This window comes from Rhyacophila brunnea, unplaced genomic scaffold (assembly GCF_057557595.1).
Source record: "Rhyacophila brunnea isolate RB1 unplaced genomic scaffold, BYU_Rbru_1.0 scaffold_6, whole genome shotgun sequence".
NCBI classification, from domain to species: domain Eukaryota; kingdom Metazoa; phylum Arthropoda; class Insecta; order Trichoptera; family Rhyacophilidae; genus Rhyacophila; species Rhyacophila brunnea.
Window position 1 is genome coordinate 46,228,868 of NW_028233276.1, and position 1,033,576 is coordinate 47,262,443.

Consider the following 1,033,576-nt stretch of genomic DNA (forward strand, 5'->3'; position numbering starts at 1 on the left):
TCAGAATAATGTAGAATAAATAAATAATAAGTGACAAACCAGCGCCTCTAGCGAGTATTGAATTAATATCGATTCACTCGACAATAATTTGCCGAGCTTATCGTATGAACTGCATTCCAAGGGCATCGGAGCAGTCTGCTTTTATTCACACGAATCTATAGGCTTATAAGGCAAAGCTTATATATTTAGTGTCGAGGACTGTCGCCTTGGTGCTTTATTCAAATAATTATTAATAATGCGATAAGTAATTTAAAAAAAATCCATTTTTTCAGTCACGTCATATAAACATTGAATATTTTTAAAATTAATTAATAATTTTATCTCGTGATTATTTATCATTTATTTTAATTCAGTCATAGAACTTTTTTTTTCGACCATGTCCGATCCTAATAGGATCATATGGGCCTCCACAGAGTAGAGGTTTGTCATATAAGTATATATGTTTTTGTTTAGTTGTTTGTCATATTGGGCTGTTGATAATATTTAGCGATGATATATTTTTAGGCGTATGTTACGTGTTGGTATAGGAAAATACATAATTTATATTCATTGCTCAATTCTATATCGTCAGTGAACTATTGAAATTTCATCGATTTAGTGTGACGTTGACATTAGTGTGTACCTATTCATCCGTAGTAATATCGTATTATCGTCATATTTCCCGTGTGTATACCTGACAAGTGTGCTCTTTTTCTTTGATCTCCACAGCCTACCTCTTTCCAAAAGTCACCCTTCGCCACTGGTTTGTATTAATAGATTTTTTTGTTTTTACGAGAAATGGATGCTAGCTACTTACTCCACCCATGAGGTAACTCTGACTCCCAAACACACACTGAAAAACAATATGTGTATTATTTGCCAGACCCAGGATTTGAACCTGCTACCCACGACATTATAAGCCGATGCGTTAGTCGCTCAGCCATCGTAGCTAAGTAGGTACGCGAAAACCTTTGTTGTTTTGTATTGATACCACAATAACAGTGTTACCTGACAAAAAGTTATAAATAAAATATATATGAATAGACTAATAACAATACGTATTGAAAGAACAATAATTTGTGGTTCAGAAAATTGAAATGCTAACAATACTCCCACAATATTTATTTATATAATGACGTTTACACCACTACCGGATCGCCCTACATCCAAAATGTGAACCGGATAATACCGGAATTAAGGGCCAAATTGTATGAATCAAATTAGAATGACCTTGCTTGATTCCAATTGGATACATTTTAAATCAAGCAAGACTTGACAACGCCGTCAACGTTGCCGTGTGTATTGGCTCGTCAAATAGGTATCGATTCTTTGATACTTTGGCATCATTACTTTTCTTCCGATACCAGGGAACACAAAATTAATGGGAACCGGTGTGTGGTATAACAGGGTAGGTGCGGGGGAATGGGACAACTGGACGCCAGGACAATTGGACGCCGCACTGTCGTAGACACGTATACAGAACGTAGACGAGGAATTTTAATCAGTTTCTATCTACTACTCAGTAGTTTTAATTCATTTTACTCTTAACATTTATATATTTTTTATTGCGGATTAAGAATTACCATGCCTAAGGCTTTATATAGAATAAAAAAACTCTTTTTTCGTTGGAACTTAAACATATGCACGATTAAATCATTATTTACGCGTGCATATTTAAATTCTCACTGTTAAATCATAATAATTTAAATATAAATAATATTAATTTTTTTTTTAAAGTACCTATAAGTACTTAACGTATATTTAATTCCGAATTGCGTGGCGTCCAGTTGTCCGGCGTCAAATCGTCCTAGACCCTAGGTGCGGATCTTGAGCGTGGATAAACGTAAGATCAAACAGATGTTAAATAAAATGTTATTTTCAATTAGTTACACCTGTCTCACAATATGCATTGAAGTTTGCTATGTAAGCATAACGTGTATTCAATATTTCGATGATGACGATCAGGATGACAATGGCATGATACTCACAGAAAAGCACCGTATTCTTGCCCGGTGGGTGGGTTTCTTTGATCAACATTTAAATACCCCCCATAATGATGCCGGCAACACTAACATTAATACTCATGACCAGGAATCAGTACAAAGTGGCATGGATGATAACGAAGAACCACCGACATTAAATGAGGTAAAAGGTGCCATGTCAAGGTTAAAAACAAACAAATCGCCTGGAATAGATAACCTCCAGAGTGAATTAATAAAATGTGAGGGGGAAAGCCTGCTCAAACATTTACATAGCCTAATCCACCAAGTATGGACTTCAGAAAAGATGCCAGAGGAGTGGAAGGATGGGCTGATTTGTCCCCTGCACAAGAAAGGAGACCAACTAGAATGTAGTAACTACAGAGGGGTGACACTCTGTTAATAAACTGTTGTCGATTCTGATATTCCAGCGGCTGGAACCCATTGTAGAAGGAATACTCGGGCACTACCAAGGAGGCTTTCGACGAGGGAGATCATGTGTTACTCAAATATTCACTCTAAGGCAGATTCTAGAAAAGACCACTGAATTCAATATTAACACGTATCACCTGTTCATCGATTTTAAGGCAGCTTATGATAGCATTAATCGATACCGGCTATACGAAGCAATGCGAGAATTTGAAATTCCGACGAAAATAATTAAACTTGTAGAGATGATAATGACACCAGTACAATGCCGGGTAAAGCTTCAAGCGGAAATATCCGAACCATTTGTATCACTGAATGGCCTAAGGCAAGGTGACGCTCTGGCATGCCTTCTTTTCAATATTGCGCTAGAAAAGGCGATACGGGATGCAAAGATTGATGCCCGTGGCAGCGGCACGATATTTACTAAGCCTGTGCAGCTGCTGGCGTATGCCGATGATATCGACATCATTGCCATATCAGAATTGGCACTGAAAAAGGCATTCACAGCAGAAGAAGCCTCTGCCAAAAGAATGGGTTTACAAATAAACGAGGCAAAAACTAAATACATGCCTGTCTATGTCACACCACGAGAAGTCGCACCAAAGTTAGATATTGGTGCATACAAGTTTGATACGGTCGACAGTTTCATATACCTTAGATCTCTTGTAACTCGACATAATGATATTACAGAAGAAATCAACAAGAGAATCATGTCTGCGAATAAATGCTACTTTGGTCTGTTAAGACATTTTAAGTCCCGCTTACTATCTCGTCGAACTAAAAGCACTCTTTACAAAACACTTGTAAAGCCAGTGCTCACCTACGCATCGGAAACCTGGACATTAACTCTGCAAAATGAACGAGCCCTGAACATCTTTGAAAGAAAAATTCTCCGCCGTATATATGGACCGATCAGGGATGGCACCAATTGGAGGAGAAGATATAATGCTGAGCTCTACGGACTGTACGAAGATTGCAGCGCAGTTCAATCAATTAAGATTGGGAGACTGCGATGGCTAGGTCATGTGCACCGTATGAATGACAATGAACCCGCAAAGAGAGTGATGTCCAGCAATCCAATAGGACGTAGAAGAAGAGGGAGGCCAAAGATTCGCTGGTTAGATGGAGCTGCCAGTGACTGCCGTATTCTGGGGGTACCAAATTGGAAAGCGGCCACACTGGATAGGGACAGGTGAAGGGAGCTGTTGGAGGAGGCCAGGACCCACACCGGGTTGTCGCGCCCCTGATGATAATGATGATTAGTTTTTCAAAATCAATTAAATCCTGCCTAAACCAAACCATAATAGTTTTGGTAAACTTTGGGCGATCCGACAAAATTGTGCACACTTTTTCAATCATACTTATTTGTTTTAGTTGAATTAAGAATACGTCATATTACAGATGGTGTTGGTTAGTTTTAGAATACTGATAACTGCTCTCGGTTTTTTCATTGACGCTCATTTAATATTGGTGTATTGCATACACTATTGCACGTGGTTCATTTTTGTAGGACACTCGCACATTCAAAACCCTGCGTCGAAATTTACTGTATTGGTATTATAGCCTATCGGAATTCTATTTATCATCTGTTCTGTGGTGATACACCATTCCAAACAATATCTGAACAGAAAAATGGGTGCATTTACCAAAAATAAGGTTATAGATATCTGACAAAAATTTGTCAAAATCGCCCATATTGTGATGTTCACTTAGGTACATACAATATGTACATATTTACAATACGAACATTTGGCATTGGAATACAAAAACATTGTGTAGTGTAGAGGCAGGTAGGGTTCATTTTCTCATCACTTTCATTTGTATTTATCCATTTTATTACAAAAGAATAAAAAAATGAGATTATTCTACCAGAGTACATCTTTAAGACAGACTAAAATTTAGTACCTAGTCATTTAATTTTTCATACACTTTATCCATTTAAAAATGGGTATCATGTCAATATAGAAAACTATAATAAATAATACACAGATTTAAAAAATAAAAAAGGATTTATTTTGTTTACAACCTACAAGATTAATGGTAAAAGAATCAAAAACGGAAAATGAACTGAAAACATCATAACCAAATGATTCAAAGATGTACATTCGTTATACCTGAAGAAGAGTGATTTGTGAAGTTTCCATGTTTCCATGTTTCATTGTTCATATAAATTCTTTCCTAAGAAAACAAACTTTTTTTATAGACATTATGTTGTTAATTTTAACTGCTCCCTGAGGATGTTCCTAGGCAAAAGTTTTTGCTTATGAGAAGTCAGCTATTCGCTCAATATATTACGTCCATGCTCTAGATTTACCAGATGCGGGATTCAAACCTGCAATCCACAGATTTAGACACAGGTTGTCTACCACGATTCCATCACGGGTGTTTTAGATTTACTAAGATGTCCACAGTGCACGATCAATTGCAGCACATTATTTTGTCTATGCAAATAATGATAAGTAGGTACATGATTTATGAAGCATACAATATCATAACACAAGACTAGTGAATTGCAACTAAGCCACCAGTCATCGCCATTGATTTACCATAATATAGGATACGTTGTTAGCTAAATTCACATAGGTATAAAGGTTACACAATTTCTGACAGTCCGTAAGGTAATCGGAACCGTTCATTGGTCAGCCTAATGTTACTAGGCAGTATGCAGCGGATGAAGTGTTGGCTGATTAGTATGGAGCGGTTTTAAGCAAAATAGATTTTATATTGCTATGATGCAGATGAGCACAAACTGAATGTGGACAATTTTCATTAATGGCGAGTATCTGCATGAGAAAAACTAAAAAATGAAACCTCATTGGTCCATTAATTAATATTAACTTATAAAATTCACCTTACAGGAAATATATATATATTTTTAAATATTACCAATGCACTTGAATTCTCATACAAATAATAACAAGCACCATCCTGATACAAATAATAACAAGCACCACCCTGATACAAATTTCCCTCAATCAGCCACAGACAGAACATCGAAAAGTGTCAATAGCTTTAAATACCTAAGGGTCATCACTTTTCACAGAGAGTTTGTTATATGAACGGGTATCGCTAAAGCAACATTCAACTCCCTATGGAATGTCTGGGAAGAATAATTTTACTTAGTAAGAACCAAATGCTGCCTGTTCAAGTCACAATAATGGCACCTGACGAAGGCTCAGAGCAACGGTATGCTAAGATTCGAGAATAATTAATGCATGGTGGTATGCTATATCAGAAATGAGGAGATAAGAGAATAGACCGTCCAATAATTTCAACAAATGATCCAGGAAGACGCAGCATAGTATCTATATCAGCTATCAAAATTCATAACGTAATAGGGGTCTAGAGAAAACATGTTTTGAAATTTATGAAAGAAGCCCTTCGATTTTTGTATTTAAATTATTAAATAAAAAAAGAATTTTTCAATATTTGCAAGGTTTTATGGCACTCACTTATTATCAATATGCTGGCATTTAATTAATATTGTAAGGGAATTAATGGATTCCCACATTAAAACATACTATATACGAGTGGTGAAAGGTGGATGTAGGCTGTTAAGAACCGATTAAACAGTGCACACTAAACTTTGTCAGTCATACGTATTTATTTTCATTGAACTAAGACCACAAATTGTAGATAGTGCTGGTTAGTTTTTAAAATACAATTAAACCCTGTCTAAACCAAGACGTAATAGATAATAGTAAAAAAATATTCATTGATCTATTATGGTTTGGTTTATGCAGGGCTTAATAAATTTTAAAAAACTAACCAACACCATCTGTAATATGTATTCTTAATTCAACGAAAACAAATAAGAGTGACTGAAAAAGTGTATACAAACTATTTTTGGCGGATGGGCCATAGCATACCTATTATGGTTTGGTTAGGCAGGGTTTAATTGAAATTTAAAAACTAATCAGCACCATCTACAAACTGTATTCTTAGTTTAATGAAAACAAATAAATATGACTGAAGAAACTTTAGTGCACACTATTTATTGAATCTTAACAGCCTACCTCCACCCTTCGCCAATTGCTATATACATATTTGATTAGGAACCTGGGTATAATTAATATTTCAATAATTATAAACGAATAATAGGTATATGTCATTAGTAATATTATTTAATTCAAGAAGAAATTTCCAAAGAACTGGGTACTTAGCTACCGTGGATAAATTATAAAGATATATGCCACCTTATAATCATTATTTAAATATATTTAAATAAAACTAATACAATATAAATGAAGATATACCTTTAGATAATTAAAATAGCATGTACAACATTTTTATTAAGCATATAAAAACAATATTCGCTGGTTGGATCGAGCTGCCAGTGACTGCCGTATTCCGGGGGTACCGAATTGGAAAGCGGCCACACTGGATAGGGACAGGCGGAAGGAGCTGTTGGAGGAGGCCAAGACCCACACCGGGTTGTCGTGCCCCTGATGATGATATAAAAACAATATACTTAGATGCATTTGCATATCAATGTGGTGTGGCTATAATCCAACAAGAATTCCACAATCCAAGTTCAAAACCTAGTTAACAAGGTTTTGACATATTTTTTTTGTTGTTTTGTGTGATAGATTTGCAAACAGTGGCAAGACGTAGCTGCTAAGTTTTTGAATGTTTAATATATCGAATTTAAAAATATACAGGCATGTGCATTAGGAAATGTGTATTTAAAAATAAAATAAAATGCTTTTATGAAAAAATATCCATTGTTAGGGTTTAATTTTGTACAGATAGTATACGCCACATGAGGACATACATATTGGACAAAGGACACAGAAAGAATATATTATATAAAGATATAACTAGGTTGTATATTAAATTTAACGCGCAAATTTAATATTATGCAAAACTGCATAAATTGTATTCAGTCTTTTAAACATGTAATATCAATGAAACTTGACAATCAGGCCGGTGCCATTCAATGCATTACACATTATGCGATTCACCGTAATCAGTTTATAATTATGACATAATGAAATTCAATGTTGACAAAATTACTGATAATGAGAAAAGAAGTTTTAGAGTGCAATGTAAGAAACAGAAACCCAACACACCTCAGTAAGCAGGTAATTATTCCTAAGTTACGGTATGTTGTTAGGATTTTACTTGATTATAAACATTTCGAATGAATAAGTGCATGGCACAATGATACATTAGTTTGCAACGAATGCTGCCGGCCTAATTGACAAGTACTTGTACTCTTGACAATAAAAAGGAGATTAATTCAATTACTTACTTACATACAAATATCAAAATACAGTATTTTTATACATTACAACAACTTACTGTAATCAAATTACAAGAAACAACGCAATCTCCACCGACCGTCTGTCCTGATTGTCATAAAAATGTGATTTTAAATCAGCTTGTAAGGTCTGGACCAGTGGTTCTCAAGTGAAAATTAACTGTGGCCGCACAATTTACATTGACAGTTCTATGGAAATTTCTGGTGGCCACACCAAATTTCACTTGTGTTGTGATTGAAAAAATTAAAGCTAAATTTGATTTACTAAAACAATTTATTTATAGACAAGTCCAATTAATAAAAGACATTTGAATATTTTAGAACATATCTATTTATTTAAAAATAATGCAAATGGAAATTCCTCAATACTCCTTTTTTCCAATGAGAGCCGCATGGCTGCTTTTAAGTTTACATCTGTCAACTGGCTTGAATATTTGTTTTTATGAAGTGCATTACACTGCATGATCTTTCACAGTATACAGTAGTAGAAAAACTGATAATATTAATTAAGCAATTGTTGCCAATTCTTTGAATTGACTTGATTATTGGTCAACGTATAACTTCGACCAAAATTTTTCAACCGTGGTATTATTAAAATGGTTTTTAAGTACTTGGTCATGACTCATTTTCAATAATGCATATTTAACGTTAGCCTAGTTAATTAAATTAAATACTGATAATGATGTTGGTGGCCGCACATGAAAACCACTGGTTTAGACCGAGTTACAAAATGTTGTATTCTTGCCAGACCCGATTCGCTCCAGATACAGTGCCACTAGAGCAGAATCAGTTATGTTGATACCTGTTCGGGACTTCATAATTGTCGCTTGGACAATATTCATAGTTTAAACAGAGAGAAATAATATAAGTAAAGCACAAATTCAGTCAATACAATCAGTAATTTGTCACCTGTTCAAACACAATTTCCGATAGTTCACAGTGACATCTTAAATAAAGAATTACTGTATGGTTTGGCCACCAAGCTACACAAGCAACACAAATGTATGTATAATCCAATCGGAACAATTATCGAACGATCCAATAGGTATCTGAATCATGTAATAATTATTTATGATTGACGATTGCTCATGACAGTCGGTGTGAATCTGCAGGTCGTTGAATGTTCATGTAATTTATCCATTACATTTATATAGAAGAGTCCCAAAATGGCGGAGGAGACGGAATTTGTAAAAGACCAGAGACACCATCCATTGAAGAGTTCATTATAGGTAAGCCATCATCTTCTGCATCCAAGGCCTCACGTAATCTTTGCTTAAATATTTCACTATCAGGATTGTTTTCTTGATTACGACACTTGTCTAATTTCTTTTCTAGCACCTTAATTCTATCTTTAGGCAGTGATTCCACTGCTTTCACCATCGATCGAATCTTTCTGACTGCTTCAATGAGCGCTGCCAGTCTCTCTCTTCCTGCATCCTTGAATAAGGTTTCCGTGACATAGCTATCGAGATTTTCTTGCTCCTTACTCGCAGCATGCAATACAGCAGCTAATGCTATTTGCGCCGGAGCATAAAGAAGACAAGCATCTGTCAAGAAAGTTTTTTCCAAAAACTCATCAATTCCAAGTCGCAATCTTTCGGGGTTAGACAAAGAACAACGAGTTTTTATATCAATTAAAAATCCTTCAATCGGTCTAAACGGATTGTGAACCGTTAAATGATAATTCAGTTGCTGCATTAACAGCAACTCATTGTTTAATATTATATCAGAAGCCTTTTCCCTATCTCCTTTTATGTTCGCTACAAACTGACTCATGGACACGTTAAACTCCTCAACTTTGCAGGAAAGATAAACACAAGTTGCAAGTATCTCCTTGGGATGATAATCCATGGCGGAGTTGTGAAGATAGAATCTTTTGAAATAATGGAACGCTGTACCGATAACGCATTTCGGCATCGGCGGATTAAATCGCTTGCAAAACTCTTTTAAATGAAGTTCATATTGTTTGAAGAGCAGTCTTTCTTCTTCGGCTGACAGAAATACTAGATATTTTGTATTCTCATCCAAGTGGGATCCGTGTTTGTTTACATATTCAACATTGTGCTTCTCTCGCAGTTTCACTAAATCCAACTCGTCTTCATAAGTCCAAAACTTTTTTTGAGAACTGACAGGAAACATGACAACCCGTGATACGATCTTATGAAACAAAATAACTTTATGATACTATTTCTTGTTGGTAAACTATTTGTTTAATATAATTATTACGAGAAGCTGATTTAACGAACTTTTCTTTTATAAATAACCTGTCATCTGTCAAATCAAACGTGCATTCAAAAAAGCTGTCTTGGTCATAGATAACTGAGATTTCTCTTCAGTGTTGCCATCTTTTTGTCACCAAATAGTACAATGCGAAATCTTACGGTGATAGGCGGCGGGTCGGTACTTTTATATTATTATTTATATCATCATCATCAGCCTGAATCTATCCACTGCTGGATGAAGGCCTCTTCAAGCTGCTTCCACTTCTCTCGGTTCAGTGCATTGCGTTGCCACGTACTTCCTCAGAACTTTATCATTTCATCGATCTAGTGGCCTCTAGGTCTACCTTGCGAACGTTTTGTACTTCTTGGATACCACTGGATGACTAGATTTGTCCAACGATTGTCTCTTCTTCGAGCTATGTGTCCAGCCCGTCTCCATTTAAGGCTTTTAATAAACTCTATTACATCACAAACCCTGTCTGCTTCCTTATCTACTTTATTATTATTTATTTACTTTACTTACATTATTATTTATATACGAGCCTGAAAAAATCTGTTTTGTTTTTTACCTTAAAAAGACTTTTTTACTTTGACTAATATGCTGCCAGAGAAATCTGACAATTAAAAAGTGTTGTCTATCTATAAGATTAGTCTATGATTTATAATTATTTATTTATTATAGTCTATGGTTATTATAATCTATGGTCAACATATTTTGACGGCTCCCGGGACCCGGTCCGTATCAAATATTAAAATTTTCACTACTTATATCATTTTTTCTTTTCTATAATGTTTCCTAATTCGTCAGCAGCAATCCTCCGTCAATTTCACGGTAAGAACTCAAATTTTTGCCTTGCTGCGGCCGAGGTTTGCTTCCAATCTATAAGATGGACAAGGAAGCCTCGTTGGATTCCTATGGCGAGAAGCAAGATATTCAGAATTCCAGTAAGACCAGTCCTTCCAAAAGGCGAAGTAGAAGAACTACTCAGACTTAACAATAATTATAGAACGCAGATGAAAGCTATAAGGATTTTCCTTTCCAATGAGTATTATATGAGCAACCTGTCTCTTACAAATACGAATTCTGAAGAGAGCACAGAAGCAGAAGCCGCGGATTTTGAAAGGTGCATGTTAGAAAACGACGCATGGAATGAACGTGTTGCCGTCGTAAGACAGAATCGTATTGCGGAAGCAATCGAAAAAAAGCAAAAGTCTATGCTTTATATCATGGAGAAAGCAGAAAAATTAAAAGATATGCAAACACAAAAGGCCAAAAAAGCTATTAAACAATTAGAGGTTCGTTATTTACCACTTTTAATTATTTGTTCATTGCACTTGTTATTTCATTCATTAGGTACAAGTCGGTTATAACATATTTTGAAAATAGCCGATATACTGGATAATTTGTTAGATTGAGTTAGTTTTTGGGTAAATGTGCCACAAATGCCGTCATGAGATTTTATAACTTTCTTTTTAGAACAAACCAAACCTAACATTATGATACACCCCTGTTACAGGCGGGCTTCTCCCGGTGTAAAATAATCATTTAGTAGCTTAAGTCGAAACGTAACCCTGACCTCTAGAAACGGCTTCATAAAACATCTAATCTGATTCCTTGCTCAACCACGTAAGTATTTTTTTTTTTATTTAAAAAGTAAAAATGACGATGGATGAAAGAGATAATTTTAAGACTAAATATAAGGAATTAAATATAATAAATTTTGCCGCGCATTGTGCGTGAAATCCTCGCGCGCCGGCGCCAGGGTCAGGCTCGTGATTCGCCGAATCAAAGATCACGCGATAAAATTTGGCCAATCACGAGAGTCCTTTTTTTTGCTGGATGGCGTCGGTACGAGGAATTTAAAAAGAAAGAAAAAAGGATGTTAGTAAGCGTCCCCTTTCCGATAGGTACGGGCCTGACGACTACAACTGTAAAAATCCCAAATATAATTTGTAAAACTAAAAATTAAGAAAATATAAGAAGACCACGTTACGAGCACGAAGGACTGTGTTTTATTTACACTCCAACCGTTTGAATTTCTTTTTTTTTGTGAATCCGGGGTTCGATGGACTCCTGAGCTAGCCGCTGGAACCCCGGGGATCTCAAATGGCGCCTGGCAACATGGGGCGTGAAGAATCGCATTAATTCTTCCGAACCCGCGAAATCAAATTTACGCCCGCGAACGCTAAATAAAAGTTGACGATCCAGGAGCCGGAACAACCAAGAAATGGTTAACTAAGAAGCGGACTCCGACGTAACCCTTATCGAAGAAGAAGTGCTGTCTCCAACATCAAACCGGGAGAGCCCTCTGGTGTTCGAAGACAGTCCACATACGGTGCTGACCGCGCCTAGCGTCGTGCTGGAGACCGTAGCACCGGCGCGTCTCCAGTACGACGAATGGCTGCACAAATCCCACCTATGGAGACCAGACGCATCATCGACGGTATCCAGCGAGGAGGGCTCGTAGAGGCCACTGCCCACTCACGACGAAAAACGGCGAGTAAAATGCCGATTTTCCTAGGGTATCACTAACATGTCGTGTACCCTAGTCGACCACGGGATATTCGGTGAGGAGAGAAAAAGGAAACGGGAGGCCAGGGAGCCTCAAAAGAGGGCTGAGAAGGCGCGCAAGCTGAGAGGAATCAAAGAAGCTGTGCGGGCGCAGGCTCGACCACGAGGAGATGAAGCAGGACCAGTCGTCAACCCTCGAGTCAAGGGTGAACGCCGAGTTCCTGTTGGAAGTGAAATGTGTAGATTATACGAATAAAACATCCGGAAATTCTTCTAATTACGGATATAAAGTTAATTAAGGACAAACTTTCTGAGCCTTGTAATCTTAAGTTTATTAGTACGAAAAATGTACATTCTAGTTTTAAAAATAACGCTTCGCAAAGTGACGCCAATTCTTTCCGTTCAAATAAAGTAAATATGAATGAATTCGAAAACATTAACATTGAAAATCGCAAACAATTTTATAAACGGGAAAGAGGATATTCTACAGTAGCGCGAAACCTGTTTCAAAGTTACGCCGTGTTAATAATTTGAATCCAAAGAGAAACGAGGAAAATAGTATACGACCGTCACTATTATTTCTTTACAAATTACCAATCGTAAATTTAACACAGCGAAAACGGAACGGGAATAATAAGGCATCACTCGACGAAAATTGTTATGTTAAATTTTAATAATAAGTTAAAATTAGGTATAAAAGGATGAAAGTAGAGATTGTATGCTTGTGAAAAAATAAAAAAAAAATGAGTCAATAAGCCGTAAATTTCTCAACGGGGTTTCAATAATGAAAAAAAAAAATAATAATAATAAAACGTGAGAGGCACCGCAAATCGGCGCGGCACGCCTTGGAATAGGATGTCGGGCGCGTAAAACGAAACAACAAATTTTTTTTAAATAAAATGGGTTTCACTAAAAATAAAGTTAATTACACAGTTTTAAGTGTACTGATTCAGAAATAAATATAATGAGAGGGTGGAATATTTCAATTTTTAATATCAATGTGATTTATACAGTCAATACAATGTTGCAAAATATTTATGGGCATTAGGGTAAAATATTAAAAGTGATAGTAAGTACCATAAGTACAATGGGAAGATTTTATATAAAATTAGTAGCTATTTAATGTATGGGGTAGGAGTAATTAATAAAGTAAACTCGAATAAATTTAAAGTACAGGAAGTCTAATGAACGAATAAATTACTAAAGAAAGAGAAAGAATAAATACAGATGAAGACAATTTGGAAGCACAAAGGGAGCCACCTCTCGAAGTAAGCGCATCCAAAGGCAGCGTAGCCGAAAATTCATGATACCAAAGCTTGATGGTGTGGAGAGTGCGCACTCTCCTTTCTCGCGCAGGTTCATGGAGAGACTAGGGACGTGACGCCTGAAAGATATCGTGAAACAACAAGAGGTACTTCCGAAGTGTAACCATCTATAAAAAAAAAAGAAAGGGAAAAGGATACTTATTGTAAACATCCATCCTATTACCTGTGGGAGAGCCGTGCCGCCGTCAACGAGCCTGGCCGTTGTACCGCTATACGATGCCTTGCCCGCAGTAATAGGAACAGATGGAGACACAGTACCTGTCCATCTATGAGGTGATACTCCAGAGACCAGCAGATCAGTGGAAAACTTTCCACAGGAAGATATCCGCTGCTCGGAACGAGCCTGGCTCAATAGTAACGCCACTACCACGCCCTGGTTGCAAAGGCAGACGACGCCAAACGAGGTACGCTCCTATTGCACCAGAAGAAGAAAAACATAACACGAAATAATAATTCCGAACGAGGGCCAAACGTCTACAAATGTAGCCCCTAGGAATACAAAAGAAAGATTGGAAAGCGCGAGAGTCAAAGACTGCAGCTTCGCGACCCCTCCGCTGACTAATAAAAACGAATAAAATAACAAGAAAACCTAATTAAAACAAAGTAACACAAAATAAATGTACTACACTGAAATTAAATCAAACTCTGACCTATTCAAAAGTATCGCGAAAGCATTGCTTTGAGCTGAAAATAATAATCCAAAATAAATATAGAAAATAATAAAAATAGAGCTAAAGTATAGAGTTTTATGTTAGAATAGTTAGATTGTAGTTGAATTCTTTTATAAACTGTTTATCATGCCATGTACTTAACGGATGAACAAGGAATTGGATGGGTGGCCGATGAGATCAGGGCGTACCTTTCGACTTTAATCCAGATGGGGCGAATGATACACCCCTGTTACAGGCGGGCTTCTCCCGGTGTAAAATAATCATTTAGTAGCTTAAGTCGAAACGTAACCCTGACCTCTAGAAACGGCTTCATAAAACATCTAATCTGATTCCTTGCTCAACCACGTAAGTATTTTTTTTTTTATTTAAAAAGTAAAAATGACGATGGATGAAAGAGATAATTTTAAGACTAAATATAAGGAATTAAATATAATAAATTTTGCCGCGCATTGTGCGTGAAATCCTCGCGCGCCGGCGCCAGGGTCAGGCTCGTGATTCGCCGAATCAAAGATCACGCGATAAAATTTGGCCAATCACGAGAGTCCTTTTTTTTGCTGGATGGCGTCGGTACGAGGAATTTAAAAAGAAAGAAAAAAGGATGTTAGTAAGCGTCCCCTTTCCGATAGGTACGGGCCTGACGACTACAACTGTAAAAATCCCAAATATAATTTGTAAAACTAAAAATTAAGAAAATATAAGAAGACCACGTTACGAGCACGAAAGACCGAGTTTTATTTATACTCCGACCGTTGAAATTTATTTTTTTTGTGAATCCGGGGTTCGATGGACTCCTGAGCTAGCCGCTGGAACCCCGGGGATCTCAATTACCTAATTTAATTTTAGTTTGTGATATTGATGCATCAAAATGTATGAAAATTTCAAATTTTAACTTTACGATTATTGGATCGAAAAGCCTATGCGCCGACAGAAAAAGGTATTTATTATGATTGTCTACATGAAAATCACTGTTTTCGTAAAAAGAAAGTTATAAAATCTCATGACGGCATCTGCGGCACAATTACCAGTTTAGGTTAGGTTTTCATTCTTAAATTCATGAATTTTGCCCAAAATCGGCTATGACAATTAGCGCCGTTCCCACCTGGCTTCCCCATAACCGACTTGTATCATTCATTCTTCTTTTTGGTACCGTCTTGTATCAAAGGTTGGCAATCAACTTGCTATAGATATCTACACCTCATGTCGTATCAGATCCTCAAAACGTTGAACATTCATGGCCTCTACCATCACCATTATGAGTAAATCATACTTCTCATTGTGGAACATAACAAGGCTGAAGTATGCAGCTTTTCTACGCTTCATAGTAGGTAGCTATAAGTTATCTTGCTTTATTGGTTTGTCTGTAAACCTCGTCATTGGTAATGTGATCTTGGTATGGTAAGGATATCTTGATGGTATGCCGATACAGCCCAATTTAGAAAGCTTCCAATCTTCTTTTTGTCCGTTGCTTTACACCCAAGCTTCGACTCTGTAGATCAGTACGGGTCTAATGTATCAACTGATCGACAGCCGAGAGCTATGTCTTGATTGCAGAAGAGATGTTGTATTTTCTTAAAAGTGGTTCTTGCCATCTTAATCTCATAGTCTGAGCTCTAGTTTTCATGTAAACATCACTCTTTCAATAGCAGTAAATAATTAGTTCAATGGGTTTGTACTATTCACTAACAGGAATTCATATACACATTTTGTATTATACCACTTGATAACCATGCGAAGAATTTTTCAAGTGATTGAATTGGTAACCATAGAATAATTTATATTCTATGCCTTGGTAGCATTGAATCACGTCATCGTCCGGATGTATGCCACAAGCCCGTTTACTCACTCTACAAAGCTGGCCATAGAAAATGAGCATGTATACACGCTGTACTTTACACTCACTACACTAGCCTCGGTCGGTTGTTTTAAATAAATTATTAATATATTGTGCACAATATACTGCCATCTCTCGTAATCATGGTGACATTCTTAACCGATATACAAGTCTTTATGATATACTTTTAATATATTTCTAAATAATGATGTTACTAAGGTTTTATTTTTCATAAAAATTTATGACCTGTCAGGTACAACCATTCTAATACATCCAAGCATTTAAAGGGAATGTTTTTAATGGACAGATGACAGTTAGTACCTATATTGTGTACTATATATTAATTTATTTAAAACAACCAACCTGGGCTAGTATAAAAGTACAGTGTCTATACACGCTCATTTTATAAGGCCGGGCTTGCATATAAGGTTTTATAGAACGTGTAAACGCGCTAGTGACATCAGTCTGGTTAAGATAATGCATTAGTGACGAAATGATCTAAAATCCTCTGTGGCAGCCAAAACATACAGTCAAATGGACAGTATAATATGGTTTTTAAATCTTTATTTTTGTCTACCAAATTTTAGAACTAAAAAATTTAGAACTAAAAAATAATAGGAAAAGTTTCCTAAATTCAAGAAAATAGAAGATACCCACCATAAGTGTTTCATGTCTGCTTTGCTTGTTTTTTTTAGGAAGACAGCAAGACGTTTATAACCATGGACAACATAGATAAAGCCATTGAACATGCCATGTCCAATTTCGTTGACTATAATTACGCAATAGACCAGGAAGGAAATATCATCGCTGGAAGAGATACTGGACCACCAGTGGTGAATAAATCAACACAGGAACAACAGACATAGTTATGCACTGCTTTATCGTTAGATTTTATATAGAAACATTAATATATTATACATAGATGACACATTTAATATACAGTCGAACTTGGTTATTATGTACAAGGAAGATGGGACCAACTGAATTTGCTCGTTATAAGCATTACTCGTTATATCGTTGTATAACATTTTTCACACCACGTTTAGAACATAAAAAATCTGAAAACCATCGTAAAAATCCCCGAAACAATTAACAATTAGGTAGGTACTTAGACACTTAACTAGTGTCATAAACGTAATCCGATCCCGGTGGCATCGGTCTAGTTAACTTCCAGGTCGGATTTTATTGCTTAGGGTCGAATATGTTGTTTTTAAACGATCAACACATTAACAGTTTTGCTCGGTATACCCGAGAAGTAGCTCGTTATAAAAGTGAATAAATGAATGGAGAAAATCATAAACTAAAATGTCATTATGTCTCTTATATTAATTTCATTACATCCAAGATCGTAACCAAGTTCGACCGTATTCCAATAATTCCTGACGCGCTGTTGCACCAATCTTGATCAGAATGCATCTGTGACATCCAAGGCTTACCTTACCATCTTGTATAATATCACAATTAAAAAGTCAGCGGCCTCGCACACTCAAACTCATTGACTTGTGTATGTTGGTTTGTTGAGATTCACAAGGTGCATGGAATAATGTACACAACATTGTCTGTTAGTAAAACAGTTCTTTCCAGTTACACCTGAATTGGAAAGAACTCACCAGGAATGCCACTGTCAGTGTAGTTCAAATAGTTTTCGTCACCATTCTATCGGAACGCAGACTTCACCGTGACCAGGTGTGTATGTCGTATTTGCCACAATTGAAATACTCTGTATCACTTTATTTCTAATTAATAGACACACCAAATATTTATGCGTGTTTCTTATTATTCCTAAGAATACTATGTATATTCCTCTAATGACATTTTTGTGTAATGAAGTCTAGTGTGTTTAAATATTAAAATTTGACATTTGAGTTCTTTCACAGTTGACTGTGTGTATTGGTCAGGTATACAAATTTGTTGGCATTTCTAAATTCGAATTGTTTAGTCATGTTGAATGTTTGTGTGCAGGGCGAAGAGCTTAGGTATTAAACAAATAGATTGTTGTTACAGACCTACAAATTTATCTGTAGAATGGCCAAAAATGGAACTACGAACTACCATAGGACGCCATTTTGAAAATTTCATTCGAATGTCAGATTTTGTCCAGTTACCGAGTCTTGATTGGGTAGTTTTCGACAGTGGCTCCCCCATCCCATTCTTCAGATAAGTTTGTAGGTCTGTAATCTTAAAAGTGTCATCTACATGTAATATATTAAGAAATAGAAACAATTGAAAGAATTATATTGTCATATATTAAAAGTCATAACAATTTTAATAAATATGATTAATACATTATTCACCGAATTTCACTGAACATTCGCTCCCAGTCTGGAATTGCTGTCAATTTATTTTGTATACAACCGATGTTAATCATTGTGCCACTCCTCTCTTCCGAATTCACAGAGATCGACATGACATCTTGTTGAAAACACGGTTGCGTGCCGAGGGACAGATCGTAAAATGTGTTGCCCATTTGCAATTTTATTTTTCCCGATTTGTATATCACTATTTTTCCTACTTGTCCTTCTTCCAAATTTCTTGCAGTGAAAAATTTACTCTCCTGGAAATTAAATAACGGAAAACAATTGGTTTTATTTCAGCCATTTTATAAAAAACCTCCTTAATATTATACAGTAATACCCCAAAGTTACGCGATAGGTGGGTCTGGCGAAAAACACTTTGGGGTACAACTTTGCATATAAATACATATAAATTTTGTTTAATTGGGACCAAGGACTAACAAAAACACTTGTTTAGGAAAAAAAATATTTAATAAAATTGCAGTTCTTTTTACATATGAATATGTATTATTTTTATTAGAACTAATTTGACTTCTCAAATAAACCATTTAGTCACTTAACATGATACATAATTGAATGGAGTGACTATGTGGTAACATTATAGCAAATGTCATGGGAAGGTGCAAGAAGTCAGGCGAGTGACAGCGATTCTTGGAGGCACCACTGTATTAGCTTTTCGAAGTCAAGATCTCCAATTTTCCGACCATGTCCGATCCTAATAAGATCATATGGGCCTCCACAGAGTGGAGGTTTGTATTAACACATTTTGAGCGGGAAGGGTATTTCTACCCGCGAGCCGTACCGGTGTTCGTCGGCAGGACGGGTAGAAATACCTTTTACACCGGCTCCACTTGAAGTGCGGGAAAGGTATTTCTACCCGATTATTGCATACGAATATTTTATGTCAACGGTTTGAAAATGTTTCAAACTACACACACATCTACAAAAAAAAAAAAATTTACCGCTGATTCATTTACTTACACACACTCTTGCGCAGCCCATATGAGAGCTTCTGCGTAATAAGGAAATTTGTTTAGAGTCAGTAAATCAGCGAACTATATTTCTGTAGACGATAAGAATGCTAAAACTATATGCGTCTTCTTTTTACACTTGTTTATGTTTTAATGGGTGAGCAGGTAGACAACATTTTGTGAAATATCGATGTATTCTTTAAACATGGTTTGTTTGCTGTACTGTGAATGCGATTATATGTATATTTTTATGATGTGTGATAAATACATAGGCCTCCTTTTCATACTATAATATTATCCTTTGTGAGCGAGTGAAAAGACGACAATTTGTGATCGACGGAATGCATTTTTCGCACTTGTTGTAAGTGATATTGTGTGATGCGATAACGCTGGTATGCGAGCGGAGCAATAAATTATAACATGAGTGGAAACCAATGTTATTTAAATGTCTGTAATCTACTACGATCTATATTGGATATCAGTATTGAATTTACAGTCTTGAAATACGGCGCGATAGAACGGGTGTGTTTTTACAAGTGAAATATATTTAAGTAATCGATATTTTATTTAATCTTTAAAAAATGGCTTCAGACAATTATGAAAGCGATGACGAAATATTTTCCGATAATTTGTCTGCCTATTCTGGTGAAGATTTACCAGAATTAGGCAGCGACAGCGATAGTGAAGAGTTCCCTCGCACGAGAAGGGTACCAGTGATACCGTTACAAATCGGTGATTCTGAAGACAGTGGAGGAAGAGGAAGTCATGGAATGGTCTGAAATAGACAACCCACCGCATATTGAACCATTTTTAGGCAACGTTGGTGTTTGCGTAGCACCAAACAATTCTGAAAATGTGATGGATATAGTCAGTTTATTTATTGGAGATGATTTACTTAGCATGATGGTAGAAGAAAGCAATCGATACCGCACACAAAATGAATCCCGAATCAAGAAAATGAAGAAATCTATCAAATGGAAGCCTGTAAATCTTTGTGAGATGAAAAAATTCCTCGGACTAATTTTGCTTATGAGACAAGTTCGAAAAGACACAAGAGATGGTCTACTGATCCGAGTATAGAAACACCAATATATTCTAAAACAATGAGTCGTGTTTGTTTTAGACAAATTTGGCAATCGTGGCACTTTTCAAATAACGATATCATTACGGATTCCAGCGATCGCCTTGAAAAGATTTTTTAGAAAGAAAAGAAAGAAGTTTTCTTCGGTTTATAAGCCTCAAAGGGAACTTTCTTTAGATGAAGGTATTATACCGTGGCGGGGAAGACTTGTATTTAAAGTCTATAATGCATCGAAGATAATAAAATACGGTATCCTAGTGCGCATGGTCAGTGAAGCCACTACGGGATACATCTGTAATCTGATCATTTACAGTGGGCAAGAAAGACCACTATTAGACACCATCCAATTGCTTCTTGGTCCGTATTTAAATTTGTAGCATCATGTCTATGGACAATTATTATAATAGTGTAAAAACCAGTGAAGCACTTTTAGAAAATAAAATTAGGACGTGTGGAACAATGCGAATAAACCGAGGCCTGCTAGAATGTTTTAAACATATCAATCTTAGTGCAGGACAGAATATTTTCCGTTGGCGAAAGGATGTATTGTTACAACTCTGGAAATCAAAGAGAGATGTTCGAATGATTTCAACAATACATCCATCTACCATTTTAGAGAGTCACAACATCAATTGGAATACGAGACTACACATTTGGAAACCGTTATGTGTTATAGAATATAATAAATATATGAAAGGGGTTGACCGTGCGGATCAGTATCTCTCTTACTACTCGATCATACGAAGAACAAAAAAATGGACAAAGAGAGTTGTGAGTTTGTGGGAATTTATAGTGAATGGAATATTTTTTACGAAACCTTCCTGTAAATATATGATTAGCACCATGTACTTATGTTATTTTAAACAATTTGTTCTAAAAAGAAACACAGCACTGAGGAGCAATATATGGTGAGTGTGAATTCCAAATTTCATTAAAAAATAACTGATAGTTATAAGATAGAGCGATTTTTGTAAAATTCGATTTTATTTCAATTTCCGCTGGTTTTCGCCCGCTGTGTGTACCTGTGACTTTGTACTGAGGCCCGCGCAAAATGTGTTAACAGATTTTGTTTTTACGAGTAATGGATGTCAGCCACTTGGTCAACCTATTACCTCTGACTCATACATAAATTGAAAAGCAATATGTGTACTTGCCAGACCCACGATTCGAACCTGAGACCCACAACGCTTAAGTGAATCTCCAATTACATATATATACGACTATATTATGTCAAATAGCTTACTCAAGCATCAATCGGAGATCAAAGATCTTGGCATATTGTTTGACTCACTTTTTTTTGTAACAATGGAAAAGATGATGATTTGGAAATGGCCACCAGACAAACAAGATGCATTTTGAAATTGGACGATGTTTTCAACCGTTATACTGACTGCAAAAAACTAGTTTTAAAAAACAAGGAATAAAATTGCATATTCAGTTAATTTTTGGTCAAGCTGGACAAGACGATTTTTGGAAATAGGTGACTCTTTGTATTATTTTTTCTCTACTAACTCAATTTACTTCTTTTCTTTCTAAATGTCATATTGTGAACATCTTGAATTTTTTTGTTATGTACTTAATGTTTTTGTTTTTTTTTTTAATAAGTAACAACCATAAGCAAAGAATAACATTATGTTACATTACTAACTATATAAAGAAGCTCATTACCTCAGTAGCTTGCTGTTGCTGGGTTGGTTCTGTTGTAGAGTTGGATGCATTTGGAGCGACGGTTTCTTTGTTTTGGGAGTCAACATCTGCCCCTCGTCCAGGCAAGTTATCAGGAAACTAAAATAATATTTAATTTCAATGGGGAACATGCTCTAAAAAATAAGTCAAAAATGAAAATTTAGATACCTATTTATGTATCAGCATATGGCAACAGATTATGTAGGATTGATATTTGATCAATTGTAATGAATCACACGCTTTACTAATTCATCACCCCAGCACATCTCTTCAAACCTGTTCAGGCATATAAGCCACAGTACTGAACGAGAAATGGCTTTCAAAATTGTACAGGTTGTAGGGATGTCATAATAAAAAAAGTGTCAGATTTGGAAGAAAAGTATTGAAGGGTTGAAGAAAATATTAATTCAATTTTCCTGAGACCATTTTACCGAATTCAATCATTTTTAACAAATAGGAAGGATGTTTACATGTTAATTTAGACAGGAAGGTAAAATATGTGAATAAGTGACATGGGGTCAAAAACTACCAAAAATCGTGTTACGCCATTGCTAGACAACCATTTAACTATTTTTTTTAAATCTAACATGATCAGCGCATCTATTCTATACAGAATAAGTTAGTTACTGTTATTATGCATTATAAACAAATCGTCTCTGTTCTGGCAGAACACACTAACTGGAGAATACTAGTTTTGAGTAATTTGACTTTGAAGTTGTTAAAATGTTTGAAATGGTCTTTCATGTAAGTTTATTAAGTAATCTTAAAAAGGATGACTGAAATAAAGACTGTTTATTTATTAAGAAGGTTTCCAGACGATAAAGTTTGAAATAAGGAACATTTTGGTAACTAACTCAATATGTCATTTTTTCGAATTAGTATCTTCTGCCAGAACAGTGACGAAATATACCTGTAATAATATTAAAGTTGATTTAGAATTCTGAAGAAGATCAGCTGCATCCGGTGGTGAAGAGAATTCCTTTTTTATTTTATGATATTTAACCGTTTCCGGGGGTTCTTCCTTAACTGAAATATTTGTGAAAAACAAATCTATAGATATTTCTAACAATTCTCAAATCAAACCATCCCAATTAAATACAACTTTTTATTTGTAATGCAATCCCACAAGCTTATCCGAATACAATTATTCAAGAGTATGATGTAGCAACCTTGTGTCCAGAAAGTAATTCATTTTTACTCCGGGACATGATAAGGTATGCATTGCGATATCACTTGGACATTTACAAGCATAATTAGTATTGATCAAGTCACACATCTTACTCGGACAGTCGTTGATTTCGGATTTAACTAGGGTTTCCTCTTTGATCTTCTCGGATATGTCTATGGGTTCCTCTTTCTTCACTGATAGTGCACCTAAAATATCATACATTACACGCACAAATGAAATCGGTCCAGCTAAATAAAACAGTAACAACACAGCTTCTAAACTTCAAGATAGTATTTTTCATCAATCAAGGCTTATATTATGTCACATACAGCTATTATAGACATAATATTATCTGGTCCTGTGGCAACTGAACTTTTTAGACGACAGTAGACAATACGCAAAAGTTATAATTTCACACAATTAAATTAACAATTACAGCAAAGAGGAGATGTTTGATGATTTCAGATATTTTTAATATTCAAAATGAATTAGAAATATATTTTGGTGATCATTTTTAAATTTAGAAAAGATGACCAAAGCACACACGTTGAAAGCACAAAATCAAGCTCTATAATTAGCCGGTATTCGATTGTCAAATACAGTAGTACGCCGCGTACAAGTATACCAATGCAGATGAGACAGGTTTATTTTGGAAATTTCTCCTTCGTAAAAAGTACGTTCATCGCGAAGAAAGTAATGTACCAAGGAGGAAAGTATCCAAGGACCGAATCACAATTATGCCCTGCTCCAATGCAACCGGAACACAAACTTTTAAACTTTCAAACAAAAAATAGGAAAAGCCAGGAATCCTGCCATTCAAGAATATCTGCCTCACTGAACAACTGGTTGTGTCAAGTGATGTACTGTTTAATTAATTTATAAATATGTATAATTTAGTAAATACTCGATTTTGATTATAAATAAAACCGTAATTTGGTAGTACAAATTTGCCAAAAAAACTATTTTTACGAAATACCTGTTTTAATTTTTACCATATTTTGTATGTATGCACTATAATCTGCCGTTTTCACTAATTGGACACTTGTCTGGTTTTTGGTGTGGCGGATTACTGAAAGAGTACTGTATGTATATCTATGCTGTCGCCTACAAACTGCTGCCATACGAATGAATGAATGAATAAAAAAATATCAGAAATAATCAAATATGTAATTTTCATTATTAATTCTTAATTTGAAATGTATCTTTGGGCGTTGTCTACACTCGCCCACTGTCTAAACTTTTGTCAAAAAGTATACATGACCACCAATCAACGAGATACAACCAGTCCTGTTTGAGACTATGAACCCGTCAACACAACATTCAGTAGTCTGAGATTGAATGTAAGTTACGAGGGTGGGTCAATAAGTCCTTAGAAAAGCCGACAGGTGGCGCGACTAGTACTGTAAGCGGTTTGTTTTCATGCAGCGGCATTACCGATTCAGTATGCTGCAAAGTTTCAATCAGATTGGTCGGGTTGTTGTGTGTTTCTCGTACATTTAAAAAAAAATTTGCTTGTGGAAAATGGAAAAATGGAAAATGGAGAAAATTGAGTTTAGAGCTGTTATTAAACATTTTAATATAAAAGGGTTAACAGCAAAGGAAATAAAAAATGAGTTGGATTTAGTTCACGGCATATCTGCTCCTTCACTTGCAACTATTTATAACTGGTTAAATGAATTTAAACGTGGTCGTACATCAACAAAGGATGAACCACGCTCAGGACGTCCTGTAGAGGTGACTACACCAGAAATGATCAATAAAATCCACGATATGGTGTTAAGTGACCGAAGATTAAAGTTGAGTAAGATAATTGAGGTTACAGGGATCTCAAAAGGTAGCGTCATTTCTATTTTACATGACAAATTGGGCATGAAAAATATTTCTGCAAGATGGGTGCCGCGTTTGCTCACAGTCGACAATAAACGCAATAGGGTGGTGGCCTCTAAAGCCCTGTTGTCGCTCATGCAACGCAATCCGGATGAATTTTTTCGTCGCTTTGTGACTGTAGATGAAACATGGATACACCACTATACTCCCGAGACGAAAGAACAGTCAAAGCAGTAGATTGCGAAGACAAACCATGTCCAAAGAAGGCGAAAACCGTAAAATCAGCTGGTAAGGTTATGGCTACTGTATTTTTGGATGCACGTGAAATTATTTTCGTTGACTATTTGGAAAAAGGAAAAACAATAACAGGGGATTATTATGCATCTTTATTGGACCAGCTAAAAAACGAAATTGAAGAAAAACGGCCTCATTTAAACAGGAAAAAAATCCTCTTTCATCAGGACAATGCCCGTGTTCACACATGTTTACGATCAATGGCTAAAATTGAAGAATTGAAGTTCGAATTGGTCGACCACCCACCGTATTCGCCAGATTTAGCCCCCAGTGACTTTTTCCTTTTCCCAAACTTAAAAAAATGGCTAAGTGGACAACGTTTTTTTTCAAATGAAGAAGTCATCGATCGGACAAATGCTTATTTTGAGGACCTTCCAAAAACTTATTTATCTGGCGGTTTAAAAAAAATTGAGAAACGTCTAACCAAGTGTATTGAGCTCCAAGGAGATTATGTTGAGAAATAAAAAAAAAATACAAAAATAAAAACTGTTTTAATGCTTTTTTCTAAGGAATTATTGACCCACCCTCGTACATAGCCAAAAATATCAACATCTGCAACTGAAAATTGTAGAACCTGTTAAACATTGTTCTGACCATTCCAATAGAGTTCTATCGAATAAATGGCAAGTGAATCAATAAGTGATATCTTCTTTTATTTGCCAATTGCAAAACGTTCTTATCAAATTTAAGAAGCTTTCCTTATTTTGAGAGGAATATTATTATTATGTTTTTCCATTTAGTTAAGTGTACTATTTCATTATCGTTTAAAAATCATTTACAATAATTAAAATATGCTTACGAGTTGTATTTATAGGCAGTCTAGTAGGGTTGAAATTTCCATCATTTAATGGATCTTCGTCCTGCTCATCATGCATAAGCTCTGCAATTTGTAACTCTTCCAATTCTTTATCTATCTGCAAAGATATAACATAAAATACTGTTACAATCAGTGAGCTGGCCAAGGTTTTCTTATATAGCAGTGGTGATGACTCAATACTAAACGGTTATACCTTGCCTCGTAAAGAATGAGCATTTATTAACCAGTATAATTAAATAATGAAAATCGATTTATTTGTGCGTGGTATTTAAATTAGACACAGCACAAGCAGGCAAGAGGCATTTATATTACAATCTCTATGAAATCTTTGGATTATTTCAGTTGCTACACGTTTAAAATTAATGAAAACCAGGCCTTCTAGAGAAAATGTTAGCTATAGTTTGGTAGATCAAAATGAATTTATTGAAATTCTAATGTATTTAAGTTTTGTACTTTTCCATTTGAGTCGTTTGTTGCGACCCGGGTTTCGCCTTTTGGCATCTTCAGGCACTGTGTACACTCACCAAAAGGCAAATACACTCTGACACACGTGTACACAGTGCCTGAAGATGCCGAAAGGTGAAACCCGGGTCGCAAAAAACGAATCAAATGGAATAGTACAAAACTTAAATCCATTAGAATTCAAATCAAATATAAAGAAGAATAGAAATCAAATACCTACCTTCGGTCGATAGTATTAATATGAATTTATTGATTTAAATATTTTTCAAATGAACTTCCTTACCTTCCATTCGCTTTTGTGACGAATCGTTGGTTTTACTAATCCAGCACTATCGTTAGAATTTCTACTACTACCATATGATGTTCTTGAAGGACCATGTCTAGCCGGAGTAGCAATACCTTAAAGTCAAAGAAGAATCCAAATATTACAAAACAATTAGTACAAGCATTACAGTCTACATTACTAAATATTTATTACACCTAGTATAATATAATCATGCAAGAACAAGAAAGAGTTAAGTATCAGTTCAGCAGCACTCAGTGTACCAATATAACAACTTAAATATATGACACCTTCTGTCTTTGCACAAGATATGAGGAAAGCTCATTGCAAATGACAGCAATGAAACATCTGTGTTATTTAAAATACAAAACAAAGGAACAACCTTCTGAGAAAACTCCTTCGGCTTTGACAATGCGTGAGTCTCGTAATGCAGCTCCTCCTCTACCGCCTCTAGGTCCTGAGTTTCCACCTCTGCCTCGCTTTCGGGACTCATCTCGAGAGCTGCTCACTTCACTAGTACCAACACTAGAAACAACATAGATTAAAAATTGAAAAAAAAATACAGGACTGCTAAGTATGAGCATAAATAGAATATATAGAACAATCAGAATTTCTATTTAGATTTTGATGAATTTTAGGATGCCTTCATGAATGGTAATGATTTGTCAAAGAATCCTATTCGGTTTGTATTAAGTAATTTAATACATAAAACCCTTGTCTAATTTCTTCTTCGTGGGCATCAATTGAAATAACCGACCTATTAAGTAATAAGTTATGTTTATAAATCAAACTCACTTTTTATTTCGATTCCTAACCACGTTTAAATTAGGGGTAAAAACTTTCTTTGGAACTGTTTTGTTGGCACCGAGAGTCAAGTCTCGCGGAGGTTTGAAAGACGACAGTCTTGCGGCATTTGGTATACCGGGTTCCGTTTTTATAGACACGTTAGATGCATTGCCATTACTATTTATTGAATTATTTTCGTGATTACTCATGTTTTAGTGGTCCTTTATTAGGTTGGGAAAAGATTGACGGTAAACGTCAAAAATTGACGCTCGTCGCTTGCTGTCATGTACAATGCTGTGTTGCTACCATCAAAATAAAAAAAAAATAGCAACCATTCTCCATCATGGTAGGTAAATAAAATCAAAATCTATTTTTAATGATTTTTATTTGTTATGATTGAATACATTATTTAAATTGTATTTTCAATGTTTATTTTGATGTCATTGATTTATAATAGATGAATAATCTGAGGTCTGCTTGTTCAGTTTCCATTATTTAGTATTTTCACTTCTAGCAATAATATCAGAAAACAATAAAGATTTTAAACTACCCGCAAAAATTCATGTCAACGACTCGTTCCTTTCAAATCAAAACAAAAGCTGCACACCTGAAATAGTAAAGTTGACCGTTATTTTTACAATTAGACCAAAACCAACTTTAGTTATCGTGTAAACTGTAAACGAATTGACAAACCTCAACTCAACGCCACTAAATAGAAAGGATTCGAACCAGAAAAGTAATTATTAGCGACATAAAAATGGGAGACACTGTTTTTAATATTTTTGGAAGTCACATTTTGAATCCAATTACTCGTCCATCTCATACTTTAGTACCGAATAGAGTTAAGGAAAATGGTAAATCATTTCTATATCTTGCGTTTAATCATGTAATTTTTGACAAATAGTTATTATTCTATTGAAATATTGTAATGTGACTAAATTTGATATTTTGTCTTTCCAGTATTCGCTGGAAAAAATGCCTTGTCGAACACTTTGACTCCTGCAAGAAAGGGCATATCTATTGCTACACCAAGTAATACTGACCCAAAGAAGAAAACATTTCTCCAGAACATGGGCACATCCATTCAAAGTCGCCGTACCGGTGACTTAAAAAAACCTGCTCTGCAGTCAAACAAAAAATTGCTTCAAGTGTATGAGGATATGGCACCTCCAAAAAAATCCATACCTACCCAAGACGAAGTTAATAATGTTGAATACACAAGGAAACCTTTCATAGAAGGTAATACTTCAAATGTATACAAATTCTTAGAAAGCTACTCATATTTTTGATTATGACTGGCAATAAGACTTATAAAATTTTATCAGCCTTAAGAGATCCCTGTTCTTTGTGAGATCAAAAGGCTATTTCTGCCTCCCTGGTGTGTTAAATCATTTGGGAACTATAATCAATTCACTACATTTATACTGCTACAGGAGCATCCAACAAAAAAATGATGTTAGTGGTTACATGTCTATTGTACATATCACGGTTTACTGTCAGCTGTGTATTATAGCGCCTGTACACGTGCATGGAATTACTGTCGGCAATAGTGCTTATTTTAAACAGTCATGACAATAACTGTTTACACGTAAAAGTGCTGACTGGCTCTCCAATCTCATTCTTCAAGAGTAAGCGAGGCGCGGTGTTGTCGTTTTACAGTACTATCTGTCAGGCCGTATTGAAATTCGGTTAAGCTCAAAATGAGTAGTTGGTTTTTTTACCGGCAGGTTCGCCACTATCGCTCTACTGCGCAGATGCAGATCGAAAATAATCTTACTTGCGCGTTGAAATTCGGAACCTTCCAAACTTGTTTGATTCATGCACGCAACCTTACCAACTGCAGGATAATACATGTTTCCCCATACATTGTCTTACTGTGCACAGTAAATCTATGCACCTGTAAATGGGGTATTATAGTGCTTGTACACGTGCATGGATTTACTTGCACCAATAGTGTGTATATCGCGATAATAACTGTTTACACGTAAAAGTGCTGACTGTCTCTCCAATCTCATTCTTCAAGCGTAAGCGAGACGCTATGTTATCATCGTATGGTGCTATTTGACAGATTCAGACAGGTTCGGACAAGTTCGTAGATAATCGGTAGACGTCAAAATATTCTGTGCGGTGTAGTTCGTATTTCTTCCGGCTGTGTTCTACTGTGTATATGCAAGTACCAATAATTATTACGTGATAATTCAGAAGCTTCTGAACTATTTTGATACATGCATGCAATCTTACAATTTACACAATAATACCTGTTTACACATGCAATTTCTTGTTATGGCCACGATATGTAAACGGGGTATTATCACATATTTCATAAATACAACTTGATACTTACGAGCACCGACTTGCATTACTTTTGACTCATTCGGAATTTTATATAAATATAATTAATGATCTGATAGTATTTCTAATTTACTCATCTACATAATATTACTGCTTAAAGTTGGTAAGTCGATAATTTATGTATTTAGAGTTAACAACGGATTATATCTTCCTTGAACTTGCTAATAATTTTTAATTATTTAATTTTTTTATTCAACGAATAATAAATTTGTGTTAATTAAGTATGGTACCTTTAGCATAGTGGTCTATGTGCGTGGGCGTGAAACCCGAGAGATGCAGGTTCGATTCCCTTACTTTTTTCTATTGGTCTTAATATATCTTCTCAGAAGTGTTTTCAAAAATGATGTATATTCAATAATTAGAATGTTACATTCTTAAATCTTGTGAATTATTTGTTGAATAAAAAAATTTGGTAATCAATGAAATATATTTTAAATCTTGTTAATTGCAACAATCAGTATAATACGAGGGTGGGTCAATAAGTCCTTATAAAAGCCGACAGGTGGCGCGACTAGTACTGTAAGCGGTTTGTTTTCATGCAGCGGCACTACCGATTCAGTATGCTGCGAAGTTTCAATCAGATTGGTCGGCTTGTTGTGTGTTTCTCGTACATTTAAAAAAAAATTTTGCTTGTGGAAAATGGAAAAATGGAAAATGGAGAAAATTGAGTTTAGAGCTGTTATTAAACATTTTAATATAAAAGGGTTAACAGCAAAGGAAATAAAAAATGAGTTGGATTTAGTTCACGGCATATCTGCTCCTTCACTTGCAACTATTTATAACTGGTTAAATGAATTTAAACGTGGTCGTACATCAACAAAGGATGAACCACGCTCAGGACGTCCTGTAGAGGTGACTACACCAGAAATGATCAATAAAATCCACGATAGTGTGTTAAGTGACCAAAGATTAAAGTTGAGTGAGATAATTGAGGTTACAGGGATCTCAAAAGGTAGCGTCATTTCTATTTTACATGACAAATTGGGCATGAAAAAAATTTCTGCAAGATGGGTGCCGCGTTTGCTCACAGTCGACAATAAACGCAATATGGTGGTGGCCTCTAAAGCCCTGTTGTCGCTCATGCAACGCAATCCGGATGAATTTTTTCGTCGCTTTGTGACTGTAGATGAAACATGGATACACCACTATACTCCCGAGACGAAAGAACAGTCAAAGCAGTGGATTGTGAAAGGCGAACCATGTCCAAAGAAGGCGAAAACCGTAAAATCAGCTGGTAAGGTTATGGCTACTGTATTTTGGGATGCACGTGGAATTATTTTCGTTGACTATTTGGAAAAAGGAAAAACAAAAACAGGGGATTATTATGCATCTTTATTGGACCAGCTAAAAAACAAAATTGAAGAAAAACGGCCTCATTTAACACTCCCGTTGCCATGAAGAACTCGCACTTTATTTAGGCCCTTAAATCATGGATACCCCATTTATTATTATATACAAAAAAATCTACTTTTAGCTATTTGTAGATAAAATGCTTATGCGTAAAAATAAAAATGCACAAGTAGTTTAATTGAATGTTTTCTATATAAAATTAATCATTTTCCAAAGTCTGATCGATATTTTGATAAGACAGTGATAGGGCTATGTAAAAAGATATACGTTAGAGAAACCCACATAATAATTTTGTAAAGTGAGACACTATTATAAAATGTTATTTGTTAGAACAGCGAGACCAATTTATGTGTTTGTTCAATTTAATTATATGACTGATGGCTCGTATAAATCCTCCCATAATATAACGAACCTTGAAATTTAAAATGTTCCGTGCATCTGACGATAAATGCCAAACTAACCCTTAATGTAATGTTATTAGTGTTTATTTTATCATGTTAACTTTGCTTCATATGACGTTTATTCCTAAACACTTACCTTAAATTCCCGGTATCTCGGGCATGTCATAAAAACCTTTTTACCCAGATTTAGAAGAATACCAACCCTTATTACAAGGTCTGTAAAGTTTACATCAGTTTGTGGAACATGTGCATTTGAAAATATACCTACCTCGAGTGACCTGCACAAAAACGCACAGCAAGCGGTCGGTTTTCCTTTGTGCATATGAGTACTTGCATATTCTACCTCTATAATAAATTATATTGTAGTTATAAATTACTAATAATAACTTATGCCCGAAAAGAATATTATTTAGTCAGGACATGCATTTCAAATACAACTAGATATTCTTTTGTTTATGAAGTATGTAGGTATACAATAGTCGCAGAAAGTATTTTTAGTATTTTCAATAGTATAGTATACACGACATTCTCGTGGTACGAACCACTATGCTTTCTTTCAGTTGGTTACGTCTAATGAATAAGTGCTTACTGATATTTATTTTTATCTTTTTTATTTAAAAAAAAATAATATTAGTGAGTAGGTACATGTCTAAATAATTAATTATATTGAAACTGTTGCATTTACATGTAGTTATTATACTATAACATTAACTCCATGTTATTATGTCCCTGAAATCAGTGAATTTATTTAGGTAGGACTAATACATTTAAGATTACCTACTAATTATTAATTTTGCTTTTAATGTCATAAGTACCAAATAATATTATTTTATTATAAAAATGTTATCATACTCAATCTGATGTAGGTATAAACATAATATAATATTATTTCTCTGCACCCCATGTCTGTAAAATCAATTCATTTTATGTTGGTATACCATTTTGGACATAGTCCGTACATAATGGTATTGACTAAATTTAATGTAAATTGCAAAAAATACCTCTATCACATGTATAAAATGTTTTTATGTATTTTGTATATATTATGTAGGTAATGTTATTCTTAATATTTTGCATTTCAGAAAGTGAGTATTTTTCTTAGAAATATAATAGTAGGTAGTTTTATTATTTCGATTGTTTTATATTATAATATAAAGTTATGAGTCACCATTTAAATTTTAATTAGATAATATTATGTAGATATATTCATTTGTAGTTTGTATAATATGTTATGCTTAGAAAATTAAGTTAAAACGTAGTACAATGAAATAGTCGTAATGGGAAAACCACAGATTTAAAAAAACCCGCAATTTAACTGTACCTCCACGGTGGTGTGGAATTCAGTACAATTTTTGAAGTAAGGGGTCTTTCACACCGTTATCTTCCACCTAAGTAAATCTAATGATTGTTTTATTATATGTAGGTAAGTATAATGTTTAGTATCTACAAAAATACACAAGTATTAAATTACGGTTCCTATCAAATACATCAGTGATTTCCAAACTTAATGTTATTACGCCTCCTTTTTAAAAAAAAAATGAAACTTGGCGCCTCCCCCCTTTATTTCATTAAATAATTCAGACACCTTTTTAAATAGTCAAAAATGTAGGCACTAATACAAAAATAAAGAAAACTTAAATATATAAATAATAAACAAGGTTTTACTACTTATATTACTACTTATACTTATTTAAATTAATTTATTTTTCATGCGATGGATGTTTAAAAAAGATTTTGCGAAAAGCGAGCCCCTAGGCCAGGATATTTGTCGGGCCCACCTACCTATCTCTGAGGTTAAGGGCAGTGTGGTACTATAATGTAGTGTTTCCTAAATTATACACATACACGGGAGTTATCATTACATATATCACTCATGATATAGGTATCACATCAAACGTACAACTACCTACATATTTAATATATCATAGTTTTGAAATCAAATGATTTTTTTACTATTAGAGTAAATTTGTGAAATAAATAATGGGGAAAGTGCATTAGCAAACTATCATAACGCTCAGTAAATAGATTTTTGTTTGCTTCAATATATCTGGCGCAAAATCATTTAAAAGTGGAAACATGACGATTTTTTTTTTAAATTTTGATTTCCAAAGCTCCAATTTTTTATGTATGCCTTCACTTTGTCTTTTTAAATCAGTCAATGCATTAGTGGTCCTTGCATTGATTTATTCACTTTTTTTTAATTTTAACTAAATAGACAAATTTAACAACAGTTATCATTCGTTAACAAATTTGCCTCAAATTTCAATATTATGATTTGATCCTTGTATATCATTTTTTCACGAGATAGCCAGCACACTCAACAATAGTATAGAAGTGAGGTATTAAAAAATTAGTCTACATATTATCTTCAGACAGTTTAACAAACAACGTTTTTTAGGACTGTTTTTATGTAGTTTATAACTAGCGGCTGTTTTATAAACTTTATTTGCAAACTGCAATCATGACGTGGCTTTATTTGTGTAAAACTTTTCGTGCCTACCTTCGCAACACTGCGCACCTACCAGTTTGGCAATATATAATATGTATGAAAGTACATTTTTATGGAGATACAATATATTTATTTTAACATAGACTAGAAAACCTCTTGTTATGAAATTCTCGAAAGGTGGGTATATTATAGACTTACTACATGCGTATAGGTACACATAGCGTAGTGATTTAATTTTTATTATGTGTAATTATTTCAGCATAATAAACATAACATTAAATAATTTTAGTGGAAACTATAAGATTGAATTATTTTTGTTTTTAATTATTCTTATATAAATATTTAACGTGTTTTGAAATTATATTATAGGTGAGATACCCGGCTTCGCACAGGGTCGCTTAGTGGATACATTTACCTTAGATATTTAAAAAATAATAATGAAATTATCTTTTTAATATAAAAATATCTGTGTAATACAATATGAAAGTAATTCTAATAGGAGTAAAGGTCAAACAAAAGAACTGTAAATTAAAATCGAATCCAAAATATGCAAACGTTATTAATAGTATTAATATGTAGTAAAAAATTCAAAATTGGATGGAACAAACAAACAACAAACTTTGTATTTTATATAATACTAACCATCCCAGGTGTGCGAACAACAACTGAGAAAAATTTCATCGCAATCTGATGAATGTTATAAGAACGCATACGAATAGAAGAAGAAGAAGAAGAAGATAATTGTACTAATTTAGAAACCTTCGCGGGTGTTGGCACAATTACTGACGAAAGTTTTATTAAAATCGGATGAATGGAATAGGTACGCATACGAATAGAAGAAGAGGAAAAATATTGTTGTACTAATTCAGAAACCTTTGTAGGTGTGGGCACAACAATTGACGAAAGTTTCATTCCAATCGGACGAATGGTATAGGAATCATACGAATAAAAGGATATAGAATAAAGACGATGAAGAAGAAGAAGATGGTTGTACTAATTCAGAAACCTTTGCGTGTGTTAGCACAACAACTGACGAAGGTTTCATCGCAATCCGATGAATGGTATAGGAACCATATGAATAAAAGAAGATATAATGAAGAAGAAGAGATAGTTTTTCTAATTCAGAAACCTTTGCGGGTGTGCACACAACAACTCACCAAAATTTAATCGCAATCGGATGAATGGTATAGGAACTATATAAAATAAATGAAGATAGAATGAAGAAGAAAAAGAAAATGGTTGTTCTAATTAAGAAACCTTTTCAGGTGTTAACACAACAACTAACGAAGGTTTTATCGCAATCGGATGAATGGTATAGGAACCATATGAATAAAAGAAGATATGATGAAGAAGAAGAAGATGATTTTTCTAGTTCAGAGATCTTCGCGGGCATGCGCACAACAACTGATCAAAATTTCATCGCATTCGGATGAATGGTATAAGAACGCATATGAATAGAAGAGGAAGAAAATAGTTGTACTAAATCATAAACCTTTGCAGGTGTTACCACAACAACTGACGAAGGTTTCATCGCAATCCGATGAATGGTATGGGAACCATGCGAATAAAAGAAGATATAACGAAGAAGATGGTTTTTCTAATTCAGTAATCTTCGCGGGCATGCGCACAACAACTGATCAAAATTTCATCGCAATCGGATGAATGGTATAAGAACGCATACGAATAGAAGAAGATAGAATAGAAAAAAAGGTTGAAGAAAATTGTTGTACTAATTCAGAAACATTCGCAGGTGTCGGCACAACAACTGACGCAAGTTTCATTGCAATCGGACGAATGGTATAGGAATCATAAGAATAAAAGAATATAGAATGAAGACGACGAAGAAGAAGAAGATGGTTGTACTGATTCAGAAACCTTTGCGGGTGTTGCCACAACAACTGGCGAAGGTTTCATCGCAATCCGATGAATGGTATAGTAACCATATGAATAAAAGAAGATATAATGAAGAAGAAGAAGATAGTTTTTCTAATTCAGAAACCTTTGTGGGTGTGCACACATCTTCTTCTTCTTCGATGACGCTACAGCTCAAGTCGAGCCCTGGCCTCCTCCACCGCTATCCTCCAGCCGGAACGGTCCTCCGCACGTCTTTTCCAGTTCCTGATTTTTAGTATCTGGTTGGCATCTTTTGTAACATTATCACGCCATCGTGTGCGTGGCTTTCCCACTGGCCTTTTTCCTCCTGGGTTTCCTTCGAGGATCTTCTTCGGTATCCGTGACTCAGGCATGCGCTGGACATGGCCTGCCCAGTTTAGCCTCTGGAGTTTTATGAAGTTGGAGAGTTTTGAATCTTGGTATAAGCGGTATAGTTCCGTGTTGTACCTAATTCTCCACTCCCCATCATCATTCATGGGTCCGTATATCCGCCTAAGGATTTTTCTCTCAAAGCAATCCACCATTTCAGCTGCTTTTACATTTAGCGTCTATGACTCGCACCCGTAGTGCACACATCAATTCACCAAAATTTCGTCGCAATCGGATGAATGGTATAGGAACGCATATGTCAGACAGACTTTCATTTGTATGTATAAGATATAGTCTATAATCTGCGCGCAAGTGCAAGCAATAAGTTGACAAAGTTTTATCGCAATCGGATGAACGGTATGGCAGCGCATAAAAAAACGAACAAACAAACTAACAAATATTCATTTTTATATTATAGATTATAATCAGGGAATCGATATTGCAAAATTATAAGTATTTTTTTTATATACTAGGGAAATTATCTAAAAGTAGGTAAGATATATCTAAAGTCTTAGAGGTATAGACTTAATACGTGCGTATAAGTTCAAGTAGCGTAGTTATTTATATTTATTAATGTGTATTATTTCAGCATAAGAAACATGATATTAAAATATATTTAGTGGAAACTATACGATCAATCGGAGTATTTTTCTTGATTAATTGTTCTTATGTAAGTATATTATTTTAATGTGTTTTAAAATACGATTTTTAAAAATACTTAATAACATGATACAATAAGATCACAGTGTTTTAAAATTATATAGGGAATCGATATTGCAAAATTATAACTATTATTTTATGTGGTGAACGTGATAACGCAAGTCCACACAGATGTTATCCTACCTAATAACATCCCTCGTTCGCTTCGGATGAATTAGCCACCCCCACTCTCCGTGAAATGGCAGCGTATGTTGGTTGTTCCATTTAAAACAGACCGAGACACGCCGTGGCTTAGATATGACGTACTTTTATCGATGTCCGATATTATACACGATTATAAGATAATTGCATGTAATATACACAGAATAAAATGTTAAACGATGACTAAACAGTATTTAAAAACATACTTTACCTTTTGAAGCAATCAATTAGCTTTTAAAATGCCTTAAAATGCCAAATTTCTATCGGGACACTGAGTGGACGGCATGGGAACGGGCGTAATTTTTTTATCATGGTAAGGGAAAGGTTAAACAGGAAAAAATCCTCTTTCATCAGGACAATGCCCGTGTTCACACATGTTTACGATCAATGGCTAAAATTGAAGAATTGAAGTTCGAATTGGTCGACCACCCACCGTATTTGCCAGATTTAGCCCCCAGTGACTTTTTCCTTTTCCCAAACTTAAAAAAATGGCTAAGTGGACAAGGTTTTTTTTCAAATGAAGAAGACATCGATCGGACAAATGCTTATTTTGAGGACCTTCCGAAAACTTATTTTTCTGACGGTTTAAAAAAAATGAGAAACGTCTAACCAAGTGTATTGAGCTCCAAGGAGATTATGTTGAGAAATAAAAAAAAAATACAAAAATAAAAACTGTTTTAATGCTTTTTTCTAAGGAATTATTGACCCACCCTCGTATTATTAACATGAAACTACTCAGAAAGATGGCAAAGCTTTCGCTCTATTTTTTTTCTATCTCGTCATACATTCCTTCATCTGAACTACAAAGCAATGTGGGTCTTGGCTGTCCTCAGACAACGTTTTTATTCCCCTTTGTTTGCAGGAAGCTCCGTTCACTCTCTTCTGTATCTCTGTTTACACAGGCCAACCCTCAGTCTGTCTCCCGAATCTCCTTTTCCCTTCCAGTCTATTGAAAAGGAGCCTCTTGGGTAGTTGGGTGTTTTCCATCCTTGAGACAGCCTGCTCAACTGAGTTGCTCCACTTTCACTAGTGAGACTTCAGACGGATCACTGTACATGCGTATAGTTCGTAGTTGTACCTTCGTCACCACATGCTCTTATAACCTTTCTTTCAAAGATACCCAGCTTCCTCTCATATTTTCACTCTGACTGTCGTCGTAGTTAATCGTTCTGAAAATGAGAACTTGACTAACTGGTTTTCTGGCATAGGTATATTCTCTAGAAACAGCGGTTAATCTATATTCTATGGCAATAATAAATTCTTAAATTCTCAGAGAAAGAGAGAAGACAAACAAATCTGCACAGTAAGGAGCGCATCATGTAGCGATATGCAGAAGACGCTCATATTACATTAATCCTTGTATGATTTTAATTATTATTAATGTCTTTACAGATGATGGAAGTTTCTCTGACGACGAGTTTACTTTATCCGATGATCATCTAGATAAACTCGTTTTTGGTTTGCCTGAAAAATTTGATTCATTACCGTCAATGGAAAAGCAATGCATGAGCGATGAAGATGCTAAGTCCATCAGTTTTGATGGTAAGTTTACTTATAACATTATCTATGTGCAGAAGAAAAAAGGCGGTAAATTCAAAAAATTAGAAAGTGCGTTGAATATGCCAAATATATAACAATAATTTTTTATAATTTAATAATATGCATAAATGAGAAATATGATAAGTCGAATAATAAGTAAATTTCACTTACAAAGTGGTCGAAAACTCAATGTTTTGGCTCTCCTGAAATGAAGTGATTTTAAACTTATCTACTGTTTCCTTTTGCACACAGATAATATTCAATAAAATTCAACGAGGAATCGGCTGCTATTATATCATAGATGTCTCTTGAACATCAAGTCATAAGAAACTTACCAATCCATAACAGTTTCTTAACTACATAGTTCTTGTGACATTTTTTTTATCTTTTAACACAGAAATATCTATGGCAGCAATTGGGAGTTGTGAACCAAAATTTGATTTGAAATTATGCAACTTCAAATTTTAATATTAAATCGGTAGAGTACTCATCTCTGAAACTGTGGGTTTGATTCCACACCTGGCAATTTGGTTTTTCCCAAAGTATGTTTCATCCCGAGTGAGGACCCAATAGGTTGGAAGAATGGTTAACAACCAATCATTCCTCATAACATATCTGTTTATATAACCTCCATTGTTGTGGCTTGTACACTCAACTACTGTATTTTTTTTTTACTCATCTTTTACATGCAGTCAAACTTGGTTATTACGAGGAAAATAGGACCGAGCGAATTTGCTCGTTATAAGCAGTACTCGTGATATCAGAGAATAGATATTTTTAAATGAGCGGTCACATAACCAAAAAAAGTCAAAAATAAAAAATCTGAAAACCATCGTAAAAATCCACGAAACAAGCATGGCTTTCATAAACAACAAAATAAGTTGTTTATTGTAATGAACGCTGGTAGGTACCTATGTACTTAACAAACCTTGGATTTTTCAACCATATGCGTGGATACTTTTTCATTATTGTCGGCAAAAACAACAATTAGGTAGGTACTTGGACACTTAACTAGTGTCTAGTATAAATGTAAATGATCGAGATCGTAATAACCGAGTCCGACTGTACAATGTTTTGTATTTTGATCTGTTACAGATTTCCTCACTGATGATATTTTCACATCATTCGGTATTGAAGAAATAAAAATCCATGATGACGATTTACCAGACCTGCTTTAATTCTGAATCGGGTTATTATATATTTCTATTATCCATCATATGTTTCTTGTAATGCTCACTTCAATCTATCCAGTGCTTATATTTATAATTTGTATTTTTATTATTTCTTAAAATAAAGTATCATTCTTTCCATTGTATTGTTATATTATTTATTCTGATTTCCTGATTGTGTTATTAAATACAGAGCTTGGAGCAGGAGCACTGGAGCAATGGGATTTTACCCGGAGCAGGAGCAAGCCGGAGCATCGAAAATTTGTAGTGCTCCACTGCTCCTGTGTTTTTTTTTTGTTATTAAATTTTCGTCCTAAAATCCAATGAAAATAATATATTTTGTTTGCAGCACTGGAATTATTTTAAATATGGCAACACTACCGAGTGATAAATAAGCTCATTTTTTTGACAGAAAAGGCAAATAATGAGACCATCTGCTGTCGTTGTTTAATAGAATTAATAATGAAAATGACGATTATTTTAAAACTACTTATTTTTTTAACATTAAATTTGTATACATTCTTTTTTCGACCATGTCCGATCCTAATAGGATCATATGGGCCTCCACAGTGTGGAGGATTGTATTTACAGATTTTTATTTTCACGAGAAATGGATGTCAGCCACTCGCTCAACCTATTAGGTCCATACTCTGACTCATACACAAATTGAAAAACAATATGTGTACTTACCAAACCTAGGATTCGAACATGGGACCCTCGACACTACGCTAGCCTACTATTGGTTTGTGACACAGACCAATTCAAATAACTTCAATAATCAGCGGGAAACGAGCACTACATGTACACATGCTTACTACTACGATTGCGTTTGGTTTAGAAACAAACTTTCTGTTGGGATATTTTTATATTCAGCTATATATCTTATAAATAGTGATTTTACATGGCACTTATACACCGTAATGCTTTATTTTACGTTTTTGTTATGTTCCATATCCACAAAATGCAAAATGTTTTTCGTTTTTGTGGATATGGAACAAACCAAGATAATATTTTTTCGAATTTTTGTATTACAACGCGCGTAATATTTCATTGTTACTGTGTTTTCGTCAATAATAATAGACACATTATAGGTCATTATATTTATCATTAATTGCGATAAGAAAAAATGTTACAATAAGAATATTAAAATACTTAATCTTGGTAAGTGATTGAAAAAGGACATAATGTAAATTATATTACAATATCATCGAAAAAATAATAAATATATAGAGAAATAAGGCAATTGAACGTTTCCAGAAAAAAAAAATTATATAATTTTTGTTGCATACAATGCATATAATGCTTTGAAGAAATCCTTATCATTTTGTGACTAATTAATGTCAACGATTTTTTTTGTTTCTTGTTGGAACATATTTTTTTTAAATAGGAATTTGAGGTAAAATATTGCAATTACTATTTTGTATAGGAAGAGGAACCCATTTTTTTTCTAGAGCTACTGGGAGGGATAATTATAGTATGACAAATCAAATTTATTTCAATGAAGTCATCATTAAAATCCATCTTCCATTTCACATTTGACAGAAGATATTGTTTTTCGTATTTTAAATGCTTTAATTTTGTGAATTGAATATTGGTAAAAGCATAAGAGGCTGCAATGGCTTGGGAGGTAGTCGAAAAAATCAGCCTCTAACATCTGTAAAACTTAAAAAAAAAACATTTTTTTTCGATGAAATTTTCAATATACCTTAGTACCTACCGAATCAATGAAAATGGAGAATAAACCTCCATATTTCTTAGGAAACGTTCAATTATGCTATGAGCAGTATCTACCTCTTGTAATGTTCCATGCCCAGGTTCAGAAAACTTTTGTTCAATTACGTTAATATTTGAAAATACCTATATCAAGGAGAGCAGTTGAAATAACGGAATTTTTATTTTGAGGTACCTACACATTTTTATCCGGCCACAAAATTATTAAGTACCTATATGATTTATGGTTGGAATGTCACGAATGATCTGCGGCAGTATTTCCAGATCTGTCATTCAGGAATTCGTGCCAAATACAATCGTATACAATTTTATTTATATTGCAATAAGCTGTAGTTAAGACTTTAAAATTAAACATTTGCCTTCAGAAGAGAAAAAAACATTTTCCAAATCAAATGTTATCAGAAATTCTACGGAGAGATGGAGAAAAATCCATTATTTACTTTAAAATATCTATTTATAATAATACAAGACGAATCACAAACAAATTAAAGCCAGTCAAACGTTATGCATGACGTAACTAAATGTAACTATGACTAAAAAAACTCACTAAATTACGTATTGTTTTGTTCTTTGTCCACATTCTTCCAGATAAAATGCGCAATGCCATTGGTCGAAAAGGATATGGAACAAACCAATACAACTTATAATATAGCGTAGCGAATTAATACTATTGGTTTGTTCTATATCCGGATATGGAACAAACCAATGCAATCTTTTGTATTATTTTTATGGATTTGGAACAAAAATATACTTAAAACTAGTTTATTTCAATATTTTTCGGTCTTTTGTCACTGGATATGTAACATAACAATACTCAATGATCGTTTTACGTAAAAAAGTTTTTTTTGATAAAAGTGGTCTATGTCACAAACCAATACTAAGGTAGCGACTATAGACTGGCGCTTAAGCCACGCGGCCATTGTGGGTTTTAAATAGGTATACATAATAATATAATACTTATTAAAACTTTGGAGCCGGAGCAAGTATTAGGTCCCGGAGCGGAGCAACTCAAAAAAGGGTCTGATTAAATAAAACATTCATTAGTATTTTATGTGATGATTGTTATAATTTTATTATTCAAGTTACTAGTACAGCTGATCACAATATTTCAATACTTTTCTTTGAATACGATAGCAGGTATCGATACATTTTTATTTGGTATGATTATCCTGGTAATTAGCTCACTTCACTAAACCGACTGGTTTTTCTTTTCAATATTACTACCAGTGGGATTTAAGCAGTTCTAACTGCTACATACATATCAGGAATTTATTAAATATACCAAACCAGGTCATAATCTTTAGAGTTTTCAAGAGATTCATTATCTCAATAAGTTGATTGTATCACGAGCTGTATGGCATACTTCACCATAATATTGTTTGAAACAAATATCGTCCAGAACAAAATCATCTACCTTATTCGTGCCTGAAAAAATCAGTAACCATGTTTCTACAGCATTATCCCTTCACAGTAACTGCATTGCCATTTTCGTTTTCAAAAAGATACGGTCCATTACACCTCCAGACCATAAACTGTTAATTTTTATGGATGTAAATGTGTTTCAAGAATAGCATGTGGGCATTCATTAGGTACTCCAAATGCAACAATAAATTGTGCTTATTTACAAAGCCATTTAACCGAAAATGAGCTTCAACGCTGAAATGATTTTTTCATAAAATAATGGGTCTGTTTCAAGTTGCTCTAAAGCCCAATCAGCAAAATTTCGACGCACCAAATGGTCATTCGGTTTGAGTTCTTGTGTTAACTGTATTTTATACGCCTTCAAAAAATGCAAATCTTTCTGAAGAATATTCCATGTTGCTAGAACGGTGTCGTATTTTTATCAAAAAAGATTCTTCTATTGGTTATTATATATTCTCAGAAGTGTTTTCAAAATGATCTATGTTCAATAAAAGAATGTTACATTCTTAAATCTTGTGAATTATTCGTTGAATAAAAAAATAATTAGGTAGGTACTATTTAGTTTAATGGTACAGAACATCAAAATCCAATTGACTTAAGAAAAAGCAGGCCAGATTGTGACTCTTTTCAGGCATCCATAGCACATGACTAAACTAGATCCACACCATTTCTTCACATTCAATCTGACGAGAGGCTGCATGATCTGGAGTATCTGCCACAAACATCTATGGTTAATGCTCAGTATACACCATAGACTAATATACTTTGTATACACTGTTGCTTCATTAGATACGATAGGTATGTACCGATATTTTTCGAAAAACTAGCTCTTCTGTGCAAGAATAAAATTATCTAATGTCGATACGTCTTCTTCCAATACCAATACAATATGTATCAATACTTTTATTCGATACTTTATCTGTAGATAGGCATCCCTAGGTTACTGATACGAATTTGTAATACCTATCTCCATTCTATAATAGAATATTATTTAATTTTTTTGAAATTCATATTTTGATTATAAATCTTTTCAAACCAGTAAAAAAAATCGGTGATTCTTAAAATTATTTTTACCGTTTTTTTAGAGTTTTGATAGCCATAAAAAAATGATATTAAATGTTGTCGATGACAGTTTTACACCACGAATTTGTCTATATTGTTTATGGTATAAAGGTCCGCTCTGTGTATGTCTCTCGACTTTTGGCATGTTTGTTTGTCAATTTTTGTTTATTTGCTACGTTTTGTAGTATTTTTCTTTGCATTTTTATTTTTTGTAATATGGTTCCGCCATGACTATGGAAAGAAGAATAAAATTAAAAACCCTAAACAGCCACATTACATGCAAAATATGCCGGGGATACTTTATAGACGCCACAACTGTTACAGAATGTCTACATACGTGTGAGTGTTTGACTTAAATATCTTATTTTACAGGCTTAAACTGAGTTATTTAATATGAAAATTTAAACGAAGCTGAAGTCGCAATTGTTATTTTACCCAAAAATGTACCATTGTCTCTCATGTGGCTTATTTTATCAAAGATAAACACAGTTCTACATCAATGTCTCTTGACATGCTGTCTATATAAAGCGGCCGATATGCAAATAAGACGTCTGCTACAAAAACTATAAGAGTATTTCACTGTTATTTATACTATTTTATAATATAACTTTGGTTTTGACGTTGTACCAACTCTGGGTATGGATATTTTCTTTGTTCTCTACAAGTTGACACTAGACATCGAGATAGCTAAAAGTACGTATCTCTATTTACATTTTTGTATAATTTCGTGACAACCGTTATCAACGATTGAAAATTAAATAAATATTGTATCATTGGTTTCAGTAAAGTAGTGGAAAAAACGCACGCCTATTAACCGGTGGGTTGCAGGTTTTAATCCCACGGCTAGATAATATCCATTCATAATTTCATCCAGTCCGTTGGAATCAATATAGGTCTGCTAAGATTACCCCCACTAATAATAATTTACCTTTGCGCAATATACCAATGTTGATGGTACCTTGCGTGCAGGTGGTCAATGGTGCTGTAGTTGTCCACACTTGTGTGCTATAATTTAGAATTTCGCTTTCAACTTTCAATTCCGCTTCTCAACACTGAGTAATCTATCACATGCCTTCGATTGAACGCGTTGAATGTGATACACCCCTGTTACAGGCGGGCTTCTCCCGGTGTAAAATAATCACTTAGTAGTCATAAGTCAAAACGTAACCCTGACCTCTAGAAACGGCTTCATAAAACATATAATCTGATTCCTTGCTCAACTACGTAATTTTTTTTATTCATAAGTAAAGGCCTTCGTCCGGCGTGTGAAAATCATATACTGGGCGGAGGTGTAATTAAGATAAATTTAATTTGACTTAAAAAAGTATAAATGATGATGGATGAGAGAGATAATTTTAAGACTAAATATAAGTATTCATATAAAATAAATTTTGCCGCGCTTGCCGGCAAAGTTCAAATTTCCACGCGCTTGCGTCGGGGTGGTCCTCGTGATTCGTCAAATCAAAAGCATCACGTGATAAAATTTGGCCAATCACGAGAGTCCTTTTTGCTGGACGGCGTGGGTACGCGAAATTTGAAAAAGAGAAAGAAAGTTAGTGAGCGTCTGGTTTTCAAATCGTACGGACCTGACGACTACAACTGTAAAAATCCCAAATATAATTTGTAAAACTAAAAATTAAGAAAATATAAGAAGACCACGTTACGAGCACGAAAGGCCGTGTTTTATTTACACTCCAATCGTTTAACTCGTTTTTTTTGTGAATCCGGGGTTCGATGGACACCTGAGCTAGCCGCTGTAACCCCGGGTATCTCAATGGCGCCCAACGTGGGGCTCGAAGAATCGCACGGACAGTACTGTATGTGTCAACTAATTTGAGGCAAGTCTTTGCGCATATTAAATGCAGGTGTGGACATAGCTATTGATTGAATACAATATTCAACCTTACGGATATAGGATTTAGGTATTGAGTGAGTGACACAACTTTTACTTTTACAATGTTTATCAAAAAAGGAAGCGTCATGTGAAGTAAGACCCGTCAATTGCGTGGCGCAGACGTCGGTTCAATATTGCCACAAATTTTCAGGATGACCTTTTTTCTATTATTCCCCAACTTTCCACAACCTAATAAAAATATACCTGAACATCTATTCTATACACAAGGCTGCTATTGGCGGCTATCGAGGGTAGTTTATCATATTTATGTATTGAGGCAGTTAATTATCACAATAAGTTAATCGTCTGAACTGTCAAAAAGTGGTATATTTTAAAAGCACCACTTGGCTGTATCAACTTTTAGAGTGAGATAGATAGTTTTGACAGTTTAGATGTCTAAACTATTAATTATAATACCTCAATACATAAATATGATAAACTACCCTTGATAGTCGCCGATAGCAGCCTTGTGTATAGAATAGATGCAAGATTAGAATGTAATTGACGAAGTCGCAAATTTATTAAAGAAACTTAAACCTTAGTGATTGGCATGTGGGCAGATTCAAATCACAGCGTTCCTAGATTATCTATCATTCTATCATGCCCGAAGCTGTGGTTTTTTGATTCACTTATGAGGAGAAATGAGCTTAAGCTGATATTGAGACTAAGAACAGGCCATTCTATGAGTAAAAAAATTTGATGTTCTCATGGGGCGAGGCAATTGGCAGCTTTGCAATGAATCTGATATTCAGAAAGACATTGTACACAACGGTATAATGCCCCAATTTTTAGTTGTAGCCCACAGCAGGGCTGTGATTTGCAGATGCTTTTAAGAATATCAAGGAACTGAAATTTGCCATATTAGGTGTAAAGATGGAAGAGCTCGATAAAACTGATTAAACTGACTAAAAATAATTATCTCTCTGACATTGCAAAATAATAGTTGTGTAGGGAACTCTTTCTCTTCGACCATATCCGCCTCTTAGTTGGAGCATATGGACGCCACCAGGCGCCTCCAAGAATCCCTGTCGCTCGCCAGTCTTCTTGCATCATTCCATGTCAAACCAGCATCCCGTAGCTCCGCCGTATACACTCTATATATAGTATTTAGCGGCCTTCCAGGACGCCGGAATCCAGTTGGCTTGAATAATAGGCAAGCCAGGTTGAAATTCTCTTGTCCGCAGCACGTGGCCGAGCCAGGTCTAACGTCGCCTCTTCACTCTCAGCGTGATGTGCTCTCTTGTTGCTCCTAAAGTCATACCCCACCGCACACCCAGAATCCGTTGCAAACATCTGTTTTTGAAGCTCAGTATACGGTTGCTCTGAGTCTTCGTAAGGTGCCATGATTCGCTATCATAAAGCAGCACTGTCAGAATGCAAGCGTCGAATAGGTGGCATTTGGTTTTTACCGAGTACAATCGTAAGTCCCAGGTATTCCGCATCGAGTTGAATGTTGCTCCAGAAATTTTAATAATCCGAGTTGAATGAGTTTCACCACTGATTTTTTTTATGCATTCCTAAATTATGCAGCAACTATACATTTATCTACATATCAGCCGAAAATCATTATTTAACTCCGGCAGCAGATGACACTAGAAGTATAGATAAAGTGGTGACCTGCAGCATGTACCACATGGTTTTTTAATTGTCTCAAACCAAAAATTTTAGTATAGCACTACTTTTCCTGAGAGAGGCTCAATTGTCCCACCGCAGTCGATTTCTCCTTTATAGAGATTGTCTTCTTTCTGTTTCCAGTTTGCAAGAGCTGCCTAGTGAAACATTTGGAGGAGAACAACACGTGCCCGACATGCAACATTGTGATCCACCAGTCGCACCCACTACAGTATATCAGCTTCGATCGCACCATGCAAGACATTGTTTACAAATTGGTGCCTAACCTACAAGATAGTAAGATACATCTTTGTTTTAAAATAAAAATCTAAATATTATTTTTATAATTTCATTTGGTATAAGTCGGTTATGGGGAAGCCTTTCATTTTTATAGTCTACACGTGCATAGATTTTCTGGCATCAATAGTATGTAAAGTAAACTATCACGATAATAACTTTTTACATGTAAAAGTACTGATTGTCTCGCCAATATTATGGTTTGACCTCAAGCAATTAAGAGTCGCCAACAACTATTCTGTGGTTTGACCTCAGAATGACCCTTTATTTATTATTATAGTCTCATTAGTAAAGTTATATTATTATATGAGGGCAATATTCGTTGCACGACATTATGACAATGGTTGATGGTGTGTTTTATTTCATTATCTTGTATCATAGATGAGATGAAGCGAGAACGAAAGTTCTACGCCGATCGTGGGCTGGCGTGTCCAAAAGACGTCCTGGTGGAAGGAGGCGGCACCAATGGGCGGACCGTCCCTCAGGTGGATGACGCATCCGCAGACAATATGGATTACCACCGTAGAGATGAACAGGTTACTAATCTATTTCATTAAAATTCTTTATTCTAACACTATAATATGTTTGTTGTAAATCAACATGATCATTCATAGCCATTGACAACATATTGCCATAATGCAAGTCAAAATATGTAGTTTTGACATAATTTCTTTTGATGATTTTCTCTATATTGGACCAGCATAGATAATATTTTTTGGTGAATATTATTTTTTTTAAATATTCAGGAGAGACCAAAAACAGTGTTACTACATGGGTTTGCTTACATGTAATTCGAATATGGTTGTTTGCTGTATGGTTGATACACAATTCTCTTTAAAGCAAGTTGGGTCATACGCAGTAATTGTATTAAGCCGATAACTAGAAAAGATTATGCGTTTAATTCCCAGTAGAATCAATTTCGTCACATATTTTTAATTAATGCCAATATTGCTATGTGCAGGTAAATGTGTGTCTCGAATGCACTTCGGCCAATCTGAAGACTCTGAAGAGAAGGTTCATCAGATGTTCGGCCCAAGCCACCATCACACACCTTAAGAAGTTTATCGCAAAGAAAGTGCTGAACGACATCGATAAATATAGAGATGTAAGTAGAATCCGGTTAACAATTGGTGATCGAGCCATTCCGTATCATACTTAAATCAATGAGGTGCACATTTTTTTCACTTCTACACATTCACACATACTAAACTCATCTCCGATACTATAGTCTGGCAATTCCACTCTGCAAAACATGTGTGTTTAATTTTTTTATATGCAAAATTATAATATAACCCAAAAACAATATGTAATAACAAATATTCATGAAAGTCTCGAGCAATATATAATTTCATATGTACACATGTAAATCTTTACTGAGTTAAAGTTGATCCTGGGATCTTTCCACAACTTTCATCCTATCTTATAAGTCAATAATATGGACAATACATTTTTTCCCAAATTCGCTTCTCAGCATCGGTGATGTTTCCTCCAAGCCCCATTTCCTTTAGTTTCTCTTTAGACTTTCTTTGGCACCCGTATCTGTCTCTAATCCTCTTCTATTGTTTTTTTTTTGCAGATTGATATACTGTGCAATAACGAGTTATTAGGAAAGGACCACACGCTGAAATTTGTGTACGTCACGAGGTGGCGGTTTCGTGAACCACCGCTTCGGCTGCAGTACCGGCCTCGGATTGATCTCTAGATTTTTATAAGCGAGTTGAAACGACTGAGCAATATTATAATCACTTCTGTGCGGCATGCGGCTTTAGCAAATTTTTATTTATCACTCGTGATGACGGCTGGATAGTGCAATAAATAAACAATCTAATTTGTTTTGATCTCCATAGAAATGACAATAGAATTTATATATTTTCTATGGAGCTCATCTAAGTTAAACCAATACTAAATAATAATAACTCAGAAACTTCATAACATCTGCACCTACAATGTTAGCTTTATGCATACATGGCTTATGTTTTGCAATATTATGTAATTATTAAAGTTGTAAGCAATCTTTTTTTATTTCCAACATTTTTACTTAAATGTATTTATTTCAAATATTAGATGATTTTACAGATTTATGTTATAGCAACTATAGATATTCGTTGTTCATTTAAGATAATAATGTGTAGTGGCAGTGGTGTCCATGAGGATTGACTGAAGCATAAAAAACAGGGTTAAAATACACTAAAAAACACTGGTATACCCACTTTTTTCTAGAAAAAACAATGATGATAAGGTCTTCCACTCATGAGAGAATACTCAAAAAAGACGAAACTGAAACTAAAATTCCAGCCAGTATCTAACTAATGTATTTCAATGGCGGCTCGCTTATGACAAGACTGGAATCTCTCAGTTTCAAAACATTCGTTACTAAACTGAAAAAGACGCGACATGCTAGTCTCTCAGGTTCCAGTCTCCCATAAAACAGTGGTTTCAATATCAGTAGATTCAATGAAAAATCACATTTTCTCACCAAAATTGGTAGCACTCATCTGAATTGAACGAGCAATAACAAGTCAAGTCGTCAAAAGTTAAAGATGGGCGAACCGATTTTTAATTTAAAATATGTGGCAGATGTTGAGAAATACTCCTGCCTGTATAATTTCAGCTGCCAGAATATTCCCGTAAAGATATTACGGAAAAATCTTAGAATGAAATAGGAAATTCAATGGGTTTGAGGTTATGAGATTATTATTGCAAGTGGGTTTCAGTAGTGTGCGAAGCATCAGTCATTGGCCGGGTTATGAGTTCCATCAGCAACCAGTTCGGCGGATTTTAGTTTCTCCATCAGTGAAAGGCCTTAGTATTAGGATTGGTCAGCATTATGCATTTCTAGATAAAGCAATGTTTTTAGTAAATAATTCCAAACATAACGTTAAAGCTGTAAATATGTTTTTTTTTTCCTTAAAAATAACTATATTATAAATATCACAATTGGCATTAATGACTCACTACGGATTTGTCGCTAAGCAATTGTTCCAATAATACATATGATTAAGTGGCGAAGGGTGGAGGTAGGCTGTAGAGATTCAACATAAATAAAATACACTAGACTTTGTCAGTCTTGTTTTGACTAAACTAAGAATATAAATTTGCAGTTAGAATTGATAAGTTTTTAAAATTTAATTAAACCCTGCTTAGGCCAAATCATAAGAGTAGAGACCCAACAAAAATTATCAACACCTTCAGTTATACTCTTTTTATTGAGCTAAGAATACAATTTCCAGATAGCATTGAAAATTCGATTAAACCGTGCCTAAACTAAACCTTCATTGATAAAAAATATTCTTCTATCTATAAAATATTTAAAGTTATGTAGGTATGATTGAATGGCATAGTTATAATCTAATATCTATTATGGTGTGCTTTAGGTAGCTTTTAATTGATTTTTAAAAACTAACCAACCCTGTCTGCAATTTGTATTCTTCAATGAAAAGAAATAAGTATGACTGACAAAATTTAATGTGCACTGTTTATGTCAGATCTTAACAGCCTACCTCCACCCTTCACCACTGGTAGATACTATGATCTTATTTGAGATCGGGTCAATGATTACTGCATTACTGGTCTACATGACAGAAAAGACGTACAGAAAAAAACTAACTATTGCATCTAGAGGGAAAATAACAATAATAATGTTCCCCCGAAGTCAATGCAAAGTATGTTATTATTTTATGCAACATATGTCACCACTGGACGATGACAGTATGTAATCTATGAATCCGTCCAGTCAATTAGCAGTGACTGTAATGACAATTTATCGTTGCAAATATAAATTTATACAATCACTATATTATTTATAGGGTCAGATGCTTAGATGTCACTGTTAAATTAATCTAACTAACGAGAGTTGCACTGCTACTATTTAATGGTGTCGTTAATTATTAAACGGTCGATTTAAGCCATCTAATTTTAAGTGGCAGTTGAATATTACTTAGCATCTGACCCATAGAACTTGGCGGATTGTTAACAATTAGATGATTATTGCATAACATGCTGTAAAAATTATATTATCCCTAAGGATTTAGTTTGTAATCAATAACTGTTTTTAAAATATATTATAATAATCTTACAACATATTATTTGCTACCAAAGATTTGCAATTTTATATTTGATTTAATTTTTGATGCCGTTTTTCTTACATAATATTTTCATGTTTTGTAGGTGTTTGATGGATTGTAAAAATATATTGCACTCTCCTGCCATTACACAAAGTTAGGTTAATCAAGCCGTAAGCCATATGGAAGTGGTCACCATTATTGGGTATATTAAAATGCATTTAGAATAATTTTGTAACTGAATGTGTCAGTTTTGACTGTGGTGATTGGTGTGTTAGTTATCTTCTAAAGATGAAATTTTCACTGTACGTACTCTTATGAACCGGCCAGTAATACCTTTCAATTCAAAAAATCCCATTTACATGTTTAATAATCCAGAAATCATAATTTCATTTTTGTAAAATATTGAAGAAATGTATCTGAATCTCCTATCTGTAAATTTTTGGCGGATAGCCATTGTATAAAATGAATTGTGAAACTATAAACATACTACATAAACGTGAAGTTCGATATTTTTCGATAGGAAATATGACGTAATTGGAGTGACACTGAACGAGAGAAAGTGTTGCAATAGGCTTCATGGAAGAGCAGTCGGCAATAGTATCGGTAACAATAATGTGTAATTCATGCACACTAGAAGAAATCGCAAGACCCTAGTGGGGGATGAATTCTGATATGAGGTTTCTAGTTTCAAAGTCAGCAACCTCCATTTTTACTTTTTTGATTCTGAATATGTAGGTGCTTTTCAATTGTATGTATATTCATAAAATATCGAATACAACTCTGTTGGAGCCTATGGGGAATTAAACCGGTGGTTGATTGCAGTCATTTATAAATATTCTTCAGTCACCTTTTTTTACCACGTTTTTCTTAGCTCGTATTCTTGTTTGTCCGGTGGTTGTTTATCCAGTACAAATCTGGCAATCGATTTTTAACTAACTTCCCGACTAGCTAGACATTTGAAACTTTTAGAATATATCAGAACACGATGCCAATGCATTCTTTTAATACTTTTAGCCATCTTTAAGTAGAATTGAATTCATTTTCAGTTAATTCTGCTTTGTTTGAAAAGTTATTTCGGAAGAAATCCGTATTCCAATCCACTATTATTGGTTGCTAAGGGGGTGGTCCTAGTAACAAAATTATTAACATATACGTGCGTTACTATGGAAATCAAAATGACATTTCAGTATTCTATATTTGTTTGTCTGTTGCAAAATAGCAAAAAAACGATTTGTTGACAATTGCCTTATTTGTCCTAAATTATTAATACATAAAATTGTCAAGTTTATATGATTCAACAGAAAATTTAAAAACGTGGTATATAAAAAGTTCTTTTTATTTTGTAATAAATTATTATAATTCATGGCTAACTTTAAACATGATCTTTAATTAATTTTAATGTAAAGGACATTTTATTTTGCTATTTATTTTTCTAATTGCTTACTACATAATATGTTAGCAAAAAGATTATATTTTATTTGCAGTCCTATATGTGCTTGACGGTTTTTTGTACTAAAAAGGGCTGAATATGGGGTTTTTTATGAGGTCAGAATATGGACTGAAAATAATAGCCTCATACAGTGTGTTGATTTATGACAGCAAAACATACTCATTTTAGTATAAACTTAAAAAATGTGGCATTATGATTTTGTGATAACGCGGGGGGGAGGATCAAAACACCGAAAATCGTGTGATGAATTATCATAAGGAAGTGTGCTGAAATTGACATTATGAAACGTCAGTTTCATTAGCATACAACGAAAGTAGGCACCTTGAATTCTAATTCATGGGTGGCCAACCTTTTCAGCAGCCGGGACACATTCTAAAAATGAGAATTCCTACCGGGCCGCACGACCGATTTTTTTATTATACCAAACAAAACACAAGGGCCACAAGTTGACACCCAGCGGGTTGGCCACCCATGTTCTAATTGATTTAAGTTTTGTACTATTCCATTTGAGTATTTTAATTGTATGAACAATGATTTCGAGCAAATGAAATGAAATAATGCAAAATTTCACAAAATATGTCTATATGTGTAATATGCTAACAATTTCATGTAGGTATGTTTAAATTTTCTTATTCAATTTTAGGGTTTTCAAGTAGCAAGTGGTCAATTAAGCTCAATCAATCGTTATTATGCAATCTATGGATTAAAAATTATTTGTAATTCACACATTGTGAAATGGTTTATTGAATGAAGTGTTTATTCTTTATTGATGGTATTACTGACATTCAATAATAAATGTACAAGTGCAAGTGACTGGAGTGCAAGTTGATGGATGGTTATGAAAGTAAATACAAAATGTTTTATGAGATGATTGATAGCCTCCTGTCATACTTTTAATGTGATTGACAAGGAAAAAAACTACAATGCAAGATTTGGTATGCTTCTTTTTAGTTTAAAAATATTAAAGAAAGTATTTTATTATGTACCAACGTATGATGATTTGTTGTGATGAATTTATATGAATTTTCTCATCTGAAATATAATACTAATTTTTATTTTATATATAATATTACCAAATTAGGTATTGATGATAATGTCTTGCATAATCATATTATTATATTATGCATTCAGTCAATATGTAATACGAAATATTTTAAGATTTATATAATTTTTATTTTCATGGCAATACTGTCGTACAAAGTTTTTTTTAATACTTACAATATATTGTCTGCTGGAAAATGGAATCATTATTCAACAGCACTCAGTCAGTTATAATAACATATTATTATCATTAGGGGTTGTAATCACTGGACATAATTTTTCAATTTCGGAATTTAGTAGTACCTACCTATTTCTAATCCCGGGATTGATGGGAAAATAATCTGAAAGATTTTTTCTTCCAATAGCCAATTATTAAAAAAAAAAACATTTTACAGTTAGATGATACCTACCTTTATTTTATGTTTTATGAGCTGCCAATATTTTCAATAAATAACAATGTTAACATAAAAATAACAAATAACAAATAAAACATGTGTGTATAAAAGGTTTAATGAGAATCTAGCATTTTTGTTTGTTTACTAATGAGGCTATTGGTTTCAAAGTCATTAAACTCCATTTTTTTTTTAAATATTTTTCTTGATTCTTATTCTGTACTTTTCTATCATGTAAATTAATAAAATATTAAATCCAGCTCTGCTATTTAGTTACTTATATAGAATTAAATCGGAGGTTGGTTCCAAAGTTGTTTATATTCATCAGCCATATTTTTTTTTATTTTACGCTTTTTTATTAATTTTAATGATTTCATTGTTGTTTTTATTTAATTAAACGCAATTTTTTTGTAGTACTTATTCCTCTTTTAATTTCATTTTTAAATTTCCCTCTGAGGCGGACGAAACCGGTCCTAATCTATTGATTAAAAGTGGAATAAGTACTACAAAAAAATTGCGTTTAATTAAATAAAAACAATACAATGCAGTTCTACCATGAATTGACAGTTAACAAAATAAAAGAAATTAATGATTTCAATGACATTTTATTTGCTTTTTCTAATTGTTAACTAATTAGAAAATATTCTATTTGCAATCCTAAATATGCTTGACGGTTTTTGATTCTGATTATCTCAAGATGGCGGAATATGTAGGTTAGGTTACTGACAACAGCGTCAAATATAGGTTAATTCATATTAATTCTGAAATCCTGTGACTCCAAGATTTTGTATCCCAGTATTTCAGGATGAAGAAATAAGAGTGGGCTTACGTGATTGCACATCCTAATTATCATGGTTATCTTTTCATATTTTATTTTTTGCACCCACATAATAGTACTGCGGATCTGAAAACGCTAGTTGTGGAGAAACATCCGGCCAGAATCGTCAGCACATTTTATAGACTTCTAGTTTTATCATTTCTGAGTGATCTATAATCAGCAAATTGCTATTCTTAAAAGTCGCTAAAGTTTTTGACAATCTCTCAATTATTATTCACATGCTGTACCATTGACTGCATGTCCATGATCTCTGTATGTTAAATTTAATGCTGAGTAGAATACAAATCATTAAATAGTATTAATTTAACTGCATTATTTCCACTTTTGTGTATTTTTTGGTTCATAAACATTATAAACAGCAAATAAGTTACCTATACGTGGGGAATTATGTCTGTTCAATTGGCTTGCTTGAAAGGTGTCTGTTAGAATTCTAAATATATAGTTTATCTTCCTTTAAATCGTAGGCTGCCACATGTGTGTGTTTATAATAATTCTATTCTCCACATCTTCCCATTGTCAATTGATGACACTTAGAAATTGGCTAAATACTGATAGTCTATTTAACCATCCATGGATTGAAAGTTACAACATCGCATGCATGGAACAATTTTTTTTGTGGTTTCTTAATTTTCACGCGTTTGTTGTAACTTGCGCAACGTGCACATGGGCGGTAGAACGATTGTGGCGACCCTGGTGGAAAACTATATGAACTACACAAAACATGCACGTAACAACAACAAATGCACCTTGCTGATACTTGAAAAATAAGATTGGCTCCACTATCAGTATTGTCGCTATAGTTTAATTTACATGGTATTCTGGAAGTAAATCCATCCACGTGTATGGATCTGAAGAAACAAATCCAGACGTGTGGCAAGCTTATATATAGTTATAGTCAGGCCATAGTACGTAATTGTCAATTTCGTAGTTTTAGTTACTGCTATGCTTTTAATGAGATGCGGTAAATGATTATTATTTCATATTGAAAAAAAAACAATTATATATTACTTAATGTGAACAAAGTATGTATTTAATTGAAAATTTTCATTTACCATAATGTGCCATATTGCATTCGAAGCATGCAATATGGTACATTGTAAATGAAGCACAACTAGCACTATGATTGGAGCTCTGAATTTTACATTGCGGCCTGGCTATAGAGGGCCTTCCTGATAACTATTGAAAGATTACCATTTCTCGCATAATTTAAATACTAGACATGTTTCTATGTGCTGTATAGCTTCCTTGTGTTTCACTTGAAATCTTAAAAATATCAAGGTGTGCAAAAGATGATTTATTTAAAATTATTACCACATAAATATTTGAAATGCAAGGCTATAGAAGACAATGGCATGCAAGGATATAGAAATATTTAAATTAAATATTGATAACAACTATTGATTTTTTATATTACAGTAAAAACTCTATTAATCAAACTTTGAGTATCAAATACACACAATTGAACAATATTCGGTTACTTGGGATTTTAGTCTTTATATTACCATGTCTGAAAACAGTAATTCAAAGCATTCGGGAAACCATTTAAAATAAAGTGTGTTCAAGTACACGTCATATACTATGGCAGCTCGTTCTACAGTTTTTCGCCATAATATTATTTTGTGTGAAAAATATTGGGTGAATATGCATCATAAATTCAACAAATGACAAGAACTACCATTAAGAAAAAATACATCATTTCAAATAAGAAATGAATTTTAAATTCGTCAGAACCAAAGATGTTAAAGAATATTTAGAAAATGGTTAGAGGCTCAATCTCTATAGAACAAAAAAGGACTGCTAACTTTTCATATAAACTCTGAAATGGGGAAGTATTTCTAGCACACAAAAGTAACATGTCTAATAATTAGAACATGTGACAGAAAAACCACATCTGGAACCATCGTCTTTGATCAGAATGAATTTTTATTTTTCTAATGTAAGTGTGATTTTGAAATTAATAAAACTGATAATTTTTTTAAAAATTTGAACTGATCCCATGAAAATTATAATTATTAATATTCGTATGGAATTAAATAATTCATCATAATATGGCTTATTGCTTTAAGGCTAACATACCATGAACAAACTCAGATGTAAACCGAGTATAGTGTATTTGGATTATTCAGGGCTTAGTCAGAAAATATAATATATAAATGTATTTGAATATAGCCGTGTATCAAACCGATGTATTATTAATGACACTTATAATTATTCTCGAATAATATATTTATTATTTTTTTATTGTAAAAAGCACTAGAATTAATTAAATGTGTTATTTTACTTTGATATCTAACTAAGAATAATTTTTTTATATAACATTCAAGAAATCAATTCTACCCCAAGTTTGAGACTAATTATCTTATACAGTAAAACTTTTGATTGCGATTAACTTGGTCTGTGATATTGCGAAGCAAGAAAAAAATTTTAATAAATTTTAATTTGATATACGAGCGATGTCTACGAGCAAAATTTTGGTCTACTAAATTGACTATATGAGTGCTTTGGATTACAAACACGTAACCAAAGCATTATACTCGCAATCCAAGGTTTTACTATACAGTGGTTCCCAAACCGTGGTATGCAATTGAACTTTTATCTCATCATGATCTAATCAACTAGACTCAACGACTTGAATCAATTATCCTGAGTAATCGTCAACCTTAAATAACAATTTTACACAATAATTCAGATACCAATTCGATTGTTTGTACGCTCGTTTTGATTGCATAATAAAAATAAATTGTTACTAGTGTGAAAAATAATAAGTAAACCAAAAAATATTTATTGTTCGACTTGGCTAGACTAAACATATTTTCTTACTTAAAATGTCACTGCAAACTATTGGAGACTGCGTTTTTTTTGTTTTAATATTGTCACGTGGCCGTAGTCAATGAAAAAATTTAAAATGATATTTCTTGATCGGGCCTGGCGGTCTGTGTGAATCATCAAGTACGCTCATATAATATGTGCTTCAGAAATACTATAATTTATAAAATAGGAGAAGTAATATGAAAAAAATACTGATGTTACATAATATATAGTGAACATAATATGAAGCGCCTAGTTTCAAAAGCCCCTAAAACGGTTTTTGAAAATTTTTGAGTTAGATATGTATTTAGATGGATATTTTTGTTACCTATATGGTGGCCAAAGATTGAACTTTAAAAAACGCCAGAAACCGTCAATACGTATGATCAAAAATTAGGGTAAATTTCAAAACCTGCTAAAATGGTTGGGTGTGCTTTTCAAATACCCCTAAAATGGAAAGCCAAAATACTCTTTAGAATGTAACGAATTAAAAAATAAATACATAAAGTTCACAGATTTAATAGAAATAAGTTTTTCTCATTTTTCTCAAAACTACCTAAAGTCGTTTTTCTCATTTTTATCAGAACTACCTAAAATCGTTTTAGGGGCTTTTGAAACTAGGCGCTTCATATGTGCATAAGCTTAATGAAAATCATGTCTCTAATCTGATTCTGAAAAGAAAATTTTCAATCGACTGTTAAATTTACATTTGACTTAAATTGACTCGTTATTAACTGGGAAACGCTGGTCAAAGCTTGAATGATGTAAGGTTGCGAAACACCGGCTTTATTTATCGATTTGGAAAGTCATTCTCTCCTATGATTTTACAGTTTTTACAATATGATTTTTGCTGTTGCTGCGAATACGAAATCTATCTGAAATAGTTATAACTTCTTACGATAATAATAGATTACATTATTGAATTTTGTTTGAATAATCTAAAACTAGAAATTATATTTTAATGATCTATGCAGTTTTTCATAATCTCATTTCATTGCAGTTTTATTAATTGCCGTCTTGGTAAAAAAAATCTACCCTCTCTGACATCAAGTGCAATGAAAATGTGACGCATCCCCACCATGGGGGCCCAGTTCGACTATACTTGGGTTAAATATTCACTGATAGTTATAAAATCAATGCGCGTCATTGTACAACATAATATAAACAATATACTGTTCATTGTAAATCGTTTTATTTATTTTAGCTTATAATTTCCGTATTTTATAAATTTATATATTATATTTTAAATTCAGTTGTTTTCTCAAATTTTCAACTCAAAATTTCGTTCAACCTCCATATTTTCATGTTGATAAAAATTAACCATCATACAATATTTTATTTACATTATAAATGACATGATGACATTCGTTTCCAGGTTTCAATAATTTGTTTATGAACAAACCAATCAATGAAGTAACAAGACCTTTCTATAAAGCTTGACCTTTTTTTTTTTTTTTTTTTTGTGATTTTACCGAGGCTTTGACTGCGACTCGCTGTCATATCGCCTCTTCTCTTCTAGAAGGGGATCCTTCGATCAGGTCCTCACTCCAATTCTGTTAAATGGCTTTATAATTATTTTGTCTAGCTCTTCCGTCTTTCTTTCTTTCTTCTTTAGACGCCAATTTCATTGTTAGAAACATCTTTCCACCGGCTGTGGTTTCTCAATATTATATTTTTTATTAGCATTAATATTATAATTTCAAAAGAAGGAAGAGTATTTTATAAATTATTAAATGAAGATAGCGTTAAAATATGTTTATAAATTTCACAATGAATGATTATGTATTTATACTTAATTTATATCCTTGTAATATTTAAATATATTTAAATTAATGTTTGATTGATAAGTGTGTTTTTTAGCTTCTTTGATAAAGCAGACATATTATTTGTATATGTATATTATGTATCTTGTATGGACTATAATTTATTACATATTATAAAATATAATAGTATAATTTTATTTAATTATAGCTTTATCAATGAGACTAAGTTTGTGCTGCCATTAAAAAAAAACTGGTTTACCATGGCATAATTAGACCCCATTATGCAAAAAGATAAAACGCAATGTATCAATAATAATGAGCTATGCCGAACAACTGGGTAGTAAAACAATTAAACTTAATAAAAATTTGAAATGGCCAAAATAATTAAAGTTTTGAATTTAGCGTCAATTGTACATGTACGTCATAAAGACAAAACTTTAATTGCCATCACTTGACATTCACAACATGCAAATATTATTTAATACAGAACTAACATCCATTCACATCAACAAACTTATGTTTTGAGTTTATAGTTAGAGGTGAATTTAATATTTAAGACGGTCAATAACACCAACATAATATTTGTTGCTTTATATGTATATGTGCAGTCTGGCTACCCATTGGCCGATATAAATAGTCAGTATTATCAGTTATTTTAATTAAATTTTATTGTATTTAATCTTTTAGTTTAAACTATTATTTTTGAGCCGGTCTACACAAAACTGTCTTATAAATTTGTACTGAGTCTATAATCCAATTACAATGCTAAAGTGGGAGAGAAAACAACCAATATAATATTGACATCTTACGACTGAATGGAGATGATTTTTTTAAGGGAGATCACTTAGGATTTAAAAGGTTGTTAATTGATATGTTATTAAGGTTTATCAATTAACACATTCTTTTAAAATCTCAATTGTTCCCCTCTTCCCACTATTTTCCCATCCAAAATTCCACCCACTACTCAATTGTAATTTGGATATCCACCAATTGTCTTTTTCTTACATTATAGAGGTCTTTTAAAGTAGAATATCTACATTAAATTTATTGGCCAGACTTACGTCAAAATATTATAGGTATCGCACAAATATGTATCCGTTTTTGTTAACGTCATAATATACATAATGATATTTTTTGGTACGGTTTCAAAACTGCTTCTCAGAAAACTTGCCACCCTAAGATTGCATGCTCTGCCTCTAGACCACTGGCATAGGTTATAGTTAGGTATCATGAGATAAAATAAGTATTTAAGTATTTATAACAATAAAACTAAATACGTATTCTATAATATTATAAATGATGTTTTCATGATGTGAATGTATTTTTTTTCTCCCTCTAAAATCACTGACTAAATAAACTAATTATTGTTGTATTACATAATTTCGTCACTGTTCTGGCAGAAGACACTAATTCGAAAAAATGACATATTGAGTTAGTTATACCAAAATGTCCCTTATTTCAAACTTTACCGTCTGGAAAACTTCTTTTCTTCTTTTCCTTCTTATAAACAGTCTTTATTTTAAAGTCATCCTTTTTACGATTGCTTAATAAACTCACATGATGGACCATTTCAAACATTTTAACAACTTCAAAGTCAAATTACTCAAAACTAGTATTCTCCAGTTAGTGTGTTCTGCCAGAACAGAGACGATTTTTGCATGTGGTGATTTATTTTCAATTGCTATCAAAAACAAACTGAATCCGATGAAAAGACAAAACTTTTATTTACGTCAGTCTGTCGACACGTCACACCATCTATATATACATCGCCATTCAATTAATTACTACTTATATTTTGTGAACGGTGTGTTCTTATATCAATCAAGTTATTAATAGAATGCTTGTCAATTAAGCATAGACTATTTTTGAAGAATTTTATTTCAAATGAACCACAATAATATTGTTTTAGTGTTCCTTTTTGTTGCTGTTATGTAATTGTATGTTTATTTATCTGTACTATTTTTAGGATAATATAAGATTGTATAAATGTGTAGCTGCAATGATTTATTTTTTATCAAGCAATCTCTGCTCTCGGTGTATACCCTAAATAAACGTTAAGTAAATTATAATAATATCTACCGACTGAAAAAACTCTTAACTAATGTAAATTTATTCGTAAATTTAAAAGACATGTCGCTGTCTTTTATTTTGGTATGATGTATTATTTAAAAAAAAAAAAACAAATACCTACCTAGATACGTCTCTAATGAAAAATGAAGGTATTATACTTGAAAAAATTATAGTATTTTTAATTGTGTCGCAAAATTGTAATAATAATTCTTCTAAACAGGATCATAATGAAATATTTGTCATTTGAGTTGTTATATTAAATGTGTATATATTCTTTGTTAATAAATTTATTTAAAAAAGATTGATATTTTCAATTTTAAGAAGTCAAGGATGAAAATAAAATAATATGAACCTATGTAAATACTGGTCAATTTCATTGACATAGATATTTTTAGAAGAAATGGTTCTTGGGCTTTCGCTCAACTGATTGGGTCCATACACTAAATCCAAACTCACATCGAAATATAAAGATTTGACTTTGCTAGAATGGGGATTTGGACCCAGTGACGAATGCCGCCCCATTTTTTATACAGTATTTTTATCATCCATTCATGAGTCCAATATCTACGATTCTAAGAAATGTGTTGTATGGATACATTACTAACAAAATATCAGACTGTAATTATTCGCAAATCTGCACGTGTCGTTTCTAGTCACCATGGACGTCGAAGGGCAACGGAAGTAAACTAGATATCACGAACCCGACAAAACCAGTGAGCTGAATTTTTTAATGGAAAGGTTTTTTCGTTATTACTAAGTGTCGGTAGCTATTTCTATATATTCCAAATGATTCTCCTCGATTTGCCGCACTTCGAGTAACTGCCGCCCCCAAGCGACGCTCAATCTGCCTACCCCCACGGGACGTCACTGTTTGGACCCAAGATACATGGATCTATGGAGCTGCGCAATCTGCCACTGGTTCACTGCCAATTGTATTTGTCAAATTTCCTCTATAATAATAATTAGGGCTGTCATAACATCAAAAGAAAAAATATAGATACTTGGTATCGCTATCGATCAATTGAAAGTATCGATACATGCAATTACCTATCTAACTTTTTGATATTACGAAAAATACAATATTTTCTTGAAAAACAATAATCGTGATACAATACCAAGTTTACATAGTTGTACAAGATTAATATCTAACAAAATTTGAGGCTAAAAATTTTTATTAGATGCAAAAATTTTGAAAATTGCGTTGCTTTAATCTCATCCAATTTTACGGTACCTTTTTATGACCATGTTCGATCCTCATAGGATCATATGGACCTCCACAGAGTAGAGGATTGTATTAACAGATTTTGTTTTTTACGAGAAATGGATGTCAGCTACTTGCTCAACCTATTAGGTCCATACTCTGACTCATACACATTGAAAAACAATATGTGTACTTGCCAAGCCCAGGATTCGAACCTGGGACCCACGACACCATAGGCCATTATGAAATAATAAAAAAATGTTCATGTTACCGATCACACAGCGGGGTTGAATGTTCTTCATAGATGGAGTAAAATCAACTGTCAACTTATTAACTTCATAATAGTGTATTTTTATTGATAGATATATTACAATAAATTTGTGATGTGTGTTAATCTCACTTAGCTGGTTGACCCGCCACTCAGGGCCCCTCCTATACCCGGACCCCCAGGCTAGAGCCCTGTCAGCCCCCCTTGCGGGGGGCCATGATCGTGGGTGTAGATAATAATTTAGCCAATTATATTATCACAAACTAGATTTTGTTGCTACGTCATATTTATTAGTAATATCAAATTATTAATTTATTATAAAAAAAAAATACCGGAGAGATTTTTAGATAGGTAGGTATTTATTTATTTAAATTTTGTGATTGTTTTAAAGTCGATGATCCTTGAACAGAGGCGTGCCGATGAAAAAATATCAATCGAATATTATGGCGATAACTTTCACAAAATCTAAAAATATGTGTTGGATCATAATCGGGCTAGGCATCATTGCTCTTGAAGTTGAGATCATTATCATTGGCTCTACAGTCCAGTCACCAGTGTAGATCTTTTCCGCTTCTCGAATCATTGCTTTTCACAGTGTTTTTTACAAGAAATAGTTGTTAGCGATTCACTCAAAATTTGAAAAAAAAACGTGTATTTTTCAATTCCGAGATTCAACCCATGACCGCCAGCTTTTTTTTTTTTTTGTGATTTTACCGAGGCTTTGACTGCGACTCGCTGTCATATCGCCTCTTCTCTTCTAGAAGGGGATCCTTCGATCAGGTCCTCACTCCTATTCTGTTAAATGGCTTTATAATTATTTTGTCTAGCTCTTCCGTCTTTCTTTCTTTCTTCTTTAGACGCCAGTGTTTTATGCACCAGAATCGCTCTCCTCCGTATCCATCCCTTCTGTATTTTCGATACAGACCGCCAGCTTTAAAAGCGAATAATTTGGCACAACATAGCCACCGTAGGTGCTTTTAGGTAGGTATGTATATGATACTTACATAAAATACCTAGGAACTTTTATATAATGATTTTGACTATACATCTATTGTTTATCATTGTTTTTACTCTTAGAAAAAAGTTGTCTTGAATGAATATAATATGAATGTATGTATGTATACATGTAGACTTCATAGAGTACATACCTACGCCGAGAGATGGAAGTGAATTAGTAGGTATGGAATTACGTCTAGTCTAATTCGCAACATGTCTTATGGATGAACGGATTCAGGAAATCCGTAAAGCGAAACTACACGTCAATGCGGAAATGCATAGAAATAAAACTAGGTAAGACGTAAGTAGTTTTTCCTCTTTCTTCTCAACTGAGCCGAGAAATAGGAAACACGAAGATCGTTGCTATGGAACTGTATAAACTCGTACGTAAATATGATTTATTATTCGTCTACCTAGCGTCTTACTATTTTGTATAATAGTGTTTTTTAATACTGTGATTACAGTACCTACCTATATGTTATTATTAATGTTATTATAATTAATAATGGCTGTGACTGGGGATTGCAACACCGGTACTCGTCGATACAGAAATACCAGTGTTTTTAAATTTAAAAAAAATGTTTTTCTCGGTATTTCAAAAACAGAGATATATTTAAATTACTGAATCACCCGACAAACTTGAAATGGTCACTAAACATTCACCATATTATATTTATTTTGGACGGAAAAACTCTTGACTTTGGTAATAAAAACGTCTCTCGACTTTTGTTTCATTACGGAATTTTCTTTCATTTTTGACAGAATAGGTAGTTGACGTATGTAAAAGTGTTTTAAGTAATACCGTTATTCATATTTTCATTCGATATTGCAATTACGACTAATATAATACAATTTATTCATCCTATACATAGATAATAACAATGATGTTGGAAGTTTTTTCGCTACACTATAGGATTAGTTCCCCGAATATCCGTTTTGTCGAAATCGACCTTTTAATGCAAAACGATTGTTTGTATCTAAATGAACCAAAACTATCATTTTCTTTAAATTACTTTGTAATGAATACAGCATTCATATGCTGTAAAAACAACAATTTAAATACCTCCATGTACCTATTTAAATATAGGTTAATGCAATTTGTTTTTCGTCTCCTGAACATTTGACATTTGGTCTATTCGACAAACCAATCCTACAACGACGTATAGGGTCCAAAATCGTACGGAGCCCACTTTGAATTGTGACGTATCCGTAACTATAGCTATACCTTACCGAGAGCTTAAGTACCTACCTACATAGGTACATCGGTAGACAACCGGAAATATTATGTGCCAACAACGCCGCTAAAACATTGTCCCAAATTTAAAAAAATGTTGTTAATTGAAGACACCATAATCTATAACCTCTCCAATGATAGCACTATATCACTAAAAACAGGAGCTCCTCCAAGCCTTATCGATGTGAAGGTATATTTAGCGTAATGTATGTATACCTACATAATATATTATGAAAACAAAATGTAAACCAAAAATTTTTTCCATTATTAAATAATAAAAGTGGAATAAGTTCTAAAAAAAGCGTTTTATTAAATTAATCAATAATTCAATGCAGTTCCACCATGAATTGACAGTTAACACAATAAAATAAATTTTCTTTCAGTTAATTGTAATGTAAGACTGGTGGCATAAATGAACGATGGTTATAAGTACATACCTAATTATATATCACGCCCACGATGGCCGAGCGGCTTACGCATCGGCTTATAATGTTGTGGTAATGGCCCCCACAAAGGGTGCTGACTGGACTCTAGCCTGGAGGCCGGGGCTCATGGAGGGTCCGGCGAGGCGGGATGATAATATATGTGATATTTTTAAACACAAATTTGCAATATTATTCAAAAAAATCCTTACAATACATCAATAGCCGACAAATCCATAATTAAAATATATGTAGGTATTTAAAAATACACTCAATATCTACCCTTAACCCTACCTCGAACACTGTTTGAAAAACGCTACTGAGTGATAGGTAAGGGGGTTTGCTAAAAGCCCGGGGGGCCATGGTCGTGTGTGCCAGGTTTGAGTTCTAGGTCTGGCAAATACACATATTGTTTTTCAATTTGTATTTCGAGTCAGTGTATGGACCTAATAGGTTGAGCAAGTGGCCAACATACATTTATCGTAAAAACAAAAATCTGTTAACACAAACATCCACTCTGTGGAGGCCCATATTGTCAGGGCTAGAAATGGATCGGAGCGCCGTTCCGGTTCGTGAAATCTGTAAAATTATCGTCCATCTCGTGGAAAAATAATTTTACCGTCTGAGCTAGATAGGTAATATTATTATAACTAAAAAATTAACACGTACAATTTGAAAACTACGAGTCAGTATGTTAATATCTTCAGAAAATTGTCGAGCACTCCGGTTCGTTAACTTTTCCATTTCGAGCGCTGCATATTATTATGATCATTGATTAGACATGGTCAAAAAAAGAAATGAATAATATACGGATGTAGTAATGATTTAATTAATTTATCATTATTTGGGTAGGTAGGTATCACGTAAATAATCATTTTAACATTAGTTATGAAATGATATTATGTGTATGCTATGAAAATGAAGCAATCACTAGTAATATGAAATATAATAATACAATATTATGTAGGTATTGTATCTACATATCTAATAATATGGCAATAAACGGCTTTCTCGAAATTCATTTCTGGTTGTCGATTGTAAATAAAAGAATTACTATTGCTTAGCATTTTGCGGAAACGTAATCATTTGTGCAACGGATCTTGGAAAAGCATGAATGTTTTTTTTTCTCTTACGAAATCACCTCAAGCAGCAGCTGTTGCAAAACATATTTTTGTACGAGGCGGCACTGCTCATAATAGTGCCGAATCTATACATAATCAAATTTTATTGTTGTTTCAAGAAATCAGTAGCGTATTCCCATATTATGCATAATAAATAATTTTTAAATTCTTGTTTACGTGATGCACAAGGCACATTGTATAGACGAACTTGGTTATTACGATCACGGAAATAGCGAGATCTCGGATGTAATGAGGTTGTATTTGTTTTTGTATTCGATCTTACTTCAATTGATATATTGTTTATTTTGTTTTTTATATATTTTTTATTGTAAATATTATTATTATTATTACATATTTTGTGTTTTGTTAATATTTTAAAATAATTTGTTTAGTGCCCCTGATGTAGTATGAAATATTAATGTCCAACCTCATTAATTTTAAATTAATTTGTTATTGGGAAGGTATTATTGGACGGATAATTTATGTACCTATTGTTATATTATTTCTGTCGCTTTGGATTTTGTTTGATAAATATTGTTTAAAAAAAATGTATTCAGTTGAAAATGTCCCTCTGAGGCGAACGAAACCGGTCCTAATTTATGGATTAAAAGTGGAATAAGTACTACAAAAAAATGCGTTTTATTAAATTAAACAACAATAATGAGGAAACATTCGTTGACATTTTAGTTTATGATTTTCTCCAAATATTTATTCACTTTTATAACGAGCTACTTCTCGGGTATACCGAGCAAAATTGTTAATGTGTCGATCGTTTAAAAACAACATTTTCAACCCTAAGCAATATAATTCGACCGGGCAGTAAGTTAACTAGACCGCGGATGCCGCCGGGATCGGATTTTCAGATTTTTTATGTTATATGCTTAAATACAACGTGGCACGAAAAATGTTATATAACGATATAACGAGTAATGCTTATAACGAGCAAATTCAGTCGGTCCCATCTTCCTCGTAATAACCAAGTTCGACTTTACTTACTTAATAAGGTGCTGAGAATCAAGCAATTACAATAAATTAGTATTCTTCTTCGTCAGGACCTCACGAGAGGATCGTGAGCCGAATGATTTGACTGTCGACTTTCGAATAGTCTTCTCAATGGGTTGTTCCGACTCTTATTGGCATTCTACTGTGACCACTACAAAATTCGTGGCACTAATAAATTGGTGCAACTATCTGGGGCATCGAATGTTTTTTATTTGAATATTTCGATGTGACATATCGAAAGGACAAGACAACGCAGACGACACAAAAGGACACGTACAATCCTAATAATTATGACCGTTATGCCACGCTAATTACTTGTGGATGCGACAGCTTGCAATAACTCATTGGTGAACAGTGAACACCCTTAGTTATACCTGCAGACTAGGTATTTATCGCTTTCTCGAAGAACGGAGTGTCTGGGTATGAGGAATATCCTGAAAAAAATGGTAGTTGGCGGGTAAGTCATTAGCACTTGTTGAAATTTGTTAACCCAGCCACTCACACTTCAAAATGGACCCCTCAAACCATTTTTCTGTGTGCATGCCTGAACATAAAGAACAAACATTAAGTTTATTTGGAATAGTCATACCTAGTGTTTCATTTGAGAACCTTTCGATTTTTTAAATATCTTTATCCCACCCTACCCCACTGCCCAAGTTTCCTAAACCACGTGTTTTAATATTTATATATTAGACGGATACTTACCAAAAATTTCGTAACATATTAATACATTTTCCCATAATCGGTTAGGAATTGAACTGACTAATCGCTTCCCTCACACTTTTACGCCCAATTTACTTGTTTTCAAGTTAAACATAGTGGCGATATAATATTCTTTATTCACATAACTCAAAACTATTGCGTGTAAACATAATATTGATGAAAATTGTCTGGTGTGTCGGAGCGCCTCACCGGTACTGACAGGATGACCATAACAATATGGAGGTAGAGTTTATTTTCCAGCCCCATTGTCCTGAAAGTAAAGCAGACCTAGATATCTAGGAGCAGGGATATTTGAGTGGTTCACAAGTCAAGTGAACCAAGTTCATTCTAGTTCTTCTGGTTAGTTTTGAGTAAGCAAGGTTCAAACATAACATTTGAGTATTTCTAATTCTGTAAAGAGTATGATTGCGATTCTGAAGTGTTATGTTGGGTACATATTTTAAGTTATTCTATAAGTGCAATCATACTCTTACATAATTATTAGAAATACTCAAATGTTATGTTTGAACCTAGTTTAATCAAAACTAACCAGAAATAAGTTAGCTCACTTAGCTTGTGAACGGGTCTAGGACAAATCGGCGCCGGGACAACTGGGCGCCACGCAATCAAATGATATTCGAAAATAAATAGGCGTTTGTGAATTATAGGTACATAAAAAATATATATTTAATATTATTATTTATATTTAAATTATATAATTATTTAAATATGTACACGTAAATAATGATTTAATTGTGCATATGTTTAAGTTCCAACGAGAAGAGAGTTCTTTTGTTTTTATAGCCTCGGGCGTGATAATTCTCAATCCGCAATAAAAAACATTATGTTAAGAGCAAAACTATTAAAACTACTAAGCAGTTGATAGGTAGAAACTATTCATCTACTTTTTGTAAAAAGCGTCTATATATTTCATTCGACAGTGTCCAGTAGGCCTATGTTATAACTTGTGATATGAAGTCACCCGACGACATGACGTAATTGTGACGTAAGCCAATACACGCTCTAGGCAAGCCACCCAACGCACACTGCTCACCATAGATATTATTATGCCTACACACCTATTTGTGTATGGGGACAATGGATAACGCCAGTATTTTAGTAGCGTTATTTTCTCGAATGCTATCATCACTCCAGTAGTACGTCACAATGATGTCATATGACGTCATGTTGACCGGGCGACTTCAACTCGCAAGTTCTAACATAAGGCCACTGGCGCCCAATTGTCCCATTCCCCTTGTGAACCACTCATTTACGAGTCCGTTTTAATTATTCACATGCTACGTACATTGGTAATGTACTAACGTATCAATGTCTCGATCTACAAAATATAATCCATAGGTATAATGACGATTATTGAAATAATATTGCAACTTATTATGTAGATTTACCGAAGAATTGATCAAACACGCACAACAACTTTACAAATTAGACGTTTTTTGTTTTCATTTTATCTGCATATTATCGCATATTATTACCATTACGACTCCATCGTTATTGTATTGTTTATCAATCGTAAAACGTACACTCTCTTCCACTATAAATTCCTAAGAGAGTGTAAAAGAGTTTTGTGGCAATGCCGGTCAAAAATTCAAATTTTAAATGTTATTCATGAGACCAGAATTATTTCAATTAGATACTCTACCTACTCACTTTCACTTGAATAAATTCGAACAACTAGACGTTTCACCCAAATAAGTATTGAGAAATAGTCAACAATTCAGATTTTTTTACTAACATGCTGCGCACATCGCGGTATAAATAGAATTTAGATAAATAAATCCACTTTCGATTGACTCTAGTATTTATTAGGAACAGTGATGTAAATAATGATACATTTTCTTTTTTATTCTTGGCTCTTACCTCTATTTAAAATATATGTACATAGCATCATGGCCCCCACACCCTGAAGCGGGTCTCAAGGCCAGGATCTTTGGTAGGTCCCCCTACCTATCACTAAGATTAAATAATGCAGTATGGCGCTCTACGGTAACTTTTTCCAAATGGTGTTCGAGGTAAAATTAAGAGTATTATTTAGTAAGTATATTTTTTATCAATTTTTAGTATTTTTTAATATATCCACTTGAATTATTGAATTGTCGAGTATCGACCCATATCAAAAATTGCATCGCATAACTATATGTTTTGAAACCATAATCAACATTAACATTTAAAGTAAAAAAAAGTAAAAAAAAAAAGTTTTTGAAGTTATAATTCTTTTGGGGCGTTTGGTAGAGAGTGAAATAGAATTGAGAGTTACGAAAGTGACCGACAGTATGAAGTTAGCTGCGAATCAGTCAGCTGTTTACAAACGCAAGTTTGATAGTAGAATTGTTCCGTTGCCTAGGCAGCCAGCCTAGGCAGAAATAATTATATAATTTAGTAATATAAGTTAAAGTGTATAGAAATAAACCAACGGCGCTCCAAAAAGCTCAAGAAAAATCTAGAGTGTGTAATTTAACAAGATAATTAAGACCTAGTCGAAGAATCTAGGCTATCACAAGTTTTGTTTTTGTTTTGTTACGCCAAAGAAGTACCTATAACTTCTAACGCGCGTATATAAGTACACACACCGACTTTTTATTATTAGGGTCAATTTATTATGTGTGTTTATCTCACTTATCTGGTTGATCGACCACGCCGAGCCCCTTCTGAATCCGAGCCCTCAGGCTAGAGCCCTGTCGGCCCCCCGTAGGGGGCCATGCCTAGCATTAATAAGTGGAGCAATTTCCTTTAATGTTATTTAACATTTTTACTGCGCTTATATGCCTGTCCAACGCCCATCGACAAACGCTTTATATTATATTTATGTATTTTTTCAACTTTTCCATCATTTCTTTGTATTTCCGCTATTTTTAAATGTTATTATTTTTGGGGGACACCCGGAGGCAGCCACCTTTCACGCGGCCCTGAAGATAGCACGCTGCGAATTCAAATCAAAGTATAAAATAACTCAAAGTTTTCCAATAAGTATATTTTTCTATAATAATTTTGTTTGTTTAATCAGAAATGTAAAAATCCCCATTTCTTTAAATGTTTGATTTTATTTTGCCTTATATACCATTGCACATTGCTTAAAAAATCGAAACGGTCAAAAAGATTAGACGGTGCTTTTAATATCTGTACATACATGTATATTTTGGGTGCCTTGCGAAAATAAGAGTTCATTTTCCGGTTACGGTTCGGTGATTGAAAATTAAGGGTCTTGATTAAAAAAATATTTAAGGTGTTCTTAGGATTTCAGGGTTAGCTTCCGGTGCCATATTCAACTGTTAAAATACAAGCGACGTATTTAATGACGTGCCGAGCAAATGTGTAACAACCAATTCTCGTAATCAATGCCGTCACTTCGGACTTCTATATGCTCCGAAAATGGTGATGAATGATGATAATATCTCTTGTGATACTTGGTGGTTTTTAAACATTTTCGTCAAATGGTAGGTATATATGGGTAAGGGCGATTTTCTTTGATACAGCTGATGACGCAATCGATTCGTCGGAAAATTGAAAGGAGCCTTCGAAACAGTTCAAACCAGGCATACAATTATTAAAGTAAGTATACCAACAACTTATAAATATGCATATTTCACATAAATTGAGTGAAACATAATATTACTATAGTATAACAAAATCACTGCAACTAAGACGAAAAAGGCCGATAACATAACAACTAAATAAATATGAAATAATGTGTTGAAATAATTATTTTATTTTACAGCTATCATCAAACCTTTATTGAAACAGTCCCTGAAGCCTTCAATTTGACTTGAAAAAAAGTGGAGGGGATAAGTTTGTGGGAAAACTAGTAATTATTAATATTTGCTTGGTGGAATAATAAATTAATAACCTCTATCTAGATTCTAGAGGTACTCGTATAATGATGTAATATATAATATTATATAATATATTATTATGCGACCAAATTGCAGTCTCTTAGCAAAGCATGATCTGCCTACATCCATAAAACGTCATAGATTTTAATATTGTTGAATACTAGTTGAGCGTTTGTTCTGTGAAATCGAAATCGATAATATCAAAATCAAACACAATTTTGTGAGAAATAGTTACCTACGCATTTTTAGATTTTAGTATAATGTAATAATTATATGACAAGTTTGACCTATTCCTCGTAAAAATTCTCTTAATACATCCAACACTCTGTGGATGATAATATGTACCAATGTCCAATATGATCAGCTGAGGAGTGAACAACTACACAACTACACAAATAATAATATTATAAGCTATACCTACTCTGTTTGCTAATCAGCTAAATACCTACCAGCCAACTATTATGTTATTGTCCACGGATAGGTACTGAAAATTTGATATATACCTATCATAGATAATAAAAAATAATATACGTAAAAAAACTTATGCACTAATCTGTATTCGTTGGTGATGGCAAAAACTTACTACGATGCAAGGTGGAATTTATGTGATATTCAATAATAATATTGTTAGGTATATAATATTTCATTGTCCATTGGTAACCGGTTATTATTATTCATACAGGTTATGTGACCAAAATATGTTTGTCAAGATCTCAGCGAGGCAAAAACTATAATTTCGAATGTTTTATAACGACTTTAGAATAAAATTTAATGTCGAAAGACCAATTCATTATTATCTAGATATGTAAGTTTTTTTTTTAATGCGACACGATTAAAAAAACAAGTATGTTGTTATTTCATAATTTTCTACTTACAAATTAAAAAATAATAATATTAAAAAGCTTGGTAGGATCTTTATTGAATATTATGTATCGACGGTGTTTTGGCCATTTAGTAAAAACTGTTTTTATCAGAAATATTCTATTATGAGGTATAACAAAAAATATAATTAATACGATTTTAATTATTGAAGTATTTATTATTTACTAAAACACATGTATTTTAAACCAGTTTTACATAAAAAATGTTTCAAATTATAAAATGAGGGTTACATCAATTGGATGGTTCAGTTATTGTCAATATCTCATTTTTATAGGAGATTCCTTATGGGTTACATCATTTGACTTTATTTATCATAAACATAACATTTTGTTAAATATATTTTTAAATTACAAATAAAACAAATTTATAATTATTAAAATATTTTTTAAATTGTTAAAAAGCAAGACAAATTCAAAAGAAATATAATTATGATATCTTAATAAAACAATAAGTTATATAGGTAGGTACCTTATAATTAAAAAGTAATGCTGTGTTTTACAAAAAGTTTTAAATAAGAATTATGTTATAAAAAATAATGTATTATAGTTAAATATCCATAGAATATTACGTTATAAATTATTAGGTGGCTCATCTTCTTCGTCTGTTTCATTCAGTGTATCCCCAAACTGAACTGTGATGCCCCATTGTCATGGTCTCATGGTCTCTGGATGGAATTATTTCATTTTGTACAAGTTTAGACAGATCTTTAAATTTGGCGGTTGAAATAGAAATTGGTGTTTCGTATAGTCATCGCAATACGTACGGTTGGCTCAGATATTCGTCGGGAAGACCTTCCTCTAGCAAAAATGTAAAGGTACTTTTCTCCGCATTAGGGTTCAATGAATAAGAAAAAAGCGTGTGGTCATAGTCTTTGGAGAACCAGGCCTTTTTAATGTTTTTAACATTATTTTTTGATCTGCTTTGTTTAATTTGGGGAGAATTGCATTCTGGAGACTTTTATAGTCTTTATAGTCTCCATGGGTCATTGTAATTACGTTGTATGGTTTGGGGTTGATTCTAGAATTACTTAATGGTGTTGGCCATTCAGATGAGGCCCAAATAACTTTATTCTTTAAATTATTTTCAATTGTTGCATAAACGGAGTCAACAGGCATATAAGTCTGTCCAGGTTCAAGGTATGTTATGCTGATATTTACAATAGTTTTTGCTGTTCTTAAAAACCAAATGATACAGGCCAAAATTTGGTGATTTTTATTCTGCCCGGGGCATGAATCACAGTACAGCGACACCGTGCTCACTGAACCCCTTTCATCCACTATATTCAAATAGTCATTTAAAATTGTACAAATTTCATTGGCTCCCTTATGCCCATCCTGTTCCCCCCATAAAAAAACAATAACCATTTCTGGTCGCACTTTCATAGAAAGTTTCATTAAAGATTGTGTATTTTCGTGAATAATAAAGTAACATGTTGTTTCCATGGGGTGTGTTTAAGACTTTTTGGAGATCAAAACACATAAAAAAATGGATTTTCCTTGGCTAAATCTTGTTCCTTTCAGTGTATAGATTTGGAAAACTCGGCTTCAGATTTGTGTCTTTTGTAGAAATCATTTTCTACATTTGTCATATTCTCTTCAGCAATATTCTTTAGTTTTTCACATGTATTCATTGATATACTACTGGATGAATCATATGCTTCTTAAAATGACGCCCGATTTTCAGCGACTCGGCCTTTGTTAAAACTTACTGAGTAAGCCCAACTAGCTTGCATCTTACTCTAACTAATAGTCAGCGCATGACGACTTGCTCTGTCTGCTTTGCTTTAGGTTCACTATTCCAAGAACGCAAATTTAGTTTTACAGCCAGGGCAATACGGGTGAAATTCGGGAATCCATGTTATCGGTCTTAACGCATTATACCTACAAGGAAATATTATAAGACAATATTCGTAATATCTTTTGTGGTACATTTTTAAAATGACACTTGTATGGGAAATGCTCATCTAGTAGTATATCAATGCATGTATTACACTATTATTTTGTCGTTTTTTGGATGGTGGATACCTAAATTGAACTTTGTACGAAATACATCTTTGAACACTTTCTCAGAACATATTATAAAATTGCGTATCTTACATTCGTCTTTGTATAACCTGTAAACAAATGATGTATTCTTCAATTCTGCATTTAAATATTTTCGTGTAGTGCTTGCTCTACAGTAGTGCGAAGGAACTGCTGGTAATTTTGTATAAACATTTCAATGTCGTGCAAAACTTGCAAAGATGTTTTGTTTTTTGGAGTGTGTTTTCCACGACTATATCGTTTGGCTGTATGAAGTTCTGTTTTGTTTTGAATTGTGTAGAAAACCTTATTTTGGGATATATTAAGGCTTCAGCTGGGGCCAGGGCTCGAAATGGACCGGAGCGCACCGGAGCGCCGTTCCAGTTCATAAAATCCCCAAAATTATCGCACCGTCTCGTGGATATATTAATGTGACTGTCTGAGCTAGATATGTCATATAATAAAAAATCTTACTCACTTATTTTTATAAAATTCATATTCAATTAGATAACAATGTTAATATTTTCGTCAAATTATCGAGCGCTCCGGTTCGTAAAATTTTCCATTTCGGGCGCTGGCTGGGGCACGGTCTAAAACGATCGTGACGACGCGACGCGAAGATTGTGCAAACGACGCTTGCAGAACAAAACATAATTTGTCATAAAAATTCAACATGCGTCCATTTAATGTTATATGTATTGTTCTATTAGTAATAATAATAATATATTCATTGACATTTTTTCTTTTTCAAGTAAATGGTAACGTTTTTTAGTCATCTTTACACGATTTGAGAATTAATTTCCCCGACGCCATCACAAAACAAATTGACGTGCTCACAGCTCGACTATCGCTCTCCGATTGACAGCGAGTCCGAAATTTCGTCGCACCTATAGTTGAAAATTATTTGCCTTTTCACTGAAGTATGCTCTTAAGAGTATTTAATAAAAAAATTCTGGCAAACTTTTCGGGTAACGTTATTAACCGGAACAAAATAATATTCTCTTTTTATACACCTTATACTTTTAATACACCTCCGATCACTTGACAAACCGCACGTGGCGAATAAACTTTCCGAATGAACGAACAGGGCAAATGGTGTATAACCAACATAGAATAGTGGCTTACATCAATTATTGTCTTATGAGAAAAATGTCTTTGCAGTGGGTTACACTATTCAGTTACATCAAGTGGCCGGGTCATATTTTTTATACCTAAAACGAATGTAAAATGATGTTTCCCTTCCAAAAAGTGGTATTTTTTTTTTTTTTATTTAACATTTGGCCCGGATCTGCTCGTCTTTAAAATGAGATCCAATCATTAACTCATTTTCGTATAATTTAAGGGTTACATCAATTGGCCAAAACACCGTCGGTATGATGAATATAAATACTCGCGAAATGAGCCGGAGAATAATAAATTTATGTTGGCCCGCTAAAGGGTTAACCACTGGGAAATGCCAATAGAAATGGCGTATTTCAAAAGAATACCATCTTATTCTTAGGTCAATAATTATTATAAAACAATCTTTATTCGTAGGATGTTTATCAGTTTATCACATTTGAATGGTCAAAGACATAGCTTTTAATCAGTATCTTTAGAATTATCTTCAAATGTTGTAATCTTGCCCATTTTTTAATAATAAAATGCTTAATTCTTGTCAAATTTGGGATCACAGAGATTATAAATATACATTTTTATCCTAAATATTTCACTATAATAATAAATTTCAACATAAATTTTATTAATGGTTTTATAAATGCGTTTAAAAATTAATAAATCTAAAAAATCTCAACACCACTGCACACGGATGTACTGAAATATGACTATATTCTAAGATCGAGATGTTTAAAAGAATAGGTACTATTTTATATAATAAAAATACTTTATGCAGTCATCAAATGTTAAAAATAAATATAAAGGATAATAAGGCTTCAAAATTATATAAATAGATTACCCTCAATTTTGACCTTCGTTGGGCATGTGGGCCCTTAAGGCGAAGTCTTCACTGAGCCCTTTTTAAAGAGGCACCTAGCGGAAAAATACGAAGCTTGCAATTTGAGACATTTTTTTGATAATTTACAATTTCAACTATATTAATGAATAAATATGTATCTGAAAACATTAAAAAGAAAAATATTTTTTATTTTAAGTCAAAGATAAACTTAAATTTGTTGAATCGGACCGCACCCTATTATTAGATATATTTTATGGTCATATTTATAATTAAAATTTAGTTTATAAAGTTTTCTAAGCATCACCTAAGAGATTTTTGACTAATTCATAGTTTTAATATTTTTTATATCTATTTTAAAAACCATCGATTTTTATAAAAAATATAAATGTGTATAACTTGAAATCCTTTGTATTTATATCAAATTTTATTTATGTATGGTCCTAATATTGATATAATAATAATAATATAGTACGTCAGAAATTTTTCCACTGATTGTTCTGTTATATCATGTTCATGTTATGTTTTGTCGGTTACAACCAATGATGATGATTGATGGGTAACTTTTCTAATAAATTAAAGTACATAGATCAATCAAAAAAGCAATAATCCTAATGATATTTTGTTTTAGGTGCTTTTATTTAAATATTGTTTTGTACACGGCATAATGATAATCAACAGCACACTTCCAATATTACGTTGTTTTTAGTAAATAATAATTTCTTTCTTTAGTAAGTGTCAAGACTCAAGAGTCAAGAGGGAGAAAATACGGTCGTTTGCCATTGCAAAATATTGTTCGAATTTCAAATAATAGAAGTTTTTGGCGCGCCGACCGGCACGGACAGCAATACAAATAAGATAAGCAATACAGCTGCGTTCACATTATGACGTAAGGCGCGCGTAATCAAAAGTGACGTACATTCCTGAACATGTAACGACCTTGGAGGTGCGCAATGCGCATGCGCCAACAGATCAGAGGAAAAAGAAAATGGTCGTCGCGTTGACGCGAGGCGTTATTATTTATTTGTGTGCATTTTTTTCAATTCTGTCAAACTGGGTTCCAAAGGCTTTGACAGATTGCTGAATCAGGCTGATAACAATTTTATCGACAATGCCACGGAAAACATAGAAGCCTTCCGCAAGGATCACAAGGATAATAGGTATGTACAAAAGTTAAAAGTCATTATCTTTTATTTTGGTTATGTTGTGTGCGGAAGGATTCGATTGAATTGTTTTATCTCGAGAATGGTTTGTTTACGAAACTGTTTGTTTTATTATGAGCTAAATGTCAAAATGCAGTGTGTCTGAGATTGTTAGTTTGTGTTGATCTCGGTTTACCGCTGTAACTGTTGTGAGTGAATTACAGTAGTAATATTTTGTGGATCGAGTCGAGTCGAGCGGGAAGAATCGTACGGCAGAGTTTGTGTAATAGCGGAAAGTGAAAGTGTTGATATGCGCCGCGATCGAGTCTCGTCTTACATAAACACGAGTGAGGTCTTCGACCATTTGTACTTTCATTACAAATTCTAGCGTATTGCTTTTCCCGGCGGTGAGCAACTATCGTCGCTTCCTCATCCACAAGGCGGCGGAGTCTTTCAGGCAGTTCGGGCTCGCGTCCTTCTCCATTGGCCGCGGCGACCTTAGGCGGACTGTCATTTGCTATGAGCACCAGATAATCAGGTAATCAAATCGACATTTACAATAATTCTTCCCATTAACTGCTTCTGAAGCCTGTTTTGGTACAAGTCGGTTTTGAGGAGCCAGGCGGGAACCGCGCTAATTGTCATAGCCAATTTTGGCAAAATTCATGAATTACAAGAATAAAAACCTAACCTAACCTAATCAAACTTAACCTAACCTAAACTAACCCAACCTAACAAATAACCCAGTATATCGGCTATTTTCAAAATTTGTTTGCCGCTGGCTTCCCCATAACTGACTTGTACGCTTTTTTTTTAACATTATTATCACCATAAAATTAATCTAGATCACCCAAACTACCGGGTACCTACTGTATCTCTACCCGTTTTTTAATAAGGCATAATATGACTAAGCCTTTGACTTTGAGTACTATCTATCAAATAACTTATTTATGAAAATGGGATAATTGTAGTGAAGAATGAAGGGGCACTACTGATATGCCCATGGCCCCCACAAGTGAGGTAACTGACAGATCTCTAGCCTAGGGACCTGTACATAGGAGGGGCCCGGCGTGGAGGGTCGACCAGCTAAGTGAGATTAACACACATTGCAAATTTACTCTAATAGTAACAAAAAGACGCCTACGGCACGGCACTACTTTGCTTCAAGACTATTAAATAATATGTGGTCGCGTGAGGTGATATGATGATTGATGTACCTACTTCAATGATAATTCCCGTGTAGAATTTGGGAAACACTGCTGTAGAGCATCACACTGCCCTTGACCTTAGCGATAGGTAGGTGGGCCTGCCAAAGATCCTGGCCAGGAGGACCGCTTCAGGAGTGGGGTCCATGGATATGCATATAATTAAAAAAATGATAGGTACCTATTATGAGCAAGGATTCAACCGTGTAACCGTTTGGTATAAAACGTTATGATCATTATATTCATGACTTAATTGCATTACTACTGTCCAACAAGATCTTCTTGGCTACGTGTTAAAACTGTGAACTAACAAGCTCCTCCTATTTTCGATTATAGCGCCTTCCGGTTAGCGACGAGTTATCCACGTGTTAAAACTGTGAACTAAACAAGCTCCTCCTATTTAGTCGACGACAGCGACTTCTGGCTTGTGCCTAAATCTTGTTGGACAGTATATGAACTCCTCTGTATAAAATGTTTGTTATTATTTTCATAGCAACATATGTAATTTGAATGTTATGGCCGGACTTTCAAACACTAAAAGTATAAATAAACACGTTCACAATGTTTTTCTCGGCTGAGAATCAGACCTTACTTATAGAATATTAAAAATTTTAAGTTTTAAAATAATAAATAAATATAATAAAAAGTTATAAAATTACACTAAGTTAGTAGTATGTACATACCAGAACCTTCCGTCTCTCCACATTGGATTACGTACGTATAGGCAAGACGGAACTCAGTGTCAGCATTAGTGAGATTGCTGACGCTGCAAGCCGAGAGCATTTTATCATGTTTCACTGAAAACCTAGATAATTATTATTGTCCGCTTAATTGGTGGGCCCTAATAAATGGCATGGTTGGTCGTGCAGCTCTGATCTAAATATGCGTTGAAATGAAATATAAAGAATGTGACTAAGTCAGTAGAGGTGGGAAAACTGGTCGATTTTGAAGACTTAGCATACTTCTACCAGTATAAAAAAATACTTAGTATTGAAACTTGTTCCAAAATACTTACTAGTATTTGGAATACAATATAGAGTGCGTATGCAACATAAGTCTCATACTCAACTGGAACTAACACCAACTCCATAATATTAGTATTTGAAATCGGCTTCAATAGAATTGCTAAAAATACTAATTTTAAACATGTTTTGAGCGGTCATAACAAGCTTGTGCATTATCTCACTACTGTGCTGCGACACTAAATTTATGACCTATTGTTCATACATTCGAAAGCATAGACTAATAAATTAAAATAATACAAGTGCTATCTCGCTCGCGCGCATTTAATGTCAATAGTAGATATAAAGTCTACCAACTGGCGAGAGACTCGCGATAATATCATCACAAGTTTATTGGGTCACACATACTGAGTATGGGTAGTTTCATCCGAGACTTGAGTACACAAACTGGTGACAGTATTTCCAACTCACCTCTACAAGTCAGTTAGATTTAAACCTGTGACTCACTGATCAAAAGCACACCTCCCTACCAGTATTCCAAATGTATTATTATGGAATAAATTAGCTGTAAAATATCACAGACTTGCATGGCAGAAAGTAGTAAGGTTAATAATATATTCCATAAAATTTTATTATTTATTTTAAATTTAAATTTAAGTATCAATAAAATTAAAATCAAATCTACTAAATAGACAAAAGTATCTAAAAATTTCCAATAAATAAATCATCCATAATCTGTTCAAGAAAATAATAACTGTTTGTTGTTCTCCGATGTAGCAAAAGTGCATCGATCGAAGAAGGAGCGATGGGTGTGGAACATCAAGACAGTCGTCGCCAGCAGCAATCCGGTAATTTAATTTCCAGCTTTACTTTCATCTATCATATTGTGAATATTTGCTATAATATTCAAATTGCTAAAAAAGAATATTGGCAGTCTCTATAAAAATTAGATTGCGCATTATTCGTTACCCATTTCATAATGAAAGATATAGCCAGCATTACTTGCCAAATAATGTCTGTCTGAAATGACCAGTTGAGCAATATTATATCTTACCGATCATTATTATTATTTCAAATGAACAGCATTCTAGCCTTGATGTTGTACCTGATTATTCTTTCCATTAATTGCATGTACTCACCTTTCTAAAAGCTAAAATATCAGCTGATTCGGCTGCAATATCACTTTTATCATTAAATCTGCATTTTACTTGTGATTTATTTAAGTATTTCACAAGTTGTAAAGTAGTATGGTAATGTGTCCTTATGGAAATTGGCTATAACATGAAAAAATATCTTAACTCATTTAGTGCTAACACCGCGACTGGCGCGTTTGGAGTTGTTGGCCATTAGATATAATTAACGTGTTATTTAAATGTGGTAATTAAAAGGTTAGCAGTGATTGTGCTACAGTAAGCTAAAACAAAATAAATAGTATCCACATACTTGATTTGTCCCAGAGAGAGAGATATAATATAAAATATATTGTTTTATTGCAATTCATTACATATGTAATAGATTGTAATTAATCCTTTCCTCGCGGACGGCATACCCATTTGTGCCCTCAGTATTTGGCCGTTCGATATAATTAGCATGTTATTTAAATGCGGTAATTAAATTAATTAAACAGTCATTAAATGCTCCGCGGTCAACAAGTTAATAAGTGACATAATTTGGAACATACCACAACCACCGTAATCTGCGTTGTGTACTGTACAAATATTTTTTTTTCTATTTAATAAAGAATGCTACATTCTTAAGTCTGTGTATTATTCGTTGAATAAACATACAGTCGAACTTGGTTATTACGATCACGGAAATAGCGAGATCTCGGATGTAATGAGGAAACATTCGTTGACAATTTTAGTTCATGATTTTCTCCATACATTTATTCACTTTTATAACGAGCTACTTCTCGGGTATACCGAGCAAAACTGTTAATGTGTCGATCGTTTAAAAACAACATTTTCGACCCTATGCAATAAAATCCGACCGGGAAGTTAACTAGACTAGGGATCGGATTACGTTTATGACACTAGTTAAGTGTCTAAGTACCTAATTGATGTTTTCGCTGACAACATTGAAAAAGTATCCACGCATGTGGTTGAAATTGCATGTAAAAAATCCAAGCTTTGTGAAGTCAGTAGGTACCTACCAGCGCCGGCGGCTCAGCACTTCATTACAATAAACAACTTCTTTTGTAGTTTATGAATGCTATGCTTATTTCGGAGATTTTTATGGTTTTCAGATTTTTTATGTTCTTGTTGTTGCTTAAATAGAACGAGGCGCGAATAATGTTATATAACGATATAACGAGTAATGCTTATAATGAGCAAATTCGATGAGCATTTTCCTCATAATAACCAGGTTCGACTGTAGTTTAATAAACATAATTACAAGATAAAAAGAAATTTTTATATACCACTAATTTTTTTGTTGAATCGTATAAACTTGACAATTCTATTTATTAATAAATACTTTTTTTTGTACTTGATAGAAATACTAAATAAATATAGAATACTGAAATGTCATTTTGACATTTCATATTGATTTCCATAGTATATTAATAATTTAGTTGCTAGGACCCCCTTGGCAACCAATAATAGTGTTTTACTTTTTATGATTTTTTTCCGAAATAACTTTCCATACAAAACAGAATTAACTGAAAATGAATTCAATTCTGCTTAAAGATGGCTAAAAGTATTAAAAGAATGCATTGTCGCCGTGTTCTAATATATTCTAAAAGTTTCAAATGTCTAGCTAGTCGGAAAGTTAGTTAAAAATCTTCAATCGTCCAATACAAATCTTGGACAAACAAAAAAAAATGTGTACCGGACACAGGAAAAAATTTGTACTGGACAAACAAGAATATGAGCTAATAAAAACGTGGTAAAAAGTAGGCAGGATTATCAGATAATCCTATTCTATAATTACTGAAATGTTTAATAACATTTGTGTCTTATTTAAAATCCAATTGAAAATGCCATAAGGCGAAACTGTAACAATGTATAAAAGGGTTATAAAAAGATATCACAAGCATGATAATAATATGTTATTTCTTATTAGTAGAAATAACTGTAAAGAAAATTAAAAAAATACTTTTTCTATTTAAAATAATCAATGTATTTATATACTTTGCTCATATAAACAAAGTGAGTGTTTAAAAAAGTCTTTAATTAAATTAATTACTAACAGGTTAGTGTTGAAATTTGTGTTTTATTACGTTATCATATTTATGTTTAATGAAATAACATATGCCTATTTTTGCAGCACCGTTATTGCTCTACTTAAGTTTGATTTATCAAAAGTTGTCACGGTCATGGAGCAGCCTTAAATAAGACATGATATGAATCGCCGTTACATTATTCAATGCGTACTCCGAAGCAAATTGAACTTAGAATAATTAATACGCGCAAGGATCAGTCGCTTATGTAATTTTTTACAGCAGGCCTAGCATACATAATGCCGTGTCCTAGATTCACGGCTGCCGATCACTCTGTCAAATTGCCAAGGAAACATTTCCTGACAATCGTAAAGCATTCTGATTCCGACGGTTTATGTAATCCATTTGCGATGGACTGCTTTTTGGGTTATGCAACGGTGTGGTAATTTTAAGTGTTACACCGTTTCGAGATGGAGGGAGTGAGAGTGAAAGTATTCTTTGGTTGCAGGAGAAGGGCCGGGCCCCTACCTGCCCCCTGCTCTCAGAAGGCTGCATCACTCGCAAGAGACCCAGCCAGTAAGGTACACATGCTTTGGCTCTATCTGACATTTATTGTTTTCTTGTTTTGTTTTGTTTTGTGCACAATCGTTTTACATCATAATTTATTAGGTACTCTAAAACATTTGGAAATATCCATTGAAGTGAATTTAATATTCAATCTTGTGAATTTGTGTAATAAAGATAAATATTTAAAAATATATTATGTGATTTGATAATAATATTATTGTTTGTTATCTAATCTGTGAGACATCAGGAAATAATTTTGTTCTTCCTTTAAGTGTGATAATCAGTGTTTATTTGGAAATACTTATATTCAAGTTTGTTACTGTTTGTGATTATGTGTTTATTTTGATTAGGGATTATACTGTTAATAAGGTAATAATTACTTAGGAATATATTATTTAGCTGTACTAAAAATACAATACATTCACTTTGGAAAATTAATGATAACATAGTAAATGATTAAAATTTTTATATACTTGACTATAGCAAATTTGACTAATTTATAGGCACTTTAATAATTAATATATTTTCTGTATGATCCATTATTTTCACTACAATTATTTCATAGGTACTTTTATTATTTGTCCTTGACCTAAATATGGCCACAACACCACTAAGCAGTTACACGTCAGACGTATAATGTCGTGGGTCCCGGGTTCAAATCCCATTCAAAATTCACATGTTGTTTTTCAATGTGTGTTTGAAGTCAGAGTATAGACCTAATACAACCTCCAGTCCGAAGGCACATATTATGATCTTAGGATTGAACATGCTAAAAAAATGTATAAAGTAAAAATTTTTGCAGGTTTAAAATAGGTTTTAATAATTTTTTTTTAAATTCCTCTCACTAATCAATATGATAAATATGCTTAGACTTTACTTCTGTTGAAATAGGACGATCATAATAATTATACTCCCATTTATGACACAGAACAGATCATTACATGTAATGGAATTTCTGATCTTTGAAAGTCAAACCAATTTATGTGACCATATTTTTTTTTATTATTAATTTTTAACAATTTGCCATTGAGTTTTTCTGTCATGAGGGCTGTGGAGGCAAACTCCCCTCTTTTAGAAAATGCATTTTATTAAATTTGTCTTTGAAAGTGCATATTTAGGTACTCACTTTCAATTGAATTTTTGACTCTTTCGAACGTTACGTGCCTGACAAATTGAAGTAGCAGATGGCTTTAGATTCGATTTTTTTAAAACTTATAACTTTGCCTTTGTAACTTAACTCGAATGTGTATTGCTTAGTTTAGTAGTGTGAAGTGAGTTATAATTGACCTTTTCTTGAGCATAATAAAGTGTCACCTTATTTGTGTCAATTGGTATTTCAATTTGTGTCAATACTTGCTGACTCATTTACATTTCTATACCAACCAATGTTACCAACCTTATTTTCATCATTATTACATTTATAGCCAACAATGGACTGACGAGCAATTTTCTTCGTCTAATGAATCTTACATAACTTAAGACAGATTAAATTTGACAATTAAAAATTAGTAAAATTTTTTTTTTCATAATTCCTACTCAATAACCCTGTATTAATGAAGTTAATTTAAGAAAAACATTATTAAATATAATGAGACAGGTACTTACATATGTTTTTTAACATGGAACATGTTTTACTCATGATCTCCGACGCAAAAGCGTTACGAAAAATGGACGTAGAAAAACCATAGAGGCGCAGCCCGCCCGCACCCCGATTACTTACGCGCGCCAATTATTTTCATTTTACATTCAGTACGTACATTCTGTACGACGTATTGTTCGTTTGTTATTATTACTTTAGTTTTATTATTGTAATTATATAATTTTCAGAAAAGTAAAATTGTTTGAATCCTTTGGATTCGGTTACTTTGACAAATAAATTTTCTTTCGAATTTGGACAACAGCATTCAGAGAATCTGTAGGCAAAGCATGTTCCATGTTTAATAATTTTAGCCGTCATTGTTTAGGAGTAAATCGCTGGGTTTTTTTTTATTAAAAATTATAAACATTTCAAAAAATAGATTCTTAAATTAATAATGTAATTACGGGTGCACCTGTGCGGCACAAGTTGGCAATCCCTGAACAACAGGATTTATAACTTTTTAATTATGCCGGCAATTCAAATACTAAAATTCCGTATTATCTGGTTGGCTGTAAACAAATTTATGTTGATTCTATAATTTTGTATTACAATACACAATTGTTGATTGCTGTTTCCTGTTTTTTCACTTCAATTGTATGTGCCAACTGAAATTACTTTGTAGTGTGAACAGCTGTCAACATTTTTAATTTGTGTACATGTAGGTAATTAATTGCTGTAAATTTTTGTTTTAACTTTTTGAAGATTTATGAAGGAGTTGAAATAATAATTGGAAATTTTTAAATACATCGTAAATATTTATCGTGTTTAATATTAACATATACCTATACATGTTTCGGTTTACAAATTGCTGTTAATGACCGACGATAATTATTTTGATAAGAGGAAGTTTATCAAAATTTGTTGTTTTTGTGTCATTAAAATTGTATTAAGAATCATAATCATGTCGCAATAACCATTATTTTGATTGCACTTATATGAATTAAGTATTTCCTACATAAGAGTTAGCTAAGTGCTTTTACGATCCAGTCTTCCAATGTTCATCCAACTAACATTGTTGAATTTTGGATCAAGTAATTTGATTTCGGTAAAATAAACTTTATCCTCCAGCCTGTTTTGCCCAGTACAGACTAAAGTATATCTATCTACCCGCAAACAAATGAAACTTACTAAAACTGTTAACAAACATTTGTTATATATTATGTTATGTTAAATACCGAAAATGTTTGGTGGATGGAAAACATGTGCAAATGTAGACAAACAATCCAAGACATATGAACATGTTTACTGGAAATTTATTACTCTCATCAAGTAGCAATGTGTGGTCTTATGTAACGTGAACTTGATAACAATGTTTTCAGTGAGTTGAGTTTCAAAAAATGTTCGTGTGTGCGCATTTGTGTAGTGGGAGTTAAAATTTTCCCACAAACGTGTTCACATGTCTTATTTGTTTGTCTGTGCATTTGCACATATTTTCCATCCACGGTGGAATGAATACAAAAAAACATGGGCATTTGTATAGTTTTTATACATTGTTTATTTGTTTGCAGGAAGGTGTGTGTCAGACTGTATGTACTAGGCTTAAAATTCATTATATTGTTCATTTTGTGTTTGGAGTTTCACCTGAAAGTGTCAAATGTACCAAATTAAATAGTTCCTTCGTGTTGCTGTGGAAACATGTCTGACTTTATTTAATAATTACACTTTTAATATACTTTCATTGCTGCCTTTCTTGAATAATGCCATTTTCTTTCCACTAGCTGATTTAATAAATGCGGCAAAATATATTAGGATGACGTGCATAACTGCATTCATATTAGCTGAATAATTATTTCACAGTCAATTTCTAAATTTAACATATCGATTAATACAGCATACTGATTGCGTAACCGATTTATTTGCAGAGAGCCACCTGCGAAGCCGCGACGCCCCGATCGAGCTGTATACGTTCCGAAAGCGAGAAGAACCGCCGCCGTTCCGGTCTCCCCTTCTCTTCCCCCTCAGAGAGCTGTCCCTCTTTCTCCTCAACGATCCCCTGCAGCGCCCTTCACGCAGACCACTGTCGTTTCCCCCGAGCGCCGGAGAGTTCCTGACAGGAATTTCTGCAATGTTTACAGACCGCCGGCAGCGCGAGTCGCCCAGAACACTTCCGTGACCGCTGACCAGACTCCCCGTCTACCCTCGGAAGATTTCAGAAGAAACCCCGTACCTGTCAACGGAGAGCAATATCCTCAGGACTCCTGTCAACTATCTTCCGGAGGTTACGGCTTTCAGCCGGAGGATTCGCCTGAAGATGCTTTTGACTGCGGTACTTATTTTGCTGCAGATACTGGGCATCCTGATAATATTGCCTACCATCCTGCGGAACGTCTGAACTCATACTCGCCTGACCCTTCGCTCGAAATGAAATCCGCATCGGGAAAGAGGAGGTCGGTGGACCGCGAGATTCCGGCTTCCCCTGTGATCGCCGAACGCTGGCCCAGTGAAAAAGAGGAAGACGGCGACAGGAGGGAGCTGGAGAGAGCCACCGAAGAGATCAACAGGAGCAACCGGCGACTCATCAAGCAGAGTTTTGTCTCTGACGTGTTACATATATCTGATCCCCCGCCACCCGAAAACGTCAGAGAGTCACCCGAAGATGTACGAATCGCACCGCTGGAATTTTGGGAAAGCGACATTCCTCTGACTAGCAACGGCATCTGTCCGACAGAGGAAGCCAATTTTGGCGACGAAGACTTGGAGGAGTGGGAGTCGTTGGTCGATGCGAGCGGAGACCGCTTGGAAGGGACTCTCCTGGCAGAGTTGACAGCCACGGTTGGCCGGGTCCGAGTCCGCCGGTCTGTCCCATCCCCCTCCCCCTCCCTCTCCTCGGTCTCCCCCGACGCCCCCGACCGTTCCTTCTCCCACGTTCTGGAAGTGTACAACTTTCCATCCGAGTTCACGACCAATGACCTGCTCTCCGTTTTCGCGGACTTCAAGGACACCGGATTCGAGATCAAATGGGTGGATGACAATCATGCTTTAGCGGTGTTCGGCAGCTCTAAAATTGGTGAGTCGATTCTGTCGTTTCTATTTGAAAATTGATGTTAACCTTCAGATTTGGTGACATTGAGTTTTCTGTTTAAACAACACACGGTATTGCAATAAATTATGCACTCTGGTAAAAGGAAATTCTATCAATGCCGAATGAACGATAAATATGCATGTTTTTGAATCTTCAATAGATTACGATTCAAAATAATGTTTTGAGGAAATCCACAGAATTATTATTATTTTGCTTTGGTTCTTAAACAAATATAATATACAGTCGAACTTGGTTATTACGATCACGGAAATAGCGAGATCTCGGATGTAATGAGGAAACATTTGTTGACATTTTAGTTTATGATTTTCGCCATACATTTATTCACTTTTATAACGAGCAACTTCTCGGGTATACCGAGCAAAACTGTTAATGTGTCGATCATTTTAAAACATTTTCGACCCTATGCAATAAAATCCGACCGGGCAGTTAAATAGACTGTTGCCGCCGGGATCGGATTACGCTTATGACACTAGTTAAGTGTCTAAGCACCTAATTGGTGTTTTCGCCGACAACATTGAAAAAGTATCCACGCATATGGTTGAAATTGCGTGTGAAAAATCCAAGCTTTGTGAAGTCATTAGGTACCTACCAGCACCAGCGGCTCAGCACTTCATTACAATAAACAACTTCTTTGTAGTTTATGAATGCCATGCTTGTTTCGGGGATTTTTACGATGGTTTTCAGATTTTTTTCTGTTCTATGCTTAAATAGAACGTGCCTCGAAAAATGTTATAAAACGATATAACGAGTAATGCTTATAACAAGCAAATTCAGTCGGTCCCATCTTCCTCGTAATAACCAAGTTTGACTGTATATTACCAGTTTGACCATGTCTATTATGTATTTAATTTTGTGTTTAATGTAATAGACACAAATGGGTTCCAACCAATCTCATTAACAGACTTTCATATTGACGGCGTCATCAAGAGATCTAAAGATCTAATATGATAAAATGTTTGTGTAATTAATTTTTTTTTTCATGAAGATTACCTTGTCATGTTAAAATAACTTATTTACATGTAAAAGTCGTTAATTAAAATACCATTTTGATTTTTCTCACATTTATCAGATAGTTTGGAGACATCTTATTTTGTTGATTGAAATAAATTAAGCTAAAGTTATTATAAATTTAAATGGCCAGCTGTATGTATTTTGCTTTGCTTGTGTTATTGAGCAGCTGAGGATTGAAGTTATACAAGTGATGTATAATGGCCCAAACACATAACCATCACGCAGTAGCGAAGGGTGGAGGTAGGCTGTTAAGATCCGCCATAAATAGTGCACATTAAACTTTGTTAGTCATACGTATCTGTTTTTATTGAACTAAGATTACAATTTACAGATGATGTTGGTTAGTTTTTAAAAATCAAATAAACCCTTTCTAACCAAACCATAATACGAGGGTGGGTCAATAATTCCTTAGAAAAAAGCATTAAAACAGTTTTTTTTTTTGTATTTTTTTTTTATTTCTCAACATAATCTCCTTGGAGCTCAATACACTTGGTTAGACGTTTCTCAATTTTTTTTAAACCGTCAGAAAAATAAGTTTTCGGAAGGTCCTCAAAATAAGCATTTGTCCGATCGATGACTTCTTCATTTGAAAAAAAACGTTGTCCACTTAGCCATTTTTTTAAGTTTGGGAAAAGGAAAAAGTCACTGGGGGTTAAATCTGGCGAATACGGTGGGTGGTCGACCAATTCGAACTTCAATTCTTCAATTTTAGCCATTGATCGTAAACATGTGTGAACACGGGCATTGTCCTGATGAAAGAGGATTTTTTTCCTGTTTAAATGAGGCCGTTTTTCTTCAATTTTGTTTTTTAGCTGGTCCAATAAAGATGCATAATAATCCCCTGTTATTGTTTTTCCTTTTTCCAAATAGTCAACGAAAATAATTCCACGTGCATCCCAAAATACAGTAGCCATAACCTTACCAGCTGATTTTACGGTTTTCGCCTTCTTTGGACATGGTTCGCCTTTCGCAATCCACTGCTTTGACTGTTCTTTCGTCTCGGGAGTATAGTGGTGTATCCATGTTTCATCTACAGTCACAAAGCGACGAAAAAATTCATCCGGATTGCGTTGCATGAGCGACAACAGGGCTTTAGAGGCCACCACCCTATTGCGTTTATTGTCGACTGTGAGCAAACGCGGCACCCATCTTGCAGAAATTTTTTTCATGCCCAATTTGTCATGTAAAATAGAAATGACGGTACCTTTTGAGATCCCTGTAACCTCAATTATCTCACTCAACTTTAATCTTCGGTCACTTAACACCATATCGTGGATTTTATTGATCATTTCTGGTGTAGTCACCTCTACAGGACGTCCTGAGCGTGGTTCATCCTTTGTTGATGTACGACCACGTTTAAATTCATTTAACCAGTTATAAATAGTTGCAAGTGAAGGAGCAGATGTGCCGTGAACTAAATCCAACTCATTTTTTATTTCCTTTGCTGTTAACCCTTTTATATTAAAATGTTTAATAACAGCTCTAAACTCAATTTTCTCCAAGCAAAAAAAAACAAGCAAATTTTTTTTTTAAATGTACGAGAAACACACAACAACCCGACCAATCTGATTGAAACTTCGCAGCATACTGAATCGGTAGTGCCGCTGCATGGAAACAAACCGCTTACAGTACTAGTCGCGCCACCTGTCGGCTTTTCTAAGGACTTATTGACCCACCCTCGTAGCTTTGGTATAATTTGGACGATACAACAAAATTGTGCACATTTTTTCATTCATACTTGTTAGTTATTGTTGGATTAAGAATATTACACATATAGTTAGTTCATTTTTTTAAATTCATTAAGCTGTGTCTAAACCAAACTATAATAGATAAGAAATATTGTTCTATCTATAAAATTTCCAAAGTTATGTATGATTTAATTGCATAATTTTAGATATTTTATAGATAGACGAGTATTTTTTATTATGTATGGCTTGGTTTTTGCAAGGTTAAATTGAATTTTAAAAACTAACCAACACCATCTGTAAATTGTAGTTTTGACAAAGCTTAGTGTGCACTATTTATGGCGTATCTTAACACCCTACCTCCACCCTTCGCCACTGCCGTCACGTCACACTGAGTTAGAGATAGAGGTAGGAATTCCATTTTTTTATCTCAATGTTTCGGGTCATACAGATGGAACTCTCTTGTATGAAAAGTTATACGCATTTTATTTCTAATACTGGATTATGCTCCGTGAGTAATGGATCATTTTATTAATTGGATCTCATTTACAGAATGTTATAATTGCATTTTTAACTTTGAGGTTGATTTACGTGATCTTTACCCTTGAATTCTTTTAATCTTCAGCTACGCAGTTGATTATTATTCTTACATTTTAACTTTGTAAACATTTTTTAAAATTCAATTTTTAGCTGAGGAAGTCCTCAATATAACCCATCCGATTGTTCGAACCCGACCTCTATGGGAAGCCACCTCCGAATCCAGGCAAAAGGCAAAAAAATGTGCAGAGTTTTTGCAGCCATACAGGTACCTATATATAAAAATCATTTTAATAGAGGTAATCAGTGTGTGGCACCAAGTATTTTTCACATTTATAATAATATGTCATTATATAATTCATAATAAATAGTTCCTGTCTGAATTTGAATGTGAAGGACCGTACAATATCATAAGATAGCCTTTACGAGCTGCAGTAGTGTATCAAATATATGACGTGTTCCTGTTGTTTTTGTTTTTTGAAAAATTTTGACGTTTTCATTATATATTCCATGACTAAATTCAATGGAAGATTTTGATATTTTATAGCAACATAGTATCTAATTTCGGCTTTGTGTGTTATGTCTGTGAATATGCTAAAAGCTATCACTGTGACCGTGAATGATGATTGTCTCTGAATTATATTTTTCAAACTGCCTATAAGATCGGTCGCTTACTTTGAACAGCACTAATCTAATGAATAAAACAAAATGTGATTCATTTGAAGAGATTCAGGTATTTAAATGAATAGTTTTTAGATATATTTTAAAATTTTCAGTTTCAAACTGGTCTTTTAAATGAATAATCCGATAAGTTGCTCGATATAAAAGTGAATAAATGTATGGAGAAAATCATAAACTAGAATGTCAACGAATGTTTCCTCATTACACTCGAGTTTTCACTATTTCCGTGATTGTAATAACCGAGTTCGACTGTGCTTAGAAATTGAAACGCTGTGATTTTTTGGCAATCTCACCGGACCATTTTCAATCGGTGGAGTACTTTTTTTTGGAGATTTACAGATATTTTTTCGATTTTTTACAAGCCTTGTGTTGAATTTTTTCATTCGTTTGGAAATATAATAGTAGAATTACATAAACATGACTAAAGAACTCTATGCTATTAAAATTTGTCTCGTCACGAATATAATGATAAGATACTATGATTAGTTTAGAATTGGGACTGTACAAATAAATATTTGATATGCCATACTGATTATGAATCTTTTTGCGAGTAAATGATAGCCGATGTAACATTGAATTTCTCAAGTTGTTCAGTAGCAAAAAGCGGTTTTGGAAACTAATCTCAAAATGCTCATTCAGTGTTTTTTACTGCTATTTATATGAATTCCAGCAGCTGTTTCAATTTTCGGTTTTCTCCTAATGCATTTATGTAGATTAATATGATAATATTCCAGTTGTGACTGTTGTTTACATTTAGGTGCATATACCTATAATCGTGCTTGATTAGTTTTGTCAATTTCCTATTAGAAAAAGTTGACCGAACTGGTTTACAGTGGATATTTATTTTACACTAATTATAAAAGCTGTTCAATATAATATATTATTATGTATTTACATTAGTAAGTACACATTTTTATTCTGTTGATTGACTGGATTTTGAATTTATTGAAGGTTAAGATGCGCATGAAAAGTCAATAATGCTTTTAAATTATAATTTTAGTAAGTGGTCATTTAATTAGATTATTATTTGATTATTTTATGCCAGAGGCTCCCGACCTTTTCTAAGCTGCGCTGTTCGCACCCCTCTGCAAAAACGACAAAGTGAATAAGTAAAAAAATAAATCTTTGAACCGCATACTTACAGTACAACAAATAAAACAAGTTTTCGAAAAAAATCTTTAATGGGGACTAAGAAATCAGAAAGTTAAAAGTTTCTATCATAAGAAATATTTTAATTCATTGAATCGATATCTTATAATAAGTTAAATTGAAATTTAAGTAAAAAAATAAATCTTTGAACCGCATACTTACAGTACAACAAATAAAACAAGTTTTCGAAAAAAATCTTTAATGGGGACTAAGAAATCAGAAAGTTAAAAGTTTCTATCATAAGAAATATTTTAATTCATTGAATCGATATCTTATAATAAGTTAAATTGAAATTAAGATACATTTTAAACGTAAAACAATGAAAATACATTGTAAAAAGGTCATCATCATAGATAAGGGCATTTTATTTGGTCATTACATCAGTGTCAACTAAATATGATATAAACATGTGCCATTTATATTTTATTCTTATATTAGTAAGTAGGTAATATGGGGCTCCGGGTTTGATTACTATAAATTTATGTGGTCTTTTCAAAGCCTGGCTTATTTAAATTTAAATTTATATGATTGTTTCACTTCTACTACTACACTACTGTCATTGGGCCTTATGGCCTGTTGTAGTGTTTAAAAGAATATAATGTATAATAGTTTTTTGAATAAACTGATGAATTTGAATACAGATGCGACTGTCTGATTTAAACATGCTGCTTCCAATCGACATCGGGTTTGTTCTTCACTTATGCTCCCGATTTTTCATAGTCAACAGGATTATTGTGTCCATTAATTGTTAACTTGTGATTGCAGAGCTCGACCTGAAACGTGTGCGGCGCTTGCTCGCCGACTGGTGACAGGTGCTCTGGGCTTAAAACTCGCCACAGCGCCGCAGGAGAGGCTCGAGGAGAGACGTTTACTGACACAAGCTAGAGGTAATTATTTCACTCCATGTATTCTAATGTATAAAACACCAGAGTTGAGATTTATAGCCATCCACCAAGCTGAGTTTTAGATTTGTTGTGGGTTGGTTATTTATTGATTAAATCCGTGTATGGCGTGAATATTTTGATAAGTCCAAAAATATCAATTCTCAGGGCAGTTATTTGTACGTTTGGCTTTCTGTGGTAAATCAGGTTATATGTTTTTGGATGTTTTTAAATTTTAGTGAAATGTTTGTCAATTCTCAACATACAGTCGAACTCGGTTATTACGATCTCAGACATAGCGAGATCTCAGATGTAAAGAGGAAATATTCGTTGACATTTTAGTTTATGACTTTCTCCATACTTCTACATTCACTTTTATAACAAGCTACTTATCAGATATACCGGGCAAAAATATTGTCAAAAATTTTCTTAAAACTGTTAATGTGTCAATCGTTTAGAACCATTAAAATCCGACCGTAGACCGATACCGCCGGCTTCACCATCCTACTTCACCTACCATCAGATACATATTACAGTGTTAAAGTACCTATCTAATTGGTGTTTTCGCCGACAACATTGAAAAGGTATCCACGCATATGGTTGAAATTTCATGTAAAAAATCCAAACTGAATCAATGTTCATTACAATAAACAACTTTTGTAATTTATGAATGCCATTCTTGTTTCGGGGAAAAATTCTAATTGTGTATTTTTGTTTGAATTGCGACTTTTTGTGTTATGTGACCGCTCATTTACAATTACCTATTCTCTGATATAACGAGTAGTGCTTATAACGAGCAAATTCAGTAGGTCCCATCTTCCTCGTAAAAGTTCGACTGTATTATAGAAATATGTAAAATCAGACGATTACCGCCTTTTTTTCTTCAATATTTCGACGTCAACTTTTGTTGTTTAATTTGTGTTGAGTTATAAATTATCCTCTGAAATTTGGATAAATAAGTAAACGTGTATTAAAAAATTATTTATATTCATGTAAAAATATCTGTCTTTCGAATGAATCATAATTATTTTTGTTTATTCACATGTTTGTTATGAAAACAAGTGTTTTGAAAACTTAAAACATGTTTCAATTTCAGAGAAAAAGCGTCAGGCTGCCTTGCATAGGGAAGCGGCATGGGACGGTTCATTGGCCGACTGTTGACATTGCTGCAGTTCATAGGATATCTCTCTAATCTCACGTTGATATTTATGCAACGGAAAATATGCCATTTTATGAGCATGCCGTCTATAGTATGAGTTTGATTAACAAGTTCTACCATTGGTGGAATTTTACAAGTTGTTTTCAGGGTAGTACAGTATCATAGTTAAAATTTTACTTGCCTATTGGAAAAGCTTGTCAATTGTGATCGTAGATGGATGGCATGTATCGTTTATATTGAAAGTGATATTATAGATGTGCTTCGATCTTTTTAGTGTGTTACTTTTTTAACATTTTCGTTTTGTGCTGATTTAGTTTGTTTTCACTATTAATTTTTAAGTAGAATCACGTTGCGTTATTTGCATTAATATATAACGAAAGATTGGCATTTAAAAAAACAAAAACCTAAAAGACTTTTCTATTTAGTTTATTCTAGTTTGCCAATGTTAAAATTTAATTTACGATTACCGAAGATATATAATACCTATACATTCAAATTTTTGGAACAGTATAAAAAAAACAATTTCGTATAATATACGGTTTCATAAAGTTACTTTTTGTGTATGCATACCATTTGTAATAAAAACGTTGTTATGTTTATTAGAAATAATACTTTTATCTTATATTTGAAATCAGCAGAGGCCTTCCTAATGATTTAATATTTCTAAATGTGTATTATGATGGCCATACCTTAATGCAGAGTGGTTGAACGATCTTTATTGTCCATAATATGGATTTCAGTGATTTTCAACCGTTTTTTTTGGCAGAGCCTTTGGAGGACTTTGCAACCCTACCCGCATGACATATTAAGAGAATCCTGGGATTCCTAAGCAAAGTGCCACCCATAAAAAGACTCAAATTACTACCTTCTGTTTGGTCTTAAATTTGACGTAATTTCAGTATCTTCTGCATTTATTGACTTCTATGAGGCTGTTTTTAATAGATACATGCATATTAATTCTGTATTATGATATTATGCACATCTTCAAATACTTATAAGTGAAAATTTTATTAATTCTGTAAATTCACTACCAAAAGTTGTATTATTCGCATTACATACCTGGACGTACATTATAATTAACTAATACTTTTCCAAAAAACTATTTAGAAAAACTTCTTTTCGGTACATAAGTTATCGTAACACTGGAAATATAAATCAATACTTTACTGTAATTGTTACATTTGCGTACATATTTTAAACCCTTTCAAAGACACAAAACAAACAGTTCATAGTAGGTGGCAACGGTCATTACTGGCAAAGCTTGGATTTTTGCTACAAAATTTCCTTTTCTAAGGTTGACTTTTTATTGATACTCAATATTCGATATCAAGCAAACGTTTCAAAATTTTCCATTATCTAAAAATTGGTAGCTTAAATTTTTATCCTATGGCAAAAAGTTTATGTGAATTCTAGCGGAGCCCCAAGGTTCCGCAGAAACCGGTTGGGAATCACTGATCTGTACTATAATAAAAGAATAATTCATAGTTTTAGGGTCAATAGAATTAAGTTCTTCGAGCATTATAATGTAAATTTAAATGGTTACCATTATTTTTATACATATTGATAAGTTAAAAATTAAATTAAAAGATATGCTTTTCAACTTTTAAGTATATTACAATGTGTACTGATATATTTATGCGTACTAACTAAATATTCTATGCTCAACGTTATACTAAACCTAAACAATCTTTACAGATCATCAATGTCACTATTTTCCTTATGGGTAAATATTTGGCAATACAATCTAGCAATATATTTTATATATTTTTCTGATTATTCATCAGTTATGGATCTTCCAACAAACCCCAATCGAAACAATCATTATTCTCTGCTTATATCGTCACCGTTCAGGCAAAAGTCACCAACCCTAAAAACATAGTTTTGAGATATAGCAATTTGAAAGTTTGAAAATGCAGGAAAAATCAGATTTTAATGTTTTTAAGGTTTTATCTACATTAAATTATTTTCTCATGTCTTCTTAATAATTTCTTTAAGGTACTTTTACTTTTTGATGCTAATTAAAACATCTGGAAGGTTTTAAAGGAGGCAAGGTAGCTCAAATTATGGTTTGCTTGTTAATAATCTGAACAATGTTAGCCAAAAGAAGCATCAGTAAAACTCACCATCCATAGTATAGTGACTTTTGCTTGTATATTTATCACGAAGGATTTTTTTTTTATAGAGTCAATAATGTCTATTCACCTATAATGACTTTTGCTTGTTAAGATTTTATCGAAAGTCATTTAGTGAAAAACAAATAATTCGGATTTAAGCAAAATTTTACTAACTAATGTACCGAGGTGAGTTTTGCATCCTAAAGAACATAATTTTACGCTTCGGGTGACATACTCAACTCAAAACTGCCATTTTCAGGGTTGGTGACTTTTGCCTGAACGGTGACGATATGAGATATTTCTTGGTCATAGCCAAAGAGTTGAACCTCTGTTTGCTTATTGTGTTTCTAAATTTAGCAAATGGGTGTATTTTTTTATAACGAGCATTCGAAAATTATAAATTTAGTGAAGTAACAGCTACATTATTTTGATGAAATCCCATTTTGTAGATTAATATTATTAAATCTGTGATATTATGGAGAGTTGTATCTCTTCCAAATACATTATTTTGTCATATTTTTGCAAGCAATTTAGGCAGTAAGAAATAATTTTTTTTTGTATCTTCTATCTATGTATAGAAAAAATTGCAAATTCTCCACAGTTCTTCATCGATTAGTCATGCATATATTTTGATGGTTTTGATGTGTTTGAATTCATTGTAAAAATTATTATTCTTGTTATAGTAATATTATTATGAATTCTCCAATCTTAAAAAAGCCGTCTAATTAGATGAATTCTATAGGAAAATTTGCAATTTATGTTCAAATATATTCATTTGTTAGAGTTGTGATGAAATTTATTAAAATTTCTATGAACGGGCAGCTGTATAAATTACTATATTATTAACCACAGTATAATTACTCTGAAAAAGTTTATTAATTATTTCATCAGATTTACTTGCTCAGTACTTACTTTTTGTATCAGGACAATAACAAATGTTTAACTTTATATCTAATCCATTTTGTTAATGCCGGACGCTATTAGGAAATACAGAGATTTTATTTTATAAATATGTACAAATATACTAAAATATTTGTTGGAAACTATAGTGCGAGTTGTTCCTTCGCAAAGGGTGTGTACATAGTATCTTGCAGCTCTGTGAAGGAATTCTCGATATTTACAAAGACTGGTGTCATGTCAATTTAAACAAAATATAACTTGTCCTTAATTTGGGCCAATCGAATGTCATATTAAGTGCAATATTAATTATTGAATATGTATTTTAAGTAGACAGCAAGACTTCCATTAAAATGTGGTACAAAATTCCGAGTTGTTCACGAATTGTGAACGTTCACCATTAAACATTAATATTGAAAATTGTTATTTTAGGTCAATTTATTTATGCAAGTTTACATTATGTATTCCTATCGCTATCTTATTACCGATATGTAGGTATGTTAAGAAAGTTTTTTCTAAAAAAAATATTTATGTCTTAAGTGTTATTTGCACATCCGATAGTAACATTAAAAAAATAGTGTGAATTCTACGACAGTAATGTTTTATGAAACTATCAATTAAACACTGATGTTAAAAATGCTCTTATTCTTTTTATTAAAACAATCTAGTTAGAAATACATATTTACATATTACTCTATAGCAGTGATGGCAAACCTTTTTCCGCACGTGAGTAAAAATTACATTTGAAAGTTTGTGTCGCAAATATTTAATCTGAGTTATGAAAGTCCTTACAAATTTTATTTAGTTTAACCTTTTTATGTATCTATATTATTAAAATTGAAATAACTTTAGTTTCGTCATTGTGCGAAGCTTGGAAATCTATAAAATATTTTTTTATTATTCAACCTAACGCTTCTTATTCTTGGCATTATTTTGAAATTAGCATGCGACTCTTGGGCTCTAAATCACTGTTATATTGCATTCTTAGAGATTTTTACAACAGATTTATTTTGCCCCACTAAACTTAAATGCAGTACATATTATATCCATTCTCATCGTCAAAAATGGACCTTTGTATGAATGAAGTTTTTTTATCATTAAATCGAAAAAAAAGAAGCTTCTTTTACAGTAAATTCTTATCTCAACTGTATTCTCGGAGACGCTGCATTTAAACTTAGCGGGACAATATTCTTTATTTTCCTTTCCCATCAGAATTATCAAACTACAAATCAATTTAATAAAATAAATTTCTAGTAGGTACATGATCAGGTGTTATAAAAAGCAATAAGATTTATGCTTACATTTTTGCATGTTGGCAATTTTACTGATTATGTTTTTTTATGATACAAACTGCAAATGTTAAAATTATAGAAGATATACCAACATAAATCGTCCAGTGTAAGAATTTGGAACTAAGTCTCATGACCGTATAAAAAATATTGAATGATAAATGCCAATTATTGGCATGCAGCTCCCACTCAGCGGACAACTTATACTGGTAGATTTATTACTATCATATTTTAGTAATATTTTCATCAATGTTGGTGTTTCAACTCTATAAAAGCATAATTATTCAAATGTAGAATATTATGATGCTGTCATAGGATAAAGTACGTATGTCAATGTACCTAAATTGTAAATTATTGTTATTTGGCTTCTAAATCAAAGAAATCTCTCAGTGATCTCGTAAAAAAAATCCTGGTTGATAGATGTCTCTTTCTTTCTTGTTAGGTTTTCTCAAAAATAGGTACTTTATTCTATGCATAGCAAGTTGCTTTTTGTTTTACGGTGTAATGAATAATTTCACTTTGGCGTATTGTTAAAATAATTAATTTTATTGTCAATTTGAAATGTTTGTCCATTAGAAGCTAACCAATTAAATTTATTAATTAATTGTGAGCTTGTAATGTCGATGATCACGTTTCATTGCTACTATTTATTTTGTATGTAAGTCTAATATAAGCCTTGGGGCTTTAAATCGAAATTATTATTGTGAAAATAAAAAATAAAATATACTATAATGTTGACTTTTCTTTTTTACTCACCTAAATATCCATTTTGCAAAAGGAAAAGGGAGTTAGTTGTCTTGTATAATATTTTTAGGAGAAATAAAGATTTTTTTTCACAACTTTGTATGCAAACTAGGCGAATCCTAAATAATTGAGCTTCAATATAGGGACCATACCGAAATAGGATTTGATATAAAATTGTAAGTTTATTGTAAGTAGTTAACTACACTACTACTGTTGCAATGGGAATTTAAAAATGACTAAAAATAATTCTAATCATATTTTGCCATAGTTCATAAAATATGAAATTATTGGCACCAATCAAAAGAATTGAGCGGTGTCGATTCAGCTCATTAAATTTATCCTTTACGGATCAGTGACAAAGGGGGGTGGTACGCTGTGGAGATCCTGCATACATAGTGCACACTAAACTTTGTTAGTCATGCTTATTTGTTTTCAATGAAATACTAATATAAATTGCAGATGGTGCTGGTTAGCTTTTAAAATTCAATTAAACCCTACCTCACCAAACCATCGCAGTGGAGGTAGACTGAGAAGATCTGAAAAAAATAGTGTACATTTAGGCCAGCGCCACATTACGCGATATTCGCGCATCTTCCGCGACGGAACGTCTATATCGCCACCTCCTACGTAGAGTATTGTAACTTCAAAAATACAAAAGCTTGGTGTAAGTCGACCTTTTGAATGTTTTGCACCAAATTTGGGATGTCAATTGTAAATTATAAATAGATTTGTTTTGCATTAAAGGATATCTAATATTTTCTGTGGTTAATCAGAAAATGCAGTTACAATATTATAGTGCGGAAAAGAATTTGATCCAAATATTGTATAAACCACATACAATAGTTTATGGCGGAACCTCTTACATGCATTTTGTTGTATGTGATACTTATCATAATTTACGTCGTCATGGTTTTGGTGAAATATATTGTATATGTTAGATACAATCCTTCACCTAGGATTTTTTGCGTATTTAAAATCATAATTCGGTAATAACAATAATTAAAAGTTATGGTATGGTTCGTCAGATAGGTAGGTTGGAAAAAATACTCTATATACAATTGCTTTTATTGTCATTTAATAAAACATTAAATAAATTTAAGACTTTCATGACATGATAAAAATTAAACATACAGAAAAAAACAGAGAAGAAATTATTTCAATCAAAAATCCAATTCAAGGAAGTATGTAAATATTGAAATAAAATCAAAAGCAAAAAAGAAAAATTAAAATCACTTAAAACCAACGTTTTTGGTTAAATATTATATCAAATATCAAAGGAAAATCAGACAAGAGAATAACAATGGGTGATTAAGTGGAAGGGTGCACTTCAGGTTAAAATATAAGTGAAACTGAAAAAGAAATCATTCTGCAACTATATTTTTAGTTTGGAATTAATTTTCAATTATATGATGCGAAAAAAGAAGCATGCGCAATTTAAAACATACAACCGAAAAGAGATTTTTCACACTGACATATTAATAAAATTATTAAGCTGATTTTATTTTCATCCTACAAAAACACAATTTGCTATAGGTGTTCGTATTTACAAATAATAAAATCAATCTTCCTCAGAAACTGCTGGTGGAATTTCAGTGGTAGGTATTAACAGGTATAAAATTACTGAAAAACTCAAGATAACGCTCAGGAATGATTCCATTGCTGCACATATGCAGTAAATCATCTGTCTTAGCTTTTGGAATTGGCAATATTTGTGAATAAAGAACCTTTACCGAAAATGAAGTTTCTCGTTGCGTGTGCTATGTGTTACTTTTCACGACCATGGTCGAGTAGACAGTGCTGGACAAGTCGCACTTGTAATTAATCTTAAACGGATCATTGTGATTTACATTAATTTGTATTAGTCCATATATGATAATTTAATGGAGCTCTGAAATCAAACATACTACGTGATTGATCTCTACCACATCCTCAGGTTTCCCTTCTTGTTTTGTCCATCCAACTAAACAGTACCATTCTGGAGGTGCAAAAATTTGTTTGTTTGTCGAACATCTTTCAATCAGGGCTTGAACGCAGTCCTCTTCATTTTGCGTACGTCCCCTTTCCAAAAATGTGTGCTTTACATTAACATTGTATTTATGGACCAAATACAGTCATGTTAAAGTCATAAACAATGCGATTTCTGTTCAGGCCTATATTGTTAGAGCAAATCCTGAATTCTTTTGCTTATAGACCACAATAAGTAAGCAACTTGAGTCCTCATTTGCACCTCGTTTGCCTTCAGCTTCCTGCTATATGTATCATGTAGCTACCTTTTGTGTAAATTGAAAAACTGTGAAATTTCAAACTGATAATTTAGGTTTATAATAAAATGTACTTACTCAAATTTCCGTGAAGGGTATTCAAAATTTTTTGGAAGTCAAAATTCGCAGATACAATTTTGCCGTGTAATGATTGAACATCATTTTTATCAAATAATCTTAACTGACGAGCAAGGTTCTTGCCATAAACTGGGAGTTGCTCCGTGGATGCTACTCGGACTTGTAAGTTTTTGAAAATGTGACATTGGTCACACTGGTCCTTTTTAGGAACATAGTGACACAACACAATTTAAAATTTTCATTGATTTTAAATAATAATTGATACTGCCTTTCTGTTTGAGCTTTATGTGTGTATATTATGGGCTCATACCATTCATTATATAGTTTAAATAAATGGGTAAAATCCAGGTCGCCATCTAAGTAAAGTTTGCTTGATCGCTGTCGAACATAATCTGATTCGACCGGTTGGATGGACTTAACATGGTCGGAAACACTGGTATTCATATCTTCAGTTAATACAACATTGCAATTTTTGTGTTAACTTCGTTGATCAGGTGTTAAAACGGCGGTTTCATTATCCACCTTGTCCAAAGCTGTGAATACGAATTGGTCACAAATAGAGAATGTAGCTAGAAACTTTTTTTGCAGACCTTAACCAGCTCCATGTTATTTTCATTTTGATATTTCGTCAGATGATATTTAATGGTAAAACTTCGCCGCGACTGAGTTTCAGTAAAAACTCTGCGTTGCTTTTCATTTATCGCTAATTTAGCAACATATTACCACTTTTATTTCGATCACCCGAAACCTTAACCATTATAATTGAGGTTTTTAAAAAAAAAATGATTATAAAGCATTATAAATCTCATAGTTTATGATAACTTTTCACAAAAATAGCTCTATATTTTATAATATATCCAATTACTTTTACTGTTAATCTTTTTGAGAGAATGTAGTCTGTTTGTATCAGCAACGCTGGCACTAGTCTCATCATCGTCACAAATAATGTCTAAAAGTTCCATTATCATATTTTAATCAGCACTTGAAGGCAGTGATGACTCTGTAAAAAGCAAAACAACTAAATAAACATGAATTTATAGAAGTTTTCACGCGTATAATGTTGCAACTAAAATTGTATGTCGCCGTATAATATGATAAGTACTACATACAATTTATTTTACTAAAATAAGCACGACGTAAATTATTATAAGTGATAGATACAATATTTTTTTTCAGTTTTTTCCGACGTAAAATATGGCAAATATTACATACAATAATAGTTACAAGTAAAGAAACGACGTAGACAATGGTAAGTATAACTTACGATACTTTTTGTTGTCGTACGAGAAAAAGATTAAAAATATTAACTTACCTTGAATCCTAAAGTCACAGTTTCCCTGGGTAGAATTTATTTCGTCCATTGTTGTTTTACTATTATTATCCGTTTCTATAATATTATACGCTGTACTATTAATTGTCCCAACTGGCCTAATCACACATTTTTGTGCACGCATAGATTTTCTATCAATTTTTGTATTCTTGACACTAAAGTCTTGTAGGGGCGGATATATTGCGCAATATTTATTGACATTGTCTAGATCTCTTCATTATGATATTTAATATTTACCAAACCATACAAAAATACAATATAACCGAAAGTTCACAGTGGTAGCGGTGTGTCACCTCCCGTCCGAAGTGAAGTATCGTAATTAGCAGTAACAATACACCCGCGCGGCAAGATCTCCGCGCGTTTCCCGCGTATAGTATTGCTAAATACGTTACCATACTTCACGTCGGAAAAATTTCAAGAAATTTGAGATACAATAATTTGCAATGCTTGAAAATCGCACTTTTAATACGAATTTTGAAATTCTGTAAATTGCATCATATGTAATACATACTATGGATACGAAAAATGAAAAAAAGTGAAAAACGTCATTTTGTTAGTTACAATAGTATACGTAGGAGGTGTCGATATATTTTATTACATGTAATTTGCCGTCATCGGGCACATAACGCGGAAAATCGGTTGTCCGTTAGCGGGATGCTCAACTTCGTCGTCTGCTCCGCCCTCCGCGCACCGATCTTCCGTCAGCGTCAGATCGGCAACGTCGCATTGTACGTTACTTAATGCAACGCAGCACATTGCATGCACTTGCGCAAGTAAATAAGCATTGGCAGTCGACTGATAATCTGCCACGGAATATTGAATGTGGCTGCAATGTTTGTTAACGGATTTACCGCAATGTAATTTCAGCGAAGGAACTTAATTATTTAAAAATCATACTTATTTATTTTCATTAAATTAAGAATACAAATTGCGAATGGTGTTAGTTTATTTAAAACTCATGTTATGCCTAAACTTAACCTATTTTTTGACTATTGTCTATAATGGCTTGGTTTACACAGGACTTAATTGAATTTTAAAAACTTACCAACACTATCTGCAATTTATATTCTTCAATGTAAACAAAAGTATGACTGACTAAGTTGACAACAGCCTACCTCCACTCTTCATAGTATCAAAATCCTTATTTGCGTTTATCTCAAAACTATGTTATTGTATATATAGGCCCCTGTGATCCTAAACCCTGAATTACTATCTACTGTATTCTTCCCGTGACCTCACAGAATGGATCATTTATCTCAACGAGCGTTTCTTTATGGAGTTAGGTCCTTGGTTTCTGGACCCAAACACGACTCAAGGCTGTGGGACTGGCATTTTGTCCTCTACTCCACTTAGACGCTATTAATATGCACCTGATGGTAATTGAATAGGTTCTAGTAAAGAAATGCATCTTTTTCAGAGTAGATGTATAACTATGGGGCTGTGAAAATATCTTTTTGCTCCCAAGCAGCAATTTATTATGAACGTTGGGTGGTCTTTCATTCAGAGCCAGGGCTTGATTTACTATGTTGCTATAGTCTAGGGCAGTGGTTTCCAAACTTTATGTTACAATGCCTTCCTTAAAAAAAAAAAAAAATTTGGCGCCTCCCTCCCCCCCATTAAAATATAGTAAAAAGTGTACTAATAATAATTTTTTTTTTTTTAAATAAACAAGGTTTTACAATGTACTTACATTATATTCATTTTTAAAATAATTTGTTTTTCATGCAATGAATGTGCTTGTTTATTAACAAAATCAATTTCAATAGTAGTCAATCTAAATTCATCATCGTTCATTGACAAATGGACTATATCGTCTCTGTTCTGGCAGAACACACTAACTGGGGAATACTAGTTTTGAGTAATTTGACTTTGAAGTTGTTAAAATGTTTGAAATGGTCTATCATGTGGGTTTATTAAGTAATCGTAAAAAGGATGACTTTAAAATAAAGACTGTTTATTTATTAAGAAGGTTTCCAGACGGTAAAGTTTGAAATAAGGAACATTTTGGTATAACTAACTCAATATGTCATTTTTTCGAATTAGTATCTTCTGCCAGAACAGTGACGATATCATGGGCCCCACATCCTGAAGTGGGCCCCCAGGCCAGGATCTTTGGCGGGCTCACCTACCTATTGCTGAGGTTAAGGGCAGTGTGGCAATTATACACGGGAGTTATCATTTAAGTATATATTATCATTCTTCATATAGGTATCACATTAAATTGCAATGCACAACCACATATTTAAAATATTTAATAGCACTGAAACAAAGCATCGCAGGCAATTTTTTTTATTATTAATAAAATAATGTGAAAAGTACATTAACAAACTAACCAAGAACTCAGTAAATAGATTTTTGTTTGCTCCAATATATCTGGCGCAGAAATCATTTAAAAATGGAAATATGGCGAACTTATGTTTTTTGTAATTTTGATTTCCAAAGCTCCAATTTTTTATGAATGCCTTCACGTGAATGCATTAGTGGTCCTTGCATTGATTTATTCACTCTTTTTTTTTTAAATTTCAACCAAATAGACAAGCTTAACAACAAAATTATCGTTCCTAAATTGCAAACTTCAAACCTGTGGCTACATTAATTATTATTGTGTTAAGCTGTTCACGCCTCCCTTTCCAACACTCCACCTCCCAGTTTGGAAATCGCTGATCTAGGGTTCGCAAAGATCCGTGGTTCCAAAATAAATTAAAGAAAAAAATCCATGAAAACCCCCAAGGCAGACGAAAAAAGTTAAGTTGTTTTTTTTGGGGCCTCGATAATATGTCCCCTTCAAACCAAAGTCCGACCCTGTTCAGAGTCTATCCCGAGAGGTTGGTAATGGGAGAGAAGAGTATGTTTCGTAAATGCCAAGCATCCAGTATCTGGATTCAAATACACTAATTTATTGATGGGTATTTGAAAATATTGTAATGACTATACACTTCCTCACTCAACTAAGATCGCGCAGTGCCTACAACATTGGGCCGCATGGTGTGTCATATACCTACCTACATCACATAAATCAATTTTGTTGAGTATCCCATGCATGGCCCCCATATCCTGGAGCGGGCCCCCAGGCCAAGATGTCGGGCGGGCCCCTTTACCTATCGCTAAGGTTAACAGTCATGTAATGCTCTACAATAGTGATTCCCAAATGGTATTCTGCGGAACTGCAGGGTACTGTGTAAAATAAAGGGTTTTCCGAGATTTTTTTTGCATTTTTAAATAAATCAACTTGAACTGTCGGCAGTCGGCACGGTATCATAATATTATGAAGCAATGATCGCAACCTCCTTTTGTGATAGCTAAGTAACATGCGGCCTTTCGCCGTATTGGATCAATAGTCGTTTTTATTAACCAGGAAACACACTAAAAATAATTATAAAATAAAATTCCATTCGAGAAATAGCGCCGCTGGCGACAGTGACGGCCCTAGACAAAAAGCCGCCCATAGGCATCGACAAAATGCCGCCCCATTTTTCTTATACAGTACTTTTTATCATTATTTCATGACTCCAATATCTAAGAAATGTGTTGTATGGATACATTAATAACAACATATTATATACCACTAAAACAGACAAAATAAAATCTATACATAATTTTCCCCCATTTTTTCGACGTTGGTAATACAGTGGCTTCTTACATGTCATTTTTGTGATACATTAATTTGCTATGTCTTGATGAATTTTTAAGGGAGGTCCGTGACGCTTTTCATCTTCGCAAAACTTGGCGACATTTGTAATGATATTTTTAGCCTGGGATCGCATAGATTTAGGCATTATTAAATCGATTTATGGTCATCAAGGACGTCGAAGGGCAATGGAAGTAAACTAGACATCGCGAACCCGACAAAAATTACGATCCTGTTAAACCTTTTATGTTAATTAATATATTTTGTTTCTAACCAGTGAGCTGATTTTTGGAAAGATATTTTCGTTATTACTAAGTTTAGGTAGCTATTTCTATAAATATACCATCTCTTCGATTTGCCACCCTTCGAGTAACTGCCGCCCCCAAGCGACGCTCAATCTGCCTACCCCCACGGGACGTCACTGGCTGGCGACTATTTTACTATTAGCGCGACTTGGTAGCCCAGGCTAGAGCCCCGTCAGCCCCCCCCCCCCCAGCCATGATCCCATGTACCTAAGTTACTTTACCCTTTTACGCTTGGATCATTGGCAGACACAAGGTAGCACGTCATCGTCATGTAAGTAGGTAGGTAATTGAAAATATTACATCGAATTTTTGATCCATTTGAGATGTTTTCCAATTGATAGTACCTACAGTATTATTACCTACTCAGTAACAACATGCGATACGTACCTACTGGAATAGATTGTGTTTTATTTTTATACGACTTTTAAGTTTGGCTTGACGTAATTTATTATGACGTTAAAACAATCCTAGAAAAGTCAAATCAAAGTTTGTAATTGCAAGTTTTACTGCCGTCAATCTACCTGTCCAAGTATCTATCCACTTACCCATAGAATCTCCTCCGTTCTGTTTGCTTTACATTTGATACGGACAGTGCGTCATATTAAATCTGCCAGCGTTGATAAATCGGAGACATTAATAATAGTAATTAAAAATATTATTAATGTTATATACATTTGACATATAATTCAATACTTTTTATACTGTGATGACTGATGAGTTTAGTTCTAAATTCGCACACCTGACGATTTATGATGGTAGGTATTATAGTTATTATAATAATATCGAGGGTATACCTACTGACAGAACGCAGTCAGTTTTTGATGTTTTTCTGTTTTAAATGCCAAAATGTATACAATTTTACGCACTACGTCCTGGTAAAAGTCCGCATTGAGTCTTAGGGTGTATAGTGTATAGTTTAGATTAAATTAAGTAAATGATTATAGGTAGGTACATTATCATAATAACAGCTTATCAAAAGTGTATTGAATTTTACTAAAATGAATCTTTTGTGTAAGGAAAAACGGCTATTTTCGTGGTGCCTACGCTATATAATAATAATATTTGTAGAACATCGACTGTCATGATGAGGGATTCCAATCCCGGGATCCCGATCAATTTTCGATACCTATGAATCCCGGGATTGGTAAACATAATCCCGAAACTTTCGGGATTGATTTTTTTTATCAATTTTTATAGAAAATAAAATAAAAACGAAAATATAACAGAAAAAATACTTTTAATAACATATAACCATATTAGAAATAAATTGAGTTTGAATGAAGTTTGATTTATTACCCATGTGTTGCAAATTCATTATATTTTTTCACATAAATTAATAAAAATGAGAAAAATTGGAAAAAAAACAATGCTTCACACTTTTAATCCTTACAGCGCGAACGCCACAGCTGTTGTGTCCTGATTAGGTGTCCATTAGATATAATTAGCATGTTATTTAAATGCGGTAATTAAAGGTAGCGGAAAGGCCATAGTATAAATTATACTAGATTAATTTTTGACCGATTTTATCAACGTTATTTGTACATTTATAAAAAAATAATATTAACCATTGAAAAAAATTTCAATCCCGGGACCAGTCCCGGGATCCCGAGGTTGACAAATTGTAATCCCGAAATCCCGGGATCAAGATTTTGGCTCGGGATTGGATTCCCTAGTCATGATTAATGACGCAGGCAAAAGTGGGAAATCAACCGGATTCAAATTAATGAGATTTTACAATCTAGCGATATACACAATATTATGTAGGTATTTAATAAAAAAATACGTATGTTTAGAGCTCTACGTCAACCGTAATTTTACGATATACCTACGAATAATATTAGAATCAGTTTTACTCGTGCTCCCGACCGAAGCATATCGTCACTGTAAAGGCCAATTATTGTCGTAACCCTCACTTTTCACCGAAGTGACATTTTGATGGCAATGGACTTATTGCATTCTCTTACACGAACTGGCCAAGTATCGTAAACCCCAAAAAAATATTTCATATCAAAATAATTCAAAACTACTTTTAAGGCATTTGTAATTTGATAAAAAAATATTCCATCCAAATGCCGTAACCCTCTAAACGTAAGCCACTGGTGTGTCAATAAAAGAAAATTCTCCATTCGTAATAAAATTATATAATAAAATAATAAATAAATAGTAAGTACTTATATAAAATAATAAGTAAATCTAATGCTCTCAGTTTTTTTCACCACCATTTGATATTTGAGGGTTACGACAATTGGCCTCTACAGTGACAATATTGTGTTCCCCGAAATGTGGACGTATTTTTCACAAGGATTGCTCACATACCTTACGCTCAACCTCTCAAAAATAGGCTCTGTATTATTATTGCGCGTATAAAATAAAAACTAAAAATACTATCGACGCACTATCCATTTCCCGCCCTATTACCAGCGGGAAGTTGCGGCTGCCAGCTTTTCCAATTTGCGCGCGGAAAGTGCTCTTCGCGGGAAAGGTGATTAAAAGCAGTAAAAACACCAGCGCAATAAAAAGTGCAAGACGTACAAACTTATTTACCTCAGTAAAACATCGGCAGGCAGTTAATAGGTACTGACTAAAGATGTCGAATCTTCTAGAATCGAAATCGAAATAGAATAGAGAAAAAAAAATCGTTTTTTTCGGTTAGGTACATGTTCAAACACGCGCGTTAACAAAGTTCTTACTCCCTACTTCAGTTATCGTTTATCAATTTATGGCTATGGCCGTATGTTGTAGCTCAATCACTGGGAAATGCCAATAGAAATGGCGTATTTCAAAAAAGTACTACCTTATTCTTAGGTCAATATTTATTATAAAACAATCATTATTCGTAGGATGTTTTATCACATTTTAATGGTCAAAAACGTAGCTTATAATTAGTATCTTTAGAATTATGTTCAAATGTGGTAATCGTGCCCATTTTAATAAAATGCCTAATTCTTATCAAATTTGGGATCACAGAGATTATAAATATAATTTTTTATCGTAAGTATGTCACTATAATAATGTCAACATAAATTTTACTAATGGTTTTTATAAATGCGTTTAAAAATTAATAAATGTAAAAAATCTTAACACCACTGCAAATGGATGGACTGAAATATGACTATATTCTAAAACATTAGATCGAGAGATTTAAAAGAATACTATTTTATGTAATAAAAATACTTAATGAAATGAAGTCATCAAATAGAGTATCTACAACGTTTAAGGAATGTCCAGGTTTATGCTCTGAAAATACCATTAAATCTCCATTTGACCTACGTGGCGCATGTGGGCCGTTAAGAAATTCTATTCAGTACCTATGATTTTCTTGAAAATTCTATTTAGTTTTTTTAAATTTCGGTTGTGGTCGGCAGCTAAGTTAGGAACAAATTCTCGATTTCTCTGTTGATGATTTGTCGAGAAATTTCGGAAAATTAATTTCTCGAGATTCAAGATTGCTGATTATGTCTCGAAAATTCTCGATGCGAGATTTCTCGATCGCAACCTCTAATAATTAGAGGTTGCTAAGGCAAGTCCCATTTTATAAAATGGTTACTAAAATTATTATTGACCAACATTTTCTTCGTAGGAATGGTTTCCGACTCCTGTCTTCTGTTAAATCTAAAAAAACGGTAAATTACAATTATATATTTGGATAGGCAAGTTAACGCCTTCGAATCTATCATTTTTATTACGTCAATGATGGTTTTATTCGTCGGGAATTATTACTAATGATTTAGGAACCGGAAAATTTTGTAAACGCTACCTATAAACGTTCGAAGCGATTATTAGTTTATGATATAATATTAGGGGAAACTAGTCTAACTACACTTGTGCCTAGCTCTGTGTTTCCATGTTATACATGTTATGTAATCAAGTTAGGTATTTTTTGGTCTTATGGAGACATCGTCAAGGGATCGAAAAACTGGATCTATTAGTATTGAATCGAAAGCAATGGATATACGTTAGAGGCGGATTGAATAATTGTGGAAATGAGTATTGTCTTATATGATGATGGCTAAAACGGAAAAAAAATAAACTAATAGATTGTTATGATTATGACTTAATACTTGAAAAATAAAAGTTTCGGAAATATGAGTAGGTATATAATAATAGAAAAAACTATAAATATTCATAATATGTAGTAGGTCCTTATTTAATATTTTAGCTCAGTATATAATACAATACGTGTGGGTCTTCATCTGAATGCGGCTAAGACCAAATCCATGTGCAGTGCTGCATGCATCGACGCCGACACTCCTCTGCGAGTTTCCGGTCTGCCCGCCAAGCTGGTGTCAAGGTTCAAATACTTGGGTGCCACGGTTGCCGATGATGGTGGTATTTCTAGTGAGCTTGGAATCCGCATGGGTGTAGCGGGCTCTGCGTTCAACCAACTTGGAGTCGCATGGAGGTCAAGGCTGTATTCTGTGAGGACCAAATTTCGTTTGTTTAACGCGTGCGCGCTATCTGTGCTCCTGTATGGCTGTGAGACATGGCATCTTACTAAGCTTCAAGAGTCTCGGCTTTTGAGCTTTGAGTCTCCGCCGAATCTTAGGGGTACATTGGTACGACCGCGTTACAAACACCCGAGTTCGTGAGCAGACACAACAGCCTTTGGTGATTGAAGTTATCACGAAGAGACGCTTTACGTGGCTGGGACACGTATTCCGGATGCCGCCAAAGAGTGCGGCACTTCGTACCCTTGTGGCACAGCATCAAGGGCTCCGTCGCCGTGGCCGGCTCTCCCTCACCCTGCAGCGGTGCTACAACAGCGACCTACGTGCTGCAGGTCTGACATGGCGGAAAGCGCAAGAGTTGGCGATGGACCGAGGGAAGTGGCGCCAACTTGTGCTTGCCCTATGCCCCAATGTTGAGACGTGACAGGGTGGAAGAAGAATACAATAAATAAGCAGTAACGTCCCTAGCCAAAGCACCGACTAATAGCACTTGTACACGTATATGGATTTACTTGCAGGAACGGTGTGTATTTTAAACTGTCGCGATAATAACTGTTTACATGTAAAAGTCCTGACTGTCTCGCCAATCTCATTCTTCAAGAGTAAGCGAGACGCGATTTTGTCATTTTATAGTACTATTTGACAAGCCGTGAAAATCGGTTAACCGCAAAATGAGTCTGCGCGGTGTAGTTCGTTTTTTTACCGGCAGGTTCACTACCACGTTCTACTGCGAAGGCGCAGATATAGAACACATTCCAGCTGTCGCGTGAAAATTCAGAACCTTCCGAACTTTTTTGATTCATGCATGCAATCTTGCAACTTGCATGATAATAGATATTGTTTACACGTGGATTTTATTGTTATGGCCGCGATAATACGTACTATCAGTAGTAGGGATTCCAATCCCGGGATCCCGAGCTATTTTCGATACCTATGAATCCCGGAATTGATAAACATAATCCCGGGATTTCGGGATTGATTTTTTTTTATCAATTTTTATGGAAAATAAAATAAAACCGAAAATATAACAAAAAAAATACTTGTAATAAAAAATAACTACGTTATAAATAAACTGAGTTTGAATGAAGTTTGATTTATACCCATGTGTAGGTTGCCGATTCATTTTATTTTTTCACGTGAATTATTAAAAATGGAAAGATTGGAAAAAACAATGCTTTGCACTTTTAACAAAATAATTCTACCATGATATCATACGTTTTACGGCAGTTTCATATTTGTCTGACTAATTAGATTTATGAAGCGGAAAGGTCATACGTACGCCATGATTATTTGCTTTAATATTTTAAATCTCGCTAATCCATTCATTAAGTCTTTACTATCAGAAACAGCAATCTCCTATTAAATTCACATTATTATTTAAAATACAATATTATTTACTCCGTTAAACTTGTGTATTTCCAAGATTGAACGTATACAATATTAACAATAAATGTCTTAAATTGTATAAATTATACTAGATTTATTTTTGATCGATTTTATCAATGATATTTGTAAATATAAAAATTTTATATTAACAATGGAAAAAATGCCAATCCCGGGATTGTCAAATTGTAATCTCGAAATCCCGGGATCAGAATTTTGGCTCGGGATTGGATTCCCTAACCAGTAGTAAACCCATGCACGTGTAAACGGGGTATTAGAATGCGGTCGCCATTATTTTTTTTTTGTTCCAAATTTCCTGCAAATTTGTTATGTACCTAATTACCTATTTTATTATTTATTTTCGGCTATATGAAATTGAAATACACACCATTTACTGATAATTCGAGCATTTCCTCAAAACCTACTCTCAAACAGTCATGGTTTTGTCGTGAAAAATTTCCCTGTGCGATAAATAGCCATTACAATATTTACTAATATGGGAATAGGAATTACAATATAACAATAGTTGTGTCGCTACAATTCAAAATCAGCCAAGTCCACCTTTAGGTTTTTTGACTTTTTTGTGAATAGCTGAAGAACACTGCTTTCTAACATTTCTGCATGATCAAAATGTGGAATTTATTAATTTTAAATATTCTATACTTAAAAGCTGTTTTTCTCCTATTCATATATTATGGACTTGGCCGATTTTGAAATTTGTCGGGATTTTTATGCTTCGTTTATTTTTAAAACTAAGATTTTGATACTTTGTAATGAATCTGCTAACCTAAAACTACTACTGCTCACAAAAGTTATAATATTTGTATTAGTTCCTTAATTCACCACCTTTTATAATCTGCCACCCCTATACAACGCATGGCCTGTCTACCCCATGGAACGTCACTGTAAAGAAATAATAGATCTAGTCGCCCAATTCCAATGCCTACAATAAAATAATAGAATATGATTTCTGCTATTATTTCCTAAAATTAGAAATTTCCGTCATAATAATATACCATAAACTTAAATTATCTAAATCGTGATATTGCATCGACAGGCTTATTGCTAATAGATATTATCTCTTATTTATGGCAGATAATTATTATTCCAGCCAGTTATATATTCTCAAGAATCAATATTTTTGTGCAATCATAATTAATGTTATAAGTACAGAAGTTATTTATAATTGAGATAAATCAATCATTGAAGCTCATATATTTTGTAGAGCCTGACACGTTTATTTCAAGTAGATTGAGTGTAATACTATGTCGGTATTGATTTAAATTTGATGTGATTTCTGATTAAGGATTGGGGTCGAGCTTACAACCATTCTTACAACCAATGCTTTTCAACTAACCATACCTACTATCATTTGGATCGGATATGACGAAATACATAGGTGCATAATATTATGATAAGTAACACTGAGGAACAGCGCTCCCATGATGCGTGTCCGGAAATTTGTACGTATGCAGTTCGCCTTATCACACAACACCGTGAAATATTGTATCGGAAATATGTGGTAGTATATTAAAGACCATCCAACCTCTTTGGGTCGTATAGTACTGTGATAAAATCCATGTCTACATAAAATACGGTTCTTGTCGATTTACAGGAAGCCAACGGCAAACAATTTTTTAACTGGATTATTTGTTAGGTTAGGTTTTCATTCTTGAATTCATGAATTTTGCAAAAATCGACTATGAAAATTGCCGCAGTTCCTGCCTGGCTTCCTGTAAACGTAAACTAACTTGTACCTAAAACACAAAATATGTAATAAAACTACCGAAATACAAGGGAAAGACAGCAGTAAATAGGAATATAATTGAATTAAAAATACTGAACAACGCGTATTTTTGTATTGTATCTTGGTGCTATTTTCATCTCTTTCCGCTAAGAAAGCTCACGGCGAACTGTGGTACGGTGAAATGTAATACGTACAATTTACATGTAACCCCCACGATGGGGGTTGGGTGAGTTGTAGATGCGACAGATTTCAATAACTAGTAGGTGAGCACACCTAGTTATGATTGCAGACTAGGCGTTCATAGTAAGACTCGAGGTACGGAAAGCTTGGGTGTGGTGACTGTATCCGGGAAAGGGAATATCTCCTTATCGACTTATTCCTCTTTTTATTCTTTCGCGTTATGGCCAGCATGCACCTTTCCATGCCACGTTGTGCTATTCTAAGTTTCTGGAGCTCTCGTTTACTTAGGGTCTATGTTTCACACGCATATGTGATTGCCGGAAGCACACGCTGGTTAAACACTTTGCGCTTTAGGCGCAGTGGAAGGTCACTTTTGAAGACATTATTCAGGCGGCACAACACTATATAAAACACTATATCAATAAGCCATACGGTATAAAGCTCCACAGTACAGTCTAATAATAACAGTACGTTATATTTAATTGTATCGTGAACATATAAAATTTTTGTTTTATGGAAGACCACACAGTGAAATCCGTGATTCACAGCAAACTTTGAACTCGTCTGAAACACTTTGTCGATGTTTATTGATGATACATCACATACGTGCCAATTTAATAAAGGTATTTAAATCGGAAATCAGTTATATCAGAGTCGGTTTGCCGGCTGATGATTTTTTTATTACTGTCGATGCACACTGCTACAAAATAATTTTTGTCTGGACAATATTTTTATATTATTTATTAATTCTATCATCAACAATATTTATACTTAGGTCTAGATAATATATTTTAGAATTCAGAGGTAGTCAACCTGGTCCATACCGCTCACTAGTAGGCGTTCCAGCATTCATGGCGGGCGGTAGGGGTTTTAAAAACTATTTCATTATGTTTTCATAAAATTCTCCGTGACAATTTAAATTTCAGAAAACATACTATTTGTATCGCCCTCGTATAAGTGAAACTAAATGACGCTGTTAAGAAGAACTGTTGGATGATGAAGAAAGTAAACATACATTCGATAGTGGTGGATATGAAAACCTATGGCAAAATAAAAAATGCTTGTCTTATATCCAACTATGTGGAAATGATTTTCAGTTTACTGATACCTTTTCCTACCTCATATCTAGGAATCAGGCTTTAGTGGTGTTATTCATATTATTATGATCAAAGAAAGAAACCGCCTGAATATTTACCATTCGTTTGTTCCTCACAAAAATTGAGCGAGATATCCAGTATTTAGTTTCGCAGAATCAGCCCCAGTTAATTAATTAAATGTAATAATTTCATCAGACGTCATGCTTCTATGTATGCAAAGTATAAATAAAAACATAGATTTAACTACAGTAAGTTGTTTTATAAAGATTTATTCTACAAAACTTAGCGAAAGTCTGACATAAAGAATTTGGTAAGTAAGCATTATTTTATGCTTTAACTTGCTGTAACCCTGATTTATACATTTTATAAAGTAAAGTTACTTTCCTACTTTATAAATCACCATTACTGTGGAACCGGTGGGCAGTTAGAAAATTTTACTACTAACAGAGATACAAAAGTGGGTGGTAGGCATAAAAAGTTGACTACCCCTGTTTTAGATCAATATGACAGGCGGAAGTTGGGGAAAGTAGGTAATTTTGTGGGGAGATAAAATATAGTAATATTAGTAAATGGTATATTTTGTGAATATTATGATATTTGATGGATTCGTTATATGAAATCTATGAAAATTAAAAATATCACAGGCAGGGACGCACTAATCAGAGGGTGTTGAGGGTGCGCTGCACCCAGACGGCAGAATTCAGGAGGCCGCAAAATACACATAAAATCAATTTTATAATAGGTATACCTACATCTAGATAATATTTATTATTAAAAATAGACATTTTCAATACAGCTACGTAAACTGAATCTAATGTTGCAGATTGCAGATATATGCATATATATTGCAGTGTGTTACATACTGTCGAAGGGTGCCATTTAGCAAAGGGTGGCAAATCGAAGAAGAAATATATTTAAACACAGGTTTATTTCAAGATCTCCAATCTATGACTAATGACATGTAACACAAATGTCTCTCGAAATCTTACTACAAAGTTTTAGTGACCTATCTAATATCGACAATTTAAACTGGCAGGATATGTATGGTTAATGCAATAGTTGGCGCGATACCAGTGGTTATATGGGTTCAAATCCCGTCGTGCTTCGTATTTTTTTCAAATATGATTTTTTCTAGTGGGTATATGTGTGAGATGTTTTCAAGTTATGTATGTTAAATATATGGAATGTTACATAATCAAAATCTTGTGAATTATTCGTTGAATATAAGAAATAGTTTATTAAAACAAAGTATTATATATCTTTTATAGTGTTAACTGTCAATTCATAGTGGAACTGCATTGTTTTATTTGATTAATTATTTGTAATTAAATTTTTGTACTTACCGGTTTCGTCCCCTTGAAGAGGACGAAATCGGTACAAAAATTTAATTGAAAAGTGGAATAAGTACTAAAAAAATGTGTTTTATTTAATTACAAATAGTTAGTTAATCAAATAATAGTATTATATATATATATTTATTTATTAAGGAAACAAACAGTTACCTACATATTGATTACCTACAAAAATTTAAAATATAATAATGAAAAGTTATTGCAACCAGCAAAGTTTCCATGCCTAACATGATAGAGTGTAAGAATAACAATATAAAGAAATTTCATAAGAAAATTACATGAGAAAAATGAGGAAGAATAATGAACAATTAAATTATATACAAAAAAGTGACATAATATATATATATATATATATATCTATTTATACAAAATTTTGGAGATAGCGCGCTTAAATCAAACAGGTGAATTATTAAAAGGATCAACGGTGGAGAAATACAAATTATAATTTAAACAAGAGCGCCAAATAAAAGAGTTTTGTGCATAATTAGAATCGCTACGACTGAATTATTATGCAATGGTTTAGAAAATGTGTGTAAACTAAATATATTAATTACCAATAACGATATCTTACATAAAAAATGATTACAAACGAATGTTACGGAATATTTGTTTTACAAATTCTGAAGTGTCCAGTAATTAATGTTTAAAGTGCATCTGTGCGACGTAAAGAATTGAGAAGCGATCAGAAATTGGTTGATGCACGATACAGGCGCGATGTCCTACACGACTCACGACGCCGCTCTAATCATTGTAATTGAGTGAGAGTGAGTATCCCTCGATTCGACTTCGACTTGCTTTATGAATGACTAATTATAATTCTATCTTCCGCAGCACCGGGTGTAAGCCATGCTTAATGCCGCGCCGCAGGAAAAATAAATTCACCTCCCGTAATTACATACATTATCTGTTTATTAATGCACATAGTGGTATGGACCTGGTGTCGAATTATGTGCCAGCGCTATGGGTAAGATGAGATAATTAATGTTTTTAATATTTTAATTATTAGGAACTGAAAAACGTAGTTAAGCTGTTGAGTGAGTGTTAAAAAAGATTTGCGGTAATGGACCAATCCTTTTCTATGGGGTACGGACGGCGGACCATTATTTTTTTAATATAATAAATAATGGATCTACCAAGAATCCACAGTTATCAAGATGTAGATATTCTGTCTAACTCTTGAGGATACGTCAAGGTTTGGAAATGAACCGGAGATGACTGGAATGCAGCTCCGTCCCGTAGAAAAAAACGTGAAAGTAAAAGTGAAACAATCAAACACCCATGTTTTGAGAAAATCAAAAATTACGTAAATTATTGTGACCTCACCGGGATTGAACCGGGAGGCCCAGGATGAAAGGTTAGTGTCTTACGCATTGGACTACGAGGGCCGTGTAATATGTTTTTGATTACGGGAAAGTATTTAAGCCAGTTGAAAACAGATAGGGAAGGTTTAATAATTGAACGGTTGAAAGTTTATAGGATCTAAGGGCAAAAAATGTGGAACTGAGATATAACAAAAAAAAAGGAATAAAGCTATACATACATAATAATATATGAAAACTTACATTTTTATTTTTACAAAGTTACAGAAGAACATCAGTATAATATAATATAAATAAAAAAACAAAGGAAGAATAAAATATTTAATACAATATTAAAACGTTCTATATACAGGGGGTATGCAGGGGGACATTGACCCCGCCCATATTTCAATGTATTTGTCTGACAAAAATGGTATATGTAGAGTTAGGAACTTCCTTCAGAATATTATTGGGCTTGGCATATAGATTGTATTGACGTAAAAAACTTTTTTTTTTGCACTTAGACCCTATAGACTTTCAACATAATATGGTGACGTATAATATTTCTAAAATATTACATTCGAAATAAATTATTATAAATACCCAAGCTTAATTCGGAGTCTATACAATAAACTGTTGCAGTCAGAGTACGTACGAAATGTGTTACAATTGCTACAGGTGAATGTTTTATTGCTGTGTTATTACTTTTCAATAATCGTTGGCAGCCCCGCCTGGGAATCGACCCGGACGCCATTTGTTATGTTGGAGGCTCCGCGGCGGATAAGCCCACAACCTGAAAGCAGTGGCGCACTAAACAGAAAAAAATAATGCCTGTGTCATTCACATGCGATATAAGTAAGAACTTAATAATGATAATTAAAGTTTAAATTGACCATCTGAAATATGTTAATTTTTTTTCTCTCGACCATGTCCGATCCTAATAGGATCATATGGGCCTCCACAGAGTTAGAGGTTTGTATTAACAGATTTTTTTTTTGTTTTTTACGAGAAATGTATGTCAGCCACTTGCTCAACCTATTAGGACCATACCCTGACTCACACACAAATTGAAAAACAATATGTGTACTTGCCAGACCCAGGATTCGAACCTGAGACCCACGGCATGATAGTCCAACGCTTAAGCCACGCGGCCACCGTGGGTGTAATGTGTTAAAATAATAAGACATAATTAGTTAAGAAAAACAATACAAATTAATAGTTTATAGGTAGAAAATTGTGGAAACTGTGTTTGAACAGATGTATACATACTAGAAACAACAATCACTTTTGAAAAAAATACGACACCCGATGGTATTGAACCCACATTGGTATCGCGCCAATATGCTTTAACCAATTAAGCTACAGGCCTCTTACTTAAGTATAATAATTTTAACTAGTAGGTCCTACATGAAATGCTTATCGAATTACGTCATTTTTGACTACCGGTTTTTGTGTTTTAAAATTAATTAGTAATTAGTAATTATTATATTCAGCGCTCGAAATGGAAAATTTTACGAACCGGAGCGCTCGATAATTTTATAAATATATTAAGGTTGTTATCTGATTGTATATGTATTTTATAAAAATAAGTCTGTTGGCTTTTTTATTATATGACATATCTAGCTCAGGCGGTCAAATTAATATTTCCACGAGACGGAGGGATAATTTTGGAGATTTTATGAACCGGCAAGGCGCTCCGGTGCGTTCCGGTCCATTTCGAGCCCTGATTATATTCAATACATAGAATGTCACATTCTCAAACCTCGTGAATTATTCGTTGAATAAAAAGAAATGGTTTATTAGAAACTTTGTTTTTAGGACTACAGTAGGTACTTAATCACACCGTTCATTTACCTCAGAATAGTATAGTTTTTCGAACATTGTGCTGCCCTGATACTTTATGTTATTACGTGTCAAACTTTGGTCTCAAATACAAACATAAGAAAATAGCACCATTCATAATATGTGTTCATTGAATATTACAGCAATATCATCCAATTTTGAAGTGCATAAAATAGCTACTAGGACCTATTAAGCAAAATATTCTAGGGGCGGCAGGTTATATGAAAGTATGGTGAAGCAGGCTGGTATGGTGAGAAAGTATGGTGAGGCGGGCTGGTAATCAAGTTGCGGCAAAATTTCCACGTTAACATTATATTATATGGGTACGTTATAATGACCAAAGTAAATCCTCCGTGACGCCCTGAATTTTTTTAATCGCTTTGCTATTTCTCGTAAGTTGTCGGCTATTGTTGGCCTGCTTCATTCAGTTGTATGAGAAAACCGATTCTTTGCCCCTCTTTTAATTTAATACCTCTATGTAAATATTATTACTACTATGTGGTTAGAATCAGAACATTATAATTGCTTAGTTTTTTTTTCGATATTTGTACCCTAATTTTTGATATTTTTAAGAAACCTATGAATATTGGCAATGATGCCCCGTAGGGGTAGGCAGGTCATGTGTTGTTTAGAGGCTTAAAATTATAAAGGGCGGCAAATAAAAGAACGGATACGATCATTACAGCGTTTGAAACCAGTGCCGATTTTCCATGAAGCGGACGATGCGGTCGCTTCATTGGAAAGTGCCGACATCTAAGTTTAAAGAATCACATGGAGTCTCCAAACTTATCAGTGCCTTATGCTAAATGCTTTAAGGTGACGCATCAGTGAAACGCCAAATAATTTTTAACTGTAGGCGCGACGAAATTTTGGACTCGCTCGCCATTCACTGAGAGAATGTCGAGCCAGAAGCACGTCACTTTGCTGCGTGATGGCGACGGGCCAATTAATTCTAACATCGTGTAAAGATGACTAAAAACGTTACCCATTTACTTTAAAAAGAAAACATGTCAATGAGTATATTATTACTGTTACTAATAGAACAATAAACAGAACATAAAATGGACGTATGTTGGATTTATATGACAAATAATATTTCGTTTGACAGGCGTCATTTGCACCCGCGACCCGCAATCCGCGCATCGCCTAGCAACGATCTTTTTAGACCGTGCCTCAACTAATGCACGGCCTTAATACACAGATTTGTGTTACCACTTGTATGGGTTTTTTGACCTAACAATTTTGCATGCAATTTGGGACTCAAAATAAAAAGGGACGGCATTCTAAGAGCGCGATGCAGAACCATCTCGATATACTTGGTAATAAACACCACCCAGAGTTGCTCGACTTAGGCGTATCTTTACCGTATTTGAAATGGTTTTATTCTAGGCCACTGCTTTTTTTCGTAGATTTACTACTTGCTATATGATGTATATGTATGGATACTGTAGACGACTCAATCTAAGTTGTCGATATTGCCTTCCTAAAGATAGGCGCGTATCGCAGAGACTTACGTACTATAAGTTGACCTAAGGGTGTCACTTTGCGTAGGGACCTCATGCCACTGATGGTTGGATAAATAGACAAATATAAAATAAAACTTTATATTTTCAATAAGTATAAAATGTATCTTTTGAAAAATTTATAAGATGTTAGTTATGAAAAATAGTGTCTCGAAGCCCTGGGATTATTTGTGTTTCAATCGAGTTTGCTCTTCATAATACGAAAACATGTTTTACTACGTAAAATAAAGATTTTTTTCCCCATAGCTTGTCACCGTTCGGCACGCCAATGCCCAAAACTAACACCTGTTATCCTTAATTCGCGGGATAAATCTTGTTTTGAAGTAACAACGAACCAACATTTATTATTTATTGAAGAATTCAATTTTTCATCTTCCTGCTGGGTCACTCGCACTTTGTTACTCCAACACATAATTGTTTTTGTCATTCTTTTGATTTATTTACAAAATATAAAAATACTAAGTGATTTAAGCTAGTAGGTACCTACAAACATTTGAAGTAGGTATATACTGTCCACCTCATCCACCTAGTCGTCATAACATCGTATGATACTAGGTTTATGAACCGAGTATGAGGTGTATTACTTACATGAAAATATAAGCAATATAGTTGTTTATATTCACTTATTGTCTCAGAATTGCTAAATAACTACATAATAAATACTTGGGAAAAGAAATCATCAAGTAACAGTATTGTTGATAGGAGTAGTCAATGTATGACATCATACCTTAAGGCTTAAGGGCAAGTCTGATGATTTGTGACGAAGGTCGAAGGGGATTTGTGTGTAGCAACGTCACTTCTAAAGATACTATTATTTAGGGTCCCATCTGCGCTTCACGCCAGTTTGGTTCTGCGAGAAATTTCCAGAAGACTCCACACTAGGCGATTATTTAAAATCTACCCTATTTAAAAATATAAATTTCAATAACCTACTGAAGACATTTCAATTAAAAAAAAAAACTAGCAACATTATAAATATTTATTCTCCAAGCAACAGTCATCTGTCTCAACCAAGGCCTGAACAAAAACGATGCATGAGTGCGAGTGAGAAAGTATTCGGCACCCTTACAATCTCTGCGACACGTGCTAGAGTAAGATAAAAGGTCTACATATGTGTGAGCTGGTTTCCAAAAGTATCGCCGGTAAATCGTGGCGAAACGTTTCACATAGCCTCGATAGCCTGCGAGCTCGTGTTGCTAAAATTGCTATTTTTTGTGTTGAACATAAAGTCAGTGGTAAATATTTTTAGTTAATTAAGTAGAAATGATAGTTCTGTGTGTTGTCTTAAAATGTGGTAGCCGTACTGATAAGCAAGAAGATGGTATTACATTTCATAGGTAAGTTGATACATGTTCGTGATAATTTATTTGCATATTATTATATATTTTAATATCAGTGACCTAGTGTTTCTTTAAAATAACTTAAACTATGGATATCTTTATCTAATGGTTGCATTTTGACCGCTTAAAAATACTATAACGTAAAAAAATAGAAAATTATATTTTAATTCTGAGCGTCTAGTGCGAGCACTTTGGGCGAGCACTAGCTAAATGGTCTATGGTCTCGAACATTTGTAGACGAATGCGTTCGCTCGCCCACAAACCAAACGCAAGGCACGCGGCTTCATTTAGCAATGCAACGGGTGGCGTCTAGATGTATCTATAGTCTATGGTCTCAACATATTATTGAATATGGTATTCAGATGCACAGAGATAATAATATGCTATATCCAAGTATATCGAATCTTCTACTACCACATGCAAACAACGATTGGTCTAATGCAAAGTTTATTTGTATAAACTTTGATGAAATTCGCCCTTGAGATTGGATGACTGTCTACGTCATTATATGTAACGGGCAATACTTTCACAAAAATACCTAACTATTTTGGTGCATTGACTGTGCATTTTGCGTACAGTAGGTAAACTCCGGGTGTTCACTAAATTGTACCAGTAAACTACTGAAGATGAAACAAAAATCATATAAGTCCCGTAAATATTTATCGTCAAGGACCTTTTTCAGTTACCTACCATAGCCAACCTTCATTCAACAGGCACCCTTCGCCATTGCTGTCAATTGAGATTTGTTGTCTGAGATAGACGTCGTTGTTAACCCGCTCAGTTTGTGGGCAAAGTAGTTTATCATTATTTTTCTCTTCGAGACATTAATCATATTATATCATCATCATCATCAGCCTGAATCTATCCACTGCTGGGTGAAGGTCTCTCCAAGCTGATTGCACTTCTCTCGGTCCTGTGCGTTGCGATGCCACGTACTTACGCAGAACTTTATCATTTCATTGATCCAGCGGCCTCTAGGTCTACCTTGCGGACGTTTTGTACCTCTTGGATACCGCTGGATGACTAAAAGGACTGAAAACTGCCCTGCCTATTTGTGATAATTTTAAAATATATATTTTGAAGATGACGTTAAAGACAGCCTTCTTATATATATGGAGCCTAAACATTATGAAATGGATGACAACAAAGGATTACTAGGACTACTGAACTATGCAAAGATAGAAAGCATGATAGAGCAGATGGATCTTACATTAAACTGAATTTTTCCTCAGCCGTTTTATAAGGAAATCAATGGTTCAATTGAGAAGGAAATTAAAAAAAATCCTTACAATTATTTAAAAATAGAATGACTATACTTATTTCATTATTATTATGTTTATCATTCTGCTATTATTAATAAATTAACTACATATAAGGTAGGTACCTCTCAAAACTGATACTGAAATCATGTGGAGTGGATTTAAAGTGTAGAGGAAATGTGAAAATGGCTGAGTTTTATTTATCGATTCTAAAATTGAACTAGATTGAGTCGTGTTCTTTGATATTCACTATAAAATGTTGCAAGCACGATTGAATTTGTGCTATGTAGGGAAATATAAATAGGGAAATACTTCATAAATAGGTAACTATTCAATAATATACATCGAACAGCATGTTTTATTACCTATAATATCGTAGCGAGCAAATCAAAATAAAGCTCCTGTCATATTCAAAATAAATATAGAATGTAAAACACAGCGGTTCTCAATTTAATTAAAGAAAATACGCCCATTTACTTATAATATTGAATATAAAAAAACACAAGTAGGATTTTCTAATGTATTTTTTTTACAATATATTGGAAATCGTTTAATAATTATTATAAAGTGATAATTATTTTACATACATAATTTTGAAACCACTTCTGAGAAAATATATTATAACCAATAGAAAAAATCTTTTGAAAAAAGTAAGACACCCCACAGGAATCGAACCTGCACCTTTCGGGTATCGCGCCCACGCACATAGACCACGATGCTAAAGGAGTCATATTTAATTGCGACAAATTTTAACTAATGGCTTTTAATACTCTCTGACTCGTTTTCCAAATTGAGCTACTATTGGCGATCGGCTTTTGTATTTTAAATCAGAGTAGGTATTACTTTAACCTTACCTTACCTACGCTAAAAACGCGCCGACGCTAAAGGCTATTTATTTTACATATAATGAACATAACAAATTATAAATTTAAAGCTTTCATGACATGACATAAAATAAGTGTTAACAATTTTTAAAATAAAAATACAGAGAAATGTGAGTTAATAATACAATAAGTAATAAAATAAGAAATAAAATAATAAAAATAAAAGTAGATGGAAGCACACAGAGTGAACCTTGATAGACCCTATCTTAAAAACTTATAAAACAACGTCCACCTAAGTTCACCCTCACGAAAGTGGAATATATCAATATCCGTAGCGATATCATTGCGTGTCACACAGTGTCGAAAACCCCAAGACCATAAACGCGTAAAAACGTGACAGAAGTAATTCAATTACGAATTATCGGTTCGCCCAATGCCGCGTAAATTATCGAATTCATTAATAATCAAACTCATTACCCAATCATTCTATTCAACAAACTACAGAGTGACAAAAAGTACCTATAGTGTAACCGGGAAAATAGTAGTGCTAGTGAGTGAGAACCAGACCATGGAGCCAGCCTAATCATCATTAAAGGTCATTACCTGAAACCCTTGGTATACCCCCCTCCCCTAGCATCCGAATCATCCCATCCTATTAATTTTTGTCATTAAGTCTTATTGTCATAAACGTCATCCAGTAAATGGGGGTAAAGCAAATGGCTAACTAACTCTTTATTGTAGAGTGTTAATATTATATGCCTTAATTGTATTTAATATGCTCACGAAGCACAAGTGACAGAATGTCCATTTGCTTTCGAAAATGTAGGTCACGGATTCGAATCCATCATTTGACAAATTTATATGCTGTTCTATCAATGCGTGTTTGAATTCGAATCATTGATTTATTATGTTGAGCGAGGGACTAACAACCATTTTACGATTTTTTTAATAAACATCTTCGGGAGGCGGCCTAGAACCACATCGGATGGTTGAGACGATGAAAAAAGTCTTTCTTCTTCTTACTGTGCCATCCCTTAGCGAAAGTCGGCCACCATCAGGACGATCTTAATTTTGTCGTCTGCTACCCGGAACAGTTCAGTGGAGCTGCACTCGTACCAATCACGAAGGATATTAAGCAACGAAATATGGCGCCGTCCTCTGCTACGCTTACCAATGATCTTCCCTTGAATGGCAAGTTGGGGAATACTGTACTTTTGTCCTCTCATAATGTGGCCGAGGAAAGATAGGATTCAAGGAAATATCAATGGGAAGCGTAGCAGAGGACAGCGCCGCATTTCGTTGCTTAAGAACCTACGTGATTAGTACGAGTGCAGCTCCACCGAACTGTTCAGGGTTGCAGACGACAAAGATAAGATCGCCTTGATGGTGGCCGACCTCCGCTAGGGGATGGCACAATAAGAAGAAGAATGTAGCCGAGGTACTGTAGTTTCCTTTTTTGTTTTGATATTACGTAGAACTTATTGGTCCTTGTCTAAAGTAAATTTGTAAAATCTTTATTCTGGAATAATGAAAAAAAACTCGATGTAAGTTAAATTTATAGAATAGAGAAATAACCCAAAACCCGATAAAAATACGAAATACGTGTTGAGGATCACTGATAGAGCTAAAATAAAACATTGGTTCGTGAACATTGGTAGAATAATTCTTAAAGTAAACAACTGAAAGCAAAAAGAAATGAAAAGTTAAATGTCTTAATGTTGGTATTGTTTATAGGTGAGGTCTGATCAGAGCGGCTCGAGTTCAAAACGAAAGGTAAATAAAGAGCCATGCATGGACCATGGCAAACCATAAATATTGAGACAGTTTTTGCAGTGACGTATCGTAAAAAAACTGTAAATAAATACCCACAATTAAGTGGATACACGAAATAAAAGTTTCCAAATCCCACTTAATTTAAACAATTTTTTTTCGGCGATAATGTTATGTATAGGTATAAATATGTTTTAAAAATAACACCATTATTTTTCTACATTTCAGTGTGATCATTTAATTTACACGATTATAGGGCGGATACGATAGAGTTATTTCATGTCACGTGACATTACACCGATTTAAGTTTTACCTGAGATAATATAATGTAGTTATTAGATATTTAAACAGTCAATAATTAGGATTGCAGATGCTTGTGGAATGCGGAATGGCATGATGTATAAATGCCATAAAAATGGGATGTGCGATCGCTTGGAATTGATAAATATTTTTTTTGGAAAAAAGAAGATATTCTGTTTTTATTTATCCAATTCTCCCAGACATAGGAAGTTTATCATTTTTTTCAGTCATATATTTTAAATATATCAGTATAAAGACATTTGTACGCATGGCCGTCCATTTAATGCAGAGTGTTCTCCGCCACCACCATATCTTGAACGCAACAATTTTCTTCCCATCGGATTCTGTCAAAGTCCAGGTTTCAACACCGTATAGCAAAATAGGAAATATTAACCTTACAATAAAACCCTTTTTAGTGGATTCTGCGATGCTTTTCCCATGTCTTGGTGAAACGATTCACAGCGTTTTTGGACATCACAATTCTTCATCTATCGATGACGATAAGTGTTCAGTTTGATCAACAATCATTAACTTCGTCTTGTATTCCACTAATTACTGGAAAAGCTTGGCATTAAAGAACGTCTCTCTAAGAAGAGATTCGAGTAGTATGGAGAGAAGAGTGATCTCTGGTGTCATTGAAGGAAGGAGGTTGCGAGGGCGTGCGCCATTCACATGGAGCGATACTACCAAGAAAGTGGCTGAATTAATATTAACTGTAGCAACAAGATCAGCTCAGAACTACTCTAGCTAGAGCTAGATGGAAGGAGATTGTTGGTAATGCTTGTTAATGGATTGTTAATAATTTCAGTGGTGATCACCATCCTCAGTAATGACACAATGGAATATAAAAAAAGTATATAAATAGCAACCATCGTTATTTAATAGAAAATGGGATAAATAATATTGACAAAAAATACAATCATCTATTATAGAACATACATAATTTTAAAAACACTTCTGAGAAAATATGTTATAACCAATAGAAAAAATCTTTTTTTTTTTAAGTAATACACCCAGCAGGAATCGAACCTGCATCTCTCGGGTATCGCGCCTTCGTACATTGACCACAAAGCTGAAGGAATCATACTTGATTACGACAATTTTTAACTAATGGGTTTTAATACTCACTGAAGCGCTTTCTAAATTGAGATAGGTATATTGGCGATCAGCTTTTGTATTTTAAACCAAAGTAGGTATTACTTTAATTACTAACCGACGTCACGGATCACTGCAAGATTTTTCGATGTACGTGGGCGTGATACCCGAGAGATGCAGGTTCGTTTCCTGCGAGGTGTCTTACTTTTTTCAAAAAGATTTTTTCTGTTGGTTATGTTATAATATATTTTCTCAGAAGTGTTTTCAAAATTATGTATGCTCAATAATTAGAATGTTACATTCTTAAATCTTGTGAATTATTCATTGAATAAAAAAATAAAAATCTATGATAGTATTACGTATCGCATCTACAGATATGCCAGTGTAAAATTTCAATTAAGTATTAGCAATTCTTAGATATCTACTGCACTGTACCAGGAAAGATCATGACGTAAAACATATCTTGGATTGGGAGTAAGTTGACAAAGTCACCGGTACAGGATCATGTGCATGCTTCCACCTCACGACAATTTAGTTTCAATATTGCCGAACGATTTAGATGTCTCTATTAAATATCAACCAACTGCAGACTTTACGACTCTTGTGGTCCTCTTATATAGCCCGATCGAATCCAATCATTCATAAATTTAATTTGCATTCGCTGTATTTTAAAAGTTGATCCGATACAGTTTTATAAACATAGTCATATTATACTGCATGCAGCAAATATTAATTTGGCAATTCTACCCGGAACAGTTCAGTGGTGCTGCACTCATATCAATCACGGAGTTTCTTAAGTAACGAAATGCGGCGTCGTCCTCTGCTACGCTTAGCGTTGATCTTTCCTTGGAAGACATGTTGGGGAATGCTGTACTTTTGTCTTCTCATAATTTGGCCGAGGTCCTGTGGTTTTCTGGTTTTAACACTACCTACGCAGAACTTTTCGGTCCTTTTCCATAATATATTCATAATAATAATATTATTAAGTATTATTTTTTTCCCACTTTTACCGCATTTTATTATTTAAGATAGTTATCGCTCTCCCAATTGGCATTACCAGTGGCAGGTTAGTTCTGCAGCTTGGGAGAATAAACAACTGATGCACTCTATTTCTAAGATAGTTATCAGGGACTCACAGGCCAACACTGCCTAGAATGGCAGAGTTCTCATTTATACCATAGATAATTCGAAAAAAAATACGTGGCCAAATAAATATCTCTTCTAAATTGCAGACTGCAGTATGTAAGCATACCTAAGAGAAAGTCAGTTGGATAAAGCCAGACGTAGATTTTTGAATACACTTCATGGTATCCTAAACACCTAATAAGCAGTGACGTCCCGTAAGGGTAGGCAGATTGAGCGTCGCTTGGGGGCGGCAGTTACTCGAAGGGCGGAAAATCGAAGAAAATCATTTGGAATATATAGAAATAGCTACATAAACTTAGTAATAACGAAAATATCTTTCCATTAAAAAATTAGCTCACTGGTTTTGTCGGGTTTGCGATATCTAGTTTACTTCCGTTGCCCTTCGACGTCCTTTGTGACCAAAAACGACACATGCAGATTTGCGAATAATTAGTCTGATATTTTTTTAGTAATGTATCCTTAGTCCTTACAACACATTTCTTAGATATTGGACTCATGCAAGGATGATAAAAAATGAGGCGGCATTTTGGCGTAGTCTAGGGGCAGCATTTTATCTAGGGACGTCTCTGCTAATAAGTGGACATATTATGTAAAATAATGCAGTTGAATAATACATATTTCATATTTTTTAACCTGTGTGTTCGGATAAGATAGATTGAGTGAATAACCAACAGTTAATTCTCATAAAACTTCTTTACATTACAGTGAAACTCCGATTCTACGTTTTTCATGGGACCCTAAAAAACGATAAATGCGGGATAAATAAAAAAAAACTTATTTATTACATAATAATAATAATATGTACATTATTACATATATGTACATAATTATTTTAAACTGTGAATGGCCTTAACACGCTTCGTCTTTGAGCGGAAATTGTAAATATTTTCTATATTCAGCGTCTAAATATACTTATGTACCTACTTTTATTTTCTGCCTTTTATAAAATTATGTTCACAGTAGGTAGTAGATCGTTTACCGGATTATTCGAATGTGCTCTGGTAACCAATGCAACATCAAGGAAGCAGCGGGCAGTCAGCCTAGTTTTTATTGAAGCCAATAAGTCAACCCTTGAATTATGGCAATCTTCAAATGGCAATTACATTTTTTTGCGGCGGCAATTTGCGGTGCAATAAATTACGAAAAAATGGCGATCAATCCACAATTTATATCTTTTTTAATCGATCCTGACATATCTTCATTGAGATGGTTATGATTCCTGGGAATTGAGATGAATACATATTCAATTATTATTTGAGATAAGATACATTAGCTTGTAGGAAACATAGTACCGTATAAACAAAAAGTTATGTAGAGATTCAATTATGAAAATGTTTACCTATAACTTTGTATTAAATAAAAAACATGTGGACTTTGACTATCGGTACGGTATTCAGTGGTAATAATAATTCACTATACTAAAGTACAAAGTACTGCGTCCTGCACGTACAAAACCTCTAAATATTGATATACAATTTAATGTAGTTTGAACAGTCCACATCCTAAAATTTAGGATGTGTGTGTCTGTGTGTACCATATTATTTCTGCTTCACATCCGCCATTTCCACTAATGGTCGATCCCAGATACACAAATTAACAAGTATACTTGCTGCTGGTAGAAGGTTAGCCCGATCGACAACCATTAACTTGGTATTATTCCTGTTCTATATTTGCGACTCTCTTCCTCTAACCGGTGTAGCCGCTCTGTGAGTTCTCTTTCATCAACAGCGATTTGCGTGGTATCATCTGCCAATCTCAACTTTTTTATTATGAAGGAAGCAATTTTAAAATATTTACATAAAAACATGGAGTTTCTTCAAACAAAACAGACATGGCTGCTTTCTGCAGAATGAAGATCATTGAATTTACATATTTTGTAGAAAGCAGCCAGTCATTTAAATACCAATATTTCTTAAATAATTAATTTTATAAAAATCATAGGTATATATTATAATGTATCATTCAAAAACAAAAAATAGTACATTTAAATTGTGTATAATTAAATAATCTGATGTAACATAAAAGTGCTTATATCACAGTTTGTGGTTTGTGTGGACTGTCTGCTTTCTGCATAACTACGCTCAAATAATCGTGCTTTAATCACAACACCACGAAACCATGCCTACTTACGCTTGATAGAGTGAAAATTTTCCCGCAAATATTATGTCCATACATACATACTTGGAAACGAGACAGAATAAAACATAATATATTATATTAACAGTTTTTATAAATTGTTTATTGGCATGTTATATAATTATGTAGGTCTTCAGTAACGAAGAGTGGAGGTAGGCTGTTAAGATCCGCCACAAATAGTGCACATAAAATTTTGTTAGTCATACGTATTCGGTTTTATTGTACTAAGACTACAATTATTTACAGATAGTGTTGGTTACTTTTTAAAAATCGATTAAACCCTGCCTTAACCAAACCATAACAGTTTTGGTGTATTTTGGGCGATACGACAAAGTTGTGCACACTTTTTCATTCATATAATTATATTTGTTTTCGTTAGATTAAGAATACATATTATTACACATACATATTGTTGGTTCATTTTTTTTAATTCGTTAAGCCCTGCCTAGAGCAAACTATAATAGATTAAAAGTTTTATTCTACCTATAAATTATCCAAAGTAATATATGGTTTTTGGATTTATATTTGATGAAATATTGTTCGCAGAGTAAAGCTAGGCTGGAGTGCTTTTGGCCGCCTGAATAATGTCTTCAAAAGTGACCTTCCACTGTGTCTAAAGTGCAAAGTGTTCAACCAGTGTGTGCTTCCCGTGATTACATATGCGTGTGAAACATGGACCCTAAGTAAAAGAGAGATCCAGAAACTTAGAGTAGCACAACGTGGTATGGAGAGATGCATGCTGGGCATAACGCGAAAGGAAAAGAAGAGGAATGAGTGGATAAGGAAGCAGACAAGGGTTTGCGATGTAAGTTTATTAAAAGCCTAAAATGGAGATGGGCTGGACACATAGTTCGAAGAAGAGACAATCGTTGGACAAATCTAGTCATCCAGTGGTATCCAAGAAGTACAAAACGTCCGCAAAGTAGACCTAGAGGCCGCTGGATCGATGAAATGATAAAGTTCTGCGGAAGTAGGTACGTGGCAACGCAATGCACAGGACCGAGAGAAGTGGAAGCAGCTTGAAGAGGCCTTCATCCAGCAGTGGATAGATTCAGGCTGATGATGATGATTTGGTTTAATTTTAAATTTTAGATATTTTATTATTATTATTATTATTATTTGGGGTTTAATTGAATTTTAAAAACAAACCAACACCATAATAATATGTAAATTGTAGTCTTATTTCAATGAAAACAAATACGTATGACTGACAAAGTTTAATGTGCACTATTTATGGCGGATCTTAAGAGCCTACCTCCACTCTTCGCCACTGAGGTCTACCAACATCCTTATCGTTTGAGGAGCTAAAAATCTACGAAGCCCACAGCGATTATCACGTGAGTTTCTCGACACATGTGAAAAATTCCAACGTCACTTTTGAAAAGTATATCTAAGGCATTGAATCCCCGTACACGATTTTACCCAAAGTGTTTCTCATTTTATTTCTCCGGTCAAATCAGAGATATGTAAATTTTCAAATACCACCGATACGTCTTGGCGTTCAGTAGGACGGAAAATATTTCAGACTTCAGACGACCGGGTACATAAACGTCTAAATAACTCAGAAATAGCCATTATTTTTACGGTTCAAGAAAATCAATTTCATTTGATACTTGACAGAGATAAATATAAAAAGGCAGAGAACTTATTCATAGGTCTAAATAATTACAAGATAAAAGGAACTTTTCATATACAACGTTTTTAAATTTTCTGTTGAACCATATAAACTTGACTTGACTAGCTTATACGATCAAACAAATTTGTACTTGACATGTCATATCGATTTCCATAGTAACGTACGTATATATTAATAATTTAGTTGCTAGGACCCCAGACCCCTAGCAACCAATAATGGTGTCGACATAACTTTTCATACAAAGCAGAATTAACTGAAAATAATTTCAATTCTACTTAAAGATGGCTAAAGGTATTAAAAAAATGCATTGGCATCGTGTTCTGATATATTATAAAAGTTTAAAATGTTTAGCTAGTCGGGAATTAGTTAAAAATTTATTGCAAGATTTTTACTGGACAAACAAGAATACGAGCTAATAAAAACGTTGTAAAAATACACTTACTTAAATGTAATATGTAAACGATGCAAGTTTTAGTATCGATGTGCAATTTATACTTGTCATAGTTTTACCCAGAAAACCGTTTAATAGGTAATTCGACATTCCAATTAAGTACTTAACGGCCCACATGCCCAACGTATAATGGAGATTTTATGGTATTTTCAAAGCATTAGCCTGTACATTCCTTAAACGTTGTATATAATCTATTTATATAATTTTGAAGCCATATTATCCTTTATATTTATTTTAAACATTTGATGATTGAAAAATCACAAACAATTCTAAACAACAGTATCTCGTACCAAGCGACATAAATGTCTCTATTTCGTATATAGCCACTATTTTTAAAATGCGTCAATGGACAGATTTTTTCTATGTCCACTATTATTCAAGAACACTAAAAACGTTTTGAAATCCCAATATAATCCCGAAATAAATAATATTAATTACCAGGAGAACATAAAAGTAAGAAGGTATTTATACTTGGGTATGTATAATATGATAGGGTAGTAAATTTTCATATTCCGAATTCTGAACATTCATCAATGAACGGAACAGCGAGCGCTGCGTTTGAAAGGCGCGGGAGCGACTAGTGATCGATGTGGGATAATTTTGGAGATCGCGATACCTCCTGCACTTTCTGCCAGCCTGGGGGTTATTTTTGCGATTTTATAGAGGCTCGGCAATCTGTCAAAATATTTGGAAAATTATAGCTTCCATTATGTTATGGGCCCCTGCGATTACACAAATATTAATTATATTAGACACCTACAAGATTAAAATGACTGACTAATTTGACTGTTGAAATGATTTTTTCACATTGTCGCGTTATTTTCTACCAAGTGTAGCATACACCAGACCGTATCTTTGACTCACATTGACTACTGACTAGATAATTACTTTTTAATTACCACATTTTAATAGCATGTTAATTATATCGAATGGCCACCTTAATCGTTACAGCGCTGGGCGCGTCTTTAGCGTTTTGCTTTTATAAATGCGTTTAAAAATAAATAAATCTAAAAAATCTTAACACCACTGCACATGGATGTATGAATCGAGAGGTTTAAAAGAATACTATTTTATGTAATAAAAATACTTCAGCCATCAAATGTTTAAAATAAATATAAAGGATAATAAGGCTTAAAAATTATATAAACATATTATATTCAACGTTTAAGAAATATCCAGGCTTATGCTCTGAAAATACCATAAAAGCTCCATTTTGACCTACGTGGCGCACGTGGGCCGTTAAGGAATTTATAATTGCGTTTAGTTATTTAATATCGCCGATCAATATGCTGACACGGATTGATTTGTTTATCCCCATAGATACATTGTAACTGTATGAACACCATTTGGGTAGTGGAGATCGTGAAAGACAGACGAATTTAACAAAAAACGGAAAGAAGCTGATTTTATAGTGGATAATATAATGCAAACAGGACGTGAAGATTCGCAAGTTACTATTGAATAAAACTATGAATTATTTAGCGACTTGAGATTTCTTTTATTTAAGAGGGCAAGGAAATATTCTTGTGAAAGCAACCCCGAGAGAGGGAGGGATGAAAGATGAATGATATGATAAAACGGAGGTTATTTATGTGGCGGGGTTGAAATATAACGTAACGCGATGTAGCCTTGCGGTAAAGTAACGCAATATTTGATAGTAAGAGGCTTTTTATCATGGAGGAATCGGAAAGCCTAACAATTTGTCATGCGATACAATGTGTTATTATATTGACGTATTGTTTTGTGTGGTGCATAGATTTATTGAATGTTTTCCATGTTTTTTTTATTTGTAGATATATTATTCAATGGATAACGAAACGCCTGCTTCGGGAGCTTCTGACTATCACAAGTGAACGTTTTTGTCTGTGTTTCGATATGCACATGATTATAAAATCATCATTTATTTTATAAAACAACATTCTTTTTTAAATCGTTTACTTATGACAATTAGAGACCACAAGACCCAATATTATATTGTAGGTACCTATTGTAATATGCAAGGCAATTGAATCCTGAATCGGGAATCATTAGAATATGTGAGTCGTCGTATATGACATCCGTATGCCGATTAAAACAAAACAAAAAAATAACAAAACAAAGTATTATTGCAGAATGGAAGAAAATAATCTGTGTTTAAAAAATTTAGCAAACAGCTATTTCGACCTTTTTTTCTTAAACAGATGACTGTACAACTATTTTCGTCAACAATAATAATTTATTACAAATCAAAAGTAAAAAATACCGTTAAAAATAAAAAAACGTGATATTGGCTTTTGTGATACATAATAATTATTATTGTCTTCAATTATTTTAAACCGCTAATAAATAAATTGACATGGGATATACGGCAAATATTATCCTAAACTGTAAAAATATGTATTTTTGTGTATGAAGTGTCTAAATATTGTAAATTTACAACATACCATTGTTTGAATTATTTACCAACTCAACATTCATAATTATTATATAACTTTACTCATAAATAAAAGTTGCAACATTCAGTCTTTACCCAACCGTCCCAAGCCACAGCCAAAAAAAATCACAGCTGAAAATTACAAACCTCCAGCATTTAGAACAGCCGATCGTCGCCGCGCAAAATAAATTATGTTGCATCGGCGGGCAAAATTTCCGTCCCACGCCAAATTAATGCGTTACATTTGCGCGCGTAACTTCGTCCTATGCCAAAAATACACTCTTATCTGTTTTCCCAAACGCGCCTAAAGAAGTATAACTTCTAAAAGCCTTTATGGGCTGATTTGAGTTACTCCATCTCCACCTGCCATGTAAGTATATGATGCCGCAATTTGTGCACGGCCGCCTTCCATGACGCTATAAACGTGTCAGAATGAAAAGAATTTAGTATCACACTCCCTTGTCCCGAAACGATGCTGCACGGAACTAATGTAGCAACCATGCACTTTAGTGCTTAAATTAAGAAATGTAGAAAATAAAAAGAATCTTGACTTGCTCTGCCGTCATTTATCTTTAATGACATGAAGTGTCCTCTGTACCAGTGTACTGAAACTCTGGCAAAACAGAGGAGTCAGGAGTTGAAAGTGATGAAGCTAAAAAGTGGTCGGAATTATTCCGTCCTCCATATGACGCAGTAAATTTTGCAGACTGCCAGAACTACGAGATAGCTGTTTTTGTGGGAGTAGGTACTTGAAAACGCAACGCATAATACCAAGCAGTAGCGAAGGGTGGAGGTAAGCTGTTAAGATCCGCCATAAATAGTACACATTAAATTTTGTCAGTCATACGTATTTATTTTTATTGAACTAAGACTACAATAATTTACAGATGGTGTTGGATAGTTTTTGAAATCAATTAAACCCTGCCTATACCAAACCATACGATACGACAAAATTGTACACACTTTTTCATTCATACTTATTTGTTTTCGTTGTAGGTATTAAGAATAGATAATATTAGTAAATTATTTATAGTATATTACATATTAATTGTTAGTTCATTTTTTTTAATTCATTAAGCCCTGCTTACACCAAACTATAATAGATAACACATATTATTCTATCTATAAAATATCAAAGGTAATGTATGACTTAATTGCATAATTTTCGATATTTTATAAATATATGAGTATTTTTTGACTATTGTCTAGTATGGAATGGTTTTTAGAGGAACTAACCAACACCATCTGTAAATTTTAGTCTTATTTCAATGACAACTAATACGTCTGACTGAAAAAGTTTAACGTGCACTATTTATGGCGGATCTTAATAGCCTAGCTCCACCCTTCGCCAATGGTGCCAAGAGGAATAAAATCAGCTTATACAGGCCTTCACTTAGCTGTGGATTAAGCCAGGTTGATAATGACTGTAATAATGACGTGGCATTAAGTTAGGTTAGATTAAAAGAACGCACTAAATTATCACCAGTAACTTTCAAAAATACAGAGCCAATATTCTTACGAAGTACGTAATTGTATATTTGTACCTATATACATTTTCTTTGAGTATTATTTCAGGCAGGAGCATCTTCACATTGCGGCTGTCTCGTGTTTAAAAATGCATGTTTATGGTGACGCAGGGGGACATAGTTTGTCTTTTCTCCCGGTCTTCCTTCTTTCTACGACTCTATGTTTTATTTAAATGTCTGCTTTTGACTTTTTTACATAGCCAGTGGAGTTTTATTGTCTCTTTTTAAGTTTATGTGCGACTCGCTCTCAAACAGAATGACGATATTCACTTACGGCTCATTAAATAAGCATACGCAACGTGCTTAACTAAAATACAGTATGTGAGCTTTATGGGTATACATTCTGATATAAAATAAGATATTTGATCATATAAAATAAAACACAATATACATAATTTGAAAACACATCTGATGTATTCCTACGAGAAACAATACGATGCCCGATGACACTCGAGCCTTATCCACTGGATTCGCGCCAATGTGCTTTATAAATTATTGATCCACGTAATCTATGATCCACATCTAACTACGATAAAATTAACTAGTAGTTTATACATCTTAAATTGCTGCGTAAATTTTTGGCAATCGCCTTTTGTGTTTTAAATCATGGTAATTTTAATTATAACGTAAAATACAAAGTTTATTAAAACTCGATAATATGTTACTTATAAGGGTGATAACACTATAAAAGATGCCAACCAGCTGCTAAAAATAAGGAACTAAAAAAGACGTACGGAGGACCGTTCCGGCTGGAGGACGGGGGTGGAGGAACATGTACCTAACCGATTTTTTTTAGCGGTACATGTTCAAACACGCGCGTTAACATCATTTTACTCCCTAATTCAATTATAGTTTGTCGATTTATGGCTACGGCCGTATGTTGTAGCTTAACCACTGGGGAATGCCAAAAGAAATGGCGTATTTAAAAAAAACACCACCTTATTCTTACGTCAATAATTATTATAAAGCAATCATTATTCGTAGGATGTTTATCACACTTGAATAGTCAAAGACATAGCTTATAATTATTATCTTTAGAATTATCTTCAAATGGGTTAATCTTCCCATTTTTTGAATAATAAAATGCCTAATTCTTGTCAAATTTGGGATCACAGAGATTATCAATATAATTTTTTATCGTAAATATTTCACTATAATAATGTCGACATAAATTATACTGATGGTTTTATAAATCCTTTTAAAAATTAATAAATCTAAAAAATCTTAACACTATTGCATATTTATGTACTGAAATATAACTATATTCAAAAACATTAGAGCGAGAGGTTTAAAAGAATACTATTTTATGTAATAAAAATACTTTATGCAGTCATCAAATGTTTAAAATAAATATAAAGGATAATAAGGCTTCAAAATTATATAAATAGATTATCTACAGCGTTTAAGGTATGTCCAGGATCATGCTTTGAAAATAGAAAAAGAGCTCCATTTTGACCCACGCTGAGCACGTCCGCCCTTAAATAATATTTAAATGAATTAAGGGAATATGTGCTTCACGCGTTAAGCGGAATAAGGGAGCAAATAAAAATATGCTACGTAATTAAGTAGGTACCTATGTCAAAATCCTTAAATGTAGATAGGTTGGTAATTCAGTGGTACCCGAAGAATAGAAGACGGCCAAAAAACGACTCCAAGGTACGTTGGATAGGCAAAATATTAAAGTTCGGCGAAATTACGTAGCAGCGAAAGTGCTTGATGAGACCTTAATTTTTAGCAGTGAATTGAATCAAGCACTTGAAAGCTTTGATTATATTTGGTATATTTACCACATAGAGCCTGAAGATGTCGAAAGACGAAATTTAGGTCGTTAAAATAAATTCCTATAAAATGGTATCAAAGTCCATTACAATTATTTATTAGTACTAATTATTATAGTCGACTGTTCCGAAGATGGGTTTATAACCCGAAACATCTATTAATGTTGAATTAATAAAAATATCTTTGCTTCAAAATCAATTACAATTTAAATTAAACTTTCATAAAGTAGAAAATTAAGTTTTTGTTATTTATACGATATTTTAATTATTTATGTTGACGACTTCCTGTGTCGGGATATAATCTCAACTTCAGAACTATCCATTATATTTTATCTTGAATATTTATTTGGACCATTTTAAACAAATGTCAATGAGTATAAATAACTAAAATGTCATTGAAGTAAAAAAAAAACTTTAAAATAAAGATGTGCCACATACAAATCAATTAAATCAATACAAATAGGTACCCAACTCAGTCGATACTCAATGCAATACAAAAATATTAGTAAATAATACAAGATAGTTTGATGTAGGTATATATTAAAATTTTTAATTGAATAATATGAATATTTATCATTGTTATAAGATTATAAGTATGTATCTACATAATATATGCTATTTATGCAAGTAATACCACTGCAGTTATGCAGTTGTTAGTAAAGTGCGGCATATATTGTAGAGACTGGCTATGTCTCTCCACGAACTCGCGATCTATTCTCAGTGCATTAAATATGCAACTTTATTGCACCAATTCCGAGATGCATTGCTGGATTCGTAATCTATGTGCACTTACTTTAGGATCGTAACTAAACACTGCACGGCTTTAATACATTTTGTCGACTTGTTTAAAACATTGTTAAGTATTGTTATTATTTTTTTTATTCTGCGATATTGTAGAATGTAATCTTTAATTATTGAAAGTAATAAATATACATAACTAAATAAGTTTAAACAGTAACAATATACCTAGGTACATGCCAAATACTTATGTAAATATCACTGTACGCGTAAGCGAGTATTCCTTCATATATACGTACTTACCTAATACATATTATGTTGTATTAATAATAATATAGAAATAACTTTTCTAAATGAACTAGAAAAATTACAAGATAAAAAGAACTTTTTATAACAACGTTTTTAAATTTTCTGTTGAATCATATAAACTTGACTTGACTAGCTTAAACAATCATAAAAATTTATACTTAGAAATAATACTGAAATGTTATATTGATTTCCATAGTAACGCATGTATATATATATATATATAATAATAATTTAGTTGCTAAGACTCCAGACCCCTAGCAACCAATAATGGTGTCGAAATAACTTTTCATACAAAACAGAATTAATTGAAAATGAATTCAAAACTACTTAAAGATGGCTAAAAGTAATAAAAAAATGCATTGGCATCATGTTCTGATATATTCTAAAAGTTTCAAATGTCTAGCTAGTCGGAAAGTTAGTTAAAAATCGATTGCAAGATTTGTATCGGACAAAGAACCACCGGAAAAATAAGAATACGAGCTAAGAAAAACGTTGTAAAAATTATCTACACCGAGAGAAATCGATGTTCCTTTAAAAAAATCGATTTAATCTCAGAAAAAGTTGGTAATATAAAAATTTATTTAGATATTAAATAAGTTTAAAGATAAAACATCTCGGAAAAAATAGCTAATATGAAAATGTATTTAGAGTAATAAGTTTAAACATACAATTACAAGATAAAAAGAATTTTTTATATACCACGTTTTTAAATTTTCTGTTGAATCATATGAACTTGACGTTTCTATATTGTATTCAGGGCTCGAAATAGACCGGAACGCACCGGAGCGCCGTTCCTGCTCGTGAAATTCTAAAAGATACCGTTCCGGCTCGTGGCTTCTTTGAAAATTGCGTTCCGTTTCATGTAATTCAGATAATGTTGCATGTAGGTACGAGTATATAGTTTTTAAAGTTGTAAGAACTGATTCGTGGGAAAAAAATTCGCCTGTGGCGCTTACAAGATATAGACAAGTATATTATTTATTAATGATTAGTCCTACAAGGTCTATAATATAATATAAGCTATTCGGACTTCAGATGTGTTTACAAAAAGGGCTATAGGGGCTACAGGTCCAGGACCTTAAATTAGTAGGTCTCCGGAACCTGAAAAATAATTTGAAATCACAAAAGAACCTTGCAGCGAAAGAATACACAAATATACGAGCTTTTAGAATTTTGAAGATAAGAGCCCAATTCTAAGAAAATTGACGAAAAATAAGTGATTTTGCAAAAATAAGTAGGTACCCATTTAAAAAAAACTAGATTTTAATGTTGTATTGGGTGGGGGGTAATGTGTATTAGTGCAGAGCCCCTTCAAGTATAAATGAAACCTGGATAATTAGGCATATCACCCTTATGATATCCGAAAAATATTTAACATAATTTGATATTTTTGAATGATTATTCAGCGCTCCGGTTCGTCAGATTTTCTATTTCGAGCACTGATTGTATTAATAAATACTTTTTTTTGTACTTGATAGAAATACTGAATAAATATAGAATACTGAAATGTCATTTTGACATTTCATATTGATTTCCATAGTAACGCACGTATATATGAATAATTTAGTTGCTAGGACCCCCTTAGCAACCAATAATAGTGTTTTACTAATAAATTTTTTTTTTCCGAAACATACAAAACAGAATTAACTGAAAATTAATTCAATTCTGCTTAAAGATGGCCAAAAGTATTAAAATAATGCATTATTGCCGTGTTCTTATATATTCAAAAAGTTTCAAATGTCTAGCTAGTCGGGAAGTTAGTTAAAAATCTTCAATCGTCTAATACAAATCTTGGACAAAAAAATTTGTACTGGACACACAAGAAAAAATCTGTACCGGACAAACAAGAATACGAGCTAATAAAAACGTGGTAATAAAATACCGACTACGTACTGTACTATTAAATTCATCATCGCATAGATGAGTAATATCATTTTGTGTGGTAATGTAATGTAATTCAATTTATTTTATTGTTATGCAAACGCTTGTATGATAGATAGTACAACATTTTTAATTTAGGGGTAGACTGTAAATGTGCCTACCTAAGTAAAGTGACAGTTACATAGGATAGGTAGTACCTATGTATAACGTAAAAATAAAGTCGTCGGCTCTATATACATACAAAATAATCAAAGGGGATAGGATACATATATTATATCTATATTTTTGATTGCCTAACAAGATTTCATATAAATTAAAAGAGGGAAAAAAAGAATTGTGAAAATGGTATACACCCTTCTGTGAAGATTCATCTCTTATTTATGCAAGAGTTGTATTTCGTGTTTGGAATATTTGTAATGAGTTAACTTGTAATGAGATTTAATTTTGAAATCGTTTTTATTTTCTTTGTATAAAGTAAAAGTTTATTAATATAGATAAGTACTAATTATTATATACGATTACAATAATCAAAATAATATGTGGATTATTACCCTTTGTAAGAAGCTTTGAATTTAAAAAAAAACCTACACAAAGGATCAGGGGCACATGTTTGAGCAGGGGTTAAGACACTACCTACTTGAAAGAGAGTACCATGTAAAAATCGCGCGGGAAACTATTTTGCAATTCAAATTTCGAAATTCCTCGGGGGTGTGTTCGACTATTAACACAATCTTTTCGTTTCCTTTTGATAAAGTCCCGCGGGGGAGAAGGATAGAGCAAATACGTTTGAAAGAGAGGGGGCGCGAGTTCGATAATTTACTTTTCTTTTTTTATGATTGCGGCTTTCAAGATTCTGCATGACGTACGTGTATTTTACTAGATACCTATTAGGAAAGGGTACAAAAAAGTCAAAATATTATTACCATAATGATGGGTACGCGTGATTTTTTTCAGATATTTAAAAATCGGTAAATATAATTTTAAAATTAAACCCTGATGGCTAAAACTATTAAACATGGAACATGCTTTGCCTACTGATTCTCTGAATGCTGGTTGTCGAAATTCGGAAGAAAATAAATTAAATTGCGGGGCGCGGGTTTACACGTCAATCCCGAAGCGCCGTTCGCGGCTGACTTGAGTCTCTCGCGGCCGCGCTACTTTTGTGACTTTATTTTTTGTTACGCCTGTGCGATTTTTCGTAACGAATCCGCCCAGGAAGTCAAGACAAAAGCATATATCCATGCTAAAATCAAGTGAAGTCCTGAAGTGGAGAATTAATTAATAAGTTAAACACTTGTAATAGATCTTGATACTCTTGAGAGTATGGCACAATGCGGCCCTTGTAGTACAGTGCGTAAGGCGGTAGCTTTTCATCCGGGGGTTCCTGGTTTAACCCGATGAGGTCACAATATATATATTATGTTATTTTCTCAAAGCCTAGGTGTTTATGATTGTTTCACCTCTATTACTAACTATACTATTGTCACTGGGCCTCATTGAATGTTGTAGTGCTAAACAGAATTATGTTTGTTCCTTATTATCTTTTCCTTATTGGGATGAAGTCGTCTATGGAAGGTTGGTGATACAGTTATTGTAGTAGGCATATTTCTCTATTTTATATCCGAAAGTCGAGATAATCCTTTCCCCCCCCCAACATTGCCTCACTTATCAAAGTTATCAAAAAAATGGTATACAAACGCAAAGAGATTCGACATTAGAAATAGATGGTAAATCCATTTTAGTCAATAATTTATTCATCTTCTATCACTACATTCCATGACAGAACTTGGCCTTCACAAGTCTCATATACTGACTGCTGTCTCTCACCAATCTTCTCCAAATTCCCAACCTATACGCCAAGTTCCAATCTTCATACTAAATTAAGCTCTTTCACGGACTGCCTCTAAGGAGTTGGAGTACCCATCTGGTTACAATTGTTGGTGTCATGATGTCTCGATTTTTTCAATATGACCCGTCTTTGTGATTTACAGAAACTATCAATGGTTTGCTGTTTAATTAGGTTGTCAAGAGGTAATATTTTACAAGATAAATATGAATGTGGACACTAAGGTACCGATTGTTAGTAAGCCTCGCAAGGTCTCCCTCTCATCTAGGCTCACTTGAGAATCTTATACATTCTCGACTTAGTGTACGCCATTTAGACTAGCATTTGAATGTTTTTAAATATAGTTATAGCATAATATGCTTATAAATGGTTATGTAGTTATGATGAAGAGAATTTATATTTAAATTATATATTTTGTTGTTGTTCCTTGAATTATATTTATTTAAAAGTTTCTGTAGATCTTCTCTATTTTAAAGGATTAGGTAACCAATGCAAAACACCGATATCTAATATATTATAAAATATATCGCGACACAAGCGAGAACGGGAAAATGCCGCGGTTTTGAATTTTTAAAGATTTATTCAAATTCGGAACATGCGGACTCTAACAGCGAGCCCCTCTCATGAAAGAAATATGAACTAGCAGACGCGGAAAGAAAATAATGAGCGTTCCGAAAGTCCTCTCAGTATTTTTTTAGCAAAAGTAGATGCTTATTATAATTTTAATAAATTTTGATATAATTGTTAGTTCATTATTTTATTAATAATATAATTAACAGTTTGCAGGAATAATTTGCTTGTCTGAGTAAATTATAAACATCGAAGCAATCTTTATAGTAAGTAAGTATAAAGAGACAGATCCAAAATATTATGTAAAAGTAAAACTGAGAAAGGCTACTAAAATTAATGATCAAATAATTAGCTGCAAACCTTTTCGAGATTTTGATTTATATTAGACAGGTCAATGATTTGAGTTAGGTACCCCATCTCTACCCGTCATGTATATGCAGCCGCGATTTGTGCACGACCACCTTCCATGACACTATAAACGTGTTTTTAGTGTCACACTTCTTTGTTCTGAAAAGAAGCTGCACGGGAATGAGTATATCAATAGTAGATAAATGCCTTCGAAATAAAATAAAATAACTTCATATTATGGACCAACCGAAAAAGTTATTTATACAATTCACCGTCATTATTTAGGTCGGCCATTGCTATCACGGCTAGTCGCTGCAATATATCGCAACTGATGGTGGCTAGGCATATCCACCTCTCGTAGATACTTTACCGCATCATATTACTTCCGCCTCTACACCTTGCTTTATCCTGATTCTCTCTTCATACATAGACAGCATACACTACGAGTGTGGTACGATTGTGGCAATCCACCCATCAGCCATTGCAACGTGCTGCAGTAACTAGCCGTCGTGTGGGCGGGTGACCTAAGAATGATCAGATAAAAAATCACAAAAAATCGCAAATAACAGTAACATAAGCCGTATCGCCTATCAACTGTATGCAGATAAAAGATATGCGTCGTAGAGCAATCGATTGAATGAAATCAATGGAAAACCTTTCGTAAAATTTTAGAATCAAGTGGTCAGCTGATTTACATAACGGTCACGAGACATGAGGATTCATGAGGATTGTGACCATTATATGAAAGTAAATATATTATTGTTTGCCATAGCTATCAATTAGCTTAATGGAGATGTTCATGTATCATGGTATTGACAGTTTCTTATAAATATACCTACACACTTTGCGTTCGCTACAGGAATTATTTTTATATTTATTTTTATTATGCAGTGTTCCATAATAGTCGCGATCTTCAGGTATGAGGAAGGCAATAAATAATAAATACCTATTAATTATTGTGGTGGTACAGGAGTGGTATGTGCAAACTCAATTATAGATACTTACCCCTTTATAAACAGCCCCTGTGATAGTAGTGAGTTAGGGAAAGATATTTTTATGGCCGTCGAGGAATTTTTATGTATGGCTTAATTCGATTTAATATTCAGCAAAGATATTAGTTGGGTCTAATAGAATACATACCAAGATACGATTTTATTTAAAATATTTCAAACTGTTAGTACCTACCCGATATTTGGAAAAATGGAAGAGGGGAATATAATATGAAAAAAGAGAAATGTGGCTTGTGGCTGAGAATTTTGACAGATCTGAATGTCATTAACTACTGTTATATTGCTTATGGCTTGTGTTATATTTACACTGACAGGCACAGGGAACTCAGAAATAATGTGAACAGAAATAGCTAACGGGTAAGGAGTGGCAGGTAACCGATCTCGAGTAAGGAAGAATCCGGGATAAACTTAAACACGTGTCAAAAACACGTCATACGTCGAATACTGACAACTGCTCTCGGTTTATGCATTGACGCTCGTTTAATATTGGTGTATTACATACACTATTGCACGTGCATAATGCGTGCTTCATTTTCGTAGGACACTCACAGATTCAAAACTCTGCATCAACATGTAGCGTATATAAGAATATAGCCTATCGGAATTATATTTATTATCTATTCTGTGGACAGGCATAATGCCTTCACGTTCATGTTCACGCGCGTGTTTTTAAAACGGTACATGTTCGAACACGCGCGTTACCATGATCTTACTCGTTACTTCATTTATCGTTTGTCAATTTATGGCTACGGCCGTATTTTGTAGCTCAACCACTGGGAAATACCAATAGAAATGGCATATTTAAGAAAAAAAACTACATTATTCTTAGGTCAATAATAATTATGAAGCAAACATTATTAATTGTAGGATGTTTATCACATTTGAATGGTCAAAGTAATCAGTAACTTTAGAATTATCTTCAAATGTGTTAATCGTGCCCATTTTTGAATATTAAAATGCCTAATTCTTGTCAAATTTGAGATCAAAAAGATTATAAAATATAATATTTTATCGTAAATATGTCACTATATAATGTTACATTAATTTTACTAATGCTTTTTTAAATGCGTTTAAAAATTAATAAATATAAAAAATCTTAACATCACTGCACATGGATGTATTGAAATATGACTATATTTTAAAATATTAGAGGCTTAAAAGGATAGTATTTTATGTAATAAAAATACTTTATGCAGTTATCAAATGTATAAAATAAATTTAAAGGATAATAAGGCTTCAAAATTATATAAATAGATTATCTACAACGTTTAAGGAATGTCCAGGGTTATGCTCTGAAAATTCCATAAAAGCTCCATTTTGACCAACGCTGAGCATGTGGGCCGTTAAGGTAATATTATAAGAGGAGAAGAAACCAGTCTTGATATTAATATTAAACTGTGAGAATTAAATACTTAATTTTAATTGATATAATATTTTTTCACTAATAATTTACTATAAAGACAATTCATTTTATAATAAATATATTGTACGGTAAATGTCAAATGGTATTATATTCTTGTAGAGCAAATGTAGATTGCATTATTTGACACTGGACGCCTCTTGTCGCAGCGTCGCTGGCGACGGCGCCGAGGTAAGGGAAATTATTTTCTCAGTGACGTACTCAAGATATAAATGTAATGGGACATGTATAATAATTAAGAGCACCTTATTCAAATTCAATTTGTTTGTTGGATATTTTAATTAAGTACTTTCTATATTACTGTTTCAAAGCAAAACTAAATACAGTCTTAAATGGATTATGTTATATTTTATCTGATTTGTGCAAAAGTGACATCAAAAATACGCGCATTAGCAGTTTGTGTGTTTATTCCTATCATATATGTTAAATATTCTTACAAAATAAATGAAGCTTTCTCTGATTTCTCAATACAAATCGTTGAAGGCAATTTTAGTTAGACGAAAGTACAACCTTTAGAGACAAAAAACAATAGATTTCCATCTTTTCAGAGTTTGTATAAATAGTTAGTGATCACAGTCTTTTTTGTGTCAATTTTTTTTCTTAAACATCTTTTACATTTTTCATGTCGACGTAGAAGAACCATTTTTTTTTTATTTAAAAAAAATGTAACGTGTAACCCATCGTCAAGAATGTCACTGCGTTGACGCGAGCGTCGACTGGCCGGTGGTTAGTACTGTGTACTAGTTGAACACAGAGTGCCGCGACGCTTTAATGAAACGACGCCTTTCTTAATGTTGATTTATTGCAACTCATAATGTTGAGGGATGAAATTCCAAAGGATGAGGGTGGTTGGGAAATATGACCAACTTTAAATATGGACGCCCGGAAACTTAACCACATAACTATCCGCATACGTCCATAGTATAGATTATTTCCTTTAACATCATCATCCGCCAGGATCCTCCCTATCTCCCACCATTCTTCTCGGTACCTAGTTCTTCATTGCTTTGTTCATTCACCGAACTTTCTTGTGGACGTTTAGTGACCCGGTATTTGTCCACTCGCCGAGCCTTATATCCTGCCATTTTATCTGCTTAGCAACCTCTACCATTTCACGTACTCTTGTCTTTTTCCTTAACCATTGGTTTCTTCATGCATACGTGAGCATTGGTAGCACATATTGGTTGAACACTTCACGCTTAAGGCACAATGGGAGGTAATTTTTGAAGATATGTACTATTAGGTGCTTATAATATCCATTGGTTCTTCGAGTTATCTCGTCATACACACCACCGTCAATTAACATGTGTTATCCGAGAGACGTAGTTGTTGGCCCGTTCGATTTGAACAAACTAGATAATATATTATTATCGTTGAATAATATTTTTTTGAAAAACAAAATGTACCTACATCGTTTCTGAGTATCTTATAACTAATAAACTAATTTTGGAATAAACATGTTAAAGTGAGTACTTACATACCAGTGGCGAAGGGTGGAGGTAGGCTGTTAATATCCTCCATAAATAGTGCGCACTAAACTTTGTCAGTCATACGCATTTGTTTTCATTGAAATAAAATTACAATTTACAGATGGTGTTGGTTAGTTTTAAAAATTCAAATAAACCCTGGGAAAACCAAGCCATATTATAATATTAAGTCGATAAAACGCTGAAATATAATGTAATTTTCATTCTAACATCTAACATTATTTTTAATATTTGTTGTAAATATAAATAAGTACCCATGAATAGACAATAAATTAATTGATTATGCACATCTTTAAGTTTTAGCGAGGCAAGAATTATTTTCTTTTAATAAACATCATAAGGCATAATAATTATTCTCAATATATATTAAAAATGTGTCAAGCGCGAAATGTATAAGGTACAACTACTGAGAAGATAGAAGCATATTAAACTGACTTGCTTATTTACTCCAACAAATCGTAACGTACGTCTATTCCTTAGCGCATTTAATTCAACTGTGCGGCGTCCAATCCTCCCGGAGGCCAATTGGGTCGGCGTCCAATTGGGCCGGCGTCCGATCGTACCGGCGGCCAATTACCGGAGGCCAATCGGCGGAGGCCAGTTCGCGGTGCCAAATCGTCCTAGACCCTCTGCTTCCTTATCCACTCATTCCTCTTTTTATCCTTTTGCGTTATGCCCAGCATGCACCTCTCCATACCACGTTGTGCTACTCTAAGTTTGTGAGTGCTTTTAGCCACCTGAATAATGTCTTCAAAAGTGACCTTCCACTTTGACTAAAGCGCAAAGTGTTCAACCAGTGTGTGCTTCCCGTGATCACATATGCGTGTGAAACATGGACCCTGAGTTATAGATATACTTAATAATATTTTTATCTGTAATAAAAATCAACCAACATTATGTGTAATAAATGTATTATAGATCCAACGAAAATGAATAAGTATGCATGAAAAATGTGAACAATTTTGCCGTATCACCAAAAGTATACCACAAACATTATGGTTTGGTTAGGCAAGGTTTAATTGATTTTTAAATGCTAACCTACACCATCTGTAAATTGTGGACTTAGTTCAATAAAACCAATACGTATAAGTAACTAAGTTTGATGTGCACTATTTATAGCGGATTTATACATTGCTGAAATAGGTAGGTAGGTAGGTACATTAATATGTTTTCTTATATTATGTTTTCAAACTGATCGCCTCCCCTTTTTATTGTTTGCTAGTGATGATATTTAAATGTAAATATGTATGCAATTAAGTACGGAAAAGAGGTAAGAACTGAAAATGGATTACCTACCTACATCTACATGGTTACAAATCGTCAGCAATCACAGAGAAAGTAAAAAAAAAACAGATAGACACCAAATAAATCCACAGTGTACGCTATAGCAGGGCTTCAAAGGGTGCCCGATCCACGTGCGAAGAGGCTCGCTCTCCACGTGTCACGTGCCACGCGTCACGTGGGCAGCACAGCCTCCTCCGCCGGTGGAAGGCTCCTCCGCGATCGCGACGTCACGTCCGGCCGGCACATTTTGGAGACGGGGCACGATCCGGAGGCTCGCGCCCAAAAAATACTTGACTGAAATATTGATTTTGCGAACATACTTCATACTACAGCATTGACATAGTTTTGATATTTTGATTTCATTCGAGAACCGGAGATGCTGAGGACAAGTTTTTTTTATACTTATTGTATTATTGATGGAGTAGGCTCATATATATATATATATATATATATATATATATGTATATATATATGTTTGCGAAGGGTAAACTATGTTGAGTCCATATTGCCAACTTTACAGAATTGAAAAATTTCCAGTTTTTGACGCATTAAAGATTTCTTTTTGTTAGTGAAAAGGTTTACATCCAAGATTTCTGAATGCCCAAAACGGATTTACGTTTGTTTACCTACTTTTAACATTTTCTTTATTGATTATGAGTTAATGTTATTTATCAAATTTTATAGCATGAAAAATTAAATTTTGACATGGAACAACTCAATTTCACAAAATGTAGACTAGTACTTATCAGTATTATTATTATTTCTTTCGACCATGTCCGATCCTAATAAGATCATAATAATGGGCCTCGACAGAATGGAGGTTTGTATTAACACATTTTGTTTTTACGAGAATTGCATGTCGGCCACTTTGCTAAACCTATTAGCTCCATACTCTTAGTCATACACAAATTGAAAAACAATATGTGTACTTGCCAGACCCAGGATTTGAACCTGGGACACACGACGCTATAGGCCGACGCTTAAGCGACCCGGCCATCGTGGGTGTGTTATACTTACCTCTTGCTTAAAAATATATAATTTTACAACGTTTTTATTAGTTCGTATTCTTGTTTGTCCGTTGGTTGTTTGTCCAGTACAAATATTGCAATCGATTTTTAACTAACTTCCCGACTAGCTAGACATTTGAAACTTTTACAATATATCAGAACACGATGCCAATGCATTTTTTTTAATACTTTTAGCCATCTGTAAGCAGAATTGAATTGGTTTTCAGTTAATTCTGTTTTGTATGGAAAATTAATTCAGAAAAATCCGTAAAAAATAAAAGACTATTATTGGTTGCTAAGGGTGTGGTCCTAGCAACTAAATTATTAATTTATACGTGCGTTACTATGGAAATCAAAATGAAATGTCAAAATGACATTTCAGTATTCTATATTTGTTTGTTTTTTATTTACTTCATATCAAGTAGGTACAAGTTTGAGCATATTGAGCATAATAATTCAACAGAAAAATTAAAAACGTTAAGGTACTACGAGGTAGGTAGGCCATGCGCTGATTTGGGGCGGCAAATTTCAAGGAGCGACATTTTATGCAAGAAATATGAAAATTAAAGTTTTAGTAGTAGCTTTTGTGGAAGACTTCACGATTTTCATTATATTTCTTTGTTGAAGATGACATACAAGAAACAATAAAATATGATAGTTATTGTTGTGTTCAATGGAATTATTATCATACAGATACAATTATAGACTGAAAACTGATAGGGGTGATTTTTTAACGTAGCTTTAATGCGGAATTTTGTTTGGAGACGTTACAACTTGGTAGGTATGCAATATGCATCGAAAGAACTATTCTTGAGTGGTATAAATAGATGTAGGTATGTATATTTAAAGAAAATTTTAAGCATATATATAAAATTAAGCAAGATTTTTTTCCGGAACTGAGCGTGAAATTGTAGTGTTTAGTCGAATGTCAGTTTTTTTATTGCCATAAAAAATTACTGTGTTGTCATTTTTACCGCTAAATTAATCGGGATTTTTTTTTTTGAAAAATTCTTCTGTCGTATAACTAAGCTGTGTTTTCGAAACGAATTTTTACACTGGCGGCAGCCTGGAATCGTGGAAATTGTTGGAAATTGTGGAAATGTGGAATTGTATCGCGCTTGGGTTCAGATCACGTAGCGGGCGGGGGCTGGGTTGGCAGGCGGGCGGGTTGCACGAGGGGTGGCGATGGAACGTTTTAAGGGGTCACCACTTCGCAGGGTTCACAGCGGCAGGGCTGAAGATTTATAAACATTCATATTACAATAAGATTAATTCATTACGGCTTCGGCCATATAGGTAGGTGCTTCGCTAGTGCTGAGCTAGGAGCTATGCTTGTCTACTAAAAACACTACTGCCACATTGCACGCTACGTGCTTAGGTACAAATTCATTTGACATTTGGGAGCGCTCAAGTCAACAACGATATGTCACTCTCAAACATAACCATAAAGCTACTTCTCACAAAGAATTTAAGTTTAAAATTTCGAAATTCTCAAATTCGATATTGTTGGGTGCATAATGTCAATTCATCCAATGCGTCACTATTCATAACCTCAAAATATACGGTGTTTGACGTTTGTCATACTGAAAAAACATCTGCCATCTTGCAAAATCACTAGGTGACACAATAATGATAACCAACACGTTTATTCACCTTGAGACTCACTACGTGACTAATAATCACTCAAGAGAGCAGTTTGGCCAATGCGATAGTATAGTGTGCGTCCTATTGCTAGGATATGTCACCTAGCACGTAGCCACTAAGCAAGGCACCTTCTTATGTGGCCTTAGCCTAACGATTTATTGAGTCCTGATATGTGTTGTCGAGACAGTGACGAGGGGTGGAGGTAGGCTGTTAAGATTCGATATAAATAGTGCACATTAAACTTTATCAGTCATACCTATTTGTTTTCATTGTCCTAAGAATACAATAATTTACAAATTGTACTGGTTAGTTTTTAAAATTCAATTAAACTCTACCTAAACCTAACCACAATAGTTTAGGTATGGGCATTTTTTCGGCCATACTTATTTGTTTTCGTTGAAGAATACAACTTATTACAGACGAAGTTGGTTATTTTTTTCAAATTCATTAAGCCCTGCCTATATCAAACCATAATCAAAAAATAATATTCTTCTATCTATAAAATATGTAAAATGATGTATGTTTTAATTGCATAATTTTAGATAATTTATCGATAAGCGAATATTTTCTACTATGGCTTGGATTAGGCAGGTTTAATTGAATTCAAAAAATGAACAAACACGGTCTATATATTGTAGTTTTAGTTTAAGAGCGTACATAAGTGAAACGGATGTGGAACGAAATTTCAGCCGCGTTGCCATTCGGAGAGCGAAAATCGACCTGTTTGCACGTCAATTTGTTTTGTGATGGTGTCGGAGGAATATATTCTCAAATATGTGTAAAGATGACTAAAAAACGTTCCGCATGCACTTGAAAAAGAAAACATGTCAATGAATATACTTATTACGAATATAATAATAAACATAACATAAAAAGGACGCATGTTGAATTTTTATGACAAATTATATTTCGTTCGGCTCGCGTCATTTGTACAATCCGGACATCGCCTAATCACGATATTTTTAGACAATGCCTCAGCTGAGGTATAAGCCTTAATGAAAACAAACATTTGACTGACAAAATTTAGCGTACACTATTTATGTCGGATTTTAATATACTATATATATGCACGATAAATTTTAACATATTTATTTTTGTCATTTTAATTAGTCGGTTTCGGTGTCTAAGTCATTTTTTTTCGTGTGGTTTTGGTGGATTTTGGAACGTATAAATAATTACATATTGTGTGATATCAAACAATATAAATCATAATTTACCTACATTTTTATCAGATTTTGATCATACGTGGGTCATAGAGCACAAGAGAAGTTAATATTATAAAGTCAGTAATAACAACAAACACTTTCAATACGTGTTCGATTTATAGAATGTAGTGATGAAATACCGCAAGGCGAGTGAGGCCCTGGAAGACGACAGAGGCTGAAGCGGCAGGGTGGCATCCAGAGCACGGGCGCACCGGGGTGTTCGGCGCGGGGGCGCAGACGTGCCCAGCATCCGAGAGGCGGCCAAATATTATTAGCACTCGCCCGTCGCCTGAGCCGGCTGCTGTGAAACTAAACTCGGCCCATGCTTTATGGTTACTATGTCAAGTCTAATGATACCGAATTGTGAAACCGCCGGTTTACTATCGCACGTATCTCTCTGGGATGCTTCACCTGTCACTGTCTTTTCGAATTCTTAAAAGATTCAATGGGCTGGCATTTATTTGCCAGAAAGAATGTTAATATTACGAAGTATAAAACGCTTAGATTATAGTACTATAGATTTATTTCATATCCGTTGCCTCATTACTGAGAATGGTAATCACTGAAACTACACGCGTTGCCAATAATCTCCTGACATATGGTTCGATCTTGTGCTGATCCTGTTGCTTCAATCATTGTTAATTCCGTCGCTTTGTTGACGTTATCTGATTGGCCTATGCACTCGTGACCTCGTATTTTCTATGCCAACTGTGACGTGACCGAAGAATTAGAAAATGCGTCTCTTGTAGGTGACCGAAAGTTTGCTGCCAAGTTCTTCCAGTATACATGGACACATTTGGGAATCTGGCCATCCATGGAATACGGAAGAATTTCAATGAGCACCACATTTCGAAGGGTTACATGTAAATTGTACGTATTACATATCACCGTAGCACAGTTCGCCGTGAGCTTTCTTATCCGAAAGGGATGACCGTATTCTACACAGTCATCTCTATAGCACCGTGATAAAAAAATTACGCGTTGTTCGTGGAGCATTGGAGACAATAGTGTTCAAATTTTGTTAGATCCTAACCTAACCTAGCCTAACTTTACCTAACCTAACCTAACCTAAATTTACCTAACCTAACAAATAATCCAGTATATCGGCTGTGGTAGATGGCTATTTTGAGGAGCTCGATGATTCTCACTATAAACAGGGTAACGAAGCTATTGAAAATCGCTGGGAAAAGTGTATCGACCTAAAAGAAGACTACGTGGAGAAATACAAATATTTTTCTCCAAATTTTTTGTGTTTTCTTTGTTAGGTCGGGTACTTCTGGGACTATCCTCGTATCTACCTCTTCAAGTTTTCATAGTACAGAGATAAACAATGTGTGAACTGACCATTTTCTAAACGAAATATTGTTGTAAGTTTTACAGTGCCTTATAGATATTATTTCGGAATTTTGTAATTCAATTAAATAATTTCGCTTCAATATTGCCATTAACCACACCTGGTTTCCAGTATCGACTGATTATACTTACCAGGCAATTTGAAAAAATCTACCTACATTATGGGGTACTCAATGGTTGGTTTATCTATCTTCGAAAAATGTACAAATTTAAACAATTGAAATATTAATGGCACACCTGCTGCGATTATGTAGGTACAACTATGCTATGGATGTGAATATTGAAATTTAGTTGAATATTAATTGATTAACCAAATCGTCGTTGAAACTAGAAAATTGTGTAACTCCGTTTTAATCGAAAATTGACTTTGAATGCCATCTAGTGGCCGTTGATAATATCTATCCGTCTTGCAAATTTTGTAATTCCAGAAAAATTGTATCATTGTTAAATCATGGATGATTTCACTCCAAAACCATACATTTGTATAGGAAACCATAATGTTTTTTGTCTCTCCTGTAAAGTAGTGTTTTTGGAGTTACACAATTTTCTAGTTTCAACCACGAAATGTTCTTAGGTATTCTTATTTGTCAACACTGACGCTAAGTGAAAACAACCAACCCTCATCTATTAAAATCTTCTTTATCATTATTTTACATTTAATTTACAGTGAATCGTAATCTTATGATATATTATATAATTTGAATATTAATACTTTCGACCGAAGGTACTTGATGGAATTTGAATTTAAATTCTAATGGATTCAAGCTCTGTACTATTCCATGTAAGTCGTTTTCTGCGACCCGGGTTTCGCCTTTCGGCATCTTCAGGCGTCGTGTACACTCACCGAAGGCAAACACACACTGACAACGAACACCCTTAACTCTACCTTATATAGTAAATCAATACAATAAAGTAGGTAAAAACTCCATTACCTACCTATTTAGTCAGAGGTTACAACAAAAAATACAATAAACAAATTATGAATAGCCGAAGTGTCAGTAAAAAACCTAATTAGTAAAATTCCTATCTTATTAATAACAATACACTGGATAGCATATTATTATAATAAATCGTCAAACCTAATAATAGGTCAAAATTCTTTATAACAATATATTTTGAAAACATCCCATGAACTACTAGTTAAATTCATCGTAATTAAGTAGGATAGTCGTAGTTTAATTGTTTAATTACACTGGCTCGAATCCAGCGGTTACAATATGTTCAAGTCCCGTCGGGTGTTGCATTTTTTCTAAAATATTTTTTTTTCTGGTGGGTGCACGAGATGTTTTCAAATTATGTTTGTTCAATATTACATTCACAAATCTTGTGATTTATTTGTTGAATATAAATATATGTTTAATTTATCAGTGTGTTTTATTTTTTATTTACGTAGAAAAGGACTGAGAAAAGTGGCGCGACCCTGTGCTCGCCATATGCCCCAACACTGAAGCGGGGTTGGGTGAAGTAAGAAAGTAAGTTATTTTCCTGTTGATTGAATGATTTAAAATTTATCTCAGCTTAGAATCGTTTAACTTTCTGACTTTCAATGGGTACTAGAATAGGGTTTTCTCAGTTTAAAAAAATAGAATAGTTAGTCAGACCTTGGTAGTAATTACTCGTATAATATAAACTGTAATATACATATAATTCAAATACATATCCTACCAATAAACGTTAGGTTATATTATTATTATTATTATTGATCTGTAATGGTGGTTGAATTCGGCTCTCAGTGGTCAAAAATGTTGTCTATGGCTGCTCAAATTAATACCCTTTAAAAGTGTTGCCATATATAGGCATGCGATGTAATCACTCAAAATAAAAATGTACATTCGAACAATGCGTGTGTCTTTGGATCGATGCCTCACATTGTTTTAATTGTTTGTACAATTTTATTGTCATCGACAGGTGCTTACTAAATGTTTTAAACTTTATAAGCTGTAGCTATTAGTGTAAATCGAAAATAAATTTATTAATTTGTTATATGTACCTACTTCTATTGGCTGCTTACTACCCTAATCTTGAACAGTGGCGATTTTTTGATGTAAGTGTCGCAACCGATTTGTCATAAAATGTAAATGGGGGCCTACAAAAAATTATAAAACTATACCAAAATAATATGCTTAGGTACCTAAATTAAAAGCTTGTAATGTCGTGGGTTCTAGGTTCGAATCCTGGGTCTGGCAAATACACATATTGATTTTCAATTTGTGTTTGGCGCCAGAGTATGGACCTAATAGGTTGAACAAGTGGCTAACACCTATTTATCGTAAAAAGAATGTTAATACAACCTCCACTCTGTGGAGGCTCATACGATCCTCTAAGGATCGAACATGGTGAAGTAGTAGTATTGATTTAGATTTCACAGAACGAAAACTTAACTATCATTCAATAATATTAAAATCAGTGACGCCCAGTGAGAGTAAAAATATCATGCGTTGCTAAGAGACAGTAAATGATGCAGAAATTACAAATATTATATACCTACCTACATCTTTGATAGTAGACGTTATGTTAATTTAATTTATCGTATGGGGGCTCAAAATAAGTCAGTGCGTCTGGCCTCTACGTGCATGTAGTTTTTTGAAATATCTATTAAGTAATTGAAGAGTTTTTTTTCGACCGTGTCCGATCCTTATAAGATCATATGGGTCTCCACATAGTAGATGTTTTTACGAGAAATAGATGTCAGCCACTCGCTCAAATTATTAGGTCCATACTCTGGCTCATACAAATTGAAAAACAATATTTGTAGGTACTTGCCAGACCCAGGATTCGAACCTGGGACCCACGAAGTTATAAGCTGATGCTTAATCAGCGCGGCCATCGTAAGCTGTCGAAGAAGGGTGAAGTGGTGGACATAGATAAGGATGATAGTAACTATGTTTTTATGATTTCCTTTGAAGAGTTTTCTTAAAAATGTAGAATTTCCTATATGGCATGATAAATGAAAAATTATGTTAAATATATCATTTTCTTCGTATATTTTAGAACTTGCCTTGGGAAAATTGGAAAATTATATTTTTAGAAAAATTTAATAATTATATTTATATCAAGCTAAAGAGAAACTATAATATCTGTATATATCTATAATATAAAAATCAATATTTGTTTGTTTATTTGTTTGTTCGTATTTTATGCGCTGCCATACCGCTCATCCGACTGCGATAAAATTTTGTCAACTTATTGCTTGCACTTGCGCAAAGAGTATAGGCTATATCTTATATATATAAATGAATGTCTGTCTGTCTGTTTGTCTGTCTGTCCCGTATGCGTTCCTATACCATTTATCTGATTGCGATGAAATTTTGGTAAGTGGTTGTATGCATACCCGCAAAGGTTTCTAAATTAGAAAAACCATATTCTTCTTCTTCATTATATCTTCTTTAATCGTATGGTTCCTATACCATTCATCCGATTGCGATGAAACCTTCGTCAATTGTTGTGGTAACACCTGCAAAGGTTTCTGAATTAGTACAACCATCTTCTTCTTCTATTCGTATACGTTCCTATTCCATTCATCAGATTGCAATAAAATTTTCGTCAGTAATTGTGCCAACATCCGCGAAGGTTTCTGAATTAGTAAAACCATCTTCTTCTTCTTCTTCTATTCGTATGCGTTTCTATACCATTCATCCGATTGCAATGAAATTTTGATCAAGTGTTGTGCTCACGCCCGCAAAGGTTTGTGAATTGATACAACTATTTTCTTCATCCTTTTCTTCTATTCTATCTTCTTCTATTCTATCTTCTTCTATTCGTATGCGTTCTTATACCATTCATCCGATTTCGATGAAACTTTTGTCAGTTGTTGTGCGCGCACCTGCAAAGGTTTCTAAATTAGTATTATATAAAATACAAAGTTTGTTGTTTGTTTGTTCCATCCAATTGTGATTTTTTTTTTACTACATATTAATAACATTAATAACGTTTTCATATTTTGGATTCGATTTTAATTTAGTGTTCTTTTGTTTGACCTTTACTCCTATTAGAATTATTTTCATATTGCCATATTGTATTACACAGATATTTTAATATTAAAAAAATAATTACTTCTTATTATTTTTTAAATATCTAAGATAAATATAACCACGAAGCGACATTGTGCGAAGCCGGGTACTTCAGCTAGTAATATATAAATACTCTATCAGTTTCCATTAAAACATTTGTCATATTATTCAACATAAATTATTATGATGATTTCGATTAGATGGAGAATATTTTGTAATTTGAATTTAATATTCTAACCAGAAAATGAATTTTATTTATGTACAATTGACAATTTGTTATCAACTCCTTGCACCATCAACTGTTCAAATTAAAAATATATGAAAATTGAAATAATTTAATTGATTATATTTTACAATAATTAGTAGGTACCTACCTACGTGTGTGTATCACAGGCACAACATAAATTATTGTGATGATTTCGATTAGATGGAGAATATTTTGTAATTTGAATTTAATATTCTAACCAGAAAATGAATTTTATTTATGTACAATTGACAATTTGTTATCAACTCCTTGCACCATCAACTGTTCAAATTAAAAATATATGAAAATTGAAATAATTTAATTGATTATATTTTACAATAATTAGTAGGTACCCACGTGTGTGTATCACAGGCACATGCATTAAATCTCTCTCTTTCCATGTGCGTGCGGAAAAAATCTGGGCGATTTTATTCCACCTCCCAAGCTGATTGGCAATGATCAAGGTTTCACCGGTGCCTCACTAGTGAAAACTATGCACTTCTTGATAACATGTTGTTATGTTGGTGACTGTGGTTTTTATTTCGTAGCTATGACTTGGGGTTTTCGAAAAGCCTGCTACATTTTAGCTAGACATATAAACGAACATAATAATGATCTTATTAGGATCGGACATGGTCGATGGAGGGGGGGGGAGATATGTTGTCATCTACAGCTACACCCTGCTACCATGTAAGTGAATTAAACCCATGTTTTTTTGACATTTTGAAACATACTTTTTAAATATTAGGTATGTAGTTACATAAACCGAAACCCACAATAGTCTTGTTTGTATTGTATTCAAGAAACAGTGTGTTGTGATCATTTTCTTTTAATTATTTGCCAAATAAACCTTTTTTGGAATCGATTAGCGGCACATCGACCCAAACGACAATTATCGACAATCGATTTCCGACGTTCGGTCGTTCTTCGCTAATATTTTTTTCCCCGCTGAAAACTGTTATTATAATCTTTTTGCGGCGACATTTAGCGGAGGGCGGAATTCGCGCGCGTTCGCGAAGACGTTCGAATTATAAAATTCCATCGCTCGGGCAGACAATGATCGATAATGCTCGCGCGGCCCGCCATCTTCGGACAATTGTCATAATAAAATCCAACAAAAGAATTGGCGAAGAGGCATTCATTTATTTATTTATTTATTTTCGCAGTCGGTGCGTGCGCGGCGATTCATTATATCCAAGATCGAACTAATAATTGGCCCGTAAACATGTCAAGGTGTAGCCAGTTGTGTATGTAAGTACTGGATAACGCAGGGCTAAGCCTTCATTATCTCCCCATCCATTCTCATCTCCTGATACTTTCCAATACATTGAGAAATTAAAACAAAAATATTTTTTAATTTTTTTGGAAATTTTAAAAATAGCAATTGGGTGTCCCAGTTCAAAAAAGTGGTTTGGGTCTTGAAATATTGCATGCAAATAAAATACAACATATTATAGAATATTTAATTACCTATATTTTATATGTTGTATTTTTTTTTAAATTTTAATATCTTCATGCAATATTTCAAGACCCAAATGAAATATCTCTGTTGTTCAAAAACGGGCTTAGGGATATTTTGAACTTGGACACCCAATTCGTAAAAATTAATCACAATAGTTTTACCGAAATTTTAGAATTATAGACGTTGAGCAAAATCTTTTGTATATATATTAGTATATGGAACCCAAATATGTGAAGCCGAATGAAGTGTTACTAATATTAATAATTAGATTAGCAGCAAGGCCTGAACAAAAACGATGCATGAGTGCGAGTGAGAAAGTATTCGGCACCCTTATAATCTCTGCGACACGCGCTAGAGTAAGATAAAAGGTCTACATATTTTTAAGTTGGTTTCCAAAAATATCGCCGGCAAATCTTGCTGAATCGCTTCACGTAGTGTGTTGTTTGTGTTGCTAAATTTGCTATTTTTTGTGTTAAACATAAAATCAGTGGTAAATATTTTTAGTTAATTAAGTAGAAAAGGTGGTTCTGCATGTTGTATTAATATAGGGTAGCCGTACTGATAAGCAAGAAGATGGTATTACGTTTCATAGGTAAGTTGATACATGTTCGTGACAATTTATTTGTATATTATTATTTATTTTAATATCAGTGACCTAGTGTTACTTTAAAATAACCTAAATTATGGATATATTTACCTAATTAGTTGCATTTTGACCGCTTAAAAATACTATATAACGTAAAAAAACAGAAAATTATATTTTAATTCTGAGCGTCTAGTGCGAGCACTTTTGGCGAGCACTAGCGAAATGGTCTATGGTCTCGAACATTTATAGGCGAATGCGTTTGCTCGCCCACAAACCAAACGCACGGCACGTAGTTTCATTTAGCAATGCAACGGGTGGCGTCTATATGTATCTATAGTCTATGATTAGCAGCATGTTTTTTCGAATTGAAAATTTATTTGTAAGAAATAGACTTCAGACTTTTGTCAAAAACCACAAGCATTACTACAAAATTTTAGACATAGTGCATTAGATCATTAAATTATATAAATCATCATTATCATCATCAGCTCGTATCTATTCACTGCTGACTGAAGACGTCTCCAAGTTGATTCCACTTCTTTTGGTCCTGTGCGTTGCGTTGCCACGTTGTTTTTTCGATTCACCACGATACTACTAGATGACTAGGTTTGTCCAACGATTGTTCCTTCTTCGAGCTATATGTCCAGCCCATTATTAACATTTGAGGCCTTTAGCGAACTCTATTTCACCGCAAACCCTTGTCTGTTTCCTTATCCACTAATTCCTCGTTTTGTCCTTTCGCGTTATGCCCACCATGGATCTCTCCATACCACGTTGTGTCACTCTAAGTTTCTGGATCTCTCTTTTACTTAAATAAGAGTATATATCGTGGGTAGTACAGGGGTTGGCTACTATCAGGGCGAACTTTGCTGTATCTACTCGAAACAGTTCGGCTGACCTGCAATTGTATCTATAGCGGAAGTTCTTAAGCGAATTAAGTCACTTTCTTTCCTTAGATAATGAGTTGAGAATTGCTGTAATTTTGTCCTCTCATATTGTTGCCGAGATAATGTAATTGTCTGGTTTTAATACTACGTAGAACTTCTTGGTCCAAGGAATTTTGAGAATGCAGCAACAGCTTGGAAGCCTAAACTCTATGCGATATCTCTAGGTTTAACGTTGATACTTACATGCAATAGAAAAAATTGGGAGTCATATCAGTAAATCATACATAGTCTCAGATCTAGGTTGAAGGCTTGGTTGATAAGTATGCATTTTATGTTGAGAAAGATACCTACTACATAATATTATATTATGGAAAAACGAATCCTGAGATCCGAATTTGATATTAATGGTGAATCATTTGTAATAAATATTTAGATTAACAATCGCGTAAAATAGTAGACTGTATTCAGATAACTATAGATCATGTAAAAGTAATAACACTAGATGTATTCTCTAGAGCTGCACTGCCATATGACGGGTGTGTATCCCAAAATATGTGCAACACTGTGTGTTACCATGTCCGATCCTAATAAGATCATATAGACCTCCACAGAGAGACGGTTTTTTATTAACAGATTTTGTTTTTACGAGAAATGGGTCAGCCACTTGCTCAACCTATTAGGTCCATACCCTGACTCACACACCAATGGGAAAACAATATGTGTACTTGCCAGACCCAGGATTCGAACCTGAGACCCACGGCGTGATAGTCCAAAGCTTAAGCCGCGTGGCCACCGTGGGCAACACTAACAACTCAACAATTCTAGAATGTCAGAATATTAAACACTGATTTTCTTTACTATGTCATTATTTACTCTCTGAATATACATTAGAAAGAAAAATATTACTAAATAACGTATTTGTTTTATAAATGATTATTTCTACGTTCTTCTCGCAATGTTGATTAAATTATTCTTAGGTAAATAAATCGAAATATTATATCATATATATACCTAGAAGTCATTCGTGTAAATTATGGTAATTTGTAATCAACGGAATATACAATATGAATTAATCTTCAGCCCTGGATAAAAGTGATTTCTGACGTATGCATCTTCTTGATTCCTGTCGAATCGGAGAGCCATTGATCGGTGCTATTTTTTCCGAAGTGCGCGCACTTTTTACAATCAAACCCATGCATTGCGCATCGACATTGTATGCTTTGCAGGTATAATCACCCTGTACCTACACAACTTTCTATCAATGATATATTTTTTAATTAAAATCTGTATAGGTAGGTAAGTCATATTAAATAAAATAAAAATTACAAATTGTGTTTGTCCCCAATTTATATATGTGTTTGAATTCAATATAGCTGTTATTGAACATAGATAATTTTGAAAACACTTCTGAGAAAACATGTTATAACCAATAGAAAAAATCTTTTTGAAAAAAGTAAGACACCTGCAGGAATCGAACCTTCATCTCTCGGGATCGCGCCCCCGATGCTAAAGAAGTCGTAATTAAGTATTTAATAACTAATGTCTTTTTTAATACTCACTGAAGCGCTTTCTAAATTGAGCTGCATTGGCGATTAGCTTTTGTATTTTTAAGTAAGTATGACTCCTTTAGCATTGTGGTCAATGTGCGTAGGCGCGATACCCGAGATATGCAGGTTCGATTTCTGCGGGGTGTCTTACTTTTTTCAAAAATATTTTTTTCTATTTGTTATAATATATTTACTCAGAAATGTTTTCAAAATTATGTATATTCCAGAAATTACATAAAAGGAAGTGCTGTATGTATGTTCAATTATAATTACAATGTTACATTCTTAAATATTGTGAATTATTCGTTGAATAAAAAAAATAGTTAATAGTTATTGTTTTCGTTCTGGGATTCTTCTCTGTCTCTATGCTTCATATCAAAAATGTACTGAGGAAAGTTAACAACACATCCTTGTAAGATATATTCTTAGACATCGAATAAGATAATAATATGGTGACACATAAATTGATAATAATGGATAAAATATCAGATCGGTAACAAATGCACGAATGACATGAACATGAACAAGTTATGAACGTCCTGAATTTTAATTTGTTATGTCTACAATGTTTAATTTTATTAAATAAATGTTTTTATTAAAAACAAACATATTAAGTAGGTACATACATTAATTCAAGACGTTTACATAATATTTCGATTAAAAACAACAGGTAAATAAATTATGATAGAAATATTAACCAAAGAATACTCATAGAAAACAATCAATAATACTCTAGTTTCGATAAAAGTTTTGTACAATTTTGACTTCATCTCTGAATAAACACAAAGATAGTAATCATGTTGACGGAATTTATAAAAAAATCGTTAGTTATAGAAAATTATAGGAATTATCCACAAGACGGATTATTCGATAGCAAAGTGGAGAGAGCAGTATCCTGGCAATCGAAAGTTTTGTGTTTGGATCCCAATTGTATCTATATTTCTGAAACTGTTGCAAGGTACTTATGTGTTTTAAATTAAAATAATGGTACGTACTGAAATCATGACGTGTCTGTTCAGGATAGACTAAGAAAATAATTGCTTATGTATATATCCATACCTTGGTGATATCGCGGCATCGGCCGTTATACAAATAAAATAATCAATATCGGAGATATCCCTTGTTCTCAATAATAATCAATAGATTCCAGTATCTAGTATGGAGCGCAGGTAGTCCAGGGAACAAATTGGCCAACTCTCCAACTGAGCGACGGTAAATCAGTCAACTTTCTCACGATACCGACAACATCTATTAGCTGGCAGGGACGGGCGGTATTAAAAACTACATTTCTATTTTATTTAATTGTTAAATATTAAACATGGCTTCCCAGTATGATTTGAATATTAACGCTTAGTTTCAAAAGCCCCTAAAACGATTTCAGGAAGGTTTTCAGAAAAATGAGAAAAATTCATATCTAATAGATATCTGTGAACCTTATGTACATATTTATTTTTTAATTTGTTACATTCTAAAGAGTATTTTTGACTTTCCATTTTAAGGGTATTTAAAAAGCACACCTAACCATTTTAGCGGGTTTTGAAATTTTACCTAATTTTTGATCATAAGGATTGACGGTTTTTGGAGTTTTTTAAACTTAAATCTTTGGCCATCACATAAGTAATAAAAATATCCATCTAAATACATACCTAATTCAAAAAATTTCAAAAACCGTTTTAGGGGGATTTGAAACTAAGCGCTTCAATAATGGTTAAGGATTAATCTCTGTCTCAATAATAAAAAAAAAAGGTTAATATCAAAGATAGCGGTAACTTTCTTTGATACAAATGATGCAATCGATTCAACATAAGTTTTAAAAGGGGCATCGAAACAGTTTAAACCAGTCATAAAATGATTAAATTATTTTATCAAAATTATACTATTATTAGTTTAATAATGTTAATTCTTCTTCTTCTTCGATGGCGCTACAGCTCAAGTCAAGCCCTGGCCTCCTCCACCGCCGTCCTCTAGCCGGAACGGTCCTCCGCACGTCTTTTCCAGTTCCTGATTTTTAGCAGCTGGTTGGCATCTTTTGTAATGTTAACACCCCATCGTGTTCGTGGCTTTCCCACTGGCCTTTTCCTCCCTGGGTTACCTTCGAGGATCTTCTTCGGTATCCGCAGCTCAGGCATGCGCTGGATATGGCCTGCCCAGTTTAGCCTCTGGAGTTATATGAAGGTGGAGAGTTTTGAATCTTGGTATAAGCGGTATAGTTCCGTGTTGTACCTAATTCTCCACTCCCCACCATCATTCATGGGTCCGTATATCCGCCTCAGGATCTTTCTCTCAAAGAAGTCCACCATTTCAACTGCTTTCATAATAATGTTAATTACTAAATAAATTCTTAAAATTTTCATGCTTTGTAAAAATGTAAAATATAAAAAAATAGTTGGTGTTTATGGTTTTAACTTAATTGTTCAACGTGGGGGGAGAATCAAAATCAATCAATGTGTCAGGCATTCACGTCCATAAACTCTTTTTCTAGTGCGTATTAATTACATATCGCTGCCTGATTTCCAGGTTGTTCTATGTCACTTTCAGTAAAATTCTTAGGAAAGCAATTTGAAAGTTCAATTTGAAATAATTGCTCAACCAATATACATAATGCTTACGGGCCCTTTTAATTAACTTTGTAATTAACGTGCTAATTTGCATTTGAAAAGTAATTAGCAAAAACACAATTTTGTGCGGCCCGTAAGCATTGGGTTAAAAACTGTGATTTGCATAATATATAAGAATAACTTATTGTCGACATTATCGACAAATCCGTTCATAATTTTTGTATTCTTACAAATAGTTTAAACAGAGTTCTGGAAATAGAACAAAATAGCATTAAGAAGTCATTTTGCTTAAAAATGTGATATAAAACAACTTGGAAATCAGGCAGCGATGTAACGAATTTAATTATTGTTACCGATTCTATTTTCGACAGCTTTTATATGAATTCTATTGTACTGTTTTCTCTTGCCCCGTTTCAACTATGTTATTATATTCTGTCAAAATTATTTTCACACTTATGAGGTATAAGTATCGCTACATTTCAAAATCAGCCAAGTCCACCTTTAGGTATTTTTGATTTTGAAGATTGATTCTGAAGAACTACTGCTTTCTAACATTTCTGCATTATCAAAATGGGGAATTTATTAATTTTAAATATTCTATACTCGAAAAAATATAAACTTTCACACTTGTGACTGTGTTTTTGAGAAAACAAAAAGCTGTTTTTCTCCTATTCATCTATTATGGACTTAGCTGATTTTTAAATCTAGCGACACATATGCTAATAACACAATTTTCCGCGAATATTTTGAGCCTTGTTCGTTATTTATCAACGTGGTATAATATATCTGTGTTAAAAATTCCTTTGCTTAAATAAAACCATTGTGATCAAATAGTAACTCCCGTTTTTAAATACAAATCCCTAACCTCCGACAAGAAATTTCATTTAATCCTCTGTCGTCCATTCAAATGTAACCTGAAGGCATAAGGGTTACAGTACTTGTAATGCAACCGATACAATTCAAAGCTATATTTCTATATTATGCACGTAAGCTTTTGCAATCGGAAACGGATATTCCGCCATCGACGGCACTGTGCGTTTTTCCGCAAAGCTCTCTCGACCGGCCAACTAATGAGAGGTCTGCCGGCCAGTCGCGGTTACTGCGCCGCCATGTTAAATTTATAAATCATATCATAAAATCGGCATTTATCATTACACGCTTATTAAACTATACGAGGGAATCCGCGCAATTGTGACGGCCACCAGATTTATGTCATTCCAGTCCATTTCATGGGAACTGCAGTTTTCTGCTTTCCGGATCAACTACCGGGTGATTAGGTTATTGTGATTTAGTTTTTGGGGATATTCGGCATAATATATTCTGAATATTTCTTATTTTTTAAAGTGCCAACGAACTCAATAAATTCATAGTATTTAAAAAATGTCTGTTGCTCACATATAATATCATTGCTTATGGATGAATGAAATAATAAAACAATTCGGGCAATCCTTGCGTTGTATTCACGAAAAATATTGTATTTTTTACCAGTTAACGTACACGTTAATACATGAATAATCGTTTATTGAGTAAACTTAGCATATATGCCGCAAGAGTGGATTGAGAAAAGTGGTTGTTAGCGATAAGCGGGATTTCAGTTCGTCATTCTAAATTTTGAAGGCGGACGATCTGGCACTACTCTACGGTGGGAATTATTAGCGCTCGAAATGGAAAATTTTACGAACCGGAGCGCTCGATAATTTTACGAAAATATCAACTCTATTATACTATACTACATTAATTGTAAATGTGATTTATAAAATAAGTGTGCTATTTTTTTATTATATGAAATATCTTGCTCAGACGGTCAAATTAATATTTCCACGAGACGGAGCGATAATTTTGTGGATTTTATGAACCGGAACGGCGTTCCGATGCGTTCCGGTCCATTTCGAGCCCTGGAATTATATTTTTTAACACAATAATATGGTAGTCAATAAAATATCTTTAAATTACACAGCTTCAGTGAATAACAAATTAAAATACACAGATATGTGAGAACAGTAAACATCCATTTTACTCGCTTTCACACAAGTGGGATATATCGGTAGACGACAGCAGAAGCCATTTCATTTTTTTGGCTTTAATATTTTTTTATGAAAACACACTTATATAAGTGTCTTCTATTTATTGTGAAACTAGAATGTAAAGTAATTAAAAACCATAAGTTCAGTGGGTTTTGTATTATTTTAATGGCACCTATATGGAATTATATATACTTATATATTATATTAATTGCAGTTGTTGGATCATTTTATTGTGATCACAGTGTATTATTGACTAGAGAGTGACCGGTTTTACTTATGCTTTGATTGATTGAGTGTGTATTAGGTACGTCACTGAGCAAACTTCAATTCGATCTATATCTCCCGAGCAAAAGAAAAAATATATCGCGAGGAAACTTCTTATTATTCTTTTGTTTTTGTCTTGTAAAGATTGATGACAGACGTGTATAAAAACAAGACTAGTGTGATTGTTAGAAAGAATGAAATACAGGTAAAAATAAATATTATTATTATCAATGATATTCTTCTTTGGGTTCCGTTTTGATGCTGCTGTTTTTCAGAAAAGCAACCTCATGGTATTAATTTACTTATTAACGCACATGAAAGTGTTTTCTTCTTGGTGTTATAATAACAAGAATATTCCGTGGATAATTTCTGCAGGTGGTGTGTTGTTTCAAATGAATTAATTATGTATTAGTTGGTAACAGTGGTCAATACGGACAAATTTGAATAAATGGAATACACAGTTCTTTCTGACAGAAACAATTCGTTATGTTATAATGCATAAAGAGTTTACATCAACTGGTAGAAAAGGTTAATGAGGTCAGTAATTATTATGGTTTAAAAATGAATCTCAAGAAAACAAAACTATTACTAGTATCAAAAACAGCGACACCAGACACCAACACAAATTTTGTCATTAACAGCGAACCAATCGAACGTGTGACCCATTATAAATATTTAAGTACATGTGTCAATGAGAAATGGGACCAGTCTCAGGAAATAAAAACTAGAATTGAGATTGCAAGGAGCGCCTTTCTCAAAATGAGACGCCTCCTTAGCAATTGAGATCTTAACCTAGGTCTGCGACTGCGTATGTTACGTTGTTACGTGCTCTCAATTCTTTTCTATGGTATAGAAGTATGGTCGCTAAACCAAGAGATGTCACGGAGACTTGAAGCTTTCGAGATGTGGCTGTATAGATGCATCCTCAAAATTCCTTGGACTGACCGGGTGACAAATGTTGAAGTTCTCAATCGAATGGGGAAGGACCGAGAAGTTCTACGTAGTATCAAAACCAGGAAACTACAGTACCTCAGCCACATTATGAAAGGACAAAAATACAGCATTCCCCAACTTGTCATTCAAGGAAAGATCAATGGGAAGCGTAGCAGAGGACGGCGCCGCATTTCGTGGCTTAAGAACCTCCGTGATTGGTACGAGTGCAGCTCCCCTGAACTGTTCCGGGTAGCAGACGACAAAGATAAGATCGCCTTGATGGTGGCCGACCTCCACTAGGGGATGGCACAATAAGAAGAAGATAATGCATAAATAAATAAACAACACATATATAATTTCTGGATAAGTAATGAAATGGTGAGTAGGTAGGTACATTTCCACTGCCTTAGTAAATGCTAACTCTATATTTAATCTTGTCGAATTTAGGTTTTGTCTACTTATATATCCCTAGTTGTTAAGAAACTTGTAACTGTTTTTGTGGCGTGAATAGAGGCGATGTTCGTTTATCACTGACAACATTACGAAATTTAAAATCCTGCTAGTTTTCATTAGTTATAAGATCACACTAATGAAAGTTACAATTTATTACATATTTTATTTCAACGAATATATTAGTAAGTGCTTCATAAAATAATATGTTATTCCCAATAATTTTTGTTATAAATACATTTTGCAATTTTAAAATAAATGTATAATGTTTATTTTATCATTATTTCTATACCCCGAGTGATTATTATCAAAAGGACGAGGTGAGTTTAAAATATGAATTGTGTATAGAAGCTTCTGGATCGTACTTTGTAATACATTAATTACGATCAGGGTTGATTTGATGACCTGAAAATTCATAGTTAATTGACCCAAAAATACATTACACATAGATCTCCTTCTACTTCGTTGGGACCTCATGAATGAAGATTGTGACCTGGATAATTTGATCATTCGACTTTTTTCTCCACGGCTTGGTTCCATCTCTATCAGCATTCAACAGCACGTAGCACAAGTATCTATGGAAAACTGGTAGCAATTTTGATTTGATTCATCGACCTAACCAAAATATCATGAGTTTTTCCAGATTGTCATATTTTCAGCGGGCTATATGATCAACAGAGTCTGGTAATCCGAGAAAAGTATGTCATATATTTGTAGTTCTCAGATTATGGAATCAGTGAATCTTTTAACCATCCATAAGAGCTAAAACTCTCTCTTCCTCCAGCACCATATTTCAAATAGATACGTCTAGCATCTGCAACTAATTATTTTCCCCTTGCCATAAAGAAACATACAATTTTTTAAATCATTTCCTCGTGTCAAGCCTATCAGGCACTGTATTAAACTGTACTTAAATATGTTTTGATTTTTTTTTGTTTTTAAGTATTATGATTTTCTATATTCTCTTCTTCTCTCTTGTGAGGGTAATTTGTTATAATATAAATCTCATGTTGTGTACGTCTTGAATTTAGATTTGTTATGTCCAAAATGTTTTGTTATTTTAAATAAATAAATAAACAAGTGTTGGCAAGTAAATGAATGGATCTTATTGTAGAATATTGAGAATGTCAATGTTTGATCGCTTTTCTTAGTTTGGTAGTTCTCACTGTTAGTGCATGATAAACATGGCGAGATGTTTTGGTAAATACCTGTTTTATGAATATTATGAAAATGTCCCTTTGAGGTGGATGAAACCGGTCAAAATTTATTAAATAATGAAAATGGATTAAATACAACAAAAATTTGTTTTATTAAATTAATCAATAATCAGACGCTATTATTATTTATTTTGTTAATATGTCATCGGCATTTAAATTTAAAAAATATATATTTATAACTAATCATAATTCTAGTGTACTTGCAGGCATCATTTTTTGGAAAATATAAAATTATCACATAAGATAATGGAGAAAGAGGGTAGAAGCTTGAGAAAGAAATCATCGTGAAAGGTTGCGATCTTCAACAATGATTCTTTCATGTTACTATTCATCATAAATGAGACCATTTAAATCTAACATGTACCTACATAATTATGCGATAAAACATGCAGTTAATTTTTCATATTTATTTTCTTAAATAAATCTATTTAATATGATAGATTTAATATAAAATTGTAATTTCTCATGATTTATCACCGAAGCAAATTGATCTCGGGTAATTTATCATCACAGCTTATTTAAATGTAGATAACCTGGGGGGTTATTACTCGATATCTTTGGACAGCTTATCATATAATATTAATTCTCTGCTTCATATAATCATCTGGGATTATTGCAACCAATATAAATAATAATGTCTTATATTATATTTTCTGTAAAAATATAATATTAACAAACTATAAATTGATTTTCAGAGGATAATTGTGTAAGTATGTCATATTCCAATGCCATGTCATGAAACATACCAACGTCTCACGACTTATATGGGAGTGACTAAAGAGTAAAGATATTAGGTGATTAGATGAACCAAAATACGAGTACCTCTCTATGATCAAACCAAATGGATGACGCAGAATTTTGCTGGACAGACTGGACCACTAGAGATATGGCCGTATTCCTAATTTGCTAATTGGAAGTCTGTCACGAAAGACAGAGCATAATAAAAATCTGTACTTGTTCATGCCAAAATCTAATAAATTTATTCATTAATTGAGTTAGCATTTACTCGGTAGAATTCCATTTTACAAGAAATGAAAATATAATTAATATTAAATTCTACAGGTTTTTAAAAAGGTTTGTCGATAGCTATTTCGGTTGTAACACCTTTATCAAGACTATTCAGATAGGCCGTGTGCCTTTGCTTAAATACTATACGTATAGATAGAGACAGAATACATTTTCTTATTCGTTCAAACAATATTATGACTTTGTATACTTAATATTAATTGTAATATTATTAATACTTTGAAAACTTTGTTTAAGTGGGTTTTTAATTGATATCAAACTTTTCAAAATTTATCGATATTACAGTGTTCGAGTGCTTTGGTTATTTATTGACATTATTAATCAATTAAATATTATTAGTATAATTGTGTTAATCATGTGTTCAACATGTCGTGTAGTCAACATATTTATCATATTTTCATTTGATTCATTCATCTTTTAATTTCCAGTTTGAGTAGACAGTATTTTTGTAATGTATTTTCATTCTGACTCTTTTTTCATATCTTTCAAATGGGGGTTATTTGAATGGCTAATAATAAATTCTTTAAATTAGTATGCATATAATTTTACTTACAATCCGAATCTACATAATATCATATAAGGGATATGGTAAATAATGTAGATAGTTTTAAATATTGTTATTCTTGTTTCGATAGGTCTCCAGGTCAATTATTGGAGCCTTGTCCTCCTCCAACCTTTTCCTCCTCCCGGTAAAATCCTCTGTGGCACCTCTTCAGTCTTTGACGTTAATAATTTTAGAAGTCAAAAAATAGAGCAATGTTTAAAAAAAATCTTTTTTAAATTAAAGTTTTCTAATAACTCAAAAATTGATAGAGGCTTAATTTGATTATATTTTTTTTAATTGAATACTGTGAAATAAATAAAAAAAAAACTTCTTTCGTATAGGGAGTATAATATCTATAGAATTAAATTCTTATACAAAAATGGACTGCAACAGTATTTCTCAAACATATAACATGCTTGCTCCAATTTAGATACCCTACCTACCTGTCATACACAATTAAATTTTTTGAAGAATAGTCCGATTATATTGTTTTTTTTTTGTCAGTCGTTGTCTCGTTGCTGAGTGATAGTGATCTTCTTAAGCTGTTCCTATTTTATAAACGATACATCTCTCAGTATACGGTTATTTATTTTTTTCATCTTTAACCGTTTATACTACTAATCATGACCAATTTTTCCAAGTTATCACCACTTTTTTGAGTCACAAACCAGAATAATTAAAGAATTCTTTTCAAATAATAATCATTTATCTGGGAAGAACATTTAAAATTTAAATTATAATTATTAAATATACTCATATAATATTTTAATTTCTAAAATAAACATTCAAATAATATTATACATACTTAATATATAAATATACACTTGTTTATTATAATGTGCACAACTATCACCATTCCAAAAATTTAATTTGATGTGATGAATGCAATACAATTGCATTTTATAAATAGGTAAGTACCTGCTTGCTACATATAAAAGATTGCGGCGATCCACCATGTATATTGGATACATATAATATTCTAAAAAAAATTTGCTTTGTATTTATTATTATTATATATTATTTCTGCCCAAATTTTAATCTATTCTGACACACAAATATTTATATTTGACATTAAACATTTTAATAATTCCCTGTGCTTATTTAAATACATTCTCATATATTATTTGAATACTTACCGTTGAGCATTTTTTACTTGCTGCTGATTTTAAATTACTCCCAAAGCTTAATAAAATACTTTTATTGAGATACTTCCTGTTTTTGAATATTTATACTTACCGAATAATTAGAAGCCCCTTTTAATGTTTTGATTGATATAAAAAAAGTCTTATTTAAGTATTTGAAAGATAAATAATTACAAGATAAAAAGATTTTTTATATACAACGTTTTTAAATTTTCTGTTGAATTATTATGCTCAATATGCTCAAACTTGTACTTGATAATATGAAGTAAATAAAAAACAAACAAACACATAAACAAATTGACATTTCATTTTATTTCCATAGTAACGCACATAATAATACGCAGTTAATAATTTAGTTGCTAGGACCACCCCCTTAGCAACCAATAATAGTCTTTTACTTTTTACGTATTTTTCTGAAATAACTTTCCATACAAAACAGAATTAACTGAAAATGATTTCAATTCTGGTTAAATATGGCTAAAAGTATTAAAAGAATGCATTGCCATCGTGTTCTGATATATTCTGAAAGTTTCAAATGTCTAGCTAGTCGGGAAGTTAGTTAAAAATCGATTGCAAGATTTGTACTGGACAAACAACCACCGGACAAACAAGAATACAAGCTAATAGAAACGATGTAAAATAGTCTAGTAGAGAAAGGAAAAATTCGACTGGCATTGCGGTCACTTTTCAATGGTGTTAGTGTATTTTGAAAGTAACGAACCAACATATAAATAAATGAGTCATCTGCACTGCCAGAATAATTTGACACCATTCTAATTGGTGTGCGATATGTTAGTACGGCGATATAAAGAGTGCTATTTTTGTCACTTAAGGGTGAGAGCAACGTGATTCGAAAAAAAATGCGAATTCATTATTGTATTAACTAAAACTGTATTGATTATTTAGAATGAAAAATGTATTAAATTGAAATTTCAAAAATACGCCCTTGACTGATAAACGAAGTATCCAAAGAAACAGATCTACCCCAAAACCTTTGAGATATTTCAAGTACAGTTTGGGAAACACTGGAATGCAGGGTAACTAATGATACACAGTAGCTTTATCGTGTTATCGATTTCATCTGATTAACGTACTTAGTTTATACGAGTTCAATACAATAATATCGATAATATTCCAGTTTGCATTGTTAGTGCACAATTATTTGTACAAACTTGTCAATCTGCGACAGGAGATCTCATTGTTCATCGGATGGGAGATTGTATTGTGTTGTGGAGGTATATAGTACCACCAAAGACCATTTTTAGGGATTCGTAAAATTTAATAAATAAGACATAGCCACTGGGAATAGGTTTTCTTTTTTGAATATGTTATGTTTATAAGTATCCTAATATTTTGATTTGATATTTAAAGCAACATTCTTTTTCCCGCGTCTATATCGACTGTGTCAGAAATAATTAATTAAATTAACTGTAATAAACTATTTCTTTTATTCAACCAGTATATAAATATATATATATACTTATTTTATTTATTTATTTATTTATAAAAAAGAGTATTACGGCATTACAGCTTTTGGCCAATGCGCCATAATACATAATACATACAAATATATAAAAATACATATCTTAATTACAAATAACAACTAATATGACAAGAAAGTGGAAAAGACAGCATGTGTAAATATTAAAGAAATATGATAATATATACAATTATAAATTTATCCTATTTAAAACATCGACAAACATTATATAATTATAAAAAACAAATCAACCTTTATGGTGCCATCAAATAAGCTAATTGCATTATAATAGTATACATAATTTGAATGTATGTATATTCAGTATATAGAATGTTACATTCTGAAATCTTGTATCTTGTTGAATAAAATAAATAGTTTATTAAAATTATTAGCAAGTCTAAGTATTAAATATTACCCAAAGCAAAATTTAAATAAAAATTAAAGAATGGAGTAATACGCGGCGTCAGTTAGTAATTAAGGAATTAATTGATACATATCTTAATTTAATATACTAAAACCGATAGCCAACCTTATAACACAATTCGATAAGCATTTCATGTAACAAATACAAGTTAAAATCGTCGTAATTATCTAAGGCATACGTAGTTTAATTGGTAAAACATACTGGCGCGAATCCAGCAGATACAGGTTCAAGTCCCGTCGGGTGTCGTATTTTTTTCAACAAAACGATTTTTTCTAGTGTGTATATGCATGAGATGTTTTTCAAATTTTGGTACTGTTCGGTTATCAGGAATACAGCGGAAAACACATTTTGAAAATAGCCGATAAATTGGATTATTTGGCCGTATATGAATACGGCCGTAGAGTCAATTAAAAAAATATGTAAAAATGACTTTACTAACCAATCTACTTTAAGGGGGTACATGCTCAGCGTAAGTCAAAATGGAACTTTTATTGCATTTTCAAAGCATGATCCTGGACATTCCTTAAACGTTATAGATAATATATGTATATAATTTTGAAGCCTTATTATCCTTTATAGTTATTTTAAACATTTGATTACTGCATAAAGTATTTTTATTACATAACATAGTATTCTTTTAAACCTCTCGATCTAATGTTTTAGAATATAGTCATATTTCAGTACATGCATGTGCAGTGTTGTTAAGATTTTTTACGTTTATTAATTTTTAAACGCATTTATAAACCATTAGTATAATTTATGTCGACATTGTTATAGTGAAATATTTACGATAAAAAATTATATTGATAATCTTTGTGATCCCAAATTTGACAAGAATTAGGCATTTTATTATTCAAAAAATGGGCAAGATTAACACATTTGAAGATAATTCAAAAGATACTTATTATAAGCTATGTCTTTGACCATTCAAGTGTGATAAACATCGTACGAATAATGATTGCTTTATAATAATTATTGACCTAAGAATAAGGTAATGTTTTTTTGAAATACGCCATTTCTTTTGGCATTCCCCAGTGGTTAAACTACAACATACGGCCCTTAAGAGGCTGATATTTTTTTGTATTTATTCCACTTTTTAAAAAGTGGAATAAATACTAAAAAAAAGTGTTTTATTTAATTCCAAATAATGAATCAAATAATAAATGCATGGCGTTTAGTTTTTTCGCGTGCGAGTTTAATGCAATGTAGATTAGGGATCAGTGATAATAATACTTATGTATTGGTGGCTCTCGTGGTGCAGTGAGTAAGGCGTTGGCTTTCCACCCGAGAGTTCTGAGTTCGATTCCCGGTGAGGACACAGTATTTATGTGATTTTCTCAAAGTTTGGGTGTTTGTTATTGTTCAAAATTACTAACAACCACCTTGTACGAAAAAGCAAGAACATGGTTATTAATAATTCTAAAAAAAAATAAAAATATTTATGTTTTAATAGCTAGAAGAACGTGAAACTAACCAGTGTATATACACTGACCATTAAACGTCCGAGTAGTTAACATTCTAACTACTCGTAGAAAGCTAGCTTTTTCACTGGCATATGTATCTGGGCTTTAACAGTATAATACGAGGGTGGGTCAATAAGTCCTTAGAAAAGCCGACAGGTGGCGCGACTAGTACTGTAAGCGGTTTGTTTTCATGCAGCGGCACTACCGATTCAGTATGCTGCGAAGTTTCAATCAGATTGGTCGGGTTGTTGTGTGTTTCTCATACATTTAAAAAAAAAATTAATTATGGAAAATGGAAAAATGGAAAATGGAGAAAATTGAGTTTAGAGCTGTTATTAAACATTTTAATATAAAAGGGTTAACAGCAAAGGAAATAAAAAATGAGTTGGATTTAGTTCACGGCATATCTGCTCCTTCACTTGCAACTATTTATAACTGGTTAAATGAATTTAAACGTGGTCGTACATCAACAAAGGATGAACCACGCTCAGGACGTCCTGTAGAGGTGACTACACCAGAAATGATCAATAAAATCCACGATATGGTGTTAAGTGACCAAAGATTAAAGTTGAGTGAGATAATTGAGGTTACAGGGATCTCAAAAGGTAGCGTCATTTCTATTTTACATGACAAATTGGGCATGAAAAATATTTCTGCAAGATGGGTGCCGCGTTTGCTCACAGTCGACAATAAACGCAATAGGGTGGTGGCCTCTAAAGCCCTGTTGTCGCTCATGCAACGCAATCCGGATAAATTTTTTCGTCGCTTTGTGATTGTAGATGAAACATGGATACACCACTATACTCCCGAGACGAAAGAACAGTCAAAGCAGTGGATTGCGAAGGCAAACCATGTCCAAAGAAGGCGAAAACCGTAAAATCAGCTGGTAAGGTTATGGCTACTGTATTTTGGGATGCACGTGAAATTATTTTCGTTGACTATTTGGAAAAAGGAAAAACAATAACAGGGGATTATTATGCATCTTTATTGGACCAGCTAAAAAACAAAATTGAAGAAAAACGGCCTCACTTAAACAGGAAAAAAATCCTCTTTCATCAGGACAATGCCCGTGTTCACACATGTTTACGATCAATGGCTAAAATTGAAGAATTGAAGTTCGAATTGGTCGACCACCCACCGTATTTGCCAGATTTAGCCCCCAGTGACTTTTTCCTTTTCCCAAACTTAAAAAAATGGCTGTGGACAACGTTTTTTTTCAAATGAAGAAGTCATCGATCGGACAAATGCTTATTTTGAGGACCTTCCGAAAACTTATTTTTCTGACGGTTTAAAAAAAATTGAGAAACGTCTTACCAAGTGTATTGAGCTCCAAGAAGATTATGTTGAGAAATAAAAAAAAATACAAAAATAAAAACTGTTTTAATGCTTTTTTCTAAGGAATTATTGACCCACCCTCGTATCAGAACATCTACACTAGTTTGCGTCATTTTTATTGATCCTTGGTCATGTTCAGCAACATCTGCTATATGAAATGTAAAGCGTATTGATCACTCGCTGAGTGAGAGAAATTTACACAAATCTGTTTTGACAAAATATGTAAAAAAAAAATGGGTTTTAAATTGCAATTATGTAGATACATTTTAACAAACATATTTTTGCTATAGATATATTCGTCGAAGAATTTTATTGTGTTCGACGAATTGTGGATGAAGAATGTTCCGGACACCACAAAAGATATTGTAATTATTCTTGCATACAAATAAAAATATTCTATGTCTATACTCTATACAATTAAAAAAATTAAGTCAATTTATTGTATGCATGGACATTGCTTTGTTTATTTGCAATATTACTTATGTTACTATGTATGTTCAATTAAGTCACGCGCCTACAGGCAGAGATGCCTTTCCTATCAGTGGCGTACGCAGCAGGGGGTAGAGATGCTTTCCTGATACCTTATTTGGCTACACTGACGCCTTTTTTGGTTGTTGCCATGTTGACAAAACTTTTTATTTCAATAAATTAATATTGAATACCTATGGGAATACTTATTCATAAATACACCTGTTACATGTACCTGACTGCATTACATTGTATGGAGAAATGTTGCATCTTTAGGAAACATACAAAATGTAATGACGCGGTTTTGGTTTCGACCCACGTAGTCCAATGCGTAAGACACTGACGTCTAAAACCAGGGAGTCTGGTTTAGATTCACGGTGAGGTTGCAATAAATTCTGTCATTATCTCGTGCCTGGGTGTTTTGTGGTTTTTTCGCTGATCTAATATTATAATTAGGAATTGTAGCCTGCTGTAGTGCTAAAGAATCTATAGCTAGTCTTTTTTATTTAGGTCAACCAACGGGATCAATCAAAGAAGAATACGATATGATTAATATAATATGTAAAATAAAGTAAGAGGTACGTGATGGTCTCAATCGGACACATAGAACCACATTAAATCAAACAGTAAATACCAAGGCCTGAACAAAAACGATGCATAAGTGCGAGTGAGAAAGTATTCGGCACTCTTATAATCTACACGCGCTAGAGTAAGATAAAAGGTTTACAGATGTGTAGAAGATTTTGTTGTCGGCGTAGCCGCCAAATCGTAGTTTTTTGCTTAACTAAGCGTCGATAACCTGCGAGCGCGTGTTGCTAAAATTGGTATTTTTTGTGTTAAACATAAAGTCAGTGGTAAATATTTTTAGTTAATTAAGTAGAAAAGATGGTTCTGTGTGATGTTTTAAAATGTGGTAGCCGTACTGATAAACAAGACGATGGTATTACGTTTCATAGGTAAGTTGATACATGTTCGTGATAATTTATTTGTATATTATTATATATTTTAATATCAAGTGACCGTGTTTCTTTAAAATAACTTAAATTATGGATATTTTTACCTCATGGTTGCATTTTGACCGCTTAAAAATACTATATAACGTAAAAAAATAGAAAAATATATTTTAAATCTGAGCGTCTAGTGCAGGCACTAGCGAAATGGTCTATGGTCTCGAACCTTTTTATACGAATGCGTTCGTTCGCCCACAAACCAAACGCACGGCACGCAGCTTCATTTAGCAATGCAATGGGTGGCGTCTAGATGTATCTATAGTCTAAGGTAAATACAGTTATGAAAAAGATAGAGGAGAAAGCTATTAAAAATTGATTAAAAGAGAAAAACATACTTACGTAAAGTATAATAAAATATACTAAACAACATAAATATGAAGAGAAGATAGGTAATAAAAATACACTAGTCCAGTTTTAATAAGTGGTAAATTTTGGAGCAACTTAAGTTAAAAGAGGCAAGAGAACAAAACAATTACTTCATCATTATGATGATTCATAGTTCTGCAGGATCGAGCTACCGGACAAAAGTACCTGAGATTGGTTTAATAATTTTTGAATGTGTAGAAGGGAAAAGATCTTTACTGTCATATCCCGTCAAGTCGAGAACGAGATAATGCATTCCTCTTCTCAGTATGCTGGTTGCTGGTCATCGTTTGTCATTTGGGACTTGGGAGTGAAAAAATAACACCTCGGAATTGCCGGATATATATTTTTTTTCGTGATCGACCATTACTATAATTATTATTATGTCAACTCGAAAATGGTTCCGGCTTCTCTAGACCCCCAGAGGACATCCCGCAATTGGTGGCAATTCGAGGGTGTGACATTACCTACTTTAACATTTTAGTTACCCATCTTGAAAAATATGTAGTGTGGTGTTTATTTATGTATATTAATATTTATATATAATTAAAATCATTGTCAGATAATCCATTGAAATACATACTTACATATTATATACATTTATGAATCTGAATTTAAAAAAAAACAGACATCATACTATGGTATCGTGAGAGATGATGATTTTTCCTCAATATTAATTAAAATATAGCGATGTAATATCTACACACTTCTTCATCAGCAAAATTGTGTGAATTAAGTAGGTACATACGAGTAGTAAAGTCTTTTTTTTTAATAATTCGTGCAAAACACTCACTATTACCATCATTGAAGGTACAATCTGGTATGCTATAGATCTTATAGCTCGTATTTAAAAAAAAACTTTTTTAAATTGTGAGGATACGCATACAATAATTTAAACTCACTGCAATAAATACTTTTCTGATTTACAGGTCGGAAGAAACCTTATGTTATGTTTAATAATATATTTTTATTAAATTAAAATATATTACTGTTAAGGGAACAAATTTTGTTCCCTTAACAGGCACGTCACTGCATCGGAGACAGCAAAATACCTATCGAAAGAATAAATATCGCCGACCGACCAAAAGAAAGAGATATGCTTGATTATGGTGCGGTGAAGAGGAACTGGTCCTCATATGAGGAGATCATAATCTCCAGGAGATATTGTTGCAGCGAAAGGCAGTGGGGGAAATTGCACCGCGCCATTTTCATTTTTTTTCTCCAGTAGAGGTCTTCCTTTCACGTAAAGTTTTACGATATCACACATTAAACCTCATCTACGACCAAAATAAGTTAACACACAATATATCGGGAAGAGAATTCTGTTACGTCATTGAAAGAATGATATATTTTATTATTACTGAGGCTTGAAGATAATATAGTAGAAAATTTTTTCAAAACAAAACTATAACCTTATATTAGTAGGTAACGAATTAAAAAGAATCGGTGTGTGTAGTTATGTACGCGCGTTAGAAGTTATACTTCTTTGGCGTAAAAAAACAAAAACGAAACTTGTGATAACCTAGATTCTTCGACTAGCTGTTGATTATCTTCTTAAATTACACACACAAGAAAAAGGGCCGCTTATTGGAGCGCCGTTGGTATATTTCTATACATCTTAACGTATTAATACTACATTATGTAATTATTTCTCGTTGTTTTTATTTTTTAATGTAACAACTGTCACTCTGACGTTTAATCGTTTTTTTACGTAAGGAATTGCAAAAATAAATTCGTTGCCTAGGCAACCGAACAATTCTACTATCAAATTGCGTTTGTATACACCTGACTGATTTGCAGCTAACTTCATATTGTCGCGCACTTTCGTAACGGTGTGCGCACGCTGCTCTCAATTCCACTCTCTACCAAACGCCCCAAAAGAAGTATACCTTCAAAAATATGAAAGAGAAACATATCACCGCATAGATGAAGGTTGTCTTTTTGTCTAGAGTATGTACTTTTATAATATTTTTAAACCGTCAGCTTTCTTTGAATATGGTATCGAATTAGTGTTAATGTCTTCAATAAATATTTTTTATCTTGAAATTTGTAGGAATACATAGTTGAAAGCATATATTTTCAAATAAGTTGAGAATGTCCTATTGAAGTGGGTATAATCAGTCAATTATTAATATAATATACAGTCAACACAACTAAAGTGATGTAATATGCTGTGATTTAAAACGAGAACTCAATGTTTAAGATTAACAGGTTAACTAATATTTTTTTTTCGGGATTATTGTACCTACTGCTCGGTTATCAATATACTGTGCATTGAGAAACAGACCGCCACCAAAATTTAGTAAGTACGAAAATGTATAAGTACAATGAAACCAATGTATTGGCATCTTGTGTACAGAATTTGATATCTATATGCATAAGGGAGAGTACCTACCACTGGGGAACGGTGGAGGTAGGCTGTGAAGATCCAACATAAATAGTGCACACTAAACTTTGTCAGTCATACGCAATTGTTTTCATTGAACTAATACTACAATATGAAGATAGCGTTGGTTAATTTTTAAAATTCAATAACACCCTGCGAAACCAAGCCATAATAGATAATAGTCAAAAAATACTCGTCTATCTATAAAATATCGAAAATTATGCCATTAAACCATACATAGGTGTTTTGAGATATTTTGTAGATAGAAAAATATTTTTTATCGATTATGATTTGGTGTGGCAGGGCTTAATGAATTAAAAAAAAACTAACCAATACCATCTGTAATAAAAATATTCTTAATCCGACAATAACTAATATATAGGTATGAATGAAAAAATGTGCACAATTTTGTCGTATCGCACAAAGTATATCAAAACTATTATGGTTTGGTTTGGGAAAGATTTAATTGGTTTTTAAAAACTAATCAAGACCATTTGTAAATTATAGTTTAAGTTCAATAAAAACAAATACGTATGACTAACAAATTTAATATGCACTATTTACGACGGATCTTTGCTACTGGACTACCTACATGAAAAACTGTATTATTTATAAATTAATATACCTACCTTAATCGAGTATTGGTAATTCATATAATAGAAATACTCAAAATATAATATTTTACGGAATTATTGTGATAACCTGTTAAACAGCATCAGAATTACTAAGTGAAACGTAACCTGTTTTCGGGAATGTCGATACAAATTCGGGAAAACGAACATTTTTTTATCTGAAGCATCTCGCAAGGGATCATGTTTCCTGTCAACTTTGACAGTTTCAGTCGGCCATTATCGAGTCGTGCAATATGTGTCGCGAAGAATGTGGAGTTAACATTAAAATGTCACGAAAAACGAGAAAATGTAAATGTCAAATAATGTGTGTAATATTATTCTATACCATAATATGTGAGTGAGTAAACACAGCAAATTAAAAATACTCATTGTGGGGAAATACATTTTTGGGTATATTTAAAAAAAAACTAGTATAGGTACCTATAATTAAACGGAATAAGGAACTAACTATTTTTTTATTCAACGAATAATTCACAAGATTTAAGAATGTAAGATTATTAAACATAATTATTGAACAGACATAATTTAATACATTACATAACATAATTACAACAAAAAATTTTGGAGTGATCCGTGATGTCGGTTAGTAATTAATGTAATACCTACTTTGATTAAAAACAAAAGCCGATCGCCAATAGTAGCTCAATTTGGAAAGCACTTCAGTGATTATTAAATGCCATTATGTAGTTAAAATTTGTCACAATTAAGTATGACTCTTTTAGCATAGTGGCATGGGCGCGATACCCGAGAGAGCAGGTTCGATTCCTGCAGGGTGTCTTACTTTTTATAAAAAGATTTTTCTATTTGTTATAATATATTTTCTCAGAAGTGTTTTCAAAATTATGTATGGAATAAGAAACATTTATATTTAATTAAGTAACGATTCCACCATCAGATTTTGTAGGTCAGAATAACTGTGGTGATGTCAGGAAATATTATATAAGATAAACAAAATAATGACCAAATCGGAAAATTAGAGAGTAGGTACCCAAGATCATTTCGCAGTCATCGATTCATGTTGCTCTTTTTAATGGAAGGACATCGTCACACAATGAAAAATAATATGAACAATTTAACCATATATTTTTCAGAATATTTATATTCTGGCACGTTTACATAATAAATTCTTTCTATTGGATATAATGAATATAATACAATAAGAACAATCTATCCTAGAGTATTGCATATGTTAGAATTCAGTGTCCTAAAATGCAAAAAGATCCTTAAAACGATGAGGACTCCATATGTGAGTGTGCCAAGGTGTAAAATACCTGTCACATTCTGGTGTGCTTTCGTATAGGGCTCAAGTTCAATGTAGAAAACATGCTGAAGGTGACTAACAAAGTGGTTTCCGCTGTATTTTTTTGGGGAAAGGTAGTGATGGTTAGAAAGCTCAAAAATATCGAACTCCCCCGCACTGCCCATGTAATTATTGAAGTAGTGTATTTAACTTTTTTCTGACCATGTCCGATCCTAAGAGGATCATATGGGCATCCACAGAGCAGAGGTTTGCATTATCAGATTTGGTTTTTACGAGAAACGGATGTCAGCCACTTGCTCGATCTATTAGATCCATACTCTGACTCATACACAAATTGAAAAACACTTTTGTGTATTTGCCAGACCCAGGATTCGAAGCTGAGACCCACGACACTATAGGCCGACTCTTAAACCGCGCGGCCATCGTGGATACTTCAATAATTTATTCAACTTACTTACTTCAATAAAATATTTTGGCCGGGTGGTGTTGCTCTCTAACTAAGTCTCTAGCGGGGTAAACTGAACAACCCACGCATACATTCTACCTCGCCGCTTCTTGTTGGGTCTGCAGTATCAGAACAAATCATTTAGCTGAGTGGTCGCACCCATCGAAAAATTGACACGTAGGTACACCGTCGCCCCGACGTGCCGCATCTTGTGAATATATCGCAAAATAGTTTCGAAAACGCTAAGTATCAAGAATTATTGTCAGTGCATGGCGTTGAAGTAAACAAAGATAGATAGGTAGTTAAAAAGTCGCGATTGTAGATAGTTAGTTGGTAGAGAAAACACAACACTTGGGTTCGAATCCCGGGAGGATTAGTAATTTAGGACAATGTAAAGCCTCTAAGTTACGAAGCCATGTTTGGCGGTGTAAAAAAATAAATATAGCTAGGTGAAGCTGCGAGAAGGCGTCGCTTTGACAAGTAATAGCGTGCTTGAGCGATGTGCCGAGCGGTTTCGTGTTTCCTTTCATTTCTGAGGCCTCATCTCATTTCTGGCTCGCGCGCATGAAAAAGTGGCGCTGCCATATTAGGCAGACGGCATGGCGGCTACTTTTTTGGATCGGAACCTTTAAACCAGGACTGAATTGGTTAAAATTTACAAAAATAAATTGTAAAAAGAGTTGAGAAAATAAAATGACAATATTTTTTGTTATACCCAGTCAATTTTATTTGTTACGTAACTTTATCCACCAAAATACCTGTCTATTTTCTCTTTCTAGATCAGGGCTTGAAATATACTGAAGCGCACCGGAGCTCAGCTCCGGTTCGTAAAATGTAAATTAATAAATAGTAAATAAATTCACTAGAATAATAAATACAGTGAAACCCCGATTCTACGATTTTTAAGGGACCCTAAAAACGACGAAATAAACTCAACTGAGCAACTCGTTTTTCTCCTGGATTTTTTTTGACGCCTTGAGTTATTTTAAGGTTCTTAGCTGGAGTTATAGTTTTCTTCATTATTTTAGTTGAGACTTTAGACATTTATACGGGACATTATAATATTTGCAAACAAAGCATCATAAAAAATATCATAAACAATAATTCTACAAAAACGAAATGGAAAATATTCAACAAAAACGGCCAATCAGGATAATATTTGTGATGGCACCATAATATTTAGACGATAGATTGAGGAAAACGAGAAAACAGGGAACGGTTAATGCGGGATTATTTAACATTGTTCTTATGGGTATTTGGCGGGACTTTCAAAAATGAACGATCCATGCGGGAAAACGATTTATGCGAGAACGGTAGATCGGGGTTCCACTGTAATATGAACCTAATATGTATATATATCTTTTTTAAACTATATTTATATAAGTTTATACGTGACTTTTCAGAATCATGGTAAAACAATAATATTAATTATGACTTTATAAACTCTAATTTTCGCTTGCAACAATCTCAAAATTTGCATCCCCTAATTTTGCATGCCACAATATAAAATCAGCGCTCGAAATGGAAACATTTACAAACCGGAGCGCTCGAAAATTTTCTGAGAATATAAACATGGTTATCAAATTTTATGGGTATTTATTAAACACAGCTGTGCTAGATTTTTTGTTATATGGCATATATAGCTCAGACGGTCAACATATGTTAACCACGAGACGGAGCGATAACTTTACAGATTCCACGAACCGGAACGGCGCTCCGGTGCGCTCCGGTCCATTTCGAGCCCTGTATAAAATACTATTATTACATCTGACCATTTGTGCTTGATATGTACCTATAATGTCAATAAATCTACAGAATATACATAAAATTACATAAATATATTAATATTTTCGGAAAATTATCGACCGCTCACATTTGTAAACTTGTCCGCAGTGGTTGATGTATGTAATCATCACTTTTCTCGTCAATATTATCTATCTATGATTATTAATAGTGACAAAATAATAATGAAACCAAAAAACTTCAGATAGAAATCAATACTTGTCTTTGATTGCAACGTTTGAAATGGAAAAGTTTCGATCCGAAGAGCTCGACAATTTTCTGAAGATATTTACATAGTTATACAATTTTATGCGTAGTTTATAAAAATAAGTGTGTTAGAACCAATGACATTAATATGGACGAAGCATCTAGAAAATAAAATGACACTCACTTTGTGTCGGGTCTGCCGGATGGCGAAATTCATATTTTAATATCAGTATCCTACGCTCAAATGAACATTCTGCTTGCAAGCGGTCTGGCGACACCACTGGGTCTGCCCATACAAAATTTCTGACTGTCAGGTTTCGACTCCACCGTTATTATTGTGTTACAAAATGCCAATGTGCCTAGTTAAAAATTGTAAAAAAAATCTACTAAACACTCCAAGAAAGATAGGATATCACTTTTCATGTGTTAATATTATTTATTATTTATAAAATGCCATTTTAAGATAATGTTTATTCAATGCAATTGAATGACAGGAACCATTGGACAGTCGCCTGTGATGCGCTGGGATCACTTGCGTCTAATCTCCGAGAAGTCATAAGTAACCGAGAATCTGTTTCTAACGCAATGAGTCATGACACTAATACGCCATTACAATAAAGGTTATATTACTATAAATTCTCAAAGCTTGTATCGCATAATGGAAATGGATTCGTCATACGGTCACGTGACATCTACCTATACATCTGTGAATGACTTTCATGCACAATTTCTCGTGCGCGCCGGTATGAAGTGAGTTGTCCATTTAATATGTCATTGGTTAGAACGCATAGGACCGAAAGAAGTGTAATCAGCTTGGAAAAGACTACATCCACAAGTGGATAGATTCAGGCGGACGATGATGATGATGATGACGTACTAACGATTAGTAAATAGAATGGGTTTCTATTCACCTGCCCTAGCATTTTCACTAATTGTTATTAGTATTCGGCCTTTTTACACGTGCCGGTACTAGTGCGAGTACTAATATTGAGTACTATTTCCGTATAAACAACCCTTAAGGAAGTACTTACGAGTCTAAAAAATAATTTATAAAAATTTGTCGCTGGCTTCATAAAATTTAATTGAATAATTTATGACCGAAGTAGTACAGTCGAACTTGGTTATTACTATCACGGAAATAGCGAGATCTCGGATGTACCTAATGAGGAAACATTCGTTGACATTTTAGTTTATGATTTTCTCCATACATTTATTCACTTTTATAACCGAGAAAATACGAGGGTGGGTCAATAATTCCTTAGAAAAAAGCATTAAAACAGTTTTTATTTTTGTATTTTTTTTTTATTTCTCAACATAATCTCCTTGGAGCTCAATACACTTGGTTAGACGTTTCTCAATTTTTTTTAAACCGTCAGAAAAATAAGTTTTCGGAAGGTCCTCAAAATAAGCATTTGTCCGATCGATGACTTCTTCATTTGAAAAAAAACGTTGTCCACTTAGCCATTTTTTTAAGTTTGGGAAAAGGAAAAAGTCACTGGGGGCTAAATCTGGCGAATACGGTGGGTGGTTGACCAATTCGAACTTCAATTCTTCAATTTTAGCCATTGATCGTAAACATGTGTGAACACGGGCATTGTCCTGATGAAAGAGGATTTTTTTCCTGTTTAAATGAGGCCGTTTTTCTTCAATTTTGTTTTTTAGCTGGTCCAATAAAGATGCATAATAATCCCCTGTATTTGTTTTTCCTTTTTCCAAATAGTCAACGAAAATAATTCCACGTGCATCCCAAAATACTGTAGCCATAACCTTACCAGCTGATTTTACGGTTTTCGCCTTTCGCAATCCACTGCTTTGACTGTTCTTTCGTCTTGGGAGTATAGTGGTGTATCCACGTTTCATCTACAGTCACAAAGCGACGAAAAAATTCATCCGGATTGCGTTGCATGAGCGACAACAGGGCTTTAGAGGCCACCACCCTATTGCGTTTATTGTCGACTGTGAGCAAACGCGGCACCCATCTTGCAGAAATTTTTTTCATGCCCAATTTGTCATGTAAAATAGAAATGACGCTACCTTTTGAGATCCCTGTAACCTCAATTATCTCACTCAACTTTAATCTTTGGTCACTTAACACCATATCGTGGATTTTATTGATAATTTCTGGTGTAGTCACCTCTACAGGACGTCCTGAGCGTGGTTCATCCTTTGTTGATGTACGACCACGTTTAAATTCATTTAACCAGTTATAAATAGTTGCAAGTGAAGGAGCAGATATGCCGTGAACTAAATCCAACTCATTTTTTATTTCCTTTGCTGTTAACCCTTTTATATTAAAATGTTTAATAACAGCTCTAAACTCAATTTTCTCCATTTTCCATTTTTCCATTTTCCACAAGCAATTTTTTTTTTAAATGTACGAGAAACACACAACAACCCGACCAATCTGATTGAAACTTCGCAGCATACTGAATCGGTAGTGCCGCTGCATGAAAACAAACCGCTTACAGTACTAGTCGCACCACCTGTCGGCTTTTCTAAGGACTTATTGACCCACCCTCGTACCTTATATTAAATTACCTAAGCTTAGGTATATACCAATAAATACCTAAGCAATAAAATCCGACCGGGCAGTTACGGTTAGGATTACGTTTATGACACTAGTTAAGTGTCTAAATACCTGGTGTTTTCGCCGACAACATTGAAAAAGTATCCACGCATATGGTTGAAATTGCATGTAAAAATCTAAGCTCTGTGAAGTCAGTAGGTAGATACCTACCAGCGCCGGCGGCTCAGCACTTTATTACAATAAACAACTTCTTTTGTAGTTTATGAATGCCATGCTTATTTCGGGGATTTTCGCGATGGTTTTCAATTTTTTTATGTTCTATTTTTAAATAAAACGTGGCACGAAAATTGTTATATAACGATATAACGAATAATGCTTATAACGAGCAAATTCAGTCGGTCTCATCTTCCTCGTAATAACCAAGTTAGATTGTATTAAATTAATTGTAGTTCGGCTCTGGATTTTCCAGGACCGGCATCCGATCACCCGCACATTTTTTTTCTCTAGTAACGTCGCACCGACGCGCCTCTTAAATAATAATAATGACTATAAACAAGATGCTCTTCAGGATTTTTCAAAACGGAACAAAAAAGAAAAGTCAAGCTTCCTACTAGGACGGTTCTCTTTCGATTTCTTTCAACCCGTTTTGCACTTATCTAAATGCTTTCCTATGTATGTCCTCTCCGCCGGTCGTCAGTTGTTCCTAACAAGTGTATTAAGGCTTCATTTTTTTCACCTCTAGAAGCCTTCGAGACAGTAATGAGTGAGAATCGAATTTATAAATCTTTAATGTTTAGAAAATCCAATGGAAAGGAATACATTTTAGAATACTTATCTGTTTTTTTGTTAGATAGGTATCCGCCTTTAGAATTTCCAGAATACACGTAAACTTCAAGAGGCAGAGTATATGCTTCATAACTTTGCATTCCAGCTCTAGGATGAAAATGAAACAGTATATTATTCTAAAAATACTTTTTTTACACAATACGTTGGCCCAGTATTGAACAGTAACAAGTCAAAAATTCAACATTTCACGATATTGGTATCAAAATATTCGTAAAAATGAACTCTTGCCAGTTTTGTACAGAAAAAAATCGAAAAAAATAATTTAGATACCTTGAGTGCCAAAAATACCATATGAAATTTTACAAACTTTCAAACAAAACCAGTTTTGTACAGATCCATTTCGAATTGTTTCCATTTAAAACTGGCGATTGACCATACGTTTCAATTTCGAATAGATACATTCAGAAATGTTTACTTGTCAAATCTTGTGTATTGTAAAATATTCAAATATCGTCTCTGTTCTGCAGAACACACTAACTGGAGAACACTAGTTTTGAGTAATTTGACTTTGAAGTTGTTAAAATGTTTGAAATGGTCTAGCATGTGAGTTTATTCAGTAATCGTAAAAAGGATGACTTTGAAATAAAGACTGTTTATTTATTAAGAAAGTTTCCAGACGGTAAAGTTTGAAATGAGGAACATTTTGGTATAACTAACTCAATATGTAATTTTTTCGAATTAGTGTCTTCTGCCAGAATAGTGACGATATATAATGTTGGGCTATCAATATATTATCTATTTATTTATTACTACATATTATATTAAAACAAGTAAATATCATTAATTTGATATAATTTTATGCGAGGTAATCAGGCAAAGAGGCGTATCAGTGTAGTAAAAAGTGCAAAATAGATGCAAAGTTATAAAACGTATACTTTTTCGTGTCTCTAGTATAAATAATTTCTAGTGTAAAATTTTCTATGAAGATTCAAACCTGCATGCCGTATTACGAGATAGTGGTGAGTTTAGTGACGTGGAGGCCCGACGCACTAACTGATTTTAAGGACACCACGACGAAATCTATCTCTTTACTCGAACCACAAAATTAAAATAATTATTATTAAAGATGACGGTGATCAGCGTGATTACATAATAATATTACTTAGTGTTTATTTTTGTATAGATATGTTACGCCGAATGCACGAAATTGACTATTACATGAATTGGGAAAAATTTTGGCTAATTCATGTAATAGTCAAGCCCGTTACCTTATTCATGAATTAGGTAAATTATCTGCCGAGTACGTGAATTCGCCAGGGTATGGAATTCTTAAACTGTCAACATGACAGTAGAAAAAGTAAATTTAATACGGATGGTTTTATTAGTTATAATTGGACATAATATAATATTATTATTATTAGGTTAGGTTAGGTTAGGTTAGGTTTTTTTTAAATTCTGAATTCAGCTGAATGTCCATTTTGAGGTTAGCTAATAAGTGTCAACAAACTATCAAATCATACTATCACAAACATACAATCGACCATTGCACGATTGATACCCAAGCACGAATCAAATCGCGAAAATACCTTTTAATAAAATTCTTCCGTTATCATAATATATTATAGTTCTAGATTTTTTTGCGCATAGTAAATGGATATGAACGTCATTGTAGTTTTTGATTGGTATATTTTTATATTGTAATCAATGACATTTTGACACATTTGGTTAGTTTGATTAGTTGAAAAAAATATCACCGGAGCGCGACCATCTATTTTGACCATAGATAATATACGTAAATTTTGACCAATGCATGAGCATTTGACACATTTAGTTTAGTTGCAAAAAACACCACCGTAGCGCTACTATCTAATTTGTCCAAGGCATGAACTAGGCAGAAAAATTACTGCCGAATTCACGCACTTGGCAGATATTTTGTCTAATTCATGAATAAGGCAACGGGCTTGCATTTTTCACGATTTAGGCAAAATTTCGCCCATTTCATGTAATAGTCAATTTCGCACATTCGGCGTAACATACAAGTATCTACATACTTATCTATTTGTGATTATGTTATTGTGAAGATGTTGTTATATGCTTTGGGTAATGTTTTATACTTAAACTTGCTAATAACTTAATAAACTATTTTTTTATTCAACAAACAAGACACACGATTTGGGAATGTAACATTCTATATATTGGATATACATAATTTTAAAACATCTCATACATTATACACACTAGAAAAAATCGTGTTATAGAAAAAAGCAAACTGGCGCCAATCCAGCAGACACAGGTTCAAGCCTCGTTGGGTGTTGTATTATTTCTGTAATATTTTATATTCAATTTGTGATAAATACGCACAGTTTGTAGATTTTGATATAATTTAATATTTCCATGATTAGTTTGAACTGTTTCAAGGCACCATTTTAAATCATCTGACGAATCAATTGCGTCTACTTTTCAATTGCAATACTTAATAGATAATTATATCATATTACCATAATAAATTTGCATTATTTTTAGTAATCCATGAAGAACTTGGTTGCTAAGGACGGTAATAAAAAAATATTAATCAATAGGAGGAATAAGGGATGCAGAAGAAGAATTTTCAATGGTGGTAGGTACAACATATTATAATTATATTAACAGCAACAGTTTTAACAGTTACGGTCTCTCGATGCTGACGCTGTAATGCCACGTGTCGGAAATATATGGCCGTATATTAAAGACCGTCCAACCTCTTTGAGTCGTATAGCACTGACATAAGATTCATGTCTAAATAAAACACGGTTCTTGTCGGTTTATATGATACAGGAAGCCAGCAGCAAACAAATTTTGAAAATAGCTGATATACTGGATTATTTGTTAGTTTAGGTTAGGTTAGATTTTCATTATTGAATTCATGTAGTTTGTCAAAATCAGCGATGAAAATTGAATTAATGTTCATATTGTATCTAATAAAATTTCTGATACGGCGAACTGTGCCACGGTGAAATGTTTTAAGTACAATTTACATGTAACCGTCATACCATGGCATGGTAATGTACGAGTACCTAAGATTTATTTGATAAAATATTCTCACACCGGTGAAAATGGCCGGCTTTGTTATGGGGAGGTACCAACATTGAGAAGTAAAAATAATGCTGATGGTATGTATCTTCAGCTGGAGACTGAAAAGTTTCACGACAGTTTTTGTCAGATGGCATTCTGGCATACCTTCAGATCCATTGTTAAAATATTCTATTATCACTTGAGATGCATTTTTGCAAAAATATAATTTATATCATCGACAGGAAATATTTATGGGTATGCAGTCTTGCCAGAGTGTTATTTTTAATAGCCGCGAATTCTTTGGATGATAGGAATCCTAAATAATATTAATTTTATATTCTATGTTAAAATTTTAAGCATACATTAAGTTTTATAAACTGAACATTTTTCCTATTTCGGCTTGAGATTTTCATGATACGTTCATCATTAGCACTAAAACTTAATGTTAGAAGCCTAGAAACCCTTCAACTCACCCTTTTCTGCCATAATTTGACACCTTGTGCAATCTATTAAAATCGGGTGTATGGTGTATTATATTATATTGTATGCAACAAGTTCATTCTATTGCTGTAACCCTGTAGCCTAAAGCAGTGTTTCCCAAACTTTCGACATCTGTGTACCCCTTCTATAATTTTCGTAACAAATTGCATAAGTATACTTTATAAACAATCAAAATATATGTTTTTTTCCCTTTTTTACTAACTACATAAATAAAATAATAATAAAAAAAAATAAAATTCATTCATAATAAAATATAAATAAAATTAATAAAAGTTATATTATAAATAACATTCATTATAATCAATGAGAATGATGAAATTGTTTATGTTGAGACGACAGATCATCGTAATTTGGTTACCTGGTAATTGACTTTAATCTGAGATGCGGTTCCACATTCAAAAGCCTGTTCCCTTTTTTTGACTTAATGTCTACAAATGCTGAAAAAGCAACTTCACATAGATATGAAGTTGGAAAAGGCAAGATGTATTTTAGGTTTTCTCTGTTAAAACTAGATACACGTGTTGCATTTGCAACCAGAATGATGTTAAAGTACACTCCTTATATTATTTATTTTTCAAGAATCCATCTGAAGCTAATTCCAACAATAATTGCCCTTCTTCCGCATGCAATCAACCTTCTAGCATGGATGTTGTATTGATGTCGTATTAATGCTTGCTGCACTAGGCGCAGCCAAAGCCCGGTGCAGCGCGTGCCCTCACCAAACTCTTCCCGTACCCCAGGGGCACGCGTAGGTACCACGAAACACTGGTGTATTATATTATATTATTATCTGCGGCAAGTTCATTCTATCGCTGTAGCCCTGTAGCCTAAAGGATCATCATCATCATAATTTATGGCACTAGGTACAACCCATGATAGGTCTTGGCTTCCTTCAAAAACTTCATCCATCCTGGACGATCCAATGCTGACTCTCTAGTTACTTTGACCGAGCATTTTTAAATCTCCCGTGGCACAATCTAACCATCTCAATTTTGGCCGACCAGGTCTTCTCTTGCGATTGGGAGTTGCACACATAGGCCGCCTCGCTGGTATATCCTCCGGCATTCTATGCACGTGGCCGATCCAGCGCAGTCTCTGAATTTTCATATGCTATGTAATCTTTTCGCCCTCATGAACTGTGTACAGCTCCTCATTACACATTGACTTCCAAATGCCACTATCTTGAACAGCCCCAATAATTCTTTTCAAAACTCTCAAAGATATCCATACTTCTCTTATCCTGTTTGCTGAGTATTTTCTCGCTCTGTCAAAAAACTTTAAGGAGGACACAACATAAACTATATACAAATTAAATAAACAATTTCCTTTATTCATCGAATAATTTACAAAATTTGAGAATGTAACCTTCTTTATTCATTTTGTTTTCAAATTATGTATTTATGTTCTTATGTACTTAAATTATTAATTGTTGAATAAAAGAAATATTTAATTATTAGTAAGTGCGAGGACGTTATAACTCATAACATAACTAAAGTTTGGAGTTATCCAGGTGAATGTTAGTAATAATAGAAATTAATTGATACCATGATTTAAAACACGAAAATGGATTGCTAAAAGTTATGCAATTTTATAAGCATTTCATGTAAAAACTTATAGTCAATTTATTCGTTATTAGATAGGATGCCCATAGCTTATTTATGAATAAAGATTTATTTCCGTCAAGTGTCGTATTAAAAAAAAAGATCTTTTTCTTGTCGGTAATAAATAATACATCTATGGACTTTTCAAATTAGGTATGTATGTTAAAAAATAAATATTTTTTTCATAATAAGTAATGATGGAACTGGGGTGAACTGTGTAGCAGTATTTATTTGGAAGAAAAGCGTCTTCAGTGGGCAATTATTGATTTTTTATTAAATTTATAGCGTCATATTATGTTAGACATAGATGGTCTCTTTTGAATTAAGCTCAACTTAAGTAACAATAAAAATCAAAATAAGAAACTTGAACACTTAAGTGTTTAGAAGTTCTTCTTTCTTGAACATTCTCAGTACAACTTTAAAGGAGGTGTCATATTTTTTAACCCACGGTATACATTAAAAAGGATGTGGAGACGTGGAACCTGGTAAAAGGAAGGTGTTTGAGAGTATTGCATTTTTTTGCCTTTATGTGTAAATATCAATTAGCATAGTCGGCTAATATAAAAACTGTCTCAAAGGAATAATATGTCGTCCTTGAGCTGTCAAGCACAAATTGCTATATATCCAAAAAAATTAGGTTGATTTAAAATTGTTATGTGTTTCTAGTGGGGAGTTCGTCACCATTGAATGTTTATAATGGCTCAAATATGACTACATACATTCGAAGTTGACAGGTTTTATTCAATTGAGGCATGTTCAATCGAATGTTTCTCTTATTAATATATTTTCATTTTTGTGGTAGATATGTAGGTATGCAGGTATATATAATATATATTTTGACAACACTGTCACATCTAAGGTCTCAACAGTTCAACGGCGATGGCGTATAATTGTTTCAAACCAAACACCATCAAAGCAAACAATTCCAATACACCAGAAAATCGCCTATGGTCAGCGTTTGAAACAGAAAAACCTTATGAACCGAAATGCTCGTTAATTTTCCAAAAATATTAACTTATTTACATAAATTGTATGGTTGCATATAACATATAAAAAATGGTTGTTATATTTTTTAAATAACTACCTAGCGTAGACGGTAAAATGGAATAACAGTCTTTAAACATGTATGTACTTAATACCTATGTTACTTTTAGCGCCGCATGTGAGAAATGGGGTTTGCGACCTGTTATATTTTAACATGGAATATGGTTTACTCATGATCTCCGACGCAAAAGCGTTACAAAAAAATAGATGTAGAATTACTATAGACGCGCAGCCCGCCCGCGGCCCGCGCCCCGCCCCGATTACTTACGGGCGCCGATTATTTTCATTTTACGTTTAGTAGCCTGCGCGACGTATCGTTCGTCTGTTATCATTACTTCTTTAGTTTTATTATTGTAATTATTACACAATTTTCAGAAAAGTAAAATTGTTTGAATCCTTTGAATTCGGTTACTTTGACAGATAAATTTTCTTTCAAATTTGGACAACCAGCATTCAGAGAATCAGTAGGCAAAAGGCATGTTCCACGTTTAATTATTTTAGCCGTCAGGGTTTAAGTAACCATCATCTGTTTTTAAAATTCTTCTTTTAAAATGATATATATAGTAAGTAAATTGAATTATTTTTTAATCATTTATGAACTATAACGCAATATATTTTTTTTTCACGAGCCGGAGCTACATTCCGGTGCTCTCTAATTCATTTCAAGCACTGGCTATAGTACGACTTTATAATTATTTACGTGTATATCGCTTAATATAATATGATTGTTTAATGTGGTACATATTGTTTTACCCCATCTTTACTATTTTTGCTTATTCAATGAGTGAGTAAGACTATTATTTTTATATTTATTTCACTACATTTTTATATTAAATTTTAACACGAATTACTGAGAAGTAATCGCTAAATATATTGAAGACATTAATAAAAAATACGAATTTATTGACAGACATCAAAAACATCTGCCCTTAATAAAACAGCACCCACCAGTCCACCAAAATGTCAATATTTTGTTGACGTGATGCAATACGTGAGTGACACTTATTGTTGCTTGAACACATCCGCCCTGTGGTTTCTGAAAATCGATGTTTTATTGATGTCACATCATGCTAGGCGACCTTCACCGCTTTCCGATGTTTTTGCCTTCTTATTTTATTATTATTTTTGAGAAACGATGCCCCGACGAAGATGAAGTCTCGAAGCACGTATCGAGAAAAAATAGACGATCGCCCGGTCATCGAAGGGTTGACCATTAATTCAAATAATATTTGAGGAATAATGATTGACTTTAATTATATATGAATATTTATGAGGCTTTTCAAAATTATGTATTTATTGAAAAAAAATATTTTGGCCAAAAGCAAGGACGTCAAAATTAAAATTTGGATTACTTTTGACGCCATCTATACATAAAAATAATAAATTCCAAGAAATGAAAATATAATTAATATTAAATTCTACAGGTTTTTAAAAGGTTTGTCGATAGCTATTTCAGTTGTAACACCATCATCAAGACTATTCAGATAGGCCGTTTGCCTTTGCTTAAATACTATACGTGTATAGATAGAGACAGAATACATTTTCTTATTCGTTCCAGCAATATTATGAATTTGTACACTTATTATTAATTGTAATATTATTAATACTTTGTAGACCCTAAGTGGGTTTTTTTAATGGATATCAAAATTTACAAAATTTATCAAAATTACAGTGTTCGATTACTTTGGTTATTTATTGACATTATTAATCAATTAAAATATTATTAGTATAATTGTCTTAATCGTGTGTTTAAATTATATTTAATAGTGGCGACGAATGCATTACCAAATTTTCATTAATTATGTGATTACTTTTGGATAATTCGCGATTAATTTCCAACTGTTCGAGTAAATTTACTCGAACACGTATAGTATTTAAGCAAAGGCAAACGGCCTATCTGAATAGTCTTGATAATGGTGTTACAACCGAAATAGCTATCGACAAACCTTTTAAAAACCTGTAGAATTTAATATTAATTATATTTTTATTTCTTGTAAAATGGAATTCTACCAAGTAAATGCTAACTCAATTAATAATAAATTCCTTTCGTTAAGTATTTTGAAACATTTTAGATAGCGTCGTTACTGTCACATATATTTGCAAGGACCGTTGGGTCATAAAACGATTGAAACGAAGATATTTTTTAATATTTCATTTACCCTGACTCCTGGAGAATTTTCTGTTACACAAAATTGATATACTTATTATATATTCGATTTCATATTATAAACCTAGTATAAACGAGAATCACAATATATTCGGATTCAAACTTAAAATAAGATAACTCTTAACTAATGGGTCGCATCTACAAGTGAGTATGTTAGGTTAAAAGCAAAAGGGTTTCTCTCCATCACCTAAACATTGAGATATGCGCATAAAAATAAGTTAGGTTTTTTGGTAAGTACATTATAAATTCTATTATATTATATTAATAGATTATGCTAAGCTACTTTGACCATTCTGAAATTAAAATAACTTAGTATTATTTTAACATGTCAGAGAATGGTTGTTGGAAATTTCAAAATAGAGAAAAACCATTTTGATTTTAACCTACTCAAGTTACATGTAACGAAAAACTGCATATAATAAATTGATGTTGAGACTAATATGCTCAGTTCAGTTGTAAATGATTAAAATTGATGGTCACCCGAAGCTGCGCAAGCAAAAGCTGGATTGTACGTGAGTAGCTTTTTGAAGCTTTTTACTCATCACAAGATAATAATTATTATTATTATTTTAAAAGCTATTTAAAGTCAGCCGATTGTAACTGGATATTCGATAAAGCTCACTGCTGTGTTTTGTCAGAGATTTTATGATACGTGTATAAGGTAAATGAGCACCTAGTTACATTTGTTGTACTACTTGTGAAAACAGGAATACGTGCTGAAGCTGTTCGGAAACAAAAATAGGGTGACATACGTCCGATTGTTGAATACGTGACGCGTGCCACCATATGCGTCGATCAAAAGATCTTGGAAATATTTTCGATTAACAGGACCTAACCAGGTTTGGCTTTTGGTAAACCGACACGATGAACACAGAATGATTAATATTCTTAACGTAGTACACTGTGAATGGAAACAAAACCTTCTTGTTAGGTCTTTACAGTGGCGGGTTTACGGATATGGAGACCCATCTTGGTCGATAATAAAAACATACGTCATTGAATAATTTGTACAAGCAGACATTGTCCACCCGAAAATGATGTGAAACTAATAAACTTTTTCACACTATATTTTAATAGTTACAGATCGAAATATATAATATATTATTATATTATTATGCCACTACATACCAACTCGCACTCTTTGGCGGCATCTGGAACACATGTCCCAGCCACGTAAAACGCCTCTTTGTAATTACCTCAATGACCGAAGCCTGCTGTATCTTCTCATGAACTCGGGTGTTTGTAACGCGGTCGTACCAATGTACCGCTAAGATTCGGCGGAGCGGATTCTCAAAGCTTAAAGCTTGTGGCACAGCCTCATGGGTTCCATCGTCGTGGCTGGTCCTCCGTCACCCTGCAGCGATGTTACAAAAGTGACCTACGCGCTCCAGGTCTAGAATGGCGGGAGGCGCAAGAGTTGGCGATGGATCGATGGAAGTGGCACGAACTTGTGCTTGCCCTATCCCCCAATGCTGGGTCGTGACAGGGTGAAAGAAGAAGAAGACACACTAACTGATTATAATATCCTCATGTTAAAAAATAATTAAAATCATAAATTCTAACTACCAACGTAGGTACCTCGTAAGAATATCAATGTTTTTATAGAATCTTAACCTGTAACTAAAAATATTTATTAAATGTGTAAAAGTGATGCCATATAATAATATTTTTATCTGGTTATTTTTTGTATAAAAGTATGAGTTCTTTGATACTTGTTGCGGAGATTTTGTTAAGCTTTGAATTTTAATATTTCTATCTTATTCAATAATATGTGTATGCAAAAACTTTTAAGATTAAGGTATAATTTAATAATCGAATGACTAGTTTGAACTGTTTCGAGCCCCCTTTTAAATATTCTGATGAATCGATTGCGTCATATGTATGCTAACGCCGCAGGTTGCTTCTCTACACAAGTAGTATTACCATATTACCAACATGATATACATATGCCAAAAGGCAAAATTTGGTTTGCAAAAAAATTTCATCAAGTGCGCTAAGTCAATAGTATTAATTCTCAAAATATTAACAAAATATTTTTAAGTGGTTTTATTTTAATTTTATAATAAATTATTAGATATTGTGAAGACGTTGTTTTTCACTTTTCTAAAATTTATTTCACAATAATGACAGTTCGTTTATTTATTTTACACCCCCTGAGTTCAGTATTGTAATGAATAAGCACAATAGGTACTATATTCAATTTATTCAATATGGAGAGGTTTGAAGTAAGAAAACATGTTTTTGCAATTAGTTGACTTCCTGCTGTGATCAGAACAGAAATATTTAAACGATTTTTTATTGTCGCTCTCAAATATCCTCATAAAAATATAATTCTTCGCCATATCCACCCCTTGGTTGTCGCATATGGACAAGAGACGGTGCCCCCAAGAATCCCTGTCGATTTGCCAGTTTTCTTGCATCATTCCAGGTCATACCAGTATCCCGCAGGGGCGAAGACTCCATACTAGGCGATTATTTAAAGCCTACCTTCTTAAGAAAAATATTTTTTAAATAATATAATCACATAATAATATATTATTCAATATGCCCAACGACATCTATCGTATAATTGTCATAATAATTTTACGATCTTTTCCACTATTTCAATAAGCACCATTTATGCCATGTCTCGAACATTTAAAAAAATAAGTGTCATCTCGTTTCGCTTCACATATTGTATGGATTACGTTCGCGTGAATCGAAAACTTTTTTTATATGAAGTTTGTTTCTCATAATTTCAAGACGTCTGCGGCGGCCCATATAAATTGGTAAGCTATTTAAGGAGTGCTTATATTTTACGTAAGTGCACATTTATTCAAAATAATTTATAAGATAATTTAAAAAAATAATTTCTAGGGATTCAATCACATATAAATATTGGTTGTTGTTAAAAATAATAAATAGTTTATCTCGTGATTTTTATTTGTCAGTTAGTTTATTCATAGACTAAGTCAATTTATTCAGCCAATTTATTATGTCAGTTGAAATCTGATATTGTATCTAAGTCTGTGTTTTAAATATAGAAGTATTTTAAAATGTCTAGTTTACGGGTTAAATTATAAATTGTTATGGAACAGATTCACAACAACGGATATTTTCAATATGTTTTGAGCGTATCTTGCGTTTATATTTAGGAAAATACATAATTAAAATTAATTGCTTAATTTTATACCATCAGTGAGCTTTTGAAATTTCATCGGTTTTTGTGTACCTACCTATGCATCAGTGTTATGTCGGATTATCTTCTTATTTCCCGTAAATACATCTAACAAGTGCGCTTTCTCCATAGCCTACCTGTTTCCAAAAGTCACCTTTCGCCACTGGTATCCCGTAGCTCCACCGCATACACTCCATAGATAGTATTTAGCGGCCTTCCAGGACCCCGGAATCCGGTTGGCTTAATTAAAGAATAGGCAAGCCATGTTAAGGTTTTCTTCTGGCATCCTCAATACGTGGCCGAGCTCGATCAAACGTCGCCTCTTCGCTCTCAGCATGATGAGAGGCTGTTTGGTGCCAGCGAGTAGTAATAAAGACATATTATCTACGTGAAAAAATATCATGCATAATAATACATACTTAATACTAATCACCAGTAATATTTTAGAATTGACATTCATGATTGGTTCACGATTCTCAATCAAGAAGCAATATTATATTCATCTACATTTTTCTTTTCTAGATATTAAATATACCCAAGATTTTTAGACACTAATTTAAATACATAATTTGGTAAGTACTTATATTTAGATCAATTTGTAAATAAAATGGTAAAAACATAGGACCGAGTGGGATTCGAACACATCTTTCTATTAGTGACATGTAGTCTTGTCATTAATAGGTACATTGGACGCTAAAGACGCGCCCAGTGCGTAACGATTAGGTGACCATTCGATATAATTAGCATGCTATTTAAATGTGGTAATTAAATAGTAATTATTCAGCAGTCAATGTGTTTTAAACTCTAGAGTCAGGTATCATTCCTGTAGATCAGGGGTAGTCAACCAGGTCCCTACCGCCCACTAGTGGGTGTTCCAGCTTTCATGGTGAGCGGTAGGGGTTTTAAAAACATTTTCATTATGTTTTCATAAAATTCCCCGTGACAGTTTAAATACGCAGAATAGCTCGCGCATTTCCCCTTGCTTTATAAATTTTATAAAGTAAAGTTACTTCCCTACTTTATAAATCACCATTACTGTGGAACCGGTGGGCGGTTAGAAAATTTTACTACTAACAGAGATACGGTATAAAAAGGTTGACAACCCCTGCTGTAGATGTTTCCGAATACTTACGATAACTAAGAATATTTTAAATTTCGACAACATTAATAGCTACAGCCTTTATATTGAATCAAGGTATATAGGTAATAATCATGGTTACATGTAAACTGTACGTATTACCTTTCACCGTAGTACAGTTAACCGTGAGCCTTCATGTCGGAAAGAGATGAAAAAATTATTTGTTCGTGGAGCATTTTCATAGCCAATGTAGGCAAAATTCATGAATTCAAGAATGAAAACCTAACCTAACCAATAATCCAGTATATCGGCTATTTTCAAAATTCGTTTGCCGCTGGCTTCTTGTAAACCGACAAGAACCGTGTTTTATTTGGACATGAATTATATTATCACAGTACTATACGATCCAAAGAGGTTGGACGGTCTTTAATATACGACCATATTATATTTCCGATACAGCATTTCACGGCGAAGTGTGATACGGTGAACTGCATACGCACAAATTTTCGGACACGAATAATCATCACTAAAGATGATTTTATTCACGGATCAAAAATATTTCCTAGTATGTTTCAAAGGTTTCCCAATTTTTGATTATAGATCTTCAAATTTATTGAAATATCATTGTAATATGCCTATAAGCCTATTTTCTACTTTGATTGTTATTACTGGAGTTATGGATTTACCTTTAAATGATGAGTTTATACCCATATGAGTCACATGTACTATATATTTATTATATGGATAGTAAGTATTTTATTATGAAAATATTACCTTATATTATGTATGTACGTGTACCTATGTACATTTTATTAAGTGCTTGGATGAAAATCATGCATCAGAAAAGCACATAAAATCCTTTGAAAAAGTTGCCTTATTCATTTCCCCCAGATTTACGATCGAAGCTTATTCAATAAGGCACTTTGTATAAATGATCCCAGTACCTACCTATACGACGAATCACGAAAGCTGAGTTATAAGAAAAGAGAAATATTTTTATACCTATTGTAATTTATCGAATTGTTGAATATTTATCCACAATATATCCGTAAATAAATTGATATCCGTCGATTTTATAATTACGCCAATCAGTTTTGACATACTTCAATATAATAGCTCTTAAGATAAATTTACTTAAACTGGAGATCCAGTGACGGGTTTCAGATGTGGAGGCCCGAGGCACTGACTGATTTAAATAAAATAAAAACCGTACATTCCAACTACCAACGTAAGTATCTAGCAAAGTTATCAAAATAAGTAGGTACCTAACTTTTTTCTAGAAACACACCCTCCTTGTAACAAAAACAAATATTATTTAAGATGTCGTTGATGACACATAATTATATTGATGGTGTGTTTTGATGTTAGTTGCAGAACTTTTGTTTTGTTTTGCGGAATATTTGTGAGAAATACCCGAACAATCTTTTTTGATTTTGGTATAGGTATTTTAATAAATTTATGATTGGTTTGAACTATTTCGAAGCCCCCTGCATCTAGAAAAATCGCCGCCGTGCAGACGTCTAAAAAATCAATCGTACGTTTGTTCCCGTTCAATATGTCATGCTTGCAAATAATTAATAATAACTATAATATCTGAAATATTTTAAATACTGCCAAAAAATGCTTCTAGCTTTGTGATTTAAATACACTTTATTATGTATATATACTGAGAATACTGTACCCACCAATGACGAACGGCGGAGGTAGGCTGTTAAGATCCGACATAAATAGTGCACAGTAAACTTTGTCAGCCAAACGTATTTGCTTTCATTGAACTAAGACTGCAATATGTAGATAGTGTTTGTTAGTTTTTAAAATTCATTTAAACCCTGCCTAATTCAAGCCATAGTAGATAACAGTAAAAAATATTCGTTTATGTATAAAATATCTAAAATTATGATATTAAACCATACATACTTTTAGATATTTTATAGATGGAAGAATATTTTTTATCGATTACGATTTGATGTAGCTGGGCTTAATGAATTATTAAAAAAAACCAAACACTACCATCTGTAAAATGTATTATTAATTCAACGAAAACAGATAATTATTATAACACTAGAAAAATATATTTTTGTTGTAATCGAATTTATTATAATTTGAGCCTGACCACAATAAGTATAGCTAAAACTACATGCAATACTCTTTTACATCATTAAATATCCACTGTTAACAGTACTATCGCTCAGTGTTCATGAAAAAAGTTTTCTTTTGTGGAAATACAAAACGTATTGTCTCATTCAGTTTATTCCTCGGAATAATAAAAATACCTGCTTGGGAGTTTTCACAATTAAAGCGTTATAGAAAAATAATAATATGTCCTCTCTACACAGGAATGGAATATTATATTTTATATTTATTTATTGAAATTCTTTGCGATACATAAAAAATAATAGGAGACGCGACATGGAATGTATCCAAAGATAGGCATTTATTCTTTAAAAATATATCAGAAAATACATTTTATTGACAACAACCCATTCATTGAATTAATTTAATGTTTATTACGTTCATAATAACTTGGAGATACGTATAAATTAGGAAGGTAATTAGGTATTACAGTGCTTGTGTCCATATTATTATAGTCCAGGGCCTAGGCATTTGACAGTTTTTATATTTTATTCTTCTTTCAAATTTTTACTTTGCCACCACGATTTTTTCCGCTTGTGCCCTATCATAACTTTTTTCTTGTGTTCTTTATGATAACATTTATTACAATAAGCCAAAAAAATCCTATAATCTTTTATATTCTAATACATTTTTTGGTTAGGTTAGTGGTTCAGGCGTAGGAGATTTTAATGTACATACTGTACCTACTCCCACAGTGCCTACAATTTCATTAAATATCCATGTATAGACACGTCGTGTTGTCCCAGATAGATGTAGTTTTTCACTTGTTCGAGCTGAGTGCCATTGATGAGGATCACTTTTGGCAGCCTGAATAATGCTTTCAAAAATGACCTCCCACTGTACCTAAAGCGCAGAGTGCTCAACCAGTGTGTGCCTCCCGTAATCACATATGCGTGTGAAACATGGACCCTAAGTAGAAGAGAGATCCAGAAATTTAGAGTATTACAACGTGGTGTGTAGAGGTGGATTCTGGGCATAACGCAAAAGGAGAATAAGCGGAATGATTGGATAAGAAAACAGACAACGGCTTGTGATGTAGGTAATAGAGTTTGCTAAAAACCTTAATTGAAAATGGGCTAGATACATAGCTCAAAGAAGGGACAATCGCTGGAAAAAATTAGTCATCTAGTGGTACCCAAGAGGTACAAAACGTCCGTAAGGTGGACCTAGAGGTCACTAGTCGATGAAATTGGTATTTATGCGGAAGTACGTGGCAACGCAACGCACAGGACCGAGAGAAGTGGAATCCATTTGGAAAGGCCTTCATCCAGCAGTGGATAGATTCAGGCTGAAGATGAATCAAGTAATTCAACCAATCATAAAGTTTTGTAAATCTTAATAGAAAAAAATCATAATTTTTTCCTGACAGTGTCATATTATAAAATACGGAGTTATACAACAGCTTAGAAGAAAGAAATATTTGAATACTTCCTAATTGGAAATCAAATGCTCATCGACGTAATCAGTTATTTATAATACAATCTTGGTGCCATCTTCTATCGAACGTTGGCACCAATTTGATATACATCTCTATATTCTTATCCAGTCGTATCAGATCACCAACGGCTTACATTAAGCCACTAATTGAGGTTGCGTAGATTACTGATTGCATAATAAAGTAAACAAGGCTTTAACTAAATCTAAGCATACTGTTATGTATTAAATTTTGTAATTGTGATTTTTGACGTCACAATTACAAAACAAATGGATCTCTAATAAAATAGTTAAAGCAAATATGAGTATGAGACATGAAACCGGGTCGTGAAGTTACCTGATCTTTTCCAAGCCGAACTCCGCTATTCATTCAGAAATCTCGCAACTGATAACTGGAATTTGGATTTAAAAAAAGGGATTCGCACGGCTGAAGGCTCGTGGAATTCGGGGTTAGGAATAATTTTTTTTTTTTTTTTTTCTTTATTTGGAAGCAATTGAGCTCTTCTCTGAATGGAAGGCTATTCTGCTTTACAATGGTTTACAAAAGTATACATACATTTTTTTTTTTTAACGACAGGCATAAATAGTTACATTGTTAATGATACAGAATTACATTTTTGTTACACTATACACTAGACATTTACGTTACATTTTTGGAGAAATTCATGTACAATTTTCATAACTGAAATATTTGGTTTTGCCAGGAACGAATTAATCGTAAAAGGAGGGTATAACCTGCACTTCCCCAACTTATTCAATAACACTTCTCTCTCCTGGTCATAGGCATCACATTGCCAGACAATGTGGTTAAGATCTTGAGTGGGATGTCCACACTGACACTGAGGGCTATCTACCACTTTAATTTTGTACAATGATTCGTTGAGACTGTAATGCCCTGACCTGCTTCTAGCTATTGTCACTATTACATCTCGCTTTATTTTACAATGTTTACTAAACCAAGTTTTAGGAGATCTACTATAAAAGTTTTGATAGTAGTGTGTTCCCTTTTCTTTCCCAAGATTTTCTAAATATTTACCGTTATTTTCGCTCATTGTTTGTTTAAACTGGGCTTTAAAATCTGTGTATGGAATTCTTATATTTTCTGATGGGTATTTTACAGATTTTTTTGCCAATTGATCCGCAATTTCATTGCCATTAATTCCTTTATGTGCTGGAATCCAGTATATCTGTATATTTGTACCGTGTTCGTTACTATTGCTAAATTTGGAAATGTTGGTTCTAATATTAAGAATGTAGTCATTAGTTTTGATGCTGAAATTTGGATTTTCGAGCGAGTGAATCAGACTTAAGGAGTCAGTGAAAATGTTGATATTTTTATTTTTGTAATTAAGTGCAATTTTAGTGGCTTCGTATAAGGCTAAGCACTCTGCTGTATAGATGGAAGTGAATCTGTGGACACTTTTGGCAACCGACGTGTTGGATTGGGGGAAGAACACTGCTACACCTACTGAAGGTGAATCGGGAATTTTGCTTCCATCCGTAAAAATTTGGACTACATTTTGATTGCTAAATTTGGACTTGAATAATAAGTCGGGAGAGTCGGAGTGCGATAGCTCCATTCCTATTTTTGTATTAGTTAAAACGTTATATATAATATCCTCATATGTATAATTAAAAAAGTTGTAGAAGTCTCTTTTTAAAATCAGATGATCAATACAATTTACAGCTTGGATACTTTCTTTTAAAATTTGAAATCTCTTCGGAGTACGATCTCGCGTTATAGTTGTTTGTAGAAATCTGTTGACATTGTATCTCGTATTAGAAGTACGGTTTGACATACATTTTACCAAGAAGTTTTTACATAGAAATTTAGATCTTTCTTCTAGTAATGTTATCTTGGCTTCGGCAAGTAGTATGTTAGTAGGTGTACTTTTTCTTAGGCCAAGAGCCAATCTGATAGCTTGGTTCTGTAGTCGTTCTAACTGTAGCTTTGCTCCTTTATTTTTTGGGAAGTAAATATAGCTTCCATAGTCCATTATGGATCTGATGTAGCTTTTATAGAAAGTTATTAGAGTGGAAGGGTGTGATCCCCACCAAGTACCTCTGAGGAACTTTATAATGTTGGTGGCTCTATTGACTTTCTGGGCAATGTAATTGACATGTTTATCAAAAGAAAGCTTGAAGTCAAAATAAATACCTAGAAATTTGGCTGATTCAGTTGATTTAATCATCATATCATTCAATTTAATTTGAAATTCTCCCGGCAGTATTTTGTTTTTGTTGAAATGTACGAATACCGTTTTCTCCGGAGATAGATCCAAACCCAGTTTGAATAGATTATTTCTAATTGTTTCTAGTGCACATTCCATTATATTTTTATCCTGATTGGGGTCTTTAGTTTTAAGGAACAAAGATATATCGTCTGCAAATTGGGAGACTGTTATAGCTTTCGGTATATTGCGAACAATGTGGCTAACGTATATAATGTAAAACAGCGGACTTAAAATTTCTCCTTGAGGAACGCCTTTATACAGTGTTCTCGGGAGATCTATGTTTGAATTAGTATAGATTAATCTCTCGTAGACAAGAAAAAAACAGAATTTAACGAGTTTAAAGGGGCACCCTATTTGTGCCAATATTTCAACGAGAATATCTGATTGAACGTTATTGAAGGCTCCAATCACGTCCAAAAAAATACCTAGCGTATGTTTTTTTTCATTAAAAGATTCTTCAATATACATTGCAACATTTGTTAGGTTATCCGCACAGGAAAAACCTTTCCTGAATCCGGTTTGTGTATCTGGGATAATTTTTTCTCTTTCCAGCCACCAGCGAAATCTATTTGCGACCATGATTTCTAAGATTTTGCAGACACATGAGGTCAGTGCAATAGGTCTTAAGCTATCCGAATTAGGTTTATTAATAAAATGTATAAATATGCTTTTCCATTCGTCAGGGAATTCCATGCTATGAAACATGAGGTTAAAAATGTCAAGGAATATATGTTTTATTGGAGTGGGAAGCATATTAATGACTCCATACGTTATCCCGTCCGTTCCAGGTGCGGAATTATGTTGACGAGAATTTAATGCTATGCTGAATTCTATGAAACTAAAGTGAGTGTCGAATAGCGTGTTATTTTTGGTAACAGGGAAAATTTTAGGGTTACTTGGAACCCACGGTGGGCATAGTCTTTCAAGAGCAGCTTCAATTTTCTCTTTATTTTGCATATTTTGTTCAATACTATCGGGTCTAATTTTTATCCATTTGTTTTTAAAAATTTTTGCTTTTTCCCATGTATACTTAAGGTCTGTGCTAAAATTGATGGTCTCTGCAAATTTTCGAAAGCAGTCACTCTTTTTCTTTTTAAAAGTTTTTTTATCTATGGCAGCATTCTTTTTGTATTCAATTAAGTCTTTAAAATCTAAGGTAAATTCCCATTTTTTTAAGGCAGCTTTTCTTTTTCTCTTTACCTTATCACACTCTGAATCCCACCATTCTACTGGATTGCTATGGCAAAATTGGGGATTATTCCCTTTTTTTGGGGTGCAATCTATGATTGCTTGTGTGATTTTTTTAATGAGGAATTTATACTGCGAGACTGAACTTAAACTGAGAAAAGAATCTGTTTTGAATTCATTAATATTTTCAGCCATTGTATTTTTAAATTTAACCCAATTGGTTTTTTTGGTCTGCAACTTGAAAGTCTTTTTGAAATAAATTGATTTTTGTACAGATAAATTAATACGCACTGGATAGTGATCCGATCCCCGGGGGTCTTCATCTATATTTAATACAATCTGTTGTAGAAGATTAGGAGAAGAAAAAACTAAATCAATATTTGATTTTGTACCTCGTCGCAGATCAATACGAGTTTTAGTATTATTGTTTATTAAAATTAAGTCGTAATCAGCTAAAGTATAGATGATTCTAGAACCATTTATATCATTTCTATTGCAATTCCACGCGACATTGTGGGCATTGAAGTCTCCCACCAATATGGTTTTATCATCTAATAGAGTATTACTAAAAACTTGGTCCCATTCCTGAAGCGACAGATTTGTATTATTTCCGCTATTGCTCGGGGGCCTATAAACTGCAATGATATTAATTTTATCTTTAAGGTTAGTCAGTGTAATGCCCAAAACTTCAGTGGATATGTTCGGAATGATGAGGTTGTTAATAGCTTTGTAAGCTATAGTATTTCTAATAATGAAAATTATACCTCCTCCTCTGGCGTACGTCCTGTCTCGCCGAAGCACCATAAAACCTGGGAAGCTAATAACTATGTGAGGAATGGTGTCGTTTAACCATGTTTCCACGCCTATAAAAATATCAATTTCATCTAGCATCACTCTAAGCTCCTCTAGTCTATTAAGAATGCTTCTTGTATTCCAGAAAACAATACGTATATCAGATTGAATAAATTGGTTAACTTTGTTGCTGGAATTATGCATTATGTTATTGTTCCTCTTGTCCTTCCAACGAACTAATATCTTCACTGGAAACTTTTAATTGTGGATTATTGAGTCTTTTCTTGATCTTTGTTATGCGACTTTTAATGCTGCGTTCTTTTAAATGACTATAGATTTCTGTTAGCATGTTATTAAGAGCTTCTATATCAGTAGTAAATTCATTAGCAATCATTTCGGTATTGGGATTTCCATGTGTTTTCACAAGGAAACTGAGCAATGTTTCATAATCGATTGGAAATCTATGACGATTACTTTCAACATGTTCCTTGGCAGGTAACAAAAGTTCATTTGTATCTTCAGTGGATACTTTTTTTCTTTCTTTTTTTGATTTTTTTGGTGTCTGTTGGAGTGCAGGAATGCGTGAGATTGCATTATTTTTCACTGTATCTTCAAATTCAAATTCTACGCTGCTGATATCAGTTGGACTGGTCAACGGCCTTTTTGAACCGATTGGCGTATCCTTGTTGATAATAGAGTTGTCCGACTCTATATCTGCGGCTAGTTCATCCTCCTGGAGTGTATTTTTTCTCTCTAACGAAAGAGAGGTTAACACTTTTGGTACATTGAGAGAGTCAGGCAATTGTACAGTGTGAGGTTCATTATTTCCAGTTGTTTTACAATATTTGGCCAGATGGCCCTCTTCTTTGCATATAAAGCATGTCAATTTTTTGGTGGAGAAGTAAATCCAGTACAGGGTATTATCACAATTTATTTGCATTGACTCTGGCAGTTTAATAGTGTCTTCTGGGTTTACATAAACCTGTCTCCGGAAACTTAAAATATGTGCATAGCCCGGTTCGTTAATACCAGCTCTGATGCTTGTAATACGTGAAGTAGTTTTTATGTTTAATTCGTTGAGTTTTGATTCCAGAACGCTGTGTGGGATTATAGGACACACGTTTGATATTATTATCCTCTTTGATTTGGTGATCAGCGGCCTGATTTCTAGTACGTGGTTTCCAATTTTAACTGTTTCTTTATTTACTGTTAATTTATCTGCTTGTTCTTCACTACTCAAGTATATACATATTCTTCCCTGGGAAATCCTAGATACATATCTTATATGACATGGACCTACCTTATTCCCGATTGACAGTGTATATTCTCGTATAGAGATGCCCTCGATAGCATCTAAAACGATGGCTTGCTCCTTCTTCGGAAATTGCATTTTTTGAGCAACTGATGCATAAGACATTGTTTGTTGGGTTTCTTTTTGGTGATCCATTGCTGGCAACGTTGTATTTTTGATTTTTAATAAGCGCCCCTGTAGTCAGAGACACTTAAATGTAAACAACTTTGTAACAATAATTTATTGTTACGCCGCGCGCACAACTGGTTATTATTAATTTGTAAACACTCGCTATCTCGTTTGGTGACGTGCGACGGTCGCCGAGCACACGGAACAACTGTAGGAATAATATAATAAATTTCTGGGCGCCACATCATCTTACTACCGTAAAAGATAATATTAAACAGTATGGAATATGGGAACAAATAAAATAAAAGAGCGATTTATACTTGACAAAAACTATATTGTCGCAAAGACAAGAATTTAAAATACATTAAATGGATATTAAACAGCTTGATCCTGAAATTTAAAATACTAACTTTAAATACAAGCGGCTAGGTTTGAAAAGAAATAAAGCAAGAATGGTGGATCAATTAAATAGTTTTAAAATACCCAATAATTGGAACGATCAGAGACTCTTGACATCACGGCTTCATCGTGCTCCGTTGGGTGACGTCCATGATTACTATTGGGTAGACCCAACCGGAGCACGACTGTTCTGAGGCAGACAAAATCAAAAAGCCTACTGTCACGCCACGCGACCTGACATTGTCTCCGGAAATTCCAAAAGCGCCAAATTTGTCGACACGACTCGCGAAGATAGTTCATCCAAAGACAAGTCGGTGTGACCAGTCGAATTAATGAATATTGTAGGTGATGTTTATTTTAAACATAACAATACGTGTGAGTGAAAAGTATTGGAAGTCATAACGTACGTGTGTATCTTCAGATATTTCATTAATAATTATTGATAGTGGCGTCAAAATGGTCGTTATCTAGTCGTCATAACATTTCTAAGTTGACGCTGCTAATTTATTGAAGACCCGTCGAATGGGACGAATATACAAATAATTAACCTACGAATATGTAGAGGTTAAATTTTATTGTTTTATATGTACAAGTAACATTCTGGAATCGTATCGCAATGTTGGCAGACACTAACAAAAATTAGTAAAATTCTAATAATAATATTCTAAAGCTACGCGAAGTTACCTCGAGTCATGATAGTAGCAATACGATTGTTTATATTATAATAATCATCGACATTGCCACCCTAATTCAGTTTTCATTTTTTTTTTTGCTTGCATGAGAGTAGTCGCATGTGAAGTATAATCCGCAGAGGGTCTCGCCTCTACCGCAGCCGGCCATTAAGTAAGACGATCCTCTTCTTGACCCTCCAAATCGGCACTTACGAACATGACCGATACGCCACTGGAATAAAAAAAGGTGGCTCGCATTCTGTTTTCATCGTAGATTTTAAAGACGTTAACGAAATCTTTTCTATATAGATACTTTGTACGGAAACAAAATATATGAAAATTATTAGCAAGTTCAAGTACGTTACAACAAAACATCTTGGAGTGATCCGTGACGTCGGTTATTAATTAAGGTAATTTAATATTTACTTTGATTTAAAATAATAGTAACGCAATTTACGAAGCGCTTCAGAAAGTATTGTAAGAACCATTAGTTAAAATCCGTCGCAATTAGATAAGATACCTATAGCATAGTGGTCAGTGCACGTGGGCGCGATTCTCGAGAGACGCAGGTTCGAATCCTGCTGGGTTGTTGGTTATATATTTCTCAGAAGTGTTTTCAAATTATGTATGTTCAATAAAAAGAATGTTATATTCTTCAATATTGTGAATTATTTATTGAATAAAAAAATAGTTAATTGTATTATTTATCAGTATATAACGTGTCGTTATTTAGAGTTAGAATCATTTAAAAAAGCGCCGGTGAGTAACGCTTGCAGTTTTCCGTTAGTGTCATAAGAGAAAAAAAATTGCATTGAGAAGTTGTGTGATCTTGGACATACATATTCCGGTCAAATTCTGTAGTCAACATGTCACCCTCCATTATTTCAATATCAGGCAAAACCAAAAGACAATTTAATCAAAAAAAAAATATACACATACACAAGTACATGTCCGAATGTTTTTCTGTTACAGTCAATGTGAATGAATGATTTACAACAATGCTGGAAATTTCTAACTAGAAGTATTGGAATTAACTATTTTTTTATTCAACGAATAATTCACAAGATATTTAAGAATGTAAAATTCTAATTATAGAAAGACCAATAGTTAAAATGTGTCGTAATTAAGACTCCTTTAGCACAGTGGACTATGTGCGTAGGCGCGATACCCGAGAGATGCAGGTTCGATTCCTTACTTACTCCAGTCTTACTTTTTTCGAAAAAGATTTTTTCTATTGGTTATAATATATTTCAAAATCATGTATATTATATAAGTATTGGGCTGAACATATTAATTCCATTGACCCGCGCAATCCTATGTGGATATTAATGCCGCATAACGAAATGGTTTATTAATACATTTACGAGAATCGTATGTTAGCCATTTGCTCAGCCTATTACACATTATGTGAATTTGGCAGACCCGAATTCAAGCCCGAGACCTGCGACTTGATAAGCGGAAACGATGCCTATCGTACTTCGTGTGCATACAATTTACAGTTTTTACCTAAGCATAAGGCGCACAAGTGGTGAATGGAATACCTAACCTTCAAGAGTTGCTGCGAACACAAAAATGTAGTTTGGGAGGGGCTGTCCATTTTTGATTTTTAATGGGGTAAAGAAAATCTAGCAAGTGTGAGGTGCCACTGACTTTCACATCTTCAACCACGGAAAACCGCACACTTCCCAGATACTTCGCACTTTAAGCCTAGCGATAAACAACTGGCCGGAGGGTGTAATTTTATTGAGGGTGTTTGCCTACGAGTTATTGCGAGCTGTCGCATCCACAAGTGGTAATCGGATGCGCGTAGCCCAAAGGTTATAATTGTTACGATTAATAGCGTCCGTTTGTGTCATCCGCGATGTTTTGTCTTTTAGACATGTCGCATCGCAATATTAAAGCAAATATTGTATGCCCCAGATAGTTGCACCGATTTATGAGTACCACGGATCATCCAGTAGCCATAGGCTTTGCGTATCGTAGAATACCGAGAGTATGTGGAGTGGAGCCAGTCTGTTGAGAATGCTCTTTGACAGTAAGTTATCCGGGTTATGATCCTGATCCTCAGGTACTGACGAAAATGAAGAAGAAATAATATTTCATTTATCTAAATTTTTTGTAGTTATTTTTTCCGTTTATGGGGGAGGGAGACTTGACCCGAAAACCCCTCCCGTGTGTGCGCTCCTGTTCTTGAGTGATTATGGCATAATAATTAAAAAAAAAAAAAAAAACTATTTCTTTCCTAAGCGGATCATTATATTGGTGACCACGAAGTAGTGGTAATATAAACAGACTATTTTTGACTATTAAGTATTCTTTGATATTCACTAAAAATAAACAATTAAAAAATCGAAATTAAAAAAAAATGGCAAGAATGATTTGGTCTATGCATGTTTTTTGGCTTTATTTCGATAAAAAGAACTTTTTATATACGTTTTTAAATTTTCTGTTGAATTATTATGGTCAATATGCTCAAACTTGTACTTGATATGAAGTAAATAAAAAACAAACAAATATAGAATACTGAAATGTCATTTTGACATTTCATTTTGATTTCCATAGTAACGCAGGTATAAATTAATAATTTAGTTGCTAGGACCACATCCTTAGCAACCAATAATAGTCTTTTATTTTTTACCAATTTTTCTGAAATAACTTTCCATACAAAAAAGGATTAACTGAAAATGAATTCAATTCTGCTTAAAGATGGCTAAAAGTATTAAAAGAATGCATTGACATCGTGTTCTGGTATATTCTGAAAGTTTCAAATGTCTAGCTAGTCGGGAAGTTAGTTAAAAATCGATTGCAAGATTTGTACTGGACAAACAGCCAACGGACAAACAAGAATACGAGCTCATAAAAACGTTGTAAAATAGATAGTATCCGTATTAACTAGTCAAACAACAAAGAATTAACCGTAAGTATCTGTATACTGTATAACCGTATAAGGCAGTATGCACAATATTAAATTACCGTTGGTCACGTGTGACTTTTTCTGTATATTGACAGTAACAAAATAAATATTTGTACAGTATCGAAAAAACGTTTGCGATTCTTCATTTTTTGTTATGCGGTCTCACGGGATTATTGAGATTTGATTCGAACTAATTACTAGGGGAAACAGTTTGGTCAGCAAAAATGGCAATACAACGAATCGCACAAAACATTATTTGGTGATGCAATATCAAAAAATGAAATTGTTTTTTGTTACCCTGGCCGTTCCATCATTAATCATACGCATGAGGTAATTTTATTTCATTATTGGTTTTCTAAGCATGAATAGTATGTATTTCTGAATATTAATAATAGGTATTTATTTGTTTATAAGGATATAAATACATAAACAAAAATATTTTGTTAACTAACTTTAGTTAGTTATACTGGCCAACTGCATAACCAAAGAATGGAAACTCTGCCGATCTTGGTGGTGTTGGCTTGCATGTCTCTGATAATCTTAGGGCATCCGTTATTTATTCCCCCAAGGTGCAGAACTAACCTGCCAATTGGGAGGACAATAACTATGCTTAATCAAATCGCTACGGATTTTGATATATTCCACTTACGTGAGGTGAATTTAGGTGGACGCTGTTTTATAAGTTTTTAAGATAGGGTCTATCAACCTAGTTCACTCTGTTTGGTTCCATGTACTTTTATTTTTCTTATTTTATTTCTTATTGTATTATTTACTCACATTGTCCTGTATTTTTATTTGAAAGATTGCCAACACTTACTTTATGTCATATCGTGAGTATTTTGAATTTATAATTTGTATGTTCATTATAATATGTAATAATTACAAGATAAAAAGAACTTTTTATATACTTACCACGTTTTTGAATTTTCTGTTGAATCATATTATAAACTTGATAATTCTATGTATTAATAATTTTTTTTATTGTACTTGATAGTCAATTTGACATTTCATATTTATTTCCATAGTAACGCACGTATATATTAATAATTTAGTTGCTAGGACCACCCCTTTAGCAACCAATAATAGTCTTTTACTTTTTACGAATTTTTCTGAAATAACTTTCCACACAAAACAGAATTAACTGAAAATGAATTCAATTCTGCTTAAAGATGGCTAAAAATATTTAAAAAAAAAATGCATTGGCGCTGTGTTCTGATATATTATAAAAGTTTCAAATGTCTAGCTAGTCGGGAAGTTAGTTAAAAATCGATTGTAAGATTTGTACTGAACAAACAAGAACACGAGCTAATAAAAACATTGTAAAATACTTTATGCAGTCATCAAATGTTTAAAATAAATATAAAGGATAATAAGGCTTCAAAATTATATAAATAGATTATCTACAGCGTTTAATGAATGTCTAGGCTTATGCTCTGAAAATACCAATAATAGTGAGTAGTAAATATTACTTTAAATGATTTTTTTTCGAAACATGCAACACAGAATTAACTGAAAATGAATTTACTTCTGCTTAAAGATGACCAAAAGTATTAAAAAAATGCATTTATATCTATATATATAATAACATACAAAATCAACTCTTCACGCCAGAGTGACAAAATGTACTTTCCAATTTAATTGAAGTATTATTTTTAAAACTTTTTATAAAGTGTACCTATTTCAATTCGGTATTCAGCGGACACAATAATATGTATAGATATGTATGTGTATATATATATCTATTCTCTAAGTATAATATAATTTATCACATTATCCAGGATAAATTAAATGTATATTGGTCTAAATCAAATACCGCCGGTGTTGCAGGCTGTCAAATATCGAAGCAAATAATCACACCGAACAAACTGTTTCCCCCGAAAATAAATGTTTGCTCGGTGAGGAAAGTATTTTCTTTTTTTCCCAACATTGACATTGATAAGAAAAGCCTCAGGAAGTGAATAATATAATATGGTAACATCACTTAGCGTTGGCCTATTGCGTCGTGGGTGCCAGGTTCGAATCATACACATATTGTTTTTTTCAATTTGTGTATGAGTCAGAGTATGGTCCTAATAGGTTGAGCAAGTGGCTGACATTTCTCATAAAAAAAGTGCAGTGTTAAAAAAGTATAAGAATAAGAAGCACAAATAGATTCTAACATGGTCTACTAAGAAGAATTACATCAAATCGAACATCCTAGATTAGCTGATTATTTGGTTGTTTAATTTGTAAAGTACGTTTCAACTGCATGCTTTGAAAAAATGGATGAAAAGGTTCATAATATCAGCAAGATATGGGTTGGTTCCATTACACTATTATAAAGGGTTTATTGTATAACCCAGGCGCGCACACAAGGGGGAGGGGTTTCGGGTCCGGATCCCCCCCCAGGGACGGAAAAAATACAAATAATTTAGATGAATAGAATTATACTTCATCTTCCTGTTCGTCATGATCTCATGATTGAGGATCATGTCTCGGATGATTTGAGCTTTTCAACAGGTTAGCTCCACTCCTCTTATCATTCTTCGACAAGTAAGGCTGTGGTATATTTTTAATAATACGAGACATTGCCAAAAAAATCGCGCCGTGGAAACAGCGCTACCAACGTAATGGGTGTTTAATTATGAATCTGTTATTCTCATTTCCACGGCAATGTTCGATACAAAACAGAGTTTAAAATAATAATCAGCTTTCGCTAGACAACACTGTTGCCCTTTAAAATGGCGGGGGCTGAAAAACAACGTGTGGGAACCAGACTCCCACATATTAAAATGAGAGCAACTAAAACAAACACATAACCATAGGTACTTTATTAATGTATATGTAACTTTTAAGTATGGGGAAAATGTCGAGAAGTGTCACGTAAATTAAAAAAAATGGTTTAGCTTAATATGGTGATATAAATTTGGACCCGGGGGATGTTATTCATTGGAAATAAAAAAGGCGAGATGAAAAAATATACTTACCTACTATTTTTAACATTTCGAAATCATATAATATATTTTGTATGTTAATGACATTGTATACACAAGTAAAACGTTAATCACAGAAACAGGGGATTAATAAAGAATTTTACAATAATTAAACGTCTTTTAATGATTATTACTAAACAAATAACTTCTCTGAGACCCGTACACAAAAATGTATAGTTCCTACTACCTATGTGAATCAAAGTTATTGCAAGTGAGTGCCTTTGGCATATTTTTTTGTTGTTGTTTAACTTTTGTTTTTCCACAATATGATCATGATTTCAGAACCGTGAAGAACAGTTACCGTTCGTGGCATCCAATGTTTGCTTTAATATTCTGATACCTAAAAGTCAAAACAGCGCCGATCATACTGAAAATTCTGGGTCTACTATTTAAAGCAACGAGAAGCTGTCCATAGTAGGCGGGGAAATTGTCAGTAGAGACTTGCTAGATTTTGTTACCTACCTGCCACTATAAAAATCACTAATAAATCATTATGGATATTTTTTTTTGACATTGTCATGGTATAAGCTGATCTGTTCCTCGGCGTCCAGTGACGCAGGACATGCACTGTCACAATGATTGATTCCAGGGAACTCAGAAATAATGGGAACTGAAATAGGTACCTAATGGGTAAGGAGTAGCAGGTAACCGATCTCGAGTAAGGAAGAGTCCGGGATAAACTTAAACACGTGTCAATACGTCATACATACGTCGAATACTGACAACTGCTCTCGGTTTATGCATTGACGCTCATTTAATATTGGTGTATTACACACACTATTGCACGTGCATAATGCGTGTTTCATTTTCGTAGGACACTCACACATTCAAAACCCTGCATCAAAATGTAGCGTACTGAATATCGGAATTTTATTTATTATCTCTTCTGCGATATATTCGTATGCTACGATGGCTGTTTTCTTAAAGCAATAAAAATTTTTACGCGGCGCACTGCTCTACCCTTACCGAAAACAATATCACACTGAGTAGAAATTGTTAATTAGTTTGATTGCAAGATTTGGGAAACTGTGTGGTGAATACTAGACCCATGCATCCCACTAATTCATATTGTTTTTATTGCGCCATGTAATTTGAATACAACTGTTTTTGTGAACATAATAACAAATCAGGAAAATATATTTTTGTATTCCTTATCTTTTATTGTGTATTTAATACAAAACACATTTGTATCAAAACAAAGTTTAAATCATTTGTAAATTTTTTGGTGCAAAAAAAAACTATCTAAGTGTACAAAAGATTCTATCCATCACGGGAAGGTTGGGTGGATCGAGACGCCTAGCAGAGCAAATAAATAAATATGTCTTCTTCGAGACCCAGGGGACGTAATGAAGAACGCACCCCATCCCTTCAGAAACTAAATGTCCACATTTCATTATTGACAACTTCCACGATTGGAATAATACTGGGTTCAATGCATACGTATATAGTACCTACCTATAAACATTAATTTATTACCTAATATAAATGAAATATTATCGTTTGTTTTTTAATAAATTTTATTTTGATAATAATATGTGTAAGTATATAAATATAATATGATGTAGATACCTAACTAAATACTGACCGTACATTTTGGTTAGTCTATCTACATATATACAAATATCCACTATAGGTATTACCGTAACCGGCTTACGGTGGTCTTGTAGAGTATATTCTTCACAACTTTGCACTCCGGCTCTAGAATGAAAAAGATGTAATATTATATTTTTAAAATATTTTTTTACACATATAATTTTCTTATTACCTACTACATTTATATTAATACAAGTGAATACCATTTGATCTATTTTTATGCGAGGTAATCAGACAAAGAGGTAGGTATATCAGTGTAGGAAAAAGTGCAGAAAAGTGCTAAGTATATAATATTGAAGTTACTTTAAAGGGGGACATGCTCAGCATAGGTCAAAATGGAGCTTTTATTCTATTTTCAAAGTGTGATCCTGGACATTCCTTAAACGTTGTAGGTAATCTATTTATATAATTTTGAAGCCTTATTATCCTTTATATATATTTTAAACATTTGATTTGAAACAATTTGACGGCCGTAGCCATAAATTGACAAACTAAAACTGAAGTAGGGAGTAAGAACATGTTAACGCGCGTGTTTGAACATGTACCTACTTAACCGAAAAAAAAAAAATTTTTTTTACGGTAAAACGGTAAACGGTTGAAATATGACTATATTCTAAAATATTAGAGCGAGAGGTTTAAAAGAATACTATTTTATGTACTTAATAAAAATACTTTATGCAGTCATCAAATGTTTAAAATAAATATAACGGATTAAAAAGCTTCAAAATTATATAAATAGATTATCTACAACGTTTAAGGTATGTCCAGGATCATGCTTTGAAAATAGAAAAAAGCTCCATTTTGACCCACGCTGAGCACGTCCGCCCTTAAGAGTACCCACGGAAGAGAGGAGCACTTAGAGGCATTGTTGATGGAGAATAGAGTTCTACTAAGAAATTCTAGTATGTTAATGTTAATTCTTTTTGTGTATTCATCCTATATATTTGAAAAATAGCAACGCTCGTAATGGACTGGAGCATAGGTAGCGGAACGCCGATCTGGTTTATGAAATCTCTGTATTTCTCGTTGAAAAATTAAATGGTGCGTCCCGGTTTGTGAATAATTGTTAAAAAGTAATTAAATTCACTTACTTCATATAGGTATACACAAAGTTTAATAATATAGGTACTTGTCGGACTCATGGTAAAAAATAATATTAATTTTAATATTTTATAAAAGACTATTATTCCATTTGACCGTCTGCGCTAGGAAGTTATATAATGGAAAAATCTGAACAACTTATTTGTATATTATAATATAAGTACTTATATAAGGTTTTATAGATATTTTAAAATTTTCCGAAAATTATCGAGCGCTCCGGTTCGTATAATTTTCCATTTAGAGCGCTGATAAATAAGCAGTCTTCACATATAGAAAGATGATGATGATGATGACAGTTTAAATATTTAGCTTTTCAGTGAAGAAGATACCTGCATGTTTCTTTGGACGAATAAATATGAATAGAATGCAGTTAAAATTCGCGATCGCAGGGCAGACTTAGCACTAATTAAACAACACTCCCTGCATACTAACGAGAACAATTCAACGCCACTCTGCCGCGAATTAATTATGAAGAGGACGGCATATTAAAATTATTATTATAATACAACAAAAAAATGTAAGTACCCAAAATACAATTAGTTTATAGGTATTAATTTTAATATTATATAAGCAGGCATTTCTTTATATTCCAAGTGCCGAGCACATGAAAAAAATCGCTATTTAATAAAACAAACATTTTTTTTAGTTTACTACGAAGAGTCACGCAACTTCTCCAATCAAGTGAGCTACAGAACATATAATAAATATAATACCGATAGGCTATATTCAATACGCCGCATGTTGAAGCAGGCTTTTGAATGTGTTAGTGTCCTACGAAAATGAAGCACGCATTATGCACGTGCAATAGCGTGTGTAATACACCAACATTAAATGAGCGTAAATGCATAAACCGAGAGCAGTTTTCAGTATTCGACGTAAAACGTATTCTTGACACGTGTGTAAGTTTAACACGGATTCTTCCTTACTCGAGTTGGTTGCTTGCGATCGCCTTACCCGTTATGTATTTCAGTTCCTATTATTTCTGAGTTCCCTGGTCTCAGCATTTCCCCAGTGGCGGTTTTCCTCTTTTTTAAAACATCATAAAATCGATAAAATTTATTTTGTAGATCTTTAGTTTATTTTGAAATCAATCAATGTAGGTACCTATATACGTTAACTCGCCAATGTATCCACCAGTAGTTATTTACTTTCATACAAATCTGTCCATTACCGACTGTCTACAATAATTATTATGTGTATGTATTAAAATAAAATTTGTCTAACTATTATCCATCAATTTTTTATGTGGTCAGCCACATTTTCATTTGCCGTACGGCTTTCCTGATACCAGTAGTTGATCTACAGTATGATGCAGTCATAATATGAATAGTCGTAATTAGATGGTTATATTTTATGGATTAAATAATATGGAAGACAGCACAGTATACGACCAAAAGGGGTGGCGATGTGCCATTTAGTAGAGGAAAAATAATCTGTACCTACAAGTCAGTTATGAGGAAGCCAGGCGGGAACCGCGCTAATTGTCATAGCCGATTTTGAGCAAAATTCATGAATTCAAGAATGAAAACTTAACCTAACCTAAACTAACCCAACCTAACAAATAATCCAGTATATCGGCTATTTTTAAAATGTGTTTGCCTCTGGCTTCCCCATAACCAACATGGACCAAGTAAACCATTCTTGAATAATTGCAAGATATTCAGGTTGATAAAGATTTAAAAATTGTTTCTTTGAAATTAGTTACCTATAATAATCATCAAAATTGGGGGCGTTCCAAGCCCTGTCTTCAATTTTTTGAGTGCGAATCTAAAAATAATTATTGATTATGATCAGTGTTGCTAACTGTCGTTGACAAAAACATGCCAGACGGGGTATGAAAACAAGCTATTTGGCAGGAAACAAACGCTAGATTTTGTGAAAATACATCTGCAAGTAAATTTACTTATTCTACCAAGAACGAAGTCAATTTGCTTTCACGTATCGAAAAAATATTGATACGTGCAAAAACCACACATTTTAACATAAATTTTCAAAGTTGACAACAAATTTCTATATTGCGTCAAGTTTCATTTCATGTTTGAAGACGGGATCTTCTTTTTTGTAGGACAGACATAGAGGATTAAAGAACATACCTTTTAGATCAATAATTATTGAATTACTATTTTATATAGGTACGCGGAGATTTGGAATATTATACAAAAACATTACATAATGCATGAAATTGTTTCATCGTGTTTTATTTCTTACTAAAATAGGTACCGACCTACCTGCATTAAGTATGCGATAGTCAGACATTTGATGCGCATGTGAATACATATTAAACTAAATATCTAGCGTTTTTCAAGACATTTGGAGGCATCAAAAAACGCTAGTAAAAACGCTAGTTGAAAGCTAGATGCCATCGAAAAATGCTATATCTGGCAAGAAAAGCGCTAAACTGGCAACGCTGATTATGTTGATTGATCACGTCACCATTAAGTACTGTTAGTGTCATTGTATGTTACAAAATGAATTACAAACCAAGCATTTATAGTAACATTACAACTTTTTGATTTATTTTACATTACAAAGTAAAATAATACATATTCTTTATAAATAGCATTAGAGTAATTGATTATACCCAGTTATTGCCTTACAATAGCAATTAACCTTTTTCGCGAGCGATTATCGAAAAAAATACACCCTTCTACGGGATGTTTTAACCGGGAATGACTTTAAGGCTTATAGCCAATAACTCGACATGGACAGGTTAAAGTAATGATCGATTTGTAATCCTGACAGAAGAATAACATTCTGATGAGGTGTTTAACACCTATTTCGTTGACTCCCATCGTGCGCTATCTTCACATCGTTACAATAGAACAGGCGTATTCAACTTAATATTACGATACATTGAATTACCAGCGGGCACACAAAAAATAGTATGGGAGGGTCTATTTCGAAAAATAAAACTATACGTAATATTATTTTTTAAGGCGGTTAACGAAATCTAGAGAAGGTGCCGTTTACTTCCGTTTACTGATAGCTTCTTTTCGCTTCACCTGTGGACACCCCCACTACTTTTTAGAGTACATTACCCATACCCAGACACTCCAAAGTCTGGCGATAAATACTCACGAGTTATAGTAACCTATCGTATGTACACGTACTCGTCGAATGGACGTGGACTAACAGTTATAACTATGTATTAAGATCGTTAGTGTCCGTTTGTGTCGCCCGCGTTGTGCTGTCTTTTAGACATGCTGCGTCAAAATATAAAAGCAAACATTAGATGCCCAGGTGGTATCATTAATTCATGAGTGATAACGCATATTGATTCTTGCGTTTCGTAGAATGCTGAAAAAAGTGAGGTTAACTCGTTGAGAAGGCTGTTTGACAGCCAAGCTCATTCAAATAGTCCTGACGAAGAAGAAGAAGAAGTAATATTGCAATCACGTAAATAATTTGTAATTTTTTCGTTTCTGAGGGGGGGGGGGGCACAAACCCCCCTCCCCTTGTGTGCGCACCTGATTATAAAAAAAAGAAATCGGATATTTGGACAATAGGTTTACAAATACATAACTAATCTGTAGTAAATACCTGTATCATAGTTAGGGATTGCAATACTGAATGAATATATCAATACCGGTATTAATATCGGTATTCATCAAAACATATTATATAAAAAAGAAGTAGGTATATATCAATAAATATAACTAATACAATCTATTTAAAGCACTATTTTATAGCAATCGAGTAGTTACCAGTATGTTGACCTTTATAAATATAACCATAATATTGTAGAACTGATATTTTTTACAAATACTACAAGTCTGGATACAGGAAAATATCTCTCAAATTCAACGTTTGTTCGATGTACTATCAACGTTGGATCAATAGTTATAGAGTAATTGGAAATATTTGCGAAGAATATTTTGTTTTTAATATTATTTAACTTTTGATGGTTTCAGTCAATATGTTTGCGTTTTGGCAGCATATGCGACTTATACACTGACAAGATAAAAATAACTTTTTACATACAACGTTTTTAAATTTTCTGTTGAATCATATAAACTTGACTTGACTAGCTTAAACGATCAATAAAAATTGTATTTGATAGAAATAATACTGAAATGTCATTTTGACACTCATATTGATTTCCATAGTAACGCACGTATAGATTAATAATTTAGTTGTTAGGACCCTAGCAACCAATAAAAGTGGATTGTATTACGGATTTCTTGCGAAATAACTTTTCATACAAAACAGAATTAAGTAAAAATTAATTTAATACTACTTAAAAATGGCTATGTTGATATGTTCTATAAGTTTCAAAGGTCTAGCTAGTCGGGAAGTTAGTTAAAAATCGATTGCAAGATTTTTATCGGACAAATAAGAATACGACCTAATAAAAACGTAATAAAATAAAATTCATTTTTGATGAACATAACATGTATGTTTTCTTAATACAAAAATACAGGTATTTTGAAAACCGGTATTTTGGTATCGATAAATAAAAGAATACCGGTTTTAAAATACCAGTATTGCAATCCCTAATCATAGTCATAGATGAGGGTAGTTTAAAGTGAACAGAATAGTAATACAAAATACTGTGGTTGTAAATAAATAAAAGGTTTTATTCATTCAAACGTAACTTGACTACATCTGTCGGGTAGTTTTTCATATCAATTCTATACGTCAAATAAATAATTAGAAATAAATTAAAATTCTTTGATACGCACTGTTACTTTCTTCATAAGGGAAGGCCATACTTACTTTATGTCTTGTGAGGTCTGGTTTAATCTATATGATGCCTTATTCTTTAAAAGGAGAAAGATGATCGCCTTTGTGGACATGGAAAGGTAATATTTGTTTTTGGTTATGGCAACTTTTTCTAATTAATTTGTATTAAATAATAAATGATCATTTTATTGAAGATGCTATTGAAGAATGCGGAACATAAAGACAGCGCGACGGACCGGTTCAAGGCATAAATATCATGGAATGAATATTATAATATCGTAAATAAATCATATTTTTCTTAGTAAATTTTACAATATAATAATATGAAAGGTTTGTAATTTCGAAATTACGAACTCTGCATCTAAAATTCTATATATTTTTATGGTATTTTTTTATTTTTTATTTTATTTTATTTTATTTAAGGAAACAAACAGTTACATATTGATTACAAAAATTTAAAATATAATAATGAAAAGTTATTGCAACCAGCAAAGTTTCCATGTATACATTATAATATAGTTAAGCCTGACAAGATAGAGAGTAAGAATAACATAAATATAAAGAAATTACATGACAAGAATGAGGAAGAATAATGAATAATTAAATTATATACAAAAAAGTAACATAAAAATATAAATATATATATCTATTTATACAAAATTTTTGAGATAGCCCGTTTAAATGAAACAAGTAAATTATTAAAAGGATCGACGGTGGAGAAATACATAATATAATCGTTTAATGTATAGATACAATAACGCACATTAAATGCACAAAAAACATGACATTACCTATATTTGTTTCAAAAACTAAAATACTAAATAGATAATATACAATATATATATAAATCATTTCCCCCACATCCTGAATAGGGCCCTCAGGCCAGGATCTTTGGCAGCCTATCACTAATGTTAAAGACAGTGTGATGCTCGTTTTCCAAAATGGTGTTCGAGGCAAAAATTAGGGTATTCACTGTTATCTTAGCGATTTTTTGTATTTTTGAATACATTCACTTCACTTGAATTATGGAATTGTCTAGTATTGACACACAATAATAAAAAATTGCATTCCACAATTACACATTTTAAAATATTAATACTTTCCGACAAAAATAGTGCCACAGGCAACCTTTTTTACTATTAGAGCAAAAAAACTGGTCGACCTGTCACGCTGCCCCTCCTCCTAAGCCCGGGCCACTAGTCTAGAACCCTGTCAGCCCCCCTCTCTTATGGGATCCATGATATAAATATTCTTTCACTTTCCCTTTAAATTAAATGTTAACTCTATAAATACCATAAAATCATGTACCTATATAATTAAAATAAATTAAATTAAAACAAATGTTGTTTTTAGGTAAGGTTAGGTTGGGTTAAAATTACTAATTTAAAATTGTTATTTTGTATTCAGTACTGAATAGACACAACATTTAGGAATGCTATATAATTTCTTGTCATTATTTATTATATTTGATTTTTCTTGATACGTAGATATATTTCGTAAGTTTTTCAATAGTATTTATTTTATTATATTAGTCAAATTCAAATTTACTTATTTTTACATACAATGAAATGTTGGAATATAAGGATGTCATAATAAAATAAAAGGTCCGAATGCTTATTTTGCTCTCTTATCTCATTTAAATTAATATATTATTTATTTATATACGAAGTTACGGTTATAAACAGATTCTCATTTCGTTAGATGACTAAAAATATATAACCCATTGATTTTTAAGTAAACATCGTAGGTCTATCAGCGCTCGAAATGAAAAAGTTTACGAACCGGAGCGCTCGACAGTTTTCTGAAGATATTTAAGTACATAGTTATTAAATTTTATGTGTATTTCACAAAAATAAGTGTGTTTCCTATTATATGGCCTGGCTCATACGGTGAAGTTACTTTTTCCACGAGACGGAGCGATAATTTTACCGATTTCACGAACAGGAACGGCGCTCCGGTGCGTTCCGGTCCATTTCGAGCCCTGAGGTCTATCATTGAACAATGAATAGATAACATACTTTTAACATCGAAAATTTCATTCATAATAATAAATGAATGAATTATTATTGATTGAAATAGGTTTATGTGAAGACATTATTAAATAATAAGTTTGAAATTATCTTATATTATACCCAATTTAAACGTAATGCTTCATTGAAGATTGTGATTTTTTTCCCAGATACCTAGGTATACCTATTAGTTTTAAAGTCAAATGTTGTCAATAAATAAATTGGCGTTGTTAGCAAATCTAATAACAACGCAAGTCACACATTATTGGAGTTAAAAATTAGATCAATTTGTCAATTGCTCCCCTTTGTCTCAGTTTAAAAAAAATGGGGGAGAATATTCAAAATAAATAAACGGCATTTGATGTTTTAAATTTACACCTCCTTTGGGAATACAATAGGTAAGGTGGAAAAAAATGTATTTAATTTCAAGTTAAGTGTAAGTATAGTGTAGGTATATAATCTGTTTCATAATTGACATTTAGATACCTAGTATATAATATAACTTAAGGAAGTGCAATGGCACATTTTGTGACGTAGATACACGACGCACTGACTGATTTTGAGGTTCCCTACAATAAAAAAAAATACAAATTTCAACTCAACGAAATCTACTATGAAAGGAATATATTCCTATATAATATTTGAAATTTCTCCTTTAATTTGCAATGCATAATCTACCTACTCTCAAGGAATATCACCGATTTAAACATTGTTGATAATTGAACGTTTGTTCTGTGAAATCTAAATCAATATTATTAAAAAATAAAATCAACAATTTTTGGTTTTAATTATTTCGAGGCCCCTTTTAAATTTTCTGACAAATCGGTTGCGTCGTTTGCGTCAAAGGAAATCGCCACTGCCTAAGTGTCAAGCTTGTTGAAAATAATCCTGTGTACATTATATTATTAAGCTCCTTCTTCTCTGGTCTGGAGGTAGGTACAGCCCGGTGCGAATCTTGGTCACAGGTAGAGTTGGGTTTCGGGATTTTTTTGAGATTTTCCATCCCGGATCTCGGGAATTGAAATTTTTAACATTTCGAGAAATCCTGAATCTCGAGAATCGTTTCTCAGGATTCGGGATTTCTTTATTATGAAATATTAATTAAATAAACGATTTTCCAATACGAAAAAAGTGGACAGAAAACACAAAACGCTCAAAGACTGATCGGAGCATTTAACACAATTAAGCCAACGTCGAATCAAAATGAGCGCAATTTTTGCAACATCAGGGAATTTTGTGTCTCAAAAGCGTACCCGATTGTCAGCCGCAGCGATTGACAGTTTGTTTTCCTACTTCTATTTTGTTTGTCTTCTTACATAAATAAAAAAAATTTTTTTTTTGCAATTTGTCCATTTTTACACTGATTTTAGGATTAGATTTTCTCGGGAAATACCCAACTCTAGTCACAGGCTATTCAAAACTTTCCAATAATTTGTCAAGCTTCCTCTCCGGACGATCAATCCTAGCGCTCGTAACTCTCTATATAGGTCATCAAGCCTTCGAAATCATGGTCTTCCTGCACTCCGTTTATCTTCTTAACCATTAAACGTGTGACGCTGTATTGGTGCTTCTTCTTCCATACATGCCACGTGACCAGCCCACCCTAGGTGTTGGGTTTTGATAAAATTGACTTTTTAAAATAATATTTCTTGATCATGCATGTGTTTACAATCGACGTTTTCTTCCGGTATAAGATCTTGAAATCCGGAAATAGGTTCCTCTCAGGTGCAAAGCCCTAAATTCAATAAAGGACTGCTTAGAGTTCAAAAATCGATCGCCAGATAGCGCGAGTGGAGCTTTTACGACTGCTTCTCTCAGCGAATCATTTTGGCCACACACTGAAATATTATGGTATTTTTTATGACCGCTTAACGAGTTATATTTAATTGTACGTATTACACTTCATCACAGTTCATTGTGATAATGTCGTATTGGAAAGAGATGACCGTATAGCATTCTAAAAATTAGCAAGGAGGGCTTGGCAAGACCATGGCCCCCTACATCCTGAACCTGGCCCCCAGGCTTTGGCAGGCTCCCCTACCTATCGCTAAAGATAAAGGCAGTGTGACGTTCTACAGCAGCGTTTTCTAAATGGTGTACGCGGTAAAATTAATGTGTATATTTAGTGTTTTTGTATATTTTAATACGTCCATTTTAATTATGGAGTTTTTAATCGATACACAATTGAAAGTTTTATCGTACAACTACGTAATTTGAAACAATAACATTATTGCAGAAAAATAGCGCCGCAGGCGACTATTTTATATTAAAGCAAATTTGTGATGTGTGTTTATCTCACTTATCTGGCCGACTTGCCTCGCCGGGCCCCTAGGCTAGAGCCCTGTCAGTCCCTTCCCCCCCTTGTGGGTGCGATGGGCAAGACGCAACCCAGTTGGATAATTAATAGGTGTAGACTGTCAATGCCAAATGCAGTCAGATCTGGGCACTTGCCGGAGCCGTCGGAATAATGATAGCGCTTGCATAATTAAATTAATCTCCTTCAATATTGTAAACGGTATGCCGTCTGTGTTGATTTAAAAAATAAAAACATTTCGCTCTGTCAAATTGTCATTTAATCGCATTGGATTGGTGGATCCGCGTGTGTATGTTAGTTACACTAATACAGTAATTCGTATTCTGATCTCGATTTTGCTTGCATGTCGCCTGTGATTATGAAAGCTGCCGCCGAGGGGCGCTGTCGGCTAATGCCTGCCGATAAATAATAATAATATCGATCGGATTATTTCGCTACCGACAATGGTTTGCGTCATGGCTAAAGGCCATATCGAATATCGGCGCGATCTGGCCTTGACGCTATGAAAATATAGACATGTTTTCGGGTAAATTCATCCCTGTTTTATCTCGTATAACGGCCGTTTATGAGTGACAGAATAAAGTGCCCAATGATAAAAAAACATGATCACACAAAATCAGGTCAATAAAACTCGATGTGATCAATGATCATTTTCACTTGTGGTGGGTGTAAATAAAATTATTGATTTCGTTTATTAGTAGTCTACTCTTTTGGCTCATTGGGTCGATTGCGCCGCATCGAAATATACGTAGTCAGTGTATACGGCGGAGCTACGGGATGCTGGTTTGACCTGGAAAAAAGCAAGAAGATTGGCGAGCGACAGGGATTCTTGAAGGCGCCGCGTGGTGTCCATATGCTCCAACTAAGGGGCGGATATGGCCGAAGAAGAAGAAGAAAAATATTATTTTCGTAACGGTGGCGTTGGCTACTCGAAGCAACTACCCTATTTATCCATCGACGTAATTATTTGCAAGAAAAAAATACATGCCTTAAGGGTTGCATTATTGATTTGTTTTGCAGCGGTTAGTTGCAATATCAAATACAAATATATGTGACTGAAATTATAATATAATAATTACAAGATAAAAAGAATTTTTTATATACTTACCACGTTTTTAAATTTTCTGTTGAATCATATAAACTTGACAATTCTATGTATTAATAATTTAGGACCAATAAGGCAATATTGTCAATAAATCATTTTTTTGCTATTTTGCAACAAACAAACAAATACAGAATACTGAAATATCATTTTGATTTCCATAGTAACGCACGTATCCACCCCCTTAGCAATAATAGTGGATTGGATTACGGATTTCTTCCAAAATAACTTTTCATACAAAACAGAATTAACTGAAAATGAATTCAAATCTACTTAAAGATGGCTAAAAGTATTAAAAGAATGCATTGGCATCGTGTTCTGATATATTCGAAAAGTTTCAAATATCTAGCTAGTCGGGAAGTTAGTTAAGAATCGATTACAATATTTGTACTGGATAAACAACCACCGGACAAACAAGAATATGAGCTAGAAAAACGTTGTAAAATAGATCGACTGGACTGATGATTTTACTAAACTACTCGACTAAATTTGTCTGTTCAGACACGTTTATTTACCAAATCACTCGCTACTCGACTAAATCACTCGAACAGTCCGAACAAGCCTTTAGTTACAATATCAAACACAAATATATATGTGACTGAAATTATCCTTCTATCATATAACCTACTTGTACATCCTAGTATAAGTGCATTTACAGTATATGACATATACATTGTATATTCAAAATCAACCAAATTTACTCTTATTATTTCAACTTTACACATTGGAGTAAGCAACAAATTTCACATTCAGCGAATACTCTTAATGTTTCGGATAAAACGTGTACCTATAAGATATAAAAAAACACAAATTGGGTACCTATCGAATGCCTTTTTGTACTTATATTAATTTTAATATGTGTCTGATGGTAGTTATACTCGTTACGCAATTAGCAAAAGGCATGTTTTTCAGAGGAGCGTTGTCGTAAAATAAATTTCATTTGATGTAAACTAGAGTGGAAGTGCAATTTTAATCGGACCACAATCAAGTCAACATCTCATGAGATCTTTTAGATACTCTGCGAGGAATTGATAACACTCGACTAACAAGAAAGCGAAAGGATTGCATACAATACCTACATGTAATATTTCAGAATATAAAAAAAATCAAATAATATTAATTAAGATACTCGTAAATATGAGGTAATTATGTAATAAATATACATGCTATTTAGATATGTAATGTATCCAAAAAATCTTAAAAAACGTTAAAATTTACATTTAACAATGGACATTATATAACCATGGCCCCCACAAAGGGAGGGGCTGATAGGGCTCTAGCCTGGGGGCCCGGGCTTAGGGGGGGGGGAGGGGTTGGGCGGTTTAGCGACCAGCAAAAATGATATGAACAGAAAACAAAAAGAAACTTTATAAAATATTTAACACACGTTTACACGTTTTAAAAAGTACGTTTCGACATATTAATTATAAATACACGGATTCGCGAACTTCAACGCACTAATTCAATGTTTGTTTCGTAATCTTGAAAAGTAAATCGACGACACCCATTTTACATTTTATATCTGGAAAGCATCCGTGTGGAATTTATAAAAAGTGAAGGTTTCAGATCGGTAGGTCCATTAACAAAAAAGTTTTTTTTCAGAACGATGTATAAAGTAGGTATCCATGTTTGGAATACTGGGCTGCCCCAAATTTTAATAGAATGTAGTCACCGCTTTAATACCTGTGTATTTTAAGTTTCAACGTATACAGAAAATATTTGAAAAGGGTTTTTTGACCGAGACAGAAAAGCGTTGATAATTTTAGCTGATAGTGTAGTCTATTGGCGACTGTAGTAGAGAAGATAGATAATAATTTATGTAATTGACTTGAATTGAATTGAATTGAGTAAATCTAAAATTATTGTAACATGCTTGTGGGTTTTTTGACAGATGCGGGCGTTAATAAAACAAATGAATTCGCAGTGAAAATTGATTTGCAGTTAATTTAAAATTTAATCGTTAGTCCTAAGTTCCTAATAGTATTGTTTGGTTTTTCTTTGATTTATTGATTTCGTCTAGTAGAGAAGGAATTTCATTCTCGTTGAGTACATTAATTATATACTATCACTTACTATCTGCATAAATTTATTAATATTGGTATTATCAGTGGCACGTTTAGTGACGCAGATGCCTGATGCACTGATTAATTTTGAGGACCACTACGATTAAAAAAAAGAGCAAACGAATTTTAAATTTCCAAGTAAATTCATATAATAATTGAATGATTTACTGTTCCTATTTTGTTATTAGATCGTTTGGACTATTTGGAGGCCCACTTTTAAATGTTATGATAAATCGATTACGTCATTTGCATCAAAGAAAATTATCGCAGGGTATCATAGTAAATAACAGAAATATATTTTAATATTGTTGACTTCAGTTTCGGTTTGAAACTCTCTTGGAATCTTCTCAATAAAGGCGTGCCCCACGTCTCTGGCAAGGTAAGCTGAGCATCCAAAGCGCCTTGGATTCCTTTGAAGCGTTATTAATATGGTAATTCGGCCAAGACTTTATTGGAAACAATTCCACTTTGATTGCTCACTTTTTGTTTCATTAATTTATTCCAATTAGTTTGTTTGCATATCAATACCTTTCTTAATTAATCCAAACGTGAAGAGAAATATTAATAATTGTTATGACTGTCTTGTAAATCATTGTATTTATTTATTGCGTTATTCTCTTACTGTTTTTTTTTTATCCTGTATTACATTTTGTTTTAGCATGTTTTTTCGTTCATAATATTTTACAACTGCCGTATTGTCTCGAATATAAAACGAATTGAAACAGATTTTCAAAAAGCTAACCTTGTAAAATATAAAATTTTAAGATAAAATACGATAGGACATTATCATTCCTTCAAATTAAATTTTTAAAATATCTATAATGTAAAGTTGTATCTTATAAACCACATACATTCAAAAGAACTTTTTTCTGGAGATAGAAAAACCGTAAAATTCGATATTTAAAAATGAAAACTACAAGATGAAAAGAACTTTTTATATACAACATTTTTAAATTTTCTGTTGAATTATTATGATCAATATGCTCAAACTTGTACTTGAGTAAATAAAAAACAAACAAACAAATATAGAATACCGAAATGTCATTTGGACATTTCATTTTGATTTCCATAGTAACGCACGTATATATTAATAATTTAGTTGCTAGGACCACCCCCTTTAGCAACCAATAATAGTCTTTTACTTTTTACGGATTTTTCTGAAATAACTTCCCATACAAAACAGACTTAACTGAAAATGAATTCAATTCTGCTTAAATATGGCTAAAAGTATTAAAAGAATGCATTGGCATCGTGTTTTGATATATTATAAATGTTTCAAATGTCTAGCTAGTCGAGAAGTTAGTTAAAATCGATTGCAAGATTTGTACTGGACAAACAACCACCGGACAAACAAGAATACGAGCAAATAAAAATGTTGTAATAATAAAATAATTTCTTCATAAAAATAGCAACAATTTCATAAAGTTTGCAAATTTTTCATTGTATGTAAACGATGCAGGCTTTTTAATTTAATATAAAGTCTACTTTTTTTTTTTTTTTTTACAAAAAGGCGATTGATGAGTTTCACAAGATAATAATTATTGTTGTATAGTCAAATCTGATTAGGTACCTACATATTATTATTTTATGATAAATTGCAATTTATCCACGTTCTTTTTAATACATTATTTATATAATCAGCTTGAATTTATCCACTGCTGGATGAAACTGAGTACCTGCATTTTTCTTGCGCGTTGCATCAACGTGTAATTCGGCAGAATTTCCTAACTAGTTCATCCAGAAGGTTTACCTTTCCGACGTTTTCTACCTCCCTGGTATCTCAGAATGACTTTAGCGAGTACCTATATATTTTTAACACCGACGGTGGCCGCGCGGCTTAAACGTTGGACTATCACGCCGTGGGTCACAGGCTCGAATTCTGTGTCTGGCAATTACACATATTGTTTTTCAATTTGTGTGTGAGTTAGGGTATGGAAATAATAGGTTGAGCAAGTGGCTGACATCCATTTCTCGTAAAAACAAAATCTATTAGTACAAACCTCTACTCTGTGGAGGCACATATGATCCTATTAGGATCGAACATGGTCGGGGGAAAAAAAATATTTTTAGAGCTATGTGTCTTGCCTATTGAAGGTTTTTAAAAAATTATATCAGTGTTTGTTGTCAAGGTTGTGACATTTTTATACAATTCTGGTCTTAGAAGAAATACCACAACCTGTATGCTATCAGGGGACTCCGGGCTGTTTCCCTGTGAGCTTACAGTATACCTACTCATGTGTATTGAAATCCGGGTGTTTGTGATTGTTTAATTTACCTATATTTATTAATAACTAGTAACTACACTACTGTATCACTGCATTACTGTTATTACTCATTAGGCTTATAATAGTGTGTCTATTATTCTGTTGTGTATTTTTTTATATTAAGTTATTTATTAAATATATTGATTCTAACCGAGATTCGAGCCAATATTATAGTATAATCAAACTGAGCTTCTAAATTTGAATAAAAATAGTTAGTTTCAGTGTTATCACACAAGTAAAGATAATTCCGAATTCATCACATGTAATAAAGATGTAAAGGTGTAACTATCATTAATGACACTTTCAGCTCAAATTCGGAGATAATGACGTAAACGCACATAATGACATTTTCAAAATTTTATTCAAATTTTATTCAAGGAGCGTGCGAGTCATCAGGCAAACCTGTGACGCCTCCTGAAAAAATATGGCTTCGAGAAAAATAAGCACACACTAGTAGTAGCGTATTCGCCGTATATCTATCTACCTATATATTATGTTACGAAAAACTTGCTCCTGTATAAGCAGTGTGATATGCCAAGCTAGATCGAGTAAACTGGGCTTATCTAAAAACGAAATTATTCTATTGTTTTCATTCGCCATTCAGTAGGATTGATATTATATACATATATTTATATATTTTGAGACTTCCACGGTTGTTTGGTATCGAAGTTGATTTTTGGATTGCCACCGCGTGTTTTTCTTCCTTCTTTCATCGACTTTTAGAACTCATTGCAGAGGCTCTCTTTATAATGACATTTGTAACGATCCCGACACGTTGTGGAAAGAAAGAGAAATATCACGCAGCAGTAGCGAAGGGTGGAGGTAGGCTCTTAAGATCCGCCATAAATAGTGCCCATCAAACTGTGTTAGTCATACGTATTTGTTTTTATTGATCTAAGACTACAATTTACAGATGGTATTGGATAGTTTTTAAAATCAATTAAACCCTGCCTAAACCAAACCATAACAGTTTTGGTATATTTTGGGCGATGCGACAAAATTGTGCACACTTTTTCATTCGTACTTATTTGCTTTCGTTGGATTAAGAATACATATTAGATACATATTGTTGCTTCACTTTTTTTAAAATTCATTAAGCCCTTCCTAACCAAACTTTAATAGATAAAAAATTATCTATAAAATATCCAAAGTTATGTATGATTTAATTGCATAATTTTAGATATTTTATAAATATACGAGTATTTTTTGACTTTTATCTATTATGGCTTGGTTTTCGCAGGGTTTCGTCGAATTTTAAAAACTAACCAAGACCATCTGTAAATTGTAGTCTTATTTCAATGAAAACAAATACGTATGACTGACAAAATTTTGTGTCCACTATTTATGTCAGATCTTAACAGCCTACCTCTACTCTTCTCCACTGACTCTCAGTGACAACTCAAAACGCTATTTAGATAATTAAACTAATAATTATTAACAAAAAAAAATTAATTAACCCCGCAAATGAATTTACAGAGGGCTCAAAAGTATGACAAACGAAAGTATCTGCTGTCAATAAAAAATACAGTTGATATTTTAAAATTCATCGAACTAACCTACCTGAGCACATTTTTTTTTTATCAGAGACCTCCGTAGTTTTCAGATGTTTCAATTAATGTAGCGAGGAAGATTGTTAAAACTATTTAATATTTTGCAAAATGACATTAAACGTTTTACTTATTACGTAGGTATTGTACCTAAATCAGGCTCTGTTCAGATATCCATGGCCCCCACATCCTGAAACGGGCCCTCAGACTAGGATCTTTGGCGGGCCCCCGACCTATCGCTAAGGTTAAAAGCAGTGCGACGCACTACATTAATGTTTTTCAAATTGTGCTTCAGGTCAAATTAAGGGTAGGTACGTTTTCAGTGTATTATTAGATTTTTTTCTATTTTTAATACATCTACTTTAATCATGGAGTTGACTTTTTTTTACTATTAAAACAAATTCGTGGTGTGTGTCTATCTCACTTATCTGGTTAACCCGCCACGCTGGGCCTCTCCAGAGCCCAGGCCCCTAGGCTAGAGCCCTTTCAGCCCCCCTTTTGGGGGCCATTGAGATATCTGTAATGTATCAGGGTCGTGGTCCCCATAAGGGGGGCTGACAGGGCTCCAGCCTGGGGGCCCGGCGTGTCGAGTCAACCAGATACGTGAGAGAACACACATATCACAAATTTTCTTTAATAGAAAAAAGTCGCCTGCGGCGCTATTTTCCTTCAAAAATGTTATTATTTAAAATTATGTGGTTATGTGTATTGATTACTCAACAACTCCATAATTCAAATAAATGTATTAAAATATATTAAAAAACACTAAATATACACATTAATTTTACCGCGTACACTATTTGGAAAACGCTACCGTAGAGCGTCACACTGTATTTATCCTTAGCGATAGGTAGGGTGGCCCGCCAAAGATCCTAGCGGGGACTCGCTTCAGGATGTGGGGCCCATGATCAGGGTAGTAACAATCGTCAACCAAAAAAAATATCGAAGAAGAAATATGAGGATATCATTCATGTCATTTTTTCTTCTTAAAATATTAAATATTGATAGTGTACACCAATATACCCCAAAATTTTAATTCCTACTGGCCAGCTACAGCTGTCGAAGTGTAAGTAGGTATGCTCTGGTATAATAATACGGCCTACGACGGCCTGATTGAGATTCAGCTGGCGTAGGCCTACTGTCGCTAGTGTAGGTGGCGCTCGTCAGTGGCGCTCGCGTATAAACACCGTCTGTCTGCTGCGAGAGTCGCGGATCGATGCAGTTTCAAGAAAAAAAACATGCGTTTAATATGTGAAAAAACGTTGGAATCTCTGTAAATAAAACCCATAAAAAACGGTGGCTGTTTACCACTTGTATAAAGCCGCCTCATCCAGTGCTGAGATTTTAAAGTTTTAGCAACATTACATTTTTTATAACCCCTATACCAGTGATGAAGGGTGGAGATAGACTGTTAAGATCCGCCATAAATAGTGCACACTAAACTTTGTCATACGTATATGTTTTCATTGAAATAAGACTACAATTATTTACAGATGGTTTTGGTTAGTTTTTAAAATTAATAAAACCCTGCGAAAACCAAACCGTAACAGATGATATTAAAAAAATACTCGTCCATCTATAAAATATCTAAAATTATGCAATAAAATTATAAACAACTTTATATATACTATTTATAGAATAATATTTTTTATCTATTATAGTTTAGCTTAAGCAGGGCTTAAGGCCGTACATCAGTTGAGGCACAGTCTAAAAATATCGTTGCTAGGCGATGCGCGGATTGCGGGTCGCGGGTGCAAATGACGCCTGTCAAACGAAATATTATTTGTCATATAAATCCAACATACGTCCATTTTATGTTCTGTTTATTGTTCTATTAGTAACAATAATAATATATTCATTGACATGTTTTCTTTTTAAAGTAAATGGGTAACGTTTTTAGTCATCTTTACACGATTTAAGAATTAATTGGCCCGTCGTCATCACGAAGCAGAGTGACGTGTTTCTAGCTCGACGTTCTCTCACTGAATGCGAGCGAGTCCAAAATTTCGTCGCGCCTACAGTTGAAAATTATTTGCAGTTTCACTGATGCGTCACCTTAATGATTTTACAACGTTTTTCTTAGCTCGTATTCTTATTTGTCCGGTGGATCTTTGTCCGGTACAAATCTTGCTGTCGATTTTTAACTAACTTCCCGACTAGCTAGACATTTGAAACTTTTAGAATATATCAGAACACGATGCCAATGCATTTTTTAAATACTATAAGCCATCTTTAAGTAGAATTGAATTCATTTTCAGTTAATTCTGTTTTGTATGAAAAGTTATTTCGACACCATTATTGGTTGCTAGGGGTCTGGGGTCCTAGCAATTAAGTTATTAATATATACGTGCGTTACTATGGAAATCAATATGACATGTCAAGTACAATTTTTCAATATGGTTCAACAGAATTTAAAAACATTGTATATAAAAAGTTCTTTTTATCTTGTAATTATTTAAAAAAATGAACCAACAACATGAGTAATATGTATTCTTAATCCAACGAAAACAAATAAGTATGAATGAAAAAGTGTGCATAATTTTGTCGTACCTATCGCCCAAAATATACCAAAACTATTATGGTTTGGTTAGGAAGGATTTAATTGATTTTTAAAAACTAACCAACACCATCTGTAAATTATAATTGTAGTCTTAGTTCAATAAAAATAAATATGTGTGACTAATTAAGTGTAATGTGTACTATTTACGTCGGATATTAACAGCCTATCTCCACTCTTCGCCATTGCCCTATACAAGATTTAAGAATGTATCAATTATTGTTTGAAATATTTAGAATAGATATTGGTGCCGAACAGGATTTGAATCCTCATTGGCCGGAATTCAATGGATGCGGGTTCGAGTCCTGTTCGGTGCTACTTTTTTTATATAGGTACGTTTACAACATACAATGAAAGTGCAATAAGAGAAAAATTATGTGAAAGATTTATTTCCCAACTCACAAGGTAAATCTGTTGTGCCGTCTTATGTTGGTAGTAATAATAGCTCTCTTTAGGCTGAGCTGGGAATAAATTAATCTTGCCACGTACTCGTACCTACTACAATGAATTCTCCGTGCATCATTTATTGAAAAATCACTAACCTTAAAATGATATTTGATTTTAGATTCAGTATATACCATATTTATCATCATCAGCCGGAGTTGATCCACTCTTCTCGATCCTAAGTTCTTCACTGCCACGAAAATCCACTGAACTTTATAAGTTCATGTGGACGTTTAGTTTAACCGAGCGACATTCCAGCGTATTGTCATTTCATCTATTTAGCGACCTCTATCACTTCATCAGTTTCTTATGTGATCTTTACATACACATATCTACACAAATTTTAGAAAAATAACAGTTTTGGTTTAATAAATTATCTTGCAGCACGCGAATAAAAAGCGGTGAAAACTTTGATGTGCAGAAATATATTTTCCCGCGCAGCAAGTTACAACAATGCTGAGAACATTGAACGTAATATCACTCTGTTTGTCGACTACGCTAGGCGTGACAAATATACATATTAGCAGATATTTTGAGAAAACCGTAAACGTAAGTCGTGAAGAGGAGTTGGTGGTGTGGCCTGTCGACGTCAATGCTGCATGGTGTCTGTCGAACTTTGAGCCTGACCATAAACTAATATTATTAGTTGTCATATTAGAAAGTAAGCTCTAACATTCCTAATTGAAGTGACAGCTTTTCTTAATGCCCAAGAGTCTCTTAATTCAGAAAATTCTTAAAAAAACATAGTTTTCAATACTTATATGACTGACCGGGTGACAAATGTTGAAGATCTCAATCGAATGCGGCTTAAGAACCTCCGTGATTGGTACGAGTGCAGCTCCACTGAACTGTTCCGGGTGGCAGACGACAAAGCTAAGATCGCCTTGATGGTGGCCGACCTCCGCTAGGGGATGGCACAATAAGAAGAAGAATAGTTAAAAGAATATTTTTTATCGATTATAGTTTGGTTTAGGCAGGGTTTAATGAATTTAACAAAACTAACCAACACCATCTGTAATATGTATGTTTAATTCAAAGAAAAACAAATAAGTATGACTTGAAAGGTTTGCACTATTTTTGTCGGATCGGCCATATTACCTATACCAAAACTATTATGATTTGGTGTAGGCATGTTTAATTGATTTTTTTATACTAACCAGCACCATCTGCAATTTGTATTATTAGATAAATGAAAACAAATAATTATGACTGACAAAGTTTAGTGTGCACTATTTATGTCGGATCGTTACAGCCTACCTCCATCCTTCGCCACTTATACTGACGAGTAACAGCAGAGATTGAGTGGTAGCCGTATGCGACACTCCAGAAATGGAAATGCCATAATAAAAGATAACATAAGATTTTGTTGGGAAACCTGCAAAGGTGTAGCTTTTTGACTTAGTATAGTTGAGGTGGATATTGTACCTACTTGAGCTGGCTTTGGAGGACCGGACGTGATGTGATGCGTGAAGGTAGCTGCGAATGGGCTGTTCTGTATTCAAAAGGCATATCCGGGTTTGACGGCGGGGAGGTAGAGCGAGGGGCGAACGCGGAAGTTGAAGGGTCGCGTTGAGTGGGGAGACTTTTCATCGGAAAAGAAGATTTGTATCAAATATACGGAAAAGTCAGGATAATTTTCGATATTCACCTTTTCTATTTGTATTTAAACAGTGTATTAATAATTATTACACCCACTATGAGAGAGATAATCCATTATTATAGACATGAACCAATACACTAGATACTGAATGAGCCGATTCAAATTCAATTGAATTTATATTACTGTTTTTGTGTAAACTGTCAATTCATGGTGGAAATGCATTGTATTATTAATTTAATTTAATATAACGCAAATTTTTATATTACTTTTTCCACTTTAATTAAAAATTTATTTAATTTTCCACTTTTAATTCACTACATTTTGTTGACATACCTATAAGCATATAATATATAGGTTATATATACATAATATGCATATATTCGTGGTTGCATAATGTTATACCTATTCGGTATTCTGCCATCTTTTAGACATAGAAATAAATAAAAAAACGTAAATGTACAACACAGAGTAGTTAAGTTACACAATTTAACAATGATCAGGACCGGGTTCGTGCGATTAAAATAAAATTGTCTACTTACTTACTTAATCAGGCGCTATGGGCGCTATTCAGGTTCATGGTAGACTGCACAATCATTCTCCAGGAATCTCTACCCCGCGCTCTCTCTCTTCAGTCGGTGACACTCAGCCTCTCTATGTGCCTTTTGACGTTATCCGCCCATATCCTCCTCTGAGGGCGGCTACGTCTATTTATACCAATGATGTTCAATGATTTATACACATATTAACATGGAACATGAATAACTATAGACGCGCAGCCCGCCCGCGGCCCGCGCCCCGCTCCGATTACTTACGCGCGCCGATTATTTTCATTTTACGTTCGGTACATTCTGTGCGACGTATTGTTCGTCTGTTGTTACGAGGGTGGGTCAATAAGTCCTTAGAAAAGCCGACAAGTGGCGCGACTAGTACTGTAAGCGGTTTGTTTTCATGCAGCGGCACTACCGATTCAGTATGCTGCGAAGTTTCAATCAGATTGGTCGGGTTGTTGTGTGTTTCTCGTACATTTAAAAAAAAAAATTGCTTGTGGAAAATGGAAAAATGGAAAATGGAGAAAATTGAGTTTAGAGCTGTTATTAAACATTTTAATATAAAAGGGTTAACAGCAAAGGAAATAAAAAATAAGTTGGATTTAGTTCACGGCATATCTGCTCCTTCACTTGCAACTATTTATAACTGGTTAAATGAATTTAAACGTGGTCGTACATCAACAAAGGATGAACCACGCTCAGGACGTCCTGTAGAGGTGACTACACCAGAAATGATCAATAAAATCCACTATATGGTGTTAAGTGACCGAAGATTAAAGTTGAGTGAGATAATTGAGGTTACAGGGATCTCAAAAGGTAGCGTCATTTCTATTTTACATGACAAATTGGGCATGAAAAATATTTCTGCAAGATGGGTGCCGCGTTTGCTCACAGTCGACAATAAACGCAATAGGGTGGTGGCCTCTAAAGCCCTGTTGTCGCTCATGCAACGCAATCCGGATGATTTTTTTCGTCGCTTTGTGACTGTAGATGAAACATGGATACACCACTATACTCCCGAGACGAAAGAACAGTCAAAGCAGTGGATTGCGAAGACAAACCATGTCCAAAAAGGCGAAAACCGTAAAATCAGCTGGTAAGATTATGGCTACTGTATTTTGGGATGCACGTGAAATTATTTTCGTTGACTATTTGGAAAAAGGAAAAACAATAACAGGGGATTATTATGCATTTTTATTGGACCAGCTAAAAAACGAAATTGAAGAAAAATGGCCTCATTTAAACAGGAAAAAAATCCTCTTTCACCAGGACAATGCCCGTGTTCACACATGTTTACGATCAATGGCTAAAATTGAAGAATTGAAGTTCGAATTGGTCGACCACCCACCGTATTCGCCAGATTTAGCCCCCAGTGACTTTTTCCTTTTCCCAAACTTAAAAAAATGGCTAAGTGGACAACGTTTTTTTTCAAATGAAGAAGTCATCGATCGGACAAATGCTTATTTTGAGGACCTTCCGAAAACTTATTTTTCTGACGGTTTAAAAAAAATTGAGAAACGTCTAACCAAGTGTATTGAGCTCCAAGGAGATTATGTTGAGAAATAAAAAAAAAAATACAAAAATAAAAACTGTTTTAATGCTTTTTTCTAAGGAATTATTGACCCACCCTCGTATTATGTACTTTTTTAGTTTTATTATTGTAATTACCTAATTTTCAGAAAAGTAACATTGCTTGAATCCTTTGGATTCGGTTACTTTGACAAATAATTTTTCTTTCGAATTTGAACAACCAGCATTCGGAGAATCAGTTGGCAAAGCATGTTTCATGTTTAATAATTTTAGCCGTCAGGGCTTAAGTAACCATCATCTGAAGGGCCCAGGGGGGCGGAGCTCCCCCCCGCCAGGCGCAATCATCTTTTTTAAGTCATTAACTGTTGACTAGAGGCCTGTCAATATTTTTGTAAAGCAGTGTTGTAATACTATTTATAGAAACTAAACTTACTCTATTTTGACAAAAATGTGTATTGATCTTAGACTATAGATATATCTAGACGCCACCCGTTGGATTGCTAAATGAAGCTGCGTGCCGTGCGTTTGGTTTGTGGACGAGCGAACGCATTCGTACACAAATGATTGAGACCATAGCTCGCCGTAAGTGCTCGCACTAGACGCTCAGAATTAAAATATAATTTTCTATTTTTTTTTTACGTTATATAGTATCTTTAAGTGGTCAAAATGCAACCATTAGGTAAAGATATCCATAATTTAAGTTATTATAAAGAAACACTAGGTCACTGATATTAAAATATATAATAATATACAAATAAATTATCACGAACATGTATCAACTACCTATGAAACGTAATACCATCTTCTTGCTTATCAGTACGGCTACCACATTTTAATACAACACACAGAACCATCTTTTCTACTTAATCAACTAAAAATATTTACCACTGACTTTATGTTTAACACAAATCAATTTTAGCAACACGCGCTCGCATGTTATCGACGCTTAATTAAGCAATACTTAAACTAAGATTTGATCGCGACACCACAGCAAAGCATCTCACACATCTGTAAACCTTTTATCTTACTCTAGCGCGTGTCGCAGAGATTATAAGGGTGCCGAATACTTTCTCACTCGCAATTATGCATCGTTTTTGTTCAGGCCTTGGTATTGATAGTTTATTAATAATTTATCATCTATTTGTTAACATTGGGTACACATAGGCTTCGAATAATCAATCTGTAAATTTAATGTTCAGAGACAAATTCGGAAAAGGGTTCAACGTCTCCACCGAGCGTCTTTAAATTTCAATCGAAAATCCCATGGTACCTATTGTTTTCTATCTTCGCTTTTCTTTGTGCACTGCTAAAGAGATTTTCTCGCGCTGATAAGGAAGGAAACGCAACTTAAAATGCGATAAAACGTTTTGGCTTGCGTTGCGTTTTCCTTACACATTGATTGACTGTCGTTTGATGACATTTGGCATCCTAGGTGTTAAATTCAACTAGTATATTCATACGTCATGTACCTACCATTTTATTTTTCACTTAAGGTCTTTGGTTAGATGCAAAAAAGTCGAGTTATGTTACATTGAACTAGTTATTACGCCAAAAGCCATGCATACATAAGTATATCAAAATAAAATGACAGTTGCAAAAATCTTTATCTGCAAAGAAATGTCCATTGCCATTTTTAAAAAATCCATTTCGCGATAAATATTAGGAACAAAAAAAATAATTCGTAAGTTAATTTATAAAACCAACTTTGAAAAAATATACTAATACAATGTGTTCTCGTTCTATAGTTTTTAATTGACATGGCAATCAATTACCTATGGGTATGAAACGTGGACCCTAAGTAAAAGAGAAATCTAGATACTTAGAGTAGCACAGCGTGGTAGGTAGAGGTGCATGCTGGTCATAACCCGAAAGGACAAAAAGCGGAATGATTGAATAAGAAAACAGACAAGGGTATGCGATCTAATAGAGTTCACTAAAAAACTCAAATGAAAATAGGCTGGACACATTCGCTGTCGCTGGACAAATCGAGTTATCCACTGGTACCCAAGAAGTACAAAACGCCCGTAAGGTAGACAGCTGGATCGATGAAATTGTTTTCTGCGGAAGTACGTGGCAACGCAACTCACAGGACAGAGAGAAGTGGAATCAGCTTGGAGAGGCTTTTATCCAGCAGTGGATAGATTCAGGCTGGTAATGAATCGTGTATACCTACATATTATACGTACCTACATAATAACGAAGCATAAACCATCACATATCAATGCGCAAGTTCGTAAACTACAGAAAACATAAACGTACCTCAGTGGTGAAGGGTGGAGGTAGGCTGTTAAGATTTGCCATAAATAGTGCACATTAAACTTTTTCACTCATACATAGTTGTTTTCATTGAAATAAGACTACTTATTTACAGATGGTATTGGTTATTAAAATGATTATTAAAAATTATGCAATTAAATCATACATCACTTTGGATATTTTATAGATTGAATAATATTTTTATGTATTATAGTTTGGCTTAGGCAGGGCTTTAAAACAATAAATCAACAATACCTATGTTTAAAATGTATTCCTAATCCAACGAAAACAAATACCTAAGTATGAATGGATAAGTGTGCACAATTTTATCGTATCGCTCAAAGTACCTATACCAAAATTATTATGGTTTAGTTTATACAGGGTTTAATTGATTTTTAAAAACTAACCAACACCATCTGTAAATTTTAGTCTTAGTTCAATGAAAATAAATACGTATGTCTAACAAAGCTTAATGTGCACTATTTATGACAGATCTTTACAGCTTACCTCCACCCTTCGCTACTGATCTAGGTAGATCAGTAAGGCAAGTAATTCAACCACGCATCAAGTTATGTATATCTTAATAGAAAACATTCATAAATATTTCCTCTAGTGATAATTCAAACGTTTTAGCTGATATGTACGTACCTCGGTAGCAGTGGCGATGGGTGACTTTTGGAAGGAGATCGAGGCTGTGGAGATCTGATAAAAAGAACACATTTGTCAACGAGAAATAAGAAGATAATACGATATTACTACTAATGAATAGGTACACACTAATGATAACGACACACTAATTAAATGAAACTTCAAAAACTCACTGACGACATAAAATTAAGCGATCAGTTTAAATTGCGTATTTTTTCAAAATATTTATACACATCAAAAATCATTAGATAAAAGTTCTTTTTATTTTTAAAAACAGTCTTATTCGATTAAACACCATAAAATCATAGATATAAAAATATAAAAATACTTTTAGCCGAGACATGGGACCGCTATATTCCGACTGCGAGTGGGAGTGAGAACGCATCAGCTGGTGCGACCTCACTCTCGTTTGACCTAAAACAGTAATTTTAGGCTCTGCGATCGGAGCTTACCTTAGTTCATACAATTCGATAGACTGGGCGACGCTACGTGACGTAAAGTCCATATGAAAAAAATTGAGAATTATTTGAAACATAATCCAATCTTTATTTACGTCAAGACAGATGGCGCGCTATGGTATATTTTTTAAAACCTCTGCAGATTGTTTTGTAATTATCTGTGTAATACATTTCTACACATACGGCATCTCTCGTTGGCAAAATAAATTATTTTATAGAATATAATAATCAAGTGATTATATAAATAAGTCAATAAGCAATTAAAAAATATTTTTCTTAAGAAGGAGTCTTCGCCACTGCTCGGTAGGTATACATATTTTCCAGCAGTGCAGTTGTTTTATCAGAATAGATTTTCCGCACGATCTTGTCTCCCACTACGCAGGTAGGTACAAGATATCGACACCATGTTACGTGTTTACTATTCCTTTGAGTGTTTTCTTTTTTTTTTCTTTTATGGCAATTTAGATTCGCGATCGCGTTCTCTATAGAGTCATTTAAATTTATTGACAAACAAGATTTTCCATTTTCCGCCTCGGCGGATAGATTGAAAGCGCGGGAAGGGATGCTTTTGAATGATGCTGTGACAACGCCATAACATTGGCAATGATTGTTTGGTCGCGAGCACATATATTATATGGGTGATTTACACTTGGATGACATCACACAGTATACACTATAGGTACATACTTAGTATATTTTTGAGATTCGATAATCTTCTATGATCGTAAACAGTAGTGATTTAATCCATATGATGGTCCGAGGCGCTGACTTATTTGAGCCCCCTTCAAACACAATATAAACGGTGATCAATGCACAATATAAACTATATAAATATATAAATTCAATATGTTTTGTAAGTAAGTATATAATTTCCAAATTCAGTTTTATTTGATGTAACTATATGCGTAAGTATACGTTTATGTTTAGAGTATTTCTTATGAAATTTAGATCTCTATGCAATGAGCCGTTTAAAATAGAGTAACGCAGTTTCGTTGCAGAAACGTCCAGAAAACCTTTCAAAAAAAACTGTTCAAGACGTTGCATCTTCCTGGTGAAGCGAGGGCTTCCTGCGCTTTTATGAAATCTTGAATATTTAAATAATATGTAGTAGGTTGCAATTTACCTCTGGGAAATGAAAAACTGTTTTTTTTTTTAATACATACTAAGAAAACAATATGGTATGGCGTAGATCATGGCCCCCACAAAGGGGGGGCTGACAGGGCTCTAGTCTGGGGCCCGAGCTCAGGAAGGGCCCGGCGTAACGAGTCGACCAGACAAGTGATATAAACACACATCACAAAAAATACTCTCTAATATTAAAAAAAGGCGCCCACGGCGTTATTTTTCTTTAATAATGTTATTATTTAATAAAATTAAGTGGTTGTACGATACAAATTTGAATTGCGTATCGATTTTCGCCAACTCCATAACTGAAATGGATGTATTCAAAATATGCAAAAAAAAACACTAAATATACACGTTAATTTTACCGCGAACACCATTTGGAAAACGCTATTGTGTCTTTATCTTTCGCGATAGGTAGGGGGGACCGACAAAGATCCTAGGCTGGGGGCCTGCTTCAGGATGTGGGGGCCATGGCGTATTTACTTATAGCAGTGATTGGTGAAATTAAAAAAATCACGATTCTTAATTTCTGCATTGACGTAATAAAAAAGAATTAAATTGTAAACAGTGACAAATAACAATGATTCATGCCTGTCAGATTCAGTAACTGCAGTCATATAAGTTAGGATAAGTAAGGATTGCAGTAGGTATTGTATGCTCAGAAGTTGAATCACATGCGACATTTCTTTTTCAACGAGAAATTTCCAAATTATTTAACAATAAATATAATTTACCTCTACAGGTGCACATAATAATTAAAAGTTAAGTACTGCATGCAACGATTCCACTAATCCGTATTCAATTAAAATGTGTCCAATAAAATGTGCACAGTTATTCCACAAAGTGCGTAACTACGTATCACAAACACGGTCGTTATGCAGATTCGGGCGATTCCACAAGCCGTTCCAAACAATTGCAAACGCCGTTACCGCAACGTGTCGCATTTAATAGCGTTGAAACTATTCGATTGTCGTACAATTCCACACATTAAATTTACCGGAACTTTTGTCTATTGATATACGAATCAAACCATGATATAATATTATGTACCTACCTAATACTTATACCCACTTTCTTATAAGGCCGGTTCGGATTAGTCGAGCGAAGAGTAATTCAGTAATTGAATGTGTACAGACAAAATTTAGTCGAGTAATTTAGTAAATTTTTTTAGTCGCGATAATCCATTTTCTTCTAATTATTTTTCAGTCGAGAAGCGACCCCCACCACCTCTCACTAAATACTAAACAATCCACTAGACAAGACATAATATGTGAGAACAGTAATTAATTAATAAATAGATTCCACACAGATGAATGTTTTATTTTTGGCCTGGGTGTTCTGTTTGTCACTATTCTGTTTTGTCATGGAACCGTGTAATATGTATTCTTAATCCAACGAAAACAAATAAGTATGCATGAAAAAGTGTGCACAATTTTGTCGTATCGCCCAAAATATACCAAAACTAGTATGGTTTGGTTTAGGCAGGGTTTAATTTATTTAAAAAAACTCGTTTGTAAAAAATTATTTGTCAAAGTAACCGAATCTAAAGTATTCAAACAATTGCACTTTTCTGAAAATTAAAATTTATGAACTTATATAGTATCTAATGTTGGTGCGTAAGTATTTGCTACACATAATCGTTGGAAGTAATGGTCAATATGGGTTTATGATAGCTGAAATAATAAGCTATGTCAATTTTAGAATGAATTTTGTTGATGTGGCGAGCGAAGATCAAATCGATGCACGACCCACCACGAGTAGTTGAGATAGCTGGATTCGTTATCAGCAGAAGTCAACACGTTTCCTCCATGAAGGTGATGAAATGTTGGTTTTCTTTTTTCACTTTTTTACTGCACTGATACGCCTCTTCGACCGATTACCTCGCATTAAATGATATTCACTTGTATTAATATATGTAGTAATAAATAAATAAGAAAGTAGGTACATAGGTACCTAATATATTTAATAAAAAAGACTACAAAAATAAACGACTTATCTCTGCTTAAGTATTAAAGAAAAATTATAGAACGGCTTGAAATTTGTTAATACTTATATAATTATGAAAATAAATTGCGGGGCGCGCGGCTCCCGGCCGTTTGGAGTCTCTAGCGGCCGCGCTACAATTGTGACCGTTACGCCTGTGCGATTTTTCCTAACGAATCCGCCTGGGACGTCAAGGCAAAAGCATGTATCCATGCTAATATCCAAAACCATCTGTAAATTGTAGACTTTGTGCAATGAAAACAAATACGTATGACAGACAAAGTTTATTATGGACTATTTATGTCGGGTCTTAACGGGCTACCCCCACCCTTCGCCACTGGTAGGCACATATCTAATTAACATAATTGATGATACTATTTGTGTGACCTATTTTTTTTTTAAGATATTACTGCCGATAGTCGTTTTTTAGAGTTGTTTTAAAATCAGAAATATTATAAAGCAACGAAAAAATTGAATTCCCAATGATTTAGAACATTAATAATAATCAGGGAACATAAAAATATAAATAACATTATATTATGTTCTAAGCTTTCTTGATAAAAATCTCAGAATATGTTGGGTCAGCTTCGCTGCAACTTCGACCCGCATAAATAATTAATTACTACGCTGTTTGTGTAGAGATCAATTATTATCGATAGCAAGTTTTAATGAAAACATCAAACTTGGCATTTTGCATATTGCACACATGGCATAATCGACCAACGCATAGTGTTAATCATGATAATATTCTAATTTATAGTTAACCACGTAAGTATCTACCTACTTGCATAATAATAATGTTATGCATCTAAGCAAGAGGGATGCACCAGAACGCGTGAGTGAGGAAAATCGATTGCAGGGACGAATCGTATTTTGAAAGAAAAAAAAAATGATATTATATATAATATCATATTATATCATATGATATTATATAAAAAATAGGATATATATATATATAAATATAATATGAAATATGAAAAATAGAAAACCGTAGAGTAGGATTATCTAGTTGAGACGGCTGTGAAGTCGTTTGATATGGGTAAATTAATCAAAGAAATAAGGAACAAAAAGTATCTACATACGTACAATTCTTCAGTGTTGAAAAATATATAATAAACAAACATGTTTCAATAGTTTTAATAGTTTTTTTTCTGTATCTAAACGACACGTACATTAAATATTGCTATTATTTGAAGATATTTTGGAGGCTATTTATGTCTCTTGCTTTGTATCTTGGTCTATTGCGACTGGGTTTTGCATTTCTGTTTTATTAATCTTCACCGAACTACAGGGGTATTGTCCAATAATATTTACAAATTTGTAGAATGTACCTATTCCATACATTTTGCATTATGTTTTCATTGGATTTTCTATTGTACAGTGCCCAGATCTTCGTATTCCAGTTATCCTGGCGTTCTGTCAGCGGTCGGTACTAAATGTTACTATGACTGCATATCAAAAATAAACTGTCTATTTTATCTGAAGAAAAAAACCAAACTTGTTTTCGTGAGATTTCAACCGATGAGTTTGAGAACAATAGGTCATGGCCCCCATATCCTGAAGCGGGCCCCCAGGCTAGAATGTTTGGCGGGCCCCCCTACCTATCGCTAAGGGTTAAGTCAGTGTAGCGCGCTGAAGTAGCGTTTTACAAATTTAATGGTGTATTTTTAGCATTTTTTAATATTTTTAATATGTACTTACATCCATTTGAATTATGGAGTTGTTGAGTATCGGCACACAGTAAAAAATCGTATTATACCTACAACCGAATAGTCTTAATTATTAATATCATCCCAGGAAAATAGCGTCGCAGGCGACTTTTTTTACCATTAGAGCTAATTTGTGATCTGTGTTTATCTCGGTATGGTCGGCTCGTCACGCCGGGCCCTTCCTGAGCCCGGGCCCCCAGGCTAGAGCCCTGTCAGCCCCCCCCCCCTTGTGGGGGCCATGCAATAGGTACTTATATGATTACAAGTCTTGGTCAAAGGTAAGATAAAATTATAATCTTAAATGTGTGGTGAAATTAACTCTTAGTGCATCCCATTACAAAGCTAATTTATTTTCAAATGGAGAACACACCAAAGTCAATAAAGAAGAGCGATAACACAATAATTAATTATTTACGAAAGGCCTTTCAAGAGCTTAACTGTTTATGAAAATTGAAATGTTAATTCTTAGTGCATGCTTCGTAATTAATCATACAATGAATAGTCAATAGGGCAATGTGCGTACGCTAAAGGTTGCAAATGTGTAGCTACCCAGGTCTGGCTCTACATTGCAACATGTAAGTACCTATGTTACCTACCTGCCCACCTACCTATTACCTACGTTCAGTACAATTGCAGTATGCAGTGGCGGACTTAGGGACGTGGCGAAAAATAAATAAAAAAAAAACTATAGGTACTTAGGTTCTATTTTTTATATATATCTAGATACCTACCAACTTAAAATCTGTTGTTCGTAAATAAGTAGGGTATTATAATCAATATTATAATACCTACTACCTACAGCTCTACGAACATTTCTATTTTTTTCCTACCTACCTATCTAAATAGAAGTATAAAATATTTTTAATAAACCAAATATATAAGTAGGTAGGTGGGTCATGGGCCCCACATCGTGAAGCGGGCCCCCAGGTTAAGATCTTTTGCGGGCCCCCCTACCTATCGCTAAGGGTAATGGCAGTTTGACGCTATACAGAAGCGTTTTCCAAATGGTGTACTCGGTAAAATTAATGTGTATATTTAGTGATTTAAATAAAAAATAAAAAATTTAAATTTAAATTATGGAGTTGTTGAGTATTGATACAGAGTTAAAAATTGCATCGTTCAACCAAATATTATTATCATTCAAGTAAAATAGCGTCGCAGGCGACTTTTTTACTATTAGCAAATTTGTGAACTTTGTTTATCTCACTTATCTGGCCGACTCGCCATGCCGGGCCCTTCCTGAGCCCGAGCCCCCAGGCTAGAGCCCTGTCAGCCCCCCTTTGTGGGGGCCATGAGGTGGGTAGATAATTAGTGCCTACCTATAGTTTTTTCTTTTACCAATAAATCAATGATTGTAATTTTACTAATAGTTTATTATAATGTACTTAGGTACATAAAAAAATCGAAATTCCATTCCTTGTACCTATGCTATGTACCACATAGCATAGGTACAAGGAATGGAATTTCGATTTTTTTTGGAAGTAGGTAAAAGCTATAAAATCAGTTTTACATTTTGATTTTAAATAGAAAAAATGGCAGGGAAAACTAAGTAGGCACCTTTGTTTTGTGGTCAGAGTATTTTTTCGGATGGAAAAGTAGACAGGCAGGTATAGTAAAATAATAAAAATAGTAATCATTACCATAGTGCTGTACTTAGTTCTATTAATTCACAAGATTGTGTTTAAAAATTGGAAATTTCGTGGAAAAGCATCTCACGGTACCGTCTAGCGATCATCTGACGTCTGAACACTTTTCCCAGCGAAGCCTTCAACTTCTCAAGGCCACGCCTTTCGGCCAATTACAGAGCGTAGATAACGCCTTCGCATAAATTAAACCAATCGCCAGCCTTCGAATCGTACCCGTACGCCTACATGTGAAAGCATATCCGTCTCTTTCGCTACCGAGTGAAAGTGAGGAGACAGAGCATTTGTTTTTCCTTTTGTGCACGTTCTTTATTTGAATTTGGATAATTTGTTCTTTTTTCAAACTTACAATGTTCCATACAATTAAAAATATTCCGAGACTGGAATGGAATTTGAAATAGGTATTATTATAATTTTAATGAAAAAAGGCTGGGTATTTTAATAAAAAAAATATAGATACATACTTAAGTTCTTATGCAGGTAAGAACTAATTATTATTTAACAATACTGTTGATGTTATTGGAAATTATCATGCATAATAAAAAGAAAATAATAATATACTTACCTATCTAGGTACTTACCTAAGTCTAGGTACCTACCTACGTAGGAACTTCCATAACAGTTTATAGGTATAGGAGTTTACAAGTGACAGCTAGAGACAAGGTAGGTAAGTTTTAAAACATCAGCGCCAAAGCTTTCAGTTTTAGCCAGGGCTGCAGTCAGGAAAAAGAATATCTACCTACCTTTAGATTTTTTAAATCGAATATTGAAAAAACAATGTTCATTATTAATTTGAATAAGTAACTACTTATATTATTATGATTATTAAATGAATAGTTTATCGCATGTCAGGATTAGGAGCATACTTATGGCCCCCACATCTTGAAGCGGGCCCCCAGGCCAGGATCTTTGGCGGGCCCACCTACCTATTGCTATGATTAAGGGCAGTGTTATGCTCTACAGCAGTGTTTCCTAAATTCGATACAGGAATTATGATTTAAATATGTATATCAATCATCATAATATACCACATCAAATTGCAATAGGTACCTACATAACCACATAGATATTTAGAATATTAAATGGTCCTGACGTAATGTAGCCCCGCAGGCGACTTTTTTTTAGTATTAGAGTAAGTTTGTGACGTGTGTGTTAATCTCAATTAGCTGGTCTCCCTCCTATGCCCGGGCCCCCAGGCTAGAGGCCTATCACCCCCCCCCCCCCCTTGTGGGGGGCATGAGCGTACTACTGATGCATCTACGTTATATCAACTCAAGCAAATGGTCATACAATTGATGTTAGTGATGAGTTTTCAAGCTTTATGTGAATTAATGTAGGTACCTAAGTACCTAAGTAATGTACCCCCCACATTTAATCTTACAAAATATAGTTCCGACACTGCTAGATAGCATGGAGTATTGATATATGTACTTAGGTATGTAGGTAGGTACCTACTTACCGAATACCCGTGGCTATATGCAGCAACTTGCTGCACCATTCGGCAATAGCTGCTTCAAATGAGAGCTTTTTTACAGTTTTTCACGAATCACGAATTCTCTAAAAATATCATCAAATACCCATTAAAAATTCTCGAGTTGTTGATCAAATAAGTCGAGGGGTCAGGTAAAATATTTAATTAAGTACCTACTTGCTATGCGTGTGCCGACCTACTCTTCATCATCGTATACCTCCGTTCAACAGGTCACCATCAATGTAAGTGGGATACTAAAATAAGTCATGTTTGAAAAAGAAAACACTTTCGAAAATAATGGAATAAATAAGGAATGTGAAAATATGTTGATTCCACAATATGCATTTGCTTATGTCGCCCATAAAAAATGGTCTGAATAAAAAGTTACACTAAATCCGGTCGTTCCGGTTCCACTAATCTCCCCAACTGCTGCGAAGTCGCCGACGTTTTTCACAAATAACGGATTTGTGGAACTAATGGTATTGCCTATTTGCGTTTTTTTAAGCAGAAAAGTCAATTCCAGTATCTATCTGGGAACATAGATTTAAAAGTTAATCCGTAATGTATCAAGTTTACGCTCCTAAAGATTAATTCAATGTGGTATTTAGGCACTTGGTGGAAATTCATTATACAAAAATATATCGATTCTTTTTTGGAAACTATGTAACATAGCTATCTTGCTACATACATAATATATTAGAAGTATTATATAATTAAATGACTATTTTTGATTCAAGTGCTAAATAATATAACACAAGATTTGTTAGACAAGAGTGTTAATTCCATGAAATTGAAAATATATAGTTTTCTCAGATACCTATGTTATTACTAGATACTTTTAAGAAAAAAATCCTAGAAAAAAAGGTTGTAGGTACCTACTGATATTGTTGGTTTACAATACACACATTGTTCATTATCCGGGTGAGTGATCTTAGTCTAAGCTTTATTTAACGACCTGTCAGTGGGTCATGTGAAAGACGGCATATTATATAAAAATCTGTAATTTCAGAAGGCTTTAAGGGGAATTTGTATGGGCGAAAAGCAGAGAGTGAAGTTAAGATTAACTAAGAAGTTCTAATAAGAATAATAATAAACACGTCACTCGATTTTTTCAATTTCCTCAATTCGCCGATTTCAGCAGCGTAGAGTTACGCATTGCTAAAGCCTACTTAGACACTTAAGTATGGCTATGCATTTGACCCTTAAGAGCGTAGGTACTTCAGTGAAACGGCAAATAATTTTCAACAGTGGGTGCGACAAAATTTCTCACTCGTCGCCTGGACTCACCAATCCGAGCCAGAGACCGACGGTCGAAGTGTGCGCACGTCGATTTGTTTTGTCATGTCGGATGAAAATATTCTTAAATCGTGTAAAGATGACTAAAAAACTTTACGTATGTACTTAAAAAAGAAAACATGTCAATGAATATACTAGTATTATTATTATTATTAATATAGCGATAAACATAACATTAAATGGACGCATGTTGGATTTTTATGACAAATTGTATTTCGTTCGGCACGCGTCATTTGCACAATCCGCGCATTTTTAGACCATGCCTCAACTACTGAAGTCGACGTTAACGGCCTACATGCCCAACGTAGTTCAAAATGGAGTTTTATGGTATTTTCAGAGCATAAGCCTGGACATTCCTTTAACGTTGTAGATAATCTATTTATATAATTTTGAAGCCTTGTTATCCTTTATATTTATTTCTAGGTAAAGTAGGTATCTAACTGCCCATCAAAAAGTTGAAAACATAGCGTGTAGGTTATTCGAGTTTGCGCGGTGGTGTTCAAAATAATATAATTATTATTCAGGCGGCCGAGAGCGAGAGAGATTCGAGCGCTCGTCGCCGTGTGCCCGAGAGCGAACGCTACCAACCGTAGGTAGAGAATATCGCATAGCGAGGGATGTCTGACTCTTTCGACATCACAATCTCCAAGACCTACTCAATGACCGTTCGGCTGGCACGGTCCGCACACGTGTTTTTTAGATACGGCCCGACCGCATGCCCGATTTAATTAAACATTATTGCCAAAAATAACGATACCCTTTACACGTATCGAAAAGGTTAAAGGCAACAGCCATAAAAAAATAGACGAAAAGATTCGTCCCTAATTCAAATACGCGCCATGACTCGGGATGTGCGGTTCGCGGTTTTGACAGAGCGCGCGCGCCGATGAATTCGTTTGAAATTTGAATTCGTCAGAAGAAAATTGTCGTTGGAAATAGACGTGTTTGTTTGTATGGTTGTTTGTTTGTAAAAAAATATATATATGACAGTGTGGTGTTAACAGTTAAGTTTGTGTTCTGGCAGTTTTGGAATGATTGTGTGCTTTATCAGGATTCAGGAAAGTTTAAAAAACTTTTCTCATATAAAAGAATTTTTGCTGGAAATATATAACTTCCTTTATTATTATTAGTACTATATATTATTAATACTATAAGTACTATATATTATTAGTACTACAAATAATATACTAACTATATATTATTTGCTGCTAATTTATCCAAATACTAAAACTTTCCCGATATTATTCTTGATGGAAAATTAATTTAAATAATAATTATTGTAGTTTTTCTACTATTATTTTAGGAGATACTGTTTAAGCGACCGGGGTTTTATCTTTTGGTATTTTCAGGCCCTATGTATGCATATACTGTGTATACCTATGTGAAATATACAACTGACTAAGTTTGAAAATTCTGACCAGTAGGTTTATAGCTAATAACGTAATTAATAATATAATTTCGTGGCCATTCAGAGTTTTCCGATAAGACATCATTAGCAATTCGCCCATCCGTGGGATTCTTGGCTGGGATCAATCACATAGGTACTTACTGTAAAAATGCGATTTATCCAGGCGTTTTCCTTTCCCTTTACTCTTTCTAACGCTGTTAAACATTTCCGTTTTTTTCAAGGGCAGTGTCTTATCCTTTTTGTGACGATTCTCAGTGTGTAGCGGATTTGTTGTCTTTGAATCGAACATATCGCACCGTGAGTGTAAAACCAAGGCATCTGCAAAATACATATTTTGGATACATTAGGGTTTGTCTTCGTTTTATTAGGACAAAATAGAGTTTCTAAAAAAAAAAAACCATAATATTTGGTTTATATCTACATTATATTGCATGTTCTTTCAGTTACTTCACTTTTAAATTATCAAGTTCACGATTTTTGCAGTTGTTTTGCATTTAATCTCGAAATTGAAAAATTTGCAGATGCCTTGGTTTTACACTCACGGTGTGATTATTATTATAATACAGTGCCTACCTAATCATCTAAAATTTGCCATAGTAGTTGATTGAATAAAAACACATTTAAAGTCAATAGTTATCAATTTAAAAATTATCCACTGGTGATGTCGTAAATTCACAATTTAATTATTAATATTTTTTTAATTAAAAAAGTAGGTAGGTATTGAATGTAGTTCTTAGTAGGTGGGAGGCGTGGCGGGTCGATCAGATATATGAGCTAAACACACATCACAAATTTGCTCTAATAGTAAAATAATCGTCTGTGGGGCTATTTCAGGATAGGGATGTTACCATTTAAAAAATGAGGTTGTAAGATGCAATATAAGTATTTTGTGTTAGTAATAGTTTTCTTATAGTGTAACATATTAATTAACACAATGCTTACGGGCCCTTTTAATTAATTTTGTAATTAACGTGTTAATTTGCATTTGAAAAGTAATTAGCAAAATCACAATTTTGTGCGGCCCGTAAGCTATAGGTTAATAATAATCTGATATGCAAAAATCTAAAATTATCAAATCTTATAGGTATCTAGAGTAAATTACAATAAATATGAATGAATTATTATTTTTGCAAACGCTAGGACGTCATTAATGATAGGTAGACAGTAGCGAAGGGTAGAGGTAGGCTGTTAAGATCCGCCATAAATAGTGCACATTAAACTTTGTTAGTCATACGTGTTTTATACCTACCTAACTACTCAAATTGTAACTTTTCACAACTTATTACTACTACTAAAGAAAGAATCTAGCAAACTTTTTGTACATAGTAAATTGAATTGATAACTAAGCATTTTTAGGAAAATTATTAATTTCTGTTTACTGAACATTAAATACCTACATTGTTTGTAAATAAAATTCCAAATGGCGGTCCGCTATTAATGCTTTTGATTGAATTACGTAATTAGGCACAAACGTAGTTATTTCTGGTTTTATGCAATTGTTTATCTAAATATTTTAAATACTGGATCATTGTAAAAAAACTTCTCTCTCTCTATCTCTTACGCTCGTAACACTAATACATTTTAGAGCACAACTTAAAACGTGCTTTAAAAAAGTTTGCAATATAAAATTACTTTGAAGTTAATTTAATTAAAGATATAATAACCTATTTTCTGCTCCATTTAAAAATATATTATTTAGACTGCAATTCAGAAAAAAGAGGGTATTTATCGATTTTTCTATAAATACAGTATTTTTAGTAGGCAGGTAGGTATCTACTTTCAAATTTATTACAAAAAACGTGCATTTGATATTCAAGTTGTTTTTTATTTTTAAAACTCAATCAAATATTATCTAGGTATATTATAGGGAAGGTACGCATATCGTGTTATATTTTTTGTTAATATAGAGATCTGCAATTATTACAACTTAACAGCTGATTGACAGAATAACTTACCCAATTGTATTGAATATAAATAATTACAAGATAAAAAGAACTTTTTGTATAAAACGTTTTTAAATTGTCTGTTGAATCATATAAACTTGACAATTCTTCTTTCGACCATGTCCGATCCTAATAAGATCATATGGGCCTCCACAGAGTAGAGGTTTGTATTGACAGATTTTGTTTTTTACGAGAAATGGATGTCAGCCACTTGCTCAACCTATCAGGTCCATACCCTGACACACACAAATTGAAAAACAATATGTGTACTTGCCAGACCCAGGATTCGAACCTGGGACCCACGGCGTTATAGTTCAACGCTTAAGCCGCGCGGCCACCGTAGGCGTGACAATTCTATGTATTAATAAATACTTTTTTTTGTTCTTGATAGAAATACTGAATAAATATAGAATACTGAAATGTCATTTTGACATTTCATATTGATTTCCATAGTAACGCACGTATATATTAATAATTTAGTATTTTAGGACTGGACACACAAGAATACGAGGTGAAATGAATACCTGGCACGATCGATCGTTCTGAATAAAAGGCTATGTTGGTATATCATAAATTTAATAATATTACATTTATAAAGATTTGATAGTTTCCTATAAATTTATTTTATTTGATTTTACAGAAGGCAAATAAATAGCTGTCGTTAATACCTACATGTAACAAAATTACCAGAACACAAACTAACATCCACCAAATAATTAATTGATAGGACTGAATTTTATTTAATTTTCATTTTAATTTCATTGAAATGAATGAATAGGTGCGGAATCTTCACGTTAAAAGGACCGTTTCTTATCATCATAAATATATAATTTGGAAATAAAAATATGCATGTGAGTCAACCCTAACATTGGCGGGTGCGTTTTAAAAAAATCCAGTGAATTAAACTTAGAGTGAAAAAAAAAACAAATATAAATAAGTTAAAAAGTGAATAGAATATCAAATGAAATTTGAATGTTACTAAAACATAAGTGTTCTAGCAAAACTGAACAAATTTAATTATTTTAATAAATTAAATTTACAAGTGAGCATCAACAATGTCAGTGTAATATAATTGAATCGTTGGTATCAAATTTAATTAGTGAAGTTTTTGTGGTCTCCGCGATGGAGCACCCTGGAGGCTTCGCGCCTTCCCCTTGGGCGGCCGTGCTAGGGCACCATGTCGGCGCTGGTGTGATGCAGCATGACTATGGTCATGGCCATCCTGGTGCAGGGATGCCGATGGATCTTCATGTTCCTCAACCATTTCCATACTATCGGTAAGTTTTATTTATAGAGTTTCATTTTGAAATCCCAACTATTTAGGTAGGTATACTTATACTATATAGGTATAGCTGTATTCATAATACATACCTATTCATCGTATAGAAGCGTAAAACCGTTTATACAATGTTATATTAAAAATAATTATTTTCATTATTACCTACTGATCAAGGAAATTTATACTACTACCTAGGACTAATATATTGTTAAAATTAAAACAGTAAGATTTTTATAATGATAGTATTATTAATTCTATAGTATCTATGAGTATTGCTCATTTTTAAGCAGCCGTGGGTGCGCATTTGAATCCTACCAATGACAAAATTCTTGTGTTGTTTGTTCAACATGTGTTTGATCCAGAGCCCGAACTCAATAAGTTCGTTACCCGTTACTTTTTTGGTGTAGTTCTAATAAGTTACGATTCTAGAGTGTGGAGAAATATGCGATAAACTTATGTAAATAATATGTTATTTTCAATATTCACGTCTGTAGGTATCATAATATGCATTGATATATGTCATGTAAACGCAAAGAGCATTCCATAGTAGGTAGGTATTTAATGAAATTCAAAGGGACTAAGGAACTTTGTATTTCTTGTGTTTAATGGCTTGCCTCTCATTAAATTAAGAACCAGACTGCCGTCAAAATCTTGGTCTTTGGCGAATCTGTTCTGTGGGTGAATGCCTAACTGCCATTTTTCATAAAATTAACCATTTGACCAGTCCGTTTGGTCCTCATACTGAATCAATATTATTTCAATATGTAGGATTCGAGCCCGTGGCCCACGGTTTCATTTACGTGCGTCCTACCACTAGTCTACTATAAGGATTATGCATTAAACCACATATAATTTTATTATACACGTATATAGCTATACCTATACTAATTATTTATGCTAATAACTTGTAATAGGTAGGTAGGTACCTCACCTAATATTATAATATTTTTTTCGGCAATTAATAGGATAATACAGTTGTACCTACACTTTTAAATATACATATATAATAGAGTTTTAACTAATAAAGGGAGCACATTCAACTATAAACATATAAGTACATAGTAATAATAGTAGGTACCTACTTTCAGAATATTTTTCTTATGGTTTAGGACGATTAAGTAATTGGTAACCTAACCTTTTCTGTAGTAGCACCACTGAATAAATTGTAAAAAATACAAACGAAGATCTACTATTCACACTCTTGTTTTAGTTATATACATATTTGCTAATAATACTAACTTTTGGAATTTTACGTTATTGTTTATTTAAATAATATTTTTAGAGCTTTTATCACATTGAAGCACTAGAAAATAAATCTCAGACCATACCGGTGAACTTTGCTACAAATAAACTTATAATACGAATTAACTTGCAGTTAATCATTAGTATAGACTCATAATTTGTTCACCTTCATAGAAAAATATTATTCTTCAACATTGTAGGTGTTTTTGACGGATTACTTGGTATTGATAAATTAAAATAATACCTATTTGTGAAATAAAAAAATCTCTAAATCTAACAAATAAGTAGGACCTATAATAGCTGTTGACTTATCACACTATCTGATCATACTGTTTTAAGAGATAACAGATACCTACCCTACTACCTACAGTGATATGGAGTGTAACACAATATAATATTCTCATAATACAGAGATTTTTAACATTTTTTGTTTGGCAGAACCCTTGAAGCAAACAGTGATATTAATTGGAAACTTGCCATCCTTCAACAGGTGCAAAGTGTTATTACATAAGTACCTACTATTTTTTATCGCATATTATGTGAAAATTATTAGCTATGTACTATAATTTATTATTTCTGCGTGGCTTGCTTAACTGGGCAGGTACCTAGTATATATTTATGTACCTGCATGTAAATAAAATCTTTAAACTTCTGATATATACCTACGTTCACAAATATACTATAACCAAGACCTGGACAAAACCTAATTATAAGTGCGAGTGAAAAAGGTTGAATACTGAACAAGTACTGTCACGTCGCTAAAATAATATTATGTTTTCAAGTGTGATAATACTGATAATATTAATAATATTATAATAGGAGAATTTAGTAAAATAATCGGTACAGTTCGGTTATGAGGAATACAGCGGAAAACACATTTTGAAAATACCCGATATACTGGATTATTTGTTAGTTTTGGTTAGTTTAGGTTATGTTAGGTTGGGTTAGGTTTTTTTTTTAAATTTGTTTATTGAATTACTTGCTTTTTCGTATAAGGGTTGTTACTTAAGTATTACATTGTCCATATTTCATTTACATAATTTACAGTTAAGCACAATAATGTAAACATAAAGAAAATATAAAGAATATTAAAATATGTGAAAGGTTAGGTAAGGTTAAGTTAGGTTAACCTAACAAATAATCCAATAGGTATATCAGGTATTTTCAAAATGTGTTTGCCGCTGTATTCCTCATAACCGAACAGTACCGAATATTCGACTTAATGACGCTAAAAATGAATCCCATAAATATTGGTTTAACTTATCTGCTTAGGGTAAACCAGGAGTAAGTACGTGCTATTGAAATAGATTTTTATGTGAAATAATATAAAGTTAGTGGTCAACATTTTTAATTTAGTAGAAAATATGGTTAACTATGTTGTGTTTAAATGTGGTAGCCATAGTGAGAAGCAAGGTGATTAATCATAATGTTTCATTTTCATATATGTAAGATAATAGAATAAAACTGAGGTTTCACTGTACGTCATAATATACAAAGAAAATGGTTACATATAGACCGCCAATACGTTCTCTATTTACTCTTTAGTAGTATATTGATATGAAAATATATCCTCTATTGCTGCATTCAAAATGTAGTTTTCACGGAATCTATTCTAAGCGGTTATATTATTTTCATCCCTTCATTAATTTATCTCCTCTTTAGAAAGCGCAATCTCTGCGAATTAAAAAATGATCCGGTAACTCACTGCCTCACTTCCAGTACGGTTAGTAAATAATAATCAACCGATATTTTGTTGACAGTTAACAGAACAGTGACAAAACAGAACAGCCAGGGGAAAAATGAAACAATAATTTTTGTGGAATCTATTTAGGTTAGGTTAGGTTAGGTCATTATTTCGTTGTACCTAGTCACCCAATCATTTTAAACATATTGTACAACATAATGAAATGTTGTACGGCAACACTGTATATAATTTGATTTATTATGGCGTATTGAAAATCTGTGCTATTAAAAATCTATCAACATAATAGAGATAGGAAAATTTCAATATTAAATTTATATTTTTCCTGAAAGGTCATAGTTATATTTATCGTTGTTCTGTTTTGTCACTGTTCTGTTTTGTCATGGAACCAGGCCTGGTTGGAAATCATGGCCATAATAATATTATATACAAGTTTAATTTATAAATAATGTGAAATGTTTTTGTACACAATATAATTATAATACCTAAGTTAGTGAATTTTTATATTGGTATAGAAAAGTGCATTGGTCAATAAATTAATAACGTTCCGTCCGTCGAGCATCGTGTAATAAATTAGATGGCACTATGATTTTTAAAATCTTCATTTTGTAATACATACACGAGCATAAAATGAAACTACCATAGTTACTAATTTATTAAAATCTATCATAGACATTGATACTGATTGAGTGATTACAGTCTATTTTAGGTAGGTAAGTTCTTAGGTACTTGTTCTATGTATTTAATTTTTTTTTTTAAAAGACAGATACCGATGCGGTATTGGGTATGAGAGAACAAAACTGCTGTCAGTTTTTGAGGCCTCCTCATTTGGCACGGGAATATTTAATTGAAAGCTTAAATTATAAAATATACCTAATAATTAAAAAAATACATTAATAAATATTTAATTAAATAATTAAAACAAAAATTAATGTGATTTAACTTATTGTGAGATTATAATTAGACTTATCGATTCAATGAGCAAATATAACTTTTCTCTTAGTATCAAAATATTTAACGTTCTGAGTTTTTACTCTCCATTGGTACTTACCTACAGGTATCTAGATATTCAATGGCGAAGGGTGGATGTCGGCTGTTTATATACGCCAAAATTAGTGCACACTAAATTTTTTCAGTCATACCTACTTGTTTTAATTGAAACTATAATTTACAGATTTTCTTGGTTAGTTTTTAAAATTCGATTAAACCGTGCAAAAACGAAGCCATAATAGATAATAGTCAAAAATGCTGGTCTATCTATAAAATATCTAAAATTATGCAATGGAATCATACATCATAAGTATAGTGTATAGTTTGGTTAAGCCACGTTGACACGGTGTAAGTACGAACAAGTACACTTGGACCGAGTGCCATCCGAGTGCACTCGTATGAGACATCTTCATACTAATTATTCCTATACAAGCTACTTGGACCGCGTCCTACTCATACAAGTTAACTTGGATAGGAATAAATAGTATGAAGTTGTCACTTGGATGGCACTCGATCCAAGTGTACTTGGATCGTACTTGGACCATGTCAACGCGGCTTTAGGCAGGGCTTAATGAAAAAATAACCATCAATATGTGTAATATGTATTCTTAATCCAACGAAAACACATAAATGTATGAATGAAAAAGTGTGCACAATTTTGTCGTATCGCTCAAAATAATATACCTACCAAAACTATTATAGTTCGGGTTAGGTAAGTTTTAATTATTGATTTTTAAAAACTAACCAATACTATCTTTAAATTATTGTGGTCTTACTCAGTAAAAACAATTACGTATGACTAACAAAGTTTAATGTGAACCATTTATGACGGATCTTAACAGTCTACCTCCACCCTTCTCTATTGCTACAAGTTTTCAGAAGAATAAATTTAATATCTATGAAAATTTCTTATGCTAATAAGTAATAACGCACCCTGCATAATTGCAACATTTCGATAGCGAGCAGCACTGTCATTTCCGGGTAGCAGTTACCCGCCTTCCGCTTTTCATAAGTCACGCGAAGGGGTGACGGGATGTTTAGCGCCATTTCCGGAAGTGCTTAGGCTCTTTGATGAAAGCGCAACCTGTTGGGCTTTGAATGAAGCCTTTCAAATAGATTTGTATGCATATTAAACGCACGGCAGTTACCGATACCAAGATTTGTATTTAAAGTGGTATGAATTCATTTATAGCTAAACGTAACTAGAGCCTAGAAGGAATCATAATAATATGCATTACAAACACCTGTCCAGACACGGAAAAAACACATTTTATTTAGGTAAATGGAATATTACTTCTTTTTATTCTTCGTCAAAACATTACGACTGAGGATCGTGACCTGGATGATTTGGCTGTCGAAAAGCTACCAGAACGGGTTGGCCCAAGGCCTGAACAAAAACGATGCATAAGTGCGAGTGAGAAAGTATTCGGCACCCTTATAATCTCTGCGACACGCGCTAGAGTAAGATAAAAGGCTTACAGATATGTGAGATGATTTGGTGTGGTGTCGCCGCCAAATCTTAGTTTGTTGCTTAACTAAGCGTCGATAACCTGCGAGCGCGTGTTGCTAAAATTGATATTTTTTGTGTTTAACATAAAGTCAGTGGTAAATATTTTTAGTTAATTAAGTAGAAAAGATGGTTCTGTGTGTTGTATTAAAATGTGGTTGCCGTACTGATAAGCAAGAAGATGGTATTACGTTTCATAGGTAGTTGATACATGTTCGTGATAATTTATTTGTATATTATTATATATTTTAATATCAGTGACCTATGTTTCTTTAAAATAACTTAAATTATGGATATCTTTACCTAATGGTTGCATTTTGACCTCTTAAAAATACTATATAACGTAAAAAAATAGAAAATTATATTATAATTCTGAGCGTCTAGTGCGAGCACTAGCGAAATGGTCTATGGTCTTAATCATTTGTGTACGAATGCGTTCGTTCGCCCACAAACCAAACGCACGGCAGCTTCATTTAGCAATGCAACGGGTGGCGTCTAGATGTATCTATAGTCTAAGGGTTGGCCCCACTCTTCTCAGCATTGTACCTACACCAATAAAAGCCGGTGACCACTGGAAGACCCGTGGCACTCATAAATTGATGTAACTATTTTTTATGTTTGTTTAAATGTTTCGATGCGGCATGTCTAAAAGATAACATAGCGCGAAAGATACAAACGGACATCATCATAATAATTATTATGACCGTTAAGCCATACGCATTCGATAACTACTTGTGGATGCGACAACTCGCAATATCTCATAAGTTAACAGCATTAGTTATACCTGTAGACCAGGTATTTATTGCAAGATTCAACGTGCTGAATGTCTGGGTATGACGAATGTACCTGGAAAAATGTGGCATCCCATAGTTGAAGATATGTGTAGTAGGCGGTACAGTCATTGGGACCTGCTAGATTTTCTTAACAGCACCCTCTCTCACCGTCTTAAAATTATTAAAAAAATATTATGGATACATTTTTAAAATTGACCCTTGCAAATCATTTTTCTGTATGCGCGCCTGATTCACAATGTCCATCTACCGGACGAAATCTGTCTTTTTTAAATTTTGGATTAAGTAATGAATATTTTATTTTATTTCATAATAATTATTTACCTACCGCCAATAATGGTTAATGATTGGTATAATATTTCGCTGCTGGAAGATAATGTCATAGGTAGTATTATTACAAAAATACATTGACATATTATGTACTTACTGTTATATGTAGAAGGTAGAATAGTATATTATTAATAGAATGAATAAAAACGTGACTTAAATAGTATCTGTAGATATTATTTGTAACTACTGACTAAACCCATTTTAGTTTCTATATAAGTAAAGCATCAGTTGAAAATGTCCCTTTGAGACGGACGAAACCGGTCCTAATTTATTGATTAGAAGTGGAATAAGTACTACAAAAAAAATCGTTTTATTAAATCAAACAACAATATAAAGCATCAGTACGTAGGTATCCGTCGGAAAATATTGACTATTGACCTGTACCAAAGACGTTGGAGAAATTATTTTCTACTATTCGGAACCTAAATACACCTAACAGCTAAGGATATTTTTTTAATAAATTGTAAGTTTGCAAAATTATTTAGATACACTCATTCAGACGATTCCATACATTACGAAATGTGCAGCTATTATCAAGTTTATACACCCCGAAGCTTTTATTTGTTACGAATGCATTTTATTCTTTTATCGATTTTATACAACCTACATACACGACAAGCGACTTGTACTGGACTACTATCATAAAATAATCTTCCTTTACTTTGTCTCTATTTACTAACATACATAATTTTGAAAACACTTCTGAGAAAATATATTATAACCAATAGAAAAAATCTTTTTGAAAAAAGTTAGACACCCCGCAGGAATCGAACCTGCATCTCTCGGGTATCTCGACCATGTACATAGACCACTATGCTAACGGAATCATACTAAATTGTCTAATGGCTATTAATACTTACTTAAAGTAGGTATTACTTTAATTACTAACCGACGTCAAGGATCACTCCAAGATTTTTTATTGTAACTTACTTGAACTTGCTAATATTTTTTAATTAATAATTTAATTATTAACGAATAACTCGCAAGATTTAAGAATGTAGCTTTATAATTATTGAACATACATAATACTTTACGTGAATTAACAATTGTCACATTAAAATTATCTATGTACCTAACATGAAAATGGATTATCAAATGTTCGAAAAGAAAGTTATTGTTAATTATATAATACATTAATATATAGTATACATACCTACTAGATACTAGAATATAACAAGTAAAACATACAAGTTTGATCTAAAATATTCTATCAATGGTAAGATAGGAGAAAAAAGTTGTCTACTGTAAAATATTATCAGTTATATAACTTAGGTTTTTTCTGCAGTCTATTTATCATTCGTGGTGGTAAATTTTCCGTTAAATTATCATTATGGTGTATACTTACCTATTGGTCAAAAGAAATGTAACGTTTAATAATAAATGCTTTTTATCAGGAGTAATGAGTACACGTAGATAAATTTTATTTACCTACCTAGTACCTACCTAGTACCTACCTAGTATCTACCTAGTATCTACCTAACAAAATATCATATAACATTACACGTCCGCGTAAAAACTCACAACCGATCTCGTTTGACGGACGTAAAATGTTGTAGACCTCATTAAAACAACAAGAATGCTGATAAAACCTTTTACATTTCGTCTGCAACTGGTTTTTTTGTTGAATCCTAATTCATTTGCACAGAGTCGATAAATGTACCAACAGATATTCAAGCCAATAAATTCTCTCATGATGTAAATCAAGTAGAAATACATCTAATTATTGAATCGTCTTCAGTGTTTTTATTCATGGCTGAGGATCGTGAATCGCGACCGCTGTATAATTCTGCAAAACTCCCACAAAACGCCATCATTGGTAAAAATTCTGCTTTAGGTACCACAAAAAGAAAGTCTCTAGTTACATCATGAAAAAAACTGTTTCTAATAATTTTCCAAATATTTTTATTTGTAGGGAATTAATCGCACAGCGCGTTTGTCAAAATTCACACTTACAAAAAATGCTCAAAAATTTTAAAAATAATTTTCACATAAACTAAATAAGTAATACCAAACAAAAGTAACATATCACATTTTTTTAATATAAGTAAACTTAGTTTTGACAACTAATCAAAATAAAAAATGGAGGAAATTCACCCAGTAAAATAATCATTAGTTATGGCTAATTTCACTATAGTCGGCTGTGGTCACGACATATTTCAGATCTGTCAAATAAAATATGTCATTATTGTAGAAATATTTGGTCGAGTATGAGAATATGAATTTATAATTATTATTAAAGGTATCTTATTTTAACATTTAAAATTATTTACCTTTGTGTAAAAAATAGATATGAAATAATAAACAATGCGATCCACTATAATGTTTTATTGCTGAAAATCTTTTCAACAATGTGTTTGACTTATAGGTTAACCTACACCTTAGATTGATTGTGATATTAGAATATATCGGTTTTTGCCTAATTAACCTTAAAATGACGAAAAAAGACACAAAATGCAATTATATAATAGGTATGATTTATATATATATACCTAATAATTAAAACTTTTCATCAAATTGATCATTTATGTTGTATAGATTTTTTTCTTATACTATTAGGTAGGTATACTCACATGTTAAGATATTCTTTTAATTAATTTAACCGCAAAGTAGATTTTAGTGTTTCAATAATCTATTGACAAGTAAGAACTATTTATTTCCATAGTGAAATCTACAATTTGAAGTATGTTGTCGATCATTTTGTGGAAACCATCCATACTCGATATGAATTTAATATTTTTCAATATTGTCGTCACTTTCAGTGAACACAGTCTATTTTATTGTGTGAATATAAAATATATGAAATATATAATAAAAAATATATGTGCTAAAACTGATTTAGCTGCGGTACCATAAAATTAGTTGAAAGAATTATTGAACGTGATGCCGAAATTAGGTGTTACATATAATTACAAAGTATTAGGATAGCATGATATGAGAAAAGGTGTTATAATTTACGGTAAATTAACATGAAATGAACAAAGAAAAATGTTAGATAAGTACCTTACTATTATTGATACTTTCTTACTACTTACTTACTATTATATAGAAAATTAATATAAATACGTATCTAGACAAAGTTTAGGAATGCAGAATTGTTTATTGAAAATATCTTAAATACATCGTCAGTTACGTAGGTATTGAAGTTATAAGTAAATGACACTCAATTCGATAACTTCTAAAAATTAATCATACATAAAGTTTATTAAATTTTTATGAAAATTCCAACTATGTTGTTTGAGTATTACATAATATATTAATTAAATATACTCACTTATTTTTTTTAGCAATGTACCTACCCATTGGTTTTATTTCGAAGAAGTTATCGATTAAAATGATACGCGGAAAGATATAATATAGTATAGGTGTATTATATTATATTAACTACAAGGACCATACTAATGTATAGTTATAATAAGTATGCAAATAAGTTAGCTTGTGCGTTATATTCTGTTACTTGGAATACGATTGCGGGCCCAAGTAAAGTTTATATAGATAAAAATTGGTAAAAATCTAAAAAAGTATTAGTCTTTCAGGTTTGCTGTATGTTTATGAGTCAAAAATACACGGAGCGATGGTCAGTTAGCAGCGGTAGCTTGCATCAATACGGTTTGAATGCATTTTTTGCTGCATCACTCCAGTCATCATTTTACCTCTGATCGAATTGTTATGTTTTTTGTCGACTGATACTGCAGAAGGTTCGATATATTTTGTATTTGAGGACCGTCCGCCCTAGAGTAGATGAACGGTAGCTGAATCTCATTTCAAACAACCCTCTGATGTCTATTTGATACATTGAAAAAAATAAAATGAAAAATGTATTCAAAATTCTCATCGTATATTATAAGTACTGTAGACTAAAAGGTTGAATCATATGTACTAATGAAGATTTTTGGTAAAGGCTAAACCCTCTAAAATTGTTCATTGAATCTAATGATACTATTACGTTTTCAAATAATACTATTAAGATATAGTTTATGAAAAGCGATAATGAACCGAACGCTAATAGGTAGGTATAAATTATTATCGTAGATGAACACAAGGGGCCGGATGTACCCTTAACGGAGATATTTGCATATCCGGAAATTTGTAAATAATATCGTCTCTGTTCTGGCAGAACACACTAACTACTGGAGAATACTAGTTTTTAGTAATTTGACTTTGAAATTGTTTGAAATGGTCTATCATGTGAGTTTATTAAGTAATCGTAAAAAGGATGACTTTAAAACAAAGACTGTTTATTTATTAAGAAGGTTTCCAGACGGTAAAGTTTGAAATAAGGAACATTTTGGTCAGCGCTCGAAATGGAAAAATTTACGAACCGGAGCGCTCGACAGTTTTCTGAAGATTTTTACATAGTAAAGTTATCAAAGTTTATGTGTTTTTTTCATAAAATAAGTGTGTTAGATTTTCAATTATATGGTCTATACAGCTCAGACGGTCAAATTGTTTATTCCACGAGACGTAGTGATAATTTTACCGATTTCACGAACAGGAACGGCGCTCCGGTGCGTTCCGGTCCATTTCGAGCCCTGATTTTGGTATAATTAACTCAATAATATGTCATTTTTTCGAATTAGTGTCTTCTGCCAGAACAGTGACGATATGCACTTGGCCGTATCACTGTATAGTATTGAGATCAAATAATAATTTATGTCCAAATAACACTTATAAATAGGTACCTAATAAAAACATAGCAAAAATAGCAAAATAAATTACAAGATAAAAAGAACTTTTTATATACAACGTTTTTAAATTTTCTGTTGAGTCATAATATAAACTTGACTTGACTTGACTAGCTTCAACGATCAACAAAATTTGTACTTAATAGAAATAATACTGAAATGTCATCTTGACATGACATATTGATTTCCACAGTAACGCACGTATATATTCATAATTTAGTTGCTAGGATCCCAGACCGGGTCGGGAGACCAGCAACCGATAATGGTGTCGAAATAACTTTTCATACAAAATAGAATTAACTGAAAATGAATTCAATTCTACTTAAAGATTGCTAAAAGTACTAAAAAATGCATTGGCATCATGTTCTGATATATTATAAAAGTTTCAAATGTCTAGCTAGTTAGGAAGTTAGTTAAAAATCGATAGCAAGATTTGTACCGGACAAAGAACCACCGGACAAATAAGAATTGGAGCTAAGAAAAACATTGTAATAAGATAGATAGTTAAGTAAATTAGAAATACAATATCATAATATATATTTACATACAATTATGAATGATTCAAAAGTAAGTTAGCAAGTAGGTGCTCGTAAGTATAAAATATATATATTATCAATACTATTGACCGAAGGTAGGTACTTGATGAAATTTGAATTTAAATCCGTTAGAATATCAATTATATGATTACATTTACGTGTAATCAAATATTGGGGGTACAAAAAATATTAGAACACGGCGTTTTTTTTAAATACCTACTTTGATTTTGATCAATATTATAAATTCGTGGCAATCTGATTTTTTAGTTCCTGGGAGCCTCGTTTAGTCCTATGGTGAAATCACTGAAATCAGACCTGTCGAAATACATAAAATCATGTACCATTTTTTATTAGGGAATTATATTATATAGGTATTGGATCGAAAGTGTTAAATATATGCTGACAACCTAAACGCTGACCGCGTCTCTCTCTTGATCGACAAATGTGTGAATCGATTGTCGGCTATTATACTCACAATAATTTGAGGATTATAAATATACAGATAATTTAAAATCTTGTACCTACATATAGATATACGATACAGCTTCTAAGGTTGAGATACAAAGTGACTTAGATTAGATATCCATATTATGACTAATTGACAATAGACACTATTAATTTGTTTTCTTCACTTGGGCAGATTGGTACCTTATCTATTTTACAGGTAAAACATTTGTAGAGTTGATACAAAATAAAATTATCTTACATTAAAAGCAGCGCTTGAAATGGGAAATTTTACGAACCGGAGCGCTTCATAAATTTATGAAAATATTAACCTATCTAATTTTAAGTGTATTTTATAAAAATAAGTGTGTTTTTGTAAGTAATGGCCTATTTAGCCGAGACGGGCAAATTATTTTTTTCCACTAGACGGAGCAATAATTTTGGGGATCTTATGAATCGGAACGGCGCTCCGGTGAGCTCCGATCCATTTAGAGCCATGATTAAAAGTACCAATCAGATATACTTAAGGAAAAATAATTTGAACACTCAATATATTATGATATATCGATAATTATTAAAAATAATCATAATTAGGACATAGCTTGTACCTAATCAGTATCTTTAGAATTATATTAACACGTGTTAATCCTGCCCACTTTCTAAATAACAAAATATCCGTCAGATATGGTTCCTTCCACAGAGATTGCAAATAGGTATAATTTACTACCGTAAATATATTACTATATAATTCCCTAATTGTCTTATGCATGCGTTGAAAAAATAATAATTTAAAAAGTAAACAAAACCATGGCACACGGATGTACTGAAATATTATGACTATATTCTAAACCAGTGATCTCCAAACTCAATAAGGATGTGAGCTAATTTCAAAAATTGAAATTGTCTGGTGAGCTACTTATACATATTCCTTCTTTATAATTTTTTATCATCGTCCTTTATCGTACCTTAGGTACATAATATTATTATAATACTTAAAATAAATTAGTACATCGAATTTCCAATAAAATATAAAATGCCTTCTTTAATTATTTATTTATAAACAAAATAATAATTGAAAAATATATATAATATATAAGTAAAAATAATTAGCGAAAAGAATGGCATTTATTTTCCTCCCACAATTTTTGCAATAATTCTCGGTGAGTACCTTGCCGCTCCCATCCGAATGCAATTATCTTTGAATTTGTTTCTATATTCACTTTTAACCACCATGATAGTGGAAAACGTTGATTCATATAAATAGGTAGAACAAAACAATACCTTCGTTTTGAGCGCAATTCGAACTGAAATTGGATACTTTTCTGTTGGGACGAAAGACCATACAGATTCTACAGTTGAGGCAACCAACTTTTTAAACATTCCATTGAAACTTAGTTCGAGAAATATTTCATTTCGGAATCCAATAATAAAATTTGAGAAACAAATTTATAAATATGATAAAATATCCTGAGCTACCGAAAACGCCGTCGCAAGCTACCGGTAGCTCGCGAGCGACCGTTTGACGATCACTATTCTAAACCATTAGATCGAGAGGTTTAAATGATTACTATTTTTTATATATAAGTAGTCATCGAATGTTTAGCATAACTATAAAGAAATAATAGAGCTTTAAAATTATATAAATGGATTGTCTATGCCCAGGCTTGTAATCAGGTGGGCCCTCAACCACAACCCTTCACGCTGTCTTAAAAAAACAATAATCAATTATTATGAATATTTTTTTGAACTGACCCCACCATATATTTTTCTATGTGTGCGTCTGTATAAATTAAATTTAAAATACACATTATCAATAAAACATGAAGAGTATATTTATGTTTTAATATCTTGACAGGGCTAATTTAGTAATTCCTTTAAAGGACAATCGCTTGTATTCTTACAGAAGTGAATTTGCAAAGCAAAAAAATCGAGGCAAGGCATTCGATGGAAAGCGATTTTTAGTTTATTCACTCCACAAACAATATAAGCGGCTCACTTGACAGAGGGGGTAACAGTTTTTTGACATTTCGACCGCCCGACGTTTAGGAAAAGATTTTTTTTATTATTCATTTAATTCTATCTTTGAAAGCAGCGTTTCGCGACGTTTCCAACACGAAGTCGTTACCCACCTATTTACCTACTATATCCTTCTGAAATCAGGCATTTATTTCTACAGCTTATGTGCCGATCAGCCAATTCGTTAATTAAATACCTACTCTTGTTTTATATATCGTAAAATCTATTTTTAATTATATCTTTATAAAACTGAGGCCCAGCTATTTTACAACGTTTTTATTAGGTCGTATTCTTATTTGTCCGGTACAAATCTTGCAATCGATTTTTAATTAACTTCCGACTAGCTAGACAGTTGAAACTTTTGGAATATATCAGAACACGATGCCAATGCATTTTTTAATACTTTTAGCCATCTTTAAGTAGAATTAAATTCATTTTCAGTTAATTGTATGAAAAGTTATTTCGGAAGATATTCGTAATCCAATCCACTATTATTGGTTGCTAGGAAATTATTAATATATACGTGCATTACTATGGAAATCAATATGAGTGTCAAAATGATATTTCAGTATTATTTCTATCAAATACAATTTTTTTTGATCGTTTAAGCTAGTCAAGTCAAGTTTATATGATTCAACAGGAAATTTAAAAACGTTGTACGAGTATATAAAAAGTTCTTTTTATCTTGTAATTATTTTCCATCTTTTCAAAGAGCTGCCAAAGGACCATTGGCCAACATGTCATCGTTTTTTGGGTTCCTATAATTATAAGTATAATTCCGAAATTTCATATTAATGTAAGTTAAACAAACAGATTTTTTGTCACCTTTTCGCCAAATTGGATGAGAGAGAGTTGGCCATGGCGACAGAACGATCGAGGTGGCGCCACAAGTGTACAGAGTGTCACATTCTCTCCAGAACACACTCTTTTCTATAATGAATACTAGAGTATATGTAATATTCTTTATTGAATATCTACATAGTATGTAGTTATAACTACTGCCTGTGAAGATTTTTTCTAGTATTTATATAATATATGAGGTGTTTTCAAATTATATAATATGTTCAATATAAAGAATGTTACATTCCCAAATCTTGTGAATTATTCGTTGAATAAAATAAATAGTACTAGGTTCTATAGCTGCCCAGCTGGACATGTTGCTCTTCGAGTCGACAACCGTTGAACAAATGCCATTATGCTACCATCCTACAGCCTTACAGAGTCGCTCTGAAACTCGTTGGATAGAAGAACTAATAAATTCGGTGGATATACGTGGGAGCTAAGTACTAGATACCGAGAAGAGTGGAGGGAGCCAGTGGAAGTCTTCATCCAGCAGTGGATCCACACCGGCTAATGATGATGATAATATGTACCTACATTACAATGAAATCGATATGCCAAATCCATAGAATGCTGAGCATTACATTTACCAGCGAGACAGGTCATGCACGCATCCTTTGGGGCATACAAGAGAAGACCTGGAAGGTCAAAACTGAGATGGCTAGACTGATGATATGGGGAGTTTATGGAGGTTTGACCAAAAAATTTGAAATTGGTGGCACTGGATTGGCAAGGATTAGAGGAAACTAAAACTAAAAATAATTACAAGATAAAAAGAACTTTTTATATACAACATTTTAAAATTTTGTTTTGAATCATATAAACTTGACTTGACGAGCGTAAACGATCAAAAACATTGTACTTGATAGAAATACTGAATAATGAAATGTCATTCCATATTGATTTACATAGTAACGCACTTTTATATCATTTAATAATTTAGTTGCCAGGACCCCCTAGCAACCAATAATGGTATCGAAATTACTTTTCATAAAAAACAGAATTAACTAAAAATTAATTCAATTCTACTTAAAGATTGCTAAAAGTACTAAAAAATGCATTGGCATCATGTTCTGATATATTCTAAAAGTTTCAAATGTCTAGCTAGTCGGGAAGTTAGTTAAAAATCGATTGCAAGATTTATACCGGACAAACAACCACCGGAAAAATAAGAATACGACCTAAAAAAAACGTTGTAAAAAATAAAAGTGTAGGTAAAACAATGGTTTACGGTTAAATTATTTCTTTTGGTATACTAATTTGTATTAAGATTTCTTGTATAAAAATATCTTGTATAAAAGATTATTTGCCGTTTCACTGAAGTATGATCTTAAGTATTTACTACATCTATGGTAAAAACTTTTAATGGTTAGTAATTTAAGATAGGTACCGAAACTTCTCTAAAAGTCCACTCGACAAATAATGCGCGATCATAAAAAGAAACTGGAAAGAATTCTCCATACAGGTAAGATGACGTGGAGATAAATCATAGGGTGATTGATGCCACATCTCATATTGGCGAATAAAATTAGCACTGAGCGATTTTTTCGATCGTCCCCGTGAGCGATGTTTCGACTTATCTGATGAATTGAAGACTCTCTTAAAGTGGGCATAAGAGGGCTCCCATTTTAAATTACGACTGTTTTCAAAATTAATTTCAAGACTCAGGGTTATTCGGTAGCTTAATGATATAAAAATAACTCAAAAAATTATAAAAATAATGCAATATTGTTAATTGAACATATATTTTCTAACAAACCTATATATTATCAGAAAACATCCTAAAACAAAATGTGTACATACCAGCGCTTGAAATAGAAAATTTTACGAACCAGAGCGCTCGATAATTTTCCAAAAATTGTAATATAGTTTTCTAATCTGATATGTATATTATATTAAGATAAAAGAACTTTTTATATAGGTATCACGTTTTTAAATTTTCTGTTGAATCATATAAACTTGACAATTATATGTAAGTATTAATAATTTAGGATAAATAACGCAATTGTCAACAAATCATTTTTTTGCTATTTTGCAACAAACAAACAAATTAATATAGAATATTGAAATGTCATTTTGATTTCCATAGTAACGCACGTATATATTAATAATTTAGTTGCTAGAACCACGATGGTGCTGGTTAGTTTTTAAAATTAAATTAAACCCTGACTGAATCAAACCATTATAATTTAGGTATGTTATGGGCGATTCGACAAAAATAGTGCACACTTTTTTAGTTATAAGTACTTATTTGTTTTCGTTGAATTAAGAATATATTTTACAGATGGTTTTGGTTAGGTTTTTAAAATTCATTAAGCCTTGCCTACAAAACCATAATCGACAAAAAATATTGTTATATGTATAAAATATCTAAAATTATGCATGGTTTAATGGCATATTTTTATATTTTTTATAAATAAACGAATATTTTTTTACTATTAGGTATCTACTATGGCTTGGATAAAGCAGGGTTTAATTGAATTTAAAAAAATAATGAACACTATTTACACAATATTGTAGACTTAGTGCAATGAAAACGAATACGTCTGACAAAGTGTGCACTATTTATGTCGGATCTTAATAGCCTACCTCTACCCTTCGCTACTGCCCAATACATATTCATTCGCCCAGGGTCCATTTAAGTATAAATCCAGTACTGTATACAGCACATGTGCCTCGTATTTTACAGTAAAATATTTGATTAAAATTATAAATATTTTTTTTGTAGTTTTATTATTTTATGTTTTTTTCTTGCGACACGCTGAGTAACATAGGGCGCGAGGCCCGATTGGGTCCACTCTGTCCAATCTCTTTAATACCGGGCCTGAGTCTTTTCACAGTAAATTATTTTGCCATGGGTCCAGGTTTCATAGTCTCACTTGCTGGCGGGATTACCAGCGTGCTGCGTACAAATTGTGAACAAGCCAAGCCGCTCGGTAAGCCGATAAGCATGGTAAAAAGTGGTCATTTCAAATGATACGCGTATTCGATCAGCAGATGACATTGTCATTCGCAAAAAGTAGTTGATATAGCTTATCATTTATACAATTTAAAAGTACGCTGACTCTATTAAAACATTTTATAATTGATCGCTATGATGAAAGACGTAACACTATAATGATAGGTACCTACTGTATTATTTATTTAAAGGGGAAAATAGTGATAAGTGACATCCAGTAGGTACCTACCTAATAAAATAACGAATCAAATAATTACAAGATAAAAAGAACTTTTTATATACCACGTTTATTAAATTTTCTGTTGAATCATAATATAAACATGACAATTCTATGTATTAATAATTTAGGACAAATAAGGCAATTGTCAATAAATCATTTTTTAGCTATTTTGCAACAAACAAACAAATATAAAATACTGAAATGTCATTTTGATTTCCATAGTAACGCACGTAGATATTAATAATTTAGTTGCTAGGACCACCCCCTTAGCAACCAATAATAGTGGATTGGATTACGGATTTTTTCCGAAATAACTTTTCATACAAAACAGGATTAACTGAAAATGAATTCAATTCTACTTAAAGATGGCTAAAAGTATTAAAAAATGCATTGGCATCGTGTTCTGATATATTCTAAAAGTTTCAAATGTTTAGCTAGTCGGGAAGCTAGTTAAAAATTGATTGCAATATTTGTACTGGATAAACACCCACCGGACAAACAAGAATACGAGCTAAGAAAAACGTGGTAAAATAAATACGGAAAACCTACTTAATCACAAATGCTAATTAATCAATACGTAATAGGTATCACGTTATATTTTTTAATTCAAAGTTAAACTTACATAGCTTGAAAATACCTCAGATACCCACTAGAAAAAATCACATTTGAAAAAAAATATGATGCTCGACGGGATTTCTTTTCCTAATATGATTTTTTATAGTGGGTATATGAGGTGTTTTCAAGTTATATACGTTCAATATATGAAATGTTACATTCTCAAAATATTGTCAATTATTCGTTGAATAAAAGAAATGGTTTATCAAAGATTCTATTGTGATAAATTATTATAAGAATAAGATTTCAAAGTTTTAATATTTTTTTATTTAACTGAAAAAATATTGATTTTTCAAGAGAATGAAAATATTCATTTCTTTGAAATTATTTTTATTTACCTATATCTAAACGATCTTATTTATTTATTTAGTTATTATAATAATACGATTTATAGGACAGGGTCCTTTATCTGTCTTCACCCTATTTGTAATATACCCACTGTCTCCATACTTACTATCAGTTTTTTACCCTATTTCTAATGTTGCATTCGAAATTGTATTGTTATAATACCAAAGTTTAAAGTGCTTTCAATGTTATAAGGTAAGTATCTTATTGTTTTACGTCCATATAATATTATATCACACAATCAGTAGGTAGAGGGAAAGTGGCGATGATGTTTGTTTTTACAAAGTGACCAGCTATGTTGTGCGAACTATTCTAACATTCAACACGGAACTCAGAAATAGTAGGAACTTAAATACCTAACGGGTAAGGAGTGCAGGTAACCGATGTTGAGTAAGGAATAACCCGGGATAAACTTAAACACATGTCAAGAATACTTCACACGTCGAATAGGTACTGACAACTGCTCTCGGTTTATACATTGACGCTCATTTAATATTGGTGTATAACACACACCATTGCACTGCATAATGCGTGTTTCATTTCGTAGGACACTCACCCATTCAAAACCCTGCATCAAAATGTAGTGTATTGAATATTGTATATCGGAATTCTATTTATTATCTGTTCTGTGGAACTCAATAAAAAAGTTATAAAATATGATATGTCATTCAGGCAGCTAATTATCCCGGGAAGTTAACTCTCAGGCGAGATATGTTTTAACACGGCCTGTCAAATGTCGTAACATACCTAGTTAAGGCGTCTTACTTCATTCTAATCGGATGCATTTGGAATTAAATAAGACGCAGTGCGATGCTGATTGAATTGCTCCGAGTGATACCCGTGTTATTTTGGAGCAATACAAATAACAGAAACGTGTTACCATGTTAACTATTTATAACGGCCCTGCAAGTTTATTTTGTAGTATAGTGTCTCGTTAGAAAACTAACAAGAAAAAAATCTTAAAAATATAATGTATTATGCTGCAGGCTAGAAAATATATTATTTCTAATGAAAATTCTTGCGTAGGAAATGTTGGCATTATTCAAACTAAAGTCGCATTAAGGCGGCCAACGAAAGCAAGCGATTTGAATCGATCGCAACAATAATATCACGATTATAATAATAAATTCGATTTTATTATTCATTCCGCGGGGAGTCAAACGGACGCCGCGCGCCTCGCAATCATTTTCTCCGCCAGCCACCGCGCGTCCTCAATTAGGACGCAGTTTTTCTCTTAAATGGAAACAATAAAAGAAACTCTCTGCCATTCTGCGGAACGTATTATAATAGGAATTACTCTAGGAGTAATATATTTATTGTATTTTATCGTTTGAACATATAGAATGTTGTACTCCAGCGGTTTCCAATCAGACACTATTCGAGATATGACTGGTGGTACTTGGCAGTGTTGAAGGTGGAGATTGGCTATGGAGATCCAACATAAATAACGCACACTAAGCTTTGTCGGTCATACCTATGTGTTTTCATTGAACTTAGAATACGAATTGTGAACGATACTAATTATTTTTTTTAAATGCAATTAAACACTGCCTTAACCGCCCACATGCCCAAAATTGAGATTTTTTGGTATTTTCAGAGCATAAGCCTAGACATTCCTTAAACGCTGTAGATAATCTATTTATATAATTTTGAAGCCTTATTATCCTTTATATTTATTTTAAACATTATTGATGACTGCATAAAGTATTTTACAATGTTTTTATTAGCTCGTATTCTTGTTTGTTCAGTACAAATCTTGCAATCGATTTTTAACTAACTTTCCGACTAGCTAGACATTTGAAACTTTTATAATATATCAGAACACGGCGCCAATGCATTTTTTTAAATATTTTTAGCCATCTTTAAGCAGAATTGAATTCATTTTCAGTTAATTCTGTTTTGTGTGGAAAGTTATTTCAGAAAAATCCGTAAAAAGTAAAAAACTATTATTGGTTGCTAAAGGGGGTGGTCCTAGCAACTAAATTATTAATATATACGTGCATTACTATGGAAATCAAAATGAAATGTCAAAATGACATTTCAGTATTCTATATTTGTTTGTTTGTTTGTTTTTTTATTTACTTCGTATCAAGTACAAGTTTGAGCATATTGAGCATAATAATTCAACAGTAAATTCAAAAACTTGTATATAATAAGTTCTTTTTATCTTGTAATTATTTATTATATAAAATAGTATTCTTAGCATATAAATATATAATTACAAAAATGTCAAAAACGCATATTTTGCAGTGAAGTCAGTGTGTGTTTGCCTTTTGGTGAGTGTACACAGTGCCTGAAGATGCCGAAAGGCGAAACCCGTGTCGCAAAAAACGACTCGAATGGAATAGTAAAAAACTTAAATCTATTAGAATTTAAATTCAAATTCCATCAAGTACCTTCGGCCAATAGTATTAATATTATATACTATTAGTTATATAGTTAAATAAGATATTATATAGTTAATTAAATATTTATACAATTATATTACTATCGTTGGTACTTTTTAAAGAAACAATACGTTCATCTACTATAAATATCCCTGCCTATATTTTTCATTCCCGTGCGATATCCGTATACATAATTATTATGAATCCTGACTTCTCGTAAAGCTTTCCCACGAGTCTAGTTGAGTTTCATTAGTCAAGACTGAATTGACGCACTTGTAAAATGAGCCCATTAAATAAACAACAACATTGCATTATTAATTACTAAAACAAACAATGATGGCTATTTGAGAAAGATAGATCTTTGTCCAATATATTTATCAGGAATCGATTACATTGTGGCTAATGAAGATGACGTGCGTAGTATTTTCTAAGAAAGGTAAAAGAATTAATTACTTTAAATATTTATTTACTTAAAATCATAGTAGGGGCGGGGAAGTAGGTAGGTACTCGAGATTTGCGACTAAATACAAAACAAAGAAATATTTTTATGATTGAATAACATGAGTATTTGTAACAACCATAACTTAGTTTACCATATGCTATTTACTTCACAGTGTCATGCCCCAGCATTATGGCATATGACTTCCGTGAAACTCATAAAGTTCGGTATATGTATGTAGCAGCGAATAATTAGGGACCGAGAAGAGTGGAAAGAGTTCATCCAGCAGTGGATCGACCTGGGCTGAAACAGGTGAAATAATTATAAAAAAAACATAAATAAACCTTATGGTGCTTTCAAATGGTTCAAACGCACAATATACCTACGGCATCATGTAATATAGTCAGTGGCGAAGAGAGGAGGTATGCTGTTAAGATGCGACATAAATAGTGCGAATTAGACTTTGTCAGTCATTCGTATTTGTTTATGTTGAACTAAGACTACAATAATTTACAGATGGTCTTGGTTAGTTTTTAAAAATCAATTAAAACTTACCTCACCCAAAACTAGCTTTGGTATGTTATGGGCGATTCGATAAAATAGTGCACACTTTTTAATTCGTTAAGTTATGCCTAAACCATGGGTGGCCAACACGCGGCCCCCAGGTTGCATGTGGCCCGTGGAGCAGTGAGAAAATAAAAGTAATATTAAAAAATACTGCCGCTAGTTTTGCTAATTTCGCAAATTGAGATTCGATATTGGCTCAAGATTTTAAAGAGGACCGTGTGCTTTTTGCTGCATTTGCAATGCCATTCTCCGTGGACGTGAATTTATTACCGAGGAATTTATAAATCGAACATTGTGAAAGAAGAAATTCTATCAGGTTGGTTTGGAAGAGTTTTACAAAACATATTTGGACAAGGAGAAATGTCCTGCGTTTTACAAACATGCTCTAATGATGACTTCCCTATTAATTGGAAACATTTACACGTGTGAACAGCTTTTTAGCCGGATGAAGCATGTCGAATCCCGAATGAGAACACGATTCACTGATGTGCATTTGGAAAACTGTTTGCGTATAGGAACAACCTCACTCGATATCGATGCACTTAAATAGTTCTGCCACACAAAATCAAACTTCTCACTAAAATTTATTATTTTGTTTATTTTTTATTATTAAAAAAAGGTCTAATCTAATAAATATGTTTGATCGTCATTTTATTAATATATATTTCTTTTTTGTTTTGTATAATAAAAATAATCGGTTGTGCGGCCCGGTAGGAAATCTCAATTTTAGAATCTGGCCCGGCTGCTGAAAAGGTTGGCCACCCATGGCCTAAACCAAACCATAGTAGAAAAAATATTATTATATCTATAAAATATCCAACATTATGTATAGTTTAATGGGAGAATTTTAGATAATTTATGTATAGATGATTATTTTTTTAATATTATCTATTATAGCTTGATTTTCGCAGGGTTTAATTGAATTTTAAAAACTAACCAACACCATCTGTAAATAAGTAGTCTTATTTCAGTAAAAACAACTATCTATGTATGACTGACAAAGTTTATTGTGGACTATTTATGTCGGATCTTTACAGCCTACCTCCACTGTGTAATACCACGCCTGTCCTGCGATTACTTATATTATACCAATCATTATTTGACTTTATACCAGCCCATTGAAAAAAAAGATTTGCACCTCATTGGTTACAAGAATATGGCAATGTCGCCAATGAATATTGAAGTAGTAAGTAGGTAGGCAATGAGAATGAGTTTGTTGTTTGAGTATATAACTTCAGGGTATGTTTGCTCCATCTCGTCTGAATGTACTCGCAGCTTGTAGTACGTACGGCAAGTATTCCGGACTCTTTCATATGACAAGACATCGATGTACCTACAGGTACATGAGTACTTTTACTTGTACGTACTATCAAGGTTGTCACCGGATATTGCATATTAATTTTAATTACTGAACGTCTTATCCGCTTATTTGTCAAGTTATAGGTAGTTAATTGATACTATAATAATTATTAGATTAATGGGTTTCATAAAATTATTAGTATCCGAACAGCACACAATAACATAAAAATAAGAACTAAGAGCGGAATGCAGAAACATTTGTCATAACTAAAATTTCCTTAGCAGAAAACACTATGCAGTAACATTGTCCTTAGTTAAGATCATTTCTATTGAAAATAATACCATATTTAAAAATTCTCTTTCCTATAGTTTAGGTAAATTATTTTATAATTGTTAAACGATGACAAAAATATGACAACTGCATTTTATAAATGCAATAACTATAAATACATAGTAATGTTATTAATTATAATACTCTTATGTTTCCGTTATAAGTCATTATACGTGATTCCACAGGCACCGCAAGATATTTTTTTAAGATGGTAACACTAGCGTCAAGTGTCATTCTATCATCTGGCATCTTGTTTTCCTGCGGGCTGGCGTATAAAAGTAAAATAATATTCTGCAAGTACATGCCAAACGAATTAACACTATCAATATCCATATTGAGATACATTGTTAAATGAATTTGAGTGTATGGACTGTTTTATAGACATGCGAATTTATTTTGACAGCAGCTCTCAGTGGTAAATGGTAATACAGAAGGGGGCGTATTCATAACAAAAGTAGTCTATGGTTAAGGATTCCTTAACTCTATACTCAGGATTGTCTATAGTTAAGTCATGCTTTTCGGCGACTTATCCTTAGGATCTAAATCTTAGATTGTGCTTGCCGCTCTAATAAACTATTGTCGTGTGCTATATATCATTATGTAACTCATCGCCCCCGCATCCTGAAGTGGGCCTCAAGGTTAGGATCTTTGTCGGGCCCCCCTACTTATCGCCAAGGTTAAAGGCAGTGTGACGCTCTACCTACAGTATCATTTTCCTAATGGCGTTCATGGTAAAATTAAGTGTAGTTTATTAGAAATGAAAATATAAATAATATTAAATTCTACAAGTTTTTTAAAAAAGGTTTTATCGATAGCTATTTCGGTTGAAACACCATTATCAAGACTATTCAGATAGGCCGTTTGCCTTTGCTTAAATACTATACGTATGGATAGAGACAGAATACATTTTCTTATTCGTTCCAACAATATTATGACTGTGTAACATTAATAAGTACTTTTAAAACCCTAAGTTGGTTTTTAATGGATATCAAAATTTACAAAAATTATCGAAAGTACAATCGCCACGCTCGAGATCGCTTGCCTGCTTCTCCACACCATTTGGTATTTCAGTTCCCATTATTTCCCTGATCTCCACCCATTCTTTAAAGGTTATTTGTCTTCCCGATTTCACCACATCCTCAAGTTTTAATCTATAATCTCCACGGGTTTGCCAGCGACGTATCTTCATTTGCCTATCTGTTCAAATCTCGATAGCCAATGTTTTATTATTTTATATTAATTAAATTGGGTAGTATTTTTGTCGTTGCCTTTTATTTAATTTAATGTCGGTGTCAACCCTGCCAATTCGAAGGCAATGGACAGTTTGCAAGCAAGGCACGCAGTTTTGCTCCAATTAGCAGATGAGAAAAGATTTGCCGATATCTTTTCTTGTACATACTTAAATTAAGTATTACTTTCGTACGTTACTTATTTTAAAGAGAGCGTTGTGTCCTGCCCGCAGCCACTATAAATAGTCAAAGCCTAATTGCGTATTTTAGTACTCAAGCTTTAAGCTCTAATGTAGCTTTATGGGCCATTGTGTTCAGTGGGAGGGTATCTAATACTAAGATTGTCGTGTTATTAGTATTTGATTAGGCTAGACGCTCATTGTTAGGAGTTTATCAATCTGAAGACAATTAGCTGACATCATTTTATTTATGTTATAATGAAGTATCCCATACAAATTATTGATTATATTATCTTATTATTCTTAATTTAAATTTACCATGGCAATTACCTATAATTGACAAGTGCTCGATGTGCGATAGTAGTAGTGTCCGTAAACGTTTTCGTTTGTCAATGTGTGTCACTTTTGTTAATACATAGTTGGGAAAAGACTTTCATTATGAAAAAAAATCTTGACTAAGATCTATTCTACACATTAGACTTATTAGATAATGCAATGATAATAATCTATCATTAGGTACTATAAATAGTTTAGGTACCTATAATAAAATTAAGGTCGATTTATTTTAAACTTAGGTTAACAAATATAAATTACCATGTATGCTCCAATGTGGAGTAAGTCTATGTGCCTGATTAAAGTGGAATTTGTCTTTATGGTTGCCAGCCATTCGTATGGATACACAGCATGCGAATTTGATCCAAGCACGGGATTCGAAACGCAGATACGAAAACTAAATTAGTGGTCGTCTATGTTGCGGCCAGCATGCCTCATCCCGGCTCTCACATCAAAACTCGTCTTGCCTAAAACCTGTCGAATACGTTGATGTGACGTCATCGTTATTCAACACAAACAACAAAACACACGTTGTCAAATGGAGCTCTGCAGATTGGTCGAATGCGACTGTTTCGTTTGAAAAAACATCTCTACTTCTCGGGCTCCGAGTCGAAGAGTCGAACACACATACAAACACCTACGAATTGGTCATTCCTATACCGGCTCACCGATAACCACATTCAAATATCTATACGTTACGAAGGCTACGCGCGACTGTCGCTCGGTAGATGTGCTCAGTCTTCACAAGCAACACTGGATCTCAGTTATCGGAAGGTTTGTTCGGCACACGAGACGAGTTTTGATGTAAGAGCTGGTATACTGTTTGTATGAAATGTCTGCGCGTGAATGTAACTGATTACATATATCAAACAGTCCACACGTAGTCGTCATGACTGAGGACCGCCCATACCCCACCCATTACCTTACCGTGCATCGTAGCTTTCGAGCGAAATCCATGCCTAGATACTCCTCGCTTTAATTCTAACAATGGAAACCTGGTCCGCAGTTATGTATAACTTCTGCCGATATGCTTTCCTACGAGAAGTCTGAAAAAGCCATTGGTGTTATCAATGGAGAAAGTTCACTAGAAGCGGCGTGGCGAGGTATGGGATTTGCAAGAGGTCTAAGAAGCATTGCTTAATATACACAAAACAGATGTTCTCGGATTGTCCATCTTATTGGCGAAGTAATAAAATAATTTTATTTCATTATCGTTTTTATTTAACTAAGTTTGTAGTGGCATAAAGAAATTGCGCCCCCTTTGCTCGCAAGGCCGTCTATAATAAGGCTACGGCACTAAATTCCAAGTTCCGATGGTAATACGAGTTATTGCTTAGGTTCGAATGTAATGAGGCAGTCTACGTGTTTGCAGTAAATGAAAATTATAGATTGCATATTTCATTTATATAAGCAATACTAATTTTCTACAACAACAAAAAATCCATATTGCATTCAATGTATAAAAATTAACTAGCACTACGATCAAAATTCACAGTTTAGTATCGCGGCCTGACTATAGAGCAGGGATGGCGAACCTATGGCACGCGAGATGTTTTTTCATGGCACGCGAATGTTTCATTTTGAAGGGAAAAGAGATTACTATTTTATATATATTTAAAAAGTGTTTTTTTTATAAAAAAATTTAAAAATAAATATATTAGTTCAGGTACTTGTATAATATAATATTAAAAAATAATGACGACATAACCATGCGTATTTTCTTAGGGTTTTTCCCATCGCCCATTCCCAGCGCAAACGGAAACGACGAAATTCATGCATAAAAATGAAAAGTCGCATTGTATAAAAAATAGCAGACAAATCCTTTTCAAGAATAATCATTACGTTTAATGTGAATATACAATTTCATAGGTCTGTCCTTAGGATCTTGTAATAAAAAATATAAATATTCAATCAACAAACCTTATAAAATTAATTATTGTGAGTCATTCAAATATAATAACTGCTTGTTATTTTGCCTCAAACATAATCTCTAAAAATGAAAAACCGGTCAGTGATGGAGAATATAATATGAATGAAGAGTGGTTTAAATGCTTCCACGATCTCTTTGAGAAATTGGAAAATAAGTAAAAAAATATTAGGTACAGTTCGGTTATGAGGAATACAGCGGAAAACACATTTTGAAAATACTCGATATACTGGATTATTTGTTAGTTTAACCAAACCCACTTTTTAATAGTATTCTTCAAAACTATTTTTTTTAGAAAACTTTTAAAACCTTTTTTTTCCGCCATGAAAAACTATTGGCACGTCAGACAGTCGAAGAATATTATTTTGGGAAATTTTGGCACGCGTACGTAAAAAGGTTCGCCACCCCTGCTATAGAGAATAGGAGGCCTTTAGGATTTTGGCATTCGGAATTTCGGCCTTCGAGATTACGACCCAAGCCTACCTATTTATTATGAGCATCAGAGTAAATCTAATATTTAAAATATTATTTCGTTCATCTATTAGCAAGGAAAACTTTTCACAATCGCATACATAAATGGAGCGTTACATGTAGAAACGTAGACAATTTATTGCTTCGTTAAGGTACCTACATACCCAGTCTTGTACTTTTAGATTAAATCTCTTGTTGTGTGTAACATTTTTCTGAATTTTATGTGGGATTTGGTCTTCAGAAATGCTTTGCCAACGGAGCGGTATTATAAATTTGAAGAAGGCAAAATTCCACTCGATGAGATTAATGGACACATTCTTATTTTTCAAAAACCGTACTGGTGATATCCTGATGATAGATATATGTATATAACTATCCTGATAAAGTAAATCACTATTTATATATGACGTTATCTCTATATCAGACGAAGCATAAGAAATCGACGCATATGTACCCATACCTTACTACTATATTACCGAATCCTACCAAATGGTAAAAGAGAGATATATTATGTCATATATTAAAAAAATCCGGCTTAATCTCTCTACCATTGGCAAAAGGTGGAGATAAGCTGTTAAGATCCGACGTGAATAATGCACACTAAACTTTGTCAGTCAAAATAGGTATTTGTTTTTATTGCACTAAGACTACAATGTGTAGTTAGTGTTTATTAGGTTTTAAAATTCAAATAAACCCTGGCTATTCCAAGCCATATTAGATAAATAGTAAAAAAAAAAAAATTTATCTATAAAGTATCTAAAATGATTCCATTAAACCATACATATTTTAAAATATTTTATAAATAGGTATAAGAATATTTTTTATCGATTATGGTTTGGTATGGATAAGGCGAAATGAATTAAAAAACTATCTATCTGTAATACCTATTTATTCTTAATTCAATGAAAAGAGTTAATAAGTATGACTGAAAAGGTGTGCACTATTTTTGTTTGATCATCCATTGGATACGTAAACTATTATGTTATGGTTTAGGCAGGCTATAATTGAATTTTAAAAACTAACCGACCCCATCTGCTATTGTATTCTTACTTCAATGAAAACAAATAAATTTGATTGATAAAGTTTAGTGTGCACTCTTTATGCGGAATCTTAACAGCCTATCTCTACCCTTCGCCACTGCGAGTCTCTACCATGTCTCACTTCGGCGAGAGAATGGTCCCATTATCTTCGATGGTCAATGCAGTGATTTATGTGTAGATCACTGTCTTAGCACCGCTTCAAGATGACGACGAGTTATGTATCTTATTTAGAATAGATATTTTAACTAAGTATCTTGAAATGCTGCATTTTAATCACGATTTATTTGCTTACCATCATCACATCAATGAAGGAGTGATTTCAAAGCTGTCAATTTTTCCGATGTGTGGGACCTCTTAAATAATTATATACCAATTTTAACTATAAAATGTATATGGGAAGTTCAGTTTCAATCGAAATAATTGAGTTGTTATAATATTATGCAAAACTCTAGTTTCCATGGTACTTTAATATATATACTTATTATTTTTACTGTACGTATGCGTATCTATTATGCAAACGGGAATCACACTGTAATCGATTTGAGAAAATATTGTGTCATTATAATAATTATGTCCATGCAGCCTTTGACTAGAATCATCACATTTGATTTTCTCAAAATATGTACAATAACTACTGAGAATTATAATAAATTATAACGTATTTATAATTATTTTGATTATCAAATGATCATTTTCTGACTGCCTTTCTACAAGGCATGCTTATTTTTCAATCTCAAGGTCACTTCTGCTCTTGAGACATTTTTGCCTGTTGTCGCGAGAAACAGTTTCAAATCCTGGTGTCCTAAAGAATTTGAATTAACATGCACCTGTCAATTACCTACGTGGTCGCAGCCATGATTTATTCTGGATCGGAACCGTTTTCACGTGTCAAGCATATCAGTCACCATTAGCAAGGGGTGTACGACTAGTCAATGCGCTCACAAAGACATATAAATTTTCAGTGACGTGATATGTATTTGGTATTCGAAATTTAATTTTTCTGTAAGTATAAAAATTGTACTTATGTGTTATAATTATTATTATATATATATTATATTATTCTCTCTTGTGAGGGTAACATTTGTTATAATGTAAATCTCACGTTGTGAACGTTTTAAATTTGGATTTATTATGTCCACAATGTTTTGTTTTCTTAAATAAATAAATAAATAAATAAATACCACGTTCACTAACCTATCAATATTTGAGATTTTTTTCTTATGTTTGTAAAACTTCAATATGTTCTTATGGATATCACAATACAGAATCAGGTTTGTATTATTTTAATCAATAAAAAACGTGAGTGGGTACATTTAACTTCAGATTGGTAAGTTTGTAGTGTGCTAACAAATACAGTAGGTATATTTTCCTGCGTACGCAAGTCAGCAAACAGTGCTAGCAAAAAAATGATTCCTGATTCTATTAGACAAGTGAAGCATTTGTATAGAAAACAGGAGTTGTTTATTTTTATGTAGTTGGGAGATGATGGAGCAGATCGCAATCAGTTGACGCTGGGGAAACAGATGATGGTTGATAGGGAGTCAAGCACCGGTATGGCCATTTATGCGATTTTTTTCTAACCTGGGCGTGGCACGCTTTTTGCGTTTTAATTATATTGTGGAATGGCAAAAGTATAAAGCCTCTTATAATAAACGATCTTGTAGGTAAATACGTATATATATTGAATCTTGTCAAGTATTATTCCACCATGCCCATCAATGCCTATACAATATTATATCAGTGGCGAAGGGTGGAAGTAGCCTGTTAAGATCCACCATAAATATTGCACACTAAACTTTGTCAGTCATGCGTATTTATTTTCATTGAAATGAGACTACAATTTACACATGGTGTTAGTTAGTTCTTAAAATTCAATGAAACCCTGCGAAAACTAAGCCATAATAGATCATAGTCAAAAAATAATCGTCCATATATAAAATATCTAAAATTATGCAAATATAATTTTGAATATTTTATAGATATAATAATGTATTTTTATCTATTATAGAACGGCTTAGGCAGGGTTTAATGAGTTTAAAAAATTAACCAACAATATGTGTAATATGTATACTTAATCCAACGAAAACAAATAAGTATGACCAAAGTATACCAACACTATTATGGTTTGGTTTAGGCAGGTTTTAATTGATTTTAAAAACTAACCAACTTGTAAATAATTGTAGTCTTAGCGATAGCGCTCATATAACGCGTCGAGCGGGCGAAGTCGGTGAATGCAGTGTTTATTCATAACCATAATCACACGTCTCTTCCCGCGCATTACCCTTCACCTATGTAATAAGCGGCCCAAGCAGCACAAAATAATTATTTTTACAGTGTCTCTCATAACAAAGCAATAAAAATATTATATTATTTCGGGGCTTGTCATTAATATTTACGACGACATTATTCAACCAGCGATAAACTGAACACGCAATAAAATTAAACAATAACTTCTCTGTAATTAAATAATTGCTTTTCGCCCGTCGATCGACGAGGCCTCAAGCAGCGTAATTTTGGTAGCCGTGTTCAATGAATGGACTTCTTTGTATTTTCATTAAATCATATCGCCGAGAAGCGAAAAACGGTGACTCATGCGGCACGCGGGGCGCAAGGCATCGTGAAGTCCAGTGGGCGCTGGCGTATTTGATTACGTTGTATTTTTGATGATTTACGCGCCACTTGTAGAAATTTTGCGCGAGCGCCGCACTCGCTGCGTCAATGGGCTTTATGCCTTAGGCGTAAAACCCACTTAACGCAGCAAGTGTTGGCTCTCGCGCAAAATTTCACAAGTGGCGCGTAAATCAACGAAAATACAACGTAATCAAATACGCCAGCGCCCACTGGATTTGACGACGCATTATACGCGCCCGCCGCATGAATCATCGTTTTTTCGCGAATCACCGCTTCTCGGTGATACGAATGAAAGAAAATACAATGGAGTCCATTCATTGAACACAGCGAGCAAAATCACGCTCTGGACGGCTTCGTCGATAGACGGGCGAGAAGCAATTATTTAATAACAGAGATCTCATTGTTTAATTTTATTGCATGTCCTATATTTCGCTGGTTGAATAATGTCGTCGTAAATATTAATTACAAGCCCCGAAATAATATAATATTTTTATTGCTTTGTTATGAGAGGCGCTGTAATAATAATTATTTTGTGCTGCTTGAGCCGCTTATTACATAGGTGAAGGGTAATGCGCGGGTGGGAGGGGGCCTACTCAGTAGTGAGCGCGTCGAGCGCTTTCTTGGTGGGCTTTATGCCTTAGTTCAATAAAAACAAATACGTATGACTAACAAAGTTTAATGTGCACTATGTATGGCGCATCTTAATAGCCTAGCTCCACCCTTCGCTACTGGTATACATACATACATCCACATACCTACATACATACATACGCACATACATACAACCATGGCCCCCACATCCCGAAGTAGGCCCCCATTCCACAATGTTTTCCGCCCCCCTACCTATCGCTAAGGTTAAGAGCATGTTCTAAAGCAGCGTTTCCCAAATGATATTCTGTGAACCCAAAGGTTTTGCAAGGTAAAATTAAGAGTATTCCATGTATTCAGTGTTATTTTTAGTGATTTGTTGTATTTATATGTTAATCCACTTGAGTTATTGAGTTGTCGACACTGCTTTTATGATCGCTAAGTAACATACGACCCCTCGCCGTGTTGGATATAATAATATAGTCATTTTTATTAGAGCCAGGAAATATACTGAAAATAATTACACGTGAAATTTAAATATATCAATTATTATAATATTGCATTGAATTGCATCGCACAGACATATTTTAAATTTTGAATATTGTTTTAGGAAAATTGCGACTTTTTTTACTATTAGAGCAAATTTGTGATCTGTTTTATCTCACTTCGCTGGTCGAGACGCCTCTCCGGGCCCTTCCCAAGCCCGGGCCCCCAGGCTAGAGCCCTGTCACCTCTCTCTTTGTGGGGGCCATGCATACAACGACTCAAATGGAATAGTATAAAACTGAAATTCATTAGAATTTAAATTCAAATGCCATCAAGTACCTTCGGTCGATAGTATTAATATAATAGTAGGTATTCTGCTTCAATGTTTTCGTTATAGAAAATAATCTTTTATACAAAATGTATGCAAAACTTAAAAGCCTAAGAGTAAGGAGAGATTAGTAATATAAATTTCAAGACATCCAAAAACAGCTGACTATAATGCCTATGATTGTCTTCGTTGCAATCAGCTACCTATCCAGACAATCAACAAAGATCAGCTGTGGTACGATCTCAATTATTATTCTTGCGTATGCGAGGTAGCTAGGCAGTGGTCACTCGTGTCCATAGTCAATCGCCAGTGGACTGAATGGCCGAATTAACATTCCTGTGGCTTTATAAACTGCCGTTTAACAAGCTCAAATTGGATTGACGGAATTATGTTCGCATTGTCCCGCTGAGTGGACTAAGGTACTTCGAGAGCAGTAACTTAGTTACTTCTTTGGCCGCTTGCATTATCCCTGTACCTTGACTTGGCGCACTTAGGTACCTACTACCTAGGTATTGGATTTCCACTGTACCTATAGTCTTTCTTTGTTTGGACCTGGGTGTACCGCAGATAGAAATGCAAAGTCAGTCGCTATAGATAGACCAAGATTTATAAGCCTAATTTTGTTTGTGACTTAATAACGGTCAGACCATAAAATGCTTAAAATACAAAGTCTCCTGAATATTCCAAATTATTACCAATATTGAATGCATATTGCGGTTATGTGAGAAGCTTTAAGAGCGTACTTCAATGAAACGGCAAATAATTTTCAACAGTAGGTGCGACGAAATTTCTAACTCTGAGACCGACAGTCGAGGTGAGCGCACGTCGATTTGCTTTGTCATGGCGTCGGATAAAAATATTCTTAAATCGTGTAAAGATGACTAAAAAACTTTACGTATGTATTAAAAAAAACATGTCAATGAATATACTATGATTATTATTAGTAATATAACAATAAACATAACATTAAATGGACGCATGTTGGATTTTTATGACAAATTATATTTCATTCGGCACGCGACATTTGCACAATCCGCGCATCGCCTAGCCACGATCTTTTAAGACCATGCCTCAACTGAAGTATAGCCATAATGCATACATACTGCATATTGAAAATACCATACCTAATATTTAACATGTAGGTACTTAAGTTTATTCCACGATATTCAAACTCATGAATTATACCTTGTTTCTACCACACCCACAAGGTAAAAATGAAGGGCGGAGATAGGCTGTTAAAATCCGATATAAATAGTGCACACTAAACTTTGTCAGTCAAACGTATCTGTTTTCATTGAACTTAGACTAAAATGTGTAGATAGTAGGTATTTGTTACTTTTTTTAAAATCAAATTAAGCCCTGTCTAATCAATGCCATAGTAGATAATAATCATAAAATATTCGTTTATCTATAAAATATCTAAAATTATGGCATTAAGCCATACATAATTTTAGATAATTTAAAGATAGGTGAATATTTTTTATGGATTATGGTTTAGTTTAGGCAGGGCTTAGTGAATTAAAAAAATCTAACCAATATTACCTGTAATATGTAACTATTCTTAATTCAAAGAAATCAAATAAGTATGACTGAAAAAGTTTAGTGACCACAGCCTACTTCTACCCCTTGCCACTGCCAGAAGGTAATATACTTTCCACTATTTCTGTTTCCAAGGGTGTACATTACAACTTTCTTGTGCGGATAATTGGGTGTTCTTTACTCACATTTGGATGTCACACATATAGCAATAATTATGTAGAAGAATTATTAACAAAAATGATTGATTTTACACGTTTAGATATTACACGAAAACCAATAATAGTAGTGGAGGCAATGAAACAATAACATAAATACCTAGGCTTGTAAAATCATAAATATAATGTAGCCTCACATGGAATCGAAGCCAGAATCCCCGTATTAGGTGTCAGTTCCTTTGTTTTTATACGAAGTGACCACCTATGGGTCTATTCTATACTTATCGAACACTAAATTGATAAATAGTATCAAACTTAGGGTAGGTTTGTATCAAAATATTAGCACTTATTGTAACAATTACACGAAGCTGGTTTTTATTGTTGCAATAAGTGCGATATTTTAACAGCAGCAAGATAGGTGCTGTTAAAATATAGCACTTATTGCAACAATAAAAACTAACTTCGTGTAATTGTTACAATAAGTGCTAATATTTTGATACAAACCTACCCTAAGTTTGATAATATTTATCACTTTATCGGTCGATAAGCATAGAATAGACCCACTAATCTGCTTAATAAAAACCACCACTGATTATTATTATTCGCTTGGTGTATTTTATTCTATTATACTATTCCGTTCTGTTATAAATAGTTTACCTTTCTCTAACAGGTAAGTTAACTATAATATTTTTATTGATATTATTTAAAGACTAGGTACTATTAATCTAGGTAAACATTATTCATATTGCATTAACAAACTATGCACCTACGATAGAGTGCATTCAGACTGGTGATTATTCGGATGCAGTCCTAAACATAGAAATATGTTCAATTGTGTGACATAACGCTCGCCAACGCATCACCGTCTGCTAGTGCGACATAATCATTCAGATCGCAAATTTGAAAGAGACTATTTGTTTTAACTAGTTACATATTAGACAATAGAGAACTAGACATGGGCACTACTTCATGCAAGTACTAATGTAATAGAACAGCGGTGACAAACTTTTTTATGCATAGGTGCAAAAACATAAAACACTCCTTCACTTGAATGCAGAAATATTTTAGGAGAGTTATTTAAGACAGTTTGTTTCAAATATTTATTATAAATACAAATAATAAATAATGTTTAATTAACTATTTTTTTATTCAACGAATAGAATAATTCACAAGATTTAAGATTGTAACATTTTAATTATTGAACATACATAATTTTGAAAACACTTCTGAGAAAATATATTATAACCAAAAAATCGAATCTGCATCTCTCGGGTTTCGCGTAAATGCACATGAACCACTATGCTAAATATCTACTTTGGTTTTAAAATACAAAAGCCGATTGCCAACAGTAGCTCAATTTGGAAAGCGCTTCAGAGAGTATTAAGAGCCATTAGCTAAAATTTGTCGCAATTAAGTATGGCGCCTTTGAGAGATAGATGCGAGTTCAATTCCAGTCTTACTTTTTCAAAAAAGGTTTTTTCTATACGTTATAATATATTTTCTCAGAAGTGTTTTCAAAATTATGTATGTTCAATAAATAATATTATATTGATGCAAGCTGTTTCAAAGAACTCTCCCTCATGTAAAATATTGAAATGGCATGCCACATTGGAAGGAAAGATAGAAATAGCACTATGTATTACATTTTTTACACTCTTCCTCAAAGAAATCTGTCATTTTAAAAAGTAATTTTTTTCATGTATAACGAAGTCACAAGCTTGCTATATTGAATTCGAATTGGAATTTGTTTTTCAGGCCGATCTCATTCATATATATCTAATTATTTCGGGTGTGTAATGTGGCACGCATGTCATTGGTTCAGCACCGCTGTAATAGTACTATTATCTTAAAATACTCTTGTCAGCAACGTTACCGGTATTGTCTGTTGTCACTTTAAGAGGGATTGTCAATTTAGATTTTTTGTGGCGTATAGTTTAAATTGAGGGTAGGTATTAGGTATAGGTAAGTATATTATAATATATATGAGGGCATTAGTAAATTTGTATAAATAAACATGTCAATTTATTTGAAAGTTTTCTTTTTAATTGAATATGTCGGTCAGGATGATACTGGCCCTATGTTAAAATTGCCAATTAATTGTAGAAAAATCAATTATTACAATATTACGATATTATACGATATTACAATATCGAAGTGTTGATTAACTAAAAAATCCAGCATTTGCTATATAAATGTTGTTAATAAAATTATTACTAGATAGAATATATGGAACGCCATATTATGTGGGGTTCTTCGAGAATTTTGAGAGTTGACTTATTGGTCGATCGCCCATCATAGGAGTTAAGTCGTGAACATGTCAAAAGACGTGTACGTTCAGTTGTGAACTATAATATGAATTTATCAGGGTTTTGAAAGGGAAGCATTTTTAACCACTATTTTAACCAGTTTACGCGATAGACTCCTCCGACTTAGCCGATTCGTATTGCATCACTTACTTCCTGCTGCAGTAGTGAGAAGAAAAATAAAATGTAAATCCTCGTGCTTTAAGCTGTAACTACAATTTTAGTCTTATAGTCGCGCAGTAGGAAAATAGTGTGACGATGAGTGCAATCAAAAAGACAATCAGAACATATCATTTTCACGACGAATTTGAAATTTAGTATTTTTATGTGATTTTGAAAGATTTAGTGTTGTTTCTTAATCTGTAAAGCCTCGGTGTCCTCATCCATAATAATATGTGTGGTATCTGCCAAAAGTTGTTAAGTCGATAATTGAGGTATTTAGAGTTAACAACGGATTATGTGTGTATATAAATATGTATGCAAGAAAAAAATTCAAGGTCCGATATATAGAACATGCACATGAAGCACAAAGAAATTAGCATTATGGCTAATTTTAGAGGGCATGCACAAACTTCAAATTGTAATTACTCCACAACATGATTTCGAGACTTACCAACTTTTGGCACCCCATGATATTATAGGTATAACACCTAAGTTTGATTAATTTGCAGAGTCAATGTGAGAGTGTGGTAGATCATTTCCAGCTTTGATACTGGATAGTGGATCACAGACTACTTGAAGTTGGACATGCCTTATCAAAGTTTAGTATTACAGTGCTTGATGGTATTTAAGAAGTGTTTTTAGCATGCCGCACGCAGCTTAATTAATAATTTTTAGTATGGACTGTTAGTGAATCTGAAATTATTTCGAATTGCACTAGAAATTAAAAACATATTGAGACCCCGGGCCGTGGATTTAACAAGGCTTATTCTAGATCATATTATGCATACTGGAAATGATTTCCCACGACTTCCTAGTTATTCAAATATTATAATCATTGCATAACAAATACATAGAGATAGCTTGGTCTATTATATTATTGAAGCAGATAGATCTTTGCAAACATATTTTTAGATACTCAAGTGGTAAATTATATTGTAATTTTCCGGAAATTTCTCTTGCATTACCCCCGGATGATAATTAAAATAAATAAGAATAAGTGTATAAAACACCACCCATATTATAAAGGAATCAAAACGTCAGAAAATGAAAAAATAAGAGTATGATTATGATCACAAATTATGTTGAATATAGTATAAAACACATGTGATATTTTATGTAAAACCAGCATTATTCTTACATGATACCTATTTTTTTTTTTAATTTAATATTTAAGGTAGGTGATAAAGTTTTTCCCTACTTTATTGTATTGATTTGTTATATAAGTTAGAGTTAATTGTATTCGTTGACAGTGTATATTTACCACATAACAGATAATAAATAAAATACCGATAGGCTATATTCAATACGCTGCATGTTGATGCAGGGTTTTTGAATGTGTGAGTGTCCTACGAAAATGAAGCACGCATTATGCACGTGCAATAGTGTGTGTAATACACCAACTGCATACAATGAGCGTAAATGCATAAACCTAGCACAGTTTTCAGTATTCGACGTACAACGTATTCTTGACACGTGTGTAAGTTTAACCAGGATTCTTCCTTACTAGAGTCGGTTACCTGCTATCGCCTTACCCGTTAGGTATTTCAGTTCCCATTATTTCTGAGTTTCCTGTGGTATTTACCTTTTGGTAAGTGTACATAGTGCCTGAAGATGCCGAAAGACAAAACCCGGGTCGCAAAAAACTACTTAAATGGAATAGTACACAACTTAAATCCATTAAAATTTAAATTCAAATTCCATAAAGTACCTTCCTTAGGTCAATAGTATTAATATTATAAAATATCTATTTTTAAGCGATCGCTCTTTGCTCTGTCGATTGACTTGTCAATAAATTTAATGCATTATAAATATTATAGTCTATAACGTAAATGGTCTTTAGCAGTTTAGCATATTAATGATAATTAAATTTGTAATTATTTATGTTTATACTTCCTGATCCCATAGTAGGAAAATTTAGGACCTCCCAAGACATCACAATTTACTATATTACCACAAAACTAACAGTCGAAACCGCATAACGACTAAACAGTCAAGTACTTGATTTCTCTAATAAACTTATTACGAAATGCCGCAAGTTAATTGGAAAGAAAATAATATTGTGATGTATGTTGTAGATAGCTAATGAATCAGGTAACAAAATAAATAGATTGTATGACATTAATACGTCAGTGATATGTACAATATTTTATTATATTATAATTATTATGCATAGATGAAATTTTAAGTAAATATAACCATTTCACATACATGTTGTAAGTATGCTTGCATTCAAGGCAGATAAATTTTAGAATGTCCACTCCTGATGTCGTGGATCGCGAGTTTGAATCCTGCATATGGTGAATTCAATAATGCGTAATATTCAATAATGCATTAATGTTCAATAACATTGAATTAATATTGCATGCATAGAATTCAATAATGCGTACGCAATTAATGCACATCATAGATTTAAGTTATAACTTGAATGAATGGATAACAATATTTGGTTATAAATAATCTGTCGAGAAACATCCTCGGGAGGCAGCATAGATCCATACGATAAACCCGCAGAAATGTAGAAACTAGTCGGCGCGGTATGCCTGCGCGGGGTATAGAGGAGAAAAACATGCATAAAACGCAACCACAGGCGTTATTAATGGACGGTGGGTCTAAAAGAAGTGATTCGGTAATTAAAGGGTAACATAGTATATATAACTTAATCAAAATAATTCATCCATTGAGGATGTCGTATTGAAGCCGATGAAACTGGTCTTGATTGCTGTTTATCTTTGTCGTATTTATCGACTAAAGATTAATTGAAAAAAACATTTCGCGATTGCGACCGAGAAATAAATACTTATTAGACTAAATAAATTCTTATATAATGATTTTTGCATATAAAAGTTTCATCAATTACATAAGTTTAATAATATTTTGTATGAAACTCGACCAACGACCAAAGTGTAAGAACATAAATTGGTCGTTAATCGAGGAATGATATTATATATTAGATAATATTGTGTTTTATTTAAAGCATAAATAATATACTTAATTTAGTTATAATTACGATCCGTCAAGTCCGTTTAAATTGGTTTTGACTTTACAATGCCAATTGATTACCCTATAGAAAAAATAGGATTATAATCATATGTAGGTACCTACCTAATATTTTTTGAAAAAGGAATATAGCTGGAATAAATATTGTTCTATTGAAATAAATAACTGAAATGAAAAAAATGGTTCTAAAGTTTTTGATATGTATAATAATGAATGATATATAATTATAATAAAATAAAACTTTATAATATAAATATTATAGTGTATGTAATTAATTAAAATAATACAATAATGATCAGAATCGAATTCGTCCGTGTAGAAAGAAAATTGTCAATAACCATACAAATAATATGTTTGTAAAAACATCGTGAGAAAATGTTTAATATTACAATTTTTGGTTTGTTTCGTTAGTACCTATATACACTCTACCTACATAAACAGTATTGACCTGTCTATTAAAAAAATAACTACTTCACCTATTAATTAAAAAAATATTAAGTAAGAGTAGGTACACAAAAGCTTTACTTCTTAATAAAATAATATATTATTCTATTCGATAAGTTTATTGAAACGATTCACAGCCTTGCTGATTTTGTTTATATATAAAAAAGACCAAAGCGTTGAATATCGACTAAACATTTTTTTTAATACTTGCTACATTTTTGCATTTTTTTCACCGATCGTTCGGGTCACGCCGCCGTGGCTGCATCTGACTGACCCGCCGTGGGGTCAGCCTATTAAGACGGCAATATTACCAACATCATCATGATGATGATGACGGTCGGCTAAAGGTCACAATTAAGGAAGCAACATTGACCTCTCCTGTAATGGATCTCTAGGTCGAACTTCGCTTCGGCTCCGCTTGGCTCTGGCGATCTTTTTTTAAATATAGGCACTAAAAATGCTCTTACATAAAAGGTATCTTATTAAAATATTAGCATTAAAAATAAGTCTCGCAGATACTAATCTAAATCCAAATAATTACAAGATAAAAAGAACTTTTTATATACAACGTTTTTAAATTTTCTGTTGAATCATATAAACGTGACTTGACTAGCTTAGAAAAAAAAATTGTACTTGATAGAAATAATACTGATATGTCATTTTGACGCACATATATATTAATAATTTAGTTGATAGGACCCCAGACCCCTAGCAACCAATAATGGTGTCGAAATAACTTTTCATACAAAACAGAATCTGAGAAAGATGGCTAAAAGTATTAAAAAATAATGCTATGGCATCGTGTTCTGATATATTCTAAAAGTTTCAAATGTCTAGCTAGTCGGGAAGTTAGTTAAAAATCGATTGCAAAATTTGTACCAGACAAAGAATCACCGGACAAAGAACCACCGGACAAATAAGAATACGAGCTAAGAAAAACGTTGTAAAATATCAATCTTTACTAATAATAGATTGAGGTTAATATTAAAATATTTTATTTTTAATCGGTAAGATTATTTTGACTATTTCTACAAAAACACAAAATACATGTTTAACGGTAGCCGGACAAAACAGAACATGACAAAACAGAAGAGTAACAAAAAAGATCAGCCAGGGAAAAATAAAACATTCGTTTTTGTGGAATCTATATAATATATAATAAATTAAAATGTCGAATACTGACAACTGCTCTCGGTTTATGCATTGAAGCTCATTTAATATTGGTGTATTACACACACTACTGCACGTCTATAATGCGTGGTTCATTTTCGTAGGACACTCACACATTCAAAATCCTGCGTCAAAATTTACTGTATTGGTATATAGCCTATCGGAATTGTATTTATTATCTGTTCTGTGTTTTCCACATTTAATAATATATGGTGCTGACTTATAGACTGAATCTAAAAATTACAAGATACAAAGAACTTTTTATATACTTACAACGTTTTTAAATTTTCTGTTCAATTATTATGCTCAATATGCTCAAACTTGTACTTGATATGAAGTATATAAAAAAACAAACAAAAATAGAATACTGAAATGTCATTTTGATTTCCATAGTAACGCACGTATATATTAATACTTTAGTTGCTAGGACCACCCACTTAGCAACCAATAATAGTGGATTGGATTACGGATTTCTTCCGAAATAACTTTTCATACAAAACAGACTGACTGAAAATGAATTCAATTCTATTTAAAGATGGCTAAAAGTATTAAAAAAACTGCATTGGCATCGTGTTCTGATATATTCTAAAAGTTTCAAATGTCTAGCTGGTCGGGAAGTTAGTTAAAAATCGATTGCAAGATTTGTACCGGATAAACAACCACCGGACAAATAGGAATACGAGCTAATAAAAACGTTGTAAAAAGGATATGACGGCGATAAATACGTATGCTGATCTCACAAAGTTTCAATAAAATTCTATGGAATATTGTTATTACCTGGTGATGGCGATAGTTCTTCAATAAAATCATGGTTTTAATATTATTATTATATCTACTATCTCGTATGTGTGTACGTAAAAAGGAATGATGCAGTTTAAAATGGTATTAAAGCCCCATAATATATGAGCATAAACGCAAATGAACGGATATAGCAGAATATTAAATTCAATGAAGCTTTCTGTTACATACTCTTATTATATATAATGATATCTATAACAAGAGAGTTATATAAGTAGAAAGTTTTCTTCGTTGTTAAACAAATATAACTAGTATTAAGAAATAACATACTAATAAGACTTAATTATGTTAACTGTTATAACATTATTTTTTTTTGTATTAATTATATAGGTGATTTTATTTTCTGCACGACCGGTTTCATCTTTCGTTTTGATACATTTATTTGAAAGTATTACTTTGGTGAGTAAATATGTATACCTAATATAATATATATACTATAATAATAATATTATTGTCTTTTATGTATCGTTTATTATAGGGTGCCGGTTTTCAAAAATTTCAAAAATAATAATGATTGGATTAAACGACCTTATAGTATGACAATATTTATAATTTTAACCAGCCTCAGAAACATACATAAAAATCTACACTTGTTTTTTTCTATGACATTTTTTATGATATTGAACTTTCATATTATGTTTCAATGCTAGTTTTAAATTGTGTAAGTGCAATAAAAATAATGTTTCATTCCTAACTCTATATTATATTATTATATTATTCATTAAATAAAATTTTAAATTTACAGCATTTCATAAGAATTGCACAACGGTTCAACATTCATTATTTCGAACGTTTAAAAAAAAAGTTGAAGAATTAAGGCAGAAAAAAGACATAATTTAATTTAAATTATAATGTAAATAAGTACATTATGTTTATATAAGAGAACCTATAAAAATAGTAACATAAATATATTGATTAGATTCAATTATTGCAGGAATAACATTTTTATTTAAGTGAAAAAAATTATACAATCATAACAGTTTTATTAAAAGAATTTTCGGAGCTTTTAATTTGTTTCAAAATATGTTCGCCATTTTTGCTTGATAAAAAATTTCTAAAGTCATTACAATAATTGTAATCTCGCTGACAGTTTCAAATTCTATTCATAAAAGGTGGTAAGCCAGGCTTTCTACAAATATTAAGCAAGCCTTTTTAACTATACGTACATTTTACAACGTTTTTCTTAGGTCGTATTCTTATTTGTCCGGTGGTTGTTTGTCCGGTACAAATCTTGCAATTGATTTTAAACTAACTTCCCGACTAGCTAGACATTAGAAACTTTTAGAATATATCAGAACACGATGCCAATGCAGTTTTTTTAATACTTTTAGCCATCTTTAAGTAGAATTGAATTCATTTTTAGTTAATTCTGTTTTGTATGAAAAGTTATTTCGATACCATTATTGGTTGTTAGGGGGTCCTAGCAACTAAATTAATAAATGATATAAAAGTGCGTTACTATGGAAATCAATATGGAATGACATTTCATTATTCAGTATTTCTATCAAGCACAAATTTTTTTGATCGTTTAAGCTAGTCAGTCAAGCTTATTTGATTCAACAGAAAATTTAAAAACGTTGTATATAAAAAGTTCTTTTTATCTTGTAATTATTTGTACATAAGTACAACTTTTGTTAAGTTGGAATTTTCAGAGGTAATGCGGGACTCGGAATTTGTCTGTTGAGCTCGGGACAATTCCGTTCAAATAGGGACGTTTGGTAACCCTGGTACCAACCTACCATGAATACAACATATTTTACGACAAGTGTTTTACTCGCATAAGAACCTTATAATATAAACAAAATATAAGTGAGTAGTACGTACCTAACAATATTTAAAGTTTATGTTAATATAAAATTTCTCTCAAACTCTAGAGAACATTGTTAAGTTTTCATGATTCATTGACGGAAACAATAATTTTTTTAAAGCGATCTTTTAATAGATATGATCTCATCCGTCGAAATTGATTTCAATCCGAATAATCATATCATTGATAATTGCATATAATTAATCACAATCAATAACCATTCGGTGAAATAATAGTACGTAGAAGCAATCTCAGATATTGCCGGTCTGGTTCCGCCTCCACTGCCAGATCAGGTAACAAATCACAACCATAATCGGAGCAAGTGCCTTATGGAAAAATTAAAATGACCATCTTCTCCTCGTCGAAGTGGTGAAGTTATCTCCCACGAGGTAAGAAGGATGATTGCATCAGATAATCTCCTTTCCACACCTTTTCTTATTTAACCCACAGTCTGCTTTGAGCACAGATACCGACGAATTACTGGTGATTGAAACTCAAAGGTATTGCATTATGGCATGTATTTTACCACGTTTTTATTAGCTCGTATTCTTGTTTGTCCGGTACAGATTTTTTCTTGCGTGTCCAGTATAAATTTTTTTCTTGTTTGTTCAAGATTTGTATTGGACGATTAAAGATTTTTAACTAACTTCCCGACTAGCTAGACATTTTAAACTTTAAGAATAAATCAGAACACTACGTCAATGCACTATTTTAATACTTTTAGCCATTTTTAAGCAGAATTGAATTCATTTTCAGTTAATTCTGTTTTGTATGGAAAGTTATTATTGTTGGTTGCTAGCAACTAAATTATTAATGTATATGTGCGTTACTATGGAAATCAATATAAAATGTCAAAATGACATTTCTGTATTCTATATTTATTCAGTATTTTTATCAAGTACAATAAAAAGTTTTTATTAATACATAGAATTATTGTCTAGTTTATATGATTTAACAGAAAATTTAAAAACGTGGTATATAAAAAGCTCTTTTTATCTTGTAATTATTTGAAGTGAGTGTTAATAGATAATTTTGAAAAGTTTTTAAATTTTAACTGTTAGACTTTTTACTCATTGGTAAGTATTTATTTCGAAGCGTCGGTATACGGACGCCAGTTTTAATATGGAAGATAAAATAATAATGTTTGAGCAAGTAATAATATTAAAAAATCGGTTATAAAACTAAATAATCATCATTTAAATTACGTGTGTCAGTAGATAAAACATAATATATTATACATTATTATTATGTTAGTTTGACAAGTAAACAACTTTATATAGGACGTAAAGCATTTTAGGGTTACCATCATTCGGTACAAATAATTATAAATGTGATTTAATTAATGTGATTTATTTAAATGTGATTAGTAAATATTTTCTCATATTATTTTAATACTTACCAATGAGCATTTTTTTACTTGCTGTTGGTATTAAATTGTTCCCAACGGTTAATAAAATACTTTTAATAAGATACTTCCTGTTTTACATATTTATACTTACCGAATCATTAGAAGCCTTACATTATGGTATTATCAATATACACAATTCTCTGGTAATTATTTTCCAATAATTAAATTGTGTTATTATTGCGTGAACTATTTTCATTCATTTTCCTTTTCGATATTTGGACTCACTACGTAGTTTATTATAATTAACTATGTACCAGGGTGTCACTAATATTTTCTTATTTTTTCTCAATTTCTCAAGCACGATGCAGAGATATTTTTACGAGATAATTATAGTACCTACAGTGTAATATTTTGTGTATGAATTTCGAGCGTTTATATAGGACATAGGCTATTGAAATAGACGGGAATTTCAACACTGTAAATAATGATGGTGGGCTATGTTTAAAACTTTATCACCAAAGGCCACTAAAAACCCTGCCTTGCATTATGACTTCTGACACTTTTAGTAGGTGACATTGGTATATCTGTGCTGAATTTATACGTCAACAAACATATTTTAAAATCTAATAGTAAGTACACACGCAAGTTCTTGCTCGATGGTTTTACGCTCATTCCAACATGTCTCAACGTGTGTACCATCTGGCTCGATGGTTTTTTGATCGATATCGAACAAATTGCGATATTCAAAAAATATTGAAGGTCCGTAATTCTTGCTCGATGTAATTTTAGTGAAGGAGTGAGGAAGCACCGGCAATGCTCGTGTGGCCTCGCTCTCACAAGTCGTGGCGGTGCGACGGTGGCCTCACAGCGTCTTGTGTCGAGTTGCTCGACTGTGTGGACGCAACGACGAGCATGCTTCCAAGTCAACATGCTCGATCGAGCAAAACAGTCGAGCAAGAACGTACGTGGGTATTAGGCTTAAGTAAGGTTCGCTGTCGTCGAAGTTCAAACAATTTTCATGTAAACAAAACAGCATAATTTTTCTTCGACGCACTTTTCCCATTGCTTTTACTGTTCTCTGGTGTATATATTTTGTAGATCTATATATCGGTATATTGGTAGTATACCTATTGGTCTCGAATCGATGAAAAAACTTTTTTGGATTACAATTGAACAACACCAAACACTGCGCGCAGAAACATCCGTTATAGTACGTTTTTAGACGATACTCAACAATTCTATGATAGGCACTCAGCATAAAGACAGCTTTTTCATAATATAATATTTTTCGTGAAGGATATTGTGCACCTGTACCATGTCGTATTTGATTTGCGCAACCGTTTCCTTCTTCAAATAAAAGTGTTTTATGACGGCGTTGGAACTCGTCACTTCATATGCGAAAATGTACGATTCATATGGCTATCATTGAATGTATGTAATTATTTGATATTTTTTAGAAAATTTCTCATCCAGGTTTGGTCGAAGTAACACTGCGTAGGAATCATATAAACTCTAGTAGATACGCCATTCACCAGTGACGTCAATAAACAAAATGCCGACCCATTTTTTATACAGTATTTTTTATCATCCGTGCACGTGTCGTTTTTGGTCACCATGGACATCGAAGGGCAACGGAAGTAAACTAGACATCGCGAACTCGACAAAAAAAGTACAGTTCTGTTAAACCTTTTACGTTAATTAATACATTTTGTTTCTAACCGGTGAGCTGATTTTTTTAATGTAAAGATATTTTCATTATTACTAAGTTTAGGTAGCTATTTCTATATATATACCAAATGATTCTCCACGATTTGTCGCACTTCGAGTAACTGCCACCTCCAAGCGACGCTCAATCTGCTTACCCCCACGTGACGTCACTGCCATTCACACCCTGGATCTTGTGAAGTTCTCGACATAGTACGATATCTCCTATTTGTATGGGATGGTGATGGGAGAATGATAGAAAATAAATGTTTTCTTTATTAGTTAGTTTTTTTTATGAAATAACTAAATTGATTTATTGATATCTCGAGCACACAGCTGGTTAAAACCCCTCTCCCACTTCGCCCCTGTCGACACCTGTCGGCAGAGAACAAAACTGAAATAATGATATACAATCACAAACATTTTATGTGCTTATTTCGATTGTATCTACCTTTTATTTTATTTTATAATATCATTGCCTTCAATGGTCGGGTCTGAGCGCTCACATGATTTTTTTCTCTTTCGATTTGGGGTCAATGTTTTTAAATTTGAAATAAATAATTTTTATTGTTAACATAATTCAATTACGCAAATGGAGCACACTGTTCATATATTTTATGTCGATTAGTTAGTGTGACATGTTTTTATTGACTTTATCTACCTACTTACCGTAAGAAATTTCTTTCATCACCATTTTGATTTGTCCAGTTTCAGATATAATTTATTATGAGACATATAATAAATAATACATCATTGTAATAGACTTCATAAAAAAATTAAGACTGTTTTAGCCCTTTGCTTTACAAGAATTATTTAGGAACGTTAAAATTAAATGATTACTTAGGATACATCGATTTTTTATTTATGTGTTATTTTATTAGGACTCCTACCATTAGGTATGTTAACTGTATTTTTAGTGGAAAGATATTGATCATAATATTATGATATGTGATTGTAATATTTTGAAATTAAATACCTCAAATATTAAAAAAAAAAACTTGTACCTACTCAAAATTGTAAAGCATTTTAATAGGAAATAGTCAAATATAGAACGCAAAATCTTGCGATTTCTCCGAAATTACGAATCAATTACATACTTCATTGCTGAAATTGCCGAATTTTTAAAACTGTGGTAATAATAATATGAAAAAGTGTTATAGTCTCAGACAACTGATGTACCAAATATGCTTTTATTCTCAATTTGTATTACGATGACGTTAACGTCAATACTCTTTTATGACATTATATTGTCGCTAAATATTGATTTATATAAAATGAGAAGTGATAAGGTAGCATAATAATGACATAAACGCCTTTCCAACAAAGCCTACAGGTTATTTAGGCTAAACTCGCAGAGACCTAACATTATTAATGTTCGCTGTTCACACTACACCTGGCTCTTAAGGGGGGACATGCTCAGCGTAAGTCAAAATGGAGGTTTTGTTCTATTTTCAAAGCATGATCCTGGACATACCTTAAATTCCCTCTATTTATATAATTTTTAAGCATTATTATCCTTTATATTTATTTTAAACGTTTGATGACTGCATAAAGTATTTTTATTACATAAAATAGTATTCTTTTAAACCTCTCGCTATAATGTTTTAGAATATAGTCATATTTCAGTACATAAATGTGCAGTGGTGTTAAGATTTTTTACATTTATTAATTTTTAAACGCATTTATAAAACCATCAGTATAATTTATGTCGACATTATTATAGTGAAATATTTACGAAAATATATTGATAATCTCTGTGATCCCAAATTTGACAAGAATTACGCATTTTATTATTCAAAAAATGGGCAAAATTAACACATTTGAAGATAATTCTAAAGATACTGATTATAAGCTATGTCTTTGACCATTCAAGTGTGATAAACATCTTACGAATGATGATTGCTTTATAATAATTATTTAACTAAGAATAAGGTAGTGTTTTTTTGAAATACGCCATTTCTTTTGGCATTCCCCAGTAGTTGAGCTACAACATACGGCCGTAGCCATACATTGACAAACTATAATTGAAGTAGGGAGTAAAACTATGTTAACGCGCGTGTGTGAACATGTACCTAACCGATTTTTTTTTAAACGGTCATGCTTTGAAAATAGAAAAAAGCTCCATTTTGACCCACGCTGAGCACGTTCGCCCTTAAGTAAAGTCTAATAAATTCTAATGTATTTAAGTTTTGTACTATTCCAAAATGTGGACAGTAAAATTAATTCTTTTTTTCGAAATGTTGATTGATTATTATTTAGTTACTAACCCTACTTACAGTGGAGTCATGTACTTGTTATCGGAGCTTTTTTTGATGCTCGGGATGCTAAAGGGGTGGTATATTTATAAAGGAATGCTAATATTATAACTGTTTTGAATATAGGTATTCTGTGAAAATGACATTTTTAACACAGCAGTAGTGGATAGTTTCATAGCAATACTTAATACTAAAGAGAGAAGAAATTATTGTCCGTCTATAAATCTATATGTAACCGTTTTCATGATGAAGTTTTTACTTACTTTTTGTAATAATTTTTTATACCTATAAGTTAGAATTAACTGTATTCGTTGTCAGTGTGTATTTAAGTACCTTTTGGTGAGTGCACATATTACCTGAAGATGCCTAACGGCGAAACCTGGGTCGCAAAAAACTACTCAAATGGAATAGTACAAAACTTAAATCCATTAGAATTTAAAGTCAAATTCCATCAAGTACCCTCCCCTCGGCCGATAGTATTGAAATCTAATAATTTTACATGCTTTTACAGTAAGTATAATATTATTAACATTCGTTAGCATAACTTTAAAGTCGTTTACTTTTAATTGACATGCGTATTGATTGCAGTTAGGTACTAGGGTTACACCAATCGTAAATCTAATGACAGCCGCAAAACCCGTAATAGCAAAATAGAATCTCCGGTAAATCACCAATCGGCCTACATTTCGCCAGCCATCCGGTGGATCTTCCTCGTCTTGGCGGGTAATTTATCCGGTAATTCTATTTTATGCAATTCTCTTAACTGCGCTCATTTAAAATAATAACCGGCTCGCGATTGGACGGATTGAGACAGATCGGCGCAGGCGCACTCATCACTAAGTTTTGTAATAGTAAGTTTAATGTACGCGCAAACCGAGGCTTGCGTGAATTATGCCAATTTGTCGGATTATCCGAGTTAAATGAAAAATATTAAAGTGAAAGTGTCATTTTTTTTATCCCCAAGGACAAGTTTTTACCGCCCAAATTATTGCCGTGGCTATAAATGAGACTATATTTTCACCTATATGTTATTTGAGTGGCAAAGAGCCAAACCAGCCTATACGACGAATATGTCGAAATGAGAATATGGGACTCAAAGTTTATGGGTCAAATCAAATGTTGTAATACTTTAGCCATCTTTAAGCAGAATTGAATTCATTTTCAGTTAATTCGGAATTTGTATGGAAAGTTATTTCAGAAAAATCCATAAAAAGTAAAAGACTGTTATTGGTTGCTAAGGGGGTGGTCCTAGCAAGTAAAATATTAATATATACGTGCGTTACTATGGAAATCAAAATGAAATGACATTTCAGTATTTTATATTTGTTTGTTTTTTATTTACTTCATATCAAGTACAAGTTTGAGCATATTGAACATTGAACATGAATTCAACAGAAAATTTAAAAACGTTTTATATAAAAATTTCTTTTTATTTTGTAATTATTTTATTCATTTAACAGATATATTCTTAAACTAATACAATACAATTTAAAAAAAAAATAGGTCTGTTATTATGATTAGATAATTGATGATGAAAATTATAAGCATGTTTGGCTTTAAGGACATATAAAATATAATCAAAATTGTGTGGATTAGGCACAAGTATTTGCATATTTGGCGTACTCCAAAGTAGAAATCCAATAATTATTTATCATTTTCACATCTCAAACTACATATTTTCATTATTAACATTTTTTTTACCATGTTCCATCTTAAGAATATCATATAGGCCTTCACAGGGTAGAGGTTGTATTGACAGCTTGTTGTTGTTTTTACGAGAAATGGATGCTATCCAATAGCCACTAGCTCAACCTATTAGGTCCAAGCCGACATTAAAAAATAGCATGTGAATTTGCCAGACCCGGGGTTTGAACCCGGGACCCACGACAGTATTATAAGCTGACACAGTAACCGTTCAGCCATTGTGGGCATAAAACTCAATTACTTAATATACATGATAACAATCTAATCAATTTTCAGTGTCATCTTCATAGATGTCAAGGTCATGATCAATATTATGCAGACACGTGCGTTTTCTCATCAAATTAAAATATATATACTCGTAGTGTAGTAGGTACACTTCAATGCGGACATATATGCACAAAATTCTTCTTTCACGGCACAGAGTTTGGCAGACTGTAGGTATAGTGTATGCATAGGTACACAGTAGTATAATTTATGTTTATATCTCTCTTCTTGGTCGTGCACTCATGGCTGAGGATCGTGACCACATTTAAATTTCGCCATCCTTTGAGTCCGCCATTCATGTTTATATATTAAGGGTTTATTAGGACACCTTTACCGAGCGGTTTGTGACTTAACTTTCCAAATATACACATCTATTCTAAATACAAGGCTGCTATCGGCGGCTATCAGCGGCTATCGTGGGTAGTTTATTATATTTATGTATTGAGGTGGTTAATTGTTACAATAAGTTAATCGTTTGCGCATCTATTCTATACGAAAGGCTGCTATCGGCGGCCATCGAGTGTAGTTTATCATATTTATGCATTGAGATATTATAATTGTTACAATAAGCTAGCCGTCTAAACAAACTGTCAAAACTGTCTATCTCACTCTAAAAGTTAACACTGCAAAGAGAGGTCTTGTTAAAACATAGCGCTTTTATACAGCTCAGACGGTTAGCTTATTGTAACAATTAACCGCCCCAATATATAAATATAACAAACTACCCTCGACAGCCGCCGATAGTCGCCGATAGTAGTCTTGTGTATAGAATAGTTGCGCTGAACTGTCAAAAAGTGCTATGTTTTAACAGCACCTCTTTTGGCTAGGTTCCCACCACCACCCATCATGTATGTACAGCCGTGGATATGCACGGCCGCATTCCATGACGCTATAAACGTGTCTGAAAGAAGATATTTTAAGTGCTCATTCCGCCCCGAAACGGAGCCGCACGAGACTGATGCTACAACCATGCACCGTAGTGCTTAAAGAAGGAAGCTAAGAAAGGGATTTTTTTTTGGACTGGCTCTGCTGTCCGCTGACGTTAAGCGCCCTATGTATCCGCATACTGAGTGTCACGAGTGAAATGGATGGTGTTAACTTTTAGAGCTAGATAGACAGTTTGTAACAATTCAATTAAATTTTTTTTTAACATATTGTGGACATTACAAATTATAAGTTTAAGACATTCACAACATGACATTTAGAAACAAAGAAATATAAAACAGTATTACATAAAAAAGAGATAGATCAGTATAGAGATAGATAGTAAGTTATTAAAGAGTAGAAATGTGTACATACAAAAAATATAAATTAGATAGGTACAAGGAAATACACCGGATGAGTTAAGCAGACCCTATTTTAAGAATTTGTAAAACATCGTCCACCTATACTCATCCTCATGTAGGTGGAATTTATCAACACCCGAAGCAATTTCGTTGAACATAGTTATCGCCCTCCCAATTGGCATTACCAGTGGCAGGTTGGTTCTGCACCTTGGGAGAATAAACAACTGATGCTCTCTATTTCTAAGATAGTTATCAGGGACACACAGGTCAAATGGAATGGCAGAGTTCTCATTTATACCTCGTATAAGTCGAAAAAAATACGTAGCTAAATAAAGATTTCTTCTAAATTGCAGACTGCAGTATGTAAGCATGCCTAAGAGAAAGTCAGTTGGATAAAGCCACGGATAGTATCCATACAACCTCAAGTAAAGGAGTCTCAAGATTTTTTTCTGAACCCTCTCCACCATAAGGCCATACTTCAACTGATGTGATGCCCAAACAATAGACCCACTCTCAAACCTGCTTCGAACTAAAGAATTAAATAAAAGTTTTAAAACCGTAACATCCGAAAAGACCCGGGAAGTCCGCATGACGAAGCCCAACATTTTAAGATTATAACAATTATAATACTTCAATACATAATTATGATAAACTACATTCGATAGCCGCTGATAGCAGTCTTGTGTATATAATAGATGCCAAAAAGTTGTAATTCTGTCAAAAATAATAATATTTTTGTGTTAAAATTTATCGGCGCAAAGCTCTCGCGGCATTCAGCCCATACCATAAAGCTCCATAATAATAATATCGTATTATAATTTCGTACGTTGCGTTCGTATTAAGTAACTCACACACTGCCGATACTGGTCGTACTATGTTTAAAAGCAATAATCTTCACTCGATCGGTGTCGGACAGAAAAAAATAATACCACCGACTCCTAAACTATGATTATCTCCAATAAACTCCGACGCGTTTGTAACGTTCTCAAATCTTTCACAGCTCCGTACTACATTTAAGACGCACCGGCATTTTTGACCGTCAAATATGCCGGGTCGTGAATTATGCCATGGATAAACTAACGATTGATTTCTGTTATAAGGACGGTCGGGTACTTATGAATAGTTTATTGGTGAGAAGATTGTGGATTTTTTATTGTTATTATTACGGTTTTGTTTGGTGGATGTATACATTAATGTTTTGATGAAAATTGTGTGGGCCTTTTAGGTTATAGCTTCAATCCAGTTTAGGATACATACAATTTTTGTGAAATGGATACTGATTTATAATATTTGATTTTGTGTTTATATTTTAATTGATTAGCAGTCAGCTAGACAACAATAGCTTAATGTGGATATTTGTTGTGGGGATACTGTTGAAAAAATACATATTACCCTAATATTTGCTACATAGTATCTAAGGAATCCAATCCCGAGCCGAAATTCTGATCCCGGGATTTCGGGATTACAATTTGACTTTAATGTTAATATTTTATACGTTCAATCTTGGAAATACATAAGTTTAATGGAGTAAATAAAATTGTAATAAAAATAATAATGTGAATTTAATATGAGATTGCTGTTTCTGATAGTAAAGACTTAATGAAAGGGTTAGCGAGATTTAAAATAGTAAATGAAATAATCATGGTGTACTTATGGCCTTTCCGCTTCATAAATCTAATTAGTCAGCCAAATATGAAACTGCCGTAATACGTATGAGATCATGGTGGAAATACTTTGTTAATACTTTGGACGCTGAAGACGCATCTGGCGCGTAATGACCAGGCGGCCGATCGATGTAATTAACGTGCATTTTAAAGGTGGTAATTAAAACTCATTATCTAGTCAGCAGCGAATGAGTTAATAGTGCGAAGCATTGCTTTTTCCAATCTTTCTCATTTTTATTAATTTATGTGAAAAAATAAAATGAATCGGCAACTTACACATGGGTATTTAAATCAAACTTCATTCAAACTCAGTTTATTTCTAATGTATTTATTTGTTATTAAAAGTATTTTTTTTGTTATATTTACGTTTTTATTTTATTTTCCATAAATTTTGATAGAAAAATCAATCCCGAAAGTTTCGGGATTATGTTTGTCAATCCCGGGATTCATAGGTATCGAAAATAGCTCGAGATCCCGGGATTGGAATCCCTAATAGTATCTACTTAAGGTTTTTCTAACTAGTTGAATCATTGCAAGCAGCTGATGAAGTAATATGGTCTTAATATGGTATATGGTATTGGGGACGACTGATAGCTCTGCGACAATGTAGACAAAATTACCTAACATTCATATTATACCAATAATATGAACAATAACAACAATTCGTGAAGAAGAAGATGTATGGCCAAGTAAAATATATGATACAATTGTGCAATAAGTAGGTAGGAAGGTTCAACAAAATATTGTATTAATATTTCATGGGGATGCTACGTATCTACAGCATCTATGGACCGCACATCACTGGTAGACAGATACTGCACTAATTACACGTATTTTAAGGGGTTGTAAAATAAGGTAGGTACACAAATATTACGACATTTGAAATTAGTGGGCTATTCAAGTTTACAGACATGGGTATATGGACATGGTAAATCTGCGAGGTCGAATTAAAGTACCCTACTTAAAAAGATGCGTACTTACTAAAATTGAACAATTTATAAAAAAAATATTAGTAGGTGTCTATTATTTCGACTAATATTTACAACATAGGTACTTACATAGTATAGCTCCTTTATAATGATGAGAAAAAAAAACCTTGTCGCCGCGACAGTACGCAACATGCACCTCAATTTGATTCGCGCTAAAGCGACATATTGATCATTAGTTCAAAAATTAAAAAAAGTTATTAATAATCCTAACTTTTAAGAACAACAATAAATTGATGATTGGTATCCTGTTGTCTTTATATTATAATGAAATCAATTTATATTTCTAATACATTGATTCAAGTAGAAAGTTTTAGTTAAGTACCTATAGTTATAGTATGTATAGTAGTTAGTAGTTATTATGTAGATGTATTCGCTGGCCATTATGATAAATTGAATCAAAGTTTCGAAATAGTTTTTTTATCCGACTCATTTGGACCTTTCTCGAAACACATTAACATCTCTCATAAAAAACAAATGGTTTAATAATGAGATCTAGATTGACATGCCGGCACATTACGAATACGTCTTATTTAAAATACACGATACAAACTGATTAAAATATATATATAGAAAAAAAACTCTTCGACTTTATTCCACTTCAAAATTTATGTTAATATGTGATTTATTCATTTTATTCATTGTCATCGAATGTCTGTTAAATAATGACGGATAAAAAAGCAAATTAGAAAATAAATTGATTTGTTTAAGGATGTCATTATGTTACTAATTTGAAATCGTTTGTTTCACTGTGGTGATACATCTAATTATAAAAAAAAAACATTCAAAAGACGTTGAAGACAAAATATTCTTAGGGGTCGTCCATATACTTATGACGTCATACCATAGAGGGGTCTTACATAATGCGTCGTCACGAAACCATTATAATACAAATTCATTTTTTTAAATAAATTATTCAACGATTTTGTTTTTTAATGAACGGGGGGAGGAAGTGAAAACCTAACTAAACCATGAAGGATTTCTTTTTGTAGACGAGACTTTATAAATAAAAGTGAAACACGATTTGAAAACACATCAGTGAAATAATATATAACCACTAAATAAAATCTTTTTGAAAACCGCTAGTTCATTTCGTCACAATTAGATAGGACACACATAGCTTAGTGTTTAGGGAATTAGGGCACATGGGGGCGAATCCTATGGGTCGTGGGTATGATTTTTTAGGAGTTAAAATATATAATATGTTCAATAAAAAATGTTGTATTCGTAAATGTTGTGAATTGTTTGTGGAATAAAAAAAATGGTTATTGAAATAAAAAATGTTACTAAGCAACTTGCTTGACCATGTTTGTATGACTAAAAAAATATCAAGTTATTTATCAAACTATATTTTAATGCTAAAATATTTATAATTACGATGTAATAATAAAAACGAATTTTTCACGAACGCACACTTGAAATAAGTAGGTACCTGCTCAGAACGCTTGTTTTAATTAAAAAATATTTAATTTTGATTCTGATAAAATGATACTTAATTAAAATACTCTGAAATATTAATTATAAAAAAAACATTATTATTAAATACATGCTTTGTATTTGACTGATATAAATCGCTAGTACCAAGCATTACGCTTCCCCTAAATGCGATTGGTAATACCTTCATATCTTTTGTTTTGACCATGTTAGATTCTAATAAGATCATAAATATGGGCCTCCACAGAATGAAGGTTTGTTTTGTTTTTATCAGAAATGGATGATAGCTACTTGCTCAACCTATTAGGACTCCAAACACAAATTGAAACACAATATGTGTAGATACTTGCTATACCCAGGATTCGAACCTGGGACCCACTATATTATAAGCCGACGCGTAAGCTGCTCGGCCATGGTGGGCGTCGATAATACCTACTAATATAATTATTATTATCGCAATGCATGCTGGAGAGGCGAAAACAGCATAGTACATACATTTCCAATAACTCATAGCAATTTGCAATTAAATCGAATTAAAAACGGGGTGACAATATATACCTACCTGTGTGAATGAACTTAAATAAATAATACATCGCTAACATATTCAGTATTTTTTTTTAATTTGTTTTGTAACTCTAAATACCTACTCTGGATTACGTTATCAATATTTCTGTGAGCCTGTGCTCCTATTGAGTTTTTAATCGTGAGAAACGCCAACTAATTATAATAAATCGTGCTCTGTAGCACTGAGATTTTTTTCTCGACAGATCGTTGTATCAAATTTGACAGGCAAAATAAAATAAGTAGGCACATATAGCTTAAAATTACCTTTAGTCATTTTGAGTTATTGAAATTGTCTGTGTATTTTGATGCACACAGCGTTTATGAAAGGCTCTAGTTTTATATTAAAATTTTAGATACCTACCTAGCAATCACATTACATGAATATTTGGTTGGAAATTCGTGAAGAGATAATAATTAGCAGTATGGGAAAGAGTTAGTGAACACCTTTATCCAGAAGTGAATTATTCCTGGATAATTATGACGAATGTATACTAATAACATCAACTGTTTTAGCTTCGCTATTCAACTTATTTATAAAACTGTTGTTTTCAATAATCTTATTTTTAATTATGGTAACTCAACGCGGTACAGGGAGAAATAAATGCATGTTGGGCATAACCCGCGAGGATCGAAAAATAAAATGACGTGTAAAATACCTTAAAGCGGAGTCTGTGATATGCAAGGTATTTTAAAAGAGTTGACGCTGACTGATATAAACAGATTTTATCGCAAGTACCTACATATTGTCTACGAAAGACTACGAGAAGCGGTCAATGAGGCAAGTGACACAGTGATTCAATATTTATTTTCTTACATACTGTGAACATAACAAATTATAAATTTAAGACATTCACAACATGACATTTAAAAACTAAGATACAGTGTAAAGAAGAAATAAATATATGTATGCAGTATCACAAAAACGGTATGCATGAAAAGTATAGTAAAAGGTACAAAAATTATTTAAAAAAATATATAAATTATAAAGCATCAAAGCACACTGAATGAGCTAAGTGGACCCTATTTTAAGAATTTATAAAACAACGTCCACCTATACTCATCTCACATAGGTGGAATATATCAACATCCGAAGTGATTTGGTTGAACATAGTTATTGCCTTCTCAATTGGCATCACCAATGCCAGGTTAGTTCTGCTCCTTGGGAGAGCAATCAACTGATGCTCCCAATTTCTAAGATAGTTATCAGGGTCACACAAGTCAATACTACCAAGAATGGCAGAGTTCACATTACCACGAATAGGTCGAAAAAAATCGTGGCCAAATATATTGACATCTTCCAGTATTCAAACTACAGTATGTAAGAGTACCCAAGAGTTAGCCAGTTGGATAAAGCCACGGATAGTATTTATATAACCTCAAATAAAGGAAATTTCTTTTGAACTCGCTCCACCATAAGGTCATACTTCAACCGACACGGAACCCAAACATTCGACCCACTCTCAAGACTCTTTTTCGTGGCCCGCGGGCCGCATCTAGTAGGTATAGTCCACGCACTTTACAGAGTCACTGTTGTACGCTAAAATTGCTTCGCATCTGGATTGGTATTATTTGTGTGTATGCATTAAGGCCTGTAATAAAACCCTACTTAGAACCGCCAGCAATTATTACTTTATCACCAATTGGTTAGACGTACAGTGCAGGGGTGTAAAGGGCGGAGTTTTTTTTGTTAATAAGAGTCGCTGGTCATAAACAGGTCATAAACTCATTTTTTGGAGTCGTCTACAGTGTGTTCATATAGTGACTGTTATCTGGTTATCTATATAGCTGGGCGCGTCTTTAGTGTCCAATGTATGAAATTATGTTCTTCCTATTATTTATTTTACTTTGACAGCATTATACTTATAGTTGAAAATGCCATTTGTAATAATTGTTCTCAGAAGTCCTAATGATTATATGTATAATTAAATGACATTGCAAACAAAATTATGTGTTTACGGTATTATAATTGTCTTTAATTGTTTAGTTCTCTATACATTTATAACTAATCTGTTAAATAACGATAATGATATCGTTAAGGCTAATTCATCAATTCCAAAACATTGTATATTCCCAATCCCAACTAAATAAATAATAATACACGATGTTTTCATTGAATTGTAACTATCAGTATAAGTAAATAATATAAAGGTACCTACATTCTAATGTACGCATTTTTATTCCATATTTTATTTAAACAATAAGTCATAAAAATATGCTTATTTTTCCGTAATTCTTCATGCACACCCTGTCAATACTACTAAAGAACACCAACACAACTGCAAATCGTTTTTAGCGTACAACAGTGTCCCTGTAGAACGAAAGACCTCTACCCGAAATGATTTTTAGTGGACCATATTTTTTGAAGTTATACTTCTTTTGGCGCGTTTGGGAAATCAGATCAGAGTGTATTTTTGGCGTGTGACATGTCACACATAATTTATTTTTTAACACGAAAAAACGCAATCGATTAGATTCGAACCACCGATTGTTCGGTTGTTAGCCGAACGCACTACCTTTACACCACAGTATGATACTGAAATCGTGACGATAATACAGTATAATATTATAGTTTAGAATTGTTCCGTTGCCTAGGCAGCGAATTTATTATTGTCGGCCAGTTGCAATTCCTTACGTAAACAAACGATTAAACGTCAGAGTGACAGTTGGTACTTTAAAAATAAAAACAACGAAAAACCATTATATAATTTAGTAATATAAGTTAAAGTGTATGGAGATACACCAATGGCGTTCCAATAAGCGGTCCTTCTTCTTGAGTGTGTAATTTAACAAGATAATTAAGAGGTAGTCTAAGAATCAAGTTTATCACAAGTTTTGTTTTTGTTTTGTTACGCCAAAGAAGTATAACTTCTAACGCGCGTACATAAGTAAGTACACACACCGATTTATTTTATAATAATATGACGAATGAATACGATGTTATTGTTTTGTAAAATAGAGTCTTTAAGATGATGATGATGATGATGATGTTTTCAATAATATTGAATCGAACGCATGAATTTAGTTATGCTCTGTTATATATATTTAAACACCTTTTAAATGGACTATATAACATGGTATCTTGGTAATCTGGCAGTTAATATGTGGTATTATTTCTTTTAATAAACTAATGACTAGTTTCACTCTCCCCATATCTAATGGGTTTTTTTAGATGGCGCTAGATGTGTATGAGATTATTGTTGTTTTATTTTTTTTGAATAAATTAAAATGAAATCAACTTCTGATACAGATGTTAAACGCTATTTACATTTTGCTTCTAACGATGTGAAGATTTATTCAAAAAACCTTTTACTCCGACAACAGTGTGTAAGATAGGTACCTAATTCAACCTTTTTCAATCATATAAAATGCAAAACTTTTTATTCAATAATATACAAATTAATATTATAAGTAATATTTTTCATTTTAGAATATATTATGACAGTATGTGTTATTTACAATAAATAATATATATTTCAAAATCTATCGACTGTAGAAAGGAAAAGGGACGTAATCCACACAATTAAAATTTAGAGGAGGCGCAAAAATGTTTTGTTATGATTTTCGGTCAAACTAAAAATACAAAAAATATATCATAGCCATGAAGTGCATGATAATTAATTATTTGATTTTTATATTCTTTATCTGATATTAATTATTGAGTTACTTAATTAAAGAAAAACTAACAAATATTATGCTTAAGTCGTTTTTCCCACTTCACTTCCTTCCTTTTTTTTTTAAATTGTTAGCTAAATTTAGATAATAAATCAGCATTTGCAGCTTACATCCTTTGAACACAACGTGTATTTAGTCGTGTACAACATACCTCTACGTGTACAACATTATTATCCGATAAAACCTATTTTGAAATACTGAGGGTTACATCCTTTTTCCATTCTACAGTCGATATGTTATTGATTTAAATCGTACATTTCTAGTGATATTAATGTTTATATTAATTACACAATATGTGAAAATGTCTGTTAAAAAAAAGAAATAAAATGTCAAAACTGAAACATAAATGTAGTTCATTGCTAGTAATAGTAATTGGTGAATGATTTCAGATATTATGAGGAGTTTAATATTATAATCTACTAAAAATTACTTTTCAATGTGTTTAAATTAATCGATATGCAATACGATTAAATATAAATATTTGTTAAATTCCAATGTAAAAAAAACTATTTAGTTTAGATATTACCTATGACCAGGTTTTCATGAGGGCTCATGGAGACGCTTTTACAAACGAAAATCGTACTTTGCCCACTATCAGGTTGGGCAGACTTGGCATACAACATTATCTATTGACTGAAACACACTCCACGCTAATCAGTCGATAATCCATTGGCAGTATTTATACCAATACAATAAATGAATAGCCCTGAATGCTTTACAAACTGTCATAAATTAAACGCATCAAATCTATGCGAATGTCTTATATGATAAATTAATGCTGATGCTATCTAAACGCAATGTTATTTGACTTCTGTCATCAAGGTTATTTTATTAATCATAATATTAATATATTTTTAATTCAGATAAAATAATGTTTTTAATTAAAAAGAAATTTAATCATTTAAAGAAACCTCATATATGTATACTAAACATCGTAGAATGGTAATAAGAAAGTTCATTTATCAAAGTATAAGACCCCAATGCACAAGTCAGTGTGTAATTCATCTTCTCAGCATAAAAAAAATACCTCCTTGCATTTTCCGTTTGCCTGGTATAATTTTTTCTTAACACTCTCCAAGTCGCGATATTAGGAGATCATGAAACATAGATTAGCGAATGCCTAACGACTTACAAGTGTTAACGTGAAATATGCACGATGTTAAATACTTGTTTTATGATTACCTGATACTTTGAGGTGATGTAATTATAGCCCTCTATGGGAAAATAAATTTATATGTACGAGAAAGATTTTTACCATATAAATAAGTATTTTTAGCATATAAATAAAGTAACCTGTTTCAAAATATACAACATCTACGACTTTACGTTAAAGTGCTTGTAAGCTATTATAAAAGAGATAGCATTCGCATACCCATATGCCAGTTAATAATTGTTAGTAACAAAATAATCGAATATTTTGATTAAAATACTACTTTAAAAATAACAATATTGCTTCTATATATCCAAGGTTTGCAACGAAATAGCTGTAGGTAGCAACGTCTTTTTTATGTTATTCCAGTCGCATCAATATTGACCTAATTTATTGTAGTTGAGAGAGTTGAGTTTAGTTTTTTTTGTGAGTGTCCATCGAAATATGATGATTTATTGTAAAAAAACTTGTTTTACGTTTTTAGTATTAAAGTTATTTTTATCTCAGAGCAAACCTACTAAATAAAACTGATAGAGACGGATTGCATTGTTTTGTTAGATTCCAGTTTTTATTAAATTTAAGTGATTGAACATCTAAATAATAATAGATCATCACCCGTTTCATAATAAATTTTGTTTTCATAGTTTATCTTGACAATATTTGAGCATTTATAGAATATCTGAAAGGGGACTTAAAATTTTATTGAACACGTCGTACACGTTCTTGTGTTTTTGACAGATACTATGGGAGATAGCATTATAAAATTGGTACAGATTAAATTGAATGTGAATTAATTTGAAACTCATTTAATCATCAGTTGTTAGAGCTTGTTCCTTTTCAGTTTCAGTTTCATATAATATTTATCGTAACAATAAGTTTTTATAGTATCTGGTTGGGTCAACATGGTGGCCGTCATTCCTCATTTCCCCACCTACCTCATATCCTTATTTATTATTGTCACAGGACCAGGCAACCAGAAATTACGGGTCATGAGACGACCGTGATTGCGAATAAAATTGAGTTATCTCGAGTGACATCAAGAAAGCGGTCGGTTGCGGGCTTGTTATAGCTTAGCTGTCGTTAACCACAGAGTCGTTCAAAACGAATATGTTTGACGTTCATTGCTCTTAATCTGATACGATTTGAGCGAACTTCGTGTCTATTATCCATCCTGAATTTTTCATCATCATTCATCCCAAAACCAAGTGAGACCGTGAGAGTGACATTCCGAGCCGTTCGTTTACCAGCGCGTGTGTGCGTGAACTCCAAACTGGCTCCAACGCGTGCCAGCCCTCTCAACATAAAAGGTTAATATCTGGCATCATATGTAACCCACCCTCCTCTAGATTCATAATCCACCAGCATCCTCAAATTACAGTCTGGGTCCGATGCCATTCGGGCTCAATAGGACACGCGGACATGGTGGCAACCGAGGCGAATTTTACGGCCCTTACTAAATTCGCCAGAGCGTACGGGGAGCGGGACACTCCCGACTCCCCTTGCGACTCGTCAAATTAAAGTCATTTTGATAGTTGCCATATAAATTAACATCATGCATTCGCACTTCGGTGCAAGGTTGCATCACCAGTCCTGTGCGGCTCTGCTCGGTACAAAATGATGGGCTTAAATTCTTTGATCTGGCACATGTAAGGGTTATGTTAGGCGGCCGCGCATCGACGTGGCTGCACATATATAACGGGTGCGGAGGTGGGAGTTTTATACACCAGTCCACTGCAAAAGCGCCATCAGTATCTGAAAATAAATTATTGATCTATTGTAAATATAGATGTAGTAACGATATCTTGGATGGTTTTTATTCTCTTTTTTTATTCTGAACGATAAATTCGTTAAGCAATAAGCAGTAAACTGGAGTCGTTCAAAGCAGCGTTTAAGTAATTGTAAAAAATAAAATTAAAACGAAATAATCACCCCTTCACAAGGGCAGAGTAGGACGAGGTGTGAGAAACAATAAATTAGGGTGGCAGGAAATAAAGAAACGAAAGCTCCCGAGGAGGTTAAAAAACGCGAGAGCAAAAAATTTGAATTGCAAATTACGCACCCCTGTCAAAAGTGGCGTGCAGTAAGACACTGCAGTAGGTAATTTAAATAATTATCGATAAACAAAACGATATATTTTATTATTTCGTGTAAGTTTTTATCAATAGCTTATTTTTGGCTTACAATGTATAGTGCATCCAGAATTAACAGGCTTTATAAAATAATTTAATTCTAAATTCTTCCATTGTTATGAAATACAAGGACGAATAAAATTATGACCTTTTAGATAACAGATTAATTTAATTTAAAATAATAGATTTAATACAAAAAACCAACGTTGATGGATGTTTTTCTCATAAAAAATGAATAATTACGAACAACTGTGTAAACTTAAATTAGTGAATACCGTCCCTGTAATTTATAGTATGATATCGATAGCTAGTTCGTCTATAATAGTGACAAGAATAACTAAGGTGAGGATTATTTTATTGACTCTCTAAAATCAGATATGGATTCTGGAGATTTTATAACATATATTTTATACGAGAATTAGATATTATCACTTTTGTTCAGTTTATTAAGTAAGTGTATGTTCTAAAAATACACATTGAAAAACAACGTGTGAATTTACCAGTAAGTACGTACAATAAAAAGTATGTAATAAAATAAATATCCTTTGAGTAAAATGGTGTAACTTTTTAAATTCCGTATTTGTAATTTTTCTATAAAAATCCAACAATGACAATTTTTAATTAATTCGTTCCGAAGGTAAGAAATTAAAAAATTGCCTGAGTCGAACAAAACTTAAATTAGAGCAATTTTTGAAATAATGCTTTAGTTTCGATTTAATGTGAAATTAAATAGTACTACACACATACACTTAATGAAACAAAACGTAAAAGACGTCATTAATACATTCAAAAAATATATTATATATGATAATTTTTATTTTTGTACTTACGTAGGTATTAAAAAAAACCGAAAAATTATTGATCAAAAAGTTTGCAGACCCTTGATTGTAGATGGATGGATATTACAAGTGCCGTCAAGCTAAGTTGGATGCGGAAAGAATAAGGTTAGATGTATTGGAGGAAAATGTGTGACGATTTCTACGGAAAATATTATAGGAATGAGCCAGTCGTTTCACGAATTTAGAGGCGGATATTCTGTCCACAATTTCACTGTGGTTGCAAAATACTTTAGCTTAAAACTATGCATTTGTCATAATTATTAATGTGCACGTATGCATATGGTGTTGTGTTCACTGCGAGCTGTTAAGAAATTAGTATAAAATTGCACGCCACTGTATTTTTGAGGAAATTGTAGAAAAATGGGGTGAACATCTCGTTTTTCTGCTTGCCTTGTACGAAGTAATTTTTGTTGTGAGACGAAATTAACGAATAAAAATAGCATCAGGTTTTCGTAATAAATTTACACGGTGGGGTATTTTTTTCGACTCTTGATCGTAGTACCTGTTAGGAGTGTTAGGTTAGGTTAGGTTAGGTTAGGTACTAATCATTATTTCCCCTCGTACAGTACCTTTACTAATAGGTAATCGTATGGACCCTCTTGACTCCACAGAATCGTTTCGATACTGCTGAAGATGAGAATACGCGAACGATTGTCCTCTATTTACTATCTACCGGCGTCATATTATGCAATTCTTTGAAAACACTTTCCTTTTTTCTCCATTACTCGCGAAGTCTCCATACAGCTAGCACATAACAGATACACTTAGAACCAGTTAATCTCTTTGCCAAAATATTTATTACTCCCGAATGAAATAATACTATTACAAAGTGGAACAACGAGACGAGGACAATTATTACTCTTTAGAATGCAACGAACCTGAGTTTGTAATCCTATGTGTAGTAGGCGTTTAATCCTTTCTCAAGACTTGTAAAAAGTGATGGTGATTTGACGAAATTTACGGTTAGGTATTATTAAAATATTAAGAGTGTCATTCAAATGTCCTCGCAATCATTTGCAATCAAATGTCAACGATAGATTACAAAGCGTACGTGAAAAATAATATTTAAAAACATTATTATGATGGATTGGTTGTATTTAATTGCTTTTAAAAAAAAAAATTATTTGTAGCCTCCCAAATTTGTGATAACGCTGAGAAACGCTGGACTAGAGTGTGCGTGATTCTTATTTTGATTTAATCCATTATAGTCAAGTTTTAAATTGTAGTCAAGTTTTAATCCACGATGGCCGGGTGGTTTAAGCGTCGGCCTGGGTCCTAGGTTCGAATCCTGAATCTGGCAAGTTCACATATTGTTTTTCAACTTGTATACTCGTATGAGTCAGAGTATGGACCTAATAGGTTGATCAAGTAAGTAGCAGACATCCATTTCTGGTAAACTAATTTTTCTCGTAATTTTTTTTTTACTGATGGTTTTATAAATGCGTTTAAAAATTAATAAATGCAAAAAATAGCACATTTATGTACTGACTATATTCTAAAACATTAGAGCGAGAGGTTTAAATGAATACTATTTTATGTAATAAAAATACTTTATGGAGTCATCAAATGTTTAAAATAAATATAACGGATAATAAGGCTTCAAAATTATATAAATAGATTATCTACAACGTTTAAGGTATGTCCAGGATCATGCTTTGAAAATAGAAAAAAAGCTCCATTTTGACCCACGTCCGCCCTTAATACAAACGTCCACTCTGTGTAGGCCCATATTATGATCTTATTAGATCGGACATGATCAAAGAAGTCAAGTTTTCATGAGAAGATAGATACCTTCATGCTCACCGTAAGATAGCGCAGTGGTTGATTTCTCTTTCATCGACATTATTATGTTGATTGTAGACAATGCGATCGGTATTCGTCACATGAGTAAGTACGAAGGAGCTGGAAATATTAAGGCTATACTTCAGCTGGGGCACGGTCTAAAACGATCGTGACTGCGCGACGTGAAGATTGTGCAAACGACGCGTGCAGAACAAAACGTAATTTGTCATAAAAATTCAACATGCGTCCAGTTAGTGTTATGTTTATTGTTCTATTTGTAATAATAATAATAATTTATTCATTGACATGTTTCTTTTTCAAGTAAATGGGTAACGTTTTTTCGACGCCATCACAAAACAAATTGACGTGTTCACAGCTCGAATTTCGCTCTTCGATTGGCTGCCAGTCCGAATTTTCGTCGCATTTATAGTTGAAAATTATTTACCGTTTCATTGAAGTATGCTCTTAATACTTATATAATATACCCTTGGTCTATTTATTATGACTGTTACGGAATCGATATTCAGGTTATCTTCCATCTTTCACGATATCAGATAGGGATCTTTTATTCATCCTGGTAGATACTTTTATCCATATTTTCTACGTGTACCTAAATAACAGAAATGCCGTATGAATTTTCTTCAATATAAAACAACTTTTAATGGCCGACCATAGGTAATACCTACATCATAATATATAACTCATTTCCTCGTAAAAAAGTTAAACTTTTATCATTTTCATCCATTTAAACGGTTTCTTAAGATATCGCTGGTTGAAGAGATAACCAGATATTTGACTCTTTATAGTATATAAATACAATTTTATGACACAACACAGAAAATAAACATTTTCATTGACTCAAAATAAAACCCTCCTAATCGATAAGCAATAAAATAGTCAAACGCACTAATTAAAAACTTGTATTAGGTGCTAGTTAAGATTTAAATTATTTAATTTGGATCACCCAATCATATAGGTATTTTAATATCTTACTAGTTAAAATTTAACATTTTATTTATTTATATAAAACTTCAAGTTGTTCAGAAGTCATTAATACGCGGGGTATCGGAGGTACAAATTAATTCAAAGGTGTTGGACGAAGATAAAAATGCAGTTTTACTCTTTTATGTGAAGACGTCGAATCGGCTAAGTGTGTTTTAATTGTCTTCGGGAGTATTTCAATTCAAAATTAAATTTTTAGTTTTTATTTACTCGCCACTAGTCGGCGCCTAATTAAGTGGCTCGCAATCAGAACGATTGCTGTCCCATTATTATGTCCATCGTTAAAAATGATTAATTGACTAAAACGCTGTATTTGTACACCGATATAAGATTATGTTCACTGCTGTGTAATGATGGAGATGGTAGATATAAGTATCTAGCATAGCATACTATAGGAGAAGCATATCGTTACGCAAGTTGTCACGTCAATCATACAATACGCAGATCGGTCTTGTAGCATGGTGAGGGAGGTACAGCCACAATGAACGCTCTCGCCATTGAGTGATACCATTTATTTTATCATCAGAGACTGACATTTTTTCTTTTATAATGTTAACTCTCAATTCATGGTGGAACGGCATTGTATTATTTGATTAATTATTTGAATAAATAGAATTCCGATAGGCTATATATACCAATACAGTAAATTTTGACACAGAGCTTTGAATGTGTGAGTGTCCTACGAAAATGAACCACGCATTATAGACGTGCAATAGTGTGTGTAATTCACCATTATTAAATGATCAATGCATAAACCGAGAGCAGTTGTCAGTATTCGACGTATGACGTATTCTTGACACTCGTTTAAATAATTTATCCCGTATTCTTCCTGACTCGAGATCGGTTGCCTGCTTCTCCTTACCCGTTATGTATTTCAGTTCCCATTATTTCTGAGTTCCCTGGTTAGTTCTCAAAAAGGTTATTCCTAAGTATTCCCTATTTTTTATTAAAATATACCCAACTTAATGCAATTCGTTCGTATGTTCCATCCTTGAGACATGACCTTTCCAGTAGAGTTGCCTCATCTTGACATATAAGACGACAGGGAAATCATTGTATAGTCCGTGATATTACCTTTTCGCCACGTGCCACCCACCTCGAATACGAGTCTGAAGACCATTTTCAGTAGGTATTCCAAGATTTTATTGGTTGAGTAATTAGGTATCTAAGACTGGCAACACATACACTCTAGTCTCGTCTACAACACGTTTTTTGTCAATCACAAAACACAATATGTAACTTAATGTAATGTCGCACATAGCGTCGGTGTAATACTCGTAGTTTTGATGGAAAAATATCAGCTTGTTGCATTTAACAAATTTCACTCGATATGGGCCGCAGGTAGAATAGGAAAATGTTGAATCAGTGCATGTGCAGATGATGCTTTTTATTCGTTTCGTGTAGCCGCGTAACGTCATTGTCGCGACAAGAGAGTAGCAACATTGACGAGTATTTTGATTTATGATTAGGTCCCAGTCGAAACGATTTTATTTGTGGGACCGGGTTAACGATTGTTCATTAATAGAGTTATAGCGAGTAAAAAGTTGAATTTTTTATATATTTTAATATAAACACACTTGACTCAATAAAATAATATTATTGTTTAAATAAATAGTTTTCTTGACCATCAGACTGTAATTGATGATAAACAAAGCACAAAGTTAAACAAATTTGAAATATCTTGAGCACAGTTTCGAGAAATAAATTGTCTGTATGGTTTCCGAAAAATATATTATTATTAATTACCTAATTGAAAAACAAACATTTAAATTATAAACACAATGAGATATTTCGTAGTGTAAGTACATCAGTGATGCCAACCGTACTATAATTATAGTACAATACTATAATTTTAATTCCGCGAAAAATGTAAAATACTATAGTTTTACGCCAAATATACCAAAACACTATAATTTTAAAAGATTAAAGACGAATTTTTTTTTTCAGAAATATCTACTATAATTTTTATGCTTTTGTACTATAATCAGCAGAAAAAAAGATGGCAACACTGGTGTACATACAATTAATAAATGTTAATTTTATTTTGTTGAAAATAGTCTTTTTCAAATTGAAATTGAAATTTATTTATTTTTATACACTTACAGTGAACATTACAAATTATAAATTTAAGACGTTCACAACACGACATTTATAAAAGAAATAGTATTAAAACAGTGTAAAGAAGAAAGATATTATATATTATGCAGTATTACAAAGACATTATAAAAACTATTGATTGTAGTGGAAAGTTAGAACAATAATAACGATTGGATGTTTGTTATGTCAATAAATTAGTTAAGTTTTCTTGAATGTCGATTTTATAATTATTATTTGAAAATTAATATTATTCTCTTGGAGTAGGTATATGCAATTAAATGATAGTGATATTTTGAATGATGAAATTAAGCGCCTACCTGAAATATATTCCTTATGTAGTAGAACAATGACGGTATTTTGCTCGAAATCGTGGCAGGTGTCTTAAATCTAAGATCGCATTCGCTCAGGGTATGGATGAATGATAGCTGTTTTATAAAGTTATTTTATACCAATATTTTTGTTCACAATAAGAAAAGAAACAAATAGATTTTTTATTAGTTTTGGTAATTGTCGTTGAGGAGCTAAAACAAATATGGAGGTAATGATTTTGAGAACATTACTGATACTCAGGAGAATGTGCCATGTGAGGATCTAACATTAAGAATTCGTGGTAACTTTAGGAGCTAAACCTAAATAGTCTGTAGACTTTGTAGGATAGATGTAGGTATATAATTATTATTTATAATATTATTATGATGTCATTTTTTCTAAACCTAGAAATCAAATTATATAATCACTAGTTTTTTATTATTCGCTTGTCAACACGTACGTACTATATTACATATTATTATTTTATACTGTTTAATTGTATAACTTTCATTCTACGGAACCCCATATTATACTCCATTCTATTACAAACATGTTTAACTTAAATGTGTTTATTATTTTTTTATATTACGTTTAACCTATTTCGTTCCTTATTAGTTAGGGGTGATATTATTTGATGCATTCATAGCATTCATTTATAAAAAGCATATTGTACTGAAAACCCAACAAAATATGGTATGAAAATAAGCTTTAAGCTTAATAGACTTGTCTACTTTGATATAATTTATGTATTAAATGTAGTATTATAAGACCAATCTACGCATTTTATTGTTAATATGTGCACAAGATGTCAAATGTTTTGATTAGGATGCTAGTTACGATGCTGGGTTGCGATTGGGTGAATTAAGTTGGTATATGAAAGAGATCTCAGCTCGAACAGGTGAAAAGCTATATCTATCTGGGACAACACGTGTCTATATATGGATGTATATTTGATGATATTGTTCGCAGAGTAAAGCTAGGCTGGAGTGCTTTTGGCCGCCTGAATAATGTCTTCAAAAGTAACCTTCCACTGTGCCTAAAGCGCTTAACCTAAAGTGTTCAACCAGTGTGTGCTTTCCGTGATCACATATGCGTATGAAAGTAAGTAAAGTAAAAGAGAGATCCATAAACTTAGAGTAGCACATCGTGGTATGGAGAGGTGCATGCTGGGCATAATGCGAAAGGACAAAAAGAGGAATGAATGAATAAAGAAGCAGACAAGGGTTTGCGATGTAATAGAGTTTATTAAAAGCCTTAAATGGAGGTGGGCTGGACACATAGCTCGAAGAAGAGACAATCGTTGAACAAATCTAGTCATCCAGCGGTATCCAAGAAGTACAAAATGTCCGCAAGGTAGACCTAGAGGCCGCTGGATCGATGAAATGATAAAGTTCTGCGGAAGTACGTGACAACGCAATGCACAGGACCGAGAGAAGAGGAAGCAGCTTGAAGAGGCCTTCATCCAGCAGTGGATAGATTCATGCTGATGATGAAAGGGATTTCTATCACGGTAAAATTATTTAATGTCGCCTCGATAAAGAGTGCTTAACTTTAACCATGGATTGACGATTTATAAGGTAGCCAGAGCCTGAATCCAGATTGAGTTCGCGTGACGCCCAGTCATCTCTTGTGAGATATCAATTCAGATAGCCGCCCTTATCACTTGTTGCTTTACGTACAGAAACGTTGTAATCATTAAAATATTACTACCGTTGGTTTATTTTATTGCATTTTATTTATCCAGAACTACTTTTTTATTTTTTTAAGTGAAACTTATTTAGCCATTGCAGAGTAAAATTGCCCGAAGGAAATAATTATGAGACAGAAATTCATCATAAAGTATCAAGTGAGCACGATTTGCGAGGGGCTATAAAATAATTCAAAAAATGGGCAAGATTAACACATTTGAAGATACGTCAGATTATAAGCTATGTAATACGTACATTATGTACATAATTTATACTGATGGTTTTATAAATGCGTTTAAAAATTAATAAATGTAAAAAATCTTAACACCACTGCACATTTATGTAGGTACTGAAATATAACTATATTCTAAAACATTAGAGCGAGAGGTTTAAAAGAATACTATTTTATGTGATAAAAATACTTTATGCAGTCATCAAATGTTTTAAATAAATATAAAGGCTAATAAGGCTTCACAATTATATAAATAGATTATCTACAACGTTTAAGGAATGTCCAGGATCATGCTTTGAAAATAGAATAAAAGCTCCATTTTGACCTACGCTGAGCATGTCCCCCCTCATGAAAAAAATAAAACTAAATTTTAAATATAGAACATTCGAAAGAAGTGAAATATTTTTTTCCGGGATTGCTCTGGCAGATTATAATTAATTCGTTATAACTCTAATCGTCATATACTTACAAAGTTTGTAAAACTTTCTTTAACTATGTTTAAAAAACGCACACACACATATACATTGTCACCTCAATATACTACAACTAGATAATTCTGATTTGGTCATTGTTGGGAAAATGAAATATAAATTTTACTTGATTAACATAAATCTAGGAAAATTGTGCTTGTCTAATAATTGGGAACAATTAAATAGTGTTAAATTGTATGAAAAAATATTGTAGATATATTATTTTATTTATTTAATGCATTTATGGTTTTAAAGTTGTCTAATATTTTCAAACAGAAAGTTAATACAGTTTCCATTAACTTCTGACTTACCTAGTTTTATCATTTTGTAGAGAATGAAATGTAGAATCATATTCAATAACGATCTCAAAAACAGTAAAAATCAAGTTATCTAGTTGTAGTATTGAGGTGACGATATAATATGTTACATATTATATGTATACATATTATGGTTATATATTAATTTATCATGCTCAGAATTGCATATTAGAATTAAATTTACCGTTAAATAATCGGATCAATAAAACAAAAATAGGGTCTTATGTCAATAAGATACGAGTGCTCAATAGCCAGAAGACCAGGGCATGTTCGTTGACATCGAGATGGCAGCTTCATCGGTGATCTTGTATGATGTGAGCTAATAATTCCGCATGAAATATAATGCTCTTACTGGGAGCGGTAGTACAAAAGGTTTGGAAAACTCAGGTTTAGTTTATATTAAATACCCGGTAAAACAAGACAGAATATAAAAACAAAATAAGTTCAAAAATCATTGTTAAATATTGTCAAATTTGTCTACTTACAGTTCGTCACAAATGCTAGAATTAGAATTTATTATTATCATGCTTAAATGCATTAATACATAATAAAATATAATGATATATAAATATCTGTTGGTAATATCGAAAAAACTTGTTGACTTTACAGCATATTGGAATTGGATATTCGTTAATTTATTTTATGTAATGTATGTATTTAAACCTATAAATTTCAATACAAATTAGAGTATTTATAGACAGCGCCAGATTGATACACCGAGGGGCCTTGAGCAATTTTGTCGTTCCCATTTATATATACTCGTAGATAATAAAATAAATATGAAAAATGTATTTGGAATTTATCAGGAATGCGTCATATAGTCACAAACCTAGTAGTTCTCGATCGTTATTTGGTTTTGCCAATTAAATGTCTAAGTAATATAAAGCACTGGCTTATTTTGCTGATCACCTAATTCAACACTGTGTACCGGTATTCATAGTATTAAATTCTCGTTGAAATCCAATAAATTTAAAGAATATTGTAAAATTATTAAAATTACGATAAGTTTGCATATTGAAAGTGTCATCCAATAAAATTATACTTACTCAAACTCTGTATAAATAATGGTCAATTTGCTTGGCGAAGTCATAACAAAGATTATTATATGATAAACAGTTTTAATATCAATAAATACGCAAATTCAATGACTTTGCAACATTGTTGCAGCAAAATCCATTTCCATATAAAATCATGCCAATTATGCAGCTATATAAACAACGCGTCAACATTCAAATTGCGTTAAAATAACGATTACTTAGAACGATTAGTTTTAATATCAGTCGTTTATGCCAAAACTATTTATTTGAATAAATGTAAAATTGAGTATTTGATGGCATCAAATTCATATAATATATCAAAAGTTATCAGTTTATCACTCTAGATTGTCAATTTTCGTTTCATAATTAGGTACCTACATGATGTTTTATGATAACTATTAATAGTTTTTTTGTCAATTATTTTAATTATCTGATTACAACTTTACTGTTTGTGTTCGGATGGAAAAATCCCGAGCTTTTAGCATGGACACGACGATACTAAGATAATATAATGTAACTCAGTAAGTAGATAATAAAAGATCAGTTTTCCAAATGATTGCATACGCCCTATATATTATTCATTATAAAACATTAGATCGAGAGGTTTAAAAGAATACTATTGTATGTTATTAATTCATCAAATGTTTAAAATAAATATAAAGGATAATAAGGCTTGAAAACTATCTACAAAGATTATCTACAGCGTTTAAGGAATGTCCAGGAAAATCTCCATTTTGACCTACGTTGGGCATGTGGGCCGTTAAGCCATGAAATGAAATATTATTTTTACCCTTAAATAGCTAAAAATGAAAAACAGTCTCTCAACCTATTGTCTGAGATGGTCTTATCAGTTCTTTGGACGCATGACTCGGATAGGAGGGATGTGTATCAACTTGCAAAAGCTGGTCATAATCAGCAGCATAAATAATTGTAAAAAAAAGAGAAAGAACACTCATAAGCTGGAACAATCAAATCAAAAATATGATAGGATCGTCATTGGTCGGAAATCTGATCAGCTGTGTCCAGGAATAACTGGAAAAGAATGTGTGAATTGCTCATGGAGACCAGTAATAAGCAGAACTGCTAGAACCAGGATTTTTTAATGAATCGGTTTCACTGTAAAAAATAATGGTGTTTGGTTTCATTAAATAAAAAATCAGAATTCCGGTTTTGGGGTTCAGTTTCGCTAAGCAGATGAAATAGCAATTGGCTAGACATGTTGGCGTGTGGACAACCACTGGACAATTGCCGTCATCCAGATCCGCTTTATATACGAACTCATAAAGTTCAGTAGATGTAGGTACGTGGGAGCGAAGAACTGGGGAACGAGAAGAATGGAAGGAGCTAGGGGACACATTCTTCTAGCTGTGGATGTACCCCGGCTGATGATGATGATACTATAACATATCATAACTGGTTAGGGATATTTTGTTTTATTTTTAAAACCCAAAAAGTAGGTACCTACAAATCTATATTTTTAATATATATTTATTTAGCTGATGATGTAATTAGACACCACAATTTGTAGGTATTAAACCATTTCATTAAAAAATACATAAGAATGTAGGTATATATTCGTACTAAACATAAGTGAACGACCTCCAAAAACTATAGAATAAGAATATTACAAAATTGAAACTAAAACCTAATCACCACGAGATTTTTAATGGTTCTGGTATATGGTTCTTAAAATTTTGAATCAATGGTTCCAGTTCTAAAGTTTTCAGGGTTCTAGTGTATGGCATTAAAGTTGTAATAAGGCAATACCGAGAGGAAGTATTATAATTAATAAACAATGCTTTTCATCTAACAAAGTGTGCTACAAATAATGGCAATTGGCATTTCAAACCAGCGATGGGTCTAGGACGATTTGGCGCCGGGATATCTGGACGCCACGGAAAAATAAAATATTTAATATTATTATTTATATTTAAATGATTATATTACGATATAATAGTTGATGAGAATGTAAATATGCAGACGTAAATAATGATTTAATCGTGCATATGTTTAATTTCCAACGAAAAAGAGCTTTTTTATTTTATATAAAGCCTTAGGCATGGTAATTCTCAATCCGCAATAAAGAATACATTATGTTAAGAGTAAAATGAATTAAAACTACTAAGTAGTAGATAGATACTGATTAAAATACCTCGTATACATGTCTACGACAGTGCGGCGTCCAATTGTCCGGAGACCAGTTGTCCCATTCCCCCAGCGATCATATTAGCTACTCACAACACTATTCAAAATTCAACCAATTGCATTAAAGTTTTCTAAATTGTAATGAGGATATTAATTACTTTTACTTATACGTTGATTTAGTTTCGTGTAACAGTTAATAGGTAAGTAGGTAAATTATTATACCCACTAACTATTGCTGTGTCAATATCTACTTGTTATTTATTTTTTCTCGACAGTTTTAGAGTAAATTAACAAATTGGCATTACACAAGTTTTAATTGAAGAATCGTGTTTTCTGTAATGGATTCGGCGCGTAATGTTTGCAGATATTTAAGTTACTCAAGCTTGTTTTGGGCTTGATAATCAAGTAACGTGTTGACATTTTACTAATTTAATAAATTACAGCGTTTATAACTCACCAGCAAATTTATTTTTAAATATCTCCACACTTAGGCGTCTATTTTGACGTAATCAATCGCTCATTTACAACACAGACTTATTATATTATAAATATAAAGGTACCAGTGGCATGTGGTCCATGGATGTTGTAGAAGAGGAGCATTCCCAAAAATAATAATTGATAATCTTTTATAATTGCATGCATTTATTGTGCAATTGTATATTAAATTTGACATAAATTTACTTCTATATTATTTTTAGTTAATATCTATTATGTAAATATTTACATAATATCGCGGAGCTACGACTCCGCAATAACATTCATCATAATATTACTGTATATGAGACCCGCCAATATTCAATTACCCTAATATAATCATCATCATTATCATCAGCCTGAATCTATCCACTGCTGGATGAAGGCCTCTTCAAGCTGCTTCCACTTCTGTCGGTCCTGTGCATTGCGTTGCCACGTACTTCCACAGAACTTTATCATTTCATTGATCCAGCGGTCTCTAGGTCTACCTTGCGGACGTTTTGTACTTCTTGGATACCACTGGATGACTAGATTTGTCCAACGATTGTCTCTTCTTTGAGCTATGTGTCAAGCCCATCTCCATTTAAGGCTTTTAATAAACTCACCCTAATATAATAAATGTGTAAAAACTAGTAAGTATAACTGCATCACTATAAGTAAAAGTCAGCGTATCTACCTATTATAATTTACCAAGATTTTGTACTATTCTATAAGAATCACTTTTTCTTTATCTATCTACACTATAGGTTTCACACAGTGCCTGAAGATGCCAAAAGGCGAAACCCAGGTCGCGAAAAATGACTCAAATGGAATAGTACAAAACTTAAATCCATTAGCATTTAAATTAAAATTCCATCAAGTACCTTCGGTGGTGTTGGCTTGTGTATCACTGATCATTACCTTAGGAATCGTTTGTTCTCCCAAGGTGCAGAACTAACTTGCCATTAGTAATGTCAATTGGGAGGGCAATAACCGTGTTTAATGAAATCGCTTCGGATATTGATATATTCCACTTACGTGAGGTGAATTTAGGTGGACGTTGTTTTATATGTTTTTAAGATAGAGTCTATCAAAGTTCAATCTGTGTGCTTCCATCTACTTCTATTTTTGTTATTTTATTTCATTTCTTTTCTTATCTTATTTTTTATGTTATTATTAACTAACATTTCTCTGTATTTTTATTTAAAAAATTGTTAACACTTATTTTATGTCATGTCTTGAACGCTTTAAATTTATAATTTGTTATGTTTATTAAGTAAAATAAATAAATTCGAAATTTGAATTTGAATTTGATAGTATAAATATTATGTTGTTAAAATGTTTTGTAGATAGAAGAGAGAAAATTTATATTGTAAATAATATAATGTTATATACATATCTGATTAATTTATTGCAAGAAAATTGTTCGAATTTTTCGAAAATTTGCTCCCTTCCTCAAAATGACAAGTAGTTAATATGAATTCTTGAATATAACCAAAACACTTGTCGGGAAGATCGCTCGCGCACTTTATGTCGCCGAAACGTCGATAGACGATAATAAAAGTGCGAAGATTGCCGCGATAACGTTGCGAAAAAGTCTTCTTTATCACTTGAAAATGCTAAGTTGAAATATCGCCGTCCGGGAACTATTAGCGACAGCTGTCGCTCGCAGCTTTTAAAGTCAACTTTCGAAGCTCCAAGGTAAAAAGCTCTGATCGATAAAGGCACATCTACATGCATTTCGGGTAGTAAAATAATATAATTGAGTTATTCTCCTCTAAAGCTACATAATATAATCAATAATTTCTCTAGGTAATTAATTAAAAAAATATATTAAATTAGTATTTAAATTATTATATGTATATCGCAACATTGAATGGTCGTTAACCACAGAAAAGAAAATTTCTGAGTTCCCTGTCGTTAACATTTATCAACCATATCATCATCAGCCTGAACCTATCCACTGCTGGTTACAGGCCTCTTTAAGCTGCTTCTACTTCTCTCGGTCCTGTGCGTTGCGTTGCCACGTACTTCTACAGAACTTTATTATTTCGTCGATTCAGCGGCCTCTAGGTCTACCTTGCGGAAGTTTTATACCTCTTGGATACCACTGGAACACTAAATTTCTATAACGATTGTCTCTTCTTCGAGCTATGTGTCCAGCCCATCTCCATTTGAGGGTTAACAGTAACAGTAATGAACAGGTCAGCAGTGATCACTGCTGATCTGTTAATTAATATTTAATTACCACATTTAAATGTCATGTTAATTATATCAAATGGCCAACTAACGCAAACGCGCCAGTCGCAGTGTCAGCACTAAATGAGAGAACTCTATTACATCGCGAACCCGTGTCTGCTTCCTTATCCACTTCTTCCTCTTTTTATCTTTTCGCGTTGTGCCCAGCATGCACCTCTCCATACCACGTTGTGCTACTCTAAGTTTCTGTTTCTCTCTTTTACTTAGGGTCCATGTTTCACACGCATATGTGATTACGGGAAGCACACACTGGTTGAACACTTTGCGCATATACTTAATATTTATTATTTAAAAAAATATATATGGTTATATTTACTTATATTGTAATACATATAATGTATGTAAGGTATGTATTTCTCTATATAAATATTCATTTGCTGTCTTTAGTATCCATATCAGGCACTTTTTTGAACCTTTCTTATATGAAAATGATTTTTTATCTAGTTCCCTCATTTAGTCGACTAATACACTATGGCTGATTTTATCGAAAAGCAGTTACAAATTCAATTCGAAAAAAAAATATTTGATAGTTGGAAATATTATGAAAAAACTATTATATTAAAAACCAATATTGTTAAAAGTAAGTTATGTTATAATACATAAAGCTATGCCATTAGATATTCCCCGTCAACCCCTGAATTTCCGCGCGAAAATGTCGGGCAGTTCCGGACACGTGGCGCCCTCTCATTCACGTTTATGGGATAAACATGTAGATTTAAATTTCACCTCCTTCCTTTATTTTTAAGCTGGCAACTGATGAATACTTTGTTTCCGCTTGCCAAAATCATATTACATGTGTTTTATGTGTACGTCAGAAAGTTATATTCAATGTAAAAGCCCCCTTTTCATGAAGCTTGGAGACGACTACAAATTATTCGGTAATGGTAAATGGACCAATTAATAATATTATAAACATACATCTCAGATATATACCCACTAGAAAAAATCATATTTGAAAAAAAATCTCGACGGTATTTGAACCCACTGGTATCGCGTCAACTGTGCATTAACCAATTATGCTACGAGTCTCTTATCTAATTACGACAATTTAAACTAGTAGGTCTTACATGAAATACTTATCAAATCGCGTTATTATTGACTATCGGTTTCTGTATATGAAATCAAGGAATATTAATTATCTTAATTATTAAAGAAATGGTTTATTAATAATATTATACTTTTGGTTCCAGTCCCGTCACCTCATTAGTGCATTCATATCGTTTAGACTAAAATGATGAATTGGGGCTTCCGATCTATTCCAACTGCAAAACTCCATAACCCTCAATAACACCATTTCGTTATATTTCCGACATTTTAGGTAACTCCAATGTGTGTGTCGTTAGTTTGAGCCCACGGCTGGTCAATAATAGTGCTTGTTTTATTTTCAACGTATGTATATTTGATGCAGTGCAAGTACCTACTCAATGGGTTTAACGAATGGCTACCTAATATTAATTCCACGTGGATAGCCATATGCTAATTTAACTTAATTAAAACAATTTATTAATTATTATCTCGAAAATTGTTTTATTGTTGAAAGTGTTCTGCGACCCACTCAATATATGTCAAGCGACCCAATTCATATGTTAAGAACACCTTTGCTACTTCTTAACACGGGTGTCGTCCAAAGGCAAAATGCCGCCCCTATGCAGACTTAGAATGTGGTCCAATTTGATTTTTAGTCTCAAATTGTATGCAAATTTTCTAGCTTCTTATATTATTATTACCTATCTATTTTCTTCAAAATGTACAAAGGTGTGCATCATCCACTGATGATTAAAACATTTCATAGAAATTTTTTCTCAAACATCGGTATTTTGAGGTACGTAGCCTGACAGGCGTAGAGGCCAACCCTTGTAAAAAATTGCCTGAATGATAAGCCATTGGTTGCGCTTTTTGCAGTGGACTGTAATTTGAAGATGCTGGTGAACGGATCTAGGAGGGGGGTCTAAACAGGATGCAAGACACTGACTTTTTATGTTGAGAAGGCTGGGGCGCACTTGAGCTGGTTCGCTGTTCACGCACTCACGCACTGGTAAACGGACGGTTCGAAATGTCAGTCTTACGGTTTTACTTGGGTTTTGGGATAAATAATGATGACAAATTTAGGATGGATGATAGATGCGACGTTCATTCAAACCGTATCAGATTTGGCGCAACGAAGGTTGAGCAGATGCATTTTATGTAGATGAGTCACTATGTGGTTAACGCGATCTCGTTTGTATCGTATCAGATAGAGCGCGATAGAGTCTTAGCTTTAACACATAGACGTATCGGCTGTCTTGATGTAACTGAATGTAATTACAATCACGGTCAACTCATGACCCGTAACTGCGGACTTGCAACAAGATCTGGCGATTTGTGGTAGGTCGGAAAAGCGACCATAATTGGCCCAACCAGTGTTATAAAACAAACATAGGATAGGTTGTGAGGGTCTTTTATGCTTCCAATATTTTTTTTAAACTGAGATGTCAGCAATTTCAAACGAAGCAACAGCACCGTCTACTTTATGAAAACTTGCTACTGCCCTCATGTGTAGTAATATTTGTATTCGTTCTAACATTTGCCACACTTTATCATGTGCCACACTTAAACAACGCATGGCCTGCCTATTCCCTCGGGACGTCACTGCTTACTACTGTATAACATCTTTCCTTAATGTTTATTATGTGATGCTGTCTGATGTTTAGTTTTCATTCAGGATGTATAGCTGTGTGTGTAAAGCTATGAAGAAGTATTATTACACATGTATATGTAGATAGGTAGGTACCTGGTGAAAACAATCACTAGGCGAGGTGCTTTTACGCACATGCCGCGGGTAGATGATCCCTAAATGTATGTTCACGGTTTTTATATTATGGAAAAACATATTATCATGTTTATCTTACATGTGAAATAAAAAAAAATCCTTATATAACTCTACGATATTATAATATTTGAGTACAGATTTAAAATTGAAAACGTTATAGAAAAAAGCGGACGTTGATAAATAAAACTGAAGACAAATGATTAGAAAAACTGCACGTATTTTTACTTCTGAATTTATTTTTGCTTTACAGTATTATATTTAACAGTTCAATAATTTTTTTGATGCCAATATTCAAACAACAGTTACTTCCGTAAATTCCTGAGAACAAGTCCCCTGATTGGTCGTTTTAGCTAACTGCGTAACTAATGTAAAAATTTTATTTACTAATACCCACTCTCACCCTGAAACGATGCTACGAAAGCGATCTATGGCGCTTCAGGAATCACATGGCGGGAGACGCAACACGTGGTGGTAGAACGAGGGAAGTGGCGCGATCTTGTGCTTACTCTATGCCATAATGCTGGGAAGTAACAAAAATATACAAATCTGTGACGATGTATTTTGAAACCGGATAGTTACGACTGGTAATTAATATGAACATGAACATAATGAATAGTCGCTAGTAGGTAATTTGTCAACTTTGAGCTTTGAGAATCGATGTACTACGTCGAATCTAAGGGATACACTGGTATGGCCACATTACAAGCACTCGAGTTCGTGGGCTGACATATCAGTCTTTTTAATCATTAAGATATACTTCGCGTGACTTGGACGTGTGTTCCGGATGCCGCCAGAGTGTACGACACTCTATACCTTAAATATAAAGGATCCTCCTTCACTCTCCAGTGGTGCTACACGCTGACATGACAAAGAGAACCGGCGCGACATTATGTTTGATATATACCTAGATACTCCAAAACTGGAGCGTAACATGGTGCAGTAGTAGTAGTACCTAGTATCTACATAATATAGTAAAACTGAGGAACTCAGAAATAATGGGAACTGAAATACCTAACGGGTAAGGAGTAGCAGGTAAGCGATCTCGAGTAAGGAAGAATTTGGGATAAACTTAAACACATGTTAAGAATACGTCTTACGTCGAATACTGACAACTGCTCTTGGTTTATGCATTGCCGCTCTTTTAAAATTTGTGTATTACACACACTATTGCACGCGCATAATGCGTGTTTCATTTTCGTAGGGCACACACATTCAACACCTATTGCCTATATAAAAATATAGCCTATCGGAATTCTATTTAGTATCTGTTCTGTGATTAAAACTGTAAATTAATCTAGGAAGAAGTAGGGAAAAAAACCTGAAGAAGGGTTGGGATATGATGTGAAGGCTTGTAAATGTTATGTGATGTATTGTATTTCAAACATTTTATTTACAGCAAATTATAATCTCAGGAGTAAGGATTGCAATAACGGTATATCAAAACCGGTATTCCAGTATTTATCAATACCGAAATACCGGTTTTAAAAATACAAAATACCGGAATTTTCGGTATTAAGAAAGCACACTCGTTAACGTTTTTGAAAATGAATTTAATGTTATTTTTCCATTACTTTGTATTGTTTTACTTATAAAATTGAGTGTTATATAAGTTATGTGTTGCTAAAATGCAAAAATAATAAAATAAAATTCATCAAATATATATATATAAAATGGTTGCGATGAATTAACATAATATTATTTCGGAACAGAAAACATCCGTGATAAAATGTTCAATCATATTGTATAAGCGTTGAATTTAAGAAGCTTTTCCTGAAGCCAGACTTATTTGCACTAGTCTTAATAAACTAGCCTTTAGGAGGGCTTTAGTTAAAATTACCAATATATTCAAATTATTTGTAAAAATCACCAGTTCTACAATATTATGATCAATACATATTTTTAAATGTCAACTTAATAAATGGAGGTATGTAGGTTTTTGCTACACCTACAATAATGTTTGACAGATATTTTAATAGCTATTATGTACTGATAAATAATTCTGATTTTTTATATATTGTAACGAATACCGGTATTAATATCGGTATTCAAGAATAAATACCGAAAAACCGGTATTAATATTTTCATTCGGTATTGCAATCCCTATTCAGGAGTGTGCTTTGTTTGAGCTGTGACTTGACTTCACTTGATGCGATTGTTATCTTGTCCAAGTAGAACACGGTAGTTGTACATTTTAAAGACACTTAACTGTCACAGTCGGAGGTTGTAAGGTTCTTCGCGCCATATTTGCGAACGTCCTCCGCGCCGCCTGCATGCGGATGACGTCATTAGCGCCCTGGGCGTCATTCCCGGCCGAACCTGAAAGTCGTTTCGGAAAGATCGTCTGATCTCTTCAGATGATAGCGCGAGGATAATGTGCGATTTCGTTGCAGCATTGCGATGAACATGAGAGCGTGATTCAAGGATCTGATTGAAAATAATAATTATACTATATACGAGTATTATGCCGTCACCACGTTTCTAACTTGTTGTAAGGGAAAAAAATAATTGACATAATAAATAAATTCGACTCTCGGACTAGAAGATATCGGGATAACTGGACGGCGGACATCTGGGGCCGCACAGATTTGAGATTACGCAATATTATTGATAAAATGTAATAAAATATTAGGTATGTAATTATATTCATCGTTTGGTCAATATATTAAAGAATTTCGAATTAAACTATCAGAATATCAACCGATTAAAACATTGTTGCACAATATCACTGCAGTTGAGTGCAATATTGGAATATAAAAGTACAACATCGACCTGAAACTTTGAAACAACCATAAACTTTGCTTCGTTATAGGTTGATACTTTATATTAATTGGACGTGTTTGTTTACTTTATATTTCAAATCGTAGAATGTAGTGATGCCTAGAAGTCCTACGCCTAGTTGTCCCGTCATCTAGTTATCTAGTTTATGCCGCCAAATCACCCCTTTCTCCGGAACGTAGTTGTACATCTCGATTAACTACAAAAAATCACTTGTGGCTATATTGTCATATAAATCAATCATGCTTTAATTATCATGGAATATCATAATTTGAATATTAGAAATGGAACGCTGGTTTGACGATAATTCATTTTTTTTTTAATTATGGCTTTAAGCACCCTCTATGACTATATGGTATTGTATCTTAAGCTTATATTGTCATTTAGCTACACTATATAACGATCAAAAATGTTTAAAAGAATGGTTTTAACATATTTATTTATCTAAGATCTAATGCTTAACTGATTTCTGTAATGTGACTGTTATTTGAGGATTTTATTAAATCAATTTTAATAAACACGTCAATCTTTCTAAACCTTTGCAATGTCCAAGGTTCATCACTTACTCATACATGATAATAAGATAATAGAAAATAAGATATTTTGCAACTAGCTGTAATTAATATAATATGTAAAAATCAAACGTTGATAATAAAAAAAATGTTAAAATAATATAATTATATAAATAGGTATGTGTTGGATGTATATTTCAAATATTATTGAATGTCTGTAAGAAAAAAAATCATTCATTTATCCCAATACAAGATTTACTTATGCACTAAAATTTCCTTGCGTATAAAAAATAAGTCGTTCTGTTTCATTGCAGTGACAAGGGAAAGCTTTTATAACTTCCCCATTTTTTGTGTTACTGCAGCAGCTTTTGAGCTTTTCACATTTACCAAGGAATAATTTTCAAGTATCGGAACTAAACCAAAGTGATATACAACCTTTAAATGCCTGTGATGCCATTAATTTTTGAAATTATTGTTTTATTTGCGTACGTATTATTTAATATCGATTACGTGCAAGTAACTTAAATTTTAATCTTTTAATTCAATACTGACTTTCTTTTCTTATCACATATTATTTAATTGCATTTTATATACCTACTCCTTTTATATTTTTGCTTGTACATAATACTTTTATATATTTGCTTATACATAATACTTAAACCGACCACATTATAATCATAGTAAGTAGGTACACATTATTTCCCAGTATTTAATTTCAAGTTTCCTTGGCAACCGATTTGGGAGTTACTAGAAAATTAGAAAAAAATAGCTCATCAATGTGTTTGGTTTAATACTTTTGAAAATATTACAAACGTTATGCACTGAATAATGTAGAAAGGGCAGTGTAAAATATAAAAAATAGATTGAAAGTTATGTCAAATTAAGCTCGCACTATCAAAGTTTAGCACGACTTTTATAGAAAACAGGACATGCTTCCAAGAGCTTAACGGACTGCAAACGCATAATTTTGAACTTACCACAAAAAGCTTCATCGCAGAGATTACGATCATTGAAAGGAGTCACCGATATTTATTCATTTTATTCAATATTTTTACGTACATATTTTACAATAGGTATCGATGACTCCTGCAATCAGATTATTGGTAGTTATTTCTGTCATATTAAAATTATTTGATCACTTAAATAAATTTATATTACACTTACCGTGGAACATAAGCAAAAGCACTCGCTTAATCCAAATAAAGATAGATTTGGTCATATAAAGCTTGGAAACTGTTTACTTACAAAAATTTGTTTGCCTTTTGTTTCAAGCTTATTTTTAAACTTTTATACATACAAAATGCTTTTATTTTAATTTTAATCATTCAATACTTACAGTAATCATTTTTTTTTATTTTCTTGATAGTAGGTATTACTATATTTTATCCACCGACTTAAATACTTTCTATCTAGATGTCTGCTCTACCATATGTATTCCAATGTAACAAATGTATAGCTTTAGTGTTCAAACTCAAAATGAATATCATCATATTTATAAAAAAATTGCCTCTACCTGGTGTTTTTTCAAAATAATTTATAAAATTAATATATCACTTATAAAAATTGCTTTATGATACCTGTCCTGCTCATATTATGGTAAGTTTTATCAAATAATATGAGTACTAAAATTTACGTTTGAGCTTATGTTATCTAATGTTATAATAATTATTCTATATTGTGTTGTATGGTAGTAAAAAGATGTAGGTATATAGCGAGAAAAGATTTTTCGTAAAATTTAAAGAGTAGAGTAGTTGTGAAATGGATAACCTGTGGGAAGTGGGAATCAACAATTAGGGGTAAAAATTTAATCAAATTATTTGTTATTACAACGTTTTTATAAGCTCGTATTCTTGTTTTTCCGGTGGTTGTTTGTCCAGTACAAATCTTGCAATCGATTTTTTCCTAACTTCCCGACTAGCTAGACATTTGAAACTTTTAGAATATATCAACACACAATGCCAATGCATTCTTTTAATACTTTTAGCCATATTTAAGCAAAATTGAATTCATTTTCAGTTAATTCTGTTTTGCATGGAAAGTTATTTCAGAAAAATCCGTAAAAAGTAAAAGACTATTATTGGTTGCTAAGGGGGTGGTCCTAGCAACTAAATTATTAATGTATACGTGCGTTACTATGAAAATCAAAATGAAATGTCAAAATGACATTTCAGTATTCTATATTTGTTTGTTTTTTATTTAATTCATATCAAGTACAAGTTTGAGCATATTGAGCATAATAATTCAACAGAAAATTTAAAAACGTTGTATATAAAAAGTTCTTTTTATCTTTTATTTATTTTTATTAATATTATACCATTAATTATAAAGCATATCTTCTTCATTAATGCAACGGTGGATTTTTTAATTACTATCACAATTATTATTTTAAATTTAACTTACAAGTTACTAATAATAACTTGGGTGACAATTAATAAGTATTAAGTATCTTCAGACTAAAATTGGAGTCTGCTTCGCATAGTAACCACGTACAAGTACTTATATTGACTGGTAAAAAAAGATAAGCAGTGATCCATATCTAATATTTTAACATAAAAAGTACAGTGCAACGTGAAATGTGTAAGTTGTATCGAAAATGCATTATTATAAAGCGAAATTGGAAGCATGGAACAATTTCCCCCCGGCTGTGCACTTAGTTTTATCATATTTTTAGTCAGGCATCTGAAGCGATATTTGCATAATATTGCTTTCAATCCTATACTTACGCGGCGGCCAGCCAAAATATTAAGTAACATTATAATATGGTAAACGAATTTATTCAGCAAATTGCAAAGAAGAAGCTTCACGTATATGGAAAATGATCACATCTGTTTTTCGCGAAAGTATACATTGTGCGCTTTGGATTAAATCTGAGGTGATTATGTGGATTTTTGTTATTTTTGTGAGATACGTATACAACCAGAAACCTTTTTTGTACTAATTTTTATTCAAATGTAACCCTCAGTTTTTTTCAAAATAGGTTTTATTAGATAATACTGTTGTACACGATTAAATAGATGCATGTCGTGTATAAAGAATGTAAGCTGCAATCGCCAACTTATAATCTAAATTTAACTGTCAATTAAAAAAGGAATTGAAGTGGGAAAAACGAATTAACCATATTTTTTGTTGTTTTTTCTTTAATTAACTTAATAATTACTATCAATTTTTTTCCAACCATGTCCGATCCTAATAGGATCATATGGGCCTCCACAGAGTAGAGGTTTGTATTAACAGATTTTGTTTTTTACGAGAAATGGATGTCAGCCACTTGCTCAACCTATTAGGTCCATACCCTGACTCAAATACAAATTGAAAAACAATATGTGTACTTGCTAGACCCAGGATTCGAACCTGGGACCCACGGCTTGATAGTCCAACGCTTAAACCGCGCGGCCACCGTGGGTGTAAAACCAAACTAGGAATATAAAATCCAAATTATTAAATATCATGTAATTTAAGGTTATGTCATAGACTATAGATACATCTAGATGCCACCCGTTGCATTGCTAAATGAAACCGCGTGCCGTGCGTTTGGTTTGTGGGCGAGCAAATGCATTCGTCTACAAATGTTCGAGACCATAGACCATTTTGCTAGTGCTCGCACTAGACGCTCAGAATTAAAATATATTTCTCTATTTTTTTACGTTATATAGTATTTTTAAGCGGTCAAAATGCAACCATTAGGTAAAGATATCCATAATTTAAGTTATTTTAAAGAAACACTAAGTCACTGATATTAAAATATATAATAACATACAAATAAATTATCACGAACATGTATCAACTTACCTATGAAACGTAATACCATCATTCTTTTTGCTTATCAGTATGGCTACCATATTTTAATACAACACACAGAACCATCTTTTCTACTTAATTAACTAAAAATATTTACCACTGACTTAATGTTTAACACAAAAAATAACAATTTTAGCAACACGGTTATCGACGCTTAGTTAGCAATAAGCTAAAATTTGCCGGCTACACCGAAGCAAACCATCTACCAGATCTGTAAACCTTTTATCTTACTATAGCGCGTGTCGCAGAGATTATAAGGGTACCGAATACTTTCTCACTCGCACTTATGCATCGTTTTTTTCAGGCCTTGAGTTATGTCTAATTTGTATTTTAACTTTGACTGAAAACCGTAACAAAAACGTTTGTATGCTTCCTGTAAAATTTGATTTGTGTAGATTACGCCTTTTTTCCTTTTTACTGTTGAATTATGAAATTAGTGGGGTTACAGTTTTATTGCAACAGGTACTGTCACCACACTATAATTCATTAATATCATAAGAAACGTATCTAATCTATGATTGTGATAGGGAAAATTAGTTCTTTGCACAATATCTCTAAATTATAATCAATAATTATATAAGTATGATAGAATTTTAATACTTCTTAGTAAAAAAAGGTTTTAATAAAAACAATATAGTCATTTTGAAAACACGGTAAAATATCTTTTCTATTTAGAACATCCGTCCTATATCGAGTTTCCTTGGTGTACGTTAAATTTAATAATATTATAATGTTATCACGCCATTATTTCTGGGGGCTATGACGTTTGAGCATTGGTCACCATGTAATTAGTTATTGTTTTTTCTAGTATGATTGCAACTGTTCAATTGTTTTATGGCTTTGTTAAGATCTAGATCTTAATAAACCATATATGGGCCTGCCAATCCATGTGATCCAATTTATTGACGAAACAAACAATTACAGTTATAGTATAAGTTCATAAACAAAACTTACTAAAACCAATTTAATTTCCTCGTGTTATAGAAAATTAGTACCATAATATCCTAATATGAGACTATTTTATAATATTTCCGTAAATACTTACGGTTAGATTTGGGTATTTCCCGAGAAATGCTCGATCTCGAGATTCGGGATTTCCCGAAATGATGAAATTTTTAATTCTCGAGATTCGGGATTGCCAGACAAGTATTCTCGAGAATTCTCGAGATATCGGGATATTTAAAAGAAACCTGTAAAAATTCTAAAATCAGTGTAAAAACAGACAAATTCCAACAAAATATGATTTTTTTTTTATTTATGTAAGAAGATAAACAAAATAGAAGTAGGAAAACAAAAATAATTCAAAACATTACTTATTAAAATATAATTTCAAAAAACACAGACTGTCAACCGTTGCGTCTGACAATCGCATACGCTTTTGAGACACAAAACTCCCTGATGTTGCAAAAAATGCGCTCATTTTGAGTCGACGTTGGCTTAATTGTGTTAAATGCACCGATCAGTTTTTGAACGTTTTGTGTTTTCTGTCCACTTATTTCATATAAATAATCGTTTTTTCAATTAATATTTGATAGTAAAGAAATCCCGAATCCCGAGAAAAGATTCTCGAGATCCGGGATTTCCCGAAATGTTAAAAATTTCAATTCTCGAGATTCGGGATGAAAAATCTCGAAAAATTCTCGAGAATTCCGGAAACCTAATTCTACTTACGGTACAGTAGACATTAAAAAGTACACTTGCACACAGACATACATTGTACAATAGAAGACTAATGAAAATGGTTTATATTTATATACTTATTGTACCTACATAATTGATATTCTAGGTACGTATATTAGTAACAACTAGTAAGAACATTTTACAGCTACCTAAATAAACAAGAAAAGAAGGACATAGAAAAAACAGGAATAAAACAATAAAAAAAATATTTCTAAGATACCTTTATTTATTTTATGATTGTCGCATTATCCGAGAATAAATAAATAATTAACTGGTGTAATTTAATTAATTGTATGTTAATATTAATTATTAAAAGATGTAAAGGAGACCCTTACACATCCACATTCAAATTATAACTTGCTTAGTAACTCAGTATTATATGTTGTGATTACGATAATAACGTATGTATTGAAGATAATGGTTTAATTTGCTATTTAATTAATTAATTTCCACCAAGCAGTATCAGTGTTGATCGATATGAGATATGAAATAATTTATCCAATAGATTGTTACATTCATTCTAATATATTGCTCGGTAAGTTAGAATATAACTGGTTAATATATATTGTGTTATACATATATATTATATATGTAGTTACAGGTGTGCTCATGTTATCTTTGTTGCAGTGAAGTATATTATACGGCAAGCAAAGATGATTACAGGGTACGGAAGGTAATGTCGATAGGGTTCGAATTCGGGTCCACTGATCGGTAGTTGCTTTTTGAGTCGCCAGGATAACCGTTGAGCTGCCTATATTTTTCAACCTGTGACAGTAATATGCTACGCGGAGCATATATTATATTATCTACCTCTGTATGAAATAAAAAAATATAAATGCATTGAAAATGTCCGTGCATATTAGGACTCATATCAATACACAGTTTCAGCTCAGCGCGATTATATAAGTAACAACATAGCAAGTGGGTGCGCATGTTGACATAAAAAGAAGTTGGTCGATTTGTAATAATATAATGTCATGTAAAAAATATCTTGAGATAAATTAATGCATGAAAGTGATATAATAAGGGTAGAGGTTTTGTAGCGATAAGAAAGTCAAGAGGTCGAGAAGGCCTGGTTTTTAGATCAATATAAATATTTAATTGTTATTTAAATTTAAATATTAAAATGATTTATGACAATGCGGAAGTAGTGTGTTTGCTTTTTAGGGGAGTATAATAAAATATAAAAAAATAATATATCATGATCAGTTATCGCTTTTATGCTAAGGTAGATAATAGAATAAACGCTGCTCATACTGAGTCAGCTAGCAAATACAAACTAGAGTCTAGCTAGACGAAACCTTAACTTGTTAATTGTATTACATAATAATATTATATCACCATGTTCGATCCTAAAGGGATCATATCTCCACATAGTGGAGGTTATAATAAAAGATTCTTTGTTTTATACGAGAAATGGATGTTATCCACTCGCCCAACTTATTAGATCTGTTTGCCCCCATATGCAAAAAGGCAGATATTTGTATTTTGCATTCATATTTTGAGATAATGAGATATTCACGTTTTTTCAACTTTTCTTACGAAAATTTTCAATAATGTGGATGAGTCTTTTGATGTATGGTAGGTATAATTAAAAACAAGTATATTTTAATCGATGCTGTGATTTTGATTATGAATATCTTTATTCTGCCTTCTTATAATAATCACCGTTTTCGCGAAAAACAAAATGTCGATTTTTATACTGAAATAAATTGTACCTATTCAGTTTCTGACTTTATGTCAAATGGTTCAGAATTTCACGTAGAGAATAATCCGTACACTAACTCAATTTGTGATTTTTGTCGAAAAGCTGCCTTTTTCCTTTTGGGGGCAGTAATACGGAGGTGGATCGAAATTTGTCAGACCCAGGATTCGGATCCATCACATTATAGGTCGATATGTTACCTCTCGGCTATAATTTGCGTAAGGGTAATAGCTCATTGAATATACATTAACGATAAAAGTTACTGTAAAATAATATGTAACAGTAAGATTAAATCCTTTAATGAACGCAAATTTTGTAACAGTGCAAAAATATGAATATGTAAAAGATGTTCAATAAAAAAACAGTACCTACTACTAGGTATCTACTATAAATCAAAAGGTCAACTTACACTGCTAATGCGTTATCATCTATAAAAGTGCTACTTAATAATATAATTATAATCAATATGAAATTTATATACCAAAGAAACCGGTCTTAATTATATTACAATAATTATATTTTAATAATCTTAATTCTTTAAGGCCCACACAGTACAAGTTTTAATGAAATTACTATAGAAACCAAAATAATCACAAAATAATTGCGAACGATAATGATATGCCTATACGATACCGTGTGTACAAAAAAAATCTTCTACACAAATTAAAAAATATATAAAAATTTATTGTCATTAGAATACATTATGTTTTCAGTATAATAATAATATTATGTCTTAATGATTTTTTTTATTTACTTGTTTGCGCAATGATCTTGTATATAAATAAAAATAATTACATATAAGTAATACAAATCTATAAAAAGTTACATTTATGAAGTCTCTCTGAAAGGTATTGTAAATACTATTCTTGAGCTAGTGGCTCAATTGGTAAAGCACTAACCTGGAATACGATAGATATTAGTTTGAATCCTATATTCTAATAGATATGTTGCTAACGGTATTTAAAATTCTGTAAAAAAAAATTTTTATATCTGATTGGTTCACCGGGTCATTGATCGAGTGACTTGAATGAATGGGTGTATGTTTTCTTAATATTGAAGGATGAATTCAAGTTCGATTGCCATTTGGATAGAGGGGCACCTATGAGGTCTATACTGCCCTTCTAAGGAAGAAGACAGTAACTGACCCTCACACAATTTCGAGATAAATGACATAATATGTTTTTTTTAACTTTAGTACCGTGAATTGATAAAAAACGGTGATAATTTTTATTAGTAGGATGCTAAAATACAAATAAAGTAATAATAAACAAGTAGTAACTGCAATAAATAGGTGAAATTACTGGCTTTTTGCTAAGAAATTTGTATTATTTCAGCAGATGTCCAGTTTTTCACTAAGAATTTTAACGGTATTTTAGTGATAATACTGATTTTAAAGTGAACAGAATATATAGCTTTCAAAATTACCTAACGGATGGCATTCATAGCTCAATTTCACAAATTTTGCGAGTTACTGCCTTCTTCCTAGAAAGGGAAGTATAGAGGACGTAGGTTTGTAAACTGTTATAGATTGTTAATTAAAATGAAAATAGGTACCTATATTATATATTATTTATAGTCAATAAGATATATAATTATGGAAATTATGTACTTTACATTGTATTATAATTTAACCAATACAATGCCTTTCGATCAAAAGCTGAAATTCAACACCCCAAAATCATGTGACTTGTATAGATTTAATAGACCGCCCGTTAAATTAATATCATATAATATTAAAATGTTTGATCGAATATTTTTCACTGCATTGGCAGTGTGTCATTGTAAAACCAAATACCTAATAATGATTAAATCATTATACCCTTATAGAATAAGAAATACTCAAATATTATGTTTGAACCTAGCTTACTCAAAAACAACCAGAACGAACTTGGTTTATTATGCCTGTGAACCACTCATGTATTAATCATTTAAATGCACCCCGACCTAACGTAAACACTACCATACTGGAAGGCCTTACAGACACTGAATATTGACATTTTTTCATATTTGGATATTTCATCTCAGCTGGTCCCCTTATGTAGTTTATAATAAAATATACAATATTTACTGTGTACAACATGTAACAAACTTAAAAGGGTACCTATATCAAGAAGTCTACGATATTAGTATCGTAATATTAACAAAATACTTTGTTTCAAATCTATTATAATGGAGTTCTACCACATAAATACCAGTTTGCTTAATACTTAATGAAGGAGTAATAATAATTAATATTAAAAGTAATTAGGTATGTAAAATTATTATAATGTGAAATCACGTGGTTGGAAATGCAATTAATCATATTGAAAGTAAATGGTGATTATATTAAACTTAATGCCCGAATATTAATAAATTCAGACTGTCCAGACAACCTGTATTGGTATTATTATTGAAAAATAATATAATGCACTTGGGAGAATACGGAATTAATTGCTGTCATATTAAGTCGACATTGTATGTCAATAAAATTTGTTGTTTTTATTTTATTGGTAATACACAAACGAGTTTGTACTTAACGAAAGGTGCAGTAGGTGCATAATATCTTGAATTTATTAATTAAAGTACAAAATAATGATTACTTTTACGAAGCCATGTTCTTTATTTTTAATAGTAGGTTCGTATGTTTAATGTAGGTACGACATAACTTTTAACTGTGATATAATATATTGTTTAAAACTTTATTTTATTTACAGATTGTCATTATTTTTTTTGTCTGTTTTCAGGTATCGGGAAGACGCTCTGTGCTGGTCTGATCGGTGAGTACCTACCTACTTATATTTCCTTTGAAAAATATAATAAGACCTTCTTCACAACTGACTATCTTCTTCTTTTCGTGATATACGCTATCAGAGGTTGGGCACCATCAGGACAATTTTTGCTTTATCGTTTGATACTAATTGGGAAAGTTTAATTGATCAACTACTCTTAAATCATAACATTCGGTGTCTTCTTCTTAGTTAGTTTTCCTTGGATAATGATTTGGGGAATGCTGCATTTTAATGATCTCATAATTAGGCTTATGCACTGTAGTTGTATGATTTGATACAGAAGTTCTCGGTTATTTTCCATTCATTTAATGACGTCAACATTTCTCATCTTGTCATTGGAAGCAATCTCATATGTATATAGTCACAACTCTTCTTCTGGTTTTTGCCATAGAAAAAGATTCAGAGAAAATATAACAACACACGATCCACGTTTATTTTATTTAGTTATTTAACTGGTCCCAATTCTTAATGACCGATATTTCTAAATTTACAATGTGTCAGACGTTTAATTGATTCTCTGTTAATACATACTACTGTTATGTAATAATTTTATTTTAATAAATTTAATATAGGATGTAAGAGCTAAAATCTATAGGCCAGTAGGTTCAAGTAATAGAAATTCTGTGATTGTATTTCAATCTCGGGTTTCTAGAACTAGAGAAAATAATTAAATAAGGGCCAAAATGTTTTTACTCACGCAATTTGAGTTAATGCTAACGAAAAACTCATATTTAGTAAATAATTTTAAAGATTTAAAAAGTTATTCTTTTTAGTGTCTGATGACTCTTTTTAAATGCTTTAGTAATGCTCTCCAGCGATCCCTACATTTCGCCATCTGCACAGTTGAAGATATCGACAGCCCTGCTGCGTTCTTCATTCAGTCAGACGATGGTATACTGTAAGCGATCCCCTTCGCATCGACCCTCGATATTTTCACTAATAATATTCATTTTGAAATAATTAATGATTTCTCTTCTAGTTATATAGCCAAAGAAATATTAGGAGATAAATGTACCGATAGGTCATGCAGGTCTTATTTATTCAGAAAAAAAATATCTTAATAGCATAAGTCGGTTTTGAAAAAAAAAGAAGTTTACCTTAAAATAAATAATTGTGCCGAATATAGGTCAATTAGATAATACTGTAATATAGTATATAATATTATCGTTATTGTAGTAACTATCTAATTATTCTATTTTGCTGTTACATATTATACGTATACAAAAATGGTTTTATTCTATAACTATTAGAAAATGGTAGAATCATAGCGCTTATAGAATTTTTTAGTGTTAATTATTAACCCTTAATCAAGTGATGGTAATATCTTTACCGCCGCAGAATAGATGCAGGGTTTTGAATATGTGAGTATCCTACGAAAATGAAACACGTTGTATGCACGTGCAATATCGTGCAGTATAAATGAACGTCAATGCATAAACCGAGAGCATTTGTCACTATTCGATGTATGACGTATTCTTGACACGTGTTTAAGTTTATCCCAGATTATTCCTTACTCGATATCGGTCACCTGCTACTCCTTACCCGTTAGGTTTTTCAGTTCCCATTATTTCTAAGTTCTCTGCTTACCACATATAATTTGGCTGTTTATGACGGGCAATCAGGCTATAGTTCTTTTTATACCTACTAAAATTACCATATTTATCTACATACATAATTCACATGTGTAAATAAATGATATATTTCATTCAAATGAATTATAATTATTGCTGTAGTAGGTTGTTCTGGCATGGTTAAGGGTTTAGTCATTATAGATACCTAATTACAAAATTCTTATCATTGAAATTCTGGTAGGTACCTAACTCCTAACTAAGATATTATTCTTCTGTCGATGGATTTATGCAGTTTGCCTTTGAATGGAGATTGAAGTAAGCTCCAATACTTAACAAAAGTGATCAATTAAACTTAACCCATTGCTCGCTACTTTACTTAATAACATAGTAAAAAGTATCACACACAAACCGAGACGGTTGAAAAACAATTCGTATTGGGTCCAATTTCGGTTAATAGCTCTTCAAAATTGCGACGCGCCGTCTAGTCTGGCGCTGATGGACATTTTTCGAAAAAGCATTACCGAAAAATGGCGCAAAAAATATATTTATAATATAAAAAGAATCGACCCTGCCATCCATCAAGGCATCTCATGACTCTAAACCTATAATTACTATTACCGGCATCCTTCACGTGGAGGTACATATAATACGATATTTCAGGGTAATCCAACCAAGAATATTGAATTTTAAATTTTAAATTATCTATTTTTTATTTTTACACTTTAATCAGACCAAAAGTTTCCAAGATTTCTGTAGGTACCAGTGGCGAAGGGTGGAGATAGGCTGTTTAGATCTGACAAAAATAGTTCACAATACACTTTGTCAGTCATAGGTATTTGTTTTCATTGAACAAAGTCTACAATTTTCAGATGGTGTTTATTTTTTTTTAAATTCAAGGCATAATAGATACTAGTCAAAAAATAGTCGTCAATCTATAAAATATCTAAAATTATGCCATTAAACCATACATAATTTTGGATATTTTAAAGATATAGTATTTTTGAATTGTAATATGTACATATTCTTAATTCAACGAAAACCAATAAGTATGAATGACAAAGTGTGCATTTTTTTTTGTCGAATCGTCCATAAGATACCAAAACTATTATGGTTTGGTTTAGGCAAGAATAAATTGATTTTCAGAAACTAACCAACACACCAATTAGACAATGCGGTTGCTTCATTAGAAAGAATCGACGTCATAGTTTAAAAAAATAATCAAAGTTTAACAATCCTGACAGTATAACAATTAATTATTGTATTGTTATATCAATTCCCATTGTAATACATATATTATAATGGCATTTTATAGCATAGGTAAGATTTTCACAAGGGTGCCTCCAAACCTGTTAGCGCCACAGACCTCTATCCACCTAAAACTACCACTGTTTAAGAGTAGGTTTCGTGGAAATTCTTTAATTCTCAGAAGATGTGTATGTTAATTTAAAGATTTGTAGTGTATTCGTCTGTTAAAGATAGCTGAAAATAAAATATGTAAGTAAGTACATAACAAATTTACAGAAAAGGCTGTTTAAGGGGCGGCACTTTACCTAGGGACGTCACTGCTCAAATATATTTCTCTTTTTCACATAAAGTTCGTTTTTTTGGTTGAAACGAGGTTAAGATGGTTGTAATCTATTTATATTGTTGTACATATACAGAAACACATAATATTTAAAATAGTCAGTATTTATAATTCAAACCCATCTACTTATAGTTTTTAAAAAATGTGTACTTTCAATTAAAACGAATTTTACATTAAAAATATTTAATAAAAAAATGTTATTGAAAATTAATTACATAAGTATTTAATTTTAGTTAAATTTACATTACATTAAGTCACATTTAAACTTTTGTAACCCCAAGAGCGAGTTAAACTTGAATACCCCTGAGATGCTAAGGTTAATAACCGTTCGAAAAACAATTCTTTTGAGCATTTGAATGACGATATCAATGAAATTGATTAATAAAAAAATATGCCTTCATTACATAAATTAACATTTGTTTTGGATATTACCCACTGTAGTTAACCAATAACTTCACATTATTTGTATTAACTGTAATTCTTAGTGGAAAGATGAGGTGCTAATTAAAATAAAAAATATTTTTTAATAATAATAAATACCCAAGGTATAATAATATAACATTCATACCATAGCCGAGTTCGATCTTGCGGTAGGAAAAAAATACACAACGTTTTTTCAATGTGTATTTGAACCAGTGCAAGGTTGCAGCGAATGGTTTATGTTTATAATCTACAATAAAAAAATCGATATGTGTACTTATGTATAAGATTTAATATTCAGACATATATCATATTAAGACAGCGGTTATAATTGTTTCAGAAGTACCCCATGATGAATTAATAAAAAATCAAATTTTAATATATTTTTTGAATTATTTATCAACTCAAAATTAACAAAATTCATTTATTTATTGATATATAATTTTACTCATAAATGATACTTACATAAATATAGCCTCAAATCTTGATACCCAATCTTTACAATGAAAAATAAACATACACTCCAATATAAATAGTGTTTTATGGATATAAATTAACAGTGTAGAAATATTGGTTATGTTTACAACACGTGCTGTTTACTTGGTTGTATTGAACGACTAACTAAATGAAACTATGCGCATGCGTATGTACCCTCGAGACCGAAATGAATATAATCATAATAATACATTGTGTTGCATCGGCGCGCGCAACTTCCGTCAAACGCCAAACGTGTTACATCGGTGCGCGCAACTTCGTCACACGCCAAAAATACAGTCTGATCAGTTTTCCCAAACGTGCCAATAGGAGTAAAACTTCAAAAATCGCTTATTACCTCCAGTCTATTGACGCCCATCTGAACCGTTTATCGCATGATGATTTAAGTACTTTTTATAATACTTATTCCACATAATTTACAAACGACCAGGAACGGTTTCGTTCGTTCAATAGTGCATTCTCAACTGTCCGTATTGCATTATGTGATAAGTACGTGTTTTACGTAATATTTGTTTACTTTAAATAACTTATATTTTTGTGTAACTTAAATACATTACTGTAACTTTGGCTCACACTGTTTTTGTATGGGTATTAAGTAGTAGGTATATAGGAGACATAATCATGTGAGTTACGTATTATTTGATTTTGAACTTTATTGTATCTTTGCTCAAAAGAGCTTATATTTATCATCTACACCTACACTCTACACATTGACATATTATCTGAATAAAAATAATTACACAGCTTTGAGGGGGTTTTAGGTATATAGTATATGTTATTATATTATTTTAATAATCGATTGTTTAAAAAATAAAAAAATATATGTCTCAATTTGAACATTACAGAGAGTGCCTGCCATGCTTTTAAAAAATGGAGAGATGCCCTTTTGTTTCTAACCTTACCTGGTTTCACAATGTTCTTCTTATATTTAAAAGTGTGGAAATAACTTATTGCATAGCAGTACTACAATTTTATTGCATTTACATAATATATAACATTTGATAATTCAAAATGAAGTTATTTCTTTAGAATTTTTAATAATTCGAGCCAATTCAGATTGTTGATTGGAAAAAATGTTATATAATAACAATTCCTTGTGAAAATGTCACTTATAACCTCCACTCTTCGGATGCACTTAATTTACCTATTTTAATGATTTTTTGGAGTGGCGTGAACGTATAGCAAGTAGATATTGTTGTATGCCTACTTGTTTCATAATTTCATAAATAATCTTCGTCATGTTATAAACAATATTAATTAATTAAGCAATTAATTGGTCGATATTATTACAATACTAATAAAGCATTTTGATACAATTTATTTCTGTAACTTTCCCGTCCTTTCCACGTACCTACTGTACAGTAGACCACCCCTCTGCTACCTTCATCCCCTCAAATTGATAAAGCCACAAGTGTGAGTTATGTCTCCCGACAACAAAAACTTGTATCGGATATGATGTTGTATGTTAAGGGTTTCACACTTACATCACAACTTAATTTATTATATTATTTTAATTAATACATTATATGGATATGCAGGAAGTAAATTTTACCAGATTTGGAATTTGAGCCCGTCATCTGACCTCTGCTTCCCACTGAGCGCAGTTAGGAGTCATACATATGATGTCCCATCCTAGAGGGCGGGTTTAATAAAAAGAAATGATTTGTGACAAAGGGGATAGTGTTGTATAGAAGCAAAATCAACAAATCCAAAATTCAGATGGCATAGAGTTAGTACACGAAAACTTTCCCAAATGTTTAGGAACAAATAGGACGGCTATAGTCTGAAAAAAAATGTTATAATATTTTATGTTGGGGTTCAGAAATATTATTTGGGATTTAAGCTCGATTAAGGTACTCGTATCTATGTGCACCAATAAATTTCTCATGAGCTCTTCCGAAAAAGCTTATACGCGAGCACAACCTATTTATTACCTAGCTAAAAATACCAATTTTGTAGCGGGGCGTAGTCAGCACTCGAAATTGAAAATTTTACGAACCGGAAAGCTTTTTAAATTTTTTTAAATAATAACAAAGTTATCTAATTTATTTATGTGTGTTTTATAAAAATAAGTGTATTAAATTTTTTATATCGCCATTCTAGATCAAACGGTAAAATTATTTTTTTCCACGGGACGGAATGATGCTCCAGTGCACTCCGGTCCATTTCGAATTCTGGGTGTAGTGCACCGGGTCAGTCACCTGGGATTTTTTGCCATGTCAGAACACGCTCCGACACTTCTTCAAACTGTAATGTTACGTACTAAAGAAATTCACATGAATTCGTGACGAGATGACAATTTTTATTTTTAACTTGTAAACAAACGAGACATATTTAAACCCAGTAAACTTAGCATAAAATCAAAGTCAGTCAAAGTACTCAGCAATAAAATATTGTAAACTTGGAAAATATATTTTTAAATAGCGGTAGGGAGGGGGGTGTAATTGGGATATCGAATAACGAGCAACCCTACAGTATTTTATTTAGCAGTGTTATTACGAGCGAATATAAAACATCAATTTACCAAGATATATGGAACAGAACTGCAGCCGAAATTCCCTGTGTCACTAGAATCGATGGGGACTTTTATTTTGCCAGTAAGGAGACAATCCTAGCTTCCTACTCCACACAACAACCGTAAGTCCAATATCGACTCGCCTAACATGGTAACCACTTAATAAATAATACGAATTAGATTACACTAGTGATATGCCTCTCCGTCTGGTCAACCCCATTTAGCCGGAGATTAGATTCGACCGAAATCGTTCCCGCATTAAAAGTTAACCCGGGCTTAGTTAGGCCTGGCTTCCACAAAATAATAATCGAATAAAACCCGCTTTGTGAGGCGGGCTTAAGCGGGGGATCGAGTTTTGTTTACGGGCGGTCACCTCGTTTCGCTTTAAGCCCGGCTAATTTTGAAATTTGAATATTTTTGGAATTTTGGTCAACATAGAATTCAGTGTGACGTTAGTACTCGTATTTACCCCCAGATGGAAATGGTAAGTTAGAATGCGTAATGCATTTATATATCAAACAACGTTAATAAATTTGTGTATTATTATGCTATTTTCTTTATCTAACCTCATCACTACATCTGAAATCCTGAAAATAGAGTATAACAATTTCATTGTTTTATGATAAGCAACAAATGTAGTAACAGTCTAGTTAAGATAGTGCGTTCTAAAATATTGAATAGCCATATACAATGTATCCTGTACACCATGGGCCCCACATTGTGAAGCGGGCCCCCAGGCTAGGATATTTTGCGGGCCCCCCTACCTATCGCTAAGGATAAAGGCAGTGTGACGCGTAGTATTTCCAAATGGTGTACGCGGTAAAATTAATGTGTATGTTTAGTGTTTTATTGTATATTTTAATACATCCATTTGAATTACGGAGATATCGAGTATTGATACACAATTAAAAATTGTATCGTACAATCACATAGCTTTAAATAATAATATTACCAAAAGAAAAATAGCGCTGCAGGCGACTTTTTTTACTATTAAAGCAAATTTTTGATGTGTGTTTATCTCACTTAAATTTAAAATTTAAACTTAAGATTTAAAAGGGTGCTTCGAAGTAGCTCAAATTAATCATACAAATATTAAAATATGTACCTATATCAAATTTAAAAAAATACGTCAATATATATATATATGTTACGCCGAATGTGCGAAATTGAATATTACATGAAATGGGCAAAATTTTGCCTAAATCATGAAAAATGCAAGCCCGTTGCCTTATTCATGAATTAGACAAAATATCTGGAGAGTGCGTGAATTCGGCAGTAATTTTTCTGCCTAGTTCATGTATTGGACAAATTAGATAGTAGCGCTACGGTGGTATTTTTTGCAACTAAACTAAATGTATCAAATGCTCATGCATTGGTCAAAATGTACATATTTTATCTATGGTCAAAATAGATGATCGCGCTCTGGTGGTGTTTTTTGCAACTAATCAAACTAAACAAATCGTCGGTGTTTTGTAAAAAGGGCGAATTAACCTAAATGCTACTTTACAGGAGGAGGGTTTTTAACTTTTGATGTTTATTTGTTTTTTACCTGTAGTTGATTATAAATATTTATCATGTTTATAATAAAGCTTAGAAAAAATACTGTCATTATAATAGGTATTATTATATAATATTTTAAAAGGCCTAATATGTTTAATTGATTATCGTTTTTAAGTACTTTCCTGTCGAGATAAAAATTCGCCGTTTTTACACAACAAAGCTAATGGGGTACATATTGTATTTTCATTAAAATCTCGATTTCGCCAAAATGGTTGATTCGCCCTTTTTACAAAACACCGACGAAATGTGTCAAATGTCATTGATTATAATATAAAAATATACCAATCAATAACTACAATGACCTTCATATCCATTTACTATGCGCAAAAAAAATCTAGAACTATAATATGATAACGGAAGAATTTTATTGAAAAGTATTTTCGCGATTTGATTCGTGCTTGGGTATCAAACGTGCAATGGTCGATTGAATGTTTGTGATAGTTTGTTGACACTTGATAGCTAACCTCAATATGGACATTCAGTTGAATAATTTAATTCAGAATTACAAAACCTAACCTAACCTAATAATAATAATATTATATTATGTCCAATTATAACTAATATAACCATCCGTATTAAATTTACTTTTTCTACTGTCATGTTGACAGTTCAAGAATTCCATACCCTGGCGAATTCATGTACTCAGCAAAAAATTGACCTAATTCATGAATAAGGCAACAGACTTGACTATTACATGAATTAGCTAAAATTTTGCCCATTTCATGTAATAGTCAATTTCGCACATTCGATGTAACATATATATATATACGCCAAATACAAATAAATTGAGTATTGATTGAATATACATACATAATTTGGAAACATCTCATGCATATGCATACTAGAATAAATAATTTTGTAGAAGAAAATACGACACCGGACAGGACTTGAATCTGTATCTGCTGGATTCACACCAGTATTAAACTACGGACATCTTATTGAATTACGACAATTTTAACTAGTGAGTACCTAGTTGTTACATGAATATCGAATTGTGTTATAATGAGATGTTTTCAAATTATGTATATTCAGTATATATAATGTTACATTCTCAAATCTTGTGTCTTATTCGTTGAATAAAAGAAATATGTAGTTTATTTAATATTAAAAGTAGGACGGAAAGCAATAACACAATTCCTGCAACTAACATCAATGGGGTCTATAAAAAACTACTGAAACAGATAACTTGTACACAAAAAATAAACCACTCATAGTAGGTATTATGTGTCACTAGTGTCATCTTTAATTATAATTATGTTTAGCTACAAAATGTAATTCTAGGAAAGAGATTCATAAATTGATATAACAGGTGCCATGGTAGTTGAAATTTATGATTTTATCTTTTATCGTGGGAATTAAAACCAGGCAATGCTTGGAGCTTCTACGTCCTTATACTATAAATTTATCTAGTTTCGCGTATACGTAGTGGCAGATTTGTCATATATGACTTTCAAACCTAGTGCATGACTAATTGCATGGAAAAAGTGCTGAACCTTATTTGAGCAGAGTGGTATCTTCAGAGCTGTCAAAAACACGCAGTCGGAGATGGAAATGCAACAAGCTAACTAACTGGTAAACGATTAGGACAAGAGTCCACGCGTCATGCAGTTTATCAAAAAGGGCTACATTATATGTAATATATATGGCATGGAATCATCATCAATGGTAAAAAACTGACATCTGGAGAGCCAGAAGGCAAACGAAGAGTTGGTTGATCTCGTATAGTTTTGGACATACTTGCATGGAGCCGAATCGTAAAATTGTAGTACCAGGAATTTGGAAGAAAAAATGTTATGCACATTTCAGCTATCAATTTATAATACTTATTGAAATTATAATAAAAATAAAACAATACGAAATAATAGCAATCCGCAAGTCTGACGTTTGATGTTTATGAAAAAAACTGAATTCGCTACTTTTTTTTTCGACCACGTCCGATCCTAATAAGATCATATGGACCTCCACAGATTGGAGGTTTGTATTAACAGATTTAGTTTTTACGAGAAAACTGTTTTGAAATATTTTGAGAATTTATAAAATATACAGAGTCTTGTGTCACTTTCCATTTTATGCATAGATATACTGTTACCTATGCAGCATTTTGTAATCTTTAACACATTTTTAATTTTTTTAAGACATCTTACCTTTCCTTTTTCACGCATGGTTATTTTATAATTATCAGTGTAGTGAGATTCGACAAGCGTCCGTGATCCTGATTATTGTTAATTGACACATGATATATTTACGTTTTATCTATTCAAAGACTTTGTCCTGAAACCATTATTTTTCATTAAGTACTTATAGTGATATTTTAATAAACTGTCACGGTGTATTTATATGTGAGAAAGAGATAATTTAGTACTTAAATTTTATTTTATATATTGCTAGTTAAAATATTAAAAATTTATCAAGATCGAAGCAATGCTAGCAGAAAAGTATTAAACATTTTGATGTTGAAGTATTAAGAAGCCCGAATTAAACGGGTTAATGCCGAAATTCAACATTTGGGTCGGCAGGGATATGATTTATCGCAGGTGCTCCTAAATCGTGGATTAAATTATGGGTTTGCCTTAAATTCTGATTAAGAATTTGATGGTTGACGATAGCATCTGTGTAGGTATGCAAGGAGAGATACGGTGTAATATTATTATCGATGTTCGATACATACGAAAAGGCTGTGTCTAAACACAAAGTATTTAATATTTATTAGCTATGTTATTATTATGCCTAATACAGACCAAAATACATAATATACAATTTATACAATGGCTATGCACACATGCACGTGCAAAATAATCTACGGTAGCACGTATTGCTATCAAAATGAATATAGTTTGGACAGTTCATATTAAAAAATGAGCTTTCAGCAAAACAACATAATGCAAGATCGTGCGTCAAAACTTCAAATGAATCAATACAAAAATACTACAATAAAAACATCTATTTTTCAGTAAATTTGTCCGTGTTTTCCATCCGCCGTGGGGATATAAAAATAAATATGGAAATTTATTTCAAATTGTGAACACTGTTTTTAAACAGTTTTAACTAGGCAGTATCCAACTAAATGTGGATCTAATGAATATTTTGAAAATAGTCATATTAGATAATTAGGGCAAAAATTTAGATATATGTATCATACAATTCGATTGCACAAATGAAATAAAAACATGTTTAAAAAAATATTATTATGATCGTGTTAATAGTCTCTAAGAGAAAGAAGCATAATTTATCTTCACAGTTAAGCTAATAGAATAAGTTAAATGCACATTTTTATACATTTCCAATGTAAAATAATGGCAAATACCCAATCGTCATAGATTAGGTATATGTTTACTCATTAATTTAGTGTATTCATTGAATATGATATAAGATTAATATTGAATTTATTAGAAGTAAAAAATTGATGGTATAAGATATGTGGGGATTTTGTTTTTGAAAAATTTGACTGTCTCCAAAATTTCATAAAATCACATATTATGTACCAAATTTACGGTTTCTGTACATACCTACTACTGGGATATTTGCAAAAATCCGTTAGCGGTTTAAATAACAATATCATACGTCTGTACATTATGAAAACTGAATATAGTTAATGATATGTATGAGGAAGGTAAGAAAAAAAGATGTCCAATTTGTATACATCTTCATTTTGATATATATACATATATAAGTAGGTAAGCATTTTCAGTATAATATAATAAAATAATATTTAGGTACAGTTATTAAGTAAGTATATGAAAGAAATAATAAATTACCTTTTGGAGGCATTTAAACAGATGATATGGGCCTACACAGAGTAGTGGTTATAACTAGGGAATCCAATCCCGGGATCCCGAGCTATTTTCGATACCTATGAATCCCGGGATTGATAAACATAATCCCGGGATTTTGGGATTGATTTTTTTATCAATTTTTATGGAAAATAAAATAAAAGCGAAAATAAAACAGAAAAAATACTTTTAATAAAAAATAACTACATTAGAAATATACTGAGTTTGAATGAAGTTTGATTTATACCCATGTGTAGGTTGCCGATTCATTTTATTTTGTTCACATGAATTATTAGAAATGAGAAAGATTGGGAAAAAAACAATGCTTAGCACTTTTAACAAAGTAATTCTACTATGATATCATACGTTTTACGGCAGTTTTATATTTGGCTGTCTAATTAGATTTATGATGCGGAAAGGCCATAAGTACGCCATGATTATATGCTTTACTATTTTAAATCTCGCTAATCCATTCATTATGTCTTTACTATCAGAAACAGCAATCTCATATTAAATTCACATTATTATTTATATTACAATATTATTTACTCCATTAAACTTGTGTATTTCCAAGATTGAACGTATACAATATTAACAATAAATATCTTAAATAGTATAAATTATACTAGATTTATTTTTGATCGATTTTATCAATGTTATTTGTAAATATAAAAATGTTATATTAACAATGGAAAAAAATGACAATTCCGGGACCAGTCCCGGGATCCCGGGATTGTCAAATTGTAATCCCGAAATCCCGGGATCAGAATTTTGGCTTTGGTAGTTATTTTTTATTAAAAGTATTTTTTCTGTTTTATTTTTGCTTTTATTTTATTTTCCATAAAAATTGATAAAAAAATCAATCTCAAAATCCCGGGATTATGTTTATCAATCCCGGGATTCATAGGTATCGAAAATAGCTCGGGATCCCGGGATTGGAATCCCTAGTTATAACTATAAGGAGACTTTTATGAGTAATGTAATGATTGTTGGACGAATATGATATGTTCTGGATTACGCATACTTTGAAAGAGCAATACGTAACTTCGTCAAACCGCAACCTACAGCTTCAAATTCAGTCGTTTTTCCACTACACTACCGTTGGTAGAGAGTCGGATAATCGTATGATTAAGTAATTACAATAAATCCCTTACAGGTATTGTGAAGAAAAGTAATGTTTCTTGTAAACTATAATTTAATAATCACAATATAATGAACAGGTAGCGGTTTTTTTTTATAAAATAAATACAATGCAGAAATTGTTTTGATTACTATAATATTGTCCGTTAGTGCTGATGCTGGGGCGCAATTGAAGAAGTGGCAAAAGCCCGGCAATCACGGTGTGGCCCTAGGCACCTTGGTAAAATTTATCAACACTTTCATGACGCGTGTTAATTTGTGTGGCTTATGCGTTACATTAAATTGTTGAACAATATTAGTACGATATTAAGAGCATACTTCAGTGAAACGGCAAACAATTTTCAACTATAGGTGCGACAAAATTTTGGACTCGCTGGCAATCGGAGAGCGAATGTGGAGCTATGAACATGTCAATTTGTTTCGTGATGGCGACGAGGGTATTAATTCTAAAATCGTGTAAAGATGACTAAAAAACGTTACCCATTTACTTTAAAAAGAAAACATGTCAATGAATATAATTATTATTATTGTTACTAATAGAACAATAAACAGAATATTAAATGGACGCTGTTGAATTTTTATGATAAATTATGTTTTGTTATGCAGGCGTCGTTTGCACAATCTTAGCGTCGCGTAGTCACGATCGTTTTAGACCGTGCCCCAGCTGTCTGGGTATAGTCTTAAAATAAAATAATATTGAGTGTAGCCCTAAAGTATAAGTAAGCCATAAGCCAAAGTATAAGTAAGTATAGCTTTAAAATAATGTCGAGTGAAAGTACAGTTTGAACTATCCAAGGCACTACAAATTATAAATGGTCTTCGAAAAAATGATGCCCTGGCATATAATATATTGTTCAACATTCAAGTTGTTAAAGCGGTAGTTGCAAACATCTGAAAGACACTGGCCCATGATAGGGGGAGATGGAAGAAGTTCTTGGACGACGCTAGGACCCGCCCACGGTTATTCAGCCACTTTTGATGATAATTATTAAAATAAAGGATTATATTTAAATTTCCCAGTAGAAAATAATATTTGAAGTAAACACCATTGAAAGATAGCATAAAATACACACTAGGTATGAGTATAATTAAAGACGGCAAAATTTTTATCTATTTGATATTTTGTCCAGCGTATTATACGATGAATGCGTCGAAATAATTGTTGTGATTTTATTGCCATTTATAAAACACATGTAACTTAATACCATATTAAAGCGTTGGTACGGCATGGATCGCAGGTAGAATAGCTAAATGTTGCATTTCCGCATGTTACCTAATATGCTGCTTCTTTATTCGTATCGGCTAGCCGCATCACGTTACTGTTCCGGCATGATCCTGCCTATGCACGTAGAAGAGAGTGGCAAAATTGCCGGCAATTTTGATTTATGACCATGTTCCATTCGAGACGATTTTATATATGCGACCGGGCTTAGTCTTAGCAAAAGTACGTGCACTTGCTAATAATTTAAATAACTATTTGAGAAGCACTAATTAAGTAAGACGCTAAATCCCTTTAGACAATCGATTCCCTGGGTCGCACTCGAGTGAAGAAAGAGAGTTCAGGATATACATGGCTGTATAACGATTATGCAGTCGGTCATGGACCTGAATGTTTTATATCGCAGCTTAAGTAAGTAAGCAGATGGCTCAATTGGTAAAGTACATTGGCTGGAATTCGATGGATGCGGGTTCGAGTCCCGCCCGGTGTCGTAGTTTTTTAAAGTTTTTTTCTAGTAAATATGTCTCTGAAGTATTTTCAAATTATGTTTATTCAATAAAAAAAGTGTTACGATATTAAATCATGTCAACATTTTTTATTATTAAAGTATTTTGCTTTGTACGATGGCCGCGCGGTTGAAGCGTCGGCCTATAGCGACGTGGGTTCCAGGTTCGAATCGTGGGTCTCGTAAGAACAAAAGTTTTTCAATGTGTGTATGAGTCAGAGTATGTACCTAATAGGTTGAGCAAGTGGCTGACATCCATTTCTCGTAAAAACAAAATCTGTTAATACAAACCTCTACTCTGTGGAGGCTCATATATGGTCTTATTAGGATCGGACATGGTTAAATTTAAAGTAAGCTAATTTGTAATATTAAATATTAACCGGGTATTAAGAGGTTAACCGCGCACTTCACCTGCCGTGGTTGGCGTGTAGGTACACACTTACCTGGATTTACTTGATCGCGGTAAAAATGGTGATTGAGTAATGCGCTAAGTCCGATCAAATTGAAGAGGGCGTTGTCAGAGGCTTTGCTCCTCGGGCGCTTTTCAAAAAAGTCATTATTTGCTCGAGAAAAATAGTGTCTGGCGAGAAAGCTGATAATTATGTACATATACCACATAATCTACTCGATACGTGCTTATGTAGGTATATAGATCAATTTTTGCTATCTTATTTATGTCAATATATAGTACAGTAGTAAAGGCGGAGGTAAACGTTTACGTTAAAATAAATGTATATACATTATACATATGTCCCCCACATCCTGAAGCGGGCCCCCAGGCTAGAATCTGAGGCGGCCCCCCTACCTATCGCTAAAGATAAAGGCTGTGTGACGCCTTACAGTAGCGTTTTCCAAATGGTGTACGCGGTAAAATTAATGTGTATATTTAGTGTGTTTAACACATCCATTTGAATTATGGAGTTGTCGAGTATTATAGACAATTAAAAATTATATTGTACAGCAACATAATTTTAAATAATACATTTTTTTTAAACTAGTAATGCAAATTTGTGATGTGTGTTTATCTCACTCGCCTCGCCGATCCCCCAGGCTAGGGCCCTGTCAGCCTCCCCCCCCTTATGGGGGCCATGTTTATACATTAAGACACCGATCAACATTACAAAAAATACAATGGAATTTATTGACATACATAAATAATTGTACAGGATACACCTTTTTAACATTAAAAGTAGACGATATGGTAAAATTAAAATACTTACATAAAAAAGATGTGCGTAAAATAATATATCCTCCAGTCTCATGGATATCTTAAAGTTTAAACGTAGATACCTAAAACAGCAACTGAATCATTCCGCTGTATCAAGTACCTACTCACCTACAGGTGTACTGTACACAGTGTGGCACTTACCCGTTTTGTAAGCCAAAGATTATATTTGCTAAAGAAAAATTAATAAAATTAATATTTTAGAAAATCGAGTATTTATTGAAATGAAATTATACATATTTTTATTTTAGAAAAAAATAAACAAAAAATCTAATAAAACAATGAATTATTAAAAAAATCTCTTAGATATTATACTCCAGTGAACTTGAGTAGGTATTGTCATAAAAAGTTTAAATTAAGAAAAATTTCATCTGAATAGAAATATTTAATTGTATTTTCAATATTTTTATAAGCGGTAAAATGAATGAGAATGAAAAAAATTCTTCTATGAAATTATATTGTAAACATACAATGTAAGGCAAAAAATATGTCTGGGATTAGTACTAATTTTCATACAAACTCCAAAACGAGATAACAGGTTGGTTCCTACTTGCATACAACAGTGGCCCTTCTAGTATTTCTTCTAGTGTAGTAATCTAGTAGTAGCAATAGTAAATTATATTAAATTGCACGCTTTGTATTCTATCATTAGACGTTTTTAGCATAACTGAGTGCAGTTATGCAGAAAATAGCCAGTCTACACAATATAACACAAACTGAGAAATAGGCACTTTTGCATAAGGTGTGATTATTTAAATTTTAATACTACACACTCCATATTATACAAGATTGTAGCTTCTTAAATGATACATAGTATCTACATAATATTATATTATTATCTATGAGTGTGTATACTTTTAATTAGGAGGTAAATGAAACATTTGTTTTAGTACCTATAGGTGTGACGTGTGACTATTTTCTCCAAATTTAAAGTGACATATTCTGCGATCAGTGAAATTTTCTTTATTGAATTATAGAACATTTTTTATGAATAAAGCCGTGTTAAGTAAGAAGGTTAGAAAACAACATCTCATATTATGTTAAACACGATAACTCTTTTTTGCAGGATTTTTTACCGGCAACTTTCTGTATAAACACATTTAATTATAATCATAGCATTGTATTTTGCCTTTTTGAAAAATTAATTAGAATTATTCTGTGGTTCAGGCGGCTGAATGAGTTGTACATATAATTAGGTAGTAGGTTTGTTTGGTTGGTGATTTATTTGATGGATTCTGCTGTATATAGAAAGTTCGGCTAAATATTTTAAAACCACTATCAATTTTGGTGGTATTAGTCTGATTAATCTGCATCGGGTTAATCTGAATTTGAAAATAAGTCGTTAGCCACTACTAATGAAACAAAAAAAAATATATAAAAAAACACGTTTAAGTATACATTTTAGACAGAACCGTTATTGGGATCCGATCATCTTTATCGGGTTTGAAACAATCAAAATGCGAAGCGTGCGTCTCACGAGAAGCTTTTTCGGAAAAAAATCTTTAATTTGTAATTACTGTCTGTAAAATCATCTACAGTAATCTCCTCATAAGTTCTCTCACAGGTTGGATAACATTTTGGCAGTCTGCATATTTGCGAGTATTATAAACAAACGAATTGAAATGATATACCTACATTATTTAAAAAAAATATGTATTGACATTATTACCTATTATTGTACTACGAGGGTCTAAATTATTGACATTAACTTGATTGGGCTCTTTATTGACAAAACTGGCGTCGATATAATTATATGTAATGTATTTCAATACTTGGAGAACTACATGGGATTGGTGTTATGTTATCCACTTCCTCTTTTGAAGTACTATCAATCAGATTTCCTGAAAAAATGCATTATATTCATACAAGTACTCGTTTTATTTGTAAACTTCGTCGAAATGGTTAACATTTAGTATTTAATTAGAACGATTGTTGTTTCTGTCAAACTACATAACCTCAAAAATAATAATCGTATTTCAGTACAAGTATTTTATATTTAAATTGACTTACCATAGTTATTTGTATTCTTCAATGCCATTTCAACCATTAGTTTTCCTTTTCCATGCATATTTACTACTTTTAACAAGCTTACTTTCAAAAACAAAGAACAGCAATGCCACAGTACGACAAAACAATGACAGGAATATGACAACCTGCGAAATGAGACTGACATCATAACCATACATATTTTAATATGAAATAATAGTGAGTGCCATACAGATATAATATATTGCATATCTCACTTTTGCACTGGCGTCAGTAACTTTTTTATTAGATTTTTTGAGTGCTATAGTGAGACATGTGTGTTATCCCAGTTTAACATTTAACATACTGTGATTTTGTATTCAATATCATAGTGGTATATTTCTCATACAGAGACATTTTACTAATAAGACCAAATATCTCAGTACAGCAGTCAACACTGTTACGAATTTTATAAGCAAATAAAAAATACATTCTTCTAGATGTCCCACTACAGTTCTCAGGAGATGATAGTTTCGACGATTGTATATGTTAAATATTAATTAAATTTAGATAATACGTTTGTCGATTGTACCTACATGGCAGCGAAAAACCAGGGACCGAGAAAAGTGGAGGAACTAGGGTAGACCTTCTGGATGAATTCGATCGAGTTTGGCCACCGCCATCTTTAGATTAATAAAGCCTGAGCATAACTTTTTGCACAAGCAACGAGTGGTCCACTGCCATACTATTTATTGATAACGTACTAGCAAGCAGAGTTTGGTATTCTATAATGACTAAAGAGTATAAATAAGTTATTAGTTATTGTCGTTTAGAATCGACTATCACATTAATAAACGTCCTGGTGTATTATGATATTATTATACACAGAAGAAGTTTACATACTTTAATCGTTACTTCCAATTATTAATAACACATAACCACTAAATCAGATGAACTCCAAGGTCTCCAAGATACGTTAAAATAATCTGAAAGAAATCTGAAACTAAGAATACTCCAACAAAAAAATGAACACGACAGACGCGTCAGTATGAGCACTCTATAGACAATGACAGGCAATTAGAGCTCATCCATTGACAATAGGACGGGCGAAAAGTAGGACCAGTCATGTAATCTATCGGCTTCCTTCTTTAGTGGGCAATGGTCTGGCTTATGATGATTATATTATTTCAACTCGGTATCGTGAGATTCCATCTTTTTCTTCATATTTCGGGCTTGGTTTTTCTCTCAAAGACCTATTGCAGGTACAAAGGAGTTCTTAAGTGTCGATTCATATCGCCTCTTAATGGAGGCTAAACGGGAAATTATGCACGATTAATTATGACGTGTAGCGGTCGGACACTAAGCCTGCAATTAAAATTAAACGATCTATCGAAAAATCGATTAAAACGATCGCTGATGGCCTCGGGAGCGCTCGGCTAACTTCGGCGATCGATTTATTAAATTATTTTTACGATCACATCATCTGTTCATATTAAGAAAGGCTTCACACTTGAGTCAATGACTTTTTGATTAGACTAGGTCAGTGATTCCCAAATTGTGGTACGCACAAAGATTTGAATAAATACGCGTTTGATTTTTTTTATCAGCGATTCTCGCAGTATTTCCAAACGTAAATATGAAGCTTGTATTTTCAAAGTGAACTTATTCCACTTCAACAAATATTTGGCAAAAACCAAAAAACTGTTCACGCCGTTGATGTTCCATAATATGTTTTTTTTGTATTGGAATAAGTTATTTTTGTAACTAACACCGATTTTGAAATTGATTTTTCTACTGAATTGAATGCTATTAGGTTCTTCTTTACAAAAAATACGTGTTCAAAATTTTATCCTTTAAATTCTGGCATTCATAACTTATTTTCGTCAAGTAGTGAAGTAAGTTTACTTTGAAAATACACCCCTTGTATAATTATGACTATTCAAAGTAGGGTACGCTGGTAAAATATATATCTCTAAAGGGGTACTACTATATTATTAGTTCAGGGAACACTCAACATTGCGAGAAACGTCCCAGGACTTTGCTAAGATAAGTAATTTTATATGTTACATAATATACTCGTATTTAAGACACAATGAATAGCTATACATACAACTGTATTGTCAGCCTATTCACCCATTTTAAACTGCTGCAGTTCAGTTGGCCAGGATATTTCCACAGTATGCCAAAAACACATCAGTTATGAAAATACTGAAAATACACCCTTATCACCTGGGTATTTGGTCAAAGGTGGGTACACTACGACTTAACCGGATCTATGTGGTGAAGGAGGTGCGTTGGAGTTTCTTGGCGTGCAAAAATGGTTTGAGACTTGTCACACAACTTTATGTACGAGGTTTAATAGTCGGTTAAAAGCTAAGAATTAAGTATAGGTGCCAGCTAGCAGGTATTAGAAGGACTCAAACCCCCAGGCCGTGGGTGCTTTGAGTGTCATACGGCCGTCTTAAAGCCTCACTCCTCCGAAACCCCCTCCCACAAGTCGCAACATAATTTAATAAATGATGTACTGGGCGCCAGCTCCTAGATCTAATAAGGAAGGAATTTGGGTACTAGGAGCGAAATAAAAGTAATGGTTAAATTCAAATAAAGAAGATATATTATCGCCAGAGTTGGACATTGGATTTTACAGGTTAGAAAAAGAACTTTACGCAACGGATCAAACTGACTGGCAAGAAACAAAGAAAACCTGGCAATCTTGCGATAGGTCTAATAAATAGTAGGACAAAACATGGAACGATACAGCTTACTATTGTCCGATGGCTAATGTCGATGGAATCTCTCCTATTTAGTTACGCGTACGCCATTTCTTCTTGCGGCGGACCGTGATTGCCAACGGCCCCCCATGACGTCCGTCCTCCACCGTGGTCACTGACGTAAGCCCCTCACACCAGCCTCTCTTCGTCTTAATTGATTATTGATTGTCCATTTCCGCACAAATTCGCTTGTCACCCACAAAACAATAACAAACATCCGTCGCCAGCCGCCATCTTGCTAGCTCCTGCTTCTCGGTGTTGCCAGCGTAAAGACTTTGCTTGGCTTAGTGTGTCGTGTTAAAATAACATGACAGACTGCTGGAAAGAATTGGTGAGACCAACTGATAACATGTTGTTTTTGATACAAAACAAGAACCCAAATGGTTTGAAAAATGGCTAAACATCAATCTGTCACAATCTGGAGATATTACTCTAAAGCGTCAATTACATTGAGCTACTTTACGAGCTGTTTGTTGTCGAATTTACAATCTGAGAGTAAAATCGCCCAGTGTAACCATCGAACAAGCTAATAAGCAGATTGTAAACACTCTACCGAGAAAAGTTGAAAACCGGTCAACTTACATGCTCCCGGGAAAAAACGAACTACGTTCTGTCAAAATAGTCGCTGGCTTGTGGCTTTTCAGCGAATGGAAAGTTTTGTGTGTCATCATCATAATCGCAGTAGCTGAATCGCCCGCTATTAAATTCGCCAACAAACAGCTCGTAAAGTAGCTCAATGTAATTGACGCTAAACTTTGTGATGGCTTATATGCTTCGTTTAGAACCGAAAATGGTTATTTACATTTTTAATAATAATTATTTTTTTATTTGATATTTGATAGATTTTGTATCATGTGGTTGTTTGTCACATTATACTTTTTTATTTTTCACATTTGTGAATAATCTTTTGTCAATAATATCATCCACATCATTATCATCATCAGCCTGAATCTATCCACGGCTGTATGAAGGCCTCTCCAAGCTGATTCCACTTCTCTCAAGTACTTTTGCAGAACTTAACCATTCCATCGATCTAGCGGATTCTAGGTCTACCTTGAAGACGTTTTTTACATTTTGGGTACTACTGGGTGACTAGATTTGTCCAGCGATTGTCCCTTCTTCGATTTATGTTCCAGCCCATTTCCATCTGAGGTTTTTAGTGAACTTTATTAAATCGAAAACCTTTGTCTGTTTCCTTATCTACTTATTCCTCTATTTATCCTTTCGCGTTATGCCCAGCATGCACATCTCCATACCACGTTGTGCTACTCTGCTGGATCTCTCTTTTACTTAGGGTCCATGTTTCACACGCTTATGTGATTACGGGAAGCACACACTGGTTGAACACTTTGCGCTTTAGGTACAGTGTGAGGTTACTTTTGAAGACATTATTCAGGCGGCCAATTTTGGCCAGTAATACAATAGTGTGTAATAAAAAAAATATTTTTAGAGTCCCATAACCGAATGAAATTTATGAGCCCTGTTGAACTGATTCCCAAAGCTTTACGTGCTAGGTATTGCAATGGGGTAGTTAAACCGCTAAATTTCATAAAGTCATCAAGTCTAAATTTATCTACTAAATACCTACTACTCAAATATCAGATTTAATGTTTCGAAGCTTCATAAAGACTTCGGTTACAAAAATGCATTTTTTAAGGGAGCAATTTAATGTAATTTATAGTCTGAAGAATGATTCGGTTAAAATAAATTTAAAATAAAACGATCGCGAAGTAAAACTCATAAAAACTGATTTACAAGAGATATAATCAAAGTGGCGAAATTCTCCAACTTTTCTTTGAAACGGTACCTCGGAGAAGAATCCACAGGCTCTCAAAATATTCGTTGATTCGATTACCTTTGCGTGCGCATACAATATTATTATAGATAATATTATAGTTGGTGTTTGAAAAATTTCGATAATATCAATCGCAATAATTTTATTTATTAATAATCTCCATCTTCGGTAACGCTAAGATTTAATTCAAGCCTCTTCTTCTACATATTCCTCCAGCAAACCCGGTTTTCTGAGCTGTTTCACCAATGTTTAACAGTAAGCCAAATTCTTCAAACTAAAAAGCAATTCTTCTAATTATTAGTGAATTCCATGGCTTCATGACTTCTAATCTAATTCCTTCTAGGGTACCTGCTTTGGTACCTTTATTCAAATTCAAACGAATTTATTTACATATGGTGATCTTTACAAATTTAAAATTCAGGACGTTCACAATATGGAATTTACATACTAAAACTATGCAATAGATACCTATAATAGAAGTACACCGAATGAGCTAAGTATACCCGAATTCAAGAATTTATAAAACAATGCCCACCTACATGATACTAATCATCACGTAGGTGAAATATATCGAAGTCCGAAGCGACTTGGTTGATCAGAATTATTACCTTCCCAATTGGAATTGCCAATGGCAGGTTAGTTCTGCACCTTGAGGAAACAAACAGCTGATATTCTCAATTTCTAAAAGAGTTATCAGAGGTACACAGGTCAATACTACCAATAAGACGAGTGCTCTCATTTAAACCGCGTATGAGTTGGAAAAAATACGTGACCAAATATAGCTAGCTTCTAGCGTTTTAACTACAGTATGTAAGCATACCTAAGATAAAGTTAATTGGATAAAACCACGAATAGTATCTATAGAGCCTTCAGTAAAGGGGTCTCAAAAATGTCTTAATTTGAATAAGATATAGATGAATGTAGGCACTTCAAAATGAGGTCTACCTATATTACATTACGAGTGTATATTGCAAAACTCCGTTCACGTTTTTGAGTACTTTTAATTTTTTCTGATAACGTCCCTTTAAATTAATATGTCGACACATAAAAAAATACGTAGGTACAATGTATATTTTTGTAGTTGAAAAAAGAATTATATCTATATTTGAATTAGGCTGCATATTACAAATTTACATTCACATTATGTTAACCTACTATTGTGTCTATGTTACTTATAAGATTGTGTGTGTAAAGCAATGTCCATTTATTAGTTTATGCCATAACTACTACTGTTTGATAGTGACAATAAAAATGAAAAATAATGAGAACAACTTTATAAGAACTACTTATTCATGAGAATTTTAATTTTAATTGAAACGTAACAAATTCTAATTTCATAAAGTACACTCAGTAACCTATTATGTCTTCATACCCTTTCGTTAAAAATACCATGTATAACAGACAAGAAGCTGTCTTCAAAGTTGTGTTAGGAATATCCCTAGAATAAATTCTCATGATCTTGTTTATGAATGGTGTGCACTAAGTTTAATAGGTGAAGAGATCCTCTTCCTCACCGGATGACCGCAAATTGCTTAAAAATATAAAAAAAATCCCTTTGTGACATATTATAATATCATCACTGTTCTGGCAGAAGACACTAATTCGAAAAAATGACATATTGAGTTAGTTATACCAAAATGTTCCTTATTTCAAACTTTACCGTCTGGAAACCTTCTTAATAAATAAACAGTCTTTATTTTAAAGTCATCCTTTTTACGATTACTTAATAAACTCACATGATAGACCATTTCAAACATTTTAACAACTTCAAAGTCAAATTACTCAAAACTAGTATTCTCCAGTTAGTGTGTTCTGCCAGAACAGAGACGATATATACCTAAACTGATTCTATGACACTTGGTGAAACTCCTGTCAGAGTATAGGTGATTGACAAAGTTTTAGAAGTTGTGAGGCCGGATCGAAGCCGGAGCATCGATAGGATACAAAAAGCGGACACCGCACGAGTCAAAGGAGGCCTTTCTTATTACTTATAGCATTCCCCGCTGCAAAGCATTCCCTCTTAGTTCCAAAATAGGTTTTGCAGCAAGCCCTGCGAGAGCTATGCCCATTGTTAGGCTTTGAAGGAATTTTGACGTGTGCCACTTACTACTTGCGGCGGGGAGCTTTTTATTCCCCACACTGCCTAGACTAAAAGCTCGCGAAAGCTTTAAATATAAGGTATATATTCTATATACTCTAAACATTCATATAATCTTGAACCTGCTTATCGATTTAATCATTATTTTTATAGAAAATTCAATGTATACGATGTTTTTAGAATGCAATGCATTTTTACTGAAATTCGTAGCTTAGAATCACCTCAAAAATATACCATACCAGACATAATATCATACATAAATCAAATATTCATTATTACGCCAAAATTTCGAATTAAGTCATAATAAAGACAGTAGCCATAGGTGTATTTCTATGGTTTTATCACTGTTATACACTATTAACTGGATATCTTTGATCAGTGTTGGAAAACCCGCGGCTTTGTACGCTATCAAGTGTAGCCTTTTAAATGAATCTACATTTTGCAGAAGTATTTAATTTAATAATATTAATACTATCGACCAAAGGTACTTGATGAAATTTGAATTAAAATTATTTTGGATTTAATTTATGTTTCTTCTTCTTTCAATATTACTAGGTACTTTCATTTTAAAATGAAGCAAATATTCAAATTCTTTCCTCTTTTAGAAAGCATCGACTTTGCGTAGACGAGGTTTTTCCCTGACCATATCCGATCCTAATAAGATTATATGGGCCTCCACAGAGTGGAGGTTTTGTAATAACAGATTTTTGTTTTACGAGAAATGGATGTCAGCCACTTGCTCAACCTATTAGGTCCATACTCTAACTCTACACAAATTAAAAACACAATATGTGTATTTTCCAGACCCAGGATTCGAACCTGAAACCCACGACGCTATAGGCCGATGCTTAAACCGCGCGGCTATCGTCGCGTAGACGAGGTTATTTAACATTCAAATTAACAAATTTGTTCTGTTACATATTTTTATTACTACAAATTATATAATAAAATAGTAAAATATCTACCAAAATAGTATTCAATATAACGTTTATAACATAATATACATTTTAAATGGACCTATTGTAATTAAGGTTCTTCAATGTGGCCATCTATGTAAGGTAACAAATAATTCACCTAACATGAATAGGTTCCCTACCCCTGTCTTAGATACATACATTGACTATAGGATAGAGTGTATATAGATGAGTTGTTATGCAGGACTAAATTATGATATCGACTTACTTACTTCAATTATATCGCATCGCTTTCTCTTGCTCTCTGTCCCTATTTTGTAACAAAACTAATGAACCTCACGCTTATGTGTATCAATTAGTGATTTAAGAATCAGATAATAATTGTGCTACTTCAACTTCTTCTTCTTATTGTGCTATCCCCTAGCAGAGGTCAGCCACCATCAAGGCGATCGTAGATTTATCGTCTGCTAACCGGAACAGTTCAGTGCAGCTGCACTTGTACCAATCACGGAGGTTCTTAAGCCAAGAATTGCGGCGCTGTCCTCTGCTACGTTTACCATTGATCTTTTCTTGAATGACAAGTCGGGAATGCTGTACTTTTGTTCTCTCATAATGTGGCCGAGGTACTGTAGTTTCCTGGTTTTGATACTACGCAGAACTTCTCAGTCCTTCCCCATTCGATTGAGAACTTTAACATTTGTCAACCGGTCAGTCCAAGAAATTTTGAGTATGCGTCTATACAGCCACATCTCGACAGCTTCAAGTCTCCGTGACTAAGAAGCGTGCTAAGAAGCAAAAATAGATGACAGATGAGATTTTGTCTTTAACAGCCCACATGCTCAGCGTAGGTACGTCAAAACGGAGCTTTTATGCTATTTTCAAAGCATGATCCTGGACATTACATAATTTTAAAGCCTTATTATCCTTTATATTTATTTTAAACATTTGATGACTGCGCATAAAGTATTTTTATTACATAAAATAGTATTCTTTTAAACCTCTCGCTCTAATGTTTTAGAATATAGTCATATTTCAGTACGTCCATGTGAAGTGGTGTTAAGATTTTTTATATTTATTAATTTTTTAAAGCATTTTTAAAACCATTTGTAAAATTTATGTCGACATTATTAAAGTGAAATATTTACAATAAAAAATTATATTGATAATCTCTGTGATCCCAAAATTGACAAGAATTAGGCATTTTATTATTCAAAAAATGTAGAATTCATAACACTATCGAAAGAAAAATTCATACAGCTAAAGAAGAATTAATGTCTGACTAATAATTATGCACCTACAGTTATTTTAGGTTATGATATGTTTATCTCCTTTCAACCGGCAGCTTTGGTAATGGTACGAATCAATCATTGCTATACCTTCAATTTATTTAATTTTCTATTTTTTTCTCTCAACTATTTTCATTTCATCCTTAACTCCATTTTACAAAATATAAACATCTCTGCAATTTCCTGTCATTTGTCATCGAAAAACGCCACAATCTCTTGATAGAAATGTGTCTAGAATGTTTGGATTCTTATGAAGAATTTTTACTGCCTCTGATAAAAAAATAATCGAATTAATTTACCATTATATTTATCCACAACTGATAGAAAAATGAAGCAGTGCAGGTGACTATTTAAAATGCAAGTCGATTCATCCGACAGCATCAATGAATGTGACTTACATTATGTTGTAGGTATTACATAGAAAAGCAACAATATTTATACTGTAGAACGTATTAGAGGTACGCTATTTTGCTTTACTTACTGTAAACTGGATTTATAAATAAAACAGCGCTTATTTATTAATAAAACATAAGTTTCTTTTAAATCAAAGAGAGTTTTATTTAATAGAAATCAACGCAGAAGTACACAGTTACGGCTTATTTAATTAAATACCTACTTAATTTCATTGACAAATCATTTCGAGTTATCTGTATTATATTTGTATTAGCGTCAGAAATGTTATAGGTATGTGCGCTTTTGTTTTGAATCTGGCGACTGGGTAAATTCACTTTGCATCCGAGAACCCGTGGGTTGAATGACAAACTAACTCATAAGAGTGACGGCCATTTTAGAGCCCGGATTTATATGCTAGTGCATATTTTGTTAGGGTGTATGCACAGTTATGGGAGTCGCACAGAAATCCGTTTCGAAAGACGCAGAATACAAAAATAAAATTTTATTATGCATATAAATGCATATTTGAGACGTTAGAGCATATTTGAGATATTAGTGCATATTTAATTAATTCATGCATATTTTAGGGCTTTTGCATTTATAATTTTATCGAAACATAACTGAATCAGGTTATCACCTCTGTGGACGTTAAGAGATCATTTTCCGCATATATACAAAATACTGACAGATATGCGGAAAATTTAAAACTTATTTTTTCGGACAAAAAACCAGCAAATAGTATTTAGGAATAGTTAAGTGTGTCGTTTTTGTTTTTTAAGTTGTGCTTAGTTTCCATAGTTTACATTTACATTTTGCATTATTTGTACCTACCTACTTGTAAACAAACTATTTTGAAAATTGTAATTGATTAACTTTATATTGATTATTTGTGTTTTTTTTTATTGTATTATATTGCTTAAGATTATTAATTTGTTATTCGATTTTTTATCGGATTTTTATTGGATGAAGTGGGTATTTCCAATATTTTTCCATAAAAATGTAAAATTTTAACTGCATATTTCTTTGGGCTTAGTGCATATTTCAATGATTTTAAGTGCATATGTGCATGCATATAAACATGTTTTTTGTTGCATATAAATACGCTCCCTACATTATGTGAGTAGTCGGAGTTTTGGAGCGAAAATGTTAATATAACCTTTTCTCATCATCTCAGCTAATCTAAATCTACTGCTAGCAGCTGGATGAAGATTTTTCCTCAATCTCTTCAACTTTTCTATATATATCATCTCTCTTTGCTACCTACTTCCTGTAGGCTTGATTATCTCATCAATTCAGTAGGCCTTAGTACTTCTAATATTATTTAGACCAGCGCTTGAAATGGAAAAGTTTACGAACCGGAGCGCTCGACAAATTTTCGGAAGATATTTACATAGTCATCAAATCGTATGTGTATTTTATGAAAATAAGTGTGTCAGATTTTCTATTCTATGACCTATCTAACTCAGATGCTCAACATATTTTTTCCACGAGACGGAGCGATAATTTTACAAATTTCACGAGCCGGAACAGCGCTCCGGTGCGTTCCGTTCCATTTCGAGCCCTGATTTAGACAAATACAGCGGCAAACACATTTTGAAATCAGTCGATATACTGGATTATTTGTTAGTTTAACCTAACCAAACCTAACCTAACCTAACCCAACCTAACCTAAACTAAACTAACCCAAACCAACAAATAGTCCAATATATCGGATATTTTCAAAATGTGTTTTCCGCTGTATTCCTTATAACCGAACTGTACTATTAATTGTTCATCGATGATCTAGTTTTCGAGTGATGTCGTGTGCTTATCCACACTTTAAACTATTGATGCATTGTATTATATATGCACATCATTTGTCTTCTTTCTTAGAAATGCATTTACATTTATTTCTTTTAAATCAGAAAACAAAACAATCTGAATTTGTCAAAAGTACAATAATTCTTATAGTGCCAAATACTGTTTGAATATTGTCGCAATATATATTACACATTTTATAAAGTTAATGTGGTATATTGTGACATAGTAACGCCAAAATAACAGTAATTACGATTATAGAACCAATAATTTTATAGTATTCAAAGATATTGTTAGTTTATCACATTGTGATTTTATTTCTTTGTACAATAATGAATCTCACGATTTGAGGCAATTTTCTTGTAAGTTTTATGTTACAAAATTTTCTTATTTAAATTATTTGTATGAATCAACGTAAATTTATTTTAATAAATTTGTATTGAGTTTACGGTATTGGCTGTTTTACTAATTAATTTAATTTTGAAAACGTATCTGTTACTCATAGTAATTTATAAACGCATGATAACATTGTCCCGTCGCTTAAAAATGCATTTTGTTACACTCTGTTTTTAAAATATCTATTAGATCTAGTGCAAGAGTTAAGAAAATGGTTAGCAATCATTACTCATAAAATGAGTCTTATTAAAACTTCCGTCCTGTGGATGCTCATAATGCTCTGCCAAGACTGAAATGTTAACTTGCTTAAATTTTTTTTTGTTTTTAATAATATATACATTGGTTTTTTTAACAATACTAAAGTCAGGACTATGTTTCTACAGTAACTTAAATTTCTTTGTCCAGCTGATCCGAAAAGTCACGAGCCAGGCTGTACTGGTGAGCCGCAAGTTGGAAGTGCGGCGGATTGATTTGTTGAAGAGCTTTCATTCATTACTTGCTCGCTCAGTGCGCACGCATTATGCGAAAGCTCAAGTCACCGCCGAGCTTACGTCAAGTGACCACAATAAAGCTTCTACTGTGATTTGTTTTGTAAAAAAATAAGTTTAAAAAATTGACGGTCAAAATTTAAGATCGTTATCACTCTGGAATACTAGATGCGTTTTAGACACTGGAAGATTTTAGGCGCCGTCAGAATTGGAGGTCCCCTTGCAGTTTTTGACAATGTGTCAACACCATTGAGTATTAAAATACAGCAATATATTATGCTAAGTCTTATTCGCTCATTGTAACAGTACTGACTATGTACTACTATCATGGCCCCCACATCCTAAAGCGGGCCCCCAGGCCAGAATGTTTGGCGCCCCCCCTACCTATCGCTAAGGGTAAAGTCATTGTGACGAGCTGCAGTAGCGTTATCCAAATGGTGTATTTTTAGCTATTTTTATGTGTACGAGTACATCCATTTGAATGATGGAATTGTCGAGAATCGGCACACAGTAAAAAATTGCATCATACAACCAATTAGTTTAAATTATTAACATCATTTCAAAATAGCGCCCCAGGTTACTTTTTTTACTATTTGAGCAAATTTGTAATCTGTGTTTATCTCACTTATCTGGTCGGCTCGCCACGCCGGGCCCTTCCTTAGCCCGGGCCCCCAGGCTAGAGCCCTGTCAGCCCCCCCTTTGTGGGGACCATGACTACTATACCTACATTCAAATTTATTTCACAAAAAATAGTTAATAGGACACATTATAAATTTAAAGATATAATATTTGGCAGTTAGAAGAGTAAAAACATTCTAAATCATAAAAAAAAGTAAGTAAACAGTAGAAAACAGTAGACCATATAAAATAATATTCACTTAAACTCATGTAATACAAACGGAATCTTATATCAATATCCGAACCGATTTGATTGAACACAGTTATTGAGATACCAATTGGCATAGCTAATGGTAGATTGGTTCTGCATCCTTATCTCTGATTTATAAGATGATTATCAGGGACACGAAAGTCAATACTACTAATAATAACAAAGCTCTCGTTTAAACTACGGATAAATTGAAAAAATATCTAGTCAAATAAAAAGTTCTTCTGACTTCTATCTACTGATAGAAAATATACATGGCGCTTCAAATTAGCATAGAGTGTAGAGTACAATATAGGTTTTGCTTGATCCCAAACGGATCAAATTAAAATTATTAGAGCAAACAACACAGTTTGCATGAATTTACTGTAAATAACAACACCGTGTGTCTTAGTCCTTAAACTTTAGTACTCAGTAAGTACCTATATACCTAAGCATACTATTTAAAAGGAAGTCAGTTAGATACAGTCACGGATACTATCCATACAATCTCAAGTATAGAAGTCAAAAGTTTTTTTGTGAATGTATTATAAGTTTAGTTAAAAAATGTCATAAATACATAAGTAGGTAAATATTTATTTAGTGCCATTCATACTTAATATATATAAACTTACTTTAGATTAATTGAAACCTTAATTACCATACTATCATCAAGTATAAATATTAAAGTGATCCTGAAACAAAGGATACTAAGGTTAATGATAAAATTATCTGCAATTCAGTTTTTATGTGTGCAACATGTTTTTGAACAATATATTATTTTGTATATTTAGATGATTAATCACAAAATATATAGTAAACAATAGCGTCAAAATAGGCTAGTGTGTTTCAACGATGTTGAGGCATAAAATATTGTTTTTGTGCAACTATCAAGTCAATTGTAGTAGGTACATATAAAAAGTTTATAATGAATATTTATATGCCTATATTATAATATTATATAATTATCACACGAACTATAAACTTAACGATAGATTAAGATTAAGTCGTCCGAAGGACCTCGTGGGTATTTTAAAGCGCTGCATTTCTGTATCGATCTGCGACAGCAAACATCGAGTGCATGTCCCTCGCAAAAGCGGTCAAGATATTCAATTATTTTCGAAAAAATGGCAAAAATGTGCATACAATGTGGCCGGCGCTGGACTCGAACCCGTGGTACTGCATCACCAGGAGCAGTACCTACCCACTAAACCAGTTCACTCGACAGTCACGCGGCTCCTTCACTTTTTGATTGAAGCCTCGTTTTCTATACATAACAATAGCCGTGGAAATCGAATAAAGATATATTTATATAACGTATCTAGTATATTATTTGTTATATGCATATCCGTTTCAGTGATGAGTACTTGGTGATTAGTATCTTTATCGAAGATTGGTTGATAGAATTTTTTAATCCAAGATAGATTGAAACTAAAATAATAAATATAGTATAAGATAAAAAATATAAATATATAACAAACCCCCAATACTTGAATAAAATTGCACTCCTAGATATTTTATTATTTTTCATTTAATGTATGGACCTATATTAATAATATGTTACATAATACGATATCAAGATAAACAAGATTATATAATAATTGTATGTGTCATAATTTAGAATGTGTCAGTATATTTATTATATATATTTCTATCTACGTATATATTTTACTTAGATTGATATTAATCAAACAATCATTGTTTTTGTTTGACTTAAAAATGGTTGTACATTTGTAATAATTGATATTATAATACTTATTTCATTTCATTGAATTGTTTTAATATAATAATATTACCTACAATTATCCGGAATAATTAAAATCATCGGTGATGTGTAGGTACAATCTTATATTCAGATAACGGTTCATATAATAAATAATCTCTCTTCATATTCTTCTTGGTCGTGCACTCATGGCTGAGGATCGTGACCACATTTAAATTTCGCCATCCTTTGGGCGACCAAGACTTTCCATCCTTCTCGATCTTCCGCTTCTCTCAGGGCAGAATGGATGGTGCCCCCTGTCAGCTCTTTCACTTGGTCGCTCCATCGCGCAGACGCTCTTCCTCTGCTTCGCCTTCCCTGGAGGCTACCCAAAACTACCAGTCTCTCCAGGTTGTCCGGTCTGCGCCTGACAATATGTCCAAAAAACTGCAGAATTCTTCTCAGGCATATCGTCAAGAGCCGTTCCTTTATCTTCAGTCTCTGGATGATTGACTGGTTCGTCCTGTGCTCCGTCCAAGAAATGCGAAGCGTTCGGCGCCAACACTATGATAGAATAGAATAGAATATTAATAGTGTTTAATATAATAGAGATGATGAAGAAACCCGTCTTCTACCAAAAAACTTCTAGTTTACAAATATTCATACTGTGAAGAGTCGAGAGTTCATTATTCGTTCCATAGAAACACGATAGGGATTTTAATATGGGAAATGATTTAAAACAAGTAAATACTTAAACACAACTCAACGCTTCTTAGAGTATATAGAAGGATATCAATGTGGGTTTCGAAACTCGCGATTAACATTGTTACCAAGATTTGAGTTACCCCATCTCCACCTGCCATGTATATACAGCCGCGTTTTGTACACGACCGCCTTCCATGATACTATAAACGTGTAAGAATGAAAAGATTTTAGTGCCACACTTCCTTGTCCCGAAACGATGCTGCACGGGACTGATGTAGCAACCATGCATCTTTGTGCTTGAAGAAAGAGTTTTAGAAAATAAGAATCTTGACTTGCTCTGCCGTCATTTGTCTTTAATTGTATGAAATGTCCTCTGTACAAGTGTACTAAAACTCTGCCGAAACAGAGGAGTGAGGAGTTGAAAGTGATGAATATAAGGAGAGATCGGAATTATTTTGTCCTTCATATGACGCAGCAAATTTTTCAAATGCCGCAAAGTTGGCCTTGGTTGATATCAAGTCGGCGTGTCCAATCAGGTCCGTGTGTAGACGGACCCTGGCAAACAGCTCCGCTCGGTTGGATCCCATCAGCGGGCAGTCCCAAGTGACCAATGATTTGAGTTGCCTCATCTCCACCCGCCATGTATATGCAGCCGCGGTTTGTGCACGGCCGCCTTTCATGACGATATAAACGTGTCAGTTGTGTAGCGTACGATAGATCCCAAAAAAAATGTAACATGTGTACAGATATATGTATTAATTCATAGGCTTTCTCAATTTTTAAGCCATTATAATTTATGTGTGTTGAGCTGGAAAAAGATTAAGAGTCAGGAGTTGAAAGTGATGAATCTAAGGAGGGGTTGGAATTATTCTGTCCTCCATATGACGCAGCAAATTTTTCAAATACCTTAAATTTGGTCTTGGTTGATATCAAGTCGGCGTGGCCAATCGGTCCATATGTGGACGGACCCTGGCAAACAGCTCCGTTCAGTCAGATCCCATCAGCGGGCATTCCCAAGTGACCAGTTGTGTAGTGTACGACAGATGCCAAAAAAGTAACGCATCTACAGCTATATGTATTAATTCATAGACTTTCTCAACAAGCTTGAATATATGGTAAGTCTCTTTTAGGGTTGGTTTTGATCTTGCTACTGCTTTTATAATATTATTTAGCTTTAGTTAATTTTAAATTGCTAATATTTATATCTATAAGTACCTCCTAGCTTACTGTGTACTTTCATTAATTTATTTCCTCTCCGTGCGCAGCCGCAGCCTCGTTTGCAATAATTTATGGTTTATTTTTGTGTCCGCCATGACAAGTTTGCGAGCTCGCTTCACTCGTCACTCGTTCACGGAGAGAGAGAGAGAGAGAGAAAACAAATAATGAATAATATAAATAATGAATGAAATTAAGTGACAGAGCTAGATTTGTTCAGCGAGCTTGATTATGGAATAATCTATTTTTTTTAAATTGGTTCTACAGTTCCGGTGTGTATCTTGGCCGTCTCACAAAGAAATTATTTAACACAGGAAACAACTGCTCGATTACTCTATAAAGGGTATAATCTAGCCAGAATGTGAATTATATAATCACACATATTTATAAAAAAAACATCTATAGTATTTTTTATTATTTAAGGCTGTCTTCTACTGAAAAAAATATTCGTAATCCTCTCTCGATCCAAATTTACGATTACATAATTTACTAATATTATGAATCATAGGGATACATAGTTAGTTTCTGACGTAATGACACTTGCTGTACTAAATCCAAGATAATCGTATTTTTTTAATCTATGTATTGTTGGCAAGAAAAATATTGATCGGAAAGCGTTATTTTTATAGTAAAAGTATAGAGTTTTTAGTCATGTTTTTGTATTTTTTCTATTGTAGCTTTAAATATTAGGTAGATAAACTAAATAGTCGGTGTAAAAATCATTAGATTACCATTTTTATTTTATACATATTTTTACAAACTTATCTAATAATATAATCAAACACAAAATATAATTCAACCGAAATACTTATATTAATAAACTATTTCTTTTATTCAACAAATAAGACACAAGATTTTAGAATGTAACATTCTATATACTGAATATACGTAATTTGAAAACATCTCATTCATATACACACTAGAAGAAATCGTTTTGTAGAAAAAAGCATACTGGCGCGAATCCAGCAGATACAGGTTCAAGTTCCGTCGGGCGTCGTATTTTTTTAGTGTGTATATGCATGAGATGATTTCAACTTATATATTATATTCAACCTAAATATATTTATTTTATTAAAGTACACTGAAAATTCTAGGAATTCCCGTGTTTCACTCTCGGTAATAAATATTAACAAAAATTATATTAACAAATTAAGTTAAAATTTGTCGTAATTAAGTATGACTGCTTTGGCATTGTGATCAATGTGCGTGGGCGCGATACCCGAGAGATTCAGGTTCGATTCCTGCGGGGTGTCTTACTTTTTTCAAAACGATTTTTTCTATTGGTATATATTTTCTCTGAAGTGTTTTCAAAATTATGTATGTTCAAAAATAGGAATAATTAATTCTTCCCTTTAAAAATCATATTATATTACAACTGAATGTAAGTATACAGTTCTTTAATTATATTTAATTTTCTGCGATCGACCAAAATTCATCCCTTATCGATTTTGAAAAGACAACGAATTACTTATGTGGATTTTATTATAATTATTATTATCAGCAGGCACTGTTTGTAAAATTGAATTCTACAAAGTAAATGCTAACTCAATTAATAAAATAGGTTTGTTTCGTCAAGCTTATATTATGAACGATCCGTCTCTGATCAGCGGCACAGCGGAACGTGACAAATGACAGATTGAGTAATGTATCCAGCCGATTGGACGGATAATGGCTACGATTTATGACGTCATGATGAGAGCCTTCGTTGACTCGCGCCAGGTTTCGATACATCTTATTAAAAGCTCTGCCGATATTATCCAACGTCAATCATTTTGATTAATTTTAACGGTGGCTCTTTTAATATATCTTGTGTACGTCTTCAAGCTTTCACGACCCTGTTAAATATGGAAGAAGTTATGAATTAATAGATCTATTGACGTTTTTACTAAATGTAATAAATTATTGAATATCTGAAGTAAGTTAAATCTGAACCAAGTATCATCAAATAAAATTAAATCAAATTATAAATGTAGAGATATTCTATTAAATTCATATTGAATATGGTTAACTTTACAAATAATAAATTTAAGACGTTCACAACATGATACGAAAATAATTTGAAATACCTAGTATTTAAAAGTATTAAAAAACGAAGACATATAAGTAGTATTAGATAAACAGTATAAAAAGAGTAAGTAAATACAAATAATTACAAGATAAAAAGAACTTTTTATATACAACGTTTTTAAATTCTGTTGAACCATATAAACTTGACTAGCTTAAACGATCAAAAAAAATTGTACTTGACATGCCATATTCATTTCCATAGTAACGCACGTATATATTAATAATTTAGTTGCTAGGACCCCAGACCCCTAGCAACCGATAATGGTGTCGAAATAATTTTTCATACAAAACAGAATTAGCTGAAAATGAATTCAATTCTACTTAAAGGTGGCTAAAAGTATTTAAAAAAATGCATTGGCATCGGCATGATATATATTATAAAACTTTCAAATGTCTAGCTAGTCGGAAAGTTACTTAAAAATCGATTGCAAGATTTGTACCGGACAAATAAGAATACGAGCTAAGAAAAATGTTGTAAAATGATTATAATATGGAGTGGAGTTATGCTGAATGAGCTAAGCAGACATTATTATTTTTGGGAATTTATTAAACAATGTCCACAAAAATTCATCCTCACGTAAGTGGAATATAAAAATATATATGACATTGGCAATAAAAGTTCGAACGTTTTTAAAATCACCCATGAAAGGGCATTCAAATATTTTGTTGATTTGTATAAAAGGATAAAATAGTTTTATTCTTAAAATTGGATTGCGCTTTATTGTCTATGTAATTAAAAAACGTTGTTATTATTTTCAAAGTTAGGAATATAATTTGAATATTTTGTCCCTGACTTGTATATTTTTAAACACTAAACATCAATATCTTTCTTGAAATAGAATATGTACGTAATGCATATTTTGAGATATTTCATTTCCTGAATGTAAATGTACATTTTCATATTTTTTTCTTTGAATTTGATTCACTCTACTGTAGTTGATTAGTAATACACATCATTTCAATACTTAGCTTCTGATTCATTAGGTTTTTCTTTTCCTTTTCGGCCATATCCGCCCCTTAGTTGGAGCATATGGATACCACAAGGCACCTCCAAGAATCCTTGTCGCTCGCCAGTCTTCTTGCATCGTTCCATTTCAAACCAGCATCCCGTAGCTCCGCCGTATACACTCTATATCGTCTCTGTTCTGGCAGAACACACTAACTGGAGAATACTAGTTTTGAGTAATTTGACTTTGAAGTTGTTAAAATGTTTGAAATGGTCTATCATGTGAGTTTATTAAGTAATCATAAGAAGGATGACTTTAAAATAAAGACTGTTTATTTATTAAGAAGGTTTCCAGACGATAAAGTTTGAAATAAGGAACATTTTGGTATAACTAACTCAATATGTCATTTTTTCGAATTAGTGTCTTCTGCCAGAACAGTGACGATATATAGTATTTAGCGGCCTTCCAGGACGCCGGAATACGGTTGGCTTGAAAAACAGGCAAGCCAGGTTGAAATTCTCTTCTGGCATCCACAGTACGGGGCCGAGCCAGGTCTAACGTCCTTACTTACTCTTAGCTCGATGAGAGGCTGCTTGGTGCATTCTCTTATCTCCTCGTTGCTCCTAAAGTCATACCACACCGAGTATCCGTTGCAAATATCTGTTTTCGAAGCTCAGTATACGGTTGCTCTTAGCCTTCGTAAGGTGCCATAATTCGCTGCCGTAAAGCAGCACTGTCAGAATACAAGCGTCGAATAGGCGGCATTTAGTTTTGACCGAGTACAATCGTGAGTCCTAGATACTCCGCATTGAGTTGAATGTTGCTCCAGCCATTCCAATTCGGATCTCTCTCTCTGCAAAATGACACCTCCCGTGATGTGTACCTCCAGGTATTCAGAGGTTTATTCCTATATATTCTTTCTTATGCTACTGAGATGTGTAGCCGTCATATTATGAGCAGCAATCATCGTCCCTCAATTAAAATCTTTTTAAATAGGTTTTCAGTAATAATATAATAGTTTAGTAAGTAGATACTGATGATTTCCAAGATTTGACAATGAAATGCTATCTATATTAATTCTAAGTCAAATTTGTGTGACTCGATCTTATATTATCGTTTAATCGTGGAGTAGTATATTATTTTGAATATCATATTATTGAAGCTTTATATTATAATGTATACAACTTTACTGTGGAAGTCAAATTTTCAAAGCTAATGATCTTTCAATGTAGGCAATAGATGTCGGTAGGTAGGATTGGATAGGCGGGTAGTGGATAGGTAATAGATGCAGGGAATCAATACCTGTCCAGTGTTCAGTTAGCACTCAGCCGGGAAATGCACCTTTCCAGGCGTGCCTTGAATATATAATCGTTATTTCTGAGTTTCTCGATCTGTATGTGTGTGTAAGAACGTACTTACTTTTTTTCTCTATGACTACAGATGGTCGAGATAATATTTTTTGTTTTGTAAAAAGTTTTTGATAATTCTACAATAATCAAGACATCCACAACAGCTGTTTCTGGCTCCAAGCTATATTTAAAATAATCTATTAATACATCGCGCTAAAATATTAACACGTTAATTTTTAGATGCAAACATCATAGCAGAATTTTAAAACGCTTTAGTTCATGAGAGTTTTAGTGCCGACCGCTTATTGTTAGTACCTAATGATTTTCAGTGATTCCCAGCATTTTGATTTGAGGAACATTTGAAATATTTAACTCTCATAAATCCCTAAATCGGCTGTCACATCAAAACTCGTCTCGCCTCGTCAATGTGACGTCATCGTTATTCACAAAACACATGTTGCCAAATGGAGCTCCGCAGATTGCTCGAATGCGACTGTTTAGTTTGAAAAAACATCTGCTGTTGCAATCGCTAAGTCACATGGTTCTCGGGCTGCGAGTCGAAGACGCCAGGATGCATACAAACACCTACGAATTGGTCATTCTTATACACTATACTGGCTTGCTGATCACCGCATCCAAATATCTATACGTTTCGAAGGTTACGTGCGACTGTCACTAGGTAGATGTGCGCGGTATTCATATGCGACACCGGATCGACGTTATTGCATGGATTGATTTATGTCTGTGCAGCAAACGGGCGAGTTTAGATGTGAGAGACGGCTAACTGTCTGAAATATGTTACTACATATTCTATATTGTGACCAGAGTTTAAAAAATGGAAAAAATGTTTAATTCCCGTTCGGCTTACTGCTCACAAACAGCATTTTTGAAGATTATAAGTTAAATATTATTATACTTATTCAAGTTTATATTATATTATATTATTTTATCACAATAAGTCATTAAAAATCATCTTCTCCACTAGTATTAAAATAAATGGAACTAGTACTCGCTGCATATTGTGTTTTATTTAAATTAATAATATACTAAAGTGATTTTGAACCAGGAATCATTGGCAGAATTACTAAATTACATATATTATTAATTCTGTATTTTCATTTATTTATGTGTGCTAACTTCTTGGCATTATATTATAATCGTATGTTAATTTTATATAATTCTATACAGATCGATTAACTCATGCCAAAGTATTTTTGATCAAGACTTTAATTGCCATTAACTATCTGTATTGCTTGATGTATGTATCTACTATTAAAGGTTATAATTATTATTTTGGATATTATAAAACTTTTTAGTGTTAACAACTTCACATAATATCTAAATAAAATAGCATGGCAAAATTTAAAAAAAAATACGGTACTGTTCAGTTAAAGCGGAAGCATTTTGAAAATAGCCGATAAACTGGATTATTTGTTAGGTTAACCTAACCAAACCTAACCTAACCTAACCAAACCTAACCCAACCTAACCTAACCTAAACTAACCCAAACTAACAAATAATCCAGTTTATCGGCTATTTTCAAAATGCGTTTTCCGCTGTATCCGCTTTAACCGAACAGTACCAAAAATACTTCAATATTGTATTATTAAGTTATATGACATTTTTGATTACAAGTTTATTTTTTGTACTATATTACAATAAAAGTGCCAAGTTGCACCCTTTTTTCAGGCTTTTGGGAATTCGTATGAAATGTCAACCTTTCCCAGAACGCTGGTTGAAAATTACTGATGTAGATACTTAGGTATATGATGTTATATTTTGTAAGAAAATTAATGATATATTAGTCTCAAAGAAAGGCAATGGCCGTATATAATTCGCCGAAGTTTTCCGCATAACTGTCATCCATAAATGAATCACTCCAATAATAACTCGACTTGTCTTGTTTTGTCTGGTCAATAACTTAACTCAAGTTGTCTCTTTTTTGAAGAGTCATTGAACGGCGTTGGACGGTGAAAAGGAGATTATAAGAATATCACACTGAATAGAATAAATTATTTCAACATGTGAACTGAGAAACTTGTTCGGTAATGAAATATTGCATATATTTTCCACATAATAGAAATCTTCGTCATAAAAATTAATATATAACATGTTGCCTTTTCTTAAAACTGTATCTACTCATTCTTATTTTATCAATTCACTGGGTAGCAAGGCGTACTGTGATAAAACTATGATAGTGTCATTAAATTAATCCAGTCATTGAGAATATAAATTCATTTTAAAGATGGATTTTTTAAGTTACCCCAACTCCACCCCTCATGTATAATATGAAGCCGAAATTTGTGCATGGCCGTCTTCCATGATGCTATAAACGTGCCAGAATGACAAAATTTTAGTGCCACAGTTCCTCGTCCCGAAACAAAGCTGCATATGTAACAACCATGCACCTCGGTGCTTAAACAAAGAGTTTAGAAAATAAAAAATAATCTTGGACTTGCTCTGCCGTCATTTATCTATCATAGATGCAGTCTTCAATAACTCACTTACGAAATGTATTTTTTATGGTGTACCGCTGCGATTTTGTTAATAAAACCACAGTATCACAAAACTTGTAAAACTAAAAGTTTTGTTTACATGAATATAGTCTGAAATCAGCTGTAAGCTCAACCACCTAAGTGTTGTAAAATACGCCTAATCAATTTGGTTGATTAGTTTATTCATGAAAGTAAAATACTCGCAGGACACCAAAGAGGACATTTTCAACTGTGGTCATATTAGTGGACAAAACTTATCCTGTTGTTTTTTTAATGACCGTTATATATTGTGTTTTATTTTAATTAATACAATGTCTTTCCACAAAATAGTTGAATTGACAGTCAGCGCTAATAAAGTAAAAAAAAAAATACGTTTTCTATGAGAACCATTTGAAGTTTCAAATATTTAAAATATATAAATTGGAAGGTACTTGTTTTTATGGAAATATACAATCTCAGACTTTTCAACAAAATTTCACATATTTTTTTTTAAATATAAGAAACATGAGCTATGTTATGTTTCTGACTTACGGCAGTATTTTATTAGGACATCTAGCATTTTTAAAAACATTGTTTTAGTTGTTTAGAAAGATTTTGCTGTCGTAACTTAGTTACAACAGTATTTTACTTTCGATGGAACAGTATACGGAAAGTAATAATATATTGTGTAAAAGTAAAATGTTTTTTCACTGATATTGTTTGAATTTGATAAATAAAATTTTTCAGACTTACGACAATATTTTACTGGGATAGATGTCGGTCTCTCTTCAGAATGTATGGCCATATTGTATCAGTCTTCGCTATTCATAAGTATATTCTGTCTCTTATAATCCCAAAACTACGTGTATTTTAATGCAATCATGATTATCAAAACTAATAAATCATACTTACAACTAGGTAGTGAGATTCTAATGGATTTAAGTTTTGTACTATTCCATTTGAGTCGTTTTTTTTGCGACCCAGGTTTCGCCTTTCGGCATCTTCATGCACTATGTGCACTCACCAAAAGGTACACAATTATAATACAATTAATTCTAATTTATATACCTAATAAATTAATACAATAAAGTAGGTAAAAACTGTATCACCCACCTATTAAGTCAATAAATTATGAATAGTTGAAGTGTTAGTAAAAAACTCCTATCACTAATAATACAATCAATAGGCGTATATATCGTCAAACTCTAATAATAAATCATTAAATAATAAATGACGCCCACGGTAGCCGCACGGCTTAAGCGTTCGTCCCAGGTTCGAATCCTGGGTTGGGCAAGTACACATATTGTTTTTCAATTTGTGTGTGAGTCAGGGTATGGATCTAATACGTTGAGCAAGTGGCTGACATCTATTTCTCGTAAAAAACAAAATCTGTTAAGTATTACAATCCTCTACTCTGTGGAGGCCCATATGATCCTATGAAGATCGGACATGGTCAAATAATAAAAAAAAATATAATAAATAAAATATTTAAATTCAATTTCCATCAAGTACTTTCGGTCGATAGTATTAATAGTTAGTTAGATTTAAGGTAACGAGGTTTCGATGAACTACTTTGAATAAATTGGTGTATAGTGTATTTATTAAGAATAAAATACTCTCTTATTATAATTCGTTAATGATAAAGGTATTATGTTAAATGCACTTTAACTGCAAGGGTATTTAAAAATTTATTGAATACAATACAAATGAGTCGAACTTTCTCCCATATCCCTGCATTCGTACAAACGTCTTTATTCAATCTCGCTGATGCATTTCTTCGAGATGCGCTGTGTAATGTCAAAATTGGATCACCTGTGCGCAGGTTTACGAGCGCCACGGGACTCCCGATTGCCCATAAACCCGCGACGGGGGAATCCCAATGAAGATTTACTGAATGCATATTTTGACGTTCACCGCGGTGCAAGGAAACCGCAATTATTTGGCTAAGTGTTGCCAGTACATCTAAATGGATTTGAGGGAAAATCATATAGATCGGGTATCCCTATAAAGACATACCTCGATGTATATTTACTTATTAAAATTATTCACTTATCATCATTTTTAGCTTTTCATCGCAGTTCTAGTCCAGGTTTCGTTAAATAGAAATATAAATAGTTTCCGAGTTCGAGGGTCCTCCATTTATAAACAATAATCCAGCCGATCATAGCCTCAGACGTCCAACTCTTCTTGGATCTTGACACCAGTGACGGCCCGTGGGGGTATGCAGATTGAGCATTGCTTGAGGGCGGCGATTAATCGAAGGGCGGCAAATCGGGGAGAATAATTTGTTATAAGTAATAATATATACAAATATCTAAGTACCGAAACTTAGTAATAACGAAAATATCTTTCTATTAAAAAAATCAGCTCACTGGTTTGAAACAAAATGTATTATTTAACATAAAAGATTTAACAATACTTAAATTATTCTGTAGGGGTCCGCGATGTCTAGTTTACTTCCGTTGCTCTTCGACGACCTTGGTGACCAGAAGCGACACGCGTACGATTGATAAAAAATACTGTTTAAAAAATGGGGCGGCATTTTGACGGTGCCAAGTCGCGGCATTTTGTCTAGGGACGTGACTGCTTGACACTTATTTGAACGGCTCACCGTTATCAATACGCATTGTGCCAATGTGCCACGCCGATACCATATAATCGGTTTGACTCCTGAGTCCTGACTACTACACCAGTTAATTTTTGACTAGACACGATGGATTTTCTGCCAAGTTCTATCTGCTTAGACTTATGACCCGACCTACGCGTCGATGTAGCGAAGAAATACAAGATACAAACCACAACCTCTGGGAATATCCTAAAATGTATATGGAAAGAGAAGAGCTGCTTAAGTCGGTTCAACCAGCTATTGGGCCCATCAAGTCGTCCGACCAAGTCCCCACAAAGACTAATTTTGTTGCATTTAGAAAAATTGCGGCGTTATACTGTCAACGTGAAGATCTCTTTACATGGATTTTTCGGCAGTTTTGTAATAGCTTTTGTTATTTAGCATTTTTTATTTTTTCCCCTCTATATGCTCCTCTCTCATGAAAGTCACTGTAATATCAGTCAAACCACACTTGAATGCGTGACCATCTCAGTCTTGGGTATCCGGTCCTGAGACATTCTCATACGTAAAAAACTGCTGGTGCTTCACATCCAAGCATAGGGCTTCGTGATACGCTCAAATAAAACCGATTGTATCACAGGCAGGTTGGTTTGGAGGGGTCTATGTTTTTGTGTTGCCCACTGAAGTAGTCCAACGGATATGGACAAGAGATAAAATTTACATTTATTAACTTGAATCAACGTGGTGTTTGCTTAGTTATACGCAATGTATGAATCTAATGGGTTGAATACATACTACCTAACCTAACCTAACCTTACCTAATTAATAACCTTGAATCAATTTTATCAACCTACATGTACTCTTGCTCGTGAATATAAATGGACTTACGGAATAAAGATGAACCATGAGCTGGACAACCCAATTAAATGGCAGACCATTGGTAGATTCTGAAGGTGGTAATCACCAGTTTTCTTTGAAGGAGATGATGCAATCGATTCGTCGACACTAAAACAATTATTAAGTTATACCAAAATCTTTAATGTTATTCTGATGCGATCAGTCAGAACGTCACTAATCGTGTCAATAGTGCCTCCTTAAGCTTTTATTATATAATTTAAACATTCTGTCTAAAGTATCAAGCTTTCATAGTTGGTTAGTGTGTATGTCTTTGGTTCGGACCCACCTAGAGCCAATAAGTAGTGGTGGAAAATAACTCATGGTCCGTCTATGATACAGATCAAATAATTGATTAATCTAATTTATTTTATTATAATTTACATAATCTACATCTCTTAATTGCGGTACACTAATGTCCTCTTATGGTATGATGCATATCAGTAATACACGAACAGTTTGATCGTAAGTAAAAACGCCACGTGGGGGTTATTTGTTGCGCATCTACCCTTCGATGCGAAGAAGGGATGATTGCGCTATTGTCACGTCAATGGAATCAGATTATTTGAAAGGCAAGATATTAGAAATTCAGTAAGTACAATAAAACATCACTATAATTTTGTATTATAACGTAGGTAAATCACATATTATCATATATGATATTTTATTACGTTTTCGAATAGAAACTATTTTATACGAATCTAATATTAGTGATAAATTAATATAAATCGTAAACTTCTAAAGCGTATTTCAAAATAGGTGATGAATTAAATTTTATCCAAACTACTAGGTTATGTTAGGTAATCTATTATGTAGGTATTATTAATTATATATTTAATGTGCTAATATCTACATGGTGAAAAGCAATTCTCATAAATAAAACAGTATTTACATAAACGATTCAAATGCAAATTAATCACGATCGTGACCAATTTCATCCACTTAGAGAAATGTATATCAAACTGTAGTTCGCGTATTCCTGGTGTCATGTGAAAAATTTTGAAGTGGCTTTAGGCTACTTTTGTGAAATTAAGAATACAAGAAAAACATTTTATCATAATAGAAAAACATTCGGTTAGCAGCTTTGAGATGTGAAAAAGCTCCCACAGATGATTTCCAAAGCACAATCAGATCATAAACATTAAACAGAAAGGTCTAGAATCTGAATTTTAAGTTAAAATTTTCGATGGGCATCTCAAAAATTATTTATAGTCGAGTGTGGAGGAAAATTTTTCATATAAGAAGGATGTGGCTGTAAAATATATTTGTATCTAAAAGGGTACTCACATATTATTTAATATTTGGAAAACACTGGCTTAAATGAATATTGTAATTACTGATAAATACCTACTCAAATATACGTCTTAGTGACATCAATTTAACAATAAAAAAATGTGCGAAAAATATTTTAGTTATAATGACTATTAGTAAGTTATATTTAATATTGTGTATTGAGTGCATTACATATATAAGATATATTATTATTAGTCATTTATGTATTAAAACTGTAATATTTCTATATCATTCAATACATAATAATTTCTCATGACGTTACTTATACTGTTTAAATAATACTTTGTTTGTTTGTAAATGTCATATTGTGAACGTCTTGAATTACTAATTTGTATAGGTAAATATATGTAAAAATAAATAAAATTTGAATTTGAATCAGCATGTTGCCGTTCGGTGGAAATAGCCCCTCTGCAATTGAGTGATCATAGCACCCACCTAAAAGTTTTCCAAATGGAGTCATGTTTTGATTCTATGAGGGTTGAAGCAGAAATACACTTGGCCGGAGTCAACATTGCGTTCTGATAACGCGTTCGTGAAACACGTCCCCAACGGAAAGTTTTCTTCTGTCAGACTGACAAAAGAACAACTGTCAAATCGCAAAGTTTGCGCGCGGAAAAAGTTTTTAAATTTAGAGCGGTCGGGTTTCTTCAAAAGTAACTATCAGTGACGTTTATATTTTTCATAAGAATATAGCAGTGTATCTTTACTATTTTATTACCACGTTTTTCTTAGCTCGTATTCTTGTTTGTCCGGTGGTTGTTTATCCAGTACAAATCTTTCAATCGATTTTTAACTAACTTTCCGACTAGCTAGGCATTTGAAACTTTTATAATATATCAGAACACGATGCTAATGCATTCTTTTAATACGTTTAGCCATCTTTAAGTAGAATTGAATTCATTATCAGTTAATTCTAATTCTAGTATGAAAAGTTATTTCGGAAGAAATCCATAATCCAATCCACTATTATTGGTTGCTAAGGGGGTGGTCCTAGCAACTAAATTATTAATATATACGTGCGTTACTATGTAAATCAAAATGACATTTCAGTATTCTTTATTTGTTTGTTTGTTGCAAAATAGCAAAAAAATGATTTGTTGATAATTACCTTATTTGTCCTAAATTATTAATACATAGAATTGTCAAGTTTATATGATTCAACAGAAAATTTAAAAACGTGGTATATAAAAAGTTCTTTTTATCTTGTAATTATTTAGTACTTATCATATACATAGGTACGTATAATATTTTATTGCAATTAAAACGATTTTCAAAAATATTTCATTCAATGGTGGTTGCAAGCTTTTGCAAAGCGAATTCTTATGTTTAATAATTGTTATTTATTTAATAATCTAGACTTATATACATTAATCATATTATTATAGTATCGAAAACTTCAGTTAATGGCTATATTTGAATAAGATATTGATGCTTAAAATCAGTTCTTTAACCTGATCCGTGTCACGGACGAATTAACTCGCCAAAGCAAGTATGTCGCGTTAGGCCACGGACGAATATATTCGTGGGTTCTTGTAAATGTCATAACTTCCGAATAAACATTCTGTGTATATTTTCTAAACAATATTTATCATTTTAGTGTGAAAATATTCACGATAAACTTGATAAACATGTTGTGTTGCTAAGTTTTCACAAATATTTATCATTCCGTTCCTATTTCATATTTTTTAAAGGATTTATTTTATTCCGAAAATAGCTGGCCCACAAGTGTCCACCTAGTAAAATTGGCTAGCAGTGATAACGTTAAATTAACTGTCTGTAAAAAATTGTGTTCATTCAATCAACCTTTAGGAAAAGCAATGCTTCACATTATCCCGCGATTTAATGGAAATAAGAGAAATAAACGTCGTGTGTGTTAACATCATTATTCTTATTAAAACCTCAGTTATAGCTAACTTAGCTTCGACATCTCTGTATTAACCATTCGATATTGTTATTCAAACAAGTTTAGAATAGCGTTATTGATTCTTATTAATATGACGTGTCAATTTTTATTTATTGACACCATCGATTGTTATTTTAATATATGAATTGGTTCATCCAAAAAAATGTGAAATTAAGAGCTATAAGATACAATAATGAAATGTTCAATCTTTAAGACAGTGAGTTTGTCACTAACTACCTACATCAAAAATCACTAAATGTGTGTATTTTACAATTTACAATTTTACTTATAATATATTCAGCATATTATTATAATAAGATATAGGTACGTAAAATGGGAGATATTTTTACATACTTTCTAATAAATTCTCTAATAAGCTTTTGTTTCGGATCAAAAAACGTTTAAAAAACCATTTTTGAGTTTTTGCTGCAAACCCATACCTCTGTTTCACAGACTGGCAATTTAGTACTTGGTAGAATGAAAACATTGCGTAGGTAAGTACATATTTATTGTGTTTAGCGATGTTTGACATGAAGATATGTTTTTATGCCATAGCGAGTTTTCAAAAATGACTTCCCCGAGTAGAAAATTATTAAGACGTCAAAGTATGACATGTCTCTTGCAACATTTTCTTATTATGGACATGACCATAATGATGTGCAGTGTATGTAAAGCAGGAATCGTCTACTGACGCAAATATAACCATACCATAAGTTTCTTAGCAGCAATATTATAATTTCAAATAATATAACTTTGACGTTAAAAAGCATTTCTAAATTAATGTATTTTTTTTTCTCATATCTTTTATCATTATACTGTATAATAATTTTCTGTAATTTAACCGCGTTTAAATTTGAAATTAAGATGCGTGGTTTTTTTAATTTAATTTGGGTATGTCTCTACCTACTAAATAGTTACTGTGGTTTGCAATCCAGGACAAAATTTCTAATGTCGGTATTGGCATTCACGAATATAATACGAAATCCTGGTCCAAAATAAGCATAATCAAATATTTCACGTCTAGTTTAGTATAAAAACTACCTATCTAAAAGGGTAGATAAAAATGCACGGATAGTCACTCTGTCAAATATACATTTCCATCTGTGATTCATAAAAGTATTTAACATTGAAATAATGATTATAATATTAAATCTATTTTCTTTTTAAGTGTCATTGTTTTACATCCCTGGTGTAGAGTTCACAACTCATTATGTCAACTGTCAATTGAACGAAGACCAAAGTGTCGATAATAATTTAAATCTACGTATTATACTTTGTGGTGTTATTGTTTTACATCCCTGGTGTAGCGAGTTCACAGCTCATTATGTCAACTGTCAATTTGACGAAGACTAAAGTGTCAACTACTATAATGTGGCTCATAACTTACACTATTACTTAGCTTTTTTTTTTTTAATATTCAACTAAAATATTCTTTAAATAATATCTTTTGGATCTATACTTATTTTATTTTTGTATTAATTGGTATATTAATTTCTAGCCAATGCTCAATGATTTCCGGAGGTTTGCCACCATCAGAGAATTTTTGATTTATCGTCTGCTAGTCGCAACAATTTGACGGAGCTGCATTAGTACTGTATTAAAATACAATATTATCATAATAATTTTTTCTATATTATTTTCTCAAAAGTGTTTTCGTTCAATTATTAAAATGTTATATTCTTAAAACATTCTTGTGAATTATTCGTTGAATAAAAAAAATAGGTTTTTAAAAATTATTAGCAAGTTGGAGTAAGTTACAACAAAAAATCTTGGAGTAATCCGTGACGTCGGTTAGTAATTAAAGTAATACCTACTTTGATTTAAAATACAATAGTCGATCGCCAATAGTACATCAATTTGGAAAGCATTTAGTTAAAATTTGTCGCAATTAAGTATGACTAGTTTAGCTTAGTGATCTATGTGCGTGGGCGCGTTACCCGAGAGATGCAGGTTCGATTCCTGCGGGGTGTCTTAAATTTTTCAAAAGATTTTTATCTATTGGTTATAACATATTTTCTCAGAAGTTTTTTTTAAATTATGTATGTCCAATAATTGGAATGTTACATTCTTTAATCTTGTGAATTATTCATTGAATAAAAAAATAATTAAGAATTAAAAATGATTAGCAAGTTCAAGGAAACTACAACATTAAAATATTTTGGAGTGATCCGTGACGTCGGTTAGTAATTAAAGGAATACCTACTTTGATTTAAAATACAAAAGCCGATCGCCAATAGTAGCTCAATTTGGAAAGAGCTTCAGTGAATATTAAAACCCATTAATTAAAATGTGTCGTTATTAAGTATAGTACCTTTAGCATGGTGGTATATGTGCGTGGGCGCGAAACCCGAGAGATGTAGGTTCGATTTCTGCGGGGTGTCTTACCTTTTTCAAAGAGATTTTTTCTATCGATTATAATATTATAATATTTTCTCTGAAGTATTTTCAAAATTATGTATGTTCAATAATTATAATGTTTCCTATATTCTTAAATCTTCTGAATTATTCATTGGATAAAAAAGTAATTAAAGTATTGATATGAACAATGTTGTCAAATAATAACGAAATAGTTATCGAAATATATTTTTTTAAATGCAGAAAATAGGTAAGTATTTATTTTACAACTGTAAATTTTGTATCGTTATTTGTTGAGTTTAAAATAAACATATCTTCGTAGTTATGTCACAAGTAGTTAAGTATACAGCGTCCATAGGTTCCCAAATTTTGACTGACAATAACTTGTCACTTGACGCATATTAGCTGCGTCTCCGCGTATCATTACGGATTCGTCATACTTCGGCAGTTGACAAAAGTTCGAACGTAACAAAACAGGTGTGTTAGTGCTGACAATACCGCCTCACCTGAGGACCATTATCAGGCTTTGTGTATGGAAAGGTCGCCGACCCCACGCGTGTATCATTCAAAGAGCGGTCAGCTCTGAGGTACGGACCTCTTTCGAGTCCTTTGTCGCAGCCACCAGAGGTCCGGGGCAATTCAAGAAACACTACTACTGTCTGACAATGGCGGGAACAGTACGGACTCATAACCTCCTAATTTAATACAACTTATCTATTCATGTGTTACGTTCACACTGTACATTGTACAGTGGCGAAGGGTAGAGGTAGGCTGTTAAAATCCTATATAAATATTGCACACTAAACTTTGACAGTCAAACGTATTTGTTTTCATTGACCTAAGACTATAGTGTATATATAATGGTGTTTGTTAGTTTTTTTTAAAAATTTTATTAAACCCTGTCTGAAACAATCCATATTAGATAATACTCAAAAAATGTTCATTTATCTATAAAATATAAAAATATGCCATTAAACCATACATAATTTTAGATATTTCATATATAGAACAATATTTTTATCGATTATGGTTTGGTTTAGGCAGGACATAATGAATTTAAAAAAAACTAACCAACACCATCTGTAATATGTATTTTTATTTCAACGAAAAAACAAATATTAAGTAAAACTGAAAAAGTTTGCACTATTTTTGTTGGATCGCCCATAGAATACCTAAACAATTATGGTTTAGAACCAACACTATCTGCAAGTTGTACTCTTTCCGACCATGTCCGATCCTAATAGGATCATCATATGGGCCTCCACAAAGTAGATGTTTGTATTAACAGATTTTGTTTTTACAATAAATTGATGTCAGCCACTTGCGGCCACCGTGGGCACCGTTGTACTCTTAGTACAATAAAAACAAATAAGTATGACTGACGTTTAGTGTGCACTATTTATGTCGAATCTTAACAGCCTATCACAACCCTTCGTCATTGACATTGTCGTTTCGTATGCGATTAGAAATAATAATTTATTTATTAATCGACCATTACAGAGGAATAAACAACATAGGTACCATTTCAGCTAGACAGCCTGATAGTTCGGAGTGTCATAAGCACTGTAATGACATCGAAGCGTGGTACGGTACATATAAAAAAAGATCTCAAATTATAGACATTAAAATTTTTTTAGAATATTTTTTTCTTCTTTTTGTGCCATTCTCCAGTCGACCACCTTCGGGGCGATTTTAGCTTTGTCATCTGCTACACGGAACAGTTCAGTGGAGTTGGACACGTACCAATCACGCTTACCGTTGATCTTTCCTTGGAAAACAAGTTGGGGGATGCTGTATTTTTGTCCTGTCATAGTGTGGCCAAGGTACTATAGTTTTCTGGTTTTAATACACTCTTTACAGATCTTCTCGGTCCTTCCCATTCGACTGAGTCCAAGGAATTTTGAGGATGCGTCTATACAGCCACATTTCGAAAGCTTCAACTCTCTGTGACATCTCTTGTTTTAGCGTCTATACTTCCATACCATGGGAAAAGAATTGAAAGAATATAACAACGTACCATACACAGTTTCAGACCTAGGTTAAGGTCTCGATTACTAAAGAGGCGTTTCATTTTGAGAAAGGCAATCCTTGCGACCCCAATTCTAGTTTTTATTTTCTGAGCCTGGTCCCGTTTCTCATTGACCCATGTTCTTAAATATTTATAATGGCTCACAAGCTCAATAATTGGGTTGCTATTAATGACAATACAATGGTATCTGGCATCGCTATTTTGGATACTAATAATAATTTTGTTTTCATGAGGTTCATTTTTTTTAATTAAATAACAATAAACCTATGAATTATTAAAAGAATCTCTCAAATATATTTAGAGAACTTATTAAACTACATTTTATAATAAAAAATACTGAATTTAAAGCCTTCAAAGAATGCACATTGTGACAGTTTTTTTAATTGGAAATAATATATTTTAGAATTCTAAAAAAAAAAAAAAAATTTATTGATCAATATAAAATTATTTTTTTGTAATATTTTGTTAGATGTTGCTAGTATCGCTATATTCTCTTTTAAATGACAATCATTGTATTTTACCAATCAAAGAAACTATTTAAAACTGTTTTTATTCCAAGAATACTTTGTATAAAGTTACGTAGTTCTACCGACTCTGTCGCAAAGCATTATTTATCAACAAATAAAATAAAACATTTTTTGCTTTCACTGATAAGTTTCCATTTATCTCGGGAGCTTACCGTTGATGATGGCCAGTTAGCCCCCTGTGGGGTGTACAATCAGTTTCTCCATTTTTATTGATGACAAATCGAATATTTACGATTTACGATACGGTTTAAGAATCACTGATCGATCGGATCATTTGTTTAAAAACTGTGGAATATAAAATATAAAGATATAGGTATAATAATAATTTTGTTTTTAACTCCAGAAAGTCATGTGAAAAATAATGATGATGGTCATACGGTCTATCTTTTTTTTAAGCACACACGTAATAATTATTTTGATAAGATTGCGTATTAGTGAACTGTATATAACGGGCGTGTAATTGCGACTATGGGGAAATTGGGGTAGATTAAATGTAAGATGATGATGACCAGCTATGATCTGGTACTGATCTTGCTTCACAGGGGATCAGCGCATCTATTCTATACACAAGACTGCTATCAGCCACTATCAGCGGCTATCGAGTGTAGTTTATCATATTTATGTATTGAAGTATTATCATTGTTACAGTAAGTTAGTTGTAATTATTACAATAAGTACTAAATTTTAACAGCACCTCTATTGGATGTGTTCACTTTTAGAGTGAGACAGTTTTGACAGTATAGACGACTAACTTACTGTAACAATTATAATATCTCAATACATAGATATGATAAACTACCCTCCATAGCCACTGAAAGCGGCCAATAGCAGTTTTGTGTATAGAATAAATGAGCAGGATCCCGTATTAGAGGTCATAACTTGTCTTTGTTTTGTGTGACACTTAATGAGGTGTTGCTTAGTTAACGATCTGTTTAATACTCTCTGATTTGTATTGATCTCTTCTGTGTGCCCAAGATAGTTGAGAAGGTTTACAGGACAATATTTAGCTAAATAAACTCGTTTGTAGTTTGTTTGTATATTCATGTATATAGGAAATATGATATCCAAAAATAAGATTGTGCATTGATTGACACAAAAAGTCTTAGAACATTTTTTTTCAACTGGGAGTTGAGAAAACGTAGTTAACTATCAAATATGATTTTGAAATTTAATCGATTGCTTGTACCTTTAAAATAATATTCATAATTTGTTGTGAGAAAAAAACTACGTAAAATCTGTCATTATTTCTTTGTCTAAAATTATCGTAATTTTTATCATAATATGCATAATACCTATATAATGTGACGTAAAACGTTTAAAAAATATTTTTTTTTATTGACATTGCTAACATTGTTAAATTATTACATATTTTGATATTATAAACATTTTTATTTTATGTAATTACAAGAAATGAAAATATAAATAATATTAAATTTTACAGGTTTTTTATATTGATGTTATTGATTATATTGATGTTACACAGTCATAATATTGTTGGAATGAATAAGAAAATGTATTCTGTCTCTATTTATACGTATATTATTTAAGCAAAGGCAAACGGCCTATCTGAATAGTCTTGCTAATGGTGTTACAACCGAAATAGCTATCGATAATACCTTTTTTTTTAAACTGTAGAATTTAATATTATTTATACTTTCATTTCTTGTAAAATGAAATTCTATCAAATAAATGCTAACTCAATTAATTAATTGAAGTAATTATTTATTACATATAATGATGTTATCAAAAAGGTTGAATATCGATGAAATAATATATTAACGCGCGTGAAAATTTTAAACTCTTCAATGCATTAGGTTGCGTTCTTTAGATCAGTAACGGCCGTTTACCAAAACGATCTTTATCCACGCTCCAAACTGTTTAAATTTTCCGCCGTCAAAGCAACACTATTATTTGAAAACAGGTAACTAACTACCTACCTGCTTACGTACACTAACACCTAGGACGGTCAACAGTTCCTGGTATATCTGTATCAGCTGATACTTTCCGGCATCCGCTACGCTTTAAGTATTTTAATAAAATGTTTATAAATTAAATTTAATTATTCATAATGCATATAAATTCTTATGGATTTAAGTTTTGTACTATTCAATTATAGTTGTTTTTTCAACCCGTGCACATGCACACTGACCAATACACAGTGGCGAAGGGTGGAGATAGGCCGTTAAGATCCGCCATAAATAGCGCACACTAAACGTTGTCATTCATACTTATTTGTGTTCACCGAAATAAGACTACAATAATTAACAGAGTTGGTTAGTTTTTTAAATTCAATTAAACTCTGCGATAACCAAGCCATAATAGAAAATAGCCAAAAAATACTCGTATATCTATAAAATATCTAAAATTATGGAATTAAATCATACATAACTTTGGATATTTTATATAAAGAATAATGTTATAGTTTGGTCTAGGCAGGGCTTATGAATTTAAAAAAATGAACCATCGATATGTCTAATATGTATTCTTAATCCAACGAATACAAATAAGTATGGATGAAAAAGTGTGCACAATTTTGTCGTATCGCCCGAAATATACCAAAACTATTATTATTTGACTTAGGCTGGGTTTAACAAGTTATCAAAAGTTAACTGACACCATCTATAAATTGTAGTCTTAGTTCAATAAAAAACAAATACGGATGAATAACAAAGTTTAATACAGTATAACCCCTATTTTACGTTTTTTAAGGGACTGAAAAAAACCTAATTGGAGGGAAAATGTAAAAGGGGAGTATTGAAAAAAAAGAACATTTAAATTTAATGTTTCTAAAAAAATAACGTTTTATTAAAAAAACATCATTCAATTTAAGTTTTTATTCAAAAAAAAATATTTTTTATCAAAAAAATTATGTATATTAGTTTCTTGCATTTTTGTTTTTTGTTATGTAATTCTCTTTTAAGACTATATAAACATATAAAAGTGTCATCTTGAATATCAGCAAAGCTTGTAAAGTAGGTTTTTAAACCCTCGATGAACCTCATTGCTTCTTCTTTTGTTGGAATATCAACCTCTTCTTCATCAGACAGTTCTTTAGCAGACAAGTCTGCTGGTGTTAAATGACTGTCAACAATCTCCAAACACCTTACGCCGTTCGAATGTCACGACCCAATCATTGTCAAGCGCGCGTAACTCGCATATTTTGAATATTTCCGACGTAAATCACGGGAAAGAAAAACGTAAATGCGGGTATTAAATGTACTGAAATACATTGGGACTGAAAAAATTACACGCAATTGCCAGGAAAACGTGAATTCCGGCCACGTAAAACCGAGGTTATACTGTATGTACTTGTTATGGGGGATCCTAACAGCCTACCTCCACCCTTCGCTACTGCCAATACATATACATTTACATGTCTACTGACAATAAATAACAATTAGAAGTTAATCCTCGCTTATACATCAATAAAATGGAATAAAAGAAATAAAAAAACCTTATTTGATTCGATGCTTAAAATCACTTGTAAACTTGCCATAATGCGAAAAATTTATATGTCAATATTAATTATGATCCATTGATGACGTATCATTATCAGCTACGTTCCATATTGCAGAAACATTATGGTATGTATTTCATAACTATTCGAATGTCGATTTCAATCGGATCATTACAATGTAAAAGATGGACAGAACGAGATAAAAATAATTTGTCTGACGTGTAAAAATCGTGATCATATTTCTCACCACCTAATGATGATAATAATATTGTTTCCAGGCGTTACTAACAAACAACCGGCAATTTTGTTAAACACAGAGGCGAATCTCAAAAAAACTGCATAAAAAATATGTTAGCTATTCTATATTCTATCTCGAAATTAGTTAATACGGAAACCATGTTGTGAACCGTGTCCGGAAATTCGTACGTATGCAGTTCGCCATATCACACTTTACCGTGAAATGTTGTATCGGAAATTTATGGTCGGTGTTTACAGGAAGCTAGTGGCAAATAATTTTTTAAAATAGCCGATATAGTGAATTATTTGTTAGGTTAGGTTACGATCTATTAAAATTAGAGCATTATTGTCTGCATTGTTACATGAACAACGCGCTTAGACTATAGATACATCTAGACGCCACCCATTGCATTGCTAAATGAAGCTGCGTGCCGTGCGTTTGGTTTGTGGCGAGCGAACGCATTCGTATTCAAATGTTCGAGACCATAGACCATTTCGCTAGTGCTCGCCCAAAGTGCTCGCACTAGACGCTCAGAATTAAAATATATTTTTCTATTTTTTTTTACGTAATATAGTATTTTTAAGCGGTCAAAATGCAACCATTAGGTAAAAATATCCATAATTTAAGTTATTTTAAAGAAACACGGTTTCTTGATATTAAAATATATAATAATATACAAATAAATTATCACGAACATGTATCAACTTACCTATGAAACGTAATACCATATTCTTGCTTATCAGTACGGCTACCACATTTTAATACAACACACAGAACCATCTTTTCTATTTAATTAACTACCTAAAAATGTTTACCACTGACTTTATGTTTAACACAAAAAATAGCAATTTTCGCAACACGGTTATCGACGCTTAGTTAAGCAATAAGGTAAGATTCGGCGGCTACACCATAGCAAACCATCTCCCACATTTGTAAACCTTTTATCTTACTCTAGCGCGTGTTGCAGAAATTATAAGGGTGCCGAATACTTTCTCACTCGTACTTATGCATCGTTTTTGTTCAGTCCTTGACAACGCGTAATTTTTTCATCTCGGTGTTATAGAGATGACCGTATAGAATACGGTCATCAACCGTTGTGAACTTATCGTTTTTCTTATATTTTTCGCTTGTTCTATTCAACATTTAGAAGGATCAAAAGAAAACAGTGATTGTATAACTCCATAAATATATAATTTACAAAGTAGGTACATTTAAAAAATGGTCATAATTATGTGCTAATGGATGGCTCGCACATATCTGCGTCCATACCACTATAGCCCGCTGTGTTCCCTGGTATCATCATTAATCACTTCTTCGCAGTTTTTCTCCAGCCTCTTCACCGAAATTGCTTATACTCGTCTTTCGTTACAAAATTCAATCACAAACAATTTTAAATCTGTCAACGCTTTTTCGACCAGAGAATTTCTCTTCAAGAGCCTGTTTGTTTGGTCGAACTGAATCTATTTGCTCGACATCCTCAGTTGTCACTTTTTTATGACCTATAATATTGGTTTAGCCAAATTTTCTATTTATTTCATGGTTTTGATAAACCAACCGCTTTCACTGCCCCAAATATTGTTCTTATTTTTTTCATTCAAAATTATATCTGTAAGCCGTTATAAAGTAGATCAACACAATTCATTCCCATTAAACTGTTATAGTATAATTTTAAATAGGTACTATCTTAAAGAAATATAACTTCTTTAAAGATGTATCCATACATGCACCTCATAAGCGCGGCAAACTGCGGTAACTTGCGATATTCACTGTAAATTACCGCCATTTCCGAAAGATCTGCGTGTGTCCATTCTAACGAGTGTAAGTCTTGGCCCATACATGCACCGCAAATTGCCACATAACATTCTTGTTTAATGTGGATCAACGCAACTCACTTCCGTCAGACTTTTGTAGCATACCTACTACTTAAAGAAATATAACTGCGTATCCGCACAACTACCGCAACCTACCTACCTAATAAGCGCAGCAAATTGCGGTAACCCTACGATATCCACTGCAAATTAATTATTGCCATTTCCCTTAGATGCGCGTATATGCATCCTTATGGGTATAGGTATTCATCAGTCACTATCTTACTCTTCACTTACGGTTCACACATATACCGCAAGTTGCCATATAAACATGGCCGGTTGCGGCAGACTGCGGTAACTTACGGTTACTGTTATTTTGATTGAAGTTTGTGGTATATGGAAAGTTCTGGTGCATGTGCGGCACGGCCGAATAACCATAATTACGCCATAAAAAGTTCAGATTATTAATGTTTTTTTGGATATTTCAAATAGTAAAGTATTCAAACTGCATTCATATTATAGTAATTATATTTTTTAGCAGTGACATTTAATTTTCAATGCGTTTGTATTAAATGAAATAGAATATAAAATATTCATATTTTCAATGCGGTCCTGTAAACAGTAATTGACAGCTAATTTCAATTCGGATTGCAGGAGTTATAATAATTATTGATGTGATTCCGAAGAATCACGGTATCGACAGTAAGTAGATACCTACCTATATAATTTGTGTACATCAAACCTTATGGCTTTTTTCTATTAAAAGCAAATCGGCACCTCCTACATTATTTGCCAACATACATATAGCACGAAAATTTTAATTGTTCTGAAATTTGTATACTTCTAAATATTCCTAATGCAACTTATCCTTCTCCTTCTTCTTCCACGGTGCTAAATCCCGGGGTGGGATTTGGCCTCCTCCACAACCGCTCTCCACTCACTCCGGTCTCTCGCCACACTTCTCCAGTTACCGGGTCTTCCTATATGAAGCCAGCCCACTTCTACGGCGTTAGCCCATCTCATCTCCTTCTTGGACGGCCTCTGGGTCTCTTCCGTTGGAGTAGCCACTTCGTCATGATCCTTGGCGCTCTAACTTCAGGCATTCTCTCCACATGTCCCGCTCATCATAGTCTTCTGGACTTACAGTATCTTATGATTGTTTGCTGTTCAATCAGCTCTTCCAACTCGTAGTTAATTTTTATTCTGTAGTTCCCATTTTCCAACGTGGGTCCAAAGATTTTGCGGAGTATTTTGCGCTCGAAGACAGCTAATTTGTTTTCCTCGTTTTGAGTTAAGCACCAAGTCTCACAGCCATAAGTGACCACTGGCCTTATAATTGTTTTATAAATTAGAAGTTTACTTCTTCGGCCTAGAATTTTCGACACCACCAGTCGCTTGCAGGCATGCCAGTATTTATTCCCGGAGATAAGGCGGATTTTCATCTCCTCTGCTGTCTTATTTTGGGTATTTAGGCTGGATCCGAGATACATGAACTTGTCCACTCCTTCATATGCATGCTGTCCTATGTCTATATTAATGCAACTTATCCACTGATATATTATCAATCAATCAATTTATCAAATAAATTCAATATAAATATTTAAAAAAACTAAATAGTATAACATTCATTACGTCGATTGGGATGTAGGATACTGATTGCGTCCATATAATATTATAATACATATATTAATAAACGTATCGTTATTTGTGATACATACATACCACCCAGGTTTCAATAAAAAACCTTAAAAACTGACAAAGTTGTTATAAATTTAAGTTAACTTATTTTTTTTAGAATCTAAATAAAATAAATAATTCATGATCACTAGGATTATAATCTTCTTAGTCCCGTACATACGTTACCTTAATATAATTTTGAAGAACTCAATTAATTCAATGATTCAGTAGGTCTAACATAATATTTTAAAGTTTACCAAGGAACTTAAGTGTGATACCTATCGGTGAAAATGTACACAATGGCGGGTCCTAGCTTTCCCAGTCAACTCCACTTTGGTCCACCCGGAGCAGCCTTCACACCGATCACATTGCATCCGGCTGGTTTTAACAACAACGATTACTGGATGTGAGATAATATATTATTATACTTTTGTAGAAATACCCTTTCATTTTTATAGCAATACCATTATATTTTTGTAGAAATAACATTATCTAGTTAATTATTTTATCAACTTTATTTAACTAAGTCATGTATGCTTCTAGTATTATTGTACGTAATATAACTTTGAATATTTACTTCTTATATATAATATAACAATCATTATGTATTAAAACTTGTTATTAAATAAACGCCATAAACTTAAGTAGTATAAACAATTTTTTAAATCGAACAAAATAATGAAAAATAGAGACCTACCCATTGTACCTACTTTAATCAATAATATTGTTTTGTAGTTTTTGATAATACATAATAATATGTGGGTAAAATAATTAAAAATAATTAATAAAAATAATAATAAGAGTATTTTTTTATCAACTATATCGTAGTTCGTTGTGTCTTTATCAGATTTTTTTTATTGTTGATTAATTAATCATTTAAATCATGAAAAAATAATAAAATTAATTATTTCGTGGTTTGTAAGGATAATAATATATTAGATTAGTTTTCCTTTTATTGAAAGAGCAAAATATTTTTATTATTATACAATTATTGTTTCAAAATAATAATGCTTCCTGTAATTTATTTTATATTTTAATAAAAATAAGTAACTAGATTTCTTCTCGATTGTTTCAGGAAGCCTTCAGTTGACGAGGTCGGAAATCCTACGTCAGTTAATGCGCGGTGAGTCATAATTTTTTTTATATCTAAAATTTTTATTAACTATATAGGTATTTCAATAAATTCGTAAATATTAATATTATTTTTCTGTCGTTATTCTTAATATTTGAAAAAAAAATAGTTGAAAGTACTCGTATTTAAAGAATTTTAAAGGTATACAATAATACTACTTTGGAGCCATTTTTCTCACTAGGTACCGAGGGTTATAACCTTTACTTTATTGCCTTAGAATCTTCGGTAATTCTCGGCGATTTTTTTCTGCACTTCGCAGCTCAGTTGACTATTGGTAGATAGACATATTTATGGCGTCCTTCACCTAATTACTCTGGTGAGATGGTATCCTTGCTATATTATTATACAACATACCATTGGCGTAGGGTGGAGGTAGGCAGTTAAAAATCCGACATAAGTATTGCTCACTAAACGTTGTCAGTTAAAAGTATTTTTGTTTTCATTGAACTAAGACTACAACTTATAGGTAGGTACATAATATTTGTTAGTTTTTTAAAATTCGATTAAACCCTGCCTATTCAATCCATTGTAGATAATAGTCAAAAAATATTCGTTTATCTGTAAAATATCTAAAATTAAGCCATTGAATCAAACATAATTTTAGATATTTAATAGATAGAAGAATATTTTTTATTGATTACGGTTTCCTTTAGGCAGGGCTTGAAAAATTTTAAAAAACTAACACCATCTGTAATATATAATTTTAATTAAACTAAAATAAATAAGTGTGTCTGAAAAAGTGTGCACTATTTTTTCAGATCGCCCATGGCATATCAAAACTATTATGGTTCGGTTTAGGCATGGTTTAATTAATTTTAAAAACTACCCAGCACCATTTGCAAATTGTATTCTTAGTTCAATGAAATAAATAAATATTAATGACGAAGTTTAGTGTTCACTATTTATGTCGAATTTTAACAGCCTATCTCCACCCTTCGCTACTGCAATATACGTATATTAATTGGTATACAATATGTTATGTTAAATATTATATGAATATACATAACTGCAGAGAGTTGTAATACGTATAAAATAATAGAAATGGTATGTTAAAAATATGATCACGGTTCTCAATATTTCATGGAATGATTGTTGAAATTATGCAAAAATCACAAAATCTATTTCGGTGGTTATCAAAATATGAGTGCAAAAATAAAAATTATTGTAAAAAAAATTAGAGTGAACAAGAAAAGCCTAAATAGTACCCCTAGGGCCTAGATTGAGGTTGTCGTTGACCCAAACATACCACTAGTCATATTATAATATATACTCAATAGTAAATATCCTTATTTATAAAAGAATACAAGATTAAAAAGTATTTGCATTAATTTTTTAGTTGACATTTAAAAAAGGAATAATGGTATGTCTTTTTGTTAAGGTGTTTCACAGGGACACATACTATTTTCACACAAAGATTTTTCACACTTTTTTCTATCGCGAACCATCAAAAGGTCGTAGAAACAGGCGACCTGCTGCGAATAAAGTTCGATTTTATTTTATAGCCTCCTGGTAGATTCGACGGGAAAGGTGAATTGGAAAAAGGGGATAAACGTAAAGCAAAATAAAAGTGCAGGTATTAGGCGCTCAGAAGGGCAACGCGGTCGGTTAGATCTCTCAGCTAATATGATTAGGGATGATTTTCGGCCAATATTTATATTTAGGGTTGTAAGAAGACGTCTCGCAATATTGCCGCAAGGGTGGAAACTGTTAGCATATTGGTGCAAACTGAACATTTATTTTATGTATAGTATTCTAGCTAGCAATGAGTAACGCAGAAAATAATTGGAAATACTCGTATAATGATAGTTTTTACTGTAAGATACAATTTAATGACATCAACAACTATGAGTAAAAACGGTAATTTATAAAATCGAATTGCTATTGCAATTTTTTTATTATTGATTGACTTCCATCGAGGCCTTTTGATCTTCCAAGCAAGTCTTCGTAGCCAAGGATCAGGTCACCACTTTTCGGTATTTAGTTACAAGCAACATCTGGGTCAGTGGAAAATTAATGTCACTCTTTATTTAGTCCATCACCAGGAAATATTTTTTTGTCGCTCTTTCTGATCGTCGGCATGACTAAAAAAAAAAATTTCAAGCTGTCTTTCTGCTTCCGGGATATGTGGTAATCAATCTAGGATGCTCAATACAGGTAAGCTGAAAACAGTCTGTATTATTCTAGTTCAATGGTAAATCAATCGTATCACTTCATTCTCAAAATATAGCAACGTACTAAAACAATATTTTGTACTAAACAATTCAAACAGTAGATTTATTTTCAACCCTAATAATTAACCAACGTACGAGTATCATAGCATATCTACAGTAGATACGGCGACAACAAGTATTGCGCGGCAATTTGAGCTATCATTATTTAAAAAACAACAGAATAAATTTGATACTTTCAGGTGATTTTGAACATACTTTTTTTTATGTAGAACCTGATATTTCTCATATCTTCAAAGTCCCCCACTTAATTTATATCAATATAATTATTATCTACGATTATAGATCCGGTATTTGTATACTAGTTGAATTTATCAGTAGTTATATACGTTTAATTTGATTACTTACTTACGAAATAACAAAACAATTAGCTATTGGAAATTATTCAGTATATTTAGAAAATTCACGTTTTTAAATTATGTCTACGTTAAATAATCGATACTATCGACTATGTACAACTATGCACAACCTTATATAATTTGCCATATTCTTGCTTTAATATATTAATTCAATTTATATCTTTTAATAGGGGTTGATTTTAACTGATAATTTAAACAGCGCTCGAAATGGAAAATTTTACGAACCCGAGCACTCGACAAATTTCTAATGATATTTACATAAAATTAGCCGTATTAGATTTTCTATTATAATATATGGCATATCTTGCTCAGACGGTCAATATATTTTTTTCCACGAGACGGAGCAATTATTTTACCGATTTCACGAACCGGAACGATGCTCAGGTGCGCTCTGGTCCGTTTCGAGCTCTGAATTCAAACAAACTCAATATAAATTTTCCCAAAAATTTACTTGTATTTTACCACATCATAAAACCAAAAATTACACTAACATTTGGAGGCACTTTAATAATGATAAAACTTACGCAAAATTATTATTGCACTTTCATTTTCCCTTCATTTCACCGTGATGACCTGCTTCTAATTGAGGATTACTTGACGCTAGAGAGGACGACCAATTCACCGCAATATGGTGAGGGGAACGTTTGACCACTATCGTGTCGTTAAAATATTACCTGGAAAAGCTTCCAAACTAATGACGACTTAATATTTTAAGACAATAGATCATTTGAAACAAATCGCATCAAAGCTGAGGATTTATTAACTGGACACTGTTGCATTTACTTGCATTTTCAATATTTTTAAATTAAATACTGTGAAATTTGAAACTGAAAATATATTTAACTGTTTGTTATATTAGAATTGAAATTCAATTTAAATTTATTTTATTGCGATCACAACATGACATACTGCTACTCAACATATTAAGCTGAAGATAATTTTATGTCTTTCAGTATTGTTGGTACAAATATAAATCCAGGTAGGTAGGTATACGTTATTATTGATTAGTATAATGAACGTCGGTGTGAAGAAAAAAGTACCTACTTACAGATTTAACAAAAAGGCTATATTGCGATTAGCATGAACTATTTGTATTCATGTTATAATACTTGATGATGACTACGAGGCCAAGAATATTAATTATTTTAGAACTGAATTTCGGCCCCTTAGAGTCAAAGAAACGTATTTCATTTTTCTCTACTTTACAGGAGACCCCAAACAGAAGTAAAATTTCATTACACAGACATTAACAAGAACGTGTTTGTAGAAGATATATATTGACTTATCATTTATCCATTGAATTTTTTGATAAGTTTCTTTGTCACTTAACATAACATGTCATTTAATGTCCAGTGCCATACGTAACTCAAATTTTTTAAAAATTAAGATAGGTTTCTTTGACTCTATATATATATATATATAAAACATTTTATACTAATATGGCGATATTCTGACCGTGTAAGTAGTACATATTCCTATAATGTATATTAGAATATTAATCTGTCATGGGTACAAGTAATGCATATATTGAAAATCCGGCGTTATACTTACAATTCCAGTCCCACGTACAATACTAATACAATTAGTTTTTTTTAATTAAAAAAATATAATATTTATATTATAGTATCTACATAATTTATATTATTTTTTACATAACAATCGGCCATGACGCCCAATTATTATAGTAGTGTAGTAATAGAAGCGAAACAATCACATAAATACTCAGACTTTAAATATATTATGATGTCATCGGAAATCGTACCTGGAGCCCCCAGATAAGAGCCCAGTGCCTTCCACACTAGACCAAGAGGGAATATGTCAAACAAACTCATATTTTTTGTTACAATGGAAATTTCTATCGCTTTTATGTACCTACGCCATGAGTGTATATTAAGTGCAAACGACTCTGGATGCGGCGTGGAAGACCTGACAGTGAGATGGGATGCCTCCACCAAAAGCAGGCACACATATTTGTTCTTTCAAAATTTTCAATGGCCATTGGAGAGAACCTGTTTCTCTCCTGATCACTACACCAGTCAATTTTTGACTGAGCATGGTGGATTTGTTACCAAGCTCTTTGAGCTTGATCGTGTCATCCGATCAACATGTCCGTGTGGCAGAGTACTACATTATGCAAATTTTACTACACTAGATATATGAGAATGTCCGAAAATGTTCTCCAAATGGAAAGATACTCAAGTCGAAAGGTTGTTGCGTTAAAAAAATGTGGCGTCTTATTGTGGGCGTGACGGTCTCTTCACATAGTTTTGTATGTCCATAATATATTTTAAGGTTTTTTTGTTTTATATATTTATTAATTACAATCATTTATTTTTTTTAGTATACCATGCTCTTCTTTCACATGGGTACTATATATTAGAAATTATCTGTACACTCATTCAAAGCACACTTAAGTGTGTGGTGACCTTAGTCTTAGGTATCTGTTCCTGAGACATTCTTAGGTGTAAAAAAAAAACTACTGATATTTCATATCTAAACGTAGGGCCTTGTGATATGCTCGATTAAAACCGAGTATGGTGCGGGGCGGTTGGTTTGGAGGAGCTATTTTTGTGTTGTACGCCATAAAGCCACCAAAGTTATGCCCTTCCCATACTCAGTATTTTTCTGGCTCATTAAACGCGAGAATTTATTATATTAAACACGAAAATAATTGTAAAAAATCGTTATGGAAAGATATCAAATTCACTTTTTCATTTCGTACCAAACGTTTATTCTTGCTTTTTCATATCGCGCATTACTACCCCAGTTTTTTTTTATCATGTGATCGTAAACCGTGACGTCGCTCTTTGAACGCTCTTTCTTATTATATTTTATCACAAATAAAGGTTCACGATCTCATGAAAAAAATCTTTATGAAGCCTTATATTATATTCTCATGTGTGCGTATATTATTTTCTAATATATACGACGCACACGTACAGCGAAAGAACACGTCCTACGTGCGAAATAAATTTTCCAACTAGCGCCGTAGCAAAAATATCTACTAAGAGGAGGGTCGTATGATGTATTTACCTTCAATTTATCGTGAAAATACTTTTTTGTTTCTAATGGTTTATTCTCAATACTTTTGCCACCCAATATTTACTGGTGCCTTCTTATTATCTTACCGATTTAGTCTGACGTAGAGATTCTTACATTTTCTATGAGACAATTTTATATTGAATTTATTAGCAACGAACACTGAATACCTACTACACATTTATTTAATGTTAAGGCTTTGTCCACATGGCGCGTTTTCATTTGTGCGCGATCAAGGTACATGTGACCTCATTGAGCTGTCCACAAGCACTCGCGCCATGACGACTGTCACACGCGGTCGGGGTACAGGTGACCTCATTGAAGTGTTCGCGTGCACTCGCGGCAAATCGCAGCGAGACACGCGCCGTGTGGAAAATGTCTTGGTTAGATTTTTTGAAAATAGTTTAAAAACAGAATATAAATAAATTATAATGGATATTATGAATTGATTTATTTATCTATATCATATTCTTGTAAAACTCATAAATTCCATTTGGTAAAAAATAGATTTTTAAGAAATTGTGTAAAACATATTGCAACCATAACTCATATAATTATTTCAAAATTCGATACACAAAAGCTTCTTAATTTATATCAACTAAATGAAAAATTGCATCCCTCGTAAATTTCACGAATTGTTGTCATTTTTAGAGTTTTTCTTTAAAATTATTATTTTTAAATTTCGAACATCTTATAAACAATTTTATTCAACGATCTTCAATATTTGAGAACTTAACATAGGTACATCAGGAACATACTAACAACATACATAACATACTAATAACGGTTTATATTGTCTTCTGTAAAAGATGTTGTCTTGCGTTTGTGAGATTTACAAGATAGACTAACGATAGGTAAGTATTAATTAAAATTACAACATGAGAAACCATTGACATCTTTAAATGGGGTGAATTTATTGTTCCGTAATCATAACTGCCGAATTCGATTGGCTTGAAGAAAGGTCCAGTCAGTTTGACATTTTCTTGAGGTAGCCGTGGCATATTATGCAAATCAATTAAAAAGACAAATAAAAATAATTAATAATGGTTAGCCACAGTCTATAATTAATAGTAGCCTAGGAAAATCATTAATTTTCACACGAGGGCATTAATTTTTTGAAAATACGAAAAACAGTGTTTTAGTGAAGTGTTCAACCATCAGTCCATTGACCGGTGGCAATCCATAGAAATTTTCCGCCGGTCCAAAAATAGTTATCGACAATTTTAAAAATAAGAAGAAAATACACCTCTAAGTAACAAAACCCTATTGTCCGCATTTTTGACTAACTATTCATCCGACAAAAAATATTCGGCCATGCCGGTGTTAAAAACGAATGGATGTCAATGTAGCGCTTCATATCTTCGAAGCAATACTGCAGTCACTATTATCAACTACTCTAGCGGCAGATTTCGTACTAAATAATAATAAGTAAAAAATAAATGTGCTTTTTCAAAATTCCAGAAGATCTACTTTTTAAAAAAAATATTTACATTTAAATTAACAATAGAATTTTCAGGATATATTTTTTAATTCGCTATCCGACTATTTTGTCTTTTATAAAATATGATTTAAAAATTAAAAAATAATACATAAAATACTCGATATGTTAATAGATTTTTTTATTTCTGTTGAAAAATTGGGGAAAAATGGTATACAATATAATGTATTCATCATCATTTATAGCGCTACAACCCTTGGTGGGTCTTGGCTTTCTTCAAAAACTTCCTCCATCCTGGACGATCCAGTGCCGACACTCTCCAATTGTATCATGCACCTAAATAAATTGTCACGTGGCGTGAATTGTGTGGATTTACATTTATTTTAGAGCAGTATTTATTTAGGCTTATTTAATGTTTTTGTTCGATTTTTTTTAACGCAGGTGACATAATTGATTCGTCAGGAGATATAAAATGGGGCCTCGAAACACTTCACATTAGTTATATTATAATATATTATACCAAAATTTTAAAAGGATACGTATTTATTACAGATTGAGTATAAAATATTACATAAAGATACAAAGCATAACCATATCCCTGCAAATAACATCAACGAGGCCCATTATACAACCACTAAAAGTTGTATAAACCGCTTATATAATTATGTCTTATCATTGTTATCTTCAACAACTATTTTAAAGAAAGGCATTGCTAAAAATGGGGTTGAAGAAAGGGGGCTCAAAATCAATCTATACGTCTGGTCTCTAAGTCTTTAGGTTCAATTATTGCATGTAATAGAAATATTGAAAAGATGTTTGTATAAAAAAAATGTACGATGACGTTGAAAATGTCTATTACTATTATTCTACTATTTTCTACTAACTATTTACTATAGTGAGCTTTTAGCTGATGTATCGCTGCACTAATTCCACGTGCATCAGTATTTAGGAAATAAAGCTCAAAGCACGCTCCTCAGCGAGCGACGAGAAATTCCCGTAGTGGCATTTCATTTTATTCCATCACGTCCGACTTAAATACGTGTCCGTCTGTTAGAACGCTCTATTACCACCTAGACGCGAACAGTTTATACTCGGAATGAACTAATTCGAAAAAAGTTGTTCATGACTTAAAAATAATTATCTCTACAATCGATACGCGAGGGAAGAATGAAGACTTAAATTTATAAAATGCGATATACCTACTTAGTTATGCATATTAATAATAAATTTGTACATATTTTAAAAAAAACAGTGGGAAGTCAAATATTATAAATGCTATTAATTTTTATTATTCAAAACTGCTTAAAAATGTTGGATTTTTTTATTGAAGAAAAAATATAATTTTGAAAAAATCCTAGAAAAAAGGTTGAACTAAGTGGTAGACATAAGAAAGAATTTTCTTGCATCATATAAGGATCGATAGTTAGATATTATTATAGTATTATAATTCTGAGGTTTTTAAAAATTAGATTTTTTCTATTATAAATCGTATTTTGAACTTTCTAATGGATCATTCAAACATAATATAAGTATTATGATAACATACTTTGGTATCTTTTAATAAAATTCATTTTAATAAACATACAAGATGACGGTACCGAATGGAATTTAAGCTAACACCCTTCGCAAGGCGGTGAGCTTTATAATATTCAAATTTGTATAAGTTCATAAAGAATAATATTATCTTAATAATGTATATATTTATTATCTTTTAAAAATCTGACAACGATGATGTCAAATCTCTACTATGAAATAAAATGGAAGAAACTAAATAAATTTCAATAATCCAAAAATATAGAATAGCTGATATTTACTATTCAAAATAAATTACACATATTTATCAATACGGTGACGAATTGTCCATTGTGAATGGTCCATGAGCCATACACCCCTACCCCACACTATGAATACCGCCTTTAATGCCCGGGAACCCCCAGAGAGCTAAACTTTTCCCTGATTCTGGGCTATACCGAACAGCTGATTGGTGCCGGTCGATAAAGTTACCTTCTATTTGTTTTTGTTACAAATCCAATAATATCTTACTTAACTATGGCATGATAGTGATATCATTATAATATAAACCTAAACGATTGTATTGTTATAAAGAATATTTAAGTTAATTCTACATATTGTTAAATTTTAAAATTTATTTTATACTAGCAATTACCCATGACTATTACCCATATTTTTGCAAATTTATAAATAATTAGTGCATTTTTTAAAGGAAGTTTCTTAGTGTGAGTTATCGATAATGGAAAGGTAAATCTGCTAACAATATAGTCTATAAACTGCACAAGACAAGTGTCATGAATATTATTGGTCGAATATAACCGAATAAACGAACAGATGAACCGACGCTACTATTTCATTATTTTAATAGATGGTATGCGGTAAATGTATTAAAAGTCTAGTAAGTGTCGGTTATACTATGTACCTATGTGAAATAAATTAAATTGAAATTAGTAACTATTCTCTACCTGAATATAAAATCAATAAACATAATATTGTGACAAGCAATTATAATAAAATAATTTGATTTGTTTATAGGTAATGTTAATTTGAGCTGATGATTATATAACATAACGGCATTATAAAGGATTTGCAAATGGTAATAATAATATGTTAATATGTTATTTTGTATGAGTTTATTAATGTTTTTAAATAGCTGCGAAAGTATAATACTCACTGAAATATCATAAAATTAAACAACCACCAGAATAATAATAGCTTATTTTCATATAAATAAAAAAATATAATAAAACTTGAATATATGTAATTAGTGAACACTTACAAAAGAAACAACGCTATTTAAGGCAATTATTGTAATTTATTAAAAATATTGATTTGTATTACAAATAATCTTTGTGAAATGGAATTTTACAAAATAAATGCTGACTTAATTAAGACGTTATATCTGTATACCAGAGGTAAACTACGGTAAATCCAAAATGACAACTTCACAGGAGAGACGAATTTGTGATTTTTGGAACTTTCACTTGTGGCATTCGTGAATGTAAAAAGATAAAATTTATCTATTTATCAAAACCTTTTTGTTTGTTTACTGCTGTAGTTCGATTATAAGCTTCATCAAAAGAATTGTATGTTTTCTTACTGTTGTTTACCTCTATAGTTATGGAGTTACAATGACATTATTACTTTTTAACTTTTATAATAAGAGTAATATGAGTTACAGCTGTTTACCACGTATGCAGGATAAGTAATGAAGCAATAATATATCAATAACTCCATTTCACGAGTTTTGGAGTTACAATAGTTTACCTCTGGTATACAGATATTAGTTTAAATGAAAGTCAATATAGGTACTATAGTAGTTATTTCTTATTATAATTTTATAAATACTGGAGCAAAGATTTTCCGTTTAGCAGGACATTAGTAATCATCCGGTATATATTTAATTAGAATGTACTGGTATGTGGCTAAAGATGGATATGACCTTTATACAAATAGGTATGTAGAATAAATTAATAATATATTATATTATATAGTGTGTAATATACTAATTATTTTTTTTATAGTTATCAGAACTACTTCCGATTAAAAATACGTTTATCACACGACTGTACTGATCGTCAATAAATTATGTTAATTACGTACTAACAACATAATATATTAGTATTAGTATAAAGTAAATGTTGAGATATCTTTTTAATACTCAATATTAATCGTTGTGACAAATTGTGGCTTATATGTTGTACATGACCTTTTCTACAACTAGGTTTTATACTATATTCATGAAAAATAACACAGATAGTATCAGGTAAATGAAATTCAGTTGCACTCTTAATTTATTTAAGACATCTTGCAGAAGCTTTCAGTGTTTTATTGAATTGAGTTAAGAGTAGGCTCACAATATAACTGTTTTATTATTACGAGCTTTTATGTTTTTTATCTGAGTACGGGAAAACAAAACTACAAAAATAGTTTTATTGACACATACATTATGTGATTGCAGTCATTTAAATTCCGTAGACTGATCACTTGGAATAGCTTTTTGTCGAGTTTGTAATTTATACAACTACTTGTTTAAGTATATTTAAGAATAATGACTTTGACTGAATGTTAATAATTTCTATATAATGGCAATTTGAGTACCTGCCCACTGAAACTGTATATTTGATTTACATGTAATAGTCTAATTACAATAAAAAAATAATAATTAGGCAGTAGTGAACATGTGAATACAACCCGTGGATATGTATTTATTCATTGTAAGAAATACAATAAATAAGCAGACGCTTTATCAAACTGTAAACGAACAAATTCACAAATAGATAAGTAATATTTTTCTAAAAAAAATCAAGATACCTTTCTGTCATTATCACGTTTGCAAACATTGAATAAAACGTACCAACGCACGAGGCGTGATCTCCCGCCATCGACCCCGTCGCCGCCTACCCTGATCTTTCAGCCCCTGCAGCCTTCCGCCCACTTTGAGAGGCTTTCACGTTCCGCCCTAAGCCTCAAATTGCCGCCCACTTTCCCGACGATCGCTTTGTCTCTTTTCAGCCGTACACGCCCACTGCCTAGCGATTCCTTCGAAGCCTTAATAAGGCTGTACTATGTACGTGACTATGCGAAATCCATATAAAGGAGTGTATTAGAACGACTCTACAATTGATATACAGATATAATATAAACGTACATTTGACAGATTTTCATATATTTATTATGTCTATTCAATCTTATGGTGTTGACATTGAAAGAAAAATCTTTGTTAATCAAAAACAAACGATATTTAAAAAAATATTAAATATGCTGTTGTATTAAATTTGTTGATAATTTAATGTTTAAGACTTATTCAAAATTGTTATAACTCTTATTATTTTGTATACCAAGTCATTTTCCATGTTACTTAATTAACTGACATTGTCTCTAAAGTATTAGGAAAATTCTTCTTTCAACCATGTCCCATCTTAATAGGATCATATGGGCCTCCACAGAGTAGAGGTTTGTATTAACTGATTTTGTTTTTACGAGAAATGGATGTCAGCCACTTGCTCAACATATTAGGTCCATACTCTGACTCATACACAAATTGAAAAACAATATATTGTGTACTTGCCAGCCCAGGATTCGAACCTGGGACCTAATAGGCAATAGGCCAACGCTTAAGACGCGCCCATCGAATTACTAGCAATTTTATTAAAACTGATTTAATGGAATGTGTTTTTGACTTGGAATGCAATCAATATATTAAAATAGTCATCTACAAGCTCAAAAGATTTAAATGCAATGCGAATGGTATAAAAATGATTAAGCTTTGTGAAGGATGTTTTCCCAATGAACTGTGTCACGGCTCACTTGCATTATTAGCAGCTGACGAAACCTTTCCGACGTGAAAACTTTGCGTATCCAACAAGTGAAATAATCAGTATGATTCTTATTCAACGCAGAAGGCCGTCTGCTACGCCGTAGGCCGCTGCGACGTCCATTCAAACGTGTTCGAGCGATCCGCCAGCGCTGCGGATACGTCAAAACGTACCTCTACGTGCCGGCCGTAGCACCAGCGTAGCAAAACCGTAGACCCAGCACGTAACACCGAGGGCATTACACGTCTTCGGAATTACTGCTCGTCTCAAGGCTCGTAGACCATCCCTCGTAGACCGTGGCGAAACGGGTACTGAATCGACAATCGCGGAACCGTTCCTCCTGCGAACGTGAACTTGAAAATGTGGGTGAATGCCGAATTCGGTTTGATTCTTTGGCGGATGTGTGACGTGATCAAGCGAAATAATATTGAAAATACTTTTTCTCATTTGGTTTCCATTTGATTTAATATGTTTTCAACTCCATTAAAAAACAGTCACTATGAAAGTTGAAAGTAATTAATTCTACATATTCTAGAAATAAGATAAATCATACTTCTATAACTTACATGCTACAGTTTTAGTTTTAAAATATTTTATAGTGTAATAAAATAATAAGCTTTCAAAGTCACTGAGTAGAAAAATGAAGTTTACTTTCATAAACACATGATTTGCCATTGTTTATAGAATCAAACCGACGATATATTTTGGGTCATTCTATAAAATGATCTTTTGGGTAGATACATAATATATTATTTATTAAAAAGGTATATACATATTTTGAGACGCTTTGTGTAGTAATTGGCAATAAAAATAAGGGGTATGCATATGGACTTAAATTATATAATAACGTTATAATAGTATGTACTAGAATTCGTTTAAGGTTAATGATATTGCATATTATATATATCTTACTATTACTCGTCTTTATCATTTACCAGGATTGATCTGGTATGAAGGCCTCCCCTAGCGCCTTCTACTCTACTCAGTTCCTAGTTTTTCATGCCATGTACTCACCTACGTAGCGGAATTTTAGGGCGGATTTTTAGTTATTTAATTCTCCTTGAATACCACTGTATGATTACATTTGTCCAGCGGCCATTCACTTACCAAGTCACATGTTCAGGCAATTGCCATTTTACCACCTTGGCAACTCATATTATGTTTTTATACTGCATTACTCGATGCTACGTTGCGTTTAAATATTTTAATTGATATAACTATATTGGTACAAGTTTTACAATACATTCATACATTGATACTAGTAGCACACATTGACTGAAAACTTTACGTGTGAGGCATAATGAGAGGTAACTTATGAAGATTCGTATAAAAGCAAGTATTCACATTTTGAAAGAGATCACACAGTCGTGATCAGCGGCGATTTTATTTTACGCAGATTCATTAGAAGAAAAGGGGGCCTCGAAACTGTTCAAAACATACATACAATTATTAAATTAAACCAAAACATGCGTATTTTTCACAAATTTCGTCACTGTCATTCATTTTCATTAATAATTCTTTTATTTACATCATATGGTTAATTATATGAAATACACGTCATTCTACATTAAAATTTTAGTAAGTACGCACATACTTTGGGAACGCAGATTCATTAGAAAATTTAAAAGGGGCCTCGAAACTGTTCAAAAGAGTCATACAATTATTAAATTAAACCAAAATATACGTATTTTTCACAAATTTCATCACTGACATTCATCTTAATTAATAATTATTTTTATTTACATATGATTTTAAGAAATACACGTCATACTAGGTATATTGAAATTTTAGTAGTACTTTAGGACTTGGAATTTATGATTAATTTTGTAACGTAGGGCGCCTCAAAATTATTCACTGCCTCGGGCATCGACGTCCCTAACCCCACCGCTGGACGTGACGACTGTTTGTGTATCTAATCGTGTAAGTATTGACTGCGGTATAACCTGCGTACAAAAACAGACGAGAAATCATTCTGAACTTGAAAATAGCCTAATCACAGTGTCGCACTCTGCCGTTCACGCGTTTCGGCCCAAGTACGTACGTGTGACGCGTACTGACCGCGTACCGCCCGACTTTTTCACACGTACCGCCCGCGATATGACGGCCCGGGCGCGTGACGTCATCCGGCGATCGCCCCGATCCGCTGGCCGGTGGTCGACGTCATCGCCGTGAATCATATGGACACGGGCCGAATGTAAATGGACGGCATCATGTAGTAAGTTTTACTAAGTAGTCGGTTCTAATGCAGCCTCAGGAATTTGGGTCAGCCTAAAACTTGTATGGGCCAAACGATTTCAAAACAATCAAGTAACAATATTCCATACTTATCGACAGGCAGGGTGCCTTCTTAAACGCAGGGGAGGGCAAACTTTTTGGATGGAGGGCCAAATTCAAGAATTCAAAATGAGCGGCGGGCCGCAAGTAAAATACCATTTTTAGATATTACACTATTTATTATCACGAAAAATAAACATTACAAAAAAATTAATGAGAAGAATGAAACTGTTGTACATTTTTTTTAAATTCAGGTGTTAATTTTGTAGTTGATATTCTCAAAACTGCGTGTAAATGGGCATCGGAGATATTTGATCGTAAAGAATTTTTATTGAGGTTCATGATCGAAAATGTTTGCTCACGTATATAGGTTGATACAAAAATAACATTTTTCTTGCATAATCTTTAAGTTGGTCGAATTTGTCTGAATTAAGGGCATTGCAAAATTGGAGATTCATCACGACGATGCAATTCTCTTAAATCAGTGTCACACTGCAGCTCAATAATCTCAAGTTGTAGCTCTGTCGGTACACTATCAATATCTATTGAAAATGGATCGCGTACTATTGCTAAACAAATTTTAATCTATTTTCAATATTTTTAAAAAACATTATAAAAAAGTTATTCGTAATCAGAAATACAATTAATGATGGCGGGCCGCAAAAAAATACCCGGCGGGCCACAGTTTGCCCCCCCTGTCTTAAAGGATAATATAGCGTCTATTCAATAATTCTAAACTATCCTTAAAGCCAATTATTCGAAATACGTTTTTTTACATCAATCGATTCTCTATCAAAATTCCAACATTTCTGTATAAACCTAAATGCATAGGATTATATTGAATTTAAGAAACAACTATTTCCATGCCACTTCTAAGTATCCTAAGTGACAATATTTGCAAATATATTGAATTTTTCATAAATTTAAAATTGGAAAAAAATCCCCAAAATTAATTGTAATTTGAAACACAAAAAATCTTCTTTTAATATTTCGATATAAACTTTGAATTAAAATCGAATTAAGTCGTAATTTTTAAATTTCGCTTCACTGCACATTTTATTGTTTGGCGTTTAGGATAGTTTATAATTGAATAGACGATAAGTTTAATTTTGTTTAGATCAATAACTGGGGTTACTGCCAAAAGTTGGTAAGTCTCGAAGTCATGTTACGGAGTAATTGCAATTTAAAAGTTTGACATCCCCTCTTAAATCAGGCATAATGCTAATGTATTTGTGCTTATTGTGCATGTTTTATATATCGTATGACCTTGAGTTTTTCAGCATACATATTAATTATATAGACACATAATCCGTTGTTAACTCTAAATACCTAAATTATCGACTTACAAACTTTTGGCAGCCTAGGCCATTTTCCGAATAGGATTCTGAAAAGCTTATTTAACTTGCTTTTTCCTCCACCACCCGCCACGTCTCCACACCCGTTATGCAGGCGTATACCGTGGCGTAACGAACGATAGGCGCTGTTCAAATTTGTGCCGAAAGTGTCCCAGGAGCAACTTTCCAAGACCTTGGTTTGCGTGCACTAGAGTGAGCTTATTTAACTAGAAATTAATGTTAATCAGTCCATGCTCCGGAACTAAATACACATTGAAAAAGAACATGTGAATTTGGAAAATGCAGGATTCGAACCAGCGACTCAATGATTTTTAAGCGGTCACTATATTTATGTCCAGCGTGGGCACTAAAGCAAACGAGAAAGGTATAAATAAACTTTTTTTAAAATATATATATATATATATATATATATTATCATCAGCATCACCATCAGCCTGAATCTATCCACTGCTGGATGAAGGCCTCTTCAAGCCGATTCCACCTATATTGGTCCTGTGCGTTGCGTTGCCACGTACTTCCGCAGGGCTTAATCATTTCAAGATCCAGCGGCCTCTAGGTGTACCTTGCGTACGTTTTTTACCTCATGAGTACCACTGGATGGCTATATTTGTCCAACGATTTTCCTTTCTTCGAGCTATGTATCCAGCCTATAATGGGCTGGAATATCGCAATATTTAATATAAAATACCGTCATACAGTAATATTCAAAGAGCACTAAACGCCTAAAGGGATGCGCTAAAACCCGCTAGATAGACGAACATATAAAGTTCGGTGTATGTACATGACAGCAAAGAACTACGGACCGGGAAAAATGGTGGGAGCTAGGAGAGGTTTTCATCCACTTTAACAGTACAACAGGCCGATGACAGTAGCATAGTAATATAGGTAAAACAATCGCAATATCCAGGTATTGAGCAAATAATATAAATGTTTTTAAAATGTAAATATTGGGAGTTGACCGCGAAGCCCCCGAATGAGAAGCCAATACCTAACGCAACCTACTGATGCGACTAAATTAAATACATACTACAATATAGTATATACTTTTTAATAGACATATTATTTTACCAATTATCAGGACCAGTTTAGTCCGCTGTGAATGATATTTCAATAAGTTTTTATACAAATAGTATATACCAAACAGCTTTTAAAACGTGGCCTTATTTGTATTTTTGAATTCTTTTAGTTCTCCCGGTTATTTCGTAATAAATACTGCTTTCTAACACACAAAACATTGAATTCTTAATCGATGTAGCATCTGAAGAATAAACGTGTTCTTATTAACAATTCTTCCCATAGATACCTATATTTACTTATTTTATTCGTTCATAAATATATTGATTGTAAAATTAACCCGACTTAACCCCACGTAGGGGTAATTTTCACGAGTTATAGCTTGTATTTTTTATCTACCATAGAGAGTAGAGGCCATCGAACTATGGATGTATAGTTTTATGTATTCTCAAAATTTGACTGATAGGGGACAAATTTTTACGCCCTCAATGGAAAAATACCGACAAATTATGTAGAGTATAAAAGTCAGAAAACGACATTACCTCGGGGCAATATTAGAGACCAAAGGTACAGCAATCTCTAACTCATTATTCAAGGATAGTTAACTGTGACTTAGTAGAGAACAGCACCATAGTTCATGAATTAAGAGCCTCTATGATTGATTATTTGAACTATTCTGGGTAGCAGACAATAAATTTTAATCAAAGATTACCGTGTTGGTGGTCGATTACAAATAAAGCTCAATGGCACGAGCAGAAGTAGAAGTATTTAAGCTTTTTTACTAATCTCTTAACTTTAATATTAAGATTTAATATGTGTGGAAGTCTCCTCGTATTAATTAATGGTAAAATTCGAAATATCAGACAACATTAGGCATATCGCTCACCGGATGTTTGTCAGTGGTCATTACATCTTCTGTACGTGCGAATTGTACAGGTATCGTAAATAGAGTATGCATGAAATGATCGACCGCCCTTCACTTGGCCAGTCGTAAACTTCGTCCCATTACCGACGATGCAAGACCAATGCACGAGGGTTCAAATAATGACGTCTCCTTTCAGAGATCGTAAACGCTAGGCAAAATAACAGTGGTTAGTGGTTTGATAATCTATAGGATTTGATGTACCAGAATCAAATTACTATGCTATTGCTGAATAAGATTTTTTTGTCCACGTGTTAAAACTGTGAACTAATAACGTCTCCAGTAACAGCTAATCGTACTTCCGTTTTCAAATGGGGAATGCCCCCAAATTTATCATTTCATTTTACGCTCCCGTGGTGTACGGATCTATCAATTTATGTAATTTGACACTTTGTATAATAAAAACATGGCTAAAACGATCATGAATGATGTTAGAATTATTATTAGTAAACTTTTGGTTTATTGAAAAGAAGGAAAGTAGTCGCATCTAAAAAGAGACCAGATACATTATTTAAACACGCGTTGCCGCCATGACAGGTACGTAACTGAGAAGTCTTCTATATGCGACTACAGCGACTTGTCTACACTACAGCGACTATCGCCAATTTATTGTTTTCGCACAGTATGCTATTTATTTAATTTATTTATTTTTATTAAAGAAAACCAACGGTTATAATATAGAATATAAATTTGTATAAAAATTGATTAAAGAAAATATGTTGCAACCAGTAAAGCTTCCAAATATGAATTATAATAATATATTGAAGTCTAATAAGATAGCGATAACATCAATGATACTATATATTGATCAAAGCTCATCTACCCCTGCTCTTAAGGGCAGTAAGTAACTGAGGCCAGCCGATGCAGGGGATCAAAATTATATTACCAGAAGGCGTCGATAAAATAAATTTTATGACGTCGGACCGAGTGGTCAATAGTGGTCGCATTAAATATTCACCACGTCTTGACTACTTGCCCAAGTTGATGCTTACTTACTTGCCACAAGTGCTGGCCACATTCGTATGTTTTATTGGTCTGAGAGACAAGACGAACATTCACTCTTGTTTAGTTTTATGTAACTTCTTATCGGATGACTTGGGAAAGTTTTTGGGGGCGGGGGATGTTTGATTGTGTAGAAAATGTAGAGATACTCTTGTGGTTCATTATTTCGTATTGTTCGGAATTCAATACAGTTGTATACGTATTTGTTTTCTTATGCATATTGTTTATACCAGAGGTAGTCAACCTTTTTACACCTACCGCCCACTTTTGTATCTCTGTTAGTAGTACAATTTTCTAACCGCCCACCGGTTCCACGGTAATGGTGATTTATAAAGTAGGGAAGTAACTTTACTTTATAAAATTTATAAAGCAGAGTTGCAGCCAGGCAAGTTAAAGCATATAATAATAATTACTTACCAAATACTTTATGTCAGACTTTAGCTAAGTTTGGTAGAATAAATCTTTAAAAAACATTTGATTGCAGTTAAATCTATCTTCTTATTTATACTTTGCATACATAAAAGCATGAAATCCGATGAAATCACATTTAAATAATTTAATTAATAGCATATCTAATGAAAATGTTTTTAAAACACCTACCACCCACCATGAAAGCTGGAACGCCCACTAGTGGGCGGTAGGGACCAGCTTGACTACCCCTGGTTTATACATACATTTATTAAGATTTACCTATAATAAAAAATATTGATATCAATACGTTTAGGTAAAGCTATTTTATTCGGTTGCCCTGTTTAATGATGTACCTAGTTGTAATAATTGCCCTCAAAATTTTATTTTACCTTTAAAATACCTACTGTTAATTTCATCGTAAATTAAACACACATGTGAATACGTGGCATATGAAAATGTAGAGACTGCGATGGATTGGCCACGTGATACCCGTAAGGCGGGCTATGTACGCAACCCCCGAGAATAGACCGGAACGGCCAAAATTGAGATGGTTGGACTGCGCCACATGAGATTTAAGAATGCTCGGTCAAAGTAACTGGAGAGTATCGGCACTGGATCGACCAGATGGACGAAGTTTTTGAAAGAGGCCAAGACCCACCAACGGTTGTAGTGCCATACATGACGATGATGATACTATAAGAGTATTTTATTTACCCTGTTTGATCCTAAGAATGTCATAAGAGCTTTAACAGAATAGAGGTTGTATTAAAAAGTTTTTGATTTTACGATAAATTGATGTTAGCTACTTATCTACTCAACTTATTAGGTCCATATTCTGGGACCAAATACACATTGAAAAACAATATATTGTGATATTTTCACCAGACCCAGGATGCAAACCTGAGACCCACGACATTACAGGCCGACACGCTACCTGCTCGTGAAATTTAAAAAAATAATGATATATTAAAAAAAAATATCTGAGGTCGTGTTTCCACCGTTTTGGACTAACTGTGCTCTCAGATCTCTTTGACTTCGCAAGGGGCCAAGGCGCTTCTTTGAAGAACCATGATTTGGACTTGTCATGTCCAACTAGTAGCTCGCAGGTGCTTCGAAGCTTGAGAAACTGATATATGAAGGCACCCATGAACAAAACTGATTAAATTCATAATAGTTTCCTTAAATCTTTTCATATACTTAACTCTCTACTCAAAAATTTCACCAGAACATTACAGTGGCGAAGGGTAACTTTTGGAAAGAGGTAGGCTGTGGAGTAACCACGCTTGTCAGATATATTTACGGGAAATAAGTAGATAACCCAATTACTACTGATGAATAGGTACACTAAATCGATGAAATTTCAAAAGCTCAATTAGTTTGATATAATTAGTTTATAAATAAGCAATTAGTTTGAATTATGTATTTTCCTAAACATACCTACGCTCAAAATATATTACCTATCATCTTTGAAAATATCCGTTGTTGTGTATAATATGTTCCATAACAATTTATAATTTAACCCGTAAAACTAGACATTTTAAAATACTTCTATAAAAACACAGACTTGGGTATAAATAACTGATAAATAAAAATCGCGAGATAAATTATTTTATATTTTTAACAATCAATATTTATTTATATGTGATTGAATCCCATAGAAATTATTTTTTAAATTATCTTATTAATAATTGTTTTGAATAAATGTACCCTAGCGATGTAAGCGCAAACTAAACAGCTTATTATTTCGGAATAAAAAGGCAGACAGTAATTGGCGCCATGAGACTGAAGTCATACAAAACAGATCTGGAAAAGGGGTCAAATTAATTCATAATATAGTTGAATCCAGGCGGCGCTAGTATGTGTATATGGTTATAAACCTTATTAAATAACATAAAACTTCTAAATTCTGACGATAGATGAGTCTCAATTGGATGGATTTTTCTGTGTACTTATTTATTTTTTAAATTAAATTAGTTGCTTGAAGATCTATTTTTCTTAGAAGGTAGGCTTTAAATAATCGCCTACTATGAAGCCTTCGCCACTGGTATATTAATTACTAGAATAAGGCACTATGTAAGCACATATAGAAGAAAAAGAATGTTAAATAATTTTAATAATAAAACGTATGTAGAATAAAAATATGTATGTGCTATAAACAATTGCATTGATATAATATTGAATAAAAAAACGTATTGTTTTACGCAAATATTCACGTCACGTATCAAACGTGTTTTATTTGAAAAGTTTTCCTATTTACCGGTACTTACTCAATAGGTAGTGAAGTAGTTCAGAAAATGCCGAACAAATTGAACTTTCACAAGAAAAGCCTATAAAAGTTACCCTGATTTATGCAGCATAGAATACTGCCTGAATTTGGCAGATATATTTTATATTATTTTGAAAATTTTCATATTACATATTTGGGTATTTTTATGTATATTATTATGGGCTTGATTTTCGCTATTTTGTCCCTATTCATCACTGCTGAGGGTGTGATTTCCACTGACCGGAACAGTTTCATTACCCTCTAAGATCTAATAATATTATCTTCCTGCACTCCATAATTTTTGAGACAACTGATAGAGAGTCGTTCAGAAAAGTAATTGTTGATAGTCTATATATAACCATGAAAAATAATTTATATACATAATAATACGGTGGCCGCGCGGCTTAAGCGTTGGACTATCACGCCGTGGGTCCCAGGTTCGAATCCTGGGTCTGGCAAGTACACATATTGTTTTTCAATTTGTGCGTGAGTCAGGGTATGGACCTAATAGGTTGAGCAAGTGGCTGACATCCATTTCTCGTAAAAAAAAAAACAAAATCTGTTAATACAAACCTCTACTCTGTGGAGGCCCATATGATCCTATTAGGATCGGACATGGTCGGAAGGTATAATACCATATCCAATCCGAATATGATCATATGGGCCTATACAGAGTGGAGGTTTGTATTAACAGATTTTTGTTTTTACGAAAAATTGATGTTAGCCACTTGCTCAACCTATTAGGTCTGATACCCTGACTCCAAACACAAAATGAAAAACAAAATTTGTATTTGCTAGACCTAGGATTCGAACCTGAGACCCACGACATTATAAGTCGACGCTGAAGCCGCTCGACTCTCGTGAGCGCATCCATAATTAATTTGACAACAATTAACTACTCATCTTTCTTATTTTTTCCTTTTCATGTAGAAAGTTAAATACTGAAAATATATTATTTTAGTCTAATTATTTATTTTAATCTAATTTTATTTATTTACTTTATGTTTGCTACGTTATTTTGGATTAAATAGAAATACATAACAATTCACTGGTATAATTAATTTTTATTAGCTGTTAATTCTAAATATTCAAAATTATTATCTAATATATTGTGGTGAAACCAAATGACCAATTCACAATTATTATTGTTTTGTAATGTACCCAAATACTAAATCCGAATTCATTTTATTATGAATTCAATGTATAAGGTAATATTATTTTGAATAAGCTTATCAATCTATCCATGCGTGAAACTGATCGATACCATCGTAGTCTTCACACCAGTAATGGAGACTCGATATTAACCGATTGTTTAAAGTTTTTCTTGACTTGAAAGCCATCGAACAACAATTCTCGCAACTGTCATTTTCTCTTCAATATAATATAGAAGTAATTAATAAATAATATTCAAACATTGTAAATTACAAATTTAAGGCGTTCACAACATGACATCACAAAACAATTAATATAAACATGTTTACTACTGGCGCCAGCTATTCCAAGAAATAGAAAATATAATAATATACGTAATACATATTGTTATCGTTTATAAAAAAAAAGTCAAGCGAATAGAGTAGAGTCTTTTGCTCTCGCTTGCTTGCTTTACGGTAATGGCTTATTATCTAAATATAAGAACTGAACATATTAATAGACGAACTATTAGAATGATAGTAAATTTGTGTAATATAATTATGTATTGAAAAGTTTGATTTATACAAATCAATGTGAACTTACCTTTTTGTGGGTCGAATGGGGATACTAAACTGGATCATGCTCAAAAGCTCAGAGCATTTACAGTTTAAAGCTTTATAAAAAGTTCAGCAGCTGTTGATCAAAATAGCGTTTAATCGTATATTATGTTTAAAATATTTCCTTATCTCAACTGGTATAGATTTTTCAGATATAAACTACAATAAATTTCACATTATAAATCAAGCGAGCTTTGCACTTATAAGTTAAGTATCTCAAATATTTTCCATGTCACACGAAGCCGGTAAATAAACATTCATTAAGCCACGGCTTGTTTGACGGACCATCTCACACATCCAGTCAGGGCCTGTGTAAATTTCCTCGTCTGAGGCGAGGCAGGCAAGCGAGGAGGCTTCGAAGGAGGCTTCTGGTACGTGTCTTCCGCTTGGCATGTTCCTCACGTAAAGGCTACCCACCCTCGGAGGCTGGTGAGCGAGAGAGAGGCATGATACCTCCTTGGGTTAAATACACCCCATACCCCGAACAGTAAATATGGTGACCAAACCAGACATACTTCTTACAATAAACTTTTTGTTTTTGTTCGTGTTATTATCAGATGTATTCATTTTATTTATTTTGCTTGCCTACTTCATTCACAAAATTAAAACTTAATAATCAATTAGAGTTGGTTTTGTACACTTAATACTATATTTTCTAGATATATATTTTTTAATTAATTTTACTATTCCTTTTATTCAACGAATAATTCACAAGATTTTCAGAATGTACCATTCTAATTATTGAACAAACCTAATTTTCAAAATACTCATGAGAAAATATAGCCAATAGAAAAAATCTTTTTTAGAAAAGTAGCTAATACACACAGCAGGAATAGAACCTGCGTCGCTTGGGTATCGCATCGCGTCTTGTGCATTACCACTATGATAAGGCATTACTGCCATGCCTAATTGCGACAAATTTTAGCTATTGGCCTTTTTAATACCTGCTCATAAGCGCTCTCCAAATTGAGTTATGGTAGGCGATCGGTTTTTGTATTTCTAAATAGAAGTATTTATTACTTTAATTATTACTAACCGACGTCACGGATCATTCCAATATTTTCTGCTTGCAACTTGCTAATAATTTTAATTAAGTATTTCTTTTATTCAACGAACAATAATTCACATGATTTTAAGAATGTACCATTCTAATTATTGAACGTAGATAATTTTGAAAACACTCATGAGAAAATATAGCCAATTGGAATGTATATTACTTATTCTCTGGATTGAGCTCAGAGTAGTATAATAGGTAACAAATGGTACTAGACTAGTTAACATAATATTACAAATACCTACCGCTATTTTTATTATTTAATTGGGTTGATTGCCATTAATTACTTATCTATTTCTCTAAGAGAATATTGTGGGGGTTTCACCTCAACAAACTTGACAAAAACAATATTCCCGAAAAACGGCACCGAAAAGGTAGTTTCCCAGCACCCCCGAAGCCTCCGACGTGACCGGAGCCTTTCCAAGATGGCCGCGGGCGGGTTTATGTGTGCCATCCGCCATTCGCGTCGGCTGCGAAGGCGATCTGAATACAAAATTAGGCATCCGGCTTTCAGGAGCGTTTATTATTTGGCGCGGGGGTCTCCCGCGCGTTTTTTCTCTCCACCCCGAAATGAGCTTTCGTTATTTTTATCTCGACGGATGAACCCGGGGAATACCTCGATACACATCGCGGTTTTAGATGATTTGTTTTTTTTCCTAATAACTACTGAACTTTGACTAGTTTTTGTAATCGTTTGAGTAACCTTAATATTTATTGCGTTAAAAAGCCATTGACCTTATATTTAAAAGCCGTAATCATAATGTTTTTTTTACAATAGATAGGTACTATCAAAATTTTCATATAAAAGCTCATTCCGTGCGTACAACGCAACAGGTGCGTTGCCCATTAGGTGGCCATTAGATATAATTAGCATGTTATTTAAATGTAATAATTAAATATTATTTAAAAGGTCCGCAGCGAATGAGTTTTAATTATATCAGATAATCTTGTCAGAAAACAATTTTTTCTTTGATCTATTTATATTTCTATACTATACTATATATACTATGTATATTGGTGAACTAAAAGCATGTTTTACAAGACACGCATAAAGTCAATGCTCATTGACGTCTCAGAAATATTTAAATAGAGGAACCTTGAATATTTTTGAAACATGTATATTTTTTGTTTTGTTTTATTTATGAGTGAATCGTGGATGAAAAAAATGAACTCTACTGTTATTACAAAGATTACAGCACTATTCAATCGATTAGTATTGGAAAACTGCGCTGACTGCATCACATGCACCATATGGGCTACAACAAACCAGCAAAAAGAGCAATGTCAAGTGTCGACCAATCCACTAAGGTATATAGGAGTCAATGACTTCGCGCCTTGTCAGCATTATTTCGATAGTGTAAGAATAAACAAGTCATTTAAACTATCGCACAATCGTCGTATCTACAGTCAGTATATTCTACACCCGTGACATTATTTGATGGGATCGAAACGTTCGAAGTGCAATAATGCAGAGCCCAGAATAATTTTCAATTGCAAATTTCATCCATAATGACTCGCAATTTACAGAATATTCAAAAAATACAAATTGACAGTGTGAGACTGATATTCCGAAGCGTCCGTTTACCAATGCGTGAGTGCGTGTACACCGAACCAGCTTCAGGGCGCGCCAGCCCTCGCAACAAAGAAGGTCAGTGTCTGGCATCATCTTAAACCGCACCCCTCAGATCCGTAATCCACCAACCAGTATCTTCTAATTGCAGTACACTGCTAAAAGCGCCACCATACAATATACTAATTAATAAACATCTCCGAGAATTTGGTGGTAAAAAATAAAGACCGAAACTATAATCGTCATTGATAGATTAACACTCGAAAGAGACGATCCTCGGCTGACCTGTACCGGCCTCTCTAGATTACAATGATAGTCTAAGAATCTTGGTATTTTATTTATAGATTACTAGATGGACGAAACAAATTAAAAAAGCTATGAATTTTATATTATATAAATAATGCTCTTCTGAGAATGCTGGAGCTGAGCTGTAGAGAAGGCTACATGTCTCACCCTGGTCATGATTCTCAATTATAAATTCATATTAAAAAGCAAAAACATTATAATATGTGTACCACTACTGTCAAAAATATTTCAAGCCAGTGTCGTTTTCCTCTTTTCCGCTGTAGAATGTTATATCTCCCCATAGAGCCAGTAGCGGGCACTCAGCAAAAGCGTCGCTAACGGCGCTCGCACATTTCGTTAAACGGCGCCTAACGGCCGTCGGTAGCGCCGTTATATAATGCGTTAGCGGCGAACAAATTAGCGCTCTGCTAGCAGGGAGACACAGATCTCGTGAGATACATTTCGTGTGGTGAATTTTTCGTCACGGGGTTAAAAGATCTTTATAATATTACTTGTTGAGTTTCTTAGAAAAGTATAATAATTTATGTGTATGTCATGATAATACAGTGTATTACATTTGGGCAGTATAATGTTCTAAGTCAGAGTTCTATAAAAATGATTTTGTACTATCGCCTTCTTTTAGGGCTTATATTTCATCAGTATTGATTAAAAAAAATAAACGTCTCAAAGATATAGATAATATTATATAACTAATAGAAAAAATCTACGGCAACCAGCAGGATTCAAACCCACAACTATGTGTCCTGACCACTAAGCTATGTGTATCCAACCTAATTTTAACTAAGTTAACTAGTGTTTTTACAATAATTCTCACTGAAATGCTTTCCAAATTTCGTTATTTTTTGGCAGTCGGCCTTTGTATTTTTAATCAAAGTATTTAATAATTACCTTGATTACTAACCGGTATCAGGATCTCTCTTTATCATAACGTACTTGCACTTACCAAAATTTTAATAAACAATTTTTTATTCAACGATTAATTCACAGGATTTAATAATGTAACAAAATACGACAACAAGCGGTATTCGAATCAGCACCCCCTGGGATTCGCACACATGTGCTCTGACCATTATGCTATATGTGTCTTATCTAATTCCAACGAATTTAACTAGTGACCATTATACTACCATTCAAATACAAACAACTGGTAACCATTATTCTTAAAAATATTCTAGTCTTCGGACGCCCATTTGCTTTGTATTGTTTGTGGTTATATGTTCCTTGGCACGTGATTTTTTCCTCAAAAGCTCTGCAAACCATTCCCAGTATATTTATTTTAAATATATCCAGTTTAAAGGCACATAACTCCGATTCAGGATCCACTATATAGATAGTCAGACCGTGACACGAAACTGTAAATTTCGATCATAGTTCTAGTTATTGCTCAAACTATAGGTATAGTAAACTAAACTGTGTATCGAAAATTATAAAAATGATTTAAATTGTAAAACGGTAATTGATTTTAAAGAAATGTGCAAACAAAAATCTTTATTTGAAAATCATAAACGACTATGTTGGTATCTCACAATTCAGTTCTCCAACCTGTCTATTAATGCCGTGTTAAGTAAAAAAACAGTGTTTTTGTTTTTAGTTAAATGAGAACCCATGTTTTAAACTACCTTTTCTTTTATATTATGTAAAATAATTGGATAGTTTTGACATAATCTCTAAATATACACTGTTTATTTATAAACTATGTCAAAACAATCGAATAATTTTATATAATATAGAAGAAAGGGTAGTTTAAAACTTGGTTTCTCATTTCAGCTAAACCAAACACAGTGTCTTTTTATTTAGCAGGGCAGTATAATAGTCAGCCTTGATTCCGACCATAACAGAATTATTATTTACATTCAATAAAATATGCTTTTGAAGAATAATAGCTTTAATATGCACATTGTTGATGGGATGAGACAAAATGCCAAGCTACTGTTTCCTTCGCAGAATGCAGTTGAGATCATTTATGGCATCGTTGAGACGTTCATTGCTCGCGGCTTTTCTGCGGCTATCTCAGAGTTCGAATCTCGAGTGGCCAGCATTCAAAACAAATACGATGCTCCATATCTCTGATCTGATATCGTGTATTGAATATCGACTACCGACACGCTTACACTGAGAAAACTGGTAGCAGAAAAAATGTTGCCCAGTTTTATGCACTTTATTGAGTCCATAAGAAGTGCTTACGGGGTGTTTATCGCTTTTATAATAATTTTGTTGCAAATCAAGCGAATATTATAATAAACAATCTTTTTATTACAAAATTTGTTTTCAGAACGTCTTGTCTATTTTATAATAGTGTGTATAATAAAAAAAATAGTAATTCAAAATTTAGTGATTTAATAGCAATCAGCACCCATAGCACCCATAGCACCTGCGATTACCGACCTCATAAAGTTGTGGGTCTCAAGCTCGAATTCAGGATTTGGAAAATATTCACATGTCGTTTTTAAAGCGTGTTTGGGCCATGAGAATGAACCTAATAGGTGGAGCAAATAGGTAACATCCAGTTCTTGTAAAAAAATAATTTAAGAAATCCTTTGGATTGTAGTCAATTAAAAATACATAAAAATATACTTGACATATACTATACATAAAAAAATACATAGAAATATAATTGTTGAAATTAAAATTTATTTATTATTACATTACAAATTACAAATTCAGGACGTTCGCAACATGACATGGGAAAAAACAAAGAAATAGTAAAGCGTAGGTGGAATATGTCAATATCCGAAGCGATATGGTTGTATAGAGATATTTTTCTCCCAATTAGCATCACCGATGGCAGGTTAGTTCTGGACCTCGGGAGATCAAACAACTGATTCTCCCGATTTCTAAGGTTACACTTGACTTCTATTACACATTATGTCTATTAGGGATACACATGTTAATACTACCAAGAAGAGCATAGTTCTCATTCACACTGCTTATATAAACTAATAATAGTAAACTAGCTACTACTATAATAATATGATTTCTATTAAATCCTTTCTTTAGGGTTATTTAAATTAAATGTCTACTTTAACTATATGAAAAACGCTAGCAGCATACAGTTGTAGAATATGAAAATAACACTTTATTCAGCACCTTAGAAACGACGCATTATGCGTTTAATTTTAAATTCGTGCGGTGTTTTTCAAAGCTACAACGACGTGGTTTCGGGTTTATGTCAAGAGTATTTCAAATCTATTTTAATATTACTTAGAATTTACGCATCGCTATAAATATGGTCTTATATTACCACTACTGCTATTTTGTTATATTATTATTAATTCATTGTAAATTTTAATCAATATAATATATTTAAATTTTACCTATAACAACATGGCAACACTGATATTATTTACAGTGATATTATTATCTGCACTGCAGATCGGTGATGCCGCCATGTTCTTAAGTCGTTTTATAGCAAATATACTTACACTTTATCGGTGGTTTATATTTGTAATGATTTAAATAAAATTGTGACGATAAAATACGTTATACGCAATAAAAAAAAATACATATTTTAATAAAATACATATTTCACAATATAATGTGAAATGTTATATTGTTAAGTTGATATCAGTACTTATGCAATATAAAATATATCTATATAAGTAATTTTATTGCATATTTTTATAGGTACTGGGATTTTTATAAAGTTTTTGTATGACAGCAATAATTGATAATGATAATATAGTATGTTCAATTGGTATACAAAATTGAATATTATACTTACATAAATATATATTAATCTAGGATGCATTAGTACTATGTAAATTTTTTTTTTTTTTTTTTTAAATATTATTCGGTGCGGACTGGATAATCTGTGGTAGTTTTTGATAGCCTCCAGGTAAGGCGAAGCAGAGGAAGGGCTTGCTGGGTGTCTAGCCCTTATTCTGCCCTGAGAGTTGCAGATGACTAAATTTCAGGGTGATCATGATCCTCAGCCATGAGGGAACTATTAAAAAATAGAAGAAAGATGCCTTACCAGCATTGAAACATAGCGGCTTAAACATGACGGTGGTCTGTTTTGAAGTATCGTTTTAAACGATACGATACCATATTTTTTTTGTAAAAAAACAGGTGTGGTACGGACTGGGTATATTAATGGATTTATTTGGCTGTTCATTTAAATATTTTTAATGATTATGAATCATTGTATAACACTAACAAATATTTTTTATTTTGGAACAGCATAAAAGTCTGATGTTTGCGATAAACGTGTCTACAACGTGAAATGCTAGTATAAACGTTATTTTTCCTTCACGTCAGTGGAATATAACGGCGTTTGAAGCGAATAAGTAAACATATAAATACCTCCCACAATTTTATTAGGAACTAACCTGCCACTGGCAATGCCAATTGGGAGGGCAATAACTCTGTTCAACCAAATCGCTTCGGATGTTGATATATATATTCCACCTACGTTAGGATGAGTATTGGTTGACGTTGTTTTATAAATTCTTAAAATAGGGTCAACTTAGCTCATTCGGTGTGCTTTCATGACTTATAATTTATATTTTATATATTTTTTATAATGTTTGTACCTTTTACTTTACTTTTCATACTGTTTTTGTGATACTGCATATATTTATTTCTTCTTTACACCGTATCTTTATTTTAAATGTAATGTCGTGAACGTCTTAAATTTATAATTTGTAATGTTCACGGTATGTAAAAAATAAATAAATTTAAATTTGAATTAAATGGTATGTTAGTTCTACACTTTAAAAAGTAAACTCTCCGACCATGTCCGATCCTAATAGGATCATATGGGCCTCCACAGAGTACAGGTTCGTATTAACAGATTACGAGAAGTTGCTTGCTCAACCTATTAGGTCCATACGCTGACTCACACACAAATTGAAAAACAATATGTGTACTTGCCAGACCCAGGATTCGAACCTGGGACCCACGGTTGATAGTCCAACGCTTAAGCCGCGCGGCCACCGTGGGCGTAAACAACTAATGATAATTGGTGATTAATTATCAGGGACCCAGACACTAGCAACCAGAACGGCGGAAATCTCATTTTCGTAAAAAAAAAAAAAAATACATAAAGGATGCTAAATGCAGTTTCTATTTTATGAGCGACAATTTGAAGATACGAGTATATTAAGTTTTTAGATGGCATCATAAGATCCTACAAGAAGTCTTCCTAAAAAGGTAACAATCTATTTAACATTTTGTCTCCCGATCTTCAAATGAACGACTTTACTAATTGTATTTGAAGACAGATATGGCACCATCAGTAAAAAAATATTTCTAGCTGTAGGTTGACTATGGGAAAATTAATTAAAATATTTTATTAAATAACTACTTATATATTTTTTTCAGTTCAATATGACATTGTTCTATACCTACCTACAGTTCATATCATTTTTAATTAACTATGATTAAATAATTACAAGATAAAAATAAATTTTTATATTACTTACCACGTTTTTAAATTTTCTATTGAATTATATAAACTTGACAGTTCTATGTATTAATAATTTAGGACAAATAAGGCAATTGTTAACAAATCATTTTTTTTTTTGCTATTTTGCAACAAACAAACAAATAAAACACTGAAATGTCATTTTCATTTCCATAATAACGCACGTATATATTAATAATTTAGCTGCTAGGACCACCCCCTTAGCAACCATTAATAGTGGATTGGATTACGGATTTCTTCCGAAATAACTATTCATACAAAACAGAATTAATTGAAAATGAATTCAATTCTACTTAAAGATGGCTAAAAGTATTAAAAGAATGCATTGGCGTCGTGTTCTGATATATTCTAAAAGTTTCAAATGTCTAGCTAGTCGGGAAGTTAGTTCGAATCGATTGCAAGATTTGTACTGGATAAACAACCACCGGACAAACAAGAATACGAGCTAAGAAGAACCTGGTAAAATACTATTGAGAGTATATATTATTAAAAAAATTCCTGTCTGACAATAATAATTGTCTGTTGTATAATAAAATGGACGGTAAAACACTGACTACCAATACAACTGTTAATTCGTAGCAATGACTCAATATGTTCTAAATGAGTTACGACTATTTTAATTTAACCAAGATATACAAACAGTGCTAAAATTAATGCAAATTGATTTATTAATTTTTACGTGGTAGAACTCCATTATAATGATTTTGAAAAAAAAATGATTTACTTTTTTGTATTTAAATTATCTTACTACAAGTTTTTTGTTTATTTGATTGTCTTACTGTAAGAATTCTGACATGCATGAACAACGGTGTAAACTTTTAAAAAGAGCATCTCTCGCGTAATTGATAAGTAGCATTTTTGAAGTATCTGATGACTTCATTTCGGGGTTATGTCACGTGAATTTTTTTATTTAAAAAATACGAATATAATTATTTTACGTTTTATAATATGATATTTCAAATTTACATAAATACCCAAATGGACACTGCTAATTAATTTATTTACTTAAAAAAAAAAGACACGTTGAGCACATAACATATTATTAATTCAAGACGTTCACAACATGATATTTAGAATAAAAAGCACAAGTAAATCAACTAGAGAATAAATTCTTCGTCTTCGACCATGTCCGATCCTAATAGGATCATATGGGCCTCCACAGAGTAGAGGTTTGTATTAACAGATTTTTTTTTTACGAGAAATGGATGTCAGCCATTTGCTCAACCTATTAGGTCCATACCCCTGACCCACACACATATTGAAAAACAATATGTGTACTTGCCAAACCCAGGAATCGAACCTGGGACCCACGGCATGATGCAGTCCAACGCTTATGCCGCGCGGCCACCGTGGGCGAATAAACAAGGTAGAGAAAAGACAAAAAATAATTTGATAAAAAAGAAATAAAATAAAAAACAACAATAATTTTAAAAAAATACAAATTAAACAATAAAATAGAATTTAAAAAACAGAATACTTAATGCACCGCTAAAAATGTTAACATCTCTAGGGAGTGCATTGACCAACCGCATAACCCTCGCTATTATATTGGTGCCTAGTGAGCCTGACATGAGGAAACCGCTTTCATCCAAAGTTCTTTCAGTTACAAATCATTATTGTATCTATACAATTAAAACAGTCTTTGTCTATTTACACGTACCGTACCTTTAAAATCAATAATAATTGATCATACTTTAATTTTAACAAATATATGCGTTGTCACAGTAAGGCCTCGTGGTACAATACGAAGGTGCGTGGTGGTCCCAATTTGGTACCGCCCGTCCACTAGTGTCGTATCTCGTTCTCTTCCTTTGGCGCGTCGAGCCTTTTACCATGTTCATTTGTGTGCCGGTATTCATTTTTTTCAAATTTATTATTCAACTAGAACTTGATAAAATAAATTGTATCATAATAATATTTTTACGGTTACTATCTACCTAGTATTTTTGATATTTTTATTTAAAAATTATTGACAACAAATTATATAATACCAAAATAATAATGAGTGTTCAATGATGTAGCCGTCACGAAAGACAAACGTTGTATCCTCAGTTATCTTCACATTACATCATTAAGGCTATACCTCAGTTGAGGCATGGTCTAAAAATATCGTGGCTAGGCTATGCGCGAATTGCGGGTCGCGGGTGCAAATGACGCATGCCAACCGAAATATAATTTGTCATATAAATCCAACATGCGTCCATTTAATGTTCTGTTTATTGTAACAATAATAATATATTCATTGACATGATTTCTTTTTAAAGTAAATGGGTAACGTTTTTTGTTATCTTTACACGATTAAAGAATTAATACCCCTGTTGCCATCATGAAACAAATTGACGTATTCACACCTTGACGTTCGCTCTCAGACTGCCAGCGAGTCCAAAATTTCGTCGCGCATAGAGTTGAAAATTATTTGCCGTTTCACTGAAGTATCGCCTTAAGGACAGTGGCGGCCGATGACTTTCGAGGTGGTGGGGTTTAGCCATTAATTATTAAATATACATACCTACATACTTTCTCATATTATACATTATGTACCAAACTACCTAATACTGTGATTTTATTGATGAGGAAAAGAGTCATTTTTCAGAATAAGTAATATGATTATCTGATTCGTTACTTTATCACATTTAAAAAGTGTGCTTAAAAATAATAACTTAGTTAATAATAATGATTATTATAGACTTAACATTATCAGTTTTGAACAATGATATACAGCGAGCGTTTTTACTCACCTAGGGGTTATTTGATTCGTTCCCCAGTATGCATATACTAACGCTAATTCATTCACATCCTTTGTGTAACGAGATTTGTACCGCGGCGATGGGATGGAACTGAGTGACCCCAGTTATCGAAAAATAACCGCCATAGATTTCCTAATTTTTACATAGGTATCACTTTAATTAATTATTTTAATATCGCGTAATCATCATTATGTTATTACATAGTTTACAATGTGGAGCCGCCCCTGATTAAGGATATTAGTATCAAATCCACTTGTCTCCACTTTTTAATGTATTTGTTAGATCGTTAACTATCAAATCAAATTCATTCTTCTAAAATGGTAAAAAACTTCGTTGCAACGTCCATAATAACCAAACTGATTAAATAGCAAAATATGGCATTCTGTTAATTTATAGTTACGTGTTTAATTAGATCATAATATTTTAACATGGTACGTATTTCTAATAGGTATCTTGATCAAATCAATTATATTATGTGAAACTATTTGTATAACAGCCGGTCTTTAGTGAATATATCGAAACAAAAGTTTACACAGGTAACTAACTTTACAACTAAAAGATACTTTACTGTACTGCATTTTCACAAATATATTATTATACTTACTATAATTTAAATAAACACTTAATTGGTAAAACTATGTTAAATAATAGGTGCATAATGAATTCTCCTAGTAATTCTCTATTATTGAAGAGTAGATCGTTCTTGTAGTATCGCCGCAAATTATGTATGAGCTTTAAGTTTAGCACTCTATGTCGTTTCATTCAATACAATGTGTCTGAGCAACAGTGATATGAAGATATTTTTCTGAAGTATATTCAAGTCTAAGTAATTATATTTTAACCACAGAACACACAATAAATATAATTCCGATAGGCAATATTCAATACACTACATTTTGATGCAGGGTTCTGAATGTGTGTGTCCTACGAAAATGAAACACGCATTATGCACCTGCAATAGTGTATGTAATGCACCAATATTGAAAGAGCGTCAATGCATAAACCGAGAGCAGTTGTCAGTATTCGACTTATGACGTATTCTTGACACGTGTTTAAGTTTATCCCGGATTATTCTTTACTGGAGATCGGTTACCAGCTACTTCTTACCCGTTAGGTATTTCAGTTCCAATTATTTCTGAGTTTCCTGATGTTAACAAAACTTCTTATGTACCTACATTTTTAAAAGTTTTATAATATTATAATTAGCTGGAGTTTTAGAAATCGAGAGAGTGTGTATCCAAATGCTTTATACATAGGTATATAGGTACATAATAAGTGGTTTTACTTATTTAGTAGGTACGTAAGTAATAGTGTAATATTGTGTAGCAGAACAGTGGCATTGGAGGCTTAACAAAGACCTTTGGTTTACGCATAATATGTCTCTATGTAATCCCAATGATAGAAATTTGACCCGAGTACACTAACCCTTTCAATGCCGATACATTTTTATAATTTATAATTTTTGAAGTAATAAAATAATTAATAGCACTCTTATTGTAATTGTGATTAATGTAAAATGCAATCTTTGTAGAAATATAATGTCACTATTACTAAAAGAATGTTATTATATATACCTACATATTATATCACGTAATTTGCATTTCGAGATTGGTCTTAATAGAATTTTTTATTATTCACTATTCAATTTTACATCAAAATATAATTATTTTACCTACATATTTAGTGCCCACGGTGGCCGCGCGGCTTAAGCATTGGACTATCACGCCGTGGGTCCCAGGTTCTAGTTCTAGGTCTGGCAAGTGCACATATTGTTTTTCAATTTGTGCGTGAGTCAGGGTGTGAACCTAATAGGTTGAGCAAGTGGCTGACATCCATTTCTCGTAAAAAACAAAATCTGTTAATACAAACCTCTACTCTGTGGAGGCCCATATGATCCTATTAGGATCGGACATGGTCAGAAACCTACATATTACATCAAATTGTCATATTTTTTTAAAATAATTAATAACCATGTCTTTGTTTTTCGCACAAGGTGGTTGTTAGTAATTTTGAACAATCACAAACACCCAAGCTTTGACAAAATCACATAAATAATTGTGTCCTCGACGGGATCGAACCCAGAGCTCCCGGATGGAAGGCCAGCGCCTTACGTACTGCACCACGAGAGCCGCGCATATTTAATGTTACTATTATATTCGAAATAATTTTATTAGACAAATGGTTTTTAATAATATTAGATTTTTTACTATATAAAAAAATACATACTCATTAGAAAAAAAAATGGGCCAAGTAGGACTTGAACTCACGTCTTTCACTTTCCGGGTGAGTACCTCTTAGCAATCGATCAATCCATGATTAATTCAATCAAATTATTTCTTATAACTACATTTTCACTGACTAATTAATTAAATTAAATTTGAAATAGAGACATACAAAGAAATTATTGGATAAGGTGCAATTGTTTCATTAGTATGTATTCTTACATGAAAATGGATAGAATGCACGCATTTTGTATGATGATAGTAAATATTTTGGTAGTTACCCAATAGTAGTACCCACTTATCTCCTTTTATCACAATAAACAGATTGAACAAATTTGTTTGTGTTAATAAAGATTATAAGTCCATGAGTGAATCTAATGGTTGAAGGTATGTACAGAAAACAAAAGTTTCAGTTACCTACATGGGTTTAGTTTGGGAAGATAAAAATAATAATATAATATATTATTATGTTTCAACGATCTATAATAATTTTCAAAATATCATTTTTAATGTTGATTATACTTAGGTACCGGACAAAAATCCCCCGGTCATTAGCCCCCATCAATAACCCCCTGTATAAAAATTCCCTGAACATTAACCCCCAGAATGAAAATAAAAACAGTCTTTAAATATACATACTTTCATTGATACAACAAAATAATAATACAAAGTATAGCATAGTACAAAAGATTATTTGATAAGATAAATGTTTTAAAATGAATTTGATAAAATGAAAATAATGTAAATTGAAAAGTATACATACTAACATCTAAAATATGCACATTAAAGAGATAGGGAGAGGTAGAAGTTTATATTACTACAATATTTACATCTTCTACAGAAAATGTAGTTATTTTAATATTATTATTTAAAATACACTCAATTTATCAAAATCACATGAGACAAAAATTCATCTGCGTTACAAAACAGGGTAACAGAATTTAATAAACTTCTAATCCGAATTTGTCTCATCCTATATACTTATTTACTACTGACATTTAAAAGGGGGGATTTTTATTTTCCGTATTTTTTATATAGGGGTTATTTGCATGGGGGCTTATTATTTAGAGGATTTTTATCCAGGGGGTAATTGACAAATTTAATACCATATTATTATCTCAAATCTCCAGAACTATGCATGCAATATGCATCACCTATCTAGTTATGGTTAAGATATTTAACTGTCACTATAAGTGTTATCGTTATAGAATAAACATAGACCTTCATCTTTGGCCTGCTGTAAAATTCCCGCCACGTAACCCCTCTTGAAAGGCGGCCAGTAATGTCCCGTCATTGTGAAACTGTCCGTGAAATATGGCTACGTATATTTCTGGTGTCACACAGTTGCCTTTCAATTTCCACGCCGCGAATGGGACTCGATAATGCTATCCATGACAATAAGCCGGGACACTTTTTCAACTGTCACGACACTTGTATAATAATATTATGTTTTCATAATTTTGTGTCCAACACTGAACGTATACTAACTACTTACTGTGTTTTGCTGTGTTTGAGCTTTATGATGATATTATAAACTCGAAGGCAAAGATACATACAAAGAGATTTTATTAGAGTGAGACCAAATTTTATCAGTTTTCTGCTTTAAGAAGCGACACGAGAAAAACACAAAAAATTACAAGTTTTCATAACAAAGATCATAAGAATAATCCGATATATTATTTTTCGACTATATTGTATGTTTTAGTATTTTCAGATGTTGTTTTTTAATTCAATGCAAAAAAACTATGAAGGTTTACCTTGAAATATTGAAGAAATAAAAGCGGTTGTCAGATGACTCCATGCATACTGGATAAGACCCTGAAAAGCCGCTATCTAAGGCCGACCGCTAAAGTGAAGTATTTATTACATATTTGTATTGAGGTATTATAATTGTTACTATAAGTTAGCCGTCTAAACAGTCAAAACTATCTATCTCGCTCTAAATCACATCTAATCACAGCCAAGAGAGGTGCTGTTAAAATATAGCCCGTATTGCAACAATTACAACCAACTTATTGTAATTAGTTACAATACGTGCTAATACTTTAATACAAACCTACCCTATTTAGCCGACGTATTTATCACTTTAGCGGTCGATAAGTATAGAATGGACCCACAGGTACTGTAATTTGTTTAGTACTAAAAAATGGCACCAAAAGTAGAAAAGATTATTATAATTACACGAGCATAATGTAATAAGACGTGGTCATGGTTTTTATTTAGATTTTCAAGAAAACCATGTCACAGTGATAACATAGTTGAGATGTATGAAAGATCTCATGCAGTATTATGTGGATGCATTTTCGCTTTCCCATTCTGTCGTTTTTATGCTTATATTATGTTCAACAAGTATATTTAAGCTATGTCGCTACAATAAATTTAAAAAATCCATTATAGATGTTAACGATTTAGATCTCAAAGAATGTCTTATTTTTTGCGCAATACAGTACCTATATAGTAAGTCAAATAAAGCATTGATATGCTTTATTTCAATTTTGTTGATAGAAATGTATGGGTACAACACTACCAGTATTTTAATATAAATCGTGATATGAGACATTCCGGGAGTATTACAATGTCTTCAGAAGCGATCATTTCTTCACACTCTACGTACGGAATAGGGTGGCCATTAATTATTTGATTATCATCATATATCTGAATATCGTCATCATCAGCCCGGGTCAATCTATTTGAAAGCGTCGCAAAGCTGATTCTATTCTACTCAGTTCATGGAATTGCGTTGTGGCGTAGTTCTACAAAACTTATGTAACAATAATCATTATTATCCAGCGTTCTCTATTAGCCCGAACACATTACAATCACGTTACGTGCTGTCACGTGCGGTAACAGAAAGCTTGGGCGACGGGAAAAAGTGTTCAATGTCGTTTTTATTGGTATTTAAAATGTTATCAGACTGATGCTCCCATCCCGTAGTACATTTTGAGCCAAAAATGAATATTGTCAGTTAGAAAATTTTGCGGGTAAATGGCCAGAACAATAATGAGGTCACCTCACGTATATAATGCTACATCACCAACCGCACGAGTCAGTGAACTTTTTTTTTTTTTGTTTTCTGCATAAGTCTACTTTTCGAATGTTTTATACCTCGGGTGTACTATTCTATGACAGAATTTTGTTAAAAAAACATTCTCATCTTCAAGATGTTCTACTCATTTCCATTATTAAAGGTTTTTATCAAACTTCATTCACGCTTGTTTATTTCTCTATTATACTGTTTAGTTTTTTTTTTTTGTACTTGCGCGTCATGTTGGGCATCCACTTTTCTATATGAAGTTATTTTACTCTGAGTTTCATTTGATAATATTCATTAATTATTTCTTGGGAATATAAAAATCATTTTAATATTGTATTTTTCACCAGCATTATTATAGTCTTATATCACTAGCCTGCAACTGGGCCCAGCCTTTTTCTAGTAATTTAGCGTAGGTACACAATCTGTTGGTAACTCTGAAGCACGGAGCAATGGGATTTTGCTCGGAGCTTAGATTTTTATACTGATCCAGTTTTTTTGATTATTTGGTGCTTTAGAAGTCTATTTATAACGAATGACGACAAAGATTATTATTTATACCGCCTGAGTGAAGCTTAAGTGGATATTTAAATAAAATGCATTCTTTAACTCCAACAAGTCGATATAAACATTTTAGTAGACAGCGAATAATAGAGCGAACTGAAGTACCTATTTTAATATCGGTGTGGAACACTGCAATTAAAAAAACGATCTGCTTCAATCCTCTGTTTTTTGAGCTTTTTTTAAAAAAAAAGCTCCACGTCTCTGACATGTCTAACTTACAATATTCTTTAAATACCGATAAAATAGAAAATTGTCACCCTAATTTCCACCTGAATGGGTGCAACATTTGATGTGATGTAGAATATCAGAGAATCAAGGTATTTATATTGTATTATACACACACCTAGATGTATATATTATAAAAAGGCACTTTTTCTTTTAATATGAGCAAATCGATACTCAAAATGAGTTGGTAGAGTGAAATGAATGTTTTTTCCTTAAAAAAACTGATGTAGCGTGAAATTTAGAAACGTTTATTACTAACGAAATACCAGAGCGCGCCCTAAAGATGATTATTTCTTACCAGTTGTTACCTTTTTTACGAAATATATTAAAGCCTATTTTTTTTTAAATATAATATGAGGTATTTACTTATATACAAAATGATGGGTTAATATACTAAGTGATGAAGTAGGAAACATAATAGTTTTGTTTCCATTTCAAAAACAACTTTGTGATAGATTTTCATAAATAACTGATTTAAATATTATGTAGGTATGAATATTTTTCATTGCATGTCTTAGAAACGGCAATCAATATTACTGGTATATTTCAATGATCGATGATATTATAATCATATTAATAAGGAAACACGATTAAAAATTTTCAAAAGAAAAAAAATTATAACGGCCACGTCAATGAAATTAATACGTTTAATCTATAGATATAGAAAATGGATGTAAATAATAACAAGATAAAAAGAACTTTTTATATACCACGTTTTTAAATTTTCTGTTGAATCATATAAACTTGACATTTCTATGTATTAATAATTTATGACAAATAAGGCAATTGTCAACCAATCATTTTTTTGCTATTTTGCAACAAACAAACAAATATAGAATACTGAAATGTCATGTTGATTTCCATCGTAACGCACGTATATATTAATAATTTAGTTGCTAGGTCCCCAGACCCCTAGCAATCAATAATAGTGGATTGGATTATGGATTTCTTCCGAAATAACTTTTCATACAAAACAGAATTAACTGAAAATGAATTCAAATCTACTTAAAGATGGCTAAAGGTATTAAAAGAATGCATTGGCATCGTGTTCTGATGTATTCTTAAAGTTTCAAATGTCTAGCTAGTCGGGAAGTTAGTTAAAAATCGATTGCAAGATTTGTACTGGATAAACAACCACCGGACAAATAAGACTACGACATAATAAAAACGTTGTAAAATACGCTGTGCCCGCAGAGAAAAAAACATGACCTCTAATATGACAAATTTTTTCTGGTTTTGTTACAGAGTATATCGGCGGACAACACATAATATATCTACGTCAAATAAATTAATGTAGTACATATCGTAGTATATTCTTGGGTTTCCACCGTGTCTCCTTCTTTACTCGACGTTTCGGGCTCGTTGCAGATGCCATTAGCAGTGATGATATGTTTTATGATGAAAACGTAGTGTAGGTATATGAATGTAAACGTTGCTCTAAGAATGTCAAAATGAATCCGATTAGCTAAGAGCAAACGTTGCTCAGAGTAATCTGTCAATCGTTACGACTAGGGATACCGGCTCGAATATTAGATTTTGCTGATAGGGCCGGAAGCCATAACGTTTTTAGCCGTAATCCATCATCCCTAAAGTAAAGAGTAAAGAAGGAAGAAGGAGACACGGTGGAAACCCAAGAATATACTACGATAAAAAAGAACCGTGAAAGCCTCAAACATTATATAATATAGTACATAGTTAAACATATTTTTAATTAACATATTTTTTATTCAAATGAATCATAGGCAAGGTTTAAGAAATTAACAACCCTCAAATACATCATTTTTCATAACACCTCATAAATATGACTAGGTACTTATTTGAAAATATTTTTTTGAATACTTTCACCGAACGATACATGAGAATTGAAAGTTTATTAGAAAGGTTATGAGTTCAAATCCAATTTGATGTAAATATTTTTCAATATGTATATTTCTGAGATGAGCGATATCTACATGTTTATTTAAATTTATAAGTATGTTGGTACGTTTCAATTATCGATTAATTTTAGCATTCGAATCATTTAGATTTTTTGTTGATCGTTGGTTCATTGCTGTCGAGTGCCTGATAACCCGTTTACAATACACATTTTTTTTTAAATATGTATTTGTATCCCAGAGCATGGACCCAATAGGTTGAGTGAAAGGCCAACAGTCATTTCTGAAACTTCTTCGGGAGACGGCTAAGATCTAAACTGGATTTCAGATTCAATTGTAATGATGCTTTTAATAGTACCAGTTTTAGTAGTTTCCAGTACGAGATATTTAATTATTTACATTTAAGAATATTTATATCTAAATCTTAATTATTATTTCGCCTGTACCTATACGATACCTATAATATTGAATTCATTTATGTTCATAATAAAATTAAAACTTTCTTATTAAATTTCAGTTTAATCCATAGTATATTGTAATGTAAAATTTAATTTTACGGTGCATATTAAATTACTTTGAAATGAATATAATTAAGTTTTCAATTTATATTCCAAATACTTACTATCCAAAAAGTCTAAAACATTACTTTTGTTGTATAGTATAATATCACACTTTTTTGAGAGCCCTGTTTATTCATGTAAATGTCGTCTTACACTTACGCATGGCAAAATGTTTTTTTTTATTGAAAGAGATGCGAGCCTCAAACAAAATAGTTCTTCGGAACCAATTCGGCATCCATTATTGTACAATATCACTATAAAGATTCTCAAACATTCTATTTTTTCTATCAGTATTAATTAATTAAATATTTACCTTACAATAAATACATAAAATCTAAAAACATTCAAAAGAAAAATATTTTTTATGGTGGCGCTTTTGCAGTAGACTGTAAAGTGAAGGTACTGGTTGGTGGATTACGGATCTGGGGGGGAAGTTTTCACAGGATGCCAGACACTAATCTTTTATGTTGAGAGGGCTGGCGCGCACTTGAGCCGGTTCGGTGTTTACGCAATCACGCACTGGATAACGGACGGTACACTTTTGATGGATGATATATTATGAGATTGATGAATGACGATGATAAGTTCAGGATGAATGATAATATTATAGACGCGACGTTCACTCAAACCGTAACAGATTTAGAGCAACGAAGGTCAAACATATAAGTTTTGTATGAGTCACGCTGTAGTTTGCGACGGTAAAGCTATAATAAGCTTGCACACGTCCGCTTTCTGTATATCACTTGAGTTAACTCAATGTTATTCGCAATCACGGTCGTCTTATGACCCTGGTTTTGCGACAATAATAAGGATTCGAGAGTATTTAGGAAGAAAGGATGAATGCGACCACAATTGGCTCAATCAATTGCAATAAGTTACAAAATGTGAATTCGTTAAAGAATCTCCTCTTACTATTACAAGTTATTTTGTGGCCATGTTTATTATAAAAATATAGTTTATTAAGTTTCTCTAACATACAGAAAAGACTTTTGATAAATTGATGGTTTTAAGGATTTTTACATTTATTTCTAAAAGCAATATCGATTTTTATAATACAGTGTATTAACAATACTAAAAAAAATAAGATAAATAGCCACCACAGAACTTATAAAAGTTAGGTTAGGTACTCACTAACGCTCACTATCCGAATCAACACATTTATTACCTCCTCCCATCTGGTATTACTAATGGCTCCAAATTTCTTAGGTGCCTATCAGACATACATACAGTTCCCATTGAGTTGGATTCGCAAAAATCTTAAACAAATAAAGACTAGCTAGACCTCGAGAAAACAATAGTCTAATAGAGCCACGGATATTTAATATCCATATAGCCTCAAGTCAATGACATTAATATGAACGAATCATCTGGGAATAAAAATGACACTCACTTTTTTGTGAACGAATGGCATAATCTGTTCTAACGCCATTACAATAAAGGTAATATTGCTATAAATTCCCGATGCACGATATTGCATAATGAAAATTACGTGACGTCTACCTATACATGTGCGAATGTCGCTGTGCTTGAATTTAATTGCTAGCTACTGTATTGAGTGCGTTGTCCATTAATAATGTCATTGCCTCAAGTAAACAAGTATCATTATTTATAAATGTATTGTGAGCACTAACAACAGTAAGTCTGTACTTCAACTGATACGGAGCCCAAACAATCGACCCACTGTAAATGATTTAGTTTTAATATGATAATAGTGATTGAAACAGTTTCTTAATCCCTGAGAATAATCGCAGTCGGTATATTTTCTTTGATGGCTGAAGACAGTGTTGACTTTTGACAAACATTCAGTTCTCGTGTTGACTCGCTCAGTACAAAATGTGACACCGCTTACGAAATATTCCTATCCGTGTTTGCATACTGCCAGACCAGAGCTAGTTTATTGTTGATTTTTGATATTACAACTACTGCTGAAAATGTCAAGATTGGTGTGGAATATCTTGAGCAATATCATCATATCCATGGCAATCTAAAAGCATTAATACGTAATGTATTGTAAACATTGGGCAATTTACGTATTTTGATAAAAAAAAATTAACTAAGTAAACGCTGTTTAATTGCGATTTACTTGGCGCCATATTTGTCAACGAATTTTTATAATAATAAAATATGTCATTCCCATTTATAAAAAATCTACTATCAAAGATGTTTTATCAATTATTTATTGCATTTATTTTAATAACGTTATTTTATAAAACAAACGAGAGTTCATAATATTACATTTCGTAAAATATTGTATGGAAATTAAGTTTAATGGACAATGAATGTGTGTTGGCTTGTAGATTCGTTTTTATTTCTATTTTTGGGTGGCATACTTTATTATAGTATATTTTTAGTGTTCTACATATTGTAAGCAATAATATCGTTAATTACTTTTTTTAATCAACGAATAATTGACAAGATTTAAGAATGTAACATTCTTATTATTGAACATACTCGTACATTATTTTTGAAAACACATCTTCTTGAAAAAAGTAAGCCACTCCGAAGAAATCGAACCTGCATCTCTCGCGTTTCACGCACACCACACCACAATGATAAAGGTGCCATACTTAATTACGATAAAATTTAACTAATGGCTCTTATAATACTCTCTGAAGCGTTTTCTAAATTGAGCTACTATTGGCTATCGGCTGTATTTTAAATCAATGTAGGTATTACTCTAATTACTAACCGACGTCATGGAGCACTCTGTTGTGTGTAGGTGTTGTAGCTTCCTTGAACTTGCTAATAATTTTAATTATTTCTTTTTTTATTCAACGAATATTTCATAAGATTTGAAGAAGATTGATTTATTAGAATAATGTAACATTCTAATTATTGAATATATATAATTTTTGGTATATGTGCGTGGGCGCGAAACCCGAGAGATGCAGGTTCGATTCCTGTGGGGTGTCTTACTTTCTTCAAAATGATTTTTTCTATTGATTTTAATATTATATTTTCTCAGAAGTGCTTTCAAAAATTATGTATGTTCAATAATATTGTTATTTAATTTCTTGCCGTTCTCCACGTTATATTTCATAATGAGCTTATCGTTGATTTTATACATTTTCGTCAATCTACTGAATTTTAAAAATTGTCACACAATTGAACACACATTTTATAACAGATTTTATATAATTGTAAGTTTATCTTTGAAGCAAAAATATATAATACCTACCTAAACCAATATAAATTATATAAAGTTATTTTGTGTAGATATCAATATGTAAATTAAATTATTCACTAGATATCTCTGGTCTACAGTAGAATTGCATCTCGTCTTTAATTTCATTTTTTTTTTTAACATATTGTGGACATTACAAATTATAAGTTTAAGACGTTCACAACATGACATTTAGAAACAAAGATATATAAATATAACAGTATTACATAAAAAAAAAGAGATAGACCAGTAGATAAATTAGGTACAAGGAAGTACACTGGATGAGTTAAGCAGACCCTATTTTAAGAATTTATAAAACAACGTCCACCTAAACTCATTCTCACGTAGGTGGAATATATCAACACCCGAAGCAATTTCGTTGAACATAGTTATCGCCCTCCCAATTGGCATTACCAGTGGCAGGTTGGTTCTGCACCTTGGGAGAATAAACAACTGATGGTCTCTATTTCTAAGATTAATAGTAATTGATGTGTCAAAATTACTTGTATAATAGCTGGATATTGTTTTACATCATATAAATAACCACATATTATAAAAGCAATTTTTATATTGAGCTTTTCAATTTGAAAAAGCTTTTGAAAAGAGTTACAAGCACATATTGTTGATAATGTCATATATTATTGTTTCATATTGCATTGGAGTAGGAGTATTTTGTATCTTGATTGGCCACCGCAAATTAAATCCTCTCCGCATTGTTGTTGTCCGGCGCCTGTTTGTAAAATAAATTTTAAAACAATCGAGTCAATGCAGCGAACAAGAAACGCATATTGTTCGGCGTTAATTACCTTTTGTGAAATTGCGAACAGGTAATATGTAATAATTCGCATCGAACAATCGACAAGAGAGACTGAGAATTTTATACCTAGATACATTATGTTCACAAAGGTCCAGTATCTATTATATTATAATATGCTTCGAACTGTATTTCTAATAAAGTTTTGTTAATTATATCACCCAGTGTACTATTCAATCATCGTCATTTATGATACTTTAACGGGTTGTTTTTCATCCTCAACGATATTTTATAACTATATCCGTTCCTTGAGAATTAACTTAATTTTATCATAGCTTTATAGTACATCATGCTGTCTCTTTACGTGTCCTAACTCATTTGGGCGTACATTGTAGCCGAACAAACGAGAAGCAACCTTCAGAGTTGTATTCAGACCGTCCGAGAAAAAACTTCTCTAGGCACTGTTTGTGAATGGAGTGGACTATAGCAGTAGTCCCCAACCTTTTTATCGCCGCGGACCGATCAACGTTTCATAATATTACCGCGGCCCGCTGAGGGGTGACGTTGATTGTTTTGATTTAATTGTTTTAATTTAATTGTATTTAAACATGCCTTCAAACTAAAATACAGTTACTAAATATGAATATAAACTGATTAAAATTTAAACTTACTAGAACGCTAAATCAATGAGAACTCTGAGCTTGTTTCTTTACAACGAGATGGTTCCATCTGGGGGTAATAGTAGACAATGACACCCGAAGTGTGTTGCTTATGTCCAGTTTATTGCGTTGTTTTGTTTTGGTTGCTGTTACTGCAGACTACCCAATGCCATTATTAATGGACAATGCACTTAGTACTGTAGCTAGCAAGTAAATTCGCGCATAGCGACATTCGCACATGTATAGGTAGACGTCATGCAATTTTCATTATGCGATATCACGCATCGGGAATTTATAGAAATAGCACCTTTATTGTAATGTCGTTAGAACAGTGTTTCTAGTGTCAATGTTCATTTGAGCGAACCCAGAGCGAACCCAGAAGAGCAGACCCGATAAAAAGTATCGGGAATTTATAGCAGTATCACTTTTATTGTAATGGCGTTAGAACAGATTATGCCATTCGGCAGACCCGATGAAAAAGTGAGTGTCATTTTTTCCAGATGCTTCGTCCATATTAATGTCATTGAGAAAACCCCGCTTCACACAGATAGGATGTCGGAAACGGCAATGAGGATTTAAGTAAATAAAATAGTAATAATTATTTGTTCATTGGGCGGCCCGGTACCATTTGATCCACGGACCGGGGGTTGGGGACCACTGCACTATAATATGTAGGATTCTTGTTTTTATTTCTAATTTACATCAGTTTGGTCAAGCTTAGTTGACAATTATATATTTAAATACACTCATATATTCTTTTTAACACAAAAATTATAGTAATGTAGTGAAATAGTAGTGTAGTTAGTAATATATGTAAAACAATTACAAACACCCGGAATTTTAAAAAATCACATTAATATATTGTGACCTCACCGGGATAGAACTCAGAGCCCCGGATGAAAGGTCAGCGCGTTACGCACGAGACTACTAGCAGAAATCTCTCACCGTATGACGCGTCTAATTAATATAAAAGCTAAACTCTTCCTTCTCGTGGACTCAACTCGTTTTGGGGTACTGTACTATTATACCAACTTAACCAGATTTCATATTAACCAATTTTTTGACAATTCATCTGATACTATGTATGAAATGACTTCTTAATAGATACTGCATATGAATGATGAGACAATTATTCGATTAGATATGTAATGTCTAGTAATCAATGTCTTAAACACTCTGTGAATAGGACCTTGGTGCTGGAGAGCTCTGGGATGGCCATTTGTTCATTTATCATATTATTATTATTGCTTCGGTGAGGATTAATAAGCCAACAACTTTAGTTCAATATTTGTGCTTCAAATGGATTACAGTTTACCACAAAGTATAAAAAGTTGTACGTATACAGTTCATCGTGGGACACTTATTCGTGCGCCGCAGTACGTGAAACATGAGTTCGTATAACATTTTATCAAATGACGAGTTCTTCGTTGAACATTTCACCGTGGAATACATTTGTACGTACAAAATGCGGCGATAGTTTGCAAAGAGTACTGATCCAATTAGATTAACCCTAACCTAACCTAGTAAAGACATCTCATAAAATTCACCACATGTTGTAGCATACGTACAAAATGTATTCCACGGTGAAATATTCAACGAAGAACTCGTTATTTGATACGAAAAAGTTGCTAACCTATGACTTAAAACCATTCGAAAGTATTTTTTACAGTAAATATATGAGAAAAATGATATAATTAAGTATCAACATTTATTTAAGTAGGTATAAAAGTTTATGTAAAACACCAGGTTTTAAAAAATATATTATTAATATTTACCGAGGCTACCTACTTGATGGAATTTGGAATTAAATTATAAGTATCTGAAGATGCCGAAAGACATAACCCGGCCCGCAAAAACGACTTAAATAGAATAATACAAAACTTCAAACCATTAGAATATAATATATACCTACTCGTATATCAGTTTTTCTTGTTTTAGAAGTAATAGATCTGGTCGTGAAATTGTAAGAAACCTACCCACCTATATATTATAATATGAATTCAATGCAATTTTGAAGAGGAAAGATTAAAAATTCATAGTTGTATTTCCTAAACCACCTTAGGTAAAAGTTGATTTAAAATTAATCATGAGTAAGCATGACCTCGTCGTGTCATTTGATTCATACTCACTGTCTGCCTTATTAGTGAGAGAAAGAGAATAATATGTGAATACCTGCGTGGCGTAATCCCCTTACCATCGCGCAGTAGACTTTTTGCACAGCAGAAAAATAGTTTGCCGATGAGTGCAATAAAGATGGTGAAACTATATTTTTAATGTGGTAGATAATGGATAGTGGATCATACTACTCGAAGTTGCACATGCCTGTAATAGATCATTAAAAATTGTGTAAATTTGTACATGTAATATAAGCCGGCTCGCACATCACAACTCGCCTCGTGTGCCTGACCGCCATAAATCAAAACTTCCGAGAACGGGCAGCAGCTGTTCCATGATACAACCTCGCACATCTGCCTAGCGATATCGACATTCGCCGAACGCGGCGACAGTCTGGAGAAAAATGTCCGATCGTGCGGTTGTGCGCATGCGCGGAGTCGATATTGGCCGATGTCGACATGCAGGCTCTGGCCAACGCAACTCGACGCATGTGGCAGCGTCGCAGCGTCGCAGTTGCATCGGCCAATCTGCGAAGCTCCATTTGATAACGTTTGTTTCTTGTTTTACGATGACATCACATCGACGAATTTGTCGTAAGACGCATGCGGCGAGTTCTGATGTGCGAGCCCTCTAAAGTATGTTTTGTTAAATTTTGAATGTATGTGTGACTTATTTGTTTTTAAAATTAAGCTCATTAACTAATACATTAAAAATCATAACCTTCGGTTATAATTTTACGTCCTAACCCTTCAACAAAACTTATGTTAATCATCACAAGAATTAAATTTATATCATAATACCAGCTCAGTCACTGGCTTGTCTCAATCTTACTGGTCAAGTCTCTGTGTAACTTACTAGACACAGCTAGCGGTTATGCTATCTAGCTGTCTCGAACACAATGCGAATAATACCTTCGCATATAACGGGTTAAATGTGAGATGAAGTTTACACCTAGATGTGATGGTCAAAATATACCTGAAAATGTTAATAAGTAGTTAAATAAATAAATGCATTTGAATTTTGGAGCATAATAATAATATTCGTGTGCTCACAAGTTATTCTTTAAAAATAAACGTAATATTAAAACATACATAATTTGAAAACATTCTGAGAAATATAATCAACCAATAGAAAAAATCTTTTTGATGAAAAACCCTGCAGGATTCGAATCTACGTCTCTCAGGAATCGCGCCCATGTGCACTGACCACTGTTCTGTAGGTATCGTATCTAATTGCGACGAATTCCAACTGATGGTTCTTACAATACTCTCTGAAGCGCTTACTACAGATTTTTTCTAATGGTTATATATTTTTCAGAAGTGTTTTCAAATTATGTATGTCCAATAAAAGAATGTACCGTGTGAAATACGGCATTTCTAAAAAAAAATGTTTTTTTCGGCAAGGTATATGTTCAAACACGCGCGTTAACATGATCTTACTCCCTAGTTCATTTAATTTTTGTAAATTTATGGCTACGGCCGTATGTTGTAGCTTAACCACTGGGAAATGCCAATAGAAATGGCGTATTTTAAAAAAATATTACCTTATTCTTAGGTCAATAATTATTATAAAACAATCATTATTCTAAGGATGTTTAACACATTTGAATGGTCAAAGACATAGCTTTTAATCAGTATCTTTAGAATTATCTTCAAATGTGTTAATTGTGTCCGTTTTTTGAATAATAAAAAGCCTAATTCTTGTCAAATTTGGGATCACAGAGATTATAAATATAATTTTTTATCGTAAATATTTCACTATAATAATGTCGACATAAATTTTACTAATGGTTTTATAAATGCGTTTAAAAATTAATAAATCTAAAAATCTTAACACCACTGCACATGGATGTAATGAAATATGACTTTATTCAAAAACATTAGATCGAGAGGTTTAAAAGAATACTATTTTATGTAATAAAAATACTTTATGAAATCATTAAAATGTTTAAAATAAATATAAAGGATAATAACGCTTCAAAATTATATAAATAGATTATCTACAACGTTTAAGGAATGTCCAGGCTTATGCTCTGAAAATACAAAAAAATCTCCATTTTGAACTACGTTGGGCATGTGGGCCCTTAATATGACCTATATTTATTCAACATTTTCATTCAGGCGATTATGTTATTTTGTAAGTCATTTGAAAACTTATCGATGAACCTGTGCTTGATAAATTGAAAACTGCAGTATTATGTAATTCCAATGTTGAATTTTAAACGAAAGAACATAATATTTATTTTAGGATTTAAAAATTATCTTTGCTTGCTTTATTCCATAATGTTGCAAGTAATACAAAAATTGATTAAAATATAACAGAGAGATTATTTAGATTCTGCATATCAACGCAGCTCTTATGTTGAGACACGTAATATTTTAGTATAACGAAAGATAAATTTAATCGCAAGCAAGTACAACCCCTTCTGACAGCTTCCCTATTGCATTCATGTTTCTCTTGTCCTCGCTTCAATTCATATTAAGAACAAACAAATTTAATTCTTGTGCTATTAATAATAGCGTACGATTTTCGAGATATATTAAGTGTTTGGTGTATTTACAGTTACTAAGTTCGTGTGCAAAGAAGCTGTAAGTTGTGTATTCAATTCTCGCACCTGGCGAATTAATTTGATTCGGATGTTAGTTAGTTCTTCATTTGAAGTTATTTAACATTAAAAAGGCACAAAGTAAAACATTTATATAAAAATATTAATTATTAGGTACTATTTGATATTAAAAAAAACTCTTGTAACCCATGGCAGAAATGCAGTGACGTCCCGAGACAAAATGCCGCCCCTGGGAAGCGAAAAAAGGCCGCCCCATTTTTATACAGTATTTTTCATTATCCTTTCATGACTAAAATTACTACGAGATGTGTTGTATAGATACATTACCGACAAAATAAACAATACATACTAAATTTAAATGCTATCTTTGCTTCAATAGGTACATACTTGCCTAATTCAAAGTTTATCCAAATATTTTTGCCAGTAACTCGCGAATTTTGAAATTTGCCAGGTGTATTTTTAAATGTATCTGAAACCGTGGACTCACAATATTTTTATTGAAGCAGATATAGGATTTAGTAGTATATATTTTGTGGTTAATGCAGTGGTCTCCAACCTTTATGTTACTACGCCTCCCTTTAAAAAAAATCTAATCTTGGCGCCTCCCCCCCTTTATTTAATTAAATAATACAGACACTTTTTTAACACACAAGTTTTTACTACTTACTTATATCAAATTCATTTTTAATTAATTTTTTTTCATGCGACGAATAAGCTTGTTTATTACCACAATCAATTTTAAAAGAAGTCAACCAAATTCATCATCGTTCATTGACAAAAATTAATGGATTCTATCATGAGCTCCACATAGTGAATAGGGCCCACAGGCCAGGATCTTTCACCCATATATTAAAAATATTTAATAGCTCTGAAACAAAGCAGCGCCGCAGGCGACTTTTTTACTATTAATAAAATTATATGAAAAATGCATTAGCAAACTAACCAAGAACTCAGGAAATAGATTTTTGTTTGCTTCAATATATCTGGCGTAGAAATCATTTAAAAGTGGAGACATGTATTATTGTTATATTATATTAAAGAAATCACGTCAAAAACAATTTAAAAAAAAATATCACACGCTGCCTACACGCTTCAGTTGACACTTTAGCTACGAGTGACATTTAAATTTGAGGTTATTGTTTTCATGCAACCAGCGGTCGTTTTGTGCATTACCGAAACAGAGCGTTTGCAAAAGCGCCATTTTTTAATTTCTCCGCTCCAAATATTTTTTTAATAGGATTTAAATATATGTATTATATATTAAAATAAACATTCATGCACTGAATTTTTACTGTTACGTTAATATATGAACTTTTATTTATTTGTAGATATTATGGTATAAAAAATTATTTATTCAAAAATTTTGGCGCCTCCCCTGGCAATAGATCGCGCCTCCCAGGTTGGAAACCGCTGGGTTAATGTATACAACACATTTATTAGATACATTATTCATGAAAGGATAATGAAAAATACTGTATTAAAAATGGGGCGACATTTTGGCGCTGCCTAGAGGCGGAATTTTGTCTAGGGACGTCACTGCTCGAAATAAAAGTTATTTAGTCGTTACCCAATTAACTCTTACTACTAAAGGTATCTCAAAGACATCAATTCCAAGCGTCAAATAAATTCGTATTATTTCCGAATATACTAGTTATCTACCTTACCTTAAAATACTTTAAACCATACATATTATTTAACTGCTAAGTACGCACAGTTATCTTTATATAGTTGATTTTGTCGCAGCATAATAATATCCCGTTTCTTAGTTTCATTAATTAATTTTCTGTCTGCATATTAAATTTACGTTCGCCTCACAAAATACAATTAATCATTGTGCTCACAGAGCGCCTCTTTGGCTTTCTGTTTGTTTTAAATTATCCACTCACAATATTTTATAAACAAACAAAATAACACTCCTGAATGAACATGTCTTTTAAATTATTTTTTGTTGTCTTGCAATAAAATGATTACCACTTCACAAAAAATATAATTTTTTTCTAGATTTATTTTGTTGAGTTGTGCTTGACGGTAGTAATGATTAATTAATTAAAATAAAATACAGCAGTTTCATCTGTTGGGAATTCTCTATTGAACGGATATTAACTTATGTGAAATAAATATTATATATTATGATCAAGATTTAGGCGTAAAACCCACTTAACGCAGCAAGTGTGGCTCTCGCGCAAAATTTCACAAGTGGCGCGTAAATCAACGAAAATACAACGTAATCAAATACGCCAGCGCTCACTGGATTTGACGACGCATTATGCGCGCCCGCCCCATGAGTCATCGTTTTTTGGCTTCTTGGCGATACGAATGAACGAAAATACAATGCAGTCCATTCATTGAACTCGGCGAGCAAAATCACGCTCTGGAAGCGTCGTCGATCGACGGGCGAGAAGCCATTATTTAATAACAGAGAACTCATTGTTTAATTTTATTGCGTGTCCGATTTTAAAAACAAGCCCCGAGAAATTTAATAATATTTTTATTGCTTTGTTATGACTGTTATGAGAGACGCTGATAATAATAATTATTTTGTGCTGCTTGAGCCCCTTATTACATAGGTGAAGGGTAATGCGCGGGTGGGAGGGGGCCTACTCAGTAGTGAGCGCGTCGAGCGCTTTTTTGGTGGGCTTTATGCCTTACTCCTTCTCATAATGGGGGGAAAGTAGAAGCGATAGAGTATCAGAGGTATAGACAGAATGACATTTTCTTGGCTGTGCAACCTTGCTCAATGTTAAAAGCGTGCTCGATTCTCTTCAAAGGTGAGAAGGCCGTTGTTAGACATCACCTTGCCCCGCCTTAAAACCTTCACGCTGAAAAAAGTATCAATGAGGAAGCGGACAATACGATAAATAACACTGGATGTGGTGTCAAAGACCTGGCAGGAAATATGGGATGCCTCCATCAAGGGCAGGCTAACATATTAATTTATTGTTTCCAAATGTCCAATGGCGATTGGTGATGACCGGTTTGGCTCCTGACTACTACTCCAGTCTATTATTGACTAGCCAGGGTGGATTCGTTGCCAAGTTGTTTCAGCATGTCCATGTGGTGGAGAACTACTGGATGAAAACCACATTCTCTGAGAATATCCGAGAATATGCTCCGAAAGGGAAGAGATTCTCAAGTTAATTCAACCAGCTGTTGGGCCCATTGAGCCGTCCGACCTGATCACTACAATGGCCAATTTTGTTGCGATTAAAAAAATTGCAGAGTTTTATTGTCTCTTTAAAACAGAATGCTTTTGCCAAAACAAATTTTTAATCAATTGTACGTTTTCCTTTTATTGTCCGATTATTAACACAATATAGAATTACGGACTAGATTGGAGAGACTATATCAAACGTATTTTTATAATATCGTTTCCATATGGTTCTGCTTTGCAATGTTTTGTTCAAGCCTTGTCATTATTCCATGGCCCCCACACTCTAAAACGGGCCCCCCGGCCAGGATCTTTGGCGGCCCCCCCCCCTATCTATCACTAAGTTTAATGGCATGTGTGACGCACAACAGAAGCGTTTTCAAAGTTGTGTTAGAGGTAAAAGTAAGGGCCTTCGGTTTATTTTTAGGGATTTTTGTAGTTTTAATACATCGACTTTTTTTACCTACTATTAGAGCAAATGTGTGATGGGTGTTTATCTTAAATATCTGATTGACCCGTCACGCCGGTCTTCCCCCTGAGCCCGGGCCCTTAGGCTAGAGCCCTGTTAGCCCCCCCCCCCCTTGTGAGGGCCATGCATTATTCTCTCTTTGATGCGTATTTTGCCATTGATCCACTTTTTTTTAACCAAAACTGCTTAAAATCACGCAAAATCATCACTGTCTCATAAGATTAAAATGCATTATTATTATGCAAATGATAGCCTCAGTTATAATTATGTATAAGATGATTTTGTATTAGATTTTTTTAACGTGGGAGCCAATACTTTGATTTTTACCTCTAGATCTAACTAAAGTATACCGCAAATGAAATCTCTTTTAAAAATAATAATCAATATTTTTTTAGATAAAAAATAGATAGGTACTTATCTCTATGTAACCCGGAAATAAAGCGATAAACCATAAGTATAGAAATTAATACCGATAATTATTATTGTCCAACGGCTTATTTATACCATAAACAATAATTGTTTTGAAAAAATACGTATGGTGGGTGTAGGTATTAATTTCGTTGAAAATAATTGAAGTGACGAGTAGATGGGTATTAATAATTATTATAAGCGATGGGAAGGTATCGGCCGCGACCTCCGGACCTCTCGCATGCTAGGGAGAATCATACCCAGGCTACTGCGTCAAATCATAATTATATTAATAAATAATATATTTTACGTATCATTATATATTTGTAACATTTACATAATACATTATAACAAAATACATATTTTTTTATTCAAGACTGAATATACCTACACATGATTTTAGAATATAACTCTCTTCTTCGAAAATACCTTGGAGAACTATAAAAAAGTACGACGCTACGCTAGAAAACACCTTGGACTGTGTGAAATTAGGGTTTGGCTCGAAATCCCGAAGGCCGAAATCCCGAATGCTGAAATCCCGAATGACCGAAATCCAAAATGGCCGAAATCCCGAATACCGAAATCCCGACCGCTGGGTCCAAAAATGGGTTTTTCCACAGAAAAATAGCTTTTTGTCACTCTTGTAAAATTGTTAAGTAAAGCAAAGTGTCGATTGAGCAATGATTACTGTTTGTATTTTTATATTTTTCGGGATTTCGGCCTTCGGGATTCCGGCCATTCGGATTTTTGGCTATTCGGGATTTTGGCCATTCGGGATTTCAGCGTTCGGTATTTCGGTATTTGGGATTTCGGCCTTCAGGATTTCGTCCGGCAGCCGTGAAATTAGTCCTTACCCAAATCTGGAACCTATGATTATTTGACAATTTAATGGTGATTAGGGTGATTGCAATGCATCCGCGACTGAATTTGATAACATTCATTTAATACATAATAACAATGTATAAAGATTTATTTTAAATAAAAAAAATAGTTTTATAAAAACTGCATAAATTATAATGTGCATTTTTGGAAGCCAGATATTTATGAATACATCGTATTTATCAATCAAATTTAGTTTTATAACTTCTTTAAGCGACAAATCAGTTTATAAAAAAATCAAAGATTTACCTGTCATGTTTCTAGTTTTAAAAAACATATATTTCTATAAAATATGAGTAAACTTGAAATCCTTTTTATTTATATCGATTTCAGCTTCTTAATAAAATTATGACTGAAATAAATAAAAAATCAAGTTGAAAGATTTTTTTTGTTTATAAAAACAGAAATTTTATAAATTATAAAAAGGATACGTTAACCCCATGAAATTATCTAAAATCGTTTTGTTACTTTTTGAATGACCTATCAAATTTCAGAGTATCAAACTATATTATAATGTTTAAAATCTTCATAGAATACGAGGAACCAATAAAAACTAAACTTCATAAGAATGCATTTTATTTAGGTAGTTTTTGAAGTTATACTTCTTTTGGCGCATTTGGGAAATGAAATCAAAGTGTATTTTTGGCGTGTGACAGGTAACACAAAATTTATTTTTTCACACGAAAAAAAACGCACTCGATTGGATTCGAACCACCGATTGTTCGGTTATCAGCCAAACGCACTACCTTTACGCCACAGTATTATACTGCAATCGTGACGATTATACAGTATAATATTATAGTTTAGAATTATTCCGTTGCCTAGGTAGCGAATTTATTATTGTCGGCCATTTGCAATTCCTTACGTAAAAAACGATTAAAATAACATAAAATTCACATTTGGTACTTTAAAAATAAAAACAACGAGAAACCATTATATAATTTAGTAATATAAGTTAAAGTGTATAGAAATAAACCAACGGCGTTCTAATAAGCGGTCCTTTTTCTTGAGTGTGTAATTTAACAAGATAATTAAGAGCTAGTCAAAGAATCTAGTATATCACAAGTTTTGTTTTTGTTTTTTTACGCCAAAGAAGTATAACTTCTAACGCGCGTGCATAAACCGATTTTTTTTTCATAAAAAAGTCTTTTTTTAAGTTATTTTTTTTTAAATTTTATTATATTCTTCACTGGTACATACAATACATATTTTGTACACTGTTTATAATATATACTAATAATTGTATCGTCTCATCTATTAGTAATTGTTTAAGAAATAAAATATCTCAACACTCAAATGATTTGGTTGATTACAATATAAAATTAGTCTTGAAACTGTTAGTTTTAAAGACTACATTTTTTTCGTATCAGTAACGATAGTTTTTTTTAGCTTATCGAAGGGTTTTTCAGCATATTATTTATAATCTCCGATTATTTCCAATTTCGCTTGTGACTAAAGATAACGAATTCAATCTACGTAAATTCGACTCTGCAATATTAAGATATTTTGATAGATTGTTTATTAGTCAATATTGATTGTTAACTTTATAAACTAAATTATTACCAAACAATTGAAATAGTTTTTTTAAAAACATCACAAAAATTGCCATTTTTTTCTATTTATATTATACCTGCTGATAAAAAGCATTATACCGTATCGAGAATCCATTGCAACACACCGACGATTGTAGACTAATTATTGCAGATTACACAGTGAAAATAATGAAAATTTCATTATTGAACATAGAGTGAACGTAATGAAAGAAAAAAACTAATCGTAATATTTTAGCAAATGAAGGAATGTATTTCTAATAAAACTTACATAGTGAGTTTTGTAATACTGCAATTCATAATGAACAATTCGAGTTTAATTTAACGGTGACTTTTTATGACAATAGAATATAAAAAAAATATTTCATAGATTTAAGACTTAGTAATTATTTTTTAAACTTCAGTGACATAATAATATAGTTAAGTTTTGTTTTATTAAAAGAATGTGATTTGACCAACGATTGACTTATTGCAAATTGCCGTAAAAATAGTTATGCAACTTAAAATTACGACTATATTGTCAACAATAATGAAATACATTGCAATAATTATGTTAGGATAGTTTTATTCGAAGTATTTGGCAAATATGTGGACATACCAATAATATCATCATGGTGTGTTTTTGTGGAATTATCCAAAGAGTTTGAGTCATTAATACCACATAGGCGTTACTAAATATAATAAATATTAAATTAGTTACAAGTCGTCTTTCCTCATCGAGACTCGACCATAATACATTATAATATAGAAGTAGGGATCACGCACACTCTAGTGCACGCCAACCAAGGTCTTGGGAAGTTGCTCTTGGGACACTTTCGGCACAAATTTGAAAAGCGCTTAACGTTTGTTACGCCACGGTATACGCCTACATAACGGGTGTGGAGACGTGGCGGGTGGTAGAGGAAAAAGCAAGTTACAAGTAGTGTAAGAAATTATTAAAATCAATGTGCAAATCCATCTGCAGTGCTGCATGCATCGACGCCGACACTCCTCTGCGGGTTTCCGGTCTGCCCGTCGTGCTGATGTCCAGGTTCATACTTAGGTGCCACGGTTGCCGATGATGGTGGTATTTCTAGTGAGCTTGGAATCCGCATGGGTGTGGCGGGCTCTGCGTTCAACCAACTTGGAGTCGCATGGAGGTCAAGGCTGTATTCTGTGAGGACCAAATTTTGTTTGTTTAACGCGTGCGTGCTACCTGTGCTCATGTATGGCTGTGAGACATGGCATCTTACTAAGCTTAAAGAGTCTCAGCTTTTGAGCTTTGAGAATCGATGTCTCCGCCGAATCTTAGGGGTACATTGGTACGACCGCGTTACAAACACCCGAGTTCGTGAGCAGACACGACAGCCTTCGGTGATTGAAGTTATCACGAAGAGACGCTTTACGTGGGCAAAGAGTGCGTTACTTCGTACTTCCGTCGCCGTGGCCGGCCCACCCTCACCCTGCAGCGGTACTACAAGAGCGACCTACGTGCTGCAGGTCTGACATGGCGGGAGGCGCAAGAGTTGGCGATGGACCGAGGGAAGTGGCGCCAACTTGTGCTTGCCCTATGCCCCAATGTTGGGACGTGACAGGGTGGAAGAAGAAGAAGAAATTATTTGTAAAATAAATTATTACTTGTATGTTTTCAATTAGTTTAACCAATTTTATCGCCGCAGTCGTATGTGGCTTATGGAAATAATTACCAACACTGTTTACCTCTTCAAAAGCGTCCTGAGAAATATACGCGTAGTACTCGCGAGATTTTGCTGACACTTGAGTTTATTTAACTGGTGAGTTGGGAAGCCTGGGCGATAATAGTAAAGTATCTGAGATGTATTGGGTGGCTGATCTGTGAGTATTTTATTTACTAAGCGCGACCACACATAATCAGATAGATTTATCAATCACATCATTACTTACCGGCTTAATAGTTAATCGGACGTTCTAGTAAATTTTATAAACACGATTTATTATTATTAAATTCAAATAAAATATAATTAATAATCAATTTAAGACGTCATATCCGATAAACCAGGTAGGTAGTTAATTAGTTAAAAAAACTACAAGTAATAAGTACCCACATTTTTTTTTAAATATGTTAATTATATGAAAAAAAAACGGTTATTTATTACGATTTCAAATTTTATCATTAGTATCACAGAACATCAGTGAGTGTAGATCTAGTTCAACGAATATTGACCGCAATGGGCAATTAAATAAGAAACAAAAACTATGTTTTATTTTTCCACGTTTTTCTTAGCTCGTATTCTTGTTTGTCCAGTACAAATCTTGCAATCGATTTTTAACTAACTTCCCGACTAGCTAAACATTTGAAACTTTTAAAATATATCAGAACACGATGCCAATGCATTCTTTTATTACTTTTAGCCATCTTTAAGTAGAATTGAATTCATTTTCAGTTAATTCTGTTTTGTATGAAAAGTTATTTCGGAAGAAATCCGTAATCCAATCCACTGTTATTGATTGCTAAGGGGGTGGTCCTGGCAACTAAATTATTAATATATACGTGGGTTACTATGGAAATCAACATGACATTTCAGTATTCTACATTTGTTTGTTTGTTGCAAAATAGCAAAAAAATGATTTGTTGGCCTTATTTGTCCTAAATTATTAATACATAGAATTGTCAAGTTTATATGATTCAACAGAAAATTTAAAAACGTGGTACCTATATGAAAAGTTCATTTTATCTTGTAAATATTTTCAATACAATATTTTCACTAAATAAATTTGTGTTCACAAAATGATATAATGAATGATACAGTTTGTCGCTGAAAGGCAATACCATGCAATTAAGGGTTAATTTAAATTTAGGCACTCCATAAACACTATATTTCTATTGAATAAACCCGATATAACTTAACAATATTATAATATATTTTTGTTCAGTATCTGAAACCTTTTCGAACCGTTAATCCGTGGGGTAATTTGTACCGGATCAATGTAAACATTAGAGGCCCAATTATAGAAAAATGTCCGGCGGAGAGACGGGGGGTCCGCGATACCCTGACAAATGATGCACTGCCGGCCTCATGCTGCGAGGACATGCGTCCGAGAGGAGGCTCGCATCACACGAGTGTGTGCTCACTTGCATTGCTTCGCATTATTAAGATGCAGGTATTCCTGGCGCAACGGAAAGAATTGATGCATTTATTCATGAAAAATATTACCTGTACATTTTGCTTCGGTACCAGAGATTGGAGAATCGCGATTTTATAATAATATAAAAAAATCACCATTATTATTGACAATAAATATTATTATCATTTGAAATTCCCAGTTACAAAAATACCAAAATAAAACATTTCTAAGTTAAGAGAAATTTATGCTTATAGAACGAACAGGAAAATACGATTACGATCATCAAATATAACGTATGTTAAATTATTATAATAAAATAATGTCAATGGAAATTGCAAACTAATGAATAACCACATTGGCCATTGGTAATGCCAATTGGGAGGGCAATAACTCTGTTCAACCAAATCGCTTCAGATGTTGATACATTCCACCCACGTGAGGATGAGTATTAGGTGAACGTCGTTTTATAAATTCTTAAAATAGGATCCACTTAGCACATTTGTGCTTCCATGCTTTATAATTAAAAAATACTTGGTAAAATATAGTTTTTATTCACAGGTGCCACTGTGAAGTACCAACATTAAAGGGTTACTACCAAGCATTTAGGCCTTTAAGGGTAAAGTAGGTACTAGGTCTAATTATTATTTATATGTTATGTATTATATATTATGATAGCCCTCAATTCGATTTGATTGTTTTTAAATCAATAATCGCACCTCACCTCATCGGTTCACCTTTGCTTTCTCACAACTTTACCCACTCATGATATAATTGTATTATTATCTCCGATAAAGCCAGCCCAATCGGCAACGGATACATTCCACTCAGTCGAAGGGAATGGGACAATTGGACGCCAGGATAATTGGACACCGCACTGTCGTAGACACGTTAACAGAACGTAGCTGAGGAATTTTAATCAGTTTCTATCTAATAATTAGTAGTTTTAATTCACTTTACTCTTAACAAAATGTTTTTTATTGCGGATCGAGAATTACTATGCTTTATATAAAAATAAAAAACTCTTTTTTCGTTAGAACTTAAACATATTATGCACGATTAAATCATTATTTACGAGTGCATATTTAAATTCTCACAAACAATAAATCATAATATACTTAATAATTTAAATATAAATAATATCTAATATTAAATATTTTTTAAAAGTAGCTATAAACGTTTATTTATTTTCGAATTGCATGGCGTCCAGTTGTCCCGGCGCCGAATCGTCCTAGATACCAGTCGAACTATGTTTTCTACGATTTTTTTTGTAATACTGTGATTTTTTTCAAAATTATTTTAATTAGAATAATATTTATTATTTAGTATCGCTTATCTATGTTTGTAGTCAATTAAAATATATTATTCATTAAAATGTTAGACGATATTAATGAGAATATTAGGTATTTTAAATGATAAATATTCTAATGAGCCACAGGTGTATTCCTAATTAAAGATTAAGATCCATATTTCAATGTTACCTGACAAATCTATTAGATAATTTTGGCATTTGTATATGTATCTTCTCTTTTTGCTGTGTTGTTTTTTTTTAATAATATTTTTGTTGATACGTTTCATTACTAATTCTGACATGTAATTTGTATGTAATGATGACAGTTGAACGTTTTCATCGCTTACAAAATGTCGGTGGCATTATTAATTGAATCCGCTTCGGCGATAGATCATTACTCATTAGTCATTAACCGTGGATAATTAATTAGTTTTTATGGCTGTTAACTGACTTCTCTTTGGTAACATTGTGAATAGTTCTGTTGTTGATGGATTTCAAACCATGACGTTTAAATACTCTTAGGCCCGTTTCAGATGGGACACTGGTGTCGCGCTCGATATAATATAAGAGGCCTTTGTATTCGAATAAAGGCCCTTTGCATTATGTTTATGAACGCCTCAGAGCTAATGAGTAAACGCGTGTCCGATACACTTTTCCGTCGGCCGCTACATTCTCAAGCCGCTGATATGCTTGTTTTTATTACCGCAGCCAGATTTATGTTCTAATTTATAACGCAAAATTATGCATTGACTCATTAGCTCTAGGGCGTTTATAAAAACAATAGAAAGGCCCCTTTATTCGAATACAAAGGCCTTCTATATTATATTGAGCGCGACACCGGTGTCCCGTCTGAAACGGGCCTTAATTAATTTTATGAAACATTTTCTTTACGTGAAGACTCGCAATCAGTAGCAAAAAAATAATACCCCGATAACTGAGAACGTAATTTCTGTAAAAAAAAAAACATTACTAGATAGGTACATATACCAATCTCTTGAGATTTCAATGTGATTTATATAAAAAAAATACGTACCATATAAAATTCATATTTTTTTTATTATTAGCTTTGGTGGAATGACTTTGAGCTAATAATATGTGTCCGAGCAGCTAACGCGTCGGCTTTGAATCCCGGGTCTATCAAATACACATGCTCGTTTTCAGTGTGTTTTTGAAGCAGAGTATGGATCTAATTCTAATAGATTGAGCAAGTGACTGACATCTATTTCTCGGAAAAACAAAAATCTGTTAATACAGCCTCCACTATGAGGAGGTGCCTACATTATGATCTTATTAAGATTAGACATGGTAAAAAATATCAGTGCAGCGCTGGAAATGAAAAATTTTACGAACTGGAGTACTCGATATTATTATCTAATTATATGAGCATTCTATAAAAATATGCGTTAGAATTTTGTATTATGACATTATATCTCGCTCAAACGGTGAAATTAACATGTCCACGAGATTTCTGAACCGGAACGGCGCTCTTATGCGCTCTTGTCCATTTCGAGCCCTGAATCAGTGTAAAATATATTATTTTAATAACAGCCTGAATCTATATACTAAAATATATGAAAGCTTCTCCAAGCTGATTACATTCCTCTGAGTCCACGTACTTCCTCAGATTTGAACTATTTTAACATAGCTTGTTTTCGTGCTTGTTTAAATGTCGCATTTTCTGCAAAAGTAAACACCCACGATGGCTCGGCGGCTTAAGCGTCGGCCAATACCGTCGTGGGTCCCCCGTACGAATCCTGGTTCTGGAAAGTAAACGTTATATTGTTTTCCAATTTGTGTGAGGCAGAGTAATGGACCTAATAGGTTGAGCTAGTGGCTGACATTCATTTCTCGTAAAAACAAAATTTGTTAATAGAAACCTCCACTCCGTGGAGGCCCATAATTTGATCTTATTAGAATCAGACATGGTCGGAAAAAATCTGACAATTGAGTTATGTACATTGAACATTAAATTAAATATAATAATTAGGTACAAGATAAAAAGAACTTTTTATATACTTACTACGTTTTTAAATTTTCTGTTGAATCATATAAACTTGACAATTCTATGTATTAATAAATAATTTTTTTGTACTTGATAGAAATAGGTACTGAATAAATATTATAGAATACTGAAATGTCATTTTGACATTTCATATTGATTTCCATAGTAACGCACGTATATATTAATAATTTAGATGCTAGAACTACACCTTAGCAACCAATAATAGTATTTTACTTTTTACGGATTTCTTCCGAAATAACTTTTCATACAAAACAGAATTAACTGAAAATGAATTCAATTCTACTTAAAGATGGCTAAAATTATTAAAAGAATGCATTCGCATCGTGTTCTGATATATTCTAAAAGTTTCAAATGTCTAGCTAGTCGGGAAGTTAGTTAAAAATCGATCGCAAGTTTTGTAAACTGGTGGATAAACAACCACCGGACAAACAAGAATACGAGCTAAGAAAAACGTGGTAAAATAAGCCAGAGTAATGAAGGAATCGTATAATAACCACAATAATTATCATCATATGAAGCAAATATTTTTAATATCTGTATATAGTTAACTTATTTATTATTTTTTTATTAATTCACTTAACTTATTTATTAATTTAACCCATCTCGTAATATTCCTCCTATTTAGAACTCAGTTGACAAAATATTAATATACCTTTTAGGATTTTGAATGAAAGTGAAAAGAGGTTAAACTGTCTTTCTATATAAATATTAGGTACTTACACGATAATTCTCATAGCCATATCATATTTCAATAATTGTAATATTGAAATGTCAATTTTATACGCCGATAAATCATATCTCGAATATAATAAGAATAAGCTTTCCCCGTTATTTCATAAACAAACATTATTCCTAGTCAAAATATTATTACCGTGAGGTCCGTATTACTTTGTTCACATTAATAAAGCTATCAATAATTAATATTATTCATGGGTTAAAAATATTATTATACCCATTCATCTATCAATGTGACTTAAATGTTTATTCAAAACGTTATTTTGTTATAATAATTCAATGAGAAAGTGTTTCGGTTTTGATCTATAGCTGTTTTATGTATCATTAGTATTATTATTATAAATAATTACAAGATAAAAGGATCTTTTTATATGCAACATTTTTAAATTTTCTGTTGAATCATATAAACTAGACTAGCTCAAACGATCAAAAAAATTTGTACTTAATAGAAATAATACTGAAATGTCATTTTGACATTCATATTGATTTCCATAGTAACACACGTATATATTAATTATTTAGTTGCTAGGACCCCAGACCCCTAGCAACCAATAATATAGTGGATTGGATTACGGATTTCTTCCGAAATAACTTTTCATACAAAACAGAATTAACTGAAAATATATTCAATTCTACTTAAAAAAAGTTTCAAATGTCTAGCTAGTCGGGAAATTTGTTAAAAATCGATTGCAAGATTTGTGCCGGACAAATAAGAATACGAGCTAAGAAAAACGTTGTAGTAATAAAATAATATTATATTTCTAAGTACCTAACACTATCGTTTGGTAATATAGAAATAACTTATTAAGATAGTACTTATATACATATATAACAATGTGATGATAGTTACTATGTATTGGTTTTAATTAAATATAAATAACAAATGTGGAAAGCAAACATAATTCAATTATTAGATTTTAACTTACCAATATTGTTTTGTTTTATCAAGCCTATTGGCTACGTACGACTGTAATCGGGTAAAATAAATACCGCCTATTCGACGCATACATTCTGACAGTGCTGCTTTACGGTAGTGAATCATGATATCTTGAAGGCTTAGACTGCTTAGAGTAACCGTATACTGAGCATTGAGAACAAATGTTTGCGAAGGATACTGGGTGTGATTTTAGGAGTAACGAGGAAATAAGAGAATGAAGCAAGCAGTCTCTAATTACGCTGGGAGTAAAGAGGTGATGCTTAACCTGGCTTGCCTGTTTTCAAGCCTGCCGGATTCCGGCATCCTAGAAAGCTGCTAAATACTATCTATAGAGTTACACGACCGAGATACGGGATGCTGGCATAACCTGAAATGACGCAAGAAGGCTGGCGAGCGACAGGGATTCTTAGAGGCACTGTGTGGTATCCATATGCTCCAGTCAAGATGTGGATATGGCCAAAGAAGAAGAATAGTGATTAGCTATACTAAAATGGGTATAAATCAGATAACTGATCAAACGAGGATAAACGGTATTAAAACTTTTATTTAATTCTTTAGTTCGAAGCAGACTTGAGAGTGGGTCTATTGTTTGGGCACCGCAACAGTTGAAGTATGGCCTTATGGTGGAGAGGATTCAGAAGAAATTCTTGAGACGCCTTTACTTGAGGTTGTATGGATACTATTCGTGGCTTTATCCAACTGACTTTCTCTTAGGCATGCTTACATAGTGCAGTCTGCAATTTAGAAGAAATCTTTATTTAGCTACGTATTTTTTTCGACTTATTCGAGATATAAATGAGAACTCTGCCATTCTGGGCAGCGTTGACCTGTGTGTCCCTGATAACTATCTTAGAAATAGAGACCATCAGTTGTTTATTCTCCCAAGGTGCAGAACCAACCTGCCACTGGTAATGCCAATTGGGAAGGCGATAACTATGTTCAACGAATTGCTTCGGGTGTTGATATATTCCACATACGTGAGAATAAGTATAGGTGGCCGTTGTTTTATAAATTCTTAAAATAGGGTCTGCTTAACTCATCCGGTGTACTTCCTTGTTTTTTTTATGTACACATTTTTTCTACTGTTTAATAACTTACTATATAATATGTCTATTCTGATCTATCTCTTTTTTAGTAATAATGTTTTATATTTCATTGTTTCTAAATGTCATGTTGTGCACGTCTTAAACTTATAATTTGTAATGTCCGAAATATGTTAAAAAATAAATAAATTGAAATTGAAATAATATGCCTTTTACCCAAGAGAAAAGAAAATAATAATGAAGTTCTACATAAGTACGTGACAAGTTAAAATATAAGTCTATGATGAATGGAATCATCTTGAAGTGGCTTTCATTCATGGGTGGATTGATTCATTCTGATGATGATATTAAAATAACAATACTCTGCGAATTATAAAGGAATGTACAAAATATTATTCATAATTTATATAATAATTGAGAATATTCATCGTATTTCTCATGCAGATTTACGACAACGGCTCGGTTGTTTAACCTCTGAACTCGGAATATAGGAGATATCTTTATCTTTTTGCGGATACAAAACTCTGTTTGCAGTTACAGGTAACGATACGTTTTGAAGTCGTGCAGTTTCGAAACAGGTTTCATAGTATTATTTTACTAAGTACTAGCAACGTACTCTAATTTGAATATATTTATTAGTTTTGCAAAGTTAAGATCTCTTCATGAAAATATTGATAAACGTATTATTTTAATAAAAATAACCATTAAAGTACTGGTATTCCGTTCAGTAATTATTACATTTTTGACACGATGTACCATTTATTACATTATATACGATATAAGGAATGAACTTGATAACTGTATTTTGAAGACATAAAATAATTAGTAAAATAAGAAGACAAAATTTTGGATAGTTTGCATGAAAATCATTTCATAGAGAAAATATTGCGAAAAATTCTATGTAGTGTACTTAACTAGAGTGCGAAAATTATAAGTTGAAGTGTCATGGTCGCCGTCGTGGCGCTGTTATATATATATATATATATATATCTCGAAATGGCCACGCTTCACGTTAAACTTGCCGCAGTCTACCTATAGTACTTTTTTAGCCTCAGTTAGTATGGGTGAGATTATAGTGGTACCAACACATATTTGTATAATTATGCTATAACTGGTAAATGAATACACCTTGGCAGAAATTAAGTATGTTTATATATTATTGAAGAATATATTTAACCTAAATTCAGTACTTAATATTTATTGAAATGCACAAACAAAAGTAACATTTTTTCTGGTCTTTAATGGTGTTAACTGTTTATTTTTGGTAGAAAGACATTTTATTAGTTGAAATAAATCGTAATATGTAGTATTTATTCCACTTAGTTTAATAATAATCAGGCCCGGTACCATCCGTTTCAATTTATCATCATTAACTAACTGATGACATAAACGATAAAATTTATAATTATTTAATATTTTTTGTTTATTTTATTTATTTATACGAAAAAACAGTATAATGTTATGATTTAAGATTGAATGACTAATATGCCACAATCTACTGTAAAGTAGGTAGGTACCTACACAGTATGCAATAATTATTAATAGTAGAGAGCTTACAATATACAAAGAAACTACTAATGCAATTACATATGAAACAATAGGATAATAAAGTAATGCATAGTATCAAGAAAATTCTGGTACCTATTAAAAATAATCAAGAATTTAAAAAAATAATCGCAGCCATAAAAATTATATAAATCCAGAAACCTGAATCCGGATAGAACAACTAAGTTATCAAGTTTAATGAATATACATGACAGTGTATATCCATCAAACACTGTTAGACCGAGAAGACTGAAAGGAACTAACACAAGCCTTCATCCAGCTATGTATAGATACCAACTGATGATGATTAAATAAACCTTAAACTTTTTTGTACTATGTTAGACCATATACGCCTGAATCTGATTGAACGTGTACAAGATAAAGACTATTAAAACCGATCGGTACTCTAAAGCTCATGATATTTTCCGCGATTTATTATTATGTAGGTATACGTCCTAGTACTTTTTATTATTTGTATTTATTAATCAAATGTTTAAAAAGTCCTATGTAACAAAATTCAAAACTTGACGCCACACTTTAAAAGTGCATAAACATGCAAGCGATCAATTATATTAAAAATATAAATGTGTTGCATTGACATTTTGTTTTATTTTATTTATTTTTGCAATGAGATAAAAATACAGATTTAAACAGATTGCAATGTCACATACCCAATGATAATTTCTTCACTTAACATGCGCTCGAAAAGTAAATTGCGGCCATTAATAATATTTTTATATTAATATAAATTAATGAGATGTATAAAATCAAACATTATACTAATCTTCTGATAACCATTTGCTAAATCACTGTGCATGTTGCTGGTAAGAGGTAGAAAGCCAGTAGAATAATATCACAAACACATGTGGCCTAGATCCAAATACACAATAAATGTTTAAAAATATAACAGTAACATTATTTTCAAAAAGTTTAGTAAGAAAAGTAAGAAAATTTATCCATCGTTACTATACACCCTATATTATTTAGATTATTTAGTAAACCACGTATTTCAATAATTAGTACCTAAAATCATTTAGTTATTAGCCTTAGACTATAGATACTTCTTATTAACCCTATTATATTACTTATATTATATTTAAACTCAAACGAAAAAAGGTGGCTTAGTGTAGCAAATTAAGTTAATTTTAGATTAGAATCATCAAAATTTTTAGGTTTTATTTTGGCATTTTATATAAATACCTACTTATAACAATTTAACACAATCAATAGTAATTATTATTCATGATGATTGAGTGATTCTAATACTACGTGGAAATTATTACGATTCTTGACTTGAATAACATTGTCCACTGTACAGTAGTGACTAAGAGTGGAGATAGGCTGTGTAAATCCTACTTAAATAGTACACATTAAACTTTATCAGTTATACTAATTTGTTTTCATGGAACTATGAATACAATTGAAGATTATATAATTTTTTTTTTAAATTCAATTATTAAACCCTACCTAGAGTAGTTATAATAAGTTAATGTAATTTTTTATTAGGTGTCACTACTGTTTTACTACGTTTGCACTATAATTGCCATTATCTTCATGGTCCTCACGGTTTGTTGCTCTTTTGTAGTGATATATTAAAGAATAACTACATATGTTGATATATTTTTAAGTAAGTATTTAATCAAATTACTGAGTTATGAATTAACCACCTGGTCACAATATTACCTGCGATAAATATTTCATTATTCAACATTTATGTTATTTATCATTCACACTGTCAAGTCGGTCCTTTTCAAGTCTCGTGCATATGTTGGTACTATGCAAATGTATCGAAACTGTCATTCTGGAGTTTAACGCTTCGACGGCTTCCACTAGACAAGACAGTCGGTACTCCTATTGAGCAAGAGGTAAGCAATCGCCAGCATCTCCTCCGGTATAACATTGTAGATTTGTCAGGAGTCAAGTTGTGGAATTGGAAGCTGCTTACTTTGAAACTGCCCGTATTCAAATTGAGTTTTTAAAATAGGCGGTGTATTTTGCATGAATCGCCCTGTGACTGACCGCACAGCCATTGGCGTGCGAATATGTATGTAGAGCTAAGTGAATAAAAGGGGTTATATGCAAGGCCGACTACCATAGAGATATTAAATAAAAAGAGGGGCAAAAAATCGGCTTTCTCATACAACTGAATGAAGCAGGCCAACAATAGCCGAGAAATAGCGACGCGATAAAAAAATGCAGGGCATCACGGAGGATTTACTTTGGTCATTATAACGTACCCATATAATATTATGTTAACGTGGAAATTTTGCCGCAACTTGATTATCAGCCCGCCTAACCATACTTATTCACCATACTAGCCTGCTTCACCATACATTCATATAACCTGCCGCCCCTAGCCAACTACATTTAGACCGTTGCACTGAATTTCGAATTATCATAGTAGTGTAAGTTATTTTTTTTTTAGAATTATGAATAACTATGTCTTTGATTTTTCGTACAAGGTGGTTGTTAGTAATTTTGAACGATCACAAACACCCAGGCTATGAGAAAAACACATAAATATTGTGTCCTCATCGGGAATCGAATCCGAAAAATTAAATAAATATTCAAAATCATAAATGGTAAACCATATGAACTGAATACATGCCTTAAAAATGTATTTAATAATTTCACGTGAAATTTAACTGTGGCCGCACAATTATTAACATTGGCAGTTCTATGGAAACGTCTAGCGGCCGCACGAAATTTCACTTTTGTTGTGATTGAAAGAAATAAAGCTAAATTTTATTGACTAAAAAATGGATCAATTTATTTATAGAAAAGTCCATTTATTAAAAGACGTTTAAACATTTTAGTACATATCTATATATTTAAAAATAATGCAAATGGAAATTCCTCAATACTCCTTTTTTCCAATGCGAGCCGCGTGGCTGCTTCTAAGTTTGCATCTGTCAACTGGCTCCGATATTTGTTTTTTATGAAGTGCATTACACTTTATAATTTTTCACAGTGTTCAATAGTAGAATAATTACAAGATAAAAAGAACTTTTTATATACCACGTTTTTAAATTTTCTGTTGAATCATATAAACTTGACAATTCTATGTACGAGTATTAATAAAAACTTTTTATTGTACTTGAAAGAAATACTGAATAAATATTATAGAATACAGAGATGTCATTTTGACATTTCATATTGATTTCCATAGTAACGCACGTATATATGAATAATTTAGTTACTAGGACCAATAATAGTGAGTAGTAAATATTACTTTTAACGATTTTTTTCCGAAACATACAAAACAGAATTAACTGAAAATGAATTCAATTCTGCTTAAAGATGGCCAAAAGTATTAAAAGAATGCATTGTCGTCGTGTTCTGATATGTTCTAAAAGTTTCAAATGTCTGCTAGTCGGGAAGTTAGTTAAAAATCTGGACAAACAAGAAAAAAATTGTACTGCACAAGAAAAAATCTGTACCGGACAAACAAGAATACGAACTAATAAAAACGTGGTAAAAATCAACAATATTAATAAAGCAATTGTTGCCAATTCTTTGAATTGACTTAATTCTTGTTCAACGTATAACTTCGAACAAATTTTTTCAACCGTGGTATTATTAAAATGGTTTTTAAGTAGCTACTTGTTCATAACTCACGCATATTTAACGTTAGCCCAGTTAATTAAATTAAATACTGAAAATGATGTTGGTGGTCGCAGCAAAATCCTCTGGTGGCCGCACATGAGAACCACTGTTCTATATTCACCTCAAATAAGTGTAAATATATCAATATATATATAAATAAATATAAAAATAATTATTTTTCATCTCCAGATTTATTTCTATTATAATACGTAGTCGTTCTTCTTCATCATATTTGGTCATTATACGTTTACATGAAATGTGTCTATCTATAATAATCGCGTAACTGAGTGTGCATCAATAAAAAATACAGTTTAATAAAAATAAATAGTCCGCCATATTTTGTAATACTTGCCTCAACAAAACCACATCAGTTATTTTTATTTGAATAAATATATGTTCAATTTTATAACAGTTAATTCCACCCTACTGTGCCGTACGCCAATGCTGAGGAGGGTATCTACGCGAATATAACTTGCATTGGCCAGCGAATGGAGTGATATTTGAATGGGGCGCAGTTTGTCTATCCATCGAAGGACTGCCACTCGACAGCTGATAACTCGCGTCTCGGAACCGACTTTATATTTGCATTTTATAGGCACGGAGATATTTTTATTTCATTTATACTGCCAACATTGAATTTCATAATATGGAAACTATCTCAAAATAAATCTACCGAGTCAGATTCGTGGAGAGAACTAGGTGCTAATCGTTCGGAAAACTTTGACTCATCGGTCTAAACACTCTAAACTCTGCCATGGTAGTTTTATTTTTAATTTACGTAACTAGAGATTAGCATGAGTGGAAACAGCTAGGAGGGGTCCACAGGATTTGTCACAATATGAAAATAAAAATAATTACAGGATAAAAAGAACTTTTTATATACCACGTTATAAATTTATGTTGAATCATATAAACTTGACAATTATATGTATTAATAATTTTGGACAAATAAGGCAATTGTCAACAGATCATTTTTTGCTATTTTGCAACAAATAAACAAATAAATATAGAATACTGAAATATCATTTTGATTTCCACAGTAACGCACGTATATATTAATAATTTAGTTGCTACGACAACCCCCTTAGCAACCAATAATAGTGAATTGGATTACGGATTTCATCCGAAATAACTTTTTATACAAAACAGATTTAACTGAAAATGAATTCAATTCTACTTAAAGATGGCTAAAAGTATTAAAAGAATGCATTGGCACCGTGTTATGATATATTCTGAAAGTTTCTAATGTCTAGCTAGTCGGGAAGTTAGTTGAAAATCGATTGCAAGATTTGTACTGGATAAACAACCACCGGACAAACAAGAATACGAGCTAAGAAAATCGTGGTAATAAGAAACTGTGTTTACATTTAATATACGAATAAACATTATTGTATACATTTGTGATTTTGTTCATTATATTATTATCGTCAATTTACAGGCCTTGTCATAACCCTCAAATATCAAATTATTCAGGAAGTGAAAAAAACTGTGGGTATTTGATTTACTTATTATTTTATATACTATTTATTTATTATTTTATTACATACTGAGAATTTTCTTTTATTGACTCACCATTGGCTTACGCTTAGGGGTTACAGCATTTGGCTGGAATATTTTTTGTCAAGTTACAAATGGCTTAACAATAGTTTTGAATTATTTTGATATGAAATATTTTTTTGAGATTTATGATATTTGACCAGTTCATGTAAGAGTATGCAATAAGTCCATTGCCATCAAAATGTCACTTTGGTGAAAAGTGAGGGTTACAACAATTGTCCTGTACAGTGACGTTATATTATTTAATTCATACAATTACATAGTACATTAGTTGTCAATAACGTATATTTTCACTATTAGACAGTAGATACCTATATTTAAATAATATATCATACAATATAAATATGTAAAACTTATCATTATATCAATTGGTAAATTGAACAATAAAAAAATCTGAATTTCCGAATAAATTAAAATGGCATAAAATATATTAAATTCGTACAGATATAAAATATTATTATTCTCTATAAGTATAACAAAAACATACCCATTAATAATATTTTCTAGGGTTGAATCTAAAAAGTTGAAACATGTGTTTTCCTCCCTCGCCCTGATAAAGTGCAATCATCCCCTTTATTCTTAAAACTTGGGGTGGGCTTTCTTTCTCTAGTTTAGAATTCACAAAAATGAGAGTATTATGTAATAATGGGAAATCGTGATAGCATATTTATAAAATATTTTTGCAGATTTCTAGCAACACTGGGGTGTCCATATCTTATAAATAAATAGGGGAGGTGAAAATATTTCCATTAAAATGAACTCTATTTTTATGCGTATGTGTAAGTACCTACGTAGATAAGTAAGTACTTAGTTTAAAAAAAATTTATTTATATACCTACATATTTATATGTATATTACATGTCAAATTTATCTAAGTCTAATAAGTGGGTACTTTTTTTTATTTTCTCTTTTCAGACATTAATATACCTATACATATATTATTATACTATATGTATAAACGTTAAACTACATTTTTTTTCTCTCGATGTCATTTCGGCCATTCGGGATTTCAGCATTCGGGATTTCGGCCCTCGGGATTCCGGCCTTCGGGATTCCGGCCTTCGGGATTTCGACCCAAACCCCACACGTTGGGAATTATTTGTCTCATTAATTCTTCTTCGTGCTCTTCAGTATTCTCAGACTAGTCCTATACTTCAACTAGCTTGAATGAATACTCTTTTATTCCATTGATCTAGCAGATATTACGTGATAATCCAACTAGTTATATCCCACCTGGGTTGGTTACCTGGTTAGTTGTACCTGGTCACTTTGGTTAGTTGTATTTTCAACACCCATTTGTTTGAAATTTAATATGTAAGAAAAGTATTGATGCACTATTATGTCTTATTCTTCAGGCTCCGGTACCCTGTTCAGTTTTATATTTGAGAGGAATCCAAGATTTGAACCATTCATACAGAAATTTTACACGATTCGCTCCCACCTGTCAGTACTAACTACTATTAATATTCTCATTTATTTTATACAGCTTCAATTTGGAATTTCTATGGATATTCTTGGACTTGGACCACTGACCAAAGTGAGGTGTTTTTTCGATTCGCTGCTGTCAAACGTAGCCGTATTGCGATATTAGATCTCAGGTAGTTAAAGCTTTTTTTTTATTTATTAAGGAAAACAAACAGTTACATATTGATTACCAAAATTTAAAATATAATAATAAAAATTTATTGCAACCAGCAAAGTTTCCATATATACATTATAATATAGTTAAGCCTAACAAGATAGAGAGTACAAATAGCTATCTACTGTTTCAAAGTTTTGTGCACGAATCGAAGAAGACTGTAGGTATAACATAACACAATGTTTAGGATTTTGACTCATTTATTTAGACCATTGTATTTAATAAAAAGTAGGTATATATCCAGGGCTTGAAATGGACCGGAACGCACCAGAGCGCTGTTCCGGGTCGTAAAATCGGCAACATTGTCGTTCCGTCTCATGGAAAAAATAATTTTACCATTTGAGATAGAATGACCATAATATAACAAAGAATCACACACTTATTTTTTATAAAACACATAAAATTATATAACTATGTTAATATTTTCAGCGCTCCGGTTCGTAAAATTCTCCATTTCTAGTGCTGTAAATATCGATAATATTAAATGGTATGCAATTTTTAAATATTCTTTATCGTAAATACACAAATATGAGATTATAGAAAAATAATTTGTAAGTATGTTTACATATTTTCACATTGAAAATAAAACTTAGAATTGAATTATTCGTTTAAATCCTAGTGCTCGTGTTTTCTATAGGTGTAGTCTGCTCGATTTTTTCTGGAGTTTTGTTCTCGATCATAATTATTGGTTTTCCATGTCTTCCAGAGGGATCTCTCTAAATTAGTCATCTTCTGTATCTTCTGGTAATCATAATTAATACCGCACTAAAATGTGTATAGGAGAATCTTTGTAAGACTCAAGTGTCACCACCACGTCAAACTCCTGGAAATAAAAAGTAATAGTTAAGTATTCAACGGGCTTACTATTTCTCTTGACTAAATATTTTTAATGATTATCCACAATACATACATCAAAAAAATACAACTTTAAAATACAACAAAAATACTATGATATGTGTGACTCGCAAGACAGCACTTATATGCAGTTTATTTATATGGGCCCTATTCAGAAATCTCATAAGTCCTGAGTATCGAAAAAGTATAAAAAAAATGGGGGAAAAAGAGTGTGTTGTACTTTTCTATTCGAGAAATTCATTTAAAATGCATTGAATATGTCTATTCGAAACAAATTATGAAATACTGCGGTGCATTATCGGAAACGAAATAAAGAGATATTTTGGCTTTCACCCCGTGAATGTATGAAGAAAATTAAATATTTAGATAGAATAGAAGTTTTTCCAAGTAAATTATTCTTCTTCGGTGAATTGCATATAACATACCTAACCTATTAATGTAACATTCTTTCTTTTTTTCTTTCGACCATGTCCGATCCTAATAGGATCATATGGGCCTCCACAGAGTAGAGGTTTGTATTAACAGATTTTATTTTTTACGAGAAATGGATGTCAGCCACTTTGTTCAACCTATTAGTTCCATACCCTGACAGACACAAATTGAAAAACAATATGTGTACTTGCCAGACCCAGGATTCCAACCTGGGACCCACGGCGTTATAGTCCAACGCTTAAGCCACGCGGCCACCATGGGTAGTTACCATACTTTTGTATATTACAACTAGTGGGGCTCCGTTTGTATATTATTATATAACATTATTGTAACCTCCCACACCAGGTAACACATACCTATTATTATTGCGACCGTATTGCAGCTGTGTACCGAATTTCAAATCTCTGATTATACAGAAAAAAGGTAAAAAATGAGCGTAACATAAAAACTTTGTAGATTTTAGCTTTATTATAAAGTAGATCTGTGTACATATTATTATTGTTAGGTAAAACAAATAAATTACCATTTTTACACCTAAGCAGAGCTAACTCATAGGTATACGCTGAATAGAATATATTAGCATACTATTAACGGGAAATGGTTACTAATCATTCATCCTATCAACCAGTTCCTTGCTTGGATACAAACATGCATTGAAAAAACGACATGTTTTTTGGCAGACGCTGGATCAAACCAGCACCCATGGCTTCAAAACCTGTTACTAAAATTAGTTTATGATCTAAATAAGCGATTTCTTCGTCTTTAAGACCTTTGCCATTCTAAACTGAACGGAAACACCTTTGGACAGACCTGGATGGAGGATGCCAAAACCACACATGGGTGTAGCTCCAGGAAGAAGAAGAATCAGAAGAATCCATATAATTAAACTTTATTTGCTGTTTAACAAAATTACTCTTTGTAATGTCATATTATTTATCTTCAATATCATAGGGAGTCGGTACCTACTCTTATGTAATGTGTTTTTGAATAAGCCTGTAAATGCGCCCGCTTAGTAATTTGTCCAGGTACGTAAACCTAAGTGTAATTAAATAAACAAGGTTAAACCTACACTCGACAATAAAAGTGAAAAAAAATCTCCCCCTTTATGAAATAATAAAAATGAAATAATTTCAGTAAATCTTTTGATCCCGGTCAGTGTTGAAGTGGGTTGGCCAGTTATGATGACATTAGGGATGACGTCCACTCGGGATTAAGTGAGTTCTGTTCGGCCACATCGGTCTGCGCCTAGCTTAATCAAAGGGCTTACACTTTTAATGCTCTGGAAAATGAGATACGATTTAGACGGTGATATACATATTATTCTATGCACTTAATTTACATACTCGTACATACCTACATATTACAATCATTACATGAAAGTAGTTTATTGTTTATAACATAACTTTTACAATAAAAATAAAATATACATTATAATATATTAGTAATATAATGTGTATACGTATAGTGCGAAAATATCTTCTTAGCTACGTGTTAAACTGTGAACTAATATACTCCATCCATTTTTAACTGCACTTCCATTATAAACTAACAAGCTCCTCCCATTTAGTAAACAACAGCGCCTAGAAGCGTAGCCAAGAAGATGTTTTCGCACAGTAGAATATATTTATATAAATACCTAGATATTACTACTAAAAAAATCCTACAGTGCATCACTAAATATGTAATTTTTTTCGAGGAGCACATCGATGGACTTTTAGGTAGGATATTGATTTAAGTTGTATACGTCTTTCTTCCTTGGAGTTCTCTCTACGTAGAATAAAAGCAATGGGATTAGGGTTTTATTACTCATCTGGTTCAAACAGTGTACCTATACTCAAAACTAGATAGTCAATAAATATTGTCCCGCATAATATAAAAGAATCTATTAATTGGTTGTCAAAACAACGGGAAGCTATTATTTTTATTACAACATTTTTATTAGGTAGTATTCTTATAATGTCCGGTGGTTGTTTATCCAGTACAAATCTTGTAATCGATTTTTAACTTACTTCCCGACTAGCTAAACATTTGAAACTTTTAGAATATATCAGAACACGATGCCAATGCATTTTTTTTTAAATACTTTTAGCCATCTTTAAGTAGAATTGAATTCATTTTCAGATAATTCTGTTTTGCATAAAAAGTTATTTCGGATGAAATCCGTAATCCAATCCACTATTATTGATTGCTAGGGGTCTGGGGTCCTAGCAACTAAATTATTAATATGTACGAGCGTTACTATGGAAATCAATATGAAATGTCAAAATGACATTTCAGTATTATTTCTATTAAGTAAAATTTTTTATCGTTTAAGCTAGTCAAGTCAAGTTTATATGATTCAACAGAAAATTTAAAAACGTTGTATATAAACAGTTCTTTTTATCGTGTAATTATTTTATATTTATTATGTGACTTATTGAATTTAATTCCATCTATACTATAAAACACAAAGTTTGTCCAGAATTCAAAAACGGCAGGCTCTGGAATGCTGAAATTTTACTGAATATTCTTTGGTCAAAATTTAGATCAACGCAAGAAAAATAAGACTAATGTGTGGTTTAATTCACAAATTATGAATATTTCATACATTGTTATTTACATATGAAGAAACAATGTAATTTTTTTAAGAATTATTAATAACCATGTCCTTGCTTTTTCGTACAAGGTGGTTAGTAATTTTGAATAATCACAAACACCCAGGCTTTGAGAAAAACACATAAATACTAGTGTCCTCACCGGGAATCGAAACCAGAACTCTCGGGCGGAAGGCCAACGCCTTACCCACTGCACCACGAGAGCCGCCAAAACAATGTAATTGAATTATATTATATAGATTTGAGTTTATGGACTACCTACTTACAGACCTACAAACTTGTATGTAGAATGGCCAAAAATTGAACTACGAACTACCATAGGACGCCATTTCGAATGTCCGATTTTGTCAGTTACGAGTCTTGATTGGGTAGTTTTTGACAGTGGCTCCCCCATCTATTCTTTAGACAAGTTTGTAGGTCTGTAATTTTGTATTTGGTTAATAATCGGTAACTTTGGTAACGAAAAAACAAAAATATCTGAAAACACTATTAATTCGATGTCAAAAATATCTCGATTTCAATATACAATTGACAGATAATATCTCCAATTTTACAATAATTAAGTACTAATGATGGATGACAATATTCTTGAAATTTTATGATTCGACATTATTCAAAGAACAAAATAATTTGAATTGCCAAAAAAGAAAAATATGTCCCCACATTTTTAAGCGTGTCCGGAAACTTGTACGTACTCGTACCTATGCAGTTCGCTGTATCACACTTCACCGTGAAATATTGTATCGGAAATATATTGACGTATATTAAAGACCATTCAACCTCGTTGTGACTGACATACAATTCATGTCAAAATAAAACACGGTTTTTGTCGGTTTACACTTTCCACTACAGGAAGTAGTGTAGTTTCCACCACTACAACAGCAAAAAAAAATGAAAATAACCGATATACTGGATTATTTGTTAGGTTAGGTTAGGTATGGTTAGGTTAGGTTTTCATTCTTGAATTCATGAATTTGCCAAAAACAGCTATGAAAATTGAATTAATGTTCATATTGAAGCTAATAAAATTGAAGACCGTATAGTATACGGTCTTCTCTTTCCGATAAGAAAGCTCACGGCGAACTGTGCCACGGTGAAATGTTTTACGTACAATTTACATGACATAACTATTTTTAAAAGGGTGTATTGACTCTGGTAAGTATATTATTAATCTTACAATGGAAAAGCTAAAATCGTTCATGAATGTTAAGTGATTTTATAGTATGATCACAACTTATAAAGCCTTGACACTGTCAAAAACACAATATAATTTTATTTTTCGTGAAGTAATATGGAACCGTAAAAATATACAAACGCCAAGGAAAAACACCATCGATGCTGGGTACAAATACTAGTCATTAAATAAGCCTTCACATTATTTATTCAACCGCAGTCTTCATAATAATAATAATTAGTAATGTAAATAAAATCAAAAACTTGATATATTTGCTGTGATCTCTTTTATGTCGGCCTTAATATTAATTCGTGGCACGGCCGCCATGTCGCCCGTGGCGCTATCATTTATAATCTAATTAGCAAACACGAACATCATGGAGGCAAAAATGCATGGACACAAGTCGCGCGAAAGAGACGGATTGATGCAGCTTTCGTGTGAGGAGGCGGGACGGAGAGCGTCGATAAAAAAGTTTTCTTTTTTTTAATGAATTAATTTCAGCCTAATTATTTAACAGCGGCCGTGCCTTGTGGCTTGGGAGTGTCTTTTTCATTTGACGTATTTGAAATGGAGGACGATGTCTTTTCTGACTTAATTTATGATGAAATTAATTAATACTATCGACTGAGGGTGATTGATATAACTCAAATTGTTCAAGAAACTAAAGACTACAGTCTGGTTAGGATAACCATTTTTTTTTATTTATTTTGATAATATCGTCATTCCATTTTGTAAAAGTCACAAATTTTTAGTTAACTATCAGTAAAAATGGAACAATAATTGTAGTTTAAACAAAAATTTTATACAAAATAACAACGATTTATGGTTGTCACATTTCATTATTACCAAATGGTCAATGAATGTATGTTAGCTTGTACGTTTGTGTTTCAGTCTTGTATTTTTTGTAACCAGGATGGCAATTATCTGACTGATTTTCTGTAAGTGATATTTACAGGCAGTAGTTACAGCTATGTATTTTTTTACGACTTAATATAATATGTAATTGTGTCAACTTCTTGAGCTTTAAGTAGATATAATGTCAACTAAATGAATATGCTAAAAACCCTAATAACTATATAGGCTGGGTTCTCGGAGAAACATTGTTTAAATTTATTGTGGCATAACAAATATCAATAATGAATACTGTAGTCATACCTATATCTGATACGCATTAAATAAAAAATAATAAGATATACCTGCCTATAATCTCGGGAGAGATTATCATTATCCGCGACAATTGTAACTTGCACGACCCGCGAACATTAATTATATAATTTATATATTGGCCCTAAAAGGTTGTTGAATACTTTACCGTGTCATGATCTTAAATTTGAGTTTTCCACTGGTTGCAAATAACTGGCTCGTATCGGTGAGGGGAAGAAAATTAGGATCATCAGCGCAAACAAGATCGCGTCCTCCTTACAAGTTGTTCATTAAACTTGTTGAATATTCATGTACCGCTTTATTTTATTACTGTGAGAAATTTCTAAGTGGATTTTGTCCTTACTACATAAGTAGGTGTCAACTTCTCTTCTTATACATATTTTGTAAAAGATAATTAGTTTTATTAAAACAAAATTATGATTATCTAACTATATTTTTTTATTAGATGAATAGATAAACCACTAAATTTAATAATGTAGCATTGGAAGATGTCAATGTAAATACCTAGTTTTATTAACTTTAAACTTAGTATTCCATTGTCTATACTCTATATGTATCAGTGGCGAAGGGTGGAGGTAGGCTGTTAAAATCCGCCATAAATAGTGGATACTAAACTCTGTCTGTCATACGTATTTGCTTTCATTGAAATAAGACTACAATTTATAGATGGTGTTGGTTGGTTTTTAAAATTCAATTAAACATTGCGAAAACTAAGCCGTAATAGATAATAGTCAAAAATTATGCAATTAAATCATAGGTACATAACTTTGAATATATTATAATAGATAGAATAATATTTTTTATCTATTATTGTTTGGTTTAGGCAGGACTTAAAAAAATATAAACAACAATATGTGTAATATGTATTCTTAATCCAACGAAAATAAATAAGTATGAATGAAAAAGTGTGCACAATTCTGGCGTATCGCTCAAAATATACCAAAACTATTATGGTTTGGTTAGGCAGAGTTTAATTGATTTTTTAAATCTAACCAATACCATCTGTAAATTGTAGTCTTAGTTCAATAAAAACAAATACGTATGAGTAACAAAGTTTAATGTGCACTTTTTATGGCGGATCTTAACAGCCTACCTCCACCCTTTGCTACTGATATATTGTAAGTATATTATATTGTCTACCTACAGTAGTTTTTTAGAGATTACTAATCTATCCACAGTAAAATTAAGGCAACACATAACTACTGACCATTCAAGTTTGTTTAAATCCAATATTCGACTGTCCCAAACTGTTGAGTATGATAAAGTTTCGTGTCCCGGCTAGGTAGATAAAACAATGTGACCTTACGTTGATTTGTTTAAAACCAACTTTTCTATTCATTCTTGAGCACGAATGTATCATTTTATTTTGAATATTTCTTTCAATACCTTCATTTAGGTTTAGGCACTCAATCACTGCCAAAAACAATTGTTTGTATTGTCTACCTACTCTACTTGTTTTTATAACTCGATATGCTGTTATTAATGTAGTCTTTTTTATTCAAAATTGAACGATAGGTACATTTTATTTTATTATATTTTAGTTGACTGTAATATTTTATTAATATTATTCTGTGTGCTCTGTTTTCCGTTGTATTATATTATATTATAGTTTCTTTCAAATATGCATGTGGCGTTTATTAATAAATAAATAATTTCATTATAATTTTAATATTCCTAGATAATTTGGAACATCTCATAAATAAACCTGGGGCGGGGTGGGGCTCTAATCCGCCACCCATTGGATTTCGCCCAATCTGTTTTACCATTTAAGCCATCCATTAAATACTTAGTCATGACAAAATTAACTAACAGATATACCTACTACTGAAGCGTTATCAAATTTCTTCTTCTTCTTCGATGGTGCTACAGCTCAAGTCGAGCCCTGACCTCCTCCACCACCGTCTTCCAGCTGGAACAGTCCTCCGCACGTCTTTTCCAGTTCATCATTTTTAGCAGCTGGTTGGCATCTTTTGTAATGTTGTCACCCCATCGTGTGCGTGGCTTTCCCACTGGCCTTTTCCCACATGGGTTTTCTTCGAGGATCTTCTTCGGTATCCGTGACTCAGGCATGCGCTGGACATGGCCTGTCGAGTTTAGCTTCTGGAGTTTTATGAAGTTGGAGAGTTTTGAATCTTGGTATAAGCGGTATAGTTCCGTGTTGTACCTAATTCTCCACTCCCCACAATCATTTATGGGTCCGTATATCCACCTCAGGATCTTTCTCTCAAAGCAATCCACCATTTCAGTTGCTTTCACATTTAGCGTCCATGACTCGCACCCGTATGCAACGACTGTGCGTATGACGGTTTTATAGAGCCAGGTCTTAGTTTTTCTGTGGACATTTCTGGATTTCAAATCTTCCTTGAAATTTTTCTCTAATTCTGGTTATCAAATTTACATATATATATTATCAATTTATCTGTAAATTGTATTATGTACATACGTATTTTAATTTCACTACAAAATGTAAATAATCATATTATCAGCTCTAGGCAAAAGTAATGTAATTTGACAGACATGCATTAAACGTAAGTAATGTACAAAAATATGATTAAAATACTGCATTTATTATTGCTAGAAAATTAAATATATAGCCAAGGTATGCGCGGAATCGTATCCCTGGGGTGTTCTGCATTATTTATGATATAAAATTTATCGAGATTCGCTAAACGATAATAAAAATCTCGAGCCATGAAATTTGCATGGCTAAGTAATTTTATCGATTCTCGGTCAGTTACCATCGTTATTGACTGATTTTACATCAAAGGTAGGGTGGAGTAACTATATAGTCGATATATTAAATACCTGAAGTTTCATTTGGATATATTACCTACTTTGTAAAACACGAATTATAATTCTCTAACTGTTGCGAAACGATTAGTTTTACACGTCAAAGTGACAGTATATATTCTTATGCAGTTTGCACATAATAATAAATTATAAAACTCATCTAGACTGCAACACTGTCGATGAAATTTTTTTGGCATTCACAAAACACATGTAACTTAATGTACCTCCGCAAACAGAATCCACGTAACATTTTTGTTTGAAAAAATATATGCAACATATTATTTAGAAGCACGTATAATGAATTTCGCCGGTGTTCAGTTTAAAAAGTCGCATATGAAAGCACACCAGTCACTTAAGCCGGCTCTCACATAAAAACTCGTCCGCCTGCAACGTATCGAATACGTCGATGTGACGTCATCGTTATTCACAAAAGACACGTTTCCAAATGGAGCTCCGCAGATTGGTCAAATGCGACTGTTTAGTTTGAAAAAAAACATTTGCCGTTGCAATCGACAAGTCTCATGCTTCTCGGGCTGATTGGTCATTCCTATACCGGCTCGCCGATCGCCGCTTTCAAATATCTATACGTTTCTAAGGTAACGTGCGACTGTCGCTAGTCATCTGCGTAGTCTTCATATGCAACACCGGATCAACGTTCTTGGAAGGCTTGATTTATGGCTGTGCGGTAGACGAGGCGAGTTTAGATGTGTGAGTCGGCTTACATACGATCGCTGCACCACCCGGTGGACACGTCATCATAATGGAATGACATTTCAAATTTAGAAATATCCTTCCAACAATACAATTGTAACACCGTGCATTCGTATATTTCTAATTAAAAATTAATGTACCCAATATTTCTGCTTTATTATTTTCTTAAACGCCAATACAAAATCAGTGTTTCTTTGCCAGATGTACAATGACGTTTATCAGTTTTAACAGGAGATCGCGTTGCGTCACGGTGGCGGCTGTGTGCGCGTGAGAGACTTGAAACATTACGGGCAGTTATGATTTATGGCCATGTTGGTATCGATTCAAATTTAAGCCGGCTCTCACATCTAAACTCGCGTCGTCTGCCGCACAGTCGTTTCAATGTTGCATATGATGACCGCACACATCTACCTATCAACAGTCACGCGTAACCTCTCGAAACTTATAAATGTATATTTGGATGCGGCGACCGGTGACCCAGTAATATGAATGACCAATTCATAGGTATACCGAACGTATGCGTTCTGGCGTCTTTGACTCACGACCCGAGATGCATGCGATTTGTTCATAGTAACACTAGATTTTTTTCAAATTAAGAAGTCGCATTCGACTAATATGCGAAGCTACATTTTGTTTTGTGAATAACGATGCCGTCACATCAACGTATTCGAAACGTTGCAGACGGACGAGTTTTGATGTGCGAGCCGGCTAAGAGTGCATTGTGCTCGCATTTGAGAGAAGATAGGGTAATATAATATATTGCCACATATTAATTAAATTTATAATTGAGATAATAGATTTAAAATAATTACTCGTAAATAAGAAACAGATCCACCCTATTATTTATCAGTTAAGTAGCAATACCCATCGATTCAATTTTACAATATTGAAAATATTCAACTTCAAGTCGAGTCATTAAAATAATACTAATTTACTACTTAGGCCTAAGCGTTAGCATAGAAACACGTAATGAATATTTTTATGTTACGGATTATTTGTGGTTTAGTTTTAATAGTATTACATTTTTATTGATATAATATACAGAGGCATTACAAAAATATTTGGTACAGTTCGGTTATGAGGAATACAGCGGAAAACACATTTTGAAAATACCCGATATACTGGATTATTAATTGTTAGTTTGGGTTAGTTTAGGTTAGGTTAGGTTGGGTTGGGTTAGGTTAAGTTAGATTAGGTTAGGTTAGATTAGGTTTGGTTAGGTTAACCTAACAAATAATCAAGTATATCGGGTATTTTCAAAATGTGTTTTGACTTGAAGACTTGAGACAACTAGATTAGAATTTGAGATGGCAAGAAGCGCTTTTGAAAAAAAAAACATAAAATCTTCTGCAACCGTAGCACTGGGTACCCATTTAAAGGTGATTGGATACTACACTATTATATAATTGATATATGATAATAAAATTGATATGGGTGTTAAAGGAACAGGCCATCATAAACCTGGAGATTTTCAAGATGTGGCAATATCGGTCTACGATGAGAAGTTTCTGATCTGGTTACGTTAGCAATGAGCCAATAATTAATTATAGAGAACCATCATTAAATGCTTAAAATCTGCATAGTACAACTACATTTTTCGTGTTGACTTTTATCATTTTACTTCAGTTCATAGAACAGGGAAAGGGCAGCAAAGGCAAACATGTTTTTTTTTTAAATTATTCATCCTCAGTAAGTAATCCAATGTCAATAACGTCGAAAATATATGACTAGCACAAGATAAAAGGGAGTGCAACATTCATACTATTGAAAATAAATAATTCTGATAATCCTTTTACTGTCCGGATGAGTGCTCTTATCATTTGACTTATTGATAAGTCTATGCTTCATTCGAATTATTACTAATAACTACGCTTATCCAAATTCCAACAGTTATGTTGGAAGATTTTTCAAAATTATGTGTTTTCAATAATACATAACGTAAAGTATTTAAAATATTTTATTTATATATAAAAATAAAAGAGAAAACAATTAACCGGTGCCAATGTCAGTCATTTGTCAAACTATTTAAAGAGTATCTTATAATTTGCTTTCTTTCACGACCCGATAAAAATAAACTATCCTATTATTTTTGTAACAGTTTATTTTTCAAATTAAGAATTAAATTTGCGTTCACGGGTATGATTGATATGACGTTTTCTACCTGTATTGCTCTCTCTTACATATTTTCATTTATATGTAGGTACCTAATATTCAATTTCAATTTATTTTTTTAACATATTGTGTACATTACAAATTATAAGTTTCAGACGTTCACAACATGACATGAAACATTATTAAAAAGAAGAAAAGTAATAAAAGCGATAAAAATGAAACTATAAAAAGAGAACATCATAAATAAACATACAAAAGCAGTGAAAATACAATAATTATTATACATCTAAAGAAGTTCAAAGAAGTACACCGAGTTTGCTAAGGAGATCCTATTTTAAGAATTTATAAAATATAAAATATATAATATAATAAAATAGCGTCGAACTAAACTCATCCTCACGCAAGTGGAATATGTCAACACCCGAAGCAGTTTGGTTGAACATAGTTATCGCCCCGCAATTGTCATTACCAGTGGCAGGTTGGTTCTGCACCTTGGGAGAATAAACAACTGATGCTCTCTATATCTAAGATAGTTATCAGGGACACACAGGTTAACACTGCCCCGAATGGCAGAGTTTTAATTTATTTTATATTATATATAAGTGTTTTGTATTGTAATTTATAGCAAAGAGCCTTAAAATTATTAATATTTAATGTCTTTATCATGAAAATGTTCTTCCTCTATCAATGCATGCAAAAACAGATTATTGACGCGATGGAAGTATATTTTTATATATATGTCAGGTAACCATTGCGTTGGATTAAAGCGCTCATGTTATTCCTAAGTGAAGTGGAAAAGTAACATGGTGTTGGTACAGCAAAAGCAATTAATTTTGAACGAAAAGACGTGTTGCAAAATAATGTGGCCGCTACACCTACGTAGATACATATTTTATTATCATGCGTACAATGATTTTGTACTAATTTTATTTGGTAACAAAAAGAAATACGAAAATATATAAGAGGGCATTATTTACTGAGCAGTCTTTAAACAAATCTTATTTTATATTTCGCTTCTTCTTCTTATTATTGTGCCATCCCCTAGCGGAAGTCAGCCACCATCAAGGCAATCTAATCTTTGTCGTCTGCTACCCGGAACAGTTCAGTGGAGCTGCACTCGTACCAATCACGGAGGTTCTTAAGCCACGAAATGCAGCGCCGTCCTCTGCTACGCATACCGTTGATCTTTCCTTGAATGACAAGTTGCGGAATGCTGTACTTTTGTCCTCTCATAATGTGGCCGAGGTACTATAGCTTCCTGGTTTTGATACTACGTAGAACATCTCGGTCCTTCCTCATTCGATTGAGAACTTCAACGTTTGTCATCCAGTCAGTCCAAGGAATTTTGAGGATGCGTCTATACAGCCACATCTTGAAAGCTTCAAGTCTGCGTGACATCTCTTGGTTAAGCGTCCATACTTCATACCATAGAAAAGAATTGATAGAACATAACAACGTACTATACGCAGTCTCAGACCTTGGTTAAGGTTGATGAACACTCTTTAAACTATCAGCAATCAGTACAGTATCATCGGCATATCGTATATTGTTAATATGTTTCCCATTAACCAAAATATCCATCGATTCACATTGTAAGGCTTCCTTGAAAATAGTCCACTAGATCAAATAAATGCATAGGTAAGGGATGAAGTCATTTTTCATATAAAAAAGAAAATCTGTTTTAGTAAAAAATTTAGTTGGTTGTAATTTTATTTTGATGTTACAACTATTGCAAATATCGTTAGCTAGAAAATGATCATCTATTTTCTGTGTTATAATAAAATCAATTTGTCAGTTTGTGATTTTGAAATATTTGCCTTTTCGCTAGCATTTTTCTGACTATTTTACATGACACCCAAGGACAAAATATAATTTTAAAAACTTTGTCTGTCCATCTATCTGCTTTGTTAAAAAATACTAGACCAACATTAATAAAACTTGTAGACACAGCTTATATACTATATAGTACATTATGTTTACTGATTTACAAGAGTCTAGGATACATAATCTTAAAAGATTTCGAAGTTGTAAGATAAAACTTCTCGACGATAACGCACTTCATAATAACAATTCATCACGAGTAATTAGTAAAGTTGTCATGTAGCAATGGTGGAGTGCTGAGTTAGCGTAGGATGAAAACCACGTGCCTAGATCTAACCGTTGTCTATTTCATTAATTTAAAAATAATGAAATCTCAACTGCTCATTTAAATTCACTCTGTAAATCTGTCTGTTTTTTTGAAGTTATACTTCTTTTAGCGCGTTTGGGAAATCAGATCAGAGTGTATTTTTGGCGTGTGACATGTAACACATAATTTATTTTTTCACGCGAAAAAAACGCTCTTGATTGGATTCAAACCATCGATTGTTCGGTTGTCAGCCGATCGCACTACCTTTACGCCACAGTATGATACTGCAATCGTGACGATTATACAGTATAATATTATAGTTTAGAATAGTTCCGTTGCCAAGGCAGCGAATTTATTATTGTCGGCCATTTGCAATTCCTTACGTAAACAAACGATTTAACGTCATAGTGGCAGTTGTTACTTTAACAATATATAAATAATAATTATATAATTTAGTAATATAAGTTAAAATTTATAGAAATAAACCAACGGCGCTTCAATAAGCGGCCCGTTTTCTTACGTGTCTAATTTAAGAAGATAATTAAGAGCTAGTCGAAGAATCTAGGTTATCACAAGTTTTGTTTTTGTTTGGTTACGCCAAATAAGTAATAGCACACCGATTTTTTTTTTGTATTGTCGTATTTCTCGCGGATGAAGTGACAGACAAAAATGTGAATCAAAATTAAACTATCATAATATTAACATGTTTTTCCGGTTGGTTGATTTTACCATTTTACTTTCATGAGAATATAATGCAAATCCTATCCTGACTTTACCTCAAATCTACGTAAATTGCATTTTTGTCTTTATTCATAACGTTATATAAATATTAATCAGGTAGTTTCGCGATGTTATTATGCAATACGATTTTGACATTTTTCTATCCCTTTACATTCCAATCCTCTTCTCTCTCTTTTCATACACTTATGTTCAGTAACAGAGTTCAATGAATCTCTAATAAAGAAATGTATGAATCGAAAAAAGGCACGCGCCAATACAATCAAAAATACAGAGTGATCGATAAATTTCATAGCTTACTAACGATTAACACCGTCTAAATAATAAAAGAAATAGTTTTACACCTATCGCCTTTTTTGTATTCTTTTTCATTACTGAGATTGCGTTTAACAAGAAATTAATGTCAGATGAAAATCATTTTTTTTTAATTTCTTTATTAAATTTATGTTTGCTGTATGTAGTGTTAAAGGAATTTAAAGGATAAATATACTACTATAATTACTTATTTCATTTAATTAGCTGTAAACTTTAAAAAATCTCACATATTCTAAAAGAGTATATTCCATTACAATCCGTATTCATAATTAACGCTATTAATTGTAATAAAAAATGTGATAAAAAACAATAATAATAGTTATTGTTTTGTAATGTCATGTACCCATTAGTTATTTTCTGAAAAAATCGCACTGTATAGGTATTTATTCGAAGACTTGTAAATTTGTTGTCTTATGAAGATTTATAATAAGCTTATCGTAGTAGATTTTTGGGTTTCCACCGTGTGTCCTTCTTCCTTCTTTACTCGACGTTTCGGGCTCGCTGCAGAGGTCACTATCAAGAGATGATTGATATTATTTGATAATGGCCTCTGCAACGAGCCCGAAACGTCGAGTAAAGAAGGACACACGGTGGATACCCAAAAATCTACTACGATAAAAAAACAACCGTGAAAGCCTCAAACATTATATAATAAGCTTGTATATTATATCGTCAATCAATATTGGCAACTCTACCTACTAAAGGGATCTCTACCTTTGAGGCCACTGACCAAAATTGTCAATGTATAAAACTATGGTCTTAGATTATTTAACTGGGATATTCGTTTTTTACCTAAACCGTTTCTCCTAGGACCTAGAGTGTATTGTTGCAAGCTCAATCAAAATGAGTGATTTACGATAACTTAAATAATATAATACGTATCGATTGTAATTAATACTGCGTCAATCATAGTCCACCTCATTCAAACCGTTGAAAAATTCTAGGCCAATGGTCTACAACAGAGGTAGTCAACCTTTTTATACATACTGCCCACTTTTGTACCTTTGTTGATAGCAAAATTTTCTAACAGCCCACCGGTTCCACAGTAATGATTATTGATAAAGTAGGGAAGTAACTTTACTGGGTGGTGTAGGAGGAGATGCGTGAGCTATTCTGGGACGAGGCTCTTTTGTTTGCGGTCGCAATACAGCGTCATTTAATTTCACTTACGTAACGTGAACTAAACTTATTCGAGGGCCATACAAATAGTACATTTTCTGAAATTTAAATTGTCACTGAGAATTTTATGAAAACATAACGAAAATGTCTTTAAAACCCCTACCACCCACCATGAAAGCTGGAACGCCAACTAGTGGGCGGTAGAGACCAGTTTGACTATCCATGGTCTACAATGTGCTATGCAGGCGTTTGTCACTATTTCAATTGACTGATACTGCGAGTGTGACAGCAGGAAGCATTGCGCTTTTCTCACTGTAGCAAGCCCTTGATTTCAATATTTGTTTCATTTCTATTTCCATTGAACGAACTTATACCTTTGGCTAAAGTAGTCTTACGACAATATATAAATAGGAAGCTAATACAATTGTGTTGATGGTGATATTTCTGGTGCACTATATAGTTAACGCACACATAAAGGCGAGCTAACGTGACATTAGCATATACATTGTCGGGGCGTATGAAGAGAAAAAAATGGCATTTCGATGCAAAAATTCCGAATGGTAATTGCAAAGACCCGAAAACAAAAGAATTGGACGCGAAAGAAACAAAATAACGGGCGGCACGCTCCAACAATGAAAGCATAAGAAACATTGCCTTTGCCAAATAATAGCTACAAATAAATTGGCATTAAAGAAAACATTTTAAATGGGTACCCTTAAAAAAATATATTATAAAACTAAAAATATACATACATAACAAAACTACAATACCTATAGTCACTGGACAAAAAAGGGTCTCAAAGCTTGTGTTGTGTTATAAAAAGGGAAATAGAGTCGTCAATATAAACTGACATAATTCAAAATGTTCTCACCGAATATTACGGTATTTAGTTTATATTTAAATTACAAGTTAATCAAAAAACGAAATACTGTCAAACATGGCTTATTATTTGTTAGTTATTCGCCGCTACGTACATCCACCAAACTTGATAAGTTCGTAGATCCAGTAGTTCGAACGTGAACCTTTAGTAGTTTAGTAAACTGAGTAGGTACTATTATTGTATGAATACATGACGTATCTTATTATCTATTAATGATGATAACCTAGTTATCATCATTAATTTATTTGTTATTTCTACGCAAACTTAAAAAAACTGACCAACAACATGTGGTATTCTTAATTCAACGTGAACAAATAAGTATTAATGAAACAATTTTGTCGGATCGTCCAAAATATACAACAACTATTATGGGTTGGTTAGGCAGAATTTAATTGATTTTTTTTAAATTAACCAACTCCATCTGTAAATTGTAGTCTTAGTTCAATAAAAACAAATACATTTATGATTGACAAAGTTTAATGTGCACCATTTATGTCGGATCTTAACAGCCTACCTCCACCCTTCGCCACTGCTATTATGTATTTACCTGCAAGGTGATATAATATTAGTTGCCATTATATGCACGCAAATAACGCAAACACGGACAGTTTTTGTCAACACGATATAAAAACGAAGTGTGGGTGTTTTAACAAATTTAAAAAGCTAATTTGATTCGGCTCGGAGCGCCGACAAAAAAACCTCTATCGGGAGTCGAACGGGAAATAAAAAATATATATCGCGGTAAAATAAAAAAGACGAAGCTTCTCCAGACTTGGCCAATGCATAGTGTTTTAATATGATATTGCTAGGCCCAAAATGATGTCACTATACTACTCTTTTGACATAAAATAATGATGAATTGTTTTGGAAAATAGACCAGGGTGGCTTTTGCACGGCTTATAGCTTTTTAAAATATTATATAGCGACAAACTAAACGTATAAATCTGAATAATAGTAGTATAATTAATTTTGGTTGTACTAATCTTAGTGGAGGTATTTTCACTCACAGAAACAACGCTCAGAAAACTTGAAGTTTTTGAAATGTGGTTATAAGCACGGTCGCATATACAATTTCGTCTCGACTGCAACACATCGATTTTTTCAATGTCATTTTATTGTCATTCACAAAAAACAATACATAACTTAATGAACTGCCACAGATAGCCTTTTTACTGCTGGTCGTATGTAACAAATTTCACTCGAAATGCGTCGCAGGTATAGGTAAATCATTCTAAAGTGGCAGAATAGCAAAATGTTGCATTGGTGCATGCGCGTGTCGTTGGTTTCTACTGCCTGTGTGCGCGGAAAAGAGTTGCAACATGGACGTAAGTTTTTATTTATGTTGTATGTGCGGCTGGGCCAACAGTTAACAAATACATGCACTGTAAGGACAGATTTACGAGTGCCGAGAAAATGTCAGGGATAAAAAAGAAGGAAAAACCATAAAGTTGGCATACTTTGGCCACATTGTTCGTAATCCTGAATGATATTGACAGATGTGCCGTATCAAGGGAAGGTTTCTAGTAAGTAAAACCCTGACAGAATAAAAATGTCAAAAAATCTCCGATGCTAATATAATCATTGCATTCCACCTTACTAAAACAGATCGTATCCAGAAATTTGTACGTAAACAGTTCACCGCCAGACACTTATTCGTGCGCCGCAGTACATGAAACATGAGTTCGTGTAACATTTAATCAAATGACGAGTTCTTCGTTGAACATTTCACCGTGGAGTATATTTGTACGTATGCTACAACACGTAGAGATGTCTTTACTAGGTAAGGTTAGCGTTAATCTAATTGGAACAGTACTATTTGCAAACTACCGCCGCATTTTGTAAGATACGTACAAATGTATTCCACGGTGAAATGTTCAACGAAGAACTCGTCATTTGATAAAATGTTATACGAACTCATGTTTCAAGTACTACAGCGCATGGATAAGTGTCCCACGATGAACTGCATACGCACAACTTACATGTAACCGCGACAGATATGGAAATCTGTTATCGAACTACTATAACAGATATATATAGCATATACCTAAAGAAGAATACATTTTTATTCAATTAGTAATGACGTAAATGTTATGTTATTTGTGTATTTTATTTATATACTTAATCAATTAATGTTTCTGTTCTTAATAAATGTTTTCTTTTATTTCAGGTAAGTGACAATACCTACATATTGACTACCACAAAATGATGAATGAGTAAATAAATTAACACCACAAGTGAGAAAGTATTGATAAGTTATTTGTAAATAAATATTTTTGTCCACGTTATTATTTATTACGGTGTAAACATAGATATGTATTTTTTTATATGTACCCAAATGATTTAATACTAGAAACTGCTTTACAAAAATTTGACAAGATAAATTATAATAGGGATTACGTTCTGAAGTTTAGATCTCCTGCATAAGCCAAGGAGTGCCAAATAATTAATGCAGTAAATTGTGTTAATTAAAAGGCAGTGATATCTCTGGTGGAATAAATAAAATAAACTAGGTTCAAGAGTTTTGGCGGGAGGTCAGAGGGTAGAACACTCTTTTGTAATTCTCTCGATTGTTTATGATTATTTTTTTAAACGCACGTTTCATTACACAATTCTTCCATTAAACTAAAAGACTAACATCTTGCATTCACACTATTCAGAATTTCATGTAACAGGTTAGTTCTGACCTTCGGAAATACCTACACGACATATTTACTACTTATAACCCCATTTCAAAATAATTAGCAGGTACCTACAAGGATGTCACAACTAAAATTTTTATTACTCCTGATAACGTCTATAAATCAAGAAATGTCAATAATACTACTACTTCACAAAATGATGCTCCAGCATCAGAATATATTATAGCAAGCATAAGGTATAAGCATAGCATCATTTCTCTTGGTCTATTGCCACGATCAATGCCTCCTGAAACGTGTAGATGCGCATGAAGAAGTGTGCATGAAGAAGTGTGCATGAAGAAGTGTGCATGAAGTGTGTAGATCGCTGTAGGGTGAGGGCGGCGACAGAATCCATACATATTGCCCAAAGTGTGCGAAGTATCGGAAACATTCACTTAAAGCGCCTTTCATCATCAGATCTGTCACCAAAGACTAACGTGTCAGCTGATGAACTCGAGTGTTTGTAATGCGGTCATACCGGTCAATCGATAATAGGATACCTACCATGTCTGAACTATAATGTACCTACCATGGTTTAAATGACAAAGATGGTAGTAATTTTTTCCGAAATTTCAAATATGTATCCCCGATGGTATAGTAATAATTACTTACAACTTATTTGAAAGAAGGACACTTAGCTCAGTGGCTGATTTGGTTAGGAGAACTCACATGGAGTGTGAAATATGTGTACTCAAATCCCACTTGTTGTACTTACAATAAGTTTTGTAAGATTTTTAATCGGTATGTTACTGAGGCTTTTGAAAATGATATATTTACAATCAAATTATTGATTAACGGTAACGCAAAGTCTTTTAAATTTAAAAATAAAGAAATAAGGGTACAAGTCGGTTATGGGGAAGCTAGGCGGGAACCGCGTTAATTTTCATAGCCAATTTTTGCAAAATTCATGAATTTTAAGAATGAAAACCTAACCTAACATAACCCAACCTAACAAATAATCCAATATATCGGTTATTTTCAAAATGTGTTTGCCGCTGGCTTCCCCATAACCGACTTGTACGGAAATAAGTTTTCAAAAAACCTTAAAAGTTTCTAAGTTATGAAAATAATGATTTTTGTAATTATATATTAAATTTGATGTGATCATAAAACATTGATATGCATAATGAATAAGGTCATCATTATGACATATATATTTTTCAACAAAGTATGCGGGTTGTTCAGGCTTAGATCTCTGACACATCCCAAATTAAGAGCAACTGGGCCTTTAAGTTCTAGTTTTGAATTCCACAAAATACTCGAGAAACTAAATTAAGAAAACAAATGATTTGACTTCTTTAAGAATTCGAAAATTAACAAGCCGAATTACTTTAAAAATCCAGAAACAAATTGCTTTAATCATTGCTCTAAATTAGAAATTACCCGGCGACTGCAGCGTTTAAAAAGTGCGTCGGCGATTCAAGGGTGGCAAATAACACCCCTTAAATATCGTCCCTGCCTCACGCCTCCCCGGTCACATCCTTTGTCTACCGCTCGAGCAACAAGCAGCTATAATAATGAACTGACAAATATGCAGTAAGATATAAAAACAGGCATTTTACTTCTGCGAATTTGCTTCGTACAGTCAGACAAAAAAAACAATCCATGCAATACCAGCAATATCACCATAAATACTATAATGGCCCATACACGGGATTCAAACACATATATCGATTTTTCTTCATCAATTTCATGCTGTGAATGCGTCAGTTTTTTTTTTTTGGAATAGCTAAACGTCTGTATTTCTTAAGTTCATGGGTATGCGGTGTATCGTCTTCTAAACTGAAAACAGATTTTAATTTTTACGAGAAATGAATGACTTGCTCAACCTATTAGGTCCATACTGTCTGTAGATCTGTTAATACAAACCTCCACTTTGTGGAGGCCCATATGATCCTATTAGGATCGGACATGGTCGAAAGCAAAAGAAACTGAAAACTCATGTAAAAGCTTTTCATCTGGCATCACTGACAAAGCTTTTTAGTCACATTACATAACGTTTAATTAAACCATATTTAAATTGGACTCAACAAAACAACCAACAAACGTTTTAGCTTTTGCTTTTTGGCTGTTTCTAAATATCAGTGAAGTTATTAAACATCTCACTTATTGATATATCAAACTAATTCTCTCTCTTAGCCTGAAATAATATAATCATTAATATGCATATTACCGAATTGTCGGAAACCAATCACGTGCTCTGATATTATTGATATATTTATAAAAGTTGACAAGTAAAAATTTATCAAGGTCATCTCACCTACAGTACTGCATATTGGCTATAGCAACCTGGCTGTAAAACCTAAGCTAACCTAACAATTATTTAGTAAATAAGCTACTGGCCAAGAAGTTTTAAAGAGAATTTTTTTGAATTCTCGATAGTGACCATCGACGAGAAAGAATGTCCACAAAGAATAAAATTATGGTGACAATTATATAATAGTTTTTACTGTATAGGTATTGTAACCATATCTTGTAACACACTTTCAAATCGTTCGCGGCAGACTGGCTAAAAAGGTCTACTCTAGTATACGCCATTAATAACCAGGACATTTGCTAAAGTTGTCAGGAAACTACAGCATCTACATCTTTGAAAGGCGCTTCCTAATCATTACGTCATAGTATAATATTCTTTTTCTACTGGTGACTGCTTCACTACTTCGTATAATCATATCTTAGGTTTATTTTAAATAAAAATTACCGTTTCATTGTAATTATGTATACTATTTCTTTACACACTTTACAAGACGTTACTTCTTTTAATACTTATATTTTTTAAATTCTAATGGATTCAAGCTCTGTACTATTCCATTTAAGTCGTTTTTTGCGACCCGGGTTTCGCCTTTCGGCATCTTCAGGCGTCGTGTACACTCACCAAAGGCAAACACACACTGACAACGAACACCCTTAACTCTACCTTATATAGTAAAACAATACAATAAAGTAGGTAAAAACTCCATTACCTACCTATTTAGTCAGAAATTACAACAAAAAGTACAATAAACAAATTATGAATAGCTGAAGTGTCAGTAAAAAACCCAATTAGCTTGAATCCATTAGAATTTAAATTCAAATTCCATCAAGTACCTTCGGTCGAAAGTATTAATATTATATTTTTTAATTTATAAATAAAAAATACATCTGAATACCAGAAAAAGCACTAAGTTGGCCGACTGTGCTTACCCTAAGCAGTAAAAATTTTAATTCATTTTTTTTTTGTTAAGACTTTTTTAATTCGCTGCCAGCTTTAATTTGTCGGCAGCAAGTTGCGCATTTCATCCACTCACCCCCCACGGCCAAAAATCAACCCCCAGCTGAGACCAGGAACCTTTTATATGCAAATTTTTGAGAGTGCGCTATTTTTCGAAATAGTCGCGCTGTATTTAATCCACACCTTTGTTCGGCTGCAATTATTTGAGAGGACAGGGAAAAATATTTTGCCATTTGAATATGAATATCTATATAATACACCCCTAGCTAAAAGGGTGTTTTCCATAATACAACATCTAACATTCTTAAATCTTGTGTTAATTCAGTATTGAATAGTAAAATAATATATATATAATTATAGATAATGGTTTACCAGCGTATAGCTATTTCGGTTGTCACATCATTATCAAGACGACAGAGATAAACGATTTGTCTCTGCTTAAGGGGGGACATGCTCGTCGAAGGTCAAAATTGAGTTTTTATTGTATATTCAAACCATGATCCTGGACACTCCTTAAACGTTGTAGATGATCTATTTATATAATTTTGAAGCCTTATTATCCTTTATAGTTATTTTAAACATTTGATGACTGCATGAAGTATTTTTGTTACATAAAATAGTATTCTTTTAAACCTCTCGCTCTAATGTTTTAGAATATAGTCATATTTCGGTACATAACTGTGCAGTGGTGTTAAGATTTTTTACATTTATTAATTTTTAAACGCATTTATAAAACCATTAGCATAATTTATTACGAGATAATTTTTGTAAAATATTCACGATAAAAAATTATATTGATAATCTCTGTGATCCCAAATTTGACAAGAATTAGGCATTTTATTATTCAAAAAATCGGCAAGATTAACACATTTCAAGATAATTCTAAAGATATTTATTATAAGCTATGTCTTTGACCATTCAAGTGTGATAAACATCTTATGAATAATGATTGCTTTATAATAATTATTGACCTAAGAATAAGGTAGTGTTTTTTTGAAATACGCCATTTCTTTTGTCATTCCCCAGTGGTTAAGCTACAACATACGGCCGTAGTCATAAATTGACAAACTATAATTGAAGTAGGGAGTAAAATGATATTGACGCGCGTGTTTGAACATGTACCGTTTAAAAAAAAATAAAAAAAAATTCGGTTAGGTACATGTTCAAACACGCGCGTTAACATAATTTTACTCCCTACTTTAATTATAGTTTGTCAATTTATGGCTACGGCCGTATGTTGTAGCTTAACCACTAGGGAATGACAAAAGAAATGGCGTATTTCAAAAAAACACTACCTTATTCTTAGGTCAATAATTATTATAAAGCAATCATTATTCATAAGATTTTTATCACACTTGAATGGTCAAAGACATAGCTTATAATAAATATCTTTAGATTCATCTTCAAATGTGTTAATCTTGCCGATTTTTTGAATAATAAAATGCCTAATTCTTGTCAAATTTGGGATCACAGAGATTATCAAAATAATTTTTTATCGTGAATATTTTACAAAAATTATCTCGTAATAAATTATACTAATGGTTTTATAAATGCGTTTAAAAATTAATAAATGTAAAAAATCTTAACACCACTGCACAGTTCTGTACCGAAATATGACTATATTCTAAAACATTAGAGCGAGAGGTTTAAAAGAATACTATTTTATGTAACAAAAATACTTCATGCAGTCATCAAATGTTTAAAATAACTATAAAGGATAATAAGGCTTCAAAATTATATAAATAGATCATCTAAAACGTTTAATGAGTGTCCAGGATCATGGTTTGAAAATACAATAAAAACTCAATTTTAACCTTCGACGAGCATGTCCCCCCTTAAGTTTTCTATTAAATTCACAGAAATAAATGGGATCCTCTCTCTCTTCATTGCAGTTTTCAGGAATAATACTCTAATGCATGGGTACTTAGCATTTTGGAAACCGTAATAACTTAATTTTACTTTTAAAAAGTTTATTTACTAATAGTGTATGGAATGCTTTAAGCAAATCAATTAACGGCCCACATGCTCAGCGTACGTCAAAATGGAACTTTTATGCTATTTTCAGAGCATGATCCTGGACATTCCTTAAACGTTGTAGATAATCTATTTACATAATTTTGAAGCCTTATTATCCTTTATATTTAACTTAAACATTTGGTGACTGCATAAAGTATTTTTATTACATAAAATAGTAGGTATTCTTTTAAACCTCTCGCTCCAATGTTTTAGAATATAGTCATATTTCAGTACGTCCATGTGAAGTGGTGTTAAGATTTATTAATTTTTAAACGCATTTACAAAATCATTAGTAAAATTTATGTTGACATTATTATAGTGAAATATTTACAATAAAAAATTATATTGATAATCTCTGTGATCCCAAATTTGACAAGAATTAGGCATTTTATTATTCAGAAAATGGGCAAGATTTACACATTTAAAGATAATTTTAAAGATACTGATTATAAGCTATGTCCTTGGCCATTCAAATGTGATAAAGATTCTACGAATAATGTTTGCTTTATAATGATTATTGACCTAAGAATAAGATAGTATTTTTTTGAAATACGCCATTTCTATTGGCATTTCCCAGTGGCTAAGCTACAACATACGGCCGTAGCCATAAATTGACAAACGATAAATGAAGTAGGGAGTAAGATCATGTTAACGCGCGCATGTCCCCCCTTATGAGGAAAATATAATAATATCAGTTGATCAGTAAATCAACTTTGATTCAAAAGTGTATATAATAGATATGATGGTAGTTTAATTTCCACAAACTTTTCCGCATTTAGAAAGTATCGAGACCGGTTTCGGTCTTACGATATTATCAATCAGAACAATAACACAAGGACAATACTAGAAATAATTAAATATAATACACATAGTCAATGATGAATATAATTTGTTGTGGGTTCATGAACTGCCCAATACAATTATTTAATCGACTGCGTTGATCTCAGATGACACATAATATATTCTCATTAAAGATTTTTTTATCATGTTTGATTACTGTATGGTTGCTGCATTATTCAAGAATTTATTAAACGAATCGACCGGTATGACTCATTTAATTGGTTATCCCAGTGAGGCACCTCGATCCCTATAATGGAGCTTTATTTGTAACATTTTTTTAATCGTAATTAGCAGGGCTTCGAACCATTACTTTTTTTCCGTTTCGGTTTTCGTTCTGAAAAAAATGACGGTTTTTCCGGTTTTCGGTTTTTGGTTCAGCTCCGAGTGACTAATTTCTACGTATAGATGATGGTGAGTGACCCAAGAATCCAAGGGCCAATACCCGAAACGTAAGACGTTTTGCGCCTACGTCAACTGAACGACAACTGAAATGGGGAGTAAGATCATATTAACGCACGTGTTTTAACATGTACCAAACTGAAAAAAAACATTTTTTCTGGTTTAGTTCCGGTTTTCGTTCCGACAAAAACAACGGTTTTCCGGTTTTCATGACGTTATGCTGATTATCACTTTTTTGTGATAGCGCAGTATGATGACTTACTATAATGATTTTTTTAATAATATGTAAGCATCATGACTTAGACTTAGTATGATTAAATACATAGAAGTAAGTACTATAAAATCTCATTACAGTAAAGAATTTACCTTGCAACAGAGTAAAGTTGTACTGCGAATTTCGTTGGCTAGGTGTCGTAATGCAATCACCTTTTTTATCTCCCGATGTGCGGAATTTTATAGGCCACTACGGAACGTGTTTCAGGAAATCGGAGCTTCGGCCTCCACTAGCTACACTCGTAAAAGCTCACGAATAATGGTAAAAGTTTGACCGGCGTTCTGCTTTGCCTTGGATTAAATCAAGTGTTTCATAGCCACTGTTAATGACGTATCTAGTCATTTTACTTGCTTTGCGGTACCTGTGTGTATTTTATTTTGTTAGTGTTTACGGATTTTCAAGCTTGTTTTTGTACATTTTAATAGTAATAGTAGTACTGCACTGATAAGACTTTTTTGCAAGTATACATATTGAAAGACGACAATATAGTGCGAAATAATTATACGCGGCCTTCGTGGTCCAGTGCGTACCAAACAGTGACGAAGGGTGGAGGTAAACTGTTGAATGATGCGTACTAAACTTTGTCAGTTATACGTAATTGTTTTCATTGAACTAAGACTACAATTTACAGATGGTGTTGGCTTGTTTTTAAAATTCAATGCAATGAGGTCATAATACATTTATGTGATTTTATCAAAGCCTGTGTAGTTGTGATTGCTCCACTTTTATTACTACAATGGATATCTTATCCTGGTGCCCGCTTCAGGATGTTAGGGCCATTATTACTACAATATTGACCCCGGCTGATTATGATGATGAAGAAATAAAATTATAAAAACACTGTGAAATTTATATTATTATACAATATAGAATATGCATAGATAGTATATTAATTTAAGATACAAATAGCTAAATCACTCGCAATAAATCTTCTTCTTCTTTGGCCATATCCGCCCCTTAGCTGGAGCATATGGACACCACGCGGCGCCTCCAAGAATTCCTGTCGCTCGCTAGTCTTCTTGTTTCGTTCCAGGTCAAACCAGCATCCCGTAGCTCCGCTGTATACACTCTGTAGATTGTATTTAGCGGCCTTCCAGGTCGCCGGAATCCGGTCGGCTTGAAGAACAGGCAAGCCAGGTTGAAGTTCTCTTCTGGCATCCGCAGCACGTGGCTGAGCCAGGTCCAACGTCGCCTCTTCACTTTCAGCGTGATGAGAGGCTGCTTGGTACGTTCTCTTATCTCCTCGTTGCTCCTAAAGTCATACCACCGCACACCCAGTATTCGTCGCAAACATCTGTTTTCGAAGCTCAGTATACGGTGGCAATAAATAGTACCTACCTATCATTTTTTTTAAAGAATAAAACAAAATAATTTATGCTAAAAAAATCGTCGCCTAATAAGTACAGCTTGAGGGAATTCAAATAATGCGCTCCCGTTTTTGAATCGTACCCCATTCATCAAAGTCTTCCACCCTTACTTGTAACTTAAAGAGGGGTAGGTACCTATTATAAGGAAGGCTCACCTTTGTAGCGACAAGCTGAATTCTCAGGCCAATCAAGAAATGCAGATGAGATGAATTAGTGAGACAACTTCTCGGTGATGGCTTGCGGTTTTAGAAAGCCGGCAAAATGCGAATCGACTACAGTCAAAGTATACAAAATTTAATATTTTGAACTCGTAAAAATTTATATTTTATTACTAACTATAATAAATTTACTTACCGGCGTAAGTTGACCACATTGATTGAATATAAAAAATATAAACTAAAAAAAATCAAAAACATGTTAGCTCGAAAAATGCCTAAGTAATGGCATGCAGAAGAGAAACAAATTTCGACTGACAGGAAGTAAGAAGACGACATCTCACCCCGCCGCTCGCGGGTCTTCTTATGCCGGTAGGGCAGGGACCGGTTCAATGCCTGAACAAAAACGATGCATGAGTGCGAGTGAGAAAGTATTCGGCACCCTTACAATCTCTGCGACACGCGCTAGAGTAAGATAAAAGGTCTACATATGTGTGAGCTAGTTTCCAAAAGTATCGCCATCAAATCGGGGCGAAACGCTTCACATAGCGTCGATAACTTAAATTGATATTTTTTGTGTTAAACATAAAGTCAATGGTAATATTTTTAGTTAATTAAGTAGAAAAGATGGTTCTGTGTGTTGTCTTAAAATGTGGTAGCCGTACTGATAAGCAATTTATAATCGATAATTTATTTGTATTTTATTATATATTTTAATATCAGTGACCTAGTGCTTCTTTAAAATAACTTAAATTATGGATATCTTTATCTAATGGTTGCATTTTGACCGCTTAAAAATACTATATAACGTAAAAAAAAATAGAAAATTATATTTTAATTCTGAGCGTCTAGTGCGAGCACTTTGGGCGAGCACTAGCGAAATGGTCTATGGTCTTGAACATTTGTAGACGAATGCGTTCGCTCGCCCACAAACCAAACGCAAGGCACGCGGCTTCATTTAGCAATGCAACGGGTGGCGTCTAGATGTATCTATAGTCTAAGGTCCGGATTTATATGCTAGTGCATGTTTTGTTAGAGGTTTGTACAGCTATCAGAATTGCACAGAAATCTGTTTTGAAAGACACAGAATCCAAAAATAAAATTTTATTGTCCATATATTTTAGAGCTTTTGAATTTACAATTTTAGTTTTTTTTAATTATTTTATTGAAATATAACTTAGTTAGGTTGGTAGATAATTTAGATGCATTTGCATTTTTAATACATTGTACGTTAAAGACGCGCCCAGCGCGTAACGATTAAGGTGGACATTCGATATAATTAGATTGCTATTTTAAATGTGGTAATTAAAAAGTATTTAAGAATAGTTAAGTGTGTCGTTTTTGTTTTTTAAGTTATGTTTAGATTATATTGCATTTATTATTCAATTATTTGTACTTGTGAAAAAACTATTTTGAAAATTGTAATTGATTAACTTTATATTCATTGTTTGTGTTTTTTTGTTCTGCTATCGTATTATGTTGAAATTTATTAACTAGTTATTCGATTTTTTGTCAAAGTCGGTATTTACATTTTTTTCCCACATTTTTTTTTTTAACTGCATTATGTCTTCGGTTATAGTGCATATTTTATTGATTTTAAGTGCATACGTGCATGCATATAATCATGTTTTTTGTTGCATATAAATCCTCTCCCTACTGATTATTAGGATTTGGACGTGAAGAACTTTTCTAATTGCTGATTTCTTAAACGAGCTTCCAGGAGGGCAATTTTTTAATCAAACAGTATCTAAGGTATTCAAGCAAACTGCTTCAATTTCGTGATATAAGAAATTTTATTTCTGCTTCCATTTTTACAACCGCACATAAAAGTCGCGGAGGCTTTTCTGTTTCACACATTTCCTCGATAGAGGCGCTAGTTTGTCGCTGGCGGTCGTCTATTTTAATTTTGACAGATCGAAAACAGATAATATGTCGTAACATAACATCGTAAGCCTCTGTTATTTATTGTTTTTTTTACTTTTAAATATTATCGTTGGAAGTGTTATTTTGTATTTAAATTCTTATTAAAGTATTTATTGTTATTTTGTAATATAGGTAGGTACATACATATTTTATTAGTATTAGGTTCTGTTTACATTTTAGTATTTACGGTTGTAATATCAATATTAGGTACCTAAATATAAGGTAATTAACGAAAGACGCTTCGTTAAGGATCGATTAACTAAGTACTCTAAGAATAAGTTGTTTTATTAATGCTACTATAACGGTTACTAAACATATGATAATGTCATAAAGTATCATATTTTAGGTTATTTTCTTGTTTATGTGTTAATTTAAGCTGTCATTGGCTGTCATTAAGACCATAGAGTTAAATATAATGGAAACTCTTACGCGATCAGAAATATACGCCCAATATTTTCGTTCCATTTTCGAACACCGCTCGAAGCATCATGCTTACTAGCTTACTTTTCAAGATATTTCGCGTTTTCAACAAAGTTTTTATATTGTATGATACTGATTGGTTTGAAAATTTGGGCGTATGAGTTATGGCATCATGGTTGCATGCAAATATTATAATGTATTTCTGAACCGAATATGGTGTAATCATTTTAGATTTTCTTATATTGCATAATCGGAATTGTCGGAATGAAATAGCCCCTACATTGTGACTGTGATGAAAAGACCACATATCATATTATTATAGTGGAGTTTTTTTTTTATTTATTTATTTTTATATTTATTAAGGAAACAAACAGTTACATATTGATTACAAAAATTTAAAATAGAATAATGAAAAGTTATTTCAACCAGCAAAGTTTCCATGTATACATTATAATATAGTTAAGCCTAGCAAGATAGAGAGTTAGAATAACATAAATATAAAGAAATTACATAAGAAAATTACATGAGAAAAATGAGGAAGAATAATGAATAATTAAATACAAAAACTTATATACAATACTAAACAAAGTTACATAAAAACAATATATATATATATATATCTATTTATACAAAATTCTGGAGATAGCGCGTTTAAATGAAACAGGTGAATTATTAAAAAGATCAACGGTGGAGAAATACATATTATAATTTAAACAAGAGCGCCAAATAAAAGAGTTTTGTGCATAATTAGAACCGCTACGACTGATAAGGTACAAAGTTTGGTTTCTGCAACTTATATAGTTTCCCCGCAGGATTTTCAGTTATACACCAAAAGAAACCGTAGATTTATAATTAGCCACATCCGCTGTAAAATATGACTGGTTTTGTGTTAAGGGGTTTTACACATGTTTATTGTAGTAATGTAAATATATTCACTTATACTTATTTATTAAATTTATTTTATTTAAAAATGAAAAAAAAATTAAATAAGAAGAGCATAGTTTTTGTGTTCGCATAAGAGATAAGCAACCAGTAGACAATTTAAAATTTTGTGTATCTTACAAATTGCTTGAACAAAGAAAGGGTGACTTTTAGCGAAGTCGCAAGGGAGAACACTTATCATAGTCACTCGTCAGTCAACTACACCGGGTTCTGCTTTTAGGACAACAAACTGTAATGGAAAAGTTGGACAATCTGCGTACATGTGTTCCGGTATTGTTTTTTCATTTTTATATAATATGAGGTGATAAAGACTAAAAAAAAATCTTTCTCATTCTTTTGACAGAGGATTGCAATACTGCATGGTTATGAATCACCTGTATTTATTTTATTGCATTTTCTGTTAGTTCTAAAACGGATAATAAAGATATGCACTGACCTATTTCATATACTAAAGTTGCATTAGTCGTATTAGTTGGGATAGCCGATTGCGATTTGCTCTGGAGTTTCCATGGTTCATAACTGACCGACGAAACTGTGCACCTCTTATACCGCACAAATTACTTTACCGCGTCACTTCACTCTTCCGAGTTTATTCCACATGTCCAGACACTCCGAATATTGATTCTACTGTCGAACAAGAACTTCTTGTCGACGTGTTAATACTGTGAACTAACAACTTCCTCCTAATCTAATGCACAATAATAAAAAGCTAGTCGCACTTCCGTTTTCAAATGATGCTCTCAAATTTATCATTTCATTTTATACTCCTGTAGTGTACGTATCTTTCAATTTACGTAATCGTCGCTGAATGATTGGTTTATCGAATAGACCAAATGTCAAATGTTCAGGAAACGAAAAAAAAATTTGATTATCCTATATTTAAATACATGAAGGTATTTAAATTGTTGTTTTTACAGCATATAAATGCTGTTTTCATTACAAAGCAATTTAAAGAAAAGGATGGTTCTGGTCCAATTAGATACAAAAAATCATTCTGCATTAAAAGGTCGATTTCGACAAAAACGGATATTTGACAAACCAATCCTATAGCGTCGTAATGTGAAGCTTTTTTAATAAAACGATGTCTAAAACGATCAGTAGCGATGTTAGAATTATTATTAGTAAACTTTTGGTTGTTTGCGAGGAAGAAGACACATCTAAAAAAAAGCCGATACATTATTTAATTACGCATTTAGCACGCGTTGCCGCTATGACAGGTACGTCACTAGAAGTCTTGTGCGACTCAGGTACTTCCTGCTATCGCAGATTTCTTGTTGTCGGACAATAGCTATATTGTTCTACAATTATAACTACCAATGTGTCGCAGCCACAAGTAGTTATTTAGTGCGCATGGCCTTATTGTTATAAACCTTGGGAGATAAAAATATGTCTTTGAAATGTATTCCTGGCAAATACCACGAAGTCCTGAAGAGAATAACATATACCAAAGAAGATCAGTATCTGAGAACTGTGTAATTAAATAGAAGCATTAATAGGAAGGTGAAATTCCGTTTTCCATTTAATTTTTAGCTACTTGAGTGTTTGGGATTCTACAGACTTCACTAGCGCCACATTGCCCTTCTAAGGAAGAAGGCAGTAACTGACTCTCACATACTTTCGAGATAAATGACATCATGTATTTTTTCTCAAACTTTAGTACTGTGAATTAATAAAAAACAGTAATAGTTTTTATTAGTAGGACGTTAAAATACAAACAAAGTAATAATAAACAAGCTGTAACTGCAATTAATATATGCAATTACTGCCTTTTTGCTAAAATGTCTCTTTTTTCAATAAGGATTTTAACGGTATTTTAGTGATAATACTGATTTTAAAGTGAACAGAATATAAAGCTTTCAAAATTACCTAACGGATGGCATTCATAACTCAATTTCACAAATTTTGCGAGTTACTGCCTTCTTCCTTGGAAGGGCAGTACATTTCTAAGCAATTTTTATTTTTCAATTTTTGTAACATTTTTATTGTCCATGGAACCATATTTATTTAATCAGAAGTAATACCAACCGCGGTACTTCCATAACATAATAAAAAATACCTTATCATTGAGAAAGCAATATGCGTGCGAGATGTAGCAATGGACCGTGAAGGGTGGTGCCATTTTATTCTCACCCTATACTTGTAATAGAGTAAAATATGTAAGTAACATTGAATAAAATAAAGCTCATGATCATTTTTCGATTAGATATTGTGACACCGACACAAATTTTGTCATTAACAGCGAACCAATCGAACGTGTGACCCATTATAAATATTTAGGTACATGGGTCAATGAGAAATGGGACCAGTCTCAGGAAATAAAAACTAGAATTGAGTTCGCAAGGAGCGCCTTTCTCAAAATGAGACGCCTCTTTAGCAATCGAGATCTTAAACTAGGTTTGAGACTGCGTATGGTACGTTGTTATGTTCTCTCAATTCTTTCCTATGGTATGGAAGTATGGACGCTAAACCAAGAGATGTCACGGAGACTTGAAGCTTTTGAGATGTGGCTGAATAGACGCATCCTCAAAATTCCTTGGACTGACCGGGTGACAAATGTTGAAGTTCTCAATCGAATGGGGAAGGACCGAGAAGTTCTACGTAGTATCAAAACCAGGAAACTACAATACCTCGGCCACATTATGAGAAGACAAAAATACAGCATTCCCCAACTTGTCATTCAAGGAAAGATCAATGGGAAGCGTAGCAGAGGACGGCGCCGCATTTCGTGGCTTAAGAACCTCCGTGATTGGTACGAGTGCAGCTCCACCGAACTGTTCCGGGTAGCAGACGACAAATATAAGATCACCTTGATGGTGGCCGACCTCCGCTAGGGGATGGCACAATAAGAAGAAGATTGTTATAATAATATTTTAAAAACAAAGTAGGTACCTAATGAATATCTACTTCCATAAATTAACGTAGGTAGATAGGTACATCATAAATAGGTACACATTAGTCAATCATAAATAAAATTTAACTTAAGTGTTCTCTTAAATCTTCTCTGTAATCCGATTCACCAATATTGATTGTGAATGAAGATTTCTCTCCCATATTTTTGTTTCATTTTTTACGATTATGCAAATCGGTTTATTAAAACGCGCTTGTTCTAACATCAAAGGGAGAAATAACCCCCTTCTTTATCTAATATTTCATAATATACAGCGACATTCAATCTGTAACTTATTTAATCGCATTACATTAAAATAGTGGAATATATTAATATGTATTAAATATAGCTGATAAAGGCTTGACAATTTTCTAAACTTACAAAACCTTTGCCATATAAAAATTATTACTCCACTTATCATACAAGTAATGAAATTACAACATATTTATATCTTCGCAACTTACTTACTTCACCCTGTCACACCCCAGTGTTAGGACATAAGTAATCACAAGGTTGCGACATTTCCCTCGGTACATCGCCTTACGCCATGTTAAGATCGCTTTTGTACCACCGTTTCAGGATTAGGCACTCTATGGAGACATCCAGTACAAATTTGCCAGCCACATGACTGTGACGTCTCATCATGATTCTTCAATCATAGAGGGGTTTAAATAATATATTTGTTTTGAGATCTTAATCATAACTAATATTTGTCGCGCTCTAATTTGTTCCTAAAATTAAAAAAAAAATGTAAGTTTCTATTTATGTTACAATTAATATTTAAAATCAACTGGAAAAAGTCAATTACCTATCGTCAAAATTATCCACCTAACTCTAATAAAACATAACAATTTTCCACACGTTACTTGATTTGATACTAATAATACTGTACTTATATGTGTTTAATTTTATTCGCTCTCTTATTATAGTTGTAATCATTCATCTTCGAACAATAGGCACAACTATAAGTATTGTAATTTTGACAGATTCCAAGTGCTTTATTTTCTGCTTGATAACTTTTCTAACAATATTTAAAATACTCTATAGTTTAATTGAATATTTTTTTAGATATAAAAAATCTGCATCAAACCAAATGAGCTATACTTACCAGGATAAGAAAAAAAAGATTAAAAAAATACTTATTATAATACACATGTAATATTATTAAATGTGTTCCTATTTGAACCACATAATATCGTCGGTGTTTTGTAAAAAGGGCGAATTAACCAAAATGCTACTTTACAGGAGGAGGATTTTTAACTTTTGACATTTATTTGTTTTTTACCTGTAGATGATTATAAATATCTAACAAGTTTATAATAAAGCTTAGAAAAAATACTGTCATTATAATAGGTATTATTATATAATATTTTAAAAGGCCTAACATGTCACATTTGCTTTTTATTTCGTAATTTTAATTAATTGAATTTTAGTCGATTATCGTTTTTAAGTACTTTCCTGTAGAGATAAAAATTCGCCACACAACAAAGCTAGTAGGGTACATATTGTATTTTCATTAAAATCTCGATTTCGCCAAAATAGTTGATACGCCCTTTTTACAAAACACCGACGATATGTCAAGAGATTTTATTTTTGTCTTAACAAAATTCATCGACCAATCAACTGAGAAGAAAAAAAGTAATATAATAAAATAACTTTACTATAACGAAATACCGACACATTTTTTTTTATATTTACTAGTTTCTAAAATATTGTAGATTTTGAAATCAGTATTTTTAAGTGTTTAACATATGTATTTTAAAGGATTGAAAACCAGTGATCGTCGACTTAGCTATCCGACCTCAGGGCGTTTGGTATAGGTAATGTTTTTATGAATCGAAATGTGATTAGATCTCAAAATGGTGAACCCGCGATAGTGCGTAGACCCCTCTACGAGGTATCTACGTCGTAGCTTTATGGGAAATTGAATTAGCATAATCTCGCGGCGGAAATTACATAAGATTTTCGAAGTGTTTTAATGGAAACTGCCTAGCAAAATTGTTGCCGAAGGGATGAATAGATTTGAGAAAATGATGATGATTTGACTAACACAATTATAATATACTTACTATGTGGTTTTATAAATTAAAAAACAAATATTATTAATATAAAAAATCAATAATATACACCATGTTTCTATCACCTCACAAATTTCCCATTGTAGTCACCTTCTTTACTTAATTTTACCAAAAAACTCTTCTTCTCATTACATAGCTCGTTTTAGCATACAGTTTTAATAATAATTATAACACATAAATTCAAAGTAATTTTTTTACATTCACACCTAGCCAGTTAATTACCACAACTCGGTTACTGCTAAAGACACACCTGGCGTGTAACAATTAACAAGATAATTTAATGTGGTAACTAACTTGTCACCAGTGAAAGTATTAGATCTAATGGCCACGCGCCTGGCGTGTCTTTACCAGTGAAAGACTTAATAGTATCAACCGAAGGTACTTGATGGAATTTGAATTTAAATTCCAATAGATTTAAGTTTTGTACTATTCCATTTGTGTCGTTGTTTTTGACCCGGGTTTTGTGAGGTTTTGGTGACATGATAGGTAGGTAATGGAGTTTTTCCCTACTTTACTGTTTAATTTATTATATAAATTAGAATTAATTATATTCGTTGTTAGTGTGTATTTTCCTTTTGGTGAGTGCACATAGTACCTACCTGAAGATGCCTAAAGGCGAAACCTGGGTCGCAAAAAACAACTCAAATGGAATAGTACAACACTTAAACACTAGTTAAAATACATAGGTATATAAAATACGTAGGGTCTATTAGCATAATATTATAAGTAGGTATGAGGTCTTGTAAAGAAATATCGTAAAAATAGAATTTAGGGAACGATACGTTATTATAGTTACTGATAAAATAGCTAGACAGCACTTAGAATACAGTATTAAAAAATACGTGGTACATGGTGTAAATGACTAAATTATAACCTTATACAGCATATTCTGCAGAAGATAATAATTTTTAAAAGTATCTGTATAGACGGCGAATATTTTGAATGTGGAAATTGTACGATTGTTTTTAACTTTCACAGATGATACGGCACTTAATGAAGAAGAGAAGAACCATTTACCGAGTAACTGAATAGACAGTATTTTAATAATTTATCAATCCGGATTTGCGTTAGTGAAATATATGGATAACCGTGAATAGAATATGGCTTTACTGTTCATTTTGCCATATAACCTTTCAGTTAACATGTCATTGGTCTTGAAGAACCAAATAATCTTCAAAAAAGCCTTCTACCCATAGACTATAGATACATCTAGACACCACCTTTTGCATTGCTAAATGAAGCCGCGAGCCGTGCGTTTGGTTTGTGGGCGAGCGAACGCATTCGTCTACAAATGTTCAAGACCATAGACCATTTTGCTAGTGCTCGCCCAAAGTGCTCGCACTAGACGCTCAGAATTAAAATATAATTTTCTATTTTTTTACGTTATATAATATTTTTAAGCGGTCAAAATGCAACCATTAGGTAAAGATATCCATAATTTAAGTTATTTTAAAGAAACACTAGGTCACTGTTATTAAAATATATAATAATATACAAATAAATTATCACGAACATGTATCAACTTATCTATGAAACGTAATACCATCTTCTTGCTTGTCAGTACGGCTACCATATTTTAATACAACACACAGAACCATCTTTTCTACTTAATTAATTAAAAATATTTACCACTGACTTTATTTTTAACACAAGAAATAGCAATTTTAGCCACACAGTTATCAACGCTTAGTTATGCAATAAGCGAAGATTTGCCGGCTACACCGTAGCAAAACATCTCCCAGATCTGTAAACCTTTTATCTTACTCTAGCGCGTGTCGCAGAGATTATAAGGGTACCGAATACTTTCTCACTCACACTTATGCATCGTTTTTGTTCAGGCCTTGCTTCTACCAGATGAAAAGTATACTAAGAGTAATTATTATTATACTTATGTTAAGTTATATTCACGTGAATATGCTATATATAAAGAAATATACCATACATATAATATATATACACGAAAAGATTTAAGGAAAAATGTAGTTGTATAATACAGTGTTTTATTAAAATTTCGATCACGAATTTTTCAATTTTTATTAAAAGTTTCCAAAGACATTTTCCCTTCACAATCATCAATATGTCATTTGATTTCATTGTTCGGAAACTAATCAAAACTTCTAACGACTCGCTGTACGTATTTCGTATTAAGTCTACGAAGCTTTGTGCTTTGAGATTTCTCAAAGCAGCACACAATCTTTTATAATTTACACTGACGACTTTTCAAATACGTTTACTCAAGTTTGACGGACAAAAAAAATATAAGATAACTTTGTTTTATTTTTAGTTTAAACTTATAATAATCTACATAAAAATAATTACGATTGGATAGCCCACAGTTTATCGCCGTTGCTAGACATAATAAATATTTTTAAGCTTTTTGAAAGCTTCAATCGTTATCAAATTCGCGAAACAATAATAAATTTACAATAAATAACAAATACATAATGTACGTGATATTAATTAATTTACATAATTTATTTAATATCAGGACCAGTTACTTCCAATTAGATAGACATTCACATGACAATTATTAAAATATATGAATTTAGTACATATACATAATATTATTATAACGTATTTAATTTTATTTCTCATAAATTACCTTTCTATCAAGAATTTTCAGTTAATTAACACAATTAAATAAGGTTTGTCTAAATATTTTAGTATACTTATGTATAAAAGTGTCTTCGAGGAAATCGGTTTTGTGCTAAATAATTGATTTTTAGATAAATTTTTGGACTGATTTAATAATTAGGAATGGCATGGCTACGTGTATAATTTGGATATTATTCAGACAAAAAAAGTGATTAAATGAATAATGGGTATGTCAAAATCTTTAAATTGGTCGAATATGTTGGTCGTAGACAGGATGAGATGATCCTGTGATACCCGAAATCTGCGGCGGTTTTGTTTGACGCAAATAACGCAATCGATTCATCACAAAATATAAAAGGGCGCTTCAAAACAATTCAATTAAGTCATACAATTAATAAATTATACCATAATCTTTAAAATATGCTTAATTCTCACAAATTAACCACAAGTCATAAAAAAAATCTCTGCAATTACCATAAAATGGGCCTATAAGATGACCAAATGGGCACCCCAAGATACGCTGGATTGATGAAATATTGTGGTATCGTATAATTATGTAGCAGAAAAGACTAGGAATCGAATAAGTGAGCCCAGCATTAAGAAGCCTTCATCTAGCAGTAGATTGAATTAGGCTTAATTATGATGAAGTGCTTAATCTCTTGTAAGGAAATTATTTATTTTGAAAACACGTCGTGTCTTAGTTAGTGCACCGATGGTTGACGATTCGTGTCAAAGATGTTATTAGCTCTCGACAAATCTGATACTATCACGTTTCATGTTTACCAAGTAACACCGTCTCTAAATATAATCAATACTCTCGTCTCATCATGCGGAGAGACGTACCGATTCCATACAAATTTACAGACTCAATACATCTACATAATATAATATATGACTGTAGTATTATTATTAAATACTTTGATAATATCATAGAAAGATCTATCACGTTTCGACTTTATTGAAATGTACAAATATATTAATATAATATCATTGCGGTATAATGTTATAGTATTAATGTATATTAGATTAGGTAACATTGTATTCATTTTAATAATATAATGATCATGGCCCCTGGAGGGACATCGCAAACACAACAAAACCAGTGGGCTGATTTTTTTAATGGAAAGATATTTTCATTATTTCTAATTTTACTTTAATAACTATTTCTATATTATATTCCAAATGATTCTCCTCGATTTGCCGCCCTTCGAGTAACTACCGCCCCCAAGCGACACTCAATCAGCCTACCCGCACGGGACGTCACTGATGAGCACCTAACACAATTGTATAATATATATATATAATATATGATATGATTGCACTTCTAATTTAATACTTACCCATTTTTTCCGCCTTTCCTTTGTATACGTTACGTATTTTTAGGTATTTTATTTAGTCATTAATTACTAATTTCTGAATAGATTAATTGGTAGAAACTAATAATCATTTGAGTAGTTGGGTTATGTTAAGTTTGGTTAGCTTATGAATATTATGATTTTTAGTTTTTATACTTTAGTATTTATACTTTTCTACATAATCTGTAGCCAGAAGCTTTATTGATCGATGTTGGCTATAATTCTTTCGTTGACTCCCTTAAAACATCTTGCGAATAGCATACGTAAATTTCATTCCGTTAATATAAGTCTAAACATTAATTCCGTGCTATTTAACATGTTGTAAGCGAGCAGATTTAAATGAAAACTTCCAGCCGATTTAAAAATTACCGCTCCAAAACAATGCCTTAAGTCACCCCTCGACTTTTAAATCTTAAAACATAATATTGACTTCACACTTTGATTAAATTATGAGTTTTTATGGTATTTTCAGAGCATAACCCTGGACATTCCTTAAACGTTGTAGATAATCTATTTATATAATTTTGAAGCCTTATTATCCTTTATATTTATTTTAAACATTTGATGACTGCATAAAGTATTTTTATTATATAAAATAGTATTTATTTAAACCTCTCGCTCTAATGTTTTAGAATATAGTCATATTTCAGTACGTCTATGTGCAGTGGTGTTAAGATTTTTTAGATTTATTAATTTTGAAACGCATTTACAAAGCCATTAGTAAAATTAATGTAACATTATATAGTGACATATTTACGATAAAAAATATATATTTTATAATCTTTTTGATCCCAAATTTGACAAGAATTAGGCATTTTATTATTCAAAAATGAGCACGATTAACACATTTGAAGATAATTCTAAAGATACCGATTATAATCTATATCTTTGACCATTCAAATGTGATAAACATCCTACGAATAATGTTTGCTTTATAATAATTATTGACGTAAGAATAAGGCAGTATTTTTGTGAAATACGCCATTTCTATTGGCATTTCCCAGTGGCTAAGCTACAACATACGGCCGTATCCATAAATTGACAAATAATAAATAAAGTAGGGAGTAAGATCATGGCAACGCGCGTGTTTGAACATGTCCTGTTTTTAAAAAAAAAATCGGGTGGACATACTGAAATAAGACTATATTCTAAAACATTATAGCGAGAAGTTTAAAATAATACTATTTTATGTAATAAAAATACTTTATGCAGTCATCAAATGCTTAAAATAAATATAAAGGATAATAAGGCTTCAAAATTATATAAATAGATTATCTACAACGTCTAAGGAATCTCCAGGGTTATGCTCTGAAAATACCATAAAAGCTCCATTTTTACCTACGCTGAGCATGTGGGCCCTTATTATTCAAATTAGTAAGAATGATTATTTATTTAGGTAGTTACCTTTCATTTGTTCGAAATATGAAAAGAAAATATTGCATAATTATGAAAGAAATTCTTAGGGTAACTCCATAATTTAACCCTTGTTGAAAATGTGATGATGACCATTGGTACTTCACATGAAGCAGATAGAGAGGTCGCTTTGTCAGTAATTACCAACATCTTAAAAATCAAATAAGTAATAAAATTACTCCGGTAACATCTCTTTTGGAATATTTGCATATTAAATGGTGGTTTATCGCACAGGCAAATTTTCTGCAAGATGTTTTCCAAAGCGGTTAGCACTTTGGGCATCCACGTACCTAAACCACCACTGATTGATAACATGTGAGGCATGTGGAAACAACATTGCTGACAGTGTTCAAAAAATTTAAAAACAACTTAACCGTAAAAAAATGGTTGAAATATTGACAAGGACTTTCTTTGAGCAGAGGAGAATCGTAGTGAATTAAAAAACTTAGTTTGATATCAATGGTATTAAAAATTACAACTCGTTTGCGACTTGTAAGCCAAGGACGAAAAATTATTATTTAAAAAATGGGTTACATCGTGGTACAAGTGTGGAAAAAAAATACGTGGAAGAGGTCTGTGGGATTCAAGATTTTGAGTTAAGTGGTCTGCGAGGTCCAAAAGGTTAGAGACCACTGCCATATAGGATAAGAAAATAAGCTTAATGACAGAAAAAAAATGCTTATAAAAACAAAGATCGAAAAGGATTTTAATATTTTACTACTAATGAAATTTAGTCGACATTTTGTATGCAGGTAGCATTTATTTTAGTTTATTAATTATAAGATATAATATCTTGATTTGATTTACCAGCTGTAACGCAGTGCAATACAACACACACACACACTCTCTTATCTCTGTCCGCACATTGAACAGTGGCACTGCCACCTGGTATTTATTTCCAGTAAAATATAAGGTACAAAAACAAATCTAAAATTTTTTAAATTTTAGCTTTATTATGAAAAGTTGTATGCTATTTGAGGTGCCGAAAAACGCTAGATTTAACGCCATACACCAGATGCGAATTTTTAAAGCTAGATGCATATTGAAAAATGCTAGATTTGGTAATAAAAACGATAAGTTGACAATTCTGGGTAGGTTCTTTCAAGAAAAAAAAACAGTTATAAATAAAAGAATGAAACATAAAATTTAAACTAATACTACCTATCCAAAAATACAGTTATCAATACAGTGATCTAGGTATTATAGATGGTAAGGTATAGAGAAATTAAATTTGAAAGAGGCAAAAGAACAAAACATTCCTAGTCAATTATTATGATGATTTATAGTCTCATACGGCTAGAGATCATCATACGGCAGTATAGACCCCGAGTGATGATGATCAAAATGCTTATCCATAATCAACGCGTCGATAAAAATATTTTTTAACTAACTGTCCCATTGATAATAATAACTTTAATAGTCAAAAGTTACAACGCATTACTTCGTCGTCGCTACCGATATCTTTAATACAGGTAAAAACGTCATTGGAGCTGATTCTCGGTTATTTACAATCAATAAAGTAGGCAGTCGTAAACGCGAAATCTTTTGAGCGGCACTTTTGAAAATGAACGTTATAATAAAAATATATTATGTTAGGTTAGGTCAAGATTGCAACGCTATGTTGTAAATAATTATTAGGCATAACCTTTATTACATAATTTATTTTGTACAATGCCCCTAAGTGTTTTTGCAATATTTCTGTTTATAATAAGGGTAAGAACTTAAGTTTTTTAAATAAAAAAATCCGATAAAAACTGTGCAATATAATTTTTGAAAAGTGGTATTTAATGAGTAGGTAGGTATTTATTAATAATCAACTGTGTTTTATTCATCAAAAAAAAACAAATACACCAGTTAATTAGTAGGTAGGTAGGTTTTTTAATCGAAAGAAAATACTTTGGCTTTCATGCAGTGACGTCTCTAACTAAAGTGCCACCCTTAGGCAGAGTTAGAAAGCAACATCCTTTTATTTTTAGTCTAAAATTGTAGCAACCGAATTCATGAGAAAATATATACATATATCATATACCTAATCTCCTGAGGATTAGAGCATTTCTAAGAAATCTACCCTCAAACAGTGTTTTGGGTACATGGAGTTTTGTGGCACTGATATGTTTGAATGCCCCCTTATGTTTTATTAAACTAAGATGTCCGTACTTTTCTCCGTTACTCTTTATAATGAAACATCGTCTGCTTCATAAAAAACTATCACTGCTTTCAAATGTTGTAATGATCGTCTTCGTTCTTTCATTTGCCGCCTATTTCCACAGGACGTCACTGCTTTTTCGTCATTGTGAATATCATGAATTTAATGTACTTAAAGTCGCAAACTATAGCAAAAATTAAAACACACAATTTTTATTTTCCATCCATGTCCGTTCTTTAAGTGGTTCATATGGACAGCATGCGTCATCTCACTCACTAAGGTACATTCATATTATGTCTTTCTAGGTCATGTCAGTATTTTATAGTTCAATCATGTTATATGTACACCTTGTGGATGATATTTCGTGGCTTTTCATAATATAAAATCGGTTTTATTATGAATAAAGGACAAGCCAGGCTAAATTTTTCTTGAAGCATTTGTAACACTTATTTGAAGCCTTGTTTAATGCCACATAATATTATGAGCTAGCTGTATACATATTCCGATTATATATCTTACAGTATTCGCCGTAAGGATCTATTTTCAAAGCTCAGCACATGCTTTTTTTTTGTCTTTGTAAGGTGTAATGACTGGTTGCCGTATAACATCAACACCATTATAATGCAATCGATAAACACACAAAACATACTTTTCGGGCAAGAGCTCTAACTACCACACTACCACACTACCAACCCTGGTACTATTCAAACGGTGATGTACCCTTTGTAAGCTTTGGTACATAAATGGCACTTATGTTAAATTGGAACTTAATTCCTTGATTTTTCTATGGAAACCACTTAAAGCTCTATATGGAAGAAGATCAACATCTATAAAAACAACGTCGTCTGAGTTATTTTCAAATTTCTTCAATAATAGCTGCTTAGTTTTTTTTCTATTAAGTCTATTTATAGTTATATTTTTATAATGTTATCCATATTTTTTTAATATATTAACTAATGATGGTTATATAATATATCATAATATAATAGTTTAATTTAGTTACTTAATGTAAAAGATTTATTGTTTTAAAAAGCTTTCATTAACCCGGCAGGTAAGTGTTGTGTTCTTGTCGACAACTTTCCCACATATCAAAATTAATGCCATTTCAAAACTTACTCTCAACTTTATCCCTTTCCTTTAAAAGCTCGACATCCAGATAAAAGCCTTCTCATAAAGCTCTCGCTACTTAACTTAACACGTCCTTAAAACAAATTAGCAAAATCTACCGAGACCGACATTACAATAGGCCGTGAAAATTTGGTTCCTTGAGAGGTCTTTAGTCTCTTTAGTGGATCTTAGTTGAACACTTAAGGGATATAGAGTCAAAGAAAGTCGAGTATGCGGCTTACTTCTAACACATTAAAGTTTTTCAGTGGTGTCTACGAGTATTTGTTTTTAAATATTTCTATTCACTCAATGTATAATATAATATTGTTCGAATGTTTGTACTTCAATATGGCATTATACTGTTATTGAATGAAAAAAACAAACAACGCAAACTCACACCATTACAACTTATTATATATTATGAGTCAGAGCACAGATATTGCATGTCCAGTTTTATGTGTTTGGAGTAATAATAAGAGATAAAATTTATTTTCAATTTCAATCATTTGGTAATAAATGTGAAATAGACGATGAATGAAAGACATATTAATAACGCCTGTACACGTGCACGGAATTACTGGCACCAATAGTGTGGAAATTAAACTATCGCGATAATAACTGTTAACGTGCAATAGTGCCGATTGTCTTGACAATCTCATTATTGAAGCGTAAGCGAGACGCATTGTTGTCAGTTGTATGGTGATATTTGATAGGTTCTGAAAATTGGTAACCGTCAAAAATGCTTTGCGCCGTGTAGTTAGTTTTTTTCATTATACTGTGCATGCGTACCTTTCGTGGTGCAGTGCGTACGGCGCTGGCCTTTCATCCGGGAGTTCCGGGTTCGAACCCGGTGAGCACACAATATGTTTATGTGATTTTCATATTTTGATTATGACGAGCATGAAATCTTGCGACTTGCACGATAATACGTGTTTACATGCGCATTTTCAGCAGCAATAGCCAGTCAGCAGTAAATCCATGCACTTGTAAACGTGGTATAAAACTAAGAATTTTATTTTTCAAAATCTTTCCTAAGCCTACGAGAAAACTTATCGTACTACATTTCCATGATACAATACCTACGTGTTTTACGGCAAAGTACCTACACACTCAGGTGCGATTTAACTTTCCAAAAGTTTTGAAATTTATATAAAATATTAGTTCAAACATGTTCACATATAAATACTTGCATGATTTTAATACAATTACGTTATGGGCGACATTTCATGGTCATACCAGAAATTAAATTGTCACAGAAGTACGCATTGATTGACTAAAATCTAACAGCACCTACCTATATTGTATAAAACCGCTGGCTTCATAATTCCGTCGCTAGTGGCAGTAGCACTTCTATAGACTTGCAGTCATCACTTTACCATAAAACCAAAACATTAATTCTAATTGATTTAAGTTTTGTATTATTCAATTTAAATCATTTTTGCGTACCCGGCTTTAGATTTTCGCCATCTTTGGGTACTATGCGCACTCACCAATGCAAAGTGTACAATTACAGTGGCAGTGTAGTCAACGTGCACTTGCAATTGATGAGTGCGCATATTGCCTGAAGATGCTGAAAAAGGAAACCCCAGCTGCAAAAAAGGTACTTAATAAATAATAAACAACTTATAATTAGTTAAATTCAAAATTTCGTCAGTGTAAATTTAATTTTAATATTTTTTTAATAATATAGAATTTCTTGTTGAGTAATTTCATTCTCACGCCGTCCCTGTCACACAAAGAAAGTGCCTGCATCTTACAGTGATTATGCAATATCCACTTCGGGAGCATTCATTGCCCCTTTTATATGTTTTTAAGACCGCTTCGGGAGGCCAGACCCCATTACGAGGTCGCCATTATGAGAGGGCGAAAAGCTCTTGACGTTTCCATGCGGATCACCATGTCATCTTTGCGGCGATCATACCCGTCATCATCATTGAAACTACGCATTGGTCAGTCTAGTTATGTTCATACTATGTAAAGCTACCCTATATTATTCACATAACATAAAAAATAGCAAAATACTTAAAAAAAGAATGGTTCGAAAATTACCATCTTGTTAAAGCGTTGCAGTGCAATATGTTATAAGGCGGTCTATAACCAGGCCGCGGCACTGAATTGCAAGTGTCAATGGTAGTGCTAGTTATTACTTATTTTACCACGTTTTTCTTAGCTCGTATTCTTGTTTGTCCGGTGGTTGTTTATCCAGTACAAATCTTGCAATCGATTTTTAACTAATTTCCCGACTAGCTAGACATTTGAAACTTTTAGAATATATCAGAACACGATGCCAATGCATTCTTTTAATACTTTTAGCCATCTTTAAGTAGAATTGAATTCATTTTCAGTTAATTCTGTTTTGTTTGAAAAGTTATTTCGGAAGAAATCCGTAATCCAATCCACTATTATTGGTTGCTAAGGGGGTGGTCCTAGCAACTAAATTATTAATATATAAGTGCGTTACTATGAAAATCAAAATGACATTTCAATATTCTATAAGTATTTGTTTGTTTGTTGCAAAATAGCAAAAAAAAAAAATTATTTGTTGACAAATTACCTTATTTGTCCTAAATTATTAATACATAGAATTGTCAAGTTTATATGATTCAACAGAAAATTTAAAAACGTGGTAAGTATATAAAAAGTTCTTTTTATCTTGTAATTATTTGAATGCATTTTCGATTCCATAATTTATTGTTCAAGTTAATTAACATATCAGCGTTTTTTTATATGAAAAAAAAACATAATTTTCTACAAACATTTTACTAGGCATATTACATTAAATATCTAAGCAATGATTTGCACTACGATCAACATTAACAGCCTCGTTCAGCTTGACTACATAGTGGGCGTAGATCTAAACTTTCAAATGGAGCTTTATGCATGGTCATTCATTTTTAATGAAACTTTATTGTATTAATCAATACATAGCCATTTTATCAATTTGTGATCTATTAACATAAATAGACACCATGTTAAAAAGAAAAATAATATATAAAAACAGTTGACAAATATTCATGTATAGTAGAAGGTCAATAAATTAACAATGAATATGTTAAATTTTTTATTGTTAATTAAAATCAAAATCAAAAATAAATAAATAAAAATCATCTCTTGATAATATGGTGATACTTTAAAACTTTTTTGAAAACGGGTTGCGGGTTCAAAAATGCATATTATTTATTATATGCTTATTCCAGTTTAAAGACCCAATAGGTAAGGCGAATAATCAACGACCATTTTTCAAAAACTCTTGATTTAACAACTGCTTACTGGTACTATTTGACAGGTCGTAAAAATCGGTTAACCTCAAAATGAGTCTCTCCGCGATGTAGTTAGTTTTTTTTGCCGGACTGCGCAGGCAAAGATCGAAATAATCCCATGAAAATTCAGAAGCTTCCGAACTTTTTTGATTCGTGCATGCAATCTTGCAACTTGCATGACAGTACATGTTTACAGTGCATTTTATTGTTTCATTTACAGCAGTAAATCCATTTAAGTGTAAACGGGGTATAACTCTATATCTCAATATCATCATCAGCCTGAATCTATACACTGCTTGATGAAGGCCTCTCCAAGCTGATTCCACTTCTCTCGGTCCTGTGCGTTGCTTCCGCAGAACTTTATTATTTCATCGATCCATCGGCCTCTAGGTCTACTTTGCGGACGTTTTGTACTTCTTGGATACCACTGAATGACTAAATTTACAGTATTTATAAGTAGGCTTGAAAATAAATGTAACAAATATGAAAGTCATGTTCAACTGCTTTGCGGGCCAAAAAGAGATCTTCATCAATGGTATTCAGCTCGAACCGGTGGAAAACTACATATATCTGGGACAGGTAATTCAGAAATAATGGGAACTGAAATACATAGCAGGCGATAGCAGGTAACCGACTCGAGTAAGGAAGAATCCGGGTTAAACTTACACACGTGTCAAGAATACGTTTTACGTCGAATACTGAAAACTGCTCTCTGTTTATGCATTTACGCTCATTTAATGTTGGTGTATTTCACACACTATTGCACGTGCATAATGCGTGCTTCATTTTCGTAAGACACTCACACATTCAAAACCCTGCATCAAGATGCGGCGTATTGAATATAGCCTATCGGTATTATATTTATTATCTGTTCTGTGATCTGGGCATCAACTCTATATCTACAATACACTAATCTTTTTGTTGGTACCAAATTACGCGAAATACGTCCACAGAATAGTAATAACTAAAAACATGGTTTAGTACTAAAAGCTAAGTTTATACTATTTAATTATTGTCATAATACGAGATATGATTTATATGCTTCATCTGAACATGATAAAAAAATCATTATTTCAGATTAATGCTTTGTAGTGATCTTTAATCCAGTTCAGTTCCCATTCTGTCCGGTTGTAAAGGTCCTATGCATTGTTAAGACGTCGTAAAAGATTCCGTCTAGTAGTAAAAGTCCGGGAAGTAAGTAATTTGGATGTTAGTTATGGGGGCGACCCTTGTGGAACTCACCCCTTATGGACTTCACTTTGCCCTCTTTATGTATATGGCAGTTGAACGGAGATCAGGCATGCGAGCTGCCAATTTTTAACTGACCACTGTGGTTTATCCGCCAAGATTGTCAGTTTGTCCTAGTAAAATCACACATTTATATTACATCATTGTATATCACAATATACCGATGCATAGAAGGAAGTTAACGTAATTGAAGAGTTGAAAGTCTATAGAGTATAAGTGCCAAAAAAATCTATAACAGGTTTTTTACTTCAATACTATGCCAAGCCTAATGATATTCTGAAGGGTCTAAGTTCTTAACTTTACCATTTTTGTCACACAAATCCATTGAAATATGGGCGGAGTCTATGTCTCCATATATACATATACATAAAACGTTTCAATATTGTTCATGTTTTAATATTTTATTCTTCCTTTGTTTATTTTGTCTTTAGAATTATCTAAACTTATCATATTATACTGATGTTGTTCTGTAATTCTGTAAAAATAAAAATGTCAGTTTTCATATATATATTCTTTTTTTTGTTATATTATCTCAGTTTCACATTTTTGGCACTTAGAACCTATAGACTTTCAACTCTTCAATTTAGTCTTGTTTCAACGAGGAGCAATTATTTATTATTCCGTTATAACAGCCCTACTTTGTTGTAATTGTGACTAAAATTAATATTTTTGAATTAATTAAGCTTTACTCTAAATGTTTATGAAGTTTGTATCGCCGATTGAAATAAATACTATGACAATGCTTACGAAAAGAGATCACAACAACTAATACACCTGTCATAACCTGTCGCAATTCAAAAAAAAAAATAGTTTTATTTATCTAAAAATGTGACTACTAGAAGACTAGAGGTAAAGAAATTTGTATACCGTAATCCGTGTCCGGAAACTTGTACGTATGCAGTTCACCGTATCACTCTTCACGGTGAAATGTTGTATTGGAAATATATCATCGTATATTGAAGACCGTCCAACCTCTTTGGGTCGTATAGTACTGACTTAAAATTTAGTTTTAGGTTTATACTTTACACTTTACAGGAAGCCAGCAGCAAAGAAATTTTGAAAATAACATATATAGATACCGGATTATTTGTTAGGTTAGGTTAGGTTTTCATTCTTGAATTCATCAATTTTGCCAAAATCAGCTATGGAAATTGAATAAATGTTCATTTATTATTGAATTTAATAAAACCGTATATTATACAGTCATCTCTTTCTGATAAGAAAGCTCACGGCGAACTGTGCCACGGTGAAATGTTGTACGTACAATTTACATGTAACCACCATAATCACGCTTGAGGTTTTACAAGGAAAGCATATTGTGTGGAGGGTATCGCAAAAAAATCATCAGTTTATTTATAGAAATATATATCCACAAAAATAATTGAAAACCTAACCTAACATAACAAAGATATTACACTTACACAAGAGAAAAAGAATTTAATTGATTTCGTCAATGTTGCTCCACCTAAGGTAGGTATAATACTCAGCTACGTTTTACGTCGATCTTTTAATCATTCAATTTTAATTCATTGTCATCTGTTTTATTTAATATTTAATTGTTTGGTAGGTACATTTTGTGGCATTATATTGAAATCACACCGGGATAAGTTATCGATGGCTTGATATAGATAGATAGAATGAACTAATTCGTTTGTTATTTTAACTAATATTTTTATGAAAATAATAATTAATTATCGCCTCGCAGTGGAAAAAAATAAGATGCATTAATTGGAAACTCTTGTGCCTACATAATATTTGATCAAATTTCCGCGCTTTACCTGTCGTTACTGTGTAATGTATGTATGTAAATAATATAGTGTGTCTTAGTATTCTTTTTGCTTGTCATCAGACAGTCTTTGCGATTGATATAAAATATACTCACACTTGCGTTGTGCATCACTATTCCTATCTTCCTGAGGGGTGATCAATTCCTGACCGAAGACCTCTGTCACCTGAACCCTTGGGAGACCGAAGATCCTGACCTGGCGATATCGGCTGATGGAACCAAATCAAACTGTCAATTTCCTATCCGCTCCACTGCGTCAAATAATAAACATGGTAAATAATCGGGTTAACCTACCATAAGCTTCTCTGCCTAGTCGTAACGTTTTTGATTCTTATTTATAAGTAGGAACTGGGTCACGATTTATGATATTTGGATAGCTAATTTTATTACAAAGTCATATGAATTATTGATTCTCTATGAAAATTATTTTTCATAAGAACTTTAACAAAATTCATACAAATTTTAGTACAAATGTACATATTTGTTTTACATTTCTTATTATCGCACGTATTCTGATTTTAGCAATTATATGGTTATATCTCAATATTTCATGCGGAGTCAAGACTATCATTTTTTTAATGATTCATAATTATAAATAGTAGTTATGGAACATACATAGTTTTGAAAATACTTTTGAGAAAATACGTATTATAACCAACAAACCGTAAGACACTCCGCAGGAATCGAACCTGCATCTCTCGGGTATCGCGCCCATGGCCCCCACACCCTGAAGCGGGCCCCTACGCTAGGATCTTTAAGGGCCCCCTACCCATCGCAAAAGATAAAGGCAGTGTGACACTCTACAAGTCTACAGTAGCGCTTTCCAAATGATATACGCGGTAAAATTAATGTGTACCTATATTAATTGTTTTTTAGTATAATTGAATTCATCTATTTTAATTATGGAGTTGTCGATACACAATCAAAAATTGTATCGTACAACCACATAATTTTAAATAATACTAATTTTGAAGATGCGACTTTTTTTACAATTCGACAGAATTTGTGATGTGTGTTTAAATCACTTATCAGGTCGATTCGCCACGCCGGGCCCTTCCTGATCCCGGGCCCCCAGGCTAGAGCCCTGTCACCCCCCCGTTTGTGGGGGCCATTATCGCGCCCACGCACATAAACTACTATTCTAAAGGAGTCATACTTAATTACGACATATTTTATCTAATGACTTTTAATACTCACTAAAGCGCTTTCCAAATTGAGCTACTATTGGCTTATTATAATATATTATAATAATATATATTATTTTATTATAATATTAATTAATATTAATTTAGCCGCTTATTATTGATGGGTACCGGACTGACTGAGGATAGGTAGATACTTGATAAAAATTCTAAGTATTAAAATTTACATTAATCTTATATTTGTATTTAAATGGTGTCATAATAATCTTTTGGCAAACAATGACATTAACTTACATATAAAAAAAAACCCCTGGCTTTCTTTTTGGTATCAATTGTCAATGTATCAAGTTGAAACAGTACCCAATAGGACTAGGGTATTATAATATATTTTGTTTTTATGTTTACAAGCGTATTTCTAGTAGAAAATATTATCTTCTTTGGCCCTAATTACTCACTTAATATTAAAATGTGCGCATATTGTATGAAGCAATTTTCTTTCTCAGATAAAGGGACCTTCTCTCAAATCACTTTATGACAGTTTTCCTTCGGACAATGCTTCCCTTCGGCCATCAATGATGTAAATTTGATCGTTCTGATCTCCTTATAGAAACATAAGGGTGAATAAACCAGTTTAGTTAAAACAATGGGGTAGCTTTTACCGTTTTTGTATTGCGTTTTTATTGTCTGAATGGTCAGCCGTTATGGGTCAAATATTGGATATTTTATTGTATCATTCTATTGATATTCCGAATAAAACGATAAAAAACGATGCGGCGGCATCTGTGGAGATAATATTAAAGCATATTATTATTTTTTTATAAATCAATAAAGTATTTTTAAAAAATACTACGATGTATAAAATCTCAGAAAAAACAGTGGAAAAGTGCATATTGGGCATAACGCATTATGATTTAACTAAAAAGTTACTCTATTATGAATTTGCAGCCAATAAAAAAATGAAGAATCGATATTCGATAAAGTTATCGATGTAGAATTACAAATTAAATATCTATTTCCCGTAGTGTCAAATTATAGCAAACTCGGTAAGGAGCTGACCTCAATAATAAATTCTTCCGCATATCTGTTTTTCACTTAGTCAGTCGTAACACGCAAACGCCTGACTCGATTAGTTCAATAAAAATAATATTATTTTGATTGTATAAATAGCGAATAATAATTCATCGGTAATGTCACTCGTATATACGTATCCGGTCTGTTACTATCTCAATCTCCGTATCGTCCCGCACAACATGTCATTGTACCGAGATGCGGACCTCGGATCCGTATCATAAGTTTAGTATTGTAACATAACTACTATAACATACTATGTATCTCGACTTCTCGTCTCTACTTCTGACGACCCCTTCATCCATCACACCATGGCTCCCAACAGTAATGACTCCCACAAATCAACCATGAAAACTTAAAGACTACTTCTAGGATAGTTTTATTTAATAAGGACGGTTAAGCATAGGCTCAACCTAAGTCCTTGCACTAAATTTGAGCTCGATGCCCACGGCTTTTGAGGTAGCTGTTCATCCACTAATCCACTGCGAGTGTAGTTTTTTTTTCTTCAAAATTAGATCCAAATCGCGATGGGCACAGCAGCTATCCCAAACAATCAATATCATAAAATAGCCAATACTACCGGGACCGCAATCATCCTAAATAAAGATATCGAAAGAGATAGGCCGGACCGTCGCACCGGGCGCCCCTCTCATGGGGCGCCATCCCCTTAGGAAACGATCAAAGTATGCAAATTGCGCCTCAGACAGAAGTCACTCCTTTATTGCGATTGTCTGTTTACTCTCTTATTGGGTTCATAATATTATTAAAGATGACTTTATCATTGGTTCACATTAAATTAAATGGGCTTTCGTTAGCCTACGTTTAGATTTTAATTGCACCAAACATAGTCTTAATAATAACTAATAATTTTTAAGAGCAAAAATATTACAAAATACTCGTAACTAACAATGCGTCTAAATATCAAAACATATCTCGCCGGGTTCATTGCGCCAAATTCCACATTTTTTTTGTCAAAGTTAGGTGGATAGTTTTAGTGGTAAAAATGTGTTCCCTTCAGATTGACGTCTCACGTCAAGAGTGCGATGGATTTCTTGTTATTCAATTCTGAGAGGGATGAAACCAAGCGGTGGCTACTATCTGACAACCAAATCATACGAGTCTCGATTCTGAATTATGGAATCCTACGACCAATAAGAAGAGATATTATAATATACATATCGATTAGCTTTAAAGCGTCAATTACATTGAGCTTCTTTACGAGCTGTTTGTTGGCGAATTTAAAAGCGGGCGATTCAGCTACTGCGATTTGATGATTACACACAAAACTTTCCATTCACTAAGAAGCCACAAGCCAGCGACTATTTTGACAGAACGTAGTTCGTTTTTTTACCAGGAAGTTGCTGCTGCGCCCTACTGCGCAGACGCAGTAGGCCCACACGCCGGCGTGTAGCGTGAAAAGTTGACCGGCTTTCAACTTTTCTCGGTAGAGTGTTTACAAACTGCTTATTAGCTTGTTCGATGATTACACTGGGCGACTTTACAGGCAGATTGTAAATTTGCCAATAAACAGCTCGTAAAGAAGCTCATCGTAATTGACGCTTTAGTAACTTTTGCTTGTAGGGATAATGTGGAAAAATCGTACCTATTTACTAGTTGCTATATATTATTATCTTAGGCTAATTGAATCGCTTAGTCTACTCAATCTATTAGATGCATTTTTGGTTCAAAACATATGTAAATATTATAGTTAACGCTTTCGCTGCTGAATAGATAATGAGATTTTAATTGCCCCCTTTAAAATGCACGTTAATTACATCGATCGGCCGCCTGGTCATTACGCACCGTGTGCGTCTTCCGCGTCCAAAGTATTAAGTAAAATTTATCTTAAAATTATAGAACACGTTCATAACGTCATTATAATATAGTGCGTACATAATCGATTATTCATGGGAGTTCTCCATATCTATGACATTCATTGACTGCACAACATTGGTATTGATTCAATAAACAATGACATATCGATGCTTTGGAGCTTTATTTTGATTTTCAGTTTGAGATTTGTTGGTTTCGAAACAAAGTTCTACTTTAATTGAGTTATTTTATACTTAAATTAATAAATGAGATTTGTTCATTAAAGTCTTGTTTATATATTTTAATTTATGATATTACAGTTAGGTGAATACTATTTCTCAATGCGACTCTGGTATTGTTAATAATCCGGCTCACCTGGTCCGTACTCGGATAATCGTAATTACCAGTTGAAAATTATGTTTCCACACCGCTCGCCGAGTTTTGTTTCGGCTCGCAACCGATAATTATAAATGTTCGCTTGAAGTGTTGAGATTTTACCCACGGTAAGGTGATGTATCCGATGATGATCTAATGCAGGTGTATTGAAGACAAATCCAACATCATCGGATCATATTTGAAGGAGTTATTCTTCTTGAAATCTAGACCATTGTAAAAATATATTATAAGATACTTATTCAAAACGAAAAAGCATTAAAAAGATCTCGTAAATATCTTGCCCAAGTGGGATTTAATTACTAGGTCAATCCTCTAACCACTGAACTATCAAATCCAAGTGCCTTCTTCAACATTACAAAGAAATATCATAATAAGCGCCTTTCTCAAAATGAGACGCCTCCTTAGCAATCGAGATCTTAACCTAGGTCTGAGACTGCGTATGGTACGTTGTTATGCTCTCTAAATTCTTTTCTATGGTATGGAAGTATGGACGCTAAACCAAGAGATGTCACGGAGACTTGAAGCTTTCGAGATGTGGCTGTATAGGAGCATCCTCAAAATTCCTTGGACTGATCGGGTGACAAATGTTGAAGTTCTCAATCGAATGGGGAAGGACCGAGAAGTTATATGTAGTATCAAAACCAGGAAACCACAGTACCTCGGCCACATTATGAGAGGCATTGATATTCTAGTAGTATATCAATGATGAGAGGACAAAAATACAGCATTCCCCAACTTGTCATTCAAGGAAAGATCAATGGGAAGCGTAGCAGAGGACGGCGCCGCATTTCGTGGCTTAAGAACCTCCGTGATTGGTACGAGTGCAGCTCCACTGAACTGTTCCGGGTAGCAGACGACAAAGATAAGATCGCCTTGACGGGGGCCGACCTCCGCTAGGGGATGGCACAATAAGAAGAAGATCATAATATATGTAGACGGAATTTCAAATACCTACCTTTAGATGTTATTTGTTGCTCTAAATCCTTAAAAGTTAAGTATGACTGCAGTGCATTAAAATCACATGTTGCATTTTCGATGCTTACTTATTAATAATTATATCGACCGAGATTACTTGATGGAATTTTAATTTTAATTCTAATGGATTTAAGTTTTGTACTATTCCGTTTGAGTCAAGGCCTGAAAAAAAACGATGCATAAGTGCGAGTGAGAAAGTATTCGGCACCCTTATAATCTTTGCGACACGCGCTTAAGTAAGATAAAGGTTTACAGATGTTTGAGATGATTTTCTATAGTGTCGCCGCCAAATCTTAGTTTGTCGCTTAACTAAGCGTCGATAACCTGCGAGCGCGTGTTGCTAAAATTGATATTTTTTGTGTTAAACATAAAGTCACTGGTAAATATTTTTAGTTAATAAAGAAGAAAAGATGGTTTTGTGTGTTGTATTAAAATGTGGTAGCCGTACTGATAAGCAAGAAGATGGTATTACGTTTCATAGATAAGTTGATACATGTTCTTGATAATTTATTTGTATATTTTTATATATTTTAATATCAAGTGAACTAGTGTTTCTTTAAAATAACTTAAATTATGTATATTTTTACCTAATGGTTGCATTTTGACCGGTCAAAAAAACTATAGGTATAACTTTAAAAAAAATAGAAAATTATATTTTAATTCTGAGCGTCTAGTGCGAGCACTTCTGGCGAGCACTAGCGAAATGGTCTATGGCCTCAAACATTTGTATACGAATGCGTTCGCTCGCCCACAAACCAAACACATGGCACGCAGCTTCATTTAGCAATGCAATGGGTGGCGTCTAGATGTATCTATAGTCTAAGGTTTGGGTCGTTTTTTGCAACCCGGGCTTCGCTTTTTGAATGTATTATTAGTGATTTATCTAATGAATAAAATTTATAGGTGAAAAGCGGTTATAACAAAATGTGTGAAAACATATTTTATCATTTATTTTTATAATTTATTGCATCTGTGATTTTTATCCCTGACTGAAATCATATACGATATAATAAGCGTATATTAGATTGAAGATGTAACCAATCGTTAATATTCTCAATGAAATTAAGAACTAAAAACAACATTTTAATGTTGAATCAAATTATAATAAAAAAAATGGAAAAAGTCTCTATCGTAGTGTATGATATATTATTTGAATTTTGATTTTATACCTTTTCTTTATAAAACAATTTCTGGTGGTCGCAGATTGTGGTCTAGTAATGATGTCAACAGTCCTCCTTTAGTGGCAATAATAGAACCGTCCCGATCCGTTTGATGGCCAAATAAGACATAATATGTGCGATTGGAACCGTTTGTTCGAGATGGCCGATCGACTTACTTCCTCGAGGGGTCATTCTGGTAAGCCACAATGCTATTTTATTACTCCGGGGCACTAGCACTGACCAAATGTCTTTGTATAATCTCTTAAAAGATTGTCAAATATTTATTCTTGAGGAATACTTGTTTTCAAAATGGTATAAGTACATATTAATATAATACTATAAGGGGCTAATGAACAACCCGTAACAACAGATAAGTCCGCGGACGATTGTATGAGATATTATATTCAATTCCAGTTTTTTTCAATTATTCACTTTAATTTTTAAATTTTATAATTTGATTTCTTATTTTTTTTTTCAATAGATTCTTATTGTGATTTTTGTACTGATATAAATTATTGGGATGATTAGGAAGAAAGTTATTACGTCAAAATATAGAAATTTTGGGTTAATATTGAAAATACATAATTTGAAAACATCTCATGCATATACACACTAGAAAAATTCATTTAGTAGAAAGAGAAAAAAATCGATAAGCATTTCATGTAACAACCACTAGTTAAAATCGTCGTAATTTAATAAGATGCCCGTAGCTTAATTGGAAAAGTATACTGACATGAATCCAGCAGATACAGGTTCAAGTCTCGTCGGGTATCGTATTTTCTTCTACATAATGATTTTTTCTAGTGTGTATATGGATGATATGTTTTCAAATTATCTATATTCAATAGAATGTTTCATTCTCAAATCTTTTGTCTTATTCGTTGAATAAAAAAATAGTTTATTATAAATTATTACACGACGCAGTCAACGTCATTCCACAATATGACTGATAAATTTCATACATGATTGGACACATGTTTCGTGGAGTAATATTTTAATTGTAAATTGTTCCGGCAAGTGCAAACTGTTTATAATATATCCATTATAATGTTGTAGTGATTTAGAACACAACATAGCTTATCAAAAGTCTAATTTTGATATTGTAGGTATAAAAACATGATACAAACTTTTGATGTTTTGTTTGCGTGGGGTACAAGATAAACTCACATAAACATTAAGTATATTGTATTGTTTTATTCATACTATATTTCGCGAGCCTAATACTATAAGGTTCTAAGTGTTCATCCTTGAGAAAACAAACCCATCAATGATGTACTATTCTAAGCTGCCTCATTGTTACTTTTGTGTCGCTAAGGACAAACACTTAGAACCTTGTAGTTCTGCACTCGCGATTTGTTAAGAAAATATTTGTCTCTCAAACACTCACATTTTTTGTGTTTCACTCGTCTATGTAGGTTACCATCTGGATATAAATTCTATTTTTTTTTAAATTTAGAAATGTAATGTAAATAAATAAATTTAAAAACTTCGGAAACATACTTATTATAGAAATTCCAAAAATATTTTTGGACCGAATGGAATTCGAAATCATATTTTTCACTGCTTTATCTTAGTTACCGATCTGATACACTTGAGTTATCCATGTCAATTAATCGTAAGAACCAAGTTTGAGTTAAGTTCTGTCGGAAAATGGCCAATATAAGGGCGATTTTCAACACGCAAATTTCAGCGTGATTCCGGTGTGTATAATTAATATTAGTCATATTTTGTGTGATGTATGTTGCGTGATTCGACCGTGTTTAGGAAAAAGGGCGTAACCCACACAGAACAAATTTTACAGGAGAGGCAAAAAACGTTTTTTGAATGATTTTGGTTTATTATTAATAAAAATAAAATAGGCACAGATATTAGGTGCATGATGATTAATGATTTGGTGTGATATCCTTTCGATCTATTAATAATTAAAGAAGTTATTACAGAAAATCATTAATTTTGAGAACTTAATTAAAACTCAATTGAAACCTGAATTTAAATAATAAATCGGCATTTGCGGCTTACTTCCTTTTTACAGTATTTAGTTATATACATTGTTAATACATATCTAACAAAAGCACTTTTCGAAAAATCGAGGGTAACGGTTTTCCTAAACACAGTCGGTATGTTCATGTCTGTTTCTGAAGTATTCCAAATTATGAATGCTCAATAACGAGTGCTATATTCTTAATATAGTTTTAATAATATTCATTGATATAATTGGTATAAGTACAATAAAACTAAAATGAGAACTCTTAAAGCTGTCTAGGAAGTCTAAGTTAGTATTGTTAATATCTATATTAAAAAAATTACAGAATATGGCCATAAGATTTTATCGACTATGAAAGGAAAAAAGGCGTAATCGGCACAAAAATATTTTGTTATGGTTTTCGGTCAAAGTTAAAATACAAAATAGACATAACCTTCAAATGCATGATAATTAATAATTTGGCTTTACATCTCTAACTTAAGTTTATTAAAAAAAAAACAACAACAAACATGATTTTGAGTCGTTTTTCCAACGTCATTTCCTTTTTTAATTGCTAGCTAAATTAAGATAATAAATTGGCATTTGCACCTACAATATTTTTATGAAATGAAACCTATTTGAAATATACTGAGGGTTACGCCGTTTTTCCTTTCTACAGTCGAAATGATAGAACTTAAGTAGATACTAAAATGGAATGTTCAGAACTAATCTAATTGCAATTCATGAAAATCAAATATTACGATATAAATAAATATACGATTGCAAAACAGTTTAACTAACATCGCGACACAAAAAGTTTGACAACCGACCCATATACATAGGTAACGAGCAAGTATAGCGATTCCGTGATATTGGGCTTTCGATATTGAGAGTCCTTCAACGGAGAATGTGACGTCATCGCATGTTTATGCACGACTTTTATTGAGATCAGAAGCCACCTGATGGTTAAGCTCGGCGTTTAAGGTGAAAATAATGGGGGACGTAAAATCTGCTTCGAGGACATCAGGCTTTATGATCCAATGGTTAGTAGTTAGTGCTCGGGTAAGTAATGCATTGACGTTTACACAAGTTTTATTTTATTAAGGGACTTAACTTGTTTTACTGAGTTAAATAGGTATATAGTTTTAATGATAAATAACGTACTTTTATTATAGACAAACTATTGTATTATGACAAGGCCGTCTATAGCAAAATAGTTTAGTAGTATTCCATTTCTATGGGTCTATTCTATACTTATCGACCGCTAAAGTTATAAATATTATCACTTCATCATATTTTTTATTTATTGAGGTATTATAATTATTGTTACAATAAGTTCGTCTCTAAACAGTCAAAACTGTCTATCTCGCTCTAAAGTTAATATAGCCAAGAGAGATGCTGTTAAAACACAGCGCTTATTGTAACACTTATTACAACTAATTTATTGTAATTGTTACAATAAGTGCTAATATTTTGATACAAACCTACCCTATATAGCTGCCGTATAGGCCGAAAAGCAGTATTGTATATAGAATAGACGCGCAATGCACCGCTAAGTTAAAAATTCACAGTTTAGTGCCGCGATCTGAATATAAATAGGCCTTGGTATTAGGACTTTAATTGTTTGTTTTTGTAAGTAGGTACAAATCAAACTAGAAATTCTGCACACCTTTGGTTAAGTAGTATGTATGTACACAATCGGGATCATGGGAAGTGCTTCCTGTGATATTCCCAACAGAATACATTTTAAAGGTTATATTAGTTAGGTCACGGTATAATTATGCGTTCAAAAATGTGGAGGCATACGTGTGGTAGAAGGAAAGCATGTGACAGGTATGACTATAGCAGAAGCATGGCTTTTCCAGAAACGATGAAATAATAGAGCAAATCATGCATAGAGCATACGAAATGTGAAGTTACTACGGTGTAGGTAGATGGTTAAGCCACTTTGTAGATACCTTTAAAGAGACTCAACCGGATGGCGTCCTATAAGGCTAGGCTGCCCCTCATAATCCATTGCTTAGCACACTAGCTTCTCATCCGGGGTCAGAATATATACATATGCGTAATTTTCTCTTGCCTTAGTTTGTTCTATGATTGTTTCACTACTACTACTCCATTACTGTCATTGGGCTAAATGGCATATTTTAGGCAAGCGATAACGTTTTTTAAAACGCCACGAGAACTCATTGTACTACATTTCAATGCTTAAAATAATTAATGCTTATTTTATGTTTCCATTTGAACCATTTTACTATTGTAATCAGAGATTACAAATCTGTTCTGTGGATGTAATATTGTAATATCATAATACGAGTATGTATAGATATCTTCTTAATAAAGCCTGAATTTTTTACCACAGTCGGTGCATTCAGTTTATCGTTTATCTATTATAAATTTTACAATAACATTATTTTATTTGTTTTTTATTTAATGTGGTGACATAACCTAATTTTAATAAATTTCCGAAACTTTGCTTGGTTCCAGTCTTATGAGTAATTATATTTGAATGGCCTGCTGAGTATATTAACAGTGATTATTAATAGGTATCTTATATCTAATGTATCTACTATAATATTTCCAAGCACTCATTTGTTATATAAACAATAATTAGCTGCATTATGTGTCAGTGTGAATTTACCATTGGTTTTAAACATAGTGCCTGAAGATGCCAAACTCACATTGCAAATTAAAAACTGTTTTAAATAGTATTATACAAAAGTTAAATCAATTACAAGTTTAAAATAGTCAATAAAAAAATTCTCCGACAAACGCTCAATTCATAACGGTTTTTTGCCTTAAGGTGACGCATCAGTGAAACGCCAAATAATTTTCAACTGTACGCGCGACGAAATTTTGTACTCGCTTCGCATTCATTGAGAGAACGTCGAGTCAGACATACGTCACTTTGCTGCGTGATGGCGACGGGCCAATTAATTCTAAAATCGTGTAAAGATGACTAAAAACGTTACCCATTTACTTTAAAAAGAAAACATGTCAATGAATATATTATTATTGTTACTAATAGAATAATAAACAGAATATAAAATGGACGTATGTTGGATTTATATGAGAAATAATATTTCGTTTGACAGGCGTCTTTTGCACCCGCGACCCGCAATCCGCACATCGCCTAGCAACGATCTTTTTAGACCGTGCCTCAACTAATGCATGGCCTTAAGTTATCTTTGTTCAGTAAATTGTATTAAACTGCATGCATTTGTGATTCCGTCACTGAATGTCCTTGCATCACTAGATTCGTCTTTAAAAATAGTAAACGGTGATATCTTGTGAATCATCGACTACTTACAGTTATAGCAAACGCTTCGTTTATATGTGGACATAAATAAAATTGCTAGAAAGTTTTATTGAATTTTCAACCATGTGATAATTATTATTGTCTCTCAAAACATATGGCCGCTGCAGTGAATCTTTAAGTAGGTACCCTTAGTAAGTTCCCACGAGGTGCATAGAGGTCACGAATGATGACCTCAAGCATACTCTTGCATATGATATGTTGGCGCATGGTTACTTTCAGTCATTGTTTCGCAACCATGAGTAAGCGAGCATCATTTTTTTTCTCTAAGAAACCAATGCCATTATAAAATTATGTTCATCAAAAAATCCTAAGCCAGCATCGATTTGGTAACAAGCATTAACATTATTAAATTCTACAGGTTTTTTTAAAAAGGTTTGTCGATAGCTATTTCGGTTGTAACACCATTATCAAGACTATTCAGATAGGCCGTTTGCCTTTGCTTAAATACTATACGTGTATAGATAGAGACAGAATACATTTTCTTATTCGTTCCAGCAATATTATGAATTTTTACATTATTATTAATTGTAATATTATTAATACTTTGAAAACCCTAAGTGGGTTTTTTAAAATGGATATCGAAATTTTCAAAATTTATGAATTCCAAGAATGGTAAAACAGATTCTCAGTTTGCTAAACATTTGATATCAAACTCGCATAGCATCAGTAACAATGAAACGCCACAATGTTTGCATATATGTAATAAAGGTTTAAAATTAAATTTACTTGAACAGTTAGAAATTAATCGCGAATTATCCAAAAGTAATGACATAATTAATGAAAATTTGGTAATGTATTCGTCGCCACTATTAAATATAATCTAAACACACGATTAAGACAATTATACTAATAATATTTTAATTGATCAATAATGTCAATAAATAACCATCAAATACTGTAATTTTGATAAATTTTGAAAATTTCGATATCCATTTTAAAAAACCCACTTAGGGTTTTCAAAGTATTAATAATATTACAATTAATAATAATGTAAAAATTCATAATATTGCTGGAACGAATAAGAAAATGTATTCTGTCTCTATCTATACACGTATAGTATTTAAGCAAAGGCAAACGGCCTATCTGAATAGTCTTGATAATGGTGTTACAACCGAAATAGCTATCGACAAACCTTTTTAAAAAAACCTGTAGAATTTAATATTAATTATATTTTCATTTCTTGTAAAATGGAATTCTACCAAGTAAATGCTAACTCAATTAATAAAAGCATTAACATTATTATTATGGTAGAATGCATCTGTAACAAATATCTATATTTTGTTATTGCTTTCCAAAGCTATTCTTGTTTATCACCGCATTTGACACGTACCCGAAAATTATAATAACGATGGAAAAGTGTTTTATTTATACTCGTTTACGTTATTATAAAAATAACTATCATTAAAATCATTTACTAGACATAAGATCTGGATGGTTCTTCCATTAGGTAGGTACATATTATTGATGTTAACTCTGCCGTAAGGTAAATATAAACTTAACCTAACCTCACATAGTTCAATCGAACTTAAAATAAATAAAAAAGAAATCACCAAGGCTTGAACAAAAACGAACCATGCGTGCGAGTGAGTAAGCATTCGGCATGCTTATATCTACGCAATATGCGTTAGAGTAAGATAGAATTTCTACGGCTGAATTAAATATTTTTTGGAAACGTCGCCGGTAAATATGGATTTGACTGATTACTTTCATTTAAAAACTGCGAGCACGTGTTGCTGAAATTTATTGTTTTTTTGTTAAATATAAAGTTAGTGGTAATTATTTTTAATTATCTTAGTAGAACATAATAATATGGTTAACTGTGTTGTGTTTAAATTTGGTAGCCGTTCTCAGCAGCAACACGAAGTTTTCAACGTTTCATAAAGTTAATAATAATAAAATCGAGATTCTACTGTGCGTTATACGGAAGAAATACGGCTTCATTTTGCCGAATAATTAGCGCTCTCTATATATTATTACTCTGAGGATACTGCCATATTAGATTTTAAGTGGATAATAGGACCTTAACATAATGGGACTTATGATAACACGTTTATACGAGAAATACTTAAAAGCTACTAGTATAACCTATTGGGTTCTTACACTAGATAAAATATATATTGAAAAAACAACACACTGTGAACTTGCAGCCCGCGGCTTCCAAGACAGCCGCTGTACATCGTGGATGGGAACCCAATATAACCTATCGAACCTAAGTGATATTTCAAAATAGATTTCAGTATTTTGATTGGCACCTAGAAAACCTTTATTTTGTTGATAATTTTCAGCCTACTATTATTAACGTATTTTTTACTGCACGATCAATAATTAACCTTGTTACAATGTCATTTTGTAAGAAAAAATAAGATAGAAATTTTTCACTTAATTTCTTATCGTAAATTCTGTTAGATAAATCGTTATATATAATTTTTCGTTGGACATTTTATGAATAAAAGGTTCACAATTACTTAAAAGATGTGATGGCAGAGCTATGTTTTGATACCATCCTTATACTCTTGTACAATACCGAATCAATACAACAATAGAATGAAGTATTGTGGATTTAATGGACATCGGGTAAGTTATAAAAGATTTGCTCTCGAGTATAAGCATTTTCAATTACACCTGTAAATAATAGATAAACATTATCCAAACTGAATGGTGATTTCAGTAGGTAATGTAGGAACGTGCCGTGATATGACATTAGAGTCTAATGTTTTTTATAGCTTTCACAATTTTATATTGGGACACATTTTAATTTAATATCACTTTGAATTATCACGTGCTCATGAAACGACTGATATAGTGAGATATAATAATAACATTGATAACTTTGATATCATTCATAATAACTAGGGCCCGGATTTATAAATGTTATTGCATGTTTTGTTAGGTTGTATGCACAGTTATGCGAGTTGCACAGAAATCCGTTTTGAAAGACGCAGAATCCAAAAATAAAATTTTATTGTGCATATAAATGCATATTTGAGACGTTAGAGCATATTTGAGACATTAGTGCATATTTCGTAAATACATGCATATTTTAGGGCTTTTGCATTTATAATATTCGTTTTTTTAATTATTATTTTATCGAAATATTACTAAATTAGGTAGGTTTAGATGCACATGCATTTTTAATGGTATCTCCGTGAAGTGAAGTCAACTCGGGCACCTTTATTTAAATTTTGCGCAATCACCTCTGTGGACGCTTAGAGGTCGTTTTCCGCATATAAACATAATACTGACAGATATGCGGAAAATTTTAATGCCAGAGCACAATATTGAAAAAATATATTGGTAACTTTTTTTTTGGGCAAAAAACAGTAAATAATAGTATTTAGGAATAGTTAAGTGTGTCGTTTTTGTTTTTACAGTTGTGTATAGTTTACATTGCATTTCTTATTCAATTATTTGTACTTGTAAACAAACTATTTTGAAAATTGTAATTGATTAATTTTATTAACTTTTTGATCAGTTGTGTTTTTTTTATTGTATTATATTAAATGAGATTATTAATTTGTTATTCGATTTTTTAACATTAATATTCGGCGAAGTGGGTATTATTTTTTTTCCATAAAAATATAATTTTTTAACTGCATATTTCTTTGGTTTTAGTGCATATTTTAATGTGCATAATATGTGCATGCATATAATCATATTTTTTATTGCATATAAATCCGCTCCCTAATAATAACAATAACATTGGCAACAATCCGTTGATTCTCAATTTAATATCACTATAATACTTCCAATGTTATATTATATAATATTGAAACTATAATATACGACTTACTGAAAATTGAGAGGATGCAGCTAAACCGCAGACATGACTATCATATGGCAGATGTTACCCGAAGAAGAGATAATAAATTATCATTGATTCAATTCGTCGATCCAGCAGTGTTTAGGAGTGCCTATTTAGTACCACCTTTGTCAATACTTTTACACCGGTCTTATTAGTTTGCGATATCGACTTGGCCATTTAATTGATAATTTATTGATTTCTTTTGACACCCTCTCGCATCAAGGCCAGTCTATAATAAAAATCTTGACCAAACAGTAAATAATACAAAAAAAATGTAGGTAATACTTTCGATTGTAACTTACTGTGCTTCTGTATGGCTGTGAGACAATCATGGCATCTTACTAAGCTTCAAGAGTCTCGGCTTTTGAGCTTTGAGAATCGATGTCTCCGCCGAATCTTAAGGGTACATTGGGACGACCGCGTTACAAACACCCGAGTTCGTGAGTAGACACAACAGCCTTCGATGATTGAAGTTATCACGAAGAGACGCTTTACGTGGCTGGGACACGTATTCCGGATGCCGGATTCCGGTGGCCGGCTCCCCTCACCCTGCAGCGGTGCTACAAGAGCGACCTACGTGCTGCAGGTCTGACATGGCGGGATGCGCAAGAGTTGGCGATGGACCGAGGGAAGTGGCGCCAACTTGTGCTTGCCCTATGTCCCAATGTTGGGACGTGACAGGGTGGAAGAAGAAGAAGAAGAAGTACCCTCTGTTTACATTCTCATACATTTTCTTATTGTCTCCCTCTCTACGTGGCTGCATATACATAACGGGAGCGGAGGTGGGAATTTTACACACCATGTTGTCTCCCTCTCTGTAATACGTTCTCATACGTTATCTTTGTAATCTCTTGACTTTTCCGAGCACGCCATCGCTGACCCCGTTCATTTGTCAAGCGACGACGTTTACCTAATGATTCTTCCCTGTCAATATTTGCACTTTTATTGATTATATATATCGCCTAAAGTTACATGAGACTTTAACACCCACGCTGGCCGAGTGGCTTAAATGCCGGCCTATAGAGTCGAGGGTCCCAGGTTCGAATCCTGGGTCTGGCAAGTAAACATATTGTTTTTCAATTTGTGTATGAGTCAGAGTATGGACCTAATAGGTTGAGCAAGTGGCTGACATCCATTTCTCGTAAAAACAAAAATCTGTCAATACAAACCTCCACTCTGTGGAGGCCCATATGATCCTATTAGGATCGGACATGGTCGAAAGAAAGAAAGTTACATCCCTTATCACCCTATCCCTATTATAATTTCCCTTAAATCTCTTTGATAACATCACATCTTCATACAATCATTTGATATACCATTACTGCTCTGTAAGAATCTGTCAAATTATTATAAGAGTATAATTTGTCTTCTTTCACGACGTCGATAAAATAATCGATTTCTCTGATTTTCAAAATTATAATTTGCATTTATGCATATCTCTTTCTCTTACATATTTTGATATGTTCTCTCTAATGCGTAACAGATAATCCGAGACAAATATATAATATTATAATCATTGAAATAACTGAATCACAGTGAAATTTTCATTTATAACTATTGCATGCAACTTATCAACAAATATATATAACAAACTAATGACCTAAGTATCCCTGCAAGCGTTTTCAAATTCTGAATTAAATTTTTTTTTAAATGAAAACACCTTAGATCCGCAGTTATTAGGAAATTTATTGTGAAGAAAATATTAAAATGTTTGCACGGTTGATGAAGCACTTTCCCGATATGTGATAGATGCTGGTTCAAATCACACTTATTTTTTGGTCAAATGTTTTTCATATATTGACTACTTAATCTGCAAACCAGTCAACTGCGCTTTTGAATGAGATTTTGGTGGCATTTACTTATAAAGTATGTTTTCTATGCTCACACAAAATTTCAAACTCCTAAACTTATAAATAAATGCGTTATCGTTCTTCAAACAAAACAGCCAACTACAGGTGCCAAATATCTAACATCGTAAATGAAACCACTCCGCTCTTTATATATAAATATAAATAATTAGTATATTAATTCATTGTTTAACTAATTTTAAGTGTATTTTTGAAATTCCGCTAGATAGTTAAATCATTGTGTTTTTTCTTCTTCCTGAACAATTTTCCCAAATGGAGTTAGCCAGTTTGCAGGGGAATAGGACAACTAGACTCTGGACAATTGGACGCCGCATTCTCATAGACACGTATACAGAACGTAGACGAGGTATTTTAATCAGGTTTTATCTACTACTTAGTAGTTTTAATTCAACATAATGTATTATTTATTGCGGATTGAGAATTACCATGCCTAAGGCTTTATATAAAATAAAAAAACTCTTTTTTCGTTGGAACTTAAACATATGCACGATTAAATCATTATTTACGTCTACATATTTACATTCTCACCAACTATTAAATCATAATATAATCATTTAAATATAAATAATAATATTAAATATTTTTTTTAAAGTACCTATAAGTACCTAACGTCTATTTATTTTCGAATTCCGTGGCGTCCAGTTGTCCGGTGCAAAATCGTCCTAGACCCGTTTTCAGATTAAGCAGTCGATCTGTTGGTCAGCAAAGGTGTCTGACAAGGTGATACAATCTCACCTAAACTATTTACAGCTACCCTTGAAGACTTATTCAGGCAACTTAACTGAAATGACAAAGGGATCCCCACAAATGGAGAATACCCGAGTCATATGCGCTTTCCGATGATATAGTATTTTTTCACAAGACTCAGAAGACCTTCAAACCAGAATGCAGGAACTCGCTGAAGTAAGCAACAAAGTAGGCTTGAAAATAAATGTAACAAAGATGAAAGTCATGTTCAACTGCTTTGCGGGCCAAAAAGAGTTCCTCATCAATGACACTTAGCTCGAACAGGTGAAAAACTATATCTATCTGGGACAACAAGTATCTATAGATGGATGTATGTTTGATGAAATTGTTCGCAGAGTAAAGCTAGGCTGGAGTGCATTTGGTCGCCTGAATAATGTCATCAAAAGTGACCTTCCATTGTGCTTCCCGTAATCACATATGCGTGTGAAACATGGACCCTAAGTAAAAGAGAGATCCAGAAACTTAGAGTAGCACAACGCGGTATGGAGAAGTGCATGCTGGACATAACGCAAAAGTACAAAAAGAGGAATGACTGAATAAGGAAGCAAACAAGGGTTTGCGATGTGATAGAGTTCATTACAAACCGCAAATAGTGATGGGCTGGACGATGGCGGAATGGATCTACGGAAGTACGTGACAACGCAACGCACAGGACCGAGAGAAGTGGAAGCAGCTTGAAGAGGTCTTCATCCAGCAGTGGATAGATTCAAGCTGATGATGATTATGTAAGTTTATGAGCCTGGTCCAAATAATGTATTATCTACACACAGTTGCATTATGGCATGCCCTTGACATTTTCTCACTAAAATATCCTACTGGGGGAACATTATTATATATTATATACGTTCATATTGCATACCAAAGTGGTCGTAGTAACTTACTTGTTGTATCGATATGCGAGAATTTCATCGTGCCAAAAGCTAATTTGTCTGACGGCGGAGAGGGTGTGTTCGCGCGTCAACATTGGTTTATTAGTTTAGTTAACATGCTAGTGTGAATCTGATGGGAGAATTTGTAAATCATTTTCACAATTGCATAATATTAATATTATCTTCAGTCACGGAATATTAAAATTTATATTCGGTTTATATCAATATTACAACGTATAATAATAATATGTTAGAAAGTCAATTCGACCACTTTAATATCACATTAACATTAACAAAAATAAATAATATATACAATATTTTATAAGTTAACATAAACAGTAAAAATAATGGATTATTTAATATAATGTTACCGAAATGTTTCTCATAAAATACTGCACTATTTATTTTAACTATTTGTTTATGATTAAAGTTTATACGCTATTTTATAAATTCTTAAAAAAAATAGGGTCTTCTTACGCGTCAATTACATTGAGCTTCTTTACGAGCTTTTTGTTGGCGAATTTAAAAGCGGGCGATTCAGCTACTGCGATTTGATGATTACACACAAAGCTTTCCATTCGCTGAGAAGCCACAAGCCAGCGACTATTTTGACAGAACGTAGTTCGTTTTTTTACCGGGAGGTTGCTACTGCGCTCTATTGCGCAGACGCAGTAGGCCCACACGCCGGCGTGTAGCGTGTAAAGTTGTCCGGCTTTCAACTTTTCTCGGTAGAGTTTTTATAACCTGCTTATTAGCTTATTCGATGATTACACTGGATGACTTTACAGGCAGATTGTAAATTCGCCAATAAACAGCTCGTAAAGATGCTCAATGTAATTGACGCTTTAGCAAACTCGGTGTACTTCTTCGAATTTCTATAGATGTATGATTGTATTTTCACTGCCATTGTATGTTTGTATTATGTTCTCTTTTTATATTTTTATTTTTATCGCTTTATTACTTTTTTTCTCTTCTTTATAATAATAATGTTTCATGTTATGTTGTGAACGTATTAAACTTATAATTTGATGTTCAGAATATGTTAAATAAAATGAATTGAATTGAAAATAAATTAGATGAAAATGAAGGCCTGTGTAAGCACATTCCGCTACTCTGGGTCCTGCGCATCACGTTGCCACATGCTTTCATAAAACTTAACTATTTTCCGACGTCTTCTACATTTAGGGCACCATTGGATGCATGCCCCCCACAAGCGGGGGCTGACAGGGCTCTAGCCTGGGGGCCCGGGCTCTGAGGGGGCGTCGCGTGGCGCGACTACCTTATAAATGAGATAAAAACACATCACAAATTTGCACTAATGGTCGAAAAAATTCAAAACTCAAGTGGATTGAAAAATACAAAAAATCGCTAAAAATACACTGAATACGTACCCTTAATTTTACCCGGAACACCATTTGGAAAAAGTTTCTGTAGAGCGTCACACTGCTTTTAACCCTAGCGATATGTAGGGGGGGCCGACAAAGATCCTGGCGTGGGGGGCCGCTTCAGGATATGGATCCCATGATTGGATGATTACATTTGTCCAGCAATTCTTCCTTTATATAAATATATGTGTCCAGCCCATACTCTTATCGGCTTCCTTATCCAATCATTGTATTTGTTGTCCTTTTACATTCTGTCCAACTTACATATTATCATTGTGCTACTATTCTGTTTTTGGACCCCTCTTTTACTGAGGGTCTATCTATACTTTGCATTTTGACACAATAGGAAGACACTTTTTAAAACGTTGAATGTACATCTGACATTCTGACATCATTATATGAGTCAAATTTAGTAATATAGTATAACCTTAATAATTTACATTGGAAATGTGATAGTAACTTGTAGCGAATTTTAAGAATAGCTCAATTGCGTTGTAATTAAGTAAAGATAGTACTTTGGTAAGAAATTTGATTTGACGAAGACGTAGATAAATTCGAAATTCACTCGTGTCAAGATTTTTTTTTTTTTTTGTTATAGGTCTGATTCTGAGGTTTTTCTAACTTACTTAAAAATACTTAAGGGCGGACATGCTCAGCGTAGGTGAAAATGGAACTTTATATACCTAACCGATTTTTTTTAACGGTACATGTTCAAACACGCGCGTTAATATGATCTTACTCCCTATTTTAGTTTTAGTTTATCATTTTATGGCTACGGCCGTATGTTGTAGCTTAACCACTGGGGAATGCCAAAAGAAATGGCGTATTTAAAAAAAAAACACTACCTTATTCTTAGGTCAATAATTATTATAAAGCAATCATTATTCGTAGAATGTTTATCACACTTGAATGGTCTGCACATTTATGTAGGTACTGAAATATAACTATATTCTAAAACATTAGAGCGAGAGGTTTAAAAGAATACTATTTTATGTAATAAAAATACTTTATGCAGTCATCAAATGTTTAAAATAAATATAAAGGCTAATAAGGCTTCATAATTATATAAATAGATTATCTACAACGTTTAAGGAATGTCCAGGATCATGCTTTGAAAATGCAATAAAAGCTCCATTTTGACCTACGCTGAGCATGTCCTCCCTTAATCATTCTCCAAAATAACACGTGAAATAATTTACACAGTGAAATTTATAATATTACTAGCTGACCCGGCAAACGTTGTTCTGCCATATAAATTATTTCTAGTGAATATTTTGGTTGTTAAATAAAAAATAACGAATGTATCGTAAGTGTGTGGGGATGGGATCTATGACAGAAAGAGGAATAGAGCGCTGTAGACGATGACCGCCGATAAAAATAAAAAAACATCAACCATTCATTTTCTCAATTCAATATGAGTAATGATGTTCATTATGAATGAATTACCTGTGACAGGATCTCGTTGTTTAATGTTTATGCAATATCCGTCTTGTCCCTTCCAGAAAATTAGCGGATATTGGAGAGCGTCCTATGAATGGTGTGTGTCAGCGATGAACTCCAGATTATTGTTTCTTCTTCGAATCACGATTTCTCGCGTCGATGTGCGGTCGCCGACCATGATTCCAGCAATGTCATCAACAAAAGTCGCATTGAATCGACGTACGTGCTCTCCAGCTGGTATTTTATCAGGATTGATGACAATAGCGTGATTGTCACTTTGCAATTCGTGCATGTGTGCTTTGAAGAATTTCAATAATTCATTGTGCTCATTCAACAGGGCGTCCAGTTCGCCGACGATGCGCCTGGCATTAGGCGAATTGAGGCTATTGTAGCCGCAACGTGCATCCACATGATTGATGTCCTCACCACCGCGCCCATGAAGTAGATTTGTAAAAATGTATGTGGTTCGTTTGGCATTGGCAGCAATGAGCCTACTTTGTGGTATACTTGGCCTTTGATTTTGAACGTAGAATGGAATTGTTGACCATTTGCCGCAGTATTGTGAACTATTTCTGTTGCTCCGGACGAAGTCATTTGGAAGCATGAATTGAATGTGCGAATGGACTTCAGGAACAGGTTTGAATCTGGAACCGTGCCGATGAGCAAGCCATTCAATGGTTCTGGTGGTATCTCAATTTCTGGTAGTTGCACTTTTCCTGATGCGCAACACATCCCGGCTGACTCATGTTTGAATTTGAGCGCATGACAATGGGGACATTCTTTGTCCATAGCACCAATCAGCACTTTCGGATGAGCGGAATATTCAATATCTGGCTCGTACTCGAATGCGAGACGAAGGGACGAAGCGGATGTAAATGTTCGATGTACTTGTTGGCGTTGTCGATCATTTTCTCTGCGTGTGTTAACTACGAACCGGCGCGCTTGGCTCCGTTCCAATTGTCGTTGTTGATTTCGTTCAGCTCGTGCCTCTTGTGATTGAAATGCACGCAATTTCAACATGCTTACACGCACGTTTTTGTTATCTTGTTGGATTTGTTCGTCTGTTCTTTCTGCCCTACTATTTCGCATGTTTGTTGCTTTATTCGTTCGACGGCCCAAATGGCCCCCCTTGCGTCTTGCTGGCATTGCGCACTGTAATACACGCACATAAAAATAGATAAATAAAATAAATCGTACAAAATTTTGCACGCACTGCGTTGTGGTATGCCGAATGAAATGTCAAAATGACGCGACGCTTCTCTTGAATTCTTCTCGGACGTAGCGCCATCTATCATTCAACAACATAAATAATTTCGTTCTGTTTGAAATACGAACGACGGTTAAATTTGTTCATACAAAAATAATAAAATCGCGATTAAAAAATGGGAGGGTGGGGGTAGGAGAGTAAAAATTTGGGGTTATAGGTATTTTTTTATGCCAAATAATAAAAAAAATACAAAAAAAAAATTGTCAAAAAAATAAAAGAAAATTTTTCTGGATAGAGATACCCTAATCACCTAACGGTATGAAATATACTTGTTGACCTATTCTCATACCTAACAAATATACATAAAAAAAATCATAAAAATCGGTCCAGCCATTTCGGAGGAGTTCGACCACAAACATCGTGACACGAGATTTTTATATATATAGAGATTTTCTAATTTCTGATTGTTTTCTTTTGTTTCAGGTAAGTGTTGGGTGTTCGTTCATTCACTTTTAGGCGTATAATATCTTTATCAGGTGGGTAAGTGAAGATTTTATTTTTATCTCATTAACTTAAATACTTTTATATAATTTTATAACCATCGAGCATTATGACCTCAATAATTATTTATAAATTAATTAAAGTATCAATATTTTTCATCATATTTTTTATTAAGTACCTAAAACTAATTATATACTATTTAGTTATATACCTAAGCCATTATAAATTCATTGAAAAAAACAGATGCTTAGTTACTTACGTATATTATTATGATTTCTTCCTATAAACTATCTAAATTTTTAGAATGATTATAAAAGAAAGAGTTTCGGCGCTCACCTACTTGGTATTTTTCATGATATTTTTTTATGAAATGTCTTCACAGTGAGGCCTCCAAACTTGTCAGTTCCTCAGACTCCACGTACCTAAAACTACCGCTGATTGAGAGTATGTTTCATAGAAATGCTCGTCTAATCTAATCGTCAATAAATGATGTGTATGTCATTATTTCATTATTTAAATAGGTAGGTATACGATCTGATAATAAAATGATAGGGGACAGAATTTTCAATCTGTTTAAGGGCAGCAGTTTACCTAGGATCGTGACCAGGGAACTCATAAATAATGGAAACTGAAATACCTAACAGGTATCTAAGGAGTAGCAGGTAACCGATATCGAGTAAGGAATAATCCGGGATAAAATTACACACGTATCAAGAATACGTCATACGTCGAATACTGACAACTGCTCTCGGCTTATGCATTGACCTTCATTTAATATTGGTGTATTATACACACTATTTTATTTGCATAATGCGTGCTTCATTTTCGTAGGACACTCACACATTAAAAACCCTGCATCAAAATGTAGTGTATTGAATATTGCCTATGGTAATTCTATTTATAATCTGTTCTGTGATCGTAACTGACTTCTTATACCTACTCTTTTCTGCAAGTCATGCAAAATGGACAAAATCAGTTCTGACTTTTATTAAATTTTGTGAAATAATTAACACATCATTTTATTTTTTCCAATACAATGTATTTCCCCCAAAAATTTTAAAATTACCATATTGCTTAAATAGCATTAATTATAGTAGTGATGCATTCATCATTATATTCAATTTATGCTTTACGAGTAACAAGTAACAAACTTTATATAACGTCACCTTAATCACGGTAATTTTCACAAGGTGCTACAAATTTCGACTGCGTCATGTTATTTATATGCATATTATCCACACTCAATCGGAGTTTTCGAAGTGTGCTTACAAAACACGAGGGGGGCGAAAACGTCCTAAAGTTTACATCGCTAGCGGAAATGTCCTCAAAAGTTGCCAGCATAAAATACATTCGTCATGCGAATCAAATAGTCGTCATCTCGGCGCGACCTTTCGACTTGTCGAGCGGCGGATGTCCTGTTCGCGCCCTGGCTTGGGTGCCAGACCTCTCCCCCAACGGATGTCGACCCGGCCTTATTAGATGTGAATGAATGTGCTTGTCTAAAAGGGATTATGCCATATTTGAATACGTTTTCACCGTTTTAGATAAATGAAAAGGTATGTCATTTGTGAAATCTTTTTATTGAATAAACAGAAGTTTTTAATTCAATATTACGATAATCCGTTTTAAAACATCTCCTGGTCCCTAAAAAGGATGGGTCTCTATTATAGATATAGTCTGCCACGGTTTTAATACAAGTCGGTTATGGGCAAGCCGGGAGTGAACACATTTTGAAAATAGCCGATATACTGGATTGTTTGTTAGGTTGGGTTAGTTTAGGGTTGGTTAAGTTAGGTAAGGTTAGGTTTTCATTTTTGAATTCATGAATTTTGCCAAAATCGGCTATGACAATTAGCGCGGTTCCCGCCTGGCTTCCCCATAACCGACTTGAACCGAACACTTTTTTTTCAAAAAAATATATTTCGTATTGTCATGCAGTGATTTAATTTTATCAAATTGAAAAATTCATTAACTCAGCGTTGTTCAATATTGACTAAATATGTTTTTAATATTATCAATAAGAAATCCTATATTCTGTTGGCAGCCTACATCTCGTGACCACAAAACCTAAAAACAATTATTACCATTTTTTGCTTTCAATCGGGCATATAGGTTTCCATTAAATTAAGGATATATATTAGGTACATATTAATTAAGATGCATAGCTCGATTAATTATCTTGTCCATGAAGTTACCTTATATTCGCTATCGCTGACAATATTTAGATCGCACCTGTTGTATCGCCATATCTTATTTGGAAAGTTCTGTCCAAGCTATTGACCTTATATATTTTTAATTTGTAATTGAGTTTTTTTTTACGGAGAATGGTCTTTAGCTATTGATGAAATATTTACACAATGAAAAAACAACAACATCTTAGACAGAATTAAATCCATACAACTTCAAAATAAGCGGACCACTGACAGCCTACACTACCGTCGGATGCAGTAAGTTTAGTTGTTTTATAATATAATAATATGAATCTATAACCTTTTAAAAATACACTCACAGTGATCTTTTTGGTATCTCGAGCCGTGGTTCTCGAGCCGTGAACGTGGCAGACAATCCAACAGCTGCCATAAAAACCATATCGTTTTTTCAATATGTGTGTTTAACCAGTGAAAATACCCAATGGGTTGGACGAATGGTTATCATCCATCCATCGTAAATGAGTATATTATAGAAAACAATATATTTTACTTTTTATTATAAAGTTGTAAACTATTTAAATTTAGCTTTATTTTTCAGATTCCGTATATTTTAATTAGCGTACAAATAATTTACTACAAAATAATTCTTGCATAGATAAAAAACGTCATATAAGTAAAATTTTAATATTAACACAGTAAGTTCTACCATACAATACCTGGAAAATTTCATATGTTATGTCTGCAAATCAGTGTAAAGAAAATATACACCCTGAAAAAACCGGAACCGCCCGATAATTTCCTAATAACCGCCCTTTAAGCTGTGCACGTCCGCTGCGCTGGTGCAGCCTCACAGCATAGGTAGACTGCTCCAGATAAGTAATAAGCAGACATTGCTCACATATCCTGGCATACGGCTGCCGCGGAGCAATATGTTGGCATCCATAAATCATGGTTAGGAATGACTAGCTCCCCTCTCTCTTACATTGTGGGTGGTAAGGGGTGGCTACTAGCCCTGTTTCCTTAGACACTACCCCTATTTGCTCTAGAACGACGATTATCAACATGTTAACAATTTTAGTTTTTCTTTAATATAATAGGTAGGTAAAATATTCATGTACCAATGATGTTGTAGAAAACCTTCCCTATATATACGAAACCTATATAATATAATAAAATAAAGCTGAAAGAAAGGTTACTAACACTAATGATTAAATTAGCTGAAAGTCATTTCATATTGAACAAGCATTGGTGGCAGATTTTACACTATCACTGTGCCTTCGTTGCGGAGGCAGGCGTATGTCTGAACATAGAATTGTAGTTGTTTATTCATTTAAGGGGTTACCATTTGTAGTTGTTTGGTATTTCATTTTTGTATGATGTCCAACTACTACAGTGAAGAACTACATCCTCTCCTCTCGTTTTTCAGTACTTCCAATACTTCGAAATCGAAAACCATAGACAAGATACAACACGAGCGCCGCCGCCAGGTCTCACGTTAAACATTTCGCAGTCTAAATTAAATTTTATTTGGATACCTATTTGATTAATAAATACAGAAATATTTTTATGGTTGTTTTATATGACCATGTACACTGAATAATTACATTTTGAGGATGTAGGTATATATTTAGATACTATTAATTTAGTCATATATGTGAATTTAGTATTTAATAGTTTTACGTCATTCTCGGGCAAATACAGTAAGCGAGGAACGATTATTTGTGAACTGCTTGATTGAAAGGTTTGATATCGACTACTCTTTATAATATCTAATACAATATAATAAATAGTATGCTAAGTTCGAATGACGAGTAGGTATTTAACTATCGTCTGAGATCGTTAGTTCCATTTTATGTTAATAAATGTTACTATAGAATAAGTTTTGGGAATAAGGGTTGAAAAATAAAACGACTGATACATTCAATGATAGAATTTATTTCTTGTCAAGGTTACAAATTCAACGTGATTTTGATGAATGCAGGCTGGTATTAAAAGTATGATAATATTATAAAAGTCACACAACCTTTTTTTTTTAATTTTGATTATATACATATTATACCTACGTTTCATATGTGCCGACATATTCGTCACTTTTAACGGTTATAGCTTTGTTGTAACCAAGGCCTGAACAAAAACGATGCATCAGTGCGAGTGAGAAAGTATTCGGCATCCTTACAATCTCTCCGACACGCGCTAGAGTACGATAAAACGTCTACATACGTGGGAGTTAGTTTCCAAAAGTGTCGCCGGAAAATCGTGGCGAATCGCTTCACTTAGCGTCGATAACCTGCGAGCTCGTGTTAAATATTTTTAGTTAATTAAGTAGAAAAGATGGTTCTGTGTGTTGTATTAAAATATGGTAGCCGTACTGATAAGCAAGAAGATGGTATTACGTTTCATAGGTAAGTTATAACAAAAATATTATCGATACTCATTTTATTTGTAAAATTTTCATTCAACTTTTGACAACAGCTGGTCATATGCTTTTCCAAGTACAAGGCGCTTTCCGCGCAGCCTCTTAGACTTGGCTAGCCGGAAATATTATGTCATTTATATGTTAATGCGAAAGTAGGCTGTATTAGTATTATTATCATTATTTGGTTATGTCTGGCATTCAAGACAATGTTCTGATGAATATCTGCAATGTATTGAATAATTTCGCTCATGCAAAGTGGACAGGGGACAATAGAGAAATAGTTTGAATGCAAGATCTGATAGACCGATAACTGATTATTTATAGCGAAAATTCATGAAATGGTTACACGTATTTATATATTGGTGCAAAAAATTATTTTGTTTACTATCAATCAAGAAAAGTCTCACCTTTATACTTAGGTATTTATTTATTTAAATAATGTAGCATTTTTTCAACAAGTTAAGTCCAGTTTCGTTTGTTCAAATAATTTTATTTGACTAAACTTGTTTTTATGCAGAATAAATAATGTCAATCATAATATTTTGTAAGTGATGAAATTGTAAAGCTAGACACACAAGGAGTCCTTACCTATATATATATGTATATAGATACGAAAATAAGACAACTATTTATTAATGCACTTTTTGAATAAGAAATGTATCAAGACATAATATATTATAATGATAACCTGATTTGATGAACTAAAAAAGATTCTCGTCAATGGCACTCAAATTGTTCAGCCAATGTGTGCTACTAACGCTCACGTATATATTGTGTGAAACATAAACTCATAATGACATCACGAGTAGCTCAACGTGTCATGGGCATTTTGGGCATAACTCGGAAAGGTTACAAAATAACCAAATATGTAAGGAAGCAGAGAAGAGTACGCGATGTGATAGAGGTCGCTGAGCAGAATAGCAATAGACTGGATATATTGGTCAGCGAGTGTATAACCGCTGGACAAAAAATACAGTCATACTATATGACTGTAACAGTAGTACCCAAGAGGTACTAAACTTCCAAAGGGATGCCTTCAAACCCGGTGTATAGGCGAACTAATAAAGTTTGGTAGATGTTCAAATTCAAAATTCAAATTACAATTTTATTTATTTATACATATAGTGAACATTACAAATTATTAATTTAAGACATTCACAACATGACATTTAGAATAATATAAAATTGCAAATGATTCAATTTATGATCAATTTTGATTCAGCTTTTTTTGTCGAGTATATAATATCTAAAATTGAGTAGGTATCTATCTAATAAGTTTTGTAATGTGAAATGCGAAAGCTAAATTTCATGAACGTATCGAAATTATCAGGTATTTTTTGTCCATAAAATATTCATATAATTCTTCAACTATTTATATGTACTTACATACATAGTGTAAGATTATTAAAATTTTCATTTTTTTTACATACTATAGTGAACATGACAAATTATTAATTCAAGACGTTCACAACATGACATTTAGAAGCAAAGAAATATTAATAAAACAGTATGAAGTACATATATAAAAAATATATCAGTATTAAACAGTAGAAAAGTGCAAATACAAAAAAATATAAATTAGATACAAGGAAGTACACCGAACGAGCTAAGCAGACCCTATTTAGAGAATCTATAAAATAATGCCTACCTATAATACTCATTCTCACGCAGATGGAATATGTCAATATCTGAAGGGGTTTGGTTGAACGCGAAGTTGGCAGCGAAGAACAAGGAATCTTCAAGAATGGAGGAAGCTAGGTGATGCCTTCATCCAGCAGTGGGTGGAGCCCGACTGATGATAATGATATATTATAATATAAAATAGTCAACAATGTTTATCAACTCTTAGTCAACTAGTCTCAGATCAATGTAGCGTACTATTATTAGTATATTCTGGGCATATTATTCCGCCGATGGCTTACTTAATAAATTGACAGGTTCGTATCAGGGGTGCAGGCGCCCCGCAGAGCCGCATCGAGAGGAGGGGGTGTCAGAAATCGACCCCGCACCCTTGCGGCATAAGTGGTATTTATATGGTAATGCGTGACATATATTACGGCTTATCTCGAATGTAAGGATTGACTGAGTCCATGAAAGTGGGGATTCCAGGGCTTTTGAGGATACAGTGAGGCGGCGAATCACTGTCACGTCAGGTGTTATTAAAGATAATCTTAAAAATATTCTAGATACGTAAATATTTTACCGAAACACATAGGAGAACTGCCAGGATACAAGATATACCTACCTACTAGTTTGGAAACTATTGATTGATATACTTAATTTCTTTTATTGTGTTAACTGTCAATTCATGGTGGAACTGCATTGTATTATTTGATTAATAATAATTATTTGTAATTAAATGAAACACAATTTTATAATACTTATTCCATTTTTAAATTAAATTTTGTACCGGTTTCGTCCTCTTCAAGGGGACGAGTAGTTGATAATGTCCTCCTGAAGAGGACGAAACCGGTACAGAATTTAATTAAAAAGTGGAATAAGTATTATAAAATTGTGTTTCATTTAATTTCGATTTTTTCTTTTAAATTTATTTTATTTAATTTAGTTTCATGAAATTTTGTTAAAATAAAAAAGTTCATCGTACTTCAGTTTATACTTTTACGTACATATGTGTCTTATTAAAAAAGTAATAAAAAATTGTAGCGGTAGAAAAAATAAAAAAGGCAATATTGAAAATATCCATTCCATGCAAGTAAGTTTATGGGGTCGGGATGAGATGGGCAATATGAATTAGTAGGGTGTTATACGAGAGATTTAGCGTGTGGGGTTTTTATTGTCATTTTAATATTGCCCCCATTTTATTTTGGCCCACATTCCTTTTTTACAAGACCATGATAATAAGAGGAAACTATTCATCACAAAAAATTGAAGGAAAAAATCCAGGTATCCCTTTATTAAGAATAGTGTTAGTAATAGATTTAATGTTATGTGGCTATAAGAAATAATAATTGTACCAACTATAGTTATTTCAACAGTTTGATGGATAGCAGAGTCGTCCTGCTCCAGAGAAGTCATACTTAAAGGGCGCATGTCTTTATAATATGCTCAAGAGTTTAGATTTCTCCGCACTCACACTAAATAGGTGATAATTTAACCCAACATATGCATGACATAAGAACGTCAAATATTTACAGCATATGCGGTGTATAACTTTATAAATTATATGTATTATTTTTTGATCACTTCAATAGCAGAACAATGGTGCATAAAAATATAATCACCAAAAATAATTATAGTAACAAAATAAGTATAATTTTTTTTTTTAATTATAAACTAAATGAACATTGAAATTGGTAAGGGCTAATTATATTAGACCTATAATTATATTAGAAAAAAAATCTAGGACAAAACTTTGTAACGAGTAGGGATTTGAGCACTTGCTTTCTGTATCCAATAGGATATGTTCATTTGGAACAAGTTATAGACCCATGTATTTGAACAAACAGCAATCATAGAATTTTCGTAAAAATAGTCTGTTGGAGAGTTATGACCACAATATGAAGACATATAAATAATTATTATCTGCCTTGGAGTGGATTTTTAACTAAATTTTATTATTAAAATGATTAATATTACTAATATTCTCTGAAACTTTTTTTTATCTCAACTATGTATATGCTTTCAGAAAGCGCCCTGTATTTTCAGGCAGTATTAAAATAATAACATGAATTATTTTCCGAGATAAAAAGCAAGCCCATAAAGAAATTTTCTTCTTCACTTTTACTCAGTGAAATGGGACGTGTAAGTTACGGCTATTTAGCTCGAAATTCTTTTAGGGGCTTTTGTAAATGTGCTATTTTCGCTATAATAGAAAAATTATGTAATCATTTCATTATATACAGTTATGTGTTTAAAAAATGTATTTATCTGATTTATCTTAATTTTGTTAAAATTGTTTGCATTATAAAACTATATCATTAAATTTAGTACCTACTTAAATACCATGTAAGTAGCTACGTTTTAATAAAACAAGAAAAACTAGTACTTTAATACCTTATTAAGGCCAAATATAATGCTACTAAGGACATCCACCAAGAGACTACTATTTATGGACAAGAAACATTTTTAAATGTTTTCATTAATCGATACAAGAATGGTTTCTTTTTTAATGAAAGCTTTGTTTGTATTTATATTTTTATAAAAAAACTGATATAAAATGTGCTTTCATTGAATGCATTCATCTTGTTACTAGGTACCTACTACATTTTTATAATTATTTTAATGATTGATAAGTTTTAGTTGTATAATTTAGTCCTCTTGAATATAATACTACTTATTCATAGGTTTAATGTATTTATTGGATATTAAAATAAAAAAGGATTATTGTTATACTTATATATCGTACACATTTCTTAAGAAAGTCCAATGTTCTTAAAATTAAATATAATAATTAAAAGATAAAAAGAACTTTTTATATACAACGTTTTTAAATTTTCTGTTGAATCATATAAACTTGACTTGACTAGCTTAAACGATCATAGAATACTGAAATGTCATATTGACATTTCATTTTGATTTCCATAGTAACGCTTGTATATATTAATAATTTAGTTGCTAGGACCATCCGCTTAGCAACCAATAATGGTGTCGAAATAACTTTTCATACAAAAGAGAATTAACTGAAAATGAATTCAATTATATTTAAAGATGGCTAAAAGTATTAAAAAAATGCATTGCCATCGTGTTCTGATATATTCTAAAAGTTTCAAATGTCTAGCTAGTTGGGAAGTTAGTTAAAAATCGATTGCAAGATTTGTACTCGACAAACAACCACCGGACAAATAAGAATACGAGCTAAGAAAATCGTTGTAATAAAATTCGTCATTAATAAAACTATTTAAGGTGAATACATACTCCACCTACCAGAGGCACCTAGAGGAAAAATACGAAGCTTCCAATTTAAGCCATCATCTAAAGATATATAATTTATTTTAAGTCAGAAACTTTTCAAAATGTGGTGACCATACCGAAATTAGATTTAATATAAAAAAAAATATGTATAATTTCAAATTATACATATTTTTATTATTAAAATCGATGTTTTTTTAGTTGTTATTTTATATTTTAATTAAAAAATATTTATAAATGTATTCTTTTTAAATACGAATTGATTAATAATTAAAGCACATTAAAATGTAAATTATCACGAAATTGTGATTGTATTCTTATTATATTCTTCTTTTTATTATTTTATATTTTAATATTATATTATATTCTTCGTATTCTACCGTTAGACCCCCGACAGAATTACCGCAGTATTGCACCTAATCTTAAATGAAAAATTTTCTTCTTAATAATAATAAAAATAACGCTAGTAAAGGCCCAGTGCTTGAAGTAAATCATCTCCAAGGAGTTGATAAAGTCACCCGAATAAAAAAGTCACCATGCGAAAATTTGCGAGTTTGTCTTTCTTGGTTGAAATATTGCTGATTACCTACAATTCCCCACTACAATTGCCTCCTCTCTCCATGCCTAATCAGAATGAATTATTATCTGAGAGTATTTTATCTTCACAACAATATAATATTATGTATCTACGCAACAAATTGATACTTCTAAAAAGGTATTTTTAAATCAAGCCCATTGATTTATCTATGTATATTATTATAATGAAGTGTTTTACAAAAAAAAAAGTTGAAGCGGCACACTTGAACCTCTGGGAGTATTTCCTGGAACAATGACTTCCCTATGCAAATATATATGTCTTGTTCGTGACGATGTTTTGATGTGCCAGGTAATGTCGTACAGTGTGGGTAGGCATGCGTTGCATGGGGGCGGCGAATGAAAAAACTAAAACAAAATAATTACAAGATAAAATGAACTTTTTATATACAACGTTTTTAAATTTACTGTTGAATCATATAAACTTGACTAGACTAGCTTAAACGATCAAAAAATTTTGTACTTGATAGAAATAATACTGAAATGTTATTTTGACATGTCATATTGATTTCCATAGTATTAATAATTTAGTTGCTAGGACCCCCAGACCCCTAGCAACCAATAATGGTGTCGACATGACTTTTCATACAAAATAGAATTAACTGAAAATGAATTCAATTCTGTTTAAATATGGCTAAAAGTATTATAAAAATGCATTGGCATCGTGTTCTGATATATTCTAAAAGTTTCAAATGTCTAACTAGTCGGTAAGTTAGTTAAAAATCGATTGCAAGATTTGTACCGGACAAATAAGAATACGAGCTAAAAAGGTTGTAAAATACAACTTTTTAGAGCAGTGGTGGTTTTCAATAAAGCATACAATGCGGTCACTTTATTATAAAGCACCGACATCATAGTTAAAGAAAAAATCGAAACATAAAAAATCCTGACAACACAACTATTGTTATATTAATTGTAATGGTGGTTTATCGCACAGGATTCTTTTTTCAAAAGAGTGCCTTCAAATCTGTCAGCGCCACAGACATCCACGTACCTAATACCACCACTATTTGAGAGTATGAAATACTCTAGACTCTGGAGAAGCTCGTATAAACAATTAGGTGTAGGTGTATTTTAGATTAGGATTGTATTTTGAAAGACCTCCAGACTCTAACTCTAAAATCTGAAGGTATATTATTTACGTAGGAAATACATAATATTGTGCTGGTAGCTCGTTTAAATAATAAAAAAATGTTAAGTTGTAAGATACAAACTCTATAGAATAAAATATAAATAAATAATATTATGCTAATAATGTTAAAAATTGTTATTTATTACGTATCAACTTATGTTAGCATCACTTAGCACCTACTTAAATTTATATCTATGGAAGTTAACATTTACATTTTTATTCCTAATTTAAAATTCAAATTTTATACGAAACACCATTACATGTTATTAAATCAAACTAATTCTACAAATTATTCAAAATCCCATTCATCAAAATTCATTCAAGTCCGTCCCTAAAAATCTATTTTCACCCATCGTCGTTTTTCACGTAAGTCCACCTATCTTGCCATGCAATTTTATATCGTATAAAAATATACGTTTACGATTGATATCCAACTAAAAGCTTTTATATGGAGTTCATTTTTGAATGGATAAATCCAGCGCTACTTTTTTAATATGTTTGACGCCTGCGGCTATTCGGCCTTCAATATTAGGTGTTATTTGTGATTCACCCAGTGCATGAAGTGTTTGTTTTATGATGTCTTTTTAGATGGCTTTCTATATAGGTACACGCCGACTTCCGGCTTGTCCCACAGCCTCATACCCTTCTTACAAAGCGTATTCCGTGGTGTAATAATTTGTGCGATATTTAAAGCGCTATTTAATAATTTTATGTTTGCAGTTTTGGGTACGCAGAGGCCTGAGGCACTTACGGGTTTAGAGACCCCCTTGCGATAATTTGCCTATGCCATAAATCATCATTGAGTGCAGTGGCGCGTTTAGTGGCGAAGAGTCCTAACGCACTGAGTGATAACACCAACATATTTTTTACGATATTGGTGTAAGTAATTAAATAATTACATGACTGGTTTCAACTGTATCTAGGCCCCTTTTTAAACTTTTGGTGAATCGATGCGTCAGCTGATTGAGTGCTAGTCAGAGATAAAGCAATAGTATTTAGCCATTTTTATTATTAGTTTATTGTGATTGTCTTATGTTTTTGTTTTATTATTTTCAGATTGTCATACAATAATATTAATTTATTCAATTTTTGTTTACTTATTTTCACATAATTTTTCCGTCTTCCAATGTAATATGTCGGTCGCCAAATGCAGCAAAACAAATTCGTTAAAATTTGTTTTTTCTCCCATTAATCTAGGTCCTAGGACCTAGGTGTATTATTTAATTTTAAGTTCAATAAAACAAAATTCGGCTATAATTAAACTACAATTATTAATACAACTCACCCACTGGATTCATTCACCCCACATTCAAAATTGAGCGTAGCACATTACTGAAGCAATAGGGGATGAAAATTTCACGGGGTTACACACATAATGAATGCCCCACCGACGCCCCCGATTCAAAAAAATAAATGCACCCAAAAAATAAGTGAACATAATTTTATTGAAGGAAATCTAAAAGCACAATAATGCATTCTGTTGGCCTGCCCGAGGGCGATAAATAATATTATTTTCCTTTGTGTTGCTTTCGCTTGCTACTGACATCTAGCGGAAAGAGTCTAAAACTAAATACAACTGCGAGCTTTTGTTCTTGTGGTCAATAGGTGGCAGTAGTATTTTGAATTTTCTTTCTTTTGTCTGAAGTTCGTACAAACTTCGACAAAGTGTAGGGAAGTTATTGCATTTAAAAATATCAACACGATGTATCTATAGTCTATGATCAATACCTACTTTTGTATTTCATAAGGTTTTATATTTATACAATAACGTGTAGGTACTAATACAAAATAAATCACAGAAATCACTTTTTTGTGCAAATTTGTTTGGTTACAAAAATTTTAAATATAATAATGAAAAGTTATTGCAACCAGCAAAGTTTCCATAGTATTCGGTAGTACCGAAACAAGTACCAACGCTATATTGTGGCAGTGGCGAAGGGTGGAGGAAGGGTGTTAACATCCGACATAAATAATGCACACTAAACTTTTTCAGTCTTACGTATCTGTGTTCAATGAACTAAGACTACTCATTGAATATTTATAATGTTGGTTAGTTTTTAAATTTCAATTAAACCCTGCGTAAACCCTACAATAAACAGATTTTTAAGTAAACAACGAGATATCTAATCAATGATTAAAGTAATAAATTATTACCAATAATTTCAGTTGTGACAATAATTGTTTCAAATGGATATTTTTCTATGCACATGAGTCATGTCAACTCTGTTATATTATTAGGTAGGTACTTTGGTAGAATTTTAAAATCATCTCATAATATACCTACCTACTCCAACGTCAACCGGGACACTGACCTGATTTTTTAAAATAATAAATAAATAAGAAATTGTCATGGAATTGGAATGGAATTAGGAAGACTCCATATCCCTACGCGACTTGCACACAATAATTTTACCGATCCCACATTTATTTTATATAAAACCCCATCAGCTAAAACTGCTCCATTCCAATGAGCCGATAGTCACTTCATTTGCTGCATATGGACTAATAACAATAGGCCGATTGATTAACGAAATGTCAAAAATTATGGACGCATCAAACCTATGTGAATTTTCCTGAAAGCTTATCGTATATAGTAAATTAATGATCTAGACATAATTATGTTTTATCTTCTTACCAAATGCAAGATACAATTAACAATTTTGGTGTTCAAATTCAAATTTAATTTGTATTTACATATATTGAACATTACAAATTGTTAATTTAAGACGTTCACAACATGACATTAAGAAGAGAATAAATAATATTAATAAAACAGTATTATAATAATACTTATAAAAAAAAGAAATAGATCAGCATTAAACAGTAGAAAAGTATAAATACAAAAAAAAAAAATTAGATACCAGACCCTATTTTAATAATTTATAAAACAATGCCCGCCTATACTCATCTCACGCAGGTGGAGTATGTCAATATCCAAAGTGATTTGGGAAACATTGAGATAGATATACTAAAAGCTTACAGTTAATATTTTAAAATATACCTATCAATTCTATTAATTCTAGTCATACAACAGTGTTTTTCTAGCTCACAATTAATACTAGCGTAGGTATTCCTATTGATAAAAAAAATTAAAAAGGGAAAATTCTTAATAGTAATTTTGTAGTTCATAATATAATCCTGAAAGAATTATTGTTAACACTGACCTAGAGAGTTTAAGGACACACACGGAAGAGTCACATAGTACCTATAAATAAATGCATCTTACTAAGCAAGCTATCAATTTATTATTAATCGATTTTGAGATACTTACCTATCATATTAAATGCGATTACCAAAATTTTATTTGACATAAGGACCTACTGAGACTAAATTCCACCAAAACGCTGTGTATCTAATTACAATAATTATTATAAGGCATCGAATCCGAGTTTTTTTTAAATTATAAAACAAATAAAAAATAAACCTTCGGCAATCAGTTAATGAGGTTTCCATTTTATTAAATTTAAACCAAATTAAAAGCAAGGGAGTCGTATCGAATTCGGTTCCATTGTGAATTTTAATGGCAGGGCTCGACTAATTTTAAATAACTATTACCCACTTTTAATTATTTTTAAATAAATACAAAACAACATCTCTAGTATATTTTATTAACATTATAATAATATACTTACCTGTCCATCTACTCATCTTATCGGTGGCGGTTTTAAAAACGTGGAGGCCCGAAGCGATGACTACATTGTGAGACCCCCTATTTAATTTTCCCATGTGTGTCTTATATGTAATCATTTAACTATTTAACACATTAAGGGCGGGCGTGCTCAGCGTGGGTCAAAATGGAGCTTTTATTCTATTTTCAAAGCATGATCCTGGACTTTCCTTAAATGTTGTAGATAATATATTTATATAATTTTGAAGCCTTATTATCCTTTATATTTATTTTAAACATTTGATGACTGCATAAAGTATTTTTATTACATAAAATAGTGTTCTTTAAAACCTCTCGCTCTAATGTTTTAGAATATAGTCATATTTCAGTACATAAATGTGCAGTGGTGTTAAGATTTTTTATATTTATTAATTTTTAAACGCATTTATAAAACCATCCGCATAATTTATATCGACAATATTATAGTTAAATATTTACGATAAAAATTTATATTGATAATGTCTGTGATCCCAAATTTGACAAGAATTAGGCATTTTATTATTCAAAAATAGGCAAGATTAACACATTTGAAGATAGTTCTAAAGATACTGATTATAAGCTATGTCTTTGACCATTCAAATGTGATAAACATTCTACGAATAATGATTGCTTTATAATAATTATTGACCTAAGAATAAGGTAGTGTTTTTTTGAAATACGCCTTTTGGCATTCCCCAGTGGTTAAGCTACAACATGCGGCCGTAGCCATAAATTGACAAACTAAAACTGAATTAGGGAGTAAGATCATGATAACGCGCGTGTTTGAACATGTACCGAAAAAAAAAGTTTTTTTTGGATAGGTAGGTACATATATTTGATTAAATATACCTACATTTTTTCATAGATTTGCACGTAGGTACCTAGTTTTTTTATGCAGTTTATTCTTTTGTTCGCATTACTCTTCCGTTGCGGACGTTTATCGATGATAAGAGCAATATAATATATTATTTCAGGATGTTTTGGTGATCTCCCTTCAAACTTAATAATGGCGGAGCGAGTGTCTCATATTATGTTTCATGCAAACCAACCAAAATTTTCGATATGTGCCTTCCAACAACGATTATCACCACAGAACAGATTAATAAATAGAATTCCGATAGGCTTCACCCCTACATTTCGACGCAGTGTTTTGAATGTGTGATTGTCCTCCAAAAATGACGTGTGTTGTAACCTTCAATATATGAATATTAAATGAGCGTCAGTGCATAAACTGAGAGCAGTTGTTAGAACGAATGACAAGCATAATATTCTTGACACGTGTTTAAGTTTATCCCATATTCTTCCATATTCCAGATCGGTTACCTGTTACCCAATAGGTATATCAGTTTAAATTAATTCTGCGTTACCTGATTATCACTTTTAAAATAATTATTGACCTAAAGAAATATACCAACACGATGTTCAATGAAATTCATTTATTTTGATTTTCCCGTAAGATTTTAATAAATAATAATTACAAGATAAAAAGAACTTTTTATATACAACGTTTTTAAATTTTCTGTTGAATCATATAAACTTGACTTGACTAGCTTAAACGATCAAAAAAAATTGTATTTGATAGAAATAATTGAAATGTCATTTTGACATTCATATTGATTTAAATAGTAACGCACGTATATATCATTAATTTAGTTGCTAAGACCCCAGACCCCTAGCAACAAATAATAATGGATTGGATTACGGATTTCTTCCGAAATAACTTTTTATACAAAACAGAATTAACTGAAAATGAATTCAATTCTACTTAAAGATGGCTAAAAGTATTAAAAATTCATTGGCATCGTGTTCTGATATATTCTAAAAGTTTCAAATGTCTAGCTAGTCGGGAAGTTAGTTAAAAATCGATTGCAAGATATTTGTATTGGATAAACAACCACCGGACAAATAAGAATATGACCTAATAAAAACGTTGTAAAATAGTCTGATATCATCAACTGAGCTTGATAATATGAAATAGGTACAATTTTATAAAAAAAATAATTAGATTACTTCAAACGATTATAGCCATAAGTATTTTAGTCTTATTTCTACTGACTGCATTTAACCACTTCAAGGATTAAACGATTCCACTCAACTTTTAACTTCCCAGCGGGCGTCCCAATCCACTTTCCACTCTTATTATTAGATTGGCTCCGTGGAACAGTGGAGCAAACTTCCACGGCGGAAGTGTAACAATAATAATGGCCAACCAATTAGAAGTGTCCCCTGCCCCCCTCTCCCCCACCCAACGCCACCTCAAAGGGACGAATTAGCCGCCCAATTAAGCGCGGAGTAAGTCGACCGTGAAAGGAGAAAGATCGGATTAAAAGTGTTTGGCTTTGTGGGGCAATGATTGAAGATGCTAACATGGAAATCGCTACCAATTTATTCCAATCCAAGTACCTACCTATAAGTTGGTAGGTACCTACATTTTTTGAGAGATTTGTGAAGTTCTCACAATCAAATTCTTTTACCTTCTTGTTCAAAGGTCGAACTGCCTACAATCAACCTTTGGAGAATAAAATCTACTGAGAAATTATAAACATACTACATTAGCGTAATATCGCATGTAGGTACAGTCCAATGACGTACAGTCCTACAAAATTATCTAAAGAACGGTCAAAAATGGAACTACGAACCACCATATGGACGCCATTTTGAAAACGTAATTCGAATGTCAGATTCTGTCCAGTTGCGACTTGCGAGACTTGATTGGGTTGTTTTCGACTGTGGTTCCCCCATCCATTCGATAAGTTTGTAGGTCTGTACACGACGTAATATGGATTTACTAGCACCAATAGTCGAAAAAATATTAAACTATCGCAATAATAACTGTTTATACATAAACGTGCTCACTGTCTTGCCAATCTCATTCTATAAGCGTAAGCGAGGCGCGTTGTTGTCATTGTATGGTGCTATTTGACTGGTTGTGAAAATTGGTAAACGTCAAAGTGCTCTGTTATTTTTTTTCCGGAAGGTTCGCCACAGTCTTTCTACGGCGCATGCGCATATTTTGTGCAAGTTCCAAACATCGCGTGAAAATTCAGAAGCTTCTGAACTATTTTGATCCATGCATGCAATCTTGGAGCTTGCACGATAATATGTGTTTACACATGCATTTTTTTGTTATGGCCGCGATAAGACGTACTGTCAGCAGTAAATCCATGCACGTGTAAACGGGGTATAAAGTTTGATAGTTTTAACAGACAACAAGACATTGTTAAAGCGACGCCGAGCGAGATGAAAAAATAGGCTTGCTGTTAATACAGTCAATAACACAAATCGTAATAATATTTATAATAATATAGGCACTGTATAAGCCATGCGCACGAAAAGTAATGCGCATTTGAGCATATTCATGGTTAAATGGTTCCACGATATTTCCGGGTTTATAAGCACATATACTTATATAAATTACAATACTTATGTAAGAAGGTAAGTCCCTTCCAGATTCGCTGTATCACACACATATAGTTTATAGTATCTTTAGTAGAACGGCCCCGATGCAATATGTGTGGGTTCGAATCCCGCGACTGACAAATACCACGTGGTATTTTTTTTCAGAGTATATTTTCATTTAGAGTAAATCAATACGTCATAGATCAGGATAATCACTATTCCTAACCAAAAGTCAAGTAATAATATCTCCACACTGTGAAAATCCATAATATAATATACCTACTCTAAGAATAGAAATTTATCTATTTCTACATATTTGGTAATATCTTTAGTAGGTGCGTACCTATAATGTACCTAAAATAGCAGAATTCATACAATAACCGTTATAATGAATCTATTTTTTTTAAACCTAATGCCGGGTCCACACTGGCAACATGTCGCGCGACAACCTCGTTAAATTTTACGATAATTATCATACTTATCGTAAAATTTAACGAGGTTGTCGAGCGACATGTTGCCAGTGTTGACCCGGCATAATACTAACTAAATATACTAACATATTATTAAATTTAGACAGTGCTCGAAATGGAAAATTTCACGAACAGGAACGCTGTATAATTTTCCGAAACTAAGTACTTATGCTAATCCTTTCTTTACGTACGTACGTACTTTTGATATAAAAATGCAACAATAAACTTTAAACTTCTTACGTGGATCTATATTGGGCAGGTTGGTAAGGATTGTCAGCGCCGCAGGCGAAATAATCTTGTTTTAACAAAGTATACCGTCAAAAATTGTATTATTCTTTATTTTTACTTTATCTACCACTATAACCAGTGCATGATACCTCTACCACCACTCGTCAATGATTATAACTTACTGTCTCATTTGGGATAGATAAGTTTGTAATTAATTAGTCATAACAAACAACATATCCACATAAGTACCTTATAGATTCAAATTAAAAAAATATTTACGTACTTATAGAAAATTTTACAAATTCCATTTAAATACGAGCACAGAATATCAAACATCAAGAAATAGTATTAAAATAGTGTTTAAAAAATAAAGAAATAGTATTAGAAAAAACAGTAAGTGCCTACCTATACCAAGAATTTATAAAATAGCGTTCACATAAACTCGTTCTCACGCAGGTGGAATATACGATTATCCGAAGCGATTTGGTTGAACATAGTTATTTCCTGCCCAATTATCATTAGCAATTATTGCACCTTGGCAGAACAAACAACTTAGATTATCAAGAAAGTTATAAAATAATATATAATAAAATCAATACTAAGTACCAATAATAGCAGAGTTCTCATTTGTACTGGGTAGATATAAGTTGGAAAAAGTACGTAGCCTAAATACCTAGCTCTCTTTTTAACTTTCAGAATACAGTATGTAAGCATACGTCTTGAGAAATCAATCGGATAAAACCATGGATAGTATCCACTATCCACACAGCTTTAAAGGATTCTCAAAGATTTATTTTGAACCTTCTCCACTATAAGGGGCATAAGGCCGTACCTACATCTAATAAAAGTTTCAAGTCATCCAAACAACGTAAACATAGCATTATTTGTAATTAAATTACCAATGGTGTGTCATTTTCATTTATATAAGATAAAACATGACGGAAGGTGAAACTCAGGTTGCTAAGCGCGATTCTTATAGAATAATATAAAATTGTCATTAATTAGTACCTACTATATTCAACATTATAAGGACTTATATTGTATTGTATGCATGTTATGTTACAATGGTGATGCTTTGGTTACCATTATTGTAATATACATCTACCACCGTATTTATTTAATAATCTATGACTAACACCACCTAAGATAATTAGATGTCCGCACTGGACAGATAGGTACCTAATTTGTTAGTACCTACTTATTCTAAACGATTCAATCTATGTTGTTTGTCCTTCCCTACTCACATTATTATTGCCATGGAAATGATAATAGGTACCTACATACAATACAGATATTATGATAGTCGTACATTTTTATTAAAGGATATTCCTATATTTTTTTTAAACAAATTTACAAACAAAAATTAAGTAAAAGTTCTCTCCACACTACCTATGTATTATTTCTATTATTTTCAAAGTCACAAACTACAATGCATGTAATAATAATTGTAATACAATAGGAACGTCCCAAATAAATAAACTCTGCAGAAGGCTATTCAATATTTTCTGCCCAAACCATCAATGGCCCAAACACATTTTTGTAGAAAAAATCATTCATTATTCATTGTGAAAATTGGGGTTTACGACTTATCATAAATATTTTTTTAACACAAGTCAAGTTGTTGAGATGATAATAATTATTGAATCACAGAACAGATGTTGCCACTGTATTGTCCACCGGAAAGAATTCCTAATGTTTTAGCAGATTTACACGAAGTACCTACTACGTAATTAAGCCTTCATTATTTTTATAAAATATTCACAAAATTATCAAATTGTGCGTGTGGCCAGAATTATCTTAAATCAGTTTGGATACCAGCGACAATAGTATATAGGTATATATGTAATAATATAATTATGTAAAAATGGCGAATTTGTATCCCACAGGAAAGTACTTATTAAAAACGATAATTGTAAGGGTGATTATCCACTTAGTGTTACGAAGAAAAAGCGAATTTAACATAATAGACTTTTTAAAATATTATATTATAAAGCCTATTATAAGGAAAGCATTCATCCACAGGTAATTAATAAATAAATGTCAAAGGTTAAAAATTCTCCTCCTGTAATAGTATTTTGGTTAATTCGCCATTTTTACAATACACCGACGATATAAAGGTATTCGTATCGCCTGCTGAGAATTTTAACTAACTTTTAAGATAACAAATTGTTATTAAAAAATATGTTCAACACAAAGTTAAAATTAAAACACAAAACTTACCAGAAGCAACAAAATTCACTTACAAAAAAGTATACTCATCATGACCTATGGCAAATAAATGAATGAATGTAGTAGTTATATCACAAGATTTATTGTACTATAGTCGCAATTCAACAATAATGTAAATTACAAAACAAATGTAAACATCGTAAAAAGAGGGGTTTACGACACGTCATAAGCTTTTTTTAACAAAAGTTAATTGTTGAGATGAATACCATCTGTTGCCACTTCAATGGTTATTGGAGTGAATTCCTAATGTAATGTAATGTGGTTTTAGCAGATTTACACGAATTACCTACTACTTTATTATACCTTCATTATTTTTATAAATAACCACTCAATATCATTTTTTAAATGATCAAATTGTGTAGGTATGTGGCCAGCGTTACGTTACCTGCGACAAAATATTTTTCAATAGTTTCGGTTAACACGTTTCGCCTGATGACATTTTTGACCAACTTTTAGAACAATTTTTTATTAAAAAATCAAGTTAAACACACAGTTAAAATTAAAACACAAAACTTACTAGAATGTAGCAAAAAAACACCAAACTAATAATATATAAACAATTTTGTTTAGAAACGTATTTATATCTTAAATAATACAAAATATTTTAAAAGGCAACTAATAGGAATATTATAGCGGATTGCACGAGTCAAATTATCAAACTTTTTTGTACTAATTTAACCATCGAAAACACAATTCATTCACCCGAAAATAAATGGCGAAGTAATAATTTTTGTCACTCCGAATAAAATAATATAATAAATTAGTAGGTAAGTAAATTAACAATGCGTAAGTCAAAGGCAAGATTGTATTGAGATTTGAAATGTTTCATCCTTTAGAAATTATTAAACAATGTATACTTTATTTTTTAAGAGTTTTCAAATAGTGTCAGCAAGGCACATTTTTTTGGGTAATAAAGTAATTTACGCTTGCAGCTGGTTGTTTCTTGTTATTTAGACAATGCATTTAGGCATGGACATATCGACACAAAATAAGAAGGTTGAAAGAAATTTAGGGATGTCATAATTTTTATTTTTAACCCTTGCACGCCCGGCATAACATAACTTCGTTAATTTTTAATTTTGAGAAAAACTTTAAAAGATACATTCATATATAATTATCTCAATCTAACGAACCGCAACGCAATTTTAAATGAATCCACGAGCCGGAACGGTATATTTTGGAATTCCACGAACCACAACGGCGCTCCGGTGCGTTCCTGTCCATTCCGAGCGCTGAATTTAGAAGTACCTATGTGGCAAAAGAAATAAAACTGAAATGTTTGGTCAATTGTCAACGTTACTAAAAATCAATATTCTATCTTATTAATATCAAACTGTCACTATCCTTAATAAGGAAAACATATAATTACATCGTTTAATTGTTGGTAATTGATGCTGATGATGATATCTGTCCGACCAGATGTCTTCTTCGACGTCACAAAATGTGACAAAATTTAGAAATTTTACCAGAACAGCAGTGGGACAAATTTAATTACATTTAAAGTAGGTAGGCAATAAAAACCATTACTTACGGCGATCAATAAAAACTTTCATTGTCTTTCTATATTTATAATATTTAAAATGCCTACAGAAACTAAAAAAAATGTCGACTTTACGCCAGATTGTCACAATTATTTAACATACACTGGCGGATTTTTTAAAATATTTATAAAGGTGCACAACTACTTTTGTTTGGCTTATTACAAATGTAAACGCCGAATTTTTTTATATAATTACCTAACTAAAAATTTGTACACTGAAATATAAACAGATATAATATTATAATTTTACGAATTGTAAGAAGATGCGTGCTTCGAGAAGAGCTATATCACCAAGATAGCTACCGAAGTATCAAGAACACCGCAGTATTACCTAAAGCCATGTATTCACTAGGGGACAATTGGAGCAACATGACGCTCAACATATACGTCGATGTCTCGGGAACAATGTTGTGGAACATTTTGCTTGTACACACCAGGAGTCACATCAGTTGTTGCAGAAATGTCACCCGATGAGGTTGTGTTGATCAGTGCTGACTGCTGCGAATACGATTATTCTGTTTATCTAAACGTAAGAGAAATAAAAGGTGGTGAGTGCGAAACTACTTACTACAAAGAGAAGGAAGAGTGGATATTTGAGTGACTCATGTTGAGCGACATATTGCACACCCGTCTACACTCGCCAACATTCAATTTGACGGTGGACAGACGCACGGTTCGTCACGTAAAAATGCCGCATTATGTTACGGGCAACGTTGACGGTCAGTGCACAACATTGCAACGTCACGTAGACTTACGGCTCGTCTTACGTGAGCGACGTCGGCGAAGCGATAAGCGGCGCGCGCAACTCAAACGTATAAACGTACAAGAAAAAAAAAACTATATACGAACATTTTCACACACAGTTATACGTTTGAGTTACGCGTACCGCTCAACGCTTCGCGCGACTTCGCCTACGTAAAACGCCCCGATACCATAAATCAGTTCCGGCTGAATCTATGAGGGGGTCATTGTTACAATTAAATTGATAATTATACCTATTTTATTAATTTATCGATTTGAGACTTTGTTATTTTAAATTTTCTGTAGGTATCGTATAGGTACTTTTACCAACATTCCATATAATTTGAATTTATAGGTATTCAATCTTGATTAATCCAAAAGACAAAAGTGATACTTGTCTTATCATATGTTTTAACGTGGCTGTCAAATAATGACGTGTATTGTGTTTATTCAGATCAGTTCCGCCAGATGAAGTCGAACATAGATTCGTTGGCGTATGTAGAGAAATAGGGTTCTGGTCCCATCGAATTCACTCTTCCGTGAAGTTTATTGTTGATCCATTATGAGTTTACGTGATTATTTGGATTCGTTCGTTAAGCCACACACAATCGGATAACTTTTAGAATTTTACCACTCGGATCCCACAGGAAGAGCAAAAATAGGTCGTTTGAATAAATTAAATACCTAAGTATATTTCAATTTATTTATAATTTATTTAAGCTACCCCGTGGTTGGTACTTGAAATATAACAACTTACGAAATATAATAACTCTTTTATAATTCTTCCACTCGCATTATGTAGGAGATTTAGAGTACAAAGTAGGTATATATAAATAAGACCACAATTACCAAAATATAATCACCAAATTGTCGAAAATTGCTTAGAGAGGCAGCAGTAAATTCGCAATCAATTTCAGTGTGTTTTCATGAACTTGATGGATGATAGAAAGACCACCAGGAAAGACGTACAAGACATGTCAGACCGACACGCTCACTGGTTTGGCTTTATGTGAAGACCCACGTATTAGATGCTATCCTATGCTAGGTACCTTGCCTATATGGATGTCGGGTGATGTAGCTTATGGATACCTGCGCATCTATTCTATACACAGGGCTACTATCAGCAGATATCGACGGCTATCGAATGTCGCTTATCATATTTATGTATTGAAATATTATAATTGTTACAATAAATAATTAGCCGTCTAAACTGGAAAACTATCTATCTCGCTCTAAAAGTTAACACTGCCAAGAGAGGTGCTGCTTTTTGCACTTTTTGACAGTTCAGACGGTTAACTTATTGTAACGATTAACCGCCTTAATACATAAATATGATAAACTACCTTCGATAGCCGCCGATAGCAGCCTTGTGTATATAACAGATGCGCAGAGAACTATAGCATAGGATCTATCATCGAATGACAGTTCCTCACATAATAGAATAAATCATTTTAAATGTAGTGTAGGTATAATGTTTAATATATTCAGTGTCATATTAAATTTTGTTCTTTGCGAAACATGAACTCAAATTGCTATGAGTTTTAATTATCATGAATAAAATTTCCAGATAGAAAAATAAAAAAATAAATTATTATTTCATAAATTTAAATAAATATTATTTTATTTATTTATTGTACGGTTGAATACAATATTCTTGCATTATTCGTGAGTGTATAGCGGAATGTTTTTTTGATTTGATTTTTTATAGAGCTTTATTGCCCAATTGTTTTTTCTCGTGGTTTTTCGATGAGAATTTTACAAAATTATAATAACAGTATGCAGATTGGTCAACAGACAAGCTAGCTCCGTAGTCATCTAAGAAAACGGATTGATTTCTCGCTAATTTGTGAAAATAATTGCGTACTCCCCCGTTTATTAAATTTGCATTCTCTTTAAGAGTATTCCAGATACGAGATTTGGAAACGTTTGAGCGCATCTTAAGAAGGTAGTAGGACTAGTAGGTGCATATCACAGAACAGATTAATAAATAGAATTCCGATAGGCTTACTCCAATGCACTACATTTTGAAGCTGAAAGTGTTTCGAAAATAAAACACACATTATAGACGTGCAATAGTGTGTGTTGCAACCTTCAAATACACCAATATTGAATGAGCGTCAGTGCAAAAACCGAGAGCAATTGTCATAACGAAGGATAAGCTTAGAATGACGTATTTTTGACACGTGTTTGAGTGTATTCCATATTCTTCCACACTCGAGATTGGTTGCCTGTTCCTGTTACTCCACACCTGTTAAGTATTTCAGTTCCCATTAATTCTGTATTCCCTGGTACATATCTACTTAACTGATAAATAATTACAAGATTAAAAGAACTTTTTATATACCTACAACGTTTTTAAATTTTCTGTTGAATTATTATGCTCCATTTCATTTTGATTTCCATAGTAACGCACTTATATCTTATTAATTTAGTTGCTAGGCTTGCCACCCCCTTAGCAACCAATAATAGTCTCTTACTTTTTACGGATTTTTCTGTAATAACTTTCCATTCAAAACAAAATTAACTGAAAATTAATTCAATTCTACTTCAAAATGACTAAAAGTAATAAAAGAAGAGATTGGCATCGTGTTCTGATATATTCTAAAAGTTTCAAATGTCTAGCTAGTCGGGAAGTTAGTTAAAAATCGATTGCAAGATTTGTACTGGACAAACAACCACCGGACAAACAAGAATACGAGCTAATAAAAACGTTGCAAAATAATATATTGAAACAATTTGATAGGTATTACTGTCGATTGATGATACAAAATATGATAGGTAAATATAAAAATGTGTATGATAATATAAAAATAGATATTAACACGTGACATTAGCTCGAAATCATGACATCTAATATATTATTATTCATGTGCCTAACAACATGATTGTGCAGTAATGGATTGTGTTTTTTATTTCACCACTGAACGATATCTTTGTTTTTTTAAATCAAAGATCACCTACTATCGAATAATTTCATATAAAGGACCACATTAAAATCATTCAGACTTCACAAGTTTGCTGGAGCTGAAGAGCTGAAGCAGACCCAATTTTAAGAATTTATAAAACAATGCCCACCTACAACACTCATACTCACGCAGGTGGAATATGTCAATATCCGAAGTAATTTGGTTGAACAGAGTTATTGCCCTCCCATTTGGCATTACTAATGGCAGGTTAGTTCCTTGGGAGAACAAACAACGGATGCCCTCGATTCATAAGATAGTTATCAGAGACACACAAGCCAATACCACCAAGAATGGCAGAGTTTCCATTTACGCGGAAGTCGGAAAAAATATGTAACTAAATAAAGATTAAAATTTACTTCTAAACTTTAGGCCATCCTCCCACGGCGCAACTTATGTCCGTCGGAACTGAAACTAAAATTCCAGTCAGTATCTAGCTAATGTATTTCAATGGCGGCTCGCCGACGGCGAGACTGGAATCTCTCAGCTTCAAAACGGTCCCGAAGAGATGCGACATGCTAGTCGCGCGGTCTCTGAAGTTTCCAGTCACCGTAAAACAGTGGTACCAACATCATTAGATTTCGGTGAAAAATCATATTTTCTTACCAAAATTGGTTAAATATTAATTGGAAAATCAACATAACCGTATGTAAACGCTGCAGCGCGCGTGTTGTCAGTTTTTGTACAACACGGTTGATAGTTGAGTTTGACAGTTTGAGGTTATGTGATTATTATTTCAACTGGGTTTCAGTAGCGCCGTGTGCGAAGCATCACATTGGTCAGTTTATGAGTTCTTTCACAAACCAGTTCCATCAGATTTCAGTTGCGCTGTGGGAGGATGGCCTATAGCTTCAGTATGTAAGCATACCTAAGAGAAAGTCAGTATGGATAACATCCATACAGCCGAAAGTAAAGGAGTTTCAAAAATTTCTTCTGGACTCTTTCCACCATACAGTGACGTCCCGTGGGGGTAGGCAGATTGAGCGTTGCTTGGGGGCGGCAGTTACTCGAAAGGCGGCAAATCGAGGAGAATCATTTGGATTATATAGAAAAATGATACTTACATTATATAAATAGCTAAAATTATTTTGTTTTCATGTTGTACAATAATAGCATAGTAAAAATGATATGAAAATAATAACTCTGTGTATTGCTAAATGGTACAAATCAAATGTGCAAGAAATATCAACGAAATAAAGCCTCTGACTTTGGTGATTTGGGTGTCTAACTTAATTAAGTACATATATTATATTTATTAGCTTTTTATACTTATCTAAATTTAATTTTGAATGTTTTAGTGGTATACATTTTGTCAGTAATGTATCCATACGACACGTTTCTTAGATATTGGAGTCATGAAAAGATGATAAAGATACTATAAGTATAAAAAAAAATGCGGCGGCATTTTGACGCTGCCTAGGGGCGGCATTTTGTCTAGGGATGTCACTGCCACCATAAGGTATATATCAATAAATAACAGTGAATGATCGAAGTGAATCGCGTAAATACATAGTTATTCAACAGTTTACACAACACGACTAAATAAGAAGAATTTAATGGATTATGTAGGTAAAATGAAAAAGAGTAAGGTTGGTAGTAATGGAAACTTTTAAAACCCGTTTTAATTTCACACGCTGCGTCTCTTTTATAGCATATCGATTTTTTTATTCCGCTAATTGCATGTTACCTTATTCAGGTTTCAAACTATTACAATGGATAATCCCGGATTAAGATTCACCTGCAGTACGTTTAGTTGAAAGGATAACAAAGAAACCGCTGTTTAATAATCACTCTGAATGCGACTTGCACTAAGAGCTTAACCTTTCGGATATTGTCGTTCTTATATCCGTTCAAATTCGAGTTTCGAACCCTTCTAGTTTTATTTTATACCAACATTTTCTTAGGGTTGCCAACAATATATATTTATGTGTATAGATATAGCTATTATTTTAATTTCTTTCTATATTATTATAGATACACACGCAGTGACGTCCCTAGACAAAATGCCGCCCCTAGGCAGCGTCAAAATGCCGCCCCATTTTTTTTATCATCCTTTCATTACCCCAATATCTAAGAAATGTGTTGTATGAAGCATGGCCCCCTCATCCTGAAGCGGGCCCCATGTTAGGATCTTTGGCGCCCCCCCTATCTATCGCTAAGGATAAAAGCAATATGACGCTATACAGTAATGTTTTCCAAATGGTGTACGCGTTAAAATTGATGTGTATATTTTGTATATTTTAATACATACACTTGAATTATGGATTTTTGAGTATCGCTACATAATTATAAATTGTATTGTGTAACCACATAATTTTAAATAAGATCATCATTGAAGGAAAATAGCTCCGCAGGAGAATTTTTTGCTATTAGAGCAAATTTGTGATACGTGTTTATCTCACTTATCGAGCCCAGGCCCCAGGCTAGAGCCCTGTCAGCCCCCCCCTTGTGGGGGCCATGGTATGTATACATTACTAATAACTAACCTCGAACATACAAAATTAAATTTAGATATCAATAAATAAATAAGCGAATAAATATAATATTAGTTAGACACTTACCCAAATCACCAGAGTCTGAGATGCCATTTGGTTGATATGTCTGACACATTTGGTTTGTGTCATTTAGACGCAGATGTATCATTTTTACACCATTTTTTCTATGATATTATTGTACCCTACAGCATGTAAACAAAATAATTTTCCTCATTATTTTTTGAATATAAGCCTAAATTTAATCATAAATACACTATTAATTAATAGTCTCAACATTCAACCGTTGATGATTGAAATAAACTACAAATCCACACTATTATCAGTAAAAAATATGTTTACAAAAAAATCGACTTAAAAGAAGGTATTGCACAGTATTGTATTCACAGCACGATAAATATGATATAATCTAGGTAGATACCTACTATTGTACATTTTTATTACAATTAGCTGGTACTTAACGTAAATACCTATTATATGCACGAATACTAATTGATTATGTCAAATTTCAATGAGGATTAATAATCATTATGAATAGGTATCTATTTGCAATAGGTACATCCGGCAACTTTTAAATCTCGCGAGTGACTGGCAAAAATATTTGGATAAATTAAAAAATACGGTATGTACCTACCTATAAATCTCTACCATAAATTCTCCTTGTTTCGTTACCAACGTTGATATAATATATAATATTATTTTCTTTTAATAACTATGGCGCGACATAATTATTGGCTTTTGCGCAGTATACCTACCACTGTTATGAAAGGAACTTTTTAATCTGAGTAAATGACATTATATTATTATGACTGATTTATTATTCGTTTGTGGTGTTTTACATAAAAATATTCATAATGTGTCTAGGCGCCAAGTTTATTAGCATTTGTATACAAAACCGAGCAGTCAAAAGTAAAATTAAAAAAATCATGCGGAGCGTGGTGACATCATACTAAAATCGCTGCGAGTACCTACCTACTGGGTAATAATAAAAAAAAGCATCCGGAACAAAACATCCCAACGCTCTGGTTATAATATAATTAAGGTAGCTATTTCTATATAATACCAAATGATTCTCCTCGATTTGCCGCCCTTCGAGTATCTGCCGCCCCCAAGCGACGCTCAATCTGCCTACCCCCACGGGACGTCACTGTACACACGTCTTACTTTTGTCCTGCACTACTACCCAGTACGGATCTTGGCCTATTACAGAAATCATATACAAAATGAAAATGCCCACCTATTCGATAGGCTTACATATTTTTCATTTTTTTTATTCCATGAATACAGTTTACGTAGACAAGTTAATAATTAACCGTAAATTATATAACTTCGGTACAAATTATAATAGTAAAATGTTGACATTTTCTTTTGATTATAGAAAACTAATTGGATATTGAAGCCATCATATATAATTTATTCCTTTCGTATAACCATAATATTATGTATCTTAAAAATAATATAGTAGATTAATACTGCCACTTTTGTGTATGTTTAAACTTTAACTATCATTTGAAAATACTATCAATAATTCTACAGTTATTGTTTTTGATAGATCTAGGATTTACGCGGTAGGATTTTATAATAATAATTTTGAACAAAGGTTTTTGATAATTCTACAATCTAAACATGTTTCAGGCATTCAATGTTAATGGTTTCGAACTATAAACACATCTTTAGAATTAATCATGAATAAAATGAAGATTTCCCAATTGCCAAAAACAGCTGTCAACTTCAATAACTTAAAATTTGTAGAATTAATAAATATTTTGTTTTAAAATCAAATTGTATTTTTAGTGATAACGTATTTACCTACAGTAATTGGTGGTTACAGTCAAAATTTGTATCATTATAAGCCCGAATCAATCCACTGGGGAAGAAAGGCCTCTAAATTATGTTGTATAATATATTCTTCTCGATTTCATGGACACATACTTACGCAGAAGTTTACTATGTCATCAATCCAGCTGTATCCAAGTTTCCTTCAAACGTTTGGTACCTCTTGGTCACCACTGGATCACTCGATTTGTTCAGAAGTGATGTTCACTTTAAAAACAAATCAAAACTTATAAACACAGAACGGATTACTAATATCGATAAGATACAATAAGGGAAAGCCAGTCGCCATGACATAAGGTTTTGAAGCTGGGTTCACTTTATTACATTAGGGCTTTTAGGACGTAAAACTAAAAGTAAACTAAAAGAGCCGACTTTCCTCAAAAATTGAATGCGCGTTTCGTTTACGTGATAAAATTTTATGTAAGTACATGTATGATACAGGAGTTATTATTAAAAATGGCATATTTTTTAACACTTGTTTAATTTGATCTCATATTTCTAAACACTCAAGACCCGTACCATGTTATAGCTACCACAACTGGTAGGGTAAGTCAGTTTGTATACATTTTGTGTTTCCAATTATGGTATGTACATAATATATGGATAACGTATGAATATGTGCTCATTTTCTTACAAATACTATTTCATTTCATAGTTATGCACTTATAATTTCTAAATAATGCCATTTGAACATTTATGAAGGCATTTTTTTTACCTAAATGTAAATATCAGCAATAAAATTATGTAAGTAGGTACCTACTTTTAATCTCTTTTTCAATTTATTTATATAATATATAAGTATACAAATGTTTGGTTTTCTGACAACCCTGCTATGGAAGAAACAGGGGTTACAAAAATTAACATTTATATAGCTGAAAAGTTTAAAACGGAATCATACACTCAACTCTTCTACTTTGATCTTCTTTAAAAAGCTGTTCTTGGCTCTTCGTAACGGCCCGGCATTAGGGTGCACCGGGTAATGTTTTTATGATTATTTTTATGGTACACAAATGTGTCGTTTTCGCGAAGCGGGACGATTTGATGGCACTACCGAATGCAAGTTGAAATGCCCCTTTCCTTAGCAAGTTTCGAGCAATTCGAGTTCCGTGAAGTGAATCTGTTATTTATGATATTTTTGATTATTCAAATATCAACAAAATTATATAAGTTATATTTTTGTTATTTATTACACGACTTTCAAGTAGAAACACTTATTTTTAATGTTTCTCAAAAATCCATCATTATTCATCAAGCAATTATAAAAAAAAAACTCATCTATAGCAGATATTATTATTTAAGAGATTTGAAGAATACCTATAATTTATTTTCTGTTATTCTCAGTAAAAAACGACATTATTTAAAAATGAAACAGTTTGGACTAGTTTAGAGTTATCTGCAAATTTTCATTTTTGTGTACATTTTTCCAATATGGCAGCCAAATTTTATTTAACATTACATATAATATTTGGATTCAATCTTCAAACTTGATTAACTTTTATATTATAATAATATATATTATAATGATATTTAGTCAAAACGTGGTTTAAGTTTTGCGACGTTTATTCCCCTATGATCTTACACTACGCAGGTATATAGATAATTAGTTAAAGAATTCTATGAATATTTTATGGACAAAAAAATAGCTGATAATTTAAATACGTTTATGAAATTTAGTTTTCGCGTTCCACATTACAAAACTTGTTACATATACAATTTTAGATAATATGCTCGACAAAAAAATCTGAATCAAAATTAAACATAAATCGAATCATTAGCAATTTTATATTATGTGGACGTAGTAATATTTCACAATGATTATCCATGTGACCAAAATGTCTGCTAAACTTTTCCTGTAAATCTTGTAATGCTTTACAAACACTGCTCCAATATTAAGGATGCATCGTCAAACCATATTTTCAATTATACATTCATCTGTTTTGAAAACTTGTGATCATATAAGTAATAACGTATTAGGTACATGGCAAAATACCTTAAATAAATTATAATCAGCTTTTTTCTTGCCAGATCTAGCTTGCGACATACGTATGGCGTTAAATCTTGCGTTTTTCGACAATGACAACTTTAAATTTGTCATTAAAAACTTAGAATATTATACCAATTTCCTTGAAAATTAACATACTGACCTCTTATAATACAAAATACAGTAAATTTAATGTAACATACAATATAAATATGTTTGTTATATCGTTATATATATAATCGTTTATATAATTTCGTAGATGATTGTTTTTTGATTGAATGACTTAGGTATTTATTAGTTGCGAAAAAATTCATTCTATTTCAATATAGTCTATTCTCAGAAACCATTTTTTTTTAAGTGCTAGTTTGTCATTATTTTAATAATCATAAAAAAATCTAGCATTTTCTTCTGCGAATTAGCATATTTTCTTTCCCTATCTGGCATATTTTTGTCAATAGTAATTGGCAACACTGATTATAATATATAGGTAATATTAAATTTGTAACCTTACTTTGAAAGTGTTTTAACTGCACAGTCACGGAATGTCAATTAGTTAACAACTTTTCGGTGAAAGATAACGATTTATTTTTAAAATTTAACTATCTTACGTGTTTAATATAAAACGATAGTTATAAAAATGTGAAATAAACTTTAAAAAACAGATTGAACTTCTTCCTCTTGCAAAAGCTCCTTTCGCGAAGAACGACCACTTAAAACTTTTTAAGGGGTAACAGGGAACAATAAAACTGTTTTAAAATCCACATAATGACCCCCTGGATTCAGTCGCAAAGGTACAAACCTCACTATTACATCGGTGTTATATTTACTCGAATATCTGTACACTGACATAAAGTTCAGTATAAATAATACACCATACTTCACCGATAGTAATTGTTATTGTACCAACGTGATAGAGTTATTATAATTTATTATTTAGGATTGTTAATTTTAATAAGTGGGGATCTTTTCAAGACACTTTTACTCTTCTTTTAAACTAGACTATTCTTAAGAGTGTTTTTAATAATTCCATTCATAAATAACTAACTACCATATTTATAATATAAATTAGGATAGTTAACTAACTAATTAATTTGTTAACTTGGTACAAGCATTAATCGAAGTGTCGATTTAAAAGTGATTTTAAAAACTACTTACAAATAATTATTAATGCTAGGTACAAAAAATAAATTGTTTACAATATCTTAAAAATATTGTGTTTGGAAATGAATGGAAAACTCGGTCCTGCTATTTATTAAATAACATAGATATTATAGTGGGTCAGTGGCGATCCGCCATAAAAAGTACATAATAAACTTTTTCAGTCAAAGTATTTGTTTTCATTGAAATAAGACTACAATAATTTACAGATAGTGTTGGCTAGTTTTTAAAATTCAATTAAGCCATGCGAAACCAAGCCATAATAGATAATAGTCAAAAAATACTCGTCTATCTATAAAATATCTAAAATTATACAATTAAATCATCATAACTTTGGATATTTTATTGATAGAATAATATTTTTTATCTATTATAGTTTGGTTGAGATAGGGCTTAATAAATTTAAAAAATAACCAACAATATGTCTATTAGGATGTATTATTAATCCAACGAAAACAAATAAGTATGGATGAAAAAGTTTGCACAAATTTGTCGTATTGCCAAAGTATACCTACTAAAACTATTATGGTTTGTTTTAGGCAGCGTTTAATTGATTTTTTTTAAACTTACCAACACTATCTGTAAATTGTAGTCTTAGTTCAATACAAACAAATACGTTTGACTAACAACTTTTAATGTGCACTATTTATGGCGGATTTTAACAGCTTACCTCCACCCTTCACTAGTGTAGTGGGTACTGTATTAGATATATAAATTATCGTTTTATTATTTAATAAACATAACGTCTTTCTGCCAAGAATTGACAGATACCAAAGCATACAGTAAAATTTACTGCAAAATTATTATTTACTAAGAAAATAATGATTATGCCCATTTCGAATGAAATACAATAATAAGTAAGTATTTAGAAATTATTATATTAAATGATATAAGATAACTAATTATATAAAACACATGACTTGTTTACATAACAATTCCAAAAATTGTCATATTTTTTTGAACCAAATTAAGTATTCTTGACCTGGTATAAAATCGCGGTGTATATACTACGAAATCTCTTCCATCAACACTTTGCCTGACAAAAAAAAAACTGACGTTTCGAGTCGACATTTTTTTAGATCGGTTCCTAAGAATATAATAATTACGTAATGCGTGTAATAAAGCCGTTGTTTTATGACATAACATGCGTTGAAATATTACGCAGTGCGTCTCCTTATCTGCGTCCACCATCAAACTGACAACGAGCCACAAAAGCGCTTCATCTGCGCTGGTCACAATCGTCATAACAACCAATAAAAAATGTCACCGTATCAAAAATCCGGAGGCTACCGCCTAGACGATGGCGCTGGGAGTGCACTGCTCAAATGTGGGCTCGCGTACATATAATATTTTATCAGGTACATAATTATATTGACGATATTCTTTGTTGCTTAGGTTTATATAATTTTATTGATTTATATAATAATTATATTTAATAATTACTGTCAACACATTCAATAAATAAGTATTGTAGGTACCTTTAAAATGTGTAAATGTGACGATGCCCCATTAGAGCAGACGAAACCGGTACTGATTATGATTAAAGAATCTTTTGATCATGTCCAATCCTAATAAGATCATATGGGCCTCCATAGCGTGGAGGTTTGTATTAACAGATTTTCGTTTTTACGAGAAATGAATGTTAGCCACTTTCTCAACCTACTAGGTTCATACTCTGTCTCCAAACGCAAATTGAAAAACAAAATGTGTATTTGCCACATCCAGGATTCCACCCTGGGACCCACAATATTATTAGCCTACCTACTATATGGGAATGGGACAACTGGACGCCAGAACAATTGGACGCCGCACTGTCGTAGACACGTAAGTAGAACGTAGACGAGGAATATTAATCAGTTTCCATCTACTACTTAGTAGTTTTAATTCATTTTACTCTTCACCTAACTTTTTTTTTATTGCGGATTGCAGATTGAGAATTGCAATGCCTAAGGCTTTATATAAAAATAAAAAAAACTCTTTTTTCGTAGGAACTTAAACATATGCATGATTAAATCATTATTTTCGTGTGCATATTTAAATTCTCACTTATATTAAGTCATAATATAATAATTTCAATATAAATAATAATATAAAATATTTTTTTTAAGTACCTAACGTATATTTATTTTCGAATTGCGTGGCGTCCAGTTGAACGGCGCCAAATCGTCCTAGACCCCTACAATATTGTATATTGTTTCATATTGTCAACAATATTAGATGCACAATGTGAAATTCGGTCTACGATGTTTCTACATGATTATAAGCAAAAGTACCTAGTCCTCCTATAAAATAATATTCGATATAATATGTACCTACCAAACTTATTCTATCATACAGTTTTACAATATACATCATTTTTAAAAATGCGATAATTTAACAGCTGACATGGAATTATTTCTTGTATAATTTCCCAAATCATTATTGAAATACTGACAAATATTTTCAGATTTCTGTTTGATGGTGTGATCTTTGATTGACGAGATACTCGTATTATCCAGATATTTTAATTGTTTGAGAACCTTTGTGATATGCGATCTTCTTTATATCATAATGTCATATACGAGTGATATCTTCATACAAATCTGCGCTCCCAAAAAACTACCTGCTCTGAGAAAGTCTTCTGACACATTCAGAAGCCTAGATTCAATATAATATTATTTTAATAAATCGAAATAGTGTTATTTATATAAATATGACCTATATTTATGTTTTATTAATAAAAAAGTAAATTACCAGTGTAAGTAAATTGCTTTATTATGGCTAAACACGCTTCAGCAAATTGACGTACTCGTAAATGGTCTTGCTCTCTAAAATACCATTATCTTCTGATCATGTCGTCAAAGAATTAAATAACTGTAGAACTCTCTGAAGATAGTTTATGGAGAGAGAGTTTATGAATATAATATCAGTTATTTTTGACATCCGTGGTATATCAACATCAGTCTCAACTTTTTTATTCGACCATATTACTCAAATATTCTGCATTACAAAAGAGTCGTCGAGTCACAAAACAGCCCTAGAGATTTTTTATATTTAACAAAGAAACACAGAAAACAGTTTCCACGTCATACTTACTTAAGTGAATAGATATAAATTTATTTTCTTATCATATTTACTGAAATAATAATGATAAATACACAAATTAATTGGCAAGGAAATTGTATGTAGGTAAGTATTTTGTAAAAAAAAAATAGTTTTAAAAATACCTAGATCCGGTTTTGCAAAATTTCCAGAGCGCATTTTGCGACTCGACGACTCAAAAACATCATCACGATAAATGTTTTTTTATCCGAAGTTAGCCAACATACCTATTATAAAGCATTATCATCATGCCTACTTCGGACCAAAATACAAGTTCATGAACAAAAAGCTCTTATTCCAAAGTCTGTTAACATCGGTCTAGACTAGTCATAGTGTAAGTTAATTTCTTAAGAGATTATTATGCTTACTTTTATGTTACATTATATTATGTTATGAGGAATAAGAAGATAAACAGTTTAATAAATTTATAAACTACTATACATTTAAAACGATCAGTGTCAACTAAGTAAATACTAAAGGATGATACTAAAGGTGTCATTCTCTTAATTGATCAATTATATAGGTATGAATAACTACATATTATTATATATTATTGACCTTAATTGAATTTATAAAGTTATTAAAAATCCAATAGAATGTTGGATTTTTTCCGCATATAAATAACAGCCTCCAAGAGGTAAACATCTCCTAAAATTATTGCCCTTTGAATAATACAATATTGTCATATTCTTTTGTGAGAAGAAAAAAATATGAAATTAACGATAATGTAACCGATACATTGTGTTTTGTGATATGTCACTGTGCCCTTGTGATTTTATGATGTCACTGTGACTTACCTGCCCGTTTAGGTACAGTCAACAAATATGTTAGTAAAAAAAGTAAACGTCTAATAAAAGACAATTTTAATTAAAAAGATTAAAAAATATTGCATTTTTTATCAACTATACTTACCTATAGAATTTTAAAAAGCCCCAGAAAGATATCTATTAATTCGTACTTTTTTATCGTGATCATTAAATCGTGTAAATGGTTTTTGCTTTCAAAATAAAATTTTTGACATTTCAAAAATATCTCTCTTGACTACCCTTTCAAAGATACTCGTTCAACTGTTTTCTGAGCATCCAGCATTCTAATCCATATTATGTTAATACTGGGCATATTGAAGAATTATTGGAGAGTGGTTTTTATTTTCTTAGACAAGGGTTTATCATTTAGAAGCTATTGAAGACCGTGCCTGGAAACTTGTACGTATGCAGTTCATCGTGAAATGTTGTATCGGAAATATATGGCCGTATATTAAAGACCGTCCATCCTCTTCGTATAGTACTGCCACACAATTCATGTCTAAATAAAACACGGTTCTTGTCGGCTTACACTTTACAAGAAGCCAGCAACAAACAAATTTTGAAAATAGCCAATATACTGGATTATTTGTTAGGCTAGATTAGGTTAGGTGTTAGGTTATGTTAGGTGTTAGGTTAGGTTAGGTTTTCATTCTTGAATTCATGAATTTTGCCAAAATCAGCTATGAAAATTTAATAAATGTTCATATTGAATCTAAAAAAATTGTATAGTAAGTATACGGTCATGTCTTTCCGATAAGAAAGCCCACGGTGAACTGTGGTGAAATATTTTACGTACATTTTACATGACTGTAACCATTGAAGACAAACACTATCACTATTGCCAAGATTGATTCGTCGATTTAATTCATCATGTCTTGCGTTACTTGTATTAAATTGATTATTAATTGACACAGTGATATACATATTGATAGACGGTTCGAGATAATCATAATAACAACATAAGTATACTAATTTAAACAACCTTCAAGTTATTTATATGAATAATATAGTACTATTGGTATAATAATAAGTGAGCAGCAAGTATTATTAAATTTATCGAAGCTTTTGCTTTCCGTTCCCAAATAGTTATTCTTCCAAAATAGCGTATCACAGATCAAACCCTCATAATTTGGTTTATTATGACAACTGCCTGATATAAGGCACGCTTTACTGTCCCCTTACCTTGTACACTATGACATAAATAGGCACCTTTCTAATTAAATATGTATTTTTATCGCTGACATTTCTATGAAAGATATTAAGATGTCGTATATTTTATTCTATTATAATTCTAGTATTTAACCGTTATAAAAACATCTAAATTAAATTAGTGGTATACCTATTTTGTATTAGGTATAATCCATGCACCATAATCTTAGTTAAGTCTATTAAATAAGACTGCAGTACGTTTTTATTTTTAATGCAATCAAATTACAATTATATAGATACTCACTGTCGTGGTCGTGAACTCTATATTCATATTCTGAGTTCAGGGTAGTAAATTCATTTTAAATAAGTCCAAAACACCCACGATGGCCGTGCGGCTTAAGCATCGGGCTAAGTGTCGTCGGTTCCAGGTTCGAATCCTAGGTCTGGCAAGTACAAAAATATTGTTTTTCAATTTTTGTATGAGTCAGAGCATGGACCTAATAGGTTGAGCAAGTGGCTGATATCCTATTCTCGTAAAAACAAAACCTGGTAATACAAAACTTCCACTTCGTGTAGGCCCATATGTCGTATTAGGATCGGACATGGTCGAAAAAAAAAGTCCCAAAAGTGTGTCGGATTTGAAAAAATAGCAAAAAGCAATCATTAGTTAAAAGTATCCAAATGCATGTTTATTTCAAATTTGAGACTTATTAACGTTTTTTCATTTTAGAGTATCAGGACAATAATATATTTTGTTAATCCTGTAAAGAAACCGCTTAAGTATTTTAGTCGCACCTATTTAATACTGGATACATAATTTTGTGGTTTTCAAGTTATTTTGATTTTTTATTCATTAAATTTTCCCTGAGTTCTGAGATACCATTCGATTTAAGTCAGTAGTAAATTGGTTCAAGCACTCACCGGGAAAGCAAAACAACGTGTGGACGTTCAATCGCACTAGGTGCAAGGTTTTTCAAGGATGTTTCAAATAAATCTATTTTATCTTATACGAGGTATGTAAGTATTGGTGACAAAATGATAATAATGCACTATCACTGTAGTTAACTAACCCATTTATACAAAAAATACTAAAAAAAATACTTGGTGCCTATTCCACTTCCAACATTAGCCTAGCCTAGCTGATAGTTCTTCGTCCATAATATTTCTACTATTTTTAATAATCGTGTATTGGATAATACACTGAGCGCTTTGTTGATTTTTTAACAATTTCACTTCGATTTATCCAGCCGAAATGTCTTCAATTTGGAATCGAACTTATTCTTATAGAAATTTACATTTTCAGAGATATATCATATTCACAATCGTGATTCCTATCCTTTACCAAACTTCTTTATACCTCTCCGTCAATATTTCACAAATTATACTTTATTATATACAGTGGCGAAGGGTAGAGGTTAAACTAAACATTAAACTTTGTCAATCATACGTATTTGTTTTCATTAAAATAATACTATATTTTACAGATGGTATCGGTTAGTTTTTAAAATCCAATTAAACCCTGCGAAAACCAATCCATACTAGATAATAGTCAAAAAATACTAGCCTATCTGTAAAATATCTAAAATTATGCAATTAAATCATACAAAACTTTGGATATTTTATAGATAGAATAATACTTTTTATTTATTATAGTTTGGTTAGGTAGGGCTTAATGAATTTTAAAAAAATACCCAACAATATGTGTACCTAATAATATGTAGCTATTCTTAATCCAACGAAAACAAATAAGTATGAATGAAAAAGTGTGAACAATTTTTCGTATCGCCCAGAATACTGTTGGTAAGACGGAAATTAATTGATTTTTAAAAAATAACTAACGCGATATTGTTGTCTTAGTTCAATAAAAACAAATACGCTTGGCTAACAAAGTTTAATGTGCACTATTTATTTCGGATCTTAACAGCCTATCTCCACCCTTCGCTACTGATTATATACCTACTTGATATTCTACTACTCCACTGCAAGCACCTGTATAACTATTATAAGTTTTAAGCTAGGTATCATTTGTTTTCTTACGCGACCCGACTAAAATAAAGGATTCTTTTATTTTCGTATCAGGTTATTTTTCAAGTTTAGAATTTTTGTTTATACCTGTATTCTTTCTCTAATCTTAATTTTTTGAATATAAGTAGGAATATGTTTTCTCTCATGCATTAAAGATAGAAAGATAAATTATTACAAATGTATAATATAATTTTTAATACCCAATTATAATATTGTTTCATCAAGAATAATTGACATTGACAGCAAAAAATGTAACTATAATATTAATAATATGACGGAATTGTATTCTACATTTTTACAGAATCAAAACAAGTATGTTTTTACATAATTATTGAAACATCACATCATTATTTTCATGTCCTGTGCCTCACATATGAATTATGTCATGATATGATATTTTATTGCCGAATTTAATACCTCTACAACTACCCTTCGTAGAAGAACATGATTTTTTTAACCCCGAGCGGGGTAAATCTTATTTTTTGTTGCCGTTATTATTTCGGGTCTTGTGGCAAGGCATTAAAATGGAAATGAAGTGTGAATTTATGACGTTATTGTCCGACCCCTGACGGTGTGTGAATACGTAAAACCTTTGTGTTATTATGATGTTTCAGTAGCCAAACTATTCAATTTACGGGTAACTGTTCATAAACCTAACCATAATAAAATCAATAAATTTATCGGAATTGCATATTTTATTAACGAGAATTATCACAGCTTTTGGAAACTGGGCTGTTGATAATCAAAATGTTACTTTTATTACAACGTTTTTATTAGCTCGTATTCTTGTTTGTCCGGTGGTTGTTTGTTCAGTACAAATCTTGTAATCGATTTTAACTAACTTCCCGACTAACTAGACATTTGAAACTTTTAGAATATATCAGAACACGATGCCAATGCATTTTTTAATACTTTTAGCAATCTTTAAGTAGAATTGAATTAATTTTCAGTTAATTCTGTTTTGTATGGAAAGTTATTTCAGAAAAATCCGTAAAAAGTAAAAGACTATTATTGGTTGCTAAGGGGGTGGTCCTAGCAACTAAATTATTAATAATATATACGTGCATTCAAAATGACATTTCAGTAAGTATTCTATATGTGTTTGTTTGTTTGTTTTTTATTTACTTATTATTATATCAAGTACAAGTTTGAGCATATTGAGCATAATTAATAATTCAACAGAAAATTTAAAAACGTTGTACATAAAATTCTTTTTATCTTGTAATTATTTTTATCTTATTTTGAATATAATGTTTATTTCTGTACCTTTTTTTAATTTATGGGGTTAAAAAAGTCAACCCGTGTCAGCATATTGATCGCCGATATAAAATATCCATTTCCCGTGGTGTCCGATTATGGCAAACTCAGTAAATAATAGCTGACTGCAATGATTATTTCCGCGATATCCACTTTTCCACATAGTCAACTGTATCAAATGACGCACACTCCATAATATAGTAGATGTCTCAATTATTATAATAATTATTTCCTAAATATTCTTTTCAATATATTATTTTGATTGTGAGTACGTCAATAAATTGCGAATCATAATTCACTGGACATGTCACTCGAATATAAATACCCGGTCTGTTAGTATCTCAGTCTCTGTATCGCTATGCATATCATCTCATTCTACCGAGACTCGGACCTCGGAATGGCGATAATAATTTTACTATTAATTCTATTCGGTGTAAATGCTTTTGTCATTTTTGAATCGGCCTAATACTCTCGGTCAATAATTGTATTTCGTGTTTTCGTAGAAATTACCTGCACCTACGCTTTGATTCTCGTGTATTGTCTGTCTCTTTAGTGATTCTAATTATTCAAATGATATATTTTAAAATATTTTTATACCTAGAAATTTAGACTCAGCAGATACTCAATGGGTATTCCGCTTAATTTTATATTCTATCATTCCTCATAATATTATATAAATCGTTGACCCAGCTGAGATGCGAACAGGAAACACGGCATCAAACAGAGGTCATCGTTATACCACGCATGCGCAAGTCCCGTGAATTGAATCCCTAATCGATTATTCTTATTACGTTGACTGTGAATCAATAAAATTAATCTTATATGACATTATTTCTCTGGAATAATCAGCGGGCAGTCGATGGAGTACCTAGTTAGTAGAGCGCTCGTCTCCAAAACCCTGAAAGCAATTTGCAGTTCCGCAACTCATAAAAAATACATGTCTTTTTTCAATGTGTCTTCGATCCATAGCAATGACCCAATTAGTTAGACAAATGGACAACAGCCAGCAGCCATGCAAAAATATTCATAATAATTTATTATTGATTATTTAAAGTGGGGCCATCACAATCAGATTACACTACCACATTTACCCCGCAGTACCCTCCTGCAATTTTCGGGTACATTCCCCATACCCAGATACTCCGCAATCTAGCTATGGTCACCTGTATAAAAGTATAAAAAAGGTGCTCACTTACGGGTTGCATCCACAAGTGTTATCGAATGAGCGTGGCATAACAGTCATAATTATTAGAATTGTTAGTATCCGATTATGTCGTCCGCGCTGTTTTGCCTTTTATACATGCTGCATCAGAATATAAAGCAAACATTGGATGACCTAGATTATTCAAGTATCATCAATTCACGAAAAATATCGGTATATGTACTTATGTACGCGCGTTAGAAGTAGTACTTCTTTGGCGTAACAAAACAAAAAAAAACTTGTGATAACCTAGATTCTTTGACTAGCTTTTAATTGTCTTGTTAAATTACGCACTCAAGAAAGGGGGCCGCTTATTGGGGCGCCGTTGATTTATTTCTGTACAATTTAACTTTTTTTGTGATTTTACCGAGGCTTTGACTGCGACTCGCTGTCATATCGCCTTTTCTCTTCTAGAAGGGGATCCGTCGATCAGGTCCTCACTCCTATTCTGTTAAATAACTTTACCATTTTGCCTAGCTCTTCCGTCTTACCCACCTCCAGGACACCCTTCAATTCGTTGACATTCTCATAGATATCCGCAATTCGCAGCTGTACTCTGTGAAGTTCATATTTAGGGCATTGTAGTGCTATATGTACAATGTCCTCTAAAACATGACATTCATCGCAGAGTTGCGATTCACTTCTTCCACTTTAACTTATATTACTAAATTATATAATTATATCTCGTTGTTTTTATTTTTAAAGTAACAACTTTCACTCTGACGTTTAATCGTTTGTAAGGAATTGCAAATGGCCGACAATAATAAATTTGTTGCCTAGGCACGGAACAATTCTACTATCAAACTTGCGTTTGTATACAGCTGACTGATTCGCAGCTAACGTCATACTGTCGCGAACTTTCGTAACGTCTCAATTTCTCTCTCTACCAAACGCCCCAAAAGAAGTAGGTATAACTTCAAAAGCAGCGTCTATTATAAATACTTATTCTAATTTTGTCAGACAATTCAAAAGTTGTATAAGTACATTACTTAAATATTTATACATGCGCATATCCTAAAATCCTGGTGAAATTCAGAAAGGAAGGGTTTAGTAGGTACCTTACAATGATTGATATACATGAGTGCACTTTATGCGTTGCGATTTGGCGGCTTACTGTCTCAGACTATGGTTGCTGGTTCGTTTCCCCGAATCTCGTTTTATCTGATTGCATTTACGTAACGAATTTCGCTGCACGTTTTTTGCACTTTCACAGAAGTCCAATGAGTGCGTATCTACATATTCATATTATGAAAGTATCTACACAAAATAGCCTTGTACGTAGTATTTATTACTTTTAGTGTAGTTTTATTTTGTTATTTATTAAGCAAAACACTAAAGTCCGACGCCACATTAGTGATGTCACCATGGCAACACTACATAATTAGTGGGTATCTGAAAGTATTTTGTCTCTCTCAGTCAGATCAATTTAACTATAAAAATATCATAAGATAAACAAATGTCACCAAAAATTATAAGTATCACAGACCGCTTGCGTACTTCAACAACACTTTGCATTGTTTTCGTTGGATCTACAATCTGACGTGGATTTTGAACACCTCGCGGGGAGATTTTAAGTTTATTTTACCCATTTACTTCACCTATTCGGTACATGTTCTGGATCTTAACAGTATGTAAATTTTCTAAATCCGGGATGCGAACCCGAGATCCGCATTTTCATAAGCAGACACTCATTTATCACGATTGCTAACACTATTAGAATTAATTGCAATTGATTATGCAGAGAAGGTAAGTATATGAAGTATACTAAAAAGGAGTATTTATTACATATCCTAAAAATTGGTCTAACAATTATATTATAATATGATCAGCCACGTTAGCAGAATAGAATAATACTAATGTAAAAATGGGTTTTGCAATGATAAAGGTAGAGCTCATTTTTCAAACACATTTATAATATTAATTATGTATTGATTCGTTTACGAAATAAATATATGAAATAGGCTTTTTCTTCAGGTACCCTTTATCGTTCATAAGTACGTCAATGGCGTTATACTTAAACTGCATAAGTGACAAAAAATCAACCCTTATATTTTTTTATGATGACGTTGAACAATGGGTTTTCGCTTTTAAATATTTGATGTTGTAAATTCAGTATGGAAGACTGTTGACTTTTAGTTTTCATTATTTTTCACCAGTACCTAAATAATATCATATATCTATATATTACAGATAACTGCTATCGACATAGGTATACAAAATTTGTTTGTTCAATTGCCTGCCAATTCCAATTTTGAATTTTTACAATAGATAATGTACCTATGCATATTTTGGATTCTATTGTAATGTCTTTTCTTTGACTTGGCCGCGTCAGAATTATTTTAATTTTGCCGTGTTGTTTGCCTAGATACAGATATTTTAACATTAAAGAATATGATTATTAGTGATTTGTTAGGTAAGATAAGTGTATACCAATGAAATGACCTCATGCAAAGCCGGACACTTTAACTAGTGTATTAAGGTTTCTTGCTTTAGAAACATTATGTATATGTCAGTGGCGAAGGGTGGAGGTAGGCTGTTAAGATCCGAGATAAATAATGCACATTAAACTTTGAGCTAAGACGACACTTTACAGATGGTGTTGGTTAGTTTTTAAAAATCAATTAAGCCTTGCCTAAGCCAAACTATAACAGTTTTGGTATGTTATGGACGATTCGACAAAATAGTGCCCACTTTTTCATTTATACTTATATGTTTTCGTTGAATTAAAAAATACATGTTACACAATATGTTGTTAGCTAGTTTTTTTAAATTCATTAAGCCCTGACTTACCAAACCATAGTACATAAAAAATATTATTCTATCTATAAAAAAAATTGTATGGCTTAATAACATAATTAATAGATAGACGATTATTTTTTGACTATTAATTATCTAATATGGCTTGATTGTCGCAGTGTTTTATTGAATTTTAAAAATCTAACCAACTTTAGTTCAATGAAAACAAACACATATGACTAGGGATTCCAATCCCGGGATCCCGAGCTATTTTCGATACCTATGTATCCCGGGATTGATAAACATAATCCCGGGATTTCGGGATTGATTTTTTTTATCAATTTTTATGGAAAATAAAACAAAAAAAATACTTGTAATAAAAAATAACTACATTAGAAATAAACTGAGTTTGAATGAAGTTTCATTTATACCCATGTGTAGGTTGCCGATTCATTTTATTTTTTCACATGAATTATTAAAAATGAGAAAGGTTGGAAAAAAACAATGCTTCGCACTTTTAACAAAGTAATTCTACCATGATATCATACGTTTTACGGCAGTTTCATATTTGGCTGACTAATTAGATTTTGCAGGTTGGTCGGACATGGTCGAAAAATTAGATTTGTGATGCGGAAAGGCCATAAGTACGCCATGATTATTTGCTTTACTATTTTAAATCTCGCTAATCCATTCATTATGTCTTTACTTTCAGAAACAGCAATCTCATATTAAATTCACAATATTATTTATATTACAATATTATTTATATTACAATATTATTTACTCCATCAAACTTGTGTATTTCCAAGATTGAACGTATACAATATTAACAATAAATGTCTTAAATAGTATAAATTATACTAGATTTATTTTTGACCGATTTTATCAATGTTATTTGTAAATAGAAACATTTTATATTAACAATGGAAAAAATGCCGATCCCGGGACCAGTCCCGGGATTGTCAAATTGTAATCCCGAAATCCCGGGATCATAATTTTGGCTCGGGATTGGATTCCCTACATATGACTGACAAAATTTATTGTGGATTATTTATGTCGGATCTTAACAGCCTGCTTCTACCCTTCGCCACTGGCCACACCACTGTTTTTATATTGTGATACATTAGGTAGGTACCCACAATATAAGTAGTTAAGAATATAAAACTCATTTCGGATCATTTAATATGTACATAGTGTCTCGATTGAGAAATCATTTAAACGAAGTTACGCTTTGCATTTCCCATCGCGCCTTTAAGACGGTGTTTTTTTTTTATATTGAATGTTTTATCAGCCGCTCCCAAAAATTTTCGGCCACACTGTCGTCATGCCGACCATCAAACGAAGACATGGCCCGAATTAACAAAACCGTCCAACGGTAAGTTTATTTTATCAGGGGTGTTGTAGATTAATGGATCATGCATTACTCCCTAAATAGGCATCAGCCAAGAAGCTAGAATAGGAATTTCTCTGGTAAACAAATGGTGGCGCTTTTAGCAGTGGACTGTAATTTGAAGATGATGCTGGATATTGGATTGTGGATTACGGATCTAGGGGAGGGGGGGGTTTTACACAGGATGCCAGACACTGACCTTTTTTTTCTAGATGCCTTTATGGATACCTCGCATTTACTATCGAGGTTTCTTAAGGACTTTGGCACGCAAACTACTCTACTTGATGCTAGTCAAATGAAAATTGTGCCGGCTGAGAGAATATGCCTTATTGAAAACTATTCTTCTACCCGCATCGGGTATTGCTATTATTTGAGTCATTGATGCCAGGGCCTATGTAACCGCCTTGCAAAAATCCTGGAAAATTCGTTGTAGCGCAAGTCGGTGGTGATTCTGATGAATATTTTGTCGTATTCATTGGGCACTGAGGACTGCGATTTGTAGCCGAGTTTTTTCCCGTGGTAAAAGAAATGTCGCATAGGACTGATATTCTGAGCATATACTTATCCTATCTTATATGATTGCAGTCACTGGATCTGAAAGGCATGAATCATCATTACATGTCACCATTTATTATTTTTATCCTTTTTATTACATCAATACAGAAATTAAAAAGTGCATCTCTTCCGGCCTCGTTTGTCATGGTCCCCGGAAAGTCTCGAATGTCCGCATCTGCCATCTATAATAAAAAGTTCAGGTTGTGCCGCTCCTTGCTAAAGATGACACTGACCGTTGATATTGAGAGGGCTGGCGCGCACTGGAACTGGTTCGGTGTTCACGCACTCACGCATTGATAAACGGACGATACACTTTTGTATGAATGATATTATGTGAGGTTGATGAATGGTGATGAAAAGTTAAGACAAGACGCAACGTTTACTCAAACAGTAACAGACTTAGTACAATGAAGGTCGTACAGATACGTTTTGTTTGTATCACTCTGTTTAACGCGGAGCGGCAACACGCACCCGTTCGTTGTCTTGAGCCGACTGAATGTCCTTCACAATTACGGTCGATTCATGACCCGTAACTGTCAGTCACTTGGTCTTGTTACAATAATAAATAAAGGGATTCGATTTAATTTAAATTTAAGCAGATGCATTCCAACCACCATTTTGATATATTTCTGATAACCGAGATAACCCCAATATCTCTCAGACTAATGAAGTGGAGATGAGAGTGAAGATATTTCTTGGAGGCGGCCAATGCACAAATTGGGTTAAAGTGGCGTGATTAGGTATGTACGAGGGTGGGTCAATAAGTCCTTAGAAAAGCCGACAGGTGGCGCGACTAGTACTGTAAGCGGGTTGTTTTCATGCAGCGGCACTACCGATTCAGTATGCTGCGAAGTTTCAATCAGATTGGTCGGGTTGTTGTGTGTTTCTCGTACATTTAAAAAAAAAATTGCTTGTGGAAAATGGAAAATGGAGAAAATTGAGGTTAGAGCTCTTATTAAACATTTTAATATAAAAGAGTTAACAGCAAAGGAAATAAAAAATGAGTTGGATTTAGTTCACGGCATATCTGCTCCTTCACTTGCAACTATTTATAACTGGTTAAATGAATTTAAACGTGGTCGTACATCAACAAAGGATGAACCACGCTCAGGACGTCCTGTAGAGGTGACTACACCAGAAATGATCAATAAAATCCACGATATGGTGTTAAATGACCGAAGATTAAAGTTGAGTGAGATAATTGAGGTTACAGGGATCTCAAAAGGTAGCGTCATTTCTATTTTACATGACAAATTGGGCATGAAAAATATTTCTGCAAGATGGGTGCCGCGTTTGCTCACAGTCGACAATAAACGCAATAGGGTGGTGGCCTCTAAAGCCCTGTTGTTGCTCATGCAACGCAATCCGGATGAATTTTTTCGTCGCTTTGTGACTGTAGATGAAACATGGATACACCACTATACTCCCGAGACGAAAGAACAGTCAAAGCAGTGGATTGCGAAGGAAAACCATGTCCAAAGAAGGCGAAAACCGTAAAATCAGCTGGTAAGGTTATGGCTACTGTATTTTGGGATGCACGTGAAATTATTTTCGTTGACTATTTGGAAAAAGGAAAAAAAATAACAGGGGATTATTATGCATCTTTATTGGACCAGCTAAAAAACAAAATTGAAGAAAAACGGCCTCATTTAAACAGGAAAAAAATCCTCTTTTATCAGGACAATGCCCGCGTTCACACATGTTTACGATCAATGGCTAAAATTGAAGAATTGAAGTTCGAATTGGTCGACCACCCACCGTATTCGCCAGATTTAGCCCCCAGTGACTTTTTCCTTTTCCCAAACTTAAAAAAATGGCTAAGTGGACAACGTTTTTTTTCAAATGAAGAAGTCATCGATCGGACAAATGCTTATTTTGAGGACCTTCCGAAAACTTATTTTTCTGACGGTTTAAAAAATATTGAGAAACGTCTAACCAAGTGTATTGAGCTCCAATGAGATTATGTTGAGAAATAAAAAAAAAATACAAAAATAAAAACTGTTTTAATGCTTTTTTCTAAGGAATTATTGACCCACCCTCGTATTAATGAAAGTATGAACAGAAAGTTCCAAATAATATGCGCTCTAAAGGCAGATTCAAGTTGGGCGACGAAACGATTATGAGCAAGCTTTAAGCTTAGACGAGGGCAAAGGTATCCGTCATTCACAAACTATGCACTAGAAGACTAGTAGTATCATTGCTACCACAAAATATTCGCAGCGGTTGAAACCGGTCTTGATTTAAAACAATAGAAAAAAAGTTAAAAAAAAAAAAAAAACATTATTACAAAGATTATATTTTTATTTCGTTTCCTGTTTATTTATATTATAAAATAAATAGACAGTAGAAAAGTATTTTGTCTTCATTATACATACAGTTTGTAACCCCTGACTGCACTATTTTATTGATATTCTATAAGTATCACTTACTGAGAAAAAAAGAAATTATATACCTACCTACTTACTTACTCGTTAGAAACTTTCGACCTGCCGATTTTACTAGGTGAATAATTTATATTACCAAAAAGTATGTGAAACTGAAATAAAAGTAGGTAACACATTTTGTAAAAATCGAACTATTTATAATGGTTAACTAATTTTGAACTACGTTTAATAATCAAGTTATTACCAATATTTGAAACTAAGTTATTTTAATTAATCAAATTCATAACTTGTCATTTTAAACCAACAAAGTACCTACTAAGTGTCACCATTTAGACACTAAGTATTACTTATCTGTCCTACCTTATTTTGTTTCAGGACGTCAACTTAGTCATTCTCTCAGTACGAGGATTTTTGATTAGACGTTTATTTACAAATTGAAAGCGTTTACTTATTATGAATTTCCTGGTTTAGCGTATAGGTTTACCTGTATACCTTAAAAATAGTAAGAGCACAACAACAAACCATGCTGAGTCTTAGGTCTACGTTGAGGTTTCGATTTCTAAAGACGCATCTTATTTTGAGAAAAATAGGTACTGCAATCTTAATTCTTGATTGCTTATTTCAACCTGGTCCAATTTATCAATGACCCATGCTCCTTACTATGGATATTGGATCACGCGTTCAATCGGTTTACGGTTGATATACACTATTTTATTTATTTCGACCATGTCCAATCCTAATAAGATTATATGGGCCTCCACAGAGTGCAGGTAACAGATTTTGATTTTACGAGAAATATATGTCAGCCACTTGCTCAATCTATTAGGTCCATACTTTGACTCATACACAATTTGAAAAACAATATGTGTACTTGTCAGACCCAGGATTCGGACCTGAGACACACGACGCTACAATCAGACGCTTAAGCCGCGCGGCCATCGTGGGCGTTTTGTATACTGTATACTTATATAAATAAAAAATGAATCGCCGCAGAATAAGGAAAGATTGACCACGATGACAGAATCTGTTGAATGTCTTATAAGTTATAATACTTTGACGTATCATAGATACTCCCAAGGATGCATGTACATTGTTTTCTAGACGTACCTATTAGTTATTTTATCAATCACATTTTTTTTTTAAATCATACTGCCCAGCATTTTGTGAATTTATTCTGACTTAACGTTTATTTATATTTCTGAATGAAGACATTAAGTTAAGGATGTTTAAAAAGGTTATTATACTTTGGAAATTACCTTTGAAGGACATTTTGTATTCCAAAAGTGTTTTGTCGGCCGCAAGGAAGCGATAATTCACGTTTGTTTTATTATTACAAAATAAACTTTAAATTAAATTTACATACGAGTTTTTTTATTAAGACAATTTGATCAAGCATGTACTTTCCTACCTATGTAGCTAGTAGTTATGTTTCATGAGAAGCTTTTATAAAATATATAATATCGTAAATTAGCTATATATATCCATAATTTATCGTATGTGTAGATATTTTTATTTTCATTTGTTTTTGATTAGTTACATGAATAAATCAAATACCCATGTATTGTAACTAATTATTGTATGTTAGTATACGTCAGATACGTACAAGATACATCATTCCCATAAAAAAGATTAGGATAGATTCCTTGTGCCTACCGACAAAGGACCAACGTAGTAGTATTAAAAAAAATATTAGTCGGTTATAGGGATTCCAATCGCGGGATCCCGAGCTATTTTTGATACATATAAATCCCGGGATTAGTAAACATAATCCCGAAACTTTCGGGATTGATTTTTTATCAATTTTTATGAAAAATAAAATAAAAACGAAACGATAACAGAAAAAATACTTTAAATAACAAATAACTACATTAAAAATAAACTGAGTTTGAATGAAGTTTCATTTATACCCATGTGTAGGTTGCCGATTCATTTTATTTTTTCACATGAATCATTAAAAACGAGTAAGATTGGAAAAAACAATGCTTCGCACTATTAACAAAGTAATTCCACCATGATCTCATACGTTTTACGGCAATTTCATATTTGGGTGACTAATTAGATTTATGAAGCGGAAAGGCCATACAGTATACCTACACCATGATTTGCTTTACTATTTTAAATCTCGCTAACCCATTCATTAAGTCTTTACTATCAGAAAAAGCAATCTCATATTAAATTCGCATTATTATTTTTATTACAATACTATTTACTCCATTAAACTTATGTATTTCCAAGATTGAACGTACACAATATTAACAATAAATGTCCTAAAAAGTATAAATTATACTAGATTTATTTTTGACCGATTTTATCAATGTTATTTGTACATATAAAAATTTTATATTAACTATGGAAAAAAATGTCAATCCCGGGATTATCAGATTGTAATCCCAAAATCCCGGGATCAAAATTTTGGCTCGGGATTGGATTCCCTAGTCGGTTATAAATAAATCATATTTTATGATATGGGTTTGATATGATAAAATTTTTTTAAAAATTGTCATAATAATGTTAATAATTTCCATCCAATGCTTATAAAAGAGACTAGATGAATACTCATATTACATTAGGTATATTATCATCATTTTGGATTATCTGTTTTTAATACTCTTGACTCAAGCCCCATCCAGGGAGAGCAGGAAATAGAAGAGGAAGAAAAAAATCACCATCGAAATAATATGTTAATATTTATATTAGTTGTAGTATTAAAATGGTATTTTTTACCCATGTCCGATCCTAATAAGATCTTAATATGGGCCTACATAGAGTGAAAGTTTTTATTAACAGATTTTTTATTACGAGAAATAGATATTAGCTACTTGCTCAACCAATTAAGTCCATACTAGGACTTGAAAAACAATATTATGTGTACTTGCCAGACCCAGAATTCAAACCTGTGACCCACGACTTTATTGGCCAATGCTTAAGCCGCTAGGTCATCGTGGGCGTTTTGTATACTGTATACTGTATACTTATATAAATATAAAATAATGTGATTCATTCTTTTTTGAAACCATTTAATGGTGCAGTAATTAAGGCAACGTGTGTATGAAGGAAAATTGGCCTAAACCATACGACCTAGTAAGTACCTATCTACCGTAATTATTATCAAATATTTATTTTTAATTATTATCCATATTTCAAATGTCTTCTTCTTCTTCGGCCATATCCGCCCCTTAGTTGGAGCATATGGACACCACGAGGTGCCTCTAAGAATCCCTGTCGCTCGCCAGTCTTCTTGCATTGATCCATGTCAAACCACTAACCAGCATCACATAGCTCCGCCGTATACACTCTATAGATAGTATTTAGCGGCCTTCCAGGACGCTGGAATCCGGTTGGATTGAAGAACAGGCAAGTGAGATTGAAATTCTCTTCTGGCATCCGCAGCACATGGCCGAGCCAGGTCCAACGTCGCCTCTTCGCTCTCAGCGTGGTGAGAGGCAGCTTGGTACGCTATCTCCTCGTTGCTCCTAAAGTCATCCCGCACACCCAGTATCCGTCGCAAACATCAGCTGTTTTCGAAGCTCAGTATACGGTTGCTTTGAGCCTTCGTAAGGTGCCATGATTCGCTACCGTAAAGCAGCACCTTCGGAATGCAAGCGACGAATAGGCGGCATTTGGTTTTGATTCAGTACAATCCCAGACAATTGAGTTGAATGTTGCTCCAGCCATTCCCATTTGGATAGCGAGCTCTTTCTGCAAATGCCATCTCCCGTGATGTGTCGAATTGAATTTCTGCCATTTATGAATTGTTTGTACTCGATAGTTTTTGTATTTTTTTTTCGTACATGTGTTTACGAACAAATCGCATAAAATTTGTATTACATTTTTAACACTATTTAATGTAAAAAAACACCAAATTTAATATATCAAGAAAACATAACAAAACACAATAGTACCAAAATTAAAATAAAATGAGTAAAGATTAATTATTTAGCATTTAAAGTTACCTGTTTCGTGAATATTTTTTTAATATCATATGCATAACATAAAATTACATATTAGTCTACATTTTTTTAAAAAAAAAAAATCGCTGGAGTCATTGAAACAATATATTGAAAGAGAAAAACAAAAACGGACGAGAAAATGTTACCAATAATATCTCGTTCGGCCGTAGATATTTTTATCTCGTATTGTCTAGTAAGCTTTTTGGATCTTTTATTGCATGCCATTTTTCATGTTTCCGATGCAATTTGCTTCAATTCATTTTTCAAGTTCAGTAGCCTTCCTCTATTGGGGTTGGAAGCGAAAGGGAATAAAAAAACCCGTATGGAATTTGTATATGAGTTTTCTTATCTATACAAACAATATATTGTGTAGGTATATTATTTATCCCACGCTAAACACAAAATGACGACGTTCATTAAAAACAATTTTAATAATTTGTACAAATTGTAAATTGTAGGGATGAACTTTTAGGTGTTAAAACTGTGAAAAAGCTGTGAACTAACAAGCCCCTACTGGACAATTAATCGCACATCCGTTTTTAAACGAGGAACGCCCCCGAGTTTATCATTTAATTTTACGTTTCGATTCGATGCTTTATTTTGATAAAATTTACTTTAATAAAAAATATATCTAAAACGATCAAGAGTGATGTTAGAATTATTATTAGTAATCTTTTGGTTTATTGCAAAGAAGAAAAGGAGTCACATCTAAAAAGAGAGCCGACACGTTATTTAAACACGCGTTGCCGCCATGACAGGTACGTCACTGATAAGTCTTTTATACAAGCTTATATAGCAACTTCCTGTTATCGACGAGATCTTGTTGCCGGACAGTAGGCGATATTAGTCCATTTCACTGTAAAATAAAAATAGTCGTTAACCAATAAATTAAACTACCAAAGTAAGTACTATAATCTTTTCAGATATATATTATTCTAATAACTATACTGTCTGAGATATTTAATTCCGTCAATAATGACTACTATCTTTGCAATTTAAAGCGATGTGAAATATTGCTATCTTGATTCATCTATGACATCAGGATTTTTAACAATGTTTCAAAGTACTAATAATATTATTATGGGTTACTGTTTGAAAAATAGTGGGGTCTTCTATTACTTATGAGCTTTGAAAGTTTAACTCGCGCTTTTTCTTATGTCATGGCTTAATAATATTGTAATGATAAAAAATGATTTTATGAAACCATCGATAATTGCTGATCCGATAAAAAATGAAAAGGCTGATGTAAAAAGCTTATTGGAAATACCACGATAAGCCGTTCATGTGTGCCACCCTTCTAGAGAAAATAGGGGGTGATAAATCTAAAGGAAGCGAATGAACTAACTATACTATGTTTTTTTATACGTTGGTACGAGGCGTGGTATTCTTGCTGTGGGTCAAAAATGATATATTGTATAAGTAGGTAGGTACAATTTAAATTGTATGATTTTACAGTGATCTTAACATACTAGACGAATGTTACTTACATATAATTGAAAAAAAAAGTGTATTTCCTTGTGATAAAAATGTTTATAATCCTCATGATGTAACTTATTCTTAAATCGGAATCATTTCGGTTTACAAAATACATTTAACTTTCAAAAACTTATATATTATATTATGTAGATATTTTTTTTCCGACCATGTCCGATCCTAATAGGATCATATAGGCCTCCACAGAGTAGAGGTTTGTATTAACAGATTTTGTTTTTTACGAGAAATGGATGTCAACCACTTGCTCAACCTATTAGGTCCATACCCTGACTCACACACACATTGAAAAACAATATGCGTACTTGCCAGACCCAGGATTCGAACCTGGGACCCACGGCGTGATAGTCCAACGCTTAAGCCGTGCGGCCATCGTGGACGTTGATATTATTGAATAATAATTATTTGTAACGAAGATTTAGTCTCTTTCGTGATAATTCATGATATATAATAAAATAATGTGGTTTTATAAATTTAAATAATTGAGTTTCTAAGGATTAAATGAGTACAAAAAATGGGAAAGGCGTTGCATATAACATTCAACGGAACTGATGTGTATGAAAATTGTAAACATTTTATTCCTGTTATAGATGTTAAATAAATACTGTATAGGTACGACTTTATAATATTTTTGTACATAAACGTTGATATCTCATTTTAATATTTTAGCCTGACTTGTCAAACAAACAAAAGGTTAAATTAAAAGTATTTTTAAGATACTTAGTAGTAATGAATTATCTGATTTGAGCAAAAGCCCTCATTTCTAGAATATTAAAAACAAAACAGTTAAGTGCCTACATATATTGAATTTACAACTGCATAACATTTTACTTTAAATTCGACTAACTGAATATAGTTTATTATTATTCTCAACTTCTTACTTATTAATAATAAAATTTTACGAAATCTTTTATTTTAGATGGCATATAGATGTGTAGCATAAATAAATACATCATTTTCAGCTTTAAACGAACGAAAACGAGCATGTATCGTTATTGTAACTATGGGGGTGTAAGGTGTAAGGGAGGTATGCATGACCAAGGGTGAGTAATGATGTAAGGGCACCTCCGTGTCACATTTATATTGCTTAGGACGTATTAGATCATATTGTCCTGATATGATTGGTTAACTCAGGGGGCTTTTCCTATTTTCCTTTTTATTTATATTCTGCAAAGTGGTTGAAGAATTTCCGCTGAGACATATTTCTTACGGTATTTTTGCGAATACAATATAGGTAGGTAGTTAATACGTTTTGTCTCCAACGGTGTTTGGTTGAACTTGAGTTCTATATTATTAAAATTGATAAGTTATTATAAGTATACTGGTACTCCACTATGTAATACATATTGTAAATTATTGTCTAAATAGTGTTTACTGATATTAATTATATGTTTTGATGTAGTAAGGCAGTTAGCATGTTGTTGCTTTGGTATTGGTTTAGCAAAGCTCCATTTTTGGCGATATTGATTTTTTAATGTAGGCCATTTTCTTGTGTATAAACGCATCAAAATCATTAAAAAATATTGTATTTTTCATTAGAAACAGATATTTTTTTCAAAAAATATCCAAGAAACCACGGTACAAAACAATCATTCGGTATTGGCTTGTCCAATGTACGGACCAAACGGTGCCGAGGATTTTTATATGGTTACTACCCCCTCTACTACGTGATTGGTCAACGGATCGCTTTATCTTTTTCTAATATTAGTGTCTAGCTTTACTGACTACGTCTCATTGCACATTTGAATTCGTTCTAATTTGTATATTAATTTTGTGGATTTTAAGTGATGTTTCCCTCCAATAAATACTCTCTACGTCTACTATAACTAATACACATGCAGTTTAAGCTAGTTGGCAGAATATTTTATTGAAAATTAGGTGAGAATTGGAGTCTTGTAACCAATGTTGACTGGATATATTTAATACATTTCTTGTTTACTAAATTACAATTTTGAGGTATTTACACCATTCGGTCTATAGATGGAATGCACCCTTTCTAGATTTAAGATTAAATTTGTTCAAAGGCTAACAATATAATCTCCATTAAAAGTGTATTAAGCAACCTAAATAATATTGGAGTGGTCAACAAGTCAACATAAAAAAACATAGGTGTGTGTAGAATATCTTTATTTTGGATATATGCATAATACACGTATATACGTGTAGCACAAACAATACAAAGAAAACTATCAAAATTCTAAATACTCCAAGGGAGTAAGTACATTTGCGTACGAGCTTTGCATAAGTTAATAACGCCAGAGCTTTTCGTAGCACAGAAAAAGCTCTTGATAAATGTCATCTCGCTCCCCGTCCGGACAGTGATTGACCGTCGCGCTGTCCGACCGGAAGTGACGTCACTGCGTGTCACGTCACGTGACTTTGCCGGATATAGAGAGGAAGGATTACGCTACATAATAAAAGTGGTCCGTCAGGCTGGAGGGAGGCTAGACAAGATCGCAGATTAGGCTGAAGGTCAACATAATATTATTCATAGGTTTGTGATGAATAGTAGAAATATTTTCCAAAAACAATATATACTATGGTACTTAGGTAAGTATTTTATTATTAATTTTTATAGGTAGATACATCGTACACCATCGAGACGCTCTTTGCTTTCTTTGCGTTTGTCACCCATAACAGTTCGTGGGGCCGTGTTTATACTAATCTGTGAATTTCATATTTCGGGCATAGCACTGCTATATGTACAATGTCTTCTAAAACATCACATTCATCGCAGAGCTGCATATCGCTTCTTTCCATGAGGACATCAAATCTTTTACCCTGGTTAATGAGTTAGGAATGCTGTATATAGTCTTCTCATAATGTGGCCGAGGTACTTTTGCTTTTTGGTTTTGATACTATGCAGAGCATCTCGATCCTTTCCCATTCTTTTGAGGATGTCAACATTTGTCATTCTAAAAATCTAAAGAATTTTGAGGGTTCAATACAAGCATAGACCCTCCAAACCAACTCGCCCCGCACCACACCCGGTTTTAATCGAGTGTATCACGAGGCCCTACGTAAGTGAAGCATCAGCAGTGGTTTATGCCTGGGAATGTCTCAAGAGCAGATACCCAAGACTGAGATCGCCATGCTCTCAAGCAAGCTTTGACTGAGTTTATTGAAAGACGTAAATTATTAAATAAAAAAGTGCCATCGGAGAGAAAGGCACGGGAACTTAACAAAAAATAAATAAAAGAGTATTAACAGTTACTTTTTATTCTATAATAAATAAAAAAATATATATGAAATGCCTATACATTTAACATTTTAAAATTACAACAGGCTATAATGCCCAATGACAGTAGTGCAGTAGTAGAAGCAAAACGATCACACAAAATAAATATATTGAGACCTCACCGGGAATCTAATCCGGAGCGCCGGAGTGAGATCTCAGTGCCTTGTGCACTAGACCACAAGGGTCGCTTACCTTCCTATTTTAATACCATGCATTCCTAATTACTAATGAAAACGTACAAAACCAGCATGGAGTATTTTCATAGTATATTTCTAACGTAATGCCTTAAAAAGATAGCGTCTAAGATCAATGTGTGCTCGTAATGATGATAAGCGGATCAAATATATAGATTTCATGTGAAGAACGATTCTAGAATAGATGCTTTGAGTCGCAGTATTCAAAACAACCCTACTGCATAATAAAATACGATATAATTATTTTTATGGTTGACTTTGTGACAGATATCACGATTTTTAGCACGAATACGCTTTCTTTATATTGTCACAAAGGTAATGTGGATCCATTCATATCGTCAATTGTCGTAGCATAGATAGTAAATGCACAACTGCATCTTCCACTTGAATGAATAATTTCTCTCTGTTGAACAGCACAAAAGTCGCTTGACCCCTGTCGTTGATTGTTTGCGCAAATATTTAATCTAAAAACGGAAGTGGAGACTCATTTCAGTCACGCAAACACCCTTGCGTTGTAAGACGTAAATAATATCAGTAAAAGGATATAGGCGTTATCTAGTAATTCCTTTAAGACTTAATCATTGTATTATTTACTATCTACTGAACAATTTGATGAAATAACTGTAGATGATTATATTCATGGCCCCCACAAGGGGCGGGCTGACAGGACCCGGGGAGGCGAGTTGACCAGATAAGTGAGATAAACACACATCACAAATTTGCTTCACTAGTAAAAAAAAAAAAAAAGTCGCCTACGGCGCTATTTTCATTCAATACTAAATATTATTATTTAAAATTATGTGGTTGTACGATACAATTTTTAATTGTGTAAGTAGGTAGCAATATTCGACAACTCCATAATTCAAACGGTTGTATTAAAATATACTGACAAAAAAAACAGTAAATAGGTACCTGTACACATTAATTTTACCGCATACCTCCACAATTTGGAAAACGCTACTATAGAGCATCATACTGCCTTTATCCTAAGCAATAGGTAGAAGGGCCGCCAAAGATCTTATCCTGGGGGCCCGCTTCAGGATGTGGGGGCCATGATTATATTAATTAATGCTAAGTAATTTATTGCAATGATTTTCAAGAAAACATCATTAATCATCATTATTTATGGCACTACAATCTTTGGCGGGTCTTAGCCTCCTTCAAAAACTTCCTCCATCCTGGACGATCCAGTTGCTTTGACCGAGCATTCTTAAATCTCATGTGGCGCATTCCAGCCATCTCAATTTCGGCCGTCTTCGGTCCGTCGAGGTCTTCTGTAGCACTCGGGGATTGCGTCCATAGCCCGCCTTGCAAGATATCCTCCGTCATTCTCTACACCTGATCGATCTAGCGCAGTCTTTGCATTTTCATATGCCACGTGATCTTTTCGCCCCTATAAAGTTTGTACAGCTGCTCATAATACCTTGATCTCCAAATGCCAGTTTCTTGAAGAGCCCCAAAAAATCTCAAATCAAACATCATTACCTACGTAAATATTTATAATTTTATAATTGGTTAACTAAATACATACACATTTTTTTAAAATGTGTCATTCTTTAGTGAAAATAAATCAATTGAAAAGAGTCAAAAAAAGAAATGTTGGAAAATCCAAGAATACAAATATTTTTGACTGAGTGTAATTAAATAAGACAGTTTTTCGATCTAAATGTTATTTAACTAATCTCTCAGCGTATCTATTTATTTATTTATTTAAATAAATTTAATAATTTCAGTTTTATTTATACACGTTAATAAATAATACATAATTTGAAAACACATCAAAAACAACCTAGGTACTAAAAAAATCTTTAAAAGAAATACGACTACTCGATCCATTGGATTTCTGCCAATGTGATTTACCAATTGAGCCACCTGCGTGCTACCTTATTGCAACGTAATTAACTAGTGGTATCAATATATCAAATTTTGTTAATTTTGATAATCGGCTTTTGTAGCTTGAGTCGAGATACCATTAACAGGTAGGAACTTACCTTGATTTCTAGCCGACGTCATGATTTCTCCAAAATTTTGTCTTAATGTACTTGCACTTGCTCATAATGTAACGAAGATATCAAAGATTTTTTCTAGTGGATAAGTTTTAAAATTATTTAGTTGTGCTTAATAAATAATGCTAGACAGTTATATTTTGTATTATTGATATATTCGTGTCTGGAACTTCAAGATTGCGATAAGAATTTGAATAATCTATACAATCACTTTATAACAAAACACTCGTTATGCAGTTAGAAAGATTTGCTCGCGCCAGCTTTCTCTCATTATTTTAAAGATAAGAACTGATTATTTACTTAAGTGCAAAAATTTACTCTCATACACCTTTTACACTTTCACACAATAATATAATGAGACAAAATAGCTTTTAAAAATAAAATAAAATTCTACGAGTTATTTCACTGCAGTATTCATTATTTTATATAACCATTTCTGTCATATCAATGCAGAAAACTAAATAGTGACTAGATCAAAAAATCGTTTACTAACTAATTATTTTGACTAAAGAAACGGGCATCAGACATTCTTTTAACTTCTTCGACACTATTAGTATCAAAGATCCTGTTATAATTAACTTTTAATCTATTAAACTGGTGCTTACATGATAAAACTCCTAATAGATTTAATTTACCTAATATTAAGAATAATAATTATAGTTTTAATACTTAAATGCACGATTTTTTTCCGAATTGAAAAAATAACAATTCTGGCAAAATAACAATATACGAGTTATGGAATAAAATTTTAAAAAAAAATGTAGTATTTTTAATTGATCATAAAATAATTACAAGATAAAAAGAACTTTTTTATACACAACGTTTTTAAATTGTCTGTTCAATTATTATGCTCAATATACTCAAACTTGTACTTGATATGAAGTAAATAAAAAACAAACAAATATAGAGTACTGAAATGTCATTTTGATTTCCATAGTAACGCACGTCTATATTAATAATTTAGTTGCTAGGACCACCCACTTAGCAACCAATAAAAGTGGATTGTATTACGGATTTCTTCAGAAATAACTTTTCATACAAAACAGAATTAACTGAAAATTAATTCAATTCTACTTAAAGATGGCTGAAAGTATTAAAAGAATGCATTGGCAAAAGTTTCAATTGTCTAGCTAGTCGGGAAGTTAGTTAAAAATCGATTGCAAGATTTGTACTGGATAAACAACCACCGGACAAATAAGAATGCGAGCGAACAAAAACGTTGTAAAATATTCTTACCCACTTCTGCTGCTAATTATGGAAAAAATGGTAACGCAAACTAAATTAAATGTTGTGTTATGAAATATAGTATTACGTTTAAATAACCCCACGCCAATGGTTAAAGCATCGGCTTATAATGCCGTGAGTCCCATGATCTAATCTTGGGTCTGGAAAATACACATATGAGGCGTCTAATTACAAAAAGCGACAAGTCCACAATTCAATATTTTCGGGAAACAACGTTTTTATATTTCAAGCTTCAATTAATTGTTTTAACGTGAGATTATTTTTTCCGTTGTATTCTATGTCAAAATTAGCACCAAATGGCAATTTGTTTCAGCCGATAAACTCTTAAATGTAATAAATATAGGCAAAATAAAATGAGACGTGGCGCTATTTGTACTTCACTTTTTAATTTACTCCGCATAAGGCACATATTTCCGTGACACTGTCATGAGTTTACCAGATGCTACGGCATGGGAGACGCCCTTTTCAATATTGAACGTTCCTTTATTGGTTGACTTAAACACGCGCGAAATCAACCAAACTTTAAATAATATGAAACACGGACTTTTTGTAATAAATCAAGACTTAAAATATTTTTTTTCGTAGGGTTATGTCGCGTTTTGGAATTTATAGATCAATACATATTGTGTAAAATTATACAAAGAATACGTGCGTATTTTTTCTCGATTTTGACCAAATGTGAACTTATCGTTTTTTGGAATTAGACGCCTCATATATTGTTTTTCAACGTGTGTTTTGAGTCAGAGTATAAACGTATAGACCTAACAGGTTGAGCAATTTTTTAACCTCCACCCTGTGTAGGCTCATTTATGATCTTCTTAAAAGCGTACATAAGTGAAACGGCAAATAATTTTCAACAGTATGTCGAACGAAATTTTGCAGTCGTCGCCAATTGGAGACTGACAGTCGAGGTGTGAGCACGTCAATTTATTTTGTGATTGCGTCGGAGGAATATATTCTTAAATCGTGTAAAGATAACTAAAAAACGTTCCGCACGTACTTGAAAAAGAAAACATGTCAATGAATATACTATTATTATTACGAATATAATATTAAGCGTAACATTAAAAGGACGCATGTTGAATTTTTATGAAAAATTATATTTCGTTCTGCTCGCGTCATTTGCACAATCCGCGCATCGCCTAGTCACGATCTTTTTAGACCATGTCTCAGCTGAAGTTATGGTCAAAAATATATTTTTCTCGTTTTATGGCGTTTTGATATAGTTTTTTTAATATTATAAACTAAATTTTCTACGTACGAAACGACAACATTTAGTGAAAACACTTTTTTTTACGTAGATAACCGCAAGTTTTTAAATTAATTTTTATTCATACGAAAAATATAATAAATAATAAATATTAAGATCATTGTCAAAAGAAAACGCAATTAATTCGAGGGTTTAAATACTCAGTTATTGTTGTTACTTTTAAATTCAGAACAACACCATCGTCATCATCACGAGGTGATCAACACCTATATTCACAGTTGCATTCCAAATCTCACGCTATTGTAAAGATGTCTATAATATTTCTTCGATAATATAATAATTTAGACAGATGCATGACATATCCAATAATATAATATGATATAGGTACATTAGACATATTATTATAGTAGCCAATGCAAACAACGCTGGCTTATAATATCATAGACTGCCGGTATCTCCATCAAAATCACTCACATAATTTGTACCAATTAACCCGTCGAGTGCGAGATCTATGCAATACCCTGTCCATATCCCATGGTTACATAATAACCCCCCGCTGCCGTCCAAGCCATTTGCCCCCGTTTTATTGCCTACCGAAAATAATATTAGCCTTTTCTTGAAACGGTTAACCCTCGCGGGCAAACAGCTACTAGATTACTGGAATTCTAAGCAATCTGATTACAATATTTCACACTTTAATTGCTTTGTGGAGAGATAATGATATCTTTTTTCGTGAATTGGTTTTTGTTCTTCGCATCATTTTTTGTGACATAGTTATTGTGCATGGTGTGACAAAAATAATATTGAATTTCAGGAAGATTTTTTCGTTTCTAATTGTGTGCTTTCTCTGGACGTGTTTCTCGTAAATTGTGCTTTGTGAAAATTAAGAGTCGACCTACCATTAATACATTAGTACACATATATTGTTAGTTTCATTCTTATTACTTTATAATCAGTCGATATTCTACTTCAACTGGTTTCTAAAAAGGTATTTATTTTCTACTTTTTTTAAATTTAGATTTTATCGAGCTTTGATATGGCCACAATACCAAAGCTCAAATTAATATAAATATAGAGTAAATTTGTTAAGTTTATGAATTAAATTTTTAATATTTTAGATACATATTGTATATTATTTTCAACGAAAATTATTATTAAATGTATTGAATTGCAGTTTTCAAATTCGCTTGCAGAGGTATTACGGTCACCATTAAATGGTATTAACCTAACTATGGGCTATTGTAGTTACCAAATTAATTCGATTAGTAGAGACCGACAAGTATAACGTGAGGCTCCGCGGCGTAGCTGCCGAGTCTCACGTTAAACTTGTCGGTGTCTAGTTTTAATATACAATATAATTAATAATATACATTAAATCAGATGGAGAATATGATAATTTTGAAAAGTTTGGAACTAGTCGATTTAAATTTTTTAAAAATCCATTACAAATAATGGATAATAGAACCTTCCTTCTTACACACTGGATTGTGAAGAGATATCGATAATAATAATATTTTTAATCTATATCTGATCTTTAGTTTTGGCGATACCACGAGGTGCCTCACAGAGTCCCTGTCGCATCTAAAGAATTCTTGCGTCTTTTCAGATGACGCCAGCGTCCCGTAGCTCTGTTGTATATACTCTGTGGATAGTATTTATCGATGTACAAAAATAATTTACTACATACGCAAAATGTAATATGAACTTTTTATTTTCTGATAATTTTAAATATTATAATTATCCCTTCCGTTTTGGGCTAGTCTGTACATTGTTTAATGTTTTTTGACAATCGGTTGTCTTGTCAACGCATCATTATTTCTTTATTATTTATTGTCAGACATCTGTGTGACAACTTTATACGCCAATAAATTGTTGATAATATCAAATTCAAAACTTCTTTGTTAATATCAAAAGGCAACTTATACGTGTGAGATTCAAAGATACTTTTAATTTTTTTAGTATAAAGATATTGCATTTATAATCAAAATAACAGACATTTTTAAATACCATAATAATTATTATGTTACCTACTTATTTGGATGGGTTAATCATTTTTTATCTACAACAAAATTTGATTGTTAGTATAATAACGAGATAAACCTTAATGTTGTCACATGAAAGACACACATTTTATTATTATTATAATTATGTATAATCCACTGTTACCGCCGCTTTCGTCCAACCGTTGTCGATCGCGTGGGTACATAACGTGGACATACACCAGCGGTGCAGTAGTGAGATGCGGGCAGGGATGCGCCCGCCTACACCCAACCGTACATGCTCAGTGGGAGCTAATAATAAAATTGAATCACAAGTAACCACAGTAATCAGATAGTAGCGATGAAGTGGTGAGGTGATATGTGGGTAGTGATACGCACACCTACTGTCAAATAAGGACTTCTTGTCTACGTGTTAAACCTGTAAATTAACAATCCCCTCCAGTACAGCTAATCGCACTTCCATTTTCAAATGAGGAACGCCCCATTTTATGCTCTTGTGGTTTATGTTTGCTGTCAATTTACGTAATTTGAAGCTTTTTATAATAAAAATATATCTAAAACCATCATGTAAGAATTAGTAAGTGAATTATTAGCGAAAAAGAAAAAAGTCGCATCTAAAAGACGAGCCAATACAATATTTTTAAACACGCCCCTAGCACTCGTTGCCGCCATGACAGCTACGTCAATATGCAGTGTTGCAATACTAGAAATATTTCCTCAAATACTGGGGAAATATTAGATTCAAACAGTTTCTATCCCATTGATTTAAAATAACTACTGTACCTCTTTATTGTGTATATCTGTCTACATTTTATTTCCGGATTCCACGCGGGCGAAGTGGTAGGTATCACTAACTAAAAAACTGGTTAATTAGTAAATACAGAAGATACTTAAAATTATATTTGTTTATCATACCTATCGTTAACTTATACAATATTAATTATATCTTTTAACCTTTCAAAAGGTCGGCGAAAACTGCTATACATTAAAATATTTATCTACAAAACATAAAGGAGTGAGCGAAAAGTATATAAATTTTAAAGAGCATAATACATTCTGGCCCGTGCCGTGATTAATGCAAGAAGAAATTAGATATTATTTTATCTCACCCTCTGTCCTGTGAGCACCCACCTCCCTCTTTGCGCTTTTTGCTGCGAAGCCCTACATAGCAATAATCTAACCAGTTTGTGAGAAGCTACTACTTAAAATAATTTGTGTAATGTGTTTTTAAATATACACCTCTACGCCACTTGCTGGAGAAGCTACAGGGTATTTGATAATAATATTTTGCGTGATTAATTTATTATACTTTGCTCTCTCGATATCACTCAGTGGAAGATAACGATAAGTAAACAAATAACAACAAGTATAAAGTATAATTAGGCTTACCATACGTCCCGGTTTGACTGGGATTGTCCCGGTTTCACACATTGGTCCCGGCTGTTCCGCGTATAAATGATTGTCAATAATAAATTATCACGATTAACCATAATAGCGTATGTGTAAAGAACACGTATTCTTCTTCTTCGATGGCGCTACAGCTCAAGTCGAGCCCTGGCCTCCTCCACCGCCGTCCTCCAGCCGAAACGGTCTTCCGCACGTCTTTTCCAGTTCCTGGTTTTTAGCAGCTGGTTGGCATCTTTTGTAATGTTATCACCCCATCTTGTGTGTGGCTTTCCCACTGGCCTTTCCCCCCCTGGGTTTCCTTCGAGGATCTTCTTCGGTATCCGTGACTTGAGGACTTCGATCTCCGCACGAGAGGCTGTAATTGTTTTGGATTTTTCTGTGAGCAAATCCTGCATTAATGCCATCCGAAGGCTCAGGTTTTGGCGCATGGAGATAACCATATTGACTCCAGACCATTGGACTTCTCAGTTCTTAACCGGACACGGTGGTTTTGCCTCCAAGCTCTGTCAGCTTGGCCTAATAGAATCTCCGACTTGCTTATGTGGCGAATTGCAGGATGCCGATCACATCCTCTGGGAGTGTCCTCATATGTCGGTTGAAAGGGAAGAGCTTCTCAAGTCGGTCCGACCCTCAGTTGGACCGGTCGGCCATTGCAACTTGGTATCTACGAGGGAAAATTTCTCAGCTTTTAAAAAGTTTGCGGCATTATACGGCGAGCGAGAAGGTCTTTTCTCATCGAGAATTGACCGTAATACATTATATGGAAGTAGGGATCACGCACACTCTAGTGCACGCCAACCAAGGTCTTGGGAAGTTGCTCCTGGGACACTTTCGGCACAAATTTCAACAGCGCATATCGTTCGTTACGCCACGGTATACGCCTGCATAACGGGTGTGGAGACGTGGCGGGTGGTGGAGGGAAAAGCAAGGTATCCGTGACTCAGGCATGCGCTGGATATGGCCTGCCCAGTTTAGACTCTGGAGTTTTATGAAGGAAGAGAGTTTTGAATCTTGGTATAAGCGGTATAGTTCCGTGTTGTACCTAATTCTCCACTCCCCACCATCATTCATATATCATCATCATCAAACACAAATTGTTTTTCAATTTGTGTATGAGTCAGAGTATGGACCTAATAAATTGAGCAAGTGGCAGACATCCATTTCTCGTAAAAACAAAATCTGTTACAACAAACCTCCACTCTGTGGAGGCCCATATGATCATATTAGGATCGGACATGGTCGAAAGATGTGAAAAGAAAGAATATTATAGAGCCATGAAAAAGCACCATGCATTATGCAATGATAATAATATAATAAATAGGTAATACGATAGTAAAGTTGCCTGGCTTATTATCTAGCAAGTAGTAATAAATTTATAATCATCCAGTAGACTGTTTTGAAAAAGTAATTTACAGAGTCGCGACTCGAGACGAGATAACGCGTCGCTTTGCTATAAATAAATACGACCAGAAAATATGTAAATTAATAAAATTTCGTATCATAACACTTTTAAATATAAATTAACCCCTTTTACGACAGTTTCGTCTGGAATGTTTGCGCCAGCCCACCCTGAGAGGAGGATATTATCTCTACAATAATATCATTTTTTTTTGAAACTGCTAATCACAGTTGTAATTATTACAAATCTTATATTTTTTTATTTTGGAGATTTAGGAGTGTTTTTTGGATAAAAGCAATTACTTACTTAATTTACATAACATCTACTCCAGAACAACAATATGTATATTACAAAGTGAATTTATCCCTTAACACACTTTATTTTATTATTACAACATTTTTATTAGCTCGTATTCTTGTTTGTCCGGTGGTTGTTTGTCCGGTGCAAATCTTGCAATCGGTTTTTAACTAACTTCCCGACTAGCTAGACATTTGAAACTTTTAGAATATATCAGAACATGATGCCAATGCATTCTTTAAATACTTTTAGCCATCTTTAAGCAGAATTGAATTCATTTTCAGTTATTTCTGTTTTGTATGGAAAGTTATTTCAGAAAAATCCGTAAAAAGTAAAAGACTATTATTGGTTGCTAAGGGGGTAGTCCTAGAAACTAAATTATTAATATATACGTGCGTTACTATGGAAATCAAAATGAAATGTCAAAATGACATTTCAGTATTCCATATTTGTTTGTTTGTTTTTTTTATTTACTGTCATATTATGAAGTACAAGTTTGAGCATATTGAGCATAATAATTCAACAGAAAATTTAAAAACGTTGTATATAAAAAGTTCTTTTTATATTGTAATTATTTTTATGTTAGCCGTTAGTTTAACTGCGGTAAATTATTTACGTGCCCCTTTCTCGATGAATAATAATGGTAGATACTAGTTATACTTATTGATACTACTGTTAGTAGATAGATACATATTATGGAAATTCAAAACATTGATCAAGAATTTTAATTATTATAATATGTTCAATTCAAAGTATAAAAAAAATCTTCAAACGCTGTTGTCAAAGCCGTGTCGCACTTTACTTTAAAAGAATAAGGGATGATTGGGGTGGCGCCCGCCAGTAGCTACAGGGTGTTATGGTTATAAATCGGTAAAATATGTTAACTCGTGTCCCGCGTCTTCCGCGACAAGCCCTCAGGGATGTTACAGGGGGTTGCGAAATCGACTTAAGTATAAACCCTTCGTTTTTAGAGGAACATACCTCACTCTGTAGCGAAGTCGTATTTTTAAGGAGGCAGCTTTTTTCTTATTCAGGTTCGCAAGGTGTCTTTTATATTTAAGTGTGTTTTTGTTTTATTAGAGGGGGGTTCTTTGAAGTCTACAGTACCTTCGACTATTTTACATATTATTAAAATTAGATAAGTACCTATATATATACTTAATCTCTTTTTTATTGGCTCTATATTCTGATGTGGATATTGGCCGCCTCAAGAGAAGGTTTCTTTAGAGATTTTTTACGAGAAATAAATGTTAGCCACTTATTCAACGTATTAAATCTCTGCTCCAGCAATCGTGTATTAAAAAACAACATGTTTATTTTCTAGATCCGGGGCTTAAACCAGAGACTCTCAACTTTATCGTACATATAATATTGAATTAATTTGTTGACGACAAAAAAAAATACGTATATTAATATTATCTTTAATTGACTTAGCGTTAATATAAGTACTTGCACAGAACAGATAATAAATATAATTCCGATAGGTTATAAATAGTATATACAATGCAGTAAATTTTGACGCAGGGTTTTGAATGTGTTTGTTATATATACGAAAATGAACTACGCATTATAGACGTGCAATAGTGTGTGTAATACACCGATATTAAATGAGCGTCAATGCATAAACCGAGAGCAGTTGTCAGTATTCGACGTATGACGTATTCTTGACACGTGTTTAAATTTATCCCGTATTACCACAGAACAGATAATAAATATAATTCCGATTGGCTATAATTATAGTATATACAATGCAGTAAATTTTGACGCAGGGTTTTGGGAAAATGAACCACGCATTATAGACGTGCAATAGTGTGTGTAATACATCGATATTAAATGAGCGTCAATGCATAAACCGAGAGCAGTTGTCAGTATTCGACGTATGCCGTATTTTTGATACGTGTTTCAATTTATGCCGTATTCTTCCTTACTCGAGATCGGTTGCCTGCTTCTCCTTACCCGTTAGGTGTTTTAGTTCCCATTATTTCCCTGGGTATTAGATACAGTGGGCTGTACATACATCCCCAAATCAATGAATATTTTTCGATTTTACGATTATTACCGGAAACATCTTACGAAATCCCTAAGTGATACATTATGAATTGTAGTATGTATTCTTTATATATTTTCAGTCGGGATGTCGTATTATGACATATTTTCAGTTTCCCATCATTGAATAATATTAAACAGGCGCGCACATAATGATGGGCTTCATGTTCGAACCCCTCCCGCAACGAAAAATACTAATTATTAAGATGAATAGAATATTACTTTCTCTTATTCTTCGTCAGGACCTCATGACTGATGATCGGATAGCCTTCTCAACGGATTGGCCCCTCTCCTCTCGATATTCTACGAGACGCAAGTGCTGTGTCATTGAAGACCCGTGGCACTCATGAATTAGTGCACCCGTAGTTACAGCTGCATGCTAGGTCTTTAACGCTATAATACTCAAAGTGAGGAGCGCATGGTATGGGAAATGTACGCGGGTACATGCTAGATTTTGTGAACTACACCCACTCTCGTCGCCTTAAAAATCAATTATAAAATATTATGAATAGTTTTTCGAAATGAACTCCCTCTCATAACATAATATGTCTGTGTGCGTACCTGATTTTAAATAATTTGGTAAACGGCACTTCAAGCAGTACTCTAAAATTATTTTTGTCATTTATACAACATCATTAATGTGAAGACATAAATAAAAATATTATATGGATGTGATTGATGCTATTTTTTCAATATGTGTGTTGATTCAATGCAAGGGCCTTTGAGTTGATCGTATGCCTAATAAGCATGTCCCATGGGACAAGTCTGTTACTTTACTCCGCTTGGGAGCGAAATGATAATTTACTTGTAGGTACCTATATAACTATGTAGATGCATTTTATTTAGGTACAGTTAAGCCTTAAATACACCTATTTTCTATAATATACGAAGATTAAGTGTTCACTTGACCCACGATGCCCGAGCGGCTTAAGCGTCAGACTATAACGTCGTTAATACCAGGTTCAAATCCTGGGTCTGACAAATATACATATTGTTTTTCAATTTATGTTTGGAGTCAGAGTATGAACCTAATAAGTTGAGCAAGTGGCTAACATCCATTCTTCGTAAACTATGGAGGCCCATATTATTATCTTATTAGGATTGGACGTGGTAAAAAAAGTGTTCACTTTGTATTATATTGTATCAATGAAATTGTGAAATAAGTAACTACCTATTTATTTTGACGTTCTTTAAAGAAAAACTCTTAAATAACGGAAACAAAAATAATGCAGGTTCGGCCATAAAAATAAAATGTAGACCCTCGAATAAAATACGCGATTTCCTTCGTTACATTTTTGAGTTACGCGAAGGAAAATTGGCGCGGTGAATAAAAGGCAGTGTTCATATTTATGGGTCTTAAATAAAATGGGCTCATTTTAAAACGTAAAAACGCAATTTTACACTAGATTTTGCTTGTCACAACCCTCTCAACTTACATTGTTACATATTACCCTTATATTCAGACCCTCTTTGCAGTAGCGTCTCGAATTAAAATGTGCAAGCTTTATTATTTTATTTTTAATTTATATACTTACTACTCTTTTAAATATTATAATGTATATCAATTTTGCAGAAATAGTTTTTTCTTAAAGTAGACTAACGATGGCCGCGCTGTTTAAGCGTCGGTTTATAGCGTCGTGAGTCTCAGGTTCGAATCCTGGGTCTGGCAAGTACACATATTGTTTTTTCAATTTGCGTATGAGTCAGAGTATGGACCTAATAGGTTGTACAAGTGGCTGACTTCCATTTCTCATAAAAACAAACTCTGTGTAGGCTCACATGATCTTATTAGGATCGGACTTGGTCGGAAGACTAATACAAAATACCCGTTTAAAAATGATAATTCAAAATATTATAATTAAACAAGGTATAAGATATGTTCTCACTGTCTTTTCAGACCCAAATAACGGAGCGAGGTCTGTAATATCTACTTACTTACTTAATATCGTATACACCCTTACATTATAATAATACACCAGTGCAAATTACCTACTCCTCACTAGGCGATTATTATTTAAAACCTATCTTAATAAAAATAAATGCTATATTACTTTGTGTCAATATCATACTAACACACCAGAACGTAATAATAATGTACTTAATAGTTTTTAGAATATTATATGGGTAGCAAGCTGCTCATGAGACATTCACAGTCATAAAAAAATATCCTTTACTTTTAAACGTAAGGTCCCGTAATTCGCCTGGCGATAAGTAATAGTCATGGCGAATAACTTCAATGTCGAAATTAAATTTAGCTACAAATGCGCTGCGTCGTATATTATTATCACTCGTATCGTGCGTTTAAAGGCTGTAATAATCCGTATGTAAATGTATCAGGTTTTTTTTATTTATATAATTTCGTAACATATATCGGAAAATTATCGTATGAGTTAGACAGCCGATTGCAACTACAGTTAAAGGCTCTTCATTATCACCCATCTATTATTCTATTAAAACCTTCATATTATCTACTTGAAAAAGTCTTCATATTATCTACTTAAAAAAACTTCGGCACTGTTATAGTCGTTATAGACGTATGCAGGTACCCTATTTAAATATTTTTTTCAGAATGTTTTAAATTGCTAATTATAATTTAAAATCTCAACTTACTCTGTTCATTCATTTATTATGTATTAATTAAATTGACTATAAAAATAACGCTAAATTAAGTATTATCAAAAATTGTTTTACAAAATTAATATTTTAGTGTAGGATTCATTTTTTTATTTTTATCTGAAAGTATCAAGGTATGGTATATTATTACAAAATAATATACTATTGTTTTGTTAATACACTGCAATATGGTGGCGCAACGTGAGGGTAGGTTGTGGATATCCGACAAAAATAGTACACACCAAACGTTGTCAGTCGTACTTATTCGTTTTCATTGAACTGAGAACATAAATTGCAGATGGCGCTGGTTAGCTTTAAAAAAATCAGTTAAACCTTGCCTAAACCAAACCATAATAAAGTGGAGGGGGTAGGCTGTGCAGATCCGACAAAAATAGTGCACATTTTATCAGTCATACTTATTTGTTTTCAATCTTTGTTATTTTTATTATGGTTGATAACTTTTTTGCATTATGTTTCCTCCTCTTTACCTGCACTGTACTGCATTAATTTAAAAAAATTGCATACAATTCGATTTAAATTATTCCATTGACAGCCGTACATTATCGAGTTTAACGAGATGTGTTAATAAAAACTAAATGATTGTGCAAAATACAATAAAAAATTCTACGCTACTGTTTTTTTAGAAGACAGCATATTATTGGTCACATTTCCTGAGTTAAGTGTTCCCGCACGGCAACACACTTTTTATTTGTTTTTGAGCCACCTACTTACTTCACTATGAAAAGCCTACTCACTCGTTTTTATTGTTATGCATATCAAACCCGATAAATTTTACAGCGAAAAAATACTAACTTTTAGGCAGATAATAGCATATTTTACCTTAAATAATTACCATATAATAAAATATATTAATTACGTATTTAGATCCCACTTTACGTAGAGTATAATAGGCTATTGTGGTCGGTTATTGATCTGTGGGTCAGCGATTCAGATCACTATCGGAAAAATTGTGGACATTAATTGTATGCTTTCTCAATGCAGATAACTAACCTGTCATTCATTATTGATACAATTTAGTAGGGCAGTGACTGAGTTCAACCATTTTTCATAAACATTCCACTCACGTGAGGAGAGTTTTGATTTTTTTTTTTTATATTCTTAAAAAATGGTTTGGAAAAATTACTGGTTAGCTTTCTCACCGTTGTTGATATTCATCGTAATTAATAATTATTATTTAATTATTATATACTATATACTTGATAATTTTTAAATGTTTGTTTTGCACTATTTATTAATTGTAAACCGGTTGCCAACCTCTGGCCTAGATGTTTTAAAACAATGCTTGACAATTGAAGAAGCGATGATTAAATCTTGATGTAATTAATGTAACACAGTTTGTCTTATAACAAATCAATTCTACTTTATCGGTCAATAAAATTAAATCAATTATATGCGCCATATCAGAGACATTGCTCACTGATGTTGGGAAAACGATAAGACAATGTGCTATTTTTTCGTGAGACAAAATTCGAAATTCAAAAGTGGTTTTTTTTCTCCGATAGTGTTCAAAGTGAATCCTAGATGTCAGAGATTTAAAAAAAATATTTTTTTTTTGTATTTCAAAGAGGTAAATTACCATTTAGGTACGCTCCATGTCTGAGCACAGTGGCAATTTTACTTAAAATGCAAGAGGCGCACTCGGTTCGTCTTATTTTAAATAAATTCGTATTTTTTACAACCTGAACCTTTTTTGTAACACACTTTTATTACTCAATTGTTGAACTATGTACCTACTTTGCAATTTACTTCATATAAATGATTTTTATTTCATTATTCTCACTTTGCAATATTAGCAATGCAGCTAAACAATTCTTCGTTTTAACTCAGTTCAAATGTCATTTTTATATCACTCCAACAATTCCTGCACAATTGAAGGATCTATAGTGTCCTTTACTTTATTAGACCATCGAGTTGGGGACCGCCTTCTTCAGTGTTAATCCTCAATATTTTCGATAATAATTAGGCACACTGAATTACTGTTTTTTTTATTCTAGCTATTTTCTTAAAGAACTGTAGTATCTGTAGTTGTACATTAAAATTTTACCTTATCGAAATAGAAAAATATTGACTTATTACAGTAAACACACAATATATTATATATGAAAATTCAAAACACTTGAAAAAAATTGTTAGCAAGTTCAAGTAGACATTATAACTAAAATATTTGGCAAGAGCCGGGCATCGGCTAGTAAATTAAGGTAATTAATATTCCTGGATTGAATACACAAAAAACCGATAGTCAATAATAACGCAATTTGATAAGCATTTCATGTATAACCTACTAGTTTAAATTATCGTAATTAGATAGGCGGCTCGTAGCATAATTGGTCAATGCACAGTTGGCGCGATACCAGTGGTTATACGGGTTTATATCCCGTCGAGCATCGTATTTTTTTTAAATATGATTTTTTCTAATGGGTATATTTCTGAGGTGTCTTCAAATTACGTATATTATATATAGATATATATATTAATGTATTTTAGTGTGATGGAAAGCTTATTTATTTCTTTATTTTAATTATCTAAGAAAGTTATGCCGCTATTTTTTAATCAAATAAGTGGATTTTTTTTTCAATGATTAACTGTAAGCTATTTGATAAAACGCTTTTCAGGTATAGAAACAATGTACGAGTATAATGAGGATTAATTATATTAAATTTAATCCATTAACAATATTTGTACAGGATCCGGAAACAGTAAGTAACGTATAACTAATATCGAGTGATGTTCAAATTTGAACATGAAGGCATATCGCTAATTTCAATAGTAATACAATAATTTATAGATGCAAACTCTTTATAATACATTGTGTCAACATTTCACCATTTTTATAATAAAAAAGGACAAGTTAAAACAGAGAAAAACGTGATTCATGATGTTTGGACTAGAACAGCAATGTATTATTAAAATTACGTTATTTTTTGTTTAATAATTTATTTTAAACAACTCTATCGTAAACGTGTTGCATTTTTTTCTTAAACCGTAGTCCAGTAAGTATAGGATATAAAGGGGTGTAGGGAGTCAAAGCTCTTGGAACGTGATGCAGTGAGATGAAGCGAAATGGAATTTTCTCACTAGTTTTGACTGGTCAAGCATGTGACGGGAGCACCAGACCTGAAAGTCCGATCAATTTAAGACATTTTTTCTATGATTCAAAGGGAAAGGGGATACATTACAGGATTTATCATGTATGGCTTATTTTATATACGCAGTTGCAGTAAATTGAAAAATGAACATATTTTTATTACGCATTCTCATCATCAGTTAACAGTATTCAACGAAGTAAATTTTTCATAATTTATTTACCTCTTATTTACAAAAATAACAAATTCAGATCTGTATGTCAATTAGAGATTGCAATACTGAATGAAAATATCAATACCGGTTTTTCGGTATTTATTATTGAATACCGGTGTTAATACCGGTATTCGTTGAAATATATAAAACGGCTGAAATATTTATTAGTGCATATAGCTATTAAAATCTCTTTAAAACATTTTTTATAGCAAAAACTACTTACCTACATTTTTTTTAACATTTAAAAATATATTGTATTGATCATAATATTGTAGAACTGATGATTCTTACGAATAATTTGAATACATTAATAATTTTAACTAAATTCCTCCAAAAAGTTAGTTTATCAAGTGAAAATAAGTCTGGCTGCAGAAAAAGGTTCTTAAATTCAACGCTTGTACAATATGATTGAACATTTTGTCACGGATTTTTTCAATTTCGAAATAATATTATGTTAATTCATCGCAACAATTTAGATGATGGATTTTGTTTTATTATTATTTCACCTCGATTCAGTTAATATATTTGCATTTTAGTAGCACATAACTTATACAAGGCAAAATAGTACTAAGTAATGAAGAAATAACATCAATTCATTTTCAAACACGTTAACGAATGTGCTTTCTTAATACCAAAAATTCCGGTGTTTTGAAACACCAGTATTGCAATCCGTAATGTCAACTAAGATAAGATTTAATATTTTTAAGGTAATCCCGATTTAAGATTGAATCTACGATATTAATACGAAAATATCTTGATCGACAGCTGGGGTAGATCCAGTGCTAGTTGAAGGCCTCATATAGCTCCTTTCAGCTTTCTTGATTGATGATCTATGCTGCCACGTGCCCACAACCATTGAACTTTATAAGTTCGTCTATCTAACAGATTTTAAGGCGTCCATGTAGTCGTTCAGTGCCCCTCGGGTACCACTGTATGACGGCATTTATTCAGCGGTGCCCAACATACACCTTCCTACGCCACGTTGTTACTCGTAATTTTTGGATTTACATTACGGATCTATATTTTACTTGCAATATTCATTTTTCATCGTTTATTAATATCATCTGATATATTTTATAATCAAGATTTTTAGTGCATTAAAAGTAAATATAAGTATATTTTTTTAAAGATAAAATAATAAACTGCGTGGAATCATTTGGCCCTCGTAATCCAATGTGCAAGGCATTGGATTTTAATTCAGGCCTTCTGGTTCTATTCCCGTTGAAATCACAATACATGTACCCCGGCGCCCCGACGGATCGTTCACCAGTAGCTCTGAAGAGTCCGCCACAGTCCTGTTGGATGCTCTTATCCCGCAGGACAACGAGTCGCTCGACATTGACAACGACCGATTTCAGCAGCTTCGCGTCTATGGGCATTTTCGCCAAAGTTTGTACATTGCGTTTTTGGCATGTCCCATGACTTTGATTGATTTTTTCATAGTTATTATATTATAAAATGTTGGAAAGTTATGTACTTTTAACATGCAAATTTATTAATTTACTCTATTCAATCAGTTAAATACAACTATCTGACCTGTATATATTTTTAATTGATTATTTAGATCGAAAGGTAGTGCGTTTTTACCATGTCCCACCCATAAATTCAAATAAACAAAGTCTGATTTCGTCATTAATTTTGAGTGTGTAAAATTAAATTCGTAGTGTTTTCAACAGCTTACATTATATATTTTTGGAAAATATATAGTTTTTTCGTAAATTTGTACCAATATTGAAAAAAAATCACGTTTAAAGTGTGTCCCAGGATATTTGAAAAAGTGGAACTCCACATTCCGTTACCACGATTTTAGCATGAAGGCGAAAAATTTTCACTATAAATATGTTTTTTTTTAATGTAGCAACATTTTTGTATAACACTGATCGCCATGTACACTTTAAATTGTTGGTGTGTGTCGGTATCGCTATCGGAACAGGTTGCTTTCTGGGTTGGTCATTTAAGAAGTTCCACTACTGTTACCACGATTTATAAGGTAAGAAAACACATATTTCTATTTCACATACTACACATATGGAGCTTATCTTTCATACTACAGATATAATAAAACATATCGCAGGTTTAACAATAAAACTAAGCTAAATTTTGGCTTCAAACACTTCTGAAACAGAATCCGTTACTTCCACTCCGAAACTATATTGGTGGTAACGTATATGTGGAATGTAAAAGTAACGAAATGGCATGCATAAAGTTGGGTTTACAGTGTGTGTTTAGTTCTTCATAGATTATAAAAAAAATTATTTTGTCTGTTCGTATGAAAAACAAAAATATTTTCATTAAAAAATATAAAAAATAACCTGACTATAATATAATAATATAATAAAGATTAAAAAAGTATGTGATATGTCTGAATACGCAAAAATAGCGCACATAAAAGTATGGAGATAAAAAAAAACAACAGAAGGAAAAGAAAAAACACCAGACTGAAATAATTGCGAGACAGGCACTGGCTCTGTCATACTCTTTCTGTTATACGCCACCAAAATTTTAAAACTTCTCCATACATTTTAGGCATAGAAATTTATAAAAATGTATGAAAAAGTATTTTTTTGTCACGTTTAACAGAAATGTGTACTCGATTAGATTTAATACCTAGAACTGTAGGTATTCACGAAATGTCAGAAAAGTACGTCTTGATTACAATCAACCTGTATAGCTACATTTTATGTTGATGAATACAATTAAATTTCAAGACAACATAAAGTCGAACTTGGTTATTACGAGGAAGATGGGACCGACTGAATTTGCTTGTTATAAGCGTTACTCGTTATATCAGAGAATAGGTATTTTTAAATGAGCATGTCACATTACACAAAAAGCCGAAAATAAAAAATTTGGAAACCATCGTAAAAATCCCCGAAACGAGCATGGCATTCATAAACTACAAAAGAAGTTGTTTATTGTAATTAACGCTGGTAGGTACCTACGGACTTCACAAACCTTGGATTTTTCAACCATATGCGTGGATACTTTTTTATTATTGTCGGTGAAACACCAATAAGGTAGGTACTTAGACACTTTACTAGTGTCATAAACGTAATCCGACCCCGGCGGCATCCTGTCCAATCGGATTTTATTGCTTAGGGTCGAAATGTTTTAAAACGGTCGACACATTAACAGTATTTTAGCTCGGTATATCCGATAAGTTGCTCGTTATAACAGTGAAAGAATTAAATGTATGGCGAAAATCATAAACCAATTGTCAACAAATGTTTCGTTATTACATCCGAGATCTCGCTATGTCAGAGATCGTAATAACCGAGTTTGACTATAATTATTTTCGTAAAAGTTATATACTCCGTGCCGCGCTAGGAACTCGCGTCTGAATCCCTTGCTGATTTTTTTTTTCATATATTGTTAATTTGCTTAAAAATATTTTTTATCTGAGTTACAAATAATATAAATGCCAAATAAAGTTATGGTAATGTATAGTGTGTCAAAATTATTACCTACCTTATTTTACAAGTATTGTGAAATTTATTATAAAATATGTCTATTTTAGTGATTAAGTTTGATTTGTTTTGTTATTTTGACGCACGTTGAATATTTATCTGTCTATCAAAAAATTCAAATAAATTTCATAAAACAAAAATTTGTTTTTATGGTAACATGTAACTTAAGCTTTACAAATTACACTCCGTTACCATTTCGTTCCATTCCGAAAATGTCCCCAAAAAAGTTGAACGTTAACTATTTTTCATTTGATTATTAAATAACGAAACTTATTTATTTTTCCAATAAAATTTAGTAAAAGTGATTATTGTCTTTAAAAAAATAGCAGAACGAACATTGATTGGTTTTTTCAAATACTAAAGGAAAAATGCTCTGCCATTATAGACATAGGGTAACGGAGGGGAACGAAATGTGCCCAAGAATTAAAATTCAATAATATTTTTTGACTATTTGTAGTTTTATTTTGAAGTGTATGGTTTTTTTAATCTAATAGAGCTCTTTTAAGTGATAAAAAGTGTTTCATTCATGTTTTAAAAGCTAAGTTTCGTAGTCACGGAACGGAAACTTATTATGCCCAATTTCATAATAAAAATGATATAAATATTGTATTAATCAATATTTTGCTGAAAAATTGCTATCACCAATTCAGCAATAGAACAAGGAATCTGCTAGCTATATAAAAATGGTTAATTTGAGTGAAAAAATAATATTACCCAAATTTCAAACATGTACAAACTTTGGCGAAAATGCCCCTATGCGCTGCTCCCCTTAAACACTCCGCGATCCGCAGCCACTACCATGTCCGAACTAGGGATCCTGTTTGCCAGCCTCCCGGCTGGCAAAGCCCCGGGGCTTGACTGCATAGATAACGCGCTAGCGAGAAGGGCGTGGTCTCTTGCCTCACACGAGATCACGCAACTCTACAAATAATGCATGAGTAGTGGCATATTCCCCGACTGCTGGAAGAAGGGTCACCTCACGGTGATCCCCAAAGCCGGCAGTCGCCCTCCTTGTGACCCGAAAGCGTATAGACTGATTACGCTCCTTCCCGTCTTCGGGAAGATATTGGAAAGATTGATAAACAGCAGGATTGAGTCCCACCTGTCGGAAAACTGTCCAATCTCGCAAAGACAATTTGGGTTTAGACCCGGAAAGTCCACCGAGGATGCGATTCGCTTTGTGATCGACTCTGTGAAGAGCTCTGGCAAGGACCTCGTTGCCGGGATTTTTCTCGACATCGCGGGCGCGTTTGATACTGCGTGGTGGCCCTTGGTTCTGGCAAAGCTTCGGCTGAAACAGATCCCCGGGGACCTCTTTGCCTTGGTTCAAAGCTACTTCAGCAATAAGGAGATAACCTACGACTCCGGCCCCAACCTGATTCACAGGAGGACCACCATGGGGTGTCCCCAGGGCTCCATCCTGGGTCCCATTTTGTGGAACATACTGTTTGACGACGTTCTGTCCCTGCCACTGCCTCCGGGCTGCACGCTCGTTGCGTACGCCGACGACTTGCTCCTGTTTGTTGGGGCGACGAGCCGACCGGCACTTGAGCGTGCAGCCACGGACGCCTTGGGCGGAATCCATAATTGGGGGTTGCTGAACAAGCTGACCTTTGCCCCGAGCAAGACGGAAGCTGTCCTCTTCAGGGGTAGTTCTCGGGTCAACATAACTCGACGGCCACCCACGGTTCGTTTTGGCCAGACCTCAGTGCGTTTCTCCGAAAGGGTTACGTATCTGGTAGTAATTCTTGATGACAAGCTGTCTTTCGTTCACCATGCCAAGACGGCCGTCTCTAAGGCCAATTCAGCCTATCAGAGAATGGCCCGAATGGCAGGCAGCAATTGGGGACTTAAGCCTAGAGCCCTTAAGGTTGCATACGGCGCAATTTTCATGGGAATTGCCGGTTACGCCTCCAGCATTTGGCATTCCCGAGTAAACTCCTTAACTCTCGTGAGACGCGCACTACTAAGCGGGCAGCGACTTGCGCTGATCTCGCTTACCAAAGCCTACCGCACAACTTCTACTGACGCGCTTGCCGTACTCGCGGGGGTGCTACCCCTCGATCTGCACGTCCAAGTCAGAGGATCGATCACCCTCCTCTTGAGGGGGATCAGCACAACACTCGCCGGTGTCCATCTGACACCACCGCAGAGATCCGAGGACGTTCCTTACAGGAAGACTGTAAGTGACATTGTGTACAAGACCGCATATGCGGCATGGCAGGCGAGGTGGACCGCCTCCCCCAAGGGGCGGCACACTTACCGTTTTTTTCCAGACGTATTCTGCAGGCACCAAACTAGAAGACTCCAACCTTCGCACTGGATTAGCCAGTTCCTCACCGGCCATGGCAACTTCGCCGCCAGACTCCATGAGTTTGGCTTGATAGTAGATGGGCCGGGTTGTACCTGCGGGCATGACCACCAAGATGTTGAACACATCCTCTGGGATTGCCCGCTTATGGAATTTGAACGAACGGAGCTGTTTGCCAGGGTCCGTCCTCACACGGGCCCAATTGGTCATGGAGATCTGGTAGCAACCGAGGCCAACTTTGCGGCATTTGAGAAATTTGCAGCATCGTATGGGGAGCGGGATAGTCCCGACTCTTCTGTAGACTCATCCATTTCAATTCGTGACACTCAGTATGCGGGTACACAAAGCGCTTAACGTCAGCGGACAGCAGAGCCAGTCCAAAAAACAAAAATTTTCTTTCTTAACTTTCTTCTTTAAGCACTACGGTGCATGGTTGCAGCATCAGTCCCGTGCGGCTCCGTCTCGGGCCGGAATGAGCACTTAAAATCACTTCTTTCAGACACGTTTAAAGCTTCATAGAAAGCGGCCGTGCATATCCACGGTTGTGCATATATGACGGGTGGTGGTGGGCACTTTAACAATACATGTACCTACCTAGGTAATTTTACTCGAAGCCTGTTTCTGTGATTGTTTCACTGCTACTACTACACTACAAAAATTTGGCCCCATGGCTTGTTATAGTAATTAAAAAAATGAACCTGGGAGGGAGAATTCAATGCTTATTCAAAAACTATTTATGTTCACTGAATATTGAAAAACCCACTATGACATACCAAAATAATAATAAATTGGATATTGTTAGTTTGATTCGCTACACGTTTACGTTTTTTGGTGATTAATACGGATCTCCTATATAAATTTTAAGTCTTGGAATTAAAATATAGGACCTTGTTATTCTTTCCACTACATACCGCTCTGAAATAGGTTTAAGTCAACCAAATAAACCCGTTTCTATATTTTACTTGGTTTTTTGACAATAACTGTTTTAAAAATTAAATAATTACATAATAAATAAACAATAATATGATTTAAAATATAATTTTATTTTAATTCGATAAATAATTACGACAACTGTAAGAAATCATAAAATTGATTCGTTACACTTTTTTGTCATTATTCTTTAACAAAAACAAGACGTGTGTTAAAATAACCATTATTAGTAATGTTTTTTCAAATATATTTAATTATAAAAATATTGCAAATTTGTCAAGGCTTGCTTTTCATTGTCATTTTATTTAAATTATAAAATTAAACTCTTCCTGGAAAATTGTTATTGTTATTGACTTTTAAATTTGTACGCTTGTCTAATTGAGTCGCGGATATCCAATCACTTGCAACTGAGAAAAAAGTTGTTCAATGTGAGGTTGATACAATGCAAAATATCTGAATCCATTTAATTAATACATATTATAATAATTGAAAATGGTTATTTACTCTTTACTTTTACTTAAATCGTTAGAAGACAACAAATCATAGGAAAGTACCTATCTACATAAAAAAAAACTTAGTAAATTGCCTAACGTCAATATTCATATTTGGTACCTATGTGTCGTAAAAGTTGCGATTATTATATATCACCTAACATAAAATCTGGAAAATCACAATTTACTTGTTAATCACATACACAGAACATAATTAATAAATATAAATGTAAAAACCATCACCAAAGTTCAGAAGCAGGGTAGTTTATGGCCTTACAGCAGTAGCAAAGGGTGGAGGTAGGCTGTCAAGATTCGCCATAAATAGTGCACATTAACATTAACTTTGTTAGTCATGCGTAATTATTTTTATTGAATTAAGACTACAATGTACAGATGGTATTGGTTAGTTTTAATTAAACCCTGCCTAGCCAAACCATAATAGTTTTGGTATATGCTGGACGATACGACAAAATTGTGCACACTTTTTCATTCATACTTATTTGTTTACGTTGATTAAGAATACATATCGAGTGCTTAAAGTCAGACAACGTTATCTACAAAAAAGTTTTTTTTTTTTTGATATAACGTTATTTTACATTTACGGCTACATGATAGTCAAACAACGTTATGTCAATCTTTTCTAATTTCTTATTAAATCGTCAGTAAAGTTTAACGCTAACTACATAAGTTACCCTTGTTTTGTTTTCATATTTTTTAAAAACTATCCCTTTAAATTTTAACATCATCATAAGCAAGATAAATGTACAATACACAATAAATTATAAAATATTAACATTAGGTTTAAATAAACATTTCCCTTGTTGAGTTACAAGAATCTAAAATAACGATTTTTGGCTCTCCTGTAAAGTTGCACTTTTGTAGATAGTGTTGTTTGACACTAAGCCCTCGATATTACACATATTGTTGGTTCATTTTTTTATATCAATTAAGCCCTAATACTAATGAAAACAAATACGTATGACTGACAAAGTTTAGTGTACACTATTTACGGTGGATCTTAACAGCCTACCTCCACCCTTCGCCACTGCCTTACAGCTATAAAACCCAAGTAAAAAACCGCGTCGATTGTTCACATATATTGAAAACACGTTACGTTAACGTGATATTAAAATGTGTATTATTATGATTCAGACAAACAGACGTAACTATTGAAAATAGCATTATTCTTTAACACGTATTTAAGTTTATCCTATATTATTCCACACTCGAGATCTGTATCCTGTTATATCACACCCAGTAGGGTAAACCAGTTCACATTAATGTTGTGTTCCCTGATTACATAGTATAATCGCAGGAAACTTAAGCTTTGAAAGATTCTTGCTTGCTTTCATGTGGTATGGTTTACAATCCTGTTCTTATTTACCTGCATGGTCGCTGAACGGATAACTTCAAGATCAAAAGTGTTTCCTCGTGTCAAACTTATCAGTCACCAATAGCGTTAGCAGTGGGAATAACCAATGTACTGGGACCTGGGTAGGTACTTTTTTTCTTCAAAATATATATCAAACCCAGTCAGTAGATAACCTAAATATAATTATAGTTAATAAACTCTTTGCATTAATCAATCCAATATAACAAACGTTTATTCCCAACATATTGATAGATTTTAAAAAATATATTCGATGAAATATACTATATTAGTTATAGAAATTAATTGCTTTTTTTTCTTTTATTTTGTTAACTGTCAATAATTCATGGTGGAACTGCATTGTATTGTTATTTTAATTTAAACGCAATTTTTTTGTAGTACTAAAATGTCCCTCTGAGGCGGACGAAACCGGTCCTAATTTATTGATTAAAAGTGGAATAAGTACTACAAAAAAATGCGTTTTATTAAATTAAAACAACAATACAAATTAATTGCGCCGTGAAAGATATACCCGTAAACCAGAATTTTGTATAAGTATTGACATGAAAAACTTGAAGCTTAAACAGTAATACTTTTTTCGAAGGAAACAATAATAATTATAGTATCAAGGTAAAACAAGACGTAAACTTGACGTTTCAAAGTTCATACAGTTGGATTTAGATAGCATTATATTTTGCCTAGCTACTTCCTTACTAAGTATTACTACCTTACTTATATATTTTCTCGAAGTTTGAAATGCAATTACATTTCCAGAGACTATTTTAAAATTTTCTATAGCAAACCTATTGTGAATATACTTAGCCTTTCTACTAAAAATTCTGTCACTCTGTAATTTTGTTAAATTATTCATGCGTTGAATAGTATCGAGGGTAGTTTTTCCCAGGGTGAATTTTTAGCAAAAAAAAATACGATTGATCCCTAAAAGTAGCATCAAACGAAACCCCTATTTTCATTGATCAGCTTACGATTTAATGTCCTGTCAAAGTGTATAAGAATTCTATAGAGAAAACTTTTTAATACTTTTACCTTGTATTTGACAATATATTTTTTCGGTATTTCGGCCTTGTTTGTTCATATTATTTTTTACCTCATCGTTTCTTGAGAATGGTCTGTGCATCATCTTCAAACGTTATATATATATTCTTAATGCCTTTAAGGATAATTCCTATTTACTATCGAGGTTTCTTTAAGATCTTTGGCACGCAAACTACTCTATTTGATATTAATCAAATGAAAATTGTGCCGGCTGAGAGAATATGCCTTATTGAAAACTATTCTTCTACCCGCATCGGGTATTGCTATTATTTGAATTCAGCCAGGGCCTATGAAACCGCTTTGCAAAAACCCTGGAAAATTCTTTGTAGCGCAAGGCGGTGGTGATTCTGATGAAAATTTTGTCTTATTCATTGGGAAACGATATATTGTGTGATAAGTCAGATATTAATTAGTTTTTTTTAATGTGGATATCTCAAGCAATCTCAATTTGATAATGTATTTGATATTTTTGAAAGTCGAAGATAAGTTAGACCTCACTGTTAAAGACGATAAATGATTCATACTGATTTGCTGTTTTATCTTTTTAAACAATATGTAAATATGTAGTATAAGCATGGAGTATGGTCGACGGCAAATAAATTGATCGTCACTATATATTCCACTGATGGATAATTAATTGCATACGAAAAACTATGTTAACTATATTATTCTAAATAACAATTTTTATGTATGCCTATCTTCACGTCACAGCTGTGTTAGTTATAAAATGATAAAAAACGAAAAATCTTTGATTATAATAATTTTATTAAAATCAGTTATTTATTTCCTCTTAAATCTTTATCTGTTTTCCTTAATAGTGAATGAATATTCGTAATGTTCCCCCCTTTGAATTCTTTGATAAGACAGAACTAAACTGGTGTCGCATTGATTGCCCATTAGTGGCATTGTGACATCGTGCAACATCGTCATATGTGAAACTCTCTAACCCCAATGTCTGCATGCTGCAATAATATAATATGATTCCAGTGGGTTATAGAATTTTGTGTCAGAACTCAATTACTGTCATATCAAATAAGGGTGTAAATATAAACTCACTGCAGTGGCGAAGGGTGGAGGTAGGCTGTTAAGATCCGCCATAAATAGTGCACACTAAACTTTATCAGTCATACGTATTTGTTTTCATTGAAATAAGACTACAGTTTACAGATGGTGTTGGTTAGATTTTAATATTCAATGAAACCTTGCTAAAACCAAGCCATAATAGATAATAGTAAAAAAATACTCGTATATCTATAAAATATCTAAAATTGTGTAATTAAATCATACATAACTTTGGATATTTTATAGATAGAAGAATATTTTTTATCGATTACGGTTTGGTATAGGTATGGCTTGATGAATTTTTAAAAAATAAACCGACAATACGTGTAATAAGTATTTTTAATCCAACGAAAACAAATATGTATGACTAAAAAAGTGTGCACAATTTTGTCGTATCGCCAAAAGTATACCAAAACTATTGTGGTTTGGTTTAGGCAGGGCTTAATTTATTTTTAAAAACTAACTAACACCGTCTATAAATTGTAGTCTTAGTTCAATAAAAACAAATACGTATGACTAACAAAGTTTAATGTGCACTATTTATGGCGGATCTTAACAGCCTAGCTCCACCCTTCGCCATTGGTAAACTGTTACTTGATTCAAGAATGTGATGGTAAGACAACTATAAAAATCATTTTTTTATTGTACCCTCTATAAGTATCTGTTATGTATTTAGAGAGGCGTTGGCATAAATTAGCAATATACCATGATATGGATATTTTTTTTGCATATTTAATTAAAAATAAAAGTAAATACATAATTTTAACTGAAGAGTTAGGTGGATCATTTACAGCTTATGAGTAACAGATAAAAGAAGATGATAGAATACTAATATCTATGATTGACGTTGTCTGCCCTAATCTTTAGTAATTATACATGTCAGCAGTTAATCGACTGTTATTGCAATATTTTTCTTACAATGTAAGTATTTAATGAAATAAAATCGAATACACTTTAATATGTTATTAATAATTATCGAAGACTCTGGTGTAGGTACATTTTTTTTTATTTCCAGCTTATTGACGAAAAACAAAGGTTGGTTAGCAAAGTATTTTTTCCGTTGGCTCTAGAATCCGTTGTGGATTTTGAAACACGCATTGAAAAATATATTACCACTTTACCATCATTATTCCAGTGATAGTAGACGAATACAATATGATATTAACAATATTAATATTCTTTTTTCCGACCACGTCCGATCCTAATAAGATCATATGAGCCGCCACAGAGTGGAGGTTTGTATTAACAGATTTTGTTTTTAGGAGAAATGGATGTCAGCCACTTGCTTAACCTATTAGGTCCATAGTCTGTCTCATACATAAATTGAAAAACAATATGTGTACTTGCCAAAGCCAGGATTCTAACCTGGGACCCACGACGATATAGGCCGACGCTTAAGCCGCGCGGCCATTGTGGATGTAATATTCTACAAGAAAACAAAAAAAATCCAGTTTCTATTAAAAAACTAACTAAACTTAAAATAAAACAAAATATATGTATATATGCCTATTAATAATGTTACAATAAATTATTTTTATGAAATGTCAAAAACTAGACATAGCTGTAAAATACCTATTTCAATAATAATTATAGATATTAGAACAATGTGATGACGAGTAGAATTGTTATTAGTCGGTACCTATATTCAAAACACGTTACTTCGATCAATAGTGATGTAAATAATTTGGTTTTGGTAATGATAGTTTAGAGCTTAAAGCTCAAAAAGTACCGTTTGCCCCGAAATGTATTCAAAAATATGCGAGCTTTTTCGGTCACATATTTACATTTCATTGATTTTGTTTGATCGTACAAAACTTTTCACTACCGTATAAAAGAACCTCATTTTGAGTAGGTATAAACTTGTGTATAATAAAAGATATATGAGTTATCACACATTTATTTAGTTGTAGGAAAAATATTTTAAAATATGTTTTATTATAAATCGCATTGGATTACTATAATAAGTTCCTATATTATAACACGATGTTAGATATTGTCGTATAAATTCTAGTTTGAAACTCTCTGGTTAGTATTTCATAACATGATTTGTTTTATTTATTTAATATTCTCTCTATAGTCTAAATAATAGGTATTTAACTTAATATAAGAAGCGCATATTATTGTAGGTATAAAATACTGTTGTTTTTCCTTTTGTCACCCATTTGTCTTGCGATCAATTAAGTAACAAACGTTAGGCTCCCTTTTCAATTTCAATTTATTTTTTTAACATATTGTGGGCATTGCAAATTATAAGTTTAAGACGTTCACAATTTGACATGAAACATTATTATAAAGAAGAAAACTAATAAAAACGATAAAAGACAACATAATTATAAACACACAAAAGCAGTGAAAAAACAATTATACATATATAGAAGTTCAAAGAAGCACCTACACCTTGCTTAGGAGACCCTATTTTAAAAATTTATAAAATAGCGTCCGCCTAAACTCACCCTCACGCAAGTGGAATATATCAACACCCGAAGCAATTTGGTTGATTTTGATTTGTTGGGCGTGTCCCAGAAAGTGGCTAGATTTCAATGCAATTTTTTAAACAATAAACTTGAAATCATTCATGTTTCGTGGCTTAATACATGTGTTGAACATTTGAACTATTTCGTTACGAATTTGCATGTCAAAAAATTTACTTGGTGCAGTCGAAATATTTTGAATCGGGAAAAGCATTGATTTCCAGTAATCATATTTGGGAACATTGTTTTTGAATCAGAGCCGAAATCAGGTAATATCAATGTAATTAATATTCTTAGATTACACTTAGATATTTTGTATAATTATAATGGAGATCATAAAAATATATGTAATATGCAAATAAATCGAATAATAGGGGAATGAGTATTATGAATAATGAATACGCTTTCCACATGGAGCGATATCATCTCCGAATAGTGGAAGGCAAATCCTGTAGTTTCAGTGATCGCTTTCCTCGGTAATAAGGCAAAATATGTAACCAGAAAGAATATATTAGACCAAAATAGTTGTAATTAATTAAATATACAAATCGACTGACAAAACAGTCCGCTTGACGAATCAAGCCGGTTGAAATATAAATAGGCATATATTGCTACAGAAAATTAATCGTCTAACAGAAGCCTTTCCGCAAAAGCAATGCAGTGTGTTATTACAAAATTAATTAATTCGTATTAAGTTGATATAATTTAGCATACCCACTCCATAGGTAAGCAATGATAGAAAACGCTACAGTCATTTGTTATGAAAATGTTCTATATTCTTCTTCTTTGGCCACATCCGCCCATAGTTGGAGCATATGGACACCACGAGGTGCCTCCAAGAATCCCTGTCGCTGGCCAGTCTTCTTGCATTGATCCATGTCAAACCAGCATCCCGTAGCTCCGCCGTATACACTATATAGATAGTATTTAGCGGCCTTCCAGGATGCCGGAAGCCGATTAGCTTGAATAACAGGCAAGCCAGATTGAAGTTCTCTTTTGGCATCCGCAGCACGTGGCCGAGCCAGATCCAATGCCTCCTCTTCACTCTCAGCGTGATGACAGGCTGCTTGGTGGGTTCTCTTATCTCCTCGTCAGTCCTAAAGTCATACTACTGCATACTGAGTAGGTATCCATCGCAAACATCTATTTTTGAAGCTCGGTATACGGTTTCTGAGTCTTCGTAAGGTGTCATGATTCGCTACTGTAAAGCAGCACCATCAAAATGCAAGCGCCAATATTACATTCTTTATTAAATTGCTATAAATTCATTTAAATTTCAATTAATTTAGATAGTTACCAGAAACATTGTATCGAATCTTCCTTGGGTTATTATACACGTCAATTTTCAGTCCAATAAATGTGATAGTTGTCATTGATTTGATACATACAGCAATTATTTATTTCATAATAATTATTATCTCTACTTATTGGCATACTTACCCACCTAAATAGATTTTCCGGATCTGTGTAATATATTATTTAAGTTGGTACCTAACACACGTGAGGGAAACACGTGACGAGAATGACGTATGCGTTGTTGATTGCACCGAGATGTCTGCTATATTTGCGGTTTACCTACATAAGCAGCTATACCTACCTAGATATTGTATATTATGAAAAATATTTTATTAAAATACATTTATGTACGTAGTTCAATTTTTTATTTGACTTTGAAGGGATTTTTTGTTTGCCTAATAGGTTAGAAATAAAATTATATACTTACATGACAATTATATATCAATGTGATTGCGACTAGGGATTTCAATCCCGGGATCCCGAGCTATTTTCGATTCCTTTGAATCCCGGGATTGATAAACATAATCCCGGGATTTCGGGATTGATTTTTTTTATCAATTTTTATGGAAAATAAAATAAAAGCGAAAATATAACAGAAAAAATACTTGTAATAAAAAATAACTACATTATAAATAAACTGAGTTTGAATGAAGTTTGATTTATGCCCATGTGTAGGTTGCCGATTCATTTTATTTTTTCACGTGAATTATTAAAAATGGAAAGATTGGAAAAAACAATGCTTTGCACTTTTAACCAAGTAATTCCACCATGATATCATACGTTTTACGGCAGTTTCATATTTGTCTGACTAATTAGATTTATGAAGCGGAAAGGCCATAAATACGCCATGATTATTTGCTTTAATATTTTAAATCTCGCTAATCCATTCATTAAGTCTTTACTATTAGAAACAGCAATCTCATATTAAATTCACATTATTATTTAAATTACAATATTATTTATTCCGTTAAACTTGTGTATTTCCAAGATTGAACATATACAATATTAACAATAAATGTCTTAAATTGTATAAGTAAATTATACTAGATTTATTTTTGATCGATTTTATCAATGATATTTGTAAATATAAAATTTTTATATTAACAATGGAAAAAATGCCAATCCCGGGACCAGTCCCGGGATCCCGGGATTGTCAAATTGTAATCCCGAAATCCCGGGATCAGAATTTTGGCTCGGGATTGGATTCCCTAATTGCGACAAAAGTAAATTAGTGCAAGTAATAGGTACCGATTTTTGTTATGCTTTATCGATTTGTAGGTAGGTATAATACCTATATTTAGAATCTTTTTTCCGAATGAATTTAGCAGATCTCATTTAAATTTAATTGTATTTATTAATCAGCGGCGATTTTCTTTGACGCATATGACGCAATCGATTCGTCAGATATTCTTTCTTGAAGGGAGCCTCGAAACAGTTCAAACCAGTCATCATAGTATTAAATTAGGTTTATCAACAATTCCAAATTATACCATTATTATTCAAGAATTACCAAATAATAAGTTAAAAATTTCGTTAATTTGCCAAAAAATCCTACTTAGCTTTTTACGAAAAAAATACAAAATCAAATTTTATGCACATAAAAAATAATTGGTATTTATAGTTTTTATTGTATTTTTCATTGTGGTCTCAAAATAAATCGGGCCTCTACGTCATTAAGCCCGCCACTGTTAAGAGCGTACTTCAGTGAAACGGAAAATAATTTTCAACAGTAGGTGCGACGAAATTTGGCACTCGTCGCCAATCAGAAACCGACAGCGGAGGTGTGCGCACGTCAATTTGTGTTGTCATGGCGTCGGATGAATATATTCTTAAATCGTATAAAGATGACTAAAAATCTTTACGTATGTAGGTACTTGAAAAAGAAATCATGTCAATGAATATACTATTATTATTAGTAATATAACAATAAACGTAACTCTAAATCGACGCATGTTGAATTTTTATGACAAATTATATTTCGTTCGGCACGCGTCATTTGCACAATCCGCGCACCTTTTTAGAGGGTGCCGGACGAAATCCCGAACTTTGTTCTACAAAAAAATAGTTTTTTGTCTCTCTTGTAAAATTTGCGCAATTCAGGATAATTGTTAAGATTGCGCAATTATTGCTGTTTGTATTTTTTTATTTTTCGGGATTTCGGCCTTCGGGATTTCGGCCATTCGGGATTTCAGCGTTCGGGATTTCGGTATTCGGGATTTCGGCCTTCGGGATTATGGCCTTCGGGATTTCGGCCATTCGGGATTTCGGCCTTCGGGATTTCGACCCAAACCCCTTTTTAGACCATGCCTCAACTGAAGTATAGCCTTAATAATGTTACACTTAGCTTTTCTGATATTTTTTAGAACTAAGTGAACTAATTTAAACTATAGCTACAGGTGCAATCGTAATAATTATTATTAAAACAAATTTTGTGTTCTTGTGTGCGTGCTTATATAGCACTTATAGTCATACCAAAACGTCTTCTTAATAAAAAGAATTGTAAAAGAATAAAAATAGTGTAACAAATTTTCGTCTTCCGTGACGTGTAGAATTGATGTTACCAAAATTGTTTTCCTGCAAAGAAATGTAGCATTATTTGTCAGTATGGAAGTGAGAGGGTGCTCGCAAAATTGACTGCTAACAAATTGACATGGGTAATTTGATTTCGCGAGCGGCGTTCATTGTGGGTACATTTTCACAAACTCACTTAACTGTGTACATCTATTCACTGTGTTCTGTAATGCTACGTTGAGATAGAATAGTGTAGTGCTGTAACTTGGCGGCTTTTTAAAATTTTTCTATATATTATGAACACTCCAGTACTTACCTATTTGACAATAATTAGTGATGAGTTTTTTATATAAGTGACCAAAGATAATAGGTAATACCTATTGATCGCACACCGGTAGTAAGTATATTAAATTTCTTGTTACAGCTTAACACTAAAATAAGACTAAATGCATTATTTAAAATATCAAAAGCGTAGAACGTATGACAGGTACCTACCTACAGATTAGGTTCCTACATATGTTTTACTATCTTCAAACAAATAAGTATTTACCTAATTGTTTGTGTTCATTCTATAGCTTTTACAACTTTGGTAAGACTCACTATGCGTTAATAATTGACATTTGCCTGTCTTTCAGGCCGTAGATGTGAGTTTGAATCCTGCATTTGACAAATATTAAACAATTTTTAAAATAAATTCTATATATTGAATGAATGGCTCAACCATTTTTCATAATATCCACCTAGCATCTAAATGCGTATAAACTCCGCAAAAGAAATGGTATTCACTTAAAATGTTGACAATAAAAAACTGAGATAATTCGAAATATCTAACTGTCAATATGTCGTACTTAAAAACTGTAAAATCAACAAAAAAAAATATTACAATGGAACTCTATGATCATTAGGTACAATTTATAATATACAGTAATTATTATTCTACGTGTGTAGGTACTTAAAAATTAATAAATCTTCACATTTTTACACTACCCAAAAAATGATGAACGTAATTAGGTACATATCATTGTAAGTTTAAAAAAATTCTATTACTTATCTACCTACTCACTCTAAAAATAATTATATGCATATTTTTCTTAGTAATATTACTTATATAGATGTTATTTAGGTATTCATGATTTTTCACTTTTTTCATATTCTATATATTGTTTGTAATATTTTTTTATTGTACATTGTATTTTCCATATTAATAAATGTACATTCTTCCATTCTCTGGTTGCCAACACTCAGGAATTTCGGGTAAGTCAGACAACATTCATACTTAAAGAGCTTAATTTGATATAATATTTCGTATATGTATAGTTGCATGCTTTTAAAGGTAAAATTTTGACAATCCAGACTCCGGTTGAGATAGTTATCAAATTTTATCAAAATACGCGTTTCATTACACACAGGTACCTACTTAACTTATTTCATTATTTATTTTTTGTAATAAACTCAGTTACATATTGGCCAATATGTGTTATGCCATAGTAATTATCCCATAATAAATACATATATTAGAATACCATAAAAAATATAAGAACAATTAAGTACCTCATAGACGATTGGATTTGTTTGGTTAATACATAGTACATTTCTTAAGCTGTTAAATACGATAGGTAGATTATAATATTAACTATCCAAATATGATGTACTTACTTATAATAATTTTGAACCTAATGGATACCAGCAAAAAATAAAAACTATCGGACTCTGGAATGTCAACATGTTTATTCATTGTTTTGGTTATTATATTTTGGAAAATGATCATCCAGATTAAGAATATCATATTTTTTTAATTCAACGTTTTTTTATTATTTTAATTTCACCCAGTCTTGCATATACCTACTCTAAATATTTATTTGATTATATTATGTGTATTTTTAAGATTTTATTTTATTGATGTTTAGGTACTTATTATATATTTTTATAATGTTCTTTTAAGGGTTGAATATTCTATGCTATATTATGGTAGTGGCGAAGGGTGGAGGTAGGCTATTAAGATCCGCCATAAATAGTGCGCCATAAACTTTGTCAGTCATACGTATTTGTTTTCATTGAAATAAGACTACAATTTACAAATGGTGTTGGTTAGTCTTTAAAATTCAATTAATTATTAAAAATATCTATTACTATGCCATTAAATCATAGATAACTTTGAATATTTTATACATAGAATAATATATTTATCCAATATAGTTTGGTTTAGGCAGGGCTTATTGAATTTCAAAATAAATGTACCAACAATATGTGTAATATGTATTCTTAATCCAACGAAAACAAATAAGTATGACTGAAAAAGTGTGCACTATTTTTGTTGGATCGCCCATAGACTACATAAACTATTAAGGTCTGGCTTAGCCAGGGTTTAATTGAATTTTAAAAAAACTAACCATGAATTGTAGTCTTAGTCCAATAAAAATAAATACGTATGACTAACAAAGTTTAATGTGCACTATTTATGGCGGATCTTAACAGCCTACCTCCACCCTTCGCTACTGCTATATTATGGTTTGTTCTGGAGTTTCCCCTTTGTTTTCATCAGAATCAGAATATTATGTAACGGTCAGAGAAATGAGAGCGAGTTGAAGCATAATACATTTATGTATGTTTTGTTTATCAGTGCAATCTAGTGGAGAGCTAGGGTAGCAATTAAAATTAGAATATCTTAATTTGTATCGTGTTTGGTATCCGGGACGACATCTTTGCGAATGGTGGACATTTTATTTGCGTGCAAAGCATGCTCCGAATTTTATTTTACGATTATTTTATTATATTATTTAACCGGACAGACTCTTTCGGCGAGAGACAGAGAGTTGAGAGTAGGTAAAACTGGAGACAAAAACAATTTTTACGATATTTAAAATAAAATAATATTAAATACTTAATAGTAGATCTAAGCGATACGGCCCTACTCACAGCATTTTATTTGGACCCACTTAAAAATATGTTTATAATATTTTTAATATAACTAATCTGTGTACCTGCATACAAACAATGAAGCTAATGAAATCGATAATTGTTAAAATGTACATAGGCACTATTATAGACAAAAATCTATTACGAAACTAAATAAATAGGTACCTACCTACATGCAACAATTAAGTTATTTTTTTCATTTTGAATTAGTTATTAAGTAAGATCTAAATATCTATTTGACTTGCATTCCATTCATTCTTGTCACTCGAAAGTCTTTTATATTGAAATGTTAAATATTCATAATATGAAAGATTAATTACGAAATGACTTCATATTTTTGTGAGTGTGAGTGTGAATGTGAGTGTCCCACTCTAGCTTGCACTTGCGAGTAAGTACCTACTTGTAAATATGCTCCTGATTCTTTTGTATCTATTGATGCTTTGTGTAAAATTCTTGCCCTATTAGCTAATCACCAATTGCTAATAAATTGTTGCTTTATGTTTAATAATTTTTCAAAATTGTTTTTTCGACAATACATATGAGAGAATTGGCATTGCATACCTGTCATGATCATACAAAGTCAGTTTAAAAGGCGAAGTAGATTTTGACTACCTATCTAAAATGTAAATCGATTCATAAAATATTGCGAAGATTTGGTACACAAGAGAAACCAAAACTTACCTAATATCTTAAATATAACTAATATAATAAGTAATAATATAAATACCCTCGGGCCGTCGTAGTCCACTGTGTAAGGCGCTTACCTTTCATCCGGGTTTGTTTTCTTGTGAGGTTAAAATATATTTATGTAATTTTCTCAAAGCCTGGGTGTTTGTGATTGTTTCACTTACTAATAAAATAACAGTACTGTTTCAATACACTACCTATTGTCATTGGGTCTCATGGCCTTTTGTATTATATTATATTAATATTTATAGGTACCTACCTACGTGTTAGTAGCAGGATGCCCTTTATGATAAAATTCAAAAGTTCATATGAATACGTCCAGGTAAGTCTTTAAGTAGGTATGTGCACATAGTCCAAACTCTCTGTTAAAGCTACTTATAAATAGTAACTACATCTTCAATAGTTATACGTAGCTACCAAAGCACAATGAACTTGCATTTGAATGGTATCTCATTGGGGGATGAATTTTAGATTTGTTTTCCATTGGCGTAGTTTAATAATAAGAAAATTTACAGAAATAATAATTTCATTAGGTAAGCACTGCGTGTAAATAATGTCTTGTCAAATTGAAGGAGGTATAATTATTTTTTTTATAAGTATATAGAAAATGAAGATAAATAAATTAGGCTTTGTCAATAGTTTTTAATAGATACATACATAATAGAGAAAATACAACAGATAATTGCTTAGGTACGAGGTAATATCAAGTATATTTTTTAAATGTGTTAACTTTACTGCTATTGGTAGAAGTAGGTACTTACACTGTATTAATTAAAATAAAACAAATACAAATGAGTATGTAATAATTCTACTTAGTTTAATAATAATCAGGATCGGTTTCGTCTGATTTAAGAGAACTTTGTCAATTGGTCAAGTTGTAAACACAGTTAACAATGTTCATTTGAAATCGACGAAATCGGTCTTGATTATTTTAAAATTAAGTAGAATTATTAGGTAATATTGTGTTTTATTTTAAATAAATATATAATGTACTTTTCGTTAAAATAGAATAAGTATATAATATATTTAACTAATGGCTTATAACCATTCCTCGTAAGAAATACAATTTCTAAAATGTTCACCCGGTACCTAAAGGCCTATAAATACCACAAAAGAAATGTTAGTTTTCTTAAATGTTGATAAATAAAAAACTGGGAAAATTTTCGATAATCTGAAGTTGTAAACATGTCAAACTTAAAAATTGTAAAATCAACATAAAAACTATTAAAAGTGAACTCTAGAATGCAAACGCTAATTGACTATAATATATTATATGGTAATTATTCTACTCGTGTACTTATATAAATTTTCATTAATTCATATATTATATTCAAGTGCTTTTCGTTAAAATAGAATATATCATAGATATATTACGTTGTATCTTACAAAATTGGCTATTTAAAAAATATTCTGAAAATGAGAATAAATATATTAGAATATTGGAAAAAATTCAATTATATATTCACCATTTTATATTCATGGCAGCTATAGATGTAGCAATGAAAGCTGTTATTTTTTATTTGTTATTGTGTTGTGGCCATGTTGCGCCACTGTCAATATGATTCTGCTGGAATGTATCAAATCAACCCTCACCAAGTAGGAACTATTATTACTAGCAACTGTAGTGAAGTAAGAGGAAATAGGGGTTGCGTTGGTGTGACATTATTTACTCACCCCTAAATGGGACAAAGAATAATCAATATTACACCAGCTTTTCATATGATTTTGAAAAAATCGATACCAATATAGCCATGGGTAATTTAAACATAGCACGTTCAAAGGGTGGCCAAGTATTAAAGTTATTTAAATAAATGCAGTAATTTGATATTAAAAACATAAATTTATTATTCTTCTTCTTCCAATGGCAACAAAATTATCTAAAGATGCTAAAGGCGCTAAAGATGTTGGGCTTTGTCTTGCTTACTTCCCGGGTCTTTTCGGATGTTACGGTACTAAAAATTCTCTATAACTCCTTAGTTAGAAGCAGACTTGAGAGTGGGTCTATCGTTTGGGCCCCGCATCAGTTGAAGTACGGCCTTATGGTGGAGAGAGTTCAAAAGAAATTTTTAAGACTGCTTTACTTTCGGCTGTATGGATATTATCCGTGGCTCTATCCGACTGATTTTCTCTTAGGGATGCTTACATACTGTAGCTTAAAATTTAGAAGGGATCTTTATTTAACTACATATTTTTTCAGACTTATACGCGGCGTAAATGTGAACTCTGCCATTCTTGGTGGTGTTGGCTTGTGTGTCTCTGATAATTACCTTAGGAATCGAGGGCATCCGTTGTTTGTTCTCCCACGGTGCAGAACTAACCTGCCATTAGTAATGCCAATTGGGAGGGCAGTAACTATGTTTAATGAAATCGCTTCGGATATTGATATATTCCACTTACGTGAGGGTGAATTTAGGTGGACGTTGTTTTATAAGTTTTTAAGATAGGGTCTATCAAACTTCACTCTGTGTGCTTCCATTTACTTTTATTTTGTTACTTATTTTATTACTTATTCTCTGTATTTGTATTTTTAAAAAGTATTAACACTTTTTTTATGTCATGTCATGAACGCTTTGAATGTATAATTTGTTATGTTCATTATATGTAAAATAAATAAATTTGATTTGATTTTAAACTCAAGCCTCCAATGTTTGCCTTGTCCACTGTTTTAAATTGTCCAAAGAGACTCTTCCCGATGAATATGTGGATGTTTTCTTTTTCCAATTTTCAAACGAAGATAATTTGTTGGTAAAAGCGTCTTCCTTCCTTTTCCGATCATATCCGATCCCGATAGGATCATATAGGCCTCCACGTAGTAGAGGTTTATGTTTATAGAAATAGATTTTGTGTTTTTACGAGATATGGATGTCAGCCACTTGCTCAATCTATGTATTAGGTCCATACTCTGACTCATATACAGGAAAAGGATAAAGCATCTTTAGGCATTTGCTAAACTTTATCTGCTCAGTTCAGTTTTAGGAATTTTATGAAAGCGGAGAGGATTTAAATCCTGGTGCCTTGCAGTAGGTACCTACCTATAATTCAACATTATACCATATCCTCCACACGTCACCTTCACTCATAGGTACGTATACGTAGAGTTTGTGATTTGTCAAGAATTCTCGAACTAAAAATATTGGTTTTCTGAAGAATTCGAGATTGGTTTTTTGATTTCTCGAGATTCTTGAAAAATCAACATTATTACGAACCTGTCTCCTGCCAATTCTTTTTTCATTTTTTAGACCTGCTTCTCAAAAAAGTATATCAAGAAATTTGGCAAATTCCGTTTAGAATATAAAGTCCAAGCCTTTTTATTGACAAATCAAATAGGTATTCTTAAGAAATTACATTCAGTTTTTTTTTAAATTCCGGGTATAGCCGGCAGTTTAACTTAATGACTTGGCCTTTTCACAGTATTTCTCGAGAATTCTTGGTCACATCCTATACAGTGTACAGGTAGGCACGTATATCCAGCGCAGAATCTTCCTTTCAAAGATGCCAATCAATCATACAAAATCTATTATCTACACCTACAAATCATTATTTGGTCACTCGTACCTTAATCATTAATAGGTGTCATGTGTCACATGACACATACATATCATATGTATCACATACCTACATTCAAAAGTTGTGCAATCCATATGATCTATTTAGTGCGATAGTATTAGAATAAATACACAACTTCGATTACCCACAATCAACCAACGTTTTGCTTCATTACTATTAGCAGATGAAATTTTCTGCACGTTGATTTTCATCTCCGCACGTGGCCAACGTATCCCTACTGGCTTATAAAGACAAGAGGGGATGAGGAGTAGAGTGAATGAAAGGGGTCGAGCGAAGTATTAATGGAGACATTTAAATTCAATTTACGTTTTACCACGTGAGTCAAGTAGGTACAATTCACTTTAATTTTAAAACATTTCTTTCTTGAATCATTTTCTACTAGGTAGGTATTTATAACATCTTAGATTCGACAATACAAATATTTTTTGCCACCGAGGGGGGACAAATAATTTGGTCAATTTTATTTTATAATCAACCTATATTTATAGGTTTCCTACATCTGGATAGACACGTACCTACTCCATTTCTAAATCTTAATTAATTACCCGGATACTATGAATAGGTAGTACATACTTGAAATCAAATAACCATATTCCTTCCTAAGAAGATCAAACCCAGGGGACTCAAAAATAATGGGAACTGAAATACACAACGGGTAAGGCGATAGCAGGTAACCGACTCGAGTAAGGAAGAATCCGGGTTAAACTTACACACGTCGTGTTACGTCGAATACTAAAAACTGCTCTCGGTTTATGCATTTACGCTCATTTAATGTTGGTGTATTACACACACTATTGCATGTGCATAATGCGTGCTTTATTTTCGTAGGACACTCACACATTCAAAAGCCTGCTTCACCATGCGGCGTATTGAATATTGCCTATCGGTATTCTATTTATTATCTGTTCTGTGATCAAACCACTACAGAGTAAATGTTACATCAACAGATTTTTTTTTATAGTAGTCGTCACATGATCAACTATCTTAGAAATCGTGAGCATCAGTTGTTTGTTCTCCCGAGGAGCAGAACTAACCTGCCATTGGTGATGCCAATTGGGAGGGCAATAACTCTGTTCAACCAAATCGCTTTGGATGTTGATATATTCCATCTACGCGAGGATGTGTATAGGTGGACGTTGTTTTATAAATTCTTAAAATAGGGTCTGCTTAACTCATCCGGTGTATTTCCTTGTACCTATATAGTTTATATTTTTGTATTTACGCATTTCTACTGTTTAATAACTTAATACTGATCTATCTCTTTTTTTATGTACCTAATACTGTTTTTATAATATTTCTTTGTTTCTAAATGTCATGTTGTGAACGCCTTAAACTGTGTAAAAAAGTGTGTAGCACCAGGGAGAAGAGGAACGTACCTATTTTATAAACCTGCCCGCTCCTCCAACCCTTCGTCACATGACATCAATCATGAAATTATAATAGTATTGGTGTATGGTTATGACCCCTTACCTACGATTTTTTGGATTTCGCCCTCTTGGAATTTTTTCATTCTATTGGTAGGTACCTAAGTACATACTCGGTTTCTATTATAAGTTGGTAGGTAACCTAAAAGACAGTGTTTTTAAATTTAGTGAAGTATTTTTAGGACAACTTAATCATTACTTATGTGTTTCGAAACATTTGTTGTTACGTATGTAGCTACCTACCTACCTACCTAGTACCTAATATCCATAATGTATTTATATTAAAATTATAATATATTAAACCATATATAATGTATAAGTAATATGTTCTATATGTCGTTAACATATTTCTAATATGTACCTATCAGTGGCGAAGGGTAAAGGTAGGCTATGAAGATCCGACTCAAATGGTGCACATAAAACTATGTTAGTTTTATGTATTTGCTTTTATTGAACCAATACTACAATAAAATTTACAGATGATGTTAGTAAGTTTTTAAAAATCAATTAAACCCTGCCTAAACCAAACCATATCAGTTTTATCATATTATGGGCGATCCGACAAAATGGTGCACACCTTTTCAGTCATAGGTACTTATTTGTTTTCGTTGAATTAAGAATATATATTGCAGATGGTGTGACATATTACCAAACCATAATTAATTGATAAAAAATATTATTATATCCATAACGACTATAACATATTCAAAATTATGTATGCTTTAATGGCATAATTTTAGATATTTTAAAGATACTAATACGAATATTTTTTTAATATAATCTATTATGGCTTGGGTTTCGCAGGGTTTGATTGGATTTTAAAGACAAACCAATACAATCTGTAAAATATTGTAGTCTTAATTCAATGAAAACAAATACGTATGACTGACACAATTTAGTGAGCACTATTTATGTCAGATCTTAACAGCCTACCTCCACCCTTCGTCACTGTAATCTATACATACTACATACTTTCAATGATTGTATTAATCTGAGCATCACAATTCGATTACTTTCACAGAGCTTGAAAAGAGTTTGCGGTAGCTTTATAAACTTTTCGTTATCAATGCTAGCAATAACCTATTTCCAGCGGCATTTTAAAAGAAAGCTCTCAGAACAACAAAAGCTTTCCTAGGTACGCACGTTTCGTTGGCATCGATCGGCGCCGTCTTCACGGCCGTTGAAGGTTTTGTTGGACGTCTGATGGGAACCTACGTGACTTCACACAGCCTCCGAAAACCAGGAAAGTTCTTTGTTTTCGGAAACAGCAGTCGTACTCAACAATACTGCCCTTCAAAATACTTTCCCGATTTAATACGCCTCGGATTCTAATCACAACTAAAAATAAATAAGTAGGTAAGTATCTAGGTAGTTACTAAAGCAAGAAACCATCTATAAATTTAATTAAAACTTAATATAGGTATTTAAAATGTAATCATATAGATTCTTAAGAAAATCTTTTTTTAACAGCGCCACTGTGCATACTGTCTTAGCTAGGTAGAGTATATTCTTCATTACTTTGCACTCTGGCTCTAGGATGAAAATTATGTAATCACAGAACAGATAATAAATAGAATACCGATAGGCTATATTCAATACGCCGCATCTTGATGCAGGGTTTTGAATGTGTGAGTGTCCTACGAAAATAAAGTACGCATTATGCACGTGCAATAGTGTGTGTAATACACCAACATTAAATGAGCGTAAATGCATAAACCGAGAGCAGTTTTCAGTATTCGACGTAAAACGTATTCTTGACACGTGTGTAAGTTTAACCCGGATTCTTCTTTACTCGAGTCGGTTACCTGCTATCACCTTACCCGTTATGTATTTCAGTTCCAATTATTTCTGAGTTCCCTGGATGTAATATATTCTAAAAATGTTTTTTACTTATATATTTATAACTACAGTATATTAATAAAAGTGAATATCATTTGATCTACGTAATCAGGCAAAGAGGCGTATCAGTGTAGTAAAAAGTGCAAAAAGTTCAAAGTTATAAAACGAATACCTACCGATTCTACCTACTACGCACGATACTGGAAATGGAACCAAGACTACACCCTGAAATCCTGAATTTCCCTTCATTATTTTGAAACCAAACCAGGTACCGCAACACTTGATAGATAAAAAGGATTTCAATTTATACGTATAATATTCAATTTATAACTGTACTTACGCTTCATAAGTTTTCACTTTTTACTACACTGATACGCCTCTTTGGCTGATTACCTTGCATAAAATTAGGTCAAATAACATTCACCTGTATTGATATACTAAACTTATTATATAATAATAAATAAATATGTAAATAGATAATAAGTAGGTATACTATGTAAAAAATATATTTTTAGATTATATTATTAAGTAAGTAGGTACCTACATCATTGTCACCCTAGAGCCGGAGTGTAAAGTTATGAAGCATTATACCTTTTCTACCTACAGATTTTTTTTTAAATTAATCCTACTTATAAGAACCCCTTTTCGGGTGAAGGCCTCCTCCAAAGAAAGAAATCCCACTGGATTCTGTCTTTGGCTATTTGTAGTCAAATTGGGCCCGCTGTTTTTGTGATGTCGTCTTGTCATCTCGCATGGGGTCTTCCCCTGTAGCGTCTCCCTTTTGTTATATTGTAGGTTAATATGTAAAGCTTAGTTGGTGGGATAGATACAAGGTTTGTTAGCGTGGTTGTATTTTTCTTTGAAGGCTTTTGGTCGTGATCTTCCTTGGTGACCAGCAGTATTAGAAGATGGTTTTTGTTTCTTAGATATACTTAGTCAATTCACTGTCATTTACTTTTTTGTTTGTAAGAAATAAAAAGGTTTTTCTATTTTATTTATTTATTAATCATACTTATAAAATACTCATGCACTAAAACTATGCAATATTCAAAAAATCTTTAATAATAAACTAAATTTTAAAGAGTAGAACGATAACCACAAAATATTTTGTCATAATAAAATGTGATACCTACTTTAACGAATTCATACTTTTATTTTATAACGATATTTTTAATTGTTCCTTTATCTTTGTCTTTAAATAAAAAAATATTTATCTTTGTATTATTTTTAGTACCTACCTACTTAAATACGTTGGGATTAATTAATCAAAATAAATATAATACAAGTATGTAAATTAACAATAAAATTGTCTCAGATTGTAAGCTTTTTATGATACACCAAGTACATCTGGTATGTAAAGCATTCATAGGTATTAATAAATAATATTTTTGTGTACATGATAGGTACCTACCTACCAGTGGCAAAGAGTGGAAGTAGGCTGTGGAGATCCGACAAAAAATATTCACACTTTATCAGTCATACGAACCTACTTACCTAATTTGTTTTCATTGACTGTGTTAGTTAGTTTATAAAATTCAATTTAACCCTGCCTAAATTAGAATTGAAACCACAATAGATAAATAATACATACTTACTTATAATATTCTTGTAGATGTAGATGTATGATATCTCAAATAATATATTGTAACCTACATACCTAATTATTGGATTAATTTTTTAAAGCAGGGTTTAATTTAACTTTAAAAACTAATCAATAGAATCATCTGTAATTTGTATGCTATGCGTAGTTCAATGAAAATAAAACAAAAACAAATACGTAGGTACCTGAGTGATATATGAATGATAAAATGTGTCAGTAGGTAGGTACTTACTATTTTCATCAGACAGTGGCGAAGGGTGACTTTTGGAAAGAGGTAGGCTGTGGAGATCTGATAAAAAGAACACACTTGTCAGGTACATATATACTTACGAGAAATAAGAAGATAATACGATATTACTACTAATGAATAGGTACACACTAATGACAACGACACACTGATTTAATGAAACTTCAAAATCTCACTGACGTCAGAAAAATTAAGCGATCGGTTTAAATTAAGTACACATTTTTTCAAAACATTTATACACATCAAAAATCATTAGATAAAAGTTCTTTTTATTTTAAAAAACAGTTTATATTTGCTAATATGCGATTAAACACCATAGAAATATTTTTTTTCAAATTTCTAATTATTAATTATTTAGTTTTAGGCTCTGCGATCGGAGCTTACCTTAGTTCATACAATTCGATAGACTGGGCGGGGCTACGTGACGGAAAAGCCATATGAAAAAAAATGAGAATTATTTGAAACATAATCCGATTTTTATTTTCGTCAAGACAAATGGCGCGCTGTGGCATATTTTTTGAAACCTTTGCAGATTGTTTTGTAATTATCTGTGTAATACATTCCTACACATACGCCATCTCTCGTTGGCAAAATAAGTTATTTTATAGACTATATAATCAAGTGATTATGTAAATAAGTCAATATGCAATCAAAAAATATTTTCTTAAGAAGGTAGGCTTCAAATAATCGCCTAGTATGGAGTCTTCGCCACTGTCATCAGATCTTCAAAGCCCACCTCCACCCTTTGCGGCTTCGCCACTGTTACCTAGATATTATCCCAGGGCCCCTACAAGGATAAATCTAGCTCTGGGCATAACCTTACATAGTACAGAGGCACTGTTTGAACAGGTTGATTTGAATATTATTTATGTTTTTTTAGTTAGGTACTGTTACAATAATGTTTGCAATATTTTATTCATTCATGCGAAGCGGCACAAAAAAAAACCTCTTCGCGGTCGAATGGTTACATATTGTTACAGATTATTAAAATAATCGCCAGTAGGTAGGAATACCTGCATTACTTTTATTAACACATTGAAACCGCAAAAAATATTTGATTGAGATATTTTTTGCGGCTGAATTTAACATACCTACATACTTAGGTAAATATTCAACATAACATGTAAGTAAGTTGGTAAATAACAAGTAGGTGCCTACCTAGATAGCAGTAACGAAGGGTGAAGATAGGCTGCTAAGATCCGCCATAAATAATGCACATTAAACTTTGACAGTCATACGTAGGCATAAGTTTTTATCGAACTAAGGGCCGTATGTATGAGATTCCCAAATTCTTTATAAGCTATTTAACCGATTTTCCATCGAATAGCTAATAACACTCTTTGTGACGTAAGCGATCTGACGTCACGCGCCATTAAAAATGGCTGCCTCAGCTAGCTGTCACTTTCAAATGTCATTTTAATTTTGCATTCATTGCAAAAAACATTTGGTTGAGGCCCTTATTCGTTTTGTAGATTCTGTAAAACATTTGCGAACTTTAAAAACAGTTCCTAGTCGTGCTGTTTACAAAATACGTATAATTTTGATCCCTAGTCTATAATCTAGATAGTAGGTAACTGATAAAATGCCTCGCTTATTTCGCCTATTTCGCTTGCAATATTTCTCATGGAGACATAAGATGGACTTACGTAAGATTACGATAAAATATCTCCGCTAAACCACCGCAAAAATATGTATCTACTGCTGTATCTGGCATTAAAATATACAATTGTAAGCATTCTGCGTTCTTCAAAATATTACGGTGCCACCTACCTACCTAGTTAATTATTGTAAGATAACTGTAATAAACAAGGCACAACTCTCAAATACACTGGAAACATCAATAGTATCATACGGTGATTGGTATAAATGATAATATTATACAGAGATCATTACATATTATTGTCTTAAATCATTTGCATTTTCTGTCATTTATTCTTATTCTCTTTTGAGATCTCAATAATTGAAGATTGAAGTGAAGTTAGTCATAATAATATTCAGTATTGCCACCAAATGTATTCAGTGTTGCCACCAAATGGAAAAGTTTACTGGCAATACAACCTTTCGTACAGTAGAATAATTATAAAATACATGTGATAAAATAGCTGATAAATTATTTAAATTTCATAATAATTATTCATGTATAATTATCAAATTTATATGGTACCGTTCGCACACTTTCAGACACATTTACAATTTCAAAATTTTGAATTATTTATCGGGGAATGAAATTTTGTAATACGAACACCATGACACATCTTCGTGACGTCACTTAACAGCTAATTACGTTTTTACTCATGCATACAAACGTGCAGTATATAGCCTATAAGGTTTTTGGGAATCTCATGCATACGACAGTAAGACTACAATTTACACACTGTGTTGGTTAGTTTTAAAAAATCAATTAAACCCTGCACACCAAACCATAATAGTTTTGGTATAGGTACCTACATTGGGCGATACTTTTGTACTTTTGCACAAAATAGTACATAGGTACTTTTTCATTCAAACTTACGTAGGTACCTACCTATTTGTTTTCGTTGGATTAAGAATAGGTATAATACATATTACAATACATATGTCATATTGTAGGTCATTCTTCTAAATTCATGAAGCCCTGCCTAAACCAAACTACAGATAATAGATAAAATAGCTATTATTCTATATATAAAATATCCCACGTTATGTATGATTTAATTGCATAATATTAGGTACATATTTCATAGATAGACGAGCATTTTTTGACTATTTATCTATTATCTACTTATGGCTTGGTTTTCGCATAATTTAATTGAATTTTAAAATCTAACCACCACCATCTGTAAATTGTAGTATTATTCCAATGAAAACAAATACGTATGGCTGACAAAGTTTAGTGTGCACTATTTATGATGGATCTTAACAGCCTACCTCCACCCTTCACCACTGCTAGATAGGTACCTACATACCCACCTACCTGTTCGGGTAGGTACCTATATAATTTAATATAAAATATGCACCTTCTTACGTGTAAACTTCGTAGGTACCTACCTACCTAATTTGGTATGTTGGTTAAGTACCCATGATGGCCAGGCAGCAACACGTCGGCTTATAATGTCATCGGTGCCAGGTTTGAATCTCGGGTTTGGTAAATTTACAAGTTGTTTCTTCAATGTGTGTAATAGTTTGAGCAAATGGCTAACATTAATCTCTCATAAAACATAACTCTGTTAATACGTAAAACCTCCTATATGTGGATCTTTGGATCTAACAGTGATGTGTGTAAACAATGTACCTACCTATCTATCCAGTATCTACTGATCGTAATTAACTATGTAGGTATGCAAGCACCCTGCATGACTTATTAGGTACATCATTTTGTATGGACCGAATAATTTGAGCAAGTGGCTGACATCCAATTCACGTAAAAACAAACATCTGTCAATACAAACCTCCACACTGTGGAGGACCATATTTTATGATCCTATTAGGATTGAACATGGTCAAAAGAAAAAAAAGAAGATTCTTTTGACAACACGTGCATTATAATATATAGGTACCTACCTTGTAGGTACCTAAATATAATTTAAAGTAAGTATTCGGTAATCTTCCCATTGGAGCTTACAATTGACTCATAGTTTTCGAGATATTGCAACATTTCTGGATCTATTATTTACCATAGGTAAGTATAGGTAGAGGTACCTACCTATATATTTCCCACAACATCTACAGATTGTTCAGACGTAGTTTCCAAAAATACCCCATTTATTTTTCGATCGTTAGGTACCTATATCCTGAGTCCTTGGCTAAGTTTACAAATTTCAGTTTCAGATATTTTTTAATATGTATCTAGGTGTGTAGGAGTTTATAGGCAGATACCTACCTAGGAGATCTACCTATTATTTTCTGAATAAAAAAAACTTTTCCACCTGTTGACAAATTAGGTATCTCTTTTTAAACATTTCCGTTCTAGTTTTGCATAAAACTATCAAATTTACTTAGTATTACTCCTGGGTGCCATCTTACTGAATTACGTCATTTCCCACAAACGGCTATCCCATACACAACACAATCGTCTTATCAAACCGCGATACCTGTGCGCAGTATCACCGCGCAGGTGTGTCACACAAACACCTTGCACTATTTACACCAATCAGGCCGCAGACACTGTCAAACTTTTAAACCACGCCCCGCGGCTTTCACCCAACCGCGAGCTTCCGACACGCGAACGTGAACGAAGATCTCCGAACTATACGATCGGGTTGATACCTAAATAGGAAGACTGCGTTGGGAGTTTTTCATATGATGAATTTCGTGTCAGTCGCATTTATTTTGGGTGCAGGGGAAGTTGTATATCTCCGCTCCAGCCGTTTTAAAGATTAAGGGTGCAATCGTCTCGATGTTTTTCGAAATAGGGGATGAAATTATCAGTGCAAGTGAAACACAATAGATACATTAAAACTTTTCATAACATTAACTAAATTTCGTGCAACGTTGAGTTTTATTTACTGTAAAAAACAATTCATCAAATTATTTTATTTAGAACAATATCTAATAGGAATTAACCACGCTTAAAATAATTTATTTTTAATAATTATCAAGTTTTATAGTGAATTTATACTTTTCTCAATTATTTGAATCTTCAAATCAACAATCGATTACAATGGTTAACAGCAATTAACAATAATATGAAATCAAAAATCTATTAAATAAACGTGAAAAAATATTAATATTTTGGTTTTTAACTTATTTTTATATTATCAGTGCTTTTACAAAACTTCCCTGTTCGGGTATGCAAATTACCTTGCGTTGAAGTCTCTTGCTGGGCAAATGTTAATACAGCCTTCGTTTGTAATAGAATACTCTTGATTACGGTCTAATGATTAAAGCTCAATTATAACGATATGGACGAGCTTTCGTGTTGACTGATGAGTGATTGTGATTATACGAGTATCTTAACAAAGTTTTGTATATAAGTAAATGAGCTTTTTAGCTTCATTTTCGAAACATTGCCTATTGATATTTGGTTACATTTGATAATGTGGCAGTTCTTAATTAACAATAATTATGACAATATTTAATTATCTATAAACGTTAAAGACTACATATTTATCTACTTGGTGATATTGACTTTAGTAGATGACTCGATGAATAAAATTAGTACCTTTATTTGGTATTTCTATCTACTGTCTTCAGTAGGATATTTTGAATGACACATTATTGACAGATGCAAATCTACTCACATGTAAGTAGGTGCACAGGCATACCAATGTATAAATTTGTGACAATACCTATAGGAGTGTAGATACCTACGAAAGTCCTTTAAACAGTATTTAAAGTAGAAAACAAATTTATAAACTGCAAAGTGGGACAATATAGTGGTGTATAAAGGATGCTAAACTCAAAGTGACTAAAAATCAGCATTTTAAAAATGACCGAAATCATCAAGTGATCTCACAATCCAGCATCATTGCTATCCACCAAGTCCACGGCGACGCGCAGCCGCAGTTCTTCGAGATGCTCCCGTACCAGGCGGTGGCGATGGACTACGCCGTAGCCTCGGCGGGCTTCCATCATCACCACCAGCGGCAAGGCGTGGTGCCCGGAGTCATGGGGCTGACGGGGCCGGCGTTCACACACTCCTGGTTCGTACAGCCGCCCGCGGACCTGTGCCGCCCAACGACCGCAAACCAATCTCATCTCGAGCCGGGGCATGTTATGTTTATATTATATTTATCTTTATTGAATTTATTATTTCATTTTTTGTTTTTGTGTTTTGCTCGGTGCTTGGAGCAAGCTTGAACATTCAGCCAACTGTCATGCTGTCAAATTTTCTGAATACATTTGCTTTTTCTGTACCTACCTTTGAATCAGTCAGCAATATTATATCGTAACCCATTATTCACAAATTTTACAGGAGGCACAAAACTGTAAATGTATAGGTACCTACTTAATGCAATATAATATGATTAAGCTGTAGGTACATAGTTTATTCTGTACATTTCTGTAGTACCTACCTATACAAAACAGACATCCAGACAGACAGTAAAAATCATCCAAAATGTTTTAAGTATAGATATCTCGCTTGGAAGACATACGACATAATTATTGCAATATAGAATAATATGACATTTTGTTTTTTTTTTATTTAAAATAAAACTGTTCATCATAGCCTTCTGACATTAAAAAGGTTTACTCATACCTATGTGTATAGGTGGTACTAAAACTCCTCGCTCGAATCAATAAAAATGTCAATTTATCCAAATTTGTAGGTTACGACATATTGCTGTTAATTGTTGAACCATTAGGTATTCTAACATGAAATATATATGGGAAAATATAGATATTTAGGTAATTCATATTTTCGCAATTCAAGTGGTAGGTACAGGGGTGTATAATCCAGCGTATGGGACACTTGAATAAATTCCAATAGCCGACGAACCCCAATTAATGTAAAAAATAATATGAATATTTTCAAAGAACATGTGCAGATTTCAAGCAATATGACAGTTTTCACATAAATAATAAACTGTTGATTGAGATAATACCCAATAATTCCTAACCTCTTGTCGTATAGTTTATATTACTTTTTTATCACAAGCCAAGTCATTCAATATTCGATAACATGATTCTTCTATAGCTACTATATATTATAACTACATATATTTCAATCTTACCAATATACTTATAGGTAGCTATAATATTATTTTGGTCCAATAGACTACTAATATGCCTACGCTGGTTCCAGACCACCGACTCACCTAGTACCTACCTACCTACATTATGTCTATTGTTCAGTGACTAGTCAACAACACGAATTTAGCAACTTTTTTATATACCTACCTAAGTTTCTAATTAATATCCAACCAGTTTTTACTACCTAAAAATAAATATTCTACACACTAATTGTAATAAGTATAATGGTGATACAGAGAAAATCTAAGCTTCTTTCCTTCTTACTTTTTCCAAAAAGCTTTCGTTAGAATAAAAACACCTATTCGTCATAAATACGAAACCATATAACAATATATTTAAAATGTACCTACCTATAACCACAGCCTATTAATTCGTGTAATATGTAAGTATCTATATTGAAAACTCGTGGGTACCGGGTTCGAATCCAGGGTCTGGCAGTAAATTTACATGTTGTTTGTCAATATGTTTGGACATAGAGTATGGACCTAATAGGTAGAGTATCTAGCTATCATCCATGTCTCGCAAAACCAAAAAATGGTAATACAACTTCCTCTCCAAAATATATGTAGGTAAGTATATTCAAGATTGATATCTTAGCAATATCAATAACCTTAATATTTTAGTGTAGGTAGATATTATAATATGCCTACTGTCTTATATATAATATTATATAAATAAGGCTTTTGCAATCTTACTCCAAGCATTGAATTTTTTGTGACCATATTAAGCATTACAACTTTACCAATATTATTTTTATTTATGTTTTTTTTCAGCCTATTTTCTTTTGATGAAAAATTGTGTTTGGCGCTTATCGTTATACCTATTGTTTGCTTTTTATTTTTAATAAGTGCTAAGGTACATGCTTTCCGACTATTATTGGTACCTATCACAACCTTAACTATAAACCAAAAATGTCTTGTTGCTAAGTTCTCGCAGTATTATTAAGTGTTGATTAACACAGCGAAGCATATTTTTTACTTTTTTATATCTCCAGATAGGAGGATATACCTATCACATGGCCCACCAAGGGTTTTGAAATAGTTAGGGTAGCCATCGACTTCTAAAAGATAGTACAACACTACCTTAATACTGGAAAAATTAATTCTTTAGTAATTTATTTCATTTAACTTACTTAAGAATAAGTACATAAAACAATAAAAATAATTATTCAACTGCCTTATGTACATACCTACTTATTATTTACTTTATCAACCAGAGCTGAAAATTAAACCGATCGCAAACCCTGGAATTTTGAGAACCCTTTCATTATTCCGAAACCAAAATCGAACCCTTCAAGATTCTGGTTTCATTAGATAATTATTTATTTTCTAATACTTATTCATATATGTTCACTCATTTTCATAAATAATAACGTATACTTAGGTATACCAACATTTTATAATATAAGTATTAGGTACACATGTCATTCTACATTCCATTATAATGATTTTCAAAAAAATAACTACAAATTGTAGTATCCAAATGCTCCATGTGGTAACTAAGGACTTAGGTATATCTTATATATCAGTACGATGTCGATAATCTCTTTGATTGTCTACTGGATTTAGATTATTTAAAAAATATATATATAACATTGAATACTGATCAATAAAATCACCCTATTAAAAATCAGTCACAATGCAGCCTTCAACAGGGACATTGTGTATTATACCTATATAGCTTCTCGTCTTTGTCTCATGGACTACCTATGTATTATTTTCAAACGGAAATAATCCAGTAGCTTCTAAAATGCTTGTTATAAAAAATACATCTGGGTATGTACCTTCATACTAAAATAATAATACAATAAAATCTCATGGTATTATCAATCGATTATTTAGGTCTATTACATTTTATAGCCTTACATTTTTTTGAAACAATATTCAACATTTCTTCTCACTCACTAATGCAGTGTTTTCCAATAAATATAGTTTCATAACAAAATAAACATTTTAAGTTTATTAATATAAACGTTCAAAATTCATGCCTGACTATTTTCTACCTATGTAGGTAGGTACATATTTTTTTTATTTTGGTATTTATAAGGCAGGTCGTACACTATATGGGGGCAGACAGGGCTATTATAATAAGCGGAAAATAATTGAATTTGAGAAATTAAATGAATTTACTTATGAGATTTTTCGCGTATGTCTACAATGGATATATGGATACATATTATTATGTACTTAACTTACTACCTATATAGTAGGTATGTCAGAAGTTTAAAATTTATTGGTAGTACCTACCTACATGTTTCAGTTTAATAATATGTTCGAGCAGAAGTAGTATAATTTAGTAGATATTGACATTATTTATATACAATTTTATACTACAGTGGTACAGAGACTTCATAGAGGTGTGTACCTACGTACCAACTTATATAAATGTTATCTACCACATTATGTTATAGTTGACTAGTAATAGAAAGGTCATACCTAATATAACATTGTTGGTATTAGGGATTCCAATCCCGGGATCCCGAACTATTTTCGATACCTATGAATCCCGGAATTGGTAAATATAATCCCGAAACTTTTGGGATTGATTTTTGTTATCAATTTTATGGAAAATAAAATGAAAACGCAAATATAGCATAAAAAATACTTTTAATAACATATAGCTACGAGTACATTAGACCTAAACTGAGTTTGAATGAAGTTTGTTTTATTAGGTACCCATGTGTTGCCAATTCATTTTATTTTTTTACATAAATTAATAAAAATGAGAAAGATTGGAAAAAACAATGCTTCGCACAATATCAACAATAAATTTCTTAAATAGTATAAATTATACTAGATTTATTTTTGACCGATTTTATCAACGTTATTTGTAAGTATATATAAAAATTAAATATTAACTATTAAAAAAAGTGCCCGGGATCGTCATATTGTAATCCCGAAATGGTAACATGGTATAAAAATACGATTAAAGGTGTATGTACCTGGGTACCTATTATTCATTGGGTAATTTGCATAAATTTCTTGTTTCCTTACGGAGCCTTCTGTGGTACCTATCCCTATCAAAATCGCTGAAAGAAGGTTCAATTTGTCATAACCAACATTTATCGATGCAACATCTACCCAACCCGTTCTAATTCTTCACAATTTGTATAAAAATTAGTAGACGAAAGGTTCTTTTTTTGTTTGACTTTCATAAATTTACGCTCCATCTCTATATAAAAAGATTTTTTAACATTTTACATAGCTATCTATGAAATAGCCACTTACTACTCAATTCCAATAGCAACCGATTGTATATTTTGTAAGTGTATAAGGTGAAGGGCCGGTTTAGGAATCTTACAACATCTAGCGGATAACGGTGTTTATTGAAGATGATTACAGTAGTAATCAGTTCAAGCAGTTTGTCAATTAATAGATGTAGACTGTGGAAACGTTATCTACAATGCGTCGCTGGCAATATACCGAATCAGAACGACCGGGCTACCGACACATAGGTACATATCAGTCGATCCCATTATTGGGTCGTACGATATGGTAACTAGGGTCTGCCTTCCCGGAATTGGACAGTCTAAGCGGTAATTTTTGTGATTAATCTACAGCAACCTAATTTATAAGTACACAAAATAAATTATACTTATTATTGGGTATGTAGTTAGGTATCTAGGTAGGTAAGCCATAAAATGCTAACTCTAGTTTTTTTTCGGAGGGTACCAAAAATATAGGGACATATCACTACGTAGGTCCTACCTACTAAACGAAATAAATATCATAATAGGTAAGTAGATATATTATGGCCTTGTTAAAACGTATCTTGTCTTCTTTTCTAGACACCCACCCACCTAACGTTTGTTTTTCTAACTTTAAATAAATAATTACGAGATAAAAAGAACTTTTTATATACAACGTTTTTAAATTCTGTTGAACCATATAAACTTGACTTGACTAGCTTAAACGATCAAAAAAATTGTACTTGACATGTCATATTGATTTCCATAGTAACGCACATATATATTAATAATTTAGTTGCTAGGACCCCAGAACCCTAGCAACCGATAATGGTGTCGAAATAACTTTTCATCCAAAACAGAATTAACTGAAAATGAATTCAATTCTACTTAAAGATGGCTAAAAGTATTAAAAAAATGCATTGGCATCGTGTTCTGGTATATTCTAAAAGTTTCAAATGTCTAGCTAGTCGGGAAGTTAGTTAAAAATCGATTGCAAGATTTGTACCGGACAAATAAGAATACGAGCTAATAAAAACGTTGTAAAATACAATAATATATGGCCTAAAATATTTTTGAATAGTTTCAACTGTTTAAAGAACCACTGATTTATATCAACCGCAAAGTTTAACCGCAAGATTTTAACCAAATCATTGACGGGAGAATTTTTCTAATATCGATTTTTTTTTCATTCAATCCTCACCCGAAAAAATAAAATAAAAAAATCTGCTTCTGGGATCATTCTACCGTTTTTTTTCACTCGCCTTCATTGTCATCAGTTTGTTGATCTCGCATGGGTAAGTAACAATAAAAATAATGGAGATGTGTGAACGTTTAATAGAAAAATCAGCCCCCTTTTAAAGAGTTTACTTTGAAGTGGTTTTATTTTGGATGTGGTGACAGTTATTTTGTACAGCTCAATGGATTTATATTGTAAGTGTAAGCAATGATCACATTTAATTTTCTTACCCAAGTGTAGACATTGAATATTACCTCCATACTTTTAAACATATTGGTTATTATTTTTTTTTTTACATATTTTGTACATTACATATTATAAGTTTAAGACGTTCACAACATGACATAAAACATTATTATAAAGAAGAAAGAAAAACAAAACTAATAAAAGGAATAAAAATGAAAATATAAAAGCGAACATAACATAAACATACAAAAGCAGTGAAATTACAATTATACATATATATAAGTTCAAAGAAGTACCTACACCGAGTTTGCTTAGGAGATCGTATTTTAAGAATTTATAAAATAGTGTCCACTTAAACTCATTCTCACGAAAGTGGAATATATCAACACCCAAAGCAGTTTTGGTTGAACATAGTTATCGCCCTCCCAATTGGCATTACCAGTGGCAGGTTAGTTCTGCACCTTGGGAGAATAAACAACTGATACTCTCTATTTCTAAGATAGTTATCAGGGACACACAGGTCAACACTGCCCAGAATGGCAGAGTTCTCATTTATACCTCGTATAAGTCGAAAAAATACGAGACATCATTTTACCTTCAGATAAATAGGTTCAACCCTCCTGACTCAGATATTTCGAAAAATCATTGCATACAATAAATATACTTACGTCTTACGACTTACACCACCACACTATGTCTCGCAATATTGCATAGAGTTAGATATCTACTGTCATATGTACATACCTACCTATATAGCTTCAATACGAAAACATACCAACATAAAAATATAACTACTGAATTACTCAAGAACAACGTTCATAAAAGATATGTTCAACTTTACTTATTATAGGGCAAGAGAAAAAAGTAAATATTGCATCGTACACAATTAGGTACCATAAAAAAACTCAAAAAGTATTGTGTAAGTACCATACAAAAATATGTAAACCAAATGAGACAGCATTTAGAATTAAAATCAATATTATTGGTTGACAGATTTATTTAAATTTGGAACTTTTCCCCGGTAAACTTTAGCTGCTTCAAAGCTATGATTTATTAAGCTTTTATTAATTTCTGTTAAACTCTACATGTAGGTACATAGATATGTAAATTAAGCATATAACTTTGCAAATACCGATGCAATGAGCAAAGATATATTTATATACATTATATATTTATACATACGTCCATCTGAACTCACTCTCAGGCAAGTGGAATAAGTATATCAATATCAGAAACGATTTGGTTGAACACAGTTATTATTTTCCTAATTTGCATTACCAATGTCATGTGAATCCTGCACCTTGGAAGAACAAACTATGCGCCCGATTTCTAAGATTGATTGTCAGAGACACATGGATCAATACTATTAAGAATAGCGGGGTTCTCATTACACCGCGTGTAAGTTAAAAAAATACATAGGTAGCTTACTTAACCTAGCCAAATTCAATTCGTGACACTCAGTATGCGGGTACACAGAGCGCTTAACGTCAGCGGATAGCAGATCCAGTCCAAAAAACAAAAAAAAATCTTTCTTAACTTTCTTCTTTAAGCACTACGGTGCATGGTTGCAGCATCAGTCCCGTGCGGCTCCGTCTTGGGACGGAATGAGCACTTAAAATCACTTCTTTCAGACACGTTTAAAGCGTCATAGAAAGCGGCCGTGCATATCCACGGCTGTGCATATATGACGGGTGGTTTAACGTAGTAGGTAACAGTATATCCTACCTAAATCAGTCGGATCAAACGACGGATAGTTTCCATGATAGTCTCAAAAAATATTTTGACCCTCTCCACCATAAAGTCGTCCATACTTTCAGGCTATACTTAGGTATTTAATATATTGTGTAATAGTTGCGTAATGTTTTTAGAATATTTTTTTTAGAATAATAGTAATGTCGAATCCAAGTTATGTTGGACACGCCTGCTTGAAAACAGGTTTTTTAAATTGGCCGTCTTATGTTCGCTTTACAGTGTAAGCTGAAAACAATTTGGAGATTTTTCATTCATAATGAATGTACCTATCAAGGTAGGTATATACATATCATATTGTATGTGTCTACTTATTCTGTACCCATTCGTATCAAGGAGCCTTTTTTGAATAAACTTAATATTTAGGGCAATATTAGTTACCTACTAGTACATATTCTGCAGGTAGATAGTATCAACCTGTCTGATTCACCAGTGGACCTAATTTTTATATTCCGTAATATTGATTATAACTTTTTGTAAGGGAAGGATAACTTTACAATTATTATACAGGTAAATTTTCCACAGCGCAACCTTCAAACCTGCTAGCGCATCTGGCCAAACACGTATGTAAGTTACAACAAAAAATCTTGGAGTGATCCGTGAAGTCGGTTAGTAATGTATCTAATACCTACTTTGCTTTAAAATACAAAATCCGATTGCCAATAGTAGCTCAATTTGGAAAGTGCTTCAGAGAGTATTAATAGCCATTAGTTAATCTTTGTAGCAATTAAGTATGACGCCTTTAGCATAGTGGTATATGTGCATGGGCGTGATACCCGAGAGATGCAGGATCGATTGCTGCGGTGACTTACTTTTTTTTTTAAAGATTTTTTCTATTGATTATACCTACTATATTTTCTCAGAAGTGTTTTCAAAATTATGTATGTTCAATGAAGTAGATAATAATTAATAAAACGACCATACTTTTTATTTGTGTAGGTACGTAGTAATACTGCCAAAATGTGTCATCTCCAATGCATCAAACTCCTAAATAATTCTAGCATCTAAAGCCTAAGCACATATTGTATTATCACCTTTTTACAACTTTTAACATCAAAAGTTGCATAGAATCGTTTTCAGCCCTGTATGAATGTAAATTCTTAAATTTCTCATACATTAATTTTAGCGTGATTCTGCATCTTTTTATATTTAAAATCTCGTTGTATAAGTATATTTAGGTTTCCAGTGGTGAAGGGTGGAGGTACGCTGTTTAGATCCACCATAAATAGTGCGGGGTATTGGGTTTAATTGAATCTTAAAAACTAACCAACACCATCTGTAAATTGTACTATTAGTTCAATAAAAACAAATACGTTAATATGGCTAGCAAAGTTTAATGTGAACTATTTATGGCGGATCTTAACAGCCTACCTCCACCCTTCGCTACTGCAGTGTAGGAAGGTTCTCATAATCAAAAATAAATTTGGCTAAAAACATGTTTTCAAAAAACTTATATTTTAATATGGAAACTAAGAGATCAGGATAATAAAAATATTTACATTATACGTACATTGAATTGATAGATACAATAACAATTATTACAATCACAGAACAAGTTAAAACAAAATAATTGTTCTGTTATATAAAATACATTTAATATTGACGTTTTTTTTTATTTTCTTCTGGGCGTAGGCACAATATTATTTATTGTCAATTGCATTGAAACCAATCTATAGACCTATATTATGTCATTTAAAAAAAGTAAATGTCACTATACTATCTAAACTTAGTATTGGTACCTAATTTATGCAGATATCTGACTTTTTAAAAACAGTTTTTCACCAATTTAGATAGCGAGTTGCTTACATAAATGCATAGGCTGTTTGGACAAACTTGAGTTTTTATATCAAGTTTTTACTCTGTGCTGCCTGTCGAGAAAAACATATTTTGTTAGAATGAGTACGTACCTATCTATCATAATAACAATAATTGTTACATTCTAATTTCAAAATCAGAGAAATACCTACAAGATGGTTTTCTTTAGAAACTTAAAAAAACTTAAATTAAAAAGTTTTTTTATAATAATAAGTAGTCTTTGGTATATTTGTTTTATTGTACTTACAACATTTTAAGAGTAAATTCAGTTTAAAATTTAATCTGTTTAAAAATAAGCATGACCAATCATTAGGTTACTTTTTCTTATTTTTCTAATTGCATGCAACACTTCCTACACTTACGGAAAAGGACTAAGGCCGAAACAGGTTTTTGAAAAAACCATGATATCATTCAACGATTTCAAAAACGAGTAGCAAGGATATATCGATCAGTAAGTGAAGTGTCGAGTTTTTGACCACTACCTAACACGACGTAACCAAAAGGAACAAAACTGTCACGATCCATTGGAGATGTAGTAAGGACAAGGTAATATTTTGGAGTAAATTACATTGTCAGTCTGTAGGTATATGCTTCGTATTCTATTATTCATCTTTTTATTGTCCGTGTAAGATATGGTCGTATAGTTATAGGCTTTCGGTCAGACATAGTACAGTACATTCGCAGTTTGTAATATCCGCACTTCTTCATATAATTTGTGGTCCTGGATATCCCAGTCCTCGTGCCGATTAGCTAACAAATACACACATCCAGGTCGTAGCTTCTTAGCATGCATCATTGCAAAGGTGTATATAGTCATATTTGCATCTCTTGTGCTACCGTGGTATACTTTTCACAGCTAACGGTTTTGGAAAGTGGCGGTTTTCCATGCATCAGATGAGGAGGTTGTTTCGCCAGAAAGTACATTAAAATTACTATATTTTTAATATCTAATGGTTTACCACACAGGAAAATTATTTTTAGGGGACTGTAAACCCGTCAGCCCCTCATGTTTTCACGTACCTACCTAAAACCGACTGTAGTTTTGCAATTTTTTGTTTGGCCTATGCGAGCTATTCCTTAGGTCAAATTGCAGATGTGGAGATATTATGTCTCCATATAGTGGTTGTTTTTAATCACACATACCATATTATTTGCACTGCCACAAGTCATTCGACCACTTCTCAGAGGTCATTTCAAAGACCGACTATATTCATACAGGGATACAAAGCTGAAAATTTCGATTGTACCTATTGCTAGTTGTTGTTTATTCTTCGAACGTAAACAATGATAAACTATTTGTAGAAAATGATGACTTATAAAATGGCAATACATACATTACTTTTAGCAAAATATTCAATCGAAAATCTTCATTTACTGCAAACATGTTACAACATTGCAACTATCTTAGAAATAGAGAGCATCAGTTGTTTATTCTTTCAAGGTGCAAAACCAACATGCAACTGGTAATGCCAATTGGGAGGAGAATAACAATGTTCATCCAAATTGCTTCGGGTGTTGATATATTTAGGTTATTAGTTTAGGTGAACGCTATTTTATAAATGTTAAATTAGGGTCTCTTTAGCAAACTCGGTATACTTCTTTCAACTTCTATAGATGTATAATTGTATTTTCACTGCTTTTGTATGTTCTTTTATATTACGTCCTCTTTTTATATTGTCAAATTTATCGTATATATTACTATTTTTTTATACTTAATAATGTTTCATGTCATGTTGTTAACGTCTTAAACTTATAATTTGTAATGTCCACAAATTGTAATTGAAATTGAAATAAAGATAATGGCACTACCATCGTAGTTCGTTATTTAGTGCCCCTACTATAATCAATCTTGAGTCATCATCATCATCATCAGGGGCGCGACAACCCGGTGTGGGTCCTGGCCTCCTCCAACAGCTCCCTCCACCTGTCTCTATCCAGTGTGGCCACTTTTCAATTCGTACCCCCAGAATACGGCAGTCACTGGCAGCTCCATCCAACCAGCAAATCTTTGCCGGTTCATTGTCATTTATACGGTGCACATGACCTAGCCATCGCAGTCTCTCAAGCTTAATTGATTGAACTGCGCTGCAATCTTCGTATAGCCCGTAGAGCTCAGCATTATATTTTCCCTCCAATTGGTGCCGTCCCTTATCGGTCCATATATACGGCGAAGAATTTTTCTTTCAAAAATGTTTAGGGCTCGTTCATTTCGCAGAGTTAATGTCCAGGTTTCCGATGCATAGGTAAGCACTGACTTTACAAGACGTGGCAATCTTGAGTCATATAAAGGATTAATTAATTCGGTCACCTGCTCATCATGCTTCGTTTTTATTTTTGACGGAATATTGCACATAATCACCTTGGTTATGTGGAAATATGTATCAAACTAAGTAGCTGTACCTATGTGTGAGATGAATGTGTGTATGTGATAGCTAGGTGGTTACCTACTGTTTAGGTAGTCGCTCAATTTAGGCAAGTCACGCGGTTTCGTTGCACCCAAAACACAGCTATCGGAGGCAGTACAATGTTTTTTTTTCATTCTATATTTAATCATTTTTTTCTTCACAACACTATCACGGAGCGAGCTACCGATAACTGATAGATCGACTCGCGCCTGATATAATGACAATGTAACACACTATTCGATAGCAGGTACATACTGATACCTCAGCCTCTCTACAACTCTTCGAAGAGCACATGAAAGCGACTGAGAAAAAGTACATTTTTATTGTATAGATTACAGTGGAAAAGACTCCATACTATACAATAATATTTAAAGCCTACCTTCTTCAGAAAAATAATTTTTAATTTCACATTGACGTTGGAATTTAAATAATCACTTGTCTTATATTCTATAAAAATATTTTATTTTGCCAACGACAATTTTCGTATATGTAGGAATTTATTATAAATATATATCTACAGATTACAGCGCCACTTGTACAAGGTTTTGAAAAAATATCCCACAGCGCGCCACTTTTTAATGGGGATGTTTTTTGTATGGTCTTTATGTCACGTGACCTCATAATGTCTATCGCAATATATGCAATATGATAGGCTCTAATGGTTATGCCTAAACTCTTTGCATATAATAAATATTATTGTCTATGACTGCAGCTATAATGCAATCACATATAAATAAAATATATAAGTAGATTGTTTTTAAAAATAAAAATATATTTTATGTAATGACTTTTGATATGTTTAAATGTTTAGGAGAATACACAATTTAAACTCATCACTCAATTTTATGTCGTCAGTGAGCTATTGAAATTTCATCGAATTGGTGTGTCGTTGTCATTCATCAGTAGTAATATCGTATTATCTTCTTATTTTCGGTAAGTATACCTCACATGCGTGTTCTTTTTCTCTGATCTACACAACCTACCACTTTTCACAAGTCATCATTCGCCACTGAGATAGTGTAGTTTACATATTTATCAATTAAGTAATTTTACATAAGTATTTTTAATTATTTTAGTTACAGTAGCCTAAAAATGACTTGTCTTTATATGGAATTTATCCGACTGCCAAAAAGATAGATCCAACTTCTACAAACTAAGCTAAAGAATAGACCGCTGTATGTCAGAGTTCTCAGAAACTACCCTTCGTTACAAATACGTAACTTAACTGATGTCTCTGTTTAAAATTGATATTGTCCAGTAGGAGTACCCTGATGTCTCCATCTGGTGACACTACATAAATGGATTAATAATCAATGACTCATAGTCTTAATATACTGTCTAAATCATGTCAATGGTGGTTTTATCTGCTGATTCTTGATTGGCAAAATTACAATCTAAAGTGGACGATTAAATTAATATAATCAAGATTCGTTTAAATGTATTTTTATAGTTATCCAATTGTAGTTTTAAATTTCTGACTCAGATAGTCATCGTTTGTGTTGTGATTCTAAAATCAGTATAAGTGTCAATTATTAATACGCAAACTTCGATAATTCTCATTTGTTGGGAAGTCGTCAATGAGATTCTCTAGAATTCGAGAATATTTTACTAAGCAAAAATGATAAAAAAGGGAAGTAGAAACCGGAAAAGATACCTGCTTACCGTAACAAGAATTTGAAAAATTCGCTGAAAAAAGCTCTTGGGTTTGGTTCAGTACAGAATTTCTTAAATTTTTCGATGATTCTTTTTGGTCAGAAGTGGTAAAAAAATTTAAATCTTGAGAATTCAATAAACTAGTCTCGAATTCTAGAAAAAACAAATATATATATATATATATATAGGTATTAATAAAACTCAATATTGTAGGTATAACTTGTTGTGAATGTAATTTAATCAACTGTTATAGAGTCGTTAACGAAATGCATCGACTTAATATTTAAAAATGCAATCATAATAAAAAAGATTATTTTCAGAGAAAGTTCGCTTCTAGATCGTGTACGTTTAATTTTTTTGCATCGTTTTTGCAAATAAATGATTGGCGTGTAAAAACTATATTTTTTTCAAAATTTCTGCCGTTTTGGTATCTAAATTGAGTGACACATGACACGTGCACCTATTGTCGTTTTTAATTAAAGTGAGCGGTTTATTACTACCAGTTGTAAGTTTTTACATATTATAAGTACATAATAGAGATATATAAAGTACTACAATATAGTATATTAGCGCAAGTTGACGAAAATCACAATTTCGGCTTAGGTATGTACATTAAATGTATCGTTTTTCAGATAATAACTAGTGTTTATTTGTGATATTTTAATAATAATTATTGATAACTAACTACATATATTATATATTTGTTTTTTTTATGTTTTTGTTTCTTTATTAAACACCAAAACTAATAGTGGTAAAACTCCCAGGCTTGAGAAATTTACATAATATTAGATTATGTAAATTTAATATATCTTGCCCTCACTAGGAATCGAACCCAGAACTCAGTGATGGAAAGCCAGCGCCTTGCGCACTGCACCACGAGAGCCGCTTGAGAACTTCAATAGATATTTGATGTTACCTTATATTTTAGATGCATGTACCTATATCTGAAAAATTCATCATCATCGGCATAATAGCCCGATGTGGATCTTGGCCTCCTCCAGAAAATGTATTCAGTCCCCTGTCTGCCACAAACTTGCCCAATGACCTGTATTTTTTGTGTCTGTCTATGCATAGTCCAAATAACTTAGTCTATATCCCATAAATCTGCTTTTTCTTTTCGGTATATTATTGAAGAGGAACCTCTTGTATGCTTACGTATCTTCCATCATTAAGACATGGCTTACTCAACGGGGTAACCATTTTTTCACGTGTGAGATTACAGGGGGATCACTGTAGAACACGTACATTTAAATTAAATCTGTATGTACGGCTATTCTAATTAGTTAACACGATAACAAGTTTCGGTTATTTTTCTTGATCTTAAACAGCATGGATATCAATCGGGTCAATTATGTATACAAGATCTATATATTATAATGGGCAATGCCACTGACATATTTTCTATATTATGTCAATTTGATGTTTGTTTAACCTAAAAAAAGTACTGAAAGTATGTATGCATTAAATGTTAGTTAGTTTTTATAAATGACGTTTGTAATATACCTACATTACATTGTATATTCTACACACAGGTACACTGACTTTTCAATTTGTTAAAAATATTTCATAGAATCAATGGTAGTCCACAACGTTTTATAACTTTGCACTTTTTTGCACTCTTTACTTGACTGATATGCCTTTTCACTTGATTACCTCGTATAAAATTAGATCAAATGATATTCACTTGTATTATTATATTATGTAGTAGATAATAAATAAATAGATAAATAATATATGTAAAAAATATATTTTTAGAATATATTATATCATTTCCATCCTAGAACCGGAGTGCAAAGCTATGAAGCATATACTCTAGAAGTGTAATACACCAATTTTGGCTTGGCGGCGCTGCGCGGTGACACTGGTGTCACAAAATTAATATGAATTTTTAAAATAATTGCCTCATCTCAAGATGTAACTTTCTTCATAGGTATATATCACTTTAGGAAGCAGGTAGCGAAAATATCACTCCAGCCAGTTCATATCCAGAGATAATTATCTGTTGGAATACTATAATATATCATATTTATCACCTTTTTATTGATTATGTAGTTAAATATATGTTATGAAATACTATTGCAGGAGTATATTGTACCGAATGTTTTTTAGTTTGATGATAATTTGACTATGCGTAGATGCAATATAAACATTTTTTTACAATACTAGTTGCGTTGTTAGTAAAATTGCATAATCACATATCTATGTATTTTAGATTACAAGTCATTAGGATTTATATTTATATCACTATGGATAAAAAAACAGGTTCTTAGATATTGCGATGACTCAAACAACAAATATTTATATCTCTTATATCTTATTGGAGTATAATGGCAATGCGGTCAAATCGAATCTATTTTTTTTCTATCATAATGCCATAGATAATTTCGAAAATCCACCTCGGGCATCTGGCTACTGTGTGATAATGCTTTAGAGTTGAGAGCTAGCCACAAAAATGGACGACGGCTACTGTAAAATTATAACATTTATAACATCGGTTACTGGTAATGTAAAATGTAACATTATGGGTCGTTAACCTGTGGTCTTTTGTAACACATTTAACATGGATAAAATTTAACATTCAAATAATTGATTGAAATAGAAATAGATAGATACCTACCATGAAATAAATACCATTCAAGTCAATTCTATCATTTCCTTAATAATTTTATTTTAATACCATGGCCCCCACATCCTGAAATGGGCCCCCCTTACCTATCGCTAACAACAACTACAAGATTTTTGACTAAAAAAAAAAACATCGATTTTTATAAAAATATAAATGTGTTTAACTTGAAATCCTTTTTATTTATATCAAATTAAATTTAGGTATGGTCCCAATATTGAAGCTCGAAGTATTATAATTTTTACAAGAAGTTAGTAGTTTTAATTGTTACAATAAATACTATGTTTGCCGATCAGCGCATCTATTCTATGCATAAGACTGCTTTCGGCAGCTATGGCAGCTAACTAGGGTAAATTTGTATCGAAGTATTAGCACTTATTATAACAATGACAATAAGTTAGTTGTAATTGTTACAATAAGTGGTATGTTTTAACAGCACCTCTCTTGGGTGTGCTAAATTATAGAGCGAGATAGACATTGAAGTTAAAGTCCCTCCACCAAACCCGCCCCGTACCACCCTCGGTCTTAATCGAGAGTATCACGGGACCCGTCAATTGGTGATGTGAAGCATCTAAGAATTGGCCTGGGAGTGTCCTGGGAGAAGATGCCCAAGGCTTAGATTGCTACGCTCAAAGTGAGCTCTGGCTGAGTTTACTGAATTTACTCTAATGCAAAGTGCCAGGGAGAGAAAAAGCACATGGAAATTACTAAAAAGGAATTGAAGCTACTTGTTTATTAAATTAAAGAACGAAGCTAATCATACAGGCAGCAAAATTTATGTGAAGAGATCTTTGGCAAGATAATTGGCCTTAGTAGCAACCAGGTCGGACGGGCCGATGGGTCCAACAGCTGGTTGGACCGACTTGAGCATTTCCTCCCGTTCGGAGCACATACTCAGACACTCCCATAGGATGTGGTTGGCATCCTGTATTTCCCCTCCGATAGACAGTTTTGATTGTTTAGACGGCTAACTTATTGTAACAATTATAATACCTCAATACAAACATATTATAATAAACTACCCTCGATAACCGCCGATAGTAGTCTTGTCCATAGAATAGATGGGCTGATCCATTTCCTGCTGCCTACATAATTCGTTATATCTGTGTCTCGATTTTGAGCTCTCTGTACGTAAGCAAAAAATCATTCCGCTCATGGCAATAATTAGAATGCACCATTGTATAAATACAATTTTTCTTTGGTGGAAACTTTCTATGACGTCAGTATCTTGTATGCTTACACGGTTATAGTGTTGAAATATTGTGTCAACGGATTGAAACGTTATTATTTAGCAGGCGCCTACTTAACGGATAACGACCAACGACTGATGCAACGGTCACCGTTGCATTCCGTTAGAGAAGCGAGAAAACGCAGCGTGTGCCCGTAATGGGCTGTTAATTTGAAACTGACTTATTAACACATTCAGCTGCCCAGACTTCATGAAATTTATTAAGTTTTTTTAATTAACAATAATTGAAATACTGTTTAGTGGAAACCAGTAGCAAAAAAAAAAATGAAAATAACCGATATACCTACTGAATTATTTGTTAGGTTAGGTTATCTTCTTGAATTCATGAATTGTGCCAAAATCGCCTATAAAAATTGCCGCTGTTCTCGCCTGGCTTCCAGTAAACAGATTCGTACCTTTTAATGGGTACTTCAATTTCAAAGTTTGTGTATTTTACAATTATTTAGGAGAATTACTAATTATAATTACTATGCTCAATTGTAAAATCATTACGTAATTATGCAAAATGAAATGGGTGGGACGTAAAATAGAGACTTGTTATATTATTCACATATTTTTTTCTAATTTATTTAGTAGCTTAATTAATTATGCTCTCATTCGATTAAAAGATTTTCATTAATAAAATAAACAGAAACACCTCGTTGAAACACTGATATAGTTGTATGGTTTAGTTATTAATGTCATATTGATGGAAAGACGAAATGAAAATATCAAACTATCGATACGTTTTGGCACACCATGCAATCTTTATAGCCTATGCTTATTATTTTGTTAAGACAATAACATGGTATGTGGACCAATGACAGCAGTGTAGTAAAATAGTAGTGCACTTAGTAATATAAGTGAAACAATCACAAACACCCACACTGAAAAAATCACAGAAATGTATTGTAACCTCATCGAGAATCAAACCTGAATCCACCGGATGAAAGACCAGTCCCGTGTGCATTAGACTACGAGAGCCGAATTATATGATACTGCATTTTTCATTTTAGTCAAAATTACTTTATTTTAAATTTTTCACTTTCATTACTTTTATAGTATTTTTGAGTTTCTCTAGATTTAATCTATGTATATAGGTATAACAATTTAGAAGCATTCATCGAATTTGAAAAAAAACATGGATATAATTCGTAACCTACTACGGTGCCCGTTTAATATGTAAATATTATAATTTAGAAAACTTTTAGTATACGAGGAATGGTTTATAAACATAAAATTTTCACATCTTACTGGTTCTAAAGTCTAAATGGTAAATAACTGATGAAACTTGTACGTAATTAAATGTATGTAAATTAATATATTTTATATTGTTAAGTAAATGTCAAATGAGAGCCAATGGCATACAATGGGTTAAGTAGGTATCCATCTACAGCATTTTGTAACATTTTGTATGATACGGTAGCCCAGATGGACGAGTCGTTTTTTGATTGGATTTCTTTAGAGGCGCATTGTTAAACATTCGATATCATGTTTCATAATAAGCATTTATCGTCTTGTTTGATCATTTTGTATGCACTTTTTCTAGCGCTCGGCCCTTGATAGGAATATTATATAAACGGAGCAACTGCTGATGTCCAATTCATTTATTTACAATAGCCACATGAATCTTGTTTTGATAAACATTGATCTACTTATTAAAATTAATCTTTGGCTATCTTCGTAGATGTATTGGAAAAGTATTGCATTCCAATGACAAGTTTGAGGTACGTTTACAGCCAAATCACTAGCACGTTTGAAGGCTTCTCTGTAAAAAAAAAATGCATGTGCGATAACGGGTATTAAATATAATAATAGTTGCGTTGTTAGATTTTTTTATAAAATCTTCGTTTAATTTTTGAGAGAAATTAAGATTGTAAATAAACGTATATTTTTAAGATATTTGGTACTTTATGATAAAGTGATTTTCTCATTTTCTTCACGGAAAACACCTCCACTGTTTCAGTTTTATCAGTAACGAGACGCATTTTATATAAAGTCAAAATCATTCACTCAATGATACTAATTTTCGATTTGATGATTAGGTGTCGTATTAAGTCCAAAAAGAGACAGCAAATTATATGACAATGGTAACACACAACATGAGAGAGTCTATAAACTATTTTTGTGTCCTTCTTCTTGGATATTTTCGTATAACTGAGGATCTATACGACCAAATTTTGCCCGTTTACGGTCCTGGATACTCCCAGCCACCACGTTCACTTGGTCACTGCAACGAGCTCCACCAGTCTCTACAGATTCCTCAGTTCATAATAAGACGTCTTACATGCATTGATATACTACTGGATGAATCATATGCTTCTTAAAATGACGCCCGATTTTTTATCCTACCGATATATAGCCAGGGCAATACGGGTGAAATTCGGGAATCCATGTTAACGGTCTTAACGCATTATACCTACAAGGAAATATTATAAGACGATATTCGTAATATCTTTTGTGGTACATTTTTAAAATGACACTTGTATGGGAACTGCTCATCTAGTAGTATATCAATGCTTACATGTCATATTGTTTTTCAATTTGTGTATGAGTCAGAGTATGGACCTAATAGGTTGAGGAAGTGGCTGAAATCCATTTCTCGTAAAAACAAAATCTGTTAATACAAACTTCCACTCTGTGGAGGCCCATATGATCTTATTAGGATCGGACATGGTCGAAAAAAAAAACAAAACACATATTGTCTAAGCGGTTTTTTTATTTCAATTATCTTTATGACTCGTTCGTTCAATCTAAGGAATTCAAACTATTTCGCGCGAACACGTCATTTATTTTTCTTCTCTTTTGACGGAATTGCCTTACATATTATCCATCCTTAACCATCACATTGCCTTATAAATTAAACCACTAGTTCCTGTAGCCAATAAAATAAATATACTTCCTCATATTCTGAAATGGAATAAATCATACTTCTCATATTATGGAAAATATGGCAAAAGTATGGGGCTTTCCTTAGTTAAGTTTACTTAGCTTATTGACTTGTTATAAAACCTCTTCATTGATAATATTGTGATCATAACATATTGCAAAAGCATTAATTGAAATACGTTATTAATCACGGTCCACGATTCACCACCGTACATTTTCCAATATTGCCAATTTCATTAGCCAAAGTAGCTGATTTGGAAGGAACGCTGATGGGTAGGTATAGAAATTGACCAATAGTTAAAATTTGTTCGCTATTAGTATGTCACGCCGTAGCATAATGGCTTAATGCGACGGATGAGGCGTATACTCGGGAGATACAGGGTTCGATTCCCCGTCGGGGTGACTTATTGGGTGACTTGGTGGGTTATTATATACTCTATCAGAAAGTGTTTTTTTCAAAATAATATATGTTCAATAATCAGAATGATATATTCTTAAATCTTGTGAATTATTCGTTGAATAAAAGAAATAGTTAATTATAAATTATATAATTAATTATAAAAGTGAACGTAATCTCTTTAAAATTATCTTATATTAGTATATAAACATTAAAAATATATCTAATACAAGATAATGATGCACCAAACCTGTGTCCTTTACAGCGATTGAAATGCAGTATCTAACAATGTGCACCTTCGAAATTAGGACCGCCTGTGTAACTATGTTTAGATAACATCTATTGTTGTTACACTTGAAAGTACAATCTGGCAACCAGCTAAAACTACAATTTGATGCCCATCACCTTTCAATGTCTCGAATTATTTTATTATCAGGCAGTTCTCGGAGGTCGCTGGCTATTAGTGGTCACATCGGAACCAATTTTAAACCGCAACATATCGGATCAAGTGCGATGCCCGTCTTCAGAGCGGCCTCGAGATGCAGGCTTAGGGTATTTTTTGTTTTGTGTCGCTCTTTCGTTTTTTGAGAATGATTCTCGAAAAAGAAATTTGATACGTTTTGTTGAATCATTGTCAGCATTTTTTAGTACCTTTCTTGATAAATTCATAAAACTTTGGTGTAAGTAAATTTCCATAATGAATTTAGTATAGGTAGCTATTTAAATGTTCACAAAACTCTGTATTTTCAGAAAAGTTGGTACTAGGGTTTTAAATCTCTTTCGATTTCTTAATCCTAACATCCCCGTAGCTATTTCAGAATTATTATTTAAGTATATAAATTTAATGTGGTATGATAAGGTGTATGTTAGGCATCACGTTTAAAGATAGAAAAAAGCATATAATGAAAGGGGGAGCAAATGAGAAGCTACATGTGAATAATTAAATAAGTACCCAAGCCAACACCCTTAGATAGACACATATGTCGTTATCAGGATGGTTGCAGTTTGAATGTAATAATCTAGTGGTACCCGATCGATATATTGTGTAACACAATCGAAAGGCCGCCCCTACATATGCTAGACACATGTAATATTAAACTTTGGTAGAATTACGTGGCAATAAAGAACTAAGAACCATGAAAAGGGCAGAAAATTTGGGGTGACATTCATCTGGCAGTGAATTGACACAAGTTGATGGCGATAATGTATATGAATTTTATGAAAATAGTCAAGCTCTCATCATTTAAATAAAACTGATAGTTGATAAAAAAAACTATACGCATATCACAAGAATTCTATTACTAGGTACGAAATCAAAGAAAAATGTGCACTTTTGTGATAATTTTTCATTTATTATTAATAGCACCACTTTAACTACCGATAAAACTAACAAAATGTATAAAAAAACGCGATTTTGAAAGTTATATTACTATAAATATGTAAATTTATTTAAGAATATGTTTGATTCAAATTTAAAATCTTTTGTTACTGCATAAATCAAAGTGAAAGTATTAAAAATCATCAAAAAGTTTAAATAAGAAATTAATGTATCGTACCTATATGGGATTTGAGAGTATTTATAGGTATTGATTATTATAGGAATAATATTCATATTATAAATAGTTAGGAATGAATAAATGATATGTGTATTATAATATGTATACTCTTTTCAGTTCAAAACAGTACATAATTTAATTGTTCATGATAAGTCCTAGAATGTAATATCAAAACGTACAGAGAGAAGTGATAAATTGCGTCACATGAAAAAGTACAAAATATTACTTACGTTCGGTCAAAATCATCACGAATAATGAATACGAGTGACCAATGAATGTGTTATTGTTTCTTTTTTGTAAACATTGTTACGTTAGTCCATTTTTAAAGTCATGAAAATGTATTTTTTAAAGTTCCGATCACGTTTTAACAAAACATGTTTGAATTTTAGAAATTTTGAAGTAGGTGCCTACCTACTTACTAGTAATTCATGACTAGGCATTTTAAAAGGAAAATACGATTCAGTAAAATCAAGTCATATTCATTCAATATAATATGCCTAGAAAAGATTTCACCAGGTATATCTTATATTAACTACAATAATAGTCTATTGATAGTAAATAGTATACCAAATGTTCATAAAAAATAGTACCTATAAATATATTACGAGTATTAGGTATTTCGATCTGGTTATACTTGACTGAATTACTGTACCTACTTCAGGACGATATTTTGAATCCAATAAAATTTGTAGTTATTTTAAGTTTTGATAACATTAAATAAATTACTAACCGACGTCACAGATCACTCCAACATTTTCTTTTGTAACATACTTGAACTTACTAATAATTTTAATTAACTATTTCTTTAATTCAACGAATAATTCACAGGATTTAAGAATGTACCATTCTAATTATTGAACATACCTACATAATTCTGAAAACATTTGGAGGGCGCTTATGAGCAGGTATTAAAAAGGCCAATAGTTAAAATTTGTCGCAATTAAGCATGGCAGTCGTAGCATAGTGGTAGTGGTAATGCACAGGGCGCGATACCCAAGAGACGCAGGTTCGATTCAGGCAGGCCAGGTGTCTCACTTTTTTCGAAAAGATTTTTTCTATTGGCTATATTTTATCATGAGTGTTTTCAGAATTATGTATGTTCAATAATTAGAATGGTACATTCTTAAATATTGTGAATTATTCGCTAAATAAAAGAAATAGTTAATTCCCCTTAAACGATTGGTGTTTATTATAATGCAGTGATAAATGATAACGAAGCGTTAATCGACAATGAATCAGACTGCATTTATTTATACATAAAAACTTTGTTGCGGACAATGATTGTCCATCGTGAAAATTCCTCTGCATTATGTGTTCCGAATCAATTTTCAGTGCTCCGTGATTTCACACGTTTTTTTGTATTATTTCAATTCACAATGGAGTTAATGGCGAATCGTTTCCCCGGTTGGGCAATGCCAATACAACTGACGCGATTAATTGGTGTTACTTAGTTATGTCATGATTCATGGCACCATCTGACACCACTATCATTATCAGCCTATTTCATTAAACCCTCAGTAGCGGTTTTAGGTAGGTAAAGGCCCAAGGCAATACACCCTCCACGGCCGTCTTCCACAGCGCTGTATTGCGACATAATAAATATGTAATTGTTCACATTTCGTCTCGAACGGAGCCGCAAGGGACCGATTACTTGCAACCATGCACCTTGGTGATTAAGACTGACTCTGGAAGAAAGTGAGAAAGTGAGGTCCAGCTCTGTTAGCGTCGGCGTGATGCGCCCTGTGTACTGATGCTCAAGATTTAATCTGATTCTACGGAAAAGTCGGGATTATCCCGCTCCTCATATTTGGTGACCCTCCCCATTGAGGCATTGACAGGTTTGGAGGCTTGCCAAAAAAAAATGTATAGGTACTAAAAACCATCACTTACCTAGTCAAAAAAATGGATTGATTAATTTCATACACTCAAATTGTCAAAATTCATACTGATTCATCGCAGTATAAAAACTGGCAACCAAATTCGCCATTTCAGAAAGCGACGATTTTGCGTAAACAAATATCACGTGGTCTGTTGTACATGTGCGGTAAACTTCGTATGTGTTCGTAATTTTGTGTATTTTATGTTTGTGTATCACGCAATGTCGGCCATATTTGCCAGCCTTTCTGATTGCCGTGATTTGTACACAATATGTTCCTTCCTTCCTTTATTCATAGTTAAATTATCATCAAGTAAAGGCTGAGTTCCCTCGATACATAGGATATACCTAATATAATTTATAAACATCTCAGAAATATAATATAATATATTAGAAAAAAAATTGTTGGCGGACGTAATCACATAGATGTAGGTTAGATTCTTGTCCGGTACCATATTTTTTTCTAATATGTGTATTTCTCAGGTGTTTTCAATAATGGTTACATTCTTAAATTTTGTGAAGATGTTGTTGAATAAAAATAAATTGCATTAAGATGAGGAATTCAATTGAATTCAAATCACTCGCCATAAACGAGTTATAGCGTCCGCTGGAGCTCAGCTGGAGCTCAACTGTAGCTCAGCTGTAGCTGGAGGTCACGTGTTTGATTCCCTGCATCTGACAAATTCATAAATATTTTTTTCAGGGTGTGTAAGCGTAAGGAATGAATCCTTCACAAAAAAAAATATTGAAAAATATGCTAACAACCATTTCTTGTTAAATAACTATCTATAAAACCTCTTCAGGATGTGACCGGATTGTAAAGCCAATAATTACTAAAAAGTAGGTATATTTGCATTGTTTTTTTGTTGTATTAATTTGGCTATTTAGACTAAATGAAGTCCATTCAAATGGCCAATTTAAAGGAGGAGAGTGTAAAAAGACTCTTCTTTGATCGGACGTTGCAAATGCAACTTATATTTTCCCCTCACAGCGGATTGGAACCGAGAAAAAATAATCAGTGTCCATTTAATTCAGTCGCCCCCGGAGTCCGACATTTTATGTTTTATTAGATTACCAATTCGCCGCTAGAGGCACTGCGCTGTTTTCTTTGCGGAGGCTATTAGCTCTCTCATTTTTGCCAAGAAACTACTTAAGTACCTACCTATTTTCTATCTATATGGATCCACTAACTTTATAACTGAAGATATTTGCTATACATAAAGAAACTTTGGTGTAGGTATTCTATCTAACTACCAATACTGCAGAAGGTATCTACTCAACAATATTGACATATCGTAAAGTAGTATACGTTTATAATAGTCATAATGACCTGTGCCAAGGATTTTTGTACTAAATTTAAATACGATTATTGACCGAGACAATTTTATACAAATATTACACTTTAGTTCATCACTGAGACAGACAGAGTAATGTCAACATGCAATCCAAAAAACTGGCTGATTTTTAGACCCCTACGATAAAGAATAAAATAAAAACAATAAATGCACACAACCAACGTCCGTAGTAAAAATATCAAAGTATCTGTTTCCTAGAATATCAATGTGTAACTTATTTTACCACGTTTTTATTAGCCCGTATTCTTGTTTATCCGGTACAGATTTTTTCTTATGTGTCCAGTACATTTTTTTTCTTGTTGTCCGAGATTTGTATTGGACGATTGAAGATTTTTAACTAACTTCCCGACTAGCTAGACATTTTAAACTTTTAGAATATATCAGAACACGACGACAATGCATTCTTTTAATACTTTTAGCCATTTTTAAGCATAATTGAATTCATTTTCAGTTAATTCTGTTTTGTATGGAAAGTTATTATTGTCGGCTGCTAAGTGGGTCCTAGCAAATAAATTATTAATATATACGTGCGTTACCATGGAAATCAATATGAAATGTCAAAATGTCATTTCAATATTCTATAATATTTATTAAGTATTTCTATCAAGTACAATAAAAAGTTTTTATTAATACATAGAATTGTCTATGTCAAAGTTTATATGATTCAACAGAAAATTTAAAAACGACATGGATGTTAGCCGCTTGATCAACGTATTAGGTCCATACTCTGGGTCAAAGAAAGCATTGGAAAACAACATGTAACTTTTCCCAGACCCGGGTTCTTATTCCTTTCGTCATTATAAGCCAAGGCGATAACCACTCTGTAATCGTGCGCGTGAAAGTAGGTACGTATATTCTGTTTGAATGGTTATGATATACCTAGGCCTCTTTGATGTCAGTTGCAGGATTTTTTTTTGCTGTATGATGAGTAAATATTTCATGCTCACTTTGTGAGAAATATGTATATTTTTTACGGTTATGGTATAAATTATTGACTGTATTGATATACACCAGTCACTTTTCATGGAAGAATTGAGATATGTTCGATTGTAGTGTTATATTCAATTTAAATTTCAAACGAAATTCTGATTTTTTGTCTAAAAATACCCGAATAACACTATGTATGAGAACTCACAACTTGAGTCGTAGTTACATATTATATTTTTTAAATAATATGAAAATGGCATTACATGTGATCGATATCTCAAGTTGGTGTTAACATTTTTCATGTACAAAATTAAATATGACACTAAGTTAAGTTGGTGTATTTTTCACTTGAAAAAACGTAACTACATTATATTATTATTAAAGTGAAGAAAACACCAACTTTTGTAAAGCGGCTTTTATTGTTTACAAAAAATAAATGTTTACGGAAAAATACAGGTTCAAAATAAAAATTTGGGACTCCCTAACACGAAGCTTTCCGGGTACTAATTGTGATTTTATTTGACTGACTTTCTCTTAGATATGCTTACATTATTATAAAAAAACAAACTAAATAAAGCTGCTTTAATAAACGTAAATGAAAAGTTGCCCACGGTGGCCGCGCGACTTAAGCGTTGGACTATAACGCCGTGGGTCCCAGGTTCGAATCCTGGGTCTGGCAAGTACACATATTGTTTTTCAATTTATGTATGAGTCAGTGTATGGACCTAATAGGTTGAGCAAGTGGCTGACATCCATTTTTCGTAAAATCAAAATCTGTTAATACAAACTTCCACTCTGTGGAGGCCCATATGATCTTATTAAGATCAGACATTGTCGGGAAATATTAATTATATCACCGTTTCGAGGGCCTATTTTTCATGTTTTGACGGATCCATTGCGTCATATGAATGAAAGTAAATTACCGCTGACAGACAAAGGCTGATAATATAATAATAAACGGAAAAACAAAAACAAAAAACACTAAATTGTTTATCTTTTTCTTTCATTATGTACCTTCATAAATTCCCACGTAAGTATAACAGTCGATAAACCTTAGCCCAAGTCACTTAGCCCCGATAAAATACCTTCGCCAATAAATCGTCTTGTCATAGCAACCAGCAGACTAAACACAAACAAGGCGAGATCTGAGCACGTAGCCGGGCTTCCCCGTACGAAGGATTTTTATATTGAAATCTGAAATGCCCGAGATGCGAACTGACTCCAAACTGCCCTTAATAAGGTCCGAGATATCCCTTCAACAGATGGGAATGAAGGTGTCTGCGTATTATTTTTTCTTATAGTACATACACGTGTATGAATATAGCTGCGATGACAGGGTGGAGATGCAAAAAGAAATTACGTTTTTAATAATACAATCCAAGTTTTTTATCCATCGGTCATTTCATGTCTGAAAAACAACTTCTTTGCAAATTACATGCATTAGAGCCAACATACATATACAGACTAATCAACGTTTTGGTTTGACTGTGGTTTATAATCGACCAAATGCCACTGAATTTTAACTCTATCGAAGTAAAACAATTCTTTATTTAATTTTCATTAAGTAAAATAAAACAGCAATAATATATAGTACTTAGATACTGATTGAAAGGGAAAAGCTTCTTAAGTCGGCCTGACCCTCAGTTGGACCAGTCGACCATCAGAACTTGGTATCTACGAGGGAAAATTTACCAACTTTCAAAAACTTTGCGCCATTTTATGGCGAGCGAGAAGGTCTTTTCTCATCGAAAATTGCCCGTACTACATTATATCAAAATGGGAATCACGCACACTTGCATGCCAACCTACGAATAAAAAAAAACTATGTGTGTACTTATGTAAACGCGTTAGAAGTTATACTTCTTTGGCGTAACAAAACAAAATAAGTCGTTACCTGAGTTTATTAATATTACAGTGGATTAGGTTGATGAAAACGTACGCGATTCATCTGTGTCTCATATAGCACATGGTAATTTTAATTTAATTATTGTATTGGACCAAAACTCATCTTTGCCATACAGCGGTTATAATCGATTCAGAAATACCCAAGATGAATTAATAAAAAATCAAATTTTTATATATTTTTTGAATTATTTACCAACTCAACATTCACAAAATTTATTTATTTATTGATATATAATTTTACTCATAAATAATACTTACATAAAATATAGCCTCAAATCTTGATACACAATCTTTACATTGAAAAATAAATATACACTATAATATTATAAACAAAGTTTTATGAATATAAATTAACAGTGTAGAATGTTAGTCTACAGAAATTTGTTTACAAACATATATATGTATTATGACACAATATTGGTTATGTTTACAACACGTGCTGTTTACTTGGTTGTATTGAACGACTAACTAAATGACACTATGCGCATGCGCATGTACCCTCGAGACCGAAATGAATATAATCATAATAATAAATTATGTGTTGCATTGGCGCGCGCAACTTCGTCACACGCCAAAAATACACTCTGATCTGTTTTCCCAAACGCGCAAAAGAAGTATAGATTCAAAATATTGAAATATTGATAATACCCTGCCTGTTTTGGTAAAAAGTGCATTACAATCTTCGTTTTATAAAGAAATTTAATATATTAATATGCCCTCCTAATTTGATAACTATTTTTTTTATATTTTCATTATGAATGTTAGAAACTTGCGATGCCATCTACCGAATAAACTTGAGAAGTTCAAGATTCGATTAACGCTATATTATCTCAATCGGAAAAAAGTTATTTAGGTAAAAAATATCTGTGTCCACGTCGACGTGTAATTTTATCACTTATAAATTTTTAATATAAATATGTATGTGTGTGTAAGTATGTGAAGTGCATTCGTATCATGATTATTGTCCGGCAAAGCAAATAGCATTCGAGATTACCAGAGCTGATTGAAACACTCCCTTGAGACGAGAGGGATATTTCTACAGCATACGATAACTCAACACATCCTTTGTAAGACATATAAAATAATATGTTTCTTTTAATATTAGTAAGTACTTCTTTAGACATCATAATAGTATATTGAACATGCATAACTGAAAACACCTCAAATATAATATACCCACCAGAAAAAATCATATTTGAAAAAAAATATATCTGGTATGGTATATTTGAGTTGTTTTCAAGTTATGTATGTTCAATATATGGATTATTACATTCTCAAAATCTTGTGAACTATTCGTTGAATAAAAGAAATAATTTATTAAAAATTGTTAGTAAATTCAAGTAGACGTTATAACTAAAATATTTGGCGAGAGTTAGTAATTAATGTAATTAATATTCCTTGATTTAATACACAAAAACCGATAGTCAATAATAACGTAATTTGATAAGCATTTCATGTATGATCAACTAGTTTAAATGTAGCAATTAGATAGGAGGCTTGTAGCATAATTGGTTAATGCACAGTTGGCGCGGTACCAGTGGCTAAGGTTCAAATCCCGTCGAACTTCATATTTTTTTTTCAAATATGATTTTTTTTTAGTGGGTTTATATCTGAGGTGTCTTCAAGTTATGTATGTTCAATATATGGAATGTAACATTCTCAAAATCTTGTGAATTATTCATTGAATAAAATAAATGGTTTATTAATAATAATATATTATTACAACTTATAGTACCTACCTTAGTATGTATATTATTAAATCTTATATGATTACTAATATATATATATATATTCAAATTCCAATTAATGGAGAGCACCTCAGTCACCTGCGCTTTGCAGATGATATTGTTGTACTCTCACAGGACCCGAAAGACCTCCAAGGTAGAATGCAAGAACTCGCGGATGTCAGTCAAACGGTCGGTCTAAAGATAAATGTCTCAAAGACAAAAGTGATGAGTAACTGTTTTTCGGACCCTGCGATTATCTGTATTTCTGGCACCCAACTCGAGCAAGTCAGCAGCTACGTCTATCTCGGACAGCAGGTGTCCATAGACGGAAGCATGCACGATGAAATTGCTCGAAGAACAAAGCTGGGATGGAGTGCTTTCGGACGTCTGAATAGTGTCTTCAAGAGTGACCTACCATTATGTCTTAAGCGTAGGGTGTTCAACCAATGTGTGCTACCCGTGCTCACATACGGCTGCGAGACGTGGACCCTCAACACGAGAGATGTCCAAAGGCTAAGAGTCACACAGCGAGGCATGGAGAGGTGCATGTTGGGCATCACGCGAAAGGATCGCAAGAGAAACGAATGGGTTAGGAAGCAAACAAGAGTACGCGATGTAATAGACGTTGCCAAACAGCTGAAATGGAGATGGGCGGGGCACATTGCTCGCCGAAAGGACGGCCGCTGGACAAATGCCGTCATCCAATGGTACCCAACGGCCACAGGATCGCCCTAAAAGCCGCTGGGTTGATGAACTGGTAAAGTTCGGCGGAAATACGTGGCAGCGAACAACACAGGACCGAGAGAGTTGGAGAAAGCTTGGGGAGGCCTTCATCCAGCAGTGGATTAACCCCGGCTGATGATGATATATTCAAATTAAGTGTGCAAACAATATATACCAATTTAAACTATTCATAACATGCTAGGAAAAAATAGAAAGAGATGTCATTATTAAAACCTAATTTGAATAAAAACAATGTTATTAAAAAGTTGAATAAAACTTGATTCTTACGTGTATTGGAAAGCAAAGTGTTTGTTTAAATTAAATTGTGAATTTTTAATAATTCATTATACTTAAGTATATAAGTATAATGATATATTATATAAATGATTCCCCTAAAATAATATTATCTAGTCAATGTATTTTAAAAATAACTCATACATAATTAACTGTTAACTTCGCATACAAATCAATGAATATTTCTTGTATCGTTGCACCAGTCGTTTGCATACATTTTTAGTAAGCAGTATTGTCCGATTATTTTATATAAATGATTTGCTACTATTTTCGCAATGTAGACGTAAGAAATTGACTAGACTTTTATTTGAATCGTCATCTATTAGGTTTCACTCACTTTAGATTCATTTCTGGATGAAGGTGTCTGCATATTGTCACCACTCTACGCAGTCTTAAATCATTGTGCTATTATACACGTATTTCAGCCAATCTTGATTATCCAATCAATAATTTAGTATATTTTTTATATATTTAATTAAACTTTGCGTAACAATGGATAATGTACTTTATATAGCGACAATATATTAAGGGACAAGGTGTTCCATGTCAGCTACTTTCTGGTTAAGCCTGAATATTACGTAAGATTTGTAGAAAAAATATTTAAGTATATAATTATGAAGCTTATTCATCGTCAAATATTAATTTTATGTTAAACATTTGATAACTACACAAAGTATTTTTATGGCGTAAAATAATATTCTTTGGAACCATTAAATGTAATAATTGAGAACGAAGCCATATTTTTTTAGCATTACTAGGCTGTGATGATGACAGTTTTTTCCTCTGATTCTTATCTCAAACCATTTATTATAGATAGTTTTAATGTTATCAAACATAATGTAGTAAAATATATTCAGTATAATTATAATATTTTCAGTTTCTGTTGGCTCTAAATCTAATGGAATCGAGTGGACGTTTTGTTATTTAAATATGCTACAATTATAGACATGCCAAATAATATCAAAGCTACGTATCATAAGGTTAATCATTAATCATTGAATAAATGATGAAAAATCTTGTTAATTATAAATTTATAATACTAAATAGAGATCTTTTAGGAACAACTATTTCCATGAAATATTCGACCAACTTGATATCCGTCAGATCCCCCTGCAATTTGGCGTAAGATGTATGGAATCTTTAGCTGGTATTATTTTCACTTTATATGACCAAAAAAATACGCCAACACACGAGTAATGTATAAAAATATGTTTATAAAAATGAATGCTACAATTTCCTTACATTTGTTGCATTGTTGTATTCATACTATTTAGTAGGTAAGAATGTGTAAACTGGGCTTCCCCTTTCGATAGGGCATTTGAAGCTATTTTTCTATGTCATCGATTTTGGATGCGTTTTTTATCCGATGACTACAATAATGTGGCTATGATTGCAAAGATGACGTTGCAAATTGGGCGGAAGGCTAAATCCCATAACCGTCCAATGCTCGCGCATAACTTATGTAAGGAGGTACATTATAGTGATGCGAAAGGCACTCGTTGGTACATACTTACTTATTCGTTCCCCAATACAATCTCCAAACATAATTTCTTACCCTCAACCTTCAAAAACTTTATTTATTAGCATATTATATTATTTTTTCAAATAGCTTTGTCACTTTCTCTCAAACTAAAAAATATGTTATAATTTTTATTCTCAATAACATTTTTTCACATCTAAATCCGATACAGTGACCGTTCGGCAATCGTGGCAGTATTATATAAGAATCTAATTAATTATTTTGTAATTAACATATCGATAAGATATATCATACCTACGTTTCTATATTGTGGTGAAAATAATATCTAATTGAGGAACGGATATGGTCAAAGCATAAAAAGAAGAATTACTTTAGTTTTCATTCAATCGAGTAAGTTTTTAATAGAATATATGGCATCGTGTTGACAAATAAGCAGAATTTAAAATCCATAATACTAAAATTGGTGTATAACCATCTACGATTTAGTTTTTTTTACTGTGACAACAACAAGCAAGCAACATACTATGATGACAGTAATTTACTGTTCAATATTTTATTGAAATATGCATCGATATCTACTTATTTTACTCTCAAAGAGAATTAAAATTCTAGGCATCATTTCATTGATGAGGTTATATTACATTTTTTCATCCCCTGTGAAGTGAGATCACGATTGGTCAAAGACAAACAGGGTAAGTTTACTGCGTCTATTAGCAATCAAGCAGTGGTCACTTGTATTTTTTCGTTCGGAATAATTTGAGGAACCCGGGAGGGGAGAATCAATCACAAATTGGATCAATTGATGAACTCTCTCTACTGCAATTTTATTTAGACTAAAACCAGTGGACATCGATTGGTATAATTTTTGTGCATTTATACACTTTGTACGCAGCATAAAAAATCTAATTTATTTTATCTAATTAGATTTTATGGAGTATAGATTATTTACTGCTAAAAATACTCTTTTAAATCGTATTTATAAATTTATTGGATTCTCTTTATTTGATAAAAATATGTATTTGAAAATGTGGTGCAAGATAATGTTGTGTTGAATAAAATTCTAGCATTACATTAAGAATTTGGTTGGCTCTTTCAAGCATCGACCAAGACGTAAAAATGCTGTGTTTTCAAGTGTGTACATGAATACAACAATTTATTTTAATAAGTTGCGATTACTTCTAACATGATCTGATAATACAGATTAGTATACGCTATAAATTATTAGTATATAATTGAATGCTGTATTTCGATAACGTTACATGTCACATTTTAAAAAGTGAGACATAAGTTGCAAAAATCTTCATATTATTACCTATATACATACATGTAAGGTTTTTTCGTAGTTTTTTTTAAGACAACAATTAACACTTAAGTACTATAAAATAATATATTTTACATAAAAACTTTTCACTGTTTATTTTTATAAGTATATGATTGTTTTCACTATTTTGACTAAAACACGTAACGTTTTTAAAATACAGCATTCGATTAATTATTATGGGAGATGCCTTTTGAAATTGTCAAGTGTCATATATTTTTTTATAAAAAAAACGTAAGAATTGCATCTAGTTATTTTTTTATATATGAACTACTGTACTGTCCGACAACAAGAAATCGGCGATAACAGGAAGTTGCTGTAGTCGCGTATAGAAGACTTCTCAGTGACGTACCTGTCATGGCGGCAACGCGTGTTTAAATAATGTACCAATCGGCTCCCTTTTTAAACTAATGAAACCCTGATTCTAACATCACTCCTGATCGTTTTAAACATATTTATGTTATAAAAAGCTTCATTTTACGTAAATTGAAAGATCAGTACACTACGGGAACGTAAATTGAAATGATAAATTTGGGGGCGTTCCTCATTATAAAACGGTGTGATTACCTCACTGGATGGGATTGTTAGTTCAAAGTTTTAACACGTGGACAAGAAGTTCTTGTTCGACAGTACGAAAAATATTATGCTAATTTAAGAGGTTGAAAAAAGTGATAAGTGAAGTAGTAATAATAGTATTCTTCAGTTATGCCGCGACAATGTTTTAATTTTAATAGTGTGCCTCGATGCAGAAATGATTGGTAAACACTGCTGTTGACCAATAGGATACAATATAGCATCTTATTAGTGGTACTAGATATATAATATAATTAAATAGGTGACCAATAATATCACGTTACAAGATATGGCACCCTTACGTCTTCCAGAATACTATAAAAATTATTACTACACGTCACAATGTGTCATTGTGATAAATGTTAATCTCGCATTTAATAATACTTCCTGTGTGAAAAGTCACAATGGTGTCATATCCAACAATATCGCTGCTATAAATCATCCCTCCCAAGTCACGAGTAACTAACTACCCTCGGGGTGGCAATAATAATTCCTTACTACTCGCTTATTAGAGTGACCGTTCAATGAAGAACTTTTACTCCTTGTTCTTACACACATTGCAATGATTCAGGGTACGTTTGATAAAAAAAATAGGATGTTACGTTTATTAAAAATATAAACGGTTACATTTAAATATCTATAATCTATATATTGGTTTAAAATATCAACGGTTAAATTGGCTTTGGTTTAAAGCATAGACCAATTAATTTTACAAAATTTATACTTTGTGAAATGAAATTTGCCCGCGATAATTGTAAATTTTATCATTGCATTATTACATTACATTTAATTCATCTACTATGAAGTAATGGCAATATCAATTGGTTGTACATAATTTATATGATGGCTGTGTCTATTACAAATGTCGTTTTCATAGATGACCATTTCTTCAAACGGTAATTTGTTCGAATTAAAATAAAACACGTGTAATTTATTTGATAATTTCTACAACTCGCATGAATTACCACTAAGATAACGCCTAAGTATTTGAAAATTAAGGTGAATTCAATTTCACTTTGTTATTCATTGTTTTATTGGATCAAGACAGTAAATTTAATAGGTTAAGCTATTGGCTAATATCCATTTTGGTTACATGTAAATTGTACGTAAAACATTTCACCGTGGATATGATGGCAAAAAGTACAAAAAAAGATGTACTTATACTACACGGTCTCCAATTTTATTAAATTCAATATGAAAATTAATTCGATTTTCATAGCTGATTTTGGCAAAATTCATGAATTCCAGAATTAAAACCTAACCTAACCTAACAAATAATCCAGTATATTGGTTATTTTCAAAATTTGTTTGCTGCTGGCTTCCTGCATAGTTTAAACCGACAAGAACCGTGTTTTATTTAGACATGAATGTTATTCGAACGGAACAAATTGAATGGTCTTTAATATACGGCCATATATTTCCGTTACAACATTTCATGGTGAAGTCTAATATGGCGAACTGCATAGTTACAAGTTTCCGGATACGATCCATTTCAAAAAAAATAACAGATAGTTTATTTAATGCAACAGTTAATTATTAATAATAAACGTAAAAATTTTAATCTGATTAAGGTACCTAGTACTGTTTTCACTCAGAGAACATTTTCACGTCCGTTTCTTGAGACCTAAAATACGAAGTAAAATAAAAAAAAAAGTCCCTCCTCAGCGAGTGCTGGCAAATTCCTCCATCGACGGTGTGAAAATGAAATGACATTATCCTTTCAAGTCCTCCTTGACTATCCGGTACGAATTCCCCTCTCAATTTCCTCCCCGTGTATTAAAACACCTCACTCCCTCCCCTCAAGCCAACGAAAACAACCCCTGGGCTTAATGGTCAAAGGCTATTTAGGGGAATGTTTTCAATGCTGGCGTCTTTCGGCTAACGCTTTGAATTATTTTATTGAAATTTGGATTGCGATAATATGACTATAGACTCAGAACATATAAAAATAATATGATACCCCATAAGTACATACAATAAATATGTTTTATATTCCTGTATAATTAATCAAAATCACTATCAATAATTGAATAAACCTACTTCTAGATAAAAGCATTTCTCATTTTCATCAGTATTTATTATTTTGCTTCTATGCGTTACTATGTATTTGCGCATAACTGAACTATTTCGTCAAGCAAATAGCCTATAATAGTTCTATCTTTCGGACATCTTCCGTTACTTGAGTATCATTGAGTGCCTAGATTTTTCCAACTGTTGTCTGTTAGAGCTGTATAATGCCCATTTCTATTAAATTTTATTATAAAAAATTAAAATAAATATGGTGCCTTTTTTGTTTTTTGTTCTTAAGCGTTATATCCATCATCAATACTATACTATGCTATACTATGTATATAGTATAATCTTATAATGTATCTCTCAGAAAAAAATGCTGAAAATATGACTACATATTATTATAAACTAACAATCTTCACCATGCTTGGTCCCAAGAAGATCATGTGGGGAGTGAATTTTGTATTAACTGATTTTAGTTTTTTTTACGAGAAATGGATTTAACCACGTTTGCTCAATCTAACATTAAAATTAATAATAATATGTACTACGGTAATTTTACTATCTGAAGCAATTAAAGATTAAAATCATATATATCGATGGTTTAGTGCAAATATATTTTATGTCCAGTTTTTGTCGAAATTGAGTTAACATACACAAAATGTTCGTCTTCATCATATCATTATGCTGTAAAAATATTGTACGTCCAAATAGGAAATTTTAGAAGATACTGTATCATTCAAATACACAATTATATGTACATTTCTCATGCATCTCAAATTTTAAACTTCAATATTCTCAAAACATTATACTAAACCAGCGGTGGCAAACCTGTAGCACGCGAGATGAATTTGCATGGCACGCGTTTGAGTAGAAAAAAACCTATATTAATAAGAAATGACAGATCGCATTGTACAAAAAATAGCCGACAAATACTCTTCAAAAGTAAGCATTACGTTTAATGTAAATATATAATTGCATAGTTCGATCCTTATACTTTATGCGTCATATATAATATTATCGCATTAACCTCATCAGGTGGCGGGAAATACGGTGCCGCAAACGGTTTACAATACTTTGAGACCACTGTAGCGAGAGAATGCCTTATCTGATTAGAGCAATTATCGTGTCAATGTATGCGTAAATAACCAAACTAATCAATAGGTACATTAACAAAAATTTTCATTTCTACCCACAACAAAATGACTGCACCAAATAAGAAACAAAAACTTGGTGAAGCTAGTAGTTTTAATTCTGGCAGACCGTTTCAAAATGTTGGACCGAAATGTATGGCGTAATTGAAAAAAAGATGGTAAAGCTATATGTTTGCTATGTTCTGTGAGTGGTGTCTAGAATGTAATCGTTTTTTTATTAGAATTTTAAATACTGTTTTTCCCCATAACTGCTCGGCACGTCAGATAGTAAAGATAAAAATAATATTTGGGAAATTTTGGCACGCGTACGTCAAAAGGTTCGCCATCCCTGCACTAAGCCATCGATATATTCCTAAAATAAAAAAGTGAAATAATAGCAGATTTTAAAACTCAATTCCTTGGAAATTATGAAAAAATGTCATTATTATTTGTCATTGACTAACACGATTATAATATAATTCAATAATCAATTAGTCATTAACAGATTTTTATATATGAGTGCTATTTTTTCACCACATATATTGAATTGATATAACTAAGTAGTTAATATTATAAGATAGTCAATTTTCTTTTATAATAAGCTAATTAAAATATCAAATATATAAATAATGAGCGCAAACAAGTTAGTATTAGTGTATAAAAAATGTTTGTCTTATAATATATGTATGTCCTATACATACCTATAGTATAGTATGTAGTGTCTTGAAAGAGGGCCCGGTACGGTCAAATTGGCCGAATTGCCCCCTTCTTGAGTTTGCACATGTGAGTGAAACAAGAGGCGCTCCCCAGGGGGGCCGCAGCGCCTTCGGTAAACTTTTATCACTCTCTTCTCGTTTATTTCCGCCTTTCCGCAGCTTTTTCGTACAGTTTTTTTAACACCACCAAACACTTGCTTAATTTCACTTAAATAAATAAATAAATAAAATAAGTCAAAGTAATTTATTTGTTTAAACTAAAAGTAAATTATTCAACTTTACAGTGAAACATCAAGATATAAATAGAATTTTAATAATATAACATTATCAATATTATCATTAGTACCTATACAATATAAATAACATGATCAAACAATGTAAAATTAAAAAATACGCTATTTTGACATACCTTAAAAGCTTACCCATTAGTTTTTTTTAAAATGGAGTGAATATGATTCAAACTCACATCATTAAATTTAGTATCTAAGTGAATGTTCTTATCCTTTAATTAAGCCATCGACTCTTCTATGAGTCATTAAAATTAATCCTAATAACCACGTTATCTGAAATTTCAAATTCCGCCAATAAAAAAACTTAGCTTTGTAATTAGAAAAATAAGATGATTTATAGATGACGTCAGGTACAAACCAAATTTATTCATGACGTCTTGCATTTGAGTATAATTTTAAATTGAATTATTATTTTTACAACGTTTTTCTTAGCTCGTATTTTTATTTGTCCAGTGGTTCTCTGTCCGTTACAAATTTTGCAATCGATTTTTAACTAACTTCCCGACTAGCTAGACATTTGAAACTTTTAGGATGTATCAGAATACGATGCCAATGATTTTTTTTTAAATACTTTTAGCAATCTTTAAGTAGAATTGAATTCATTTTCAGTTAATTCTGTTATGTATGAACAGTTATTTCGACACCATTATTGGTTGCTAGGGGTCTGGGGTCCTAGCAACTAAATTATTAATATATACGTGCGTTACTATGGAAATCAATATGACATGTCAAGTACATTTTTTTTCGATCGTTTAAGCTAGTCAAGTCAAGTTTATATGATTCAACAGAAAATTTAAAAAAGTTCTTTTTATCTTGTAATTATTATTATTCAATACACAATAAACAACTATCACATATTTTTTATTACTTATGAAAAACCTTAGAAACATAGGTAACTTTTTAGAAGAAATCATAGAAAAAATGATGGACCGATTGGGATTTGAGCTTATATATTTCAATGTTCGTATGAGTTTATTATATACCTAATAATTTCCATGACCACCTACTTAGGTACTTACTTATTGTGTAACTAAAACTACTAATAAATTATTTACACAGCTTTTATCCACCAAAAATGTGCAGTTAATAAATACTCACCACGAAAGTAAAGACCACAATATAAAAAAGCATGTGATATTTTTCAGATCGGTCAATTTTAATTTAACATTTTTAGGCTATTTATCTGACTTTCATATAAGGAAAACTAACTGAAATTTTATGTATTTATACAGAGTAGTCATAAATTGCTTGACACTGTCAGATATTATTATAAACATACCATATTATATATTATTTTCATTTTTATTACAATTAGATAATGAATATTGAAAAATATTAGGTATCATCATCAGCTTGAACCTATCCACTGCTGGATGAAGGCCTTTTCAAGCTGCTTCCACTTCTCGTTCTGTGCATTGCGTTGCCACGTACTTCCGCAGAACTTTATCATTTCATCGATCCAGTAGCCTCTAGGTTTACCTTGCAGAAGTTTTGTACCTCTTGGATACCACTGGATGACTAAATCTGTATAACGAATCTCTCTTCTTCGAGCTATGTGTCTAACCCATCTCTATTCAAGGCTTTTAATGAACTCTATCACATCGCAAACCCTTGTCTGCTTAGGTATAATAATTACTTTAAGTAAATAGACGAAAAAATCGTTTCTCCATAAAACCAGACAGTTACAGCCAAATCATTGGTGTTTTTTATCTGTACCTCTCAGCACTTCCCATCGCAAACAGATGTAAATGAGCCGCCCCACGATTAAGTTTAAACTTTAAAGTGGTCGTAAAATATAAAAAATAGAAAAAATGAAAAGGATCCGGGTTTTCTCTTTCCCGTGGGACTTTCCGGTTCTCACCGCCAAAGTGGCCCCTTGAATATCCGTAAACCGCTTTACACTAACTTCCACCGGATATCGAGGAAAGCTCACTGGCGCGTAGCTTTCAACGCCCGCCTTATCAATTGAAACTTTTTGAGCTTGGCGAAAAGTGATAACTTTTTTCATTAAATTGGTAGTTTTTTGCAAGCTCACTTTTTAACGTCACTCTAATTATTGAAAAAATAGTGATTAAATTAATTTCATACTCTTTTATATTTTACTATTAAGCTTAATTATTGTACATGAGATCTACATACCTAAATATGTATATATACATATCTAACTTTTTTCATATTTCTAGACTCTTAAGACTTCTAATTGACAGGTTTTAGGCGTTTATAATTGAATACGAATAATATAGTCTTATATTATGATACTTAGACACTGATGCAAAGAAGATAAATTCTCATTGGGTGAACTTTAATATGTACTAATATGGTCCTCTATGTATTTATTATTATTAACTGTCAATTCATCGTGGAATTGCATTGTATTTAATCAATAAATTAGGACCGAAAATGTGAATTTGAAAATGTCCTTCTGAGGCGGACGAAACCGGTCCTAATTTATTGATTAAAAGTGGAAAAAGTACAAAAAAAAATGCGTTTTCTTAAATTAAACAACAATATAATAATGTTGTCCTCTTAATCCAGTGCGTAAGGCGCAGGTCTTTCACCCGGGGGCTCTGGGTTGGATTCCCGGTGATGTCATAATATACTTATATAATCTAATGTGCGTATTTTTCAAATCTGCGAGTTTGCTACTATAATTGGGCTTCACGGCCTCTTGTGATATTAATAAAGGAACAAACATTAAAATAAATAATTTTTAATTGATAGCAATGTTGTCTCTGCATATTTATTCAACAAACAATGCTTTAAGTATAATAATATGAGATATACCATTTTTATTGACTTATTCTTATATTGAATCTAAAAAAACTATTTATTTGAAAAAAAAATACAGATATTTTAATTAAGTACTTACATACTTATAATACAAACATAAGGGTAACCTTTGGGATTTTATTTTTGGTGTGCGGTTAGAATTACTAATTAGTTGAAAATTAGCCTTAAGCCCAATTGATACGATTTTAGAGTTAAATACCTACTTGAAATATATTATATTTCTTTGTAGAAATAATATATTTGTATTTGTCTACGCTACTAACTATGTACTAAGTAACAAGAAAAAACTGGACAAGTCACGTGTCCGCGAATAATTTTATCACGACAGTAATTCAACACGCACAAACCTACCCCTCATTTTGTCCAAAACCACCCTCCCTAGCAGGTAGGTACTGCTAGACTGCACAGTGGTTTCTATACACTTTACTCTAACATTCTTAACTTTGGTGAAATAAAATTAATTATTATTTGGTAGTGATATCTTCATCTAAAGATTTTGGAATATACAAACACAAATCCTTATTCACTTTAAATATTACAGCGCTTGATTATTAATTATTTTCGATGGTTAGTATTAAATATATATTTGATGGTGCCCACTTAAATATTGTGTAAGTATATAGTTTTTGTTTTTTCTTTGGTTCTACAACTCGTACCTACATCTTGGTCACGAAGATTTTTATAATTATTCAACAATTCAAATTTATCCTATAAAAATTGTCCTGCTCAATACATTAGATCTGTATTATGGATCCAAACTTTCATTAACGGGCAACATGCTCAGCATACGTCAAAATGGAGCTTTTATTGTATTTTCAAAGCATGATCCTGGACATTCCTTAAACGTTGTAGATAATCTATTTTCATAATTTTGAAGCCTTATTATCCTTTATATTTATTTGAAACATTTGATGACTGCATAAAGTATTTTTATTACATAAAATAGTATTCTTTTAAACCTCTCGCTCTAATGTTTTAGAATATAGTCATATTTCAGTACGTCCATGTGAAGTGGTGTTAAGATTTTTTATATTTAATAATTTTTAAAAGCATTTATTATTGTAGTGAAATATTTACAATAAAAAATTATATTGATAATCTCTGTGATCCCAAATTTGACAAGAATTAGGCATTTTATTATTCAAAAAATGGGCAAGATTTACACATTTAAAGATAATTTTAAAGATACCGATTATAAGCTATGTCTTTAACCATTCAAATGTGATAAACATTCTACGAATAGTGTTTGCTTAATAATAATTATTGACCTAAGAATATGGTAGTATTTTTTTGAAATACGCCGTTTCTATCGCTATTTCCCAGTGGATAAGCTACGACATACGGCCATAGCCATAAATTGACAAACGACAAATGAAGTAGGGAGTAAGTTAACGCGTGTGTTTGAACATGTACCGTTTAAAAAAATCAAATGTTTAAAATAAATATAAAGGATAATAAGGCTTCAAAATTATGTAAATAGATTATCAACAACGTTTAAGGAATTTCCAGGATCATGCTTTAAAAATAGCATAAAAGCTCCATTTTGACGTACGCTGAGCATGTTCCCCCTCGCTAATAGTGAATTTGCCAGAGCTTATATGCCTGTCTATAATGATTGTTAGCCATTCGCCTAATACATTGGCTCTTTGCTTTAAATTACACATGCATTGATAAAACATTAATGTGTGATGTTAGTAGAATCTACTAAAGTATGTACTAGCATATAATGCTATATTTAAGATACATGCCTTCAGAGTCAAGTACAGCAAAGCAAGACTCCTTACATTATAAGGCGATTATTTAGAGCCTAACTTAATAATTACCACACATAATAAATATGATTATTTATTATTAATATATAATTATAATTACTCAATAAAAAAACGTTTATTTTGCATTTAATGTTTACCTAGACTTTAAAAAAAATCATTTTATTAGTCACTTAAATGTTGTGTGGTAGCAAAATAATTTTAACGTGTATTTATTTAACCGAGGCAGTAAAATTTCGATCATCGCATCCTTTCACGCATTCAAGGGACAAATCAACTATGCCGATGACACCATAAATAATATTTCAGATTATATGAGCAAAGGGTAAGCGTTTTTTGAAAAGTCTTGTGCTTAGTTTGGGTTAGTTTATAAACATAATTATTTTTCTCACATTGAATTGTATCCTGAATACTGATGAAACAAAAAGTCCCTTAAGTATGTCTGTCCTAGTACCTGTTTCGGTTACCCATAGTCTAGATTCCACCAACGGGCACTCTTTTCTAATATAGTTGGCGTTTAAGGCGTTAAGACTATTAAATATGTATTTATAGAAATGTTTTCCTTTTATACAATATATTCAGCTGATTTGTAATTCAATAATATATAAAGGATATAAATATAATGCACGTAATAAATAGGCTTACACAGTGTGGGAAATATAGTAGACTTTTTATCGATAAAGAGTTTAAACCATTATATTGTATACATACTGGATTAATACGGATTTAAAAACGAGTTATTTTGACCATGCCATGAAATTCCATTCCAATGAATACGATAAATCCATGAGTAATTTTAAAATGATTATAATAACATACTTTCAACTGTTTCAAAACCATTGCTTTTCTTGGAGACTCCGTATTCTTTGGTATCTCCCTGCACCCCAGTAATGGGCAGGGTGGTTATGCGAACAGTAGTAGTGGCGGACATACCCCAGGTTCGATTCCCAGGTGGGTTAAATTGTGCTGCGGCATGCGCGACCGGGAATGCCCTCTCGATCATAAAAGTGGCGTTATCTAGTCACGGAGAGGACATACGACAACCCTGCTGTGACAAATAATATACGCTGGGAAACTATTTGGGGTGCAAGATACCCGTGGTAAAATTAAAAAGACAGTTTTTATTAAAAAAAATACCTTTTATAATAAATAATTTCCTATAATTCAATTATTGTAATATAGGTAGGTAGGTACTAACTAATATTTATCTCATCTGTTAGGACATTTTTAATTTGTGGCAAATAGTTTAAAGTCTACTTATTCATTCTAATTTATAAGTTATTAATCAACACTTAAGAGTCAATGTGCCATATAAAGGTTTAAAATAAATATTTTATTAAAAATTATTATTATAAAATAACACAAAATAAATATTATTATGAACGTAATGGTTTTACAAGATATAGGTACGTTATTACTCTGTAAGGTTTTTTTCATTATAAATTTATTTAACTGTTATCCTAAATTGTATAGTCAAATAAATTTTCGTAAACTTTACAACGAACTTTTCAGCAAATAACGTGGATTCTGTATTTTTCATGATATAATTGTTGTTATATTACTAATCAAAAGAAGAAATATATATTTAAATTGATATATATATATATATATATTATAGATGATCAATTATCGAATCTGGTGAGTTGATAAAGTCTTCCTAAGAAGACAGAACAAATAATTATATGGAGACATTGCCATAAGTATGTTTTAAATTAGTTTTTGATTTTTGTGCTATCACCGTAATTCTTCTTTGTCGTCTTTTCCTTGACGTTTCGGGTTCATTGCAGAGAGTCTATAAAATACAAAACCGAGAAGTGTTATAATACTTTATTATATTATCTGTCTTTTTGAAATAAATGATGTTAGGTAACAAACAACAAACTTTTATGGTCATATACTTTATTACTATGTTACCTAATATAATGTTATAACGATACACAGTATGTAATTAAGTATTATTTATTTACATTGAATTAATATATTTATTAAATAATACACTATAATATTCAAATGACGACATCTAAAAGCAACTAAGTCATCATACTTAACATTTTTATTTTTAGGTCTTCTTTATACCAATATCACTACACTTATTTATATTTTCTTCAGTGTACCTACTTTCATGCAGTGGTTTCTTTCTATAGGGAGGCCATTTACTCTAATCATCGAAACGACTTTTTTTGCACCCCCCTGTTTTCTGGGACGCTCGTCCGTCTCGTCATGCTGTAGGACACTTTTTATGACACACCTGGTTTTATGGTTTTCCTTTACGTTTTAAGTCCCTCGTCCTCTTTCCATGTCCGAGTCTGCTGCCTCAGAGCTTTTTCATAAGAAAGCTTATTATAGGACATGTGACGGAATAAACTGAGCGTAAAAGCTTCGTCGATAATATAAATAAATAATTGACAGTTTCCCTATTAATCATTAAATGTACGTGTCTCGTATTTGCAAAATTACTGTAGCAAATCTTTAAGACAAATATGTACTAGATTCAAATCTCGGCTAGAATAATTTATTTATTGGTCGACTATGGTTATTACATACCTATGGGTATTTACAGGGACGGATTAACGATCCTAGAAATTTTTCCCTTCAATTGGCATAAAATTAAATTAGACATTATGTATTATATTATGTATCCTACATATACAAATATTGGATTAAAAATATATATATATATTGACATGAAATGATCATATTATAATAGAATTATTCACATTTTTTTACAAAGAAGTTTTAAATTGACCGCTAATTTGGTTGTTCCATACCATTGGCGAGGGGTAGAAGTAGACTGAAACCGTCATAAATAGTGCACACTAAACTTTGTCAGTCATACTTATTTATTTTCATTGAACTAAAATACACATTGCAGATGGTGCTGGGTAGTTTTAAAAAAAATGAATTAAACCCTGTCTAAACCAAACCACAATAGTCAAGGTATGTTATGAAAAATCCGACAAAATAGTGCTCATTTTTTTAGTCATCGTTATTTATTTTTGTTGAATTAAGAATATATAATAATATTACACATGGTGCTGGTTGGTTTTTTAAATTCATTATTCTCTGCCTAAACCAAATTATAATATATACAAAATATTATTCTATGTATGAAATATCTGTATGATGTATGATTTAATGGCATTTTTTATTATTATTAGGTATCTATTATGGCTTGGTTTTAGCTGGATTTATTTTTTAAATTAAAAACTAATCAACACATTAGTTCAATGAAAGCAAAGTATGACTGATAAAGTTTAGTGTGCATTATTTATGTTGGATCTTAACAGGCTACTTCCACCTTTTTCTACTGTTATAAATTTACTTTATTACAATCAGGTAAATGTTATTCGATTATAAGTGTAAATTCTAAGCAAAGCATAAAGTATAGATTAATATGATTTGTGTACAATAAATGGTTGTCAGACATTCATTCTAAGCCTTTGCTTCTTTATTAAAACTAAATTTACGGGATCAAAATATATTATTGTATTGCGTTTAGTTTTTTTATAGATGCGAGGTTCAAATCAGCTATGACGGTTTTAGGAACAATTTATTAAGCATAAAAACATAGTCATAGATTCACAAATATAACTAGAGAATTATTATTATAAAATAGTCGAATGTCTATTCTCTACGGATTACATTAGTACAGCCCTGACAGACTATACATACGTACCTTTATCTTTGTGTAGATAGAAAATAGAAAGCTCCCAGAGATGGTTAATGTTTTACCTAAGAAAAGAGAGGTAGGTATTTACTTCCTTTACGTAACGAGTCGTTACGTGACTGCTCGGCATGAAGTATCTTGGAATAGGTAAAAGTAAAAACATACTTGGCTGATAGGAAACCATACTTACTTGCTTTCAGGCATGTCTTCATAAAGTATTATTATTGTGGTTGATATTTTATTTAGATCAATATCAGCAAAAATACAGCACGTAATTTAAGGTTTTATTCCGTAAACTATACATGCATTGCACAATCTATAATAACCATTCTCTAAAGATTGTTTATACCCCAAAATAGTTGCTATCAAACTCATTAACTAAATAATATTATATAGGGTTATACTACGTACATCTACTTACAGGGATATATAATAGTAGCATTATTAACATAAAAAAAACTAACTGTTTCAATCGATAATGACACTTATTCTTCTTCTTAGCTGGAGCATATTATGGATAACTCCAGGAATTCGTGTCGCTCGCTAATCTTCTTGCGAAGTTTCAAATCATGCCATCATCTCGTAGCTTCGCCGTATATACTCTATGATCATCATCATCAGCCGGGGTCAATCCACTGCTGGATGAAGGCCTCCCCAAGCTTTCTCCAACTTTCTCGGTCCTGTGTCGTTCGCTGCCACGTATTTCCGCCGAACTTTACCAGTTCGTCAATCCAGCGGCTTTTAGGGCGACCCTGTGGCCGTTCCGTACCCCTTGGGTACCATTGGATGACGGCATTTGTCCAGCGGCCGTCCTTTCGGCGAGAAATGTGCCCCGCCCATCTCCATTTCAGCTGTTTGGCAACGTCTATTACATCGCGTACTCTTGTCTGCTTCCAAACCCATTCGTTTCTCTTACGGTCCTTTCGCGTGATGCCCAACATGCACCTCTCCATGCCTCGCTGTGTGACTCTTAGCCTTTGGACATCTCTCGTGTTGAGTGTCCACGTCTCGCAGCCATACGTGAGCACGGGTAGCACACATTGGTTGAACACCCTACGCTTAAGACATAATGGTAGGTCACTCTTGAAGATACTATTCAGACGTCTGAAAGCACTCCATCCCAGCTTTGTTCTTCGAGCAATTTCATCGTGCGTGCTTCCGTCTATGGACACCTGCTGTCCGAGATAGATGTAGCTGCTGACTTGCTCGAGTTGGATGCCAGAAATACAGATAATCGCAGGGTCTGAAAAACAGTTCCTCATCACTTTTGTCTTTGAGACATTTATCTTTAGACTGACCGTTTGACTGACATCCGCGAGTTCTTGCATTCTACCTTGGAGGTCTTTCGGGTCTTGTGAGAGTATACTCTATAATTAGTATTTAACGGCTTTCCAGGATGACGCATTCCTGTTGACTTACAGGCAAGCCAAGTTGAGGTTCTCTTCTGGCTTCCGCAGCACGTTTCTGAGCCATGTCCAATGTTGCCTGTTCACTCTCGGCGTGATGAGAGGGTGCTCGGTTCATTGTCTTATCTCTTAGTTACTCCTAAAGTCATACCACTGAACATACAGTATCAATCGCAAACATCTGTTCTTCAAGCTAATGATAATGGAACACTCATCTCAAAACAGTTGACATAAACTGACTTATCTCATCTAATACTTAGATTTCAATGAAAATATATAATATAATAATATATTAGTGTAGATTATAATGTGTAGTCGAGTCGCACTAGTAAAACAATAAATAACCATAAAAAAATAATTCCGTGTTTGTTATAAATTATGTGTCTATATGAAAACTAAAATTGGTAGTTGTAATTACGTACTGAATTAGAATGTAATTGAAACAACGGACAACAACAGATATTTACGCTAGTTTAACTATGTGTATGAGTCAGAGTATGGACCTAATAGGTTGAGCAAGAAGTGGCTGAAATCCATTTCTCGCAAAAATGAAAATCTGTTAATACACACTTCCACTCTGTGGAGGCCTATATGATCTTATTTGGATCGGATATGGTCGAATAAAATGAATTAACCTCCATTCAATAAATTAATTACAAAGTGTATTATATTATTAATTAGTCACACCGCTAAACATATAGGTAAAGACATACAGTACTTCCGAAAAGGTATTAAATGATCACAGGAGCGCCCTGAAAACCGCTGAATTGACAAACTTTGGATAAATTTGATATCACTAAAGAGAATTAGAGAAAAGAGTATGACAAGCTACGAAGAGGCTTCCATCTAGTTGTAAAACAAACGACTTTGGCTGCTAATAATGAATGATGATTGTTAACTTTGAAATTATTTAATTATAATAATATGTTGTCTATAATATCCGATGTTGACGAAAATGAGTTAAGTACAGATTTTGTGCCTAAATTATCATGTCTTCCAACACTAATAAAATTCACCTTCTGAGAATGTTCACAACGAGAGTCTAAAAGTGTTACTAGTTCGTTTATTAAAGTAGAGCGTAAAATATCTCAATTTGAGTTTTTTTTGGAGTGTTATTAATTTTGAACGATGCAGCGCATTTAGTCAACACCACGTCATGCAATCAACAAAGAAAATTGCACATATATAACGATGGCGTATTTACGATTGTTTTATATTTAAATTGTACCTAAACTTTGTTTAATTTTCCGATATTATATTTAATTATCATATCTATCAATTTAAAAAGCATATATTATTTCCATAGCATCATACAGTTGAATTTTCCATATGTGATTAGTTTTATATAAACTTGTTCCTTACTCATTTAATTTTATCATTACCGATTTCAAAATCTACGTGAAGCAAGCAATGTATTTTATTAAGTTTGTAAAATGTTTTACGGTAAAATAGTAAGGGTTTGCGAGAAAGAGGCCTCGGGGAAAAATAAACTACGGAATTGGGCTTATCTTAAAGCCTTTTTAAATAAGAACACAATGGTTTTAGAATTGTAAGTGGAGAATTTATTGTTTCCGTTTTTAAATGAAAACTTGGTATATCTTTTAGCCAAGTGGAGGGTTAAACATTTATTATTACATGTCAAAAAAAGCCTAGGCATATCGATACATAGCGTAAGTATAACCATTACTATTTCAAAACGGTTCTATATTGAAAATAAAAATACAGTTCCAATCACATTTGCTTTATAAATGATCAGTATTTTCTATATTAATTATGTATTAATATGTAATTATGTATTTACATTGAAATTGAAATTGAAATTGAAATTGAAATACTATATAAGTATAATATTTTTTCAACTTGTTAGATCTGGTTATGGTAAGTAGCTAGTCACTACTGAAATACAGTCAAAGACAAAAATGTTATAAAGACACTTTTTTGAAACACCTTAGCTCAGTGAAAGTCCATCACAATAAACTTGTTTATGGTCCTCTTTTCTGCTGAGTATAGAAAAGACTATTTTCATCCGTGTGGTTTCATCTGTCACCTTGTTCGATTTGGTTTATTGGACTTCGTCAATTTGATTCACAATATCTTAAAGCCAAATGTGTACTTTATTATCACGTCCTTGCACATTAAATAGTCACTTTAAAAATATAAATTTAATTTAATATGAAGTAATTAACAAATAGGGCTTAGTAATAGGAACCTATTAACTAACTAACGTATTATAAAGAACGTAATTAATAATGATTTAAACCGTCGTTCTATTTTGAACATCTTTTTTTCGGAATGTTTTAAATTCAAAAAAAATAAGCAATGTACAGACCTACAAACTTAACTGAAGAATGGGATGAGGGAGCCACTGTCGAAAACTACCCAATCAAGACTCGTAACTGGAAAAAATCTGACATTCGAATGAAATTTTCAAAATGGCGTCCTATGGTAGTTTATAGTTCCATTTTTAGCCATTCTACAGATAAGTTTGTAAGTCTGTACATAGATACTTATTATATTATAGAATAATATTTTTTCGGTTTTAAAAATAAACTTTTGCATTCATTTTCGAAATGATTATACATATTGTAGGTGCAAAAATCTTACACAGAAGTTTATATTTGATAGTACGTTACAGCATATTCAATAAAAATCTATTATTTTCTACCAAAATATGATACATATAACAATAGATTAAAATAATATATTTTTCGTATCGACGACTACTGTCTTCACTTTTTTATAACTTAATAATATGAAGAGTGATTTCCAAATTGGGGGTGATTGCCGCTAGTAGACTCAAAAAGATACTGGAAAACAAAGAAATGGTAGATGGGCACTACGTTACTCAAAGAGGCTAAGAATTTAAACCGATAACTTAGAATTGTACTTAAGTATATTAATCATTTTATGTACCTATTTAAAAGTCATAATTATTTATGCCTGAAAATGGACACAGATCACATTTGCATGCTATTCAACCAATATGTATCATTTTATATATTTTAAGTAATCAAACGTTCTCATTATTTATTACTTATAATAAAAAATATCGATTTTAATTATTTTCCAGCAAAACGTGCCATTTTATGTGTTTTGAAGTGGTGACACATTCTGCTTGTACAAAAACAAACATCCAATTTTTAATAGATTTTTATTAACATTAACAAAGTATGGGGCATTCATGGGAAAGAGGTTAATTTTCAATATATCAATTTTGACAGGTGTTATAATATATAGTATAGGTATAGTATACTTATGGTATAAATACATAATATATAGTCTTATTACACCTTGGGTTCATTTGTCTTTCCATTAACAATTCCTGAGTCTTATTTATTGGGCTTTATTATTTTAACCGCGATGATTCTGGTGGCTAGCGTTAGATTAAATATTTTCCACAGCTACCACAAATTAATGAGGATGGTCATTCAAAAATTTTGGGCAACTCTAGTTAAAATAAGAATATGAATAATTTTGAATAGAGTATAAAAATGTATTCTTCAACTAGCATATTCCTAGCTGAATATTAGGCGCGAACCTACTCAAATGTAAATAACTTGTAGCCAACCATATCCTGTTTAAAATTCTGCATGCGACACATTGGTGATTTCCCCTAGAGGATTTTTATTTGACAGATTGTCTGGGATCAAACTTTTAGTGCCAGGACACCACATTTATTTATAGTCCTTGTTTTATTAAGTTACATAAAAATGTCTACGTAGTACAAGTGTAGCTCACAATGTCTTTAGTTTATTTACGTATAACAATCTAGATTTACTTTCTTGACTTCCCTTTATAAATCTATAGACTTTTCAACTACGTATATAATACGAAATTTAATTAAAAAATTACTCAATTTTTACCTTTATTTTTAATGTACTTAATCAATTTAAAAAACTTAGATTTATGTAAATATCTTGCGGTCATTCCCTTAACTCATTTTATTGTCCCTTGGTATCGTTTTGCATTACATGGAACTCATTATTTAAATAACCAAATATACTACTTGATTTCAAATCAATAATTAATTAGTAATTGATATTAGAGATTATGTACTTACGAGTAGTTAACTACATACACGGTTTTCAATTCAAATAATGAATAATATATTTGTTTGTAATTTATAAATTAAATCACGTTTTATTATTTTCAATTATAGATTGCATCTGGATTACTTCAAATTTTGGTAAAACAGTTATGTACCTACTTGCGAATATTTTTATTTATGACTATTAAATTAAACTAAGATAAAATATCAAGATGTTTATGTTTTTTTCATGATATTATATTATTCCAATACTGTATCATAATTAAATAGAATACAATAGGTACATTTTTTGCGCCAATTATAAATTCTAATAGATTTAAAGTTTGTACTATTCCATACTCAAATAGATTAGTACAAAACTTAAATCCATCAGAATTTAAGCTTAAATTCCATCAAGTATTCTCGGTAGATAGTATTAATAAAAACTTAGCTAAAAATAATTTAATAAAATCTACAAATATCATAATTATAAAGAGTTATCACAACCGTTAGTCTAGTGTTTCTTCATTTTGTCCTTTGTTACAATTTTTTTGTTATCTTATTAAAATAGTAAAAATTACTCGCCAATTTTACCTGCCAATTTTTCTTCTACACGTCGAGTCCGACATTTCACCCTTCGGATAAGTTAGCACCCCATCAATTTAAAATTGTTGCTTTTTTATGTTTTTATATACGATTATTTGCGCTGTATATTTTTGTAGTGCTTACCTTATTTTGTGTCTGAAATAAAACGTTTCGTTGCTGCGGAAACGCAGACTGGTATGTGGGACTTACTTTCTTTTTGCATATAAATTGAGCATTTCGGTTTTATTTGTTTTGAATTTGTGTGTAAACGTTTATTATATGTTGTGCAACGTATTGTGATTTCGATGTTTGTAAAATTCTAGAATGTATTTGTGTTATTTGTGTAAAATCTTTTTATGGACTTATATTATCATCATTATTTTATGCACGTCCGTATTATTTGTGTGTTAGTTTAGTATGTTTGTTGTTGTATATTTAGAAAAGTACTAAGATAATGCAGGATTGGTATCCTGCTAGTAATAATTAATTATATACATTATACCTTATTAACTTATTCAATATAACTATTTTCAAATAATTCCTTCAAATATCCATACATTCTAGGTGAGGGTAAGTTTAATTAAATGGACGATGTTTCATATTTTTTAAAGATATCTCTATCGTTTTTTTTTAATTTGTTTTAATGTTCAATTTATATGTAGGTATACTTTCATTAATTTCATTATGTTACGTCATTTACATTATATTTTTAATATTTTCTTATACCTATAGATAAATGAATTTTAATTCGAATTAAGTACTTAATATTAATACATTGGACGCTAAAGCCCAGCGCGTAACGATTAAGGTGGCCATTCGATATAATTAGCATGTTATTTAAATGTGATAATTAAAAAGTAATTAACTAGTCAGCAGTCGATGTGTTCCAAAACGATTTACGACATTTAGAATAATTTACAAAAAATACCATTTAGGTACCAAAATGAACCTCACCAGGATGGCCTTAGACTTAGAGAATGTGTTCGCATTACGTTTTCATCCCTTTTTTAGTGGTGGCGTAACAAATCCTTTAAACTTATGATGGAAGAAATAAGTCATAGAACATACATTTGTTAATATGTGTATAACGCTTTGGATCCATCAACTAATTTACAACACCTCGAATTCAAATCCGTTATCCAACAAGTTATATAAAATTATTCTGTCCACCACTAACTACTACACTGCAAGTATAAAAAATAATACCAATCTTATAATTACTACTATGAACCAAATAAAAATATATCGAATGATAAATATTTTTTTTTTGTTCGAAATCACTTTTTTTTTTAAATTATATCTAATTAACTTAAACGAGATTTTTTTCATTGCTTGACTTTTTGTCAGACATAAATAGTCAACGTACCTAATTAAAAGACTTTTAATCTAATTTATTTTATTTAACATCAAATTAAATTATTTTTTATAAGTTCATTTTTTAGCAAGATTGTCGACGTTAGTATGTATTACAGTTAAATTGCGTTACATTAGTCATTTGTTTTATTTATGTAGTTTAAAATTAAACTGATTATAAAAATTCTGACTACGTTTATTCAGTAGATAGAATATTATTATAGTAATAAAATAAGTTTAAAAAATCATACGTAGGTACCAAAAAAGACCCATTTTCGAGGATGTGTATTTTGAGGTTTTTCAAAATGTGTTTTTTTCTATAATAAGTGTTCTAACATTCTTAAACCATGTGTTATTCATAATCACAAGAACATCAATATTAAAAATTTGACCTGTCCCAGACGTCAGTTTTTTTTTTAGAATTATTAATAACCATGTCCATGCATGTTAATAATTTTGAACAATCACAAACACCCCGGCTTAGATAAAAACACATAAATGTTTTTGTCATGACCGGGAATCGAACCCAGAACTCTCGGGTGGAAGACTTTACCCACTGCACCACGAGAGCCGCCCCTCCCCCCCAGACGTCAGTTACAATTAAGTTAGTTATGTAATTTACATTATTTGAGTACAAATATAATCGCTACGTGATTGGCGGAATTTAAAGTACCTCAATTAAAACTTAGTTATAATAAATAACTCCGGAAACAGGAAGATATCATTTTAAGTCCCGCTGAAGAATTTAAAAAAAAAAAATTAAGAAAAAGAACAAGAAAAACAATAAATATAGTCGCTTCGTTTCTAACACTTGTAAGAAAAATGAATACCTATCATAAACATGTATGTACTTTTTTTATTAGCTACTTTAGTCTGGCGTACATATATTATACCAACATCACATAATATATTATTTGGATTCATTCGATTATATAAACGATTCTTCAAAATATTATACACAATGCTACCCTCAGATACCGTAATGTCCACCAATCCAAAATCCGTCAATAGTCATCAATTTAATCAAACAAATTATTGACATTATTATACTCTTATTCCTTATAAGATGGCGCTCCTTGTCAACTTCCGGCCCGCGGACAATTGAATATCGAACACCTTTTATCACCGGACAACCCGGAAACTGCGACGGATAAGGACCGCCGATCGCTTCCGGGCGGTATACTTTGCACCAATACAAACGTCCCGATAGCGATCAACTGCGATTTCTTTAACTTTCCAAAGTGACCATTAATTTAACATTATGATAATAATCACCAGCTAAAGATTGATTACAATTACTCATTATAAAGCCATAATAAGAATTGACCTGGACAGTTCAATACATTTTTTCATTCGAGAGTAACTAACTTTTTCCATTAGAATTAAGTATATTATAAATCATTTTACATTTTCTAAAAATTTATGCCTGAAATTTGCATGGGTCTTTTGCATAGTTAACATTATTTTGAAGTCCAAGACACATGAACAAAACAAATGATAATAACTTTTTTGTCATTCCTATTATCCTGAACATAGTTAATAATTAAATTACACGTGTTTATTGTTATAAATTGTTGTGGTTCCTTAAAATGATGTAAAATATTTGGTAAAGCATGAAAAGGGAAGTCAGCCCTCGTAGCCCAGTGCGTAACGTACTGGCCTTTCACCCGGGGGTTTCGAGTTCGATTGCGGTGAGGCCACACTGTATTTATGTTACTTATGTAATTTTTACAAAGCATGGGTATCTCCTCTGCTGCAAAACTTCTAGGCGATGTACGATATACGTTTGCCAGAAATTGAAATATTTTTTATTAATATTCTTAAACAAGTTCTGATTATTATGATTATGGAGAATTCATTTTGAATAGTACTTACACCATTATGGTATATACATATGGTAAAAGGAATTACCTATCTCTAAATCTATTAGCTATGTACCTATCGCACCTAGTTAAACAAAAAAATATGTGACGTCATCCGACAAATACAAGAATGAATGAAATTTCCTGTGATTGTCTTACTTTATTCCTATACGAATTAATAAAAATATTAAGTACCTACCTCTGAATTAAATTAACATTAATAATTAAGCGAACTCATAGTAAAATAATTATAAGTATCAAATGTAGTGCCCAATTATTTATATGACTAATCTTAACAAAATTATCTATATGGCCATTGGTTTCCTAACAAAATCTCCTCTTGATTGTCAACAGTATTCTGGAGCTGAGGAAGGAAAAGTCAAGAGACGCAGCGCGATCTAGACGAGGGAAAGAGAATTACGAGTTCTACGAACTAGCCAAAATGCTGCCACTTCCTGCAGCTATTACGTCACAGCTCGATAAAGCCTCCATCATCAGACTGACCATCAGTTACCTCAAATTAAGAGACTTCTCAGGGCATGGGGATCCACCGTGGAGCAGAGATGGGCCTCCGTCTAGCAAAGCACTTAAAGGTAGGGTTAACCATATTCCTATTGTTATTGATTGTCACAATTTCGAATCTCACACGATAGTAATGAACCTAAAAATATTTGGTAGATAACTGAGGAGTAGCTTTAAGTCACTTTTACTTTACTATATGAACGTGTTACTATGTATCTCAGTATGGCTTATAAAATACTGTACATATTTTAATATGCAAATCGAATTATTAAAACACTACGGCGTAGATACTATTATTCCATTATAAATCTCGTAGCAATGGTACTACGCTGCTACGGTGGAAAACCGTCAATTTAATTATTTCAACATAATTATTAAGTTTCATTGAAAATTTATAAATATAGGGATACCTAAATCAAAATTATTATAAATTTCAATGAGTGTTCAATAATTCTGTTTTGTTCCAGTCAATTTTGGTTGAAAATGAGCTTTTAAAATACTATTTGATGTCAATGTACGTAAATCATCAGCAGGTTTCAAACTTTTAAAAATTGACGCATAAGTAATTATATCTAATTTTACGTGGGATATTAGTTGACTTATTATATGTTGTTTTACCCATTTACTAAATAAAACATGGAATATGTTGAGAACAGCGTTCTAGTTTGTAATTTTGTGTTTTTTGTACAATGCATTTAATTAAATTATTTTTTTAAAAAAAGGTTATCTTGTATTTTACAACGTTTTTATTAGTTCGTATTCTTATTTTTCCGGTGGTTGTTTGTCCGGTACAAATCTTGCAATCAATTTTTAACTAACTTCCCGACTAGCTAGACATTTGAAACTTTTAGAATATATCAGAACACGATGCCAATGTATTTTTTATTACTTTTAGACATCTTTAAGTATAATTTAATTCATTTTCAGTTAATTCTGTTTTGTATGAAAAGTTATTTCGATACCATTATTGGTTGCTAAAGGGTCCTAGCAACTAAATTATTAAATAATATATACGTGCGTTACTATGGAAATCAATATGAAATGACATTTCATTATTCAGTATTTCTATCTACAAATTTTTTTGATCAAGTTTATATGATTCAATAGAAAATTTAAAAACGTTGTATATAAATAGTTCTTTTTATCTTGTAATTATTTGACTTAAATACGTAATCTTTCTTGAACAAACCATCACCACTATGAATGTTTAAAGTGAATAAATAAATCCAAATCTCATTTTGCATATTTCACAAAATGGCTACTCGTAATTTTTCCAATGAAAATATTTATTTTTGTCAATTTGTCAATTTTGTACGATACATATTTACAATTATTTATTTTGTCAATAAACGTTTCAGAAATTTTTTAACTTTAAGCATAATAATGCTCGTATTAATTCTTCATATAGTAGGCACATTAATAAAACGTGTTGAATTAAAACTTTTATTAAAATAACACAATATTATTTAACTTCTTTGAGATAATTATTTATCTATGTAATAATGCCATAATGATACAAATTGTTTTTTTTTTAATCGTGAAATAAAAAAACGACAAATTATAGAAGATTTTGTACATATTCTTGAATAAATTCGTTGATTTTAGTAAGTATATACCTAACTTAATTTGATATGTTAGTGTACGTACGAAATAGGGATGCATCACTCTGACGAAAAAACTGCAGTGTTTTATAACGATATACGCGAATAGTGGATTATCACGCAGGGGTGAGTTTTCTGTAAATAATTTGAGTAAATATTTACACACGAATTGACTACCGGGCACATTTTTAAATCCAATTTGTCTGCGGTTCTGGGTTCTGTGATTTTTTTTATTCACCTTCGTAAAACACAGTACCTACATCGATGGGTATCATCAGAATAATAATATGTTTATATATTCTTCGTTAACCAATTTATTCTAAATAGTTAATATGCCTACATATTACTTAGTAATTATATTCAAGTATATTTTTTATATATTATAATATTTGAATATATATAGATATTATAGATATTTTTAGATCATTTTGAAAATTATACATACTTAATATAATATTGCAATGTATGAAATAACAAACACTTAATCTTTGTTGTTTTTATTTAATAAAACGCATTTTTTTTGTAGTACTTATTCCACTTTTAATCAATAGATTAGGACCGGTTTCGTCCGCCTCAGTGGGACATTTTCAACTCAGTTGAAACGAAACCGGTCCTAATCTATTGATTAAAAGTGGAATAAGTACTACAAAAAAAAATCGTTTTATTAAATAAAAACAACAATACAATGCAGTTCCACCATGAATTGACAGTTAACAAAATAAAAGAAATCACTTGAGCTTTGTTGTATATTTTTTTTCGCTGTCGAGTCATAAATAGTACTTCGTGTATATACAAAAAACAATTAATACAATTATTAGTTTTCATTATTTCGTTCGTATAATAAATAATTTTAATGGTTCGTCAGGCTCAGATAATGTTGACAATATAATAAGTGTCTTGTGCCTTTCCGTATTATATCTATAAACTAGGGTCAATATAATAACGATTTAATAGAAAATCTGTACAGATTTTGTACATCGAGTATCATCATTCAGAGCCAATTCACATTTTGAGTACCTAAATGTATTATAAAAACCGTCCAAAAATCCATAGATATCAATTGGCTCAAAAATTTAAATTTAGTTTTCTTTTGTCTAATCCAATTGAGATACCGTTTGTTTTTACGCGTTATACTCACCATGCAACTCTCTATAATACACTCTGCTATATTTATTTGTATAGCGTTAATAAAAAAGGCTACTGTTTAATCAACACGACGATACTTGCTTACGTAATAAATTAACTGCCATAATACGCATCGAATTATTTTTAAAAGAAATTATAGAGGTAGGTACATGACTATTTATATATTAATATGCATTTAATACTTTGGACGCTGAAGACGCACCTGGCGCGTAATGACCAGGCAGCTGATCGATGTAATTAACGTGCATTTTAAAGGTGGTAATTAAAAAATCATTATCTAGTCAGCAGCGAATGAGTTTTAAGTGACGTTTTTCTTTTTTATACGAATTTCTAGCAATCATTGATGTTGTTGATTATTATAATAAATTCGTAATATCATTTAATAGTTTCGCAATTGTTCAGAATGCTGTAATTTAAAACCATTAAGTGTCAAATTTAAATTGATTCAATAAACTATAAAAGGGGTGGTCAGCCCGCCCAAAACTACCACTGGCTGTAGAGGTACGTTATGGCTGAATTGATTGAATTAGGTTAGGGGTGAATAACTTGAAGCTTGATGAAGGGTCTTTTAAAGCAATACAATTTGGGAGGATGATGCAATGAAGGTAAGTATTCAGTGCCTATAAACCAATTACTAGACCTTAAATTCATAGAAGGTACTTCTATAAGATTTTCTATCGTAAAGTTATTTCTATCTGACATATTTCTAAAGTATACGTAGTGTTTGTGGGTAGTATAAATAGGGTTGAAAAATATAATCTATCGCATATGTTCGGTCATTTCAGCACAGTAAAAATGCACAGTAACGAAGTCAAAAATGCATGTTATAATAACAATACATCTATGTATATAACGTTATAATAATTGAAAACCGGGGTAGAGAAAGTGCGTAAGTATTAATTTAAAATATTATTAATTATGTTAAATGATACTATAATAACAGAATGATGCAAACTTAGCTCCTTCTTCTAGTCAGCTTTGATGTTGTATGTGATTGATTTAGTACTTACATAATATAGGTACATATTACTTTATAAAGGCTTAATTAATATATTATTAAATTAATTTAAATATTGTAGTTTTTAATAGTTTTTAGTGACTCAGGGTTCCTTTAGAACATCTTCAGGCTCTATATAGTCACCAGTGGAAAATATAAAACGGAATATCGTTACTTGCATAACAGTTACTTGAGAATAACTGTATTCAGTGGCAGTTATATAGTTGCCTCCGGTGAGTATACATAGTGTTTTGAAGATGCCGAAAAGCGAAACATGGATTGCTAAAAATGATTCAAATAGAATATTATTTTCAACTGATTGTCAGTTAAAATGTCCCTCTGAGGCGGACGAAACCGGTCCAAATTTATTTATTAAAGTGGAATAAGTACTACAAAAAAATGGGTTTTATTAAATCAAACAATAATTGAATATTACAATTAGAATTTAAATTTAAATTGCACTAACTAAGGCTTTAGTCGATACTCGAAAGTGCTATTTTTCAAAATATTGTCTACGTTTTTGATAATGGTTTATTTACGGTTGTAGTAGGTATTTCGTTTTTTTTTAATTAAAACAATATGTATAAATATATTCTTTTTAACACTATAAAAGGCCACGAGGTCCAATGATAATAGTGGTAGTGAAACGGTAGCGTATTTAGTAATAGAATAGAAACAATCACAAATAACCAGGCTTTCAGAAAATCACAAAAATATATTGTGACCTCACCAATAATCGAACTCAGGCCCCTTGACTGAAGACCAGTGCTTTACACACTGAATTACGAGGATCGCCAGATTTAGACCAGGGTTTGACAGACATAGCAAGCAAATATTTCAACTACTAACTTCGATTTATTAAAATGTAAAGAAAAATTTGAAATCCGCTATACAATAAATGTCAGTTTAGTTGATTGAAATTATTATGTGTATCTAACTTATTTATAATATTAATCACCAAAAATAAGATACTTACGCAAAAAATCCAGAGTAAATCAGAAACAGTTTATTTCAAATTAAAATAGTAAAATATTTTTAAAAAATGCACTTAATGCAACCAAATTAATGCAAATTTTTTTACATTTTAAATCAAATTTAACTTCACCTTGTATCTGAATAAAAAAAATATTCAACCATTATGCACCCTTATGATCGAAAATACCTTCAAACAGCTGGTAATCATTTCACTATTGAACAGTGAATACGAGACAGTTGAATTAATCAGTTACCCACTCACCACGAGGTATTCAAGGCTGGGATGTCTTGTATCTACATTTATAATATAATATTATAAAGTTACCTACCTATAGAATACTCAACTTACAATGGACAATAATACTCGGTATTTTGTATTGTCAATTCTCTGCCATTGTGTTTTAAAAAAAAATGTATTTTGGGAAAATTATATGCATCATGATTCAAACAGTAGCGACTTACAAACATTACGTCATACCTATTTATTATTAAAACGCAGTAATTTCTCTAGTATATTATATAAATTTATAGAGCCCTTGATATTGCCAGCTGTCGCATCCACAAGTGGTTATCGAATACGCGTGGTTTAACATCCATACTTATTAGAATTATTAGTCTTCGTTTGTGTCACCCTCGTTGTCTTGTGCTTTATTCATGCCGCATCGGAATATTAAAGCTGCCTCACATTTCCAAAAATGTATGAATGCAGGTCTCGAAATGGAACGGAACGCACCGGAGCGCCGTTCTGGCTCGTGAAATTTGTAAAATTATCGCTTCGTTTCGTGGAAAAAATATGTTGACCGTCTGAGCTAGATAGGCCATAGAATAGAAAATTTGACACACTTATTTTCATAAAATACACATACGATTTGATGACTATGTAAATATCTTCAGAAAATTTGTCGAGCGCTCCGGTTCGTAAACTTTTCCATTTCGAGCGCTGTATGAATGCCACGGGTCTTCCAGAGGCGTATCGCAGAACGCCACGTGGAGTGAGACCAACCCTTTAGAAGGCTGTTCGACAGCCAAATCATCCTGGTCACGATCCATAGTAATGGGGTCTTGACGAATAACAAGAAAAAGAAGAAGTATTTAACCAAATAATTTGTATGTTTATTCGGAACCGTAACTCCCCCTTGTGTGCGCGCCTGCCATGCACGAAGTATCATTAGAGAAAGTAATTTTTTTAAATGATCGATTTATAAAAAGCATTATTAGATTTTTTCCGACCATGTCTGATCTTAATAAGATCATGTAGGCCTCCACAGAGTAGAGGTTTGTATTAACAGATTTTGTTTTACGATAAATGGATGTCAGCCACTTGCTCAACCTATCAGGTTCATACTATGACTCATACACAAATTGAAAAATAGTATGTCTACTTATCAGACCCAGGAATCGAACCTGTGACCCATGACGCTATAGACCGACGCTTAAGCCGCGTGACCATCGTGGGACTAATCAATAATAATTAGGCAAAAAAATATGAATAGCTCCCCACTTATTATTTCACGATTTTGATACTGAATTCTATGTTACGTATTAGCATCTAATCAATATTGTTAAGAGTGTACTTCAGTGAAACGGCAAATAATTTTCAACTATAGGTGCGACGAAATTTTGGACTGGCTGCCAATCGGAGAGCAAAAGCCGAGCTGTAAACACGTCAATTTGTTTTGTGATGACGTTGGGGGAATTTATTCTTAAATCGTGTAAAGATGACTAAAAAACGTTACCCATTTACTTGAAAAAGATAACATGTCAATGAATATATTATTATTTTACTAATAGAACAATAAACATTACATTAAATGGACGCATGTTGAATTTTTATAAAAAAAATGTTTTGTTATGCACACGTCGTTAGCACAATCTTCGCGTCGCGTAGTCACGATCGTTTTAGACTGTGCCCCAGCTGAAGTATAGCCCTAATTTTTCTAGTTTTTCCAATAATTATTGTTGTCATTGAATGTCATACTAAAATTTAATAAATGTAATGGGTACAGTTCGGTTACGAGGAATAAAGCGGAAAACACATTTTGAAAATACACGATATACTGGATTATTTGTTAGTTTGGGTTAGTTTAGGTTAGGTTGGGTTAGGTTAGGTTAGGTTAACCTAACAAATAATCCAGTATATCGGGTATTTTCAAAATGTGTTTTCCGCTGTATTCCTCATAACCGAACTGCACCATGTAATGTACCTACTTAGGTATTATTGTGGTGAAAAATTAAAATGCATGACGTTACTCCATCACCCCTGGCTGTAAAACACCGCCTAATAATCCAACTAACTAACAATCACGCTAACGATACCTCTTCCAGGCTTGTTAAACTTGCGAGCTGCGACCCCAAATTAAATTAGCCGCTGTGCATATATTATTAAACGACACAACTGAATGAAATAAATTATTATATTGTAGAAGAGCGGATTTTGACTAGAGCGGGGTGAGGGTTTGTATTTGGTTACATTTAATTCGATTAGTAACAATCATTACTAGAGATACTCTTTCAATATTTGCCTATGGGATTTGGAATTAGATTAGTGAAACATTTGTGATTCGATTTTTAAAATAATATTTAACTTGTGACTATGCAGGTTATTTCAGTAATCAAATAAATGTTGGATATTTTTTCTTATCTCGAATATAGTAGAATATGTTCTAAAAATATAAAGCGCCTGTTTCAAAAGCCCTTAAAACGGTTTTTGAATTTTTTTTGAGTTAGATAGATATGTATTTAGACGAATATTTTCGTTACCTATATGATGGCACAAATATTGAATTTTAAAAACGCCAAAAATCGTCAATACGCGTGACCAAAAATTAGAGTAAATTTCAAAACCCTCTAAAATGGTTGGGTGTGTTTTTCAAATATCCCTAAAATGGAAAGCCAAAATAATCTTAAGAACGTAACGAATTAAAAATAAATACTTAAAGTTCACAGATTTAATAGAATATACTTATATAATTTTTTCTCATTTTTCTCAGAACTACCTAAAATCGTTTTAGGAGCTTTTGAAACTAGGTGCTTCATATATTCTTAATATCAAGGCATACAGGATGAGGTTGTTAAGAACATACTCAGTGGGTTCAATTTCTTTTCAATCACACAAATAAAAATAAATTGTGGGAAGCTTAAAAAATTTCAGTTCATTATTTTAAAAACTAATTTAAGTAAAGGCTTTGGTGATATTTTAATAATGAAATTATTACAAAATTGAGAGTATTAATAACACAATTACTGCTGAACTTGCAATTACCACATTTAAATAACACGTTAATTATATATAATGGCCAAGTACTACAAACGCGCCAGTCACGGTGTTAGCATTAAGTGAGTTAATATAATATTACGTAGGTACATAAGGCCCACATAAGTAATAATAACCCAATAATCTCTGTAAAATTAACAAGAATATCCTCGGAGACATAAAGGTGTTTTCAAATTACAATAATAATAGGAATGATTATATTTCATAATTTTAATTTGATGTAATAACAGCGCTAATTTTAATTCATAGATGTTTGGATCTCTACAAAATTTTACTGAACGAAATATGCGTATTTTAAATTAAATTAAAAATACGTAATCCAAATTATTACACTATTGTTGCTTCAGACATTTTCGTATTATTCTATTCGGAGTAGTGATTTATTTGTATTACAATATTTCATAATTTCCCAGCGAGAAAAGTGCAACGCAGTGTAGGGGATGTAACAAACTAACAACCCTCGCTGGCAAGGCATAAATCTTGCACAACAATCCCAATATGTGCAGCTTACACTGTTTCTTACAAGCGCACCATGTGCTCGTGAACGATTAGTTTTTCTCCGCATAGAAATAGAAAATGTGTACAAAGGTACAACTTTCAAGAAAACAGTCATTTTATTGTAATTATTGTTTACACAGTATTGCATACTGCAGATATATTTATAATTTGTTTGACTTAGTCCTTATTTTTTAATTGCGCTACAATGCAAGATAAACTTTTTGCGAATGAAGCAGACACCTCCATTCTGCATAGTCTTCCTCTTGAATTCCCCAAACTAATTGTACCTATTTTTCCTTGCCATCACTTAAAGAAGTATGTATATGTACATACTCTTTGATCTTTTTTCACTTGAGACACTATCTAAAACTCTAAAATAATTAGCCTTTTGAGGTGTTCTGGGCATCTATCTGTCTGTCTGCTTTTCAGTTCCTGCAGTATCAAGATCTATAGGTACACATAAATATTACATAGTCGTTTTAATAATAAACCCTGTGTAGTAAATATCGATTTATATCAATAAATATTTCATGCATAATATTATAATTATTATACGCTAATAAAAGACATTATTTAATTCGTAAAATCAAGTTAAAACACAATTATACTAAAGCCTCAGCTACTATAGTGTGAATGTAATATGTTCTACTAGAACTTTTACTATAAGAGTTTAAATTTAATATCTGAATGTATTAAATTTGATCACAGAAAATAAACGATAGTTTCTCTCCCCTTTCTTTAATTAAGGTGTCGTTTTTAGTGGGTTCCTGAGCGAGAGCTTGAATATTTTTTTTCATTTTCTGATAATATTCATAACTAATCCTTTACACATAATATTATGTCAAGATACCTTCAAAATAGCTAGTCTATTATATACCTGAATAAACCATGTGAATTCACCATTTGTATTATATTTGAATATCTATTCTTTCGTAAGAGATTTCTAAATACGAATTTATGAATGTAGCAAAGCAAGAAAATGTTTCAAATATACAATTTATTTAATGGTAAATTATCATACGAGTATTTCATATAAATACTATTCAATCACAAACTAGTATATTTATTTATCTGATAGAAACTAGCGGTAATGCCAAAATAAACCAAAATAAAATTAATGAATTGCTTGCATTCCCGTAGGTAGATAAAACAATTCAATTGTTCAGTACGCTCACATCTCCTCTATTAGGTTTGCATGTGATTAGCATAATGCAAGTACTAGTATGTCATTGTGGTTTTCCAGGCCCTCCCTATGTTTACGTACATCATTACTTGTCTGTGGGCGTCTTGGTACTTGGCAGACCTCCCTGTTTCTCTGCGTTCACTTGTCAACTTCATGTTTGAATCTATAATGTTGCCTGTGCCTGCCTGCTTAGCCTCCTTAGCTCGCAAAGCAAGATCTGATTATCTTTGCAAACATGCCGAGGAAGTAAACTGCTCAGAGTTGCTTAAACGTGGGGTGATATAATCGAGACATAAACTCAAAACTGGCAATGTTAACAGATTTTGATGAAAATTAATACAATGTATGTCATTCACTGAAATTCTAATTAGTACGGTTTTATATTGTATTCGTAGAATATAATAAATGTAATATTGCAACAGCTATTATGAATGACCCATTAAATTACAGAAATTAATGCTATCTATTGATACTATTGAATATTTTATTTTACTAATCACGTGAAGATTAAAGAAGACCTCATAAGCTTAAATGATCATAGACATCTGGATCAACTCATACAAATCGAATTATTTTTTTAAATATTTTATAAAATATATTCAGATGAATGTCATTAAAAAAATAAGTCATCATTTGAATTATTTTCATGTAAAATTTATAATGTATCGTAAAAACGATCTTTACATACATGGCAATGACGTGTTGGTGTTCGTCAATTATTTTCGAATATCGAACATTATTCACTGGGCTCGTTCCAGAATACGTTGCCGCATGGGTTATCTTGGTCGATGAGATGATTGTCAAAGGGAAATATTCAAAAAATTATATTTAATAAACAATGGCCAGTTTTTGTGACATTTGCATTTAGGGGTCATCCACATATGACGTCGCATCCTAAGGAATGGAGAAAGGAACGGAGAAACTCTGATATAATGTGATAATTTGTGATTGAGGGGATAGGAGAAGCTGTATAAAATGTGGCATCACAAAACCAATAAAACACAAACTCACCTTTTTAAGAAAACATTCTACTTTCCAAAATCGATAGTTTTTATTGACTTTTAATGAAAGATTATGAAAAATGTTAAGTACCTACCTACTTAATTTGGACAGTGACGAAAAAGTTTTTGTGACGAAGTAAACGATTTCAGTTAATTCCAATAACGCAACCCCATCACGGTGACCAAGGTTTTGGAAAGAGTCTAGGACCTAGTCCTTAGGGCCTAGGCGCATCTCGCGCAAGAAGATTATAATCATCATAAATGCGTAACTAATCAAAATTATTGTGTTATTTTTACGGCAATTGTATTTTACCACGTTTTTCTTAGCTCGTATTCTTGTTTGTCCGGTGGTTGTTTATCCAGTACAAATCTTGCAGTCGACTTTTAACTAACTTCCCAACTAGCTAGACATTTGAAACTTTTACAATATATCAGAACACAATGCCAATGCATTCTTTTAATATTTTTAGCCATCTTTAAGTAGAATTGAATTGATTTTTAGTTAATTCCCTTTTGTATAAAAAGTTATTTCGGAAGAAATCCGTAATCCAATCCACTATTATTGGTTGCTAAGGGGGTGGTCCTAGCAACTAAATTATTAATATATACGTGCGTTACTATGGAAAACAAAATAACATTTCAGTATTTTATATTTGTTTGTTGCAAAATAGCAAAAAAATGATTTGTTGACAATTGCCCTATTTGTCCTAAATTATTAATACATATAATTGTCAAGCTTATATGATTCAACAGAAAATTTAAAAACGTGGTAGGTATATAAAAAGTTCTTTTTATCTTGTAATTATGTTCAATAAAAGGACAAATAATTGATTTTTTAAACACCATACTGCTGTTTATAATACATTATGCATTTTTATTTTTGTGTGTTGCTATTATAGAGGTTTCAATATTATTTAGATAAATTCATTTACAATTCAGTTGTTAAAATCAAATATAATATTTCACTACATTATTACATAGTACAGATCTTTGAGACTCCGCGTGCCCCAAATTTATAGATACAAATTTAATTAGGGAAAATATTTAAATCCGACAAACACGATAATATTTTTGTTTTTGTCTCCAGACAATAATATTTTCCACTGGCAATACTGTAAATAAACCAACACAAGCGTAAACACAACAAAGTCAAAGTCTCGGAGCTTCTTGCACGCTGGCTGAATTTTAATTCGAAATGTATGGCAACACAGGAATAGAAGCAGGAACGGCGGCCATGTTTTCGTTTTCCCGCGCTTCTGTTGGTTGCGCCACACCGCCGACAGATAGCGAAAGATAAATCTTTGGAAAATATTATTTATATCTGTAAGGTTTATTAAATTGAGTGGATAATTATATTCCATAGTGAATAGACTATTGTTGATTCACACCAAAAGATAATAATCTATAACCATGTACAAAATATATTATTATAATTATTATTATATAAATAATTATAATAAGTATCCGCATAGTAACTGTAATTATGCAAAACCACTTTTTCCATCGAGCTTCAATATTGTGACCATAACTAAATAAGATTTCACATAAATAAAAAGGATTTCAAGATTACACACATATACACATTTATATTTTTATAAAAAAAATATATTTTTTTAAATAAATATAAAAAATATTAAGATAATAGTCAAAAATCTCTTAGGTACAGCATAGAAAACTTAATAAACAAATTTTAATTATAAATATGACCATAAAATATATAAAATAATAAGATGGGGTCCTTTGGCAAATTCACATTTTATAAAAAAATTTACAATAATTGTTAGATCTTTGTTAGTTACAATCTTTGATTTAAAATAAAAAATATGTTTCTTTTTAATGTTTTCAGATACATACCTATTTATTATTTAATACAGTTGAAATTGTAAATTATCAAAAAAAAAAAAACTCAATTGTAGTATTTTTCCGCTAGGTGCCTCTGGTAGGTAAAGACATCGCCTTAACTACTTATAATGATATTATACTTCCAGGTATCTCATATTATGTATATTTTCTAGGGTTTTAATAAATTCGAAATAAATATGAGTTTATTATTTTTTAATAAAAGCATACTTATGTACATTTATTATTTACTTCTAGGTAATTAATAGGGTGTTCATCCAAAATTTTCGAATGCGATTTTACGCCAGATATATAATACGCCCGTATAATTGCGTTCATCCAAATTTAGTACATAAGCATCTCGCCGAACCCGAACACCTAATGCCCCTCTACCATAAGTTTAGCGAAACCGATTGTCCATTTTTGACAGATCGCAACTGACAGCCCGCGTTTGTTGATAATTGTCATAGGTTCTTGTTTTCTTCCGTATTTCATTATGATTCAGTGTATTATTTTGATTATTGTCTAATGGTACTATCTATTTTACAATTGATTCTATAATTGGTGCTTATTTTATTCAATCATGAATGCTTTATTTATAGGTAGTAAACTTTGCTTTCGTAGATAAAGCTAATCTACAATGCCGCAAATTTCGTAAAAGAGGCGACGCTTTCAAATTTAGGAGTCTCGTTAGTAAATACACATCAAACGCAGATTCATGAAATCAAATAAATACAAGTAATATAATATTTTGAACAACTCAATTCACATGATTATGCTGGAATCGATTTATGCATAATAATTATATGGTAGGTAGGTATACTATCACGATAACCATTTACTTTCATTTGTTTATATTGTAATGATTATTTATTCAATAACGTTTATTCGGCATTCGGATTATCCGGCCATAATGTAGCATTAATCGAAAAATAAAAGAAATAATATGAAAGTAAATGTAATAGCGAGTTCAAAATATATGGACCACTAGGGATATCTAGCGGCAAAATGTCAGAAATTGTAATTTATTTGACAGTTAAGTGCCCATAGACATCAAAAACTGACCATAGAGAAAAAATATTTTTCTGTTTTAATATAAGGAATACTTGTTTCAAATAGGCGCGCATGTACAAACACCGTTATTTGAATAGCGCATAATGGAACAAGGCGGCGCCCGTATATACAAATTCGAAGCTAAGTGGGTGAACACTCGACAAGTTTTATTACGGCAATAAACGGTTTCGGCGTAAGGTGAGACCGTCATAAACCATTCGGTTCGGCTTATTTCCATGGAAGTGAATAGGTTTTTTTAAAACCTTAAGCATTTTCTATGAATACCTTTCTAAACGCAAACGATTTCAAATAAATAATTACACAGCGCAACCACATGTGGAAAATAAATACCAAGCCATTATCGAATATATTAGTGTAATTAACGAAAAAAACTTTGACGAAAAACTGCATTCAGTATGGTTGTATATGGCGTTGCTTAGCGCATGATGATTGACTTAATTGATTTCTGCCGCAGGTTTAATGACACTTAATCGTTTGTTGGCTTGCGATGCCGATCCTGATCGCAATCTCGGCTAATTAACTCATTCGATGACGCTGGAGTATTCGCGACGTGCACTGGCGGTTAATCCGACATGCGCAGGAGGCGCCCGCCTAAAAACTAGATAGAGACTAGAACAAAGGTTATATTTTTGTTGATTTTGTCTACAAGTTTGGGATAATTGCAGCGTTGAAAAATTCTTCCTAAACGCATTTTACTACTTGTGAAGACTATGTTGGTTCGAGGGACTGACTAATTTTGAGGCCTTTTATAATAAAAAATAAAATAAAAACCATAAATGCAAACTACCAATGTGCTTGGTAAAAATATCAATGTAGATAACGATCTGGCTATCGGTTTCCGATACAACATCTCAAGGTGAACTGTAATACGGCCAATTGCATACATATATTTTTCCAGATATGGGCACATGGTTTACAATTAATATTAAACTTATTCAAGAAAAATTTTCATTCCGGGCACAGCGTGTAAGTTGTCCAGTTCCAGTAGTAAAGAAATGCATCGAATGTTTGGACTGTTTTAGCTTATGTATAATACAATATTATGTACTCCGTTATTTTTCACTGCATTATTACTTGCCAATAAGGAATAGTAACGATTTATTGTATGTTCCCCATAAGGCTTTCTGATTACAGACTATTCAAAATAATTGTAAGGTTGACTATTACCGTATATTAAAGATATTACTAGTTATATTTTATATTGAATTATTCGTAGCATAAACCAGTATTTGCCATCCACCGGACGGCGGACCTGTGCCGGTCCGCAAATAGTTGTCCCCTATTATAAAATGCATATTCCAAAACTTCTAAGCAATGTCTTCATTCGACAAAGTAATACCTTCATGGAAGACGTCACTCCATACGCAGTTGATACTAATTAAGATAAAGCAAACCTAATCAAGCTGTTGTCTGATGCTACTTTGTTATCCAGACATAAAATACAAACAATGTTGGTTACTGACTCATTAAATTTTCGTTTATTTATTCATGTGAAAAAAAAATTTTCAGCTATGTCAATAATAAGAAATAAATAATATAATCAGATGAATGTCAGTACAGCTCTTCGTCTTTCTGAAACAACACTGACTCCGAAGTTATCAATAAAATTATTCTAAGAAAATGCAGCAGCCGATTTTGCACTATTTTCTTAACGGCCCACGTGCTCGTCGTAGGTCAAAATTGAGTTTTTATTGTATTTTCAAACCATGATCCTGGACACTCCTTAAACGTTATAGATAATCTATTTATATAATTTTGAAGCCTTATAATCCCTTATAGTTATTTTAAACATTTGATGACTGCATAAAGTATTTTTGTTACATAAAATAGTATTCTTTTAAACCTCTCGCTCTAATGTTTTAGAATATAGTCATATTTCGGTACATAACTGTGCAGTGGTGTTAAAATTTTTTTCGTTTATTAATTTTTAAACGCATTAATGAAACCATTAGTATAATTTATTACGAGATAATTTTTGTAAAATATTCACGATAAAAAATTATATTGATAATCTCTGTGATCCCAAATTTGACAATAATTAGGCATTTTATTATTCAAAAAATCGGCAAGATTAACACATTTGAAGATGATTCTAAAGATACTTATTATAAAGCTATGTCTTTGACCATTCAAGTGTGATAAACATCCTATGAATAATGATTGCTTTATAATAATTATTGACCTAAGAATAAGGTAGTGTTTTTTTGAAATACGCCATTTCTTTTGTCATTCCCCAGTGGTTAAGCTACAACATACGGCCGTAGCCATAAATTGACAAACTATAATTGAAGTAGGGAGTAAAATGATATTGACGCGCGTGTTTGAACATGTACCTAACCGAATTTTTTTTTACTTATATTACATGTAATAATACTTTTTATTGCTAATTACTACTCATTATGTATGTATGTATTACATGGATATAGTTAGTTTTGATTCAAACTAATTAAATCAAAATTTCGTACCTAGTTTAAAAATGCAACACTGAAATACGCATTTAATTAGTAGTGGCTAATTTTGTTAATCATTTTTTATTCGGTAGATTATAATATATTATGATTAATTTGTTTCTAAATGCTCACATCATTATTATATCATCATGAGCCGGGGTCAATCCACTGCTGGATGAAGGCCTCCCCAAGCTTTCTCCAACTCTCTCGGTCCTGTGTCGTTCGCTGCCACGTATTTCCGCCGAACTTTACCAGTTCGTCAATCCAGAGGCTTTTAGGGCGACCCTGTGGCCGTTTCGTACCCCTTGGGTACCACTGGATGACAGCATTTGTCTAGCGGCCGTCCTTTCGGCGAGCAATGTGCCCCGCCCATCTCCATTTCAGCTGTTTGGCAACGTCTATTACATCGCGTACTCTTGTCTGCTTCCTAACTCATTCGTTATTATTATATATTATAATATAATATATTCATACTCGTAAACATAGTTTTTTTACTTGAAAAAATCAGATAATTTCTACCTCGAACCAACTCGTAAATAGATGAAATCAGGCTTGGGTAATAAAATTTTAATTATAATAATGGCTTACTATACTATTACGTTCCTTTTTTTAAAATATTTCATTTAATGCTTTCATCCAATAACGGATAGTTCCATGTCAAAGTATTGTTAACCATTATTACAAAACCCGGCTCCGTTATAATAAAAACAAATGTTGCCATATGGTGAATACAAAGTGATTTAAAAAAAATATATAAATTTTCATTAAAAGGCAACAATGTCCATAACATTATACCTAATATGTTTGTAAACTTCTATGATATTGAGTACAGTAGGATAAAAACATCTTGGCTACCAGTCGATCTAAACCACAACAATGTTATTGAAAACATTCGATAGGTAGGCGCATACCTGTTACCTATAATTTTGATAATAGAGTAGTTTTATTTCTTCAAAAGATCTTTTTAATACTGAGACGCTATCAAAAAAGCACACAAATCAAACTCAATTCAGCTTTTTGTACACCCGGTAATTGGTTATTTTAGTCAGTCATTTTTTGCCTACAGAGTGTCACAAAACACCGTGCACTGAATAATGTTTTTAGCTTATCCAATGTCAATGACAATTCACCGATTATCAACATAAATTTATCTTATTATTATATTTTTGCTAATACTGCTTATATTTAATCTACAAAAAATACATTTTAAATAATAAACGTGCACAAATACTTTTCAACTAAGTATAAGAAAAACTTTCTTCCCTTTATATGAGATTATATGAAGTAGATTTTTTTTTAAATCATTTTGTGTAGAAAACAAATATTTGTTATTCAGTTGACATGATACAAAGTGGCTTACTGGCTAATATGTACATATTAATTATTGTAAAAAAAACTGTTACACAACCTCTTCGTAGGACGGTTAAGCTCCACACTGTATTTTAGAGCCAATGCTTTAATAGTATGATTTTTTTTTTAAATATGTACCTACTATTTATTCCAATAGGTTTTAATGACCGGTTTCGTCTGATTCAAAAGGGCATCGTCAATCATCGTACTTACAGAATAAATATACAATATATTGATGTAATGTATTTTTTGTACCAGTTGACGATGTCCCTCTGAAGCTGGCGATAGCAGTCTTGATTATTGTTAAAAACAAGTAGAATAAATACTATATAATTTTGTGTCTTATTTCAATTACGAGTAAGTACGAGAATTTACGAGTTCTGTTGAATAATTTAACTTTTGTGTTAAAATAAATATTATAGTATTAACTCGATAGTATTAATTTCGTGTAATAAATTCTCAATTAATACTGAAAAATTTGAGCTTTCACTTCCCTTTAACCTAAAAGAAAATTCTCCCCATTTCTTTCAAAGAAACAAAATAGTTTCGACCACTTGCCGGTGACAGTCCATCAAACCCACGGCCCACTAAGTAATACGATCGTCTGTCAGAGCCACACTTAAATATCAAATAGCAAAAAATGTGGAAAATGATACCATTTTCTCCCCCAGTGATATATGAAATCAACATAGCGGAAATGACTTTCAGCTTTTATATTTAAGTTTATAATATTGTCCTGTTTTGGAAATGATGATTTCTTCAGACATATAAAACCTAACAGCACAAAATAATCAAAAATGTGTACACTTTACTACTTCATAAAAAAGTTATGATTTGTTCATAGACGCCATAATCTGTAGGTTTCTTTACAGATTCTTCGTAAATGTTGGTTATTAATCATTGATTAAAAACTCATGAAAAGCTTAAAATACCAATAATAGTATGGAACTAATAGATCGTTATTTGAAAGTTCAATAGTGACATGCCTCGGCTTAAAGCTAAACGAAAGCTCTATCTATGAATGTATAAAATAAGTTTCTTCTATCATCGAAATAATAATATAAAAGTTTTACATTCTAGAATCAATATTTAATACTCAATATTTATAATAGATCTGTACCAGTTTTTTATGCGTAAAATAATGTTAAAACTTATTGTGTAAATATATGTATTACTGCAGTCATCTATAGTTCTATAACATTGAATAATGTCGCAATGCATTCTTAGTTATCAGCCGATATTATTTCACGGATTGGATAAAACAGGCTTCTATCTTCCACGCACTTAGTGGTAGTTTTCCCTAAAGCATATCAAAGGCTTGTATTATTATGAAGTTATAAAATATAGACTATACTAATAATGTAGAAATACTTGTAGCGCAACTCTCTACTACTATAATTTTAACGCTCAATAACAGCTTATCGAATAAACAAAATTTTGGAGGTGGTAAAATCTAAACATATAAACACAAACAAATACGTTTCCACACCGACTCATTTATGCAAATAAATTAAATGTAATACAATTATCTTTGTAATTTGTTCATATAATATTTGAATATAGGGAAAAATATTTTGCAATCTTACCTATATATTTATATTTATTCAATTTCTATCATAGAGGGCTTAAAATCCGCCAAACACGTCGATTGTGCATTGCCCCTCGTAAACAACTGTGCCCATAAAAATATCGGTATTCCCATGATCACTAATACAATAATTATTATTGCATTCTTCCTTAAACAAATGAAAAAGGTTAAACCCGACATATTACACCGTTCAATTTGCACCTTTTCATTCAGTTCGATACATCATTGTTACCTTATTATACTAACGTATCTACATATTGTGTACCGGTAGATGCTTTATTGTAAAACAAAAATACACACCGTATGTAGTTTTAAATCAGTAAAGTAAATTAATTATTCTTACATTCGGCGTATTCTGAACACCGTTTCCACTTTGCTACTGTGATTTCGTATATGACAGATTATTTTATATAGCAATGTGGTTAAGTTAAATTAAAGCTTTTTCAAATTGCAATAATACTGAGGTTGCTTCTTATCAAAACACGTGAATTAACTTTGAGCCACTCGGTTCTGGCACAGACCCGTCGAGTACAAAAGTTTAGTAGCTCGCTCGGGAGAGAGAAAAAAGTAGTTATATTATAATGTGCGTAACATGGTATCTAAATATAAACACGAGGCTTTTGTTCACACAACCTGTTTTACTTCGCTTATCACCCGAATAATAAATCTCAAAAGAGACCACAAAATATTTTTACTGAGCACCGAAAATTTGGGCCGAATAAAAACGATATCATATTATCATTTTTTTGGCCCAAAAATTGTGCCTCACGACTGGTTATTTTATTATGCTACAATTAAATAAAAAGATTTTTTTTACTGTGCATACAATATGCCAAATATCATTAATTGAAATTGCATTTACGTGGTGTGATAGCATTATTAATTTTCTTCGTACTCTTTATTCTCACTGCTGAGGGTCGCGACTTCCACTGACTCGACGATCGTCCGCCATTCACTTCAATACTGTGACTATATCAAAATTAATTTCGATATAAATAAAAAGGATTTTTAATAATACATGTACACAGGTACATTCGTTCTTTTTAGAAAAAAAGATGTTTTTTAAAATAAATATAAATACATTAATAATAATATTCATAAGCTATGAATTATTTCAAAATATTTTGGTACACTAAGGAAAACTTAATAAACAAAATTTTAATCATAAATTTAATAATAACATAATACGTAGATAATAAATAGGACGATGAGTTCCTTCACTTTGACTTTTAACTTAATTATTTTTAATATTAATACTATCGACCAAAGGTAGGTACTTGATGGAATTTGAATTTAAATTCAAATGGATTTGTGTTTTGTACTATTCCATTCAAGTGGTTTTTTGCGACCCGGGTTTCGCCTTTCGGCATCTTCAGGCGCAGTGTACACTCACCAATAGAATTAAGGGTGTTCACAACGAACATCTTTAATTCTATTGGTGAGTGTACACTGCGCCTGAAGATGCCGAGAGGCGAAACTCGAGTCGCAAAAAACGACTCGAATGGAATAGTACAAATCACAAATCCATCTGAGTACACAGTTAACAGATTTTTGTTTTTACTAGAAATTGATGTTAACCACTTGCCCAACCTATTAGACTCCAAGTACAAATTGAAATTCAATATACATATTTTCCACACCCAGGATTTGAACCTGAGTCCACGATAAAGTCGACGTTTAAGCCACTCGGTAATAGCGTACCTATGATAATGCGAAATAACCGTTGTCATGGTTTCAGCAATAAACAGACGCATTTTCTTGAAATCCATGGCATTATTTATGGGTGTGGAGGAAACGGACCTACCGCAAGGACTGAGACGCAGGTGTAAACCGTCCGGTGTTTGGCTAGGGCTACAAATTCTCCAATTATTTTTATATAATAAACGCCATTCGCAAAAGGATGAAACAATATTTCACTTCGACGCCCGGGCGTAAATCATTTGGCATCTGCGCCACCTACCTCCATACATACTCGTATAACATGACAGGGTTTAATGAATTTAAAAAAAATGAACCAACAATATTATGTGTAATAATATGTATTCTTAATCCAAGAAAAATAAATAAATATGAATGAAAAATTTTGCACATTTTTGTCGTATCGCCCAAAGTATACCAAAACTATTATGATTTGATTTAGGCAGGGTTTGATTATTTTTAAAAACTTACCAATACCATCAGTAAATTGTAGTCTTAGTCCAATAAAATCAAATACCTACGAATGACTGACAATGTTTAATATACACTATTTGAGTCGAATCTTAATAGCCTACCTCTACCCTTCGCCACTGGGCCACCGTATAATCTCAATTTTAATATTATTCACTTAGGAAACAATAAAACGTTATACTGTTATCTTGCTTCTCAGTACGGCAACCACATTTAAGCACTACATTACTAATCATATTTACTATCATAATAAAAATATTGTTCAATAACGTTATATTTTGTACAGAAATCATATATATATATATATATATATATCAGCCACACGTACTCGCAGTGTTAGCCCTAAGCGCTGCCGTCAAAAAAATATTTTCCGGCTTCACGTCCTAAAATCTAACTCATGCATTCATATGTTTTATATCTCACTCTAATGTATATTGCTGAGAATATACGCCTGGCGAATGCTTTCTTACTTGCATTTATGGTTAAAATTTTCTAGCAAAACTATAAGCTAAGTTAACAATATATAATATTATGTCTTCAATAATTTCCCTCCAGCTATTTGGTCAATTCCGCCCAGATGGGGTCGAAGCAATAATTAATTTATCAAAACAATGGTCGGCCGATGACCAACGGCTTTTATCTTTTGGTCAAATAATAAGCTGTTAAGATAACGGAAGGCCTTTAACCCTTTTTGTTATGCCCGCGGGACTGTTTTATTTAATAATAATAAATCAACCCGGACGTGGGAGAGTTGCCTGCAGTATAATTTTTACGTTAAGATTTTTAACGACGGTAAGTCGTATTATTGCTCACAATACTAATCACTCTAGCAAATTGTAATATTGTAATATATTATATTGTATTTTACTTTAAATTTAATAACACAATAGGCCACAGGACATAGAGTAATATAGTAGGTTTTAGGTTATAGCGGTGAAATAATCAAGAAATATCCAGGATGAAAAAAATTAAAATCACAAAGATGTATTGTGACATAAACAGGACTGGTATAAGAAGCTAGTGCCTTGCTAATACTAGAGTTCTGTAATATGTAGGTGTCTTAAATACATCGTATGAGTACCTACTGATTGATTTCCATTCACTCCGTTCCTAGGGATACGTCAAGAAAAGTTTGAAATTTAACATTTTGATAATGATTATGTAGCCCAAGATAGCTAGCTCTAATACTCGCCAAAGTTTATTTCTTATCATGAAAATCTAACAATTGACTTAACTGAAAAATTACCATTACTTTGTAATGTCAATGTCTGGTTTTATTTACAAAAAAAAAATCACTGAGATTCATCAAAGTGTTTATGCTTTTAATGATAATCTAATAATAACAAAAGCTCCCAACTGACTCATCAAGGTATCTCGATAACTACCCGTTTCTCGATTGATATTCATAAAGCTTCTCGGGCAGAGGGTGGTTCTTAATCCTTTTCACCCCTTCGGTATTATTGAGTGGTTGATTATTGGGAGAATCCACGTCTCTTAGTGTTGGTAGGTATTTATTGGAAGTATACATTCATGTGAAGGTATTACTTTGATGCTGTACCGAATTATGATGGCTACAGCATTAGGTATTCCAAATATCAAATAATATATTATATTCAGAATCGATATTTACATAAAAAAGCTTATTATAAGCATATATTGAAAATCAATATAATTTATTTTATTGTATTTATAGTGGGTGAAAATAGTACTTAGTAACAATTTTATTTAAACCTCCAAATCTCAATATACTTACCTACAAAACATTTAACAATGTGACATTCCTTAGGTAAAACACATAACTTGAAGAAGCAGTCGAACATACATATTTCGGTGGCTCTCGTGGTGCAGTGCGTAAGGCGTTTGCCTTCCACCCGAGAGTTCTGGGTTCGATTCCCGGTCAGGACACAATATTTATGTGTTTCTTTCAAAGCCTGGGTGTTTGTGATTGTTCAAAATTACTAACAACCACCCTGTACGAAAAAGCAAGGACATGGTTATTAATAATTATTCTAAAACAAAAAAAAAATACATATTTCGCTTGCTGAACTATTGGTGTAGCATAAGTACCTATTTAGTGAAGAGCTTTCTTGTGGATTTCGCCCAAAACAATATATTATTATCATAATTTAAGGATTTTCAAATTCCATCGACAGATGGCTAATATTTTTATAATTTAAGTAAAGATAATAATATTACTTAATTTGATTCATAGCGTTATGATTTCTACAGTTTCATGTTATCGTTTCACTTCGCCCGATCGATTTCGTAAATTCATCAGAACGCATACTCGTGATTTCACCCATCTAAATTACAATCTGTAAACTTATCTGTAATAATTAAATTAATATTTATTTGGAAGGAGATAATAAAACCAGGGTTCATTTCATTCACGCACCAAATTCTGAGTTATTCATTTGGTAGTCAAACCAACCTACCCTGCCTGTTCCTTATTCCATCTCACTTCCGAAAGTTATGACGTTCTCAAAATTACCTTTCTCTTCTTGGTGGTTCACTCATGGTTTGTAACCATATTCTGTGCGACTAAGGCTCTCCACCCTTTTTTAGTTCTCTGTTTCTCTCAGGGTAGAGTGAAGGCTGTCCCCAGTAAACTCCTTCATTTGGTCACTCCAGCTCTCCGAAAAACTCTCATTGCTTCTCCTTCCATGAAAGCTACCCAAAGCTACCAGTCTCTTCAGGTCAACCGGTCCATTAAATATCTGTAAACATTAGTGTTCTCCATATTTTTGTACCCTCATGGACTCTGAGGGCAAGAAAGTGAAAAACAATTGATGCCTTTGAAATGTGGTGTTGGTGCCGAATACTTCGTATTTTTTGTTTAATAGAGCACAGAACGAATCAGTCAATCATCCAGAGATTCCAAATAAAGACACGGCTCTCTACAATATATCTGGGATGCATTCTGCAGTTTTTTTTTTACATACTTAAGTACTTAATATTCTTTTTATGAAATATTAATTTAATAACTGTAATAATAGTGAATATCTACTGTCAAGCTGTATAAAGTATTCCCTAATCATTTTTTCAATGCTGAAGGTCTCAATATCCAAGTGAATTATTTTTTTCCACATTGTTCGTAATCAGTATTCCCGAAATGCATACTGCATTCCCGCTGCATCACAAAAGAATTTAATACCTAACCAAATGAGTAATAGTTTTTTATGATTAACATTTTCTAATTTTGAAGAAGGAGAAAATGAAGAAGCCGGGAAGATATTTATATAACTGTATGTTAATATCGTATCTCCTCGAGCTTTATATAAATGTTATTGGTAATTGATTCAAACAAATGATTAACACAACACTAGAATGTTTAAAATAAAGCATTGCAGAAATATATTATTTAAAGACTTTATGTGCGGTTTTTAAACAAAAAATTGCTGGTTTGTGCAAACCAAAAGTAGTTTTTTTCAATGTATTTAAATTTGCCCATAAAATAATATGGAAAAAATAAATATATCATTACGAATCATAAACCTAAAAACAAACAAAATTTTAGAATGCCATAAATTAATGACGTATCTAGTTACTTACTGTGTACTTAAATAATTTATTATTGAAATAATAACAATTTCTTGGTCAGACAATATAGCTATCTGATTTCAAGCTAGCTTTGGTTCTAATTAATTTCATCATTTTACTTTTCCGGTAATTTGATCTCAAATCAAACGTAATTTAAATTCAATATTTATCAAGGACTGTCTTCTTCATTTCTGACCATATCCGCTATTCGGTTAGATCATACGGACACCATACGACTCCGGTATCTTCAAGAGTCCCGGTCACTTACCAGTCTTCTTGTATCATCATATGTCATGCCAGCGTCCCGTAGCTTCGCCGTATGGTTTAGCAGCCTTCAACAAGCCAGATTCAACGTTGCCTGTTTACTCTCACCGGGCTGAATTGCGAATTACGATTGTAGTGCTAGTTATTGGTGATCTTCAAATGCAATGCAGTAACCTGTTTTCAATAAATAAAGATTTTCGATTATTATGTCATTCAAATTATTACCATTTATTTCAATATCCAAAAATCATTTACAGTTTACCATAGACTGCATTCAAAGTGTGTAATAGGTAACTAGATCTAGGTATCATCGATGATTAAAATTTCGTATCACGGCCTGGTTAAATAATGGGGCTTGGGTTATAGGTACATTCATTCGGATAAACATTTGTTGAACTGTTTTTGAGATGTTTTTTTTTCGTTAAAAAATCTGAAGCTTTCGTATGTAAATGCAGTGCGTCGTTAGTTGTTTCAATACATTTTAAGATTTACTGGGCAAAAATTTCAAAACATTCAACTTGTCATCTTTAAAATACTATTTACATATTACATTATTTGTCATAGGTATTTCAATGGAAGACCTATTTAACAGTTGGAAGAATAGATTAATTTGTAGTATTGTTTATATTTAACAAATTCTCGTAAATTGATTCTTTTTTTCAAGTCGAATGTCAAATAATCATTGAGTACTTACTGACTACTTACCACTGCTATATAGAATAAAAGCAAATATATATGTAAGCATAATCTTCCCCATGTTTAATCTAAGACATGTGGGGTTGAAATAAATAAGAGCGGAAAAATACCATGAAGACTTCATTACTTCCAACTGAAGGGTTAAGAGGTTGATCAAAACAATACTAAGCTACGAAGCTGTATTTGAACTGTACCCGTCAATGCCCACGTAACTGTAATGAACTTAGGGGAGGATATGAGTATTTTTCTATTTATATTTATTTTGCTGGGCGTGGACTTATTAAAATGGTACGTACGACTGGAGTTAATTAATTTTAGATTTTAGAATCATATGGGAATCAATTTTTCTAACCTCGGCCATTGGCCATACTCAGTGACGTCCCTCGACAAAATGCCGCCTCTAGGCAGCGCCAAAATGCTGCCCCATTTTTTATACAGTATTTTTTTATCATCCTTACATGACTCATATATCTAATAAATGTGTAGTATGGATAGGTACATCACTAACAAAAGATATATCTACCATTAAATCTAATTGAAATGCCATCTTTACTTCAATAGACAGTATTGCGAGTCCACGGTTTCAGATGGGAATGGGACGACTGGCCTCCGGACAATTGGACGCCGCACTGTCGTAGACACGTATAAACGAGATATTTTAATTAGTTTATATCTACTACTTAGTAGTTTGAATTAATTTTACTCTTAACATAATGTATTCTTTATCGCGGATTCAGAATTACCATGCCTAAGGCTTTATATTAAATCAAAAACTCTTTTTTCGTTGGAACTTAAACAAATTCACGATTAAATCATTGTTTACGTCTGCATATTTACATTCTTACCAACTATTAAATCATAATATAATCATTGAAGTATAAATAATAATATTGATTTTTTTAATAATAATTTGAAGTACCTATAAGTACCTAACGTCTATTTATTTTCGAATTCCGTGGCGTCCAGTTGTTCGGTGCCAAATCGTCCTAGACCCTTTCAGATACATTTAAAAATATACCTAACAACTTTTAAGACTCGCAAATGACTAGTAAAAATATTTGGATAAATTAATTAGGTAAATATGTACCTACCTATAATTCGCAAATCTGCACGTTCATTCCTGGTAATCAAGGACGTGACGACCAAGTACAACGGAAGTAAACTAGACATCGCAACCCCGACAAAAAATACAATCCTGTTAAATCTTTTATGTTAATTAATACATTTTGTTTCCAATAAGTAAGCTGAACTTTTTAATTGAAAGATATTAGTTTAGGTATCGATTTCTATATAGTTAAGTTATACCTAATGATTCTTCTCGATTTGCCGCCCTTCGAGTAACTGCCGTCCCCAAGCAACGCTCAATCTGCCTACCCCCACGGGACGTCACTGGCCATTCAACTCGCATCACTAGATGAATTGACTAATTTAACCTGTTAGATTGACGAAATAAAATTAACACTATAAACTTGCGTGAAACTATATCTTTTATCATTTTACTTAGGATGATTTTGGTGTGTTAACTTTGGTTCTGACAATGTTGAGTAGGTTTTGATGGATTGATTGCGCATTGGGCAAGTTTGTTCAGTGGAGCATGCAGCCTCTCGATTCAACTCTAATTGACGTGCAATAATAGAATTATTCATTCTTACGACTTGCAACACAGTGGTATCTCTTAAAAATATTAACACTGTTATGAAAAGTATCTATCTACTATTATTTTAGCAAAAAAAATATTAAGCCCAATATTATCATACTAAACAATTCTAACTCTATGATACATTAATAATTATTTATCCCATGATTTTAATGGATTTAAATTTATACTATTCAATTTGAGTCGTTTTTGCGACCTGGGTTTCACCTTTCACCATCTTCAGGCACTATGTACACTCGCCAAAAGGCAAATACACACTTACATCGAATATAATTAACTCTAACTTACATAACATAGCAATACAATAAAGTTGGTAGAAACGTTATCACCTACCTATTGAACAAACATAATTTTGAAAAACACTTTCTGAGAAAATATATTATAACCAATAGAAAAAAAAAATTGAAAAAAGTAAGCCACCCCGGCAGGGATCGAACTTTGCATCTCCTGGGTTTACGCCCCGTCCGTGCATTACCTCTATGCTACACGGCGACGTACTAATTGCGGCAAATTTTAACTATTCGCCTTTTTAATACCCACTCATCAGCGTTCTTCTAAATCAAGCTACTTTGGCAATCAAATCTATCATCAAATCAATATCATATAATCAAATCAAACCTACCTATTAATTCAAGGGTCACAATAAAAACATATATAACAAACAAATAATGAAGAGTTGAAGTCTTTTTAAAAAACCCCTACCTTATCAATAATAATACACTCGATAAGCGTATATAAATCGTTAAAACCTAATAATAGATCATTAGTAATAATTATAAACAATAAAAATACTACACTCAAGAGGTGTAAAATCGTCCATTCTTAGAACCATGGTAACAAATAAAAGTATTTTTAAGTAACACATTGTCTACGCCACTGACTGCAAACATTCAACAATATTCAGTGTTGTATATATTTTTATTGTCATTATGTGTATTTAAATTGTCTTTTTGCAATGGCGTGGTTTTTTGTGGCCAGAGTTGTCATACGTTTTGTGTTTAGTGTTATTTTTTTCGCAATGCAACCTTGCACATTGCAACAGACGAAATAATAACGTCGAATTTAATGAGGCTGCGGCAACATTTGCTCAATTTTTATTATCACAAGAGAGTAAATTCAGTATGATAATTTTAATAAACCCATTATGCACAATATATTCAATTCGTAGGTATTTTATTGTAGGTAGTATTTTGTAATCGGTGTCTTAACCACGCTTTTGAAAGCGACCATAAGGTAAGCATATAGTATATGCTGCAACATACGCAATATTTTGCCGTTTACCATAAGCCAATATCACTTGTCTTATTTATCGACTACCTTATGGAAAAACACACAAGGTAAAATTAATATCATAAATAATTCTAGCTCAAGTTTCATAAAAAAAATGAAACAGTAGATTTTTTTAAAATTACATTAGTTATCAATATTTTTTATTACAACGTTTTTATTAGGTCGTATTCTTGTTTGTCCGGTGGTTGTTTATCCAGTAAAAATCTTGCAATAGATTTTTAGCTAACTTCCCAGTTAGCTAGACATTTGAAACTTTTAGAATATATCAGAACACGATGCCAATGCATTCTTGTAATACTTTTAGCCATCTTAAGTATAATTGAATTCATTTTCAGTTAGTTCTGTTTTATATGAAAAGTTATTTCGGAAGATATTCTTAAAAAGTAAAATACTAATATTGGTTGCTAAGGGGGTGGTCTTAGCAACTTAATTATAATATATACGAGCGTTACTATGGAAATCAAAATGACATTTCAGTATTCTATATCATTGTTTGTGTGTTGCAAAATAACAAAAAATGATTTGTTGACAATTGCCTTATTTGTCTTAAATTATTATAAATAATGAACATCAGGTATGATGAATCTCTAAAACTATTCACTGTATTTAAAGGGAATTTTTTTTTATTAATAAATATAATTGTCAAATTTATATGATTCAACAGAAATTTAAAAAATGTGCTATATAATAAGTTCTTTTTATCTTGTAATTATTTTTAAGTATTCATTTAAAATTCAAATATATTTATTTACGTACAGTGAACTTTACAAATTACGAATTTAAGACGCTCACAACATGATATGGAGGAAAATAAACAATACTATTAAAATAGTTTTGAAAAAACAAAGAAATATTAGCAGTTTAAATGGCGAAAAAATGGTATAAGCAGAATATAAAGAGTAAATTTCATACAATATGGAAGTAGGTACAACGAATCAACTAATTATTCCCTTTTTTAAGAATTTAAAAAATAACGTCTACCTTTACTTATTTTCACGCAAGTGGAATAACATATTTGAAGCGTTTTTGTTGTCGAGTTATTAATTGTTCGCTTAATAGGCAGGTTAGTTCTGTACCTTGTGAAATAATTAAACAACTGATGTTCTCGATTTCAACCAGAGTTATCAGAGACACGCGGATCAACACTACCAAGAATGACAATGTTTTCATTTACGTTTATTAAAAGTATTTTTTATAATAATGTAACCATATCTAAGAAAAAGTCAGTCGAATAAAATCACAATTAGCACCCGGAAAACTTCGTGTTAGGGAGTCCCAAATTTTTCTTTTGAACCTGTATTTTTCCGTAAATATTTTTTTTTTGTAAACAATAAAAGCCAGTTTAAAAAAGTTGGTGTTTTCTTCACTATAATAATAATATAATGCAGTTACGTTTTTTTAACTGAAAAATACACCAACTCAGCTTAGTGTCATATTTAATTTTGTACATGAAAAATGTTTACACAACTTGAGATATCGATCACATGTAATGCCATTTTCATATTATCTAAAAAAATATATGTAACTACGACTCAAGATGTGAGTACTCATAAATAATATTCTTTATGTGTTTTTAGACGACAAATCAGAATTTCGTTTGAAATTTAAACGGAATATAACACTACAATCGAACATTTCTCAATTCTTCCATGAAAAGTGACTGGTAACTAAATGGCCAATTTCGGCTACTTAGGGTAAAATGGCACTTAAGGTCACTTATTGACATAACTTTGACATAATATTATTTGCCACTCAGTTAGGTTACTTTAACAACAATGTCTACATCTGACCCTTATTTGAAATATAATAATTTGAACAGAGTTCTACTTAGTATGTTGTATTGTTTTTCTTGGTGGATCAAAATATGAACTATATATGATAGATATGTGTATCAGTGAGAAAATGTAACCGTTATTATATACCTACACAGTATTATATTGATTTAATAGGTAGGCGAGCTATAATCTACTATGATAATTATATGGACCCCTAACTGCTACCTTAATAGCGTCGCTTAATTTTATTCTTTCACCCCATTTCCGGAAAATTTTGTCACCCTATTCCCAGTTTCGTTAATCCCGTTCGATGATGATTCATGAGTTCAATATTGGCCTGATACTCAGTAGAATCCCCAAGGCATACCGGATAGCTTAGCTTTTAAAAGTACACCAAATAAAATGAAACATTTATATTGATATATTATGTATATATGTATGTAATAAAGACGAAAGTCATGTTCAACTGCTTTGCGGACCAAAAAGAGATCCTCATCAATGGCACTCAGCTCGCACAGGTGAAAGGCTACATCTATCTGGGATAACAAGTGTCTATAGATGGATGTATATTTGATGAAATTGTTCACAGAGTAAAGCTAGGAGTGCTTTCGGCCGCCTGAATAATTTCTTATTGTGCCTAAAGCGCAAAGTGTTCAACCAGTGTATGCTTCCCGTGATCACATATGCGTGTGAAACATGGACCCTAAATAAAAGAGAGATCTAGAAACTTAGAGTAGCACAACGTGGTATGGAGAGGTGCATGCTGGGCATAGCGCAAAAGGACAAAAAGAGGAATGAGTAGATAAGGAAGCAGACAAGGGTTTGCGATGTAATAGAGTTTATTAAAAGCCTTAAATGGAGATGGGCTGGACATATAGCTCGAAGAAGACACAATCGTTGGATAAATATAGCCATCCAGTGGTATCCAAGAAGTACAAAACGTCCGCGCGGTAGACCTAGAGGCCGCTGGATCGATGAAATGATAAAGTTCTGTGGTAGTACGTGGCAACGCAATGCACAGGACCGAGAGAAATGGAAGCAGCTTGAAGAGGCCAGCAGTGGATAGATTCAGGCTGATGATGATGATGATTATGTATACATAATAATTGTCTAAATCTTTTTCTAACTTAATTATATTCATTACATATTGATGAAAACTGACAACATTACATAATATCTATGTATATTTATATTTGTGTGTAATTTCAAAAAACCTCTCAGCGGTGAAAACAATACACGAACGATGCTTACATATCGGCTTTAGATAATTATTATTGTTAATGATTTGAAAAATTGATCAAAGTAAAAAAAGATTAATAAATTAAAAATTGAAAATGTTGTCAATTACCTACACCCTTGTAGGCATATTGCTTTCAGTCTGTCTTTGTATGTATATAATAACATTATCGTTAATATGTTTTTAGTAGTAAATTAAAATTAAACTAAAATAATAATCAAATCTTACTAGTTACTATAGGTAACCTGCATATAAACCACCTTGTCTACCTTCGTTTTGAATCAGTGTGGAAAGTTTAAATAAATCGCTATTTTAAAACACATTTCCCTAATACGATACTGATGTGGCAATTAAAAAGTTGCTTCAACCGAAATTCTCTCCCCTCTGAAGCTAAGACGTTATTAGGTTATACATCTACCCTTGCAATTACTTTATGAGCCTACATAATACTACCCTAATGACATTACAAGATATTTCTTAGACATTGTAATGTCTTTCTCGCAAAAATAATGTATGGGTTAAGTTATTTTATTATTATATTATTAGTATTATATTATAAGTATTTATATTGGGAAAAACTTAGCCCGAGTGAGATTTTTCAACGTAGTAAAATTTAAAAAAATATTTATTTTTAATAATGAAAATCAAATACTCTTAAAGAGAGTGTCTTTCTGCCTCTGCTGCCTTTATTAATTAGTAGTTATTAGAGAAAAGAATGCCACAAATAATGCAAACTATTTTTTATAATAATTATAATCGTCATTGGCTCTACAATCCTGAATGTATTATGGCCTCCCCCAGCATATTATGTTCCCATGTCTGCTTGTCCTGTGCTGTGGGTCTACGATTTTTAAAAACCATGGGTAGTGACGCTTTCAATTTTTTCTTCTCTCTGGGTTTAATGTTATTAATTTCTTGACGACATCATCCTTGTCCTAATACTAGAGTGCGTTTTGGCTCTGGTGATAGCGCGGCTTAAGCGTTGGACTATCACGCCGTGGGTCCCAGGTTCGAATCCTGGGTCTGGCAAGTACACATATTGTTTTTCAATTTGTGTGTGAGTCAGGATATGGACCCAATAGATTGAGCAAGTGGCTGACATCCATTTCTCGTAAAAAACAAAATCTGTTAATACAAACCTCTACTCTGTGTAGGCACATATGATCCTAATAGGATCGGACATGGTTGGTTAGCTCGCTGAGTTGTACCTTGTACACCAGTCGCATTTTTTTCGTATGACTACAAGATGACCTTTTTTAGTAGAATACCTATACTTAACAAATGTCCTCTCATCATGTTGATCTCGAATGTTCAACATTCTTCTGAGCAAAAAATAAAAAAAATAAGTGAAGTGGGTTACCTTCTGGGTGATACTGTAAACTTGTACGTCATAATTCTCGAGTATGGATAAATATAGGATACACTAAAACACGCGTTAAAGAATATATTATTTTCAATAGTTACGTCTGTAACATAATATGCATTGAAGTTTACCGTATAAACGAAACGAGCATTCAATATTGGTAATATTTGAAATTTTTTACTTCTTTCGAGGCTTTACTTACTTTTTCCTCCACCACCCACCACGCCTCCACACCCGTTATGCAGGCGTATACCGTAGCGTAACGAATGTTAGGCAATGTGTGCTGAGAGTGTCCTAGGAGCAACTTCCCAAGACCTTGGTTGGCGTGCACTAGGTGTTATTTTGTCCTATTTTGATATAATATATTACGGTCAATTCTCGATGAGGAAAGACGTTCTCGTTCACCGTAAAATGCCGCAAAGTTTTTGAAAGCTGATAAATTTTCTCTTGTAGACATCAAGTTGCAATGGCTGACCGGTCTAACTGAAGGGCGCACTGACTTGAAGCTCTTCCCTTTCAACTAAATAAACTAAATAATATAATTCCCAGCACAATCAGATCGGAGCACTGAGAAGTCTAATGGTTTTGGAGTCAATCTGATTATCTCCATGCGCCACATTTTATTTGAAAAAAAAAAGAAATGCAACTGGTTTTCGTGATTTTTTTCTTAATATTCTGTTTTGTAGTTTTGACCTTTATGCAGAATGGATTTGGCAACTGTCTCGTATAACCAAAATTTGGTCTTTCTTCTGAGGTGCCTTGACTAGCTTGATCGTAATATTATCATTTTCGACTAACAGTACATGTACCTATTTGTATATCCATGTGTATGTACATATTATTTGTTTTAAATAGGTATATACACAAATATTTACGCATAGCAAAATAATGTGTACCTAGACCTAGTCCATGTGGACAAAGGCATGGACATTATATTTAGAGTAAAAGATTTTGAAAATGGAAAATTCTGTGACGATTTCAGTCAACGTTTGCGGTCGGGGCTGTTGTTATTTACATAGAAAACAAATATAAACTCAGTCAGGCGTCTAGATATGAGATCTGGGAAGAGATGAGCTCCAGCCCACGTGCCCACGTGTGCATCGCTCTGCTAATAATAATAACATGAGACCGTCTAATCGTCTAATTCGTTCGCACGTGTAATATTACCACGTAGAAACTGGCGTCAGGGCTGGGGAGGATACATAATTTAAAATAAATTGTATTAAACATAGATGACAATTTTTATTTCCTGGAAACTATACATTACTGTGGCATATAAATGCTTTTATTCTTATGATGTTGAATAACCGTCTTCTAGATTGTGGGCAGGATTAGAAACACAAGTGGTTATAATCTACTTTTATACTAGATTATTAATTATTAATAGGTAGTACAATAATTTAAATTATATATAATAAACATTAAAAATAACTAATTAAAATTTACATTTTTATTTTAATTACTTTAACAATTTCCTGCAGCAGTTTTTTTTTGTATGACAAAGCTATATTTTTTGTTAAAAGGTGACAGTATTACGTTGTTTATTTAGTATAATTTCAAAGTGAATTTTAAACTTCGATGCTTTTCTATATATAACTAGATAAAAATTGGGCAGAGTTGTGAATTCCAGTTAATAATTCATTAATTAAAATAAAAAAAATTAGACATGTTTAATCATAATAATATGTTATTTGCAGTGACGTCTCTAGGTAAAGTGCGCAGTCTGAAATAAGTGCACCTTTTTGTCTCAATGTTTATGTATTTTTTTTTATTTTTATTATTTTAATAAATAAATAATAACCAATAAAAATATAGGTGAGTAGACAGTCGCCATTAATTTCTTAATGTTCCACCCCAACGCGTGACTTGTATGCCTCCACGAAACGTCACTGATTATTTATATAACGTATCGAGATATTTTTAACTATCTTCTGTTCCATTGTTGGTATCATTATTTGAGTATCACAAGTGACTGTTTGGAAGACGAAATCGTTGAATTGGGAGATTGATGTGTGGGATTAAAATTTGTGTGAGTGCAGAGAAATTCTAAACTACTGAGCCTGTGCTATTTTTGCCATCCATTAAGTTGATAACAACGCGCTGGCATATTATATTGACCCTGTACTAGTCAGTCTTTATTTCTTAGAACTATATTATAATTTCTGTCCGCATTTCTATTTTGTATTCTACACCTTTTCGCCATACTAGTGAATTTTAATGATTGACTCCATAAAAATGACAATAACACATACAAATAGTTGAATATTTTTGTTAATATTTTTTTTGGAAAATATTTTAACACTTGCGTGCCCTGCAAAACGTTTATTCAGAGATATATAAGATAAACAAACCCGCAAATTTGAGCGCTAACCCCAGCCAGCACGTTTTATTGCCGGGGTAAATTGTAATAAAATACCATATCATATTTTAACCCCCTCCCCGTTCGGTGGACTAAATGGCGAGAAAGGGAGAGGGAGTATATCTCGTTTTGTTAATAATATTATCACAATCGTCGACATTGCGGAAAGCAAATTGGACATAATATTAAAGGAGTCTGTCTTTTATTAGTTTGGATGATTCCATTTTTAGTTGATCGATTTTTATCAAGGGTGCAAATTTACGAATTTAAGCACAGGGTGAAATTTCCAAAATATACTAGCTTTTAGAGTTTTAGACAGTAAGTAATTAGATTGATGTTTGTAATAAATTTATCCTATTATGTACTACAAATATAAATCGGCCGGGTCGGTTTATAATCGGACAATGAGCTATCTGACATAGAGATATACACATATGTTAAAAAAATAAATGAATTGAATTGAATTGAATTGAAGTGCTTTCTTATTTGAATTAAAGCAGTCTTATTTAGTTTATTTATATTATATTATATATATTATTTTTACTATTATTTTTACATTTCAATATATCAACGAATATTTTTGTATAAAGGTGGCATCTTGTTGCTAAGTAGAGATTCCAATCCCGGGATCTCGAACTATTTTCGATACTTGTGAATCCCGGGATTTTCCCGCAATTTTTATGGAAAATAAAATAAAAACGAAAATATAACAGAAAAAATACTTTTAATAATATACAAATACATTAGAAATAGAGTGAGTTTGAATGAAGTTTGATTTATTACCCATGTGTTGCCAATTCATTTTATTTTTTCACATAAATTAATAAAAATGAGAAAGATTGGAAAAAACAATGCTTCGCACTTATAACAAAGTGATTCCACCATGTTTTTTAATGTATTTGTCATTTTTTTTATTTTAATTGATTTTGTATTTGTTATCTTTTCATAAATAAAATTTACTTTCACAATATTATTTACTTCTTTTTCTTCTTTCGACCATGTCCGATCCGAATAGGATCATATGGGCCTCCACAGAGTAGAGGTTTGTATTGACAGATTTTGTTTTTTACGAGAAATGTCATGTCAGCCACTTGCTCAACCTATTAGGTCCATACCCTGACACACACAAATTGAAAAACAATATGTGTACTTGCCAGACCCAGGATTCGAACCTGGGACCCACGGCGTTGTAATCCAACGCTTAAGCCGCGCGGCCACCGTGGATGTATACATATTACAATAATATTTACTCCATTAAACCTATGTATTTCCAAGATTGAACGTAGACAATATTAACAATAAAAATTTGTCTTTTAATGTCTTAAATAGTATAAATTATACTAAATATATTTTTGACCGATTTTATCAACGTTATTTGTATATATAGAAATTTTATATTAACTATTGAAAATATGCCAATCCCGGGACCAGTTTCGGGATCCCGGGATCGTCAAATCGTAATCCCGGGATCAAGATTTTGGCTCGGTATTGGATTTACTATTGCTAAGATTTCATTTGACGAATTTTGGACGGAGTGATAAAACCAATGAAATTTCAAGAGTTATTATTAATGTCGCAACTATTTAATTATTTAAATGAGTCAATAAATGACATGATAATAATATTATGGTCAATATTAATGTAATGACGTTCTACCTATTAGCTCTATAGTGACGAAAGGTACCTGTTGAAGATAGTATACGCTGTGAAGATAACTGAAGGAAAGTCTTAGAACAGCCATATATGTACAGGACTCTTGTCGTGTCTTGTTGACAGGGATCTTCAGTATACAAAAAATAGTACTTACCTATCTATATTTTGCGTTTTTCTAATAGATATTTCATTAAAAAAAGACGAATATTAATAAACACTAAATATAAAATATAAAAAAGTAAAACACAACTGCGTTCGAACTCGAGCTAGAAAATTCTACTGTCACAGTAGTTCAGCGTTTAGTCGAAGTGACCGTTTTGGATCGTATACATACAACACATGTTAGGCTTTATACCTATAGCCTCCGATTTTGACATTGTGTGCGTATGTTTTTACAATACTTGTATAATCGTTAGTATGTATCTTATGGGTGAAATGTACCTAATTAGTTGAAGCCTTTAGCTTTGTTTGATTGTGTTTGTGTTATATTTCGTTACGTATTACTGGAATTGCTACGTGCAGTCTGGTTGACCAAGTCGATGATCAATTTACAATATATACCTACAGACAGATGTCGTTGGAAAATTATATTTTTTATAGAATATTCACTAAAGTTATCAACGTTTTTATTAGCTCGTATTCTTATTTGTCCGGTGGTTCTTTATCCAGTACAAATCTTGCAATCGATTTTTAATTAACTTCCCGACTAGCTAGACATTTGAAACTTTTAAAATATATCAGAATACGGTGCCAATGCATTATTTTAATACTTTTAGCCATCTTTGAGTAGAATTGAATTCATTTTCTGTTAATTCTGTTTTGTATGAAAAGTTATTTCGGAAGAAATTTGTAATCCAATCCACTATTATTGGTTGCTAAGTGGGTGGTCGTAGCAACTAAATTATTAATATATACGTACGTTACTATGGAAATCAAAATGACATTTCAGTATTCTATATTTGTTTGTTTTTTATTTACTTCATATCAAGTACAAGTTTAAACACATTGAGCATAATAATTGAACAGAAAATTCAAAAACGTTGTATATAAAAAGTTCTTTTTATCTTGTAATTATTTTGTATTTAGAAGGTAGGCTTTTAATAATCGCCTAGTATTAAATCTTTGCTACTACTATGTAGTCAGATAGGACGTTGCCTCAACTTCTAATAGATTTATCCCTTCCACAAGTTAGTTGGTTATTCGAATAGGTAATAACAATTTTCCTATCATACATCTGCATCAATGAATTTTGAGGTTACTCATAAATAAGTGGGATCCGTGGAATGAATGACTGAGTATATTGTAATATGAATTGTTTTACCTGCTACCTGCAGGATGCGGTCAAATCACAGGTTGAATTGAAATGAGATACCTGAAGGTTCATATCCTGCTCATGTAGGCAATAAAATTTATTTATTTATCGTCATAAACTCATAACAAAACAACTAAATATTTATTACTTTTATAGAAAGTGCAATATACAATTTGAGTGCTTAAAGTCAGACAACGTTATCTACAAAAAGTGTTTTTTTTTTTTTGAGATAACTTTATTTTACATTTACGGCTACATGATAGTCAAACAACGTTATGTCAATCTTTTCTAATTTATTATTAAATCGTCAGTAAAGTTTAACGCTAACTACATAAGTAACCCTTGTTTTCATATTTTTTTAAAACTATCCCTACAAATTTTAACATCATCATAAGCAAGATAAATGTACAGTACACAATAAATTATAAAATATTAACATTAGGTTTTAAATAAACATTTCCCTTGTTGAGTAACAAGAATCTAAAATAACGATTTTTGGCTCTCCTGTAAAGTGGCACTTTTGTAGATAGTGTTGTTTGACACTAAGCCCTCGAATTTTGGGCTTGCATTGCAATGACATTAATATGGACGAAGCATCTGGAAAAAAAATGACATTCACTTTTTTATCGGGTCTGCCAAATGGCATAATCTGTTTTAACGCTATTTACAGTAAGGTGATATTGCTATAAATTCCCGATGCTTTTTGTCGGGTCTGCCGAATGGTTGGGTTCGAACGGGTTCGCTCAAATGAACATCGACACTAGAAAAACTGTTTTAACGCCATTACAATAAAGGTGATATTGCTATAAATTCCCGATGCATGATATCGTATAATGGAAATTGCGTGACGTCTACCTATACATATGGGAATGTCGCTATGCGCGAATTTACTTGCTAGCTACTGTACCGAGTGCGTTGTCCATTAATATTTTCATTGTTGCATTGTGGGTTTGTTGCATTTTTTTATATATTTTTTTAAATAAATACTTATGTAAGTAACGTATTAAAAATACTGGTTATTATTTAAACTAGAGATTATAGATAACATGTAATTAAAATATCTCTAATATAGTATATATAAATTACTTAGATAAATATATAAATGAAATTATCATTATTGATCCACTGCTGAATAAAAGCTTTCCACCGCTTTTTTAAATTAAATGGCAACTTTATAATATTTTTTTTTATATATATTATGTGTCAACGATGGTCAAACGGTAACGTGTTGGCTTATAAAGTCATGGGTCTCAAATCCCGGGACTGGTGAATTCCCACGTAGTTAACCCAGAGCATGGACATAATAGTTTAAGGTGAAGCCTTTACTTAGCCTTTCTAAAAGAGGCACCTAGCAGAAAAATACATAGCTTGCAATTTGAGACATTTTTTTGATATTTTTTAATTTAAACTGTATTAATTAATAAATATGTATCTGAAAACATTAAAAAGAAAAATATTTTTTATTTTAAGTCAAAGACAAACGTACAATTTAAGAAAAATGTTATAAAATGTGAATTTTGTGCAGGGTCCCACGTTATTATTACATATTATTTTATAGTCATATTTATTATTAAATATAGTTTATTAAGTTTTCTGTTTTTTGTGATAGAGACTTTTGACTAATTCATAGTTTTATTATTTTTTATATTCATTTTAAAAAACATCGATTTTATAAAAATATAAATGTGTATAACATGAAATCCTTTTTATTTATATCAAATCAAGCTTCAATATTGGGACCATACCTAAATAAGATTCAATTCGATTTAAACATACTTTCCACATTAATAATCTTGAAATGCAACATTTATTTTTTTTAAATAATTAAAACAGTTTTTCCAAAAATAGATACAAACGTAACACTATCTCCAATGTATCCCTAATGTATTACTGACCAGCTACATTTCAATCAGATAATAAATAGCCTTAAATAAAACCAATATTTTCATTTCCGTTGCTTCATGCGCGGTAAATTTTTGGACATAATTAGCTTCTCTCAACAAAGTCGAGTACCTTTGATAAATAAATAGATCACAATGACTCGGAAGATATTCGCGATGCGTACCGTGAACCTAAAGATTTTTTTCATTCATAAATTCGGTTTATAAATGTGTACTGTTGAATTGGACAGGTATATGAACCAGTACACTTGAATCTTTCTGACAAAATTTATAGTAAGGTTTTTTTTACCGCGAGATTTTTCCAAGAATTTCCAACGTTTGAAATGCATAAACATTATCGTTGAGATTGATGAGAGCTTAAAGTTTTTTTTCATAGATGTAGAAGTTAATTGAATAATAAATTATCCATAGTCTATTGAGATATTTTTACGTATATTATGAAACTTTCCATCTTGCAATGTTGTTCTTAATTAATTTAATTTTAATAAATTACGTCAACTTGCTATTATATTAGTTCAATACCTACATATGCCCAAGACGCTGACAGGTTTGGAGACCCATTTGCATAAAATTTTAAATTAAATTAAATTCTATAAATAGACCACCATTCCAATAGTTGTTGCGGATTTGTTTTATTCTTTGATTTTTATTAATGTTCGTAAAAAATAAACGTTTTTTGAGATGTTACTTTTTGACGAAACGCGACCCTTATGACGTGTTACATGAAAATCTGCAGTTAGGTAGGTACCTTCCATTTAAATTATTTAGATGAACGAAAACGTACTGGAGCATATAAATGGCACAGTGTCTTTATAAGATTATACATTAAAAATTAAGATTAGTATTACATTTTTTAATTATCAAAAGTCAAAACAAAAGAAATTAATTGTAAATTACTATATCTTTCATTTGATTTATTTTTAATACCTATACTTATATACATACCTATAGAGTTATGACATATTCCAAAATATTTCATAATTGTTATTACAATACAATCTAGGTATTATTGATATTTATTTTCATAAATTATGTGTAATGGATGTTGTTAGGACGTGATAATATAATATTTATTTCAAAAGTTCGAAGCCCACTTGAATAGTTGTTGCGATTTCTATGACTTTTACATGGTTTTGACAGTATGATAAATAAAACATATATGTACTTAAATCAATCACACAGTGGTAAAGACATAATGAATAAGTCACAATGTAAGTACATACCCTAGTTACTAGTAATAGAAGACTTTTTAGCGTATCATTTCGTCTCATTCAACCAGGGCCGCACGAAGATGCTAAATAGTGAATATTGCTTCTGATTCTCAAAATAAATTAAATTATAATACACTCAAAATAGCTTTTTATTAACTATTTTTTTATTCAACGAATAATTCACAAGATTTAAGAATGTACCATTCTAATTATTGAACATAAATAAATATTCTGAAAACACTCATTGGAAAACATAGCAAATAGAAAAAATCTTTTTTGAAAAAAGTAAGACACCCGGCAGGAATCGAAACTGCATCTCTTGGGTATCACGCTCTGTGCATTATTACTTCAATTCTTACTCCATTTCGTCGTTATAAGTTATGTAATAAATAAGGCCACTTATTTGGCTATTTAGCTGTACTTAAGATTAGTACATAATATAATGGTAAACACTATGTATCTGGCAGTGGCGAAGACTTCATACTAGGCGAAAAAAGCCTACATTCTAACAAAAAAATAGCATATTGACGTATATATATAATCACTTTTAATGTTATGTTTATTGTTATATTAGTAATAATAGTGGTATCATTGACATATTGTTTTCTTTTTCAAGTAGGTACACACGTAAAGTTTTTTAGTCATCTTTACACGAAATTTAAGAATATATTCTTCCGACGCAATGACAAAACAAATTGACGTGCGCACACCTCAACTGTCGGTCTCCGATTGGCGATGAGTGCGAAATTCCGTCGCACCTACTGTTGAAAATTATTTGCCGTTTCACTGATGTATGCTCTAATGATTGTACAGCGATACTCAACTATTAACATCCTAATAATACCTTTTGAAAGATGTTAGTTTGGCCTTACGTGGTTTTGTCTTTACCAAGTACGTATCTGTGAAGTCTTGTATGGCCAGTGTCCCGCGATGGATCACATGCGAATCACGATCCACAGATTACGATATCCCTTTGTAAGTTGTAGCGAATCCGAAGTTTATCAGACCGCCTTGCCGACTCTCGTGGCGGTCTTTTGCCAGCTCAAAGAGATATCTGCCTTCCCTTTCGAAAAATACTTAAGATCTAAGAACCCGGAGTTTGGTTGACATCTTTGTTTTCGTCTCGTGTTACTTGCATGAATGTATCAGCATCAGATTTATGTAGCGAGATATTCTTGCATGACATATTTTTTCATATTATATCAACAAAGATTGCATCGTGATATCGCAGTCAAATCAGGACCAATATAACTATTAAAGGTACAAGTCGGTTATGGGGAAGCCAGCGGCAAACACGTTTTGAAAATAACCGGTATACTGGATTATTTTTTGTTAGGCTGGGTTAGTTTAGGCTAGGTTAAGTTAGGTTAGGTTAGGTTAGGCTTTCATTCTTGAAATTCATGAATTTTGCCAAAATCGACTATGACAATTAGCGCGGTTCCCGCCTGTTTTCCCCATAACTGACTCGTACCGTAAATATAAATATCATCATCAGCTGAGGCCAATTTACTACTGTATGAAGGCCTCCCCTAGTTCATTCCACTAGTTCTGCGCTGCTACGTAAATCCACCGAACTTTACGAGTTCGTCTATGCCCTATGCGCTCCGAAATGCAAAAATGCTCAAGTCGATACAACCAGCTGTTGGACCCATCGGCCCGTCTAATCTGATCGCCACAATGGTCAACTATAATGCTGTTAAAAAAATATGGCTTCTTATTGTGAACACGATCAATTAATTCTTGTATGTCCGTACTGTTTTAGCTTTGTTTTTACATATAATATGAAAATCAATTTGAATTATTTATTTTTGTTAATTCTCCATGCTCCTCTCGCTCTGATGGGTGCTTTTTATTAAATTGAGTTTCATTAAACTCAGTCAAAGCGTAGTCGAGTGTGTGGTGACCTCAGTCTTGGGCATCTGCTCCTGAGACATTCCCAGGCGTAAACAACTACTGACGCTTCACAACCAAACGTAGGCCCTCTTGATTCGCTTGATTAATACCGAGTGTGGTGCGCGGCAGGTTGATTTATAGGGAATTTTTAGTCAGTTCGTCTATCCAGCGGGGTTCCCCTGTATGACAGCATTTATTCAACGGGCAAGTGCTTTAACTAAAATGTAATCGATTTAATATCAACGAATAATGTAACATTGGTAAAGCTTGTGTATGTATATAATAGTATGTACCTATTCTTGAATCAAACATAATTAAATGTAACAACACATAGGTAGTAATTTAATTTTCGTTAAACTAGAATACAACACGATACTTCAAATATATCTACTACTAACACAGAGATGCAATCAATAAATAGTAATAAATTACAATTTCATTGTTTCAAAACATTTTATTATATTTTAGTTTTAAAATCGAGACAAATATACGTGTTTATTTCTCTCGGTAATACTTTCATTATTATGTTAAAATTAAATTAAGTTATAATAGACAATCTAATACTATTTTTTTAAAATAGCACCAATTAATTTAAAAAAAAAATACATAGTGGTTCAATCCAATACGGATTTTAGTCACCTCATAAATAGGTTGCCATGTTTTAGTTTTTAGTTAGTTATATATAATCTATTATTTTAAAATATTTTAAATGAACTATGTTTTTGTAGTAGATTATTAATTTGATTATTTTTTATTATTTACAGCTGGAGCTCAAAATAGGAGATCCGCAGCTGGATTAGCTCTGGAACTTTTTGAACAACATCAAGGAACACATATATTACAAGTAAGTAGTTTTATATATATCCTAAAATAAATATCTTCTTATTTTATCGAAGATTAACGACAAACTTGCAGTGCACTTCTTTATTCTGGGTTATTGATATAAGATCACAAACGCTTTTAATAATCAACTTTTTACTGCGATAGTGACTTTCTTATTGTCTATTACGCTGATGCCCATTGATGAAAATATGACAAAAGTGTGTACATTTTCTGTATTTCATGTTAGCTATAACTTGTTTTGGCTTTTTAGCTTATCTAAAAATCCAAATATAATAATAATTTGATTTTCCATTCATACTATTTAAATTATAATATAAGAGAACGTCATGGTTTTTCAAATGTTATCAAAGAAAAACTTGCAGATTTTTTTCTATATAAAATTGTCTGTCGTTTGAAACTTACATGTTTCATTTCACCTACCCAGTGTCTACCGAATAAGGTATATATTAGGTATACATGTAGTTAGGTATATAATATATAGCTAGGCAGGAGGGATAATGAAGAATGGCCGCTGGATCGTGACCAGAATAAAACTTTCCGGCGTCGAAAAATAGAGCGTCGTCGTCTGGAAAAGCGAGCGAAAATAATAACATTAACAACATATAGACGATACCTATCGAACTGCAACTTAGCATTTTTTGGTTCAATACTTAATCAATTAACATTTAAGATAATATATAACTTAGATACCAGAAAAATATCATTATGTGGTATAAAAGTTGTTTAACCGTGTTTATGAATTGTAATCCTTTTTATATATTAAAAAAACAACGGTAAATTGAGGAACCAAGAATAAAAGGGGTTTAAGTGTAATATATATTTAAAAAAATACTTAGGGATACTATTCATATAATCACTTTTTATACTTAAAGAAGGATTGAACCGTGTAACTGATTTGTAAATGAAGTTATAAATATGCTATTACTAGTATTGTAGTACATTCTTTGAATTGGATAATACAAGAACGTATCTATTTCGAATGTATAATACCCCATCAGATACTAAAACACTAGTCATAAGAAAAATGTATCATTTAATAACTAGATCAAATTGATAGGATATTAAAAATATGTATAAATTTAATATTTTCAGTATTTTTAATTGATTAGGTACCTATGCATTTTGATTATTTTAATCCTCACTTCCTCAATAATTAATGCCTATATTCAATGAATTCAGCGTTAACTTGGTGATAATAACTAGTTATTAATATTATACACTTAAGATTCTCTTACCTACCTATTGTTTATTTACAAAACATGAAAAAATGTATTATTTTGACACGTTTTTCATCTGCAGTATAGACATTATCAAGGATATTCAATAAATGCAAAGCTGGTTATGCGTGAGTAGTAGATATTTAAAGGTTTATTGAATTGTTTACAGATAATGTGGTGTAATGTCAGAGAAACCGTCTCTTAAGTAGTGAGTAATACAATTATTAGGATAAACATTGTCAATGTGCAAATATACCGTAGTGTAGGTATAGTGTAAAGTGGAGACATGTAAACATACATATATGCAGACGTTATTTTTGTTCTCGTGCGCATAAATTATGCTAGGATAATGTTACAGTTGCAAATAGCGACTGTACTTACATTAAATTTCTCTCGCTCGCCGCCCATCCAATGATGCCCTTAGACAAAATGCCGCCCCTTGACAGCGCCAAAATACCATCCCATTTTTTATACAGTATTGTTTATCATCCGTGCACGTGTCGTTTCTGGTCACCAAGGACGTCGAAGGGCAACGAAAGTAAACTAGACATCGCGTACCTGACAAAAAATTAGAGTTCTGTTAAACGTTTTATGTTAATTTTATGCACTTTGTTTCCAACCAGTGAGCTGGTTATTACTAAGTTTAAGTAGCTATTTCTATATATCCCGCGATTTGCCCCTCTTCGAGTAACTGCCGCCCCCAAGCGACGCTTAATCTGCTTACCTCCATTGGACGTCACTATGCCCATCCGACTAACATGTCTGATTCCGTGCCAAAACTATCAAACCTCAGAGTAATGTGATATTTTTATTACAATTATATTCGAAGTAGTTTTCTTTACATAAACGGAGTTTCGTCTAATAAACAAAGTTTTATCGTCAGCATTAAAAAATATATATATAAATTAAATTCAACAATTTTTAGAAATCAAAAGTAATCTATTTCAGTCAAACCATTCCCTGCTGCGTTTATTAAAATGCATTTTCAATGCAATCAACATGATATGTTTTTTCTAACTTTTCAATGCTCAATGTATTATAATAAATTTTTTCGATCGGCCTTCCACTTTTTTCCCCATGTCGAATTCATAACGACCATAGTAATTCCGCACAGATATAATTATAAGCCTTTCAAAATCACAAATGTCCATGATTTACTATTCAAAAATAATAATTTAATATTACCCTTTTCCGCATTGGTGAAATAAAAAATCTTAATAATATAAATTAACCACAATGCTCAGTTAAACGATTTGCAAAAGTGCATTTTTGCCCAATGATAAATTTAATAGTAATAAAGATTTTGAAATCTCAGGCCCCAGTTAAATGATCCATAGACAATTACTGGGTGCCTCGGTGCGAATATTTTCAAAATTCTTATAATACAACTCACAGATTTGTAAAGTCATTATGTCGTTTCATTCATAAATAAAAACGTAAGACGGCAGAGAAAAAAAATAATAATAAAGAAATTATTTTGTCATCTTTTAATCAAAATTTTATAATAACCTGAGCTGAATCTCAATTTTGTGTTAGTATAATTTTAATGGAAACAAGAAACTATATAATATGTTAGGATTTTTTTCAATCATTATCTTATAACTAAGGAATTAACAGTAAATAAGCAGCTCTCACATTGCTCACTGTTCACAGTCGCGGGTTAAAGGACGTGGAGGCTCAAGGCACGCACTGATTTTCACGACTAAATATAATTAAAACCATAAATTCAAACCACAAAGGTACCTACTAAAAATACTAACGTATCCAGGGAACTCAGAAATAATGGGAACTGAAATATCTAACGGGTAAGGAGAAGCAGGCTACTGATCTCGAGTAAGGAAGAATACGGGATAAATTTAAACACGTGTGAAAAATACGTCATATGTCGAATACTGACAATTGCTGACGCTCATTTAATATTGGTGTATTACACACACTATTGCACGTCTATAATGAGTGGTTCATTTTCGTAGGACACTCACACATTCGAAACCCTGCGTCACACTTTACTGTATTAGTATATAGCCTATTTTAATTCAATTTATTATCTGTTCTGTCAATGTATCTCATTCCAAGAACCCTTTTTGTAAGAAAAAAATAAACATTATTAGAAACAATGGTGATGACTGATGACATATTATATAATATCAGTGGTTTATTTTTATGTACTATTTAACCGACTGTGATTTAGAACCTTTTAATGTCAGTTGCAGGAACTTTATTTAGGTGTGTGATATTTTATAGACAAGTACTAAATTTTTGAGAAATACTCATATTTTTTAAACTTTGGTTTAATTCAAAATTTGTATGACTATTTTGAAATGTTTCGAGGCCCCCTTTTAAATATTCCAACGAATTTATTAGAAATCGATAGTTCTCATCTAGTAGTTTTCCATGTGCTCAGGTAATGAGATTTTAAATAAATACTAATTAACATCTTGAATTTGAATAGGGCACTATTTAACATTTCATTCAAACTTTCCATTGCCGGTCTTTATCACGAGAACTCAGAAATCAAAATTATGTGCATAATATTATCGTTGTTTCCATTGCAAATTTGTATATCTGTATTGTATAATATACGTTTTTGACAGTTTTGTATAATTAAAACCGCAAAAATCGCCTCTACACACACGTAAAACAACACAATTATTAAGAAAAGTTGCATTTTCATTGAAATTATGGCAAACTTTTTCGAATTGATTCAAGTGCCATACATTTTTTAAACTGTTTTTACAATTTTGCAATGGAAACGATGTTATATTAGTTGCCTTAGAATGTTTATATATTTTTTTCTAATATCTTCACCTGCCTATCACGATGAAGATGTAGGTATACCGGACTACTCTCTCAGGTGAACGCTAGGTGCAATTTCTCGCGTTGGTTACATAATGATTATATTGGAGATACTTACCTGATCAGAGACCATTAAATTGGATATGTATCATTATTATTGCTACGGCTGACTTTTTGTGGCCAAATCACCTGAGCATGAAATAAGTTTGTTTATTGTTGTCATATACATGAGGCGTATTCAAATGGTTACTTTTAATATTATAATATAACGAGTAATTTAATTGGTTCAAGTACCTATGTATCTAAATTAACCAAATTGAATATTACAATTATCTATCACAATCTTGTCCGCTTTTTCTGGCAAGCTTTTTGCTATTCACCAAGCTTATAATATGAATTCACTGTAATAGATTAAAACTCTATCAATGCCTCTCTATAAGCGTAATGTTTGATGGGTTTGGCACGAAACGAAACATTGTCGTAAAAGTGGAGCTTTCTGTCAATTTGTCATTTTGTGATGGTGGTTGTCGTTCTGTTTTCATTTTTTTCCTGTCATTTTCAAATGTATTTAAGTAATTTCTATGAAATATTATATACCGATAATATGTTTACTATATGGCTTGAAAGTATAGTTGAAGTAGATGAAGTAGACGACAAGAAATAAATTATTATGCAGTGGAATTAGTTTGGTAAAATAACATATACATATATAAATACCAGAAAGGAGGATAAAATGCAAAAAAAACACAACATAATAATATGTAACCTTCGCAAACAAGCACTGTATCAATTTGCTTGTTAGGTACAATTGTACAATACCAATAGACCTCTGACCCCCATGTAAGTTTTAAATTGTGTTAAAATAGAAGTTCTAATGGATATTTAGAATTAATTGTATTCGTCAGTGTGTATTTACTTTTTGGTGAGTGCACATAGTGCCTGAAGATGCCAAAAGACGAAACCCGGGTCGCTAAAAACGAATCAAATGGAATAGTACAAAACTTAAATCCATGAGAACTTAAATTCAAATTCTATAAAGTACCTTCGGTCGATAGTATTATATTAATATTAAAATAGAAGGTTTTGTAAAAAAATCTTTATTGCAATTGTCAAATCTGTATAAATTTAACGTATTAGTGGTCTACCGACCGCGTTTCGGGGTTTATTTTCATTAAATTAACCTAGTCTCTAATCTAATTGAAATCGATAATTGTGGCTCTCTGCGTAGTGGAAAGTAACTTGAAGAATTTACAAAAATGTAACTTTGAAAACTAAAAAACCATTGAATTTTAATATATTTAACGATATGATAGAGATTAGCAATTAAAAAAAACCTATAGAATTGTAACAATAGTTTCAACTTTCTAAGATTATATTTAATATTAAAATCGAAATAAATAATGCTTTCATCAATCGTTCAACTATCAAACAGGTAGATAATTATTATGAGATTTAAAATCTAAAAAAAAGATCAACTACATTTTTCTAGATAAGACTATTTGAATAGCCCTCTCGTATAAGACAGTATCACTGTGTGTCAACACTATCAAACATGCATTTTTTAAGGCTCTATCATTGACCCTGATGGCATTTTTTTCTGTTAAACTTTTGTTACACTTTGATCACGTTTATTGGGTCTCCTCAGACTCTTTGTTGTGCTGAATGACCAGATATCAGAAACTGTACAGCATACTTCTATCTATCGTTTCACAATATTCGCGGAAATTATTACAATGAGTAATAGATACCAATATATTTGAATAACTTCATATGGTGATATGGGTGCCATAACTTCTGCCGACGATACACTGCTGCTGGTAGTGTAAATTAAAATGGTCTTTTATAAAATGACTGTTCTAATTAATTTTATTGGTATTTTTAATCGAAATAAAATACTTCAAAAGATATGAATGCGATATCATTTTCTTCATCATTAAAACATACTTACGTCTGTAAAAATAATCTAATTTTATATTGCCATCTAGTAATACTAATATAAACGAATAATAATATTCTTTGGTTTACATCTACAATCATAGTTTTCTTCTATATTATATAAATTCCACAGTAGTTACGTGAATTATTAAAAATATCGATAACTACGAAATAAAAATTGCTTAATTGAACGACAATATCTATGAACATGGAATGAATTAGGAAAGAGAATAGTTTATAGAAATTAAAACAAAAATTAAGATATCAGTACCTAGTGATAACTCCAGGGTTCCGGTCTAGCTCAGACAAAGTTCAATTCGAACCCTGGTATCACAATTTTTTGTTAGTAACTGGTAAACGATCACTTTTTTCTTAGTATGGTTTTTTTTTTTAGGATTTGGGCTGGGTAAAATAACGCACCGGAATTAATTTTATAACGGCAGGGTATATTTACGTCGATGTCATATAATTATTATATAGTTTTATAATTTGTTTTACGGACACAATATGTCTTTTTTTTAAAGAATTATTATAGGTTATTCATCACACACAATTTATAAGCGCAATTGATTCCAAAATTTTTATATCCCCGAGCTGGTTACTTATAATATACAATAGCCGCGAAATGCTATCGACACGCGATTTTTTTTTAATAGTTTATGTTACCGAGTACGAAATACGTGTCCCGCATCTTACTATTTTCGTCATCCTCAAGCCATCTTGAAATTCATCCCCAACGGTTTTTTTCTTGGGCGACGTTGCATATCTCCAACGGTCAAAGACAATGTTGCCGGCCGACTTTTAACATTATTTTCTATTTCGGAATCAACGCTGTTAAATTGTTTACATTTATTTTGTACGGCACACTTACGCGTTATTACAACGTAGTGTCCGTACTGCGGATTTTTTTATATATCTTAATTTTACATATCTTACGATTTAGTTATGACGTAATACTCTTTTTCTTCTCCTAGCACTGCCTAACATTCCTCTCTTTCATTCACAATACAAGTTATTACAATCTATTGGCGTTTTGCCTACACATTCTACTGACATGTTTAAGTGGCAAAAGCCCAATTTCATTCGTCGTCTCGCATGCTTTCTTATTTATTCAGGCCTGGTCTTCCACGAACCGTGTCCTCAGCCTCAAAGACACGGGCCGTGGGACTTATTTCTGGAAAGAAACGTCCCTCTGGGTGGTCAAGGGTGCGGCTCGGTGCAGTTTATTTGACTACGAGGCCAAGGGCGTGTTCAGGCCACTCTACACCCCTAAAAGGTACTCTAGGTATAAGACCCGAAGTCCGAGGTCGTGACACTAGGTACTTACATTTTTCATCAATGAGACAGCATTCTTGACTAAATATATAATATGTATTTTTTTAAAGCCGGGTCAAAATAAATAAAGCATTATTATGGTTATTTCAAACCCAATAGGCAATGACTATGGGTAAAGTAATACAGTTATATTTTATTTTAATGGTAACTTTGGCGTATTACTTGGCCGTATTAAAAGAACTTCAAAATTAATAAAATAGTCAATTAATTTAATATCTACATAATATACTTACAAACATTGACTATTTACCATCAAATAATCGTGCGTGTTACTCTTCATGCGTAAAACCCCGTTTACACGTGCATGGATTTACTGCCGACAGTACGTATTATCGCGGCCATAACAAGAAAATACACGTTTTAACACGTATTATCGTGCAAGTTGCAATATTGCATGCATTGATCAAACAAGTTCAGAGGCTTCTAAACTAGGGGCGGCAGGTTATATTATGAAAGTATGGGGAAGCAGGCAGGTTATATAAAAAAGTATGGTAAGGCAAGCTGGTAATCAATTTGCGGCAAAATTAACGTTGACATTATTAATTATATGGGTATGTCATAATGACCAAGTAAATCCTCCGTGATGCCCTGCATTTTTTTTATCGCGTCGCTATTTCTTGTAAGTTGTTAGCCATTGTAGGCCTGCTTCATTCAGTTGTATGAGAAAGCCGATGCCTTGTCCCTCTTTTTATTTAATACCTATATGCTTCTAAATTTTCACGCGACAGTTGGAATTTTTGCCAAATCTGCGCCTGCGTAGTAGAACGACAGTAGCGAACCCGCTGGAAAAAATACTACGAACTACACCGCGCAAAGCATATTGATGTTTACGATTTTCCATAACTAGTCAAATAAGCACCATGACAACAACCCGTCTCATTACGCTTGAAAAATGAGATTGGCGAAACAGTCAGCACTTTTACGTGTAAACACTTATTATAGCGATAGTTGAATTTACTGTTGGTGCCAGTAGATACACGTGTACAGGCGCTATAATGATAAGTGCCCTTTTCAATGCTATATAAACCACAAATTATTCTAAAACAGTTTTTTATGAAAATTAATAGACAGGGGGTTTTATTGCTTCATTTTCACTATATTTAAACTCTATAGAAGAAGGTTTCAATAATATATTTTGTGAATCTTGTTAAAACAACCATTTATTGTTCAAGCGCTAATACACATCTACAAAAATATTTATGGTGATACTATAGTAAGTTACACCCACGGTGGCCGCGCGGCTTAAGCATTGGACTATCACGCCGTGGGTCCCAGGTTTGAATCCTGGGTCTGGCAAGTACACATTGTTTTTCAATTTGTATTTAAGTCAGGGTATGGACCTAATAGGTTGAGCAAGTGGCTGACATCCATTTCTCGTAAAAAACAAAATCTGTTAATACAAACCTCTACTCTGTGGAGGCCCATATGATCCTAATAGGATCGGACATGGTCGTGGGACAGTAAGTAGGTACGGAACAATAATAAATAAAATATAACTGGATGATAGTTTTTCTATTAATAACATAAAGCCACTAGTTTTCTACTTCTGCTTTGCAATTGACTTGGTTATTATTATCATTTATTGTAAAGTTTACGCAATATTCGGACAAAATTGATTGCAAAGCTTCCAATATGCATGAAGTTGCATTTCCGTTATAAAATTATTTTTTATGATTCAGCAGAATATTCTTACAATGATGCTTTTCATGTTTAGAAGAGATAAAAACTAATTGTCTAATACATACTTGAAAAAAAGCAACTAGTGTTTATGTGACAGTATTACAAAATATAGTGTGTAGATTTTCATAATTTTGAATGACAGGCATGAGAATACAAAGCAACTTATGGACTGGATTGCTATATGAAGGTCAAATATGAAGAATTTACGGTATCTTTGCGAGCTTAGCAGAGTAGAAAACGTATACTTATGTCATTATGATACCTTGTTTTTGCTCATAGAAATACATAGTTTAATTTTCATATTTATTTATTTTTAATTGGAAAGAATGGACCTTCAGATGATATATACAAAACTGTCATAATATATCAAGGTAAATACGGAACGTAAAATATTGTAATTTCTCCAAAACTATGAGTAAATTACAAACTTCACCGAATAATTTACCGAATATATTTGACTATAATCTGCTAAATTTGATGTAAAATGAAAATATAATGCGTGTATCGACAAAATAGTTATTCAGTAAAAAGCTATAACCACATAACAGATAATAAATAGATTTCCGATAAGCTATATACCAATACAGTAAATTTTGAAGCAGGGTTTTGAATGTGTGAGTGTTCTATAAAAATGAAACACGCATTATAGACGTGCAATAGTGTGCGTAAAACACCAATATTAAATGAGCTTCAATGCATAAACCGAGAGCAGTTGTCAGTATTCGATGTATGACGCATTCTTGGCACGTGTTTAAATTTATCCCGTATTCTTCCTTACTCGAGACTGGTTGCTTGATTCTCCTTACCCGTTAGGTGTTTCAGTTCCCATTATTTCTGAGTTTCCTGGCTATAACCAAATATTATGACTTTTTTCTATATACTAACACGATGATCTTTATAATACTCTTTTATGGTATTAATATTTTATTTTATTTGGTCATTAAATACTGTTAATTTCTAAGATGAGAAAAGACGAAGTGTCATAATGACATATATTTTTTCCTACAAAGTCTACATACAGATTATCTTGGCTAAGCTCGCAAATATACCAAAAACTCTTCATTTTCAATCTTCACACTGTACTACGGCCCTTAGCAAGAGTAATCTGTTTGAATACAAATTTAGTTATTTATTCAAATTATAATTCCAAAACTAAACTAAGATGGGTATTAGAAATTATGAATAAGTACGTATTTAAAATAATTAAATAATAAAATAATTAAAATAATGAAAAATAATGACAAAATACCTTTGATACAGGAACCTGCCTATTATTGCATTACGCATTGATAATTTTGCAAAATTAAATTAATTTTGCGGTTTATACTTCACTTTGGTGCAACATTGAAATGGAACGATGTTGACACCGATTTGGTATCACCATTATCTAAAAAATACAAATCGACTTGTTGCAAAATCTAAAATAGAAAATTTGAATAAGTATTAATTTTGTTTATAAAAAATATATTAGCAGTAATTATTATTGCTTGTCTTTTATTTTAAAAAAAATGTACAACACTGTATTTAAATGTGTTTGCAAACATTTTATTGATATTTTCAATCTAGCATCAGGTCACTTTGAGCTTTGGTTTCGTCTACAGTTTTTCAGCAGCTATCTTGGTCCTCTCCCATCCATCTCCACCAGTATTGGCATAAAGGAAAATTATGTCATCTTTTTTGACAGTGGCTGTGTCCCCAACTATCCTCTTTCTTTTATTATATTAAAATGGATATTGTTTCATGAATACTTAACACAAGATATATTTAACTAGGCAGATGCGTCAATGTTCATATTTTGTAAAAGAGTATGGATGTTTCTCTGAACCGATTCTCTAAAATATGTGTCCAAGTGCAGTTCTTTGATCACACAGTTAGAAGAGAAAACGATAATTTAGAAAGCCTTTTCAGGAGTAGCATGAGTGTTGTAATATGAAAGCTCTCATGGTGCAGTGCATAAAGCGCTGGCTTTTCATTTGGGAGCTCTGGGTTCGATCCCGGTGAGGACACAAGATATTTTTGTAATTATCTCAAAGCCTGGATGTTTGTAATAATTGTTTCACTTCTATTACGAAATACATTACTATTAAACTAAATTACTGTCATAAAGCCTTTCATCTAGACCTGCGCACATATTCTATACACAAAACAGCTATTGGCAGCTATTGAGGGAAGTTTTTTGTATGTTTGTATCGATGTATTATAATTGTTACAATAAGTAAGCCGTCTAGACCATAGTCAGTCAAAACTATCTATCTCGCTCTAAAATTTAGCACAGTCAAGAGAGGTGCTGTAAAAACATAGCACTTACTGTAACAATTACACCTAACTTATTGTAATTGTTACAATAGGTGCTAATATTTCGATACAAAAATACGAAAACTACCGTCGATAGCTGCCGATAGCGGCCGATAGCAGTCTTGTATATAGAATAAATGCGCTGATGTAGTGCTAAAAGAATATATATGTATATAAATATTATCTACTATTAAGAACGCTACGGTCTTTCCAATACCTTCGACTGTGCGAATGGGATGGTGTAAATATATAGTGAGGGTATATCAAATAGCCGGAAAACCAGTAGGTAATAAAACACACTACCTATATGGGCAACAGATTAATTTATTTATTTGAGATTTTTATCATCAGAATGCTTTATAAAATAATATTAATTAATTGTAATAGCCAGGTAATTGAAAGTGCAAAGATAAATATTAATGTGTATATTATAATCAATTATTAAATTGTTTAGTAGGCAGAGTTAACTTTAAAGCTCAGATTTTTATGTCTCTGGTTGAAATATAAATATTGCACCGAAATAGTTTTTTTTTTCACGGCCAACAGAGGTCCGTCACGGATGAGTGCGCTAACTGTACTCACCATTCTTATTTTCCGCGCAACGGGATATTAAAAAATACGCATTTATTGTATTGTTGACAAAAATACTATTCACTGAGGACATTTTGAATATAATTATTACGACACATAATTTGATGAGTCATTTATGACAGATTGTTTATTTATTTTTTATATAAGTGTTCTAAAAATATGAGTAAGTATGAATGTATACAACCGTGTTCAAAATATATTTTTACATGGAAACTCGTATACATACATAATTATATACTAAGCGATGAAACCATTGCATGTGACAAGTCTTAATTATTTGTAGTTGAATATTCCACTGGTAATAATTCATTGCGATAATCAAAGCACGGATTGTCTAGGCACGAAGAATGCACGCGGAACAGTGCTAGTAGGCGGGGTAAGAGCAAAATCTAGTGAAAAATACTCTATATGTTGGATTTTTAAAGTCCACAGCGAGTTGCATCCGGTCAATTCACGTTACGTATGATTTATGTAGCAGCAGTAGAGTTGAAGCTAGAATGGTCGTCTTCTGATAGTGATTGATAGACTAGAATCGATTGTCTTTCATCATACGCTGAACTTCTTGAACTCTGGACTCATGTTCTGGATACCAGTGGGAAAGAGTTGTTACTAGACGATAATTTACCGAAAAATCAAGTGCGATCATTAATTTAACATGGTACCTAATAAACGAAGTGACACTTATATACTACTGTATGTAATATTGTTAGTTATACATCACCATGTTAACCATTACTTATACATAATATGATATTACTTTTATACGTCACTAATCAAATAAAAAATCAGTCTTATTCCTATTATTTGAGGTGTAATTGGTTTACACCCACGATGGCAGCGTCGGCTTTAGCGTCCGTCTATAGCATTGTGGGTCCCAGGTTCGAATCCTGGGTCCAACAAGTACACATATTGTTTTTCAATTTGTGTATGAGACAGAGTATGAACTAGGGATTGCAACACCGAATGAATATGTCAATACCGGTTTTTCGGTATTTATTATTGAATAACGGTATTAATAGCGGTATTTCTTAAACATAAAAAAAACACAAGTAGGTGCTTATCAATAAATATAGCTATTAAAATCTTTTTAAAATATTATTTTATAGAAAAAACCTACATACAATAACTACATTTACTACGTTCACATTTAAAAATATGTATTGATCATAATTGTAGAACTAGTGATTTTTTACAAATAATTTGAATATATTGATAATTTTAACTAAAGCCCTCAAAAGTTTAAGTGCAAATAAGTCCATCTGCAGGAAAAGCTTCTTAAATTCAACGCTTGTACAGTCATCAATAATTATTATTGAATAATTGAACATTTTTGTCATGGATGTTTTCTATTTCGAAATAATTAATCGCGACAATTACTTAAGTATATAAATAGATTTGATGAAATTTGTTTCATTATTTTTTCACCTCTGTTGGATTCACCCAATATATTATTTGCATTTTAGCAGCACATAACTTATAATTTTATTTTCAAAAACATAAACGAGTGTGCTTTCTCAATACCGTAAAATTCCGGTATTTTGGATTTTTAATACCGGTATTGCAATCCCTAGTATGAACCTCATAGGTTGAGCAAGTAGCTGACATGCATTTCTCGTACAAACAAAATCTGTTAATACAAACATCCACTCTGTGAAGACCCATATGATCTTATTAGGATCGGACATGGTTGGAATAATAAAATTGTTTCTGATGGAAAAAATATCATACCATATACAACACAATTATCAAAGCAATACATATACATATTATGTATTTTGATTTTTACTAGAGTGCAGTATAAATGGTTATAGGTTATATACAAAATATATAGGCTTTTTCAACTAAATAATAATGCTGAATTGTAATATTATCTACTGGCCGCTTATCGCCTCATCGGGATGAATTATTGTCTTTTTATGCGCCCTGAAAATTGAAAAATAAGTATCATGGAAGACCTGAACAAAAACAAACCATAAGGTGTGCGAGAGAAAGCGTTCGACAAGCTTATATTTCCGGAATGTGCATTAGAGTAAGATAGAATTTTTACGGCTGAATTAAATATTTTTTCTAAGCGTCGCAGTAAATATTGATTTGAATGACTACATTCATTAAAAACTGCCCGGCACGTATTGCTGAAATTTATTGTTTTAAATATGAAGTTAGTGGTAATTATTTTTAGCAATTTAGTAGAAAGTATGGTTAACTATGTTGTGTTTAAATTTGGTAGCCGTGCTGCTGAGGTGTCATAGCAGTATTGTAAAATCCTCTACAAATGAACCAGCAATGAGAAGTCACAAAACCGCGAAATATATTATGTTGCATGTCGCGGACTATCACGTGACGTCAGAGTAAGCCCTGCTACGGGAAAAAAGTGTGTAATGTCGTTTTTCTTGGTGTTTAAAATGTTATCAGACTGATGGTCCCATCCCGTAGTACATTTTGAAACTTTGAACGAACATTGTCAGTTGGCAAAATCTGTCGAAATCACCAAAATAACAATGAGGTTACCTCACATTGAATCGCACTGCATCGACACCTGCATGACGTTTTGAACGTTTTTATCTTTTTTGAATCATGTCAAAATCACATTTTTTGTTTTCAGTGGTTGGCACTATGTATTTTCTATAAAAGTTTCTATTATCTATGATCTGCAAGTTGGGTTCTGTTCAAAATATTATCTATGAATATAATATTGCAAGTAATTTGTACGCACACGTAGAAACTGTTAAAATTAATTGAAATTAGCATGAATAATAATTAATAATAAATAAAAATTCTAATACATTAGAGTTGGGACTCTCTATAATTTAATTTAGAAAGGCGGTGATCGTTCAAAATATTCTGCAAAATGACGTTAACATAGACTAAATTTTTCGCCGTGACAGTGTGACAGTGACGTTACATGCATCTCAATTTGATCACAACTTAAGAAATGTAGCTAATTTAATCAGTGAGCCAATGGTCTATATAATCATAATGAGCTTTTCAGTATCTTTGGTAGGTACCTTCTTATATTCTCGCACAAAGAGATGTTGTCGAAATTTTCTCAGAATAATATTTGCGTAAATAAATAGTAATACGCATGTAAACAAAGTTTGAAGGGAACATAATAACAATGGAATGGTCAGGTATGATGAAAACGTCAATTTATTTTTTCACGGCACAGGTTTCTACTGTTCCAAGGTGACAATATATTAGAGCATTGAATTTTTTCCATTACGGAACGGCTATCAAACTACATTATCACGTATCGGCGAGCATTTGAATAATAATACGAATGGTGTTATTTTTTTTACCTAATGCTGTACTAAATAATATGGGGCAAAAAATCATAGGTACCAACCCAACCATGTTTGGAAATCCGCCATTAGACATATGGGCGATTATTTCTATTATAATAGTGTCAGATTTCACTTACAAAATTTCCGATTTCTTTTTCTGACATGGTGTTTCGTCATTTTTTTTTAAATTATATACGCGAATATTTTTCAAATATATTTTTCTTCGTCGCAATCTGTGAGTGTATTTTTTTATTTTTCAAAATATTGCAATAATCGTGTTGCATAAGTTTTTGTTATAAAAAATACAAAAGAGATTAATTGTCTTCTGCTCTGATTTAATAGCACGTATTAATGAGCCTAGAATTTACTTTTTTGTGAATATGCATTTTTATTATATTTGGACTCATATTTCTTCCAGCCAATGTAGTTCTCGGTGACATCCCGTGAGATAAGGTAGCCCGTATGTTGCTTAGGGGCGGTAAATCAAGGAATGAATACTTAGGTAGGTACTATCATTACAACTTTTGAAACTAGCGGTGGTTTTTTTATTAAACGGACGATACGAACGCTTTTATAGATACGAAAAATTACAAGGAGGTATCTAAGCTTGTCAGTGCCTCAGACTTTCACGTACCTACCTATTTTTATTGCAATGAATCAATCACCTAACCTAACTTAAGAATTTTGCATATAATGAAAGGTAAAAGCGTTCAAAGTCTGCCTGTGGGTGGCATTTTTTCTAGGCACATCACTAGTGTTTCCACTACAATTTCGAGTTATAATCGTCGAAAAATGCTGTAGATAGAAGCTACATATTATATTGGTGGCATCCTAATTATCAGATAATATTATAGTATCTATAGTAATAATTTGGCATTTTGTTATACGCACGGTAACCGGGCCTGACAAGAAAACTATGATAATCTTAAATATGTTCGAATCCTGGGTCTGGCAAGTATACATATTGTTTTTCAATTTGTGTGTGAGTCAGGGTATGGACCTAATAGGTTGAGCAAGTAGCTGACATCCATTTTCTTGTAAAAAACAAATTCTGTTAATGCAAACCTCTACTCTGTGGAGGCCCATATGATCCTATTAGGATCGGACATGGTCGGAAACTTTAGCCTAGCCAAAAAACTACAGTCAATTATTAGTGCGATGAAAAATCATACGGACCTTTGTAAATGTAAGGCATAATATGCAGTTAAATTAATATCGTATATGTTTTAAATAAAATAAATAATATGCTTATTAGCTTATATTTCTTTTATTCAACGAATAATTCACAAGATGTAAGAATGTACCATTCTAATTATTGAACATATATAATTCTGAAAACACTCGTGAGAAAATATATCCAATAGAAAAAAAACTTTTTCGAAAAAAGTAAGACACCCGGCAGGAATCGAACCTTCTTCTCTTGGGTATCGCACCCTGTGCATTATGTTCAATTAATATCGTGTTTTCCTTCGACTGAAGATGATTTTCTTACACGTTCTTTTATTATGGAGTAAGCCAATTAAACAATTAAAGCTTTTCCAGCGGTATTTTTCCAACTTGAATGATATTGCGTTAATCTTTTTTATTCAACCATTGATCAGTTGCTTTATTGATGATGTTCCTAAATATGTAAAGCGTACTTACTCGCAAAATCATTTCATCGACACAATCAGAACTTGAGATTAACGCAAACTACTTCTCGAGCTTGGATAATTAAAATAGTTAACTATATGTAGCACTGTTGATATTAACGTTAATAAATTCTGAAATAGAAAATGTAGGCATGTCGTGTTAAATATTGTGTGGTATTTTCTACCAGTCAATTTAATTTAATTATCAATATAGTTAATTTTATCTATATTATATAAATGCAATACTTATGTGTAATATTCTAATAAGTAAATTCTGCTCAAATTATTAGGTATAATAACAATATTCTTACTTTTTTTCAGTCATTGGATGGATTCGCTCTCTCGGTAGCTGCAGATGGAAGATTTCTCTACATTTCAGAAACTGTTTCAATTTACTTAGGATTATCACAGGTAAGATTTTTTAAATTGTAATAACTTATGTCGTTATTTTTATGAAAGTTGAACAAATAATACTAATTCTGTAAATTTGAATTTCTTTGATACCACTATACTAATCCACCACTAATCCAGATTTTTATTTAACCAATATGTTCCTTTAATTTAAACGCATTTTAAACTAATGCGCTTTAACAGGGGTTAACAATAGTTTTATCATCACTGAAATTGCATTTGGTTAACACACATTTGATATGAAGTTGAAAATTGTCGTCATTTTAAACTGATTTCTATTTATTCAAACTCATTTATTGGTGATATCAACTCAGGTGATATTTATATGCAATTTAATGGAATCATTTGCAATACAAAAATGAATTAAAATACCTTATCTCATCTATAGCCACTTCTTTTCATTGCATAAAAAAATATCATTAGATTTGATATCATCATCCAAAATAAAATCTCCAGATATTTATAATTAGTTACAATTGTGAAATACACTACAATCATTCCTTTCCTCTATAATTAAAACCTCAAAAGCGTGTATGTTGTGTGCAATATCGATTGAAAACTTTCTTCTTTACCCTAGAACCTTTCGCATCTCTAGGTAGCGTCCATTCCATTTAAGTATTCCAACCGAGCATTTGTTTAGTTACATATTTATTTATTTACAATACGGCATATAATTAAATGAAAATTTGCAAATTTTTAATGAATGGGATATTACGGACAACTAATAAAAATAGTAAAAGGGGATATAGTAGATATAATACATTAATATTTTAATGAAATATTACAATGTTATAGTATATAATTAATATGTACATATTACAATTATATAAATGAATAAAATACCAATTTACAGTCGTAATAAAATTCAATAATAACATAATACAGGCGGAAATACAGTAGTGCAGACATTAATTACAATTTAATAAAAAAAAAATACAAGAGAGTTTAGACTCTAGGGACATTAGTAAGTACCAAACAAATTTATACAAATAATGTGTTGAAGATGTCACCGATTCATAATAATGCTGGCATTGGTGTTTTATAAATGTGGAAAGCCACTATAAATATTTAATATTTATTATGACGTTTATTATTTTTATTCACAAACCATGTCTAAAAACTAGAAAGAAAAATAAAAATATAAATGAAATTTTAGCACAAAAAGAAAATCATTCAAAACCTTGTATTCATTTCCATAAATCAATGATTTTTAATCATTTACATTTTTTGTACGTTAATACTTAAACAATAACGCCTTATTTTATCAAATTAAGACGTTAATTGTTATAAGAAATGACAATATAATTAATATCAAATTCTACAGGTTTTTAAAAAGGTTTGTCGATAGCTATTTCGGTTGTAAGTTGTAACACCATTATCAAGACTATTCAGCTAGGCCGTTTGCTTTTGTTTAGATAGAGACAGAATACATTGTATTATTCGCTCAAACAATATTATGACTTTGTATACTGATTATTAATAATTGTAATATTATTAATACTTTGAAAACCCTAAGTGGGTTTTTAATGGATATCAAAATTTACAAAATATATCGAAAGTACAGTGTTCGAGTGCTTTGGTTATTTATTGACATTATTAATCAATTAAAATATTATTAGTATACTTGTGTTAATCATGTGCTTAAATTATATTGATTAGTGGCGACGAATGCATTACCAAATTTTCATTAATTATGTGATTACGTTTGGATAATTCGCGATTAATTTCCAACTGTTCGAGTAAATTTAATTTCAGACCTTTTTTACATATATGCAAACATTCTGGCGTTATGTTATTACTGATGCTATGCGAATTTGATATCAAACATTGTTACGTATAGTATTTAAACAGAGGCAAACGGCCTATCTGAATAGTCTTGTTAATGGTGTTACAACCTAAATAGCTATCGACAAACCTTTTTAAAACCCTGTAGAATTTAATATTAATTATATTTTCATTTCTTGTAAAATGGAATTCTACCAAGTAAATGCTAACTCAATTAATAGTTAATTGTTATCGTCATAAGAATAACTACGTTAAGCGCAGTCTACGCGTATTTCTTTATACGTGAACGTGACTCGCGTCTCCAACTTACGAGTAACGTTGCTCACTGATTTACTGCAACAAACGACATTTTCTCATACCATAGACTTAAAATTATTGATACTTACTCGCTCTACCCGTTATGTCATTATAATTATTGCACTATGATGAACCTACTGTTGACGTGGTACGACTTCCCCGTTTTGAGTTGGCGATAATTGTCTCATGCGACTAGGGAATCCAATCCCGAGCCAAAATTCTGATCCCGGGATTTCGGGATTACAATTTGACAATCCCGGGATCCCGGGACTGGTCCCGGAATCGGCATTTTTTCCATTGTTAATATATTTACAAATAACATTGATAAAATCGGTCAAAAATAAATCTAGTATAATTTATACTATTCAAGACATTTATTGTTAATATTGTACACGTTCAATCTTGGAAATACATAAGTTTAATGGAGTAAATAATATTTTAATATAAATAATAATGTTAATTTAATATGAGATTGCTGTTTCTGATAGTAAAGACTTAATGAATGGGTTAGCGAGATTTAAAATAGTATAGCAAATCATGGTGTACTTATGGCCTTTCCGCTTCATAAATCTAATTAGTGAGTCAAATATGAAACTGCCGTAAAACGTGTGAGATCATGGTGGAAGTACTTTTTTGATAGTGCGAAGCATTGTTTTTTTCCAATCTTTCTCATTTTTATTAATTTATGTGAACAAATAAAATGAATCGGCAACTTACACATGGGTATAAATATAAATCAAAACTTCATTCAAACTCAGTTTATTTCTAATGTAGTTATTTGTTATTTAAAGTATTTTTTCTGTTATATTTTCGTTTTTATTTTATTTTCTATAAAAATTGATAAAAAAAATCAATCCCGAAAGTTTTGGGATTATGTTTATCAATCCCTGGATTCATAGGTATCGAAAATAGCTCGGGATCCCGGGATTGGAATCCCTACATGCGACTGAACTGTCGGCCAACTGTTTTATTATGAAATCGCATTGTATCTGTTCCCACATTCTAATAGGTTTTCATCAGGGGTTATGATAGTTTCCCAAACTGATTGACGTACGTGTGCGCATTGTGTACAAGCTTATTCTAACATTATAATTCTAGATAATCTCTGCGAGGTCTGCACAAATAAACGTCGTCAATGATATCAGTCCAATCTTTTAAGAAACAGAGAGAATAATATTGTCAAGTAACTATATACGTATATCTAAAAATGTTTCAGGAAAAACAAATACAATAGGTACGTATGTATTTTGTATTTAAAGATCTAAAATTTGTTCCACTTGTTGAATCAAATTGGGCACGCAAATAAAAAATATCCAAAACTAAAAAAATATTGCGTCAACTTTTGGGTAAAATGTCTTCCTTTCACACCACAGAACAGATAATAAATAGAATTCCGATAGGCTATATTTATTACGCTACATTTTGATGCAGGGTTTTAATGTGTGAGTGTCCTACGAAAATAAAACACGCATTAAACACGTGCAATAGTGTGTGTAATACACCATTATTAAATGAAGCATAAACCGAGAGCAGTTGTCAGTATTCGACGTATGACGTATTCTTGACACGTGTTTAAGTTTATCCCTAATTCTTCTTTACTCGATATTGGTTACCTTACCCGTTAGGGGCGTTAGGTATTTCAATTCTCATTATTTCTGAGTTCCCTGTTTCACACCCTTCCATTTACAGTCCGTAAACTACCAAACACAGGTCAATTAGATAATACTGTAATCTTATATACTTATAGGTAATGTGCTAATATTATATTATATTATATTGTAGTAGGTTGCTGTTTTATTTTTCAAACTTTCCGTTTGTATTTTTTTTTGTTTTAAGTGTACATAAGTCATTGTATTATCCAGAATGATGTCCAACAGTCATCTGGAGAAACGCCTACAATTTAGAAATATATATTGCTATATAAATTTATAATTTATATCATTTTAATTTACTAATTTCTATAAATCACTAAGTTTTAAACATTTTTTAGTAAGGTGGTTTATCAGTTTTTGGAAATAGATATCCTAGACGCCATAATGTTGAAAACATTTTTTTTTAAATATATTGCAAAATAATGTAACCTTGTAGTATATTATTAATATTATTTACATTTTCTTCGTTCGTCTAATTTAATAACATTCTCAGGTTTAGTCGTATTTTTATGATAGGTAGACACAAAGAGCTTTCGTTGTTTTGTAAAACGAAAAGCATGCAGCTCGCGACGCGACTTTGCATGCAAACATGAACATTAGCGAGGTTAAGCTTTTATGATAAAGCTTTCCTTAAGCTGAGAACACCTTTAAGAAAAGCACAAGAAAGTTTAAGGCGCCCTATCTGCTATTCAGCTTAACCGGATTATCAGTTTAAACATTATGAGAATATTTACCTAGATACCTATTTGTATACTTGTGCAAAGCATCGATGGTTACTACACACTACATAAACATAGTATTATATAATCTTTAAAATACCTATTAAAACATAAGTATCTTAATTCCCCATTAGGCACTTGAAATTTTTTTTTATATTATTTTAATACAACCTACGCCGTATTAAGAAATTATTACAATATGCATTTTCTTAGGAAATAAATAAAAATAATATAAATAAAGTGTTTATGTAGGTTCATTCAGGTTTTCTAGGTAGATTCATTATAATCATATGAGTTATTTTTTTTATAAAATTATAATAATATATTAAAGACTCGATTTATTATGGTCATTATTATTATTAATTCATTTCCTAAATATTTCCACAATTATACGTCAATGCATATTTAACTTTTTTTTTCATAATCATCTTCATTTTCTTTGCGAACAAAATATTTACCAAAATCGTATTTTTACTTATACCTACTATGAAAAAACGCAATCTTAAATTGTGTTACATTTTCCACTAGAATGGTGATCATATTAACATTCCCTATCAATGACTATGTTTTTTTATACCTCTTAGATTATTGATTGGCTTACGTTTAACTATTTTAACTTTGATTTTTAATTAATTAATTAATTAGTGTTTTTTTTAAATCTTATTTCGTGCTATAACGCTTTACTGTGGAAGAATATGGCAAGCACACGATCGCGCCATTACCTTCAGTCCTTTGCCACAAACCGTGCTTCCTTATTTTATACCTTCAGCGCATTGATAATTTTCGTAGCATCGCTGCATGGCGACAGGGTATCGACCACGATGACAGAATCTGTACAATATTGTGACAAGATCATTTTTTTAACATATGTTATTTTTTTTCAATAATAGTTTTCTTGGAAACTGGTACTAGCGACATACATAAACAGACAGTACTGTCAGACAATAAGATCTCGTCGATAACAGGAAGTCGCTGTAGTGGCATTTATAGAATTCTTCGCAATAAACTAAAAGTTTACTAATAATAATTCTAACATCACTTCTGATTGTTCTAAACCTATTTTTATTATAAAAATCATTACATTACGTAAATTGATAGATCCGAACACCACGTAAGCGTAAAATGATTTTAATAAATTTAAAATAACAAAGAATCTCCTTTTTTAAAAGTCGATTTAAATATTTGAAACATCCTGTTTGTAAACAATGCGTCTGTGTGAGTAGTCTGGTCGCCTCAACTCTGGTTGTGCTACCAATACTTACCTACATATTATTAAAACGTCGATGATGGACGAGTAATAACGTGTCTAATGAAATCGTGGGTCTCGGGTTCGATGCTTGGGACTCAAAGCCAGATATTGTTAATCGTATTTTTTGACCCAGGTCCCAAAGCATAAACTTGATCGGTTGAGCAAGTGGCTAACATTCATTTCTCGTATAAAAAAATCTGTTAAGAAACGTCAAAATGGTAATTGTAGAACGAATTTAGTACCTAACGAAAATTAAACATACCTACATTCACATAACCTTTTCATGTTGTATCTTCTTCAATTAAAAAAAATCTTTATAAAATACTTTATAACAATATTGTGTGTATCAAAGATAATATTCGAAATGCGGACCGTCCACGTGGTCAGACCTCGTTTGCTATTTTCGCGAATATCATTTCTCACGAGGATATCCTCTCGCGACGTCACACAGACGCAAAATGGCCGCCGCAGCGAAAAAGAGGAGAGACGAAATAAATTCCGGTCACGCGCCGCCCCTGCTCTGCTCCACAGCCCAAAGCCGCCCCCTACTAACGGAGAGGGAACGCCACTGCTGTGTGTATTTTTTTCTTGCGATTATACAAAACGTGGATAAAAATTTGAACGCTGATGATACTCGCTATCTACCTCTCTTGTATATAATAAATTTATTGTACATATATCAATGAAAAAATCGTCTTAATATAGGTGTAAAATCTAACCTTCCCTTGCCTTTGCTAAACAGTATTATTATCTCATACTTATGCATCAATCTAAATTCATTAATTTCATAATAATCTTTTCTAAAATAACAAATTCAATTCATTCTTTTAATGTAGCAATTCCAATTTTCAGTTACGCATACATATACTTGACTATTTATTCATAACATTTTATCACTAGTATTAGTCAGGTTATTTACATACATAACACTATCTTCTCAAAACATTTTGTTACTCTGATAAATAGATCCAAGTGTTATAGGGAATGGGACGACTGGCCTCCGGACAATTGGACGCCGCACTGTCGTAGACACGTGTAGACGAGGTATTTTAATCAGTTTCTATCTACTACTTAGTAGTTTGAATTAATTTTACTCTTAACATAATGTATTCTTTATCGCGGATTGAAAATTACCATGCCTAAGGCTTTATATAAATCAAAAAACTCTTTTTTCGTTGGAACTTAAACATATGCACAATTAAATCATTGTTTACGTCTACATATTTACATTCTTATCAACTATTAAATCATAATATAATCATCGAAGTATAAATAATAATATTGAATATTTTTTTTAAAGTACCTATAAGTACCTAACATCTATTTATTTTCGAATTCCGTGGCGTCCAGTTGTCCGGTGCCAAATCGTCCTAGACCCGTGTTATAGGTGTTAAGTTATTAGACTTTAAAGTTATATACGCGATTATAAATTCTATATAACGGTTTTCAACATTCTGTAAATGAGGTTTGATTTTAAAATGATACATAATTCCCATACTTAGAAAAAATAGTAACAATTTATTTTGATTAATGTTTTAGCCATTAATTTAAAATATATTTTAGAATTAAATTCACTCTATTTGAGTATTCAACAACCAAATGGATCCTAGTACATCAGTAAATTAATTTGATTAAATCATCCAAAGCTATATATTATGCGATTTTAAATTCTTGATAGATACCTGTTTTCAATATTCGATAAATGATGTCTGATTTTAAATAATGATTCTTTATTTATATGACAAGAGAAAATGTCATATTTCCGTTATATTAGTGATTGAACAGGTAAGTTAAAACAAAGAAAAGTATTAGCAAACTTTATACCTACATATGAGTTCATATTATACACCCACGATGGCCGCGCGGCTTAAGCGTCAGCCTATAGCGTCGTGGGTCCCAGGTTAAAATCCTGGGTCTGACAAATACACATATTGTTTTTCAATTTGTTTTTGGGTCAGAGAATGGACCTAATTGGTTGAGCAAGTGGCTGATATCCATTTCTCGTAAAAACAAAATCTGTTTATACAAACCTCCACTCTGTGGAGGCCCATATGATCGTATTAGGATCGGATACGGTCGGAAAAAAATGAGTTCATATAATATAAGATATATTTTATATCTTTTTATACAATTTCACTTTAATTTTTGGTACTGTTCGGTTATGAGGAATACAGCGGAAAACACATTTTTAAAATATCCGATATACTGGATTATTTGTTAGTTTGGGTTAGTTTAGGTTAGATTAGGTTGGGTTAGGTTAGGTTAGGTTTGGTTAGGTTAACCTAACAAATAATCCAGTATATCGAGTATTTTAAAAGTGTGTTTTCCACTGTATTCCTCATAACCGAACAGTACCGAATTTTAACTAATAAATAGTTATGTGCCGTGTGGTAATGTGGAAACTGCTCTCACTTATATGTGACTGGTACCTCTTTATTCATCAATCATACAACTATTGTGAAATGACATTCCGCCAAGAAAATTCTTATTAAATTATCATCTATTATTTATTGAATGTAAAATTGACGTGAATATGTAAGTGTAGAGTCACTGTGTGAGTATGTTACAGTTACTTGAATGTGTCAGTGTTGCTATGGATACGCCACGTAGTTTTTCCTTTAGCTAATTTGTAGGTACGTTTTTTTACATCGTCTGTGTTAATGAACTTTACTAAGGTAGTATTTTGTAATATGTATACAATGTTATGTACTACAAAATATATATATTAGGAACAATGATACTGGATTTATAAATTCTTGACATTATTGAGATATATACGATGTCACATTTCTGACCTGGCAAAAGTGATGGACAGCATACAATAAGAGTAGTAGACAAACATGTTTGTTCTGTCAAAACGTCAACTACGTAGCACCTGGAGATAACCCGGCTATCTCCAGATTTTTGAACGCCACAGTACATATCTAACCATAATGATTAATTCATCCCCAAACTATGTCTGGATCAAGGCCTGAACAAAAACGATGCATAAGTGCGAGTGAGACAGTATTTGGCACCCTTATAATCTCTGCGACACTAGAGTAAGATAAAAGGTTTACAGATGTGGGAGATGGTTTGCTACGGTGTAGCCGCCAAATCTTACCTTATTGCTTAACTAAGCGTCGATAACCGTGTTGCTAAAATTGCTATTTTTTGTGTTTGTAGAAAAGATAGTTCTGTGTGTTGTATTAAAATGTGGTAGCCGTATTGATAAGCAAGAAGATGGTATTACGTTTCATAGGTAAGTTGATACATGTTCGTGATAATTTATTTGTATATTATTACTAGCTGAAGTACCCGGCTTCGCACAGGGTCGCTTCGTGGCTATATTTATCTTAGATATTTGAAAAATAATAAGAGGAAATTATTTTTTTAATATTAAAATATCTGTGTAATACAATATGGCAATATGAAAATAATTCTAATAGGAGTAAAGGTCAAACATAGGAACACTAAATTAAAATCGAATCCAAAATATGAAAACGTTATTAATGTTATTAATATGTAGTAAAAAAAAAAATCAAAATTGGATGGAACAAACAAACAACAAACTTTGTATGTTATATAATAATAATTTAGAAACCTTCGCAGGTGTGCGCACACAACTGACAAAAGTTTCATCGCAATCGGATGAATGGTATAGGAACGCATACGAATAGTAGAAGAAGATGATTTCCTAATTCTAAAATCTTCGTGGGCATGCGCATGACAACTCACCAAAGTTTCATTGCAATCGGATTAATAGTATAGGAACGCATACGAATAGAAGAAGAAGAAGATGGTTGTACTAATTCAAAAACCTTTGCGGGCGTGCGCACAACAACTGGTCAAAATTTCATCACAATCGGATGAATGGCATAAGAACGCATACAAATAGAAGGAGAAAAAGATGGTTGTACTAATTCAGAAACCTTTGCGGGCGTGCGCACAACAACTGGTCAAAATTTCATCACAATCGGATGAATGGCATAAGAACGCATTCGAATAGAAGAATAAGATGATGGTTGTACTAATTCAGAAACCTTCGCAGGCGTGCGCACAACAACTCACCAAAGTTTCATTGCAATCGGATGAATGGTATAGGAACGCATATGAATAGAAGAAGAAGAAGATGTTTGTACTAATTTAGAAACCTTTGCGGGCTTGCGCACAACAACTGGTCAAAATTTCATCGCAATTGGATGAATGGTATAAGAACTCATACGAATAGAAGAAGATAGAATAGAAGAAAAAGAAGAAGAAAATGGTTGTATCAATTCAGAAACCTTTGCGGGCGTGAACACAACACTTAATCTTATTTTCATTGCATTCGGATGAATGGTATAGGAACGCATACGAATAGAAGAAGAAGAAGATGGTTGTACTAATTCAGAACTCTTTGCGGGCGTGCTCACAACAACTGGTCAAAATTTCATCGCAATCGGATGAATGGTATAAGAACGCATACAAATAGAAGAAGATAGAATAGAAGAAAAAGAAAATAGTTGTAACAATTCAGAAACCTTTGCGGCGTGAGCACAACACTTGGTCAAAATTTCATTGCAATCGGATGAATGGTATAGGAACGCATACGAATAGAAGATAGAATAGAAGAAGAAGATGGTTGTACTAATTCAGAAACCTTCGCGGGTGTTGGCACAATTACTGATGAAAATTTTATTGCAATCGGATGAATAGAATAGAAACGAATACGAATAGAAGAATATAGAATAAAAGAAGAAGAAGATAGTTGTACTAATTCAAAAACCATTGCGGGTGTTACCACAACAACTGACGAAGGTTTCATCGCAATCGGATGAATGGTATAGGGACCATACGAATAAAAGAAGATAAAATGAAGAAGAAGAAGAAGAAGAAGATGGTTGTGCTAATTCAGAAACCTTCGCGGGTGTTGGCACAATTACTGACGAAAATTTTATTGCAATCGGATGAATGGAATAGGAACGCATACGAATAGAAGAATATAGAATAGAAGAAGAAGAAGAAGATAGTTGTATTAATTCAAAAACCATTGCGGGTGTTACCACAACACCTGACGAAGGTTTCATTGCAATCGGATGAATGGTATAGGGACCATACGAATAAAAGAAGATAGAATGAAGAAGAAGAAGAGGATTATGATTTTTCTAATTCAGAAACCTTCATGGGTGTGCATACAACCACTTACCAAAATTTCATTGCAATCGGATGAATGGTATAGGAACCATACGAATAAAAAAAAATATAATGAAGAAGAAGAAGAAGGTGATGATTTTTCTAATTCAGAAACCTTCGCCGGTGTTGGCACAATTACTGACGAAAATTTTATTGCAATCGGATGAATGGAATAGGAACGCATACGAATAGAAGAATATAGAATAGAAGAAGAAGAAGAAGATAGTTGTATTAATTCAAAAACCATTGCGGGTGTTACCACAACACCTGACGAAGGTTTCATTGCAATCGGATGAATGGTATAGGGACCATACGAATAAAAGAAGATAGAATGAAGAAGAAGAAGAGGATTATAATTTTTCTAATTCAGAAACCTTCATGGGTGTGCATACAACCACTTACCAAAATTTCATTGCAATCGGATGAATGGTATAGGAACCATACGAATAAAAAAAAATATAATGAAGAAGAAGAAGAAGGTGATGATTTTTCTAATTCAGAAACCTTCGCCGGTGTTGGCACAATTACTGACGAAAATTTTATTGCAATCGGATGAATGGAATAGGAACGCATACGAATAGAAGAATATAGAATAGAAGAAGAAGAAGAAGATGGTTGTATTAATTCAAAAACCATTGCGGGTGTTACCACAACAACTGACGAAGGTTTCATTGCAATTGGATGAATGGTATAGGGACCATACGAATAAAAGAAGATAGAATGAAGAAGAAGAAGAGGATGATGATTTTTTTAATTCAGAAACCTTCATGGGTGTGCATACAACCACTTACTAAAATTTCATTGCAATCGGATGAATGGTATAGGAACCATACGAATAAAAAAAAATATAATGAAGAAGAAGAAGAAGGTGATGATTTTTCTAATTCAGAAACCTTCATGGGTGTGCATACAACCACTTACCAAAATTTCATTGCAATCAGATGAATGGTATAGGAACCATACGAATAAAAGAAAATATAATGAAGAAGAAGAAGAAGATGATGATTTTTCTAATTCAGAAACCTTCATGGGTGTGCATACAACCACTTACCAAAATTTCATTGCAATCGGATGAATGGTATAGGAACGCATAAGGGACACACACATAGACAGACAGACATTCATTTTTATATATTAGAATAGCCTATACTCTTCCCGCAAGTGCAACCAATAAGTTTACAAAGTTTTATCGCAATCGGATGAACGGTATGGCTGCGCATTAAATACGAACAAACAAACACACAAATATTAATTTTTATATATTATTACTAGCTGAAGTACCCGGCTTCGCACGGGGTCGCTTCGTGGTTATATTTATCTTAGACATTTGAAAAATAATAAGAGGTAATTATTTCTTTAATATTAAAATATCTGTTTAATACAATATGGCAATATGAAAATAATTATAATAGGAGTAAAGGTCAAACATAAGAACACTAAATTAATATCGAATCCAAAATATGAAAACGTTATTAATGTTATAAATATGTAGTAAAAAAAAAATCAAAATTGGATGGAACAAACAAACAACAAACTTTGTATGTTATATAATAATAATTTAGAAACCGCACACAACTGACAAAAGTTTCATCGCAATCGGATGAATGGTATAGGAACGCATACGAATAGTATAAGAAGATGATTTTATAATTCAGAAACCTTCATGGGCATGCGCATGACAACTCACCAAAGTTTCATTGCAATCGGATTAATGGTATAGGAACGCATACGAATAGAAGAAGAAGAAGATGGTTGTACTAATTCAAAAACTTTTGCGGGCTTGCGCACAACAACTGGTCAAAATTTCTACACAATCGGATGAATGGCATAAGAACGCATACAAATAGAAGAAGAAAAAGATGATTGTAGTAATTCAGAAACCTTTGCGGGCAAGGGCACAACAACTCACCAAAGTTTCATTGCAATCGGATGAATGGTATAGGAACGCATACGAATAGAAGAAGAAGAAGATGGTTGTACTAATTCAGAACTCTTTGCGGGCGTGCTCACAACAACTGGTCAAAATTTCATCGCAATCGGATGAATGGTATAAGAACGCATACAAATAGAAGAAGATAGAATAGAAGAAAAAGAAAATAGTTGTAACAATTCAGAAACCTTTGCGGCGTGAGCACAACAGTTGATCAAAATTTCATTGCAATCGGATGAATGGTATAGGAACGCATACGAATAGAAGATAGAATAGAAGAAGAAGATAGTTGTACCTATTCAGAAACCTTCGCGGGCTTGCGCACAACAACTGGTCAAAATTTCATCACAATCGGATGAATGGCATAAGAACGCATACAAATAGAAGAAGAAAAAGATGATTGTAGTAATTCAGAAACCTTTGCGGGCAAGGGCACAACAACTCACCAAAGTTTCATTGCAATGGGATGAATGGTATAGGAACGCATACGAATAGAAGAAGAAGAAGATGGTTGTACTAATTCAGAACTCTTTGCGGGCGTGCTCACAACAATTGGTCAAAATTTCATCGCAATCGGATGAATGGTATAAGAACGCATACAAATAGAAGAAGATAGAATAGAAGAAAAAGAAAATAGTTGTAACAATTCAGAGACCTTTGCGGCGTGAGCACAACAGTTGATCAAAATTTCATTGTAATCGAATGAATGGTATAGAAACGCATACGAATAGAAGATAGAATAGAAGAAGAAGATGGTTGTACCAATTCAGAAACCTTCGCGGGTGTTGGCACAATTACTGACGAAAAATTTGTTGCAATCGGATGAATGGAATAGAAACGCATACGAATAGAAGAATATAGAATAGAAGAAGAAGAAGATAGTTGTACTAATTCAAAAACCATTGCGGGTGTTACCACAACAACTGACGAAGGTTTCATCGCAATCGGATAAATGGTATAGGGACTATACGAATAAAAGAAGATAGAATAAAGAAGAAGAAGAAGAAGATGGTTGTACTAATTCAGAAACCTTCGCGGGTGTAGGCACAATTACTAACGAAAATTTTATTGCAATCGGATGAATAGAATAGGAACGCATACGAATAGAAGAATATAGAATAGAAGAAGAAGAAGATGGTTGTACTAATTAAAAAACCATTGCGGGTGTTACCACAATAACTGACGAAGGTTTCATCGCAATCGAATGAATGGTATAGGAACCATACGAATAAAAGAAGATAGAATGAAGAAGAAGAAGAAGATGATGATTTTTCTAATTTAGAAACCTTCATGGGTGTGCATACAACCACTTGCCAAAATTTCATTGCAATCGGATGAATGGTACAGGAACCATACGAATAAAAGAAGATAGAATGAAGAAGAAGAAGAAGATGATAATTTTTCTAATTAAGAAACCTTTATGGGTATGCATACAACCACTTGCCAAAATTTCATTGCAATCGGATGAATGGTATAGGAACCATACGAATAAAAGAAGATAGAATGAAGAAGAAGAAGAAGATGATTTTTCTAATTCAGAAACCTTTATGGGTGTGCATACAACCACTTACCAAAATTTCATTGCAATCGGATGAATGGTATAGGAACCATACGAATAAAAGAAAATATAATGAAGAAGAAGAAGAAGATGATGATTTTTCTAATTAAGAAACCTTTATGGGTATGCATACAACCACTTACCAAAATTTCATTGCAATTGGATGAATGGTATAGGAACGCATACGGGACAGACACACAGACAGACAGACATACAGACAGACAGACATTCATTTTTTATATATTAGTATAGCCTATACTCTTCCCGCAAGTGCGAGCAATAAGTTTACAAAGTTTTATCGCAATCGGATGAACGGTATGGCTGCGCATTAAATACGAACAAACAAACACACAAATATTAATTTTTATATATTACATATATTTTAATATCAAGCGATCTTTAAAATAACTTAAATTATGGATATTTTTACCTAATGGTTGCATTTTGACCGCTTAAAAATACTATGTAACGTAAAAAAATAGAAAAATATATTTTAATTCTGAGCGTCTAGTGCGAGCACTTTGGGCGAGCATTAGCAAAATGGTCTATGGCCTCGAACATTTGTATACGAATGCGTTCGCTCGCCCACAAACTAAACGCAAGGCAGTCTAAGGTCTGGATCTAATAAAGTCCCCAAAGAAAATATTTGGAATATTCTGCATACTGTAACTTTAGTGCAAACCATTATATGTACAGACCACAGTCTTGATAATTTCCCCGCGGATCATACTTAGCACATATTGGAATGGAGATTTACTTTATTTAATCCACTGTATACCTCCGAAAGGAGGTGGAAACGTGGTGGAAGATCAAGGAAAAGCATGGGTGTGCATTACTTTATACACGGTGCCAGAATTTTGAATACCTAGATACATTAAAAATCAAGTAGTTTTAAAGCCTCATAAACATACGTACAAGAGGGAAAACATCCCAATTATCACGGAAGTGAACCTCAGTTTCGATTTTCTTTAATTTGTCTTTATATATACGGAGAGTACAATAGTGCGGAAAGCTCACGATAACCGATATCACATCATATTACATGTATAAATACCACGCATACTGTGAAAAATATGGTGTCATATTATAGAACTACTAATTAAATTATGACACTACATTATCTGATCCACAATCATCAGTCATAAAAATTGATTAACTCAAAAATCTCAATCAGACAATTAGCTACTCAGACATACTTACAAGCTTATTCAAGAACTATTTCCTAATCACTGTGATACTGAATAAATATAATTATCAATATGAAAATAGGTACAAAAATATAATTTGTATATTGTATATTGACCACATTGTTACACAATGAATAACATATATTATTATAGAGTTCATGTTCAAATTTTGAATAATTTGTAGCCATTTTGAATGCAGCAGTAAATTTTTCTTATTTTCATTCATACAGCAAATAAAAAACAAACAACAAATGGTAAATTTTAATTAAGTATAACAAAGTATATTATGGCTAAATGCAGAGATATCGACGTTAAGTTGGGCACAACTACTTTCTCACATCCACTAAGTCACTGATTTCGATTTCACCGACTATGCATTTAACCATTTTTAATTATTTGCCTTTTGATTTAGAGGTTTTTGTATTTTCATGAAAATTATAGAATTATATAGGTACCTACCAACAATAAATACTTACACATCATTCATGTAGTTGGCTATTTTAATAACAAAAGGGGTGTAGATGTGAGCATACCTTTACTTAGACTCTCTCCATAGTTCATAAATAGAAGGGTGTCATTTTTTGCATGAACTGTGAAAAATATGCAGCAAACGTGGAGCCGTTTTGACAACTGGCAACGTAGCCAACGTAGGTGATTCCATTCCCAAAATGGCCGCTTCTCGTACTCAACAAATTGAAAGCAATGGCGTCTGGCGGCGCCTGGCAACTTTGCCACGTTAAGGAGCGTAATCTTCTATGAATGTGTGAGCGATCAACTTTGTGCATAACGACCAAACTTTTGGCAACTTCAAATTACGTGAGAAGTGGAGAGCGGCAACGGGAAAACCCCGGTTGGCGGGAATTTTCAAAGTTTCCCGCTCGAAAGCCGGAGAGCACCATTTTAGGTGATGTGTGTAGCGGCCATTTGCACGTAATTATAGGAAACAGAAAAACGACTGAAAAATAATTTAATAGTTAAGTACCTACATACATTAGTTTTTCTCCTAATGTATCATTAAATACAAATTATAAACACTATTAATTATTATTTGAAGGTCTAAACTTAACAATAACTAATTACTATATGTCTTATAGTAAACTAAATTATGGTAATATATACATAACATGTTAACATAAATTAATTTGAAACTGAATCTGAACTTTTAAAATATTCGAAAATTAGCTACATATGGCTATTATAAGTAGGTACTAGGTATGTCAATATTTCATATCTTAATTCAACTTATATTCAAATGGAATAGTACAAAACTTAAATCCATTAGAATTTAAATTCAAATTACATCAAGTACCTTCGGTCGATAGTATTAATATTATACGACTGGTCTAAAACTCATATTATATTGTGTTAACTTTAGATTATATTTATATATTATTATCTTGTTCGGTAATTTACAAAGGATTCCGAGTTATTCCTCAATGTACAGTACCCTAACCAAAGAGCGTAAAGCCTTTATTTAGCGACAGAAAATGAAATCTGCAATTTATTATTTTTATTTCAATTCGTATCTAAAACCATTCAAAAGATATATATCAATTAATTATTAGGTATAAATGTGCGTTCGTTGAATGAATTCGTCTTTTTTATTCCATACTATTTTATTTATTTTTTTATCATTAGAATATAATTTCTCTTGGACGTTATAGAAAGATTTTTTGATAACTTATAGTTTAAATGTATTTTTTTAATTTTAAAAACCTCAATTTTTCCAGAACATATAAATATATATAACTTGAATTTCTTTTCATTTATATCGATTTCAACTTTGGTATTATGATCGCACTCAACCTCAATTCAAAGTATACTACATTTACCTACTTTTTTAAAATTATTAATAATCATGTCCTTGCTTTTTCGTACAAGGTGATATGTTAGTAATTTTTAATATTCTGTCCTCACCAGGAATCGAACCCAGAACTCTCGGGTGGAAGCGCCTTACATACTGCACTATGAGAGCCGCCTTACGAATATATTTATTTGATAATGATAATAATCATTAACCTCGTGTGAACTATTTCATAAGTAATATCTATAATTATCGCAAATATCCTAATTTCATTTGACATACCTACTATTTAAGCTTTTTCCTGTTTCATCAAGGACGTGGAGAAGTGATGTAGTTAGTGGTGTGCAAAAGTATTCGAATCTTTGGCAAATTTTCGACCTATATTCGGCTATTAAGTTTATTAAAATTTAAAAATACGGGAAAACGGGAAAACGGGACGAAAACTAAAATACGGTGACAGCCCCGTAAATACCAAATGTATAGCAACCCTAATAATATGCAACTTGTTTACGTTTTTATTTATGAAATTTTCAGTGTTGAAATATTTTTACGTAATATTGAGCGTCATATAAAATATAATATATTTATAGGCAGGATAGATACATCAAAGACTGGGCAGGTGACAAGTGCTGAGGTGTGAATGTGTTTTGAATAATAATCAACTCGGGACGACATAACATTGTCAATCTTTTTTCATATTGTGACACATCTTTATACTTCTTCGTGAGTTCATTTACAATAATTCGTCTATAATACCAGCAAATATTAATTTTCATGTTACCACCAATATCACCCGTAACTCTGCGGTCTTCTTAATACCCTTTCGCAGGACGGATGTGATGTTTTATGATGCCAATTAAGGTTGATTTTTTTAACTAGGTATATAATGTTTGTGGACGTGTTAAATAGGTTAAATTTATAATTTGTTTTTATCATTTCACATTAATATTTACATAATTTTTCTTCAAATTTCTTATTATATTTTATAGTATTTTATAGTATTAGTAATTAAGTTATTTTATAATTGATAATATTTTATGTATCATGGCGCATTGACCAATCGCCTTAATGCCATTATACATTTTTTATCTAAATAAATAAATAAATAAATCATAACATCTCTATAGACAATATAAATAAAACTTTAAACATGAAACAACCTAAACACTGAAAACAATCATTACCATCACCATCACCATCATAATCAGTAGCCTAACAATCGAGGTCAGGTTCTAGTTTCTTCCCAGAACTTCCTCCATCTCCCCTTATCCTGGGCCAGTGTCATCCAGCTATCTGAACGCTTTAACATCCATCTGCTTTAGCATCCATGTCGATACCGTTCTACCACCGAAATAAGGGTTGCTAGCATTCGGGATGCCCCTCGGCGGTTGCACATGGTCTATTCTTGCTAATTGGGCTATCAAGTTTAACAAAAGTGGAGATATATTATTCTTGTAAGATGTTGTAACTCCTCTTTTAGTTATTTGATTAGCAATAAAAATACGAGGAAATGATTGGTAAAGATTTTAGATCGAAACTGTCCAAGTACACTCACCAGGGAAGTTAATAATATGTGTAGTTGAATCCCTTTTCAACAATAATAATCATACATTCTTTATGAGTAGGTAAATGCAGTCTTGAATAAAAATTATTATGGGTATCCAATTAATAAACTGTTTAATAAATAAATGTAATATCAAAAGGCAGTTAAACACTCAGTTATACCCGTCACAGATTGAGAACATCAATCATCGAACGATATATATTCAAATGCGGACGGTAGATAATAATATGTATAATATGAAAGGCGGTTATATCTACACAATACCCATGTGTCTATACAGCCCAGTGGCACAATGCACATATCAATTATGGTACACCTACGTGCGTGGTTCCAGGTTCAATCACCAATTACTTGCCGTATAATTTACACCCCGCCTATAGTTTGCTGAATGCTCTTGATAATTATTTCTGATGCCTTACAAATTATCATAAGTACTACGAACTGGAGTAGGTATTGAATGATAACAAATATAACTGATGTATTATGTTGAAGATTGTGAACAAAAACAAAGGGGCCCTCTGAAATAAATAGATAGATTATGTATGTACAAACATACTTCTATATAGTTTGCTAGAGAATTTAAGACAATTCCAAGGATCAACATCGGCCCCCACAAAGGGAGGGCTGACAAGATTCTAGCCTGAGGGTCCGGGCATAGGAGGGGCCCGGAGTGGCGGGTCGGCCAGCTAAGTGAGATGACCACACATCACAAATAATTTACTTCAACACTAAAAAAAGGCGCTACTATACTTCAGGACTGTAAAATATTTTAAATAAGTATATTGTTGTGCGTTACAATTTGATGTGATATAATGTATACTTAAATGATAATTTCCATGTAGAATTTGAGACACATTACTGTAGAGCATAACACTGCCTTTAACCATAGCGATATATCAATGGGCCCGCCAAAGATCTTGGCCTGGGGCCACTTTCAAGATGTGGGGAGCATGTTGTGCTCCCTACTATTTTCATTTTTTTTACAATAATGAATCTTTCGACGACCAACAAATTTACAACTACTGTGTTTGTTTCATTAATTCATTATATTATAATCAGATAAATGTGATTCAAAAATTAATAATATATAATATTATATTGAACTCATTATCACTCGGGGTCAATCCACTGTTGCTTGAAAGCTTCATTCAACTCTTCTTGATCCCTAGTTCTTTGCTGCTATGTACTTTTGCTGAAAACAATACTTTTGTCGACCCAGCGGGTTTTCTGCGAGCCTCTATGGTGGTTTAGTGCCCATTGGGTAACATGACATGAGTATCATGTCTCATCAGCATTGTTATTTAATCAATTTTTAGACCTTTATCACATGGAGTAGGTACCTACATATTTTATCTCCACTCTTATCAATTAGTTTAGTTACGCACGGTTACATGTAAATTGCACATATTATTTCACCGTAGTACAGTTCGCTGTGAGCTTTCTTACCGTATACTATACGGTCATCTCTATAGCACCGAAAAGAAAAAAATACGTGTTGTTCTTTGAACATTGCATACAACAATGTTCCAATGTTATTACATACCTAACCTAACCTAACAAATAATCCAGTAATTATATCGGCTATTTTCAAAATTTGTTTGCCGCTGACTTCTTGTGAACCGACAAGAACCGTGTTTTATTTAGACATGAATTTTATGCCAGTACTATACAACCCAAAGAGGTTGGACGGTCTTTAATATACTACAATATATTTCCGATACAACATTTCACGCTGAAGTATGATACGGCGAACTGCATACGTACAAATGGCCGGTTACGTACACCATGTACCTACCTGTCCATGCCACGTTGCTCAATTCTTAATTTTTGGATGTCTTTTACATGAAAAATCCATGTATACTTGTATACTTTGATACTACTCTACCCTATATTAATTACTTTCTTGTCAGTCCAATGTAAATGATAAATATTATATTAACTAACGCTGTTATCAACAGGTTAATGTTTGAAGGTATGATACTAAGTTTTAAGAAGGAATAAGACTTGGATACCAATAGAACAATCATAAAAACACTATAATATGACACTAAATTTCTTATTTATAACGGCAAACAGCGCAGTAGCTCTGGTATAATACCGTGACTGTCATACAATTTCCCCGCGGGTGTTTGTAGTCTTGTATAAAGCTTGCAAGTATCTACAACTTCACCTTGAGGTCGATCTGACCGCAAATTTTATTCCGTGTGAAGCAAACCTAATTTAATTTCCAAAAAATCGTAATATTTTATAATATAATCTTTGTCAAACCTGCAGATATTTTTTTTATATCACTGTAAATATGCACGTTTTAATTTCACTTATCATTTATATTAAAAAATAATCATATTTTTAGTTCGGCTCTGTTTTTAATGCAGTATACATACAGGCACCACCATAATTGCAGTAATAAACACTTTTGATAAGTGCAGTATATTATTAACAATTACACTCTAACAGCCAATAGAAAGACAGCACAATTTCCTGCTTTTTTAAATTGATTATAATTTATTATCAAAGTAGGCGTTTCGTATCCTTCGTAAATACCGCGTAATATGTATGTTACACCGAATGTGCGAAATTGACTATTACATGAAATGGGCAAAATTTTGGCTAATTCATGTAATAGTCAAGCCTGTTGCCTTATTCATGAATTAGGTAATTTTTCTGCTGAGTACATGAATTCGCCACGGTATGGAATTCTTGAACTGTCAACATGACAGAAGAAAAAGTAAATTTAATACGGATGGTTTTATTAGTTATAATTGGACATAATATAATATTATTATAATTAGGTTAGGTTAGGTTAGGTAAGGTTTTGTAATTCTGAATTAAATTATTCAACTGAATGTCCATTTTGAGGTTAGCTATCAAGTGTCAACAAACTATCACAAACATTCAATCGACCATTGCACAATTGATACCCAGCACGAATCAAATCGCGAAAATACTTTTCAATAAAATTCTTCCGTTATCATATTATAGTTCTAGAATTTTTTTGCGCATAGTAAATGGATATGAACGTCATTGTAGTTATTGATTGGTATATTTTTATATTATAATCAATGACATTTGACACATTTGTTTAGTTGCAAAAAACACCACGGATCGCGATCATCTATTTTGACGATAGATAATATAAATGTACATTTTGACCAATGCATGAGCATTTGATACATTTAGTTTAGTTGCAAAAATACCACCGTAGTGCTACTATCTAATTTGTCCAAGACATGAAGTAGGCAGAAAAATTACTGCCAATTTCACGCACTCTCCAGATATTTTGTCTAATTCATGAATAAGGCAACGGGCTTGCATTTTTCATGATTTAGGCAAAATTTTGCCCATTTCATGTAATATTCAATTTCGCACATTCAGCGTAACATGTATACATTGATACCGTGGTGAAGTGTATACCGCAATACTCTATTATCGCTTTATAACCTTAGTTTTTTGGAGTTAGTCACTTACAACCTACCTACATATTTTTTGGGCATGCCATTAATTATCCGGATATGCACTATTGACTATACAATAGGTAAATAATGCTTTAAGAAAACGTTAGCGAATAAACACAAACAAAAATCTGCCACTAAACAAACCATTTCGTGCTATCCCCAAGATCTATATTGAATAGTGGAACCAATGAAAAAAAATTTAATTTTATCAACCAAGCTAATACATAATACTAAAATGTGTTATTAAAAAAATGTATAGGTACCTCTCATTCATAATTAGCTTATAGGGCCGTCAGTTTAATTTTAAGTTTTGTTAGTTCTCCGTACGTCTCTCTTCTACGGAAAAAAGTCTATTTAAACACAGTCAAAGCACACTTGAGTACGTGGTGACCTTAGTCTTGGGTAACTGCTCCTGACGCATTGTTTCACACCAAACTTAGGGCCTCGTGATGCGTGTCGCAGGGCGGTTGGTTTCCTATGTTTGTGTTGTCATTCATAATGACAAAAAACACAGTTTTCACCTTTTCCACAACTGATAGAGCGAATTCGACAATCGGAATAAATTTTATATTTCTAAAACCTCTCAAAATAATCTAACAAAACTTATACCTCATGATAATTAAACGTAGTCAAGAAATTCAAGTTGTATCGTGATTTTTTTATTATTCTTCAAATTTATCTAGTTTCTAGTCCATCATGAAATTTAATATATTATTTAAACAATTATATCGTATCGCTTTTACCTCACAGTACATATAGTGTAACTGAATTATACACAATTCATTAATGGCAGGATATATAAAAGTTGAAACCTATGCCATTCTCATTAATATGTCAAAGGAAACATTTAAATATGCGTGCATATGTATTCGCATATAAAACTTTACCAATAAAAAGTTCAATGACTTTTTTACCTCTAGTTTTGAATTCAGAAGCTTACGTCTATAATTGAATTGCAATATTTTTGCTTACCTTATGAGAAAAATAACTTGAAAATATTGAAATACCACTTGGGCTCTGGGCTAACCAGATAGTCTACCAATGTCCACAATTTTAGGTGTAACTCACGTATTACTTTAGATGCCTGATCTTTCCTGCAGGAAAGAAATGTAGGACCAAATTTCGTATAAATTAAACATAACACTTAACGGCCCACACGCCCAACGTTGGTCAAAATGGAGATTTTATTATATTTTCAAAGCATTAGCCTGAACATTCCTTAATTGTTGTAGATAATTTATTTACATAATTTTGAAGCCTTAATATCCTTTATACCTATTTATTTTAAGTTTAAGAGTATTTTTATTACATAAAATAGTATTTTTTTAAACCTCTCGATCTAATGTTTTAGAATATAGTCATATTTCAGCACATATTATATATGCAGTGGTGTTAAGATTTTTATATTATCTTTTAAATTAATGTTAACATTATATATAGTGAAATATTTACGATAAAAAAATCTATTTTATAATCTCTGTGATCCCAAATTTGGTAAGAATTAGGCATTTTATTATTCAAAAAATGGGCACGATTAACACATTTGAAGATAATTCTAAAGATAATGATTATAAGCTATGTTTTTGACCATTAAAATGTAATAAGAAATCCTACGAATAATGCTTGTTTTATAATAATTATTGACCTAAGAATAAGGTAGTATTTTTTTTGAATTACGCCATTTCTATTGGCATTTCCCAGTGGTTAAGCTACAACATACGGCCGTAGCCATAAGTTGACAAACGATAACTGAAGTAGGGAGTAAGATCATGTTAACGCGCGTATTCGTAAAACGATTTTTTTTCGGTTTGGTACATGTTCAAATACGCGCGTAAAAACTCTTTCAAGTCTTTATTTTAAAGTCATTCTTTTTATGATTACTTAATAAACTCACATGATAGACCATTTCAAACATTTTAACAACTTCAAAGTCAAATTACTCAAAATTAGTATTCTCTAGTTAGTGTGTTCTGCCAGAACAGAGACGTTATGTTTCGGTGATACCTTGGTTAATTTGCATGAATCCAGACACTTTTTGAATAAGGTTTTGGATCTGGGATCGTAATCGGATACGTTGTACACTTTTCAGAAAGTGAGTAAGTCGTAGTTTTTTTTTTTTTTTTTTAATACCTTTTAATGATATGGAATCTTACTGAATCTCTGAAGCTTGTAAAAAATGAAGATGTTTACGTGCTCATTGGTGATGTATATGAAGTTCGTAATTTAAAAAAAATGTCAAAGCCTCTCACAAAGGCAGGAAGTTGGTCATTTTACGAAATCATTCGGCGTCTGTCCCTCACCAGGAAGACGGAGATAAAATCGGCGCTCCGAAACGTCCAAGATGGCGATTTAAGCCTCACGTACCAGCCACCACGCTTGTCGCATTCAAATTCTGTAATTAAACTATGGCTATGATGGCTCATGTTTGTGGGAAACGGGAATACAGGTAGCGCGTTTGTTTTATAGCCGGGCTATAAAAGACGATTATTTTGTCGCGAGCAATTTTGAATTTGAACTTTTGTATGAATGAATCTTTTGGCTGACTTGAATTTTAAGAAGCCGCTAAGACAGTGTGGATACTTGGATTGTTTTCAAAAAGCGATAAAACAAAACATTTTGTTTAGATGCTTACATAATAACATAATGTAGGTAATATCTACCCGTATCTTAATCTAAATTATAAATGATTACAACTTTGACAGTACAATAACTTTGTATCTGTACACGTTTTAAATATGATCATTAAATAAAGCTTTCAAAATATTAATCTATTTATTGTTTGTTTAATACCTACTAGTTTTTTGTACATATTTTTGAACAAATCTTGAACCAATTGGAATTTAAATGCACATCTTTGCTTGCCGGGTGTGTTTTTTAAGTAGTTTTCTAATGTGTATGTTGTAGAGGTTTTCGAATTCACTTATTCAGCAAATTAATCTTATTAGAACAAACCTGTTAATAAATCAATACCCCATGCAATCAGTACTCCTGCACACGTGAGAAAATGGACCATTAGACCTCCAATAATTATTAGCCTTATTAAAATTAGTTATGGACCACGATTATTATTTCGAACTCCAAAAACGGATTGTACCCCCCCGGACGGAATCCGTATTGATTTAATTTGTAGATACACACGTATTATGGGTTAATTTTATTATTGTTTTATATTACAATAGATATTTGGGTTTCCACCGTGTGTACTTCTTCCTACGACGTTTCGAGCTCGTTTCAGATGCCATTATCAAGAGATGATATGTTTTATGATGAAGTGTAGTGTAGGTATATGAATCCAAACGTCGCTCTAAGAATGCCAAAATGAATTCGATTAGCTAATAGCAAACGTTGCTCGGAGTAATGTGTCAATCGTTACGACCAGAACCTCTGCTACGAGCCCGAAACGTCGAGGAAAGAAGGAAAAAGTACACACGGTGAAAACCCAAAAATCTATTACGATAAAATCTACCGTGAAAGTCTCAAACATTATATCTTATATTGCCTTCACTAGACTCTTGTATCTGAGCATTCAATCAAATCTGACAACAGCTCATGAGTTTACTTTGATGCAATTGAAAAAAGGTAGTACGCCGATTTCCCAGGAAGGGGGTCTATGCAAATTATTACATGGAAAAAATCAATTGCTGTGCGTAGCTATACAATTGGTTGGTGCCTCAGTGCCTCTACGTGACAAGAAATCATTTATTAACGCTATGTGCTTCTGAACTATAAAAAGTAACACAAAGTTATTTTTTCAATTTATATAGAATATAATATTCAAATATATCTAAGTATTGACATCCTTATTCAAGTTTATTAAGTAGATAGCCAATCATTATAAATTATACGCTCAAGACGTTCACAACATGTCATTACATTTTAAAATTAAAATAAGTAAGTGTGATAAAAAATACACAAAATTGTATCTGTAAGGACATAAGACAGTGTCTACAAGCAACCACCTACATTCAGTCAGGTAAGTAGCTCACGATTTTATCTCACGTGACCAATATTGGAGTATTTCAGCAAATGTAAATAGTACATTACATTCTTGAGATTAAATCATATTGAAATGATGATATTAGAATATTTGGTTCATGAAATCAAGAACCAATTCGAAATTTGAAATATTATGATGGAATTAAAAGACCGTTTCCAATGTAATGAAATACATTTAGAAATGTAGTAAGTATTATAAGGCTAATTTATATAAATATTTACATAGCCTTTTGATATTTTTTGATATTTATATCGAATATTATGAAAATATTAAGTAACAAACGTGTAAAATATTGTGCAAAATGGCTTGGAACCCCGATTTTTTAAATGCGATATTCTTTGGTGGGTGTATTTTTTTGATAATCTATCCAAAACTAATTGGATAATAATTATGTAAAACCATCTCAGAAGAATAGTGAAATGCTGCGTCAATTTTCAAAATTTCGTCGTAATAGTTTGAACGATTCGTTTTAAAACATTTACAAACACCATGAAAATATAACTACTCGTAGGTAACTGTGTATGTAAAGTGTTCCATTTTCAAATTGCCTCTGCATTAAAATTGAATTGTATTATCTGTGACATTCATTTCCCAACAACGCTTTCGCATTTTGCACGTTGCATCACTGGCAACACTCGGAGTAATAGTGCTGGGCGAAAAAATATTTTTGAATAATAATTTCGATTGATCGATTAATTATCGGCATTGCGGCGTTTTGTCACGCAAGGAATACGTGATCGGGTAGAAGCCTCGACATACGTGTGACGATTTCACAAGCGATACAATTGCAATATTTCATAATGCATTTTGAACAAGCCTGGGCTATTTGTGAACACGTTAGCAAGGGTGTGGTAAATTTATGATAATTAGCAAATTATAAACTAGGTAGGTATTTGTATATATAGACATTTCAATACTATTTTTATAGCAAATATTTTCACTGATATAAATATTACACATCTAATTGTGCAACATAATATCAATTACCCAATATTTTAAGACAAATCGTGTAATTTTTAAAATTTAGTACGTCATGTTTGTAAATTTTTTCCGTTATTTAAGACATAGGTGGGTACTTATGTAAATACATAATAATGATGTCATCGTGAGTTCTGGTAAACTGGCCAAATATACATAATTGTAATAACTATGACAAAAACTATTATTCTTATTCTCCCTGAATTTTTCTAAAAAAAAAATATCATAGGTAGAGTACATACTTCATAACTTTATAACTTTGCACTCCGGCTCTAGGATGAAAATGATTTAAGTAATATAATTTTCTAAAAATATTTTTTTACATATATTATCTGTCTATTTATTTATTACTACATATATTAATACAAGTAAATATCATATGATTTAATTTCATGTGAGGTAATCAAGCAAAGAGGCGTATCAGTATAGTAAAAAGTGCAAAAAAAGTGCAAAGTTGTAAAACATATACTATATGTCACCTCAACAGAGTCAGTGGTTGTTTTATGTACGTTAAGGGGGGACATGCTCGTCGAAGGTCAAAATTGAGTTTTTATTGTATATTCAAACCATGATCCTGGACACTCCTTAAACGTTGTAGATAATATATTTATATAATTTTGAAGCCTTATTATCCTTTATAGTTATTTTAAACATTTGATGACTGCATGAAGTATTTTTGTTACATAAAATAGTATTCTTTTAAACCTCTCGCTCTAATGTTTTAGAATATAGTCATATTTCGGTACATAACTGTGCAGTGGTGTTAAGATTTTTTACATTTATTAATTTTTAAACGCATTTATAAAACCATTAGCATAATTTATTACGAGATAATTTTTGTAAAATATTCACGATAAAAAATTATATTGATAATCTCTGTGATCCCAAATTTGACAAGAATTAGGCATTTTATTATTCAAAAAATCGGCAAGATTAACAAATTTCAAAATGATTCTAAAGATATTTATAATAAGCTATGTCTTTGAACATTTAAGTCTGATAGACATCTTATGAATAATGATTGCTTTATAATAATTATTGACCTAAGAATAAGGTAGTGTTTTTTTGAAATACGCCATTTCTTTTGTCATTCCCCAGTGGTTAAGCTACAAAATACGGCCGTAGCCATAAATTGACAAACTATAATTAAAGTAGGGAGTAAAATGATATTAACGCGCGTGTTTGAACATGTACCGTTTAAAAAAAAATAAAAATAAATTCGGTTAAGTACATGTTCAAACACGCGCGTTAACACAATTTTACTCCTTACTTTAATTATAGTTTGTCATTTTATGGCTACGGCCGTATGTTGTAGCTTAACCACTAGAGAATGACAAAAGAAATGGCGTATTTCAAAAAAACACTACCTTATTCTTAGGTCAATAATTATTATAAAGCAATCATTATTCATAAGATTTTTATCACACTTGAATGGTCAAAGACATAGCTTATAATAAATATCTTTAGAATCATCTTCAAATGTGTTAATCTTGCCGATTTTTTGAATAATAAAATGCCTAATTCTTGTCAAATTTGGGATCACAGAGATTATCAAAATAATTTTTTATCGTGAATATTTTACAAAAATTATCTCGTAATAAATTATACTAATGGTTTTATAAATGCGTTTAAAAATTAATAAATGTAAAAAATCTTAACACCACTGCACAGTCATGTACCGAAATATGACTATATTCTAAAACATTAGAGCGAGAGGTTTAAAAGAATACTATTTTATGTAACAAAAATACTTCATGCAGTCATCAAATGTTTAAAATAACTATAAAGGATAATATGGCTTCAAAATTATATAAATAGATTATCTACAACGTTTAAGGAGTGTCCAGGATCATGGTTTGAAAATACAATAAAAACTCAATTTTGACCTTCGACGAGCATGTCCCCCCTTAAGAGCAAGGTGTTGAGTGGTTTGGAAGCATTTTAATGTATGATAAAATGCCACTGCAAGTTGAAAAAAGACCACAATAGTATTATTCCTATATATATAAGAGGTGTATCAGTATACTAAAGGGTGAAAAAAGTGCAAAGTTATAAAACGTAGGCATACCTACTCTACTAAACGCCATTTCAAATTTTACTAATTTATTTATACTGTACTGTACCTATATGTTTTTTTGAAAATCACACTGTATTCGGTTAGAAATTGAAACTGTGAAAATTTATTTATTTATTGACAGTATAATATAATATAATAGATAATATTAAATAATTTCCTTAACCCATATAACGTATGTACGACTGCAGCCTCGTTTGGGGATGACACGATAAAAAGAAGATTTATAATATTAAAAAAAATTGTATTACAAAAAGAGAAATTACTAATATGTTTCTACAACTGTAATCTATAACTTCTCAATGAATACCTACTTCTTGCCATTAAAATTATTGCATAAATACTAACTTTCCACATCTTACTACCAAATACGTCAAATGAATAAATCCATTATATCATAATTTTAACAGTAATTATTTGTATCACCCCTATCTAGACTGCACAAGTCAAATGCGTGGCTTAGTGCATTTTTCTTAAGGCCGAAAGCTCCCAAGTGCATTCATTGCAATAGTGTGAACAATGACACCTTTACGTGATAACAATAACTGCATTATGCAGACGCCTATTGACTTTACAACGAACACCTGATTCTTTTCTTACACCCTGATTGCATATTCCAGTAATACTATAAGTAGGAGTATATCGATTCATTGAATGGATGATGCAATTATCGAAGGTTTGGTAGTTTATACCTAGCATCATAATATTTTTTTCCAATGATAGCTGTAACTAGGTACAATACAATATTGACATTTTTTATTCATTATAAGTTTCACATTTTTTTATTACTATAATTTTTAGTAACTCTTTTTTTCACATACATATTTATTAAAATAGTACTGGCACAAAAAATAGGTAATAGTTTATTGTTGTATGTATCTAGTCGTATCTACTCTCCCACGATTGCCGCGCGGCTTAAGCGTCGGCCTATGGCGTCGTGGGTCCCAGGTTCGAATCCTGGGCTTGGCAAGTACACATATTGTTTTTCAATGTGTATGAGTCAGAGTACGGACCTAATAGGTTGAGCAATTGGCTGACATCCATTTCTCGAAAAAACAAAATCTGTTAAAACCTCCACTCATGGAGCCCAATGAAAGATAAAGTCGTATTTTATTCAGATGTTATTATAGTAGACACCTTTTCAAAGGATTGTCAAATTGTGTGACAAGCAGTTACCTACACAATTAAGCCTCAATGACATTGAGCTACTTTACAAGCTGCTTGTTGGCGAATTTACAATCTGCTTGTAAGCTTGCCCAGTGTCATCATTGAAAAAGCTAACAAGCAGATTGTAAACCATCTACCGAGAAAAGTTGAAAGCCGATCAACTTTACATACTACACGCTGGCGTGTGAGCCGCGTCTGCGCAGTAGAGCGATAGTAGCGACCTTTCAGTAAAAAAACGAACTACTCCTGTATACGTCCTGTCAAAATAGTACTGAAAATAACGGTTTTAACTCGCTAGCTTGTTGGCTTCTGAGCTAGTGGAAAGTTTTGTGTGTCATCATCACAATCGCAATAGCTGACTCGCCCGCTTTTAAATTCGCCAACAAGCAGGTTTACAGTTTGGTTAGATAAATTTGGTACATCACTATTTAAATATTTAAAACGATAAGTGGAAATCGAAAATAATTCCATTGCCAAGGTCGATTATTTTAAAATTGTTAAATATGTTATTATATTGGAGGTTGGTATAACTTGTTACTATTTTCATGGTGATCGAGTAAAATTTTTCTCAAAAATGATGTTCTGAATTTGAATTGTTATTACAAAGATTAATAATTAATACCACTTTATTCAATAGAGACCCTGCCCAATTGACATATTCATTTTATGTAATACATAATATAGACTATAATACTTCTCTGTCGTATATTATGATAGATTCACGGTCTCTGTTCTCTGTGTAATAAATACGAACGTGTGGAGGTAGGTACGTCTTCGAAAGTCTATCGATAAACTTGATGTCGTGGGTCTATTTACATGTCATACGGCGCGCTTTTTTGTCGTCAAACGAAAATATTCCCTTGTCTTGTCCTGTCTCCTCCTTCCTCCTCAAAGTGCCTGATTATTATTCACGTCGTGCATTTTGTGAGAATTTTTTCTGCTTCTCCGGTACTCAGTTAGCTTTTTATCATTTCCTTTATGGTTTATGGTTAACATTTTTATTACTACGCGCCGTTTTTGTGCAAGTACTATACGGCTTTGTTACCTAGCTTTACAGCTTATTTGGGGATTTTAGTTTTGAAGAAAATTTACCTTGCCCTTAACCCATTGCACTATATATTTTTCAACAACTATAAACAGAGAGATTTATTTCTAAGCAGAGTTTCTATAAATTTCTTAAAGAATTAGAAAGAGGTTTATATAATAATTTAATATGAAGACGTTAAGCAGGTCATGTCAAATTAATACATATTTGAATAACCTACGTTAATAATGATTGAGAAACATTTCTGATATAATTTGAAAACACAGATATTTGTATTGTATTCAAACATGAAAATCTAAGATAAAGCAGGCATAAAAACTGAAATAAAACTATAAGGAGTAAGGACCATTTCAATTAGGTAGGTAATTTAGATTTTTTGATCGGGCATATTACTTCATCCTGTCACGGCAGAGTACCTATTGGGGTATATGGCAAACACAAGGTCGTGCCGCTTCCCTTGGTCTAACGTCTCGCGTTGTTCCACTGCGGATGTTTTTGATGAATAGCATTCTGGTTGACCAATATTGGGTCACTTTTTCGAACGAAATTCGAAGAAAAACTAAAAAATGGTTCGACTTTGATTGTTATTATTTTTGTAGGAGGTTACGAGAATTGATTAAACATTTCCTAGGGGTTTCTACGTGGCATAGACAAAGTTGGAAACAAATGATAATATAGATTCAAACCACCATTTTTTATGTTGCTACTAAAAATCATTATCTTACTATGTCCCTCAGGGAGGCAGGCAAAGGAAACAGGTATCATGGGTTGACAGGAGCCTGATGTGGTTTGATGGTGTTATCCTTCCTTCATCTTCTTACCAAAGACTGGACTTTTGTGCAACTCATGAGTACAACGCAGCTGTTACGTTTAAAGGCTGTCGTCTTGATGGTAATTATCAGGTGATTTACCTTCAAGGATGTATTTAGACTAAATGGCGAGAAGATGATAGGAAAACAATAAGCTTTCATGTAAGTTAAAACATTAAAGTTTACTCACGGAAATGCGAGTACATATTATACATCGGACAAGATAAACGCGTTATAAAGATTCTTAAATAATTGACAAAGGGCGCGAAGTGCGTGTCTCTTTTTATACATTTTTAGTGATATCATTTGAATTATCTTATTAACGTCTTGTGTGTGACATCCTGTATAGCCCTGCCATCCTGTGTCCATGGTCGAATGACCGTCTGATGCCCTAAATTTGTGTTTATCAAGTTGGAATATTCTGTAGGTACTGCATCATAATACATGGCCATTGTTTTGTTGGTCACTAGTGTGGTGTTCGATGTGTAGGTTGAGGATGATGATAATGACGAAGTCTACGATGTAGCAGGTTGAGATTTATTAGCAGCGTATTGGTACAATAGTATATTATACATGATAGTTACTAGCTAAGTACTTGAATTCGAGTGACATTGATATAAATTATTCTTCGTTATTTATACAATAAAAGTAACACATTAACATAAAATTCTGGTAGATAATCATATTAGACTAATTATAGAATCAGCGTTTTAAATTGAGTAGCGAAATGAAATATCATTTGTTATTACAGTTGTACGAAAATATGATACTATAAAAATGATTATTCAGCTAATACACCGTAATGATTTATAATGTGCTGTGATATTTAATAATATACCGTATTTAATGTCGCCAAACAACTTGCTGATTTAGCTATGATTGTTTGCTGGAAATGGATTCGCTGGGAATATATTACTGTGAGTAATTTGATATTGTTATAAACAATATATATTTGATCGCTTATTATTCTGCAGCTACAGTTTATTAACCCTTATAAACTTGCAAAGTTTGGTAGGTATAACCTCCTCTGAAAATTGGGATGTTGTAGGTATAACAGTACGTTTAATAATTAGGTACAAGTGTTAGTTTATATCTTTCCTCAAGTCGACAAACAACGGTAATCGTATGCATGAATTTATATGGAAAACATCTCGTCAAAATGAAATGTCAACGGTACCTTTGTACCTTTTGTCATCCGAAATGTATTGCTCGGCACATAGTTACCTTTTAAAAATTGTATTTTACGTATGATAAAGTCATGAATGAGTTTCGGCTGCCGGTTCCAAACTCTTCCGAGAACTTGATTACGTGACACACCGTCTACAATTCGTCACATCAGATTATTACCATAGGTACCTCCACATCACTAAACACCCACACAATGAGAGTTTTCCTGGTAGTTATTTTTCACTACATCCGCTCGTATATGGATGAACTTCTCAATATAACCAGAATGAAGCGTATTTTTCTTCCAACTGAATACCATTTTGGATATTTAATGCATATTATTTATAATCAAAGTAATATACTTAACTGAACAAGTCTTGGAAATATATAGATACTATGTTTGTCTTTTTCAACTCGCAGTGGCATTCTATCATATATTAAAATTCTTCCAAACTACATAACTCCTTGCTTTCCATGTACAAAAACTACCACTGCCTTTGATGAGTTGGCTGATGTAGAGTATACGTTTTATAACTTTGCACGTTTTTTGCACTTTTTACTATACTGATACGCTTCTTTGCCTGATTACCTCGCATAAAATTATATCAAATGGTATTCACTTGTATTAATATAATCGTCGCTGTAGGATTGGTTTATCGAATTGACCAAATGTCAAATATTCAGGAGACGAAAAACAAATTTCATTATCCTATATTTAAATACATGGAGGTATTTAATTTTTTGTTCTTATAGCATATGAATGCTGTATGCATTATAAAGTAATTTAAAGAAAGGGATGGTTCTGGTCCATTCAGATACAAAAAATCAATCATTATTAAAAGGTCGATTTCGAGAAGAACGGATATTCGACAAACCAATCTATAGCGACGATATGTAGTACTTAATATATACATAAATTGATAATGCATGTAAAACAATTTTTTTTAGAATAAATTACATCATTTTTATCCTAGAGCCGGAGTGCAAAGTTATGAAACGTATACTCTATACCTAACGTTATTGTAGTAATGAAAAACATCACTAATAATCTTCAGTCTGAATATAAACAAAACTGAACTACGTAAGATTATTTTTTAATAGTATTTATTTATTTAAGAAAACAAAACATTGTGGACATAACAAATTCTGAATTTAAGACGTACACAACATGAGATTTACATTATAACAAATATTTCCCTCACAAGAGAGTAGAAGAGAATATATAAAATAATAATAATAATAATACAATTAAAATAAAAACATACTTAAGTACAATTTTATACAGAAAAATAAAATTTCGAATACAAAATACATAGCACGTCACCGAAAATGTCTACGTCGCTAATGGTGCCTGATAAGCTTGACACGAGGAAACGGTTCCGATCCAAAATAAATCATGGCTGCGACCACGTAGGTAATTGACAGGCGCATTTAAATTCAAATTCATTAGGACACCAGGATTGGAAACCATCCCTCGCGATAACAGGCAAAAGTGTTTCACGATTAGAAGAGACCTACGAGATTCAATAGAGTGAAAAGCACGCATGCCTTGTAGAAAGGCAGTCGGAAAATAATCATCTGACGAACTATCGAAAGGAAAATAGTTATATGTTTATAGTTATACTTTTTGCAGATATGCGATTTTATCTCTCGCTATCATATGCCTATATTAATATTTTCATAGTGCAATAAAGACTGGATTACGATAATAATGCACATCTACAACGATGGCGCACTTGTGTTTTTTTATGTATAAGTCATACATTATATTTAAATATTGATAAGCTTACATTTTCTTTCGACATAACTACTAAGTATTGTATTAGTAATAATAATTAGTAATAGATTAAAAAAAGATACCATTCCTATTAATCACCCAGTAAAAGGTTAGGTAATACTTACTATGTATTTTATAAATTATCCTTTTTCGATAGTGTGGGTGGGTATGTTTTATATTTACTTCCAACTTTCCTCGCGCTGACCTTTTTGACCTGTTTTTTCGTCTTCTATTAATTCCCATAGACTTTAGAAACCTCGGCGTGTATGGCATTTTTTATTAGTTTTCAACACGTGTGGAATAACAAACGAATTTGCTTTATGGTCAAAATTAAAGCCTGCATTAACACGCGTGACACGTTTTAATGTCATATAAATAAGTTTTGCATTTTCATTTATGACTTCTTGTAATTCTGAATAATATTCTCCTACTGTTTCGTAATTCAACGGCCCATCAAAAAAGTATGTAAGATAATAATATAATATTATTATGTATTATAAAAAAGACTATATCGTTTTATTACAAATGAGTGGAGTTGTTACATTATTAATCCTGGTATCCGGGTATTTTCGGACACTAGCGAGCGTTCGGCAATCTTCGGATTCAATGGGTAAACAGGCATGAAGAAATTTTTCTTCTTAGCATTTACTTACTCACAAAGCCTGCACGATGACACATCTTATCGTCTGTTTCCAAATACATACATACAAATGCAAGAACTATTTTTTTCCTATTTACATACTCGAGTCGAACATAATAATATAATATACAGGGAACTCAGAAATAATGGGAACTGAAATACCTAACGGGTGTGGAGAAACAGGCAACCGATCTCTAGTGTGGAAGAATATGGGATAAACGTGTTAAGAATATGCTTGTTTTTCATTTTGACAACTGCTCTCGTTTTATACACTGACACTCATTCAATATTGGTGTACTTATTTGAAGTTACAACATACACTATTGCATGTCTATAATGTGTGTTTCATTTTCGTAGGATACTCACACATTCAAAACCCTGCGTCAAAATGTAGTTTATTGGGTTATAATCTATCGGAATTATATTTATTATCTGTTCTGTGATAATATAATGCCTAACGGCCCCAACGCATGGGTTCGCTACCAACGCACTATATGCGTATATGCACATCGCGCATAAATACGACTATTTTTCTATGATTACCATAGTAGACTGGGAAAATGAAGCGACCGGACAGAATCAAAAGCGTATTCAAAATACTATTGCCTACTTAATATGATATTAAATACACTGGATATTAGTATACAATATTTTGTATATTTGACCAATTTGTTTTACAACATACTATTTTATAATACAGATTGAAGTGTTTCTTTTAGATTTTAAAATAAATAAAGCTTGTGGCCATCGAGTTATATGAGTATTTTTTTTTATTAATTGCTTTATTCGACAAATTACGTATTATAAAACCAAAAAGAATTTTTGTACCAGCGCATCTATTCTATACACAAGACTGCTTCGATACAAAAATATGAAAAACTACCCTCGATAGTTGCCGATACCAGTCGTGTGTATATAATAGATGCGCAGGTAAAGACAACATCACAAACATACCATGCAGTTATACTATGTATAAGTTTTAGACAAAAATATTCTTGCAAGTAGGTACCAACATTATAAAAAAAATATGAATAATATATTGAATTGCGAGTAGTTTAATCATTTTACCGTGCAACTCCAGTTACAATATAGGTACCTCAGGATAGTCAGGATCATGACCGCTGTGGTCGTCATATTGTCTCAACCGGATATCCAAAAATGTACCATTCTTACCGTGAATCTTATGATAATCACTAATGTTATGTATTTTTCTTTTTTTAGGTCGAAATGACCGGAAGTAGTATCTTCGACTACATCCACCAATCCGACCATGCGGAGGTGGCCGAGCACCTTGGCCTCAGCTTAGTCAGCAATGGAAGTTCTGGGGGCGGTGGAGGAGGTGGAGTTAGCTCACCAGCCAGTGCCCCTGATGAAGATGGAGCACCCAATACTGGAACCAATAATCCTGATGGTAAGTCAACATTTCAACATTCTTCTTCCGTATCTTTATGTCGCTCGCCGGTCATCTTGTTTCTTTTCATAATAATTATCATAGCATCGCGCAGTCATCAAATTAGTGCTGATCTCAGGGCTCGAAATGGACCGGAGCGCACCGGAGCGCCGTTCCTGTTCGTGAAATCGGTAAAATTATCGCTCCGTCTCGTGGAAAAAATAATTTGACCGTCTAAGCTAGATAGGCCATATAATAGAAAATCAAACACACTTATTTTTATGAAATACACAAACAATTTGATAACTATGTCTTCTAACTATGATAACTATGTATTGTTCTTCAGAAAACTGTCGAGCGCTCCGGTTCGTAAACTTTTTCATTTCGAGCGCTGGCTGATCTGCTAACATTGAGACAATAACCACAACAATAATGTATATAGTTGAACAGCGGCGCGTTTAGTGACGTAGAGGCCCGACGCACTGCCTGATTTTGACTTTTGAGGCCTCCTACGATAAAAAAATGAACAATCTAATTATAATTTTCCAAATAAATCCATGCATTCATACAATTTTTATGTTGTATCATGATATTACACTATCTGTAAATTATAGTCTTAGTCCAATGAAAACAAATATGTATGACTGATAAAGTTTATTGTGCACTATTTATGTCGGATCTTAACAGCTTACCTCCACCCTTCTCCACTGAGCAGTCTACATATGATAATATGCTATACGTGTTTAGTGATATAGAATTACTTCATTTGAACATATTCAATAAATTATATTCTTTGCTCAGTAATAGTAGAAATATCGCTAAAACTACAACATAGGATAATACAGTTTTTTTTTTACTAATTCAATAAAAAAGGTAAAGTTTGAGGTCCATTGACTATCGAATTGAATAAGAAGAAAGGAGTCGTATCATATTTTATTGGTCTATCAAAAAATCAATGAATGGGCAATTAAGTAATGCGGTCAGAGGATAAAATTCACCATAACTTCACCGAAAAACCACCACCATGACGATGAATGAAACATTTCCCAAGTGAAGTGAGGCGCGACTGGCGGCGAGTAGCCGAAGCTTCGCCCTTGAATAAAGAATTATTTTGAAAATACATCGACTGCTTCCGCGCGCCGCCGCAATAAAGAAGAGCGCTGCATTCGATTACACACGCGATTGGTTCGACCTGCTTTTTTCAAAATGTCCTCCTCGGGTGGGTGACTTTTACGCGGGAAATTATCGCGGTGACGTTAGATGCGATAGTTAAATAGTTTTAATATTAATTGGCAACATGATAATATAGTATTTATGGTTAGTAGGAGTCATTGTCATTTATTAGATAAATAAAATGCAGCGCTATTAATTTATGGAAAAATCCTTCAGTTCACAATTCAAATGTGAAATCATATCGCTAAGCTGAAATGCTAACGGACTTGCCACATCAGTGAAGAGACCATTGTTGCGACATAAAATTCTTGAATTCTGGCCGTTTATCATGAAACAGTGAGGCGGTTGCTTCGTAGAAAGCCTCTTCTTCTTCTTTGTCCATGCCCGCTCCTCAGTAGGAATAGGTATATGGACGCCAGTCGGTGGTCCTGTCCTCCCATATCATAATCCTGTACTCCCAGTGGATGCTATTTAACAACTGGACGCCGGTTGTTTTTCTGAGGCATCCATAGTACGTGACCGAGCCAGGCCTAACGTAGCTTCTTCTCTCTCAATGTGATGAGAGAATGCGTGATCCGCTCTTTTATCTCCTCGTTACTCATAATATGATACTACACACTTGCCGTAAAGCGGCACCGTCAGAATGCAAGCTTTCAGTAGGCCACATTTGATTTTAACTGAGTAGAGTCCCAGACATTCCGCATCGAGTTGAATAATTATCCAGTCATTCCAATTAATATGGACGAAAATGACACTCACTTTTTTGTCAGGTCTGCCGAATGGCATAATCTGTTCTAACGCCATTACAATAAACGTGATATTACTATAAATTCCCAATGCTTTTTGTTGGGTCTACGGAATGGTTCGCTTCGAATGGGTACGCTCAAATTAACATTGACACTAGAAACACTGTTCTAACGCCATTACAATAAAGGTGATATTGCTATAAATTCCCGATGCGTGATATCGCATAATGGAAATTGCGTGACGTCTACCTATACATGTGCGAATGTCGCTATGCGCGAATTTACTTGCTAGCTACTATATTGTGCGCGTACTACTGAGTGCGTTGTCTATTAATAATGTTATTGAGTCATTCCCATTCAGATACCGAGCTTTTCTGCAAAGTGCAAAACATCAATCAACGTTTTTTTAATCCTGGCAACATAACTATTGCTGCACTATTGTTACCCTTTTAAATGCACTTTGCAATTAATTAAATATTGATATAAGACGTACTATTTATAATAATTTTAGTCGTATAGATGATGACGTACAAATGATTGAGACTTTGAAATTTTATTGTAAAGCTCTAATCTGACAGCACATATCGGAAGCACATTTGTCTTCTTCTAGTGGGCCTCTTCTTCTCTCGAATGCTGACTCTCTTATTGGAATCATAGTAGGTATATACCTAGTACTTCAATCTATAATTAAAATATCTAAACAATGTTACCATTATATTTACTTGGCCTCATTGTAATAAAACAAAATTTATGCTGGACGCCACCTTTACGCGTGGGAACGTTTCAGTGGTAAGGCACGATAATTTTCTCATGATTCGCCAGTCACTGGAATTATTTTCGGTTAGCCGCACTCGCTGCCCACATTGCCTAGGTACCCGTCATTGATAGACTATAAATGACTGATCAAGTATACGGTATATCACCGCAATAGACAATAGACATACTAATTTCAAACATTTTAATGTTACTCAACCTGAAATTATTTGAATATTGGAATTTGGAGTTTTTACATAAGATTTAGGGACGATCTAGCTTATTAAAATGCTTCGCAAAAAGGATTTGCCATTGGTAATGTTTCACTGCTTCATCGTCTTCAAGATTTTGAGTAGGTATATGAATAACGTTTACTTGTATGCAATAATTACCATGTTCATTAAATGAATAGGTAGATACTAGATGTTTCAGAGAATGAATCTACTTTTTTTTATTAGAACAGCACGTAAGTCCTAATGACAGTAAGTAAGCAGTCTAATAATAGTGTAACTCAGTGGCAAGGGGGCGGAGGTAGGCTGTTAAGATCCGACAGAAATAGTACACTTTAAACTTTGTTAGTCATACTTATTTGTTTTTATTGAACTAAGAATACAATTTATTTACAGATAGATGGTGTAGATTAGTTTTTAAAAATCAATTAAACCCTGCCTAAACTAAATTATAATTTTTAATTAACTACTTATTTCTTTTTATTCAACGAATAATTAACGAAAGATTAATAGCTTGATTTGGAAGAGCGCTGATGAGCAGGTATTAAGGGCCGATAGTTAAAATTTGTCGTAATTAGTATGTCACCTTGTAGCATAGTGGACAATGCGTACGGGGCGTATACCCAAGAGATGTAGATTCGATTCCTGCCGGGTGTCTTACTTTTTTCAAAAAGATTTTTTCTATTGGTTATAATATATTTTCTCACAAGTGTTTTTCAAAATTATGTATGTTAAATCATAATAGTTTTGGTACCTATATTTTGGGCCGTCCGACAAAATTGTGCACACTTCTTCATTATTTTTTTTCGTTGCATTAGAAATCCATAGTATTACTCATGTGGATGGCTAATTTTTTTTAAATTCATTAAACCCTGCCTAAACCAAACTATGATAGATAAACAATATTATTATATCTATAAAATATCCAAAATGATGTATTATTTAATGGCATAATTTTAGATATTTTATAGATTGAAGTATTTTTGACTATTATATAAATTATGGTTTAGTTTTCGCAGGGTTTAATTGAATTCTAACAACTAACCGACTCCATATGTAAATAATTGTGGTATTTGCCTAATGAAAACAAATACATATGGCTCACAAAGTTTAGTGTGCAGTATTTATGGCGGATCTTAACAGCCTATCTCTGGCTGTAACCGTTGTAATGGCAGTGAAATAATCACATCAAATGTAGATCGAAAAGATATACAAATCGCATAGTTGTATTGTAATCTCATCGGGAATCGAACCCGTGCCCGGGATAAGAAGTTATTGTTTTACACTTACGCAGAAAACTCGTTTCATGGCGTGTGAAGTTTTATATTATTAAATGAAATAATCGTTATTTTCGTAGCCGATTGATGCATATTCTTCATTCATCTTTTTGAATTAACTCAACTATTTTGAATTAGAAAAAATGCTAATCATTTTACATGGATCACGGCAACAATGGTCCGACTTCTAACGTCAGAAAAGAACCAAGACACCTTTTTCATCGATTTCAAACTGATTGATTTTTTATTTACCCTTATTTCGAGACTACATTCAGATTGTTCCACACTTAAGAATGTCGACGAAAATCCGTAATAGATTTTTTCAACACAAGGATGAACGAAGAACTCTTCTGCCTGTTTTTTTCTTAGTACATCGCACAATACACCTGACCAGGTAAATTCACGCCTGTCGTGTGTAGACGACTAGGAAATTATTATTGTTAACATGCGTTTTCAATGAATTTCAAGGTTTTGTTCGTTAAATCAATTATTAAGTGATTGATTGATATCACTGAAGAAAGAATCACTCGGAATAGATAGGTCTTAAAAATAAAGTCTTGGCTAGAACGGAAATTGAATTTTATTTGTGTTCAAATGGTCATGCTAACAAAATATAAAATCAATAAACCATTTTCTATAATAGGTATAACTTGTGAAGGAACTGGGAATACATGGACGATTTCAATTTATGGCTTCACTAAACTTTTAGTAATAAATTTACTCTTTTTTACCATGTTACATCCAAATAAACTCATAATACCTATGGGCATGGCCCCCATGGCTAGGATCTTTGTGAGGCCCCCCTACCTATCGCCAAGATTAAAACCAGTGTGACGCTCCACAGTAGTGTTTTTCAAATGGCGTTCACTGTAAAATTTAGGGTGTTTAGTGTATTTTTTATACTTAATCCACTTGAATAAAATTATGAAGTTAATATCACGTAATGACACAATTAAAAATTACATCGCACAAACACATATTTCAAAATATAATAATTATTCAAGGAAAATAGCGCCGCATGCGACTTTTTTTACTATTAGAGCAAATTTGTGAGTTGTGTATTTATCTCACTTATTTGGTGGACTCGCCACGCCGGGCCCCCAGGCTAGAGCCCTGTCAGCCCTCCCCCATTGTGGGGGCCATGCCTATAGGCATACACAGAGTGTAAGTTGAATTAGCCGATTTTTGTGTTTACGAGAAATGGATGTTAGCTAATTGCTCAACATATTATATATATATATAGTCTAGGTCTAAATAAACATTGAAAAAACAACATGTGAATTTTCCAGACCTGGGATTCGAGCCCAAGACCCCACGACATTGTAAGATTGACGCGTAGCCACTTAACCATCGTTGGCATATACCTACTCTAAATTTAAATTACACTGTATACTGGTAAGTTTTCTGACATGTGTACTGAATTTCTTCCGGTGTTCCGCTGGTCTAATCCGCTCCTATCTGTGGATGCTCAATGTGCAAGTGCAGCGGCCGCAAGAAGAGATATTCCAATCCTTGAAAAGCGAGATCAGTGAAGCGTGGATGGTCGCATTACATCATCATAATAATTCTGTGGTCATCTCTGTAATTCTTACACTGACGTTAAAAAAATACACGCAAGCTGACGGATGATTAAACTCAGTGGTATGATATTAAAAAAACACACTACTTTTTACTGCTTGCCAGAGTTATTACTTACAGTAATACAGTAGGCTATATTAAAATAGATCATTACAGATTATATTAAATCTTAAAATGCTTGGTTCACATGTTTTCTTCCGGAAACACTCTCGTATCATCCCCTGGGGTCGGCCATCCAGTGACGTCCCTAGACAAAATGCCACCACTACGCAGTGTCAAAATGGCGCCACATTTTGTTTATACAGTACTTTTTATCATCGTTTTATAACTACGATATCTAAGAAATGTGTTGTATGAATTTACTAACAAGATAATATACCATTAAATGCCATCTATGCTTCAATAGACAAAATTGCGAGTCTACGGTTTCAGATAGGTACATTTAAAAATACACCTGACAACTTCCAAAACTCGCGAGTGACTGACAAACATATATGGATAAATTTTAAATTATGTAATTATAGATATACCTACCTATAATTCAAATAATATCATTCGCAAATCTCCACGTGTCATTGCTGTTCACCAATAATGTGACGTCCAAGAACAACGGAAGTAAACTAGACATCGTTCTGTTAAAGTACCTAAGTAATACATTTTAGATCCAACAAGTGATATTTCTGTTATTACTTAGTTTAGGTAGCTATTTCTATATTATAACATGATTCTACTCGATTTGCCGCCCTTTGAGTAACTACCGCCCCCAAGCGACGCTCAATCTGTCTACCCCCACGGGACGTCACTGCGGCCATCAATAGAGCAATCTTCCCTCTATCATCAGTCATCACCAATCACGGAGATTCTACGTTTAAAGAATACCTTTCTCTAGGTAATCAGTTGGGTAATACCTACTGTATTTATGTCCACGCATAATGTGGCGTTAGTCCTACTGTGTGTTTCTGGTTTTGATACTACATTAAACTTTGTCAGTGATACATGTTTGTTTTTATTGAACTTAAAACTACAATTCACAGATGGAATTGGTTAATTTAAAAAAAAAAAATCAACTAAACCCTTGCCTAAACCAAACCAGAATAGTTTTGGTACCTATGCTTTGGGCGATCCGACAAAATTGTACACACTTTTTAATTCATACTTATCTGTTTTCGTTGAATTAAGAATAGGTACATTATTACAAATGGTGTTCTTAAAATTCATTAAGCCTTACTTAAACCAAGCCATAATACCAATATATAAATAGTATTATATCTATAAAATATCCCAAATGATGTATGATTTATTATCTGTATTATAAATATTTTATAGATAGACGAGTATTTTTGCACTATTATCTATTACTTATGGCTTGGTTTTCGTATGGTTTAATTGAAATTTAAAAACTAGCCAACACCATCTGTAAATTGTAGTCCTATTTCAATGAAAACAAATACGTATAACTGACAAAGTTTAGTATGCACTATTTATATAGGATCTTAACCGCCTACTACTCTTCGCCACTGAATTATGTGCATGGTAGGTAAAACCCTCGGTGTTTAAACAAAAAATTAACGTATCTGTAAAAATTTGTTAAGTGAAAGATGTGGACGGCTCGATTTTTAAACGCGCACATATAAAAGATGTTAGAAATAAGAATCTCACACATCTTGATGCTCGGAAGACAAGCGCGAATTATGTATTATGGTACATGTCGCTGACTATCACGTGACGTCACAGTAAGCTGCCGCTACGGGAAAAAAGTGTCTAACGTCGTTTTTCTTGGTGTTTAAAATGTTATCGACTGATGCTCCCATCCTGTAGCACATTTTGAACCTTTAAACTAACATTGTCAGTTGGCAAAATCTGCCGAAATCGCCAGAACAACAATGAGGTCACCTCACGTTTAACTGCACTGCATCGACACCTGCATAACTCAATGAACGTTTTTATCATCTTCTACATGCCTACACTTTTCGACTATCATGTAAAAATCACGTTTTTTTTTGTTTTTAGCGGTTGGCACTATGTATTTTCTATAAGAATATTGTCTATTATCTATGGTCTGCATATTGGGCTTTGTTCAAAATATTATCTATGGATATAATATTGCAAGTAATTTTAACGTACGCACACGTAGAAACTGTTAAAATTAATTGAAATTAGCATGAATAATTAATAATAATTCAAAATACTAATACATTAGAGTTGGCACTCTCTACAATTGAATTTAGAGAGGTGGTGTTCGTTCAAAATATTTTGCAAAATGACGAAACCATAGACTAAATTTGTCGCCGTGACAACGTGACTGTGACGTGACATGCATCTCAATTTGATCACAACTTTACTGTCTGTCGTCCCCTCAACAGATATCTAATTAGATGGATAGATAGCCGATACTCAATTTTGCAATAATCGAACGCAACTAATTTTAATTACTTCCGGTAGATAAAAAGAAAAATACCTACTATGTTGATTAATTGAACTTGGATTAGCGGTAAGTATTTTTTTATTAATTTTCGGATATCGGTTACAGATCATAAGACATAAAATATATTGTTTCGTGTCATCCTTCTAAAAATATATTGAACTTTTCCTTAAATTAACTTACTCAATCGATCGATTTCTGAGTCACGATCTCAATTATTAGAAACCTAGTGCAGTAAATTTGGATGCCTCGGTACTAATTCTCTGTATACAAAATAATTAATTATATAAGAAATTACTGTGACATTTTCTAGACACCTTTTTTGACAGTGCACCACTACTTGTAACATGCAAGTGTGCCTGTTGTACGAGGCGTACTTCAAGATTATTTCAGGGGTGCTTTATAAGAGCGGCCAATCATGTTGAATCTCTACAATGTCGAAGCATCATCAGTCGACTTAGTCAAGTCGTATCATTGGTAGAGGAATGCTTGTTCGAATTTAAAAAAAATATATAAGAATATATCGAGATTTAGGTGCGCCATGTAAATATCTATTGGTATCAATTAACAATTTCCTTAACATTATACGAAACTGGTCCTGATCATTGTTAAATTGACTAAGTATATTTCTTGATGTTAAATGTTTAGTCTGAAAATGTTAAATGGTGTTTCCCAACCTTATTTCTGCCAAGCCCCACTTCAACGCTTCAAAAATCTACATGCCCTCCCTATCAAAATTTTAGAGTTACCTAACTAATTCTGAAATAATAATTACAAGATAAATAGAACTTTTTATTTACAACGATTTTAATCTCCTGTTGAATCATATAAATTTGATTTGACTAGCTTAAACGATCAAAAAAAAATATACTTGATAGAAATACTGAATAATGAAATGTCATTCCATATTGATGTCCATAGTTGTAACGCACGTATATATTATTTATAATAATTTAGTTGCTAGGACCCCGTAGCAACCAATGATGGAACTTTTCATACAAAACAGAATTAACTAAAAATGAATTCAATTCTACTTAAAGATGGCTAAAAGTATTAAAAAATGCATTGGCATCGTGTTCTGATATATTCTAAAATTTTCAAATGTCTAGCTAGTCGGGAAGTTAGTTAAAAATCGATTGCAAGATTTGTACCGGACAAACAACCACCGGACAAATAAGAATACGACCTAAGAAAAACGTTGTAAAAAATGAATTGCTTCAAATAAAAAATGCACATAGGTGATACTATTTTTAATTGAACCTTCGTAAGTAAATATCTATATTACGAATGTACAGCTCGGAAGAAAATTAGTAAGATCCTTGTGCTTCGTCTTCAAATGATTTCAAGATAACCTGTTTACCCCCCAAAACATTCAAATTGCCTCCTGGTGGAGGTCTTTAGATTTTGTTAGGTTACCCAAATTCTATGTAGTTCTTATTTATGGGTATGTGTCATATTAAATCTTCATTTATCTCAGAATCTCTTTCAAATATCAGAAGACGGTTTTCCGCTTTGTTATTAACCTAACCTAACCTAATATTCTGATCCATATGTGAGGACAAGCTTTGGCAGTATTCCGAACACTTGACTAGTAAAGATATGTAGTGTTCTTTAGTTACTACTAATTAAAACTTTTATTGTATGTGTATGAAAGAATATTCGCAAATAATAAAAACACAACAATTTTTAATTATTAGCGTTTAATGATGGAATCAAAGGGAATAAGTTAAAAAGTTACTCATTTGTTCCAAAACAAATGACAATAATAAAAAGTGAAAGCATATCTCATTTGTTTTTAAAATAAATGAATATGCAGTAAACTGCATTACCATTCAAGCTTTCATTTATTATTTTCGCCAATATTGATGTCACTACAGACATTATTGTTATTTATTTTAAGGCGACAGTAATAATTATTGTTCATTGCCATTCATTCATGCCTTGCCACGCTTGGCCAAGCCGACAATCTCACCCCTGCCGAGATGCATTGTGCTTCTTCACACATCGACTCGCCTACTGTATGTCTCGCGGGTGATTCGGCATTTTCGTCGAAAGGCAGTCGATAATGGCCGAACTGGTCGCCGGATAATTGAAAAGTTAACGATTCCATCGGAATTTGCCCCTCGCGACACTGCTCGTTGTTGGGTTGGTACTGTTTGTTGAGCCCGTCCTCGTCGCCCGATTAATTGATTTATTTTAACCAATGTCGTGACGTCAAAAAGGTGAGTGGTGATTCCTCATTATTTTGGTTACAAACTAATCTTTTTTTGTTCAAATTTTATTTAACATTACAATTCTTCAAAAATACTGAATGTTGGATCACTACGATACGAATATACCATTCTACAGTCACGCACATAGAACAATAGTTTGGGGGGGGGTCCATTTCGGAAAATATTCATAATAATAACATGTTAAGGGGTGAGGTTAACAAAATCTAGCAGGTACCACTGACTTCCGAATTTAGCCTGCTTATTATTTATAGCTTCTCGTCGCTTCAACCGCGGACTTTCGAACTTTTCTAGATCCATTTCCAATACCCATAAACTATGCGTTATAACAAGAATTATGAAAATGTGCAGCTACAACTACGAGGGGTCACCTGAATTCACATCTGCATCCACAAATCTTTGTCGAATGCGGTTGTATAATGATCTTAGTTGTTAGAGTCTCTGTTCTGGCAGAACACACTAACCGGAGAATACTAGTTTTGAGTAATTTGACTTTGAAGTTGTTAAAAAGTTTGAAATAATGGTCTATCATGTGAGTTTATTAAGTAATTGTAAAAAGGATGGCTTTAAAATAAAGACTGTTTATTTATTAAGAAGATTTCCAGACGGTAAAATTTGAAATAATGAACATTTTGGTACTAACTCAATATCTCATTTTTTCGAATTAGTGTCTTCTGCCAGAACAGTGACGTAGTGTACATTTGTGTCATCTGTTGTATCTTGTAATTTGGACATGCCGCGTCAGAATATTAAAGCAAACAATGGATTCTTCAGACGGTTTCACCAATTCATGAATGCCCCGGTCGTACACTGACATAGGCCTTACTTTACTACTTGTCACTATCATAGAATGCCTCGAGGAGAAGGGTCAATCCGTTGAGAAGGCCATTCGATAGCCAAATCATCATTTCGTTCTTATGTGGATCTGTCCCGGTAATAATTAATTATTCATTTGTCTAATGTATTTTATTTAAAAATAACGTTACAATACCAAAACTCGATTACTTAGTTATAAATAAAATATCGTGTTAAATCGATGTTTTATGCACAAAAAATAGGGTACAAGTCGGTTATGGGGAAGCCAGCGGCAAACATATTTTGAAAATAATCGATATAAGTACTGGAATATCAGACTACATATTTTGTTAGGTTGGGTTAGTTCAGGTTAGGTTGAGTTAGGTTAGGTTAGGTTATGTTTTCATTTTTGAATTCATGAATTTTGCCAAAATCGGCTATGACAATAAGCGCGGTTCCCGCCTGGCTTCCCGATAACCGACTAGAACCAAAAATAGTAATAGAACTATGATTTATTCAGCAATAATCATTTCATTGTGACTTATGAGAGTACAATATTATATTAACAACTACATTATGCATCTAAATATTCATAATAACTAAATCTCTTAATTGGTTATAATATTATGTTGTTTTAGTTGTAGACATTATATCATTACATTGGATTAATTCTCTGAGTCCAAAAAACTACATGTAAATAAAATTAACCATTTGAGGTCGCAATGCGTCTTCTGAACCAGACATCTCACCACTCGAGCTTTAGGACAATACCATATGAATTCGATCGATGAATGTATCTAACTTACTGTATGTATATAACTGTGTGTAGTTCAAATGAAATCTTCGCTTTACCCAACTCTGATTTATATTATTTTTAAGCCTTCCGAAGAGGATTGATTTCAAATCAATTACTCTGTATCGCGCGAACTGAATCGAGTCTCTTTGTGATTCAGAATGCGTCTTTAGAGTCTTGAGTCACAATCAATCGGAAGGCTCGAGATGATTTCGAGAGTCGATTGCTTTTTGTAATCAACGCGAAAGGTCAAAGAAGATCCGATCGTTAATCAGCTCACATTGTTGACTGTGACGATCCACTACTTATTGTTTGATGTCATCGCCATCGTTTGAAACTTTTTTTTTTAGTTTATTTTTACGAGTATTTGATTGAAAATCTAGAAAGCAGATTTAACGGATCGACTTAGTGAATCTCGGTCTCAAAGATTGAAAAGATTTTAATTGATATTTTTTACAAGATGAAACAAACACAAAGGAAAAAAAACTAGTATTCTGATGATCAGTGGTAAAAGAGAATAGTTTATTCATAATAAATTGAAATGAAACAAAGTATATGAAATATGCGCACAATCCTTTGCACAGTTATTTTAAATTATTTCAAGACCTCAAATGTGCATGGCAATAGGGACATATTCATGTAATCAAACTGACCATACTTTTGACATTGGGAATAATTATTGAGATGCTAACCTGCCACTCTTTCACATAAGCACTGCATAACCGGTAGGGGGGCGGATTTATATGCAACAAAAAACATTATTATATGTATGCATGTATGTACTTAAAACCAATAAAATATGCACTAAAACCGAAGAAATATGCATTTAAAAATTGACATTTTTTGTGGGAAAATTGTAAATACCCACTTTACCCAATATTACTGACAAAAAATCGAACAAGTAGTTAATAATTTTTCAACATAATACGATAGCAGAACAAAAAAACACAAACAATGAATATAAAGTCAATCAATTATTACAATTTTCAAAATAGCTTTTTCACAAGTACAAAGAATTGAATAATAAATGCAATGTAAACCAAACATAACTTAAAAAACAAAAACGACACACTGTTTTTTGCCCGAAAAAAAAATTACCTACAATTTTTTTTTCAATATTATGCTCTGGCATTAAATTTTTTTACATAGGTATCTGTCAGTATGTTGTTTATATGCGGAAAACGACCTCCCAATGTCCACAGAGGTGATTGGGCAAACTTTAAATAAAAGTGCCTGAGTTGACTTCACTTTTTCTGATAAATCCACAGCTCGGAGATGGCATTAAAAATGCAAGTGCATCTAAACTATCTACCTTCCTAACTTAGTTATATTTCGATAAAATAATTTAAAAAAACTAAAATTATAAATTCAAAAGCTCTAAAATATGCATTCATTTATGAAATATGCACCAATGTCTCAAATATGCTCTAACGTCTCAAATATGCATTTATATGCACAATAAAATTTCGAAACAGATTTCTGTGCAAGTCTCATAGCTGTGCATAAACCCTTACAAAACATGCACTAGCATATATATCCGGGCCCTGTGCATAAGTTATAAAGTATTCAAAACGTACCTACATTCAATTCAATCATTAGCTTTATAGAGTAAGCTTTTTTTATATTCTTATTAATAAAACTGAATATAACAGGAGCCGAAATATATCTATTGCTATCTGCAATATTTGTGAATAAGAATTTTCAACATTGTATAAACATTAAACCCAATTTCAAATAATTGTCCGTACCTATTACATTTCGCCATAATATCATCGTACCGGAAAGAGGTAGCCGTATGCCATTTAAACAAAAAAAATGACGCTTTGCTCGTGGAGCATTACATACAGTAATGTTTCGATTTTATTAATTTGATAGGTACCTACGACTTGACTACCTATCAAATATCCCAACTACCTACATGCTAAACTACTTTGAAATTTTATATAAATGTATACGATATAATTGTATTTTTAATTTACTTACGTACCTATTTTTTTTTGTCTTTTCCTTGTATTCCGGTGGTTTTAAGTGTTTTATTGAGACTATAAATTGATCTCAATGCTATACGGCTATCAGTTTTCAATGCAACGTCTTACGGTGAACTGTGATACGACCAACTGCATACGTACAATTTTCTGAATACGCTATTGCTTGGAGCCGAAAGATATCATCAAAATTGCTTATTGTTGCTTTGTCAAAAAATAAATGAAACCATTTTACCGGAATCAGAGGCTTAGATGGTTTGAATAAAATGTATAATTAATCGGTGCTTCAATTTTTTTTGTATGATGTGTGCTATTCTTAATACAATAACAGATTTACATTGTTAAAAATCTTCTATCACTTCATGACCCTGATATAAGTTAATTGTTAATAAGGCAATCTGCTTGTTTGTGGGTACCGACCCTACTGAAGAGAGGGTGCCAATATCATTTAAAACAAATAAATTTTAGAGGAACGTTTTTCATGAAATACTTCAGTCGTACGTACCGTTAAATAATAAATAATATTTGCAAGTCCGTTCGCTCTGGCGTGGACTCAATAGCAAGACCGCATCACGTTGCATTGCGCGGTCGGTGGCCAGGGACCGCTGGACGTCTCAGCTGGAGCGTGTCGGTCGTTATCGGAGAGGCATTACATCACTTTGCACATGGACGCGGATCATCTCGATCGAGAGGGTGCTTGATGCAACCGCAAAATAATTACAAGATAAGCAATTTTGTAACGCACCTGTGATGTAAAATGCACTTTGTAAATGCTACTGTTTGAAATTGTATGGTTATCCATTGTTATATAGTAATCATTAATAAATTGAGTAGCCTAAAGTCATAACTCACGTATTCCAAAAATTGATTTAGATAATCGCAAAAAACCACCAAAGCACTGTTTTTTTAATTAGAAGAAAATTTTGGAGCTCCCTTGAATATTAATGAGTGAGTGAGTCGATTTTTTTTCTAAAATATAATATGTACCTAATACTTCTAGGCTGCAGACACACCATATATTCCCACTACTTTCCAGAATCATTTATCATGTCCCTAATTAAAAATAATTATTATTGAAGATATTATACATAATAATATTAGCGGTTTATTTTGTTATGTAAAAGTACGTAATTGACGAGTGCTTATATTATTATAGTGCCCTTTGATGTTAATTGAAGATTTTTTTTTACGTTTTGGATAATATTTTATACTTACCTAACTTACTGTTACGAGGCCCTTTTTAAATATTCTGACAAATCTATCGCGTCAACTGCGTCCAAGAAAATCACCGTTGGGTTCGAAGGCTCTGATCTCGACCGATACAGTGGCAATATTATAAAAATGATGGGGCCCGTTTACTTAAAAATAAAAACTACACATTATTTTGGATTATATTACAAAATAATTGATAATGTGTACCTATTCTAATTCAAACATTTCTTATTGAACATACATAATTTGATGTCTTAGATTAAAAAAAAAACTATCGAGTGCACTTAAGACAAATCCAAAATTTTTGAGAATTCTCATATCGTCCTATATTAATATCTTAATTTAAAATAATGTAATATTAACGGATTAAATAATTCTTCAAATGCATACTAGATATATGAAAATGTTGGGGTGGATAATATTTTAGCCCATAGCTTGATATTGACAAAGCTGCTTGCACGGATTGCGATATAGGTATATGAGATCAAGTAATACATATGTTTCTGACATTGTTCCAAATTATCAATATTAATACATTTATATATTGGTAAAACAAATTCCATATTCTATCAAATCGATTACTTTCAAGATAAGCGCTGTTCGATTGCACAGTTTTTTATTACAGCATAGTCGTAAAATCGAAAGCCTTCAGCCGCGTCGCAAAAAATCCACTAAAAACTGCAAAAATGCATCGCCGTTCGGCAGTCGAGTGCACGTCAAGCGCATGTCTCTTCTGTATCGTAGGATGAACGTTTTACGAGATCGTTCGCGCCTGCAATGTATGTATAAATAAAATAACTGAGGAAAACAAAATAGCCGAAGATCATGTCGACGACGCTGAGAGACAGGTGTGTGAAATGAAAATATTTACAATAATAACAAATAATTTGTCGTATTAGGTAGTATTTGTGTTACATCTTTAAAGACTAGCTATCATCATCAGCACTTATGCACTCATTGTTGTGGTGGTGGTTTTAGGTAGGTACGTGCAAGTTCTAGGCTCTGACATATTTGGAGGGGTTACATATAAATTGTACGTAAAACATTTCACCGTGGCACAGTTCGCCGTGAGCTTTCTATCGGAAAGACATGACCGTATACTATACGGTCTCCAATTTTATTAGATTTAATATGATCATTAATTCAATTTTCATAGCTGATTTTGGCTAAATTCATGAATAATTACCTAATAGAATGAAAACCTAACCTGACCTAAAAAATAATCTGGTATATCGGCTATTTTCAAAATGCGGCTGACTTCCTGTAAAGTATAAACCAATTAGAACCGTGTTTTATTTAGACATGAATTTTATAGCAGTACTATACGCCCCATATAGGTTGGACGGTCTTTAATATACGGCCATATTATATTTCAGATACAAAATTTCACGGTGAAATGTGATACGGCGAACTGCATACGTACAAGTTTTCGGACACGATTTGAAGCAACCTTGGAAAACTGGATGTTAAAAATACACCGATTTTTTAAATTCTTGATTGATTTTCAGACTCAAGTTATGAAAAATACTTGATTTTATTGTTCAACTTACAAACCTTCCAATGAACTTATTAAACCACGTTTCAATGACAAAAATAATTATAAAAAATATAATAATAATATGAATGCCTTCAATAAACAGTTTTTTTAATTTCTTGACTTCTATGACTTTGAAGTTAAGCAATATTTATTTTTCTTTTTATCATTTTTAGATAAATATTAAATATGCAAAACATTTTACAAATATATTTTCAGTAAATTGTATTAATTACGTGTTCCGTCGTTTCCTAAATAAGTGTTCTTAGTAGCACTGTGGTAGTAGCATTACACACTTTTTTACTCCTGACACAAAAGAACTATGAAAATTGACTAATACAAATCAATCTAATAAAACGAATTGATAATTCGTAAGTTAGTAGGTAAAAAACGGAAATTTAGCTAAGTATTGTAAATCTATCTAGTATCATCATAATAATATTTATTTATTTCAATAGTGCATAAATAACAAAATCAAAAAGATTAATTATCGAGGTTTTTACGGCGAATGACCAACATGCAATGATTATGTTATATATTAAATAAGTATTTAATTAATAAATCGATACGACAAAAATAAATGTTTTATTTTTCCCCCGTTCTGAATATTCATAGTTATGTTTATCACTGTTCTGTTTCGTCTGGTTACCGTATTTGTGAATTCAATCAGATATGTATACCTATTTTTAATTAATATATTGTTTTTAATCACCAAAGACATATAATCTTCTTATCTTAGTACTAACAATAAGTATGTACCTACCTACATAGATAATTATTATGTATTCTTTTAAATTTTATTTTCCACCATGCCAGGTTTATATTAGGTCATTTTACCACGTTTTTATTAGCTTGTATTCTTGTTTGTTCCTTACAAATTTTTTCTTGTTTGTCCAAGATTTTTAACTAACTACCCGACTAGTTAGACATTTAAAACTTTTAGAATATACCAGAACACGATGCCAATGCATTCTTTTAATACTTTTAGCCATCTTTAAGCAGAATTGAATTCATTTTCAGTTAATTCTGTTTTGTATGTTTCGGAAAAAAAATCGTTAAAAGTAATATTTACTACTCACTACTATTGGTTGCTAAGTGGGTCTTAGCAACTAAATTATTGATATATACGTACGTTACTATGGAAATCAGTATGAAATGTCAAGATGACATTTCTGTATTCGATAATATTTATTCAGTATTTCTATCAAGTACAATAAAATGTTTTTATTAATACATGGAATTGTCAAGTTTATATGATTCAACAGAATATTTAAAAACGTGGTATCTATATAAAAAGTTCTTTTTATCTTGTAATTATTTAAATTTAGAATATATTCTAGCTTAATATTAGTATGTTTTCAGTAATCTTTCGTTGCAAATCCCATCACCACCAAGTTATAATGTTATTAAATCAAATGGCCACAAAGAATAATTTTTATAGGGCCGCGTATTGATTATACCGCATTTTCCTTTATAAGAAGGTGATCCGAAACACGTATTCGTGGAGTTATCAACAAATTTACTGGTGGAGACATTTTACACGTTTTTACAAAGTCGTGACCCGGGTGCCCTATGAGCACAAAGAGGTGAGAGGTGAACTTGACTGAGGCAGTTGAGAGGTTAACAGGGAAGCCTTCATAGAAGAGAATGTGTGTTTATAGCTGTCAACTATAAAAGAAACAAATCGTGGATTTTATTACTAACTTGCTATATAATAGCAATACAATGTTATATAAATAAATATGTTTAAATATTATTTGTTGGTTATGAATAACAAACTAATGCTTGTCTAGTTTGTTGATAACAAAACAGTTTAAGGGGCACATGCATAATACGTTGATGTTATTTTAATATTAACAATATTGATATCTAAGAACGTATGCACCCTGATTTGGCATATACATTAAATTTTAATGTAATATTAAGGGGGGACATGCTCGTCGAAGGTCAAAATTGAGTTTTTATTGTATTTTCAAACCATGATCCTGGACACTCCTTAAACGTTGTAGATAATCTGTTTATATAATTTTGAAGACTTATTATCCTTAATAGTTATTTTAAACATTTGATGACTGCATAAAGTATTTTTGTTACATAAAATAGTATTCTTTTAAACCTCTCGCTCTAATGTTTTAGAATATAGTCATATTTCGGTACATAACTGTGCAGTGGTGTTAAGATTTTTTACGTTTATTAATTTTTAAACGCATTTATGAAACCATTAGTATAATTTATTACGAGATAATTTTTGTAAAATATTCACGATAAAAAATTATATTGATAATCTCTGTGATCACAAATTTGACAAGAATTAGGCATTTTATTATTCAAAAAATCGGCAACATTAACACATTTAAAGATGATTCTAAAGATATTTATTATAAGCTATGTCTTTGACCATTCAAGTGTGATAAACATCTTATGAATAATGATTGCTTTATAATAATTATTGACCTAAGAATAAGGTAGTGTTTTTTTGAAATACGCCATTTCTTTTGTCATTCCCTAGTGGTTAAGCTACAACATACGGCCGTAGCCATAAATTGATAAACTATAATTAAAGTAGGGAGTAAAATTATGTTAACGCGCGTGTTTGAACATGTACCTAACCGAATTTTTTTTTATTTTTTTTTAACGGTACATGTTCAAACACGCGCGTTAACATAATTTTACTCCCTACTTTAATTATAGTTTATCAATTTATGGCTACGGCCGTATGTTGTAGCTTAACCACTAGGGAATTACAAAAGAAATGGCGTATTTCAAAAAAACACTACCTTATTCTTAGGTCAATAATTATTATAAAGCAATCATTATTCATAAGATGTTTATCACACTTGAATGGTCAAAGACATAGCTTATAATTAATATATTTATAATTATCTTCAAATGTGTTAATCTTGCCCATTTTTTGAATAATAAAATGCCTAATTCTTGTAAAATTTGGGATCACAGAGATTATCAATATAATTTTTTATCGTGAATATTTTACAAAAATTATCTCGTAATAAATTATACTAATGGTTTCATAAATGCGTTTAAAAATTAATAAACGTAAAAAATCTTAACACCACTGCACAGTTATGTACCGAAATATGACTATATTCTAAAACATTAGAGCGAGAGGTTTAAAAGAATACTATTTTATGTAACAAAAATACTTTATGCAGTCATTAAATGTTTAAAATAACTATAAAGGATAATAAGGCTTCAAAATTATATAAATAGATTATCTATAACGTTTAAGGAGTGTCCAGGATCATGGTTTGAAAATACAATAAAAACTCAATTTTGACCTACGACGAGCACGTGGGCCGTTAAAGTAGACACTTAATAAGAATTTACCTTAAACACATGAATGCGATAATCGCCCTTATTGCACTATAATAATATTATGTTGAGTTAATTTTTCAATAATATAAACTTACATATAAATTCATATTATTATTTATATATGGAAATATTTATGTGGATACTTGACATCGACTTAGTAAAATAGATAGATATATGTATATATATACATATAATATATGTATTACTACAATAGGCCGCGAGTAGTGTAATGAAATAGTAGTTTAATTGGGAATTAAAGAGAAACAATCACAGACATCCAAGTTTTGACAAAATCACAGAAATATATTCTGATCTCACCAGGAATCAAACCTGGAGCCACCGTATGAAAGGCCAGCGCCTTACGCACTGGACTACGAGAGATAATACAACATTACTGTAAAGACATAAACGCATAACCAGAAAAAATCAAATTGTTATTATCGCTAGAAGGCTTTCATCCAATATTGGATAGACTGACTCATAATGACGATGGTTTTGATGAAAATTAATAAAATTATTGATTACTCTAGGTTACTACAAAATAAGAAAACAAATAAAAATGCAGCGTCTAAAAATACAAGGTACCGATGGCACAATGACTAATATTGCACCTTAAATTGCGTTTTTCGCCATTCCGAAAAACTCCCTTCCTCTGCTTTTCTCATTAGTATTGGTCTCGCGTTTCCGGAAATCGATCCTGCAATGTTGCCTGCCTGCCAGGAAGCTTCCGGTCTCATATATACAAATACAATATACCTACGTAATGTACACCGACATACTACCAACGTAACAATAGCTACGCAATCTTTATAACACTTCTGAAGAAACATTATAATGTGAAACTTGTTTGTGGCTTTTTAAATAAGTTCACTCATTGTTGTTTATAAAATACAGATTTAAAAAATGGTTGAATACCTACGTAAACTGTAAATTTTTTAATATAATGTATTTTCACTATAAATAATGCTACGAGGGTGGGTCAATAAGTCCTTAGAAAAGCCGACAGGTGGCGCGACTAGTACTGCAAGCGGTTTGTTTTCATGCAGCGGCACTACCGATTCAGTATGCTGCGAAGTTTCAATCAGATTGGTCGGGTTGTTGTGTGTTTCTCGTACATTTTAAAAAAAATTTGCTTGTGGAAAATGGAAAAATGGAAAATGGAGAAAATTGAGTTTAGAGTTGTTATTAAACATTTTAATATAAAAGGGTTAACAGCAAAGGAAATGAAAAATGAGTTGGATTTAGTTCACGGCATATCTGCTCCTTCACTTGCAACTATTTATAACTGGTTAAATGAATTTAAACGTGGTCGTACATCAACAAAGGATGAACCACGCTCAGGACGTCCTGTAGAGGTGACTACACCAGAAATGATCAATAAAATCCACGATATGGTGTTAAGTGACCGAAGATTAAAGTTGAGTGAGATAATTGAGGTTACAGGGATCTCAAAAGGTAGCGTCATTTCTATTTTACATGACAAATTGGGCATGAAAAATATTTCTGCAAGATGGGTGCCGCGTTTGCTCACAGTCGACAATAAACGCAGTAGGGTGGTGGCCTCTAAAGCCCTGTTGTCGCTCATGCAACGCAATCCGGATGAATTTTTTCGTCGCTTTGTGACTGTAGATGAAACATGGATACACCACTATACTCCCGAGACGAAAGAACAGTCAAAGCAGTGGATTGCGAAGGCAAACCATGTCCAAAGAAGGCGAAAACCGTAAAATCAGCTGGTAAGGTTATGGCTACTGTATTTTGGGATGCACGTGAAATTATTTTCGTTGACTATTTGGAAAAAGGAAAAACAATAACAGGGGATTATTATGCATCTTTATTGGACCAGCTAAAAAACAAAATTGAAGAAAAACGGCCTCATTTAAACAGGAAAAAAATCCTCTTTCATCAGGGCAATGCCCGTGTTCACACATGTTTACGATCAATGGCTAAAATTGAAGAATTGAAGTTCGAATTGGTCGACCACCCACCGTATTCGCCAGATTTAGCCCCCAGTGACTTATTCCTTTTCCCAAACTTAAAAAAATGGCTAAGTGGACAACGTTTTTTTTTCAAATGAAGAAGTCATCGATCGGACAAATGCTTATTTTGAGGACCTTCCGAAAACTTATTTTTCTGACGGTTTAAAAAAAATGAGAAACGTCTAACCAAATGTATTGAGCTCCAAGGAGATTATGTTGAGAAATAAAAAAAAATACAAAAATAAAACCTGTTTTAATGCTTTTTTCTAAGGAATTATTGACCCACCCTCGTACATTTGTATATCTCGTGTATAGTCAATATTAAATATTAATATATTATGTATTATACCTGCTTATAAATAGATTATTAACAAGTGTATGGACGCCAAAATAACCACCGCAACCTATGAATCAAATAATTTAGTATCTAATTAATGTTTAACTTTGATTTAAATTACAAAGTTGATAGTCATATTAACGTGATTTAAAAAAAGATTACCAGCTAAGTAGTGTAACCTCCTTTATCTTCGGTGTTGTTTCACATCGACGAGAAGAGAGCCACCGGCTAAATATTTCATCCGGGAGGCTCGGTGTATCTATTAAAAACAAGGAAATCCATGTGGACGATTTTTTTCAGTTAAAAATATATGCATAAATTAATAAACGCTTACTCTGAAGGACTCGTTATAATACTACACTACGTAATGTTGATTATAATAATATACAATATGAGAAAATATATTACTAATAGAAAAATATTTCGCGCCCATGCACATCGACCACAATGCTATAGGTATCCTATTTAATTGCGACAAATTGTATTTAATATATTGATACAATACTCTCTGAAGCGCTTTCCAAATTGAGTTACTATTGGCAATCAGTCTTTGTATTTTAATTCAAAGTAGGTATTAATTACTAACTGACGTCACGGATCACTCCAAGATTTTTTTGTTGTAACTTACTTGAACTTGCTAATAATTTAATAAAAATGTATGCTGCTGATAATTATCCATGTTATGTATTGTTAATGAAAATAATACTATTTTTTAAATAATATATGCAAGCGCGTTTTCAGTATAATGTAAATATAATTGTATATTATTATGTTTATTGAAAAAAATATGATTGTAATCTGGTACTTCCCTAACAAGAAACTTGTTCAATAATTTCATTTAATTAAAAATGAAATTTTACGTAGCTATGAAAAAAGAAACTCCATTTAAGATACATTCTGTAATTTTTATTTCCAGTTTTTCTCTAATAAATTGTTTTCTATACAATATGCGACAGGCATAAATACTTATTTTTATGTAAAAACGTTGATATTATTTTGACGTATTTGGAAATATAAATTTATAACACGGTGCCGCCTTTGGATTTATGGTTCGAATCATAGACTGGGAGTAAACATACAAATACAGCCATTGTTTTTGCTAATCTAGTTATATTAATGACAGTGGCGTCCTTCAATTTATATTTTTAGTAAAATACAGCCTTATAGTTTCAGAGTATCACACACTGGCGGCTCCCTCTATAGGTCATTCGGTCATTGACCTGCCAAAATAAATACCTAAAAGTGCGGCCACACCGGCAACAAGTCGCGCGACAACTCATTAAATTTTACGATAATTATCATGCTTATCGTAAAATTTAACAAGTTGTCGCGCGACTTGTTTTCGGTGTGGACCCGGCATTACAATCGACATAATAATATTAATAATATGTGCAATGTCATATATAATAATATTAATAATAATCGGTGGATTTGAAATTATAGGGCGCGCGATATTGTGTCAACCCAGTCTATTGGGCTTTTTTTGTTTGGGCGATAATTCCCCGAACAAAAATATTGTGTTCGCCGGCAGTCTGAAAATTGACCCAAATTGAATATTTTTATAAAATTTTCTCTCTCGTTTCTCATACATAAGACAGAGATCGATATAACACAAAATACGAGATCGAAGCTTGTAACGGTGCGTGAATTACTGTAATATCGGCAATGCCCGAGTGTGAGACAAAAGATTTTTTCACCTAATTAAATGAAACAGAATGATAACACTGACTAGATAATTGGTCTCAAGACGCAACTGTGTATGCGGTTCGGATTCGTTGACAGGTTTTGACGAATGCCTTTGGTTATTTTAATAATATATAAGGAGTTTTTGGTGATTTATAACATTTTTGTGAAGCAGTTAGTACGCACGCAGTAGCAATTGAAGTCTGTGATACAATTATAATGGAAATGGAAGCACAATTTGCATCCAACGATCATCTCATTATATCCGATTTGTTCAATAAAAAAAATTACACTGATTTTAAAAATAATTTTCCCACACGTCAAGTAAATTTGGTAAAACTGTTAGAAGAAATAAACATAATGAAGTTAAAAAATGAATTATTGGTGTTTTATCAACGAGATGATTTGCATGGCGCTATTAGTGCAGTTTCTCTTCTACATTTTTTACTCAGCAATAATTTCAACGAAACATTTTCCGAGTCGATCAAAGTTCTCCAATTTATTTGCGTCATACCAATGACAACAGTTGAAAGTGAAAGATGTTTTTCCACTCTCAAAAGAATAAAAACCTTTCTACGCAATAGGGCCAGGATAGACTGACCGCTCTTGCAATGCTCAGTATTGAAAAAAAATATGTGGGAAAAATAGACAATTTTTATAATCGTGTGATTGATGATTTTTCAAAAAGCAAAGAAAGAAAAGTGGACCTGATTTACAAAAAATTATAACGCGTTGTGTGCAATTTCGGTTAACGATGGGTTGGCGTTATGAAAAACGGACATTTTTTGAAGGGTTAGTAGGTACCGACCTATAACAATTTCTAGCACTTATTCTATAATGTATAAAAAGTCAATTTGCAATACGTCTTTTCAGTATACAACGAAAAGGCAAATTAAAATAATATATTCAAAATTGACCTGCTAGGTTTTTCCGGATTAAGCCGCCAATGGTATCACATATAAAAAATACTTCATTACTAGTTCTTTTTTAGAGATTTCAGAATAGCTATTCTCTCTACTGTTACTTATAAGTATCTACTCAACAATACAAAAGTATAAATTATGACATTTATACATGCGTCACCGCCTAACTTTATTTTGTTATATTGTTACCATGTCAAATGTAGAATCGCCAACAAGTATAAGAAAAACACACACCATGATTACATCTCAGTATAGTCCATACTATTTTATTGAATCGTACTATACTCTATGTCTGAAATAATTACAAGAGTGAATAAACAATATGATCTATTTAGCCCAGCTCAATAAATACAATATAAACAATTGCCTCAGTTTTAAACAATAAAAGAATTTATCAATACAACCTCCACTCCGTAGAGCCCGTATGATCTTATTATCGAACATGGTTTAAAAAACTGTTGTAAAATGCAATTTGGAAGGTACCTTAGGGGCCCACATGCTCAACGTAGGTCAAAATGGAGTTTTTATGGTATTTTCAGAGCATAACCCTGGACATTCCTTAAACGTTGTAGATAATCGATTTATATAATGTTGATGCCTTATTATCCTTTATATTTATTTTAAACATTTGATGACTGCATAAAGTATTTTTATTACATAAAATAGTATCCTTTTAAACCTCTCGATCTAATGTTTTAGAATATAGTAATATTTCAGTACATCCATGTGCAGTGGTGTTAAGATTTTTTAATTTTATTAATTTTTAAAGGCATTTACAAAACCATTAGTAAAATTAATGTTAACATTATATAGTAGCATATGTACGATAAAAAAATATATTTTATAATCTTTGTGATCCCAAATTTGACAAGAATTAGGCATTTTATTATTCAAAAAATAGGCACGATTAACACATTTGAAGATAATTCTAAAGATACTTATTATAAGCTATGTCTTCGACCATGCAAATGTGATAAACATCCTAAGAATAATGATTGCTTTATAATAATTATTGACCTAAGAATAAGGTGTTAATAAGAATAAGTGGTTAAGCTACAACATACGGCCGTAGCCATAAATTGACGAACGATAAATTAAGTAGGGAGTAAGATCGTGGTAACGCGCGTGTTTGAACATGTACCTAACTGAAAAAAAAATATTTTTTTAAAAACGGTACCGTTTTATGATTAAATGGCGTATTTCAAAAAAATACAAAAAAATGTCAAAATCGTAAGTCTAAAAAATTGTCACATCTCAGTATAATCACAATATACATGACATTGAATAAATCAAATTATTAATCTCCGTCTTTTAATAATGGCTAGTTTTATCCGCTTATAATAATTCCTTCTCCCAATTGAGAATTATTTATTAATTCAAAACGTCATATATTAATATGTATAATATTTTGACTTAATTTATGATTAAAATTCTCATTACTAAAATAATTTAAAATACATAATTTCAATTTATTGTGAATAAGTAGTCTTCACATTTTCGTATTTTTATACCGAAAGGAACTATTATGAATTTATGTTTCTAAAAACGAATGCTATAAGACGGTCATTTTTTTATGAGTGGCTTTTCTACCCTTCTGTATCGTATGATTTTGCACGTTACTGGTGAGCTCTTGTTTTGTATACAAGAAATGATAGTAATTTAACAATGTCAAAGCTGTCATTATCAATCTGGAACGGGATTGTTCGGATAAAAAATGTATCTGGAGCTGTAACTGATCTGTAACTACCAGTGGCGTACCAAAACAAGTCAACAGTACAATTGATCTGGATATAACTTAAGATTTTTTCCCACTTTGATCCTTTCAATTTTTATTTTTTATATCAAGGATATCTTTCATGTAATATAAAAGTAGGCAGGTACTTTAAAACATCGTATAACACAGGCTCTATAAATTTATTTGCAACACTTATATTGAAATCTGTGAACTGTAGATACATAGGTATTGACTATTAAATAAATAGGTATGTGAATAATAAATTATCTTAATATTATAATACTTTTTATTTTTCAAGTGCTTTCTCCTAACAGTAGTTATCAATCATTAAAATCTTTGTAAAAAAAAATATGTTTTCATAATGAGTTTTATTTGAAAATTTGCACACATATTCCCATATATTACATACTCATTAATACTCCTATTTTGATACCAACGTAATCCGATACCATTTATATACCATAACCCGGTACTGGTAGAATCTGCTACTCTCCCTTAAAGCCAGAGCACGAGGCTTCTAAATCAATATCAACACTACCTAACTTCGGTGTTCACGTGAATATAGGTACACATATTCAGTGTTGTTACATTGAAGCTCTTTTTGTAAAAGTAAGTACTCCACTGGAATCACTTGTCCACACGGTACCAAAAGTGATTTTTTTACAAACTAAAAGAAACAAGAAGTATATAAAAATGCACCGCAATTAATTTCTCGGCGCTTGTGACGACAGGCGAGTCTCTAGCTCCGAGGGTATGTCTCCAAGATGTCGGTGACAGTTAATAAGTGGCTGCATCATCAGATATCCCTGGTTAAATAAATATCAACTGACGACTGATCCAATTCATAGTTGGTAAGTGGACTGAAAAAACCTGTTCTATTCAATATGTATGAGTGCTCTGGGTGAAGATCGTAGAGAGAATGTACTTACCATCAAGGATGCACCTTTTTAGTAGTTACCCTAATATTACATTAAGCTTCACTTAGACTTTATGTACTACGAGGATTAATTTATTTTTTCACTTTAATCATATTGTGCCAAGAAACTTATTTTGAAGCGGTCATGTGCTTCAAACATGCCCCCCCCCCCCCCCCAAACAAAACTATGATGTCTATCTGAAATCTTCAACAACTCATTGGTTGATTCGTCACAAGTCGGTTTGCGGTTATAAGTGTTGATTATACATATATTCCTTATTCTTATTTATTATAAGTTCATAATTTAATAAGTATAAATGTCACAATATTATATAATATTGATACAATAATAACATAAATAACAAACACTAAATGTTATTATATTATTAGTCAGCGCATCTATTCTATACACAAGACTGCTTTCGCGGCAGCTATCTAAGGTAGGTTTGTATCGAAGTATTAGCACTTATTGTAACAATAATTACAATAAGTCAGTTGTAGGTAATTGTTACAATAAGTGCTATATTTTAACAGCACCTCCTATGGCTGTGGTAAATTTTAGAGCGAGATAGACAGATTTGACTGTTCAGTGGGTCTATTCTATGCTTATCGACCGCTAAAGTGATAAAGTGATAAATATTATCAAACTTAGGGTAGGTTTGTATCAAAATATTAGCACTTATTGTAACAATTACACGAAGTTGGTTTTTATTGTTGCAATAAATGCTATATTTTAACAGCACCTATCTTGCTGCTGTTAAAATATCGCACTTATTGCAGTAATAAAAACCAGCTTCGTGTAATTGTTACAATAAGTGCTAATATTTTGATACAAACCTACCCTAAGTTTGATACTATTTATCAATTTAGTGTTCGATAAGTATAGAATAGACCCACAGACGGCTAAATTATTGTAATTGTTACAATAAGTGTTAATATTTCGATACAAACCTACCCTAGATAGCTGCCGTAGCGGCCGAAAGCAATCTTGTGTATAGAATAGATGCGCAGATGTTTATTTATTTTAGTACTTTTTCCACATTTTGATTTAACTTATTCTAAGATAATAATTAGCAAATAATATTTCTGATGTTCTTAGCCTAATATAGGTAAGTACTACCGATCTAAAAGTTATATTTTGTCTTCGAAATATTTTTTTTAAAAATTGCTATTTCCTTATTTTAAGACAGTAACCTACATACTGATATATATTTTTTTATGTGTAGTTTTTATAATTGATCAATATCGGTTTCGTCTCTGTATATCTTGAATTAGTAACGATTGAAGGGTTGAAATTATATAGGGTCTAAGTGCCAAAAATATGAAACTGAGATATAACAAAAAAAAACCATACATATATGAAAAATTTTATTTTTACAAAGTTACAGAAGAACATCAGTATAATATGATAATTTTACATAATTCTAAAGAAAAAAATAAACAAAGGAAAATAACATATTTTAACATGGAAAATATTGAAACGCTCTATGTAGGGGCACATAGACTCCGCCCATATTTCAAATTATTTGTGCGACAAAAATGGTAGAGTTAGGAACTTAGACTCTTCAGAATATCATTACTCTTGGCATATAGATTGTATTGAAGTAAAAAACTTGTTACAGAATAACATCAGTATAATATGATAATTTTACATAATAAAGATAAAATAAACAAAGGAATAATAACATATTTAAACATGGAAAATATTGAAACGTTCTATGTAGGGGCACTTAGACCCCGCCCATTTCAAAGTATTTGTGCGACAAAAATGGTAGAGTTAGGAACTTAGACTCTTCATAATATCATTAGTCTTGGCATATAGATTGTATTTGAGTAAAAAAAATTGTTACAGAATTATTTGGCACTTAGACCCATATACTTTAAACCCTTCAATTGGTCTCACAGCGAATTATTTAAACAGTTTGTTTGGCACTAATAAATTTGCAGATTCCATATTATTTTCTTAATACTAAAAGGCCTAAGTATCTAAATAGTTTTTATTTAATATTGAATGGGCCATAGATAACGTCGTAGGCTGAATGCGACTCTAATATAATATATAGATTACTGATGGAGTAAGTACCTATATATTTAACTCATTATAAGGCTACCGACTGTGAATGAATAGCCTATTCAGTTTAATACCCTGCAAAATGTTCTACCAATAATGCTTGCAATTGGCTCGTGCCGCTCGTATCATCAAAACCAAGATGGCATCATATAAGGACACGAAGACAGTAGGTCCGGTATGCTAATGAATTCAATTAAACATCTCGCCGAGCAAAAACCATGAAGGCCGGTTACTGGAGGCAGTAGACCAGTTGCACCACGAAGCATTCAGATAGTCAGGAAGATCATAATTCCATTGTGATTGACTGCCGGCTGACTGACGTGGAGTACTATTATTTAATGACTGATTTATATTAGATTCTCTGGGTAACATTATTGGAAGCAATTCAGTATGCATAATAAAATTATTATTGTATATTAGTACTAGCTACATAATAATGTTAAGTTTATGGCAGTACCACGCTAACGTAGTTTGTAAAATATCGATCTTTGAAATAGAATACAAAACTAAATATTATAAATTCTAATGGATTTAAGTTTTGTACTATTCCATTTGAGTCGTTTTTTGCGACCCGGGTTTCGCTTTTCGGCATCTTTAGGCACTGTGTACACTCACCAAAAGGCAAATAAACACTGACGACGAATACCATTAGCTCTAACTTATATAACTAAGCAATACAATAAAGTAGGTAAAAACTCTATTACCTACCTATCAAATCAAGGGTCACAATAAAAAAAATTAACAAAAAAATTATGAATGAAGTGTTTGTAAAAAAAACTAAATTATCAATAATACACTCGACAAGCGTATAATAAATCGTCAAAACCTAATAATATATCATTAGTAATTATAAACAATTACAATTACTACACTTAAGAGGTGTAAAATCGTCCATTCTGAGAACAATGGTGAAACAAAAGGCGTAACCCGGCTCGCAAAAAACGACTCATATGGAATAGTACAAAACTTAAATTCATCAGAATTTAAATTCAAATTCCATCAAGTACCTTCGGTCGATAGTATTAATATTAAATATTATTTTTAGCGTGTGATCTAGAATAATATGTTCCTAGTTCGAAAGACAAATAACTAATATCCGTTTCTAGTACAAAATATCTGTTAATATAATGTCTTTGCGCGGATCTCCGTTCGTTTCAATCAGGAGTAAAATTAATGTAAGTGTAGTAAATAGATACCCTGCGTTTTGCTTCATAACTCGCCACGTATCCATACCATTTTGGGCGTATACCGTAGGGCGTAGCGTAATGAACGTGAATAGGTAGTTACATGCGTATTAAAACTTATTGCTACTCATATAATGACTACAGTCAATCGCTCCTTTATTTATTAAAAAACATTAGTTTTTTTTATTTATTCGTAGTGTCATTTAGATTTTTTTCACTTTGAAAAAACCCACCTCGGTCCGTTAGGTATTTTGAAAAATGTAGGTACCTACATATTTTATGCCTTGGCAAGGACATATTAAGGAAGACAAACTAAAAAAAAAGCATACGCAATTTTATCAAATGCTTTAGAACCAATTACCAAGTACCACATCTGTTTAGACGCCATTAAAAAGCGTCAAAACGCACAGTGTCTGAAATGAATCTGATGTATAAAAGTATGTGTTTTTTTCTTACTAAAAACCTCACGTCATATAACAAACCTTCTGATAAATATTCAAATCCGCATGTCTTTCAGTCTAATTACCTCTTAATACGATTAAGAAAGGGATCAAATATATTGTTATTCATAATAATCACAGAACAGATTAATAAATATAATTTTGATAGGCTATATTCAATAAATCAAATTCAAAAAAAAAATCAAGACACTACATTTTGATGCACGGTTTTGAATGTGTGAGTGTCCTACGAAAATGAAATACGCATTATGCACGTGCAATATTGTGTATAATACACCAATATTAAATGAGCGTCAATGCATTAACCGAGAGCAGTTGTCAGTATTCGACGTATGACGTATTCTTGAAAGGCGTTTAAGTTTATTCCGGAGTCTTCCTTACTCGAGATCGGTTGCCTGCTACTCCTTACTTGTTAGGTATTTCAGTTCCCATTATTTCTGAGTTCCCTGATAATAATCCTTCCGCATGTCCTTTCAAATCAAGCGTTATTTATTTCAAAATGAAAAGCGTGTTATTTGTATTGTAGATAGCTATAAAACCTATATCCATTAATATTAATAACTTACTATGTAATTACCGGAAGCAAAAAATATTACTTTTATACAGTTTACTCTTTATGGCTGCTTGTTCTCATATCGAGAAGAAATGATTTCTTATGATAGCTCCAGTACCAGACGTCAATTATTATTATAATAACGTTTCTTACCTGTCATTCTGCGCTCAATGAGAGAAGGAACTGGTCCAATCCATAAACGTCGCATCTGTCGAATAAATGAATAGAAAACATTGTAGATTACCGGACCTACCTCTTACTGGACGATATAAATCCAAACATAGGAACTAAGAACATGATCTTGACATTAACCCTTATATATTGAATAAAACTTTCTTCTAAACTTAGTCCAAATTCTTTACATTAATAACTCATTTAGTGCTATCACCACGACTGGCGCGTTTGGAGTCGTTGGCCATTAGATATAATTAACGTGTTATTTAAATGTGGTAATTAAAAGGTAAGCAGTGATTGTGTTAACCTTTATGTAACGATATTAGGGATTGAGACAACTGGGCGCCTGGACAATTGGGCGCTACACTGTCGAATGAAATAAATAGACGTTCGTTACGATTATATACATATGGTAGACGAGGAATTTTAATCAGTTTCCGTCTATTACTTAGTAGTTTTAATTCATTTCATAATGTTTTTTTATTATTGCGGATTGAGAATTAGCATGCTTGAGTCTTTATATAAAAATAAAAAAACTCTCTTCTCGTTGGAATTTAAACATATGCACAATTAAATCATTATATAAGTGTGAATATTGAAATTCTCACAAAGTATTAAATAATAATATAATATTTTAAGTATAAATAATATTAAATATATATTTTAAAAGTACCTATAATTCACAAACGCTTATTCATTTTCGAATTTCATTCGATTTCATGGCGCCCAGTTGTCCCGGCGCCAAATCGTCCTAGACCCTGATATTATACTGCCCAATAGATATCATAAATAACAAATTATGATGAGAGCATTAAGAACATACATAAGTGAAATGGCAAATAATTTTCAACAGTAGGTGGAACGAAATTTCGTAGTCGCCGCCAATCGGAGACTGACAGGGACGTGTGAGCACGTCAATTTGTTTTGTGAGGGCGTCGGAGGAATATATTCTTAAATCGTGTAAAGATGACTAAAAAACGTTCCGCATGTACTTGAAAAAGAAAACATGTCAATGAATATACTATTATCATTACGAATATAATAATAAACATAACATTAAAAGGACGTATGTTGAATTTTTATGACAAATTATATTTCGTTCGGCTCGCGTCATTTGCACAATCCACGCATGTATATACATCTATATGAATAAACGCTTTATTCCTGCTTACAATACTGTTTTGATAACGGTGTTTCAACGGAAAATTGTGGAAAATTTTTCAATTAATACCTAAGTCGTCATTTATTTTAACTTATATTACATTTCGATATTTCTCTGACTTGGGTAATCCTTTATGGTTTATCATTTGTTCATTTTTTTCTATTTTTGGGTAAAATATCCAGTGTTCGGTCGTCACGTAGTTGGTGAATTATTGTAGAAAGGATCCGCACGTATTTTGCCACTATGGCCGCATTTTTCACGCCTATGCAACTTTCTGCACACTGCACTTCTGCAAAGTGCATTAATTTATTGTTTTATTATTTTCGTTCACCAAAGCAGGGCCTAACTACTTAACTTGCCTGACAAACAATATTTAATTCAATTATGTCAATACCAAAGATAAGTAAATAAGTGTCAGACGAGATCGATCCACTACTGAATGAAGGTTTCCCCTAGGCCTATATACTACTTACCGACGCGAAATAAATACCTAATTCATACTAAGTTCTATTAATATTATTTTTACCTAAGTATGTCCTGATATTCTACATTGTAATATTTTAAAATTAGCGTGTTTAAATATTTTTTTACAATTTAATAATAAATAATCGTTAATAAACAATTTCTTGCATTCAACGATTAATTCTAACAAGATTTGAGAATGTAACATTCCATATAATATTTAACATAAATTGAAAATACCAGGAATATATTTCATGTAAGACCTGCTAGTTTAAATTATCGTAATTAGATAGGAGGCCCGTAGCTTACTCGGTTAAAGAATATTGGCGCGATACCAGTGGATATACGGGTTCAAATCCCGTCAGACATCGTATCTGAGGTGTTATCAAATTATGTATGTTCAATAATAATCATTTGCTACTTTAATATCTAAACCTTTCCATATTGCCCTACGATTGTAGAAATTACATTCCCTATAATAATATATTGTTTTAAAAGTACCATATACCCACATCCATGCTTTGTGTGAAACATAATATCAATCTATTCATGGGGGTTGAATACATGCGAATAAATTGAAAACGTCCCAAACACCTGAATATGATAAATATATAAATTAATTACTCATTACTTTAATTACATATAACTAGGGAATCCAATCCCGAGCCAAAATTCTGATCCCGGGATTTCGGGATTACAATTTGACAATCCCGGGATCCCGGGACTGGTCCCGGGATTGGCAATTTTTCAATTGTTAACACAAATTTTTTATATTTACAAATAACATTGATAAAATCGGTCAAAAATAAATCTAGTATAATTTATACTATTTAAGACATTTATTGTATACGTTCAATCTTGGAAATACACAAGTTTAATGGAGTAAATAATATTGTATATATTAATATATAAATAATAATGTAAATTTAATAGGAGATTGCTGTTTCTGATAGTAAAGACTTAATGAATGGATTAGCGAGATTTATAATAGCAAAGCAAATAATCATGGCGTACTTATGGCCTTTCCGCTTCATAAATCTAATTAGTCAGCCAAATATGAAACTGCCGTAAAACGTATGATATCATGGTGGAATTACTTTGTTAAAAGTGCAAAGTATTGTTTTTTTCAAATCTTTCCATTTTTAATAATTTATGTGAAAAAATAAAATGAATCGGCAACCTACGCATGGGTATAAATCTAGCTTCATTCAAACTCAGTTTATTTCTAATGTAGTTATTTTTTTATCAAAAGTATTTTTTCTGTTATATTTCGCTTTTATTTTATTTTCCTTAAAAATTGATCAATCAATCAAGACAAAAATCAATCCTGAAATGCCGGGATTATGTTTACCAATCCCGGGATTCATAGATATCGAAAATAGCTCGGGATCCCGGGATCCCGGGATTCGGGATCCCGGGATTGGAATCCCTACATATAACACCGTCAGTTACTCAATCTCATGATCAGATATGGCATCGTAAACATTAAAAGGACGTATGTTGAATTTTTATGACAAATTATATTTCGTTCGGCTCGCGTCATTTGCACAATCCACGCATGTATATACATCTATATGAATAAACGCTTTATTCCTGCTTACAATACTGTTTTGATAACGGTGTTTCAACGGAAAATTGTGGAAAATTTTTCAATTAATACCTAAGTCGTCATTTATTTTAACTTATATTACATTTCGATGTTTTTCTGCCTTGGGTAATCCTTTATGGTTTATCATTTGTTCATTTCTTTCTATTTTTGGGTAAAATATCCAGTGTTCGGTCGTCACGTAGTTGGTGAATTATTGTAGAAAAGATCCGCACGTATTTTGCCACTATTCGCTTTTATTTTATTTTCCTTAAAAATTGATCAATCAATCAAGACAAAAATCAATCCTGAAATCCCGGGATTATGTTTACCAATCCCGGGATTCATAGATATCGAAAATAGCTCGGGATCCCGGGATTGGAATCCCTACATATAGCACCGTCAGTTACTCAATCTCATGCTACGTAATTTAAACACATCGCTCATTTTTATGTCGTCAATGAGTTTTTGAAGTTTCATTGAATTAGTGTGTCGTTGTCATTTATTAGTGTGTACCTATTCATTCGTAGTAAATATCGTACTATTCTCGTAAGTATACCTAACAAGTGTGCTCTTTTTATCAGATCTCCACAGCCTACCTCTTTCCAAAAGTCACCCTTCGCCACTGATGTATTGAGGCTGTTAATAATTGTTACAATAAGTTAACCGTCTGAACTGTCAAAAAGTACAATGTTTTAACGGTATCTCTCTTTTGGCTGTGTTAACTTTTACAGCGAGATTAACACAATTTTAACAGTTTAGACGGCTAACTTATTGTAACAATTATAATACCTCAATATATAAATATGATAAAGTACTTTCGATAGCCGCTGATAGCAGCCTTGTGTATAGAATAGATGCGCTGGCATCGGTGCTAGGGTGGGAGAAGATAATCTACTGCGATGGAATTCGTAAATCAGTACCACAAAGGTCCGTGAAAAGCATTCGTGGTTAATGTTCCCTGTAAGGTGTGCGCGCGCACACCTACCAAAATGTGTCCGCACCATGTCCGCACACATGTTTTCATCCCCCGCACAGTCCTCAAACAAAAATATTGTAAAAGAAAGTTTCCTTTGCCAGATTTTAGTTTTGCTCGAATGCCCAAAACCATCACATGCACAATTAATTCTTCGACTCATTTTTGTGTAAATCAAAATTTGTTCGTGTTATTATTAAGTAGGTATATAAAATCACTGAATTTAATAAAAATATAAGTTTTAATGAAAAATTGTAAGTGTGTGTGTTGTGGGGGGGGGGGGGTGCAAATTTAACCAGGGCAGGATTTGATTAGGCAGGGTTTAATTGAATTTTAAAAACAAACAATTACTACATGCGTTTGACCGACAACGTCTAGTGTGCACTATTTATCTCGGACCTTAACAGCCTACCTCCACCCTTCGCCACTGATATGTACCTAAGTATATTATTCCATATAGAAAATACGTATATTATGTTGCGGAAAAAATAGCTACACTCTATCTGACCATTAAAAATAACTTAATTCGAATTACGCCGTTCGGATTCCTGAATGTTGTCCTGTTCGGCCAATCGAAATAGGAATGCAAACAAAAAGCGCAACTCATCCCGACCAATAAGTAGGCACTTATCCGCCGCGAGAGAAAAAATATATAAAAAACGGTTTTGCGCGAAGAAAACAAAAATAAACTCAGCCGCAAAAAAAATGTTGAAACGAAATGCGGTAATGTTTCGGTGTTTTTTTTTGTTTGTTATTTTCTGCTTTTGATACGACGTAAGCGATTATTGGCTTCGATAAACGTTTCGAGTCGGAATTTATTATTTTGGATATGCAATTCGAAAGGGCAACTAGTTTAATATGGTGTTTTTTAATGGTTACTTTGCACTGAATCAATAGACTCCAGTTTTTTTATATATCAGTATATTATACAATATACAAATAATATTTTCCGACGGTCTTATACACAATTCATATATACAGCGATGATTTTCTTAGACGCTCAATCGATTAGATAATTTCCCTCTAATTAGCGACTTGCAAAACATCGAGAGCGTCGACAGCTTCAGATACCTGGGGGTAGAGTTGGGTATTTCCCGAGAAAATCTCAATCTCTTCTCGAATTCTCGAGATTCGGGATTTCCAGAAAAGAATTCTCGAGAATTGTCGAAATATCGGGAAATTTAAAAAAAAACTGCAAACATCCTAAAATCAGTGTAAAAACAGACAAATTCCAAAAAAATATGATTTTCTTTATTTACGTAATATAACGTAACAAAATGCAAGTAGGAAAACAAAAATAATTCAAAACATTACTTATTAAAATGGATTTTTAAAAAACACTCGCTGCACAATCGCGTACGCTTTTGAGGCACAAAATTCCCTAATGTTGCAAAAATTGCGCTCATTTTGAGTCGATGTTGGCTTAATTGTGTTAAATGCACCGATCGTCTTTGAACTTTTTATGTTTTCTGTCCACTTGGAAAATCTCGAAAATTAAGAATTCCCGTCGGGAAATTCCCGAAATCCAATTCTACCTGGGGGTACACATCGCGGGAGATGGCTTTTTGCAGTGAGAGGGTATACTGAGCATCGAAAATAGATGTCTACGACGGGTACTAACTAGGTGTGCGGTGGGGTGGTATGACTTTATGAACAACGATGAGATAAGGGACACACCAAGCAGCCTCTCGTTACGCTGAGAGTGAATAGGCGACGTTGGACCTGGCTCGGCCATGTGCTGCGGATGTCAGAAGAGAACCTCAACCTGACTTGGCTGTTCTTCAAGCCGACCGGATTCCGGCGTCCTGGAATGCCACTAAATACTATCTATAGAGTGTATATGGCGGAACTAAGGGATTATGGTTTGACCTGGAACGAAGCAGGAACACTGACGAGGGACAGGGATTTTTGGAGGCGCCGCGTGGTGTCCATATGCTCCGACTAAGGGGCGGATATGGCCGAAGAAGATGCAGATTTCTAGATTCATCGCATCTAACAACATGACTGGCCAATCTGAGTTTTCGCACCTTTAAAACAATATCTATATTGGGCATTAAATTGTTCGCAGAGCTCAGCATTTGTGCACATGTGCCACTTTTAATTTTCTTTAATCTAAATAATTTCAGTTTTGCTTTCGAAGTTTGGATATCCTTCTCTCGTTTGTCCGATCGCCTCTAGATTTCACACCCATTCAGAACAATTGGTTTGTCACGTTGTAGGTATACTTACTCGTAATTTTGCCTTTTTGGACAGTAGCTTGGACCTTTAGTGCGAAGAACGCTGTATTTCCACCCTTCAGAGTTCGAGGTTCTTCATCTCGTTCTTTTGTGAGATATTGGTTCCCAACTACTTAAAATCTGCAGTGCTTTCGTATACTAAGTTACCCATAATTTATTTTCCAGGGTATCTATTCTTCAACGACACTTAAAAGTAGGTACTTAATCTTCTCAATGTTTCTAGATTTATTCATTAAGTTGCATCATCCAGAGTCGTGAAAATGTCACATAAGTATCTGTTTCTTTTTTCCCGAGCACACCAATTCATCCGCATAACCTAATATCGACTTTAGAAATAGTATCCATTTAGAACGACTCTATTATAGCTTTTTCTAAGACAATATTCTTAAAATATGCTATTGTAGCCTATCCAGTATACTATATATTAAAGAGAGATTACAAATATGTTTAATTATTTATAACAGTTCTTTTAAAAACCACCTTACTATATATAGGTACATCAACTAGGTGACGATGATACTAAATGTACGTTATATATTAATATATCTTAGATTAAATTCTCAGTGTCGCCTTTCTTATATGTATTGAATATATTTCTATGTTACATATATTATGATGAAAATATTTTTGTTTTCAGTATCAACACCGATGACCGTCGCAGGAAGCAGTTCAATATACCGGGGAATGGACAGAGCCTTCTGCGTCAGAATGAAATCAACCCTTACCAAGAGAGGTTGCCACTTCAAATCGTCTGGCTATCGGGTACGTTTTCAAAATCTTTTAAGTAGCTTCCTCTACCAACATAAATACAGCCTAAACTAGAGTATTGTTTCACCTTAAGCCGGCTCGCACATCGCAACTCGCCTTGTGTGCCTGACGGCCATAAATCAAAGACTTCTGAGACTGCCGGCGAATGTTGTATGCTACAACCTCGCACATCTGCCAGCGGCAAACGTCAAACGTGAAAAAGGAGAAGTCTCTCGTCTGCCATTTTTATTGTGTTGATTGTATGAACAAACGTCAAACGCTCACCGCGATGAGCGAGCAATGACAGTGTAGACAGAGACAGAAACAGAAATGGCCGATGGCAGCAGGCTGTGCGCTTGCGCGGAGGCGACATTCCCGAGATCGACATGCACGCTTTGGCCATTGCAACTAGACGAATGTCGCAGGGTCGCAGAGTTGCAGTTGCATCGGCCAATCTGCGAAGGTCCATTTGATAACGTTTGCTTCTTGGTTTACGATGACGTCACATCGACGAATTCGTCGTAAGACGCATGCGGCGAGTTCTGATGTGCGAGCCCTCTAAGGAGGACCATATATGCATATATGCCAACAGAGAACCTAGCGGAAAAATACGAAGCTTGCAATTTGAGATTTTTTTTTTTGATAATTTACAATTTCAACAGTATTAATTAATGAATATGTATCTGAAAACATTAAAAAGATTTTTTTTTTTAATTCAGAGATAAACTTACAATAATTGTAAAAAAATGTAATAAAATGTGAATTCGTTGCAGGGTCCCATCTTATTATTACATTATAGTTTATGATTATATTTATAATTAAAATTTAGTTTATTAAGTTTTCAAATTTTCGCCGTTTAGATTTTTGACAAATTCAACGTTTAATATTTATTATATCTATTTTAAAAACATCGATTTTTACAAAAAAATATAAATGTGTATAACTTGAAATCCTTTTTTTATATCAAATCGAGCTTAAATATTGGGATCATACCTAAATAAGATTTCATATTAATAAAAGGATTTCTAGTTATACAGCTTTATATTTTTTATAAGAATCGAATTTAAAACTTAATAAACTAAATTTTAATAATACCTAAATATAACCATAAAAATAATGTAATAATAACGAAAGCTATGTACCAAATATGTGACAAATCCACATCTTTTTTACAATTATAAGTTCATCTTTTACTCAAAAAAAAAAAATCTTTTAATTTTTTTCAGATGCATATTTATTAATTAATACAGTTGAAATTGTAAATTATCAAAAAAAATCTCAAATTGCAAGCTTCGTATTTTTCCGCTAGGTTCTCTGTTGGCATATTTATGATCCCCCTTAATTATGTATACAGATTATATAAAATCACTTATATTATTTCAAAAATTAATACTATCAATTAGGGTGGAATTTTAATTTAAAGTCTATAAACTTTGCTTCATGCATTTTGCACACTAATTTTGTCATATAAAAATTTCCAATACTTAGTGGGCGAGTCTGATGATACTTACGACTCTTAGAATTAATGCTTCTTTCATGAGTTATTAGTATTTGCTTACTGCATAGAAACAAGAAGTTTACCTGAGTAAAATCTTTACTTACGAATAACGTACTTTCATGATGATTTAGTATTCTAATTAGTAGTAGCTGTTATAAACAGTAAGTACTTATTAATTTATTATAATAATATTCTATGGCATATGTACGATGTCTATTGGTGAGCATGCTTAGTACCTGAAGATTCACAAAGACAAAACACAGCTCGAAAAAAACAATTCAAATGAAAAGTACAAAACTACTTAAACTACTGCAATAAGGTTACGTACGTAGGTACGTTATCAACAAATAACTACACATCAGCAATCATAATAAATGTTGGTTTTCGTTATACAGAAGAATAGCATTATACACAATCAATAACCACAAATCATTATTTTAAAAATAACACCTTATTTTACCGCAAAACCTTTATACTTTTCCATATATGTACACCTGTTTGAGTCGTAACATTATACTCATATGGCGTCCTTAATATACCTATACCAATATATTACGTAAGTAGATACGCCAAAAATGTCCCTATACTTACACACTATTTAGAGATCAGATTAATATCATATCACATCATATCACAAGTATGTTGTGTAAAAGCTCTCTGAACTATAGCGTCAATTACATTGGGCTTCTTTACGAGCTGTTTGTTGGCGAATTTATAATCTGCCTGTAAATTCGCCCAGTGTAATCATCGAACAAGCTAACATTTCGATGATTACACTGGGCGACTTTACAGGCAGATTATAAATTCGCCAACACACAGCTCGTAAAGAACCTCAATGTAATTGACGCATATCACACATTTTGTAAATAATTGATTATCAATCAGCTAATCATATTGAAATTATTAATTTACTTCCTATCCGTTTATACGAAAAATATTTGTCAGTTTATTTTCCACATATTTTCGCACAAAAATAGGTTAAAGCAAGGCCTGAACAAAAACAAACCATAATTGCAAATGAGAAAGCATTTGGCACCCTTATATCTCCGCAAGATGCGTGAGAGTAAGATAGAATTTCTACGACTGAATTAAATATTTTTTGGTAACGTCGCCGGTAAATATTGATTTGAATGATTACATTCATTTAAAAACTGCGAGCACGTGTTGCTGAAATGTATTGTTTTTGTGTTAAATATTAAGTTAGTGGTAATTATTTTTAGTTAATTTATTAGAAAATATGTTTAACTATGTTGTTTTTAAATTTTTTTGCCATACTGAGAAGCAACATGATGGTATAACGTTCCATAGTTAAGTTAATAGTAATAAAATTGAGGTTCTACCTTGCGTTATACGCGAAAAACACAAATTATATGCTTTTGGTACATTATTCTTATATTATGAAAATATCTCACTCTTGATATCTGATTTATTTTAAATTTGATAAAGTAAAAGATATTGGCATACATTTACCTACAGCATAAAATCAATTTTCCACTCTAAATTTATCTATAAATCTTTGGATCGATTGCTCATCTGTGGGTCTATTCTATACGCATCGACCGCTAAAGTGATAAAGTGATAAATATTATCAAACTTAGGGTAGGTTTGTATCAAATTATTAACACTTATTGTAACAAATACAATAAGTTGGTTGTAATTGTTGCAAAAAGTACTATATTTTAACAGCACCTCTCTTGGCTGTGATAAAATTTAGAGCGAGATAGACAGTTTTTATTGTTTAGACGGCTAACTTATTGTAACAATTATAATAACTTAATACAAATATGTTAGCGGCTCTCGTGGTGCAGTGCGTAATGCGCTTGCATTCCATCCGAGAGTTCCTGGGTTCGATTCCCGGTCAGTACACACAATATTTGTGTGTTTTTCTCAAAGCCTGGGTGTTTGTGATTGTTCAAAATTACCAACAACCACCTTGTACGAAAAAGCAAGGACTTGGTTATTAACCGGTTAAGTGCCCAAAGCGTCTTTGGACGCCCTAATTACACCAATTCTTATGTTAATTACTATCAATTAACTAATTGCGGCATAGAAAAGATTGATAATCCTAAAAAAATACAAATATGTAATAAATACTATCACTTTATCACTTTAGCGGTCGATAGTCGCCTTGTGTATAGAATAGACCCACTGGTATAGTTACTTACTCCGCTATCAGTTATATCTATATTTCTCATACTTATTACATAGGTTAATGATCATATAGTAATGGATTTAATTTAGAATGTAGGTATTTAAACTTTACTTTTCCTATGTAGGTACCTATATTATATTATAGATTTATGATATTATGTTCTATTTGGCTGGTTTAATGCATATAATATATTTTATGTCCACTTTCCAGTCCCAGTATATTATATTATAATGTTACTCTTTTGTAGTCTTCTAATTACATATATCATTTTATCTCAAATTAATAATAAAAATAGTTGTACGTATTTGATTCTTTCAAGTCACGTCTCAATCGATCTTGATTATCATAACCATACATTGTGTTATCATTCAACCCGTTTTGGGTAATCTTTGCATATTATTCATCGCAGAAAACTTCCAACGGGCAACATCCCTGCGAGCGGCCATTAATAACGTCATACACAATACTTATTAAGAACATTAATTTAATAAACGGCCTTTCCAATATTATCCGGCTACCGACTTTTGCAATACTCCTTGGGCGTAATTTTCGCCGGAATCCATTAAGATTTATATCTTGGAACATGATCACACCGTTTTGCAATCACGTAACTCGGCTAGTGCCTTAGGACATTTTCCTTTTCGTATGGAAAAATTGTCGAAAATGGCTATATTGCAGTGCCATCTGACAATAAATACTTAAAGCTATTTTTTGCGGTGTGTTTCTGTACTAATTTTAATAACTACTACATAATATTATTATAAAATAAATAGAATATAATATAAAGTATTATGCATAATAAAATAACCATTATTTAATGTTAATATATTTTGATGGATGACAATTCCTAGAACTGCTTGATAGTGACAAGTTTTTTCTTTAAAATTAATAAACTTTTCTACTGGCCAATATGCGGCGCTAGTTGGTACTCAAATTGAAAAACTATTTTTCAATCTACGTGAAATAGAGCTAAAAAGCTAGATTATTACCACAATTATTACACATTATGTGATGCCATTACCTTCTTGAAAATATTTAGAAGCGAGTTTCTTGACGATGTCCTAAATTTTGTAAAAAGCTCAAAATAACATAAAAATTATTTTAGAAAATGCATCATTATTCTGTCGCAAATGTACTTCATCATCATTGTCAGCCTTGATCTATCCACTGCTGGACGAAGGCCTCTTCAAGCTGCTTCCTGTGCGTTGCGTTGCCACGTATTTCCGCTGAACTTTATCATTTCATCGATCCAGCGGCCTCTAGGTCTACCTTGTGGACGTTTTGCACCTCTTGGATACCACGGGATGACTAAAATTGTCCAACGATTGTCTCTTCTTCGAGCTATGTGTCCAGCCCATCTAAATTTGAGGCTTTCAATGAACTCTATCATACCGCCAACCCTTGTCTGCTTCCTTATCCACTCATTTCTCTTATAGGTACTTAATATAAAATACTTACTGACGTAACTTTTGAATTGATTAGAAACGAAAGTCTGCAAAATGAAAAAACGAAACTATGCTAAATAAACATTTCCGCACGACGCTGTCCATACAGAGTGCGCATTAATTCCGTTGTTTTTTACAGCCGTAAAAGCCATCAAACAAATACAAATTTGAGTGTCCAATGAAACGCCTTGTTATAAAGACGCCGAGGGCATCCCGGAATTAGCATGGCGACGTCCCCCCGACTTTTACGCGGCAGTAAAAAAAGTATTACCAGCTCGTGATTCTTTCAGTTGCGCCATCTTGCCGGCAATAAAAATGATTACAATCGTATTTCCACGGGTCGGCGGGGAAAACTTACGCTCGCCCGTGAAAAACTCCTAAAAGCTCAGGTATCTTAGAACTTCAAAACGATTTTTTTATCTATTGATATATGCAAGTATGTAATAATATAATATACCTGTATCGCTATATTCTAGTATTTAGCAAACAGATATTATAGGTATTATGACTATTATGAATACTTTTTTGAGTAGGCCAAGGCTCTCCAAGGGTTGTAGCACCTATGAGAAATGATGATTAATGTTTTTAAAATTATTTTTTCCGTCAAGAAATAGCAATCATCTTTATACTGTAAATCAAGATATTGATAGGTCACTATACTATACACCTAACGTCACCTAACTATTTTTGGTACAAGTTGGTTTTGGGGAGGCCAGTCGGGAACCTTGCTAATTGTCATAGCCGATTTTGGGCAAAATTCATGAATTCAAGAATGAAAACCTAACCTAACTTAAGCTAACCTAAACTAACCCAACCTAACAAATAATCAAGTAAGTATATCGGTTATTTTCAAAATGTGTTTGCCGCTGGCATCCCCATAACCGTCGTATACCCTATTTTTTTCGTTATGACTTCAAATAGCGTAGTTATTCGCAAGGAGTACAGCCGAATAGGTAGCTTAATGGATAATAGCCATTAAAGCGATAGGTGTCCGAATCCTATTTCAAAATCACGGATTTTTGGTATGAAACGTGCATAAAAGATCCTTTTGAGGAATAACTCATTTTTCAGTACCTAATTAATTATAATGTTTTCATTTACATATTAGGCAGATTCTTTTAGAGCGGTTATTTAAGGCAGTTTTGATATACTTAGGTAATTGCATCAAATTTGCCACATAATAATTATTTTAGGAAATCTCTGAAAGGATTATTTTGGTCAAGTGGGTGTATAAAACCATCACTTTGGTATGGTGATTCATTACATCTGCTACCCTTGAGTTTTTACTAGTAGGTATAACATGGCCCCCACATCCTGAAGCGGGCTCCCAGGCTATGATGTTTGGCGGTCCCCCTACCTATCGCCACGGGTAAGGAACGCGCTGCATTAGCGTTTTCCAAATGGTGTAGGTGTATTTTTAGCGATTTCTTGTATGTTTAATATGTAAGGACATCCATTTGAATTACCTATGGAGTTGTCGAGTATTGGCATACAGTTAAAAATTGTATCGTACCTAGAACTAAATATTTTTAATTATTAATATTATAGAAGTAAAATAGCGCCGCAGGCGACTTTTTTTTACAATTAGAGCAAATTTGTGATCTGTGTTTATCTAACTTATCTGGTCGACTCGTCACATTGGGCCCTTCCTGAAATCCCCCTTGTGGGGGCCATGAGGTATAACCAGAATCACCAGAGATCATTTTATTTAAAGCGATCATTTTAAAAAAAGTTTTCCCTATTACCGTCATCTGCTTATATACTACAAGACGTCCGACTTTGAAGCCTTCGCCTTTATTGTAATGTCAATACACTTCGCAAGTAGGTAACATGCTTATACACAGGTATGTGATATGTACCGGATATGAATCATACTGCCAAGTTTCCTCATCTAAAGCGGATGTTGCTACCTACCTAGATACTAACAAAATATTGTTTTAACTATGTCTTAATATGTTAATGTATGTACATAGATAGGTACCTAGTAACCTATTAGTCGTAAAATACCAAGTATCTCTACCTAGTTATTATACAATACAATAAATTCACTTACAATTACTTAGCTTCCGTTGCAACAATTCTCCCGCCAAACGACGGTGTTTCCCGCCAGCGGCGCCATCTTGAGTTATGACATCACCTGAGTGCAATAAAGGTCGTTAGGGTTTCGCGGATTGCTATCTCAAAAGATTTAGGATTTTCGTTTATAATAGGGCTGAACTCTAACTGCATGTGGATATTAATAATTTCGTGAAACTCTAACCGGCTGAATATTAAAGAGCTAATGTTTAAATTCTAATGGATTCAAGCTCTGTACTATTCCATTTATTCCTTTTTTTACTTAAATGGAATAGTACAGACCTTGAATCCATTAGAATTTAAATTCAAATTCCATCAAGTACCTTCGGTCGAAAGTATTAATAGCTAATGTTTAGGTTTATACAATGATATTGAAGATAACCTTTTTGTATAAAGATGGACCCTAAATCTATGAAAACGATGCTAAATAAAAATTATAGTGACAACTAAGTTTCATACAAACTCGCAGGGTTTTACAGATTTGTGTTTCTTTCTTCCATATAAAAATGGTTTGTACTGTCGAACTGAAATAATTAATGCCTTCAGTGATTTTTTTAGTAATACAAGAGTAGGCTTCGTCTGTAAGAAGTTATATGATTCCATTTTTTTAAATTTATACATACTTATTTTAAATTACTAATAATAATTTATCTATTACGATAAACTATCATACTAAATTAATAATTTATTCAATAAGCATTATACATCATAATTATAATGTGGTTTATATATTTAAGGAACTTATATTACTTAACAAATTATTTTTAAGTAGAATAGTTGTTAACCATTCGTCTAAAACCGTTTGGGACTCGGGTTATTGTTAAGCAGCGAAATTTACCTTTTTCTGCAATTTTGTTATCAAAAAGATTCTCTTTCTGGTACCAGAGGGCCCCTAGCAGGGATGGCAAATAGGATTTGATTGGCTTGCCAAAATAAGCCGATTGTTTTTTTAATTCGTGTCGCGTGTCATTCCTTTTTAGGTGTACATATGATATAATCTAACATTAAATATGATTTAGACTCTAAATCATATTTAATGCATATAAAAAAAATTAGGTACATTAGTCACTATATTGTTTATTGAATATATAATAATTACAAGATAAAAAGAACTTTTTATTTTCAACGTTTTTAAATTTTCTGTTGAATCATATAAACTTGACTTGACTAGCTTAAACAATCAAAAAATTTGTACTTGATAGAAATAATACTGAAATGTCATTTTGATTTCCTTAGTATATATTATTAATAATTTAGTTGCTAGCTCAGCCCCCCCCCCCTACATATCGCTAAAAGGCAATGTTACGCTATACAAACATTTTCTAAATGATGTTCGAGGTAAAATTATGGATAAGTGTAATTTTAGCGATTTTTTGTATTTTTGAAATGTCTAATTGAATTATGGAGTTGTCAAGTATCGATAAACAAAAATTGTATCGTATTAGCACATATTTTAGTATTTCTGAAGCGAATAGCACCGCAGGCGACTTTTTTACTATTGGAGTAAATTTTTAATGTGCGTTTATCTCACTTATCTGATCGACCCGTCACATCGGGCCCCTCCTAAGCCCGAACCCCCAAGCCAAACCCCCGAGAGGCCCCCTTGCTTTATACGTATGTCCCTAAATTTAATAGACCTCGTTGTATTATGTCCACAGGTGGTGCTGATGCTATGCAGGCTCCGGCCGCAGTATACGTTCTCCCACAGCAGAAAGGCGCCTCCTCCACTCCTGGGAATGGTGGCCCTGGCGATTGCGCTTCCTCCGCCCTCCGTCCACGAGATAAGACTCGAGTCTGATATGTTTGTCACTAGGATTAACTTCGACTTCAGAATAGCACATTGCGAGCCAAAGTAAGCAACATACAATACAAAACGTTTCTTTAGGATAGCATGTCTACAGAATTCTATCCTCTTTTTAAATTCAACATTTAATTTGTCTTCTTCTTTTTCTTTGTCACATCTAATTTTTTTTACTTCATATGTCGTATTACAATTAACTACCTACTTCAATATTGTCAATACTTATAACTTAACTGTCTTAACTGCGCAGGTGTATGTTATTCTTTTCGGTTACGAATCTTCACTCAACTTAAATGGAAGTCTTTGCCACTAATATATAAGCATTCGTCACTGTAAAGGCCAAGTAACTTATCCTTCAAATATCAAATTGTTCACCAAGTGAAAAAAAACTGTGGGCATTAGATTTACTTATTATTTTATTATAAATTGAGTGGCTTACTCTGTACGTACCCTGTGGCTTACTTTTAGAGAGGGTTACAGCATTTGGCTGGAGTATTTTTTTAAAATAGCTTAAAAAATATTTTGAATTATTTTGATATGAAATATTTTTTTGGGATTTATGATACTTGGCCAATTCGTATGAGTTTGCAATAAGTCCATTACCATAAAAAGGCCTGTACAGTGACGAATTATAATATATTAAATTAACATAATATCATTTCACATGCTAGATGTTATGAAAAATTAATCATTTAATATAATCTAATACGCATGGAAATTAAATATATACTCAAATCTACGAGTATATGATTCTAGCTTGTACAATTTTATATTATCAATGTGAAAGTGAACACAATTCAGATCACTTCAAGTACTATTATTAAGCACACAGCTTAATTGATTATCCTGGTTAATTCAATATGTTTTCATTTCTTTTTTTTACATTTTATGAGTTTTACAAATTATCTTAAATATTATAAGATATTTGCACTTTTAAACTCAGTACCTATACTTATATCTGTGCACGCTCAAAAGAAAGTCACCCGGATGAAGTCACGGAGAGTTTTCATACAGTTTCAAATGAATAAGTCTACACCATAAGTATTTACAATACTATAAAATTAAATTATGAATTAAAGAGTAGCATAAATTAAAAATATTAAACTACATAATTATGAATATGCCTGGGCTATTTTTCTATATCTATATGTTTTCTAGGGTGTCCGATCTTTTGGATTACACTGCTGAGGAGTTGACCGGAAAAAATCTCTACGCCCTCTGCCATGGCGAAGACGCCAATAAACTTAGGAAATGTCACGTCGACTGTAAGTACAATATATCTTAAATTATACCTATTTAAAACTAAATTAAATCCATAACTTTTTTCACATATTTATTGGATATTGACAATATGATACTTATAATACTCTGATAAAATCTATAATTCAAAAAGAAAAGCTTCTGCATTTCAAATTATCACTGTTAATCTTGTTCAGTTTATAAAGTCGCTGCTTTGTCTCTCTTTAGGGTTTGAATTTAACCAGAATAACATGATACAAAACGGCCAAAATATTTTCCACTTTTGAAGGTGTAAGAAAATTCATCACACAGCCGTTTATATACATCAGCCGCTATTTTTTATGTTTTACCAAGATTTTTTATAAATTTTAATGGTGTTAATATAATTTTATTTGACTATTTCTTTTTTTTATAATCGTTTGCTAGAAATTAATTTTATAAAATGACCAATTTGCAGTCCTAAATGGCTGAATATTGAAATTATACCGACTTCAAAACTAACATCAAGAACGCGCCAGGGGTGTTTGTCGCCCGGTTGCTAGCCGAAAATTACCCCCCATCCCAAATTAAAAATATTTTTTTCATTGGAAATATGTCAAATAAAGTTGAATAAATATTTTATTGTCATCAAAATATTTTACCTAATAAATAATACAACATTCTGAATTATAATTAAAAGTGACTTGAAACGATTGATATATAAGGATAGAGCACGGAAGTCCAAATTTATAAAATAATCTTCAATGACATAGAAGAAAATTGGGTACTGTTCGGTTATACGGAATACAGCGGAAAACGCATTTTGAAAATAGCCGATAAACTGGATTTTTTGTTAGTTTGGGTTAGTTTAGGTTAGGTTTGGTTAGGTTAACCTAACAAGTTATCCATTTTATCGGCTATTTTCAAAATGGGTTTTCCGCTGTATTCCGTATAACCGAACAGTACCGAAAATTGCTTTTTTCTATGCGTGAAACAAGGCTCTTGGCGAAAATTATCTGGTGACTAGTTTTTGAGACTTTTGCCGCCCGGGTGTTTCGAGTCCCTGAATACCCCACTTGTTATGCCCCTGACTAACAGCCTCAAATATACCTATGTATGTAGGTAGGTACTTATATTTTTATTGAAGTTCAAACATTTTACTCTAACCTGGTAAGCAGACTTTGGCTGTTTTTAGCGATTGGTACCTACACTATATTACTAAAAAAGTACCTCGATGCTTTATTTTATATATTTTTATCTACTTACTAAGAATAAAAGATGTTGTCATTTATTATATTACTTTTTACATTCATTGTAAATTAATCGTGATAATTAATTTAAACAAGCAGTTACCTATCCGCCATTTTGATATTGACTAACAGTAGAGAATTATTTTCTCATGTATAAGTAAACGTTTTCAGTATAATTGACCGCTTTGTCCTCTGTATAACGAAATTACATACATAAAATAATCCAAGATGCCAAATGAGGCAATTAACATTCTTTATTTTTGTCCACTGTAGTCGTATATAAATGTTAATATTATGCAAAAGTAGGAGCAAAAGTAGCAAGGTATCAGGCAAACATAACTATAAGATTTATGATTTAATATTAGGTACATATTTACAAAAATATAATATTATGGTTAGCAAGTTTTATTAAACCACCAATACCTAGTACCTAATAGTGCACGAATGACAATTGTACCGATTGAGCCTAATTGTATTGCATTTAGAAATTTGCGGCGTCGTACTGCCAACGTGAAAAACTCTTCACTTAGAATGTTCGGCAGTTTTGTATTAGCTTAAACTTACTACAATTTTTAGTATTGCCTCTACGTGCCCATCTCTCCCATGGGTACCTTAACTTAAAGTCATGTAAATTCAGTCAAAGTCAAAGGTTCCCACAATGGGTGCACTCTCCTCCTGGAGATGCAAAGATTTTGGCGTTGCTTAGAATTTTTAGAAGAGTTATGGTTTTCGGTACTACTAGACATAGGGTCTAGGACGATTTGGCACCGGATAACTGGACGCCACGGAATTTGAAAATAAATATACGTTAGGTACTTATAGGTACTTTTGAAAAAAATATTCAGTATTATTATTTATATTTCAATAATTATAATATTATGATTTAATAGTTGGTGAGAATGTAAATATGCAGACGTAAACAATGATTTAATCGTGCATAATATGTTTAAGTTCCAACGAAAAAAGAGTTTTTTTATTTTATATAAAGCCTTAGGCATGGTAATTCTCAATCCGCGATAAATAATACATTATGTTAAGAGTAAAATGAATTCAAACTACTAGGTAGTAGATAGAAAATGATTAAAATACCTCGTCTACACGTATCTACGACAGTGCGGCGTCCAATTGTCCGGAAGCCAGTTGTCCCATTCCCTAGACATAGGATTCCGAAGAATTGTGGACAATTTGAAAATGCAATCAGTCTCATTATTCAATTTTCAACCAGTTCTCTTTCGTCAATTAATATAAATCAAGGAATCTAGCCTCAAAACATCGCAAGAAAGATAGGTAGGTACCTGCCGACATCTAAAATCATGAATTAATTTAGTTTTATGTTCACAATAATTGTTGGGATCTCTTTTTCTGTTTATTTTTTCTAATTGCTTAATTTATTTTTTCATTTTAAGCAATAAGCTAAAAGCGTATTTTTTTACAACGTTTTTATTAGCTCGTATTCTTGTTTGTCCGGTGGTTGTTTGTCCAGTACAAATCTTGCAATCGATTTTTAACTAACTTCCCGACTAGCTAGACATTTGAACCTTTTAGAATAAATATCAGAACACGATGCCAATGCATTCTTTTAATACTTTTAGCCATCTTTAAGCAGAATTGCATTCATTTTCAGTTAATTCTGTTTTGTATGGAAAGTTATTTCAGAAAAATCCGTCAAAAGTAAAAGACTATTATTGGTTGCTAAGGGGGTGGTCCTAAATTATTAATATAAACGTGCGTTACTATGGAAATCAAAATGAAATGTCAAAATGACATTTCAGTTTTCTATATTTGTTGGTTTGTTTGTTTTTTATTTACTTCATATCAAGTACAAGTTTGAGCATATTGAGAATAATAATTCAACAGAAAATTTAAAAACGTTGCATATAAAAAGTTCTTTTTATCTTGTAATTATTTTAGTTAAAGGTCACCCACAGTACTGTATCGAGTCCAATACGTGGCTCAAAATATTATTTTATAGGATTGTGTAAACATTTATCAAATATTTACTAGGTACTCGTATATGGGCCATATAAAAGGTTAAAAGCTTCTGAATTACGTAATAATTATTATTAACTTACCCAGGTGTATTTTTGAATGAACTATATAAGTATATTAAGAATTTTCACAGTATGCGAAATTACTTTACACCCTACGTGACTCGATGAATATATCTACTTATGTTCTGCAAATGTAGTGGTCAGTTAGCGATTAAATTTACGATTAGGGGTTGTTGTTCCACAAAACACTGATGGTATCTGATCAACCGCTTAGCCCCGATTTGGAAATAATCAATAAGTATGTAGTCTTCGAAATAAAACTCATGTCGACTTAAGGTAACAATTTTGTCAAATTGGCTACATTTACCTGCTTAGTATTTCAAAGAGAATGCCTAGTGGACGGAAACTAACCTTCCCATTACCTTACTGTCTTCTCGTTTGTTAATGTCTTAGTACCTACCGTCTTTTATTAAATGTGGCGACTAAATTATCCTGGACCATTCGTATCCGATCACTAACGACTTCGACATTAAGCTAATTACTGCATTACAAATGCCAATTTTGTTGCATTTAGAAAATTTGCAGCATCATACTGCCAACGTGAAGATCTCATCACTAATATTATTCGGCAGTTTTGTATTGTATAGCTTTGTTACTTACTACAACTTTTCATTTTGCCTCTACGTACTCGACTCTCCCAAAAAAAGTAAAAAATATAGTTAATAAAAAATTATTCGCAAGTTCAAGTAAGTTACAATAAAAAATCTTGGAGTGATCCGTGACGTCGGTTAGTAATTACAGTAATACCTACTTTAATTTAAAATACAAAAGCCGATAGCCAAGAGCAACTCAATTTGGAAAGCGCTTCAGAGAGTACTATAAAACCCATTAGTTAAAATTTGACGTAATTAAGTATTGTACCTTTAGTATAGTGGCCCATGTGCGTGGGCGCGATACCCGAGAGATGCAGGTTCTATTCCTGCGGGGTGTCTTACTTTTTTCAAAAAGACTTTTTCTATTGGTTATAATGTATTTTCTCAGAAGTGTTTTCAAAATTATGTATGTTATATAACTAAGTATTTGTTTTTGCATACGTCATAGTATATTACGCATGTTGTATACTGTTTCATTTTTAGAACTCTGCGACATCATTGTTGCCGCCGCATATAAGCAATTGGTTACATTGTGGCTAATCCTATTATGTATTTGTTAATCTCTTCCCTCAAAAGAATATCGAGCCAGATTAATTGAATGGCATTGTCTACACTCTACATACTTAAAAACCGCTAATCAATTTATTCAAGACTCTCTTAGCCGACTTAGCACCTATTCGTGTGACGCGATTAGCGATTGATTTAACGCGATGACACTTCTCTTGACACATTTCCAGGTATTTTACATTACACAAATAATGAGGCCTCCCAGAGCCCCCTCCATCCCTCAGCCGCTCATCAACGCCGGGCCGAACAATGCACAGTTTCAATGTACATAAAATAAATTGAATTGTTTTATTAGTGATACGTGATTGGCTGACCAATGGAATCCGCAGGACACGACCAGAATTACAAATTGATAGTTTGGTGTCATGGATGAATAGTGTTAGCACACTAGCTCTCAAACTTTGTAATATATTTAATCATTTTTTTTAATATGTACATTCTGATCCGATCCTAATAAGATCATATGGGCCTCCACACACTGTAAAAACAGAATTTGTTTTTATGAGAAATGGATGTCAGCCACTTGCTCAACCTATTAGGTCCATACTCTCACTCATACACAAATTGAAAAACAATTAGTATATGTCGTAGTATATTCTTGGGTTTTCACCGTGTCTCCTTCTTCCTTCTTTACTCGACGTTTCGGGCTCGTTGCAGAGGCCATTATCAAGAGATATGTTTTATGATGAAATGTAGTGTATGTATGTGAATGTAAACGTTGCTCTAAGAAAGTCAAAAGGAATCCGATTATCTAAGAGCAAACGTTGTTCAGAGTAATCTGTCAATCATTACGACCGGAGATACTGGCTCGAATATTAGATTTTGCTGATAGTGCCGGAAGCCATGACGTTTTTAATCGTAATCCATCATCCCTATTAATGTTTTCAGGGTTTCTGTGGATTTCAATGGCCTCCTTTACCAATCGTGCGAAATATCCTTTATTCCGACCCAATATCTTGGTCTCGAAGTCAAATTTGTGCCCTGTATCCATCGAGTGCTCGGCAATTGCCGACATCGTGTAATTTTTAAGACGGTATGCTCTCTCGTGTTCACTCACACGCTTCTGTACCGTTCTAGAAGTCTGGCCTATATACTTTTTTGGGCATCCACGACAGCTTATCTGGTATACACCTGCCGAGTACAAAGGCTGTGAGTCCTTTACTGGTCTTAGCATATTTCGGACCTTTGTCGATGTTGAGAATATTGTTTCAATATTATGTTTCCGAAGTATCCTGGAAATAGTATCTGTGGTGTTTTTGATGTAAGGTAGATAGGCCCGATATCCTAGTGAGGAATACTGGAAAGTATTTACTAAAGCGCCGAAGACTCCTGGGATATATGGGTTACCCAAGATTCACAAGCCTGACTGCCCACTTCGACCGATAGTTAGCGCAATCGACTCTCCCACGTATAGACTTTCTAAATATCTGGCGTCCCTTTTGCAACCACATACCAACGCCACCGCATCATGGGTTAAGGATTCAACACATTTTGTCAAATTATTAGCTGATATGACTATAAAGCCTACTGACCTCTTAGTAAGCTTTGATGTAGAGTCACTATTCACAAATGTCCCCCTAGATGATACCCTAAAATTAATAGGTGAAGTTTTCTCCGCAGAAATGACTGGACTTTTCAAGCACTGTTTGACGTCAAGCTACTTTAGCTTTCAGGGCAAAGTGTTTGAACAAACCGAAGGAGTCGCTATGGGGTCCCCTCTATCTCCCGTGGTTGCGAATTTTTTCATGGAAAATTTTGAACAGACAGCTCTTGACACGTGTAGATTAAAACCTTCGTGCTGGTTACGGTATGTCGATGATACCTTCTTAATATGGCCTCATGGTATAGAAGCTCTAAATGAGTTTTTGGCCCATTTAAACAATCTACATTCGATGATTAAATTCACGATGGAGATTGAACAGAACGGAGCTCTACCATTTCTTGACGTGGAAGTTATCAGAAAATTGGATGGTTCTCTAGGACACAGAGTCTATCGGAAACCAACTCATACCAATCGTTATTTACATGCTTCTTCTCACCACCACCCTGCTCAAAAAATGGGTCTGATTTCGACTTTGATGACAAGAGCTCGGCGTATCTGCGAATCTTCGTATTTAAAATCCGAGATATCTCAAGTATCAAAGGCTCTTCAAGCAAACGGATATTCTCACAATATGATCCAAAAAGCCACCAGAAGCAAAATCAACCTTAACCCGATCAGTCAAGAGGAAAAGATACAGTTCAAAGGCCGGGCCTATCTACCTTACATCAAAAACACCACAGATACTATTTCCAGGATACTTCGGAAACATAATATTGAAACAATATTCTCAACATCGACAAAGGTCCGAAATATGCTAAGACCAGTAAAGGACTCACAGCCTTTGTACTCGGCAGGTGTATACCAGATAAGCTGTCGTGGATGCCCAAAAAAGTATATAGGCCAGACTTCTAGAACGGTACAGAAGCGTGTGAGTGAACACGAGAGAGCATACCGTCTTAAAAATTACACGATGTCGGCAATTGCCGAGCACTCGATGGATACAGGGCACAAATTTGACTTCGAGACCAAGATATTGGGTCGGAATAAAGGATATTTCGCACGATTGGTAAAGGAGGCCATTGAAATCCACAGAAACCCTGAAAACATTAATAGGGATGATGGATTACGATTAAAAACGTCATGGCTTCCGGCACTATCAGCAAAATCTAATATTCGAGCCAGTATCTCCGGTCGTAATGATTGACAGATTACTCTGAACAACGTTTGCTCTTAGATAATCGGATTCCTTTTGACTTTCTTAGAGCAACGTTTACATTCACATACATACACTACATTTCATCATAAAACATATCTCTTGATAATGGCCTCTGCAACGAGCCCGAAACGTCGAGTAAAGAAGGAAGAAGGAGACACGGTGAAAACCCAAGAATATACTACGATAAAAAACAACCGTGAAAGCCTCAAACATTATAATTAGTATATGTACTTTTCCAGACCCAGGAATCGAACTTGGGACCCTCGACACTATAAATAGGCCGACGCCAATACCGCGCGTTTTACACATATTAATACAAAAAATGAGTCCCTACTAAATTCAATTTATGTTTTTAACAAATTATAAGTTTAAGACATTCACAACATGACATGAAACATTATTATAAAGAAGAAGAAAAAAAGTAATAAAAGTGATAAAAATGAAAATATAAAAAGAGAACATAATACAAAACCAGTGAAAATAAAATTTATTATACATCTATAGAAGTTCAAAGAAGTACACCGAGTTTGCTAAGGAGACCCTATTTGAAGAATTTATAAAATAGCGTCCACCTAAACTCACCTCTCGCAAGTGGAATATATCATCACCCGAAGCAATTCGGTTGAACATGGTTATCGCCCTCCCAATTGGCATTACCAGTGGCAGGTTGGTTCTGCACCTTGGGAGAATAAACAAAGTCTAACACAAAGTTTCGCGTTTGGCGTAGAGCTTCTACGGAAAAAGCGTAGCAACCTATTTTTATCACTGGTATATTCTCGTCTCAAATAAAAACAGTAATTATCCACATTTCATTTAACAATGAGTACACAGTTGGTAAAAATGATGTATGAAGGTCTTGTAATAATGCTAAATAAAATATCTGTCGATATTGTCATAATTTCGCAGTCGCACGATGGATTTTACTCTATCGCACCAGGAATATGAACGTCATGCAGTAAGGTTTTTGCATGGTTGGAGAATAGCTTGACGATGAGTGCAATAAGTACATACCCGAAAGAAGATCAAAACTTTTTCACAACGAATGAGAAATTAAGTAATTCTCTGTAATGATGAAAGTCAAAATGTTGTTGTAACTAATACGTGTATTTAAGTTAAAGACATGCCGATGCTATATAACTTAACAGCATGCTTTAGTGAAACGGCAAATAATTTTCAACTATAGGTGCGACGAAATTTTGGACTCACTGGCAATCGGAGAGCGAAAGTCGAGTTGTGAACACGTCAATTTGTTTCGTGATGGCGACGGGTGTATTAATTCTTAAATCATGTAAAGATGACTAAAAAACCTTACCCATTCACTTGAAAAAGAAAAGATGTCAATGAATATATTATTATTGTTACTAATAGAACAATAAACAGAACATATGGACGCATGTTTAATTTTTATGACAAATTATATTTCGTTCGGCACGCGTCATTTACATAATCCGCGCATCGCCTAGTCACGATTTTTTTAGACCGTGCCCCAGCTAAGATATAGCCTTAACATAATCCGTTTTCCAAAAATCATGTTCGTGTTTTTCAGTGTTGAAAATCGACTTTTCTTTTAAAAGTGTGACGATTCGATTCCTGTATTCTCTTGTCTTATTTTCATAAATTGATGTCTTTCCATCAATAATTTACTGTTAGTACCTACATATTATATCAGGAGATTAAGATACATAAATATTGAAATATGACAGCAGTATTTTCTTCATTATTAAAGGACGAAACAAGTCTGCCAAAATAGCGACATGTTTCTATATGCCATTTTAGAAGGTGTTTTAATAATGAAATTTGAAAATATTCCTAAAAAACTATTTTTATACTCATTTATCGCAGTAGTATTAAACTATTTTCATGGCTGTTTTGTTTTTTCCTGAACTTAAGACAATATTAGGTACAATTATTAGCAAGCCCGCCAAAATGTCGTTCGTTTGATCAAAATCTTCAATTCAATTCAATTCAATTTATTTTTTAACTTATTGTGGACATTACAAATTATAAGTTTAAGACGTTCACAACACGACATGAAACATTTTTATAAAGAGGGGAGAAAAGTAATAAAAGCGATTAAAATGAAAATATAAAAAGAGAACACAATAATATAAGCATACAAATTTAATGCAGTGAAAATACAATAATTATACATCCATAGAAATTCAAAGAAGTACACCGAGTTTGCTAAGGAGACCCTACTTTAAGAATTAATTTATAAAATAGCATCCACATAAACTCAACCTCACGCAAGTGGAATATATCAACACCTGAAGCAATTTGGTTGAACATAGCTATCGTAACTATATCAAAAATATTACATACTAAAAACCCTGGACTTGTATTCTAAAATAAATCATTACGATCAATAATTGCAGCTGTCATAGTACATACATAACAAAGGCATATCTTAATAATTATTGCCTAAACTAAATAAATAATTATTATATTATTTTGTGCAATTGCGTCGCCGACGTATTGTAGATTTCACAATTAGTGGACAGGCATAACATTATAAATATTCCAAAAATCGATTTTTGGCCTGAAGAAAGTTTGAGTACAGCATTAGACTTTTTAGCAGCAATGAGTATGCACTCATGCAGTTCTATGGTACACCCGATTTATATTCGAGCTACATATTATTATATTCGCTCAAGTTTCTTGATAATTCAGAATGATTCATCAACAGTTAAGTCGGTACTCTGAATTCCGTTATGCAAATTACTAAAACGAAATATTAATCAGCTGAAAAACCACCCGATAAACAATGAACCGGACAGAAGAGAGCTATAAATAGTTAATAGACATTAACTATTATTTTGTTTTAACGTGGATATCATTATTCTTTTGAGGATCATTGATTAAATAATAAATCAGTGGTTGCGTAAATGTATCAAGGTAATTTATCTGCGCAATGGAAGTGCCAGAAATAATCCTACCTACTTACATAATACGAATTTTATTGTCATGTCTTTGTTCACTGTAATAATAATTATATTTCGGTCAGTCTTATTATTACCACGTTTTTCTTAGCTCGTATTCTTGTTTGTCCGGTGGTTGTTTATCCAGTACAAATCTTGCAATCGATTTTTAACTAACTTCCCGACTAGCTAGACATTTGAAACTTTTAGAATATATCAGAACACGATGCCAATGCATTCTTTTAATACTTTTTGCCACCTTTAAGTAGAATTGAATTCATTTTTAGCTAATTCTGTTTTGTATGAAAAGCTATTTCGGAAGAAATCCGTAATCCAATCCACTATTATTGGTTGCTAAGGGGGTGGTCCTATCAACTAAATTATTAATATATACGTGCGTTACTATGGAAATCAAAATGACATTTCAGTATTCTATATTTGTTGCAAAATAGCAAAAAAATAATTTGTTGACCATTGCCTTATTTGTCCTAAATTATTAATACATAGAATTGTCAAGTTTATATGATTCAACAGAAAATTTTAAAACGTGGTATATTTCTTTTTATCTTGTAATTATTTATATCTATGTATATATTTATGACCTCCTCTTTTTGTCAGTCTTTTGATGTGCAAAACCATACTGAATGGTGATTACCAATATCTTCACATGAGTATCTATATTATGTAATTTTAAAATATATTGACTGTTAAAAAAATTAGTCGAAATCAGGAATGATAATGATTTATCTAGAACGGTTGTAACATAAGTTTAGCTATCTTCTTCAATTCTTATGTCAAAACCATGTCAAACAAATCCGGCAACGTGTCCGGAAACTTGTACGTATGCAGTTCACCGTATAACACTTCACCGTCAAATGTTATATCAGAAATATATGGCCTTATAGTAAAGACCGTCCAATTTCTTTGGGTCGTATAGTACTGACATACAATTTATATCTAAATTAAACTTGGTTCTTATCGATTTACACTTACAGGAAGTCAGCAGCAAACAAATTTTGAAAATAGCCGATATACTGGATTATTTGTTAGGTTAGGTTAGGTTTTCATTCTTGAATTCATGAATTTTGCAAAAATCAGCTATGAAAATTGAATAAATATCCGTATTCAATCTAATAAAATTGGAGACCTTTTGGTATACGGCCATCTCTTTCCAATAAGAAAGCTGCTCACGACGAACTGTGCTAGGGCAAAATGTTTTACGTACAATTTACCTGTAAACATCCAGCAACCCTCGAGAAACCTAGTTAGGAAATGCTGATATAAGAAATAAGACATATAAGAAAAACCTCCGTTTTCGGTCCCAAAGAGTCCTTAGACATCTTAAAATGTATATAATCCTTTCATAATAAGTATGACCCACTTCATTTTATGAAATACTTACTTATATTGCTTCTTTTTTATTTGCAGTGATCAATAAAGGCCAAGTTCTGACTCACTACTACAGGCTGATGAATAAATCTGGAGGTTACACCTGGATTCAGACGTGTGCCACAGTCGTCTGTTCATCCAAGAATGCTGAGGAACAGAATATCATATGTGTCAATTATGTCATCAGGTAAGAAGAAAGTTAATGCTCACTTCACTCTAGCAAAGAAGCAGAAAGCTTATAATTATATTCACATAAGAAAACCTGGGTGAGATAATATTAACCAATAGTTCATGAATAGTTCATCATGACCTACCAAATTACTACTACTGTTTCTCATATGATTGACAGCCTATTCCTTTGACCAATATGTTTTTTTTAAATATAAGTACCTATTAGCAAGGCGTCTATTTTGAACGCGGTATATAATAATAGTATGGAGTAGTAACGCTATAAATATAATGTACTCTACTAAATAAAAGAGAATTATTGTAACGATATATTGTTTTCTTTTCTAGTGGCCGAGAATACGCAAACCTAATCATGGACTGCTGCCAGCTAGAAGACGGAGTCCAAGGGGTAAAACGAGAAGAAAGCGGTGGCGATCACGGTGAAGGATCTCCAGATGCCGGCGGAGCACCACCTTCTGGAGACAGAACAGGCGGACGTCCCCCATCACCAAGATCCAGGCCTCCCGCACCTGATCAGCCACCACCTTCTTCGTCCTCTTCACAACCCCCAGCACCCCCTGCTCCCACAACACCCCAAGCAGCACCCACCTCTAAGCGAACCAGAAAACGTAAAGCTCAAGAAAACCCACAAGAAACGGTAGAAAGATCCCCTGAAATACCCGGTGACTTGAATTGCAGAACGTCTCTATCCCCGCAGCCTCCACCGGCACCACCAAGTCCGCAAGTCACAGCAGTGCCGCCAGAAGAAATAATTACCGACACTGCATCTGTTAAAGATTTAGAAAATGCCATGTCAAAACACCTTCCTTCGACTATCTTAAACCCCACCGGCAAAACGAACTCACCACATCAGCCGACGGACTTTTCAACTGACACGTTACTGAAACAGCAACAACATAAGTCTACTATTCAATGGATAGGAGCACACCACCAGTTAGGTGGACCCGGACTCCCTGCATCAGCCCTGCTCAGGCAGTTGTATGCAAGTCGAGAGAGTGTCATCAGAGCCGCAGGCCATGGACCTCCTCCGCCACATCCTGCTGGACCTCTTCCTACTCCACCAGGCAGCGAAGGCTCCGCTTATGGTGACCAATTTATAGCACTGCATGCTCAGAAGAACGCTGACTCTTTTCAAAATTTAGTGTCCACTTACGGCGGACCTGCCTATACTATGGATTACCATTCAGCCATGACGCCGCCGGGCTCAGTTTCTCCAAGAGATAAACAGCAGCAACACCCAGGATTTGAAGGCCAATACGGAGAGGCTTTACGGCATGGCTATTTAACAGGCGGGGAGGCTCCATCGCAACCATTGCCCTTGAAGCCTCAAGTGTATTCCGCTTTGGAATACGCAGCACCTTTAGAACAAACCCAATTTTATCCCAGTGCTTCTGGTTTCCACTTATACCACCCTACTGCGAAGGCAGCGCCGCCATCTTCGAACTGGTACTCTACCGCGTCATAGTTCAACGTATTGTTATAAAATGTAAAAAAATAGTTAAAACTGTGCATACATCGTCATGATCCGTGGCTTATTTATAAAAGTGTATTTTTAAGTAATAGAATTATTGTTTTGTCTAACTAAAGATTTTTTTAATAATGATTCATTGATTCAAAAGAATTCTTTTAACTTGTACATACTTAAAGTTATACTCAATGCCTAAAACTGTATGGCTAAAACATTCAGCACAAAATGTTATATTCTTTGGAGTACCGAGTAATTTGTTTCATTGTTGTGTTACATTATTCGGTTCCGCTTAATATCTCTGCCAGCAGTGTAATTAATAACAATGTTAGTTTTCTATAAATGATAATATTATCTGAAATAAAAATTTCCATGGAATACTAACTATCTGTTTATAAACTGTCGACTGAGGATATAAAATTTAATTTAAATTTTTATTGATAAAAGTATTTTTTTTCACTCATACTAGACTGCGACATATTTAATAATTTCAGTTCTCCAAACTTAATCATTGGACTTTTTAATCTAATTTCCAATACCTGAAGCTTTCCAATGACAGAGTAATTAATGGTCACTAAAACCAATTCCTATGGTTTGGTGATACAAAATACTACAAACTGTAGTTTATGGCGAATACTGAATCTAATATGCAGATTTTCTCAATTTTATAATTGAACCAAGTATCCAAAATGATGATAATATTAAAACAAAAGTATTGTCATCTCCTTCTGTAAAACTAATATTAGGTATGTATTATATATAATATCTACCGTGATATCACATAAATGCATTTTACAACGAACGTACCACTCAATATTGTCCCATTTTGTGAATTTATACGAAAAATAATGTATGGCTATAAAATATAAATTAAGTTTGAAAATTGTAAATATATTAAGCGTACAACATGTTTTATTCGTCGACTGAATACACTCGGTGGTGAAAACTCTATAATAATAATAACTATATTTATAATCCATATTATTATGTATGTATTTATTATTGTAAATAGATTAAAAGTAATTTGTAGGTAAAAATTGTACCTATGTGTGGTCATCAGCCATTAAAATCTTTTTTTAAATATCTATGGTACTTTATAAAAAAAATATGCTTTAATTCGCTTTATTCTTGTGTACACACAAATAATAAACGTGAGTTTCATATTTTGCTCTCTAATCTAAAATATAAAATATTTTAAGCCTCTATCGAAATTAATTATTATTTGTTATTTAGCTTTATTAGTTGGCAACACTACTTATCAATTGTTATTCGCCATGTTTGGTGTAAAATTATTATTATTATTATTAACTATTGTTGTTATTTGGTTTTTTATGACATTTTTATTTATACTAAGGGAATCAGCCATTGAGAAAATTTCTTCGTATATTTGTCCATATCAAAGACTCTTTTTAATTTTATTCGTATTTAAATACTCGAAATAACATCTTTGTGATTCCATACATTGCATTCCAATAGCGTAGTTCAATAATATATGTAGTTATAATATATATATTTTTTCTGTATAAAAAAAACTATTAAATATTGCCAAAAAATGTAGTATCAATTATTTTCCCGTCGTGATATCACAATAGTTGTATAGTTCATAAAACGGAAATAGATTTTGAGATTTCGATCAATATTCTTGATAAGTCATAATATAAAAAAATCATTATCCAATGGACCGTTGACCGATTGACCCATGATTTTAACTTTGATCCACATTGTGTTGTTATTGTTTACATAATATATGTGGTCTTTGATTAACTTAATAATATGATGTCAGTGATTTCAAGATTAGTTTCATAACATTTACAATTGCTGGGGAGAAATTAAAGTTACAAACTATACATTTATCTATCATAAATTGACCAAAGACTACAGCATTAAAACATAACAGTATTTAATACAATATGTACCTAATCAGTACCTACACTAAATAATAGTATAATATAATAATATATACAGAGGCGGGCTAGCCACACGGGGCACTGTGAAAAAATCCGGTTGGGCAACATGTCCGGAAAAATGTTCAAAATCTTTATTAAAAATCGTAAACACCCATGAACTCAAATAATATGATATCACAGAAAATTAAAACTGTTAAAATAGCTCGTCAATATTCGATAATATGTACCAGCGCTCGAAATGGAAAAATTTACGAACCGGAGCGCTCGACAGCTTTCTGAAAATTTTTACATAGTAAATTTATCAAGGTATATGTGTTTTTTTTCATAAAAACAAGTGTGTTAGATTTTCTATTATATGGCTTATCCAGCTCAGACGGTTAAATTATTTATTCCACGAGACGGAGCGATAATGTTCCCGATTTCACGAACAGGAACGGCGCTCCGGTGCGTTCCGGTCCATCTCGAGCCCTGCCCTGTACATGTATGTATACATAAATGCGTTATGAGAATACAATATTGGTTAAAGTTGGACTGGTGGATCAAAGTTATCAAAACATACTGTACCTAATGCACTTTTTATAATCTGTGAGATTTTCGTAAGCTTGCTCAGTTCGTTTGTGATTGTCTAGGAAAATAATTAAACCCTGTAAACTAATGATACCTAATATGTTATATTTATAATTTGTAAACAGTTAGATTTTTTACGTAATTATATTAAAATTAATCAATGACTATTGTACAAAATAATTACGAATATTCCAGCTATTGTTGATTTAAAACTACATTTCCATTGTGTACATAGTAATAGAATAATAATATGCTAAAATTATAAATTTAATAATTTAAAACTATGGATAGAGTAATTAATTTTTGTCGTGGGCATTTTGGTATCAGTATTATAAAATTATTATTAATTTTAACTATGCTGATGTTGGAAAAACTTTGTATTCATAGTTTCATAAACATGTTAGCGCCTAATTTAATGTCTTGTACATACTAGAATATAATATAACGATTTTCTATTATTTTTTCTTCATTGCGTCATTCCCCAATGATTGAAAAGGTTATTTAATATTTTAATGTCCTTTTACGCAGTGTCGGTTTTAAGTACATTTAAATCTGACGCACTGTCAAGTTTGGAAACTTCCTGGAAACAATTTTATTATGCGATCAACTGCCGTTTAAAAACATTTATTTTTTCTACTCAGATTGTACAAAATGGGCAAATTTGTAAGATTTTGATACTTCATAATGAAGCGTCCACCTCGATTACTTAATGGAAATCCGCTAACACTTTTCAATCCAACTGACAAATTTTCATATAATAATTAAAAATCAAAATATGTGACGTATTTTGGGCAAGATAATAATAGATAACAAATTGAGGAGCTGGGTATAAGAGAAACGCAAGTGCTGAACTTAGGATTTAAGAAAAAGGTCATTGAAACGTTTTACAATATACTAATATTAATGTAAAGAAGTAATCGAGATTTCTGAAAGCACTGTCACTTTAGAATGTCACAATTTTAAGTACCCGTATCCCTCTATTCATTTGAACTCAACATATTTTAAAATATGTATAAATACAAAAATTATCTACTGATAATTGTCTACTTGCGAAACGTTTTTTGAAATTTAAAAATAAAGTACATTCAACATTATTTTTTTTAAATCTACGTGAAAGTATTTGCCTAAATTATTATACTATAGACTTCATAAAAAAATCTGGTTATTATAAACCGCTTTATATGTAAAGTTTTAAATACATAGGTTATTAAAAAAAATGATAATGATAAAAATTATTTGGTTTGACCAAATCAACATGCTATTCTGTAAATATAAATTGAATAAATAAATAATCTTAATGAAATAAAAACCATCGTACTCTGTGGATATTTTTATGGATAAGACTCTTTTAGGTGAATAAGTAAATATCTACAAATTTAATGACTGGACGTGGCCGAATATTTAAATTATTTTCAGTTGAACAACTTAACTTTGTCTGACCGATAGAGAAAAAAAAATACTCTATATTTTCTATCAACATAAAAATTGCACATGGAGGTAACTTCTTCTTTATCATAATTATACAACTCTGATGATTTTTTAATGAATAAATTAATATTATACATTGCACGTTTTATGTGTTTTTTTTAATTTTATAATGATATTATCTACACAATGTTTGAAATAATTGAATATTTTGTTTTTTTTATTAATTTAAAAAATATGATGACTTTGTTCAACTGAAAATAAAATTGATTTTGGCCATACAAAAATCGTATTTTGTGTTGTTACGCTTTTTTGCAAATATTTTTAAAATTTTATGAATTAATGTGGAAATCATTTTATGATTACTTTATAAAAAAACGAATGGTGTGCAATAGGTTGTTGAAATTAAGATATTAATAATAGTGTAAAATATAACTTCAAATAACTTTAATGCTGTATTTGTTCACCTATTGTGTTCGATTATTTTCAATGGTTATTATATATTTTTTTATATTATTGTAAAATGTGAAATTATGAGTTATGTAGCATTTTTGTTTTTATTATCAAAAAGTTATTTTGTTAAGAATATTTTAAGATGGATGACACAAGTTGGATATGCAAATAATAAGCTGAAAATTAAACATACGACATGTTGTTTTATTAATAATAGTATTAATTCCTAATATCATCACAATTTCAGATGCATTGTAAACACCAGATCAACAAATTAATACAACGTAGGTACTTACGGGCAGACGACGGTCAATTCTTTTTCTTGGCTAGGGTTTATATTTATTAGTTCGTGCTTCTCTCTCCCGGGTGGTGTTTTTTTATTAAATTAAGTCTCTGTAAACTCAGTGAAAGCACACTTGAGTGCGTGACAACCTTAGTCTAACAGCGCTCGAATTGAAAAAAATACGAACCGGAGCGCTCGATAATTTTTCGAAAATATTAAAACATTTTTGCTAATTTTATTAAAATAAGTGTGTTAGATTTGTGATTTAGCCCTACTTAGGCATATACAGTAAAATTAAATTTTCCACGAAAAGGAGCATTAATCTTTGGGATTTCATGAACCGGAGCGTCACTCCTGTACGCTCTAGCCCATTTTGAGCCCTGCTATAGACCCTAGTCAATTAAACAATTAACAAAAATGAAGAACCAACTTTTTGAATGTCAAGAATTAATTTTAAAAATGTACATTTAAAAGACACACATAAAAACACACACACACAATTTGGAAAATTGAGTTGTTATATTTTTAAATCTTTCAATACCCCATTTATTTAATTATTCTCCTTTCGATAAATCTTCAAACGATTATTTTTCACACTATCTTTTATCAATATGCACGCTCTTGAACCTTGTAGATCACGTTATAGCATTTCTTCTTGCTCTTATTTGAGATTTGGAATCCATCTCCATGAAAAACCATTAGAGCAGGCATAAAATAATAACATTCTAAAAAAATGCTAGTGTTAGACTTATCGGACACCAATAACGAAGGCTTCGAGACTAGTCAATGCATTCCCAATTTTGCCGCCAACAATAGAACTGAAATTTTGAAGATACCCAAATCTTCCTACTTTTCCAGGACTGTTGCAAGCAATATTATGATATAAGGTCAGAGCTCGCGTTAAGGTCAATGGAAATCGTTACCTACCGGACCATAATATATATTCTGGGTAACATTGATCCGGACGAGATGTGGTTCAACAGGATGGTGCTACGTGCCACGTCATGGCAACCACAACCACCGACTTACTGAAATCAAAATTTGGCGATAAGTGGATTTTGAGAAATGAACCTGTCAATTAATTGGCATCCAAGGTCATGCGATTTTACACATGACTTATTTCCTGTGGGTTACGTAAAGTCACTGGCTGATAAATCAGCAACAATTGACGCCTTGGGAGCCAACATTGTTCACGTTATTCGCGATATACTACCAGCAGTGCTCAAAAACGTCCCCCAAAATTGGACATCCAGAATGCGCTTCATCAAAAACAAGGTGACTATAATAATATTAATATGTCGAATTTCCTTTGATCTTTCAAATAATACAAATCGATTACAAGACATTAATTTCTTTTATTTTGTTAACTGTCAATTCATGGTGGAGCTGCATTGTATTGTTGTTTTAATTTAATAAAACGCAATTTTTTGTAGTACTTATTCCACTTTTAATCAATAGATTAGGACCGGTTTCGTCCGCCTCAGAGGGACATTTTCATTTTTATTTTTTTCATCATACGGAGCGATAATTTTTTGGATTTCGTTAACCGGAACAGCGCTCCTGTCCATTTCGAGCCCTGTTGCTTATTGCAGACATAACGCTCTTTTATTATGACGGACGCATTACTTATCTCGTGAAAATACCATTACAATATTTAAAAAAAATAATAAGTATAAATAGTATAAAACTTAAAATTATTTTTTTATTTTCATCCGAAACTTTGCATTGCATATTTAGGAATTTTGTCGTATTATGCGTGATATTATGTAGTTACAGCTAGACGTAAAGCCGCGTTAACACGGTCCAAGTACCATCCAAGTACACTTGGATCGAGTGCCATCCAAGTGACAGCTGCATACTATTTATTCCTATCCAAGTGCACTCGTATGTGACATCTTCATACAAATTATTCCTATCCAAGCTACTTGGACCGCGTCATACTCATCCAAGTTAACTTGGATAGGAATAAATAGTATGAAGCTGTCACTTGGATGAGACATATTCATACTAATTATTCCTATTCAAGCTACTTGGACCGCGTCCTACTCATCCAAGTTAACTTGGATAGGAATAAATAATATGGAGCCGTCACTTGGATGAGACATCTTCATACTAATTATTCCTATCCAAGTCTACTTGGATCGTACTTGGACCGTGTCAACGCGGCTTAAGCACGCAGTCGAATTATCATTAGTCAATCGTAAGCGATGCTTCGTTTAGATTGCATTCATTGAAAAGAAAGCCGATTTGCACAGATATGCATAACCAAAAAGCCAATTAAATATTATTAGCAGTAACCTAATACTCTTAGTCATATGAATCGCTATATTTATCAAAATTGCAGATATTATAATATCTACCTATTCATATCATCATTATCATCATCAACCCGGATTAATCCGCTGTTGGATGGAGGTTATCCCAACTTGATTCTACTCTTTTTGGTCATATAAATTGATGTATTTTTCAAAATTTGTGATTTTATATAGGTACCTACTCATTTATAATGACATTATTGTTATCAATCCACTGCTGGATGAAGGCCTCTCAAAGCTGACCTTTGGGTCTTACAAATTCATATTCTTATCAGAATTGTTCTATTCCTCTCAGATTGCTTCATTATTTATCAACATTTGTTTCGATATGAATGTCCCGCACCGGTAAACTATATTATTTAAGGCTAAAATTTTAATTCAAAATTTGATTTTTTAAATAGGTATTATTCTATGGCTGCGAGCACTTATTATTTATAGACATGAAACAAAATAATGTTTAAATAATTTATTTTGTACGCTGCTAACCTTCTTATATTATCTAAATGGGACCCGTGGGAGATTAATATTCACGTTATATTGGATCGCTTTTTATGATAATCATCTTTCATTATTATTATCCTACAGCTTTGCCCGTTTTTGCGAGCGATTGTGTGCCTTATTCGTCATGTCCAATAGGTTTAAATGAAAAATCGGCTCTCGGATCGTGAAATATCGGTAAACCATAGTTGACAGCCGTTTGACGAAATACCACCCTAAATCGGTGATTTTCATTCATTTCCCGATACATTTTCCAGCGACACGCACACCTTATTGACAACTGATTATGTCGGGAATTAATTTTTTCACAATGTTTGCAACACTCAAACCGGCTCACCAAAGATGGCCGTTTTAAATTTAAAATGCGTTTTAACCGATATCTACAATCGATTTTCACAAACTAATCGTAATAAGATTGACCGATAAACATATGAGAACTGATTTATTTAATTTTTTGTGAATAAAGTTCTTTGTTTTAAGTTAAGTTTCTACACCTCTGACGGAAATCAAGTCTTTTGACACTACGTATTTATCGCGCTATGTATACTCAACTCAACTACATTATTCCAATTTACTCACCGCGTGTTTACTTATCAGATGCATTCGAGTAACTACAATTTGAAGTGAGCACAATTTTGTAATACTTAAGACAGTCATAAAAAAATTACTTTTAAAAACTAGGTACCACCCGTCATTTGTTGTTTCACAGGTCACAGGTGATATTATTTACGTCTCATGATGATTTTAAAATGCACAGCACTATATAATAACTCACATTTATAACAAGTACCCGTAGATAACTATAATTATTCAAATAAACAATAACATTTATACGAATTCCGATTAAAACTGATCATTTCATTGAAACGCGGGCGCACGAACGTTTCGGCGTTTTAACATAACCAAGGAAAAATATTTCCAAATTAAATGTTACTTTTTTTTTTGTACGGCTGTTGAATGATTTTTTTTTAAACCTATCAAACTTATATACATTTAATTAGCTCATTATATAACCCAAAAATAATTAAAAGGTATCAACCAGTGTTGCCAACTAAAATTTTCAAAGTTCAGTAGATTTTTTGATTTTTTCTTCAAAATATCAGTAGATTGACAAAAATGTATATAATTCAACGATTGTGTTTGGTGAAAGCGTGCATATTGACACAATCTTACAAGTGTCTTTTAAAAAATCATGTAAAAAGTGACTGTTGTTCATCACAAATATCATAATTTCTTCTTTTCCTGACAAAAATTTCAGTAGATCTAATGAAATTCCAGTAGACATGGCAACACTGACTATGCGATCAACCCAGTGTTGCCAAGTCAAAATTTAAAAATTCAGTAGATAGACATGGCAACACTGACTATGCGATCAACCCAGCACTGTTGCCATGTCTACTGAAATTTCAGTAGATCAACTGATATTTTTTGCCAATATACTGAACTTTTGATTTTTTTTTCGAAATTCAAGAAATCTACTGATATTTGTGTTTCTCCATAATTGTAAATAAACTGATGATTCTTTTAATAATAAACTTGAAATGATTTACGGATGACCTTTTTTGATGTTATACACTTCTAAATTGACATAAAAAGCATTGTAACTCTACCCAAGAGCGCCATTTTATCCATTAATATCATCATTGCTTACAATAAATTAATACAATTAGTTATTGTTATTCTTATTAGTTTTAAATCATATCTAATAAACCACATTTTTCAAAAATTTTTGAAATTTTAAATTTTGACTTGGCAACACTGGGTTGATCGCATAGTCAGTGTTGCCATGTATATCTACTGAATTTTTAAATTTTGACTTGGCAACACTGCAAATATTAAATTATGAATTGGCAACACTGGGATTTAGTGTTGCCAAGTCAAAATTTAAAAATTCAGTAGCTAGACATGGCAACACTGACTATGCGATCAACCCAGTGTTGCCAAGTCAAAATTTAAAATTTCAGTAGATTTTGACAAAAAAATCAGTAGGTTTCATAAAATATCAGTAGATTTTCAAAAATGTGGTTTATTAGATATGATTTAAAACTAATAAGAATAACAATAACTAATTGTATTAATTTATTGTAAGCAATGATGATATTGATGGATAAAATGGCGCTCTTGGGTAGAGTTAAAATGCTTTTTATGTCAATTTAGAAGTGTATTACATCAAAAAAGGTCATGCGTAAATCATTACAGGTTTATTATTAAAAGAATCATCAGTTAATTTACAATTATGGAGAAACACAAATATCAGTAGATTTCTTGAATTTCGAAAAAAAATATCAATTGATCTATTGAAATTTCAGTAGACATGGCAGCACTGGATACCATAGAATATTATTTTAAAATTTGATATCTGTTAAATGATAATTTTTTAAACCAATGAAACTTATATACATTCAATTAGCTCATATAACCCAAAAATATTTAAAAGGTATTCAACAATAATTGGTGTTATACATATTATTTAAATCATTATCAACCAGGATCAATCCACTGCTGGATAAAGGCCCCCCTAGCCTGATTCTATTCCTTTCTGTCATTTGAATTCCTGTATTTATCAAAATCGGTGATATTATATTTATCCTCATATTCATATCGTCATCATAATCATCGACCTGAACCAATTCACTGCTGGATAAAGGCCTCCCTACCCTGATTCTACTCCTTTCTGTCATTTGAATTGCTGTATTTATCAAAATCGGAGATATTATATTTATCTACATATTCGTATCGTTATCATCATCATCATCATCAACTAAGATCAATCCACTGCTGGATGAAGGGTTCCGCAACCTGATTCGACTACTAGCAGTTAAACGAATTTGTGATACTATACCTATTTATATCATCCTTATCGACATCGACCTGAACCAATCCACTGCTGGATTAAGGCCTCCCTAGCCTGATTCTATTCTTTTCTGCATTTTAATTGCTGTATTTATCAAAATCGGTGATATTATATTTATCTACATATTCATATTGTCATTATCGTCATCGACCTGAACCAATCCACTGCTGGATAAAGGCCTCCCTAGCCTGATTCTACTCCTTTCAGTCTTTTGAATTGCTGTATTTATCAAAATCGGTGAAATTATATTTATCTACATATTCATATCGTTATCATCATCATCATCAACTAGGATCAATCCACTGCTGGATGAAGAGTTCCCTAGCCTGATTCTATTCCTTTCTGTCTTTGAATTGCTGTATTTATCAAAATCGGTGATATTATATTTATCTTCATAAATTATATCGTTATTGTCACCATCGACCTGATCCAATCCACTGCTGGATAAAGGCCTCCCTACCCATATTCTACTCCTATCTATCATTTGAATTGCTGTATTTATCAAAATCGGTGATATTATATTTATCTTCATAAATTATATCGTTATCGTCACCATCGACCTGATCCAATCCACTGCTGGATAAAGGCCTCCCTACCCATATTCTACTCCTATCTATCATTTGAATTGCTGTATTTATCAAAAATGGTGATATTATATTTGTCTACATACTCATATCGTTATCATCATCATCATCAACTAGGATCAATCCACTGCTAGATGAAGGATTCCGCAACCTCATTCTACTACTATCAGCGAAATGTCAAACTGTCTGACGTGAATAAAAAACCCATCCCGAAGAGAAAACTATGGCGCCATCTATGCATACTTCACAATTATATTAAAATCCAACACCGCCAAGCCGTCTGCAAGACCTAGCGAGACAGACTGGCGAGAGCCGGCTGGCTCAGCTAGTCTTTCATTATTATTATCCTAAGAGATTTTGGAAAACGCACTAACGGCTCATTTAAGCGACATTTTATTGTTATTTTTACATCTTCACTTCGAAATGAGCGCTACCGATTCATCTAACGTTTGAATTGACCACATTTCACAAATTTTCAATGATTTTACAGGTACTTGACGTTTATATCCGATATTTTCTTACACACCGTATACGATCGCCATATTTACTGTCCACGCCTGTCAGAATGACGTCTTTGTCGCTTAAGACCTTCTAATCCTTTATTTGACAAACGAATTCGAATATTTTTATTCAAATATCGTAATGTAGGCATTGGCGCACTTTTTTCCGGTGAAAAAACCATAATTTTGGTACAATTTAATACGTATAATATCTTTTGACAGCGGGGTACGCCACTGACGGCCATTTCATAGATAATGTGATATTCCAAATTTGATTTTTTTAAAATACTTTGTGGCTGTTCACCCACTATTTTTGTTATTGAATAATTACCTAGGCTACTAATTTCCATACTAAAAAAGTTGCCATTGCAAACAATGAAAGAAATTAATACGAATTGTTATAGTTATCAAAATGTGTGATATTGTATAATATCTACCTATTTTTTTCGTCCCTATCATCATCAATCTTGACCTATACACTGCTGGATGAAGGCCTCCTCAGCCTCATTCTACTCCTTACTTACACATGAATTGTTATATTTATCAAAATCAGTGATATAATATTATTATCTACCTATCTATATATAATGCCATTATTATCACGAGCCTCAATAAATCCACTGCTGGATGAATGCCTCTCTACGTTGATTGTATTCTTGACAGTATTGAATTTCTAATGTTATTTATCTACATATTCATATCGTCATCATAATCATCGTCATCATCATCAACCAGGATCAATTCACTGCTGGATGAAGAGTTCCGCAACCTGATTCTACTACTATATTATACCTATTTCTATCGTCCTTATCATCATTGACCTGAACCCATCTATTGCTGGATAAAGGCCTCCCATGCCTGATTCTACTCCTTTCTGTCATTTGAATTGCTGTATTTATCAAAATCGGTGATAATATATTATATCTATTTATATTTCCATTATCATTATGAACCTGAATCAATCCACCGGTGGATGAAGGCCTCTCTAAGTTGTTTGAATTTCTGTCGGTCATATGAATTACTATATTTATCAAAATTGCTGATATTATATTTTCCCATTCATAATATCGTCATTATCATCATCAACCAAGATTAATCCACTGCTGGATGAAGGTTATCCCAACCTAATTCTACTCTTCTTGGTCATATAAACTGCAATATTTTTTTTAATTTGTGATTTTATATACCTACTCATTTATATCGTCATTATCGTCATGAACCTGTATCAATCCACTGCTGGATGAAGGCCTTTTTAAGCTGATTCCACATCTTTAGGTCTTATAAATTCCTATTCTTATCAGATATAATATGTATTACTTCATTATTTATCAACATTTGTCTCGATATGAATGTCCCGCACCGGGAAACTATATTGTTTAAGGTTAATTTTTAAAACAAAATATGATTTTTAAAATATTATTCTGTGGCTCCGAGCATTTATTTTTTATAGACAATGAAACAAAATAATGTTTAAATTTATTTTTTATGCTGCTAACCTTTTTCTATTATGTAAATGGGACCCGAAAGAGATTAATATTCGCGTTATATTGGATCGCTATTTATGATAATCACGATTGAGATGTATAACTATTTATCATATTTAAATGCACATACCTACACATATATTGTATTAAAATTAAAATGACAGTGGTAGCAATCGGCGATTGCCAGCTGTTTTGCTAGGCTTAGCAGCCTGAAATGGTGTCAGATGATATTGAGAAGGCCAGACTCCAGAATAGACTACGCACATGACTCCAAATTTGTATTTGCAGTGACGACATGCATATCGTAAAACTGACAAATCAGATAAATTTTCAATTGTCTGACGTGAATGAAAATCCATCCCGAAGGGAAAACTATGGCGCCGTCTATACACACTTTACAATTATTATATTAAAATCCAACACCAAGTCACTATGATGAAAAGCTGTCTGCAAGACCTATCGAGACAGACTGGCGAGAGCCAGCTGGCTCAGCTAGTCTCCTATATATTATTATCCTAAGAGATTTTGGAAAATACGTCAACTTTTTTTATTTAAACACCGTTTTGTTGATTATTAAAGGAATTCACTTCAATTTTTGCAGTCCCAAATCTGTTTCCATTTGAATCGGGCACAATCTGATAAAACGCGACACAATCACAGATAATATCGTTTTTAAATAGCGTTTTATATCTGTCACCATACATTTTCGCATCTTGCTGTCCGTGTACCTCAAATTGATTATAATGTCGTTTAATACTTTTTATATAATCAATATTGCAAAATATCTAAATTAATATTCCACAAAATTATTCAAATCTGTAAGTAGCACATTGGCGTATTCTTGAGTTTTAACACAAAATAAATACATATTTCCTCACTAATTACTACGAAAATAAAATCTAAAACCATGTCACTGCTTTTTATCTGTCAAACTAATAGACTTAGATTGTCATTTGTTTTCTTTCGCAAAACAAGTTCATTTGACGTATCAGATTTCAAATTTAGAATTTGCAGGAATAAGTAATCGAAAAAATGTGACATTTCTATTAGCACCCATGAATAATCAATTTCAATCAAGACATTTATTGTAAGATGAAGATAATTTTAATAATTCCATCAATAATTTGAATAATTTCAGACTTAATAAATAAGAAACTACATTATATAGGTACATATTACGCTCTTCTCAATATTATAGTAAGTCGACTGTGATCTGACAATAGTATCTATTTGCAGTTTTGGCAAATTCTAGGTTATTGGTGTATTTTGTACAAAATGGTGACGGATCGAATGGAAATATTATTGTTCTACGAAAAAAATCCTAAAATGCTCAAATTTGACGTGGAAAATAGTGTCTATCTGCATCGAAGTGTCTAGAAACTAAAAAGAAATATTATCTCTCTGCGTGATTTATTTTATTATGACATTACAATTTTCATACATCTTTAAATGACTGTTTTAGTACTAATATTAAATCATTTCACTTGAAAAATAAAAATAATACTGATACCGACAAAAACAGTTTTTTGAACCCCCTGAAAAATTGACTATAAATGTCAGATAGATACTATTGTCAGATCAACGTCGAAGTATCACACACTTCCATATAAAATAGATAGGTAGTTATCGTGATTCAGTAATAATTGTATTATTTTTACATTTCGTTGGTAAATGAAATTCATGTGACGTTTAATACAAGTAATTAAGCATTAATAATGTTTAAGTATATATTTTATTATAATAATTACATATAAAATTATAGTCACCTTTCTTCTTCTTTTATATCATTAGTAACTATTAATAATAATAAAAAATAAATTGCAATAATGTTTCTTTTGATAATGATATTATGCATGTTGTTTGCTATTTCATCTTTTATTTCTTCTAAGTGAAATATATGACCTTTGTACGACACAATTAGGTACAATAAGTAATTACCTACCTGTTTCTTTTTCCATTTTTGTACATGATAAAAATAATATTTTTTTTATTTCTTCACAAAGATAATTTGTTAAATAATAATTTTAGTATGTTGAAATTTACATTAGTATATTAAGAACTTACGAATTTTAAAATAAAGTACCATTTTTGCTCCTAAGCAAAGCATATGGACACACCCCTTCAGAGTGGTAATTACGAGTATCTTAAAAGACTTATAAGAAATAGTGGGTGCAATCTAAGGTGATCCCATTGAATAAATAAAACGTATTATTTCGCAATAATCTAAATGTATGAAAAATAAGACTATCCTGCAGTGGCGATGGGTGGAGGTAGGGTGGATCCACCATAGATAGTACAGACTAAACGTTGTTAGTTATACGTATTTATTTACATTGAACTAAGATTACAATTTACAGATAGTGTTCTCATTCATTCATATTTATTTTCGTTAAACTATGAACATACATTACACGTCATGTTGTTGGTTAGTTTTTTTAAATTCAATTAAACCCTGGGAAACCAAGCCATAATACGCATCTGTCTATAAAATATTTAAAATTATGCCATTAAATCATACATCATTTTGGATATTTAATAGATAGAATAATATTTTAACTACTATTGTTTGGTTTAGGCAGGGTTTAATGAATTATAAAAAACTAACCAACAACATGACGTGTAATGTATGTTCTTAGTTTAACGAAAATAAATAAGAATGAATGAGAAAGTGCAATATATAAACATATTAGGTATATTCTATTAAAATGTCAGTAGTAACAATCGGCGATTGCCAGCTGTTCTGCTAGGCCTATCAGTCTGAAGTGGTGTCAGATGATATTGTAAAGGCCAGACTCCAGAATAGACTACGCATATGACCCCGAATTTATATTGGCAGTGACAACTTGCAAATCGTAAAACTGTCAAATCAGTGAAATATCAAACTGTCTGAGGTGAATGAAAATCTATGACGAAGGGAAAATTCGTCTGCAAGACCTAGCGAGACAGACTGGCGAGAGCCAGCTGGCTCAGCTAGTATAATATTATATTGCTTCATATTTGAATGATTGAGATGTATAATTGATCATAATATTTAAATGCACGTGATTTAACGAAACATTATTTACATACCTACACACATATTGATCAAAATATCAGTGGTAGCAATCATCTGCGATTGCCAGCTGTTCTGCTAGGACTAGCAGCCTGAGGTGGTATCAGACGACATTCTGAAGGCTAGACTCCAGATTAAACTACGCATATGACATCAAATTTATATTGGCAGACTTGCAAATCTTAAAACTGACAAATCAGGAAAATGTCAAACTGTCTGAGGTGAATGAAAATCCATCCTGAAGGGAAAACTATAACTTCACAATTTTATTAAAATCCAACACCATGGCATTACAACGAAAAGCTGTCTGCCATACCTAGCGAGACAGACTCAGTAAGTCAAATCAATCATGCAAAGAAAATTTATTTTGGCGCTATTGTTTGAGCTATTTACAGTTTTTCACAAATCTGGCTGTAACGAAGCTAATTTCGTCACCGTTTTAGCAAATCCATCTATGTGCACTTTCTCAAATTGTGCAGGAGAAGGATAAAACTGAATAAAAAAATAATGTTACATTTAAACATTAAAATTATGAAGAATGCTTTATTATAATCAGAAAATGGTCTAAGATTATTATTTTGTTTACAAAAATCTTTTATTTTTAATACAAAAATAATAAAAATACAGTTTGTGATGTCACATAAGTTGTTTTGACCGTTTTGTAAATACACATAGTTTAATTTATTCATCAAAATGTAAATAATAATAAATTCATGAAAAACTGTTACATAAATAATAGTTGAAATATACATAGTGCGTTAGTGATAAATTGCAATATCATTTTATTAATTATTAATGCAATACTGAGATGATATTATATTTATAAGTTCGTTTACTTTCTATTAGCAGGTTTAAATGTTAGGTTATCGTAGAAATAGTGGTGATCTTTCTCTATTACACTTTTTAATTCCTGAAGATGTATGTATTTCGACTGCGATATTGGCAATGATTCATTATATATATTACAAAGGCAGTCAAACGGTTGCACTGATAAAGTTGAGTTTGTAAAAGATTGTTCCATCTGGTAGATACTGTAACATTTTAAAATCATATACAACAGGATCTCCGGTTCGTTTTCCTGGTCTGATTGAACTTAATCCAGATTTAATCTTATCCATAATTCTTAAAAATTAAAAATCAATGACATTAATTTTATAAGGTTGTGTTGGTCTTGCTAGCCGCATATGTGCTATATAATCAGATGGTGAATATATTGGAGGCTTAAAATACTTTTCTTAGGTGGCATGTGCACTATCGGCCTCTATCATGGTGTAGCCTTTTTCCAGAAAAAGCTGTTGAATCTCGATGTTTTTTCTCTCTAAAGATATAACTTAGAGCAGTAGCGAATAATTTATTTCGGTTTTGATATCCACACCCATCCGATATTAGAATTATTTCATTGTATTGTCCTGCTTTCGATGAGATGAGACAAATTCATTAGAAGATACATTATGAAGAATGTATATGGTGAAATTGTGTAGTTGCAGCTTTTGTTTATAGTAAATTTGTGCCTGTGTTTTGGACATAGCAGCACACTTTGGAGATCCATTGTGATTACTAACCGTCCACGTTCTGGTACTCTCCTTCATTTCATTTTTGGTCTTCTAGCATCTTTTTTTTATAATAATGTGGCTATTGTATTCCATTTCTGAAACATTCTTCATTTTATAACTACAGCAGATGGCAGTGATGGCACATTGATCTTTACGTGGTTGGTGGATACTGATTTTTTGGTGGTAAATATACTGGAGTATATTCTGCTGCTTTATGACCATTTTACAGAGACCATTTTTTATATTCATCATGCTTTTGTATTTTGGATCGGAAACACGATTCCACATATACCCTGGAGGTATTTTCTCTGCAATAATGGCTGGGAACTTTGGAATTAGATCCAACCATAATGTAACATTTTTCCACAAATCTCTCCGTTTTGATTTTTGGTTGCACTACCAATTATTTATCTTCAGTCAGATTCTTATTACCTGTCATTGTTGCTTTCAATTGGCCACTGTCATCGAGACGTTTGTAGTTGTTTATCCAACTTTTAAATTAATTCTCGCCTATACCCTATTGACCATGTAGGCATCTTCCAGAAATTATTGAATATTTCCTGTCTCTCTTTTTGAGAAAGCATCTTTCAAACCGTCGTGCAAGACCATAATGCATAGCATATAACATAGAAACAAACTATGTGTAGCCAAACTGTAAAAAAACATTACACTCTCGATATCAAAATACCATCTATAATTCTATAATATGTTACTATAATATACACATAGTTGTTTTTGTGAACCGTGGTTTTTGAACCTTACACATAGCTGTTTTCTATTTTTTGAAATAACTTCGGAGCGAGTTTACCCAACACATAGATCATTTTACTGGCCTATAGACAAAAAAATAAGGAATGACTTGGTATTTAAAAGTCATTTTTGATAAAAGTGACACATAGATGGTTTTGCTAAAACGGTGACGATTTGTTGTAATTATTTACACTTTTCATTCGACATTTATTTTTGTATTTTAAATGTTTCAATTTTTACTAGCACTAGCACTAGCAACACCTCCGTCCCTCTGAAGTGTGACTAACTTCGTGCTAGTTGGTGTTGTGAATGGATGAGGTCGTGCGATGATCACTCGCGCGGAAATTAATTTATTTTGTTAATTTTGAAATGATGGCATCTGTGACAAATAATCATAGGACAAATGCAAACAAATGTTGCATGTGGTGTATAAGAGGGTTAAAGTGGTTGCCGGTTTTGTTTATATTGACAATAGTGGTATGGTCGTATTACGCCTATGTAGTACAGTTATGTTTTCGTAAGTTGACATTCTATTTTTTCTTATCAATGCGCTGTCATTCCTGATTGTACCTCACGTATAGCTCATCGTCGTGTTGCGTTTTCTTTCAGTAACTGTTCCCAGCAACTTTGAAAAGGCGATTTACCTCGTGATATACCATGTATTATTTGCAATGTTTTGCTGGTCTTACTGGCAGACGATATTCACGGACATCGGTCGGGTGCCGTCGAAGGTAGCGCATTTATTTACTTTTATTTGTATCCTGTCATTATTTTGTTTTCACGTAAATACTACCTATTCTCATAAATCTTTTGTAATATTTTAGTTTAAAATACCGGATAGTGAAATGGAAAAATTGCTAGCGGCTGAAAATGAAGAGGCCCAGAGAAGGTTACTGGAAATATTCGCCCAGGATTTACCTGTATATAATAGGTAATTTGCATTAATTGCATACTCATTACTTATATAAATATTAGTAATATCCCACATTTAACCAGTGATTGCAGTTACTCTTTTCATCCATTATGCTTAATGGTCAGATTTAATTAAATATACAGATGGAGTGTTTCTATCTAGAAAATTACTACACGGTCTGCCAAATAATTCCAAGAATATACAACGATAAACACATTGTACTTTCTAGGTACTATTTTCATTTATCAAAAGGAGACGAACCAACCCACAACAATGACGACGATATCATGGTAAAATTTACCTTGTTTTCAATGTATGCTCTGGAGATAATTTATTTTTAATCCATAGATATTTTTGGCCATGTCAATGAAAAAACGCAGATCACTATTATCTTTATTTCTAAAAATATGTCTATGATTCACTATTTACTGGGTAATTTCTATCTAATTTAATATACATTATTACTAGTATTTTAAATTATGATTTTCCTTATCTTATCTTGATGTTGATACCAATGTGTATTCTGACGTCATATAACTATGATGCTATCCTAGTAGTTATTGAATTGGACGTAGGTATGTATTGATTATATGTGAAAGATACACATACCTACTTGGGGATAGAATTATACATCTGTCTATATAATATAATATAAATTAATATTCTTTTTAATGGTTTTGTAAATGTGTTTAAAAATTAATATATCTAAAAAATCTTAACACCACTGCACATGGACGTACTGAAATATGACAATATTCTAAAACATTAGATCGAGACGTTTAAAAGAATACTATTTTATGTAATAAAAATACTTTATAATATAGTCATCAAATGTATAAAATAAATATAAAGGATAATAAGGCTTCAAAATTATATAAATAGATTATCTACAACGTTTGAGGAATGTCCACGGTTATGCTCTGAAAATACCATAAAAGCTCCATTTTGACATACACTGAGCATGTGGGCCCTTAACATTAACATCTTTCATTCCCGCTCAATAAAAGTGCAGAATTGCCACACCAATACACTAACACAATGGACAGGTTGCATAAATTATTGTTCCAACCTTCACAGTTGATTTCCCTCAAAAACAAATTTGTAATAACAAAGGTCACTTTGTTGCCACAAATAAATCTTTTCTGAAGGAGTCTTTGGTAGGTATTACAAAATGATAATAATACAAATCACATTAAATTCTACAGGACTTCCCGATAGAATTTAAGATTATTTATATTATTATTATTTTCTAGAATTGAATTCTACCAAGTAGGTGAATGCTAACCCAATCAATTATTTTATATAATGTTTGAGGCTTTCACGGTTGTTTTTTATCATAATAATTTTTTTGATTTCCACCGTGTGTACTTCTTCCTTCTTTCCTCGACGTTTCGGGCTCGTTGCAGAGGCCATTGTCAAGGGATGATTTATGTTTTATGATGAAATGTATAGGTACCTATGTGAATGTAAACGTTGCTCTTAGCTAATCGGAGTCCTTTTGACATCCTTAGAGCAACGTTTACATTCACATACCTACACTACACTTCATCATAAAACATATCATCTCTTGATAATGGCCTCTGCAACGAGCCCGAAACGTCGAGGAAAGAAGAAATAAGTACACACGGTGAAAATTTGATTTTAATTAATTTCAGCCCATCGCAACATCTACTCTTCGGTATTGTTTGTTATTGTACTGTCGCGGTTATAAACATGTATTAGTGAACTAACTATCCAACACGATTATTTATTTTGCTACTTACTATATAAACGAAAGATCTATAACTGCATTATTTTTTTAATAAATTGAAGCATTGGTCAGTGTATCACGCCACATAAATGTCTATACTCATGCAAATCAATGTGATATCGGTATTGACGTCCACATAGTGAATAAGATAATGCATGCATTATCCTATTCACTTACGATATTCGATAAAGTAATTTTCTATGTCAATTATATGAGATGTTAAATTAATCTTATTATGATAATGATATCCTCCGCAAATAAAGTGATTAAAAATCCTTATTTCAGGACAATATCAGGAGCAATAAGGTACTGTGATCGATGTGTTCACGTGAAGCCGGATAGGACCCATCACTGCAGTGTATGCGGCACCTGCGTGTTAAAGATGGACCATCACTGTCCGTGGGTCAACAACTGTGTTTCCTTTTACAATTACAAATACTTCATACTGTTCCTGGGCTACGCGCTCTCATATTGCGTCTACATCGCCCTGACTAGTTTGCAGTACTTCATTACTTTTTGGAGGGTAATTTGCTATTTTCGTTCTACCTTATACCTATCAATTCTTTTAATGTTCTATCGACAATTACTCTATTGATGGTTACTTACAATATTACTTCAAAATGGTTATTTTCTAGATGCATTGGTCGAACCTCTTACCTTGTGTGGAAGTCTGTTCCTATAATGTATATCAAGTTATTCTCAGAGATAACTCTGCTCATAGTATTCTGTTTTATTGCTGAAATGGGATCCTATTTTTTGTCATAACACAGGAATGACACCACGAAGAATTGACATATTCAATATGTCTATTGATTGAAAGTTTATTAATATTAACAGTAAAGCTGAGGTAAATGTAATAATCAAAACAGACAAAAACACATGCATGTTATTAGAACCCATCCGGTTAAGGTCAGGTCAAACTGAAGGGAGAGATGAAACAGAGTATTTGGAAAGATAGTGGATGGTTGTATTGGGCAACGCAATGCGCTGGCATTTATGCGATGCAATGTGGTGGTATATGCAAGTAATATACCGCCAAATTTTCATGGTTTATTCGCCGCATGTGACGATTGGTGACAACGTTGACCATCTATGTTTGTAAGGTAACTCAATTGACAGATAAAATTTGATGTGATCATTCGCATAATATCTATGTTATTTTTAACATTATGTATCATACTGGAAAGTGACAAAATGGTTAATAATCATTTCTCGTAAACAAACCTGTTGGGTAACTTCATCAAGAGGCGGCCAAGATCCACACCGGATTGTAGAGCCAATGAAAGCCGATAGATTTAATAATCTACAGTCACATTATATGACAATTTATTTGCCGTTTTCTAGACAATCATTTTGGTAGCCATTATCAAATTTGAAAAAACACGTCAACGTATTCAGAACATTAACCATCACAGATTTAGTATGAGTTGTGCATTATTAAAAAAATCAATTTCAGGAACATAATAAAATGTCAGTTATAAAATGTTTTTTTTATTCTAAATAAAATATTTAGAATTCATAAACTTTTGTAAGCTTGTGTTCATTTAGCACCTAGTCCTCTCTTGTCTGACTAATAAATTGAATAGTATCTAAAGAATGACTAACGCGTCATTCAAGTCATATTTTTTGCAGGGGGAGCTGGAGGGAATGGGGCGCTTTCACATCCTGTTTCTTTTCTTTGTGGCACTGATGTTTGCCATTAGTCTTGTCTCATTTTTCGGATACCACTGCTATCTAGTGATGCAGAATAGGTCTACGCTAGGTAAGCACACATTCTATTTATTAATGAAATATAAGAATAAAATTGTAATTAATCAATATTGACAAAATTTATCATACTTTGGTATTTTAAAACTGTATGAACTAATGGGTGGAACCAGGGGTAAATATGAAAGTTTTGCAGGTAGTGAAGGCCCAAAAATACAAATAAAAATCTATATTAATTCGTCACTGTACAGGCCAATTGGCGGAAACCCTCAAATATCAAATTGTTCAGCAAGTGAAAAAACTGTAGGCATTGGATTTACTTAATATTTTATTACAAATTGATAATTTTCTTTTATTGACACACCAGTATCTTATATTTAAAGGACTACAGCATTTGGCTGGAATATTTTTTGTCAATTTATAAATGGCTTAAAAAATAGTTTTGAATTATTTTGATATGAAAATTTTTTTTGGGATTTATGATACTTGGCCTGTTCGTGTAAGAGTATGCAATAAATCCATTGCCATCAAAATGTCTTTTCGGTGAAAAGTGAGGGTTACGCCAATTAGCCTGTACAGTGACGAATTATATTAAGTACTAAAAATACACACTAATAATGTTAATAATAATAATAAGGCGTCTTTGTGAGCAAGGATTTTATACATACTGTGCAAACTTAAAACAATGTGCAAAAATCGGTTTAACCATGAAGACAGCATCCAAGTTGCTATGACAAAAAAAATATCAATATTGCTTCAGTTTTCAATCATTTTTACCCAAATGTCAGTGAATCAACAATCCAGCCGGTGGTACACTGGTCCATGATTCGTATCCAGTTTTCTGGGTTAATTGCACATGTTGTTTTTGTTCAATCAATAGGTTTCATACTCACTCCATAAATAGGACTTGGTAGAATTGTTAACAATCGAACATTGAAAGGAACCCTCCACATTGTGAGGATATAAAATGTTACATCTCTAGCGAAATCGGTTTCAAAGAATGCTCCAGAATGACAAATAATTGAAAAGACTGCATATTAGGTTTGTTTCAATTTTCACAATAGAATATTGCACCTAATTAGACCATTAGCATCTCACGTTAGATTCATATTCTGCATCTGAGGTGAATACAATGATCGTTAGTTATAAAAGCATTTAATTATAAATTGTACCTGTTTTTTAAATGTCTAATCTTACCAAACTTTTTTGTGTCGTACTTTCAGAGGCGTTCCGTGCTCCGATATTCCGGTCGGGCGCCGACAAAAACGGCTTCTCGCTGGGCCGCTACAATAACTTCCAAGAAGTTTTCGGCGACAACCCCAAAGCTTGGCTGCTTCCAATATTCACGAGGTATGTAATTTCCCGTTTCCTTTTTGATTTTTCATTGTCATGGCTAAATTATTTTATCATTTTCCTTAAGAGAATGTCTTGTTGTTGAATTAAGGAATGCGTAATCGTTTACGTACTTTTTGATCTGTTACTTGTAACTTGACTCTCCTCTGATAGACATGAGTCGAAAAGCGTAATTAACTTCTAAGTAATTCTTATTACATGCTACTCATGATCGTTTTTCCAATTAATCTTGAACACCATAAGAATCATATAAATATTCATTTACTCTGTTCGAACTCCATGTCTATAATATGTAGCTTTTTGTATCTGTTTTTGTCGTTACTTAAAAGTTATTATTTTAATTTATACCCACATTATAATTTTTAGAGGCATTTAAATAAACCGTATTTGTATAATGCTTATCAATATAAAATGCATCCTTCTAATGTACTGTTTCTTTAATTTCTCCAAGACAAAGAATTGAATTTAAACAGTTTGTTTAATTCTGAAGAATTTTTTTGTTTTTGTTTTCAATAACAATGGTAAAAATGGATTTTTTGTGTTCAATAATCATTCATTTATTTCATGTGTGTTAGTAATATAAGATAACTATTAATCCCACAAATATTGTTTTAATTTTAGTTATGTTAGGTATAAGAATTTACATGTTATATTATTGAGACATATTTATTATATATATAGTATATGAGAATTCAAACAGTTTTATTAAACAACGTAACAGCACCAAAAACCTACATAATTATTACAATCGTTATTAGTCCTACTTATATGATGGACAAGTTAGCTCCACTATTTGTTTTTCGTTGAATGAATGATTAATTGCGTTGGCTATGATTCAACTTGCCTTATCAGATTATTTCGGGTCTAAAACAAACAATAAAAAAATACTTTTATGCCAAATGAAAATAGTTTACATGTTTGTAGGTCAAATGCATAAGGTAAATGAATGAAAGTTTGAAATAAAACTCTGCAGTAGGCATTGAGATATGTGAGAATATGAGAGAGTCTAGTTGATATTTAAGAAATACAAAGAGATTTGCAAACCATTGCTTACATGATGTAAAATGTAAAGGGTTATCAAATTAATACTATATATTTTCAAAACGTCATAGCAGCCATTTTATTTTCTGTCAAATCATCATGGAAAGATACACAGTTCTGTTGTGCAGCGTATACAAATTGTTAAAAAAATTTACAACACTGATGAATCTATTGGAGTCAAATGGTAATGTTCGCGATGTCAAGAATCCAACCTGTCAAAAACGAAAAAGTGCTGTTGAGAATATAGATGTTATGAATCAAAGTGTGGATAAAAATCCAGAACAATGAATTACACACTTTCTAATGGCACTACGTGGAATATTCTTCATAAAGATTTGCATTTGAAGGCGTATGAAATACAATTAACACAAGAACTTAAACCGAATGACTGTTTGGTGCGTTGAAATTTTGTTCATCGGGCTTTAGAGTGACTTGAAACAGACCCATTATTTCATGACTATAATTTTCAGCGATGAAGCACATTTTTGGTTAAATGGCTTCGTAAATAAGCACAATACATTGTCGCATTTGGAGTAATGAAAACCCGCATGCTATTCTTGAAACACTTTTACATCCACAAAAATTACTAGTTGGGTGTGGTTTACTATCTGTAGGTGTAAATTGGACTGTCTTTTTTTTGAAAACGAAAATGGCAATGTAGTTACTGTCAATGGAGAACACTACAGAATCATGATTGCTGATTTTTCTGGCATGATTTAGATGATTTTACAACAAGATGGTGCAACACGTCATACAGCTTGTGACACAATCAACTTATTAAGATATATCTCTAATACATTATATATCTCTTATGTACAAACTGGGTAATTTAAACAAAATGTGTATAGTTTTTGTTGCTTCTGGGTTCAAATCCAAGAATTCTAGTCTTATTTATTATTATTTGAATTATTAACTGAATTCAAAGACTACAACTGATGATCATTGAAATTGCTTTTTTTCAAACACACACTGTCATTTTGTTTTGCCATTTTTCATTGATTCATGTTGATTGTTTTAAAAAGCAAACTAGCATGTAGTAAAAAATATTAGAAATGTTTTGAACGCATAATGAAGAGTGCCTGGACATTGATAGTGAAGTAATCAAGTTAACTATGGTGATAAATCTTTGGTTATTGTGGTTTTTTTTTGTTATACATATTAATGAATGACTGAAATTTAATTTGATAATGCAAAGTTGACATACCGGCCTAACTATACAATCGCAGATTCAAAAACAGTAACAACAAGCAATTGCACATTTCTTAACAATAGATACTTCTTACTGACATAGACAAGCACACAAAATTTTCAGGGTAACAGAGGAATATTTAATAATACTCGGTAAAACCGGCTACACACGTAACTGCATACTTAGGCGGTATACTTGCACAAGCTCTTTGATTGTACAGGTGACATGAAAATGTTTGAATTTATATACCTATGCATGCTTTGATTGTGTGTAGCTGATGTTTTTCAAGCAAAACTCGAACTGTTGAAATATATTTTTTCATTGTGAACCCTATATGGCCATCATATTGTATACTTGTGCAAAAAAATGTGTAAGTATGCAGCTACATTTGTAGCCGGCTTGTAGCACATATTTAGTAGTATTTATAAGACTTTCATTTGGTTTTAGTTATTAAAATACATATTACATTAATGTTAAATCAGTCATAATTTGGAGTGACGATTGACTATCTTTTTGAAATATTATAGTCGGTGCAATGATAGGTTAGGTGATATTTGATCTATAGTGGTGGATTAAAGCCAGCCGTCCGAACTTGGTGACAGACACAGACGACAGTGGCACGCGACACTACTGCATAAAGATGTAATGAAAGTGGATGTGTCATCTGTCACTTTCATCGAGTTTAAACGTCTAGCTTAGGGCTAGCTAAATTAGCTGCCGTTCATTTCATATTGCAGGTTAATTTATAGCTAGCCTCACACTTATGCTCTGAAACTTATTTACGAGGAGCCACAAACAAAACTTTGTATTAGTATTTCAAGCCTAAAAGTTTTTTTTATACAAAGTCTCAGATAACAGTTAAATAATACATACCTACCGAAGTATAATCGCTGAGCTTGGTTGTTATAGCTATAGTGGTAGAGTATTCGACTGCAGATTGAAAAGTCAGTGGTTCGAACCCACCTGAACTGTCGGTTTATTTTTGGAAATTCGAGTTAGCTGAGACGCTTTTTCATTGTACATCAACGGCACAGTTTCATTATACCGGCAATTTTTCCGTACCACTCCTATTAAAGTTTGATAGGCCATTAGATTATCAGTCCAAACTCTTCAGAGACGTAAGAGTGTGAGGAACATTTGACGACGGGCGGATGACTTTCTGTGTAGCCTGGGCGACGGCTCCGAATACCCGGTGAGCGGGGTCCACCAGCAGCCGCGGATGGGCGCCGTGGGCGGGCCGCCCTCCCACAACACCTACCACTCTATGGGCACCACCACATCCAGGTCAGACGGCCACTGATGGACTGCCTATGCCCATACCTGGAATGCCAATTACTATTTTATAATCATTATCACTGCGCTTGGAAACGGGGATCGAAAATGTCACATCTGCTATCTGCGTCGGCTATTTTCAATATCAGCTAACTCCGATAAAATGGAAACAAAGTTTGATCAAACTGAACTTTTGCATTGTTTTCTATTGGGGTTTGGGGTGAGGGGCCGAAGATTAAATGGACGCAAGTGACATATAATTAAAAAAAATAGTTAGGAGCAGTTTTCACATGCCTCTTAATGCTTGAAACAGGATTCAAACATGTTCCTGCTTTATATGAAAAACATTTTAGTCCCAACATTGTATTACTACATTCCATGGTCTCCTGTGTATAAAATTATTTTCATAGCAATACCTATATAATACAGTATAACCTCGTTTTTACGTGCCCGGAATTCACGTTTTCCCGGCAATTGCATGTAATTTTTTCAGTCCCGATGTATTTCAGTACATTAATACCCGCATTCACTTTTTTCTTTCCCGCGATTTACGTCGAAAATATTCAATATATGCGAGTTACGCGCGCTTGACAATGATTGGGTCGTGACATTCGAATGGCGTAAGGTGTTTGGAGGGAAAACTCCGTGTCTTTAGAACGGCGCATGGTGATTGGTCGGCGAACGATGCTGTGATTGGCCCGAGTTCGGCGCATAACAAGGTGATTGGTCCATTGGTCGCCATCTTTTCTTTTGGCATCGTGTTTGTGTTTTGTATACACTCCGTCTGTCATTATTCTGTCATCAGTCTTACAAGTTACAAGTTCGCGGTTTATTTATTTCATATTGCTTTCGGTTCGATTATTATTCATTTTTACGTCCTCATTCTTTCAAACACATAATGTCTAACTAAAATTTTTCAATAAAAATTTTAATTGAATGTTGTTTTTTAATAAAACGTTATTTTTTTATAAACATAAAATTTAAATGTTTTTTTTTTCAATACTTTTACATTTTCCTTCCAATTAGGTTTTTTTTTTCAGTCCCTTAAAAAACGTAAAATAGGGGTTATACTGTATAATAATTAAATGTTTTGGACTGACCTGTCCTCCAACAATAAAACATTAATAAACATCAATATTTTTACATAGAATAGTAATAATGAATAACTTGAGAATGAGACCCAACAGTTAAATAAATTTTTCAACCGCATATTTAGTTTTGAAGATGATTCACTCAACTCGGTCATCTATGCACTTTTATTCGTTCAGTCCACATCACACCAATTTTACGAAGTAAATAGATAGTGCCATCGTTTTATATAATCTTTTTTTTTTCATATTTTATTGAGATAGTTGATATTGAAATTGAGACTATTCATTTGATTATTTTATAGTGACTAATTTTTCTTGATAATGTCTAACAATGATTTAATTTAATTAATATCTTAAGCAGCTATATTTTTAATATTACAAAAAAAATTTTCGCCTCGACAATAAAATTCAGTAAACAAGACACAAATACTACATAATATTTTTTCTTTTTCTTTCTCGCAAAATATAACATGACGTCATGGTGTATCATAGATTCTCTTAAAGCAGCTTCAAGCTTTCTAAATCTCTTGTGTTTTTTAGAATAAATTAAGAATTAAATAAATGCTATCTATTATGAATTTCTTTCTATTGTATAGGCCAAATTTATGCTGTAATTGACTAATTATTAGGTTGATAGAAAGAAAATGTACTGAAATAGACAGACCCGAATCTGATTGTAGCTTTTTATAGAGTAATCAATACTTAAATCGATCGCTAGTCTGATTAAACTAAGCTAATTATATATAGTAAAATGATGAAATACGCATCGGAATCGAATGCTTTTGTATTAACATTTTCGATCCCCGTTATAATTTATCAAAGAAGTAAACTTTGTAATTATTATGTAATACAAAATATTTGTACTGAAAATAACACCACTAAAATTAATTAAGATAACCTAAAGGTGCGAGTTTAAATATTTTAATATTTTTTACTGTTCTAGTTAGGAATTATTTTTAAGAACATGTTTTCAAATTTGAATATCTTTTGTTGAAGAAAGAACACTGTTTGTTCTCTAAACTAAACTTTCATCCTATTACAATAATCACATCCGTATTTTATACATAAATGTGAATGAATATATTGTGAGTAATCTGTTTCTAATATCTCCCAAATTCACAACCTATTAAATTCCTGTTATTTGCTTTCGGTGGAAAAATTGAATTGGGTTTGGTTCCATGAAATTCAAAATCGAATCCCTAGTTCTGGGTTTCAGTTCCAGCTCTTTATAAAATCAATATATTTATGTATTTTTGAACCTTGATATTATATATCCTGTCTGCGATGAAGCGGTGAAGACTTAAGTTGGGGGGGGGGGGGGTTAGGGATGTAGAACTATACCTGAAAGTGCACGGCGATCTGTAATTCCGTAGATTACCGTTAAGATGTCGACAGCCATTATATTCTGGCAAGGCTATACCAGTAGTGAAGGGTGGAGGTGGGATGTTATGATCCAACATAAATAGTGCATACTGAACTTTGTCAGTCAAACGTATTTGTTTTCATTGAGCTAAGACTGTAATGTGTAGGTAGATAGTGTTTGTTAGTTTTTAAAATTCAATTAAACCCTGCCTAATCCAAGACGGTAGATAGTAGTCAAAAAATATTATTTATTTTATCGATTATGGTTTGGTTGGGTCGAGCGTAATGAATTTTAAAAAACTAACTGACACCATCTTTGATATGTATTCTTGATTCAATGAAAACAATTAAGCAAGACTGAAAAGTGTGCACTGTTTTTGTCCAATCGCCCATACCATACCTAAACTATTATGGTTTGGTTTAGCCAGGTTTAATTGAATTTTAAAAACGAACCAGCACCATCTGCAAATTGTATTCTTAGTTCAATGAAAACAAATAAATGATGACTGACGAAGTTTAATGTGCTCTATTTATGTTGAATCTTAACAGCCTACCTCCACTCCTTATCACTAGGCTCTACATACCTAAGTATAGGTTTATTGTGAATATTTTATTAAACGGGTTCGGTTCTGGTTCCATTTACAGTTTTGTCATAAACACAAGCCCAAAAAAAAACACTTACGGAGTAACGGATATAGGAAACAGACTACTGACTTACATTAATTTATCAAGTAAACATTACAGATTATTTTGTGAATCAAAGCTGTTATCAATGCTAGATGCTAATATAAATTCATCTTTTACGAATTTAATACGAGTATTTGATGCAGAAGATATTTAAAATGAAATGTGGTCACAAAAATACATTCCATATGAACGGAAATGTAATGCTATATGCTGGATAGTATGACATGTAGCACTTATTCTATGGTGTTATCGTTATTGGTATGTAATTAACATTAATATTATAATTACCAAAGCAGCGGTTTACTTATTTGAGATAATATCTAGGACTACCGCTTAGGAACATTTTGTCATAATAAAATTGCCTTACGGATGATGTATCAGTGGACACATGGGTGGCGGACTACATATACACTTTGAAGGGTTTCAAAATACTGCTTGCTACATATTAGCTAATAATTAATAATATATTACTTATCATAGCATCCTTTTTTTTTTCGTAGAATAATAATTATAATATAACCGATCATCTTAGTTGTGATGTTTCAATTGAGTTCTTGCATTTGTATGTTATTATTGTTTAATGCTTTAAAAATGCTGTTGACCATTTTAAATAATAAGTATATCAAAATTTTGCATGTCTCTTTATAGATGAATATTAGAAAAGGGATCATCAATTTTTATATGCAAAGATTAGAACGGTAACTGGACAAAACAGAACATGAAGAAACAGAACTGTGACAAAACAAAACAGAACAGCCAGGGGAAAAATAAAACATTCATTTGTGTCGTATCCGATTATTAATTAAATACTTATAAAACTTAAGCTTATAAACAAAATATAATATATAAATACAGTAGGTGCTCGGTGATCCGGCACCCATATTTTTTCACCTATGCCAGATTGTAGGAAATGCTGGATTATTGGATTTCTATAGGAAATAATAAATAATCTGTCAAGGTCGGGCACCGAACTGCTAAGTGAACGGCTCCGCTCTGTAATCCGGCAGTTTCATGTGAAACCTGCCGGATTATAGAACAGGAGAGCTGAGTTGCAAAATGCCGGACTATTGGACGTGCCGGATTGGTGAACGCTGGATTACCAAGCGCCTACTGTATATATATATATATAATATACATATATATGTTGGCCATTCGGCGTAAAAACCTCAATTTATCTGCTTGATTTTGATAATCATGCACAACTCCACAGAATTATTAAACTCATTATTTCGTTGTACCTAGTCAGCTAAGCATTTTGACCATCTTACATTGATTAGGACGAGATATACCTAGCTTTTCGGCAACACCGAATTGAGTCCCGTTTAATTGAAGCTTTCCAGCGATTAGGAATTCAGAAATTATATAATTTGATTTTTTTTACGGCGTATTGAAAACCTGTGTTATTAAAAATCAATACAACATATAGAGATATAACAATTTCAATATTAAATGTTATATTTTCCCTGAAAGGTCACAGTTCTATTTATCGCTGTTCTGTTTATTCATGGAACCGATTAGAACATATAGAATCAAAAGCAGAACTAAGTATTCACAATTCAATATTAATGAATAAACACTATAATATTATATTGTATTTTTTATATATTAATTAATATGGAATTTAACTCTTGTGTAATAATAGATATCTACTATTATTATTACTATGGGATTCAATAGAAATTGAGTAAATATGAAATGTTCTTATAAAACATTTATATACCTATTTAATTTCTATTGGTATATTCAGTAGATTCACACAGGTAGGTATATAATTTACATACTTAGTGAATTTTCTGCTGACGATCTGCTAGTTTGCATTAGTCTCATGAAATACTTAGGTTAATACATGTTGCTTTCTCATAAATGAAAATCCATTTGTCTAGTGGTAAATATGTAGCCACCGATAGTATAATTTGAGCTTTATGGAATCTATATGCTCAAAAATTCTCATTTAAGAAATTTATAAATTAGCTGTCAATGAATCTGACTGTTTATGTAGAGATAAATGTCAAAAACGCAAGCTTTATCAGATTTCAGTTAAAAGAATATGTAGGTACGGAAATTTATGCGCATATCATAATGACGTTAATAAACACTCCTAAAAGGAACATTAAACTAATGAAACTTAGCCACAGTTTTTTGGCAATATTTGTTTGTAATCATTTAATTATTGAATGAATAGAATCACCTCTATAATAGTTATTAATCATCAATATGCCAAAGGAATACTAATGCTTAATTATTATAAATCATCCCTTAGATTTAATATAAACATTTCCCCCTGTAATTAATTCCTTTGTACAAACCTTTCTATCATCGAATTACATTGTGCCTTACGCTACGACCATTTTGTACGTATTATTATTACGTTATTAACTATTTCATTAATTTCATGTAATTTTAGCTAAGCTCCATTAACATAATTATCTCCTAGTATGTATGTAATTTGAAACAGTAATTACTTTCTTTTTTGTTTTTTAAATAATATTATATAGCTGTATAATTTAGTCAACCACAGCTAGTTAAATTTTCTTTTACAAGCAGCTGGTTTCGGATATAAGTCTACAGTTAAGCATTTTTAAATTAATTTCATTAAAATTTGTACTTTTGAGTTTTAAAAAAACGGAATATGCATCATGACACAAGGTGTCTGCAATATCATACTTTATAAATAAAATAATATCTGTAATAATTTATCTGCAATACAAGTGGTACCTATCATGAGGTAATTTGCATGTAAATAATGCAATGGAATTATTGATTGTTTCTCTTCATTGATATATGTTAAGATTAACAGATTTTATTAGCGTAACGCTTGCTTATATGTAAAATGCTATGGTTGATTTAGGATGGATTCTTGTATATATGTTACGCCGAATGTGCGAAATTGAATATTACATGAAATGGGCAAAATTTTGCCTAAATCATGAAAAATGCAAGCCCGTTGCCTTATTCATGAATTAGACAAAATATCTGGAGAGTGCGTGAATTCGGCAGTAATTTTTCTGCCTAGTTCATGTATTGGACAAATTAGATAGTAGCGCTACGGTGGTATTTTTTGCAACTAAACTAAATGTATCAAATGCTCATGCATTGGTCAAAATGTACATATATTATCTATGGTCAAAATAGATGATCGCGCTCCGGTGGTGTTTTTTGCAACTAATCAAACTAAACAAATGTGTCAAATGTCATTGATTATAATATAAAAATATACCAATCAATAACTACAATGACCTTCATATCCATTTACTATGCGCAAAAAAAATCTAGAACTATAATAATATGATAACGGAAGAATTTTATTGAAAAGTATTTTCGCGATTTGATTCGTGCTTGGGTATCAAACGTGCAATGGTCGATTGAATGTTTCTGATAGTTTGTTGACACTTGATAGCTAACCTCAAAATGGACATTCAGTTGAATAATTTAATTCAGAATTACAAAACCTAACCTAATAATAATAATATTATATTATGTCCAATTATAACTAATAAAACCATCCGTATTAAATTTACTTTTTCTTCTGTCATGTTGACAGTTCAAGAATTCCATACCCTGGCGAATTCATGTACTCAGCAGAAAATTTACCTAATTCATGAATAAGGCAACAGGCTTGACTATTACATGAATTAGCCAAAATTTTGCCCATTTCATGTAATAGTCAATTTTAAACATTCGGTGTAACATATATAACATTTCATATTTTTTTTTGTATAACCCGCTTTGGGCTATAGTGCAATTTGTCCTATAAACTTTGTAGGTATATTTTTTTATTTTATTAGACTTCATTAATTGAATCCTCCGCCACCGTTAATGATTTATGTTACAAATCGGTGTTTTGCGAAAATTACATAAAACAATTTTAAATGCACAAGGCTTTCACATTTTTCAGAGCCTTTTGGTTTCTTTTCCAAGTTTCTAAATGAATCTTGTGGTTTCGACTTTTATTCATCTTTTTTTATATCGTCCACCATTTTGATTTTCCATATGCAGTGTGTGGAAGACAACATAAAAATGTTAAATTAAAATATTGCCACAAAAAAAAATTATCTGTCTCAAGCGTAGGGAATTTTACGAAGGTACTGCATTCACAAATGTAACATAAATCATTAACGGTGGAGAGGCTTCAATTACTAATTCAATCAATAAACACTACATATAAATAATTATTTTAACTTTTTTATGGGTACGGTGTAGCTACTAAAATCTGTCTTAATTTTGCACGCTGTTGTGGTAATAGATTTGTCACTATCAACATTTGCATCGTATCATTTGCATCGTATCATTTGCATCGTATTTCGCCTAATATTTGCAATAGCATTTGAAGTAGTATTCTATCTAGTGGGTTAATGTTACCTAAATAGTATACCTACTAATGGCTAATTAATGCTTATCATGCTGTGTTTAATGCTGTTGAAGTTTGTTTTGTTTTCTAGTATTAATATATTGAATTTCTTGCCCCGCAACAGTTACCCAGACATACTCGACAATGAGTCGGCAAGCCTTTATCCAATGAAACACCAGCCCGCGCCACAAATTGTTTGACACATGACACATCTTGTCTCTGATAGGTCCTCCATGGACGATTCGTCTATGACTGATAGTTGTAGTGAGAAACTTTTTGTACGATTGTTTTTATTGTAAAAGTAACAACTGAAACGCTCAACAGTAGGCCTGGTCACTCCGCGGGAGCATCGGCGTGACTCGATCCAAAAACAAAAGCACCATGCCAAAATATTTTCTATCTATCATTTCAATTGTGAAATGGGCAAAGATGAAATATATGACAATATAATATTATGTCGTTTGAGACTTTTATAATTTTAAATAGTATAACGAGTCATACATATTATTTAATGATATAAATTATTTTTATCATATTGAATATACACTTTCAAGTCTAAGGCCCTTCCGCCTTCAAAGAATACGCGACTGATGATTGAAGTCAACAACTGATGTTTCGCACGCAACATTACCATAGTGATTTAATCACGAACTGTCAAACTAGAACATTGTGCAAAAATATTTGGACAGCCAAATAAATAACAAATTTCGCATGTAAACTTTTTTTTAAATATTAAATTTATATTTTAATGTTATGTTGTTTAAATGGCTTTCAGTTCAATATTGCCGTAACAACAGTGCTTTAGTTTGTAACTAGTAACCTGACGGCTAGCATACAACGTCTGTAGTGATAAATCACGGATGCGTTGCTAACTGTTTACAAACTAGTCACACCGTGAGCGAACCGCAGTTGAAATACAGCGGTGCTGTGCAAACTGCCAATTGATAATTTAAAATTTCACATTGCGTTTTCTTTGAGTAACTCTATAGGCGGAAGGGCTTATTTGTTCCAATCATTCTGTTTAATAGGTCTACTGAGCAATTCTGTTAGTTTTTCAAGTATTTTTACGCATTTTATAGTTATATATTTTTTATTACCTATGTTTTAAATAATTTTAAAGGTTCATCACTTCTTTACGACTTGTATATTGTTATTAGTTAGTGAAATAGGATAGGGCACAATCATATTATTATGTAATGTACTTTGTCAATAGTGTATGTACAGTTGCGTCCAATTGTTTGTGTTCATTTTTTGTTTTTGTTATTAATGTTGTACGTAGAGCTAGGGTATTTATGAAAAGTCCAACAGCGCTCGGTGCAGTATCCCACAATCTTATAGTCCATAGTCTCATTTTACTCTTAACCCTTTCGGCTCAGCATACGACCTGTTATAAAATTGCCACTGTAAGAGTCTTGAAGGGTTAAAGACCAAAATTTAATTATATATGACAAGTTATTTTGTCTTATCCACTTATTCAACAGCATTGTAATAATATATAATAATAAGAAGGCACCATTTTACACATGCCATTTATTATAATTGTATGTAGGCTATTGTATTTATAATAATATAAATAATGAAATTGTCCTTTGTTATACATAATAATAATACCTTGGTATATACTTAGATTGTTGGATACTGCTACTGCAAGCTGTACAAATTAGTGATACCAAAATAATTCAATGCCTAGAATTGCTTTTGCTTCCAATTAGATGCTCTTTGATAAAGGGAAAAATACACGTACGGCATTTTGCAGTCAGGTTACGGTCAGAATCACGTGTATTGCACGTTACTTGAAAACGGCCAAAGACTGCAAAATGCAGTCACGCGGGCTGCAAAATGCAGTAGTGCAGGCTGCAAAGTTCAGTCCGTGTATTTTAGCCTTTCTTTTATTTCAAAATTCTTACATCTTATTAGCGTTTCTAAATTTTTTTATAGCATAATCATCCTAGCTCTACTCGTTAGCATAATTGATATATCATTGTTATTATCGACGGTGTGGCGCACATGGTTACTTGTTTTGTTTGTTACAAATAGAATGGTCCTCTTATGTGTGTGCTGCACCGTAGAATTCTTACAGTTCTTAACGTTAAATATTACGGTGGTTGTTAAATACTAAGGGTTTAGAATGTGCTCCAATTTTTCTGCTGCTTAAAAAAAATACAAATGCTTTAGCATTCAAAGACAACTACGCAAAGTACCTAGAAATAATTACATTTAATATTTATGTTACTGACAATGTTCATTCACCTTTTTTTTTTTGCATTTTGACGTTAAAAACTCAAGCCTCTTACCAGATATCAGATACCATCCTTTAGTCGATGTCAAAGTTTCTTGAATCGATAATTTTAATTTCAATAAACGTTAATAAAATATTATGATTAAAAAACATACTACCTATTAATATTTAATATAGATCTATGCGCGCTGCCGGCTTGGCCTAATTAATTTATTATTCAACAAAACAGTTTTCCCAATGGGTTAAAAAAATTGAGCTCATGCAAGATAATAATTTAGATTAAAATTTTACCCAAATTTAGATATCAATAGTTTGTATACCGAGATTTGAGAGTCAATAATTAATTAAATAGTTGATTATTTTATGTATTATGTAAAGCCGCATTTAGACCAAGCGAGCGAATGTTTGTTCTTCCCCCACTCCAGTGAAATTCTTATGCTCGCTCAACAAAAAGCGTTTACGTCAAGAGAATTTCGTTGGAGTGGGGAAGAACAAACATTCGCTCGCTTAGTCTAAATGCGGCTTAATAGTAAGCTAGAACCGTCACCGTATAGAATGAATAGCCTGTACATATTCGTAATGAAAATACAAAACCTAAATTTAAACTGTTCTATACACAAGTTTTATTAATATTTGTTAGTTTTGATGCTCAGTTTATATTCGATTCTGTTTAACTTACGATTCCTTCAATTTAACAAACATGCAATACTAATAATGTTAATTTGGATCCTTTTCACGTAGTCTGCAGGAGGTAGTCTTAACATATTATTAATATTTCAATGAATTATCAATAATTAGCATCCCATCCCCTTACAATTGTTTATATTAAAATCTCTTTTTTTTTGCTTCTTACAACTTAATATAATATATTATAATGAAAATGTGCTCCAACTATTGTAAATACTTCAATTATTCAAATTGAATATTTGTTAATGTACAAAAATAAATTTATTAATATTATTGGTGAACCAAATAGAAGTAAAAGTTAATAACATGTTCATACAGGTATTTACAATGAATAATATTACATTATTAATTAAAAATTAATCTGTATCTGAAAGAAACTGAAAAGATTCAGTCCGCATTGGCTTGTGCTTATTTCGTTCCAATTATGTTTGCGTTCATAATCATCTATCTCTTCATCTACTCTCATTTAAGCGACTGCAATGTTGTCAAATAACCATTTTTACCATTGTTATTTTTTAAAACTTTTTGTTGTTAGCTTTTGATTATACTTTTGTATTAACCGAGAATATAAGAGATCATATTTGAAACCTATTTTGTTTTCTTTATAGACCCTGGCATGAAATATTCTGTGTATTTTAGTGCTGTCTTTGTTAGTTGTGGTATTTCTAAATATTTTCTGGCATATATGTATTCAAGTATACCTCGTATGATTATATTCAAAGATTATTATTTTAATATTATAAAAAAAATATTTTTAAAAAATCAAATTATTGGACAGAAACACAATTGGACATATTTATGCAGAAAGTAACCAGTCCACAAAAAATAAAAAAAATGAAATATGATATAGATCAGATGCGAGAAGGTTTCCTCTACGTTCTGCTGAAAATAGCCAAGCCGCAAAAAAATTATTCTTGAAATAAAATACTATTTACAATTTTACATACATTTTTAATATCATGGTGTTGCTAAAGTACCATTATCTCAGCTCAACATTATTGTGGACTGGCTACATTCTGCATAACTACGTTCAATTTTCAATTAAATATTCATTATATGGAAATGCCTACTGTAGTGAGCCATTTATAATATTTCAATTCCAGAGTTGACAATCTAAAGATGCAATTAGGGTTGCGTGTTCATTTGGATCATGTCATAAATGTTTATTAATATTTATGAAATGTGAAAATATACTGTCTGGAAAAACTTTTAAATCTAGAAACTTGTTCAGTAGGTATTTTATTTTGCAAAAATAAGTAATCATAGCTTTGTAGCCTTATTTAATATATTAGAATTGTTAATGGGAAGATCATATTATTTTCACGCGAGGTGTCTTTGTATTAATATGCCATTTTTTTTCTACTATAATTATTAATTTTTTAATTATTTTTATTATTATTTTGGTGTACCTGTCATATTTCTTAAAAATAGATGATTTCAACAAATTTTATAAAAAAAGTTAGCGAAGCAAGACTCGACTGACTTTCAATCGGTGAATGACCTACACTTTTGTGGAATGGCAATGACAAAATGTCAGTCTCAAATGCATACAATTCATTCCAAACTACAAAAATGAGAGTCGTAATCACCTACTAAAATAATGGTAGTGTTTATACTGGGCTATAGTGGGCCGAGGGTTTATACGGCAGTATATTAATATTCATGTGTAGAGTACATGTAGCGGCTCTATGTTACGAGAGCTTACCCTGGAAACGTCAGATTTTTGCCGGCTTTGCCTTGGTTGTCTATGCTCAAAAAGTGGCTTTCAGATGGTTTCAGGTATAGACTCGAAAAATTTGACGTTTCTCCAGGGTAAGCTCTCGTAACATAGCTTGTTATTTGAACAACGGGAGAATCCTTCTATTTATTAATATTCTTTTTTGTACATCATTCAAAGGATCAAGATTGTATGACTGACATATTCTAATTGATAAAAGTTCTGTACATTGCATACCTACCCACATGTGAATTAAATAAGTTCACACAGAATAACTATGCGCGTAACACGCAGTTAGCCGGCTACGAATTATTGTGCACGCATGATTTTTGTACTGGTGGCATTCTACGTTCTACGTACAACATTCAGTATGCGGGGTTGCTATTTAGGCTTAACACGCTGTGTGTTTAAAGACACGCGCACCGTGGAAAGTGGCGCGGTAAGCATCAGGCAGAATTGTGAATTGGCAAACTATGCTTCGGACTTATTGTTATTGAACCACACCAATAGATTTCATGTATAGTTTATAGAACTACTGTTATCTATGTACACCACTGGTACCTATGTATATATATGGTATATATACATAGAAGTCTACATAGAGCATAAAGATGATAAAAGGAGATACCCAGCTCTCTATGGAAAAGTACAAAACTTTTATCAGTTAAAATTTAACTGTAGTCTATCAGATATCCATCAAGGATCTTCAGTTAATAGTGAGAGTATTAGTTATATATTATAGTTTGTTTTCTCAGGCCTAAATTTATTTCAACTGTAGACAAAATGAATTACTGTGACATGTAAAACAATTTACATAATATTAAGGGAAGTCTGCTGTCCGTTGTAAGTACTAATATAATATGTGTCGTGCTAAATAACATCCATATTGACACCGACACTGGAAGATTTGCTTCTTAATCTTTTCTGTCGGCATGAGAATAAAATGGATTTTGTATCGTTACTACTAGTTTCTGCATTCTATACATTGGTGGTATATTTTAAAACTATATAATGTTTAAAATGCGGTATTTCGTTCATCAGGACAATACTTAAGAACGGTTTATTTAAAGTTACAGTAAAACCGCGTTGATTTGAAATTGACGGACAGTAACTCGAAAAAAAAAATCAGACTATCGTAGGTACTTAAAAAAAAAATTGTTCCAAATCGCTATAAATAGATTTTATGTATTTTTGCGAAAATTTCGTTTTATGGCGAATTTAGAATTAACGTGTTTGTATTAATGGGGTTTAACTGTAACTATGAATAGATAATTCTATGCAAATGGAAAAGGGAGATAAATTATGAGAGTTATTAGTAATAATTAGAAATTAGTCATGATGCATAAAGTGACAAATTTTTATAAAACTGGCAAGTCAACCTTATATTGTCCTATTATGCATAGTAGGGTGGAGTGAACTGGATCCAAAAAATATTTTTCCTGTCCTATATTTATTTATTAAACAGTGTCATGGATGAGTCAGTTTTTAAATAATTTAAATAGCGCAGATGCCTTATATTTGTAAAAATACAATTTAAAAAAATTTATATTATTATAAATGTTGTATTACTTCAATCAACAATGGAATCAAAACCGTATCAGCCAAAAATTTGGTGGAGTGAACTGGATCCAAAAAATATTTTTCCTGTCCTATATTTATTTATTAAACAGTGTCATGGATGAGTCAGTTTTTAAATAATTTAAATAGCGCAGATGCCTTGTATTTGTAAAAATACATTTAAAAAAAAATTATATTATTATAAATGTTGTATTACTTCAATCAACAATGGAATCAAAACCGTATCAGCCAAAAATTTCATTTTTTTTTGTATGTTTGATCCAGTCTAACTCCTAATCTAATTCCCATTAAAAGACCTTTAATGTAACGTTTGGAGTCACAAAAATGTTCTAATTAAGGGTGAAATGGTATTTTTTTTATAAGAAAAACGAAATTCAGACATATTTTCTTTCCTCACGGTACCTACCCACACGGTATGGTAGATAGATTTTGACAGGTAAGAAATAGTGAACTGTATTTAATGCTGTGTTGAATAAAATATGGTTCCTAACGCACGCTTGAATATACATGAGCAGCATGGGCGACGGAATAAACTATCCGCAGCGGCATGTGGAGGAAGACGCCGAGATGCTTCTGGGATCCGAACAGTGGGCCGACCCCCCGCCCTTCTCCTCCGGCTCCACTTCACTTCTCCTGCACGAACACTGAAGCCCACCTAACCTCCAAATGCGGCATGAGTGAAGATTGTTTAGTCAAGTTATTACTGCAACTGAGCCAAATTCATTTTCATTCACGATCGTCGATATCCAAAGATTAATGAGTTAGCATTTACTTGGTAGAATTCCAATTTTATAAACAGTGCAATATTAATTACATTTAATTCCACAAATTAGATACTTACTTAGTCAATAACTATTTTGGTTGTGACACCATAATCAATAGTACAAAGTAATTTGGTTGTATTTGCTTAAGTAGCTTACTTGCGGAAAGAAATGGTAGATCATGTCTTTTTATAATCTTGAAAATGGTGTAGCAAACCGAATTAGCTATCTAGGTACTAAAAAATAATTTGTGGAATTTACTATAATTAATATTTACAAAGATGTTAAAAGGTGTTTGTATGTGAATTTTTGCACAATGCTGTAACTGGGTTTCCAAGGCTAGTGATAAAATTAGCTGCAAATCAACGCAGGTCAAGTTCTAGCAAGATTCACACTAGCAGTGTGAGAATTATTTGCTGGGACTGAAACGTATTCTATGTAACAAGCCTAAATGAAGATTTTTATACTATAAACCGTCATTATTACATTAGTAGGTACACCAAGAGCAATTCGCATTTTCTTTCTATTCAAAAATACCGTTCAATGCTGACATTACATAGAATATTAATTTTTCTGTAATCATCAATTAAAACATTCTGGAATCCCTTATGTTGTGATACAAATAGTATAATAGGCTTTCTAGTGCAAACTCTTTGGTGATATCACTATTCATTTAGTTTGATAATTGGTCAGATTGATACAAGAGGCTATGTCGATACAAAGAGGGAAGGCTTGATCTATCCACATAGAATAAAAGCTAATAATATTCGTATGCACAAAAACAGTATTTATCGGGGATTTTTATAATAGAATCAACATAAATTCAATCAAATCGATTGACGATTAATATCATTTTAACTAAACTAATGACTTCATTCTAATGCCTTTTAGCAAATTTAATTCTTCATGTTTAGCTAATACTATTTGATGAAATGAATGTATATCGATGTGGATTTAAAGCACATGTATTGTGTCCAGTTTTGATTGAAAATGAGTTACCTATTATTATATTAAAAACGGCTGTCAGCATTTTACCTTAATACTGTGAAAATATTGTATGTCCATCTCGTCTTCGATTATTACAAAACTGTACATACAACATCTGTCCGCTTACCCATCGATATGCCAGTTGCATTAATATACTCGATACATAATAAGGTGCAAAGACTTCACGGCCATTGATGTAATGGTCGATGTATGTATGATAGTGCTTTTTATAATACTTACATAATAATCATAGTTTAATTAGCAACATTCACTGTACTGTTTTTTACGAAACTGTATTTTTTTATACCTAATTGAAAATATAAAATTATTAACTAATATTGATTTTACCACTTTCTTCAGTATTTTTTTACTTAATTTAGTAAAATTTATGCTTACAGTTTAATTGTATGATTGCTTGGCGTAATATATACTTATATGGTTATGTCACAGGTAGTACCATTTTTACAATGCATTAATTATGATACTTTTATGCTTAGCAATATACAAATATTAAATTGTAAATTACCCCGGTGATAATGATGTAATGTAGTGAAATTATAATATAAATATGTCAGATCTTTGTATTTAAAATAGGTAATATCTGATATATCATAGTAATTCTTGTGTCTTGTCTACACTTTTATTGCTTAAACTTCCCATACATAATTGCATGATAACATATTGGTAATTTTTATAGGTTACTGAAAAAACTGTGCATTTTATTTTGTATTTTTAACTTTTTCGCATTTAATTATCCAGGATTCTTCCTACCCGCAATTATTATAACGACAATCACCTACATCGCACTAATTTTACATTGAAAGTAAAACATTTTTTATTTCAATTTTTACATGTAAAAATTACATGCTGCGTGTTTGATCCAAAGCAATGACAAATGTGTAAAAAAGGTCTGTTAATTTATAACCTCAACACTTTGGATGTCCATAATATGATCTGCTGCTTGGGTGGGTAAATTATATTCACAGTAAGTTCTGGTATACAGTCATTTGTAGCAAAACAATGTATATATTTTCTTCAATTTTATTTTACCTTACCTCGCCTTGCCTTATATGTCGCCTGCGGTCATTATCTCAATCTTTAGATGATGCAGACCGAAATACTTCTCTCTTTGTTTCAAGTAACCTATGGATTAAATTTTGTAATAAAGTAACCGTGTAAATAGTTTTCGAATATCTCTGCAATCAAGAAGATACTGCAGACTTTATACGTAAAAATTCTATCAAAAAACTTTTGCTAAAACTAGATTAATTATTTTTTTAGTTGTGTATAGACCTAACTACTAAAAATCTCATCACAAGTATCACATCAACTGATGTTGACGATGACATGATGTATTTTTTAAAGAATAATTACCGACTATACTTTACTTAATAGAATAATAAGCAAATATTGTCACCTGAATGCGGACCTATCGTAAGTCATATTGTATACTATGTATGTCAATTTTTTCACTAATTTCTCTGTAAGTGTTATTATAACCTTTGCTTCATTTCACTGCCTAGAAAGATCTTAACTGCAATACCTATATTTACCACCTACCTACTACTATTTACCAGAGATATCCTGAGTAACCATTAGTAGTTCACTGCAGAACTGTTATAAAATAACAATTTATCTGTAGATGTTATATATACAAAATGGCCAAAATCTGAATCTTTTTTTGACTCGCCTAAAAAGTAGTGATTTTAGACTTATCTCAGTTTTTTTTCTACACAGCGAAGACACTGCTTTTTAATTCACATCAAAATTAATAGTTGCTTCACTTAAAATGAATGCTGATACATAATAACTACATTAAACTTATAGACAAACAAATACTAACATGATAGTACTAAATTTCAAAATTGTCCATAAATTAAAATTTTACTTTCTCAAATCTTTAAACCGACACCTTATAAATCTTTCCTACGAGTTAAGATGGCTCTGCATTCAGGGAGCAATATTATCACGAAGCCATGCACGGCAATGATACATTGATAACTCAAAAATATAGCTTTAGAGCGCGACGCAGAACCGTTGATGTTATAAGCAGCCGTTCTAACAAGAAAAACACATTACATGTTCTTTGTCTCTTTCACTTCTAATAAGAAATATATGTTTTGTTTTTCTCACTAAACTTATGTCGTCGAAATCGATCCCTTAAAGGTAGGCGCGTATCTTTAGGACTTACCCGCCTAAGTATGGTTCTGCATCGCAATCTTAGACTTCAATAAATTTACCTGTGACAGCAAATCTTAATTGACCATTGATGATTTTTGACTTACCAATATATTCACGCCATGCACAGAAATGTTCATTATTTTGCCTTTTTAATCAAGTGTAATTATAAAGATGTTTATTTCTAATTACAATACAATAGTCGATTTGTCATAAAAATGATGTATTTTTAAAACATGTCAAATTATACCCTTAACACGAATATGTATCAAACTCACATTTAAATAATAAACTAACACAGTGTCTCCAATCTAATGGCACGATTTTATGCATTTATAAGTAACATTGTTGTAAATTGTACTGGCTGAGTGTGTAAACTCATTTTGTGATTATATTAGACGTTTGCTATAAATGTTACATCCCGAAACCTGTATATTGCTGTAACTGTAATTTTAACGATTAATTAAGAATGTTTGCTTCCATTTTGAATTAATAATATGTAGCATAATTCGTTCACTAAGCGTCAATCAATTGACTATTATAGTTTTATAAGAAAGAAAGAAACAGAAACAGTTTTATATATTTTTAAAACTGCATTGTAAATTGAATGATGATCGAATCATATTAATTTTGTCAGCATCAATTCAAAAGTGTCAAAACATTATGTATTTTTGTTTACAGAATGAATCCTTAAAATACTTCTGTTTTTGAGGCATTTATTACTTTTACCTATTCATGTGATAGTTTGAAATATAAAAACATTGTGCCGATATGTGCATTTTATCTGTGAATTGAATCATTTATGGTTTTATTCGCAACATTTTTTTAAGGAATGTGGGACTAAGAGACTGATTTGTCGTGTGTACGTACTTTGATGAAAAATGTTTGAATATTTAAGGACTTCATGGTAAAATACCCCGATGAAATATTTGATTAAAATTAATGTACATTATAGTAATCCCTCACTGTTCACTGTGTGTTTGTCTACCATGATAACTAAAGAAAACTGCGTTCTTCATGTTTCATAAATAATTGTTGATAACAAAACAATTGAACTGCTTTCAGATGTGTCCAACTGACCCCCATAACTTAATGATGATATATCAAAGCTACGCTATCAAATTGACTACATGTTTTGAGTAAAATATGTACTAGTTAACCATTCAACTGTTTTGGGGTCATGCATTACGGAGTCTTCTTCTTCTTGGTCGTGCACTCATGGCTGAGGATCGTGACCACATTTGAATTTCGCCATCCTTTGAGCGACCAAGACTTTCCATCCTTCTTTATCTTCCGCTTCTCTCAGGGCAGAATGGATGGTGCTCCCAGTCAGCTCTTTTACTTGGTCGCTCCATCGTGCAGACGCGCTTCCTCTGCTTCACCTTCCCTGGAGGCCACCCAAAACTACCAGTCGCTCCAGGTTGTCCGGTCTGCGCCTGACAATATGTCCAAAAAACTGCAGAATTCTTCTCAGACATATTGTCGAGAGCCGTTCCTTTATCTTCAGTCTCTGGATGATTGCTTCGCCAATGTAATGATTGATTTAAAGTTACATATGTACTATAAAATTATTATTAACATATTAAAGCATACGAGAAATGGATGTTAGCCACTTGCTCAACCTATTAGGTCCATCCTCTGACTCATACACCAATTGAAAAACAATATGTGTGCTTGCCAGACCAAGGATTCGAACTTGGGACCCACGACGTTATAGGCCGATGCTTAAGCCGCGCGGCATAATATATTATCAACCTAGTTCCTTGTCTGCTCTCCGACACACCCACCTTATTGCCACAACTTTGTGATGCAGAGCATGAGGTTCTCTTTCTCAGGTGGTGGCTCCACGCTCTGTCCAAAGCAGTGAAATCCATGCTAGGAATTAGTTTCCATGGCGTGGATTCCCAGACTCTAAAGGAGTCTGGAATGAGTGTTGCATGTTTTATCGACCCTTGAGGCGATCTCTATCCTTCCGGATGAGCGCCAGCTAGTTTTTCTCTAACGTGGAAACAACTGCAAAAGACCGACTCAAATGACTTGGGAGAATAAAGGTTTGAAATTAAGAAGTTATAAGGAACACCACATCTCAAAGGCATCAATTGCCTTCAGGGTCCACGACTCGACTCCGTATATAAATATCGAGAACACTAATGTTTGCACAAGCATCATTTTTGTGGCAATCGAAATTCCCGTATCCTTCCATATAGTGGTAAGGCGTGTCATCGCATTTTTTGCAATCTGTGTGCGCCTTCTTATTTCCGCTTCGCATCTGCCCTTTATCCCAGATATACAAACTCGTCGACTGTTTCGAGGTTTTGGAGTGTACTTGTTGGTAAAAGGTTAGCCCGATCAACAACCGGGAGTTGTGGAATAGGTCAAACTGTATAACATATGAACAGATTTTGATAGTTGTATTCAGAGTAACAATTAAAGTGAGTGGGTATTGTTCGGCAAAATGAAGCCGTGTTTCTTGCGTATAACGCACAGTAGAACCTCAATTTTATTATTAACTTAACTATGAAACGGTATACCATCTACTTCTCAGTATGGCTACCAAATTTAAAAACAACATACATAGTTAACCATATTTTCTACTATAAATAAAATATAATTACCACTAACTTTATATTTAACATAAAAACAATGAATTTCAGTAACACACGCTCATTCAGCCGTAGAAATTCTATCTTACTCAGAACATTAACACATATTGCGGAGATATAAGCATGCGAATGCTTTCTCACTCGCACTTATGGTTCGTTTTTGTTCAGGTCTTGTAAGTTGTACCTTTTTTAATAGGAGGGATTACTGTGCATTTTTTTAAACTTAGTTACAATACTTTTTTGATTTCATCTTGGACGCTTTATATATTTTCTTTTAATTTATGTCAAATAAATTATCAACATGACATGTGATACATCTTCCTACTATCTGTATTATGATTCCTTCGGTTTATGTACTTTCAATTCCGCCGTTTTCAACAATGGCCGCAAATGTTATTTTTTTTCAGGTGGATAATTTTCACATTCCACTTAACTTCTAATGAAATAATTAATTATTAATGTATGTGACAATGATCCTTAATTTTATAATTGTAAGGACTTGCCTAAACTAGTCATGACAATTATTGCTGGCGTTGTTAATATTCTTTCAATAGATTGATATTCAAACAATATCTTTGCGCAAACTAAATGATTTTAGCAACGAATTAGGAACATTTTTGTCTTTATAAATAGTTTTATGTATTTATTTGACATTAGAAAAGTATTTCTCAAACATTTTTTTTAAATTTTTAACAATTAAATGTGTAAGTATAAAATTAAATATTTTCTCTACATCACGTAATTAAATCAATATTTTTTATTCTATTTTTCATAGTCACATATTATAAAATCTGACTTCGATTTGGAATAATATGATCTATGACTACTTTTAAATTTCTGAATTAATCATTCAATACAGTAAAACATTGTTAATAGGAAATTGCCAAAAGGGCCAAAATTCAAATTACAAATTATGGAATCTACCTATACTGTATCACTCGATAATACTTTCCATAATACGTTAAGTTGTAAAACAAAAGAATACAAAATTTCTGGCATAATGATGTGGTATTGTAAGATCCCTTTTCATGAGTAAAATGACAATTATTGTAAATTATTGATTTTGAATTAAAGGTAGCATTTTGAAAGAAAATAATTGATGTTAGAACTAAAAATTTGGTAGAATTTCGAATTACAGCAAATTTTGAATAATGGATGTCGTAATTAATGAGATTTTACTGTATTGACTTATTTTTATTAAACCGATAACTATTTTAATCTCGATACAGTAACCGTGTGTGCCATTTCTAAACATAAATCAAATTGATGCATCACAGGTAAGCATTTAATATTCAGCGCATCTCTACAGATGACTTCCACTCGATTTTATTAAATCTATGTTTCCATTATTTAACAAGTATTATTAACAACAACGCTCAAATATATTATGATGCACGTCGCTTACTATCACATAACGTCACAGTAAGCTGCCGCTACGGGGAAAAAATGTGTAAAGGTCTTGGTGTTTAAAATTTTATCAGACTGATGCTCTCATCTTTAAATGGACATTGTCAGTTAGCAAAATCTGCCGAAATCACCAGAACAAGAATGAGGTAACCTCACGCATACCACACTGCATCGACACCCGCATGACTCAATGAACGTTTCTTATCATTTTCTACATGCTTATGTCAAAATCGCGTGTTTTTTGTTTTTAGCGGTTGGCACTATGTATTTTCTATAAGAATGTTGTCTATTATCTATGGTCTGCAGGTTGGGTTCTGTTCAAAATATTATTGAATTTCCCAGTGGCGAAGACTCCATACTAGGCGATGATTTAAAGCCTACCTTCTTAAGAAAAATATTTTTTAATTACATATTTACATATTTATATACTTAATCACTTCATTATTTTATGTTCTATAAAAATAATTTATTTTCCCATGAAAGATGTTGTATATGTAGGAATGTATTACAGTATTACACAGTTTACAAAACAATCTGCAAAGGTGTTAAAAAATATACCACAGCGCGCCATCTATCTTGACGTAAATAAATTTCCGATTATGTGTGAAATCATTCTGATTTTTTTTTCGTATGGACTTTATGTCTCTTAACCTCAGCAAGTCTGTTGATTTGTATGAAGTAAGGTATGTTCCTATCGCAGAGCCTAAAACATTCGCGCATAATATTAATAATTTCGTTTAATCGTTTAATCGAATATTAATAAATAAGTAAGGATAGGTTGTTTTTAAAAATAAAAATAAATTTTATCTAATGATTTTTGATGGGTATAAATGTTTTGAAAAATACGTAATTTAAACACATCACTCATTTTTATGTCGTCAATGAGTTTTTGAAGTTTCATTGAATTAGTGTGTCGTTGTCATTGATTAGTGTGTACCTCATTAGTAGTAAATATCGTACTATTCTCGTAAGTATACCTGACAAGTGTGCTCTTTTTATCAGATCTCCACAGCCTACCTCTTTCCAAAAGTCATTATTAGGTTACTCCATCATTGAATTTACAGAATTCGTGTTCGTTCAAAATATTCTGCAAAATGACGAAACCATGGACTAAATTTGTCGCCGTGACAGTATGTGACGTGCATCTTAATGACAACTTTAGACAACAAAAATCATTGTAAAAACGCTTGCTTTTACAAAATTTCAAATATGAAGAGTGCCATCCTGCTGTTAGTAATAATGTTAGTGTATGTATGGTGCCTCAATTTGAATTTAATAGAACTACTTTTTTACATGGAACAATTCATTATTTTTAACAGATTTATATTACACACCTATGCATTCAATACCTAAATATTTTCTAATATCTAAATTATATATTTTGCAGAAAAGATAACATTTTATAATTCTAAATTAATTGTTTGGTAATATATTTTTTAACGAATTTTACTTAATTGCATATATATTTTTTTTTAAAAAACATCGAATAGATTGTATTATTATTGTAAGTAATAAATATTATGTTTAATGAATTACAAATGGTGACCACAGAACTCTGGAAAAATATTTCTTTTAACCATATCCGATCCTAATACGATCATATTATGGACCTCCACAGGTAAACAGGTTTTTGCTCAACCTATTAGGTCCATACAGTATGTGTATTTTTGCCAGACACAGAATTCAAACCTGGCACCCACGACATTATAAACCGACGCGTAAGCCGCTCGGCCATCGTAGCGTATACCTATCAATAATAATTAATTGTCCTGAACCAATATGAACACGTAATATGTAAATGTAATTTTAGAGAAAATTCGCTGCTTAAATGCATTCTAAATCATATATTGAGTGATTTTAGATGTTAAAGTTATTAAAAGCAATATCTACATTTCTCTATTGGCCAACTGGTACAAGTAGCGAAGAGCGGAGGTAGGCTGTTAAGATCCGCCATAAATAGTGCACATTAAAGTTTGTTAGTCATACGCGTTTGTTTTTATTGAACTAAGACTACAATTTACAGATGGTATTGGTTAGTTTTTAAAAATCAATTAAACCCAGCCTAAACCAAACCATAATAGTTTTGGTATACTTTGGGCGATACGACAAAGTTGTGCACACTTTTTCGTTCATACTTATTTGTTTTCATTGGATTAAGAATTCATATTACACATATTGTTGGTTCATTTTTTTAAATTCGCTAAGCCCTGCCTAATCAAACTATAATAGATAAAAAATAATATTATATCTATAAAATATCCAAAGATGTGATTTAATTGCATAATTTTAGATATTTTATAGACAAGTGTTTTTTGACTTTTATTTATTATGGCTTGGTTTCACAATTGAATTTTGAAAACTAACACCATCTGTGAATTGGTCTTATTTCAATGAAAACAAATTTGTATGACTGACAAAGCTTATTGTGCACTATTTATGGCTGATCGTAACATCCTACCTCCACCCTTCGCCACTGACTGGTACAAATAAAATGTCACTTAACCTGGTGCATAAAAATGTACAGCCATCCTTGACATAAACGTGTTGTTTTTATCTGCATTTTCTGTGTATTGCCATTTGAAATTCAAATAGATTGTTGTAATTCATGCATATCTATTATATGTTAATTTAATGTAAAGGATCTCCTGTAATTAGTTATATTTATGTGAGACAACCCCCCCCCCCCGCCCCTATTCTGTACCCCCAGTGTAATAGAATAGTAATACATATAAAGTGAGTAATATATCTTTATTTTATTTTTTAGAATGTGTAATCCATAAAACGTGAATACCATGCATTTTTTGTATTTTATAAATGAAAAACATACACTGAATACCTTTGTTTTATTTGAAGGCGGAAGCCTTACTTTTCGATATCCCCCGAGTGATCGACATTTCAAGGAACCGAACCAAAAAAAAATTCGTATTTCGGTTAGGTACATGTTCAAACACGCGCGTTAACATGATCTTACTCCCTACTTCAGTTATCGTTTGTAAATTTATGGCTACGGTTGTATGTTGTAGCTTAACCACTGGGAAATGCCAATAGAAATGGCGTATTTCAAAAAAGTACTACCTTATTCTTAGGTCAATAATTATTACAAAACAATCATTATTCGTAGGATGTTGATCACATTTGAATGGTCAAAGACATAGCTTATAATCAGTATCTTTAGAATTATCTTCAAATGTGTTGATCGTGCCCATTTTTTGAATAATAAAATGCCTAATTCTTGTCAAATTTGGGATCACAGAAATTATAAATTATAATTTTTTATCGTAAATATATAATTTTAACATTAATTTTACTAATAGTTTTATAAATGCGTTTAAAAATTAATAAAACTAAAAAATATTAACACCACTGCACATGGATGTACTGAAATATGACTATATTCTAAAACATTAGATCGAGAGGTTTAAATGAATAATATTTCATGTAATAAAAATACTTTATGCAGTGATCGAATGTTTTAAATATAAAGGATAATAAGGCTTCAAAATTATATAAATAGATTATCTACAACGTTTAAGGAATGTCCAGGATTATGCTTTGAAAATACCATAAAATCTCCATTTTGACCTACGTGGGGCATGTGGCCCCTTAAGGAGGAAATGTAATTGTTGCTCTTCTTAGGGACTCATAGTCAAACTATTCTACTGTCTAAAGAGCCTACTGCACAGATGTAAGATGACTTCGCCTCAGATTAAAGCACGAGGATTCACATCTCTTTCTTTCACTACTGCGGCAGGTGTTGAGTGATACAATACGACAAGGTACCGAGAGTTCCTGGGTTTGATTCCCGGTCAGAGCACACAATATTTATGTGTTTTTCTCAAAGCCTGGGTGTTTGTGATTGTTCAAAATTACTAACAACAAAGGACATGGTTATTAATAATTATAAAAAAAAAAAAAACTTTCATGTAAGCTGTTTAATACAATCACTGTATCATTTAATTACCACATTTTAATAACATGCTAATTGCATCTAATGGCCGTTTAACGACACAGCGTCCGTGTCCAACGAGTTAAGGAAATAAAAACAGGAATGGTTAATGTTTCCCCTTCGAAATCCCAATGAAATCATGTCATATTAGAACATATAGTGCGATTGACCAAAATCCATCCCACGGTTGATGCATTAGACATGCCTGCTGTCATGTTACATTTCATTGTGACATGTCTACATCTTCTTCAAAGCAACTTTTTAATAAATACCGTTAATTAATTAACAAATAATAACAATAATTATTATTTGACACATCCTTGTTGATAATGAGTGTCAAACAAAATATGCATAAACAATAGCCGTTAAAAGAAATAAACCAATAAGAAATCTTCCTGCTTGTTGTGGATGATGCAATAATCTATATCTAGAGAGGGTCAGGATCAAGCTACTGTTTCCGCCCACGAAATATGTCGCTCCATAATTAGTATCGAAGCAGATCGGATGTCTCCCAGATAATTTTAAATAACAGTTCTACGCCATTTTGACGAATCCCTTTCGGACTAGGGATAAGTTTATCAAATCAGAGTTTCCAGCCAAGCTGAGAGTAAGGAGAATTCAACCTACATTTAAAGTTAAGCAACAATTAGACTCGGAGTGTCACCGTGCCGATCAAACATATTTTTCATTTCTGTACCATTTGTAAAGTTTAAATGTTGTAATTGTGTTGTATTATTAAACAACCACATTTTTAACAAATCTATGCTGTGTTTAATTTAATTGTTCATTTCTATTTGTAAAATATACACTTTCTAAAGGCGCCCAAATATAATATTTTTATATAACAATCGAGGTTACGATGGGCATTTATTAAAGTCAATTACAGAATGAGGCATTCTTTGCGGAAAGTTCACCGAAAGCCGAGTCTATACGCTTTGAGATTAAAAAGTACTATTTATTTCATGTTCTATCGATAAACTAGCTGGCATTTCGTTTTAACTATGTTACAATCCATTGCAATTTAACACACATTATTATTTTATTAACCAAAAGCTCAATATAACACTGCTCTTGTTGAATAATGCGTTAGTTGTCACTGGGGGCCATTCAGAAATGTCACACTTCATCACACAATCTTTTAACCCCTATTCCAGTGTTTCCCCAAGTGTGGTACGCTTACCCCCTGGGGTACGGAAAGAATTTGGCGGGGTATGCACTGGACCGGGCTTTGGCTGCGCCTGGTGCAACAAGCATTATACGACATCAATACAACATCCATGCTAGAAGATTTATCGCATGCGGAAGAAGAGCAATTGCTGGAATTAGCTTCAGGCGGATTCTTGAAAAATAAATATAAGGAGTGTACTTTAACATCATTCTGGTTGGAAATGCAACATGTGTATCCAGTTTTAACAGAGAAAGTCCTGACATGCATCTTGCCTTTTCCAACTTTATATCTATGTGAAGTTGCTTTTTCAGCATTTATAGACATTGAGTCAAGAAAAGGAACAGGCTTTTGGATGTGGAACCGCATCTCAGATTAAAATTAACGACCAGGTAACCAATGATGATCTGTCGTCTCAGCATAAACAATTGAAGAGTGACATTCCAAACCGGCCTAAGTCTAAAAATCATATTTTTGTGATTTGCAATTTACCTCTTAATTTTTCGGTACTATAATGTTAGGCAATTTCATAGAAAATTCAAAGACTCAAAAACATGAAATATAAATAACATTATAAAGTATAGTAAAACTTCAAAAACTGACTTTTTTTTCAAAATAGTCTACTAAGGACAGTTTGGAACACAAAGTAAAGTTGAGTATCTTTTGTGTGTACAATTATGATTGTGTAATAGAATGTGGTCATGGACAGGTCTGTTGGGATGATTAATGAATAAAAATAATATTAAATTTCTTTCACTTTATTGCATTTTTTGATAAAAAGGTAAACATTGTAACTTTTACAGCATAATATATTATATAATAACACTACAATGTAGGGATCATCTTCAATAAAAAAATAGTTTACTGATGTGTACATGAACTTATAAAACACAAATTTTCTAATATTTAAACTCTATTATATAAATCATGATGGATAACAGAAAAAATAATAAGAATAAGCTATAATGAAAATCGGTAATCCAACACATTTTTATATTTAAAAAGGATTTAAAAAACTAAACACATGTCAGAAAGAAAATTACAAAAATAATAAGACTACACTGTCAGTACCAGTGGCGAAGGGTGACTTTTGGAAAGAGGTAAGCTGTGGAGATCAGAGAAAGAGCACACTTGTCAGGTAACTTACGAGAAATAAGAAGATAATACTTACGATATTACTACTGATGAATAGGTGCACACTAATGACAATGACACACTGGTCATAGGTTTCACCGCTGAATTTGTCAAATTATTTAAATCACTTAGGGCAGTAGAATTCCACTTTTCTTTAGCAAACAATACGCATGGCCAACAAAAAAGTTTGTTTATTGTATAATTGCCAGTTAAAAACGAATATTTATCATATAAATTGTTGTGAAAATGTCTAATATAAGTTTTTTTGCTGTATTCAAATCTAAATGAACCCTTGGAAGGTCAAGCTTTAATAATTTTTAATTTTTGAAGAAACGTCAAACTCGGGAATGATTTTTTTTAAATGCAATCTACGAAAACACTAGACAATTTAATAAATAAGGTGAGTCGGGGTAAGTGTAGCTACTAAGATATCTCAGTATGTACTACAAATTGGATGATGCCATCTATGGAAAGGTGATAGCAAAGTCACCGATTTATAAAAATAATCAGAAATGATGTCGATACCATGTTTTTTGAGGTGACTACATGGATTATTCTCCAGACGACATTTTGAAGTCGACGAGTGAGATGGTAGCTATTACTAAACAATTTTTTAAAACGGAAATCTGCACATTATGGTTGTAAAATTTGGTGAGTATATGTGTTTTGATACCCTGCTTCACGTGTTGTTATCGTTTTACTTATTGATAATCATTTTAAAGCTTTAATCGAGTAGTACCCCCACGAAAGTAAACGCGTGGGGTAAGTGTGTCTTTGTTTTGTGTCACCCATCCCCCATATATTTTCTATGAATTCGCATAGTCATTATTTTAACTAGTGATGGAACACGACGCTTTATTTATTTTGATCGAAAAAATGTTCGCAATTGAAATAAAATTCATTTTATTGTTATAGTTTTATGTTAGCTAAGTAGGTAGGTACTCGGAAGAGTGCATGTGTTTCAATTTAATACACAAGTTTTTAAAATAAGTGCTCATCTAACATGTGATAATAATTAATGTGCATTTTTTCCATATGTAAATAATAAATATAAACGAAAGACATATAAAGGAGCTTACGACCTAGGAAAATTACAAAAAACAGTTGAATGTGTAAAAAAACAGGATATGTCATATGGATATGTATAATCATGTTTACGAAAGAAGACGAGACAGTTTTAGCAGAAGTACAATATTACCCAAAGAGATTGAAACATCTTTTGCAGAAAATTTGCATACGTTGGAAAAGCATGTCTCACAAAAAAGTAGTCCTCGAATTAATTGGACAGTATATTAAAGAAAATAATATTAACACACCGCTTAAAATCGAAGTACCGGGACACAATTGGTTTATAGGTTTTATTAAATGAAATAAAATTATTATTTAAAGGTGATGGTTACCTACTTAAACCCCAACGGCTAAAATTATTAAACATGGAACATGCTTTGATCACTGATTCTCTGAATGCTGATTGTCCAAATTGAAAGGAAAATAAAATAAATTGCGGGGCGCGGGTCACACGTTATTCCCGAAACGCCGTTCGCGGCCGACTGAAGCCACTCCAGCCCGCACCGCGATACTTTCGTGACTTTATTTTTTGTGTTACCGCTGCCTGTGCGATGTTTTCGTAACAAATCCGGCCGGGTGGTCAAAACAAAAGCATATTCCATGCAAAAAACCGCAACCCGTAGAATATGTTTGAATAAAAGTTTGCGATCCTTTTGTAATCAATTGGTACTATAACTTGTCTTATTAAACAGTACAATCATCAACCTGAATTTAAAGGATTGTCCACAATGGATATATAATGTTGACTGTCAACTTGACATAGCAAGTTTTTCCCATGATCCTTCAAAAAGTAAACTCGTTAGTGTCATCGGATTTCCGTCAACTACCTACGTTAATTAATAAAAAATACGTCGTTTTCTTTCGGGACATCACTAGCGCTTCATATATAAGTATGACACACTTACCCCAAAAAAAATGTTTTGGTCCATTTTGTTGAAATTCTATACTGTAGTTTTAACTCAAGACTCAATATCCATTAAATGAAATATTACCTTTCTATGCATATAATACATTATGGTTTTGAAGTACTTTTGGAATAAAGATGAATTTAGTTACACTTACCCCAATATTGGGGTAAGTGTAACAAACTGACTAGTGATCAGAAAATATTAAAATATCGTATTATAGTAAGATATACAGTGGGTTCCTCCTGTACATATTAATTGTAATGCTTTTGTAGATCCTACGGTAAAGTTTTCAACTGTTTATAACACACCTATTCATCATGAACCATATTGAAATTCATCTCATTGAATTATATGTCACACTTACCCCGACTCACCTTACTTATATATTTAAAGTACTGTAGAATGATTTCGGTACAATATGAGATAATTTATCCACATTCAAAACACAGTAATACACTGAATTTTGTATTATAAAATAAAACTTTATCACCCTCTTTGAAATGTCAATATGACATGAACTGTGAATAGCATGTTATGTTTGTCTATGACTAAAGTAACCTAAATAATAATCACGAAATACAATATTTATTTTTAACAATTTATAAATTATATGTGATCGAACACAATAGTTTTTTTTTTTTTATCATCATTATTTGCTTAAAAAGATAGTCATCGACGATAAACAAATCAACATAGAGTGTAAGCTTCTCCTGTAGCGCTTACTAGTCTGGAACAAATATGCAGACATGTATGAAGTTGGCAACGGAATCGCGGTAGAGAATTCAGCGAGGATTACGTTCGACATAATCCTAAAAATAGCACTCACGTCTGTGACCTTTCGTCATTTATTTTTGATTCGAAACTTGACTAAATTAAACGCTCTACTACTTCTAAATTCCAACAATAGATGACAATCAATATTTTTATTATATTACCTAGTACCTAGACAATATAGATATTTATTTATTTAAATTAAATACTTGAAAATAGAAGGTAAGCTTTAAATAATCGCTTAGTATGGAGCCTTCGCCACTGGTCAGTACCTATGTTCATATTTAAACACCATGAGATAAAACAAGGAATACGTATAAGAAATAATAATAAGTAAGGATAATACTATTATAAAAATCGTTAGACAAACTGAAATATAAACAGGATCTAAAAAATTAATATACGAGGGTGGGTCAATAATTCCTTAGAAAAAAGCATTAAAACATATTTTATTTTTGTATTTTTTTTTATTTCTCAACATAATCTCCTTGGAGCTCAATACACTTGGTTAGACGTTTCTCAATTTTTTTTAAACTGTCAGAAAAATAAGTTTTCGGAAGGTCCTCAAAATAAGCATTTGTCCGATCGATGACTTCTTCATTTGAAAAAAAACGTTGTCCACTTAGCCATTTTTTTAAGTTTGGGAAAAGGAAAAAGTCACTGGGGGCTAAATCTGGCGAATACGGTGGGTGGTCGACCAATTCGAACTTCAATTCTTCAATTTTAGCCATTGATCGTAAGCATGTGTGAACACGGGCATTGTCCTGATGAAAGAGGATTTTTTTCCTGTTTAAATGAGGCCGTTTTTCTTCAATTTTGTTTTTTAGCTGGTCCAATAAAGATGCATAATAATCCCCTGTTATTGTTTTTCCTTTTTCCAAATAGTCAACGAAAATAATTCCACGTGCATCCCAAAATACAGTAGCCAAACCTTACCAGCTGATTTTACGGTTTTCGCCTTCTTTGGACATGGTTCGCCTTTCGCAATCCACTGCTTTGACTGTTCTTTCGTCTCGGGAGTATAGTGGTGTATCCATGTTTCATCTACAGTCACAAAGCGACGAAAAAATTCATCCGGATTGCGTTGCATGAGCGACAACAGGGCTTTAGAGGCCACCACCCTATTGCGTTTATTGTCGACTGTGAGCAAACGCGGCACCCATCTTGCAGAAATTTTTTTCATGCCCAATTTGTCATGTAAAATTTCATGACGCTACCTTTTGAGATCCCTGTAACCTCGATTATCTCACTCAACTTTAATCTTCGGTCACTTAACACCATATCGTGGATTTTATTGATCATTTCTGGTGTAGTCACCTCTACAGGACGTCCTGAGCGTGGTTCATCCTTTTTTGATGTACGACCACGTTTAAATTCATTTAACCAGTTATAAATAGTTGCAAGTGAAGGAGCAGATATGCCGTGAACTAAATCCAACTCATTTTTTATTTCCTTTGCTGTTAACCCTTTTATATTAAAATGTTTAATAACAGCTCTCTAAACTCAATTTTCTCCATTTTTGTAAACAAGCAATTTTTTTTTTAAATGTACGAGAAACACACAACAACCCGACCAATCTGATTGAAACTTCGCAGCATACTGAATCGGTAGTGCCGCTGCATGAAAACAAACCGCTTACAGTACTAGTCGCGCCACCTGTCGGCTTTTCTAAGGACTTATTGACCCACCCTCGTAGCACCGAAAAAAATTACAAAAATGGTTCCCTCTCCATCGAACCATAAACCTGATTTTGAAGCATTTCTAAATTTTCACTTGGTGAAGGCGAGGCCAAAGGTTTTTCATAGAATATTTTTGCACTCGGACTGAGTGTGCATTATTTTAGGAGCTTTGTTACATCAGCCTTCTTTTCTGTACTGATGCCAGTGGCGCACCCAGGGGGGAGGGGGGGGGGGGCAGGGGGCCTTGGCCCCCCCCCAAAATATGAAAATCATCAGAATGATTTTACACATTGAAATCGAAAGCCAATAAACTATACCTTGGGCTTAGACAAACAACACGGCAAAAAATGATTTGTAATTCTCCAGCACCCTTTTTAGTAAAATTTCTTAGATTTTAATTTCTAACACAAAAATTTTGAAACACTAATGTCAGGTTTTTTTAGAAACCCGTTCCCTAATGGAATTCTTGGTGTCCACCCGAATTCCGGAGTGGTATAGGTCAGGGGTCGGCAAACTCTTGGACCAAAAGAGCCAAAGTATCACAAGGGTTAAAAAAATTTTCGAGAGCCATACATATATTTCTATAAATATGATTTATTTCAGTGAATGTTATTATTTATTTATCAAGGGAAGAAGATTTTGCGAATAAAACTAACTCAAATATAAGTTTTTTTTATTGTTGAAATTACAAATATATTTTTTACAGAAAATGATTTACATACAATTTTCACGCATTCCTTAAGACTAATGTGAACAATGACCTTCCTTGCATTTCTTTGGAGAGTGTCTGTATGTTTGGTATGTAACTTGTAGTTTTCAATTTTTCGACTCCAAATTCTCATCGGTTATTTGGCTTCTCTAAATTCAAACTAAAAAAAAAAAATTCATGTTTGAAAATGATTGTTCACATACATAGTATGTAGACTCGAATATGAGTTCGGAAAGCTATACCATGTATTAAAAATCGTAGTATCTACCTCATTATGTAGATCTTTTAGAGCGCTCCGCTGAGTTGTGAAATTAAATTGCATTTTTCTTTCTCCAAATCTTAAATTTTGGTGGCAAGACCTACAAATTTGGAGCTACATAACTCTTTGCTTGTTAAATCCACAAAAATAAATCTATTTCAAAAGTGCTTGTGTCAATATGAAATGGAGAAAAATTTAATTTGTCGACTTTTGCAATGGGCGGATTTAAAACGACAACAATCATACATTTTTGTAAAAAATGTGAATCGGGGATTTGGCAAAGAGCCGCACGCCAATACCCAAAGAGCCGCATGTGGCTCGCGAGCCGCGGTTTGCCGACCCCTGGTATAGGTCATGGCTGGGGAAGGTTGACAGGGCTCTAACCTGGGGGCCCGGGCTGTGGGGGGCCTGGCGTGTCGGGTTGACCAGATAAGTGAGATAAACACACATCATAAATTAGCTTTAATAATAAAAAAAGTCGCCTGCGGAGCTATTATACTTCATGACTATGAACATTTTAATTTATATAGTTGTCCAATATATTTTCTGATTATTATGTGTCGATACTCGACAGCTCCATTATTAAAGTAGATGTATTGAAAATCGCCAATAATTCACTGTATAAGTACCCTCAATTTGAACTAAAACACAATTTGAAAAACGTTAATGTAGTATTTCACACTGCCTTTAATCTAAGCGGTGGATAGGGGGCCCGTCAAATACCCTATCCCAGGGCTTGAAATGGAACAGAACGCACCGGAGCGCCGTTCCGGCTCGTGAAATTTGTAAAATTATCGCTCCGTCTCGTGGAAAAAATATGTTGACCGTCTGAGCTAGATAGGCCATAGAATAAAAAATCTGACACACTTATTTTTATAAAATACGCATACGATTTAGATGAAATATCTTCAGAAAATTATCGAGCGCTCCGGTTCGTAAACTTTTCCATTTCGAGCGCTGCCCTAGCCCAGTGGTTGGCAAACTCATTAGTCAATAGAGCCAAATATCAACAGTACAACGATTGAGATTTCATTTGAGAGCCAAATTTCTTCAACTTAAATTATATACGTAGGTAGTACACTGCTAATTTACTTAATAAACTTTAGTTAAAGTTTTAAGTCCTAATTAAATTATAGGTAGGTACTGAGATACCCGGGGTTCCAGCGGCTAGCTCAGGTGTCCATCGAACCCCGGATTCACAAAAAAGATATTTTAAATTGAGGAGAAATCAAATGAAACCATGTCTGTCTCGTGCGTAACTTGGTATTATCTTATATTTACATTTTCTTTACACGTTTACATATTTTGTTTTAACAATAAGTTTAGCAGGTCCGTACATGTTGGAAAAGGGACGCTCACTATTTTTTTTCTTTTTCAAACTTCGCGTACATTCTACATGCCATTCTACAAAAAGGACTCTCGTGATTGGCCAAATTTTATCGCGTGATGTTTTTTGATTTGACGAATCACGAGGACCACCCCGGCGCAGGCGCGTGAAAATTTGGACGTTGCCGACAAGCGCGGCAAAATTTATTATATGAATACTTATATTTAGTCTTAAAATTATCTCTTTCATCCATCATCATTTATACTTTTTAAATTAAATTAAATGTATCTTAATTGCACCTCCGCCCAATATGTGATCTTCACACACCGGACGAAGGCCTTTACTTATGAATAAAAAATACTTACGTGGTTGAGCAAGGAATCAGATTAGATGTTTTATGAAGCCATTTCTAGGGTCAGGGTTACGTTTCGACTTATAGCTACTAAATGATTATTTTACACCGGGAGAAGCCCGCCTGTAACAGGGGTGTATCAGTACACTGAATAAAACTGAATATCATACGTAATAATAATCTTATTTATTAATAAAAATTAAATTGTAAGTCACGTATCCATACAATTGAATCATGATAATGACTGACAAACTCAATGTGAATAATGACCTTGCATCTCCATGTAAAGTTTGGGTAAGTCAGGTTCGTATGTTGTTGATTTAATTTTAAGCACGATTCCAGGTTCTCATCAATAAATCGATTTCTTAATTTACTCTTGATTTCCTCTCTTGGAAATCTTTTTACTAACCACAAAACTTGCAATATTAACATTGTTGACAGATTTTATTCAGTACCTAATTTAAATACAGAACTTTATTTTTATTGACTCTTCTCCTCAGCTGCTTTCTTCCTTGCATCATCGACAGAATATTTAGCGCAAAATTACGAGTTTTTAGTTGTATCTTTCTAAATTTCAATGCGCCAATTTTTCCCGACACATAAATACAGGTCGGTAAGCCATTTAAGTTTTGAATAAACGCGAAGTCTCGGTCTATTCAACATTACATTTACGGTTATCCTCTTCCATTTTCTTTGCTTCTTCTTTGTAGCCATGTCAAATATGGCAGAGAGCATCTGTGGCAGAGCCGCACTCAAGGGGCCAAAGAGCCGCAGTTTGCCGGCCACTGCCCTAGCCTGAGGGCCCGTTTCAGGATGTGGGGGCCATGGTGTAGGTACACCGAGTGCAATAGACAAAAGACCGATAAACGAGATATTAGGCTGTGTTGTATTGAGTAGGTTGTGTATAATTTAAATGCAATAATACTTTTTTGTCCATTTTCGATTAATATGTTGGAACCTCAATATTGAAAAACCAAAAATCTACCCACTACGGTGGTGGTGTAAATCAAAAGAACATTTTTTTCGGTGGAATTCGGCATACATATTGTAGCTCTCTAGACCAGTGTTCCCCAAACTTTCGACATCTGTGTACCCCTTCTTTAATTTTCGTAACACTGAGTACTCCTCGTCAATGAAAAATGCATATAAGTACTTTAATAACAATCAAAATATATTTATATATTCCTTTTGTAGTACATAAACAAAATGATAATAAACGAAAAATAAAATTCATTCATAATAAAATATAAATAAAAGTTATATTATAAAAAAATAACATTCATTGGTTATTAATTTTAATCTGAGGTGCGGCTCCACACCCAAAAGGCTGTTCCTTTTTTTTACGTAATGTCTACAAATGCTGAAAAAGCAACTTCACATAGATATGAAGTTGGAAAAGGCAAGATGTATTTCAGGAATGTCTCTGTTAAAACTGGATACACATGTTGCATTTGCAACCTAAATGATGTTTAAGTACACTCCTTATATTTATTTTGCAAGCATCCGTCTGAAGCTAATAATTCCAACAATTGCTCTGCTTCCGCATGCGATAAACCTTCTAGCATGGATATTGTATTAATGCTTGTTGCACCAGGCGTAGCCATAACCCGGTGCAGCGCATACCCCCACCAAACTCTTACCGTACCCCAGGGGGTACGCGTACCACACTTTGGGAAACACTGCTCTAGACCAAGCGGGTAGCACAGCCGATATTATTTAAGTAATCTTTTAGCATACTAGGTACACATGTCCAGCATGGTCACTGTTCACTTCCAATCCGCCAGTCGCTGATGACACGCTCAACGGTTACCGCCACTATGCCTCCAATTTAATAAAAACTAGGAGAAACTGTACAAATATATCACCGTGTATTGTGAAAATATGTAAAAATATTTATATGAAGAAGAAAAAGAGCCTATGGGACTAATTTACATTCTCCTCCTTGGGCCCCCCCCAACAATAAATCCTGGGTGCGCCACTGGCTGATGCAGTTTATTTCTGGCAGCACTGCAAGTCCATCGTACATATTATTGAGGATTATATTTTTTTTAAAAATAGAGTGATTTGAATTATCACCAGTATACACATTTTAACCTCGATTGTGTATTTATTTTTAGTAAATGTGAATACCCGTTGATTCTACATTTTGAATGGTAGTTTAACTTTTAAGGCAGATTTTGCTACCACCTTGTACACATCTTAGAGTAAAACTCGTAGTATTCTTTAGGCTCTATAATGGTTTCCTGAATAATTTCTTCATCCTCCCGAAGACCTGATCAGGTGGCATATAACTGTGCCCTCTGATAGGGAACACATGCTCTATTAAATGAAACACAGTGCTACGTTGAACGTAGTGGAGCAAAGCTGCAATCATTGCTGAATTTTTATTCTGTGCAGCACACGTCAAATAATCAAAGTTTATAGGATAAGTCCGCTGAATCTACATTCTATGTGTTCGAGGAAATTAATCATTACTGATGTAACTTGGTTCCACCCCCTGCCACTCTCGCTTTCTGTCCACGTGTAGATAAAAGTATTATCCTTTGTTTGATTGAATTCATGAACCATGATGGTCAAGTTATAAATTGAAATTTGACGAGCATAAAACACTTCTCCAATACTCAGCTTTGGGAGCGGCTGGTTTTGCTGCATATCGAGACTACAATTGTCATTTTTTTCCACTAAAAAGTTGGAAAAATCTCTTAGCTCGCAATTTGTGCAACCTGTAATCAGTTATATGAATTTGTTTTGCTTGTGAATTACTATTTTGCACTTCCTTCTTTTTTAATTCACAAAATGAACAAATGTCTGACCTTGGGTTTCCAAACCCCAAGTTAAAATATGAGGAAAATACGAAGTGGTACTTGGAGTATGATACGACTCTTGAATCGTTCATTGAGGTTTGTGATGTTTTCCACATTGTCCAGAGTTTCTTAACACTCAGTTCTGGCGGAAGATAGCCTCTGACACTCTTTCCTCGGCCGTAATGGCTTTTGCAACATTTTAAACTTAATATATGTTGCTTAATAGATTCGGTGCTCAATATATCCCACTGATTTAACCAAGCTCCACCTCTTTTTTCTCGTCTAAGTGTACCTACCAGTTTCCATGTAAATTTTCGATATGGCATTAAGTAGTTTTCGACCGATTTGCCAGATCGATTGAAATGATGCTGCACATACTCTTACCTCAATGCCATCATATTTTCTTATAAAATAATCGGTTTCTCGGAATTTCTTTCCTCAGATTACAGGTAACCGTGTTTTGTGGCCTCATATAGCTTGAAAGATATGTGTCCTGCTCAACTTTAGATGTAAGATTGTAAAGCGTTTGATGAAAATCAAACGGAAAAGATAGTTTTAACTTTATTTAACCTTACTAATGTGATTAAGTGAACACTAATAGCCTATTACCACGTTTTTCTTAGCTTGTATTCTTGTTTGTCCGGTGGTTGTTTATCCAGTACAAATCTTGCAATCGAATTTTAACCAACTTCCTGACTAGCTAGACATTTGAAACTTTTAGAATATATTAGCCATCATTAAGTAGAGTTGAATTCATTTTCAGTTAATTCTGTTTTGTATGAAAAGTTATTTCGAAAGAAATCCGTAATCCAATCCACTATTATCGGTTGCTAAGGGGGTGGTCCTAGCAACTAAATTATTAATATAATATTATTAGTAACGCACGTATATTATACGTGCGTTACTATGGAAATCAAAATGACATTTCAGTATTCTATATTTGTTTGTTGCACAATAGCACAGTTCCTTTTATCTTGTAATTATTTATAATATAAGTTTTATTTACTTATATTTTATTTTTCGTTTATTATTATTTTGTTTATGTACTAAAAAAGGAAAAAAATAAATATGTTTTGATTGTTATTAAAGTGTATGTACTTTTTTTACGAGTGGTACTACTATGTGTTAAGAAAATTATTGAAAGGGTACACATGTCGAAAGTTTGGGATACACTGCCCTATTCGATTAAGTCACATTTTTTTAAATTCCTTATTCTTAATATAAATTAATTATCAAATCAGGAATATTTTATTGATTTTGTGATACCACATTTTACACACATACCTACCTCGCTCCCTAACTCCTCCATCACATTTGTATATCAGACACCCCTCCCCTTAGGGTGTGATGTTATATATCGATGGCCTAATGTTAATATCCCAAGTGACTTTTTACAAATTGTACAGGAAGCTAAAAAAACTAAATATTTAATATCCCGTATCTGACTGTTGTCACACATGTTGTAACTACATAGCATGCCAATAACCCGCAACGTAAAAAGTGGTAAAGCAAAGCACATAATGCCTTGATAACATCCAATAAAATATGACATATAAACATCCAAATTTGTTATATTACTTACTGTTTTACCTGGTCAATAATTCGAAAGTAACATTTTGAAGCTGAACTCAACACACGTCATGCAACACGCTTGACAGCTTAGAGGCAAGATACGGGCTATTACAGGTCTATTCCTGCAATGTTCAGATACGGGAAATTACTAAAATGGCTATATTATTTTTGTTAAAATAACTATAGATATGGGAATTTCGCAGTTTAATAGGCAGTATTTTTGTTGTTTTTAGTACATCAAAAACTAATTTTCGTCATATAGGTCAGATACGGTGGTATTGACAATTAGACCATTGATGTTATGAATGTCCCCCAAATTCAGTCGCATGCTATTGAATCTGTAAACGCATTGTGTAACCCAGGCAATGTTCGATAATTCTTTTTTATTTCGACCTTGTCCGATCCTGGTAGGATCATAATATGGGCCTCCACAGAGTGGAGCTTTGTATTAACAGATTTTGTTTTTAGAAATAATGGATGTCAGCCACTTGCTTAACAGGGAATGGGACGATTTGGCACCGCGTACTGGCCTCCGGTAATTGGCCGCCGGTACAATCGGACGCCGGCCCAATTGGACGCCGACCCAATTGGCCTCTGGGAGATTGGACGCCGCACAGTTGAATTAAATGCGCAAAGGAATAGACGTACGTTACGATTTGTTGGAGTAAATAAGCAAGTCAGTTTAATATGTTTCTATCTTCTCAGTAGTCGTACCTTATACATTTCGCGCTTGACACATTTTTAATATAGATTGAGAATAATTATTATGCCTTATGATGTTTATTAAAAGAAAATAATTCTTCCCTCGTTAAAACTTAAAGATGTGCATAATCAATTAATTTATTGTCTATACATGGGTACTTATTTATATTTACAACAAATATTAAAAATAATGTTAGATGTTAGAATGAAAATTACATTATATTTCAGCGTTTTATCGACTTAATATTATAATAAAGCTTAAACATGTATATTATTATGCATAAATGCGTATTTTAAGATAGTATGAAATTACAAACAAAATATTAAGTAAGTTATCTGCTAAGTATAAATGTTTCAGTAGTTTGATTGATAATGATAAGGTACTGGGTGCCAGACGAAATCCTGAAGGCCAAAATCCCGAATGGCCGAAATCCCGAAAGCCTAAATCCCGAAAGCCGAAATCCCGAATACCGAAATCCCGAACGGCCGGAATCCCTAAGGCCGAAATCCCGAAAAATAAAGAAAATACAAACATCAATAATTGCGCAATCGTGAGCGCAATTTTTGTAAGAGACAAATCCCATTTTTGCGGGAAATGGGTTTTTCCGATTGCGCAATTTTTTTCAGGAGAGACCATGTTGTAGAACGAATGGATTTTGTGTCTCTTGCAAAAATTGCGCAATTCACGATTGCGCAATTATTGGTGTTTGTATTTTACATTTTTTTTTATTTCCACAAAAAATGGGTTTTTGTGTCTCTTGCAAAAATTGCGTAATTATTGATGTTTGTATTTTTTTTATATTTGTTGTAAATACAGATAAGTACCCATGTATAGACAATAAATTAATTGATTATGCACATTTTTAAGTTTTAACGAGGGAAGAATTATTTTCTTTTAATAAACATCTTAAGGCATAATAATTATTCTCAATCTATATTAAAAATGTGTCAAGCGCGAAATGTATAAGGTACGACTACTGAGAAGATAGAAGCATATTAAACTGACTTGCTTATTTACTCCAACAAATCGTAACGTACGTCTATTCCTTTGCGCATTTAATTCAACTGTGCGGCGTCCAATCATCCTGGAGGCCAGTTCGCGGTGCCAAATCGTCCTAGACCCTGCTCAACAACCTATTAGGTCCATACTCTGACTCATTCACAAATTGAAAAACAATATTTGTAGTACTTACCAGACCCAGGATTCCAACCTGGGACCCACAACGCTTAAGCCGCGCGCCCATCTAATTTGGCCAAGGCAATAACAAAAGGCCTCTCAAAGCCTGCAATGTAAACCATAAAAAAGAAACATATTACATACCACACCTAATTCGAGCACACTGAAATAAATTGCATCTACACATGTAGATTGTCAAGCAATTCAATAAGAGTTTCAACCTCTCCTTACACCTTATAAAGAGTTAAGAAATAAATGTCTTTGTAATAAAATAAATAAAACAACACTCATTGGAAGACTATTGTTATATTGGATATAAAAATAAAAAATTACTTTGAATTGAATTAAATTGAATTATTGTTTGTCTTATACTTAAAATTAACAGAATTATTTAATAATCTAGGAACTGGTACATAGAAAATACTACATATTGGTAACATAATACAATCGAATCATAACAAAAAAAAATACTATCACTTATGTGACTAAATAATCATTATTCATAATCAACAACGGTTTAGTTACTTTTACCACTGTAAAGGTAAACATGTACACATGATTGATGCTCTGTTTTACATATTGAATCTAAAAAGGCAGTAGTGCTTGAAAGAGATATGTTCCACAAACTGAGTTTTATAGAAGAAGAAACTACTATGGCACATACCTTTATTATTAGATTGCAGTGGCGAAGGGTGGAGGTAGGCTGTTAAAATCCGTCATAAACAGTGCACATTAAACTTTTTCAGACATACATATTTGTTTTCATTGAAATAAGACTACATTTTACAGATAGTGTTGGTTAGTTTTTAAAATTTAATTAAACCCTGAGAAACCAAGCCATAATAGATAATAGTCAAAAAATACATGTCTATCTATAAAATATCTAACATTATACAATTAAATCATACATAACTTTGAATATTTTATATATAGAATAATATTTTTTATTTATTATAGTTTGGTTTAGGCAGGGCCTAATGAATTAAAAAAAATAACCAACAATATGTGTAATATGTATTTTTAATCCAACGAAAACAAATAACTATGAAAGAAAAAGTGTGCTCAATTTTGTCATATTGCCCAAATTAGACCAAAACTATTATGGTTTCATTTAGGCATGGTTTAATTGATTTTTAAAAACTAACTAACATCGTCTGTAAATTGTAGTCTTAGTTCAATAAAAACAAATACATATGACTAAAAAAGTTTAGTGTGAACTATTTATAGCGAATCTTAACAGCCTACCTCCACCCTTCGCCACTGTTAGATTGGCGTAACAAACATATTTTTTAAAAACTCACGCACTTGGCACATTTAAAATTTCCAGTCTACAATTTTATTCTGGACAAGAATGACAATATTTGTTTACTATTCGAATAAGGTAAACAATAATATCGCAATACTAAGTAACAAGTAATCTTACAAAAATAAATATAAAACAAAACATTAACAAACGAGAATTATATTAAGTGAATGGAGAACCTTATACAGCATGAGGTAGATGTTGAAAAAAAAACACATTCTCTTGACATAAGGTTTGCCTCATCAGTGATCTGAAGAACTACAGATCCCCCCATATTTTCAGGTATATATATGCATCATAGCTCCGACCCCTACCACAATCAATTAGAGCTCTATAAAATTGTAGTCATGGTGGTCATATAATACATAATGATTTTATAATAAGAATTTTGAATATTTTAAACTGTGACCACTTTAAATGTCAAAAGTTTGACTTGCGAAATATTTTTGGTCTAATCTGCAACAAAACTATAATCATGAGTTCTACAAGTTATTTCGATGAGCCTTACATTGTTAGATTAATCAAAACTGAATGTCTGCAATGGACTGGCCATGTAACACGTATGGATGAACAAATAATTAATGGCACAGATGGTGGTAGGTGTGATCAACCAGAAAAGGAGAGTGAAAGAGCGCTCGAGACGTCCAAGGTCTACCCTAGGCTGTAGTGCTAGAGAAGAGGTTTTGGAATGGATGTGACGATTTATGTTGTATCAAAAGTTTCTGCAGTTGGAGATTTCACAGGTGTATTATAATCGATTAATGAACTGCGATTTTTCTGCAAGCAGCCACAAGGTCTTTTATAGAATCCGTATCCTTATCGGAAGTATAGAGTTTCTTGAAAAGGGCAACGAGGGTGGCCTCTTTTTCCAGTTGAATGGAAATGTGGTGCGCTCGCTTCGTGATAGTTTTACTGATGCCGGCCAGTCGCGCCGCATTGAAACCATAACTTTTGGGACAAGCGCCTGATGACAGTTTGTATAAAAATGTGACAGTTTCCTGCGTCACAACTTCTGTGTTGTCAGCTTCTGATTCGTCTGTCTCCACCATACACGCCTGAAATAAGAAACGTACATGACAGATTAAAACAGCAACTCATTCGTTTCATAATCTAGTAAATGAATTATTTGAAGTGAAACTTTTTGCTTTGTTCTCCATTCTCGAACATGTATATTATTAATACCGGTCAGAATAAATTGCATATTATATTTTTTTGAAACGTTTTAATGCAGTTGGTATTTCTATTGAAAATAAAATACTTCATTGAATTGGAATATTATACATACTGCCACCTTTTTAAATGTTCAAACAAATATAATAACAATTTTATATTGCCATCGGTTAAAAAAAATACCTACTTTTAAAAATCGATAATTTATTGGCTTGTCGACAAGTTTTCGTTTTCTTCTATATTGATGAAGATAAAAATTATCAGTGATAGTCGTGTGTACACCTGCTTTTTATTTCACTTATCGACTAAATCATTACAATTTTTGTCACAGTTCAGCGGGACTTACTATAGGTGTGTATAAAATGTTAGAAACAAATTATACTCCATTATACTGGCTCTACTGAATAATAAATTACATCACCACCATGACATAATGATGGTGTGCTATTGCTGGTTGATATTATTTTATTGGAATGCTTGTAGAGTAAAAATTGTACTCACCATATGAGCCAAGGATATACTAGGATTGTTTTTGAAATCCTCAACCAGGGTGTGGTAATGCGTAGAGAACATCGTCCGGCATTTTCTATCGCACAGGTCATTCAAAACAGCAGCAGCTATTGCAGTGCCGTCATAAGTTGAAGTGCCTCGCCCTAGAAAAAAATATGAGGTTATGGCCTTCTGTTGTGCAAATATTTCAGCAGATATCTGAAAAATCTTATTTTGTATTTTTTAAACATACTTAAATTAAAATGTGTATGTGCAGCTTGTAAATTTCCATAGCAACGCACACATTTATAACAATTTAGTTGCTAGGATCCCCTTACCAACCAATAGTAGTGTTTTTGCTTCAATGCATTTGTTAAAGAAAGAAAAGCTCTCGTCTTTTATTCAAAATCTTTGGATAAACCCTTTTCATTAGAAATTTATTGTTGATTGATTTTGTCGTGGACTATTAACCGGTTACTTACTCGCTGTAATTACACCAATTCTTACGTTAATTACTACCAATTAACTAATTGCGGCATAGAAGAGGTTAAATCAAAATTCCATGATATTATGAATCATATAACAATCTAAAAGTAGTGTGATCAAATTTTAAAAAATCAGCCCTTCATTACGATGTGGTAACGATAATGAATGGATAAATGATTATCTTATTATTAGAATTCAATAAAAAAAGTTATAATAATGTTTTTACCAAGTTCATCAACGAGGACCAGTGAATGCAGAGAAGCATGTTTAAGGATGGCTGCCGTCTCACTCAACTCCACAAAGAAAGTGGACTGTCCCGTCATGATGTCATCGTGAGCACCGAGTCGAGTGAATATTCTGTCAACGAGTGTCAGAGAACATTCAGCCGCTGGGATATGGCAACCCTGGAATAACGATTATAATACAATTTAATCGAAAATTCTTTATTTGTTTTACTCGGTAAAAAAAGTTAACCCACAATTTTACAGTTGATTAACAGAATCTAATATCTTTATAACAAATATGTATAATGATGATTAAAATTACGTTTTAAAAAGGTGGCAGCCGCTGTGTACATGAGGTAAGATTGTGATCGAACAATAGCATGCAGGCTGATCTACACTAAAATCATGTCTAAGTCTAAAATATCACAAGTTGTACAAAAAGTGTGCAATCTTTGTTTTTCCCACGTAAACAAATGAAGTACAATTCATGACCAAATCACGAATCATCACTAAATCTGTAGGTATATGGTTATCGTCCCCTGGGCATCGCACAAATTAAATAGCAGTACATCAAACTCCCTACCCTCCCACATAGCTCCTTGTGATATTTGGCTGTTCTCCAAACTAAAAATGACCATTTAAGTCACAAGAAGACATGTGGAATGTAACGGCCCAGCTGTCCTGAAAAGGCATACTCCTAAAGAGGCGTCCAGAATCCCAAGGACACTATTTTGAAGAGGATTAGGGTTTCAGCAAAGCAGTCCTATAGTGCAATGCGGTAACATGTTGGTAATAAATAAAGATTTTCGATTGCATATTTCGTTCATATTAATTAACGTATTACCATTTTTTTTCAATATGACACAATCATCATTATCTATCAAGGTATCGAGTAATCGAAGTATAAGCAATAACCAGCAGTATGATAGCAATTCACAGCTTCGTGCCACAGCCTGATTTGATGGCCTTGGGGTTTTCAGACCTTCACGAGAGTAATTGTATTTTTCCCATTTAAATGTTACATAGTTTTTGAAAAGACCTTGTATTTGGATTCAATCTTGAACGATTAACTTAAAACAACTGGGGTGATAATGTGTATTTTTACACAGATGTTAGTGACATTCTTCCTGCATTCTTCCTTTAGTACTTTACTTCAACCTTTTTACACCTGCAGACCAGGAGAAAGGTTTTGCAGTCCACCAACACAGAAATAAAAAATATTATTTATATGGTAACATACAATAACGTCTGATCGCGGTTGATTTCGTCATATAAGCCATTAATGTATTGTAAGAACAAAAACACAATGCATAAACACTTACAGGTGCATGGGTTTTGAAGGTTTTATTACAATTTTTAGCATATCGTCGTTGATACTGCAATTATTATTATTAATATATTAATATTAAGTAATATTAATATTAAGTCACGTGTCTCTGCTTAACCTATTACATAGGTACATACATTGTCTGACTCATACACAAATTGAAAAACAATATGTGTACTTATTACAATTTTTAGCATATCGTCGTTGATACTGCAATTATTATTATTAATATATTAATATTAAGTAATATTAATATTAAGTCACGTGTCTCTGCTTAACCTATTACATAGGTACATACTTTGTCTGACTCATACACAAATTGAAAAACAATATGTGTACTTGCCAGCTTAAAATCTTTTTTTGATCGTTTACAATCATAGATGTGCCTACCAAATTTCCGGTGCCGTGTGTGTTAATGGGTCATAAAATGTCAAGATTATTTTTATTACCTTCTTAAAATAAGTAATTTATGATGTTTTACGAAAAGTCTGTCACAATTTTCAAAGACTGGCTCATGAAATAGTGTACTTTATTATGATTTATTGAATATTTTTATATGCCAGGACTCTGAAATAATTTCGAATTACGAAATTTGAATTAAAATTATATAAAATAATGTTCAAGGGACTTTTTTTTCGTGAAAATTTCGAATTACGGCGAATTTCGAATTATCTGTGTTCTTATTAACGAGGTTTTACTGTACTATGTAACCAGCTATAGCTGGTTACATAGTATTAATATCACAAATCAATAGGTCGCATGTCAACAGATTAGTAGCCAATGTAAACTTGCAATAAGTCGTTTGTCAAAAAGTATCGACAATTTGAAAGAAATTTACAAAAATGAAATATTCAATTAATATATTAACCCATTGCAGACAGATTTAATTTTTCAGGATCATTTAAAAAGGCACACTGATTACTAAAATTGATATAACTCTTGTATTATTCATTCAATTCAAATAAATCTTTGAAATATTTATAGGTTTTGAATTTTTCTATTATGTATTTACATTTTAAGTAAACTTTGTGTATAAGTGGAATGAAAAAAACATGTCAAATATAGTTTTTTTGTTTTTTTTAGCCTTTTTTTATACAAAATGACATAGATAAAAAGTCTATGATAGAAGTAAATAATAAAAGGAAGATAAACTAAAACTGGAGCTAAATATAATACTCTTCAAGATATTTAGAAGATGGAGGGCCATTTTATGTTTATTACTGTCTCAAACACCTCATACCTACCGAACTGATCATTATTTTGACAAATTTAAATAAAAATAGATTTTATAAATCAAATATTTCTTAAAAAATATATCGGACTGAATATAACTAATATCGAAAAATGATAGCTACATATATTATTAAGTAATTTCAACTTTAAAAAAAATCAAAATATGATTAAAATTTTTTTATTTTAATCATGTCCTGCATCCTGTAACACCGGCGCCAATTTGGCGCCGATAGGGCGCGATGGGTTAAGATATAAAGAGTACACTATTGCCATCTTAAGATTATGTGTTTATAATTGCAACGTTTTTCTTGCCTCCTGAACACTTGAGGTTTTTTAACATATGACCTTTAACAGTATCAATGACGATTTGCATTTTGACGCCAAAAATTTGCGGACCACCGCTTGAGAATCACTGCTTTAGAGTGACCGTTGCTAATGGTAGCACACAATACGAGGGGAAAAAATATGATGAATATATACTTACAATCTGAGTCATAATTGTAAGGAGTCCTAACTGCCGCATAAGAGTGGATTTTCCGCCCATGTTGGGTCCTGTCAGTAGAACCAGGGAAGCGTCATCGTCTGTCCCCAGAAGTGTGTCATTCGGGATGAAGTCTTCCAGGCACGGCATACACGGGTGACGACCTTCTTTGATGTTTATAAATGGCTGAAGGAAGTAATAATAACGATACTCAAGCTTAGTACATATTATATAGATGTTATTTTCCAAAAGACGTATAGAAATTATAAAAAATCATCATTACCTTGACATTATCCTTTGCAATCTCAACATTGGGAACGCAGATGTCGCCGGCCTGCAGACGAGCGAACTCAGCCAATGAAATGATAACGTCGAGAATGGAGATGCACCCGATAGCCTTCTGCCAGACTAAATGATTTGCACTAAACTTGGCAAATATGCGACGACTCAGATCTTTTAATATGACCACTTTCTTCTCTTCGACTTCCAGCATTCGGGCCAAAAGTTCCTGGAAACGTACATAACATTAATTTGGTACAAAATCAACTCAATAATGAACTATTGGAAGATTAGTGGACACAATAAATAAAGCCAGGATACATGGCATTAACAAACACTAAGTTGTATGGTAACTCAAATTTTTTCTCATTTATGCATATATTTAGCATATTTAACTATTTTTAAGACTTATTGTCCTCTTCCTTTCACTCACAGAAATATTCCTCAATAGTGAAGATTGATATAGTATACCTTGCTTTCGGATGTGCTGAATCTTTTAAAGCCTTTTCTCGCCGTCTCCAGATTATATCCTCGGCCTGCTTTATGTACTTTGGATTCCGGTATTTCGAGTTGGTATCTCTTTTTATCTGATCCGACATAGGTAACCTAATCAAAAATAAAATTTTACTTCAATTTCAAACACTGTGAATAGTATCACCTCTGAAGGCGGGGAGAGACCGCTTTACATCTCGCTTGGTTTGGTGTTGGATGAATGGGGTCGTCTGTTTGCGTACTTCGGGTGATAAAAAACACGGATGGTTGCTTAGAAAACAGCGAGATTTATTTGTGAGAATAGAATGTTTTACATTATGAATTATATTAGATTACAAGATCTGCAGTCGCACGGAAAAAAAAAAATGTGCTACTGGTTTCGTATCTGCACTAGCCCTGTGTTCTGTTGAACTTTTAAAACAAAACCGTTGATGTGCCTCATCTGTCCGAGTGCAAAAATGCACTCATCTTAAAGCAGACACAGAGCGTCTCGCTGCAGCCTATCGGCAACGAGTCGGATCATGTGACACATCCGAGCCAAAAAATAACTGTCTTAACACATTGCGAATACGGAACAAAATTTTAATATGATTATCAACAACGAATAATTACATTTAGGGCTTGAAAATTGAAAATGAGTCTGCCCGATAATGATTCCGTCCTCTTCAGGGTTCCATGGAATTAGATCCTTAGGGGGTGACATCTTTTGATGATACAAAAGAAATATAAAAGACCCAAATTATGTATGTACGAGTATTAACAATAACAAACCTTGCCACCGAAATATCTTTCTTGTTCTTTCCGGTACTGCTCCAGTTCGGCCTCGACTTTTCCGATTTCTTCGAGTATTGAATCATACTCTTTGTCCACATTTTTCGCAGGAAGAATCGTACCCATTTTTTCAGCAATGCTATGATCGAAGGCACCCTACAGAACGATAAATATTATAGTTTATTTTTATAAATACATACATTTTATTACATTACAAAACCATTAAAATAAAGAATTTATAATTTATCAATGTTATTATATTGGGTTGGAAACACTTTCTCAAGGCACAATGACAAACATGTCACTATGGGTTTAAAGAAAGAGAGTATGAATGAGTGTGAACAATCAATCTTTCGTGTCTCATGAACCACATTACTTTAAAATGAGACGCATGCTTCGTTTTGTTCACTTCAATTCAAACGCTTTTACAATCTATACCGATTGAGGGGTTGAAGATTAAAATACAAGTGGCATAAAATTAAAAAATAATTTATTTTATCAAATACATTAAATGTGTGAAAAGTGATTCAGAATATGTATGTACTTTGTATAAAAAGTTATGAGCATTTAATTCCTATCGTTGGATTACATACATTCCATGAACTCCTATTTTCAAAATAAATTAAATTTGAATGTTTTTGCCTGACTTGTAGTCCTTAAATATCAATATTTTGTTCTGGAATATTAAAAAACAGACTATTTGAGAACATGAAAAACATTAAAAACAGTCAACTCGGTACAGATATTAATTACATCTGGATCATTCTAAACCTCCGCTTATCAATTGTGCATAATAAAATCATTTTTATATCAATAAAATACAGTAGTACAATCAATAATGAATGCATAGAAAAGGAACTGTCGGGCTGAAAGACAACAAAGGTCAATCACTAACGAAGCGAACAAGATTACGCGTTGTGATAGATGTCGCCAAATTTAGCACAAAACAATAGGCTGGACATATCGGTCTGCTAATAGATTACTGCCGGATGAATGCTATCAGGCATTAAATATCCAAATGACGATCCTAAAAGCCGAGTTCACTGGAAATATGTGACAATAAAAAGTCAAGGACAAAAAGGAATAGAAGTTAACGCATAACAGTGGATCAGCCGTAGCTGGTGATGATGATATTATAACACTGGTAACTATCTACATACAACACATATAATAGATACCTTGAAAAATTTGAGGGTATCAAAGTAATCCGGATACATTCCATCCGGAGACAATTGAGTCAATCTCTTGAGCAGAGAAGAATCGCAATTATTAAATAACTTCATCATATTGGCGGCCGCTTCAAATCCATTGATCAACGATATGAAATCATTCACTTTTCTTTTGGAGTATGATTTCTCATCGTAGAATATAGCTCTGCCGTCTGGGTGATTTTGCGACCGGTTCAAATTACCCAGGGAATGAATTCTGTAAACAAAAAATGTGAAGGCCTAAATATAATCCGTTAGTTTTCTAAAGGTGCATTTAGACCGAACGAACAAGAACATAGGGCAAGAGCTAGAACACTCTATTCCTGTTCGTCTGGTGTAAACGCACAGTGAACAAAATCCACAAAACAAGTTTAAACTAAACGAGCTAGAATATAAAACACTGCGAGCGAATGATCTGGCTCTCTTTGTGTTTTTGTTCGTTTGGTTTAAACTATCACATTTGTTTGTTCGCGAGTGTATCGTCGCGTTTTTGGTTGGAGTGTAACAATACGCAAAAGTGGGCGCACTGGTTAAAAAGTCAGACTATATGTTCAGCTGCGAGCGAACAACACTTTGATGAAACCGCTCCGCCAGCGAGCGCAACAGAAGAGGAAAGAATGCTTGCCGCAATTGTGCTCTCGCTCTAGGATGCGTTTAGATAAAACGAACGAGCATTCTAGCTAGATACAGCGAATCTCCGTAGAATTCAAAAGAATGCTCGCTCGGTCGACAAAAAGCGTTTACGTCAAGAGAATTTCGCTGGAGTGGGGGAAGAACAAACATGCGCTCGCTTGGTCTAAATGCTGCTTTAGAAGTGTGAGTAATATTCGAGGCAACAGCTCATTTGAAATGCATTATCGCATGTCATCTTGCTGAACATATAACTATAAGATATTGATTCATATTATTATTTATTATTATTTGACCATGTCCGATCCTAAAGGATCATATGGGCCTCCACAGAGTACAGGTTTGTATTAACAGATTTTGTTTTTTACGTGAAATGGATGTCATCCACTTGCTCAACCTATTAGGTCCATACTCTAAAACAATATTTGTATTTGTCAGACCCAGGATTCAAACCTGGGACCCACGGCGTTATAGTCCAACGCTTAAGCCGCGCAGCCATGTGAAATTTTAAATACGATAAAGTCGATGATATTCTGTCAATTAAATTTGTCATACATATTGTATGTATACCATCTCAAAAGAAAATATTGTTTTCATTTAGAAACTGTCACTCTTGAAATCGTTAGTTCACAAAAATACATTATTTACTAATGTAAAAATACATTCAAAAACTAATCCTGAAATGGGGTGGGATCTCGGAATTGCAAACCTTACCCAAATATTAACAAAGATAATAAATAATGAAAGTCTCATGATATCAGCATACTTACTTAGAAAGAACTCTTTCCATGTCGGGAAGTCCATTCATAATTATCCGGGAGTCTTGTACGATGGATTGATTGGACAGTAATACCGACACCGCATCCTGTCTTTCGCGAATTGTTTCAATGTTGCAAGACGGAGAGCACACCCACTGATGTAGAAGCCTATCAACACAAAGTCACGATTATTCACATGAATTTTATATTGATAATTATTCAACATAATATATTACAATACTTTCTCAGTAATCCGCCACCCTAAAAACCAGACAAGTGTCAAATTAGTGAAATCGGCGGATTATAGTGCATACATACAAAATATGGTCAAAATTAAAACAGATATTTCGTAATAGTAAGTTTTTTTGAGAAATTTGTACTACAAATTACGGTGTTATTTATAATCAATATCAAGTCATGGCCCCCACAAAGGGGGGGCTGACAGGGTTCTAGCCTGGGGGCCCGGGCTCAGGAAGGGCCCGGCGTGGCGAATCGACCAGATAAGTGATTTAAACACACATTACAAATTCTCTCGAATAGTAAAAAGCCGCCTCCGGCGCTATTTGTCTTCAATATTATTATTATTATTTTAAATTATGTGGTTGTACGATATAATTTTTAATTGTGTATCGATACTTAACAACTCCATAATTCAAATAGATGAATTCAAATATACAAAAAACACTAAAACACATTAATTTTACCGAGTACACCATTTTTTGGAAAACGCTACTGTAGAGCGTCACACTGCCTTTATCTTTAGCGATAGGTAGGGGGCCCGCTTCATGATGTGGGGGCCATGAATCAAGTATTTCCTGATACTGAAATGTCATTTTGACATTTCATATTGATTTCCATAGTAACGCACATATATATTAATAATTTAGTAGCTAGGACCACCCCCTTAGCAACCAATAATAGTATTTTACTTTTTACGGATCTCTTCCAAAATAACTTTTCATACAAAACAGAATTAACTGAAAATTAATTCAATTCTACTTAAAGATGGCTAAAAGTATTAAAAGAATGCATTGGCATCGTGTTCTGATATATTCTAAAAGTTTCAAATGCCTAGATAGTCGATCGCAAAAATCGATTGCAAGATTTGTACTGGATAAACAACCACCGGACAAACAAGAATACGAGCTAAGAAAAACGTGGTAAAATAACGGTGGATTATAGTAGTTGTCGGATAATCGAGCGGCGGATTACTGAGTGTGTAAGAAGATAAAATCATAAGAGTGGAAGTGTGGCATATTCGTAATACAATGAGATGAAGCACAGTTTTGAAAATAGCAAGAATTTTGATAGGAAATACAAAATATTTTTTTTTTTGTTTATGATGAATTATTCTGACCTTTTCCCCATAGCGGTGGTGCATTGATTAAGCTTTGAATAGAGTGACGAATCGTCTCCAACAATCCTTAAATTATGAAGAGTAATGGCATCGAGCACCATGTTGGATTGCATATTGTCATTTTTGAATTGCTTTGATTTGTCGGTAAGTTTTGTATCGATGGGTTGATAAGTGGTGAAGTTTGACATTTCCATGATCTGTATGTCGAGAAGAGAGTTCGTCAGGTACCAGATGCAAGCTCCCAAAGCTCGCACTGCCAACTCGTAATTGTCATCGGGCGTGAGTCCCAGACTATCACCTGAAGTAAGAGAATCATGATTAAAAGTAAACACTAATATTATGTATTTTAATTATAATTCTGTGTTTCCGGGGTAATGTTATCATGTCAAGTTTTGATAAAATTGAGATTTTAATTCCAGTGTGTAAAAAATGCTCACCGAAAGTCACAATAATATGTTAGCAAAAAGTAACTGTCCAGAACAGTGATGCACAAACCACATGCTAACTGCATACGCATGTGGACTAAAATGGCATTTGGGCCACATTTCACCACCAATATGTAACTATTAAATATAAATAATAAAATGTACATTAGAACCTTGTTAATAAGAACACAGATAATTCGAAAATCGCCGTAATTCGAAATTTTCGCAAAAAAAAAGTCCCTTGAACATTATTTTCAAATAAAACCATACCTTTAATTCAAATTTCGTAATTCGAAATTATTACAGAGTCCTAGCATATAAAAATATTCAATAAATAGTGTAATAAAGTACACTATTTCATGAGCCAGTCATTGAAAATTGTGACAGACTTTTCATAAAACATCATAAATTACTTATTTTAAGCAGGTAATAAAAATAATCCTGACATTTTATGACCCATTAACACTCACGGAACCGGAAATTTGGTAGGCACATCTATGATCGTAAACGATATATAAAAAAAAAAAAAAATTTAAATTTTAATGTTTTTCCCCCATACATTTCATAATTCGTAATTCGAATTTTTTTTCGATTTTCGGTCTGTATAATAATAATAATAAATATGTAATAAAAACTACTGAAATACAAGGAAAAGACAGTAGAAAATAGGTATGTAATTAAAATAGAAATACAGAATGCGTAATTTTTTCATTTCGGTGCTATAGAGATGACCCTATACAATACCGACACGAGAACTCAATCAGCTCAATTAGTCAAATCAATCAAAGTAGAATCAATTTTTAAAAACCTAGGATTTTCCTTTAGACATTTTCAGACTCATTATATTATGTATTTACAAATGGTATGTATACGACTAATACATAGATCAATGTTTGATACCGTAAATTAACAAATTAAAGAGACACAAAAATGACAGTGCAACAGAGTCGTCTTACCATCGTTTAGCATGGGTTTTATCCCGTCCGGCCAGTTAGTGCCGGATTCGGCCTGGTAATACTTCTCCGCCATGGTCCTGAGTGTTTGGCTGGCGCTCCAAAACTGTTTTTGAGGAAGCAGGCTCTCCTTGCGTGCTCCTTGACAAGATACCCTGAACACCTGCGATGTACGGTCGGTGATGCCACCTTTCTCGTGCAATACCTAATCAAGATAAAAGCAGGAAATCAACTCGGTGCTCTCGATATCACAACCTACCACTTCATAGGTTCTATTCCAGTCGAGTAAAAAAATGTCGAATATTTGCAACAAACCCAATCGTCATATTCACCAAACCATCGCTCATATATAATACTTATCTAAATATGAAAATGGATATGTTAGCAGAATAGGTCAAAGACATGAACAAGAATTCGCAATAATCACCCTTATTGCAATGCAAATAGAGTTTATTTTTCAAGTAGGTACATAAATGTATATTATTATGTAGCAAGATTTATGTGGACACTAACGCATCTATTCTATACACAAGGCTGCTATTGGCCGCTACCGAGGGTAGTTTTTCATGTTTGTATCGAAGTATTAGCACTTACTGTAACAATTATAATAAGTAAGTTGTAATTGTTGCAATAAGTGTTATGTGTTTAACAGCACCTCTCTTGGCTGTGATAAATTTTAAAGTGAGATATACAGTTCTGACTGTTTAGACGGCTAACTTATTGTAACAATTATAATACTTCAATACAAACATATGATAAGTTATCCTCGTTAGCCGCTGATAGCGACCGATAGTCGTCTTGTGTATAGAATAAATGTGCTGGACTGCATTAGGACACCATTGCAAGACATGAACACAGATTTGTAATAATGACTTATATTGCAATGTAAGTAGAGTTTATTCTTCAGATTTTTATGACTAGACCCAAATATAAACGGACATGCTCATTTACGAAAGCATTTTATTTATAACACGCAAGTGTCCATTAGTAAGTCAATGGTGTAAACAGATAATATCAAATGAGCTAGACATGCCCGGTCACTGCAGAGTGTTATTTAATTGAATGAAAGAAAATATTACATGCATATTATATCAAAAATTGCAAAGGTAAGAATATCAGTGATTATTTTACAAAGCGGGGGTCTTACCAGTGCCGGTGGATAATGCGCCAGTGTTGTGAGCAACCTGGAAGAATGCTTGTCATCATCAAACTCCCCAAGATGGAAAACTCCAATGGAAGTGTCAATGAAGCACACTCCGTATTTGCTGCAACCGACTCCCAAATCCTGACAAATATAATACATACACACATTTATGTTTCAGTGATAGACAGTCCCTCAATTAAGTTTAACGTAAATATGTATATCGTCGTTGAAACTAGATAATAATTGTGTAACTCCAAAAATGCTACTTTACAGGAGACAAAAAACATAATGGTTTTGTATTCAATTAATATATGGTTATGGAGTTAAATCATCCATGATTAACAATGGTACAATTTTTTTGGAATTACATCATTTGCAAGACGGGTAGATATTAACAACGGCCACTAGATGGGATTCAAAGTAAATTTTTGATTAAAACAGAGTTACACATTTTTCTTTTCAATGACGAATTATGTAATACACTGAACTCCCCATTTACACGGTAGATACGTTCCAGGTGATACCGTGTTAAAAAAAAAGTCTAAAAAGTATACACTAAAATACTTCAAAAAATCAAGGGTAACAAAAATTATTCACTATGTTTTAACGCATTCTGGCCAAATTGGTCTCTAAAATGCATTCAGAGTTGATGGCTTTGCACCGTGTTATTTCGAAATCGTGTAAAAGGGGATTTCAGTGTATTGATTTCCCAAGAAAATAAAATCATAAAATCTCAGGAATCATTAGGTATTCAGTAGACGACAGCATGGTGAGAAGATGATTATCATCAGCCTGAATCTATCCACTGCTGAATGAAGGCCTCCCCAAGCTGAATCCACTTCTCTCGATCCTGTGCGTTGCGTTGCCATGTACTTCCACAGACTTAATCATTTCATCGATCCAGCGGCCTCTAGGTGTATCATGCGGACATTTTGTACCTCCTGGGTACCACTGAATCACTAGATTTGTCCAACCTTCAAAGATTAGATCAATTATTGTTATTAATTTAAGAACAGATTCTCTCACCTGTTCAGCGACAGCAAACATATAACTTGAACTTGCGTCAGTCGGTCCATTATCCTGCAAGCCGAGAACTTCTGTTCCTTTGCACGTCACTTGACAGATTTCTCGACGCACCGCTTTATCTTTCGATGAGATATTATCTGACAAAATAAAAATGTACTGTACAATAGGTAATAATTATTGAAATATGGAAATGTACAAATGATTAGATCGCCTTAGGTGCCGACATCCGAATTAATTTTAACACATTCAATTAAATGCATTGCAATTATTGAAATGAATATTAAGGTGCAAACGTGTGCGTTTCTATTCATAAACACGTCTGCAGTGCCCATGGCCAAGGTTACACAACACGATTAGTACACAATGTAAACTGTAAAGCAACAAAGAATATTGACGGCTGAGAATGAATATCTGATGAACCCTTGCAGAATTTCATGGACCTCGACTACAGTATGTTGATATCGGATGTAGTTAAAATTGATGACATAATGGACGTGATAATGTCCAAGAAAATTTGTCTGATGCCTTGTTCCGAAGAAAAGGTGAACTCAAATCTAATTCCAACGAACGGAAATGCTATGACCTACATCAAAGACCACAAATCTATTTGACTATCATTAATGACATACAAGACGAAACCTTTGAAACAATTTATAATATTGAAAAAGTATTGAAAAACAAACCAAAAAGAAGCACCAAACCAAGTAAAAGGAGTAAAGTACACAAAAGCATTTTAAAATCATCAAAGATGCGCGGTCAATGGATTTAAGCCACAAAACTCTTTTGACTACATTTTTTGTACATTTCAATATTCAGTGGTCAAGAGATATAACACACATAACTTCTAAGATACTATTTTTTTTAGTTATTTGTATAAAATAATAAAAAGATAACACCACAAAGTATATTCTATGTTGAAAGTTTCACGTTATATCTTTAAAAACAAAAAAGTTCAATAAAAAAATGTTACTTTTTTGTCACACAAAATCTTTGAGTGCCTGTTTCTCAGCATTATGATTTTGTGGACTGGCTCCCTTGACATCTACGGCGACGATATATTTTAATGTTTTCGTGATATGAATGCATGAAAATCTGCTAAAGATGTACACTTGCTTACATAATAGTAATTTTTGTGGCTACCAATTCAAACACATTAAAAACATTCCAGAAATCGCACCAAGTGCTGTAATACTAAAAGTTCAGATATGGTATAAATATGCTTACTAATTTTCATCCGTTCTGCCATCATATCTGGTGTTTCTGTCTGTTCCACACGGGCCACTCTGTACCCTTTCTGAACCAAAGTGCTGGCCATTCGTGCGTACGCTATCTCTGGAAAACCAGAATGTGCAAAATCGCCCTGAAATGATAACAATTCAAAAACACGTTATACTTCTTCTCCTCGATCCTTCTCCCTCTACAACTCTGTGATCACCCAATTTGTTTAAAGGTTTAGTTCCGGCTTCCCATTCAGGGGTGCTCATTGGTGAAAGCCCTGTCAGACAGACAGAAAGGCAGACCCCAACCGAACCGAGGGCGCGGCTTGACAAGTGCAAATTCATGAACTAGCAAATTGAAGCAGCAAAGGCAGCAAGCAGAAATAACACCAGAAAACTCTTCCGAATCACCCACGCCAGTCTGCGACAGGCGACCACTCATCGACTCCCGGAATCATTCGTGGCCCCTGTGGAGCATTAGAGTCTGACACAGAATGTGTCAAAAAGATTTAGAAAAATCATTTCTGCCCTTCTGACCCGCCCACCCCCTTTGGATCCCCTTGACATACCTGGTGAAGCCTTACTTTAGATATCCCCCAATATATATATATATATATATAAAATAATATCAGTCATGCTTATTACCTTCATGTAGGAAAATGCAAGTTCGTTGACACCTACGGATGCATCCATATGATATAATTCATAAAATTTCCCAACTTTGAAAAAGAGGACACAATCAAAATGTGCCGCCTTCATATCCCACCACTGTCTATGCGCCTGAAAGAGAAATATAAAACCATATATGTACCAACAATCTATAAAATAAATGCCATTGGATTAATGGTTTTTAGTCACGGATGAAGCAAGTTTCAAAATTATAAAAAGCACAAAAACCAAATATCCAAATACATATTCCAAAAACCAATATTTCTACATATGGTCAAAATCTAACATAAATTATGTACATTTTATCTGAAATTAGTATCTGTAATTAATGTCAAAACTAGTCAAATTAATGTCACAGTATTTAATTTCAAAAGTATATGGAAAAAATATAAAATTGTCTATGCTACATTGTATTTCGAGTGAATTTAATTGGTAATAAATCAGGAAAACTCGGCGCTTTGCGCTTCGCGGGAGGGCTTCGCCCCCCTGGGCCCCTCAAATGATGGTTACTTAAGCCCTGACGGCTAAAATTATTAAACATGGAACATGCTTTGCCGAATGCTGGTTATCCAAATTTGAAAGAAAATTTATTTGTCAAAGTAACCGAATCCAAAGGATTCAAACAATTTTACTTTTCTGTAAATTATGTAATTACAATAATAAAACTAAAGAAGTAATAATAACAGACGAACAATACGTCGCACAGAATGTAGGCTACTGAACGTAAAATGAAAATAATCGACACGCGCAAGTAATTGGGACGGGGCACGGGCCGTGGGCGGGCTGCGCGTCTATAGTTATTCTATGTCTATTTTTCGTAATGCTTTTGCGTCGGAGATCATGAGTAAAACATGTTCCATGTTGAAAATGTTCAAAACAGAAAGAAATCAATTAAAATGATATAAATAAATGCCAATATGTTCAATTTTATGTTGCTTATATTTATTGCAATAAAGGGATTCTCCGCTAATAACAATGGGCACATTCTTCCAATTTTCTAATATGTACAATAAGATTTCATTGGATTCAAAATTATTGATTATTTATTTAGAAATGTGTGATATAATTACGCAGGTACCGGTGTTTGTGACGCTCGAAAGTCTTTCGGCACGTACAATGTTTTCGGGTCATAATCAGGATGGTCTATCTTCCTCCGATTGGCATCCATTAAGTTCTCAGGTCGGAGCCACTCCAGGCGGCAGTGCAGCCAATTGTTTGTGTCATCAGACGGTGACACTTTAGACTCCGAGGATGACGCACTTGCATTCTTGCCAGCAGGACTTTTTATACAAGCAAAGCATATAGTTACCGAATAATAATACAATCGATATTATCATATTTGATTTGGTTTACAAAGACAATGTGTAAAATGTCTAAGGCTAAGGTCACATAGGCAGGTGCCTTGCTTGGTGGCTATATGCTAGGTGACATCGAATGCTCAAAGTCAGACAACGTTATCTACAAAAAAGTGTTTTTTTTTTTGAGATAACGTTATTTTACATTTACGGCTACATGATAGTCAAACAATGTTATGTCAATCTTTTCAAATTTCTTATTAAATCGTCAGTAAAGTTTAACGCTAATTACATAAGTTACCCTTGTTTTCATATTTTTTTAAAACTATCCCTATAAATTTTAACATCATCATAAGCAAGATAAATGTACAATACACAATAAATTATAAAATATTAACATTAGGTTTTAAATAAACATTTCCCTTGTTAAGTTACAAGAATCTAAAATAACGATTTTTGGCTCTCCTGTAAAGTTGCACTTTTGTAGATAGTGTTGTTTGACACTAAGACCTCGACATATCCTAGTGAATGGACGCACACTATACTATCCACACTGCACGCTTCGCGCCTCGCTGCATGATTATTAGTCACCTAGTAAGTCTCCTGGCGAACAAACGTGTTGGTTATTTTTATTGTGTCACCTAGTGATTTTGCGAGATGACGGATGTTTCTTCAGTGTGACAAACGTCAAACACCGTGTATTTTGAGGTTATAAATAATGTCACATGGCATGAATTGACATTATGCACCCAACAATTCGAATTTGTGGCTTTCGAAATTTTAAACTTAAATTCTCTATGAGAAGTAGCTTTGTGGTTAGTTTTGAGAGTGACATCGTTGTTGACTTGAGCGCTCCCAAATGTCAAATGAATTTGTACCTAAGCACGTAGCATGCAATGTGGCAGTAGTGTTTTTAGTAGACAAGCATAGCACCTATCTCAGCAGTAGCGAAGCACCGACAACCTATGTGGCCTTAGCCTAAATCAAATAAAGATTAAATATGAGATTTTTTGAGCTAAAATTGTTAAGTAGGTATGTATAAAAATGTCATATTTAGTGTGATATTTATTGACTTAATAAAGTTATTCATTAAGCCAGATGCATAATAGTCTTACTAATTAAGTGTCTAAATAGCCTTAAACGATGCTTAACCGTACATCGTCAAGATTGGAATCTTGGTCAACAATAGACTGCAATACTAGGACGCCGGCTGTTGGGAAAATTTAAATGTTCATAATACTCAAATTGAAACACTCGCACTGCGACAGTGGTGTAGAATTCAGTTAATAAATAAATGTGTTTCATATTTTTGTCCAAGTCTTGTAAAACAACACAAAAAAATGTAAAACAAATATTTCGCTGTGAATTAGAGAATGTGTCTCTACAGAGTGGAAGTTATATTAACAAACTTTTTCTAAGTAAAATGGTTATTAGCCATTCATCCAACCCTTTGGGACTTGGGTTAGTGTTAAGGGCCCGCTGAAGAGCCCGCCGTTCAAATATAATTTAGTATAAAAAGGACCTCGGCGTCGTAACTACGTCAATTTAAATCGATCTTTTCGCCTCCTATTATTATTTTATGAACACCTGTGACATGAAGCCGATCAGAAAACAGGGCTGTCAAAATAATATTAAGCATTCATATTTTTTAAATGTTAATTTCATCATGGTTTTTAATCAAACCTGTGCAAGTACGTACTGATAACTTGGGTGGATTTTGTAGCAAACATACTATTGATATATATACGGGTATATTATTATTATAACCCAATTCAAATTGAACATAGGTTGATACTCAAATACTATTATAGTATGTTTATGATTTCGAGAAAATAATACGATGGTATAATTAATCCATATCAATTATTTGAAAACATTACATTCGCACTTTGCACAAAATTACAAACACATTCGAAGTTTGCCGCACACGTACAGACCACGTGATATTTGTTTACGCAAAATCGTCGCTTTTCAAAATGGCGAATTTGATTACCAGATTTTACTGCGATGAATCAGTATGTTCCTTTTTGTCTTTTTTTATTCGTAGGTTTGTTTACTATGTACACCGAGAAATTTCCATTTATAAACTCGGAAACGATGTTTACAGAAGAGTTTTGGAATATAATGCAACCAAAACTGGAAAAAATTCTATCATGGGTGTTGACTTCCTGAATTAGCTAACCCCAGGTCCATGCCACTACGTGAACCACAGTGGATATTAAGCCATTTCCACACTGGCAACAAGTTGCTGGCAACCTCATTAAATTTTACGATACTTACCATAATTGCTTAAGAAATTTTACAATAATTATCGTAAAATCTAACGAGGTTGCCAGCAAATTAACTTGTTGCCAGTGTGGACCCGGCATTAGATGCACAAAACTTAAATAATATATATTATAAATAAAAATTTAAAATTATAAATATATATTATGATTTATGTCTTCGACAGCCCTGATGAAATAAATGTGAAATATGAGTCGGATCAGTCACAGAGCAAATTTATTAACACAAACAACTTTGACACGACCTTTTTATATTAACTAGTAGACCAGATATTATGGACCACATGTTAAAAAATCATATTTTCAATTCTCAAGGCCATTTCTGTAGAACGTCCTCTTAAGCAGCAAAATTTATCTTTTTCCAACAATTTTGTTATCAAAAAGATTCTCTTTCCGGTACCAGAGGGCCCCTTGCCCTAGATCAAACACACATTGCAATTTTGGCAAACGTGGGATTCAAGCCCGCACTGATGACTACAAAGACATACGCTTTGCTCTGCCATTATTTCCATGAGAAAACACTCCACAAGGAAATTCAATACCAAACAATTCAGAGGTCGATTGAGAAATAAGTAAACTACATACGATTCAGGTTGTAGCTTCGATTTAGCTTTCGGAGCAGGTGACCGCAGGGGACTGGACCGAGCCGGTGACGATACCTTGGCTTCAAATTTGAAACTGCTTTCCAATTTTTCCTTAATATTGTTATGATCTAAAAAAAAAGGATTTTCATAAAACTTCTATTGATACTAATCTTATAATGTGTTCACACAAAATTAATAATCAATTTAAATTGCATCAGGGTGAATACTTTTATAGCGACTGATTTTTTCAATTAATGTTCATTCAAAGATGAAATTTTCCCTTTCACTATTTCTTTCTTTTCTTAAAAATTATCACAATCTGGGAACACCGCACTGATATTAGGTGAACAATTTAGGAACTGTTACAGCATGGATGGTGAATCCTTGGAATAGATGGACGCGCTCATTTCCTCTTCTCTTGATATTAATTTCACTTACTATGTTCATAGACCTGAGTTACATATTTTTTTACTAGCCGTACTGTACTACTATTTGTGCTGTACTAACTGCCGCGAGCGCATTTATGGGCCCTAATTGTACGTTAATTACACCAATTAACTAATTGCAGCACAGAAAGGATTAAAATATCAAAATTTCTCGGTATACGAAAACCATCAATTTTTATTTTTGCACGTTGAACCAAACACCACATCTGCGCCCCCACCCAGTGGGGCTGCCCCGCTCGCCCACCTCTTGCTATGCCATTGATGAGTAATATCACGGAATAAACATTCAAGTCGGTTGCGGTTATTGCATGCAATGAAATGAGAGCCAAAAAAAAACAGTGTGCAGGTAAAATAGTAGAAAGAGCGAATGCCGATAAAGTCGAGTGACCGAGTGAAAGAATTCACTAGTAAACTAATAGCAACCACCATAAGGCCAGTGGATAGGTACAGTTGGATGAAGCTGATCTAGAATTCCGCAGTACCAAATACAGAATCATAACGATCTTCAGTCCAAATTGAAAAGACGATAGAAATATAGAATTATATATTTTGTTTTAACATTATTTTTCCTATATAGGGAATATTATTAAATTTCATTCTCCGTGCGTGCTTAACAAGTTATCCTGTTATACCAACTAAAGGTAATGAAATTTTCTTCATACCTCTTGCATTACCTTTATTCTCGCTGTCAGACGTATCGGAATCTTCCGAAACTAATCTAATCCTCTTTCTGCGACGAGGGGGTGCAATTTCATCGTTGACATCATCGTGTAGATCCTGTTTGATATCCTCTTTGTCAGAGTCAGAGTCAGAATCCTTTGGCTCCCTTGGCCGCTTTCCATCTACAATACATTTAAAAATGTCGTAAAATATTTTTTTAAATCAAATTACTTACCTCCCTAATAGATATTATGTGGTGTACCTAAATATATGTATACAGTTTTAATGAATTCGAAAAATTGTCTACGATTAAATCTCATAATTTTCTTAGGACTGGATTCATTCAAAATGTCAGAGATTATTCAGTAATTGTACCGCAGAGGTAGCCATGAGCTTTTATATTTTTTTTTACGAAAACAGTTTATTCCATGTAGACAATTATAATAATACCTTTTTCTGTCGGCGCATCGGCTCTTCGATCCAATAATCGTTAATTGAAAATTTGAAATTTTCATACATTTTGATTCACCATTATCACAAACTAAGATTATATGACGTAATATTGGGTTGGGGTAGGTTAGATTAGGTTATGTTAGGTTAGGTTATGTTATGTTAGGTTAGGTTTGGTTTGGTCTAAAAAGAAAGTTGTAAAATCTCATGTCCACCTCTGCGGCACATTTACCGAATATTTTTTGGATAATAAATTTCGATAATCTGATAAATCAACTAACATTTTGCGGTTATCCAAAATATGCATACCTATTATCTTGCCAACATATTCTTCACAATAATAAATGAAGTATGTCTTACTGCAAAAGAGCATGTGTGTTCATCTCGTCTCCTTACATAATGCAACGGAAAGGTAATAAGGAAGGTGTCAGACTAGGACCAATCGTACCAAACATGATCCTCACAGCACTACTCAACTCCAATAATGTAACAACAAACCACAAAGAATCATTTGACTTGTACATGACAGCATTTACCAATCGTTATTATCGATATTTCGAAAAATTAATACACTTCCTACATATAAAGACATTCAACAGGATATTTTATATTATAAGATTACCTTTGCTGTTTTGGTCTTTACTGCCATGTTTTTGTTTGTCAGGCGTTTCATTGAAAGTGTCGGTGATTTTCGCCACTTTTCCGGCGGATGGAGAAGGTTTTGTGAAATAATTGAAAAGGGTGTTTGCTGAGCCACCTGAACTATTTCTTTTGGACATGGTGATTATCTTATATCGTTGTCGATATTTTTTTAAGAGATCAAATGGCAGCAAACAATTAATTATGCCGGCACCTTAAACGTCAAACAACCCAATAATTTGCCGCGAAATCTTCTCACTTCTGTAGATCAGTGTTGTCATCTTTTCAAAGTGGGATTATGGTACAGAGCCTACAAAATTATAGTATTTGGGGAAAAAATATAGTACGCGTTGCTATGTGTTGAAAATGTATAGGTTTTTGTGTCTCAGAAGAAGAAAAACCGGAGAATTTGAGAAACTCCGAGATCCCTTTTTATTTAGGTACCTCTACCGACCAAAAATGCTTAGGGAAGATTTCAAGAAATTTCATTTTAAACCAAAGTCAGGGAGTTTTTTTACGTTTTTATAGGATCTTTTTCGAAGTTCTCCAAATCTTCCTATATTGCGAAATTATAGTACTTTGAACCAATTTGTCGAACGGAAATATCAAAATTTTAGTACTTTTTACATATTTTTTCCGATATTCAAAATTATAGTATTTTGGGCGTTCTATACCTCTTTTATATCGTACATAGTACGCGGACCAAAATTATAGTACAATAATACTATAATTATAGTACGGTTGGCAGCACTGATCAGTGTTGCCATCATAGACTTATATAGTATATTAGTCCAGTACTCCGAAACCGATGCGCCGCGAGACTATGCTAGGTGTGCCGCGGTGCATTGCTTAAAAAAAACACAAATAATTTTGGATATTATACAAAACTTACTTGAAAGCTAAATTTTCGTACATGGCTACCATGACGTATTGCCATTTGAACTGCATGAACTTAATAAAACAAGGCAAGGTCAGAATACAAATATATTGACGTGCTCTGATAAATTAGGAGTTAAGACAAACTAAAGATCTCTACAAATATACCAAAAGACCTACCAGACCACCATTGAAAACAAGCAATTAATTTTGGATCCGTCTCAAAAACATTTAATTTTGTTGCAAAAGGAATTTCATCATTACTTTCATACAGTCAATACGACTGGATTCGAAACCTTTTTGCAACTAATTGAATGCCAAAAATTCCATAGAATCGCTCTCCTATAAATTCGAGAGGAATTTGTTGAATAATTATAAAACAACGGGACGCAAAAACTGAACTTCGCCGATGTTCCATTGGCTATTTTCTGGATTTTGGTTTATAAAGAATATCCTCGTATTTTCGACTGAAGACTACCGCAGTTCAGCTCCCATTTTCTACGACATATCTAGGTGAAGAAATTTTTTCAATTCAAGTTATAATTAAAAATAATAAGCAGTCTTGCTTGAAGAGTTTCGACCTAGAACTTCGGTTGCTCTTTCAAATATCAAGTCAAAATATATATAACTTTCACGTTAATTGAAACAAGTTCAAGTATCACATTAATTAGTTATTATATTTATAATACAAGTACATGGAAATATGTAAATTTAGTTCTTCGTCGTGTGTTATGTAAAGTTAATTATTTATCAAATAAAAAACCATAAATCAATGTAATTTTGATGCATGGCCCCCACAAGGGGGGGGGGGTGAAAGGGCTCTAGCCTGGGGGTCCAGGCTCAGGGGGGGGGGCGTGGCAGGTCAACCAGATAAGTGAGATAAATGCAAATTACAAATTTGCTCTAATATTTAAAAAAAAAAATCGCCCGCCTCGCTATTTTCCTACGCTGATATTAATATTTTAAAACATGCGATTGTAGGATACAATTTATTATTATTGTGTTAATACAAATAATTATTATTAACTCGACAACTAACCATAATTCATGTGGATATATTAATAAATATAAAAAATCGCTAAACATACAATCAATACCATTAATATTTCCTCGAATACCATTTTAAAAACTCTATTTTACAGTATCACGCTGTCTTTAACCTTAGCGGTAGGTAGGGGGCCCCGGAATGTGGGGTCCATGCTTTGGTATATACATTATTTTACGTGTGGTGTGAAGACCTTTGTTTGGTGTGCCGTGGGCGATAAAAGGTTTCGGAGCACTGTATTAGTCTGAATATACTTTAGTTGCCATCTTTTTGTCACCGAATTATAGCACGTGGTCCAATAAATTATATTTCGGCAGAAACTATAGTACGCTTTGTCATAATGTTAAAAATATATAGGTTTTAATGCTTCTTACACAAAAAAATAACACATATTTAAGAAATTTTAAGATGCTTTTATAAAGGTACCTCTTCCGACTGAAAATGCTTAGGTACCGACGAATTCAAGAAATTCCATTTTAAACTAATGTCGCGTTTTTACCTTTTCCATCATTTTTCCCATGTTCTCCAAACTTTCTTATACTTACCTATTGCGATTTTTTTTTACTTTTCACCAATTTATAGTAGGTACGCAAATATCGAAATTTTAGTACTTTTTACGTATTTTTTCCGACATTCAAAATTATAGTATTTTGGGCGTACTATACCAGTTTTATAGTCCATAGTACGCAGAGGAAAATTATAGTAGATATTAAAATAGTACAGTTGGCAACAGTGGTGCACGCCCCTGGTCGGTAGGAAACTACTTGGTAGGTAGGTATTATTTAATATTTTTTCGATGAAAAATTTTTGGTCTAAAAAAGCTAATAATTTGATTTTGGTCGAGTGTCTATGTTGCCATGTATCCAAGTTCATTAAGAGGCAGTGTTGCCATCTTTTCTCATAGTTGAATAATTATTATATTACCGAGCCTCCAAAATTATAGTATTTCGGCTAAAAATATAGTACGCGTTGAATGACCAATACTTATGAAATACGAAAATAATTAACGTCACCTTTTTTTTAGACAAATATTTGAATATAAAGCAGGGGTGGGCAAACTGCGGCCCGCCGGCTATTTTTTTGCGGCCCGCCATCATTAATTGTACTTCTGATTACGAATAACTTTTTTATAATTTTTAAAAAATATTGACAATAATTTTAAATTTGAAGAATTTGTTGTTTCGTAAATGTATTATCTCAGTACGTCTTCCTTGCGTCTCGTCTCACACATGTAACCACTATTTTCTACGTCGAACATCGTGACGCGTTGCAAGGAAAAAAAATATATGCCCATGATACGGTAAAAAGTTTGAATGGATTTCAATTAAAACTCAAGTTATTCCTTCGATAAATGTCGAATAACAACGTGGACCACTTTCCAACTTTGAAGTTGCTGAATATACCAGAATATAAATTTGAAGAATATGGTAAAATTAATAAAGCTCTGAATGGCGATTTTTCACAAAGATTCGGTGACTTCCAAAAAATTGAGACAAGCTTAGCAATAATAGTACGCGTTCCATTTTCAATAGATATCGATAGTGTACCGACAGAGCTACAACTTGAGATTATTGATCTGCAGTGTGACACTGATTTAAGAGAAATGCATCGTCATGAAGAAATCTCCAAATTTTACAATGCCCTTAATTCAGAAAAATTCGACCAACTTAAAGATTATGCAAGAAAAATGTTCGTTATTTTTGGATCAACCTATATATGTGAACAAACATTTTCGATCATGAACCTCAATAAAAATTCTTTACGATCAAATATCTCCGATGCCCATTTACAAGCAGTTTTGAGAATATGAACTACAAAATTATCAACTGAATTTGAAAAAATGTACAACAGTTTCATTCTTCTCATCATTTTTTTTTGTAATGTTTATTTTTCGTGATAATAGTGTATTTCTAAAAATGGTATTTTACTTGCGGCCCGCTGCTCATTTTGAATTCTTGAATTTGGCCCTCCATCCAAAAAGTTTGCCCCCCCCTGATGTAAAATGATAAATGTCTCTTTTTTTTAGACAAAAATTCGCATGGAAACTAATTCTTTACCGTCTTGTTTTTTTTAACAAAAATTCAAAAGTGAAGTATTTTAGTTCGCCCGATCAGCTTTAGCGCTATTTTTTTTTATCTATTGCCAACTTCTTTTCCGAAATTATAGTATTTTGGGCGTACTAAATGTGTTTTATATCGTACATAGTACGTGGACCAAAATTATAGTACGGTTGGAAACACTGATGAAGAGGTCACCGAATACGCCAAAATATAGCTCTCGTAAGTGTTTCGAAAAAAGATTGATTCATGCCACTTTTGAACTTGCTAATTAATATTAATGCATTTTATTGCTATTGAAATGATTAATTATTGTACAAAAGAAAAATAGTCATATTATAATACATAAAGTTCCAAATCTTTTTTTAAGTGTCATAATAAAGTATCTGTTTAGTTTTATAACTTAAATAATATTAATATTGAGATTCATACAAGAATGTCCAGTATAAGTGGCACCATCTGATAACGTGAACAATCGCTTTGCACGAGTGCTATTGTACCTCAAGCATGTTTTCATGCAGCGGGCAATACTGAACTACCCCTTGCCAAACATGCGTGATTTCACGTTTGAGCCTGTGTGAAATCACACCGTGTGACGTCACACAATTTGCTCCTATTGGCTACACCATAATAAGATTATTATTTCACTATCCAAATATTCCATTTCATATTATCAGGTAATGGAATATTGTTTTTCTTTTGCATAAAAGCTCATATTTGTATGGAAGATATAGTTCCGGTGCAAAATACCTGTAACATCTCTATGTCTTTCACACAACATCAGTCCAATTGCATATTATATAACAAAAACTAAAGGCATACGACCCGAACCCTTGGAATGCTTCAATATCTGCGAAAAATGCTTTCTCCCAACGGTCTGGTCCTTTGACCTTATCTAGTCGAAATCAATAGTTTCCCTAACAGCCGAAATGATGTGTCAGCCAAAACGTAGAAGTCGCACTGTACCTTTTACCTTATTTAGTAGAATAATAAAGGAAACAACAGTGTTATAATTATTTTTTATTAGAAATATAAAAAAAGTGAAACATTACATATTAGATTATACAAATTATGGCAAACATACACTCATTACAAGTTTACACACAATACACATAGTTTATAATATAGATAGATACAACTATTGTAAAAGTTGCTATGTATAAAAAATATATTATGTATGTAACGAGATACCTAGTCTTTTATATGGTAACATTAGGACAAGTGAGAGTAAATTAATGTGGATACGATTGGATGTTCATAAAATCATAACAGTATGGTGATACATTTACAGGATTATTATAAGGCACAGATCTAATTAAAAAAAAATTGTAAAATCGATGAAAAAACAAACAAAAATAGGATTGCTGTAATTCACATTACACACTGAAAAAAATAGTTATTAATTAAATTATACTTACATAAGTTATATTTCATTGTGGTGGTTACTTCCAATAATGAGGAGTTGTTTGCAAAGCGTGAAATATTTTAAAAGAAATTCTGGCCATTCAGATGACGTTAAATTATTGATTGTTAAAATAATACTCTTACATACGCAAGACAATTTCCTTGGGAATGGTAAACAAATAATGAGGGTTTAGGTACAAACGTTATGTAAGCACTTTTTGCTATATTTTTGGTTGTTTTTTATGAGACACGTTCTTAAATTATAGATGCCAGCATACAGTTCTTAATAATTAACAAGAATTTAGATATTTTTTCTTATGCCTTTCTACCTAGTAATATAGTATACATACATACGTATAGATACATAGTTTACATACAATTATTGTAAATGTTCATAGAATCACAATAATGTGGCAAACTCTAAAAACAATAAGGCACTATGTATTATATGATCTAATCGAAATCAAGCCGAAATCCATATTAGCCACAATTAATACAAATGATACAGAATACAGTAATAATTAATGCTTTGGTTGCAAAACAGCATAACTTGTATGTTGAAAGACTATTATAAAATATAATATAATAATTACCCAATAGGTATGTATGAATTATAAATGAACAATGAAGTACCAGAATACGATAAGTAATAGTGAAAAATATGGATCGAACAACTCTACATAATATGTAGAAGTACTAATTCCAAAAAGTACAACAATACAGGACTATTTTAAATCCTTTGTAAAGCCAAGGAACTTTTTGTTCTTATTTTCATTGTTTGCTCACGTGTTACAATCTCTTGTATTAATTGTACAATACTTGTAAATTACGATGCACCTTAACACTTCTGAACTTCCACTCACATGATCTTTAGTATCACAAAATATGTGAAACAAGATAATAAAAAGGGTAAACATAATTTTTTTGGTAACCTGATGACAGTAAGAGTAGCCGAGAGATCAAAATTAAGAAGAATATTAGGAAGAAAAAGAGGTCAATTTCTTTTAGACAGAAAAATGTAAAACTATTCACAATATTACATAATATTAACAAAAATCAATCAATGTAACTGTCTAACTACCATTATAATAATATAATATTATTATAATATAAATTCTTACTTTCTACATATTACATGGGTCAAAAAGAAATCCAGTATGAACATAAATTTTTGAAAAATCTATGATTCATATGGAAATGGATTGGAATAAAAAACAATATGAAATCTAAATGAAATAAATATAGGATCAAGATCAAGAAGTAAGTGTACCATCAAATTTTCAGCAAGTTTAGTAAACATCATTGTCTTTCTTGATAGGTACACCTTTGGATCATTGTCTTAAATCTAAGGCCAAACTCACTCTTCTGCTTTGATTTATATCGTACAGCCGAAAATTCAAACAATCATGGTCGGGATAATCGGGGTCGATTAGCTCCATTTCTATGTCTCTCTGATTATGGAATGACGCAGATGTTTATCTTTTTGACAGGTAAGCGGCGGCAACTGTAAAAACTATACCCAGTAAAGACAATCTTGTCAAACGTCTTTCAATTCAGTTTAAAGGGCCGAGCGACAGATTTTTTTTCACCAACGCTGTTGACTATGTGTCTGTCAGTGCATTAGGTTGCAAATTATGCCTAACGAATGGTAATCAAATATAATTACTATCTAGTTGCGGTCGCCTCGAGTTTGTATGTACGAGGGGGCTAAATTAAAAATAAAATATACTAGCGCCTTTTATAGGCGATATGAGATTAAATGCGAATAATTTGGTAGAGTATATCGACAAGTCAAAAAATAACTTTCTGAGATTCGATTCGATTCAATGATACAAACTAGTTGCGGTCGCCTCGAGTTTGTATGTACGAGGGGGCTAAATTAAAAATAAAATATACTAGCGCCTTTTATAGGCGATATGAGATTAAATGCGAATAATTTGGTAGAGTATATCGACAAGTCAAAAAATAACTTTCTGAGATTCGATTCGATTCAATGATACAAACTAGTTGCGGTCGCCTCGAGTTTGTATGTACGAGGGGGCTAAATTAAAAATAAAATATACTAGCGCCTTTTATAGGCGATATGAGATTAAATGCGAATAATTTGGTAGAGTATATCGACAAGTCAAAAAATAACTTTCTGAGATTCGATTCGATTCAATGATACAAACTCTCTGAATTAGGTAAATCTCAAAATTCAGGTGGTGATTTTCTTACTTAAACTTTTTGACAAAGTGAGAAAATGCAATATGTTGACTCCTCCCTTTTAAAAGTCAGGAACAGCGACAAGCAACAATGGTTAGCAACAAAACAAACACGTTGTCTCTTTGATCACATTGATAATGTACGGCATTCAGGAAAATGACGTCTGCCTTTGTGATGACATCCGTTGAAATGGATTTAACGGTGTTTGAATATAAACCTGCTGGATTTATCCACTATTGGAAATTAGTCCCGTATTTAGTAGGTTTTTTTAAGCGATTTGATGTTGAATTTGGAGAGTTCTGAAAAAACACATAATTCAAGCACTCTTTAGTTCAGTTGGGTGTTGATAGTAAAAAGAATTTTTTTTGGAGTTGACCACTATTTTTTAAAATTACCTTTTACGTTTGCTAATTAATTTAGAAATTATTCTTATTTTAATAAATATTCTTGTTTAATAAATTATTATTATTAAACCATACAGAAAATGTATTTTTAGTAGTATTTTTGAAATGTCAGTCAAAAATGACTCTTTTGAGTAATTTTGAGATAACCCATCATGCTAGTTTAGACTTATTGACCATATTGATACAAAAATATAGTTAACCTTTCTGCATTGGTAACTCAAAATGTCAAATTTTTGTTTTGTCATAATCTAAAACTCAGTGGCGAAGGGTGGAGGTAGACAGGGTTTAATTGAATTTTAAAAACTAACGAGCACCATCTGCAAATTGTATTTTTAATTAAATGAAAACAAATAAGTATGACTGACAGAGTTCAGTGTGCACTTGTGCACTATTTCATATCTTGAGAGCTCACCTCGACCCCTCGCCACTGCTAAAACTAGGTGTGCTATATGTTGTAATAGCCTAAGGATAAATTGAGCATCGCTACAAAATGTTAAGCGGGTGGGATTATTCTAGCATGCGCATATAGTAACATTTGATAACACAATACAACTACATATATGCAGGGACGCGCCAAGCGGGGATGTTGGGGGTGTGAAACACCCGGGCGGCAGCAATCAGGGTGCGGCGAAAATCCGAAAAACAGATTTTTAAGTGATTTTAGTAAAAATATATTTTATTCAATTATATAAACTGATTCATATTATATATTATGCTTACTGCCAAAGGAAGGCAGTTAACACAACGCGTAAAATCGAAGAGTAAAGGTTAAATATACGAATATTACCAAAGTATATTCATATTTAGGCGTTTAACATAATATCCGATTTGGAACTAATTATCACAGTTGTTGTTCTTCAAACATATATTATTTGTATGACAGGGCTGCAGACAATTAACTCAACCATATAGGTATGTACTACATTTGAAAAAAAGCAACTTGTTCCATAAGTTTGTTCCACGGATAGTAAAAATAAGTCACCTGGGGCACAATTGAGTGTAGTTATACGCAAAGCAGCCAGTCCTCAAAACCTCAAACAGATATAGAAGCACTTTTATGTAGTGTGTTTCTCTAAATCCACAAAGCCTCTGTATAATGTGTATACCGTTAGAATGATAAGACATTATACATATACACCCGATCCTCTTTTTGCACGGTTTCGAAATAACACGGTTTAAAAAAAAAGTACTGATTATTTTTTATTCACACTGATTTTTTTGCTTTAACACAGTTTAAAAAAAATTTAAATACGTATGTACATATTTATCAAAAATATTGCATTGCAATGGACCGCACGCAACTGGTGCATACATATTATGTTGTCACCGGATGCCTCCCAGAAATGCATACGTACATACATGGCACCACTAGTCAGTCACTTCGGGATCGATACGAGAGACGCGCTGCGTGCTTCGGCGTCAGCGTCATTAAATATTTCCAGCGATGAGTGATTTTTCGTCAGCGAAAAACAGCAGTAAACGGGCACGTTTATTGTCAAGTAGCGGCACTGAATGAACATATTTCTCTTACTAAATTTAATTTAAATAACTATGTATTTGTATGTATAAATAATAAATAAATTTGATTTATTTTTGAGTTCAAGAATTTCATATTTTGAGTTAATTTTAAGTAAAGGAACCTATCTATAATTTTTGTATGGGCACCTTATTTTTTTTTACACGGTTTTGTTTTGTTGGTAGTCTTTGGAACGTATCCCCCTTGCAGAAAGAGGATCGGGTATATATGATTTTGTCTAACTTTTAAAGAGATAAAAGCATAAAATCTATAAAATTTTGGTGTTTTAGCAGTCCAGGCTGTCGAGTGAAAAACTGTTTTTTTTTTAGAATTAGTTAGTTCATTCTGCAGAATGCAGCTATCTCTTATTTTTGCATCTATTTTCTTTAAAAAAAACCTTCTCAGTTACTCAAGTATTATGGCTGCCTGGCACTAATTTTTACATGAAAAATCTATATATTATATATAATAATTGAGAAAATAATGTTTATTAATAATTGAATGTAGAAAAACACACCTTAAACAACCAGGATTTTAATCCTTTCCATGCGGACGGTTAACACCTGTCCTACACTAATTAATTGGCCATTCGATATAATTAGCATGTTATTTAAATGCGATAATTAAATAGTAATTACATAATATTATCACGTGTATCTTTTACCTCATTAGATATTTTTTTAAATAAATTTTTTGTCGATTTGGTTATTTTAAATCTCCACTATTTATACATTATAATAGTTATTCAGAATGTTGATGAAAATAGTTTTTAAATTCTTTTATATTTCCGCTAAAAAATTACCTTTTTTATTTGGGGAAGGGGGAATTTTCGCTAGTACCCTGGCGGCAGCCACCCTTTGGCACGGCCCTGCATATATAAATGTAGTAACATTTAGCAGTATTAATGTACATATGTAGAAACAATAATTTGGTTCTGGATGTGATCCAATCTGTTACTCCCGGAAATGTCTACTATTAGGATAGACAGACGAGTCCTTTGTGTGGTCAAGTGTCGGGACACCTCTAAACACTTGAAATGGATTGAAATTCCACCCGAGCATTGACGAAGGCCATCAAATTCACTAAAGCTGTTCCAATCATACTAACACCTGCCGCCCAACCTGGAAGATGTCGCATTTATTAGTGATACTTCATCGTCTGACAACACGCTGACATTTTACCGACAAATTAAGTAGGTGTGTACAGTCGAACTTGGTTATTACGAGGAAGATGGGACTGACTGAATTTGCTCGTTATAAGCATTACTGGTTATATCAGAGAATAGGTATTTTTGAATGAGCGGTCACATAACACAAAAAGTCGCCATTCAAACAAAAATACACAATTAGAATTTTTCCCCGAAACAAGCATGGCATTCATAAACTACAAAAGAAGTTGTTTATTATAATGAACGCTGGTAGGTACCTACTGACTACAGCTTAGATTTTTTACATGAAATTTCAACCATATGCGTTAATACTTTTTCAATGTTGTCAGCGAAAACACCAATTAGGTACTGTCACCAGACAAAAAAAGAAAAGACCCCGGCGCGACAGTTTCAAATTCTAGATCAGCAATTTAACAAAAAAATATATCCGACTTCCCTGTAGAATGTTTAGAACCTCTGACTTACACGAAAATATTACAAATAACATTTCGTAAACGGTCATTCACAAAGATGCATTTTTATTACCCGGCTCGAGGGTAGAAGCGGCCCGTAGCCGCCCGTCCAAAATGTGACCTGCCCTTTCTCTTCCCCTCCGTAGGATGGACCCCGCCAAAAATTAAAAGATGATTTTTGAAATAAGGACAGTCCGGACCTACCTACCAAAGCGATAACATGAAATAAGTTTCACGCCGGAGGGGCGTGCTCCCGCGCAATTAATGACGCTCCCGGCCTATTTTTAAATCGATCGTTAATAACCCGTAATCGTTGTAATACCAATCGGTGACTCGCGCAAAAACCCAACGAAAGTTAATCAATTCCCTAGTGAGCGAAGAAGTGAATCAGTGCTTAGTGCGCGGGATAATAATGATAAACCGACCCCTAATATAAAGACAGTGCGGTAACTAATTTAAGACCTCTTTAGATGTAAAAATGATGTAATATTATCAATGATTGTCTATGCCCTAGCTTAAATAAATGTAGTTCCACGTGGGACTGTCAAATTAAAGACGTGTTTTATCTTGAATTATGGATCCTGATGTCCACACATGACCTGCAACCCGAAGTGATACCGGATCAGGACATCTACCCAGAAGACATGTGAGTTCTTCTTCCTTTCCCCCGGTATCAGTACTTAGACACTTTATTAGTGTCATTAACGTAATCCGATCCCGGCGGCATCGGTCTAGTTAACTGCCCTGTTACAAATAACGGTTAACACTCTAACAGTTTTGCTCGGTATACCCGAGAAGTAGCTCGTTATAAAAGTGAATAAATGTATGGAGAAAATAATAAACTAAAATGTCAACAAATGTTTCCTCATGACATCCGAGATCTCGCTATTTCCGTGATCGTAATAACCAAGTTCGACTGTATTAATAATTAAAATACATAACAACATGAACAGCCTCAGAAACATACATGTGTATTAGAAAACTCCTAGACATACCTTGGACTGAGTGAAATTCGAACACACAACCTCTGCTTGCCCGGCAAGTACTTCTATCAATTAATCTACTGATCCAAGTATCCCTCTCGGAGATACTTTCTAATACATACTCACACAAAATTTAAGGTTATATGTACCTAAATTCCCCATCAAAAACCTCATTAGAACAAACCTAATATTAACGATATACACAATAGCCAAATAAAATCCTCAGATTTAGATAGTTTGAACTTCTCTGTCATAATATGCCAAACCCTACCTAATGTTTGCACCTTTGAATAATATAAAGAAACTAGCTGACCCGGCAAACGTTGTTCTGCCATATAAATTATTTCTAGTGAATATTTTGGTTGTTAAATAAAAAATAACGAATGTATCGTAAGTGTGTGGGGATGGGATCTATGACAGAAAGAGGAATAGAGCGCTGTAGACGATGACCGCCGATAAAAACAAAAAAACATCAACCATTCATTTTCTCAATTCAAAATGAGTAATGATGTTCATAATGAATGAATTACATGTGACAGGATCTCGTTGTTTACTGTTTATGCAATACCCGTCTTGTCCCTACCAGAAAATTAGCGGATATTGGAGAGCGTCGTATGAACGGTGTGTGTCAGCGATGAACTCCAGATTATTGTTTCTTCTTCGAATCACGATTTCTCGCGTCGATGTGCGGTCACCAACCATGATTCCAGCAATGTCGTCAACAACAGTCGTATTGAATCGACGTACGTGCTCTCCAGCTGGTGTTTTATCAGGATTGATGACAATAGCGTGATTGTCACTTTGCAATTCGTGCATGTGTGCTTTGAAGAATTTCAATAATTCATTGTGCTCATTCAACAGGGCGTCCAGTTCGCTGACGATGCGCCTGGCATTAGGCGAATTGAGGCTATTGTAGCCGCAACGTGCATCCACATGATTGATGTCCTCACCGCCGCGCCGCGCCCATGAAATAGATTTGTAAAAATGTATGAAAAATGTATGTGGTTCGTTTGGCATTGGCAGCAATGAGCCTACTTTGTGGTATACTTGGCCTTTGATTTTGAACGTAGAATGGAATTGTTGACCATTTGCCGCAGTATTGTGAACTATTTCTGTTGCTCCGGACGAAGTCATTTGGAAGCATGAATTGAATATAAGTATTTTTTTATGCCAAATAATAAAAAAAATACAAAAAAAAAATTGTCAAAAAAATAAAAGAAAAATTTTCTGGATAGAGATACCCTAATCACATAGCGGTATGAAATATACTTGTTGACCTATTCTCATACCTAACAAATATACATAAAAAAAAATCATAAAAATCGGTCGAGCCATTTCGGAGGAGTTCAACCACAAACATCGTGACACGAGATTTTTATATATATAGAGATAGAATTGCCTAAAATTAAGATTATTATTGAGAAAAAGCTGTCGGACGTATTCAGTTGGCGGGTGTTAAAGTTCAACAGTAAAATTCTTGAAACTTGCATCTAAAAATGAAATACCTTCAAAACTAAATTCAATCAGCCCTTCAATACATAATACGAAGACTGTTCCAAATTATGTATTCTCCAAAGAATTTTGACTCTTATACGCATTCCATATTACGAATTTTGAAGGCAGTTTCGAATCAAATAATTATTGTATGTATGATTGAATTGGTAATAAGTTCATTGTTTTCTTGTTCAATTGGCAACCCCTAAAACAAAATGGCGGCTCGCATTCTGGTTTGAAGTTTGAAATTTTAAAGAAAAATAATACCATTTTTGAAGGCATATTTCAATAAAAAATAGTTTTTTTCACCTGGGGCGATGAAATACATCCCCTGCTCAAATCTTTAGTAGTAGTGCTTATTAACTGTTTTAAGACTGTTATTACATTAAATTTGTCCATCTAATGTAATTAGGTTGTTATAGAAAGTATAGGTATATGTAGCAAAAAAAAACTTGCGCACTAATATTTTCGGAAAATTATCAAGCGCCCCGGTTCATAAAGTTTTCTATTTCGAGTGCCGCTATAACCAAATCCTATGGAATGGTACAAATCTCTCATTAATCAGAATTTATGTTATAAATTAGTTATAGCAATTAAGCAATATGCATTAATGCAAGGCATGAAGAAAAACGAACCATAAGTGTGAATGAGTAAGCATTCGGCACTGTTATATCTCCGTAAGATGGAATTTCTATGGCTGAATTAAATATTTTTTGGAAACGTGTCCGGTAAATATTGATTTGGTATTATTACATTCATTTTAAAACTGCGAACACGTATTGCTGAAATTTATTGTTTTTGTGTTAAATATAAAGTTAGTGGTAAATATTTTTAGTTAATTTATTAGAAAATATGTTTAATCATGTTGTGTTTAAATTTGGTAGCCGTACTGAGAAGCAGCATGATGGTATAATGTTTCATAGTTAAGTTAATAATAAAATTAAGGTTCTACTGTGCGTTATATGCGAGAAACACGGCTTCATTTTGCCAAACAATAGCCACTCTTTTTATATTATTACTCTGAGCATTCATGTATATATTATCGTGCCACGGACGAATTAACTCGCGGGTTCTTGTAAACGTCATAATTTCTGAATAAACATTCTGTGTATATTTTCTAAACAATATTTATCATTTTAGTGTGAAAATATTCATAATAAACTCGATAAACATGTTGTGTACGTAAGTTTTCACAAATATTTATCATTCCGTTCCTATTTCATATTTTTTAAAGCATTTATTTTATTTCGAAAATAGCTGGCTTACAAGTGTCCACTTAGTAAAAATTGGCTGGCAGTAATAAGGACATTATAATATGTATATTAATCATTAATTATTATTGTTACTAGTGCAGCACTTTCATTACAAAGTGTTGATATAACTATAATGGAATTGTTTTATGAGGAATTCATAATAAAAAAAATAAAAACATCTGTTCCTTGAAGGTCACAATAACAAAATATAAAATCTTAATATTTTTTTGTAGAAAAAAGTCATCATCATAGCCACCATTAAAGTCAGCAACAAAATGACCGAAAGCATCGAAATTCAAAGAGGAGTGAGACAAGGCTGCATACTATCCCCAATGATCTTCAACATATATTCTGAAAAGATTTTTGACGAAGCACTGCTGGGATCAAGAGAAGGGATCAAAGTAAATGGAGTCCTTGTCAATAACTTGCGGTATGCAGATGACACAGTGCTCATCGCAGACAGTCGAGAAGGCTTACAAACTCTCATTAACAAGGTAACGGAGGCCTGTGATAAATACGGTCTTAATCTGAACATTAAAAAGACAAAATACATGAGTGTAAGTAAGTCCCAAATAGATGACAGAACGTGCACAGTGAATGGAGTCCCATTAGAGAGAACACATTCCATTATATACTCGGGTTGCACTCTGGATGATGACTGGAACCATATCACGGAATTGAGATGCCGAATCGAGAAAGCCAGGGTGGCGTTTACTCGTCTAAAAAAAGTATTATGTAGCCATGATATACACCTGGGAATCAGAACTAGAATGGTGAGATGCTATGTCTTCTCGGTCCTCTTATATGGAGTAGAGGCTTGGACGCTCACAGAAACGATTCTCAAAAAACTTGAAGCTTTTGAAATGTGGGTGTATAGGCGCATGCTTCGTATCAGCTGGAAGGACAAAGTTACAAATGTCGAGGTGATGTCAAGGATGAAAAAGACCAAAGAAATAGTCAAACTAATAAAAACCAGGAAACTGGCATACTTTGGCCACATCATGCGGCATCCCGAGAAGTATCGCCTTCTACATCTCATCATTCAAGGGAAGATCTCCGGTAAGCGAGGCCCTGGTAGAAGAAGAACGTCCTGGCTCAAAAACCTCAGGGACTGGTTTGAGCTCAGCACTCCAGCCCTATTCAGAGCAGCGACGGACAGGGGCCAAATGGCCAAATTCATCGCCGACGTCTGATAACGGATATGGCACACAAAGAAGAGAGAAAAAAGTGCATATAATTATGAATATTCAGTATTGATATCCATAATAATAATGTAGTATATTTAACTTTTTTTACGTTATATGCAATCTCAAGACTTACCCAGAGTGCAATTGGCCATTTGGAAGATGTTCTTGACATCTGGACCACAAACAGCTTTCGCCCTCGTATTGGAGAAGCCCCGGTGATAAAGAATCAATCCAACAAACAAACTGAATCCTACGATAAAAGATACACAATATTTGATAGATGGCAACTAATTAATAATATATTTGAGGTATTGGGTTTAAAACAATTTAGCTGGCTCGCACATCTAAGCTAGTCTCGTCTGCAAAATGTCAAATAAGTCATCGTTATTCACAAAACATACGTTGCCAAATGGAGCTCCGGATATTGGTGGAATGCGACATTTTAGATTGAAAAACACATCTAGTGTTGCTAGCAACAAATCGCATGTGAGTCAAAGCCGCCAGTGTTGCGGTTACACATACGCACACGCTACGAATTGGTCATTATTGTATAGATTCTAAGCTCACCGGTTGCCACGTCCCATAAATATCCACATTGAGACGTAACACTCGACTGTAGCTAGGCACCTATGTGCACGGTCTTCAAATGCAACATCAGTGCGACTATCTTAGCAGGTTTAATTTATGGCTGTGCGGCACACGAGGTGAGTTTAGATGTGCAAGCCGGCTAAGGGTGACATAATTAAATAATGAGTTAGGGGAGGTTTTCACAACATACAATATATTTATGTGTGAAATAAGATTAATACATGAAGCCATTTTGTATGAAATATTATAAGCATTTTATTCCTAACATTGGATTACAACCCATGGGGTGTGTAAATTGTCATTATTTTAATAATTTAACAAATTTAATTTGAATGTTCTTGCCTAACTTAAATGTTTTAAACACTAAAAACATTAATAAACCTGATGAAATATCATACTAGTTTCTTAGTGTGAAAAGTGATAAGGAAACACTTCAGAAAAATACTTCATTTTAATTTACAGAATGTTGAAAAAAATAATTTAAAATTTGCAATCGCATATTTGACTCGATTTTTTGTTGATTTACTCAACTCGGTCACCGGTCGGTGCATTCGGATTCATTCCATAATATGCTGATAGATTACCTGACAGTGCATGAATAAGTCCGACAATGGAGTAACGGATATTTCGCATTGCAGCCCTGGAGAACCAGTCTATCACCAATACCAACATTGATAGAAAGAGAAGCGAGACACCTGTTGAATGAAATAAGACATGTATTTTAAGACGTTAGGTAATCACCAACAAGTTTCAAGTAAAATGATAATTTGTTTTCGAAGTATTATTTGATAGAATATGTAAAGAGATGCGGCGCCAATAGAAAGATACATTACATTGCACCGTGCCGGCCACCTCGCCGGTCATCTGTCTCGCTCTAGCAACTGCGCGTGAGGTTGCTTTGTATGCTTGACCATATTCATTTTGATTTCAGATTAGTCAATTAGTCACACAAATAAATTGCAAACGGTCATCCGGTGAAATCTTATAAAGACACAGTGCATACAGAAACTTTTAATTTGCGAGCCCATCTTAAGTTACTTTGAACGAATAGTCTCAGGCCAAATTGCAGTAATGGGTCATACCGGTCACCTTATATAGGAAAATACACGATACGCGTGCCTGCCGGCACTAAGTGAAAGCAGGTTAATACCGTCGACTTGGTGGAATTTGAATTTAAATTCTAATTATTGATTTGATAGTATTTACATGCGAGACTATAATTTTTTGTATATGGTAATGATAATGATAATAACCTATATATATATACATATATGTATTTTTAAAAAGCTTAGCCTATAAGCACGTGTGTAACTAATATACCTTCTAAGAGCATGATATTTCGGTACCGCAATTGTTCCATTCAGTTTACCGATTATGAATTAAACCTTAATATTGTTATTTATTATTAGTAGGTAGTATTCCCAACACGTTACCTAGTTCCATTGTTTACATTACAAGGTAATGACAATTTACTTCGCTTACTAAATGTATTAATAGTGAGTAGGTATTTAATTTATTATTATGTGTTTTCACGAACACAAACATTTGTTTGTTGTAGATAATGAATTTTTACCTTCTTTTATTGTATTATATAAATGAGAATTAGAGAATTAACTGTATTCATTCATTAACAGCGTGCATTTACCATTGATGAGTGCGTAAAATCAATTCAAATGGAATAGTGCAAAACTTAAGTCAATTAGAATTCAAAAGTAGGTCTTCCTTGCCGGTCACTGGGGACCCTCGTGGCGATCAATTTGTTAAATGCGGCAAATTATGGAAGGAATATGAACTTTTGAGAATAGGTTTAGTGGAGATGAAATTTGAAAAAGGCAGTGTAAACAATTTCTTACTTTAAACTTTAAAGATCACTGATCTAAACGATTATTATCAATATAAAAATCACATTATAGGTACATAACGAACTGTGAAGTCACACCTCTAAAGTTTTTGCACATAAAAATCGATGGAATGCACATATTGCGTTGTGTTTAAATGCCATTTAGCAGTGCCATCTTTAGATCAATTTGAATTGGCAATGCATTTAGCCTTGTCTATCACTCTAGTTTCAAGCTCCCCATTAGAAATTTTTTAGCTTCTTATTAGAATGCCAATTACATACAAATTAAATTGACACAATGACTGCAGACCTATGAATATGATTATGTGTGTGTGTACAAATTGATAATAATTTTACATACACGATTAAAACTTTTTAGAGAAATCTGACTTATAAATTGAAATTACAAGTGTATGAATGAATCTGATAGTGGACATAGATTTGGCAATGGATTTTATTAAGAACCAAATATACTTGTTTGATTGGAATCGCACTTAGAAATTCTTTATACTCTTCTTGACCCATTAGTGTCCGTCTTTATTATTATTATAGAATCCTAAATTGACTTCCAACGATCAATATTAATAACTTAAACAAGGCGGCTCTCGTGGTACAGTCCATAAGGCGCTGGCCTTCCACCCGAGAGTTCTGGGTTCGATTCTCGGTGAGGACACAAAAATTGTGTTTTTCTCAAAGCCTGGGTGTTTGTAATTGTTCAAAATTACTAACAACCACCTTGTACGAAAAGCAAGGACATGGTTTTTAATAATTTAAAAAAAAACTCAAAAAATAGGTTCAAAGTACAAAAGAATATACTAAATTTAATAATATGTACATACCAAAATACATTAAATAACAAGATATCGTCCAAATGTATGGGAAGACTACATCACTGTCTGCAGAGAGGTTATCCTTAGAAAACGGAGCACACACATCGGTGTCGTTGATTTGGATACAACTGTAAACAGACAAAAATGTTTGGTAAAGACTTCCGAGTTCCGTCATGTCATTTATTATTTTTATGTATTCAACGAAACTTCATTTCTGTGCCCCACCTGAACTGCGCCTGGAGCGGCTGCACCACCCGCCCATCTTTTGCTCAGTCACTGCCAAAACCTAACAAACCTTACCTATTTCTCTTTGGCGGTGACATCTAGAGGTGAGTTAGAAATACTGTCACCTGTTTGTGTACTCCAAGCATGCTATACTCAGTACAAGTGGCCCAATAAACTTTTTCGAAGGTCGAACGCATTCGATGAGATCATCGCCGCGACTCGCTAGTTGGTACTGTTGGTAGACTTTCAATACTATTGACATTAAATGTGCGCGAGCGAGATAGCATAATACACGTATGTCAAGCCGTGATATACTCAACTGTCATTGGCGTCATTGCTCTCCCTTTCTCCCCAGTTGTAAAGTTGGTGTAGTGAAGGACAGAAATGGTGACAAGTTCGTTTTATAGTAATAATATGGAGTTAGTTTTAGTTCCTATTGAGTGTGAGACTGATAAGTATTTACGCGTCTATCTGGTTTCGTCACGTCGAATTTCTCGATTTTTAGTGTTATAATTGGAACTTATAAACTGAATTCAAATTGTATGCGTAATTGTGTAAATGGATAATAATTATATAAACAATCTGTGTAAAAATGGCTTCTAAAATGCACTGACACAGCTTTGCACACCCAACGCTCTATATAATATCCCAAATACTACTTAGTAAGTATTTTAGAATAAGTTTCGATACTAAGTATTTTTTATACTGGTAGAAAGTGTACTTAGTCTTCAAAATCGACCAGTTTTCCCACCTCTGGTTTGTATGTGATTTGTGAATAGCTCCACTGTTGTATATATATAATTGTTGAAATATCCATTTAGAGTTACACATATTTTCATGAAAAAAATATTATGTTTCTTCAATCACTAACATCAATCACATATTCAGGTGATTAATTATTATTATCTAAATAAGTTAGTGTCTGAACTGTTAAAAAGTACTATCTTTTAACAGCCCCTTTCTTGACTGTGTTTACTTTTAGAGCAAGATAGAGTATGTAAGTCAAATTTTACATATTGAGATGCAAGACCTGATTGCTTTGAAATATAATTACGTTACGGCTGCCATTTTAATTTATAGTTCAAATATCGAGTGGCTAGTAGCAGCTAGTAGTAACATAATATTTGTTTTACTGCAATTACATGACTAATAAAATTGTAGGTTATGTTGATATGTCTGACGTTTCAATACAAAATGGGTTCAGGCGTGTCTGCCAGCACAAACATACCTGAATTTGACCAACATGTCTACCAACCTAAATTTTCACCATATTATGATTTTACCAATTATTGAAGATAACCACCGACAGCCGTCGATAACCGCCTTGCATATGGAATGCCTTCCATGTTAATTTGGACCAATGAAAATAACGGAAACATGCCAAAGTGATAACTGTTAAGAATAGCTGCGCTGTGAATGGAATGGGATCATCAGTTAGCTAGCTATAATGATTGGAGATTAATGACATTATCATAAATACATATTAATAGCAGAGTTAAAATTGTGTAAAAATAATAAAACTGTTGCTTAATAATGATGACAACTAAACAAGACTGTCTAACTTATATATTAATAGGATTTATTTGCTAATCGTCACAATTTGTTAGTAATATATTCATACAATAGATTCCTTAGGTATTGGAGTCACGATAGAGTAATTAAAAGTACTGTTAAAAAAATAGAGACATCATTTTGTCTTGGGATGTCATTGTTTTTTGAATTACAGTAGGTTTTGGGTTTCAAAAGGCGATGAACACAAGAAATGTTGCACACCGTACTATAATTATGGTATGTGTACTATAATTTTAGTCTGCGTACCATGTACGTTATTAAAAAGGTATAGTAACGCTCAAAATACTATAATTTAGAACATTGGAAAAAACATGGTAATTGTGCCGCAGATGCCGCCATGAGCTTTTATATTTTTTTTTACGAAAACAGTTTATTCCATGTAGAAAATTATAATAAATACCTTTTTCTGTCGGCACATAGGCTTTTCGATGAAATTGTTGTTGAAAATTTGAAATTTTCATACATTTTGATGCATCATTATCACAAACTAAGATTATATTAGGTAATATTAGGTTGGGGTAGGTTAGGTTAAGTTTGGTCCAAAAATACTTTTATAATACCTACTTTTAATTTTGACATTTAAAAATAAGCCAAAAGTAGATACCTACTAAAGTTTCGTATAAGAAGAAAACTTGGCAAGCCAAGAAAAAAAGTTTCTCGAAAAGAGTAAAAAGAAGATCTTGATTTTGATTTAAAATGGAATTTCTTGAATTCGTCGATAAGCACTTTTCGTCGGAAGGGGTACCTAAATAGAAGGGGCCTCCGAATTTCTTAAATTCATCGTAATTTTTTTGTGAGAAACGGAAAACCTATACATTTTCAACAGGATGGGATGACAAAGCGTACTATAATTATTTTTGCCGAAATAGGTACTACAAATAAATTTTTGGACTGCGTACTATTCTATGATAAAAAGAAGGCAACACTGTATGAATGTCTGAATCAGCCAATGACTTCATCCAATGGTCCCAAATCCTAAAAATAACGACGCGTGCTATATTACCATAATGATTATGTAGATTTGACATTAAATTCTGCTTAATTCAATCGATTGGGGTTGCAAATTTATTGTGACTTCAAGTTGTCGGATAAATTATTTAAATAAAATTGAATCAAACCTACTGACAGACCCAACAAAAATCCGGTATTTACCAACAGTATGTACCTACATGATTAATTAATTTTTGGTGTGACATCATGTGAAAGTTCTAAATGATTCTGTTTCATGTATATTGAACTCCACGAACCTGTTGCAAAGACCTATAGAAGTCGATATATTGATTAATTCGGAGCCATTCGGAGTAACTTCTGATGTAGTCGGTCCAATCAGCCATTTCCCAGAAGATATCGAATATAGTAAACAGATTATCGCCGCGAAATTGCCTAAAAATAATATTAAATTTCTGCGGGCTACTGTTACAATGCACATTTTTGAAATTGCGCTGTAATTTTCTTGTTAATAGAGGATAAAGAATATTCTACTATTCTAACTATTCCAACTGAAAACTTATTAGCTTGCTCTGACTTTCTCAAGCAGACAGACCATAGACAAATTTATAGTAAAACAGGCGGTTATTTCTGTATAGCTTGCAGTCGCAGTGTTGTCATATGACATTTTCACTAAAAATATTTGTTTAAATATCAGTAGGTACCTACATTGACAAAAATAATAAAAACTAACGATTTTAATTTGTGAAAAAATATAAATTACCCCTTTAAAACATGCATATTATTATAATCACATAATTACCTACCTACCTATCTATAAGAAAACCATTTAACAGTGAAAAGTGATCATATTATATAAAATCTCTCTCTAAATACCGGTAGATTCGAAGAAAATTGTATTTTTTTCTTTTTTGGCCAAAATATCAATAGATCGATTGATGATTGAAACTTCGGTAGGTACAGTCTAACAAACTTATCTAAAGAACGGTCAAAAATGAAACTACGAAATACTATATGGACGCCATTTTGAAAACGTCATTCGAATGTCAGATTCTATTCGGTTGCGAGTCTTGATTGGGTAGTTTGAGACAGTGGCTCTCCCATCCATTATTTAGATAAGTAACTCTGAGCAGTAGATATGCCAGTGTTGCCATCCTTTTGTCACCCAAATTGTACAATTTATACACCAATCTCTTTGTATACATCTTTTTGTCATTAAATTATAGTACGCGGTCCAAGAAATTATGGTATTTCGGCAAAAATTATAGTACGGGTTGTTGTATTACTGTTGATAATGTATAGGTTTTGGTTTTTCGCAAAAAATGAGAATTTATTAACTAAATTCAAAACTCTTTTTTAATGATGTAGGTATTTATGTATCTTTTCCGACCAAAATAGTTACCTACTGGCGAATTCACGAAATTTCATTTTAAATTAAAGTCGACGGCTTTTTTTACCTCTTTCAAGAAACTTTTTTCTCAGCTCGCCAAATTTTCTTATATTATGAAATTATAGTAGGTAGGTACCTACTTTGCACGAAATATCGAAATTTTAGTACCTTTGGCGTATTTTGTAATATCGAAATTAAATCTATAAGATAAAGATACATTTTTCTCCGATATTCAAAATTATAGTATTTTGGGCGTACTATACTTTTTTTACCTTTTGTAGGTAAGTAAGGTGAGTCGGGGTAAGTGTGACATAGAATTTAATGAGATGAATTTCAACCTGGTTCATGATGAATAGGTATGTTTTAAACAGTTGACAACTTTACCATATGATCTACAATATCATTACAATTAATATGTACAGAAGGAACCCACTGTACATCTTACTATAATACGACATTTTATTATTTTTTGATTACTAGTCAGTTTGTTACACTTACCCCATTATTGGGGTAAGTGTAACTAAATTCACCATTATTCTAAAAGTTCTTCAAAACCATAACGTATTACATGCATAGAAAGGTAATATATCATTTAATTGATATTGATTCTTAAATTAAAACTTTTGTAAAGATTTTCAACAAAAATGGTCTCTATCATTTTTTTTGGGGTAAGTGTGTCATACTAATGTATGTAGAGCTAGTGACGTCCCGAAACAAAAATGACGTTTTTTATTAGGTAGGTACTTAATTATTTAATGTGGATATCTCTGCAACAGGAGTGGTAGGAAAATCAATCAAAGGCTTTTGAAGATTAACTTATAATTTTATTCGTCTCGAAAGAGCACAAATACAAAGTATACAATACAGGAATCCAGAGTAACCCTAAAAATAGTCAGTACTTAATGACAAAGAGGTAAGCACTTACAGTAAAATCAAAACGATAAAGAGGTTTGTCGATTATTGCGTGCGGCGTGAGATTAAATGTACTAAAGAATGAGTGAAATTTGAAATGTTATAATAGCTTCACCAAGAAGTAACAGGGTTAAACATTATTTTTTTAGCTCGAAACAGTGAGCATTAACAAACAGTTGATGATATTTAATATACTAACATGATTATTTTCGTATTATTACAAAATTAAATAACAATCAGCAAAAATAAAATGTGGATACAAATAGAGAGTAAGATATAAAAGAAAAAATAATAATTAATACACAAAACATTAAATCTCTAGTAACGTTTTGGGTCTCATTCTCGAATCATTCTTTCGTTTTTACTGTACTTACAATTATTCAAGTTAAGTGCTTACTTACAAAACTATTTATTCTAACTTAATTATTTCGAATTGCGATATTTTAAATTACATTCTTTGACTTCGTAAATGTCTTCTACTCTTGGAAATGAAAACATAGTTTCGTTTTCTTTTTTAATCGTCTTAAGTTTTCGAGCAAACTTTGTCAGAATTCTGTCATCTTGCTCAAGTTTTATTATAACTCCGACAAAATGTTTCACAGTTTTTTTTGTAGCAAATTGTGCTACAATCCATTTTCCAATCTCTAACATTTCTGAATTAGATGCAACTGCAGTATCATCAAACTGATCAAACATTGATTTATTAAGCATATTAATTGAAGGATCGTTTTCCTCATCGCCGAGCAAATTATTAATATAGTCTTGCATATTATCTTTGCTTTCGTCACTTGATGTCCATGACAAATCTTCTTCCGATGACATGGGTTCGTGTTTTTTTTTTTGTTTTGGTGTACTTTTATCGGTTTCAATACCTTCTTCTGCATGTTAGTTTTGTCTTGCAATGGCTTTATTTTCTTTTCTATTGGGACATTATTTTTCATTCGCTCTATAACATCATAACATGTAATCACTTCTGCTCCTGTGGCAACCATTTTTCTCTTATTCTTTATAGGCGCCTTCCTACTGATATAATTTAGCAAAAGTGTTTCAAACAAAGTTTCTTTTATATTTTCTGCAGGAAACTTTTGTAACAGTGGCATTTATATTCAACTTTCGGTAACTTCTTTATTTGGTAATTGAACAACTTTGCAATCCAGAATTATAGGCTTAGAAGAACATTTTTGAGCCGAACAGTCCCCATACAAATTGACGATTTTTTTCTTCTTCACAAAATTCGATTCATAGCGATTTTCGCGAATTTGAAATCAAATGTTCAGAGTCCCTTGGATTTCGAATTATCTAGGTTATACTGGTATACAAATTCTTACATATAAACATTATATTTCAATTACGAAGATTTTCGATCTTTGATACTTCGATCGTATCAAAACACAGTATATATACTCACCAATTTCTACAACCACAATGTGCAGATTTCCGTCTTTAAAAAAATATTTTAGTAACAGCTACCATCGCACTCGTCGACTTCAAAATGTCGTATGGAGAATAATCCATGTAGTCACCTCAAAAAACATGGTATCGACACCATTTCTGATTATTTTTATAAATAATCGGTAACTTTGCTATCACCTTTCCATAGATGGCATTATCCAATTTGTAGTAGATACTGAGATATCTTAGTAGCTACACTTACCCCAAAGTTCCACTTACCCGACTCACCTTACATAATACGCGGACCAAAATTATAGCACAAAATACTACACAAGTATAGTACAGATGGCAACACTGGTCCCGTGGCTTTTCTTTTCGTCAATTTTTCGCACTCCCAAAAGCTGTTTTCGGTATTAATTAAAAAACGCTAGATTTATCAAAAAAAATCAACAGAAGAGACGAAAGGTCTTTTGGCACACCACACTTTGTTACTTTTATTTTTTTAGTACATTATCGTAAATTTTTTATGTTAGTTGACCTGACCAGGTATTCACAATAAGTTTAATTTTTATAGTACCTAGCAACAAAATAATCCTCAAAAAAGCGCCATTAATTTGAAAAAACTAACTCCTTCGTAATATTATTATAACATTTATAACACGTAGGTACTTATCATATAATATCTGTACCTCTGAGGCAGACGAGACGGATGCAAGTGCCAAATACCCAATTGTTCAGGAGAGCCAAAAAACAATTTTTATTTTAAACGAATATTCATAACTTCTAAGAAAATATACATATAATGATCATTATTTTTTTTATTCTAATTCAATTAAAGTACTTCTGGAATATGTAAGAAAGGAATAAAAATAATACAATTTTATATCTAAAAAAAATAAAATAAAAAACGTAGTGTGGATTTGCATCCTTCTGCCTCTAAAGATATTTTGTTAAATGTGGATTTGTATCTTATTTACCTAGCCAAAATAAAACAATTTATAAGTTAAAAAAATTTATAGGTGTAAATATAACAAAGCAAAACACATTTTTTTTTAAAATTGTATTATGTATTCATCATCACCACCAGCCTGAATCTATTCACTGCTGGATGAAGGCCTCGCTAATCTCCAAGTTGATTTCACTTCTCTCGTTCCTGTGCGTTGCGTTGCCAAGTTTTTCCGCAGAACTTTATCATTTCATCGATCCAGCGGCCTCTAGATCTACCTTGCGGATGTTTTGTACCTCTTGGATACCACTGGATGAATAAATTTGTCCAACGATTGTTCTTTCTTCGACCTATGTGTCCAGCCCATTTCCATTTGAGGTTTTTAGCAAACTCTATCACATCATAAATCTTTGTCTGTTCCCTTATCCACTCATTCTTCTTTTTGTCCGTTTGCGTTATGCCCAGCATGCACCTTTCCATTCCACGTTGTGCTACTCTAAGTTTCTGGTTCTCTCTTTTACTTAGGGTCCATGTTTCACCCGCATGTGATTACGGGAAGTACACACTGGTTGAACACTTTGCACTTTAGGCACAGTGGGAGGTCATTTTTGAAGGAATTATTCAGGCGGCCAAAAGCACTCCAGCCTAGCTTTACTCTGCGAACAATTTCATCAAATATACATCCATCTATAGACACTTGTTGTGCAAGATAGATGTAGTTTTTCACCTGTTCGAGCTGAATGCCAATTATGAGGATCTCTTTTTGGCCCGCAAAGCAGTTGAACATGACTTTCTTCTTTGACACATTTATTTTCAAGCCTACTTTGTTGCTTACTCCAGTGAGTTCCTGCATTCTGCTTTTGGAGGTCTTCTGAGTCTTGCAAACTACTATTTATTGTCATCGGGAAAGCGCAGATGACTCACGTATTCTCCATTTACGGGGGCCCGCGTCATTCCAGTCAAGTTCTCTAAATAAGTCTTCAAGTGTAGCTGTAAATAGTTTAGGTGAGATTGTATCACCTTGTCGGACTCCTTTGTTGATAGGAAATGCGCGATGATTTATGGAGATGTTGTTGCGCTACTGTATAATATTATTGAAAATATTTATATTGCGCCCGGGGATTCCTTGATTTCTGAGTGCATCGAGTATTGAAAATTTCTTTATGGAATCGAACCCTTTCTCATAGTCTATAAAACCCATGGATAGCGGCAGCTTGTATTCCTGTTACCGCTCTAATTTCTCTGATGACTTGGATATGGTCCATAGTGCTGTATCCACCTCTAAAGCTCGTTCTCTTGGCTGGTTCTCGTCTAGTACATATTGCAGACGGTTTGAGAGAATTTTATCTTAGTGGATTATTAGATTTGCATCCTTCTGCCTCTTACTATAAATTCTAATATGTATACATGACGTGACAAATAAATAGTGATAATAATAATATTATATAACACCATTTCTACGATACACTTACAACAATAATAATTATACAGTGCATGACAATGCCGTGCTATATTACTGTGTTTGTTTTTTTTCATTTTTGTTCACGAGCACGGGATTTTAAAGTAACTACGTCATAATAATAAATTAAAATTCAATACTGAAAGGGCACGCACAACGAAGAGATAGTAAAACTTATGTATATTAATGTATACTGTGTGCTGCATGGCCCCACAAGGGGGGCTGTCAAGGCTCTAGCCTGGGGGCCAGGGCTTAGGAGGGCCCGGTGTGGCGGATCGACCAGTTAAGTAAGATAAACACACATTATGAATTAGCTCTAATGGCAGAAAAGTCGCCTGCGGCGCTATTTCCCTTAAAGAATATTAACATTGAAAAATATGTGATTGTATGATGCGATTTGATGAGGTATCATGGTATTAATTAAGTAAATGATAATTCACGTGTAGAATTGTATTTTATGAAGGGTGACATGTTACTTGGCTACCACAAAAATAGATCGCGATCAGTGCTTCATGATAATATGATACCAAATGTTAACAGCTCATTAATTAAAGTAGATTTGTTTAGAAATACAAAAAAATATAAAAATACACGCATTACCATTAAGTTTTACCTCGCGGAACCCTTGAGTTTCACGGAATACCATTTGGGGAACACTATTGTAGAACATTACAGTACACCTTAACGATAGGTTGGGGGCCTACCATACATCATGACCAGGGGGCCAGCTGTAGGATATGGGGGCCATGATGCATTGAATGGCATAATATATTATGTAGGTGCCTAGTACATACTGTACAGTGTACACATTTGGGTAGGTACAAGAAAAAAATAATTAAACAAACAACACATAGGTATATTTTATCAATATTAATTTATTTCATTATAAACACTACTTACATTATATATTATATTTGTGGCGATAAATAATAATTAAATAGTTTGCATTATGTAATTATGTTTTACCATTTTAAAAAACTCATACAAAACAGAATGTCCCTGAAATGTTTAATATTTACAGTTTAAAAAGAAAACAGCAAAAGTACAAACAACGCTTCACGGTAACATAAATATTCATAATGTTATTATAAAAACTGTACCATGAAATGAACAGATTAAAGCTTATTTTTTAATAAAACTTCATTTGTTATAAATACGTACATGGTCAAACAATTAAAACCTTTTTGAAATTAAGATGTTGAGAGATGGCGGAATATTATTTTTTTATAATCACAATAGCCTTTAGCTTTAAGCTTAATACAGACCTATACACATATGCCCGCAAACAGCATGTTTACAACCATTTTGAAAAATGTACAAATAATACACTAATGAGACAAACATGCATTGTACGAATGTTGCAATCAAATGTCGTTTAGCGAGCGTGCACATTTTTACACTGTAAACTGTCCAAACATTTAATTTGATAGCAATGTTCGCAGGTCTGGACACATTGCGTTGAGTTCCAAACGAATGTTTGTGTCAATGTATAATCTGTTTGGGGGGAGATATTTTGTGTAAATATAGGTGTGGACTAATCTTTAGAGATTTATATTTTTGAGGAAACACAAATCCCGTGAAAATGTTTTATTATGTAAAGAAAATTGGTATTATTACAACATTTTAACTAATGAGATTTGTAGATTGTAAGCACATAGTAAGCAACAGTGGCGTGCGGTGACTTTTGCTTAAAGGGATTCTGTTTTCAAACAAATACGCATTTTATACCCACTATTTGTTACACGTTATTATCTACTTAGAGTTTTGTAACAAATTTAGTTTTGGTGGGCGGGTATGTGATGAAATAACAAAGTAGTAGATATATAATGTAGTGTGTGTTATTACAGAGTGGTATATCTGTGATATTCTAAAAATATTACTACTATATAACCATTAGAAGAAGCATAGTTACATAAAACACACTATAAAATTGCACAACAAATACATAATATTATTGCATAGCACTTTATCGATTGTTTCTAAGGAGGCTCCACGTCTACAGCATCTATGGACCGCACGCCACTGGTAAGCAAAGACCACACCGTCTATCAAAACAGACAGGGCTTGATGAAGTAAACATGTACATGATTCAAATAAAATTTTATGCATACCTACTCATAGTATGCGAAATTATCACTATACCTATTGGCGTGTCGCGCAGAGAATCGTTAGCTAGCCGCGAAATATTAATGTGGTTTTTATGAGGTAAATGTGTGTTAATTTTCTATATAAGGTACTAATCTTATATCACAGCTAACATTGAAAAAGATTTTCGCTATTATTTATAACGAAAATGATATGGTACTTAGAATGTATATATAAATATAATACACACGCACTTATAGCCAAATTATTATATTTTTAAAAATCTTCGTTAACACATTAAATATTATCTACCAATAAGTAAAGAATTCCACTCGACTTTGCGCATCGATTATAGGAGCTAGCTGACTATGACAGGAGCAAAGCCCATTTTATATTGACTTTATGATATTACGAAACTTATCATAATATTACACATTGTTTTATTTGTGATTTAAAAATATATAAACCCATATTATGATAAGATGTTACGCTATAAGACCACTCATCTTTCCTCAGCTCCGTGAAACTAGCGAACATTTAAAATTAAATCGTTCTACGTCAAGATAGCATTGAAATTTTCTTCCATTGCTTCCGGTCTAGGACGATTCGGCGCCGGGACAATTGGGCGCCGCACGTTTGGACGTTCGTGAATTATAGGTACTTTTAAAATATATATTTAATATTATTTATATTTAAATTATTATTTAATACTTAGTGAGAATTTAAATATCCACACATAAATAATGATTTAATTGTGAATATGTTTAAGTTCCAGCAATAAGATAGTTCTTTTATTTTTATATAAAGCCTAAAGCATGATAATTCTCAATCCGCATTAAAATCATTATGTTAAAAGCAAAATGAATTAAAACTAATAAATAGTAGATGGAAACTGATTAAAATTCTTCGTTTACTTTCTGTATAAAATTGTACCTAACTAACGTCTATTTATTTCATTTGACAGTGTGGCGCCCAATTGTCCTGGCGTCCAGTTGTCATATTCCCTTGCTTGCTGTCTTCGCGACTAAATAATTTCCTCTTTTTAGAGTTCCTAGAAAATACTGGCAAGTATCTAATTAAGTAATTTCATTATAAATAACCAAAATCTAGCTACGCTATTTGAACGTAAACCTACTTATTTAATCACAAACAAAATCATTTACTTTCAAGAAATATTTTCAATAAAATGGATGACAAGTTCTTATACGACGTATATAAAATATCGTTACTGGTATTTATATAGACTGGTTTACAAATCCTTTATTGAAGATGATGAAGAATATAGACTTAATATGCTAATAAATGGTAAGTATATTAAAACATAGCCGCCAAATTTAGAAAATTGTGCGAACACTGTTGAATACAACAGTTTTTTTAATGTTGAAAAAGGCATTAATATACATAGGATCTTCTGCCTTCCTGTTTTGTAGTACAATCCGATTAGTCAGGGGCGTAGCAAGGTGTTTTAGCGCCCTGTGCGGTAACAAAAAATGCACCCCCTACACAATTAAAACATGTCCACTTGTGACGTGATCATACACTACCTTATATATATTAGGAGCGATTAAAAAAATGTACGACCTCGTAAAATTGAAGTCAAAGATCTCAATTTTTTCCCGATTATCAAAAAACAAATTATGTATTACCTAGCTCAGTGGTGGCGAACCTATGGCACGCGTTTGAAGAGAAAAAAATACCCATTATAATAATAATAAATGACAGATCGCATTGTACAAAAAATAGCAGGCAAATACTCTTCAAGAATAAACATTAGGTACGTTTAATTAAAATATATAATTGCATAGGTCGGTCCTTAGACTTTATGCGTCAAATACGTATAATATTATCGCACTAACCTCATCAGTTCAACCTGTCAAAATGCTTGAGACCACTGTAGCGAGAGAATGTCTCATCTGATCGGAGCAATTCTAGTGTCAATTTGTGCGTAAATAACCAAACTAATTAATACATTAGGTACAATATATCTACAGTATCATTTCTACCCATAATATTATGTACCAAATATAAAACAAAAACTTGGTGAAGCTACTAGTAATTCTGGCAGACAGTTGCAAAATTGGTGGACCGAAATGTAAGTATGGCGTAATTGAAAAAAAAGATGATAAAGCCGTGTGTGTACTATGATCTGTAAGTGGTATCTAGAACATCATCATTTTTTTTAAATATAATTTTAAAACTATTCGGCACGTCAGACAGTTATGTTCAGCGATATTCCACTTCTACGCTCCCATCCCTTGCTACGCCACTGTTATTAGTGATTTTTTTATTGGGAATAAAAAAAATCAATACAACGTTTATTCATTTCGCATTACCTTCTTTTTGCAATCATTCGACTAGATATTAAATTATATTATCATTATTTGACATCACTATCAGCTGAAATGTATCATACCAGTCTTTCGTTAAAAATGTCACGTCATCATTTTTCCATAGTATTATTTTAAATTTAGATACCAATGGATAACCATTTTTTTGTCGACTAGAAATTCGTTCAGTACCTATGCAAATACAGTAATTAAATAGGGCATTCTTAAACATCCGTGAACTAATTGTAATTATTATAAAATTAATGTGCCTACTTAATTCCATATAAAGCAGCGACGATTTCAAACACCAATACGCTTAAAACTCCGTTTCTGGAAATTGTAAGGACTTGGTCGTAGTACATAAATCTATTTAAGACTACCTAACAAGACAAACTTGTTATTTACATTAATATTGTTATGTACTATTATGCCATAAAACCAGCGCTCGAAATGGAAAAGTTTACGAGACGGAGCGATAATTTTATCGATTTCACGAACCGGAACGGCGCTCCTGCCCATTTTGAGCCCTGCATAAAACTACCTATATGAAGATACGTATTAACATAATATAACATTTGAGACTTTATTATTTCCACGTCACATGACAGTCAACGTTATCAATCTTCTTCTTCTGGTGCCGGCTTCTATCGAAGGTTGGCGACAAACTTGCAGTAGGCACATCTCCCTATCCTGGGCCAGTTGTGTCGGATTCCCATCGCTTCGGACATTGAGTCACTTCCCGGGGGGGGGGTCTAGGACGATTTGGCGCTGGAACAGCTGGGCGCCACGCAATCGAATGAAATTTAAAATATATAGACGTTCGTCTATTAGTATATTACAGGTACTTTTGAGATATATGTTTAATATTATTATATATATTTATATTATTATTTTATTATTTAATAGTTGGTGCGAATAGTAAATAAATACTGATTTAATTGTGCATAATATGTCTAAGTTCCAACGAAAGAGAGTTATTTTTATATAAAACCTCAGGCATAATAATTTTCAAACCGCAATAAAAAGCATTATGTTTAGAACAAAATGCATTAAAACTACCAACTGAAACTGATTAAAATTCCTCGTCTAGTTTTTGTATAAAATCGTAACGAACGTTTATATATTTCATTCAACACTGCGGCGCCCAATTATCCTGGCGCCCAGTTGTCCCATCCGAATCTCATTCTACATGTTTCTGCTACTCTCTACATTTCCCTGTATTATGACTTGGAGTAAATCATACTTCAAAATCTTTCTTAACTTTCTTCTTCAAGCACTACGGTGCATGGTTGCAGCATCAGTCCCGTGCGGCTCCGTCTCGGGACGGAATGAGCACTTAAAATCACTTCTTTCAGACACGTTTAAAGCGACATGGAGAGCGGCCGTGCATATCCATGGCTGTGCATATATGACGGGTGGTGGTGGGATCTTTCTCATTTCGGAAATTATGGTTGAAGTAAGCAGATTTCATACGCTTGGTAGTAAGATATAAGTTGTCTTCTTCTTGTTGGATTGTCTTTTAAGCCTCAGCATTGGTAATGTGATCAGTCCAGGATATCTTCATGGCACCCCAATACAGCCTCACCTCAAAAGCCTCCAGTGTCCTTATTGTCAGTTTCTTTAACGTCCAAATGTATTGAAATCAGTTTCGGATTATTAGGTAGGTAGTTATACCGTTACAAAGGTCGCAGGGCGTCATACGATGCACCAAAGATAGGCGTACATATTTTTCAAATTAATATCAATCAATGGGGAAAAAAATCTTCACGTAATTTTACATTGCAAATAAGTAATAAATTGTTTATTTAAATATTATGTACATGCTCTTATTTTTAAATATAAATAAATGAAAATACGATTGACTTACATAGGCGTTTATATTATCTACATTATTTTTAGGACACGAAATGAATTTATTTCTGTATATACATATCAGTTGATAATATACAAGCAGCAATAAATATTTTTTGAACAATTTTTTTAATATCTAATAAAATAAAAACAACATTAGCTTTTTACGTACGAGGAGATTGGCTGCCACCAGACAATCTTCAGTTTATAGTCTACTTCTCAAAAAAATTCGCGGGAGCTCTTTAACCATTCAATTCAGCATTTTCCTATACTACCATTGACCTTTCTTTGGACAATGAGCTTGGAGAATGATGTACGTTTATCCCTTCATAATGTGCCCGAGATTATGTCGTTTACTAGTTTTAATATTACGTAGCAAGTCTCAGTCCTTTCCCATTGGGACGTTAACATAAGCTGGGTCACACATACAAACTAGTCTCGACTGCAACACGTCGAATTTGTCGATGTGATTTTGTTGGCATGATATAATTGCGTTGCGTTGCCAAGTACTTCTACAGAACAGTACAATTTTATCGATCCAGCGGCCTCTAGGTCTACCTTGCAAACGCTTTGTACCTCTTGGATACCACTGGATGACTAACTTTGTCCAACGATTATCCCTTCTTCAAGCTATGTGTCCAGCTCATTTCCATTTGAGATTTTTAGCAAACTCTATACATCGCAAACCATTGTCTGTTGCCTTATCTACTCGTTCCTCTTTTTGTCCTTTCGCGTTATACCCAGCATGCACCTCTGCTTATATTATTGTGCTACTCTAAGTTTCTGCATCTCTCTTTTACTCAGGGTCCATGTTTCACACGCATGTGTGATTACGGGAAGCACACACTGGTTGAACACTTTGAGCTTTAGGCACAGTGGGAGGTCACTTTTAAAGACATTATTCAGACGACCAAGCCTAGCTTTACTCTGCAAACAATTTCATCAAATATACATCCATCTTTAGACACTTGTTGTGCCAGATAGATGTAGTTTTTCACCTGTTCGAGCTGAGTATGGACTCAGCTTGGGAAGGCCTTTATCCAGCAGTGGATAGATTCAGGGTGATATATGTATAATTTCAAAACGTCGTACTGTGTTCCGCCCAGTTTTGATGTATGACTATATCCCAGTCGAGACGATTTTCAATGTACGACGGTGTTAAGCAAGAGATTTCGTACAGACATTATCCATAACTTAAAGACTTCAACTCTATGTAGGGTATAGACCCACAGACAAAAAATGTATCTGTTAAATTACTGTCAGTTTTTAATACTGTGAAAACCGTTACTATTATAATATACATCTCACGTTTTAACTGACATTATTTAAATAATGCTCATGCCATTCGTATAGGAAGACAAACTGTAGGTAGGTACACACATATTCCAGATGAACAAGCATATAAAATATTGCATTCATGATAACATTATAAAATATATTACTATTACATATTATTATTTTGTATTATTGTAGATGGGAAAGACACATTTATGGCATTAAATAGTTGTATAATATTAATATGTATCACTAAAAATAAACTGGATAAGAATTAAGTAAGAAGTTATTATTTTAAATACTGTTTTAACTTTTGTCAGTATACCAGTGACGTCCCTAGGCAAAGTACCTCCCTTATTAAGCAAACTTTAAAAATGCTGTCTATTTTGATTTTTGATTCGTCTTTCAATTCGTCAGATACGCACTTACATATTTTATTATTTACTTTCAGCTATCTTAAACAGACAAAAAATCTTTAAATTGGCGTACACTCCATCTCTGACCATGTCCGATCCTAATAGGACCATATGGACCTCCACAAAGTGGAGGTTTGTATTAACAGAATTTGTTTTTACGAGAAATGGATGTCAGCTACTTGCTCAACCTATTAGGTCCATATTCTGACTCATACACAAATATAATATCACAAAAAAACACTCTATCTACTGAGATTTAAAGTATTTTCACGAAACCTACTCTCAAACAATGGTGGTTTTAGTTACGTGAAGCTATATGGCGCAGACCGCTGAAGTAAAGCTATATAAACCGTTTTACAAAATGAATTACAATAGGTATTACAATACACCAACAGTCGATTATTTTTTAAACTAAGATTATACAATCTAATGAAACGATGGGTTGGCATCATCAGTTTCATTGAAAACCGCCACTGCTCTCGAAAGTTGTAATATTTGAATTCGTTTTTTCATTCACCGCCCTTTATAATGTGCCGCCCTTGTGCAACGCATAGTCTGCCTGCTCCCACGGGACGTCACTGCCTTATAAAAAATAATCAATTACATACATTAAACTTAAAAAAATGACGACGATAAATAAATTATTTACTGGTATTTTGGAGTTTTCTAACAAGCCACTAACGAATATTAGTAAATTTAATATTTAAATAAAATTTAATATAACATTGTAACAACTTATTATTATAATCAACCTTATCAACGTATTAGGTATGTTGTCTTAACTTCATAATAATTACAATTGACGACAATAATTATTATAAACACGTACCTACCTAGCGAAATAAATATAACGTAATATTATATTATGTACATTGTGCAGCGCTGATATTATAATAGAACTCCTTGACGATAAAATACTTATAAACTAACACACAGATAATTACTACCTAGCCTAGAGGTCCTAAAGGGTCATCCATAAAATTTATAAAATTTAAAAATGGAGTAAAGCCCTTTTGCTTTTAACCAACTCGTAATTTTGACCCCCCTCCCATCGTGGTGAGGACTTCACAAAATCTTTTACTCCCTCCTGTTATAATTATGACCCATTGTTTAACCCCCCCCATTCATTAAAAACAAATTCGTTGAAAATGAGCGATTTCAGTATAATGTCCACACGGAATATTATTCTATTCTCAAAAAAAATGAGTTTATATTTTATTTGTTTTGTGACGTTATGTGTTCTACTATCCCATAATTAAGGTGTGCCGTCATATAATATGGATGACCCCTAACTATTTTTTTTTCAAAACATATTTTGTGATGTAAGTATGTTTTATACATATTGTAGGAATGTAGTTAGATAGTTATCTTTGGTATTTTTTAAATATCTCTTTGGCGAAATTAACAAAAGCTCAATCAATTTTAATAGCGTTATCTTTACGATTTTTAACTCAATATTGTGTCATTCATTATGAGGCCGCATTATTATTGCGTAATCAACTTATACATTCGTATGGCGGCAGGGTTTAGGATACAACATAAAAATAGACACAAAAAAACCACGACACAAACACAACATAATTAAATACATAGTGAAAAATAGTTTCATTGGTATAGCGTATAGCCACCGATCGAGTATGAATCCAAGCCATTCGAACAATAATTTGACAGTATTAGATGCAAATTCTACATAGGTAAATCCAAAACCAAATTTTATTCAGAGATATTTACAATAAATCATAAAAATAGTAAAAATCTTAAGAATCGCAAATAGTGATATTGTTCAAAAATAATATATCTATATCAGTTGATGAATTGTGTCCTTGCATTTCAAAATCAGCCAAGTCCACCTTTAGGTATTTTTTATTTTTTTGTGAATTGCTGAAGAACTACTGCTTTCTAACATTCTGCATTATCAAAATGTGGAATTTATTCATTTTAAATATTCTATACTCGAAATAATTTAAACTTTCACCATTGTGACTGTGTATTTACCAAAACAAAAAGCTGTTTTTCTCTTATTCATCTATTATGGTCTTGGCTGATTTTGAAATCTAGCGACACAATTGTATTTTTTTTCGACCATGTCTGATCTGATAGGATCATTATGGGCCTCCACAGAGTAGAGGTTTGTATTAACAGATTTTGTTTTTTACGAGAAATGGATGTCAGCCACTTGCTCAACCTATTAGGTCCATACTCTAACTCACTCACAAATTGAAAAACAATATGTGTACTTGCCAGACCCAGGATTCGAACCTGGGACCCACGGCGTGATAGTCCAACGCTTAAGCCGCGTGGCCAACGTGGGTGTATAGTATAGACTCTTCCGATTATAATCGAATTGCAATATCGGAATAATCTGGATTTGATTTTTAGGTGCTAACACATGACAGAAAAGTACCTAGTTGAAAAAAGGTGACTTTACAACTAATACTCTCAATTGGACTGTGTAGAATGTATCTATATCAACCGACATTTATGTCAAATTAAGATAATTGATCGTATAGAAAGAACAACCCAATGGCACTTGATTCAAACTCTCTCAAAAGAA

General features: G+C 32.7%; 9 protein-coding genes across 18 annotated transcripts; 6 read left to right on the forward strand and 3 right to left on the reverse strand.

Annotated features, from left to right (window-relative positions):
- Positions 1-4,386: 4,386 nt before the first annotated feature.
- Positions 4,387-9,945, reverse strand: CycH (cyclin H). Its single transcript, XM_085956762.1, has one exon. It carries the CDS (start codon positions 9,787-9,789, stop codon positions 8,797-8,799), a length of 993 nt encoding a protein of 330 aa, XP_085812888.1. The 5' UTR covers positions 9,790-9,945; the 3' UTR covers positions 4,387-8,796.
- Positions 9,946-10,550: 605 nt separating this feature from the next.
- Positions 10,551-18,500, forward strand: mRpS26 (mitochondrial ribosomal protein S26). The gene is made up of 2 exons (XM_085956568.1): positions 10,551-11,168; positions 16,907-18,500. Exons 1-2 carry the CDS (start codon positions 10,662-10,664, stop codon positions 17,075-17,077), a joined length of 678 nt encoding a protein of 225 aa, XP_085812694.1. The 5' UTR covers positions 10,551-10,661; the 3' UTR covers positions 17,078-18,500.
- Polr3D (RNA polymerase III subunit C53) lies at positions 18,459-28,178 on the reverse strand. Of its 2 annotated transcripts, XM_085956566.1 has the most exons (8): positions 27,890-28,178; positions 27,477-27,619; positions 27,095-27,210; positions 26,332-26,446; positions 23,525-23,617; positions 23,154-23,269; positions 22,226-22,342; positions 18,459-18,765 (listed from the first exon to the last, which is right to left on the reverse strand). In XM_085956566.1, the coding sequence occupies exons 1-8, from the start codon at positions 28,087-28,089 to the stop codon at positions 18,502-18,504; spliced, it is 1,164 nt and encodes a 387-aa protein (XP_085812692.1). In that variant the 5' UTR covers positions 28,090-28,178; the 3' UTR covers positions 18,459-18,501. The 2 variants fall into 2 exon arrangements, with proteins under 2 accessions (XP_085812692.1, XP_085812693.1); XM_085956567.1 differs by lacking the exon at positions 23,525-23,617.
- On the forward strand, positions 28,101-40,407 carry LOC147065739 (uncharacterized). 2 transcript variants are annotated; one of them, XM_085956570.1, is made up of 4 exons: positions 28,101-28,226; positions 28,841-29,119; positions 38,948-39,097; positions 40,190-40,407. In XM_085956570.1, the coding sequence occupies exons 1-4, from the start codon at positions 28,172-28,174 to the stop codon at positions 40,270-40,272; spliced, it is 567 nt and encodes a 188-aa protein (XP_085812696.1). In that variant the 5' UTR covers positions 28,101-28,171; the 3' UTR covers positions 40,273-40,407. The 2 variants fall into 2 exon arrangements, with proteins under 2 accessions (XP_085812696.1, XP_085812695.1); XM_085956569.1 differs by lacking the exon at positions 28,101-28,226 and adding an exon at positions 28,429-28,734.
- Positions 40,408-44,543: 4,136 nt separating this feature from the next.
- On the forward strand, positions 44,544-50,544 carry l(3)73Ah (polycomb group ring finger 3-like lethal (3) 73Ah). The gene is made up of 5 exons (XM_085956619.1): positions 44,544-44,817; positions 48,128-48,280; positions 48,662-48,816; positions 49,242-49,385; positions 49,857-50,544. Exons 1-5 carry the CDS (start codon positions 44,706-44,708, stop codon positions 49,980-49,982), a joined length of 690 nt encoding a protein of 229 aa, XP_085812745.1. The 5' UTR covers positions 44,544-44,705; the 3' UTR covers positions 49,983-50,544.
- A 28,793-nt stretch (positions 50,545-79,337) lies between these two features.
- On the forward strand, positions 79,338-98,748 carry LOC147065741 (uncharacterized). Its single transcript, XM_085956750.1, has 8 exons — positions 79,338-79,517; positions 79,888-80,037; positions 82,444-82,514; positions 85,335-85,407; positions 88,895-90,039; positions 93,462-93,576; positions 95,904-96,025; positions 97,116-98,748. Exons 3-8 carry the CDS (start codon positions 82,472-82,474, stop codon positions 97,178-97,180), a joined length of 1,563 nt encoding a protein of 520 aa, XP_085812876.1. The 5' UTR covers positions 79,338-79,517; positions 79,888-80,037; positions 82,444-82,471; the 3' UTR covers positions 97,181-98,748.
- A 166,193-nt stretch (positions 98,749-264,941) lies between these two features.
- On the forward strand, positions 264,942-902,269 carry trh (PAS domain-containing protein trachealess). Its single transcript, XM_085957070.1, has 14 exons — positions 264,942-265,261; positions 360,885-360,917; positions 421,981-422,028; positions 432,422-432,429; positions 543,701-543,713; positions 740,759-740,997; positions 784,987-785,066; positions 802,148-802,237; positions 839,467-839,656; positions 878,773-878,897; positions 887,712-887,905; positions 889,013-889,119; positions 900,639-900,786; positions 901,116-902,269. Exons 1-14 carry the CDS (start codon positions 265,107-265,109, stop codon positions 902,251-902,253), a joined length of 2,568 nt encoding a protein of 855 aa, XP_085813196.1. The 5' UTR covers positions 264,942-265,106; the 3' UTR covers positions 902,254-902,269.
- An 18,499-nt stretch (positions 902,270-920,768) lies between these two features.
- On the forward strand, positions 920,769-979,407 carry LOC147065743 (palmitoyltransferase ZDHHC2). 7 transcript variants are annotated; one of them, XR_015071819.1, is made up of 8 exons: positions 920,769-920,995; positions 921,088-921,209; positions 921,303-921,409; positions 923,427-923,664; positions 924,774-924,903; positions 926,072-926,198; positions 929,599-930,027; positions 979,311-979,407. XR_015071819.1 is itself a non-coding variant. In XM_085957074.1 (8 exons), the coding sequence occupies exons 1-8, from the start codon at positions 920,848-920,850 to the stop codon at positions 937,389-937,391; spliced, it is 1,080 nt and encodes a 359-aa protein (XP_085813200.1). In that variant the 5' UTR covers positions 920,769-920,847; the 3' UTR covers positions 937,392-940,704. The 7 variants fall into 7 exon arrangements, 6 of the variants coding, with proteins under 6 accessions (XP_085813200.1, XP_085813201.1, XP_085813202.1 ...); XM_085957074.1 differs by lacking the exon at positions 979,311-979,407 and adding an exon at positions 937,316-940,704 and having other exon boundaries at positions 924,759-924,903; positions 929,599-929,715; XM_085957075.1 differs by lacking the exon at positions 979,311-979,407 and adding an exon at positions 937,316-940,704 and having other exon boundaries at positions 929,599-929,715.
- Msh6 (DNA mismatch repair protein Msh6) lies at positions 972,173-995,179 on the reverse strand. Of its 2 annotated transcripts, none has more exons than XM_085957067.1 (19): positions 994,906-995,179; positions 993,848-994,015; positions 992,729-992,855; positions 989,642-989,843; positions 988,540-988,674; positions 987,902-988,037; positions 986,678-986,814; positions 985,655-985,792; positions 984,511-984,712; positions 983,130-983,427; positions 981,785-981,940; positions 980,355-980,601; positions 979,177-979,332; positions 978,385-978,519; positions 977,918-978,142; positions 977,638-977,820; positions 974,596-974,773; positions 973,896-974,047; positions 972,173-973,279 (listed from the first exon to the last, which is right to left on the reverse strand). In XM_085957067.1, the coding sequence occupies exons 1-19, from the start codon at positions 995,060-995,062 to the stop codon at positions 972,983-972,985; spliced, it is 3,429 nt and encodes a 1,142-aa protein (XP_085813193.1). In that variant the 5' UTR covers positions 995,063-995,179; the 3' UTR covers positions 972,173-972,982. The 2 variants fall into 2 exon arrangements, with proteins under 2 accessions (XP_085813193.1, XP_085813192.1); XM_085957066.1 differs by having other exon boundaries at positions 993,836-994,015; positions 994,906-995,168.
- Positions 995,180-1,033,576: the final 38,397 nt, after the last annotated feature.

Coding starts and splice junctions, on each gene's coding strand:
- CycH (XM_085956762.1), bottom strand. CDS start 9,789: ATGTTTCCTGTCAGTTCTCAAAAAAAGTTTTGGACTTATGAAGACGAG.
- mRpS26 (XM_085956568.1), top strand. CDS start 10,662: ATGTTTCCTAATTCGTCAGCAGCAATCCTCCGTCAATTTCACGGTAAG. Junction 11,169..16,906: donor AAGCTATTAAACAATTAGAG/GTTCGTTATTTA, acceptor TGTTTTTTTTAG/GAAGACAGCAAGACGTTTAT.
- Polr3D (XM_085956566.1), bottom strand. CDS start 28,089: ATGAGTAATCACGAAAATAATTCAATAAATAGTAATGGCAATGCATCT. Junction 27,620..27,889: donor GTTAGGAATCGAAATAAAAA/GTGAGTTTGATT, acceptor TGTTGTTTCTAG/TGTTGGTACTAGTGAAGTGA. Junction 22,343..23,153: donor CAACTTTAATATTATTACAG/GTATATTTCGTC, acceptor ATATTATTTTAG/TTTCCTGATAACTTGCCTGG.
- LOC147065739 (XM_085956569.1), top strand. CDS start 28,638: ATGGGAGACACTGTTTTTAATATTTTTGGAAGTCACATTTTGAATCCA. Junction 28,735..28,840: donor GAATAGAGTTAAGGAAAATG/GTAAATCATTTC, acceptor TTGTCTTTCCAG/TATTCGCTGGAAAAAATGCC. Junction 29,120..38,947: donor AAGGAAACCTTTCATAGAAG/GTAATACTTCAA, acceptor ATGTCTTTACAG/ATGATGGAAGTTTCTCTGAC.
- LOC147065741 (XM_085956750.1), top strand. CDS start 82,472: ATGGGTGTGGAACATCAAGACAGTCGTCGCCAGCAGCAATCCG. Junction 82,515..85,334: donor TCGTCGCCAGCAGCAATCCG/GTAATTTAATTT, acceptor CTTTGGTTGCAG/GAGAAGGGCCGGGCCCCTAC. Junction 90,040..93,461: donor GTTCGGCAGCTCTAAAATTG/GTGAGTCGATTC, acceptor TTCAATTTTTAG/CTGAGGAAGTCCTCAATATA.
- trh (XM_085957070.1), top strand. CDS start 265,107: ATGGAGCACCCTGGAGGCTTCGCGCCTTCCCCTTGGGCGGCCGTGCTA. Junction 360,918..421,980: donor GCTCTGTGCTGGTCTGATCG/GTGAGTACCTAC, acceptor CGATTGTTTCAG/GAAGCCTTCAGTTGACGAGG. Junction 839,657..878,772: donor TGGAACCAATAATCCTGATG/GTAAGTCAACAT, acceptor TTTTGTTTTCAG/TATCAACACCGATGACCGTC.
- LOC147065743 (XM_085957074.1), top strand. CDS start 920,848: ATGATGGCATCTGTGACAAATAATCATAGGACAAATGCAAACAAATGT. Junction 920,996..921,087: donor TGTAGTACAGTTATGTTTTC/GTAAGTTGACAT, acceptor GTTTTCTTTCAG/TAACTGTTCCCAGCAACTTT. Junction 921,210..921,302: donor TCGGTCGGGTGCCGTCGAAG/GTAGCGCATTTA, acceptor GTAATATTTTAG/TTTAAAATACCGGATAGTGA.
- Msh6 (XM_085957066.1), bottom strand. CDS start 995,062: ATGTCCAAAAGAAATAGTTCAGGTGGCTCAGCAAACACCCTTTTCAAT. Junction 983,428..984,510: donor AAAACCCATGCTAAACGATG/GTAAGACGACTC, acceptor CTCTTACTTCAG/GTGATAGTCTGGGACTCACG. Junction 978,143..978,384: donor TCAGCACATCCGAAAGCAAG/GTATACTATATC, acceptor GTACGTTTCCAG/GAACTTTTGGCCCGAATGCT.